General features: G+C 48.0%; 1 protein-coding gene across 1 annotated transcript; it reads left to right on the top strand.

Moving 5' to 3' along the window:
- The first annotated feature begins 591,268 nt into the window (after positions 1-591,268).
- ZSWIM5 (zinc finger SWIM-type containing 5) lies at positions 591,269-1,138,954 on the top strand. Its single transcript, XM_069642358.1, has 14 exons — positions 591,269-591,829; positions 756,646-757,002; positions 837,452-837,600; positions 838,117-838,267; positions 878,294-878,473; positions 993,250-993,426; positions 993,904-994,050; positions 1,035,355-1,035,492; positions 1,037,130-1,037,387; positions 1,039,797-1,039,932; positions 1,099,055-1,099,209; positions 1,099,701-1,099,864; positions 1,126,682-1,126,763; positions 1,128,059-1,138,954. The coding sequence occupies exons 1-14, from the start codon at positions 591,337-591,339 to the stop codon at positions 1,128,919-1,128,921; spliced, it is 3,450 nt and encodes a 1,149-aa protein (XP_069498459.1). The 5' UTR covers positions 591,269-591,336; the 3' UTR covers positions 1,128,922-1,138,954.
- The last annotated feature ends 14,479 nt before the right edge of the window (positions 1,138,955-1,153,433 follow it).

The following is a 1,153,433-nucleotide window of genomic DNA, read 5'->3' as shown; positions in this document are numbered from 1 at the left end:
TCATTTTGTGAACACTTTCTTCTTTTTGTGAACATTAGCCCACACTATTTTGTAGCATAGCAGTAAGGATTGGCAATAGAGTTTTTAGTATATGCTCTTTTATTTGGCTAGACTCCACAAGGACTGTATGATTATTATTTGATGCTCGTAGCTTGCTCCCATCTTAGATTTAGGGTTATATTAGGGATTTATCTCACCCAGTTTACAGTTTAATAAAACACCCTTGAACTGTGATCACTTGCGTCTGTCTTACTTTGATAACATGCCTTCCTTACACAAGATTCTAAATGTCTTTTTCCTATTTTATTGTTGGGAGTATTTATACTCCCTATTTTTTTATTTTTGGAGAGTTTTTGCCTATGTTTAGGGAGTAAAAGTGGGTGATACACCCCTTGTCTGTATTACTGTATTGGTCATTATTACCATCCTGATGTTTACCTCCAGCGCAATAGATCCATGAGCACTCCCCATCTCCCCATCCGTCCTCATCTTCTATACACACTTAGGCACCAAACTCGCAGATACCCATGTCAAATTAAGGAAGGACACCCGTTCTTGTGTATTCTTGGAGTTCAACAATACAAGCCCATACTGTTCTGCCAACACCTCAAGTCTATCCCCATTCACCTCTGTCACAGGACTATTCCATAGGGTATTATGAATATTGAAATTGCAACAGAATATGAACTTGCCCCCTTGGTCCACGGCATGCTGCAACACCCCTATATCAAGGGCTTTGCACAGGTTATAGTACTTGAGCAAAACTATCATTCCATTACCCACTGGTATTAGTTTACCTATGAGTTCAATATCCCCATCAAACACAACTACTCAGCATCGAATACCACACTTAACCAAAATACCAACACCACCCCCTCTACCTACTCCTCTATCTTTCTGATATGGCACATACCCCGGAAAGTGAAAGTTCAGACTGCCTCTCAACCAAGTCTCCTGTACACACACACAATATCCACATCACCCACTTTCAAGAACTCACTCTTCAGCTCTTTTCCATTCGCCAATAAACTCCTGGCATTCCACCGCCATCATTTCATACCCCTGAACTAGCACAGGTAGTATCACCTCCTCTCATTCCGTGAACATCCCTGTCGGTGAGATTCCCCATCTTCAGATACATCTATGCGGTCCTCACATCCGCCTGCAATCTGTTATATTTGACTGACCCTCAGCCATCATATTAATGGTTGCAATAATAAAACATAACAAGTCTTCCATTCTGACATTAAAACCTTGTCCGGGCCCCTAGCCACTCCTATTGGTCTGGTGTACCCATGGGCTTAATTTTAGGGTGACGGGGGTGTTTGTCTCCCCAAATTTCATGGCACACCATTTTGTCCCCATTAATTTGGCTGGGGCACCTTTTTTTTCAGCTGTCATGTCCCCCCCAACATTTTCATCAAAGTTAACCCACTGGGTGCACCCCTACCTGTACCTCAGAGATCGTAGGACTTCTCAGCACTTCCTTCCTCTCCTCTCCTCTCTCACTTTCCGAACCGTCGCAGCATAGCTGATATTGTGGCTCACTTTTGTTTGTATTACTTACCAGGCCTCTACTTCATTAAGGCAACCTCTGTGTGAAGCATCACCACCACATTTACAACACTTGGGCGTATCCTCAGTCACAGATTCCTTAATATCACTGGGCCCATCACATTTAGCACACCGCTTCTCCTTCCTACATGTTCGTGCCACATGGCCATACTCTTGGCATTTGTAACACCGAAGAGGCGCCATAACATATTGCTTGCCCCTAAGGCGCTGATAACCCACATACATAAATTCTATTGCTACACCCCCCTTAAACCGCAGCGCCACAGTCCTAGAGCTAGTGCCTCCATCAGAGTTTTCTGCCAAACCGCCACACATTCAACACCCCCATATCTTGCCGTGATCTCACTATGTGCTTATCATGTGCACTAAGAGGGACTCAATATATGGATTCGGCCAAAATGACCGCAAATCAATTTACCTACCCCACCAAAAGACCTAATATACATACCACAAAAAGTTCAAACTACCAAAAGTTCATTTTGTGGTATGTATATTAGGTCTTTTGGTGGGGTAGATAAAAAAAGAAGAAACACAAAGGCTGCAGGGGTGCCCCCCGAAACACCCACCTCACTATACTATACAGTATAGTGAGCGTGGGGTTGCGGGGGACACCCCTGCAGCTGACCCGAGAAATAAAAAAAATAAAAAAGGACTCTGCGGTGGCGGTTCACGATCACGGAAGTGAAAAGGAACTGATGTCGCAGGAACCAGCGAGACTGAAGGAAAGGTAAGTAGGGGGGTGGTCGGTGGCGGGGCTTGGGGGGTTAGGATTTCTTTAGATGTGGGGTTGTTTTACCTTGAATGACCGAATAATAAATGTATGAGCAATTTTGCATTATGCACATTTTGCATTCGGTCATTTCCGTCGCTGTTATTTCTGCCGCTAAAACAACCCCAATTCCAATATATCACACCTTTGCATGTAATCCCATGCTGTTCCATCACAGTTATAGTGTGTTTCCCAAGGCATTGCTCCTGCTTTCCTCACCTACACCTTTTACCAACCATCTCGCTCCACTTATCACCTGCACAGACTGCACCCCACCTCACCAAACCCATTCTGAAATAACAAAAAGTCAAGATCTTTATCAGGCTTAGCCGACTTAATGACCACTCGCCACTCCAAATCATCCTCCACTGGCTCCTGCTATCCTCTTCTTCATCCTGCTGTCTATCACCTGCCATCCCATCTTCCTCACCCTTCCTAACCACTGTGTACCTACTGTGGGACTGCTCATTAGTACTAGTACCAGCCGCTTGCACCACTTCTCTTCTCACCCTTCACCCACATTAACACCTACTGAAGTGTTACCTCTGCCTCCCTCTCCCACCAGCAGTCTCCCTGTGCCATAGTCTGCGCGTTCTCAATGTCACTGGCCCTAGTAAGATCGTTGGTTTTGTTTCTCCCTTGTTCCCCTCCCTTGCCTTGTCGCGCTCTGAAACACTTGTGTACGAGCGCGATACAAATGAAATATCAATATTGCCCTATATTTCCTCTGTTACCTTCCTTTTGCTCCCTCTTCTCTGTCACCCCTCCACTGTACTCCTCTGTACTGAGCTTCCCTTTTTTACTAAGTGGCTCTCCCTTCCCAGCAGCAAGCAGAGCTCCACATGACACGCCTTCCTGAACCGGATGCCTCTCACAGGCGGGAGCTGTGGCCTAAGGCAGCCAAGCCACGGCCACCCAGCCCCTGGCACCAGCCAACTCTCTCCCCACACCCCTACAGTGTCAGCAGCTCTTCGGTCTCACTCAGTAAATGATCCCCTCAGCTGATCTCTGTCTCCCAAGTGCCATTTTGGAATTGGAGCCTAGTCAAGTCAGTCCTTCCCCTGAATCCAAAATGCCTTCCACCACCTTCTTGCATCTGTTGAAACTGTTATATGTCCTGCAATGTACAGACATGTATCTTCTTAGGGTGAGAGGTTGGACCAATCAAAACTGCAGAGCCCAACTTCCATTATGCGCTGAAAAGTGTTTCTTACTAAATCAAGTTTCAAATTTTAAAATTGTGGACATTCTTATGTTCCCATAATGCTCTTTGCTTTCATGCAAATTGCCGGGATTGGGTTCTATGAAGAGATACTGAATTGCATGACCTGGCCAGGGGCCACAGCCCTCGGCCCACTGCCGCTGCTCCCTCCTCCCCCCATGGATGAGATGGATCTCCCAGTAAATCTTTTCCGTTGCCAGAAGTGGACTTCTCGACCCCAGCAGCTCTCACTTAAATGAGACACTGTCTCCGTCTGTCCCAACTGGCATAGGGTGACAAAATGACCACCCTATCATGTGTATCTTCGACTTATGCTCTGCTCTTTGGCGAAAAATGTGTCCGGTGAGCGAAGCATCATACAAGTGCCGCAGCTCCATCCAAAGAACCAGGCCATGGGGCACAGGAATGCGTTGAATACACACCACCGGCCGACCAACCAACCCACCTTTAGGAAAACTCGTAAACTACACCGCTCCTGAATATCGTGTGAATCCCTATTATCCAGCCAGGACCCTCCTTGGGGTGACGGGGGCCTGTTTCAGGGGTTTGTGTAAAAATAGAAATGTGTTGTTCCAAGCCAGAAGAACACATTTCTTAACTGCACCTTATTCTGGCAGGGAAATGATGTGGTGCAGGGACATAAAAGCATCGGCTTCTGCACGAGCCTGATGTACGTCTTGACAACAGCCCTAGCAACCGTGAGGTAAGCAGAGCAGCCATGATGTGATATGATATGGCATTTATAATGCGCCTATTCACAAGTGTTTCAAGGCGCGACAAGGCAAGGGAGGGGAAAAAAGGGAGGACAGACAATGATCCTACTAGGCCTGGTGAAATTGAGATCGCGCAGGTGCAGGGGAGTGGGGAAGGGGAAAAGTGTGGGGGGAAAGGGAAGGGGGCAGTGCATGGAGGGGATTCTCCTCTGAGCAGCACTGGTTTAACACATCAATAAAAGGATTTAAAATGCGACACCTCCGATGTGCCGTTAAGGACCACTGCACACTTTCTCTCTTTATAAGCATAGCATTTCTTAGACAGCAGCACCACTTTTCTAGTTTAATGAAAGTTTAAGAAAACTTTCTTAAATTCGAAAAGTGTCAGTCTTTAGAGAAATGCTCGCAATGCCACTGGAGCACATGTTTCCCCACACACGTGTGATTTTAGCAGCTTTTGTTGCTGCAAAGCAGGACATCTCCCCAGCCAATATTTCCACCCACCTCAGAATGATGGTGCTGGAAACTGGAGGGAAGAATGTGGTCTTTCCACGCACCTTTTATCACAAGCTCAGAATCAGGTCCTCCGTTTGCAGAGCTGCGCCATACCAGATCAGCCATCTACGGTTTCCCCTGACTGTCTGCAGAAGGCACTGTTTGTTGTTCGGGCAAAGGTTGCTGCAATTCCAGTGCTCCTGGCTGGATTCGGTGACTTGGAATGTAAACGTTCTATGGAAGTTGCTCCAATGGCAGAGGTGCTATTTGGCCGTGTCCGCTGGGAGTAGCTGAGCAAGTCTGACCTATACTATGCATTCAGGTATGTGTAGTCATTGCGTTCGCTCCATCTCCACAGAAATGGAAAATGGCATTGTGGTATTTAATGAATCAGCTTTGCCAAATGGCACTCTCAGTAAGTGTTTGAGGAAAGAATCAGGGCTTTACGTGGGCCAGGGCTAGCCTAGACTGAGCGCCGTCAGTCTCAGATGTGTTTCTGAGACGTGGCACTGCCAGGGCTCCTTAAAGTGCCCTGGTAGCTCCAGCCGATCAGGCCGCTAGAAGCCAAGGCCTTTTTCTCTCAAATGTCATAAGGAGGGGCATACATGTGTGGCCAGTGAACTATGCAAGGCTTTCCTTTGTAGCTGACACAGGCCTCACTGGTTATAGATATCAAAGGACAGCTGATCTTTAGGTGGGGGAGAGGGTCTAAGCATTCATGCCAATTTGGTATTGGATGTTTCACCCTACACACTACACTACCGTTTCCTTTGTAGATAATAATAATATCTGGGTTCCATGCTGGATTCCTCCCATTTCCAATCAGTGTAATTCACGTGTTGATCTCAGAAGCATAGAGAGCCAGCCCGGACCCACCGTGATGAGGGTGCTTGTCGGTAGGCCCTCGGTCTGCATGACTGTGCTCATGCAACGCCACCCACCACACGGCAGGCAGGGTCCGTTGGTATTAACTGGCCGCTTTTATTAACATCGTCACATGGTCACACATGTAACCCAAACATGCGACTCTGCACGAACCCTGTGGCTGACATCACAATATGTCAGTTACAGTGGTTACAACGTTATGTTATGTTAAAGGTTCTTATACCGCGCACTGTTGCCACCTGCATGGTTTCTTGGCACACTGGCAGATCTGTAAAGCAAGGTGGGGGCTAGTTAGTAGGACTGAGTGGGAGAAAAGAGCAAGAGAGCTGTGACGTGCTGGTGGCAGCTTCAGTTCGGTGTACACAGTTCGCTGAGCGTAGCTCTGTGTTTTCGGTTGGTAGCCACCATGTGCTGTTGGGCGAGGCTGTTTGGCTTGTTTCATTGTTGTGGTGTAATGCAGTGCTGTAGTGGTCTGGTTGTGTTTAGTTCAGGTTTTGAGAGGTGTTTGCAGAAAGATTTTTTTTAATAGAGTTAGTTAGTGGCAGTACCCTATCCTACCCCCTCTGTTTTGAGTAACTGTGGCCCATGTCCCTCCACATCGCACATTCCGGTGTGTTACAATTACCACTCCTTTGTTGGGTGCAGAAGTGTGGGTCCTCCATAGGGCTATTCAGTGGCAGTACTTTTTCTACCTACTGTGTTAAGATTTGCGTAAAGTAACCTCTCGGGCTATGTCTGAATAGTTTTGCTTTTCGACTCTGTCGTGAGCGGCCCCTGAAGTTGCGATACGTTTCACGGTGCCTCGGGAGAACAAGGCATAGATAGAGCCCTAGTATAGAGGCCTGAAGTTTGTGTTACTGGCATGTAAACAGTAACCGCAATGCCTTATTAGAAAGGGCCAGGAGAGGACGATAGAGAATGTATACTACAAACCTGTGACATTGGATGTGTGCACCACCGTCACGCATACTATTCACTTACGTCATGGTGGAGTCTTCAGTCAGGCATTATGTGGGTTACCCATGTGAAAGGATACAGCAGACCGGTGAGTTTCTTTCCTCTTCTTTATTTAAGAGCTTTTGTATGCCCCACTGCCTTCCTTCCAGGCAGCTCCCTCTGTGATTCTAAAGATGCACATTCTAATGCAAGATGCATCTGGTTACCATTCCACCTAAAGTGCTCTACATTCTAGTGTTCCAGGCACAGGTGTTACCTAGTGCAGAATGTTACACCCTGGTTACCCTAAATCCTATGTGTGCCATCAACAGCAGCCACTTTATGAAGCACTTGAGCTTGTGACCCACATTAAAAAAAAAAGATTTTTGTCATGTGCCTTGGTCATCACTGCGCCCGCTACCAGGGGTGGACTGGCCTATAGGAAACTCTGGAGATTTCCCAGTAGGCCTCTGCACCCTGGGCCACTGGCAAAGCGGGGGGCACCGCAGTGGGCCCCGCCACGCTATTTCCTGGGAAAGGGCCCAGCTTCCAGACGCTTCTGAAAGAAATTTCTTTCAGAAAGGTATGTTCCGCTGTGCAGCAGCGGGAACGTTTCTTTGCAATGGAGGATACCCTTTGCGCATGGCGGGAACAAGGACGCAGGGTATCTCCAGCCCCTGCTTCACGGTTCCTGTCAGCACGGCGCAGCTCAGGGAGCCAGATACTCACCTTGAAGAGGACACCGTCTCCGGCAGCAGGTAAGAAATACAGACTTTATTTTTAAGTGTATGTGCGTGTGTGCATGTGTGCAAGGGTGTTTTCATGTTTATGATGGATGTTTGTAGGCGTGCATGTAGGATGAATTATGAGTATGTGATTGAGTGAGCGTATGCTGTATGTGTGGGTGCCTGTGTGTGAACAAGTGTGTGCTGTATGGCTGCAGAGACAAGACAGGGCACTGCATCCCCAACACCTTCCCTCATGTGGCATTGGATTTTCACAATATCCATGGACATGGACAGTCTGGAGGGAGTTGAGCGATCTTCAGCCAACGCACGCACTGCGCGATTGTGAACACGTCCCCGGTTGAGATTACGAAGGTTTCCGTTCCTACATTTGCGTGCAGGTATGGTTATTACAACCCAGTGTCCTGTTTTTCTTCTATATCTGTGTATAAACTTAATGCCTGGAGAGTAAGCTTTCTTTTTTCCCCTTGCTGCAATGACCCTTTATTTAGAGGGTTTGTAGTAGGGGCAGATGTCATTGTAATTGTTCTCCTATAACGCTCTTAATACCAGAGATTGGTTTCTAAGCGCAGGATCAGGACTCAAGCCCGTGTTGCGCCGCGTTGACTCGCTACCAATACAAACGCGTTGCCCCTGAGCTATCCCGCCTCACCAGAGATAGCAAGCGCCCCATAAAGCTAACTAACCGTAGCATCAGTGGGTTATTGATCTTTAAAAAACATGCTAGTGTCTAATCATTTTTAAACTGCTAAATGCATTATTTGTATTTATGCGTGGGATTTGTATGGCGCCCCTGAGGCCACTTCAAAGCACAATTTGTTGGGGAGCAAGGGCAGGAAGCAGGAGACAGCCCATTGTTCCAGTGTTCATAGGAGGAGAGGAATAGGTGGGCCATTCGTGTCCTTTGCAACATCAGGCATCTCACTCCAACCGCATGTGTGGGAGAAGACTCATGGGAAACTAATGAAGTCAGGCGAGAAACTAGTGGAAAGGCTGCGTATGTACTGATGTCTCCCTTTTGAAAATAACTTCAGAAGGATGCTTGAACAATCACGGTATTCAAAACGTGCAACTTCATGCAGAATATTAGGACACAGGAGAATTTCTGAGGTTTTTCGGTTTTACTTGTAACCATAACGTCCCTTTAACAAAGTTATTTCAGTGAATTTCATAGGTTTTTACCAGTGAATTCATATTTTCCCTACAACTTACTAATATCACACTTACCCCAATATAGCAACATTTTTGTAAAATTTACAAAGTTTCACTTTAAAACTCTGCCATTCCCCACCTTCTATCATCATTAACACGTCTGTACACTTTTTGCAACTTTTACCACACGATTCGTGTTTTTCGATGTTCGTGGACTTTCCCGACAGTGTTACGTGAGCGTGAAAACATGCCTGCGAATGCTTCCACACTTAGCAAATGGATCTGTGCTTTGCGAACAGTTCAGAACTGCAATTTCAGCTGATGTAGGAACTTTCAAGCTCAAAATGTACCCTTGCCCAGCTCCTACAGCTATTCTTACCCATTATCCATTCACAATCTAGCACAGAGCACATACATAGGAGAATATTAGCAATACTGCTATTTATCTTACAAATGGCATCAGCTATTACCATCCCTCCTCCCCAAGAGCCACCACCACCAGCTGGAGGACGTACACAACAAAAAAAGCACAGTACTTCAAAAGACAATCAAGAGGACCAAGAAGATGAGCTAGAGGAAGTGCCTACCTCTAGCACCCAGAGAGAGTCATGGGTGTGGCAGTTCTTTACCACTGTTGGAAATGTACCAAAGGCTAAAGCTACCAAGTGCAACCTCGTACTCAGTCGCAGACTACCTGTGCTGTACTCCTATGGGACCACCTCCATGCGCTGCCACACAAAATCCAGCCATCGCAATGCTCTCAGGAAGGTTGTTCCATTCTTAGCAAGTAGTAAGATGTCTTCCTCCACATCATCTTCCTCAACCAATACTGTAACCACACAGCCTACTTCTGTGGGAGACAATATCCGACCAGCTACATTACAAGCGATAAAAGAGGCAGTTGATCCATATCTTTCGAAGACAACAGTACTCTGTATATACTGCAACACACCACGGTTCAGGGGAGAGCAATTCCGAAGTGCTTTTGAAACTGTAATCAAGGAGCATGAAAAACACTGTCCCCTACCTTATATATAACACACGCGCAACATCTTCCCCCAGTCCACCTACCCATCCATATTTTTGGTTGGTGCCTCTTCCCTCTTTTCCCTACCCACCTTACTTTCTGACCTCTTCTGCAGAAAAAAAAAAAAACACCAAAATAAAGGTTCCTATAGGAGCCACATTTCACAGTTAAAAATAGAACTAAAAAAAATAATCTTATAGACTCCAACTACTTTACATTTCTCAGTAAAGTAGTTAGACTAAATAAGATTGTCCAACATTTCCATTAGCATTTTGTGTTATGCTAATGGGAATAATAGACAATTGTATACTAGAAAGAAATATAAAAGCACAGAAACAATTTTCTGTCCCAAATACTTTTCTCTGGCATACAATAAGGACCATAATCGATGGACCTCTATAACTATCCGCGTTCTCCACAGTCCCCATTCCAGAACATGGTTCATTAAAAGACCCGGATGGCATGTGCACACCATCGCACAGGGCAGCCCTGTTACCCCTTTTCATTTTATGTTTGTAACACTCCCTCAATACCTGCTATCAAACAGTCACACATCCATCCACCAATCACTTCCAAAAACTGTACATATAACCCTATGACCACATTAAGCTTCCACACACCAACTACCACTTCACAATCTACACATCTTTTGCATCTGCATTTCCCTTACTTATACAAAAGAATTGTACACACTACTATAAAAACGCACACATGCATTGTGCAGTGAGAAAAGTGCATAAATAGAAGGGACAGTACGGATATGCAAGTGCTCATGAGAACCCAGGAGCGAAGTGCTAAGTCATGCCAAGGTGGGATGCCACTGGCTAACTACTGGAGATGAGGAGTCCCAAGGGTGGGATACATCTTAACCATTACATCCCTTTAGCAAAATGTTTTCTGTCAATTTAATAGGTTTTTCTAAGTGAAAATGTTTCATGGTGTTACATCACTGTATACGAGTTATTAATAATTCCTCTTTTCATATATATGAAAGAACTATAATCCTCCTTTAAGAAACATATATTTTGCAACACAATAATGTCTGTCATAAACAGCTGGCCATGCTGGGGATACAAATCATCGTTCAGTTGCCTACAACCTAAGGCTCAACCATGTCCCCAGCCCAATCAAACCACCACTATTATTCACTGACCCTACCCTGCGTCCTAGGTCAGTGTCCACTATACGCTAATAATGTAACCAATGGCCAGTGCTCATGGCTTGCAGCCATGGCCAGTCTCCAAATCCATGGGGCATAGGCTTCGGCCATGCTGCATTCCCCAATAACCAAACCACAGAACAAATGCGTGTTTGCCGCAAGCCAGGCCCACAACCCAGACACCAAATGTATATCCCTTGTTTTTCTACTTACACTCTTACACTTAGGAAAAATAAAACACAAGACATATTTCCAAAATAAACATGCCTTCAGGTCCTTGCTAATGCTCGCTGCGCAAGTTTGTTGTAATCTAGTCCACCACTTCAGGCTGTAACCACAATCAGAATATTTTATACCCTTCAACCCTACCGCTTCAGCCAAACCACATACCCCAATAAGCAAATTACAGTACACATTTCTCCTTGCTGATGGCCTGGCCCATTGCCCAGACACCAATGTTATATCACTGTGTTGTGTACTTACATTTTCACACTTTCCCAAAAATTAAACATAGGACATATTTGCAAATCCATGCTTTGAAGTTCTTGCTGACCCTCCTTGTGCATATTTGCTGCAATCCCATCCAGCACTTTAACCAGTACCCACAAGCAGATTTCTTTTGCCATTCAAACCTATCTCGATTTCGAAAAACCTGAACACATAGCCAGACCCTTGTGGCCATGGCCACTTTAACCGCGTTGCTGGTCCCTCGTGGTCATGGCCAGTAGCCAGATTGTCCGTGTAATAAATGACCCAGACAATCTGGCCGCTACCCACAGCCACAGGCTATACCTCAGTCACCAAAGGTTTATCACTATTTTTTTGTACCTACATTATGACACTTTCCAAAAAATACAGCATGGACACATTTGCAAATCCGCCATGTTTTATTTTTTGAAAAATGTCAAAATGTACGTACATAAAATAGTCATATAACTTAGCGCCCACTTGACAAAATCCATTCAGACTTTGCCTAAACATTCAGGGTTGTGTCTATCATCTTTCTGAAAACTTTGGTACACTTTAGCCAAAAGGCACCACATTTATAACCCTTTAAAATATTTGGTACTGCCCCTCTGATTTTGTTCCCTCTTGACAAAACAGCACCACACTTTGCAGAACCATTCAGAGTCGGGTCAGAATGAAATTCCAAACTTTCATGCAGTTTCAATGAGAGGCGCCAAATTTATAAGCCATCCAAAAACTGCCCGGCCCTGCAATGCAGAAATAGGCATAGATGTCCCCGAACATCTCAGATATTCGCTAACATCACAGGACTGCCCCGGACATGCTGACCGTTTGCAGACATCGGAGTTGAAAAGCCACACATTTTTTAGGCTTTTTAACGCCATATACCATCCCATCCTCAACACCCCTCACCTCTCCAGAGATTGTTTCATTAGTTTGACAAGTGCATTTTGTGTTTTTTAATATGTCTTCACTACGCTGTCTGCGGACACCGGCGGCTGTCCGCGAATGCAACATGGCTGGCGTTTCCAAAAATCTGACGCACCTCACACTTTGCACCATTAAATCAGAAGGCGTGTCCGCAGGCAACACGCCGCCCGCTGGGCCAATCCCAGGCCTGTCCGCTGACCGAATAGGGAAGTGAGTCTGCAGACCGAACCCAGAAACCACACATTTTTTTGGACCTACTTTTTTGCCATTTAAAAAAAGACCTACTCAATGGATTTACACCAAATTTACAAAAGCACACTTTCGAAACAAAGCCGCCGCTCCTGCCTCAAATCTGGTGAAAATCCGTCCAGGTGTGAGCAAAAACAAATTTCCATTGCGTCTATGGGGAAAACCACACATTTTGGGACCCCCCCTATAACTTTGTCTCTTCCACAAAACCTCACAAAACTTTGCAGAACCAATCAGACGGGCCATATACTTTTTTGGGAAATTTTCATGAGGATTTGTCCAGGGGGGACAAAGTTATAAACCACCCAAAAAGTGCTCTTCCTATGGGTTGAGCAACTTAATCAGAACTACAGGACCACTACCCCAGGCCTTGTAATGTAGAATAATCCATTAGAGCCAAGTCACACATGCTACAACTGCACCTAGTAGCAAACATTGGAAGCTAACCTCCAGCACAGGACCAAATTAGCAAGGCATTCTGGGTATGTAGATTAGCCCAAATGCAAGCCTTCTGCTCCAGGAAATTGTCTTTGTCTTACAGGGCAGTGCTACCTTGTACACAGCTTCATCAACACAAGACAGACATGCATACCTGGTTTCACCCTTATTAGTGATTATGAGTACAGTATAGTCTATAAAGTAATACGGTGTGCATATGTGCTAATTTGCATACCCATACTGCCTTACTGATGTGGCTCTGAACTGAGGTTAAATGTCCAGCGATGGCTATTACGTGGCGCTGCGGCATGTGTGACTTGGCTCAAATGGATTATTCTGCTCTCAAATTTCAGGTGTGAGGATTTATCTTCAAGCCTTTTTAAACTAACCCTAACTTTGTTGGTTCTATACACACTGGCATAGCTTGAACCCCCCTGCGGTGTGCATGTCCCGCCACGCTATATCCTGGGGTAGGGTCCAGCCTCCAGAAGCTTCCGACAGAAATCTTTCCTTGCAGAAGTCCGAACTCGACTTCTGAAAAAAAGGATTTCTTTCGGAAATAAATGTTCCTGTTGCACTGCAGGATGAGAGAAGCAGGAAAGTGTAGCATAATGCAGTCACTTGGACAGCCAAGTTCAAAGAGATGCATGCAATACAAACTATAGGGCACAGCAAAAAAATGCAAAAATGCAGCTAGATTCAAAACACATGTAGAATGAAAAAATCCTAGCAATGGATAAACATGATGGCGAACCTGTTAAGAAAACCGAGTGAAAGATTTTGTTAATTCCGAACTGTAGAAGAGATGAAAGAAAGGCTAACTTGGAACTGAGCGAAACCTCAGGGTGAATTACTTGGAAATGTGAGTGTAAGCAAGTACCAAGAGGAGGTTGTAAGCCTTGCCAAGAGTAAGAGGGTGAAAGCAAAAAAATAAGCACTTTTTAAATACCGATTTGAATGAAAGCAAGTACCATTGAAAACTGATCTTATTGAAAGCAGTTTTGTGAATTCCCACCTTAAAAAGGAACTGTGCAATTGAGAGAACAAGCATTGGCAAGAGCCATGGAAAGATATGAAAGTGCAAAAGTGAATAGTGGAAAAACAAGCAACAGTGAAGCATCATGAGGATGTGAAATGGGAAGACCCCAAGTACCACTGTAGAGCTGAAACAGTGGCAATGTGCATACAAGGAAGAAGAGGCAAGACCGGTGTCTTGGTTGCGTGACTTGTAGTGGGTGGACCGTGTGGTCTGACAACTGCACCTAGAACGAGGACACCTACTTATGTGAAAGCCACCAAAATACCTGCAAAAAAAGCTTGTAATGTATGTATTTATTTATTTATATAGCGCACCAAACCTAGAGGTATCTAGGCGCTTATGCTTAAGAAATTGGTCACAGGCAAGAGTGAACAAGAAATAGTTACATCACAGAGAGAAGTAAAGTTAAGGTAGCTACAGGAGTTAGGTTACAGGCAGGAACAAACAGAAGGTAATTACAACACACAAGTGCAATAGCATTCAGATGGACACAGTGGAGTAGCCTAGCTCCATATTGCAGGGCAGCTAAGTCAAAGGGTGCAGTAAGGTCCAGGTGGGCACATTCAGGGAGGCGGCTGCGGCACAAGGATGCAGTAGAGCCAAATCAGATGGGCACGTTCGAGGAGCCTAATCCCATGTTGCAGGGCGGCTGCGACACAAAGATGCAGTAAAGTCAATTCAAATGAGCATGTTCGAGGAGCCTAACCCTATGCTGCAGTTGGCACTTAATCCACTTGAATATCACTTTAGTATGTGGGTATGTTCCCTGCTGCTTGCCCCCGTCCTCTGGGTGGGCGCTACTTGCACCTGCTGTTTAACTCCTTCCTCTGGTTTAATTCTCTGCGCCCACCTGTGCTTGCTGCCTTCCTCTTGATAAAGCTCTGCTGACACCTTCCACTGGGCAAAGAGTTGCTTCGAGCCACTGACTCTGCCCTCCTTCCTCTAGAACGGGGGACCGCTCAGTTGTACGTAACATAAAGGAAAATTGATGTGAAGTGAATTTAAGGAACTCTACTTGGTGAAAGGTCACCAAACCAGAAGATCTGGAAAAGTATCACAAAGAACTGTGTTTTGGAAAAGCTTAAAGACTTGAAAGCGTCGGGAAGGGAACTCCTTTTGCATTGTGAACAATCTTGAACCTTGGGGAAGGGAAAACCCTGTACAAACTACGACTTGGAATTAGCTCTCAATTTTACTTGAGCACTTCTTGTTTTGACTCTGACATCCCTACACTTTGTATACAAATAGCTGTGAATTCAAGCTTAGGTTTTGGACACAGAAAGACTTTTACTTTTGACTTCCTGGGGCAGACTATTCTTAGTTTATTTAGGTAGGGAAATCACAACTTAGCAGAGCACAAGTTAGGCCCTTTTCCAACCTGCTTTTGTTGAATAAAAGTTTATAGCCCAAAACTTGAATTCAGTTGTCTGTGTCTACTTCATGATGCCTTCACAGTGGCTACTCTGCATATCTCTCATTAGTACCCGGCGAGGGTCAATCAGATTGATTGTTACAATCTGATTGGCCCTTGCCGGGGCTTTATCCGACCAGGAATCCCTCAAATCCCTCTCCCCACTACATTCCTTCATGTCTCGGCCCCGGCAGGGGGTGGGGGAAATCGGGGTGTGTCAGCCACTCAGCCAATGAGGAGATTCGGAACGGTGTAACCCCCACTCTAAGCCACCACACTGCTGGTGCCATCTACCCCCGCCGGGGATCGAGGTAAGTGTTTTCCCTCCCCCCACATCCTCCAATCCAAACAATCTCCCTGACCTCCCAACCCCACTTACCTTCTTTTTGGTCCATTTCGGGAGCAGCCGCACTAGGAACATTTATGTCTCCAGCAAGTCCGCTCCGGACACGCGATAGGCCATCATGGAAAGGAAGAAGAGCCTACACGCAATTCCCTCTCTCCTTTCCATGGCGGCCATTTTTTTGTTAACTGTTTTTCTATTTTTTTCAATGGCCAACATGGAAAGCGAACCCGGTGGCCATTGTTTTAACATTTATTTTTCTGTTCCGAAACGCTGGAGCTTTTAGTACCCCGGTCTTATGGGCAGGGGTACTAATAGCAATAAGCCCCAAGCTGCGGGGGCATTGCAGAGTCAGGTAAGGCCCCGGGGCCTGACTAGGTAATGCCTCCGCAGGTCGGGGCTTATTGCTTAGGTATTCTTCAGAGCTGGCTCCTCTGCATGTCTCTGGGTATTCTTCAGAGGTGGCTCCTCTGCATGTCTCTGGGTATTCTTCAGAGGTGGCTCCTCTGCATGTCTCTGGGTATTCTTCAGTGGTGGCTCCTCTGCATGTCTCTTGGTATTGTTCAGAGCTGGCTCCTCTGCATGTCTCTGGGTATTCTTCAGAGCTGGCTCCTCTGCATGTCTCTGGGTATTCTTCAGAGCTGGCTGCTCCTCTGCATGTCTCTGGGTATTGTTCAGAGGTGGCTCCTCTGCATTTCTCTCGGTATTGTTCAGAGGTGGCTCCTCTGCATTTCTCTCGGTATTGTTCAGAGGTGGCTCCTCTGCATGTCTCTGGGTATTCTTCAGAGGTGGCTCCTCTGCATGTCTCTTGGTATTGTTCAGAGGTGGCTCCTCTGCATTTCTCTGGGTATTCTTCAGAGGTGGCTCCTCTGCATGTCTCTGGGTATTCTTCAGAGGTGGCTCCTCTGCATGTCTCTGGGTATTCTTCAGAGGTGGCTCCTCTGCATGTCTCTGGGTATTCTTCAGAGCTGGCTCCTCTGCATGTCTCTGGGTATTCTTCAGAGCTGGCTCCTCTGCATGTCTCTGTCTCTGGGTTCTTCAGAGGTGGCTCCTCTGCATGTCTCTGGGTTCTTCAGAGGTGGCTCCTCTGCATGTCTCTGGGTATTCTTCAGAGGTGGCTCCTCTGCATTTCTCTGGGTATTCTTCAGAGGTGGCTCCTCTGCATTTTTCTGGGTATTCTTCAGAGGTGGCTCCTCTGCATGTCTCTGGGTATTCTTCAGAGCTGGCTCCTCTGCATGTCTCTGGGTATTCTTCAGAGGTGGCTCCTCTGCATTTCTCTGGGTATTCTTTAGAGGTGGCTCCTCTGCATGTCTCTGGGTATTCTTCAGAGGTGGCTCCTCTGCATGTCTCTGGGTATTCTTCAGAGGTGGCTCCTCGGCATGTCTCTGGGTATTCTTCAGAGCTGGCTCCTCTGCATGTCTCTGGGTATTCTTCAGAGGTGGCTCCTCTGCATGTCTCGCATGTATGCGTTGAGAAATCGTCCAGACTCCTCCGTCCAGAGTGCGGAGAAAGCATCAATAGAGGTTTCGCGGGCTCTCCCTCTCCAGAGTTCTCCTGTAGAGGAAAGTTCTCACTCTTCTGTGGTTCCAGCAAAGAAAAGGACGCACCCTAAACCAGGTACGGAAAACAATCACCAATTTCTTTTCACTGGCGGGTGAGGTGGTGGCTACTGTTTTACCGGCTGCCAGGGAGGCAAGTGTTTGCAGAGCAAGAGACACATGAGTTTCCAAGACCAATACAACCTAGAGCGCTGGTACATATTCCTCGGGAAGGGCTGTCGGAACCCCGCCTGCATACACGGCCAACGTTTGAAGATAGTCTGGCTAATAGCAATCAGGTCTCCTTGTCGCCTTCTCCTGCAGGGAGGCCACCGCAGACTGATGAGGCAAACAGTAGTGCATGGACAGCCTTAAATTGTGCATTAGTATCTGCTCCTGGTGAATTATGTGAAGATATAAAGAAGGCCATTGCTGATCATGCACAAGGATTGACATCTGTTCAAGAAAATAAGGACTATCTTTTAAAAATTACAGTCGCAAAATCATTCTATCCCCAGAGAGTTCTGCGGGAGTGATTGTAGTTTATTCCCAGGAGCAACACTTGCAGACTGAGCAAATGGAATTGGTTCTGCTACAGGGTGTAGAGGTTGAGGGTGTGTGACCGATTGAGAACTGCTTCGGATAGCAGAGTCACTTGCATGTCAGGAGGTCGTTTTCTAGCCTGCTAGGAAACGAACGTGTAAAAAGGGTTACATGTCTTTATAACGAATAATTTTATGACAAAACATAACACTTTTTTTTTAAATTACATTTTTGGGTGGGTCCCCCCGAAGCCCTGTTTCCCAACCCTAAACACCCACCCCAGTCGTTTCCCCCACACTTTACCCAACCCACATACATTTTCGTTCTGTTTTTCGTTATATAATAATTCTACATAAAATGTTCGTTATAAAGACTGTGTACCTGTAAAAAGAACTTTGCTCACGTGAATACAGATAGGCAGCAAAAGAAAACTAAAGATATGAAAAATAAGAAAAAACAAGGGAGAACGTCATGGAAATTTCTGAAAAACTTGCATGCTCTGAATGGACCCCCCAGACTGACAGTCCGAAATAGGCACCTATATTTAAAAAAGGTAAACAAGTAAATAATAAGGGGCATCTAATCATACAAGAATTGCGTGGGAAGGTCTCTGAAGTGGTAAATATTCCTAACTCTCCATTAGCCTGCAGTTCATTTATTTATTTTATTTTAATGAGCATTATTCAACTGAATAGTGTTTCAAAGCGCCACAAGGCTAAATGGGAAGGGAACAGGGGAAAAATAACGATGGCAAAAACAATAACATACAGTCATGTTCCTACTAGGCCTTGTGGGATTCGGGAAGTGCAAGTGCATTGAGGAGAAGTGCAGGAGATAGGGAGGCAGGGAGGGGGGAGCAGAGGAGTAAGCAAGCGCGGTTGGAGGGCCTGTGAGGGAAGTGCCAAGGGGAGCCAAGGACGGGAATCTCAGGCTAAGCGCAAATGCAGGCGACTCCCAAGGGTGGGATGCAGGGCAGTGGGGTGATTAGCAGGGAATGGAAAGAGGTAGAGAAGAGCAGAGTTTCTGGAACTTGAGGAGGTCCGGCTCAAGCCTGAGAGGGGCAGAGAGGCTGTTCCAAAGGGAGGCGCAAGCCGAGGAGAGAGCCGTGCCCTTCTCTGCTTAGAGAAGCGTTTGGCAGTCAAAGAGTTGGAGTTAGAGGAATGTAGGGCTCTAGCAGGAGAGTATTTTGGGAGGGAAAGTTGGAGATAGCATGGTCCCAGGCCCCACAATACCTTGTGGATGATGCAGAGGGTTTCAAATTTGATCCTTGTAGTCACCGGGAGCCAGTGGTGAGACTTTAGGGCTGGATAGATACAGTTCCCGGGCTTGAGGCAAAGGATAAATCTTGCAGCCCTATTCTGGATTGGCTGGAGGGGGCTTAGGGAGGAAAGAGGGATATTGAGAAAGAGGTTATTACAGTAGTCCAGCCTGGAGAGGACCAGAGCTCTGGAGACATTGAATTTATGGGGGAAGGTGAGGAACGGAAGAATGCCTCCCAGGAGGTGGAGCTGGAACTGGGACTTCTTAGTAAGGTCCATGATGGGAAGGATGAAGGAGAGAGTGGAGTTAAATGACCCGAGGGTTTTGGCCTCACAAGATGGCGGGGGTAGAGGGTCCAAAGAGAGTGGCCAGAGGGTAGGAGGAAAAGAGGGCGTGGGTATCCCAATTAGAAGGATCTCCATCTTACTGGCATTAAGGCAGAGATCATTAGCTGCACACCATGCCTGAATGGCAGCCAGACAGTCAGGGATAAGAGAGAAGGAAGAGGAGGTAGTAGAGGGAAGTTTGTGTGTCATCAGCATAACACTGGAAATGGGGAGAGAAGAAGGAAATTGGGTGAGCAAGCGGGGCAATATAGATGTGGAAGAGCCAAGGCGATAGGATAGAGCCCTGAGGGACAACCACATAGAAAGTGAGGTGGTGGAGGAGAAGGGCCCAATTGCAACTGGGAAGGGTAATAAGTGAGAAAAGAGGACAGCCAATCCAGTGCCCAGTCAGTGATGCCGAGGGTGTTAGAGTCGTTTTATGAGGATGGAATGGTTGACCATGTCAAAAGCAGAGGAGATTTCAAGGAGAATGAGAACAGCGGGAGAGTTGGAGTCGAGATTTGCAAGCATGGCTTCACAGGTGTTCAGGAGAGCAGTTTCTGTGCCTCTGGATGCCCGGAATACAGATTGATGGTCACGAACACAACAAACAAGGTCAGTGTGGATGGTCAGTTGGGGGAGGACCAGCTTCACCAAAAGTTTACCCGGGAGTATCTAGTTCCTGCCAGAGAGAAGACGATTGTCTCTCTAGATCTATGGGTAGACCTCCTCACTAATTTAGCCATCTATATTATGCCTTTTATGGGAACTGGCGGGAAGAAATTAATACCCCTCCTGTCTCGTAGAGAGGAAATTAAGTTTGCCCTATTGAACTTCTCCTCAAGCCCAGTGAAGATTGAAAGGGGCGAGGTGATGGGACATGTGATATATGAAAGCCTTTGGGATTTCTCAACCAGTCAGTCCTATAGAGAAGCAGATCACTCTGAAAAATAAGCTGCAGAGAGTAGGACCCCAGAAACAAATGTCTATCCCTCAGAAGGGGATGCCGATTATGATCAGCCAGAAGGCAAGACCCCAGTGGTGACACCCGCCAGGGAAGATATCAGTCACTCTAGCGCTATAGTGACAGAAAGTCCCTCCATGGAGGAACCCATATACAATATCGGGGTGGAATTAAAACAAAAGGACCAGAATCAACCTCTGGCCAACCCGCCCCCACCAGGACAATTCCCTATGTTGCAAGGACAAGCTTGAAGTATGTTCCTTCAACAGATAAATGGGAGACTCTCGAAATTGCTCCAGATGGCACTCCGCACCAATATAAATTCCAGATAGAACAGGAAGAGAAGGGAGAACCATCTATCCTATTTCAACATTCTGAGGAATTAGAGACAACCCCAAAAACCTAGGGATATTGAGCATTATTGAGGCTTGTCCCTCAAACTTAGGAATTGCTCCTGTTAGCCAGTTTCTCATTTAGAAAGTACCCCCTGAGGGGTTTCTGTGATTTATTCTGTCTGTCCCCAAAGCTTAGTAATTGCTCCTGCTGGCCTGTTTCGCATATAGGAAGTACCCCCCCCCCTCCGAGAGGTTTCTGTGATTGGTGCCCCCTTAGATAGTACTATAATCTATTTGCCTGCTCTGCTCACTTGCAATCACTCCTGATGGCTTAATCCACATCCTGATCGCGCTCACTGTGATTGATGCACTCCTAGAAAGTGCACACTGTGATAATTCTCTGATTTATCGGCCTCTGTCCCTCACTCGGAACTCCTGATTTATTTGTAGCACACACTTAGAAATGTTCTCTTCCTGCACTGACTCATCTAGAAAGTGCCCAGCATTGTTCCTGTTGGCCCGATTCAAATCTAGAAAGTGCCCCAGTGTTATTAATGTGTTTTATTCTGCCTGTCCCACACACCTAGAAATTGCTCTTGCTGGAATGGTTCATAAATCCACGCAAACACACTCATCCCATATCACTATGCTTACTCTCTACTCTACACCATCACACAATTAGAATGCAGCTATACCCCTCGATCAACTCGGCCTGGCTGTTCACATACGAACATTACCCCATCAACACCTCACCATTCTAATAAAAGGCAGCTATACCCCATGACAAACTGGCCTAGCTGCACACATAAGCATCCTACAGGCCTAAGGCAGCAAGAACCCAGTCTCGGTGTCTACCTGCCAGACTGCACACATTCAACGGACATCGCTACCACCACACCTAATGCTAGGATGCAGCTACCATCAGGCAGATTCAACAGCTGCACACATATCTGGTGCACCCAAGCACCCTACCACACCCTACTCTCTCAACTGACCAGGACTACGGTCCCCGAGGGCGTTCAACCTGCCAGTGCTTTGAGGTCATACCAATGATATATAGGGCCCAATTCACAGAATCATTTTATAATTTCAAACCCCCCAATGGAAAACGTTCTGTGAATTAGGCCCATAGACCATTAAATAAATTCCAAATAACATAACATAACAATATATCAACACTCCCACAGTGTAGGAGGTAAAGATTAAGCTATGCCATCCCCTATACTCCATTGTCCAATCGAAACCAAGCATTTCTTTTTTGTGGAGAATTTAGTCATCTTGCTAGACGTTGCCCTTTTAAGAGGAGTGAGGGATCTAGTCTGGGACTCTTGTATGCTAGTGTCCTATATGCTCAGTCTAGTGGGGTAACAGCAAGCTGGGAAGAGAACCCAGGGAAATATCTCCCTAGAAGAAAGTAAAATAAGGGCCGGAGAATCTCTAACACTTTTCTGTATGTAGGGAATAAAACCATCTACAGAATCCCAGTCACCCTTCAAGGAAAAAGGTTATGGGCCCAACTAGATAACGGAAGAAGGGGGTGTGCCATAAGATCAGAGCTACTTCCCCAAGGGTGGATTCAGATGAAGAAAGAAAGAGTCAGGCACATCAATGGTTATATGGTAGGGTACCCCCAGATGCAAATACCCATTACCATCTTAGGGAGAGAAAGTTGGGTCACAGCAGCCGTGATTTCCGGTTTGCCAGCTCAATTGGTATTGGGTAGCACAGTGAATAGTGATAATAACAGGAATGCAGGAAACCGGTGCTCCTACCCAGACTAAACTATCTTCTGTGGGAACACCAGAAGCCCTGTTTTCAGCTTTAGATGGGGAAGCCACCGTCCTAAGGGGAAGAGTATGTTACAAGGTGCAAGACATCATCACCTCTCCAAAAGGGGGGGCCACTTCTTATGATGTTGGCGAGGATCATTTGGAGAGAACATGGCATCCCCATCTCTCACCTGACCCTAGACCCCCTTCCCACAACTCCAACAATAACCCCTTCCCTAATAAGGGCATGCATTATTGTCACCCTACCATTCCTGTAGGAAGTACTGGGACGAGGAAGAATAGGAGTTACCCAAGTGAAGATTCCTTTCCCAGTAGGAGATCTCCATTGAATCACATGGGAACCGCAAGATCGGTACTGTGACAAGCAAAAGGTGCAGAGGCATAGAGATTATCTATGGAAACCGCAGTGAGCGACCTAATGGTTTCCAGTATCCTATTCTCCCAACAGTAGTTGAACTACGGGAAGAAAACCAGGAAGTGTTGTCAAGCCCTCCATGGTGGAGCAAAGAGCAGGGATTTTATGCGGCAGGACAAGGAGCTGTGGACCAGAGGCCTTGCCAGAGGGAGGGCGAACCTTTTCATGCCAGTGAAGTGTTATGGACTGGGGGAAGCCCAAGAGAATCCCTCGCTAAAGGACTTGACGAGTTAAGCCCTCTCTGGAGGAACCAGTGGTCAATTTTTCCCAGGAGCCATCCGAAGCAGAGATGTTGTAGCAGTAGTCTGAAGCAGAGAAACTATGATAAAGGGGAAAGGCTGCAGAAACCCAAATCCAAAGCAGAAAGACCCTGAAACCGACCAAAGACTACCAGGAGAGACGCCAAATGTTCAGTGGGGGCCGGGACAGTTGTTAGGGGCAGAAGGGAGCAGTGGGATACCCTGACCCAGCCAAACAGGTGAAGGAGCGAAACTCGGGGAAGCAAAGTAAACTTCCGGAACCCCCAAGAAAAAAAAAACAAGAAAGATGTGTCTGGGACCCGAACCCAATGAAGAAACTGTGATACGGGTCTCGTACCCACAAGCAGAGTATGACACGAGTCATCGACCTGGGGTAGTACTTGGCCAAGTGGAGCGAACCAAAGAAGAGAGACCAGGGTCTGAGACCCACAGCATGCGACATTGTTAAAAGGTCATGGGAAGAGCCATGCATGTTGCAATTGTGAATTTTGAAAGCCTAAGAAAGGTCAAGGGAAGAACCATACCATTTGAGAGTGTGTACTGTAAGAAACCTGACGAGGCTCAAGGGAAGGGAATCACCTCCTGAGACTTGTGGAAATTAGTTTGTTGCACCTTTTATTTTGAACTTTATGTTGGAACTCTGGAAAAGATCTACGAGGTGTCAGCTGAGTGACAATTCCCTTTTCACTATATATTGAGTTTAGCGTATGAGGGTCAGGTTAGGATTTGGACACAGGACGGAGAACTTTACTTTGGACATTCTGGCACAGACACCAGTTAGTTTTGTTGAGGCAGGGAAACCCCCTCTTAGAGTTAGGGCAAGTTAGGACTTCTCACCAACCCCCTTTTCAGTTGTCAAATAAAAGTATTTCCAAGCCACGATACTATCCTTGTGTCCGGGTCTTACTCCTGCACCCACCTTATTGGTGTACCTAGGCTTCCCCTTTTGATCCACACATTGTGAAGTGTATATTCAAGATCACCTGTCGCACAAAACGGACATGTTGGCAGCGCAAATTAGTAAAATCCTCAATTAGTATGGTAAATTCACCTAGGAGCCTTTGATTCAATATACAGAACAAAATGTTGTGCCAGAGGTTATTTATGGTATAGAGTTGTCGCAATTTTCTATGCTCGAGTCTCTTGAAAAATTATAAGCCAGATTATGGCACTAAAGCTTCCGAATTGCGTACCGGCGGCCGTAATATGGTATGAATTAGGAATTAGATCCCTGCAGGCACTCCATCTCAGAGGAACACCTGGCCTTCAGGAAAGCCATCAAAACCTGGCTGTTCCCCCAGACTTCCTGATCTTCCTGCCTCCCCACGCCCACTACCCACCTCTAGCACAGACGTTTCATCCTACTGTCCCCTTTACAACCTCCCATCTGTCACTGGCTACTAGAATCTACTTTCCTTGCAACCGCTTTGCTCTGCCATCCAACCTTCCTTGTGGGACGCCAAGCACACATGCAGGACTCAAATAGTCACTGCAGCAGCTCACATCTAGAATGAATCCTGACAGTGGGCCAGGTAATGCAGTCATATGCGCTTGGAGGAGGGCAATGCATCACACTTAAAATGCACCTCTGAAAAATCACGCTGATCATTCCGTAGGCGGACAGCCAATAACCCTAGTCCCCTCACTCGTGGTTGGCACGGAAGGGAACTCTAAAGCACAGGAGGGTGGGGCAGGCCACCACATGTAATCATGAAATGGGGTCCTTGTTCTCGCACTAGAAGGAACTAGGAATGGCAATCCCTCATCCTAAGGACCTCTCAGAGGGTGAGTATTATGCATCCATCGAGGACTTAGATCGCCTATGAAACGTACACTGCTCCTTGTATATAGGAGGTGGATAGACAAAGAAAGAGCTTGCATGATGGACTAGCCTAGCGCTGGTTGTACACCTGTCCCAGGCCTTAAAATGAAAAACAAGAAGGGAGTGCAATAATCCAAGGGCATTTAATCAAATGTCACAAGAATACATTAAATTACAAATAGCAATTAAAAGGGACTGGGCTTCTAACTGAAACTTTGTGGAAATATATTTAAAATAGATTGTCCTAGCATCTTTAATTGCATAAAGCATGTTTGTCTCTGATGGTAGCAAATGATTCATTAGTTTGTTAGGGTTTCACGGGAGCAAGTCAAAAGGTGGGTCTAGGGGGATGGTATATAACATATCTCACAGATTTTCAGGGATTGACAAACCTTTAGAGCTGTGAAAACCATAGTTTGCATGAAAAGAAAATCCTGCTCCTCAATGTTGAATTGGAAGGAAGTTATTTCCTCCCCATTATTCTCAAGAAAGTAATGTCAATTTAAGTCAACCCCACAAAACATTCTTGTACTTGTTTTTAAGCTGGACACCAATGGTGTGTCACAGATAGTGTCCAACATTTTAGAGTTTCATTAGTCATACAATAGGAGAGTCATGTGTTAAGCCAATATTCTTTCTCTGAAGCCAACACTTATCGATGCCAGAGAAAAGTAACTATATCATTTTGCTTCAAGTTTTTTTCCATTTTGAATTAAGCATCCAATATCAATGTGTATGTTTATATTGGAGGTGATTATGTGTGTCTGCGTCACATTTAGATTGAATCATGAATATTAGCTTGCATCACATTCAGATAGAGTTGTGCATATTAGCCTGCGTCACTTCTAGACAAGATTTGTGAATATTAGCCAATGCCAAATTTCGATAGAATTGTAATTTTAGCCTGGGTCAAATTTAGATAGAATGTCAATATTAGCTTGCACCACATCTGACAGGATTATGAATATTAGCTTGCACCACATCTAGACAGGATTATGAATATTAGCTTGCACCACATCTAGACAGGATTATGAATATTAGCTTGCGTCACATCTAGACAGGATTTGTGAATATTAGTCTGTGCCACATTTAGATAGAAATGTGGAGATATTCACGCGCCACATCTAGAAAGAATTTGGAAATTAGATGGCAATGCCACTCTTCTCACCCTTCTGCATACACCTCTCAAACTCTAACCAAACACAACCACACCAAACTGCACGAACTTCACTACACCGCAACAGCAAAACTAATCACACATAGCCTTGCGCAGCAGTACACAACGGCTACCAACCAAAAACCACGCCTAAGCTCAGGGAACGCTGTTAACCGGAATGAAGCTGCCACCTTTCCCGATCGGTCGTACTAAATCACCCCACCCAAATTCCTTTTCAGATCCGCCATAGCGCCAGTCGACCACTCCGGTGGTGATAGTGCACGGTACAAATGCCCTTTAACATTAGTATTAACATTTGTAAGTATGGATGTTTTTATGTATTGTGAATGTAAATAAGACAATAGCTGGCAGGTTTCGTTTTCTTTTCTGTAGACACGCGGCCTGTACTTATGTGGAATATGGTTGGTGACTTCCCCCGCATTGAACATTAGGAAACCACCTTTCATTTATGGATTCATTATTTTAAATAAAAACAGAATTTTCAGATTGGAAACAGCCGGTCAATTTGATCTGGGGTATTTCTCTGTAAAATGACCCAGTTATTAAAAGGTAAATACATTCTGTCGATAGAAGTCATTTCACTTAGCATTCAATTCTAGGCAGACAGATAATGGAAGCCTTTTGCATAATTGTTGGTTATTCCTCAATCATTTCTTTCTTTTAAATTTCATGGGGTTATCAAGCCAACCCTTCAGTGGGCACCTCAAACCTCTCCATCATTGCAAGGCTGTCAGTCGATCTCCATCTCCACTGGGAACGCAACACATTTAGGAATGGGAGTTAATGCTGCAGCAGACCTTATCAAAAGGCTAGGAAAATTCAACCACATCACTCACATCTTCAATGAGCTGCGCTGGCTACTCCTTCAAGCATGTATTATGTCGTAGACAGCCTGCATCACCGACAAAGCTGCTACAACAGACGCTACTACTCTACTACCTGAGAAACGCACCATCTCTGGTGGCCAGCACGCGACCGGAAGCCCCCAAATCACTGGGCTAGAAACTGGGCTAGAAACAAAGAACTGAAAGTGGTAAAATACACTGGAAACAGGCATTTTCCGGCTGTGCACCCTGCCTCTGGAGCAAGTTACCAAAGTAGATAAGACTTGGCAGTCCAGAAAAACCAAACACCCCTTGAGGGTTCGGAAATGAATGATAATTGGTTGGCCGAAGACCAACCGCTTCATTTACAGTGTAAGAATATATATTAGTCATTAATTAATTACGTAGCTATTAGTTTAACTAGAGTGAAGCCATTTTAAGATGACCAGAATCGCCATTTTGTTTTCTCTCTCTGCTCTCTCTAACGTTGCCACTTTGCCTCATGTAAAACTGCTTTGCTGTAGATATTATTTCACTTCAATGGTCCAAGGTTAAGAAACATGTCGAAACATTACACTGGAGAGCCAGACAGAAATGCCCGATTCCCTCCTTCACATATCCTTGAAGACAGGGAGCAAGGCATTTAATCAGTACACGAATGCCAGCGAGTCTCCTGAAAGAATAGCAATGTACGAAACTAGCATTTAAAGAGTTGAATTATGATCTTTTTTACAGCCCCCCTTTCTGAGCCCAGTGTGGTCCAAGAGAGCGGGCTGACCTCAAGAGCGAGAATCGAAACTTAGAGATAGTGAGGCCTGGTATTTGCCAGTCTCTGACGCGCAGCTTGCACATGAAAAACAGAAACGCTGTGTTCTCGCAAACAAAGAATGGTGTCTGTAAAACTGTAGATTGCAAAATGTTACTAAATATGGTGGTCTAAGGTGTCATATTTGTCACGATGGTTAATCATCGCCTCTAATTCAAAGGGAAATGAATTGGAGGCGGCATCAAATGTGTCATTACTGATTGTAAGATGCTCCGTTTGTATATATGTAACTGATGTACACTTCACGCTCTCTTGCGTCTCCCGAGGTCTGTTAGACACACGCCGCGGGGCATTGGACCTCTTGGCCAACTGGGACTATTTTGTATTGCAATAAACCCTAGATTTTGGGAACAGAACCTTGTGTCTGGCGTATCTATTCGTGTGTGTGGTGACTGTGCCTTGTTTCCACATCCGAGGGTCCATCAAGGGCCCCTTCAGAATGACTCCCTTCATCCTATACGTAAGGCACGACCTGAAGACCCTACTCTTCAAAGAATGCCTCACCAATCGCTGATCGCTTCACTCAACCATAACTCTCCTCCTTTGGGGTTCCGCCCACTATTACCCCTTTCCATCCCGGTCCTCCTGGTAGCGATGCACCCATGCTGGATGAGCCACCTATGCACACCATTCCGTTGCCGCCTAGATAGGTTCTTGAGATCAGATCACTAGGTCAACACCACAGCATTCAGCAATATCATTGCCTATACTCAAGACCAGACATTTTGCATGCTCTCGCTACCTTGTGTGTTTACGCCCAACAGTCCTGAGGGGCTAGGACCCATTAAAGAAGTAGGTTAAAATAAGGAGAGTGTGGGCAAGGATCTACAAAGGGCTTATAATGCTCCTAGTGACAACAGTAATGAATGGGCACAAATCCCAACAAGTCTGTGCTGTAATTGACAATCAACATGGACGCCTGTCGTTTACGGCAGTGGGAGAGCAAGTATGGCGTAACCTGGATTATGTGTGATATGATAGGTTATTTATAACGTGCTTAATACCCAGAGGTTTCTAAGCGCGGACCATAAGATAGGTTATTTATAACATGCTTAATACCCAGAGGTTTCTAAGCGCGGACCCAGGGATCGAACCTGTGTTGCTTTGTGTCGTCTTGCTTCCAAGGTTGAGCGCGTTGCTGCTGAGCTATCCTCCTGAGACAGAGCTGCCTACACCTTGGCAAAAAAGATTATTCGAGGGGGCGTTTCATTTAGAAAAATACTTATTTGAAACATTTGACAAAAGTGTGGAAGTTCCTCTACAGTAAATGAGCAAGGCCAGATAACATTTTATGTGCTGGTGCGCACTCAGGCAGGTCACTCCGGGAGGTCACTCCGGGAGGTCACTCCGGGAGGTCTGCAAACATGTTTTATCCATCTGGTCCTGCCCAGAAGGAAAATCCAGCACCATATTGCCAGGCAAATCTCCACTGGATAAGAGCACCGTGAGCAACCTCCTGCATCTCCCTAGCTGGTTGTCACCAGTGAAGTGCAGCTGTGGTGCAACACCTCTCTCCACACAAAGCGCATAAAGGTCTGGTCTGGAGTACCCGTAATAAATTGGGCTCAAACAGCAAGCATTTCAACAGCCAAATATCCTGTTCTGTGGTATTGTTCCCACTCAAGATGTTTACAATGGCATTTTTAGCACCCCACCAATAATTGACAACAAGTCCCGGGTAGTATAGCTCAGTGGCAAGTGAAGCAAGACGAAGCAGAGCATCACAGGTTCGAATCCCGGGTCCCCACTAGCAAACCTCGTCGGTATTAAGCGCGTTATAAAAAAAAACAATTATACTTATAAAGCCAGAAGCACGTGTCTGAGGTTGCTGTTGATACTTGGTTACATGTCTTTATAATGAACACGTTTATATAGAATGCATCTATATGATACTTGTATATGAGAGAACACTTGCCCAGCATTTCAGTGCTAGACTCCTCTTGCTGGTGGAACCAAACACATATGCAAATTCATGTCTTTCTTCTGGTATGGCACGCAGAGCTAAAATCAGTGGTAGAACCGTACAAAAAAAGTAGTGGAACTGTGACCCCATAAGGGGATAGAGGAGGCAGGAAGGGAAGAACGAACGTGCAACATTTTGAAGGGGTGCAGTCAGGCTGGTTGACCGCCAATCGAGTTGAAACAGATTACAGTTTCGCTGTAACTGCTATTTGGTCTTGACGCACAGAAGTGTGCTTTAACTTCACAAAGAACACTTACGGAATGGTGAAAATGGTGGAACTGTTAACAACAAAAAAATAAAAAGTTGTGGACCCCCCCCCCCCCCGAAGGTTGTAGACATTCCTGTACTGGTGCGGCGCAGAAGCTTCAAGCACCTCGGAAGATCTAGGCTTTTCAAAGTCCCTACTCCCAAGGAACAACTAAAGACCCAAATCCGGATCTACAACAGAACAGGGAGGGAACAAGGATTTCTCCACGCGGTACAGTGGAAATTGCAGTGTTGGTTTCTTTGCTTTGCAGAAGAATCTGTCTTGTGTTGTTCTGAGGCCTTTTTCCACCCGCTGCCCCTCCCAATAAATATGAAAATTCGCCAGGTTGGCCCAGCAGCGTGCGGCGACGGGAATGTTCAGATCACGAGCAGACCAAGGCCAGTGAAATCCAGTTCCTGGTCTTATGGCCCTGAGTGGCATTGGCTCTGACCAGGGTCCTTGTGCATTGGCTGGTACTGCCATTTCCAGTGCTCTGTGTGTTTCTTTCTCTTGACTCGCCATCCCTGGGGAGGAGCTAATGTCTAATAACAAAGCCACAAGGGTTGTTGCGCCGATGTTCATATCCAATGGGCCAGGGGGACGGGGCGGGTCTGCACATTGGGCCTCCTTATAGGTTTACCAGAATCCTGGAGGAAAATCTGCCCGGATACTGGCAAACGGACCTACCGTTTCCACTGCCTGATGTTCTAGGAGGCGGAAAGGACTCCACGCGGGGGATTTGCTGGTATTTTCAGCACCGGCAATACCGGTTTCAATAATGCCGGCTGTTTTATGCCAGTGGGGGCCTGAAGATACGTCCAGCTCTTGGCTGGAGGAAACTCTGGTTACCCCCCACCGGCATACCTGTACTCTGCCGGTCCGGTAAAGTGCTGATGTTCATAAATATCAGCAGGGTTATAATGAGGCCATTGTTATGTGTATTCCTAGAGACAGAAGTTTAGACGTCTTGAGTCCCCCACCTCTCTAGAGCTCCTCTGCATCCATCCTGTCTGTCGGGCCGAGGGATGGAGGAATTGGAGGGAAATCTTATGTAAGCGACAGACAGTGATCTTTAGGTGTAGTCAGTCTGGAGGAGACTCATCATCTGTCTCGGGCTGTGGTAACTCCTAAGGCTCAACTTCCTAGCAGGAGGAACGCCTCGAAATGTGTAGGAATAGCCATAGGCATGATGGCCACTCTGGAAAATTGCTTCCTCATAGTCCTTAACTAGAGCAATTAAACAACACCATATGTTTGGAGGAATGTGTGTATACCTAGAATGTATTATCTGTCTTTTTTCTTTACAGGCTACACTCAGGGTCCCGAGAACATAAACTGCCCACAATCGACCAGCTTTTCACAGTGAACAGTTGCGGATTGGAAGGCCATGGAGGTGACAGTGTGTGGCAGCGGTAGAGCACCAATAGAACCAGAAAGCACGGTTAAAAATGCCCGTTGAGGTTTAAGAAATCCTATGTATGCTACTCCAAGGATGTCTTTGCATTACGGACGCGGCTGTTGCACGGCCCTATAATGGCAAACATCCTTACATTGAGTCCCGACTTATACCCTCTGCCACTCTGCTGCCTATTAACGAGAAGGAGGATAGGAATCAGCCATCTTATCCTTGCATGTAAATCCTGTGGCTGCCTGAATGAGTATAAATGGTTGGTGTTTACAAACATTTTATTGTTGGGGGTCAGTGTTGTGAAAGATAAGATAGCACAAAGGTCATTGTGCTTTATCTACTTCGAAATACAAACATGCAACCCTTTTATCACAGCCAGAAACCCTCATTGGTGCCGTTTGTCCTGTTCGGCTTCCTGAAGGGGGGATTTCGAAAAAATGCAATGATAGTATACCAGACTGTCCATCTTGGAATGGTACTGTTCTATCAAAGAACCAACAAAAATAAAACACCCATCCTCCTCTGCCATGACATCTGTGTATTTTCACTGCCCGCTCTGCAGTCAGAATCGGCTGGGGGTGGCTCTAGGAAGCATTGCACCTGCAACGCAACTCTCACTCACAGGCGAGAGAGAGAGAGAGCTGAGAGAAACAGAGAACGAGAGAGAAAGAGTGCAGAAAGATAAATAGGGAAAAGAGAGGGAGAGAGAGAACGAGGGAGAGATAGAGCATTTTGCACATTATACACTGGGTACAGCTAGCATAGTGAAAAGCCGTATTTATAAGAGAACCCAACAATATCTGCATTTTAGTATGTTGGTCTAGAGGCAAAGATCTAAGCTGCCATTTTTCCCAAACTACCATAGAAGGTGCTCATTGAGCACGTCGCATGCTTCCTTGGTGCGGCCGGAAGCTGTGGAGATGCTAGCTTGGACCCCAGCCAGGTAGAGGGACAGAATTCGAGAGGAAGGATAGCTCAGGGCACAGCCTTTGCTTTGGAAGCAAGACAACGCAGTACAACACAGGTTCGAATCCCGATACCACGCCTAGAAACCACTCTTTGGTATGAAGCCTTTTATAAATGAACAAATAAAATACAAATACATGTTTCTTAGTCTCGCACCTGCGATTGGTGTTAGAAGGAGGCTGGCATTGACAGTCCAGAGGCACTGAGGGACTGGTCTCCATATGGTCTATCTCTTGATGGCTGCCCAGCCATACGACCACACCCCCTCCGCTGAACTGGAATTCATGACCAGGACCTGTCTCAAAGATTAAGCGTTTGACTATTGTTGTGCCAAAGGGCTCAGCCCTGTAGGAGTAGGGTGCTAAATTTGGAAATAAAATGTTGTACGACAGGTGTAAAAGCACAAAATTTAGAAAAACAAAAGTTGAAAAACGTGAGAGAGATAAGGCGGTCAAGTGGATGCAGTGGGCAACTGTGTGCACCCTTAATTGAATAGCGAAATAAAAACTTTATAAATGGAGGAAGACGTGTGCTTTTTGGGGAAATTATGGAAAAAGGAGGAGCAGGGTAAAATCACGTCACAGGAAGCCCCCTTCAAATGTTGTCAAAAAATATGCATAACTAGGGGGTGCTGGGAAAGGAACGAGCAGATAGGATGTGGGGCGCACGCCTGATGCTAGCGGGGCATCAGACAGAAACATGACAACAACAAATTATATGGACCAACAAAAACAGATTTTCAAACTAACATTGTTAAACTTAAACACGTGGCACTGAAAAGTATAACAAAAAGGTTTTTTTTACTTTCATTTTCGAGATTTGATTTCGAAATCTTGGCTTTTCAAAAATAAGTGTTCTAGGGTAAGAGACCTCTACATATGTAATATTTATATACATTCACTGGGTTCCCTGCTTCACTCTTTAAACGTGTTATTTTACATGTGTGCAGTCTACACCCGTATCATCTGCCTTGCTGAGAGTTTGGGGGGGCATAGGAGGCGGAGGGGGGGGGGGGGGGGGGTGTATAAACTCAACTGTCTCCATTTTTATGACTACGGTGCTGGTGTCAGATGAATCAAAACAGGCTGTAGTGCAGCGCCGTTCAACAAACAGGGGAGGCAAAGCCACACATGAACACGTGCCTGCAGAAAGTGGCATCAAAAGCAAAGCACAGACCGTGGTGAGCAGGTCCAGAAATGCACACAACATAACAATGCTGAGTTGAATTTCTTTAAAGTTTTAATTATGTATATACAAAAATAGAATGCTGAAATCATACAAATGCACAATCACAAGGACATATGCAAGGGGAACTGACCATTCAGCTACAAAACAAATGGAATTACAAAACAAATGGGCTAAAGGCAAAACATAAACCAACCAGGGCCCTGCCAGGTGACAGAAGGAGGAGTCAATAATAAAAGTCACCACCACCAATGTGTCAACAAAAGCATATGAATTAAATGAGCAAGCCGTAATATAAGATAGAAAAAGGAGTTTGTACCGCCGAGTTGGACCGCAGTCTACGGCAGTCATCGCTGCACTTTTTTTTCGCGTCTCTCTACTGTGTTTGTTGCCAGGGGGTGGCCCTTCATAACCCCCTGCAGGACGCGAAGCGGCACGCAGAGTTTGTACCGCTGAATTGGACCGCAGTCTACGGCAGTCATCGTTGCACTTTTTTTCGCGTCTCTCTACTGTGTTTGTTGCCAGGAGGTGGCCCTTCCTAACCCCCTGCAGGACGCAAAGCGGTACGCAGAGTTTGTACCGCCGAGTTGGACCGCAGTCTACAGCAGTCCACGAAAGCCATGGAGCCACTGAACCAGACTAGCTCCACTAGCTCCACAACGCAGACAAAGCAAAGAGACAAGGGTGCTGAAAGCCCGTTGGGGCGGGTCCTACGAAGTCAACATCCCCGCACTGACGGATCATCAAAGGGCTGTGGAAGATTTCCATCAAGAATGGAAGAGCGTTCTGAAAATCACACGCCTACACCGCCGGATCCTCACGCTGAGGACTTTCCATCCCAATTGGCGAGCAGAAAGATGGTCCCCGAGTTTGAACTCGACAAGGGACTTAGCCCGGCAAACGGCTCGGCTGGGGCAGTCCCGCCAGGAAATCTGCCGTCTACTGCTCTAGCCTCGCCCCCTACCACGCTCTTTGAACGCGAGGGTCTAAAGAACGCCGTTGGATTAATGGCCCTGGACCAGCCTTTGCTGCACAAAATGGCATCACCCGGCATGGAAGAAAACGAACCTAGGAAGGTGACCTCCCCCGGCCGGCAGTCCACCGGTGCAGTGAGTGGGGTCATGGCCGATGGCCTCGGAGGACGCCACTGGCCTGATACCAGTCTGCCGGCCGAGGCAAAAACCACCCCTTGGAACCCAGCCGCACCATTGCTATATCCGCAAGAAGGCACACCACACCATCAAGAACCTACCTCAAAAACCTTGCTGACCTCTCAGACTATGGACCTGGAACCCGGCACAGCACCGGCCCTTATCCACATGTTGATACACGCTGAACCTATTTCACACGACTCCAGTGTCATCTATGCAAGGCCAACTGTTGAGTCCGCACCCCAGCCCGACACCTTACCTGAAAGCGCTGTAGCAGGAACTCCACCTCTGCCTTCTGACTCAACCAAAGACTGGAACCAGGAAGGCACCGTAGGAGAGACCTCGTCCATTCCATCTCACCCAAACCTGCTGGAAGACGATCCGTATCTGCAAAAAAGAGAAAAAGCAATGGCTTTATACAAAAAGAAAGTTCTTCATAAAAGAAGGGGCAAAGAAACAACGGAAACCACCAACATAAGGGTTCAGCAAAAATAACAGCTTGCCCCGGCCAGAAAAACAAACACAGAGAAAGCTTAATTCCCAAACCCCTTACTGTCGACTGCCCTGAAAGACTTTTTCACTAAGCAATTTAAAAGAAAATTGGAAGCAGAGGCCGAACTATCGGACGCTAAAATATTGGACGCCGTTTCTGAAATTCCCCCTGCTCCTAAACAACGCAAAACGGGGGGAAAAGACCCCAACAATGGGAACACGAAGCACAAACTCCGGAAGTAATTTCAACACCAGAAGTCTCACACACAGACCATCACCCGTTGAAAGAAGCAACAACTCCCAACTTCCACCTGGAGTAACTCCTCCCTCTAAGGAAAACTACAACGAAAAATCTACGAACCTGGTCCCTTCAAAGACCCTACACTGCAAGAAACGGGAACAAACAACCAAACTACTTGACCTACCAAGCAAACAACTACCATTGGATGCGGTGCTCCAAAAACAAATAACCCTCGAGCAAAGCAGAGTTTCACAACTACACAACTCGGAGAAAAAACATAACCAGCATATTAACCTTTTAACTGCCATGGGTTTCCCCCCCAGTGCTAAGAAAAGCCTTCTAACATTTTCTCCTTCATTAACCCCTTAAGTGCCAAGGACGAGCTCTCTCGTCCTTGGCACTGGGGAGGTAATCCCAAGGACGAGATACCTCGTCCTTGGCACTTAAGGGACAAAACCCATTCAGGCGAAAGCGAGTTACACGAAAACGCTCCATCACCACCTGAGCTTTCTCCTGCGTCAACATCTACAAAAAAACAAAGGATCCAGAAATTGCATGCGACTTCCCACGACCCCACCAGGACCATCGTAAAGAGGACATTATACTGGGCAAAAACAGGAGATTGCCGAAATCTTCTCGAGCACACACAAAGACTCTCCATCAAAAAAGCCTGACCTGCTGACAATTATCTCTGCCATTACGATTGCTCTGGCCACCTTCGGAAAGCTTCATGAATCTATAAACGACTCCATGAAAGATTCATTAACAATAACAGCCATGATGCACTCGAAATTAATCTTCGTAGAAGGATTCATAACGGCCTTAGAACAAAAAACTGCCAAGCATGAACGACGTTGGGACTCTAGAATCACGGCCCTGGAAGAAAAACTCAAACAATAAACCGTGTCGACTACACCAGGCACGGAATAAATAAACCCAGCCAAAGGGTCGCAAACAGTGCCCGAAGAAAACCCCTCTCCACAGATAAAGCCCACAAAGAAAAACACCCAAGCCACCTCAAGGACCACTGAGATCACCAAACCATCGTCGTTAAAGCCATCGGGAACTAGTTCCCAGAACGACACAGCAAACTCTAAACAAGGACCCCAAAAGAAGCAAGCCCTCAAAACTCCAGCTATATTCAAACTAGCTAGACCACCGGCTCAAACGCAAAGTAAATCACCAGCCACAAAGCGAACTAAACCGACGAGTACCCCGAAAGATTCCCAACAGGTCGACCCCGACGTGATAGACCTTGCTAAATCACCAGCAACTCCAAAACACTTCATGGCCAACTCCTCTCTGATGAACTTAACGCTCCACTTCGATCAAGAGGAAGACTCAGAAATTTCTTCCGACTCAACCCAGATCCTTGGGGCAACTACAAACCTGGAACACCGCCTCACTGACCCAAACCATAAAAAGAGGCAACCAAGCACAAAACCGAAAAACTCAGACCACAAGCACATGGACTAAATAGAAGGAGCCAAGTCAGTATCTCCCAGCAAAGAAACTGAGAAAATTGACACACATAAGCAACGTAAACCAGTGTACGAATCTTCGGAGAAGATGGTGGAAAACAAGCCAGATAAACAACAATCGCACTGTGCTCCCACAATACGTCGTACACAGACGCGCCATACCCGCACCTTCAAGATGGAGCAATTAGCCCCAGGCAGGAATTACATGGTCTTCAACAGAAAATCCATCCTTGAAATACTAGGTAAAATTCTAAAACTGTGCACATTAAAAACTGAAGATTTCACCCTGATGCAACCGTATCACAAGGACAAAAAGCGAAAGCCTACCTTCACATAAAAGCATCAGCCCTATGAGAAATCAAACAAGAAGTATATTCCGACCTCGAACACCTGGGCTTTCGCATATCAGAACTACCCGAACCAGCTTTAACCACCCAATCATCTGTCGCGCCACCAAACAAAGGCACAGCAAGAATGCATTATAGGTCCAGAATGGAAGACTATTATAAAAACTAAAGAAATGATGGCCTCTAGGTAATGTGGGAATCAACACAATCAAAATATGCCTGCTCAGAACGGAACCCGATACGAGAGACCCCACTACTACCGAACTCACAACATTGAAAACGGCAGAAGAAGATGATTGAGGTCGGACAGAAACCACACTTTCACAAAACCATCAAACGCCAGGGCCGCCGAAGAAACCACGACCAATTTTGAAGATACCATAAGTCGAATAAACCAAAAATCAGCAACGCAGCAGGACCGACCTGACGAAAACCTGATCAACGACTGCAGCCCCGTCGGACCATGGAAGTGGTTGAAAGATGCCCCAAATGCCAATTCAACGAAATAGCAACCAAGGAAAAGGGGCGATCAAGACTTCAACTTCACTCCCCATCGTCCCGACTTGACATTAGCAAAATCAATAACCATGGGCTCTTTCAACACGCGTGGCCACGAACACTTAAACCCAGAGGCACAAGACCTGGAAACCCTGGATATAATCTGTCTCCAAGAGACTTGGTTGCAGGAGAAGCTGGCCCTTGATGGCTACAAAATACAGCTATCCACAGCTGTCAAAGCTCTCCTGGGATGTCCATCCTCGGGCCTTTTGACAGTCGTCCACTCAGGCTCAGGAATTACCATTGAAAAAAAGTAGTAGAGACCTACGGAATCTTGGCACTCCTAGCCTCATGGAACCTTACAAAATCGAATATGGCGAACTGGACTACAACGAATTGAGCAATAATAAACCTCTACTGGAATCCTCAAAGAACCAAAAATGCCACCTTCTGCGCAGCAGTCGCTGACACAATAGACAAATTCCTAATTGAACTTGAAACCACTCACATCATCATCTGCAGGGACTTAAACGCTATGTGTGAAACAGTGGCTGGTAACATCGCCCCCACACACCCTAGTTTGGCCACAGCGGAACGAGGCAAGGCCTGGATGAACCTCATGAACTCAAGAAATGTCCATAATGTAGCAATACTTCGAGGACACCAGCCATCCCTCCCAGCATGGGAACGGGCAAACTCAGCAGCGACCCTCGACTACATCTTTGTGACACACGCCTTGCTACCTTACGTCGACCTTTTTTGTCCAACGAACCAAAGAAAGCGACCACAATCTACTACGTATGTCATTGACCACCGTCTGCCACCAAAAACAAGTGTATGAATCCAATGTTGAGCAAACTACACACCAGTCTCGCCTAAGACTAACAGCGGCAGATATAAGACGTATTACAAACAAATACACTGCTGAACCCACAAACATCATCACCAGTACTGCAGTGGCTAGACCAAACTACCTCCCACTGCTGCTCACCTACAAACTAGGAACTGTGAAAAGAAAAAATATTGAGAAGAACGGCAGACATGAGTACGACAAAACGCTTGTAGCCAAAAGAAGAGAGCTAAGAAAACTAAAACGAACCAGCAAGCGGACTCGGACTCAGACGAAGCAAAAAACGCACTCAAGGTAGCAACAAGGAGCTACAAAACATGGTTAAGAAGCCAAAGGACAACTCTATATCACAATGATGCTGAAAAAATGCTAAAGTACTAACCAGCAAAAACTCTCGAGACTGCTGGGCTTTGATAAAGAGCAAAGATTTACAAACCAACAACCAGCTCATTAACTCCGTGCCTGAATCTGAGTGGATAAGCCACTTCTCAAACCTTTTCGCCCCTCTGGCATCGAACTCAAAGACACTGAAACTTCCAGCTGAAACAAACTGGGTAGAGCTCACGGATGTAGGCGACATCAAAACAGCGATTACGAAACTCAAATCATCGAGAGCACCGGGCCCGGATGGTCTAACAAATATTGACCTAAAACAGCATCCGGATGAGTGGTCCGTCGTCATAAGTAACATTTTCTACCACTGCAGAACGACAAAGCAGATTCCAACATCCTGGACCGAAGCCGTGGGGGTCCCCATTTTCAAAAAAGGCAAGAGAGACGACCCGGTGAACTACCGGCCAATTGCGTTGATGGACATAATTGGTAACATTTTTGCCACCTTGCTACTAAAAAGATTCCAAAAGTGGGCTAGAACATCACCCTGCTCAGACCCTTTCCAAACTGGTTTCTTGAAAAACGCCAGCACCAGCGTCAATATCATGATATTCCAAGACACTGAAGAATCTGTGAGATCTTTCCCCCCAAAAATAGGTGAATGTCGAATATCTCGAATCTTCTACGCGGACGACCTGATCCTGTCAGATCAAACCCAAATTGGTCTCCATCGCCAGCTATCCAACTTGGCTAAATACACCAAAGAGAACAATCTGGAAATCAACATACCCAAGACAAAATCCTAATCCTCGAAAAAAAATCAAACAAGAAAATGGAAAAAAGCCTCTGGTCACTTAACAATACAAAAATGCAGAAAACATTCATGAGAATACGCCTGAACCTACTACGAACACAAGAAATCTGTGCCATTCGAGCAACTACAGCTTCAGACAAATGCAGACTGTGTGACGACAAGTCAGAACAGGAAACCGTAAAACACCTACTACTGAAATGACAAAAAACAACCCAGCTCCGCATCGCTTTCCTATCGCCGCTCCTTGTAGACGCTACAATCAGGGAAGAGGAATCTTGGTGGTGTCGCTTAATAGCAGGGGAGAAAACCAGATGCACCATAGCGACTGTTAAAATCCTAGAAGCAGAAATGGAACTGATAACAGCTCCATCACTGCTCGGTCTCAGGACCAAAATTCATTTGATTGACCAAGGAAGCCCAACAAACTAACATGGACCACTCCCTTGAAACCGTTACCCTGCTAGTAAATTCTCTTAATTCTCAAAATCCTCCTCCCACCCAAGACGCTTCTCTAGAGTCACTACCATAGAGTAGGCTACACTACTATATTTCTCTATCATAGTTCTCTCCTTATCCCTACCTACCTTATTTTCTACTCTAGTCAGCAACAAAGAACCTTGTAAAAATCTTATTAGATTACACACAAGAAAAAAAGAACAAAGAAAAAGGAAAGCACTAAATGCCTGACAAGAGATTCACCTTGTGTCTTGACCCAGCACCTAACAGGTGTCTAAAATTTAAGCTGCCAGATGGGCAAAATAAAAACGAAGACACAAGTTAGCAAGATGCAGAACACCAACTCGAGTTTCGGTTAAAACTAGTCAAACTTATTTCAAAGGGCCAAGCCTTCCCCAGGGCAAAAAGAAGAGTCGATGAAGAATCAGGCGTGTACTGGACTCCTACCGAGAAGTATACTAATTTCAATTGTGCACTAATATGTTCACAAAGCACAATCACATGTACTTAAATGTAGCCATACCCAATTATATTATTCACTTGAAAAATGTTTTCAAAGGGTGATAAAACAGCCATGTGTCTGAACCACAACCTGGGTCCTCAAACTCTTTTCATGGAAACATCTAGGACAAATCAGAGCAGTAGAAATACTCACAAACAAGTCAAGTCCATAAATATATGCCACCCCTGTATACATAACAAACAACAACTGGAGTAATGTCAAAAAAAGGGAAGTTAGATAGGTACCTGCATTGGGCACATTGAAATCAATCCAGTGCAAGTTTAAATCGTTGCTTGCTTAACAGCAAGGATAATTTGGTACCCATTAGAACATCGATGGAACTTCCATCCAAGCGCTGGTGCGCATCTACTCGGCCGCTGTCAAAGAAACATGCAAATCAGGGCGTTTAGCATGCATTTTATCCTGCCTAATTAAAGATGATACCAAAAGCATTGCAAAAGCCTGTGTGGCCCAAGACTTGTGCAGCTAAGCACGGCACCTGCAAAAACACAAGAGACCGGGGGGGGGGTAAAAAATCTTTACCTTCATTCACCACTCCAGGAGTATACTAAGATATTCTACCTCTCACCAAATGCCTAATGAGCCAAATTCAAAATGTAGGGATCAGATGACACTGCATCACATGATCCAAAGTCAAATCCACGGTGGAAGCTCAGCCATCTTGGAATGGGGAACACAAATCCTAAGCTGCCTGCGCTAAAGCAGAATCATATCAAAAATAGATTTGGGTCATTAATGTGAGTGACCCTATCGAAGAATCAGTGGAACCATAGTATAGGAGGAGGTACAACAGAGTGTACCACACCACTGATTCAAAGTCACACACCCTAATTCACAAAATGCAGAATGGAACAAAAATGTAGGTCCAGCCAGATGCGTGCCTGGGCGGTGTGAAAAGCATGAGGCATTTCTCCCAGGTTATTCCTGCGGTTCCTTTGTTAGGTGGCCAGGGGAGGGCAAACGATCTTGGATCACAACCCTGGGGGCGGGTGAGCGAGGGTGGATAAACCTGGGCAGGGGGACCTTGGGGACTGCGAGAGGAGCGCCCTTTGACTTGATGCGGTATCTCATTTTTTCCAATGCACCCCTACCTGATATCCCGGCAGTCTTTATGGGATGTTGTCCCCATAATTTCCTTCCACCCCAGCGCTTACAGAAAAGAGGGAACTGCAAATTACCTTAAAACCTAATACGAATTGTTCCTCTCCACGACACTACAACTTCCAGAATCCCATTCCCCTATTGAAATGGGACTGCCATGTGGAAGAGGCAGAGGGGAGTCATGAGGATTACCCATAGGTCTCAATGGGAAATGGATTCCTATGGGCAGTCTCCATGTTGTCCCGATAATGAGCCCAGGCAGGGAGGGACAGCTATTCACACCGGACTCCACTTAACTCTAGATGGGAGTGTAAAAGCAGCCGCCAGGAACAGCATTGTGAGCGATTCGGGGATGCTGGAAGGTACTGGAGAGCAGGAGAGAGCCAATTTGAGCGGGAGAGACCCTGGGAGGCCTGGGAGAGGAGAGGAAAACCACCCAAACGCTGGCCCTGCTACCAGAGAGGAGATTGCAGTGTGGAGGAGGGGGAAACTGTCCCTCCAAAAGGCAAGGCCAGGGACAGTTGGGGTTGCCTGGCGGTACTGACGGTTAAACTCCCTCCTTTGGCCAGGCAGGCGAACCCAGGTCTCTGAGGTAAGAGGGAGAGACCCTGACCGCCTACAGATATGTTTCCTTTTGTCCCCTGCAGCTCCCAAGAACAGAAAGTGCCATTTCGGGGAGCAACGAAGTGGGAGCAAAATCGACCCAAATGCATTCTGGGGCTAGAAGTCCCAAAATCTTGTTTGTGCTAAAAATGTTGACTTTTTGAAAAGGGGTCTGAGCTCGGCAGAGGGAGAACACGGAAGAACTATGAGAAGGTTTCCGAGCCTGACAGAGGGAAGCCAGGGGTCAAACTACAAAATGCAAGCAAAACCTTCAAGACCAGCTGCAGAGTACTCTGGCGCCACATGGGTGCTCGTGTGAAAGACTCTGGCTGAACCCCCTTTATTTTGTGTAGAAACTACAAGGACCAGAAGGCCGTGCAAGAGCTAAAGGAGAGACCAGCTGCAGAGGGGTCCAGCACCGCGTGGGTGCTTACTCGAGAGACTATGGTCAAACTAGTGTTTGTTGAAAACTGCTAATACCAGGCGGCTTTGGGAAAGGCCGCAAAGGAACGGTCAAAGTGGTCATACAGGGGTCTTGCAAAATCCTCTGCACCGTCGAAAGTCTTTGACCGACAGGTGATTGAGAAAAGCACGATTGATAAAGTTGGCAACAGTGAACCCAGTGTAGGGATGCTAACGAGAAGGGGCAGAGTCCAAAGGCCCATAGTGAACTGTTGCGCAAAGGCGGCCAGAGTGAACCCAGCAGAGGAAGGCTGACATACAGGGCTGAAGCCTGTGATTGTTTAAAAAGACAATAAGGTTTGTGAAACAAGAAGTACTGCAAGACAACGGGAAGGGAAGTGAAGCGGGTGAAGCCATCACCCAACGTATATATGTGGAACAGAACTGTTTGTTTTTTTGTGGAATACACTAGGTCCTCAAAGGTCCTGGTACTGATAGAAACTTGTGGGTTTGCGCCCGGAAGAGGGGGACCCAGGAGTGAAGGCATCAGCCACCGAACATTTGAGAGGAACATTTGTTTTGTTACTTTTGAAACCCATAATGTCCGTGGAGGCAGGAGAATTTATTGAGACACTTACCCAAGGAAGAACCCGATACTTGCCCAGGAACTGTCCGCTCGTGCTGGGAAACCTCGAGCGTGTGCTGTGCACGGGACTACTACCGTACCCTGTGCTCAAAACGTTGGAAAGGGAGACCCCTGGCTAAAGCCCATCCTGACATATTATTTGAAAACACTTCTTTCTTTATTGAAAACCCTGCCCCTCACTCTTTCTGTATTTAGCGGTACGGAATTGGCAATATGTTTTTCTTAGTATAGGCGTTATATTTTGACAAGACGCCACAAGGACTGCCTTATTTTTCATTTAATGGTTGACGCTTGCTCCCATCTTAGATTTAGCTTAGATTAGGCATTTTTCCAACCTGCATATTGTTTTAATAAACACCCTATAACTGTGATCCATTGTGCCTGTTGTCTTACTGTTGCCACCACGTGTTCCTTACAGCAGCATGCATCCAAAGGAGTCACATCAGGAAGTGGCTCATTTGTGGTGGCAACAGCAACTCAGTACAAACAGAAACCTTACACAATGTGTGGCAGCCCACTGTTGCAAGTTCTACCACTAATGGTCTAGATGAGAGCACCTCACAGGATCTCGTCATTGAGAACATCTAAATGTACTTTGAGACGAAAAATCAATTTCTGTTCGAGGCAGAGAGACCTGTTGTATGTACTGAATCCAGATGCGTCAGGGAGAACCCTGGCAATGACCAGCCATTGTAGTTCATGATCCATATGGTTGCAAGACTGAAAATGGTGAACTAGTGGAGCTGTAGAACCAGGTGTAATACAAGAACTGCGTTCCCAGATTCTTATGGACACCTTCCTGGTTGTCATCCCTACATAGATTTTGGGACAAGCACATTTAATAATGTAGACCACGTTGCTTGTATTGTAATTCGTGTGAGATTTCAATATCCAAGTGACATCCTTTTGATATCAATATTGATATTTTATTTCTATTGCGCTCGTACACAAGTGTTTCAGAGCGCGACAAGGCAAGGGAGGGGAACAGGGGAGAACAAAACAACAATATTACTAGGCCCAGTGACATTGAGAACGCGCAAGTGCATGAGAGAGGGGGAGAAGTGGAAAGTGTGATGCAAAGGAGAAACAGATAAATAATAATAAATAAATAATACAAACACAAAGAATAAAATAAAAAGAAATAAAGGCAACAAACATTGGTAGTGCAGCCAGCAATTGGCAAGTGCTAGGTTTAAGGCAGCAGACACGGTAGGTCTGATAAGTGCAGGAAGAAAAAGGGGGGGGCTGTATGGGTACAGATACAGACCTCAGTGCGAGGGGTGGCCCGGTGGTAGTGCAGGAGGGTGGCAGGGTGAGCAGGTACCTGGGCTAGGAGGACAGAGGGTGGCCAGGTGCACAGTGCCAAGAGAGAACAGATCAGCAGGGGAAAGGGGGAGCGAAGGCAGAAGAAAAGAGGAAGTTCTTGAGGTGCTTCCGGAACCGGAGATGGTTCTCCTCAAGTTTTAGAGTGGCAAGGAGGCTGTTCCAGAGGGAGGCCCCGGCCGAAGACAGAGATCTACCCCCAGCTCGTTTCTTTGAAAAACAACTGACCCTAAGGGAGTTAGAGGTAGAAGAGCGAAGAGCTCAAGAGGGGAGGTATTTGCGGAGGGATAGCTGAAGGTATTTTGGCCCCAGGCCCCAGAAAGCCTTGTGGACAAAGCAGAGTGTTTTGAATTTAATCCTTGCATCCACTGGGAGCCAATGGAGGGATTTCAGAGCTGAAGAGATACGATCCCAGGGCTTGGGTCAAGGATAAGTCTCGCAGTCCTGTTCTGGATTAGTTGCAGAGGGCGGAGAGTAGAGGCAGGTAGATTTAGAAAGAGGCTGTTACAATAGTCCAATTTAGAGAGAACCAGAGCTTGGCAGACCATGAGCTTCTGGGGGAAGGAGAGGAAAGGCAGAGTACCTCTGAGGAGGTTCAGTAGGATGTTTGACCTTTTAGAGACTTCAGAGATGTGGGAGGAGAAGGAAAGTGTGGAGTCAAAAATGACCCTAACGTTCTCAGCCTTGCAGGTGTGGGTAGGAGGAGGGCCAAGGGAGGCCGGCCAGAGAGTGAGGGGAAAGGAGGGTGAAGGTGTGCCGATGAGGAGGATCTCCGTCTTGCTAGCATTCAGACAAAGATCATTGGCGGCACACCAATCTTGAATGGCAGTTAGGCAATCAGAGATGAGAGAAGGAAAGGAGGTGGCTGAGGGCAGCCTGAAAATGAGTTGAGTGTTATCAGCGTAGGACTGGAAATTTGAGCAGACATTTTGAAACAAAAGACTCCACTTAGCAAACATGTATCACATGCGGCACAAGACCCACAGGGAAAATGACCCACAACCAGCTGTCATGGTACATTCCAACAGTCCTCCAGTGTATTGGACCTAGGTGTGTTCATTGTGAGTCGAGAGTGTACCATCTGATCTCTGATGTTGCGCCCCCATTTCAAGGAAAACAGGGGGGGGTTTGTAGGGCAGCCTGTACTGCATATCAGATGCCATTGCTTTTTAATGAGGCTCTAAAGACGGGCAGTGTTTGGTGAGAAAGTTGTAACACACACAAGGCGCTCATCACTAGGGGATTTGTTGCGACTGGAGATTAGAGTGTTTTAATCTGTGAAAAACGCCTGTTTGGCTGATTCTTTTTTAGTAGTTTAAAGGGGTAGCCTCTACATTCAAGTCTAGATAGAAGGTCATTAGCTTGTGTGGTAAAGTCATCTTTGAACATGCAGTTCCGTCTTACCCTGAGTAGTTCACTGTATGGTAAGTTTTTACTGAGAGATTTAGGATGTGGACTACTGGAAAGAATACAAATATTCCTATCCGTTTTCTTGCGGTACAGCACTGAATACAATCGGCCACGATAGTGTCTAATGATTAGGTCCAAAAACGAGACCCGGTCGCGACTCCACTGGTGGCTGAATTAGACGTTCGGGTTACAGGTGTTAAACCAGTCAAACTCTAGTAGCGTGGCCGAGTCGCCATGCCAAATGAAACACATGTCGTCGATATAGCGCTTCCATTCAACGATCTGTGATTTCAAGGAATTGTTAGCAATATGGTGGATATTTTCAAAGTGAGACATACAATTATTCCCTAGGCTTGGGGCAAACGACCCCTCCCCATCGCAGTCCCTTTAATTTGTAAAAACAAGTCTTTACCAAAGGCAAATAGTAATTACACAGAGCTATCCAAAGCAGCCTCATCACAAACGCAGTAGGAACCTCATGGGGTTATGGACGTGGGACAAGAGTGTAATCAACTACATCTGGTGCATCTTCCTGAGGAATGTTGGTATAAAGCGCCGATATGTCACAAGTGACGATAAGATCTGTGGCACTGTCGAAGGGGTGACCCTACAGGGGCGGAACTTTGCTTTGGCAGCGCCCAGGGCGATTCAACAAAATGTATGCCACATTTTTAGTTGCTCTGCTAAATGGAGCACTTCTGCCAAACTATGCTGGTTTAGGACCCGCTCTCCTAGTGGCGCGCCCAGCACCAGCAGGAGAGCGGGGCACATATCCTTACAATAGAGTGCCTGCTGCTCCTTCACCCACCACGCCAGCTCGGGGGAGCCCTCCTTGAAAGACTTCCCGCGGGCTGGCATGGCGGGCGGGCGGGCGAATGTTGCACCCCGGGCAGTCACCGAGTTGGCCAGGGCCTAAAGCCGGCCCTGCTGTAGTGTAGCTCATTAGAAATGCATATAATGACCATTTCAATGGCAAGTGTCTGTCTGGCTGCCCATATGGGGATTCAGCCCTGAATGAGTGGCTTAAGTTAGAAGCTTGGGGGTGATTCTGGAAAGCGACATATTGTACGGCCTACAACTTGCCACAGCCGCATCTAAGAGTGGCATTTTCCATATCTGCAAATTGACAAGATTTCTCCACTTCTTCCCACGTCCCCACAAAGTCAACTAGGGCCACACTTTCATAGCTTGAAGGCTACTCTTTTGCAATGGAATATATTTGGGGCTCCCTCAGGCAAGACCGGGCCAACTTCAGTGAATACACAATGCTGTCTCCAGACTTCTCAGCCTAGGTCGTCGAGACCACACTTCCCCGGCACTCTGCTCAGTGCACTGGATGCAAGTGGCAGAGAGATTCATTTTCAAGGCCTTGCGCGTGCTTCCTTGAGCCCAGTTTTTAGTTTTGTTATTAGATGGAGTTGTAAGCACCAGCTATAAGCCAAACCTACTGTCATGGGAAGATATGGGAAGATAGGAGAGAGCGGGGATGTGAAGGGGGATACACAGCCAGTGAATTTTCTTTGGATATTACATACCCATTGACTGCCCATTGACTGCCCATTGTCAGGTTACGCCCAACAGGCACCCCAACTCACTATCTGCCCCTCCACCCAAACATATCCCCTTGGGATCTCTGAGTCCGGCTCTGTGCTTCCTGAGAAGACTTCTGAAAGATAATGACTTAATTGAAGCTCAGGCAGGTCCTGATGTAAATACGTCTTAACCAACTGTTCCTTCAGCTTCATCATTTGTAAGCAGTACGTGTGTCCTTACATCTGTCTCTTGCACCGTACGCCTGTTAAAAACAAGCACTGGCAAAGCCAACATATGGATCTTATGTAGGCATTTGGCACTGCCATAATATGCCCAGCTACTAACACCATGTTCCAGTTGCTGCCGTTTTATGGCTAGGTAATGCCATGATGGCAGTCCCTCAAAATAAGGATCCCATGCCAACACAAAAAACCAAACTGCTGCCTTTGCCAATGCTTGTTTGTTTATGTGCCTGCTCAATGTTGTCTCCATCAGATGGACAGACTCCATATCTGGGGGTAAATGGTTCTCTTTTGGAAAATCATGGATCTAGATGCCCAGCACACAATTGATAAAAAGAAACTGAAGATGTAGCTTTTTCAACAAGAAAAGGTGGCCAACCGCCTTGGGTGTTTCTGGTTCGGGGCCAAGTTACCTTGTGGATAGATGCTGCGCTTAAGAAATCTATTCAACATAACATACCATTCGAATGATACACCACAATGATCTGTACCAGTTTCAATGGCGATGGTAAGGATATTATGTGGCATCTGTGAAAACAGGTCATCAAACACTCCCATTGCTGTACAGCATGCGGATATTGAAAGCTCAGTAATCCAACCTAGCGACACCACGTGACCAGATTCTCTCGCCGTTCATAAAGGAATCAGAAATCCACTTGACTTTCCACTTGCACAAAAGCCGCGCATGATTTCACATTGTCTTCCATCTCAGGAATCGCTGCGGGGCACCAAACACTCTGTGAAATGAGCTTCGGGGCTTTCGTCCTGCCAGAGCGGCTGGCAAACGAGCCGTCATTCCTCCATTTTAAGAATTTCCTTTCGAGGAAGCACTCTTTCTCCAATTATCTTTTCCTCAAGGGGTCAATTCGTAGAGTGATTTTCATTGATTGATTATTTCATTGGTTAATAGAGTGTGTTTTTCCTTAGGGGCAATGTATAAGGCTGTGGGCTTGAGGGATCCGATCTTAAAGAACAGAGGAAAGGGGTTAACGGATTGGTCATACAGGGTTCATGTGTTAGGAGGGTAAGGGCAAGGAGTTAAAGATTTAAGGTTATGGCTGGGGTAAGGATTTAAGACAAAGCGGCAGGAGTTCTGGTTTAAGGGGTTAGCTGTTACAAGTTAAAGCGTTAGAGGTTTGGGGAAGTGGTACAGGCTAAAGGGTTAGTTTAGAGGTTAAACCTAAGAGTGTAGGGATTACGGATTGAGATTACCTGTTAGGGGTTAGAGGTTGAGAGGTTAAGGAGTTAGGAGGGCCAGTGTTACAGGGTAGGCATATGGATTCGGGGTTCTGTGGTTCGTTGAAGTTGCTGGGAGGTAAAAGAAAGCAAATGTCGATGGCAAATGAAACTCCATGAAATTGGGACATGTGAGAAACCTAAAGGTGTCTCCCCGACTAGTCCCCGGAGGTCTGTCATCCAGGTGGCCAGGATACGACCATCGCTATTGGATTCAGTTCCTGGGGGTGGACCAGTGAGGAAGGAACAGCTGGATGGTGGTCCTCGAGAGGGTGGAAGTGGGACACTGACGGGCGAGACGCAGTATCCCCCTCCTTATGACAACTTTTCCCAAACCTACCCTGTATTATACACAAACACTTTACCCCACCCCCTTTTCCGACACAAACACTTTCGCATATTACAAAGGACGACGGACTAACACTCGAGCCATGTTACCCGACATGTCCTAACACGAGGGTCAGGCAAAGTCTGGCAATTGACCAGAACCGCACACACCTGACGACCCTTTCCCTTCCCCAAAGGTATAAAAGGTGAAGCACACAAGCACAATACGAGTAAGGCAGACCGCACAACATGAAAGCTAACTCAGCACAGCAGCTCAAGAGGAGGAGAAAGTCGGCACATACCGAGAGGGTGACAAGGAGAGAAGCGACATTGCACTTTCCGACCAACCCCCGTGAAACCTCTGCAGAAGGAATCTTAAGACCGCAAACCATTGCCAGCGTTTGTTGCAGCAGATGTCAACAGTACACAAGACCTTCTGCTGCTGATAACCAAACCGGGAAGAGACACTTGTCTACGTGGTACCAACCTTGACTCCAAAGAGAAAGAAAGCCAGGCGGTTCATCACAGCCGGTGAGTCGAGGGGAGAGTCGATAAGAAACCGTATTGTGTGGAACAAAAAGTAGCAAACAGCTAATTGAACTGTGAAAGGATAAAGAGCGATTGATGCAAAAGGGGGAAAACCAGCAACAGAGGAGTCCGACACCACGTGGGTACTCACTCAGGAAACGCTGGGCGATTACCCGATTGTTGAAACTACCATAACCAAAAAGCCTTGGGAAAGGCGAGAAGGGGGTCAAACTGGTCATACAGGGGTCTTGTAAAATCCTCTGTACAGTTAGTCTTTGACCGACAGATGATTGTGAAGCTAAGGGAAATGAATTTTGCATCATAACAGTTGAATGTGAAAGACACGATTTACAAGATTGTCAAGAGTGAACCCGATAGAGGGACCCCCGATAGAAAGAGGGCAATGTCTAAAGTCCTTGAAATACAGTGTGTTGACAAGAGTGAAGCCGACCGAGGGATATCCACAGTGAACTGTTCAAAGGGACATTAAGATGTGTGTATGTCACAGAAGAGATTGTTGAATCTTTGTTTTGATACTTTGAACCTTTCAGGCCCTCGAAAGCAAGAAAACATAGCTATCTGGGGTCCTGGAAACATAAAGGCACTTCCTAGGGATCTGCGCCAGAAGAGGGGGATCCAAGGGTGAAAGGCATCAGCCAACATGCAAGCTGAAAATACATTTTGTTTATTATTTGGAATACATGAGGCCTATGGCGACAAGAGACTTTTTGTAGAAAGGAGACTTAACCACCCAAAGCCCTGATTGCTGAGAGCAGAACTGTATCTATCTGTATATTTCTAGAGCGCCAAAGCCTGCAGGCATCCAGGCGCAACATAAAACAGAGACAAAAGACACACAGACATGACAATACGGAAAATGGGAGAGAAGGATAGTCTACAGACCTTCCTAGGCGAACAATCTAACTGTTAGCTCGTGCTGGGAAAGCTCGAACATGTGCTGTGCTCCAAATTCCTACCTTGTCCAATGCTGAAAACATGGGGAAGGGAGACCCCAAGTACCGCATCCTGACTTGTTATTTGTGAACACTTCCTTCTTTCTTATGAACATTATCCCACACTCCTTTTTGTATTTAGTGTAAGGATTGGCAATATGCTTTTTAGAATAGGCCCTTTTATTTGACAAAGACGCCCCTAGGACTGCCTTATTATTGTTTGATGGTCGAAGCTTGCTCCCATCTTAGATTTAGATCTTAGAACCTGTACAGTTTAATAAACACCATGAGTTCCTTACAGACATCACTGGCCTACTGAAAAACTTAAAAATATGATGAAATCAACCCGTGGAACTGGAATCAAGTGAAATGGTCGATTAGGAATAATAAACTCTTGGGAGTAGCATAGATGGATTCCTCTAGTAGGCTCTTTGTTGGTAGACATTCTCCAAAGCAGGATTGCCCTTACCGTGACTTGTGTCGGTACTTTGCCAATTTACTTACGATCACACGCATTTTCTGGCAACCTGTAGACTTGCTCCATCGAGATCTTTCGTCAAATGGATTCCCCAACTTGATCTTGCACAATAATTGCCTGATCCCTGTTAGGGAGGCCTTTCTTCATCTAGGAGAGCGCAGAACATCAGCCATTTATAGTCCTTGCAAAAATGAATGTACCAAATGGCACTTGTCCATTTTACTTGCAACTCCTTCTAAAAAAGCAGTGGGGTAAAGGAGTCTGAGAGGAGGAGGCACGTCAGCTTCCTCTGCCCGCCGTCTACCCTTAGCTCTACGCAACACTCCCCTCCCCCTCACCCCATTTTCACCCACTTCTTTAATCACTCACTGCTCATCCCACCCTCCCTTTTGATATAGTTAACCTTTTTTTTCACTGTCCTGGTCCACCATTTCTCTGTGTAATCTCCTTTCCCCAAGCCAGTTCTGTATTATATAGTTTTTATTTTGCAACAAACCCAGAATTGGGGATGGGTACCTATCAACATAGGGGGTATATGTCCATTGGCGTAATGTTAGCAGGGGGAAAGGGTGTTTGTCTCCCCTCCCCTCTGCCCCCCCCAAGCATTTGTGGCACACCATTTTCTCCCACTCATTTGGTAGGGACCCCTCTCATTTAGCTGTCATGCCCCCCCCCCCACCATGTTCAGCAAAGTTACTCCACTGTATACGCCACAGGGGGGTGCCAAGTGACGTGTGAAAGAGAGTGGGAAAGAAGTTTGAATTGTCTAGGATGTCACTCTGAACTCAGAGGCGAAATGTGCCCCGTTGTTGATAATTGCCCACCTACAATTTAATGCTGCATCTGGGTCCCTCTGTGCTGTCCCCGGGAAACAGCGTTGCAGGAAGTGTAGCGGGCAGGTATTGGGGAAGTACAGACAACATGGCTGGGCACATACTCCACTCCATTTTCCTCATATCAGAAAATGCATCACCTCCCCCACTCTACTCATGCTTTCCCCCAAAAGCAAAACAATAAAACGGCCTCCTGGTACCCTGCCCTACTTCCCTTGTGTTTGCTGGCCTACCTCAAACCAAACCAAAACAAAACTCGGCGTGCTGCTACCTCACCTCCTACCTCCCTCATGTGTGTGCCCCCTGCACCCAAAATGCTAACCGGCACATGGCATCCTGCAACCAAGCCCCATCCCCTCTTAGCTTGCCAACCGCATCCTCACTGGCGCAACTCTCTGGTGGACCATGACGGCTTCTGCGCGGTCACCGGCCTGGTGCCCAGTGCATCGCTAATGCAGATAAGTAAAATAGACCGGCTTGTGACTTCCGCACCCTCATGACGCCACTACATCAGGGAATAGAACTAGGCCACCTCGGATTCCCGGGCAAGAAGAGGACATATTATATTCTCCTGCCATGACGTCACGGCAGTGCAATTGCACAGGTTCGATCCCCGGGTCCGCGCTCAGAAACCTCAAGGTATTATGCGCGTTATAAATAACCTATTACATTACATCAATATAAGAGGGTAAATAGTTACTTTATATGCTAACGGCTTCCACTGAGCATTACAATTCTATATTTTACACAATTCCTAACAGTGTATTCGGTATAAACAGATTTGTTTTATAATTGTCCCAACGTTTGGCATATTTTTGCATGTTAAAAAGGCGAGTCCTGATCAGGATTTGAACTAAGCAGAAACATTACATTAAATTAAAAGATATTTAGCGAATAGTTATTTGAAATTAAATTAAAGTTATTAGCCTTCCCATTTTTACATCCATGTCTAGCAGTTTTCATTTTTGACTCAATATTAATGTCATGGGAAAATATGAAAAGCGATGTATTCATTGCATTGACCAAAGTAGGACTACCCACGTCAATGCAGCACAATTAAGGGCACTATTGCGCGAATATGATTAACTACACGCGCACCAGTGTCCTGGTGTTTGAAATATCTAACCAGCCTACAATTAGCCAATTACATTTTGTGATTGATTTAGCATTCATATCCTTATGTTGCATTGCCCTGAAGAATCCTGTAGTGCGAAACGTGCCTTGGCGCAAGTGTTCAAAGCACAATATTAAATAAAGGACCTTGCAAAGTGAGTTTTGTTTCATCATTTGAGAGAATTATACCTATCAAAGCAGTTGAACTTAATGCCCCAGAAGCAGTTCAGGCCCAAGTGAATTTATACTGACTTACTTTGTATTCGTTGTCGGCACTTGGGTGGTGCCACCAGTGGACAATGTCCTGCAGCAGGCTCAACTCTATCCAAGGAGTAGCCTGGGTAGGGCTCTCACCTTCTAAGCCGAATCCAGTACGAAGATCGACTGTGCATGAGGGCCCGGAGAGTTCAAGGTTCATACAAAATGCAATTAAGCTGAAGAATAAAGAACCCCACATGGAAAGCAGTGCTTTTATAAAATATAGCATAAGTGTGTTAAATACCGACAAAAGAAAATGTAACAAGCACTTCAGCAAGTACTAACTGTCAAAAGGGTGGTCTCAGCGGGTTACGTTGGAAGTCTTGCCGAGTTTACAAAAGGAGAACTTTTAGTCACCCAACCGGACAGTCTGGGCACCATCAGCAGTGAAGAGGGACTGCTGGAAGGTGAGGGTTTCCTGTCAGGAACAAGATCTCCCTTAGTCGCTTTATAGTGGTGTGGAGGAGTTCACAGTAATGTCTGCATTGCAATGGAAGCTGACCAGCCTGGCTTCCACAGCCTTGGACGGATTTGTTGAGAGCCCTCAATCGGAACATCAATGGGGACTGGGATCCAACGGTGTCCAGTGTCTCCAGGGGCCAATGCTGGAATTGCAGCCACAGGAACAGCAAGTTGAAACCTCCGTAGGGGGTTCCCTGCCTGCTGGGAGAGCCCGGGGATCCAGGTGTTCACAGATCTGGTCACAGCAGAGGGACAACGCACCACGACGCACGTCTGGCGGAAGCATTGCTGGTTTCCCGGCTTATGATGGGAGCAGATTTTGTGGCCGACTTAGAGGTATGTGCTGCAAATAAAGCAACATCGGGCTGTACTGTCAGGGGTTCCCAGAGCCAGTTATGGGAAGCAGTGCTCCTGGGGGATTCCGGAGTCAGTAGGCAGCAGGATCAGTGATTGCAAGAGGCCTGAGCAACATCTTCACATGGAATTGTGGCAATACGCTTTCTTTGCAACAACACAGTGGTGCCACGGTCTTGCTATGTTATCAACATGCAGTGCCTTGAATCCAGAACCTGTAGCTGCAGGGATCATTCCAGCCATTCGTTCTTACAGTCATTGCGATTGGTCAAGTGGAAGCCTCCTGTCCACTCCTCAGAGGACCTCAGCTTACATCAGGCTCTGAAACAAAGAACTTTCACACACTTGGTTTGAGATTGAGGAAGACTGTGGTCTCCACAGAGCTTTGTGAATTAGTCCTGACGGCACATCATGAGTCTGGTTTCTCACAGTCAATAGTCATTTTTAGGCCGACCCGCAAGTTGGCGCGTGCAAGTCAAATAACTTTTCTTAGCAGGGAGCTGGGAGTTCCCAAGATCTTGTGAGGCCATTGTCCTGAAGATGTTACAAAGCATGGCACTTTCATCTTGGCACTATATATTTATATAATTTGTTTTTATATTTGGGGTTGTTAGGCTGCTATATACCACCTTGCAGCATCCTGGGTTATCACAAATCACACAAGGCGATAGGTAGAATAGCCAAGTGGTGTGCGTGCCTCCTATTTCCAGACAGGTCACGAAAAAAACATTTGGCCAGTGTGGAGAGTCCGCCTAATGTGTATAAGATCGATGGAGAAAGCCCTAGAATGTGACGGGCGCACAGTCGGCTCTCAAATTTACGGCAGGATAGACGCGTCAATGTCAAAGGTGAGAACGGCGGTGCATTAAAATGGCTTCAGTGTGGGAAATAGGAAACCTCAAGGAATCGAGAGTGGAATCATGTTGCAAACCTTGACTAAGTGATTGGTGGGTTCCCTAGTCTAGGGCGTTAGTTAATGCTGTATCCACATAGATCAAAATGTCAGCCGCCTTGTCGCCGTTGTGTGGGGTCCATCTTCTCTCATTACGTTGTCTGGTGGCACCTGGCATCTTCAAGTGTACTTCCAGCTCTTCCAGGACTGCAGCAGGTAGGGATTTTGAAAGGTAATAATCTTAAGGTCCATTACTCTCCTGTTGGGAATGATCTAAGGACTGTGGCACTAAAATGGCATCACCCTCCTGGCATGTCGTGGCAATTAGGTCAAATGTAGCACTGTTACCACGTGCTTGACCAACAGCCAACTCCCTCTCTTGTAGATGGATGACTAACTACCTGTTTTTAAATCCAACTTCATCTCATCTCCTGAGCTAGCTTTTAGTGTACACCATGCAGTGCCACCCACAGGGAGGCAACGGTGTGCAGGCCGGGTGGCCTCTTGGTTCACAAAGCATAGATCAAGCATCCGCCCTCAGATTGGCTACATCTAGGGAGGTCCTGTCTTGACTGGTAAAACCCGAATGGGCATTCTACCCGTTACGGTGAGAGGAAATGTGCAAACTGCATGCAGTGGCACATGCAGTGACAGAGACACGAGGCATAAATAAGCAAGCCGAGACAATACTATGTAGAAACTAGCCCACTCTTTCTCGTGAGGCTGGCTTTCTTCTTTGTGGGTTCAACTTCAAGATGCATTCAGCATCATCATGGGTTTGTGGGTGTGTGACTGGTAGACTGCAGCGTGCATCCCCTGGGACGCCGGCGCATGGTGGAATAACATCCCTACCAAAAATACATACACAATGACACAGTAACTTGGCCACTCGGTCTTTCTCATGCATCTAGGTTCATCCGTTCTGCACATAGCCCTGACGCTCCACTTCATCTCTTCCGACACACGGCTTAACGCCCCAGGAGTTGCAGGGCCCGTGGGAAGGAGTACCTTACTTGCAGGACTAGTGCACTGCCGTGGCCCCCTCTTTCCTCACTTTTACTAGCAACTGCATTGTCAGTCTCAATATCCTTGTCTTCCTCAGTCACTTTTCAATGACTTGGGATCCAGGCAATGCAAGACAGATCATTCCTGGCGGTCACAATGTGTCCCCATGACACACGTCCAGCCATGGCCTTGGCTGAAATGCCATGCTCAGGATCTTTCCTAGTCGACAGTTCCATCCTCCAACGCTGATGGAAATAGGCTGCTTGCTACCTTCTGCTCTCCCTTCTATTGGCCTTTTTCTGTCTTCTCAACACCTCAGTTGGGTCAGTGGAGACAACAACTCTGGATTCCTATGGTGGCTTTGGGTGTGTGGCAGTATTCCCAGGGGAATCCATGTACAGCAGTATTACAAGTCATCCTGGGATATTTTAGGTTTGTTGGTCAGTGTATGCATGAACCATTGCACATCCCCATTTGCCTGTAGCAGCACGGAGTGATGCACTTATGCAAAATCCCTAGCCCTCATATCTCCAGAAAGGGGGGACCTTTGTCAGATTTGGGGGCGTGGACATTCCATGAATAGAAAAGATCTTCCGCCGGAGTTGGATTACACCGGTGGCCAATTTGGACACCGTGGGCTCTACTTCAAGATATCCGGAGTGCTCGTCAGTGATGATCGTGGACTGTTGCCTCGAGGATATCTTGACCCTGCTCCTTCGTCTCCACCACAGGTCTGCGAAAACAAATCCAATTTCCTGAAATGAAGGCCGCCTATGCCAGCTGCAGGTTCTTGTCAGCCTCAGTGACTTCAGCTAGTAAGCTAAAACGGTGTGAGAGGCAAGGCTGCTTCAATGAAAAGCGGGAGATGTTCTTTGGTGACCTCTCATGAGTGGGCGACTCGTCGTTCACCAGGTTGCCAGAGCCAGGTTTGTACTGCAACTGCACATCATACTCTGACTTCTTCGTTCTGGCTGGAGGTTAGTGGGTAATGGCAGTCAGGATGGGGGCGTAGCGGTTTATGATCTCCGATTACTCGTACTGGGTGTCTAAATATGTACAGGTGGAAGAGGCAACCACTCCCTCTGAAAGATAGCTCTGGGGGCAATGCATTTGTCTTGGAAGCAAGACAACGCAGCGCAACACAGGTTTGAATCCCGATCCCGCGCTTAGAAACCACGCGTTGCTATTACGTGCATTATAAAAGAACAATTATAATGTAGAAATACAGCTGACCTGCCTCTGTTACGGCTCTGCTCGCATATGCCACAGAATAGGCGTTTCCTTTACCACACTCCTGTGATATTACTGCTCCTAGCCCACACAGGCTCATATCCACCACGATTCCATAATAGAAAGTGGGATTAAAGGTAAGATATGGTGGTGACAGTAATAAGAGCATCATTGCTGCTTCTGAACAGCACTTCCTGCTGGTACGACCACAACCAAGGTGCTGCTTTTTTAAGGTAACTTAATGGCCCTGTCAATGAGGCAGCTTTGATATCTGCTACCATCTTGGAGTGTATATGCCATGCTGTTCTTTGTAAACACATACTTGGATACATGCAGGCTCAGCAGCAGAAATGTGCATATCTTATGATGATTGAGTGGTTGTCTTTTAACCCTCTGAAAATCTACTCTGGATAGTGCTGATGTTCTGTTATGGAGAATGCAGATATGAGCATGTCCTTGTTGGCATTGAGGTGTTGAAATAACTCCCCTGAGGACGATACTCCAAGAATGAGCCACCCGTAGAAGTATAGTCCAGTGTGGGCCAAAGTGTATCAGGAGTCCGGGTGTAGTGGCACTCGAAGATAATCTTGATCCCAGTCAAGCTTATAGAACTCTCTAACCATTTACAGGTCTGCTATGGTATACTTTATCGTTGGTGTGTGGCGTCGCTTTTCTCCGGGAGTGTCCACACACATGGACCATGTCTACTGTGTGGCCACTGTGGGTGCATCCACTCATTCAATTATGTCCTGTATTCCCAGTTTTGATATTTCCTTTGTCACCTGCATTCTAAGGCGTGGCATGCGCAGATGTATTAGTGCCACAGGTTGGGTGATCCGATCGATGTGATGGCATACTTGTTGGTTCTTGAGGCATTCCAAACCTCTAACGAGTTCCTTGTATTGCTCTAACAAGCAGCCAAGATCTTCTTGGAACATGCTGAATGCAAAGTGGATGCACTCAAGGACTTTGGTGGTATCACAGCTGATCAAGACGTTTTGACCAATAGAGCAGACTTAAAACCAAGTGGATTCAGTCGTATGGCCAATGTTGTTGTTATAAGGCAGAGGCATCAGTCCTCAGAACATGTATGTGTAGGATTGAGGTTTATCTAGAACAGGATGAGGGTGATGAATTGAGGTTGCACCATCCCATTTACTGAAGCCCTGGCGTCAACTAGTAAAGCTACATTGAGGTTGGAAATCTTTATTAAAGTCCAGCTAGGTTGCCTTTGCTTTCTTGGAGTTTGCCGATTGTGAATATGAAGAATATCTCTTCTTCTCTTCACCTTCCGACACCTTGATCAAGGCGAACTTGCGCTTGCTGCACCTGTACTACTCGCGTCATTCGAGACACGCTGTGGAGCATTTTTTTTGATCATGCGGGTTCTGGGTTGGATCAGCAAACCTTCACAAAGTGCTTCTTCTTGCCTATTTTCGGCAATCTTGAGATCCCATAGCTGGGCTTTCTCCTTGGTGAGGTACTGACTCTCCACAATACCTCCGACCTAGTGGTCCCCCAACCGTCGTCTGCATAGCCCGGAATGTCCCGGACCTTTTGGCAAGTGTTTGGCGCAGGGCATTTAGCTCACCAATGTCTGCTTGACGTGGGGCTACCCCCACCTGCTCCTCGGCCTTGTGTCCTCGTCATAGCTCCAAGAACCATCGAAGCAATATTCCTGGTTCTCCCAAGATTTGACATCAATGGCAGGCCGATGGACACCTTTGAATCAGCCGAATGTGTGCTCTTCATCTACCAAAGTACCGGTGCGAGCCACCTTAACGGAGATGCGCTTGATTTGCATATAGTGATTCCCTTGCAAGTTTGGGTGACTGACGCAGCGGAAAGCTCTAGGAGCCGGTTATCACAGGTGGGGCGATATAATTGTAGTCATCCCCCGTTGGCAGTCAGCATCTTGCATCTTCAGGACATATATCCCAATCCCCAATTAAAATAGCAGACACTCTGACTCTCTGTTACTTTATCTGAACATTGTACAAGTTGAGACACTCCAGACACATCGTAGCGCCTAGAAGAGTTGTTGCACTGCGCATGTCAAATTGCCCAACCTGTGTGTTGTGGCGCCTCCCTGGTGCAAAAACAGGAGAGGGCGGGTCTCGCCTACACTGCATCTTAAGGCAACCTTGACTGAGGGAGTGCCGCTTGCTCCCTTATATAGTTTTAAGCCATTAAACTTCTGAGGCTTGCTGTTGGTGAAGCTTTTATACCAAACTTTGCTATATCATGGTTTGGCGTTTGTCTTCTTCTTGTCGCTACATTTAGTTTCTTGATTGATATTTTCTAGTCTTTAGGTTGCAAGAACAGTTAATGAGACTCCTGCTTTTTTAACTTAATTTTATTCTCGAGTTATAATGCACCCTTTACACCCGAGCCACTATGTAGCAATGAGACGGAAAGGTTTGGTCGGTAAGTGGGGGTGAGGGTCATTACAATTATTTTCGATGGGTATGACAAGGGCATATTGTACAAACCATAGTAAGGTCCAATTCCGGTATCAGGGCTACCGAGGAAGTTTGGCGAAAAAAGGCATGTGTAGTTATCATTTTATATTCCAACTTGGCAAGGGGCAGGTCACAACACCCTGATTTGTGAGGGGATTCTTATTTCCTACCAGTTAAAGCAAGGAATTCTTTATGAATCAACATCTTAACAGTACACTTTAGAGAAGTGCATATGGGGTAGAGAAATTCTGGTCATAAATGTTCATGCTTGGTGGTCCCTTAGGAGTTGGATGCTAATCTAAGAGTTTCTTCCCTCAGTATTTATTTTCCATGATCTTCCTTGGTTCTTTGGTGTAGGGATAGATTATTCCATAGTGTGGCTCCAGTGACTGTTATGGATCTTCCGACATTTCCAGGTCGTTTGTAGTTGACCTTGCAATTTCCCCTATGGTTGGCCGATCTCCGGTTCCTTGTGGGCTTGTATCTCATGATCTTTGATTGTATAGATTTGGGAACATTTCTTGATTTAGCCGAGCCAATAATGCAGAGTTTCGATGGGGATTCTCTGGATAATGGGTAGCCTATGGAAACCTTTCAGGGCCAATATCTTGCTTTTAGGCCCAGTATTAGCCTGGGGTCATTAGTTGCAGGTGGTGGGTCGCCTTCTTAGGGACTCGTCTCTTCCACTCACGGGAACCATGGCCGAGCTCAGAGCATGCTCAGCAGGGGACCACCGGCTCTCGTCACCAGTAGTTATAGAGGCGGGCCCTTGTGCTACGAAAGTGCCGCGGGATGTGAAGCGAGAGGCAGGCTCACGAGCTACGTGCAGAGGTGGTGCTATGCCGTGCCCCTATGTGGAGGTTGGCTTTATTCTTTTTGGCTTGACGATGCAGTTTGCATCAATGGGCGCTGATGTGCATAAACCTTTCAACCTTTTGAGTCTCCAGGGCGGGTGAAAAGAGGCAATTTCGTTTTTTGCTGTGCGAGAGCCTATTCAAGTGTACAGACAGCTAAAGGGCTTGGCGGGTGAGAGAACTGACTCACTGTCTTGTGACACACGAAAAACAAGCCAGGCGAGAGACTCCCGCTTTTTCAAATGAAAATATTGCTATTTTTGACTTTCTCCCTCCTAAAATAACCCTAAACCCAAACGCAACTTAATAGGACTATTCAATTCTCCCGCTTTGTGACAAAATCTCCATCCAGAATTTTGGCACGAGTATGATAACACTACCCACCCAGTCAGCAGCTTGTTGTGTGTTTCCCGCCAAAGCATAGTCACTATACAACACTCAGTAAGGCCTCCTGGTGAACAGAAATAAGGCCTGGGCGAAGTGAGAGCCCTGAATGTTAAGCCCCCTTCACCATAGAGGCTGTAAGGTCGCCTGGTACGCCCCCCTGCCCAGTATCTGTGGCCCAATCTGTGGGCAGATGTAGTGAAAGGAAAGGCCTAGGCTTGGACTGTAGAAAAGCAATTAGCAGTCCTGACCCTGCAACACCCTGCACCCACACATGACGGATCGCATGTCTGGGCCCAGGCTTGCAGGCCGCTGAAGCACAGACAAATGCTTCTTCGCTGCAGGAACATTCTGGAAGGCCTGCTCTTGGGGAGTAACTGACAGCAGTATTCACTCACAATTAAGGTCAGCGGAGGCGAGCAGGGGGAGGGGCCCGCGTCATCCCTGGCGTCCAGGAGTAATTACTGTAATCAATAGAAGGTGCGGTGACCCGAAGAACCCAATTTCCCCCAATGCGATAGAACCGCCAGTCACGGCAGGAGTGCAAGGGGGGGACGAGGAGATGAGGGAAGGGAGCGTAGGAATGATAAAAAGTAAAGGGGGAGGGGAAGACAGAGGAGTAGGTGACGGGAGAAGAAGGCAGGGCAGGTTTCACAACAAGGGAGAAGGGCCAGCACCGCAGATCCTCAGGAGGGCGTGGGACAGGGCTTACCAAGGCTAGAGAAAGAATAAGGAAGGGAGAAAGGAGGAGTGCGTGGGACAGGGCTTACCAAGGCTAGAGAAAGAATAAGGGAGGGAGACAGGAGGAGAGGAAAGCAGGAGGGCGTGGGACAGGTTTTACCAAGGCTAGAGAAAGAATAAGGACGGGAGAAAGCAGGAGATGAAAGCAGGAGGGCGTGGGACAGGGCTTACCAAGGCTAGATAAAGAATAAGGAAGGGAGAAAGCAGGAGAGGAAAGCAGGAGGGTGTGGGACAGGGCTTACTAAGGCTAGAGAAAGAATAAGGAAGGGAGAAAGCAGGAGTGCGTGGGACAGGGCTAACCAAGGCTAGAGAAAGAATAAAGAAGGGAGAAAGCAGGAGAGGAAAGCAGGAGGGCGTGGGACAGGGCTTACCAAGGCTAGAGAAAGAATAAGGAAGGGAGAAAGCAGGAGGGCGTGGGACAGGGCTTACCAAGGCTAGAGAAAGAATAAGGAAGGGAGAAAGCAGGAGGGCGTGGGACAGGGCCTACTAAGGCTAGAGAAAGAATAAGGAAGGGAGAAAGCAGGAGAGGAAAGCAGGAGGGCGTGGGACACGGCTTACCAAGTCTAGAGAAAGAATAAGGAAGGGAGAAAGCAGGAGGGTGTGGGACAGGGCTTACTAAGGCTAGAGAAAGAATAAGGAAGGGAGAAAGGAGGGCGTGGGACAGGGCTTACTAAGGCTAGAGAAAGAATAAGGAAGGGAGAAAGCAGGAGGACGTGGGACAGGGCTTACTAAGGCTAGAGAAAGAATAAGGAAGGGAGAAAGCAGGAGGGCGTGGGACAGGTCTTACCAAGGCTAGAGAAAGAATAAGGAAGGGAGAAAGCAGGAGAGGAAAGCAGGAGGGCGTGGGACAGAGCTTACCAAGGCTAGAGAAAGAATAAGGAAGGGAGAAAGCAGGAGATGAAAGCGGGAGGGCGTGGGACAGGGCTTACCAAGGCTAGAGAAAGAATAAGGAAGGGAGAAAGCAGGAGATGAAAGCAGGAGGGCGTGGGACAGGGCTTACCAAGGCTAGAGAAAGAATAAGGAAGGGAGAAAGCAGGAGGGCGTGGGACAGGGCTTACCAAGGCTAGAGAAAGAATAAGGAAGGGAGAAAGCAGGAGAGGAAAGCAGGAGGGCGTGGGACAGGGCTTACTAAGGCTAGAGAAAGAATAAGGAAGGGAGAAAGCAGGAGTGCGTGGGACAGGGCTTACCAAGACTAGAGAAAGAATAAGGAAGGGAGAAATCAGGAGGGCGTGGGACAGGGTTTACCAAGGCTAGAGAAAGAATAAGGAAGGGAGAAAGCAGGAGGGCGTGGGACAGGGCTTACCAAGGCTAGAGAAAGAATAAGGAAGGGAGAAAGCAGGAGAGGAAAGCAGGAGGGCGTGGGACAGGGCTTACCAAGGCTAGAGAAAGAATAAGGAAGGGAGAAAGCAGGAGGGCGTGGGACAGGGTTTACCAAGGCTAGAGAAAGAATAAGGAACGGAGAAAGCAGGAGAGGAAAGCAGGAGGGCGTGGGACAGGGCTTACCAAGGCTAGAGAAAGAATAAGGAAGAGAGAAGCAGGAGAGGAAAGCAGGAGGGCGTGGGACAGGGCTTACCAGGGCTAGAGAAAGAATAAGGAAGGGAGAAAGCAGGAGAGGAAAGCAGGAGGGCGTGGGACAGGGCCTACCAAGGCTAGAGAAAGAATAAGGAAGGGAGAAAGCAGGAGATGAAAGCGGGAGGGCGTGGGACAGGGCTTACCAAGGCTAGAGAAAGAATAAGGAAGGGAGAAAGCAGGAGATGAAAGCAGGAGGGCGTGGGACAGGGCTTACCAAGGCTAGAGAAAGAATAAGGAAGGGAGAAAGCAGGAGGGCGTGGGACAGGGCTTACCAAGGCTAGAGAAAGAATAAGGAAGGGAGAAAGCAGGAGAGGAAAGCAGGAATGCGTGGGACAGGGCTTACCAAGGCTAGAGAAAGAATAAGGAAGGGAGAAAGCAGGAGACGAAAGCAGGAGGGCGCGGGACAGAGCTTACCAAGGCAAGAGAAAGAATAAGGAAGGGAGGCAACCGGAGATGAAAGCAATAGGGCGTGGGACAGGGCTTACCAAGGCTAGAGAAAGAATAAGGAAGGGAGAAAGCAGGAGGGCGTGGGACAGGGCTTACCAAGGCTAGAGAAAGAATAAGGAAGGGAGAAAGCAGGAGGGCGTGGGACAGGGCTTACTAAGGTTAGAGAAAGAATAAGGAAGGGAGAAAGCAGGAGTGGAAAGCAGGAGGGCGTGGGACAGAGCTTACCAAGTCTAGAGAAAGAATAAGGAAGGGAGAAAGCAGGAGATGAAAGCAGGAGGGCGTGGGACAGGGCTTACCAAGGCTAGAGAAAGAATAAGGAAGGGAGAAAGCAGGAGGGCGTGGGGCAGGGCTTACTAAGGCTAGAGAAAGAATAAGGAAGGGAGAAAGCAGGAGTGCGTGGGACAGGGCTTACCAAGACTAGAGAAAGAATAAGGAAGGGAGAAATCAGGAGGGCGTGGGACAGGGTTTACCAAGGCTAGAGAAAGAATAAGGAAGGGAGAAAGCAGGAGGGCGTGGGACAGGGCTTACCAAGGCTAGAGAAAGAATAAGGAAGGGAGAAAGCAGGAGAGGAAAGCAGGAGGGCGTGGGACAGGGCTTACCAAGGCTAGAGAAAGAATAAGGAACGGAGAAAGCAGGAGAGGAAAGCAGGAGGGCGTGGGACAGGGCTTACCAAGGCTAGAGAAAGAATAAGGAAGAGAGAAGCAGGAGAGGAAAGCAGGAGGGCGTGGGACAGGGCTTACCAGGGCTAGAGAAAGAATAAGGAAGGGAGAAAGCAGGAGAGGAAAGCAGGAGGGCGTGGGACAGGGCCTACCAAGGCTAGAGAAAGAATAAGGAAGGGAGAAAGCAGGAGATGAAAGCGGGAGGGCGTGGGACAGGGCTTACCAAGGCTAGAGAAAGAATAAGGAAGGGAGAAAGCAGGAGGGCGTGGGACAGAGCTTACCAAGGCTAGAGAAAGAATAAGGAAAGGATAAAGCAGGAGATGAAAGCAGGAGGGCGTGGGACAGGGCTTACTAAGGCTAGAGAAAGAATACGGAAGGGAGAAAGCAGGAGGGCGTGGGACAGGGCTTACCAAGGCTAGAGAAATAAGGAGGAGAGAAAGGAGGAGGGCGTGGGACAGGGCTTACCAAGGCTAGAGAAAGAATAAGGAAGGGAGAAAGCAGGAAAGGAAAGCAGGAGGGCGTGGGACAGGGCTTACTAAGGCTAGAGAAAGAATAAGGAAGGGAGAAAGCAGGAGATGAAAGCAGGAGGGCGTGGGACAGGGCTTACCAAGGCTAGAGAAAGAATAAGGAAGGGAGAAAGCAGGAGGGCGTGGGACAGGGCTTACTAAGGCTAGAGAAAGAATAAGGAAGGGAGAAAGCAGGAGGGCGTGGGACAGGGCTTACTAAGGCTAGAGAAAGAATAAGGAAGGGAGAAAGCAGGTGGGCGTGGGACAGGGCTTACTAAGGCTAGAGAAAGAATAAGGAAGGGAGAAAGCAGGAGGGCGTGGGGCAGGGCTTACCAAGGCTAGAGAAAGAATAAAGGAAGGAGAAAGCAGGAGAGGAAAGCAGGAGGGCGTGGGACAGAGCTTACCAAGGCTAAAGAAAGAATAAGGAAGGGAGAAAGCAGGAGATGAAAGCACGAGGGCGTGGGACAGGGCTTACTAAGGCTAGAGAAAGAATAAGTATGGGAGAAAGCAGGAGATGAAAGCAGGAGGGCGTGGGACAGGGCTTACTAAGGCTAGAGAAAGAATAAGGAAGGGAGAAAGCAGGAGTGCGTGGGACAGGGCTTACCAAGGCTAGAGAAAGAATAAGGAAGGGAGAAAGCAGGAGGGCGTGGGACAGGGCTTACCAAGGCTAGAGAAAGAATAAGGAAGGGAGAGAGCAGGAGGGCGTGGGACAGGGCTTACCAAGGCTAGAGAAAGAATAAGGGAGGGAGAAAGCAGGAGAGGAAAGCAGGAGGGCGTGGGACAGGGCTTACCAAGGCTAGAGAAAGAATAAGGAAGGGAGAAAGCAGGAGGGCGTGGGACAGGGCTTACCAAGGCTAGAGAAAGAATAAGGAAGGGAGAAAGCAGGAGAGGAAAGCAGGAGGGCGTGGGACAGGGCTTACCAAGGCTAGAGAAAGAATAAGGAAGGGAGAAAGCAGGAGGGCGTGGGACAGGGCTTACCAAGGCAAGAGAAAAATTAAGGTAGGGAGAAAGCAGGAGATGAAAGCAGGAGGGCGTGGGACAGGGCTTACCAAGGCTAGAGAAAGAATAAGGAAGGGAGAAAGCAGGAGATGAAAGCAGGAGGGTGTGGGACAGGGCCTACCAAGGCAAGAGAAAGAATAAGGAAGGGAGAAAGCAGGAGGGCGTGGGACAGGGCTTACCAAGGCTAGAGAAAGAATAAGGAAGGGAGAAAGCAGGAGAGGAAAGCAGGAGGGTGTGGGACAGGGCTTACCAAGGCTGGAGAAAGAATAAGGAAGGGAGAAAGCAGGAGATGAAAGCAGGAGTACGTGGGACAGGGCTTACCAAGGCCAGAGAAAGAATAAGGAAGGGAGAAAGCAGGAGGGCGTGGGACAGAGCTTACCAAGGCCACAGAAAGAATAAGGAAGGGAGAAAGCAGGAGGGCGTGGGACAGGGCTTACTAAGGCTAGAGAAAGAATAAGGAAGGGAGAAAGCAGGAGATGAAAGCAGGAGGGCGTGGGGCAGGGCTTACCAAGTCAAGAGAAAGAATATGGAAGGGAGAAAGCAGGAGGGCGTGGGGCAGAGCTTACCAAGGCAAGAGAAAGAATAAGGAAGGGAGAAAGCAGGAGGGCGTGGGACAGAGCTTACCAAGGCCAGAGAAAGAATAAGGAAGGGAGAAAGCAGGAGATGAAAGCAGGAGGGCGTGGGTCAGGGCTTACTAAGGCTAGAGAAAGAATAAGGAAGGGAGAAAACAGGAGGGCGTGGGACAGGGCTTACGAAGGCTAGAGAAAGAATAAGGAAGGGAGAAAGCAGGAGGGCGTGGGACAGGGCTTACTAAAGCTAGAGAAAGAGTAAGGAAGGGAGAAAGCAGGAGGGTGTGGGACAGGGCTTACCAAGGCTAGAGAAAGAATAAGGAAGGGAGAAAGCAGGAGAGGAAAGCGGGAGGGCGTGGGACAGAGCTTACCAAGGCTAGAGAAAGAATAAGGAAGGGAGAAAGCAGGAGATGAAAGCAGGAGGGCGTGGGACAGGGCTTACTAAGGCTAGAGAAAGAATAAGGAAGGGAGAAAGCAGGAGTGCGTGAGACAGGGCTTACCAAGGCTAGAGAAAGAATAAGGAAGGGAGAAAGCAGGAGAGGAAAGCAGGAGGGCGTGGGACAGGGCTTACCAAGGCTAGAGAAAGAATAAGGAAGGGAGAAAGCAGGAGAGGAAAGCAGGAGGGCGTGGGACAGGGCTTACCAAGGCTAGAGAAAGAATAAGGAAGGGAGAAAGCAGGAGAGGAAAGCAGGAGGGCGTGGGACAGGGCTTACCAAGGCTAGAGAAAGAATAAGGAAGGGAGAACGCAGGAGTGCGTGGGACAGGGCTTACCAAGGCTAGAGAAAGAATAAGGAAGGGAGAAAGGAGAGGGGCGTGGGACAGGGCCTACCAAGGCTAGAGAAAGAATAAGGAAGGGAGAAAGGAGGAGGGCGTGGGACAGGGTTACCAAGGCTAGAGAAAGAATAGGGAAGGGAGAAAGCAGGAGATGAAAGCAGGAGGGCGTGGGACAGGGCTTACCAAGGCTTGAGAAAGAATAAGGAAGGGAGAAAGCAGGGGAGGAAAGCAGGAGGGCGTGGGACAGGGCTTACTAGGGCTAGAGAAAGAATAAGGAAGGGAGAAAGCAGGAGGGCCTAGGACAGGGCTTACCAAGGCTAGAGAAAGAATAAGGAAGGGAGAAAGCAGGAGATGAAAGCAGGAGGGCGTGGGACAGGGCTTACTAGGGCTAGAGAAAGAATAAGGAAGGGAGAAAGCACGAGGGCGTGGGACAGGGCTTACCAAGGCTAGAGAAAGAATAAAGAAGGGAGAAAGCAGGAGGGCGTGGGACAGGGCTTACTAGGGCTAGAGAAAGAATAAGGAAGGGAGAAAGCAGGAGGGCGTGGGACAGGGCTTACCAAGGCTAGAGAAAGAATAAGGAAGGGAGAAAGCAGGAGATGAAAGCAGGAGGGCGTGGGACAGGGCTTATCAAGGCTAGAGAAAGAATAAGGAATGGGGAAAGCAGGAGGGCGTGGGACAGGGCTTACTAAGGCTAGAGAAAGAATAAGGAAGGGAGAAAGCAGGAGATGAAAGCAGGAGGGTGTGGGACAGGGCTTACCAAGGCTAGAGAAAGAATAAGGAAGGGAGAAAGCAGGAGGGCGTGGGACAGGGCTTAGTAAGGCTAGAGAAAGAATAAGGAAGGGAGAAAGCAGGAGGGCGTGGGACAGGGCTTACCAAGGCGAGAGAAAAAATAAGGAAGGGAGAAAGCAGGAGAGGAAAGCAGGAGGGCATGGGAAAGGGCTTACCAAGGCTAGAGAAAGAATAAGGAAGGGAGAAAGCAGGAGAGGAAAGCAGGAGGGCGTGGGACAGGGCTTACTAAGGCTAGAGAAAGAATAAGGAAGGAAGAAAGCAGGAGATGAAAGCAGGAGGGCGTGGGACAGGGCTTACCAAGTCTACAGAAAGAATAAGGAAGGGAGAAAGCAGGAGGGCGTGGGACAGAGCTTACCAAGGCAAGAGAAAGAATAAGGAAGGGAGAAAGCAGGAGGGTGTGGGACAGAGCTTACCAAGGCCAGAGAAAGAATAAGGATGGGAGAAAGCAGGAGGGCGTGGGACAGGGCTTACCAAGGCCAGAGAAAGAATAAGGAAGGGAGAAAGCAGGAGGGCGTGGGACAGGGCTAACCAAGGCTAGAGAAAGAATAAGGAAGGGAGTAAGCAGGAGAGGAAAGCAGGAGGGCGTGGGACAGAGCTTACCAAGGCTAGAGAAAGAATAAGGAAGGGAGAAAGCAGGAGATGAAAGCAGGAGGGCGTGGGACAGGGCTTACTAAGGCTAGAGAAAGAATAAGGAAGGGAGAAAGCAGGAGTGCGTGGGACAGGTCTTACCAAGGCTAGAGAAAGAATAAGGAAGGGAGAAAGCAGGAGGGCGGTAGACAGGGTTTACCAAGGCTAGAGAAAGAATAAGGAAGGGAGAAAGCAGGAGATGAAAGCAGGAGGGCGTGGGACAGGGTGTAATGTTGTGACACTAACCGGTCTCGTGCAGCAGTCTACGAGGCAATTGGGGAGTCCCCTGAGGCCCCTAACACCTCCCTCCTCCCTAAGAGGGAACCGAAGGGGTGTACAAGGGATCCCAGGGAAACACTCCTGGGGGAAAAAACCCTGCTGGAATGGATGAGAAGCTGGATCGGTCGCGTCTCCGCTGGCTGCAGCTCCTCAAGTTTTACAGGAATCACTGGATCGGGTCACTGTAACTCGGCGAAGTCCTGATTTAAAATAAGTAAACGAGAGATGAGAGAAGGAACTAGGTACGAGAGGAATCAATATAATGATTGGGTAAGTACTTGATTTGTCTGAAAGGGGGGACTATCTGTGGACTGCGGAACGGGAAGGCTAGGCAGGATGGTACGGCTGTAAGAAAGAGTAGAAAAGAAAAGGTAAGCATAGGTAGGAGGGATAGAATAGTAAACCCCCTAGTTGCGAACTCACGTAGCGTCTGTAGAGAGTAGCGACGCTCTGGGCTTCGGCTCTGTTGGACCATATCCGGAATCCGTGAGAGAACGAGATGACGTCAGAGGACATCTGACTTGTGAACGTGAAAACACTGCACCGTAACCCAGAGGATGAGAAACCATCTTGGAAGAGGGGAAAACGGCAAGTGCACGCAATCTCCAGCGTCGCCACAGGGAACGCCGGTGCCAGCCAGTCGTGACAGTATGTCCCCTTCCGAGGGTAACACCTCCTGGTTTGCCCGGATGACACCTGTGGAAACGGCGAACCAGTAAGGGGGCGTGAACTGCTGAAGCCGGTTCCCACGTACGGTCAGCCACCGAGTAACCCTTCCAGTGGATCAAATACTGCAGTCGACCGCGATGATAACGGGAATCACAAATGCCTGAGACTTCGAACTCCGGACCTTCCATAGTAGCCACTGGAGGCGGGTAGGCCCTTATAGATCGACCAAAACGATCCGATTTGTGAAGTTTGAGTTGCGAAACATGAAAAACTGGGTAGATCCTGGACCAAGAAGGTGGGAGCTGTAACTCAAAAGCCAAGGAACCTTTTGCTCTCAATACTGTAAAAGGACCAAAATATTTTGGAGACAATTTAGAGGGAACCAGATGTCTGGGCAGAAACTTTGCTGAGAGCCAGACCAAAACCCCCGGGACAATCACTGGAGTCGATGAACAATGCAAGTCAGCATAATGTTTAGAATGCTCTTGAGCTTCCAGTAATGCGGTTCTGGCCAAAAGATGTCCCTGTTGAATGTCGCCCATTAGGGCGTCCACATCTGGAAAGGCCGAAGCTCTGAGAAGAGATGAGGGATAGCAGGAAGGATCGTACCCATAGGTACAGTGAAAGGGACTAGTCTTGATAGAAGCATGAGGAGCATTATTGTAGGCAAACTCTGCCAAGGGTAACAAATCCTTCCAATTGTCCTGTGCCGCTGATACAAAACAGCGCAGATACGTTTCCAGAGTCTGATTTAAACGTTCAGTCTGCCCATTAGTTTGAGGATGGTATCCCGAACTCAAGGCTCTCTTTATGCCTAAAGCAGAGCAGACTTGTTGCCAATATCGAGAAATATATTGGGAACCTCGATCTGACACTATGCTGTCAGGAAGACCATGCCGGGAAAAGATGGAGTCTATGAACTGTCTTGCCATCTGTGGAGCTGTTGGTACTGAGGGCAGAGCCTGGAAATGAGCCATTTTGGTGAAATAATCCACTGTTACCATAATGGTTGTATGATCTTTAGACACAGGAAAGTCAACGATAAAATCTGTGGAAATCAATTGCCAAGGACGAGTAGGTATTTGGGCTAGAGCCAGCTTTCCCAACGGTTTACTGCGAGGAACCTTGACTTGCAAACAGATCACACAAGAAGAGACGTAATCAGTCACGTCCCTTCTTAAGGTTTCCCACCAGAAATGTCTCAGTACGAGTTCTTGGGTACTGGCTATTCCACGATGTCCAGCCACCATAGAATCGTGACACATGTGCATGACTTCCGTTCGGAGCAGGAGTGAGGGAATGTACACCTGATGACCCCGGTAGAAACATCCGTCTTGGAGACTTAGTCCCCATTTGTCTGCCTGACCTCTAATGGAGTCCATTAAGACTAGAGTTTGGGCTGCTACAGAGTGGAGGAAGTCCTGGACCATAGATATGAACGTAGCATGAGGAAACAATCTCTCGGTCTGAAAACCAGATTTGCAATCCGGATCTCTGCGAGATAGAGCGTCAGCTTGAAGATTGGTTTTACCTGGAATTATAGTGAAAGTGATATTGTAGGGAGAGAAAAAATGGGCCCATCTTGCTTGCCGGCTGTTACGAGTTTCAGCGTATTGTAAACTCTTGAGATTCTGATGGTCGCTGCGGACCTCAATGGGATGTTTGGAACCCAACAGGAGATGTCTCCATTCCTGAAAGGCCCGTTTTATCGCCAGCAACTCTTTCTCTAACACCGTGTAATTGATCTCAGAGTAAGAAAAAGTCTTGGACAGAAAGGCCACAGGGTGTTCTGGTCCGTGAGTAAAGGCTTGTTTAAGTACCGCACCCAACACAAAATGGGAGGCATCAGTTTCCACTATAAACGGTAAGCTTTGATCTGGGATTCGTAAGAGAGGAGCAGAAGTAAAGAGAGTCTTCAAAGTATCAAAGGCTGACTGGGCGTCTTCTGTCCAATGAAAAGGCTTTCCCTTCTTGAGTAGTCTTGTAAGGGGCAGAACGATTGATGAAAATCCGGCTATAAATTTCCTATAGAAATTCGAAAACCCCAGAAATCTCTGTATTTCCTTGACAGAACTAGGAGACGACCATTCCAGTATAGCGGTCACCTTGCGAGGATCCATGGATATTCCAGTAGGGGTCAAAACGAACCCCAGGTACGTGACTGTAGTCTGATGGAATATACACTTTTCATGCTTGCAATAGAGGTGATTACTTCGCAATCGGTGTAACACCTGACATACGTGTCGGTGATGTTCTTTAGGATTCCTGGAGAATACCAATATGTCGTCAAGATACACCACTACCGTATGAAGAAGGAGGTCTGAGAATATATGGTCAATGAACCTTTGAAAAACTGCCGGGGCATTCGTGTCAGGAACTGCGGGTGGAAGCTGTGGGTGCGCTGGAGGCATTGACTTTAGCTCTCCTACCGCTCTAGTCCTCATCCAACATGGTGGCGTCTAGTATATTACCAGACCCCGCCCCCGCGCTCATTGCGTTGTATCTGTTGTTCTTAGCACAACGCTCTGTGCGACTTAAACTACAGTACTTTGTTTCTTTCTCTCTTTGTGTACCTTTCCGGCGTTACTTTCCTTTGGCCGTCTTGCCGGTATTCCTACTTTCCGCGTCCCGTTTTGGAACCGGGTACCTTCCGCTGTCTAGCGGTTCAATTCTATTATTATTTCGGCATCTATCGCCGCTCATGTCTTACCTTCGCGTCCCTGCTATGCGCCTCCTTCTTTAGCGGGGCTCGCTTGCTTTGCCTGTGATCCTTCCGCGGCCTTCCGCATTGTTTATTTTTTGTATTTGTTATTCCTTTTCTTACCACTCACCTGCTTTAAACTCTCCGAGTTATTCTGCTTCTATTTTGGAGGCTAATGCCTTCATTCCCAGGGAGTAGCAGCTTCTACTCCCGTTTGCCTCGTCCCATTTGTTCCTGCTCTGCACTCCGGAACGTTTAAACTCCATTCAAGACTCTTGGACATCAGGGTTTTTTCCGCCACTTGGCTTTTTCCCTGCTTTGGGGCTGGCTCCCCGGGGTCCCCCAAGGGCAGGTTCCAGCTCTGCCAAGGTGGCCTCCGGGGGAGCCAGACCCTACTTACACGAACGGAAGGACCACAAGCCTAAAGAAAAGCTCTATTCCGATAAGAAAAAGAGGAGCAAGTCATCTGGTACTGTATCCGAGGACATTACTTCAGTGGAATCAGGTGAGGAGGATTGGGAGGGTACGCAGGGGTCTGACAATTCGCGAGTACGAAGGGCATTACTCGGTATTCAAAATGTCAAAAAGGGGTACGAAACGCGGTCTTCCACTCATCCCCTTCCTTGATTCTAATGAGGTGATATGCCCCTCTGAGGTCCAACTTTGTGTAAATAGTTGCCCCTTTTACTGCTTCTAGGATGTCCGGTATTAAGGGCATTGGGTATCGATCAGGAATCGTGATCTTATTAAGACCCCTATAATCAATGCAGGGACGTAATTCGTCCGTGTCCTTCTTAGCTATGAAGAATAATGATGCACCTGCAGGGGAAGTCGATTCCGTAATCAAACCGTTTCTGAGGTGGGTATCCAAATACTGCCGTAGGACTAATTTTTCCTTCTCAGAAAGGATGTACATCTTTCCAAACGGAAGTGGCTGAGAGGAGTCTAGACGGATGCAACAATCATCTCTCCGATGAGGCGGAAGTTCAGAAAATTGGGAAGAGGAGAAAATGTCCTGAAACTCTTAATACTCAGGAGGAACAGGACTAATCAGGTCTACTATCCTTTGAGAGGCCACAGGGTTAGATGAAGGAGCACAAAATCCAACTGATCCTTCAGTAAGACAGTGTTGGGTACAATATTCAGATCCCAAAAAAATGGAACCGGCTGCCCAATTTATGTATGGGTTATGTAGTTTTAACCAGGGCAAGCCCAGAATGACAGGGTAGTGAGCTGCTTTTATTATATCAAATACGGCTTCCTCCCTATGTGAACCAATGAGCATTGTCAAAGTGTGAGTCTGTTCTCGGATAGGTCCCGATATTAGTGGGGTTCCGTCTACGCCTTCAACTGGTATTGCGATAGCTTTGGGAGATCGGGGAATATTCAGTTTCTCGCCCAAAAATCGTCCATGAACCAACCAGCTGCTCCACAGTCAACCAATGCTGGGACAGAAACGATGTTTTCATCTGGCAAAGAAAAAGTGACGCGCAAGACTACCATGTCCAGCGAGGGAGACAACCTTGTAGGAGATTGGGAACCTGTATCAGTTACCCCGACCGTAGGTCCCCTTACGGTTGAGGTCTGGCGTTTCCAGAACGAAAAGGTTTTCTGAGAGGAGCGACTGGGCACTCGTGCACGGTATGATCAGAAGAGCCACAATACATGCATAGTCCCTGGCTTCTTCTACGGGCGCGTTCCTCTTGAGTCAGAGGACCCCGTGTAGTGCCTAACTGCATAGGTTTGTCTGCAGTGGCTGTTTTAGAGAAGGATACTAATTCTGGCGCAGAGCGATGACTTCTCCCTTTCCTCTTCTCTGCATGCCTTTCTTGCAGTCGAAAGTCCAGCTGCATGGGATTGGAGTGGGATTAGTTCAGCTAAGGTGTTTGGTCTCGGAACTCGAGCCAATTCATCCTTCAACTCCTCACTCACCCCTCTCCTAAACAATGTGATAAGTGCATCATCGGCCCAGGATGTGCCCAAGGCCATTTGTTTAAAGCGGGTAATAAATTCTAAGATTCCTAAAGAACCTTGCTTGAAGTCTAGGAGTTTCTCTTGAGAGGAGACATTGTATTCTCTCCGAGAAAACATAGCTTTTAGACTCGCCGTAAAAGCAGGCACAGAATCCAATATGGCATTATTGGAAGTGACAATAGGCGTGGCCCAGGCTAGCGCGGGGCCCGTGAGATGAGTAATCATATATCCCACTCTATCTCTGTCTGAGGGAAAGAATGATGTCTTAAAAGCAAATTGCACCGTACAAGCATCCAAAAATTCCCTTAAAGAATGCGGGTTTCCGTCATATTTCCCGCCTGGTAGAGGGCCAGGAGGAATTTCTGAACTAGTGGGGGCCTTATTGAACATTTGCTGTTTAAGGATTGCATTTTCATGCTTTAAGGCTTGTACCTCGTGGGACAATCCTTGTACTGCGGTCGTCAACTGCTGCACTTGATCTAAGGCTGCCTGCAAAGTAGTCATGATGTGTATCTAAGCCTTCTTCCCCTTAATCTGGCGTCGCTAGCTGTAATGTTGTGACACTAACCTGTCTCCTGCAGCAGTCTACGAGCCAATTGGGGAGTCCCCTGAGGCCCCTAACACCTCCCTCCTCCCTAAGAGGGAACCGAAGGGGTGTGCAAGGGATCCCAGGGAAACACTCCTGGGGGAAAAAACCCTGCTGGAATGGATGAGAAGCTGGATCGGTCGCGTCTCCGCTGGCTGCAGCTCCTCAAGTTTTACAGGAATCACTGGATCGGGTCACTGTAACTCGGCAAAGTCCTGATTTAAAATAAGTAAACGAGAGATGAGAGAAGGAACTAGGTACGAGAGGAATCAATATAATGATTGGGTAAGTACCTAATTTGTCTGAAAGGGGGGAAGATCTGTGGACTGCGGAACGGGAAGGCTAGGCAGGATGGTACGGCTGTAAGAAAGAGTAGAAAAGAAAAGGTAAGCATAGGTAGGAGGGATAGAATAGTAAACCCCCTAGTTGCGAACTCACGTAGCGTCTGTAGAGAGTAGCAACGCTCTGGGCTTCGGCTCTTTTGGACCATATCCGGAATCCGTGAGAGAACGAGATGAGGCCATCTGACTTGTGAACGTGAAAACACTGCACCGTAACCCAGAGGATGAGAAGCCATCTTGGAAGAGGGGAAAACGGCGAATGCACGCAATCTCCAGCGTCGCCACAGGGAACGCCGGTGCCAGCCAGTCGTGACACAGGGCCTACCAAGGCTAGAGAAAGAATAAGGAAGGGAGAAAGCAGGAGATGAAAGCAGGAGGGCGTGGGACAGGGCTTACCAAGGCTAGAGAAAGAATAAGGAAGGGAGAAAGCAGGAGATGAAAACAGGAGGGCGTGGGACAGGGCTTACCAAGGCTAGAGAAAGAATAAGGAAGGGAGAAAGCAGGAGATGAAAACAGGAGGGCGTGGGACAGGGCTTACCAAGGCTAGAGAAAGAATAAGGAAGGGAGAAAGCAGGAGAGGAAAGCAGGAGGGCGTGGGACAGGGCTTACCAAGGCAAGAGAAAGAATAAGGAAGGGAGAAAGCAGGAGGGCGTGGGACAGGGCTTACCAAGGCCAGAGAAAGAATAAGGAAGGGAGAAAGCAGGAGATGAAAGCAGGAGGGCGTGGGACAGGGCTTACCAAGGCTAGAGAAAGAATAAGGAAGGGAGAAAGCAGGAGGGCGTAGGACAGGGCTTACCAAGGCTAGAGAAAGAATAAGGAAGGGAGAAAGCAGGAGGGCGTGGGACAGGGCTTACTAAGGCTAGAGAAAGAATAGGGAAGGGAGAAAGCAGGAGGGCGTGGGACAGGGCTTACCAAGGCTAGAGAAAGAATAAGGAAGGGAGAAAGCAGGAGAGCGTTGGACAGGGCTTACCAAGGCTAGAGAAAGAATAAGGAAGGGAGAAAGCAGGAGAGGAACACAGGAGGGCGTGGGACAGGCCTTACCAAGGCTAGAGAAAGAATAAGGAAGGGAGAAAGCAGGAGAGGAAAGCAGAAGGGTGTAGGACAGGGCTTATCAAGGTTAGAGAAAGAATAAGGAAGGGAGAAAGCAGGCGAGGAAAGCAGGAGGGCGTGGGACAGGGCTTACCAAGGCTAGAGAAAGAATAAGGAAGGGAGAAAGCAGGAGATGAAAGCAGGAGGGTGTGGGACAGGGCCTACCAAGGCTAGAGAAAGAATAAGGAAGGGAGAAAGCAGGGGATGAAAGCAGGAGGGCGTGGGACAGGGCTTACCAAGGCTAGAGAAAGAATAAGGAAGGGAGAAAGCAGGAGATGAAAGAAGGAGGGCGTGGGACAGGGCTTTCTAAGGCTAGAGAAAGAATATGGAAGGGAGAAAGCAGGAGGGCGTAGGACAGGGCTTACCAAGGCTAGACAAATAAGGAAAGGAGAAAGAAGGAGGACTTGGGACAGGGCTTACCAAGGCTAGAGAAAGAATAAGGAAGGGAGAAAGCAGGAGAGGAAAGCAGGAGGGTGTGGGACAGGGCTTACCAGGCTAGAGAAAGAATAAGGAAGGGAGAAAGCAGGAGGGTGTGGGACAGGGCTTACTAAGGCTAGAGAAAGAATAAGGAAGGGAGAAAGCAGGAGGCCATGGGACAGGGCTTACTAAGGCTAGAGAAAGAATAAGGAAGGGAGAAAGCAGGAGGGTGTGGGACAGGGCTTACCAAGGCTAGAGAAAGAATAAGGAAGGGAGAAAGCAGGAGGGCGTGGGACAGGGCTTACCAAGGCTAGAGAAAGAATAAGGAAGGGAGAAAGCAGGAGGGCGTGGGACAGGACTTACCAAGGCTAGAGAAAGAATAAGGAAGGGAGAAAGCAGGAGGGCGTGGGACAGGGCTTACCAAGGCTAGAGAAAGAATAAGGAAGGGAGAAAGCAGGAGGGCGTGGGATAGGGCTTACCAAGGCTAGAGAAAAAATAAGGAAGGGAGAAAGAAGGAGAGGAAAGCAGGAGGGCGTGGGACAGGCCTTACCAAGGCTAGAGAAAGAATAAGGAAGGGAGAAAGCAGGAGATGAAAGCAGGAGGGCATGGGACAGGGCTTACCAAGTCTAGAGAAAGAATAAGGAAGGGAGAAAGCAGGAGGGCGTGGGACAGAGCTTACCAAGGCAAGAGAACGAATAAGGAAGGGAGAAAGCAGGAGGGCGTGGGACAGAGCTTACCAAGGCCAGAGAAAGAATAAGAAAGGGAGAAAGCAAGGGAGAAAGGAGGAGGGCGTGGGACAGGGCTTACCAAGGCTAGAGAAAGAATAAGGAAGGGAGAAAGCAGGAGAGGAAAGCAGGAGGGCGTGGGACTGGGCTTACTAAGGCTAGAGAAAGAATAAGGAAGGGAGAAAGCAGGAGATGAAAGCAGGAGGGTGTGGGACAGGGCTTACCAAGTCTAGAGAAAGAATAAGGAAGGGAGAAAGCAGGAGGGCGTGGGACAGAGCTTACCAAGGCAAGAGAACGAATAAGGAAGGGAGAAAGCAGGAGGGCGTGGGACAGAGCTTACCAAGGCCAGAGAAAGAATAAGAAAGGGAGAAAGCAGGGGATGAAAGCAGGAAGGCGTGGGACAGGGCTTACCAAGGCTAGAGAAAGAATAAGGAAGGGAGAAAGCAGGAGGGCGTGGGACAGAGCTTACCAAGGCTAGAGAAAGAATAGGGAAGGGAGAAAAGAGGAGGGCGTGGGACAGGGCCTACCAAGGCTAGAGAAACAATAAGGAAGGGAGAAAGCAGGAGGGTGTGGGACAGGGCTTACCAAGGCTAGAGAAACAATAAGGAAGGGAGAAAGCAGGAGGGCGTGGGACAGGGCTTACCAAGGCTAGAGAAAGAATAAGGAAGGGAGAAAGCAGGAGGGTGTGGGACAGGGCTTACCAAGGCTAGAGAAAGAATAAGGAAGGGAGAAAGCAGGAGAGGAAAGCAGGAGGGCGTGGGGCAGGGCTTACCAAGGCTAGAGAAAGAATAAGGAAGGGAGAAAGCAGTAGAGGAAAGCAGGAGGGTGTGGGACAGGGCTTACCAAGGCTAGAGAAAGAATAAGGAAGGGAGAAAGCAGGAGGGCGTGTGACAGGGCTTACCAAGGCTAGCGAAAGAATAAGGAAGGTAGAAAGCAGGAGATGAAAGCAGGAGGGTGTGGGACAGGGCCTACCAAGGCTAGAGAAAGAATAAGGAAGGGCGAAAGCAGGAGATGAAAGCAGGAGGGCGTGGGACAGGGCTTACTAAGGCTAGAGAAGGAATAAGGAAGGGAGAAAGCAGGAGTGCGTGGGACAGGGCTTACCAAGGCTAGAGAAAGAATAAGGAAGGGAGAAAGCAGGAGGGCGTGGGACAGGGCTTACCAAGGTTAGAGAAAGAATAAGGAAGGGGGAAAGCAGGAGAGGAAAGCAGGAGGGCTTGGGACAGAGCTTACCAAGGCTAGAGAAAGAATAAGGAAGGGAGAAAGCAGGAGGGCATGGGACAGGGCTTACCAAGGCTAGAGAAAGAATAAGGAAGGGAGAAAGCAGGAGGGCGTGGGACAGGGCTTACCAAGGCTAGAGAAAGAATAAGGAAGGGAGAAAGCAGGAGGGCGTGGGACAGGGCTTACCAAGGCTAGAGAAAGAATAAGGAAGGGAGAAAGCAGGAGGGCGTGGGACAGGGCTTACCAAGGCTAGAGAAAGAATAAGGAAGGGAGAAAGCAGGAGAGGAAAGCAGGACGGCGTGGGACAGGGTTTACCAAGGCTAGAGAAAGAATAAGGAGGGGAGAAAGCAGGAGAGGAAAGCAGGAGGGCGTGGGACAGGGCTTACCAAGGCTAGAGAAAGAATAAGGAAGGGAGAAAGCAGGAGATGAAAGCAGGAGGGCGTGGGACAGGGCTTACCAAGGCTAGAGAAAGAATAAGGAAGGGAGAAAGCAGGAGATGAAAGCAGGAGGGCATGGGACAGAGCTTACCAAGGCCAGAGAAAGAATAAGGAAGGGAGAAAGCAGGAGATGAAAGCAGGAGGGCGTGGGACAGGGCTTACCAAGGCTAGAGAAAGAATAAGGAAGGGAGAAAGCAGGAGGGAGTGGGACAGGGGCGAGATCTACCCCACACTCTCTGCTTAGAGAAGCGTCTGAGCCATAGAGTTGCAGCTAGAACAATGGAGTTCTCTAGTAGGGAGGTATTTAGGGAGAGGGTGTGGATATAGTGGGTTCACAGGCCCCAGAAAACTTTGTGGGTGATGCGGAGGATCTGGAACTTGATCCTAGCAGCCACCAGGAGCCAGTGGAGAGACTTTAGGGCTGGAGAGATGCGGTCCCTAGACTTGAGGCCAAGGATAAATCTCGCAATCCTATTCTGGATTAGCTGAAGGGAGCAAAGGGAGGAAAGAGGAATATTGAGGAAGAAGCTGTTGCAGTAGTGAAGACTAGAGAGGACCAGAGCTCTGGAGACATTGTGTAGCTGGGGAAGGTGAGGAAAGGGAGAATGCCTCAGAGGAGGTTACTCAGAGGTATGCTGCCCTGATCGCACTTTCCCTTTTTCTCTACCTTGCACTATCTGAATGACACAAGCCCTAGTAGGGTCGCTTGTCTTGTCCTCCCTACGTCCTCCCTACCTTGTCTTGTGGTCCTAGAAATACTTGTGTACAGGCGCATTATAAATATCATATCATAGTGGACCATCTTGGCAAGGTCCGTGATGTGAGGAGAGAAGGAGAGGAGTACAAGATGACACTACGGATTTTTTTCCTCACAAGAGGGTGAGGAGAGGGTACCCATAGAGTGCAGCCAGATGGTAGGAGGGAGCTGGGGTCTCAATGAGAAAGATCTCAGTCTTACTGGCATTAAGGCAGAGATCATTGGCAGCACACCATGCCTGAACAGCAGTCCAGACAGGGATGAAAGAGGAGGAAGTAGATGGAAGCTTGAAGAAGAGCTGCGTGCCATCTGCATAACACTGGAAGTGAGGAGAGAAGGAGGAGATCAGGTGGGCCAGAGGGGCATGTTAAATGTTGAAGAGCCACGGCCAAAGTATAGAGCCGTAAGGGACACTGCAGGTGGGCAGAGTGATATTGGAGTGAAAAGTGCCCAGTTGAACCTAGCAAGGTCGGTCGGAGAGGAAATAGGTCAACTAGTCCAGTGCCAAGCCCATGATGCCAAGGGTGTTGCAGAGCCTGTCAGTCACGGTGTCATGATTGACCGTGTCAAAGGCAGAGGAAAGATCCAGCAGGATAAGAACGGATGGAGAGTTGGAATCGAGATATGCAAGCAAGGCTTCACAGGTGTTCAGTAGGGATGTTTCCATGCCTCTGGCTGCTCTGAAGCCAGACTGCTGGTCGTGGAGACAACCAACAGGTTCAGTGGGTTGGATCAGTTGGGAGATGGCCAGCTTCTTCATGAGTCTTCCCAGGAAGGAGCTAATGGAGATAGGGCAGTAGTTAGCTGGGCAGGAGGTAGCTGGGCAGGAGGGATCGGCAGAAGCTCTTTTTGAGGAGAGGATGAACAAGGGCGTGCTTGAGGGGTAGCAGGAAAGAGCCAGTGAAAAAAGTGTGATTACAGAAATCTGCAACGGCTGGCGCAGGGGAAGCAATGTTGTCCTTCATAGTTCTGGAAGGGCAAGGGAGCACCTGTTTTGAGGAGACTTTCATAGAGAGGACTTTTCTAGAGACCTCATCCGGTGCTCTGCACGAGAAAGAGGAGAGTTGAACGGAAGGGGAGAAGGGGCCAAGGGAGGTCTGAGAGCTGGGGAGGGAAGGGGGCTATTAGAGGAGAGTGAGGACAGGATGTCCTGAGTTTTAATTAAGAAGTGGGAGGCCTGTGACGTACAGAGGGATACGGAAGGCAGGGGGCAAGTCTATTCTATTCTATAAAAATTTTATAAAGCGCCAACACATCCGCAGGCCTCAGAGTGCTGACAGACTATACAAACAGAAAGAGAGAGATGCATTGAGGGTCAAGATGAATCGAAGCAGAATGAAACACAGGCAGAAAGTAAGACTAGATACCTCCACCATCAAATAAGTAAGTTTTGAGAGCTTTTTTTAAACTGTGCCAGCGAGGGAAGTTGTCTAATTGCTAAAGGAAGGCTGTTCAAGTGGAGACTGCAGTAGGATTGGCGAGTTCCTTGCAGATTTTAAGCAGTTCCCCAGCGTTGTTAGTGGCCCCAGAGATGCAGGCTTGGATATGGGCCCTCTTTGAGCGGATAGAGAGTCTGTAATGCCTTTGGAACAGGGGGCAGGCCAGTCTGTCAGAGGATGTGCCTGATGCCAGCCACTTCCGTTCAGATCAGCTAAGGGATGAGCTAAGAAAGTGAATGGAGGACAAAGGTTAACCAAGGAAAGGGGGGGTGGTGTGCTGGGGTAACTGGGGGAACAGCAGGAAAGCAAGAGTAATGGGAAAGTTAGTGAGTACCGTCTTAGGGATAGAAAAGGGGGAGATTGGAAGAAGGAAAAGAATGAGACAAGCTGCTGAAGGGTGTAGTGAAGTAGATGCTGGAAGCCCTCTGGTCTGCGGGACTGCTGTCAGTTACCAGTGTGGGGTACTTTTAAGGACCTAAGCAGAAATCCCATTCACCATTCACCTCAAAACCGCATTTAAACATTGCCATGAAAGATGCCTGTGCTCTGCTTCCCTGGTACATGTGTGGCAAGCAGTTTAACACTGCATTCAAGAATGGCCCTGCATTTGCTTTGCTTTCATCTGAACCACCATGTTATGCGTTGCATTGAAAAACAGCTCTACATTTGCTGTTCTGTCATCTGAGTACCAAAGTTGTGCACTGCATTCCAGACGGTCCTATGTTTGTTTTTCTTCATCTGAAATACCAGAAAGTTATGCGCTGCATTGAAAAACAGCTGTTTTTGCTTTATTTCATCTGGATGCCAAAAAGGTAGGCAATACATCCGAAAACAGCCTTGTCTTAATGTTCATTCATACTGGTAGCATTCACATCCGGGTGTCTAGAGGTGTGTGGTATTTGCCCCAGTGGTGATACTGCTGTGGGTAGCATTCACATCCGGGTGTCTACAGGCAAGTGGTATTTGCCCCAGTGGTAATACTGCTGTTGGTAGCATTCACATCCCGGTGTCCATGGGTGAGTTCTATTTGTCCCAAGGGTGACACTGCCGGGGGTAGCATTCACGCCTCCAATGGTGGCCCTGCAATGGGTAGCATTCACGTCTGGGTGTCCAGAGGTGAGTAGTTTTTGCCCCGATGGTGACCCTGTTGTGGCTAGCATTCATCTGAGCGTGTCTAGAGGTGTGTGGTATTTTCCCTGATGATAATATTGCTGTGGGTAGCATTCACATCCAGTTGTCCAGAGGTGAGTGGTATTTGCCTCTATGGAGACTCTGCTGTGGGTATCATTCATATCCCGGTGTCCAAAGGTGAGTGGTATTTGCCCCGATGATGACCCTGCTGTGGGTAGCATTCATGTCCGGGTGTCCAGCGGTAAGTGCCACTTTGATGATCCTGCTGTTGGTAGTATTCACGTCTCCGATGGTGGCCCTGCTATGAGTAGCATTCACGTCCGGGTGTCCAGGGGTGGGTGATGTTTGCCCCTATGGTGACCCTGCTGTGGGCTGCATTCACATTCCGGTGTCCAAAGGTGTGTCATATTTGCCCCGATGGTGATGTTGCTGTAGGTAGTGATCACCTCTGGGTGTCACGAGGTGAGCAGTATTTGCCCAGATGGCGACACTGCTGTGGATAGAATTCACACCCCGTTGTCCAGAGGTGAGTGGCGTTTGTCCCAATGGTGACCCTGCTGGGTAGTATCCACGTCCGGGTGACCAGAGGTGAGTGGTAGTTGTCCCGATGGTGAAGCTGCTGTAGGTAGCATTAACATCCAGATGTCCAGAGATGAGTGGTATTTGTCCTAATGGTGACCTTGCTGTAGGTAGCAATCACGTCCAGGTGTCCAAAGCTGGGTGGTATTTGCCCCGATGGTGACCCTGCTGTGCGTAGCATTTACATCTGGGTATCCAGTGGGGAGTGCTATTTGCCCTGATGGTGACCCTGCTGTAGGTAGCATTCACGTCTGGGTGTCCAGTGGTGAGTGGTATTTGCCCCGATGGTGACCCTGATGTAGGTAGCAGTCACGTCTGGGTTTCCAGTGGTATTTGCCCCAATGGCGACCCTGCTGTGAGTAGCATTCATGTTATGGTGTCCAATGGTATTTGCCCCGATGGCGACCCTGCTGTAGGTAGCAGTCACGTCTGGGTGTCCAGTGGTTTGTTGTTTGTTTGTTTATTTATTTATTTGTAGCGTGCGCCAGACCCGAGGGTATCCGGGTGCGTGTTCTAGAATACTTTAAGCTTACAAGTTACAGTTACAAGTTACAGTTACACATTCCAACTAGTTACAGGATGCATTGACAGCAAAAGGATGACAATATACACAGGTATGCACAGTATACATTGAAAGTCAAAGAGCAAGGTGGGGTAAGCGAGGGAGATTAACAGACAGGTCAGACGTGAATGGTTCTAGTTTCGGTCGGTTATATGTCATTTTATTTGAGCCATTTAATGCAGTTAAGTCTGAAGTGTGGATAGGATTAGTCAGACCTTAAAGAAGATGGGAGGGAGTTCCATAACTTGAGTGGTATCTGCCCCGGTGGTGACCCTGCTGTGGGTAGCATTTACGTCTGGGTGTCCATTAGGGAGTGGTATTTGCCCCGATGGTGACCCTGCTGTAGGTAGCAGTCACGTCTGGGTGTCCAGTGGTTGAGTGGTATTTGCCCCGATGGTGATGTTGCTGTAGGTAGTGATCACCTCCGGGTGTCCAGAGGTGAGCAGTATTTGCCCCGATGGTGACTCTGCTGTGGATAGAATTCACGCCCCGGTGTCCAGAGGTGAGTGGTATTTGTCTCAATGGTGACCCTGCTGGGCAGTATCCACGTCCGGGTGACCAGAGGTGAGTGGTATTTGATGAATGGTGAAGCTGCTGTAGGTAGCATTCACATCCAGATGTCTTGAGGTGAGTGGTATTTGCTGAATGGTGACCCTGCTGTTGGTAGCATTCACATACAGGTGTCCAGAGGTGAGTGGTATTTGTCCCAATGGTGACCTTGCTGTAGGTAGCAATCACGTCCAGGTGTCCAAAGCTGGGTGGTATTTGACCCGATCGTGACCCTGCTGTGCGTAGCATTTACATCCGGGTGTCCAGTGGTGAGTGGTATTTGTCCCGATGGTGACCCTGCTGTGGGTAGCATTCATGTCTGGGTGTCCAGTGGTTGAATAGTATTTGCCCCCATGGTGAGCCTGCTGTGTGTAGCATTTACGTCTGGGTGGGGAGTGGTATTTGCCCTGATGGTGACCCTGTTGCAGGTAGCAGTCACGTCTGGGTGTCCAGTTGTATTTGCCTTGATGGTGACCCTGCTGTGGGTAGCATTTACGTCTGGGTGTCGAGTGGAGAGTGGTATTTGCCTCGATGGTGACTCTGCTGTAGGTAGCAGTCATGTCTGGGTGTTCAGTTGTGAGTGGTATTTGCCCCAATGTTGACCCTGCAGTAGGTAGCATTCACATCCCAGTGACCAGACGTGAGTGGTATTTGCCCCAAAGTCAACCCTGCTGTGGGTAGCATTCACGCCCAGGTGTCCAGTGGTGAGTGGCATTTGCCCCGATGGTGACCCTGCTGTGGGTAGCATTCACGTCTGGGTGCCCAGAGGTGAGTGGTATATGTTCCGTCCTTATGAATTTGTCCCTGTTCGGGTGAGCAACACATTCACATCCTTCTTATAGCTGAGGCTTTATACCTATGAGCAACCAAGTTTTAATCAAGTTATGGGAAGGTGAAGTCACCCTCAAAGACGCTTAGTCACTTTGCCATAAAATTAGAGAAAATAGTGGCCATCACTGTGAAAGAGGCATCTCCTTGGCATTACTTTCTGGAACTGTGACGAAGGCCGAACTGCAAGATCCGAACATTTCACGTGCAGGGAGGATTCCTTCTATGTAACCTCCATGCCCAGATGGTGAAAAGGATTTTTTTACTGAAGCTCACTTGATAGTGTACAGATCATAGCGCACAGGTATGGACTCCCATTTTTGCCTTAGAATGCCCCTATCCAACCTGTCAGTCTGGAAACAGTGAAACAAAGGGCACACAAAGTTACCATAAAGTCAGTGGTTGTGTTATTGAACTGGGATCGCCGACCCAGCCCTTTAAAACAAGGCACCAATACTTTGAGATGAGTGGGGAATGCAGAAGATACTCAAACATCAAAAAATGAGACTAACTCAGAAAGTTGGCAAAGGTTTGACTGTTTTAATGTTAATTATCTAAAACGGGAAGTACAACGGACATCAACGGACGTTTCACAGCATAAAATCGAAACACTTTACAAAAACCATGAGTTATATAGCAAACACTCGTAATTACCGACGTCAACCTACATGGTTGCTAACGTCATCCTACGTGGCAAACTACAGAAACTTAGTGGCAAAAGTGATTGGGTCTAAGCAAACATCTAGGCATATGTTACATACTGCTCTAAGATAATTATAGGGTCTTTAACGTCAGGTGGGGCAACTAAGCCCTCCCCTCAGACAGGTCACTATGAACGTCACTAAATACACAATGTTCCATTGGTTACATAAACTATATGGCCCTTAGCTACAGAGCCTCCTATAATTGTTTGGCACCCTTACATCTGTCAGTACTTTTCCACCTATGCCAGCAGCACGCAGGGTGGTCTCCAGGTGCTGGTGGGTTGGTCTTGACAATCGGTTCCCACCAATTAGCATATCATATATCATCACCTCAGTGGTCTGCACGTCCAATAAGGCTTTGAACGCGGCCTTGGAAATGTTCCTTGCTCTGGAGAATATGAGGGAGTGGAGGCTTGCTCTGTCTCCTTGCATAGGTGTGGTTTGTCACGATTGACCATTTTCACCCTTCCACATGACTGAAGACCACAAATTTGAGCTCTGGTGCATTTAAAATACTATTATTTAATTAACCTCTGACGTCTTCCTTGTTTTCGTGCACGTCTTCTGAATAAGAGTTTGCTCTTTCACACAATTGTAGCTAATGTCTGCTCATTCCAGCCTGATACAGCCTTGGCTTCTTGGGGCTGGTCCAGCCTCGCCTTCTGAGATTAGCTCATTAGATCCTGTATTTCAATTGCTTTTTAACTGTGACACACTGGAAAAAGCCTTCCTTTTTCTAGTCCAGCTTGGCTATAATGCGTAGTGGAATCGTCCATAGTTCACTTATATATATATTCATTGTTTCTGCAGCATAAGCCTCTTCATCTCGAGCGGTTACTTATCTTTGAGACTTATAGAATATCTGTTTTCTTGTCTCTGCATCTCTTCTGGGTGCGTCAGTCTTGCTTCGCGTTACGTCACCAATCTGCTCTTTTGATAATTTCTCACTCTTCTTCTGGGATTTCATTCAAATGACAATCATACTGTCTTGTATGCAGGTATGGCTTTCTTAATGGAAACTTATTCCGGAATTCTCCTTGGTATTTTCACTGGTACTGCACATACTTCACACTCTGGTTCCCAACATATAGGCAGTATGGGCGAGATGCTTGAGGTGGGGGGTACTTGACTCCATCTCTACACTATGTTATTCAAATTTATAACATGCACGTTCAACTGAAGGCATCATGGCTCGACACAGCAAAGTGAGCACAGGGAAAGGCAGAAGTTAACTTGTTCCACCTGTCCTGATTTTAGAGGGACAATCCTGCAACAGGGGATTCCTAATGAAGGTACTGGGATGGAATGTCAGGCCTGTCCTTGTGTCAAACTGTCAACCCAGGGAGGGAGAAGCTATCCTGCCATTTTCCAGTAGAAGGAGAGTACATGCACATAGCTCCCAACTTTCCCAGTCCAGGGTTTTTCCGCATTGCATGCTGTCACTTGTAAGCCCATCCTTACAATCAGCGCTTTAAATGAAAAAAAAAGAAGTGCAGGTACTCACCAAGCACAAAGCCAGACAGTCTGCCTCAGCGCTTTCGGCATTGGACATTTTACGCAGCACCTTGGGTACAAGTCCCTTTTAGGCACACCCTATTTGCAGGCAATGCCGGCGAGATTACGTTATGTGCCAAGGAGCACACATTTTGGTAAAGCAGTGTATCGGAGATCTCCAGTTTGTTGTTATGCATTGTGTTAAGAAAGTTTAAACCTATATTAAATGAGAATCGTTTTTGTGGATCATACTATCAGATATAGGGCCTAATTACGAGGTCAGTGGTAACCTGCTGGTGCTTCCAGTGAATTCCCGCCAACCAGAAACACTGTTTCCGGCACTTGTCTTCCCGGTGCCACTGGGACATTACAAGTCCCAGCGGCGCAGGGGTCGGACGAATGGGGACTCGGAAACCCCGGCACTGTTGCCAATGGTGCCGGTGCTTCCGTGACAAGACAGCCTACCGGGCCGTTGCGCCCAGCAGGGTCAGGCTGCCGGGCGCAATGGCCCCTGCAGGCAGACCTGTAGTGTGGTGGCCCGGAAACAAGGGTGCCGGTAAACTTTCCGGCACCTTGTTTCCGGACCGCCACACTCGTAATACGGCTGCTTTAGAGGAGAAGTTGTATTATTGCTTGCTTTCATTGCCTAATAAGAAATTGAATTTGATAAACATCGGGCTTTAGCTATGGATTACCATCTGTTTTACCCTTTTAAACATGACATCAAACCTTTAAATGGTTTGCCTTTCTATTTACAAAAACAGCCATCTCTAGAAAGTACAGATACGATATGCTGCGTTTTAAATGACATGCATTCCCTACGAGAGAGGTAATGGGTGCTAGGGGGAACACCTTGAGGAACCATCGGACCTGTAGGTGTTGTGCTGAGGATGTAGAGACGCTCTTTCACCTTGTAACTGTCTCCGACGTTCTTACTGAATTACGCTATACATTCTTTGGTAGGTTTGTTTACGATTAACGTTTTTTAAAGACAGAACAGTTTTGGTTGAGAATTTTAAATAGCAATGAAATGTCTTTGAATATAGCCGAACTGATCTTAAAACAAATTATTGATTAGAGGGGGAAAGTTTTGTCTATGAACTGTTTATTTTAAGGCTATTTTTATTTCCTGTTTATCTGTTGCTTTTGTTGATTTGTCTGTATTGTAACTAAAAGTTCTTATTGTTACTGCAAAGGTTTGTTATAAACTACAAGCAAATAAATGAAAATGAAAAGAAAAATACGAAATTCGGGAGGTAACTGCAGCTGTCTGAGAGTTTTCAGTTGAAAACGTTCCATCACAGCTCCATTTACATATTAGAATAGGCACTGCTAATAACAAATAAACATCTTTAAAAGTAATTCCCCAGGGTCTCCAAATCAATCCCTGCCCCATCAAAGGACACTAATGGTAACAGGCGAAGCCCACTTAACGAAACAGTGTTCCGCGCCTAGTTTGCTGAGAGCGCAATAGATGCAGATTTGTCTCTCCTTTTGTTCTACAGGGAGGGCCCTGAAGGAAATATGATAGGCACTGTGGGTGGTGGAAAAAGGTGGGGGAAGAGGGTGCTGCTTTCCCCAGCAAAGGCTGAGGAAGTTTAGTTCTTTGAGTTGCGATAAAGTGAAATTAAAGGCTTTCATTTTTACCTCTCCACACAGTCGAGTACCGGTACTCTCTTTCAGGCATTGAGAAGTGCAGGTACTCAAATGCTCAGAAATAAGATGTGCGGGTACTGAGGGCCGGGTGGGACTGGCCCATTTAAAGCACTGCTTACAATGGGAAAAATGAAACTACGATCTCGCCATCATGATTAAAAGATTAAGCTCTTACCGACCTCCGGGGACGGATGAGTTATCTAATTGCATGCTAAAAGAGAATCCTGATCAGTGGGCCACTATGCTAGACTTGGTGCTCCGGAATGTTCTCTCTTCAGAATCCATCCTGCTATCCTGGAAAACTGCACACATAATTCCAATATTTAAAAATGGCATCCACTCTGATCCCAACAACTACAGGCCGATAGTACTATTGGATGTGCTAGGAAAAATATACGCCACATTGCTCTTAAAAGGCGGACCGCTTAGGCACAGACAAACAGTCTAAATGACAAGTTCCAGGCAGGAGATGTCAAGGGGCTGGGGACCTCCCTCCCCCGGCATTTTTGACAAACCTATAGAAAGCAAAGACCATTGAGAACAACAGCAGACTAATCTGGCATTTGTGGACTCTTCCAAAGCCTTCGATAGCCTAAACCGAAAACTCCTCTGGAAAAAACTGACAGAGAACCACTGTCCAGCTGACTTACTGGAACAAATACAGCAGATTTATACGAACATGAAAATAAAAATGTGTCTTACCACCAATGGGTCGTTAAGTGAAGAAATCCCAGCAAAAAGAGGTGTTATGCAGGGCTGCTCCTTGGCACTGGCCCTCTACAATTTCCATATCGCTGATCTGGGGGGAGTTCATGGAGAAATTTAGAAGCTTTCCTCCCAAGTTTGTAAAATTGAGGGTTACACACTTACTGTATGCCAATGATTTAGTGCTACTCGACCATACTGAAGTAGGCCTACAAAGACAGGTAAACAGACAACAGGAATATGCGAAGGAAAACAACCTGAAGATCAACATACAAAAGAACCAAGATCCTCATGTTAGGCAGAATCATATGCAGTACCCTTAGGGAACACTGCATACAATTAAGACTACAAGTACAAATGAGCAGTAGTAGGGATTACACAAAGGACTACAATTACTGTGACTCAGGTTTCTGGTTAAAAAATGTAAGTACATTTATTTTTAAACCATCTCTTCACAAAACACTTCACTTCTATTAAATAAAAACACACTCTAAATATCCTACACACAACCAATTCCTCTTGTTCAGGTCAAGTCAAGGTAAGTACATTAGGATTTGACAGACCAGTGTTTCGAAACAAAGACGTTACCGTGGGTTAATACGCAATCACTTTTTGACAGTAATGACAGTTTGGTCTTACGAAAATAAAGCGTACCCGCGGGAATAAATGCACCCGAATTCAAACACACTTAGCAGAGAGAATTAAAACAAGGGAATAGTGGATAAAAATCATTGGTAATACTTTTGTCAAGGCAATAGAATCAGAGGACGTTTTTTAAGAGGCAGATAAAAGGCAATAGGCCTGCGCCAGTGTCAAATGGAGCAGGGGCTCTGTTGTCGAGGATCACACGGTTAGAATACTTCAAGATTAACGTTGCCAGGAGTACTGGATATTGTCAAAGGGAAGCAAAAGTTATAAGACCGAAGGAAGAAAGCACAAGCCTTCGGAAAAGAAAAGTGTTCACCCCAATTCCTCAAGGTCAGACGGTGAGAACGACCAAAAGGACACAGTACCTTATTCGGCTGAAGAAAGCTGGTGCTACAGCAGTTGTTCCTGGTAGTTCCTGCAGACTCACGGTTCCTGAAGCTTCAGTCGTGGGGACAAGCAGGAGGACGTCTGGAGCGATCTGCACTACCCAGGGATGAGGCCAGCAGCAGCAAAGCAATGATGAATAAAAGGTGCGCTCCTTAAAAACAGGAGAGGGCTCTTCTGGTGGCTATCTGGACCACTACAGCTCAGTGCAACGATTTCGACCCAGAAGAGGATTCTCTACTGTAGAAGGTAAGCTAGTTGATCCCACCAGGCTCAAGGGAAGAAGACTCTGGACTGGATCTTTTCTGTCGTTGAAGGGTAGATAGCTCAGGACTGCAGCAGGGCTTCACCTGGGATCCAGGAGTTGCAGCAGCCGTCTTCTTCTGCACTTCTCTTCAGTTCTTGTAGTTCCAGTGGCGACTCTGACTTCCAGCCCAAGAGTCTTACCTTTTATGCCAAAATCCCCCATTCACAGGAGTTGTCCAGCCCGGACAACCACCGCAGCCAATCGACACAAAGTGCGACTTGGGTCTCCAAGGAGACCCTGTGCAGGGGGTTACTAAACCCCTCCCTCACATTCAGCCCACCTAGACACCCAGATGCCAAAGGAGGGCTTCTTTGCAGAAGCCTGCCAAAGGACGGCGAACAAGGTAACCAAACCTGGTTTGGCGCGAAAATCAAACAACAAGAAAGACCTTTCCAACACGAAATGGCGAAAAACCACGCTAGGACCCACGATAAAAATGATATGGGGTAGCGGGTTTTATGTTCACGTCTGTCACCACAGCCAGAACACTAACAAAGGAATCTGTGTAAAAATTATAGTTACCACTGCCACCAGCCATGTCGAGTCTTGAAGGGGGACACAAAGTGTCCCTTGAGGTACAGAAGGACAGGGGAAAGATATTCACCTCCAGTACTCCATTGTAAGATGGCTTGTACTGGATCTGTATTTTAAAAGGACTAGTAAAGCCAATGGTGACTTTACATGTTTCTGGGGGACAGTGGTCATCCCCAGAAATGGAGTTCACAAGGGAAGTCTAAAAGACATCCCTGTATCACTGCACTAAAGGTGCTGTGTGACACACAAAAAGACGATGCCTAGGGAGTTGGTGACGCTCCATAGGCCATGAGCACAAAAAGTACAACACACACACACACAAATACACTGTAAGAGTGGGGAAAAGGCTCACACTCTTACCAGGTGGAAAAAATAAACCCCAGAAATCCAGCAAAGCTGCTGGGGGTCTCACTAGGTAAGGGAAATTAGCCATAAATGAGAATTCTCCCTAACACCTCACCCTAAAAAAAGGCTGTGAAGCAAGAAAAGGCCCTTTTAGATGGTACCTCTTCCATTTAGAGATTGTCAGGGTATCGTCATTTAAATACCTAGGGATTTTGATCTCAAGGAGTACAGTGATCAATACTTTCGAATCCCTTGAAAAGAAGGCAGATGCGCTTGCGAGTCAAGCACGGATCCTTAAACAGACATATTGCAAATACTCACGCAAACCAATCATAGATTTCTACACGGCTAAAGTAATTCCAGCCGACAGTGCAGATGTTCTCTTGGACCTACCTCCTAAAGTGTGGGCATTTGTAGAGGGCATTTTCTGGAAGAAAGTTCTCGGTTTTCCCCACTCAATGCCTATTCAGGTTGTCAGAAAAGAACTTGGGCTAAGTTCCTTGAAACTGTTAGCCCAATGGAAAACGCTCAGTCTATTCAGGAAGTGCAGTAGTTCAAACCCTCCGTCAATGATCGAGGGGCTAAAATATGAACTTACAAAGAGCAGCAACAAAATTCTAGTTGCATGGGGAAACGAATGTAGAAAGCTACTCATGGAAACAGCGTGTTCAATGGAAGACCTCTTGACCAATCCAGATACGGTGAAGAAAAAAACTAGGAACATTGATTGGATAGCTACAATACAAGAGGTAAACAAGCTGAAACTACATAAACAACTGGCAACAGAGCCAATAAAACTAGGAGAAATTCAATCCTACTTAAAGAAATGCCCAGACCCTAATATCCGAACATCAGTCATGAGGATACGATTTTACCTATGCAGGTCCAAGGAAATCATAGAAGCGAGATCCAAAGAGGAAGTAAGCGATATTTTGTGTTGATTCTGTAAAACTGCAGAGTCGAAAGAAACACCGATTTATTCCTTGGAACGTACACGTTATTTCGGCCATTTCCTGGATACATTTCAGACACTTACTGCAGAGGATTGGTGGAGATTTCCACTTTGTGGAACCCAAACCGCAGCGACAAACGCAATGGTAAGATTCCAATGGAATGTTTTGGAGAACCCTAGGCTTACGGCAAATGCACAATAAACGAAGACTGTATAAAGAAGTAATGGACTAAACGGAGCTAACCCCATGATGGGTTGGAGATATCTTTTTTTCCTAAGTGTGTCGAGTTTTGCAAAAAGTTTAATGTAAACTAAAAAAGCAAATAAATAATTTAAAAAGAAAACTACAAGTTCCAGCATGCAATTGGAAACAAAACCCAGGACTGGCTCAGAGAGACCTGCATGGAACTGGGAAAGTTGGCAGCTGTGCACGCACTGATGTGGGGGCAGCCATACTCTGGATAACCTTATGACGTTGGGATTTGGATTCTAATCCCAGCTTCCCCACTCGCCTAAATACATGTGTTATTAAGGGCACATCATTTTTAGTCCCTTTTCCTCAAAATGTAAATGTGATTTAAACATCTAAAACTCAGTTGTTCAGAGTACAGTCCCATCAGCATCCATGGTATCCCGATTGTCTGAATATGTTGTTGACTAGACCCCCACATATTACACTGCTCAGCACCGCCGCTGTGAGGCGCTCCTGCTGCAATAAGCGCTCTCTGAAAAATCCTTAACTCCCAGTCCGGACCGTGATAAATAACATACCTAGAAAATGTGACATGCGTGATCTTTAGGGAGAATCCGTCCAAATAGGTTTTCTATATGCATTCTGGGACACGTAGTCCTACATTTACAACGTGACACAACAACAACCACGCGAGACTGGAAACAAAAAAAGCAGGACTGGGCGAGCATTTCGCGAATAACACTGGTGCATAGGTGCACTTCAAATGAACAATACACATGAGGGTGGCTGGCACTAGTGGGTGGCTGCTGCGGCTGCCATGCACGAAGCTCGCAGCATAGGCTGGCGGCCATGTGTTGGCGGTGCACCAATACACACGCACTGTCCAGTGATCACGCCGCCACAGAGGTAAAAGGCCATTAGGAGGTCTGCCTTTGCGGTACATCTCACAGGGGGCATGTCCTTGAAGAAGCGACCCCGCAGCCTCACCAGATCGATGGCTCCCCTCTGATTGCCTGTCTTGTGTTTCCAAATCCACTCTCCCAGTGACCTTCCAACTTTACTCAAGGGTGGCTGGCTTGGGGGGTGGCGGCCTGCAGGTCAGGTGCCCGGCGGCCGCCCGCTCATTCTTGTCTACGGCAGAGGCAGTGCACTCCACCATCCCCCCTGCACACTTTAAATGGTTCAGCTAAGCACTGGGGAAGGTCCTGACTCCTTGGCGGAAGGGCGCCATGTCTCGTGACCGGAAGCGCCGACAGGCCTTCATAACACATAACAGGAAGTCTTCAGATGTAACTCTGCTTGCTGTCCCAGAGCAGGCGTATACCAAGCACATCATGCAAATAGTGCAGTGGGTACAGGCTGCATTTATCTGCACTAATCAATTTATTTATTGGACATTTCTATGGTGCCTATACACAGGTGTTTCCAGGTGCCTCAAAACATAATGGGGGCAGGAGGGTGCGGGCAAAGGAAAAAAAGCATACTAACGGCCATACCAGCAGGGACGTCATTTCACCAAAATGCCAGGGGTAGCAGAAGGGACATCACACAACCCTTGACCCCTGATGACATTTGACCCACCCCGAAGTGATATTGCATAAAGCGATGGAACACAACCTTTCACCCGTTGCAGGAAGTGGCATCACATACCCTAGTACACTACGAAAAATATGGTTACGATATCACTATAATGTGATGTACACTTCATACAAGAAAGGATCGCCATATGTATCGTTAAGATCAGTGGGTATAGGCCCATATTACCAAATTACTTTGAATGGAAGCAGACGTCCATGACTAAATGATAATGATGTGTTATTATATAGCACCTACGCTTAAGCGCTTTATATAGAAAAAATATACACCCAATATCACCCAACCTGTGTTGGTACTCATCTATCAACCTCAGAAGGATGAAAGGCTGAGTTGAGGCGGTTAAGAACAGACTAAATCAGTGACTCACCCCCTGAAGTGTGCCTGGAATAAACCTTTAATGATAACAATTATTGTATAGAATTCTAGAAAGACACATTGGGCCTCATTACGACTGTGGCACCCACGGTATGAACAGTGCCGGTAAGGGATCGGCACCGTTCATACCGGGCCGCCACATTATGAGTTCTGCAGCGAGTCCTGCTCTGTACGCCTGGCCAGACCAGACGTGCAGAGCGGCTACCGCTAGCAGAACAGGATGCTAACAACGGACCCGTCATTAACGGGTCCGTTGTTAGCATCCTCCCCATTCCCATTGAGCCCTATGGGGGCTCAATGGGAATGGGGACGTTCCGGGTCCGGGTCCCGCGAATGGGAATTACCGAGCCCGCAAAGGTCGGAATGGCCCGGTAATTCCCATTTTGCGGGACCTGGACCCGAGTTTGGGGGTAGCCATGCCGCTAAAAACGGCATGGCTATCTCCAAACTCGTAATGAGGCCCATTATTTGGTATTCCTATTCTTTCTTATTTAGGGTCAGTGCTGAAAGTGTTAGACTTGTGGCACTCCTGTTCTTATTTTTCTTCTTTTTTTAAGGGGCCTGAACAAGCCCCTCCAGAAGTAAAGAGCCACATGGTGCTGGCCACAGCCCAGGAGCTTGAATTACAAAACAAAAATATATATATATTTTTTTAAAGGTCGCAAGGGAGACAACAGAGGTCGCAAGGGAGCCCTCAGAGGTCACAGTTGTGACCTCTGGCGACCCCTAAATGACGTCCCTGCGTACTAGACCTTGTGACATTCTTACCGTGCGTGCAACTGCAAAAAACAAAGAAGTGCAGGGAAAGGTGGAAATAGGGGGGAATGACTTAGGACAGGATCGAATAATAAGGATAATAATATCAGGTTTTTATGTAGCACTTTTGTAGGGACTATAGTTGTTCTTATTTTATAATGTCATAGTACTACGGATGGAGGTCTGAGTCAGTCCTGGCAGTTGCAAGAAGATATATGTGGCAAGCACTTACTTGCTGAGCTATCTAACTGGCAAATGATGTAGATTTTACAGTTTGCCCGAGGGACAGCACTATGCAAAAGCTTCAAAGAGGTCAAAGTTAACAAGCCGTGTGTGGCCATAATACAAATGGCGCTGTTTACAGTCAGTCAGCATGCCTGATGTGTATATATCTATTTAGCTACCGATGCAGATAAGACTGGGCCTCTCCAGGGGCTGAGGACCCTACACTTCAAAGAGCATCTCGCAAATCTCTGATCACTCCACTCACTCCTAATACTCCCCCTCCCCCACTCCCGTCCATCAATGCGCATCTGCTGCCATGCACCCTTACTTCTCACCCCCTGGGTGTGTCGCCTTTATAGAGCACTCTGTTGCTTTCCAGCTAGGTTTGTGCTTAATAAATCCCATACATACATCCATCTGTGCATGCACAGTAGCGAGGGAGATGGCACATTGTACAGCATGGTGTGGTGGGCGCAGTGGGGCTGGAGGAAGTGTGATGCCAATGAAATGATCTTTCAGGAGTAGGGTCTTCCTTTGCGTCCTGAAAGGCATGGGGGAGCTGGGTGGGATGAGGGGAGGTGGGGGGTCCTAATGTGCCTTAGTCTGTTGCTCCAGAGTACCAAATTCCAGAAATAAGTGATATAATTGGTGTCATTTTTATATTTTTTATGGTTCGTAGCATGTAACAGCAGGTATAGAAACTTGCCGAACTGCCTCTGTTTTCACAATTCAATTGAAGATCACTGGGCTCACGGGTAGTGCTGGGTGAAATTGTTGAATCCTGTTCTGCGTGGTGCGAAAGCAAAGTCTGTAAGATTTCAATTTGTTTCACCGAAATCCGTCATTCCCGCCACACCTGCATATCGAAAAATGTGGCACAAAGATTCTTGTGCCGTCTCGCGTCCCGAAACAAGCCGTGCAAAGTTTCTCGTGCCGCTGCGTGAACCTAGCACGAATCGAAAAGGCGATCAATAGTTTCTTGTGCCGCTGCGTGAGGCTAGTACAAAACGAAAAGAGTCGTGCAAAGTTTCTCATTCTGCTGCATGGACCTAGTACGAATCTCACAAAAAGCTGTGCAAAGTTTCTTGTGTCGCGGCGCAAACCTACCACGAATCGGAAAGAGCGGCACAAAGTTTCTCCTGCTGCTCTGTGAACCTACCACGAATCGAACAAAGTTTCTTGTACCACAATGCAAACCTTGCACGGTTAGAAAAACCATGCAAAGTTTCTCGAGAAATTATGTGCCGCCCTTTACGATTCGTGCTAAAAATGCACACCGGCACAAAGGTTTTCGTACCGCACAACAAAACTAGTACGGATCTAAAAGAAGCCTGTGCAAAGCTTTTCGTGTCGCTGTGCAAAACTAACACGGATTGAAAAAGACCGACCTGCAGTTTCTCGTGCTACTGGACGACACTTGTACAGATAGTAAAAAGACATGCACAAAGTTACTCGTGTACCAAACCTAGCACGGATCGATAAAAGACTTGCGCAAACCTTCTTGTGTTGATGCACAAAACCGAAAAAACCAGGCAAAGTGTGTCCTTCGCTGCACGAAACCAGCACGGATCTAACAAAAAGACTTGTGTGAATTTTCTCATCGCACTACATGAATCTAACATGGGATTGAAACACCACGCTCCACGTGAAACTGCACAAAACCGGGCAAACTTTCAGTGGCGGATGAAAGTAATGCTGATTTCGCAGATCCAGCGGTTTCAGAATCCAGTGTGGATTCTGCACTATTTGCGTTGCGGGCTAAAATTTCGCTCAACCCTACTCACAGGGAGCATTCTCCATGTGTCCGTATTGGGCGTAAACAGTGGGAGCAAATGGCATGAGTATCTATATTGTTTTATGATCATACTACTGAATGCAGCCTTCTAGGCGCTGTAAAATAAATACCACTGCGGTACCCCACCCTAGTACATGGAAGTAGAGAATTTGAAAAATCCTTCATTAATACCTCGAAACATATGTAATCTAGCCACACGTTAAGTATGGACTCAGAAGCACCAGATCTATTATGGATAACATTGGCAATGCAACTATAAGTTGCCAAATATTGTGATGAATAAATATTCTGTTTTTTTTAATGTGTGCATAAGCAAGCTAGCATATCGTGGAAGATATAATTATGATATAATTGCTAGTTTAAGTTATGTCCACTTTGCACAGTTTCCATAGGTCAATCTGCAGCTGTGCTCCAACATCATCAGAAGAATCCACATATCCCCCATTCTCTTTCAGGTATGTTCCCTCCCTTCCTCATGCCTTGATGGCATATTGTAACAAACTCCCTCAATCACTTACTGGCCTATAGCCAGCATTCCTCAAATCCATATGAATAACAGCATGATAGGCACTGAGGCGAGGAAGAAGCAAGGAATAGTACAGATTACACCCAAAAAGAACCAACAACAGCCTCTTAATACCACAGGGAAAACAGCATAACATAAAAACTGTGATGAGGAAGAGGCAAGGAGTAGTAATGATTACTTCTAAAGAGAACCAACACCAGCCTCCTCAATATCACATGGGAAACAGAATGACGGAAACTGAGACGAGGAAGAGGCAAGGAGTAGTAATGATTACTCCAAAAGAAAACCAATGCCAGTAGTCTAGTTGTTGGGACAATTCAATTGGCCCGACACTTTTCAAAACCATGACGAGAAAGGAAACATGGAGTTCTCCATCACAAGGCAGATCGAGGTACTGGCGGCATCGCAGATGTCCGAACGGCAGAACGGAGCAAGAAGGATCCCCAGTGTGCAACATGCTCAGGGGAGCTCTGCTGAGGCCATGGCAGGATGTGAGGAAGCAAGTCCTGTTTTCTGAGTGCCTACGAAGCAGCTACATGGACCGAAGACTGAACGCCTGTCAGTGATGCTTGCTGTGGCTGCGAGAGCCAGAGAAACACCCCATGTGGAATCTGGAAAGCCACAAAAGCGCAGGAAGCAACCTGGTGAGCCCAGGGAAAGAGTTGGGAACCTGAAGCACTGTCGGGCAACAGAACTAGGCCCTAGAAAGTGGAAATGGGGGTCTAGGACCAACAATACGAACATTGGGCAAACAAAAAGAGAGAAACCAAAGGGACATTGTGTGTTAAGATCTGGCATGGGAGTATAGCAGATCTTTTGTAAAGCAAGTTGAAACTGTTTACAAAAATAACACACGCTGTATAAAAGTCCTGGCAGGAGAGAATACCAGGCAAAGTCAAGTGTATACAAGGAATTTTAAAAGAGAATCTGAAAGAATTTTGAATTACATTTGAATGAGGAAGAAAACCTGGCAGGGGAGTATACCAGGTGTCCAGTGAGTCTGAGACCCACACCCAAATTGCAGTACAGTTAAAAGTGAATCCCAAGGAAAACCCATTTCTGTAGGATTTTGGGTTATCTTGAATGTGGAGAGAAACCTGGGGAAGGGAGCCATTTCCCTGAGTGTGGATTACAAAAAGTGGAAAGAGTTGTCCTCTTGAACTACAAGGAACTTTAGTTTCAAACTTTGCATTTTCTGGAGAGAAACCCAGGGAAAAGAGGCATTCCCTGTAGCTCAGAACATTGACCATTTGGAACTTGTGTTGGAATTTGAACTTTTGCATTGGATTTGAACATTTGTGCATTTCAAGAAGCAGAGACAATTCCCTTAGCACCTTTGAGTTAGTTTTAGAGTGTGAGGGCGAGGATAGGAATTTGGGCACAGGACGTAAATTTGGACAACTTGACACTGGACAGACCCTTTAGTTTTGGTTGAGTTAGGGAAATACTTCTAGATCAGGGACATTCAGGCATTTTCCAACCCCTTTTCATGTTAATAAAAGTCTATAACCAAAACCATGAGTCCTCTGTGTCCGCATCTCATTTCTTGCCCTGCACACTACCCATGTCAAGCAGGCATCTGAATGGGTACTTTGAAAGTGATACAAGGGTGTGAGAGTAGTAGAAATTGAGATGCATTATGACTTCAGCTAGACCGAATGTATGTCTTAGTCCCCCATTAGCTGGATTCTAATGGCAGAGGTGTTGTGCAGTATGTTGTTGGGTAAAGCCGTAATAATGCATATGCCTGCTGGTGAGTAGCCTTGCTTTTGGGTACGTTTCATAAGTATGGAGTGCGATACGTATTCATCTGCTGTTGCTGACCTCTTGGTTTGTATCTGCGGCTTCGATTCCCTCCTGTTTTCTGTGATAGATATATCTCCATTGGGAGCCTGTCCCAGAGCAGGCTGCATAGCAGGTAGAGTCCTGTTTCCCTGTTATTTTCCTCGTGCACTCTTTTGTTTCCAGTCTGGTGGTGATGTGGCTTTTGGTAGTGCACTGGCATCCGGAGATGGTGAGTTTCTCAGTTAAGTTGAGTGGTGTTTTAGTTGTGACTGATTTGAGGGTAACAGGGCTGGACTGGGAACTAAAAGAGGCCCTGGAAATAATTACAGGGGACCAAAAGAGGCCCTGGAAATAAAGTTCAAAGTGGCCCCATATGACACATTTTCAGCAAACCCAATGCTTTTCCTATGAGAAAATTTGGACATACCACAGAAAAGAGGCCCAGGGTGCAGAGGCCCACCGGGAAATCTCCAGAGTTCCCTATAGGCCAGTCCACCCCTGCAGGGTAATGAAGGCTGTCTTGAACATGGTACATGCTTGAAGCGGTAGCCAGTACAGCTCCTTGCGTATGGGAATGATGTGGTCAAATAGTCTTACTGTTGTGATGTGGCGTGCCGCAGCATGCTGGACAGCTTTCAGAGAGGCCAATGTGGCATCTGGGACACCTGCCGATAGGGCACTGCCACTGTCCAGGAGGGAGGTGGCCAGGGCTTGGACAAATGAAACTCGGGGCATGGGTGAAAGGCTTGACTTTGCGGAGGAGCTCAAGATGGCACCATGCTGGCTAGATCTTCTGGCTGGATCTTCTGCAGTAGGCAAGAGTAATATGAGATGAGCGATATTTAAGAGGGAAAATACTTTCCATGCACTTGAAAGGCCCCATCTTGAAAAATGTCTCAAAATCTGCGATTCAAAAATGCTGTGATTTCTTTGGTGCCGTTGTTTAAAGGAATGGCTAGGGTTGATTTTCCCTTCAGGAATTGATGTCGCGGCCACAGGATGAAGCTGATAAAAACCAAAGGGGACCGCGGGGAAGGAGATTTATGTTCATCTGGTTCAAAATAAACACAAGACATGATATGCAATGGCATGAGACATTGCATATCATGAAGCTTTTCTCTATACAAATAAGGAACTCCGTAACAGGGAAGTGGGTGAAACATGACATCCAGGCACACGATACATTAGTCATGGAAGCGGTTAGACCGCAGGATCATGATATGTGTCCCAAAGGGCATGGGACGGACATTAGAGAGAGGGGTTCATTCTTAGGGCCAGATTTTGGCTAATAAAGTACAATATGAAAGGTTATAGGTCACGCTGATAGGGTGACATGCTTATGGTCCATGATCAAAGCCAAATCTGAAATGGATGACAATTCCTTAGAAAAGCAGACAAAATCCGATTGCAGAGGATAATGGTGCAGGAATGTTTCAAAATGAGGGCGTTCACCTTTCACCCAGATATTACCACACACCACTGGCAATGTATGGTTCATACATTTTCTTTTTTCTTTTTCAATTGAACTTTATTGTAATTTTCCAATAAACGAAGCACAGTACAGCCAGATATCAGTGTCAAGTCAAGACGAACAACATAACATTGGCTCTCAAGAGATTCTTTCCCCTATATAACCCCCACTCTGTCTACTCCCCCCCTGCTCATGCTGTCACTACCACCTGACTCCAGTAAGCATCCTCTGGGTATGGTTTGCCCAAATCATTGCCCTTTACAGTCCAGTATTCCTGCAAGTACTTGCGTCCTTAATCGCCTTAACATTTGCACATGTGCGAATAGTCGTCCTTTCTCCACCTCCGCCCCTCTTACCATCCCCCCTACCAGCCCTTCAACCTCCAGCTCAGTCTTCCGCTGACATATATCTGTTTCTGAACTCCCCCCTGGCCCCCACCATGTAAGGCAGCTGTAATTCCATCACATATATATTTTTCCCGACATTTATCCGCTCCTTCTTCCCCGGGAGTAATAACCTCTTCCAATGAATTGCTAAGCACGCCCTGCGATAGTCGAGGAAGCAGGGACGTCATTTCACCAAAATGCCAGGGGTATCGGAAGTGACATCACACGACCCTTGACCCCTGATGACATCACAGGAAGTGATGTCATTTGACCCTACCCCAAAGTGATATCGCGGGTAGCGATGGAACACGACCTTTCACCCGTTGACAAAACAGAAAGTGGCATCACATAGCATTGTACACTACGAAACATTTGGTTACAATATCAGTATAATGTGATGTACATTTCATACAAGAATGGATGGCCATATGTAACGTTAAGATCAGTGTGTATAGGCCCATATTACCAAATTACTGTGAATGCAAGCAGACATCCATGACAAAATTATAAAGATGTGTTATTATATAGCACTTAAGCTTAAGCGCTTCATATTGAAAAAATATACACTCTATCACCCAACCTGTGTTGGTACTCATTTATCGACATCAGAAGGATGAAAGGCTGAGTTGAGTCCTTTAAGAACAGACTAAATCAGTGACTCACCCCCTGAAGTGTGCCTGAAATAAACCTTTAATGAGTCTAGCAATTATTGTATAGAATTCCAGAAAGACACATTATTTGGTATTCCTATTCCTTCTTATTTAGGGTCAGTGCTGAAAGTGTTAGACTTGTGGCACTCCTGTTCTTATTTTTCTTCTTTTTTAAGGAGCCTGAACAAGCCCCTCCAGAAGTAAAGAGCCACATGGTGTTGGCCACAGCCCAGGAGCTTGCATTTTAAAAAAGATTTCTTATTATTATTCTTTTTTTTTAGAGGTCGCAAGGGAGTCCACAGAGGTCTCAAGGGAGAACTCAGAGGTCGCAGTTGCGACCTCTGGCGACCCCTAAATGACGTCCCTGCGAGGAAGACTGCTATATTCCCCCTCGCTGCCCTCCAGCCCAAATAGTATCAATAATGGCTTCTCTGTTCAGGGGACTCCCTCCAATTCTTTGATCCATCCAAGCACCCTGTCCCAGTATATTGGAACCTTCTCACAGCCCCACCACATGTGCCAGTAAACGACCCGTTCATGCCAGCAGAGAGGACTCGCTTCCGAAAACATCTTAGAGAGCAGTTTAATCCCATGGAGTTTATGGAACCCCTGTAAACTCTGCAACGCATCTGGCCCCACAAGTGGTCATCCACTTCCATCCCCAAATCTCCTTGCCATTTCCTACGAAGTGTCCCTGTGTTTCCCCTGCTCACTTCCAGCAGTGCCAGATAGAAGGGCAAAATTAGGCCTTTCATTTCACCTTTCGAGTCCAAAACCTTTTCCAATGGTGTGAGCTCCCTCTGTATCATATCCTTCCAGGGCCCTGCCGTAATCACCCCTTTCAGATGGAGATATGACAATACCGAGAGTTTCCCAATTCCCAGCGCACCATCCAAATCTACCAGCGAGATGAAGCGGCTGTCCTTCCACAGCTGGCCTGTCCTTGTAAGCCCCGCCTCGAACCATGTTTGGAACCTAGCCAGGTTTGGGATCAGGCCCCTCAATCCCAAGGCCCACAGGTGGCTCATCAGTGAGGGCCCCATCGTAACCTCCCTCATCTCTGGGCCCTTCCTACAAATGTTCCAGTTGACCTCCAGAATAGGATGTTCCCTAGTCCTACTGAAGATGAAGTCTCTTGGCACCCATATCCATCCCCCATCGTCCACTGACTAAAAGGGAAGTTGTCTAAGTTGACCAATTGGGAGTTCACGCCATTCCCTCAGATGCAGGATTAGAACCATGAGCTGCACTGCTTTCTAGTAAAGCTGGGAAGCCCACCCACCCTCTGTCCCTCGGAAGTATCAGTACCTCATATACCACCCTGGCTATTCTCCCCTGCCAGAGGGAGCGCAGGAGCCAGCCCTTGACCTCCCAAAAGAATGAGTCTGGAATCCAAATCGAGAGCATCTGAAATAAGTAAAGCCTTCTGGAAAGCAAGTTCATCTTTACGGTGTTCAACCGCCCCAGCCATGAGGTCGTCAGTTTGCCCCATCTTTCCAAATCGTCGAATAGCCTTGTTAACAGAGAGGGGAAGTTTGCCTCATGTAAGACCCCCTTTTCCCTTGTGACAAGGGACTGCAGCTTGTCCTCCTCAATCCTCAGCCCCAGTGTGTTCAGGTCTCGCCTATCATCGTTTCTCCCAGTTCTAATAGGAAAAGAAAAGATTTACGTTTATTAATTAATTATTCCAAACTTGCCTCCCCCACCTTGGGCCTCTTCAATAAGATGTAAGCTGTAGCGCATCGTGTCAGCCGCTTGTCGATTCCTAATGAAGCCCACCTGGTCTGCATGCACCAACCGTGGCATGTGGGCGTCCAGCCTCGCCGCCAGCACCGGTGTACACAATTTCAAAGCCACTTGAAGAGAAGGAAATTGGGCGGTACGAGCTGCATAGGCGAGGGTCCCTACCTTCCTTGGGTATCAACAAGATGAGTGCCCGCACAAACAATTTCGGGGCCCTTCCGGTTTCCAATATATTATTGAACAACTTGACCAGTTGTGGGAACAGGGTGCCCGAAAATGTCATGTAAAAGCCTGAAGTGTACCCGTCCTCCCCTGGTGCCTTAGCCACGCCCAGTTTCTGGATGGCCTGCATAATCTCATCCCCTGTGATGGGGTCATCCATAGACCCCGCCTCCTCATGAGTTAGTACCGGGAGGGGCACAACCTCCAAATAAGATCATCCCGTTCCCAGAGGGGTTGTCCCTCCCCTTATATAGTCCCTCATAAAAGTCAGTGAAACCCTCGACTATTTCCCCAGGTGAAGTCACCGGGAGGCCCTCCAGGGCCCTTCAACCCTAATATCCATCTTTCCGCCGTTTAGCCACGCAACCGCGCTGCCAGCAGGGCATCGGCCTTATCCCCTTTTTCATAATACTTCTGTTTTAGAAACTTCAGCTTCCAAACTACCCATCCTTCCTCCAATAAATAGAGTTTCTCCCTCCTTCCCCACACTTCCTCTATCCACTCCCCCACCCCTTCCTCCGTTGCCCGTATTCTCACCTCCAAAGTCCCTATCTCTGCACGCAGCCTATTCTCCAGCAAGGTCCACTCCCTCTTCTTGCGCGCACCCTCTCTAATCAGGAGACCCCTCCATATCGCATTACCCGCATCCCATAATGTTCCCTGTTCGACATTCCATATATCATTACAAAGGTAATACGTCTTCAAACTCCTCCCTAACGACCATGTCCTTCCATAGGGACCCATTGCACCTCCGTATTGATTTCCTGGGGCCCAAAAACAAACCAATACAGATTCAAGGATACCATGTTGTGATCCGACCCTGCAATTTGGTGGATTTCAGAGCCCGATGCCACCTCTAGAAGCTCCCTCGGCACATACAAATAGTCTATCCGAGTATATGTCCTATGGGGTGTGAGGTAGCATGTAAATCCCTGCTCCTGGTGGTGAAAGAAGTGCCAAGTGTCCCGCAAACTATATAAGTCCAAACAAGCCTGAACCCCGTCCCACCCCACTTGTGGGGTACCAGCAGCTATCTTTCCCATAGTTCTCCTATCCCGTTGCATATTTTCCCACATGTTAGGGCCCCTCCCACTACGTCCGTTCCCTCGTTCAGAAGTCTCACCAACCGTTCAGAAGTCTCACCAACAAGGGTTCAAGAAAGCGTAGCTGACCCTGGTTAGGAGCGTACAATGCCAGAAAGGTGAAACTGACCCCCTGTATGAGACCCGATAACAAACCCACCCTTCCCTCTGGGCCCCTTCACCACATTTTCAGCCTCTTGAGTAGCAGGATATCGACACTCCCCCTTCTTGAGTCCCCAGAACTCCAGTATTTTTGTCCCACAAGGACGCAAGTAATTCTCCTTTCCTCACCCCTGAAGAACTGCGTCTCCTGGAGAAAGAGAACATCAATCCCCGATCTCCCGAATTCTCTGGCTACTAGGTCGCTGAATTAAGCCCCTTGACATTCAATGTGCAAATCCACAAGCGATCATTCCTCTCCCCCTTATTCAGGTCCACCATCTTCCCACCTATAACACATTCCCTTGGACAGGTCTCCCAAAGCCCCAGGTAATTTCAGTGTGGATCATGACAGCGCATAGCAGTCTTACACCCTCTAAATGTCCCCCCTCCCCGATGACAGCCCCCCAACTCTCGTCGCCCCCTCCAAGAAACCTGAACTAATCTTCTATGTCAACCCTTGAACAAAGCAAATGAGAGACCTCTGAGACATGCCGACCCCCGTTCCCCGGCCCCTGAAAGATGCACAGGCAGTAGGTTGAGTATCTTCTGCAGGCAGTGTATTAAGTGTCCAGAATTTCCTTGAGCCCAGGACCTTGCACGTCTTTGGCCCTTGTATGCACCACCTCCTGTCCTCAGCGTCCCTTGAACCTCCTTCCGATGCAGTCTCAGCTTCCCCCATCAGCTCCCTGGTAACCCTGTATATATCATCTTTCGTAATCAGTTTGTAGTCGTACCCATCCAACTCAAAGGATATGGAGAAGGGGAAGCCCCATCGATATCGCACCCCCTTCTCATTCAGCCATTTCATCAGGGGTGCACATAAACGTCTCTTCGCCCCGGGTGAGTGAGGACAGGTCTTAAAAGATTACAACTTTGACGTTGCCCAATGTCACCGTACCTATCCCCCTCACCCTTTCCAATTTTCTGCTTGTGGGGTAGTTGTGGAATTCAGGCCAACACAGATCTCTGACCTCTGCCTGCTCCACCCACCCTATGTATCCTATCAATTTTGGGCCCGTCGATGGTGTCATCTCCAAACAACACTTTCGCTGTTTCATGGACAAACCTGCGGATGTCTCTTTCCGTTTCACCCTCCTTCTCCGGCACCCCAAAGAACCGCAGGTTGTTCCTCCGTTCTTGGTTTTTGAAATCGTCCATTGTAAGTGTGATTTCCCCCTCTCTCCTTTCCAACTCCACTATCCTCACATCTATCTGAGTCTCTAGTGTCTCAAGGGAGGACTGATTGCTTTCCACTGCTTGCAACCTCTCGTCCATTGCATCAATTCCTGACGTTGATTTTGTCTCCAATATACGCTCTCATTCCTCGGATCTCCTCTAGCAGTGAGGCAATGTCCCTTTTTGTGGACACAGGGTCCTCACCTACTTCCTGCATCTTCCCTTCCAGTGTGGTGTTCTCAAGGCCCCTTCCCCGTGGGTATTCAAATCGTCCCAATTTCCCTTTCTAGTCCATTGAAAATCTGGGTCTCTCCATTAGGGGCATCAGGGTCACCCTCCAGTAAACGCCTCTCACTCACCAATGTCCGGCGGTCTCCCTTGATAGCCCCAGCACCTCCACCAGACCAGTCCCCAGAGGTAGTCTTACTGCTGTGTTCGACACGGCGGGCACACGCCCCAGCACTAATCCACGGGCCCTCACCTCCTCTTTCCACTCCAGGCCTGGTGGGTCGCCTCTGCGGGTGTCCACCTGGTTATACAAAGCCCCCCACTTCAACTTCCAGTCTTTGTGGTGGACCGAGCCCTCTGTCTGTCTCATGCCCAGCCAACCGTCAAGGAAAGCCCTAGTTGTCTCTTCTCTCGGGGGTCCCTTCCAATCACTCCAGTGCAGTGTCAATCCTCCTTCCAGGGGGACCGAAAGGTATGCAGACAATCCAACTCACCACAAGACTCCAGTACTCTCACCAGCCTGTGTGCCTTCTGGGTCTACTGTATCCTCAACACATGTATATCCCAGTCCACCTCTGCGTACCTCTTCAGTAGGCGTCCCTTTGGCGCTGGAGGCTGGGCTATGAACTACTTCACCTTGGGCCTTCTCACAGGACAATTCCTCCTCACTTGCAGTCCTCTCTGTAGCCCAATGTTTCCAGTACGCGGCTCACCCCACTCCTCTCGTAGGGCGTTGCCTGGGGTATGCTTGTAGGACTCCACTTCTCAATCACCTCCACCATCCTGGGAGGTGGGCACACACCCCTGGCCGGAGCCTGGGGGCCCTCACCTTCCGAGGTAAAGGCCAAGACTCAGTGCGGGTTCTGCCACTATTTGGAGGGAGCTGACTGCCCCTCTAGACCCCTGTGGTCACGCTCCTCCCTCACAGCATTCCCAGCGCTCCAGGGGGCGAGTCCTCTCCTCATATCAACTCACCCCTGCTGGGCCTCTGTGTCTCTGGGGTGACCACTCTTCCTTCTCTGCACCAGTTCGGACCCCAGCAGGGTCACTGTTGTACCAGGTCTCTCACTGCTGGAGTAAAGATGATCCTCCGCTGGCTGCGAGCCATCCGATCCTCCGGTCCCGGGTCTCCCCCTTTGGTGCTGGTGACACACCTTCCAGTGGCCCATGCCCTTCCTCACAGGCCCCACATTGCTCCTGCGGCCATGCTGCTCCCAAGACTCAGAGAGACGCGTTTGGGAGAAGCCCTTTCGCTTTCCCCCGGCTGTCAGTTGGCAGCTGTATCTCTGCCGGGAAGCGTCTAAATCAGCCCAAATTCCGGGACAATACGCCCCAAGTTTTCACACCCAACGGTTGCCACCAATGTCCGTGTGGGGGGGTCTAGGTGGGGGCTCTTACCACCTTACGGCCCAGCGGCACGGGAGCAGTGCACTCAAGCTGTGTTCATGAGCACTCCCCCTAGTGGCCTCGGCACAGCCATTTTCAATTAAGGTAAAAGTAAATGTGTAATTATTTCCCTTGTCATGCATCACAGATAGAAAAAACAGTACTTATACAGGCATATGAAAGGCGCACAAACGAAGGGTTCAAAGTTTAATTACATTCAATATTATTTTGAACATGCAGACATTTAAGGAAGACCCAAAGCACTTTTTAAAAGATGTAAACAGAATAGAATATTAAAGCTCTCATATAGCCTTAATAAGTTGTCCTACAGTCATTTTGTGACTACTTTTTCAAAATAGTTCTGAACGAGCTACACAAGAATATTAAAAATTTGATTTGTACGGTCGTGCGTCATAAAAAATAAACAGGCAGTTCATTTTTATATGATTGGTCAGAAAATTGTAACAGTTTATTGAGAAGCCATCCTCAACAACAGGGAATTCCTTCCCTCCCCACTCAAGGTGTTACGCAACAAACTGTTTAGGAGATTCTTTTATTCAGCGCTACTTCCGACACATTCATGACCCTTGGATCTTCCCCCCCCCGAGCTAACAATGCACCAAGAACCAGGCCAATGTACAGGAAATATATTTGTAGTAATAGAAATCGCACAAATACACACACCATCTTATTTGTGGATGACCAATAACTTCTTGTGACACAAATCAATTATACCAATTAGTTAAGAAAAAAACACAAATCACAATTCTTTACTTTCTACCAATTATTTTACTTCAGGAAATAATTAAACAGAACAATAACCAAAACAATTAAAAATATAGTGCTGTGCAATTTTGATTTTCCTGCGGGCTTAAAAGGCTAGCAGTAGGGTTTCAAGATTGGTAATTATAAGTTCACCCACACTTTTGGTTTAAAATAAACACAGGGTGATTTAGCAGTTTGTTTTTCAGACCCCCCTACTTTGGTCTGTGTTGGGGAAATCGGACAGAAAAATTTGAATGATTTGGGGCATTTTGGATTTCAGACCCCCCTCCACTGAAAGGCCTGTGTTGGAGAAGTTGGATGGTAAAAATTGGGATGATTTGAGAACAAAGACACCCCTCTTCCTTAGAGAAGTCTGGGTCAACCGGACAAAAAGGATTACCTAATTAAGTTATAGGCTATCGTTTTTCAGGGCACACTGGAAAGTGATCTTTATTAATTTTGAAGTTTACCAAAAATCACCCCGTAGTGTTCCACCAAATGGGGAATCAATTAAATTAATCTTTTTAGTTAAATAGGCTAAGGATCTACACAATTCTGCCCCGCCAACCACTATAAAGAGAAAAGATTTAAAGGCAAGTGACTTCCCCACCTTTTGGTTTCCCAGGGCTCAGTTCTACTTACATAGAAAGCCTCTGTTGAAAGTTCAGGACAGCCAGCTGCAAGTCAGGATCCTCTATAAAGATAGGACAGGGGTCGGGTCACTCCAATCTCAAGGATGGACACCCACTCTCCGCCATAGGACCTAGTCAGCGTTTAGGCCTTCCCAGCAATAGAGCTCCACCCAGATGCACTCTCAGCAATCTCCTCTGGTGTTTTCTTGCAGCTGTCAGATTGTAAGTTGCAGCAGCACTCTTTTGATGGTAGATTTCAGCAGGTCTGTCCCTTCCTCCTAGTGCAGTCCCCCTTGTATAGCTGTGATGACACCACCAATTTTACAATTTTACCTTGCCAGAGTTCTTGCAACTAGGATTGGACAGTTACCCTTCTCTCTCCTCCCCACTCCAGTCCCTCTCTACGGGTTAGTTTTAAAAGGTCTGGAGCAGACATATGGCAGCTTAATTTACAAGCACCATTTCTTCTCATGTCAAGTTTTTGGTAAAAACTAGTTATGTGGCAAAACGTAATTATTTTACCAATAACTGCCATAACATATATATTTTCTGATTCAGCTAATCATGGGGAATTAAATATGACAGCCAGGTCCGCACCATGTTGTTCAGCCGTGTGGCAATTTCCTGCTGTTTCCGTAAAAAGCTAACAGTTATAAATATTGTTGAATATTTACCCTCCACCCGTTCAACAACTCTCCCTTCGGGACATTTTCAGATCAGCCAGAAACAAATCTTAGATGGCCATTTCAGTTCCCTGAGTCGTAGGTGGATGAATTTTATATCTCCAAAATGGCCTGGGAATTGCCTAAAAGGTTTTACATAAATGTAGAAAATGTCGCCTTATTTTTGTTGGGAAAAAAGCCTAAATGATAATAGTCCTTTGAAATTAATAGTAAATGTTCATGTGGGAGAAATGGCAATTTTCCTGCCTCCAGGCCATATGGTCTCACTGGACTCGCCTGTACCCATAGTTTTTTCTTTATCAGTCTCTTTGAAGTGGGTACCCGTTTGAAGTTGGAGTTTCAGGCTCCCTTAATGAATTGTCTTCACAGCTCATCTCTTCACACCTACAGTCTACATTGTGGTCATGCATCAGCCAGGCGAAATGGTCATACAGAGACAGCCAGTCTAAATAACACTTGGCTTTCCTCACCTTCCAGAGCCACATTTTATTGCAGTTGTAAACACTAGGATGCCAGCCTTCCAGTGTTTAAGCTCCTTGTGACATGTGTCCAACAGACAGCAAAAGGGTTTGCCTCTGGCCTACAGAACCTTTCCCATGGAAAACAAAGTGGCTTTTCAAAGGTCACTGGTATTTTGTATGCGAAACATAATATACATAACTTTTTGCCAACATGTACCATTTCTTTTTCTCTGACATTGTTCCGGTTAGCAGTGGTACAATTTTCACATTTAAACTGCAAATGCACATGCCTAGCCATTTCTGTGACAGTGTTTAAAAATCAAATTTTTCATGTGAAAGGGACTTTGGTTTGGGGACTTTGAATGCACCCCACAAAATATAATGGACCTCTTCATGAGTTGGGCGGTATCTCCAGTGGTATTACTGCTGGGGCTATTAGCGTTACTGCCAAACCCCTGGCGCTATTAGCGCCCGATTACAGGTTTGGCAGAACGGTAGGTGCCATTCCCTGTTGGGCCCATTTGGAATTCCCTATTCCCCATTATGCCCAATGGGGAATTTTCGGCACTACTACCGCCAGCGGTATTAGCATAGCAGGAACAGCACTAAAAATCTGCAAAATCGTGGCGGATTTGGCCCCAACTCAGAGCTGGGGGTAAATCTTGCCAAACACGTGATTTGGCACACCCTTAAATACAGCGGTAATGGCGTTACCACCGCATTGAAGGGTAACCACCAAACTCGTGATGAGGCAGAATATGTGTATAAGTTATTAAAGCATAAGTAACAGAACTGTTTTTTTGTACGTGATGTTTCCGAAACAAATCTATTTTTCAACTCTTGTTCCAATGACACTCTTACGCATGGAGAGTTGAAAACATTCACTCTATTCCTCCACCCACCTCTCTGTTCCTCTGGGGGACACCGCCAGAACCCTAGCCCATACAATGTGTCCACATTAGCCTTATCCAGGGCTTATCCCATGCCAATCATCTACCATCCTGTCACCGCACCCGTACTCCCATCAGGGGTGGACTGGCCTACAGGGAACTATGGCGATTTCACGGTAGACATCTGCACCCTGGGCCACTTTAGTGTGTTAACCTATTTTATTTCAAAATGTTCTCATATGCAAAGGGGTGGGCTTACTGAAAATGTGTAATATGGGGCCACTTTGAACATTATTTCCAGTGCCTACATTGGTTCCCAGTCCACCGCTGACCCCCATCCGATCTCCAGGCCACTGGCCCTTCCACACTCACCACTCACCTCACCTCCTCCTCTGTTTGCCCAGCCCTTCCTATTCCCTTTCACTTGCCATGTATTGCAAAGAGGACGTTTTGCAGAAGATTATCTGCGAAACTTCCTTTGTGAAATAATGTGGGGCAACTGCACGCAAATCCGCCTTTGTCGATTCATGCGCAGTACTTTTCCTGGGCTTTCGTGGAGTTTGCGCTGGCTCAGCAAGTCTGCGTGAGCAGTAAATGACCTTGCGTGAGCGTGGTCGTGGCTTGCGCAGATGGCTGGGAAGGGGTCAGAACACAAAAAATGGGGAAGAACTTGCAAAAAAGGGGGCGTTCTGAGAGACGGCCTGCGGCAGTCCCTTGCATGCTAACAATTGCGTGGTCTGAGACGTTTTCATGGTTTCAATCGATTGTGCAACGTCTCGACTTGGAAATGGCCACGCAAGCCTTCATACGATCCGCCATCCGAAGGCAGGAGTAAGTACAATTGCAAGTAGGATTTTCAGTGCGCAGGTGGGGTCACATGTCGGATTTCAGGGTGCATGCACTCAATTGGGGTACCGATGTAACTTAGGGGTGCACATAAGCAGTGTAGCGGGATGCAGGAACATTTTACTTAGGTTCGCCCACAGATTTCCTGAGTTATTGCAGGGTTACAAATTTGTATATGCATGCTAGCGAGGTGCCGGATACAGTTACGGGGGACTCTGCGCAGGTTCCCCTAGTTGCAGGCCTGTTTACGGGGACCCCACGCACTGTTTTAAGGGTGCATGTATTCGCGCCTGGGGGAGCGCACAAAAGTAGCTGATCTGGCGGCGGGAATGCCGGTAGTTCCCCATTCCATGAAGTCCTATATGACTCATTTGGGGTAGTACGTGGATTACCGGCACTGGTATTACCGGTACCGGAAAATCTGTCAGTTTATTGCCGGTGGGGGCCTGATTTACCTCCAGCTATTAGCTGGAGGTAAATCAGGTAACTCGCCCACCGGCAAAGCTGTGGTTTGGTGTGATGGTAAACGTGCCAGCAACCGATTTACCAGCATTAATACTAGCACTTCTACCACTCTGCCAAACTTGTAACGACCCCCATTGCCTCTTGCCATATGTGCAATGACATTACCCCTGTGAACACCCACAAATTATGGGTCATCCAAGAAAACGACCCTAAGCACTCAACTCATTTTCAGGCTGCCCTTGGCCACCTCCTCTCTCATCTCTGATTGCCTAACTGCCATTTAAGACTGGTGTGCCACCAATGATCTTTGTCTGAATGCCAGCAAGATGGAGATCCTCCTCATCGGCTGTCACGCTCACCTCGCTCACCTCACCTTCCACCTTGCACCACACACAGACATCTAAGGCATCCAGGGGTCACACTACATTCACACTACCTGCAGCCTCCCGTTCACGGGGCGAGGGTGTCATGTGAGCAGGTTCACCCCAGGCTCCGCCGCATCTGCATTCAAGCGCACAAATGCAACATGCGCTCATGGAACTCCCCGTTCCTTCGTTGGCGCTTGCAAGACGGCACTCGCGGACAGCCGCTTCCACTATATGGGACACGGAACCCACGGAGTCATGTGTCTCCCTCGCAGGTCACGTGACGCGTTTACCTGTTTCATTGCGGGTCACGTGACACGAAGGCGTCCTCTATTTAAACATTGAACTGCCCGCGAAACCTTGCTTCACAGCTGTTCACTAGAACTCTGTACGGCGATCAAGATTTACCTGTTTCACGGATCTACGACTCGGAATTCTTCACGGACTTGCTGTGGTTTTGCTCTTTGGTTTTGCTACTTCGACGGATCATCTGACCTCAGATTGTTACTCGGACTGCCTTGGATTACCCTTCTTCGATTTGGTGTTTTTCTGTTTTTGCTACATTCGATCTTCAAGTCTCTGGTTCTGGTCCATCTGAACTCTCTACAGGAGGGTCGTCTGGGGCTTGCTCCCAGGCCATTACTCCTCGCCCCTTTGTCATCGGGGAGCCAGCTCACGTGCCCCTGCCACGGAACGATGCACCAAGCCCCAGGCCACACCATCTTCCTGACTAGGTAAGCGCTTGTTATATATCCAAGTTTTCCTACCTGTACTGTGCTCATCTGATGCTAATTAACGCTTTCCTTTGCAGCAGTCTTGGGGTTATCAACGTTCCGCGGTTCCGTGCTTCGAGGATCACCCACCTGTGGCCTCAATGATTACATAGGGAGTAATCTTGTATTCTCTCTCTGCGGTACTTGTGGACAGAGGTATTCATACTCTTCACGACAATCAAGAAACCTGACAGACTGTGAAGCCTATTTGTCGTGTGGAGTATGGAGGGTTCCGCGGAAGACCCCATGACGGCTATGGTTCAGGCGATCACAGTACTGAGAGCGGACATGGCGGCAGCCACCACAGCTATTCACCAGCGCCTGGATCACATCCAGAGCATCCGCCATCCCTTACCCGCGGATGCAGAGTTTGGGGATACAATACCACCCGCTCCAGAACCCCAGGCCCTGATACCTCCCACTCCTGCTCCTGTGGTCCTTCCTTCTCCCTTTCCCTTGGCTGCACCAGAAAGGTATCAAGCGGACCCCAGCAAATACCGTACATTCCTCAATCAGTGTAAGTTGCACTTCCTGTGCAGACCCGCTGCCTTCCCTGATTCCACCACTAAAGCCGCCTTCCTATTGTCTCGCTTATCCGGCACTGCAGCTGCTTGGGCTAACCCGCTTCTTAAAAATGACAGCCCAACATTGTATGACTTTGACCTCCTGGTAGCGGAAGTGTCACATGTTTTCAACACTCGTCACAGGGTCCAGTCCCGGGATTTAGAATTACTGGAACTGCACCAGGCTAGAGGTACGCTCACTGAGTACATTACTCGCTTCAATCAGCTATCATCAGAAACCTCATTGCCTGAGAACAAAAGGGCGGTTGTATTTTACAGGGGTTTGAATAACATCATGAAAGATGCCCTCTCGGTTGTTCCCTCCTTGCCTACACTGTTTCCCGACCTGGTGGATCTGGCTCTTCAGGTCGACGCACGCCGATCTGAACGGAGAGCCGAAGCTGGGTTCTCTGGTTCTGATGTCCCCCTTCGGTTTCCTCTACTTCCGAGTCATCCCCGGAACCCATGCAAGTGGGAGGACTCCGCAGTCCACTGACACCCACGGAAAGGGAACACAGGAGGATAGGCAACGCCTGTTATTACTGTGGTTTGGTTGGATATTTCGTAAAAGAGTGCCCCCGTCGCCCGAAACCTAAGAACCAGGGTTTTAGGACTGCTCGATCATAAATCCGGGGATGGGATTGAGCGCTTCTTGTAAGTCCCCGGAGCTCATACCTGCTTTTGGCACCATCAGACCCATTATGGTGCAAGCCCAGCTACATCCCACTCCTGGGATTTCACATCTAGTTAGCATCATCATTGATTCAGGGGCCACAGGGAACTACATAGATATCACGTTAGCCCTATCCCTTAATCTCCCAATCATCACCAAAAACCCGGCCTGAACCCGTACAAGCTGTAGATAGGAGCTCCTTGGTATCAGGTCCCGTTAAGCAACAGACGGCTCCACTCACAATGATCATTCAGGCTACACATAAGGAAACCATCAGTTTTGATCTGATAACCATGCCACAATTTGGCCTCATTTTGGGCATTCCATGGTTACATCTGCATAACCCGCTGATCAACTGGAAGACGGGTACTGTACTTTTTGAATCAGATATATGTCAGGATTTCTGTCTCTTGGTATCCCCTTGCGAGACCTCACCATCCCAAGGCCTAAGTACCATTACGTAACTCACTTTGGAGGAGTCCCGGTGTGATGCTGGAAATGCATCTGAGGGACAGGGCCTCTGAATCCTTGTCCTTTTTCTGTTTCTACCGTGTGTTCTGTCATGTTTTCTGCCCAGGAGTCCATGTGGGACTCCTGGCAGTGCAGCTCTCTCTTTTGGTTTGGTGAACAGACCCATGGGATACCCTTATGGCACCCATGGGTAGGGGTACAACCCTGTGCCCCTAGTGTATGTTTTTGGGCACCAGTGGGTGGCCCACAGAGCAGGGTATGGGCTGGTGGCAGCTCCATGCTGAATCTGCCAGGTGCTCTGAGTGTCCTCCATTATGGGACACCCAGGCCCTGCCATTGGGATCAGTTGATTCCTGATAGAAACAAGATGGCCCCTGTGGCCTCTTGCTTTCTATTGCCTGTTGTCTTGTTTTTCCCAAAGTCCTGGGAAGCCCTGACTCTGTCCCTTCCCCCTGACTGGCTGTTGGGTGGAAGTTCCATATATGGTGTTGTTGTGAAGGCCCAGCTAGACTGACTGGAGCCTTCCCACTGACTGTATGTTGTGGGTACCTCCTGTGGGTGGGACCTGGGTGAATGGAGTGGGTGACCAATATACACTCCTTGTTGTGGTTGTCTGGTTTCTGGCATGTGAGACAAAGACTGAGACAGCCCTGCCCGAAACTGGCCTGAATGCAGTGTGTAGTGTTGAATGGCTGGGTACTTGTCCCAATCCACATTCCTTGTTGTGAGTGTCTGAAAGGGAGGAGTGTGGCCTGAATGCACTGTGTGCCTGATTGGCTGACTGACTGCATGAATGCCCTGCAGTATGATTGGCTGCTGAGTGTGTGCCAGCAGCGTGGATGAGAGAGAGGATAGTATATCTGGGGACCTCTCACCACTGGAAAAGTGTTCAGAAGGGACCTTTGGTTGAGAAGCGACCATTGTGCTCCTAAAGCAGCCAGGGAGCTGAGTCTCCACTCTACGAGTAACTGGAACTGCTGATCCTCGACGTCCAGCTGGAAGAAGAAGAATTGCTGTGGCATTTGCTTCGACCGATCCGAAGGCTGACGAATTCGTCGAGGGCTGACCCGAGAGAGGACCTGGTAAGGCGCCCTCTTCCCGTGCTCCGAGGGACCATCGAGCACCGCTCCATCTTCGCCGAAGCGCCCTGGAAGACAGGTCCTCGAAAGGCTGTCGACCCGAGACGGGACCGCCGAGGAGATCGAAGTGAAGCACCCGGACATCGACGCCGTCGAAGTCCATTGCCGTCGACCAGGGTTCGCAGGTTTGTGTAACCGCTGGAGGCCCGTCGAAGTTGTGTTGCCCAGCCGTGGGAACCACTTGACGCCGTGCCGCCGACGACCGGAGCCGTCCGCTCCTTTGCCTAAGAACATTCAATCGAAGGACTCTCTCGACCGCTTCGTCGACCTCTTATCCTGCCGGAGAAAGTCGAGGACGACCAACGCGCCGAGGAGAAACCTGCCCGTGGGTTTCCCGCCACCCGACGACCTCAAAGACTCGGAAGACTCGACGCCCTTGCTGGGCTCCCGTCTCTACAATCTTTGCAGTCCAGAACTATTGTCATCGAGGTGCCCCGCACACCTCCGCCTTGCAGGACGCCGACGCCCCGTCGCCGACGAGCACCGCTCGGACGAAGCTGCCGCCTCTTCGACATCGTTCTACCTCGTTTGTCGACGGACGTTCGACGCCCCGTGCCTCCCGCTTGAAAGGGAAGGCATTCAAGAAGGGCCGTCGATTCCCCGTCGCCGAACAGCGAGTCCCTCGACGTTTGTCGACGCCTTTTCGAGGAACTCGACTCCACCAGGTACATTGGGGGGGTAAAAACATTATAGGGGAAAAATAAGACTTGCAGAGCAATATATGGACTGGGCTTGTGCTATATCTTTCTTTACAGGTTGCCCAGGTGGGGGGATCTCCACACAGAACTGTGCCTAGTGGTAGGGGTCAGTATTCTGCCTATTGCTCAACCATCTTATTTTCTCTCCTCTCTCTATTGCTGGTTTCACTCTATTGGTCTGTGTGACATTGTACAGTATTGTTCATGCACTTCAATGAGATCTAGGGTGGTACCACTTTAGTATTGTAAATATTTGTCATTGTAGATTTTGCCAGAGTACAAAGTGAGTTATCATGATGAATGTACATAACCTTAACTATTGATTATATAAAGACTGTGTTCTAACCAATACAGAGTGTGGATATTCCTTTGTGGGGTCTTGGGGTTACACTGTACTTAAGAACCAGCCTGCATCACCTCCTGAGAAGCTAGGCCTTGATTGCTCGACCATTGCTACCGAATAGAGAATCTTGGCTGGGGTCTCCTGTGCCTCCCCTCCACCATATAGGGAGCGGAAGTACAGACACCCCCCACCGGTCGTTGAGATCCGTTCTCTCACACCCGGGTTCCCACGTAAAACACACATGTAGTGGGTCTGGTAGCAGAGGGTATACCAGAGGTTTACCGAGATTTTCATGAGGTATTTGACCGGGGATCCTCTGAGGTCCTCCCTCCTCACAGGTTATACGACTGTCCCATAGACCTGCTGCCTGGTTCCGTTGTTCCGACTGGCCGTATCTATTCATTGTCCCCCACGGAAGAACAAGCATTAAAAACATGCATACAGGTATCCCTACAAAAGGGACGTATACGCCCATCTTCATCCCCAGCTGCCAGTCCCATCTTCTTTGTCCCTAAGAAAGAGGGAGACCTCCACCCATGTGTGGACTACCGACGCCTTAACACCATTACCAAGAAGGACCAGTATCCGATACCACTAATCACACCATTACTGGACCGCCTTACACATGCATCGTGTGTACCAAGCTAGACCTACAGGGAAAATATAACTTGGTCCGTGTGCGAAAAGGAGACGAGTGGAAAAGGGCCTTCTGCACTCGTTATGGGCTCTATGAATATTTGGTCATGCCTTTCGGCCTTTGTAATGCGCCTGCCACGTTTCAGCGCTTCATGAATGAGATCTTTAGTGACATTCTAGATGTATTCATGGTGGTTTATTTAGACGACATCCTCATCTTTTCGCAGACGATGGACAAACACATTTTGCATGTGAGGGCGGTATTGGCACGATTGCGCAATCATTCCCTTTTCGCAAAACCCGAACAAATGCCAGTTCCATGTTGACAACGTGGAGTTATTGGGTTTTCACATCACACCTGACGGGTTAGCTATGAATCAAGCCAAAGTCAAGGCAGTATTGGAATTCCGGTCCCTACTAATATTAAGGCGTTGCAGTCCTTTTGGGGTTTCACACATTTCTATAGGTGGATCATCTTTGGTTTTTCTTCCATTGCAGCACCTCTCACCACCCTAACCAGCCCTCTTGTTCCTTACATATGGTCCAACGATCAACAACGAGCATTCGATGCCCTCAAATTGGCTTTTACTACAGCTCCTCTCCTTCAGCACCCAGACCCCGAATTACCCTTCATAGTTGAGGCCGACGCATCCTCGTTCGCCCTGGGGGCGATCTTATCCCAAGAATGCCCTACGACCGATCGCCTGCATCCAGTCGCCTTCCACTCCCGTGAGTTCACCCCCATGGAATGTCATTATACGGTGACCCAAAAGGAGCTCTTGGCCGTGAAGGAAGCATTTCAGGTGTGGCGTCACCATCTCTTAGGGGCCAAGCACCGTATAACGGTCTTCTCAGATCATCAGAACCTCCAAGACCTGGCTTCGCTTAAATGCGTTAATAGCAGACAAGTCAGATGGCATCTGTTTTTTGTCGCTTACAATTTCCAGATTAAACACCGTCCAGGTACCATCCATGGAAAGGCTGACGCCTTATCTCGTTCTCCTGGCGGTGTTTCGTTACCTGTCTATCCTGAGTCCTTACTGGACAAAAAGAACGTCATTTGTCTTTGTACCCCTTCCCTGCCTCTCTTGGATACTATCCGCAAATTGGTATCTGCACATCCAACTCTACTTCCCGAATGGGACCTGGTCTTGCAGGATGGCCTGCCCTTTTTTCAGAACAAGTTGTTTCTGCCCACGACTGACGCCCGCAATATAGCTCTTGAATGGTCTCATGATCTACCCATTAACGCCCATCCCGGTCAGAGAAGAACCCTGTCACTTTTGCAACGCTGGTGTTGGTGGCCATCCATGTGGAGGGATGTGGAGTGTTACGTTAACACCTTTTCTGTCTGTGCCCAATGTAAGCATCGAAAGGGACGTCCATTGCGTCTCCTGCAGCCCCTACCTATACCCCCAAGGCCATGGCATACCCTAACGATGGATTTTGTGACGGATCTCCCCAAGGTACAAGGCTTTGACTCTGTCTGGGTAGTGTTGGACGCCTTTACCAAGATGGCACGGTTTATTCCGTGCTCAGGCATTCCCTCTGCCCCGTTGTTAGCAGGCTTGTTTTTCAGGTCCGTTGTCTGTCTCTTTGGGTTACCTTCGGTATTAGTGTCCGACAGGGGTTCTCAATTCACCTCCCAATTCTGGCGTGCCTTAACTAAGTTGATGGGGATCGACTCACGTTACTCCTTGGCATATCATCCAGAGACAGACAGACAGACCGAGAGAGTCAATCAAACCATGGAGTAATACCTGCGTTGTTTGACGCTGCAACATCAGCAGTCCTGGTCTCGTATCTTGCATTTGGCTGAGTTCGCATACAACAACGCTGTGCATTCTTCCACTCGGTTCTCTCCATTCTATGCACTGTATGGGCAGCATCCCAGGGTCTTACCCGTCCCCGATTTATCACTTTCCGGCAATCCAGCCGCTACTGCCTGTATCAGAGACGTGTCTGCTGTCCACTCGCAGACCTTGATCCATCTCGGGGAGGCCCAGTCCTCGATGAAGGCCATCGCAGACCGGAGGCGTACAGCTGCCCCCAGTTATGTTGTGGGGATAGGGTTTGGCTGTCTTCTCGACATCTCCACTTACAGGGTTGTTGCAAGTTGTTGCCCCGTTTTGTTGGCCCTTTTGAGATCTCGCGTGTGATGAATCCCGTCGCCTATCGGCTTCGAGTCCCACGGACTTGGCGGCTTCACCCTGTCTTTCATGTGTCTCTTCTCAAGCCTTGTCCTGGATCTACCCGACTTCGTTCCCCGGCTGCTCCGATGTCCCCTGGTTCCCCGGATGTCTTTGCGGTCTCTGCTATCTTGGGCTCCCGTGTTCTCAAGGGGGTTTTGCAGTACTTGGTGGATTGGGAGGGTTATGGGCCCGAGGAGCGTTCCTGGGTCCCTGCCAGGGATGTCCCTGCCCCCGTTTGGTTTCCCGCTTTCATAGGGACAATCCTTTGTGCCCACGAGGTCGTGGGCCCTTGGGGGGGGCTCTGTCATGCTCACCTCACCTTCCACCTTGCACCACACACAGACATCTAAGGCATCCAGGGGTCACACTACATTCACACTACCTGCAGCCTCCCGTTCTATCATTCACGGCGGGTGTCACGTGAGCAGGTTCACCTCAGGCACCGCCGCATCTGCATTCAAGCGCACAAACGCAACATGCGCTCATGGAACTCCCCGTTCCTTCATTGGCGTCTCCCATGGCGCCTGCGAGACGGCACTCGCGGACAGCCGCTTCCTTTATGTGGGACACGGAACTCGCGGTCACGTGTCTCCCTCGTGGGTCACGTGACACGTTTACCTGTTTCCCTTGCGGGTCGCGTGACACGGAGGCGTCCTCTATTTAAACATTGATCTGCCCGCGAAACCTTGCTTCACAGCTGTTCACTAGAAATCTGTACGGCGATCAAGACTTACCTTTTTCACAGATCTACGACTCTGTGACTTTCTCTGGTTTTGCTACTTCGACGGATCATCTGACATCGGATTGTTACTCGGACTGCTTTGGATTACCCTTCTTGGATTTGGTGTTTTTCTGTTTTTGCTACATTCGATCTTCAAGTCTCTGGTTCTGGTCCATCTGAACTCTCTACAGGCGGGTCGTCTGGGGCTTGTACCCAGGCCATAACTCCTCGCCCCTCTGTCATCGGGGAGCCAGCTCACGTGCCCCTCCCACGGAACGACACCTGTACTGTGCTCATCTGGTGCTAATTAACGCTTTCCTTTGCAGCAGTCTTGGGGTTATCAACGTCCCGCGGTTCCGGGCTTCGAGGATCACCCACCTGTGGCCTCAATGATTGCATAGGGAGTAATCTTGTATTCTCTCTCTGCGGTACTTGTGGACGGAGGTATTCATATTCTTCACGACAATCAAGAAACCTGACATAGGCACACCTTCACCATCCTTCCCCTCACTCTCTGGCCGGCTTCCCTTGGCCCTCCTCCTACCCCCACCTGCGAGGCTAAGAAACTCTGGGTCATCTTTGACTCCACCCTTTCCTTCTCAACCCACATCTCTGAGGTCTCTAAAAAGTCAAACTTCCTACTGCACCTCCTCAGAGGTACTCTGCCTTTCCTCTCCTTCCCCCAGAAGCTCATGGTATCCCAAGGTCTGGTTCTCTCTAGGTTGGACTACTGTAACAGCCTCTTTCTAAATCTACCTGCCTCTACTCTCCGCCCTCTGCAACTAATCCAGAACAGGACTGCAAGACTTTTCCTTGGCCTCAAGCCCTTGGATCGTATCTCTCCAGCTCTGAAATCTCTCCATTGGCTCCCAGTGTATGCAAGGATAAAATTCAAAACCCTCTGCTTTGTCCACAAGGCTTTCTGGGGCCCGGGTCCAAAATACCTTCAGCTATCCCTCCGCAAATACCTCCCCTCTCGAGCTCTTCGCTCCTCTACCTCTAACTCCCTCAGGGTCAGTCATTTTTCAAAGTTACGAGCTGGGAGTAGATCTCTGTCTTTCGGCTGGGGCCTCCCTCTGGAACAGCCTCCCTGCCACTTTAAAACTTGAGGAGAACCATCTCTGGTACCGGAAGCACCTCAAGACCTTCCTCTTTTCTTCTGCCTTCGCTCCCCTCCCCCCTGCTGATCTGTTCTCTCTTGGCACCGTGCACCTAGCCACCCTCTGTCCTCTCGGCCCAGGTACCTGCTCACCGTGCCACCCTCCCGCACTGCCTCCGGGACACCACTTGCACTGGGGTCTGTATCTCTACCCATACACTCCTGCCCCCTTTTTCTTCCTGCACTTATCAGACCTACCCTGTCTGCTGCCTTAAACCTAGCACTTGCAAATTGCTGGCTGCACTACCACTGTTTGTTGCCTTTATTATTTATTTATTATTATTTAACTGTTTCTCCTCTGCTTCGCACTTTCTACTTCTCCCCCTTCCATGCACTTTTCCCCTCCCCCTCTCCCATGCACTTGCGCGTTCTCAATGTCACTGGGCCTAGTAAGATCGCTGATTTGTTCTCCCCTGTTCCCCTCCCTTGCCTTGTCGCGCTCTGAAACACTTGTGTATGAGCGCGATAGACATAAAATATAAATATCAATAGAAGCTGTGTTTATGGCAGAACAAGGACATACCTAGGCCAAATCCTCACCGAAATCTCCGGCCCCAAACCGTTTTCAGATGATCTGAGTCCAACTCAAGCAGTACCAGAAATGCTTCCATAAGGCCACCAATAAAGCAGAACTTATTCACAGGATTAATATATTATGGTCGAAGGTGCTGGCACTTGACACCTGTCTACAAATCATAGAACACCTAAGAGGGTCCACCGTGTCATGCTTGAGCAAAATGGTGGAGCAACAAACATGTAAGTGGAGTGTGGTGTAATTCTAGAGTACTAAACATGTACCTGTGCTGGGTCGCACACACAGCGCCAGATATAAGCGTCATACCCAGAGGATGAGATTTAAATGGTTTTATAAACACAAAGGAAATTTCTATCTGTCCCTATTTCTAGAGAGGTAGTTCCTAAAAGGAAAGTGAAAAGCTCGGGTGTACGTTGTCAGGAAGTCCCCTAAATTAAGATTCATGTCCTCCATCCTTAACTCCTAAACTAACTCTAGCAGTCAGTGTAACATGTAACAAAGAAAATGGGTTTCTCCTAGGAAGAGGGCTCACTCCTTCTAGTGAACAAAAAAAGAAAAAAAAAACAAGTTCAGTTCAAGGGTTCACGATTCACTCGTGAGCTGGAAAGTTCTTGAATGTTCTTTCTTTCCCAATTCGCATTTGCTCGTGATGAGGTTTTCTGTGACGTGGCTGGGTTGTTCCCTTTACGAAGGTTGTTTATCTCACTTCCAGTATGTTTGGACAGAGAAGGAGAGCATACACTGCTTCGGCTCTCAGTTTTCCAGGGCTGCTTTCAGCTACCAGGGGTTGGATAAGGTAGCCGCTTGTTACTGGCTGATGGTGGATGGCAGTTTCGGCTGGAAGTTTGTAGTTCATGGTTTTACACAGTTCAGTGGATTTATGCCCACCACTGAGGGGAAAGTCACTCCCTCCCGAAGTTATTTACCAACTATCTCCTGGGAACAACCCATTGTCTTATGTCTGCCTTCTGGTTCGATCGGGCCTGGACTCTACCGCTGACACTCCCTCTCTGATTGCACAGCCCATACTCCCTGTTACCTCTGGGGACTTCAATGTACAGCATACTCTCTGTCTGGGGTGGGTAAGTGTGGCAGCCCGGCTTCTCTAGAGATCTCACTTCCTCATTACTTTCCCAGTGGTTCCACGTACTTCCACAGCGGTTCCATGTCTCAAGGCTCCCTGCAGTCAATGTGTACTTAGAGGACCGAATTGTCCACCCCGGCTTTGAGGTCACGCCACTGCCTTGCCAGCGATTTGGTGGCAGGCTTCTTGCAGTCTCGGTACAGGGCCGTCTGACCCACCTGCTTGTAGGTGTACCGTTGCCTCGCCAAAGGTCTTTCCCCAGTCTCCTCGCAGTCTCGGCACCGGACAACCCGGTCCACCTCCGGTTTGAGGTTGTACCACTGCCTCACCTTGGTTCCTCTTGACTTGGTTCCACAGACACTGAGACAACATTCTGTTCTTTCAGTCTCCAGTGAGGGTCAGCCGCCCTCCGGTCACTTCGGTCTTTCTCTCTCCAGTCTCGACCAGCTGTTTTATTTCAACTTCTGGCTGGGCCAGGTTGACGGCCTTCTTGGTTTGGTTTCACCTTTTATAGGGCTCTCTGGTAGAAAGTGAGACTCAGAATATCTTGTTGGTCGCCAGGATGAGATCATCCTACCTCCTCGGCTCTTACTTGTCTCAGTACCAGGTACTAACTTACAGTCACATTATTTTTTGTGTGAAGTTGGGGGTATGTTGTGCATAAGGGAGATGGGGTGTGTAATGGGAGAAGGGAATGAGATGCTAGAATGTGTGTTATTATCCCCAAGGGAAATGTCCTCCACTGCCAGATCCTCCCACATATCTCCGCCCCTAGCCTGGCAGGAGAGGGTTCTGCCCCGGGGAGAAGTGAGGACATTTGCAGAATCATCACAACTGTCATTTCATGTCCTTCTGCTACCCAAATAAAAAGTGTGTAATGGAATGAAGAAATAGACACTTGTATCAAAATGTATTGCACCAACAAATGTGCCGCACTGCGGATACTAATACTAATTATACGCAGTGCTTTAAGTTGGATCAGAAATCCAGGCGGGTCCTTAAGGAATCATGAAAAATGATATATTTGGAGTGGGAGGTGCTTATCATCTGAGATTTGTGAAGGCATCATGAAGTAGACACACACAACAGGTTCAAGTTTGGTTCGCAAAAGGCTTTATTAACTTAAAAGGCAGGATGGAGTAAGGCCTAACTTGCCCTATGCTAAGGTGGGGTTTCCCTACCTAAAGGAAACTAAGGATAATCTGTGTCAAGAAGTCCAAATCAAATGTCTTGCTCTCACAACTAACTGTATACAATGTGTAGGGGGTCAGCACCAAAATGAGTAGTGTTCAGAGGGAAGTTCAGAGCTTCTTCCAGCTCTTAATCAGCTGTAATCAGCTTCCTTTTCCCCCCAAGTTCAAAAACAGTCCACAAAGAATTGGGGTTCTTTTCCCCAAGAGTTCTAATCTTCCAGCTTTTCAAAAACACCACAGTTCATTGGGACACTTCCCTGCACTTTGAATATTGGCACTCTTCACCATTTCACATAGGCAGTTCTGCTTCTTAACTTCACAGTCACATAAGAGGTTGTTGAAGAACACTTTCAGTGGCTATTCCATACAGGGCCCTTGGTCTAGGCACAGTTGTCGCACCACACGGTCCACCCATTACAGGTCACGCAACCGATACCCATTCTTAACTGCTTTCCATTAACAATGTGCCACTGTTTCCATTTGACAGTGATGCTTGATTTATTCACATGTGTCACACTCTTCTGACACCGTCTAGTGGCCTGGTTGGCCACCATACACCTGGTGCACATTCTTATATGGCTCTTGCCAATGTAGGTTTTCTCATAAAATGCAGTTCTTTTAACTCTTTTGACAGTTGCCCATGCACATTTTTCAAACATTGCAACTCCTTGTATTCTATTTGCTTTAGCCAACACTTGCTTTCTCAGATAATACAGTTCATAATATCAGCCAAATTCACAACCTTTCTATTACTCCATTCAATTTTCACAAGTGTCAAAGCGTACTTTCACTCTGCTCTGTCTTCAAAAGAACTTCTTCTGGTTTATTTAATTTGGTACTTGTAATTGCTTTGTTCGGTATTCAAAAGTACTTTTAATTGTTTTAATTTAATTCGGCATTCAAAAGTACTGGTAGCTCAACAGTTCATACGAGCTCAACCGCCCCCTCGCTGTGCACGTTCTCCCTTCTCCAAGTGGACTCACTGTTTTGTGCATACAGCAGTTCTGTGAGTCTCCCGCCTGCTGTGGTTCCACTTCTCCGGGCTGCGTCTCTCTTCAGTGGCATGCTGGTGTTCGGTGACTTCATTTATTCCACTGTCACGCTGTCAGCGGGACAGAAACTTTCACGCAGGTCCTCCAGCTCTTGTCTGCTTCACTCCAGCAGTTCAGCCTGGACCTCAGTCTCGCACTTCATCTTCCTTCCGTTGACTCAGCTCTACAATCCGCAGCACTCCGCACACGCCACCGATTGTGGCTCCTGCTCTCCCAGCTGGCTTCAGCCACTCCAACTCCATTTCTGTAAGGCTTCCGCCTTTTAATGTTCCCACCATCATTATCGAACCAAAAAGAACTAGACCGCTCACTGCTGTAGCGGTAGTCATGCATTACTCGTGCTGTCCTCCTCCTCATCTCAGTACTCATTTCATGTCTACGTATGTGTGTGTTATTAGAATGAGGATGTCATGCTCTAATGGGTCTCTTCCTCATCTCAGTAGAATACTGTTGATTCTTGGGGAAGGATTGAGTGGAAGGACAGGTTGAGGGATGACTATAGCCTATGAAGTCTTGTCGTATGGAGGGTTCATTATGAACATGAAATGGGGGATGCCATGTCTCACCTAAGGACGTCCTCTCCCCACTCCCCAAGCTTCATCCACCCAGGTGATCCACCCTCGCATATGCACCCCCAGGGTCATCATCCAAAACCGATGACCTTTCCCTGGCCACCCGAGAAGATGATTCAGGGGGAAAAGGAGTGAGGACGCCTTCAGGTTCCTCGCAGATAGTCATAATTACATTTTTGCCTATAGAATCACGTATAGATCAGCAGCTAGAGGCAATATGGGTTGCAGTAGCACTTTGTACATGGACAAAACCGCTCACTCGCTACTGTATTCTAAAAACGGAGAAACACTATGTTCTATTGAACCATTAATGGCAGAGGCTCTTGGTAAAGTGAGAACTACCATCTGAAACACTTCCAGGTTCTCCACATTTTGGTATACAGTATAATGAAAATAAGACAGTTATTTTCTCAGGATAACAAAAGTTGGTTGATGGTTGTGGTGGGACTGGGGGATGAGATGTGTGCAGTGTGCCGGGGGGAGGTGTGAGGTTGATAAAGTGGGAGAGGGAGCAAATGATGGAGGAATAGGCATGGGTGACGGGATAAGTCTTAAGGCAGAGAGGACTGGGATGCTTTTAAATAACAACGTTGGGGTCAAATGGGACAAACTGTGGGTGTTGTGCAATGGGAAATCCACCGAGTGTCAAGAGTGGAGGGCTATGGAGAGGGGCATTGGCTGCAGTGGCGTACAGGGATTTCCTCTTCCATGTGCAAGAATTTGTTTATTTGATTCTTACACAGCTGCAAATGATCACCTTTGAACCTTGCGCCCACAAAGAGGAGCATAGTCATCCTCAGAAGACGAGGCAGCCCGGACTTATTAGCGCTATCAACATTGACTCGCTTGTACCACTGCTGATACTGCTCAAAGGTCCCCAAAGGTTTGAACAATACCTGCACCATATTGCCTGGGTAGTGGTTGCACGTATCAATAATCACTCACTCATCCTCAGCTGCAATGTTTTTCAGTGGGAAGTCTGGGACCGAGGCACCAACACTCTTCTTCCATTGAGTCATGCCTTGTGGCCAGTTGGACTGTGGCTTTCAGGATCGGGCATGACATGGCGGATCAAGACATGGGTCCCCGAAGGAGGCATGGTGTTGGGTGATCTCGATGTGGGGATCGGTGTTGAACAAGTGGGGTGCACCATGGTGGACAAGGGCACAATGCCGTCTGTCACAGAGGGATGAAAATGAAGGGCCACAAAGGTGGAGTCAGGGTTACAGTCAACATCACCCATGACGCTCGTCGACTACATGCACCTGTAGGGTGGTTACATACCCTCCCTGTGCTTTGCCATCATACACAGACAGTTTTTTATTGTAAACACTGGCATCTAAGAATTCTAAACGTCCTCCTGAACTCTGCCAACTCCAAAACCAGCTGCTGAATGTGCCAGGGCAGGCGTCAGAGGTGGTGTGGGCAGCACTCTGGTTCATTCTGGTGTGCTGCGTACTGTAAATAGCCATAGGGTAGCTGTTATGCCCAGTGTTGAGTTAACATTCCTTAGTATGAACTAAATTCACTATTCACAGAATCACTAAACCTTCGGCCATTACCAATTGCATCAATGTCATGTTTCCCTGTGCTGCTGTCTGTTACTCTTGATAAGTGCGCAATGTTTCTGTACTCTGCTTTGCTTTCAGCATATTTCCAAACTCTGCGTACAGTACATCAAATCGAGATTTACCAAATGACTTTGATTTACTCCATGTACATCATCATAAATTCTCACAGTTCCATCTTTACTGTGGCTTATATCACTCTTCCGCATCCTCCAACATGACATATAGGGAGGGCCTCATTACAAATCGCCCGGTATGGAAACAACGGTGGCGGTAAACCTGCCGCCACCGTTGTTTCCATGCCGGGCGATCACAACTCCTGCAGGTGGGAGGTGATGTTCCCGCCAGGTCTGACCTGGTGGGTTTAACACCGCCCGCCTACAGGCGGACGAGGAAACACCGGCAGCATTACGAGATGCTGCCAGTGTTTCCATGATCCCCATTCCCATTGAGTCCTATAGGACTCAATGGGAATGGGGATTAACACCATTCCGCCTCCGTGATTCCTGGGAAACCGGGGTTGTAATGCCCCGGTAATTCCGGGAATCACGGAGGCGGAATGGTAATACGAGTCCGGCGGTAACCAGGCGGTTTTACCGCTGCGGTTACCGCCGGACTCGTAATGAGGCCCATAGTATCCTTTACCCACTTTCATATACTCTTTTTGGACTCTGATAAAGTGGTTCACATACACGACAGCATTGTGCTGTAACTTTAGCAGAATCCCTGAGGTGGTCACATGGCGCACTAGAGCTTTTCCTCACCCCAACCCCCTCAACCCCCCCGCAACAGGCTAGCAGCATAGAAGAAGGTGTCAAGTTTTATTTGTATTTACTTTAGTCCTACTTCTATTTCTATGGCCTGACCCCTTTTTTTTTATCTGGTCAGCCTATTTTCCTCGGTCTTCCTTTAACATCCTGGCACACTCCCATTGCATGGTGCCGTCCAGGGGGATCTTGCGGTAATCTAGAAGAAAGATAATATACAGTGAGACATGTTGTTCAGATGAATACAGTACCTCATTCAACTGTCAGCACTTACCATTTTAGCACTCCCAAGGTCGTCCATAATGGAAAGGCTTCCAAAGACCCCCTGCGCCAGAGCCTATAAACCATTGGTCCCTTCAAAGTCTCGGCTATTATGCAAGTCTGTGCAAAAAGGACGCGCATACTCGGCCTTGGCACTTAAGGGGTTAAGCGTTGAGTTCAAGAACTCCTTTTCCAATGGAGCTGCTGACCAGACCAGCAAGTGTGCAAAAAGAAGTGACAAACATGTCAAATTTCTCATGGCAGTGTGAGAAAAAGAGGGTTAGGCGGAAGGAGCACAAGAGGGCGGGGGGGAGAGAGAGCGAGAGAGATAGAGAGAGAGGGCGACGTTGTATACAGTACAGCCATAGAAAGACAGACAGAGGGAGGGAGAGAAAAAGAGAGAAAGAAAGAAAGTAGAGAGGGAGAGAGAGAAAGAAAGTGGGGGGAGAGAAAGAGAGGGAGAGGGCGACATTGTATACAGTACACGCCAGGGTCTGCAACCTGTGGCTCTCCAGATGCTTTGGACTACGACTCACATAGTCCCTGATCATTGAGTATGCTGGCTAAGGCTGATGGGAGTTGTAGTACAAAACATCTGAAGAGCCAAAGGTTGTAGACGCCTACGAGTACAGCCTCCAAGGGTCGGACTGGCCCTTTCGGTCTTTCGGCCCGTGGCCGAACGACTTTGGGGTCCCCTGGGGCCGGTTTTCCGGCAGCCACCTCAGGGCCGTTTTTTTTTTTTTAAAAATGTCTTTTTTTTTTTTTATTGGCAGGCCGGGCCAGCGGCCCCCCGGGCCCGGCCTAGTGTGTGTGTGTGTGCGCTGCAGTGTGCCGAGCCGCGGCGTCGTGAGTATTCGCGGCCTGCGGCTAAATCAGGGGATGGCCGGATTGGGGGGGGGGGCTGGGGGGCTGGAGGAGTGAGTCGCCTCGCCTGCCCTAGGCTGGGCGAGCCAGCCAGTCAGTGGAGGGCGGGAGGCGGGAGCCAGGAGGGGGAGTGAGAGTCTGACCTGCACAATCATCATAGCATCTTGCTTTGATGAGTGCATCTGCATCATGCATGCATCATAATTTATGATGCATGCAGATGCAGATGCATGTGCATAATTCACAGGCCACTGTGGGCCTGGGGCCTGGCCAGGCCGGCGGAATGCCGCCGCCCGCCCAGTGCCACTGCAGGGGGCTGGTGCGCCTGCCGTCAGCTCACGAGCCTCTGGCCTGCGGCTGCGGCGGGCGCGGCCACAGAGAGAACAACTTGTTTAGTTGTTTAATCTGTGGTGGGACTCGGGAGCCGGAGGGAGGCAGGCTGAAGCAATTGCAAACACAAAGCAATTGTAACACCTGCCTCCCTCCTCCCCTCCGAGTCCTCCTGACCCTGGGGGGTGCAGCCTGCCTGCAGGCTGACTGAGGGCTCCGCTGAGCTGGGGCCGAGCCTGGCACTGTAAAACACAGTGACACATTTCACACTTGCTTTCAACTTTGCTGCAGGAAGTAAGTAACACTTCTTTGCAAAGTTGAAAGCAACTGTCTTCAAATTGTGCGCTTGGGGGCTGGCTGGCCTGGGCCCCCAGCCGCCGGCGCCGTGGACGGATCGGACCCATTGACCCAATGAAAATTCGGCTGCCCACCCAATTTGCCGCCAAATCGGCGAAATCGCCAATGCATACATTATGCTACTGGCTGGGCTGCTGCTATATGAGCCCCAGTGCCCCACAAGCACACACCGTCTGCAGTGGACCTGCCAGTGCCCACAGCCACAGCCCACACAGGACAGGAGGACCACAGCAGCACTGAGGCGGCCGGCCAGCAGACAGACAGTGGAGTGCCCAGTGCCAGTGCCGGCCACACAGACAGCAGGCAGCAGCCCAGCCAACAGCCAGCCAACTGAGGTAAGGACTGGACTGGAGTGGGACTACTGTGAGCATTGAGCAACGTAAACATTAGGGCAGAGTCTAACAAGTGCCTGTGTGTCTCAGCCACACCGTCCCTTTTCAGGGGCTTTCCCTGCCATGCCATGCCATGTGAGTGTGCCTGGGGTGGGTGGGGGGTGGGGGGGGGGGGGTGCATGCAGGTCTGCTGTGAAGTGATATACATTTCATACAAGAATGGATCACCATATGTATCATTAATATCAGCGCATATGGGCCAATTTACCAAATTACTGTGAATGCAAGCAGATGTCCAAGGCCAAATGATAATGTTGTGTTATTACACTTACTTGTAAGAGCTTCATATAGACCAAATATACCTACAAAGTCACCCAACCTGTGTTGGTACTCACTTATCAACCTCAGGAGGATAAAAGGCTGAGTTGACCTGACCTCTCTCTCTGGGAGCTGAACCTGCAACCTGCAGAGCACACGCACATTGCAGCAGTGAGCGCTGAACCCACTGAGCTATCTTACCGGCTATAGCTATCAGAAAACTAGCCACTTAAGAAACACAGAGCCACATGCTGCTGACCACAGCCCAGGAGCCCCAATTTTAAATTAGGGGTAGCAAGGGAGACCACAGGTGTAGCAAGGGAGGCTTCAGGGGTCACCAGGCAGACCCCTGGCAACCCCTACATGAGTTGACATCCCTGCCAGATGTGGTTTGATTTACAAATACGCGTTTCATAAAATGTGTATGCAATGGTCACCATATGTGCAGTGAGATACATAATTGTGTCGGCTGACGCCTCACGTTCGGTTTAGCTATATTTTATTTTATTTTGCACAATGTTTAATTCCAGGGTCCTCCATAATACAAATAGAGTTTGGTTGTGCCGTAGACCAGGGCAATGATGTGTATTATTACATAGCACTTCATGCCGGACACCTCCCTGCTAAGGTGAGAGGCACTGCTGCTGCCCACTTGCTGCCTCTATACACCGTCCCTTTCCAGGGGCTTTCCCTGCCATGCCATGCCATGTGAGTGGGTGGGGGGTGGGGGGGTGCATGCAGGTCTGCTGTGAAGTGATATACATTTCATACAAGAATGGATCACCATATGTATCATTAATATCAGCGCATATGGGCCAATTTACCAAATTACTGTGAATGCAAGCAGATGTCCAAGGCCAAATGATAATGTTGTGTTATTATATAGCACTTACTTGTAAGAGCTTCATATAGACCAAATATACCTACAAAGTCACCCAACCTGTGTTGGTACTCACTTATCAACCTCAGGAGGATAAAAGGCTGAGTTGACCTGACCTCTCTCTCTGGGAGCTGAACGTGCAACCTGCAGAGCACACGCACATTGCAGCAGTGAGCGCTGAACCCACTGAGCTATCTTACCGGCTATAGCTATCAGAAAACTAGCCACTTAAGAAACACAGAGCCACATGCTGCTGACCACAGCCCAGGAGCCCCAATTTTAAATTAGGGGTAGCAAGGGAGGCTTCAGGGGTCACCAGGCAGACCCCTGGCAACCCCTACATGAGTTGACATCCCTGCCAGATGTGGTTTGATTTACAAATACCCGTTTCATAAAATGTGTATGCAATGGTCACCATATGTGCAGTGAGATACATAATTGTGTCGCTGACGCCTCACGTTCGGTTTAGCTATATTTTATTTTATTTTGCACAATGTTTAATTCCAGTGTCCTCCATAATACAAATAGAGTTCGGTTGTGCCGTTGACCAGGGCAATGATGTGTATTATTACATAGCACTTAATGCCGGACACCTCCCTGCTAAGGTGAGAGGCACTGCTGCTGCCCACTTGCTGCCTCTGATCCTCTGATCCTGGGTTTACCGTGCAGGTCTGCTGTGCCAGTGATGCGCACACACACTCGGCACTCGCACATCCCGCACACCCATTCCTCTTCATTACCCTCGTGCCACGGAGATTAATGCATAATAGCGGCCTCCGGTTTGGACACAGAGAATCAAAGCAATTGGAGAACCAATTCATGACTTCCAACATGTTGGTCAATGGTCAGTTGCCAATCCCTGGCAAAATGGCACTCTAGTAGGCCACTAGCACTCCCTAAAAGATGTGCATCTACGCTGTTTAATAATTATTAGATACTGATGTGCATTATGACAGACAGTGAAGCCCTCTGCAGAAAGGCAACTAACCTCTCTGTGGCACCAAAGGCAAACGTTATCATGCGATCACATGGATCCCATTAACTCAGTAGAACAAGACATAACACAGGTTTCTGATTGGCTTATGAATCCCAAATGCAGGAATGATGTGATGCACCCCCGCTTGAGCAGCTCGTACTGCCCCAGTGTGGTGTGGTCGTGCGGCTGCATCTGCTTGCTGGGTGCCAGCTCCAAGCAACTTGTTTTTCAAACACATTGCAACGCATAACGCCCAGATCTATAGCTTAATATTTAGCCTGGGATTCGCAAACCTTTCTTTAGTCACCATTCCATTATATGTGTAGGCGTAAGCAGCGCATTCCTTTCAATGGTGCATGACGTTACCTGAAGTGCCGGATGGGGCTCCCCCAGACCCTTGGGCTCGCCCCATACTCTGAGCCCCCTTTCTCAAACCCTTTCCTTCCCTCGGTTCACGCGTGTATACCTTCTGTAGACCGTAGACCCCTGCAGCCTGACACGGGGTGGTACCTCTGCCCCAGGGGCTCTCCCCGACACCGGAGCCCCCCTTTCCTCCTTGTTCCCTTCCCCCTCTCTCTCTATTACCCTCTCACCGAACAAACGAGTCGAATCTTCCCGAGTCGGGTAATTCCCCAGTCCTGGTCCCAATTCCAGCTCAAGTCTTTCCATCTTTCCTTCTTCTTTGACCAAAGGCTTTCTGTCCATTTGTTTTAAAATGTTCAATATTCTTCCTTTTCTCTCATCAAATGTTACTCAGTTTCCTCTGCACACCTGCCTTTTATAGTTTCCATCGTCTTTTAATTTCTCTCTCTTCAGACTCACCTTTTTTTGTCCTTAAGCTATCTTGCAAACTTCTGTTTGCGTTTATTTTTTGAATTTTACCTTCTCTTTTGTGTTAATATTTATCAATTTCAAACTATTTTCCTACCCTGCTAAGTCACCAAGTGTTTGTTTCTGATTTCATTTTCCTTTCATTGTGTATATCCCTACTCCATAGTCCAAACTTATTTTTCTTTAGACCCCACCCTTACTGTACACTTCCTCTGCCTGCATACACCCACTCTCTTTTTGCCTCCTGCCTGAGTACCAAAAGCATACCTGTGTTCTTCCCCAGCCCCCACCAGGGCCCATCAATCGCTCTTTTTGCACTTGTTTGCCCATCTAGAACTTACCCTCCTCCCTAGGCTGCATCTCAGGTTCTGCCCTTATTGGCCTGCCTTGCCCCAGCCCAACTCCCCAGGCTCCATCTCTCCTCCTGCCCTTGTTGGTCTCTCTCGTGCCCCAGGGCAGGCTCTATCTCTGTGCATCTCAAATGTTGTGTATGTTTGTGTGTGTCCAGCATGGACTCTGCTATGTTTACACTCTGTTTCCATCATGTGACAAGCTGTTTCTGTAATTCTGCGCCACATTGTAAGTTTGGCGGTATCAACTATGGTAATACCGCTCAACTGAATTCCTCTTACTGCATGCGGCTACGATAATACTACAACTGATTTAGGGTTGGTGCAGTACAAGTTATTGCCCGCTTTTGAGGCCATTTGAACTGCATTGGGGACATGTGTTAATACTACATGGGGCAAGACCTCCATTGAAGATGAGGCAACAAGCAGGCAGCATATGCATGGGCTGCAAAGGCCATTATTGTGTGTTTCGGCAAGATAGGCGCTACTCTGGAATGCCACCTGTTACCACCATACTTATAGTGAGGCCGACAGTGGCAGACTGGCCCATAAGGAACTTGGGAACACTCCAGAGGGGCCTATGCCTCTGGGGACCTGTCTGGGGCTGATCCAGTTACAAGCTTTATTTTTCCACCATCCGACAAGTATGTCGTAATTTTTTCACTGGTCTATTGCAAGACTGAGCTCAGCTGTTCTTGGTGAGGGCAGCAGTCAGAATTAGGTGGCACAGCCATGGGCCAATGTATTGCCCTACTGCCATGCTTTCATGCTTAGTCTCCCTACCTTTCCGCATCAGTTTCCAGTGTTACATGCCTTTCGAAACGGAGCCTATAGTATGGACATTGTGAGCTAAGGGGGGTGGGGTGGGGCTGGGCATGTTGAAGGCTATAGCTGTACCAGTTCCGGTGATGAGTGCGAGGAGTTTGGGTTGTAAAAGCTACAGGACGTGAGCAGTAGCTCGCTGTCCCTGTTAATGGAAATGGTGTTACCTTGCGCTATCTATTGCCTGACATATGTGGGAATTTGCTCCTCTACCTGTTACTAAATGGGTGCAACAACGTTCACAGAGAATGATCAGGAGCCGATTGTGTTTGAACTAGCTTTACCATAGCTGGGAGCAGGCTGTACCAGTTATGCTGTACGGCTCCTTGGGCATCAGAGCTGGTTGTATTTGTTGGGCAATGTGGGCATGAGCGAAATGTAACCGCATCCGTTTTGGAAGCTGGCTGTACCTGTTCATTGGCATGAATAGTTAGGTAAAGAGTATTGCATGCTGCTACATTGCTCTCAAAGCATTTAGGCTTCCTTGATAGAGATGGATTGTGGCCCTGCCCATGGTAAAACATGACTTTTTTTCTGTGGGTAGGGGTTGCAACTGGGGGAAAAGATGAGGGAAAAAGTGTCAGTACTGAAAAGTCAGTTGAGCTGGGAGCAGCCTCGGACTGGCCTGTAGGACTATAGGCCCAGGGCCAACCAAAAACACAAAATGCTGGTGTGGGACCGTTTTATTGGCCAAAGTGGGACCCTTGTTGGCCCATGTGGGCCAGTTTGATGAGTTAATTCACACTGCGACTAGTAGTTTTGACCAGTGTTGCTTGCTGAATAAATATTCTTTAAAATATACAATTTGCAAGTCACTTTATCAAAAAGCTCCGCCTGGGTACTATTCAAACAGTATCACAAAAGGAATGAAAAGCCATTTGCAACTGCGGGCCACTTTATCTTTGGTGCCTGAGATAATTGCATGGCCCAGTCTGACCCCGGATGATAGCTAGCCTTTGTTGCTGACTGTGTGCAGTTCGGAAGCACCCCACAGTGTCTTTGTCGAGGGCATAGGGGCATTGGTATCCCGAAAGGGGCCACTTTTTTTTGAGGCGAGGGGTGGGCCACTTTTTTGAGGCGAGGGGTGGGCCACTTTTTTTTTGTTGTCCGGGCCTATTTCTTGTCCCAGTCCGACCCTGCAGCCTCCCACATTAAACTACAAACATAACAAGTTATATTTCAAGAATCTTGTTCTTGCGCATGGTCTTGGGTGTCCTCGCGGACTCTGATGCCTGTGGCTTTGGGGATGTTTCCCGTGCGCGCTTCGAGGGATAGGGTGATCGAGGTGCGTGTGGGATGGCACACCTCAATTTCAATTCAGTATTGCCGTTAAAACTGCCAGTGTTCATCCTGAGCGAGTTTTTGTAGTCAAAAACGAGAAAAGGGGCCACGTTTAAAGGCGAGATATGCCCAAACGGGCCCTTGGCATGCTGATTTACAAAACACAGATGGGCATTGACAAACAACGTTTTCAGAAAAGTAGCCAAATTCTGCAGAAGTATAAAATGATACTGAGTTCTAAAATCCAGTGTTCGTACTACGGTACAGTTGGTGCCGGGTTATATGGGTTCATGCAATTAATGGCAGGGTGCTTGAGAGGCTCAAAGGTCAGGCTGGTAGCTATGGAAGACAAAGTGCAAGGGGGTCCTGTATGTGATTCCCCTCGATCCCGAGCTTCGACTTGTGTGCAGACAACTGCTGTGTTTTTACAAGTGATTCGCAACTTTCACACGGACTTGCAGGGGCTGAGTTCAGCAAGGTCAGTATGTTCATACAGAGAATGCGTAGAAAAGCAGTTACATCATCAACGGCTGGGTGCAGGGATTGAAGTGCAGTGTACACTTGTGATCTTGACCAAACCGTATTCCTTCTGAGCTCTTGTGGTCAGTGTTGCCAGGTCGGAAGGAAAAAATAAGCTGAATGCCCTTCCAAAACAAGCCCAGAACAAGCTGCCTTCCATCCAAATAAGCGGAAAAAACAAGCGTGCACCTAAAAAGTCGTGGAAAGGTCTCAAAAGTAAGAAACATAACACAACAAGAAAAACATACATAGACAGAACACTGATATAGTGTGTTAGAACAACAATATTTTATTGCATGGTGACTAGAAGTCCCAGATTGCAAAATAATACGGCCCTGAAATATTTGTATTTATTGTTTTATATAGCGCCTTAATCCAAGGCGCTATATAATATTGTAACATGGCCAATTGGAAGCTGAAAAGAAACATGGCCTTCCTGAATACATCTTTCTGAGAAAATGTAGATAGATTCCAATAATCCTCTAACCCAGTCTTGCAAAAAAAAGTTTTTAAAAAATAAATAAATAAAGGATGTTAGTGGATAATGCGTCAGCACTGGGGATATCACCAGGATAATATTTCTATAGAGTGACGCTTGCTAAACTAAACCAATCCCCTTTTTTACATCTTTACATGTCAGTGTGTCTGCCTGCATGACAAAACTTTTAAAGTGCGCTTTTTTTGCATATGTTTAGGCATTTGGCATTGATGGGCCACCTGGTGGGCAAGTAACGATCCCATCAGTGCCAAACACTTAAGCATATTCAAAATACAGGGCGCACCCGAGAGCAAGACAAAGCAGCTATTGCCGTCAAGTGCTGCCAGCAGCCCAGTGCAGGACGCTCTGTGCGACGTGTAATGGGCTTAACTGCAAATAAACAAGCCCAATTACACGTGCACAGACGGTCCAACAAGCGGACCAAAACCGCGACAAGCGACCTCCAAATATTATAAGCGACTTTGGGCAAAAACAAGCCCAAAGTCGCTTATAATAAGCGGACCTGGCAACACTGCAGTTGTGGTCTGTATGAATGCATTGCTTGCCATAATATATCATTATTTAACGTCTAGTATATAGCAAGCCACAGTGTATTTTCTTAACATGTATCTATCACATTTAATCCTTTGTCGGCCCTCTCCTCTTCAGGTTTCCCTTTAAGCAATAAGCCCCGAGGCGCGGGGGCATTACCGAGTCAGGTAATGCCCCGGGGCCCATAGTTACATGCCTGTTCACTCTCGAAAACGGAGCAAAAAGAAGGTGAGTGGGGTTGGTAGGGCAAGGATGCAAGGATGGGAGGGATTGTTTTAAAGGGAGAGGGGAGAAAACACTTATCTGAATCCTCGGCGTGGGAGGATGGCAGCCTCCAGCCGTGTGGTGGCACCGAGCGGGGGTTACCCTGTTCCAAGCCTCCCCGCCGAGGATATGAAGGCGAGGCATTCTGCGTCAGGTAATGCCCCGGCGAGGGCCAATCGGATTGTTTGTTACATTCTGATTGACCATCGCAGGGTACTCATTTAGCATTATTTGTAAAAGTAATCCCTTTGATTTGGGCCGCTCTTAATAATGATCCGGGCCTGAATGATGGTATTTCACTCATGTCGGGGGACGCGATTGTGATGATACATTGGAAAACAAGGAGCTTGTGTCCCCAACCGGGAGTTATGTTGGGAAGGGGACACAAACTTCCCACACCCCAGGTGCTTTAGAATAAGGCAAAAGCCGTCATCGTTAATGTCAGAGACACGGGGATGGGGAGTACCCTTACAGGCTTCTACACGATCATACTATTGCATATTGTGTAGATATAGGATATATGCAGGAATAGTAGCCATCTTAGATACTAGCAGCCATATTGTGGCAACAGCTTAGACATAGCGCGGCAGTCAGCACCTTAGGCCTAGGCCACGGACATAAGCAAAGGAATAGGTTGTATCCCAGACAATGATTAGAAAGGCCACAGCCACACAGACCCATAAAACCCTTGATTGCCCTAAAATGTTGCCAACGTTTGCGCCCTGGGAAAAATGTGCCCTTCAAAACTATGGGAGAAGGGCTGAGTGTCTGTGAACACCGCAATCCTATGAGAAGGAGGGCACGGGCCTCCAACCCCCACCAGCCCTAATCTTAAATTATAACACCCAAATGCCTTGGCTTTAGGACCAACTGAATTGCAGTGTATAGATAACCCCAGTCCACTGACCATAAACCTGCTGGACCCCCGATCCATCAAAAGATCAGAAAGCCTAGGTCACGTGATTTGTGCTGCAAGTTGCAGAGAGGGATGAAATTATAGCCCAGAACGAGGGTGGGAGATCTTGGAGGAATGCCAGCCCGTCTGGGAGTGAGTGAAGTGTGTGAGTTAGTATCACCTCGGCTTTTCCCCTGGGTCCCTGCCTGTTCACACCAGGTGCACTATTACCTAGAAATAGATGTTTTTTTTCTTAGTTATTAATATAATTGATATTCGGCCATCTGCTGATCAATGACGACTACAACATCGTCCACGTCGAGGAAGATGGATGGACGGGGCTGGGACCAATGGCCTGGCATCCCCTCTGGAGCAGGTGACCTATGTGTAGGGTCTCACCAACCAGCAGCTCAGGTTTTTACTGTATGTGATGATGTCACTGATGATGCTGTGCACCTTCTTCATGTGCTGCTCAGGCAGATTTTGGCAGAAGGTTCAGCGGCAGGAAAGTTCTTTATTGGCGCTTTTTCCTTTTGTATGAAAATAAATTGTTATCCTTGCAAGAGGTGTACTGGACCTTTTTCCCTAGTGGGTTGTATTTTTTCTGGTGTGAGCGTCTAGGGGGCTTTCTACCGTTGTGCCTGACCTTGTACTGCCAAGCATCATGGTTCTCCCACTGTACAGAGGCTCACATCTGGCTCACTTTGCTCTGCGAACTTCACTAGGCTAAAGGGCTTTTAATATTTACATCTAACTTGTTGCACAACGGTCAGACACTGATAGGCCTTGTTAAATGTGCTATATGTATCCATTTCCTGGATCGGACTGGACAGAAAGAAAGAATGAACTGCCTATTTTACTCTACAACAGAGCCTGCCCACTAAAGTGGATGGCCTTTGCTCAACACAGCACTTGGATGGAGGTGTATAAGCATGGCTGTAGAGTCTACATCATATGCGTACACAATACACTGTTCTGGTACTTGGCATCGAGTTGATAAACCATTGCGATGCCTTCAATTGGGGTGCTGTCTCTGTGCAGAGCCGGGTGGGTTGATGGGCTGCTAGAGTACCGATTAACGCATCACACTGAATGAGCCTTCAGTACGTCACCAATGGAATTCCCTACCTCCCATTCTGAGAACTGCCCTACCCTACCAACATTTCAGGACCAACTCCATCCTGTGGCTGAAAGCGAACGCTCCTTAACTTGTGCTCACGCTTACCCAATCATCACCTTCTTCTCGTACACACTGTCAATGTAAGTAAGCTGTATGTTTCATTTACTATCCTGTCTTTGCACCTGTCATTTGTAAATCGGCCTTACCTGTATATATTTTGTATGTAATACCTGTCTGTAAATATTTAAGCCTTGTAACTAAGTTTTGCAAATACGTGTAAGTGCTGCGCCCTGTTACCTGAGGGTATGTCGCACATTATAAATAATAAAACAAACAAACAAGGCATGTCAGTGGCTATTAAGCACATGGGTGTGTGGTAATGCCGATGGGACCCTGTGCTTGTCTGAGGTAGAGGAGTGTTGGTGAGGAGGGGATTGTGAGTATTACTGGAAGGATACAGAGTGCAACTTATTTTTTCTTTTATTTATTTATTGTATTTATTGATGGTGCTCAGACGTGGAGGTAATTGAAACCCCTCATCCATTGGTGGCAGAAGGCTAATACCGTTGCATGTTTTCTCCCAACCATACTGCAGATATTCCCTTCTGCGGACACAGTAAGATTCAATTTCAGACTAGGTTTATTTTCTGGCATGTGACAGTGCTTCAGCTACAAACAGGGGCCAGCATAATAATTCTTTCAGCTGATCATGGAAACCCACCCTGTCCAGAAGCTGTTCTCTCAGTAATCACCAATACTGCTATCGGCCCAATCTTTTTTTGTAAAAAAAATGTACTTTTATTTAACTTGTACAGATGTTCCACATTGCATTGTTTGCAGTACGTATTTGTTACAATTATACAATTGTATACATCGTTGGAGCATATCATGCATACATTGGGCCTCATTACAACTCAGGCGGTAAGGGGTTTAGCACCTTTTAGCAGGTGTTAAAATCCATGGCGCTAAGGGGCCATGGAGTTAATTACGCCACCGTAATTTACGGTGGCGTAATTAACGCCTTCCCCACTCCCATTATGCCCTATGGGGCAAAATGGGAATGGGGAAGGGTAAATGGGAAAATGGGGATTTACCGCCCCGCCAAGGTTGGAATGGGGCGGTAAATCCGCCAACCACCATGGCGTAAACGTAGTTTACGCCATGGTGGTAAAGTCACGGCCCAGGTGGTAACTTACCGCCTGGGTCGTAATGAGGCCCATTATCACTGTTCTTCTTCTTTGTCCTCTTTTATACTTTTATCTACTAGATATTGCCTGAATCTGCCCCAGATTCCTCTCGGGCGGCCTGTTGTCGGAAGTAGGCTAGAGTATGCCTCCTCATTATCATTCGCCCAGGTCATGTCTTTCTCCCATTCTTTCAGTACAGGAGGTTCCCTGCTTTTCCAACGCAATAGTATAGCCCGTTTTGCTAATAATAGGTCTAAATTTAAAAGCTTGTGCCATATTGGCCTCATTCTGCCCACAATGGCCAACATACATGACCCGGGGTCCCAGTCTATGGGCTGGTCTGACTTTTCGCCAAGTGCTTTGCACACGTCAGCCCAGTATTCAGCGAGCATTCTGCATGACCACAACATGTGAAATATATCAGTATCTTCGCTCCAACATCTCAGGCACTTTCTCGTCGCTGTGGTGTACATGCTTTTGAGACGGGCTGGGGTGAGATGGACCCTATTCAATATCTTAAAATGTATCAGACGGTTCCTGGAGTTACAAGATATGTTTTTTGTCAAACTGCATAATTTTGACGAGTGTGCGTCTGTGAGGGTGATCCCCAGGTCTTGTTCCCAGTCTCCTTTAACATCCGAGGCTTGGATTTCACTGGTTGATAGCTTGATTTTGTAATGTGCAGAGGCGGATTTCTTTACTGTGCTCTATCGGACCACTGTGATCATCATCATCTGCTCCACAGCATGTGCTGCAGCACACCGTACAGCGTCATTCAGTGTGCAGTGGCTACTCTGGGACTGCCGTACATTCTGCAACCGAATCCAAGTGATTTGCCCGCAGCTGAAAGTACCGCGGACAAAACGTTTGCATGAGAAAGATGCGAACTACCAAATGTTTGCACCTTTCTCATGTGAACAAACATACATTCTCACACCCACACACACACAACACACTCATAACACCCCCCACCCACACCCTCAGCACACCCCCACCCACACCCCCAACATAAACAAACCCCACTTACCTTCATCTTCACGCTGGGTTCCTGTAGTGCTAGTTCCCTTTCACTTCCGTGATCAGGAACCGGCACTGTAGGGTCCTTTTCTTTTATTTTTTAACGGAAGGCTGCGGGGGTGTCCCCTGCAGCCCCCGCTCACTATACCATAAAGTATAGTGAGCGGGGCGATGCGGGGGACACCCCCGCATCCCCTGTTTTCTTTTTTTACAATGCTACCACCAAAGGTTCGGCCTTTTGGTGTTCGATCCTTGGTAGTAGCATTTTTAGAAATTTTGATTGTTGTGACCATTTTTATTCAGGGAAAATCGTCCTAAACCCTGCAACCTGCCTGTAGTAAGAATCATTATGCAATGCCTGAACAATCTCTGGTATTTGATTGTGGTTCTGATGTATATTTCACTGATATTCTGCCAGCTGTTGCACACTTATATCTGCAGCGATATGTGTAATGTGAACACTCCCCCTTGTGGCCCGGCTTGCGCTTTATAAAACTACAACAACCACAAAAATGAGTCACTGCTGCAACAAGGTTTAGCTTGGGACACCATGGCAGGAGCAAAATGCTTCAGGAAGATCAGGGGTGAACTCAGACTGATGGCAGTTCGGTGTTGGCAGTCCGCCGCCATTGTTGAGGAGACCAAGTGGAACACGTGCAGGGGTTGGGGCTTCTGGCTCACACAAATGGCCAACAGAGTGGAACACGTCTGTAAACATCATATTGCTCTCTTGCACGTGTGCAGCAGGTCAGCTCTTGGAAAGGGTACAGAATTGAGCGCAATTTTCAGTATACAGTATCTCCCCTCCTATATGGGGACCAGACCTGCCCTGCCAAATCCTGGCTCAAACACAGAAGCAGTTAATCACAGAAAGATATCCAGAAGATACAATTCAAAGATTTGGTATCAAGGATTTTTATTAGACCTGATACAATTTAAATATATGAAACAAATCATGATTTAATCTGCACTTCTAGCAGCAATTTACATTGCAGGAAAAAACTTGTTAAGAACACATCTAAGTGATAAAATTCATAGTATTCAATCGTCAAAGCATTCATCCACATGCAGTCGTCAAACAATCCACTCATACCAAGCACCAATGGGTATACAATATAAAATCTATAAAAGAATTTCATGACATGTAGTTCATCAGAAAAGTTTATAGAAAGAATGTTCAATCAATATGTGGGGCCACAATAGATAGAACCAGTGGCCAAACAGTTGAGATGGGTCTCAGAAGTCTCCGACCATGACCTCATCCCAAATTTCACTTTCTTTTTAATGCTGTTAAATATGTTTTTTGAAATTAATGTCTATATATCGTCTTATGTTGTCATCAAAGCAAAGGGAATTCATGAACCTGTGCTTCCCTTTTCTTTCTTTTTCTGTAGAATGTAAACTCTTTACTCCTGATGAAGACGTTACTATAATAAAGTACACACGTCGAAACCGGTTGAGTGAAATTTGGGATGAGGTCGTGGTCGGAGACTTCTGTTTCATATATTTAAATTGTAGCAGGTCAAATAAAAATCCTTGATACCAAATCTTTGAATTGTATCCTCTGGATGTCTTTCTGTGATTAACTGCTATATTAATACTCCTACCAAAGTTGTGGGGTCCCCTGTGTCTTTCAGAGAACTCAAACACAGAAGCAAACATGTTGACTACACGTACGTACATACCGTACACAGGCAGGTCCCGGTGACATCGCCCACTGTGTGAATCATCCCTAACAGTGTGAAATATTACAGACAAAATAATATACAGTGACAGCATCGAGCACTGTGATGAGTGTATCTGGGTAACCCCTTTTATGAGGCGCCCACATCACAACTGACCGGCGAGTAGCAGCCTCGAACCCTTGCTCCTTAATCTATTGCAGGGAGCAAGGCAGCCGTAACTGGAAGCTGCTACCGGCCCTGCTGCTTAGAGCAATGGGCTTCTGAATGCGCGCGTCACACTCTCCTCATACTCCCAACACCCATGTGGCCGCCTATGAATGCACGGGCGCTTGATATGATATGATACGTTATTTATAACGTGCTTAATACCCAGAGGTTTCTAAGCGCGTACCCGGGGATCGAACCTGTGCTGCTTCGTGTTGACGAGCACGTTGCTGCTGCGCGATCCTCCCGGGCATGTTACCGCTGAGTTATCCTCCGGGGCATGCTGCCGCTGAGCTATCCTGCCGGGCACATTGCCGCTGAGCTATCCTCCTGGGCACTGTTCAATGGCAAGGACCCCCCCCCCCCCCCCACTGGCAAAATGAGAAACAGCATCACACAAGGCAGAGTGTGGCAGCTTCACCAATAGATTGGGAGCAAAGCATCGCCAGAAGAAGTTGCCCGATGCAGCCTTTTTAGCTGATAAGAGCAGCAGGTTTCCAGCAGAACTCACTGATATCAACAGGCTCCGCCTCCGCTCCAGGGTGCTTTCACTATGAGTCAGTGGGCGAGCAACTCTCACTGAATCCCCCAATCCTCAGTAGTGTAAAACACACTCTGCCTTTGTCTGCAGCCCCTTTAGCTGTCTTTCCTGGAAACATGCGAAGTGCCACAATCACTCTGGTCAGCTGGCCTGAGATCCATCCACTCTGTGGCCAGCTGCCATGATGCACCCTGCCAAACACACCCCTAAACACACCAATCTGTCACCATGCCAGAAAAGGAGGTCACATCATGAGAGATTTCATCGAATACGAATTTAACACCTTTTTTTACATCGAATTTGGCTGTAAATATATGTCTGAGGGGGTGGGCAAATATAATAAAGTTAGGGAGAAGTCGGGGGCCGCTGCGGGGGGCGGGGGTCTCCCTGCGTACATTTGCGGCCAAATTGATATAAGGAAAAAGAAATTAGACGAATTCTCATTTGTGGAAATCTATTAGATGAAATCACAAACAAGGTGCCTGATTCATCGAGAGTTCTCCAATAGGATTGCGCCATTGTAAGAGGCTTCTGTGCATCAGGCCCACAGAGCGGCGGACACACACAAAAACAACAACGAGGCCGAAAATAGCGAGTTTTTAAAGTCGCACTCATGCGGGATGTTGGTACTCTTTTTAAATAGATAGATAGTGGGTGCAGTAAGGGTATACATTAGGGGGCATGTTTTGGGCAGCTCTGGTAATTCTCCCCCGCATTAAAAAAAAAAAAGATTTTCTTTCGGAGTTTGCCATTTGTAGCCTCGTTATTTTATTTTCGCAATGTTAACGTGCCGTCTCTGGACACACCTCACACATGGCATGGCACCGTCCTTTCATGTTATGTCATGTGTCATTTGTATAGCGTCTAACTGCCGCTGTCATGGCCTGACAGCTCTTTAGGGTGTCTGGGAATTCCAAAGACCACAGTCCAACCATTAATTAATAGACCCTGCATTGCACTGTGGGAAAATAACAATTACTTTGGCCGAGACGACTTCTACTTGTAGCATTATTTTTAGCACTTGTTGTGCTTTGGGTGGCGAATACCGTGTGGTCGTCAGTGGATTCGTGGCTGTTGGCAGTAGAACCACATTTAGAATCGTCGGATGGTGCCAATGGATCTGTCCCACACTTTCCGATTGCAGTATAGTGCACAGCAATCATTCGTGTGACTTCACAGCACTGAGGGTGCTAGTGCAGGGGGCTGTGTTCATTATGTGTTACCAGGTAAGGCTAGGATAAACGTGTTGCTTGTATAGTGCTTTACGCCACAGCAAGGCCACCTCACAGCGCTAAGGGTGAGTCGTGGAGATGGCGTCTTCGAGGCTGCAGCCCAACTCCGAAAGCTCTGTGCTGGGGTGTCTCTCAAGCCCAGTTCTATAGTCGGGACAACTAGGTGACCTTGAATACAGACCTGTGCAAGGGTGGCCTCCACTACCCCCTGCAAAGAATCCACCCCTGAAGCTACCCGAGCAGTCACTGGGTCCTGCCAGCCTGCCTACGGGGTCCATGGATGGTTGTGTTGGCTGGGTCTCTCGTGGGCGATGGCTGGACTCCCCTGGGAATACTCTACATGCATACCAACCCTTTGCAACCAGTTCCCTGTGCTGCCATTGCTTTGCTAGGTTTGCAGGAAATAGCAGGTTGAACTCAGAGGACTTTTGGATCCCAGCTCTATTCATGGGATGTGTGGTGAATGGGCAAGAAACAGGGCAGCCTTTAGGCCCAAGGTGGAGAAAATGGGATTAAACACACATTGAATTGCTGCAAAACAGACTTCCCGTCGCGACAGATTGCTAGCAGAAAGAGAACTAGGGAATTGGTAAGTAGGTACACTTGAAAATCCATCACAATATGATAGTTAATTTCACATCCTTACTGTTCATGGCCTGTAAGAATGTCATTGTATTTTCTCTTGTTCCCTCCCTTACCTTGAAGCGCTTTGAAACACATTGGCCCTCATTAGGACCCTGGCGCTAAGGGGTTTGCGCCAGCGTTAGCTGCGCCGACCCCTTACCGCCAACTACGAGTTCCCATAGCGCCATGGTCATTTTTCCGCCCGCTTTTTGCGGGCGTAAAAATCCATGGCGCTATGGGACCTCGGTGTTAATTACGCCACCGTAGTGTACGGTGGCGTAATTAACACCTTCCCCACTCCCATTGAGCCCTATGGGGCCGAAATGGGAATGGGGAAGGGTAAATGGGTCAATGGGGACTTACCGCCCCGCCGACCTCGGAATGGGGCGGTAAGTCCGCCATCCGCCATGGCGTAAAGGGACTTTGCGCCATGGCGGAAAAGTCCGCCGATGGCGGAAAAAATCCGCCAGGGTCGTAATGAGGGCCATTGTGTATAGGCGCTTTATAAATAAACTATCATATCATATGACAATAAATTTAGAAACACAGATTGAAAGAAAACCTGTGAAACCACAAATGAACGTGTTCCAAAACATACTTCCAGTGCCAGCAGCAGGAGCAAGGGGGTCTCCGCGGCACAGGCACTTGGAAAGACGTCACCAACCCTTCACAAACACTGATGGAATTGCATTAAAAGCTGTGAAAACACATATTAATCAGTTTCACATATTAATCAGACTCCCTAACACGGAGTCATCCACAACAGGAGGGGAGACGTTCTGTTATTTTTCGTGGAATTTGTAAAGCACATGCCGGCCACTGGAAGGACTCCAAGCAATGGGGCCCTCATAAAACACGGCATTACAGTGGTCTTCCAGCTGGAAGGGCTGCCCCTTTAGGGGTGCCTGAAGGATGTCCATTGGGGGTTGAGTGGCGCAGACTCTTTAAAAATGGATCAACATAACTTTTTCTAATATAAAAAGGATTAAGGTGACTGCTTTTAATAGAAAATATAAGCAGAAGGCAAGGCTGACGATGTGATGTTTATTTTGCCGAGATGCCCGTGGGCACTAAAGTGCTAATCCACAAGACAAGGCTTTGAAGTTTCAGCTCATCTGAAAATTGTCAAAAGAGGAGAGTTTATTATCATTGTGTTTTAATAAGTTTGCGTTGTTTTTTAAGGGAAAATCCAGGAAATCAGAATCCAAAGAGCTCTTCGCTATCTTCAAGGAACTCTCCACACCGGCCACTAAGTCCCAAGAGATTGTCAAAGACCAAGCCTGGTGTAACACCATACAATCAGCCCTTCTAAATAAAATCGAACTCCTCCAAGCTAAAATCTTAAACCATCACAAAAATCTCACTCAGGAAATCATAGCTGCATCCCTTAAGGAAACAGTGAATGAGAACAAAAAGATAAGTCACATTACACCCTTTAAATTTAGCGAAGTCTCAGACAAAGAGGTAATCGATATCGTCAACAGAATCAAACCCTCCAATTGCAAATGCGACGCCTGCCCCGCCAAACTAGTCAAAGACTGCGTTGAAACACTAGCACTATTCCTCAAATCCTTCATCAATGCTTCCTTCAACTCAAACTCAGTCCCAACCAGCCTAAAAGAAGCTTGGGTGCGCCCTCTTCTCAAGAAACCCACTCTAGATACAGAAAACGCCAACAACTATAGACCCATCACAACAGTTCCCTTCCTGCTCAAGATCCTCGACAAAGTCGCCTACTCACAAATACAGCACTACCTCGAAGAAAATCGCATCTTAGGCAAAAGGCAACCGGGCTTCCGCCTGGGACATGGGACCGAATCGGTCCTATTAGACCTTAAAATCCAACTTAACGACATCATGGACAAAGGCAAACCGGCTCTCCTCCTACTATTAGACCTATCTGCTGCCTTCAACCTGGTCAACCATGACATCCTAGGCACGCAACTCAAAAATGAAGCTCACTTCTCGCCTGAAGCCGTCTCCTGGGTCAAATCCTTCCTCGAGGGTCGACTTATGAAAGTCTTTTCTGATTCGGCAAACGCTACCCCAACCACTATCCATTGTAGCGTCCCACAGGGATCCTGCACTGCACCCACCTTATACAACATTTGCACCCTCCCACTGTTCAATGACCTTGACCATCGCCACATAGCTTACACCAACTATGCTGACGACACACAAGTCCTGCTCCCCCTTACTGGGGTATATGAACAAGACGCCGCAGCACTAACAAAAATAGACACAGCCATTCAAACCTGAATGGCAGCCAATGGACTTTGCCTTAACGGGGACAAAACAGAGATCCTACTAGTTGGCACCAAAGAAACACTAAACAAACTCCCGCCTCTATACAAATCCTTTAACGTTGATAACTCCACCATCACAGGCTCCACTGCAGTAAAAACACTAGGAGTATATCTTGACTCCACTCTCTCTATGACACGGCAAGTCAATGCCGTAGCCTCTTCTGCTGCACTCACCACTAATATAATAAACGCCGTTAAACCCTTCCTATCATCGAAAAACTGCCTGAATGTAGCCAGAGCCACAGTAGGTACCAAACTGGACTACTGCAACGCCCTCGTCCTGGGCACGTCTGCACAAAACATTAAAAAAATGCAAGTCACACAAAACAATGCTCTAAAAGCAGACCTAAGCATTCCAAAAAGGGAGCACATCTCCCAAGCCAGAAAAGAAGCACACTGGTTACCTATAAAAGAGCGCATACTATTAAAATCCATGGCCATCACCCACAGATGCCTCTCTGCCAATGCCCCACCCTATCTTTCTGAAAGGATCACCCCCCATACTTCCACTAGACCTACCAGGTCAAACATGACCAACCAGACCTATGTACCCACCTTTAAAAGAAGCAAAGCCGGAGGGTCCAGCTTTCAACACCTAGCACCCAAAAACTGGAACGCACTCCCCACCGCCTTAAGGAACGAAAAATCATACCATGCCTTCCGTAGACTACTCAAAACTACGCTGTTCAACTAACCCCGCCTCACCTGTATTCTCACCACTGTATGTATGGAAATAACAGCAAATGTATGAAAATATGCTTCTCTGCAAATCTGTGTATCTGTATATTCACCATGTATGCCTGTAACATGTAAGACTTCTTTAGCGCCACGATGCCCCCGGGCAGATGTGCGCTCTATAAATCCAAATAAATAAATAAATAAAAAGGTCATGCGGATATTCTTCCATATAGTGGGGCCTTTCACCGGCAATCTTTTACCCGTCTGCTGATTTCAAGTCAAATCAAGTGGAGTTTAATACTGGGGCCGCAGAGGAACGCAAGGGCCTTCCCAGTAGACACAGACTCATTCGAGAACTGAGGTAAGATGGAGAGCTCTGGAAAAGGCAACCATGGAGCATGCACTGGAGGCCAACGTATATCTTTAAGCTCTGGAGTAATGTGAGGGCATGAAGACAGATTCATTACCAACTGGTCACCCACTGTCCTGGCGGCATGATTCCATAGGATTCCAAGTTTCCGGACATACTTCTGAGAGCAGACTACACACATGGCATAGCCATAGTCCATCTTTGCATCAGTAATGGCATGGCAATGGAGCCCAAATTAGATTCTCACAGGTACGGCTCTGGAATCCCTTACTGGGCAGCTGCTGGCAGACGCGGCCTGGGTTGAGAGAGTCACCTGGAGTCGTTGCTGCCATTAACGCCAGGTCACTCTTGGCATACGCGGGCCCGGCTGAACGGGACTTTGATGCTGCTGCTGCCCAAACATCATCTAAACATCTAAAGACCCAGCAACACTGTACTCTGGAAGACTAGCTGCAGAGATATGCTTCCTCCTAGGTGTTGGAGAATCCTTCTACCAATTGCCTTCCCTTCCCCAGTCCTTTTCCTAGAGCGGCACACCCAGACTGATCCAGGAAAGTCAGGGACGCCAGACACAGGTAAGAGGCGGCTTTAGGTACCTATAAGCCGGAAGAAGTGTGTTACTGTGCCCGCCCGCACCTGCCCCCCACTAAGTGCGTTTAGATCATCAATCCCCACCCCCGCTACATGAAGCAACATTCATTCTAAAGATGTTTACTTTAGGGGTAATCGGAAGTATAGTCTTGTCAATTGTGAATGCAGGCGGTTAGACTTTGTAGTTTTTTTAAGCTGGCAGGAGTGGCAATAATTGCAAGTTCTGTCTTGGCACTATGATGACTTCACCAATGAAGTCCCATCGAATTCTTGATGGAAATAAACATGTTATTAAGTGTGGAATTATCCTGCGGTGTCCTTCGAATGTTTAAAATGCAGCTGTATGTCAGCAGTGTAAGAGTGAACGCCTGCATCTAGCCAAAAGAACATGAAAACGATAACACACCGTGGAACCCCACGCCATGTTGGCGATTTGGTAGACGAAAAGCGGTTCGAAGAAAGGCAGGTATATCGTTGCTTGGTAAACAAGAGAACCATCTTAACACAAGCCCCAATACCCTCCTAACAAATTTCATTCTGTCAAGTATCATTTTGTGGAGCAGGGAGTCAAAGGCTGTGGATAAATCCAACATCACCAGGAAGGTACCTTGATGGTTGTCAATATTCCACAGAATATTTTCCCCAACATCTAAAAGAGCCAATTCGGTCCCACGCTAAGGCCAATAGCCAGGTTGCCCGCCACCTAAACAAACAAAATACTGACATTGAAATAAATAGCAAATTCTCCACCATTTTTGCCAATAAGGGGGCATTTGCAACATTTCTTTAATTTAATGAGACATCAGTATCTAAAGTCGATTTTTTTCATAATGTCAGTTCAAAGTGGTTTTTGGGGCATCTTGAAGTTGACCTTGCTGGAGGACGGTATTGGCTAATTGTCTCAGGAAGGACAGGGCTTCATTTAGGCAATGATAGTTAAATCAAGCTAAGTGGTGTTTTATTCATTAATTAATCATCACGCTCAATACCAAAGACCAGTCTCTAGGCACAGAGCCTGTGTTGCTCTACGTTGTCTTGCTTCGAAGACAAAGGTGTCGCACCCGAGCGATCCTCCCGGCCCATAGCGCCCGGTGGCTCTGTAGAAAAAAGCAGTTGGTGTTGTGTTGGTAAGATAGTGGGGTAGGCAGGAGCAGAAAAGCTGTGGTGTTGTTGAGTGCAAGCCAGAAGCACCCATTACCTGTGGACTGATAATGATCCTACTGGTTTTAGGCAGGTTTCGGCACCCTGGAGCATGTTAACCACAACGGTGGTCCCGGTATAAAGGAGACAACTCTGGATGCATTGCATTGAAGCGGTGTCGTGTGTTGATAGGGAAAGAATAGGAGACTACGTTTATTGGGCTGAACCTTGTCGATCATCTGATGGGATGAGGATGTGTGTAAAAACATTAAAAGATTTAGCAGTGAATAGTGAGGGAGGAGTGGGTGAGAGGGGGAATCGGGTTGGAATTAAGTGATTTCTTCAGCTGCGTTTGTGGCAAGCTTGCTTTATTTCAGGCGATAGTGGACTGATGTAGGGTGTAAAAGAGAGGCAATGGCCAACCGAGTGAGGTAACTCTGGTTTGGATCGAATTACCTTATGTTAATGTAACAGCAGACTGGTCTCTTTTTGTTGAGAGTTAGGTTGTTCGAATGCCTGAACATATATACCCTTAATGAATTGAGATTTATGTAAGCCAGCGATTCGAGTTGGGTTAGTTTGGATCACTGTGTTATACCCAATATTCTTAGTTGACGAACTATGTTTTCAGCTGTTTACCTGATCTTCTAGTGGTCTGCTTCCATGAGGAGTTGTTTAGCTAGGAAGTTATGAAGTTTGGTAGTCAATATGGAAAAAGAGGATCCCCCTTGTCTTTTTCTTTTGAAGTCGTAAACAAGGACTAGGGTTGCGTTACTCAACCCAAGTGTCCTGGCATCTTTGTAATCCTGAAAAATACTTGTGAAGCTAGCTGGGCCCATTCTATGATAAGCGTGGTGGGTAATACAGAGTCTTTTAAAGCGTATTCTTTTATTGACCGGTAGCCAACGCGGCATACGAAGTGCAGGGTGATGGGTTAGTACCATTTCATACTGAAAAGTAGTCTGGCCACAGTGTTTTGTTCTTTTACTTTTTCTATGTGGTATTCTTGGTGTCTAAGATTTAGGCAGTCCTTCCCTATATGCGAAGTACATCGGTTTCCGGGGTAGGGAGTGTGACGATCCTCCAGATGTAATCACTTCTCCTCAGAGTGGAGAACCTTTCCGTGATGCTAGGGAGGTACGACTGCTATTCAATAGTGCCCCTAGTAGTGGTAATATGCAGGATGCCCTCATGGGGAGGAACGCCCTTCCTGGGGATAAGGACATGAGTCAGGGGCACTGCCCCTTTAACTTGCGACCCCACAGAGTAATAACACCCAAAACCTCTCTACCTAGGATGCAATCTGAAACAATGTGTTATTGTAAACTGTCAGACAATCTCAGTGTAATGAGTACAGGGATGGAGAAGAACCCAAGCACGTTACAATCAAGTAGGAAGAGTGCTCAACCAGTTGTTGCCAATCGAACTGACATTATGCTGGGGCAGTCCCTGCTATTTAAACCAAACAGCTAAGAAGGACTTTGTTCTGTTAGGAATTCGGAAGGAGAACCCTGCGAGCAAGGACGCCAATAAGAAGCCTGCAAGATTGGAACTGTGCTTCGGGAGACTGCAGCGAGGCAGCTCTCAAGTGTAGCAGGGACAATAAGCGGGACACCCGAACTGCGTCTTGTGAGTCAGTTGGGAGCCGCCGCATTTGAAGTAGAGAAACTGAAAGGTGCTGGCATGACCTGTTGTGGGTGGACTCTGCAGTCCAAGAACAACGCTGAGACCGCCTACTCTGGTCTATGTCGGAGCAACATAGTCAAATGTATGGGGAGCACAAGAAACTATGGTGATGGCATGACCTATAACGGATGGACTGTCCAGTCCAGAACTTTCACCGAAAACTCCAGCAGTACCTGCCCGCGAAGACAAGCAGGCCTACGAAGAGAAGCAGAAATCTGCAGCCCCTGGTGAAACCAGTGAAGCATTTCGTAAGAGAAGGTAACAGGAATAAGAGTAAGTCCGGGATGGGGCGGGGAAAGTTTGAGACTGAGTCGAGAAGCAGAAGAGAAGGTAGAAGAAGAAGAGAAAGTGGTGAAGCACGTTGTGAGTTAATCCCCTGGCCATTCCCACAAGAGTGTGGTACTGGAGAGTCAAGGAGGACTCATGGAGCCCCTTCATCATCCCAGTGGGACAAGTTAAAGAAAGTAGAGAGAGTAGAGAACGGAAGTAGCCTTTGGAGGGAACTACAAGATATGCTTAAAAAATTGAAGATAAGACAGCCTGGAAGAGGCTTACAAAAAACTGGGGAGCACGCTAGGAGAAGGGAGTCATTCTCCTTACCCCACCTGGACATCATGGAACTTTGTTTATTTTTGAAATTGGGAACATATCCTGAGATTGAGAACGCTGCACCTTGAGAGACTCATACCCAAGAGAAGGGAGTCATTCTCCTGGGTTTTAGAAAGTACTCTTTTTCTTAGATTAGGATTTGTGTTTCAGTGGTAGGGATAGAATATGAATTTGGACTAGGACGGTGAATCTTTGATTTGGGTTACACAGACTTCCTGACTGCCGGAGTTTTAGTTTGTTTGAGGTAGGGACACCACCTCTAGTTAGGGATAGATAGGTTTGTTTTATGCTTTAAAATAAAGGTCTATAACAACCACTATGCCAGCGTTTGGTCATGCTCCTTATTCCATGCTGTCATGCGACGCATTGGATGCTGGCGTCTGTGGCCCCGGTTGAGTCTCCACCGTACTTCCTGATTCCCACCACGCATTCATCTACGAGCACACAGCGGTCTAGTTCTTTTTCACATGATGCACGTAGAACTATTTAGGCACACTCCTTGTTGACATCTGCGCGTTGCAACCTTTCGGTCAGCTGTGTTTTGCTTTCGCTGCCGTTGTTGCGCTACGCAGTGTTATTTCCCGGACTCTTCCGGCCTCTTTATCTTGCCTTATTATTCACTTTCTCTCCTCCTCTGCTCTGCCTGTTATTGTGCTGCCTTCCCATGTGTGGTTTCGCACACAGGTCTACGGTACCTTGCGGTGCCTCCGCCTCTCTCTCTTTCCCTGCTTTCTTTTCTCTCCTCCTCAGTGCTGCCGCCTATCGTTTTTGGTTGTTTCAGCGGGAGTGCCTTCCGCACTCTGCTCCACTATCCCTGGTGGTACCGGTTGGGATCTGGCCATTCGAGGTCCCATTGCCAGACGTTTATTACTCTGCCACTTGTATCCAGTACCTTCAAACAGTTCTGCTGCTTCAGAGGGTTTTTTTGCCACATTTGGCTTTTTCCCCGTATTGGTCCCTTGCGGGAAGGGGGCCCTGGGAAGTGCTCCCAAGTAGCCTTCACTGTGGCTTCCTCCCGTACGAGACCCACGCTAAACCACAAGAAAGAAAAGGACTACATATCCCACAGATCCTTGAGCCCAGTGGAAGAGGACACAGATTACTCAGGTGAGGAGGTGGAGGAGGGAAACAGGGACACTCAACCCCAACAGGAGAAGGAAGTTGACACATGTCACCACAGTAGTCGGCTTCATAAGTCTCAGAACCTATTGAGTAACAGGTTTAAACACGAAGGTAAGCGCTAAACAAACCATATCAGTGGGTAAATGTTATCCTAACCCTAGGGCGACACATCAACAATTGACGAGTGAGAAATGTTAGCTGTAATAGTATTTAATTTGGTGCCTTTTGAATTTGATAGCTCAATTCCAAGGTGAATAATTTAGAAGAGAATTAATAGGTTTACTTTCCAAATGCCTTAAAATGGAAAAATAAATTTGGAAGAGTTAGAAGCATTTTTATTTATTTTATTTATTGAGCATTTATAAGCTTTACTGTACATCAAAAAGCGTTTCTAGGCGCCACAAGGCAATAAGAGGGGTATGACAGAGGATAAAAAACAATAATAATGGTCCTACCAGGCCTGGTGAAATTCGGATTGTGCAAGTGCAGAAGAAGTGCAGGAGGAGGGGTAGAGGAGTGGTGGGGGGGATGATGCAAGGGCATAGTATGCAAGGGTGGTGAGTGGCTACGGCTCAGGGGCCAGGCAGTGCTCGTGGGGTTGGCCATTGCAAGGGCTAGGCAGAGCTCAAGTGAGGGGGGGCAAGCGCAAGGAAATCACAGGGGAGGACCACCATCTAAGTGCAAGGGAGGGGTGGACCAGGGTCAAGGAGGGGCGGTGCCAGCCCACCGTGCCGCCAGGAAGGTAATGCTGGTAGGGGGTGCTGGTGAAGACTGGTCAGGGAGAGCCTGATGCTCTGTGTGATTCATAAGTAAACCAGGTCACCAGTCACAGAGGCTGGAGGAGCGGTTACCAAGGGAGGGGCACGGGGAGGTAGAAGGAGACAGAGAAGAGAAGAGTTTTCAGAAGCTTCCAGAACTTAAGAAGATCTGGCTTAAGTCTGAGAGGGCCAGGGAGGCTATTCCAGAGAGAGGCACCTGCTGAAGAGAGAGATCTGCCCCCATTCTCTGCTTGGAAAAACGTCTGACCTGCAGAGAGTTGGAGTAAGAGGACCGATGCTGCTCTAGCTGGGAGGTATTTAGGGAGACAGAGTTGGATGTAGAGCGGTCCCAGGCCCCAGAAGCAGAGGCGTTGCTACGGGGGTTGGGGGGGCTATAGCCCCTGGTCTTTTGGTTGTAGCCCTGTTTAGAATCTCAGGGGCTACAACCAAAAGGCTAGATAGCCCGAGTCCTGAGAGTCCCGACATTAGCATAGCCCCGAATATTTGACAAACCTAGCAACACCCCTGCCCAGAAGGCCTTGTGGATGATGCTGAGGGTCTTGAATTTGATCCTTGCAGCCACGGGGAACCAGTGGAGAGATTTGAAGGCTGGAGGGAGGCGGTCCTGAGCTTGTGGCCAAGGATAAGTCTTGCAGTCCTATTCTGGATTAGTTGAAGGGGGGCAAAGAGTGGAAAGAGGCAGATTGAGGCAGAGGCTACTGTAGGAGTCTAGCCTAGAGAAAACCAGAGATCTAGAGACATTGGGCCTCATTACGAGCCTGGCGGTACGGATGTAAGGGTACTTGTACCAATGTACCGGCACCCTTTCCAGACCATCAGACTATGAGTATGACTGCAGGGGCAGTTCCTCCCGGGGGGTTTGACCTGCCGGGTGCATCGACACCTGCAGGCATGGTTTTCACGGAAGCTCCGGCACTGTTAGACATGGTGCTGGTGCTTCTGTGTCCCCATTCCCGTGGAGTCCTATGGACCTCCGTGGGAATGGGGATTTACACTTGCGCCGCCTGATATCCCAGGCCACTGGGACTTGTAATGTCCCGTTGGCACCGGGATATCAGGCGGAGAAACGGTATTACGAGTTTGGCGACCACCCACAGGTAGCACTGCCGGGTTACCGACAAACTCGTAATGAGGCCCATTGAGTTTCTGGGGGAAGGTAAGGAAGGGGAGAATGCCTCTGAGAATGTGAAGCTGAAAGCGGGCCTTCTTGGCAAGGTCTGTGATGTTAGGGAAGAAGGAAAGAGAAGAGTCAAAGATGGCACCAAGGTGTTTTGCCTCACTAGACGATGAGGGAAGGAGACCCAAGGAGGGTGGCCAGAGAGTGGGAAGGAAGCAAGGTGCTGGGTCCCTGTTCCAATGAGAAGGATCTTAGTCTTACTGGCATTAATACAGAGATCACTAGCCGTGCACCATGCCTGAATAGCAGTCAGGCAGTCAGGAATGAGAGAGGGACTAGAGGAGGGATGCTTAGCCGGTCTTATAGCACAGCGAGTAGAGCGCTCGTTATGACATCTGTGCAGATCCTGCTGACGCAGGTTTGAATCCTGGCAGGATCAAACCCAGCCTTTCATCCTTCTGAGGTCGATAAATGAGCACCACACACCGTGGGTAATAATAAGCAGCGCTCAGATACCTGAGGGTTCGTAGCGCTATATAAATGCTAAATTATTTATTTTTTAAAGGACAGCTGAGTGTCATCAGCATAACACTGGAAATGAGGGAAGGAAGAAACCAGATGGGCCAGAGGGGCAAGGTAGATGTTGAAGACCCTTGGCGATAGGATAGAGTCCTGAGGGATGCTGCAGGTAGAGAGTGAAGTAGAGGAGAGGAAGGGGCCTAGTTGCACCTGGGAGGGTTGATTAGAAAGGGGGGTGGTCAACCAATCCATTGCCAGGTCTGTGTGCCGAGGGTGTCGTGGAGATGCTTTAAAAGGGTGACATGATTGACTGTGTCAAAAGCAGACGAGAGATCAAAGAGGATGAGAACAGCCAGAGAGTTGGAGTCAAAGTTCGAGAGCAGTTCTCCACGAGTGTTTGGAAGAGCAGTTTCTGTGCCTCTGGATGCTCTGAAGACAGACTGCTGGTTGTGGGGACAGCCAACACATTCAGTGTGGCTGGTCAGTTGGGAGATGACCAGCTTCTCCGGGAGTTTGCCCAGGAAGAGGATAGTGGAAATATGGTTGTCGTTAGCCAGGCAGAAGGGGTCTGCTTACAGATGTTTTAGGAGAGGGTGCACAAGAGAATGCTTGAGAGAGAGGGGGAAGGAGCTAGTGGCAAAGGAATGGTTAAAAACATCGTACAAGGCAGGAGCGAGCGTGGATATGTTGCACTTGATAGTTCTTGAGGAGCATGGGAGCACCTGTTTGGAGAAGACTTTCATAGAGCGGACAGCTTTAGCGACCTCATCCGTTGCTATCGGAGAGAAAGAGGAGAGTATAAGGAGGAAGAGAGGAGGGCCAAGGGAGGCCTGAGAGCAGGTGGGGAAGTAAGGAGGGGGTAGAGGAAAGTGAGGACAGGATGTCCTGGGATTTGGTTGTGAAACGGGAGCCAGTGCAGTACAGTGGGCCTGGCATGGAATAGGGGAGGTGGAGACTGCAGAAGGATTGGCTAGTTCCTTACAGATTTTGAAGAGTTCAGCCATATTGTTGGTGACCCCAGAAATGTGAGCTTGGATATGGGCTCACTACTTTGAGCGGATGGAGAGAAAATATTATCTTTGGAGCAGGAGACGGGCAGTTTATCAGTGGATGTGTTTGAAGCCTGCCATTTCCATTCAGCAACTCTGCACTTTCGTTCAGGGAGGCTAGGTCTGAGTCATACCAACTGTTATGTTTGGAGGCGGGCTTCCTAAGGATCCTCAAGACAGGGGCAAGGTTTGTGAAGGGTGTTGGAGATGGAGAGGTAAAGATTAGCGAGGGCAGAGAGGATGAGCGGGACGCCGCGGCCACAGTGGGGGGTTGATGAGCACTGCAGTGGCACGGGGAAGCGTGACGGGAGACAGCGCTTCCCTTCCGTGAAGGATCGAGCAGCGAGCAATCACAGGAGGGGTCGGGAGGCAGGCAGAAAATCAGATGGTCAACAGCAGTTGAAAGAAACGTTTTTGTTGCAGTAATTGTGCCATGTTTGTATTATCTCTTAATAGTGGTTAGTACCGTTTTGTCTTCCGGCTGCCTAATTTCTGCCGCTTTCTCTGGGCTTGTCAAAGTCATACTGGAATAGTTCACAGATCAGGAGCATTCCAAGGTCGGTCAGGCAACTTCCGAGTTTTTGGAGTAGCTTTTGAAATTCCTGTTGAATGCTGTGTCTGAAAAATGTAGACCGGGCCTAGCGACTGACACAAACGCAAGAACATGTGCTAGGAGTGCTGGCACACCACGACCACCCCAATGCTTTCTTCCATCCACAAACACTCTAATGCAGTAGTGCACATGCCCATCGGGAAATCGACCACTTCCCGAATTGAGGTGGCCTCCCTCAGTGGCGTCACCAGGAAACAAATTTAGGAGGGGCACAGAGGGGGCCAAAGACAAAAGTAGGGGGGCACAGACAAAAGTAGGGCGATAACATGGTCACTGCTCGTCTTAGGTGGGGGTCACCGGGTTTCACAGGGGGGGCCCGGCCCCTCCAGTCCCCTCTTAGCGACGCCACTGGCCTCCATGGACCTATTTTCATAACATTATTAATGGGCCGATTATTTTGTGTTTTTTTTATAAGAACTGCACTCTCTATATACATTGTTACATTCATTATAAACATCAGGGCATAGGTTCTGCAGCGCTACCTGCCCAGCAGCCTACTCAAACTTGATATAAATGTGTGTACTTGCTGCGCCGAGCTTGTGCAGAGCAGCGATGTCTGCTTTTGTGCACGTTTGAAATGCGAACAGCAGGTGGAAATGTCGAGTTCGGGAGGCAGACAGGGCCTCATTACGAGGTTGGCGGTTTGCCGCTGACATCGCAACACCGTTTCCGTCGCCTGATATCCCGGTGCTACCGGGATATTATAAGGCCTGGCAAACCAGGATGTCGACCTGGCGAACCAGGATGTCGGCCTGGCGAACCAGGATGTCGGCTGGCGGGAACTTTAAGTCCCTGAAACGGGACACGGAAGCACCGGCACCGTTGCTAATGGTGCCAATACTTCCGTGGAAACCCTGCCTGCAGGGGCCTGTGCTCCCGGCAGGACCTGCATGGAGCACCGGCACCTGCAGGCATACTCATAGTCATAGTCCCTTATTTCCAGACTGCCAGACTTGTAATGCGGCCCACTGCACAGTGAAGAAAGCCAGCCACGCTCTCAGGTCAGAGCCCGGCCAACGCCAACTGGTTCTTGCGTGGAGCGACTCCCTTGCCACTGGACTTGCCTCCAGGGGTAGAACCCCACCTTAGATAAGGAGCTGTAAAATGTGTGTGTGCCAGATTTAAAAACTAAAAAAACGGTTTAGGGCAACTAACATAAACGTAGGACTAACTCTTGAAAGTGGTTTTCAAGGGGTTTAAGTGTTACTGGGGTACTAAACACATATTATAATTAATTTATCACAAACTACTACTATCTTAATTCGTCAAACGCAGCATTTCTTCTGTGTGCGTGAGATTGTGCTTTCCTGCCTGCCAGCTACGAAGACCTACTGCCAAAAACCGGGAACACTGCATTTTCCAATGTAAAAATGATCTTGAGAAAAGGGGACAGAGCACCCAATTCCAGGGCAGTCCCTGCAAGACCGGATACGTAGGGTCACCCTAGTGTGTGCCTAAACATACAGAGCAAAACTAGGCGCAGTCACGCTCGCAGGCAGCCCTGGCTGCTTTACAGTAAACTATGCAGGAATGTGATGCTCAAGACCAGCTGTGACTCTAAAGGCCGGCAAAACAGTTAAGGACGTCTGGATTATTTGTTATGTGTATTTGAACAGTGCGATGGAATCAGGACCGGGGGCAACGCCCATCAGCGCCACCTTCCCTGGGCTCCTGAACACAGAATAACCCCTGGCAGTGGCTGGGCCTTTATAGATGTGCAATACAGGCACTGCACTCAGCATCTGGGAGGGGGCTTGGAGGGAGCTGAAGCGGCCTGCTCCATATCTCATGGACTGCTAGGGTGTGGAATAATGCACAAATGGCATGGCCGGAGGTTCAGGGTGTTGTGCCTTGTGCTGCATAATGTACGAGACATCCAAACGTGACTGGTCCAGAGGGCAATAGAGAGCCTTCCATACAATTAGGCGCTGCTGCTGCTGAGTTCTGTAAGGATCAGGAGAGGTCAGGAGCATTTCAGGCCATGAAGGCTGATCAAGAGTCAGACAAGTGTCAGGCTGTCTCATCTACAATTCCAGTTGGAATTGCCCGGCTGGGGCGGAGTCGGTCGTAAGGAAAATTCCACTTATTGAAAGTGGGTGGATTTGCTTGCCACTTAATTCTGCCACAGAGATTATTTTTATGCAATGAACTCACAGGTAACAAGATCTTTTCTCAACTATGTTTTTCAAATGATCTTTCATTTTCGGTTTAATTTACTTGTAATTGGTGAGTAGAAAGCTGCTGCTGCAGTTCACCTGTCCTTCAGGGGCAACACCACCTGAGATCGTCTGCTTGTTGCCCAGAGCTATTGCCAGAGGTGTAAGATGAACTCTAAACCTTCCAGCCATCACCTCTTTGTTTTGCTTTGTCACCCCGAGTGGGACGGGCATGCCCAGACGTGGGTTCCATGCCCACTGGGTCTAGAGACCCAAGCTAATCCTCAGAGATGAAGACCAATGAGACCGAAACATGTCTGGGGATGCTTGTGGTCTCGTGCAGAACCGGACTGCAGTGCCTTTTTGTGGGGTGGGGCCAAGCCTGGTTTTGCATATAGTCTTTCCCCTCTCTGTAATTGCTTGGCAGGTGAGGAATGATGGTCTGGCGGGTTGCCTCGGGCAATTACCAGAGGTTTAAGATTAATTCTAAACCTTCCGGCCATCACCTCCTTGTTTTGTTTTACAAATGAACGCAAAGAATCGTGCCTTCACTGAACCATACTTTGAGATTAGGACATGTGAAAAACAGGAGATTTGGTGCAGCTCCTATTTTCTAAACCCCTCATATCTTTTCATGGGGCATATGTTCACTGCATAGTGTGAGCGCACACCATGAAACAGGCAAGGGGTGAATCAGAACTAAATAATCAAATAAATGTGGCACAATGCATATTTCTGAAAGCATACAGTGCATAGGAGTATGAGTTTGAGGGTGATCTAAAATTATGTTAATCTCGTCGCAAACTGTGTCCTTGTTAATTAAAGGGATTTTACCAGTAACATTTGATTGGCTTCTATAAAGACATAGGGCCTCATTACGAGTTTGGAGGTAATCATGGCGCTAATAGCGCCAAACTTGTACCGGCTTCTCCCTGGTGAATGGAGCAATTACCGGCCCATTCCAAGGTTGGCGGGGGCGGTAATTCCCCATTCACCAGGGCCCTTCCCCAATCCCATTTGAGCCCCCATAGGGCTCAATGGGAATGGGGAAGGCGCTAATAACGGTACCGCTGATTGCGGTACCGTTATTAGCTCCAAAGTCCTTTTGTGGGTCCCGTTTTACCAGGCGTTAAGGGAAGACCCGCAAAGGGAACTCGTAGTAGGGATTACCGGTGCTATTACCGGTGCCGGTAATCCTTTACCGCCCACCTCGTAATGAGGCCCTTAGTTGCCAACATGACCCGTTCCAATCTGTATGTGCTTACCCAGTTCAGTTTATTTATTTGCATTCTGGGACTTGTAGTTCAAGTTTTATAATGGGAAAAGTGGAACTACAAGTCCCAGAATGCAAAGAAAAAACCAGGACTGGATAAGCACCTACAGATTGTAATGGGTCAAGTTGGCAAGTATGTAAAGACCAGCCCAACGTGGTTCAAAAGATGAACCCGTCACTCACACAGGAAGAGTATTTGGGCCTTGCAGAGTTTACAGATGGGGTTGTGTGGCTCCCCCAGTTTTTCAATTGCAAGTTCTGCCATCAAAAGCCATCTCACATTTCTTTTGGCCCTGCTCTGATTGACTGAAGTAGTTTATTTGTTGATGCTGTGCTCCTCCAATGTTGCTTTCAGTCGTTTTGTGGGATTAGTGCAGGCTGTATAAAGCGTCTTTCTTTGACTGAAAATGTGCTGTTAAAAGCAGTTATGCCTTGGGATTGGACTTTTTGCAATGGCCTCTAAACTGGAAGGGCGGGCGTGCCCCCGTAAATGTGCTCACATGCTGATTTGCGGCTCTGTTTTATGTGGCAATGTTTTCCTGCCTTGTTGTCTAATTGCAGCACTTCTCAGTGCCTTATGCTGCTTCGACCCTCAGTGACATGGCAGTGCAGTGTATGCTCGCATGTACAGCTGTTGAAGGAATGAGCATTGAAAGCGTTGTTCAGGTAAAGTCTCACCAGTCAGTGCATCCCACCGCTGTTTTTAGAGCATTGCACATTTAGAGTAGGGGCTGGATGGCGCAGGCACAAGGATATGTAGCCTTCCAGGTGAAGGATACATGTGAAGGTCTGGCCCTGCGTGACGTTAATACGCAAAAAGCCTACCATGTTGTAGCTGAGTGTGCCCGAGGTGATGCTGGCATGTTTTGTTGAGGCAGGCATTGCGATTTTGCTTTGGGAGTGGACTGCTTGCAGGTGTGTTTGTTGCAATTTGTTCCAATACACTGTTCGCGTCCTATTGATATCGAAGGGGGCTCGACCAAATCATTCAGAATGCTCGATTAGACTGATCACTGCATGTGAGTTAAGGCAGATACAATCATCAGAAATGCGATTACGGTGAGTAATGTACGTCTTACAGTTGTGCCCCTTTTTAGCCGTCTCTGCCTCTATCCAGCTGTCTCAAACCGAGGTGTTTCTGCATTTACTGTTGTGCCCCCATTTAAGGTGTTTCTCACTCTATGCTGTGGTCCCAAATCTAGGTATTTCGACATTTACTGTTGTGCCTGTGCCGCGACGGGCCTAGGAACAGACATCAAAGACGAACGCTATCCGTTTTTAAGATATGTATACCTTGCGCCACGTTCTGTGGACACGGGCTGCATGCACAGTCACCCATCCGTGCACTATAGAATGCAGCTATGGCTATGCAATTCCATTCTAGCGGCTTGCATAGCCGTCCACACTGATACCCATGACTTACATCAACACCTCTGCCATTAGTATACAGTGACAACCTAAGAAAATATTTCGGTCTAGCTTGGCACACACTCCGTCACTAGCGCTCTATCCTAAACCACCAACAGCACCCACCCACACGCCTCACCTCCGGGCTGCTTCCTGGAGCTTAGCCAGCCCACCTAAATCCTAACCTGGCAAAATGCACTCACACATCTTAGAAATTACCTCTTAGGATCTCCCACACATGGACTTCGGCCCCTGAGGGTGTTCCAACCACCAAGCGCATTGAGGCCATACAAATGGGATAATGGCGCTATACAAATGACGGTCTACTCTTCGATCTTTACAACTTATTTAGAACAGGGCTGCAAGACTTGTCCTTGGGCTCAAGCCTAGGGATCGTATCTCTCCAGCCCTGAAATCTCTCCACCCAGTGGCTGCAAGGATCAAGTTCAAGGCCCTCTGCAAAGTCCACTAGGCTTTCTGGGACCTGGCATCACTCTACCTCCAACTTTCTCTTCCAAAACGTCTTCCTTCTTGAGCTCTCTGCTCATTCACCTCCTGACATCTCTCAGGGTCAGAGGCTTCTCCAAGCAGAGAGTTGGAGGCCGATATATCTCCTCGGCTGGGGCCTCCCTCTGGAACAGCCTCCCTGCCTCATTCAAACTTGAGCAGAACCACCTCTGGTTCCAGAAGCAACTCAAGACCTTCCTTTGCGTTTCCTCTATCTCTCTTCCACTCCGCTGCTGATGCACCTGACTGTTCCACGCACTGGTCACCTGGTCACCCTCTGAACTCGGGCCCAGGCTCCTACATGTCCAGTTGCCCTTGCACTGCCTCTGGGCTCTCCAGCACTTAAGGGTATGTATCTGCAACCCTACAGTCGCTTCTCTCTGCACTTATGAACCACCCACTGGCTGCACTTGTGAGTTAACTGCACTTCCCCCTACCCCTCCATTCCGGCACTTCTCCTCTTCCCTCTTCCCCGCACTTGTGCGATCTGAATGTCATAAGGCCAGTAAGATCATTATTTTGTCCTCCCTTTGTTTCCCTCTCCTTGTCTTGTCGCGCCTAGAAACTCTTGTGTACAGGGCCGTATTAAATGCCACATCATTTCATATCAATACAATACTGTGTGCTTTTTATGACCTGCCATCTGTTTGTTCCAGTGAACCCGTACAGAATCGCTTATAGTTTGTGGGATTTCTTACGCAATATTTCAGGGGCTTGTGCTGTGAAAGGCACCACTGTACCTCACTGTGCTCATTTGCTCACATCGATTCGGGAAAGGCATTCCACGTTGAGGATTCACCAGCCCACACTGGGCTTAGCGCTTGCTTTTGGTGCCTTTATTTATTTATTGTTAATCATACAGCGCTTATGCACAGTTGGAGTTTCCGAATGATTTAACAGAAAACTGGCATACCAGACCTGACAGCATTTCTCCTAGTGCAAGTGCATGAAGTGTTACAGTAGCAACCAAGCTAGGGAGGGGGGACAGAAAAAGGAGAGAGGGCAGGTCAGGACAGACAAACTAGCAATTCCCTGTACATTTAGGTCATGCATGCATACAGCTGGAGGTGCAAGGAAGGGGGATGAGGGGAGCAATGAGTCCAGTCCAGCAGGGCCCTGGGTTAAGTTTGTTTGTTTCTTTCTTTATTTATAATGCGCACCATACCCCGAGGCATCAGGGCGCAGGAGATACGAATATGTTCAACTTAGTTACAAGTTGCATAGGTATACAACTATACATGACACTTAAACAAGAACTTTGCATAGTACAGAGGTACAGAATACATATCATAACACTGATTCCTTGCAAGGCAGAGTTACATAATCCAGTTGTAAAAAGGAATCTAATGCATCCAATGACAGTTCACAGCAGGGTACACGTAAGGTCATGCGATACAGGGGACAAGAAGGGGGAAGTTGATAGCAAAAGGTTGTGGTCAGAGTAATCAGGAATCGTTCTCCTTTAGCCAATTGGTTAGATGCAGTCTGAATTCAGAGAAGGGTTGAGGTTCTCTAATGCCTGGTGGAAGGAAGTGCCATAGTTGCGCAGCCTTGACTGGGAAGCTGTGACCTCCTATGGCAGAGAGTCTAAATCGTGGAACTTGGAGGCAGTTCAGGTTGGCTATTCTTGTAGGTCTAGGCAAGGTTTTTGTACGAATTCAATCCATGGGGTATGGTGGTGCGTTATTGTTAAGGCACTTATGAGTGAGAGACGCAATTTTCTGTTGAATTTTGTCAAAAGTGGATAGCCATTTGTGTTGTCTTCTTAGCAAGGATATGTGCTCATTTCTGTTAATTTTGAGAGCTGCTCTTAGGGCGTTGTTCTGGAGAACCTGTATTTTATGGATAATATTTTTATTAGCTCCAATGTAGAGTGTGTTACAGTAATACAGTTTACTGAGTATGAGGGCTCTGGCTAGCGTGAGGCAGCTGTCTGTGGAGAGGAACTGTTTACTGGCTCTGATGAGTTTGCATGTGTATGAAGTGGCAGAGGCTAGGGAGTTTACTTGTTTAGAGAAGTTCAAGGTAGCATCTAAGTTAAAGCCTAAGGTCTTCACTTCCTTGGCTACTTTTATATTATTGCCATCTATGGTGAAGTTAGCGTAGTCAGGACTCAGTTTGGAGATGAGGGTTGGGGTATCCAAAATAATGAGCTCGGTTTTGTCGTCGTTCAGGCATAGCCCATGAGTGGACATCGATGCCTGAACGATACTGTAGATTCTATTCACTAAGGACAAATCCACAGCGTAATCTCCTGAAAGCGGGAGGAGGATCTGGGTATCATATGCATAGTTAGTGTAGGTGATACCCAGATGGTCCATTTCGTCGAAGAGGGGCTTAGTGAATACATTATATAGAGTGGGTGACACGCAGGATCTGTGTGGAACACCACAAGTTATAGGAATTGGGTCAGCTGCGGCCGAAGGAGAGAAGATTCTCATGGTCCGGTTGCTCAGGAAGGACTTGATCCAAGTTATGGCATCCTCCGAGAAATGGGCAGCAGAGTCTAACTGGCTGCAAAGAACTGAGTGGTCGACTAAGTCGAAGGCAGCCGAGAGGTCTAGCAGGAGGAGTAGGGCAGCTTGGCCTTGATCTCTGCACTCATCTATTTGGGCCTTAAGATCAATCAGGGCCGTCTCCGTGCCATGCTGGGGGCGGAATCCTGATTGTCGTGATCCAAGTAGACGGTTAGCTTCGAGATAGTTCTGTATTTGAATATATGCCACTTTGTCCAGGATTTTTAGCAGAAATGGCACGGTTGTGATGGGCCTGAAATTTGTGGGAATGGCCGGGTCAAGAGTTTGCTTCTTTAATAATGGCAATACCCACGATTCCTTCAGATTGTTAGGGACGGAGCCAGTGATAAATGAGGAATTAATACATTTCGTTATAAAAGGGGAGAGTTCTCTCGCAGCATCTTTGATGAGTTGTGCCGGGCATTGGTCACCTTTGCAGTTGGACAGTTTAAGTCCCAATATGACCTTTTCCACCTCGATAATCGATACTTTGGAGAAACTGAAGCGTACTTCTTGTTTAGGATGTTGGTTGGGAGCTGTACTCTGTGAGGTTTGGGACATTAGGGAGGCTTTCTTAAGCCCAATTTTGGTTTGTAAATTGCCCACTTTATTTGTTAGGGCGTGTTGGATACCGGAGCACCATTTTTTGTCTTTAGTACAGTGTTCCTGTGGTACAATAGGCGATTCTAATTCCTTCAGAATAGTAAACAGTTCTTTGACACTGGATTTAGATTGAGAGATTCTATTGTTATAGGTTTCCTGTTTGGCTAATAGGATGTCTTTCTTGTATTGGGTTGATTCATTGGTTAGGTTGAGTTTATTTTCAATTGTAGGGGAGAGTCTCCAAGTCGTTTCGCATTTTCTTTTTATTAGTCTGAGGTTTTTTAGATGAGGAGTATACCAAGAATTAAGATGTTTTGTAGGTTTACTGTTTCTTAGTTTGAGCGGAGCGATCTGGCCAAGGGCTGAGTTCATAGTTTTGTTATAATGTTCTACTAGTGAGTTAGGGTCCATGTCATCTGAGGCCATATTAAGTTTAGGGATTATAAGGGGCAGCAATTTTTCGGTTGTCATGAGTTTTTTGTTTTTCGTGGGCACAGAAGGTGCGAGTATGTTCTGGGCCATGATTAGGTTAGTTGTCAATGGGAAGAGTAGAAGATGGCGGTCAGTCCAGATCTGAGGTCTGATATCAGTAATCTTTGCTTCGCAATTATAATCTGCTATCCAGTCCAGGATGCGACCTTTGTTATGCATAGGTGAGCTGACTTTCTGGGAGAATCCTAACTCTTTCAGGGTCGTGGCTGTGGTAGTTGCGTAGGTATCCTTAGTGTCATTGTAGCCTAGATTAAAATCACCTAGTACTAGTGATTGGGAAGTGTTTTTTAGATTATTGGAGAGGGTTGTAGAAATATCTTCCACGAAGGATCCAATAGGACCTGGAGGTCTGTAGATGAGGAAGATGTTTAAAGTTTGTGAGTTGGCAGAGGCCAGTTTAGCTATAAGGCATTCACAGGACTTCATAGTGGGGGAAGAGACTAAAAGGGTACATCCGAATTCTGGTGTATTACCCTTATGGCATTGCTTTAAGTAAATAGTGAAGTGAAAAAAACGGTGCTATACAGGTTTCTCTTTCGAACTTGAAGTACAGGAAAGTGAAGCTAGCACAAAGTAAGCGCTGCTTCCTGGTCGCCTGCTTCCACCGCTGTGTGCGAAGCTCGCACTGTTTTGGCACTCGCCGGCTCCTGTTGAGCCTCGAGGCTGCATACCCAATCGCACGCCTCGTTTGTGGCGCATGACCGGCCGACTCGTAAATAAAGGCGCTCGCCCGCGTGCTCAGGTGGGCTGCCCGGCTGCGGCATACCAGAACAGACACAATCACGGCTCGGAGCGACTTGTGTCCTCCCTCAACCCATGAGGGAGTTCTTACAAAAGAAATAAGGCAGATTCAAGAAAGTTAACACTGTAAAGTGAGACAAGGTGAAAGGGCCTGTCGCACCGTGTGATCAGCAGGCAACTGATGTGTGGGCAATGCCACTCCCACTATGTCCTTCTCGAACCCGCCCACTCATCAAGCCCCAACATTTTGAAAGGGGCCCTTAGTGGTCCTTCGCGATATGGAAACAAGGCAATAACCATACACGAAAGGATGCGCCGGACACAAGGTTAAAATTCCCAATGCTAGGGTTTATTGCAAGCAAAATAGTCCCAATTGGGCAAATATGGTCTCACGCCCCGCGACGTGTATTCTCTAGACCTCGAGGGACGAAAGAGAGCGAATTACGTACATCAGTTACATATATACAAAATGCATATCATACAATCAGCTATGACACGTTTAACACCCCCCTTTTATTGAGTTTCTTTGAACTCGGGATGATGATGGACATTTCCGACGAGTATGACAATTATGACACTTTCGATGTCTATTCTAGTAACAATGTGCAATTAAGAAAGTGCGGAGGCATCTTCTAGTTGTTGAATAGAACACAGTACTTCTGTTCTTGGAAGCAAGCTACACACGGGGGAAGTGTCACATTCCAAGCTTTGCTATCTATGAGGTGCTATTCGTGTCCTGGGAGCCAATACGCTCTAAAGGGTTTTGTGAAGGGGGGCCGTAAGAAGAGCATAATTCAAGCCTTTAGCTGCTTTATTCTAACATATTCTACCACAGTACGAGACTGGCTGGCAGCTGTGAAATGATTAAATGCCCTGCAGCTCTCCCTCAAGGCTACAGAGAGGGAGCGTGGGCATTCCTTTCTGGGCTGCTCATGAGGAGTTTCAACGAACTCCTCAGTCCCGCGGCCTTGCCCTTTCATATTCAGACAACAATGTTAACAGTTGAGCAGAGTAAGCAGAATTCGCAAGAATTGTAAGCTGCAAAGCAGTTTAGACAGAAAGCAATGAGCAATGGTTAACAAGCAAAATGGCGATTCTTGCTACGTTTAAAATGGCCGATTGTTGGTCAAGCATAGCAGTCTGTATTTCTATAATTCTGTGCATAAGACGGTTGGCCTTCGGCCATCAAGATACGTCTATCATCCAAATGAAGGGCATTCACTTTTCCAGATTGACAAACCCTCCTTTTGGCCGTATGCCAAACGTCTTATTCATTCATTGTATCCTCCTCTGCTGAGGATAAGTCCGGGGTATCTATGTCTGAACCTTTCATGTTATCATAAGCATCATCTTCATCATTAATGTCTATAGCCATGAATTGTTTTACTGTTTTTGTTTCATCAGTGTCTCTGTTATTTCGGCCATGCGTTTGTTTTCCTCTCGACACCATGTGCATACATCCCTTAGTACATTCCTCAGTTATCTCAGTGCAAACTATTGGTAGGCATTGTATGCAACAGCAACATGTCATGAATATACCAAGTACCACCACTAGTATCGAAATTAGCTTCCATCCCCAGGACCGCAATAGTCCCCAAAACCAGGATCCTATTCCCCAACCCCCTTCTTCAGTAGAGAGTGTGGAACTAAGGACATGTAGTTTCCTGATGGCTCTGAATATGGTAGGGGAGTAGTCATCTATGAACACACAGCATGCAGTTTTTACGAGTTTGCAAACTACCCCACGATCAACTAATATTATGTCAAGAGCCATTCTGTTTTGTAGTGCCATTTGTCTTATTCCTTTCTCTTCTAACGTCATATTGAATAAAATATCCTTTGTTGAATCTATTGTATTTTTTAATATTCTAGACAGTTTTCTTATATTATAGGAATTTTCTATTTGGGCCAAGAATGGTATAAACGATTTGGCTACATCCATTGCTATCATTCCATCTTCACTACTCCTTCGGGTTCTACCTTTTAATCGCCTCACTACTTCTGCAGTTTCTAAGAGGAACACTCCTGGGAATAGTAGACCCAAGTAACACGTACCTCCCCAGTTTCTAGGTAACCATGGATATGCTTTTTCCCCACATATAAAGTAAACAGGGTCCCCTACGTACACGGGTTCTATTTCGTGCTTTAAAACCACTGTGTTCAGGCAGCTGCTAAACGTTCCTACTTTATAGGAACCTTTTTTCTTTAAACATAGGGGAGCAGTTTTGGGGCTGTAATCCACTGTATAGGCAGGGGACACAGCATCTTTATTCCATTCATCCCTCATTCGAAATGTCATTACTGATGTTTCTTCTGCTGGCGGGGTCGGTCTATTCTGCCTATATAATCTATCTAGTCTTGTTGTCTTTCGTGTATTTTCCCACATGGAATATGGTGAAAACACGCGAGCTTTGTGGAATATGGAACAACCCACAGGTCTCATGATCACTTCCTCAAATTCATTGATATTGGTCTCATCTAGCTGACCCGTATTACTCTTGTTCCATTTCCCAAAGAACATTGCACTCAACGATACTTCACATGAATAAATCCATGATAACGGTTGTACATACCAGCCTATCCTTTTCCCACTGTGCTATGGTAAATGGGCCCAAACCCAGCAATCTTTTTTCTTTAAAACCCCAGGGGTCATGTTCATGATGAGCAACAATGTATTGTTGCCATATCCTTCTCTGTGTCTTTCTTTCATTGGGGACAAAGTACCAGTGATTACATGAACTGGGCTTTCAGTAGCTGCTTTTGGCAAAAGTGTTTCTAATGGGTGCGCGGACTCCAGGAACCATAGTGTAATAGCTATTATTGTTGGTACTACCATACTTAGATAACACAGGACCAATGTCCAAATCAGTACCTTATTCCTTTTACCATGCTTTTTCTCTAAATTTACAGTCTCTAAAACTATCATCTTTTCAGCAGGGGTGCAGGAGGAGGCTGAAACCGGTCTTGATTTGTTCTTCATCGTCCTTCTTCTTGCTGGCAAAGTTCGTTGCAAATGTCTCTCGTTCTTGATGCCAGAAAAGTTCAACGGAAATGTCACAGTTCAATTCTGCCAGCTTTTCCCACAGCCTCAATCACTTATCCACTCCAAGCAAGATTAGTTGTCTTTTCTTCCACTGCTCAAACTATTTCTGAACAGTTCTTTGTTGACGGAGTATTATGTGCATCCTGCTTGTCCCGCTCTGGCGTCTGACACATGTACCCTATCAACCTTAGTACTTATGTTCGTCCAGCTTGTCTCACTCTGGCTCCTGACACATGTACTCTATCATAAGCGCACCGAGGAACCGTGAGTCTTGAATTATCCGATTTGCACAATTCTCACACCTCTCTCCTCTACACCCCTGGTTCTTACTCCGTCCGTGAGTGGAACCAAAGGCAAAAGAAAAGCACCAAAGATCTGTGGATCACTTTGCCTGTCGAGGCCGCAGATCATATTGTTTCACTCCTGGTATTGTGTGATCTGTAAATAGTGCTGATGCACTTCCAGTATCAGGCTCAGTGTTAGCCTGCGGCGCAATGATGGGTAGCGATAAGCGCCGTGGCAATGATGTAGTTTCTTTCTTTGGCTTTGGTGCGTTTGCAGAAGCTGGTGGGCACCAAAGGCGTACACGCGTTGTTTCTGCTGGTGTCTGCAATTTAGAGTTTGTGTCGCTCGGCAGTGATGTTGTTTCTGCTGGGCAACGTTGGGGCACTTTCCGCCCTTTCCCCTTTTTGGCAGTTCCTCCAGGCTCTGGTTTCTGTTTCACTTCTTGCTCAGGCTTTGTTTCGAGTTTCACTTCTCGCTCAGGCTGGTGCTGTATCATTCGATTGGCAACAGTTTCTTTCGTTTCCGAGACCGTTTCCTTTCTCTGGTCGTTGGATGTTGTCAGCAGTCCTGGGAATCTTTTGCCATGTGTTGCATGGATCCATGCCTTGCGACCGTCCACTCGAATGGCCGTCTGTGTCGCCAAAAGTACTTGGTAGGGGCCGCGCCACCTGGGTGCTAATGACATCTTCCGTTGAAAGTTTTTAATCAGGACCCAGCTTCCAGGCTCCAGCGCGTGCCCCGGTCCGGTGTATCGCACTGGTAACGCCTCCTGCACCTGCTGATGAATCAAACGCAACTTCTGCGTTAAAAGGCCACAGTACGTGCTTAACACAGGATGCTCAATCTCACATAATCTTTTGGGCTGCGGTGCGCACCATACATTTGCCTGTCTCCCCATGATAATTTCATAGGGAGAGAGCCCAGTTTTAGCCTGTACAGATGTGCGCATGCATAAAAGTGCTAGAGGTAATGCATCTACCCAACTCAACTTGCTTCCGGCACATATTTTTGCCATCTTGTCTTTTAGGATGCCGTTATGTCTCTCAACAAGTCCGGCGGAACTCGGATGCCTGGAGCTGTGGAATCACTTGTCAATCTGCAGACCTGCACAGATCTGTAGTACTACTGCGCCCACAAAGTGTGGGCTGTTATCTGACCACAGGACACGGGGCAGCCCGAACTGGGAGAAATACTCCTTCAACATTACTTTTGCCGTTGATATCGCAGTACAGTCTTTTAAAGGATATGCCTCCACCCACTTGCTAAATGCACAAATCACCACTAACACATATTTGTAGTTCTGGCACCTTTCCATTTCTATGAAATCAAAATGGATCACCTCGAATGGCATAGAGGGTGGGCCAAAACTACCTACTGGAGTCACGGTTCCCTTCCCTACATTGTGTTGCAGGCACGTAATGCAATTCTGCACTAGCCTTTCTGCATTCTTTTTAAGTGCTCATGTTTCCATACTGTGGATAAATGCTGTACCATCTTCTTCGCGCAAATGTGGGTAGGGCTATGCGCCATTGTAACCATTGCGGTTACGTAACAATTTGGCAACATCCAGTTCTTGGTCTCTTTGTCCACCCAACATCCTTCCAAATCTAACTCAGCAGAGCCCTCAGCCCACCCCTGAATCTCTTCGGTCGTGGCCTCAGCCTGCATTTCTTTGACTGTGGTAACTCCATTCTCTATCATACAAGGTACTTCCTCTGTTTGTACTGTCATCATTCTAGTACTCAAATCAGTGGCTGTTTGTTTCGCAATCCTGTCTGCAAATGCGTTTCCCTCTCCCACTTTGCATGTTACCTTTTTATGCGCCTCGCATTTTACTATTGCTAGGTGCTTTGGAAACGTAAGTGCAGACAACAATCGTACAATCAAAGGGCCATGTTGAATCCTAGCTCCATGTGATGTCAAGAAGCCCCTCTCAGCCCAGAGTCGGCCAAAGTTATGAACCACGCCAAAGGCGTACTGGCTGTCAGTATAAATATTCACGTTCAAATACTCAGAGAGTTCACAAGCTCTAGTCAAGGCTATAATTTCTGCGGCTTATGCTGAATTATATGGGATTCTTTTACTTTCCACAACCCTTTCTAGAGTAGTGATAGCATACGCGGCAGTTGACGTGCCATCTGGTAATTTGAAACAAGAGCCGTCACAAAACATCTCCCCATCCGGCTCTTTTTGTGGGGTGTCACTCAGATCAACTCTTCCCTTCGTTTCTTCCTCGGTGACCATTAAGCAATCATGGGGTGGTGATTCGTTGTCACCAATTTCTGCTATGGGCAATGGCATTAATTCTGCAGGATTCAATGCGCTACACCTCATAATTTGGATGTGGGGTGCAAACAAGATGAGCTCATATCTTGTTAGTCTGGCAGAAGTGAGGTGTTGCGTCTGTGTTCTATTTAATAGAACGTCTATAGCATGTGGCACCATCAGAATTAAAGTGTGCCACAATACCATTCCTTCCGTTTGTTTCACTGACGCAGCAGCCGCTGCAATAGATCGCAAACATCGTGGTAGTGCGTGCGCTACAGGGGCCAGCGCGGAAGAATAATAGCCGCATGGCCTATTTCTTCCACCTTGTTCCTGTGTCAAAACCGCCATTGCACATCCTTCACTCTCGCTCACAAAAAGTTTAAAGATCTTTTTATAGTTATAGTGCCTAAAACTGGAGCAGCACACAATGCAGCTTTCAATTGTTCAAACGCTTTCTGACATTCCTCATCCCACTGTAAAGGCATCACTGCATCCTTTTTAGTTAATTTTATCATCGGCTTCACAATCAACGCAAAATTACTGATCCACTGCCGACAATAAGAGGCCATGCCTATTACAGCTCTCACTCCTTTTTGAGTTTTTGGAATAGGCATACTAGAAATACTTTCTATGCGTTCAGGTGTTAATCTTCTCCCTTCTTTCGAAAGTAGGTAACCCAAATAAGACACCTCCTTTTGATTATACTGGAATTTCTTCAAACTTGCCTTGTGACCATGGGTCGCTAGGTGTGTCAATAGTAATATAGTATTTTCTTTTCAGATCTCTTTTGTGTCAGCAGCTAGTAACAAGTCATCTATGTACTGCAAGAGTATGCAACCTTCGGGTAATTCTAGCATGTCTAGCTGCTCTTTTAGCGCTCTGCTGTAAATACTCGGGCTTTCTGTGTATCCTTGTGGAATGCGTGTGAATGTGAATGATCGACCTCCTAGAGTGAACACGAACAGATATCTACTGCTTTTATCCACTGGAATGCTAAAGAACGCGTTCTTCAAATCAACTACACTAAAGTATTCTGCAGTGGCCGGTATCTTTGTCAGTATTGTTGTGACATCTGGGACCAAAGGGAATTGTGGGTCTACCACTTTGTTCAATGCGCGCAGATCAATTATGAAACGATATGGTACTTCATAGCCTCCTTTCTTGTAAACTGGAAGAATCGGGCTGTTGCACGTGCTACCTGCAATTTCTTCAACCACCCCCAATCTCACCAGGTCAGTAACAATACTCTTTAATCCCTTCTCACCTTCAACAGAAATTTTATACTGGGGAATTCGTGGTAATGTAACACCTTCTTTCAAAGTTATTTTTGCTGGCTCTATTTTCAAGCATCCTACATCGTTATCATGCATTGCCCACAGACAGGTTGGTACTCTACTTAGCTCTTCTGGTAACGCTTCTGACATGAATTCTGTCACTGGTGCATCGTGAGGACAAATCATGAGGAACACCACATCTGCCGTACAATGTATAACTGCCCCCAATTTTCTCAACAAATTTAATCCTAGCAAGTTCTCCCCACAATTTATGTCAGAAGAAATGGACACTGTTCCGTAAATGGTCCTATTGTAATTGGGACAGCTTCGGACACAGGGTTCATTACTGATGTACCTGCGAACCCTACAGAAACATTCTTTTGCCCCGACAGTGGGATCTCCGGAATCAAGTGTTGGTCTATCGAACACTTTTGTCCCCCTGTATCTACAAGGAAATGGTGCTCCTTATTCCCGACTCTCATTTCTACGTAGGGTCCTCTCTGATTCACAGGAATAGACACTGGTTCCGACCCCTGCCGTGGGCTGTCCTATTGCGAAAATAACACATCGTCCGATGTGTAGTCACCGCTGCTACTGTAGTACGCGTTTGGCTGGGTATCAAAAATGTTCCCATTTCTCCCTCTGTTTCCCGCACCCTGATCTCTGTTCTGTTGGTTGTGCTGGCCCTGATTGTGGTTCAGGGCATTTTGGTGTTGGCCCTGAGACGGGACAAAACCCTGGTTTTGTTGCGATGTGTTTTGATTGCCCTCATTACTATAATGTTGCTGCATACTATTTCTATTTGGACCATTCGATCCTTGGTGCCCTCTATTATGTCTTCTCTGGCCGAACCCATTTCTGCTATGCAAGTGTGGACACTGCGCTCGCCAGTGTCCTTCCTCTTTACAATACGCACATTGATTTAATCCCAATGACCCACCATGCATGCTGTTCGAACTGCCTCTGCCTTGCGCGTTCCCTCTACCTCTATTGTATCCAATTACCTGCTGCAGTAACACCCCTACCATCGTTCGCAACGCTTCTTTTCTCATCTCCAATGGGTACCCATTACACATCTCAGTTACTTCCTACACTGACGTTCTTTTGCTCGACATCCATCGCATTGTTTCCCCCACCCATGCCTTTGTTTATCACCTATTTGTCCCGGTGCCGGCAGATGCTTTGCACCACCTGGAAAAACTGTCGGCCGGGATTTTTGCATATACAACCTCGACGCCTCCTTCCTACCTTTCTTAATACACTCATGACTATATTCAGGTGTAGCAAACATTTCAGCATATCAATCTTCCATTTCATTTTTCAGTTCAATGAGTTTGTACACATGTTCTCTTACATCTTCATCTCTTTGCTCACTGCGTGCTAACTTATTCATATCTAACAATCGTTGTGGCGGTAAATTCCCAAGTAACTTTTTCCATTCTCCCACCAAAAATGTCCCCATGTGTTCCAACACTACCTGTCTCTCGTTGCTTCTTTGGTACCCATATAATGAGGCCAATGCTGTCGTCCCATCATTTCCTTCTATGTACATTTCTGCCTCTTGCTGTAATTCAACCTTTCCTTCCTTGCTGATCGCGCTGCGAGTTACCCGTCCAAATCCTGTTCCTTCAGCCCCGCCTCTCGCCTCCCCGGTTTCAATTTCGACTTTGGGAGGGGCGGATGGTGCTGAATCTGTCTCTGGAGCGGGAGGTGCAGATGGGACAAGTGACACAAGTGGCATCTGTGAAGGGCCTTGCTGGGTGCTGGGAAATTGCGCGTGTGCGGTCTGCGCTTGTGGGAGTGCTCGAGCTGTGAGTGGGGCGTGGGTTAATGCTTGCGTGAGGGGAAGTGCTTGGGCTGCGGGAGGGGTATGAGAGCTACTGGTTGGGCCTGCGCAGTCACTACTGGCATGTGTGGTTTCGATCCTGGTTTTGGGCCTCGACCCGTATGGGTTAACAAATGTTCCATTAATTCGTCTGCTATGTGTAGTTCCCGCTGTGGGTATATTCCTTCTATTTCATTTGCTCACGTCTCCCTTCCCGTCTTAGACTTGCCGTCCACTCCTCCTCCTTTTCTTCTGCTACCTCAAGCTTCGATTTGTGCCTACGCGCATGCTTCTCTCTACTCCTAAGTTGGAGCATTGCTTCCCTCCTCCAATCTTTGATAGTCTCAAAAGCTGCGGGTCGCGCTTTTTCCCTTATCAACACCCTTTCTAGGTTATCGATCCTCGCAATCTCAAAGCTACCATTAATCGGCCACTGATAGTCCTGTTGCTTTCGAGTTTGCCTATGCCAAATTTCACAAAATATTATCGCACCCACACCATATTTTGCATCCATGTCATAAACCGGCGTTCCCCAGGCGGTGCACTTTGGCCATTTTCCAAGGACTATCTACTGCAGCGGAAAAGCCCCGCTAAAGTGGACAGTACTCCAGGCATGTTTTTAACCTTCCCCTTGGTTAACCAACCTTACTCTGGATGTTTAAATTTGCAAAATCAACACTCTACCAATGATCAGGGTTTTGTTTGAATCGGGGAATGACTCACCTGATAAAACAAGTCGCCTGTGTCCTGACGCAACCTCTCCCAACGTCGTGTCTGCGCTTCTCTGGCTTCTGCCTCGTTTCGGGACCCTCGCCTCCTTTGCCCTCTGGCCCGGTACGTCAATCAGGGATCAGATGTGTGCAGATCTGCGAAGGAATCTCTCCTCAATTCTACAGGGCACCCCGTACACCTCTTGTTCCCGCCTCGATCGTCCCGTCCTCGCCGTTCTTCCGCCTCTACTCCGTTACAACGTCTACGAAGAGGCAAGTGGGGGAGGGTCCCTATTCGGGTGCCATCTTGAAAGGGGCCCTTAGGGGTCCCTCGCGATATGGAAACAAGGCAATAACCATACACGAAAGGATGCGCCAGACACGAGGTTAAAATTCCCAATGCTAGGGTTTATTGCAAGCAAAATAGTCCCAATTGGGCAACTATGGTCTCACGCCCCGCGACGTGTATTCTCTAGACCTCGAGGGGCACAACAGAGCGAATTACGTACATCAGTTACATATATAAAAAATGCATATCATACAATCAGCTATGACATGTTTAACACCCCCCTTTTATTGAGTTTCTTTGAACTGGGGATGATGATGGACATTTCCGACGAGTATGACAATTATGACACTTTCAATGTCTATTCTAGTAACAATGTGCAATTAAGAAAGTGCGGAGGCATCTTCTAGTTGTTGAACAGAACACGGTGCTTCTGTTCTTGGAAACAAGCTGCACACGGGGGAAGAGTCACATTCCAAGCTTTGCTATCTATGAGGTGCTATTCGTGTCCTGGGAGCCGACACGCTCTAAAGGGTTTTGTAAAGGGGGGCCGTAAGAAGAGCATAATTCAACCCTTTAGCTGCTTTATTCCAACATATTCTACCACAGTACGAGACTGGCTGGCAGCTGTGAAATGAATAAATGCCCTGCAGCTCTCTCTCAAGGCTACAGAGAGGAAGCATGGGCATTCCTTTCTGGGCTGCTCATGAGGAGTTTCAACGAACTCCTCAGTCCCTCTGCCTTGCCCGTTCATATTCAGACAACAATGTTAACAGTTGAGCAGAGTAAGCAGAATTCGCAAGAATTGTAAGCTGCAAAGCAATTTAGACAGAAAGCAATGAGCAATGGTTAACAAGCAAAATGGCGATTCTTGCTATGTTTAAAATGGCCGCTTGTTGGCCAAGCATAGCAGTCTGTATTTCTATAATTCTGTGCTTAAGACGGTTGGCCTTCGGCCATCAAGACACGTCTATCATCCAAATGAAGGGTATTCACTTTTCCAGATTGACAATTTGAGCCACAGGCAGCGAGACGTTTGTTTTTGTGACAGCAGAGACCAACCTACGAGTGAAGTAGCCCATTCTACTGCATCTTGTTGCAGAGAAAGCATGCAAATGCCATCTTTTCCAGACATTGATGATGATAACTATGTGGCAGTGAATACAGCACAGGCGGCATGGGTTAACCATCAGCTAAACCATGGCTTTGAATGTTTTCAAGTAGAGGCTGGAAGTGTCATATGATATGATTGGTTATTTATAACGCGCTTAATACCCAGAGGATTCTAAGCGCGGACCCGGGGATCGAACCTGTGTTGCTCCGTGCCATCTTGCTTCCAAGGCGAGCACGTTGCCTCTGAGCTATCCTCCCGAGACATAACTTAGATACTCTGTAAAATATGTGTTATATCATTCGCACACATATAGAAAAAGGGAAGCCCCCTAGAGGGACCCCCAGGAGGGTCGTGTTTTTTTTCTACCTTGTGAATTGAGGGATATCTAAATCAAAATATATAGACCAACAAGGTAGGTCAGACACCAACAGATACCACCCACGGATCCCCAAATTATAAAATAAATATATAAAATGTTATTCATCATCAGGGGGGCGCTGTTGCGCATGACAAAAATGGCCGCCTGATTGCAGAGCTCCCGCTCCACTGAGAAATCCTGCGCTAGAACACCAGCTTCAGAACTGCCTGCTGAGCCAAAACTGTGTGTATAGACAGCCCATCTACCCGTGGTGGGTCGGGTGAACTCCTGTGGTTCGGAGACTTGAAACGCCGGAGATACAGTAGCACAAAGATCAGCCGACACACGCGTCAAATTCGATCCGACATCGAGCACCGAGGAGTGCTAATCGATGGGAGGGGCCAGAGACTGCAACCCGGGCCCAACATCCTGCCCAGTGCTACGTGACCATCTGTGGAGTCGGCCGGGAAGCGAAGGAAAAGTGAGGCGATCCGGCACACATCTGAGTACGGCCCAGCCCGCGGCGGTTCGCGGCTGCCGAGCTCCAGAGGTCTCCCCAGAGGTCCCCCCACAGATCCTGCTGCGTACTACGAAGTGAGGTGGGCGGAGAGTCTGTGACACAAAACCACGCGGAGACTCAGAGGCAACGACATACGTCTGGACGCCAAGTAAGGAGGCATGGTGATACGGCGGAGGAGGGGCCATAAAGACACATAATTATCGGAGAGTGGTGACGGGCACCGACTCGAAGACAGCTCCCATTGATCCGACATATAGAATTTGCTGACGCTGCAAGGCCAGCAAGACCCGGTGGAGCACGCATTGATCTAGGGTGGTTGGAGCACGTCCCTGCTCCGGGGAGTAGCCCCCTAAGGTCTCAGAATACTAGCGGCGACCCTCTTCCTTGGGCAGCACTGTGTGGGCCGCTGTGGGGCCCCCAAGCAAAAAAGACCACACACCAGCGGTGGGGCAGAATGCCAAGCGCACTACAACATGCGCCATTAAACCTCCGAGGGTACACACTAGCAGTGCTAGTTCCCCGAACCGGACAAAACACTGATATACACCCCGCCCCAGGGGATTATTCAGTGGTGCTGCTCTAAGCTTTTAATAGCCAACTGGCAGACCGGAACGGCTAAAATCCCCCTGAATAACACGGAACTATAAAGCACCACGAACGTGGCAATCCTAAAGTGCAATACGTGGGGGGACACAGTCCACTCGCAGATACCAAGTACTGGCAAGTGGTACACCAAGAAGTGAACACATATAACGCCTCTGACCCCTGATCCTGCCCCAGGGCTGTGACATAGCATAAGGAGCTAGAGTGAACGCAAATAGAGGTGGGGCAAGTAATATATTGCATTGCTGCAGTTAAACAGCTCAACAGCATTATGGGGGAACCACACAAGTCGGGGAAAGGCACCAAGACTCCGGGAAACAAAAAGAAAGGCCCAATGGACGCCTACACGGGCAGCCAGAATTGGACAACGGTGGCAGACATCCACACTGACGCTAACAAGCCCCTTAATATAGAGTCTGGTGATAATCTGGTGAGGAAGCGGCCAGGCTCTATGCCTTGCTATAAGTGTTGTACTGTCCAAGCGCCCTGATGCCTGCGGGCTACCGGCGCTTTACAAGCATAAATACATACATACATACAGCTTAACTACAATAGTGCAGAACGGATTTCGCGCAGTCAACATGAAGCTGGATGACATAGTGCCCACCATCGGTTCTTTAACCCTTTAAGTGCCATGGGTATTTCTCCCCAGTGCCAGGGCCTTTTTTGGTGATATCGGTATGTGGCCATTCAATGACTTGTAACTTTTTCGTTACATGAGATATGTCGGCCAAATTTGGCTCCTTTTCTTCCCACATGTAGGCGGTCATAACGCCACCCAGGAATCCTAGGTTGCTGTAGGGGGTTGAGAGAAAATAAGCAAAAAGGGCATACATTTGGGTTTTTTTCAAAAAATACCAATAAAATGATGCACAAAGAAGCCTGTGGTTTTTTCCTTGTAAGAGCTAGGAACAAATGGTTTGCTGTGCGGGGTTCCCCAATTTCCTGGTTTTCAAGAACAGGTTGAGTGGAAACGAAAAAAAAATTACTTTGATGTGGTTAACAACCGTTTTGTGAGAGATAGGCGATTTTGGCCTTTTTTGCCAATTGGACATGCATCGACGGAATGGTAGAAAACAGTCGGAAAGCCGAATTGGAGGACGGAAAGGCATATATTTCTGAAAAGTAGACAAAATTCCAAGTTTAGGATGGGGTGATTTGCGTAGGTCAGGCAAACACTAGGTAGGGGAAAATGCCATAGATTGGGGGAAAAGCGGGAAAATGACAGAAAAAAAGGTATGTGTTGGACATGGTTGGCTTGGTACGGCAATGGCTTCTATGAATTTTGAGAAAAGCAATGCTCCGCTACATTCCCCCGACTCTTGCAGTTAGGAAAGCACACATTTTTTGTAGTGTTTTACAAAACAAGCAATACCACAAGCCAAACACTGAGCCATGGTACACAGGAGTTTTACGCTCACGGCGTGAACAGACGCACTTAGCAAGTTTAAATCGGGAAAACCAATGGGGTGAGGAACGGCAAGCATACATTTTTTGAAAGAGCATAGGCAGACCTTTTCAAGGGTAGGTGACTTGTGCAGGTTACAAAAGTGTATGGTGCCTAAAGCAGCGACTAAATCTAGGGCACATTTGGAAAATTAAAGGGTTGTGTGACAAAGGGTACCAGCAAATGGGTCAAAACATTATGAAAACCACATAAACACAACACATGGCCTACCGTCCCACGTTCCCACAGGTGTCCCGATGAAAACAGTACCTCACATGTGTGGGTGCACCTACCTGGCCGCCAAGGGGAAAGCCTAAAACACAAGTAACCCCAAGTCTGTTTGCAGACCGGAATTTCAGACGCTCTGCCGACCGGCACAACATACAGATATGGGCCTCGAGTGTCCAAGCCACCAAGGAAAACAGGGAACCCCATGCATTTCCGAAAAGAGGACACCCGTGGGAATCCGCAGATGTATGATTTGCCCAAATCGCCCCAGAATGTATTACCCAGACACCCCCGCAAAGTCCGAAATGTGGGAAAAAAACGCATTTTCCGTACATTTCGCTCGGCTCACCCATCGAAACACGCCCCCAACAACACATGGCCAACGGTCCCGCGTTCCCACAGGTGTCCCGATGAAAACGGTACCTCACGTTGTGTGGGTGTACCTACCTGGCCGCCAAGGGGAAAGCCTAAAACACAAGTAACCCCAAGTCTGTTTTCAGACCGGAATTTTAGACGCTCTGCCGACCGGCCCAACATACAGATATGGGCCTTGAGTGCCCAAGCCACCCAAGCCACCAAGGAAAACAGGGAACCCCATGCATTTCCGAAAAGAGGACACCCGTGGGAATCCGGAGAGGTATGATTTGCCCAAATCTCCCCAGAATTTATTACCAAGACACACCCGCAAAGTCCAAAATGTGGGAAAAAAATGCATTTTCCGCACATTTCGCTCGGCTCACCCATCGAACCACGCCCCCAACAACACATTGCCTACCGTCCCGCATTCCCACAGGTGTCCCGATGAAAACAGTACCTCACATGTGTGGGTGCACCTACCTGGTCGCCAAGGGGAAAGCCTAAAACACAAGTAACCCCAAGTCTGTTTTCAGACCGGAATTTGAGACGCTCTGCCGACTGGCTCAACATACACATATGGGCCTCGGGTGTCCAAGCCACCAAGGAAAACAGGGAACCCCATGCATTTCCGAAAAGAGGACACCCGTGGGAATCTGGAGAAGTATGATTTGCCCAAATCGCCCCAGAATGTATTACCCAGACACACCCGCAAAGTCCGAAATGTGGGAAAAAAACACATTTTCCGCACATTTCGCTCGGCTCACCCATCGAAACACGCCCCCAACAACACATGGCCAACCGTCCCGCGTTCGAGCAGGTGTCCTGATGAAAACGGTACCTCACGCTGTGTAGGTGCACCTACCTGGCCGCCAAGGGGAAAGCCTAAAACACAAGTAACCCCGAGTCTGTTTTCAGACCGGAATTTGAGACGCTCTGCAGACCGGCACAACATACAGATATGGGCCTCGAGTGTCCAAGCCACCAAGGAAAACAGGGAACCCCATGCATTTCCCAAAAGAGGACACCCGCCGGAATCTGCAGAGGTATGATTTGCCCAAATCTCCCCAGAATTTATTAACCAGACACCCCCGCAAAGTCCGAAATGTGGGAAAAAAATGCATTTTCCGCACATTTCGCTCGGCTCACCCATCGAACCACGCCCCCAACAACACATTGCCTACTGTCCCGCTTTCCCACAGGTGTCCCGATTAAAACAGTACCTCACATGTGTGGGTGCACCTACCTGGTCGCCAAGGGGAAAGCCTAAAACAGAAGTAACCCCAAGTCTGTTTTCAGACCGGAATTTGAGACTCTCTGCCGACCGGCACAACATACAGATACGGGCTTTGGGTGTCTAAACCACCAAGGAAAACAGGGAACCCCATGCATTTCCGAAAAGAGGACACCCATGGGAATCCGCAGAGGTGTGATTTGCCCAAATCGCCCCATAATTTATTACCCAGACACCCCCGCAAAGTCCGAAATGTGGGGAAAAAATGCATTTTCCGCACATTTTGCTCGTCTCACCCATCGAAACACACCCCCAACAACACATGGCCTAAAGTCCCGCGTTCCCACAGGTGTCCCGATGAAAACAGTACCTCACATGTGTGGGTGCACCTACCTGGTCGCCAAGGGGAAAGCCTAAAACACAAGTAACCCCAAGTCTGTTTTCAGACCGGAATTTGAGACTCTCTGCCGACCGGCACAACATACAGATATGGGCTTTGGGTGTCTAAACCACCAAGGAAAACAGGGAACCCCATGCATTTCCGAAAAGAGGACACCCGTGGGAATCTGCAGAGGTATGATTTGCCCAAATCGCCCCAGAATTTATTACCCAGACACACCCGCAAAGTCCAAAATGTGGGGAAAAAAACACATTTTCCGCACATTTCGCTCGTCTCACCCATCGAAACACACCCCCAACAACACATGGCCTAAAGTCCCGCGTTCCCACAGGTATCCCGATGAAAACGGTACCTCACATGTGTGGGTGCACCTACCTGGCTGCCAAGGGGAAAGCCTAAAACACAAGTAACCCCAAGTCTGTTTGCAGACCGAAATTTGAGACGCTCTGCCGACCGGCACAACATACAGATATGGGCCTCGGGTGTCCAAGCCACCAAGGAAAACAGGGAACCCCATGCGTTTCCGAAAAGAGGACACCCGTGGGAATCCGCAGAGGTATGATTTGCCCAAATCGCCCCAGAATTTATTACCCAGACACCCCCGCAAAGTCCGAAATGTGGGAAAAAATACGCATTTTCCCCACATTTTGCTCGGCTCACCCATCGAAACACGCCCCCAACAACACATGGCGTGCACCTACTTGGCCGCCAAGAGGAAAGCCTAAAACACAATTAACCACAAGTCTGTTTTCAGACCGGAATTTTAGACACTCTGCCGACCGGCACAACATACAGATATGGGCCTCGGGTGTCCAAGCCACTAAAGAAAACAGGGAACCGCATGCATTTCTGAAAAGATGACACCCGTGGGAATCTGCAGAGGTATGATTTGTCCAAATCGCCCCAGAATTTATTACCCAGACACCCCCGCGAAGCCCGAAATGTGGGAAAAAAACGCATTTTCCACACATTTCGCTCGGCTCACCCATTGAAACACGCCACCAACAACACATGGTCTACCGTCCCATGTTCCCACAGGTGTCCCGATGAAAACGGTACCTCACATGTGTGGGTGCACCTACCTGGGCGTGAAGGCATAAGGTTAAACCACTGCTATCCCCCCCAAAGGGTTTGGGGAGCCAACCTACAGATTTAGGCCTGGGGTGTTGCAGCCACCAAGAAAAACAGGGACCCCCATGCATTTCCGAAAAGAAGATACCCGTGGGAGTCCGCAGAGGTATGATTTGCGCAAAATTGCCCCAGAATTTATTAGCCACAATCCCCGACAAAGTGTGATATTTGGTGGGGAAAAAACACAATGTTCACTTTGTATGGGGTTTTGGGTAATAAATTCTGGCCCGCTTCGCGCAAGTCAGACCTCTGCGCTTTCCCACGGGTGTCCTCTTTTGGGAAATGCATGGGGTTCCCTGTTTTCCTTGCTCGCTTCGACACCTTAGGCCCAAACATGTAGGTTGCCCAGATGAACAAATTGTGCTGTGGCGAAAGGCTTGGGGTTACCAGCGGGTAGGTATGATATCTGTTGTTGGCGACGTGTTTCGGTGAGTGGACACAGGGAAATGTCTCTGAAATTGGCTGGAAATGCAGGCAATTCTCAGACATTTTGCTCTGGCCACCCACCGAAACACACTGCCAACAGCACGTGGCCTACCTTACCGCGTCCCCACACGTGTCCCGATGAAAACGGTACCTCACATGTGCGAGTGCACCTACCTGGGCGCGAAGGAATAAGGCTAAACCACTGCTATCCCCCCCAAAGGGTTTGGGGAGCCAACCTACAGATTTAGGCCTGGGGTGTTGCAGCCACCAAGAAAAACAGGGACCCCCCATGCATTTCTGTAAAGAAGACACCCGTGGGAATCCGCAGAGGTGTGATTTGTGCAAATCGCCCCAGAATTTATCACCCAGACACCCCTGCAAAGTCCGAAATGTGGGAAAATAAACGCATTTTCTGCACATTTCGCTCGCTCACCCATCGAAACGCCCCAACAACACATGGCCTACCGTCCCACGTTCCCACAGGTGTCCCGATGAAAACGGTACCTCACATGTGTGGGTGCACCTCCCAGGGGCGCAAAAGGAAAAGGGTAACCCACTGGGAACCCCAAGCCTTTCGCCACTGCCCATTTTGTTCATGTGGGCAACCTACAGATTTGGTCCTAGGGTGTCAAAGCCAAGAAGGGAAACAGGGAACCCCATGCATTTCCCAAAAGAGGACACCCGTGGGAATCCACAGAGGTCTGCCTTGCGCAAATTGCCCCAGTTTTTATTAGCCACAATCCCCGACAAAGTGTGATATTTGGTGGGGAAAAAACACAATGTTCACTTTGTCTGGGGTTCTGGGTAATAAATTCTGGGCCGCTTCGCGTAAGTCAGACCTCGGTGCATTCGCACGGGTGTCCTCTTTTGGGAAATGCATGGGGTTCCCTGTTTTCCTTGCTGGCTTCGACACCCTAGGCCCAAATCTGTAGGTTGCCCACATGAACAAATTGTGCTGTGGCGAAAGGCTTGGGCTTACCAGCGGGTTACCCTTTCCCTTTTGCGGCCCCGGTAGGTGCACCCACACATGTGAGGTAACTTTTTCGTCGGGACACCTGTGGGAACGCGAGAAGGTATGACATCTGTTGTTGGAGACGTGTTTCGGTGAGTGGACACAGGGAAATGTCTCTGAAATTGGCTGAAAATGAAGACAATTCTCAGACATTTCGCTCTGGCCACTCACCGAAACACACCGCCAACAACACATGGCCTACTATTCCGCGTCCCCACACGTAGCCTGATGAAAACGGTACCTCACATGTGTGGGTGCACCTACCGGGGGCGCAAAAGGAAAAGGGTAACCCACTGGTAACCTCAAGCCTTTCGCCACTGCCCATTTTGTTCATGTGGGCAACCTACAGATTTGGGCCTAGGATGTCGAAGCCAGCAAGGGAAACAGGGAACCCCATGCATTTTCCAAAAGTGGACACCTGTGGGAATCCACAGAGGTCTGCCTTGCGCAAATTGCCCCAGTTTTTTTAGCCACAATCCCCAACAAAGTGTGATATTTGGTGGGGGAAAAACACAATGTTCACTTTGTCTGGGGTTCTGGGTAATAAATTCTGGCCCGCTTCTCGCATATCAGACCTCTGCGCATTCCCACGGGTGTCGTCTTTTGGGAAATGCATGGGGTTCCCTGTTTTCCTTGCTGGCTTCGACACCCTAGGCCCAAATCTGTAGGTTGCCCACATGAACAAATTGTGCTGTGGCGAAAGGCTTGGGGTTACCAGCAGGTTACCCTTTTCCTTTTGCGCCCCCTGTAGGTGCACTCACAGATGTGAGGTACCTTTTTCGTCAGGACACCTGTGGGAATGCGAGAAGGTATGTCATCTGGTGTTGGCGATGTGTTTCGGTGAGTGGACACAGGGAAATGTCTCTGAAATTGGCTGGAAATGCAGACAATTCTCAGACATTTCGCTCTGGCCACCCACCGAAACAAACCGCCAACAACACATGGCCTACCTTCCCGTGTCCCCACACGTGTCCCGATGAAAACGGGGCCTCACATGTGTGGGTGCACCTACCGGGGGCGCAAAAAGAAAAGGGTAACCCACTGGTAACCCCAAGCCTTTCGCCACTGCCCATTTTGTTCATGTGGGCAAACTACAGATTTGGGCCTAGGGTATCGAAGCCAGCAAGGAAAACAGGGAAACCCATGCATTTTCCAAAAGAAGACACCCGTGGGAATCCACAGAGGTCTGCCTTGCGCAAATTGCCCTAGTTTTTATTAACCACAATCCCCGACAAAGTGTGATATTTGGTGGGGAAACAACAATATGTTCACTTTGTATGGGGTTCTGGGTAATAAATTCTGGCCCGCTTCGCGCAAGTCAGACCTCTGCGCTTTCCCACGGGTGTCCTCTTTTGGGAAATGCATGGGGTTCCCTGTTTTCCTTGCTGGCTTCGACACCCTAGGCCCAAATCTGTAGGTTGCTTACATGAACAAATTGTGCTGTGGCGAAAGGCTTGGGTTACCAGCGGGTTACCCTTTTCCTTTGCGCCCCTGGTAGGTGGAACCATAGCTGCACCCCTGACAGCGTTGACTTCGCCCAAACAACCTAGGAAGGTTAAAAGGGTTACCCTTTTCCTTTTGCGCCCCCGGTAGGTGCACCCACACATGTGATGTACCTTTTTGTCGGGACACCTGTGGGAACGGGAGAAGGTATGATATCTGTTGTTGGCGACGTGTTTCGGTGAGTGGACACAGGGAAATGTCTCTGAAATTGGCTGGAAATGCAGACAATTCTCAGACATTTCGCTCTGACCACCCACCGAAACACACCGCCAACAACACGTGGCCTACCTTCCCGCGTGCTCACACGTTTCCCGATGAAAATGGTTCCTCACATGTGTCAGTGCACCTACCTGGGCGCGAAGGAATAAGGCTAAACCACTGCTATCCCCCTCAAAGGGTTTGGGGAGCCAACCTACAGATTTAGGCCTGGGGTGTTGCAGCCACCAAGAAAAACAGGGACCCCCATGCATTTCTGAGAAGAAGACACCCGTGGGAATCCGCAGACGTATGATTTGCGCAAATCGCCCCAGAATTTATCACCCAGACACCCCTGCAAAGTCCGAAATGTGGGAAAATAAACGCATTTTCTGCATATTTCACTCGGCTCACCCATCGAAACACGCCCCCAACAACACATGGCCTACCGTCCCATGTTCCCACAGGTGTCCCGATGAAAACGGTACCTCACATGTGTGGATGCACCTACCGGGGGCGCAAAAGGAAAATGGTAACCCACTGGGAACGCCAAGCCTTTCGCCACTGCCCATTTTGTTCATGTGGGCAACCTACAGATTTGGGCCTAGGGTGTCTAAGCCAGGAAGGGAAACAGGGAACCCCATGCATTTCCCAAAAGAGGACCTCCGTGGGAATCCACAGAGGTCTGCCTTGTGCAAATTGCCCCAGTTTTTATTAGCCACAATCCCCGACAAAGTGTGATATTTGGTGGGGAAAAAACACAATGTTCACTTTGTCTGGGGTTCTGGGTAATAAATTCTGGGCCGCTTCGCGTAAGTCAGACCTTGGTGCATTCGCACGGGTGTCCTCTCTTGGGAAATGCATGGGGTTCCCTGTTTTCCTTGCTGGCTTCGACACCCTAGGCCCAAATCTGTAGGTTGCCCACATGAAAAAATTGTGCTGTGGCGAAAGGCTTGGGGTTACCAGCGGGTTATCCTTTTCCTTTTGCGGCCCCGGTAGGTGCACCCACACATGTACCTTTTTCGTCGGGACACCTGTGGGAACACGAGAAGGTATGACATCTGTTGTTGGCGAAGTGTTTCGGTGAGTGGACACAGGGAAATGTCTGAAATTGGCTGGAAATGAAGACAATTCTCAGACATTTCGCTCTGGCCACTCACCGAAACACACCGCCAACAACACATGGCCTTCTATCCCGCGTCCCCACACGTACCCCGATGAAAACGGTACCTCACTTGTGTGGGTGCACCTACCGGGTGTGCAAAAGGAAAAGGGTAACCCACTGGTAACCCCACGCCTTTGGCCACTGCCCATTTTGTTCATGTGGGCAACCTACAGATTTGGGCCTAGGGTGTCGAAGCCAGCAGGTAAACCAGCCAGGGAACCCCAAGGCAGACCTCTGTGGATTCCCTCGCCCTTGGCACTTAAAGGGTTAAAGGCTAGAGTGGAGAAAAAGTATGCGTGTAACAGAAACTGAAAACAGGATAAGCACTAATGAAGACAATATTGCGCACCACAGCCGAGACATCACTCAAATCAAGGAAAATATAGCGAAGCTGCAGAACAAATGCGAGGACCTCGAGTCGCGCTCGAGGAGAAACAACATCCGTGTGGTGGGCGTATCGGAATCCTTTGGCAAAGGTCAAATGGAAAAACAACTCGAGGCACTGCTCAGATCCATGTTCGGTCGGAGACATTCTCCGAACATTTTTTGGTCGAGCGAGCACATCACACATGGCACCAGCACCTAAACCAGGCGCACCACCGCGCACTATAATTGCACGACTCCTCAATTACTGAGACAGAGACACAATCCTACAAAAGGCGAGAGAGGCGGGAACTCTCCAATATGAGGAAAGTTGCATACACATCTATCCAGACACCTCGGCGGGGGTCCAAGCAAGCAGAAGATCCTATGAGCCAGTCAAGAGGCTCTTGAGCGAACGCCAAATCCCATATGCTTTAATCTTCCCGGCCAAGATGAGGATTCAACATGCAGGAAGAACGCATTTTTTTGAGTCTCCAGCCGAAGCTACGCAATACATTGAAACCTCCATACCCTTCCTCCCAGATGGGGCGGACCGGCACAAAATAATAGGCCCATACCTGCAGACTAAGAAACCCAAAAGAGTTAACCATCCATAGGGCTGTAGTCAAGATAAGTTAAAGATGAAGCAGCACCAGGCAATTTGGTCAAGTGGAGTTGCTGGACCTAATCGGCGGCCATGTGAAGCAACATGGCTACCCTTGAAATTCTCCATGAGTTTGGTTGGACACATCGTCAAGTTGGGGGTGACGATGAGGGTGGCGGGATGGGACAGGGGGAGGGGACTGGGGATTTCAGCTCTATAATTGACTTATGGTGGTACGAAGTTGGGGGTTGTTGCCACTCTACTAAGCTATGTTCAGGTCGAAAGTTGATGGAGGTAACTTGTTGTTTGGAAAGTAAAATCGTGGTTACATTGAGACTGGCGCTGATCAAATTGCACGAATACTGTAAACCTGTTAAATGTGACAATGTCAAATATTCAATCTTAGAGTCCTGGTGATGGGTTGAAGGTCAAACTGTTGACATGGAACGTACAGGGATTAAACAATCATATGAAAGTTAAGAAAATCAGCAATTATATTGCCAGGCACAATCCCCAAATCCTAATACTGCAAGAAACCCATGCAGTGGGAACGAATAACGCTCACATACTGCCCAAGTGGGGTCCCCTAAGGTTTCACACAAACTATTCATCCCAATCTAGAGGGGTAATTACCCATATTCATCCAGGCCTGGGGTTCAAGGTGGGTGGTCATAGGGTTGATCATCTGGGTAGATATGCTATGGTATGGGGGAAGTTGCTGGCCAACAAATACTTCTGGTTAACACATACAGTCCCAACATCGACAACCCTTCTTTTTACATGGATATAGATCATATAATTGTGTCACTAGATGTGTCTAATGTCCTTTGGGGTGGAGACTTCAATGTAGCCATTGACCCAGTTCTTGACAGATCCTCGAAACTTCTTAGAGCCCCGAGCAAGACAGTACTAAATCTGAGGCATATTCTATCACAACTTCTATTAGTAGATGCATGGCGGGAGACTCATCCTGGCAGCAGGAGATACACGTTTTATTCCTCTGTGCACGACTCTGAATCCAGAATTGATTATTGGTTTGTCTCCACGTCTATGGCGGCTCTAGTGGGGGGGGGGTGAAATCCTGCCCCTTACACTGTCAGATCATTCCCCAGTGCTGTTGGAACTAGTGTTCCGGAATGTCCCGGGTCCTGCCAGGTGGAATGCTGGGAGACCCTGGGATGGTAGAAACACTCCACGTTGAAATTGCAGAGTTTCTGTCTAATAATGTGGGATCGGTTGACAAACACTCAACAGTGTGGGAGACCTTCAAGGTCTGGATAAGGGGTGTGTTGGTGTCCAAGTCTAAGGGCATGCTGAAGGCTTTGAGAACTGAGTTATCATATATTGAAAGCAAACTAGATGCATTGGAGGAAACATACACAAGCACGCAAGATAAGGAACTGCTAGCTGACATACACACTCACCTTCAGGAATTTGATAAATTGGCCATAAGGGAGGTCCGATATGTGGCAGCCCCTATACAAGCACGTAGATACGGGGAGGGTAATAAGGCTGGTAGAACGCTTGCCAATTTACTTAAGCATGATAAACAACCCACTCAGATCACAAGTATACACACGGCACAGGGGGAGGTGCTACTCAGGGATGAAGACATCAATGGGGAATTTGTTAAATTCTATAAGGAACTATATTCGAATAAAGATAAGAAAACCCTTGCAGAAATTAAGGTATATCTTGAGGCTCTCTCCCTTCCTAAACTCCCCGATGAAGAACGCCTAGCAATAGATCAACCGGTAACTACGGAGGAGATCACAGAGGCAATGAAGGCACTGGCTACAGGTAGGGCACCAGGATCAGACGGGTTGGGGGCCGAATTTTACAAAGAGTTTCACGAGGAACTCGTCCCGATATTGATGCAGGTGTGGGAGGAGGCCCTCGAGAGTAACATATTACCCCCAACTATGAGAGAGGTTATAATAACTGTACTCCCTAAGCCTAGGCGACCACCACAGGATGTATCGTCCTATAGGCCCCTGTCACTGATAAATACCGATTCCAAGATATTTGCAAAGGTTCTGGCAAATCGGCTTCTGCCGGCAGTCCCTACCCTAGTCCATCCTGATCAAAACAGGTTTATCCCCACGAGATCTACAGCCTTGAACCTCCAAAGACTTTTTGGTGTGATGGCGCAAATAGATCCTGCGAGGAGTGCGGTGGCCATATCTCTTGATGCTGAGAAAGCATTTGATTCGGTCTCGTGGGTGTATCTCCTTGTGGTGCTGGAGGCATTCTGGGTAGGCCCCAACTTTGCAAGATGTGTAAGGCTTCTATACACAGAGCCTGGAGCTCGTGTCCTGACTAATGGAGCTATCTCCAAGATGTTCCTGTTGGGTCGGGGGACTAGACAGGGTTGCCCGTTTTTGCCCCTGCTGTTTGCATTGACCATTGAACCAATGGCGGCTGCGGTCCAACTGAGATATTCGGATAGAGGGATTAAGATGAAGGGATCTACCCAGCTGATCTCGCTTTATGCGGACGACACATTACTATATGTTGGGAAACCGGAGATAAATATAGCACCATTATGGAAGAGATACAGGAATTTGCAAATTACTCTGAGTACACTATAAATAGGGCTAAATCTGAAATATTTCCGCTCACACCGGCCACCAGATGCCCTGCAGTGACTGATGGACTCAAATGGTTGGAACACCATATTAGATACCTGGGAATCCTGGTCTCCAGAGATAAGCTCACACTATACACTGATAACCATGAAAACGCCTTACAAACTTTAACCACTAAGCTTCAGATGCGGGGGCGGCTCCCAATTTCTCTAGCCGGTAGAGTCGCTATTCTCAAAATGGTAATCTTGCCCAAACTACTATATCTTTTTGTTAACATCCCTACATGACCCAGTAGAACCTTCTTCGCCAAACTCAGATCCATGGCAGTGATATTTCTATGGAACGGTAAGGCAGCGAGGATAGGATGGGAAAAAATGACAGAACCCTATTCTTCGGGAGGTAGATCGGTCCCCGATTTTGAGCTTTATTATTATGTGGCCGAAGGACAGTTTGCGAAATATTGGTACAATGATGCGGATAGTACACCCCACGCATGGATAGAGGAATAAACCACACACCCCACAAACATACAATCAGTCATTTTCGAACCACACTACAAAGACACTTGTGAATACAATCCGGTGAGTTGCACAGTCAGGGCCTGGGAAGCCATATACAAAAGACTGAGACTAGAGACACCCGATAACCACGAGATACCTTTATGGAACTTTCCGGGTATACCTTCCACACATGACATGAGCATACAGGAATCCTGGGACCCTAACAACGAGATGAAGCTTGGCGATATGTTTGTTAATGGGACATTTTTGGACCTGGAGCTATTGTTGAGGGCATTGGGCGACAGGCCACTTAAAACACTCCAATATTATCATATGAGGTCCGCATTTCAGAAAAGGTGGCCACTCTTTCCAGATGAGCCCGCACCACATCCGTGTATACAACTGGTGACAGCCAAGGACGGCCTGCGAATCTCTAAGCTATACGCTTCGGTGCAGGCCCACACCCCCACATTGAACCAGATTAAGGAGAAATGGGAAGCAGACTTGCAGGTTCCCATTGAAGGGGAGAGATGGGCTAGATATTGTCTGCTCACCAAGAACGTCTCGCTTAACTCCGGACTTAGGTTGATCCAATACAAAATTCTAGGTAGGTTACATTACACACCGGGAGCGTCGTCAAATTTGCACCAGATACCTCAGATGCCTGTCCTAAATGCAACGCTCCTGAGGCTGGTTCTTTTCATATGTATTGGGAGGGCCCGGCAGTGGAGGGTTTCTGGAGGGCTGTGGCAAAACTGTTGGAGGAAATCACTCAGGTTTCCCCTGAACTGACCCCCCAGAAATACTTGTTTGGCGACATAGGCAGACGTTCTGAAAAAATCTGAAGATTGTTTAACATCTCATGTGCTGTTGCCAAAAAATGTATTCTACAGAAATGGAAAAGCGCTGCGCCACCCAGCATGAACCAATTCCTACAAGAATTGACACACGTCAATGAATCAGAGGAGCAATGTGTTTCGACCCAACCTGCGACATGCAGGCACAAAGTCATCTGGGGCCCGTTTAGAGTCTACTTGTGTAATATGATTACTGATGATGACATCTCACCATAACATTGTTGTTAAAAATGCATTGAATAGTGTACTCCTGTTGTATATGCGAGATGAACTGTGCAATGGTGCCTTGTATCTTTCTGTGACCACTAATAAAAAGAGTTTTAAAAAAAAAGTTTTTATTCATCATGATAAAAATAGCATAAAATTCAAAACATTACTAAAAAGACAAAGTGCTTGTGACATTAACAACCTTCACAATCTCAATTTGCAATGATTCAAAACCGACGTCACATTGACTTCGGTGTAATCCACCTTTCAACTAGCAATAACATATAAAGGTGAAAAATTGATCCACAACTGGATCTCAATGTACAAAAAACCAAACTAGTACAATTAGACACTAGTATATTGCCTCGAGGGAGTAGTCAATGGGAGATCCATTTAGTAAAACGAAACTCAGTGTCTATCACACAAGTTCAGAACTGCGTTACTTAACCAGTCTCTCTACCGCAAGACTTAACACACTGGAGAAAGCCTGACCGTCGACGTACCAAGGAGCATCCACCGGTGGGTTTCCCGCCACCCAAAGACCACAGAGACGCCGACGACTCGACGCCCTTGCTGGGCCACAGTTCTTCAACTCTTTGCGGTCCAGAAATATCGACACCGAGGTGCCCCGCACGTCTCTTCCTGGCAGGACGTTTACGCTTCCCTGTCAACGAGCACCACTAGGAAAAATGCAGCCACTTCACCGTCGTAGCTCGACCTGTTCTCCATCGGATGTTCGACGACCCGTGACTCCTGCCTGAAAGGGAGGACACTCAAGAAGGGTTGTCGATTTCCCCAGACGAGAAACGCTACAACGCCAAGGTACTTTGGGATGGCGGAACTATTGGAATGTCTAGTGGGAACAATATATGGACTGGGCTTGTAGCTTTCTTCTACAGGTTGCCCAGGTGGGGGGATCTCCACACAGAACTGTATCTAGGCGCGGGACCCGTATTCTGGCAATTGTTTAACCCTCTTGCTTTCCTTCCTCTCTCTACTGCTGGTTTCCTCTTTATTTTTATCTGTGTGTCATTATGACCATATGCACTTTAAGGGATCGAATAACGTTAGTGGTACCACTTTCGAATTGTACATATTTACCATTGTTGATTTTCAGAGTACAAAGTGAGTTAATGTGATCGTGTATATGACCTTGAATATTAATTATATAAAGACTGTGTTTTAACCAATACAGTGTGCAGACATTCCTTCGTGGGTGCTTGGGGACTACACTGTACTTAAGACCCAGCTCGCATCACCACCTGAGAAGCTAGGCCTTGATTGCTCAACCACGTACCAATAATAGAGAATCTTGGCAGGGGTCTCAGTGTCTCCCCTCTACCATATAGAGAGCGGAAGTGCAGTCCCCACCTCCGGTCTTTACAGCTGGTGGCAGCAGTGGGATGCTTATGATTTTAAGACTCAGTGTATAACCGTGCTACTTACGAAGGATATCTGCACTTGATTAAATTAAGGTTTAGTCATGTTCAAGATAACTGCATTACAAGTAATGGAATCTATTGCAAATGGTAAATTGACTCGGATGAGCTTAGAGGCTCTCCAGAGTGCTTGTGAAGCCAGGGAATTAGACTTTGTGGATAAGTCTAGGGCTGAGCTGATAGCTGCCCTGGTGGACTACCAGATCGATTGTGATCTTGAAGGGGGGATGCAACCAATGGGAACTCTACCCCGGGGGTTGTCGCGGAAAGTGATTCTGGGAATGCCACCATTCCTACTGCCTCTGTTCCGAACCCCAGCAATTCTTTAGAGCTTGAGTTATTGAGGATGAAGTTAGCCTTTGAATATTGCAAGTTGGAACTAGATGCTGAGCTTAAGAAAGAGGAGTCCCAGTGGTTCCAGTACCGTAACCCGCACGCCCGGATCATGCTGGGATTGTGGGGCTATGGATCACTGAAGGGGTGACCCCAAGTGTAAGGGTAAGGCACTTGGATTCCGGGCTGTCAGCCTGACCTATCCCTACTCCGTACCTGAGGTGGAGGCCACCGTCCTCTCCTCCTTTACTGGGATCACCTTCGGTGCTCCCGTAGAGATTTCCTTAGTGTCCCTTGGGGCCTGGGACCAGTACGTAGAAGTACTGGCGACTATCCCACAAAACACTCGTAGGTTTTTGAGAAGTGTCCTCTTGAATGGCCAGCCTTCTACTGGTTTGAGAGACACTGGGGCAAGCATGACAGTGGTGGACAGAACCCTGCTCAATCCAGAGGACTATGTAGGTGCTCCTCTGAGAACCACCAGGTTAGCTGGTGGGCCTCCCAAATTATCGCCTGTAGCCTTAGTCAACATTACGATTGGAGACAAGACAGCAAAGCATCTGGTCCTGGTTCAGGACAACGTGCCCGTGAACATCTTGTTGGGAAACGATTTGGTCGAGTTGGGGATGATCACGGACCGTCTACCCATGGCTGCTGTGGCAGTCACCTGATCGCAGGTCACACAGGGTCCGGCTGCGAGCCCAGTATCCTTGCCGACGGAGAAACCCAAGGCACGAAAGAAATGGAGGAGTAAGAAGGCCGCCTCTGTGGAGGGAGCCCCTGCTCTTCCTGCTATTCCGACAGCACCCATTGGGATCCATGCTCCGGACGGGCTGGGTCCAGTGGTAATTCCCGTCTCGACTCCTGTGGGAGAAGAACCAGAAGACTTTCCGGTAGGAGAGGCTCTCAACCCGGAGGATCATCCCGACCTTCAATGCTTGTTAGCTGAAAGGGGACCCTCCCGGGCAGACTTCTGTAAAGGATAGAGAGAGTGCCACTGTCTCGAGAGTCTGAGGCCACAGGCCCTGCCCCAGGCACAAGGAGAAGTGCCTAGGATATTTTGTATTTATTGGAAGGGTGAGCTCCTTGTTAGTGAGCCCACTAAGCCTGGACCTGGTGCCCTCAAGAGGTTGGTGGTACCCCAGGTTACAGGCCCTTCCTGCTGCAGTTGGCACATGAGGTGGCTGGCTGGTCATCTTTGTACCAAGAAGACAAAGCAGCTGCTCTTGCCCCATTTTTACTGGCCCCGGATGGGAGTAGAAGTGGAGTCCCACTGCAGGACCTGCCCAACTTGTCAGTTGTCTGGCAAGACTGGAGGCAGAGTCATCGCCCCACTGCAACCATTGCCAGTGGTGGGCACACCATTTGAGAGGGTTAGCATCGACATCGTCAGTCCCCTTGACCCTCCCACGCCGGGTGGACATCGGTTCATCCTAGTCTTGGTAGATCATGCCACCAGGTACCCTGAGGCTATACCCCTTTGGACGGTTACGGCCAAGGTGGTTGCCAGGGCTCTCCTGGGCATTTTCAACTGTGTTGGATTCCCTAAGGAGGTTGTCTCTGATAGAGGATCCAACTTCATGTCGAGTTACATGAAAACCATGTAGAAAAAATGCGGAGTAACTTACAAGATCTCCACCTCTTACCACTCGCAGACGGTTTGGTTGAGAGATTTAACAAAACTCTCAAGGGCATGTTAGGCGCTTTGGAAGAGCCTCTCAGGAAGACGTGGGATCTTCTCCTGCCATGCCTGCTGTTTGCCTACAGAGAGGTACCTCAAGAGGGTGTTGGTTTCAGCCCCTTTGAGTTACTCTTGGACATCCCGTGAGGGGGCCCCTCGCCTTGATCCGAGAAGGTTGGGAGGCCACCCCTCCAGGTCCCGCCAAGCAAGTGGGGGACTATGTGTTAGGCCTCAGACAGAGGATGACACAGATGATGGGTCAGGCAACAGCGAATCTTAAGGCCAGCCAGGAATTGAATAAGTACTGGCATGACCTTAAAGCATCGCAAGTGGATTGGACTCCGGGACAGGAGGTCCTCGTGATGGAGCCTACCAAGCCTCGGGCTTTGGCGGATAAATGGACTGGACCCTTCAGGATAATCTCCAAGATGGACAAGGTCAATTATCTGGTTGACATGGGAGCCTCTGGGGTAGCCCCTCAGATATTCCATGTTAACAGGCTCAAGCCTTTCCACAGGCGGGCCAAAGTCTCATGTCTCTTGCTAGCTTCAGGGCAAGAAGAGGATGAGAGTGAGCCCCTTCCTGATTTGCTGCATAGCAACCCTCAGGATGGCTCAGTGGAGGGAGTGCATCTCTCTCCCGATCTGACGACAGAGGAGCAGAAGGCCTGCCGGGCTTTGCTCCGGCAGTACACCTCTCTGTTTTCACTGACACCAGGCCTTACACCGTGGTGTAGGCACAAGATTGACACTGGTGACAGTGTGCCTGTCAAAAGCAGGTTCTACCGTATGTCAGATACCGTCAAGAACCACATCCAGGCTGAGGTCGCCAAGATGTTGGATCTGGGTGTTATTGAACCCTCAACCAGTCCCTGGTCCAGTCCTGTGGTCCTTTACCCGAAGGCAAGTTCCCAGGAAGGTACCAAGGATTGGAGATTCTGTGTGGACTACCGAGGAGTCAATGCCATCACCAAAACTGACGCGCACCCTTTGCCCCGGGCTGATGAGCTTGTGGATACCATAGGTGCTGCCAAGCTTGTGAGCACCTTCGACCTTACCCCAGGCTATTGGCAAATAGCTCTGACAGACCATGCCAAGGAAAAGACGGCTTTCTCAACACCAGAGGGACTCTACCAGTTTAGAGTCATGCCTTTCGGGCTGAAGAACACCCCTGCCACTTTCCAGAGATTAGTCAACCATGCGCTCAGTGGGCTGGAAGCCTTTTGTGTGGCTTATTTAGACGACATTGCCGTCTACAGTTCCACCTGGGAAGAGCATTTGACTCATCTGGATAAAGTGTTGCAGGCGTTAAAAAGGGCTAACCTCACTATCAAGGCCACCAAGTGCCAGAAGGCTCAGGGGAAAGTCACCCATCTTGGTCATGAGGTAGGAGGGGGTCAAATCCAACTTCTCCCCAGTAAAATACAGGATGTACATGACTGGGAGACTCCCACTACTCAAACCCAGGTGAGAGCCTTTCTGGGCCTCACTGGGTATTATCGCAATTTCATGGCAGACTATGGAACCATAGCTGCACCCCTGACAGTGTTGACTTCGCCCAAACAACCTAGGAAGGTTAATTGGACTGAAGACTGTCACAGGGCCTTTGATGGCTCGAAAGAAAGTCTGTGTCGGGCACCTGTGCTGTGTGCGCCTGATTACAGCAAGCCCTTTATCATTCAAACTGACGCCTGCAACACCGGAATTGGAGCTGTCTTGTCCCAGTTAGATGACAAAGGAAGAGAACATCCAATCATATTCATCAGTAGACAACTTAAGGGTAGGGAACTTAGGTGGGCTACTATTGAAAAGGAATGTTTTAGTATTGTTTGGAGCCGTAGGCATTTTAGACCCTACCTTACCGGGTCTACCTTCAAGGTCCAAATACCGATCATAAGCCCCTGAAGTGGCTTATGCAGATGAAGGGTGAAAACCCGAAACTGCTCAGGTGGTCAATTAGACTGCAAGGACTAGACTTCTTTACCATTGAGCACAGACCAGGGAAGAGTCACGATAATGCAGATGGCCTTTCCAGAAGGTATGTTGACCGTCTGGATGAGGGTGTCTATCCTGTGGGAGATTAGGCACCCTCCACCTCAGTCTGGGGGGGGCGACTGTGATGCTGGAAATGCATCGGAGGGACAGAGTGGTTGAGACCGCCCTGCCCGAAACCGGTATGAATGCAGCTTGGAGTGTTGAATGGCTCGGTACTTGTCTCAATACACATAACTTGTTGTGAGTGTCTGAATAGAATTGAATTGCCTGAATACCTGGTGTGACTGATTGGCTGCCTGCCTGCATGAATGCCCGTAGTCATGATTGGATGCTTGAGTATGACCCAGCAGAATGAATGGGAGATCAACAGTATATCTGGGGACCTCTCACTGGTAGGAATGTGTTCAGAAGCTGAAGTCCACTACGACGAGTACCTGGAGTAACTGAAGCTTGATCCTGAAGCCCTGCTGGACAAGAAGAATTGCTGTTGCTCTCCTTCGCAATCTGAAAGCTGCTGTGCTTCACGAACTGACCCAGAAAGGACCTGGTAAGGCGCCCTCTTCCTGAGCTACGAGGGACCATCGTGCACAGCTGATCTTTGCCTAAGCTCCCTGGTAGGCAGACCTTCGACAGGCTGCCGACCCGATACGGGGACTGCTGCGGAACTCCAAGGAGAAGCGCCCAGACTGTTGTCAAATGTAGTGCTGTGCAATTTTGATTTTCCTGCACTCTTAAAAGGCTAGCAGTTTAGTTTTACAAATTTGGGAAAATGCATATAGCAATTATTATTTCACCCACACTTTCACTTTAAAATAAACATTGGGTGATTTAGTGGTTTGTTGTTCGGACCCAGCAACGGTACTTTGGGTTGGGTTGGGGAAGTCTGACAGAAAAATTAGGATGATTGAAGAATTTTGGATTTCAGACTTCCCACCACTGAAAGGCCTGTGTTGGAGAAATCGGACACAAAAAAATTGGATGATTTGGGAATTATGGATTTTAGACCCCATCAATTTAAAGGCCTATGTTGGGGAAGCTGGATGGTTGAGGGATTATTGTAGTTTAGGGACCAAGACACCACACTTCCTAAAGGAGGCAGGGCCAACAGGACAAATACCCAATTAAACTACAGTCTATAGTTTTCAGCACAGTTAACCACTTAACTGCTAAGGAATTTGCTCATAATGGAAAATCCCATGCACCTAAGATGAGCAATCTCGTCCTTAGCACTGAACGGGTTAAATTGCGAATTTTAACAAAAATCACCCCCTATTGTTCTGCCTAAGGGAATTCATTAAATTAAGATTTTTAGTTAAATAGGTTAAGGATCTACACAGTGTTGACCCTGTCCACTATAAAGGGAAAGGATTTAAGACAAGCAGACTTCCCACCTTTTGGTTTCCCAAGGCTCAGTTCTACTTACATAGAAAGCCTCTGTTTAATGTTCAGGAAAGCCAGCTGCATGTCAAGACCCTCTGGAAAGATAGAGCAGGGGGCTGGCCACTCCACTCTCAAGGATGGCTTTCCGCTCTCCACCATAGGACCCAGTCAGATTTTAGACCTTCCAAGAAATAGTCAGCTCCACCCAGAGGCACTCTCAGCACTCTTCTCTGATGTTTCCTTGCAGCTGTCAGATCGTAAGTTTCAGCAGCCATCTTGATGGTAAATTTCAGAAGCTGTGTCCCTTCCTCATAGTGCATTCCCCCTTTTACAGCAGCAATTACACCATCAAGTATATAATCATGGGGACGTACCCTGCAAGAGTTATTGCAAATAGGACTGGACAGTTAATCTTTTCTCTACTCCCACTCCAGCCTATCTGCACGGATTGGCTTAGGAGTCTGGAGCAGATATAGGGCAATTTCGATTTGTAATCGCCATTTGTTCTCATGTCAAATTTTGGCAAAAATCTTGTTATGTGGCAAAACTTCATAATTGTACTCACAACTGCCATAATATGTGTCTTTTCCGATTCAGCTAATTATGGGGAATTAAATAAGATGACATCCAGGTACGCATCATTTTGCACGGCCGTGTGGCAATTTTCTGCCCTTTTCACAATAAGCATAATTGTTATAAATAGGATGGTGGTTCTGCCCAGGCTGTTACACTTTTTTTACGAACATTCCATACATACTCCGCAAACGCTTTTTCACGAAACTCCAAAACCTATGCAGGGGTTCATATGGCATAATTCCAGGAACAGGGTAGCCCTATGGAAGCTGCAGAACCCATAAGATAGAGGGGGCATAAACCTGCCGAATTTCGAGTTATATCACCTGCCAGGGCAGCTTCAGTACGTGGCCAGATGGCTATCGGAAGAAGAGACAGCAGAAGCAAGATTGCTAAGCAGAGACTGCACTCCATTCTTTCTAAGGGAACTAATATGGCTGCCTAAATCAGAGATGCAGGGACGTGCAAGATTGCTGGAACTAGGCTGGAAAACATGGTACAAAGCGTGCCAAGTGTTGGGAAACCCAACTCTGTGCTCTCCGCAGGTACCCTCGGTAGCGCTATGCAGCGAGGCCACGCAAATGATAAGAGGGATCCGTAAATTCTGGTACCGATGGGCCTGGTGACCCTCTGAGACATATGGCAAGAAGGGGAGGTACTAGATTTTCAAAGGATAATGGAAGACACCGGGGTACACACAGGACAATACATTACATACACCAGAATCATCAAACGAGTGGGAGAAAAGTGGCCCGAGGCAGTATTAGCAGAACAACCCGACGCAGTCATTGAAACAATGTATGATATCTCGGAGGGCGGGCACGAAATATCCTGAATTTATGAATTATTGATGTCCAGAGTGGGCAAGGAGCTGCTCCAGTTGAGGCAGGAGTGGAAGGAGGAGGTGGGAGAACCTATGCAGGATGGGCAATGGGAAAGGGCCCAGAGGTACCACAAGAAGGTGTCCCGGAATGCGCGGCTGCAGCATATCCAGCTATACATCACCCACAGGGCACACATGACCCCTAGTAAAATCGGCAGGTTTGGAAATACACGGATACAGAAATGCCCTAAGTGCAGGGAGGTGGATGCTGGGATGATTCACATGTTCTGGGCGTGCCCGGAGGTGGGTAGGTTCTGGGAGGAGGTTAAACAACGCCTGGCCCAAACGGGGATCAAGCTCGAGGTGGAGTCAGTATGGGCATGCATGTTGGGGGGATTTGCTAGACCACGTAATTTAAAACACATTAGTAAACTGAAAGACCTGGCTTACATCCTGGCCAAACGGAGAATAGCTATGGGCTGGAAAGCATCCCACAGACCCAGACTAGAGGTGTGATGGAATGACCTCCTGAAGTGGCAAGAGGCTGAGACGATGGCGTGGTACGAAGCAGTCAGCAGGGGAGGGGAGGAGGAAACAGGACCCCTGGTAGCATGAAGGCAAATGGTAACCGCGATGTCGGGACTTCCCGAGGTCGAATACAGTGAAGACGATACGCCTGAAAACAATAAAGGATATAAACCCTAAGTAACGAACCTTGATGCATTGAAGTAGGAGCTCGAGTTAAGGGTGTGGGAGGGAGGAGGACTGTAAAGCGTAACATGTGAACGTAAGACAGCATGTGCATTTATGAAAATGTCCTATATGTTGGTTAAGTTTGATGTGTTGTTTAAAATAATAATTTGTTTAAAAAAGCTTAATCATTATAAATATGCAATGAATTCTCCATATTCCTAATTTCACCCTTCACCCGTTCACCAACACCCAAATTCGGAACATTCTCAGATCAGCCATTAACCAATTTTAGACGGCCGTTACATCCCCAAAATCGCCTGGATATGACCTACAAATTGGCACATAAATAAAGAAAATCTGACTTATGGTTGCTGGAAAAAAGCTAATGTTATAATAGTCCTTATAAATGAATTGCAAATCTGTATGTTCAGCAAATGGGAGCTCTGCTTCATCCAGCCATTTGTCTCTCTGAGCCAGCCTTTGACCAGAGTTTTTATGAGTCTCTTTGACGTTGGTTTTCTCTTTAAAGTTGGAGCTTCAGCCTCCCTTAATGGCTGTCCCAATTTCCATGCCTCCTTCTCACAATTTGGTCATGCATCAGCCAAACGAAATTGTCCTGCAGAGACAGCAAGTCTAAAGAACACTTAGTTTCCACACCTTCCAGAGGCCACATTTTATTGCAGTTGTAAAATAACTGGGTGGGATGTAAACCAGGCTTTCCATTGGGGGAGTTCGTTGTGACATGTGCCCCACAGTCAGCAAGGCCTACAGAAACATTTTCATTGAAGCAAAGTGGGCTTTTCTTTTCAAATGTCTGCTGGTATTTTGTATGCGAAACATAATATACATTACTTTTTGTCAACGCACATCATGTCTTTTCACTGACATTTTTATGTTAGCAGGGGTATACTTTTCACATTTAAACTGCAAACACACATGCAAAGCCGTTTTTGTGTCAGTGTTTACAAATTCTGTTTTTCATGTGAAAGGGAAATTTGAATTCCGTATTCCTTTGTGGATGAAAATGCTGCTTTTTTCTTTGCTAATGACAGGTAGGCCTTTTTCACATGTCCCTTCAGTTTTAGCTTGCAAACACACATGCAAAGCCGTTTTTTGGGCCAGTGTTTAAAAATCCTGCTCTTCATGTAAATGGGACCTTCTGTTTGGGGACTTTGATTACACCCCAGACACCAGTAGGTATTACTCAATGATCCATGGCAAGGAATGTAGTGTATCATTTCTAATTGACATGGTGTTCCTGCAGAACGCTGAATCCACACATCAGCTTCAGCTTCTGCTTTCATTGTCAGAGACACAATATTGAGCTGATACTCGATGACAAGCTGAGATAATTCATTACCCTCTGGTCTAATCCTCCTCATTCCAATCCTACACGAGTGAGGGAAGCCAGCCCCAAGACAGACCTGAAATTATCATTCCTTCTCACCTGGAGATGGACCTATAAGTGGATGCTTTGCCTCCACCACTTCATGTTTCTTCCGGCTAGTAACTGTTCCCCACCTACACTTGTTGCAGAGAACCATTATCAGGAAAGAGCCCTGCTGAGAGTCCTTCTTGACTGTTTGAAGGACATAAGGGATATAGGCAGCAGTCTCAAATGGTGTGGGTCACTGGATCTCACTTCCCTGATCCACCATCCATGAATGTGACAAAGTAATGGCTGTCTTTGTACTAAGCATAGAACTACAGCCTGATGTGCAACTTCGGGTCAGTCCGTGCACTGGGATCGAGAGGAGCCCTGTGCTGCCAAAGCTCTGGAGCGGCCCTCCAACAAGGCTGTTGGTCTCTCTTTGGGTAGTTTGATCATTGCACCATATACTGCATTGTGTCTACACCACTTTTCCTTGAGTACAGTGTCTTTGGATATGCCTTACTCCCCCGTCCACAGCAGAGACAATATAAACACAAAGGAGGTATTTGGATGCTACCATAGTACGACCCCTCCTATCACTCTGCCACAAGTGCTGGGGATATAGCCACTCATGATGATCCATAGAGGAATATATTCTGGCAGATATCACGGCCCACATATGCCAGAAACAGGCTATCTTGGCTAAAAAGGAATAGTTTATTAGTCCTGAGATTAATGTAATACAATATACTCGACTTCACATAGATGTAATTATATGGTGGAATAATGGTTACAGCACTTCTAGCCTCCGTTGAATTGGCACATATGACTTGACTGGACCACATACCATGTATCTTATTTGCGGTACCCTATATGATGTTTCACACCCCAACACCATAGGACAGAGCTGGGACTTGATGGGTTGTCCACCTCTACCCATAGGTGAAGCAACTGACCTATTGGAGCCATTGCTTCTCATATGATCAGTTTGGAGTGGCTGAACGGCGTGAACAGAGTGCCACTCTCAGGTACCTTATCATCTTCCCAAGTACCATAAAAGAAAAAAGTGGCCTGGCACTCCTCAAATCTACAAGCAACTTGGAGGCTGAATCTAGCCCCAGCTAATGGTATTCTTGGACAAGATTAGGTTTGAAGAACATGGTAACTTCACTGTGACAGCGAATCATGGCCTTTTCCGGGGGCCGAGTTGTATCACTTGGTTTGGCATATGCATATCAACGCAGATGCATATTTTTTTATTTATTGTTCTTTAGTTCATTCAACTTTTCACAACTCATTATTTTTCCTTTAGAATATCAAACCAACAGATACAGCTGTATCAGGTACAAACCTCATTAAAAGAACAAAAAGAATCAATAGAAAGAAGGAAAGCAACCCTCCTGCCCCTCCCCTCACAATAAGGATTCCAATATATTTTCAATTTTTCTCCAAAATAAACAAAAAAAGACAAGACAATACATGCATATTCTTCTACTCCCATCTTTCTTTGGAACAGGCACTATGGTGGATACCCATGCAGTGCGACCACTGACCGGTTCCATGATATCTTGATCCACAAGTGACTGTAGTTCAGCCTCTAGGTGTTATTGCACATGAAAAGTTATATTCCCTGACAGTGCTGCCAACTGGTGTCTGTTTGGTCAATGTGTCATTTTATTCCACAGCCTTTTAGTTTGCGGAGAGACCGCAGAATAATGATGGTACATTTTGTTCAAGATGATAGATCATTCCCTGTGCCTTAAAGTACATTAAAGAGGCGGCACATGAACTGGACAAGTACTGTTCTTTCTGAGGTTTTCAAGCTGAGAGTGCATCTACTGTTATTAGGTCCGGAATCTAGATGTTAGCAAGGCGCGTGGCATGTCTGTGCCACGGTGAAGCCTGGAGTTTACATTTCCAAGGAATGGCGCTGTTTGGCCCATAACGATAAATGGAGGCATTAGCTGGGTCGAGGAGAGACCTATTGAAACACTTGAAACACTTGTGTATAGGCGCGTTATAAATGCCATATCATATCACATCTATAGGACATGCAAGACTATTGTGTCTCACCCTTCACATTCACGGTGACACCAGTGTCCATGAGAAATTCGGTCAGTTGGCAGTTTACCTGCAGGAGGGTATCTGGACTTTCCATTGAAAGAGTTTCCATCGAAGGTAAGTCCATCGAATTTTTGGAGGGGGTAAAGGGTTAATTTTGCTTTGGGTTTACTTTTAAGGGATAAAAACAGGGAGTTCCGGGGGGACCCCCCAACAAAATAAATGGTGATGCATATTGTTCCTATGGAAACATTTCGATGGTATGATGGGAAATCTTCGATGGAAAGACCATAATCCCTGCAGGAGCATGGAAATGCAGTCCTCAGTATCTTGCATAATGGCAAGAGGGAAAATGACCTGGGATTTGAGTTTTTTATCCTCTGAGTGACAGTGAAAGACGGTGTTATATATGGAAACGCAGCCTTATGACAAAACTGTGCATGGAGTCAACTTTCTTTTCATGCAGAATGGAAATTGTACAGCTCATAATCTGGTCTGAAATACTAATTCGAGGTGGACTCATGAATTGTCATAATTGTCAGTGTAGTCCTTTGAGAGTTTTAGCACACCGTCCTTGACGTCAGCCCCACAGCAGCATGGCAGCAAACCTTGCTTCCTCTCATCTTCCTTCAGGCTGATGGCAGTAAGGAGGATGTCGATATCTAAAATGAATGAGAGTCCATCGCAGTGCCTGAAGCCATCACGGATGAAATACTGGCGGGTGAATTGGAGAAAGAGGACAAAGAAATCAGCTACGGCATGCACTAGTTGGGAGGCAGGTAGTGAGTGGGAGATTAGCAGTCAGACGTGTGGCCAGGAATGTCTAACAAGTGGGGCCTGAAGCTAAGCTAGTTGGGCCCACTGCAGTGACATTCACAGCTGTAAATACAGAGACAGTGCTGCTGAGTGGGCAATTACAGATCTTGGGTGGGCCTTTCCCGCTCGGCTCTACCCTGTTGTGCTCTGGCACTTTGAAGTATCTTCTATGAGCTAGATGGAATTGTTAGTAAATATCTTAAAACAAATAACTGGACAGACGCAGGGAATATGATAAAATACTGCTTTAATCCCAATGAAAGAAAGCAGGGAGATGTAACAGCTATCAAAATAGATGCATGTGTATTCACACCTTATCTTGTTTGTACAGAGCTTTCATATACTTTTACCTACGTCATTTATGACGTCATCCTACGTGGCATTTTCAAAACCTCTCCTTCCTCTCCCCTTTTCTCACCTTCCCCCAGAGGCTTAACGTCACCAGATCCCCGGTTCTCTCTAGACTGGACTACTGCAACAGTCTCTTTCTCAATCTTCCTACTTCTACACTTCAACTTATTCTGAACAGAACCGCAAGACTTATCCTCGGCCTCAAGGCCAGGGACTGCATCTCTCCACCACTGAAATCCCTCCACTGGCTCCCTGTGGCTGCAAGGATCAAGTTCAAGTCCCTCTGCATAGTCCACAAGGCTTTTGGGGGCCGGGGCTCGTACTGTCTACAACACTCTTCATAAATACTCTCCTTCTAGAGCCTTCCGCTCGGCCTCCTCTAACTCTCTGCGGGTGAGCCGCTTTTCCAAACAGAGATATGGGGGTAGATCCCTATCCTCTGCAGGTGCCTCCCTCTGGAACAGCACCCCTGCCGCTCTCCACCTTGAGCCGGACCTCCTTAAGTTCTGTTAACTCCTCAAGACCTTCCTATTCTCTTCCTCTTTCTCTTTGCCTCTCCCCAGCTAACATCCTTTCTCTTCTCTCCTGTTTCCCTCCTCCTTTCTCTTCCCCCAACTTGCTCAGTTCCCTCAATGGTCACCTGGTGCACCTCCAGAGCCTCACAGTTCCTAGGCTTCCCCACCAGGCCTGCCTCTGGGCCTCTGACCTATGCTTGGCACTACTGCACTCAGAATACGTTCCACAGGGTCAGACTGGGACAGGAAATAGGCCCAGACACACAAATAAGGGGCCCACCCCTCGCCTCAAAAAAGTGCCCCACCCCTCAAAAAAGTGGCCCTCAAACCATCATCTGTGAATCGCGTCCATTTGCGACATTACAGGTGAAGGCCATGATGCGGGGCCTTGCTCTCGAGCAGTGTGTCATGCTTCTGCAGAGCTTCTGGTTACATGTGGGTAGTAGCCTGCAAATGTGATGTGCTGGCGAGTGATATTTTGGGATAAGATGGTGGGTGGTCGACTGCATGTACGGGTGGCTGGGGGGCTTGGCGGAGGCGGGTCCAGCGACATTCGGAATGCGTGCGACTGTCCATTGCCATGCTAATCCCCAACCCTGTTCTTGCCCCTTCCTGCCCAAAACACCTTCTCATGGAAACTCTTTGAGCGCTCTTTAATCAAGCCTTGACATCAAACCTTTCACTCGACGTGCGTGCCTTTGTTTTTTCAAAGCAGTTTTCTGAGAGTTAATGACTTAATTTGAGCTGTAAATGCTACTGGTGTCATAAAAACGTCTTAACCTGGTCTGCCTTCAGCCAATCAAGTTATAAGCATTGTGCGTGTCCTTCAGTGAAGTCCTGTTAACAGTTTTTGGCTTTTGTAAACGTATCAGGCATTTGCCAAGTACTGCTATTAGATGCCCAAGTACCTGCACCATTTGGCACCTGCTACCGTTCATACCACTGCAGACAGCAGTGCCTACCTACCAAGGGCCTTTGCCATGCCTACGCAAAAGCCCAAACTATTGCCATTGCCAATGCTTGTTTCCATCATCATGACTAAACTAGGTGTTGCCGTGCATACCCTGTAAGTGTTTACGAGTAATATGCAAAACACACTCCCCTCGCCCTCTCAATGCACGTCGTGGGACTTGTTTTTCAGTGCAAGGAAACACCAATTTGTTTCCCTATTAATCATAAAACTCAGGACCCATGCATCCCCAGTAACATGCACAAAAGCGGTGACCCACCCCGAAACAGTATGCAATACATTGCGGCTATTTGAATTGATATGATATGATAAGTGATTTGTAATGCGCCTGTCTGTACACAAGTGTTTCTACGTTTTAATCCTCCAGAAAGGCACCTGACTCCATCACATACAATGAAGGAAAAAACTAGCAGCGCACTGCGATATACAATCAGCAATACATAATCCTAACAAAACATTTATAAAGAACACATTCACACGCACACATCCCAAATTACGCATAATTCATTATCAAGTGATATGTAAAGTGTGCCGGAGCTCTGTAGTGCCATAGGTTTACTCAAACATGGACATCCTTCGAAAGTCATTAAACATTCACCCAAGTACATAAATCCAACCTCTAATTTAAATAAATCCCCAAAGGATCGTATATTCTGACCAGTGCAAGGCAAAAGCTATCTCATAGCACACCCTGCACATGCCCCCCTCAACCTGCAGGAGGGGTGACATCAAATGCATTGCGTTCATGATCGCTTGCGTTGAAAACAAAAGGGAACCTGATAGCGTTCCACGCGGCGCCTTTAAATCACCGGGAGACAGTTTTGCACGGCATCAATAAGCTTTAGTTTCAGCACAAGACCTAAATAGGCTGTTCCTCAGAGAAAATAAAGGAGGGTGGGCGCCAGGGGTGCTTTAAGAAGCAAGCGCTACGACCCCAAAAGCGAGTAGTATGTTTCTTTGAAAACAAAGAACTGCAAGGTACACAACGCAGACCCCACAGTACTGCGCTACCCTTAAAAGATGGCAGCCAAAATGCCGGCTATCCACACTCCGTACAGCGCCTCGCTGCTCTCGAGCGAGGTCCCGCTTTAAATAATAAAATACAAATAAAAATAAACGTTATTATTTTACTTTGCTCATAATTGCAATACTGAATACATTTGCTTCCTGCTTCTGTAAACAATCCTCCATCTACTCTGTGTCATCCCTCTCTCTCTGAAGGTTAATAACATTAGATTTTAAAACAGTGCTTTAGGCCAGCTGTGTTCTGCTTCTAAGCACTCTGATGGTCATTTGCATTGTAGCCCAAATTACCTCTTTGCTAGTTAATCCGTATTCAAAGGGTCTCTCATATTGAAAGAGCCCAATGCAAAATGTCTCCACACGACCTACAATGGGAGCGCTGGTAATAAAAGAAAGGAGTACTTGCAGGTCGTTAAGGGGCTGCAGACAGCCCTGTCCAGGATTCTGCGTGTGGCTTTGCATTAGAATGGCAATCAGCCCGAGTGAGCCTCACAGCGTGTGCGTATGTGAACAAAAGGAGTTATCAAGTTTCGGTTTGTACAGTTTTTTTTCTTCCAATAACAGTATTATACCACCATCATCACTCTTGGCTCAGGGCTGCAATCAGCAACCGACTGTGCTGTCTCCTGGGCCCCTTAAGACCCTGCAAAAGGCACATGATCCTCCCCCAGATCGTCAGCAGTGCTATGCATCTAAGACTCTGGGGGTCATTCCGAGGTTGGAGGTAAGGGAAAAACGATGCCGGTAAAGGATTACCGGCATCGCTTACTGCTACGGGCTAATCTGACCAGCTAGACCGGTATTTACGGTACCGTAAATTACGATACAGTAAATAGCGGTCTTGGGTCGCGCACGCGACACACCATGCAAATATTAGCGGCAGGGCGTAAACCGGAGCTGATCACAAGTAACACGCACACGTAAATAACGGCCTCCTTGAGGCCGTAAAGTACCTTACCGGCATGGAGTACATACAGGCATCTCAGAGAAGGTGTAACTGAGCAGTGGTTCCCAGAGCTACAGGTGCACACAATCAGCACAGGTGTAGGCAATGGAGTCTGCCACAGCAGAAAAGGATCACACAAACACACCACACCCCCTCCCACACCAAGATGATACCAATAGCAGTACATGAAGCAGGAGGCCCTTCTTGCAAGGCCACAACTACAATAACAACACCAACAACACCAGGCCCCACCACAGAGGAGACACAGGAGGAAAAGGAGGGTGAGACAGGCCCAGCAAGCAGTACCAGTGCAGCCACCGTCACCACCCCGGCAACCTCCAATCCCACACATCAGGTCCGGTCCCTCAAGCTAACCCCATAGCAGATCCACACCCTGTACCAGCTTCACTGTGACACCATCACCACCATAGTTGACCTGAGAAATGACGGGATAGTGAGCATCATAGAAATACGAACCGCTATCCCCCCTCAACTGAAGGTGGTGTCAGTCCCCCACTTCCATGCCACAGGCACCAACCAGCAGACAGTGGGGCCCATGCATGGCATATCACAACCATACATTTCACGGACACAGAACCAAGTGCTGGATCACCTCCTCAAGCACACAAGGGACTACAAATCCCTACCATGGACTACCCATGAGATATACGACCCAAATGTTGCCTCCCATGCATTTGCAGGCATGCCAAATTGCATAGGTGCCCTTGACTGAACCCATGTGGAGTTGGCGGACCCGCATGGCATGGAGATGGCGTATCGCAACAGCAAGCAATACCACTCCACCAACGTGCAGACGGTATGCAACGCAAGCAGGATCATAACACATGGGTGGGTCCGACATCCAGGATCAACTCATGACCCAATGGCCCAGCTGAACTCCACGCTACCCCGCCACATGGGGTTTCATGCAGGACGACGTGTCTGGCTGCTTGGTGAGTTGTCTGACTGTGCCATGCCAGTGCATTGGTGTCATGAGGTGGGTGCCTGCATACTCAAACCGGGTTGAAATGTTGACGCCAGTGCACGATGTGCGCCCCACCAAACATTGTGCCACAGAGCCAGTGTAACGGCACATGAGTACAGAATCCCACATTGATGAAGTAAGGCACACACCTAACACTACATGACCAACATGTGACAAGGCCACATCCCACAACACATGCACCACTCATCGGCGGTCCTCACACACTGTAAGGGCATATAGGAAAAGTAGAAACAGGGGGGGCTTAGAGCCTTCTTTTTTGTTGGAGGGGGGCCTGACTCAAAAAGGCTAATATAATAGGAAGACAAAAGAAGAGTCATAGGCTACCCCTAATCTGACCATATAAAAAGGTAGGCTGAGAAAGAGCAGGTAGCCAGTGTGTCAATGCTGGCGAAAAAAGAGGAAAGGAGCTGAGGAGATTGCAGCAAAAACAACAATTTATTTACACACTTTTAAAACAATGGGTCTAAACACAAAACCTATTTGAGGGTTTTCTTGAGTCAAAACCTCAACATAACATTGAAATTATTTTTAAACATCACAGTATGTAATAGGTGGAGGTTAGTAGCATATTAAGTGAAAAAAGAAGTTTGCATTACTACTTTGAACATATAGTAGTATTGGTTGCCGACACATGAATATGTTTCCAGTCCGGGATAGAAATGCGACTTCACTTAAGCGTAGTGGTGTAGTTTAGTGAAGGGTCCGGACTTTCATCAGGACGAGGTTAAAGGGGTTGGGTTTCTTGTGCAACATGAACGGTCAGATTGAATAATCTTTAGAAGAGGGCCTGCGTAAGGAGCTAGGCGGAACGCTGTAGCTGGAGTCTTAATCAAAAAAGGAAATACAGGTATGAAATGTTAGGCTCTCAATGTCTGGCGCCCGACATTGAGAGCCTAACATTTCAGGGCAGAGAACACCGTGAAGGGTGGGCAGACTTTGCAGAACACAGAAGTACGATTCAAGGAGACCCGCTCAGCCAATCCTGGACCTGGAACTTATGACCTTGACCTGGATACAGTAAACCCGTGCCACAGTGGGTGTGGCTTCAAGCATCGCAAGCAGTTGTGCCATCAACGTTCGGACACGACATACCAGTGCCTCCGCCTTACAGCCTCATACCTGTATTTCCTTTTTTGATTAAGACTCCAGCTACAGCGTTCCGCCTAGCTCCTTACGCAGGCCCTCTTCTAAAGATTATTCAATCTGACCGTTCATGTTGCACAAGAAACCCAACCCCTTTAACCTCGTCCTGATGAAAGTCCGGACCCTTCACTAAACTACACCACTACGCTTAAGTGAAGTCGCATTTCTATCCCGGACTGGAAACATATTCATGTGTCGGCAACCAATACTACTATATGTTCAAAGTAGTAATGCAAACTTCTTTTTTCACTTAATATGCTACTAACCTCCACCTATTACATACTGTGATGTTTAAAAATAATTTCAATGTTATGTTGAGGTTTTGACTCAAGAAAACCCTCAAATAGGTTTTGTGTTTAGACCCATTGTTTTAAAAGTGTGTAAATAAATTGTTGTTTTTGCTGCAATCTCCTCAGCTCCTTTCCTCTTTTTTCGCCAGCATTGACACACTGGCTACCTGCTCTTTCTCAGCCTACCTTTTTATATGGTCAGATTAGGGGTAGCCTATGACTCTTCTTTTGTCTTCCTAGGGCATATAGGAAGACACACTGCATATGCACTATGTGGCTGCCTCCGGCATATCACCACACTGGAGCGTCATCCCTGGAAGTGGATCGAACTGAGGCCAGCAGGGATACCACACCGCATCACCGGTTCGGCACACCCATAAGAGTGCTGGAAGTCACCATATTACGGATCTGTGCAGTATGATGAATATGCCACTGACTACAGCCAACACACCCAACTACGGATTCTCACAGTACACAGCACTTCATGGATCTAACCCCAAGACTGCTGCATGCATAAACGATGGGTGTACTACAAGATGTGCGTGCCATAGTTCATAGACCACCTTGAAGACGCTACCCCCTACATCATTCCATTGCACAGGACACATAGCGGGGCCAGGAATGGGGTAAATGCATCCATGGACATGTGTGTATGGGCATAAATGACCTGCTGCCATGTAAGACTAGTTCAGTTCTCCACCATGACAGTCCAAACACTTACCTTCATTGCCTACACATGCAGGTGATGGTGGCGGTCCCTTGACACTGTGGCTCAGGACCCCAGTCAGAAACCCACAGAACAGGCCCGAGGAGGCCTATAATGCTGCCCATAGCCATGCACGTGTGGTTATGAAGCAGGCACCCTCACCCCCCCAACACCTTCCCCCCAACTCCCCAACACACCCTCACCCCCAACCCCCCTCACCCCAACTACCCAACAGACCCTCACCCCCTACCCACCTCCCCCCCAACTCCCCAACAGTAGTCCCATGGTGTCCATCAAGGCCACATGTGGCAGCTATGCAAACTACTCCGTGCTCCTGGGGCCCGGGGGTGGCATGTCCCAGCGGCGCTGTGAACGTAGTGAACGTTGCAGTGGGCTTGCCGGGGTTGAGCGACTGGTTGAGGGGGTGTCCTCTTGCTGAGCCGGCTGAGTTGGACGCGCAGCCTCAAGGGCATCAGCAATGCGTCCGAGGACTTCGCAAAGGCGGTTTGTACTGTCCGTCACCACCTGACGCATTGCCCTTAGTTCCTCAAGCCACTCCACCCTGCCCTGACGATTATCTTGCATCACCTCAGTGATGAGGGCAGTGAGCTGTGCTGCACGCTGTGCATCAGTTGACGGGGTGTCATCCCTGCAGGGGATTTGGCTTACATGCCCTGACAGGTCTTCGACTGGGGGACTGGGCACGGGATTGGCGTCTTCCTGTGCATCTCCATGTGCACATCAGACAGGTGTGTCAGGCTCCCCTGAGTCGCTGCACGACACCTGTGGGTAATTACTGGGCTCTGGGGGGTGGACGATGGGGTATGAGTCCTCCTCTGACGCTCCACAGATGGACAAGGGGCTGTCCACCGTTTCCAGGGGGGCCATGGACAGCCACCTCCCCAGCGATGCTGGACTCCGCGGACCTTGGGGTGGACAATGTACCTGCCGCCGATGCTGGGAGGGATGGGCGTGGTGCACCCTCCATGGGCCTTGAAGGAGCCGGTGTGGGTGTGTCCTTCCTGGCTGGTATGCAGCGGACCATGCCTTTGCCCCTGGAGGTGGTGGGACAGCTGGTCTCAGGCTCCTCGCTGTCATGCTCAGTGCCTGTGGGGGTAGAAGAGAGGGACGGCATGAGTGATTATTTGAGACACAAATTACAATAATGGCTACATTCACATATTCAGTCATTTGGGGTTTATGGCCTTTTGGGGATGCTACAGCGCTACTTTCTATTCATGTGTGTGATATGTACGCAGGTGTCGGAGTCACTCATCCTGGCCTGGTACTGTGCAGTCTGACTCGCACACTGGCCACCCAGCTGCACAGTGTGCATCATGGTATGTGCCAGTTTGTGCACTTTGTGTGATGTGCGTTATGACCTTGCACTTGGGCCTTTCTTGGGTTGGCAGTTGGTTCGGCAGGTGCCTTGGCCGGCCCTTGGGAGTGCATATCATGTAATTGGCATTGGCAGTGTTGACTTTGGATACTCACCTCCATCAGCGGACGACGGTGCCCCACACTCCATGGATTCCATTCCGATCAGTCCAGCACATGTCTCCTCCCATGGCATCAGTTTCATTGGGGAACTTGGGCCCCCTCCGGTCTGCTGTGCCTGACTGCGGTTGGCGGAGAGGATGCTCCGCACCCTCAAACGCAGCTCAACCCACCGCTTGCGGCAGTCCCTGAAGGTGCGGGGGTGGTGCCGACTGCACTCACCCTCTGGGCTACTAGTGCCCAGATGTTCTTTTTCCGGAGCACCGGCTCTCTACGCATGCCCCCGCTGAACACGATGTCAGCGTGCTCCTCCAGGGTGTCTACCAAGGCCTGCAATTCATCAGGGCTGAATCGCTGCTTGCGGAGCCGGTCTGCTGTCTTCTTTGGGGCTTTTGGCATTCCTTCAGGATGTGATGGCCTTTTCCAGGGTTCAAAATGCTCCCAAGGGTGCTGCCTGATGAGGATGGCAATGGATTGTGTTTTTAAAGATGGCTGCCGCGCTCTTTCCCGTTCCTGTGCGATGACGATATTTCCGGTTCCGTTATTTAACGGTGGCCGTAATTTACGGCCACCGTTATTTGCGGACACCGCTGTTTCCACTTTGTTCTATGGCGATATTGTTAGGTACGGCGCGCATCATGCCAGTAAGGGGTTTTTCGGGCCCTTTTGCGGCATGCCGCTAGGTGCTTTACCGGCATGGCGTAAAGCTTGTGCCCGCAAAGTCGTAATGGGCTGCAATTAGCGGTCAGTGACCAGATCGGACACGTTCTTTGCTCCATGCCGGTAAAACACAGTACTTACCTCCAAAATCGGAATGCCCCCTCTGACTACCCGATGCATTTACGCATCACGCTTACCTTGGGGCATCCTTTGCCGACTCGGTTGCGGCGGCTGATAGCAGCTTAGACTAGTGAGTAATACAAATCACTGGGAGGGAGCAGTCCGGGCCGATGTAGCCCGGCCCAGCCCAGCCCTGCCGCTCCCAGTGGTTTGTATCACTGATTGACACTTGTTACATTTCTCTGCATCCGCGACAGATCAGCGGGGCCGCAAAGGATCTTTAACTTACACGTCTGGCGAGGCCCTTGGGGCCGGTGCCTGAAGCACACACCTGGGCTGCAGTCTAGCCCAGGCGTGGGTTTCAGGAACCGGCACCCAGGGCCTCATCATGATTGGCCGACGCGTCAATCAGACCCTGACGTTCCATGAGAGGGGCAACCACTCTGCACTTAACCCAGGCCCCTGCTGAACTGGACGAAATTGTCCCCCTCCCATCCCTCTCACTTCCTGTCTGCACACTTGCACGTCCTTGAATGTACTAGGCCTAGCAAGATTGTCTGTCCTGTCCTCCTTCTGTCTCCCCTTCCTAGCTTGGTTGTGACTGAAATACTTGTGCACAGGTGCATTAGTGATGACCAACCACCAATCAATCTGAATATAGCCAGGCCTAGTACGGTAGTTTATTGTTCTGTATGTCCTTTTCCCTCTCCCCACCCTTCTCTCCCCACTCTCTGTCATGCACTTGCACTATATGACAAGTCGTTAGGCATAGTAAGGTAGTTTATGGATTGTATGCTCTTTTCCTCCCCCCCTTCTCTCATTCCTTCCTGTCATGCACTTGCACTAGTAGAAATGTATCTGGCCTAGTAGGCTAGTTATTTTTGTTAGATCATTCGGAAACTTCAAGGCCTGAGAACGATGACTGTATTCCCTTGTTCCCTTCTTTTTGAAGCTTTGAAACACTTCACTTGTGTATAAGCGCTTTATAAATAAACAATTACAATTGGTTTAGGGGAATATGTCTTCTCACAGAATTATATATAGGTTAATATCTCAATGGCCGCGCCTTGCCTGTAGGACACTCCCTGAGCTACTTCTACATACGTAATATATACTGATTATAGCACAGAATATGGCAGCGGATTGGTAAATGTAACATTGTATGTAAAGGTGCATGGTTGACAACCCCATCCAACCTTGGACTTTTGAGTTTGTTAGCAGCACGTGAGTGAAAACGAAACCTAGGTGCTCGAGATGCATCAATTCATTTCTTGTTTTCACAATTAGTCCACTGTATGTATTTATTTATTGTAATTTTATAGGCCTCAGGGTGCACACAGAACGCAGACAAGACAGACAACACAGGAAGGGAGGGCCAGGGGGTGCGAGCAAGCTAGGAGAGCAGGTAACTTAACTGGGTTTAAGGTTGAACAGATATGTCTTGATCAGTTTCTTAAGATCTTTGAGCGAGTTTACTGATTTGAGGGCAAGAGGAAGCTTATTCCAGGAAGAAGGTGCCTGAACATCAAAGATAGTTCTGCCATATTTGGTCAGCTTGAACCTGGGCTGCACTAACTGTACCTGGTCTTGAGACCAAAGGACACGACTTTGGCAGGAGACCTTGAGGCGGTCAATTAGGTATTGAGGTGCTTTGTGGTTCTGGCATTTGTGGGTAAGAGTGAGTAGTTTTTGTGTCACGCAATGTTGTACAGGAAGCCAGTGAAGCCCTCTCCGTGCCTCGGAGATATGATCTCTCCAGGACAGACCATGAATGGCCCTCACAGCTCCGTTTTGGACAGTTTGCAGTGCTTTAAAATTGGCATGTGATGTGCCCAACAATAGACTATTGCAATGGCCTAGGGGGGAATTCACAAAAGCGGTGGCCAAAAGGGAGATGTTGCTGATGGAGATGTAGGGGCAGATATAGTTGAGCAGTTTGGTAATGTAGCCTCAGGATGCACAGACATGGGCAACATGGGGCTTCATAGAGCGCTTGGCGTCAAGAGTGACCCGCAGAGTTTTTACACCGCTAGCGACTGTGATTCTGCTGCCCGCAATGGTAAAGGATTTATAGTCAGTGTGTACTTTTTTAAGTCGCTGAGAGGAGGCCATGTTCAGGAGCTCAGTGTTGAGGGCAAGTGAGTTAGCCGTCATCCAGCTCTGAATAGCATTATAGATTGCATAAATCACAAGTGCATCCTGGGCATAGATGCCTGGCAGTTCCAGGATGGCCTGGGTGTCATCGGCATAATTGGTATACCGGACAACCAGGTCATCCAGGAGAGCGAGCAGGGGCATAACATAGCCATTAAACAAGGAAGGGGAGATACAACACCCCTATGGCACCCGAAAGGTGATGGCCGAGGGGGTGGAGCTAATGCCATCAACAGCCACCGTGGAGGACCTGAGTCTGAGAAAGGAAGAAATCCATTGGGTAGCGGAATCCATGCAGTGTGCGTGATCCTGTAGCCTAGTCAAAAGGAGAGAATGATTGACCAGATTGAATGTCGCTGAGAGGTCCAAAAGCATGAGGATTTGGCCGTGGCAATTCTATTGTTGAAACTAGCGGATTTTGCCTCAATGATTGCTGCTTTAAAATGTCATCGACCTGATCCTTAGCCAAGGTCTTCTGTTTGTAGTTGACCTCATAGTCTGCTCACTGTCCAGGAACATTCAAGGGAGTATCAGCAGACCGCTATCTCCCTCTGGGCTTTTAATGAATAGTACTTGTTTTCGATTTATGAGTCACTGTTAGGAGACCACGATTTTGTCCATTTCAGCCTCTTATTTACTACTATTTGATTTTATTAAACAGGGTGCCCTTACCCTTTCTGGCCTTTAGAGACTTGCTCACTCCACTTCACATAGGCTTTTTCCCTTGTGATTGTTCAACACTTGGCACTTGCAGATGTCCTTGTCTTTTCTAATGTTAGCAGAAATATGTCTTATGCACATGGTCTGTTCATTCGACTCCCTTCGTGCCTTGCACCCATCATCTCGAAAATAGCCTCCTTGATTTCAGGCCAAGGTACTCCCTTATTCTGCACACAAAAACAGCTTCTTCATCAGTTCTTCAATTTGCAATCCTAGGCTCATCTTTTGGGGTAAGAGGGTTGATTCTTAACACAGGCAACCGTCCATTTTCTTCCAATGGCCGTCCTAAATGTTGTGTATGTACCTCTTTTTAGCAAGCTTCTATGTACCTTTTCTATATTGCATTATAGTATATTTACAGTTATTGGTCAGCACATTTTTATCTACTTATACTCACAATTACTTCGTCTTTACGTGCATGTTACTCTTATTGCTTCCATTATATTGTCAGTCTTAAGTATTTTCACATAATTTCGGCATAGGTTCATGCATCTTCTTTGTGACATCATTCTATCATTATTAGACTTTACTTAGAGCTCGTCCATATTACCCATAGCCGCATTCTGGCATCTTGGCAATGGACATCCTTCCTGGTAGCATCCTTCTTCTGCCTCTACTTGAGGGTATATTCTGAATGGCTGTCTGAGTGCATATCGTCTTTCATACACTCAACACGGTATAGGAATGTTGCATGGATTCATGCATGGGTTCTCAATTGTAGCTTTTCATCTGCTATTCCAATATGACGGTGGTGAGGGGCGAGGACCAGAGGAGAGGCACCCACCTGTTCCTCTACACTGTCTATGCCTCTGCTAGCAGCAGTAGGATTGCGGCCCAATGGCAGATGGGATGCATTCCTCACAGTGCAGATTAGGGCATAGGGGAAAATGCAAAATAAAGAAAAACAGCATGAAGAAGAGTGTACCTACAAATTGTGTAAACTGATCATGTGGGTCCAACCCGCTGCAATGTGGGGTGGAGGGGGAGCAATACACTTGAAGCCAGTGGACCCTGCTTTAAATCGGTTGTCAATTTGGCAAATACGATGCAGGTCTCTGTAGTTCCAGCGCATGAATTAGAATGGCAACACTTGGAATGCAATGAAAGGACCTACACTTAAATCAAAGCAGTTCCAAAATGCAGAGATGAAGCTAGCAGATGGTCGCACATATGTCTGCGCTCTTTGTAGCACCTTCAATTATGTGGGCAGGACCCAGATGCATGGTGAATTACATAGGAGAATTCCCTGTGCGCATGGATCTGTTTTGCCAACATGTTATCAATACATCGGGTAGATGCGTTGCCACTTATTGTGTGTTTCTCCTATGAGTATTGCTTTTCAAGATGGGTCATGACTGCATCATGACCCGAGCTAATTAAAGGAACTCCTGCATGCACTCGCATACAAAGATTCTGGCACAGGGTTAGCAATTTTAGCAAAGGAGCTCAATTGTCTCCACAAATAGCCAGACCTCAGAGAGATCAATCCGAGTTCCTGCCTTATAATTGAATTAGGTAAGCTCTGGGGTAGGTTCAGAGTCTTCTTCCAGACCATACCTTGTATGGAGTCAGGAATATCTCCCATATCCAACAATGATATGATATGATATTGCATTTATATTCTAGAGACATGACCCCCCGCTGGATCCTTCACTACAACTGGTTTCGAGAGTTTATCAGCCCCACCAAAGGTATCACTCCACCATCCCTCAATAATCGACACCCCCCTAACCCAGTTGACCAGATGGTTTTTCTGTATTTATAGACTTAGCCGAGTCCTCTCTTCCCAGTGGAACCTGGACTTCTTCATCTACTGGATAGACCGAAATATTACTCAAATCAAAAGAAGAGCTACCTCGTCCTGGTCCTTTACCAAGGGTGCAGCTCCTCCTCCCCACCCCCCCAGGAAAGGCTTGCTCCTCAGATGGATTTCTAATGCCATTACCTTTATTTAATTTGAAGACGTCTCTTTTCTTTAAATCCGAAATGCTCCTATCAACTTGCATTTGCTTGTCCACCTATGTTCTTAACTTTCTCAGGAATTTTCTTGAGCCCCTATTATTTTGCTTAGGGGTAGTTTACAATGTATTTGTTTTTTCCCTAGTGGGTACGCTTTATTCCTTACACACAGGGAGCAGTTTCCAGAGAAATGCAGGAGTATAGAAGTGGAGTATTTCACCAGGAAGCATTGAAGACGGTACAGGGACCCAGACAGCCCTGTTGATGATATACAGGGATTACAATGTAATCTGTGCTGAGTCTGTGAGCCTCTAAAGCCATTATATTGCAGAAGAGATTTTGTCCCTGGCCCTGAGTCAAATGACGAGTCCTGCAGACCTAATCTGTGTAAGTGGTAGGGGTAGCAGGGTGGACCAAGGAGCACTTCGGAGTAGGATGTTGCAGTAGTGTAGCTTGGAGGGTACCACAGCATGTGTAACATTGCACCTCTGTGTGATGGTGTGCAAGGGTACAGTAACTTTGAGCATCAAGAGCTGCAAGTCAGACTTATTGACACTCTGACAAATATGAGGCATGAAGGGAAGGGAGTAGTTGAAGATAATTCCAAGATTGCTGCCTTGGGATGAGAGTGCAGAGAGTGACCCCATGTAGGAAGGACAGAGTCAATGCCAGAAGTAGGCTGCAGGGAGCCAATTGTAACACTCTAATTTTTTAATGGTGCACACGCCAAGGTAATTTGCAGTGCATTAGGCCAGGATGGCTGAGAGGCAGTCATGGTGAATGAGGGTACAAGTGTGTCAGTAGGAATATTGCTGAAGAATAGTGTGTCGAAAGTATAGCACATGCATTTGTTGTGCAATGAGTCAAAGAAGCGTTGCAGCAGGGAAATGTATATGTCAAAGGTGCATGGCAGAAGAATGGACACCTGCGTGATGCCACAGATGGAGGCTGAAGTAGGGTAGAAGAAAGGACACAGAATGTTTTATTTGGAATGGTTATTTGGGAACGAGCTAAGCAAGTCCACTGTCCATTCATGGAGCATCTTAATGAGGATGGAATGCCTCACTGTGTGCAAAGCAGATGAGATATCAAGGAGGATGAGTACAGCAGGGGATTATGAATTGAGGGATGCTACCATTTATTCATGTGTGTCCTAGAGAGAAGTGTGTATGGATCCGGACAATTTCAATCCACACTGGTGTCCATGGACATCCCCAACAACAACCTCATGGGCGCCGCTTTGTGGGAGGGCTAACTTGTGAAGCAGTTCCCACAGGAAGGTATCGAAAGAAATGTGCCAGTAGTTTGGTGGTCAGGATGGCTCTGCATATGGCATAGTAAGGATGGTGTGCACAAGTGAGTGCTTGATGGAGGATGGAAACTAAACAGCAGGAAAGTAGTGTTTGCAGAGATCAGCAAGAGCAGTTGCCAGAGAGGAGATTTTGCCATTGATGGTACTGTAGGAGCTGCGGCACAACAGTTGAGATGACACCTTCATGGAGTTGTCAACTCTGGTGACTACTTCAGGGGAAACATGAGTGCATGAGGAGAATGAGGAATGATGATGGCGAGTGTTACGGGGGGCAGAGGTGCGGCAGGTTGTGTTTGAAGAACCTGTCACAAGTAGGTTCAGTCAGCCATGTGTATTTGCAAAACATACGTGATGCAAGCGCATTCCAAAGGTACTGTGAAGGAGCTGTTGCACGATATACAGTGGATGGCTTGGCAATTACTGAAATACTCACCTCTTGCACCTCCGCCAGAACCTTACTTGATTTTACAATGTACTGCTGCACACAGAGGGAGCCGCAATGGAAGACATAAGCAGACAACACAAAGCAATGTGATACATCAAACAACGATAAAATCATGCTAAAAGTACACTGTTAACCACCAGACCATGGTCAATGCAGACTTCATTGTCTCAGCATACCAATGGTGAAATACTGCGTCCATTCAAATGCAGCAGTACCATGCACCCAGCCGTCTTGCACTAGACGCTGCAAACAACATGGTGCAGCATGCATGGGAAATTCATGAGAAATCACAAACGCCACTAACCCTAATGTGCTGATACACAACATATCCCTGAAAATATCATACATAGCAACATGTTTTTGGCTTTAAAATGCTGCTGCACGCCATAATAATTGATCCATAATCTACACAGGCCAAATGTGACATACAAACCCTGCTAGGGATCTGAAGTGTCACTCGTTACACATGATAAACATTCCATGAAACACACATCAGCCCAAACATCAGCTCCTGCCACAGGCCACAAACAGTTGGCCATGCTACCCACTCCCAAACAACCATGAAAGCCCCACACAGTTAGAATGCACAGTTTTCACAATCAGTGAACTGTGGCCCCAGCAATCCATCTGATGAACGTGGCCTACCCATCCTTAGAAGCACCCCTTGTGAAACATGCCCCCCTTAAGAAGTAGTGGTGGACCATAAGCTCAGTCAATCCAAAGGGAACACACACAGTGCCACACTCCCATGCAACCACCAAACAAGTTTCAGCAAATGCTATTCACTTGCCTGTCCAGGAAACCCACTCGCCTTGCATATGATGCACACCATCAGGAGACGCTTCCCCTAAATTGAATACTATGCATAGTAACAGAAGAAACAACATTCACATACATGACATCACATGATTACCTCATGAAAATATGCAGACCCCACCCACTGCAGGAGCAACACAGGGTGCCACAGGGTGAATGGAAATAGATTGTGATTATCCCAGGAGTACAGTGTACCACAACATAGAGAAGGAGAGAGAGTGACACAGAGAGGGAATCCCAAGGAAATGCCAGATCGAGGAGTACACTGCCTGGTCTTCAGATGTACAATGACATGCTGTACAGCACAGTAGGTGCGCCCACAGAGGAATACACATAGGTAGTTAATACAGTGACATCAGCACCACTTAAATTACCATAGCGGCATGTCAGCATGCAAAGGACATATAAGATAAGCAAGACATGCAGCAAACATGCACACCAATGATGCATGCTGAACATGCAAGACAGTACTAAAGCCTACCCACTGAGTGTGCTGGCATGGTTTCAATCCTGCATCACCTTCACCTGGAACTGTGTTTCTTAATCAGGTACAGGAAGGACAGTGCCTGGTGGAGGGCATGGGGAGCATGGACGTGAAAGGGTGCAGGGTGTCTCCCCAGGACAGCAGTCACTGCCACATCTCGGATTACTGAAACAACATGGAAGAACACATTAAAACAGCCTTTGTGGAGTACCATTGACACAGCACACACGCGCAACGGAACACCAAACCCATAATGACCTGCACATGCCATCCTGTGCATCACCATGCAAACATGCTAGTTGACTTCACTAGTACTGCACACGTGTTGGCCTTGAGGTGTTAATGGCAAACCTCAAGGGAAATAAAGAAAAAAAAGAAAAAAAATTACAAACAGGAAAGGGCAAATCAAAATATGCAATGCCAACATCCAGGCAATGAGGTGTAAAAAAATAAAAATCACACAAAAAAATAAAGAATAAAAATGTTCATCATGGACCAGGGGAGGAGCCCGCCCAGGAGGGGAAGGATCAGGGTGCACGTAAACTCCACCTGGGTGGTTGTAGGAAAAAAACAATTCCCTCCATGGGCTCATGGACCGCACAACTGTCTTGTACAGGGAGGCATGTATCTGCTGTGACCACCTTCCTGGGTACAATCAGAAGGTGGTAGGGGTGCGGAAAGCTCACCACGTAGTGCCCTGGCTTGATCCTCAGTGGCAGCAGCCAGGCATGACACTGATGAATGCACCAGCAACATGAGGTTTTGGAGGTCAACATGCATTGCCTCACGGGATGCACAGAGTTCCTCAGAGATGGTCTGCCTCAATAGTTGCTTCTCATGTTGGTACTGTGTCCTGCGGGCTGCCTCTTCCACTTCGATTGAAGCTCTGCGGGCCAACAACTCTTGCCTCAGGGCTTCCCTGTGGGCCCAACCCTCTTCCAGCAGGGATGCCTGCAGAGACCTCAGATCGGCCTGTCGGCTCCTGCTGTTGGCCTCCATGTGCTGCCTGTGTGAGCGCCATGTGGACAGCAATGCTTGCAGCTCGTGCTCCACCTGTGTTTCTGGTGGGATCATGGAACTGGCCACCCAATCCATGTCCTCTGCCAAGATCTCATAGGCAGCACCTGTTGTTGCGCAGCACGCAACACCGTCTGCTCCCACACTGTCTCCCCAGCCTGCACATGTCCACCACATGTGCAGGGGCCTACGCCTGCCTGCCCCAAGGGAGCATGGCCCTTGCTGTGATGCCACTGTCTCTGGCTGCAGGACTGCATCCCTCCCTTAGACATCTGGCCCAAGACCAGAACCCAATACTTGGGAGCATGGCCTTGCAGCCGTAACCACCACAGACAGCCGTGACACCACTGACTGTCCTTGTGAGGGCACCTGACCCCCTGCAGACTCACAGGCAACAACAGCTCCAACACTTGGTGCACTCACCTCCGACAGCATTGAGGATTGGACACCCGGTTTAGCACCAGAGCTACTGGATTCATAAGAGTCTGTGTCATACCTAGACATTCTCAGGGTGGTCTGTAGCACCAGTGGATTTTTACTGGGCTGCCACACCACGTCCTCCACTGGTGGTCTGGACCGGCACAGACTCTCGTTCCTCCTCTACCTCCACCTCTGCATCTGTACAAGGACATATAAAGACATGAAGATTCATGTTAATTGCATCAACGATAAACATCTGTATCACATTGCTGTCCTGCAACACATTGCGAGAAATCGCATACACATACTATGTACAAGAAGCATTCTGATCATGGCCATGACACATTTCCAACAGACATGGTTCTCTGAAAGCACATTCTGGCCCATGGCACAGCAAACTATTGACCAATACATGCCAAATGGGCATGGTCATGTGGTTCTGTAACATGCTATCATATTACATGTCAACACATACACACATATTCACATACAAGTGCACATCAATCACATGCCACACCAGGGTAGAACTGGCACAGGGAGTGCACACAATGTGGACATGACCTGAGTGTGGATTCCAAGGTGTGTGATGTGGAGAGGGTAATTACATGCACTGGTAGATAGAAGGAAGGGACAGTGACACGCAAGAGGTACAGGGGGCATGAACCCATGGAGTGTGTGCTAAGTGTGGGAGGTTAACAGGGATGAATCCTGACAAATATTTGACAACGGGTCAGTGCCATAGCTGCAGCGGGGATGTGCACAGTGTTGAAAAATGCAATGTCACTCATGGCACACTGTGAGGCCTGCTGGGAATCTTCATGGACGTTATCTGCAGCATGGAACCACCTACGTACATGTGTGAATGGACAATCTACACCATGCATGATGTGTAACACGTGCTTCAGACAGAAGCACTTGCCTAGCAGAGCAGATTCACTGACATCACTGATGCAACTAACTAGATGCCACGTTGTGGTAGCATATTTTAAATGTTGATTGTGTATGCTGGTGGGTGATGACTACTGTCACAATGCCATGTGCAATGGATGTACGACACATGGGTTGTATCCACTCTAAAGTACACTGTGCACGAGTCAGTACACCATGACATGGTTGAGCCAGGGCAGTCATTCAAATGCAGGCACAAGTGCAACACAATCATACTTCTGGTTTTTGTTTCCCTACACACACTCAGGATGCACAAGCTTGGTCACTCACCGGACGAGTCCTGGTAATCTGGCAGGCCTCCCACGCCTTGCACCTGATCCGTATGAATGAATTGGCAAATAGCCGGTTCATGCACAGTGAGCTCCTGCTCCTCTGGTGGCCTCCCTCCAGTTGACCCATCACAGCTGCACCTGTATGCCTCTCACCCGTCTACTGGTTGATGGTTGAAGACTCATCTACAAAAATCACCTCACCACCCTCTAGGGCATCCTCTTTCACATTCACCCTCTCTTCCTCTTCTCCCTCATACGTGGCACAATCAGGAACAATGTCCTCAGGCTGCACCGGCTCTGCTACAAATGTTGCAGGATTGACTAGGTGACACTGCACGGGATGAAACGATGCATTTGACAAAATGACCTAATACCCTGAAACTCTCTGAGTCATTAACGTGGATTAGACTTTTCTAGAATCACAAAGACTGCATCCTCCACGTACAATACCACTGGTCAACCCATAGTAATGGTTGAAGAGTTTTGAATCACAAACGCCGCTACTGCTAGAGCTTGCTCACAAAGGAATTGTCCCTGCATCACTGGGTCTAGGAGTCCGCTGTAATATGCTTAAGGTTTGTGGACTAGTTTAGTTATTTATTTATTTGTACATTTGTAAAGTGCACAAAGCCCAAAGGAAACTAGGCGCTGAGACTTGAGAAGATGGTTACAGGTTTATAATACTTCAAGAAAATGTCTTTTCATAGTACAATTACGTATTTGTTGCACATTTACACATTTACATGCTGACTTAGTAACAGACATAAGCTATAAGTACAGTGGCTATATCTACTTGGTGTATGTTCTAGTGGCAGTGAAAGAGTCAACATAGAGTCAACATAGATGCTGAGAGCTGAGAGGCTTGGTGTCTGTTGTGAGTGGTCGGACCTAAATAGTAGTGTTGTTAGGTTTTTCCTGAAACGACCAAACAGAGGTGGCGTTTCTAAGTTGAGTAGGGGGCCGTTCCACAATTTGGGTGCTATCATCGGAAAGCTTGCACCTCCCGCTTTCTGTCTTTTATACCTAGGAGTGATAAGCATGTTGGTGTAAAATTACTGGGTAGGTCTGTTGGATTGAGTTTTACTGATAAGGTTCCTAAGTTAGACTGGCGCATTATTAGAGATACATTTGTGTGTTAGCACAAGAAATTAAAATTTGATTCTGTCATGGCCTGGGAGCCAGTGGATGTTCCTTCTGGTGGTCGAGATGTGTTCATTGCTATGAATATTTAAGGCCGCTCTGATGGCATTATTTTGTACAGTTTGTAATGTTTTGATATTTCTTGTGCTGGTTCCTGCAAATAGTGAGTTGCAATAATCAATCCTGGATTGTATCAAGACTCTAGCCAAGGTGATGGCCTTGTCTGAGGAGAGGAAAGGTCTGCTGGCTCTTAACAATTTGGCAGTATAGGCAGCAGAGGAGACTATGGCGTTGACCTGTCTATTTAAGGTAAGAGAGAAGTCAATGGAGACCCCAAGAGTTTTTATTGTGTTGGCGACCATGATAGTGTTGCCGTCGATGTTAAATGATTTGTACTCTTTAGGGAGATTGCTTGGTTTTGTTTTATTTCCGATTCGAATCAGCTCGGTCTTGTCTTCATTAAGACACAATTCACTGAGAACTATTCATGCCTGGATTGCAAGGTAGATTTTGTTTAGGTTTTGGAGTCTGTGTCATAGCATCTAGTAATTGGTATGAGTATTTGTATATCATCCGCATAATTTGGATACGTGATAACCATTTTGTCAAGTTTGTCAAATAAGAGCTTGGTAAATGCATTGTGTAGGGTAGGCGACACACAGGAACCTTACGATACGCCGCAGGTCACAGAATCAGGTGCTGCTGAAATGTCAAAAGAAACCCTCATAGTCCGATTAGTAAGAAAGGATTTGATCCATTTGATGGCTTCAGGAGAACAATGGGCAGCAGTTTCGAGGTGTTGGCACAGAATATCGTGAATGACCAGACCAAAAGCTGCACAGAGGTCTAACAGAAGGAGGATACACAGGTCGCCTTTGTCTTTATATTGGTCCATTTGTGTTTTCAAGTCTAGTAGGGCTGTCTCTGTTCCATGGCCTGGTCTGAAACCTGATTGTCTTAGGCCCAAGAGATTATTACATTCCGAGAATTGTTGGATCTACAGATAGGCTGCACAATCAAGGATTTTTAGTAAAAAAGGTACTGTGGTGATGGGCCAGATGTTTGTAGGGATGTTGGGGTCTAATGTGGGGTTTTTAAGTAAAGGTAGAACCCAAGTTTCTTTAGGTCTTTCGGAACTGTGTTGGTGGCAAATGAGCTATTGATGAGGCTAGTAACACAGGGTGCAAATTCAGCCGCACATTCTTTTAGCAAGGTTGCAGGGCAAGTGTCGTCTTTGCATCTAGAAAGTTTTAGGCTTTTAATAATATTAATGGTGTCTGTGGTGGACAGTGGCGTGAAGGCGAATTTGTTTTCCTTGGGAAGTTCTATTGAGGGAGGTATTGTTAGGAGAGTTGGGTTGAGGTTAGATTTTTTGTGTTCTGTTTTTTGTTGTAGTAGAGAGATTTTATCTGCTAAGGCATTTTGAATGTTGGAACTCCATTGTTCATCTTTGATTGTATGGTCTGGGGTGGGTGCAGGTGATTCCAATTCACGGAGAATGGTAAATAGTTCTCTGGTATTGGACTGGACGTTGGAGATTCTTTGGCTGTAGACTTCACTTTTTGATTTAAAAATGTCCTTTTTATAGTTATTGGCTAGTGTCTGGAAGAGGGTTTTGTTTGCCAGTGTTTGCGACTTTAGCCAGTTGTTTTCTGCTGACCTTTTGGTTACCGGAGTGATCTGGAGTTTGGGAGTGAACCAGGGGTTAATATGTGCAGTGGGCTTGGCTTTTTTACTTTTTAGAGGAGCTACTTTTTCAATAGCTTCAAACATAACTTCATTGTATTGACTGACCAAAGTCGAGGGGTCATTGTCCGAATGCATCAAGTCGAGTAAAGGAGTGAGGAGTGGTAACATGTTATCTTGGTTGATATTTTTGGTACTTCTAGAAGGAGCCGTGGGTGCTAGGGTGGGGTGTTTCACAGTTTTAGTGATAATAGTAGTAGTGAAGATTATAGTGTTATGATCAGACCAGGGCGTATGGGTATTAGAGTAGATGTTAGTGATGCAATTAGTGTCAGCTAGTCAGTCTAAGGTTCGTCCTTTTTCATGGGTGGGGCAGCAGATTCTTTGTGTAAAGCCTTGGGCTTTCATGGAATTGGCCAAGAGGACTGCATGAGTGTCCAGTGTGTCGTTCAAGCCTAAATTGAAGTCGCCCATGATGATGGCTTTAAAGTGGGGTTTCATGTTGTGTGCCAAGAGTGAGGGGATGTCATCTCCAAAAGTGGAGAGAGCTCCTGGGGGCCTATAAACGATGTGAAGTGTGAGAGTGCAAGTATGTGTAAGGGATACTTTTAGTGTGTTGACTTCACCTGCAGTGAAAGGGAGTTCAGTAGAGATTCTTAGCATTCTTGGCTAGTAAGGCTACTCCGCCTCCTTTTGTTGTAGTTCTATCCTTTCTAAAGAGAAAGTACCCCTCTGGGAGGGCTAGGGAGAGATGAGGGCCTGAGGCTTTGTCGAGCCACGTTTCCGTAACTGCTAAGAAGTCTAGGTTGTTCGTTTTGATGATGTCTGCAATGTCCAGTGCATGGGCAGTACTGGATCTGGCGTTAATGAGCACGCCTTTTAGTAGGGTCTCATTAGCGTTGGCAGGGTGCTTAATAGAAGGGTAAGCATCTGTGAGGTGTTTTGAGTCGTTTGACATGTGTGACATAGGTTGGGTAGCAGTGGGGGTAGTAGGTTCTTTTATAATACCTGAATTGTTGCTGAAGTGAGGGACTAACGCTGCAATTGGGGAATTGTAGGTCTTGGGCTTTTGTTTGTTGAGGACGACTGGTATTTGTGATTGTTGTGGTTTGTTTGCTGGGTCAGGACTGCTACCATCACCTGCCCATTTGAATGGGAAAACAGAAAGAATGGCTTCTTGTAATTCGGAGGGGCCAGAACCAGAGTATTGCTGATAACAGCCTTGAGTTCGCAAAAGCAAGACCCCATTTCCTCAGACCACTCTATAGGACCTTTCATCTTCTGTGCTTCCTTTAGTCCCTGCAGTAAGGGCCGCACATAACTAGCGTAATCGAAGATCCACGATCTACAATAGTTACAGCGACCCAAAAACAGATGCATCTGTTTCACTGTGTCTGGCTGAGGCATATTCTGAACTGCAGTGGCTCTCCTTGGCATTACCTTTCTTCCTGCAGGCGATATTACTTGCCCCAGATATACTAACTCTGTCTGGCAGTACTGCAATTTTTCTTTGTCCACTTTGTACTCCTTCTCAACGAGCAGGGTGAGGAGCGTTGTTGAGTCTCCTCGACACTGCTTCTCTGAAGTGCTGCAGACTAATAGATTGTCCACATATTGGATTACTGTACTGGACACATGTAAGTTCTCCAAATCCATTCGAACCACCCTGTTGAAGACACTCTGAGATTCACAGTAGCCTGGGGCAACCATGTTTGCTCAAATCTCTGACCACAATACGTAAACGCTGGGAGGTACGGAGAATCGAAGGTGTAAGGGAACAGTGAAAATCTATAACCATGAAGTGGGTCAACCCAGTAGGGATGTTACAGAGAATGGTGGCAGGATTCGGTAGCACCAGAAATTCTGCCTCAACAATATTATTGAGCTGGCGCAAATCCTTGACCATCCTCCAACTGAACCCTTTGCTTTCTTCACAGAGTAGATATCCGTATTGCATGGGGACACAGAAGGGTGTATTATGCCTTGCTTTAACACCATAATGGTTTCATAAATCCCTTTGTCCGCCTCCTTAGACATGGGATACGGCTAAACCTCTGGTACTATTGCACTGTGTTTCAATTTTATCCTCACTCCTCCAACACGCTTTAGCAGCCCCACATCATGAGGATTGCCGGTCCACAAATGGCCCAGCACTTTTTTCAAATCATCCTTCCAAAATGGTGATGTATTTGTAACGATGAGCATGGTCTCTGGTACTTCCCTTTGCGCTATCACTATATGGCAAGGCACCCCAATTTCAAAGACCATCTCTCCTGTGTCTTCAGTGTCTTTGAACAATTGCTCGTTGGACACGTCCCTCAGCGACAAGGTCGGATTGATGCGCTGTACTGTGCACCACTCTCCGCCTTCTTCATCTGTGCCTGAGAGAACCTACCCTTTCCTTCTTGATCACTACCGCCTCTAAAATAACAATCGCACCTGGCGCTACTTCCTGGGGCACGAAATAGAAATTCAAATGGTATCCGTCAAGTCTGATTTCTTTTCCCAGAGACCCAACTGGCCAAACCACCCCCCATAAAGAAACAATGTTGAGTGCACAGGAATCCCTCTAATCGCAGTGCCGCTACAATAGGTCTAGGAACGCACTGCTTCCTTTACTGGGTACAATCCTGGGGTTGAGTATACTATACCCTACTCTTTAAAAGCGATCGACATGTGGAGTCGACTGAGGAGATCTCTGCCCAAGTGTTTCGCTGTGGCATCTGCACAATACACAAGGGGCTGATCTGTTTTGATTACTCACCTTGATATGAAGATCTTCAGCATAGGGTATAGCCCCAGAGAATCCCTGTGTGGCCATCGTTTTGCCTGACAAGGGGAACTCACCTTCCTTAATTTAAGATTTTGTAGCCCCTGTGTCGTCCATGAATGAGAATGTTTGGTCACCTATCTGCACACCTATCGGGGGTTCCTCTTCTGGATCGGTGGTAACGGACAGGACTGCACACTTCAGAGACCCCTGTGGGCTGTCCTACTCCTGGTACACATAAGCACTGGGGAGAGAATAAGGATTCCCTCCAAAAACACTCGCTCCTGTGTAGTGCGTAACTGTTCCTTGGGGTAAAGGATTCTTTTCACATGTCTGCACCGATGCTTGTCCTGGCATGGTTGGTGGGATCGCAAAGGTCTGTGCAGATCCAGTCACTGAGTTCTGTTCAACCAGTGCCTGCTGCGATTGCACAGGGCCCGGGGCAAATGGCAGGGTCGGGTTTGCATCTGTTGAGCTCCCATATTAAAGAACTGTAGCCGCTCACGACAGTCTCGTCACACTTGTCCCAACCTTCCACATGACCAAACGGAATCCCATAAAACCCTCCATAACTATTTCCCATTGGCCCATTAAACCGAGAACCCATTCCTCCGTACCCGCCAAATGACCCGCCCTCGCGGAAATCCTCCCCTACCCCTTGGAAATCCTCTCATTGCCCTTGGACCAGGAACATATCCGTCCATCCAACCCTGCTTCATACCCGGTTCACTGTGCCCCTGTTGTCCTAATTGCCCCTGCTGTCCCTCCATAGAATTTGTAATTACTGAACCGTATAAAAAAATATTCACCAATTTCTTGTGAACGAGCTTAGACTCTGCTTTTTTGTGCCTGCTCTATACTATTCCTCTCTTTTTCTTGTCTTTGCTTACAAAAATACACAATGTGGGCCTGAATCTCCAGCCAACTCTTGGCCTCCATGCCTACCACTCTATCTAAATCATACTGGACTTCATTAGGGAGTCCTTTCTTTAGTATATGATTGACGATTGTTACACTCTGATCTGAGCTTTCTCCCGTCTCTTCTCTCCACATTTCCTTTATTAACTTGATATGTGCGGCAGGATCATCCTCTAATGTCATTATTTTTGGCAATATCGAATTTATATGCGGCGTATCCGGATACATAACTCGCAATGGCCCCCCAAGTCTGTGCCCTATAATTATTAAAAGCTGCTTGGTCATGAGTAATCGTATCTAAAAGAACTCCCGGATACCACACTTTTCTCCAAAGCTCATCTCACCATTTCCCCATCACAGCCGCAAATAGGCTTTTTACATCCCCTATGGCCAACGTGACAACGACAATATGTTTCTTCAATGCATAAATCCACTTCCCCACTCCAGCAGTGAGCAAAGGGAGTGTCTTCATCAGGTTATTCTGGTCCATGTGTAACCAGGGGACATAATACGCCCTTCCTTGATCCTTCTGGAGTAACGGAAAATGAGTTGAACACGATTGAACTGGAGTCTTCCCCATCACTCCCTTGCTACTTGCTACAACCATGGGAGTACCTTGGCGCGTTCTATGATTCCATGGTGTATTACCGATCGCTGCTACTGGATCTGAAGGTAGGGCGGCTACAACCTGCTCTTCTTGCTCAAAATCCCATTCATCTTCCTATTCATTGTTTACTCCAGCTACCCCATCGCCTAGCCATTCTAAGGGTGTGGAAGCATAATCAGCACTACCATAGGGTGCTGTCTCCCGTCCTCCCTGCTCAACCCCTGTAAACTATCTGCTAATCTAGCAGTTGAGGGAGTTGCTCCCTTCCCATTCTCTGTTCGTTAACTCTCTGCAGCCCTAACCATTGAAAGCTACCTTTACCATGCTCAAAATCCCATTCATCTTCCTATTCATTGTTTACTCCAGCTACCCCATCGCCTAGCCATTCTAAGGGTGTGGAAGCATAATCAGCACTACCATAGGGTGCTGTCTCCCGTCCTCCCTGCTCAACCCCTGTAAACTATCTGCTAATCTAGCAGTTGAGGGAGTTGCTCCCTTCCCATTCTCTGTTCGTTAACTCTCTGCAGCCCTAACCATTGAAAGCTACCTTTCCATTTCCTTTGAGATCCCAATCTCTAGGAATCACAGTCAATGGAGGCGCTTCCTGTGTCCGTCTCGTAGCCACTGGAGTAGCTGCTAGGGAAAATGGAGGTATGAACTCAGGGTTATACCCCTCTGCCAGCAATGAAGGATAGCACCAATATGGGGAAGGTGCGGAAGGAACGGCCGCACCATCCTTTTTTGGCCCATCGTACCCAATTTTAAAACTATGGCATGTCCTTCCTTGTTCATACTTCCACCAGAGTTCTAAGACATTTAGCCGCTTTTCCAATTTGAAGCCCTTATGCTTCGTATTCAAGAAGGTATGTAAATTCTCCAGCTTCCCTGTATCATAGGTTCCCAGAACAGGCCAAGACTTGATGATTTTACCCCCATTCTCCAATTACCTCACTTCACTATTTACTTCAATTCTACCTTTCACTCATCGCTTCTCTCTATCTTTTGACTAGTACGGCTTTTGCTACTAGAAGCCGTCTTTTTCTGACTAGAGGATGTTTCCCCTTCACTACTTCGACTAACCAAGAAGACTGAAGCAAGGGTTCCTCCCGCACAGCTAATACAAGGGAATATCAAGAGCCTACTTCAGAAAGGTATATATGGTTGGACTTACCATAAGATACCACCCCACCCTTAGGCGAGGGCTTCAGCCAGCCAGACAAGCAAACTAAACAGTATCAGGTCAAGCCTCCCACTGGGCGTCCAGGGTAGGATGCCACCTCACACCTCTGAAATAATAAACTAGGTAATGTAATACATACAAGTGACTTACAACACAGAACAGTTCAATCACTCCGTCAAAACATCCACTTTTCCAATTCCTGCAATCTTGACTAATTCCAAACCCCTGTATTCCAGCTCCACCCTTACCAAACCCTTTACACCGAAAAGAAACAGCCCTCTTTCCCTCCTTGCTTTACCTCCAAAAGAACACCCACATGAACCGAAGAGTTCCGATGTGGTGCTCCATCAAATTGCCCTGCACAGCTGGACCACGGCACCAAGCCTCTGGGGAGCAGACTGGCGGCGTGCGACTGGTGGCCTGGTCCTCTCAGTACTCACATGCAAAATGCATAGGTACAGTGAATCATCGAGTGGTGAGGAGAGAAAGATGCTGTTAATGCTGCCGCCATTTAGCCCACTAGGGGCTTCCTCTGAGACGGCGAACTTTCCTGTGAAAAACTGCCCTGTCCATTGACTTTACAGACAGGACTATGGTTCAGATGAAAGAGCAAAAAATACCACCAGGTATCCACCAGGCTGCAAAGAAATGAGGAACTTATTTTACTATCTGAGTACAGAGGAGTTAAATTGATCTGGTTTCAATATGGCACTATGTTACGAAGTGACTTCCAGGCTTACTTGGGTTGATTATAAGGTTTATTACAAGAACTTAAGACACCGTTACATAAGGATAAATATATGAGAGTATGGACTGAATCAGCACTGGCCCCATCACCCAGGCAGGGGAGCTCTAACTGCCTGCCTCAGTATGGAACCCTCAGATCAGCATTCCATCATTCACACAGCAACACTCCATGTGACAACACAGACTCACAGCATGACAGCATGACACAGACAGTCACTACATAACACATCTCCTTCCCTTACCAGACCCACACACACACACAGAAGGTCACAACATAACACATCTCCTTCCTTTACCAGTCATACACACATACACTGGGACAATCACAACATAACACTTTGCCGGACCCGTCTCAATGCAACACATCACCATCTAAACAGGAGGCAAAGACAACACAGCACTACTCACAAGTTCAAACGCCAAATAGACTTAGCCTATCAGGTGCAACCAACTTAGCCAATACAATTGAATACTGCAGATAACCATGAGACACTGGCCAGACATCCCAAACCCATCTGCGTACCCAGCATTTGACCACTGACAACCCGATGGCAGTATTGCATGAGCCCGCCATGCCAAAACCGACACTCTGGAGAAGGCACATGCTTTGGCACAACAACATATAAGAGAATATCACTTACGAAGGCGCTACCTCCTTTAACAATTGTGGAAACAATCCGACGTGGCACTGATCCACTCAGATCCCTGCCCTACTTCATACTGGCAGAGGCGCTATCTCTCGCACAACACAATGTTCCACAAACTGGAGGTGCTACCTCCCTCACATACACTTGCGTCCATGCACACCAGAGGTGATACCTCTCTCCAATACATTTGGTCCATGCACACCAGAGGCGCTACCTCTCTCCAATACATTTGCGTCCATGCACACCAGAGGCGCTACCTCTCTCCAATACAATTATTTGCATAAAAATCGGAGGCGCTACCTCCCTCAAATACCCTGGTGACACGCACATCAGAGGCGCTACCTCACTCAAGTACCAATTGTGTCACACAGACCGGAGGCACTACCTCCCTCACATACACTGCGTCCATGCACACCAGAGACGCTACCTCTCTCCAATACAATTCTTTGCATAAGAACCGGAGGCGCTACCTCCCTCACATACACTTGCATCCATGCACACCGGAGGCGCTACCTCTCTCAAGTACCAATTTTGCCACATTAACCGGAGGCGCTACCTCCCTCAAATACCTATTGAGCCACACTCACCAGAGGCGCTACCTCTCTCAATCATGACCCACATACCATATGCGCTGTCAGAAAAACAGTTGTTTGGGGCAAGAAACAGCGCGTTACAGCCAGAAAATAGGCTGTTCTGGGATTAAACTACGTTTCCCAGCATGTCTTGGGAATTCAGTAGTCCGGGTTTTTCGCGCGATGCAGCAGCTGGCAATTAGGAAGGAATAAATCTCCAACCGCCCGTGCCTCGGTGCAGATAATTAATGATTATGTGCACGGGCGGCAGTGTGGAGAGTTTATGAACCAGGTTATTTTCTCGGACGCCGAAGGACTGTTGGGTGTCAGCACGGATTCCAGGATCAAGATAAGCATGCATCCCGGGCCGCGGTGGTGATTTACAAGCGGCTTGGACGTGCTTTGGAAGCAACAGTCTTCAGGGCTCGGGTGTCCTCGTGAGGCGCCCAGGCCATCAGCTAAGTGCATTTTCCATGGTGTTCTATTTTATGGCTACGAAACTTTTGAACCTTATAACTTTTGAAGTCATTAGTTATGTGTGCGTGTAAGGAAACACGGGAACACTTTGATACAAAGCAGGCTGAATTACTTTGTTCAGGAAGATCAAGTGTTTCACTAAAAATCAGGAATTAATGTCTAAGCATATGAAAATAAGGATACTGTGTTTTGTTTGTTGCATGTATTTTCTGTGCAGCATTTGTTCGTTGCTTCGTTGTGATAATTGGGGCCATGAGTCCAATGTGCTTCATCCCAGTGTATGCTACATGCTTTATGTGCTAAGTCTGTGTGGAGCATAAGTGTTCCTTAATGTTGTGTTCATTACGTTTGAGTTTCTAACACCATTTACATTGTGTTTAAAGTCAGGTTATGTGTTCTTGCTTGAAAAGATAATATGAATATGCATATACAGTTTGAAGGACAGGTCAGGTGCAGGATTTATTATATAGTTTTCAACGTACTTATTTAGAGCTATTGTTATAAGTTGTATGTTGTGTTTCCCCCTCCTTTCCTTTGTCATTCCACCCCCTTTCCCTAACTCCTTCTTCCCCACATTGGCTGCCACGTGGCTCCTTGTGTTACTAGTTCAAGCGCCGTGCTAACCAAGGTGGGAGGGTCGAATCTATTCGGCTTCTGTGGTTCGGGAGAGAGGGTCGAGACCCTTATCCCTTTGCTTGCATTGACAGGCGCTACCTCTAAGTACTACCCAGTATCACTCACATCAGAGGCGCTACCTCTTGCTAATACTAATCGTGACACATACACATCAGAGGCGCTACCTCTCACTACAACCACAGCGTCACTCACACCAAAGGCGCTACATCTGAGTGACAGCCTGAATCATATTACCTTCATGCCCTTCCTTGTGCATTCATCACACAGTCAACCTTAACCCAGGCACAAAACATTTTGCATTCTACAGATTATATGCAATGTTATAACTGTAGTGCAATGTAAATTAGCATAGACGTTTGATCTAGAAGTCCATGGTCATCTTTTGACCCTAAGACAACTACCATGATCCTATAAGTCCATGTTGCTTAAACAACCTAAACTCCTGAAATTCCTCAAGAGATTATACTAGTACATTCTTAAAAAAAAAAACTTATCATAACAACACAGGCACTCCTTACTTTTAGCAAACAATCTTCTTACTTGTACGTTAAAATACCACTAATCTTCTAAAAGTCCATGGGTAATAAATACCCATAACCTGCATTCAGCTATCTCACAGCATCTTACCAGCAGTTCACTTAATAAAAAGGATACATATCATCATCATCTTGACTTTACTTGCGTTGTCCCTCATTAATTCTTTTGCCGTGGACCACGAAACCCTCCAATGCGCCTTCACAACACTGCATCTCGACCATGGGCCCCAAGTCTGCAATGCTTTACCGTGCAGTTCTATAAACTCTTGATTCTTTTGCAGGATGCTGCGTCACCTGTTATGGCGCTCCATGCTTTCTAGACTCCATTTAATATGCTGCCAGACCTCACCACGCGGCGACGACCCAACTTCTTTCTTGCGACGTGTCACAAAAATGCACAGCAGTTCCACAACACTCCCTCATCTTCAAATATCGAAACGACGAGGACTTTATTGCCTTTCCGGACCATGTCGAGCCGTCTCTCAATACTCCCCATGGATGGCTCTTCATTCCAATTCATTGTTCATTCACCCGTGTAGCACAGTTCGCATCCAACGCTTTCCGGGTGCCACTACGTAGCACTGTCACGTGAAACGTTAGTTGAAAGAGGTTCTTTACTCAACCCCTGCTCTGCAACGCGTATCAACTGCTAACGAACTTCCAGGTCTTGCAACAACGCAGGATGCTACGCGCCACTCATGGAACTCTGAAATCTACGTTCCATACCTTCGCTTAGACCCTGTGAGGCTAGTGTGGCGTCATTAGTCTCCTACATACAGTGCAGGGTCACTGAACCCCTGCTACCCAACGGTCACATCCCAAGAGTGAGACGACGTAACGGCACCAATTCACCTTGGCACACAAGTCCTTAAACCAAACCCACGTAGCATAGTTCTTTCTTCATTCTCCCCTATGGTTACTTCTGTTTCTCCTATCCCACATGGTGATTCCCCTTTTTACCTCCTTTGGGGAACGAACGATTCACTGTGGTTTTGCAGAAGACACCTTCCTGTTTAAGGGACTTATTTTAGCTCCACCTGAGAGCTACTTTACGAGGCATGCTGCTCTCAAAGGGGCTTACTGGGACATTTTCTCCACCCTGCGAGTTACTTCACCTTCAGGACCCCGCTCCCTTGCCGGGCTTCCCTCCTAGGCCCTGCTTCTTCCATTAACCCCTTGGGCTCTCTCTCTTCTGCTGTGGAACACTAAATCCTTATAACATGGGTTTTCTTCCTCCTCCCTTAATTAGCCCTGGGTGATGGGTCTTACTTGAAATATGGGGGCAGTGAGGTCTCTGCTTGGTCCTCCTCTCTCCTGCACCCCCCGCAGCAGGCTCCTTCAGACTTCAACTTCTCCTTATTTTGCGCAGATTCTTCTTTAAAGACCGACTCGTCGCCAATGTTACGAAGTGACTTCCAGGCTTACTTGGGTTGATTATAAGGTTTATTACAAGCACTTAAGACACCGTTACATAAGGATAAATATATGAGAGTATGGACTGAATCAGCACTGGCCCCATCACCCAGGCAGGGGAGCTCTAACTGCCTGCCTCAGTATGGAACCCTCAGATCAGCATTCCATCATTCACACAGCAACACTCCATGTGACAACACAGACTCACAGCATGACAGCATGACACAGACAGTCACTACATAACACATCTCCTTCCCTTAACAGACCCACACACACAGAAGGTCACAACATAACACACTAACCTGCATCGCCTTAGGAGTTCACTTCGAAATAAAAGGAAGCTGTAAAGCTGGTGGCAAAAAACCCAGATCTTAGTCAAAGATTCCAGAAGGAAGAGGTTTCCAAGTAGCACAAGAAAAGAATAGTGTAGGACTAGGCACAGCAGGAAGGGAAATTAGTAAGGTTAGTAGGCACCTGTTTGCTGGGCGAAACAAAGAGGCACCAACGGCAAACAGTGTGCACTCTAATATTGCAGCGTAGTTCAGTGCACCATGGCGGGCAGGATACTGACAAAGTTCCACAAATCCTGCATAGCCCAGACCTAAACAACCAAAACCTTAGAGGGAAATCCAGCAGGCAATCCATAAAACATAAGAAATGTTTGTTCGACCAATACAGCGATAAGGTACCAAAAACGTGATCCAAGGGATAGTCAGGTAAGCAGAATCAGGAGTCAGCAACGGTAGTCAAAGTACGCTAAGATTAACAGGAACAGAACACAAGGGGGACTTACTGTGATCAGCAGCAGCGGCGCCAGAGAGCTTTGCTTCTTTATGCTTCTGTGTTGTTCTTCACTACGTTCAGACGTACAGGCGTGCGTCGCATATTCTCTGTGCGCCGCACAGTCATGACAACAGGGGTAACGCTCGGATGCCAATGTGCAATGTTCGAGGTGAGCTCATGGCATCAGTAGAGGCGCCATGGCATCTGCCAGGAGCTCAGGCCGCAATGTGAGGGATGGCGCTGCTAGCGTGGAAAGTGGGCACTCCGCTCCTGAACCATGACAGTGTCCTTCCCCAAAGGATGTGATACGCCCTTTGAGGTATGAAAACGATCCAATAACAGGGGCGCATGGCTGTTCTCCAGCACTTCCCAAGTCCGATCTTCCGGACCGTAGCCTTTTCAATCCACATAATAAAAGCGTTTACCCCTCTGCATCCTCATATCCAGGATGGCATTGACCGTGTATTCCTTGTCACCGTTCACCTCTACAAGAAGCGGACATGCCAATAGTCGAGAGGCAGGCAAACAAGGTTTCAAAAGTGACATATGAAAAACCGGGTGTATATGCCAATTGGCAGGAAGTTAAATGTGTACAGCACTAGGGTTTAAGACACAAAGTATGCTTAAGGACCCACATACCGAGGCAGCAGTTTGCGTGCACCAGTCATCTTCAGGTTCTTGGTGGCTACCTAAACCTTCATCTCGACCTGACAAACTGGCACAGGAATATGGTTCACATCTGCATACCCGTACAAGCGTGTACGGCTGAATTCTCAGAAGGGAGAGACACTTCTAGTGGTATCGAACGAGATGTTGCCCATACAAGGCATACAAAGGTGAGGAACCAACAGAGGAATGGACCGAGTTGTTATAGGCAAACTCAGCAGAAAACAAGACGTTCAACCAGGTCTCCTGGTATTGCAGGTAAAGACAGTGAAAATATTGCTCCAAAGGGGCATTCAGTTTTTCGGTCTTCCCGTCCGTCTGAGGATGGTAAGCACGTGAGTACCGCTCCTCGATGCCAAAAGATGAAGTCAAAGCTCGCCAAAATGGGAAGTAAACTGAGTACCCCTGTCGGAGACGATATTTGTAGGTAACCCACAGAAACGAAACACATGTTTAAGATATAAATCTGCCAACGCAGGAGCAGAAGGTATACCCATAGAAGGTATAAAGACATCCATCTTAGTGAAGTAGCCAACGACAACCCATATGGTATCGTGGTTTTGGACTATGAAATCCATCAATACCATATACCAGGGTTTATGAGGAACGGGAAGCGGACGTAAGAGACCCACTGGTTTGCAATTTTGCCTTTTATAATGCGCACAAACAGAACATGTTGATATATAGTCGATTACATCCCGAGACATAGTGGGCCACCAAGACCATCTGTGCAATAATTCCAGGGTCTTACTCCTTCCCGGATGAACGGCTATGAAGGAATTATGACACCATTGTAGTGCACACAGCCGGGATTCCACATCAGGAATGTAGATCCTATCTTGGACATACGGCAAGCAGTTAATTATATGGTTGTTGATCTCCTCCAATTCGGTAGGATGTTCAACAACCCTTGCTTTGATCCTTTCCTTAAGTGTTCTTTGAGGAGTACAACCACAAGCCACCTGGTGAAAAATCAAAAAGCGTGCTGGGTTGCCTCTTACGAGGGAACTGTCTCACCCAAGCGAGAAAGAGCATCTGTTTTAGTATGGAGGATGGCAGGCCTATAGGTGATGATGAAATCAAACAAAGAAAAAAAAGAATGCCAACGAGCCTACCTGGCGCTCACACATTTCATAAATTTGAGTGCAAGCAGGTTACGATGATCTGTGTAAACGGTCACTGTATGACGGGCTCCCAACAAATGATGTCACCACTCAGTAAAAGCATCCCTGATGGCCAACAACTTGCGCTCCATGACGGTATTATTCCACTCGGAGAGGGTCTGTTTGTGTGAGTAGTAGGCTACTGAATGGCTTTTACCAGTGCCAGGACACTTCTGTGAGAGAACTACCCCTATAGCGATGCTGGAAGCATCCTCTTCCACTACAAATGGTAGCCGAGGATCAGGGTGCTGCAAGACTGGAACTGTGGTGAAAGCAAGTTTTAGACACTGAAATGCATACTGGGCAGCCGGATTGCATCTAAATGGTACTTTAGGACTAGTGAGACTGGTTAACGCAGTCACTATAGAAGAAAAGGTGTGTACAAATCTTCTGTAGAAATGTGCAAAGCCGAGAAAGGACTGCAAGGCTTTTTAAGAATTAGGAACGGGCCAGTCCAACACTGTTTTACTTTGGACTGTTCCATCTTAACCCCTTTATCCGTTATGTCATAACCCAAAAACCCTACTTCAGTAGCGTGGAATACGCATTTATCCAGTTTAGCTTATGAGTGATGTGCTCTTAGTCTATGCAAGACGGAACAGACATGTTCTACATGATGCTCAACAGTATCAGAAGAGATCAGGATATCATCCAGGTAGATGACTCCATATTGATCTAACATGTCCTGAAATATGTAATTCATAAAATACTGAAAAGTGGTGGGGGCATTACAAAGCCCAAAGGGCATCACCAAGTACTCATATAAACCATAACGTGTTTTGAATGCGGTTTTCCACTCGTCTCCATCCTTTATCCGAACAAGATTGTAGGCACCCCTTAAATCAAGTTTGGGAAAGATCACAGAAGAACCGAGTTGATCCAGGAGGACCGAGATGAGAGGCAAAGGATACTGGTCTTTAACAGTGATGGCATTCAGAGCTCTATAATCAATGCAGGTCCTCAAGTCACCTTCTTTTTTAGGCACAAAGAATAACGGAGAAGCAGCAGGAGATCTGAAAGGGCAGATGAATCCGCCAGCCAGTGCCTTATCCAAATAGTACCATAAGATCTTATCTTCATTGACTGTAAGGGAGTATACACGCACACTAGGAATTTTGGAGCCAGGAACCAGTTTTATCAGGCAATCATAAGGACGGTGAGGAGGTAACTGTTCAGCTTTACCCTTATCAAAAACATCTGAATACTCTTGATACAGACTAGGAATCTTGGTGTCTATATGGAGATAAGGAGTCCAGAGGACAGGTACTCGACTGAGGGACACCATCTACGGTCGAGCTCTGGAGTACTGGTCTTTTAAGGCAGTTACGTAGGAAGTGATCTGCCGAGCCAATACTTAAATTTGCTTTACGCCTATGTTCCCTTACTGAATTAGATAACGGACCACGAATAGCACCAATTTGCATAGGTTCACATTCCGTCATGGAAGTAACAGAGGTTTCTAATTTAGCAGCCAGGAATGGGGAAGTATTTTCTCGCCTTTTCTTACGGCCCTTCGAGCATCGATTTGAAGGACTAAATCAAGTAATTCAGGGAACCCCACGGGTACCACTGAAACCGTGGCAATTATGTCTTTTAATTCATCTGATAGGCCTCTATAAAAGACAGCAGCTTTTTTCTCTTCAAGCCATCCTGTTTCTACAGCGAACTGATTAGCCTTGGCTAGATATGAAAGCAAAGGAGTACTGCCTTATTTATTTATTTGTTTATTTGAGTATTTCTTACGCACACCAGACAGAAAACTGTATTTGGGCGCAGATGTTCGCTAAAGGTTGAATATTTTGCTGTGATGGCCTACAATTGCCCTGGATACTTAGATTTATTTAAATAGGAAGGTTTTTAGTTATTTTCTGAACCTTGCCAATGTGGTGCATGATCGTATACCAATAGGCAGCTGGTTCCACAACTTAGGACCAAACACAGAAAACCTCCTGTCACCTTTGGGAGTGCGTTTTGTCTGGGGGACGTATACCAAGAGTTTGTCTCCTGATCGGAGGTCTCTAGTTGGGTGGTATTGGTGGATTCTCGCATTCAGGTATCTGGGTGGGAGTTTGTGATAACACTTGAACGCAAGACACGCCACCTTAAATTTGATGCAATCCTCTACCATCAGCCAGTGGAATGCTTTCCTGGATGTGAAAACATAGTCTCTTTTACCTAGATGGGCAGTTAGCCTAACTGCCGCGTTCTGGGCCCTCTGTAGTCTTGAAATTTGTTTCACAGGAATCCATGTCATAAGACTATTACAGTAGTCGAGATGGGAGTTTACCAGAGCTCCCGCAACCACTGGATGATCTTGAGGTGTTAAAAAAGGGAGTACATTCCTAAGCAAACGCAGGGAGTAGTACACTGCTTTTACTTTGGCCCCTACCTGGGCTTGAGGGTCAGTCACTTGTTTAAGGTCAAGGAATTCCAAATCAGTAGCTTGCGCCTTGTAGCAGGTATCAAATACACGATTCATAGCATTGATAAGGACATTGCAATCATACAACAAATAACTGTTGGACTCCAACAACAGATTGTCCCAGGCAGCTGTGGTATCACCAAGGTAGGAAAGAATGATATGATATGATGTGGCATTTATAACGCGCCTATACACAAGTGTTTCAAGGTGTGACAAAGCAAGTGATGGGAAACAGAGGGAGGACAAAAACAATGATCTTACTAGGACTAGTGACATTCAGATTGCACAAGTACAGCAGAGAGGGGAGGGGAGTAGTGCCGGGGCGGGGTTGGGAGGATGGACAAGTGCAGGACAAGGAATCAGGAAACAACAAGTAGTGCAGCCAACAGGTGGCAAGTGCGAGTGTTAGAAGTTCAGACAAGTGTCCAATAAGTACAGGAGAGGGGACTGTAAGGTTACAGATACAGACCACAAGTGACGGGGGTGCCAAGAGACATATTGTGGGTATGCAGTTGGACAGGCAGGGACCTGGGCTCAAATTCAGAGGGTTGCCAGGTGACCAGTGCATGTATCAGACAGGAGATCAGCAGGGGAGAGGAAGAGAGAAGGCAGAAGCAAAGAAGAAGGTCTTGAGTTGCTTCCGGAAGATGGTTCTGGTCAAGTTTCAGAGAGGCAGGGAGGCTGTTCCAGAGGGAGACACCAGCCGAAGAAAGAGATCTGCCCCCAAGTCGTTTCTTGGAGAAGCGACTGACCCTCAAGGAGTTGGAGGTGGAGGAGCAAAGAGCTCGAGTAGGAAGATATTTCAGTAGAGAGAGTTGGAGGTATTGCGGCCCCAGGCCACAGAAAGCCTTGTGGACAATACAGAGGGTCATGAACTTGATCCTTGCTGCCACCGGGAGTCAAAAGCTACTTTAATAGTGGTATCCGGAAACAAGGCTGGGTGGCACAAGAAATGTAATTTACATTGGTTAATGAAGGTGCAATATGTTTTTGGATCACCTTGGAACCTTTCAGGGGGTGCCAAGGGAATCTGCGTGGACATCAAGACTGGGACCGGATTCTGCAGAGGAATAGGATAGACAGGTGCGACTGCCGCAGCTCCTGCATAGTCTGCTTCCTGGGGCGATGGATGTGCCGAATCACACAGTGCATCCATTTTATGATGGATATCAGACTGAGCAGTGGTCATACAGGTACGTAAGTCTGCTACCAACTGCAGTAGGCTGGTCAAGGTATTGGCCCCATCCATTGGTAACGCTTCTGATTCTGTCAGTGCTCACATGCAAAATGCATAGGTACAGTGAATCATCGAGTGGTGAGGAGAGAAAATGCTGTTAATGCTGCTGGCAGCTAGCCAACTAGGGGCCTCCTCTGAGAGGGCGACCTTTCCTGTGCAACACAGTCCTGTCTGTTGACTTTACAGACAGGACTGTGGTTCAGATGAAAGAGCAAGAAAAACCACCAGGTATCCGCCAGGCTGCAAAGAAATTAGGAACTTGTTTTAGTATCTGAGTATAGAGGCGTTAAATTGAACTGGTCTTAATATGGCACTTACCTGAAACGCCTTAGGAGTTGACTTCAAAATAAAAGGAAGCTGTAAAGCTGGTGGCAAAAAACTCAGAGCTTTGTCAAAGATTCCAGTAGGAAGCGGTTTCCAAGTAGCACAAGAAAAGAAGAGAGAAGGACTAGGCGCAGCAGGAAGGGAAATTAGTAAGGTTAGTAGGGACCTGTTTCCAGGGCAAAACAAGGACGCCCTAACGGCAAACAGAGTGCACTCTCATACTGCAGCTTAGCGTCCAAAGTTCAGTGCACCATGTCGGGCAGGATACAGGCAAAGTTCCACAAATCCTGCGTAGCTCAGACCAAAACAACCAAAACATTTGAGGGAAATCCAGCAGTCAATCCATAAAACAGAAGAAAAGTTTGTTCAACCAAGACAGCAATAAGGTACCAAAAACGTGATCCAAGAGATAGTTAGGTAAGCAGAATCAGGAGTCAGCAACGGTAGTCAAAGAACGCTAAGATTAACAGGAACGGAACACAAAGGGGACTTACTGTGATCAGAAGCACCGGCGCTATGAAGGTTTTCTTCTTTATGCTTCTGTGTTATTCTCCATTACGTTCTGGGGTACAGGCTTGCGCCGCGTAATCGCTATGCGCCACGCAGTAATGACAACAGGGTTAAAGCTTGGATGCTGACGCGCAATGCTCGACGTGAGCTCCTGCCGTTGGTAGTGGCACTATGTCAACTGCTAGGAGCACAGGCCGCAATGTGAGGGGCGGCGCCGCTTGCGTGGAAAGAGGGCGCTCCGCTCCTGAACCATGGCAGGTATCTTATGAGTCTTAAAGAGTACCAGGCCCTCCTTGACCAGTCTAGACTAGCACCCCCTCCCTTAACCAGCACTGCCCCTCTGGGCCCATTTCCCTGACTAGCCTGGTTGTTTGGGCATCCCTCCTGAGTCGGGTCCACCCCCGTCCTTGCACTTAGACAGTGGTTAACTCTTCGCCTCCCCTGGCACTTGCCCATCTGGGCTGCCCCCCCCCCGCACTTGCCTAGCCTCTGGACCCTTATTTCTTCCAGCATTTAATTGACCCTCCCCTGACAGTCACTTGCCTCCCCTTGACCGCTCCACCACTTCCTTCCTCCCTGCACTTCTGTTTCTGCACTTTCATGATCCGAATGTTACAAGGCCTAGTAGGACTGTTAATGTGGTTTATCTCCATTGTCCCCACCCCCTTTTTGTCTTGTGGTGCCTGGAACCCCCGTTTTGCTTATAGTGCACCTTTATCAATATTCAATAGTCAATAAACAGATGGCCCTTTATGGCCCAATATGGCATCCGCCGACTTCTCTTTTTTCCCCGTGCACAGAAAACTGGTCCCAGAGATGAGGTGTAGGGCAGCCCCTAATTACCTCAGCCCAAACCGGGGTCCACCTCCTGAGGAACAAGTGCACATTTTGTACAGAAAGCAAGGTTTATTGTACAAAAGTCTGAGGAGCAGTTGGATAGTCCCGTGGAACCAAACTAACTTAAGTCTCAACGAACTACATCAATGGATACATTTTTATACATTTTTGGCAACCGTTAAACACTCGCAAATATCTTATTACCACCCACTCCTCAAAACATGATTGGACAAAACATTTACAAAGAAGTTCGATCTTTTTCAAATTCATTCTTTCACATTGGTCACTGACAATCTTTACGACCATCTTCAGCTCGTGGTCGAAGTCCGCCTTTACTCAGGATTGGTCCGTGGTAGGTCGTTACATCATGGTACAATGAAACATTCACATACAACATAATTCATCACGGAGTAACAACTGGCCTAGAGCCTTTAACCTTAAGTGTGTTTGAACATGGTTCGCTTGAATATTTTAACAATACGAGGAAGGCCTGAATAAACAGGTTTTCATTGCACTACAGATTGCGATCTCATCTGCCCCAGACTTCTGGCTCCTCTTAAGACATACTAATTTATGCAACCACTACTCCAGCGGATACAGCCTCTAGTTTCATCCCGTGAAAACAATCGACCCCCAGACACCCTGGTCTTGGGCCCCATCTTTATTGCCGGCCTAAGCAAATGGTCAACCCCTCTACGCTACTTCAATGCAATGAGTGAGATTACATCTGTTTGTTGCGTAACTGTTAAATCATAAACCTTCGTCCTGTTCGCAAACATTTAGATGACTCATTCTTTCTTCCGTTAACCATTCCAGGCCCAGAAAACCAGAAGCACCCAGTGTACATCGTGTTCATGTTACATTTGTGGTTTTAACATTGTATCTTTCTACGCGCGTGCAGCTCTAATAGGTATCAGTTCTAGACAAAGAGTTACACTAAAAAATAACATATCCCATCCATAATTAAATACGCTCGATACATATGACATTGGAAAAACCGTGCCCAGTTTTCCGCCACCCCCCTGTCATCAATACGCTGCATGCAACATGAGCACTCGTATTCCTGGGGACCCTTCCTGACCACCCCAACAAAGAAATAAGTATAACATCTCTACAGGTTTTCTGCTAATTGATTCATAGAGCAACCCACTAAAAAGAAAGCAGATTCTTGGCACTGAACAGCAGAGAGTTGTAACATCTTCTCGTTGGTGAGGGAATACACGCACCAACACAACAGCAATGCTTTCATCTTCTCTTCCCATCAACCTAATCCATCTATCTCATTTTCAGATCGACCAGAGCACCTGGAGACCATGCAAACAGCAGCAGTGCATGGTATAGATCCCAGTAACATAAAATAGGATAACAGTAATATCAAAATTCTCTGCCCTATCACCATTCATGCCAAAACAAGACATTTGTTCTCCTGAAAGAGCTGTGTGCTCATGTAATATAGACACAAGAGCCCACCTACCTGACTCTTCTGCGGAATGTGATTTACAAGCCATTCCATGAGGAAAGTACCCTGGCCATTAGAGCGGCAGGGGTCTGCTGTAGTAGTGTTAGGGTAGACTTTTAACTAGGGGAGGGGACTATACCGACTGGATGGGTGACGGGATAGTTCCACTACTTCACCAACTGTCGAAGGTAAAAGTAATTTATCGTCCAGTCCCAAACTTAGCCCACTCTCCTTCTCCCATCTCTTTCAGCTTGACTTCCTAGCACTCCCACCCATGTCTTTTAACCTTGGTGCCCTCTCTGACAGCAACAACAGTCTGATGCTCTTCCAATCCATCACTACAACCACAGCCAGGCTCAACATCCTGAATATGCGAAAGATCTGCCCGCACCTCACAAACCACTCAATAAAAACTCTGATCTCTACCCTAGTTCCCAGCACATGGCACTACTGCGAGAGTCTACTCCTTGGTCTTCCCATCTACTTATTTGCTCCCCTGAATAATATTCTCAACTTTTCTACATGCACCCTTTTCAACAAACTCGGATGCCGATCCCCCCTAACATACTGATCAAAACCCACTCAAGGTCAAGACCATTTTGCTAAACAACAGTCGCTCGCTAGCCTTCCACTCATTGGTGCAATCATTGAGAAGGCAGTTGCCAAACAACACCTATCAGATTAACCAACATGGACTGCTTTGTGACAGCCAATCTGGACTATTTAAACTCTGATGCAGCACAGAAACTGACACCAACCAGATCTTAGATGATGCTCACTGAATCTTGGTGAAAGATGACTCCTGCCTTTTGGTCCTCCTTAAACAGGTGGATAATTTCATAATTTCAGATCCGACTGTCAACCGCCTGCGGAGTCCAACAGAGAGCAATAGTCTCCACAGTGATATTCAAACTCAATATGGAACAACTCAGGATGCTTCTCAAAGATCCTAATATCTCACTTCACCAATAAGCCGATGAAACTCACTTATACCTCAAAGTGCATTGCACGGACAACATTTCACACTTCAGGAAAGGTCTTGCCTTCATCAAAATTTAGCTGACAAGCACCTACCTAAAACTCGACCACACTAAAATGGAGTTCGTCTTACTAAGCAATCCAATGATGGCAGAAAGGCATGAATCTTGACAGATTCACATCTCAGTTGGCCCCATATTCCAAATCACTCGGGTTGTTTACTGACAGCAATCTTTCCTTCGGAAAACATATCAACCAAATAATTCCCAAAATCCTGGAATTAACTAGCACTCCTGCAGAGGATAAAACCTTTCCTCACACCTGAGGATTTCATAAACACAGGAAAGGGACTTGTCATCTTGCACTTCGATGGAGGAACCACTCTCCTCACCGGTGTGCCAAGAACACACCTGGCACTCCTTAGGGTCGTTCAACATGCCGCTGCACGCCTCAAAATGGGAACCTAGAAATGTGACCACATCTCTCGCCACTGGCTACGCATCCTACCGAGGATAATCTTCAAAACTGCCTGCAACGTATATAAGGCAACTTCTGCCTGAACACCAACCTAACTAGTCAAAAATCTTGCACACTTAGGTAGGACGAAACTTGAGACAAAACAGGCACACAAAAAGAAACTAGAACACAGGCCTTCTCTTTCTACAACCTATTCTACTGGAAAACCATCCTGGTTACAACCGTTACCACATCACTGCTCCTACAAATCAAGAAACCAACTTAAGACCCTGTTCCTCACCAAGAAATAACTAGTTATTCCGGAGGATATGTTTCTCCGAGGTGCATATACCACCCATTTTGTCTGGGATATCCAAGCTACTTCTAATCTGCAACCTCCCCTTTCTCCAGCCTCTTTAACCCCAAATTACTTGTACGCGCTATGTTGCTTCCTAACTAGGTGCACGGTATATAAAACCAAGTACAAATACTGTCACTGCCGTGCATGGCTCTCCAAGCCAAATTGCTTTATCTTCATATTTGTGATCCTCGTCTTTAAATCCATCCATGGTTTTACCCCAACTTCCTTGCTGACTACATCTCACTGTAACCTCCCTCTCCGACACTGTGCTCCTCTTCTCTCGACAATCTATCAGCCCCCCACTCCCTCAACCAGGCTCACACTTCAGCTGCTAACTATAGACAGAGCACCCCTAAGCTCTTACCTTCCTTTCCCATCTGACATTCCACCCAATTCTCCTGCTATTGTCCCATAGGATCATGCAACTGTACGTTGTAATTGTGTATGCATACTTCTCAACCCTTTTACACCCCTGGGTGGGTGAAAACAGCAGATTTTGGCGGGTGGGAGCCCATTAAAGCGAATAGACGTGTAAGGAGCTTGGTGGGTGAAAGAACTGATTCCAAGGCTGGTGACACCCACCAAAAGCGTGCGAGTTGGGAGCTATGATGTATGTTCTAGCCCTTGGCCCTGAATGTCAGATTATTTATGGTTTGTATCTTATTTCTTGCTCTAGTGCACGTTCATAAAGTAGCCCTTCATCACCAGATCTACCGCTTCGATACTATCAATGAAACCTAAAGCCACCAGGGCAGTGCTTAATTTGTAAAAAAATAAGTACCAGTGCCCAAAAAAGATTGGCCCCATAATGCCAGGTGCAGCGCTGCCTGCAGTGCGGGCACGGTGCCTCCCTCAGCGCCAGTGCGCCGGCCGTGCCAGTTCAGTGCTAGACCTACCTAGATCGGCCCACCACCAGCCCATCACACTGCTGCTGCTCCATGTCACATGTTTGGCGCTGCAGCAACTTCTGGCACAGGCTAGTAGTAAATACGCGACTAAGACATGCTCCTCCTGTAACTGCGCCTCGATGCCCCCGGGCTGTGTGAGCGCTTTAAAAATGCAAATAAATAAAAAAGCATTCTGTTTCAGTTACTGTTGCACTGTATTTGACTCTACCCCTTCTGCCCCATCTGACAGTCTGTTAAAGTACACCAAGTATTGTAAATCGGTTACCTCCAGGAAGAGCACCCTCCCCTCAGCTCGTTCTTCACCTCATCCAGGTGTTTTGTGTAATCAATTTACTCTCAAGCCCTTATCAGTCATCACATCTCATAAATGCATCCCCCTTCACCCTTCCTTCAAGCATGAGCATGGTGTTGTATAACTCGGAAAAAGTCATTTCTGCAAGACATTGTTGTGAAATCAACGGCCTGTGCTACTTCTGGTTTAGGGCCTCTTTCCACCTTAACACATATTAAAAAACTAAATATTTTTTGTCACCCAATATTCAGGAGCCAGAGGAGAATGCATATTCGGATATCTCCTTCCCACTGACATGTTCTTGACATACTTTACTAAACTGCAGGGTGTAACAGACACCCACCTCCCTATCCAACGATTCCTATCTGGGGATTGCATGTGCTCTCATTCGGAACACATGCTCGGAGCGTATTGTACCCAGGTTAAGGGGCCACATCTGGTGTATAAACCACACATCAGGATAGAAAACATGCGCTGGAATTATGTAAAAAAAATGACAGCAAAAGATGGTTGAGAATTATACACGAATACTCAACTAGTGCTTTTATTTATGATGACAGATTAGTGGGCACGTGCACCATGTTTATCCCCGTCTAGTTTCCATGTGTGTATCTTAAGCCTGAAATGGCATTTCAGAAGTTTGTCTTTGCATGGGATTTTTTTGCGAAGTGCAGCCGGTTCGGTTTCGGCCCAATACATGCACCATTCCGGGTCCCCTCGCTGAAGCTCGTTTGTGAACTAATGAGGCCGATAACATTAAAAGGAAGAACGGAAACACCCAGGCAAAAATTCACAGTTCATGTTTCGCTTAGATAAATGCTATCCAGGGTCGGACTGGGGCATACAATTGTCTCAAGTCGGGCTCGGCACCAATGAAAAAGTGGCCAAAGTTGCAAACGACAATTCATTCCTTTTGTGACAGACACTAGTGGGACGACGCTGCCGCCCGTGCCCTGCCCGGTCCTGGGCTTTGTCCTGGGCAGTCAGGACACCCCCAGGGGACCGTGCCGCCGCCCGGGCCCCGACCTGGGCCTTCCTTGCCTGATCACTTGACTGTGACAGGCTCAGGCGGCACGGCACGCAACAACAAGTGACTTACCTGCTTTGCTGGCTGGGACTTGGTCTCCTGTCGGAGCCTCAGGGTGGGGTGGGCTGGGTGTGCATACTGGCACCCGCACAAATGAAAAAGCAGGCAGAGGGGGCCCCAGGAAGCAACTAGGCCACACCACGCAGTGCAGCAGGGCAGGCTCTCTCTCTCACAAGTCAGGACCAACAACGCCATGCCTCCACACCTTCACTTCACAGTAACTCATGAAATGAAAGTAGCACCGTGCTGCCTCCTGTGGCAACAACAACACGTCACCGTGTAATTTCACTAGCTCAGAAGAACAGCCAATGAAAACTGCACATTTGGTGTTACTATACAGAATGTATCAAATACTGCATAGTAACAACAGAATGGTAGTTTTCATTGGCTGTTTTTTGTAACAGTTTGTTGTTCATTGCTATTGCTGGCCCCTCTCAGGCCCAGCCAGCCATGGCCTGCAACCTGCACGCACGAGAGAAATCGAGATCAGAATGACAAATCCCAATGATTTATAATCGAAGCAAAGCGAAGTGGAAGAACAAACAAAGCAATTGCACGTACGCTGATGTTACGCTCACCTGGTATCCACAGGGACGCAACCCAGCCGGGTTACTCGCTGGTATGCTTCTCAGCTTTGCCCTGATGTGGTCGGCGGGGAAGGGTCTGCATTGTGGTAGAATTAGGCGTGCTCTCCGTCCTGCCTTCTTTACAGGGGCGCGTTGTCTTTCATGGGCGAGTGTGTTAGGCAGAAACCTGTGCAGTTCCCTTAGGGACCACTGCAAAAGGCTTAAGACTACAGGTGTTGGCAGTAAACCCAATTGGTAGCAGTCTGTACCACCCAGATTTACCTGGTAGCTGTGGCTGAGCAGCCAGACTTCTCTCAAGAAGAGTTAGACAGTATATAGAGTATACAAGATAGGTACCAAAATACAGTAGCACAAGCAAACACTGACCAGAGCTTGGGTATAAAAGTATATAATTATTTATTTAAAAACACACCTTGTAATATACACTAACACTAATATGGCAAGCAAGTTCAATTAACAGTCACTATTTAATATATATATATCCCTGATCACTTATTGAACAAGTCTTAGTTAAAACACCACTTATTTTTAGACAGAGGTGAGCGCTTAACCTAAGATGGCACTCCAATAAGTTAATTAAAAAGAGAGAGAAAAAGGCAGAATTAGGAACATTCACAATACCAACACTTTAGGAGAACCAGAGCAAGTCAGAAAAGGCAGAGTCTACTGAGGACCGAGAAAGTCATAGGCAAGGCCAACTCTTGAAAAGAGCAAGGCGGAATGTGTCCAAGATCACACAGTTGAATAGTACTTTTTAAGAGTTGTTGCAAAGAGTTCAAAAAGGGTTGGCTCAAGTTAGGAAACTTTAGTTAGTAGGTCCCAGGTCACCCCAGGATAGAAAGTCAAGGATTTACGGGACACCTTGAACAGTCTGTTGCAAGGGAGACCAGGCGGGACTCAGTACCTGAAATGTTGAGAAAGCTCCAGCGGGGGCAGTTGTTCCTGGCAGCGGGTGCAAGTCGGTGCTTTGTCCAGGGGAAGAGGAGATCTCGATGTGGAGGAAAGCTGGAGGTTGTTGCACTGCCAGGGAAGAAACCAGCGTCAGAGTTTCTCGGTTAAAAGGTACTACCCTTTTATTCGCGGTAGTGGTGAAGCGTGGCTATCCGGCTGCCGGGGTGCTTGTCACGGGCGATTCGACCACGGGACGATCCAGGAAGGCGGAAAAAAACAGGGTGAACTGGTTATCCCCACCAGCTCAGAGGAAGAAGACTCTCCGGGATGAAGATCTTCTCTGTCGTTGGGAAGTGATGAGACGGTTCAGCAGGGCTCCACCGGTGGTGTTGTCGTTGCAGGTCAGCTCAGCTTCTCCCTCTTCGGAATCTTTGGTCCTGTGGCGACTTCTGAAGTTCCAGTCCCCAAAGCCTTGCTTTTATGCAGAAAACCCCCATTCATCAGTCCTAGCTGTCACTCAAACATGCTAAGTGGTGAGCCGGGCGGCTCACCACTGGGCCAATCACACAAGAGTGCGACTTCAGTTGCCGAGGCAACTCAGTCCAGGGTGCATAAACCCCCCTCCCACACATCCTGTAGACCCAGACAGAGTCGCACCACTTTTGGAGGCTTCTGTGGAGAAGCCTGGCAAAAAGTGGAACAAAGGGCTCGACTTGGGTTGTAGTTACAGAGGCGAACACAAACGCCATTTTAAAACCGAGTCCTGGCAAAAAGACCCAACCAGGGAATGAATATTAAATAAATAACCCGCCGGTATCTTTAACATTGCACCAAAAAGTGGTGTGTTTTAAAATGAATGGGAAAATCCCATAGGAAATATTCCAGCGGAATATTTTGCGTGGTAACCACTGCCACCAGCCAGAAACTCGACGTGGGGGGACTGCAAAGTGCCCCCTCGAAAAACAGACACAAGGGCAATCTAATTACCCCTACCAGTACTTCCACAATATGATGGTTTGTACTGGTTCTGTTCCCAATTTAAGACTAGTAAAGTCAATGGTGACTTTACATGCCCTGGGAGACAGTAGTCAGTCCCAGGGTATGAAGTCTATGTTTGGGGGTCACTATGACACCCCTGTGTTACTGCACTGAGGGTGCTGTGTAACACACTTACCAAAAACCACATGAAACCCTATGGAGTAAAAGACCCCATAGCCCATAAAACACATTACAAAGTCAAAGGATATCTCAAATCATGTCTAAGAGTGGGAGAAAAAGAGTCTCACTCTTAGCAGGAGAAGAAAATAAACCCCAAAAATCCAGCAAAGCTGCTGGGGGACTCACTAGGTTTGGGGAATTAGCCTTACCAGAGAATTCTCCCTAACACTCGCCCCCCCTCCCCCCAGAATAAGGGGCAGGAGGATTTAATCCACTCCTGGATGAATCTCATACCTCTAGTTGGTTATAAACACCCCAGAGAGACCATCAGCATTTTGGTGGAGACACCCTGACCTATGTTCTATGGTCAAACCAAAGGTTTTCTTTTGTAAGCTATATGACCTAAAACCCTTTGAGGAACATCAGTCTTTTTGAAATTATAGGGGATCTGGTTGACCAGTCCCTCAGAAGTTGGTACAACTTCTGAACCTGTGATAGGCTTTTTCAAGGGGTCCTTATAAAGGATTCCCTTAGATCTAGAGGGGCATACAGAGGTCCTCACCACTTCTCTGTTGGAGAAGGTTGGGTCTTAGGCCTCTTGGTTGGAGGGGATGGAGATAAGCAAGGTACATGCTTCTCCTTCCTCTTACATCTACCCTTCCCTATTTTAGGAGTTTCACTCCCAAGACTAGGATTTGAGTTGGAGTCTTCAGTAGAAGGTCCAACAGTCTGAAGGTTTTTGGCCTTAGACTTTTCTTTCCTGGTTTTCCACCAGCACTGACAATTACCAGTTCTCTTAGGCCTAGTTAGGGGTCCAGTTGGTCTATCCACCTCTTCCTCAGAAGCAGGGGGAGTCACAGACTTTAAAACTGGGGGAATAATGAAGGAGCTTGGTTCGTGCTCCCATTTCCCTAACATTTTAGCCTGAAATTTGCCTGGGTCAGAGGTCATTTTACCAACACCAGGGCTTGTAGTGGGGTTCTCAGTAGAGGTTCCCACAGGCTTAGAGTGGATCCTTAAGGTAGCATCTCTAGCCAATTTGGTTTGGTTCTGGGTCTCCATACTGGGAGGCCTGTGGGTACTGGATACTACTCCTAGAGTTCTTAGATCATTCCCCAACAGGACTCTCCCAGGCACCTCAGTTTGAACACTGACAGGAATCATCACTGTCATGTTATTACACTGTATGAGGGCTGGTAGAATTGGAACCATTTGGACAGGGCCCCCAGACATTTTAGTGGGACCTTTGGGTGCCTTAGCAACATCCTCAGGCCTGAAAAAGCTTTCATCCACTACTGTTCTGCTGGCCCCAGAGTCTTGCCTGATAGGAGTATCCTGACCATTGACAAGAACACTGTCCACATAATAAACTTTAGAGTTTTCTGGTATGGAGTTGTACACACTCCTATTCTGATCACTAACCAGACCCATGGACTCTACTGTTACACTTGCTTGAAACCCCAAAGGTTCTTCAGCAAAGACTTCAAAGTGAGCACTAGCCATGTGGACTTCCCCCTCAGGAGTGAAGGCTAAGGAGACTGTGCTGATCCCTGCAGGTTTACCCTTACACCTGGGATCTCCTTTGATATGGTCAGTGGCCTTACAGACATAGCATACTCCAAATGCTCTCTGAAAGGGTGGCTTGTTCTGACCTCCTACTGGTTGTTGACCAGAAGGTACACCAGCCTGTTGTGGTTTACCCTGGGGCTTACCCTGGTTATGTTGTTGTTTGAGGCCCTCTTTGGGTTGGGGGGTATTAGAAGTCTCTTGGTTCCCTTTTGGTGGCTGCTTTCCCTCATCCTTTTTCTGAGTGACCCCTGAATCCTTGTGAGTAGCCCGGTTGGCAACCCACAAGTCAGCAGCCTTAGCTAGCTTCCTGGAATCGAATTCCTTTGAATCAGCCAAGTGCTGTCTGAGTTCAGGAGAGCAGGCATCATAAATTGACTCCAACATAAGATTTCTCATTCCCTCATAAGTGTTCACCTTGTAACCCTTAATCCATCCCTCTAGGTTCTTCAAACTTTCACTCACCCAGGTAGCCCAAGGGGTACCATCATTCTTTTTGAGGGTCCTAAACCTCTTAAGGTACTGGGAAGGGGTCTTCCCAAATCTAGCTATTAAAGCTAGCTTCACACATTCATAATCCTTTCTATCCTCCTCCCCCAACTCCATCACCACATCAGTTGCAACAGGGGGGGAGCCTAGAGAACAACCAGGAAAGTAACTCATTTCCTGTAATGTTCTGGAGCCCATGATTATACTCAAACAAACTCAACCAATCCAACACATCCAACTTGGGCTCATACATACCCACAAGCTCTTTAGGCATCCGGGGTCTTTTGGGACTGGAACTCCTAGAGGATCCGGAGAGAGAAGCATTTTCAACAGACAATTTCTTCATCTCTAGCTCATGCTTGAGCTCCATTTCCCTGAGCCTCAGTTCTTGATTCAGTTCTTGGTGTCTTTGTTCTGCTTGAGTATTAAGTTTCTTAAACTCCAATTCCAGTATCATTTTCTCTAGTTCCAGATATTGGGGACTAAATGTGGGACCTGGCAAAGGTCCAGTAGGTACAGCTGGCAGAGCAGGTAGAGGCCTAGGGGGGACAACTACATCATCCTCACCCTCCTCTTCTGGTTCTGACTCAAGATTATCAATACTAGGATCAATATCAATATCATTGCTGTTATCTACATTTGCTGGAGTGGTAGGTTCCTCTGAACCACCATCCAGACTTTGGTTTGCTAACAACCTTTCTATTAGCTCCATTTTCTTGCCTTTAGTCAGGAGATTCTTATGCTTACAGAGAACTCTTAAACAATCAGCAGTTTTTGTAGCAAGGGACTCTTGACTATAACTTTCCATAGTTGACAGGTTAGAAAATAAACATTTTAGTGCTAAGCTTTATGGTTAGTTGCACTAAGGTATCTATAAGCACACTAAAATGTATACTCAATACAAATCCCACCGCTGTACACCAGTGTTAGGCAGAAACCTGTGCAGTTCCCTTAGGGACCACTGCAAAAGGCTTAAGACTACAGGTGTTGGCAGTAAACCCAATTGGTAGCAGTCTGTACCACCCAGATTTACCTGGTAGCTGTGGCTGAGCAGCCAGACTTCTCTCAAGAAGAGTTAGACAGTATATAGAGTATACAAGATAGGTACAAAAATACAGTAGCACAAGCAAACACTGACCAGAGCTTGGGTATAAAAGTATATAATTATTTATTTAAAAACACACCTTGTAATATACACTAACACTAATATGGCAAGCAAGTTCAATTAACAGTCACTATTAATATATATACATCCCTGATCACTTATTGAACAAGTCTTAGCTAAAACACCACTTATTTTCAGACAGAGGTGAGCGCTTAACCTAAGATGGCACTCCAATAAGTTAATTAAAAAGGGAGGGAAAAAGGCAGAATTAGGAACATTCACAATACCAACACTTTAGGAGAACCAGAGCAAGTCAGAAAAGGCAGAGTCTACTGAGGAGCAAGAAAGTCATAGGCCAGGCCCACTCTTGAAGAGAGCAAGGCGGAATGTGTCCAAGATCACACAGTTCAATAGTACTTTTAAAGAGTCGTTGCAAAGAGCTCAAAAAGGGTTGGCTCAAGTTAGGAAAAGTTAGTTAGTAGGTCCCAGGTCACCCCAGGATAGAAAGTCAAGGATTTACGGGACACCTTGAACAGTCTGTTGCAAGGGAGACCAGGCGGGACTCAGTACCTGAAATGGTGAGAAAGCTCCAGCGGGGGCAGTTGTTCCTGGCAGTGGGTGCAAGTTGTTGCTTCGTCCAGGGGAAGAGGAGATCTCGACATGGAGGAAAGCTGGAGGTCGTTGCACTACCAGGGAAGAAACCAGCTGCAGAGTTTCTCGGTTAAAAGGTACTACCCTTTTATTTGCGGTAGTGTTGAAGCGTGGCTATCCGGCCGCCGGGGTGCTTGGCACGGGCGATTCGACCATGGGACGATCCAGGAAGGTGAAAAAAAGAGGGCGAACTGGTTATCCCCACCAGCTGAGAGGAAGAAGACTCTCCGGGATGAAGATCTTCTCTGTCGTTGGGAAGTGGTGAGACGGTTCAGCAGGGCTCCACCGGTGGTGTCGTCGTTGCAGGTCAGCTCAGCTTCTCCCTCTTTGGATTCTTTGGTCCTGTGGCGACTTCTGAAGTTCCAGTCCCCAAAGCCCTGCTTTTATGCAGAAAACGCCCATTCATCAGTCCTAGCTGTCACTCAAACATGCTAAGTGGTGAGACGGGCAGCTCACCACTGGGCCAATCACACAAGAGTGCGACTTGAGTTGCCGAGGCAACTCAGTCCAGGGTGCCTAAACCCCCCTCCCACACATCCTGTAGACCCAGACAGAGTCGCACCACTTTTGGAGGCTTCTGTGGAGAAGCCTGCCAAAAAGTGGAACAAAGGGCTCGACTTGGGTTGGAGTTACAGATGCGAACACAAACGCCATTTTAAAACCGAGTCCTGGCAAAAAGACCCAACCGGGGAATAAATATTAAATAAATAACCCGGTGGTATCTTTAACATTGCACCAAAAAGTGGTGTGTTTAAAATGAATGGGAAAATCCCATAGGAAATATTCCGGTGGAATATTTTGCGTGGTAACCACTGCCACCAGCCAGAAACTCGACGAGGGGGGACTGCACAGTGCCCCCTCGAAAAACAGACCCAGGGGCAATCGAATTACCCTACCAGTACTTCCACAATATGATGGTTTGTATTGGTTCTGTTCCCAATTTAAGACTAGTACAGTCAATGGTGACTTTACATGCCCTGGGAGACAGTAGTCAGTCCCAGGGTATGGAGTCTATGTTTGGGGGTCACTATGACACCCCTGTGTTACTGCACTGAGGGTGCTGTGTAACACACTTACCAAAAACCACATGAAACCCTATGGAGTAAAAGACCCCATAGCCCATAAAACACATTACAAAGTCAAAGGATATCTCAAATCATGTCTAAGAGTGGGAGAAAAAGAGTCTCACTCTTAGCAGGAGAAAAAAATAAACCCCAAAAATCCAGCAAAGCTGCTGGGGGACTCACTAGGTTTGGGGAATTAGCATTACCAGAGAATTCTCCTTAACAGAGTGCGGTCCAGTTACTTCACTGACCCCGGCCCGTTTGATATTGTTCAGGAGGGTCTTAGTGTTGTTCTTTAGTTTTGTCGCTATCCTGCATGCCTTTCTTTGTTTAAAATGTCTCTTTTTTCTCCCTTAGGTATGCAGAGCTTCAGTGCGGCGAACTGGCTACGTTGAGCCCCGCTGGTAAATGATGGCGCATTAAGAGCGCTATGATGCGGTAAGTAAGCGCTATGCGCAGCGCTGCAAAGTCTTGCCTTTGCTAACCTGTGTTTTCCTTCCTTGTAGGTCCCAGTGTTCTTCAGCGCGAGTGGAATGTCCGGTGTGGTGCCAGCCGAGAGGCGACCAGCCAGGTAAGCCTTTTGAGCAGCTCGTAATGAATGTGGGTGTCTTCCTGGAATGTTGCAGCACACCATGAAAGCTATTTTCGCTTTTGTTTAGTAGAGGATTTCTCACATTGTTGGCTAATCTAGAAACATTTATGTTAATAAGCATGGAGGAGTTGCTTTAGGGCCTGTTGGGGGTCTCGGGGTGCCCCCACTGCGTGCCCGCGAGCCCCTCCACCCACAGACGCCACACGGACACGTCTGTGCGGTTCGGGCTCCCCGGTCGCTCTGACGCGGCCGGGAACGCCCCGTTTATTTAAGGCGCACGCGGCGACGTGCAACGTCACGCCGCCGCGTGCGTATCCCCTCACGGGGCAACGCCACACTCCTCCTTTTTCCGGGAGGAACAACAACAAACAGACACGTCAAACCATAGCACTGCACACAAAATCACTTGCGAACTTCAAAGCCCATGCCCCCTTTTATTATCAGCCTCCCAGGTCCCCTTCACTACGGAACACAGTCAATTGGCCCCAGCACGTAGTCTCCGAGGTAGGCAGGTCTCCCTCGCCCAGCCCTCTGGGGGTACCTCCCACCTACCTCAGCCGCCGGACTCCCTGCTGCTCCAGTGTCTCGTTCTGGTGACCCCACGAGTTCCCCCCGGGGGGTATCTTCATCCGGGAGGACAGTCTCATCCGGGTCAGGCGGGAGTACAGTTCGAGAGTCCCCCAGTTTCTTGAAAAAACTCACATTTCGAGTGACGGCCGACTTCCCGTCCGAGGCCGTTACCATTGATCCTTTCACTGCCACTACGTCCAGCGGCTCGGGTTCATATGGGAGCGAGAGTTTTCCATGGGGATGCCGATTCCTGATCAGCACTTCGTCGCCCGGTTCCAGCCGCTGCGGACGAAGACCCCGCCGTGTGTTTTCTTGAAGTGTCCTTGCCTGTCGCTCCGCTTCCACCCGTTGGTCATCTATTACGCCGGGTATCTTTTCCTGTACCTCCGGGAGGAGACCTCGGGGGCACCTTCGAAATAGGGCTTCAGCCGGGGCTACCCCAGTCGAGGCGTGTGGGGTGGTGCGGTATACTCTTAGAAACTGGTATAGCGCCCGCTGGAGAGGCTGGCCCTGTCCCTGGGCTATCCGGAACGTTTTATTTAATGTCCTCATCAGCCTCTCGGCATCCCCGTTGGCGCGGGGCCACAGCGGGGACACCTTCCGGTGGGCCACTCCGCAGCTCTCGAGAAACTCCGAGAACCTCGCGCTCTGGAATGGGGATCCATTGTCCGAACACAGGGTCACGGGAAACCCATGGGTGGCAAAGATCTTTTCCACAGCGCCGACCACGTGCTCAAACGCCACCGACTCGACGAACTCCACCTCCGGGTATCGCGAGTACTCATCGACGATGGCTAGGAAGTGAGTACCTACGGCCGTGGATCCGAAGTCCGCATGTACTACCTCCCACGGGCGGGTCCCCCGTGGCATTACTTCAATTTCAGGCTCCCGCTGTACTGGGGAGGCCGCCTGGCACCATACACAGGCCGCTACAAAGTCGTCCACTTTTCTTTCCAACTCGGGGAACCACACCTTCAGCCTCAGTCTCGCCTTCGTTTTGGCGGCCCCTTGGTGTCCCTGGTGTGCCAGGTTGATGACTTCGTGGACCTTGGAGCCCGGCACCACCAGGCGATCGCCCCGCAGCAGCAGGCCCGACTCTGTGAAGGACAGCTCGTCCCTCACCTTCCAGAGTTGCTCGAGGGTCACTTTGGCCTCTTGAGTGCGCCCTGCCACCAACTCCAGCACGGCCTTCCAGGACCCCGACTGCATCGATCTCCTCAGGATACGGAAGCATTCATCGTTGGCCGCAGCACTCTCCAGCTCGGGTAGCGGCATTGCATTGGGGGTGGCGCTCTCGACCACCATGCTGACGTGATCATCGGCCTCCTCCGCACACGACTCTTGTGCGGGTCCGCCCCTGCCCACCGGATGCCTGGACAGGTAGTCAGCCGCATTGTTGGCCCCCGGCCGGTAGATCAGGGTGACGCCATATTCCAGGAGGGCCAGCAACCATCGCTCGATCCTGGCGGGTGGTTTGGAAGAGGATCCGGCCATAATCGGAATCAGTGGTTTATGGTCTGTTACCACTGTCACGGGTCTCCCCAGCACGTAGAGCCGAAAATGCCGACAGCCCCACAGAACCGCCAGGGCCTCCCGTTCAATCTGTGAGTACCTCTGTTCGGTCTCGGAGAGGGCCTTGCTCGCGTATGCCACGGGCCTCATTCCCCCATCTTTGCCCACCTGGGTGAGGACTGCCCCGAGGCCAAACGGGCTGGCGTCCACAATAATCTCCGACTCCAGGGAGGGGTCAAAGAAAGCCACTGTGTCCTCTGCTGTCAGGGCACCCTTGATATCCTCGAATGCCGACTGTTCTAATGGGCCCCACTGCCAGATGGTATCCTTTTTCGTCAGGGCCCTCAGAGGTTCCGACCTCGAGGCGAGATTCTTGATGAAACGCCCACAGTACGTCACCATACCCAGGAAGCTCCGCACCTCTGACGCTGACTCAGGGGGGCGTGCCGCCTTGATGTCTTGGACCTTCTTGGGGTCAGGGGATACCCCGCCCTCCTTGAAGATGAAACCAAAGAACTCAATGGTCGGGCGGAGGAACTCACACTTGTCCTTGTGGAGGGTGAGCCCCAGCGACTGCAGCCTTTCAAGGGTCTTGGCTAGGCGTTTCAGATGGTCAGGTTCAGTCCTAGCAAAGACCAGAATGTCGTCGCTAATGTTCAGGACGCCCTCCAGGTCTGCGAGAGCGCCACGGATTAAGTTCTGAAACACCTCGGCCGCAGACGACACTCCAAAGCTCAGCCGCTTGTATCTATAGAGCCCCTTGTGGGTGGTAAAAGTTGTGATGTAACGGGACTCTGGGTGTAGAACATCCTGGTGATACCCAGCTCGTAAGTCCAACTTCGAGAAGAACCGGGCCCCTTGCACTTCTGCGATGATGTCATCCATCGTCGGGGTCAGGTGTCGTTCTCTCCTGATGGCCTTATTGGGCAACCGCATGTCCACACAGATTCGGACCGAGTCCGGTTGTTTAGGTTTCCTCGCCACTACGATGGGGGATACCCATGGTGTGGGGCCCTCCACCTTTTCAATTACGTCCAAGTTCACCAGGTTATCGAGTTCCCTGTCCACCTGGTCCCTTAGATGAAATGGGATCCGCCTGTGCTTCAGGGCTATGGGCTGTACCGACTCGTCAATGTGGAGCCTCACGGGGTCACCGTTCATTCTCCCAATCCCTTTGAAGATGTCAGCATACTTGTCCAGCAGGTCATTGATGTCCTCCAAGTATACTGAATAGGCAAAGCTGACTATGCCAAGGGCCTCCGCTGCCGCACAGCTGAGCAGGGTGTTGCTGCTCACCGGAGTCACATAGAAGCGGGCCCTGATTTTCGACCCGTCATGTTCCACCTTGGCGACAAACGCCCCATCAAGTGGTAGGGGCTCACGCCCACCAAATGCGAAGATGCGGGCTCTTGGCGTCGCCAGCCTCGGGGGTGGGTTGAGCGCAGCATAATGTCCTCTCGCCATTACGTTGACAGAGGCCCCGGTGTCGACTAACACCGGGACCGGCGAGCAGTTCACCTCTACGACACATCTCGGCTGTCTTCTACTCCTCCCCTTGAGGACCTCCATGCTGGAGACGAAGAAGATATTCTCCTCATCCTCCTCCTCCACTTCTTCCGCCAGCGCCTCCTCGGGTTCCGCTTGTTCCACCTGAGCTACATTCGGCGGGCGGTATTGCCGCGGGGCCCATAGACGAGGTTGTCCTCTCGGAATAAGTACAGGCAGGGTCGCCCTGCACACCCTCGAGAAGTGGTCAGGCACCCCACAGCGTCCACAGATCTTTCCTTTCGTCATGCACTCCGACGAGTGGGGGAGGTCATAGCCGCACTTCTGGCACGACTCCACCGGCTTCCCTGCTCTGTCTCTGGGAGGTACACCGGGTTTTCGCACCCCTCTGCCGCCCCGCCAGACAGCGCACACCTCCTCCGGTCTCGCCGCACGGGATCCGGCCTCCATCTTGTTGGCACGAGCCTCCGCCACCTCATGGCACCTCCCGAGCTCCAGGATTCTGGGCAGAGTGAGTCCGGGCTCTCTTAGAACTTGTCGCCTCAGCTTGCCAGATGAGCATGCCTGGATCAGCATGGTCCTTATCATGTCCTCCGCATCCCCCCACGCACACCCTTGTGACAGGCGGCGCAGGCGGCCATAGAAGGTGTCAAGCGTCTCATCCTCCTTCTGTTTGGCCGACAGCATGACGAACCTTTCGAAATCCACGTTGGCAAGGGGGACGAAATGCGCGAGGAGGGCGGCTTTGGCTTGATCATAGGAGTTACCCGCTGGAGTTAATGATTCAAAGATCTCCTGCACGGTCGCTCCTGCGGAGTACAACATCGTGGCCACCCTGCTGTCATCATCCGCGACCTGGGCGGCTCGAAAGTACATGTCCAGCCGTCCGATCCATCTCCTCCATCGGGGCCCCAGGCTGGATGGGGGGCCCGTAGCATCAAATTCCGGAATAGGCTGTAGGGCCGCTTGCGCCCTGGCTTGGGCCATGGCCAGGGGTGGTGGTTGAATCGGAGGGGGAACGGCAGCAACCGGGCGCGCCGCCGGTCCAGAAGTCGTAGGACGCGGGGTTGGCTGTGGGGTTTGCTGCTGGATCTGATCTGTTAAGTCTTCGTCCTGCGAATCTTCCGAGGCCGACGCACCCCCAAGGGCACGGGGATCACTCATAGGCGCAAGCGCACAGGCACCCTCGTTCTAATCCTGAGGGCCGCAACTTGCCCTTCTCCCCACACTGCCACCACCCACGTGATGATGAAAGGGTTAAAGGAGAGTACCTCGAGGTGCCTTGTGTCCACGTGGGCCGCAGAAGCGGGAGCGTCATCCCCCACGTGATGATGATGAAGGGGTTGAAGAGGGTCCTGAAGAGGATTTGTGGATAAAAGTTCCCAAAAATTGAGCTTTGAAAAGGAATGGGCTGAGAAGGCCCAGCCACCTCAGTCCATCTTCCAGCTACAACTCGACGTCATCGCCTGAAAAATGGCCAAAATATCAAAATTCTGGCATGGGCCTGCGGGTTGTGCTGCCCGCAGTCAGGAAATCCAAAAATTAGGCTTGGATGGCCTTCCTACTCCAAACCGGAGCTTACGGAAGATCCTCCACCTCGTGCGCAAAATGGCCGCCAGCCGCGTGTGGTCCGCGGCCTCAGCGTGATGCGAAACACCCGCGGATGTTTCCCATTTATGTAGAAAAATTGTCCGGGATCGCGCTCACCGCCGGGCCCGGGCATCCGACACTCGTCGCCACTGTTGGGGGTCTCGGGGTGCCCCCACTGCGTGCCCGCGAGCCCCTCCACCCACAGACTCCACACGGACACGTCTGTGCGGTTCGGGCTCCCCGGTCGCTCTGACGCGGCCGGGAACGCCCCGTTTATTTAAGGCGCACGCGGCGACGTGCAACGTCACGCCGCCGCGTGCGTATCCCCTCACGGGGCAACGCCACAGGGCCCTTCTCTCTGCGGGATTACCACTCACCTCGTTTCAGCGACTGTTTCGCTTGCCCTCCACCCATTCTTTAACACCACACCTATTTCTCTGATTTGCTCTCCGGTGCATTCCTGACGCCATCTTGGTTTCCCTCCTCCCCCTGCATGGTTCCTTCCCCTCGCCCCCTGAAGTTAATTGGTTACAGTAGTGCGCTCTAAATAGGGAGGGACATCTGCTTTGGATCTGTTGGCGCGGGTGGGGGGGCTGCTCTAAACTTCCAGGGTGGGTGAGGCTGGCAGCCTGCCGGTGACCCCCTCTCCGCGCTCCCCGCAGGGTGGCCGAGGTCAGGCCGGGGTCAGAGTGAGGAAAGCTGCTGTCCCAGCTGCCTGCCGCGGGGATGACACATGGGTAAACAGCACAGGCCCGCTCCCAGGATGCAGCGGGTCACCTTGAGATCCTGCCGAGAGTGGACTGATTCTATCAGCTGCCTTCATGCTCCAGAGGAAGAGCTCAGGGCCAGCCTCGAGATAACCACGCACATTAACATTTTAAGCACTAAAGGGGAGCGATAAAGCACGATGACGTCCCCCGTGAAGAGTGTTTCTATTCAAGGAACGCTGCTCGCGTGTGCTCTGTGTAGAGATATCCCTTCCCGGATGCAGCGGAATGCTGGCGACCTCTTGCCTGTGTGTGTGTGTGTGTCTAACCTCCAGTTGACACCAGAGTTGTCACTCACCCAAGTTTCATCTCATGTACCGCAGTGTATTATTTGTCTTTTTCTTTTTGTGTGCAATGGTTGGACCCAGTACCCACTCCCTCGCGCACTCCAAATGCATCATTTAACCGCTCCTTGGCTTTTCTATCACCGTCTGGTTTTTCCGCTTATTTCATAAATTGAAATGGATCAAGACTACAAGTTGCTTTCGTTTGCGGAATCATTTTCCAGCGCTGGCGCCATAATTTAGCTTGTTAAAGTTGTCATGATGGAAAGTTGTCATTAGGACCTCTGGAATACGAAAGCTGGTCGAACGTGACGTTTATTAAAACGGGGAACGTTCTGAAGGGTCAAAGTACAAAAAGTATCTCTTGAATTATAAAATAATGCATAATGATGTACAGGCCCCTAAAATTATTGTCATTTCGGGGCTGTGTAGCTTCAGTAGCATGGAGTCATTTGGTAACCCTATGCAGAAAGGGCACTAGCTCGCATGACAGAAAATTCAAAGAAACAACATTTCACTTAGCATGACTGTAACACTTCTTCCAGTCTAAATGAAAGTATCCCTGTATTAAAAACTCATGCCATGGAGAAAAAAATCATTTTCTGGGAATTGGTATGATGTTCTATCTATGGTAGTGGAAGGTACTGATATCAGAAGGCAATTGTGGGGACTTCCGGTCGCGAGATCGCGGGAAGGCGATCTCGTGAGTACTGATGGCAGGAAGCGCGAGGGAACGCGCGTAGAACCAGAAGCGGGCGGGAGAGCGCAATGAATGGACTGCCCCCACGCTCCTCCTGAACCATGGAGCTTGCAGGCTCCCAGGCCTGGATACCCAGGATCATACACACACCGGAGCATAAATCCATGGCTGAGGACTGCCGCCTGGAGGCTGTGGTGTGAGTTGTGTGTCCCACTGAAGGACACATGCAAGCAGCAGAGAAACAGCTACTGGGAATAAGACTGCCTCACTGTGAGTACAGTTATGCCCCCTGCCCCTGGACATTATATTCCCAAGTTGATTACTCTATCTACGGTAGCAAATAAATACCACAGTTACCACAGACGGTGTCCTGTCTTCATTAAGGCCACCACATAATTGGGGACGAGGATCCAGAACCCGGTGTAACCATCATGCAAGGCGCCACTCCCCCCCCGCGTTCCTCCCCTTGCCCGGGACCCCGGTGATTCGGTGCCTGCAGTGGGAACCACTTTTTTCCACATACCTGGAGGCGATGGGCGGAATGGAATACGCACCGACCAGGAAGAAAGCAATGCTGTTGAACGCAATGGGGGTCGAGGGGCAGCGCATATTTGCAGGACTAAAGGCCATGCCAGAGGCTGGCGAAGACGACGATGCATACCAGGAGGCAATTTGCTGCATCGTGAAGAGGTTCACCAACAAAGAAAACGTGGTGTTGCACAGACTGAGGTTTTACACTTGCAAGCAGGAGGGCAACAAAACAGTCGACGACTATATTACCAGGATGAGGGAACTAGCATCCCTATGCGCATTTGGTGACAATGCAGAACAAGTCATCTGCGACATGCTCGTGGTCCACACCAATTCCAGAAAAGTGCAGGATAAATTCATCCAGTAGAAGGAAGTGGACCTCGACAAGGCCATCCAAATAGCCAGAGCCGAAGAGGAGACCACCAGCAGGTGCAAAGAGGTTCATCGCCGGTACCTGACATATCGGCACTGCAATGGAGAGGGTGCAAAGAATGACAGCCCGCGACATCCCCAGAGACAAAGGTCCCAGACAAAGAGATGCACCGAAGTGCTATAGATGCTCCAGCACCAACAACATGGCCAGTGATCAGGACTGCCCAGCCAGGAACAAGGAGTATTAAAAATGTCGTCGATTCGGTCACGTGGCCCAGTCCTGCATTTGGAAGTGAAAAGCTGTCACCCGCATCGACGGCGACAAAGAGTCGAGTGAAGACAATGAGCTACACGACAAACCCATGGTCATCATGGTCAAATGCCCCCCAAGCCAGGAGAAAAAAGCCCCACTGCACAATAAAAGTGAAGGGCATGGTGACACGAGTCATGGCCGGCTCAGGTTCAGATCTCACCATCCTGCCCATTAACACCTATAAGGAGATGATGGGGAAAGATCAAGTAGAAATTAGAGCCACCGTGGAACTGATGGGCTACATTAAAGCAAGGATTGAGTTCAAAGGCAGGTCCACCACAACGAAAGTCTACTTCGCTTCTCAAGGGCCCGCCGTACTAGGGTGGGACGATCAACACAGGATCAGCACAAGGCCAGACCCCACCAGAACAGGTGCTTGCAGTCTCTTCAGGAGGAGCGCTGAGTTGGAAAGAAGCCTTCCCTGGCCTGTTCTCCAAAACTCTGGGGAAAATCAAGAACTATGTCCACAAGATCCACCTCAAACCAAACGCATGCCCGTGAAGCACAAGGTCAGGTCCGTACCTGCCACAGCGAGACCAGCGCTGGAAGCCCACCTCCAGAAAATGGTCGAAGAGGGCACCTTCGAAACAGTAGAGTCATCAGAATGGTTGAGCCCAGTAGTACTCATTAAAAAGAAATCTTCAAACGACCTCAGAGTCTGCATTCACATCAGAAGCCTCAACCTAGAAGTCGTCACCGACAGCTTTCCGCTCCCAAGCATCAGTGAGATAGAGCTCATGATGAAAGAAGCAACAGTGTTCTCGAGGCTAGACATGCGTGACGCATACCACCAGATCAGCTTGCACAAATCCTTGTGCCCGCTCACGGCGTTCATCACCACGTTCGGCACCTTCCAATATACCCGAATGCCGTTCGGCTTGTCCTCAGCGGCATCCGCGTTCCAGAGGATGATGAGCTCCTTGCTGAAAGGAATCAAAAACATCTCCTACTTTCAGGACGACATACTCATGTACGCAAAGAACTCAGAGACCCACGACAAGGCACTCGATGCAGCAGTACTGAGCAGACTGCAAGAAGTAGGGGTCCACCTGCGCCACGAAAAATGCATCAGCGCAAGCCTTGCACTGGTACTGACTGATATCAAGGGGGCCAGCAGCGGTGGAGAGGAGGGTTTCAAGGCAGAGGAGGAGGCAGAGGTGGATTTGGAGGAATGGGGCAGAGAGCGGGACCAGTTCAGTGTTGGGGATGCAGAAAAATTGGTCCCTTTGTAAGAGAGTGCAGAAGTAGGATGGAAGCAAGATACAATCAGGACACTGCTGAGGGCCCAGTACCACAACAGCAACACTTTCCAGCACCCCTGATGCCCACGTCAATACCATATGAGATACACCAGGCCTATACCCACCTGCCACCATGGCCCCCTCAGATGCAGGCCCTGCCCTACATCCCAACACAAGCCGCCCTGCCAGGCCAATCATATATAGGCTAAACGCTGGCAAGCAATGCTGTTCCTAATGGGACAGTGCCTCCCTATCGGAGAGTAAGTGTCATGGGAGGCAACTCTTTCGCGTTCCCGGGTACAAACACGTATCCCGACTAGGACAGCCCACAGAGAGCTCTTGCGTGCCCAGTCCTGTCCATTACTACCCACGCAGATGAGGAACCCTTGGTAGGCACTGAGATAGGAAACAAGCAATTCATCTTTATGGTTGACACGGAGGCTACTAAATCATGCAGTAGTGAAGGAACCTTCGTATTATCAGGTGAAACTCTTGACACTTAAGGTTTCTCTGGGGCAGTGGCAACGGTTCCTTTTACAGAACAAATTTTCATCATAATAGGAGGCAAAGTGGTGTGTGCACCCCTTCTGTGTTCCAAATCCTCACCAGTACATTTGTTAGGGTGTAACATCCTCAGCAAACTCAGCATGACCGTCTCTTTTACAGATCAAGGAATAGTATGTGCTATTCCCGGAATGTGTGCCCTGAGAGCAATGGTGATAATACAGGACAGAAGTGTCATGATCCCTGCCCCCAACCCTCATAGGCAAGTCACTGGAGCCAGGCTACGATTCTCCATTATTGCCTTAAAGGCCTTGCCACCTCATCAAAGACTTTGGCGCCAGGCTCATACTCAACGTGAGGATGACATGGGATCTGGACTTGTTAAATGAGCTTTTGTGCAACATGGAGGCACCCACATAGCTCAGTTCTAAGAACTGTGCTATGCGGTCTAGTGTTTTGGGTGTGGTCAGGCCTTGGAATACCTGGGAGCCACGCCCAGGCAGAGGAACACGCTTTGCGTTACTCCACAGTTAGCAGAGTGACGCTCACCATGTTCAGCTCGTCGCCTAAGTTCCTTACCTGCCTTCCTGGAGCCGCGTACCTGAAAGAACACCAAGAACATCTTTAGTGCGATACTTACCTGTGTATCCTGTTCACAATCTATCGCTCAGCCGGTCCAGTGAAAACAGCATATCGGCGCCGCATCCATCTCCGGAACGCCGCAACCTGGAAAGAAGGGAGCAAAAACAGCATTAGTAAGCGTTCCATATTTCAATTCAGAAAGCAGCAAGAACCATCAAACGCTTACCTGAATTTGAGCCGCTCTTGGTCAGCACCCGTTCCGGAACCTCACAACGATCCACAAAAGAGAGGAAACACAAGTTAGCATATGAAAAGTCAAGAAGGCGCCACGCATCGCGCATTCACTAACCGCTTAGTGCTCTCTCGATCAGCATCCATTCTGGGACATTACAGCGGCGTACAAGAAAGAGGAGAGACACAGGTCAGCACAAGAAAAGACAAATAGCGCTGCGCATCGTGCTCAATCCCAATCAGCACGACAATAACGTCTTCCTGCACCTAGGGGAAGAAACAAAGACATTATCAAGGGACAAGAGAAAGAGAGAAGGACAGATTATCAAGACTGTAAAAAACAGCACACTTACCTTAACGAACTGGAGTCACAGAAGGTTTGGACTCAAACAGGGCCTGCACCAGTGAAGCAAATAAGTCGCGATGCGCCCACACCAGCTACGCGCCCCTGCCCGAGAAGCAGGACGGAGAGCGCATCATACAAAAAGCAAGGTGAGGAGAAGGCTTCAGGGGAAGGTTTGGTCCTCCAGGGAGGTGGGAGCCAAGCAACAAGAGACAATAGGGTTTTAAATCCGATATTCCTGTATTGCAGGCCAAATCCTCGACCAAACAAATTCCAAGGGAGGGGTTCGAGAGTGCAAGTGGTCCAACCAGAGCTGAGTGGCGTCCCCGTGGATATCAGGTGAGCATTACAGAACGCAAAGCCTCATACCACAATCCACCTGGACGTCATGGAAACATCAGAAACCGACCAGTTAGCTCAGATGCTGCAGCAGTTATGCACTGAAGTACATTCAGCCAGGCAGGAGACCAACACCCTGAGGAGGGAATTGATGGTTGCTAAAGAACGCACCGACGAATTGAGCTAGCAACTTCTCCAATCACAGGCAGGACAGGCACCGCTGCCTGGTAGCTGTATTGCTCGCCCAAAGTGCACGAACAGTCATTAATCACCAATGCAATTGCAGAGCCAATACTTTAAACGCAGGTAGATGACGCAATGACTTACAACCACACGCACTCTTAGAAAATAATGAGCACTTATACGGCTATTTATTCAAAGCTTGGAAGCAACAAGTAATAACATAGAAATAAATCACAGAAAAGACAGAGAATTCAAAAGAAAATACATCACCGTGGGCGTAACTGAATCCCTCATCTCGCCAGAAGCGGCTGGAAGACCCCGATAACAGCCAGGCCGAGAGCACAACAGCCCACAGGTATGCCGGACGGAAGCGTCCCCCCTCCGACTGAGGTCTTTGTACTTGTCCCGTCTGACCGTTGAGGGGTTCCGCATATATGCACTCCTCAAAAAGGGGTGGTAATTTCTCAAACCTTCTGGCAAATGCACTTGCGCATTGATGGGCAAACGTTGGTTGCCAGCTGGGTCAACCGACAGTAACCTCAAGGAGCAAAGCACATCCCTCCTCTAAGAACAAGCGCCACGGAAAACAGCCCCATAACTCATAACAAGACATAACAAAGCCAGCTTTCCCAGCAGAATGTCCTTGACTGCATACCAGGTTTGGAAAGCATGTTTTCTTCAGCAAAGTAAATTCAGCTCTCAGCGAAATGAGTACAGCTTTTCACTGCGGCATGAAGTAAATATCCATTATGGCTCTGAGTGCTCCCAGAATACACTGCGCACCAGCGCCATGTTTTAGCTCAAGCATAACAATTCCACCCTTGGATATTTATCTTCCATAGCCCAGTGGCAGAGGAGCCGGTCTCTGAAACCGACGAAATATTAAAACTAAGTTGGGAATGCATGGAATACAACAACAACAAGCTATTATGATAGCTAATATAATGCAAATACAAGCAAAAGCATAACGAAGTGTACCCCCAATATCAGGAATCCATGAAAATAACCAATCCCACCAATTCCCATTATGATCTTGGGACACTTGAGAAATGAGATCCCTCAAACCTCGAATATGACTTTCAGTGGATCGTGAATGGTCACTTAGATTGAAACAACACATACCTTCAACTGCGTTACAACCTAAAATATGCTTTAGCAATAGATAATCAACAGCAGCCCTGTTTTGCAAAGTTGCTTTTCTAATAACTTTGCTATCAAGGAGTAACTCTTCTAATGCCTGAGAAGTATGATTGAGTCTTTTGACTACTAAACATGCTAATTTGATTAAAGATTTGTAACCCCCAGCAGCTAAACCCCAAACTCCCACTAATGAAAGGGTTAATGCTAGAACCTCAGCTTCTGATAGCAAATGCACATGTGAATCACAATCGGGGGATAGACCCACAGACTCAAAAGTTGACCTTTTGCCTCGAGATATCGCTGGGTGTAAAGGGAACATCATTAATCCTAATCGAGTTAAGGCACATGGACCTCCAGAAATGTTAGCTGTAATATAAGTGTATGTGATGTTGCCACATGAAAAGAGCCATCTTGTTGGAAGTTTCACATGATTCAGATGACTGGCAGCTATCAATGTATGATTACAAGACATAGGGCCTTATTACACGGTAGGCGGTAACCATGGCGCTATTAGTGCCATGGTTGCCGCCGGTATTTTACTGTGTCCGCCTTGGTGGATGGCGGAATTACTGCCCTACTCCAAGGTGAGCGGGGGCGGTAATTCCCCATTCACCAAGGCACTTCCCCATTCCCATTTTTGCCCCCATAGGGCAAAAATGGGAATGGGGAAGGCGCTAATTACGGTACCGCAAATTGCGGTACCGTAATTAGCACCAAGGTCCCTTTGCGGCACCCTACGTTAACGGCAGGTAAAACCAGCCGTTAAGGTCGGGTCCGGCAAAGGGAACTCGTAGTAAGGCGGTAAGGGTTTACAGGTACCGGTGCCCTTACTGGTACCGGTAAACCCTTCCCACCTACCGTGTAATGAGGCCCATAGTGTTATTCATACTGGTACATGTGCATGGAATTCGTGAACACAATCGTTTCTCGAACACAGTTTGATTTTGCAGTTTGGTTAAATTGAGCTGTTGGCATTTGCCAATTTCTTTTGCATTGCATGTCATAAATTAACACACATCACCTTGAGTTATATTATAGGTTATAATACGTGTCAAATTTCTCCATTTGCGATCTGTTTCCTGGCAAAACCTGCAGTACTCATAGAAGGAAAAGGATTGCCTGATATCGGAATCTTGAACCAAAGAATCATTGTGCGTGATGCCGAAAATATGCTTTAGAACCGGAATTAGCATCGGCACTGCTACTAAGCACGTAGTCAGTAAGGCTTCAGCACTGGGCACGTCAGTAAGGCAAAAGTGCGTAATGTTGAGCACCTGTTTTGCCAGGTATGTCCACATATTCTCCTTTTGGGTGATCATGGGAGCATGTTTTCGCCGTCCTCAAGATGCCTCTCGCATAACTGGTATCAATGTTGTTTTCACTTGCGCCTGATGTGTTTGCCGTATTTCACGAATCCATGTCTTCGGTCTGGCTGGCTTTTAGGCATCGGCATAGGGCTGCTTTTGGACATCATTACTCATCATTATCAGTTTCTCCTTGATCGCTGGCACAGATGTGATATTTTTCATTGGTAGCAGCATGCCGTTTAACTCTCCCGAACGGAGTCCATTTAGTCCCACAATTACACCAGCCAGACACAGGATCTACAAGGCAAACCCAGAAAAGAGATATCAGTGTTGTACATCACTCTCTCAGGTAACATTTGTCTGCGGGCACATATTGCCATTTTTTCTACTGGGCTCCATTACTAAAACTACTTGGTCTTTGCCTGATGCAATGACATCTGCGGGCACTGGTGGGCCACTTGGCCTTTCCACCCACACCTTCGCACCTGGTACCATACTGTCTGAAGAGCCGAAACCACGATCTCCACGGGTAGTTAACACTGTAGGAGACTCCCCCTTCTTAATCATGGACAACTTAATGGGGATAATAATCAGTTGGGCCACCCGATCGCCCTTGTGGATCGGTAACAATTGGTCCCCACTATTCATCAGGATGACTTTGATCTCGCCTTGGTAATCGGCATCAATTACCCCTCCCAACACTTGAACTCCCTTCAATGCTAGGGGCAATCCATCCCATATGCTCTGGGGGAATTTGTACTCCAATCCCTGTTTCACTTACAACCATTCCTCTTGGGTCTAATAAGATTTCCTCATGGGAATGCAAGTCTACCCCTGCTGACTCTGGAGTCGCCCGATAGGGAGCTAAAGAACCCAGGGTAATTTCCCAGTACAATAGGGTTTCTCTGACTGAATTGGGTTGAATCTGTAAAGCAGGAGTCATTAGCCGCATCAAAGGAGTTTCATGCTCATTCACAGGCCTATTGTTTAGCACTTGCACCGCATCAAACACACGATCACGCCAGCCTGCCAAATTGCCATCTCCAGATTTGCACAGCTGTTCTTTCAACAACCCATTCATTCGTTCAATCAGCTCTGAAGCGGCAGGGTAATAAGGCACATGGTAGAACCACTCAATGCTCTTTTCCTGACAATATTCATGTATCAATTTGCCTTTGAAGTGTGACCCGTTGTCACTTTGAATCTGCAAAGGCACTCAGTAATGCAATATGATCTGATCTAACAGCCTAATGGTGTTCAGTTGTGTGGCACGCTTGCACGGCAAAACCATCATGTATCCTGAGTAGGTATCCACAATAGTGCATGCATACTGAAAACCTTTACTGATTGGCAGGGGACCGATATAATCAATCTGCCAAATTTGACCTGGTAGTTTTCCTCTTCGCAATGTACCCCGAACAATCTGAGGGATAGGCCTATGCTGTTGGTGTTGGCACACTGGACATTGCAAAATGATTGTTTTCACTACTTCTAAAGGAATACTGATTCCTCGAGCTTGTGCCCACCTGATAGTAGCCTTTTCTCCAAGGTGCCCACATTTCTGGTGAGCCCACTTGGCCAAACCCTCCAAATCGTCTTCCTGAGCCTCCGCATCCACAGATGAAATCTCGGTGTGTTCATCTGCAACAGAATTAAACCAACGTTCTAATGAGTCTGTAGCACAATGCGCGTCCACATGATACACAGTGACTTCACTTTGTAATAACATTTCTGCAATATCTTGCCACAGTTCTTTTCCCCACAACTCTTTTGAATGAATCTTCCACCCATTCTTTTGCCAGGTTGGCAACCACACCGCCAACCCATTCGCCACTGACCATGAATCCGTGTACAAATGACATCGACCAGGGGTCTCTTGTTTCAATGCCTGGTAAACTGCGTAAAGCTCTGCAAACTGACTGCTCTTCCCTTTCCCTGACGTTGTCAAAATCTTTTTTTGTCTTGGGATTGTACGACACTGCTTTCCAGTATCGCTCAGATCCCACATATCGTGCTGAGCCATCCGTGAACTAGGCATGCTCTGTCTGCTCCACGGTCAAATCGCCATAAGGTACTCCCCATTTCACGGGAGACTCGCGTTTTTCAAGCACTTCCAGTGGTATGTAATCTGAGGGCGGTATGTTGGCTACTTGCTCATGTAATTTTGCAACTCCACCCTTCCCTGATTTGGCTCTGTCTTGAATGTACCATTTCCATTTAATTATGCTGGCTTCTTGGGCATGTCCTATTCTATGTGTTTTAGGAGAGCTCAGTACCCATTGCATAATCAGTATTTCTGGCCTCATCAATACATCATGGCCCACCGTCATTTGCTCGGTATCAAAAAGGGCCCAATAACATTCCAGCAACTGCTTCTCAAACGGAGTGTATGAGTTACCAGCATCGGGTAACTTACGACTCCAGAATCCCAATAGCACACGTTTCCTGTCCTGTTTCTGCCACACACTCCGGTTAACATAATTGTCTTGTACAGACACATTCAATTCCACTTCGCCTTCCTTCAATGGCCATAGATCAAGCACCTGCTGCACAGTGTCTTTCGCCAAATCAAATGCTTTCTGCTGCTCTTCCCCCCACTGAAACTCATATTTCTTTCGTGTCACTTTGTAGAGGGGGGCCAGTATCTGCCCTAAATGGGGAATGTGCTGTCTCCAAAACCCAAACAGTCCTATAAACTGCTGAGCTTGCTTTTTGTTCATTGGAGTGGTGAACTCAAGTATTTTTTGTCGGGGTTTCGGCACCATTTCTCGATGCCCATTATGCCACTGAATCCCTAGAAATATCACTGTTTCAGCTGGGCCTTGAATTTTATTCGGGTTAATCTCCCACCTTTCCTTCTTCAATCCTTCCATAATGACTTTTAACTGGTTTTGTACACTGCGCTCGTCCTTGCCCTGAATCAAAATATCTTCAATGTAGTGAGAGATTTGTATGTCAGGTTTACACGATATCTTGTCTAAGTGCTCTGCCACCAGCCGGTGACAGATAGTCGGGCTATGTATGTACCCCATAGGTAACCTTGTAAAGGTGTACTGACGCCCGCTCCAAGAAAATGCAAACTGCTCTTGGCACTCTTCAGCAATTGGCACAGAGAAAAATGCATTGGGTAAATCTACCACTGCATATCAAGTCCCCTCAAACTTTTGAACATTCTCAATCAAGGTAATGGCATCTGGGACCGCGGGCACTAAGGGAGGAGTGTGTTTATCAACTCACGGTAATCCACCGTCATCCTCCAAGATCCATCCCCCTTTTTAATAGGCCAGAGAGGGTTGTTCCATGCGGTAGTGATAGGGCGTAACACACCCGCCTCCACATACCTTTTGATGGTATCTGAAATTTCCTTGTGCCCCCCAGGAATGCGGTATTGCTTCATTGCTACCTGCTTGGTTGCCACAGGCACTTGCACTGGAGGCATCTTCAATTTGCCTATGGTAATGGGTGTGCAGATCAATGCACTCACCCCAAACTGGTACGTTTTACGTCCCAGTCCCAAAGTCAACCCTTCCAGAATGTCAAAGCCAATTATGTACTCAGGTATCGGGACAATCAACACTTGGTATTTCTGCCTATTCAAATTGCCTATTTTCATCTCCACTTCAGTTTGTACTGCGTGGTCTCCTTTCCCCCGAGACCTGTAATAGTAAATTGTCTGCCTTTGAATCGTGCTGGATTGCCATGAATCAGAGAGGCCTCCGCCCTGGTGTCTATTAATGCTCGCACCCCTTGCGTATTTCCTGGCCCCCAAAAAATCTTAACATTAACATGGGGCCGCCTATCAACTTTTATGCGAGCAGACGCTGCCAGAGCTTGGCCGTAACCCTAGTCAAATTTTGAATGAGTGTGACTTGACTCTGCCTCTAGCATCGCACTCACCACCTTCCTCAAATCCGCGTATATTGGCTGGTAGGGGGAAGGTGTCCCCATAGTCCCTTCTTCTTGTTCCTCCTGAGGAGGAGCGGAAGGTGAGGTGTTTCCCTGTGGCTTGGTTACTACCTGTTTCTTAACCTGTTTATAGCGCTCTTTGGCTGCAAGCCCTCTCTTTTTGTACAATTCATACATTACCCTAGTTTCAATGCCATCAATTTCTTCTCGTGGCACACCATCTTTTAACAAAACCAAAAACATGTCCTTTCTGGACACTCGGGAGTCTCTACTATCTTGCCTCCTGCCTTCAGTTCTTCTCTCACTACGCCCCTCTCTCCTGTGGCTTGTCATCACTCTTGTCCCACTCCCCTAAATTTGCCAGTTGCCGAATGGTATCCACTACCTCGTCAATGGGTTTGCCGGTCATACCTACGAGCAAAGTCATAATGACACTTTTGTATGCGGGCGGTGCAGTTCTGATCACTCTATTTCTAGTTGAAACTGAGAGCGGCACGGCCCCCATGTGTCCTGGAGCATCTACGTGAATTGCCTCGTTCATAGCATGCTCTCTGACCTTTTGAATTGCCTTTTCAAAGTATACCACTTTGTTTCCTCGCTAGGCCAATCTGTGGTAATGGGGTATTTACAGTTACATGCTTGGGCTGCTAGGTGCAACAAAGACACCTGTGAATCATGACCATTCTCATCAGGGGCGGCCCTGCCCTTAAGACCTCCTGTACATTGGTGTCAGTTGACAAGGGTAGAAAACGCAGTGAGTCCATGGAATCTACCAACAACCCCGCAGCGCCCCCATCTAGCAACCTCACCATCCATGTCAATAAAGGTTCCCCTGATTTTTGCCTCAAATGGGTAATAATTTCCCCAACCTCCTACTGGGTGTAATCTTCCAGCGTGGTTAAATCCACAACCCCGCCTGCAGGATTCTGTGGGTGGGGCCCGGCTTGCCATCTTCTAACTGGCTTAGCAACCACTGTCTTCTGCTTAATTTCCGTTTTGGGGTTTGACTCATTTGCTGAACTACTCTCTGGACTGGTTGAGTTAAAAATGTCACCATCCCAATTATCCAGATCCCAGTCCACACCGGCGGTAGCGATTACAGCTGCCACCTTTCTTCGGTTGACCCCTCCCCGTCTTTTCCTATACTTATACCGGGCTACTCTGACTGCTGCCCTCTCGGCCACGGCCTGGTATGTGTCAGCCTTATCTTTAAAAAGTTTCATTTGAATCTGCTGCATTAATGCAGTCTGCCTTTCTGAAGCCAGCTCTCTTTCCAATCGCAAAATCTCATTTTTAATTTCCAAATTCCTTTGATGTATTTTCCTATAGGCATGCAGGAGGACCCAACCCCGCCTACCCAGCGCAGCGCATTCCCTTCCCCTTTCCACTGAAACTTGTTGTAAGCACAACATTACATCAGATGGATCAGCATCTCCCAATCCCTGATCCCATGTTTCACTTAGCCATGTGCCACATGCCCACACCTGGGCCAATTTATCATATGGGCTTTTAGCCCGGCCTGCAATGATAACATCAGAAAATTCACCGCCAGCGGGAACGCTCTTTTTCCTGAACAAACTATTCATCATTGCAACACTGTACAAAATCTCTTTATATCTATATATTTTTTTTTCTTTCCACACTGCAGTCACTCGCGCAGGCATGCACACATCAACAAAAAAAAGAAAAACACAGTTCAACACTCGCTGCCAAATTACTTTTGCTTGCAATGTAAACAAAGCCCATCTGCGTTCAAACAGATTCTTTAATATTTGGAACAATTCATCACAAATACCCTGCTCACAGCGCCAAAATGTATTGCTCGCCCAAACTGCACGGACAGTCATTAATCACCAATGCAATTGCAGAGCCAATACTTTAACGCAGGTAGACGACGCAATGACTTACAACCACAATAATGAGCACTTATACAGCTATTTATTCAAAGCTTGGAACCAACAAGTGATAACACAGAAATAAATCACAGAAAAGACAAAAAATTCAAAAGAAAATACATCACCGTGGGCGTAACTGAATTCCTCATCTCGCCAGAAGCGGCTGGAAGACCCCGATAACAGCCGGGCCGCGAGCACAACAGCCCACAGGTATGCCGGACGGAAGCGTCCCCCCTCCGACTGAGGTCTTTGTACTTGTCCTGTCTGACCGTGGAGGGGTTCCGCATATATGCACTCCTCAAAAAGGGGTGGTAATTTCTCGAACCTTCTGGCAAATGCACTTGTGCATTGTTGGGCAACCGTTGTTTGCCAGCTGGGTTAACCGACAGTAACCTCAAGGAGCAAAGCGCTTCCCTCCTCTAAGAACAAGCGCCACGGAAAACAGTCCCATAACTCATAACAAGACATAACAAAGCCAGCATTCCCAGCAGAATGTCCTTGACTGCATACCAGGTTTGGAAAGCATGTTTTCTTCAGCAAAGTAAATTCAGCTCTCAGCGAAATGAGTACAGCTTTTCACTGCAGCATGAAGTAAATATCCATTATGGCTCTGAGTTCTCCCAGAATACACTGCGAACCAGCGCCATGTTTTAGCTCAAGCATAACAGTAGCGTTTCATCAGTGCCAACATCATCAGTCAATCCTGTACAGATAACCCTTCCTGGGGCAGTTCTTCTGGCCCCACCTGAACGATTCACGGGAGATCCTAAGAAGTATGCTACATTTATGAACCAATGTTGCCTTAATTTCCTTTGTAGGCCTGGGGCTTTCCCTAACGACCAGTCACGGGTAGCTTTCGTTCTATCTTATTTGAGTGGCAGTGCTGCAGACTGGTCTGTACCATTCGTCAGTCAGGATGATCCTCTGCTACATGACTTCAGGGGTTTCCAGCAAGATATGGAGAAGCTCTTTGCACATTGTACCCATGGACAGGCATTAGTGTCATAAATGATGTGAGTCATCATATTACTTATAATTGAAACAACTGGCAGGTATCCCCCAGGGACTCACCATTACTTCTGTTCCTCCTCCTCCTATGACGGGCACCTTCCTGCAGGGAAAGACTCCTCTTCTTTCAAGCGGAGAGAAGAAAGTGAAAAGTCTCCCAAGTACTTCTCCCCCCCCCCTAGATAAAACCAGGCAGGAGAAGAAATCCCAGGGAAACCCTCTGGGGAAGAAAACCCTGTGCCGAAGGTAGCGGTATGATGTCTTCAGTTGCAGACGGAGGTTCCGGTGCAGTCCGAAGGTCGTTCGTCTTGAAAGAGAAAGAGACTGGTAAGTATCAGCAGGTAAGTGAATAGTGGATATGTAAGATTTATAGTAATGTAAATTACCCTTAAACAGGAACGATGTGTGGGAAAAGGTGCCAGTCAGCCTCAGGATACTTCTATGATTATAAAAGAGGTTGGATGAGAAACCGTGGGAAAGTAGGAAAGAATAATGGGAAGCCACGGGGAAGTCTTTACCTGAGAGGCTAATAGGGCGGAGCTAGGAGTTGTTATGGTGTAGCAGAGTCTTGCGTGGGCGGTCGTAATGTCGGGGTGACTTGTACCTGTACCTATGCGAAGGAAGATAGCATAGTGAGCCGGGAAGGAAGGAAAGACGGGAACAGATATTCCGAAGAATATCGAATTAAGCTTACCGCGGTCCGGAACAAAACCGGAAGGCAGACTTGGGTTAGAGAGGGACGGAGTCCGTGGAATCGGGAGAAAGGGAGGCAAAGGGAGCTGCACTAAAAGGGCGAGGCAGAACAGGAAAAGAATTAGAAAGCTGAAATGTAATGTATTTCAAATCGTATAAGGAAGCCTAGAAGCGAACTTACGTAGCGTTGTGATAGCGGAGTAGCAACGCAACTCTGTGCTGATCTCGGAAACAGATATACCAACTCCCGGGTAGGGAGGCAGCACTTCCTGCAAACCGGGTTGTGCAGAGGCTAGACCCGCAACTCCGGTTACGGCGGCCATCTTGTGAGTAAAAATGGCTGACACCCGCCGTCCTAAGGTCCATTTATGCCACAAGGACCACCGTCCTCGGAGGGGCGTGACAGTATGCCCCCTCAAATGCACCGGGCCACCCGGTTTAGCCGGATGGGACCGGAAAAACCGGCGGACCAGAGCCAGAGCATGAACAGCCGATGCAGGTTCCCAAGAGCGATCAGCCGGAGAATACCCTTTCCAGTCAACCAAGAACTGCAGACGTCCCCGAAAAAGACGAGAATCACAAATACCAGCCACTTCATATTCGGGTCCCATCGTGGTGATGACAGGAGGGGGTACACCCATCCGTGTTCGGGAAAAACGATCCACCACGTCTTTCTTCAATTGCGACACATGGAACACCGGATGAATCCTGGACCAAGACGGAGGGAGCTTGAGCTTGTAAGCAGATGACCCCATTCGTTGCAAAATGTGAAAGGGACCGAAGTATCTCGGGGACAATTTGGACGGCACCAGATGACGAGGTAAAAATCGAGAAGCCAACCAAACGACATCACCTGGCACCAAACTCGGAGCTGGAGTGCGATGTCTATCAGCAGAGCGTTTGACACGGGCCTGGGCCTCCAGAAGAGAGGTTCTGGCTGTCCGATGTCCCATCCGAATAACATTGATGAGGAGATCCACATCGGGAAACCTAGATGCGGAGACCGGACCGCTGGGAAAACACTGAGGGTGATATCCGTAGGAGCAAAAGAAAGGGCTAAACCCCAAGGCCGAGTGTCGAGAGTTATTGTACGCAAATTCCGCCAAAGGCAACAAGGAACACCAGTTATCTTGTGAGGAGGAGATGTAACAGCGCAAATAACCCTCAAGGGTTTGATTTAGACGTTCCGTCTGACCGTTTGTCTGTGGATGGAAACCTGAGCTCAATGCCCGGGAGATATGCAAACTCTTGCATACCTGCTGCCAATATCGAGACGTGTATTGTGAACCTCGATCAGAAACGATGGTCTCTGGAAGCCCGTGAAGAGAAAAAATCTGTGAAAGAAAAATCTTTGCCATCTGGGCTGCAGTAGGAATCCGTGGAAGGGGAACAAAATGTGCCAATTTTGTGAAGTAATCGATTGTGACCATGACAACTGTACAACCGTCTGAGGGTGGCAAATCGACAATAAAATCTGTGGAAATCATTTGCCAAGGACGGTTAGGGACTGGCATTACTGAGAGAAGACCCGAAGGGGCAGATCGCGGGCATTTAGATTGCAAGCAGATGGCACAAGCGGATACGTAATCCATGATGTCTTGAGTCATTTCCGGCCACCAGAAATTACGCCGGACCAGCTCTTTAGTATAAGCCACACCTCTGTGACCGGCCAGGTAGGAGTCGTGACAAAGATTCAGAGCCGTTCTTCGTAATTCACTCGAAGGGAGGAAGAGCATCTTGTTATTATAAGCACAACCTTGGACCAAGGTGAGTTTCCAGGTCGCCAGAAACTGTGGATTTGACTGGATATATCGCAAAGTTGAGTTAGCCACGTTTTGTAGAAATGTGGTAACCACCTGCACGAATGTAGCTCTGGGAAACAGAGGCTCTGTCCGGAAAGGCGTAGAGGAGTTATAATCCTTTCTAGACAAAGCGTCAGCCTTGAGATTGACTCTCCCGGGAATAAAGGTGAAAACAATCTCATACGGTGAAAAGAAGTGTGCCCAACGTGCCTGTCGGCTATTTCGGGTTTGAGCATATTGCAGGACGCATAAATTACTGTGATCAGTCCGGACCTCCACTGGGTGTCTTGCCCCCAATAGTAGGTGTCTCCACTCTTCAAATGCCCTTTTTATAGCTAGGAGTTCTTTTTCAAGCACTGAATAATTTATTTCAGAGGGAGACAGTGTCTTTGAAAGATAGGCTATAGGACATTCTATTCCTTGGTCGTTTTCTTGGAGCAGAACGGCCCCAAGGGCCTGATGAGAAGCGTCAGATTCAACGATAAATCTCTTGGCTTGATCTGGGGAGATCAAAATGGGTCCTGTGAGGAAGTGTTCCTTTAGTCTCTCGAATGCTAATCGTGCCTCCACTGACCAAAGGAATCGGACATTCTTTTTAAGAAGAGCCGTCAGTGGGAGTATTTCTTGAGAATAATGTGGGATAAAACGTCTGTAAAAGTTAGTAAATCCCAGAAATCTCTGTAGATCTTTGACGCACACCGGCATAGGCCAATCGGTAACAGCTGAAACCTTCCTAGGGTCCATGGCTACTCCATTTGCCGAAATTATGTATCCTAGATAGGCAACCTGGTTTCTGTGAAACTCACATTTCTCTAATTTGCAATAGAGGTGATTGTTAAACAGTCTCCGTAGGACTTCTTTAACGTGCTGACGATGTTCTGATGGAGAGGTAGAGAAAACCAGGATATCATCTAAATAGACGATAACTGTGTGAAGAAGAATGTCTGAAAACAGGTGGTCCATAAAGCGTTGGAAGATCGCGGGGGCGTTGGACAGGCCGAAAGGCATTACCCTGTATTCATAATGTCCCAAAGGAGTACGGAAAGCCGTTTTCCACTCATCGCCAGCTCGTATACGGATGAGATGGTAAGCCCCGCGGAGATCCAGTTTTGTAAAGATGGTGGCTCCTTTAACGGCTTCGAGTATATCTGGTATGAGAGGCATGGGATAGCGATCAGGGATCGTGATCTTATTCAAGCCCCGGTAATCGATACATGGTCTGAGTTCCGTAGATTCTTTCTTGGGGATGAAGAATAAGGAAGCTCCAGCTGGTGAGGTGGATTCTTGAATAAGACCATTACGAAGATTCTTTTGCAGATATTCCATAAGAACTTCACGTTCTCGTCCTGATAGGACATACATGCAGCCGAAAGGAATCGGTGCCTCAGGAACTAGTTCCAAGGCACAGTCATCCCTCCGATGTGGAGGTAGTTCTGCATATTCCGAATCAGAGAAGACCGTTTGAAATTGTCTGTATTCGAGGGGTAATTCCTGTATTTGGTTCAACATAGAGACGGAACCCGAATTTTCCAACATGGAGATAGTAGGGCGAAATCCGACCGCTCCCTCCAACAGACAGCGCGTCAAACAATGTTCAGAGCCCAAAAAAACAGTGCCCGCCTTCCAGTTGATGTAAGGATTGTGAGCACGAAGCCAGGGTAGCCCAGGAATTACTGAATAGTGACCTGTAGGGATTACATCAAAAACTATAGTTTCTTGATGGGAGGAGATGTTCATCCGCAAAGCTATGGTTTGTTCCTTTATGGGTCCTGAAGTTAACGGACTACCATCCACTGACTCGACTGGAATTGCCAAGGTCTTAACTGAACATGGTATATTATGAGTGGTCTTCCAGAGGGTATCAACAAAATTTCCCGCGGCCCCGCAATCTATTAAGGCTGTGACCGGAATGGGATCTGAATCACCCCATCTGATCTGGACCTGCAAGGCCAACATAGTAAGATCGGGGATCTCTGTTACTTGTGATGGTATCATAGAGGATGAGGAACCTGTTACTGATTCCCTAGCCGCGGTTCCCCTTGCGGTTGGGTTATGGCGTTTCCCTGTCGTTTGGTTGGGATGAGGGGACAGTCTTGAACTGCGTGTTCCTTGGACCCACAATACATACACAGACCCTTAACCCTACGTCTATTGCGCTCTTCGGGAGTGAGACGACCTCTGATAGACCCTATCTGCATGGGTTCTTCCGTATGAGATTTCCCTAAGCTAGGAGAGTATGTAATGGGGTGTCTCACGGAACGGCAGCGACGTCGTTCTTTTAATCTTTCTTGCAGTCGGTAGTCCATCTGCATGACCATGGTTATTAATTCTGCCAAATTTGGAGGTCTGGGTACTCGGGAGATCTCATCCTTTAACTCTTTGTTTAATCCTCTACGGAAGATAGTGATCAGAGCATCGTCTGCCCAAGACGTGCCAGCAGCCAACTGCTTGAAATTGGTGATATAGGATAACAGATCTTGAGATCCCTGTTTGAAATCCAATAATTGTTCTTGGGCTGAAACCGTGATTTCTTGCCGGCTGAACATGGCTCTAAGACTGTTCAAAAAGGCAGGGTAGGAATCTAACAAGGCATTATTTGTAGTAACCAGAGGCGTGGCCCATGCTAAAGCGGGACCTGATAGATTGGCAATCATGTGTCCTACCTTATCACGATCGCTCTGAAAAAAGGCTGTCTTGAAAGAGAACTGAACGGTACAAGCCTCAATAAAGGCCTTAAGTTTATGAGGGTTACCATCGTATAAACCCCCTGGAATTGGCCCAGGAGGTATCTCAGGACAGCTAGGGACTCTGCCTACCTGTTGCCGAAGATAGGCATTCTCTTGTTTTAAAGCCTGCACTTCAGCCGTTAACGCCTGTACTGCAGTGACTAATTGTTGTTGTTGAGAGGCGTCCATATTTCCTTGTAACTCTGAACCCCTGGGTTAACCTGCTCAGAATCCAATTAGAGAATTAATAATAATCCTTTCTGTTATAAGGCGTTGCTAACTGTCATAAATGATGTGAGTCATCATATTACTTATAATTGAAACAACTGGCAGGTATCCCCCAGGGACTCACCGTTACTTCTGTTCCTCCTCCTCCTATGACTGGCACCTTCCTGCAGGGAAAGACTCCTCTTCTTTCAAGCGGAGAGAAGAAAGTGAAACGTCTCCCAAGTACTTCTTCCCCCCCCTAGATAAAACCAGGCAGCAGAAGAAATCCCAGGGAAACCCTCTGGGGAAGAAAACCCTGTGCCGAAGGTAGCGGTATGATGTCTTCAGTTGCAGACGGAGGTTCCGGTGCAGTCCGAAGGTCGTTCGTCTTGAAAGAGAAAGAGACTGGTAAGTATCAGCAGGTAAGTGAATAGTGGATATGTAAGATTTAGAGTAATGTAAATTACCCTTAAACAGGAACGATGTGTGGGAAAAGGTGCCAGTCAGCCTCAGGATACTTCTATGATTATAAAAGAGGTTGGATGAGAAACCGTGGGAAAGCAGGAAAGAATAATGGGAAGCCACGGGGAAGTCTTTACCTGAGAGGCTAATAGGGCGGAGCTAGGAGTTGTTATGGTGTAGCAGAGTCTTGCGTGGGCGGTCGTAATGTTGGGGTGACTTGTACCTGTACCTATGCGGAGGAAGATAGCATAATGAGCCGGGAAGGAAGGAAAGACGGGAACAGATATTCCGAAGAATATCGAATTAAGCTTACCGCGGTCCGGAACAAAACCGGAAGGCAGACTTGGGTTAGAGAGGGACGGAGTCCGCGGAATCGGGAGAAAGGGAGGCAAAGGGAGCTGCACTAAAAGGGCGAGGCAGAACAGGAAAATAATTAGAAAGCTGAAATGTAATGTATTTCAAATCGTATAAGGAAGCCTAGAAGCGAACTTACATAGCGTTGTGATAGCGGAGTAGCAACGCAACTCTGTGCTGATCTCGGAAACAGATATACCAACTCCCGGGTAGGGAGGCAGCACTTCCTGGAAACCGGGTTGTGCAGAGGCTAGACCCGCAACTCCGGTTACGGCGGCCATCTTATGAGTAAAAATGGCTGACACCCGCCGTCCTAAGGTCCATTTATGCCACAAGGACCGCCGTCCTCGGAGGGACGTGACAATTAGACAATGAACTTTTGTCCCTCCGTCAAGGAAACCAGGACTTATTAACATATATAGCAACCTTCAACAGCCTTGTGGTTGAAGTAGGGTGTCCTGAAGAGAAAAGAACCATGTTATTCTATCGGGGCCTATGGAGGGAGCTAAAAGACGTTCTTGCTCAAGTGTTTGATCCACCAAAAGACTGTGCAGAGTTTATTAATCTTGTTGTTCAGCTGGATCATAGGTTTCAAGACCGAAGAGCAGATCGGATTAGACTGGACACCCACGCTATGTATGTTCGATCAAGGGACAATGTCCCACGTTCAACAGAAAGTACGGTGGAACCAATGCAGAACGGAGGTGTAAGGGCCCCTTTAACTAAGGCTGAAAGAGACAAGAGAAGGCAACAGCAGTTATGTTTATACTGCAGAAAATCAGGCCATTTCCTTAAAGAGTGTCCACTCAAACTACCAAGGAGAACCGTTGGGGCCAAAGAGAAAGAAGATACTAACAAGGAGTCGGAAAACTACCAAGCCGGACAAGTGTAGGGTTCTGTTTGTCGAGCGAAGAAAGTGAACTACAGACCTCCCATTTTGCATTGCCAGTGATCTTGATCAACCACCAGCAACCGTTTCAGATGCATGCCGTAGAAGCATACATAGACGGCGGAGCAGTTGGAAACTATATGGACGAAGATCGCGCAGCAAAGATGGAGCTTCCCTTTTGCCCAAAGTCGACCACTGAAACAGTCACCACCGTTGATGGTACGGAAATAGCTTCCGGTCCATTATCCCAATGTACAGCAGTCTTAACCCTTCTGTGCCAGGATGGACACCGGGAATGTATTGCTTTCGACCTCATCAAGGCGCCTCAGTTTAGGTTAATCTTATGGAAGCCGTTGTTGGTAGCTCACAATCCTCGAATAGATTGGCATGCAAAGAATTTGACCTTTTCCGAAAGTTGTGCTCTCACTTGTTACTACAGAGAAAAGCAGCAAACAGATACAAGTACATCTGCGCATGGAAAAGCAGCAATAATTCTGAGTGTAACCGGTACCCTACCAAGTGAATACTAGGACTTTCAAGATGTATTTCAGAAAGAACAAGCTAATACCTTACTGCCGCACAGGCCATATGACTGTCAGATCGACCTGGTACCCGGTGCACAAATCCCTTGTGGTCGAATCTATGCACTCACTGAACCAGAAAACCAGCATTTGAAGTCTTATTTAGATCAATACCTGGCAAATGGTTTTATCCGCCCATCTAAGTCACCAGCAGCCTCTCCTCTATTCTTCATGCCGAAGAAGGAAGGAGATTTGAGGACTTGCATCGAATACCGCGCATTAAACCAAATCACCTAAAGAATCGCTACCCCCCCACTTATTCCGGAACTGTTAGATCAAGTCAAAGACGCCCAAATCTATACTAAACTGGACCTTAGAGGAGCGTACCATCTTGTGCGAGTAAAAAAAGGGGACCAATGGAAAACCGCCTTTCGTACCAAATATGGCCTATACGAATACCAGGTAATGCCCTTTGGGCTTTGCAATGCTCCCACTGCATTCCAGTACTTCATGAACAACGTCTTAAGAGAATTAATCGACATTTGTGCTCTAGTCTACATTGATGATATCCTAGTATATTCAGCTTCAAAACAGGACCACGTCAAGCATGTTCGCTCTGTTCTTGCAAAACTGTGCCAACATCAACTATATGCCAAAGTCAAAAAATGCTCATTCCATATCACTGAAGTGAAATTCCTCTGTTTCGTCCTCACCGCAAAAGGAATCTGATTGGACGTGCACAAAGTAGATGCCATTGTTAAGTGGCCGTCGCAAAATTTGTTCAAAGGAATCCAGATCATGCTGGGTTTTGCAAACTTCTACTGCCGATTCATCCCAGGGTTTTCTCAGATAGTGCATTCGATCACATCGTTATTAAGAAAAAACAATAAGAAATTCCAATGGACAGAAGAAGCAGAGAAGGCCTTCCAAGAACTCAAGGTGAGGTTCACTTCCGCCCCGATTCTACGACATCCTCGTCCGGATCTCACTTACGTGGTGGAAACGGATGCCTCAAGCATGGCAATGGGAGGTGTTCTCTCGCAAAGGGACCCCAAAACTGGTCAATTGCACCCTGTAGCATTCTGGTCACGTAAGTTCTCACCACCCGAACTCAACTACGCTATCACGGACAAAGAACTTCTAGCCATCAAGTCAGCCTTTAAGGCCTGGTGACATTATCTCCTAGGTGCCAGGCATACAATCACTGTAATAACTGACCATCGAAACCTACAATACTTGAAAACAGCAAAGGCTCAGTCTTCACGTCAACTACGCTGTGCCCTCTTCTTCACGGAATACGATTACGGGAGTCAGAAACAGAAAGGCCGATGCCCTTTCCAGTATGGATATTGACGAGAAGGTATACATGACCCCAGATCCAGTGGCCATCATTCCAAGTGACAAAATCCTGGGCCTTACAGCAACAATGACTCAGAGCGAACTGCAGGAGAAGATTCAACACTTGATGAGTCCTAAGCTATTACAAGAGTGGAGTACACAAGGAGAATACCATATAATTAAAGACCAACTACCGAATTTCAGGAACCGTTTATACCTACCAAGTAAAGAATTACAATAACAAATCATCTCTGGCTTTCATAACTCTTTAATTGAGGGTCATCCTAGAATTGCTAAAACTCTAGCCAAAGTAAAACAAAGCTACTGGTGGCCCACTTGGCGCAAGGACGTTATTCAATTTATCCTATCCTGCGGAGTGTGTGCACAAAATTGTTCACCAAAGCAAAAACCAGCTGGACTCCTTCGACCCTTGGAAATTCCACCAGAACCCTGGCATACATTGTCTCTCGATTTCATCACCGACTTACCTCCCAGTCAAGGATTCAACACCATTCTAGTGGTCATGGACTTATTTTCGAAAATGGCACATTTTGTTCATTTTAAAGGTCTCCCGAATGAATCTAGCCTGGCAAAAGTATTTCTTGAACATATTGTGCGGCTACATGGGTTTCCTTCGGTGCTGATCTCAGACCGTGGTACTCAATTTGTGTCCAACTTCTAGAGGAAGTGCTGTTCTATGACCCAAATCGATATTCAATTATCCACTAGTCACCATCCCCAAACGGATGGTCAAACAGAAAAAACGAACCAAACATTCGAACAATACCTACGCAGTATGCTACATCTAGTGGAAGGAAGTTGGAAGGACTTGTGATAGATGGCAGAATATACCTATAATAATTCTTTATATACCAGTACTGGGCAGACTCCGTTCCATACCATATATGGCAGACATCCACGCACTTCCGAACTAGATGTTCCAACTATCCTGGAAATGCCAGCAATTAAAACCTTACAGACGATAATTTCTCAAACCTTCAAAAAGGCAGCCGAACATTTACTCCAAGCCAAGAACCGACAAAAGAAATTCACTGACCAGCATCGTGGAAAGGCTCACAATTACCAAGTTGGAGACGAAGTCTGGTTAGCATCAAAACATGTGACCATAAAAGGAACCCGGACCTTTTGCCCATGATACCTAGGTCCTTTTACCATCAAATCTGTAATACATCCAGTAGCTGTTAAGCTAGCCTTACCATCCAATATGCAGATTCATCCTGTGTTCCACGTATTTCTTCGGAAACCTGTCCAACCTGGGACTCGTGTTACAACACCACCAAAACCAGTAGTGATCAACAGAGAACCGGAATTTGAGGTTAAATACATCTTGGATTCAAAGTACACCAAATCTAAGCTATACTATCCTGTAGATTGGAAAGGGTACGGCCCGCAGGACAGAATGTGGGAACCTTGTGAATATATCCATGCGCCACGCTTGATAAGACGGTTCCATCAGAATCACCCAACCAAACGCGGACCGGGCAGAAGAACTACTGTGAGAGGGGCCTTGGGAGCGAGTGCTGTCATGATCCCTGCCCCCAACCTTCATTGGCAAGTCACTGGAGCCAGGCTACGATTCTCCATTATGGCCTTAAAGGCCTTGCCACGTCATCAAAGACTCTCCTGGAGTCAGTCCTGGCGCCTTTGGCACTAGGCTCATACTCAACGTGAGGATGACATGGGATCTGGCTTGTTAAATGCGCTTTTGTGCAACATGGATGCACCCACATAGCTTAGTTCTAAGAACTGTGCTATGCGGACTAGTGTTTTGGGTGTGGTCAGGCCTTGGAATACCTGGGGGCTGTATAAGCCACGCCCAGGCAGAGGAACACGCTTTGCGTTACTCTGCGGTTAGCAGCGGGACGCTCACTGTGTTCAGCTCGGTCTCCTGAGTCCTGAGTGAGGAGAAGACTTAAGGGGTAGGTTTAGTCCTCCAGGGAGGTGGGAGCCAAGCAACAAGAGACAATAGGGTTTTAAATCCGATATTCCTGTATTGCAGGCCCAATCCTCGACCGAACAAATTCCAAGGGAGGGGTTCGTGAGTGTGAGTGGTCCAACCAGGGCTGAGTGGTGTCCCCGTGGATATCTGGTGAGCGTTTACAGAAGTGGTAGTTCACTGCATTCCGGTTCACCCCAATATGTTAGTATATGGGTTTACAATGTTACTTGAAGCAGTGCCCCCGCTTGGAATAGTGTGTTAAAGAGTATCATCTGATTTTATTTTTTAGACCAGTTGTGTCCCCTAGAGCTTGTAGCAGGTACAATAATTTCACTGGATTTGCAAGCATTGGTGGTGCCAGGAAAAAGGATTGTGGTAGTGGGAACTGATTCAGACAGGTGTGAATGGCACACAGTGTTATGTTTTGAGCCAACAGTACCCTTGAGAGAAGTAACAGATGCAGAATTGTCACAAGATCGGGTTGACGATGGAGAAATAGTGCTGGTTATTTTGTATAAACTGTGAGATCATGGTGCAATACCGCAAAGTGTAGTGTTCTATGATGGACATTGTAGCAGCACCTCCTTTCACTGAAAGCAACCTAGCACAGGTTCCTGAGATGTTATGGACAACCAGTGCCCATGATGTGGGCCTCTTACAGGGAGTGACCTGTTCGAATCACACTCAAACCAGATGCAGTGTTACCCCGTGTGTGACAATATCCACTGTCCAAAGAGGCAGAGAAAGGGATACAAGATACCATTTCAGCACTTCCAAATCAAGAAATGATTGTGCCCTGCAACAACTGTTCCCTGGAGACCCTGTGTTTGTTAGGAACTTTGTGCGCAGGATGAGTGAGGCAAGATATAACAGCCCTTTTACCGTCGTGTATACTACTCTATTTGCAGTGAAGTTCTGGGAGCTGTGATATTGGGAACACCTTTCTGATGTTCGAAAGGCTTTGAATGCCGCACCGCTCACAAGCAAACCCAACAGTGCTACCTGAGTAATGCTTATGGAAAGTGTGTCTTAACTTAAAACAATCTATCAGTTGTACATAGGATTATGAAAAAGCATTCTGAATTTTACCAATAACCTCATTTTTGTTTTGCATTCTTATTTTTGGCTTTCTGGTGTTAGGTTATTTTTATTGTTGTGGACTGACCATTAAGATACATGTGCCTTTTGATGCCTCTGGTGCTATTATACAATGTGATGCTAAAAAGAGATTTTATACTGCATTTTTATCTACATGTATGTGTATGATGCATTTAACACTGAAAATATTTAGCATTTTTATGTTTGGATTAGGACTTTATTTAGTACGTGATTTTATATGGTTGGAACATTTAAAAGGGGGGATATTCGAGGGTGGTGTATCATGGATGGGTGTACATATCAGAATGGGGACAATAGCACAAACGATAACACAATATTAGGTAGTGACACTAATATGTTAAAAAATGTGAATATATTGCCAGATGAAAAGTTATATGTGCCATGCGCCAGCATATTAAAATGTTTTAAAAGACAGACCAGAAGTAGGAAGTATGATGAGCATATGGTATTAGGCTTATACATGATAGAGGATGTGCACCACACAGAAACGAGTAACAGTTAGTATGCAGACATGAGCTTGGTGGGGAAACAGAGGGTACATGAGAGTTGCTATATTTTCTCCTTAATATGACACGCGTCGGAAGCCCCCGAGGTATTGATACCGTACGATCTTCCGCTTTTGGACGCTCACTGCCTTGTTCATCTAACACTATGTAGGTAGTGAAGCACGTTCCAGGCGCACAGCATACAACTTGTAATGATGGATCCAAATGAACAGCAATGAGCACATAACGCCGAAAGCCTGCAGTGCTTACAAAGACCATGCATTCAGCTAAAAGGAGTGAGGTTTGTGGCCAATCGGTGGGAAGAGACTGTGATAAGCTGCATGGCAGGGGGGCTCATCGGACAAAAGAAAGAAGTGATCCAAGGGGTTAATGAAGCATGTCAAGAAGACTGGGGGAAGCATATGGCAAAACTAACATGGGTTGAGGCAAAGGAGAAACCTGAGAAAGTGCAGAAACAAGAAGCATATCAACTGTGCTTCTATTATGCAGGCAATGTTACTGTGGGTACCAACGACAAGTACAACGTGACAATAAACATTCCATATCTCAAAAAGGGAACTGTAGCAGTAATGGACATGTACTGGGTCTGTGGCGTTTCTGTACCTCCCATCATCATGGAGGGGTGTATGCTCGCTAACCATGCTGCACTCAGCTCTTCTCGTGGTCCCTGAAGCACCCCCATCCATGAGACCAGGGAGTTTGGTTACCCCCATGCCACCCCCAGGGCTTACTGGCTCTGCATCACAACTACAGCCCCCCGTTTTTTAAAACCTGAAAGGCAAAAAAGGACAACATACTTGTGAAGCGAAAAAAGACATCCAACTATCTGTCAAAAAACGAATCTGATGTACACCAGGTCGGGATATCAGCGGATATAGGATCCATGAACCATTGACGAGATTGTTTTATAAGAAATGCATAGTGATATGACTTAAAGTCAGGGAATCTAACTCCTCCCATATCATAGGGGCCTTTCAGTTTCGTCAGAGCAATTCTTTTACTTTTTCATTTTCCCCAAAGAAAATTAAGTAGAATAGAGTAAATGGATTTGAAAAAGGAAAGGGATAGTGGGACGTAGAGAAGTTGCAAATAGTATAGAATTATGGGAGTAAGCATCATCTTGATAGTATCTAAGCGCCCCCACCAGGAGAGGTATAGTGGAGACCATTTGGATGTTAGATCCTTAAGGGTGCCCAGTAGTGTTTCAGTATTGAGTTTGATCGTATTTGGGATAGTTGGGGCAAAACGAAGACCTAAATATTTGACAGAGCTACTGCACCATTTGAGGCCAAAAGTGACAATATCATGTTTAAGGCAGTATGGATTTAGGGGCATAACTTCTGATTTCTGCATATTTAATTTATATCCTGAGACCTGACCAAATTGCGATAATACACTTAAGAGGTTGGGAATGTGAAGTTTGGGGTTTTTAATAAATATAAGAATATCATCCGCATATGCAGCTATTTTATTTGTTGAAGCACCGACTTGAATTCCCGGGATGTTTTTGTTAGATCTTATTAATTCAAGTAGTGGTTCAAGCTAAACTGGAAATGTGCATGGCCAATAATCATAACACAATTCCTAAATATAATGCTAAATGGTATTATTTCACCAGGTATCTTAACTGTTTTAATGCAACCGCTCATGGTACATGAATCTACACCCTTATATTTGCATCACTATCCATATTTCCATACTCATATTGAAATGCTTGAACTTAATAATGTTCGAAATGATTAGTTTATTTTGATGGAATAATCCAATATACCCATCCCCCCCCTATCCTCTACCCTCCTGATTCTTATATGTCTCTTGTCTGTCTCCCTGTACGTCTCCCCCCTAATCTCTATATTCACTACATATAAGTCACTCTTTGCAGACTTGTACTACTATTAATTTTATACAACTTGTAATATTAATGCAGCTTATATCCACTATAGTTTATTTGATTTTCGTAAGTGATTTGAACAAATTTCTTAACAAATGATTTTGCTATATAGAAATACTATTACAAGTGACCAGAATCATTTACTATGTCATTTCTTTATGGTTCTTGTTTTATTCAAAGTCTGTAACTTGTTGATATCTGTATCAAACTCAATATTTAAACAATAAAAATCATTAAAATAAAAAAAACAAATCTGAATTGTTCAAACAAATATGGATCAAAATAGACTGTGCAATAAGGAAGAGTCATTTTCGCTTCCCTGTTAGTACCAGGGATACAAGCAGCAGGCAATGCCAAGTGGCTACAAATTGTTAGGTGGGAGCTGATACAACTGGCGAACGATGCTGAATAATGATTTAATGCAATCAAAGTTGAACTGGCAGCCATACGGTTAATGACGTTGCAGAAGCAGTATGTGCTTGATCTACTTACTGCCTTGGAAGGAGGCGTGTGTAAAAGAATAGGAGAATCTTGCTGTACATATGTATCCCCAACAATGCCACCAGATAATAGAGGCCGTGAATACCCTCATAGAACATATGCAAATGCAAGCAGGGATTCATTAGAGCGATTGGTTCGATGACCTCTTTTCATGGGCACCGTCGTGGATGGGAGCAATCGTGAAGATACTGGTGCCGGTGGTGGTATTTGTGCTGGGGATCTTATGCACGTGCCATTCTGGGACTGCAATGCTGGGCTAAATCCCTAATAGTGCAGGGATGCCGGTTTCAATTGGGGTAAGCGGTGCACCTTGCGGTACAAAAGAAAGGCAGGTACAAACAGATGAAAATTATGAGGAGCAGTGAGTCAATTTAGAAGGGGATGAGGGCTGAATATATCTTACTTGCACCCTGGAACAGAAGGTTTGCATTAAGTATGTAGAGTGTGGGTACCTAAGAAACGCACATGGAGGTATGAGGAGGCTGAAAGGATGGCAAGGGAGTTCATTTATATAGTCATAGGCCCTTCAGTGATTTTGGACGAGGTGATTGTAGAGGCAGATGTTGTCGGGGAAGTGGGAGAATGGAGGGGGGAGAGCCAACACCTGCAGAAGTTGGTTTATAGTGGAAGCATAGTGAATCCTGGTATTAATATTGCATGTATAGTGAGATTCTATTTTAGAAGTTTGATGACATTTTGAAAATGAGGCCTAGGGCTACAGCTATGCCAGTATGCTTAATTTCATCCCAGGATTTAGTAGTGTATGTGTTCATGTCTAGCTCGCAGCCCTGGCAGTCCTGCAGAAGGTTAATTCAATTGAAGACACACAGAACTCCATTGTCTCTTGAAGTTGATCTTTGAAGATCTATCCCACGAGAAGGAGGGTGAGCACTTTAGCCTTCGCGTGTCCAGATATTTAAGTTATAGCAGCCAGTGACCCCCAAGTCCAGGCCACAATAATTTTAGTGCACTGACCAGCCCAAGACTCCTGGCCATAAAACTGTAAAATGGCCAATCGATCAGGAAGATCTGTGACCAGCTGCCCCCACCGCTGGTTCATGTGATTCGTGCTGCAAGGTGCATGGGGAGAAAGTAAAAAATTTAGGACTGTGGGTGGGAAAGTTGTGGAGCCGCTGGCGTATCTGGGATTGGAGCTGGGGTCCTTGTAGGATATCACACCCTTGAAAACATCCACCTCGCTCATGTCCTTGGTACAAGGAGCACTGTAAGGCTATGAAAATAATGAACTGTATAACTAGATTGCCAATTAGCGCCTTTGTACCCGATGACAGAAGAGGAATATCCCGACACGGAAGAAGATTGGCATTCCATTTGGAGCAGGCTATATGTGTATAGGGTCGAACCAACCAGCTACCTCGATTTGTAACCTATTTGATTTACATCACTTGTGACATTGTGTACCTTTATAACTTGTTGTTTATGTTCTTTTCATCATAGCTCTCCGTGGCTGCAGAGTTCTTTACTGGCACATACTTGTATATGAGATTTAAACCTTGTTGCAAGAGGTTCATTGGACCTTTTTCCCTAGTGGGTTGTATTTTATTCTGGTGTGAGTCTTTAGGGGTTACTCTGCAATAATCAGTTTTGCTGGGGTTAGAATCAACTTATAATGTTTTTTTTCATCAGCTTCCCAAAGTTCAGTTTTCTGTGACATTAACGTTTTAGAAACACTTCAGGGTAAACAAGATTCACTTCGGTGCCTCTGCAAATTATGCTCCTCTCATTCTGAATAACCTTTGCCAGAATCAGCAGCCTTCTTGTCACTCTTATTTCCTCACTGCATAAGTACCCAAACATTGACAAGGATAAAGCCTTATTCTACTTCTTCCTTGGCTTTTGCAATGTGTGTTTGTACCAGCAGTTGTTATTATTTTCACAAAATATTAACCCTTTAAGTGCCATGGGTATTTCTCCCCAGTGCCAGGGCCTTTTTTGGTGATTTCGGTATGTGGCCATTCAATGGCTTGTAACTTTTTTGTTACATGAGATATCTCGGCCAAATTAGGCTCCTTTTTTTCCCACATGTAGGCGGTGATAACGCAACCCAGGAATCCTACGTTGCTGTAGGGGGGTAAGAGAAAATAAGCAAAAAGTGTGAAAATGTTGGGTTTTTTCAAAAAATGTACAAAGAAGCCTGTGGTTTTTTCTTTATAAGAGCTAGGAAAAAATGGAAGGTGTGCTGAATTCCCCAATTTCCTGGCTTTCAAGAACAGGTTGAGTGGAAATGGAAAAAAATTATTTTTATGTGGTTATCAACTGTTTTGTGAGAGGTAGGCGATTTTGGCCATTTTTGCCAATTGGACATGCATGGACCGAATGGGAGAAAAGGGTAGGAAAGCCGAATTGGAGGACGGAAAGGCATATATTTCTGAAAATTAGGCAAAATTCCACGTTTAGGAAGGGGTGATTTGTGTAGGCCAGGCAAACACTAGGTAGGGGAAAATGCCATAGATTGGGGGAAAAGCGGGAAAATGACTGAAAAAAAGGTATGTGTTGGACATGGTTCGATTGGTACGGCAATGGCTTCTATGAATTTTGAGAAAAGCAATGCTCTGCTACATTCCCCTGACTCTTGCAGTTAGGAAAGCACACATTTATTGTAGTGTTTTACAAAACAAGCAATACCACAAGCCAAACACTGAGCCATGGTACACAGGAGTTTTACGCTCACGGCCTGAACAGATGCACTTAGCATGTGTAAATCGGGAAAACCAATGTGGTGAGGAATGACAAGCATACATTTTTTGAAAGTGCACAGACAGTCCTTTTCAAGGGTAGGTGAGTTGTGCAAGGTTACAAAAGAGTATGGTGCCTAAAGCAGCGACTAAATGTAGGTCACATTTGGGAAATGAAAGGGTTGTGTGACAAAAGGCACCAGCAAATGGGTCAAAACGTTATGAAACCCACACAAACACAACACATGGCCTACCGTCCCACGTTCCCACCGGTGTCCCGATGAAAACGGTACCTCACATGTGTGGGTGCACCTACCTGGCCGCCAAGGGGAAAGCCTAAAACACAAGTAACTACCAAGTCTGTTTTCAGACCGGAATTTCAGACGCTCTGCCGACCGGCACAACATACAGATATGGGCCTCAGGTGTCCAAGCCACCAAGCAAAACAGGGAACCCCATGCATCTCCGAAAAGAGGACACCCGTGGGAATCCGCAGAGGTATGATTTGGGTAAATCACCCAAGAATTTATTACCCAAACACCCCCGCAAAGTCCGAAATGTGGGGAAAAAATGCATTTTCCGCATATTTCGCTCGGCTCACCCATCTAAACACACCCCCAAGAACACATGGCCTACTGTCCAGCGTTCCCACAGGTGTCCCGATGAAAACAGTACCTCACATGTGTGGGTGCACCTACCTGGCCGCCAAGGGGAAAGCCTAAAACACAAGTAACCCCAAGTCTGTTTTCAGACCGGAATTTCAGACGCTCTGCCGACAGGCACAACATACAGATATGGGCCTCGGGTGTCCAAGCCACCAAGGAAAACAGGGAACCCCATGCATTTCAAAAAGAGGATACCCGTGGGAATCCTCAGAGGTATGATTTGGGCAAATCACCCCAGAATGTATTACCCAGACACCCCCGCAAAGTCTGAAATGTGGGAAAAAAATGCATTTTCCACACATTTCGCTCTGCTCACCCATCGAAACACGCCCCCTACAACACATGGCCTACCGTCCCGCGTTCCCACAGGTGTCCCGATGAAAACAGTACCTCACATGTGTGGGTGCACCTCCCTGGCCGCCAAGGGGAAAGCCTAAAACACAAGTAACCCCAAGTCTGTTTTCAGACCGGAATTTCAGACGCTCTGCCGACCGGCCCAACATACAGATATGGGCCTCGGGTGTCCAAGTCACGAAGGAAAACTGGGAACCCCATGCATTTCAGAAAAGAGGACACCCGTGGGAGTCCACAGAGGTATGATTTGGACAAATTGCCCCAGAATTTATTACCCAGATACCCCCGCAAAGTACGAAATGTGAGAAAAAAACGCATTTTCCGCACATTTCGCTATGCTCACCCATCGAAACACGCCCCCAACAACACATGGCCTACCGTCCCGCGTTCCCACAGGTGTCCCGAGGAAAACAGTACCTCACATGTGTGGGTGCACCTACATGGCCACCAAGGGGAAAGCCTAAAACACAAGTAACCCCAAGTCTGTTTTCAGACCGGAATTTCAGACGCTCTACCGACCGGCACACCATACAGATATGGGCCTCCGGTGTCCAAGCCTCCAAGCAAATTAGGGAACCCATGCATTTCCGAAAAGAGGACACCCGTGGGAATCCGCAGAGGTATGATTTGGGTAAATCACCCAAGAATTTATTACCCAAACACCCCCGCAAAGTCCGAAATGTGGGGAAAAAAACGCATTTCCCACATATTTCGATCGGCTCACCATTCGAAACACACCCCCAACAACACATGGCCTACCGTCCCGCGTTCCCACAGGTGTCCCGATGAAAATGGTACCTCACATGTGTGGGTGCACCTACCTGGCCGCCAAGGGGAAAGCCTAAAACACAAGTAGCCCCAAGTCTGTTTTCAGACCGGAATTTCAGGCGCTCTGCCGACCGGCACAACATAGAGATATGGGCCTCGGGTGTCCAAGCCACCAAGGAAAACAGGGAACCCCATGCATTTTCAAAAACAGGATACCCGTGGGACTCCTCAGAGCTATGATTTTGGCAAATCGCCCCAGAATGTTTTACCCATACACCCCCGCAAAGTCCGAAATGTGGGAAAATAATGCATTTTCCGCACATTTCGTCTGCTTACCCATCGAAACACGGCCCCAACAGCACATGGCCTACCGTCCCGCGTTCCCACAGGTGTCCCGATGAAAACAGTACCTCACATGTGTGGGTGCACCTACCTGGCCACCAAGGGGAAAGCCTAAAACACAAGTAAACCCAAGTCTGTTTTCAGACCGGAATTTCAGACGCTCTGCTGACTGGCACAGCATACAGATATGGGCCTCCGGTGTCCAAGCCACCAAGGAAAACAGGGAACCCCATGCATTTTCGAAAACAGGATACCCGTGGGACTCCTCAGAGCTATGATTTGGGCAAATCGCCCCAGAATGTGTTACCCATACACCCCCGCAAAGTCCGAAATGTGGGAAAAAAATGCATTTTCCGCACATTTCGCTCTGCTCACCCATCGAAACACGCCCCCAACAACACATGGCCCACCGTCCCGCGTTCCCACAGGTTTCCCGATGAAAACAGTACCTCACATGTGTGGGTGCACCTACCTTGCCACCAAGGGGAAAGCCTAAAACACAAGTAACCCCAAGTCTGTTTTCAGACCGGAATTTCAGACGCTCTGTTGACCGGCACAGCATACAGATATGGGCCTCGGGTGTCCAAGTCACCAAGGAAAACAGTGAACCCCATGCATTTCCAAAAAGAGGACACCCGTGGGAATCTGCAGAGGTATGATTTGGGCAAATCGCCCCAGAATGTATTACCCAGACACCCCCGCAAAGTTTGAAGTGTGGGGAAAAAAACGCATTTTACACACATTTTGCTCGGCTCACCCATCGAAACACGTCCCCAACAACACATGGCATACCATCTCGCGTTCCCACAGGTGCTCCGATGAAAACAGTACCTCACATGTGTGGGTGCACCTACCTGGCCGCAAAGGGGAAGGCCTAAAACACAAGTAACCCCAAGTCTGTTTTCAGACCGGAATTTCAGACGCTCTGCGAAGCGGCACAACATACAGATATGGGCCTCGGGTGTCCAAGCCACCAAGGAAAACAGGGAACCCCATGCATTTTCGAAAAGAGGACACCTGTGGGAATCTGCAGAGGTATGATTTGGGCAAATCGCCCCAGTATTTGTTACCCAGACACCCCCGCAAAGTCTGAAATGTGGGGAAAAGAAAGCATTTTCCGCACATTTGGCTCAGCTCACCCATCGAAACACACCCCCAACAACACATGGCCTACCGTCCTGTGTTCCCACAGGTGTCCCGATGAAAACTGTACCTCACATGTGTGGGTGCACCTACCTGGCCTCCAAGGGGAAAGCCTAAAACACAAGTAACCCCAAGTCTGTTTTCAGACCGGATTTTCAGACGCTCTGCCGACCGGCACAACATACAGATATGGGCCTCGGGTGTCCAAGCCACCAAGGAAAACAGGGAACCCCATGAATTCTGAAAAGAGGATACCCGTGGGAATCCTCAGAGGTATGATTTGGGCAAATCGCCCCAGAATGTATTACCCAGACACCCCCGCAAAGTCCGAAATGTGGGAAAAAAATGCATTTTCCGCACATTTCGCTCTGCTCACCCATCAAAACACGCCCCCTACAACACATGGCCTACCGTCCCGCGTTCCCACAGGTGTCCCGATGAAAACAGTACCTCACATGTGTGGGTGCACCTACCTGGCCGCCAAGGGGAAAGCCTAAAACACAAGTAACCCTAAGTCTGTTTTCAGACCGGAATTTCAGACGCTCTGCCGACCGGCAAAGCATACAGATATGGGCCTTGGGTGTCCAAGTCACGAAGGAAAACAGGGAACCCCATGCATATCCGAAAAGAGGACACCCGTGGGAGTCCACATAGGTATGATTTGGGCAAATCGCCCCAGAATTTATTACCCAGACACCCCCGCAAAGTACGAAATGTGGGAAAAAAACGCATTTTCCGCACATTTCGCTATGCTCACCCATCACAACACGCCCCCAACAACACATGGCCTACCGTCCCGCGTTCCCACAGGTGTCCCGATGAAAACAGTACCTCACATGTGTGGGTGCACCTACGGGGCCACCAAGGGGAAAGCCTAAAACACAAGTAACCCCAAGTCTGTTTTCAGACCGGAATTTCAGACGCTCTGCCGACCAGCACACCATACAGATATGGGCCTCCGGTGTCCAAGCCTCCAAGCAAATTAGGGAACCCATGCATTTCTGAAAAGAGGACACCCGTGGGAATCCGCAGAGGTATGATTTGGGTAAATCACCCAAGAATGTATTACCCAAACACCCCCGCAAAGTCTGAAATGTGGGGAAAAAAAACGCATTTTCCGCCTATTTCGATCGGCTCATCCATCGAAACACACCCCCAACAACCCATGGCCTACCGTCCCGCGTTCCCACAGGTGTCCCGATGAAAATGGTACCTCACATGTGTGGGTGCACCTACCTTGCCGCCAAGGGGAAAGCCTAAAACACAAGTAACCCCAAGTCTGTTTTCAGACCGGAATTTTCAGACGCTCTGCCGACCGGCACAACATAGAGATATGGGCCTCGGGTGTCCAAGTCACCAAGGAAAACAGGGAACCCCATGCATTTCCGAAAAGAGGACACCCGTGGAAATGTGCAGAGGTATGATTTGGGGAAATCGCCCCAGAATTTGTTACACAGACACCCCTGCAATGTCCGAAATGTGGGGAAAAAAAATGCATTTTCTGCACATTTCGCTTGGCTCACCCATCGAAACACGCCCCCAATAACACATGGCCTACCGTCCCGCGTTCCCACAGGTGTCCCGATGAAAATGGTACCTCACATGTGTGGGTGCACCTACCTGGCCGCCAAGGGGAAAGCCTAAAACACAACTAACCCCAAGTCTGTTTTCAGACCGGAATTTCAGACGCTCTGCCGACCGGCACAACATAGAGATATGGGCCTCGGGTGTCCAAGTCACCAAGCAAAACAGGGAACCCCATGCATTTCCGAAAAGAGGACACCCGTGGGAATCCGCAGAGGTATGATTTGGGCAAATCGCCCCAGAATGTATTACCCAGACACCCCCGCAAAGTCCGAAATGTGGGGAAAAAAACGTATTTTCTGCACATTTCGCTCGGCTCACCCATCGAAACACGCCCCCAACAACACATGGCCTACTGTCCCGCATTCCCACAGGTGTCCCGATGAAAACAGTACCTCACATGTGTGGGTGCACCTACCTAGCCGCCAAGGGGAAAGCCTAAAACACAGGTAACCCCAAGTCTGTTTTCAGACTGGAATTTCATACACTCTGCCAACCGGCACAACATACAGATATGGGCCTCGGGTGTCCAAGCTACCAAGAAAACAGGGAACCCCATGCATTTTCGAAAAGAGGACACCCATGGGAATCTACAGAGGTATGATTTGGGCAAATTGCCCCAGTATTTATTACCCAGACACCCCCACAAAGTCTGAAATGTGGGGAAAAGAAAGCATTTTCCGCACATTTGGCTCAGCTCACCCATCGAAACACACCCCCAACAACACATGGCCTACTGTCCTGCGTTCCCACAGGTGTCCCGATGAAAACGGTACCTCACATGTGTGGGTGCACCTACCTGGCCTCCAAGGGGAAAGCCTAAAACACAAGTAACCCCAAGTCTGTTTTCAGACCGGAATTTCAGACGCTCTGCCGACCGGCACAGCATACAGATATGGGCCTCGGGTGTCCAAGCCACCAAGGAAAACAGGGAACCCCATGCATTTCCGAAAAGAGGACATCTGTGGGAATCAGCAGAGGTATGATTTGGGCAAATCGCCCCAGTATTTATTAGCCAGACACCCCCGCAAAGTCCAAAATGTGGGAAAGAAATGTATTTTCCGCACATTTCGCTCGGCTCACCCATCGAAACATGCCCCCAACAACACATGGCCTACCGTCCTGCGTTCCCACAGGTGTCCCGATGAAAATGGTACCGCACATGTGTGGGTGCACCTACCTGGCCACCAAGGGGAAAGCCGAAAACACAAGTAACCCCAAGTCTGTTTTCAGACCGGATTTTCAGACGCTCTGCCGACCGGCACAACATAGAGATATGGGCTTCGGGTGTCCAAGCCACCAAGGAAAACAGGGAACCCCATGCATTTCCAAAAAGAGGACACCTGGGGGAATCTGCAGAGGTATGATTTGTGCAAATCGCTCCAGAATGTATTACCCAGACACCCCCGCAAAGTCCGAAATGTGGGGAAAAAAACGTATTTTCCGCACATTTCGCTCGGCTCACCCATCGAAACACGCCCCCAACAACACATGGCCTACTGTCCCGCGTGCCCACTGGTGTTCCGATGAAAACGGTACCTCACATGTGTGGGTGCACCTGCCTGGCCGTCAAGAGGAAAGCCTAAAACACAAGTAACCCCAAATCTGTTTTCAGACCGGAATTTCAGACGCTCTGCCGACCGGCACACCATAGAGATATGGGCCTCGGGTGTCCAAGCCACCAAGGAAAACAGGGAACCCCATGCATTTCCGAAAAGAGGACGACCGTGGGAGTCCACATAGGTATGATTTGGGCAAATCGCCCCAGAATTTATTACCCAGACACCCCCGCAAAGTCCGAAATGTGGGAAAAAAATGCATTTTCCGCACATTTCGCTCTGCTCACCCATCAAAACACGCCCCCTACAACACATGGCCTACCGTCCCGCGTTCCCACAGGTGTCCCGATGAAAACAGTACCTCACATGTGTGGGTGCACCTACCTGGCCGCCAAGGGGAAAGCCTAAAACACAAGTAACCCTAAGTCTGTTTTCAGACCGGAATTTCAGACGCTCTGCCGACCGGCACAGCATACAGATATGGGCCTCGGGTGTCCAAGTCACGAAGGAAAACAGGGAACCCCATGCATATCCGAAAAGAGGACACCCGTGGGAGTCCACATAGGTATGATTTGGGCAAATCGCCCCAGAATTTATTACCCAGACACCCCCGCAAAGTACGAAATGTGGGAAAAAAACGCATTTTCCGCACATTTCGCTATGCTCACCCATCACAACACGCCCCCAACAACACATGGCCTACCGTCCCGCGTTCCCACAGGTGTCCCGATGAAAACAGTACCTCACATGTGTGGGTGCACCTACGGGGCCACCAAGGGGAAAGCCTAAAACACAAGTAACCCCAAGTCTGTTTTCAGACCGGAATTTCAGACGCTCTGCCGACCAGCACACCATACAGATATGGGCCTCCGGTGTCCAAGCCTCCAAGCAAATTAGGGAACCCATGCATTTCTGAAAAGAGGACACCCGTGGGAATCCGCAGAGGTATGATTTGGGTAAATCACCCAAGAATGTATTACCCAAACACCCCCGCAAAGTCTGAAATGTGGGGGAAAAAAACGCATTTTCCGCCTATTTCGATCGGCTCACCCATCGAAACACACCCCCAACAACCCATGCCCTACCGTCCCGCGTTCCCACAGGTGTCCCGATGAAAATGGTACCTCACATGTGTGGGTGCACCTACCTGGCCGCCAAGGGGAAAGCCTAAAACACAAGTAACCCCAAGTCTGTTTTCAGACCGGAATTTTCAGACGCTCTGCCGACCGGCACAACATAGAGATATGGGCCTCGGGTGTCCAAGTCACCAAGGAAAACAGGGAACCCCATGCATTTCCGAAAAGAGGACACCCGTGGAAATGTGCAGAGGTATGATTTGGGGAAATCGCCCCAGAATTTGTTACACAGACACCCCTGCAATGTCCGAAATGTGGGGAAAAAAAATGCATTTTCTGCACATTTCGCTTGGCTCACCCATCGAAACACGCCCCCAATAACACATGGCCTACCGTCCCGCGTTCCCACAGGTGTCCCGATGAAAATGGTACCTCACATGTGTGGGTGCACCTACCTGGCCGCCAAGGGGAAAGCCTAAAACACAACTAACCCCAAGTCTGTTTTCAGACCGGAATTTCAGACGCTCTGCCGACCGGCACAACATAGAGATATGGGCCTCGGGTGTCCAAGTCACCAAGCAAAACAGGGAACCCCATGCATTTCCGAAAAGAGGACACCCGTGGGAATCCGCAGAGGTATGATTTGGGCAAATCGCCCCAGAATGTATTACCCAGACACCCCCGCAAAGTCCGAAATGTGGGGAAAAAAACGTATTTTCTGCACATTTCGCTCGGCTCACCCATCGAAACACGCCCCCAACAACACATGGCCTACTGTCCCGCATTCCCACAGGTGTCCCGATGAAAACAGTACCTCACATGAGTGGGTGCACCTACCTAGCCGCCAAGGGGAAAGCCTAAAACACAGGTAACCCCAAGTCTGTTTTCAGACTGGAATTTCATACACTCTGCCAACCGGCACAACATACAGATATGGGCCTCGGGTGTCCAAGCCACCAAGGAAAACAGGGAACCCCATGCATTTTCGAAAAGAGGACACCCGTGGGAATCTACAGAGGTATGATTTGGGCAAATTGCCCCAGTATTTATTACCCAGACACCCCCACAAAGTCTGAAATGTGGGGAAAAGAAAGCATTTTCCGCACATTTGGCTCAGCTCACCCATCGAAACACACCCCCAACAACACATGGCCTACTGTCCTGCGTTCCCACAGGTGTCCCGATGAAAACGGTACCTCACATGTGTGGGTGCACCTACCTGGCCTCCAAGGGGAAAGCCTAAAACACAGTAACCCCAAGTCTGTTTTCAGACCGGAATTTCAGACGCTCTGCCGACCGGCACAGCATACAGATATGGGCCTCGGGTGTCCAAGCCACCAAGGAAAACAGGGAACCCCATGCATTTCCGAAAAGAGGACATCTGTGGGAACCAGCAGAGGTATGATTTGGGCAAATCGCCCCAGTATTTATTAGCCAGACACCCCCGCAAAGTCCAAAATGTGGGAAAGAAATGTATTTTCCGCACATTTCGCTCGGCTCACCCATCGAAACATGCCCCCAACAACACATGGCCTACCGTCCTGCGTTCCCACAGGTGTCCCGATGAAAACGGTACCGCACATGTGTGGGTGCACCTACCTGGCCACCAAGGGGAAAGCCGAAAACACAAGTAACCCCAAGTCTGTTTTCAGACCGGATTTTCAGACGCTCTGCCGACCGGCACAACATACAGATATGGGCTTCAGGTGTCCAAGCCACCAAGGAAAACAGGGAACCCCATGCATTTCCAAAAAGAGGACACCTGGGGGAATCTGCAGAGGTATGATTTGTGCAAATGGCTCCAGAATGTATCACCCAGACACCCCCGCAAAGTCCGAAATGTGGGGAAAAAAACGTATTTTCCGCACATTTCGCTCGGCTCACCCATCGAAACACGCCCCCAACAACACATGGCCTACTGTCCCGCGTGCCCACTGGTGTTCTGATGAAAACGGTACCTCACATGTGTGGGTGCACCTGCCTGGCCGTCAAGAGGAAAGCCTAAAACACAAGTAACCCCAAATCTGTTTTCAGACCGGAATTTCAGACGCTCTGCCGACCGGCACACCATAGAGATATGGGCCTCGGGTGTCCAAGCCACCAAGGAAAACAGGGAACCCCATGCATTTCCGAAAAGAGGACGACCGTGGAATCCGCATAGGTATGATTTGGGCAAATTGCCCCAGAATGTATTACCCAGATACTCCCGCAAAGTCCGAAATGTGGGAAAAAAATGAATTTTCCGCACATTTCGCTCTGCTCACCCATCGAAACACGCCCCCTACAACACATGGCCTACCGTCCCGCGTTCCCACAGGTGTCCCGATGAAAACAGTACCTCACATGTGTGGGTGCACCTACCTGGCCGCCAAGGGGAATGCCTAAAACACAAGTAACCCCAAGTCTGTTTTCAGACCGGAATTTCAGATGCTCTGCCGACCGGCACAGCATACAGATATGGGCCTCGGGTGTCCAAGTCACGAAGGAAAACAGGGAACCCCATGCATTTCCGAAAATAGGACACCCGTGGGAGTCCACAGAGGTATGATTTGGGCAAATCGCCCCAGAATTTATTACCCAGACACCCCCGCAAAGTACGAAATGTGGGTAAAAACGCATTTTCGGCACATTTCGCTATGCTCACCCATCGAAACACGCCCCCAACAACACATGGCCTACCGTCCCGCGTTCCCACAGGTGTCCCGATGAAAACAGTACCTCACATGTGTGGGTGCACCTACCTGGCCACCAAGGGGAAAGCCTAAAACACAAGTAACCCCAAGTCTGTTTTCAGACCGGAATTTCAGATGCTCTGCCGACCAGCACACCATACAGATATGGGCCTCCGGTGTCCAAGCCTCCAAGCAAATTAGGGAACCCATGCATTTCCGAAAAGAGGACACCCGTGGGAATCCGCAGAGGTATGATTTGGGTAAATCACCCAAGAATGTATTACCCAAACACCCCCGCAAAGTCTGAAATGTGGGGAAAAAAACGCATTTTCCGCATATTTCGATCGGCTCACCCATCGAAACACACCCCCAGCAACCCATGGCCTACCGTCCCGCGTTCCCACAGGTGTCCCGATGAAAATGGTACCTCACATGTGTGGGTGCACCTACCTGGCCGCCAAAGGGGAAAGCCTAAAACACAAGTAACCCCAAGTCTGTTTTCAGACCGGAATTTCAGACGCTCCGCCGACCGCCACAACATACAGATATGGGCCTCGGGTGTCCAAGCCACCAAGGAAAACAGGGAACCCCATGCATTTCCGAAAAGAGGACACCCGTGGGAATCCGCAGAGGTATGATTTGGGCAAATCGCCCCAGAATGTATTACCCAGACACCCCCGCAAAGTCCGAAATGTGGGGAAAAAAACATATTTTCTGCACATTTCGCTCGACTCACCCATCGAAACACGCCCCCAACAACACATGGCCTACTGTCCCGCATTCCCACAGGTGTCCCGATGAAAACGGTACCTCACATGTGTGGGTGCACCTGCCTGGCCGTCAAGAGAAAAGCCTAAAACACAAGTAACCCCAAGTCTGTTTTCAGACCGGAATTTCAGACGCTCTGCCGACCGGCACACCATAGAGATATGGGCCTCGGGTGTCCAAGCCACGAAGGAAAACAGGGAACCCGATGCATTTCCGAAAAGAGGCCACCCGTGGGAATCCGCAGAGGTATGATTTGGGCAAATCGCCCCAGAATGTATTACCCCGACACCCCTGCAAAGTTTGAAATGTGGGGACAAAAACGCATTTTCCACACATTTCGCTCGGCTCACCCATCGAAACACGCCCCCAACAACACATGGCCTACCATCCCGCGTTCCCACAGGTGTCCCGATGAAAACAGTACCTCACATGTGTGGGTGCACCTACCTGGCCGCCAAGGGGAAAGCCTAAAACACAGTTAACCCCAATTCTGTTTTCAGACTGGAATTTCATACGCTCTGCCAACCAGCACAACATACAGATATGGGCCTCGGGTGTCCAAGCCACCAAGGAAAACAGGGAACCCCATGCATTTTCGAAAAGAGGACACCCTTGGGAATCTGCAGAGGTATGATTTGGGCAAATCGCCCCAGTATTTATTAGCCAGACACCACCGCAAAGTCCGAAATGTGGGAAAGAAATGTATTTTCCGCACATTTCGCTCGGCTCACCCATCGAAACATGCCCCCAACAACACATGGCCTACCGTCCTGCTTTCCCACAGGTGTCCCAATGAAAACGGTACCGCACATGTGTGGGTGCACCTACCTGGCCGCCAAGGGGAAAGCCTAAAACACAAGTAACCCCAAGTCTGTTTTCAGACCGGAATTTCAGACGCTCTGCCGACCGGCACACCATAGAGATATGGGCCTCGGGTGTCCAAGCCACCAAGGAAAACAGGGAACCACATGCATTTCCGAAAAGAGGACACCCGTGGGAATCCGCAGAGGTATGATTTGGGCAAATCGCCCCAGAATGTATTACCCAGACACCCCTGCAAAGTTTGAAATGTGGGGAAAAAAACGCATTTTCCACACATTTCCCTCAGCTCACCCATCGAAACACGTCCCCAACAACACATGGCCTACCATCCCGCGTTCCCACAGGTGTCCCGTTGAAAACAGTACCTCACATGTGTGGGTGCACCTACCTGGCCGCCAAGGGGAAAGCCTAAAACTCACGTAACCCCAAGTCTGCTTTCAGACCGGAATTTCAGAGGCTCTGCCAACCGGCACAACATACAGATATGGGCCTCGGGTGTCCAAGCCACCAAGGAAAACAGGAAACGCCATGCATTTCCGAAAAGAGGACACCCGTGGGAATCAGCAGAGGTATGATTTGGGCAAATCGCCCCAGAATGTATTACCCAGACACCCCCGCAAAGTCCGAAATGTGGGGAAAAAAACGTATTTTCTGCACATTTCGCTCGGCTCACCCATCGAAACACGGCCCCAACAACACATGGCCTACTGTCCCGCTTTCCCACAGGTGTCCCGATGAAAACGGTACCTCACATGTGTGGGTGCACCTGCCTGGCCGTCAAGAGGAAAGCCTAAAACACAAGTAACCCCAAGTCTGTTTTCAGACCGGAATTTCAGACGCTCTGCCGACCGGCACAGCATACAGATATGGGCCTCGGGTGTCCAAGCCACCAAGGAAAACAGGGAACCCCATGCATTTCCGAAAAGAGAACACCCCTGGGAATCAGCAGAGGTATGATTTGGGCAAATCACCCCAGTATTTATTAGCCAGACACCCCCGCAAAGTCCGAAATGTGGGAAAGAAATGCATTTTCCGCACATTTCGCTCGGCTCACCCATCGAAACTTGCCCCCAACAACACATGGCCTACCGTCCTGCGTTCCCACAGGTGTCCCGATGAAAACGGTACCGCACATGTGTGGGTGCACCTACCTGGCTGCCAAGGGGAAAGCCTAAAACACTAGTAACCCCAAGTCTGTTTTCAGACCAGATTTTCAGACGCTCTGCCGACAGGCAGAACATACAAATATGGGCCTCGGGTGTCCAAGCCACCAAGGAAAACAGGGAACCCCATGCATTTCCGAAAAGAGGACACCCGTGGGAATCCGCAGAGGTATGATTTGTGCAAATCGCCCCAGAATGTGTTACCCAGACACCCCCGCAAATTCCGAAATGTGGGAAAAAAAATGTATTTTCCGCACATTTCGCTCGGCTCACCCATCGAAACACGCCCCAACAACACATGGCCTACCATCCCGCGTTCCCACAGGTGTCCCGATGAAAACAGTACCTCACATGTGTGGGTGCACCTACCTGGCCGCCAAGGGGAAAGCCTAAAACACAGGTAACCCCAAGTCTGTTTTCAGACTGGAATTTCATACGCTCTGCCAACCGGCACAACATACAGATATGGGCCTCGGGTGTCCAAGCCACCACGGAAAACAGGGAACCCCATGCATTTTTCGAAATGAGGACACCCGTGGGAATCTGCAGAGGTATGATTTGGGCAAATTGCCCCAGTATTTGTTACCCAGACACCCCCGCAAAGTCTGAAATGTGGGGAAAAGAAAGCATTTTCCGCACATTTGGCTCAGCTCACCCATCGAAACACACCCCCAACAACACATGGCCTACTGTCCTGCGTTCCCACAGGTGTCCTGATGAAAACGGTACCTGACATGTGTGGGTGCACCTACCTGGCCTCCAAGGGAAAGCCTAAAACACAAGTAACCCCAAGTCTGTTTTCAGACCGGAATTTCAGACGCTCTGCCGACCGGCACAGCATACAGATTTGGGCCTCGGGTGTCCAAGCCACCAAGGAAAACAGGGAACCCCATGCATTTCCAAAAAGAGGACAGCCGTGGGAATCAGCAGAGGTATGATTTGGGCAAATTGCCCCAGTATTTATTAGCCAGGCACCCCCGCAAAGTCCGAAATGTGGGAAAGAAATGTATTTTCCGCACATTTCGCTCGGCTCACCCATCGAAACATGCCCCCAACAACACATGGCCTACCGTCCTGCGTTCCCACAGGTGTCCCGATGAAAACGGTACCGCACATGTGTGGGTGCACCTACCTGGCCGCCAAGGGGAAAGCCTAAAACACAAGTAACCCCAAGTCTGTTTTCAGACCGGATTTTCAGACGCTCTGCCGACCGGCACAACATACAGATATGGGCCTCGGGTGTCAAAGCCACCAAGGAAAACAGGGAACCCCATGCATTTCCAAAAAGAGAACACCCGTGGGAATCCGCAGAGGTATGATTTGTGCAAATCGCCCCAGAATGTATTACCCAGACACCCCTGCAAAGTCCGAAATGTGGGGAAAAAAACATATTTTCCGCACATTTCGCTCGGCTCACCCATTGAAACACGCCCCCAACAACACATGGCCTACTGTCCCGCGTTCCCACAGGTGTCCCGATGAAAACGGTACCTCACATGTGTGGGTGCACCTGCCTGGCCGTCAAGAGGAAAGCCTAAAACACAAGTAACCCCAAGTCTGTTTTCAGACCGGAATTTCAGACGCTCTGCCGACCGGCACACCATAGAGATATGAGCCTCGGGTGTCCAAGCCACCAAGGAAAACAGGGAACCCCATGCATTTCCGAAAAGAGGACACCTGTGGGTGGGAATCCGCAGAGGTATGATTTGGGCAAATCGCCCCAGAATGTATTACCCAGACACCCCTGCAAAGTTTGAAATGTGGGGAAAAAAACGCATTTTCCACACATTTCCCTCGGCTCACCCATCGAAACACGTTCCCAACAACACATGGCCTACCATCCCGCGTTCCCACAGGTGTCCCGATGAAAACAGTACCTCACATGTGTGGGTGCACCTACCTGGCCGCCAAGGGGAAAGCCTAAAACTCACGTAACCCCAAGTCTGTTTTCAGACCGGAATTTCAGACGCTCTGCCAACCGGCACAACATACAGATATGGGCCTCGGGTGTCCAAGTCACCAAGGAAAACAGGGAACGCCATGCATTTCCGAAAAGAGGACACCCGTGGGAATCAGCAGAGGTATGATTTGGGCAAATCGCCCCAGTATTTATTAGCCAGACACACCCACAAAGTCCGAAATGTGGGAAAGAAATGCATTTTCCGCACATTTCGCTTCGCTCACCCATAGAAACACGCCCCCAACAACACATGGCCTACCGTCCCGCGTTCCCACAGGTGTCCCAATGAAAACGGTACCTCATATGTGTGGGTGCACCTACCTGGCCACCAAGGGGAATGCCTAAAACACAAGTTACCCCAAGTATGTTTTCAGACCGGAATTTCAGACGCTCCGCTGACCGCCACAACATACAGATATGGGCCTCGGGTGTCCAAGCCACCAAGGAAAACAGGGAACCCCATGCATTTCCGAAATGAGGACACCTGTGGGAATCTGCAGAGGTATGATTTGGGCAAATCGCCCCAGAATGTATTACCCAGACACCCCCGCAAAGTCCGAAATGTGGGGAAAAAAACGTATTTTCTGCACATTTCGCTCGGCTCACCCATCGAAACACGGCCCCAACAACACATGGCCTACTGTCCCGCGTTCCCACAGGTGTCCCGATGAAAACGGTACCTCACATGTTTGGGTGCACCTGCCTGGCCGTCAAGAGGAAAGCCTAAAACACAAGTAACCCCAAGTCTGTTTTCAGACCGGAATTTCAGACGCTCTGCCGACCGGCACACCATAGAGATATGGGCCTCGGGTGTCCAAGCCACCAAGGAAAACAGGGAACCCCATGCATTTCCGAAAAGAGGACACCCGTGGGAATCCGCAGAGGTATGATTTGGGCAAATCGCACCCAGAATGTATTACCCAGACACCCCCGCAAAGTTTGAAATGTGGGGAAAAAAACGCATTTTCCACACATTTCGCTCGACTCACCCATCGAAACCCGTCCCCAACAACACATATGGCCTACCATCCCGCGTTCCCACAGGTGTCCGGATGAAAACAGTACCTCATATGTGTGGGTGCACCTACCTGGCCGCCAAGGGGAAAGCCTAAAATACAGGTAACCCCAAGTCTGTTTTCAGACCGGAATTTCAGACGCTCTGCCAACCGGCACAACATACAGATATGGGCCTCGGGTGTCCAAGCCACCAAGGAAAACAGGGAACCCCATGCATTTTCGAAAAGAGGACACCCGTGGGAATCCGCAGAGGTATGATTTGTGCAAATCGCCCAAGAATGTGTTACCCAGACACCCCCACAAAGTCCGAAATGTGGGAAAAAAAACGTATTTTCCGCACATTTTGCTCGGCTCACCCATCGAAACACAACCCAACAACACATGGCCTACTGTCCCGCGTTCCCACAGGTGTCCTGATGAAAACAGTACCTCACATGTGTGGGTGCACCTGCCTGGCCGTCAAGAGGAAAGCATAAAACACAAGTAACCCCAAGTCTGTTTTCATACCGGAATTTCAGGCGCTCTGCCGACCGGCACACCATACAGATATGGGCCTCGGGTGTCCAAGCCACCAAGGAAAACAGGGAACCCCATGCATTTCCGAAAAGAGGACACCCGTGGGAATCCGCAGAGGTATGATTTGGGCAAATCGCCCCAGAATGTATTACCCAGACACCCCCGCAAAGTTTGAAATGTGGGGACAAAAAACCCCATTTTCCACACATTTCGCTCGGCTCACCCATCGAAACACGTCCCCAACAACACATGGCCTACCATCCCGCATTCCCACAGGTGTCCCGATGAAAACAGTACCTCACATGTGTGGGTGCACCTACCTGGCCGCCATGGGGAAAGCCTAAAACACAGGTAACCCCAAGTCTGTTTTCAGACCGGAATTTCAGACGCTCTGCCAACCGGCACATCATACAGATATGGGCCTCGGGTGTCCAAGCCACCAAGGAAAACAGGGAACCCCATGCATTTCCGAAAAGAGGACACCCGTGGGAATCTGCAGAGGTATGATTTGGGCAAATCGCCCCAGTATTTGTTACCCAGACACCCCTGCAAAGTCCGAAATGTGGGGAAAAAAACGTATTTTCCGCACATTTGGCTCAGCTCACCCATCGAAACACAACCCCAACAACACATGGCCTACCGTCCTGCGTTCCCACAGGTGTCCCAATGAAAACGGTACCTCACATGTGTGGGTGCACCTACCTGGCCTCCAAGGGGAAAGCCTAAAACACAAGTAACCCCAAGTCTGTTTTCAGACCGGAATTTCAGACGCTCTGCCGACCGGCACAGCATAAAGATATCGGCCTCGGGTGTCCAAGCCACCAAGGAAAACAGGGAATGCCATGCATTTCCAAAAAGAGGACACCCGTGGGAATCAGCAGAGGTATGATTTGGGCAAATCGCCCCAGTATTTATTAGCCAGACACCCCTGCAAAGTCCGAAATGTGGGAACAAAATGCATTTTCCGCACATTTCGCTCGGCTCACCCATCGAAACATGCCCCCAACAACACATGGCCTACCGTCCTGCGTTCCCACAGGTGTCCCGATGAAAACGGTACCGCACATGTGTGGGTGCACCTACCTGGCCGCCAAGGGGAAAGCCTAAAACACAAGTAACCCCAAGTCTGTTTTCAGACCGGATTTTCAGACGCTCTGCCGAACGGCACAACATACAGATATGGGCCTTGGGTGTCCAAGCCACCAAGGAAAACAGGGAACCCCATGCATTTCCGAAAAGAGCATACCCGTGGGAATCCTCAGAGGTATGATTTGGGCAAATCGCCCCAGAATGTATTACCCAGACACCTCCGTAAAGTCCGAAATGTTGGAAAAAAATGCATTTTCCGCACATTTCGCTCTGCTCACCCTTCGAAACATGCCCCCTACAACACATGGCCTACCGTCCCGCGTTCCCACAGGTGTCCCGATGAAAACAGTACCTCACATGTGTGGGTGCACCTACCTGGCCGCCAAGGGGAAAGCCTAAAACACAAGTAACCCCAAGTCTGTTTTCAGACCGGAATTTCAGACGCTCTGCCGACCGGCACAGCATACAGATATGGGCCTCGGGTGTCCAGGTCACGAAGGAAAACAGGGAACCCCATGCATTTCCGAAAAGAGGACACCCGTGGGAGTCCACAGAGGTATGATTTGGGCAAATCGCCCCAGAATTTATTACCCAGACACCCCCGCAAAGTACGAAATGTGGGAAAAAAACGCATTTTCCGCACATTTCGCTATGCTCACCCATCGAAACACGCCCCCAACAACACATGGCCTACCGTCCCGCGTTCCCACAGGTGCCCTGATGAAAACAGTACCTCACATGTGTGGGTGCACCTACCTGGCAACCAAGGGGAAAGCCTAAAACACAAGTAACCCCAAGTCTGTTTTCAGACCGGAATTTCAGATGCTCTGCCGACCGGCACACCATACAGATATGGGCCTCCGGTGTCCAAGCCTCCAAGCAAATTAGGGAACCCATGCATTTCCGAAAAGAGGACACCCGTGGGAATCCGCAGAGGTATGATTTGGGTAAATTACCCAAGAATGTATTACCCAAACACCCCCGCAAAGTCTGAAATGTGAGGAAAAAAAACGCATTTTCCGCATATTTCGATCGGCTCACCCATCGAAACACACCCCCAACAACCCATGGCCTACCGTCCCGCGTTCCCACAGGTGTCCTGATGAAAACGGTACCGCACATGTGTGGGTGCACCTACCTGGCCGCCAAGGGGAAAGCCTAAAACACAAGTAACCCCAAGTCTGTTTTCAGACCGGATTTTCAGACGCTCTGCCGACCGGCACAACATACAGATATGGGCCTCGGGTGTCCAAGCCACCAAGGAAAACAGGGAACCCCATGCATTTCCGAAAAGAGGATACCCGTGGGAATCCTCAGAGGTATGATTTGGGCAAATCGCCCCAGAATGTATTACCCAGACACCCCCGCAAAGTCCGAAATGTGGGAAAAAAATGCATTTTCCGCACATTTCGCTCTACTCACCGATCGAAACACGCCCCCTACAACACATGGCCTACCGTACCGCGTTCCCACAGGTGTCCCGATGAAAACAGTACCTCACATGTGTGGGTGCACCTACCTGGCCGCCAAGGGGAAAGCCTAAAACACAAGTAACCCCAAGTCTGTTTTCAGACCGGAATTTCAGACGCTCTGCCGACCGGCACAGCATACAGATATGGGCCTCGGGTGTCCAAGTCACGAAGGAAAACAGGGAAGCCCATGCATTTCCGAAAAGAGGACACCCGTGGGAGTCCACAGAGGTATGATTTGGGCAAATCGCCCCAGAATTTATTACCCAGACACCCCCGCAAAGTACGAAATGTGGGAAAAAAACACATTTTCCGCACATTTCGCTATGCTCACCCATCGAAACACGCCCCCAACAACACATGGCCTACCGTCCCGCGTTCCCACAGGTGTCCTGATGAAAACAGTACCTCACATGTGTGGGTGCACCTACCTGGCCACCAAGGGGAAAGCCTAAAACACAAGTAACCCCAAGTCTGTTTCAGACCGGAATTTCAGACGCTCTGCCGACCGGCACACCATACAGATATGGGCCTCCGGTGTCCAAGCCTCCAAGCAAATTAGGGAACCCATGCATTTCCGAAAAGAGGACACCCGTGGGAATCCGCAGAGGTATGATTTGGGTAAATCACCCCAGAATTTATTACCCAGACACCCCCGCAAAGTCCGAAATGTGGGGGAAAAAAATGCATTTTCCGCACATTTCGCTTGGCTCACCCATCAAAACACGCCCCCAACAACACATGGCCTACCGTCCCGCGTTCCCACAGGTGTCCCGATGAAAACGGTACCTCACATGTGTGGGTGCACCTACCTGGCCACCAAGGGAAAATCCTAAAACACAAGTTACCCCAAGTCTGTTTTCAGACTGGAATTTCAGACGCTCCGCCGACCGCCACAACATACAGATTTGGGCCTCGGGTGTCCAAGCCACCAAGGAAAACAGGGAACCCCATGCATTTCCGAAAAGAGGACACCCGTGGGAATCCGCAGAGGTATTATTTGGGCAAATCGCCCCAGAATGTATTACCCAGACACCCCCGCAAAGTCCGAAATGTGGGGAAAAAAACGTATTTTCTGCACATTTCGCTCGGCTCACCCATCGAAACACACCCCCAACAACACATGGCCTACTGTCCCGCGTTCCCACAGGTGTCCCGATGAAAACGGTACCTCACATGTGTGGGTGCACCTGCCTGGCCGTCAAGAGGAAAGCCTAAAACACAAGTAACCCCAAGTCTGTTTTCAGACCGGAATTTCAGACGCTCTGCCGACCGTCACACCATAGAGATATGGGCTTCGGGTGTCCAAGCCACCAAGGAAACAGGGAACCCCATGCATTTCCGAAAAGGGGACACCCGTGGGAATCCACAGAGGTATGATTTGGGCAAATCGCCCCAAAATGTATTACCCAGACACCCCCGCAAAGTTTGAAATGTGGGGAAAAAAACGCATTTTCCACACATTTCGCTCGGCTCACCCATCGAAACACGTCCCCAACAACACGTGGCCTACCATCCCGCGTTCCCACAGGTGTCCCGATGAAAACAGTACCTCACATGTGTGGGTGCACCTACCTGGCCGCCAAGGGGAAAGCCTAAAACACAGGTAACCCCAAGTCTGTTTTCAGACCGGAATTTCAGACGCTCTGCCAACCGGCACAACATACAGATATGGGCCTCGGGTGTCCAAGCCACCAAGGAAAACAGTGAACCCCATGCATTTTCGAAAAGAGGACACCCGTGGGAATCTGCAGAGGTATGATTTGGGCAAATCGCCCCAGTATTTGTTACCCAGACACCCCCGCAAAGTCTGAAATGTGGGGGAAAGAAAGCATTTTCCGCACATTTGGCTCAGCGCACCCATCGAAACAGCTCACCCATCGAAACACACCCCCAACAACACATGGCCTACCGTCCTGCGTTCCCACAGGTGTCCCGATGAAAACGGTACCTCACATGTGTGGGTGCACCTACCTGACCTCCAAGGGGAAAGCCTAAAACACAAGTAACCCCAAGTCTGTTTTCAGACCGGAATTTCAGACGCTCTGCCGACCGGCACAGCATACAGATATGGGCCTCGGGTGTCCAAGCCACCAAGGAAAACAGGGAACCCCATGCATTTCCGAAAAGAGGACACCCGTGGGAATCAGCAGAGGTATGATTTGGGCAAATCGCCCCAGTATTTATTAGCCAGACACCCCCGCAAAGTCTGAAATGTGGGAAAGAAATGCATTTTCCGCACATTCCGCTCGGCTCACCCATCGGAACACACCCCCAACAACACATGGCCTACCATCCTGCGTTCCCACAGGTGTCCCGATGAAAACGGTACCTCACATGTGTGGGTGCACCTCCCTGGCCGCCAAGGGGAAAGCCTAAAACACAAGTAACCCCCAGTCTGTTTTCAGACCGGAATTTGAGACGCTCTGCCGACCGGCACAACATACAGATATGGGCCTCGGGTGTCCAAGCCACCAAGGAAAACAGGGAACCCCATGCATTTCTGAAAACAGGGCACCCGTGGGAATCCACAGAGGTCTGCCTTGCGCAAATTGCCCCAGTTTTTATTAGCCACAATCCCCGACAAAGTGTGATATTTGGTGGGGAAAAAACACAATGTTCACTTTGTCTGGTGTTCTGGGTAATACCAATAGTTCCTACAGCATAGAGACTACCAGGGTGTATTAGAAAATACCCTGGTAGGTATAGAAAAGTAGTATTCAATTAGCTAAATTTGCAATCCCCCCCTAAAATGCAGCCTACGATTTTGTATTATTTTTTTTGTTTACCCAAGTTCGCTTGGCGCAGATGGCCACAAACCCTACTGCCCCATCTATTGGGGGGCCTGTCCTCACCCACACCGAACGGAGGGGTGGCACATCATGCAGCCCTTTCTAGGAGGTTCAGGGAGGGCTGCATGAGGTGTCCCCCCAGCCATTTGGGTTGGGGGAAGAGGGCCACCACAAAAGGTGGGGTAGGACCGCCAATATATGGGGAAGTAGGGTTTGGGCACCCTGGGGGCAGATTGGCACACTAATGTGGCCATCTGCGCCAAGCGAACTTGTGTAAACAAAAAAAATAATACAAAATTGTAGGCTGCATTTTAGGGGGGGCTGAGGGCCACCCTAAATTGGCAGCGAATGTTGTACTGTAACGGGGGGTGGCACTCACCCCCCCACCCCAAATGGAGAGCCCCACCTCATGCAACCCTCCCTGGGGGCAGATAGGGGGGGGCACCTCATGCATCCCTCCCTGGGGTCAGATGCCCCTTCCTAGGAGCAGATATCTTGAAGCAGGCCCCTTCCCCCCCAACTCACAAATGGATCCATGGTGGTGTAGTGGGTTGCTGGTCACGGATCGAGCGCTCTGCGCCGATCTGTGACCAGCAATGCCTCATATATGTGGTGTCCTTTCCAAGGACACCACTTTTTGCCATATCCCTGGTGGTCTAGTGGGCTCCAGGGCCCCAAACCCCCTCCCACCTCCCCCCTTCCCTCGATTTTTTTTTTCCTTTTCAGCCCTGGGGGCAGTGATCATCTGCCCCCAGGGGTCTCTGGCACTATGACCCCATGCTTTGGGGCCACGGGGAGAAGGAGGCCACTTACCTAGTAAGCAGCCCCCTATCCCCCGCGTCACAAACGGATCTGTATTGATCCGGTGACATTGCTGCCCGTGGATCGCACGCCCTGCGCCTGATCCGTGGGCAGCAATGCCACACAATGGGTATCGTTGTAAAGGGGAGAATCTCCCCTTTCCAACGATACCCACCTCAATCTCCGGCTTGAAATACAGCCGGAGATCGACGCCGAGAAAGAAGGGCTCTTACCTTCTTTCTTTCACTGCAGCAGCCGAAAATGGCTGCTGCAGTGATTTTACTTTCAGTTTCACGCCGAGGTGCTTTACGCACACCAATGTGAAACTGAAGGTAATCCCGCCCCCTGACAGTGACGGGGGACATCCCCCTCACATAGCCCGGGGATTGGATTACAGTTTTGCTCGATCCCGGCGTTGCAGAGATCGAGCAAAGCAGAGTGCCAAAACCGACGAGCCGGCTCGTCGGTGGCAACCTGGAGCGGTTTCCACTGACGAGCCGGCTCGTCGGTGGCACTTCAAGGGTTAAATAACAAGCTTCACAAACTGTGTACCTTCCATTACTCCCTTTTCGCATTTGGCAATATCTGTTGTACTTGAATTGCTTAGTTTTTGGTTTCTCTTGGCTTGGGTAATGGCATATGTATTAGGTTTTATTGAGGTTGCTCCCTCGGATTGCTGGACTCTCAACAACTCACACGCTTAGGGTTACAGTAATTTGGTTTTGACAAATAGTACTTTGCTGCTTTTTGATAGTTCAGTATTCAAAATCACTTTTAACAACTCTTCCACTCACACTCAAGTGTAAACGCATGCCTTGCACACACAAGCAGTCTCGGAGCGCTTCAGGTTCACTGTCAGCTTGTGAACTCACCGGGTAAGCTGTGCTCATCCGATCCTCATTTGTTTCACAGGTCTTCTGTTTCGGTGTCTTCTCGCGACCCGGCAAACAACCCCTGCTGGTCCACCGCCACCCGCGCCACTGGTAACAGGAGCTCTCCTCGCTTGGGAGGCTCTCTGGTGCATGCCAGCCGCCGGAGACAGCCTCTTGGGAAGGAAAGATTCCCTTGCTTTTGCTTCCCGCTGCACAGCCTCTGCAAGATAGGTCCTCATAGGGCAAGCTTCCCTCTTGTGCACCTCCCGCTGCAAGACCTCTGCACTGAACGACTGGAGGCACAGACCCTCTCAGGACCAGCTACTGTGTTCAACTTAACATTGGTCCCGGCGTCTTCTCCCTCCTCCAGTTTCCACGTCGGCTGCATACACGGACTGCACTGCTCTTCCTACTTACTCTGCTTTATTCCTCATGCCTGAACCTGAGGGGTCCTTTTAATCCTCTCAGTCTTCCTCGGGTGTGATTTGACCACTCCTGCAGCATTGTTCCTCTTTAGCCCTCTTCCTTGTCCCTAAGGACAACGTTAATATTTCTGGCTTCATCAGATTTCTTCTCTTTTGAGAATCAGGTGTGGAATCCAGGCTCTAACTACATATAGAAGTCTGAATTCTGTGCTTCTCCGTTTGTTGTTCTCACTGTTTCCAGCTTTTTAGTGAACCTGCAAGCTTGGAATACAGACCTGCCTGTAAAGGCTGCATTCCAAGGTTCCCTTTCTGATGTGTACATGCCGGGCCCAGGGCAAGGAGATATGGGCAAGCTCTGTTACAAGAAGCCCCAGTAGGGGTTTCACTTTTTTCCTCAGTGCAGAAGCTCTAATAGCGTGGGAACCCTTACCTTCACCCTCGTTGGAGGCCCTCCTCTTTGGATTGGGAGTGCTAACGTGGGAGGCAGGCAGTCACCTACCACACAGTAGATCTCAATGGTGTGCGTCGTTGATCGCCCCTCGCCTCTTCTGCATTCCCTCATCCCATAATGGTGCTGGCACAATGACTGGCTAAAATTCTAGAAATGTGATGCTTTGAGCCTTGGGTTCCGTTTAATAAAGTCCCTGCAAAAATGTCTCCTGACAAAAATGTGACCGTTTTTAAGCGGAGACATTATTACATTGAACATGCGGGGGCTCTCCCTGCAACCCGTCCCCATGCATAATGTCACCATATTCAGGGGCCGATTCATGGAACAAACGTGTGCCGAAAATCCCAGCGCAAGCTGGCGCAAGGTGGCGCAAGCGTGAGAAAGCAAGTGCATGCACACACGTGCAATTCAAGGAAGGCGCTGCGCGTGTTTTCCACTTGTTGTGCGCCAAATCCGTGCGTGGCGCACACGGGCGCACACGTCATTGCAACAACTGAAACGCCATGCGTGACGCGCACAGGGACCATGCACAACATCCGCGCACAACCCAAAAAGGGGGCGGGACACAGGGCGTAACGCACGGAATGGGGAACAACGCATGAAAAAGAAGGCTTAACTGGGGAAATACTGCAGAGAAATACACGGAACGCCCACACGCACGCGAACAACTCGTATTCATGGATTTGAATACGGGAAACAAGCGCACGCTAAAAGACGCGCACAGGCGTCAACACGTCCGCCACAGGAAAGCAGGCGTAAGCGTCCCTGAGCACAGTATAAAAGCGTGCACAAACAACAAACACATATATACCGCTACGATGAATTCCCCATTTGTCGCAGCACTGATCGTGAGACACCGCAGGAGGAGGAGAATAGCCAGGGCCTGCATTTTATCCCCCCGGACTAGCCTTTTTGGCATGCCTGACGACCAGGTCTACGGCAGGTATAGGTTTCCACCTCGTATCATCCTAGACCTGGTCAGGGAGTGGGAAGATGACCTTACATCTCCCACCCTCTGCTCCCAAGCATTGAGCCCCTTGGAGAAGGTGCTCAATGTCCTGGATTTTTTGGCCACTGGGCTATTTCAGCGGACTACTGCCAAAGTGGGGGGGTCTCACAGGCCACGCAGTCACGCTGCCTACACCAGGTGTTGGCTATCATGACTGCGTGTCCGCAGACACATATACATGCCCAGAACACCCGCAGAAAGGCAGGCCGTTGTCCAGGACTTTTACAGGGCGGCACACTTCCCCAAAGTGCTCGGTGCCATAGATTGCACCCATGTGGCCCTACGTCCACCTAGGGCCACTGAGCAGATCTACCGAAACCGCAAGCACTGGTATTCCATCAATGTGCAGGTGGTATGCGATGCCAAGGAAATCATCACATCTGTCTATGCAAACTACCCTGGCTCCACCCATGACAGTTTCATATACAGAATGTACGCCCTGAGCCGGGCCCTGGAAGCTGGGCAGCATGGCGACACATGGCTCCTAGGTGAGTACAAATGCCTGTGCACATGCATGCATGTCACACACAGACAAATACACAAACCCCAATAATCACAACCATTATCACCTCTCCAGGGGACAGTGCCTACCCTCTGAGCAACCACATGATGACGCCAATCCGGAACCCCACCACACCACTCCAGGTAAGATACAACGCTGCCCATATTGCAACCAGGGCCATAGTGGAGCGCACATTCGGAGTGCTCAAGTCAAGCTTCCGCTCCCTTGACCGCTCTGGCGGGCAGCTACTCTATGCACCCCCAGTAGTGTGCAGGATCATTGTGGCAGCATGTGTCCTGCACAATGTTGCAACACGGCAGGGCGTACCGGTGGACATGGTGGTGCCCCCACATCCCCAACCACAGGCACTGGCACTGCCCATGGGAGGGGATAGGGCACGTGGCGAGGCAGCCCGGACCCAGCTTGTGGCCACATTTTTCACCTAAACTCCCACCCCTGCGGAGTGCACACAGGCCTGGCACATACCAGGTCACAATCGATGATGACAAAGAGACAGTCAACTGTCACAACCTTACCACCCTGAGAATGTTGCCATGGAAGTGCCACATTGTGTGCATCCCTAGCTACTCAAACATAACCAGTCCTGTGTGACCAAAAGGTACACATGCAAGGTGTGTATCACACAGACCTGCAAAACAGGCCATGACAATCACTGGTATGTCACCCAAAGCCACCAAAACCACAACATGACATGGCAAGCAATAGCAAAACACCAACACAGTAACAATGATGTACACATTGACATGTGAAAAATGCAAAGTGGCGTCAGACAATGATGCCTGACATGGAATCAGATGAAATGACTAACCAACAACCTCCCACACAAAGCAAGTCACACCCAAATGCATACCAACAGTTGTAGCTTGAACATAACAATGAATGCCTGTTTACATGCACATTGTGCATGGCAAAATCAACACTGCATAATACGTGTGCTGTGTCCATCTCCTGCAACACACTGCTCAGCACACAGCATAGTGACCAGCCATTGTGTGTGACGCACACCCTGAGCATCACATGAAAACGACAAACTAAATAAAAAAACAAATCACGCATGTACAGGATCCACAAATGGTCATAGATCATGTGCTGCAGGTACACAGTGAGCCCCAGAAGGCAAACTGAGTGCACATGTGGACATGGAAGGATGGTTGTACATGTTGTGGATCATAGTGCGAGTGTGTGTGTCAGTAGGGACATGCACTCAATACATGCATGTGCAATCAAGTGACCATCAGTGTCCTCATCACAAGTGAACATTGCCCATGTGTACACCCCAGCATGTCAAACCACAACTATACCCTCACACCTGAAAGGTAAACACAACACATGAACAGCCATTGATCAGCAGAATACATCATGTACATAGGATACTACAATTACAATGTCATGGTGCCCATCACACTGTGGGGCAAGGCAACTGTCCAACAACAAAATACCCCCCCCCCTCACATATCACCATGACCCACTGAACAAATGTGCATGGGGTATGTAGCCTTCATCCTTGAAGTCTACCTGGTCACAGGATCACCCTTCCCCTTTTTCACCATCTTCCACCTTGTGTGTTAAAAGTGTCCAGCACCCTCAGAGGCCACCTTGACTTGCAAAAACACCAAATCAAAGAGAACTCAAAGCAGGCAAACACATAAGCCAAGCAAAAAGCCTGCAGGCAGCAAAATACAGCAGAAGAGTCTCCAGTAGATGACTTGAAGTAGCAGTACATCACAAAGCACAAGTACTAGCACAATGATGGAACAACCAAGGTAGCACAGTGAAACAATGCCACAACAGGATGTGTACCATGTTTGGTACATAATTTACAATGATGCACCACAAACTGATGTGTACTGTCACAGCTCCTGTGTACAGGCGCAGGAGTGTCATGAACCAACCACCCCCACTGTGGTCTGGGTGCCTGCAAGGTCAAACTTACACAGGCCTCTGAGACCCCGGTGGGGAAGGAGGGTCAGGGATATGCAGTCGGGGCAGGCATTGGTATTCTGGATGACCGGAATGAGGGGCAGGAGAGGGGAGTAGGATTGACAAGGGAAAGTAGGGAATGTACAAAAATATAATAATCACATTAACACATACACAATCAGACCAAACGTGTACATCATGCACATAGTACCAAATTACTCAAATGGAAGTCAAAGAGGAACTTATCTCTGGGGTGAATGCTGGCCTCCTGCCTGCGCACTCTCAGGTCCGTTAACATGAGCAGTTCAATGCTGCAAAGAGAGCCAGAGTCACTAATCTGTGTGTGCCCATAACACACACACACACAGCACCATGCATGCCCCAAAGTAACCAAATACTCTACAAACAAACTATCTGGTGTGGTGCTTCGTACCCATACGTAATATTCCCCCGTGATGATTCATACACAGTCAATGCAGTAAATCAGGCGCCGGTGGGTGCGTGGCAAATGGAAGACCAATGTGTCAAGATTCACACAACATCCAATGTTCCCTGGGTAAGCAGACAGGCGCATTTAGCAAGGTGTGACTTCAGTACAAGTCGTGTTCCAGCATAACCCGAATAAAGTAGGTAGTGCATGTGGCGATTTCAACATGAAAATGAAATGCACTGCACACGAGTCTGTCCCTCGCTGTCTGTCCCTGTGAGCTGCTTCTTTCCCTGTCTTGGAACGCTACATGGCTAATACAACTGCCTCAATGGACCATGGTGGACCGTAGGATATGCGCCACTGCCCCTGCATGTGCCCCTGACAACTTTCCCATCAACTAGCCATTAGTCCACCAACGCATTTTAGCTGTACTGTGCGCTTCAAAACCAATATCTGTCCAAGCTCACCGTCAGTGTTGCTACTTAGCATGCATGTGCAACTGGCCCGGTGGAAGGTTGGCTGCGGTGTGGCCCCCTTGTGCTGCTCACCTTGCCTGGAGTTCCTTGAAACACGTCAGCTCCTTTAGGATGTATGAGCGCAATCCCTGTGGCTCTGCCTGCGCACACATGCGCATGTCTGCACCACCGAACGACGCCAGCTTCCAGACGTCCAATGGGCCATGTCTGCTGGGAAAGGTGGTCTGGAGGCTCATCCCCCTGCAGAAAGGGCAGAAAACACATGATTAATGCTTGAAATGTCCCTTCGCTGTGTGTGTCTCCTCATGCATGTCATGACTGGACCATGTCAGAGACGTACATCAGAAATCACTCCATCAGTGCGGCTTTCACAGGCAAAGTGTGTTAGCCACTGTCTACAGCATGAATTGCATCAAGCACATGTACAGTAAAGATAAGAAACATACTACACAATGTATAGCAATTAATGCACCCATGAATCATGAAACCACCCATCTATCAAAGGAAGAATTGTAGTCAATATCACCTCTATCATCCCCACTAGGGGTGTTAACACAAGTAGTACAGCAGCAGACATGCCACAGATATGACAGTCCAAAGCCCTTGTGTAATAGGCTGTAACACCGAACCATCCTTGCAAGCCCATGGATAAGGGAAGCAGTAGTGGCATGGGGTTACACGCGGGCAACGCCGGGTGTCCTCGTTGGGTTGGCACCGCCCGCAGCTGCACGACTACATGCCCCCGTCGACGTGATGGCCCAGGCACATCAGCGACTGGTGTGGAGGGTCACCCTGCGTCCCGATCCACCACAGGCGGAGGATCCACCACTGTCTGACCCCTCAGAGCAGGTGTCACGGACAGAGGAGTGTCCACATCAGAATCACTCACCCCTGACATATGGACCTGATGCACATCCAACTCGACATGGACGTCAGAGTGGCCATCAGGGCTGGACTCATTGCCACCCAAAGACAAGATGGTCTGTAGCACATGTGGGTTTTCGTGGCCTACCACCCCACGACCCCCACTTGTGTCGGGTTGCTGTAGTGATAACAGGCATGACAACACCATCCTCTCGCTCCATTGCTTCATCATCTGAAAAGTACAGAGAAAAATGTTCACTACACATGTTAGAAGCACACAACACACACATACACATAGACATCACACAGACACCAAACACATCAAGCAGACATGTCACACACAAAAGAGAACCTGCCATGCATGCTGGGTCAACTTGACATTGCTTCTGTGATTAGGCATGTAGAAGGGTGTTATACCACTCAGAAGTGGGTCGATGCAGTGCAGCAAATTTGTACGTTACTCACTATCTACATGTACAAGTACTTCATGATGTGTATCAGAAAATGTGAAGGCAGTGCAAGGTCAACTTCAAGCATCACGTGCAATGTGCATGCAATGGGTAGCATGGCTACAAGCAAACCACCCCTCCCCCTAAGTGGAAATGCAGGGATGCCTTGCATGGTATCAAAAGGATGACCATAGACCTGTGTATTGACAGACAGTGTTGACTAGCATCAATTGCATCATGTGAGTCAAGTGACAACACAGCAGATGATGATGGGACAGTAAGCAGGACACATGATGAAACCTCAGGAGTACACCCACGTGTGCAAAAGCCACTACACCAGTTGGACAGAGTCATTGGGCATGAAAGAGGCTGAGGCCTGTGACCCACACAGACTGTCACACCCTAAACATGTGTGGGACGCAGGACTGAGCTACAGTGGCCATGGGAAGGCTGATGAAATGCCATGCAATGTAGGTCACCCTGGACACGTACTACAGTGATCATCCAGTCAAGGGCACATAGGGGCATGCATGGAATGCACATGGAGCATGAATGGGCACTCATGTCCCTGCGGAGCATCTGACATCTGCACAGTCCAAGTGAGACACCCTGCATCAAGTACAAAGGATGTACCATACAGCATATGTCTGGCAGGTTGGCAGGTGGAAGTTAGCATGTACACAGGACACATGAACAGGCAAGTACTTTACGGCAAAATTGATGCAGACCAGTGCAAAGGTGAAATTGGGGTGCAGAGGGGGGGTAGAGGAGCAAGGGAGCATGCCTACATGGAGTACCCGCATGCAGGCAGAGGACACATGCACGTCAGTCATGCTATGATATAGTCCCAGGGCTGAGAGGAAGGCCACCCGAGGCTACATGCAGAAGGGCCAGTGAGGCGGAGCATGGACCGGAGGGGCATCCTAGTGACCAGCATGTGAGTAGGGTGCAATAGTGGTGATGCGGACAGTCCCCGTCTGCTCCACATGTCCACCATCCTGCAGATTAGCCATGTATCAGTGAAACATTGCATTACTTGCACATCAGAACCATGTACACATGACATGTAGTGGCAGTCATGCACAACACATCAAACAAGTAAAACACACATGTCCTCGACAAACACGCAGCAACACTCACTGGACTGGGCATCAAAGTCCGGCATCTCTCCCACTCCTTCGATCGATTCAGGTGGTATGAACTCCGCAACGAGTGACTCGTGCGGAGTGAGGTCTTCCTCCTCAGGTGCCGGCCCACTGCTAGTCACCCGAGTCAAGTTGTAATTTGAGGCACGCTTAGCCTTAGCGCTGCGTTTGAGGTAATTCCAACGCTTTTTGCACTCTTGCGCCGTGAGCTCCTCATGGCCGAATGCACTCACTTGTTCCGCAACTTGCTTCCAGTGGGTATCACGGTGGGCAGCCGTAGTATGACAATAAGGCCCCACTAGCATGTCACGGCTGTGGTCCCGCACGTAGTCCACAAGGAAGTCCAGTTCCTGGTTGCAGAAAGGCTTCTTCCTCGACATGCAGGATGTCGTGGCTGTGTGTGGGGTCCCAGCCTGTGCTGCAGTTGCAACCTTCCTCCTCTTGGATTGTGGCGCAGACCCTGGGTGGCAAATGCCGCCCTGATCAGTATGGTCAGTGGCACCGGTGGATTGAGCCAAGGGAGTGGCAGGTGGAGGGACGACCAAAGGCCTGACTTGCGTCAGTGGCAGCTAGGTGCCCTCTAATGGACCCTGCGCAGCAACATCTGCTGTGGCAGGGTCATTGACTGCGACTGTCCTGGTTGGTAGACTCACAACCGGGGGGTTCTTGGCTGCCTCTGCCCCTGCACTTGCCAACACCCGGCTGTCGGGGCAGCAGATGACATTACTGCACCAGGGACACATGTCTCGGTCAGGGCAGCCCTGCGTGCACCTACGGTTTGCCTCCTGCCCTGTTGGAAATTTTCCATGGACTCTTCAAGTGCCAACGCGGCCTGAGCCCGGGTGGTGGTGTCCACAGCTGCACCTGCAGCTACCACTACCCTTGTGCCCGTGGCAGTCGATGAAACGGACTGCCGGGTTACATGGGTGCCAGTGCCAGATGCAGAAGCTGCATCTCCCGGAACCACAGGGGGTGGTGGCATGACTGCACCGACACATGGCACAACATTGTGCCCAAGTGGCGCACCCCTGCCTCTTCCCCCTCTGCGGCCACCCTGGACACCCAGGAGTCCCCCTACTGCCTGGTCACCCCGGCCACGTCCCTGACCATGCCTGCCACGAGGAGTACGCCCAGCTGAGGCGCCCCTCACCTTTGGTGGCCTCCCAACCATGGCACAGATGGAGTAGTGCCAGCACAGATAGAGAAGTGCCAAAGGGAGGTGTACACCACAATTGTCCTGGGCAATTGGGGTGAAGGGGGTGGGATGCAAGATGTTAACAGCACCCCTGCACCTGCAAGGCTGTATGTGACCCCGGTGATGAAGTGACGGGCCACGCAACGCTCAGGCACCCCAAAACTGCAGTAAAACTGTGCACGCAACCCCTGCAGCCTACGTGCGTGGAATTAATCTCTCGCAGTACGCAGTGGCACCCAGGAACACGAAAAACGCATACGCGTGGGACACACAGGCTACTATGACCTTGAAAACGGGTACGCGATACACAGGGGCACCCGCAGTGGGAAAAATAGCATGCGCGACTCACCGTCAGACTAGCTCGATGATGAAAAACATGCGTAGCCAATACCCCCGCCAAAAGAAGAGATACGTCCTTGATCCGCTGTGAAGTTGTGAGGGCGCGCGAAACAACACGAAGTAGCAACACACACGTCGGTCTCCACGAAAGGCATGTACAGCGAACTGCGGGCCCCGCTCACCTTTAACCCGTGCTGAGGGAAACGCCTGCACGCGTGACGTCACTTACGCGCTTAGGCCCTTTCCTCAAATTACACGCATTCACACACGGACGTGTGGTTTTTTCACGTGCTGATCCACTATGCACCCGTGTTGAGGGAAACGCCCGTGTGTGCTACGTCACAGATGCGCTTACGCGCTAAGGGCCTTTCCTCGAATTACACGCTGACGTACAATTTTTTCACGTGCCAAATCATTCCGTATCAAGCTGGCCACGCAAAAACACACGGAAGACCACGCTCCTGCCCAAAAGGCCATTTTCCTGCCCCCAAGAGCCCTGAGCACACTCCCACCTGCCATCTGCCTACGTGCCCGGATATTTGGTGCCTGCACGTCAGCCATCTGCAGGGGTCCAGTTGCTGTGTCCACCCCTGCTGGAACAGAAGACTCCCAACAGGGATACCATCGCTCCACAGCCCAGCCCCGTGACCCAGTAGCCCACCCACGCCTGCCTCGGAGGTCGCCATGTCAGGGCAAACACCATCCGAGAGCACTGGCAACCACCAGCCAGAGAGGCAGGGGGCCACCTACTTCAGTGAGAAGGAAGTTGGTGTCCTGGTGGAGCATGTTCTGGAGCATTATGATGCCCTCTTTACACCATTGCGCGCCGACAAGGAAGGACGGGAGAGAATCTGGGAGGACGTCGTGGTTGCCATCAACGCGGAGGGGGTGGCAACCCGCGACATCAAGCAGGTCCATAAGCGCTGGGAGGTCCTCAGGTCCAGGACCCTCAACAAGGCCCGGCGCCTCGTGAAGGCAGAGGATGCAGAGGGGTGCCGGGTCCACCTGAGCAACATCCAGATGAGGGTCCTGGAACGCCTAAGCCCAGCGCTCCACGCCGAGATCCTTCGGAGGAAAACCCGTCTGGAGTCGAGCAGTAAGTGGCCATGCATTGCTGTGTGAAACAGGGCATGTTGCAGTGTGCTGGTAGTCAGCTACTTGCCTGTATGTGTAACATGTGTGTGCACCGGGACATCATGGTAATGCATGTGAGACCAGTAATGCGTAAACCACATGGATGGTGCATGTGTTCCAATGAGACATGGGGAGCTGCATGCGCAATGCACACATGAATGCATGCAAGTCCTTGTTCTTGGATATGGGTGGGGGGGTGAGAGATGGGTGCTGCTCTCATGTACATGTATGGTGTGCATGTATGTGAGTCTGAGAAGCATGTGTGTGAGTTTGAAACGCCATGGATGCATTACACATGTCCGTGACGATGTGTAGATTCACTCATGCAGTCTGGTCACCGTTGTATCCACTGTGTCTGTGGTGTACGAGCCATGATGCATGACCCTCAGGTGATTTGTGTGCATGGGATCAGTATGAGCCATGATGCATGTGAGTTTGAAGGCAACATTTATGTCCATGGAGGGCCTTGTACATGGATGCTGATGTTGATTGCATGCGCCATGCCTGTTTCTGCATTTGTGTTGCGTGCATTGACCCATGTGCTCTGGAGGGACAGGATGGAAGTGATGTTTGACAGTGCCACTCATGTGTTATTGCTTCCTGTCTAGGGGACTATTGTACAGTGCCCTGATGCTTGTGTTCTATGTCTCCCTCTACGCAGCGTCGAGTGAAGAAGAGGGCGGAGACGGCGCTGTGGAGCCAAACGGCAGGGAGGCCTCCACCGGGCGGTGACGCAAGGCCCAGCCACCCTCCCAGGAATTGCCATCATCCGGGAGCGAGGGGACTGGTGCCACGTCTGCCACTACGGCTGTAGCGGAAGGGCTGGGTGAGCCCCCACAGGGGCTTGCAATGGCGGAAGACGGTGCGGAGACATCCAGGTTGGTGGTCTCCACAGAGGAGGAGAAGCCCGCTACTGAGCCTTACATGGGGCCTGGTGGGGGTAGTACCACTGGTGCAAGTGGTGCAGTCCAGGGCCAAGATCAGGAGGCAGCACAGGTCACCGCGGAGGGGCCTGTGCATGTCGCTGTCCCTGACCCTGTGACTGCACCACCATGCACCAGCAGTGATGCCCCGTCCCAGGCCCGTCCGCATGTAGGGGGGAGACCCACGTCATCTGGCTCTCCACTACCTGCGGACGAGGAGTCCCATGACCGTATGGGCTCCGTCCTGATTGGTGTCACGTTGAGCACGCACGCCATCATGAAGAGCTGCGTGGCAACGTGGCACTGTTGGGAGGGTCCTGGTCGGTGGGTTCCTACATGTGTCACGCACTCTGGCAGACCTCTCCTCCTCTGTGGAGACTATGCGCCAGTCGTTCTCTCTGCCGTCTTCCGCCCCAGATTCCACCAGGGCCCCCTGTGGACCTGGCCCGACCAACACAGCCAGCTTGGTGGAGATCCAATCCCTGCCACAGTCGGGAGTCGGCGGTCCAGCAGGGGTGGACACCCCAACAACTGGAGACCAGCAGATGGAGGATGTGCAGGCATCATCGGACAGGGCACAGGACAGCAGCAGGAGCAGGCTCTAGGTGGGAGCGATGATGGCTCGGGGCCATCAACATCAGAGGGGCAGGCATCGGCCAGAGGGCAGGAGAACCCTGGAATGGGAGTATCTTCCGTGTGGCTGCGGTCGGCCAGCCTTTAGATGCGACGTGGCGGCAGGCGGAAGATGCGCGGCTCACCATGGTCAAGGCTGAGTTCTCCATGCGTCGGGCGTTGAGGCGGGCTGAGTGCCTCGAGGCAACTCGCAGGGAGTTGGAACAGGCCATGAGTGCATCCCTGCGAGACCTCGGGCCAGGACAGAGTCCCGCCTCCAGGAGATAGACATGGAGTTCGATGATGCCCTGTCCTGCAACATTACAGAGTGAGCCGCAGTAGTTGCCCGCCGCCATTGTATATAGTTAGTTAGTGATAGGTTTCCTTTCTTTTTGTTATTATTTTGGGACTCTTGGACAACGCCCCACGTTTTTGTATATAGTTGTAAATTAGGTAGGGTTTTGTATATAGGTTTCATTTAATTTGTTGGACTCATGGACCCTTGTTGCAATATTTGTACATAGTTGGACAGTGGATTTTTTTTCTTACATCATTTACCCTCACCATGGATCAATGGATTTTTTGGATTTTGGTTTCCTTTGGATTTACTTTGGTGGACAAGGATTTTTGACAAACTTTATTTTGGATTCATTTGGATTGTGTCATCATTATTATTTTTTTTATTTAGGCATGCCTTTTTTTCTTGTTTACCATTATTTACATGCTTTGAATCAATTTTAGTATTTTTGTGCACAATACATTTTGATTTCTTACTTCCATGTGTGGTATTTGCTCTTTGGTTTACTGCATGTCACAATGTGGGTTTACACAATCACTCACACCCAGTGTGTGTGTGTGACGGACATGTGTTGATGTGCATATTTGACTTTTGGTTAGTGACAAGTAATAGGCATTTCAATGTGGGGTGGATGGGAAACTTGAATGTGTCTAAAGACTGGGGTGGCGTGCAGTGGGATTTTGTTGGACATGAGGCCCATGAATGTGCATCTTCATGACATGTTGGGTGGGGACCTGAGTCGGGCCTGTCCCTCAATGCTGGGTGGATGGGGGTGCTGGGGAACATGAGCCGGGGCCTGCTGGCAGGTGCCCGTCAATGCTGGGTGGATGGGGGTGCTCGGGGACATGAGTCGGGGCCTGACCCTCAATGCTGGTTGGATGGGGGTGCTGGGGAACATGAGTCGGGCCTGCTGGCAGGTGCCCGTCAAAGCTGGGTGGATGGGGCTTCTGGGGGACATGAGTCGGGGCCTGCTGGCAGGTGCCCGTCAATGCTAGGTGGATGTGGGTGCTGGGGGACATGAGTCGGGGCCTGCTGGAAGGTGCCCGTCAATGCTGGGTGGATGGGGTTGCTGGGGGACATGAGTCGGGGCCTGACCCTCAATACTGGGTGGATGGAGGTGCTGGGGGACATGAGTCGGGGCCTGCTGGCAGGTGCCCGTCAATGCTGGGTGGATGGGGGTGCTGGGGGACATGAGTCGGGCCTGACCCTCAATGCTGGGTGGATGGGGGTGCTTGGGAACATGAGTCGGAGCCTTCTGGGAGGTGCCCGTCAATGCTGGGTGGATGGGGGCGCTGGGGGACATGAGTCGGGGCCTGACCCTCAATGCTGAGTGGATGGGGGTGCTTGGGAACATGAGTCGGGGCCTGCTGGCAGGTGCCCGTCATTGCTGTGTGGATGGAGGTGCAGGGGGACATGAGTCGGGGCATGACCCTCAATGTTGGGTGGATGCGGGTGCTGGGGGACATGTGTCAGTGCTCACTTGTGCGTGGTGACATGTGGGCTGGCTGGGGGGCTTTGCCAGGGTGGATGGGCTGCATGTGGGGCATGGCCAGGGGTGCAGTGTGTTCTCCTGTGTTGTGGTCTGCCTGAAGGCCCTGGGGAGGGGGGAGAGGGCACCCCTGGGAGGGCGCACACCCGAAATACACGTACCCGACTTGCACAGGGCCAATCGTGGGTAAAACTTCCCGTGCACCCCAAAATACACGTACCCCACTCGCACAAGGCCAATCGTGGGTAAAACTGGCCGCGCACCCCTGAGATACACGTACCCCTCTCGCACAGGGACAATCGCGTGTGATTATCCCTGCGCACGCCCGAAATACACGTACCCCGCTCGCACAGGGCCTATCGCGTGTGTTTCTCCCCGCACAGCCCCGTAATACACGTACCCCGCTCGCACAAGGCCAATCGCGGGTAAAACTTCCCGCGCACCCCTGAAATACACGTACCCCGCTCGCACAGGGCCAATCGTGTGTGATTCTCCCCACGCACCCCCGTAATACACGTACCCCGCATGCACAAGGCCAATCGCGGGTAAAACTTCCTGCGCACCCCCGAAATACATGTACCCCGCTTGCACAGGACCAATCGCGTGTGATTCTCCCTGCGCACCCCCGAAATACACGTACCCCGCTCGCACAAGGCCAATAGCGTGTAAAACTTCCTGCGCACCCCCGAAATACACGTACCCCGCTCGCACAATGCCAATCGCGGGTAAAACTTCCAGCGCACTCCCGAAATACACATACCCCGCTCGCACAGGGCCAATCGCGTCTGATTCTCCCTGCGCACCCACGAAATACACGTACCCCGCTCGCACAGGGCCAATCGCGTGTAAAACTTCCCGCGCACCCTCGAAATACACGGACCCCCCTTGCAACGGGCCAATCACGTGTAAAACTTCCCGTGCACCCCCGAAATACACATACCCCGCTCGCACAGGGCCAATCTCATGTGATTCTCCCTGCGCACCCCCGAAATACACGTACCCCGCTCGCACAAGGCCAATCGCGTGTAAAACTTCCCGCGCACCCCCGAAATACACGGACCCCGCTCACACAGGGCCAATCACGTGTAAAACTTCCCGTGCACCCCCGAAATACACGTACCCTGCTTGCACAGGGCCAATCACGTGTGATTCTCCCCGCGCACCCCCGAAATACACGTACCCCACTCGCACAGGGCCGATCGGGTGTAAAACTTCCAGCGCACCCTCGAAATACACGTACCCCGCTCGTACAGGGCCAATCGTGTGTAAAACATCCCGCTCACCCCCGAAATACATGTACCCCGCTCGCACAGGGCCTATCGCATGTGATTCTCCCCGCGCACCTCCGTAATACACGTACCCCGCTCTCACAAGGCCAATCGTGGGTAAAACTTCCCACGCACCCCCGAAATACACATACCCCACTCTCACAGGGCCAATCGCATGTGATTCTCCCCGCGCACCTCCGTAATACACGTACCCCGCTCTCACAAGGCCAATCGTGGGTAAAACTTCCCACGCACCCCCGAAATACACATACCCCACTCTCACAGGGCCAATCCCGTGTGATTATCCCTGCGCACGCCCGAAATACACGTACTCCGCTCGCACAGGGCCTATCGCGTGTGATTCTCCCCGCGCACCCCCGTAATACACGTACCCCGCTCGCACAAGGCCAATCGCGGGTAAAACTACCCAGCACCCCTGAAATACACATACCCCGCTCACACAGGGCCAATCGTGTGTGATTCTCCCTGCGCACCCCCGTAATACACGTACCCCGCATGCACAAGGCCAATCGCGGGTAAAACTTCCTGCGCACTCCCGAAATACACGTACCCCGCTCGCACAGGGCCAATCGTGCGTGATTCTCCCCGCGCACCCCCGAAATACACGTACCATGCTCGCACAGGGCCAATCGCGTGTAAAACGTCCAGCGCACTCCCAAAATACACATACCCCGCTCGCACAGGGCCAATCGCGTCTGATTCTCCCTGCGCACCCCCGAAATACACGTACCCCGCTCGCACAGGGCCAATCGCGTGTAAAACTTCCTGCGCACCCTCGAAATACACGGACCCCGCTCGCAACGGGCCAATCGCGTGTAAAACTTCCCGTGCACCCCCGAAATACATGTACCCCGCTCCCACAGGGCCAATAGCGTGTGATTCTCCCTGCGCACCCTCGAAATACACGTACCCCGCTCGCACAGGGCCAATCGCGTGTATAACTTCCCGTGCACCCCCGAAATACACGGACCCTGCTCGCACATGGCCAATCGCGTGTAAAACTTCCCGTGCACCCCTGAAATACACATACCCCGCTTGCACAGGGCCAATCACGTGTGATTCTCCCCACGCATCCCTGAAATACACGTACCCCACTCGCACAGGGCCAATCGGGTGTAAAACTTCCCGCGCACCCTCGAAATACATGTACCCCGCTCGCACAGGGCCAATCGTGTGTAAAATTTCCCGCTCACCCCCGAAATACAGGTACCCCACTCGCACAGGGCCAATCACGTGTAAAACTTCCCGCGCACCCCCGAAATACACGTACCCCGCTCGCACAGGGCCTATCGCGTGTGATTCTCCCCGCGCACCTCTGTAATACACGTACCCCGCTCTCACAAGGCCAATCGCGGGTAAAACTTCCCACGCACCCCCGAAATATACATACCCCACTCTCACAGGGCCAATCGCGTGTGATTCTTCCAGCGCACCCCTGAAATACACGTACCCTGTTCGCATAGGACCAATCACGTGTAAAACTTCCCGAGCACTCCCGAAATACACGTACCCCGCTCGCACAGGGCCAATCGTGTGTGATTCTCCCTGCACACCCCCGAAATACACGTACCCCGCTCACACAGGGCCAATCGCATGTAAAATTTCCACGCACCCCCGAAATACACATACCCCGCTCGCACAGGGCCAAACGCATGTAAAACTTCCAGCGCACCCCCGAAATACCCGTGCCCCGCTCGCACAGGGCCAATCACGTGTAAAACTTCCCGCACACCCCTGAAATACACATACCCCGCTCGCACAAGGCCAATCGCGGGTAAAACTTCCCGCGCACCCCTGAAATACACGTAGCCCGCTCACACAGGGCCAATCGCGTGTGATTCTTCCCGCGCATCCCCGAAATACACGTACCTCACTTGCATAGGGCCAATGGCGTGTAAAACTTCCCGCGCACCCCCGAAATACACGTACCCCGCTCGCACAGGGCCAATTGTGTGTGATTCTGCCCGCGCAGCGGGGTACGTGTATTCGGAGGGATGCGCGGGGAGTTTTACAGGCGCGTATTCGTGGTTGGGGGGCTGTTTGCTAGTCCACTGGCCTGTGCACCATGTACGGGATTTGTACGCTGTTAATGGCGCACGGGGCGGGGTTGGGGGCGTAACTGGCGCCGCTGCACGGTCGCTGTGCCACTCTGCACCACGGCTGGTTATGGATGTTTAAATCCATGAATACGCTGTGTGCGGAAATGGATTTTGGCGGACGCGGCTGGCGCAGACTGCCGCACACGCACACTGTGCACCAGCCGCGTGCGCCACTTGTGCACTGAATTCTATGAATTACCCTGTTAATGTCGCCAATGGCTTTTCCCGGTGACATTATGTATGGGGACATTATGTATGGGGACATTATTACCTGATACCGAGCCTTGTTCATAATTCCGACCACTCCTGCAGATCTCTTCCATTTCCATAATAGTGCAAATCCTGGCGTGTCTGCTGCATCTGAAAACACCTTGATCCTCCCATTGACTAAGTCCACCAACACTCACTCATTAACTGTTCAATTGTGCCACAAATTGCTGCCAGGTAATTTGCCAAAAATGAGGAACGCCTTTGCAAGTGTCACTACTTTGCAGCCAAAGTTTAAATGCGATATCCATTTTTTTTAAAACAATTCAAATTGTTATGTCTTCTTTCCCTTCTGGTAAGCCCTACACCCTGCAGAGTTTTTCGCAGATCCATCTTGATGCACTTGTCCCAGGGTCTAACGCGATGCACAGGAAGGTCAAACTAAGAACTGGACGTACCATTGTTTTTTGAGCCAAGAGAACCCTCTGAACGTCTGCTACTTGATCACCTTTTGTGAATAGTCTGTCAAAAATACAGTTTAATCTGTGCCCTGCTCACAAACTGTGCCCAGTTAATGCATCCCTCCTAGACGTTACCCAGGTGCAGTGGCAGCTTCACAACCTTGTCTATGAGGGAGTACGCTATGGAACAGTTCTCTTGGCTGATAACATTATTCATCAAGTTCTTTTCAGGACATGGAAAATTGTGTATCAAACGAAATTCGCCCATGCCTGGATTGGACCCACTCCCAGAGAGCAGATGACCAAGTCAGCAATGTATATTTTTTTTATTGTATACGGTTTAAAAAAAAACCTTCACACATTGTTCAAATAGAAAAAGAATATCATCAAACATCAGAAAGTCTAAACATTACACATTACACATTAAAACATATAATGCCAGTAGGAGAATTTAACATTTCAGGGTAGAACCTTAAAAGAACAAAAGAAATGTAATTACAGTGAAAAAAGAAAAAGTCGCTCATATCCACAAACTAATTCAAATTCATAGTCCTAATGAATGTCGATATTGCAATGCCTTCCCAAGTATTCTGGAAGTTGAAACATCTCCACCGCAGAGTATCATTGTCCAGCATAGAGTCGAACACCAGAATGTCATCCTACGAGCAGTTAGTGCTTTGCAGGGTAGAAGCAAGTGCTTAATACTTTCACGCGCCACATTGCAGAATCTGCATCCGCTGTTATTTATTTATTTATTCTAATGTGATACAGTTTTAAAATTAAAACTTTGCACATTTAAACAAACAATAGCAAAACATAACATTCATTACAATTGATATAAAACAACGATTAATCGATTCATCAGATAATAATATTTCCATATAAAACGAATAACTTAATGAAAACAGTAAAGACCACGAGATAGAGAAAAGAAAGCACTTTACAGTTGCCAATTAATCAGAGGTAACATACATACTAAGAGTTTTTAGTTGGTCAAGCTTTAGTACTGGCTTAGAGGTTTACAGTTAGATGCTAAAGAATTTGACCAAACTCAATACTTTTCACCAGAGCCAGAGTCAAGACCTACTGGTTCCTCCTGCTATGCTCAGGTGGGCATTTGCTTTTCTGCAATAGACCATATTCTAAAATGTGCTTTGTGTAACTTAGGGTTAAGAGTGTTGATACAGTAGTACCAAAACTCAATAGACCCTATGTGTTCCAGATTGTGTACATAACTCCTACGATATTTATTATAATGATTGGTCATTTTAGGGCATAGGGTTAGCACATGCCTTGTCGTTTCAAGTTTAGAGGACACACCACATATTCTACACGATTTTACAGGTTCTGGGATAGCAGAGCCCCATGTTCGGGTCACTAATGTGGGGAGATGGTTAACACGCATTAGCAGAATGAAACGTCTCAGTGCTATGGAAGGACACAGGTTAAGGTACATTTTGCTCCTTTTGAATGTGTAGAGAACATAAGGCACAAAAGTATAACTTTTTAAGGTCGCCAAGTGTGCATGATTGGTCTGCCGATCCGATAAGGATATAGATTTCTGTAGATAATGTATCATGCCTTGGTTGTCTTGACCCCATCGCAGGGTGCAGCCACTTGCCTCAGAGAGAGTTTCCATTCCTCTTTCCAATTTGGATTGTTTATAGGTTCCCATAGCTTCTTTCATACAGCTTAATAGGGGATTGGACGGGTTGTTCTTAATCTTGATGTAAAGTTCTGCTCTTTTACTTAGCACAACAGATTTAAGAGAGATAATTCCCAATTCAAGCCTCAATATTGCAACAGGGATACATTGAGGGAGCCCCAAAATATGTCTCCAAAATTTCTCGTCAAGGATCTGAAGCCAGTCTAAATTCATATCAATCAGAGATTCCAGGCCATAAGTAACCATGGGCACTAAGCACTGTATATAACGTTGGCGTGCACCCCAGATTGAATAACCACTCTGATCAGGCGTAAATCTGGCTATCAACACAGTTCGTTTTGCTGCTTTTACTTTACGTACCGGCATGCAGAGTAAATAATTCCCCCTATTGTCGAAGTCTACTCCAAGATATTTGTAGGAGTGAGTATATTTAATTTCAAGAATTCCTGCATGCATGGTAGGGCGTGCTACCTTCCCCTCTGAATACAGAAGTACTTCAGTTTTATTGTTGTTAATTACCAATTCATTTTCTTCTGCATACTGCCATAGTCTTTCGGCCGTCCTCTGAAGTCCACTGAAAGTATAGTCGAAGATAACAATGTCATCTGCATATGCCAAAATCACACACTTGGCCGTGCCTATTTTAGGGGGACAGTTCCATATTCCCCGGAGATATTTGGGTATGTCAGAAACAAAAAGGTTATAGAGCAGGGGAGCCATAACGCAGCCCTGCTTTACACCCCTCAGCTGCATTATTGGGCATGTTAGATTACCAACATTGTCCAAGAGCAGCTGGACCGTAGTGTTTGTATGGAGGAGCTCCAGACAGTGAATCAGAGCGGGAGGACATGACCAGTTTTTAAGTTTACCACAACAGGGCTCTATTAACAGTATCAAATGCTGCTCTGTAATTTCCGTAGAGAGCATAGAGAGGGGGATTGTTGGGTTGCAACGCCTTATTCCTGAGTGAATCCATGACCAGTAAATTGTGTGCTATAGAGTAGTTGGTTCTAAAACCACTCTGAAAGTAATCCAAGATCCCTGTTTTGTCTACCCATATTTGTAGAGCTTTTAGCAAAAGGGAAGCAAATAGTTTCCCGGTACTGTCCAGCATGGAGAGGAGACGATAGTTTGCTGGGTCCCGTTTGTTACCCTTTAAACACTGGGACCAGGATGGCCCTTTGCCATGTTGTCGGTAACCTACCCTCCATCAGAACTTTTCCAAACGGTCCCTTCATAAGATCCGCCCAAAACTGCGGATTGTTCTTTATGACCACATTTGAGAGTCCATTTGGACATGGTGCACGGGAGGATTTAAGTTTCTTAATTTTGTCTATTAACTCCTCAGTTGTGAATTCAAAGGGAGGGGTAGTTGGAGTATTATTTTTGTACACTGATTCCAACCTATAGTTGGTACCATTACGTTTCTCAAGATGGGCCTCCCATTCTTGGGAACCTATCGGATTGAGCATTAACAGTTTCCCATTTCCCTTTGCCCCCCCCCAATACACCCCAAATATTCTGGCTGTTCTTAGGACATAACACCTTTGCTGTTTTGCACCAGTTGTCCAACTTACGTTTTATTTTGTACATGTTTAGCCAAGAATTAAATTTATTTTTTAACTTTCTAATGTTATTATGAGTTGTAATCAGAGGGTGTTTAGTGTTTCTAAGTTTCCTTATATCTCCTCTGAGTTTACGCTTGGCATCTCCGATCACCTTATCAAATGTAGTGGTAGACGCTGACTCTTTGTGGGTTAAGTGCCGTCTGCATGTGGCGTGGTCACCAGAGAATTCAACAATCCATTGTTCAATTTCTTCTGGGGTCATATGACCTAGCTTTGCTTCATGGCCCGCGTGCCAATGGCCAATTGCCCGATTGGCCTTCAGAATGTTGTTTTCAGACCAGTCAATACGGTTAGCTCCATGGTTTACAGTGATCTCCCCACCGGTGGTATACTCGGGAGTAGATGGTGTCATATCTATTTCTAGTGTAAGCAGATAATGGTCACTCCATGTGTTCTGGGAGATTGTCATATCACAGACCATAAATGCCACCTGAGCACTCGTGTAGATATAATCTATCGTACTCTGATGTAATCCGTTGTGCCAAGTACTCTTCCCTGGTCTATCACTCTGGGTTTGACCATTCATTATTTCCAGGTCCCAACGTTTAAAAAATGTGCGCCAGCATTTGCCCTCGATATCCTCAGTGTAATTCTCCATTACACTGTATTGATACAGGCGATCATTGCTAGTGGTGCCTCCTCCGCCAGCAATATGACAATTCAGATCGCCAGCCAAGATGATCAAATTGGATCCCGTGTCCATTTTCCATTGGCCCAGAAGGTCATGTAGCACCTCTTGTATTAGTTCTCGAAGATTCTCCCAGATCTGTCCAAATGGTATAGTGACTGCGATTGCGCAAATATAGTCCTCGTAATTGGAATTAATCCTTCTGCTTGGAATAGTGTTTTTCACTCCTATTATTAGTCTGCTATAAGGGCGTCCTCGAGGCCCTTTCTTGGCCGGGGACTGGAACAGAGAATATCCGTCCATATATAGCGGTGTCATAAACCAAGTCTCCTGGAGTAGGAAAAATGTTTGAGTATCGATTAGTGATAGAGATCCTTGGGTGGTTAGGAGATGGCTAAAACCACAAGTATTCCAGGTTAGTAGGGAGCAAATTCAATGTTTCTAGAGGACCATAGGAAGTGAGCCAACCAACCATTTCAAGGTGTTCTGGATGTCACTTAACTGGGCATTCTTTCCAGTAGGGAGAGTGGGTTTTATAAGCTGTTTGTTATTCATGGCCTTGTCCTTATTAGTGATTAATTGATCTTTCTCTTCCTTATCAACATCCACCCCCAGTTCCACTTTGTTTAGGCTGAGTTTTGTGCGTGAATCAACTGGATCATGTCCTGGACCACACACTGTAGGGCTGAGACGTTAGGGTTACGCACCCTCAGGAGTTCCACAAAAGAGAAATCTTCAGTGCGTATTACTCGTAACTGTGGTATAAGATGGAGTTTAGCAATCCCCTGGGATTGTGTCAGCCATTTGTCTTTGTGTTTTTGCTTCATGTTTTTAATGATATATATTTTATTGTCCAGGCTGTCAGAATTCTCATTACATTCTCTGCCGGTCAAGGGTTTTGAGTTTGCAGTTTGTCTTTCCCGTGGGGCGTGGAATATTTGTTAACTTCCTCCTCTGTGCAATTCGAGGAGTCTGTCTCTTGATCATTACTATTGACGTATGAGATCTCAATAGGTTTGTCAGGTAGTATCCAGCTGGTCAATTTGCCAGCTTGATTGCTTAGGCGTTTCTTTGATCGTCGTGCTCTTTTCCTTGCTTTCCTCGATTTTGTTCGAAAAGGGACTGTTGCGGTAAGAGGAGAAGCAATGATTACAGGGACCTTCTGGTTTGTTTCCTGCGTAATGGCACCTCAGCGTCATCAGGTATATCGGGCTCCTTATCTTCATTAGTGACAAGACCCTCAATTTCCGGATCAGTTCTTTGTGCTTTATCTTCAGGTAAGGGAATGTCTTGCAAGAGTCTTGGGTCTGGCAATCCCAAATGAAGGACCGTGTTGACGTGGATTCTTCCACACAATTTTAGTAAGATTTGTAGTGCAAATTGCATAGTTCCCATTGAAGATTGTAATTGGGCAATTGATGTCGCATGCGCATGGGATAGCTCACTAGATCTAGTTTCATCCGCAGATGCCGACCCTTCGAGATCAATAGGTAGATTAGTTGAGGCAGAGAGACAATCCCATTCCGGGCTCAGCTGGTCAGTAGATGGAAGATTTATTGCCTGTTACTCGGGAGTAGTAATACTAATGTTTCCTATTGCTACTGGGTTCGGCTCCTGAGTCTCTGCCAGTGTGGCCGCCACGCCATCATGTGCGTGTAGTACTTGGGATTTGATTGTCTGTTCCGCATTATTTGGTGAAATGCAATCTCTGGTTGTGGAGGACATAGATTTTTGTATAGAAAGACACAGATTCAGTAAGGAGTTGTTGTCAATGTCCTCATAATTGGAGATGTCCATTATCTGACTCCCATTAGGGTTAGGTGCTTGAGTCTCTCCTAATGGCTCAGTAATCGATTTTTTAGCTTTCGGGATGGCTTTCTGAAAGAGCGCAGGAATTGTGCCTTTATCAGTTTTACCACCCATAGGAGTGGCCATAGTGTTTTTAGTCTTTAATGTAGTATCTTCCTTATTGATATTACCCCTCCTCAGGTTGTAGCGTGACTTGGTCATTTTAGATTTGGTCATTATTAAATGTGCTCGATCAGATTACTGTTCAGGATCACAGAGGATAAAGCACCCTCCACAGTCTCCCAGTTACAAATCTAATGGCAGTTGATGTGTGCACTTACCGTACGAGTTTCAGGCTGGTCTAATCAGGACTGCAGTCTACATTCAATTGCAGATTGTTACGTTGCAGTTTCCAGTATCCAGCCTCCAGTCCAAACAGCCACAAACAGTACTCTAAGCCTTCAGCGTCACCCTTGCGGCGTTAAGTCCTTGACACCACCAGGGCTTAACGCCACAAGGGTGACGCTGAAGGCTTAAATCCTTCTGCTTCCTGGTGTAGGCAGGCCAAGGCAAGGCTGTATCCTTAAAGTGGCAGGCAGGTCTGTGCAGGAAATTATAATAAAGCACTCTCTTCTCAGCCACAAACAGTCCTTTCAAAACGCCCTTGACCCCACCAGGGCTTAACGTTGCAAGGGTGACGCAGGAAGGCTTAAATCCTTCTGCTTCCTGGTGTAGGCGGGGCCAAGGCAAGGCCGTATCCTTAAAGTGGCAGGCAGGTCTCTGCAGGAAATTATAATGAAGCGCTCTCTTCTCAGCCACAAACAGTCCTTTCAAAACGCCCTTGACACCACCAGGACTTAATGCCGCAAGGGCGACGCGGGAAGGCTTAAATCCTTCTGCTTCCTGGTGTAGGCAGGGCTAGGGCAAGGCTGTATCCTTAAAGTGGCAGGCAGGTCTGCGCAGGACATTATAATGAAGCGCTCTCTTCTCAGCCACAAACAGTCCTCTCAGAACGCCCTTGACACCACCAGGGCTTAATGTTGCAAGGGCAACGCGGGAAGGCTTAAATCCTTCTGCTTCCTGGTGTAGGCAGAGCCAAGGCAAGGCCTTATCCTTAAAGTGGCAGGCAGGTCTGTGCAGGGAATTATAATGAAGCGCTCTCTTCTCAGCCACAAACAGTCCTCTCAGAACGCCCTTGACACCACCAGGGCATCCACTGTTAATAACCGTGATGAGCATTCTCCTAAACTGAATCTCCCTAGTTGGCAGCGAATTCCAGCGGAATCTCATCGATATGGACCGATGGATTCGATTTGGAAACAAAGTAAACATCAGAGAAAGCGACCCGTTTTTTATGTTCATGGGCCACACGTTTCATCGCTGGGTACGAATTGAATAGTTTGTTCATAGTGATCCAGTTGTGATCCATCAATGACCTCTTAACCTTAGATTGGTTCGCCACCAGTGTGCCTACATCCATAGATAATTCGGACAATAGTGTTTCACAGTATGTGCCATAATCAGACAGGAATTGCGAGTAGGGAGTGGAACTGGTCGCACTCCTGAGAGCCTGGCCAATAATTTCATATGCCGTGCCAGGGGTCGGGGAGCTCAATTTTGCAAATAATGTAAGCATACACCATTCAACTTAGGCTCTTAAGGAGATTATTCCCAAGTCTGATCTAATGGCCGCCAATGGAATCGCATTAGGAACCCTCAATACTTTACGCCAGAATCTAGCCTCAGTAAGATCCAGAACTTTAAAAATGGATTCCCATAAAGCTCAAAACCATCGATAAGCTTGGGTACAATTTTACCCTCATAGAATTTTAGTACGGTGTTTTAAGGAGCATTATCTGTATTTGCGATCAACCTTAATAGCTTGGTTCTTCAGCTTTTTCGAACAATATCTCCTGTATGTTCATTAAACCCGGTTGGACGCTGAAATGAAAACCCAGATAGGTAAAGCTGGAGCATGTCTTAATCGTTGCTTTTCCAATAGTCCATGTTGGACTGCACTTTTGGTTAAGGCCAAGATCCTCGTTTTACTGGGATTTATTAAAAGCTATTCTCTGTAGCATAACATGAGAAAGCATTCAATAATCTCTGAAGGCAATTTATCAAAAAGAAGGAAGTCGTCAGCGTAGGCCATTCAGGATATTTTACACGGCCCATTTTTGGTGTAATTAGTCCTGCACTCTCAAGATGCCCGGGCACGTCTGACATGTACTGATTGAAGAGCTAGTGGGCTAAGACACAGCCCTGTCTCAGTCCCACTTAGGGGGTGATTCTCTCAGACAGGTCACCCTCATTATTCAGGTGGATCTGGACCACAGAGTTCTCGAACATCCCCATTAATAAACGAAGAAAGCCATTAGGTAGCCCCTAGTTAGCCAATTTAGACCACAGTCTATTCCGATTGACTCGGTCAAAGGCTGCGGATGAATCTATTGAAGCCAAATAAGTACACCTGCCAGGCTCTGACCAAGCCGATTCTTGAACGGTTTTCAATATTATGCCATTAATGCTTGTAGAATAGCCTTTTACGAAACCCGGTCTGAAATGTATTCAGGCCAAGCGTACTTGAAGCCCAGTTTTCCAGGTGTGTCAATAAGAGAGAGCAGAGAATCTTAAAGTCGACTTCAATTAGCTCAATGGGCCAATCATTTTTGGGTTCGAACGTACATCCCCTTTTAAAGATAGGGACGACATGAGCCGTGCTCCAAGAATATGGAGGCAGTCCAGTATTGAGGATACTCCCAAAATGCAGAAATAATACTTTAGCCCAATTATGTGGATCAGCCCTAAAGGTATTATTCGTAAGGCTGTTCGGGCCTGTGGCTCTAGATCTCTTACATTTAGATAATAAATTAAAGATGCTTTCTATATACAGATCCACTGGCCAAATATGGTCAAAGGTCGGAACAGGAAGAGTTAGTTAAGTTCCGGTGTTCCCAGAAGGCATAGCATACATATCCTTGAAGTACTTTATCCACTTCCACTGTTGTTACAAGACTGCATTAATTTGGGCAGTGTTGGTAAGGGGGTCTTGCTTATTAATCAGAGACCAAAACGAGCTCACATTGCAGGAAACCAGAATTTGGAGCATGGATCGGCATCACGTTGCATCATGGAAGATCGCTTTGACTTGCAAAGGTTTCTATATTTTTGCTTGATTTGTTTAATGGCATTCAGTTTTGCCACTGCATCCAAAGATGATGTTTTCAGCTGCCTAACCTCCTTGCTCATAGTAGCCTTTGCTCTAGCTATCTCTTCGTTGAAGATATGGGGATTCCTGTTTAACTTCATTGATCCATACCCAGGATTCTTTCTCACACGATTAACCATTTCACACATAAATCCATCAATGTTGTTCCAATTTCCACTCAAAGGTAGTCGCTAGCATTGTGCATTGCAGTCCCTGTAGGGTTTTGCGCGGGTCCCCTAACCGCGGTGAACAATATCACACGGGAGCCGGGGTACGGTGCAACCTCTTTAATCTATATTCAAACAGGAACTGCCCTTCCCAACATCCCGCCCCCTCCCTAGCCCAACGTCACTTCCCTTGTGCCGGGAGGTAAGACCGCAACGGCGGTCTGCCCACACAACGATGTGGGCGGGCTGTATAGCCCTCACTAACAACCTGACAGTCCCTGATTCAAAATCATAATATTTCGATTGAGCCAGCGAATCGCACTACACAAGGCATTTGTTTTTAGGTTAGACAACCAGGGGCGTTCCCTTGTGTTCCCTGTTAAACTCTGCTTTTAAAATACCATGGTCGCTCCAGTCACTCCGAAGCACAGAAAAAGAGGTACAACAATTTGACAGGTAACCATCCACAAATGCATAATCCAATGTGGCGGCACTATCTCCTCTAAACCATGTTGGCATATTACATGTCTTTCAAGTTTGGTCAGATTCAGAGGGAAGAGCCCCAACGCCTCTAGGGACATGCACCAGTATTTACCCATTTGTGATTTGTAATTCATGAGGAACATATCAGAAGACATTTCTACCAACTCATTATCCAAGTCATGAAAAACACAATTCGCATTTAAATCCCCAGCGAGGATAACCCTCACATCGGGGTTAGATGTCAACCACACAAAGTTATGCATTCCGAAATCACTGATAAAAAATATTGAAGGGCAGCAATCCTCCTGTGCCAGTAGATATTAACCAGAATGATCTTAATGAACAAATCAGTAGAAGTCAGGTACACCGCCATTGCCCCAAATGGGAGGTCGTCCAGTGCAACAACATCCATACCCAGAGAAGAATCCCCAGCGATTCTAAGCCCACCAGAAGCCCGGCCTCCCTTACTTGCCCTGGCCGATTGGGAGAGGACCTGAAAGCCATCGGGTAGCGGGGCATCAAGTAACCAGGTTTCCTGTGAAAGGTTACAACTAGACTCTTAATACCCCCAGAGCAGCCGGGTTAGTAAACTTGTGGTTACTCCTCCTGGTGTTCCACAATTTGATACATAGGTTCATGATTCCTTTAATAGGGAGGTCACATGGAAGCTGGCTATGGGTCCGCTTTTCTCCAGAGTGTTGACGTGCGTGATGGCCAGACAAAATTATGGACATCCGCCTGAATGTCAGCGTTCACAACTGATCGCATCCACTGCCGAGATGGATGTACCATAATTCGGAGCCCCCCATGGGCCTACAGCTCCACCCTCTGCTACATTCACTTCAGTAATGTCAAAGCCAAGGGCTTGTAGGCATGACCTACAAGGTTTGAGTTGAAGTGAATTATGGTGGTTTCGGGATTATTCCTATCCGGAAAAGCAACCCGATGAACATTGGTCGAAGTAAGAAGTGCCAGAGCGGGAATCTCTCCAAAAATCAGCAAATATATTTCTTCTGTTTAGGCAAATCGGGATGTCTGGGTCCATGAAGCTAGATAACTTTAATAGGTACTCAGGTTTGCCCAGAACCGATTCTCTCTGCAAGACTGCATGGTTCATGGCATTCCGACCCCAAATGTTATCACTGCCCGAGACTGTTGCAGTATGCTGTAGGGTTTAGCTTTAGTGCACTCCAAACAACTCAGATTTGCCCTGTTTCCCTGAGAAGATGAGGGCATTTGGAGTCTCCCTAAAAGATTCTCCACCCCTGCAGCTATTGTTGGAAACATATTAGGAGGCACACTCACCTTTGGGCCTATACCTGGGACAAGGAATTTCAAAGGGCTAGGTTCCACAGCAAGCCAGACTATTTGGTTTATGCTGCAGAATCACATGGCTGTTTAATACGGATCTACGTGATTTATCCGCGGCTGATTTTCCTGCGACGGAAATGTTTGCATGGGAAATGTACGCATTACAAAATGTTCGTACATTTCCCATGCAAACATTTCCATTACAAATCACGCAGATTTCCTCACTCACACTCTCACTCACACCCCCACCACACCCCCACACAATACTTACCTTTCCTTTAGATGCGCTGTGCCCCTGCAGCGCTGGTTCCCTTTCACCTCTGTGATCGGGAACCAGAGATGCAGGGTCCTTTTTTTTTTGGCTAGGGTGTGCTGCGGTATAGTGAGCGGGGTGTTGCGGGGGACACCCCCGCGGCCCCCAGCTTTTTTTTTTCTGGTGGGAGGAGGGGTTTGGGGGGTGTACCCTGCCACCCCTGCTGTAGTGAGCGGAGTGTTGGGGGGACAACCCCTCAGCTCCATACCAACCACACCGAAACACCTAAACACATACCACAAAAAGTTGGTAGTTAGAACTTTTCGTGGCGTGTGTTTTCGGTCTTTTGCTGGGGTCGGTAATTTTAACTCTGACATTTCGTCCTATTCCGTTTAATACAGGAGGAAGTCTACCATCATAGACCTGTGGCATTTGCAAACAACTCGGGTTAATGGATGCAAGATTCAAGGTTTCGGGACGGTGAAGGGCATGCAACAAGTAATCCTGTTTGTTAAGAAGTGGGGGTAGAGTCTACTGTCATAAACCTGTGGCATTGGCAAACAACTGGGGTTGGTGGGAACATGTTTCAAGGATTAAGGACAGTATGCAGCAAGAGTCCCTGTTTGCTTGGGAAGGGAGGTATTCCAGCGTCCAGAACCTTGGAGGTGATAATGGGACTGGCATTTCCTGGGACACAGCTGGGCATAGGCCTATCTATATTCAGAAGATCAGTGATCAGTCGGGTCGGTGCAACATCATTTCCCACCATAATAGCTGTCTGTACCTGTCTGCCCCAATGAATTAGGTCTGCACTCAGTATTGTTGGCCAGCGGCATGGTCAATCGCTCCGCCGCTGTCTCCGGGTCCGTGGCCAGGGAATGATGAGTTAAAGGAATTGGTCGAGTAGTCACAATATTATCTTGCAGGTCAACCAACACCTGTCTGCGAGGAGGAGTCGACAGACACTGCTTTCGCATTATCGTGAGAGGGCTGTCTGCCCTCCTCCAGTAACGGGGATATGCTACTTGGGAAGAACCCTTTGGGATTTAAAGAATGTGCGGTCAGTGCATTTTTCCTAATCAACAACAACATTTTCTTAACTCCGGAGGATGTGGGGTTTCGGGGCCAACATGTACTTTTCTGTCACTTTGCGCGGCCCCCGGACATTTGGCCCCTCTCTTGATTATCTCTGTAGGTCCCCTTGGCAGATAACAATATCTGCAGGCCCGTGGGGTTTGAGGCAAAGCTCTGAGTGCCTCTCGGGTCCAGAGCGCTCAGACAGGGATTGCTTTCCTCACGAAGAGTAACTGGAAGAATGGTGGGTTTCATGGGCTGTGCTGGCTTAAAAGGCGCAGTGTTACTGCAGCTCGCAGTGCAGTCTGGGACATTTAGTTCCTAGTACTCAAACTGAGCGGGCTGGATCCTTAGCCCCGACCTCATGATTACAGGTAGGTTTTCACCAAGTCCCAGGCAGATTACGTCGGCACAGCCAGTAAAGCACCCAACGAATATGAAGAAAAAGTTATTTTGAACAACACGGAAACCTAGATCAAAGCACCCCTCACCAAAGCTGACAGAAGAGCGACACTCACCGATGCGGCGCTGAGAGGCAGTCGAGGCAGTCCTTCCCCCAGCTGCCGGCAGATGGCGGACTGCAGACTGCCACTTGGACATCCCCTTCGCGGGGAGAACAGCAGATGTAGAAAGCTATGTAGGAGGACACAGTAGGGTCTGTAGGCAGCATGGAAAGAACAGCGGATGCTGCAGACTAGCACATGGAAACCCACGTCAAGCCAGCAACAGAAGAATGTATGAAGACACATCCAGATTCACTAAGTGTGAGCAAAGGTTGTTCCTCTTTTTTTTGTATAGGGGGCTGTGGTGGGTGAGGAAGGGCATACGCGAAAAAACGGAAGGTTCCACCACTAGTTTCTCCACTTCCCTGCAACCAGGCTGTGTGTGGGTCATGGAAAGCCCAAGTGTATACAGAAGGCTATTTGTATAACATATTTATAGCCAAGGGCCAGATATAATCAAACAGCATATTTTAATAGGTATACATGTACTAATCAGAAAATACTAAAACACATTACTTAAAATAAAATCATATGTAAAAACCATATTCTTGCGTTTTTGAAGAAAGAGAGAGAAAACAATGTTTCAACATATATCACACGTATATTGCCAATGTTAATTCAGCCCACATAGGGCGTCAACACTCATTTGTGTTTCTGGGTGTCGAGGTATAACACCAGACTATAATAACTCTTAATGTCGGTGTCTTGTCGGAACCTTCTGTTTTTTCGTGAAGACACATCCATCCGCCATCTCGTCTTCTTTGATCAATGTGTCTGCTTCCACTTCTGGTGCTCGTGCAGGGTGACAACTCCTTCGCCACTTGTCTCTGCATTAAGTCCAATGTAGGGTAGGCTAAAGCTGGGAGCCAAAACCCCCGCTCAGTTACTCTGCCCCATTTCTGCCCATTTAAAACCACACTCTTCTCATACATATTCAGCTGAGGGGCCCTTTTTCTGAGACTCCTAAATGACCTTGTGACCCTTGTGGGCCTCTTGTGGAGTGATCATGCCTGAGCTTACAGTTCTGACAGTTTAAACATTGCTTGTTGTAGGACCAGCATAGCCACCTGTGGAGATGCGGGACGCTCGCCGGTGTTCACTCCTCATCGTGGGAGTGGCATTCCTGAAAGAACCTGTGCGGCACAGGTCACTCACAAACTGTGTGTAGTACAATATGGGGTAGCCACACATTTATACCCAACACTTCACCATGCCATGCCACTTCTTTCCCACAGGCAGGGCCCAATATTCTTATGCATCAAAGCCATGGCTCTCTCCCAGAAGGTCTGAATCCTTTCCAAGCCATGTCCTCTTATCTGAGCAGGATGATGCAGTGTCCCGGAAACCCCACTCAAGAAACACTTTGATGGCTAGTTCTTTTTCATTGTTTAAAATTTTATTTTAGTTTAATCTATATACAAAGTGTCACATAATAAACAAACACATATTATATACAACTTATAATGGTATTATAATAAAATCTAATCCTTTACCCCCTAAAGTTCAAAGTTCACATTTGTATTCAATTGTTCAGTATAATATAAGATATTTTCCCCAAATCTTTTCAAACAATGCACATTTCTTTTCTCTGCAGTAAAGAACTCTTTCAATCTTCAATGACTAGTTCTTAATACCCCTAAGAATGCATGGGCTGAGCACCAGCTAATTTTCTTATTACTTAGACCTCCAATTGCATTTTATTTCCCTGTGTAAAAGTTTAAACAATTCCCCAAAGTCACCTGCAAATTCTTTTCTGTGGAACTAATCAAATGTGCCCCTAAAGATAAAACAATTCCTATATAAGGGCATGTCCTAGGTTGCACCCTGTCTCTTCAGTCGCTCTCTCCTTCTTTACACATATCCCCCTCACCCCCTCAGGCCCCGCCCACCCCGGCCATTTCATGATCCAACTTCTCAGTCTTTCTCCATGAAACATACCATCTTTTTGTCTTGGCCTGCTTACTTCTTCAGACACTTGCAGAGAAGGATGGCTGTCACCACCACCTCCTTCCTCTACTTTTTCTTTTTTCCCTATTCATATCCCAGTTGTCCTGACATGCTTGCCTGTAGTCACTCGGGTAGGGTTTTGCCCATCCATCATTGCTCCATCGTTATTTGTGATACCCTGAAGTGCGGTTGAACCTTTCAACCCTCAGCAGAACCCTGCTTCTTTTCGCATATCTCCACGACAGTTGGTCACATGCCCCATCATGAATAGTTTTTCAGCCAGCGGCTAGTTGGGGGACTACCTTCAGACTCTTGTCTCTGAAGGCTTGATGCGCACCCCCCCACCAAGCACACACAAGTAAAGCTTCACCTGTGGTGCTACTGAGTACTTGTGCGTGATGTTGTGCTATGTTATTGTGATATGTACCACGCACCAATGCCATTTTCATGGTCTACAGGCGCTCTGGTGGATCTGAAAAGGAAGGGGGGATCTAGGGGATAATTAGTGGGACTGAGCGTAAAAAGCGCAAGAGAGCTTTGATGTGCTGTTGGTATCTTCAGTTCAGAAAAACTGGTCACTGTGTGGTGGTTGGATTTTTGTTGGTCAATGTGGTGTGGTGTTTGGTGCAAGGTTGTATCAGGGTGGTTAATGTGCATCAGGTTTGGTGTCCTGTTGGGTGTTGTGGAGTGCCAGTAGAGTGTCTGTGGATTCCGGAAGCATTTTGCGGTAGAGGTATGTGTATGGTTTGAACAATTTTGGGGGGTGGGTATGCAGAGTATTAGAGAGTTTTTTAGTAGGGTTAGTCGGCGGTTGTCTGAATCTTTTACTCCAGGTTGGGTTGATCCGTCGGGTTAGAATTATTCTATGGTGTTTTGCGGTCAGATGCTTTATATCTTTGGGTGGTCCTGTTTCAATGAATAAGGTTTCTGTTGTTTTTATTGTGTTGCGTTGGGGTTGTCTGTCACTAGTGCTTCCACTTCAGCCTGGTGAGTTAAAGAGCCATGTTTCTAACAGTTTTCTGATCTTCTGTTTTTCTTATTTGCTTTGGGAGGGAGTTCAGGAGAATGCTGAATCCCTGAATTTGTGCTTTGCATATTTTTTCTGTTCGAGGCAAATGTCGTTGTAGGACCATAATGTTCGTTTTGGTTTGTAGATGGAGATTGTTCCCTGTATGAATTCTTCTCCTTGGCCGTGGATTGCTCTGTGTGTTATGCAGAGTGTTTTGAAGAAAATCAATTAAAAAAAAAAAACATTTTTATTAGAGGGTTATCATAGCACCGCCATTGATACACATAAACGCAACAACAATAACTTATAATGTTCCCCCTAACCAACGCCCTCCTACGTTCCCAGGAAATAAACATACATTCAGTCAGGCAATTATCATGTAACAAGAGCAATACAACCAGGTGTGATTCGACTTTCCCTACTAATCCAGCACATTAGAGCTCTCACAACACTGAGCGCAAAGGTCACCCAGAATCCCCCACCTTGAGATTTGAGGTCCATTCCTAACATCAATTACACCATATTACTATTCAGTAGACCCCACTGCACTTCGGGCATCCTCCCTTGCATTTTACTCCAACATAATCCCTCTCCTGGCCCATCCTAGGAACACTGCTGGGAATATTAATTCAAGTCCCACATAATAATTAGCTGACATCATTCATCTCTGAACGATTTCATATGGTCGTTGACTATGGCAATTAGCTTTTCCATCATGTATATATCTCTACGTTTCTGTTTCCATCCACCTTTATGGGGGGCCTCAGGGGAATTCCACTTCTGAGCCACTGCGATTCTACCAGCTCTCAGCATAGCTTCCCATAGCCTCAGGAACCTGGTCTCATCTCTATTCACTGGTGGGACACCTAATAACATCTGGATGGGGTCAATCGCAAGCTGAACACCCGTCAGTTCCGTCACTCAGGATCTCGGTCCAGTAACTCTGAATCTTGGGACACCCCTACCACATATGGAACAGTGTTCCCTGCTGGCCACAGTCAAGTGGACAAAAAAGGGGATTAGCCCTGAAACATCTTGGAGAGCCTGACGGGGTCTCTGTGCCATCCATGTAAAACTTTGAAGTTGTCTTCCATCGTAGAGGTAAATAAATTCCATGAAAGGTAATCTTAAATACATTACTCCATGTCTCCTCAGGGATTTCACTGCCGACCCAGGTTTCCCACCGTCGCTTTAAGTCTTGTCTGTTTTCAATGTTGGATGTGACCATAGCCTTATACAAATGCTAGAGGACACCTTTCTGGACCTCAGAAGAGGCTAAAGCCTTCTTAAATTGTGTCAAGTCTCTAGTTAGCTTATCATCACAACGTCTATCTGTAAGGAACCCTATCAGTCTCAAATAATCAAACATGGAAAGGGAATCTCGACCTAAAACATCCAGGAGAGCTTTGTAGCCTATGAATGAACCTCCCTGAGAATAGCTGTCCAGCCCTCTCCAAACCGTTGATCGACCATTCCTGCAAATGACGAAACCCTTGCTTAGCTAAATCCAAAGGGGGCCCCAAACCGAGGATAACGGGGTGGCGAAGATGAAAAGAACAAGCTTGTCTTTGTTTCCCTCCATAGGAACCATAAAATGCCTAAAGTCGGGGGCTATCTAGGTTTCTGGGGAACCATAAGTCAAGGAGCCCATAATAAATCTCTTATCTTTTTCTGGTGAGCTTCCACATCCTCTAAGAAAGTCTAATAGTTTCTTCAGTCATCCCGGAGGTGCTCTTATAAGACCCTCAGCTGTGAAGCTGTGTAATACAGATGCATATCCGTGTAACCAAACCCTCCCCATTCCCTCGGAAATGTGAGCATTGGGAGTCTGATTCTAGGGACTTTAATTGGCCAGACAAACCTACTAAGAATAGTCCGTACTTCTCTAAAATAACCTTCAAGGGAGAGTTGTGGGTATGTACAAGAAGACGTATGGGCAAGAACTCATGTTATGCTCTAAAACAGCAAGTACTCATATTACTGAAATCACTTACTGTCAAGGTGAAATAGGTTGTGGTTCTAATACTTTCAAGTAGATTGTGTAAAGCAATCCTGTGGAGAGATCATAGTAATGGCTTGATCAGAAATATTAGGAAAGACCTAGAGCATAATGTTAATGATAAAGGACAATTATACCACGTGCTATCACCATCGGAATGGTCCCCTGGCGCTCTTGCAGATCTGAGAGGAGGGGGGCTGGAGTTTTTTTTTCCCCTTATTGTTCCCTTCTGATTCTGATGCGAAGAGCTAAGTTTTAAGTAGTTTTATAAATTTCAGGTGATCCTTTGTATTGCATATGTTTTTTAGGAGGCAGTTCCAAGTTTTTGATACCAGGTGGGAGAATGGCGACCCTGTGAATTTTCTTTTATTGTATGGTTTTGGTTTTAGGACGACATCATTGCTTGATCTGAGTGGTCTTGCCGGAAGGTAGATGGTTTTCTTTTGTAGGAATTCTGCTCCTTGGCTGTGGATTGCCCTGTGCGTTATGCAAATTGTTTTGAACCTTATTCGTTGATTGATGGGTAGCCAATGTAGCATTTATAGTGCTGAGGTGATGTGTTCCCTTCATGGTGATCTGAGCAGGAGTCTGGCCGTTGCGTTCTGGATATGTTGTCGTTTCTTTAGTAGGCGTTTTGCTATTCCAAGGTATAAGCTGTTGGAGTAGTCTATTCTGGACATGTGGGAGATGATGGTGAGTGTTTTATGGGTGATGGAAAGGAACAGTAAGATCCTTTATACTGTGTGCAGGACGAAGAAACATTTCTTGATTATTGCTTTTACTTTTGGTTCTAATGTTCGTTCGTTGTCCATCAGGATTCCAAGATTGTTTACTGTTGTCGACAGTGTCTGTGCTGTTCCTAGTTCTGTCGGCCATGGGATGTTGTGGTTGTTTTCCCCGGTTTTTGGTGTAACCTTTATTTCAACATAGCATGAGTTGGATACTAAAGTGGCTCTTCACTTTGTTTTTGGACAGTCCCTTACATCAGGAGTCGCCAAGTACGACCACCAGTTAGTCGAGGTCAGTGAATCTAGATGAGTTTGCCTTTAATCATAGAACGTTTACGCATATGAATAGACATACTGAATATTACGTTTTACTTTCCAATGCATGTAGACAGGATGTACTTATCTGAAGAACCAAAACGTGTACTAACATTCTAGAGCATACTTGAAGATACATCATTTCTCCAGTTTAAGGAACCCTTTTGTATGAGGTACACTGTTGCATTAACTTTTGAGTACATGAGTGAAAACTCGATACCTAAGTATTGGTACCATAATATGAGCTTTCTTTATTGGGCTAAAACAATTGTTATGGTTATTCGAGGAGAAGAGCATTTTATGTCGCATTGTATAAAATACTTTCAGTAGAAAGGTTCTTCACTACTAATGTGTTTTCAAAGATTGATTATTTATTGGTTATTACTCTTTCGTTAATAAACAGTAGTGAAAAGTACTAAAGTGTTGCAGTATATTACATACAATATTTGGGGTCCCCTTAGGAGTGCCGGGACATTTCTTCGAAATTTGAAGTACCAAGTGTCCTTCACTTGTGCCCCCACCACTTGTCTCACCCTATAGTGTGTCAGTGTGCCGGGTCTCGTAGGGGATATGCATATCCCTGTGCTGCACACTTTCCCAGTGTTTGATTCAGACACATTTCGAACATTCAGTGCTGCGTGCTGGCCTCAATGCGAGGTAGGCTGTGGTCACAATAGTCACACAATTTCAACGTTTTGGGTGTTGGGGGTTCATCCCTTCATCCGCAGACTCCCCTCTTGGTTGTGTTCAGGGGTGGACTGGCCAATAGGGAACTCTGGAGATTTCCCAGCAGGCCTCTGCACCCTAGGCCTCTTTTGTGTGGTAACCTATTTTATTTACACATTTTCTCATAGGAAAGGGGTTGTGTAATATGGGGCCATTTTGAATATTATTTCCAGGGACTCTTCTGGTTCCTGGTCCACCCATGGTTGTGTTTGCTTTTTCCCACTACTGTTTATTTCCGGGAGCGTGCACTTCTTTGTCGTCTTTGTAGGTGACCTTCTGGAAGGCAACTTCCTTCTTCTCTGTTCTGACTTTCGTCAGATCGTGCAAACGACCCAGTTCGAGAAAACATTGCAAGGGAAGACTCTTGTAGAATATGCCTCTGTAGCACGTTGGAATATCACCCTTGAATGAGTTGGGCGCATCCTTTATCCATGAGGGTTCATATGGAGGCAAGATGGCGCAGACTCATGTGATAGGCTTCATTTGGTTCAAGTACGGCCTGTTTCACCTGAGGTTTCATCTGAGGTATTATAAGTAGGGGCTAGGGTCATAGAATAATGTGGCAGATTTCTTCACACTGTCATCATTTTCTTTGCTAGTGGTGAAGTACAGTGCTATTCTTTCTACCCAAAGCATCCATTTTGAGCGTATAACTGAAGTTGCTCCATGGGTCTCAAATTCTTGGATGGTGATTGATGTTGGGCTGGGCCACCCTGCAGCGTGGGCATTGATAGGATCGGACAAGAGGTGTGTTAAGTTGTGTCCCTGGCCAGTAATGAGTCTGACATCTTGGTAAGAACAAAGATCTTCTTTACTCTGTTCCTGGTACATCAAGTCAAGTACATCAAGTAATAGGGATAGGGAACATCCACCGGCATCCTCTCGCAGTGATCACATCCTCTCAACTGACATTCATGGAACCCACTCATACCACAACGCTTTGTTACTCTGCATTGCATGCCAGTCACTACAGCATTCCATACATATACTTCAGGTGCAGGCAAAGCTAGTCATAACAAGGTGCTCTCTCGTCATCAGTTTTTGTCCTACCTGATCCGTTACCGCCATATTTAAGGGCTAACGCCCACCTCGTGCTCAAGCCCACTATCCCTTCCAGCAATGAGCTTTATCACTTGCTTTGTTGCTTGTGCTATACAAAAAACCCGAAAAAACAAGGACCTTTCCCCGCATGGGCACATCTCTTTGCCTTTCGTAGCTTCTGTTTGTTCTCTTTCTCTCCTGGCAGAAATCTTGGCAGAAGTTGCTCTCTTGCTGTTTCCTGTTCCAGAGTTTTGTACTTCTGTGTCCTTTGTCAGTCTCCTTTGCCCAGGCAGAGAGACTGACTTCCTTGTTGCTGGTGCTGTCTCATCTTGCGCCCTCTCCTTTGCCCACACCAAACTTGATTTCCTATCTAACTCCCTCAGGGTCAGTCGTTTCTCAAAGAAACGAGCTGGGGGTAGATCTCTGTCTTCGGCTGGGGCCTCCCTCCGGAACAGCCTCGCTGCCACTCTAAAACTTGAGGAGAACCATCTCTGGTTCCGGAAGCACCTCAAAACCTTCCTCTTTGCTTCTGCCTTCTCCTCTCCTCTCCCCTGTTGGTTCTACTCTCCCTCGGCACCATGCACCTGGCCACCCTCTGTCCTCCGGGCCCAGGTACCTGCTCATCTTGCCACCCTCACACACTGCCTCCGGGCCACCCCCCTGCACTGGGGTCTGTATCTGTACCCATACAGTCCTGCCCTTTTCTTCCTGCACTTTCAGACCTACACGGCCTGCTGCCATAAACCCAGCACCTGCCACTTGCTGGCTGCACTCCCATTGTTTGTTGCCTTTTTATTTATTATTTTATTATTATTTTTGTTTTTTCCTTCTCGCTCGGCACTCTCCTTTTGTTCCCCCTTCCATGCACTTCTCCCCCTTACCCCTCTACCCTGCAAATGCACGTTCTCAATGTCACTGGGCCTAGTAAGATCGTTGTTTTTGTTCTCCCCTGTTCCCCTTCCCTTGCCTTGTCGCGTCTGAAACACTTGTGTATGAGCGCGATAGGCATAAAATATCAATATCAATATCGTTGTTATGAGAGTCGCTTTGGGTCATGCTGCAAAATACCATGCGTGTTTGTGCTCATTTGTATTACTGTTGTCTAGTTTGACACTTTTTTTTAATGTAATTTGGAAAATGTCTTATTTGATTGCGATATCATTTGTTTTCTTTATATTTTGGGTGTGTGTCACAAGATTCCGCTTTAGAAAGTAAAAAATAGCAATATTTCTAATTGAAAAATCAGGAGCTCCCCTCTTAAAACCGCAGGGCTGGCCTGTAGGCATAACAGCTCAAGATAAATTAAGGGATGGAATGTGACAAAAGGTCAATCTGGCTACAAGGACAATGTCAACCAAGCGCAACACTTAATCTCTAATTTACCACAATCAGGAATCCAATCAACCAGTCTCTGGTGGATTAATTACCTCTGACTAGCACGCGATGGCAGCACGATGTCCCTGACTGGCCTCCTTCCCCTATTGCGGGTCCTCCACAGTGGGCTTTCTAGCAAAATCTAGGAAAGCAAACATCTCTTCAGGATCTGGAATTGACAGAATCCCTTCGTCTGAAACGCCTTAAGGCGGACACTTGGCCCAAGGAGACACTTTGGCGCCGAAATATATGTAGGTGCGTCCTGTTTTGAGTTTGGCATTAGAGCGCATGCTCTGACCTGCGGCGGTCGCTCTGCAGGTGTCAGAGCAGGGACAGAGGAACACTTCGTCTGAACAGCAGGAGTAACTAAAGACTGACCGGCAAACCTAAAAGTGGAAGCAGAGAGTCGGTGAGTTTCATTGAGAAAAGACACCCCGTGTTGCTTCGTCCCTGAGTGTTCCACCTCAATGTATCATGTTACCCCTAGCAGCGTTTTCCTTCTATTATTGAACCGAGTTAAAAGTAGGGTGACTAGATTTAAAAAGTAAAAAACTGGGGCAGGGCAAATAACATAAAAGTAGGACTGCCTCTTGAAAGTGGCTGTCAAGGCACTATACTTCAGTAGCAGTTGGAGAAGGGGGTTTAAGTGTTACTGTTAATAAACACATATTATAATTAATTTATCACAAACTAATACCATCTTAAGGTGTAAAATGCAGAATTACTTCTGTGTCAGATTGTGCATTCATGCCTGTCAGCTATAAAGACTGACTACCAAAAACTGGGACCACAGCAGTTTCCAATGGAAACATAATCTTGAGAAAGGGGGACAGAGCACCACAAACTGGGACAGTCCCGGCAAAACCGGGACGTCTGGTCACTCTAGTTAAAGGTGAACTACGTGAATGACAGGAAAAGTAAAGTATCTTTCCAGTGTCCAAAGGAACTTTTAGTGTTACGGCAACAGCATTATTAACGAAAGTATCACTCCATTGTCATATCAATTAAGGCTTTCGGCAAGTGGAACGATAAATATAGGAGTTTTAATTTTAGCAGAGGTTACCAAATCTGAAGTTGCCTTCAAAACTGACTGGGAAACTGAAGCATAGGTTTTGACACAGACAGACTTTTGCTTTGGACTTGTAGACATAGACGTTTCTTAGTTTCTTTAGATAGGACAATCTCTACCATAGCTATAGGTCAGGATAGGCGTTACACCCAGCCTGGTCATTTAAATAAAGGTTTTCAAAACTGGTACATCTGTTGTCTGCATCATCTCTTGATACCATGCCTGTCTCACATTCCCCACAACTCTCTCTGTGGTGCTCACTCTCTTCCACCTCCTTGCTTTCACAGTATTCATAAGTGTTCTTCACTTGCTGCTTTTCATTTTATTCATAAAGATGCTCCATTTGCCTTTAAATGTTCATCACTTGCTTTTTCACTGGATTCAGAACGTTTACTTCATAAATGTTCATTTATTTATGTATGTATTGAGCATTAGTTAGGTGCCTATACAACAAGATGGTGTTTCCAGGCGCCACAAGACAAACGTGGGTCGGTAGAAAGGGGAGTAAACGACATTGGTAAAAACAGTAGATAAACAATCGTGGTCCTACTAGGCCTTGTGACATTCGGACCTATCTTTCATAGTTGTTTCACTTAATTCGCAGGTTCATCTGAACTTTCGTTTAGTTCGGTATTCAATAATACATGCTTCACATTTTAAATTAATTTACTTATATTTCGTAGCTTGCTCGATATCCAAATCCCCTCTCTTTGGATTCACCATTACTTGTCACATGTTTTCAGTTCATTCGGCAAAACTATATGCCCTGTGATCGCCCCAAGAGCACCCCGGTATGAGTGTTCCCTTCATTTCATTCATTGGTCCTCGCCTGCTCCACCGGTCATCCTCTCTCTTCTTTCTTCCGGCGTCCTTTGGCTGTGCACACACGTTTCTGGAGCCTGGCGAGCAGCGCTCATCTTCCTCATACCTCGCTATGTGTTGCTGGTAGCCTTTCTTGGCAATCTCGGTTTCTGCCGGTGGCCTGCAGTACTTGTGAGTCTTCCGTGCCCCACAGCTCCGGCTGTGGGCACAAGGCAAAGGAGAACGTAGCAGTCTCGACCCTCTCGGGGCCCGTTCAGGCCCCGGCGTCACAGTCTCTCCTCTGCAGCAGCCGGCATTCTGTCCTCCAGGAAGGATACTTCTCAGCAGACTTCTTCTCCTCTCCTGCCACTCTCAATCCAGCTGGTCTCTCCTGGGACAGGTTCTCCTTCTCCTTCTCTCTACCCAGCTCGCTGGCAGTCCCACCTTTTTATGCACCTGTGGCCTGTTAACTGGTTGCAGGTGCAAGTCCTTGATTTCAATTGCCTGACCACAATTACTTCTATTTTCTGCACATTCCTGACCCTCACAATAGTTTTCAAGTCTCTTCCTCATCTCAGTACCAGAGTTGTATAAAAGAATGCTAGTGTGTACAACTCCTAGTTGCCTCTTTCTCGTCTCAGTACTAGAGTGGTGTGACTGAGTGGAAGTATGTACAAAACTCTATTGCTTCTTCACTATTTTGACCTGATAAGTCTCTGAAATATTATTAGGGTGTTGACATGTGCTTACCCTCACTGAATAAGGAAATATCCTCCTATTTAACCTCTTCCTAGTGCCAGTATACTGTTGGTATTTCCTAGCGTCATCTGGAAAGGAAGAAAAGAGGAATGGATGACAATAGCCTACAAAGGTTGCTGGGAATGAAGGTTCATCATGAAAAGAGAATGGGGGATACCATGTCTCACCCAAGGACGTCCTCTCCCACTCTGCATATCTCCTCCACCCAAGTGATCCTCCCTCGCATATCCACCTCCAGGGTCTCGGGATCCAAATGAGATGGCCTTTCTCTGGCCACCTGAGCAGAGGATTTTGGGGAAAAGAAAGTGAGGATGCCCTCAGGTTCCACACAACAGTGTGTCCCATATTCCAGAAGACCTGGCCAGCCGAAGTACCGAAGGATCCTCACAAACCACTAGCCGTCACTGAGGTACCCTTCTACTGGATCAGTCTGTACATAATGTGGCCATCCTGAGGGGTATAAAATGCATATTGGTGTGAATGGTCTACGCTACCTGTTATCCAGAGGCCTTTCCACTAAAAGTACCAAGGCCACTCTGAAGATCTTGATCCCATTTTTCATCAGAGTAGGATTTCCCCACGAGTTCTAAACTAATCAACAGAAACTAATGGGAGAAATGAATGATCTTATGAAAATCAAAACCATGCACATCTCAGTCAGTTATCCCCTGGCCGATGGATTAGTGGAACGATTCAACCAAACCCTCAAGAAGATACTAAGAAAACTGGTAAATAAGGATGGAAAGAATTGGGGTGATCTGATCCACCTGCACCCTCTTCACCATCCAGAACACACCTCAAGCTTTTACAGGCCTTTACTCTTTTAAGTTGGTTTATGGGCAGAATCCACAAGACATCTTTGATACAATGAGAGAAGAATGGAAAGAATCAAGTAATGAGCATACCAGCAACCATCCCTTGGTTCAGATACCAGGGAACATATGGGGAGGGGCTGAAGCATTGTGAAGTCTTATCTGCATGAAGCCCAAACATGCCAGGATAGATCCTATAATAAGCAGGCCAAACTAAGAGCTTTTAATGAGGGAGACATGGTCATGGTGCTTCTTTCTACCACCCAGAATAAACTATTGGCCCGGTGGCATGGGCCTTGATTGATTGATTGATTGTTTAGTTATTATGCGCTTATACACAAGTGTTTCAAAGTGTAACTATGCAGGGGAGGAGAAGACACAAGGAGTATATGTGTTTTTAGAAGCCATTAGCATTCCAGAAAGTCACCCTAAAAAAATGCTAATGATCCTTGAATACTGTTAAAAAGACTCTATATAAAGTGCTCTAACACGGCCACCACAGAAGACAAACCAAAGGCATTTGTCAATAAATTAATGTACCAAAAGACTTAATAAAGGAGCATTAAACCAGTAGCAGACTTAGTATGAAGCATTTCAGAGTTGGCGGAGTGTGGAGTAGTCTAGGTCCCTCAAGAGTCTTCTTTCCTTTGCATTGATGTCCTAGACAGTCTAGTATGTTATTGGATTCTATGTGACATTACAAGTTAGTTATACCCGCTTAGAGTCTGATTATGAGATCCATATAAAATAACAAAAGTGTCCTGCCATGTTTGAACAACACTTTTGTCATTTGGTCCATATCCTGTATCTAAATAAATATAGGCATATAATATGGGCATATAATATGGAGTAAATTTTAAAAAGTGGTGTTCCATCATGTTCTTTGTTAGGTTTGGGGCTGTTTGGTGTAATAAGTCAGTAAGTATGTATTAGCTGGACTCAATTTAGTGTGTAATTCTGCCGACTAACATGAGATGCAGCATTAAAGGTGCAATGAAATACCCATCTATGTATTCCTTGAGCAACTGTTTGGTGTTGAGGGATCTGCACTTTACATGTACAGTGCATGCATGTTGTACCTGCACATTCCATACACATATGGTAAAAATTACAATCTTACCTAGAATTGCCAAACTCTTATATGTTCCTTCCAATAGACTAGAACCAATCAGCACTCGAAATTCTACCCATTCCAAAATATACATCAATAATCTCATGATTACATACACTGAGTATTGAAAAAATAATACATGTATTTAATTACTATAGCATAATTAGAAAGTATTCAAATTCAATATACATCAAATTAATTTAGGATGAATGCGAAATAACACAAACCATTATCTCATAAGTAATAATCAATCCACTCTCAAACTGCATCAATCCCATGTATCTTTCAAATTCAGAATTCCACTATACAGAACTCAAGGGCAGAATTGGTACTTTATCTGGAAGAAGTTCTCTGTGGTTCAACATTGAGTTTGTGCCCATTACCGCAGTCAAGCCTTTCACATATGTTCACACACTAAACACATTCACTAAGCTGGATTTGACAAAACCTTGGATGTCCTCACTTCTCCCTTACTGTGAGAGTAAAAGCCAAAGAACTGCTTGGAGAATCCAACCAGTGATCCAGTGGAAGGGGGTCATTCCCCTGGCAGTTGTGCCTGCTTGGAGAATCCAACCAGTGATCCAGTGGAAGGGGGTCATTTCCCTGGCAGTTGTGCCTGCTTGGAGAATCCAACCAGTGATCCAGTGGAAGGGGGTCATTCCCCTGGCAGTTGTGCCTGCTTGGAGAATCCAACCAGTTATCCAGTGGAAGGGAGTCATTCCCCTGGGAGTTGTGCCTGCTTGGAGAATCCAACCAGTGATCCAGTGGAAGGGGGTCATTCCCCTGGCAGTTGTGCCTGCTTGGAGAATCCAACCAGTGATCCAGTGGAAGGGGGTCATTCCCCTGGCAGTTGTGCCTGCTTGGAGAATCCAACCAGTGATCCAGTGGAAGGAGGTCATTCACCTGGCAGTTGTGCCTGCTTGGAGAATCCAACCAGTGATCCAGTGGAAGGGGGTCATTCCCCTGGCAGTTGTGCCTGCTTGGAGAATCCAACCAGTGATCCAGTGGAAGGGGGTCATTCCCCTGGCAGTTGTGCCTGCTTGGAGAATCCAACCAGTGATACAGTGGAAGGGGGTCATTCCCCTGGCAGTTGTGCCTGCTTGGAGAATCCAACCAGTGATCCAGTGGAAGGGGGTCATTCCCCTGGCAGTTGTGCCTGCTTGGAGAATCCAACCAGTGATCCAGTGGAAGGGGGTCATTCCCCCTGCGATAACAAAATAGTGAACTTTATGATGCAGTGCCGCAATCCTTTTGTTTGTTTGCAAAATACTTTGTGAAGTAATAAAACCAAGGGAAGGGAGACATTCCCCTGGTAAGGAACTAGCAACCAGAACTGTGCCACCCAGTCCAGGATCAGGAGTTATTCTCCTGGACCAAACACGTTGGCGCTACTTATTAGTTTAGTTATAAGTGTACGGGACAAAGATAGGGACATTTTGGCACATGGCAATGGACTCATTGGATTACTAAGACATCCTGATAGACCCATTAGCACTTTGGTTGAGGCATGGAAACCAATCGTAGATATAGGAAAAGATAGGTTTCTCTTCATCTTTATGCCAAATAAAAGTCTATAGCAATCACTATGCCACCGGTGTGTCAGTCTCCTCCTTCTGCACCCAACAGGGACCAAAGAAATTAAAGAGAACATAATGCAAAGGATGTCTTTCTCCTTGTGGGGTTGCAGAAAGTAAATAAATGAAAGTCATGCTCTGCAGCTTTATGGCGAATGGTGGAGCTGTGCAGAGCCATGTCTTCTGTTGGTGGCACACGTGCCATGTGAGCCCAGGAATGCAAAAGGAATCAAAAATGGGGAGAGAGAGAGAAAAGGCAGGCTGGGGGCTGGAAAAGACCAGTCAGGCCTCACTCATGAGAAGAGGTATAGGAAAAATGATGGAATACATGGTTGAAATGGAGAGAGTGGTCTTCGGTTGTGAGAGGAAAAAAGATGAAAAGTTGGGCAGGGGAAAGCAAAGAAAAGGGGAAGGTGCCCTTGTGATGTGATTAAAGAAAGGATGAAAAAATGAGTAAGGCAGAAGATCAGAATTGCTAGCTACTGAGGGGTTGTAATACCTGCAGCACTCTCATTCTTCCCTCAACATCGATGGAAACCCAATCAAAGTGGCCAAAGAGATCAAAACTTTGGGATTATATTTGGACTCCACACTGTGCCTCAAGAAGCAGGTGAACTCAACTGCGTCTTCCACGGCCTACACGAACAAACTAATTAACGCTTGCAAGCAATTCTTTTCACCTAGTAGATGCATTACACTAGCGAGGGCCCTAGTGTTATCCAAGATCCACTATGCACTTCCGAAAGGAACCTCAACAAACTCCAGGTTCTACAAAATAACGCCTTAAGAGCAGCTCTAAGTACACCGATATCCATGCCCAGCACTAGCCTCAGGCAGGACGCCCACTGGCTCCCTGTACGGGACAGAATCACCCTCTGCACCCTTGTCATCACCCACAAGTGTCTAACAAACACTGCCCCCAAATACCTAGCAGACACATTCAACATACGCAAACCCACCAGGCCAACTAGAGCCATCTACTCGTACTGTCTAGCCATTCCAAGATTTCTACTAAAAAGAGCAGGGGGAGAGAGCTTCCCAGTTCTAGCTGCCAAACAGTGGAATGCCCTTCCTCACAGCCTCAGGACCGATCCTGCATTCTGGACCTTCACAGCTAAAGTAAAGAGTTGGGTCTTCGGGAAGTTCCAAGAATGCTCCGTTTCTGGACCGTCTGGTCCCCCCGGCCCGTTGTAACTCCATTGCCTGACGCTGTATCTCGTTTCCTCCTTCCACGACCACCTTGTAACCTTTGGTCGACCTGCACTTATCTCTGTTCTTGTACTTGTGTATTTATCTGATGCTCAAAAGTCTGCATTGTCTGTATTTCTTGCTTTCAAAATCTGTAACTACTGTATAAGCTTTAAGCGCCCAGCTACCCAAGGGTTCGGTGCGCGGTACAAATAAAGAAACTAAACTAAAATAAACTCTCTCTCTTGCTCCTGTGCTCTCTCCTTCTCTTTCTCCATCTGTATATCGCTCTTACTCTCTTCTTGCTCTCTCTCTCTTTGTCTCTCTCTTTGTCTCTCTCTCCCTTTTGCTTTCTCTCTCAATCTCTCTTTCTCTCTTTCTTCTCTCTCTCTTTCATTATCTCTTTCTCCCCCTTCTCTCAGCCCTCTCCTTTTCTAGTAGCCCCTTCTCTCCACTCTCCTACTACCTCCCCACCATCTATTCTTTCCTCCTCGCTCCCGACTGTAAGAAAGGCATGGTATCAATAGTAAAACAAACCCAAGTGATCACAGTTCAAGAGTGTTTATTGAACTTCAACAAGAGTGTGATAAACGCCTGTCCAATCCTAAATCTACAGAAGGGAGCAAGTTACGTACCTCAAATAATAATTATGCAGTTCTAGTGGAGTCTCTCATCAAAGTAAAAGGGCTCATACTAAAAGAAAGCGATTGCCAATCCTTGCCGCTAAATACAAATAGTGTCGGGTAGTGTTCATAAAAAATAAAGAAGTGTTCACAAAATGATATGTCAGGATATTTGTATTTGTATTTATTTAGATTTATATAGCGCTTTAATCCAAAGCGCTTTACATGAGGAACAAGCAATTACAACAAGCAATACATGACATTGAATCAAACCAGAAAATGGTACAAGGAACAATTTACATTATTGATGAGGTTATTGATGAGGTGAAGCGCTTTTGGAGGGGGACCAAAGTGAGGGAGGGGGGGTAAGAGGTGAAGGAGGAAGAGGATTCAGTGGTGAGAGAGGAAGCAGAAAGATGCTAGGTGGGTGGATGGAAGAGATAGAGAAGTGCGAAATGAGGGGTAGGAGGTAATAGAGCGGACGGGGAGGGGAAGGTGGTTCCAATGGAAAGGAGTGAGTAGTAAGGAGCGGAAGTGGAAAGGGGCACAGGGTGGAGGAGGAGGAGAGAGAAGGAAGAGATCTACAGAACGGAGAGAACGAGAAGGGGTGTAGAAAGTGAGAAGGGAGGATAGATAGGGAGGGGCAAGACAATAGAGGGCTTTGAAAAATAGACAGAGGAAGGGAGCCAAACTAGTGAGTCAAGAGAAGAGGAGATGGAGTTGTGAGGTGAGAGAAGGCAGAGGGAGCGGATAGCGGAGTGGTAGATGGATTTGAGGGGGGAGAGGTGAGAGGAGGGAAGTCCAAAGAAAAGAGTGGAACAGTAGAAGAGTCTGGAGAAGATGAGGGAGGAAATTAGGAGATTAGTAGCGTGGAAGATTAGGAGAGGACGGATTTTACAGATGTTGTAGAGGTGCAGGCGGCAAGATCTGGCAGTGAGAGAAATGTGGTGAGAAAGAGAGAGGTGGGGGGTCGATGTGGAGACCAAGGTTGCGGGCATGAGGAGAGAAGGGGAGTTGGGTATGGGGAAAGAGAATGAAAGGAGGAGGAGAGGGAGAAGGAAGAGTGTTGGCAGGGAAAAAAGTAGCTCAGTTTTATCTGCGTTGGGAGAAAGAAAGTGTTTCAGGCCATTGGCCTCCTTTCCCCACGTTTTCAGCATGTGACAAGGTGGTTCACTCGAGCAAAGCACACACTCTGGTTTCTTCAGCACAAGGATACAGTTCCATTACCAGCACCAATGCCTTCTGTGCCCAAGTCTCTTTACTACAAAGTCTCTGGACTTCGAGGGCCTGATGTACCAAAACCAGACACAAAGTTTCTTTCTTCTTATAAGTGCTCAATTCATGTGATTCACCCTGGATCCCCCTCAGCCAGGCTCAGATCCCTTTTATATCACTCGTTACTGTGGCTCCTCTTCTTCTGGGATCAGACCCCTTTTTACAATTTTCTGAGAATATTCTTTCTCAGGTGGCTCACAGTTCACCCCAGATCCTCCTCAGCCGTGCCCAGATCCTTCCTCTTACACAATTTGTCTCCATCAGCCAGGCTCAGACCAATTTCAGTTTGCATTAAAGTATCAAAGACATTCAAATGTGCACAGGGTTTAGCTTGACAGGTTGCAGGACCACTTCGATCTCAAAATTCCCTTTCCAGAGTGGCCAACCAGTTGGATACCTAACAGAGCCCTTCGAATGAGCACCCACGTGGCGCCGGACCACACTGTCATGGTATCTTTCTTGGCCTCCATAGTTCAGTCACTCCTCTTGCTTGCAATTATATTCATATTCGTGTCACTCGTTGCATACTTTTCACACACTGTTCTCTTTAAATTTCCCCATACATTGTTGCTGCATGCAATCTTGGTTCTAACACATTGTGGTCTGGTATCAATCTCTCTGACTCAACGGCTGTGCTGTCTTTACTGGCACTGCTTTGTTGTAGGAGCCAAGGACAGTACCGCAATGGCAACCGTTCCTCCCCGCCTTGGTTATCGACTCAGGAGAGCCCTGGGTACCTCCAACACACAATGCAGGTTTGTTCAACTTTAGTCCCCAGTCTTCGTTTTTTTTTTTTCCAATGTTCAAGAAAAGAACGGTCTGAAAAGGTCAAGGGCACTTCCCTCCTTGCAACCCTCTCTGCTCTCACCGTCTCTCTCCTCATATTAAACTGCCATCTTGGAACTGCTGCTTCCTCGTGTGCTTTGCCTTGCTCAGAGTGTGCTTTGATCCTCCGCATTTTATCCATGTGGGGAAGTGTGATGGAAGTCAGGTCAGCGTAATGATCAATAATTTCCTTGACCTTTCCTGACCATTGTATTAGGACATGTCAGGTATACGGCTGTGGTGTTAGTCCATTTTCGCTCAAGGGGAGCTGTCCGTGGGTTGACGGAGGGTTGAGCTCTTAAGTATACTACCTGATAGGATGGGGAAAAGGTGTTACAGGGAAGGGGAAACCACATCTCACCATCTGGTGTCCCACTCCCACTTCCCAAAGACCCCTCATCCAGGTGGTCCTCCCGCACTGGTCCATCCCCAGGAACTGGATCCAAAAGTGATGGCCGCGTCCTGGTCACCTGAATGACAGATCCCTGGGGACTAGCGGGTGAGACACCTTCAGGTGTCTCATGCTACTCTCTCACTAATTGCTCCCAAGCTGCCCATTCTTTCTTCTCTCTCCCTTTTCTCCAGTCTCTCTCCCTCTCTCCTTCTTCCCAGCAGCCTCCCTACTCCTCATTTCCCTCGCCAGTTCTTCCCTTCTTTCCTTGGTGTCCCTTCCCCCCTCTTGCATCCAAGGGCACTCCACAGGCCCCGGGTCTAATGACGTGGGTATGCCTGCCGTTGATCCCCTCCTCGTGCTGGCAGCAGTTTGCCTTATGTAATCTGCTGGCAATACGTTTGTTTCTCTGCCAGAAATAAATCTGTTACCTGAACAAATACTTTGGTGCAGTCATTTGGTGTTCACACTCTTCAGTGTAGCCTAACTGTTATTGCCCGAGAGGAGACCTAGTATCCCTGCCTACACAACGCAACCTCACTGGGTCTGTTAATCCCTGGCCCAAAACTGTAGCTCTGCCTCGTGTCTCCCACATGGTCTTCCCAATTTTGGCCTGTCTTCCAGGTCCACAGACCACTGCAGCATTCTTCTCCATTCCCCTACATCCTGACAGCCAGTTTCTCGTCACCTCTTCCTTCCAAGGACTCCAACCAATGGGGTTGGTGGACTCTCCTACCATCCTTTACCTAATTATACACATTCAGTACTGTCTACGCAATGACTCTGTCCTCATTCAGTATGTGGATGACATGGTCATGTGCTCTGCATTGCTAGTGTCCTGCCAAGATGATACAATTCTCCTCCTCACTAATTTAGCAAATGCAGACCACAAAGCATCTAAAGATAAAATGCATTTTTGCCAACCAGAAATAAACTACATGGGCATTTTTCTCAAACCCATATCCAAGGCTTTATGCCCTGCCTGAATACAGGCAATCTTTCTGTTGGGCCCCTTCCAGAACCCAGAAGAGCTGAGGGTTTCTTGACCTCTCTGGTTACTTCCGCCAATGGATATCAAACAATATGGAACAGATTCTTCCCTTCCAAATGCAAGGCTGGCGACCCCCGCTCCGCGCACATTAACTGGACTTCTGACTTGAGAGAACGCTCAAGCAGGTGCTGTGCCCTGTCCCTGCCCTTGGTCTCCCAGACATTCCAAACTATTCTCCCTATTGTGTTCCAAAGGAAATGTTATTGCTTCTGGGCGTCTGCTGCAAGGGAACAGGGACTCTCCCAGGCCCTTTGCCTAATACAGTATTTCCCTGGATCCTTTGGTTACAGCCATAGTGGCATGCTTGAGAGCAGTAGCGGTGTCAGTTACATGTGGTGGTGAAATGTTAGAATGTGATTTTGGGCTGTCACTTGATTGTATTGGACCCTCATTCTTTGTATGCTCTGTTAAGCCATGTGTGCACCCAACACCACTCGCAGGCTCGCAAACTCAAATACGAAAGAGTGTTGCTCAAAAAAAGTTAACATTACTGTAAAAAGGGCACTCTTGGTTAATATCGCATCTATGTTACCTGCACTCCCTCACCTTCTCATACATTTGGGAAATCATTATTGTTTTGATGACGCTCACATCTCTACCACAGTGCATCCTGGCCACACAGACAATGTTATAGAGGGTGCACCTTGGCTGCTTATGCCATTCCCTCTTATAAGGAAATCATCAAAGATTTCATTCCTAATGAGGAGTCCCGTATCTGCCCACCTTGCTCTGCTCAGTTTGGTTCAAGGGTGTTCAAGTTGTCAGAAGTGGCTCTAAGGGCTTCCCTATCATGACCTCCTGTGATCTTCCACCTCCCTAACCCAGGCTTCCCTAGCCCCAAGTTTGCAAATGGAGATAGGTAACACCTATCGCCACACCAGAAGTAGGGACATGTGCAGACTTGAACTCCACCAGTTCAGGAAGGAAAGAACCAGAATGAAGGCATTCTCTGTCTATGTCTCGGGACTCTGGAACCGCCTGCCCTTTAACAATAGACTAGCCCCCTAGCGTCTTCATTTCAGGAAGGAGGCAAGACCCTCCTCTTCAAGAAATAGTTCTTCCTTGACACCTATGTCTACACACCCTCTACTCCCCATCTAACATGTGACTGGGTGATTGATCTTCTCTCCCTGTTTTCTCCCCTGGTGGCTTATAGATCCCTTGCCGCCATTCTGCCTGTCCTCCCCAGTCCTCGGTTCTTAGCTCCACACTCCCTGGTATCTCTGCTTCCGACACTGTGCTCTTCGCCCTATGATTTGTAAAGCGTTCTGTTGCTTATGAATCTAGGTCCACACTCAAATAATAATAATAATAATAATAATAATAATAATAATAATAATCTTGATCTATCTGGCTCCCTGTGGGAATTTTCTAGAGGTGTCCTGTCCTGATACTTCCCCAGGTTTCTTAATGTGACTGATGGTTCAAATGTACTGACTTCAGACACCTGATCCAGTCTTTCTCAGCCAATTCTGTTTTCTACTTTCCCTTGAATGTACTACTCCCTCTGTTCTTCTCTCACTCTCCTGTCTTCTCACAATTCTTCTAGTTGTCTTCTCACTCTCTTTGTTCTGCCCCTCGAATGTACACACTGTCACCCTACCGTCTATCCTCTCTTCTGACTCCCCATCTCCTACTCAGCGATATGATGTCCTGTTCACTCTCTCAGGGATATAGAGCCTTGCTCAATCTGCAAGGATATAGTTTGTTTATTTGTAGAGCGCACCAGACCCGAAGGTATCACGGCGCGGGAACAAGAATACTTTAGGCTTACAAGTTGCTTATAGGTTACAGGTTACATAGCCAAGAATGCAGATTAATACGAAAAAAGCAGGTAGTACATACACATTACAATTGAAGAGTCAATGCAGTAGGTAGTACATATGCAGTGCAGGTAAGGGTCGCGCACGAAGGTCAAAAGTCCAGTTTGTTTTCTAGGTCAACTAGGTCGTAGGGCTGGGCTATAAGTCATTTTCTTTAAGCTACTTAATCACATTTGTTCTAAAATGTGGGTATGATTGGTCAGTCCTTAATGTGGGTGGGAAGGAGTTCCACAGTTGGGCAGCTTTGACAGGGAAACTATTTCCTCCAGTTGTGGTCATTTTGAACGGGGGGACTGATAGGCAGTTCGTATAGGCAGCTCTCTTAGGTCTAGATGTAACTCTTCTTTTAAATCTCTGTTAGCTAGCTTGGTGCTAGATTATTAAGACACTTGAATGTTAGAGAAGCAGTTTTGAGTTTAATTTTGTTGACAGTGGAGAGCCAGTTGGATTGTCTTCTAGTTGTTGATATCTGTGCTCTGTTGGAGATTCCTAGTGCTGCTCTAAGAGCATTGTTTTGCAGTATTCGATTTTTTGCTTAATGTATTTATTAGACCCCAAATAGAGGTTGTTGCAATAATCCAGTTTGGACAGCACGACTGCTTGTGCCAGTGTGGTGCAACTGTTTGTAGAGAGGTAAGGTCTAGCTGATCTGATCAATTTACAGGTATAGGCTGTGGAGGATGCCATAGTGTTTGTTTGCTTTGCCAAGGTGCGACTGGCAACTTTAATTGTATGGCCGTCTATGACAAAAGTTGTGTAGTCTTGGCTAAGTTTCTTGATGTTCAGTGTAGTCCTCAGTATGATGAGTTCCATTTTGTCATCATTCAGGCATAGACCATGACGTGCCATCCATGCCTGGATGATGAGGTATATCTTATTCACCAAGGCCAAATCCTGTTTGTAATCCCCAGAAAGTGGGATGAGAATCTGGGTGTCATCTGCATAGTTAGTGTAGGTGACACCTAGAAGGTCGAAATCATCAAGCAGGGGCTTAGTAAAAATGTTATACATGGTAGGGGAGACACATGATCCCTACACCAGAAGTAATAGGGTCAGGGTCTGCAGCTGCTGAAGTGGAGAAGACCCTCCTGGTTCTTTCATTTAGTAAAGATTTGATCCATGCTATAGCCTGGGGTGAAAAATGTGCTGCAGACTCTTGGTGGTTGCAAAGCACTTTATGATCCACCAGGTTGAAAGCTGCAGAGAGATCCAGAAGGAGAAGCAGGGCAGTTTTTCCTTGGTCTCTCAACTCGTCAACCTGTGTCTTAAGATCAATAAGTGCTGTTTCGGTTCCCTGCTGTGGTCGGAAACCTGATTGCAGCGATCCTAGGAGTTGGTGCAGTTCCAGGAATTTCTGGATCTGTAAGTAAGCTACTCTATCTAAGATCTTTAGTAAAAATGGCACTGTGGATATGGGCCTATATTTTGTGGGTATGGTCGGGTCTAGTGATTGCTTATTGAGGAGAGGGAGGACCCAAGATTCCTTAAGATTACTTTATATAATACCTGAGGAGAATGAGGAGTTGATGAGTTTAGAGATAAATGGTGATAAGTCTCTAGCAGCATCTTTTAATATTTGAGCCTGGCAATTATCGCCTCGGCAATTTAATGGTTTAAGTGATAAGATTATTTTTTCAACCTCCAGTATGGAAACTTTGGTGAAGTTGAATCTTTGTTCAGGTTTGGCCGTCATGCAAGGTATGTTAGTTTGGGTGGTTGTAGGAGATAGGTTTCGTTGTTTCTTATCAGTTTTAGCTTGGATGGTGGCAATTTTGCCACCAAGGGCTTTCTGGATGTCAGAACACCATACCTTATTTTTGACACAGTTATCAGGTACCGGGATAAGGTTCTGCAGTTCCTTTAGGATTGCAAAGTGCTCCTTAGTTCCTGATTTGGCTTGCATTATTCTATTGTCGAGGCTTTCTTTTTTAGCTCGCTTTATTTCAGTTTTGTATTTTGTATATATGTCGGTAAGGGTAGCTTTGTACGCCTCTGAAGGTGCTAGTCTCCAGGAGGATTCGCACTTGTGTTTTTCTAGCCTTAGTGATTTCAGATAAGTCGTAAACCAGGCATTTAGGTGTGCTCTAGGTTTGCTTCTTCTCATTTTTAGCAGGGCAATAGTGTCAAGGGCATTGGCCATAACTGTGTTGAATTCGTTGACTAGAGATGAGGGATCAAGAGTGTCAGGCAATGAGTTTAGGGTAGGTAGAGATAGCGATAATAACGTGTCTGTGGTTATGTTTTTTTTGTTCCTTGTTAACGTTGGGGGTGCCAGACTATTCTTTTGGGGTTGGGAGATTTTAACGTCTATTTTAGAAGTCTATAAGGGTGTGATCTGTCCATACTTGTGGACTGATGGAGGTAATAGCAGTGTTGCATTTATGGTCAGCCACCCAGTCAAGTGTTCGGCCTTTCTCATGGATGGGCTGTGTCACTCTTTGGGTAAAGCCGAGCTCTAATAGGACATTGGCAATGTTTGTGGATTGTGTGTCTTTGGGATCATTGAAGCCCAGGTTCAGGTCACCTGATGTGTTTTTTAAATTATCAGAGAGTATCGTAGAGATGACCTCTTCGAAAGAACCTATGGGTACTGGTGGCCTATAGATAAGGTGTTTGTGAATAGTTTGTGAGTTGGAGGTTAGAAGCTTGACAGTTAGGTACTCACAAGATTTGGTGTGCAGGGCTGTTTCTATTCTGATTGACAGATCCGTTTTTGGCAATGAGTGCTAAGCCTCCTCCACAGCAGTTAGCTCTGTCTTCCCTGAAAATGGTGTAATTAGTGGGCACAGCGAGCATCAGGGCTGGGTCAGCTGCTTGGTGTAACCAGGTTTCGGTAATGGCTAAGAAGTCATAGTTGTCTATTTGTATGATGTCGGCAATTTCTGTGACATGGGCTATTAATGACCTGACATTAATAAGTGCTACTTTAAGGTTGTGGCTGGGTAAGGCAGATCTGTTGTGTTTGGCTAGGCTGGTATGTTGTTTGTAGTGTTTGTCTGTTTTATCTTTGTGGTTGGTAGCAGCATTTACAGGGGAGTAGTTTAGTTTTATAGTATCCTTGTGATGATTCCTATTATGAGCACAAGTAGTAAGGTATCTAGCAGGCAGTTCGTATATCTTCGGTAATCTCGAGCGTAGCTTGGAGTTCCTTTGTGTAAGGGCACATGAAGTGTTAGTTAGAATGAGTTTAGGAATAGGTGCATTTCCTAGGGTTTGTTCAATGCCTGGTGAGTTCACGTCCAGTCTAGAATTACATTTAGGGATTTTAGTAGGGATGTCTAGGGGGTGTGCGTTCATTATCAACCTAAGGGCAGTCAGGTGAAGGAAGATAGTAAACATTGTAAACATGGACCAAATGAGAGGTTCAGGCATGCACGGTAGTACTAACTAGGTTAAGTCATTAGGCCGATCAAACCAAGCATAAACTTGAACAGTGCATAGGCCAGCTGCAGTTAAGTTAAATAATCTCTAAGGTAGCAGGGTATAGTTATCATAAAATGAACATTATAATAATGCTCGACAACGTAATTAAAGGCTTGCAGTGTTGAAGAGTCAGATATATCTATGGGCGATAATATTGATAATCAACAATGGCAATTTGTATATGAAAGCATTCAAATATCAGTGGATAAACAACATGTTATAGATGTTGTACATGTGCTAATCGTATGGGCACTGTGAGGAGCACATATGTTCACATGCTATTGTGCCAGAGCTAAGCGTGGTGGGCGCAATCACAAAAGAATATGCTAAATTTGGCATATAGAGACGATTTGTTACTGATGTCCGTAACGCTGTAACTGGAAAATATAGCAGCAAGAAAATAGTACGGTAGTCTATATATGACTTGCGTGATAATGTTTATGGTTATCTACGCCGTAGGGAGCATAGGCTAGACTCACCTAAGTAATATTTGCAAGGCAGTTCATGGATATGGTGCCCGGCACACCCGCCAGGAATATGGTGCCCTACTCACCTCTATGCTTAATCTTAACAAACTCATACACCTATCTCTCGCAACTACCTTCACATGTACTCTACTCCAACTCTGGAACCAACTCTTCACCACTCCGCTCCCCTGTCTGTCCTCTAGCTGGTTTCCTGGTCCACATCCAAACCTCCTGAACTCACCCCTGCATCCCTCACTCTGCATCTCATTCTGTCTCATTTTACACTGTGGTCCTGTTAGTTCAATCGCCCTCGCTTCCATAGGTTCTAGCGCTCACCTGACTCCAATGACCAATCTGTGGTTGCTTTTTCCACACTGCTGCGTTACGCCGCTGATAGGTTTTTAAAATCCCCTCCAGTGATCTGCAGATTTAGGATGTGTTTTGACAGATATTGAATGGGAAGGAGCAATAAAAGTCATACTGAAATTAGAACTGAATTTACGTCTTGTGAGACAGAAGAATTTCGGCCGTTCTATTGGACTTCGGATAGGATGCATTCTTTGGGGTTTCAGGAAGATGACAGTTGTTGGGGTTGTGGAAGACGGGGTGGATTATTATTATACATGTTGTGGAATTGTACTAGAGTTGAGGTGTTTTGGAGAGGCGTTTTGGATTTAGTTGTGGATGGAACATTTTGAGGTGTCCGAAATATTCAAAATTAAGGTTGAGTGGTTGTAGTAAAGGGGCTACATTTTGTTCATGAATGTGGTTAGTCAGATCACTGGTGGTTGCGCAAAAACAAATTTTAAAAGTGTGGAAGACGTGGAAAAAGCATCAGGTAGAATCTTTGATAAATGACTTGGTGCTAATACCTACATTTGAGAACGTGCTATACGAAGATAAAGACCACTTGGATATGTATTAGGAAGTGTAGTCAACATTTAATGATCTTTATGGATGAATTTCTTTTAGTTGCTAGCTACTGGGCTTTGGTTTGGATGTGTGATGGTACATTATCAATGTTTTTTCTGTGCTTCTTTTTCTTTTTCTCCTATTTTCCTTTTCTCTTTTCCTTCCTCTTCTTTAACTCTGTTTCTATGATTGACTATTTTATCTAGCTCATTGTATAGGTTCATATTGTCCAGTAGAGTGGATTTATTTAATTCATGAAATCTGCGCTGTAATTCATATTCTGTTTATTGCATGTTATGATATTATTAAACATTCATAAATAAAAAATAAACAATGCCCTCTAGACCCGCCCTCTTGCCAGTCTCTGTAGGAAAAGTAGCAGCCAAGTGTTCAGGCTGCTGTTTTCTAGGTGGATTTGCTCATGTGCTGGGGGTTTTGTTTCCAATTCAGTTTAGGGAACGTTTCTGTGTATCTCCTGCTAACTTGCAATCTTATTTCACTTTCGGTTTGTTTTTTGTTGCACCGCCAATCTCCTTGGGGTCTTTGTGGGGATGGTAGGTTGAGTGTTGAGTGTCTAATCTCTGTTAGTCAGGGGAAATCCCACTCATTCTGATTTCGCTCTTCACCCCATTCTTAAGGTTTTGTCCTAGGTTTCTTTTATGGAACCCAGGTGTACTCTGGGAGTTGTAGTCCTAAAAGGGATAATGAAGAATTATGTCCAGAAAGAGTACTGAAATGCATTAGGTTATAGTAGGTTGCACCCACATAAACCCTCAAGGCCCTAAAGGGGGTTTCATGGACTGAGGTCCCCCTATTCCCTCGCCCTGCTCCTGGGACAGAGCTGGCTCTGACTAAAAGCCTTCTAGGCCCTCTGCCCAAGGTTAGGGTGACTCTACGACCCCCGCTGACAATGTCATCAACCTGACCCTGTCACATATTACAAAAATGAGGTTCCTCACATCCTCTGGCACCCCTCTTCATAATGCCCACCTGTTGGAAGCTCTCTTACTTCCATCCCAAGTGGCTATCATCATATGCAAGACCCACTTATCAGCATGGGACTGGGTTTCAAGAGGCAATGGAGCCGCAGACTATCTTGCTTCTGTCCACCCTAGGGACAACATATGCCCACGGAAAGTAAAAGCAGGAAGGGTAGAACGTACTCAGCGAAGCACAAATCGCAATCTTCCTTGTTCCCAAGAAGGTCTCTTTGAAAGAAATTCAGGAAGTAGATGGCCTGGTGGCTACAAGAAGGTTGCACAACAGACCCAGAGGGTATCTTGCGGGGAGCCAACAGTAAGCCTGTGGTACCAAACCTCACGCTGGCCTACCTGGTACATGACATTACTCACAAGGTGGCAGGGGTGGTGAAGGCAGCAGTAGAAACCTCCTGGTTTGCAACAGTAATGGATTGAATTGATAAAGCCATAGAGCAGCCCTGCCCCACTTGTCAAAGGTTCAACATTAGGAAGGCCTGTCAAGTCGCAACCTCTTCCCCACTACCTTCACCCTGCTGTTCCCATCGGTTGCAGATGGAATTCATCCATATGTCTCTGGTGGCAGGCTATAAGTACATACTGGTGACCGTGGACATGCTCAGTGGGTGGAGGCCTATCCCTGCGTCAAGCATGATGCCATCACAGTGGCGAAGAAAATATTGTGTACACTAATACTTAGGTGCAGTTTACTCTAGAGTCTAGACCTTGCACAGTTACCGGGGAACTCACTTTGCTAATGAGGTTACACAGATGTATTGCCAACCCTTGGGCATCCTGCAGAACCTGCATGTCCCGTATAGGCTTCGAGCCAGTTACAAAGTGGAATGGAAAAATAGGGCGTTAAAGCTGTCATAAATGAGTGACCAAACCCACTTGTCCTGGCCTGAAGCTTTTCCTGGCTCTTATGTGCCTGAAGTTCTCCAAAAACAGAGTGCTCTCCCTCTCACCATTTTAAATACTTATTGCTAGTCCCGTCCTTTTAGCCGTAGATGCCCTAGTTACTAAACAAGCTCTGCCACTTACCCTCACTGATGAGGCTTTGCCGTCTTATTTATTTTAGTTAACACAATCTCTAATAGGTTTCCATTGCAGGTATAATATGTCCATGTTCCTTCTCCTTACATCCAATGTCCTCTATGCCCTTTTCCTTTGTTTGCCCTTCCCCTCCTTCTCATCCTCCCCACCTGTTCATTTTTAGCCCCTCACTTGGAGGATTTTCCTCCTCAATGCCTTTAACCACCTTCCTCCTTATTCAATATACTGTGCTTCTCCTCCCTTAGCTTATATCATGCCACCTCCCTCCCAGTACTGTTCCAAATGATCACCTACTTGTTCTCTGCTTCACACCAACTTCTTCTGCTGATGTTTCTCTTTATCATATCATCCTGCTCTCCACCTGTCCCTCCTCCAAGCTACCTCTCTCCAGCCTTCACTTTTCTGCTTCACCTCTTCCTATTTCTCCTTCCACCAATAATGCTCTCCAGTGCTCTGTCTCCTTCCCAAAGCACCCTGGTTATATAATGTCTTGGCCATACTCCCAGGGACAGACTTGCTCAGCAGCTCTGAGGAATAATTCACAATTACATTGGAGATCTGATTGTTTGTGTTGCTTTAACTCGACACAGGCCGAGCTTTGTTTAAGTCTCGCTGCCATCGTGAATCTGCAATCATTGTCCTCTGGGATTAGGACGGTCTGTTCGGAGCCCCGCGGTTTAAGTTTGCTCACATGAGCACTCCTCAGTGACTGAAGCATTATTGGCTGTCTTGGTGCGTGGTCAAAACCTGTCTTGATATGCATGCTGTTACCTTGCATGGAGCACGCTTTTCAACATGCCTCAGGTGTCTTATCTTGCAGCAAAGTTATCTCTATATTCTAAAATCAGTGAACCCCCACCCTTTTCGGCCAAGTCAATTCATTTTTGGTGGGGTGGTAGGTCAAATACCCTGTCACCATCTTTCACAGGAGGTAGAAAGCACCAGACAGTATGAAGGTGCAGCATTTGTAGATAATGGAGCCACCAGGCTACAGGGTAGGTGAACCTCCTCATACTCAGAGTATATTTAAAGAAGTTTGGGGCAGGTATTGTATCAATGTGACAAACCCCTGCCAAACTACTTGGGCATGGTAGTGAGGGACAGGGGATTCCCCCCCAAGCTGCCCCAGGTCTGACATCATGTAGCTGTCTTGGGTACCCTGGCACCCACAGCCACAAAAGTCTCTAAGCAGAGAGCCAGGCAGTGAACCTTGTTACATCTCCTCCTGCCTTCATCAAAGCTCACCCCAACCCTATGGTGATCATTTTCAATGGGGTTACAACTATTTGTGGTGGGGATAACAAACTCTCAAAATGATATACCCCTTGCTAGTGCTCAAGTGACTTTTCTGTCCAAAATCCACTTTTAGTTTTGAGCTTGTGATGGCCTTTTTGATTTCATATGATTCCTGGTTCCTGATTGGGGCAGGTCAGTTCCTAAGATTAACTCTTTGGGCAACTAGGCTATGACACCGACATCTTCCTTGAACGTATGTAAGCTTGTTCAGAATTGTAGTTGGGCTTTTGGATAAACCTCTTGCCCCCGTGAATGCATGTTACGGGCACCAACATATCAGGTATCAACTGCTCTGGGTAATGTGGAGGGTCAGAAGAAGAACACAGACTCTGATTTTGCATCTCACTGCTGTAGTTTATTAACTGAAAGTTGAGAACTCCTATCTTTCCCTATAATAATGGTGTTCCCTGCCTAACAAAACGAACTAAGGTGCTCGTCAGTTGTCACTGAGAGTCCAAATCAAGATCAGTTTACTGTCAAAACTAACCTATCCTAACCCTACAACTATTTAGAACAACAAAAGCACAGGAGAATGACTCTGTTTTCCTGTGAGGTGTTTTTCCACCAAGTGTGCTCAATAAAGTATCTGTAGGTAGTTTTTGGTAACCACTTTTATCAAATCATACAGTTCTAATACTGGATTCTTCAAGGTCTCAACTCTCTTTCAATCCGTTAGTACTTCATTTCTTCTTATTTTCCTCTTATTCTGTTCTAGTCCCCTCTCCTTTCATGGGACAGGGTTGTTCTTTTCTCTTTCTTCAAATTTAAGACTTTACTTTCATTTAATGTGCACTCCTTATCTTGACTGGGGCAAGTTTGAGAACTCCGGTATTGATTCTCACTATCTTCATTTATTCTTGACACTTTGTCTTGAAGTGAGATGAGTATGAGCATTCCAGTAATGATTCCAACTCTCCTCAGATATTCTTAATACTTTGTTTTGACTGGGACGTGAATGAGCGTTCCAGTACTGATCTTCAGTCCCAATCATGGGTCTCTTGCTTTTCCCGTTAACTTGATTGTTCAGGGATAAAGTCACTTGGGCTCGTAACAGCCTGGGACCTTTCCATGTCGGCTTTGCGTTTCTTCCGTAGTGTCAGGAAGGGTCTCTCCGTTACGTTCTTAGTCGGCTTGCCCCATGACACCTCGATGGGGGTGATATAGGCATTGTTAACGGACCTCCAGGTTGATAGCGACGCGTCTGCGGTCACACCACCACTCTGCTTAGGGTCAGAACGCACTGTATTCTCCTCTGTCTCTCGCGTCTCTTTTCTTCCTAAACACATACCCAAGCTTCTCTCTAGCATTGGATGCTGCGCGTCCAGGCTTTCTTCAGCATACCTCCACCAGCTTATTCGATACTCCTGGGTTCTCTCTGTGTCAAGGTCTCTCCCTCCAAGTTTTATGATGTTGCTGGGCGCTTTCCCCAGCGCACTGTTAAAGTCTGCCTTCTCTATTTGACTCATACTCTGTATTCTTTCATTAATTCTCTTTGTCCCAATACCATATAGATTTTCCTTCAGAGTTACCAATATTGTATTTGAATGACAATACCAGATTCTGATTGGTTCTTAATCTCTTTCTCCACAAGATGGTATTGAAGGAGGGTTAGTGATATGTTGCTTAGGTAGTTCTTCATATGAATGTGAGCCCATGTCCCCAGAAGGGGAGTGTCTCCCGGTAAGGTCCTGCTTGCCTCTACCTCTATGGAGGGTATTGTGTAGTAGGCTCACCTCCATAGTCTCAGAGGGAAAGGATCCCCCATGGGAAGAAGTGATGGAATCCTGCAATTCGTCACAGTAAACAAAGTCCACTTGAACAGCCGTCTGGCTACATCCTAAGTCTTGCAAGTCTAGAATTGATTGCCATCTAGTTCCACGGGTAGATACTATTTCCTTGTAACCTATCCTGAAGCCAGCATGTCCCTTTCTTTGGTGTCTCCCAAATTCTCTTGTAACGCTGATTGCACTGTCTTGGCTCGGCTCGCATGCAGAAGCTTGAGTCATCGGTTCCAGAGGTAGGATATTGGCAGAACCTTTTGTAATGTGCCCCATTTTCCCACATGTATAGCACTTACCAGAGGGGCGTTCTGTCTCCGTCGGAGTAATTTTCTTAGGTTGAGGTGAGCCGGCAGTTGGATTAGGAAACTACAATGAATTGGACCTCCTAGAATGGTCTGCGGTGGGTCTAGACAGCAGTATTTACCATATTGTGTACGCGCAAGGAGGTGATGCCTGGGGTATATTTACTGTTGTCTCGGATCCAGCCGTCTCCATTGTTGGTCCTCCTGATAGCCATTGAACGTTTGAATCGCTATATCCAGGTTGCTTGGTGGAGTTGGCTGGATTATAGACCTCTGGAGGCTAGCGGTTAGTGAGTTCATGAATTTTTCCAGAACATGCTGCTCCTTTATATACTATAGTGCCATCTTCTCCTTCTGTCTTGTTAAAGTGTATTGAATTTGGTACATCATTCATCAAGGCCTCTTTTGGGGCAGCGGATAGTTCCCCTATCAGGAGATGTACTGAGCTGAACACTCCTTGTTCCATTTGGCCACCTCTGCTATTTGTTTATAGGTTCTGAAAGCCTGCAGTTCTCTCTAGCAAGGCACCCCAAAGACAATAGGATTTGGGCGGGTTAGGCCATGGGCAACTTCAGAAGGCCTCAGACAGCCAACGGCCCAGTTACCATTTTATCTAATATGACCTCTGATGAGGCGTCCCTTAAAGGTTGTCTGTTCTCTCCAGATCCAGCTGCTTCATTTGGGCCTCTTTGCCAGGACTCAATCCTTCTGATACATGGAAGACTTCCTCCACATTTTCAGTGCCACAAGGGACCTGAACCCCCCTCTTTTCCCTTGGTCTGGATTTCTCTGTGGTCATTTGGGGTAGGTTCTGATACACATAAGAACATGAAAGACTCAGGGGAAATTTCAATTCGCCACACGATTCGTCCTCATAGCCAGGCTTACAACTGTTTCTAGACTAGAGAATCTTGTGGCATCCATGTGGGTCCTCCTTTGGAGTGAAATACACCAGTCACAAGACCACCTTGGCAAACAAACCAGTAAAACCACTGTGTAGTACATATGATTATAATATTTTATTAAATTGACATTTGAATGAACATATTCATCTAATTATAAAATTCAGTGTATGTCACTGTACTATTAAAAACACACACTTAATTTCATGTACATATCATATATTAACAAAGTACTGTTAAACCAAAAGATATAAACACTAAAAACCTATGACACAACCTACTGCCATCGATGACCGGTTGTATACACAGAATGAAAAAGACCCTGAACAGTGATAAATACTCCCAATATAAACCACAAGACAGTCCATACTCTCTACGATACTCTCTCTCTACACCTTATGTCCTTGTTAGATGAATCCGCCTAAATCTTGGTATGCGGTTCTAAACAAGTCAATATAACATTATTAGATGTTGGCTATCGTACAACACACTGATGAACCCTAGGTTCTGATACACAAGGTTTTCCCTCTGAGGTAGGAACGTAGAGGAAACTTGAGGGGTAGACTCACAAGCACAAAGGCCAAAGGTCTAGACAGGTATGAGAACTGCCCTCTGTGGGGTCGGCTTGCTGAAAGTAGTCATAGCAGGGTTTGGTTGCGTGTTTTCTTTACAGATGTCAAGTTCCAGTGCATTGCTGGGTCTCCCATAAAGGATCAGGAATCTTTTCTCTCTTTTGCTCTCCATAAAGCGCCTAAGTGCTATGTGTTCCACTCTAAGCTGGTGCTGCTAGGAGGAGGACTCTGGTTGTGATCAACGGATGTGAAGCCACTAGGGACTGCTGAACACAGGGAGCCCAATGGACTTGGGGAGCCATGGGATGGCCAAATGGATCTGTGGGTGGAAGAGAGTGTTCTGGTGAAGTCTTTCTCTCCCCGAATTGAAACCTGGGAGCACAAATACAGTGGGCCAGTCTTGATGGACCAGCAGCGGGTTAGGCCTTACAGACCTAGCATGAAGCCAAGCAGAATCAACACCAGACAAACTCAAAGATAATAGGGAAATAAAGATTTATTGGGGACCTATCTTACTCTCGCTCATGTTAATTACACACTTTACAATCCCCTTGTTCTTGTCTCAGTAACCTTCCTCCAGTACCTATTACCAGGGTTCTATAGGGGTTTGGTAACCAAGACTCAATCACAATGCCAGGAGACCCAGGTGGTAATACCCAAAAAGATTGAGGTATAAAAGACAGAATAGCAAAAGACCGAATTTGTGATGCCCAATCTGACCACATATATATGTGTGTGTGGGGGCGTAAAGTTAATAAAAGATGTGGAGGGTTAAAAGGAGCTGTGGGAGGTCTCCCCATTCATATATATGTAGTGAAACATATTTTTTTTCTTGGTCAAATTGGGGTAAATCGATCCAGGTGACTTCTCCCTAGCAGTGATTCTCTGGGATTTTCTTTACCATGTCCTTAACCCAGGGTGACTCACTTAGAAAGCAGAACTTCACAAACTGTAATCCTTGGCAGGGATTCAATAACAACAGAAAAAAAAGTATTTGGAAAATAACTAAAACCTCTACTTTATACACATACTGATATGATATAGTTTATTTATATAGCGCCTATACACAATGTGTTTCAAAGCGCTTCAAGGCAAGGGAGGGAACAATGGAAAATACAATGACATTCTTACAGGCCATGAACAGTAAGGATGTGAAATTAACTATCGTATTCAGCCTGACGACATTTCAGATAGTGCAAGAGCTAAGACAAATATAAGGTAAGGAGAGAGAGAGTGGGAAGGAAATGGAAACAGACAGGCGACTACCGTACTAGGCCTGACGACATGTCTGGTACAGCCGGAAAAAACAAAAGGTGAGGGATAGGGGTGCAGAAAGGGATGGGAGGATAAAACAAGCAACTATCGTACTAGGCCTGACGACATTTCAGATAGTCCTGGAGGGGGAGGTGGGGAAATTAGGGGAGGGGCGAGGAGACAGACGAGGTTGCTATCATACTAGGTCCAGGGACATTTCTGATAGAGTAAGTGCATAGAAGAAAGTAAGGGGAGGAGATAACAGAGAATAGGCAGTCGAAAAGAGTGGAGAAGCTTGAGGGGAGAGCGAATACAATTGCAGAAGTCAGTAGTAACACATAATGTTGCAAGCCAGGATACAAGATGAAGATGGCAACCGCATGATTCAGGGCCACTATGAGTACAAGATGCAAAGGAAGTCCAGCATGAGAGTTGAGAAAGGGTAGCATACCATGAATCAATGAAGTCCTTAAAGGTCAAATCCAGCATTGGCCACACGATGGTGATGGTGAAACCAGAATGTATTAGGACATACTCCGGCAGAAGTAGGCTGGAGTGGGTTGGGGGGGAGCAGGGTACAAGAACCAAGCAAAACAGACAACACCTATGTGCGAGAAGAGAACATCAGGGGTGGACCAGAGGGGGTGGGATGGCCTGTGGGGACAGAAGGAAGTAACAGTCCCTGGGGTCTTTGTAGCTCTTAGTCCAAAAAAGGGATCTGGCGGGTGGTTCCATCCCAAAGGGATCTTTTTACCACTCACAGCCTTGAGGTTTCTTGTCCTCCATTCGTGGGAACACCACACTCATAGGTCTAAGGCACTAGTTTGCCTCTGCACACTAGTTCTGGATAGCAAAAGAAGTTTTGGCTGGTTGCCACCGAGCTGAACCCCAAAAATTCAAAATGGGAATTGACCAATTGAGCTTCCCACTGCCTACCTTAGAGCTGGTTGCTTTGGCAAGAAGCCAGAGTTCTTCCATCTGCAGGTTGGCCATGTAAAGCTCTCTGAAGCTTGAATTGGATGCCCTCTACTTTCTCCAACTTCTGTTACTGGCTATAGACACAAGCAGCCTGTCCTCGTCCACTTCCCTGACAAGTCTGTTAGAAGGCCAGTTTCCTGGCCTTGTCAAAAGGAGGTAGGGGGCCCACTCAGTCAGGGTCCAGGGTCTTGCCAGGGGGCCTTCCGGAGTCCACTCATACGGGAATGACAAGATCATTTGAGGTCTCATTTTCCCAACGCATCCCCTGTGCCAGCATGTTAGTGTGCAGACCCTTATCTCACCCACTACCTCCCAAAACAAATGCTTGCCAGAATTTCTCCCACCGAGCCCTAAGCAATATATTAATAGTTCTAATAACAGTACGCAATGCTCGTTTTTCTACTGCCAGTTTCTCATCAAACACGTGTGTGTGATTTCTATTTCACGGATTTACTACTATTGTTAACAGGAAATATATCTGTCATAAAAGAATCAATTGAGTTGTCAAAATTATGCTGATTAAATGTCTGTAATTTCCATTCGTAAATTGTCCTATTCAGGATGGCTTTCCAATTTGTATTTAGGCGATGTACTGCAGAGTCCCTCCATATAACCTGAGTCTTACCATGATTAATCAAAACTCCCCTAGTGACCCCCACTTCATAATGTCCAATGACAAAATATGAAAGTCTGCAAGCAACATGCAATGGCCACTCCAGCGATTTCCTAAAATTCTAAGGGAGGAACATTGGTGCAATGGTAAGTGATGAGTAAAAATATAATCCAGGGTTGATTCACTGCCCCACGATACAACATAGGATGACTCGGACAATCCCACAGAATTTGCCCATTTAAAGGATGCAAACCTAACAAAGCTAAGCCCACACACCACTTACTAACAAACATCTCCTTTCTTGTGCAAACAGATTTATGCAACAGCGCATGCCCCAGCTCTTCAAAATGTCCAAAGTTAATAGACAGGGAGTTAAGGTCATCGCCGAACAGCACAAGCCAACTATCATTCTCAAATTTCCAATCTAGGATAGAATTGGAGACAATGTTCAAGAACGAGTCTAGGTCACCCACCCCTATATGACATTAAATCCTCACCAATAATAATAAGGTTAATACACAATCCCATTACAAACTGTAATTTTACTCTTAAAGTACTGGACAAAATAGCAACAGCCCAATTTCAATCCATGAGATCTTACATCCTCAACAATCTGGCCTTAGAGCTGTTCATAGCACCGAGACCGCCATGCTGGACTTACAGTCCAGAATGTTGGAAATTATGGACAAGGGAAAGGCTGGCTTACTGAGCTTGTTAGATCTGAGCGCCGCTTTCGACCTGCTTGACCACCAGCTCTTGCAGCAAGCACTTGAGAAGGTTGCTAATTTTTCCAAGGAATCAATAAGTTGGTTATCATCCTTCTTAGAAAACAGAATATCCAGAGTACACTGGGGTGACAAATTCTCCTCTGAATTTAACATCTTTTGTGGGGTACCACAGGGAGCTAGTCTGTCCCCTTTGCTCTTCAATTTGTATATCCGATTCCTATGTGAGCTACTACAACAACTCCAGATATTTTTTACCAACTATGCTGACGATACTCAGCTGGTCCTGGAACTGAGTGGGGATTACGCTAAGGATAGTACGATACTAAATACACTCTACGGAAACATCGAAGATTGGATGGACAATAACTGGATGTGCCTGAATGGCAATAAAACCGAATTAATGGTATTTGGCTCCATCCAGGCTCGTGCCAAACTCCCCGCTGAATATCAGGTCTTCCAAATTAAAGAAACCCTTATTCCAGTGACAGATAAGGTTAAAACATTAGGCATGACGTTGGAAGCTTACTTAAAGCCATCAGACCACTATTGAGTGAGAAAAACTGTGCCACAATAGCAAGAGCGACCGTCATGTCACGTCTGGACTATGGTAATGCCCTCCTGATAGGAGCTAGTAAGCAAAGCATCCAAACATTCCAACTGGTCCAAAATAACGAGATCAGAATGGTCAAAAAGAAAGCAAGAAGTGAACACATCAGTGAAGCTAGACGGGACCTTCATTGGCTGAGAATAGAGGAACGCATACAATTTAAGTCTATGTGCCTAACTCACAAGTGTTTATATGGCAAGGCACCAGCCTATTTGAAGTCCAAACTCACTTTTTAACACCCGCCCAGGGCATTAAGATCAGAAGCAAATGGGCTCATAACGCCCCTGAAACACAAGAAAGAACTCGGCATGGGCAGAGCCTTCCCTAACCGAGTGGCCTCTAACTGGAACAAATTGCCGAAGCACCTTAGATTGGAGTCCAATCTTTTGGTCTTCCGCCAAAAACTCAAAACAGAGCTTTTCAAGTAACCTCCCGTCTAGGCCCCACTGAATCAGTTAACTGGTATTTTTATGTCTTTGTCCCATCGCCTCATAAATAAATAAATAATAATAATAATAAATCCTTAGCTATCCTTACCTCAAACCCTAGCTTCCCATGGGTAAATTGCACAGATTAATGGTGGTCACTCCCTGACTTCTTGTTATTACTGTCAGTAGCCCACCGGAAGGCTGCCCCCCCATTACTGGGTTTTGTTTCTTGTAAAAAAACAGAATATCCATCCAGCACAAGGCACAATGTCAACCAGGTTTATTGTAATATTACAATACTATAAGATCTAATAATCCCCATCACCTCCACATTAGTGAACAAGTGTAAATTAATTCTAGAATTCCACAAAGGAGCTTTTAACTGCTCACGGTTGTTTGCTCTTCTGAGGCATTCAGGTCCAATCCGATTGTTGCATCCCCTTTACCCCATTATTAGTACAAAAGACACTTCTCTATTAACACCAACCCTGCAGACAGTGAGACCACTATTTCTCGACTCCCCTGATGTATTCATCTTCACAGTTCTGCAAAATAGATTCTGCATCCAGTGATACATCAAAGCCTAGTTGTTGCAAGGATGTCTTTTCTTTTAAAATAAGCGTACTCACTATCGATGAACCAATATGGATGATTACCATATCCATATTCACACGGTCCACAAACTCCACACAGTCAATATCCATTGTAGAAAGAGCCCTTAAATTCGGGATTTTGAAAAAGATGGGCAAGTTATTTACCCTATTTAAACAAAATGCCACATTATCTGGATACAAACTTGTCACAAGAATCTTGCTATTCGTCATATCTGCCTTCTGCTTCATACCAGCAGCGCGGGCTTCACATTTGAAAGAAACCTAATTTCTTGTTTCTTACAAGCTTGTAGGTCATTGTCTATACTTCTAGCGCCCATAAAGACAATATAGGCCACCTCGTAACACCTCCTCCACCAAAGCTCTCTTTAGAGATGTCGGGCTCTTTTCCACTGGATGGTAATCGAATAAAAGAACCAGTGGTTTCTCCACCATTTGGGCCCATAAAAAACTTGCCCTGTCGACTCCATTATTAGCTTTCACCTCCAAACAATATAATTTCCCCAACAGCCTGGTATTTAACTCAGGCGTATCCCCTAGATTTAAGCGAGGGTCACTGACCTCGCACTTATGAGGATCCAAACAATTTACCAATTTCATCTGTGCAGGATTATTAATTTTCAAAACCGGAGGACTCAGGGGAGAGGACACCTGTTAAGACCGGTGTGGGAAACACTCATTACCCATTAACACTGATAGCTTAGTTAAGGTATCTGTTGGTACTGCCGTACTTACAGTCATCCATTCAACTGAGACAATCGACTCTTCATCGTCAGATAAAGATAAGGCATACTCAGCCCCACACCCCTCTCTAAAGGCACTGCCACAGTAGGCTCACATGAAGGAACAACCCACCTTACCTTTTATGAGATCTTTGAAGGACTGTCTATTCAAAGATTCCAAAATAGTCAAATTCCATAGAAACTTTCTGGATGACTTGCCCTTGAATTTTCTATTCTTAATGTTTTTGATGTTTTACTTTGTTTCTTCCCTCCATGGCTCTTTAAACATCTAGATGGTACCCCAGGGGTGCCTTCCATGAGAGCTTCTGTTACAGAAGCCTGGACCTTATTTTTAGTCATAACAAAAAAGTATCAGCAGCAGGACCCACCGCATTAGGCAGCACCACACTATTACATGAGGACACCACAGGCCTATCTATCGGGTCCTCATCAACCAACAGGGGGCACATTACCTCAACTTGATCACCATTATGACCCTAGTCCATATCACCTTGAACATCATACTGAGTGGCACGTGTGACTGACCGTAAAAAAGGATCAACTGTTGAACCAGAACCACTAGCTCCCTCATTTCTTTGATTCTTTGCACAAGTGGATGGGTCTAATGCCAATAAAGAAGTCCGAGGACAGGTGTCATGCCGCCGTCTTTTGGTGGTCGCTGGCGGTTATGGAAGGCTTGGCGTTGGCGGCGCCATTAGATTGTTCCGTGTTTCTTCCTTTCACTTCCTGGTTTGACGGTCTAGTCTTTTTCTCTTGTTTCTGTATTTAACCACGCCCTCCTCTGGGCTCTGTGCGTTGCTTCTTTGTTTCCTTTTCCTGGTTGCCGTGCTACTTTGTTTTCCGTGCCTTTTCCTGTTGCCATTTTCCGCAGAGTTCTATCGCGGTATCCTTTCACTCAGCTTCTCCCCCTTCCTTCCCTTTTTCTGCCTTTCCGTCCTCTCGGTCCTCTTACCTTTCGGGGTTTCTCCTCTCCTTCCTTTCACCCGGATCTCGTTCCTGGTTCCTGGCAGTACTTCCATTCCAGTCCCTCGCACTGCTCCTAGTTCAGTATCAGCATCTCCGGACTATCCAGCTTCCTGCCGCACCGAGAGACATACCTTGATTCTCCTGCTCCGGTTTTTTCCTGCATTCCCGGGCTCTCCAGTCATCTCTTCCTGCACAGCATCAGTACCAACTACATCGTAGAGAGGTTTTTTTTAGCGACTGCTTTTTTCCTCTCGTCTTGGTTTCTGCGGGACGGGGGCCGGTTGCTTCCCTGTTTATCAGGGGATCAGGGTGGTTTCTTCCCGCGGACGGCCGTACCTCTTCACAAAGAAGAAGAAGCCCAAGAACAAGGCCTCCAGACGAGAAACCGTATCGAAAGAGACAGGTGAGGAGAAAGGGGAGGTGGACGTTGATTTATCTGATTTGGAGGATAATCCGCTGGTTCCCATCATCCGTGACAGTTTGCAACGCCAGAAAGAGATTACAATGTCTATTCCGGAACAGGTCCAAGAGCTGCTCACCGCAATGCAGAATGTAACATTAGAATTACAGGCTGTGAAGGCCGAAAACGCTGCTTTGAGACAGCGAGTCGACCACTTCGAACAGTCCCGGAGTGATCTGCCTCCCATGCCCTTAGCCTGCGGTAAATATGATGGTTCACCTACTAGATTTAAGGAATTCATGGAGGCTTGCATAATCTATTTCACCTTCAGACCTCAGACATATGCCTCAGATGCAGCCCGCATAGGTTTTCTGATTTCTAACCTTATGGGTAACGCTCTTTCCTGGGCTACTCCGCTTGTGACCGGTGCCAGCCCGTTACTACACGATTACGCCGGTTTCACCGCCCAGTTCAAATTGGCCTTCGAGAGGCAAGAGACAGCGGTAGTCGCCAGTGAACAGTTACTGGACATTCGACAGGGAAGCTCAGATCTTCTGTCCTACATCTCCCGCTTTAAACGGGTGGCTGCAGACGCAGGCTGGCAAGAGAACGCTCAGTACACCATTTTTCGCCGAGGATTAAGGGAAGACCTTAAAGATGAATTAGCAAGGGTAACCAGACCAGCCACTTTAACCGACTTGTGGTCTACAGTGGTTCAGCTGGATTTCCGTCTCTCAGAACGGCGGTCTGAACGTCGAAGACAGCGTGGATTTCCTGCAACGCCTGATCCTGGGATTACCTCTCCTTCTCCTACCTGTATGTCGAAGGAAGAGCCAATGCAAATTGGAACTACTCGAGGGCCACTCACCTCGGAAGAAAGAAGAAGACGCAGGGAGAACAACCTGTGTATGTATTGTGGATCTAACCAGCATATTCTTAGAGACTGCCCTAATGTACCACCAAGACGTTCGGGAAACGCCAGTCCTCGGAGCTAGTAGGGACAAGTTACCGAGAGGGATTTCCTGGTCCCTTCGTTTCTTTATCAGTCACACCCATGCTTACTACAGAAGACAACCGTCTTATGGTAGTCGGAGTAGAGTTATACATCTCTCAGCAGTCCTATGAGGTTCTGGCTCTACTGGATTGCGGCGCTGCTGGCTGCTTTATGGACTTGGTTTGGGCGGAAAAGGTCGGTATTCGCCGTTTGCAGAAAGATGAGGACCAAAAGGTGGAAGGTGTGGATGGTAGACCACTCAGCTCGGGTCTTATCACCCATACCACATCTCCTATGCAGATGAAGATCCTACATCACAACGAAACCATTCAATTCGACCTTATCCGAGCAGCACATTTTCCAGTAATCCTGGGAATCTCTTGGCTTCGGAAGCATAACCCGACCATTGATTGGACAAAGAATCAACTGTCATTTACTTCAACATTTTGTCGTCGGTCATGTTCTTCGCAGACCATGCATACCTCTGTCCACATTTTTCCAGATATAACCTCCAGTTCAGATATATTGAAGGTAAACAGCATCCCTAAAGAATATCTCTGCTATCAGGAGGTGTTTACGGACGATGGCCCGCAGGAGTTACCTCCCCATAGACCAGAGGATTGTCAGATCATTCTCCAGCCCAATGCTGTTGTCCCTTTTGGACGAATGTTTTCTCTTTCTCTCAAGGAAAAGAAGGCTCTCAAGGAATATCTGGATTCTAATTCACATCATGGCCTGATCCGACCTTCATTCTCTCCCGCTGGGGCTTCACTTTTTTTTGTTCCAAAGAAAGGTTCCAATGAACTTCGTCCTTGCATTGATTATAGGGGCCTAAACCAAGTCACGCTTAGGGATAGGTATCCCATGCCACTTATCGGAGACATTCTGGAAGCAGTTCAAGGGGCGAAAGTCTTTTCCAAAATCGATTTAAGAAGAGCCTACCACCTTTTGCGGATACGAGCAGGTGATGAATGGAAGACGGCCTTTCGCACTCCCTTCGGACACTACGAATATTGTGTCATGCCCTTTGGCCTAGTCAACGCTCCATCGATATTCCAAAGATTCATGGATCGCATCTTTTCTGATCTGCTTTTCCATTGTGCCGTCGTTTATCTTGACGACATTCTGGTTTATTCTAAAAACGCCCAACTCCATTCTGATCACCTCCACCAAGTCCTTCAAAGACTGCGAGACAATCTACTTAAGGCCAATGTTGATAAATGCATTTTTCAAGCCTCCGAGGTCAACTACCTTGGCTTTATCCTGTCTTCGGAAGGAATCCGCATGGATCCCACTAAGATCGACGCCATATTGCAATGGCCTACACCCCATTCCATCAAAGACGTCCAAAGGTTCTTAGGGCTAGCCAATTTTTATCGCAAATTCATCCAAGGTTTCTTGGATCGAGTTCTTCCCATTACGAGGCTGTTAAAAAAGTCTTCAATGCCCTTTATCTGGTCTTCTGAGGCAAACCGAGCTTTCCAACTACTTAAGGAGGAATTCTGTTCTGCCCCGGTACTTCGTCAACCAGATCAGAATCTAGGATTCGTTGTGGAGACTGACGCCTCCTCTGCGGCGATTGGTGCAGCTCTTCTACAGGAACATGAAGGTTTGGAGTATCCTGTTGCCTACATGTCCAAGACACTGAATGACAGCCAGACACACTATTCGGTGATAGAAAAAGAACTCCTGGCCATGAAATCCGCATGCGAAGAATGGAGACATCTCCTACAAGGAGCAAACCATCCCTTTGAGATCAGAACTGACCACAAGAATCTTAAAATTCTACAAAAGATGGAATGTGTCAACTCCCGTCAGGCTCGCTGGGCGCATTTTTTCTCCCAATATGATTTCACATTGACTTACTTACCAGGTTCCAAGAACATACTAGCCGATGCCCTTTCTAGAAAGCCATATCCAGATGTGTCTCAGAAGGAGTTTCCCAGTCTCATGCTTCCTGAGGTCAAGGTAATCTGTTCGGTGGAGTCTTTCTTAGAAAGGGTCCGCAAGGCCACGCGGTCCTCCTCTCCTCTCTCAAAGGACCTATCCATTCATGATGGTTTATGTTTCAAGCAACAGAGATTGTTTCTGCCAGACAGATTCAACCGTCAGTCGGTTTTAAAGTGGTGCCACGACGATCCAACGGCAGGACACAGAGGTGTTAAGAACACTTTGGAATTGCTTCATCGCAGGTTCTGGTGGCCCGGTATGGCCAAAGATGTTTCAACCTACGTCAAGTCATGTCCGGTATGCTGTCGATCCAAACATTGCACTCAAAGGTCGATTGGATTTCTCCAACAACAGGACCTTCCCAAGAGACCCTGGAGCCTTATTTCCACAGATTTTATTGTGGATCTGCCACCCTCGGAAGGTTGTTCATGCATTATGGTAACAGTCGACTGCTTCACTAAGATGGCACATTTCACTCCCTTGGCTGGTCTTCCCACTGCCGCTGAGATGGCGGCTGTATTTGCCAGAGAAATATTTCACCTACATGGTACTCCAGACAAGATTATTTCTGACAGAGGTTCTCAGTATACTTCAAGGTTCTGGAAGGAGCTTTGTGAGAGACTGGGAATGGAACGAGCATTGTCATCTGGCTTCCACCCACAGACTAACGGGCAGACTGAAAGAACCAATGCCACGCTGAAGCAGTATCTTCGATGCTTCACAAATGCCCAACAGGATAATTGGGTTAGTCTGTTGGTCACTGCGGAATTTGCCTATAACAATGCCAAACACAGTGCCACTGGTCTCAGTCCTTTCTTTTGTTCCTATGGTTTCCATCCCAGCTTTATTCCCTCTCTCTCCTTTCCTCCTTCTACCACTCCTTCTGTGGATGCCCTACTTACCAGTATCACGGAGGCTCACAAGTCTGCTACAGGATGTTTGCGGATAAGCAGTCTTCGGTATCGATCATACTGCAATCTTAAGCGCCAGCCTGTTCCGGCATGGCGGAGGGGCACCAAGGTCTGGTTATCTACTAGGTTTCTGCCTCGCTGGCTTCACCCCTCTAAACTGTCTCCCCCGTACCTGGGTCCTTTCCCTATACTTCGCCAGATCAACCCCGTGGCTTTCCGCCTCCGGTTGCCCAAACACATGCACCGTCTCCATCCTGTGTTTCATTCCTCTCTCCTGAGGGAATGTAGGGGTGATCCCTATCATCGTCCTTTGCCACGGGACCCGATCCCCAAGGTGGTTCCTTCCGATGAGTATGAGGTGGCCTCCGTTCGTGACTCCCGCTATCGGCGGGGTCGCTTGGAGTATCTCATCCACTGGAAAGGGTACCCCCACTCAGAGGACTCCTGGGAACCGGTGTCTCATGTGCACGCTCCGGCGTTGATTCAGCGGTTTCACCGTCTGTTCCCGGGTAAGCCGGGGGGATGTCCCTTGGGGGGGGGGGCATACTGTCATGCCGCCATCTTTTGGTGGTCGCTGGCGGTTATGGAAGGCTTGGCGTTGGCGGCGCCATTAGATTGTTCCGTGTTTCTTCCTTTCACTTCCTGGTTTGACGGTCTAGTCTTTTTCTCTTGTTTCTGTATTTAACCACGCCCTCCTCTGGGCTCTGTGCGTTGCTTCTTTGTTTCCTTTTCCTGGTTGCCGTGCTACTTTGTTTTCCGTGCCTTTTCCTGTTGCCATTTTCCGCGGCGTTCTATCGCGGTATCCTTTCACTCAGCTTCTCCCCCTTCCTTCCCTTTTTCTGCCTTTCCGTCCTCTCAGTCCTCTTACCTTTCGGGGTTTCTCCTCTCCTTCCTTTCTCCCGGATCTCGTTCATGGTTCCTGGCGGTACTTCCATTCCAGTCCCTCACACTGCTCCTAGTTCAGTATCAGCATCTCCGGACTATCCAGTTTCCTGCCGCACCGAGAGACATACCTTGATTCTCCTGCTCCGGTTTTTTCCTGCATTCCCGGGCTCTCCAGTCATCTCTTCCTGCACAGCATCAGTACCAACTACATCGTAGAGAGGTTTTTCTTAGGGGCTGCTTTTTTCCTCTCATCTTGGTTTCTTCGGGACGGGGGCCGGTTGCTTCCCTGTTTATCAGGGGATCAGGGTGGCTTCTTCTCGCGGACGGCCGTACCTCTTCACAAAGAAGAAGAAGCCCAAGAACAAGGCCTCCAGGCGAGAAACCGTATCGAAAGAGACAGGTGAGGAGAAAGGGGAGGTGGACGTTGATTTATCTGATTTGGAGGATAATCCGCTGGTTCCCATCATCCGTGACAACAGGCCACCTAGCCATCAATTCCAACTTTAAATTAATTTCACTTAAAATCAATGTGTGGGCTCTCACTTCATTGTGGATATTATCATATACCTTGTGCACCCCCTCCTTAAAAAGCCTTCTGTTCTGCTGATCCTACCTATTCGGGTAACTATCGACCAATCTCTATCACTCCTTTCATGGGCAAACTTCTGGAAAAGCTGGGCATCTCCCAGCTTACTCTTGATACCGAAACTGTTGGCTGTTGTCATGACTATCAATCTCAGCTCTAGCACCCCTTCTGTCCTCATCCTCCTTGACCAGTCCTCTGCTTTCGACACGGTCAGTCACACCATCCTGATCAACCGACTCCGGGAGAACTTGGGCATTACAGATCAGGCCCTGAAGTAGCTGGCTTCTTTCCGCCTGGACCGACCCTCCCAGGTCCAACTAGGGTACTTTCTCTCCACCACCTCTCTCTCCACATGTGATATTCCCCAGGGCTCTTAACTCTCACCCTGGCTCTTCAAACATTATGTGGCCTCTCTGTCCCACCTAATCTCCACCTTCTGCTCTAACTTTCAGTGTTATGCTCCCTACAGCCTCCTCCCCTCTCTCGCACATTCCACCTTATCTAACCGTGATTCCTGTATGGTGCGCCTCCAAGGATGTCTGCCTTAATGCCAGTAAGACGGAGATCTTTCTCACGAGGACCCCTGCTCACCCTTTCCCTCCCTCACTCTGGCCACCCGCCTTGGGCCCTCTTCCTTCACCTTCCTGTGAGGCAAAAAACCTTGGTATCATCTTTGACTCCACGCTCTCCTCACATCACTGACCTTTCCAAGAAGGCCCACTAGCAGCTGCACCACCTTCCTTTTCTCACTTTCCTGTAGAAGCTCAATGTCTTCAGAGCCCTGGTTCTCTCTAGGTTGAACTACTATAACAGCCTCTTTCTCAATCTGCCTTCCTCTACTCTCCGCCGTCGGCAACTATTCCAGAACAGGACTGCAAGACTTATCTTTGGCCTCAAGCCCAGGGACCGTATCTCTCCAACACTGAAATCTCTCCACTGGCTCCCAGTGGCTGCAACGATCAAGTTCAAGACCCTGTGCATCATCTACAAAGCTTTCTGGGGCTGGCGCCCATACTACATTCAACACTCTCTTCCTAAATACATTCCTTTTCTGGCCCTTTGCTCTGCTGCCTCCAACTCTCTGAGGATCAGATGCTTCTCCTGGCAGAGAGTAGGGGGTAGATCATTTTCCTCTGCATGTGCCTCTCTCTGGAACGACCTCCCTGGCACTCTCCAACTTGAGCTGGGCCACATGAAGTTCTGGAAGCCGCTAAAAACCTTTCTTTTCTCCTCTGCTTTGTCTTCCTCACTCCCCTGCAGACCTACCTGCCTGCTGCGCCGACTGGTTGCTTGGTTACCCGCAGAGTCTCACTGGGTTCCTTGCTCCTATTAAATGGTCTCCCCTGCCTGCACTGCCACCAGGCCTATTGTGAACTAGGGACTGTCACTGTCACCTTTGCAGCCCCGCCTCCTTGTACTTACCCAGAGCCACGTTGTTCCCTGATTGCACTGTCCCCTACCCCATTGCACTGTCCCGACCCCTTCCCCTGCACTTTGCATTACTGTACTTGCATGATCTGAATGACACAAGGCCTAGTAAGATTGTTTGTCTGTCCTCCCTCCGTACTCTCCCTTGTCTTGTTGCACCGAGAAACACATCTGTACTGGTGCGTTATAAATGACTTATCATATCATATAAGTCAACGAAGAACTTGAACCAATAGCATGAAGAATCATGAAAAGTGTTCACACATCTATAACGAAGTCCTGCAAACCTCTTGGCTGTCTACTGAACTCTCTCTGAGGGCACCTCCTCCCTTCAGTATGCTCTGGGACAACTTCCACTCCCATATCAGGAGCACTATGTTCCTCAAGTCCCAAGATGCCTCTTCATCAGGGAGATCCTGAACATGCTCATCACCAGAACTATCAGCACAAGAGAGATATGGAACATTCACTTCTTGCATGGGGTCCCTGGCATCCATCTTCTTGAAGAAACAAGAGTTCCTGGTCTGTGTTCCGACCATTGGATGCTGTCACCATAGAACCTTTGACATCCACAATCTCTAACGGTCTTGGTTACTATGTGAGAGATAGTTTGCCTTCACGGTGTCGGCACCTCTCCAGCACAGTGTCTCCAACCACTGTGAGAAACCTGAAGGTCTCTCACCCGCTAGTCCCCGGGGATCTGTCATCCAGGAGGCCGGACCACAGCCATCGCTATTGGATCCAGTTCCTAGGCCTGTGCAGGAGGATCACCTCGATGAGGGGCATTTGGGGAGTGGAAGTGGGATGCCCAAGGGTGAGATACGGTATCCCCTTCCCTGCAACAACTTTTCCCCATCATACCAGGTAGGATACCTAGAAGCTGAGCCCCCCCCATTTCCCTCCACAAACACTTTCTCATGGACAGTTCATCATGAGCGTCAACGGATTAACACCTGTAACGCTCACCTGATTCCCACGGAGGCGCCGACCCGTTTTGGACTGCTACAACTTCTTCCACGGTAAAGCGTAGTGCTTGGAAGATGGACTGGACTGGACCCCCAAACCTTGCCTGTCTGGCCCGTAGAATAATCCTTCTGTAGATGGGAAAAGGGAGTTAACTGTCTGCTAGATTGTGTGTGAGATTCCCCCCTTTTTCCCCTTCTCACCCTCATCGAACCCTAGCTGTGCCTTCCGCAGACTCTCACCTTAATTTCTGTATGGACGAGCTCTCCATCCTGCTTCTGACGCAGGGGCGCGTAGATTTCCAGTTACTTCACTGGATCTCGGATTTGGCGAGGGTTCGATGTCTGCTTGCCTTTACCAAAATGCTGCCGTAAGTATATAGTTCAAAAGATCAAGTCTTATTTGTCCCTTGGCCTTTGTTTAATTTTCAGGGACTAGGTGAGGAATCCGTGTGGAGGAATGGATTCGCCGAGGTAAGCTCAGGTGAGTACTTTTAATGAAGGTGTGCCGTAGTGGTTTGCTCCGACACCTTAATGAGTGTGTCTTATTTCCCCATAGGGGCCGGGGTACGGAAAAGCCAGAAAAGCCGCTCCGACCCGAAAAGGGAACTGAGGTCCCAACAAAATTCAGGTAAGATTTAAGGTGAGTAATCTGTCCTTTTGCAATTAGTTTGTTGCTCACCTTGTTTTGTCCTTTTTCTCCGTAGGTCTTGAATGCGACCGATGTCGCCTATGGGCGCTGAAAAGGTTGCCGGCGCCAAGTGAAGGTAAGTGGAAGCGGCGCGGCAGCGTGAGAAGCGGAGCGCTTCTAACTATTGTCTTTCTTTTCCGTAGGTGCTGGGATGCGGCCGATGTCGCCTATGTCCGCTGAAGAGCTAGACAGCGCCACGTGAAGGTAAGTGGAAGCGGCGCTGCAGCGAGCGATGAGATGCGTTTCTAACCCTTGACTTTCTTTTGCAGGATCGACGGAGTGAAGAATCTGGATGCTGGATGAAGGTAGGTAATGTCCTAATGCTTGCCTTTCTCTCCTTGCAGGTGTTCCAGGTGCTGGTGGGCATGGCAGGAGCCAGGATGCAGGAGCCGACTCGGTGAGCGTCCTGCTGCAGATGCAGAATAACGCGAAGCACGTGTGGCCATCCGGGCGTGGTTTAAATAGCCTTGGAAGAGCTTCAGGTGAGTGTTCTTCCACTGGCCCCACCCGAGTAAGAAAAGAGTTCCTGAAAGAAAAATATTCCCTCCCCAGCCTTAGTTGGCTTGGAGCTTCAGACAGCATGGTCTGCCTCGGGTGAGTATGCAGCATGGTCTGCCTCAGGTGAGTTCACCCAAGCATTACCATATGTTCTGCCATGATGAGCCTGGCGCCTATGGCGCCAGGACAGATGCCTTTTATGAGCCTGTTGTCAAAGGCGCCAGGACAAGGTCCAAAGAGCCCCTATAGGGGTTTGCTGGGTCCTGCTTGGTGAGTATGACGTCTGCTTCCGGGGACGCTGGGCCTGACCTGGCTCCTCGGGAGCAGGCATCATGACAGCACTCCCCCCCAAGGCCCCTCCCAAGGTTGTTTTCCCCGGGGGTTTTGGTTTGTCTGGGAAGGTCCGGTGAAATTTTTTAATTAACCGAGGAGCATGTACATGGTCATGGGGTTCCCATGACCTCCTCTTGAGGCCCGTAACCCTTCCAATCGATTAGATAGAAAAGCCTTGATCTTATCATTTTAGAATCTAAAATGTTCTTCACCTCGAACTCAGGTTCTCCCTCCACTTGAATGGGTTCTGGAGGCTTGATTAGTCTGATTACAGGTTGCACAGGTTTCAAAAGTGACACATGAAAAACAGGATGTATTCGCATATGAGCTGGTAAATCCAGTTTAACGGCCACAGGATTGATTATGGCCGTAATGGAATATGGTCCCAGGTATTTGGGATTAAAAGTTCGAGGTCCTTTGAGTGATAAGTGTCTGGTAGCCAGCCAGACTTGGTCCCCAATCTGGTACTGAGGTGCCTCACTTCGATGCCGATCAGCAGTTTTCTTGTATCTTTTCTTGGCTTGTTGTAAATGTTCAGTTGCTTCTTTGAAGGCTTTGGTAATTGCGGTATGCAGCTGGTCCACTGCGGGTGTTCCGAGATCATGAGGTGGATCCATGTCAGAGGTTCGAGGGTGAAGCCTATATAAAGTGTAAAAAGGACTTTGCCCAGTTCCAGAGTGCACAGAATTATTATATGCATATTCAGCTATCCAAAGAATGTCTTTCCAGTTACTTTCAGATTGTTGCAGCATACAACGTAAATATTGTTCGAGAGTCTGGTTCATTCTTTCTGTTTGACCATCGGTCTGGGGGTGATGACTGGTTGATAGTCTTACATCGATTTGTGCCAATTGACAACATCTACGCCAAAAGTGGGAAATAAATTGGCTTCCTCGATCTGAAATCAGCACAGACGGAAATCCGTGTAACCGGACAACATTTTCAAGGAATTCTTTAGCTAGAACCGAAGCTGAAGGTAAACCTTTTAATGGAATGAAGTGTGCCATCTTGGAGAATAAATGCACAATAACAAGAATAGTGTTATATCCTGAACAGGGGGGTATGTCCGTAATAAAATCCAATGACAGGGTGTGCCAGGGCGATGGTGGAATGTCTAACGGTTGAAGAAGACCGGCTGGTCTTTTCTTTTGGCCTTTATTTTGGGCACACACACCACAGGACATCACAAATGATTTTACATCTTTTCGCCAAGAAGGCCACCAGAATTGTCTTTTCACCTTTTCCTCAGTTTTGGCAATGCCGGGGTGTCCCTCTATTAGTGTTTCGTGATAACAAGAAACTAGCTTTTGTAAATCCGTGTGTGGAAGAAATAATCGTCCTCGGAAATAAGGTAAATCGTTATCTATAGTAAAATCAGATCCCTTTTGAACCCAGTCCTGCAAGTCTGTTGGGTCCAGGAGTTGTTTAACTCTAGTTTGGATATTTTCTAGCGATTGTGAAGAAGTCATACCTAAGATCCTCTGTTTGGGAATTATTGGCACAGGCTCTGAGTTAGTGACTGTGTCCCCCATTCCAATTTGGGATAGAGCATCCGCTTCGCCATTCTTACAGCCATGACGGTAGGTGATTATGAAATCAAACCCAGCAAAAAACAGAGCCCAACGGAGCTGTTGAGATGACTAAGCCTTGGCGGTTTTCAAGTACTGTAAATTCCGATGGTCGGTGATCACCGTGATGGTATGTCTTGCGCCAAGGAGATAATGTCGCCAGGCCTTAAAAGCAGATTTAATCGCTAACAGTTCTTTGTCCGTGATGGCGTAGTTAATCTCGGGAGCTGAGAATTTTCTGGACCAGAACGCAACGGGATGCAGTTGGTTAGTCTCTGGGTCCCTTTGAGAAAGGACAGCTCCCATAGCTAGACTGGATGCGTCGGTTTTGACGATATAAGGGAGATCTGGGCGCGGGTGTTTCAATACGGGTGCAGAAATAAATTTAGCTTTTAGTTCTTGAAAGGCTTGCTCAGCTTCTTTAGACCATTCAAAACGTTTATTTTTTCTTAAGAGTGCAGTGATGGGTTGAACCACCTGTGAAAACTCCGGAATGAACCTGCGATAAAAATTGGCAAAGCCAAGCATGCTTTGAACACCTTTTACAGAGCTGGGTGATGGCCATTTGAGGATAGCATCCACTTTTCGTGAGTCCATGTGGACTCCTTTAGGTGTCAGGATAAAACCTAGAAATTCGACTTCCGTGACATGGAAAACACATTTTTCAAGTTTAGCAAATAGTTTGTGTTGGCGCAATTTCTCGAGGACTGCCCTGACATGGTTTTGATGATCAGATTCTGAAGAGGAGTATACAAGAATGTCATCGATGTATACGATAACACAAACATTGATGAGTTCCCTGAGGACATTGTTCATGAAATATTGGAAGGCAGCCGGTGCATTGCACAGTCCAAAAGGCATAACTTGGTACTCGAACAACCCATATTTAGTGCGGAAGGCAGTTTTCCATTCATCGCCTTCTTTGATTCGCACTAGATGGTAAGCCCCGCGGAGATCTAGCTTGGTGTATAGGCAGGCATCTTTCACTTGGTCAAGGAGTTCAGGGATCAAAGGCAAAGGGTATCTGTTTTTGACAGTTATCTGGTTCAGTGCGCGGCAGTCTATACAAGTTCTGAGATCGCCTTCTTTTTTTGGTACGAAGAATAAAGCCGAGGATGCAGGAGACTTAGACGGGCGAATAAAACCATTGGCTAAGTACTGGTCCAGATATTGTCGTAAATGAAGATTCTCGGGCTCGGTAAGGGCATAGATCCTGCTGCAAGGGGGTGTTGCACCCGGTAGTAGATCTATCTGGCAATCGTATGACCTGTGGGGCGGTAGAGTATTGGCCTGTTCCTTTTGGAAGACGTCTTATAACTCTTGGTACTCTGGCGGTATTTGCAAACTGACAGGAGTTACGGTAGCTAGGCCAATGCTTGTATTTTGTGGATAGCAGGTTTGTACACACTCTGGAAAGGTTATCCTCTTTGCTCGCCAATCAATTTGAGGATTGTGTGTTTCCAACCAAGGGATTCCTAGAATTACTTGAAATTGCGGAGCCTTGATTACGTCAAACACCATTGCCTCCCGATGCCCGTCTTGACCCAGCAATGTCACTTCCGTGGTGGAGTGAGTTACCGGCCCAGAGGCGATTTCGGTTCCATCCACAGTGGTGATGACATCTTTATTGGTTTTAGGGCAAAGAGGGAGGTTCATCCTAGAAGCCAATTCACGATCCACGTAGTTTCCTATAGCCCCACTATCGATGTATGCCTTAATTGCATGCAACCGTTCAGGCTGCTTTGGATTTACGAGGACCATTGGCATGGTGAAGTGCGAGGTCAAAGAGTTGGTTTTTAAGCTCGGCAAGCGGACCTCTACGCTTGTCGGGCGTGGTCGTTTCCCGGCTCAGATTCTACAAGATCTTTATCCGTGGCTCCTACCGCCTTTTTGGGCGGTTTTACAGGGCAGTCTTGTAAGAAGTGTCCTGAGGTTCCACAGTAGAGGCACAATTTCATATGCCGTCTTCTTTCACGCTACCTTTGGGTCAAAAGTCCCTTGACTACTCCAATCTGCATAGGTTCAGTAGCATCGACACCCTTGGGGTGAACCTGGGCTTTGGCAAAAACCCGGGTTTCAAACCTGGACCTATCTGCTTTTCTGTTTTGAAGCCTGTGATCCAGTTGGACCACTAAGTCAATATAGTCCGAGCAGTCCTGGGGTGGATTTACGACATGGGCCAAGACATCTTTAAGTTCTCCACGTAGACCTCGATGGAATAGCGTAATTCTCTTATCCTCGGGCCATCTTGTTTCCTCAACTAACCTATTGAAGGTCGCAATGTAAGCTAAGAGGTCCAGATTACCCTGTCATAGAGATAGGAGTTCTTTGTCCAGGGCCTGTCCCTGAGAATGCCTCGCAAAAAGTCTTTCCATACTTGTCTGGAAGGCTTGAAAGTTCTGAAGGATCGGGTCGTCTTGAGTAACCAATGGGATTGACCAATCAGCTGCACTGCCGCTGAGATAAGAAAGTACAAAGGCTACCTTGGTTTGGTCATTCGGGAAGGCCCCAGGTCTGCAGAGGAAATGCAATCGGCATTGATTCATAAATACTGCAAATCTTTTGGGATCTCCAGCAAAACGTTCAGGCGAGGCCAGTGGCACGTTTCCAGGTAGATTGATTTGCACTGGATTAGTTGACGCCACAGGGGTGAAACTACCCCCTGAACTTGGTAGAGGAGTTTGACCAGCTTGACTCTGCAACAGCTGGTGGGCAAGATCATCAGTTCGTTCCTTTGACACAATTAACTCCCTCCTGAGGGCATTCGTCTCCTGGCAAGCGGAATGAACTTCGGCCCGTAATTCCCCTAAAAGCTGGGCCAGCTGGTCTGTCTCGGAAGTTTCCATGGCGCCTGGGTAGGAAGTTATTGGTAGGCGTCGCGTTCTGTAACGCTCACCTGATTCCCATGAGGGTGCCGACCCGTTCTGGACTTCTACAACTTCTTCCACGGTAAAGCGTAGTGCTTGGAAGATGGACTGGACTGGACCCCCAAACCTTGTCTGTCTGGCCCGTAGAATAATCCTTCTGTAGATGGGAAAAGGGAGTTAACTGTCTGCTAGATTGTGTGTGAGATTCCCCCCTTTTTCCCCTTCTCATCCTCCTCGAACCCTAGCTGTGCCTTCCGCAGACTCTCACCTTAATTTCTGTATGGACGAGCTCTCCATCCTGCTTCTGACGCAGGGGCACGTAGATTTCCAGTTACTTCACTGGATCTCGGATTTGGCGAGGGTTCGATGTCTGCTTGCCTTTATCAAAATGCTGCCGTAAGTATATAGTTCAAAAGATCAAGTCTTATTTGTCCCTTGGCCTTTGTTTAATTTTCAGGGACTAGGTGAGGAATCCGTGTGGAGGAATGGATTCGCCGAGGTAAGCTCAGGTGAGTACTTTTAATGAAGGTGTGCCGTAGTGGTTTGCTCAGACACCTTAATGAGTGTGTCTTATTTCCCTATAGGGGCCGGGGTACGGAAAAGCCAGAAAAGCCGCTCCGACCCGAAAAGGGAACTGAGGTCCCAACAAAATTCAGGTAAGACTTAAGGTGAGTAATCTGTCCTTTTGCAATTAGTTTGTTGCTCACCTTGTTTTGTCCTTTTTCTCCGTAGGTCTTGAATGCGACCGATGTCGCCTATGGGCGCTGAAAAGGTTGCCGGCGCCAAGTGAAGGTAAGTGGAAGCGGCGCGGCAGCGTGAGAAGCGGAGCGCTTCTAACTATTGTCTTTCTTTTCCGTAGGTGCTGGGATGCGGCCGATGTCACCTATGACGTCTGAAGAGCTAGACAGCACCACGTGAAGGTAAGTGGAAGCGGCTCTGCAGCGAGCGATGAGATGCGTTTCTAACCCTTGACTTTCTTTTGCAGGATCAACGGAGTGAAGAATCCAGATGCTGGATGAACGTAGGTAATGTCCTAATGCTTGCCATTCTCTCCTTGCAGGTGTTCCAGGTGCTGGCGGGCGTGGCAGGAGCCAGGATGTAGGAGCCGACTCGGTGAGCGTCCTGCTGCAGATGCAGAATAACGCGAAGCACGTGTGGCCATCCAGGCGTGGTTTAAATAGCCTTGGAAGAGCTTCAGGTGAGTGTTCTTCCACTGGCCCCACCCGAGTAAGAAAAGAGTTCCTGAAAGAAAATAGTCCCTCCCCAGCCTTAGTTGGCTTGGAGCTTCAGACAGCATGATCTGCCTCAGGTGAGTATGCAGCATGGTCTGCCTCAGGTGAGTTCACCCAAGCATTACCATATGTTCTGCCATGATGAGCCTGGCGCCTATGGCGCCAGGACAGATGCCTTTTATGAGCCTGGCGCCAAAGGCGCCAGGACAAGGTCCAAAGAGCCCCTATAGGGGTTTGCTGGGTCCTGCTTGGTGAGTATGAAGTCTGCTTCCGGGGACGCTGGGCCTGACCTGGCTCCTCGGGAGCAGGCATCATGACAACACCAGAGCCGTATACCTGCCATGTCTCAACACCATGGTAAGGCAAAGTCAGGCAATTACTGATCATATCACACACCTGACTCCCATCACACTTCCACACATGGATAAAAGGCAGAGCACAAAAGCACACTCTGAGCGATGAAAAGCACACGAGGAAGCAGCAGTTCCAAGATGGCCATTTAACACAAGGAGAAAGGTAGCGAGACCGGAAAGGTTTACAAGGAGGGAAGTGCCCTTGACTCTAGAAACTGTTACTTTCACAAGCCTTGGAGAGTGAGAAGACTAAGACCGGGAACTGATCTGTCCTACATTGTGCATCAAAGGTATCCGGGATGCTACTGTATTGATAACCCAGGCCAGGAGGAGTGTTTGCCGCTGTGGTACTGTCCTGGGCTCCTGCAATAAAGTTGTTCCAGTAAAAGGAGCACAGCCAGTGAGTCGGAGAAACTGATACAAAATCAACTTGTGTTTGAACCAGGGTTCAGCAACATTATATGAAGAATTCCAAAAAGAACGGTGTTTGAAGTGCATGTAATGAGAGGCACGAACAAGTGGAAACTAAAGGAGTGAATGCAATTTGAAGATACTGCGTACAGAGTGGTCCGGCGCCACGTGGGTGCTCATTTGAAGGTCTCTGTTTGATATCCAACTGAATGGCAACTATATTGTAAAACGAACATTATATCGAAATGGTCCTGCGACGGTTCAAGCAAAACCCTGTGCACATACGAAAGTCTTCGATAAGTGTAAAGTGAACTTCAATTCGTCAAAGCCTGGCGAGGGAGACTAATTAAATATAAAGAAGGGATGTAAGCCCGGCTGAGGGGGATCCGGGGTGACCCCTGAGTCAATCGATAAAGAATAGTTTCTGAACATTAAAATAAAGGGATTTGAGCATGGAAGAGGGGGATCAGCACTAACAGAAAAGGGATCTGAGCCCGGCTGAGGCTGATCTTATTCCAGTGTATGAACTGTGCATTAATAATCAGACAAACGTAGAACATTGACCCGTAGGAGGGATAAACATCCAAAATACGTTTCTGATGTATTTTGCTATTATTATGTATGTTTGGTCTATTCAACTTGGGTAATTTCACATCTGTATTGCACCAATTATCCGATGTATTTTACATGCAACAGATTGTACGCCATTAGGTGGGATGAGTTAGTACATTGAACATTGACAATATACATTTAAGGATCACGCTAATTGGGTGATCATTGCTGAAACACACTCAGCGAGAATAGGAATATTCTGGAGCGAATTAACTAGGTAGAACATGATAGATTAAAAACATGGAACGGGCCGTAGCGTCTACACTAGTGATGTCACTACCATCACAACATAAGGACTTCATGATGCTCACTAGGCCATTATAAATTGAATTCCAATACAGAACTCAACGTTCTGTTTACATCAGTGACGTCATTGCCATCACAACGTGATGACATCCTGATGCAAATTCCAGATGCCGCTATAAGGCGGCCTTTTTGTAAATGGCATTTATTGCCAGATGGACAAGACGCTGCATTCTCACAAGCTTGACAACACTCATCAAGGAGGGTGAGGGGAGGTTTTTTATCACACTGTCACAATCTAGAATATTACGCTAACATCAATGCCCACATTTGAACATAATGTTCTACAACTTTTTTACTTTCCTTTTGTTCAAATAGGACACTATACTCAGGCACCTACTTGATAGGAACACAATATTTGAGACATATTGCCCAACAAGAAAGGATGAGTGTTACATAACTTTCCTTACATATATCATAAGATTCGCTATCAATACAGAGCATGGCCTGATAGAATCTTTGTAGCTTCATACTTCAGAAACCATGTAGCGATCCTATACTTGGACGTGGATCCCCACAATCGCCACCAGTTGCCATTGATTTCAGACCATAAGAGCGGTGAGTAGTGCTTGCACAGAGATCTCATGTCTTACCTTGTAAAGGTTACATATGACAAATATTGAATTTAGAAGGCTGAATGCCCCTCATCTTTTCTTTCTTAGGTGGAATATATTGACGCAGTGAAAATTGTTCTGAAATATACATGAGTATCCGACTAGGAGAATAGAGGAACTAGACCTGGTGCATTGTTCAGACATAAGGGCAGGTGAGATTTAGGTACTTTTCCTGATCTAAGGTTCTTATTACTGCATCCTGAATATATTTACCATTACCAAAAACATGTCATATGTTGGACTTGAATATTGGCTGATCTTTGTCAGCAGGGACTTCATACTAGGAACTGAAAACTATCCCCTTGAAAACTGGTGATTTTAGGACCCTGGAGATTATAAGGTACATATGATTTACCAAATTTCACTATCAATTCACATGCTTGCGGTTGCACGTGCAAAATTATGGAACCTATTTTCTCTGATTGTAGACATACCAACTGATTAAGACTACTAAACGAAACACGTTGGGTCAATTAATTAAAAAATATATTCAAAATTGTTTGTATATATCTGTTTGAAAGAAAAGAATGTTTAGAATTGATATGAATCAATTATGTCTAAATCCTCTATGGGCTCAACTCATAGCATAAAGGGTTTTATAACACACCTATTTGACCATTGCAAAAGGTATACATTTCTACAAAATATTAAAATAATGCTTGACTATTTTGGCCTGTGACAGTGTGCAGGGAGCGGGAGTTCCCTATGCTTGGAAACATTTTTTTCGTGCTTTGTTTGTTGTTCAGCCCATGTGCTGGGGCTTATTTTTCTCCCCTGCACCTCAAAACCTAGATAAAAGGATACACGATTTATGTCTTTACAAATTTAGAAAATTGATTGTAAATATTTTCAACAAGGAGTGCGTTGTGTCGCATTTTGGGGATCCAGGGTGAGACACCCAAAGTAGAAAATTGTAAGAAGAAAATAACTTTCTGTTTTTTTATTTTGTACATCAGGCCTTCTGAATCAAGAGACTTTGATGAGGAAAGATACTTGGGCACAGAAGGCCCTGATGCAGGAATTGAAACTGTATCTAAGTGTCGACGAAGCCAGAGTGTGTGCTTGGTACGAGTGAAGCGTCTTGCCCCATGCTGAAAACGAAAACGTGGGGAAGGGAGACCTCGGCCCGAACATCCTGACTTAACATTTTGTAAACACTTCTTTCTTTATCATGAACATTACCCCACACTATTTGTAACTTAGCAGTAAGGCAATAGGTTTTTTAGTATAGCCTCTTTTATTTTGATGAGACCCCACTAGGACTATATTATTACTATTTTGATAGTCATAGATTGCTCCCATCTTAGATTTAGGTTTCGATAGGCGTTTTTCACCCCCATGTGAAATGTTCAATAAACACCATTGAACTGTGGTCACATGTGTATGTCTTACTTCAATACCATGCTTTCCATACACCACTAAGTTGTAGTCCAGCAGACCTCGTCTGATGCTCTCATCTTTGTTCCTCACCCTCCTTTCTTTGAACACCTGCTCATCTTCAGTCACACCTGGGACTCTATTCTCCAGGTCAGGTATCAAATTTGTATTTGTATTTGTTTATTACTTATATCGCGTGCCGAACCCTGGGGTAACTGGGCGCTGGAAAGCATAGGTTACAGGTATAAACAGGCATACAGGTCATACAGATAATGAACAACAGGTAAGGATATGAGGTGCGCAAGTGGAATTGCGATAGTGGACCCTGGTTACAGTAGGGTTGAGACAGGAGAGGCAGCACACCTCTTACTGAGAAGGATTGTTGCTTAGCCAGTTTTTTATACCAGCTTTGAAGGTGAGGAAGGAGGATTCCTGTTTGAGGGTGGTGGGCATAGCATTCCAGCGTTTGGCGGCTTGGACTGGGATGCTGGCTCCACCTGCTGATTTTAGATTCTACCTTGGAACCACTAGGTTTGAGGCATGAGAGGATCTGGTGATGCGTGTGGGTTGGTGGGGATAGAATTTATCTGCCTGGTATTTCGGGGCAGAGTTAGTGAGGCATTTGTGCGTGATGGCCAGAGTACGTAAGGTGATTCTGTCATGGATGGGCAGCCAGTTGGCGTTACATCTATGCGTGGATATGTGGCAAGATCTCGGTAGATTGAGTGCTGCTCTTAGTGAGTTATTTTGAAGCACCTGGAGTTTAAGTTGTGTTCCGAGGTGCCGAGGAATAGTGTATTGCAGTAATAAATTCTAGATAGGGCGAGTGCTTTAGCTAGCGTTAAGCAGCTGCTTGAGGATAAAAAAGAGTTGCAACTGTAAATCAGTTTATTTGTGTGGGCTGTGGAGGATGCAACACTATTAACCTGTTTTTTGAGTGAAAGGGTTGAATCGAGATAAACCCCCAGGGGTTTTATCTCTTTGTAGACAATGATTGTGATGCTGTCAATGACGAAAGAGGAGTATCTGCTATCTAGTTTATTCGGCGTGCCTGAGTTCCTACAATCATTAGTTCTGTCTTGTCGTCATTGAGACAGAGGCCGTTGTCGGCCATCCAGGCTTGGATTTCGAGATAGATATTGTTGAGTAGTTTGGAGTCGTGGTCATAGCAACCAGTGAGGGGGATGAGGACTTGAGTGTCGTCAGCATAATTAGTGTAGACGACACCAAGGTTGTCCAGACGGTCAAAGAGAAGCTTTGTGAAGATGTTATAGAATGTGGATGACACACAGGAACCCTGTGGGACACCACACAGTATCGGGGTGGGGTCTGCTGAGGTTGAGGGTGAAAGACTCTGGTGGTTCGGTCTGCTAAGAAGGATTCGATCCAGTCGGAAGTGTCGGAGGAGAATGTTGCTGCTGTGGACAGGTGTTTGGCTAGAATTTGGTGGTCGACGAGGTCGAAGGCCGCAGATAGGTCGAGCAGTAGGAGGATTGCTAGTTTGCCTTTGTCCTTCGCCTCGTCCATTTGGATCTTTAGGTCTAAGAGTGCTGTCTCAGTTCCATGTCTGGGTCTGAAGCCAGATTGTCTAAGACTGAGGAGGTTGTTCTCGTCTAAGTATTTCTGAATTTGCAGATAGGCCACAAGATCCAGAATTTTTAGGAGGAAGGGGTCAGTGGTAATGGGTCTATAGTTGGTGGAGATGTTTGGGTGAAGATTGGCTTTCTTTAGTAGTGGTATGACCCAAGATCCTTGGGGTTGTTGGGTACCTTGTTGGAGGTGAATGAAGAGTTTGTCATGGTGGTGATGAAGGGGGCTAGGATTTTAGCTCCTTCCTTGGTGATTGTGGCCGGGCAGACATCTCCTTGGCAATGGGAGAGTTTTAGGCTTTTGATGATGCTTTCAACTTCCTTGGGTGTTACTTGCGAGAAGGAGAAAGGAGGGAAATTGGCTGGTGGCCCTTGCAGAGACTTGCTTTTTTAGCTTTGATTTTGTTTTGGAGAAGGGTGATTTTGTCTGCGAGGGCTTGCTGTATTTTAGTGCACCATTCTGCGCTTTTGATGCAGTCCTGAGTGGGGGGTGCCGGGGACTCAAGCTCTTTTAGAATACTGAATAATTCCTTGGTTCTGGAGTTTGCATTTTGGATTCTGGAGTCAATATGTGTTTTTTGGCCGACAGGATGGCTGTTTTGTATGTCGTGGATGCTAACGTGAACGCAGCTCTATTAGAGGTCGAAGGAGTTTTGCGCCAGGTGGCTTCCATAGCTCTTTTTGTGTTTCTAAGGCTTTTTAGTTCAGGGGTGATCCATTTGTTGAGGTGGGCCTGAGATTTGGGTTTCCTGAGCTTGAGGGGGGCAGCAATATCAACAAATCCCGGGGACATCTGGCAAATAGCGCATCCGCTGGGGGAACCCCCCCTGGAACAGTATGGTGTGATACTCATGCAGGAACTAATAGAGGGCACGTTTGAGAATATAGGACCTCATCCCGGCAGTGTGTAAATTCATCCGGATACCACCAATGCAAATTGCGTTACAGCAACTCTGTCCGGCACTATTATTGCTGGATCCTGTGTTGTGGTAAGGCTGTTATTCCCTATATTATTAAGAGTCCATAGGACTCTATGGGGCAGTATTGGCACTATTACAGCCGGCGCAAATAGCACTACAGTAATAGTGCTGTAAATGGGCAGAAAGTGGAGAGTTTTACCTCCAGCAAAAAGCTGGAGGTAAACCTCCAACTTTCCGGTCATACCCGGGATTGGGCAGAGCGGTAATGCAGCAGTAATAGCCATAATACCTGGCCATGGGTAATCCGGAATGCCTTGTTCACCTTTCTCATAAACTGCTTGGCTTCTCCATTTGCCCGGTGCCACAGGGATGAGATCCTCCGAAGGTGAATGCTACATCCTTGCAGAAACGTTGCAAACCCCTCACCCTGAAAAGGTGGGCCATTGTTCTAGCATATTTTCTCCAGCAAACCATGGGATGCGAAGATCTTCTCCAGCACTGGTACAACATTGCCCAGCGCAGTGGACGACACAATGCCACCTCCGGGTACCTAGACCAGTGATCGATCGCCACCAAAAAGTGAATGTCCTGGCTAGCAGAACCAAAATCCATTTGCATGATTTGCCATGGCTTACCACTCCGTGGCATGGATTCATATTCACGGCTCTGAGATCTGAGTTCCCTGATGAAGTGTCAGAAATAAGGGCAGGCGCGGATGGTATGGACCTAGAAAAAGGCTATAACTATGCAAACGCAGCAAAACTACAATTCCCAGCAGTACTTGGGAATTTGAGCAGTCAATTGCCGTGCGTGCGTGTGGCCAGATGATATTGATTGGCAACGGTTTATGAAGGGGCCCACGGCACACGGCAGGTGTGGCTTATTTTGTATTCCAGATGGTGCTGTGTCGGAGGGAGAAAGGAGCCGCCGCCCGCTGATGGACGCTGTAAGGACGCGGAGGGGAATTTGGCGGCTGCTATGAGCGACATCATTTACGTCCGGGAAGGCTCAGGAGCTTCCCGGACCAAAGATAAGTGTGGGCAGGGGCTCTGAGGGAGCGTTTATTAATGGCAAAAAACACATTACTCACAGGAATTGTTCTGAGAGTGAAACGAACACTGTAGGGTTTATGTGCAAGGATGCCCGTTTCTTGAAGAAAGAAGTGGTTCAGTTTTGTTGTTGGAATGAATACGCATTTATTAAGGATGTGAAAAGCCTCAGCGTCCAGGCTCTCCACGTGCTGATAACGGGGGAGGGGCAGGTTGGGGTGAATTCATGTTTGAACTATGCAAAGCGCAAATATGTCTGTTTCACTGTTTATTCTAAGTTTATGTTCTTTGTTTGTCGGTACTGCTTACGCCAGCCCAGGGGGCCATGAGTCAAATCTTTCATAGTGGAAGCAATCCCCAGTGTCCGTTCCATTTCGCTTGCTTGCCATGTATATGTTTTTTCTAGGCGAGAATGAAAGGGGTACATGTATCAAGGTGTCCTAACAAGTTATGTTGTGCAGATCACAAGGAGTGCAACATGAGCAGGTTATGAGTGTATCAAGGCATAGAGGTAGACTATGTTATAAAGAACACACACAGTTGTTAGTGTTACAAGGTGTTACTAGGTTTAGTCAGTGTAGGGATTTTCCCTGCTGCTTCCCCAGTCCTATCCAACCTAGGTTTCCCCTCACCCTCTATCCGGTGTTCCTAAACTCTCCTACCTTGTCCACAACCTCTCCCTAACCCTCTTCCCCCCACTGGCTGCCACGTGGTGTCCTGTCTATTCTATATCAGGTACCTGTGCCAACCACGGTGGTAGGGTCGACTTCATTCGGCTTCTGTGGTTCGGGGGAGAGTGTCGAAATCTCTTCCCCATTATTGTGTGTACCTTGACATGAAGTGACCACAGTACATTACCTACCCCAGGAAACTCTGCACCTCGGACACCTTCTCTGGGGTCTGGCTTCGTTAATGTCCTTTACCTTGGCCAGATCCACTGAATCGCCTCCTTCCTGGAACACAAACCTGAAGAATTTGAGTCGCTTTTGCATGAACTCACACTTTTCCTTTTGCTGGGTCATATGGAGTGAGCGGATGCAGTCCAACACCTTCTCCTGCCTTTCCAGATGTTCGCCTTCCGACCTGGCAAACACCAAGGTATCATTACTAATATTCAGAGCACCAGGGATGCCCGCCAGTGTGCCTCTAATAGAATTTTGAAAGACTTCAGCAGTGGAGGACACCCCAAAACGGTGCCTCTTATACCTGTAGAGCCCCTTGTGGGTGGTAAATGTTGTACCAACACTCTGGGTGTAGGACCAGCTGGTGGTACTCTGCTCTGTGGTCCAGCTTGGGAATGAATACTGCCCCCTACAAATCCGCTCAGTGTCATCTAGAGTAGATGGCTATATGCCTCTCTCGCTTGATGGCTTTATTGGGGAGCCACATGTCCACACAGAGGTGCACTAAGTCAGGTTGCTTCGGCTTATGAGCCGCCACGATCAGGGAAATGCAAGAGGTCAGGCCTTCCACCTGATAATGTCTAGCTTGACCAGGTTGTCCAATTCCTTCTCAGGCTTTTAACTCAGATGAAAAGGGAATCTTTGATGTTTGAGGGCCACCGGCTGCACTGACTCGTCTATGTGTAAGTGGATTGTCTCCCTCTTCATCAGTCCAATCCCTGAAAAAACATCAGCGAACTTAGCAACCAATGACTGTACATCTTCCTTGTACACCCCAAATGCAAATTTTACAATGTCTAAGGCTTCAGCCGCTGCACAGCTCAGGAGCGTATCTTCACTGACCTTAGTGGTATAAAACCTTACCTTAATCTTCTTCCCTTCGTGCAAGACATTCGAGATAAACACCCCTTGCAGTGGGAGACAGGTTCTGTCACCGAACTTGAATATGCACACTTTGGAGTCACCTAACTCAGGAGGTCCATTCAGCATATCGTAGTGTGACTGGGTCATCACAATGAGTGTGACTGGGTCATCATAATGACAGACGCGCCTGTGTCAATCAGGACAGGGACCTTCATTCCGTTTACACACACCTCGCAACCGGGCTGGTGTGTCCTCTTCTACGGGATGTCTTTCAAGCTGGTTATGAGGAACACATCCCCTTCACCTCCTTCCTCCATACACGAAAGCTCCTTCTGCTCTTCGACCGGCTCTATTTGTGCCGCCCTTTACGGCTATCTTGGGACAACAGACCAAGGTCTGGTTGGGCCTCTGGGTGGGGAAACAGGTACAGGAGCGCGGCACATCCTTGCAAAATAGGTGAAGATTCACATCTTTCGCACGTGTGCCACTTAGCTGGACAGTCAGTGTTGTGTGGCAAGTTATACCCACACTGCGGGCAAGGCAGAGTCACATCAGCCCCTTTCTCTTTCTTAGGCCATGTGTTCTTCCTGTTCAGCCTAGCTGGCTGTTGTCTGCACACAACAGCCAGCCAACACACATATTCCAACATATTTGTGTTCATGGCAGCATCCATTTTAGACACCCGATCATACACCTGCTAGTGGGACCGACTCAACTCAAGAACGCGAGCCAGCATGATGCCAGTTTCCCTCACAATCTGCCTCCTCATCTTGCTGGGCGAACAGTCCTGTATTAGTTGCTGGTGAATGACCTCTTCCTCATTGTTCCACCGACACGACGTTGCCAGATGCCTCAGCCTGCCATGAAACACATCCCACGATTCATCATCCCTTTGCTTGGTCAAGCACATCACAGATCGTTCGTAGTCTAGATTCACCATCAGGGTGAAATATTCCAACAGCACTGGCCGCCAGGTACGAATTATTCACCGCCTGCAGTGACTTAAAAATCTTGTGTACTGTGGGTCAGCAGAATACAATGTAGATTTCTTAGCTTCATCATCTCTTTCCCCTACAGCGACAAAAAACATCTCCAACCTCTCCATCCATAGACTCCACCTCGGACCCTGAGTGGACTGGGCACCCGAGCCGTCAAACTCCACCAGCGGGGCCAGTGTGTCCTGTTGTCTTGGCTTCACCACAGGTGCCCGCAATATCTGTATTATCGTCCATCTTGAAAAAAAGGAGATTGGCCACCATCAACCTTATTCTGCGATGCTGAGCGCACAAGCACTCACAATGAAGCCGCAACTCAGGCGTAAAAAGGCACCTCCAAGCGTCCCACCACCATAGCCTCAAGGAGACTACACACCCAGCAGATCACTGCTACACGGGTTCAAGATGGATGTGCTGTGACATAGGGAAGCACATAAAAAGATGAAGAAAGAAAAAACAAAATCCTCTCTTCTTTAGGCTCCCATGGGTGCATAAGCACTCCAATGAGGAGCTGCAACCTCGGGAAAGAAAACCAAATAAGAAGGGCCGTCCAGGGTGTGCCCAGCGGAGCCGAGAGCTCACACAGTGATGACACTCACCGTGTGCAATGGGGAGCTGCTGTGCTGCTCTAAGCGAGCAGATTGCACGTGCAGTCTTGCGCACGTCCACTAGGATGAACAGCGTTGCTGGAACCACACTGCCGGGCCCGTGGAGCGGAGTGAAGGCAATCACTACCGCCGTCAATGTGCTGAGGCAGCAAGGCCTTTGTAAATCAGGAACCCACACACACGGAATAACACACACAGGATGCGTGCTTGATGTTCATGCTCCACTCCTGCACTGAAAGCTTCGTGAGAGAACTTTGTCTTGCTGACAGTTTTGTTCTGTCAGTGTGGGTTGTTGGATACCGAGTCTGTGCCTCAGTACTCCAATTTCACTGTTTGAGTGCGTAGTCGTGGTTTGATATGCTTCTTGATCTGAGTTCTTGGCACAGTGGAGATGGTTTCACTGGGTCAGTGCTTTGATGGGCCGCGGATAGCGGTCAAAAGGATTTGTGGTGATTGTAGCAAGTTTGTTGATCAGAGGGTTTGCGTTCTGTTCTAGTCCTTTGCAGACATTCCTGTTCAGCTTTGCTAGATTTTCATCTAGCATCTCGACTCCCAGGTCCATGTGCAGGAAGGCTGTTCTTGCAACCAGTGGGGCTCCAGTTGCTATCCTCAGGGCTTTGTTCTGCACCATATGAAGAGTCCTCTGGTGGGTTTCTGCACAGGTGCTCCTTGCCTGATAGCCATAAGTCAGGGTGGGTCTAATAATCATCATGTAGATGTTGATTTTGCTCCGGATAGGCATGGGTCTTGACTTCAGGAGGGGGTACAGTGTTGCCAGCTTGCCAGAGGCTTTCTGTTGGGTGTTTTCAATGTGGCTCCTCCAGGTGAGCTTGCTTTCCAGGGCAACTCCCAGGTAACGGCTGCTGCTCTCCCATTTGATGTTCTCTGCGTTGAGGATAAAAACGCGGGTGCTCCCTGATGTTCTTTTTTGTGAACATCGTAGCAGTCGTTTTGCTGGTGTTCAGTGCAATCGCCAGTCGCTGTACCATGTAGACATCTTGTCCAAGGAGTTTTGTAGGTTTTTTGCTACTTCCTTTTCCTTGAAAGATTGCGAGATGACTGCTACGTCATCTGCATATAATGCCAGGTCAGTTTTGTGAAGGTCTGTAGGGATGTCATTGGTAAAGGTGTTAAACAGGAATGGTCCAAGGATTGATCCCTGTGGCACGCCTGCTCGGATAGGGTGTGTTGTTGAAAGCTCTTCCCGCATGGACACGTGGAAGGATCTATTGTCCAAGTAGCTTGCAATAACGTTCACCAAATAGCTTGGGAATCTAAGGTGAATCAGCTTGTATAGAAGACCTTTGTGCCATACCCGAACAAAGGCTTTGGCCACATCAAAGAAAAAAAAAACGTAATTTCTTGGGGATGTTGAAACCGTGGGTAATTTTGTCCACCACTCTCAGGAGCTGATGGTTTGCTGCATGCCCTTTGCGAAATCCAAATTGTTAGTTGAGTAGGAGATCCCTTTCAGAGGCGGGTGAGAAGGATCCTTTCCAAGAGCTTAGAGCAAACTGATAGGGCGGTAGTTTGCAGGTTCTATCAGCGGTTTCCCCGGCTTTGGGAACACAATGGCTCTGGCTTCTTTCCAGGATTTGGGGAAGTGTTGAAATCAATCACAGGCATGCGTTAAAGATTTGCACAAGGCGTTCTATTGCTGCAGGCGGGAGCATCTTGATGGCCAAGTTGGTGATTCCGTCGGGCCCTGGCGCTTTGCCATTTGCCAGCTTCTGAGCAAGTCCTCTTACTTCTGAGCATATGCATTTCTCAATGTTCTCATCTTCCATCTCAGTTGGGTACTCCGAGAGATATTGGTCGATTTATTTTTCCACCTGTTCCGTTATCCGGCGTGATGACCCATTTATAGGGGAAAACCCACGTGGTACAATATGTGCCATCAGTTTTAAAGAGACCTCAGCACACCGAACCCTTCCTTCTCAGCCCGGGAAATACAATCTCTGGGCTCATCTGTACTTTTTTCACCGGGACTGAAGAGAGGTGGCAATGCCATGACGTTTTCAGATGGCAGACTGTGGGCAAAGAGCCACAAGGTTACAAGTGGGTGGATTAAGTGCCTCACTCATTTTCCATATCTCTTCAGAGCGGTTAGAGAAAGGCAGTATGCACTTGTGTCAAGCTCCTACCAAACACCCGAGGGCATGGCGTGGGAGGCAGGGTAATTCTCCCAAGGCCGCCCCGGACCGCCATCGCAAACATACTACACCACAACACTGTAACAGCCTTGTGTCGAACGGGAATCGGCAGACCAAGGGCTGAACTAAAGATGTGGTGATGAATCTTCTTGATGGAGTTGTCCTTGTTTGCGGTGTGAGGAAAGTACGATCTTCCAGTAAGTCGTTCCACTAACAAGTGATATAGTACTCGAATGAATACATTAGTAGAGGTCCATGTCTCCACTGTCTCTACTCCTCACTAAATCCCTCAACGTGGTACCTATAGTGGGGGGTGACAGCACATTCAAGTGTATGGCCATGTTGAGTGCTTGGTGTGTGAGTCTGCTGATTGCTAGTCAGGTGACACTTGCCAAAAGCGTTCGAGTTGAGAGGTATGTCATACACTGCAACGGGCTCTCTCTGCCAAAAACAAAATCCTCTTGTTTCCACCTGCCCTGGGGTCTCAAAATGTTGAGGTATGTATGTCCCCAGCACCAGGCCCGATCCCCCAGCACGCCTAGTACTTCCCTTATTCAATTGTAGGCATGGGCTCAAAAGCATGAACTGTACAAATCTCTGTCATGACGACGTGGGCCCATTACAAGCCAAGCTTGTCCTTCACTGCCCGACCTCCCTCTCCAAACGTTCATTTGGCTTTGAAGCGTCCATCAGCAAGTCATCTGACATTTTCTTGACAACCAGAAGCATTTGTGTCCCTCCCACCCGCCCCTTGGGCATGCAGGTGCGAGAAAGGCAGGTGGGTGCGCCAAAGCATCATGGGAGGTGAGGCCGTGCACTTGCTGCGGCGACGCAGCCTTCCCGCGGTTTCCAGGCCACGCGTGACGCCATCTGTTCGCTCGGAGCTGTACAGGCGGAGCTGATCCAGCATGGCGGCACATGGGCTGCCAACCGGAGCGGGGGCGTGCGTGAGCTGTGGGGAGCAGCATGAAGAGGCGCAGATGTAAAACGGATCGCTCCTTCCTGGAGGCACAGCAAAACTGGCACGCAGTTTTGTGTGTGGTTTGTTTTAAAAGTGTTTATTCGAGCATGCTTGCACATTTTTGGTTGAAACACGTTTGCAGGCCACCAAATGCTGGATATCTTTACAATTAAGATCGTCAAGGAGATTTAACAGGAGGCCAGTGTTTCCGCAAAGTTTCTTGCAGAACAGATAGATGTTTCTGTGAACTAGATGGAAGGCCTTTTTACCATTTACATAGGTTCTAATGTGTAATTACAACAGGCATAGTCCATTTATATCTAAAGCTATAAAAGAAAAACGAATAATACACAAATCCAGGCATGGGTTCTTAGCAACAGCCTATAAACGCGGTGGCAAATATGTGCATTTTAATATAATCTGTATGTAAAATGACCCTTAACTCGAGGCAATAAGCGTCATTATGGCTATGGTGGTGTGGGAAAATTCAGTGGTAACGTGGCAGTAATTCGGTTACCATTGCATTCTCGTACCGACGTACTATGAGCTTGGCGGAGAGGTAGAGGACTCACCTGGGCTTTCTGCAAAGCTCTAAACACATGGCTATTCAACTAGACCGAGTAGCCTTCAGTCCACATGCCATCCACCCTGTAATGTATTTATCACCTATATTGACTCTGCATTTATGTCACCACTCCTGTAAACTTTATGAAATGACTGTGTAATGACACTCATTAACATCGCCGCAATGCCCTTGGAGCTGTGCGCTTTATTAATGAAATAAATAAATAAGCTACAGGTAAATCTGCCGTCATTCTGCCAAAAAAAATGACAAAATCAGCAGAATTACTACTGTGGTAATTCCACTGAAATCCCCATGGAGTTCTATGGACTCCAATTAATGGGTACTAACACCGCCTACTTCCGCAGTAATTCCGCCGGACCAAGTGGTGGTGTCATTCCGTTTGGTGATATCTCGGCAGATTTACTGCCGAGATACCTCCAAACTTGTGATGAGGCTGAATGTGTTTTTGTGAAATAAATCTTTTAACAGTAGTTGTGGAATGCGGTCTATCTAAGAATGCTGCTAAAATGTTTGTGTAGGTGTGTGACTGAAAGCTCAGGGGAGGATAGCTCAGAGGCAACATGCTCAGCTTGGAAGAAAGACAACACGGAGCAACACTGTTCGATCCCTGGGTCCGCGCTTAGAAACCTCTGGCTATTAAACGCGTTATAAATAACCTATCAATCAATCAAACAATCAATGAGCGGTAGTCATGAGGATGGCCGGTGGGTGGGGTCTACTGTATATAACATATGAGTTATTGGAACAATAAGGCAACTTTCCATCAGTATAATAAAGGTTACCGGAACCTTCTAACCAAGAGGCTCACAGCTGGTCTGTGTCTGGACGCACCATCAGTCCAAATGTGATTACTACATTCGACGAAGACACGTTTTCAGCATCACTAATGTAGCTTAAGAGTAACCGGAACTTGTCAACTGTTGTATATATGGAAAATAATATAATAATGGTTACCTTGATTTTCTAAACTAGAGGCTCACAGCTGGTTTGTGTCTGAACTCACCATCAATCCACATCTGGTTACTACAATTGTGCTTTATGCTAGATTCATCCTATTTCAAACTGTTTTAAAGGAAAGGTTACCCACGTGTTTAACCCAACCTATCCTAAAGCCATCCGCCCCACACCACGTGGCGAGGTATTAAACCTTTTTTTCACACAGCAGTACCTACATTTCAAAGGATCCATATCTGTTAACCACACCTGTTCCCAATGTATACATTGTTATAATGTAATCTCAGCCGCGATCTAGCTATGATGAAATGCCATGGCGGCAGTGAATCATAACACGCACTCGTGACGTATGCTACCCAACCCGCAAAACTACTCCCCTGGTCGTGACGTACGCAGACAAAGGAGCAAAATCACACGCAGGAGAGTCTTACTTAAGATTCCAACATTCATTCCCTTTCCTAGAACACAAAATATCTAATATCGTTTGAGGAATTAATTGAAGCAGACAAGGCAATAATGTCCTTGATTGGTTTGTTTTAAAATTTCAATTGAGAAATACATTTTGGAGAACAACATGGAATACTGTCAGCACAATAAACGTTTTATTACTTTGCTTTACAGCTTCAAAAACTGAAGTCCAATTACCAACTTTTTTTGTTTATTATTTTGCACAGAAGTTAACATTCTTGGTTCACATTCAGATTGGTCCACCAGGATACGTGTGTCCCAAACCTATGCAAAATGTCGAAGGTGTTATCCCAAATCTCTAAATCAAAGAGCATGTTGAAACAAATCCTGTTTTAGTCTTCGTATCTGCAGTATTAACTTGTTGTTATATTTTCTTATGGTCGAGAGGCCCGTAGCCAATTCTTCATTTCATAAACATTGGCTAAAACCATTGCTCTTGATAGTTGGGTAAACTAATGGGGACACCTGAGCCCGTGTGCATTGTGATAATATACAATGTAAGAATTTGAAGTTTGGTTAATATGCTATATAATTGTATACTGCTCGTTACATTTAAAGAAACAAGGTCAGAATACATTGTACTGTGTACATATGTAGAGATATGGTATATTAAAAAACAGAGTTGTCATATTTCAAAATGTAATTAATCTAACCAGTGACATCAGTGATGTCATGTATGGTGTCATTAGTGATGTCACCAGTGATGTCATCTGTGATGGCATTGTGGTCATACGCTGCGCAACAAAGGGCGCATAGTTAAGGTAGACTTGCTTGAAATGCGATTGCTAATTTAATGGGTTTTGTTGCATTAAATCTGATCACCTTAACTCTCTTAACCAAGGTTTTTTTAACTGAGTCTCAAAGGTTTTGTTGCTATGTATTTTTCACGTCAAATCCGATCACCTTAACTCTCTCCTAACTAAAAATGTTTCACTGAATTTCAAGGGTATTGTTATACTATATTATCTTCAGGGCACACTAGACATGACCTTCAGCCGTGGCTATTGTCCATGGCCTTTGGCCGTAGCCACTATACATGTGGCACCAATAGGTTTCGTTGAGGCCCACTAGCCATGGTTTTAGGCCGTTGACACTGTACATGTTGCACCAATAGGCCCTTGGTCATGGTGAATGTTGCACCAATAGTGCCCACGATGGCCTTTTTGTTTTTTTCCACCCTGGCCTTTACCTCCGATCACAGTTTGGTTTGTTTGATGCATTTTCTTTTAGTGAGGTGGACTTGATTGAAATGCGAGTGCTGAATTTCAGGGGTTTTGTTTAGTTAAATCTGATCACCTTAACTCTCTTTTAGCAAATGTTTTTTCACTATATTTCAAGGTTTTGCTGTAGCTTACTTTCCTCAGGGCCCACTAGCCATGGCCTTCTGTTGTGGCCACTGTACATGTTCTAACAATAGTTTTCTTTTGGGCCCACTAGACATGGCCTTACCCATGGCCTCCCTAACCCTCTAGCTTTACCCCGTCACTTCACCTCGTGTGACTCACATGTTTTCTAAGCATGTTTTGCGGCGTTGCCGCTGTTATTACATGAGATTCATGCAGTCTTGTCCCTATCAACTGAAAATATTCTACCCGTAACTGGCGCCTCAAGCCAGCCCCAAATACCCAATTTCACACTGTCTTCTTTCCCACTCCCGACCTCTAGCCTGATGTGATTGCTGTTGCTATTGGTATTAGTATTTATATAGCACCTACAACCAAGCCATGCTATCATTAAAAACAATCAGTGTTCCACTAGGAGTGACTACATAAACAAACGCGTTTTGAGTCTCTTTGTAATAATAATAATAATAATAATAATAATAATGTCGATACATTATTAGACTCTGTAAAGTCGTGGGGGGGGTTCATTCTAAAGTTTGGTCCAAATCTGCCCAGCGATTTTCGCGCTACGGCTGTTCAAAAACTGTTCTCGTTTGAACATTTTTAAAACTACTAGATAGATTTACCCATAACCAGTCAAGAAAATTAAGGCAACGCTTTGTGCCTAAATTGTTTCTTATTTGGTCCAAATCTGCCAAACAGTTTTCACACCACGGCTGTCCAAAAACTGCAGAGATGGGTTGACCCCATCTCTCATCCTGTGACATTCTGGGGTCATATGTTTCTCATTCCCTCTTCTTTCTCTTCTAGTTGTAAGCTTTCTGGGGTCCCATACCCCTCAACTGTGATGCAAGTTCTTGTGGGTGGATGGGTCATTGGTCATAGCTGGCAAGGACAGTTTAGAAGGCTTGGGGCATGCAGTGAGTACCCTGGACTTCTTCCCTGTCACATCTCTGAACTGACTGCAGCATCCTTGATCTTGTCTTGTTCCTTATCCCACCAAGTTCTGGCAGACCAGGTGGCCTAGGGCCGACTTGACCGCAGGGAACTTTTTTATTCTTCGGGCTAGGCCCTAGTCTTCTGCATTACCTCCTTCACTCTTCTTCTCTGCTTTTGTATCACCTTCTCCAGCTCACTAATTTCCTCTGTTATGATTGCTTCTGGTGCACTCCCAAATCCTTAAGGTCTGCTCCTTTTGCTTGCCGCTGGATTCTGCCTCCTCCTGGACCTTTCCTCCTCCTACTTTTCTCACCGTCTCTGGTCTTGTCTCCTGATCAGTTGGTTCCACCTCCTCCAACTTCTTCTAACCCCTCACCTTCTTCTGGTTATTCTTGGCTCCGGATATAACTACCTCTGTTATTGCCAGGAGATGCTTCCATTCACTCTCCCCTCCTTTTGTTTACTACCACTGCATTCTTCTGTTCACGCTCCTCACCTATTTCAACCTCCTATGCTACTACCACCACCACCCTCTGCTCACTCTCACCTCCTGATGATACGACCTCCTTTACGTTTTCCGTTTCAGTTTTCCCTCTCTATGTCACCTCCTACTCTGCGATCACCACTTCCTTCTCTTCAATCTGTCTTCCTTAGGTTACAACCTCTGCCTTATCTCTCTCTACTCACATCACCTCCTCTAGCTCACTACTGCAACCACTACTCTAGACCTCGGTGTTTCTCCAGCATTCTCTTCTTCCACTACGCTCCACTCACCAGACATATTTAAACTGAAGTCTCCTGCAACCCACACTGTACCACTGGATGCTTGGTTTATATAGAGTGAGCCCCTCCCCCTGGGTCCACAGAGCTCACACAAAAGTGGGTTTGTGGGCCACAGGGATCCTACTATTCATATCCTAATAGGTTCTAAGGGTGTGGCAGGGGCGGCTGGGTCCCTAGATGGGGAGGGGTGTCTAATGGGTTTAACGTGATTGGGCCTGACAATGGACCATGATGGTGTGAAATTCGGGGATACTCCACATTCCTCCCCCGGTCCATTATCATCTGGCTCAGGGAAGTGCCTAGCCCTATGGGTCACTCTGCTGGCTGTACACATAGCTTAGACACTTCCCCAGGTAAATATTACAAACTTCTGTGTTAATGCATGTGTAGGTCTCACAAAATCAGAAAGGTTTTTAATAAATTGTCTGTAAAAGTTTGCAAAACCCACTAATTGTTTAGCCTTCTTGTTATCAATGCTGATTGATACCTGAAACTGAAATGCTAAACCCTCTAAAAAAATCATAGTTCAAATTCACACATCTCAAGTGTAGCAAACAGATAGTTATGGCGTAGCCTAGTCATAACTGTTCTAATGAGGTTTTATGGTCATATCAATATATCATCAAGCTTTGGAGTGCTATCTGGGCTTTCCAGTTTCTTGGAGACCCTGTGCATGTTCTCAGGGTCATAGAGAGTCTTTGCTTCTGTGGACCTGCATTCCCAAAGGGGGCAGTGCAGAAAAGATGGCTTTATGATATCCCCTCTCTATAATCCAGCCCAAGAGGAAAAGAAAGGAAGTAATGCTGAGCTTGAGGGCCAGTGGGAGACACAGATGGAGAATAAAGGGACACAAAAGGATCAAGGGAGTGTAGGTTGTTTGGGTGAGGTCAAGGGAGGACTGAGAGACCAGGCGAAGGAAGGACGGTGGATCAGAGCATGGGAGAGGATTACAGAAAGTGTTTGCATGGTGAGGTATTAGTTGGTGAAAGAAAATGATACTTGTGTGGAAATGCCATTTTCTATGTCCCTTTTCATTTGAATTGTAGTACATAACTTTTCATTTCACCAGTGTATTCAATATATTGCACAATTTCATTTTCCAAAGTATTCGGTGACTTATTTTTCCCAAATGTATTTTACCTGTTGTTCAGTTGCAGCCTGGAACCCCTTTCAACTCTTCCTCCCACTCACCCCTCCCTATAATTAATCTCCCCTTTGTCTTGGCATGAAGCCTCTCTGAACCCTGCAAAATGGGTTCCACATGTGTCCATCATGGGTGGCGGCTCTGGAAAGCCACATTCCCCACCTAACAATTAGCCTTTCATTTGGCCCCAACTGTCCTGCACTGAATAATTTAATCTCCCCATACCCTACAATTAACATCCCCTCTGGGCTCAAACTGCCAACTCCCCTGATATGGGAATAACACAGAATACCACCTGAAAGTGTATTTCCCATTCTGCATCCCATCTCCCCTGGAAACGACCCTGCCAACACTTGCCCAAACAAACACTTGCCTTGGTGCTGGGGCTGGCCCTGGACACGACCTTGACAACACTTTCCCAAACAAACACTTACCTGGGTGAGAGTTAGGCCCTGCAGTGGGCAGAAACAACAGCCTTATATAACCCTGTGGAGAAAGGACTGAAGGCTCTCTCTTTTTTACTTGGCTGTTGGAGGTGTGGTGTGCTGTCATGATGCCTACCCCCGGGGACCCAGACCAGGTCCAGCAACCCCGGAAGCAGGCATCATGTCATTTTGAGCAAGCCCAAAACCCCTGCTAGCGGCTGTTTGGGTGCGGTCCTGGCGCCTATGGCGCCAGGCTCATATGGAGAGTCAGTCCTGGTGCCATAGGTGCCATGCTCATAGAGTAGAACTTACCTGACGCAGACCATGCTGCAAACTTACCTGATGCGGACCATGCTGCAAGAGCTCCAAGCCAAATGAGGCTTGGAAGGGACTATTTTACCATGGGACTATTTTTTTACTTGGGTGGGGCTGGGGAGGAATACTTACCTGGGACTACTTTGGTGGCTATTTAAACCACGCCCGAAGGGCAGCACATGCTTTGCGTTATTCTGCATCCAGCAGGGTAACGCTCACCGTGTCTGCAAGCCTGCATCCAGTCTTCTGCCACGCCCACCTCGAGTCTGCAGCTCCTAGAAAAAAGGGAAACATAAGGAGAAAAGGTAAGAACAAGAGCAATACCTTCGATCCTTACCTGAATTCCGGATGCACCGTGCCTTCGAGCTGGAAGAAAGAAGTATTTCACGCGCGCCGCCTCGCCTGCCGCAGCGCCGCGCTGAACTTACCGGCCTTCACAACATTCTCACGATCCACCGCTTCCATCTGCATGTTCCTGCCGCACTCCGGCACCTAAGGGGAACTCAAGAACAGCAACTGTAAGCCAAGGGAATAAACAGAGGCAATAGTAACTACCCCCATAGACTTACCTGATTTACCGCCGGGGGTACTATTCCTCTTCACGGGTCGGCGCAGCCTCCATAGCATCCTCGCCGTACCCCGGCCCCTAAGGGGAACAAAAGGACAACAAGGTGAGACAAAGGGACAAACAAGGGGAATCCTTCTCACCACAATGGACTTACCTAATTTTACCGCCGGAGGCATTATTCCCCGAACTTCATATTTTCTCTCGCACCTGAGTAAGGGAGAAAGCAACAGGTTACATTCTGGCCTTACTTTATGGAACTGTGTTGGATAAAATAAATCCTTACCTGAACTTCGTCAGCTACCACAATGAACTCTTCGCTGGGGTCAAGCTGCATACTGCAAGGAATCGGTGAAAGTCAGACATTTGAACTCTTACGAACTACAATGTTCTGAAACTCAACAATTCCTTCTAACCAGTGAAGCAACTGGTTATCTACGCGCCCCTGCGCTCGATGCAGGATGGAGAGCTCATCCTTCCAAACCATCAGGTGAGACTTTAAGGAAGGACATTAGAGGCGATCAGTGGGGAGAACAGCAGGGGGAGCTGGGGGTTAACTCTCAACTCCACGGGTGGTAAATTCCCTTTCTCCATTTACAGAAAAATACTCCTACGGGCCAAGCAAACCAAGCTGGGTGGGCCAGTCCAGTCTGTCATCTCGGCACTACACGTCACATTGGTGGAGACCGCAGCTGCCCAGTTCGGATCGACGCCCCTGTGTGACCAGGTGAGCGTAACATGTGCTGACGTGGGTTGGGGGCAGAGGCCCTACTGGCAGGTACCCTTCCCCCTGTCTGGCCTTATCCATCTCCCCTGGTGCGGTTCCTTCCCAACCCAGCTTTATTATTACACCAGTTGGTCTCCTGGCCTCTCTGTCTCTTCTTCCCCTGCTTCTCTCTCCTGGCATCTCAGCCCCTGTCCCCCTGTGCCTCTGTCCCTCTGTGCCTCTGTCCCTCTGTGCCTCTGTGCCTTTGTACCCCTGTGCCACTGTACCCCTGTGCCTCTGTCCCCCTGTGTCATGACTGTGCCACTGGCACACCAATTGGCACCCATCATGGACTATTTGCAGCTCATTCATCTCTATAATACTGTTACGCTCACCTGGTATCCACGAGGGCGCTACACGATACTGGATGGAGGTCTAAGCGCTATCCCGGACCCATTTCTGCTTGGTTATGTGCCAGACGTTGGGTAGCGGCTATAACAGGAGAATGGAGGGTTAAGATACTGGTTCTGTGATGGATGGACTTCCACCTCTCTCTGGTCCAAATCCCCTCCCTTGGGGTTATTGCTCATCTTAGGTTTTTATGGGTTGAACTCTCCGTCCTACATCTCTGCGCAGGGGTGCGTGGTTGGTGCGGGCGTTCCATGGACCTAGTTGATTCACTGGTCCGTGTGCCCTTATGTCGGGTCTAGACCGGCTGTGACTCCGACTCTGCTTGCTGTCTTCCAGGTGAGTTATAATGTCCTTTCCGTCTTTATTTTGTCTCTTTCTTTCCCTCCGTTTTCTCTGTCTTCTCGGCATCTTGCTCCACTACGCTGTTCCCTAACAATGTCTCTTTTTGTTTTCACAGGGATGGTTGTGATCTCGGAGTTGCCTCGCCGATCGCGAAGACCACGGTGAGTTATTGATGCGCGGAGCGCTGCGCTGTTTATTGGTGTTAATTACTAACCTGTGTTGTTTTCTCGTCTTTGTACAGGTTGCAGTGATGTCCTCGATGCCTGCGGGCTGTGTGAGCGCTTTATAAATGTTCTGGAGTAGTGAGCGATCGAAGCGCTGCTTGCCCAGGTAAGTGCTTTGTTAATGCTGACCTTGTTCCTTCTCCCTTGCAGGTTGCAGTGAAACCCGTAGATGGGCGAGGTAAGAGAAGCGCAGGGTGCTGCAAGGACTCGCTGCTTGCCCAGGTAAGAATTGTTATTAATGCTGTCCTTGTTTCTTCAGGTTTCGGCAAACTCCGGAGATAGGCGAGGTAAGCGAACCGCAGGATGGATTCAAGGTCGGTTACTTCACAGGTAAGTGTTCTTGCTCGCTAATGCTGTTCTTGTTCTTCCAGGGTATTAATGGAATTTGAATCTAGGGCTTCAGGTTCGGGCCGCCGGAGAAGCAGATGAGCAGGAGCTGGACACAGTGAACGTTACGCTGCAGGAGTGCAGAATAACGCGAAACATGTTCTGCTGTTTGGGTGTGGTATAAATAGCCCAGGTAAAGTAATTCCAGGCCAAGTAGTTCCAGGCCCAGCCACACCCAAAACACTAGACCGAATGGCTTGGTTCTAAATAACTGAGCTGTGTAATAGGCCTCCATGTTGGATTAAGCTCCAAAACTGGTATTGCTTTATTCCTGATAATGAGTCTGGTGCCAAAGGCAAAGGCAATGGCCAAAGGCACCAGGACGGACTCCATGTACGTTTCTGATGGTGTTTTAAGGCCCTTGTGGCCAGTGTGAAGGGCTTTAGCCCCACTGCTGCCAGGGGGCTGTTATACCTGAGGGGGTCAGGGGCATGGATGGTGACAAATACTCCCTGGACAATAGATTTTCATATTTTTGTGTTTACTTTCCGTTTGCAAGACTGTGGAACTTTCTTATTTAATTTCACAAACTACATGTCCCATAATGCACCTTGTCGCAGTTCCCATGCCCTAGCTATTCCTCTGCAGCAGTCTTAGAACTACAATCCCCAGAAACCTTACAGATCAGTGCAGCTTTCACTTTCCCAGGAACAGAGAGGGAGGAGGCCAATTACCTTCAGGTGTGCAGCTCCAGGTGCTGCTAATTAGCCTGCTTCAACGCAGGGCAGGTCCGTATTTAAGCAGCTGCATGCAAGAGCACATGTCTATTGTATTGGGCTTGCTTCCAGCCCTTTGTTGCCTTGAGCCTTGCCTTAGATTTCTCTGCTGTGTCCTATTGCTTCCAGAACCTGCTCCTGTTCCAGAGGCCTGTGCTCCCTGCCTTACAGTCCTGCTACTCTGCCTTCACACCCCTGTCTTTTGCCCTGCGCCTCTGGGCTTCCTATACTGCAGCCCTGCTCCCCTGCTTGCAGTCCTATGTACCCTGTCTACAGCCCTTTGCTCTCTAACACTAATTATCTTGTTCCCTACCTGCAGTTACTTGTTCTGTGACCATTGCCCATGCTATCTTATTTTCAGTCCTGACCTTTCTGTCCCACTTCAGAGCTACAGTGTCCTTGTTATCATTATTTAGTCCTGCCCTTGTTATCACACTTCAGAACTACAGTTCCCTTGTTATCAGTCTTCCGTCCTGCCCGTGTTATCCCACTTCAGAGCTACAGTTTCCTTGCTATCAGTCTTCGGTCCTGCCCTTGCTATCTCACTTCAGAGCTACAGTTTCCTTGTTTTCTCTCTACAGTTCTACCCTTGTTATTGCAGTCCAGACTTACTGTTCCTTGTTACCAGTCTGCAGTTTCCAGTCTCCTTACCCCTGCACTTGGATTCTAGTTTTCTTGCTTTTCTTCTTTCTTCCGGTTCTCTGTCCTGAACCTTGCTTTCTTTGACTTCCTTTTTCCTCTGGAGATTTCTGTGACAGTTCTTGTCTTCACTTGTGCCTTGTGTAATTCCTTTGTTCAGAGTTTGGCTTCTGGGTTTTCAGCAGGCAATCTCTGCTGCTTTCCTTTGTCACGTTTCAATATTGTACCCTGTGTCATTGTTAACAGTGTGATGGTTCCTGTTTCAGGAGGCAGTCATTGTTCAGTTCCTGCTGGACCCGTACAGGCTTCAGTCTTGTGAGTACTGTTACCTTGTTCGTGCCTTAGGATTCAGACACAGACATCCTCTGCTGTTGCTCCTTTCCATGAGCATTCAGAGTGCTCAGAAGGCTGGAGTTTCTCTGGTTATGTGGGAAACTCTTCCTCCATTCTGCGTACACTCCAAGAGGGAACCTAATGTGTTTTTGTTTTACTTGTACTCCTTAACCCTTTCTGTTCTCAGCCTCTGTTGCCTATCCTTCTTTGTCTGCAGGACTCCTTGTACTCATGCTCCTTGTGTACTTTTCTCCCTTCTGCTTTGTGGGTATGTCTCTACCTGCAAGCCCTTCTGACACCCTGTGCCCCTGTCCCCCCGTGCCTCTGTCCCCCTGAGCCACTGTTTATCTGTCCCCCTGTGTGTCTGTCCTCCTGTGTGTGTCTCTCCCTGTGTGTCTCTCTGTGCCTCTGTCCCAACCTCTCTCTTTTCCCCCTCACCATCGCTAGCAGCCCCTCCCTTCTCCAACCCTTCCCTTTCTCCCTTGGTGTCCCTTCCCCCCTTTGCAGCGAAGGGTACTCCCCAAGCCCCGGGTTCCCTGTGGGTGTGCTTATCTAGTCCAGTGTGTCAAATTTATCCTGCTGGAAATGAGTTTACTCCTCTTTCTGTAATAAATCTGTTCCCGGTTTCTACAAAGACTTTGGTACCTTCATTGTGTTCCCACTTTTCAGTATAGCCTGCCTGTTATTTATTTATTTAATAATATGCATGCAGCCAACAAATGTGTCATAGATATATAGTAAGAACAGACCCTATAAAACACCAGTTACAAATAATAACAGTCCTACTTAAAGTCTACAACCATCTAAAAAAGTACTGACACTAAAATATGCCATTAGACAATTCATTAAGTACATTCAGGCATCATATGGTACATCAAGTGTAAGTCATGTCCCACCAGCAGTGATTTCCATATCACACCGACTGCTCAAGATCAAGAGAATTGTTATAGAGTTTCACATATTTAAATCTTAGCATAGTGAGACTCTCACAGTGGCATGGAATGTGTTCAGCTATTTCAATCGCTGTGTTTCCACATAATCTACACCACCAACACTTTTTTCCTTCCCAATTTTTGCACCCACAATTTCAAGCATGTCCAAAACATTGAATTTGAACAGTAGGTATTGCCTAACTGTTTTGCTATTAGGGAAAGCTGCCAGGTATTTGGGAACTGCCAATCGCTCTAGCCACTACTGAATAAACATGCAGCTGTTTGCATTCGTGGCCAAACGCACCATATCTCTAACTGTGCCGGCGCTATGTATTACATATTTCAGGTAGTACTTCAGTCCTGCTTGTGTGTAGCTTAGTAACCCATTAGCTTTTGCATGGGCCTATTTGGAATATGTGGACCTAAGATGCCCCAGCACTCCAAAGTTATTACTTTTGTCAATATCTCAGAAAGCTTTCAGAAGTTCAACAATTGTAGTTACATTATCCAGCTTACACAGTTTTGCATAGAGCATTGCAGCTTTATATTTCATGATATCGCTAATTCGCATCAAGTTGCATTCTAATAGGATGTATTCAAGCAAGAGGGTTTTGGGCAAACTGAATTTTCCCATCAAATAAATTCCGTTCTTCCCCCATACTTGAGCCCCGTAAAGGAGGCAGGGTATGAATTCTGTAGAGTATAGCAGTAGGATAGTACTTAGCGAACACCTACCTTGTTTACCAATAAAGTGTCTCAGGGCCATTGTGATTTTCATACATTTAGCTTTATTTCTCTGCATTGTGTATTCCAACTCAATTTCTGGTCTACGAAAACACCCAGGTATTTGTAACATTCCACCTGTTTAATTTTATGACCATTGATACTCCAACTCGTGTTATTCGTGTTGGTCGGAGACTTCTGGGACCCATCTCAATTGTTTAGGCCACTGATACTATCTATTGTGGCCCGACAGATTGATTGAACATTCTTTCTATAAATTCTTCTGATGAATGATATGTCATGAATGTCTTATAGATTTTGTATTGTACACCCATTGGTGTTTGGTATGAATGGATTGTTGGATGAATGTGTGTGGATGAATGCTTGGACGGTTGAATAGGATGAATTTTACCATTTAGATGTGTTCTTTTTTAAAAAAAAGTTGTTTCCTGCTATGTAATTGTTTATACAAGTGCAGATTAAATCATGATTTGTTTCATACATTAAAATTGTATCAGGTTCAATAAAGACCCTTGATACCAAACTTTTGAATTGTATCCTTTCTGCGATTAATTATTATATTAATACTCCTATCCAGAGTGTGGGGTCTCCTGTGTCTTTCAGAGAACACATCTAGGTCGACAGGACATGGCCATCACCTGGATTGGGGGTGCTAGGGGATTGGAACTGGGACACTGATGGGTGAGATGCGGTATCCCCCTTCTTATAACACCATTTCCCCATCCTACCCCGTAGGATACTCTAGCACTCTACCCCCCACCCCTTTCCGACACAAACACTTTCGCACACCACGAAAGACGACAGACGAACACCAGAGACATTTACCTGACATGTCCCACAACAAGGGTCAGGCAAAGTCAGACAATTGACCAGAATCACAAGCACCTGATGGCCCTTTCCCTTCATAACAGGGATAAAAGGTGGAGCACGAGAGCACAATACGAGCAAGTCAGACTGCACAACGAGAGAGCTAACTCAGCACGGCAGTTCATGAGGAGGAGACTGATGGCGTGAACCGAAAGGGTGACAAGGAGAGAGGCGACCTTGCCCTATCCAACCAAGGCCCATGAAACCTCTGCAGAAGGAATCGTAAGACAACGAACAATAGCTAGCGTGTGTTGCAGCAGATGTCAATGGTGCACATGTCCCTCCTCCGCTGACAACTAAGCCGGGGAGAGATGCTTGTCCCCATGGTACCAACCTTGACTCCAGGGACAAGAAAACCAAGTTGTTCATCACAGTCAGTGAGTCGAGGGGAGAGCCCATAAGAAACCGAACTGAGTTGAACGAAATTAGCAAGCGGCTAATTAAATAAAATACAAAGAACTGTTGACACACAAGGGGAAAGCCAGCTAGAGAGGTGTCGGCACTACGTGGGTGCTCACTTGGGAAACTCTGTGCGTTTACCCTATTGTTGAAACCAATGTTACCAGAAGGCCTTGGGAAGAAAGGCGAGAAGGGGGTTAAAGTGGTCATAAAGGGGTCTAATAAAATCATCTGTACAGTCAAAAGCCTTTGACCAACAGACGATTGTGAAGCTAAGGGAAACAAAGCCTGCATCGTAAGAATTGTTCAAGCAATTGTATTATTGACAAAGTTGGCAAGAGTGAACCCGATGGAGGGATGTCCACAGTGAACTGTTTAAAAGACATTATGATTCGTGAATGTCACAGATGAGATTGTTTTGAAAGCCGCAGCGAACCCGGTGGAGAGAGGCTCACAGTCGATAAGGGTCTGAGCCCGGAAGAGGGGGATCCAAGGGTAAAAAGCCATCACCCACCAATCCGTGAATGAAATAGAGAAGAGTGTGATAGAGAACGTCTTTTTGAGTACATTCCAGAGTGACAGAGGCAGGCTGTTATTCGAGAGGGGTCTAAGTCTGGAAGAGGGGGATCCAGGGGTGAAGAGCTATCACCCAAATACAAGCAGAGACAATCAGAGAAGAACTTTAGAACTTTTGTTAAACTTTTTTTGTTTATTATCTTGAGCCCATCCGACCCTTGGAAGTGAGACGCTTATACACTGAAGGTCCTGATATTACTAAGAACTTTTTGTCGATCTGAGCCAGGAAGAGGGGGATCCAAGGGTGAAAAGGTATCACCCAACGTGCAAGCAGAAAGGAATTTTCGTTTATTAATATTGAAGACATCCGGTCCTCGGAGGCAAGAGACCTTTTGTAGAAATGAGACTTAACCACCCTGATGAACTGAGAACGGAACTGTTAGCTCGTGCTGGGGAAGCTTGAGCGTGGGCTGTGCTCGGAAGTCCCACCTTGTCCCGTGCTCAAAATGTGTGGAAGGGAGACCCCGACAACCGCATCCTGACTTATTATTTGTGAACTCTTCTTTCTATTCCCACTCTCTTTTGATTGTATTTCGTGTAAGGATTGGCAACAGATTTGTCTTAGTATAGGCCCTTTTATTTGACAAGACGCCACTTGGACTGCCTTATTATTATTTGATGGTTGTAGCTTGCTCCCATCTTAGATTTAGGTTTCGATTAGGTGTTTTTCCAACCCGCATATACAGTTCAATAAACACCCTTGAACTGTGATCAATTGTGTCTGTCTTTACTGTTGCCACCATGATTTCCTTACACCTGCCTCCAACTTCCACACTTGTCTGATGCCGGTGACTCAGATACAGAACCAGGTCTAGGTCCCTGATCCAAACGAATTGCACCTTAATGTCTGCACCTTCTCAGAGTAAACACACCCCTGTTCTGCAGCCTGCACCCCTCTCCTCTGTCTATTATCCCTCAGTCCATTTTCCCTATTTTACAATCTACAGACCAGTCCCTGAGAAGGGTATCAGGTAATATTATCCCCATATATATGGTCGGCGTAAATAATATCGCCGGGAAAAGGTTGTGGCGATATTATATGGGTGACCATATATATGCGGACAGGGACAAAAAAAAAAAAAAATAAAAAAAAAATAGAAAAAAATGAAAAATTTGGGGGTTGCGGGGGTGTCCCCTGCATGTTCCATGCAATAATGTTGCCACAAAAAACTGCAATTTTTCGGCGATATTTTTGCATGGCGAGATTTTTGTGGCGACATTATTACATGGAACCCTGAGAAGAGGAGTTCCTGCCCTCAGAACTGCCTGCTGTAACCTGTGCGTGGCTGCCGGACCAAGTAGTAAGGTAAGAAATGAAGTATCAGTTGCGCGCACTGACATTACCAGCTTGTAGCTTGAGGGGAGAGCTCCTAGTCTCTGAGGGGGTGGTAACATTGAGGGTAGGTCAGTGTATCCATCCAGTCAACTCAGGTCCCACTCACACAGTGGCAAGGCACCAGCGCATTGCTGTCAGAGGAGGATCTGCACACCTACACATCATCCAACAATTGTACTGGCAAATTGTAGGGTGTACCTTTTCAGATAATCTACCCAACTAATCAAGTTCTCAACCCCTAATTGTATCCGGTGTTCAGTTTTAACCCTGAGAGTTCCTCAGGTGAGGGGACTCGCCTACCCCATAACAAACTCACCTTCTAGGCCCATACTGGAGGGTGAACAAGGGTAGCTGTGGCTCATTGCTCACCTTAGGTACCGGTCCACCAAGAGCCTCGTTTTAGAACGCACTACATGTTGTTTAATTCACTTTCCTGATGTACCTGAATCCGGGTACAAAGAGTGGTGAGGTGGCATCTTGAAAGTAATTCCTTCTGTAGATACCTTTGTGGAGAGTACCTGATATCACTCTGGTTGGCTGAGGCTCTCACCTAGAGGTGAGGTGGCATCTTTATGGTAAGTCCATCCGTAGATACCTCTCTGGAGTATACACTTGGCACCCTTCATTTTGCTTGTCTGGGCTGCTGGAGCCCTGACCACACCAAAGCGCTTAATTCAGTTTACTAGTACCAGAGCCACCTAGTCTCTACCAAACTCCTCATCTAGAAACTCACTAGGAGTGAACAAGGCTATTAGAGGGCCCAACCTCACCCACTTACCAGTTTTTTTTGTGTCCATATCCTGATCCTAAGAGCCAAGTATTTCTTTAGGATCACGGGAGTGGGCCTCTAGAGATTGTTGTCGCCTGGAACTCGTTTGTGCGGAGTGCCAGACCTGCCTGCCTGAATCTGAGCGGTTCTCCAGGGGCGCCTGGGAATTGTATTTAACACTGCTTTTGGAAGTGGACGTATAGCTTGGCATGGCCGTGCCCCCTGTCCCGCAACAGTATATCATCCAACCCCTTCCAAAGTTGAGCGCCTGTGAGTGTGCATCTGTTAGTGCCGGTGAGCAATTGTGAGTATGCTAGAGTAACCCTGGATGGTAGACTTAGATAGTAGGGACTCAGTGGTGCTGACCTACTCGCCTAATTATTTAGTATTTGTGACATATTTTGGCCTGTCAGAATGGATAATTCAGCAAGCCAGGTAGTGATCCTTTCCCCTGATTCCCCTGTTGCCCACGTGGATACAGTGCATGGCCCAGACAATGTCAGATGGATGCCAGTATGGCATAAACAGACCAAGCATCGGAACCTACTGGTCTGGTCTCTAGAAGGCTCCTTGGATGAGACTCACCTAGCTGCGGTGCGTGAGGTTCTTAAAAGGGAGAAATGGAACTGAGCAGTTAGGCAGTGGGAGTCCTACACATTGTGGTTCCTGCAGGGTGTGTCTGTGACAAGGACGAAGTGGCTGGAACAACAAGTGAGTCTAGAGAGGAAGCTAGCATAGCCTAATCTAGAGAAAAGGAGAAATGACCCCTGTAATGGATGTGACCCCCGCCTGTTCCCAGTGTTGCCCCCAGTGACCGTTCTGCCCCAGAGTATATGCGCTTGCTCCCACACCGAGCTTTCTGCTCCCTTCTCAATTCCTGGCCCCTGGGCATATTCCCCTGCTGCATCAGATCAGTCCCTGTACTGTCACCCTATGGGGGCCAATGTGGGGCTTCTAGAGGACAGCACATATTTAGTGGGAGAGGAAGAAGAGGAATCATTCACCACTCCCAGATGCCCCATCTGAACCCACAGTGCTGGGGCTATCAGAACACCAGGTACGTGCCTCAGCATGTCCCAAGCCAGTATCCACCCCCAGCCGGGTGCCCATCCCAGGTAGGTCACTGCGTACACCAGTGCACCTATTGTAAGGAATGGGGCCACTGGAAGTACAACTGTCCTCAGCGGATTCAGCATCAGCAGAACAAGGCCACAGACCTGTCTGCTTAAAGCAAATCGCAGACCCCTGCACCAGGCCCGCCTGGTCCCTTTCACCTTCCCACTAAACCTAGATCCCAGACCCCAATGCTGGTTCTGGCCCAGAACCCCAGCCCCGAGAACCCTAGCCCAGATCCCAGACCAATGCCGCTCATCTCCCAGCCAGTAGTAAAAACAGCTGGTGCCTCTTCTGGCACCACCTGCACCCCTTGCCCCAGCATCAAGGCCAGAGTCCCTTCCAATTCCCTCAAGCTTGACAAGAACTGGACCCCGATGATGTGCCCCTGGCACCCCACCTCCTCGTCCTAACCATGCCCTTCCCATCCAGTGGCCTCTATGTGACAGCACAGGTAGGTAACAGGTGTGTCAGGATGCTGCTGGACACAAGAGCCACCTTCAGCACACTGAGGATGATGGAGTTCCCAGATGCCCCAGTGTCTGGCCATACTGTCACCACGGTAGAAACAGAGGACATCCCATCTAAGGCGCCTGTATCATTGCAGGGCACTGGGTCCTCTGGCCCACTACAGCACTCCACTTGACCCTGTTTCTGCTGCCCTAAACTTTTGTCTGCGCTCTGTTGTAAGTTCTATGCCCCTGGTCCATTCTCCACAATTCTCCAGTACAAAATCTGGTAGCCGAACTGACATTGCTACACAAAACTGCAGGCTACCCTAGGGACGAAAAAGAACAAAAACCTGGGGAAAATAGGAAGAATGGGGAGTTAAAAGCTGGCAAAAGTGTGCGCACCGACAGGACTAAGTTGGCCAGATGCGTTGCCCCTTGCCCTCATGTACCTGAGAGGTATCCCCAGCCGCTTTGCGAGACTCTCTCTATTTGAGAGTATGATGGCAAGAACAATGCCTCTGCCCACTGCAGCTCCTCCCTCTGTGAACAGGTTGCTTTTGGCACTGACTGATGATTCAGTTCTGGCATATTTCAAACATCTCACTTCTGTAATTCGACAGATCTACTGTCAGGTCAGCGAGACACAACCTGTACCAGGCCAGACAATATTTCATCTAGTACAGGAGGGAGGCTAGGACACTGCACCACAGGGCATGGACTATTTCCCCCAAAAAACCTGCCCTCAACAACCCTCAGCAACCCTGCTGGCATGGGCGCAGTCTATCAGATATTTTATTGGACTGTGGTCCCTTGAACTGTGATTTTATTGGACCTTAATATTTTGACAGTTAACATTTTTTGATGTTTTTGAATAATCTTTGGCATTTTTCAACTTTACTTTTTTATTTTTTTATATTTATTGTATTTTAATAATTGTGAGTTTTATTATTTTATAATGTTCATCTTTTAATTTTGGATTTTGTTATTGAATTGGGATTTGACATTTTAATCTTAGCATTTTCTATATTAATATTTTCAACATTTTAAAAATAATTTTACATTTTAATATTTTATGTGATAAATTGTTATCTTTCTTTCTTTAATTTTGGATTTAGTTTCAAGCTTTCTCTCTTTTGAAATATTTTTCTTTTTTTCTTCTGCTTTTTGCATTTGTGAGTTGCGGTATTTGGAGTATTATATGTTTGGAGTTTGCATTTAAGGAGTAACAGTTTCGTTTTTAATGTCACCTAGTATCTCAATGTGACCATCATATGTCTACAGTGTACCGACCTCGCTTTCTTATACGTTTATTTTATTTTACTGTTTCTGTTCCCGCATAACAGCCTTGTCTTTCATCTTTCATTTTTGCACTATGCCATCGTCCTGACTTTATGTATCAGCTTTAAACTGTTAATCTGCTTCCCGAAGGACTTGGAGGACAGAGATAGTCTGACTCATCTGCAAATGCTCTGCTCCAACTGGGTGTTCTTGCTCTCCATGGGTCCCCAAAACCAATCCGTAATGTCTGCCATCAGCCAGTTCATCACACTTGCTCTGCTCCCTCTGTTCTTCCCTCCTGCGTTAACAGACTACCTCTATATCTGCCGTGTGGTGGCCTGCAAACCCCTGGATCTATGCCCATAGGCCTCCTCATCAGGGCGTAGAATTCCTGCACCAAGCTGTACCTGCCGGTATCTCTGAACTATTCCTCCGCCATCCCGGCAAGGCCGGTGCACAACTGGAAAAAGTGGTTCTGACAGTAGAGTACAAGGACACCATCCCTTTGTGCTTCAAGTGAGAAAGTGAAAAGGGCAGAAAATGTGGGCACCGCCACCAGATGCCAGTCCACGGAGCACAGGTCACAAGAGCGCCCCTGGATATGCAGCAAACTGGACATCCTCTCCTTGTGAGACCGCCTTCTACCTTACATTGACTGCCGGGTATTGAAAATACCCTTGCCTGAGTGCCAACCGACAGACACCTGGTTGGCACCTGAAGAACTCTTCTAGGTCTGTGGTACCAAGGCCTACAAGCAGTTGCCTAAACAGTGGAGCGGCAGCGGTGATACTAGGCCCCCACTGCCATCAGGGTCACCAAAGAAAGACATCCTGACAAGATCCAAAATGCCTGTCACTTACAACAAGCCTAATTTACACCTACACTCCTCTGATGGATGCACAGCTGTATGGCACCGCATTAATACGCCATATGGGTGTCATGAGAGTAGGTTGGGCTAAATATCTGTTGCAAGCAATTCTGGAAGTGGTTGCGAATGAAACTGCTGTCTCCCTGTGAACATTGGCCGCCGAGCAGAGGGAGTTGAGAAAACTGGCTCCAAAAAACAAAAACCACAATATGATATTGGCTTCCCATGGAGGAGTGGGTGCACATATTGCATTAGAGCTGAGTGTATTTGTTGCAAACTCCTCCGATGAAATCTTTCACCATGCCGCTCACATCACTTCCTTGGAACCACCCCCAAGGATTCAGCCAAAGACTTTCTGAATAGAATAAAAGACTGGTTCAGCTCCTTCAGGGAAAAACTGCTTTCACATATCCTGTATGCTATTGCGGGGGTTGCTTGCGCTAATTGTCAGCGGCAAACTACTCTGGTACTTCAAATCAAACTGTTGCAAAACCCCTGGATACTACTTAACCATGGCTCGTATCCCTCTCACATCCTGGAATCAAGACTCAAACCAAGAACTTTCTGTATTGAGAAGTGACGTTGGTCACCAGCCCGGTTGAGGTGGCCCCTTTCGGAACCAGAGGGTGGCTGTGGAAATGGCATTTTCTATGTCCCTTTTCATTTGCAATGTAGTACATGACTTTTAATTTCCCGACTGTATTCAATGTATTACACAACTTCATTTTCCAAAGTATTGGGTGACTTATATTTCTCAAATGTATTTTACCTGTTACTCAGCTGCAGCCTGGAGCCCCTTTCAACTCTTCCTCCCACTCACTCCACCCTATAAGTAATCTCGCCTTTGTATTGGTATGAAGCCTCTCTGAACTCTGCAAAACGAGTTCCACTTGTTGTGTCCATTATGGGTAGGGGCTCTGGAAAGCCACATTCCCCAACTAACAATTAGCCTGCCCTTTGACCCCAACTGTCCTGCACTGGATAATTTCATCTCCCATACCCTGGGAATCACACACAATACCTGAAAATGGGTGTCCCACTCTGCATCGAATCTCCGCTGGGAACGAACCTGGCACTACTGGCCCAAACAAACACTTACCTGCGTGAGAGCCCAGTCCTGCAGTGGGCGAGAACAACAGCCTTATATTAGCCTTTGGTGAAAGGGCTGGATGCTCTCTCTTTTTTCCTTGGCTACTGGCGGTGTGGTGTGCTGACGTGGGTTGGGGGCAGAGGCTGCAGAGGCCCTGATGGCAGGTACCCTTCCCCCTGTCTGGCCTTATCCTTCTCCCCTGGTTCCCTTCCTCCCCAACCCAGCTCTATTTTTCCACCAGTGGGTCTCCTGGCTTCTCTGTTTCTTCTTCCCCTGATTCTCTCTCCTGGCCTCTCAGCCTCTGTCCCCCTGTGCCTCTGTCCCCCTGTGCCTCTGTACCCCTGCACCCCTGTGCCCCCTGTGCGCCTGTCCCCCTGAGCTCCTGTGTGTCTGTCCCCCTGTTTGTCTGCCTCCCTGTGTGTCTCTCTCCCTGTGTGCCTCTGCGCCAGCCTCTCTCTCATTTTCTGCCTCACCATTGCTACCAGCTGCCCCCCTTCTCTAACCCTTCCCTTTCTCCCTTGGTGTCCCTTCCCCCCTTTGCATTCAAGGGTACTCCCCAGGCCCTACGTTCCATGTCAGTGGGGGTGCCTAGCTAGTCCAGTGTGTATAATCCATCCTGCTGGCAAACAGTTTTCTCCTCTTCCTGTAATAAATCTGTTTCTGGTTTCTACAAAGACTTTGGTGCCTTCATTGTGTTCCCACTTTTCAGTGTAGCCTGCCTGTTAGGGCCAGACGGGGGACCTAGTCCATCTGTGTACACAACGCACCGCTACTGGGTCTGACTCCCTGGTCCAAAACGGTGTCCCTGTCTGGAGTCCCCCTCACGGTCTCCCCCATTTTGGCCTGCCTCCCACTTCCACACTTGGGTATGTGCGTGTGTTTCTGGTGAGTGTAGAGAGTGACTGATGTTATGTGAAGAGTAGGGTGAGTGTGTACGAATGGTTCAATGAGAGAGAGATAGGAAAGTAGTATAGAGGGTTGCGTAGAGACGTGGGCGTAGCAGAGAGCGGGATGGAGAGTAGTAAAGAAGAGTGTAGTGGAGAGTAGAGTGTGAGAGCAGCAGTATACATGAGATGGAAGAACTTCGTAGGGGCAGAATAAGGAATAAAGTGAGTGAGAGAGGTGTGTGGGAAGAAGAAAAGGGAGGAGAGTAGAAGGAAAGGAGAGGAAGGAAAGAACATTAGGGCAAGGAGTATGAAAATATGAGAGGTAAAGATTGAGTGAGATTTGGGCAATTGCAAGGCACCACTTCCTGATATTATTCTGCTTGTGGGACCCAAGGTAAGGATTCACCTAGAAGACCCTGCAGAGAGTAATAGAGATGAGGCAGTTGCCTTTAGGCCCTCATCATCAGTCAGCCAGACTGTAGACTGCCGGCACACCTGATCTCTAGGAGCCACCTTGGCTCTTAGGAAAGTCTGGGCTATGGTGGAGGGAAACCCAGGGATGACGAGAGAGGGACAGGCCTTAGTCAGATACTATTCAAGATCTCAATAAAAACCCTTGAAACGTCTTTGGCAGTTGGTGTGCTTTTCTGTGACATTAAGCACTGAAATGTCTCTGGGGCATTACATGAACCAAAAGGCACTTAATATATTAAAAATGCCCATATGTTGTATTAAAAGCGCTGTTCAAGTCTTTGGCATGTTTGATCCTCAGCAGATTATATGCCTCTCTCAGATCTAGTTTGTCACAGTTTACCTCCTGGCTAGGGTGATAGCAGAATGTGGTACGATCTGGGAATGTCGGATTCCTGATAAATCCCTTCCAAAGGTTTTTCACTAAACAAACCAAGGGATTGAGATGTTGTCGAGTGAGGGATCTTTGACTGCTGGGTTGTATCTTGGTTGATTATGGGTTGAAAAGCAGGTTTGTACTATTGTCTTGAATTTAAGGTGATCCTGAATAGTGGAAATTTCATTTGGAAGGGTTTTCCAGAGTTTGGGCAACATGTTTGAGTCAGCATTATCATCTGTCTGTCTCTCTCCCTCGGCTCTCTGTTGTAGCATATGGCCTTATGTAGTGCAGAGACACTGTGACTTATTTTCCTGCTTGTTTGGTATTGGATGAGTTCAGCTCCACATCCCTTCACTAATTATCTGTTCTTATTTCTACAGGTCTCACCACGCCGCAGTACCTGGGAAGCAGCAAGGTAGCTTAGGACAAATCCACGACCCTTAAGTTACCCCTGCAAGGGGAAGCCCCTCTTCCTCGACACAGTACCTTGGATGCCTTGGAAGGTGAAGTGGTGGAGTCTTTCAGCTTTACTCATTGATGCCCCTCGAGGATGGACCCCTTCTCGAAGAAGTCCCTCGGTCGTCACTGTCGAGCAGGAGAAGGGAACCAAGCAGTGTCAGAAAGGCAGCATTGAAGCTCTGTCACATGGGTCTCTTGGCTACGTTACTGCGCTGGCTGTGGATTTCCCACAAAGCTGAAACTCACTGTGGATCTCGAAGAAGACTTGGGTGGGGAGGATGTGTCCTTTAGTTTTCATCAATGACGGCGTTGCAGTGACAGAAGTAGGTGTTGGGTTTCGTTGGTTTGCTGTTGGTTGCTGTTTAATTCTTCGCTGCTGGAGCCGCAGCAGCGATGTCAATATGAGTCTGGCAAGCTGAACCCGAGCACTGGACTTCTCTGTGGACCTCCACCAAGTTCGAACCCTCAGGGCGTGTCTTTGATGTGAAGTGGCGGGAAACCCACTGGCGGGCACCTCTCTACAGCCGGCGACACTGGACTTCCCCAGCCAAGGAAAAGTGGACAGATTTCGGGTCTGCAGTGCCACTTGAAGATTTCTTCAGTTGGTTGGAACTTTGCAAGCTCCGGGCATTGAACAGCCCTGGGGAATAGCCCAGCGGTCACAGACAGCTCTGGACCTTGGACGATGCTGATGGACTTCTTGGGCTTAAGATGTCTGGTCACTCTTCTTCAGGACCCACAAAGATACCTCTGCAGGACGGCAGCCACTCTGTTCTGGCTTCTAGGACACTTCGGGTGAAGAACAGCAGTTGCACAATGTCCCCTTCGTAGCTATGGGAAGAGGTTGCCTGTCCAGGTCCTCTCTTGCTCAGTCCTTGAATCAGCACTGCAGCTTTTGGATTTCCTGAAGAGTTGCTGCTGCAGACTTCTTCCTCCATCTGGATTCAGGCTACAGGCTTCCAAGCTTCTGACTTCCAGTTTCAACTTGCAGCTTCTGACACAGAGGTAAGTGAGGGGTCTCCTGATATACACAAAACTCCCCAATCACTCAGGCTGAGCTAAACAAGCAGCTTCTGGGGAGGGTTTCTGTCAATTAATTTGAGGCATCCCCAGAGCCATATATGGTGCCTCCACCTAACATCGGATCTATGTGATCACTGCTCCGCCCGGAACTGTGATGCCGAAAATGGCGACGGCAGTTACGGCGCGGTGCAGTGATCATATGGATCACTATGCCCACTTCTCCTGACTGCATTACCCCTCCCAACCCCCCACCCCACTTACCTTTAGGCCGGCACACTTCTGCGTGTGCCGCTCGCACTCTGTGATCCCTGCGGTGTCAGCTCTTCCCACTAATGTGGGTTGGAACTGACGCCTCTGGGTGCTTTATTTTTTGTTTTTTTTTAACGTGTCCCCCTCTTCCCGAAATGGTAAGCGGGGGATCCCCCTGCAACCCCTGACTCCCATTACTGCACCCAGGAAGAGCAGGGGACACCCCCGCAACCACCGCTCTGCTTGTGCGCAGTAAATGTCACCCTCATTTTGTGCGCCGCCAAAGTCGGAGTGACTGTGGGGGCGCACAAATGAGGGCGACATTTTTGTATGATACCCCCAACATCCAACCTGGGGCAGGTATACAGAGCCAGGGCTTCTCAGGACCTTGGGAAACAAGAAGGAAGGCAGTGGCAGTAGCCATTTTACCTTTGTTTAGCAATCCATTGATTCCTATGGAAGGGCCTGGAAGTCCCAAAATGGAGGCAGACCTATAGCTCCTGCGTCATGTAGTTGCCCAGCCCATACCCTGTTCTCTGGGGCAACACACATGTGCCAAAGTAAAACACACTCTAGGGGTACCAGGGTGTACTCCTGCCCATGGTTACCATAAGGGTATCCCATGGGTCTTTGTTCACCAATAATAAAAATGAAGCGCTGCACTGCCAGGGGTCCCAACTGGACTCCTGGGCAGAAGGCATACAGAAAAGACAGACTAGGGGAGTAGTGGGACAAGGATGCGGAGCCCTGTCCCTCCAAAGCATTTTCTGCATCAAATTGGTGCTATGCTTTCTCTCCTGTCAATTATGAGTAATAGCACTGATGCTGGTTTCTGGACATGTTGTTGTTTTTTTCATGACATAATCTGGCATGCTATTGGCATAGATCCAGTGATATGATGGTGAGGGTTCTGTGGGGGAAGATGAGGAATGGCATAATCCGACGGACTGAGCAAAGATGATAGAAGCAGTTATTTACTATGACATTGATTTTTGGTTCCAGGAAGTCCCTTGCTCATAAGGGTCCTTATATTCTTATCACGTTTGAGGTTTCTGGGCAGGCACCCATTAACAAAGGTTGATGCAATGGTGATTATAGTGCAGCACTGGGTGAGACGTTCACAATTTCTGTTTTGTCTGACTTAAGGTTTGAGTTGTTAGTTATCATCCATGTGCTCATTTGTGTGAGTCAGCTGGTGAGGGCAGAATAAGTATCATGGTTTTTGGTTATTTAGAAGATTTGTGTGGCATCCTCATAGTTGTAGAAGCCGAGTCTATATTTTTCAAGTGCTCTGTGCGGTTTCAAGCTCACTCTTTGCAAGACTCTATGGGCCTCATTACACGGAATGCGGTAAACTGCCGGTACCATACCGGTACCACCATGGAGGAAAGGGGAATTACCACCCCATTCCAAGGTTGGCGGGGCGGTAATTCCCCCTTTCTCCATGGCCCTTCCCCATTCCCATTTTTGCCCCATAGGGCTCAATGGAAATGGGGAAGGAGCTGATTACGGTAGCGCAAATTGCGGTACCGTAATTAGCACCAAGGTCCCTTTGCGGGTCCCAACTTTAACGGCTGGTCTACATCAGCCGTTAAGATCGGGTCCCGCAAAGGGACCTCGTAGTAAGGCGGTAAGGGTTTACCGGTATCGGTGCCCTTACCGTACCGGTAAACTCTTACCGCCTACCGTGTAATGAGGCCCTATGTATTATTTTGCATGAGTTGCAACTGAAAGGGGGAAGCCAGGTGATTTCTGTTCTATCCATGAGGAAATAGCTAATTTATCGTTGTATTGTGCTGTGTTGTGTAGGCCCACTTCTTCCAGCCGCCTTATTAATGATCTGTTTTTGCAGGTGTAGAAAGCCACTATCATATATGTGAATGCAAGGGCAGAGGTGATGATAGTGGCTGCAATGAATTTAAGGTCGTCCCAAATGAATACAAGGGCTGACATTTTCTCCCCATTGTTTGGAATCCTACTTCTGAGTGGGATCGATTGAATGTGGACTTTATGGGCCTCATTCCGAGTATGGCGCTAACCAATGGCGCTATTAACGCCTTGGTTGATGCCGTACCCGGACCGGCAGCACCTTGGTGGATGGCGGAATTACCGCCCCATTCCAAGGTTGGCAGGGCGGTAATTCCCCATTCACCAAGGCTCTTCCCCATTCCCAAATGAGCCCCCATAGGGCTCCATGGGAATGGGGAAGATGCAAATAACGGTGACCGTTCATTACGGTCACCGTTATTGGCTTGGAGGCCCCTTTGCGCCCTCGACTTTAACACCTGCTCAAAGCAGGCGTTAAGGGCGAGGGCGCAAAGGGAACTCGGAGTATGGCGGTAAGGGATTACCGCCACCGGTCTCATTACCGGTGGCCGCTATCCCTTACCGCCATACTCGGAATGAGGCCCTATGTCCAGGATTTGGCTGAGGATGACTTGCAGGATTGTAGCTGAAGGATGGTGTACCTGAGATAGGCCAGTAGTTAGTGGGGAAGTCTGGATTTCCAGTGCTTGCTGGTCGTTTTTCACTTTATTATGAAAGGGGTTCGAGATATCACTGCATCATTTATGAGCAGGCATGGGTGTATTGCAATTCCTTGATGATTTTCAACATTCCTTCCTCAGCTGCTGTGCTGTTGCCTTCAGAGTAGTATAGTTTCTTAGCTTTTAATGCAGCAGCTTTGAAGTGTTGAATTTGTCGCAGATAAGCGGATTTGTCTTGCTGGTCGTAATGTTCTAGTTTCCAGGTTTTTTTTGTTTAGGGTTCATAGTTGGCCGGAGCAGGGATAAACCACCTCACTGCTGTTTTCTTTTCTGGAAAGGTGATACATTTCAATTGCATTGGTGTATGTTCTGTGCTTCAGATAGTAAATTGTGGAGCATCTCCATTTTTATCTCAAGGAATGATAGGTTGGAGTCTCGTTTTCATATGATTAGCTTTTTCTGCTTCTCCGGGCGGTGGCAGCATGTCCTTTGTGAGTCGGAAGCCCCTAATTGGTTGGTTAGTAACAAAAAGTGCCATGAGGTGGTCCCTTTAGGGAATGTTGATAGGCGGGTCTGTAGTTGCCAGGCCTTCTTCACAGAAAAGTGCTCCGAGTGTATGCCCTGCAGAGTGTGCTAATTCCTTGACAATTTGTTTAAGATTAAATTTGCCCATGTTCGATCTCAGAGGCTTAATTTTCTTCCTCAAACCAGCTTTTGAAATCTATAAGAATGGTAAATTGCTGGTGTTCCACCACAGGTTTAGGTATTGAACCAGAGATTTTCTGCAGAGGAGGGATTCTAGGAAGTCAGCCTGTATGAACAGGAAGGAGAGTTTGGTTTGATGTTTGAGGATGAGATGAGGAGTGTTTTGCAGTCTCGGATTTCTACAGGTGGCGCTGTTGAGACCTGAAGTATTCTCTGTGTGTGTCGGCTATGCCTCCTCTTGTTCCTACTCTCTAGGCTAGGAGGCTAGGATTTTTCGAAACCCTCCGTTTTTCTTGTTCTTCTGTGGGGTTCAACGTATGAATATCCTTAAACAATAGTGTGCACAGAATATGATTGGTCTTTTGTTAAAGCCCTATTTGTTTTGAAAAAGGCTCTTGAGTAGCCGAAACACGTGTAAGCAAGGAATAAAGGGCTTTTTTGTGTTTTTGAAACAACTTAAGTGTGGCGCAATTTTTGAGTGGCAGACCATTTCGTTCTTTTGATTCTGCTTGCGTCATCATTTCCTTGCCCCTTTTGACCATGCCTCATATGTGCTGTGGATTGTGCGTGTCAGTAAATTGCAAGGTAGCATGAGACGTAGAGAGTTTTTGTTATCCTTTAAGGTCCAACCCACGCATATGTGTCTTCGGTGAAATTCGTAGGCATTGTGTATGTGAGAGGATCAGCACTGTGTGGGGATGTTGTTTTCTTATATTAAAGTCCTATACGTTTACTATTTCCCTTCTTGTCCAGTTGGCTTTCCATGGTCGGTCCATTATGACATTTATGAATTGCTTAAAGTGAATGATGTGCTGTATAAATTAAGATGAGAGGTTTACTGTGATGTGTTGTGTCCTGGGTCTTGGCTCAACTCCCTACTGGTCTTTTGTGGTTAGGCTTGAATAGCCCCAAAATTAGGGGGTCTTCGGGTGGTGAGGCTTACTGTGGTAAATTTCCCTGTGTGGTTTGAAGCATGAATTAATGGGGCGGGTATTGTGATTAGTTCAGTTGTGCCATTAGACTGTGTGAACAACTAGCTGAGTAAAACAGTCTGTGCAACAGTTAATCTTGTGTTCTGACAGTAATCTAACTCTACATTTGATTTATATAACTGTGCAACAGATTCATCTGTCAGTAGCTGTAGATAATTAATCTGGCCGTGTAAAGGTAATTCCAGCGGTGTAATAGTCTATTCTTTGAGAGATTAGATTGGCTGTGCAGCAGTTATAGTCATGCATGAAGTCAATCTAGCTGTACATAGATATGATCTGGCTGTGGAAGAAATAAATCTACCTACAAATTCATGGAATTGGGAGAATAAATTAATACAGGTGAAACAATCAGACAAGCTGTGCATAAAGATGCTTTAGTCTCACAGATGGCCCAATAACCACTCCAAGACGCAGGCGTGCTTCAAGGGTTGTTATTGTCTTTCCCTCTCTCATATTACATCGACCCACCACCCCAACTCAGGCATCTTGACCCAGGGTTAATACTGAAGGTTAACCCATATTGTCTACAGTTTGTCTTGTCCTGGTGGTGAGGATACAAAACAGAATTCAACCATTTCTATCTAAGGCTTGTTCAAGGATGTCTTAGCTGTCCCTACTCTATCCAATGGCTAGTGGTCTATTGGGGGCTTGGGATAGTGCCTTGCACTCACACAGGATTGATTCGAGCTGTTTCTATCACATTCAATCTCACCTCTTCCTTTCTACTCTGACTGCTCTGTTCCCCTTCTTACTCCTCCCACCTTACCACTGTCCCTTCGATATTTCACTCCTCTTCCAACTTGCCTCCACCCTTCTATGCTATTCCTCTTCCTGTGACTACTACTCCCTTCCTTTCACTACTACTCCCCACCTACACACTCCTACTACCCCCTCTACATGTCTACCCCCTCCTCCAACTACTACTCACCTCCTCAAACTTGTAATCCCTTCTTCCACACAACTACTCCGCTCCTCGACACAACTACACCCCCCTACACATGACAAACCCCCACATGGCTACCCCCTGCTCCACATGACTACCCTAATGCCCCACACGACTACTCCCATCCTCCTTCAAAACAAACACCCTTCTTTCACACTGTACCGCTCACTACACACTCACTCCATACACTAGCCATTCACACACTCGCCACACAAACACACACACTTACACTGCAGTACCACTTCCACTATCTAGCCAATACCTCACTTGCTCCACCTCTGACCTCAGCCGAATAACCCACACTTCCTGCTTTCTGTTCTTCCCTTATATTTCTCTTCCTCCTAGGGGATTGGTTTCTGTTCCCTTGCAGATCTGGCTATGCTTTCCCCACCCAGGCCGTGCATGTGCGTAATTTTAGGAGGGTACAGGGGTATTTGTCCCCCCCCCAACTTTCATGGCACACCTTTTTGTCCCCATTCATTTGACTGGGGCACCTTTTATTCAGATGCCCTGTCCCCCCCAACATTTTCAGCAAACTTGCTCCACTGCAGCCATTGCATCCCAGCAAGGTCAGTAACCATGTTCCTCTCACAAGGCGTCATGTTAGGTATCCCCTTCGTATCCCGCTCGGGGAGGGTGAATACTTCTTCCCAGTCTCTGGTGATCTAGTGGGGTTTAGTCTCATTGTGTGGGCATGCCTGAGCCTTCATGTGGCCTCGCAATGATTGTCTTTTTGCCGCACATACGTTCATCTTTATTTTGAGACTGTCTCTTTTCTAGCATTAGTCCGCTGCAGTTGGTCCTGCACTTCTGTGAGGGCGCTGCATCTCTATGTAGTTTTTCTTCTCCGGCCGTCTGAAGATTCTCCTCTTCCCCGCTTGGGCATGTGGAGCTTGTCCTGGTTTCTTGCTCGGGTGTCTCTGCTTGCTTTCTGGATGGAATGCATGGTCTCTAGAAATACAGAGACACTGTGAAGTATTTAGTTGAGGCAATACTTGAGAATACGTTGTACTGCACAAGAACATACTGGCACAAGGCTGGGGGAGGGATAGGAATTTTGGCCCGCTAAACTGCCCTCAGATTATTGACGACTGACTTTGGATTTCTGCATATCCGTCCACCCTCCAGCTGATATGTGTTCTTACCCTCCTTTTGACAAGGTCCTATGGTATTGGCTTTGTCACTCTAACTGTGCATAAAGGTTAATCTGGTTATGTGAAAAACAGAGCAGAGTTGCAACATATGAATGTAGTTGTGTAGAGTGCAATATTGAATATTGTAGCAGCCAATGTCACTCTAGTTGTGCATACACTTTTGGTCTAGCTAGAATGTGACAAAGTCTAGCAGCAATGATCATTCTGTTTGTTAGTAACTTTGGAAACAAATAACTAGCTGAAAAATGAAATAGCCTACATGCAAAATGAATTAATCTAGCTGTATCTAAGTCAATATAGCTGAAAAATTAACCAGTCTAGCTACAAAAATCTGTGCATAACTTACTCTAGCTGTGCCTAGAATTAGCCAAGTTGCAAAATGAATTAATCTTGCTGCAACATTGTCTTGCTGTGAATAGAACTGCTAGCTGTGCATATAATCAATCAATCTAGATTGTGCTTAAAAGTAATATAGCTGTGCACAAGTCAATTTATACAGGCCTCGCAAATTCATTGCAATTACACTAGACCTGTAGGTCAAGTAACTTAGTTTAACTACTAGACCTTAGAAAAATACACTTGACCCATGGTGACAGATGACAAAGAGTTTAAAAGTACTTTCGGTAAAATGGTGCATGTCACCAGAAGCACACTTCATGTTTGGAACAATGCTGCCACACCAAGACCAGCCACGCACAGTGAAACCATTATTTCACATATAAGCAAACAAAGTAAATGTCAAATGAAAGTTTCAAACTTCTCTGAATTTCACTGTATCAAACTTCCCTGAATTTCACTGTATTCGCCCTTCAAAAAATCTGCTCAACTGTGTGAGTGGGAGAGTAGATTTTTGTGAGCCCTGCTTATATAACCAAACTCTCTTGTATACTCATCCTTTGGAACATGTCTGCCGCTTTCAACACTGTTAACCTCTGCTTTCTCTTCCTCACTCCCCAGGATCTTGCATTACACAAATCCGCTCTTGTCTTGATCACCTCCTACCTGGAAGATCAATCCTTTGACATCTCTTGGAATTTGCCTGTCGGTGCCTCCCAAGGATCAGTCCTTCAACCTCTGCTCTTCACCCTTCATATCTTTGCCCTAGGAAGACGTATCTCGGCCTATGGCTTTCAGTATTACCTCTTTGTTGATGATACTCAAATCTTTTTTGCCTTTCTCTCGTTCAACCCAACCGTGTGTCTTGCAATTCGTCACTGTATGGTTCTCTGATATCTCATGCTGAACTCTTCAAAAACGGAAGTCATCTTTCTCCTGGCTTCCCATGCCATTCCTCCCCCCTTCTATGTATATCCCACATGACCACCTTGCCAGCGCTTGCAAATTGCGGTCCTCTTTAATAGCGACTTCCGAATGCAACAACTCATCACTACCACTGCCTCTGCTGCTCGTATTAACGTTCTCAACATTCAGAAAATTCATTAATTTCTTACGAACCACTACAGAAAATATCCACCCTCTTGCTCAGCAAACTGGACTACTGCTTGAGTCTACTCCTTGCCCTTCCTCCCTCTAGGCAAAGTCTTCGTCTTTGCTATCCACATTCTCTACAGCCTAACCAGACCCTCCCCATCTTCTACCTACCAACAACATGATAGTTTGCTCTCCATGCACAACCGCTATCTTGATAATTTCCTTGTCTAAGTCTACAAAGCCATCAATGGTCTTGCTCCACAATTACCTGTCTGATTGTGTCTCTGTCTACTCTGAACCCAGACTGCCATCTTTTGTAGGTCTTTCCCCCTCTAAAAGGGGCTTCAACTGGGCGGGGAGCAACAGAGAGCTCACCCCAACAACACCAGAAGCCCTCTTTCCAGCTTGCCTGAGGCTGCCTGCAGAGGTCAGGGGACCCGAAATCAGCATCCAGGATCGATGTAGGGACTGCCCCTGTTACCCCTGACAAAGCTACGTCCGTGTCATTTTGGGTATACAAGCATTGTCCTTTGGGCGTCCATTCACCCAGGTGTCCAGTGCAAGGGAGAGACAGAGCTAAGGGTTGCCACTATATCCTTCTCTATTTCATTCTTTGTTCCCTGTTTGCCCCTGTTTGCCATAGGTTGCCCACAAATACCTTGCATACAGCACACAGACAACATTCAAATCTAACTCCAACACAACAATCCACTAAAACAACCAACTGTGTTTCTCCACACTTTTCTAATCACCAATAATTCATTCAATCCTGCGCGTCCTCCTACTCACCTCTCCCTAACGCTTTCTCCAATCATGCTACAACTTCCTCTTTTCCTATCCCTATTATAAAACTCACAACTCGAAACTCCCACTACTCCATTTCTCTTCCACCTCCTCCAACAAACAAAGCCGACGAGCTAACCATACCTCCTCTAACACCTATCCACCTCACCTCTCTTCCACTGAGACTCAACTTCTCTACTCTACCTACCTCAGCAACTTAACATTGCACTCTGGAATGCTCAGTCTGTATACATCAAAACTTCCTTTATCACTGACTGCTTTCACTCCATCTCCCCTCCCCTAGACCTTCTTGCTATCACTGACACCTGGATTTCTCCATCTGACACTATGTCGGCCCTACACAACTCCAAACGCTCTTTAATTCACTCTCCTCGACTGATGGGCAGTGGTGGAGGCATCAGACACCTACTCCCTCCCCATCTCAATGCCTCACAAATCTCCATTTGCACGTTCCCGCCTGCCTCTTTTGTATTCAACATCTTTAGTATTGCTCAGCCTCACTCAGTTCACATCATCTCCATCTATCGCATTCCTGGTCCCACTGAACTACTCTTTGATTATCTTGGGCAACATCTTGATTCTCTTTCCACTTCACATCACCTCATTCTCTTAGGTGGCTTTAACCTTCTCTCTCCAACCACTTCTCAGAAATCTGAACTTCAGTCTTTTCTCAGTAAACACGCTCTCCACTCTATCCATAACCACACAGCGGGTAACTCTTTGGATCTCTTATTCATTTCCACCTCTCTCTCAGCCACTAATACTACTGTAACACCATCCATATCTGATCACTCAGTTGTTTTCACAGAAATAACACATACTTAAGGCTCTCATTCTTGAAAACCAGCTATAACCCCTTTGTTGCTTACCATGGATATTAAATCAGCAGCCACCAGCGCATGATCCGACAATGTGTGCGTCAAAATAGTGCCCTCTGTCACCCAACCAGCACCACTCTGTGAAACAAGCATATAGTCTAGCCTATACTCTGATTGATCATCTGCTGACTATATGTATAACATACAAGTTGATCACGGTTCCTCCAAACATCAGTCAGTTCGCTGGTGACGCAGATCTGTTGGAGCTTCTGTGACATTTTAGAGACTGATGTTTGTGTGCCGCCTGTTCTGTCCAGATCAGGATCCAAAACAGTTTTAAAACCACATGCCCAAATGATAACATTAGATGAATAATTCCTTAATTGTGTCTCAATCCATACTAATGTGTCAAGGAATCCATTATTGTGTCCATAATAATTGACCAACATGACAATCTGGCCTTGTAATACCCCTGTAACTATCAGATACCTTCCTTCAGTGTCTTTCACCTGGTCAATAAAACAACATTCCAGTGTCCAACGGGACAGCAATGTAGACACCCCTAGAGTCATGGGAAAATCAGGAGAAATACCTATGACAATGCCATGTCTTGGCAATTTTGTTTAGTCTGTGGGAGTGAGGTGAGTCTCCTGCAACAAAATCGATGTCACCATTTTGTCTTTGCATTTACAACAGTACTTTCCTCGCTTTCAAGGGGCAATTAAGACCTTGGATATTCTACGACATACAATGAACCCCGTTAGTTGCCATTTGGGACCCACAAGGAGATTACCAAAGCGGATCTACCCCCACATCACAACCACATCATTGCACATGAGTAGTCATAGGAGCAAATATAAAGGGTGCAATTCCCAACAAGTGCAGCTCAAGTCTACTAAACTAAACAAATTACAATACCATTTTTGAACCTTCTGCTGTTTAAAGAAACAAAACTAACAAGCAAATATTCAACTTAAGAGGTTCCACCAGTGCCACCTCCTCCCTCACAAGCAATCCCAAACTTCCTGTTAAAAACCTGTCACGCCACCCAAACCCTATCATCAGATGTCGCGTGAGGCCAGCTCACTACATGTAGTCAAGCCATTACTCCAGTATGTGCCGTCTGAAGCAAAGGTGCCAGAAACAGCAAGAATGTTACCAAACACTGAACAGTCCCCTTAACTCAAAACTCTCGCCAACCTCCACCGGCAACCCCAACCCACCAGTTAAATTCCCACCCCTTCAATACATTCCCCACATTACTTTGTCGCATGAGGACCACAGCACAGCTCTGCCAACCCCGCCCTCCGCCATAACGTACAAGCAGCAAATTAAGAATAGCCCAATGGCAGGAGATGAGCATTAATCATCAGCCACTGTGCTCTCTTCTGGAGCCCCCAGGTTTATTTCCACTTTTTGCAGTCATGGTTTCACTTAGGGTTGAATCCAGAAAGTCAGCAGCTTCAACAGGAGGACGAAAAAACAATTCCTTCCCCTTATGTTCTATCCGGAGTTTTGCAGGGAAGAGCATATTGTAGTTGAAGCCTTTCTCACGCAGACTGCTTTTGACATCGAGAAATGTTCTCCTTGTAGCTTGAACCCTGTTGGAGAAGTAAGGAAATAAACACACCAAGTAATCCTTATATCTAAGAGCGCCTATCTCTCTGGAATGATGTAGAGCATAGTCCCTGTAACGATAGTTGAGTAAACGAGCTCCGATAGGTCTGGCAGGCGCTCCGGGGATGGGATTCCTCCAGATACGGTGAGCCATCTGAAGTCCAAAAGATGATAAAAAACCATCTTGCCCCAATGTGTCACAGAGGACATATTCTACCAAGAGCTCCATGGATCCAGAGGACAATGAATCAGAAATTCCTATTATCCTAAGGTTATTCCTCTGAGATCTTGATTGAAGGTCCTCATCCTTTTTCGGAAATTTCTTGGAGTGCTTTAGTTAGTTTGGTTATTTCTTTCAAGGATGCAGATGCTTCATTGTCAACTGTGATGAATTTTCCACCTCATCTAACCTGTCACTGTGTTTATTAAGCCTGACCTGCTGATGGTCTGCTTTGCAAGTCAATGTATCCAGCTTGGTGTCTAATGACTGTATACCTGTCTGCAACTGGGCAAACATGTCCTTGATGTCTTGCATGACTTCTGGTGAATTATTAAGGTGCGGCTCCACACGGTCAGCCACAGCTGAGTTTGATTCCGCTGATTCTTTACTTTGGACTGATTCAGCAAAATAAAGCATAGTTTGGAGGTGCTCTAACTTACCCATTGCAGAGAAGCCCTCATTATGAATGGCACAGTTTGTCAGACACTCGATCCACAAAAACGACTAGTGACTGTCCTCTAATCGATGTCACCAGGATCTCCCCAGGCACTGGGTTATGGCGTGGCCCCCCCCACTGGGGATTGAAGTATCACCCAGCTCCCGGTATCAACACCGGTGCTGACCGCATGTCGGGCTGTCACTGCTGAGTCCTTATCTGTCTGATCTGCCTGACAGGGTAGAATGTGTGACTCCTCCGTAGCGGCAAGGCCAGTCATCACAGGCGAGGTCACGCTGGGACCACCAATCAATACCACATGTCAGTCCCTCAAGGGACGTAGCGCTTCCTGCTCCTCCGATCACTGACCCCGAGGCACATAGCTTTTCAGCCCCGCAAGGAGTATAGAACAGAAGGCTGCACCATCCGACGCCAATGTCAGATGCCATTGCAGGTGTCAGATATTCCCTGTGGATGAAAACAGGCTCAAAACCTGCCCAGGAGGTTCCCCAAATGGCGGGCCGTCTGTAGTAAAGAAGACACAAGGTAAGTAAAAGAGCTTCTTTATTGGCAACCAGCCTCAGCCCAGCAGTGCTGAGCCTACAGTCAGCTCTTCAGATAACTCCAACTGTATATCTTGGAATGTAGAACATTAACCATCAGTAAACACAGCTCAACATGACATCATAGCATGGGTGGAATTCTACAGAGTAGAATTCCACCCAAGAACCATTATAACACATCTCCCCCCTTTATTCCCAAAACAACCACCCCCCAGGTTGTTCACTCACACACACACCTCACACACACATCATACACACACACACACACTAAGGAAAGAACCACCTGCAACTAAGGTATGGAATTCTACGAAAGGAAGGAAAGAAAAAAAAAAAAACAGTGGGTGCTACTAAATTACAGCACCCAACACAAACTCTTTAAACTTGGAAGGAATCTTCCTCTCCCTGCCAGACCGAGTATGAGTAGGGATAGAGTCATCCGCCCCAGAAGAGGAGACCTCACTCTCATCCACCGGAAGACTCCTGACACCGGAATCAGACACAGAGACAGAAGGGGAAAGTTCTCCTGCTCCCGGGAAACCAAGAACCACATCAGGGACCACAGGCTGCAAATTGACTAGTAACTCCCGAACTGCTAAATCCTCTAAGGGGCCCTCACCAATCACCCCATCATCTCTTGAACTGTCACCAGGCACGCTGGTCTCACATCCTGCTGAGACTACTCTCTCTTTATTTACCACCACTACTCGCCTAAGGCTCCACGTGGAACCGTCATCAAGTTTTACATATCCACGGCCTCGCTTAACCACCTTACGTGGATTTAAGTATCTACTGAGACCCTTGGCCACAAACCTAGGATTCTTGACCTGAACCCAATCCCCAACCTTCACGGCAAGGGGCTTCCTATGGGCCAGTTGTTCATCCAAGAAACGTTCTTGCTTTCTGCAAACACGATCCACAACTCCCTGCATGTCCACCTGAGTCTGAACACCGCCACCCAGGGCTGGCACTCTCAACTTGGAGCCAGGTTTCCTCCCCCGCATCAGCTCAAAAGGAGAATGACCCGTGAGAACAGAAGGGGTAAGTCTGTAGGCTTTAAGAGACTCTGACACCACCTTTCCCCACGGAAGGCCATTGGCAAGAGCCAATTGGATGGCCCCCTTGATAAAACGGTTCATACGTTCCACCAGACCGTTGGCCTGTGGATTGTATAGCGCGACTCTATGATGACGAATCCCCAAGTCATTCAAAAATTTCTGCATGTACTCCGACACAAACTGAGAGCCATTGACAGTCACCAGACCTGCAGGAACACCCTCCCTGTCAAACTCTGCAGAGAGAAAATCAACCACTTTCTCGGAAGTAACCGTAGACAAGGCCGTGGCCTCCACCCATCCCGAAGTATAATCCACCATAACAACAATAAACCTTAGGCTTCCTCCCAACGAATCAATAGGGCCCATTATATCAAGTGCCACCTTGGACCACACTTCACCGGGTGGTTCCACCGGATAAATGGGTTGAGCAGCAGGAGCTTTGCTCTTGTCACTGGTGGAACAAGCTGCACAAATCCCCAACCTTCACGGCAAGGGGCTTCCTATGGGCCAGTTGTTCATCCAAGAAACATTCTTGCTTTCTGCGAACACGATCCACAACTCCCTGCATGTCAACCTGAGTCTGAACACCGCCACCCAGGGCTGGCACTCTCAACTTGGAGCCAGGTTTCCTCCCCCGCATCAGCTCAAAAGGAGAATGATCCGTGAGAACAGAAGGGGTAAGTCTGTAGGCTTTAAGAGACTCTGACACCACCTTTCCCCACGGAAGGCCATTGGCAAGAGCCAATTGGATGGCCCCCTTGATAAAAACGGTTCATACATTCCACCAGACCGTTGGCCTGTGGATTGTATAGCGCGACTTATGATGACGAATCCCCAAGTTATTCAAAAATGTCTGCATGTACTCCGACACAAACTGAGAGCCATTGTCAGTCACCAGACCTGCAGGAACGCCCTCCCTGTCAAACACCGCAGAGAGAAAATCAACCACTTTCTCGGAAGTAACCGTAGACAAGGCCGTGGCCTCCACCCATCTCGAAGTATAATCCACCATAACAACAATAAACCTTAGCCTTCCTCCCAACGAATCAATAGGGCCCATTATATCAAGTGCCACCTTGGACCACACTTCACCGGGTGGTTCCACCGGATAAATGGGTTGAGCAGCAGGAGCTTTGCTCTTGTCACTGGTGGAACAAGCTGCACAATCTTTCACTACGTCCTCCACATCCGCATCCATTCCCGGCCACCAATAATCTTCCCTAAGCCTTCTTTTGGTCATGGACCTCCCTATCTGCCCTTCATGTGCCAAATCAACAAGCTTCCCTCTAAGGGAACGAGGAGGGACCAACCTAGGGCCTCTAGCCACGCCCCATGGACCCACAGACAACTCCTCCCACACATGCCCATAGGATTTTGGCAACTCAGATCCAACACTCCCACTGCTGAGCGCACTCTTAACCTCCATCAACTCTGGTGGGGCTTCTTTAATCCGAGGGCCCTCGCCGCACTCCTCCTGGTCGTGAGGTTGCCGCTCCCTTGGCTGGCTGCTCGAATGTTGCGCTCAACAACAACCGGGTGATCCCTCCCTCTCCCCTGCGCTCTGGATACGCGGCGCTGTAAGCAGGGGGAACGTGGAGGGGGGAACGCTGACTGTACTGCCTCTCCTTCCGCGTCCATGCTGTTTCGCGCTGCCCCTCCGGCTTGCGGCCCTCCTTCTCCCCGCGAACAAACCGTGCTGAGCTACAGCAGGGAGACGTGACGCAGGGGATGGACACGGCTGTGGTGTCCGCGGCGCAGGGAAGGGTCGCTCAGCCTGCTCACCTGTTTGTTCCTGTTTCCGCTGGAAACGGCAGGGCTCGGCACGCGACCCGGGATGGGGAGCGCAGCTGGGGCCTACCGGTCTCTTCTGCTGGTGTCTGTTGGCCGTGTGCTGGCAGTGTGCCGGCTGTAATGCTCAGTACAGCAGGGCACTGCGCTCTACCCCGGATGGGGAGCGGAGGCCAGAGACGCCAGCCTGTGTAGTAGAAGCGGTGCAGGGAGGGTCACTCCCCCTTCCTCAGCAGATCCTCCGACGCGGACGGCTTTGTGGTATCTCTTCCCTTGAAGAGCCGGAGGGGGCCTCCAGATCAGAAACTCTTCAGGGGGAACGTGGGCTACTGCTGGGCCAGAAACGGCTGCGTGGGTTTGGAGGCTGGTTGCCCTCGTCGCCAGTGTAGTAAAGAAGACACAAGGTAAGTAAAAGAGCTTATTTATTGGCAACCAGCCTCAGCCCAGCAGTTCTGAGCCTACGGTCAGCTGTTCAGATAACTCCAACTGTATATCTTGGAATGTAGAACATTAACCATCAGTAAACACAGCTCAACATGACATCATAGCATGGGTGGAATTCTACACAGTAGAATTCCACCCAAGAACCATTATAACACCGTCCTGCCGCACTAGCGGGAACAATGGATTCTGTCTGGATTTATGAGGGTCAGGTGGCAGCTCACGCAGAGGCAGCCATCTTGGCTGGGCTGTTGAGCCCCCTTTTCAAAATATCTTTATATGTATGGAAATATTCTGTCTGACACCTCAAATGTATTTTAATTTGGCTGAGAAGTTGCAACACTGTCTAGGATTTCTCCCAAGTGGGCCAGGGGTAGCAAGAGCTGTTTGACGAGTGCATGCATTTGTGCTGCTTGCGTTAGGGATGGCATAAGTTTCCATCGCAACCTGTCCAACTGCCACTACTGAGCCTCGTTGCCCTGAAATCTGTAGCGTGTTAATCCTGTCCATTAGTATCGCAGGTTGCCTGTAGGCATCGAGGCTCTGAGACATCTGAGGACAATTCGAGAGACTTGTGACATGTTATGGATCTGGTTCAGCACAAAGCCTTTTGATAGCTTTTAACTATTTTTTTTATGGAAGAGAGCAGAACATATGACTATGCAATCTAGGGAATAAACTACAAATGATATGTATATGCCTGAGATAAACAGTGGCAAGGATGGGTCAACGTAATCCAGCTGCCCAACACTTTTGGAGATCAGTAGTTAAATCTTAAAGCTAATCTTACAAGTCATTGGGGGTCATTACGAGGTTGGAGGTAGCCATGGTGCTGTTAGCACCATGGCTCCCTCCTTACCGCATTCCGGGTCCGGGTTCCCGAAATAGGGACTTACCGGGTCATTCCAACCTTGGAGGACCCGGTAAATCCCCATTCCGGGAACCATTCCCCGTTCCCATTCGAGCCCCCATAGGGCTCAATGGGAATGGGGATGGAGCTAATGACGGTTCCGCAATTAGCGGTACTGTTATTAGCTCTGAAGTCCCTTAACGTGTCCCTTCCATAACGCCTGATAAAACCAGGTGTTAAGGCAGGGACCCGCTAAGGGACCTCGGATTAGGGTGGTAAGGGATTACCGGCACCTGTGTCCTTACCGGTGCCGGTAATCCCTTACCACCGACCTCGTAATGACCCCCATTGTCCCTACTTGGGACACCCTTATCTACAAAGTAACTTTCAAATGATGTGCTGAACACAAAGTTACAAACTAATTTTAACAAGTGATAGCTTCCGGCTACGTTGAGCTTCAAACACAAAGTTTGGCTATTGTTGTGGTTCCTGTGTATCCAGGGAAAATTTGGAAGTCCATCTGCTTCCGTCCAAACTCATTTTAGTGCCTCCCTGGGAAGTGGCAGGTTTTGGATCGGTTTCTTGTTTGCACTACCCATAACACATATTTGATTCTGTAATCGATTCACTTTACATTTTCTAATTAGGAAATTTCTCTCACATGAGTCTTCCGCATCTACAAATGTGATATGGAACATCACTGCCATCTTGAAAGTTCTTCAGATCCTGCGTGTACGTCTGTGGTGTTCTGTGCACACCGGATGGAGAGCCACAGCTCCTCAATGCTAATCTACTGAACTGTGAGGACTGCAGTCGTCCAAATGTCTGTCCATAGTGAAAGAGGCATTAAGAATGTTTAAGGTCCTTGGCAATAAAGGGTTTCACCAATTTCAGAAATTTAGAACGACAGGGGTCTCCGTGTAACCCTGAAGATTCACTTGCTTTGAAAATGTGAGGACAACCTGTGTCATTAATTGGTTCTGAAAGTTGGAAAATTACGTAAATACTCACAGGTGCGAGGGGGACAACTTGCAGTGCCAGGGTCACTATATGCATAAGAGAAAAAATACCTTTCCTAAAATGCTTGAATTTTAAGGAGAACAAATATGAACGTGAATTGCAGAGTTTGGCAGGATGGGATTGGATGAAGAAAGTGGGATCATAAGTGACTAAATGAGCATGTTGTGACAGGGCCAGGTTCTGTCAGAGGGGAGCAGGAACCCCTGCCAACCTGAGGTAAGCGGCCTACTGGGGCATGGCCAGAGCCAATCCTATCTCAGCGATGGGGTGCTGGAGTTGAGGTGGACCCTCCTATCCCTGACTCACTAGAGTGCCTGATGTGTGAAACTACTGGTACTACTGTACAATCAGCCATGCCTGTTGGCTTTTGTCCTGACTAGGCCTCTTGTTTCCTCAACAGAACTACACACCCAGACATTTCCAGGTTGTTGCAACGATAACCCAGAACAAAGCCAGCAACCAAACAGGTGGCCATGCAGCACTTGCCACATCCAATTTTCAGTCCCCAACCTGTTGCTGCCAAAGAAAAGAATCACAGAATGACAAAGACACCCTTACCTGATGCACGGAAAGTGTACAGTGAAAAGACACAGTTTTGCTCAGAAACAATGAAGACCACTACGGAGACCAGGAAGAGGATGGGTCTTAACAGGGGGTTTGAAATCTGACATCAAAACCCAACCACTTAAGGAAATAATAGGGAAAGATTGCCTGAGTAGAGCATGTGCCCTGGATGACATATGGAAACCAGGGAGAGTACTAGTGCAGGATAGGCTGGGCTATCTTTGCTATAAGATGAAGGGTGTTCGGGTGAGGTAGTAGTGGAGATGGTGGATGAAAGGTCCAGGCGGTGGAGAGCGGATGGTGGAAAGGTATGTGGCAAAGACTGTGGCAGTAGTGTGCATGCAGGAAATGTATTGTGTATGAGAGAGAGCAGCACCAATTGAAATAGTGGAAAGTGGAATACGTGTGACAGAGTGACTGCTACAGAGAGAGAGAGAGAGACAGAGAGAGACAGAGACAGTGAGGAGGGATTGCGAGTAGTAAAGTAGGGGAGACGTTGTAGGTGTGTGTGGGAGGGAAGGAGTGGTAGAGAAGAGGTAGGAGTAGTAGGGAAGGGTGGAGAATAGGTGGAAAGTGATAACAGAAAGGAAGGGTAGAGAGGTAGAGAGCATGGGCAGCGCAGGAGAGAGTGGAGGAAAACCAACAGACAGAGTCAGAGAGGATAAGGTAAGAAGTTGAGAGTCGGAGAGGATCATACGCTGAGGGAAAGAGGTGAGGAAAGATGAGGGGAGGAGATAGGACAGAGAGAGAGAGAGAGAGAGACTCGTAAGATCAAAGTGGGCAGTAGAACAGAGATAGGAGAGGAGGAGGAGTGGAATAGGCGCAGGTAGAAGAGGAAGGTGAGTGTGAGAGAGAGAGGAAAAGAGTGAGACTGGGGAGAGAGGGAGGAGAAAGCATTGGATACAGACATAGTAACATCAAATATAGCAAAGCCGATTTAGGAAGTCCTGGAGGGATATAGAGAAGGCTACAGACTTTCAGCCCTCCCATAGAAATAGACTAATTTATATAGTAGGGCTCACCTTGCATTAGGGTGAAACTCGAGATCCTCGTTGGGAGTATGAGTGTCTGGACTGATGTGAAGAGAGACCACATGGAGGCTGAGAAAGGCCTATGAAAATGTACAGCCACCAAGCACATAAACAGATGTCAATGAGATGGAATAACAGTAACAAATGTACTGGCTGATATAAAGGTGCAGATGTATAGAACTGACACACAGGTGGCATGCTTGTTGCTAAAGACTTTTGTTGGAATGAGAATTGAGAAAACCTACCTTTCCCTATTACTAAGGGTTTCCCTACCTCAACTAAACACTATGGCCCTCATTACAAGTCAGGCGGTGGACCATGGTGCTATTAGCACTCTGCGGCCCCACCTTACTTGCTATTAGCACCATGGTCCATGCCGGATTCCGCCATGGTGGATGGCAGAATTATCGCCCCATTCCAAGGTGAGTGGGGCGGTAATTCCCCATTCACCATTTGCCCTTCCCCATTCCCATTTTTGCCCTATAGGGCATAATGGGGATGGGGAAGGCGCTAATTACGGCACCGTAAATTACGGTGCCGTAATTAGCACCAAGGTCGCTTAGCGCCTTGGACTTTAACGCCTGCAAAAAGCAGGCGTTAAAGTGTGAATCAGGCGTTAAGGGTTAACGGCGCCGACAGTGCCATTAAACCCTTAACGCCTGACTTGTAATGAGGGCCTATGGGTTCTGTCAGAATGTCTGTCTAAATTAAATAGTCCACTGTCCTGTGTCAAGAACCTATTTCGTCCCTTACATCCTTAACTAAACTAAGGAAAATGCTGATCTTCTTAGTCCAGAAGAATGACTCCCTTCTTCTGGACTGTAGATCAATGTTCACCTCCTGGTGACAAAAGAAAGAGTTATTTTAAGATCTAAACCAAACGTTCAAAAGGCTTTCTTGGACTGGTACTCCACAAGTGCAACACTATGGGAAATGACTCCCTTACACTAGCCTTTCTCAGACTTCACAATACAGTTCACATTGTCAGGAGGAATCCCTGGCCTTTTCCAAGCTTTCTTTAATTGGGTTCCTGGAAAATTCCTCCCTTTTCCAGGTATCTTGCTCTCAGTGATTTCACAATGCAAGGGAAATGACACCCTTCATCTGGCCTCTTTACAACTAGGATGAATTCCAAATCTTACAGCCATCACCTCTTTTGTTTTGCATAAGTCACCCCGAGTGGGATGGGTATGCCCAGATGCTGGTCCTGGGCCTGCTGAGTCTAGAGACCCAAGCCGTTCCTCACTGATGACACCCACTGAGCCTGAACCATGTCTGGGTATGCTTGTGGTCTCGTGCAGAAGGGAGGTGACCTAGCAGTTTGGGCTGGACTGCTTCTTATGAGGTGCAATCAGGCCTGATTTGCATACAGTCTTTCCCCTTCTGTAATGGCTTGGCAGGCTGAAGAACGATCATCTGAAGGGTTGCCCAGAGCAATGCCAGAGGTTAGGATTCATTCCAAACCTTCAAGTCATCACCTCTTTTGTTTTGCAGTCTTTACAACTTCAACACTGTTTACAATAAGAAGAGGAATGACTCCCTTCCCCGGCCCTCTTTGCAATTTCAGCATAGTTCATAATACCAGGGTACCAGGGAAAATGACACCATTTCACTGATTTTGTTTCACAGTTTACACAGCCAGGGGAATTACTCCCCTTCTCTGTCCTGGACCAACTTGGTTCACTAACCTGCCAAGTATGGTATGCTTTCTTTAGCTTTGATCTTCTCTTCAGTCGTTTCCTTTAAGACTGTGATGAGGAAGATGTCCCCCACCTTTCCCTTGGTTTTCTCTCAATTCGGGTAGGGTTTCTCAACCAACCCTTTCTGGTTCTCTCTTCTTCCTGGGTTCTCCCACCAGTCCCAGACTGAGGTTGGCGGCTCTCTGCGGCCCCACCTTACTTGCCACAACCCTCTCGGGTCCCCCCAGCGCCTTTCCGGCAATGCGTGTCCCTTTGTGTGTAGTTCTCGAGAGTTACGGTTTCTCCTGGGCGTCTGCTAACAGCCGCCCGTCCCTTGTGGGTTCCATGGACCTCTTCTATGCTGCGGCATCACCGCAGCCTATGACTTCCCTAGGGGAGTGTGGTTCTGTCTCCTGGCAACTCCCAGGCTTTAGGAACACCTGGAGCTTTCATCTTACAGACTGCTGTACTGTCCCTTGTTTTTGGACTGGCTTCGGATCTCTCAGCTCTCTCGCCTACATCTCGGTCTGATTCCTCTTCCTTCGCGGTACCACGTTCACTCTTGCGGCTCCTCCAGGGAGGGCACGACAAGTTGGTAAGTCCCTCTTTGGGTTCTATTGGAGAAGTCCACAAAAAGCTAGACGGCTCCATCATGCTCTTGTTGGGGATCATCATTGTTCTGCGCCTCCTCCTTCTCGTCCCTGTCCTTGTCTGTGAGAGTAGTCGCTCTTCTCCCTCATCGCTGTACTTTCTGGGGCAATCCTTCTACAGTCATCCCTACAATCCCTTGTCCCAGTATCTTCTAGGGAGATCTGCTTACGATCACCTCTATTCTTCCTTGTCTCAGTTAATCTTAGGTTTTCTGATTTACGGAAACAAATATAAGTGTGGGCTACAGAGAGTTTAGTGAAGGGCTAGGAGGATGTGTAGGAAGTGAGTGGAGGCAATGAAGCGTTGTCATACCGCGTTTCCCTTAAATGGTCATCCTTGTCCCTAAAGGGAGAGTCTCTCCCCATGAGATCCTCCCGCTGAGTACCACCCCCAGGGCGACTATCGGCTAGTGGCCTCACCTCCCTGGCCTCATGGAAGGGGCTCCCCCTCGGGGAAGAAGTGGCGACATCCAAGGATTCGTCAAAATGAATTACTATATAAAATAGAATTGGTTCATTAGATTGGAACCGTTGACTGCTGTGACCGAAGGAGTATTTCAATGATTTTATGTTTTTACCAAAATGTATTATCATGATGATGTTAAAATGAAATGAAATGGTTGTATGAATATTTTAATTCATACAGGTTTGTTATAAACCATATATACAATAAAAATTAATAGTTTCTAATATTGGTGCTCTTTATATCAAAAGAAGGATCCACACTATGGAGCTAGCAAGATGGCATTGCAAAAACTATAGTCCAGACTAGAAAAGAACAATATCATCGAACATCTGAATAATATTGTTGTGATAACCACTAGCTGCACCACCCCTGTGCTGATTAGACTTATCACAGGAGTGGATCTGAAAGTCCACTGGGAGGAGAACAGAAATCTGTCATTTGTTATTATCCTATGGTCTTGGTCAAGGGATAGATCCACAATCGGTTTGCTGATTTGGCCAAAAAGCAGGAAGCAATTCAAAATGGCAGAATGGGCGTTCAAAAGTAGCGCACGCAGCTGGTTAGACGAGAGTGGCTGTGAAGTGAGATTATTAGTCAGGGATCTGTCAAGACTGCCATGATTTGATTTCATTTCAGGATTTGCCTTGCTGGTTGCTAAATGAGTTTACCAGATTATCAATGCCATCTTCCTTTAATCTACCCACATTTATATTCTTCGTTCCTTCAGTGCGCCTACTACGCGTGTCCATTGTCCAACAGTGAGCCCAACAGTGAGCCCAGGTACGCTCGGAGCATCTTCAAATACACTACAAGAAACAAAACAGAGTGAAAGAGTGGCGGGCTGGCACAGGCAATCCAGGCTTTCCCCGGCCTAATAAAAGGAAACAGACACAACATTGTATAAGCAATCATAATCCTATGGCTAGAGTCTGGCTGTGATACTGTGACCCACAACGTGTCAATGCACAATCTCTCTGGAAGCTTACCATGTCCTCCTTATGAGGGTGGGGCAGTGACCGGAAGTACAAAAGAGAGAAGTCAGACTTCCTTTAGCCTACATGGGATCTTCCAGGAGTTCAAAAGCGAATGCAGGCACGCTTAGAACACCTGTGTGATCTGCAACAAACCACAAAAAATGAGTGTCCAACAGTGCCTCCCACTACGCACAAGGAAACAAAAACTAAAACCGACAAAAGATGTTAAAAGTAATCAAAATCATCTGAATAGAGCCCAGTGGTGATGCGGTCACTCACAATGCGTCTAACACACACCGTCTCCAAGGTCCTGATTTCCTCAGCTGTTTATAGGAGGAGGTTAGTATCTGCACTCATTCTCTCCATGATGGGCCCCAAACTGTCATGCTTAAGCATATGAATTTATTCAGATGTTCATATGAGGGAATGGCCTACATGCTATAAACTATCCAGACTCCCAAGAGAAAACTATCTGAGTCCCACGAAACAGACCAAGCAAGGATGCTCTATTGGGAAAGAGGCACAAAACAAGAGAAGTCACACCCAGTCTGGAGACCTCAAAACACAGTTAACTCACTTTTAAGTATGTAATCTCCAGACTACGGCGTTAATTGTCAAAAAAGGGTGCATACAGTTCCTTAGCTAATCAGACGTACTGGACTCTTCCCACTGGCAACCTCCAGTAGGCGATGAGGGGAAAACAAAAAGAAGGAGTTGCTGCAAAACACTGTCCCTATGGAGAAAGGCGAAAGTGATGCAACCCTTCTTAGAAAAGACTGTCTGAATGAACAAGAATGTATTTCTACAGTATTTATATCACACCTTTATCGAAATCAATTTGCAAAAGTAAAAAATCAATGATAAAATGACAACAGCAGGAACAATAGGGTAACTGGCAGATGTTGTGACTCACCTGCCTCCAGCCCGAGTTCTGCATTCACACCGGCCTCTTCCGCGGCCGCGCTGTGGCGCGTCCCATTGCACCTCTCACAATTGGGTGCATGGCGACGTTTATGGAGTGGCACACGGCAGGGTTCCAGACTACAATTCATAGGGTGCTGGGCTCCAGAGCGCGTGACATTGTCACGCTCCCAAACGCAACCCAGAATCCCTGAGAATCTACAGCGAATGTACATAAGCGGCCAGAAAGAGCCATTTGGTGTTCCTCAACTGTTTATTCTGGACAATGAGTAGTTATTGTGTGTTTATTCTTGAACTCCGTTTTGGCATTTGGACCTGTTCTTCTGCCTCCTGGATTGCTTTGCTGTGCCCATCTCTGTAGTGACCCCTTGGACATTTTGCTGCCTGCTTTGTTTTCTATTTTCTTCTTCTTTTACAGTTTTATCCTTGGATCTTTGTGTACATTTGCCTGGTGACTTTTAGGGATAATGTTTTCTTTTTTCAGGATTTTTCTGCCAATGGATATTGGATTGCGATTGGATTATCCTTGTTTTGATTTGGAGAAATTGGACTTCCTTTTTTGTACTGGTGTCTCGAACTGGATATACAGTATCCCAAATTGCTTCTACATTTAGATTGCACCCTCATGCTGTGCGGGTCAGGTCCATGCATATTCCTTGAGAACTTTGGCGTCCGTTGGCTGCTGTCATCAGGCGGATTACCCGAACGGACAAAGCATCATTAGTAGGAGTAGTTTACATGTCCTTGGGTTCATCTGCATTTCACACTTGAAACCAGGTAGGAGCCGGGGACAGGGGAAACAGGGTGGTGGCAATGTTCTAATTTCAGTCATGTCTTTTATAAAACTGACTTGCTTGCCTTTCTTTGTGTTTGTTTTCTCTCTAGCACTGCTGGTTGCTCCTGCTTTTTCACCTAAGCCCTTAGCCTGTCAGGTTTTCTTTGAGTCCACCCCTGCAGGGTGCGCTCTAGTGGGAAAAGTCTCCATGTGAAAGGAGACCTCAGTCGTCGGGTTTCAGTGACTGAGGTTATCTGGACAAGCACTCATATTTGACCCATGACATCAACGAGTAAAACATTTCAAGGCACACGCTCACTTGGGAAAGCAGTCTGCAAAAGAAAAAGCTTATGATGTTTCTTGAACTGGTTTAAATGTGTGCAAAAGCAGATGTTAAATGTAATAAACCAGGAGTCAACCTACACCATCATATGTGGCTATCTTAACATCCCTGACCTTGTGCAAATGAAACAGGCACAACCATGGAACTATGAGGACCCAAGCCACGCGAGACGGGACATGTGGAACACACTCATGGATTCAAGAGCAATGCACCTCCTCAATGGAAACACCATGGGGGATGTTCCCGCTCAGCCAACATGGCAAAACATGGGTTCTACTTCCATATTGGACTGCATCTATGTGTCTGCTAATTTACTTCCTTTAGTGCACAGCGTTCAGGTGATCAAAACACCTCAGAGTGAAATAACCTCCTCCTCTTGGAATGTTGTACTCTGGGTCCCATTGTCCAAGGTTACTCACCTATTATGGTCGACTCGTGTAACAAGGGGTTATGTCTCAGAATGTCATCAGAAAAAATCTGAATCCTAACTTCTAACTTCGAGAAAACCGAATCCATGGTTGAATATTCACCGCTGTTGGAGGAGTTCAGCTAAAAGCCTTAAACTAAAGGTCATCCGCTAAAGAACGGAAATCATGCCTTTGATCCAGTCTTGGTGCCCAAGAGAAGACTGGTTTGAAAATTGAGGCGAATTGCAAATAAAACCAACTTAATCAAGGACTTCGGAGAAGCTAGGTTGGCTCAACTTAGCAACACAAACTGTCTCCATATGTCTAAACATCAAAGATATCAGAACAACGCTGAGTCCATGCTGAAAACCCTGGCGGGTAAAGACCTGCGTGCCTTTTGGACCCTAATCAAAATGGACGAATCTTCTCTAAAGGCAGATCAATCCAATTCCATAAGTGAAGACACCTGGACCAACCATTATGCCAGGCTCTATATCTCGACCATGGCTACAGGGTTTGCGGAGGACCACTTAAAGAACTTGGGTCTATGGGCTACGAATACTAAAATCGATGAAATTGTGGACCCAATTAAGAAGTTGAGGATTTCCCATGCTCCAGGCCTGATGGTCTAACGAACGTCATGCTTAGGGAATACCCAGAAGACTGGGCTTCCTTCATCTCCACCTTATTTGGTCGGATTGATAAAAGTCACCTAGTGCCCAGCTCATGGAGGAGAGAGATAGTGGTACCGATTCACAATAAAGATGATCGGAAGGACCAAAAGAACTATCGCCCCCTCGATGTTATTGGCAAATTGTATGGCATGATTCTCCTGGACCACTTCCATGGTTGGTGCAGGTCCATTGACAGCTATGATTATTTCAAATGTGGCTTCGTGAAGGGCTTGGGCACAGTTGTTAACATCTTACTTCTGCAGGTCCTGAAGGAAACCTCACAGAGACGAAAAAGCCAAAATGTACATGGTATTCATGGACCTGGTTCAGGCCTTCGACCAGGTACACAGAGGCCTGCTCTGGTCTAAAATGGCGAAGAACTGCCCTGCCCTGCATCTATTCTGGGACCCATCAAAGGTATGCACTCAGTTACCTCTCTGAGAGTCAGACTAAATCAAGTGGGGCTTCTGTTCAAAGAAATCAAGACTATGGCTCCGTTCTCTTCAACTTCTACTTGGAGGACATGCACAACGCCTTCCAGACTACAAGATTATACTCCCCAACGTGGGTGGCGTCCACCGTCCCCAACTGCTATATGCCGATGACGTAGTACTCATCAACCAGACTCCGGTGGGCCTCCAGAGGCAACTCGATGCCCTTCAAAATGAAATCATCCAAAATGGGCTTGAGATCAATAAAGCGAAGACAAAAAAGTTTTGGCCTATCTGTTAAGTCAAAGAACCGCTGTATATGGCAAATTGGCAGTGAAAAGATCGAGCACGTTGAATCCTTCAAATATCTCGGGGTCTGGCTAAGTAACGTAAGATCTGAAGCGCCCATGTTATCTCATTTTTTTGGAAAAATTAAAACATTAACTTGCCAGGCTTGTGCAATAAATAGGAACTTTGGGTGCTTTTCTATTCTCCCGGTTGTTCTATTTTACAAGGCCAAAGTTATTCCAACTGTAACTTATGGAGCTGACGCCATGCTTACGATCTCAGAGCCCTTGTGGACCCGCCTTGAGGTTTTTTTTTGGGGTTCCTCAATCCACCCCGATTGCCATCCTTCGTTGAGAACCGGGCCTTTCATCATTGTGGTGTTCGGTGACCTGGGCCAGATTGGCTTTTTTTGGCAAATGTTTTTCCACCTCGAGACCATCAATCCTGGACCTGATCTAAAACGAAACTATGCAGAAAGATAGCCCATCTTTGCGGGATTGGTCTTTGGACATGACAAGGTGTTTGAATGACATCGGAAGTCGCTTTGAACAACTGGTGGCAAATCCTACGTGAGTCAAAGCAAAACTAAAAACCTTCGACTGGATTCAAACTTTGGAAGCTGCAAGCGGTTACCGACTGGTAACACACTTGTTTGTTTGTTTTATTATTTATATTGCGCACCAGACCCGGAGGTATTCGGGCGCGAAAGCATAAAGAGGGTTGTTAAGCTTAGGTTACACAGTGGACAGAAATAAGTACAGCTAGGGTTACAATGCTGTATGCATGAAACAACAGTTAAGGCAATTAGTTATATACAGTAAGTCGCATGAAAATAAATGTGGAGCACATAAATATAACAAAGCATTGAGGTCTCATATATACATTAGGTACTAGGGCGGATGCAGGTAAGGTAGGGTCAGACATCATGTTCCTTTAGCCAATGGATGAGACTAGATCTGATTTGCGGATAGGGTAGGTCTTCCCTTAAGGCAGGGGGGAGGGAGTTCCAATGTTGTGCTGCTTTAACAGGGAAACTACTCCCACCGGACTTAGTAAGCTTGAATCTCGGTACTAGTAGGAGGTTAGAGTTGGCTTTTCTTAGTGGGCGAGAAGCTGTTTGTCTAGGGAATCTGTCTGTGAGGTATTGTGGGGCTGCGTGGTTGAGACATTTATGTGTCAAGCATGCAGTTTTAAGGAGGATTTTATCTTTTGTGGATAGCCAATTGACGGATCTCCTAAGGTCGGATATATGGGCATTTTTAGGGAAACTTAAGGCAGCTCTCAGGGCATTGTTCTGACTTTTGGATATGATGTATTTGTTACTGCCTAAGTATAAGGCGTTACAGTAATCCAGTTTGGATAAGATTAGAGCTTGTGCTAATGTGATGCAGTTGTTTGGTAAGAGGAAGGGCTTGGCTGCTCTGATTAACTTGCCCCCAGAAGGTTGGCAACTGAACAGTGTCAGCCATTATTTGAAAAAATTCTGGACAAAAAAAGTAAGGGACAAATTTGTTCGTGTTCACCTGAATCTATACCCTACGAATGATATTCGGGCCAATCCGGGGTTTGTCTAGAGAAAACCACTGTCGGTTTTGTAGAGATTGAAACATTGGTTCATATCGTGATGAGGTGCCCCGGACTGAGAGCATGCCGCACCAAATACTTTAGATCTCTTTTTTTGGATCTAACAGCCTCAGATCCCTCGGTTTGGTGGAACCTGCTAATAGAAGGCCTGCGAACCAAAAATGTAATTGTACTTGTTCAATTCCTTGAAAGACTTCCTCTTGAGATTGGCCGAGTGAGTTGAAAGGATTTCGGCTGGCAAATGACGGGATTCATTTTCTTCTTCTTTTCTTTTCTAACATTGAAACAAAAACATAAAAAGTGATTTTCTTTCTTCTGTTTTGTTTTTTAGATATTGTTGTTTTGTTGTCATGGTTTTTTTCAGTGTTCAACTGGTTTTCAATTGTTCTTTTTTTACCCAAAATATATTGCAACCAGATTGTTGTACAATTTAAAGGCAATAAATAAATTCTTTTAAAAAAGTACTAGGGTTGCATTATTCAGGACCCTAAGGTTGGAAAGAACGAAAGTTAGAGGAAACACAAGAAGGTCGACAGACTGAATGAAGAAGCTAAGAAGCAGTACGAAGATCGCTAGGTGGTTTGTATAAATAACACCAGGTCACAGAGATAACTCAGGGCCAGTGTCTGAAGGTACTGAGCGAAATTTTTGTTTTAAAACATTTCTTGGGATTCCAAGATGGCGGCAGGTAGAGGCTAGACGTACCAGCCGCGCACTCCGGCTCCCTCAGGGGAAACTGTGCGGTCCGCCACCCCGCTTTGTGGAAAATTTGCCCGTAATCTGAGGGAGAGCCCCCCTGGTGCAACCAGCGCTTGGAGGAGGAGACGTTGAGGCCATTGCCACAGAGAAGACCAAGCCCCGGCGTCTGGCCCCAGGCAGGAGTGGCCTGCGCTGCCGCCTAGAAGAGGAGGCGGCCCTAAGCGGTGTGGGGCCTGCAGAGAGGTGCCGGGCAGACTCTGGGAAACGGGCGGAGTCAGATTGGGGCTGCCGCTGCGTTCGAGGATAGCAGTCGGGGTGCCGAAAAGGAGAAGGAGAACCAGCTGGCTCCCCGTCCGTGAAACGGGCATTGGGGCTGTGAGCCCCAGGAGGAGGAGTGCCTCGCCCCAGGGGCATTGTGTTGAGTCGGGGACCCCGCAGACGAGCCTGTGGTGGAGCGGGTGCGTCCCCGGTCGCGGGTCCCCAGCCGCCAGGGAGAGTGCAGCTGTCGGAGGCGGCGGGGGAGCCCGGCTGCGCCTGTGCTGGAACGCCCGCGGCGGGGGACGGCTGTGCTGGAGGAGCTTGTTGCGCCCCCCCCCTGCTCGGGACTCCTGAGGCCGATTGAATATGGCTCTGGGGCGTCGGGAGCGGAGGCGGCGCTGGAGGTGGCAGTGGAGTTCAGCTACATCTCCGTTTTGCCCTCCACGGGAGGAGGGGGCTACACTCGAGGAACACGCAGTGCCCCTTCAGCTCGCAGCCATGGGGGCTACGTGGCATCTCAGCCGGGGCTACGTCTGCTGATGAAGGAGTGCCGCAGGCGGTCCGGCACCCTACATTGCCTATAGAAGTTGTGATTGGAGGCTACAGTATCCCCCACAGCATTCTACCCCCCCTTTTGCGGTTTACTGAAGAGGGGACTATCAGGGCACAACAGCAGCGGGTACGCATTTACTGGGGGCCCTGGTGGGTGAAGTACCCGGGGAGGGAGGCCGTCGGGGTCGGGTTGGCCTGTGCTGAGAGGCGGGTGGGCAGGCGGACCCTCACGGCGCTGTAAGGGGGAGGGGCGGCCCCACCAGGAGGCTAAGACTTGTGGGGGGAGCAGATACTGGGTCTTACCCCAAGAGACCGCAATCGCTGCGATGGCGTCACAGAGCAAGGGGAAATGCGGCAAGTCGACACAGGACCCACGGGACCCACAGAGTTCCCTCCGTTCCCTTTGGTCGGTGCAGGACAGAGTGAATAGCTCGGAGGGCAGTGCCGAGGGGCCCGAGGGGACGGGAACCGCGGAGGAGATGAGAGCCCTATCCCCAGTCAACAGGCAGGACTTGGTGGGGGAGATTCAGGCCCTCCACACCAGCTTGGCCAAGACTTTTCAGGAACAGTTCCAGCTTATGCGGTCGGACTTAAACGAAGCTCTGGGGGAAATCAAGCGAGACTTAAGGCAGCTAGGGGAAAGGACTGATCTCCTGGAGAGGGGGCTTCAGGAAATGGAAAAGGACTCTACTGCCAACGGTGAAGCCAAAGAATGCCTTGATGTTGCAACCCAAAACTTAGAGATGCAGATGGAGGATTTAGAGAATAGATCTCGGAGAATCAACAACAAGCAAGAAATCCAGAGCTTCTTTGCCGGGATACTAGGGGAGACTGCCCCGAGCCATATTGAGCTGGACCGTGTCCACAGGGTGGGCAGGCTGTCCGGGGGGCCCTCCTCCACACCGAGGGATGTACTCGCGGCCTTTACCAGATATGCTCAGAAAGAGGCAGTCCTCCAGGCCGCAAGGAAAAAAGAGCCTATAGAATTCAGGGACCACCAACTAGCGTTGTATCACGATCTAGCGAATGTCACCTTGATAAAGTGAAGGCAAATGGCACCGGTATTGAAGGTATTGAATGAGTTGGGGGGGGGCTCTATAGGTGGACCTTTCCTTTTGGCCTTGTCTTTGACTGGGGGGGGCGCCAGGGATGGATAACATCGGTCCAGGAGGGGGTGGGTGTGTTGCAGATCGACCTAGAGGGGGGGTCCTCCGGCAGTGAGAGTTTGGTGGCAACCAATAAACCAAGACAGAGGGTGTGGGAATGGTCGACAGTGAGGGATAAACGGCAGAAGGGAACGAGAGGGAACAGCGGTTCACCTAAGGAGGGCAGGAGGGTTCCTGTGTGAAGTCTGACATTGGTGGCAAGGGGGCTGATGTATGTGTAATTCAGTGGGCAAGGGGTGGTGGACCCGTAAAGGTGGCGTAAAGGTGGCAGTCGAGCTCGGGGGCTGGGGCTGCAACATGTTGGGACCCAGAAGGGCGTTGAGGCCCCGGGGGGCGGAGGGGGCGGCTGCTCTGGGGAGTGGGTAGGGAGGGAGGGTGGAGAGTGGACAGGGGGTTTTACCCTGAGTTGGGGCTTCAGGGGTGAGATGGGTGGGGGGGAGGTGGGTGGGGGTCGGAGCGTCCGGTGGGTAGGTTTGTGCTTTAAGGGAGTAAGATTTGAAGATGAGAGACATGGGGGTGATGGAGGCCCAAAACCTTTTGGCATGCAAAAGGAAGGGGGGGTATAGGTGTTGTCCTGACACGAAGGGCAGGCTCCGAGCAAGAGATGCGCGTTAGTCATCAACCCAGCTCTCAAGTGGTTAACACATAATGTTAGGGGTTTGAACTCCCCTCTTAGACGTGCGAAATTGAAGCAATTCACCAGATCCCATAGACATGATGTTCTGGCGATTCAGGAAACCCGTTTGTTGAGGCAGGACCAACATCACCTGCGGCTGAAAGGCTTCTCACAAATATTGTTTGCTTTGGGTCCCACTAAGAAAGGGGGTGTGGCCCTGGCTTTCGGGAGGGGGATGGACTTCCGTGTACGTAACACCCTCCGGGATAAGAATGGCATGTTTATCATGGTGAGGGGGGAATATAGGGGCAACCCATACATGATTGCTTCAGTATATGGCCCGAATGCGGGGCAGGATCAGTTCCTTCGAGAGACCTTGGGCATTTTGCAGGATTTTGCGATAGGGCAGGTGGTCTTAATGGGGGATCTCAATATAGCCTGGGAAAGGAGGGGGGATCGCACGCAGCTGGGAAGGGGGAGTGGTGGAGCAGTAGCGTCGCCTCAATTAAAGGTACGATGGGAGGAAGCGGGGCTGAGAGATGTATGGAGGTCGCTGAGGGGGGAGGAGGAGGGATTCACCTTTCTCTCAGAGGTACATAGATCACAGTCACAAATTGACTACATTTGGGTTTCGGCAAGCCTGATCGGAGGGGTGGAGTCAGTGGAGATAGGTCCCGTGGGGATCGCGGATCACAAGGTTGTCCGAATGGACCTTCGTCTGGGGGGGCGCAGGTCAGGGCTATGTAGCTGGAAATTTCCAGAGACGCTCCTGAGGGATCGGGCGATGAGGGAGGAAATAGAGGGTAAGATGCGGGATTTCTTTGAGCTAAACAATAGCGTGGATACGAGCCTGGGGACTAGGTGGGACTCTTTTAAAGCGACTCTGAGAGGGGAGTTGATTGCCCTGCAAGTGGAGAGAAATAGGTTATTGAGGAGACTGGAGGCACAGTTGGAAGAGGAAGTCGAGATCGCCAGAAGGCGCATAGAGGTGAACCCCACCAGAAAGGTGTACAAGGTGTATAGGGCAGCGGAGGGCCAGTTGGGAATCATGCAGACTAAAAAGGCAGAAGCGGATATGCTTCGAGTCAGACAAAAATTCTACGCGAAGGCTAACAAAGGGGACTCACTCCTGGCGAGGTTACTGAGGGGGAATAGGGAATGGAATGTCATCACAGCCTTGAGGGATAAGAGGGGGGAGCGGATCATGCGGACGGAGGAGATTAAGGGGAGGTTGGCGGAGTTCTATACAGAATTATACTCCTTGCAAAATGCGGCATTGGGCCCGCAGAGGGAGTTTTTCGGTACTCTCTTCCTCCCGCGGTTATCCAGGGCCGAGAGGAGCGAGCTAGGCCAAGACATTACGGAGGATGAGGTCAGAGCCACTATAGCGGCTCTTCCCTGCAGAAAAGCCCCGGGTCCTGACGGTTACCCAGCATAGTTTTACAAGACCTACTCCCATCTATTGGTCCCATACCTAACACAATTATTCAATTCATTCGGGTCGCGAGGTGGTATAACCCCATCGATGGAGGGAGCTAAACTAACACTCATACACAAGGCAGGGAAGGACCCGGAGGAGTGTACATCGTACCGGCCTATTGCCCTCATAAATATGGAGGCGAAAATGTATACTAAAATATTAGCGAGGCGGCTGGAAAAGCTTCTGCCCTCGCTGATCCACTAGCATCAGACAGGATTTGTGGCTGGGAGGCAGACGGCTGATAATATTAGACGGGTGGCTCACGTAGTCGAGAGATCACGGAAGACGACCACTCCGGTGATCCTCCTGGCGCTCGACGCCGAAAAGGCGTTCGACCGGGTGGAGTGGTCGTTTCTATTCCGAGTCATGGAATCGATGGGCCTAGGATCCGACTTTATCAATAAGGTTGCGGCGAATTATAACAATCCTTGCTCACGGATCCTGGTTAATGGGGAGGTATCGCATTTGATTAGGCTTCAGCGACGAACTAAGCAGGGATTCCCTCAGGCTCCCTTGCTTTTTCGCTATATACTTAGAACCCCTGTTAATAGCTATAAGGGAGATTGACAGAATTCGGGGCGTACCATTTGGGGGATATCAGCACAAGGTCGTGGCGTTCGCGGATGACATGCTTCTCTTTTTAACGCAGCCGAAGAACTCTGTCAGGGCTTGTATGGAACTGCTGGACGAATTTGGAGAGGTGTCGGGTTGCGGATTAATTGGCAAAAGTATGAATTGATGAATCTTTCTTTAGGGGAGAATGAAGCTAAGGAATTGAAGGCACTCTCCCCGTTCAAGTGGAGCTCTGGCGGGTTACGGTATTTGGGGGTCCGGGTGACCCCGTCCCTAGGTGGCTGGTATGGCGCGAATTACCCTCCCATGTTAAAGGCAGTCAAGAGGGATCTTAACAGGTGGGGTAACCTCAGAATTTCGTGGCTTGGGAGGGGGGAAGTATTAAAAATGCTGGTCCTCCCCCGCATATTTTATCTGTTCCAGGCGATTCCTCTTTCTGTCCCCGCGGGTTTCTTCAGGGAATTGGACAGGGTGGCCAAACAATTTGTATGGAGGGGAAAGAGGCCACGTGTCTCTTGGCGTCTTCTTACGGCGTCCAGGGGGCGTGGGGGTCTGGGATTAATGGACTTTAGGCGGAATCACGAGGCAGCACTTCTTCGGGTGATCAGGGAATGGTTTGCAGCGAGCTACGAGAAGCATTGGGTGAAAATGGATAGGGCAGTTGCCCAACACCACCTGGGTGAAGTAGTTTGGCTCCCCCGAGGGTTGAGACCGCCTCATGTATACTTGAGCGACATTACGAAGGGTATGGTAGACACCTGGGACAGGGCAATGGTGAAGCGGGGGATCTCGACATTCCCTTCCCCGTTCACTCCGATATTCAATAATAGGGACTTCACACCGGGGTTGGAGAGAGGAGTGTTCCGAGCGTGGGAAGATGGGGGATGTAGGGCCCTTAGAGATATGTTTCGGGCTCAGGAGGTGAAGTCCTTTGAGGAATGCAAGCTGGAATTTGGAGTGGGCGAGGGGGAAAGGTTCAGATATTTTCAACTTAGACATTGGGTCTTGTCAAGGGACATCAGGGAGGCAGCAACACGTGAGCTGACGCACTTCGAGCGCTTTCTGCTGACCCACGATGGCTCCAGAGGTCTCATCTCGGACCTATATAAGCTATTGGAGAGTGTGACCCCCAAGGACATTTGGCTGTACATGAAGGAGTGGGACCGACGGGTGGGGGCGGGGTTGGAGTGGGATGACTGGGTGAGGCTATGGAGGTTAATTCCAAAAGTAGCCCGGGCTTCTCAGCTTCAGGAAGCCTGGTACAAATATATTTATGGATGGCATTACACCCCTGCCCGGTTGCATGCAATGTACCCAGGGTCTTCTGAGGCTTGTTGGAGGAGATGCGGGGAGACGGGTACGGCGGCACATATATGGAGGGACTGCCCGCGTATCAGACCCTTCTGGCGCGATGTTGCGCGTGCCCAGTTCACGGTCTTGGGGACGGGGGGCGGCCAAGACCCTCGTGAGATCTTGCTGGGAAAAAAGGAAAGGGTGAGGAGGAGTGGAGTCCGGGGAGTCATAAGGTGAAAGTGGTCTTCACCCTTGCGGCAATGGGGCTCATCGCTCAAAAATGGAAAAGCCTGGTGATTTCCATAAAACAGGACTGGCTTAGGAAAATGTGGGATATTGTTTCTCTGGAATGGGCCACGTACGCAGCGGAGGGGAGGTCGGAAAGCTTTGCTGCCGATTGGGGTGAAACATTGGATTTTTTGAAGGGGAAGTTCAGGGAGCAATGGTGCCCACAAAGACTAAAGTTGCTGGACTTCCAATGCTGAGGAGGTTGACGAGGGTCCTGGAATGGTAACTCTTACGTACGCCACGACCGGGTTTGGGGGGGGGAGGGAGAGGGGAATGTTCCTGGTTGTTCTTGGTTTAGCATTTGTTATGTTTATATAATAAAATCAATAAAGAGATGTTAAAAACCACAAGAGCGCATAGGGGCTGACAGGCATGGCCAGGAGAGTGAAGTCGTGGGATTGAGGTAAGTGTTATTTATGTATGTTTCTGTGTCTGTCGGTGTGGAGAAGAGCAGGAATGGTTGTGATGGGGAAGAGAGGGGGTGTTGGAGTGGGTAAAATTATGTTTTCATGTCTGTGTAATTGGTGGAGGGGTAATGTGTTTGGGCTGGAAAGTGGGGCAGGCGGCAGAAGATGAAAAGGTGATCTGGGGGTAAATCTCCTTATTTCATAGAATTCCTGCCAGAACGGATGAGAGTGGGAGCGGTATCGCCTATCGCCTTCTCAGAGAGCGGAGGGGGGGGGCGTTCAGAGTGTTATATTGCCATTTGAAGGCCACACAAAATATGGCTGAAATAATTCAGGTTTTTTTTGTGGTCGGCCTTCAAAATGTAGAAATATGAAATAAAAGTCAAACCTAGTTGGGAACTGGGGCTAACACAGTAACAAAGTTAGGCCAAATAGGGGGAACTATTAGAAGGAAGATTGAGACAGAACAGCATCCTAAAAACATAATACAGAACAGAACTGAGAGTGAGGTGTGCATTATTAGATAGACCCAAATAAAGTGAACAACAGTAATTAAGACAAGAAAAAATTAACTATAGTTTGAAGCATTATTATAGAAGAGTAAGATAACAGATGATGGATTTTCATAATATTGTAAAGATGGAAATGACATGACTGAATGATGACAGGTGTATTATAAGCTTACAAAGAAAAAGACAAATACACAAAATTCAAATTAGAACTGATTATTTATTTTTATTTATAGGGTATGTATAGTTTACTTATACACAATGTGTTTCGAGGCACAACAAGACAAGAGGGGTGGGGGAACAGGGCGGACAAAAACAAAAATGGTCCTACTATGTCTTGTGACATTCGGATCGTGCAAGTGCAGTAAGAAGAAGTGCACGGGAGAGGGGTTAGGGGAGGGGGGAAGTTCCAGTCAGGGCGGAATGGCCCGTGAGCAAAAGTGAATGCCAGGCAAGGTCAGGGGGACAGAGCCACGGGAATGCAGAGAGTGCAGGGGAAGGAAGGTCCATGAGCTAAGTACGAGGTAAGGGACTGGATGGGTTCAAGGGTGCATGCCCAGCCAGGATAGTATTGGGGAGGGTGCCCGGAAGGTGTAGTGCAGGTTGAGGTCAAGTGCAGGGGTAGACTAGACGAGGGGGGCCTGGTGCCCTTTAGGAATCTGAAGGAACCAGGCAGCCAGTCAAGAGGCAGATGGGGAAATTAGCAGGGAGGGGGAGAGGGACGGAGATCTTGTGCCCTTTAGGAATCTGATGGACCCAGGCAGCCAGTCAAGAGGCAGATGGGGAAATTAGCTGGGGAGGGGGAGAGGGAAGGATGAGGAGAAAAGGAAGGTCTTCAGAAGCTTCCGGAACTTAAGGAGATCTGGCTCAAGTCTGAAAGGGCCAGGGAGACCATTCCAGAGGGAGGCACCTGCAGAGGAGAGATCAACCCCCACTTTCTGCTTGGAAAAGCATCTGATCTGCAGAGAGTTAGAGCTAGAAGACCGAAGGGCTCTAGCAGGAAGGTATTTAGGGAGAGAGAGTTGGGTGTAGTGGGGTCCCAGGCCCCAGAAAGCCTTGTGGATGATGCAGAGGGTCTTGAACTTCATCCTTGCAGCAACCGGGAGCCAGTGGAGAGATTATAGGGCTGGAGAGATGCGGTCCCTGGGCTTGAGGCCAACAATAGGCATTGCAGTCCTGTTGGAATTACTTGAAGGGGGAGATGGGAGGAGTTAGGCAGATTGAGGAAGAGGCTGTTGCAGTAGTCCAGCTTGGAGAGGACCAGAGCTCTGGAGACGTTGAGTTTCTGGGGGAAGATGGGGAAAGGGAGAATGCCTCTGAGGAGGTGCAGCTGAAATTGGCACTTCTTGGCCAGGTGTGTGGTGTGAGGAGAGAAGGAGAGAGAGGAGGCGAAGATAACAGCCAAGGTTTTTTGCCTCACAGGAGGGTGGGTGGAGGGGACTCATGGGGGACAGCCAGAGTGTGGGAGGGAAAGAGGGAGCTGGGGTCCCAATGAGAAGAATCTATATCCTACTGACATTAAGGCAGACATTGTTAGCAGTGCACCATGCCTGAATAGCAGACTAAGTCGGTACTTAGTCGGTACTTAGTTAACCGACTTGTGAAGTCGGTACTTAGTCGGTACTTAGTTAACCGACTTGTGAAGGATGGTAGCCAATAAGATAGCTCAGCCGGTTCAGCACTCGTTGCTGCAATCTGTGGGTGTTCTGTAGGTTGCAGGTTTGAATCCCGGCAAGGCCAACTCAGCATTTCATCCTTTCGAGGTCGATAAAGAGTACCGACTTTGGTTTGGTGATTAATATGTTCTATGTATAGTGCTTTGCCAAAAGCGCTATATAAATAAGCATTAGATATAGAATTTAGCTCTCTGTACTGTTGTATCATAACATTGGCATACCATTAGGTAGTAATAGCTACAGGAAATGAGAACTTTCATTAAACATCAAAAGACAATTCTGCTATCGAACCTCAAAACACACAATACAAATCATGTTTGCTTTACTATGAAATTGGCTAGGTTATTGTGATTTCCAAATTTTCATATATACAGGAGAGATCAAATGGCCAGACCTTTGAGAAATAATGAAATGTGTATTCTGTCACAATGCAGAAAGCTCCCACATAGTAATGATTTCCACACAGTTTGTGAGCACTTCGGCTGGATGTCACATACATTTTACTCTCTTGAAAAGGAGAAAAAGTCATTTTTACTCCCTTAAAATCACATTTACTCCACCTCAAAATCTTATCTGGTACAGCTGAATCTGTGAGCATGCTTATATGTTGGTTTGTTTGCACGTGTATGTTGGAGAGACTGGCTGATTGTGTATCTCTGCAAGAGTGATGTGTTTTGGCAGGCAGTGAGGGATGCATTATGAAAGTTATTTATAGAGAGAATGCTGGCTTTCTTTCTTTGTGCAACCTCATTCAAAGTGCTATGGTGGGAATTCCGGTATCAATTGTGGTCCAGCATCATAAAAGTGATTTAAAGAGACAATACTGGCATAGATGGTAGCCACAGCTTCAGAAACGTAATTTAGAGTAACCCCGCTGGCATAGAGTGCGGCTGCAACATCAAAGTGATTTATAATGGGCAGCTTCATGAAGCGATTTACAGTGGCAATGATGGTCATATATCATAAGCGCTGCACGAAAGCGACCTACATGGCAGTGCTTGCATATATTGCGGAAACAGGTATCAAGAAAATGTCTTCAAATGATCCTGTGTACTTTTGGTGACACAGCAACTACTTGATTATTTTATGTTAACATAGAAAATCATTTGCAAATTATAAATCTTTTTTACCCAATTTAATCAACGATTGTACTGTAAAATGCACCATTTCAATACATTATTCTAAAAAAATGTTCTCTGGTGGGAAGGGAGGAGGGGAATTCCACCGAACTCCCCTCCACTAGCGTGGTCTGTGGCTCAGTGGACTATTTCATAGACTACAGGGGCCTGTGTTTGACGTCATGGTCACAGTCTCGAATCCGAGCAGGTCCTCTCAACCCTTCATCCCTCTGAGGTCGATAAAATGAGTATCATTACGTTGGGCAACAATAAACATATAACATGTTATCTGTAATCCCCTCAGGGGGTGAACGTACACTCTACAAATACACCTCTTATGTTATGTTACATTACATAGTGCTCTGTAGCCTGCTAGTGTAAGTGCTATGCTTCAATTATTTTCACTCCTCCTGCTGCTGTCCGTGTGCTTTCTGCTCCATTGTTTTCGCCCACCAGCCCAGTGCCTCCTTGATCCCGCCTTCCCCATTGGCCACTTCCCTGTCCCTCGTGAAAGGAATCGTTTGGCTCACATCAGAGCACTTAAAAGTGTTTCCTCCTGCTCTGTAGCGTGCTAGGGTAAGTGCTATGTGTAAGGAACTCATGGTGGCAACAGCAAAGACAGACACAGGTGATCACAGTTCAAGGGTATTTATTAACTGTTTAATGGGTGAAACAAACGCCTAATCTAAACCTAAATCTGGGATGGGAGCAAGCTACAACCATCAAATAATAATAGGGCAGTCCTAGTGGCAGCTTGTCAAATAAAAAGGCCCTTTACTAAATAAAACTATTGCCAATCCTTACTACGTTACAAAATAGTGTGGGATAATGTTCACAAAAAAAGAAAGAAGTGTTGACCAAATAATAGGTCAGGATGGTATGGCTGGGGTCTCCCCTCCCCACGTTTTTAGCATGGTACAAGGCAGGACCTTTGAGCACAGTACACTGCTGAGCCTCGTCAGCACAATGATACAGTTCCTTTCAATGATGCCAGGACATTCTGGGGCCAAGTCTCTTTCCTGTAAAGTCTCTTGCCTTAAAAGGGCTGCTGGACCATAAACAATAAACAAACAAAAGTTCCTTTTGTAACCTTTTACTTTGGGCGATTGCTCTTCGCCCCTTGGATCCTCCTCAGCCGGGCTCTGATCCTTCTTGCAAAGTTAGCCTTCCTCAGTCGGGTTCACTACGGTCTTTCATTCAAAACGTAACATTAAAAAAAGTCTCAATGTCTTTGCAGGCATCCCACAGTCGGGTTCACATTTGCCCAAATCAAAGTTCACAATCTCATTAGCAAGTGGGGGTTCCCTTCCGTTAGCTTTCTCCTGCCATCCCTCCGTCGGGTTCACATTTGACAATTTCACAGTTCAGTCCGTATTCCTCAAAGTGTCAAAGACTTTCGAGTGTACAAGGGGTTTTGCTCAACCCTCATAGAACCACTTCGACACTTCATGCCGGGCTCTCCTAAGACCTCTTGGTTCTCGTAGTTTCAACCAAAACAACATAACACGAAAAGGCCTTCAAATGAGCGCCCTACGGTGCCAGACCACTCTGCTTCTGGACCTTTTACTACGGTTTCTTTAAAGTTCAATTTACACAAGTTCTTTGTTCAACAATGTTGCCGCTTGCATCCTTCGGCCAGGCACAGTTCTGTTTACTATCAATCTTCTCCGACTCACCGGCTGTGCTGAACTGCTGGAGCTTCTTGTCTCAGGAGCCAAGGATGGCGCCACAGTGGCAAGCGCTTCTCTCCACCTTGGCTTTCAGCGCGGGAGGGTCCGTGTGTCGTTGTCACCTGTCACACCACATGCCAGCTGGGCTTCCCGGTCTTATGATTTCCCTTTGGGAGGCTTTGTGGGTGGGAGCTGAAAAGGGCAAGTGCGATTCCCCCCTCGTCGTCCCTCCAGGCCTAGCTTCCACTTACGGAAGACCCCCCATCCAGGGGATCATCCTCCACTGGTCCACCCCCAGGAACTGGATCCAATAGCGATGGCCGTGTCCTGGCCACCTGAATGACAGATCTCCGGGGACTAGCGGGTGAGACACCTTCAGGTATCTCACATGTGCTAAGTTATTGTACTCTCCTGGTGTATTGTACTCTCCTGGTGCAGTGTTTGCCGACTTCTGCTGCCGTCCGTGTGCTTTCCCCTCCAATGTTTTGGCCCACCAGCCCAGTCCCTCCTTGTGCCTGCCTTACCTCCTTCCCCATTGGCCAGACCACTAAGGAGGCCAAAGAGAGATGGAACGAACATTAGAGTAACAAACGCACACAAAAATCCTGGTGACCTATTACAAGGCCTTTTGCTTAACAAAGATACACAATTTCCCAGCTACATTGCGTCATTCTAGAAGTGTTACACAAGCCCCAGAGAGCTGGGGACTAAAATAAAAAAACATACACAGCGTGACCTTGTTTGGATCGACAAACTAGATTTCAACCGACAGGGATGAATGAGGAATTCTACCTTGGGGCATTTCTCTGAACAATTACTGGTTTGAATAGTGGGGGTGTTTTATGTTGCCCATGAAATCCTCCGTATAGGTACTATGATTGATCAGCCCTATAAATGTACTCACAACCTGAGATGTGTGATTGATGTCATCTTGTTTCTTTGTTAATACACTATGGGTATATCTAATGTGTTGATGTGATATAAAACTGTTACTGACTTATCTTTATGACTTTGCTATCACCTTACCACTTAGTTAGGATGATTACATTTTGGGATACTATATACACTCCTTGTCTGTGTTTGTGTGACAATATGTACTGCTAACTGCTGAGATATGGTTTATATTAGATTCCATAATGATGCTATGTGATGTTATGAGCACATGACTGTGAACTGTAAGGAAGGCATGGTATCAAAGTAAGACAGACACAGGTGATCACAGTTCAAGGGTGTTTATTAAACTTAAATATGGGTGAGATAAATGCCTAATCTAAACTTAAATCTAAGATGGTAGCAAGCTACGACCATCAAATAATAGTAATACAGTCCTTGTGGAGTCTAGGCAAATAAACAGGGCCTACACTAAAAATAAACTGTTGCCAACCCTAACTACTAAGCTACAAAAGAGTGCAGGATAATGTTCACAAGAAAAGAAAGACTTGTTCACAAATTGATAAGTCAGGATGTTCTCGCCGGCGTCTCCCTTCCCCATGTTTTTAGCATTGGGGCAAGGCAGGACTCTTGAGCACAGCACACTCCTGGGCTTCTTCCCGCGCAATGTTGTAGTTCCTTTTCTCAATTTCAGGGCCTTCTTTACCTAAGTCTCTTTCATGCAAAGACTCTGGCTTCTGAGGGCCTGGTGGGCCATAAACAACAAAAGTTCCTTGTTATGTTATGTTAGGACAACTTTTTACGCGCAACTATCATCCGAAGGCATCTTGGCGCGGTGACACTAGAAATGACAGACCATATTGCACCACCCTAAAACAGCCATATTTTCAATGCCCTCCTGAACTGCAAATGATTTGCTACGGACCTCAGACCCACAGGTAGCTTATTCCAAAGTCGACTTGCTGCATATGAAAAAGCCCGTCCACCAAGACGGGCCTTCTGTATTTTTGGAACATTCACTAGGTTGGCATCTCCTGACCACAGTAGTCTACCAGGGACATTCGGGTGGAACATATCCTGCAGATATTCAGGTCTCTGTTTAGAAAAGTCCTGGTGTACCAGACAGAAGTACTTGAACTGAATACTTTGGGCTACTGGGAGCCAATGAAGGGCCAGAGGTACTGGGCTGATGTGAGCGCCATAGGGTGTTGCAGTTGCCACCCTTGCAACTAAGTTTTGTAGCAATTGGAGATGGTGCACCACCCCAAGGGGTTGTGCCAGATAGAGTGAATTACAATAATCCAGCCGGCTGCGATCAGAGAGGACACCACTAGGGGTCGCAGATCTTTCGGCAGAAAAGGCAAAACCCGGCGAAGAACCCTAAGAACAAAATAGCCAGTTTTGCAAACAGCATTGACCTGAGGTAGCATAGATAGATCAGAAGACAGAAACACCCCCAGATGTGTAACCACCTTAACTGGAATGGAAGAAAAGAACCGGACCATTCAGCTGTGATCAAAGAAGAGCCCACCACCAGAACCTCGGTCTTGTCCTCATTCAGCTTAAGCCAATACACCCTCATCCAGTGTCCTACTGCTGACAGACAGTCCCGAAATTTTGTGGACACAGTTTCAAGGTCCTGATCCAAATGGACCAGGATCTGAGTGTCGTCAGCATAAGAATAACAGTGAAAACCAAAAGAACGGGTGAGGCGAATCAGCAGCTGAATATAAATATTAAACAACATAGGGGACAAGGCTGAAACTAGAGAGATGATAAATGTGGAGGCAGAGAAACAGATTGACTGCGATCGGCAAGAAAAGAAGAGAACCAGGCCAACACCAGACCTGAAAGGCCGGCTTCCTGTAGTCGAGATAGTGGGACGCCGTGGTCAACCGTGTCAAATGATGCTGATAGATCTAATAAGATCAGGGCTCGCACACCGCCCCAATCAGCTAACATGGTTGGATCATCGACTACGGAGACAAGGACACTCCTCCTATTTATCGTCACGTCAGGCAATTACTCTTCGGCCTTGGATCCCCCTCAGCCGGGCTTCGATCCTTCACTCAACGTTAGCCTCCCTCAGTCGGGTTCAGACCAACCACTCACTGTGGACATCCCTCAGTCGGGTTGACACTTGTCATCACAGTGTTCACAGGCATATTACTGCTCACCCTTATTCGCAGGCATCCCTTAGCCGGTTTCACATTTTCCAAAATACCCCATTTACTTTGTTCTCTCCCAATGCAGGATTCACTTCCCTTGGCTTTCTCCTCGCGTCTCTTCATCAGGTTCACATTGCCTTTTTAACACAGTTCCCAAAAGAACGTTCTTACAGACCCCTTATGTTCCTCCGTTACCAAAGTCTGGGTCTCAGTCCCCGCCAGGCTTTCTAAGTGCCCAGTCATGCTTCTCCATCAGCCCCCCGTCACGCTTCACAAAGTTCTATCATCACAATGAATTTGCATGGGTTACTGTTTTACCCTAATTAGCAGGCATCCCTCAGTCTAATTCCCACTTGCCCCTTTTATATAGTTCTCTTTGCTTCCACTACATGCCAAAGATTTATGACTGTATGAGGGGTTTTGGCTGGACCCTCATATGACCACCTTCAAACCTCACGACAGCCTCCCCTAAGGCCTCTTGGTACTTTTAGTTTCTACAACAACCGAAGACTTTCCCCTATACATGGGACTCAACATAACCCGCTGCAGGACTACTTTGATCCCTTTATTTAACACATTGTCCTTGTCCAGGAGTGGGGCATCAGTTAGAGTCCTTTGAATGAGCACCCATGTGAGGCCAGACCACTCTAACTCTGATGCCACTTTTAATAACAAAAAATCTTTATACTTTAGTCTTCTTTCTTCATACAATGATGCTCTTTGCAACCTTGAGCTCAACACAGTCCGGTCTATTATTAGTTCTTTCCGACTCACCTGCTGTGCCGAACTCTGTGCGTCTCTTGCCTCTGGAGTCAAGGATCGTACCACGATGGCAACCGCTTCTCCCCGCCCTTGCTATCAGTGCAGGAGGGTCCCATGTACCGCTGACATCCTTCGCACCATACGCCAGCTGCAATTCCCGATCGTATGTTTCCCTTCTCTGAGGCTTTGCGGGTCTGGGTTGAAAAGGGCAAGGATAATTCCCTCCTCGTCATCCTTTCAGATCTCGCCGCCTTTCTCCTCTGTTTGAACTACTGTCCTGGAATAGCTGCTTCCACATCCGTTTGGCCTTGCTCAGAGTGTGCTTTCATGCTTTGCCTGTTATCCCTATGGAGAAAGTGAAGGGAAGTCAGGTGTGTGTAATTATCGGCAATTGCCTGACTCTGCCTGACCCTTGTGTTGGGACATGTTAGGTATATAGCTCTGGTGTTAGTCCCTTGTCTTTCATGGTAATCGGTTTGTGAGGAAGTATTTGTGTCAAGAAAGCGGCGGTTGAGTTTCTAGATATCCTACCCCCGAAACGGGGTACCGCATCTCACCCTTCAGTGTCCCACTTCCACTCCCCGAAGACCCCTCAACCAGGTGATTCCACCGCACTGGTCCACCCCCTGGAACTGGATCCAATAGCAATGGCCGTGTCCTTATTCCTACAGACGTAGGGGAAGAGCATCTGGGGTCTGTGCTTCCTTATTCCTACAGACATGTGGGAATAGAGTCGGGGTCAGGGGACATCTTTCACCCCTCAACACATCTATTCTTGGTTCAGGCAGAGGGCAGGGTCAGCATTCTGACCCCGCCCCGGTGTGAGATATACAGACAGAAAGAGGGCTGAAGAAGCCTTCGGTATGCTTCATATGCTGGATTTTGCAGCACCCCAAAAGCACCCTGAATGGCATGACGTTAGCCATGGCACGCCTAATGCCTTTCACAGAGCTGTACATGAGTCAAGACATGGGCATTTTATACTCCGGCCTTCACCCATGTAAAGTGTTGTCCAGGGCATAAGTGACACCACCCGTCTTTGCAAAGAATTTAAATGCCTTTAGATGCTTTACAAATGCAAACGCAACAATTCCATTAATATGGTGCGAGTTAAAAATCACTAGCTGCATAATAAAAATGCATGCCGGGGGGCGTGGCTTGGCGGCCATGCGAGCGTGAGAAGAGTCTAGGAGCTTCTGTGTGATCCGTCTTCAGATCCTTTATAAACTGGTCGAAATACTGCAGAGAAAGCCACAGAAAGTAACAGGATGGTGTTCGAGGGACTGAGGATCAGCTAGCCGAATATCAGGACAAAATTGGACTAAGATAAGTGTTACGTTCTGGCTCCGTGCGGAGGCAGAACGTTGAAGGCCTCTGAAGTAGGCCGCGGTGGCGCAGCTCCGGTCGGAGCAAAATGAAACACGCCACACGTTGTTAGAGTCTTGGCCCGGAACTGCCTCCCATGCGTGGGGGCAGGGCTTTTATTGAGACGCCCTGCGTCACCGCGTTGCGGGACGCAGGGCAGATATAACATTCCTCCTTTATTATAATTTAACTTAACATTTAACCACACACATCATCAGATATGCACATGCTTGAAAACACAACAAACCCTGGTGCTTTCCTCTTTAACAGTCCTCGTGAGGCAAACTACCACACATAGTCTTTGAGCCGAGCTGGCGGCTTGGTGGCGGTTCTTAGTCCATATCTCCCACCCCGGGAGCTGGGCCCCACAGTCTCATCTGGTCTCTCACCTTCCATCTCCGGCTCACCCATGTCCGGTTTGCTCCACTGCTCCCACGTTCTGACACTCGCATCTTCTTCACCCTGAAAGTTAGTGGGTTCGTCTTCAATCAGCTGGGAGTCTTCGTCTTCTTGGGGACAGTCCCCGTCAGTCCATAAATTGCGTGGCACAGACTTGAACCACAACACATTTCGTGTCACCTGACGGTGTCCGCTTTGCACGGTTATCATGGTCCCTTGTGTCTCGCTGACAGTCCATGGGAGAGACTCATAGCGGGAGTCCAGCTTGGACTTTCTCGGATTCCGCAGCATGACCACCTGGTCGCCCACCTGGTGGTTTGATGGTTTCAACCTCCTCTTGGCACTCATGTGGGCTTTGGCATCTGTTCTCCTTCTCTCGGTGCGGTCATTGTAGAACTCGTCTGGGCTTCTGCTGGGGTGATGTGGAATGGAAGACTTTATGACGGTGCCGAACATGAGGTCAGCTGGCGGGACACCAGTCGTGCTGTGTGGGGTGACCCTAGTTTTGCAGAAAACGATACAGGTCGATTTTCCACGGACTGGCATTTGCTCTTGATAAACTCAGCACTTTGTTAATTGTTCTCATGAACCGTTCTACATCCCTGTTCGCCTGGGGCCACCTTGGCATGATGTGGTGATACCGGATGTTCAGTTCTTGCAGATAGTGTTTGAACTCCTCCCCTTGGAAGGGTGCGCCGTTGTCACTCTTGATCTTGGTGGATAGTCCATGTGTTGCAAACATCTTCTCGATGGCCGCGATGACCACCTCCGCCGCCGTGGATTCAACCACCTCGACTTTGGGATATCGGGAGTGATCATCGATGGCTACCAGGAGGTATAGGCCTTCTTGTAGTTTACAAAAGTCGATGCTTATTGCGTCCCATCTGCCAGAGCCTCGTTCCGCCAACTGGATTGGTTCTGGATCAGGTGGGGCTCCGGTTATCAGGCATGGTAGTCAGGTGTTGACTAGCCTTTCCACCTTTACATCTATTTGTGGAAACCACACTCGGTGCCGAATTCGAGCCTTCGTCCGAGCCATCCCTTGGTGGCCTTCATGGGCGAGCGCCACTATTCGGCCCTGCAGGCACGGCGGGATGATAATGCGATTTCCCCTGAGCAGCAATCCTTGCTCTGTGATCGACAGATCCTGTCGTATGGTGAACATCCCTGTGAGGAACGCCTTTGCTTCTGCAGTCCTGTTGTGGGTGTTCTTCATGAAGGACCTCCAGTCGCCTGAGATGAGGGCATCCTTTACCAGGTCGCAACACGGGTCCTTGCGCGTTTCCTCTGCAATGTCATCAATGCTGACAGCCTTTGGCCTCATGGGCCGCACCACCTGGCAGATATGTTCCTCGGTCTCTTCGGCCACCTGAACCTCCTGTGGCGTCGCCACCCGAGGGTGTCTTGAGAGGAAATCTGCCGGGTTTCCGCTTCCTGGCTGATATGCCAACTTGAAATTGTACTGTTGTAGATGTAGCAGCTATTTGGCTATTCTGGCCGGCGGGTGCAAGGAGGTGCCCATGAAGATTGGCAGGGGGGGTTTGTGATCCGTAATCGCCGTGAACCTTCTGCCATACAGATAGAGGTGGAAGTGGCGACACCCCCACAGTACGGCAATTGCCTCCTTCTCAATGTGAGAGTATCGCTGCTCTGTCATTGTGAGAGCTCTTGACGCATAGGCGATGGGCCTCTTCTCACCTTTTTTGGTGACCGGCATGAGGATGGCCCCCAGGCCGACAGGGCTGGCATCCACAAAAAGTTCAGTCGGAAGCGTAGTGTCGTAGTATGCCATTTTAGTGTCCACAGATAATGACTCTTTGATACTTTCAAATGCTTCCTGGCACGCTTTCCCCCATTCCCACTTTGCGTTGAGCTTGGTAAGTTATCGAAGGGGTTCAGAGAGAGTGGCCAGGTTCCGGATGAATCTCCCACAGTACGTGGCCATCCCCAGGGAGCTGCGCACGTCAGTGGCTGTCATGGGCGGACTCGCAGCCTGTATGTCAGCAACCTTCTGGGGGTCCGGTGAAATGCCGGTGCTGCTGAACTTGTAGCCAAAAAACGATATTTCCGTCTTGAAAAACTCACATTTTTCCTTGTGGATGGTTAGGCCAGCATCTTCTAGTCGGCCCAAAAGCATCCGTAATCTTCTCAAGTGTTCTCCTCTGTCCTGAGCATGGATCAGGATATCGTCACTCACATTTAGGACACCTGGTATGCCCCTGATGACTTTTTGAATTGTCTGTTGAAAAACCTCGGCAGCCGAAGAGATCCCAAAGCTTAGCCGCTTGTATCTTCGCAAACCCGTGTGTGTTGAAAAAGTGGCTATGTACCGAGAGTCCCTATGCAGCTTCAGCTGGTGGTACCCTGCTTTCAAGTCAACCTTCGAGAAGACTCTTGATCCCGTGAGGTCAGCCACAATTTCGTCGAGGGTTGGCGTGATGTGGCGCTCCCGCTTGATGGCAGTGTTCGGGAGGCGCATGTCTATACAGATTCGGACCTTTCCTGGCTATTTGGGTTTCTTTGTGACCACCATCGGGAAAACCCATGGTGTCAGCCCCGTTACCTCTTCTATAATGCTAGCTTCTTCCAATGCTTTGAGTTCTATCTCCACCTGTTCACGCATGTGGAATGGGGTCCTCGGGTGCCTGACGGCCTTTGGCTGGACCAACTTATCAATATGGAGCTTGATCGTCTTTCCTTTCAAACACCCAATCCCGTTTTGCAGGTTGGGATACTGTGCAAGGATGTTTTCGACCTCTTGGGCTTCCTTGACTTGACTGATGAACTGTACTAGCCCTAGGTGCTCAGCCGCATCACCACTCAGAAGGCATTCGATCCCTGCATTTACTACGTAGATCTTAGACGGTAGCCTGTTTTCACCGTGGCTGAGGGTGGTGCGGAATCTGCCAAACACTGGTAGTGGTTTCCTACAGCCATATGCAAACAGAAGGGTGTCTGTGTTCTTGAGGTCTGGTTGTGGTTGCAGTGTTTGAAATGTGCTTGTGGGCATGACATTTACAGAGGCTCCCGTGTCTACGGCCCTTTTGTCCGCTGCTCCCTACCAGAGTCTTGTTGAGTGCCTGTGACGTCATCCCCTTCTTCCTCAGTTGAAGAGTTGGTCGTTTTGACTCGCCTTGCACTCGCTTGCTTCTTTTTCTTGGTCCCACTCTGGGGATTCTGTGGAGGCGGTAGTGGAGCGCCCGATGACCCGCACATCTTGGCATAGTGGTCCTTTCTGCCACATGCCCCACATGTTGTCCCTTGCACCGGGCAGTTTCGCCGTCCATGAGGCGGTCCGCCACTCCATCCACACTCCGAAGGTCCCGGGATCCGTGGCTGCCATCTGGCTGGTGCGTAGTTGCTGCCAGATTCATCACTTGTGGACTGTCTATTGGTGACATGGGCCACCATGGATGTCGCGAGGGCAGGCTGTAGTTTTTGAAGAGTCACTCCCATGTTGGCAGCCCTGGCATGTGCCAGCTCCCTTTGACGACCCAACTCCAGAATGCGTGTTAGAGAGATACCCTTCTCACTCAGCACCATCCTTCTTAGTTTCTCCGATTGGATGCCGTTGATGAGTTTCTTTCTCGACATCTGTGAACTCACACATAATCGCCAGCTTCCTGAGTCGGGTGTCGTAGGCATCCAAGGTCTCCTCCTCTGCCTGAAATGTGGTGCAGAACATGAAGGTTTCATAATCCGGGTTGAGTTGTGGGAGAAAATTAGCCGTCAAGGCGTCTTTCGATTGTTGGTAAATGTCCTGGCCATCAGCAATGGTTAGCGAGTTGAAGATCCATAGCACCTCGTCCCCCACATTTAACAATAGGTGCGATCTCATCTTCCTGGCGGAAGTTATGTCCTTGCACTCCATTGCCATTTCGAATCTTTGGATCCATAGCTGCCACCGGGGCCAACTGATGATGGCTGAATCATTGTGGAGGAGCTCCCTTGTGGACGAGCTTGCGGTGACGACATCGACATATTGGCCGCGAGTCTAGAGGGCGTACCGGGCCTGGGGGTGGACGTGTCGGTCGCCATAGTGGGGTGTCACCGTCACTCGATGGTGTCTATCGTCCTCACCTCGGTGCGTGGTTTCAGGTGTCAGTGGTCCCTTTTGAGGCCGACCTTCGAAACAGTAGCCGATGGGACCGCTGCCTCGCTCCAAGTGCCTGCTGCCATGATCGCACGTGCGCACTGCGTGTGCGATGGCTTCACACGTCGTGTTGTGGTGCCTCTGGCCCCTGGATGCCAGTTGGTGGTATGTCGCAGCGCCCTGGGACCGCTGTGGAAAACAAATACGACGATACAGCCGAGCCGACGGGAAGGAGCAAGAAAAAAAATAAGTTTTTTTTTTTTTTTGGGTGGGGGGGTTTTGTGTGTGCCCCTCTGCCCCCACCGGGTGTCCAAAAATCGTGCGTGTCGCTGCTGGAATAGTCAGCTGGTGGGGCGTCGAGCACATGTGCTGGGTCCCGTTTCCCTCATCGCCAGTGTTACGTTCTGACTCCACCCGGAGGCAGAACGTTGAAGGCCTCTGAAGTAGGCCGTGGTGGCGCAGCTCTGGCCGGAGCGAAATGAAACACGCCACACATTGTTAGAGTCTTGGCCCGGAACGGCCTCCCATGTGCGGAGGCGGGGCTTTTATTGAGACGCCCTGCGTCACCGCGTTGCGGGACGCTGGGCGGATATAACAATACGTTCTGGAGGAAGATAAGAGTGAGTGAGCGCGGCGCCAATGGCAGATGCAGATAGCTAATCCGCCTCCCAGAAGCGGCGAAGCAGACACAGCTGCAAGGAAGGCAAGCGACGGGGCGCGTGTCAGTGGAGCAGGAGAGGGGAACTGCTGACATGAAGGTTCTGGCCGGGGACCCGGCGACCAAGCACCAGCTCTGGGTGGGCAGAAACGGCCCGGCACTCCATCTGTGAGTGGCGAAGAGGCACGCAAACAGGGACATGTCGCGACCAGCAGCGAGGGCCGATTCCCACGGCAGAGAACGGCAGTAGAGGACATCAAAGGCGCCTGCACCCTCAGTCGGAAGACCTGCTTAACAGCAGAGGAGGACGAAGCAGGAAGACAGTGAGCAAAGCACCGTTCACGGCCCGGAGCGGCGGCTCATTGCAGGGGCCTGAGACAGGGCCGAGGCAGGGTGGATCCGGAGGCTGGGTGGATCCGGAACTTATCGGAGAAAGCCCCAACACCTGGACACGCAGAGACACTGGGTTGAGGCACAAAATGCACTGCTGATTGAGACCCCCATGGCCTGTGATTGCCACTAGACCAAGGACAGCAGAGGGCAAGCCCGAACCACAGTGTAAAGGTGTGCACGCGAGAGGGCTGAGTCCAGTGAACAGACTTTCGGGAGCCCTGACGTAAGGGTGCCCGGTACGCTTCCATGGCGAACACCCATGGCGGGGGCAGCGGACCGCCGGCAGGTGGGGATGGCAGGGCTGGTGCCGCGTGATTCCCCATATTGCTGATCTGGACCGCTGCATAGCGAGGACACCAGGACAGCCTGCAAGAAAACGTTGAACCCGGAACATTGTCAAGACAAGCACGCCACAGTTCGCAGGGAGGTACGGTAAGAAGGTAAGCAGAGGGGGAGTAGCGCACATCAAGGAAGGACAGATTCACTCCTTACTGCGGCTGGCTGTGAGGCACGTCGGAGGGAGAGGGACAACAGGCCTGCATTGATGAACACCTGGCATGCTCACCTGTAACAAGTAAGCAGTTCCCACATAGAGAGACCCACAAGCAAGTGACGGAGGGCGCAAGGTGACATTTCTGAACTACATAGGGGGAAAGGGAAAAAAAGCGCAGCACCGGTGCACTCAGCAGCCCGAACAACTCAGCAACACTCAGGCATGTGGCCAGGAGGAGCATCCCCCACTGAATAAACACCGGCATATACCGTGCTGTTGGATCACTGCTGCCCCCACCACAGTACGGGAGGCAGCGAGAGCTCAATTGAACTGACAATAAGTCGAACGTGGGAGCCCATCGACCGGCTGCAAACGGACATCCGCCAACAATAGTGGCCTGGACCTACATGTGTGGGCGCACAAAGGACAATTAGAAGCTGTGGAGACAATGCTCACTAAACGTACATATAAGGCCTCTCAACCCAGATTAGACTAACAAGCTCCGGAAGAATGGGGGCACACCACAGGCCCAGAACGCAGTAACAACTAGCCAGCAGGCCGCCTGCAGCATAAGGGATGGGCGGAGCCTGCCAGGGTGCAGGTCGATATCCCGTACACAAGGGAGAACACAGCCCACTGGCCACAACACTGCAGCTCCCTGCGGCAGTGAGGGCCATCCCCGAACCGGCTCAGTTGGCCCAACATGCGGGAGAAGAGGACAAGGCTCGATAGCTGGATAGCAAAAGTGAGGGCAAGTCAGAGTGTAGGGGACCCAGAAGCCACAGACAATTGGCACGCGGCACTCGGCCAGAGGTCTACACCAGCAGATGAGGTAAACTAGAATTGCATAGTAAGACAAGCCATATCACGTGGGAGGTCACAGTCCACTGGTTGATAACCACACATTCACGGGTAGCAATGGGCGGGCCAGGATTCAAACAGACACAGACAAAGGAGTATGAACATCCCCAATAAAGACTATATAGGAGAAGGCCCAGCCTACATAACCAGAGTATCACGCTACTCGCTCCAAGTGCAAGGTGGATTGGTGAGACGCACAGCAGACCAGAGAAAAGTGAATGGTCTTGCAATCCAGACACCAGGGTGGGCCTGGCCCTCGGGGTGCCGGCACTGGGGCAGGCAGCACTGTCGCACTTAGAACTAAGCACTATAGCATGTAGCGGGCTCTTGCCCCACGCAGATCTACGTGACTGGGTCTACAGGAGGAACAGAAGGGGAAAACAATGCCTCACGCCTGTAAAGGATAATGCCAAACTGGACAAAAGGAGGAAGAGGTAAACAAACCAGCCTAGACTCTTTTACCAGGAAATCCGAAAAGAAACAACCGGCCCAGTTAAACGCAGTGATGGCTACAAGTGGGAAGTGAAAGTTAAGGACCTACACTGGAAGCAATTGCCGCTCTGAAGGTGTCCCTGAAAAATAAAATCGACACAGCGATAGGTGCTCTGAAGGAGTCCTTGGAAAATAAGTTAGACACAGTCATGGTGGATGTGGGCCTCCTCCGGCAAGATGCACGAAACCTGACGGATCGAGTGACGATAGCACAACAGCAGGTGCAGCATAACACCACCGATGTCGCCGTCACACAGACGCAAATGTCAGAAGTGATGCAGTGAGTAAAGATCCTGGAACGTAGGGCAGAGGATGCGGAAGGGAGGGCACGAAGGAACAACATTCGTATAGTTGGACTGCCGGAGGGTGAAGAAAGCAGAGATCCCACGGGGTAGGTTGATAATCTGCTGCTCCAAGAGATTGGGGCGGGGGCACTGTCCCAGGGTTTTTCGGTACAAAGAGCACACAGAGCCCTGACCAGAAGGCCCCAACCAGGTGCCCCCCCTGAGAACAATGATCGCCAAGATCATGAACTTCAAAGATAGGATAAAGATATTGACATTTTCAAGAGAAGGGGGAGTGATTACCAGGAATTCCTCCAGAATCACTATATACCCAGATTACACTGTCATGGTCCAGAAGCAAAGAGTGCGTTTTGGTCCGACTAAAGAATGCCTTAGGGCAGCAGGTGTACGTTACATGCTGCTATATCCAGCTAAACTCAAGGTGATACACCAGGGAAGGTTGTGCTTCTTCGAGACGACAGAGGAGGCCCACACATGGATTGACCTGCAAGGTATCCACCAACAAAGACCTAAGAATGCCAATGATGATGGGAACCTACCCCGGTGATAAAGAACAGGGACCAAATATGAGCAGAGATATTTAGCACAACGAAAATAATGCAAGCCAGAAGGAATTTATAACGCAGCAACGGACTCCAGATCTGCCTCAAGGGCCGACAAGACACATAAACCCTGAGTGTTCTATGAGTTTAGATGCCAGTTTTGAGGCATTGCGCTGCGGCGTGCCGGCCCCACTGCGATGGGCGGAGCAAGAGAAGCAGCGAAGCTTGAGCAGGGGGATGGTGGCTGAGCGTTGGTTTGATAGTTATAGTTAGTCAATTGTTTGATTGGTTGGCAGATGGCACTAACAGTGGAGGAAGCAGCATACGCAGAAGCAGAGGGAGTGAAGCGGAAAGGGGCGGAAATGATGAAGAGCAGGGGGGCAAGGCTCAGAGAAACACCCCCAGTCGGAGGCCCATGGAGACGGAGATAGAGGAAGACATTGGAGATGGGATGAAGAGCACCGGTCTACAAGAAGATGGATTACCCCAAGCTGGGGCCAAAAGATGGAAACACGGGGCATTGGCATACAGAAGGCTATGGGATGGCGGAGCTGAAAGAGACACAGCAAATTTGAGTCCAGATGAGATAGCGATTGCAACTTGGAATGTTAGGGGGCTAAATGCCTATGCTAAAAGACTTAGAGTATATGCTTGGCTAAACCGGATGAAGGTTAAGATAGTAATGTTGCAAGAGACTCACCTAACGTGGGAGAAACAAACCAAAGTGGACAAGAAATGGGGAGGACAGGTGTACAGGTCCACATATTCTAACTATGCTAGGAGAGTACTGATATGGGTTGCCCCAGGGGTACCATTTCAGCTAATAAAGCAAGAACGCGACTCAGAAGGAAAACTAGTGCTAGTACACAGAAGGCTGGAGAATAAGGAGATATGCCTGAGAAATAGATATCACGATGCAACAGAATTTTTAGGAAACTTGCACCCAAACTGGCCCAGTACATAGAAGGAATGTTCTTCTGGGTGGGAGACTTCAATTGCACTCTGGACCCGCACTGCAACAGGTCGGATGACAAACACAGGAAGCCAGCACCCCCAGCCAAGGCGTTACAAACAGTCCTGACCCGATTGCAGCTAGAGGACATCTAGAGAAAGGCACACGGTGATGAGAGAGGGAATGCACATTATAGTGCACCCCATGGAATATTTACATGTATAGATTATTTATTTATGGACACCGAATCTTTGAAAGAATTTACGGGGATAAATATTAAAGCACGCACACTATCCGACCATGCACCATTACTAGCAACATGGGCACACACCCATAGAAGGGCTCCTATACCAACATGGCGGCTGAGGGCAGAGGGATTGGAGGAGGGCGAGTTTGAGGAATGAATACTTGCATGACACGATAGAAGATTATTTTGAGCACAACGTGGGAAGCGTAGAGAGTAATGATACGCTCTGGGATGCGTTCAAAATGGTGATAAGGGGGGCAGCAATAGGGAAAGCAGGGGAACTAAGAGGAGAAGCCGTGGCAGAGCTTTGCGACCTGGAAAGGGAGATAGAATTGGGGGAACACCGGGCAGGGATTACGGGGGAGGAACCTAAAGTACTAATGGCGCTGAGACTGAGATGCGTAGAACTCTGGGAGAAACTGGGGAGGATGGACTATGGGAAATATATACAGCGGCTGCATGCAGAGGGGGACAACCCTGACAGGCTTCTGGCTCACCAAGCAGGAATGTAAAAGAGACCCAATTAATGCAATAAACAATGAAGCTGGGAGAGCGGTCAGAAGTCAGGAGGGCATTAACACACTATTTTCCCGCTTTTATGAGCGATTGTACGCGCCTAAACCAGAGGTGGAGCCAGGGGATATAGCAGATGCCTTGGAAGAGATAAGATTGCTGAAACTAGCAGAAGAACAGGCCCAATTATTAGACGATCCCCATTAGAGTGGAAGAAATAGAGACAATAATCACCAAACTCCCATCAGGCAAATCCCCAGGACCTGATGGGCTCATGGGTGAATTCTACAAGACGTATAAGGGCACCATTGCATCGAGATTGCTTGAAACATGCCCTGAGACGTATGAGAAGGAGCAGCTGTCAGGCAGCATGTCGGAATCAGTAATTATACCGATCCTCACACCCGGGAAATCACAAATGGAATCCACTTCATATAGGCTGATTTCCCTCATTAATCAAGATGCCAAAATCCTTACGGGAGTGCTTGCTAACTGCCTAAAACGGGTGATACCCACGCTGATCCATTCGGATCAGACGGGTTATGTCCCGGGGAGAAACACATTGTGGAATCTCCGAAGGCTCCACCACGTAGTAGACCGGACAAATCTCAGACGGGGCGATTGCGCTTTAGCGTCGTTAGATGCTGTTAAGGCCTTTGCTTGTGTGAATTGGGAGTGGATGTTGAGCGTCCTCACCCACTTTGGAGTGGGGGAAGGGTTCTTTCGGTGGATTAGGCTGCTGTATAAGGATCCCAGAGCTAGAGTGAAAACGGGACCACACATCTCAGCGGTCTGGAGGATATACAGAGGAGCCAAGCAAGGTTGCCCGCTGTCACCGATGTTGTATATATATATTGGCTCTTGAACCGCTGGCGGTTTTCTTTAGAGCTGTGTATGGGGATACAGGGATAGACATGGACAGAGAGGTGCATCAAATCTCGCTTTACGTGGATGACATGCTCCTTTTTGTGGGGAACCCGCGAGAAGACTAATTCACACTATGCATGTGCATGGGGGTAGTGTCACCGATCCTACGACTGTGTGTAATTAATTTCCTTCAAATAGACATTTTGACAATAGATATTATTAGATTTCATTCAAACGCAGTGGCTATTTTACCCACATAGCAAAGGAATGGTATTGTGCATATAATTTCAAGAACGTTACATATAGATCATGAACGCGGAAGCGCATCTCTGTTGCTAGGATACCAATGTACACAATTGCACTTTACATGCATTCCCCTAGAAGATCACGATTTATCTTTATTATTTTTATAAGATTGCACAATGTGATGAACATACAGCCTCTAAACTAATACCATGGCAAGCTAACAAAACACTATTAGCAAGGTTTCAAGAACGCCATGACTGCATCGCGTTCACGCATGCTTATGTTGCCTGAAGATCTACACTTACATATAGACGAAGCAAACCGAACGCCTGCTCTTGGGAGGGTGGATCCGGAGGCTGGGTGGATCCGGAACTTATCAGAGAAAGCCCCAACACCTGGACACGCAGAGACAATGGGTTGAGGCACAAAATGCACTGCTGATTGAGACCCCCATGGCCTGTGATTGCCACTAGACCAAGGACCGCAGAGGGCAAGCCCGAACCACAGTGTAAAGGTGTGCACGGGAGAGGGCTGAGTCCACTGAACAGACTTTCGGGAGCCCTGACGTAAGGGTGCCCGGTACGCTTCCGTGGAGTACACCCATGGTGGGGGCAGCGGACCGCCGGCAGGTGGGGATGGCAGGGCTGGTGCCGCGTGATTCCCCATATTGCTGATCTGGACCGCTGCATAGCGAGGACACCAGGACAGCCTGCAAGAAAACTTTGAACCCGGAACACTGTCAAGGCAAGCACGCCACAGTTCGCAGGGAGGTACGGTAAGAAGGTAAGCAGAGGGGGAGTAGCGCACATCAAGGAAGGACAGATTCACTTCTTACTGCGGCTGGCTGTGAGGCACGTCGGAGGGAGAGGGACAACAGGCCTGCTTTGGTGAACACCTGGCATGCTCACCTGTAACAAGTAAGCAATTCCCACATAGAGAGACCCACAAGCAAGTGACGGAGGGCGCAAGGTGACATCTCTGAACTACATGGGGGGAAAGGGAAAAAATGCGCAGCACCGGTGCACTCAGCAGCCCGAACAACTCAGCAACACTCAGGCAGGTGGCCAGGAGGAGCATCCCCCACTGAATGAACACCGGCATATACCGTGCTGTTGGATCACTGCTGCCCCGACCACAGTACGGGAGACAGCGAGAGCTCAATTGAACTGACAATAAGTCGAACGTGGGAGCCCATCGACCGGCCGCAAACGGACATCCGCCAACAACAGTGGCCTGAACCTGCAGGTGTGGGCGCTCAAAGGACAATTAGAAGCTGTGGAGACAATGCTCACTAAACGTACATATAAGGCCTCTCAGCCCAGATTAGACTAACAAGCTCTGGAAGAATGGGGCACACCAGAGGCCCAGAACGCAGTAACAACTAGCCAGCAGGCCGCCTGCAGCATAAGGGATGGGCGGAGCCTGCCAGGGTGCAGGTTGATATCCCGTACACAAGGGAGAACACAGGCCACTGGCCACAACACTGCAGCTCCCTGCGGCAGTGAGGGCCATCCCCGAACCGGCTCAGTTGGCCCAACATGCGGGAGAAGAGGACAAGGCTCAATAGCTGGATAGCAAAAGTGAGGGCAAGACAGAGTGTAGGGGACCCAGAAGCCACAGACAATCGGCACGCGGCACTCGGCCAGGGGTCCACACCAGCAGATGAGGTAAACTAGAATTGCATAGTAAGACAAGCCATATCACGTGGGAGGTCACAGTCCACTGGCTGATAACCACACATTCACGGGTAGCAATGGGCGAGCCAGGATTCAAATAGACACAGACAAAGGAGTATGAACATCCCCAATAAAGACTATATAGGAGAAGGCCCAGCCTACATAATCAGAGTATCACGGTACTCGCTCCAAGTGCAAGGTGGATTGGTGAGACGCACAGCAGACCAGAGAAGAGTGAATGGTCTTGCAATCCAGACACCTGAGTGGGCCTGGCCCTCGGGGTGCCGGTGCCGGCACTGGGGCAGGCAGCACTGTTGCACTTAGAACTAAGCACTATAGCATGTAGCGGGCTCCTGCCCCACGCAGATCTACGTGACTGGGTCTACAGGAGGAACAGAAGGGGAAAACAATGCCTCACGCCCGTAAAGGATAATGCCAAACTGGACAAAAGGAGGAAGAGGTAAACAAACCAGCCTAGACTCTTTTACCAGGAAATCCAAAAAGAAACAACCGGCCCAGTTAAACGCAGTGATGGCTACAAGTGGGAAGTGAAAGTTAAGGACCTATACTGGAAGCAATTGCCGCTCTGAAGGTGTCCCTGGAAAATAAAATGGACACAGCGATAGGTGCTCTGAAGGAGTCCTTGGAAAATAAGTTAGACACAGTCATGGTGGATGTGGGCCTCCTCCGGCAAGATGCACGAAACCTGATGGATCGAGTGACGATAGCAGAACAGCAGGTGCAGCAAAACACCACCGATGTCGCCGTCACACAGACGCAAATGTCAGAAGTGATGCAGTGAGTAAAGATCCTGGAACGTAGGGCAGAGCATGCGGAAGGGAGGGCACGAAGGAACAACATTCGTATAGTTGGACTGCCGGAGGGTGAAGAAAGCAGAGATCCCACGGGGTAGGTTGATAATCTGCTGCTCCAAGAGATTGGGGCGGGGGCACTGTCCCAGGGTTTTTCGGTAGAAAGAGCACACAGAGCCCTGACCAGAAGGCCCCAACCAGGTGCCCCCCCTGAGAACAATGATCGCCAAGATCATGAACTTCAAAGATAGGATAAAGATATTGACATTTTCAACAGAAGGGGGAGTGATTACCAGGAATTCCTCCAGAATCACTATATACCCAGATTACACTGTCATGGTCCAGAAGCAAAGAGTGCGTTTTGATCCGACTAAAGAATGCCTTAGGGCAGCAGGTGTACATTACATGCTGCTATATCCAGCTAAACTCAAGGTGATACACCAGGGAAGGTTGTGCTTCTTCGAGACGACAGAGGAGGCCCTCACGTGGATTGACCTGCAAGGTATCCACCAACAAAGACCTAAGAATGCCAATGATGATGGGAACCTACCCCGGTGATAAAGAACAGGGACCAAACATGAGCAGAGATATTTAGCACAACGAAAATAATGCAAGCCAGAAGGAATTTATAACGCAGCAACGGACTCCATATCTGCCTCAAGGGCCGACAAGACACATAAACCCTGAGTGTTCTATGAGTTTAGATGCCAGTTTTGAGGCATTGCGCTGCGGCGTGCCGGCCCCACTGCGATGGGCGGAGCAAGAGAAGCAGCGAAGCTTGAGCAGGGGGATGATGGCTGAGCATTGGTTTGATAGTTATAGTTAGTCAATTGTTTGATTGGTTGGCAGATGGCACTAACAGTGGAGGAAGCAGCATACGCAGAAGCAGAGGGAGTGGAGCGAAACGGGGCGGAAATGATGAAGAGCACGGGGGCAAGGCTCAGAGAAACACCCCCAGTCGGAGGCCCATGAAGACGGAGATACAGGAAGACATTGGAGATGGTATGAAGAGCACCTGTCTACAAGAAGATGGATTACCCCAAGCTGGGGCCAAGAGATGGAAACACGGGGCATTGGCATACAGAAGGCTATGTGATGGCGGAGCTGACAGAGACACAGCAAATATGAGTCCAGATGAGATAGCGATTGCAACTTGGAATGTTAGGGGGCTTAATGCCTATGCTAAAAGACTTAGAGTATATGCTTGGCTAAACCGGATGAAGGTTAAGATAGTAATGTTGCAAGAGACTCACCTAACGTGGGAGAAACAAACCAAAGTGGACAAGAAATGGGGAGGACAGGTGTACAGGTCCACATATTCTAACTATGCTAGGAGAGTACTGATATGGGTTGCCCCAGTGGTACCATTTCAGCTAATAAAGCAAGAACGCGACTCAGAAGGAAAACTAGTGCTAGTACACAGAATGCTGGAGAATAAGGAGATATGCCTGATAAATACATATCACGATGCAACAAAATTTTTAGGAAACTTGCACCCAAACTGGCCCAGTACATAGAAGGAATGTTCTTCTGGGTGGGAGACTTCAATTGCACTCTGGACCCGCACTGCAACAGGTCGGATGACAAACACAGGAAGCCAGCACCCCCAGCCAAGGCGTTGCAGCTAGAGGACATCTAGAGAAAGGCACGCGGTGATGAGAGAGGGAATGCACATTATAGTGCACCCCATGGAATATTTACATGTATAGATTATTTATTTATGGACACCGAATCTTTGAAAGAATTTACGGGGATAAATATTAAAGCACGCACACTACCCGACCATGCACCATTACTAGCAACATGGGCACACACCCATAGAAGGGCTCCTATACCAACATGGCGGCTGAGGGCAGAGGGATTGGAGGAGGGCGAGTTTGAGGAATACTTGCATGACACGATAGAAGACTATTTTGAGCACAACGTGGGAAGCGTAGAGAGTAATGATACGCTCTGGGATGCGTTCAAAATGGTGATAAGGGGGGCAGCAATAGGGAAAGCAGGGGAACTAAGAGGAGAAGCCCTGGCAGAGCTTTGCAACCTGGAAAGGGAGATAGAATTGGGGGAACGCCGGGCAGGGATTACGGGGGAGGAACCTAAAGTACTAATGGCGCTGAGACTGAGATGCGTAGAACTCTGGGAGAAACTGGGGATGATGGACTATGGGAAATATACACAGCGGCTGCATGCAGAGGGGGACAACCCTGACAGGCTTCTGGCCTGGCTCACCAAGCAGGAATGTAAAAGAGACCCAATTAATGCAATAAACGATGAAGCGGGGAGAGCGGTCAGAAGTCAGGAGGGCATTAACACACTGTTTTCCCGCTTTTATGAGCGATTGTACGCCCCTAAACCAGAGGTGGAGCAGGGGATATAGCAGATGCCTTGGCAGAAATAAGATTGCCGAAACTAGCAGAAGAACAGGCCCAATTATTAGACAATCCCCATTAGAGTGGAAGAAATAGAGACAATAATCACCAAACTCCCATCAGGCAAATCCCCAGGACCTGATGGGCTCATGGGTGAATTCTACAAGACGTATAAGGGCACCATTGCATTGAGATTGCTTGAAACATACCCTGAGACGTATGAGAAGGAACAGCTGTCAGGCAGCATGTCGGAATCAGTAATTATACCGATCCTCACACCCGGGAAATCACAAATGGAATCCACTTCATATAGGCTGATTTCCCTCATTAATCAAGATGCCAAAATCCTTACGGCAGTGCTTGCTAACTGCCTAAAACGGGTGATACCCACGCTGATCCATTCGGATCAGACGGGTTATATGTCCCGGGGAGAAACACATTGTGGAATCTCCGAAGGCTCCACCACGTGGTGGACCGGACAAATCTCAGACGGGGCGCCGTCGTTAGATGCTGTTAAGGCCTTTGCTTCCGTGAATTGGGAGTGAATGTTGAGCGTCCTCACCCACTTTGGAGTGGGGGAAGGTTCCTTCAGTGGATTAGGCTGCTGTATAAGGATCCCAGAGCTAGAGTGAAAACGGGACCACACATCTCAGCGGTCTGGAGGATATACAGAGGAGCCAAGCAGGGTTGCCCGCTGTCACCGATGTTGTATATATATGTCTTTAGAGTTGTGTATGGGGATACAGGGATAGACATGGACAGAGTGGTGCATCAAATTTTGCTGTACGTGGATGACATGCTCCTTTTTGTGGGGAACCCGCGAGAAGACTAATTCACACTATGCATGTGCATGGGGGTAGTGTAACCGATCCTACGACTGTGTGTAATTAATTTCCTTCAAATAGACATTTTGACAATAGATATTATTAGATTTCATTCAAACGCAGTGGCTATTTTACCCACAGAGCAAAGGAATGGTATTGTGCATATAATTTCAAGAACGTTACATTTAGATCATGAACGCGGAAGCGCATCTCTGTTGCTAGGATACCAATGTACACAATTGCACTTTACATGCATTCCCCTAGAAGATCACGATTTATCTTTATTATTTTTATGAGATTGCACAATGTGATGAACATACAGCCTCTAAACTAATACCATGGCAAGCTAACAAAACACTATTAGCAAGGTTTCAAGAACGCCATGACTGCATCGCGTTCACGCATGCGTATGTTGCCTGAAGATCTACACTTACATATAGACGAAGCAAACCGAACGCCTGCTCTTGGGAGCGCTGTGCGTTCCACCGACAAATAAAACCACTTAGGTAAGTAGGGAGGATGTCCCATGGACATTGCACAAAAATCATATCAATAGAGGCATAACTTACATGCACTGAGAGTGAAATAGTGACACTAAGCATTACGTTACTTGTATTTTCACAGGTTTGGAGTTCATACGAGCTTACAACATCTGTGCAGGTAGGCACCATTTCAGTCTACACGCATCTGTATAGAACACTGGGGGAGCTAGATATATGACGTAAGGCTATCTTTATCAATTTAGACAGCCGACGCTCCAAGAATGAAACACTAGAGTCACGCCCTGTGCCTAACCTTTTCAGGTACAGCATTTATGTTGCTCATTTAAATGATGGAGAATGAATTACAAGGAAATATTGGGCCTCATTACGACCCAGGCGGTAAGGGGTTTACGGCAGCGTTAACAGCGCCGACCCTTACCGCCTGAGTACGAGGTCCCTTAGCGCCATGGCGCTTTTAACACCTGCTTTTAGCAGGTGTTAAAATCCATGGCGCTAAGGGACCATGGAGTTAATTACGCCACCGTAATTTACGGTGGCGTAATTAACGCCTTCCCCACTCCCATTATGCCCTATGGGGCAAAAATGGGAATGGGGAAGGGTAAATGGGGATTGGGGATTTACCGCCCCGCCAACCTCGGAATGGGGCGGTAAGTCCGCCAACCACCATGGCGTAAACGTAGTTTACGCCATGGTGGTAAAGTCACGGCCCAGGCGGTAACTTACCGCCTGGGTCGTAATGAGGCCCATTGGGTGCTCAATTCTCGCTATTTTTATCTTTATTTACTTATGTTTGGATCTTCACAACAACCACACAAAAACGACGGATCACTGGTATGTGTAATGATCTTGATCTTGATTTTGTTTCCTACTTGTGATGCACTTATGTTTGTTTTGCTACAATGCATACACCATGAATTACTCACGCACATTAATTGAATTTATAATGATGTACTGATAACTGGGCTTGCTTTACTTTGACTGTATATATTTCAACATGTTGATGACGGTTTTTGATTTTCATTGTGTAGTGCCTTAAGCCCTGACGATGGACAAAGTCCGAAATGCATTGGTATATCTAATTTTGGCACTGATAAATCAGGCATACATCATGATTGAATAATTAAAGCTATGAACGTGGGTTTACCACAACGCAAAACAAATTGAAGTTTATTTGCCTACTGGAGTTTAACTGATTATACTTGAACTTATAAGCAACTCTGGAAGGAGAGCAAAGAGTGAGTAGACCTAGGAACAGATCTAGTTCTGTTTTCTCATTTTGATTTGAACCTGCGTGAAAAGTACCCTAGACTTTCGGGGATAGCCATCAACAAAGAAAAGTCCTCACTATTCCCCCTGGCAGACATAAGACGAGTCCCTTTGCACCAACTTCCAGATCTGAGCCTTATGTGGGCACCGCGCTCCTTTCGATATTTGGGGATCAAAATACACCATGACACCACAGACACACACAAAATCAACACTCATGCAGCCCTTGATAGAACACAAAAGGCTATGTTATTCTGGGGGACACATCCGCTGGGAATGATGGTTAGGGCGGCCCTCTTGAAGATGGTGGTACTGCCACGCGTGTTATATTACTTCACAAACATCCCATATGACATTTTATTGAGGGAATCAAGGAGAAAGTGTCGGGGCTGGAATCTAAATGCAAGTATGGAATGCTGACTTGTACTTATTGGACCTTTTTCCCAAAGGAGGCAGCCAAACGATGCACCTGCCCAAAATGAAGGATCTGGTGTGCATATTGGCCAAACGTCGGATAGCAATGGCATGGAACTCCAGGGCGGGCCCAACTATAGACTCATGGTGGTCTGATCTCCAGAGGTGGGCATGGCGGAAACAGTGGTGTGGACAAGAGCGGCGCAGAGATGGCAAGGGGAAAGTGGACAAAAGATACTGGCATGGAACTCCCTGATGCAAGGCCTATTCGGACAAGAGGCAGAGAGCGGTACAGATGACCCCAGAAGAGGGGAGGAACAATAACTAGAAAATAGACGGATGTATGTCGTGCCCCCTAACAGAGCGGATGCGCAAGAGAAATGGATCTAAGACTGACCAAATGGACGGCGCTAGAAGAGGCGGAATCCACGCAGAAGTGCCAGAGTGACTGTTATGTTTTATTTGTTCGTTTGTTATTGTTCTTGGATATTGTTAAAAAATAATAAAGAGTTTAAAAAAAAAAAGCAAACAAATGCATGTCTTTGGTTTGTTTTTTGGGCTGTTTATCTTTAAAGCTCCTGGAGATCCTGAAAATTAAGGGGAGGCACTGCCCTAGCGCCACGCATGGGCGAGCCTCACTGCATTTTAATATTATTGGAAATCACACGCAGCTCTGCCACTGCACATCAGTCATGCAGAGGTCCCACCCATCCTATCATTAGGGGGAAAGTGCGCCTCAATCCTGCCTTTTCTTTAGTGAGCCCCATACACATCTACTCCCCAACTCCCCAACCACACACTTTACCCAGCGATTAGGGAACGCAGTCCTACACACTGCGGCGGAAGCTGGGTTCCAATGCCTGCTTTTCCTCTGAACTGAAGTGTGTGATTCTAGCCAAATATACGTATCATACGGTGATGTGTCTGTCTATCAACAATGGCATGGTGTCCCTAGCACTCCAATCGAGGATTAACTCTTCCAAAGTATCAAGTTCAGAAAATAATTCTTGCCAGTACATGTGACACAATTTCCCAAAAATCATTTTGGATACAACGTACTAAGAAGAATTATTTTCTGAACATAAATATTAAACTTGATACGTGTATTATATTTTAATGATTGGAAGAGTTAATCCTCGAACAGAGTGCTGGGGACACATGGAAATATTTCCCCTTGTTTCTCATATTTTAGCACATACACTGCTAAGGTTGGAGAGCAGTTTTCAGCCCAATGAACCAGAAATAAATGACATTCTTTTGAATTAAAAAGAATCATGGTGTGTGTCTGACATACCCTTTTTAAATGACGTTGTCAACGTTGGCATGCTGGATATCGGTTGTGAGATTATGGGGAGGTGGGGTAGCAGGTATGGGTGTTGTGTTTGTGATGGCTGGGGTGGGGCCCTCGCGCAAGCACCTCGCTGAGCGCAGTAAAGACACAGACCGGCGAGCTCTCTTGCATACGTCTTCTTAGGTTTTAATATCTGGCTCCAACTCCCGGTCCCCCGCCCTCCCACGTCACTTCCCTCGCAGCCTCCCGCCTCCTTTGACCCTGAACAATGTTGTCAACGTGACATCCCCCCCAATTTAGAGTCACCCAACAGGGTGAGAAACCATACAGGAACATAGTTCGCTAAGCCATCTCCTCAATGAGGCGGCGAGGCTTATTCCTGGCCCTCTGCGAAACCTTCACTAGAGCCGCTGGCACCACAGCCCTCGATATAGTCCTCTTGACTGGATGCTGCAAATTCTTCATGGTCACCTTGATATGGATCGTCCGAGAGGTAGTCAAAGGGTATCTCCGCCCTGCCACTTAGCCTCATGGTACCAGTCAAGGGAATTTTCTTGAAATAAGAAGAATTTCGGGTGGTGGTAACCTTGTCTCCCTGTGCCCTGATCATAGAGCCCTTCTTCTTCATGATGATCACGGGTTCCTCGTGAAACACTGCTGTGTGCTTGTGCGTTTGAGGTTGTTTTACAGCAACAACATCTCATACCTCTAGGTGTGGGTCTCTCGCCTTCCGTCGCTCATCAGCATATGCTTTCATGCGATCTTTGGCAGCTAGATCTCGTTCTCGCATTTCAGCGTCTACTATCAGTCGATCGTCAGGCAGGGTAGCTTGTGGTAGTCTCGTCCGGATGTCTCTTCCAAACATGACCTCTGCCGGAGTCTTCCCCGTGGAGCTATGGGGTGTGCTTCGGTAGTCCCTCAACAGTTGGTGTAGTACTTGCTCATAGGGCTGACCTGTGAGCCTAGCGACTTGCAATGCTCTTTTCAAGTTGACCATGAACTGTTCAATCATGTCTTTGGCCTGAGGCCACAATGGGTTGACCTTGTGATGGTGAAACCCCATGTATTCTCTGAATTTTGCAAATCTGTGTCAGTTGAACGCAGAGTCATTGTCTGACTTCATTGTCCGGGGGACCCTGTACGCCGTGAAGATCCGGTCCACGGCTGGGATGACGTTGTGGGCTACGGTCGAGGATATTACTTGAGCTTTGGGATACCTGGAGTATTTGTCCATGACGACTAGAACGTATCACCCCCCCTTCTTTTGGGCCAAAGAAGTCGGCCGGCACGGCTTCCCTTATGCCTCCCAGCAGTTCTGACATCCTCTGTGGTTCGGGATGGCGATTTGGTGTAAGGAGACAACATGTGGGGAACAGTTTCAGGAGTTTCTCCACCACAGAGTCTAGCTGTGGAAGCGAAGCCACACCTTCTGGCGCAGCATGCTTTTCGTGGATACCACCCCTCTGTGACCTTCATGTGCGAGTTCTATCACCTTCCATTTTAGAGAAGTCGGGATTACTACCTTGTGACCTATCAGCAGGAGATTGTCACCAAAAAGTGCCAACTCTTCTTTCACTTGTAGCAACCGATCCACTCGTACCTCCTCCGTTGCTAAACGACCTCGTTTTTTGGCCCTTCTCCATTGGCCCGACATAAGTCTTTCACATATGATTTGGCAGGCCTGGTCTGCTTCAACTTCTTGGGCTATCTGTGCTGGCTCGATCCCATCTGGTATGGCTTGTTGGATTATGTACCGCAGGTACTGGTCCGCCACTGATGGTTCAGGGATACACTCCGTTCAGGGATGTCTGGACAAAAAGTCAGCGGGATTTTCTTCCTTCCCTGGTCTATGGATGATTTCAAATTAATAGTCCTGCAGTCGCATCCCCCACCTCGTGATGCTCGGTGGCATCTTGGCTTGCGGGTTGCCGTATAAGAACAGGAGTGCTTGGTGGTCCGTCACTACCCTAAACGGCTTTCCGTACAGAAAAAGGTGAAATTGTTCACATGCCCAGACTACAGCCAGGCTCTCTTTCTCTGCCTAGGAATAGGAATGCTTCGGCTTGCATATGCGACGATGTGGGTCTGTGATGGGTCCTTTGGGTCTATCTGGGCCAGGTTGGCACCAAATCCGACTGGGGACTGGCATCAACTGTTACTTCAGTCTTCCTTTCCGGATCGTAGTATGACATGTTCTCGGCTTTTGCGACCCCTTCTCGAATCAACTCGAAAGCGCGTTGGCAGCTTTCTGACCAGTCAAATACTGCATTTTGTTTGGTCTGCGCCCTCAGGGGCTCGCTGAACGTAGCAAAATCTTTAATGTACCTTGAGCAGTAACTGGACAGACCCAGAAACGACCTCAGTTCTGATCTGTTGCTTGGGAGCGATGTTACATTTAGCGCGGCAACCTTGTCAGGATCGGGTGTCATACCATTTTCGGAAAATACGTGGCCAAAGAAGCATAGTGTGCCTTTCCTTAAGTCACACGTCTCTTGGTTGAGGGTGAGGTTTGCCCACATCCGTCACGAACACCAAGATGTTGTCACTTTAGTTTATACAGTTCAGGATGTGTTTTATCACATTGTGGACTTCTGACTGAAATATCTCCACAGCCGAGGAGAACCCAAAGCTTAGGGCCTCATTACACGGTAGGCGGTAAGGGTTTACCGGTACCGGTATTTTACCGGTACCGGTAAACCCTTACCGCCCTACTACGAGGTCCCTTTGCGGGTTGGGGAATTTAACGCCTGCTTTTTGCAGGCGTTAAAAACCAACCCGCAAAGGGACCAATTTGCGGTGCCGTAATTAGCACCTTCCCCATTCCCATTATGCCCTATGGGGCAAAAATGGGAATGGGGAAGGGCAATGGGGGAAGGGGGAATTACCGCCCCACCAACCTTGGAATAGGGCGGTAATTCCCCTTTCCACCAAGGGGGTGCCGGTATTTTACCGGCATGGACCAAGGTGCTAAAAGCACCTTGGACCACCGCCATCCGTGTAATGAGGCCCTTAATCTCTTATATCGGTACAGCCCCAGGTGGGTGACGAACGTTGTGATGTTTCTGCTCTCGGAGCGGAGTACCAATTGATGGTACCCCTTTTTTAAGTCCAATTTTGAGAAGACTTTGGTCCCATTCAGTAAATGGATCATATTAGTGATGCGCGGTGCCATGTGCCTCTCTCTTTGAATGGCTTGGTTGGGCCTCCTCATGGTGACACACAGCCTGATTGCATCTGAGCCTTTCTTGGGCACCGGAAAAATGGACGACACCCATGTGGTGGGAGCGGTGGCTGGCTCTATAATGTCTTGTTCCAGCAGCTTGTGGAGTTTGTCTTCCGCCTTCTTTTGGATGTGAACTGGTATGCCCGTGTAATGCTGTGCTATGGGGCACTTGACTTGTCTGTTCCGCAATTTTCCGATTCCTTTGAAGATGTTAGGGTAAAGGTCTTGAATCATGGTTACTGGGTCGATGTACTTGTGCACCATTATCTTACAGAGGACATGTATTAGACCCATTTCAATGGCAGCCTTGAAACTAAGTACACAGCCACTCTCACTTTCTGTCGCCAGCACGTGTATTGGCACTCTTTTCTCCTGTCCCTTGTAACGGCACGATCCCTCAAATTGTTCTAGGCACTTGAGGGGTGTTTTGGTGCCACAGGTGTAAATGTCCACCATGGCTGGGACAAATTTTGGGCATTGCGGAAACTCTTTGAAGACTTTCTCGCTAACTACGTTCAACATAGCCCCAGTGTCAATGAGAAATTCTGTTGGTCTCTCGTTGAGTTTTATGATCAGTGCCGGACTGTGTTCGGCGGCCACCTGGTTACCCAATACGTAGACATATGCTTTCCTTCTCTGTTCACTCCCAAGTGAGCTGGCTTCCGGTTCTGACAGGGATTGTTCCCCCAAGTAGCGCACGTGGCGCCTGGATCTGCTTTCAGGTCTAACTCACGTGACATATATCCTCCTTTCCCTTCTTTCTCTCCTCTGTTGCTCGTCCCCTGACTCTCGCTCCTTTGGTTTGGGCTTGTTATGTCTCAGTGAGGGCTGTTGTGCTGTCCCCAGGGTCTCAGTTGTCGGAGGCGTGACCCTAGGTTTGAATTTTGGCAACGCTGCACTGGCTCTCTCCCTACCTTTGTCCCTGTACAACCGACACACTGATTTAAAGTGTCCTTCCTCTCCGCATTTGTGTCGCATCGCTGACCAATGGCCAGGCATGTGCCATCATGGGGGTATTCAAACCCACACTTGAAGCAAAATGGTTCCTCCGGCATTGTATCGCGTCAGTCGGCGTGGCGGTATTAAAGCTTTCAACCTGGGAATCTAAAGCCTTTTCTGCATGTGTGATCATTAAAAATGTCATCCAACGTGCAGGATTTCTGTGGTAGTTTACACCTGAATGTCTGTGATTCACAGCCAGCGATGATTTGAGACCTCAGCGCCTCCGTATTTGAATAGTTTGCAAAGTCTCAGTGTTTCATTTTAATTCTCAACCTCATTTCATAAGCGTCCATGGTTTCGCCCTTCGCCTGTTTGGTGCTGTGGAATAAGTGGCGCTCGTAGTCCACATTATTGTGTGGGGTGAAGTATGCCGATAACGCCTCCTTCAAGTCTTGTATGGAGCCAATGGAGTCAGCAGGCATCTCATCAATGATGTCACGTGTAGCCTACCCCACGGCCAGTTTGAGAAGACATTTTTGTCTATCATCATCTATAGGCCTCGTGGCCCCCATGCAAAGTTCAAAGTCCCTTATCCAACGGGCCCACCTTGGCCCCATGTTGCTAGTGACAGTGACAACAAAGGCGCCTGGCATTTGGGCAGCCAGAGAGTCTGGCAATCTGTATGGAGCTTGTTCTGGAGGGAGCTGTGGCCCCTGGGCCTGGGCGCCCTGCCCTGCATCCTGGGCAGACATTCTATCCACCTCCTGTACACCCTTACTGTCTTAGTTAAGTCTTTCAGCGCACCCATTGGCTCCACGGCCGCCTATGTGGCATGAGCACCATGTTGCAGCAGGTGCAAAGTGTCTCTTGGGCTCAAATAAGGTGAGATGTGAAAGATGGCCACCAGATAGGCACGAGCACCATCTCCAGGACGCCTCCTTCTGATCCCCTCTCACCGTATGGAAAGCGATTCACCGGCGCAGCCCTGGAGTTCTAACTGCCTCCTGCAGAGGTCCGAAATGGGCGTGCTCAGTGTTATCACAGCTGCAGCCCAGGAGCTCCAGCTGCTGTCTGCAGCACGTGTGATTCACCGTTGTGACCCGGGAGTCCCAACTGCCTCCTGCAGGTTTCCGAAATGGGCAGGCACAATTTTCACCCTTTGCAGCCCAAGTCGCAACGGCCTCTCCGTGCAACACGCTGTGTGGATGGGAGTTGGCAGTCACGCCTCCAGGCGTCCACTCTTACGAGCACCCCGACGTGGGTTGCAGCACCGATGGTGCTCTGCCTTTGTCGCCAGTGTATTGGCTGGGGTGGAGTCCTCGCGCAAGCACCTCGCTGCGCGCAGTAACGACACGGACGCGCAAGCTCTCATGCATACTTCTTCTTTATTTTAACATCCGTCTCCAACTGCCAGTCCCCCGCCCTCCCACGTCCCTTCCATCTCTGCCTCCCGCCTCCCTTGACCCGGAACAATGTTGGTAACGTGACACTGTTGTTGGGCATCAGGAGGCAGGACGCCATTTATGGATGTTGTGTTGTTAGTTGGTGGAGGGGCTGGACTCCAGGTATTCAAATATGCACTTTACAATGTACATATTTTTTAGTTTACATTTTTTTTAATGTTTTATTGATTAAAGAAAAATAATTTTCAACCTTTAACATATGTCCTTTGACATACAGCCCTTAAGTTAGGGCTTGTCTCAATGTAAAGCATCATCACGGGTCCGATATTTATAGTTCATTACTCATCATTTATCACCATGAAGATCCATTCTGCATCCAATGTTCGGCCAATTCTGTCTACTCTCAACAGTCTTTCCCAGTATTCCTCTTCCGTGGTTTGGTTGATTCGTTCCACCCACTCGCCCAGATGCCTTCTTCTTTGGAGTGACAAGATTCGTTCCACCCACTCGCCCAGACGCCTTCTTCTTTGGAGCAAGACAAGATCAAATGTCTCGTTGTTTCCAATGTTTCAGGTTTGCCACATAAGCGACATCCGGCCTCTTGAAGTGTGATCTGTTTTCTCAGGTATTAAACCTCCAAAGATGGGAGGATCCCTATATCCGTGGAGATGGGAACCTTCTCAAATATGATGGGGGATCATTCAGTGATTTACGTTCCCATATGATGTTATGACAGTATTTGTTCAGTCTCTTCAATGTAGCTGTTTCCTCCCAGTCTTTTTTGCAAATAATTGTTTTCGCTTTGTCATGTTTTCCCTTGAGCGTCTCCGTTTTGATGCTATAGTATGCTAGAACAACTTGACATTTCTGCTTCCATGCCTGAAAGTTGTTATCCTCCTTCCTCACTTTTGTAATTGCCAAAATGTAAAACGGGATTGGAGGACTGTCCAAGATACTTTTGCGGTACAAGGAGATTGTTTTCCACAGTACTATCACTTCCAACGATTGCAACCTTAGTTCGTGTCTTATTGTCTTAACTGATAAACAGTTCGGGAGCATAAGGACCTTTCGCCAAAAGAAGGCCTCGAGTATACCCCATGTTTCCCATGGCAGATTTAACAGGGATTCAGCACCATAGATTATGACAGCCACAACCTTTTCTTTATAAAATGTGATTAGTGGCATCATTTAATAGGCTCTGTATCTCTGATGAAAGACTTAATTTGAAGTTAGGGCGGCCTGAAAATCTTCTCCTTTATTTATAATCTCCCAATTGTATTAGATGTTCTTATTGCTGCTAGCATTAGCTCTGCATCTGCTTGTGCTCTCCAGGCCCTTGAGGAATTAAGACAATTTTTAAGTGATTGTTGGCACTGCCTCATCAGTTCTTCTTTGTTATGGTGGGTACTTCTCTGGAGTTGTCGCAATTCAGCTCGGTAGACCCTCCTTTTTTCCATCAGGTCTGGATTGTACGCTTGTTTCCTTACAATTGTTTTATTTTTGACATTATCAGCAAGGGGATCCACTAAATTCGGAATTGCCTGCGGTTTTATTTTCAGCCTGTTCCTGCCCCATGATAATTACATTGGGGGTCTGGCATGTTGTTTCGCCTTTTTCATTCTCCAGAGTTCTATTTCCAAAAGTGCGTGATCACTCGCTTTTTGCTTCTTGACTATAAAGGTGTTAATCCATTTTAATGTATTCCCAGCTACAAAACAATAGTCTAAACATGCTCTGCACGAGTTACTGGCCCAATTGTTAGCCCCTGGCACGTCACCTGTTGTCTGTCCATTCAACATTATCATCTCCCTGATATCCATTTCTTTAAGCCAGCGGTCTTCCTTTATGTGTAGACATGGCCTTTTTTTTCAGAAAGCCCTTATTGTTTAGAAACTTTAGTTTCAAATCGCCACAAATTAGAATTAGTTGATTTTTGTCCTCAAGCATTGACAAGTCAATGGCCGTCATAATGTCCGCTAGGCATTTTTCCATTTCATAGTCCTTAGTGCTCCAGTATTTGTTAATTAATAGGAGTCTACTCTCCTGTGGTCCCCTATTTTTGACTCATTTTAACACTTGAACATAGGGGTTAGGTGCCTGATGTTCCACTAGCTGCATGTCATAGTCATCTTTGACCAGAGTTAAAAGACCAGCGCGAGGACTGCCCAGTGGACCTTTCTGCGCAGGGTTAATGAACACTTGATATCCCTCCCACACTGGGGTGTTCTTATCCAAGATTCGTGCAAGCAGATTAGCTCAACATTTTCCAGGAAGTTACTTTCACCGGAGTAGAGATGGCCAAAGCCGCGGGTGTTCCATGAGGCCAGGAGTGACTTTTTCCCCTCTTCTTCTGCATTAAGCTATTGAGTTTTTTTTCCGGTCCAGATGCCAGCTGACCGGGACCTCTGTTATACTGCGGCTGTTTTCTGTCCTCCGGTCTACCATTTTCGCCTTCAGACTGGAATTATCCACAGTAAACCTCAACTTTGATAGCATGGTATCCGGCTATTTCAGCAATATTTTTCTCATATTTTCTAAAGGTGGATTGTCTCTCATGGCTTACTTGGGTCAATGGTTGGTGCTGGGCCTTGATTTAAAAGACTCTCTTTGTGAGAGCCTAAGATGATTAAGCTCAACTCTTTTCCTTTTTGCTTCCAGTCGTTCTGTTTTGGGCCGTGGGAGGTCTTTTTCCTGTTGCCTCCCATCGCTTGGCTTTAGCTCAGTGAGCTTAAATCCTAGGTCCGTCAGATTGTCCTTTGCTCGCCACAGTCTATTTCTTAAACTCCACGATCTCAAGTGTATTATGATAGCATCAGTTCTTGTTTCGTCTAAAAATTTGAGGATTACTATATTATCAGTTGAGAGCTTCAAGTGTGTTTGGAAGCTTATTGAGTAGAGACATCAGATTCATTCTGTTTAAGACTACCATCTTTCTGTCTCTCCCGGATCTTTCCAATTTCAGTTTGTAAGTTTGGCCAGCTGTTTCTGTCCGCTCTCTACTCTCCATACGAGTGTCCTCAGCTGCTTGTTTTTTTGTATTAATGTGGCGTATTTCCTTATTCATCGCAGTCGACCTTGCCATTTCTGCTTGGGTCTGCTGCCTTGATCGACATCTATTTTCTAGTTGAATCAATAGATCTGGGCTTTTTGTAGTCCTGTGTCGGTCTCTGTTAGTCCTTGAAGATACACTAGGCATGGGTATACGAGTTTTAGGAGTCGAGCTTCTTCTTTCTTCACATTGTCTATGAGTGGCCGTCTTCCTTTGTTCATTTCTCTTTGCTCCCAGGCACTGGGTGTATTTGTATGACATTTTTTTCCTTCTGTCCTCTTTGTCCAGCTTCTTTTTATCCACACCTGATCTTCGCCTTTTCACCGCCGGGTCAGAGTTTGAGTGTTTATCTGTTACTTGCCAGTCAGAGAGACTGATGTTGTCCCAAATTTCTTCCTCTTTATTCGTTTCGATTATTTCGATCAAGTTGCTCAAGCATGCACTTGAGTCCAGGTCTGTGTCGTTATGTGGGTCATTGTCTGTCCCACCATTTGGTAGAGGATTTTGGGTAGCCTGTTCTTTTGGCTCATAGTTTACTTTCATTTCTCTCCTCGACGTCTTTGCTACAGGTTCAGGCTTTTCGCGCACTGGTATTTTAATGTTCCTTAAAAAGGCTCTAGAGCCATTTAGCTTATTTGCTTGTTTTTTTGTTTTCTTCTGGGACGTCACAATGGACTGTTTCTGTAGTGCAGTTCCCTGGTTTTCCGTTCTTGCTTGCTTGGTTGGTTTGGGTCTTGAAACATTGCATAGCTCGTTCTTGGCTCGACTCCACCCGACATTAGGGTACAGTCAGTGTTGGTCAAACAAGCGGGGCTAGTTCCCTTACGCAAGGCCAGGGGGCCCCCCGCCATACTGCATTGGTTTCTCTGTTTCCAGTCGGTTTGTCCCCTTTCCTATCGAGTGTAAGTTATAAGAGGGGCCAAGATGTTTATGATGGATCACCGTATCCTGAGAGGCTCTTTGCAGATTAGACTTCCTTATCCACTTATGATCTTCCAGAATGGCCTCCATTAACAGCTGTTTATCATTTGATTCTTATCGTGCTAGGTCCCCCAGCTGGTTTTGCCATTGATTGGCCAAATCCGATTCCTTTTCCATTCTAACATCTAGTCTTTTTGCAAAGCCTTCAGTTTCATTTAGCTGTTCCTTAGTTTTCAAGTTCAGTGTATAGACTGTTTGCAAAGACTTGTTAATAGTTTCATATAGTTTAAGGAAAGGAGCAATTGCAATGTTCAGAGATGCCATCACCACATTCTGGGTGTGAACAAAATCGTCCGTTCTTCCGTTACTGCATAGGTCACTTATTTTCGTCAAGGAGATCTCGTCAATCCCCAAATACTGTTGCTCCTTGGGTTCCATGGGGGATATCTTGCTTGGGGGATATCTTGCTTGCTGCATCCATTTGAGCATTGATGGGTGTGTGTATTATCTTTTCCCTGGATTTATTCTGGTCAAAAAAGTCCAGTGGCGTCTGGCCATTAAGTGCAGCAAGCTTTTCCTTTATAAAGGAAAGGCTTCTCCTTTTTTCACTTGCGATTTTTCCTGTAAGGCTCGATATGTCTTGGATCAATTTGCTCGCTAGACTTGAGTTGCTTAGCTTAGTCGGGCCTGGGTCTTTCCTTTCTTCCCCGTACAAGCTTTTTAAGGGTTCCTGCATGGCATCTTTCCCCATTGTACAGTCTCTTGATAAATCTATAATTTGGGGGGGGGTCTTTGTTGGCTCACTCGTTTCCAACCATATACCTTCCTGTTGCCAGTTCATGATCTCTATTTGGTTTAGGTCCTCCAAACAAGGGAAATCGGGGTCATTCCTTATAGTTAGGGGTCCCGATTCCAACCATTTGTTTCGCTGTGAGTGGATCAGGGCCGGTTGAACAGCTCCAAATATTTTTGGGTCGTTGGGGTTAGATAAAAGATCTAATGATCCTGCACTTTCCACCCCTCTTAATGCATCCCTCATGTTTGGATTCATAGAGGGTTCCTGCAAGATCTCTTTTGGAATTGGGCCGGGAGTCATAGTGTGTTCTCTTAAATGCTGATTGATTTGTGGTTGCCATCGGGCAATAAGCCCCTTGTATGCTGTCTGCTCCCATGACTCTTGGGTGGACAGGATCCAGGAGTCCTTCCCTTTCAGGGGTTGGTCCCACAGGACCTACTATCACACCCATCTCCGCCGGTGGGGGTCATCGGTATGAGCTGAGGGAGTATGCCGGTTCCCTCCACCCCATGTGATGTTTCTGAGTTGGATCCAATGTTCTGGGTGACTGGTACCAACTCCTCTTGGCCATTGTCCAGTAAGTCCGGAGGTGGCATGGCGAGTGACTCTCGCGTACTCTCTGCCCTCCTCTCCTTATCTGTTGCAACTTGCTCCTTGTACCCAAAGGTCAAGCGGGACTGTCTTAGGGGCAAGGTAGGTTTGCTTATTAGCTCCATAGTTGGTGATGAGGAAGAGGGGAGGGCTGGGTGGGAGGCTAAGCACTGCCTTACCTGCAGTCTTGTTTTAGTCCGCTGCTCTCCCCCCTGATACGTCGAGTTGGTCGTCAGACGGCCCATTGCCCACGTAGTGCAGCTCCTCAGGTTGATGGATCCAAAGTAGGTGATGTTTTTCTTTATTTTCCCGGTTGATTCAAAGTGTGAGTCTGCCAGTCCGCTCCTGCCAGCACCACCAGCAACACTGACAACACCACTTGTGCACCACTTCCGCTCCGCTGATGGGGAAGTAGGTGCTGACAAGTGGTGTTTCGGGCTGCACTCAGGCTCCTCCTCCGGTTCCTTAAGGAGACATTGCAGTCCTTCGGGTAGACAGGAAAACGGGAGTACTGTCTGAAAAAGTGAGTTCTGCCAGCTCAGTATTCGCCACACAAGGTGCTGGTATGTCCCACCGACAACACCACTTCCGCTCCACTGACGTGGAAGTAGGTGCTGATAAGCGGTGTGTCGGGCTGCACACATTCTCCTCATCCGGGTCCTTAAGGAGACAGTGCACTCCTTTGGGTAGACAGGAAAACGGCAGTACTGTCTGAAAAAGTGAGTTCTGCCAACTCAGTATTTGCCACACAAGGTGCTGGTATGGGTGTCCAGTCAACTGGTCGAAAAAAAACTGGTCGACTGCAATTTGGTCGACGCAATTTGGTCGAAAACCAAATGGTCGAATTTTTTTTTTATTTATATATTTATTTTTCGGGTTTTCGTTTAATATAAAAAGGGGTTTTTAGAGAAAAAAAGGGGGTTGGGGGGGGGACCCCCCCAAAAAAAAAAAAAAAAGGGTTAAAATAAAAAATAAAAAAAAATCGACCATTTGGTTTTCGATCAAATTGGTTCGACCATTTGTCTGGTCGACCAATTTTTTTCGACCAAATGACTGGCAACCGCTGGTATGCCCTACCGACAATACCAACTGCACACCACTTCCAAATGTGTCTTGAGAGAGCCCTCTCAAACTCCTCATACATGGGTTAGGTTAGTTCACTACACTCACTCTTAGATGGGGCAACTTTGGGAAAAATAACCAGGGACACGTTCAGTTCCCAGTCTTTCTGTGGGGGGAGGACAGAGCCACCTCATAGTTGTAAGTTGTTGTGTCTCTGTGCTGGCACGTGTGGTGAGGGCGAAACACAGATTAGATGTAATTCCTGCTGTGCCTCTGTCACTGGAGCACCGAGGTGCGCACTTCAATGAAATGTACGTAATATGTCAAAGCCTCTGCGTGAGTGTGTGCGTGTTGTCCTACATGGCTCGAAGAATACTCCAACTCCAAGAGACGGTTCAAGGCTTCTTGCTGAACTTTTCCTCAGCTCACTATGGCCGAAAGGGCAGCCTATCCTTCAACTCACAGCCCCTCTTCCAAGTACTTGGATGTCTAGGGTTACTGCAGTGGTTTTGCTGCAGTGTTCTCTGGCACTGGAAAGCGGCATGCCCAGCCGCTGCGCACACTCACTGGTCTTTGTCATGATGCCTCTGTCTCACTCTGTTAGTTCAGGGTCTCTAGATGGGGCACTGGTGGGTTCTGCTCTATCCCCATGTTTGTGGTGTTTAAGTTGGGTCTGGAAAAAAAAAAGAGAAAACTTGGTGAGAATGTGCATCAAGCAGCAAGGGGTGATGCAAGTAGGCACTGTTCAAATACAAACAGTCACTCGGGGAGAGCAGGAATTGGGACCCTCTGACCTGTTAGCGCCCCCTCTCCGGGGTAGGACTGGATGTAGCTTCCTCCCTGGTAGGCCTTCCACCCCAGGCTTTGAGGAGTTCCTATCCCCTTGTGACAGAGCCAGATTACTGACCTTGTCACTGTGTTTGAGGGCCATTTTCTGCCTTTCCATTGAATTGCCTTGTACATTATGTAGAGCTCAGATCAGCGGTCGTGCTACTGCCCAGTGAATGGAATACATCAAACCGTTGTGCTGGCATTGCTGCAAACATAACATTTGAGAACCCCCAGCAGGAAGATTTTACAACACAAAGATGGAGAATTCCATTCAAGGGATTGGGTCATCCGACGTATTCCATATCTATGACAGTAATCACCACAGCTGTGCTGCTTCGGAAAATCTTTCAGCGTCTGCGTCCTGCGTAGATGACGTCGATACGCCGCCCTGGAGGACCTCATCGGATGGCCGACGTCACTGGATGTTATAAGTAGGACGCACGACGCCCGTAGCCTCAGTTCTGTTTTTTCCGCGAACGTGTTCGCTTCGGAGATCTCGGCGCGCCTCGACTCTTTTGAGTTTCTGTTCTTTCGGTTCTTCAAACCTGTTCGTTTGTGAAGTTTAAGTCCTTCAAGATGTCTACTCTTCTTCCACCCCGCGTCCGGTCTTCAAGAAGTGCAGGGACTGCGGGTCCAAGATGTTGGTGACGGACTGTCGGTCGGTAAGGTGTCCAAGCCCCGGATGTCGAGGTCCACGGGGATTTCGACTGACGATTCGAGGGGCGACTCTCCGCATCGTCGTCGGAAGTCCAGTGGGTCTCGGTCCCGGAGTGGGTCCCGCCACTCCTCTGCCTCTTCGAGGCACTCCCGGAAGCGCCGTCATTGGTCGCCTTCCCCGTCCTCATCCGAGGACTCCGCCCGTCGGCTGGTCGCTTATCCCACCAAGCATGCAACGCCGGAGGAATGGGCTTCCTTTGGTAAGAAAATGCTAGCGATTCTCGAATCGCAGGGCACTGGTCCGTCCGCGCCTCCGAGTTGGGTCGGTCGTGATCGGACTGGAGACAACACTCGTACGCCTTTGGGCTCGGGTGGTCGGCACGATTCGCTGGAGTGGTCCCGCTCGGACAAGGGGAATCGTTCTAGTCGTGCCCGTTCCGGGTCCCAGTCCTCGATGCGCATGAGACCGTGTGAGCCTGTGATGTCTTCGAGGAAGATGTCGACGCCTGTGGCGCCGGAGTCGTCGAGGGACTCTCTTGGGGCTCCGCCTCCGAGGAAGTCGTCAACGCCATCGGCACCCAGGATGTCGAGGGACACGCTCGGGGCTCTGCCCTCGAGGCCTGTGTCGACACCGTTGATGCTGTCGGCGCCGCGTTCGGCGTCAACGCCGATTCACTCCACGCCGTCGACGGCTTTCGAGGCTGTTTCGACGGGGGTAACCCGGGGCACGGTGGAACCCCCTAGAAAGGCTCTGGCCAAGGTCAAGCATGGCTTTGTTCCCCATTTTGTGCCCACTTTCCGCCATCTTGAGTATATTTTGGAGGTGGATGAGGGCTCTGATGATGGCATGGTTCCTGATACGGTGCCATATAAGATTCTCTCAGGCCATAGCCAGATTGAGGACCTGCGTCAGTCCCTGCACAATGCCAGTGGTCTGGACACCTCTCCGGAGGTGGAGTTTTATAGGCCTGAGCCTGGCACCCATGCCGACTCCTCGTACCAGCGCCTTATGTGTAGGGTCACCGAGTACTTGGGGTGGTCTGCTCCCCCAGGGGATTTTCTTCAGGATGACCTCACGGATATCCTCGACCAAGGTCCACCAACTGACCCGGTACTGCCATTCCATATGGCTATACAGAGGAGGGTGGCGGCGGCTTGGACTGCTCCGGAGAGTCTCCCGGCAGTGGGCAAGTCTTTGCTGCGAAAATACCGCCCAGCCAGTAGTGACCCCTGCTACTTGACCAAGCACCCCACTCCGGAGAGTTTGGTGGTGCAGGCGGCTACGGCCCCAGCAAAGCAGGTGTCGTATCCTACCATCCCTCCTGATAGGGACGACAAGTGTTTTGATGGTTGGGCGAAGAAAGTGTTTTCTTCAGGGGGTATGGCTCTTCATGCGGCCAACTCCGTATGTGCCTTGTTACGTTTCACGCACACTCTGTGGAACTGTGTTTCCTTAGCGGCTGAACATATTCCCGAAGGGGACGAACGGGATGGTTTTCTTGCTATGGTCCAGGATGGCAAGGACGCCATGTGTGAGACCGTTCAGGTTTGGACATGGCAGATTGCGTCAGCCGGTCCATGGCGGCGAGCACCGTAATACGCAGGTTTCCGTGGTTGCGTAAGTCGGGGTTTGCTCCTGATGTGCAGGCCCGGCTCCTCAACATGCCCTTTGATGGTGAACATCTTTTTGGCAGCAAGGCTGACGAGAGCCTTGAGAGGTTGCAGACCTCCAAAGCTGCAGTGAAGTCGTTGGGCAATGCAGTTCGCCAACCTCCGCCTTTTCGTCCTAGGGGACAGCAAAAGGGGAGGTTCCTTTCGTTATTACTCATCCTTTGGTAAAGCGAGAGGAGCTGCCAGTCAAAGGGGCCACCGTAGGAGTGCTAGAGGTGGAAAGCAGGGTACTGGAGGTGCCAAGGCCGCTCGGGCAGTTGCCTCTTTGCCCTCAGGCAACGCCGCAGCCGCTTCAGCTCAGTCATAAGCCCATGTCCCATGGTTCGCCGGTTGGGGGAAGGCTGGCGCAGCATCTTGTCGAATGGCGTGCCATTACTTCAGATGTGTGGGTTCTGGAGATCATAGCCCACGGCTACTGTCTTCCCTTTCGGCAGAGGCCTCATGACAATCCACCAGGGAATCTCTCATTGCAGAATCCAGATCTGCTCCTTGTGCAGGAGGTTCAAGCCCTGCTGGAGAAAGGCGCCATTGAACTGGTGCTTGTAGCGGAGAGGAACAGGGGATGGTATTCCCCTTATTTTTTGATTTCCAAGAAAGACGGGGTATTGAGACCCATCATGGACCTGCGCGGTTTGAACAAAGTTCAAGATGGTTACTCTTTCTCAAGTCCTCCAGGCCCTTCAACTTCAGGACTGGTTGGTGTCTCTCGACCTCAAGGATGCTTATTTTCATGTGCGGATCCATCCAAAGCACAAGAAGTACCTGAGGTTCGCGGTTAGTGACTCGCACTTTCAGTTTCGGGTCCTGCCGTTCGGATTGACCTCTGCCCCAAGGGTCTTCACCAAGCTCATGGTAGTGGTGGCAGCGCATCTCAGGAAAGGGGGGATTCACGTCTACCCCTACCTGGAAGATTGGTTGATCAGGACACGCTCTCCCGAGCAAGTCCTGTATCATCTGTCCGTCACCTGCTACTGCCTTCACCAGCTGGACCTCTCCCTCAACTTAAAGAAGTCCCACTTGACGCCAACTCAAAGGCTCCAGTACATCGGAGCAGTGCTCGACACGTCCCTGGGGCAGGGTTTTCCTCCCCAGGTGAGGGCTCATCACATTCAGCAGATGGTGCACAAGTTTCAGCATGCCCAGAGTCTCCCAGCATTCGAGTTCTCGAGATTGTTCGGCCTCATGGCATCCTGCATTCAGCCGACTGTGCGAGGAAAGAATGTCCTGATCCTGACAGACAACACAGTTGCCATGCACTACCTCAACAAAAATGGTGGGGCAGGGTCACTTCCTCTGTGCAGGGAGGCGATGCAGCTCTGGTTCTAGGCAATCCAGCAGGAAGTTTTGATCTCGGCAGTTCATCTTGCGGGAGACGAAAACGAGACGGTGGACGCTCTGAGCAGGCAGAGCGCGATCTCTCACGAGTGGGAGTTGGCTCAGGAGATTCTCCTGGAGATCTTCGCCCTTTGGGGGACCCCTCAAGTGGATCTCTTCGCCTCCAGTGTCAACCAGAAGTGCGAAAGGTTCTGCTTGCGGGAATTAACTCCAAGAGGAGCCTTAGGAGACGCGTTCGTGGTGGAGTGGTCATTCCCACTGCTGTACGCGTTTCCTCCAGTCCCCGTCATCCCGCAAGTGCTGTGGAGGTTACGAAGGTTCGGTTCCCGGATGATCCTCATTGCTCCGGCATGGGCCGGGAGGACGTGGTATGCGGACCTTCTCAACTTGTCCATCTGCCCTCCACGTCGTCTTCCCTACCGAGACGATCTGCTCTCACTGGAGAGGGGTCAGGTTCTCCATCCAGAGGTCTGATCCCTCAACCTTCATGCTTGGTTTCTGAAAGGTTGAGGTATAAGGATTGGGACCTCCCTGAAGACATGATGGAGGTGTTGCTTTCGGCCAGAAGGCCCGCAACAAAGTCCCTGTACCGTTGCCGTTGGAGAAAGTTCTGCGACTGGTGCAGGGTTAAGAATGTGGATCCGTTTTCATGTGACATTCCTGTGGTTCTGTCTTTTTTGCTTTCTTTAGCCCACAGGTGCTTGCAAGTGAGTACCGTTAAAGGTTACCTGGCGGCACTGTCCATATATAAGCGCTCGTCTGAAGAGTGTTCTTATTTTAAAATCCCTTTAATTTCTCCGTTTCAAAAAGGGCTCACTAATGTGCTCCCTCCGTCACCTTTCCAGGTGCCCGGTTGTAATTTGAATCTTGTCCTCAAGTTTCTGATGGGTGCTCCGTTTGAGCCTTTGTATTCGTGCCCTTTGAGACTGTTAACTCTTAAAACTGTATTTTTGGTTGCGGTCACTTCCGCTCGCAGAGTGAGTGAGTTACAGGCACTTTCAGTTAAGCCACCCTTCACTGTATTTCATAAGGACAGGGTTGTCCTTAGAGTTCGTCCTTCCTTTCTTCCGAAGGTGGTGTCGGAATTTCATTTAGGCCAGAAGGTTATACTCCTACGTCCCGTCCCCTTTCCTCCATACTTATGGGACATCTCTCCGTCCTGTGGGACGGGACCGGAGCACTTTGTAAAAAGCATCCAAATTTTTCCAAAAATGTGTCCTTCCTCTCTTTCCTGCGTGGGGCCCAGCACGCGGCCGTAAACCCGCCCACCTTGGCTCTGCCCCGCGCATCGCCCCTCAGTCCTTTTCTCCGCTCGATCGGGGCCGGACGCACTTGCATCCTCGGAAGATTTTCTTCCCTGTTTTCCTCTCTGGCTCTCGCTAGCTTTCGTCTTCTAGTCTGTCTATGTCTTTTAAATTAGACTTTCCAGACTGTTCTTCGTGTCATCGTCGCTTCGCGAGGGCGGATCCCCATCCTCTTTGTTTAGAGTGTTTGGGTCCGGAACACCGTTGGGACTCCTGTTTTTACTGTGACTCCCTTTCGGTCCGGGCTCTTCAACGTCGGTTGGAACGGTGGGAGGAGGTGTTCCGACGCACTCCACCATCTCATTTTCAGGCGTTCATCGACGAGAAGAAGAAACGCCCGGTAAGTTCTTTACTTTTCAGAGCACCCCGGCCGGGGGATACCTTCCCGGGTTCCTCTCGAGCCGGGAGGGGCGTTGATCGCTCTGTCACCGGGGTTCGCCCTGAGGTGCCTGTCGGGCCTAATAATTCTACCAGAGTTTTCTCCAAGGGTCTCCGTAAGGGGCCTGTGTACACCGGAGTAACTTCCGAGGCCCCTCCTGTGGGGGCTGTGTGTAGACCCAGTTCTGCTGAGTCACAGGGTACAGGAGCTTGCTCTGAGGCCTCTCTTTCGGCTTCCCTCAAAAACAAGACCGGGGTGCGCCCCGAGGCCTTGGCTGGTCTTGTGTTTACTGAACAGATGTTCGAGGCCCGTGCCGATAAGGCTATTACTGGGCCTAGGCCCGAGGTCCCTCGTACAGAGGCTAAGGCTACCAACAGTTCTGAGGGGCCGGGCAGGGCCCTGTCAGTGAAAGCGGTTTCTCACCGTTCCCGCTCTTGTGGTGTTACCAGATCTGTTGAGGGGGCAAAGAAGCAAGGTTCTTCTTTTACCAGCAGTACCGAGGTCCTTCCTTCGAAGGCTCAGTTGGCGGTTGGTATGTCGCAGAAACATTCCAGGCCTCATAGTAACGGCTCTGCCGAGGTTCCTTATGTTAAGGCTAAAATTAAGACCCCTGATCCATCGACGGGGACCCCTACCTCACGTCCTCATGTGCCGCAGTTCCCCTCAGATGAAGACAAAATGGCGACCATCCCGCCACGACCATGGCGGCCATTTTAGGTACTACCCCTACAACTACGCAATCGGCCCCTGGTGTAGGGTTCGGTCCTTTGGGTGAACCTAAGGTCACTTGTGCGTATCCTTACTGGCCCGTTTATGATTGGAACGCACGGATGCCTCTTCCGCACAATGTTTTGTTGCCTGCAGGGGCAGCCCCTTTGATTTATGTGGATACGTCGGCGGAGGGCCCGGCGTGGCACCCTTCTCCGTTACGTCCCTGTATTTTTCCAACTCATGAGAGGCCTCCTCAGGTTCCGAAGCAATCTCCTGAGGACGCTTTTTTCAGTAAATTTCAAGCGCTTATGCGCACCGACCCCATGAGGGAGTATTTCAAAGGGCTTTTTAAGGAAATTTGCCCACCAGCGCCCCCGGCTCCACCTGTTCCTCTGGTGGTTCTGCCGGCGCCTCCTTTGCCCGTGGTGCCTGCCCCTGCTCTTCCACCTTTGCCACCGTTGTCCCCAGTGGACAAGGCAGTGCCTGACACGGTTCAGCAGGATCCTGACCTGTCAGATGACCCTCAAGGCGAGCAGGACAACGAGGACCTTCCCCGCTGTATTAGAGCTATTCATGACCGGGTACTGGACATGATGAATTTCTTAGATGTTCCGGTTCCCGAGGCACCTGCTCCACAGGAGGGCGTGCTTTCTGGGGCGTTCACCCTGTCTCCTTTGGAGCGTACCGGCCTTTTCCTGCAGAAGGATGTTCTGGCCGAGGTCTGAAGAGTTTGGGAAAAGCCACACTCGGGACCTTTTGTCAATAAAAAGATTGACGCGAGGTACAGGCTGCATTCTTCAGAAGAAGTGGCCTTGTCGTCTTGTCCGCCTCCCTCCTCCACAGTGGTGGCTGCGGCTAAGTTGCAATCCAGGCCTGCAGCATCCTCCTCTGCGACGGCTACTCACGTCTTGGGAAAGGAGGACAAGCTCCTGGACTCCCTAGGGAGGAAAATCTTTGCCAATTCGGCCTTGCAGCTCAGGCAGGCCAATGCAGAATTGATTTTGGCGGGAGCTAACATGCGGATGTGAAGAGGGCTGTCGGAGTTTGAGGAGCACATTCCGGTCGAGAAGTTGGAGGATTTCAGAGGAGGCCTTTCCGATGCCAGGGTCTTGGCCCAGGATCTCCTGGAGGCTGCGGCTCATCACGTAGACACCTCGGCTCGGGGTCTGATGCTTGGGTTGATACCTCGCAGCAAGCGTGGCTGCATGCCACTAAGTTCTCGAAGGAGGTGCAAGACAAGGTTCTGGACCTTCCATTTGATGGTAAGGAGCTGTTTCACTCTACTACTGATGTAGAGCTCACCAAAACCAAAGATAGCACTCAGACGGCTAAATCATTGTCTGTTCTGGTTAAAGCTCCCTTCAAGTCTCAAAGGCCGTTGTCGCAAGGTCGACCTTCCTCTGGTTTTAGGGGCTTCCTCGACCGCAAATCTCGCAGAGTGGCTACTCCTGCGGGGAATAACTGCCATAGACAACAGCGTACGCGGGTTTTCTCCCGCTCCTCAGCCTCCTCATCAGGTTCAGGTGGCACCGCCACCGATAAGCCTGCCAAATGAAGGTTTTCCGCGCTCGCACGAGACCCCGGTGGGAGGACGCATTGCGTCTCATTGGGAGGCGTGGCAGGCCATCACAGAAGACAGATGGGTCTTGTCAGTTGCTCGAGCGGATTTCCGCTTACCTTTACCCCCTACCCCATCCCTCAACCCTTCTTTTCAGCTGTCGGGCTCACCCTCCCTCAACGCCGAGGTTCTGAAACTTGTGCGCCTCAGAGCTGTGGAACCCGTTCCCCTTGGGGAGAGAGGGGAGGACTTCTACTCCCAGCTGTTTACGTTGCCCAAACCCAACCAGGCTGGCCTGCGCCCCATCCTAGACCTTTCCCAGTTCAATCTTTCCTACCCCAAGAGAAATTCAAGATGATCACGCCCCGCCAGATACGCTCCTCCTTGCAGATGGGCGATTGGCTCAGCGTTGTGGATCTTCAGGACGCGTACATGCATATCCTGATTTGGAACCCACAAAGTAGATATCTCCGCTTCTCTTTGGGAGAGGAGCACTTCCAGTTTCGAGTGCTTCTTTTTGGCTCAGCTCGGCGCCGCGTGTCTTCACGAAGATGATGTCCGTGATTGCGGCCTAACTTCGTCTCCAGGGTATCCATGAGTATCCGTATTTGGACGACTGGCTCTTATGCCGGGGTGCGCCCCGAGGCCTTGGTGGGGCTTGGTGCTACCGAACGGATGTTCGAGGCCCGCGCGAGTAAGGCTGTTACCGGACCTGGGTCCGAGGTCCCTCGTACAGAGGCTAAAGATACCAACATTTCTGAGGGTCCTGCAAGGCCTTATCGGTGAAGGTTGTTTCTCACCGTTCCTGCTCTTGCGGCGACACCAGATCTGTTGAGGGGGCAAAGAAGGGAAATTCTTCTTTTACCGGCAGCGCCGAGGTCCTTCCTGAGAAGGCTAATTTGGCGGTTGGTATTTCGCAGAAACATTCCAGGCCTCATAGTACCGGCTCTGCCGAGGTTCCTTATGTTAAGGCTAAAGTTAAGACCCCTGATCCATCGACGGGGAAGCTGCCTCACTTCCTCACGTGCCGCAGTTCCCCTCAGGTGATGACAAAATGGCGCCCGTTCCCGCCACGACCGCGGCGGCCATTTTGAACGCTACCCATACAGCTGCGCCATTGGCCTCAGGTGTAGGGCTGGTTTCTCGGCCTTGTGCGCATCCTTATCGGTCAGTTTATGACCGGAATGCTCGGATACCCCTTCCACACAATTTTTTGTTGCCTGCGGGGTGGGCACCTTTGGTTGATCTGTCCATCCAGATATAGGAGTGGGCCATGCTTCATAGCATCTGGCTGCTTGCGGTGCACATCCCGGGCCAGCTGAATGTCACAGCGGATGCCCTCAGCCGGCGGACAGTGGTCAGCTACGAGTTGGAGTTGAAGGCGGAGATCCTCTCATGGATTTTCTTGCGTTGGGGTACACCGGAGGTGGACCTCTTCGCTACGGTGGTAAACAAGAAGCTTCCTCGGTATGCCTCCAGAGGGGGGCTGAGAGCCTCCTCTCTGGGGGATGCTCTCGAGATTCCATGGCACAACATGAGAGCTTACGCCTTCCCGCCTCTGCCTCTAGTTCATCGAGCAATTGGGAAGCTGAAGAACTCTGTGAACTGTTCCTTCTGCTCATGGCCCAGTGGTGGCCGGCCAGTTTTTGGTTCTCAGACCTTCAACACCTGTCGTTGTTTCTGCTGACCAGGTTACCAGTAACCCCAGTTCTTCTTCATCAAGGGGAACAGCAGATGTGGCACCCCTTGCCACAATCGCTCAGCTTGGCGGCATGGTGCCTGAGTTCAAGTCTTAGAGCATTTTAACTTGTCTACGGATAGCATGCGTATTATCCAGGCAGCCAGGGAACCCTCGAGCAGATCCCAATACAGGAGTAAATGGCTCAGGTTCTGTCGTTGGTGTTTGGAAAACCAGTTGGATCCAAGGGTGGCTACGATTGACAAGGTGCTGTCCTTCGTGTCCTCCCTAGCAGAGTAGGATGTTTACGTTCTGTCATGCAGAACTTACCTTTCAGCGGTTTCCGCTTATCTTGCTATAGACTCAGAGGGATCCTTCCCTTCCTCTCCTTCCCCCAGAAGCTCACTGTCTCCAGAGCCCTGGTTCTCTCGATGCTGGACTACTGTAACAGCCTCTATCTAAATCTTCCTGCCTCTACTCTCCGCCCTTTGCAACTCATCCAGAACAGGACTGCGAGACTTGTCCTTGGCCTCAAGCCCAAGGACCGTATCTCTCCAGGACTGAAATCTCTACACTAGCTCCCAGTGGCTGCGAGGATTAAGTTCAAAACCCTCTGCATTGTCCCCAAGGCCTTCTGGGGCCTTGGGCCAAAATACCTTCAACTCTCTCTTCCTAAATATCTTCCTTCTCGAGCTCTCCGCTCATCCACCTCCAACTACCTCAGGGTCCAGGGTTCTCCAAGCAACGAGCTGGGGGTAGATCTCTCTCTGCAGCAGGGGCCTCCCTCTGGAACAGCCTTCCTGCCTCCCTGAAACTTGAGGAGAACCATCTCCGGTTCCGGAAGCACCTCAAAACCTTCCTCTTTGCCTCTACTTTCTCTCCCTCTCTCCCCTGCTAAAATCACTGAACCTGCACCGAATCTGCTACTGGGCCACTCACCGATCTCGGTCCTTGGCCAAGCCTCTCTTCCCTGCACTGCCTACCTGCACTACGGGACTGTCTCTGTATCCCACAGCCCCTTCTCCCGGCACTTACCTTGCACTTGCCACCAGCTGGCCCTATTATTTATCTTGTATTCTACTAACCACGTATTGCACTTTCCTTGCACTTGCCACCAGCTGGCCCTATTAATTATCTTGTATTCTACTAACCATGTACAGCACTTTCCCCCTCTCCCCTTCCACTTGCACTTTTCCCAGTCCCCTCTCCCCTTGCACTTGCACGGTCTGAATGACACCTGGCCTAGTAGGATCGTTGTCTGTCCCCCTTTGTCCCCCCCGCCTCGTCGCGCCTTGAAACACTTGTGTATAGGTGCATTACAAATGCAATATCATATCATATCATATCATACCAATGCTCTTATTCTCTGAGTAATCCAGTGGTTAAGAGGAATTTTGCAGGCTTGACACTCCTCTACCCTCCGGTTCGTAGTCCGCACCAGCCTTGGGACCTAAATGTAGTCCTGACGGCGCTGTGCCATAAACCCTTTGAGCCAAAGGCTACGGTTGACCTCAAGTACGTGTCCTGGGAAGTGTCCTTTCTGGTAGCCGTTACGTCAGCGAGTAGAGTGAGTGAGCTCCAGGCATCGTCGGTGGAGCACCCTTTCTTGGTCTTTCACAAGGACAAGGTAGTCCTTCGGACGAACACGGCTTTCCTACCAAAGGTGGTGACCGAATTCCATCTGAATCAGATGGTTTCCCTTCCGGTCTTTTTTCCGAACCCTGCCTCGGAGGCGGAAAGGGTTCTACACTGCCTGGATGTCCGAAGAGCTCTTAAATTCTACTTGGACAGGACTTCCGAGCTTCGGAGCTCTTCCCAAACTTTTGTGACCTTCGGTAAGCCTCAGGGCAGGCCGGCATCTAAGGCATCTATTTGCAGATGGATTACCGCCTGTATCACGGAATCTTTCACCGTCCAAAAGCTGAAACCTCCTAAAGGTATCAATGCACACCAGGTGCGAGGAAAGGCAGGCGCGGTTGCTTTTCAGAAGTATGTTCCCTGGGAGTCCATCGCTAAAGCGGCTACTTGGGCCTCCCCATCTGCTTTCTGTAAGCATTACTGCCTCGATATGAGCTCTAGAGCTGACGCTCAGTTCGGCCAGGCTATGCTGAAGAACCTGTTTCAGTAAGGGGTATTTCCATCCACCCATGGTTCCTGTAAGGAGTGCTTGGGAATCTCCCATAAGTATGGAGGAAAGGGGACAGGACGTAGGACGCCTGCCCGCCGTCCCCTCTAATAAGGTTCCTCTGTTATTGGTAATGGGTCTCTGACCTGGCAAAGAAAAGGACTGAGGGGCGATGCGCGGGGCGGAGCCAAGGTGGGCGGGGTTACGGCCGCGTGCCAGGCCCCGCGCAGGAAAGAGAGGAAGGACACATTTTTGGAAAAATGTGGATGCTTTTTACAAATTGCTCCGGTCCCGTCCCACAGGACAGAGAGATGTCCCATAAGTATGGAGGAAAGGGGACTATGGACTAGGAGTATGGTGGTCACTACGTTGAGTAACCTGGTAATTCTTCCAGCATTTTATCCTCCTCCGCATCCTGGTAAGGAAGAGGAGAGGCTCCATAGGCTGGATCCTAGGAGAGCTTTAAGCTTTTATATTTCACGCATGTCCCGGGTCAGAGTGGACGATCAACTCTTAATTGGTTACGCTGGAAAGCATTTGGGACAAGCTGTGACTAAGCAGACTTTGTCTCGCTAGATTATTCTGGCAATTTCTGAATGTTACTGCTTGGCGGGTAAGGACCCACCGGTCGGCTTGCGGACCCATTCTACCAGGGGTATGGCTGCCTCTACTGCCCTACAGAGGGGTGTTCCTATTCGTAACATCTGTGATGCAGCCACCTGGGCTTCGGTCCATACTTTTGTACGTCACTAGTACCTCGATTCCATCCGTGGGCAGGATCTGGCCTTTGGCAAGGCGGTCCTTTGCTCCGCAATTTGATTGGGCATTCTAAATTTCTGTATCATAAATTCTTTTCCCTCCTCCTTGCATTGGTACTGCTTTGGGAGTCTGTCATAGATATGGAATACGTCGGAGGACCCAATCCCCTCGAAGAACAAGTTACTCTCTTACCTGGTAACGTTCTTTCAATGGGATGGTCCGACGACGTATTCCATATCGCTCCCTCCCTGCCTTCCCCGCTACAGAATTTCTTATGCGATTGCAGCTTACGTTTCCGCAAGTCTTTGTGTGGTCAGACTGGCAGAAGACTGGTGCCACACGTTCTGGGAAAAAACTACAACTGAGGCTACGGGCGTTGTGCGTCCTACTTATAACATCCAATGACGTCGGCCGTCGGAGGAGGTCCTCGAGGGCGGCGTATCGACGTCATCGATGCAGGACCCAGATGCCGAAAGATTTTCCGAAGCAGCACAGCTGTGGTGATTACTGTCATAGATATGGAATACGTCGTCGGACCATCCCATTGAAAGAAGGTTACCAGGTAAGAGATTAACTTGTTCTTTGCCCTCATACTAGCATTGGAGTGAGGGATTTTTTGGAAATTAAAAACTAAACATCTCTGAAAAAAGCACAATCCTTGTCTAAGAAATTGGGCATCTCCCTCCTAAATAGAAAGATTTGGCATCTGTGTGTTTGCAACACACTCTCCCATTGACAAAGCTCGATGATTGTGCAGGGCCTTAATCAGGTAAACAGTCCCATTGTGTGATGAGGCCAAAAAGAGTACTGTTAAATGGTGCAACATCATTTGATAGAATACAGAAGGTAATTTCAATTAGTAAATGGTGTTAGGTCTGCAATATATTTTGCAATTAACGCAAGCATTGGTTTTGGCTTGTGTTTTGTTTAGGTATGGGATAGGCATTTGCTAGGCACTACCTGGCATAAGGATACTACCTGACCTGGCAATAAGGTGCTAACAGTTGAAAGAGGGGCTGATTATATAGGCATATGATGACAGTACCTAGCAAATGCCTAGTACATATACAGAAGCCAATCATGGTGGCTTTGTCCATGCTTGTTTTTAACAGGTCGTCAGTGCAAGGAACATATATAAATCAAGTAGCTGAAAGCCGACATGGCTGAGACACTTTTTTTTACATCAGTAGAGCATTTACTGCTACACTTAAGCCACTGGCCCTCAGAAGACTGCTTAGAAATAACACTAGAATGCCAAAATGTAATGCTATTTCTCGATATAGCCAGCTTTACAAGATCCCACGAGGATGTGTTTTTGGCTGTAATAGGCTAGGCCTAGGGTCCACAACCGTTGGGTCTCCAGATATTTTGGACTAGGACCACCTTCAGTCCTAGCCATCAGCATCATGCCAAAGTTTAATGCTACTCCTCGATATAGCTAGCTTTGCAAGATCCCACGAGGCTGTGTTTTTGGATGTAATAGGCTAGGCCTAGGGTCCACAAACGTTGGGTCTCCAAATATTTTGGACTAGGACCACCTTCAGTCCTAGCCATCAGCATCATGCCAAAGTTTAATGCTACTTCTCGATATAGCCAGCTTTGCAAGATCCCACGAGGATGTGTTTTGGCTGTTATAGGCTAGGCCTAGGGTCCACAACCGTTGGGTCTCCAGATACTTGGGACTAGGACTGCCTTCAGTCCTAGCCATCAGAATCATGCCAAAGTTTAATGCTACTTCTCGATATAGCCAGCTTTGCAAGATCCCACGAGGATGTGTTTTTGGCTGTAATAGGCTTGGGCTATGGCCCACAACCGTTGGGTCTCCAGACACTTGGGACTACAACCGCCTTCAGCCCTAGCCATCAGCGTCTATTTTTCATGGATCATGGAAGCTATAGTCCAAAATATCTGGGGAGCCGCAGGTTGAAGACCCCTGCGGTTATGGAAAGGCCGCAGGCTGACTGTCCCCTAAAAATCCACTGTCAAGTCAAACTCGCTAGCTTTAACATTGCGCAGCAATGCAAATGTTTCGTAAGGGTAAAACCTTAGACCTTTTGCAAGCAAAGGATCCAGCTTTCCTGCCTCAAAGTAAGTTCACTTCGTGAAGTCAACTGAGTTCATGCCTGGACTTCTATATTGGATGCAGGAATGTGCAGATCCATATGTTGCTATTGCCTCCTGTTGTAGGACCGGTTTGAGGCTCTTTGAGGTCACAACTTCTGTCCTCATTCTTACTTTTTACCTGACCTCAAATCTTTATGGAACTGCATTCATGTACTCTGAGTCTGAGTGCTACTTGATCAAGCATAACGTGCACAGAGAGTTGCTCTCGATCCCTTATGGTGTGATCGGGTTGGGCGATTTCGACTTTTATACCGGCTTTCAGTGGGCTATTCTGGATTTTCCACATCCACAATGTTGGTAGCGCCTCACATGTCTTCTCGGAATCACACTGTGTGGGGGGTCCTGGTCGGGGTGTTGAAGATGTTTCAGATCGCCCTATCATGGCGCAGCAGTGGGGTCACCCTTTTGCATTGCTCCTGGAGCCCTCTGACACCCTATGCATCTGATCAGGCTTTGCCACCCCCCACCGAGAACCCGAGAGTGGAATCTGTAGTCATGGCCCCTGGTGGTGGGCTACTTCCTATGCAGCGTCGGCCTCCCTATCCGGAGGTTCTGGTGTTCCTGGACTAGGGTGGGTCAGCTCGGTCGGGATCTCACTGCACGGGCCAGGCTATCTCCCCATTTCTGCTCCTGAAATGTGATGCTGAAGCTTTGCCTTTTTGTCTTAAAGCACTGAAGAGAATCGTGGCTGCAGATGGTTTAAACTAATGTTTATTTATTTACTTGCATTTATAAAGCACTCACACAGCCCAGGGGCATCGAGGCTCTGATGCCCCCGGGCTGCCCCTTGTCTCCACCAACCAATGTGACCCACCGAGATACAGGAAGATTCCACGCCCTTGACAGGGACTGGAAGCTGAACATAAACAAAATCCCTGTGGAAGAAACCCCACAGACACTCAAACACACCACCATGCCAACTCTTGCCTCTGCAGCAACAAGCAATTATAACGCAGCTGCACCCCTCGAATAATTCGGCCTAGCTGCACTCATACTTACACTCCACTGCGTTCACCTCAACAGCCTTTAGAACGCAGCTTTACCCCCTCGAATTCGGCCTAGCTGCATGCATAACGTCACCCTCAAGCTCCAGCGCCGACAGAATGCAGATACCATTTCCATTGGTCTTACTGCGCACATTCGACTGCCCTTACGCAGCCATCGCACCACAGGTAGCTCTAGTGTGCAGCTCCGCATCACCTACTGCACACATACCGAGTGCACCCAGGTACGTGGTACTACACTACTCTCTCCAAGTGACCTGGAACTGCGTCCCCGCAGGCGTTCAACCCACAGCGCTTTGGAATCGTAACAATGGGAAAAGGCGCTATGCAAATGCCAAATAACATAACACCATTCCGAGTTAGAGCCACTAGCACCAGTAGTCTAGAATGTCCAAATGCATGAATATCGTCGAGCCAACATGTTTCTCGCTTACACGCTTTATCGCTTTATCAGGGATGTGCCGAAGATTTTTCTTTTTAAACGATGTTGGATGAATGGAATAGCAGTAGATGGGAGCAGAAAAAACTAGAAAAGGTAAGGAAAAAGAAATCCCAGGTTCCGCCCACAGACAGAAGGTTTACCTCTGGGTAGTCTATGAATTTGGCCACTGAGTGCTGTGGGCAGCCTGAGGACAGAAGCCCCCACAACTGTCTCTTTCTTTCATTGCCGCGGAGCTATCCTCCCAGGAGGGATTTCCACAGAAGCTTTTAATATAATATCCACTTTCTTCTGCTGGAGTGGAGTCGGGGGCTGCCTGGCAAATATTTCTTCTGGCGCGTCGTTTTTGCCTGGCTTTCTTCATTCAGTGTTGAGATTCTTCTGAACTTCCTGTTGTGTTTTTAGCTAGGCCTCTTTTCAGGGAGTGCCAGGAATGTGGAAAGAAAAATATTAGTCTGTAGCCTCACGACAGCAGCTTCTGCGACATCTGCAAACCCTAAACGTCCAGAACGCTTCATGAGGGGGGAAAAGGGAGAGTCCTCTTTCAGCAATGCATGTAAACAACAAAGAACAAGCTTTGGCAATGCCAACCGTTTTGCGTACGCATGGGAAAGGCCATAGTGGCATTAAGTGGCCATCAATGGTAGCATCTGGAACATGGTGCGAGCACCGGATTTGGGTTGTTTTGCTGAAGTAGAAAGATTTGCGGCGTAATTGACCGTAGTCGATTTCCCCACCAATCGTTTTTTATTTCGTCAAAACAACCCAAATGTGGCCGTTGACCAGCCCACCTCCGAAACCTCTACTTACCTTTTAGCTGGCAGTCGCAGACGCTTCTCCTGTACCTCGGCGGTGTCAGTTCTGTCCCTCTAATGTGGGTCGGATCTGATGCCGCAGGGTCCCTTATTCTTTTTATTTTTCCTTTTTTTTGTTTTGGGTCCCCTGCTTCAATTGATTAAATATCACTATTTTTATACAAAACATTTTTGATGAGCATGGTGTGTGTTAATATTGAATACAATTGAGTACCAAAAGCTTTATATCTTGAGCTTAATCCTTAACTGCCTGTTGACAGGGTTCCAATCTAGGATCATCTTTCCTCTTTGTTTGCATAATATTGGTTCTGTGCCAGGACCATTCTTCGTCCCCCGCACCTTAAAATTGCTATATAATCAAAACAAATGTTTTACTTTGAAAACTCTCTTGAATAATTGCTGTGCACCAATAACCCGTTCTCTTTTCCCTGCTTCAATTGTCAAGGAAGCGGGGGACACCCCTGCAAACCTGAAGCCCAAAAATGGCAAACATGGGAAGCGGGGGACTCCCCTGCAGCCGCCGCTCCTCATTTTCAGTGTTTTTGGGCTTCAGTATTTTGGTACAGGCAGAATTCGGCCAAATGGTCCATCCAACCATTTTTTTTATATCTACTTGGGTATTTCCCGAGCACCTGGGCATATAATAGCAGTGCCTGGCAAATACCTAATACTTATGCACAAGCCAAAACTGTTGGCTTTGCCGATGCTTGCTTTTTAACAGGACTTCAGTAAGGAATAAGCACACTACTGATGAACTGAGTGGCTGAAGGCAAACCTGGTTAAGGCATTTCTATTACACCTGTAGCTGGTTTACAGCTCCAAGCAAGTCATTCATTCGAAGATGACTGCTTTGAAAAAGCACTGGCAGGCACTTCGAGCATACCGTTTGATGGTAAGGTTTGATAAGAGAACCCACGAGGAGGGAAGGAAGTGGGTGGCAATGGCCATAGGTCAGCATGGTCATGGGCAGTCAGTGGGTGGGTGCAAACTGTCATCCTTTAATCATGTGTGATCCTGGAGATGCACCGGGACATCTAGTTCCTATTGGTATTGTACCATCATGGACGGTACAATCGTGTTTCCATTATGTTGGATAATGTACACCTACCAACGTCTTTGGTAATGTGTAGTCATTCATGTCCACATTTCCGAGGGATTCAGCCCTATTTTTGGGAGTTCCTGCTGACCAGGGATGGGACCATAGCCTTTAGTACAGCAGCTTGTGTGTGCTTCCCCTTTAAATGTCCACACAGAGTTGGGCTGCACATGTGGGATGCGGCTATATCCATGTCTTTGCACCTACGCTTCTTCCGCTCAATTGCTTTATCTGCATTGGATGGTTTGGACGCCTGGCGCAGCTTCATGTTCCTTTCCCGTTCACTGAAAGGATCGCTGCCTCCACCCCAGTTGCAAGGGACATCGCGCACCACGCTCCACCGCCACTTCTTGACACCCCCCTTCCAGCGTACTATGTGCACTGATTAATGCGCACTCATGCATTGCCCACGCACCTGACATCCTGTTGCCAATGACCATGACTTGCTAGCCGTCACTGAGACCTGGTTCCTTGATGCCGCTGGCCCTGCTCTCTCCATTGCCACACCACCCAGCTACACCATTCTCTGCAATGATCGGATTGCCACGAAAGGTGGCGGGGTCGCTCTCATATATAAAGACACCCTTGCCATCCGTAACCTCGCCTCCACCTCCCTCCCAAATTGCCAGTCGCTTTCAGTCAAAGCTGTCCTTGGCATCCACCTCCACGATCACGATGCACATCGTCTACCACCCTCCTGGCCATCAGCTCCAAAGTCATCACACTAGGGGGTTTCATGCTTGCTACGCCGACTCCCTAGACAAAGACGCCACATCCCTTGATAGTGACACCTCCGCCCTCAGTTTCACTATGAAATGTCGGAAGCGCACACACACGCACACGAGCGCACAATTATGACATCACCATTCTATCCAAGTCCCCTTGTGCTTGGTCTGACCATCACTTCATCACATTCATCATCCCACCCCTGGACCAGCACAATCCCCATCCCGGCCATCCCCCCGAGATCAATTGCTGTACCCGCAACCTCACCAGTGACACTCTACGGCCACTGCTCAATAAAGCACCCCCCAAAGGTCTCAACGTTGACAGCCAAGTCAACCAGTATAACTCTACCCTCACTGCAACCATTGACAACCTCATCCCTCTCAAAAATGCACCCCGAAACGAGCCACACGCATTAACTCCTGGTTCACCCCTGAGCTCCTCCACCTCCGGGCCGAAAAACGTTGTAGCAAACCCACCTCAAACTTATGCCCAACAGTAACAAACACATCTTGCTTCACCATAGTTGCCAGAACCTACAAAAAAGCCATCCAAAGGGCCAAATGATCCTCTTACAATACCTGCATTGCCAACGCCAAGAACTAACTCATATAAATTATTTACCATCCTACGGGAACTAGAATCCACTATCTCACCCCCACCGTGGTCACTAAGAACGATACCCAGAAAGCGCTCCTGGACAAAACAGCTGGACTACAGAGCAAGATCCAGCTCAAAGTAACCTCTATCAACACCACCTCCCAGAACACTACCCACCCAGATCCGCACCTGCGGACTACTCCTCTATTCAGCTTCCACACAGTCCCGATGCCAGAGGTCGATAACATCCTCAAGGGTCTCAAAACTTTCAGATGTAATGCAGACATATGCCCTGCAACGCTCATCAAGAGGAAACACAGACCTCCTAGGGCCGCAAATCACAGACATCATTAATGCCTCGTTTGCCTCCTGCTCCATCCCGCTCTCACTAAAAGAATCATGGATCTCACCCCTTCTCAAGGAGCCTTCTATCGACCCCGCCATACCCACCAACTACTGGGCCATCACCACAGGTCCCATCTTTCTGAAGATCATAGACCAGGCTGCCTGCCTCCAAATTCAGCAACACCTTGAACGACATCACATCCTAAACCCACGTCAATCTGGCTACCGCCTGGCCATGGTACTGAGCTGCCACCCTTTGACCTCAAGAACCAGCTGGACGACGACAGAGATTTAGGAAACCTCTCACTCCTTATGCTTTTGGACCCATCTGCAGCATCAACCTGGGTGATCAGTCCAACCTCTGCCACCACTAAACTACCACTGCCTCCTTCTCTCCAGAGGCCACCAAATGGTTTGCATCCTTTCTGGATGACCACACTTCACAAGTCTTTGCTGCCAACCACTCCCCACAGCAATCACCTGTGGAGTACCCCAAGGTTCCTGCATCTCCCCCACTCTACAATATCTATAATAAACCCCTCTTTGCCCTCCTGGACTCTCTCAATATCAAGTACACAAATTAAGCCAATACCCAGATACTCATCCTTCTCACTGGTGATGACTGCTTGACGCCCAAGAAATCGACACCATATACAAAACCATACAAGACTGCATGGCTTCCTGTCGCTTGTGTCTCAACGATGAGAAAACTGAACTCCGTCTTGCTGGCAACCACTCACACCTTGTGAAACTCAGCCCTGACTTGCAGCTGTTTACCATCGTCAATCACCCCATCCACATCTTGTGAGCTGGCAAAACCCTTGGTATCCATCTTAATGCTATGCTCACACTGTCCCATCACATTAACGCCACTGCCTCTTCGGCTGCCTACATGGCCAAACTCATCAATGTGAGCCAACCATTTTTCTCAATAGCCTGAACATTAGCAGGACCATTATTGGCGCAAAATTGAACTTTGTAACATTCACCTGGGAGGAACATCAGAGAGAAACTTGAACAAATAACAAACTATCCAGAATAACACCTTGAGAGTTGCACTGGGGCTAAACAAGCAAGACCACATCCCTGCAGCCAGAAGAGCAGCAGACTCAAATTTAAGAGCCACACCATCATCAAACACTGCCTCGCCAAACACCGCCCCGGGCCACCTGTCCGAGAGGATTTCTAAACCAGCCTCGACCAGGCCCACTCGGTCTGCTTACCGCCTTCATGCTCCTAGGTTCAAGTGTGCCAACGCTGGAGGCTCCAGATTCCCCGATCCGGCGGCTACGCTTTGGAACTCCCTTTCCCCTGGCTTGAGATTCGAGCCCTCCTACAACATGTTCTGAAAGAAACTGAAAACCCACCTATTTCATTAGCAGCTGTTGTCCTGCTAACTGTTTGCAACATACTAAGCTGTAACTGGCGCCCACAGGTTAAGTGCGCTATACAAATGCATAAATAAATACATTAAAACTGCTTCTGAGTGGTACTTTTAAAATTTGTTTTTTTCTTTCCTCCAGCTTGCCTCATCTCTCTCCAGTGTATGCCAGGTAAAGCAGGAATGTCTGTGTGCACGAGGTGTTGCATGTCCTTTTTTTCCGGCAGCAGGCCCCCAGGCTATGTGTTTAGAGTGTACTCTCTCAGAAATCTCTAAAGCATCGGTTGATGCAGTGGGAAGAGATTTTCAAGTCTGCACCACTGAATCATCTGAAGAGCCTTTTGATTTCAAAGATGGTGAGTACATTTCCCTTTTCCTCCTGACCCCAACCAGGTAATTCCTTTTTTCAGTGATAGGCCCGGTTGGAAGGTCCCTGTCTGGTCCTGTTGCGGCTTGACACAGCACCACCTTGGTTTGTCCCAATGCCTCTGACTTTGCTGACATTGATACCTGCATAGATCACCCTCTGGGGTCTGACACTGGACTTCAGTCTGGGGAGTGGTGGTGGAGCCTCTTTGAGGGCTCACATTGGGCACCCCACCCCCAAGGGCAGTTTGCTTCATAGCGGGATGTTTCCAGAGGCCCATTCTGCACCACGCTCCAGACCTATTCCTGAGGGTTTTCTGGGACCTGCGGTCACAACTTCTCCTGGCGTGTTTCTCAGCCTCCATGATCTCCATTCCCACAGGTCAACAGTTGCAGGCAGCTATTGCGCACCATGTCAGGTTCTGACTCCAGGCAGTTACTGGGCAATGAATCTCCTGCAGCCCCTGACAGAAATATGGATTTGGGTGAGCAGGAAAGGATTTCTCCCTCTCCCCTCCAGTACCACCAGGGACTCCCTCAATGTCCACCTCGAGTGGAGTAGCCCCTAGTGTTAGGAGTGACTCCGCCCCTCCTCTTTCGGAGCTTCTCAGTACTTGGGCCATCAGGCAACACCCTGTGACATCAGTCAACTTCCCTCACAATCATTTCAGGGTGGACCAATTCTTTGAGAAGTTCCAGGATTAAATACACTCAAAAACTACAACTTTATACTTTTAAGATCTTAATTGTGAAAAACGATTGCCTGGGGATCCTAAGACAAGCCACAAGCCCTCCACCAACGTTCGTGCGGCAGGCCCATACACTGCAGGCCCCATTTTAGGCACATCCTCTGGTTCTAACTTCAACTGCCTCAGATCCTGCAGTCCCATCTCCCTTCACTACCTAAAGATCCTCCTCCTCCGCCACCACCCCAGCCGGATGGACCCATGGATAACTCAGAGGAACCATTTGCGAGACCCACAGGAGAAGCTGAATTAACTTCTAGACTGGGTCCAACAGGATTAGTGGGGCAACAGAAACCCTCTCTTAGTAGAGACCCCTTACCAGGAGGCGGTCATGCGCTGACTATTACAGATTCTTCACTCTCCAGCTGAGGAGCTATGTTAGGTGGCCTTCGGATACACAAAGGATGGCACAAGTCACAAACTTCTTGGAACTGAAGGGAGTATTTTTAGCCCTTGAGGCGTTTCTACCGGTGGTAAAGAATTCCAAAGTGTAGATCCTGGTGGACAGCGTTGTCACCATGTACTACATAAGAAAACAGGGGCGTGCCAAATCACTGAAGATTTGTGCCTCAGCAGTACAGCTGAGGGAATAGGCCCTGTGCAACATTGCTTTACAGTCAGTATCGTATCATAATCCTCCCATAGCAGTTTTGGAGGGCAGACTAAGGTGCTACAACTTCCAGTATCTAAGTGTGCATAATTATGTTATGTGCAGGAAAGGAAGTGAACTCTCAAAAAGTCTTATTTTTTTTAAATGAGGACTTTTTATCGTGTTTTCCAAACTTCAAAAGATCACCATTTTTCCACAGATCAAGTGGTAAGAGGTTCACAAATGGAATTACTTGGACTGCACTTGATCTGCCATATCCTCTGGATTTGCATATATAAGGGGCAATTATGGAATACTTATAGGAAGATCACAATGGGCAACTGGATGTATACCATTTTAGATGGTTCTATAATGGTACAGTGCATCTAGCAGGGATGCACAACGAAAAAGCAGATGTTCTGTGCCAGATGCCCACTCCAATCATGAGCCGGCGTTGTAGAGTGAGGTCCTATCATTGGTATTCAACTGGCTGGAGACTCCTGAGGTGGATTAGTTTGCGTCATAAACCAACAACCAATGGCAACTTAATGCCTCCTGGAACGGGAAGGAGGGCAGGTCTCTGTGGGGCAGTCTGTCGGCCTCTGCATCCTTACGCCTCCACTGATACCCAGGGTTCTTCAGAAGTCTCACAGCTTCAGGAGTTGCGAGATCCTCTTGATAGCCCTCCATTGACTGATCAGATACTGGCTTCCCGAACTACTGCATATGGTACATTGAAAACCTCTGCATCTCCCACTCTTTCCGGATCTTCATTCCTAGCAGCGCGGGAGTCTTGCACCCCTTCCCACTATTGCTTTCTTTTTGCAGCCTGGCACCTAAAGAATTGACCTTTGGTCACATGGGCCTCTCAACCGACACTATGTGAGTCATTGCACTGCAAGGAATAATTCTACCCAACTAGACTATAATGGAAAGTGTCTCAGAATCTGCATTTGGATACTCGCCAAATACAAAAATCCATAGCAGACTGTAGTTGTCTTTTCTATCAAATGTGGCACATTCTGGAACGCAGTTGTACTCTTGTATGACCTATTTCTCTCTGAGCCTATATCATAACCCAGGAGAGAGTAATTTCCCTTCCAGGTCATACAGGTGTGAGGGGTCAGAGTAAGGAGACACAGACACAGGTGGTGGTTTTTTCAAAAGTCTTTAATTTAACTAATAGAAGGGGAGGGGAAAACGCCTCACTAGCCCTATCTCTGTGAGATGGTTCCCTGCAGCACTCCCCTGCCTCTGTTCTGGACTCCGCCTCTGGTTCCTCCACAGCGGTTGCACTTCGCCTGTTCCCCACAAGGGCTTTCCAGACCTGCACTGTTCCCCCGGATGGAATCCCCGGAACTCTGTCGGCGTCTTAGCGCAATTCAACGTCTTGTCCCCTCTCCACAGCTCATTTCATGTTCTCTGCTCCACCTACAGCTTCTCTCCCGCATCTCTCTACTTCCTTGTGGGGACGCCACCTTATTATATGTTCCTTGATTGTCAAGGGATTTCAGGTGGACCCATGTCCTGCCCTTAGGTACCCCCTTTCCCATCACCAAGGGCCATCCACTCCAGTCAGGTGGTCCTCCCTCGCTTGTCCGCCCCCAGGGTCGGGATCCAAAAGCGATGGCCCTTCTGTGGCCGCCTGAACAGAGGACTCCGGGGGAATAGATGTGAGCGTACCCTCAGGTTTCTCACATAACACGCGGGTGTCCCCATGTACGCACTCCACTTCTCTCTTCACGGTTTTCTTCCAACCTTTAGGCAGCAACCTCGACCGTGTAGCCGACCTCACACAGCCCGTGTCCAGATGGGCCCAGACCAAGCTTCCTTTAAAATTGGCAGGAATTGTATACGTGCATGGTTTTGTATCCTGACCACAGGTACTGCTCAGTCCAGGCAGACAACATACGACCTGGGAAGGAACCCTTCTCTTTTCCCAGTCGGTGCCCTTCTGAACAGTAGTCTGGGTCTTCATCTTGATATCCAGGATACCCATAGAAGGGATCATTCAACTGATGACTCACTTCGGGATGCCCCTTTGAGTAATCCTCTTCTTTGTCCTAGCAAACTAAGGACTCCGATTTTTGCCCACCTTCGTCTCTCAGGGTTCGTATCTTATTTGATGAAGTTATCAAAGATAATAGGGTCATGTTCAAGACACAATATTCAATGGGATGTTCAATGCCTCAGCATGAATCAAACTTATATTGTGCTGCAGGGGCTGAGGGTATTCTTCCATTGTCTGGCCAGTTATTTTTGGTTTCTCACAGTTCTAAGGGGGCTTCTATTTCTGAGAACACAAGACTTTCCTGAGAGGTTGAGAGACTAGGAGGTTGGTCTCTATTGGCCAGGTAACACCCAATGTTGGAATCCAATTCCAATGTATTTTTCTGGTGACGGAAACACATTTCTTGGAGCTCATTTCTCCCTACTTGCACTGGACAGTATAAGGAACCCCATAGATTTTCATGGGTCAAATGTCCCAGCAGATCATCCCTTTCGATTTTAATCGGGGTGGATGAGAAGTTCAAACACTTTGCTCTCTCTTTTCATTCCAGTTCCCATCGGAGGCATCACATATACAACCAAATCAGTAGGAATGTTTAAAGCTGTGACCAATGAGAAGACAATGTTATCTCTAGCCGGGACCAGATATTCTTGCGGGCAAAAGAGATCATAACTGTTCCCCTCTACTGTTCTTCTTACTGGAATAATAGCTTGGAAGGACAGTGTTTTAAAGGTGATACCCATCCTAGGGTCAAGATTCTTCTGGGAGTTGTGGTTTTTGCCTCGATTTTGACCTTCTGGTCTTTGCCCAAAAATGGGATTGTTCAGTTCTCTCCTTTTGGGTAGTTGACAGACTGCGGGAAAAGAAGACGTTAGTCATCTCTGTTCCCAGCGTAGCAGTCTTATGGGTACCACTGTTGTGGGATCCCCGGTTTGTGTCAGCCAGGCCATATCCCACCCCTGACACCATATGTGAGGGGTCAGAGTAAGGAGACACAGACACATGTGGTGGCTTTTCAAAAATCTTTTATTTAAATAACAGAATGGTAGGGAAAAACCCCTAACTAGCCCTAGCTCTATAGGGGGATCCCTGCCTCAACAAAACGAACTAGTGGACCGCCTTTTATTTATTTATTTATATGTCTATTTATAGAGCGCCGAAAGCCCGCAGGCAACAGGGCGCGTAACATAAATCATACATGTGACACGTCAGGATGTCCAAAACAAATTTCCACTGTCCTGTGTCAAATCCTATTCTGACCCTCACACTTAATATACTACAAACTACTATCTGAAAAAATAATACGTACTAGGCTGCTTTCCTTCAGCATTCATCCAACTATGTCTAAACAGTCAATCCTACTCCCTAGGTGTTTGAAGGTAATGTTCCCCAAAGTTCCAAAGGGGAAAATCCGCTTGCCTTGGTCTTTCCTGGTTCTCCTTTTTAAGTGTTGTACTGCAAAGGGGGACAATCCCCTTTGCCTGGTCTTTCCTCTGGCAATATATTGAACGGTGCCCAATTTGGTCCCTGTACCAGTCTTTTCCCTTGTCCTGTTTGAATCTGTTAGTTGCACAGATTCCTCACTCTGGTTAAGTGAGCCACAGCCTTGTTATACATAAACAATTATGTATGTTATATGTAGTGGTTTTTGTCTGAGTTATTATACCGGTAGGGAGGAGGGTTATTGCCACTGCTTATTTCTGACTATGTGTTTCAGAGTCACTGCGCCAAGGAAGATTAGGGCATGGATGATCCATTAACTGATCTCCACCGAGTGCATTTATTTCTAACAGGGTATTGGCGTTTGGACTGCTTTAATCTGTTCCCTCCACATCTTGGTATTCAGGTTTTAGTTGGGGCCTGTTCTATTCATATCCTCCTTCATCCCCATTAACTTATAATGTTTTGCCTTCTTATTTATGTCCCCCAGTGCACTGTCCTCAACCATTCTTCTCCTCCCCCTCGTATCTTTACTCAGCGCCACAACTCGTTCCTCGTTGTCGCTGCCTCTCTCGACGTACGTGTTGCAGGACACAGCTATTTTCTCCCTGGTCGAACACCAAGCAAGGGATGGTCGGCACCTCTCTGGTTTCCAGAAGTCACGTGCTACTCCCAATAAAAACACTATTTGCTTTCCGGCATGATGTTGTCCCCACAGAGGCGGTACCCCTGTCGGTATCCCTGGTTTCAGCCGGCTCTGGGGGTCCCGCAGAGGTTCTCTCTCTCTCTCTCTCTCTCTCTCTCTCTGTGCAGCCGCCGGGCGCAACGCGCTGCCAACTTCTCTTGGTTGTGTTTCAGTGTTTTTCAGCCTCAAGCCACAACTTCTGTGAGGGCACCTCTTTCGTCCACCATGATACCATGTTTTGGTGGGTATTTCCCCCATTCTGCTTCCAGTAGCAACACACATTATGATCTCGTCTTCTACTGCCTCTACAACGCTTGGAAACCTTCTCCCCTTAAGTATTTCCCTTTTCTTTCGATTTCCTACGCCACAATGTATCTCATTCCATTCAGCCCTCCGTCAGCAGTTCTGACAGGTTGTTTCACTTCCAATGAGAATACCAAGTTTCCTTCCTTCTACTTCGGTGTTGGAATCTTGACACTGCCTGTCCGGCTACTGCTTTGGACACTTTCATTGCAGCAACTTCTCCCATGTCACCCACCACTGCTACTGATTCTGCCACTACGACAACTACTGCAACTACTACTACTTTCAACCACACGTTCTTGTTTCATGTGTGTTTTTATTTCCAGGCTGGTTTCCTGTGTCATACAACAACTAGAATGTTGCCAGTAGTTCCATACCTCTTCATGTGGCCTCCTCGTCCCAGTACCAGAGGAGTTTGGTTTTCTTAATTGGTGTCACGGATTAGGGGTAGACTGAGGGAGGATATCGCCAACCTTTTTGTTATACTTGACTAGTGGGACTGGAATAATGTCCTTAAATTGGGGAAAAAGGGACGAATCCCCTGGGTTCGTAACACGGGTCACTTCCTGGGACCCTTCAACTTGTTAACTCCCACGCATAGTTCAATTCTGGCACAGGATTTAAATGTGGTGCTAGCAGCCCTGGCTCACAAACCAGTTGAACCCAAGGTCTACTCGGACCTTGCCCTAGTTTCATGGAAAACATCTTTTCTGATAGCTATTACCTTAGATCGTAGGATTAGTGAACTGCATGCACTTTCACCAACAGATCCTTACATGTAATTTCACAAACAAAGTGATGCCAGACCAATCAATTATTTTTTCTGAAGTTGGTGTTGGAGATCCAAATTAAATAATGAATTGTAACGGTTTTATTTCACAGATCCCCAATTCTGAAGCAGAGAAAGTCTTATACTGTTTGGATGTCCGCAGGGCCTTGCAGTTCTATCTAAAGAGAACTAGACTTCCTAGTTCTCCGGACAGGCTTTATGTCAACTTTGGGTGCTCCCAACTGGACAGGGACATGGTGTAACGCTCACCTGATTCCCGCAGAGGCGCCGGTCTTGACTGGGTGAATGCTGTATCTTCAAAGGTGATGTGTACAACACGGTTGGCTCTTTGGGCTGGACCTCTGTGCACTGTATGTCTGACTCGAAGAGTAAGATGTCTGCAGATAGAAAATATGGGATTAATGAACTGGGGTTATTGGGTGCGTCTCCGCTCTTCCCTTTCTCTTCTCCTGTAGAACCCCAAAGGTTAATGCCCTCACCTTAGGTAAGTGAACGCCGAGCTCTCCATCTGCCTCGGGGCAGGGTGCCGTAACCAGTTTCTTCACTGGATAAGGGTGCAGACCTCTTGACCTCAGAGGACTGCTGTCCGTCGTTAACTGCACGAACGGTAAGTTCTGGGCACTTCAAATGTCTTAAAAGTCTTTTGTAATGATATCTCTTGTTTTGCAGGGTTCCGGCGATGGCGGATGGCGGGCTGATGAGAGTTGAGGATCGAACCCGCATGAGGAATAGAAGCGCCTGGAAGCACGTAAGTAAGCGCTTGTAGCCTGCTTCACGATGCGCACTAACTGTCCCTTTTATCTTGCAAGTACAAGTTCGGAGCTTTAGAGAAGCTGAAGGGTGCTGGAATACCCACTGGATTCGGCGTGGGAAGGAGTAAGGGCACGTGAGTAATAAAGTTGCTCAATGTCTTTAAACGCACCTTCTTTTGTCTTTCAGATGCGGGATGCAGCGCCGAAGGCCTCCTGAGCGTGCGAAGAGCTGGTAAGCTTTTGTCTTTCAGATGCTGGAATGCAGTGCGAAGACCTCCGGAGCATGCGAAGAGTAGGTAAGCCTTTGTCTTTCAGATGCCGGAATGCAGCGCGAGGCGTTGGTGACAGCCGATGGACCAGGTAAGAGATGCGCTGCCACTGAAGACCGTAGTGCTAACCTGTTCTTTCTTTGTCTTTACAGGTGCTGCTGAAGACTGGATTCCAGGATGGTAAGCCTTTGTTCCATTAGGCCCAGGATCAGAAGCAGAAGACACGATGAGCGTTCTGCTGCAGAGAATGCAGAATAACGCAAAGCAAGATTCATCCATCGGGTGTGGTTTAAATAGCCTCCTGTAGTGTTTAGGTGTCTCCTTCCACAGCCTCGCCTAGGTAAGAAAAGAGTTCCTGCTTTCCAGAAGAGTTCCAGTGTTCTGAACCTAGGGAGTGGCTCCTGCCCCACCCAACAGGAAAGGTAGTCCCAAACAGAAGAGGATCAGGGGCTCAACTGGCAGGTAAGTAAGCAGCATGGTCTGCTGCAGGTAAGTCCACCCAAGCATTATGAGCCCGGCGCTTCCAGCGCTGGGACTGGGCATCTTTATGAGCCTGGTGCCACTGGCGCCAGGACAGGGTCCAAAAGGTCCCAATTGGGACTGGCTGGCACTCGGAACCGGGGTTATGGGTCTGCTTCCAAGGGAGTCGGGCAAGTCCTGATCTTTTGGAAGCAGAGATCATGACAGCACCCCCCCTCAAGGCCCCTCCCAAACCGGGCTTCTCCGGGGGTTTTGGCTTGTTAGGAAATGTTCGATGAAATCTTTTGATTAGACGAGGGGCGTGGACATATTCTGCAGGTTCCCAGGATCTTTCTTGGGGACCGTAGCCTTTGCAGTCAATCAGGTAAAATAGTTTAGATTTGGAGATCTTGGAATCCAGGATGCTTTTGACTTCAAACTCGAGTTCTCCATCAACTAGAATAGGTTTTGGAGATTTAGTTAGTCGGGTTTGAGGTTGCACGGGTTTTAATAGAGAGACGTGGAAGACCGGATGTATCTTCATGTGAGGGGGCAAGTCCAACTTGACCGCTACTGGATTTACTATGGTAGTGATGGAATAGGGACCAATGTATCTTGGGTTGAATGTGCGTGGTCCTTTTAGAGGTAGATATTTGGTGGATAACCAGACTTGATCTCCTACTTGATATTGGGGGGCTTCCTTCCGATGTTGGTCTGCTCCTTTCTTGTATTGTTCTTTAGCCCTTTGAAGGTGAGAAACGGCTTCCTTAAAGGCGTGGGTGATTGTAGAATGCAGGTGGTCTACTGCTGGTGTTCCAAGATCTTGAAGTGGATCCAACTCCGAGGTTCGAGGGTGACTACCGTATAAAAGAAAAAACGGGGTCTTCCCAGTTCCCGAGTGGACAGAGTTATTGTAGGCATATTCGGCTATCCAAAGGATATCTTTCCAAGTTTTTTCAGTTTGTTGTAGCATGCAGCGCAAATATTGTTCCAGAGTTTGATTGGTCCTCTCGGTTTGTCCGTCGGTTTGAGGGTGGTGGCTGGTCGAAAGTCTCACATCAATTTGAGCCGACCGACAGCAACTTCGCCAAAAATGAGAAATACATTGACTACCTCGATCCGAAATGAGAACTGAAGGAAAACCGTGCAGTCGGACGATGTTTTCGAGAAATTCTCGGGCCAGAGTTGTTGCTGTTGGTAAGCCTTTGAGTGGAATGAAATGCGCCATCTTGGAGAATAGGTCCACGATTACTAGGATCGTATTGTATCCGGAGCATGGAGGTAGATCGGTGATGAAGTCCATAGAAAGCGTATGCCAAGGGCGAGGTGGGATGTCAATAGGGCGTAAGAGGCCGGCTGGTTTTTCCTTTTGACTCTTGTTTTGGGCGCATACTCCACAGGACATTATAAAGTCTCTGATATCTTTTTTCCAAGACGGCCACCAGAAGTAGCGCTTGATCTTTTCCGAGGTCTTGGTCATACCGGGATGTCCTTCCATTAAAGAATCGTGATAACAAGAGATTACCTTTTTCTGTAAATCTGTGCTGGGCAGGTATAACCGTTCTTGGAAATATAATAGGTTGTCCTTCACCGTAAAGTCCTTTCCCTGCAGATGCCAATTCTGTATGTCTGCTGGAGTTACCAGTAGCCTGGCTTTATCCTTAACTTCCTCTATGGATTGTGTGGCGATTACACCTAGAATTCTTTGTTCGGGAATGATAGGTACAGGTTTAGGATTGATCAAATGTTCTTCCACTCCCATCCGAGAAAGGGCATCAGCTTTACCGTTTTTTGTACCAGGTCGATAGGTAATTATGAAGTCAAACTCGGCAAAGAATAGTGCCCAACGGAGTTGCCTAGAGGATTGAGCTTTTGCGGTTTTCAAATATTGCAGGTTTCGGTGATCTGTAATCACAGTAACGGTGTGTCGGGCCCCCAGAAGATAATGCCGCCAAGCCTTAAAGGCGGACTTGATAGCTAGAAGTTCCTTATCAGTAATAGTGTAATTGATTTCAGGAGGCGAGAATTTGCGGGACCAAAATGCCACGGGATGCAACTGATTGGTTACTGGGTCCTTTTGTGATAGAACTGCCCACATGGCAAGGCTCGAAGCATCAGTTTCAACGATGTAGGGGAGTTCTGGGCGAGGATGTTTTAAGATCGGTGCAGAGATAAATCTAGTCTTCAAATTCTGGAAAGCTTGTTCCGCCTCGGTAGACCATTCAAAACGTTTGTTTTTCTTTAACAAGGCGGTGATGGGCTGGACTATTCGAGAGAATTCGGGGATAAACCTGCGGTAAAAGTTAGCGAAGCCTAACATGCTTTGAACACCTTTTACGGAGGATGGCGATGGCCATTTGAGAATTGCATCGACCTTCTTTGAATCCATACGCACTCCGCTAGGTTATAATATGAATCCCAAGAATTCAACTTCAGTCACGTTGAAAACACATTTTTCCAACTTAGCGAAAAGTTTGTGTTGACGCAATCTCTCGAGGACCATTTTCACGTGTTTCCGATGTTCAGTTTCCGATGAAGAATAAACGAGGATGTCGTCAATGTAAACAACAACACACACATCTATGAGCTCTCTGAGGACATCGTTCATAAAATATTGAAAGGCGGCCGGGGCATTGCAAAGTCCGAAGGGCATGACCTGATATTCAAATAGCCCATACTTGGTGCGGAAGGCCGTCTTCCATTCATCGCCCTCTTTTACTCGTACCAAGTGGTAGGCTCCTCTAAGATCCAGCTTTGTATATATGCATGCTTTTCTGACTTGGTCCAGGAGTTCAGGGATCAAAGGTAACGGATATCTATTCTTAACGGTGATCTGGTTCAGGGCGCGATAATCTATACAAGTTCTAAGGTCCCCTTCTTTTTTTGGAACGAAGAACAAAGCTGAGGAAGCAGGGGACTTGGAAGGACGAATAAAGCCATTCGCTAGGTATTGATCCAGGTATTGTCGGAGGTGAAGATTCTCAGGCTCGGTGAGGGCATAAATTCTACTACAAGGAGGAGTAGATCCAGGTATCAGGTCTATCTGGCAGTCATAAGACCTATGAGGAGGTAGAGAGTTAGCCTGATCCTTCCGGAAAACATCTTGGAATTCTAGGTATTCAGGAGGTAACTGGGGAGCCTCCGAGGAAATTGCTGCCAGTGCAACACCAGGTCGAGGGTGACAAGTAGAGACACATTCTGGAAACTGAACCGTTCTTGCTCGCCAATCGATCTGAGGATTGTGCTTCTCTAACCAAGGAATTCCTAGAATAATCTGGAACTGAGGGGCCTTGATCACATCGAACACGATCTTCTCATGGTGTCCATCTTGACTTACTAGCGTCAATTCTTGGGTGGTATGCGTTACTGGTCCGGAGGCTATCTCCGTACCATCCACCGTAGTAATGACGTCCTTTACAGCCTTTGGACAAAGAGTCAGAATCATCCTCAAAACCATTTCATGATCCACATATTTGCCGATGGCACCGCTGTCGACGTAAGCTTCAATCGCATGTAATCGATCCGGATGTTCAGGGCTAATGAGGACCATAGGTATCACGAAATGCGAGGTCACGGAACTGGTTTTAACGCTCGGCAAGAGGACCTCTATTCTTGTCGGGCGAGGTCGTTTCCCTGCTCAGAGTTTGTGACCCTGGTAACTGCAGCTCCTACTGCCTTCTTGGCTGGTTTCACCGGACAGTCTCGAAGAAAGTGCCCCGAGTTTCCGCAATAGAGGCATAATTGCAGCTGTTTTCTCCTTTCCCGCTCCTTTTGTGTTAGTAGTCCTTTCAGGCCCTCTATTTGCATGGGTTCCCCGGAGTCTACTCCTTTGGTAGGAGTTGGTGGTTTGGAAAATACTCGAGCATCAAACTTGGAACGATCGGCCTTCCTGTTCTGCAGTCTGTGGTCAATTTGAACGACTAAGTCAATATAGTCTGAACAGTCTTGCGGGGGATTCACTACTTGGGCTAACACATCTTTGAGCTCTCCACGTAGACCTCTATAAAACAGCGTAATCCTTTTGTCCTCAGGCCATCGAGTTTCCACTATCAGTCTGTTGAAAGACGCAATATAAGCCAAAAGGTCTTGATTACCCTGTCGCAATGAGAGGAGCTCATTGTCCAAGGCCTGCCCCTGTGAATGTCTTGCAAACAGTTTTTCCATACTGAGCTGAAAAGCTTGAAAATCATGGAGAACCGGATCATCTTGATTAACTAGAGGGATCGACCAGTCTGCCGCATTGCCACTAAGGTACGAAAGCACGAAAGCTACCTTAGCTTGATCAGTTGGAAAGGCTGCTGGCCGGCATAAGAAGTGCAACCGGCACTGATTAATAAATACTGCAAACCTCTTTGGGTCACCAGAAAATCGTTCGGGCGGAGCCAGAGGTACATTCCCAGGTAGGTTGATCTGCACTGGGTTCGTAGAGGATGTTGAAGGAAGATTTGCCCCTGATGCGGGTAACGGAGTTTGTCCGGCTTGTGACTGTAGCAATTGTCTAGCGAGATCGTCTGTTCGCTCCTTGGAAATAATCAGTTCCCTTCTTAGTGCATTCGTTTCCTGACGGGCTTCATGCACTTCTGCTCTTAGTTCCCCAAGTAACTGGGCTAGCTGGTCGGTATCCGAGGTTTCCATAGCGCCTGGGTGGGAGTTTTGCGGTAGGCTTTGCGTTCTGTAACGCTCACCTGATTCCCGCAGAGGCGCCGGTCTTGACTGGGTGAATGCCGTATCTTCAAAGGTGATGTGTACAACACGGTTGGCTCTTTGGGCTGGACCTCTGTGCACTGTATGTCTGACTCGAAGAGTAAGATGTCTGCAGATAGAAAATATGGGATTAATGAACTGGGGTTATTGGGTGCCTCTCTCCTCTTCCCTTTCTCTTCTCCTGTAGAACCCCAAAGGTTAACGCCCTCACCTTAGGTAAGTGAACGCCGAGCTCTCCATCTGCCTCGGGGCAGGGTGCCGTAACCAGTTTCTTCACTGGATAAGGGTGCAGACCTCTTGACCTCAGAGGACTGCTGTCCGTCGTTAACTGCACGAACGGTAAGTTCTGGGCACTTCAAATGTCTTAAAAGTCTTTTGTAATGATATCTCTTGTTTTGCAGGGTTCCGGCGATGGCGGATGGCGGGCTGATGAGAGTTGAGGATCGAACCCGCATGAGGAATAGAAGCGCCTGGAAGCACGTAAGTAAGCGCTTGTAGCCTGCTTCACGATGCGCACTAACTGTCCCTTTTATCTTGCAAGTACAAGTTCGGAGCTTTAGAGAAGCTGAAGGGTGCTGGAATACCCACTGGATTCGGCGTGGGAAGGAGTAAGGGCACGTGAGTAATAAAGTTGCCCAATGTCTTTAAACGCACCTTCTTTTGTCTTTCAGATGCGGGATGCAGCGCCGAAGGCCTCCGGAGCGTGCGAAGAGCTGGTAAGCTTTTGTCTTTCAGATGCCGGAATGCAGTGCGAAGACCTCCGGAGCATGCGAAGAGTAGGTAAGCCTTTGTCTTTCAGATGCCGGAATGCAGCGCGAGGCGTTGGTGACAGCCGATGGACCAGGTAAGAGATGCGCTGCCACTGAAGACCGTAGTGCTACCTGTTCTTTCTTTGTCTTTACAGGTGCTGCTGAAGACTGGATTCCAGGATGGTAAGCCTTTGTTCCATTAGGCCCAGGATCAGAAGCAGAAGACACGATGAGCGTTCTGCTGCAGAGAATGCAGAATAACGCAAAGCAAGATTCATCCATCGGGTGTGGTTTAAATAGCCTCCTGTAGTGCTTAGGTGTCTCCTTCCACAGCCTCGCCTAGGTAAGAAAAGGGTTCCTGCTTTCCAGAAGAGTTCTAGTGTTCTGAACCTAGGGAGTGGCTCCTGCCCCACCCAACAGGAAAAGTAGTCCCAAACAGAAGAGGATCAGGGGCTCAACTGGCAGGTAAGTAAGCAGCATGGTCTGCTGCAGGTAAGTCCACCCAAGCTTTATGAGCCCGGCGCTTCCAGCGCTGGGACTGGGCATCTTTATGAGCCTGGTGCCACTGGCGCCAGGACAGGGTCCAAAAGGTCCCAATTGGGACTGGCTGCACTCGGAACCGGGGTTATGGGTCTGCTTCCAAGGGAGTCGGGCAAGTCCTGATCTTTTGGAAGCAGAGATCATGACACATGGCTAAGAAGACAACTGTCTAGTAAACTGTGTCATGTATTGTGTTATTGATAGAAATTGCAGATGCATCTAACAAGAGCAAAACGCATTTCATAGACACGTTCCATGGTAGGCGATTTTCAAGGCTGCTACATGGTTCTCTCCCTCAGCTTCCTGGAGACATTACTCTCTGAACAGCACCTCCAGAGTTGATGCACAAATTGGACAGGCAGTCCTCAAGAACATTGTTTACACAGTACAGGTTCCTCTCACTGGGGTAGAGTGTTGCTTGGTACTCTCCCAGTAGTACGGTAGTATCCCCCCTTTCCCGTGCCCTTACCCAATTCTATTTTATAGGATTCTCCAGCGTTCCAACCTCCCCCCGCTTTCTACACAAGTACTGGGCTGAGGAAGAGGAGGATTGAGAGTAAAGAGGCTAACACTTGCATATCCATTGGACATGTCCCTTTAATAAGGTCAGGCAAAGTCAGGCACTTGACCTTAATCACAAACATCGGATACCCATTAGCACCCCCCCACACGGAAAAAAGGCGGACATGGAGACACACTCTGAGTGAGGTGGAACACAAAAAGAAGCAGATCTTTTGGGGCGAAGGCAAACCCACTAGAGCAGGACGACCCATTGAGGGACTATAGCGAGGGGTAGGGAAACCGTGAAGATCCCTGCAGGAGGTTGTTGCCTCTGGGAAACCGTGACAAGTATGCAGAGAAAGCTAGGTCTCGGACAAGAAGAAGCCTGCATTGTGGTTCAAGGACACCAGCGGCCTTCCCGGCTGAACTGCAGAGTTGGAGAAGTGAGGACAAGCCTGTGGTATTAACCTTGATTCGCAAATCAAAGCGGGAGAGAACAGAAAGGAATGCACACAATCGGTGAGTTAGCGAAAGACATGAAAGGCCGGTTTGTGTCAAGGAAAGATTAAAGCCGCAACAGTGTATCTCCGAATTAAAGGTTACACGCGTGCTGATGAGATGCGAAAGAAAGCAAACATGTAGTGAACTTTAAAGTCAGCTGTAACTGTGAAGCCAGTAATACAGAGTAGCGGGGTGGTCCGGCGAAAGGAAACAGCCCACTCGAAAGACTCAGCCAAATGTTTTGATGTTAAAGTGCAAAGTGAATGAACTCTGAAATACTTAAAGATCAAGATTAACCCAGACGAAAGGGGAAGTTAAAAGGTGATTGATTTAAGAACTGGTTGTGTTATGGAACAAGAGAGACCAGGTGACACTGGGGCAAATGTGACATGGAAGAGCTGACATGAAAGTCAAAGTGGTCCTGTGGAGATCTATGGAAAAAACCTTGCAAATTCAAAAGTCTTCGACATCAGTGAAAGGTCCGAGCCCAACTGAGGGAGACCTACATGAAAGTTAGGGATAGGGAACCTATAACGAATGTAAATAAAGATTGGAGAAGGGAACCCCTGCAACTGCTGTGATTGCGAGGTCCGTGACTGCCTGAGGGAGATCTATGTTGAATCAGGTACTTTTGTTGAGAGGTCCGTGCCTGACTGAGGGAGACCTACGTGAACTGTTGATGCCTTGAGAGGTCCGAGCCTGACCGAAGGAGACCTATGTGAACGTTTTGTTGAACTGTTGAGAGGTCCGAGCCTGACAGAAGGAGACCTATGTAAATCTTTTGTTGAACTGTTGTGAGGTCCGAGCCCGACAGAGGGAGACCTATGGGAACGTTTGTTGAACTGTGAAGGAACTTTTGGTGAACTTAAGTGATTTTAAAGTGGAAGGCCAAGCGGACCTCGGCCCACATTTTCAACTGCCATTTTTTGATAATGTGAGCCAGGGTGTGTCATCCTGTCTACAGGGGCCGCCTTACTCTGTGCTGTCCTACGTGGGGAGGAGAGCTGACTCAGCCATCTTGATCCTTTATGTTATAACACATAACATAAAGGATGGCAGTCCTTTGCATACACATTCCCCTTTACACACTTTTTGTATAAGAAATAGGGCAAGCATTAGGTTTTTGTAGTATAGGCCATTTTGATTTGACATAGACTGACTAGGATTGTGTTTTCTTTATTATTTTATGGTAGAGACTACTCCCAATATAGCTATAGGGCAAAAGCGGAAAGTGGAGGTGTGCCCTGTCCCTCTGCCTGCAGCAGAACGTTTAAAACGTCCATTCCGCCGCGGAACGTGGAGCGGAAAGTGGACGAAAAGTGATCTGCCGTGTTGCCTTGACTTTGTCTGTTTGCTGTTGCTACTGCCTGGAGGCGTGGCTGGAGGTGTGCCCTGTCCCTCTGCCTGCAGCAGAATGTTTAAAACGTCCATTCCGCCACGGAACGCGGAGCGGAACGCGGAGCGGAAAGTGGACGAAAAGTGATCTGCCGTGATCTCAACGTGATCAAGACGTGCAAGCCCTAACCGCGCAGCTGATAACTGATAGCTGATTGTCGAGCGAACTCACACAGGGCAGAGACTGGAGTCTGGAGTCTGGACGTACCCACTGCTCTGGGTAAACAAGGTGAGTCGATTAGCGTCTTAAGCTAAACTCTGACATCATCAAACCTGTGAAACCCGAGCATAGCATTAGAGTCCAATAGCCTACCAGCGGGGCCTGGGTGATTACGGGAGACTGCGGGGGCTTGACCCCTTTGATCCCTTAATCTCTTATCCCCTTGTGCCTTTGAGCTGGGATCGCACTGTGAACAGACATGCCCAGACCAGACTGGATTATACATCTGAACACTTTTGAGCATTTACTCTCAGCAAGGAGAGGTCTGAAATGCAAGGAACAAATGGAAAATCAAATGCGAACCAACTGGCTCGTACTAAATTGGCGCCATCTGGCCGGTTACATATAGAAAATCAGATACATCCACAAACAAGACTACAGCTGCGTCGTTGGAACTCATTAGCTGCCACTTGCAAACCCACACGGCGGCAGCTGAGCAAGTCTGCTTGCAAGTCTGACTGCAAATCTGACTGTGACTGCACGGGGGAGAGAAACAGTTTATCATCCGTTTCTGGTCCTGAATATAGACTAGACTCAGACCAGCTGTAAAACAGAAGAAGACACTCTAAAACAGAAGACGATACTACTATTAACATGCAGAGCTCTACACAATCGCAAAACGTGGGTGAAAACCGGATGGCGAGTTGCCCAGCGGCCTTATGTCCCGTTCTCGCAACCACTGAGAGAGCCCCGGAAAGAGACCTACCTTGTACGCACGTGAGCCACGATGCTTGCGATGTCGGGCTAGGTACAAGTGGACCCCCCTGCAGGTTGACACTGGAAGTCGGAGTAGGGCGGTTTTCGGCCCTCCACGAAAGTGGATCTATGCCACAGGTTACCGAGATGGAGGCGATCGAGAAAAGTACGATCACCAAAGTAGTTGGCTCGTCCCCAACTATTATGAAGAGCCTCCCGGCAAGCGGAGAAGAGTCTCTGTGTTTAAAGCCAAAACAGGGACTCGGTGCTGAATGGTCCGGTACATCTAACGATGACGAAGTATTCCTTCAAGCTCATCACGCTACAATGGAGAATCTTTGTAGTAACAAGCCTACTACTATGGGATCTAATAGAAGAAATTCACTGGAGGTCGTCAATAAAATTCTAAACGACATCTCGTTAATAAACAAATCTCGACGATCCACAATTAAAGACAAAGATGACCCTAAATCGCAAGAGCCTAGTGTCAAGGAGGCTATTGAAAACATAGTAGATGTTATGCAGGAGTCCCTGGGAGCATCGTCTTTATTGAAATGGAAAAATGCCTACGGGAAACGAAGGCGTATCGATCACTGCACATCTCTTACTCTCCTGTGCCCTCAGAAGAAAGGCCCAAAAACATCTTACCTGACAACAACGAGAACTACAATACCTCCTTTAAGGCACAGAGACGCCTGTGATGCGAGAAAATCGCCCACCTCTTCGTCTACATCGTCTGATCCTTCCTTTTCAGAGCAACAGTACACCAAACCTAGGTGCCCCAAATCCCGAATGCATCTAATCTCACAACATGGGAACAAGGAGCTTTGCTCTGAACTAGTAGCATGTATAATGAAAGAGATCCAACCTATAGTAATGTCTTCTCTTGCCATATCAATAGCCCCTTTTTTAAAGCTATACGAGCAAGTGGACGGGAATCTCAGAGATCTGTCCACACTGGTTGCAATGATCAACTCTAAATTGGTAGGCCTGGACATGGAAACTACAATAACCAATCAGGTACAGCGAGACTCCAATAAAAGAATTGAGGCTTCCCTAAACACTCTCCTGGATCAAACAAAAACTAACGGACTGGAAAAGAAGCTGCTGGCGGAAATCGCAAAAGAAGCACTGAACCTACGAAAAACAAGGAAAGGTCCAACGGAGACTGCCAGTGAAGGAAACAATTGCGCCTACCTGGATCCCCAAGGGCTGCTCGCCCTGAATAAGAAAACGCATGCTCAGGTGAGCTCAACCCTGGAGTCTAATTCGAACACAGTCGAATCTCCACTGCAACAACTAGCTTGTAACATAGATAGAAGCCAAGAGGAGATTGTTACAATGTCATCACCCATAGATCTAACCAAAGATGAATCTACACAGCAGGAAATAACACAAGAGTAAAAAAGACTGGAAGAGCAAAAGAAAACTGAAGTATCTGATATCCCGTTAAAAGCCAGCTCAGTAAGTTCTCGCTTACACGAACAACAAGACACGCCTTGCTTTCAAAATATTCTAGAAAAAACGAGATTGCCGCTTAATCCGGCCTCTCTCGATCCACAAATACCAACTACTTCATCTGATACTAAGAAATGTGGAAGTCAGCAAGGTAGTGACCCCGGGAACCTTGACACTGAGGAAGAAAGGAACAACGACATCTTTGTGATCTTTAAGGGAAATCCTAATCAGTTGACTGGAATACACACAGACCAACCCAAAAAACCGCCACAAGGAAAAAAGTCCAAAAACCAATGCACCAAGAACTCTTGACGTGGCAACAATTCCAGAAAGTTCTTACGCAATATAAAGACAGTAAATGTTACTGTAAATCAAAATATAAGAACAGACAAACCAAGCCAGAATAAAAAAGATCTTAGAAAAGATGACGATAGGCGAGCCCTTAGAACAAAAAACTGAGAAACCAAACAAGGATGTTGAACAAATGAATGAATTGTTGAACATGTCAACTTACGAGGAAGCTGATGAATCGGAACCAACGGAATCTGAGACTCTAACTGGGCCATTGCTAAGCCAGAATGATCCACCCAAAGAGACAGACAAAACGAGTCTCGAACCAAAAACCATAATTCCAGTGACGCCTCCCACTGTTCTACTTCTGCAAAGAACCTGTGCATTGATCCCCAAGATCACAAAGATCGATGAAAACTTGCATGTGGAGGCAAGTCCGATCTTCCTCACTTTGAAAGAAAGACGCGAAAAATTGCTTATGAAAAACAAGGAGAGAGAATTCAGACCAATAAAAGCAACCAAAAGCTTTCTTCAATTAGAACGCAGGAACGAAAATCGAGAGGCCTACCCCGAAGTTCGAAAATTTGTACCAAATAAGAGCAATGGGAATGGTCCATCAACGAGCAAAGCTCTTGTCACAAAACAAATGTCTCGAGAATCCAAGGGAAGAGCACTACACCAAAATGACCAGACAGGCGGCAAAACCCCTGCCTCCATCTATAAAGTGCAGATGGAAAGAATAGAAAGTCAGGACGACCTGATTATGAACCGCAATAATGTTTTACGCTTACTTCATTGCATACCGTGCCTTAGAACGATACAATCGTACGACATCCAAACAGTGGAATTCCCACAGGAAGGTCAGAACGACCATGTGATATTACATCTGAAATCAAAAATGATAACTAACAGTATTCTAAATGCAACGCCTGAGCTGATGTCGCTTGGTTTTGACATTCTGGAATCAACTAACGAAGACAAATGCAACAAACAGTCTTATAAAACTACAGAATCTTAGCCACCCTTGCCGTTATGCAAGAAAACTAATGAGGCGCAGAGCCCCGAGAAAACGCGAGAGGTTCCCCGGCATTACAGAAACCAGAGCCTAGATAGCGAATGCGACTTAAAAAACGTGGAATTTGCTCAAAGCGACTTGGTGGAACAAATTCAAATCACATTTGCTAGTAATCAAGCCTCCAACAAGAAAAACAGTTCAGGGGAAGCAAAGAACATCGAAAAGGAATCTTCGGACAATTGGGGGTGGCTTGCAAAAGCCCTGAACAAAACAACTCAAAGCTAATGCCAACCAGAGATCTCAACCTCAACGGTCAAGTTCGGTTCTTGGAACACTAGAGGATGTGCGCACTTGTTTCAAGAGAGTTGTTTTCCAGGGTTGGATGTCGTTTGTCTTCAAGAGACTTGGCTGGACACCTATTTCTGGAGATTATGAGATTGCATTCAATCCAGCAATTAAACAAGCGACAGGTAGGCCCATGGCAGGCCTTACAACCCTAGCCAAAAAAAGTTCCGGATACCAAATCCTTAACACCAAGAATGTGTCTCCCTATATTCAGACAACTACAATTACACAGAAGAACGTAGGAAATAGAAAAATATACATCATGAATTTATACTGGAATCATAACACAACATGTGGCAGCGGATACATAGATCAAGTTACTACAGTCATAGACGATTGGTTAGTGGCAGATGCTGTCACTGATATTGTGATCTGTGGAGATCTGAATATTAACAGTAAACAACGATCTGAATCCAAATAACTCCAACAAAACACAACTCGCCAGCCAATGGGCGTTAGAGATGGAGTTAAGAAACCTTGTGTTGATGAATGGAAATTTAGCAGGTGACATTCCAGCTAAAGCTACCTGGTCTAGGGGTACTCAACGATCGACGCTTGACTACTTCTACGTTAGCGAGAAAATACATCAAAACTCGATCTCACTTGTGGTGCACCCAATGAACTATAGTGATCATGACTTGGTAATCCTGTCACTTGCCACAGCTAATGGATCCAAAACCTCAACATGGAACATTCCGGTTATGATCGAATCAAATAGGGTCAGATTGAAACTAAAGAAGATGGATGGTAAACAGGGGAGTTGCTAGGTCTGGAAAAGACCCGGGGCTAAGCTGATGTTGGTACTGTTGGGACTGGGGGCTAGCTAATCTTTTGGCTGTAGCTCCTGAGATTCTATCCAGGGCTACAACCAAAAGATCAGGGGCTATAGCCCCCTTAGCCCCCCCCTAGCAACGCCCCTGATGGTAAACACATATTAACCACATACGTGGAGGAGCAAAAAGAAACTGAATATACCCACCTTCTAGCCGCTTTCAAAGAGAAACAACAGGGCTCTAAATCCTGCGGCTTTGTTGCAAAACATAAATTCGATTTAGAGGTGAGAAAAAAGAAGAGAAAATTGAGAGCGCAAATAAGACATATATCAAAAACAGATTCTAAAAGTTATCAATTTGCGAAAAGAGAATATAAACAAAAATACAAAAATTGGCTCCGAACACATGAAGCAGACATGCTGCAAAACGATTCAGAATTAATAATGGAAAAATTGCAAAACAAAAAATCCTCAGAATTCTGGAAGATAATTAATAACGAAGGAGCATCGCAATTGGCACTACTGACAAATGTAATTACTGAAGCTGAGTGGGTTAAACACTTCTCGAAACTGTACAGCAAAAGAAGAACCGCAGTAGAGAGTCCATCACCCATCCTTGAAACCTGGAAGCTAGATTTCGAAAAAAGTGATATCGAGGAGGTAATAAAAAAGGCCAGCTCCTCCAGAGCGCCAGGACCTGATGGCTTAACAAATTACACAATCAAATAAAATCCGGAGATGTGGGCAGAACTATGCCATGCACTGTTTAAAAGAATAGCGGCCAACCGCAAAAGCCCTGAATCATGGGAATGCGCAATAATTATTCCAGTCTTCAAGAAAGGGAACCGTGCTGATCCAAGGGACTATCGACGGCTCGCGCTTCTAAATGTGCTGGGTAAAGTGTACGCGACCCTGTTACAACAACAACTTGTGAAATGGGCAGCCGACTCAAAACATCTTGACCCACGACAGACTGGTTTTGTCAAGGGAGTAGGATGCGCCTTGAATCTTCTTCTGATAAATCACCTTAAAATGGAAGCCATAAGAACAAGAACCAAGGTGTACCTTGCATTGATAGACTTCTCACACGCCTTCGATAGCATAGACAGAGAGCTATTATGGGATAAACTGAAGACGTGGGAATGTCCGGAAGATCTGATAGCGGCCATCAGAGAGCTCCACACTGGCACAAGCATCAAAGTTCGCCTAGATCAAAAAGGCACCCTGTCCGAAGCAATAAACACCTTCTGTGGGGTTAAACAGGGTTGCCCATTGGCTGCTATAATATTTAATTTATTTTTATCGGATATTGGAGGAGCTATCGACAGTGTACGATCATTCTCTCCAAGAATACACGGAGCGCCAATAAGCTGGATGCTATATGCAGACGATCTAATATTATTAGATGTCACACCAATAGGTCTGCAGCGGAAGATGGATGCCGTGGAACAATATGTGAGAGCTAATGGTCTACAAATTAACAAAAAGAAGTGCGAGGTGCTAACGCTGCAAAACCTGAAAACTTCAAAACAGAAAAAACCTAAATGGCACCTGGGGAAAGAGTGCCTAAGTAACATAACAAACACAAGATACTTGGGCATGCAAATGAACACAAACCTGAATGACAGTCCCTGGGAACAGGTAGCCAAAACTAAATGCCGGCAATTTGCATGTCAAGCAAGCGTACTACACTAGAAGTACGGAAAGTTCTCCATAAAACCTGTAAGGAATTTTTACTGCAAAAAGGTAGTACCGGCCCTTATTTTTGGCGCAGAAAATGCTCTTGGATGCTCTTCGGATGTCTGGTCCACTTTAGAAAACATATTCTGGGTAAGAGTTTTGCAATTACCAAAGGGAACATCAACTGCATGTATCAGATACGAGCTAAACTTAATATCAATCAACGCACGAGTCAGCTGGAACCTGTTGAGTCTCTTTCGAAAGGTGACCATGAAGAAAGTGGCCTTGCAATTTGAAATACTGCACAATCCAAGCAAGGGAAATCCCGGGTGTCTACTGTCTCTATGGAACAAACGCTGCGAGGAAATTCGGGCTTTCTATGACATCGATCTACAAACCTTACACGACAATCCAAATGCTGCAAAAAATAAAGTCTGTCGCTTGGATTGGATCTTGACTGGGGCATCAAGGTCGTCCAACAACTTAATGAAAGAGGTACCGTGTGAAGCCAGAAACCTAAATACTCTGCAGAATTATATTGAATTGTGCCCAGATAATGGCAGCAGAGCCCTGTTTATACACTTTCGACTACATGCTTTTAAAACAAGAGAGTGGTCAAGAGAGTTACGTACAACAGAAGACTTTAACTCAGAGTGTAGATTCTGCAATCAGATGGAAGAAACCTTAAAACACCTGACACTCTACTGCAAGGGTTTACATGGGGAGAGATCCTTGACATTGGGGCCACAGTTTATGAAATACCAAACGCCAAGTGCGGACGCCTGGTGGCAAGCCTTGTTTGATAGTCGAGAGAAGCAACTGAACTACACCCTAATTCGCTTTCTGAGCCTGCTGAAAAAGCTGCTGATGTAATATCTAAAACAAGAACATAAGCTGTGACAAAGCATCAAAGAAGGCCCCAGTGGATGAAGGCTTGAACGCGGCCCGCGAGTAAACAATGTTAAGGCTCGGATAGCCGAGGGATATATGGACATATTAAGGAGGGATGAGAGGATAATTTGTAATGTTTTATCTGTTTTTTTAAAGGCACTTGTGCCAATAAAAAAAAAAAAAAATAGCTATAGGGCAAAGTAGTTGTTGTCCCAAACCTCAAGAATTTAATAAAGGTTTTGAAACTTGTAGCTCTTGTGTCAGTGCATACTTGTGATACCATGCCTCCCTTATACAGCTCAGCAGGAACTCCCATAAATATGTTAAATGTTAAAGGTATTTATATCATGCACCATCACCAACGGAGTTGGTCCCCAGGTGCTCTGGCGGATCTGTAAACAAGAAGAGCTGGGTTGGATTAGTCGGGAGAGGAGGGAGTAGGAGAGTGAGAGAGGTGGTGTGCTGTTGGCGGCTTCAGCTCGGTATACACCGTGCGCTGTGCTTTGGTGTAAGTATTGGACCGGGGCGGGTGTGCAGTTGGTGCTGTTAATGTGTTGTTAGTTTGTTGTTAATGCAGTATGGTGAAGTGCATGCGGTTTGCTGGGCGTGAGTAGGTTGTGTGAATTTTCGGGTGAGTTAGGTATGCAGAGATTTGAAGGTAGGGTTAGCGGGGTGAGAGTCCTGGTTGTGGCACATCTTGTTTGGTATGAAGGAGAGAACGTCACACTAGGAGTACAATAGTCTCTACGGTGAGTATCTATTCCTGAATCCTGCCCTACCTGCCCAAAAGACCCAAGTCAACGACTACAGCACATTTTCCTTACTCAGAATCGCATTCAGTTATTCACTTGTATAGCTAAGAAATCCTGGGAATTTCTCTCTGCTCCCTTAAATATTATCAAAATCGTTTCTGTCTTAGTTGGAGTCTGAGACTATTAATAATGACAGTGATAAAGAGCAAGAATGTTTTCTTTTGTAAGAATCAATACATATTTTTATGGATTGTCCAATCGGTGAAGCACCCTGAGACCACTACACCATTTACCTTTTACCACTACCTGAACTACCGCATCTGCACATGTCAAGTTGCATTTCTCACTCCCTGACTGAATTCGTGTAACCCCTGGAGCAAATGGGCCAACATTCTGTTGGTTATTAGGAAGATACCAGGATGTAGCAACAGGAATAAATGCCACACACTGCATTATTTAGGTAATGTCTTAAGTCTATAGGCTTCCGGAAAAGCTTTCCTATACAGTTTGCAGACTTGTCTTTCCTGCTTCCTCTCGATCCATTTGTGGATCCACAGTTTGCATTTGACCCATGTTGGGTTATTAACCAAAGTTTCTTCAGAAGTTTCCAAGTTTGAAAGAATTGTCAGCAGATACACTTCCATTCTCTAAGGGTTCCTTCGGAGTTCTCATTAATTCCTTCTTGCAGTAATACGAAGCCAGTGGTGGATTTGGTAGTATGCATTTGCGGTATAAGGCTAATGACTTCCAAACCACCATTGCATACATAGATGTCAATCCAAGTTCAATGCTTATAGCTTGAATTGGTATCCCCTTGGTAAGTCCAGCACTCTTTTCCAGACTAAGCCTTCCAGAATCAGCCGAACATCCGCCGGTAATCCAAAGAATGCTTCTGCTCCATAGCTAAATATTGGTACCACCTTCATGCGATAGAATGAGATCACTGGGACAATAGAGAATCCACAATATCTTTTTAAGAGAATCCATGACTGAGCAGATAAGTTCTTAGCCTTGCTTTGTAGCATGGCCTTTCTGGTGGCATTTTCTAGGCTAGCATTTAGACACATTCCCAAGTAAATTAGTGAATTGACCTTGATTAGTTTCTCGCTATTCAAAAACCAGGAGTGTTTACTGCCTTACTGTTGCACATGGGCTCCTTTGTCATTATCCTTGACTTTTTTGCACTGATTTCAAGCCACTTGCCAAAACATACTCTTGAAGCACGTTTAACTGTCTTTGCAGACTGATTGGGAATTGGTCTATTAACACCAAATCGTCCGCGTACAGCAGTCTGTCCAAGGCCTCACCCGCAAGTTTAGGCGGGAAGCTTCTCGCTTTTATTTTAAAAAATATGTTTATTTTAAACAAGGCAGGTTATAACAATACAATTTTCACTCAGACATGACATGCATCGTAGGAACAACACGTTTTATTGCCCTCTCCACCCTCCCTCTGGTCGTTAAGTCCCCTAAGGCTGCCCCTCCTACTCCCGCCCTTGCGGGATGTCCCCATCGTTTAAAATCCTACGAGCCAGTTGGGGCTTGTAGGTCAGGGCCGGAAAGTCTCGGTCGAAGTCCAAGACCGGGCCCCAAATATTTTAGCTTCTCGCTTTTTAAAAAGATTTTTGTACTTCAGAAATAAACAAGTTAAATAGAGCCAGAGCAAGTGAACAACCTTGTTTCAAACCCTTGTTTGTATGCATTACCGTGGAAAGGTTGCTGCTCCTATCCAGTCTAACCTTGAACGATGTTCCGGAGTACAAGTCTTATATTGCTTCCATAATGTCCTTAGGGCAGTCACAGCCTTTTAGCTTCGCCCAAAGCTTACCGCGGTCAATCGTGTCAAAAGCTTGATCTAGGTCAATAAAAGCAAAATAGATTACAATGTCTTTTTTCTCCTTGGTTCGTGCTTTTAAAATGTTCATCATGAAGATGTTTAAGTCTTTGCCCACTTCTTTTACAAGCCTGACTGCCTATTGTCAAAATTGTTTATTTTCGTGCTCCAGTTTTAAGGGGCCTTTAAGATCAGTGCAGCAAAGAATTTCCCTGCTACGTCCAAACGGACAATAGGCCGATAATTTATAGGGTCTGACCTGTCCCCCTTCTTGAAAATTGGGATCACCACTGAGGATTTCCATGACATAGGAACTCTTCTGGTCTTTTTAACGTGGTTGAAAAATTCCCACAGGAAAGTAGCCCATAGCTCCTAGTCTTTTTTCAGCATTGCATTTGTTATCCCATCTGAGCATGGGGCCCTCGAGCTACTTGCTTTATTAATCAAGTTAAGAATGTCTTCTCTGTCCATACAAAAGGTTCATGAGCCACGTTGCGAGGTCTCGTCACCTGCGTTTACCGGTTCAGTTGTTGCAAATAACGAGGAGAAGTGATCGACCCATGCACTGGCAAAGACAGCGTTTGTCGACAATGCCTCCTGCGAGGCATTCAAGGAGTTGATTGTTTGCCAAATTTCAGCTGTCTTTTTGGACTCAATGTTTTTCAACATGCTTTCGAAATCTTGCTGCAACAGCTACTGCTTATGCGATCTCACCCAGTTGCGATGCCATTGTTTTAGTATTTTTATGAGGAACCGCGCATCCTGCTACCTGTTCTTTTATGGTACCTCAAATTCAACTTAAGGATCTTTTTTATCCTTGCTAGGTCCTCTTCATAGATATGCCAACATATACAGGTTCTTTTGGGGCCTAATTTCCTAAATTCAAAAAAGTCCATCAGCATCTTAGAGTAATCAGGGGCCTGTTGTCTACATGACCCCCCGTTGTCTGTTTGAATTGGACCAAAAACTATTGGTCAGCTGTTTTATTCTCTCTGTGTAAATAATAAACCTGTTTCTCCCAGTTGTCACCACCAACGTAACATGGTAGTGTCACATGGGCCCCGAATGTGGGGCAATACAGGTTCATTTTAATATGTTGTGATTGCTCAGCCTGGTGTTCAAGACTTCTAAGTTCTTCACTTGAATGTGCATGTTGCGCGATGTAAAGATGTAATCAAGAATCTTGCTTTCACTTCACCGTTTCCATGTAATCTTCGCTGGAAGATCACCTTTGACGTGACCATTCGTGATATTGATGTTTCTCAAAGAAATGTCTTCAAGCCACGCCTGGAACCTTCTTTCCGCAGGAGTCGCTGATATGTTAATTTTCTTTATTAAGGAGTTCCTTTTGTCAAAGAAATGAATGTCTAAATCACTGCAAAGTATTATGAATGGGTCGGGCCATAGCTCCCTCGGCCTATCAATGAGGTCCATTGTTTTGGCTGAAAATGGTGCCGCCTCAGGGGCTACTACATTCCAGTAAAGATTGAACACAATCAACACTCTTTGACTTGTGGGTTCTTCCCCTCCCACCTTCATTGTTAAAACCTGAATATAAGGGCTGGGGTTTTCCGTTGTCACGACATTTAAGTTGGCCTCATGTTTTACTGTTGTTAGTAGAGCTGACATTGGTCTAATTTCAGTCCTTTCACTGCTGGGTTTAAATGGATGGTGTAGACCTCTAAAATTGGCGCTCGCCCCAGCCACATTTCTTGCAGGCAGATCAAATTATAAGAGTCATATGTTATACCACCTTTTACAAATAGGTGTCTGAAGCCTCTTGTATTCCAACTGTCCACAAAAAGAGCTTTGAATTTTCCCTGCTCGATAAGTTATGATCTGTAGCTTTTAGTGGTCAACACCGCTGCAAGTCAATTCCAGTTGTCTTCTTTTACAATGGGTATGTAATCCTCCTTTCGGGAGGATGTGGGTACCATCCACAGGGATCGTAAATGATGGTTCTCTTTTTCTGACTTTCGCATCTGTTGTTTCTCTTCTTCATAATATCTCACAGTCTGAGCAGGCAAATCCCTGCATTCTTCACTTCTACCAACCGGGTCGGAAGTTATTAAGTCTTTTCTTGTTTTGGGACCTTCTTCCACGGGTGATGCTTTTGCGGCAAACTTGACTAGATCAAAACCCAATGGTAACAATTTAAATGCTTCATACAGTATGAGCTGTTTAACGATGTTGGAGGTCAGGTAAATAATGACCTTGTCGAGCCTTTCTTCTTCTGGAAATTCTATTATTTTCAACTCCTTAGTCATTATCAATCTTAAATTTGAAACGTGATGTAATAATCTTAAAATATTTGCTCGATTCAAGCCTAATCCATTATCAATATGCAGGATTCGCTCCAGGAATAGACGAGGCCTTTCAACAGACGCTTACCTTTGTTTCTCGTGTTTGAGTGCTTTTGATCTTACAGAGTTATAAAGTTTATCACGATTATCAACTCTAGATGGTCTTCCTCTAAGCAAAACGTCCAGCCTTTTTTGTTCTAGAGTTCTGAAGGGAGACCACTGAGACTTCTTTGTGGCCAATTCACAGACCATCTCCACTTTTTCTGGAATGGGAGCCACAGGCTTTTTAATGCCAAAAGTTTTATTACTGTTTGAATGAAATTGAACTGACCCAGCATGGCATTTACTGTTGTGTTCCAAACTATCAGCTTGATGATGTGTGATAGTTCTAACCTAGGTCTTTATGCCTTTCATCTCGGTGGGTGAGTCCACTGTTTTTCTTAGTGCTACTGGTTTTTCTTGTTGATTCTCTCAATTTTCATTTAGTTACAAATAGACCGCATGGTTCATCAGTCTAAGAGTATCATCAGAACTATGATTGATGTGGTGCGTAGACATCCAACCACCCTACTGATGAAGGCCCTTTCTGTTTTTCCTCCAGAGCTCAAAAAGGGGAGGTTTCAGTTGGATCCCACTCCCCAGTATGTGAGGTCCCTGTGTTTGGGCACCTAATCCGCATTTAGAGGCACTTGATTGCATCTTTTAATTTGTCTCTGTTAGTTGTGCTAAACTCCATGTCTCTCTCAGTCTCTACTTCGTCTTGGGCTAAGTCCTGCTCTTTGCAGTTCTCTTCATACATGTGTAGACTGGAACGAGACACATGCTGGAGATGTTCACCATCTGTGGGTACCAATGAAATGTTGTCCTTGTTATCTGTCATTGTGTAAATAGAGATGTCCATTAAATCATCAGCAACGTCCACACTTAAAAGTTACTTACGTCGTTGCTCACCGTACAGTGTTTTTTGTTTGTTCAAATCCTCTTCTGTTTGCGATTTGCTTGTTTTATTATTTATCCCCTCACTAACGTTGGTTTGTACTGAAGTAAGCACTCTAGGTCTGTCCTTCGAAATTTTCTGTTTCTTTATGAATATGCCATATTCTTTTTCCGATTTAATAGTCTCCTGTGCTTCGGAATCAATTTCATCAAATGAGCGCTCATTAGGACACCAGATGCTATTACTTCTTGGTCATTGTTCGACAAACTGGTCTCGCCCACTTCCTCTGCGGTGTTGATAACCACAGAACCACCATCTTTGCCAGCTTTGGCATGAACCTTTTCTATCTGGTTTGAATTATCCTCCATGTCTACACTTGTTATTAAACTTTCTGGCTGACTAACTGCATGGTTTTATTGGTAGGTGGCCCCGACCACAGGGTTTCGTTTTTTTCGTCCTCAATATGCAAGTGAGGTAGCACCCTTTTTGACAACTCTGTGCCCAGCAGGGCAAATTGGTTTAAAGGCTTTACTGGGTTTTCCTCTTTTGGGAGCTTCGAAGTTGATAGAGATTTTTGAAGTCTCCTTTTGTTTTTTTCCTTAATAACAGGGCTCAAGATGCTATGTAATATGTGGGTGACCTGAGCAGTATTTTTGTCCAGGTTGTTCTGTATGGCTGTTATGAAGCCTTCCATGAACAATATCTTCGAGGGCATCATTGCCATAACCGTTGTTTGATCTTTTAATTAATTGATCATTATAGTTTCATGAACGATGCCATGGTGATTGATAGCGTTGCTATCATATTTATATCAATACTTGGTTTAGTATTGAATGTGTCTTTTACTTGATTTGTACTTGAGGCAACTTGCGGAGTAGTAGAATTTGAATTGTCCAAACAATCATCACTAGACAAGTCCAGGTCAGACCCTCATGGTTTTGTAGATAGCCAAGGTATTTTATTAATTCCTTTTTGTGATCTATTCTGGAGATTATTTACGACCAGGACGGGCGTCTTAAATTTGCTGTTGTCGCTCAGTTTTTGAGTACCACCTCCATCCTGACTCAGTCCCCTTTGTTCTGCACTTCAATGTCCAGGGCCCACTTATTCAAATATTCCTGAATACCAGTTTTGCCCACAATGTGAATTGATCCAGGGACTGCCCCGGCCCTAATTTGAGCAGGCTCCTCATGGTTGCTCCATCTTGTGTTGTTAGGGCCTACATGAGAGTCTGCCCCCATGCCTAGACCAGAGCCCTTTTCATCTCCAAGCGTTATAAAGGTGCTTGAGAGGGTTAACTTCAGAACTGCAGGTCCAGGTTCAATAATGTTCATACTTTCCAAAAGTACACAGTCGGAAACCTCACCTGTTTTCTCCATTTGTTCGTTTAGCTGAGATGGGGGGCCTTGGGTCTTGTCAATGGTAGGTTTCCGATAAAAATAAATGGGGGGCGCTGTTGAGCAGCCGACAAAATGGCTGCTTAGCCGTGAAGCTCCGTGCCCAGCAATCCTTCATCTAAGTGCATCGGCGGCGTAAAACCAAGCTCCGCTGTGGAAACAACTCTCAAATGCAGTGCTGATCGTGGGCTACATTCACACCTGTTTTGGACAAGAATCGGGCCAGTGGAGCCGAATTACGGCGCCTTGACGGTTGGGCCGTGTGAGCTGTGTAGAGACTGCCCCGGGCCGCGCTATCCTGCTGGGCGGCTGCCCAGCGACGTGACGCCCCGGCCCCTCTGCTATGAGCTGGCGGTGCAGTCGGCTGTTGGCCCGCCCTTCCTTCCCCCGCCCGAGACCTTTTTGAGCTGCCGGCCTGATGCTCCTCTGTGCCGGAGGCCTGGGACGGGCCTTCCTGGCTGGGCTTCGCCAGAGGCCTTCGCTTGGCGCCGGCTCCCCTGCGCCCGCCCTGACATCTCGGGAGGCCGACGCCTGGTACCGCGACTGCTGCCGGGCCCGGCGCTGCTGGAGGCGCCGTGACCACTCTGCCCGCATGGCGGCTCATCCTACGTATATCGGATCAGCGTGGACTTGAGGTGAGGAGCTGGGGGGCCGCCGCAATACCTGCTGAACATTATCTGACCACACAGCCCCCAGCTCCCGCACCTGAACACTGGGGCTGCACCCGGACCCCGCGGCGTCTTCACCACACGCCGTGGGCCCCCTCTGCTGGGTCTCCAGGGGGGGGGAGCGGACAGAATAAATCAATAAAATAAATACAGCCCAAGCGGCTGTGTCCACCAAGCAGGCATCGGCAATACCTCTTAGAAGGGACTCCCCCTGGCGCTGCTGCGAACGGAGCGCGGGCCCCGGCTGGCACTCGGACTGCAACATCACCGGCCTGGAGGGTGCTGTGCCCCAGGCCCCACGCCCTGGCCCCAGACACAAAGAACCATCACAATTGCCCTCCTGGGCTGGTGGGGAGGTCCCCCTGCGCCTCGCCTCGTCCGCCTCCGGCTGCCTCACCCTGGTACTTAAGGCTTACTCTGCCCTCCTTGTGAAATTGTCCTTGTTCGAGTGACATGCCTCTGCTAAGCTTTGGGGTGGGGCCTTGTGGTCCTCTTCTGATCACAGGCGCCAGGTGCGACTCCCTACCTCTACCCTGGTGGCCCCCGCCTGACATCTGCGACGGTCTCCAACTGCAGGTGTTCTGACACTCTCGCTCACTGAGACAGGATCCACCCCCCATGCCACCTTGCTCAGCTGGCCCCCGGGCCTGCCATTCTTCCCCCGAATTGAGCAAGCAGCGGCCTCCCACACCTACAAACAATACCACATACCATTGTGATGCCCAACAAGTCTCGAGGTGCAACCAAGACGGGGACCATGGATAAGTTCACCAAGCCGACACCCAGGGCTGAGCAGGGTGCCACGTCTTCCAATGACACTGACATGGAGGCCCCACTGGACCCCCCAAGGCCAGACCTGACGGCAATAATGGAGTCCATGGCAAAGAGCTTCGCATCGTTCCACGATAAATTGGACGATGTAAATGCGAATGTAGCCTCACTTAGGTCCAAACTAGACCAACATAGCACCAGGATTACCGAGGCCCAGACCAGACTCGGCGCAAACGAGGACAATGTACTCACCCTACAAAACACTGTGTCAGTGTTAGTGCGTGACATGAAAAGCGTCAAGGCCAAGTGTGACAATCTAGAATCGAGATCACGCAGAAACAACATCCGCATCGTGGGGGTTCCGGAGACTGCACTCAAGGGCCGCATGGAACTGGGAGTTGAGACACTTCTCAAAGATCTCCTTGGCGACCCTCCGCTTTCACCATTCTTCACAATCGAGCGAGCGCATCGCTCACTTGCTCCCCGCCCCAAGCCTGGTGACTTCCCCAGGTCAATAATAGCTAAAGTTCTCAGCTACAGAGACAGAGACCATATATTGCGCCTCATGCGAGAGAAGGGCGAACTAAGAATGGACTCGCAAATCATTTGAATTTTCTCGTACTTCTCTGTCGGGGTTCAGGTGGAGCGCAAACAATTTAATGTGGTGAAGAAAATGCTGCGATAACGGAAAATTGAATACGCAATGCTATTTCCGGCACGTCTGAAATTCACCTACCATAATAAGCTTTACTTTTTCACGGTCCCGGACGAAGCAGTCAAATTTATTGAATCACAGATCCCACTGGAAGCGCCCATGAATGACCAGATGGAAAACGATTGAGCTCTTCTGCATTCCCTATATACCAATTTAGACCACATCTCTCTTCACCTGCTACCATCCATCATTCTTACTCCTACGAAACACAGTACACTGTAACCCCAATGCTGCCCTAGAGGTGCTTTCGAGCCACACTACTAGCTCAAGGGGGTACACAGCAGTGGCGACCCCCATTGCGATTGCAATACCAGTTTTTGTGCTCGGGTTTCAGGTTTGCCCGTTGGGCAAAAGTGTGGGAGTGGCCCGGTTGGTTATGGCACTCTGACACTTCTGTTGTGGGTGGTGTATACCGAGCGTCGCCAAGTTGGGGATGGCACGCAGTTGGTCGCTCCATGGGTGGGTGTTATCACACTGCTGGTTCTTACTGGGCGGTGAGGGCGGGGGTGGTGTAGTTGGGGAATGTTTTACAAAAATCGGCAGGAAGGAGAAGGCTGGTTTGAAAGAGGGGCATGTTTATACCTCCGCAGCACCTATGGTGGTAGTCAGAGATGGATCTTTCTATTGGGATGTTCCATAGATTGCCAGCATGTCTCCACATCACCGCAGTACGAATGGTTGTAAACAGAAACAATTCCTTTACTTGGGATGTCCCATAAAATGTCAGCATGGCTATTAAAATACTGACATGGAATGTTCGGGGTTTGACAAATTTCACAAAGTCCCGAAGGATCACAGCATACGCACAAAGACATGGGATCAAGGTACTCCTATTGCAGGAGACACATGCTCTGAAACTCTTATCATCTAACCTAGCACAGTCCTGGGGCCCCAATAGCTTATATACCCAATTCTCCACCCAATCTAGAGGAGTCCTGACTCTCATCCACAAATCAGTAAAATTCAAACTCCACACATCCCACATTGACACAGAGGGCAGATACGTGATTCTCCACTGAACCCTGGCCAACGACGAATGCCTGCTCATGAACACATATGGTCCCAACTCTGACTCCCCTGAGTTTATAGATGCCGTAATTGCCATCCTCTCAAGATATGTAGAAATTCCCATTATATGGGGGGGAGACATGAATCTGATACTTGATAATGTCCTGGATAGAACAACCACCACCCGCAGGGTCACGATTCGAGCCGCTAGCCGACTCCTTACACACATGAATTCCCTCAACTTACACGATGTGTGGGGAACGCTCCATCCCCAAGACAGAGATTTCACCTTCTACTCGACAGTGCATGATAGCTGTTCAAGAATAGACTTATTTCTATTGTCGGGGTGCCGGGTGGGCAGGGTGATGGATGTTAAGATCCTCGCATGCACGCTCTTTGACCACTCTCTCGTGCTGCTGCAGATCCAATTGGGTAACACTCTGGCCGCCCGCCCCGCCTGGCGATTTAAATCCGAGGCTTTGTCTGACATTGTCTTTAAAGCTGAGATCCTCTCGGACATAAACACGTTTTTCGAGAATAACAACACACAAGACACACCCGAGGGGACCTGCTGGGAGGCATTTAAAGTATACATCAGAGGGATGTGCATCTCAAGGGAGGCGGGGGTTCTGAAAGCCATAAGGCAGGCCTTAAATAGCTCCGAAACTAAGCTCAAGACTCCAGAACAAGAATATGCTTCTGCGCCAGCCCTGGTAATTCTATCCAAAATTAGAACAGAACTAGAACTTTTTGAATCGCACGCCCTTAGCGAAGTGCGGTACCATGCTCGCCCCGTGGCTGCCCGAAGATATGGTGAGGGCGACGGACCTGGAAGAACTTTAGCCAAATTAGAGCATGCTGTGGGAGGCAGGTCCCGAAGAGATAACATTTTAGATGAACATGGCCTACGACACTGGTCTGACCAAGCCATTATTGACACTTTCGCTAGTTTCTATGCCAATCTATATGGCCCCCAGCCAGAGCACACAGCCCAGGACCTGGACGATCTGCTGGAAAGCATCCCCATGTCCCTCATCTCTCAAAGCACCAAGGAACAACTCGATGCCCCGTTCACCTTGGATGAGACAGTCCAGGTAATTTCAGACCTTCCAAAGAACAAGGCCCTGGGTCCCGATGGGCTCACATCCGAGTTCTACCAGGAACATGTTGCCATCCTAGCTCCCGTACTGTACGGGGTCTGGACCGAATCACTTCGGTTAACCACTCCCCCCCCCCTCCCTGAGGGAAGCTCTAATCACCGTCCTCCCCAAGCCAGGGAAACCCCCAGACGAATGTGGCTCCTATAGGCCCTTATCCCTTATCAACACTGACATGAAAATCTTTGCCAAAATAATAGCGAATAGATTCCTCCCATTTATGCCTCACCTGGTCCACGCTGACCAAAGTGAATTTGTCCCTGGCCGCTCTACCGCACTCAACATCCGCCGTCTATTCAATGTAATGTCCAGAATCGACCCAAAGACAGACGCAGTGGCGGTTACGCTGACGCCCAGAAGGCATTTGACATGGTTTCATGGCAATACCTATGGGCGGTGCTGGGGAAAATGGGGGTGGGACCAGATAGGATCTCCTATATAAAACTGCTATATACAGGTGCAATGGCCAGGGTGCTAGTCAACTCCATTGTCTCCTCTCCCTTTGCGCTACACAGGGGTACCCGCCAGGGATGTCCATTCTCCCCCATCCTTTTTGCGCTCGCCATTGAACCTATGACAGACCACGTCAGGGATCGACACACCCGCAAGGGTATCCGCTTACAGGACACACCGGAAATCATCTCATTATATGCCGATGATGTATTACTATATGTCAGAAACCCCTCAACATACCTGGACCCCATTATCCGTGACATAAAAATAGGCACATACTCGGGGTTTACCATCAACTACTCCAAATCTGAAATATTTCCTCTTACAGTGGCAACCCAACAACCGTCATGTGAATTTCCACTACGCTGGTCCCCTGGGGGCATCAGGTACCTCGGGGTGCAGGTATCACTAACCAAAGCCTCCTTACTGATGGATAACTACGAGACAACAGCACAGCTCTTTGAATCCAAGATGTTCAAATGGCGCAACCTCCCACTGTCCCTAGCGGGCAGACTGTCCCTAGTTAAAATGATCACGGTCCCCAAGCTCCTTTATATCTTCGCCAACGTACCAGTGTGGCCCGGGAAGCAATACTTCAAGAGGCTCCACGCGGCGTGCGCCTAATTCCTCTGGCATTCTGGTGCTGTCCGCAAGAAGTGGTAACACATGACCCCACCCCACGAAAAAGGGGGTTTCACAGCCCCAGATCTGACACTGTACTGGATGACGGCTCAAGCCCAACACGCCACACACTGGTACACACACTCGAACCCCCCCAGGTTAAATTAGAGAAACTGGCAGGTGATGGGACCAACATCATGACCCTCCTCCTACACCCCACGCTCCAGACAGACGCCCCCTCAGATCCTGTGGCCACCACGATCAGAGCATGGAATAGGATTTTAAATGCGAAAAAAGAGCACCGCCCATACTATAAATGGCTCCCCATACGGCAATTCCCAGGACTCTTCCCCACGCACGACCAGCATTTCTTGCGCCATTGGAAGAAACTGGGCTATCGAGCACTAACTGATCTATACCCCGGCGGTAAATTCATCACCCCTCAAACATGACGGCCTGAACACTACAACTCAGCGCTAGAACTATTACAATACTTCAGGCTAAGAGCGGCGGCCCGTGCAATGTGGCCCTCCTACCCAGATGAGCCCCCAGACTCACCCGAACTTCAATACATAGCAAACTCAACGGGCGGTAGGGGCATAATATCCCCTGTATAAAATGTAGCTGGAAAAACTAGAGAATGTATCCCTCAAACCACGGGAAGCTTGGGCTAGGGAGCTGGAAATGGAAATCACTGAAGGAATGTGGAACAAAATGTGTGCACACACGCGCAAATTCTCCCTTAGCGCTAGATTCTGCTGCATACAATATAAACTCCTTAACAGGCTTTATTATACGCCGCACAGAGTCGCGAAATTTACACATACCCCGTCTCACGTATGCCCGAAATGTAAATCTGAAGAGGCAGATCACATACATATGTTTTGGTCCTGCACTGCGCTAGGCAAGTTTTGGGTGGAGGTAACGAAAGCGCTCTCAGAGATAGTTGGGTCCTCAGTGGACCTTGATCCACTGACCCTTCTGTTCGGGATATGTTCCGGAGAAAATGCTAAAAAAATGTCAAAATTCCTAAATGTAAGTGCTGTTGTCGCTAAAAGATGCATATTACAATGTTGGAAGCGTCGCCCCCCCCACCATTGAGATGTGATTGAAGGCCCTCACCTGGGTGCAAGTGTGTGAAGAGGAGTATATTAGATCCCTAACCATATCATCCCGCCCCAGAAATGTGTGGACTGAATTCTGCAGCTTCCTGAACAATAAAGACGGGGTTGAGGGAAGCCCCAACCCCCCGCGCTCGCCCGGCTCACCATAAGTACTGAGCACCTCTCGTTCCCTCAGTTTGTCTAATCCCCCCTCCCCACTCGGTGCAGCTGCGAAAAGTGCATGATGTAATTAATGCCTAATTGCAATATTATGTTTTCTGTTTATCTCTGTATAATGTGTGATACACCTGCCTCAACTTTCTGCCAATAAAAAAAAGTTTAAAAAAAAAATAATCTTTGATTTGAAAACAAGTTTCTTGACGTTAGGCCCTTCGGGTGCCAGACAGACTTTGATAGAGTATGGTAAGCCTGGTTTGTTTTTTGCTCATTTTTAAGTCCAGAGTTGTTAGTCGAGGGCGTAAAATCCCCTGGTGAGGTATGCCAGGGGGACTACAAACATGGCACAGACTCCTTGCACAGGGGTATAGACAATGCCAGCTGTGCCACATGCCGCCTTAAGTACCCTCTACCTGTGACGGCAAGGTTGTATTATCACTAAACGATATGCCGGTAGAGGCAGAAATGTTAGACTGAAAACTCGCACACAGCTCCAGTTACCCACTGAATATCTTATTAGGCAATGAAAGCGAGCAATAATAAAACTCCCCTTCTGAAGCTTAGTTTACAGCTATGATATCTGCTAGTTTAATACACAAAAAAGAAAGTCTCATTTAATATAGATATTCAGACTTTCTCAACACATTGAATAACAACAAACTGGAAGTTTGTATGGAAGGATTTCAGATACACTGCTTTACCAAAGGGTGTGCTCCTTGAAACATAATTTAATCTCACTGGGCATTGCCTACAAACAACAGGGTGTGCCCAAGGTGCAGGGCCGGCCTTAAGGGCAGCAGCGCCCTGGGTGAATTGGTGCCCCGCACGCCACGGCGCGCCCCTGGTTAACAGGGTGCGGAGCCAGGATGGGCCACTTTTATTTATTTACCTCCTCGCTCCAGCGAGGAGGTAATGATATGAATAGGGTGCGTTCAATGACAATGAGGCGCCTGCCACACCTTCTCCCACTACGCCAGCTCAGAGGAGCCCATGAAAAACTCCCCTGAGCTGGCGTGGCAGTGGCTACTGGTGCCCTGGGGGGCATGGCGCCCTGGGCAGTCGCCGGGCTCGTTCCCCCCCAAGGCCGGCACTGGCAAGGTGCTAGGCCGGAATGGCCGGCGCCAAAAGCGTTGCCCTGGAATATTCGGCTTCGTAGCTTGGTCAGTGCCAGCACTTCTTTTTTTCCATTTAAAGCACTGCCTGCAACCGTGCTTACTGTCTTCCACACATTCATGAATGCCATGCCCACCACAATATTTTGCACAGCCCATGCCGCAGTATGCAGGCTAGTGTCTAAACCAGCTATGCACACTTCCCAAAATCCCTGTTTTATGCCACCACTTATGCCAAAACAGCACATCTTGGAGGGCACGCCAATTCTGAGAGGTTCTCCAAGACAGACCTCATCCTCTCTATTTCACTTTCAAGTTTCATTATGAGCCGCGTTCAGTGGACCATGAAGAGCTCTGGGCTTAGAACGTTTTGAGATGACCTTCGAACTGCCAGTACTTGCAGAACCTTTCCCGTGACAGGTATCATTTTACAGGTATCTGCCAAAGTGCATACGTGGCGGCCATGTTGGTTGTAGGTTACTCCTCTTTATTGTTTTAGATGTAAACTGAAGGAGGGTAGCACTTAAGGACGCTCTCTAGCTTATCCAGGCGCCCATGCGCAACATACCTTGCGCGTGCGTCTTCGGCCCGTGCTGAGCTTTGCGGATGACGGCCAGGGGCGCGCATGCGCGGCTCCATGGCCCGTGGCTACTGTCAGGGAATGCACTCCGCGCACGCGCGTTACGCCCGGCCGCCAGTCTGGCCCTCCTCCTAGCACTTCAGTTGTGTCCTGGACTCACCATGGCGGAGGTCGAGCTGCCACCGCCGCCCGTCAAGCGTCTCTGCTCGCGGCCCTACCCGGCGCCGCACCGCGGGCCCCCGGCTGGCTCGTCCTCGTCGCCGCTCGCCCGTGCCCCGCGGCTGCCCGAGTCGCTGCTGGACTGCGCCGCCAAGCGCGTGGCCGAGAGCTGGGCCTTTGAGCGGGTGGAGGAGCGCTTCAGCCGCATCCCCGAGCCCGTGCAGCGCCGCATAGTCTACTGGAGCTTTCCGCGCTCTGAGCGGCAGATATGCATGTACTCCTCCTTTCAGTGTCGGGGCGCCGAGGAAGGCGCGCCGCCAGCCGCCGGTGGTGCCACGGGGGGTGCCCCCGCGCCCCCGAGTGTAGGCACTGGAGCCGCAAGCACCACGGGGGGAGCCGCCGCCGCAGCACCCTCCACCGCTGGAGACGGGCTGCCCTTCCGCAGAGGCATCCGCCTGTTGGAGACCGGTTGCGTGGAGAACGTGCTTCAAGTCGGTGAGTGTGAACGTGCCCACCCCCCCGTTCCCCCCCGGTCATTTGACCCTCAGATTGCAACCTAGAGCAGTTTAGGCCAGACTGCACATTCGGTGTCCCCTTGATTTAAATACTTAATAAACATTTCCATCGCCTAGAGCATTAACCAAATCTTAATTTTCCACAATCCTATCCAAAGCCACAATGGAACCCAGATTAAAAACCCGTAAGGTACTCGCTCCTTTCAAGCCAGCGCTCCCATTATCATCCTTCCCCTCTGGATTATATTCACACCGCACTAACCTTTCTTACATAGTCCATCCCTGTGTAGTATTGCCAACCCTTTAAGCACACAAGCTTTTCTTCCAATAATGTCCGACTTCGTACCCCTCCGATCTTTCAAATTGGCAACAGCCACTTCAAAATAACACTGGCCCTGAGCCCATCTCTCTAATGACTAGCCCTGAAGTCTCACTCCACTCTAAGCATATTTTACTCGTCTAGTAACTCAGTTTTGCAAACAAACCATAGGAACTGGGGGTTTTATACTCCAAGCACCCCCATCCTTTTTTTTTTCTAAATAAGTATGGTATAAAGGCACATCCCAAAAGTGGCTAGCCCCTATATAAACCCACGAAATGCCCCCAAACCACGCCATTATAGGCCCCTGATTTACAGTCAACACTGTAACCACCCCATGTTATTGAAAATAACAAACAATGCCCCTTGCTCATGCTGCCCTCGGATCTAGCCACCCCCCTCAAGCGATCTAGCTCCTAATGTAAACAGTCAGCTGGCAGCGCCGCAACAATGCAGCCCCGATTCCACTCCCTCAGCACACTCCATCCCCCTCCGCCCTTCTGTCAAAACACACAGCACCAAATTCAAACAGACCTCGTCTGGTATCTCTAGCGCGCCGCACAATCAAGCCCCCTCCCAACCCCACCTCATCAGTACTCCAATCTAAATGCTAGCCAGTCGAAACCTAATTGCCCACACGGGGGTCCCCCTTGTTGCTGCTTCAAACAAACAATGACCTGTAATCAATCAAGATCTTGACAAAGAGTAATCTAAGCCTCCAAACGAGCAACCAATCTGGCTCCCAAACTAACCCGCAGTGCCGACTGATGCGTTACTGTGCCTGGCCTCTAAACTAGTTAGCTCTGTAATCAGACTTCGCCTCCTTTTTAGCGGCCCCTCTGCCTCCCCCGCATCCCGCACATTCCTGCCTTTCATCTTCCGCTGGGACCCGGCTGCTCCCCTTCTTCCATTTATCGCTCTCTCCCTCCCCTCCACCCTTGGAAGCTGTGCTCAGTGGAAAGGAAAGATGAAACATCGCGCAGAGCCACGGCGCTCCCTTTCAAGCAATCTTCCAAAGTGGGAACCTTAGTGGGCCTGGATCTGGTCCAGGGGGAGGGGGGCAGGGCATGCTGTCGGAGCGGGAGTCTGGCCTGAATTAATTCCTTGTTGGGCAATTGTTTTCAGTAGTTATCTCTTCCAGCCCTGCCACGGTGGGGGCATTTCTGTTCAATATAATACATATATGTATATGAATTGGACATGTCCTGTGGGCTTTGGAGACAGATTGAACTGCGTGCTCTTGTGTGAAACCCTGAGATGAATTTTGGAAGGGGGAGGGGGATTGCAAATTCTGTTTTTTCCGTTTCCACAGCAAGTTATTAAAAGCAATTTCCTGGTCTGTTTAATTTTTAACACCGTGGACTTGAGTGACCTATTTTTAGTCAAGTGAATAATTTATGGCACTTATTTTCTCGGCATTCTAATTCCCACGAACTGCCACTTTTTAATGGAACAATTCATTTTGTATTTGTCTTAACTTACGTTCGTTCATCAATCGGAGAGCATAAAATGTTTACCTCATGTAAAGGGAATGTTTTTACACCGCCCTGGCGTTCTTACTGGGAACATTTTATGGTGGGCGGGTTTTTCATCCTTTTTGCATGTAATCTAACCTCGTTGACTTCACCTGTTCATATGCCACTGCGAGGCAGTTTGGTTTGCAAATGTTGCAGGTCCACGTCTGCACGTGTTGTGCCCAAATTTATGAAAAGTTGTTAACATGGCGCGGTAATGGGATAGTTTTGTTTGAGGTTTGGGTTGTGGATAAACGATAATGCGTATTTCACCCACGGTTTCAGCTGCGGGTGGATTTCCAGTTGGACCTGCAAGCACTCGTGGATGGAATTGTGAATGTTAGCATGATGTGCCTCACTTAGTTGGAATCCTCAACCTAGCCTGCGTCGCATCTGGATAGAAGTGTAACTGCTAGCATGTGCATACACAGAGGGAATTCAATGACTGATATATTACACTCCTGCCTAGCCTGGGCCCAGCGTGCAATCATGGATCAACCAACCCACTAACAACTCCACTCCACTGCATACACCTCTCGAACCAAACACAACCACAAGCCTTAACGCAGCAAACCGCACAAACTTCACTACACTGCAACAACAAAACAAATCGCACATAGACTTGCACAATAGCACACAACGACTACCGACCGCAAAACACTTCGTCCAGTCAACGCACTCACAGGGCTGAGGCTGCCAACAGCACATCACTGCTATCTTGCACTTCTCCAGCTCATTCCCACTAACTCACCCCCCTTCTCCCTTTTTCAGAGCCGCCAGGGGACCACTCCGGTGGTGATAATGCGCGGTACAAATATCCTTTAACATTAACTTGTGATCTCCCCATGGTCCCCGTGAGCAGGGTTACTGTTCTAGTTGGAAGTGTGGTTTTTTTTTTTTTTTTTTCTTCTTCTCCATAGCTAGCAATGTAAGCACTTAATACATTTTTGAAGGACTATTTCACTTTTAGATTAGTTGCAGTGAACACAGCTCCTTTTTGTAAGTGTTGGCCAAATTGCAACTATGTGATTATTGGTTTTGGGAGGGTGGTACATAGAAATAGAAGCAGAGCAATTTGTGATGTATGACTCCAACATGCGAGGGCCAAGTCTCCATTTACAGGGGAAGACAGACAAGTACGTCAGTATCATTTTACAGTACGGGTACAGTCAGCGATCCATGAAATGTTTGGGCCTGGAGGTTACCTTTTTAATGCTCTCCGTATTTCCTTTGAGCAGCTTGGCTTCTTCTCAGTGTGGCTTTTGGGTGCTACAGTCAGACACGTTTCCCGATGTTATTTTGGCATTGCTATAGAATGCCAATTCCCCAAAGTAGGGTGCTGGGTGCGAGGAAAAAGAAAAACCTTCATTGTGAGGAAGGTGGTATCCCCGATTCGTAGGAGTCAATTCTCATTCCTATTTAGAGTAATATGATGGATCCATGCAACTACAGGCTCCTCAACCTGAAGGACGTAGCCAGCAAGATTTTTGCTGCTAGTACATTAAGACACTGCCTTTTTATATTGACCTTTGAGCCGGAATTTCTCAGTTGCTAGACATGCACTCCTCATGTTGCCACTTTATGCCAGAGTAACCAAGGACCTTTTTAAAAGTTCATGTTTCAGTTGCGTGAGTGAGATTGAGCAGCATGGTGGCCTATTAATATTGCTACATGTAAAGTTTGTAAGTGGGGATGTGTGCTGGCACCGACGCACTTCAACCTGTACATGGCAGATTGATAAGTGAGGAATGTTCTCCCTAAACGTGGACTTGTCTGCCGTACATGATATTATGTTGCTAGTTTATAGGCCTGCAGAGACCCATCTTGCAACTGAGTAGGGTACACCCTTTGAGAGTGGTGTGATTTTTAAATATCGATAAAACGAAGTATATTTGTATAGATGAGAACTAAAGGGTCCTTTTAAGGAATCTGGTCTTAACATGCTATGGAGAGTAGTTGCAGGAGAGAAGGCGCTGGTATTAACACATGTCCAGAAGGGTAGCTGCATTACAAACGGTTATATTATGAAAGGAATATTCTTGCTCTGCAAATAGTCCTTTTGCTCCTCGATTTTATATGGTTTGTAATCTTTGATATTATATATTACAGGTGGTTAAAAGTACTGAAGGGTGCGTTCTGGAGAGGAATCCTCAGCCTAACACAATGTAATAGTCGAGGCCATCAGGCTGGAATTGGGTCTAGTCTCCTTGTAAGAGCAGATTTCCAGTAAAAGAGGGAAGCTGTATTTAAAACTCATGAGATCTCAGTCCCCGCTTTGATGAATCTATTGTCTGAGGAAATGACTGGGACTAGATTAAGGGCTTTTAAACATCGAAATGAAAAACGGTTTAAAGCAATACGTTGGGATCCCTCCTGGGATGAGGACTGTGCCCTCTTGAAGATTGCGTTTGTGAAAGGATTTAGTGCGAACTATACCCACTTGACCACTTTGAAGTAGGCAAATGGGAAGCTCGCACACCATTTTTCTAAATTTTTTAAACATTTTTTTTAATATGCACTCGTACATGCATATTTTTCCATCCCCTGCTGTTCGAGATTTGTGTTGTTACTCAAGTTCGGTCATCTCCCTACAGTGACAGTCAAATGCCTGAAGATGGGCCTACAAGTGGAGAGACGGGTCTGTAGGATTTGTTAATATTAAAGGATATTTATGCCACACACTATAACCCCCCGAATGGTCCTCTGGTAGATTTGAATGTTGAGGTGGTATGGGTCACTATGGTATAGTGGGAAACGGTAGAGGGAGAGTTGGGAGAGTTGTGATGTTCTATTGACGGCTTCAGTTTGGTTAATGTTCACTCTGGATGGGTGTGATATTCAGATCGATAGACTCCCATGTGCTGTTGTGCGTGGCTGTGGGGTCTTGTTGTGGTGAAGTGCATGCGGAATGCAGTGCAGAGATATGGTTGTTTGGTGTTTTTGAGGTGTATGCAGAGAATTGAAGTTTTTAGTGTGTGCTGTTAATGGTCTTTTCTTGGCTTGTTGCTTCAGACATCACTGTAGGGTGTCTCTGCCTGTGCTATGTACATCGGCATTCCATGGTGTGGTCACTCGCCAGGTTCTGCTCATAGTGGTGGCACGATTCTGTGGCTGTCTAGTGGTCTGTGGGCTGGAGGGTGGAGAGGGCCCCCACCCCTGGGTCGAGGAAGGTTTGGTTGAGGTGTTTGCTTTTAGGTCGTTAACGCAGTGTTCCTGCCATTGCCACCTGGAGCTCCCAGCGTGGGATCCCCTCCCTCCGATCTTTATACTTTGCCTGGCCTCCTGGGCAATAGTTGTACATTTTCTCCCTCGTCTGCAACCAAGTTGTCTGAATATGTGCTTAACGTGGAGGAAACGTGACACAAAAGCGGGCTCCCAACAGGGACAGTTAAATTGATTAAATCGAACAATTTTATGTAGGAATAAATCAAACCCTGAGTAATAGTAGCAATGCTACTGTATTTGCAGACGCAAAGTAACCGATCATTCACTAAGACTCAATTGAAACATAGCAGAGTTTTTTGCTTTTAACCAAACGGCGAAGAGTAGAAAATTAAAAGCGCCTGCTACATACTGCTCTTAAACATGAAAAACATGCATCATAATAGAAATACACATACAATACAATTGAACTAAGTCATATAACTGGTGCTACCGAGGTGTTACTTTTCCTTAACTGTGCACCGTAATACATCCAAGTAAGTGACGGGTATGTTGCATAAGGAATAAATCAAGAAGTATGAATCAAGTCCCGAGACCTAAATAAATCGGGGCATAGCCGAATTGTTTTTGGAATACAAAAGAGTACATCCAGTGTTGACATCGTCGGACAATTCACATAGACGTTTCAGCGGTGTGTAGAACTGAACCGCCTTCATCAGGACCAACGCATATTGGACCCTAGGGATGCAAAACAAATGATTTACCTTGTGTGTGAACATAAAACCAAACAGGGACTACTACCATCAAAGCACAGTAGCAAGTAAATATGGAAACAAAAAGATGCTACTATTTCAGATAGCGTATAACCCAATCACCAAAGGAATGAGCTTAGTCACCTCCTAGGACTGGCTTCCTCTGTCCTAAATAAAGATGGAGACATTGACCCAAGAAGCACTTAAAAATAGACCAGTGTCGAGTGAAAACGTATAGAGCATTAAAAACTGAGAGATATCAGGGAAAATTACCCATCTTCACTAGTCTGGGGCTGTGTAAAAGAACCGTAACTAGCAGCAACTACCAAAGGTGCTTCCGTTACAGGGTCAGACTGTGCACGAAATGGATCGCTCTTACTGGTGGACGTAACCTGCAACAAGGAAGTGTAATCAGAATGCATTACCCAGTTAACGGGAGCTACAATCTGGGGGAACCAGGAAGCTAGCACATGGTGTTCTGCAAATCTAACTTAAATGCAAACGTATCATTTTTCTTATTTTTTTATGACCCCTTATGCTTTAAATGCTAAATAGATTGTACCAAGCGCTAGAGTTAAATCCACATAGGTGTTTGTTCGGCATCTCTAGGCCCGGGGTGGCCAAAATAGCTCCCGATAGCTGTTGGTGCCACGCTAACCAGGCTCTGCTACACGCAGGAGCTAAATATCTCCCACAGTCGTGGCTGAACTGGTAGGCAGATGTTTACCATGCTTGGAGCTCCCTACGCTCCAGCTCTCTCCTACTCTGTGCTGTGGTCCGCAGGACTTCCTCAGCACTTCTGAATAGGAACTCTCATCGCAGTTCAACTTGGTGCCATGGTCTGCTTTTCTGCGTGTTCGGGCTTTCTGTCAACACAGTGACTCAGTGCGAGACCCTTCAGTCCACCGAGCACCAACATGCCCTGGCACAAAGGTTCTTCACAGCCTGCTCTCGCTCCAACGCAGCTGTCAAGGAAGACAGGCGTTCATCGCCACTTTCAATTTTTTTTTTTTATTAATGAAGCAAGACGACATGAAGCAACACAGGTTTGATCCCCGGGTCCGTGCTTAGAAACCTCTGGGTATTAAGTGCATTATAAATGCGCAACTAAGTCCTACTCTTGTAACAGCGCCTCGATCCCCGGGAGGGCGCTGTGAGCGCTTTAAAAATGCAAGAGAAAAATACCAAATGACCAATAACAATTCCATGTGGCACCTGGCTAAGAAATTCCACCATAGAACCGTACTGTAGCCTATTCCAAGTTTTTAGCTCTATACGGTGGTATGGGTCTATGGAAGTCAGTATATTGCTACTTCATGAGTCGAGCTTTATCAATATCTCCCTACTTTTTGAGGATAGCGCGTGTCTGCAATTCCTGGATGTGCAACACATGATCATCCAGATGGCTGCCTCAAGGGAAAACGGTTTTACATTTGTCAATAAAATTGTGCAGAGCATACGTTCTTTAAGGGAGATTGGGTGCGTTTGTGCATAGGATTGTCAATGGTCAGAAATTAGCTCTTGGTCGTTTTCAGTTTCAAGCTAGCTGCGCTCTGGTAAGCTAGAAGCGGGAGCTAAATGGCTGCCAGCAGTTTCGAACCCTACCCCCCCGACCTACTCCCCGCCCCCCCAACCTACCACCTCAAATAAGTGAACGTGATCTTGTATTTCAGAATCTGGTTTACTGCTGGATTTAAGACCCAAAGATGAGTTGCGAGCAAAATGATATTTTCTATTGAATATAAACAGGACATTAAACTTGGGTTATCTTGTAAATCTAGTATTTGTCTATCTGCATAAAACAGTGGTAGTGCCATCGAATAGAAACAAGGTTGGACCGGGTTGGTTCTGAAGGATGCATGTGGTGTTTTTTTTTTTTTTTGGCTCTTCCTGATTCTATGCCCTGTGGTTCTATTAAGACTATATGTGCCACTCTGCAAAGCACCAAAAATGTTTTCTTCTGTACTTATGCAAAGTCTCTGAGAAATTAGGCTGGGTTCTGCTATGTGTACTTAAAGGAATGTTGGGGACTTTTGGTTGCTAATGGGTTTGATTTGACAAAATGTAAAGATCCCAGATAGTGTTCATTGAGAAACGGACACGTTTTTGACTGACCTACGAATCGATTGACAATAAGAAAAAGTCCCTCTATCGAGTAGGCAAACCTTCTGCCGGCTTATGTAGAACGTATTCACCAGTAATAGGAATGCAGGCATTCGATTCAATCTCAAAGTTATGGATGTGCATGTGTGGTAGCAGGATGGAGAGTCAGAAGAATATTTTTGGATCGATAACAGCAAGGTTGGGAAATTTAATTACCTGTCTGTAATTTTAGTAAAATGATAGCTAAAAAGAAACCTGAATGAGGAATTGGTCATCGATTTGGAATTGGCTGTGGGTGTTTATGGTTGTCTACAGCTACCCTATGTGGAACTATATTGTATTTTAATTGGGTTTATTTTATGCATCTTCACGTTTTAATCTATTGTGTATTTTTGTATGGTTTCAATATTAAACAAAAGGCACCAAAAAAAGTACATTGCTGAATCACGAAGAAAAACGTTAAGTTGTAGACGAGGGAGTAAACCTTAAATTTTAGCCAGTCGTTTACTTGCCTCCTCGACTCCATATAAATAGACCACATTTTTTTTCTCCCTATTGTAGACTAGTGAGGCTTAAGTCACTTGCACTCTCGCATGAACGTCCATACCTCAGTAGGTTCAATCTCTCCCTTTTCGTTCTGTAGCTTTGCTACGTGTGAGTAGCAAAGGGTTTGCAACCCTGTCCTGTCATCCTCAAACAATTCTGCTACTGACTAGGGCTCCTGTTAGGATTTTGATGACGATCATTAAACCTAGTAAAATATCATCACCCTAGCTACACTTGTTTTTAACCATAGGCTTTAATGTAAATCTAAATCTGGGCAATGGTGACAAAATGGCAGACACTAAGACTCAGTAAATACTTGCATACTAATATGCTATATTTATTTCTTTTTAACCAAACCAACTGTCTCCAACTTCAGTGTAGCGGGTTCTGAACTGCAATGGTTCAACAAGGGGAAACTCTGACTATCTGTTACCACACTCCTTTTCGTCTTTGTCAAGATTGGCATTTTCAATACCACCATTAAACCTACTGCCTCGTCTTTTGGGGCAGGGTCCGTCCCACATCAATGGTGGAGCATCTTTTTATTTTTTGCTTGGTCATTATTACCACTTGCAAAGAATTGACATTCCCATACTGTGGGAAACACATGTCTGCACCTTGTTGGCACCACCGAGACATCCTATGCATTTTATACATGAGTGATATCTACTTGCCATGCCAAGTACTTCTCTGAAGTGGTGCTTCATTTGTTTATTTATTTTATATATTGCTCCAGACCCAGGAGTAAAAGGGCGCTTAAAGGACAGGTTACAGAAGTACAATATATATAAATTTTGCAGATATACAATATATACAAGCAATGGTAGTTAGAGCAAGCGGTTAAACATTTGTATGTTATGTACAATATATACAATTAGTACTGTGCTTAGTCTATCTTGGGATTGGTTTTATCCAGTAGCCAACTAATGACTAATTTCATGAACAGTTGGAAGGATTTGGTCGATTTGATGTTCAGCGGCAGGGTGTTCCAAAGTTGAGGGGTAAGGACTGTGAAACTCGAGCCACCGGCTCTTTTAGTGGTGAATCTAGGCACAGTGAGGCAGAGAGTATTGGAAGATCTAGTGATTCTAGTGCTCTGCTTCAAAGTAAGTTTGTTGGAGAGTTGGGGGAGGGGAGCTAGGTGGTTTAGGGCTTTGTAGGTGAGGCAGAAGGATTTTAAGTCAATTTTTTGTTGAATGGATAGCCATTTGCAGGATATTCTTATGTGGGAGATGTGCGCTCGCCTGGGAAAGTTTAGTGCTTCTTGCAGCGCATTGTTTTGGAGAACCTGGAGTTTATTGATTATAGCTTGGTTGGCACCTAGGTAGAGGCTATTGCAGTCAAGCTTTGATTGTATGAGAGGCCTGGCCAGTGTGAGGCAGCTATTCGTAGATAGAAAATTTAGTTTCCCAGTGTAGGCGGTGGCTCAGGCGGTCATGTTGACTTGTTTGGAGAGGTTGGTATTAGCATCAAGGTAAAAGCCTAAAGTTTTCCAGTTTTTAACGACTGGGATGATGTTGCCATCGATAATGAAATTGGAGTAGTCAGGGCTGAGTTTCTGTAGGTTGTTTGGAGATCCGACTAGGAGGAGCTTGGTCTTCTCATCATTCAGGCAGAGGCTGTGTGTGGCCATCCGTGCCTGAATGATAGAGAAGATTTCGTTAATCCTAGTGACGTCGACATTGTAGTTGCCAGTGATGGTGAGGAATATCTGGGTGTCATCTGCGTAGTTGGTGTAGGTGACACCCAGATGGTCCAGTTTATCAAAGAGGTTTTGTAAAGATCTTAAATAGGGTGGGGGAGACACAAGGAACCTTGTGGGACACCACAGGTAATGGGGATGGGGTCTGCTGCAGCCGTAGATGAGAAGACCCTCATGGTTCTGTTGGCTAAGAAGGATTGTATCCACATGACAGCAGAGGGTGAAAAGTGGGCAGCAGATGAGAGGTGGTTGCAGAGTATTTTGTGGTCAACCAGGTCGAAGGCTGCTGAGAGGTCTAGGAGGAGTAGGATAGCTGCTTTGCTTTTGTCCTTGATGTCATCATTCTGACTTTTGAGGTCAACAAGGACAGTTTCTGTTACATGTTGAGGTCGAAAGCCAGATTGTCGCAGGCCTAGCAATTGATTGGGCTCTAGGTAATCTTGAATTTGGAAGTAGGCAACTCTGTCAAGGATTTTTAGCAGGAAGGGGACCGTGGTGATCGGCCTGTAATTAGTGGGGATGGCAGGGTCCAGGGATTGGTATTAATTTTTTATTTTTTTATTTTTTGTTAGAAGAGGGAGAACCCATGACTGTTTCAAGTTGTTAGGTGCAGAATTGGTCGAGAAGGATAGGTTTATTAGTTTGGAGATGGAAGGGGATAGGTCTCTCGCAGAATCTTTGATCTGGGCGGGGGCAACTATCCCCTTTGCAATTAGAGGGTTTGAGGGATGCTATAATTTTTTGGGCTTCGGGTATAGTGACCATTTTGAACGTGAAGCCGGATGTATTATTGGTCGGGGCGGATGAGGTAGGGGTGGAGGCGTTACTGTTGGAGAGTTGTAGTCGTTTGGCCTCGATTTTGGTTTGAAGACAAGTGATTTTGTTGGCCTGGGCATTTTGAATGCTAGTGCACCATGGCTTGTCTTTGGTCGGTGGGTTGGGATTTTCTAATTCCTTCAGAATGGTGAAGATTTCTTTAGCAGAGGATTGTGCATTGTTTATTCTAACATTGTAGGCTTCCTTTTTGGTGCGGATTATCTTTCTTGTAATGGGAGGAGATGGTCATGAGACTGGTTTTGTTTTCAGCTGAGGGATTTGTTTTCCATATGGTTTCCATCTTGACTTTCTTTTTTCTGAGTGTTTTGAGTTCAGGAGAGCTCTAATTATACCTTTGCGCAGCTTGGGACAACGGCGTTGATGGCATTAGTTATGGCGTCGTTGTAGGTGTTGACTAGAAGGTTAAGGCCAGCAGTGGCTGGGAGCGTGTTTAGGAGGGGGAGAACCAGTGGTGTAAGGGTCTCCGCAGTAATGTTGCGCTTGTTTCTAGTCAGACAGGCTGGTGCGTGGGGGCGCTTCTTGGGGTTAGGGTTGTTAAAGTTAATGTCAAAAGGTATGAGGCAATGGTCGGTCCATACAAGAGGTTGTGGGGCTTTGTGATATTGCAGTTATGGGCCGCGACCCAATCGATAGTTCTGCCTTTCTGGTTGGTAGGTAGTGTAATGACTTGAGTGAAGTCATGCTCAGATAGGGTGTTAGCTAGGGAGGCGGCAGGAGTGTCGTTAGGGTCATTATACCCTAGATCTCCTAGAATGATATTTTGTGAATGGGGCTTAGAATTCTCGGCTATGAGGGAGGTAATGTCTTCCTCAAAGGTACCTGTGGGACCTGGGGGTCTGTATATTAGTTGCAGAGTAATTATGCTCTTAGGGTTGGTTTGTATTTTAATGGTGAGGTGCTTGCATGATTTTAGTCGGAGGGAGGTGATGGATCTGAGGTCGAGTGAGGATTTGAATATGACTGGTACACCTCTGCGAGCATTAGGTCTGTCAGCTCTGAGGCTGGAGTAACTGTCGGGAATAGCAAGAGTTGGGTAGGGTCCTGCTGCTTCATGTAGCCATGTTTCTGTAGTAGCAAGGACGTCGAGATCTGCGGAGAGGATGTCAGCAATTTCGGCGGGGTGAGCAACTAGGTATGTGCTCCTTTTAGAGATGCCGTGTTGGTGGCATTAGCACTATTCTTATTGGTGGCCTTGGTCATAGGTGTTGCAGGCAGCTTGCTGGATGTGGTGTGGAGTCTAGAGCCAAGTCTGTTGTTGCGGTCGGGGACGGTGGGGTTGGTTGTGGGGTGGTATCCTGGTGGAATGGGAGGGTTGTTGGTAGCAGTGTAGTCATCTTTAGTGGGGTTGGTAGTGTTGGATAAGGCGTTGGCTCATGTGGTGCTGACGTTTGCAGTGTGGTGTTGAACAGTGTGTGGGAATGGTGGTAGGGTGGGCAGGAAGGTTGTGGGACAGGTGATGGGGTGGTGTCTTGGGCAGCCTAGTTTAGCTAGTCCATTATTGTATGGTATGTAGCTGTTGCTGCTACATGGTTATTGTTCATGACACAAAAAGGGAACATGGTGAGAATGAGACAAGGGAGCATAGTTAGGAGTGCAGCGTTGGCTGGGCTGCTAGGCTAAGGACGGGTTAGGTGGCTATATGTTAGGCGCAAGCAGGTGAGCACAGTAGCCAGTTGCCGGAGTGTGGGCACAAGCAGGTTTTGCTAGAGCTGTAAATTGGCAGAGATAAGTATAGATAGCCTGTTTCAATTTTGGTAATAGAGTACGGAGGTAGGTAGATTCAGTTTGATAGTACAATGCAGGCGTAGGCTAAAATCGAAATTGCTAGTATTGTGCAGAAATAGACAGTTTCAATTATGCTACAACAAAGCAGGCTAAAGTCGAAATGGCTAATATGAGGCAAGAGTGGGCTGAATACTTCTGCTAATGCAGTGCAAGAGCCAAACCTAATGGGTATTAATAAAGGTCACGCAGAAGTAGTGGTTGGCAGAGTTGAGTACATGCAAGTTATGAGTTGATGCATTATGTGGCAGTTTGTGAGCACAACGGTGCAAGATGGACCTCGGGAGTGGCAATGTTAGGAGGTGCATGAGCACCGGTTCCGTGATAGTTGGGTAACAGTTCAGGTCACTGGCTGCATGTGGTGGGCAAGGTTGTGGAGGAGAGCAGTATGTTTACCTGTTGGATGGAGGGATGGCACGGGAGGGGTAGGGGTTGTGGCCCTAGGCTTGACGGCGTAGACAGGCGAGAGACAAGCACTGCGCCTTCGATGTGTGCCTTGGATCGTGGCCCGATTCCAAGCCTGCTGGCTTTTGGTTGGCTGTAAATTCGGAGGGTGAGCCAATCGCAGTGCGAGCACCGGGTAGGTGGCTGTGTAGATGGCGGTCGGCCATCTTGGAAGGTGGCAAGCCTCGTGGCTTTCAATGGAGTTTGCTACACTCGGTGCAGATCCGGGGCAAATCAGTTGAGAAGTGGGGCAGCTGGGCAAAGCCACAAGCGGGGCGTATATAATTAATTGTATTGCCGCGGTTTTGTAATGAAAGCGCATTCACGTTGCTGAAATCAGAAGTGCAGCTGGGGGATGCATATGGCCTACCTTACCTCTGGCAGGGCATGCGGGCATCGATCCTGTTGCCTACTTCTCCTGCATTAGATGGAGGGAGCTCCTGCTCCTCCAGGCTTTTAGGCAGCAGACAACTGGGTGTTCACACCGCACTGCCTGCTTGATCCATTGGCAGCTTTTGCTGCATTGCTATGTGGAATGCTTTTGTAAAGAGTCTTCCTGCCACTTGCCACTTCCTGTTATCGTACAGGCAGGACCCATACTCGTCTTTTCTTTCACTAAAATTACGCGTGGGCCCCTGCTGTGAACTGTCCACTCTTTAGTATCATCAGCAGCTTTGTTTTCATACTTGTCCTCTTCTGAATACGCTCTGCCTTACGTCCACCTATGATTGGAAACCCAGAAACTTCCTGGTAGCCATACAAACATGGTTGGTGGCCAGTTGGTTTCATCTGAGTGGGGGTAAGGAGGCAAGGCAAATCTTTCTTGCATGTCCCACAATGACTTAAAAAACGGAACCTATTTTTGCCCCCTCTTCCTTTGTCCTCCAGCACTTCCTCCATCAGTGCATCCAGGGACCTTTTTCAGTCTGGATCGATCCACAGATTTCCCGACTTTCTGAAATGGACCTGGCAAAGAATCTAGTCTTTCACATCAGACCAAACAACATTGCGTTCGTTTTTCTACTCCAGCTTAATTGGAGCTTGCATTGCTGGATCTCTTCGTTATTACTGCGTTAGCCAAGCAAGCACTTTTAATGGTTGCCTCAGTGTGCACTAGTGCCAATCAATGCCACTGCAGAATCCAGCCGTTATCTCTCCCTCGGTCTAATCGACCAAGTCTCATCTCGAGCTCTTTATAAGGCCAACATTGGCTTTCATTTAGACAGAATCCTGCGTGAGTGTCTGGAAGACCACACCCACTTTCCCGAGGAAATTAATCGCCATGCCCCTGCCTGTTTCAACTCCATGGGTCGAGGCTTCTTTGAGGTTCCTTGTGCTCCCTTATCACACATGGATGATTACGTGCTTTGAACCTGATCCCTTAAAGTCTAGATTCTTACCTAAAACCGCGAGATTCTTACCTAAAACCCTCATCTTCCATTTGTTGACCCTCTTGGTATTTTATGGCCCCTCTCTCCAGTGTGCTATGCAAGTGCTCACATACGATGTGACCGGAAATTGCTTTCAAAACTTGACATTTATTTACTTGTGGGTAAATGCAGCTCTAATTGTCGATGGGTAAAACGAAGCTGAAGGCACTGCCACCTCATTCACCTGAGCTGACTTTCCATTGAGGTGAGGCGGTGCCCGTGCAAGTGGTTTCTGATTTTACGGGCCCATGGATTTCAATGCAAGATTAGCCAACGGCTAAGGTTACTTGTGTCCCCTGAAAGAATCACAGAAGTGATGTCTAATTCGCGTATGTTCTCTCATAGAATTTAAGTTTGGTACTAGTATTTGCATTGCGTTTTGTTGGATTTTCAATTGAAGAAGATTACGACAAGTCCAATGCCTCCCTGGAAAAACATGCCTTTAAACCAAGTCTTTATTGACCCGGCCAGTGGTGTCTGGCAACTGTTGGTATGAGACAGTAAACCACCTTCTCTACTAGTTAATGGCCTTCATATCCCCCTTCCCAGCTATTGTTTTCCAGTTTAAACTACTAAAATCAATGCAGACACACCCAGGCAACTGCGTCAACCATTTCTGTTCCCTTGCTCTAAATGCAAGGCCCTATCCCCATGCTTTTAAGCACATCTAGTCCTGATCTGAGGGAGAAAATGGCTGCTAATTTAGCGCATACTAATGTATGGTGTGTATTGTCTGTATGGGGGGGCTGCTCTTGGGACGATGTCTTTGATATGACGGGAACCACACGTTCCTATTTGGAACATTCTTTGTGTACAGCCATGATAATCTTTAGCCACATCTTTGAACATGTCCAAAATATGGGCATTCTGGATGCCTGTGCCTTACACTTAGCTGGTAGGGAAGAGATGACCATGGTACTTTGCTGGGTGGGTTTGTATGCAGTGCTTCACTTCAGCCAATTATTTTTTTTTCTCGTATGGCTTTTGTAGTTCATTTGAGGTCTCCTACTATTATACATAACCAATGTTGATACTAGCCGCTTAATACTTATATTTGCGACCTTGGATTACAGGAGGAGTCGGCTCTATTGGAGATTTTTGCTTTCATGCTGAGCTGTAGGCAAGTGTCGAACTTGCTAAACTAGCTGACCGGATGCTTATGGGGGGGGATGGGGGAGTGTTCCTTTTTTAGTTTGTGCTAAGCGCCACCCATAAACCGATATTGCATTAGTACCGATGGGGAGAAATGGCACACAAGGATCGACACCAAGCTTGTAGGTGTTTGCCATCCCATTGACTGCCCATGGCCATGCTAATCCCTATCGCCGTTTTCACCACTTCTTGCACCTCCCCTCGCAAAATACCTCATATGAACTCGAAGTGCTTGCCAGTGTTTTTTTCCAAAGCAGTCTTCTGAGCGTTAATGACTTTATTGGAGCTGGAAACCCACTACTGGTGTAATAAAAATGTTTAATAAGGTCTGCATCCAGCTACTACATTTTTAAGCGCTATGCGTGTCCTTCTGAAGTCCTGTTAAAAAACATCATTGACAAAGCCAACAGTTTAGACTTGTGTAGAAGTATTAGACATTTGCCAGGCACTGCTATTAGATGCCCAGAGGTATTCACACCATTTTGCACTTTTACTATTTAATGGCCAGTCAATACCAAAACAGCAGTGCCTGGAAATTCCCTTTCCCATGCCTAGACTAAAGCCCAAACTGTTGGTATTGCCGATATTTGTTCTGTCTGGGTAGGAAGTGCTTACCGCGTTTTTATCCATCAGGATCTCTGTGCTGGAGAGATGACAGATTTATGCAGAGCTACTGCTTAATCATCGGGGGCGCCCAATGTTTAATAACCAGTTAAGGGTCTAGGTAGTTTCAAACAGAATAGTTTTATTTGTATTGAAGATTTCTTTCCCGTTTAGGTGTATTGAGATGTTTGTTTTGGAAAGCAGCATACAAAACCGACGACCCTTTTTCTCTAAGCACAGAGCCCTCTGCGTCAGTATTTCAATCCCCGAACTCGTTGAGCGTTGCCATGCTAAGTCAGCTGTTTAAGGGATTTCCCGCGAGATTGCGCTCGTGCACTTGATATAGTGGGAGTGCTCAGGAATGGCTTGGTTGATACTTGTGCCATGAGTGACTTTAATCTTAAATGCTGGAAGCTGTGGGGCGCATATTTGAAATTTGTTAAAAAAAAATTGGTATCCACAGACAATCAAATGGTAACCTTTCACAAAAAATTACATTTTAAAACAGCAATACATAGTTAATATTGCTTTTCTTCATAAATAAAAGAAAAAACTTTTATTTATGAAGAAAAACAAGGTCGGGAAACTGAGTGGAAAGGAGGATTTCATTTGTGTTGCTACCGAAAAAGCCGCTTGGACTGAATCTTCATGTTGGTAAGGAAAGAAATAATGGGCGGGGGGGCACCTGCGGGGGAGGAAGATCTGGCTTCAATTAACTTTCTTCAATTCCGTTCCCTGAGTTTAATAACTGGAGCTTTTTTGTGATTATGCAAAGAAGCTCACTTAAGGCCAATATCAAACTTGGTAGGTCACCTCCCATCAGACTAGGCCAAAGAACTTCGTTACCAAATGTTATGCCCAGATGTTCAACTCTGTCATCCTTTGATGGGGTGTACAGCTCTAAATGTTGGCATTTTCTCTTAGATTTTCTTTACCACAAAACCTACAGTCTTTATTTCCTTGCCCCGTTTTCCAGCACCGACTCTCTCCAGTGTCGGGAGCTGATTTAATCGGAAACGCAAATACATGTTTTTTTCCTGAGCAAATATTTAGATGTATGGTCCCTTTTTATAGTTCAGCTTTGCGTATTCATTTTAAAGATTGTAGTTGGCCAACTCCTCATAAGTTTCAGCTCAGTCTTGCTGGAATAATTTATTTTTCGTACTGGCTGGGTTAATAACCAATTCTTCTTTCGAGGACCCTCTTAAGTCCAAGAGAAGTAATTTCCTCCTTGAATTTTGTGATGGTGTTACCTGAGATGAGTGTTTGTTCTGCACCCCACCCTTTATATAGGGATTGGTTGGCCGGATTAAGAAGCTTGGCATAATCGGACAATTTCCTCCTTGCGCTCTTGTGGCTAATGAAACCAGCCCAAACTCATGCCTCACCACAGAATTGGGAACAGTTGGTCAAGCCGAACGTGTTTTTCCCTAACATAACCTGTATGCTGTTTAATTTTTCACTCTAATCTATTAGAATATCTAGTCCATAAAGGATGTTTGGTTCTACTTGCATTAGGTAGAATTGGATTAGGATTTCATGGAAAATAGACAAAGCTGGGCGTATATCCTTTTCATTTTCGCTAGGAGTGATCCATATTTTTCATTTATTCGTTGTATCCCAGATTGCTTAGATTTTGAGTTGGGGACTGCGTAGCCCAGATAGGTAAGTGAAGTTACCTCTCACAAGAGGTTCGTCACCCACCAGGAAGGTACTTTTGGATAGCGTTTTGTGGAGAAGACTAGTGATTTAGATCCATTGACCTTTCGATTATTTTCGACTGCATAAGTGTGGCATATTGCCAGTTTTATTTGCACTCCGATAGGGGAAAGATCAATGAACAATGTCGTCCGCAAGCTATATCCAATCCACCATGCCCAACCTGACTGGGTTTGATGCCCTTCTCCCAGATTATAGCCATATCTGCTGTATAATGATTATACAGGGTAGGGGGGGGCCACACAGCGCTGCCTCAGACTGGGTACCCGGGCCGACATTGAGCCCTCCCTATCAAGTTTTACTCTGACTGTTGTGTCGGTATGCAACAAGACAAGCAACCGAATCAGATTAGATTGAACACCTGCCGCCCGAAGCTTCCCCCAGAGCACTACTCTGACTGTGTCGAACGCGTTTGTCATATCAATAGTTTATGAATACGGTTCCCAAAGCTTAACGGCAGCCTGTATATGTCTTGGCAAAGGCGTTAAAGGGAGTACCCATCCCAGCACGAAAACCTACCTGGGAGGGTGATGACTTTAGATTGTTTATCTGGACTTTTAGTTCCTTTAACTGTAGTGTGGCAAATATTTTACTAGAGGAGTCCAGCAGAGCAAATGGTCTGAAGTTCGATGGTTTAGTTTTATATCCTTTCTTATAGATCGGAATTGTAAGATTGCTTCCATGTGGCTGGTACCTTGAGTTTGACAGATGTTTGGAGTTCCCCCAAGTGGATGACCCCAGAGCTCCATGTTTTGAGTATAGGTGGAATATTGTCAGGGCCGAGGCTTTTGCTTTTTTAAATGCCGAGCAGACATCTTAGTTCCAGTGACACGTCTGTCCTCTCTGAGCCCCTAGTCCTCAGATATACATTTCTCTTTTTCTGGGGTACAATATTTTTCTAGTTTCCACACCTGAGCCTCAATATGACACTCCACCACTATACAATGTTTCTTGTTGATGGCTTCTCGCATCATTGACCAGAAGTTGGACTCATTTCCGATCAAGTACCCAACTAGCACCTCCTTTCTATTGATATGCGACTCCCACCTAATCAATTTAAGGGACCTTTGGTGTTAAAGTATGATTTTCCTCTTTGCCTCTCAATAAGACGATTGTGTGTGACTCGAGGCCTTTGCCTTCTGAATCCTGCTATCGTAGTTGTTTAAATGTATAGAAGTCCCTGCTATTTTGCCATTCGAGCGGCGTGTTGGGACAGATTTTCAACTTAATCTTGTGATTCTGCACGTTTAAGGCTTCACCTTCATTAATTGCTTTCAATGCCCTTTCCCACATTACCATAAAAGTTCTACATGCTTTTGAATTCCACCTTATTGTGAGACACCCCTCCCCCTTGCCACTGTAGTAAATGCTAAGGAAGGTACCAACTCCATGGGGGGGTGGACAAAGGGAGGCGTTAGACAAGGTGAATAGGTTAGTGATCACTCCCGAGGCACCACACTTGGTCAATGGGTCAGCTATTTGAGTCAAACTTGAGGAAAGAAACACGATCATCCATGATTTTTCTGCCACCCCTCTTCACGGGTGTGTGGTACCCTTTTTATTTGATCATCACTGGGGGTTTAAGTCCCAATTTCCCAAGAAATCGTTGCAGAGCTTGCCCGGAAGTTCCGTCCTAGATTTAATTAAAGCTTTCAGACCCTTTGTCATGTTTACCCATACAGCATTGAAATCTCCTGCCACTAGTTTCAGGTACATTTCAATTTCCTTCTGTGTGGCAAGTTTCTTCAGCTGATAAGGCAGAAGGCAGCACGATTGTTCCAAACCTTTTGGGCAATTAAATTGGCGGCAAATAAACGCCCCAACCTCTGCTCCCTTTTAGGAAAGGCCACTCTGACAATGTCGTTGGATCGTAATGCTCTAAGCTGAGGTACCGCTTGAAAGCAGTCAATTTTCCTCGGATTCACATGGACATCCCCATTTAGTTTTTGCCAGCCCATCTCAGTGCCGTGATCTGTTTTTCTTTCATACTTCGCTCTTCTGTTTGTTCAGCATCAGGCACCAGTAGTTTCACCTGGCAAGGTAATGGTATCATGAACGATGTTCGTTTCACCTCCCATGTTTGCTGACCTCAATAATTGAGGCATCTGTAATTCTAAAGTGCTGCTTTCCACTGTGAGGTACGGCTGTGGTCAATTTCCCCCAATATCAAAACTTCTTGCGATGGTGCCAAAATGGGCGCCTCACTTGCGGGAGGCTCCTGGGTTTCCAGAAAAGGTGGTCATTTGTGCTAGTTTCTAACTGGATACCCAAATAACTGCTTTACCTTTCCCGCAAACTTTGCCAAAAAAAGTGCCAAAGAAAAAAGAATCAGCTGCTTGTGGCTCATCTGTTAAGCCCTCAAAGAATATTCTTGATCTGCTCTGCTTGTTTGTTTTTGGCTAGTTGAATTTCTTTGTTTTCTTACTGTTTTATTTTATTATTTTTTTTTCTCCGTTTTTTCTTTTAGAGACTTTTACCCACCCCTCTTGTTCTGAATCTTGTTCCATAATGCCCAGCAGCTGATGAGATGTACCGTCTCCTTGACCCACTGCTTCCATAAGAGATATATTTTGTTCATGTATATCTACCAAAGGAGATGGTGAGTCAGGCGATGTTGATATTTCTGTATACTCAGGGGTATCTCTATTGCCTGGACTGCTTTTCTGCCTCTCGGTCATTAACAGCGTTATATGTTCTATCTCTGCCCGTTTCAGTTTGGTTAATCTTCCTTGGGTTTAATCAGTATTAGGCAGGATTGTTTTAATGAGCATGGGGCTTGTATGAGGGAGTAGCAACTGAGTCATGCCTTGTTCCAAGGAACTGTTTGTTGGCATTACCCTGCACAGTATCCTTTGTTGTCATATAAGCGAAGTAGAGACTAGGACCAAATGCAGTGCTGAAATTTTAGCGGCTCCTAGTGTGTCCATTTGCTGCAGGATATTTATTTCCTTGGTAGGGAAATGTTTTTTGGAGTAAAGAAATTGTCTTTCAGCTCCAACGGATTACAGGAGGTATTATGTGCTTGTGTCCTACTACGAGGAGGAGTCCGTTGTAGTTCATCCTCATTTGTCAGTCTTTCAGATAAGTGCACCCTGGAATCCTTCCCTGTGAAGTTAACTCGATGTGAACGTTCCAGGATTCCTTCCATATCTATTCACAGCCTTTCAAAAGAAGGGTCCAGTACACCGTTCGGCCAAGCTATGATGTAGCCCAGCCCCTGGAGTATTGTTCAGCGCGTTACACCCTTGCAGTAGTTCTCTCTAGAGTCATTCAGTTTAGAATGGTAATCTGGTTCCATTACGCTGCTATGTGTTGATAGTAAGGTACTAGAAAAGGTAACCAGTTATTCATTGGGGGTGTCAGCCTCTCCTGTTGGAGGATATTAGCTCCACCAGCCACATCATTCTGGCAATTTGGAAGGCTAGGTATGACCGCCCCCCATCTTTTCCACTTGAACTGACTGTTATAAAAGTGTTATTCATTGACATGTCCTTTTGGACAGGCAGTGGTCCGTTTATATATTGGTTTGTTTGCTGGTCTGTCTCATTTGAGAGCTCCAGGCTCTCACAGCCTGGCATTCCACCCAGCTGTTCGTGGAGCTTCAGAGCCACCCTTCCCTTGTTCGTGATTAACAATTTGTCGCTTTGCAATTTTGATGGTGTTTTGGTAAACCGCCTTTGGGTTTGCAAAGCGGGGGCTGGAACGCCCTTTGCACAGTTCTAGGCCGCGAGAACGAATGAATAGGCAAACGCTCACCAGAGTTCTGTATTTCACTTCCTTTGGGTTTAGGGGAACTTTGTGGTCACGGACTACGAAATTTCACACGCATATACACTTGCTCTAAAGTTAATTGCGCGCTTTCGTCTGAGGTAGATTATATAAGTATAGAGATGCAGGATGCGATGGGTTCATGGTGTTCACCCTTTACACCTTAAACACTCAGCCGCGGCTACGCGAGTGTAGATTTTATAACTCCTCCTCCAAAGCAGTTGGTAGGAAAAACAGACGCCGGTCTGTCGAGAAAAAAAAGTAAGCAGCAAAAGAGTAAGCAGCATTCTACAGATCAAACGTTGTCCCCTCGAAACACACTGCGCACTCTGCATTTGCATTCTTAGACCATCTCTCGCTGCCAGGCAGGTGGATTCTCATGAACACGATGACTGCCACTCCCTTTCTGAAACCTACCACTTTTGTATTCTAAAATCGAATACTCTGTGCTCTTGCTTGACTTTCTGTACACGTTTTTGTGGAAAGGGTGAGATGCATGTTGTATATTCCTCCATCATAATATATCCTGCCTGTATGCTTCATGCGGAAACCCCTTTTATTTTCCTGCAGCTGAGCACGTGAATAGCTGTAAATGGATGTGGAATCATTGGATCAGGCTCCACCCCCTTACCCCCCCCCCCCCCCCCGCCTAGTGTTTTCTGCCATTACCAAACCGCTCCAAGGCTTCGTGATCTTCCACTCATGCTGCTAGTTGTCATAGATGGAATTTCAATCGCACTCATTAGATCTTTTTCGGGATGCTAGATTCGGGGCAGCTGCGAAGGGCTTGGATTCTACAGACTAGCTTGTGTGTCAAGTTTACAAGTGGCTGGGAGATTGGATTTATTTGACTCGGCATCGTCATTTGTTTGTTGCAAGTCCTTGAAACAATCACCCAATACAGGCATTTTATCACAGAGAACCCAAACTTGGTGCTCCATATAAGATTTTGAGGTGGGAGTATTTTACTCACTATTTGTAAACCTTGAGAGTAAATGTGATTTTAAGAGTAAACATTACTTTTCTCCTTTGCAAGAGTAAAATGTATGTCATCCATCCGACGTGTGCAAAAACTATATAGAAATCATTACTATGCGGCAGCTTTCTGCATTGTGACAGAATATTTCTGGCCATTTCATCTCTCTCCTGTATATATTTAAATGTTGAAAACACACAAACCTAGCCAATTACATAGTAAAGCAAACATGAATTATATTGTGTTTTGAGGGTCTTTTGATGTTTAATGAAAGTCCTCATTTCCTGAATCTACTACCTAATGGTATGCCAATGTTATGATACAACAGTGCAGAGGGGCACGGACTCCATTCTAAATTCCATATCTAATCTAGTGGACAAATGATTATTTATATAGCTCTTTTGGCAGAGCGCTGTACATAAAACGTATTTATCATCAAACCAAAGTAGTAATCCTTTAGCAACCTCGAAAGGATGAAAGGCTGAGTTGGCCTTTCCGGGATTCAAACCTGCAACCTACAGATCATGCAGCGAGTACTCAACAAGCTGTGACATCTTATTGGCTGACATCCTTCAGAGGTCGGTTAACTGAGTATCGACCGAGGTATAATAATCGCAGTACCTAGATGTTGGACGAACCATTTATGAAGCGCTATAAAGTTAAATACCGATCTGGATTATCACAGGGACAGGTTTCACTGTTTCTATTTCAATTACCAATGTAACTTTCCTTTGTTTTTGAACAACGCTTTCACTTCCTGGAGTGTTAGGTTTTGGATGTTTTTAATTTTAGTAAAGAAGATTTGAGAGGCTAGAACACCCGTGATTGGTGTAATGAAAATGACTTACCCTTGAGAAAAAAACTCTGCTGCCACTGACCATTTATATTAATGTATCCCATTGACTGCAAGGTTGAATGGATGTACACTATACTGTGCATAGTTATAGTTTCCAATTGTTTTTATAATTGGAGTGTAAATTAAATTAGAAGTAAAAATGATCTGCCTCCACATGATTATGCACATAGCACCGGAACTCTAAAAAATACAATTGTGCAATACTGGTTTGCTTTCATTGTTAAAAAAAAGCATATTAATTCTCAATTGAAACTTAGTTTTCCATCTTATTAATTATACAATCCTAAAATTCTGGGCAAATATGCAGTGTGCTTCTAATGCTGAATGGAAAGAAACCATTCCTTTTATCACGGTGTGCAGTTTCTTTTTTTGAAAGGCTTCAGAGCAATACGTTCTGTTTCAGCGGTGGCTTGCAATTACATCATGTAGATTTAAAAATTGAAAGAAGCCTTCTGGTTTCTGTCAAGTAACCTGACCTTTGTACTGCCCCCTGCTCTAAACCTGTGTGTGAATGTACACAGGAAAATAATAAAGCGTCGTATTTGAAAGATTTTTATGCACAAAAAGGCCTGGTACGCACCTTATCTGGAGGCCTGCCCAGACTAATAGTTTGGTAAAGTACACAAATGATGATTTGGGAATTGGTAGGGTGCTGGAGTCGTCAACAAGTCTGGTGACATGAGATTTTGGTTGGGGACAAAAACAATGACTGGAGTACACTTTTAGGTTAAGGGTTTCATGGGCCTTTTTTATATTTTTTTCTTTTTCTATAGCTATGGAGATTGAGGCGGTTAACCACGTATCTGCATGTGGCAGGTTAAATGTTGATGGCTTTATAGGAGGACCTTTTTGTTTTCTCACTTCAAAGTTTGTGCATGGATATACCTATCCTTGTCGAGCATTCAGGATTGTGGTTTGGTTGCGTCTTGGGCTCTTCAAAGTCTGAATTGGAAGATCGGCAAATTGCAGAAGAGACAATTTAATCTTTTAATGTGCAAGAATAACTTGAGGCAAAAATAATAATTACTAAAACAAGTTTTCCAGTTAACTATTTTTACTCGCTTATAAAATATTCCCATTGGGAATTGGACTTACATTTTTGCTCCCTAAACAGTCATTTTTACACAACTTAAAAATAGGGAGTAAAGTACTCTAGTACCTAATCATATCTGGAGCACTGGTTGTCCCTGTAGCTGTATACAATAGGGGGAAAATAAAGGGGTAATCCTGCACTTCAATCCCTGATCCTTCAGGTATAGTAAGTTAGTATCCAAAAATTGGATCAGCAGGATGGAATGACACTCATTTAGTACATATTCACATTTTATTTGATAAATTTATCACATGAAAAAACATTTTCTCAATATAAAAATTCATAAACATTTCATACCAGCATTCATAGCCACATACAGGACTCGTTCACACGGAGCAGTAACACCCATGATATTACATTTATCATTGGGTTTTAAGAATAGAACTTCATATGTTGAACAAAAAGACCTAGTCCCTAACATTAGGTGTTGTGGTGTATCTGACACCAGATTTTTGGGTCAAGTGTTTATCACACAGAAACGTTGACACGTGTTTCGGTCGGAGACCTTCCTCAGGACGTAAGGCAAAGCAAGAATTCTTCGCCCAGTTCTTAGTAAGTATGGGCCCGTGACCGAGGAAAGGTAAGCGGGATACGGGATATTAATCCACTGGAATCAGTGCAAGTATTGAACCTGTGGAACCAATACAAACCTACATTTCGATATCCATGCCTAACTCAGGACTTTTTGCTTTAACCACTAAACTACAAAAATAAAAAACACACAAAAAGCTACTTACATGCACCCATGGTAAAGCTCGGAGCAATTCGCCGAAGTATCGCCACTGCAAGAGCAGCGTAGGAGTAGCACGCTTGATGCACCATTCACAAAGTTCTGCCGAAAAACACATAGGTACCACATGAATATGAACCCGATGCATAGTACCTAATGTTCAGCTCAAAATACATGCAGGGCTGCTTGTTCTCTGATCCTTATCCCCATATGCAAATCATTAAGGGTTTCACCTAGCGTCTTAAAATGTGAACCCTCAAGAGAGTGAAAATACCATGTACCCGCGATGCTAGTTTCCCATAACAAGCATCCGAGGGTTTTTTGATGTGGACCACAGAGTAAGAATGAACTCCTGTGCAACCGCGGTGCTCCTTTCTCAGAGTGAACCACAAAGTGAAAGTGCCGAACAGCCACGACGCTCGTTCCCCATGCCAGTATCAGAGAAACCAAGCCTATAATACAGAGGGACTCGCAGTCACTCTCATAAAACTCCACCCATGACAGAAAGGCCACCTCGCATTAATCCGCACACGTATTTACCTTTGTTATGCAAAAATTGACTTTCCAAACGGGGGCCGCGTTCGCTCGTTCGGCTCCAGCCACTCTAGATCAACAAGGAACTAAACATAAGTGAAGGACTACTTCTTTTAAGAGGTGCTCACATTACCTAACACTAAAGCACTACAAAAGACCCAACTGCCATATAGAGTACCCGAGATGCTCATAGGTATACATATACCTATAAATATGTAAATGTATCCCAGCCAGAACCACTGATTCCAAAGGCCATAACACGAATCGCACAATCGCGCTTCATGTGAAAAACCTTTTGACAAAACGGTAGACCAAAATATTATCGGGCTCCCTAATTAAAGGAACTGGGTCCAATTATCCATGAATACATGTATGTGATTACACCAGATAATTTTTACAAACACTTCATAACTTAGATAAAGCAATTAATCAACATGACCTTTTACTTTCACTTTACAAATGTTTTATTTAGAAAAACATCACTATCGATATGTGGCTAGTTAGGGCACAGGTTAATTCTTTGGAAAAACAGTCTATCAAATCGGTAAAACTCTTGTGTATGTTCTTTTATACATTATGTACGGTACTTGGTCGTCAAGAGCCTTGAGATAATACAAAATGCCCTGTACGTTGACACACTCCTTCTTATATGCATGATAGACATCAGTCAGGCAGTTCAGAGGTATTAGATCTTTTACCCACATTTCCAATTAGATACTTAGTGTATACAGTTCACCACAGTTCTTTATTACCTCGTACCCCGAATCGTCGGTTGTATAGACTCCTCATGTTTAAATCAGTTGTTTATAATCAGATTATTCCATTCCACCGATTCAGCCCATTCTGGACTGTATTTAGAGTGTGGATCCATTTTTGTTCAGTACGATGCAGAGTTATACCAATGTCACCTCCTCATATTAGACTTAATGTGTTGTAATATAAACCACCTCATGTCTGTGTCTTTGTGCTGCATCCTGACAAAATGTTCAACCAACGGTTTATCTGCTACTTTATTTCGTATGCAGCTCCTATGCTCGGATATACGCTGTCGGATTTCTCGTGTGGTCTTACCCACATAGTAGTTGGCATGGACAAGTGATAATATATACTACATTTTTGGTCAAGCAGTTGGTATGGCAGTTCATCTTCCAAATTCTCTGACCGTATTGGAACTCACGTTTCGTCTCGGTCAGAGAGCACGCGACACACCTGCCGCACTTGTAACGACCAATAATGGGTGGTAGTCCCCATTGATCATTGATGGTAAGTTCCCTTGTTGGCTCTCTGTACCAGTTTTTGTCTGAGATTTTGATTACGTTTGAACGCAAACATAGTTTTTTTTCCATCAAAGACCCAGGTTGTTTTACCAAGTTCCAGTGTTTCCCTATGATCCGCTTGACATCCCCACTAACTGGATTGAAAGTTGTGACACACACCAGACGTTCAGTCTTGGTTTTCCTTTGTTTAGTGAGACAGATTTCTCGGTTCGTGTTTTCGGCCCTCTACAATTGATCTTTTACTAGCCTTCTCGGGTACCCCCTATTAGTCAACCTTTGCTTTAGTTGTTCTGCATGTAGTTTAAACTCTTCCATCTCAGAGCAGTTTCTCTTGATACGTAGGACCTGCCCGTAGGGGAGGTTTTGACGTAAACTTGCAGGATGAAAACTGTTAAAATGTAACCAGGTATTTTTATCGTTTGGTTTCTTAAACAGGGTCGTGATCAATTGGTTCCCAGTCTTTTTGATCAAGAGGTCAAGGAAACTAACTTGGCGGTGGTTACAACTTTCAATCCAGTTAGTGGGGGATGTCCAGCGGATCATTGGGAAACACTGGAACTTGGTAAAACAACCTGGGTCTTTGGAAAAACCTATGTTTGCGTTCAAACGTAATCAAAATCTCAGACAAAAACTGGTACACACATATAGAGCCAACAAGGGAATTTACCATCAATGATCAATCGGGACTACCACCCATTATTGGTCATTACAAGTGCGGCGGTTGTGTCGAGTGCCCTCTGACCGAGACGAAATGTGAGTTTCAATACGGTCAGAGAATTTGGAAGATGAACTGCCATACCAACTGCTTGACCAAAAATGTAGTATATATTATCACTTGTCCATGCCAACTACTATGTGGGTAAGACCACACGAGAAATCCGACAGCGTATATCCGAGCATAGGAGCTGCATACGAAATAAAGTAGCAGATAAACCGTTGGTTGAACATTTTGTCAGGATGTAGCACAAAGACAGACATGAGGTGGTTTATATTACAACACATTAAGTCTAATATGAGAGGAGGTGACATTGGTATAACTCTGCATCGTATTGAACAAAAATGGATCCACACTCTAAATACAGTCCAGAAGGGGCTAAATGTTTCGGTGGAATGGAATAATCTGATTATAAATAACTGATTTAAACATGAGGGGGTCTATACAACCAACAATTCGGGGTACGAGGTAATAAAGAACTGTGGTGAACTGTATACACAAAGTATCTAATTGGAAATATGGTTAAACGATCTAATACCTCTGAACTGCCTGACTGATGTCTATCATGCATATAAGGAGTGTCAACGTACGGGGCATTTTGTAATATCTTAAGGCTCTTGGTGACCAGGTACCGTACATAATGTATAAAAGAACATACACAAGAGTTTTACCGATTTGTTATAGACTGTTTTTCCACAGAATTAACCTGTGCCCTAACTAGCCACATATCGATAGATGTTTTTCTAAATTAAAAATTTGTAAAGTGAAAGTAAAAGGTCATTACTGTATCCCAAAGGTCATGTTGATTAATTGCTTTATCTAAGTTATGAAGTGTTTGTAAAAATTATCTGGTGTAATCACATACATGTATTTATGGATAATTGGACCCAGTTCCTTTAATTAGGGAGCCCGATAATATTTTGGTCTACCGTTTTGTCAAAAGGTTTTTCACATGAAGCGCGATTGTGTGATTCATGTTATGGCCTTTGGAATCATCAGTGGTTCTGGCTGGGATACATTTACATATTTATAGGTATATGTATACCTATGAGCATCTCGGGTACTCTATATGGCAGTTGGGTCTTTTGTAGTCCTTTTTTAGTGTTAAGCAATGTGAGCACCTCTTAAAAGAAGTAGTCCTTCACTTATGTTTAGTTCCTTGTTGATCTAGAGTGGCTGGAGCCGAACGAGCGAACGCGGCCCCCGTTTGGAAAGTCCATTTTTGCGTAACGAAGGTAAATACGCGTGCGGATTAATGTGAGGCGGCCTTTCTGTCATGGGTGGAGTTTTATGAGAGGGACTGTGAGTCCCCCTGTATTATAGGCTTGGTTTCTCTGATACTGGCATGGGGAACGAGTGTCGTGGCTGCTCGGCACTTTCACTTTGTGGTTCACTCTGAGAAAGGAGCACCGCGGTTGCACGGGAGTTCATTCTTACTCTGTGTTCCACATCAAAAGACCCTCGGACGCTCGTTATGGGAAACGAGCACCGCGGGTACATTGTATTTTCATTTTGTGGTTTACAATCAGAAATGAGCACCGCGGGTGCATAGGTTTTCACTCTCTTGAGGGTTCACATTTTAAGACGCTAGGTGAAACCCTTAAAGATTTGCACATGGGGATAAGGATCAGGGAACAAGCAGTCCTGCATGTATTTTGAGCTGAACATTAGGTACTATGTATCAGGATCATATTCATGTGGTACCTATGTGTTTTTCGGCAGAACTTTGTGAATGGTGTATCAAGCGCGCTACTCCTACGCTGCTCTTGCAGTGGCGATACTTCGGCGAATTGCTCCGAGCTGTACCATGGGTGCATCTAAGTGTAGCTTTTTGTGTTTTTTATTTTTGTAGTTTAGTGGTTAAAGCAAAAAGTCTTGAGTTGGGCATAGATATTGAAATGTTATGTTTGTATTGGTTCCACAGGTGCAGTACTTGCACTGATTCCAGTGGAGGATTAATATCCCGTATCCCGCTTACCTTTCCTCGAATCGGAACTTGGGGGCGAGTAGGGATTTAGTGTGTCAAGAAATCTGGAACACACTGTGACATTATTAGTCACCTTGTTAAAGAAATTGGGATGACACACTATACATTTTTTATGATTGTTTTTAGATTGGTCACGGGCCCATACTTACTAAGAACTGGGCGAAGAATTCTTGCTTTGCCTTACGTCCGAGGAAGGTCTCTGACCGAAACACGTGTCGACATTTCTGTGTGATAAACACTTGACCCAAAAATCTGGTGTCAGATACACCATGACACCTAATGTTAGGGACTGGGTCTTTTTGTTCAACATATGAAATTAAGTTATATTCTTAAAACCCAATGATAAATGTAATATCATGGGTGTTTCTGCTCCGTGTGAACATATGAATGAGTCCTGTATGTGGCTATGAATGCTGGTATGAAATGTTTTTTATGAATTTGTATGTTGAGAATGTTTTTTCATGTGATAAATTGATCGAATAAAATGTGAATAGGTACTAAATGAGTGTCATTCCATCCTACTGATCCAATTTTTGGATACTAGCTGTGTACAATAGGAAAGCACCCAGTAGTTTGACTTTACAGGAGTTGAGGAAAGATCTGTTTGGGTATGGGCATTTGAACCCGAATCCTCAAGTTGTGAACCTGGCTAGGTAGCAGGAATTGCTGCATCAAAATGCTCAACAGAATAAATATGGGTAGTTTGAATCTGTGCTGGCCAGTATATCATCCTAGGTGTGACCTAACTTCGTGTCGGTACTGTGTGTCAAATGATGGAAACTTCTTTGGGAGGGGTCTAATGTGTGCTGGTTTGGTACATTTTTTCTTTTAGGTCTTCAATTGCCATAAGTTGATAGTTGGACATTGAAGTCAAGACTAAGGAGTGATTTTAAAGGCTGAGATATTTATGGTGGGATGAAACGGTTGCTGTTTTATGGGCTGTTGCTTTCAGGGCGCTTGCTGCCAGATCTTTGCTTTAGTGGTATATTTCTGTACTGACATAGTTATGTATAGCGCCTTTTCCTCTTGGTATGATCTCAAAGCGCTGTAAGTGACCAGTCCTCGGGACTAAAGTCCAAGGTTGGAGAACTTATTATAGACGTTTGAAATGCTATTTGCAGTTTGTCCAATACAAAGGTAGGTAGGGAGTGGCCAAGTCCCTGCTAGAAACCTATATTGAGTAGGCATGTGGATGGGTGTTGTAGGTAGTTGGCACAATGTCATTGAGCTAATTGGGCTCCGGCCACCCCTGAAATGTGAGCTGAAGGGCAAGGCTTCCTCACTTTCTTTTTGTTAAGCAGAGATGGAAGGGAAGGCTTCCTGAAACTTGCATCTTTCAAGGCTTCCTCCACACCTCTGCTTTACAAAAAGCAAGAGCGCACATCGGCCCCCTCACCTCCGATTTGAAGAAACACATACCATTGTTTTATGTTGGCTACTGATTTGCGCACTTGCTTTTTGTTAAGCAGAGAGGGGAAGGGAAGCCTTTCTGGAAACTGGTGGCATTGTTTGTTTTGTGTAGAAAAATGTATTTGCACAAACGCAGCAAATCTTTACAGTTGCTAGTTTCAGGAAAGGTTTCCCTCGGCTCACTGCCTAACAAAGCACATATCAACCCTCACCCCACAGATGCGCAACGATATATAACCACGTAAGTGCTCTTCAACATTCGAGGGAAGGTAGCTGATGTGCGCACTTGGTTTGTGTTATGTAAGGAATGTTTATGTATTATGTCATGTGTGGGACTGCATGAAGAATGGGGGCCCGGTGCACATGTGAATGAACTAGTGAATAGCATGTTTAAATGAGTGTTGTGTTTACACTGATGTGGGGGGTGGTGGTAGTATGATTGAAAACTGTACTGCCGTCTGGTCCCCTGGTGGCTGCTTTTGCTTAAAGGGCGATGCCTGATCATATACCTGGCCTGTAGGTATAAAAATGATCAAAGCAACTAAATGTGCATGTTATCTTTAATGCTCCTACGTCCCGTTCCCTTTCCTCCATACTTATGGGGACATCTCTCCGTCCTGTGGGACGGTACCGGAGCACTTTGTAAAAAGCACCCACATTTTTTTCAAAAATGTGTCCCTCTTTCCTGTGCGGGGTCTGGCACGTGGCCGTAACCCCGCCCACTTGGCTCCGCCCACGCATCGCCCATCAGTCCTTTTCTTCGCACGATCGGGGCCGGACGCACTTGCATCCTCAGACTTTCTTCCCTTTTCCCCTCTCTGGCTCTCGCAAGCGTTCGTTTACTAGTCTGTCTCTTTTAAACTAGATTTTCCAGACTTGACAGTCGCTTGCGAGGGCGGATCCACATCCTCTTTGTTTAGTGTTTGGGTCCGGAACACCGTTGGGACTCCTGTTTTTACTGTGACTCCCTTTCGGTCCGGGCACTTCAACGTCGGTTGGAGCGGTGGGAGGTGGTGTTCGGACAAACTCCTCCTTCGCATTTTCAGGTGTTCATCGACGAGAAGAAAAAACGCCCGGTCAAGTTCTTTACTTTCCAGAGCACCCTGACCGGGGGATACCTTTCCGGGATCCTCTCGAGCCGGGAGGGGCGTTGATCGCTCTGCTACCGGGGTTCGCCATAAGGTGCCCGTCCGGCCTAATAATTCTACCAGACAGAGTTTTCTCCGAGGGTCTCCGTAAGGGGCCTGTGTCCACCGGAGTATGCTCCGAGGCCCCTCCTGTGGGGTCTGTTTGTAGACCCAGTTCTGAGTCGTGGGGTACCGAGCTTGCTCTGAGGCCGCTCTTTCGGCTTCCCTCAAAGACAAAACCGGGGTGCGCCCCGATGTCTTGGCTGGCCTTGAGGTTACCGAACGGATGTTCGAGGCCTGTGCCGATAAGGCTTCTACCGGGCCTAGGTCCGAGGTCCCTCGTACGGAGGTCCCTCGTACGGAGGCTAAGGATACCAACAGTTCTGAGGGGCCGGGCAAGGCCCTGTTGGTGAAAGCGCAATGTTCCCGCTCTTGTGGTGACACCAGATCTGTTGAGGGGGCAAAGAAGAAAGTTTCTTCTTTTACTGGCAGTGCAGAGGCCCTTCCTTCGAAGGCTCAGTTGGCGGTTGGTATGTCGCAGAAACATTCCAGGGCTCATAGTACCGGCTCTGCTGAGGTTCCTTAGGTTGAGGCTAAAATTAAGACCCCCCTGACCCATCGACGGGGACCCCTGCCTCACGTGCCGCAGTTCCCCTCAGATGAGGACAAAATGGCGGGCGTTCCCGCCACGACCACAGCGGCCATTTTAGGTACTACCCCGTCGGCCCCTGGTGTAGGGTTCGGTCCTTCGGGTGAACCTAAGGTCCCTTGTGCGCCTCCTTACCGGCCGGTTTATGATTGGAACGCCCGGATGCCTCTTCCGCACAATGTTTCATTGCCCGTGGGGACGGCTCCCTTGATTTATGTGGATTCGTCGGTGGAGGGGGCCGGTGTGGCACCCTTCCCCGTTAAGTCCCTGGATTTGTCCACCTCATGAGAGGCCTCCTCAGGTTCCGAAACAATCGCCTGAGGATGCCTTTTTCGGTAAATTTCAAGCGCTTATGCGCACCGACCCCATGAGGGAATATTTCAAAGGGCTTTTCTGTCATGATGCCTACCCCCGGAGCACCGCGCCAGGCCCAGCACCACCAGGAGCAGGCATCACGCCCCCAGGTAAAAAGCCCAGCGGCCCTTTATAAGGGGCTCTTTGGACTCTGTCCTGGCGCCGTTGGCGCCAGGCTCATCAGGGGAAGTGTTTGGTGCACTTACCTGAAGCAGACCATGCTGCACACTCACCTGATGCAGACCATGCTGCATGAAGAACCAAGCCAAATGAGGCTTAGGAGGGACTATTTTTCTGAAGGAACTATTTTACTTGGATGGGGCTGTGGAAGAATACTCACCTGGAACTTCTTCCAAGGCTATTTAAGCCACGCCCGGACAGCCACACGTGCTTCGCGTTGTTCTGCATCCCAGCAGCTGAACGCTCACCGTGTCTGCTCCTGCACCTGGACTCCAGCCACGCCCGCCTCGAACCTGGCACACCTGTAAGGGAATAAGAGAAGAGAAAGGTGAAAACCAAGAACTTATTCAACCTTCTTACCTGCATCCGGAATCTTCACGCCAGTATTCCTGAAGGAAGACTTCCATTTAAAAGCACCGCGTTGCTTGCTGCAGCGCCACACTTCACTCACCTGTTCCCGACGCCGCCTGGCTCCATCGCGGCTCTCAGCACCGGTCGCCACATCTCTGCACCTAGGGGAGAGAAGAAGAGACAAAAGGTGAGCAAGAGAACACAAGAGGAAAGCCGAATTTTCAGCCATATTACTTACCGGCTTTTCTTGGTGAACCATTCCACATCTCGGGTCGGCGCCGCATCTTTGGCAGGTACCGCACCCCGGCCCCTATGGGGAAAGGACAAAAGACATTACTGGGGAATTATAAAGACATTTAGAGGGGTCGCCCTCATCACTAACTTACCTGATTTACCACCGGCAATTTAACCCCTCAACGCATCGCCTTTGTTCTGCACCTGAAATAAAGGACAGATCACAGGTTAGGAAAAACATAAAAGGAGGCTCACACTTGAATTTTTGCATCTTCATACTTACGGCTTATCGCTCAGAAAAGTCAAGTGGATTTGCCAGCGCCATTCTGAAAACCAGTGAAGTAACTGGACGAACGTGCGCCCCTGCACCAGAAGCAGGATGGAGAGTTCATCCTTCCAAACCATAAGGTGAGCTTGAACCGGGGGTTTTGGAGGAAGTCGGAGAAGAATGAAGGGGGAAAGGGGGAGCAAGCACACTATTCAGCAGACAGTTAATCCCCTTTCTCATTCGCAGAAGGATATTCCTACGGGCCAGACAAGCAAGATTTGCGGGTCCTGTTCAATCGGTGGTCCGAATTCTGCGCATCACGCTTGAAGAGGCCACAGCAACCCAGACCAGACCAGCGCCTCCGTGGGAGCCAGGTGAGCGTTACATTTTCAAGGAGATATGTCCACCCGCGCCTCCGGCTCCACCCGTTCCGCCGGTGGTTCTTCACACGCCTCCCTTGCCCGTGGTGCCTCCCCCTGCGCTTCCGCCTGTGCCACCATTGTCCCCAGTGGACAAGGCAGTGCCTGACATGGCTCAGCAGGATCCTGACCTGTCAGATGACCCTCAAGGCGATCGGGACAATGAGGACCTTCCCCGCTCTATCAGAGCTTTCCATGACTGGGTGCTGGACATGAGTTTCTTAGATGTTCCGGTGCCTGAGGCACCTGCTCCGCAGGAGGGCGTGCTTTCTGGGGCATTCACCTTGTCTCTTTGGAGCGCACCGGCCTGTTCTTGCAGAAGGAAGTTCTGGCAGATGTCCGAAGAGTTTGGGAAAAGCCACACTCGGGCCTTTTTGTCAATAAAGATTGACGCTATGTACAGGTGGCATTCTTTGGAAGAAGTGGCCTTGTCTTGTCCGCCTCCCTCCTCCACAGTGGTGGCTGCAGCTACGTTGCAATCCAGGGCTGCAGCATCCTCCTCCGCGACGGTTACTCAGGTCTTGGGAAAGGAGGATAAGCTCCTGGACTCCCTAGGGATGAAAATCTTTGCCAATTCGGCCTTACAGCTCAGGCAGGCCAATGCAGAATTGATTTTGGCGGGAGCTAACATGCGGATGTGGAGAGGTCTGTCAGAGTTTGAGGAGCACATTCCAGTTGAGAAGTTGGAGGATTTCAGAGGAGGCCTCTCTGATGCCAGGGTCTTGGCCCAGGATCTCCTGGAGGCTGCGGCTCATCACGTAGACACCTCGGCTCGGGGTCTGATGCTTGGGGTGATAACTTGCGGTAAGCGCAGCTGCATGCCACTAAGTTCTCGAAAGAGGTGCAAGACAAGGTTCTGGACCTTCCATTTGCGGGAAATAACCGCAGTAGACGACAGTGTATGCGGTTTTTCCTCCCGCTTCTCGGCCTCATCAGATTCAGGTGGCCCCGCCACCGATCAGCCTGCCAAATGAGGGTTTTCCGCACTCGCACGAGACCCCGGTGGGAGGACGCAATGCGTCTCATTGAGACGGCCATCACAAAAGACAGATGGGTCTTGTCAGTCGCTCGAGCGGGCTGCCGCTTACCTTTACCCCGTACCCCACCCCTCAACCCTCCTTTACAGCTGTAGGGCTCACCCTCCCGCAAGGCCGAGGTTCAGAAACTTCTGCACCTCAGAGCTGTGGAACCCGTTCCCCTTGGGGAGCGAGGGGAGGCCTTCTACTCCCGGCTGTTTTTGGTGCCCAAACCCAACCAGGCTGGCCTGTGCACCATCCTAGACCTTTCCCAGTTCAATCTTTTCCTACCCCAAGAGAAATTCAAGATGATCACGCCCAGCCAGATTCGCTCCTCTTTGCAGATGGGCGATTGGCTCAGCGTGGTGAATCTTCAGGATGTGTACATGCATATCCTGATTTGGAATCCACACAGGAGATGCCTCTGCTTCTCTTTGGGAGAGGAGCACTTCCAGTTTCGGGTGCTTCCTTTTGGCCTCAGTTTGGCGCTGCGTGTCTTCACGAAGATGTCGATGATTGCGGTTTATCTTCGTCTCCAGGGTATCCATGTGTATCCCTATTTGGACGACTGGCTCCTATGCAGCCCTTGTCTGTTGGCAGCAGTGGGCAACCGCCAGTCTCTCCTTCAGCTCCTATTCCATCTTGTGCTATCGGTGAACTGGCGGAAATCCTCCATGACGGTCTCACAGGACCTGACTTTCCTGGGTTGTCGTTGGAACACGATTGACTGCCGAGCGTATCTGACCGGGGACCGAATGGCAGATCTGTTGGCCACGTGCCCGATGTTTGCGCAGTCGGAGAGCATGTCGGCCTGGTGGTTCCAGAGGCTTCTGGGCCTCATGGCCTCGTGTGTACTGGCTCTTCCTCTTCTCAAAATGAGACGGACTCAGATGGCTCTTCGGAGTTCCTGGCGTCAGGCTGTGGACCCGGATTCCAAGCGGATAATGATTCCGGATTCCATGAGTGGACCTGGACTGGTGGTCATCTCTCAGCAACCTGTCAGTGGGCGCGGGGTTCCAGGACCCAGCCCCATGGTGACGATCACGACAGACTCCTCCCTTTTGGGGTGGGGTGCGTCGTTAGATCTTCAGGTCTCGGACCTCTGGTCACCTCAGGACAAGCTCCTGCACATAAATCATTTGGAGCTTCTGGTTTTTTTTTTTTTTTTTTTTTAATTTATTTTTTTTTTTCTGGCGCGCAAGGCGTTCAGACATCTCATTTGTCAACAAGGTGGTCCGCATAAGAACGGACAATGTGCTATCAATGTATTACATAAACAAGTCTCCCCCTCTTGTGGACCTGTCCATCCAGATTTTTGAGTGGGCCGTACTTCATGGGGTCTGGCTGCTTGCAGTGCACATCCCAGGCCAGCTGAATGTCACTGCAGATGCCCTCAGCCGGTGGACAGCGGTCAGCTACGAGTGGGAGTTGAAGGCGGAGATTCTCTTTGATTTTCTTGCGTTGGTGCACACCGGAGGTGGACCTCTTCGCCACGGCGGTAAACAAGAAGCTTCTTCAGTACGCCTCCAGAGGGGGGCTGGGAGCCTCCTCTCTGGGGGACGCACTCGAGATTCCATGGCACGACATGAGAGCTTACGCCTTCCCGCCTCTTCCCCTGGTTCATCAAGCAATTTGGAAGTTGAAGAGCTCTGTCAACAGTTCTCTTCTACTGATAGCTCCGTGGTGGCCGGCCAGGTTTTGGTTCTCAGAACTTCAACACCTGTCGGTGTGTCCGGCGATCAGGTTACCAGTAACTCCCGATCTTCTTCACCAAGGGGAACAGCAGATGTGGCTCAACTTGGCGGCATGGGGCCCGAGTTCACGTCTCTAGAGCATTTGGGTTTGTCTGCAGATAACATGCGCATTATCCAGGCAGCCAGGAAACCCTCGACCAGATCCCAATACAAGAGTAAATGGCTCAGGTTCTGTCATTGGTGTTTGGAGAAAGAATTGGACCCGAGGGTGGCAACGATTGACATGGTGCTGTCCTTCGTATCCTCCCTAGCAGAGTCAGGGGTTCATGTTCTGTCTTGCAGGACTTATCTCTCGGCGATTTCCGCTTACCTCTCTACAGATCGGTGTTCTTATTCTTTAACTAACCCGGTGGTGAAGAGACATTTTGCTGGCTTGACACGCATATAACCTCCGGTTCGTAGTCCGCACCCGCCTTGGGACCTAAATGTAGTCCTGACGGCGCTGTGCCATAAACCCTTTGAGCCAATGGCTACGGTTGACCTCAAGTACGTGTCCTGGAAAGTGTCCTTTCTGGTCGCCGTTACGTCAGCGAGGAGAGTGAGTGAGCTCCAGGCATTGTCTGTGGAGCATCCTTTCTTGGTCTTCCATCTGAATCAGTCGATTTCCTTTCTGGTCTTTTTTCCGAACCCTGCCTCGGAGGCGGAAAGGGTTATACACTGCCTGGATGTCCGAAGAGCTCTTAAGTTCTACCTGGACAGGACTTACGAGCTTCGGAGCTCTTCCCAACTGTTTGTGACCTTCGGTAACCCTCGCGCAGGCCGGCGTCTAAGGCATCTATTTCCAGATGGATTACCGCCTGTATCACGGAATCTTTCACCGTCCAAAAGCTGAAACCTCCTAAAGGTATCCATGCACACCAGGTGCGAGGCAAGGCAGCCGCGGTTGCTTTTCAGGAGTATGTTCCCTGGGAGTCCATCGCTAAAGCGGCTACTTGGGCCTCCCCATCTGCTTTCTGTAAGCATCACTGCCTCGATATGAGCTCTAGAGCTGACGCTCAGTTCAGCCAGGCTGTGCTGATGAACCTGTTTCAGTAAGGGGTATTTCCATCCACCCATGGTTCCTGTAAGGAGTGCTTGGGAATCTCCCATAAGTATGGAGGAAAGGGGACTGGACGTAGGAGTATTACCAGGTTACTTACCGTAGTGACCACCTTACTCCTAGTCACCTTTCCTCCATACGCCCGCCCGCCGTCCCCTCTTAGAAGGTTCCTCTGTTATTGCTAATGGGTCTTTTACCCTGCGATAGAAAAGGACTGATGGGCGATGCGCGGGGCGTAGCCAAGGTGGGGCCACGTGTCGGGCCCCGCACAGGAAAGAGGGACACATTTTTGAAAAAGTGGATGGTTTTTGCAAAGTGCTCCGGTCCCGTCCCACAGGACGGAGAGATGTCCCCATAAGTATGGAGGAAAGAGGACTATGGACTAGGAGTAAGGTGGTCACTACGGTGAGTAACCTGGTAAATCCAATCACTTGTCATTCTCACTGGCATATTGCGCTTACTTGGGACCCACACTGACAGCCCTTGGATTGAATAGATGGGTCAGAGGCTCTGGTTTACCTGCCCAGGCCCCTCCCATCACATGTTAGCCCACCCCCTAAAATGTAGGGTTTGTTTGTTCCCCTGGAGTTAGTCAGTAGAATATACAGGTGCGGGAGACGCATGTGTCCAGCTAGACCAAATATTTGTCGTGGGGGATCGCTGCATTTCTATAGCAGAGGTGTTGGGGCGATGTGTCTTAAAAGTGTTTGATTGCAGATGCGTGAGGGTTGGTTGCATGTCTTCAGCCATCTTCCATAAGCCTGGAGTGTTATAACTACCCATGTATATAGGAAAGTTATTTTTTCACTTGTTCTAGACTACTTTCACTTAAGATTTCTTTGATAATCCATACGAGATCTCCAGCCTGTGACTATATGGATAAATACTTTGCAATCCATGATTCTCTTATGCTTCAAATCCCAAGCCCTATTCAGTTAATCATCTTAATATTATGTACAAGCTTTTGACAATGTGAAGCTTGTAATTGACTATCTCTGGAGCGTATATTTGGGATGGAAAGGGGTGCAGGGACAAGGAGCCAAGTAACAGGTTTCGCATTTCTCTGTGGGGTCCAAGATATATTTTGGTTAATGTATGGCTACTTCATTAAGCAAAAAGTGTCCACAGGCTGTGAATCACTCGCGTCCCCTGCACACTCAGATTTTTGTCAAAGACAAATGATAAATAAGTATATTTTGCAATAGTGGTATTTGAAATCGATAAGTTATTAAATTGTTATTTATCAGTGTTAAACGTGATTAGTTAGATCTGTTGCTGGACAATCCACAATGCTCCATTCAGTAATTGCAGAAATGTTTTGACAACAAATTCCAAAGATGTCTAAAGTTGTACAATTTGATGGTGCATGCTATCGCATGTTCAAAATACTTTTCAAATTTTTCATATTACAATTCCATTCATACTGTAAAGTGCCGGGAAAATATAATACACTCGCTCAACACGTTTCGGGAATTGTTACTTTCAGGTGCAAATTAATTTGTTAATGCAGTATTCGCAAGATGTGCTGTTCATATTCTTGGAATCATCAAGGAGATCTATTTAACACAGAAAAAGTAGCAAAAAATAAGTCACTTTTTTGAGCTCTTCTGGTTTGAGTGTCATTCGTTCAACAAATGTGCAAATATTTAATTTGTTGGTTCACCCTAACTCTCATCATTGCCCCTGGACCTCTCCAGCTGTTCCAGTTGGAGTAGAGATGAATCTGTATAGCCGGATATGGAATTCATGCCTCAATCTCCTATGATGATGGTTGAATAGGTGTCACTATTGTCTCAAGGACGTTATACGTAAATATAAATAAAGATGTAGTCTCTCTCTTCTTTGGGAGGATAGTTCCCACCTTTGTTGCCTCTAATGGTGATCCCTTGAAGGGTAAATGCGGTCTAACAGGGGGTAAAGGATTGCCGTCCACACGGAATTTAATCCTGTCTGTAAGTAAAAATGGTTTTGCTGAATATTTGGTTGTTTCTAACCTCATAACAATACTGGTGTCTCAAACAAACTGGATCAAAACATTCATGGTGGATGTTTACCCTTGTTATGAAGGGAACCAATGGTAGGAAACGCATGTATTGCAGACAGGGAAGTAGGCTCCTTGGCTGCAGATTACGTTGGGCACACTATACACAGGGCTCTGGGGTGTAAGGAGGGGTATTGATGGGAATTCTGGCTAGGCACACCCAAGGGGAGACCCAGACACACAAGGGGATGGAAAGGGAGAAGTGTACCTGCTTGGGTCTCTGTAGCACCCCTGCCCGCACGCCCAGTAGTGCAGCAAAAAATAGACCCAGCCCTGGTTTTCTCTCCACTTACAAGGCTGTTGCTTCACCCCTGCCGAGCCTGCCCACAGGTTCCAAGGAAAAAGCGGGCAGGGATTATGACCAGGTTTAGGATGACACGTGTGCACGGGTCCTCCTTCACAGATGTCACTTGTCCCCTCCATAGTGGAGAAGTTTCTCAGGGTGGAGATTCACACGTGGTTTGAGGGGGGGGCGGTGGGGGTTAGGCTGACACATATAGGCACAACCCCTCGCCTCCACAGCTGTCCTAGGAAGCGGATGGAGGGGACAGGGGGGCAGGGACATGACAGGTAAACATCTGCATGGCCCATGGTTACCACACAACTGTTTTAGAGTGCAGAGGGGTTGGTGAAAGGAAAAAGGAAGCAGGTGAGCAAACATTGGCAGGCCCCCTTGGGAGGCACCTGTTCCCAAGACATCAAGGAAGCCTGGTACAGGAAGGGAGCAGGGCCGTCTTTCAGGCTGAACAATTTACATTAGCTGTAAAACTGGCAGCTGTTGGCTGTCGCCTGAGGTGGGAACAAGTTTACAAAATGAAAAGTCATGTAGTACATTAAAATGCAAGTGCAGTCATATAGAATGAGCTATAAGAATACCTTTGTGGAAATGAAAATCGTACATTAAAATGCACCACGTGATAGGCTGTACATTGAAATGCAGCAAGTGGCCTATGTGAGAAACGAGTATCCACCTATGGAGACTCATTTCCATACCTTCCAGTCCTTTTCTCTGCACGGTCAAGATTGGAAGCTCTTGAATCGTTGGGGATATTGTGTTTTCCCTACTTTTTTTCAATTTGTCTTCCTGCCCCAGTTTCACAATCGGATTTTCCTCTGCCTGAGTGCGACGGCTTTGCCTCGTGTACCTCCTGCGGGTGTCACTATGCAGCGGCCGATCCTCATTCTTTGCCTGGGCCCATACCATCATTGGGTAACGTGCTTCTACAGCGACTCCCTCTCAGTCCGTGCACTCTAAGGCTTCTCGGGTGGGAGGTGATCTTCCACAGCTTACCTCCTGGACACTAGAGCTTCATTGAAGAGAAGCTGTCTGGTAAGTACTCTTCTTTTTAGGGCACACCACCCGGGTAACTCCTTCCCAGGGTCAACTGTTGGGTAGAGTCTCGCTGGCTCAAGCGTTACCAGGGTTCGGCCTGAGGTGCCACAGTCTCTTATCTGGATGTCGCATTCCCCCCCTAAACCGCTCCCTCGCTGCGTGCTAGGTGTACAGGGGTCCCTCCTGAGGTTCCCCAGCCAGGGGCTTAAAGGTACCAGGGTAACTGCCATAGGTCCCTCTGAAGTGGCTTAAAGCAACACCATCATGGCAGAGGTTCTCCAGTCCGGGGCTGAAGGATCAGAGTTTCGTCCGAAGTTCCCCTCCTAGGGGAAAACTCAGTACCGGCCTAGCTAAGGGACTGAAAAAGTCGAGCGTCAAAAGTCTTTCATTACCGGCTCTGCCGTGGATTCCTTGAAGGGGGCTAAAATGCCAGTCACAAACGATGTCTACTGACGGAACTGTGTGACACATGTCCCTTCAAAGGGTCTCAAAATGGCACCTTAGCCAGTTTTAACAGTGTTGGCCATTTTGTCAGGCCTTTCAGCCATTTTTCTGCACTTGAAGGCTTTTCTACCCTGTAGGTCCAACAAAGTGATTCGATTCAGACAGCAAGCTATGTGGCAATTCTATGTGAACAAGCGGGGAGGGACCAGGTCTCTGCTGCTAGTAGACTTAACTATTCAGATTTGGGAATGGATAGTGCAGAACGGTCTCTGGCCTCATTATCAGACACTCGTATAGAAATAGAATACACACCCGCTGTCTCCATTAGTTGAATTTCTATCTTTGGAACCTGAAAAAGGTGGGGGGGTTCAAATCTTGTCCTAATGCTTTTTTACTGTGCATTTGCTTTTGTTCCACAATTCATGGTAGTAACCTACCACCTTAATGCATTATGGTCTGCTGTACTCGGAGGCAAATAAGAGTGTGTGGCATGAATGTTTAGCATATTTATTAATCTCATTAATTCGAATGTAACTTTTGGCTGAAATTAGAGGGGAGACACTGCTTCTAAACTCACGTAGCCCTCGGTTTGTACCCGGTATGGTTTCCAAATGGCAAGCCAAAACGTATAATGCAACTATTAAATCATGCCCTGCATTTTCCCTATGAACCGATAACTACCTTCCTAAACACCACCACCGATCCCACCTTCATGGCGACTCTACAACCAAACTCTCCAGGGTACCATTAACAAAGTAGCTCCTCTGGGCAGCGGTAAAGCCAAACCCATATCCCACACAAACTCGTGGTACACCGCCAGCCTCAAGACCTATGTACCAAAAAAAGAACTGCCTAGAGTGTTTGGAAAAACTATCCTTAAACTGCACTTCAATACTCTTGCCACTGAATACAATGAAGCCACCATCCAAGCGAAGGGCAACTCCAACAATACGTGAATCGAATGTGCTAACTCGAGAGAGCTCTTCACCATACTACGAGAGCTTGAATCACCAGCCCCATCTCCAGACCACTGCATCAAGGATCTACCTTGGTGTACGAACATCCAAAATGCCCTTGGTGACAAAATTGCACTACTCCCAAAACAAAATCCAAGCCAATAAAATAACTGTCGCACATCCCTCAAACCCACCCCCTTACGCCACCAACCTCCATTGCCGGATTGGAATTCACTCCCGTTAACTCCACCGACAAGGGACTGAAGCCATCTAGATGCCAAGGAGACCTCTCCTTGTCTACTTGCAACGTCCCTGAAAATTTGAAAGAAGCATGGGTACTCCCACTGCTCAAAAAACCTACACTGGACCCAAATGTCTAGACTAATTATAGACCTATCAGTATGGTACCCTTCCTCTGGAAAATTCTCGATAGAGTAGCATATGTGCAAATTTAAAAATACCTTGAAACCCACACCCGTATAGGCCTCTGCCATGTTGCTTCTACCCGGGTCACGGCACAAACTGCTCGCCTGGAATTCAAATGGACCGAATCAAAGACAAGGGGGACTTGGCCATTTTCCTCCTCCTTGGCCTCTCTGCTGCTTTCGACTTAGTCAACCACAACATACTCTGCCAACACCTTGTCATGGCTGCTCACTTCTCCACCAACGCCATAAAATGGATTGAATACTTACTTTCCAACCGTACCATGAGTCTTCTCCACATCTGCGGCAGCCCTCCCCCTCAGTGCCAGTCTCCAGCTGAGTTCCCCAAGGCTCCTGTGTCTCTACCTGGCCAAACAAATATCCTAATCCATCTGACCCACCTGTACAGCCTACGCCTGCCACCTTGCCATCCCTAGGTTTAGATACCAAAAAGCAGGAGGCTGCAGCTTCCCTGTGATTGCAGCCAAACAATGGAATTCCATGCCCCTAGCCTTGATCAGACCCCTCCCTCTGGTCCTTCCTCAAAGGCCTCAAAACCTGGCTCTTCTCCCAAGACACCTAAATCCACTTCTCCTAGACTCCTACCCGCACCAAGTGCTACCCTCCCTCTGCCACCTTCCTCTAACAACTATATCCCTCCCTGCCCTTCTTACCACAAGATAACCAATAGCAATGAGCAATATATCGACCCTATCCAAGATATCCCCTCTATTAACATAACCAAATGCTTTGTATTACGACCTCAGCCTAATGTATGATTTAATTAACTGAATTAATTTCTGTAACCATTTTCTTAAGCAAAAAGCACCTAGATGCCTCCGGGTTCGGTGCGCTATTCAAATGTCCAAATAAACCCTGTGTGCACATGACTCGTTAAGTTTATTTAATGGGTTAAGTTGATTAGTGATTTGAAATGTGTTGGCAGGCATGCATTGTTTTCTTGCATTAACCAAACCGATGACCAGTTAAGTGTTAGCACATTTTACACCTTCTAATTTCTACATGAGGCAGCGTAATAAATAAAGAGAAGATCTGATAGAGGACCATAGATTATTTTAGTAATCTATTTGGGTGTCTTGGGTTAAAATAACCTTTTTCTAACCTAATCTCGAAAAGGAGTTTCAAAAGGTGGTGGCTGCTCCGAGATGACACTCTGGTCAACTAGTGAAGTCGGCACAGTATTTGGCTGAAATAATAATCATCATCATGATGGGTAAACCAATACAAGTTATTTAATATCCATGTTTTGTATAATCTTCTACTAGGTGGCGAAATGAACACTTACATTAAACAAATGCAGTGATTATTCATTTTGTCTTTTTTCAGGTACACCAAAGATTTGTGTAACTCGTGCCAACTTCCTTTGTAGTGGGCTCATTTCTCTGAATATAGTTAACGTTTTTACCTGGTAGCTTTTCAGCATTTCTTGCTGTCCAAGTTATTCAGTTTTTGCACGAAATATACTACAGGTCCAATATTCCAGAGATGGTTTGTGGCGTTGTCCGTACTATGTCTGCTTTCACTCGTGCGCCCAGGGCCTGTCTCCCATAGGCACACCCACTTTGCAACAATGGAAAAATGTTTACCCAAATGACGCAGGAGACGGCACTATTCCAGCACCTCTTTGAATTCAGGCTCTGTTTGCCATTGTCTCTCCCCATGTGGATGAGGTGTACTTCTTTTTTGTTAGTATTCAGTTATATTTTGAATGGCACAAGCCAGGGCCCTCTTAATATTGGAGTGTAGCTGGAGAGCCTGCTTCCTATGTTTACTTCCAGGCTAGTTATGTTACTCCCAGGGTTGCGCGGTCCTTACTCTGGTCATTTATCCCTCCCACCCCCTGCAAAGTAGATGTATTTTGTTGGGGACCCTTGCCGGAGACGGGTAGCATTAAAAATGTGTGCACCTGATTAGGCAGCCGGTGGACATCCTTCAGGTCAGCAGATAGTCGGGTTTAATTAGTTCTTTGAGTCATGCTGTATGCGGAAGGAGGTTTCAGCAGAATAAGTGATTCGGCCAGTCTGATGGATGACCAGTGCTTGCATGATGCTTCTAAATTTGTGTTTCAGTGGGGATCGAGTTTGTCCTTTTCTGTAGTGGAGGAGTTTCTTGTGCTCGTACCTTTTTTTTTTTTTTAACCTTCCAATACAAAAGCATATTCCGTCTTCTCTGAAAATGGAGGCAGTGTAGGCAAGTTGCAACAAAGGCAGTATGGTTGGGAACTCGCATGGTATCCTCAGAGCACCAATTTCTCTGGTACAGGGACAAAATGTACTTTTTGTCTTTGAATTATCTAGGGCTTTTACCCTGCCTACATCATGCAGCTGGCTCAAAACTGGCCACTGGCCTAGACCAAGGTGGCTTCAGTGACTCATCCAGTGTAGCCTTAAATTGGGGGCACAGGACAAATTATTGGCAGTGTCCTATGCTAGCTTCTTGTGGGAGGGAATACTGTCTTAACAAGCCGTACATGGTCCCAAACATTAAGGGATGATCAGTGCATGCTGGACTGGATAGCCATGAGACGGTTATCCACATTTATTTCACAGGTCATTTAGGGACCCGAAAATCCATTCAGTTGTAACTCGGGCCACTACAGTAATGTATGAAGCGTCTCCAAGGATGTCACTACCTGGTAAAGATGATGTATTTCAGTGGGGGTTGAGGGCGGGACTGCAGTTCAAGCAATGCTGACCGAGGGAATGGTTGATTTGCTGGCATATATGCTGTACACTTGTTGATGCTAAGCATGACTTCGATAAGATTTTTGAAGTGGGAGTAATTTACCCACCTGTGTTTAAATTGGAGGAAACCAGTAATTCCTATTCCCATGGAGTAAAAATATTTGCCATCTAAAACCAATGCCTCTTTGAAATCTATGCTGAGTTGCACCTGGTAATTCATGCAGATTAAAAGATGCAGTAATCGAGTGCCTTGCTGTGGTGGTGGTCTTATTTTGAGTAATTTTAAATCATTTTGGGAAGGTAGGGATTTGCATGCATTTATGGCGTAAAAGTGTCTGGTATTGCACTTGCGTGGTGGGCTGATTTGCCCACCCCTAACTGCATTGGGTGCTCCAAAACATGAATGGCTTTGTCAGACGATGGGACTGTACTGGTCCATAGTGCCTTAGTTGCCATTGGACAACTAAAACTATGGCTCTGCGAAATGGCGGTCAATGTGTCGGGAAATACCTGCGTTTCATACATACCAAGTAAAAAGTTTCTTGTCCTTTAATTTCCTTAGTTGTGCCTTTAATTTTTATCACCTATGTGTTCTGTTCGTGTGGTTATATGAAAATCACTTATTGCTATCGTGAGTGGAATCACCATTTGGGGGCACTAAGGGCAACGTTTAATTCCTTGTTAATCAGTATTCATGGAAAGGGTCGGCAATTACTGCAGTGTCATCACTCATGCGCAGGCTAATATACCCACTGTGAATTGAGGGTAAATTCCTTCTGTGAAGCTAGTCTCCATCCCGTTTGTGGCTCGGGAAGCTGACCTTTCGATTTGAGAAATAACTAGCTTCTCGTTTGTCTGCAAGCCATGTCAAGATGGCGCCGTTCAGCATTTCACCTTTGATTACACCCACTATTTTTCTTGTCCATTCCTCCGGTAATTCTGCGAGCAGCCAATGAGGATTGTGGCTTTTGTGACCCAGACACAGAAGGCTTCTACAGAGGGGGTGGGGGGCCTGCCTCTTGTCTGGGAGCCCAGACGGATACAGGGAAAGACAGCTGTGCGCATGTAGTTAATCGCCTGCTGATCTTGCCTTTCAGAATATTGAGGACTGATGGAAGGATGTGTGGGTGAATATGTTTTGCATATGTCTGTAAAAATCTTGCAATTCGGTTTTGGCCTTTTGTAATGATCGGTGTTGTCTTCGCCATGTTCTTAGAGTGGAGTTGGGGTTACACGTGCCAACTTAAATTTGTGCATTACTGGAAGTCTAAATGTTTGTAAACTTCACTCTTGCACGTTGGTCAGTGCCTAACCCAAATGGAGATTATACTGCGTGCAGCCATACTCCCACAGTTCTACTGTATTTGTCTGCAGGGCATTTTTCGTACCAGTATTGTTTTTTGTTTTGTTCTCCTAGCGAACAACGGCTGATAAAATCAAAAATTCTGGCTGAACCAGGGAAATCTCGTCAACACCAACCCTGCCCGAAAACCTGTACATGGCTTGACTGGCAAAACGGTTTTAACAAAAGCTAGGACGTTGTCGGAATGGTCTTTTCCGGATCAGATTTTTTTTTCTTAGTTTTTTTTCAGTCGAGGAAAAGTCGGCAACGGAAAAGCTTGCATGAGAAATGTGCGAACCTCAACGTTCGTACATTGCCCATGCGAACCACGCATTGAAACGCCAACTGACCTAGACCCACCACGCACCCACACCCTTAACACACCCCACACCTCCGACATACCCAAATCCTACTAAGCTTTTCAGACGCTGTGTCCCTGCGGCTCCTGTTCCCTTTCACTTACGTGATCGGGAACCGGCGCTGCAGGGTCCTTTTACATTTATTTTCCCAGGAGCTGCAGGGCAGGGTTTTGCGGGGGGACACCCCCGGAGCCCCTTTATGTTCATTTTTTGGGGTGTTGCAGGGGTGGCCCCTGCAATACCCAGTCGCTATACTATACTTACCTGATTTGGTGTTCGAACCTTTGTTGGTAGCATTTTTCTGTGTTTTTGTACAGTCACACCTTCTTTATTTGGTCCGATCGTACAATTCCGTCTTTTCCTTTGTGGAGCAGCCGTCACTCTTTGGAATGAACATCACAAAGCCCCTGATTTAGCCATGTGGTATGCAATCAGTCCTCGACACAAGGCTCTTAGATCCATCAGTGTTCAAATTGAATTCCAGGGTTTCTAGTGCAAAAACGGTGGCATGTATGCCTGCCGTAGACTGGGGAATGGAGTGAAGGAAGACGCTGCAAGAGTTAAATTTTGTAGCGGAGACTGCTGGTAGTCATATCTGATGCATGATCAACTGACCAGTTGCTGCTGGGGCTCAGACTGTAACGACACGGCACACTCCATCCAGGGACGACTTCCGCTGATCATGAATGTGGCGCATAATTAAACTTGTTTTTATTTGAACCCTGGGTTCTTTCTCAAAGGCCACCAACCAGTCTCAAACCCACCTTAACAAAAACCTTGTGTCGCAATGGACTATGAACCTGGCCGGTGTGTAACAATGAAATATTTATACATTTTAGGATCCGAGAAACAATCGGAGCAAAATCAAATAAGGCAGCAGCCACTACTGTTGTGACAATACAAATGCAACAATCATACAATAGTTAATTCAAATTCCTAACATAATCTACATAAACCTTTAATAGAAAACAGAAGTAAAATCACTTTTCAGAATGGTAGATGGCACACAGGTTTGATATTTAATTTCTATCACGCTCGTACACAAGTGTTTGAGAGCGTGGCAAGGGAGGGGAACAGGGGAGAACAAAACAGCAATCTTACTAGGCCCAGTGACATTGAGAACGCACAAGTGCATGGGAGAGAGGGGGGGAGTGCATGGAAGGGGTAGAGGTGGAAAATGCGAAGCAGTGGAGAAACAGATAAATAACAATAAATAAATAATAAGGGCAACAAACGGTGGTAATGCAGCCAGCAATTTGCAAGTGCTAGGTTTAAGGCAGCAGACAGTGTAGGTCTGATAAGTGCAGGAAGAAAAAGGGATGGCTGTATGGGTACAGATACAGACCCCAGTGCAAGGGATGGCCCGGAGGCAGTGCGGGAGGGTGGCAGGATGAGCAGGTACCTGGGCCCAAAATACAGGGTGGCCAAGTGCACGGTGCCGAGAGAGAACAGATCAGCAGGGGAGAGGGGGAGCGAAGGCAGAAGAAAAGAGGGAGGTCTTGAGGTGCTTCCGGAACCGGAGATGGTTCTCAAGTTTTAGAGTGGCAGGGAGGCTGTTCCAGAGGGAGGCCCCAGCTGAAGACAGATCTACCCCCAGCTCGTTTCTTAGAAAAACGACTGACCCTGAGTGAGTTGGAGGTAGAGGAGCGAAGAGCTCGAGAGGAGAGGTATTTGCGGAGGGATAGCTGAAGGTATTTTGGACCCAGGCCCCAGAAGCCTTGTGGACAATGCAGAGGGTTTTGAATTTAATCCTTGCATCCACTGGGAGCCAGTGGAGAGATTTCAGAGCTGGAGAGATACGATCCCAGGGCTTGAGGGCAAGGACAAGTCTCGCAGTCCTGTTCTGGATTAGTTGCAGAGGGCGGAGAGTAGAGGCAGATAGATTTAGATAGAGGCTGTTATAATAGTCTAAGATGGAGAGAACCAGAGCATGAGATACCATGAGCTTCTGGGGGAAGGAGAGGAAAGGCAGAGTACCTCTGAGGCGGTGCAGTCGGAAATTTGACTTTTTAGAGACCTCAGATGTGGGCGGAGAAGGTAAGGGTGGAGTCAAAGATGACCCTGAGGTTCTTAGCCTCGCAGGTGGGGTAGGAGGAGGGCCAAGGGAGGCCGGCCAGAGTGAGGGGAAAGGATGGTGAAGGTGTGCCGATGAGAAGGATCTCCGTACTGCTGGCATTCAGACAAAGATCATTGGCGGCACACCAATCTTGAATGGCAGTTAGGCAATCAGAGATGTGAGAGGGAGAGGAGGGGGCAGAGGGCAGCCTGAAAATGTCAGCGTAGCACTGGAAATTTGAGCATAAAATGGCAATGCAGTGGGCGAGAGTTGCCAGGTATTGGTTGAAAAGCCAGGCCGAGAGGTTAGACCCCTGGGGAACACCACAGGTAGAGCGGAAGATAGATGAAAGGAAGGACCCAAGTTGGACCTGGGAGTGTCGATCTGAGAGGAAAGAGGTCAGCCAGGCCAGAGCCTGATCAGTGATACCCAGGTTTTCACGGAGATGGTTGAGCAGGATGGTATGGTTGACCGTGTTGAAGGCAGAAGAGAGATCGAGGAGGATGAGGACAGAGGGAATGTCAGTCAAGGTTGGTGAGCAGATCTTCACAGATGTTCATGAAAGCAGTTTCCGTGCTTCTGGCAGCTCTGAAGCCGGACTGGGGGTCATGGAGACAGCAACAGAATTGGAATGAAGGTTAAGCTGAGATGGCCAACTTTTCCAGGAGTTTGCCAAGAAAGGGAGTAATGGAAATTGGGCGATAGTTAGCTGGACAAGAAGGATCAGCTGTGGATTTCTTGAGAAGAGGATGCACAAAGGAGTGCTTGGGAGGGGAAGGATCCAGAGGCAAAAAAGTGGTTGCAAAAATCAGCAAGGGTGTCAATGTGGTCTTTGATGGTTTCAGAGGAACAGGGATGAACCTGTTTTGAAGAGGCTTTCATAGATCGGACTTGTCTAGCAACCTCGTCAGGGGTGAAAAGAGGAAAGGACGAGAAGGATGGTGGGAGGGTGGCTAGAGGAGGGTCAGCAAGCACAGATGGAGAGGGAAGAGGAGTGTGGGTGGAGAGGGTGGAAAGGATGTACAGTTTTTTTTTATTTATTTATTTATTTTTTTTTAAATATGAAGTGAGAGGCAGGGGCACTGCAAAGAGCCTGGGAGGCAACAGGAGGGGTAGAGACTGCAACAGGGTTGGCCAGCTCCTTGCAGATTTTAAGAGTTCATCCAAGTTGTTAGATGCCACAGAGACACAAGCTTGCACATGGACTCTCTTCTTGGTGAGGACAGAGAGTCGATATTGCCTTTGTAGCAGGCGACAGGCCAGTTTGAGTGTAGCTAGGTCAGAGTCCTACCAGGAATTACACTTGGCCTTGGACTTCAAACGGATATGCACTCCCCCTGCAACACTTCCCCCATACACCTGCTAACGAAATTCTTTGTGAATGGAAAGTAGTGGCAATCAGTCAGTAGGAAAAGTCAAAGGGGAATCCAGCCCACCACCCCAAGATGGGAGGCTAGAAACTAAATTGAAAATCTTATTTAAGAGCAAAATGGCATACTCTGATTTTACTTATTTGTACATCAGTTTACAATTGCAGTGGGATAGCTAAGACCAATTCATGTGGCTGTGTAAGTGACTTCAATGCAGCACTCCCAACTAAGTCAATGCCTAGTCTGGGATGCCCAATGGAAGCCCTTATTTATCTATTTTTATGTCAAAGTTCTTAAATCTGGATGATGAACCCTTATATAACGCACCTCTTTGAATCCCCCTGACCTCACTGAGCCAAGAAATAGGTTTGTTTTGCAAATTAAAAGATTTATTTGAAGAATTAAACAATATATCACAGTTTATGAACCAAATAATATCTGAATAGCACACTTATGAATATGGACGGTAATCAACAATGGGTAATATTCCAAAATTGACACTCTAATAACTTAGGAATATGAATATGGAAGATACTGTAGCAGAGAATACTTTATGTAATTCAAGGAACTGCAATAATGGGAAAGAATGTAACACAGAAATAAACTTGTTATGATTTCAAATAAAGATAATATGATCACTTTTTCCCCTGTGACTACTGACCCCCCTATGCAAAATGAAGAGATGGAAATGAGGGCACACCGGTTTCAGGAATACAATCAAGAATGCAGTTCAATTCCAGTTTCCCCAGCAAGCTAAGAGAGACACAGGAATGATTTTAAAACACAGGTCAAAACGCTTTGGAATGTGATTGTAATGGATCGAAAAATATGCTAAATTGATTTTTATTCACTAAAGAGATTCAGGATGAGTGATAGTTACTTTAGATTGGTTCAGGTCAACACTAGCAATGATTCATCAATGATTATCAAATTGGAAACGAAATTCAGTAGTGGAAAGCAAGAAGCAGCTATTTTTACAAGTGGTGAAATGGAGCTAAATTGCAATTAGCAGCAATTTTTCCGCGTGCGTAAATCGCAATTATGGAAAAACTATAATGAATTGGAATGTCGTCTTGGGTTTGTTGTAAAGCTTAGGATCTTAGCTTTAAAATGACAGTTACATTTCAAAAGGTTCAAAAGATAGGGATGTTTTTGTGAAGGTAGATTTTCAGAAATAAAGTCAAGATTTCAGAATGACAGATGGCGCTTTACAGATTTGAAATCAACAGGATGAACACAGGATTCTATAATGCAGTTCTGGATAGGTTGAAATTAATGGAAGAGGATTACTTTAAACTACGAGATTGGTTCTGTACAGTTATAGACTAGATACTCCTAGTTATGGAATGGAAATGGGCCTAGTCACTGATCTGGTCAGGTTTGGACTTCACTCGCCACCGGATGGTCTCAGGCACTGGTTCTGCTCACAGCACGGCCTCTGGTCTGGGTCTGACGGTTCTGGATACAGCACCGCTCTCTGGGTCTGGATATGGGTTCTAGCACAGGGTTCTTGGCTAGAACAGCAAAACAGCTCAACCAGGCTGTTGGATTTTGAGATGCCCCTTGGAAGTTTAGGGGTTAGAATCAGGTTGCAAAAGTTCTGAGGCCTGCTGAGAAGGATTCAGCTTGTGAATTAGGCCTTTACTTCAAAGTTCTGGATTCTGGAGCTTGGTTCTAGAGTCTGGTCTCTGGATCTATCTGGATTCTGGAGTCTTCCGGCAGAGTGCTTCGCAAGGAATCGGTTGAAGAGTGGAAAGAGTGTGTTCCCTATCTCTCTTAAGCAGTCTCTTTGAAAACACAGTGGGTGTGGAGGCTGATTTTACATACCCAACCCCCTAAGGATTTGATAGGTTAGAGAATTTCCTGTCGCCTGACTGGAGAAGGGAGTAGTGTGTCATCCTGTGTCATGTTTATGGCTTAATGAAATAACACTCCCCTTTGCTTTTACTTAGAAAATCAATTTTTCATAAACATATTTCCCAGATACACAAGTTGTTGAGAATACATGTACACATCAGATTACTTAAGGTACATTCTTGTCCAACCCTGATCTTCCTCTGAGCTTTAGTTCAGAAATGATAACTTATTCGCGATTTTTGTGGGTTTGCCAAGATTGGTTCTGTACCAAATTTTACACAGACATACACACCCTCTCTGAGCATATTACTGTAAGTTTTTGTTTCTAGCATAAACACAGTATTTACAATATTAATAAACCCCGGGGTTTGGTCTCAGAACATCACCCGGCGTCCAGCTTAGTCTTAAATTGTGAGGGAATTTTTCATATTAACCGTCTCAAAGTTTGACATTTTGGTCAGCTTGGTACAATATTTTAGACCAATTTTCCTTAAACCTATGTTTGGTGCAATGTTAAATCCACATCCCAGTCTGGTACGCCCCCCCCCCCCCGAGCTGGTTGAGTCAGATGGTCACATGGCCTGTCTCTCCCAGAGCAGTTGTTGTTGAGTTACACACAAATTTAGCATATTCTATTCAGTCAAGGAATCTGTCTTTTTCCTGCCAGCAGGGGAAATCTGCTCCTCTCACAACAGTTCTAATTAACATGTCCATGCGATATCCTCTCCTGTTGGTAGGAAGGCCAGGTGTGAAGGGTTCCCATGGACAGAAGGAATCTTCTTTTGTCCAGGGGGGGGGTGTGGAATCTGTTTGATCCCATTGTGGGAACACATGTCTACAAATAGTCTCTTCTTACAATATAACCCACATTGTTAATACATACATGAAGCAATTGCTTCCTTCAAGCCTTTTCAGAATATAGTTTCAATTTGTCTCTACCCCTTAGGCTTCCGATAGCCAGTATTTCTTTGGCATAGTTTGGGTTCAGATGTTCATTTTTACAAAGAATTGTTTTAAAACGCTGACTTTTGGTAGTGGTGAGTACCGGTATTGCACCCATTTTTGACAGCTGTCTATCTTTAAAAGGGGATTTCGCTTGATGGCATATGATTCTTGCTGACATTGTATTGATGTGGATTCTTGCAGTAGAGTAATGTGGAACACCCTATCAGGAGAGAAGGTTGGATCTTTTTGGTGATTTGAGAGCCATGATTTTAGCACATTTTGACAATCAAGAAAACTGATTCCCAACCAGCTCTGTATTTCTTTTGGCAATCTGTATTGTGGTTTCAGGCTGCTTTGTGGATGGCCCAATGGTGGTTTTAGGCATTGACCTCCTGTGCTCACTAATATAGACAAAAGTGGATGGCCGCCTATTTTTCAGGTTTTTACTGTGCATTTTCTGGTAATTTTGAGCGAGCAGAATGCTTTCCAGTAGCCATTCTGATGTTCTGCTGCCAGCAATGCCTAATGAGGTTGCAGTTCTTGGATGAGTGGGTTAAGAGACAAGGAAGCTTACAGACTACTGAGCAGGGCACCAAGGCAATGTGAACACGGGTAAGAAAATTGATTTTGAGAAAGACGGAATGCAAAAAGAAATGCACGCGGCAGAATGGCATTCTTTTCTACACAGAACTTGTGATGCCAGGCAGCCACAGTGAAGTACTGAACTGCTGTCAAAATCGAAAAGTTTTTAGGTTCAGGGACACAGGCACATGACAAATAGGATTCTAATGGAAAGCCGTTCTTTTAATAGGATGATGGGGTATGGTTTTCTATGGGAAATGCAAATAGGAATTTAGCAAATTTGGCAAATTTTCATGGTCCCCAGCCATTCATTTTTACAAGTCCAAGGTCATACCAGCTTTAACTTACGGAATGGCGGCAAACCTATCACTACCAGTGGAAATTTGGCCTAAGCTGGAAGGCTATCTTTGGAAGTCTGTTCTAGCACTCCCAAAATCCGCACCGATGCCTGCCATTCGTCGCGATCTTGGACTGCAATCATTATCCGCAGTGGTAATCCAAAGTGCGGTCCAATTGTACAGAAAAATCCTGTTGCCAGACTCTTTACCAATCTTCCAGCTCATGAAAATCGAAATTACAAAGGGCTCCAGTAAACCGCTTTTGACGTGGGTAAATAGAATACATGGAAAACTGGAAGAAGTGGCCTGCTCAACCGAAACACTCCTCAATAACCCTGGGAGGGTAAAGAAGAAACTGGACGATCAAGACTGGATTAACACCGCGGAAAGGGTCCTCCAATACAAATCATTAAAGCATTTACCTCCCACATACAATCGGCTTAGGGAGCCTCTAAAATACTGCGAAAAATTCCCGGAGAAGAAGCTGAGGAAGACATTCATGAGAGCACGGCTGAACCTGCTAAACACAAGGGAAATTTTAGCGGCTCGAGATGGCGCTTTAGACAATCAATGTCGCCTATGTGGAGAGCCCTCCAGCAAGGAAACGATCTACCACCTTCTAATGTCATGTACAGCCTTAACAACTGAAAGACTAACTTATCTGGCACCACTTGCATTTAATGAAATCAGTCTTGATGAAGAAACCCGCTGGAACAGGCTAATTACTGGAGACTCGCCCAGATGGTCTAGGATGACCGCAAAATTCCTGGACGCTGCTCTTAGAAGAGCGAACACACCGGACGGATGTGACCGGCCAGTCAGTTCGGAGCAATAGTCTTGGCGAGCTAGACTAATTACCGACTCGACGGAATCAAGTGGTGTCCCAAGGAGGAAGATGGATTTTGATTTTGATTTCAATTTTGTAAAAACCTAATGGTTAACACAATAAAAAAAAAAAAAAAAAAAAATAGGAATTTATAGAAAAGCACAATGCAGCTGCATTTCGGTTTTTTTTTTTAAGTATTTCTGTTGAGACTATATTTTAATGGCTGATTAGTAAAAACCCTCGACAAAATTGTTTCGAAGGGCATCAATAATGAGCATGAATGGGAAATTAATGGATTCCTTTCAAATGATTCTAGGGACTTAAAAATTAGGAATGCGGTAACGGGCATGGACTAACACAGATTTGTCTATGGAAAAGGTGAACCGATGATACTAGCACTTTAGGATTTTACATAGGATTTTCTAAGATGCAGGATTCAAAAGAGGGGAATGCAATATGGGACTTTCAATGGGATTTTCTATGGAATGCAAGCGGGATATGCTGTTTTGGGGACACTGTGATGTGATACTTTGGATAGTCAGTGAGGTCTCTGGACAGCGGGCTAAGAGATCTGGTCAGTGGGACAGCTGGGCTCTCCTAGATGGGATCAGCTGCCTTTCCTCCTTTCTCTCTGGATGCTTGGATCTGAATGGGTGGAATCGGCTGCTTCAGCTTCTGGATCTGGCTTTTGAGTCTGAATAATCCCTTGTGGTTCCCTGTCTCCCCCTTAAATAGTGGTTCCCTGTCTCCCCCTTAAATAGCCAGAATGATGACATCGGTTTACAACCTGGGGTTTGGGGGAGTTTTGGTGGGGGGGGTGGAAGTACCTTGGACTTAACCCTCTGCTGGGATAGGGCAGTCTCCCAGTTGTCCCCTCCTTTGTCTAAGCTGGCTGGTTCAGGGGAAAGGACATCATTTTGAGTGTGCATTTGTCTTCCTTTGTCTCACCAAAGCTACTTTTTGACATAAATGAGTTATGGATCAAAACATCAGATTTACACTAGCCACCATCATGAAAAATAGATGAGCAGATTCCATATGTCACAAGGAATTGGACAGTCCGATCGCCAACTCTGTGTGATGCATCAACCCTTCGCCACAATTTTATTCATTATCAAGAACTGTATAATTAAAATTTTACCAATAGCTACACAGATGCCCACCAATATTTTGCATCTTTTCACCAAGATCCATGCCTGCACCATTTGATTCACCCGGAAATGCATTTTTCCTGCCTCTGCAGTTCAAGTGCCAGAAACATGCCCTTGGTCTCTTTATGCTTGTCCAAAAATCCCATAAAATACTGGCCCAATATCGAAGTATTGCTTATTTAGGGTGCATGAAAATATTTACAACCGTTTTTTAATTTAATGGGCTGGATTAGTCACTATGTGTGGTTCTGCAACCCCCCCACAGCCAAATTGTCTTCCCCTGGGTCAGTCTGCACAACAGACTTTTATGAATAGGTGCTGAAGGAAATCGCACCTCTGGGTCAACCAGAGCCCAGTCACTTCCTTTGTAATTTCTGGCAGCCCTGCCGGCCAGTCTAGTAGAACCAGTAATTATCACACGGTCGGTCCCAGCACATGTCCTTGCAGCCTCAGTTCACTGGTAGGTGCGAAAAGTGGGAGGCAAGCATTCCTGCCAAACTGGTTTGAGTGGAACTCCTGGGTCTCAGCGAGGCTGATTGAAGCCTTTGTGAGGGGGAAAAGAGCATAATGTACATGGCTTTGCAGATCCTTCACCCACATACACAATCTTTCTGTGTGAGCCACAGCTGTCATTTGTCACTTAACCTTTAAACAAGCATTTTCTTGATTTTCTGAAGAGCAAATTCATGCATGTGTTTATTTCCTTGCATTTTGAGTTTACCAATGCGGCTTCTGCCGACCATAGTTTCACTTCACCTAATCTTATGGGGGTTTTGCATATACCGTTGATTTAAGGACTCAAAAGGATGCTGCCCAGGCTGTCTTTGATATTGATCTTGTCTTTCATTTACTGCAGCGATGGTTCATAGCAAAAGAAAACAATCTGTGTGTATAACAGAATTCTTTGCCTTTCACTGATTTCCCAGAACATCAGCTGTTCTGGAAATGTGTTGCTTCCATGCTTGGTAATCGTCAGAAATAAAGGGCACAACTTTGATGTTTTAAAATGAAATCCAGAGCAAATTGCAAAGCCGTCTTGGATGTCATGTGTGCAGCTTTAGTATTCAGAAAACAGAAAAGCAAATGGGGTGCCGTTCTGTCATTGCAGAGGGTCTTTAAATTAATCCTTGCAGCCACTGGGAGCCAATGTAGTGAATTCAATGATGGAGAGATGCAATACCTGGGCTTGAGGCCAAGGACAAGTCTTGCAGTCCTGTTCTGAATGAGTTTCCGAGGGCGGAGAGTAGAAGCGGGCAGATTCAGAAAGACACTGTTGTTGTAGTGCAGCCTAGAGAGAACCAGAGCGCAAGAGTGAGCTTCTGATGGCAGGAGAGGAAAGGAAGAATACCTCTGAGGAGGTGCAGTTGGTAGTTTGACTTCTTGGAGACGTCAGATGTGAGCAGAAAAGGAGTGTGGAGTCAGATGACCCCAAGGTTCTTAGCTTCACAGGTTGGAAGAGGAGCAAGGGAGGCCAGCCAGAGTGTGACGGGAAAGGAGGGTGCAGGTGTGCCGATGAGAATCTGTCTTACTGGCATTATAGACAGAGATCATTGGCTGCACACCACTCCTGGATAGCAGACAGTCAGAGATCAGAGATGAGAGAAGAGGTGACAGAAAACATGCTGAGTCATTCGCATATCACTGAAAGTTGGAGCAAAGAGCGGCAATGCGGTGGGCGATGGTATTGGTTGAACACCACAGGTAGAGAGTGAGAAGCGAAGGACCCAAGTTGGATCTGGGAGAGTCTAGCAGAGAAACCAGGTCAGCCAGGCCAGTGCCTGATTGGTGATACCCGGGTCATCATGGAGACGATTGAGCAGGATGGCATGGCTGACCGTGTCAAAGGCAGACGAGAGATCGAGTAAGGTGAGGGGAGATTAGAATCCAGGTTAGCGGCTTTTCAGGAGAGCAGTTTCCGTGCCTCTGGCTGCTCTGATGCCAGACTGATGGTCATGGAGACTACCAACAGATTCAGTCTGAAGATTAAGCTGGGAGATGGCCAGCTTTTCCACGGGTTTGCCCACGAAAGGAGTGATGGAGATTGGGTGATAGTTAGCCGGGCAGCAGGGCTTGGCTGAGGGTTTCTTGAGAAGAGGGTGCACAGGAGAGTACTTCAGAGGGGAAGGCTACAGTGGCAAAGGAGTGGTTGCGGAAGTCAGCCAGGAAAGGAGCGAGGGTGTCAAGGTGGTCCTTGATGGTTTTGTAAGGACCGGTTTTGACGAGACTTTCAAAGATCGACTTGTCTAAAAACCTTGTCAGGTGAGAAAGGGGGAGGCAGAGAGTGCCCCAGGGGGTGGTGGAAGTAGTCGAGAGTAAAGGGAGGAGGAGAGGACAAGAGTGTGGACAAGATATCCTGGGTTTTAGAGGTGAAATGAGAAGCCAGGGCCATGCAGAGGGCCTGGGTGTGGAGAGAAGAGGTAGAGACTGCAGCAGGATTGGCCAGCTCCTTGCTGATTTTGGAGTTTGGCTGAGTTGTTAGATGCCACAGAGATGCTGGCTTGGATGTGGGCTCTCTTCTTAGTACGGACAGAGCCGACGGCAGGCCAGTTTGTCAGAGGATGCGCAAGAAGCTAGCCATTTCCCCTTGGCCACCCTGTACTTGCGTTTTAAGGGTGACGAGGTCAGTCATACTAGGAGTTGCACTTGGCTTTGGGATAAAAGCGGATCCTTATGACAGGGGCAAGAACATCAAGAGTATTGGAGATAGAGGAGTGGAACAATGAAAGGGATGGGTCAGGGTGGGAGTCCTCCAGGGGAGGGGGGGGGAGTGAAAGTGGCGGTGAAAGCCTTAACTGACTCACGCTTCATGGGTCGGATGACTGAGAAGGTAGGTGGCAGTGCTGGAGTTGGCTTGGCCTGAGGGGTGGAGAGGAGAAAGTGTCCACTCCAGGAGAGAGGAGTGGTGATGGGGATAGAAAGGGGAAGGACTGAAAACATCCAGTGTGTGCCATGCAGAGTGAGTTGGGGCAGATGGGGAGAGGGAGAGGGAGATATCCGATTCTTATTTTTACGAATTGATAACTAGTGATTTCGGTCGGTATTTTTATGTAAAAATGAACATTCCTTATTTAAAATGCAGTAAATCTACTGACAATTTTAAACAGTGATAATTTGTAATGAGCCTGTGACAATTCCTCTGTGTAAGATTGATTAGTACTGTAATGTATGCATTGGGACTGAAACTCCATTACCGCGCACAAACTCCTGTTCGTAATCGAATCTTTCAAGACAAATCGAGCTATTGAGTAAAACCCTTTCTTGCCGAAACTGCTTATTTTATTTTCCCCATTAGCTGATGGTTAGACTTTAAGTTTGCTTTTTTTTTTTATAGCATTTCAAATGTTTTGTTATCTAAGAAATAAGCTGCATGACATCAAACAAGACTACACGCATGTGCTCCGACAGGAAAAGTAGAAAGATTGTTTAGACCAGTAAAAATGCATTCGGAGTGAATGGTAAGGGGATAGCTCGAGAAATTGTGTATTTTAGCTATGAAATATTTGAAAGGTGTGCCTGTTCCACATGAGCATGCTAAAGAAAAGAACCCAATTAAATAAAAGTGGATCTCCTTTAGAGTGGCAGGAGGGTGGGGGAGGTAGTCTATTTGCTGCGGTACCACCCGCCCACAAACAACTATGCAGTGATGAGAAAAAACACACATAGCTCCGGTATGGTATGGACGGGCACAAACTACATAGAATGCATTCACCTCCAAGGTGAGGGGTCTTTTTAGGCAATGAAAGTCGTTTTTCTTTTTGGGCTGGACTGGGAACTAAAAGAGGCCCTGGAAATAATTACTGGGGACCAAAAGAGGCCCTGGAAATAAAGTTCAAAGTGGCCCCAAATGACACATTTTCAGCAAGCCCAATGCTTTTCCTATGAGAAAATTTGGAAATACCACAGAAAAGGGGCCCAGGGTGCAGAGGCCCACCGGGAAATCGCCAGAGTTCCGTATAGGCCAGTCCACCCCTGAGTACAGCATGGACTAGGGAGGATTGCAGCCTCTTCCTGCCTGAACCGCAGGAGCATCACGACACGGACATGGTCATACTTCCCACCTCCCTTCACCCCAGGTCCGTGTAACGCGAGGGTTTGCTTTAATACCCAGATTGCATCGACGTTGGCGTGCAGTAGTGCGCCTCCAACCTCAGATCAGTGATTTCAGAGGAGATGCAAAGGTTCGGGAAAAACGCCCAATGACAGGGAAGCGGGCACTGCAAAAGCAAACACCAAGTATAAACACTGCAATGCTGGGTCATCAGGAGGTCACGCAGTGCTTAACGCTGTTTGAACAAGTCCCCGGAGAAGTTTGTATAGATTAGGGGCTGCAGCCATCCGCAAATGTTTGAAATTGCACAGAGTGCACGTAAGAGGTGGGGAGTGGGCGTCCGCCATGGCGGGCAGATTAGCACTTCCTTCTTCCTGAATAAACTGCGCTCAGCGCTGGATGAGACGGATCGCAGCAGGCAGACGGCGAGGAAGCTTCGTTTAAATAGCCCACATGGAAGCAGTGCACTCAGGGAGAAGGGCCTGGAGCACAGCTACTGGGGTGCAGCATAGCCAGAGAGGAGTGCCTGGAGTATGACTGCTGGCCTGTGGTTTCAGCACAGGCAGGAGGGCTGGGGTACCACTGCAGGGGCTGAATGCACTGAGAGCCGTTGACAACTTCTACTTCCATTCAACTTAAGGGAGAATGTGTGGCAACATCTGTGGAGCAGAGTGTTACCTTACATGGTTCGGTTACCCCCTCACCCCTCAAACGGAGCAGTCAGGCATAATAAGTGGTGGAAAAACGAATCCTGCCACAAGGGCAACTCGTTAGTTCTCCTTTCCCCACCATTTAACAAATACAATTGCCTGAATCCAGTCTCAAAGCACAGGACTGGGTTTGAGAGGTGCACGAGTTTGGGGGCATGGCCGACGTATGGGTGGGAGGGCTACCCCACCCAGTTGTACTTGGGCCACACCCTCAAGTAGAGCACTCCTGCCAAGAGGGGTCTGGCAACTGGTTAGCTCAGTCACTGGTGTGGCTCGCCCAGTTTGGTGCACTCAGGCTCTTCCTAAATCGGCCCATCAGAGACCTACCGTGCCAACCTCTCCCATCAGGCCAACTACTCTCACTTAAACTCTTGCTCCCTAATACTGCCTCACTTACCTTCCACCTCATTTACAGACTCCCAGGCCCTCTCCAACCCTTCGACAAGGATATAGCCCTCCTAGCCAAAACCAAGACTCCTCATTCTAGGGTACTTCAATTTAGGCCAAAATGACGACTGACATCAATGCCTCTGCCATACACAACACAATTGCTTCTCTAGGATTCACCCATCCCATTGATCTTGCCACCCACAGCAAAGGCCATACCCTAGACTGGCTAGCTGACCCTAAATGGGTCCGTGGTCTGACTAGAACGTCATTACCTTCACCATCCTTCAACTCCTGATATACACCCAGCCTCAAAAACAAAAGATCCATCAAACAAGACGCTGAGTCCTCATGAAAAGTCTCCCCTACTAAAGCCAATAGAGAACTTGCTCACCTCTGCTAAAATAAAAAAAAATAAAACGGGAAGAGCCTCACGGAATAACTTTCTCTATACTGCAGGAACTTGACTCCCCAGTCAACCCACCATAAACCTGTAAAAAATTCGAAACCTGGTGTACTGACATCCAAAAAGCATTCCTAGACAAAATATCCATGCTCCACACCAAAATTGAAAATAAAGACAAGATATATCCCCTCAGACACCCTCACCGATACCTACTATGCTGGCAAATATTTTGAACCATTTGAATTTAGGCCTGTCTCCACAAGAGGCTACCAAGAACATCTCCAGCCTTAAACCTTCCAGATGCCAAGGTGACATCTGCCCCGCCCCGTTCATCAAAGACAGTCACAAGCTCGCTCCATTCATCATCTCCCTCAACAATTACTTCATACACAGCACTGTTCCTAATCTCAAAGATGCTTGGGTCCTGCCACCCTTAGAAGAAAAAAAATAATTACATTGCTTGGCCGCCAACACCCCGACCAACTACAGTCCCATCACCACCGTCCCCTTCCTCCTGAAAATATTCGACCGAGCCACCTACCTTCAATAAGGGAACACCTCGAAACAAACTCCTGGCCCTAAACCAATCGGGTTTCCGACCTAGGCATGGCATGGAAATGGCACTTGAGCTCAAAAACCAAATTGACGCCATCATTGACAATGGAAACCTAGCTCTTCTCCAGGACCTCTCTGCAGCCTTTGACTCGGTGAACCATAAAATCCTGTACCATCACTTATCTAGTGCAACCAATTTCCCCTCAAAAACCATAAAATGGACCGAATCATTCCTCTCAAAACGAACAATGAGCATCTTCAACACAGCAAATGACACTCCTGCCCCAGTTCTCTGCTGTGTGCCCCAAAGATCTTGCAGGTCACCTACACTATACAATATCTTCACTAAGCCCCTGTGCGACCGCTTACATGAACTGAGTGTCTTATACTAACTTATGCGGATGACATGCAGATCTTATTGCACATCAGAGGCAACTATGAAAAGGATTTTACCACACATTTATGAGATCATCCAAATGGCTCGACATGAAATAAATGTAACCGCTACTGGTAGGTACCCAAACAGGTCTCAAAAAACAAGCTCGACCCAAAATACAAAACCTTCACAATAGACAATACCATCACCGTCCTGAAGGAGGTAAAAACCTTGGGAGTGTACCTCGACTCATCACTATCAAGACAAGTCAATGCAACTATTTAATCTGCAGCATACACAGCTAAGCTCATTAATGCATGCAGACCATATATCAGACAGCTGCATGACCCTAGCCAGAGCCCTCATCCTGTCCAAACCAGACTACTGTAACGTTCTCCTCGCTGGAGCCTCAACCAATAAAATCTTAACTTCAGGTCACACAACATTCTACGAGCAGCCTTAAATAATCCTACGAGAGCACATCTTCGAAAAGAAATATAAAGTATCTGGCTACCGGTCCAGGATAAGGTACCAAACTATGTTAATTACTCACAAATGCCTGGCTAATAGGGCCCCGAAATACCTCTCCAACATACTCACATCATTGCAAACGGCCAAACCTACTCGAACCTCCACTGCCCATCTCCTCACCGTGCCCAAATTCAAGAAAAGTAAGGCCAGGCCGGAGGCTGCAGCTTCCCTGTTGTAGATGCCAAATAATGGAATGCCCTCCCTTTAGCCATCACGATCTGTAGAACTGTCCTAGGCACTCAGTCTGTCTGAACTCCTTTGCACACTATGTGCCGTCTGTACATACTGTAAGTAGGATAAATTATGTTTAAATGTATTATGCCTTTATTATGTATCCTAAGAAAATGTCGTCCTTCATGCCTGTCCAGTGCCCAGATAACTACGGGTTTGGTGCGCTCTACAAATGCCAAATACATCACATGCTCCCAGCCCCACTGGAAGGCTGCTGTAGGGAGGAAGAGGGTTGTTGGAGCCTTTGAATAACAGTGAAGGCCAGGTGCACCAAAGGTATAAGAATGCACCCCAGTTAAAGGACTGCCTGCAGGGGGTTGCTGACAGGGCCCCGGGTCAGGAACACTTTTTGGAGACTGCAAGGGCTCCGTCCTAGTTAGTCTCAGCCCACTTAAAGCCCTGGTGGGTGGTGTTATTGCACATATGCGTTGGCCTTAATTGTTGCAGGCTTTGCCACAAGTGCTTGCTTGAAGCAGAGTAGACTGAGTAGTGGCATGCTCAGAACTGCCCACTCATTGAATATTATCCCAGACATCCGCCCCATCACCCCAATGGGCTGCGTTCCTCAAACGAGGTCTGTCTGAATTAGCAGTCAACGAAAGTTGGCAGAAAGGGGACAGGTTAATGTGCAGCAGCCAAAGGAGGAAACGAGCGGGCAGGTTTGTGGTTTTCTCTGTGTAGAGTTGGATGGAGGTGGGAGTTAGTAGAAGGGAGGGGTCACTTTAGTGACCAGGCTGCCGGTAACTGAATTGTCCCCGCATTTGAGTTGGGAGGGGAAAGACAAGTGAAGGGCCTGTGGTGTTGTCACAAGCATGACAAGGGGCAGGGAAGTAGAGCGGGCACATGCATAGAGTTCAGAAAACTACTGAAAACCTGGCTCCAGATTCGGGAGGAATCAACTAGGTAGAAAGGACCACAACGAAACTGAATACCCCTGTAGGAAACCATAATCCCTAACCTGCCCCACTGTTATGAGAGCGGGGGTTGGCGCACACCGGCCACAGAGGCCGACAGCCCCAATCCTAAAGGGGGGGCTTGGATAGGTGGGGTCAACCAACAGGATGGACAATAAGGGACATGTCCTGTGACCAAAACTACACCTGCCGCAGGGCAGGGGAAGTAGCAGAAATGAGCAAGATACAGAAGCCACTAGGGTCACACAAGAGGGCTCCCATTACCAATTAGGCGGTCAAAGTAGTGTACCAAAAACCATAGAGGTTGGGTGCAGAAACGCAAAGACAAGTGGTAAGAAATCGACAAATGCTTTAAAACCATTATAACCGTACCTTTTTAAAATTTCAAATTTCCGCTTACTCAACATACAAAACTCACAACCACCTCTCTGCACAGCAATCCACACGCACTTTACCACATTGCAACAGATTAAACACATAAGCCACAACAGCACATGGGAATTCTGGCACTGATCGAAAACCGTCCTTCAGCTCAGCGAACGGTGCAAACTGACCTGAAGCGGCCAACAGGACATCACAACTCTCACTCTCCTATTCCCATTACACCCGACTAACCCCCCTTCTTGACACCCTCCTTTACAGATCAAAGCGAGCGCTTGGGGACCACAGTAGTGGTGACGGTGTGCGGTACAAATACCTTTAACAGGTTATTTCACCATAGCAGTGAAGCCGGACCAAGCAAAGTAGGTTTTGGCAAGAGTGGACATCAGGAAAAAAACATGGATCCTTGTTACTCGTGGTCCTCCCAGTTTTTGACTACAACTCCCATGATCCTGTGCAGATGAGCCTCTAATCGCCTTTACCCAAAGCAGGCCCACCACTTAAGCGAGGGCACGTGTGTTCAAAGCAATTCTATTGTACAATTGGCCCAGGTGGAGCTAGATGACACTGTAGAGTAATACTAACAAGTCTCTCCGTACCACACATGTTAACACATACAATTTTGCAACAGTAAAACACTCCCATTTTATTACAAACCACTGCACACGATTGGTCAAAACCTCTATAAAGGAAACCCAATCTTTCTCCAAATCCCCTTTCTCACTTGTCACAATTATCTGAACTATCTTCTTCAGTTCATGTATAAAACACCCCCTTTTAGGATTTGTCCGTGGTAGATCATGACATCATACAGTTACACATGCAAAAATGACATGTCCCAGCTGCTCAGAGACCTAAAAGCGAACATAACTGCATATGGTTTGCAAGAGTACTTCAAAGCATAATGAGGCGAAGAATAAACCAGTTCCTTTTGAACTGACGATAACCATCTCGCCCACCCCGACTTCAGGCGAGTAATCTAAACTACCACTAATTCAACGTGCATGGCCTCTGGTCACATCCTGAGAAAACAATCGGAGCCCATGAATGATCTATCAACTCTGGCCACAGGCATCCTTTCATCCCAGGTTGATTGCTGGTCAAAAAGCAAATGGCTGGTTTCTCCCGAACAACAACAAGCACCCATGCACTGAAAAGATTGCATCTTCCTCTCGCGATACAGCCAAGCCATTAACTAGGGTTGGCTGGCCATCTGCTTAATGTTGTAGCTAATTATTACCTTTTCTTTGGCCTCCAAACCCTGCAAAACACTTTCCCCAATCACTCAGAATTCACCTCGCAAACACAAACTGCAAGGTTTACTCAATTTATGAAAAGGGCACAATGCATATAGATTTGTAAATTCACCCATGCATGTTTAAAACTTGTGGGATGTTTCAACCCACGCATCCAAGCCCTGCAACATCACCGTGCATTACTGGCAGTGGAAACATAATGGCCGCCGGAAAGCATGCTGCTCGCCAGAAATCATCCCAAAATGCGCAGTAAAAATCTGAAAGGTAGGTTGCCATCTTCTTTTGCCTCTGTCAGTGTTAATACAGGAGACCATTGCCAGACCCCATCCTTCGGCTGCACACAGAGCAAAATCAGTGCAAAGGAATATAGAGCTGTTCAAAATCCATTTTATTTGATGTCAAAAATTGCTAAAATCATGGCTCACCAAAACCACTAAAAAGGTCCCACCGCCTTGTTGGGGGGGTCAACATCATTGTCCTGCAAGAATCTACGTGAATCTGAGGTCCACAGAAGTGTATCTATATTTGAACAAAGTATATTTTGTGGATTGCTTACTAGTAAGACAGCTGTCAAAAATAGGTGCAGGACCTTTGCTCATCACTGACCGGCGCTGGTGATCTAAATTCTGGCAGGAGACCTGTATTTCAGAAGCTAAACGGTAACCTGAGTTAGCTGAGACTTCAAAAGGCTTGCTGTCCCTGGGAATCCTTCACACCTGGGAACTCCACACCAGAAGGCAGGATATCACATGGTCCTGTTGATTAAGAGGGAGGAGATTTTCCCTGCAGCCTGGAGGAAGGAACAATGGGGGCTTTGGGATGAATAGAATATGCTGATTTGAGGTGTAACTGTCCACACTGCTCTAGGGAAAACAAGACATGTGGCCTCTGAGCCAAGCTTCTAGGGACGGGGACAAACCAATGGGTGTACTGAAGTGAAGGCAAATATGTTTTATAAGAATACTGATAACTAATTGTAACCAGCTGATAGAAATGTACGATTTTGAGATTCTTAAAATGACACCTTCACTCACAGTTGAAAAAGAAGTTGGACGCCGTGGGATGTTATGAGGCCAAGCCCCATATTTATTAATTTTGTAGACACTTTATGCTAGAAAAATGAAAATTTACTGTAATATGCCCAGAGAGGGGGTGTAACTGTGTAAGATTTGGTGCAAAACCAATATTCGAAACCTACCAAAATCGCGGATAAGTTGTCATTTCTGAACCCAAGCTCTTAGAAGATCAGGGTTAAACCGAGACCTGTCTTAATTAATATGTGATATGTACATGTATTCTCAACAACTTGTGTATCTGGGAAGCATGTTTGATTATGAAAAATTGATTTTCTTGAGAAACCGAAGGGGAGAGTTCTTTCCTTCAGCCATAAAGATGATACCTGATGACTCATTCTGACTCACTACTCCCTTCTCCAGAGGACAGTAAATCCTTTAACCTATCAAATCCTTAGTGAGTTGGGCATAGAAAGCCAGCCTCCACACCCCTTTGGAAAAGAACCACTGAGACCCAGATAGGGCCACTCATTTTTCCACTACTCATCGATTCCTGCGCAGCACACTGCCCGACCATATCCAGACTAAGACTCCAGACTCCTGAGACTCCCGATTCCAGACAGACTCTAGAACCGAAACTCTAGAACCCAAACTCTAGAACCTTGGAGAAGCTGAGGCCTCATCCACAAGCTGAACTCCTCAGCAGGCCTCCGGATCCAGCAACCTAACTAAACTATTCAACAGCCGGGTGAGCTGTTTTGCTTCTGGCTTGACCCCTGTGCCAGAACCAGATCCGGGCCCAGAAAGCAGAAACTGTATCCAGAACCAGTCAGACCCAGACCAGACCGCTGTGCAGTGCCGATAGCAGACCAGAGAGCGTGCTGTGAGCAGAACCTAGAGGGCCTGAGACCGTCCGGAGGCGAGTGAAGTCCAAACCTGACCAGATCGATGATGAGGCCCATTTCCCTCCAGTCCAAAACTAGGAATGAGTATCCAGTCTAAGAACTGTACAGAACCAATCTTAGTCTAAAATAATCTTATTTAAACCACTCATGAATCATTGCTAGTGTTGACCTGTACCAATCTAAAGTAACTATCACCTACCATGAATCTCCTTTAGTGAATTAGAAGGCATTTAGCATATTTTCCCATCCATTGCAACCACATTTCAAAGCATTTGGCCTGTGTTTTAAAATCATCCCTGTTTCTCTTAAGTTTGCTGGGGGGGAACTGGAACTGAAATGCATTTGTTTGTATTCAGGAAACCTGTGTGCTCTCCTTTCCATCTCTTCATATTGCATAAGGGGGAGTGAGTAGTCACAGGTGAAAAAGTGATCATATTATCTCTTGTTGAAACCATATTGAGTTTTTCTGTTGCATTCTTTCCCACCTTGCATTTCCTTGAAACCATACAAGTAGTCTCTGCTACCTTATTCGTTCTATACCAACTCCTCATTGATTATAGAGTGTACTCTTGTAATATTTCCCATTGTTGATCACTATTATATTCATAAGTGTGCTATCAAATATAAATGTATTCATAAAAGTTTGATATATATTGTTTAATTCTTCAAATAAATCTAATTTGCGAAACAAACCTACTTCTTGGCTCAGTGAGGTCAGGGGGATTCAAAGAGAGGGGCGTTATATAAGGGTTCATCATCCAGATTCAAATAATTTGACATCAAAATATATTAATAAGGGCTTCCATCGGGCATCCCAGACTAGGCATTGACTTAGTTGGATTGTGGGATTGAAGTCCCTTACAAACTACTGCACCCTCTTTACAGTGATTTCTTCACAAATCTTTCACATGCAAGTTTTGATGATGCTTATTGCCAAGCTTCCAGGCGTTTCGTGGCACGCCATACCACCCAGATTGTTTTTACATTTCGTTGTTGATTTTGACATCATGCAGCGCACGTGCAAAACTTAAATTTATCAACTTAAACACAAAATAAAGTAACATTCCATTCTCATTAACTACGCTGGATACATAAAATTGCAACATTGTGCCAAGTTCACTGCTCCCCCAGTCACAAATATGACACGCAACGTAAACACCTGCCTCATTGGGGTCTTTCCTGACTACCCCAACAATCCTCAAGGACTATGCTGGCTGGGGATCATTGAAATTGAAGTTAAAAACCAAAGAGCTACACGAGTAACCATGTATTAGAAAGTCAACGTATGAAAGGTGGTGATTGGACAAGAGCCAACCAGTAAGGTCTAAAGGTGCAGGCAACTGGAAATGGGCTAAGGTCATGGATTCCACATCTGTGCAGAAGGCTCTCACCTCCTTGCAATTTGTATAACAAGTCTATGATTTGGAGGCTGCAAGTAGATGGGATAGCAATGTTATTATGTACCTATGGCTGCCTGGACAACTTGATAAACGGAACACTTTTAAAACTATATGCATGCCCCCAGTTGTGAAGGGCAAGTTGAGCACCAACATGGTGCAGGACCGGAGTGGGGCCTCTGCTCCCAGCATGGACCACTAAACTCCAGAGCCTTAGACCAAATACATTGGCAAAAATAGCCTTGCCGGAACATCATTCCAAAGCTGTATATATTTCATGCTTTGCACACATTGTACTGTCATGGGGAATATTCTGAGAGGAAATTAGCACCATCTCCTGAAAGGTCATAACAGCACTGGGCAACCCGTTATTAGCAAGCAGTGATGGATCTAAGCTAAATCTCATTATTAAAGTGCCAACTTAGCAGAAAGTTTTAAAGAATGTAGCATCTATGTTTTTATACATACACGCGGTTGCCAACAGCTAATACTAACTTTGGCAACATGTGATCAAAGACCACAACTCACTTTTTGGTCTCCATTTCCTTTAAGCTCTTGATTTCTTCAATGTGGCAAACGACCTGGGGAACTCTTAGTCCAGACCTTAAAATCGCTCTAAAATGTAGACTGCATAAAACATTGCTTCCTCTGGGCGCTGCACTGAAGAATCCGATCTAATTTAAAGGCTACACATTTCAGGTGAGCCACCAAGTACATAACTACTAGCAGACACTTGGCCACGACATCACCCAATTTAGCTAGGAACTGATAGCACGTTATCGGGGGAAAATGACAGCATGGGCATATTTCAGAGGCTGTGGTAAGGTACTCCAGATCTACTATATACATGTTTGCAATTTTTAAAGTAAAGTATTCGTTTTAAACTGCCCGTGATAATCGGGCAAATAGCAATGTCACTTCTGAAGGCTAGTGGCAGTCTTCCCCCAATGCCACCAGACTTGCCAGGGAACGTGCAATGTTGCCTCTGCTACTCCTACGATTTAGAAGTGGTGCTGGTGGCCCATATAACAGGATCATTCTCGACTGACCCTTCTATAAGTACTCGATGCCAAGGGGTGGGGAGGTGTTAGGTGAAAAACGAGTCAAGCAAAACATGCACAGAATCCTAGAAAGAAATGGGCAGGGGAAATTTAACGACCAATGTCTTTTGAAGTTTGCCCCATTAACGCTTTGCTGGTACGACTTGGTCAGGTCGACTGTAATGCATAAAAGAGTAAAAAACGAAACGAGCAGACGGTGGTAAGGGAGGAGCCCGGCACGGGCTACGACACCCACCCACTCGCAGTCTATTCAGACAGCCAAGTGTGCCTTTTGTTGGGAGTAAAAAGAAAGGCTCAGCTCAAGATGCCTGCAATCAGAGCCACATGTCGCTGCTCTTTTTAGCCGCAGCTCCCAAACGCGCAGTAATGAGGCGCTATAGCAGCACAGTACTCTGCAAAACCCAAATCACAAAATCCGCGGATGCGGCACGGCCAGCGGACCACCAGCAGCGGGGTTGATCTGCTGCCTTCAGTTTGCAGGAAGGTGCATCTGTGCGAGCAGAGCTCCCCAGGTGGATCGCCTTCCTTAACGCACCATGTACACGTGATGCATCTTGATTTGGCAAGCAGGGCACCGTGATCTTCATATCCAAGTGGCCCGCCAATGAGCGCAGAAACATATTGATTTAGAGATCCAGGATATATCCTTGGGCAAAGGGAATGAGGCCCGACATGTGGAAAGGTGGCTCCAGCCAGGCATCAGGTCAGATGCACAGGTAACCTCAAAGTCCAGTAAAGCGTTAAAGGCATGGACTCCTACTAATCTGTGTGCTGCACAGCTGCCTCTGCTTTTAAACAGGCTACAACAGAAGTAACCTCCACTGGGTTCCACCAATAACAAACCTCAGTTGCGTAAGTATCCGACGAACCTGAAAAGGAAGTGGGAGTGCCACTGAAAGTCATTCCATCAAACTATCTTCGGAGGACATAACGGGCAAACAATGTATACAGATTGGATTTGGATAGCTACAGGTGCAAAACTCAGCAGCTAAATTGGCTAAAAACCTATGGTTTGAACCATCAGGGCAATGCATTTGTAATGCTGCAGGAAAATGGTCTCCACGTTGTACTAGAAAGTCTGCTGCACAGATCTGAAGTCGGTATGTGTCGGTGGCATCAATGTGCCACCATCAATCTGCAGCAAACACTTTTGGCACTGGATTACCTCACAGACAATCCATTGTTGCTTGGCTAACCCAGTACGCCTTTAATTTTTTTAATGGTTTCTCCAGAGGACCAGACCACCTTGACTTAACACTGGGGTGTACTTCGTTTTATGCTGCTATGGGTTAGTCAATGATATAGGGTGATTATAGACACGTGATTTATTTTTTCCAACCGTATGCCATGCCAAGGTAAGTGTGTCCCTTTCCTACATATGAGTGCACTATGATTTGTTTCCGAATAGTATTTTTCTAATCTTCATTATATATGTTCTGTTATTGAACAAGAGAAGTGTCCAGCGATACAGGAACATGCATGGCATATAGCGCAGCGGACATTTTAAACCAAGTCCAGTGGTATACAAATACACATACACCGAGCATTTAGGGCATGCAAAGACATGGTGTGCATGCTAGTCACTGGACTGACTACAGTTCTGAGGAGATTGTTCCCCGGAATACACATGCCCATACTGTAAAAGATTTTGGGAAGAAAATATGGCACCTTCTACTGAAGGTACCCAACAACTGGACATTTCGCGAACCTGCATTGTTTACGGGAAACAAAAGTGCAAGGTCAGTAACATTTGAATTCTAAACACCCGTTCCCCGGGGATCTTTTCACTTTTGCACCAATAAAAATGTATACGGTTACCCAACTAAATGATAGTCCGTATTGGCATGGGAAGGACGAGAGGCAGAGTGGACACCGACTTAAAACCAACGCGTTCTTAGTGTAATGGTAAAGCACCATGGAAGAACAAAGAAAACTATGCAGCGTTCATCCACCCAAAGAATGGTAAATAACTAGGCTACAGAGCAAAATAACCGTGCAGAATGCAGCCAATGTAAGCAGTGTTCATATTTTGTTATATGGTTTAAAAAAAAATTCTTAAAGACGAGTTAAAATACACTTTCATAAACTAAATTCAATGCAATTCATTAGATCATTGTACAAATGGACAAACATTCATAACAATTCCTTAGTGTTAGAATTAATTTAAAATAACAGTCCATTTTCACAAAATGTACAGATAATTCCCAAGTTTAGTGATTTGAGAAAACCTGTGACTGCGATCACCACCTAAGTGGTTCTACAAGCCAACAGAATCGCATAAAAGAACCACACACAGTAAAAATACAGTCTAAAATGTATAGCTGATCCCCAAGTCAGCAGGAAAACTAAGTGCTCCATGGGTTCTATAGTGTTTTGTGCCCCACAAAACCTACATACACCTTGATTAGACGTTATCATACGGTAACGTACTAAAATCGCCTTAGTCTGAATTTGATCAATACGGAATCTGAAGAACAAACGTCTCACAGCTTTATTTGGATAAGAAAGGGGCAACCGTTAACAGTTAAAAAAAAAAAATTGTCCTTTAAAAATGGACAATGCCTCATGAGTGCATAGTATCCATTGTATTTGACCAATCGTACCTATAAATGTTTAATTCTTACTGGATTTTCTCCAAGCTAGTCAACTGTGTGACCAAGTTGAACAAGTTACTCTTACCTGGTAACGTTCTTTTGATGGGATGGTCCGATGACGTATTCCATATCTAGGACAGTAATCGCCACAGCTGTGCTGCTTCGGAAAATCTTTCTGCGTCGATACGCGGTCTTCGAGGACCTCCTCCGACGGCCGACGTCACCGGATGTTATAAGTAGGATGCACGACGCCCGTAGCCTCAGTTGTAGTTTTTTCCCCAGAATGTGTGGCACCAAACTACTGCCAGTATGACCACAGAAAGCCTTGCGGAAACGTAAGCTGCAATCGCATAAGAATTTCTTTAGTGGGAAGGCAGGGAGGGAGCGATATGGAATGCGTCTGACCATCCCATTGAAAGAACGCTACCAGGTAACAGTAACTTGTTCTTCGAGGGGATTGGGTCCACCGACGTATTCCATATCTGACAGATTCCCAAAGCAGTACCAACGTAAGGAGATGAGAAAAGAATTTAGAACATAGAAATTTAGAATGCCCAATCAGATTGCAGAGTAAAGGGACCACCTTGCCAAAGGCCAGATCCTGCCCACGGATAGAATCGAGGGAGTAGTGACGTACAGAAGTATGGACCGAAGCCCAGGTGGCTGCATCACAGATGTTGCGAATAGGAACACCCCTCTGCAGGGCAGTAGAGGCAGCCATACCCCTGATAGAATGGGCCCGCACGCCTACCGGAAGGTCCTTACCCGCCAAGCCGTAACATTCAGAAATTGCCAAGATAATCCATCGAGACAGTCTGCTTAGTAACAGCTTGTCCCAAACGCCTTCCAGCATAACCAATAAAGAGTTGATCGTCCACTCTGACCCGGGACATGCGTGAAATATAAAAGCTTAAAGCTCTCCTAGGATCCAGCCTATGGAGCCTCTCCTCTTCCTTACCAGGATGTGGAGGAGGATAAAATGCCGGATGAATAACCTTCTGGCCTAAATGAAATTCCGACATGACCTTCAGAAAAAAGAGGACGAACTCCAAGGACAACTCTGTCCTTATGAAACCTAGTGAAGGGTGGCTTAACAGAAGTGCCTGTAATTCACTCACGCTGCGAGTGGAAGTGACCGCAACTAAAAATACAGTTTTAAGAGTTAAGTCTCAAAGGGCAAGAATGTAAAGGCTCAAACAGAGCACCCATTAGAAACTTGAGAACAAGGTTCAAATCCCAACCGGGCACCTGGAAAGGTGATGGAGGGAACACATTAGTGAGCCCTTTTAGAAACTGAGAAATTAAAAGGTATTTTAAATTAAGAACACTCCTCAGACGAGCGCTTAAATATGGACAGCGCCGCCAGGTAACCTTTAACGGTACCCACTTGCAAGCCCCTGTTGGCTAAAGAAAGCAAAAGAGACAGAACCACAGGAATGTCACATGAAAAAGGATCCACATTCTTAACCCTGCACCAGTCGCAGAACTTTCTGCAACGGTACAGGGACTTTGTCGCCGGCTGTCTGGCCAAAAGCAAAACCTCATCACGTGTTCAGGGAGGTCCCAAATCCCTATACCTCAACCTTTCAGAAGCCAAGCGTGAAGGTTGAGGGATCTGACTGCTGGATGGAGAACCCGATTTCCCCCCCCCCCCCCCCCCCCTTTCTCCCTCCCGTGAGAGCAGCTCGTCTCGGTAGGGAAGACATAGAGGGCAGATGGACAAGTCGAGAAGGTCCGGGTACCACGTCCTCCTGGCCCATGCCGGAGCAATGAGGATCATCCGGGAACCCAACCCCCGTAACCTCTGCAGAACTTGCAGGATGACGGGGACTGGAGGAAACGTGTACAGCAGTGGGAATGACCACTCCACCACGAACGAGTCTCCTAAGGCTCCTCTTGGAGGAAATTCCCGCGAGCAGAACCTTTCGCACTTCTGGTTGACACTGGAGGTGAAGAGATCCACTTGAGGGGTCCCCCAAAGGGCAAAGATCTCCAGGCGAATCTCCTGGGCCCAGCCAGATGAACTGTTGAGATCGAAATTTCCTGCTTGATTGCCCAGAACCAGAGCTGCATCGCCTCCCTGCACAGAGGAAGTGACCTGCCCTCCCCTTTTTTTGGAGGTAGTGCATGGCCACTGTTGTCCGTCAGAATCAGGACATTCTTTCCTGGCACAGTCGGCAGATAAGCCTTCATGGCAAGCCTGATGGCCCTCGGCTCCAACAGATTGATATGGAGTCTGGACTCTGACAGAGACCAACGACCGCTGACTGTCAGTTCGTTGACATGATCTCCCCATCCCATGAGGGATGCGTCTGTCACGATCGTCACCTCCTGCCAGGGTAGCCAAAATGGAGCCCCCTTCATCAGATTGCCCTACGACGGCCCACCACAGAAGGTCCAGGGTGACTGAGGGTGGCACCTGAACGGGGTCCGACATCCTGCCGGAGGACTGTGACCACTGGAGTTTGAGAGCCCATTGCAAAGATCTCATCCGCAACCTGGCCTCTGGCACCAGAACAATGCAGGATGCCATGAGGCCGAGCAACCCCAAAAACTCAAACGCTGGGAGACTCTGGGCATGTTGAAACTTGTGCACCATCTGCTGAATGTGATGAGCCCTCGCCTGTGGAAGAAAACGCTGCCCCAGGGACGTGTCGAGCACTGCGCCGATGTACTGGAGCCGCTTTGTCGGCGTCAAGTGGGACGTCTTTAAGTTGAGGGAGAAGCCCAGCTTGTGGAGGGAGTGGCAGGTGATGGACAGATGATCCAGGACTTGCTCGGGAGAGCGCGCCCTGATCAACCAATCATCCAGGTAGGGGTAGATGTGAATCCCCCTTTCCTGAGATGCGCTGCCAGCACTACCATGAGCTTGGTGAAGATCCTCGGGGCGGAGGTCAAACCAAACGGCAGGACCCGAAACAAAGTGCGAGTCTCCAGCCGCGAACCTCAGGTACTTCTTGTGCTTGGTATGTATCGGCACATGAAAATAAGCGTCCTTGAGGTCGAGAGACACCAACCAGTCCTGAAGTTGAAGGGCCTGGAGGACTTGAGAAAGAGTAACCATCTTGAACTTGTCCTTCCTAAGGAGTTTGTTCAAACCGCGCAAGTCAATGATGGATCTCAATCCCCCGTTTTTCTTTGAAATAAAAAAAATAAGGGGAATACCATCCCTTGTTCCCCTCCGCCACAGGCACCAGTTCTATGATGCCTTTCTCCAGCAGGGCTTGAATTTCCTGCGCAAGGAGCGGATCCGGACTCTTCAAGGAGATTCCCTGGTGGATTGTCGTGAGGCCTCTGCCGAAAGGGAAGACAGTAACCGTGGGCTCCAGAAACCACACATCTGAAGTAATGGCACGCCATTTTACAAGATGCTGCGCCAGCCTTCCCCCAACCAGGGAACCATGGACATGGCCTCATGACTGAGCTGAAGCGGCGTTGCCTGAGGGCAAGCGGCCTTGGCACCTCGAGTACCTTGTTTTCCACCTCTGGCATTCCTACGGTGGCCCCTTTGACTAGCAGCTACTCTCGATTTACTAAAGGATGAGTAATAATGAAAGGAACCTCCCCTTTTGCTGTCCCCTAGAACGAAAAGGCAGAGCTTGTCGAACTGCAGCGCTCTACGACTTCGCTGCAGCTTTTGAGGTCTGCAACCTCTCAAGGCTTCTCGTCAGCCTTGCTGCCAAAAAGATGTACACCATCAAAGGGCATGTTGAGGAGCCGGGCTTGCACATCCGGAGCAAACCCCGACTTCCGCAACCACGGAAACCTGCGTATTACGGTGCTCGCCGCCATGGACCGGCTGACGCAATCTGCCATGTCCAGACCCGACTGAATGGTCTCACATATGGCATCCTTGCCATCCTGTATCATAGCAAGAAAACCCCCTTCGGGAATATGTTCAGCCGCCAAGGAAACAGTTCCACAGAGTGTGCGTGAAACGTGACAAGGCACATACGGAGTTGGCTGCCTGAAGAGCCGTACCCCATGAAGAAAACACTTTCTTCGTCCAACCATCAAAACGCTTGTCGTCCCCATCAGGAGGGATGGTAGGATACGATGCCTGCTTTGCTGGGGCCGTAGCTGCCTGCACCACCAAACTCTCCGGAGTGGGGTGCATAGTCAAGTAGCATGGGTCGCTACTGGCTGGGTGGTATTTTCGCGGCAAAGACTTGCCCACTGCGGGGAGACACTCCGGAGCAGTCCAAGCCACCGCCGCCCTCCTTTGCAGAGCCATATGGCACGGCAGTACCGGGTCAGTTGGTGGACCTTGGTCGAGGATATCCATTAGGTCATCCTGTAGAAAATCCCCTGGTAGAGCAGACCACCCCAAGTACTCGGTGACCTTCGACATAAGGCGCTGGTACGAGGAGTCGGCATGGGTGCCAAGCTCAGGCCTACAGAACTCCACCTCCGGAGAGGTGACCAGACCACTGGCGTCATGCAGCGACTGACGCATGTCCTCTATCTGGCTATGTCTAGAGATAATCTCGTCTGGTACCGTATCGGGAACCATCCCATCTTCAGAACCCTCATCCGCCTCAGAAATATAATCCAGATGGTGGAAAGTGGGCACAGAATGGGGAACAAAGACATGTTTGGCTTTGGCCAGAGCCTTTCTAGGGGGGGTTGCACTGTGCCACGGGGTACCTCCGACAAAACAGCCTCGAAAGGCGTCGAGCGCAGCGCCGACAGCATTGATGGCTTCGACACAGACCTCGAGGACGGATCCCTGAGTATGTCCTTCGACAGCCTGGGCGCCGATGACGCTGATGACTTCCTCGGAGGCGGAGCCTCGAGAGAGTACCTCGGCACCACAGGCGTCGACATCTTCCTTGAAGACATCACGGGTGCACACGCACTTGAGCGCGTCGAGGACCCGGACCTGGAACGGGCATGACTAGAATGATTCCCCTTGTCCGAGCGGGACCTTTCCCGCGAATCTTGCTGACCATCCGAGCCCGAAGGCGTATGAGCGGTGTCTCTAGTACGGTCACGCCTGACCCCACTCGGAGGCGCTGACGGACCGGTGCACTGCGATTCAAGAATCACCATCATTTTCTTACCAAAGGAAGCCCATTCCTCCGGAGTCAATACTTGGTGGGATAAGCAACCCGCCGACGGGCGGAGTCCTCGGACAGGGAAGGCGACTGATGACGGCGCTACTGTGAGTGCCTCGAAGAAGCAGAGGAGTGGGGGGACCCACTCCTGGACCGAGACCCCCTAGACTTACGACGACGATGCGGAGAGTCGCCCCTCGAATCGTCTGCCGAAAGCCCAGTGGACAGCTTCTTCTTACGCCCCCGCAAGGCCTTGGATGTAAGCGACTGGCAGTCGACACAATCATCCGTGTCGTGGGCCTCCCCGAGGCATCAGAGGCAGGCGTCGTGCGAGTCTGTCACCGACATCTTGGACCCGCAGTCCCTACACTTTTTGAAGCCCGGACGCGGGGTGAAGATGAGGAAGACATCCCGATAACTTCACAAACGAACAGGTTCGAAGAACCGAAAGAACAAACTCCAAAGAGTCAAGGCGCGCCGAGATCTCCGAACCAAACACGTTTGCGGAAAAAACGGAACTGAGGCAACAGGTGTCCTACTTATAACATCCGGTGACGTCGGCGGAGGTCCTTGAAGACGCTGTATCAACGTCATCGGCGCAGGACGCAGAAAGATTTTCCGAAGCAGTACAGCTGTGGTGATTACTGCATAGATATGGAATACGTCAATCTCCTCGAACTTCTAGTATCAGGTTGCATGAAGTCAAACTCCTGTAAAATGTTTTCCTTTCCACTTAACGGCACCCTATTAATGTCTTCATACAGTTAGGGCGTGCATGGCGGACACAGGAATTTAGAGTACAACCAGAGGAGCCTCAACTGGGCGTTACCTTTTAATGAAATAATGCCAAGTTTGTATCGAAAGGGCTGCTAGAGGCGTACCATGGGCCACCTGAAGTGTCCTTCCCAACAACCGACCTTCTAGAACAGGAAGCAGATTGAAAGGCCAAAACAGGAGTATTTCATATCCATATAACTTTGGAATGATTTTTCCTTTTATAGAACTTAGTGCAGGCAGAATTGAGTACTTCCCATATGTAGCATTGACTCGCACCAGTTGGTTCCCCACTACTTTTCCCAATGAAAAAACCAATCCATAACAAAATTTACATTTTGTTTTGTAGAGATCGGGAATCCCAAAAAGACCATGCATTTCCCCTTTTCGAACTTTACAATATGCAAATTGACAAGGGGGGGTCCTGGGAGTCTCTCTGCCAGACATTAGTCCTGGTTACAAGAGACTTACACAGAGTCTTTAGCTCACTATCTTTCACAGAGAAGAAATATCCCAAACATATCAGTCTTTGTCCTGCCCTGGGGCAGTCCAGCACCGAAATGCTAGGCAATTCTCCTCTGAACAAGAGTACCAACAGCATCCCCAGACACGTGTTTCAGTCAACTTTACAATATGACAGGTAAATTTAACAGCAGTGAGTTTCCCAGTAAAATCCATTATTTTTGTTTTAGTGAGGATTGATTTTTAATTTAGTAGGAAGAACGGCGGTCAACCTGGATACCTTGCATGTGTTACGGAAGAAGAATTGGATTTTCCACGCAGTTTTTGCGTTTTGTACTTATAGCAGATAGTTTGTGTTTTATTTTGTCTTGTTTGAGTTGTAACAAAATTTCACATAAATACAGTGTGGGCTCTTATGTCCCAATTGAGGTCAGCCGACATGTGTTTCAACCCGTAGGTCCTTATTAAGGCTATGTATGGTTGTTCAGATAAGCCCCTCCCCCCCCGCATCCTCATATGCGTCCTTCTTGGGATATAGATATTTGTTCCGTCTCTTGTTGGGCCCTGCTGTCTGTTGTGTTTGACAGTGTAGCGGCTTCACTGCAGAAGCCGCTACACCGTCTAACACAACAGACAGCAGGGCCCAACAAGAGCCCCGCTGCATTGACAGATGGAATTTCCATGTCCCTCCATATTCACGCGCTCCAATTGGCGTAGCAATGAACACTTTCTGATGCTCAATTGAGACCAGAAGAGCAGAACCAGGGAAACAAACAGCCAAATCGAACCATGGGGTCACCCTACCGAGTGCTATTGGCAGCCCCTGACCTACACTGCGATTTGGCGAAAACTTCCCTCATCTGACAACACAGAACCTAAACTCTGGTGGCCTCAAGATCTCTAAGAGACTTTGAATCCACTGAGCGCCACGCCACATTCCCCAGAAGGACCAACTGGGTTAAAACGAACCAGGCCCTCACTAGAGTGGATATTCGGGTGAGAAGCACTGAAAAGCGCTTAAATGCTGTGGTCTGATGATCCCTCACGTAGCTGAGAAACAAGCTTCCACCGGTCTATGCGTCCCGTTGAACCTGTATAACACAACCCGAAAAGCCGCACCACTCCGTTTCGGTGACAGCTCTTTGCCACAAAGTGCTAGATAAGACTGCCCGAAGAAGGGAGAATACCCACATATACGGTAATCAACCACTCCACATACTTTGGCAACTGTGAGCACGTGAATTACCTAAAAAGTCATCCACAATTGACCCTCTGTCACCCGAACAGCATTGTAACACTCGAAGGCCCTACTTCCTACTCATGTACTGGCTACAGCACAACGATCACATCCAGACTTCTGCAATCTCGAGTTTGTAGGAGAAATAAGGAAAGTGGAGTGTACACTCATAATCTGCCACCAGGTGCCCCACTCCTGCTACTCCATGGTGTTTACATACAAACTGGGACAGAGGCGAATATTTCAGTCCCTATGAGGATAGCTCAGTGACTGTTCTCCCAAAAGAACAGCGCGCAGGAACCGGAAAAGGTATTCCAGTCCGCCAACATCCCTCAGGGTAACACCTGGACTTGCGGTTGACCGGCAGGCAGAAAATAAATGTTACTCCTTGCTCAGATAGCGTGCCCACCGCGCATTAGAGACTACCTCGCACTTAGTCTCCTCTTCCTGGAACCAGTCTGAAGACACCCATACATCCTACTGGGAGAAACAACACCATACACAGTGGCCCTGTCTTGGTGGAACGTAGCAACCCCTCCACTAGCGCATAAGGAGCTGCATAGGGAGCACAATTGGGCAAGTACTTCTAGAAAACAGAGGGCCAGAGACAAAATACATTTCGCCCTTAATCACCCAACCTTGTACATAACCTAAACAGCAAACTCCCCGGTAAGGACACTTCTCTCCTTCATTCTCCCGAAGACACTAAAAAGGAAGGCAGACAAGACGGTTCTCCTGAAGCCAGCTCAAAGCATCACAGCTCTCAGAAATCCCCACTCTGAATCTATGAACATTAAATAAAAGCTTGCACTCTACAAGTTCTCGCCACACAACGTTTCTAACGCTCCCCCCGTTTCTGAAATGGCGTCTTCAGGACCTGAAGCCGCTGCAACTAAGTCGGATGTAGCAGATCTGCTCCCGGAAATTAAAAATATGCAGGCTATGATAAGTGGAAAGATCGACAAAATAACGCATCAAATAGACAAAATGGATGAAAGACTAGTGGTGGTGGAACACAATCAAACCTCCCTATACACGCTGGAAACTCAAATGGAAATCAGAATCGCGGAAATCGAAACGAGAAGAATTCAGACTAAAAGTTGATGACGACCAAATTTTCAAAGATGCAATAATGTTCGTGTTTTTGGCGTTCCAGAGAGAGAGGGGGAGCAACTGAGTCAGACCTAAAGCGAACCCTTAACGCAATCCTGAAAATACTGTTTGCCGATGATTCAGTAGATGAACCCAAACTGGACCGCATTAATCGTGCCGGTGGTGCTGCTAGAGGCTCCAGAATGATATTAGCCCGGTTTCACAATTATGCAGATAAATCTCGGATTTTGGACAAAGCCAGAAATACCAGCCAGATCCACATGGATACAGCCAACATTTCAATCAGGACCTTTCCTCCCTCGCTTTGGCCATGAGAAGGAAATGCCTCCCGCTGACCACATTTCTAAAGGAAAAAGCAATAAGTATCGATGGGATACCCATTCTCCCTGATCTTTGAATGGTACGGGTCCACAATAAAGCTGAAAAGGACGGATGCATTGCAGAGTTACTGGGTGATCAAGATGGTCTTTCAGTTTCTGAAGAGAACAGAAATAGTGACAGTGAATGGAGGATCAAGGGCCCGAGACACCGGAAAATTCCAGTTTCCTGAACATTCAGGAGGATGAATGCATCCTCGGAGATGGAGCACTGAACCCGATGCGAAACTCTGAAGATGAATGGGGGTACGACCAGCAAAAGTTATCAACCGCCAGTGAAACTGTAATTTCCTTGTAGCTGGATAGGATCTGATGTATCTCATGGCTGACAATAATGAAGAAAAGTAAGATTGTTTTGGTACAATGAATGGTGTGCAAATGGGGTGGAGTGGATGGGGGTCAACGGGGGGGAGGGGGTCATTTCTTTTAAAAGTGTTAATGGACCAATAAGGTATGGGCCTCACTGGTGGTCCGAGGCTGACTGGGGGAGGTAACCCAGCTGAATTGGGCGCCGTATGGGAGAGGTGGGTGGGGGGGATGGTCTTGGCAAAATTGCCACAGGTGGATGCATAGACAATTTGTACGTAGCTGATGTTCATTTTAGGGAGGTCTTTGGTAACGTGTACGAGAAACGACAAAAGGTATTAATGGCGAGTAATTTGGCGAACAGAACTGGTTTTAAGGCTGGCACTCTAAAGGTCTCAATCCCCCAACTAAAAAGATCATTGGTTTCCCGTGAATTTAGAAGATCCAACCTAGCTCTACTTTTTTTTTTTTTTTTAACAGGAATCCAGGTACACACGGGGAGAGGAGCGGAAGGTACTGTACTCCAGAATAGGATGTGAATAGGAGATCAGGCCCTTTTGCGCAGGGCGGTCTGGGTATATTGGTAAAAAAGAACCTCAGACTATACCGGCCTATTTCACTACTTAACATCGACGCGAAAATCTACACGCAAATATTGGCAGCAAGACTTGAAATTCATATGCCAACTCTGATTCATCCCGACCAGGTCAGATTCATTTTAGGCCAACACCAATCGCAAGACCTCATTCACGAAGCTAAAAAAAATGGCAAACACCCCCCCCCCCCCCTGCGGTCTATAGACGTGGAGAAGGCGTTTGATCAAGTAGAATGGAATTTTCTGGAAGCGGTACTCCGCAAAATAGAACTTGGCACAATATTCAGGAGAGGAGTGAAAGCAGTTTACACCTCCCCACGGGTGGCAGTTATGGTGAATGCAGAATATTCAAGGTGGTTGAACCTCGAAGGGGGTAGAAGGCAGGGGTGCCCTCTCTCTGCAATATTGTTTGCCCTCTCATTAGAGCCATTGGCCCACAGACTCCGAGCCGATAACCGGATTGAAGGCTTGATGGTCCAAGGCAGGGAATACAAACTGGCGCTCTACGCAGATGACATGTTGCTTCATATCCAGTACCCCCTCACCTCTGTACCGAGAGCGATACAACATATTGAAACCTACGGTGTGCTATCTGGATTTAAGATAAATCAATCTAAATCAATCTTATTCCCCTTACATGACCCTACACCAGAATCCACAGAAGAGCTTATGAGACTCAGTTTAGTAATGGGAAGTACAGCCCTTCGCTATTTAGAGATCAATCTGACACGGCATGTAAATGATATGTATGAGGCCAACTTCCCACAGCGTTTCACGCAGATCTTGAGAAATTGCGACCCCCTCAGTCTCATGGATGGGACTACTCAATGCCATTAAAATGGTAAGCCTTCCTCGCTTCTTATACCCATTTCAGGTCCTCCCCTTGAAGGTTCCGGATACATTTTTCAGGGAGGCGAAAGCCGCCGTGTTACGCTTCCGGTGGGACGGAAAGAAGCTGAGAATATCTTATGTCTTGACCCTCCCAAAAGACAGAGGAGCTGGCCTCCCAGGCCTGAAAAAATATTACTAGGTGGCCCAATTGAGAGTGCTGATTCCCCCCCCCCCCCCCATTTAAGAGACAGGAAGGACTTACAATGGGTCCAACTAGACAATGACAACTTGACGCTGGCCACACTATCTGAATGGCTATGGGTCCCTAAGTCTAAACTCCTACGTAGGCTCTAGGAACACCCTATACTCGGCATTATTTGGGACATATGGAGTGAAGGGACATAGTGGGAGTTACATGGCCACCTCCACATATGGTCACCAGGAGTCCGAAAGGACGTACCCGACCACCCCATGTACCAGACATGGTTTGATGCGGGCTTGGAAAGGGTGGGACAACTGTGGAAAGGAGGGATATATCCAACCGCCCCCGATTTGGAACAAGCACTTCAGATCCAGCCAATCTCCATATTCCTTTACTTACGACATAAAGGTGTCATGACGAGGGAGAAATGGTGCACAAAAATACAAAAAGAGAACAGACACCATTCGAAAAAATCATGGATACTCAGACACCAGTCAAAGGTTTGATCACACTAACCTACCGAGCACTGATTGCTAGTGGCCCAGATTTAACCATAAAACTCAAACAAAGAAGGGAAAGACTGAAAGACTTTTTAAGGGAACTCAGCCATGACACGTGATCTAAAATATGCAGAATGCCCTCGCATGGCTCAATCGCTGCCCAATACAAGTTACATGCTATTAAATTATTACACAGATAGCAGTATGATCTGTATAGAGTATCCAAAATGTTTCAGACCGCAAGTCCCATGTGCTGGAGAGAATGCAACATAAAGGCCACACACTGGCACATATGGTGGGACTGCCCCCGGATACAGATATACTGGAGTGAAGTCCTGGGTTGGATAAAACAAGTAGATGGTATAACTAGAGATTTGTTGCCTCTCCTTATATATTATTCGGGTTGGCAGAGAATGAAGATGGTGTAATGAGACTTTGTGGCATAGCAGGCCCACTGCTCCTTGCTGCACCAGCCTGCCTGGTAATTGAATGGAATGCACGAACTACCCCATCTAAGAAAGAATGAATTGGAACAGCCACCATTATATGGACAATTGAGAGAATCGCAGCTGCCCTTCACGGAAGATCTGCACAACACTTAACAGTGTGGAATGACTTTACAAATGTGTTTGTAACTGGTTCTGTAGCTCACCCAATATAATTGAAATCCGGATGAATGACGGCTCCTTAAAACTACATGATAGTGTCTTGATACGAAACTCTCCATTTTTCATCAATGTTAAGACCACAGTACTGATACGTTTTGTTAACTTCCTCACGTCGAAAGAAAAATGCTAAATGACCTAATACGACCTAGTGATCCATCCAATACCAGTTGCTTCACAAGAGCCACTGACCAATCAAGGGGGGGTGGGAAGTGGGAGGGTGGGAACCGGGAAATGTGAAAAGGTTTTATAATTATAGACGTTCATTATAATGTATGATTAAATTCAATGTTATAATAGGTCTTGCTTGCATGTATGTAGCTTTATTCCTCGTTCTGAAAAACAAATTTGAAGAAAAAAAGTGTTGGTGCAAATACTGTCGAAGCCTCGGGACATACACAGTATTAATGAAGTAGAATACCATCCAAGATTTATTAAAAACTTGAGCCACCAGCAAGAACACTTAAGTGTTATGCGTGTTTGTTAACGTTACAAAAGGCCCTTCACACTCATTTTGAATATTTAATGTGTCTTCCAACTCTTACTTATCCCAAAGCGTTTTCCATTGCTCGTGAAGATTTAAAAGCGGATGAGATCTCCCAAAACCAGCAATCCATCATCTCTGGAAAAGTCATTCTGTAGATTGCCTTCAAAAAAAAAGTGAAGGCTTAGCAATGGTCCAGTGAAAATGCATTTCCCTTTCACTACACCCCGATGACAAAATAAAGATTTGAATTATCTAGGTTTATCTGCCATCAAAAGTGTCTTTGAAACTCTACGAATAATAGTGTAAACTGTTGAGTAAAGTTATGTCCTGGATGAATTGGTCTACTCTACATGAGGCGGATGTTAAGATTCCCAGACCAGGTTTTCTTCTATGACAGTCGACTGTTTAAGGATGGTAATGCTCTCCAAAAACTGCATAGAACTTGCCTGTGACCCAACAATAACAATCTGAAGATTGGGTCCAGAACAAAGTAAAAGCAGCAACTAACGCCCCAGATATGGGTGCCACATAACTGTGCTGCAGCAACAAGGCCAAAAGTGCTTAAATCTAGGTAGAAGACGTATACTAGCCAGTCACAGGAACATTTGGTGTGTGCTAATTGGGTTTATTAATTGTAATTTCAGGCGGGACACGCATTGCACAGATCAAAGATGTATCCTGTGTGGTGCAATGAACACTAGATAATTAGAAATAAGCAGGAAATTGGGACAATACAACAAGAGGCGAGAGTAGCACCTACGGATGGTGGGCATTGACAGAGGGGAGGGAGGTTGGCGAGTAACCTGGAGAGAGGTTGTCCGTATTAAAGACTACAGAAAATTCAAGCCGTTTTAATAGGGCTCAAAATTTGCACACCATTGGCGATTGATATAATCTACTCCAGAGAGTAAGAAAATGTGTGCAGTTTCATTGTGGAGAACAGAGGTTGTGAGTGACTGCCTGGCTAGGAGCATGCACTTTTTAAGAATGGATGAACATTTCTTGTGATGGGCAGTAGTGAGAAAGTGGGAGATGGGGTGAATAATTTTTTAGCTGAGCCCGTTAACCACCAAATGTCTGATCCCCTGGAAGACCAAGTCAGGATTTCAGAATGGTGGGGAAAGAGGCAGGGTCAGCCAAGAGCTTCCTTAGGATGGGTAGGATCGTGGCTATTTTAAAAAGGAAATGTTTAGAAAGAAAAATCAACAAGGATTTTAGCAGTACAAGACCTTTGATAGTTTGAGGTGTAGCACATGATGTGATGGCTGTCTGGAGAATGAAGAAACTGAGTTAGAAGGAATGAGTTGAGAGAAGGATATGTGCGCTGGGCAAAGGAAAAGGGGGTGGTGAAGGTGTTGCAGATATTCAAAATCATGAGCGGGAATTATATAGTAAAGTCTGTCAGAAAAGAGCTGATTAAACAGGACAGTGCGGCCAGCATTGCCTGAAAGGTGTAAGCAGAGAATGGCTACTAAAGAATAGGGGAGTTCACCTGCAGACAAGAAACCGGTAAGTACTAAAATGGCTTTGAAGGAGGCTGCACGGAACTGTTGGAGGTAAGAGTGGCAGAAAGGGCTGGGGGACAGATGTTGGAATGACGGGGAGCCTGGGAGTGAAGTGGACAGAAGAAGGCATAGAGCATCAATAATAGTCTTAACCATCTACAGATTAAAAGCAGTACTACTCGCAGCAGAGACTGGATAGACCGCCTTTAATGCTTGCAAAGTGCCCTTGTCGAAGTGGAGACTCCAAGCAAACTTGGGGATATTGAAAGCAACACGGGAGGGGTGAAAGCTACTCCTGAAACGCTGCTGGCTTTGGGCGAAGTCATTATGTGGCTTTTACTTTCAATCTGAACCGAAAATTGAGCATCTTCAGCTCCCACCCTCCTAGGTTTTGGCCTGCACCTTCCATTTGGGAGGTGAAGGCGTGGCAAACGAGTGGAGTGGCATGGGCGTTGCCTTGTGGGACCTTTCTCAATCTCCGAATTGGTTCCGCTGCTTCAGTCGCATTCATTTGCCTACATGAAAGCCCGATTGAAATCTAGGTATCTGTGGAACTAAAGCTACATGGAAGTACATGCACAACTCTATGAAACCATTGCGGCATGAGTAACTAGGGCCATTTAAGGTCAACCAAGCCTAATTCGAGCACCATGATGCGTTTAGGAAATGTGATCTTGAAAAGCGCAGTACTATCCAGGTGAGATGTGTCAAGAGAACTCCTCGAAACAGCATGGGGAACCCAGTGTTAACAAGAAGTGCTACTGTACTGCTCCAGTTGAGGCAGAACAGTCTGTGGATCGCACTAAGCTTCCCCGACAAGCTGGTTACGCTGGAGACGCGCGGTTCCTACGGCATCTGCCCACAAAACCCCAACAACCGAAGAGCCAATCAAGAACGTGTTCCCGTTATCCCTAATCGGGGGCAGGCGCTCGGCAGTTAATGCATGAATTCTGCCTTTGCCATCTGCTCCAGCATCAGCTCAATTAAACAATGAGGCCCCGGGCGCGCACGTCCACGCGATCCTACTCGGCCAGGGCTCGCCAAAATGGGGTGACCCTCACTCCACAAGTCACACTATCGGCTTAGCCACGCTAGCAGTATATTCAGGTGTAACCCCGCTTAGGCGGCTGTGATGGAAATGCAGCCCGAAGTGGTCTTCTCCAGCGCATATCGGCTTATATTGTAGCGCATTGGTGTCACACATTGCCTCTATGCGCTTATAGGACATGATTAAACTAAAACAATAAATTATTTGAGGATCATCGAAAACATTAAATGATTTAACTTTTAACGCACATCTGTAAGTAAAGCAAGACCGGAAAACGAGTTTACATGAAAGTATGAATAAGCGTACTCCTATCATGTAAGCTCCTTTTTGATGTAAGATGACATTACAAATAAAGCCGTGGGAGGGCGCTGCCCCTGGTTCCAAACTAGTAACGATTACCATTACATCCCTCAGATTTAAACAAGTAGTGTCAATACTAACATCGGAGCTCAAAGATGACGTCTTAGAACAAAAATCGTTGTAAGGGTTGCAAATTAGGCAATTTAAATATTACTTTCTTTGAAACATTTACGTGCATTTCCAATTCGTTAAAAGAGCGGCAAAAAAGAAAGTAGTTGAAGGATTTAATTAATAAGCGAAAATTGTTCAAGAGCTAGCTTAAGTGGCCTGCTAGGGGTAGACAAAGGAACTCATAGTCGAAGGACACAATGCCACAGCCTTGTGACCATGGCCCCATCCTTAAATCCCGCGGATTGTGTGGTGTCAAAATAAAATTCTTGCTCACAAAAAACGCATTTCTAGCACCCATGAATATGCAAAGAACACGAGTCCGGATTCCAGAAAGGTAGAGCAGCCCAGAAGATTTACTGTAAACCTAGTTTCAGACACTTTTACTCCATACATTTTGGCACCCCCTCCGATAGGGAGAACTGGAGCAATTTTTGTAGCACAGAAAGTGTGTCCGTTTTTATAAAGTCTGTTGAATGCTGGTCCCCTGCCTACCTGCACAACACCCCAGTCACACACAGACCTATACAGGTGCACAAGGAGAGCTGGCTAACTTAACGGGGAACAGTTGGCAGGTGTATGGCAGAAACGGGACTATGGACATTAGTCACTACAGTGACAAACGTTCTCACTCCCATTACCCATCCCCGTTACACCACACTTTTTGAAGATTCCCAAGAATTCAAACCATGTGAGGATTGCCCCAATGGCAACTTCACTGACAGTAGGATGACCAGGCGTCAGTTTTTTCTGGGACCACCCACCACTCCTTCCCCTCAGAGGGCCCTTCCCTTCTGCAAGTATCACGCCCGGACCAGGTGATTGAGTTAAGTGCTTTTATTCCAGTGTAAGATGGAGAGATGCAACCACTGGCATCCAGAAGCCCAGCCAGCTAATGTCTAACTGCCACTCTGTGGCACACTCCCGCAGGCTCTCACACCAACATTCCAAACATGCCTCACCTCCAGGACACGACCTTCCAACAGGCAGAATACAACACCTCTCCCTCTGTAATAAATGATGTGTGCAGGATGGCAGTATCATCCGCTGGCAGAGCCAGGGCATTATATGAAACTTCGATTCCTCCATCTCCAAACTGGACTTGCTAGCCGCTCTAACGAGTCACGCTCTTGGATGATTCTGCAGAACATTTGCATGATGTAATCTACAGCCCAGCTTTTATAACCAGTGTTTTAAGAACAGAGGTCTAGAGTTGCATTAGCACTTCCTAGTGCACGTGCGGTGTGTAGAACAATTAGGGTTTCTAGTCACCAAATTTCATATACGCAAGTTGACCAAACCGAGGAAACGCTGTGTTGGTATCGCTAGCATGCAATACATTTGTTTGGCATGTACGCACTGATCTCTGCAACAAATGCATAACAAACGGCTACATGACCATTCTGGCACTCTAACTTAGCAATACGCATTTTAACTGCAATCACTGTACGTGCTCAATATATTTCTCAAAGTATGAACACAAACTATGCAGTACAGTGCCAAATGAACGCGTTACAGGAACTTGGCTGTCGACAGTCAGACAGGAACCGGGCTAAGAGCCTTGTTAGAGCAATGTACAATTGACCCAGGCCCCGGGCCGCATGAAATGCGGGACGATGGAGGGTCTGGGAGTTTAGGCGCGGGGGGGGGGGGGGAACGGCGCGAAAGCGTAGGGAGGGGCTTCCGAATGGCGCCACAAGAAACAAACGCCCAGGAAGGGCAGGAAACCGCACCTGGGAAGGTGCAAATTGTAACAGCAAGGGATCAGGGGGGTAACCCGGCCGCCCCCAGGAAGGAACAAAAGGCCGGGGGGGTATAAGTAAGCCTGGAAAAGGAGAGGCGACACAAACCAGGTAAGAGCTCACCTCTCTCGGGTAGGCTCTTGGTACCTGGGGAAGGGGAAGGAAAAACGTTTGCTCTTGCGGGCTCACGCAGTTTTCTACCTCCTAGAAGTTCATACTATCGCGGTGGTTACAACAGTGCCAGAGTAGGAGCGACCCAGAAGTATCAGCGGGGAACGAACGAAGGATACTTTCGCAGTGGTCAAACAGAAGCACGACCGACAGAATTCAGACGAGAAGGATGGCAGAAGGAAGAGCGAAGAGGGCCTGAGAATTCTCAGAATGGGCAAGAAAGGCGGAGGAGGAGTATAGAGCACAATGGGTGCTAGAAGTAATACAGAAAGAGGAAAGAGCAAAGGCAACGTCACCTCTGCTGCTCATAGAGCACAGCAGCAGCGAAGGAGAAGACGAGGTACCGCAAGGACAGAAAAGGGGAAGAGCGGAGTCGAAGAGATCAGAGGAACAGACCGAGGCACCGAACAAGAGAAAGAAAAAAGAAAGGTACTGTGAATAATAATGTGGGAAATAAAATAGTAAAAATGTTTAAAAATTGTGTCACGGTTTCGGGTAAGTCGCCCAGAACCAATGACAAGAAGAGCAGACGGGGGAAGAAAAGCAGGGGAGTTCATCAGACGAATCAAGCAGTGATGACGAAGAAAGGGATCACCTAAAGGCTTTGAATAAATGGAGAGGAGTGGTGAGCAAAGAAAGGCAGAGAGGGGCAGGGGCAGAACCCAGAGAGGCCCCGGTCACAGCACCACAGGGGGCACCAGCTGAGCCCAGGGAAGCCCCGGTCCCGGCACCACAAGGGCACCAGTAGTCGCGGTGCCGCAGGGAGCACCAATTTACCGACACCACAAGGTGTACCGGTAGGGTCAAACATAGGAGCAGGGGCCACACCACCGGGGGCAGCACCGGCAGTGGCAGCGGCGGAAAATGAGGGGCCACTCATGACGAAATATGGCAGGCCAACCATGGGTAAAAACGCGCAGGGCAGGTCAATGAAAGCGATGGCTTGGTACATAAATGACAAAGTAAAGTAAAAAATATGGAGGAAGGAATTGATCGATATATTTACATTGTTAGATTGTCAAAAGAGGGGGATGAATGTGGCCCCGGAGGACATGAAAGCGGATGAAAAAAGCTTACTAAAAAAGGGGCCAGTAGTAAGGAACTTTGACAATTGGATGTCGGCCTTCACCATAATGTCTACAATTATATTACAAAAATTCCCGGAAGACGGGGTAGCATTAGTGGCATATCAACAGAGGGTGCTGAAGGTCCACGCAGCATTTGCGGGGAAAGCATGGCTGGAGTATGACCATGAGATCAGAAAGGAGATGGACTGCTTTCCGGATATGGGCTGGGACGAAGAAAACTTTAACCTTTACATTCTTAACGTGCTAAAAGAGAAATGGGCTTTCAAGGAGCGGAGCACAGGGTTGACAGCAGAGAAGGCAGTACTGGCAGAATGATTACAAAATGGATTATAGATCGAGTGGCAGAAGGTATGAATCCAGCTATGACGGGAATGAGACCATAGTTTTCGGAGCAGAAATTACGGGTCACAGAGAGGATGGCAAAACAGCCTGCCCCCGACAACACAGGGTGGGGGCAGTGGGAGCATGGAGACGGCACGAGCGGAACCAGGTCAATGCAGGAGCTTTGAAAAGGGGGAACCATGTAGCTGGGGATGGAAGTGCAAATTCAGCCACAAGTGCGAGAGATGCAGGGGTGACCACAGCAGCTCCAAGTGCACAAGGGCCGCGGCGCCAAACGGCAGAAAAGATGAGACGCAGAAATAAAAACTGGGACAGTAAAGGGGCCACGCCGGTAAAAATCAAGAGGATGGAAAGGTGGCTCTGGAAATACCCCGACAAAGAAGCGGCAGAACAGATCGGGCAAGGCTTTAGAGAGGGTTTCAACATCCCGTTTACTGGGCAGGGAGCACATGACATTCCTAGGAATCTGAAATCAGCAAGCGAAAACAGGGAGATAGTGACCAGTAAGATCAGGAAGGAAGTAGAACTAGGGAGGGTAGAGGGCCCGTTCACGGCCCTACCATTCGAATAATTTTTATGTTCACCACTAGGACTGGTACCGAAAAAAGAAGGGGAATACAGGTTGATACACCACCTGTCCTACCCTCCCCTCCCCCCCCGGGTTCCTCGGTGAACAACGGCATCGCTCAGATCGAGGCGACAGTATCATACTCAGACTTCGAGGAGGCGGTGGAACTGCTCAGAAAGGCAGGGGAAGGGGCATGGATGGCGAAAGCAGACATTAAATCAGCATTTCGCCTGTTGCCAGTCAACAGCAGATCACAGATCACAAAGATGGTTATGCATGCATTGGAAGGGGGAATACTTCATCGACAAATGCCTTCCGATGGGGTGCGCCATCTCATGCGCATATTTCGAGAGGGTAAGTTCATTCTTACAATGGGCAGTAACACACGAGATGAGGGAGTCCATGATGGTGCATTACCTGGACGATTTCTTATTCGTCGGCCCCAAAGGTGCGGATCTATTCAGGGCAACCCTGGACAAATTCGTAGAATTAACGAGCGAGTGGGGTTTTCCTCTGGCGGAGGAGAAAACGATGGGGCCAACACAGGTTATCCAATTCCTAGGTATAGAAATTGACTCAAACAAGGGGAGGTGTCGGATCCCGGAGGACAAGGTGACGGAGCTGCTGAAGACAATAAAGGAACTACAAGGAAGAAACAAAGCAACAGTGAGAGAATTGCAAGCGCTGGCAGGTAAACTGAACTTTGCAGGAAGAGTCATCCCTCCGGGGAAGGTGTTCCAGAGAAGTATTGAGCTGACAACGAGAGGTGCTACCAAAGGGCACCACAGGGTCAGGCTAGGGGGAGGAATCAAGAGAGATCTGGAAGTATGGGCAGAATTTCTGAAAAACTTCAAGGGGGCGGTAATATGGCGCTCATCGGTGAACAATGAAGGTCAAAGGGTGTTGTTCACCGATGTAGTCGATGGCTTTGGTTTTGGCACAATACTGGGGAAAAAATGGTGTGCAGGCAAGTGGACAAAATCATGGCAAGTGGCGGAATGGACAAAGAACATAACACTGCTGGAGCTCTTCCCGATATGGGTCGCGTTATGCGCATGGAGGGAAGAGCTAGGGAACAAGGAGTTGGCAGTATGGTCAGATAACATGGCGGTGGTGCATGTGTTAAACAAAGGAAGTGCGTCATGCACAACAGTATTAGAATTAATGAGGGCAATCACACGGGAAAGCCTAAAAATGAATAAATGCATAAAGGCGAAGCATATCGCTGGGGAGGAAAATGTGGTGGCTGATGCAATCTCTCGCTTTCAGTGGGAGAAATTCAGGGTGTTGAGACCGGACGCCGACAAGGAAAGAACGCCCACGCCACGGAAGGCATGGGTCCCGTTGGAGGCACTAGAAAGGAAAGCACGGTTGGCCTCAAGGTCGACTCAAAAGAAGTGGGAGAAGAACGGAGAAAAGGAAAGGGTCATCGACAAGCTGACAAGAAATGCCCTGACATACAAAACGGGTAAGCAGTACGAAAAGCATGTAAAAGATGTGTTGATGGAAACGGGTGAAAAAGAGGTGGAAAAAATTTATGAATTTCTTGAAGGGGCATTTGCCAAAGGGAAAAAGAAAAGCTGGGCAGCAGCGCACCTGGTGGAGGTGGCATATACCACAAAAGTGGCGGGCATACCGGACCCGACTGACAGCGCTAAGATAAAACACGCTATGAGGGGATGGGCAAAATTAGAGGGAAAAAGACCAGATAGCAGAAGGCCGGTAAATTTTGGGAAACTGATAATCCTGCTAAAAGTGCTACAAGACACGTGCAGCAGTACGTATGAAACTGCGCTGTTCAGGGCAGCATTTGCGCTAGCATACTATGGAGCATTCAGAATAGGGGAACTGGTGGCCAGGAATACGGTGGCAGGAGACGGCCTGGCAAGGAAAGACGTTAGTATGGGTATCAAGGGGATGTCGATAATGTTAAGGAAATCAAAGACAGACCAAATGGGGAAGGGGAGAGCAATAGATCTCAATTGCATCAGAGAAAAGGACCACTGTCCCAGATGCATCACCCAAGAATTCCTGGCGTTGCGACCAGAGGTCAATGGACAGTTATTGATCCATAGGGACGGCAGCGTGCTCAGCAGGTACCAGTTTCAGGCAGTATTAAAAATGGCGGTGGTGAAAGCGGGATGGGATCCAGCCAAATTTGGGGCACACTCTTTTAGGATAGAGGCAGCAACCTCTGCGTGGGCTGGGGGCAAAGGGGGTGAGACGAATTGGGGGATGGAAGTCGCAATGTTTTAAGAAATACATAAGAGAGGAACTGATATGACACTTATCTCCCCCGTTTCTATAGAGGCCGGACCATACAAATCGGCATGGATAGTGGGGCACGCTTTCGTGACCCGGGCAGGCAGGTGGCTGGAAGAGGTGAAGCAAGGACTACATTTCAGGAACACAATTACGTCATGGTGGGGCCTCCCGGGGATGCACTGGGAGGACATCCACGACAGGCTATCGGACTTGATAGGTTTCAGGACTGCATTTCATAAGACATGGCTTACACGGAACAATCCGGACATGTTTCACCAGGATGGGGTGCACCTATCAAAGGAAGGGATGGGGGTTTTTTTCCGACAACATTTTTAGGGCACTCCAGGAACAGGGTTGTAGGTAGGGTGCTTTTGGGGGGACCTGAGCGGGCGTAAGGAACACCCACTCAGATGGGTGGGCATATGGCTGTGTAATTATTTTTGTTGCGTTTTATTTTCTGTAAGAAAATAAAATGCCTACGGCCTACAACTTTTCCATACACATGTCTGTAATTTATTACTTAGGTAGGGATCTGGTAAGAGAAGCACAGTGAACCCACACTACTCAGCCTAATGACACGCTGTTTAAACGTGTGGAGTAAGTCGGCCAAGTAGGTGGGTACGGGGCACCTGCCCATTTACCCCAAACATCAAGAAGTATCTTGCCCCAAGGGGTCCGGAGACGATGAACTGTACGCCCGGTCAATTTGAACAAAACACGAAGCTCAAAATCACAAGTCACACTTCTTACATGTATGCATGCTTGCAATGGCATGCCGGCTTCCACCGCGTGCCTCCCGTGGCTGAGGGTCGGGGTTTGGGGTGCGCGGGGGTTGTTGGAATGCGGGCCTCCATCATAGCCATCACCTCGACAACAGCAGGTTCAGGGGAAGAGGCGGACGGGCACGGGCCAATCCCAGCAGCAGAGTGAGAGCTCATTCCTGCTGAACGAATACTCGGCACGCCGAATATCGAGCGGAAAGGCGGATATGGGCTGCATGAATAACTGGCACCCTGTAGCAAGCAGATGCATGCCATGGAAAAAGGTGAGACCCAACTATTTCTATTGGGACGAAAAAAACGCAGTACTACACGGCGAAATGTCCAACCGAAGAGCCTGAAGGGCTGCTTTAACCACGTCTTCAAACACTCCCACCATTCGCCATGTGCCTTTTATTGCGTAGAATCACGGCCACCTGTTGTGGCGAGTAAGGGCATGGACATTTCCGAGAAACCGCGAATAGAAGTCATTTCGCCATTTCTGTGCTCATCACGAGACAATATTCAAATATGCGAAGCCACCATGGCACCAATTGGGTGTACAGCATGCGTATTACAGTCCACCACGTGAAGACTTCTTAAAAAAAAAACATCTTAGAAAAAATGCTGAGGGAGCAACATCTGCTGCTGCTGAGCTGTCTGCATGCCTTCCTGCGACAAAGTCAAAATCTGACAGCTATTAGTTAAATGAGCAGGGCGTACGGATACAACCGGGTAGGCTCGCTGACTTCTAATGACACCAATGGCTCGCACTGACGAGTAGTTTTGAGATTGCTAGCCATCACCAGACCCGCCATGATCGTCTCAAGACCACAGAACCTAGGTCCTACTACTTCCAGAAGCTGGAAAACGCAACCAGCACATCTCGGGACAGCCTTGAAATGTGTTATAGGACACGAGCTTGAGCTTGTAAGGTGGTACGTCACTAGGGCACGAGTTAGTTAAACAAAGTGGGTCTGTTTATGCAGTGCCAAGTTTCGTCACAGGCAGTGAACATAAATTGAAATTTGCGAATTTCAAGAGGTTTTTCCAAACTCAAGTCCACAGGACGAATAAGCATTTCTCCAAGTGAAGATTTCTTAAAACATTGATTGCTATTGTAAAAGATGCGCAACTTTAAAAATTAAATGTGTACAAATAAAGTGTTGTGTACAGCAAGAAAGTCAGTGTTCCACGAGATTCATGAGGTCCTGTGGTTACGTTTCTTGCTCAGTGGCTCGTCTAGGGTTCGAATCCTGGAGAGGGAACTGCATTATCACTATTTTTTTTTTTAAAAAAAAGGAATTTGTTGAAAACACGGGACACGCCACCCACATGTGTTACCTCGACTTGATCACGGACTGTCCCTCACATACAATCTCTACACCATCACCCACACGAGACTGAAATGGGAACACAAAGTCGAGCCAGACATTGTTAATTTTATTTATTGGCGAGTTATATGGGGCCAGCCACAAGCCGTCACTTCGTAGGGCCTCAAAAGCAAGAGACAGAGGGATCTTTCACAGGGTTTTTTTTTTACATTCAGATCAGATATGGGGCAGATGTGAAGGTCAGTGCGGGACAGAAGGACAATACATGACAAAAATGTCAGATCTAATTAAATGAAGGGAGCTTGGATTGCAAGTACAGTACACGTCATTAAAGTAAATAAGTCAATAAGGAAGGTCAGTTCAGATAAATAAATCATTGACGTACTCCAAACACGAGATCAGGGATTCAAAGCAAATTCCCTAAAAAAAGAAACGGTCTTTAGTTTTCCTTGGAATGGTAGGTGGTTCTCAACAGATTTAATGACCACACAGATCAATCCAAAGGGAAGGGCCTGCTGTATCAGAGTCCAGGCAACCACAGTGGTGAAGCTGCATACAAAGCATTTAACCACACGCGAGAGGTAAACGAGGCCATAGTTCCAAAAGGTTTTGCGAATGAAAGGACTAGTGTGGTAAGGTCCAAAGGTTGAAGATGAGCCTGGCTGCCTTATTACAGGGGGCAAAAATTCAAGTTGCAAGCCGATGGCCACCCAAAAGAAAGTCAACGGCTACCACAATTCTACACATGCACAGCACACCACTTCTTACTAGCCAAGACTCCAATATCACCAGCGCATTGCTAGTGTCAAGTGCAAATTTGCACCTTGCATATTCTGAATGCTCAAAATGAGGTGTATGATTTTTATGAGAGCCTAAACCGAAGGCGGTTAAGGTGATGAAGTTTGCGGACAGTACCTTATCTTCTGAGACATGTTCAGGAGGGAAGAACCTCACGGAACCCTCCTCTCCACACAGCATCCACATTCACCAATATGCATATCTACCTCAAGATATCCTCTAAGACCCTCAAGGCCTGCCTCACACATTGATCCAGTTCTTGATGTCTAGTGCTTCTGAATCTCAACCACTCCAAGACTGAATTCCTGCTGCTGACCATCACTTAACGCCCTGACATCCAGACCTGGTTCTCTGCTTTGAACCTTTAGGCATTCACACCCCACCTGGTCCCCTGTGCCAAGTTCCCTGGGTTCAACATCAAGAGACCCAGTACGTTCAAACTGCAGATGGCAAACAAACAAATGGCCTGGTACCAACCTTCTCTCCTGCGGAAAATCAAGCCCTTCATCCAAGAAAACAACTTGAGATCTGCTGTCCCAGCCTTGGTCCTCTCAGACCTGGATGGTGGCAATGCCCTCTTGGAATGTCTTCCAGCGACTACCCTGGAACCCCTGAAATGTGTCCTGCATGGTGCAGCAAGACTCATTAAAGGACTCAGCAAATTCAACCACATCACCCTGACCCTCATCGAACTGCACTGGCTCCCAATGCAAGCCGGTATCCTCTTCAAATCTGCTCCCTACCCTGCCCCAGTCAACATCAGATTTGCCCCAACACTTCTACAGTTGAGGCAGGAGCTCAATGACTTACTATTCAAGCAATGGCTCCTTCAATGGGGCACAACAAATTAGCTAAATCAATATGGATAATTTAGCAAAATACCAACCAGCTAAAATACCTTAGATTATAAAAAGCAGACAAAAAAATGTATCTTGACAAATATTTTGATCCAAGGACCTTGCAATTCAGGACTCTCAAGCAGCCCTACAGATAACGGGTGCATCGGCCAATTTCCCTCTAAAAATAGTCAACTACTCCCCAAAAAAATGTGTAAAAAATACTGCCAACAAAACGGGAGAGCAAGAAGTAGGAACTTTTGCCCCTGCTTTAAACCCACACAGCTCCATGTATAGGTTTGGACTAGTAGAAAACAGTTCCACATGAAGCACATATGACTGCCTGATCCGTAGATGTAAACATGTATCTTCAGGTGCAACAAAAATAATTACAAAAAAATGTCTTGTTTCCCAGTTTAAGCAATTTTACTCGCTTAAAAAAGACTCCACCCCGCCCCCCCTAAACAAAATTTTATTCCCAACTTTAAAAAATGGGGCGTAAAATACTCCCACTTCACTGCTCTCAAGGCGTAAGTAAAATTGGCACACCATACGGAAGAACAAATTGACAAAAAAAATGCCTTTTTACAAGAACTGCTTATGGACCAAGAAAACCATACTTAATTGGATAGCGAGAGAACCGAACAGATTTTATCCAACACCTTTTTCATTTAACTTACTACCTCTAGGTCAACCCTTGGAATTGTGGCAAAAACGAAAAGATTTAACACACCTTTATCCTTTTGTCCTATGATTAAGAAAACGGATGCATTTTATTCCGTTTTGCCCCACGTACACTTCCATAAGGAAGAGGGCAGATTCCAAAACTTCGTTTTAGAGTTCAGAGATGGCAGGTTAGCTCTGATGTTTTTATTACAGATCCCATATACAGCAGTTGCTTGGTCAGAACAAAAAAAATAAAAATAATAAAAGTTCAATGCAGCATTAAAAATAAGTAAAGCAGCTGAACAAAGGATGCAATTTAGATTTTATAATTCCATCCTCCAATTCATAGGCAAAATCTATATCTTGAATGGTGCCACGGACTTGGCAGAAATTTGGAAGTCAATTAGGGGCACGCTGGCCTCACCAGCATGCAAAGTTGGGTAAAAATGTGTTAAAATAAGGATTAAGTCAGTTGCGGCCTATTCCGCTGGACGGACTATGATTAGGTCTGAAATAACTTGGGCAAAGAGACTTGTGGTCTTTAGTGTTTTGGGATTATTCCATGCAGTAGTTAAAAAAAAAAAAACAGCAGAAAATAGGTACCTATATCTCGGGGGCATTGCCAAAACCAGGTTTTATTGATAAAATTAAACAACCGCCATCTTTGCTTTTGTTCGATGCGAGAGATGGCTGCAGATATAGCCAACGTCATCAGAAAATTAAACGCAAGTAAAAGGCAATTTACAGGTTTATTTGTAACGCACACCAGACCCGAGAGGTATCCGGGTGGAAAGGTACAGGAAGGTTTACAGCTTAGTTACATAAATGTTAAAGTATGGTGAATACAAATTACAGACATAGAATGGATACATAGAAGAGGGGGTTACCTAAGGTATGCAATGAGGGGCTAGTACAGGCAGAATTAAAATAATATAATACAGAGATAGAATGGATATATAGAAGATAGGGTTACCTTGGTTATGTAATGAGGAGATAGTACAGGGAAAATTTAAATAATGTAATACAATATAATACAAGTGTGTACAAAGTATGTATGTTATGTATACAGAATGGTTCTAAGGTAGAAGGTCGGAGGTCGGGATGTTTGCTGGTTGCAGTTGTGGTAATCATAATGCAGGAGACAGTTACTAGTCATTCTTTAAGCCACTTAGTGAGGTTCTGCCTAAATTTAATGTAGGTTTGGTCAGCTCGAAAAGAATGGGGTAGAGAGTTCAAGAGCAGCGCTGCCTTGACTGAGAAACTGCTGCTGCCGACTTTGGACAGTTTGAATCTGGGCACAGAAAGGCAGTTAGTGTTTGTTGTAATAAGCCTGCACAAGACTTTCCTATTGATTCTTTCGGTGAGGTATTGAGGTGCTGCTTTGTTTAAGCATTTGTGTGTGAGGGAGGCTGTTTTCAACTGTATTTTATCGCTGGTAGATAGCCAGTTGTATTGTCTTCTCAATGCTGAGATGTGTTCTGTGTTGGGAATGTTTAGGGTGGCTCCAAGGGCGGCGTTCTGGAGTGTTTGTATTTTTTTTATGATACATTTGTTGGCGCCAATGTAGAGGGAGTTACAATAATCCAGTTTGGATAGGATTAGGGCTATAGCTAGGGTGATGCAGCTGTTTATAGAGGGGAATGGTTTACCTGCGCTGATAAGTTTGCATGTATATGCGGTGGCAGAGGCCATGGAGTTTACTTGTTTGGTGAATGTGAGAGTGGAGTTGAGGTAAAAGCCTAAGGCTTTTACATCTTTGGCAACTTTGATAATGTTGCTGTCAATGCTGAAGGACATGTAGTTGTGGCTAAGTTTTTTGAGGCTGGATGTAGTGCCCAGGATAAGCTCAGTTTTATCATTCATATATAAGCCATGCGCGGCCATCCATGCCCGAATGATGTAGACTTTATTCACAAAGTCAGAGTCCTTGTTATGATCACCTGAAAGTGGTAGGAGAATCTGTGCATCATCAGCATAATTGGTGTAGGTGATACAAAGATGGTCCAGATCATCGAAAAGGGGCTTGGTGAATATGATGGTGTCGGGGAGACACATGAGCCCTGGGGCACTCCACAGGTGATAGGGATGCGGTCAGCAGCCGCTGATGGAGAAATGACTCATCGTCCTATCACTAAGGAAGGATTGTATCCATATTATGGCCTCCCTGGAGAAGTGTGCTGCTGAGTCCAGATGGTTGCATAAAACCTTGTATTCTACCAGGTCAAAAGCAGATGAGAGGTCGAAGGAGGAGGAGTAGGGCTGCTTTACCATTTTCCCTAAGCTCATCGATTTGGGCTTTAAGATTCATGAGTGCCGTTTCCGTACCATGCGGAGACATGAAGCCTGATTGACGGGTCCCTAGAAGGGGGTTGGCTTCCAAGTTCTTCTGTATCTGGAGGGAAGCCATCTTATCTAAAATTTTAAGGAGGAAGGGCACAGTGGTAATTTGCCTATAGTTGGTTGATATAGATGGGTCTAGAGTCTGTTTAAGGAGGGGCCTTACCCAAGACTCCTCAAGGTTACTGGGGATGGTGCCAGATGAGAAGGAGGCATTAATCAGTTTGGTGATGAAGGGGGCTAGGTCACGTGCTGCATCTTTGATAAGTTGGGCCGGGCATTGGTCGCCTGGACAGTTAAAAGGTTTAATGGACAGTATAACTTTCAATCTCAATAGTTGAGGTTTTGGAGAAGTTAAAGTGGTGTGATAGTTTGGGGGGAATGGAGTTGTTGGTCTGTACACAGTTTGTGGTGGTTAGTGATGCTTTTCTTTGTTGCAATTTTGTCTTGAAGGGTGGAGACATTGTTAGTGCACCCCGGATTTTACAGCACCATGTTTGATCTTTAATGCAGTTGTCTTGTATCGGCATAGGGGATTCTAGCTATTTTAGAATTACGAATAGTTTTCATGCTGGATTTTGCTTGTGAGATTCTATTATAGGTTTCTTGTTTTGCTAGTAGTATGTCTTTTGTATTGGGAAGATGTTAGGTCTATATTTTCATCGGAGGGAAGTCATCTCCATGAAGTTTCGCATTTCCTATTTTTCCGTCTGAGTTTTTTTAGGTGTGGTGTAAACCATGAGTTGAGATAACAAATGAGTTTACATTGTCTCAATTTTAGGGGTGCGATAGGGTGTTAAGGCTAGTGCAATTGATTTTATTATTCGTCTTCGAGCCGGTTAGGCTACAAGTTGTCCTGTAGAGAGTTGAGGGGTAGGTAGGATGAGGGGTAGGAGTTTGTCAACAGTGATTCTTTTTTTGTTGTAGTTAATGTAGGTGGGGTTGTTGTGGCAGTGGGTCTTTTGGTTGCTAAGGCAAAGGTCAGGAGGTGGTGATCTGTCCACATTTGAGGGGTATTGGACATGATCCTGGCATTGCAGTTATTGTCTGCCACCCAGTCGAGTATTCTCCCTTTGTTGTGGCGATGAGTCTACTCTCTGGGTGAAACCAAGATTTGCAAGGGTATGAGCCACAGGTGTCTTGCTCATCTTTGAGGTCGTTAAAACCTAAGTTAAGGTTCCTGAGCAGTAGGACGGGACTTATTATTTTAATTGTCCTATAGAATGGCTGATATCTTCATAAAATGAGCCTATGGGGCTAGTGGCTTAGATATCAGGCATATTGTAAGAGTTTGGGATTTGGCAGTAGTAGTTTACTGTGAGGGTTTCGCAGGAGGTGACATCTAGGGAGGAGGCTAGTCTCATGGTAAGGTTTGTTTTGGCGATGAGGGCTATCCCTCCTCCACGTGCTTCAAGTCTGTCTGTTCTCAGGATGGTATAGTCCGCTGGGACTGCTAGCGTAATGGCTAGGCCTGCTGCATGCAGCCAGGTTTCTGTGATAGCCAGAAAGTCATAGTTTTCCGCCGATAGTGTCTGCTATCTCTGTAGCATGGGCCACTAGGGATCTTGCATTTATTAGTGCTCCTCTAGGGTCTGTAGCAGGGCTATTTGAGGCGGGGGGCGGGGAGAGTGGGGTGATCATCTGTGGACTGGGGTAAGGTTTAGGCTCTTTACTGTTTTTGAGCCTGAGATTTTGTGAGGTGCCAAGAGTGGGGTTGTTCTGAGAAAAAAAAAACATGCAAATGCCATCAGTCTAGTGGTAGGGGGACAAGAGGACACCAAGTGAAACTTGGGAGTTGGAGGGGGTTTAGGGACTGAGTTTGCAACAAAGCTTTTCTGTAGCCTTGGCTATGGACAGAATCGCCACAAATAGCTGACATTTGAAAGCAAACTGTCACAGAAACAGTGTGTTGTGGGGGGAATTAGAAAGGGGAGGCAGGAGGATTGAGGATGCCATGTGCGAGTGGGGAGCAGGCACAGAGAGGGCCTTGGGAGTGGGGGGGGGGGTAAAGCATTTTGTTTACAGGCATTTTTCCAATATTCGCAGCTACAATATGACTACTACAAATAGCTGAGGCCGTCGTTCTGTAATCACGCTATAAAAGAAAAAGACATTTTTACAGTGACGTCAGGGTGAACAAAACATCCCTGGCCATGGCCTTCCAGGTCTCATTCATGCAGTCACCAGGACCAACCATGCTTAGCTTCAAAGCAAGGGTGGGGTCAGCTCACTCAGTCCATGTTACCTAATAAATGAGAGCAAGTTACAAGACCACTTAAAGGAACGTTGCCTGAAGGGTCAGGCCCCTTCCTCGCTTTTGAAGCTAAGCAGGGCCCTTCCCGGTGCCTGCAGGGATGCGAGACAGTCCACAGTCCCGGATGCCGTCTGTTATTAGTTTTAAATATCTTATAATGCACTAAGAACACACACAGCATCCACATTTAAGAAGTGTGCTACCGTCAGTCTTTGAAAGGTTTACACTCAGACCAGTTGTTTGCCGAATTGCATTCTTGTATTTGTAGTCTCCTAGTCAAGATTGGAGGAAGAATGCCAGAATTGTACACTTTTTGTTTAACAGTTCTATAAGAATGTATATATTTGAGTGACACAATGGTATGTGTTCTTCTCAACATGTCTTTATAAAGCAGAGTATTGTTGAAAGCCAGCCATGTGGGTGAAGAGCAGAAATGAGGGTAAGTCAGGTGCAAAAATTCAAGTTGTGAGCTACTAGCCACATAAGTCACTCCCCCACGACCCCATTTGTTAAAGCAGTGTGGTGGAATATGCGTCGCGTGCTCATGTGGGCCAAAACTTCAGCACTAGTGTCACGTTATTAGCAAATACAGATCACATTACAATTATAAACCTGAACTCAAAGCGCCCATTTAAAGATTTGTTTATATACATGATCACTATTGATGAGCAAAAAAAATCAAGCGACTAATCCAATGTGATCAACGTGTGCTTCTGGTCACCACACCCGGAACACTTAGTCCACACCTACTCCTCTGCGACCCTCACCTTTAGTTCAAAGGCTCAGGAAATGCGTCCTGGGCGCTTTTTCCTTCTCCCAAGCCATATCGGCTCAGGCCAGACTTTCAAGCACTGCCAGTTTCCAAGACAGAGCTAGGCAGAGACACAGCGTCCGTGGCTCTGCAGGTCATGAAAGTGCTAAGGTTGCAAACGCATATTTTTATCACTGGCAGGTAATTTCATATGCATAATGGACATTTCCAACTCAGAGCTTGCAAAGCACCAGTTACCTTGTAAATCTGTGCCAGTTAATGCGAGCAACTCAAAGCACACATTTAAAGATTTGTTCATATCCTTGAAGACCATCTTGACAAGCAAAAAAAAAAAAAACACAAAAGTTGCTTCAAGTCACTAATCAAACATTTTCATTTTCACCCTCACTCGAAACTCATACCCTCAACCCCCAAACCTCCCCACCATCTGTCTGACATCTGTTAAGAGACTTCAATTCAGTACTCCAACTAAGTCAGTGCCTAGTCTGGGATTTCCAAGGGAAGCCCTTATAATCTGGATGATAAATCCTTGTATAACGCCCCTCTTTGAACCCCCCCCTGACCTCACTGAGCCAAGAAGTAGGTTTGTTTTGCAATTTAACAGGTTTATTGGAAAATTAAACAATATATGCATATCACACTTTTATGAATAAATTAATATTTGATAGTACACTTATGAATATTATGTTGATCAACAATGGATAATGTTACAATCGCACACTCTTCAATTACATGGGAGTTAGTATAGGGAGGATAAGGTAGCTGAGAATACTTTTATGATTTCAAGGAAATGCAATGATGAATAAAAATGCAGTACAGAAATAAACTGATAGGGTTTCAAAAGAGATGTTCACTTTTCCCCTTGTGGCAATTCACTCCCCCCCCCCCCCCTATGCAATATAAGGAGATGGAAGTAAAGCACACAGTTTTCAGGAATACAATCGCAATACAATACGAATTTCAGTTCCCCCCTAGCAAGCTTAGAGAAACAGGGATGGTTTTAAACACAGGCAAAAGTACTTTTAAATGTGGTATGCAAAGAAGGGAAAAATATGCTAAAAATGATTTTAATTCCCTATAGGAGGTTCAGGGTAGGTGATAGCTATTTAAGATTGGTTCAGGTCAGCCCTATCAGTGATTAATGAGGGATTATCAGGTTGAAAACACATTTCAGCAATGCAAGAAAAAGACAGCTATTTTTTTGACAGGTGAAGACGTTTGAGCTAGTTTTCATTTCGCTGCACCTTTTCCAAGTGCATCGAGCATGATTACGGAAAAACTATAAGGAGTAGAAAGCTTTAAAATGAAAGTTAAATCTTGTTCCAAGAACACGTGGTTCAAAAGATATGGACGATTTTGTGGAGATAGATTTTCAGAAGTAAAATTAAAGTTTCAGAATGACAGATGCGCTGTGGAAGGTTTTGGATCAACAGGATGGACACACAATTCTATGATGCAGTTCTAGATAGGTGGAAATGGTTTGAATTAGATTATTTTAAACTAAGAGATTGGTTTTGCACAGTTCAAGGTCTGGTCAAGTTTGGACTGGACTCCTGGCGGGTGGTTCTGAAGTCACAGCTCTCTGGGTCAGCTCTGCTCTTCTGGTCTGGCACTGCACAGCAGTCTGGATCTCTGGTTCTGCTGGTCTGGATCAAGTGGATTCTGGATAAAGCACTGCTTTCTGGGTACTGGCACAGGGTTCTAGCCAGAATCAAACGACTCAGCCCGGATGTTTGAATAATTTGCAAAAGATTTTGAGGCCTGCTGAAAAAGGATTCAGCTGGTGGTTCAGGCCTCTCTGCTACAAGTTCTGAAGTCTGGATTCTAAGTTCTGGAGATGGTCCTTCTGGATATTGTCTGATCCGGCAAAGCGCTTCGCAAGAAAGGGGAAAGTGAAGTCCCTTCCTGGGTTTTAGTGGCTCTTTGTATGTCTTTTGAAAATGGGTGTGTGCGTGGGCATAACTAAGCCTGCCCCTCACAACTTATCATTGGCCAAGCTCTCCTCTCTCCCTTGATTGGGGGAAGGAATGGAGCGTAATCAGGCATCAATTTTATGCTATACAGAAAGAACACTCCCCTTGTCAATTTGCACACAAATCTATTTTTGATCCAAATACATATTTATCTATGTACCATTTGTCTAATATATGTCCAGTTAATATATTTTTTGTAGCACCAAATCATCCGATCCCTGTCTTTGTAAGATGTCGTGTCCACTTATGACAGAATTCTGCCCTTTTCCTCAAGAACACAACCTCTAAACCTTTCCAGAATTTACACAAACATGCACAAGGAATATGGGCATCAGATGATAAAGTGTCAGATTTTTAACATAGACATTCGGAGTAATACCTTATTTTCCGCTACTACCCCTCAGAACATACCACAGAGTCCTAACGCCTCTTAAAATGTGCACAGAAAAATCACAAGAATAATGATATTAATTATATAATTTTGACAAGTCCATACTATGAATTATCCACCTTTTTTTTTAAAATTATGCTCTGGCCCAGAGGGGTGTGGTGTCCCAAAGCACATGGTGGATTTTCTGGTTTGTCCACTTCCTCCAACTCAGGTTGCTTACAGAGGCACTGCTCCTCCCAGTTTCTCCCCAGAGGAAGCCATTTACGACCCCCCCCCAATTTAACATTTGCCTGAGCCAAGGAAAGCTCATTGTTCTGTTTCCCTGCTCCCAGGTGCTCCTCCCCTGAGTCAATCAGAGAGGTGTAATCTCCTTTTGGTGGGAACAGCAGAAGGCAGCCAGGCCTGCAAATGCAGTGGCTGGGCAAGTTTCAACTTCTGTCGGGGGTGTGGGGGGGTAGTTGCCGGGCAGAATTCAATTTCTTCAAGCCAGGCTTCAGCCAAATGTCACTTTTGTTCCCAGTTCTCTTCATTCAAATCAAACTTACAATTTTTACACATGCAGCTAGAACGCTGATTCTAAGTTTAAAACTATGACCTTGAAACAGTTGCAACCTATGTGACACTCAAAAGTAGGTCGCTCATTTATTTTAAACATTTCGATTTTAGTGGTTTGAAATCCAATTTCAGTTAAGCTGCTGACATCCACAGCTCAGCCAGTTTTGTTATAAACATTGCTTTAGGATCTTCATCTTTACAGATTTTGTATGCACACAAGACTACATTCTGCCAAATGTCTGCTGATGTTCAATGAGATTTTTGAATATCTTGCCATGTTTAAAATAGGCATTTTTAGCTTCCATTTCAGAGAAACAAGGTGATTTCAAAGCGCTTTTTTTTTTCTTTTTTTTTTTTTTTTTGAGCTACCAGGCAGTGCTGTTTTTTCCTTTGGCACCACGTTTCACTCATGGCGCTTCTGGCCCATCACGCTCGCACTGGTGGGTGGCAGGTCAGGCGACCATTTTGGTGTGCGCAAAACTGCACGGCTTTCCTGGATTCTGGCGCAAATGTGGGCTTTTCGGCCATCTTGGATTTTCTAAGCCCACAGCACCAAATGTTGCAGCATAATAACTTGAACGTGGGTCAAGACACCCAACAGTAGGAGTAAACATATATTCACATGCACCGCCAGACTAAAGCATTTCTATTCGCCCCAATCCAATTTTCACTGCCGAGTGACAATTTTGCGCTCCAAGTCATTAATATGTTGCGACCATGTGGCAAGAGTTTGCAATCCTGGACACTGGTGCTGTTATCTGCACCAGATTGTGACTGCTATTCAGGGTACAAGTAAAGGAGACATGAGGGTGGACAGCGTAACGTCAGAGAGCGTAAGCGTAGCTTGGTGATTTATTTTTTATGTTGGCAAGCTTGCTCAAATATTTGGCTACCAGCATTTTACTCAGGTTGTGTTCGCAATGCAGATGCTTAGCCACAAGACCACAAGCACTTGTTTCGTGTTGGGATTTTAGCAAGTTCCTTTTATACTTTGCCAGCATGTTTATTGGAACATTTCTTTTTCTAGTGTTTATTACCGTTTGTTTTAAAAGTCCAATGCTATTTTTTTGTCTTGTGCACTTCTAAGTGGAAGGTCAATTGAACTACATTGCATATTTCACTTTCAGATATATGTTCACTTACTGTGCACTTAATGATTCATGGGTGCCAGCGTTTGATTTTCGCTATGAGGCAAAAGTAACGGCATAGGTATTGCTTGCAGCTGGTTTTATTTTTATTTTTAAAAAAATTATTTTCCGTGCTGCTTAAATGAGTTTAGTTGGGGTTGTGAGATGCATCACCAAGAGACAAAAAAAGGGACTTGTAGAATGCTGCTTAACCAAAGTGTGTGATCCTTGATAAATAATTTAATCTCAGTGCACATTGCCTAAAACATGTTCTCAAAGCATGTTAGTGATTGAGAAACGTCTTTGTGCAGTGGGTTGCAAGTGTTATAAATAGAGTGACTGTGCCTACTGGCCATGGTTAGTTGTCTGGTAGGGTTACAAAAACAATTAAAACAAGGCAGTTGTTGGGAAGTATATCCAACGCCCCCAACGTGCAAAAAATACAAGCTTCGAAAGTCGCTGAAGCAGCACACTGCGTAAAGAAAGCAGCCTCATGCATATAGAAATCCCTGTGTAGGCCTCCTAAAAATGCACTAGTAACCATGCTTCAGTAAACAGTATCCTTGAGGGATAAGTAAGCCATAAAGTGCAGACCTTATACCAGAGTATGGCCACATATCCTGAAGCTGAAGTATAGTAGCATTTAACATTAGTCGGGGGAACCATTAGGGGCACTCAATGATAGCAAATGAGTGCATTTTTACACTCATTAAATGACCACAAGTAGGCCTAGAGACACATTCAGCCATCCCTGAAGCCTACAAATCCTCAACCCTTTAACAGCAAATATCATTCAGGCCCTTACAAAAAAGCAAATGCACAAAGCTGTAACGTCCCAAAGACAGACAATGTCGCACAGTGATTGGTCAAGTCCGGTGGGTGAAGACATTCAAGCATTTTGGTAGTGAGGTCCTGCAAAAGCAACTAAGCAGTAACAGATTCCAGAGTTTGGAGACGAATACTGTACATAGATTGGCTGGGACTTCAGCTTAGCCAAGTTCCCAAGACTGTGTTCAAAAGACATCACTTATGTTCCTGGTTAATACATCAGGAAAGAAAATGCAATGAAGGTCACAAATGGGCAAGGACGAGCATGAACAGAGCAGAGTGTACATGTTCAGGAAGAATGACCAAGGAGCAACAATACCGTTTGTAGGAAAAATCTCACTGAAAGCTCCAACTGCTAAGACAGGATCCATGCAAAACATCAGAGTAGAATTAATTAGGTACCAATGACTCATAGAAACATACGACCCCAACAACACATGCACAATATTAATGAGGAGTAGGTTTATATTACAAGCAGACATATATTCATATCATTGCAGGAGAATGAAGTCTCCAAGCAGCTAAGCACCCAGTTTATAAGGTCGAAGACAGATCAAATGAAATCATGTAAACCATGAGAAAGGAAGGGAAAGCGAGAAATGTTCCCAACGAGGCGTTGCAAAATTGAACTGGCGATGAACGGTTCATAATGATGGGAACGTCAAGATGGTGCCAACCGATGGTCTTTAGGAACAGGATGTAAAGTTATTGTTTAGCTGTCAGCTGTCATCTGACACAGGTATTGGTTGAATTCTATTAAGTCACTCACTCCACGAATACTTCTCCTGGAACAGCCAATCAACTATAAATCTAGAGGATACACATTATAAAACGAAGCATCCAATCAGCCTCATGGGAAGGAAGAATTAGTGTCAATAAACTGATGTTTTACCATGGTCACGACAGTAGAATAAGCCAATAAGGCTAGGTATTGTATAGATTCATACATATAGTATAAATGACGATGCCCAAACAAATGCTGGCAAAGTGCATAATCTGTAACATCTGTTGTCATTTCTCTTCGGCTATTTACTATAAATGCAGCCATTTTTAGATGCCATTTTGAATGGAAGATAATTCCCCCAGCCTAGGTCTGCAATAAACGTTTGTTTTTCTCGCATCTTGTGCATTACTCTTTGGCTCATTGGATAGATTTTATTATTCAATTTTGCAACTTGTCTTAACCCAGCGGGCACGGCCAAAGGCTGTTCCCACCGGCCATGTTTTTAAAAAAAAAGGTCAGTTGGCACAGCTTAACGCTGTACCCACCATCCATAGCTACCGGTCTGGTAGTGCTATAAAATGGACAGTGGGTATAGGCCCAGTCCACGTGTGGAAAAATCTAACAAAACTGTTGAAAATCAAAGGAAAAGAACGTTAGTTGCAGGAACCCTGGCGATTACGCAACACCTGAAATTCATCTTAATTCAACTTACCTTCACGCCCACTGTTGCACAGCCCATGACCACAATGAGGAATTATCAATACATTTATTGGTTTACATAAATGCTAATATTAAGATTCCAGACTGATTGAGTGTTGGGTGTTTAGAATAAATGTGTTTTGCTCCTTGAGACTAGAGTTCTGATGGAGGGGAGATGTACCATTAATATGATGCATCATACATTTTCTAGCATTGTATGCTGGTTGAACCACAGAAAGTTTTAGAAAGACAATAGATGTTGGAATTTAAATGATCAAGTATTTGAATCGTGATAATTCTTCAGTTTTACGATAGATGGTGACGCTATGAAAAAAATATTCTGCGCCAAAAACTACCACCCAACTATAGTGCAGCTGCCAACTAGCTTGGCAAGGCAGACGGCAATAATGTTGGTAAATATGGCATCCGTTGACCTACCAAAAACAAAGGTGATGGCTGGAAGGTTTAGAATGAATCTTAACCACTGGCGTTGCTCTGGGCAACCCTCCAGACCACCGTTCTTCACCTGCCAAGTCATTACAGAAGGGGAAAGACCATATGCAAATCGTTGACCTCCACCAACTTGTCCCTCCCCAGTACTGGTACTAGGATCTTGATTGTCCCGTTTTCTGTTTGTTTGTACCACTGTAACTGATGCGCCCTGAAGCCTGCAGGCTTTTGGCGCATTATAAATATATATAAAGATACAGTGCAACCCTCTGCCACCTTTGAATGCAGGGTGGCTGCTGCGACCACTGAAGTGACCAGCTGGGAGTGGGGCAAGGTCACAACGTCACCAAGCATACAGGTCCATGACTATATTGATGGGCATGTCGAGCACTGATGTAGAATGAGGTTTCTACCACAGCTTGTTGGGCTCCACCATAACATCCTTTTGGATGGGGACACCTAATCTCCAAGCACTGTGAAGCAAGAACTGTAGAAAACATACCAGAATCAGCATGTACTGATATTGGGCACAAACTTGTCTAGAAACCTGAGAATTCCTTATATTCTTCTTTAAATTGGGGAGAAGAGGGAAGCTTCACCCCAGAAACATTTGGACCAGCTATGTCCCGCTGGAGGGAGGTCATAGGAGCCTCTGTATTCACTGAAAGTGGAACTGGAGGAAGTAGTGGCTGAGTGGGTCTTAACAAGGGGAACCTGAGAGTCAATGGGGCTAAAGAACCAAACCAAAGTGGGTAGCTGTAGTTTCAGACCCTCTGTGGAAATGGCAGTTTCTATGTCCCTTTTAATTTCCCCACTGTATTCAATGTATTGCACAACTTCATTTTCCAAAGTATAAGTGACTTATTTTTCCCAAATGTATTTTCCTCCATATCCCCTGCACTGTGTGGGGGGGATAAAAGGGGAGTTGTGGACCCAGGTCATGATCCCTCCACGAACCAGTTCTACCTATTGCTCAGCTGCAGCCTGGGACTGGCCCCTTTAAACTCTTCGTCCCATCCTATAATTTCTATCTCCCCTTTGGCCTGGCATGAAACCTCTCTGAGCCCTGCAAAACGAGTTCCACTTGTGTTCATCATAGATGGGGGAGGCGTTCTAGAAAGCCATTTGTCCCACACCCTGTAATTATCCTGCCCTCTGCCAAGTTACCAAGTTAAGCCCTGAACTCTTGCACCCTTTCTGGGAACCCCCCTCCATTCCCCCAGTCCTGCAATTAATCTCCTCTTGGGGCCCCTACTTTGCTGCACAGTATAATGTTCAACTCCACCTAACCTGGGATCACAGAATCCAGTTCCCCTATTGTGGAAATGGGTGGAGCCGTGCTCTAGGAGAATACCTGTTCTACTCCCATCTCCCCTCCCAGGGAGAGCACTCAACTTGTCCCTGGCAAAAGCCAAACCAACCAATTGCAAATGTGTTCCAGGGCGAGGGGGCTTGCTTTGGAGTGGGCATGGGAAACAGCCTTATATAAGCCTGTGGCGAGGGGACTAGGGCTCTCTTTTTGGCTGTTTGCCTTGTGCGTGGACGGTGGGGGTTGAGGGCAAACGGGCCTCCTATCTAAGGTGCCTTTGTTCCCAGTCTATCCTGCACTTTCTCCCTCTACCCCAACCTGTTCCATTTCTCTCCTTGACCCTGCTTCCCCTCCCTGGTCTTTCTCACATGTGCCACTGGGCGCCCTCTCGCTTCCTTTCTCATTGCCCCCCCCCCCCCACTCAGCCCGCCGTCTCTACCAACCTGCTTCTCCCATTTACTCTCCAACCCCCCCCCCTTTCAGGTCCCAGCTGCCCAACACCCCCCCCCCCCCCCACTTCATCCAAAAGTACTCCCCAGGCCCACGGGTCACATGGCAAGTGGGTGAGCCTAGCTAGTATGACTTCCATCAATGCCCCACCTTGTGCCCACAGCCCAGTGTCGACAATCACCTGCATCCAGTGCATGTCCCCTTCCTGTAATAAATGTGTTCCTGGTTTCTACAAAGACTTTGGTGCCTTCGTTGTTCCCAGTGTAGCCTGCCCGTTATTGCCAGAAGGGGAGACCCAGTCCGTCTGTGTACACAATGCACCCCCACCGCGTTCGACTCCCCGGTCCAAAACTGTGGCCCCGACTGAGGTCTCTCACATAGCCTCCCCCATTTTGGCCATCGTCCCACTTCCACAAGTCTACCCCCCAATAGCTAGGGAGTTAATGACAGGGTCAACAAGAGATGGAGTGGTAGGTGCTGACAGGTGCAAGGGGTCCATGGGAGAGTAGATTTCCCTGGAAGGGACCTTAAAATACACTTGCTTGGCAAAGGACTACATTAAGGCCTAACATTTAACTAAATACCTGTCCTCATACTAATATTAAGGAGGCTGTCTGAGGAGAAAGAAGGCCCCAAGAGCCTGCAGAACGGGAATCAACAAGAACAAAGCAGGAGGGCAATGAACCATTGGGGCAGAGAGAAACATGTGGGGGCAGACTACTGTACCCTGGGACTGCAGGATCCAAGTATAAGGGACATAGGAAGAGGCCGTGAGAGAGTGTGTGCGCGCCCATGCTGGGGCGGAGGTCCTACAACAGCAGCCATTTCATGCTTTCAACTAGAGCAGTCCATCTCCAAGCATCCTCAAGTGGTTCACTTTGTAGGGCCTGGATCAAATGAGGACTACAATGTACAACTGATGAGAGCCAGGTGCAATATTTGCACTCGCCACTAGCAATTGGCTAGTTATATTGGACTGCTGGCATGTGAGAAATGGTGTGCTGTGAATATGTATAGAATTGAGTTGGCGAGTGATTTATTATGGCTGGCTGTAGCTTGCAACTTGAATTCTTGCACCAAGGAGAGGGAAATGGTCACCACTAGACATTTCTGCTGCTGGACTCCTGCTCACCCCTTCCTGGAGCTGGAAGCTGAAATAGCCCCTTTAACAACCCCTTTGGGAGATCCTCTGGCAATACATGGTCTGCATGAAGTAGCTCTGAAAGAGGGAACTCCCTTATCTTCTGGCGTTTGAGAGGCATGGCAACTATGAAATGGTGACAATGAACACACTTCCCCAGCATCGAGATGCCCACCAAACGAGTGGCCCAAGAGAATGTTTCAACAAAGTGGTTCCACCAATGCTCCAGGCTCAGACACCACAAACACAAGGTGTGCTAGCCTGTGGCAGGGACCTCATTTTTACCTAGCACAGGCAGAAGGGAGATCCTGCTATGGCAAGGCTGTGATGGCACCTAGAGGGGTATGACAACTAGCATAGCTGCACAAACAAAATCAAATTCAGGGTTTAGTTTTCATTTGAGAAAATGGCTCCGATGATTGGCAACAGCCAAGAGTATTTAGGAATGTGGAGGGGGACGGATTATGGCAGTCATATTTGGGTGCAGCCAAACAAATCTCTAGAATCCTTGAACAGTGAATGTTCAAGATTGTCCTTGATCAACCACAACAGTTTCCCACGAGGCAAGATTGTCAAAACTATTGAAGTCTCAGCTGTGACGGCTGGGGATTTTTTTTTAACTGGAGGTGCGCAAATGTATGCAACTAATGGGGAGCTAAAGAGTGCAGATAAGGAGCCCGAACCAAACAGGCAGAGGGGGGAGCGGGACTAAAATGGTGCATTTGAGAGCACTTTTTAAAAAAAAATTGGGTAGAGCCACAGTTTGCAATCAGTTTTGAAAGTTAACATATGAAGACACACCAATAGATGCACGTCACCAACAGTGCACAAGACATTTTTCCAAAGCATTTTCATGCCTTTGCCCACAACATCTGCCAGTATATAAAACATTTTCATGCTGGCTGTTGCCAAACATGTTATATAAACGTACCTGGCGCTAAAATAACCAACAGAACTCGAGTCACAGAAAAACTAAGAAAATATAGGTATTTAACAGACACCTAAATTGGAGATGGTTTTCCACAGCCCTGTGTAGGTGGTAGAATTCCACTGGCTCCGGCGACAGAAGGAGCAACCACCAAACCTGGCGTGACAGATAACCACCAAGCGCTCTGGAAACGCAGAGCACGAGCAGGCCAGTAAGAAGGAAAATTGTCCCGAAGTTACACCGCACCCACTCCATAGAAGGCCTTTTGTACGATAGTGATTTGAACAAAATGCCCTCAAGTATGGTCAACCGATGAAATGAACAAAACATGTGAAATAGGAGAACCGTAACGGGTACCAGTAGCTACCCTAGCTGTCAAGTTCTGCAGGAGCTGGAGACAATAGGTAAGAAAGTGGTTCAGCTAAGTAATGGGAGTTGCAGTAGTTGCTGCAGCCTAAAGAGCCCCAACGACTGATGCCCGATAGTGGGGCAGGGGAAATGGAAGGACTTTCCGCAAAATTCTTAGCTGAAGGTGAACAGACAAACTGCACTCACCTGAGCCTCAGATAAAGGAGACCTTGAGATTTTCCACCACCGAACAGTTGAGGGTAATGATAGGCCCAGTTCCGGAGGCCAGAATGAGGCGGTCCAAAAGTGAGACAGAACCAACCACCAAGACCTACGCCGTCTCCATTCAATTTCAACTAGTTGCTGTTCATTCAGCCCCTAGAGCCACAAGACAATCCCTATGTCGAGACACTGTGTCCAACTGATGAACATCAAACCGGATGAGGACTTGGTGGTCATCGGCATAGGAGTAGCACGAAGGCCACGGGAGCGGAGACTAGCAAAAGGCTGGAAGTAAATATTGAACGTGAGGGACAAGGCAGAACCTTGAGGAACACCACAGGAGGGTGAAAGGGAGATCGGCACAAGGAGGGCCAGGGTTTGGCCCGAGTCAGTCACAAAGGAAGTAATCCAGGCCAGGAACGCACCAGAGAGGTCGGAGGATGCAAGGCAGCAGCAGGAGGGGGTGGTCGACAGTATCAAAAGCTGCTGACAGATCAAGAATAATCAGGGCACCAACTGCCTCCTGGTCAACCGACCAAGCATGATCATCCATAGCCAAAACCAGCACACTCCGTCCCATGGCCCGGGGGGGAGAAGCCTGACTGAAAGCGGTTAATGAATTTGGACTCTGCGAGAAAAAGGAGGAAAGAAGGGAGGAAATAAGTGCTTCCACCAATTCCATGAAAAAGGGTAAGAGAAATAGGGGTCTAAAGAGGTAAGAGGTGTAACCAGTGCATGTTTCAGCTCTGCATGATTAAGGCCACATGAACGAGTAAGGTTCACTGCGTTACGACCCCTGTGGAACAATGGCTGGCATAATCACTGACATCTAGCGGTATGGAGTCCAGGGGTGAAGAGGATTTTAGATGCAACGTAGCTGCAAGGATGTCATCCAGTGGGAAAAAAAAACAGGTACCAAATACAGAACTGGCTGCGACCAGAAACAGAAGCTGGTATGGGGTGAATCTGCTTAGAATCACATGCTTTTGATAGACTAGTGAGCAGTACCAGGAGATGGTGGTGGGATGTTTAAAGGAACAGCAGCAAAGAGGTCTTAACACAGCCAAATCAGACTTGGCACAGTAGTGTTGTGTAAAGGTGTGAACAGAACTCTAGGTAGCCGCTTTGCAAATGGAAACCAGAGGAATATTTGCAATGAAAGCTCCAATAGCCGCTGTGCTAGAGTAATGTGCTCCAGGCGTAAAAGTTAAGGCTCTCTTTGTCAGAGTAACACATTTAACAATCCATTTAGTGATAGCCGATTTAAGAGACGGGATCCCTTCTCTACCATTGGCAAAAAATTATTGGTCTATCTTTCGAAGTGGTTTGTCTGGAGGAAATACATTACTGCTCTCCTAACATCTAGTGTATGGAGGCTTCTTTCAGCAGAGTTAGGATTATCAAAGAAAGATGGAAGTTCAATGGACTGGTTTACATGGAACTTGGAGATTAATGTGGGTATGCGTGCAAAGCACTTTATACTTATACTTTATGCGAGGGCCCATAAATTTAGTTAGGACAACATTCAAATCCCATAGATTATAGAAATAGGCGGGTGAAGTCATTTCAACCCTTCCATGAAAGCCTTGATTATCAGGACTTTGCACCAGAATCTTGCTCCGAGAGGGGGTGTAAGCAGAGAGGGCAGCAAGTTGGACCTTCAATGAGTTAAAAACTAGGTCTGAGTCCAAGAGTGGAGTTAAAAAGACTGGGTGAACCATCAATTGGGTTGATTTTACGAGTACCACAGCAAATGACAAAACATCTCCATTTAATGGAATAACAGTGTTGGAATTTGGTTTCCGTGCCCATTTAAGAATGTCCACATCTTTGAGGTAGTTGGAGATGCCCAAACTCTAGGACTTCAGGAGCCATGCTGCTGCGTTCAGAGTTTGAGGGCATGGATGCAGTGTTGTCGCCTGATTCTGGGACAGCATGTTGTAGGGGGAAGGCAGTTTCACCGGAGGGCAAAGTGACATTCTCATGATGAGAACCATGATTGACAAACCCACATGGATGCAGTCAGGATTGGTGTAACTTGTTCCTTGTATATCTTGTGAATTATCCTGTTGAGAGAAATTTGGGGGCGGGGGAGAGCGTATACAAATCTCCCTTCACATTTGATACAGGGACTGTTGCCCTTTGACATCTTTTGGGTATACCTGGAGGCACAGTCTGAGCATTGAGTGTTCTCCAGTGTTGCAAAGAGGTCGATACCTGTATACCCCCATTCTGCAAAGACGTTGGTCAAAATGTGTTTGTGTAAACGTCAATCGTGTTCAATTGGTAGCTGAATGTCTCTGCTGAGCACATCTGCAAGAAGATTGTGTTCCCAGGAAAAGTGTTGACACTGAAGGACGTGAGCTCGAGTGCCCCCTTCCAAATGCTTTTCCAACAGTTTGGACAACCCTGGAGAGGGAGCACATCTGTGCTGGTTTATGTAAAACATGGCCGTGCTGTCTGTTAGGACTAGAATAGTCTTCCCGTGCAGTTGTTGAAAAGCTTTCAGGGCTTTGAACACTGCCAGTTGCTCCAACATGTTGCTGTGTTTGCTACAGATTGTGACCATGTGCTGTGCACAGTCTGGTGGGGAAAGTGAGCTCCCCACCCTGACAGATGAGTATGTGGTCAGAGTGGCCTTTACTTCAGGGGTTGTGAATGAATTCCCCTTCAGAAAGTTGTCCTTCGTCCACCACTGCAGTGATAGAACAAGGGCTTTCGAGTCAACCACTAGAGATCATCCCACTGACGATTGACACCATTGGCTCAAGAGCCACTCCAGCATAGGACGAATGCGCAGACGAGCATGTGGAACCAGGTAAATGCAGGATTCCATCATTCCTAATGGTCGAATGGCTCTCCGTACTGTTATCTGACGACCAGCCACATATTGGAGATCTAGAACAACGGGTTTTGGACTATCTCGGAGGGTAAGATAAATCCGTCTTGTGTCTGAATTAGGGCTCCCAGAAATGGTTTCACTTGACTGGGGACAATAATTTCTTTTCATAGAGAACCCCACTGAAAGATTAGGTCTACAGTCTTTTGGGTGTTCTCTAGACCTGCTTGCTGCATGTCTCCTGTTATGAGCCAGTCGTCTGGATAAAGGATCGGGCTGTTGGCACAAGGGAGCAGCTGCCAGAACATTGGTAAAAACCCTTGGGGACAAATCAATGCCAAAGGCAAGTACTTTGAATATATAGAGTGCTCCATCTTGAACCTTGGGCATTTTCTGTGCACCGACAACATTTAAATATTAAAGGTGGCATCTTTCATAGTCAAGGTGGCTATGTAATTCCTGTGCTTTATCAGTGGAATTACCTCCTGCAGAGTGGTCATCTGGAATCTTTGCGGCCTAATATACTTGTTTCCAGGTCACAGGTCTAATACAGGTCGCTTGGTTAGATCCTTTTTGGTTACAAGTATATTTAATAGATACCCTGGTTTATGTTCTGGGACAACTTCTATTGCTCCCTTTTGCAGCAGGGCCTCCTTCTGCGTGAAGGATGAGATGGCTTGGAGACATTCTTCTGTTCTTTGGCGGGTGGTACCGAGGTGCTTGAAGAAACTAAGCATAAAACCTCTCCCACTGTTTTGAGCACCCAATTGTCTTAAGTGATTCCCATCCCATGTGCGTGTGAATCATGTTATTCAGCCTCCTACTGGAGATGCAGGAGAAAGGACGTGGATCTGAGAGTCACTTTTTGGCAGGGGAGTCTCGGCATTCCTACTCCTTCCTTCACCACGCTGAGACCTGTGCTATTTAGGTGCTTGATTGGATGGAGTACGAGGGTGAACGGCCTGGATTATAAGAACCTTGTGTGGGTCTAGAAAAGGACTGCCCTCTAAAGGAGCGACTGGAATTAAGAGCTCTGCACTGCATGTACCGCCTGATGGGAATTTGGTTGAGACACTTAAGGGTCTCATGTTCTTTCTTTGCCTTTTTGAGTGCGTTGTCCACCACCTTCCCAAACAGAGCTGAATCTTCTATGGGCTTATTGTTAAGGGAGGCCTGTGTTTTGGGTTTTCAAATCAGTTTTTCAACCAAGCGTGGTGCTTTAAAAGTCTCTTCCGATAATGCTTTGCCAGCTGTCTCTGCAGCATCTAACGTGTTTTATTAAACATTCTGGGTGACTGTCCTTCCTGCACAATAGAGAGCAGCTGTGACTCGGCTGGTTCAGGAACACTCTGCAGTCAGTTCTGCACCTGACCCCACTGGACATCACTGAAGCCGGTAAGCAAGGTGGCGTTACTGGCAACGCAGGTACTATAAACTGTAGAAGACGTTAGCCTTTGGCCTAGGACATAATTTTTTTGCTTAGTCCTTGTCAAGAGGAGTCTCAGTCCAACACAAGGGAACACATGCAGGCTTTCTGATCGTGGTGACCACTAGTGAATCTGAAATGGAGTGTCCCCGAATAGAGGGGATCCAACGGAGAAGGTGTGAACATTTTCTAAATGCGCAGGTTAACTGCCCGAGTAAGGGAGGGCATGACTAAAGAAGGGACAATACGCTTCTATATAGTTGGGAAGGTGGGGTACGGGGCAAATCGACTGACTGGCATCTTTTCTTTGAGGATGTCCTCCACATTGACAGTCAGGCACAGTCTCCTGGGTGGAAATTTTGATGTGCTGCCTTTTTGCGTATGTTATTAAAGAGCAGCTGTTCATCAATAGAAGCCTCCCTGGGCTTCTTAACGGGTGTCATCTAAAAGAGGTTTGTCGGGTGCTGCCTCATGAGCAGGGGTAGTGGGAGAAGCCTTCTGGTCATCAATATCAAGCAAATGTGTCTGGGTCCTGGGAGGTAGGATCTTGGGATATGTCTTCCTGGTCTAAGACATAGAATAATTCTTCATCCTGATCATACTGAAAAATATCCTGAGGGGTCAGCCATCTTAAATACAGGCAAGGTAGAGCGGAGAAATTAGATCAAGTCTAGGCAACTTGTAGGGCCTAGGGTCAACCTGTAAGGAGCGAGTTCACCTTTTCCATACATTCCTCAAACCATGACCTCGCCAGCCAATGTCCACACAAGTAATTCCTGGATGAGGTTTTTGGCTCTGCAATCTAGAGCACCATGGGTTTAGAGTTTGCAATTGTCTAGCTATAGAATGGATAGACAGAAAAATTATTCTCTGTCACTTTTGCATATTTGGAGCTTATACGCTTGAATCAAACAATGTGGCAGATTTGGGGACCCCACTCTTTGCAGTTTAGGAAGGGAATCATTGTGAGGGCTTGAAAAATAAACGTACAGACTAAAAGAATTTGTTACGGGCCCTCTAATTTTCAGGCATGGTGCCGAGTGAGGCTGGATGTGTTCATGGAGGGAGAAAACCTGCTGCACACAGCTGACCGGGAAATAGTCTTGGGGTGCAGGGCAGGCCATGAGTGTCCATCTCAGCAACCTATGCTCCAAGCAAGTTTCATTAGGAGTGAGCATCCACAGCAAAGGCTAGCTGAGCTTCTATTGAAAGTACTTCTCTAATAGAGCAAATCTAAGAGAGATGAGGACAATACAATGTCACAGACTTCAGGAACAGGCTCTTTAGTTTTGTTATAAGGTGGTGCTTTAGTGTCACCTATAAGCCGAAATTAATACATTGGAGTACAGCTAGTGAGATGGCACATGAGTGACAACGCTTGTAGGCGTTTGGTTATTTACCCACCCATTGACTGCCTATGGTCATGCTAATATGTACGGCTATTCCCACCCACTTCCTGGCCCTTCCTACCAAAACCACTGTCCTGGAATTTCCTTGTGCTATCAATCCTTAAAATCAAACTGCACTCTAAGTGGCTGCCAGAGATACTGCCTTAATTGGTGCTGTAAAAGCGCTACAGATGTACTAGAAAATGTCTTACCCGGGTCTGTCTTTAGCCAATTGATTAGCTGTATACCTTTCCTGCACAGAGATATTAAAAACAAGCATCAGCAAATACAGATTTGGCTTTTGCGGTCATATGCACGATTTCAAGATGCTGGCATTATCAAATACCTTTCCAATATCTAAAAACCAAAACTGTTGGCATTGCTGGTTTGAACATTTCTGGCCAGATCAAAAGTATGGCCGAATAGGGAGCACAGGAGCAGACTTGTGCCTGTGGAATCCCTGGTTGTTGAAGCAACATTGTACCCTGCCCGTCCCCTGGAGAGTGAGAAGAAAAGTGCGTGCGTCTCTGTGACTCTCCCCCTGCTCATCCATCCAGTGTATACGAAGGCAACAGTAAGCAGCCTGTAGCTCCTTTTACACACCTCTGCCACCGATGCAGTGCGATAAGACGTACATCATAAGTGATCTGCTGCATTGTGTGGTACACATGATTGGCTAAAGAAACTCATGCAGTTGATTGATATAATTCTGCACCCGTTTACACTCACCCATGCTTGCTCTATTAACAGCCCGCACTATTTAGTGCTCCCTTTCTTTAATAATAGCAAAAACTAACTTGCACTTTAACTCTATCCTGTGCCTCAGCCGATAGTCCATTGTACCAGGTGCTATTTATGCTAACCCCAATTTAAAGTCGAACACTTAGACTTAGAATAACCCCAACACCAACCAACAAGCTATTTAACTCTTAAGGGTTTCACCCAAATGTATAACCTCATTAACCCTGCTTGATGGTGCATCACCTGTGTTTGGGGGGAGGGGTGTAATCTTGTGCTCTCTGCATCTATAGGAAATTGTATTCCTATGTGTTGAATATTGCAACGGTACACTAACATTACTGAAGTTGTATCAACTGGTTTGTCACTGCAAAGAAATATTGCACCAAGCTAATGGTTGAGATTTTTCAAGGCCTGTTTATTCTAGTTTGTGTGAATGTGCTCGTCTTTTAAGTGCCTCAAATATAAACATAATGGAAGGGATTCAAAATCTAAATTGCGAACTGGCTCTAAAGTGCTACAATGTTGGGACAATTCATTAATTTCCTTTAAGAACTTCTTTTGCACCGAAGAACAATCAAGTTACTTACCTGTGGTAACGTTCTTTTGACTGGATGTTCCTTCCACGTATTCCTCATCTTATGATTTCTCCACATCCAGCTTTAGCTGCTTTGGAAAGGGGCACTGTGTGTCAATGCCTGTCCCTCGGTGTCTACAGCATTGATGGTATATAGCGCGCAGCGACTGTTGGCTTCAGTTCTGATTTTCTCAGAGTTGATTTATCCTACGCCCGACAGGTACTCACCCTGAAAGAGCATAAACTGCAATAACACAGAAATTCAACTGCAGGGTAGGCTAGGAGGGGCAATTAGGGATACGTGGGATGACCACCCTGTCGAAAGAACATTACCACGGGTAAGTAACTTGTTCTTCAAGTGGACTGGGCGCTCCCGTGTATTCCTCATCTCATGAAACAAGACTCCCAGAGCAGTGTTTGTATTTCTGGAGGACGGAGTCAAATCTTTCAGTTTCAAATTAAAATGTGGGAGTTCCTAATGATTGTGTGTACAGAGTGCAACAACTGCCTTCCCCCCAAACACCTTCCTGGCCTGTGGATCCAGACTAGTGATTGGTGTATGTGTGGACCGAGGACCATGTTGCTGCTGCACAAATATCCTTAATTGGGACTCCACGTTGTAAGGCAGAAGTAGCCATGCCCTTGATGGAATGTGCTCTTAGAGCCCCACAGGGGGGTGGGGCTACGCAGTGATCTTTTCCAGCTAACCTGTGCATTCAGAGATTGCAAGGATGATGCACCCAGATAAGGTTGGTTTTGAAATCGCCATACCAAACTTATGGCCAGTAGATCCAATAAAAAGTTGTCTTAATTTATACATCCAGGAAATATAGAAACAAGAGTGCACGTTTTGGGTCAAGCCTATGTAGCCTCTCCTCTTCCATTTAAGTATGCAGTGAGGGATGGAAAGAAGGCAAAATGATCTTTTGAGTTAGATGAAACGGGCACAATTTTAGGTAAAAATCTGAGTTTGACCTAGACTGTAAGGAGGCTTACAGGACAAAGCTTGAAGTTCACTTACCCTATGGCCGATTTAAGGGCCACTAAAAGAATTGTCTTTAAAGTCAACAACCTTAAAAGACAGGAGTGGATAGGCTCGAATGGAGCACACATTAGGAATTTCATAACTAAGTTGAGAACCCAAGCCGGGACTTGAAAACGAACCAGAGTAAAGACATTTATCAATCTTTTTAAAAACTGTATAACCAGTGGGATTTTGAAGAAAGCACTTCAGGGGAGCGCTTAAATAGATAGCGCTTCCAGTACCCTTCAATTGTGCCAACTTGGACCCCCAGATTAGCCAGGTGTAACAAGAATGATAACAATAGGTGTGCTGTAAGTAAAAAGGGCCCACATTCTATACCATGCACTAGCTAAAGAACTTGTTCCAATGGTGGCGGTACAAGGACTTTGTTGCTGGCCTTGTGGCCCAAAGCAAAATCTCCATTACCTCGGTGAGGTTCCAATACTTATATCTCAACCTCTCAGAAACCATGCGTGAAGGTGTAGTGTCTTGACCTCTGGATGGAGAAACTGATCTTCCTTTCGCGAGACAAGGTGCTCTCTTTGTAGACCTTGTATTGGAGGGCAGATGGACATTTCCAGAAGTTCCAGGTACCACGTCCTACTGGCCCAATCCGGAACAATTAGGATCATGGCTTTCCCAAGTGTTCAACCTCCTCACTTGAGGAATGACAGGAATTGAAGGAAACTCGTACAGTAGTGGATGCTCCCCAGTCCACTAAGAACGAGTCCCTTAGAGCTTCTCTTGGGGAAATTCCCTGGAGGAGTACAGTTTGCACTTCCAGTTGACGGGTCACAAACAGATCCACATGAGGTGTTCCCCAAAGAGTGAAGACCTTACTGAGCTACTTCCCACTCGTGGGAGATTGCTCTGCCTTAGAGTGTCAGCCGCTGTATTCTTCTCTCCTGCTAGGTGAACTGCCGATAGAGATTCCTTCTTGAATTGCCCAGTATCAGAGCTGCATTACTTCTCTGCACCGTGGTAGTGACCCTACACCACCTCTTGTTGAGGTAGTACATGGCCACTGTGGTGTCCACCATTATCAGGACATTCTTTCATCATACAGAGGGCAGAAAGGCCTTCAGCGCTAATCTGATCCCCCTCAGCTACAAATGACTCATGTGTAGTTTGGACTCTGATGCGACCGAAGACTACTGATTGTCAGATCGTTGGTGTGGGCTTCCCACCCCGTGAGTGAGGCGCCCATCACTCCAATTATCTCCGGCCACGGTTGCCAAAAAGGTTCTCCCTTCAAAATATTTTCTTGGAAGGTCTACCACAGAAGATCTTGTGCTACTATGCGTGGAACCAGAGAGGATCTCATTCACAGACTAGACTCTGGCACCAGGAAAATGCAGTATGCCATGAGGCCGAGCAACCTCAGAAAAATGAAGGCCGGGAGACAGGGCACTTTGTTATTTGTTGACCATCTGCAGAAAGTCTTCAGCCCTCACCTCGGGTGGCAAGGGTTCCCAAGGATGCGTCCAGGACATCGCCAATTAATTGGAGCCTTTGATATGGTATCAAGTAGGACCTCTTGAAGTTGAGGGAGAAGCCAAGTGTGTGGAAGGAGTGGGGTAGATGTGATCTCCTCCCCTCCTTCTCCTGAGACTCGCTGCCACTACTGCCATCAACTTGGTGAAAAACCTTGGGGCGGATGTCAGCCCAAAAGGCTGAAATCGATGAACGACCAATGGCGAACCTCAGGTACTTTCGGTGCTTGAGATGGATCGCACATGAAAGTAAGCACCCTGAAGGTTTAAAGATACCATCCAGTCCTGCAGCTGGAGGGCCTGAACGATCTGAGAAAGTGACCATCTTTAACTTGTCCTCAATCCTCCTTGGGGATTAGGAAGGAGTGTATCAACCCTTGTTACACTCCACTACCGATACTGGCTCTATAGACTCCTCTCACTAGGAGGGTTAAAATTCCCTGCATAAGGAGCAGATAGCAGATCTGAATCTCTGAAAGAGCTTTTCCCCAGGGGATGATCTGGAGGCCCTTTTTAGAAAGGGACGGCAGTAACCCTGGGCTACCGTATCTAGTGCTGATGCATCTGAAGTAATACCCTGCGATTCTTTCAAATGCTGTGAGAGACAGCCTTCCACCGGGGTCTTGTGGATTAAGGCCTAAACTAGGTTTTGAGGCGGCTGATGCAGCGGCTTAGGGTAAAGCAGTCCCTGTCCGAGTGGTCCTTGCACCTCTTCCCTGTCCACCATGGGGGAATCTTTTCTGACCTCTGATTCAACAGTCCTCTCCCAACTGAGGAGAAATTGCAAAAGGACCTGCCCCTCCAAGCTGTGCCAGTGGGGCGAGTAGGTGGCTGTCTGATTGCTGCACCAAGGGATTTGGCTGCAACCTTGGAGGCCTGCAGCTTCTCTAGGCTCTGGTCAGCCTCGCTGCCAAATAAATGAGTGCCATCAACTGGCATGTTAAGAAGTCTGGACTGTACATCGGGCGCAAAACCAAACAAATCTGCGCATTACAGTGCAAGCCGCCAGTGCTCTACTGATACTGTCTGTGGAGTCGAGACCAGTTTGGACAGGTTTGCAAATCGCACCTTTCCCATCCTTGACAATGTTTAAAAAGTTGTCTCATAATCAACCCCCCCCCAGCCCCTCCGCCCCCACCCTGCTCTCTTCTGGGATATATTCAGCTGTCATCGCTATACAATCCCATAATGTGAACTTGGCCAGTTCACACGTGGCATTTTCTGATTTAAGGGCCATACTCTCCGCAGGGAAAACCTTTCTAGCTCATGTGTCATAACGCTAGTCATCTCTGTCCAGGGGGATCGGCGGGGTGGGTTGGGGAAGGGGTGTGCCCTCTAGAAATTAAGAAATAAAGGCCTCTGGAACATTGTGTCCCCATACTGCAATCCAAATGGAGATGTATCTGAAGAGGACTCATTATCCTCAAATTGAGTAAAGGGATTTTTAAGGAATCTTTCCTTGACAATGAAGTGTATATATTCTCAACATCCGTCAAGGATTTTGGGATTTACGACAGTTGTGGAGTCTAAGGTTTATGGCTCAACGTGGAGTCTTTCGGCGTCGATCTCGATGGAGCCTTTTTTCTTTGAGGGAAACTTAGAGGAGTTTTCTCCTAGACACCCGGACATGAGGGGGCACTGGTTTTGTCCCTTGCCTTTTTGGTTGCACTTGTCGACACTGGCAAGGTTCTGATCTTTCTTCGAGGGTGGGGGGGGTCGATTGACGCTTTCGAGCATCTGCAGTCTGAACTTCTCCCACTCGTCCGATTTAGGCGGGCGCAAGACCCATTCCAGGGAGGAACTCGACAAAGACCGCGATCTGTGGCACCTTTACTTCGACCGCCGTGAGGAAGACGAGTGGTGTGAGCCACTGTGATTGGGACCTTTTAGCTTTCGTCCAACGAGGAGAGTCATCTCTCGACTTGGAGGATCACCTTTTTGACGGGGTTGATGAAGGTGATTTATGGGAAATACCTGCAGCTAGTTTGCCTTTACGCTCATTCAGGGCCTTCGCTGTCATCGACAGGCAAAACCCATACTCAGACGTTGCATGAAAGTATCCCAGGCACCATAGACCCACCCGATGGAGTCTGTGACGGATATTTTCACCCCACAGTCGTGCCACTTCTTGAACCCCAATCTCGGAGTAGATGCCGACGATGCCATTTTACTAAAAAGGTTTTTTTAGTCAAAGAACTGAAGCGTGCAGATAATACGAAGCATGCGCTCCGGCGGGAAAATTGAACTGAAGCCAACTGTTGCAGCATGCTCTATACCATAAAGGACGCAGACAACGAGACGGAGGCCCTCAAGGGACATCGAGTCTACAGGCACCCCCTTCTGGAAATAATAAAGCAGCTAAATCTGCATATGGAGATATAAAAAGAGGATATGTAGAAGTCCCAATCCATTCAAATACACATTTTATCACAAAATGCAGCAGCTTCATGGAAAGTATGTGAGCAGATTAAAGCTGAAGATGTTGTGAGCACCAAGGCAACTACTAATGAATCTGCATTTGTTACAGAATGCACAAACAAATTAAAAATCAATTGTAAAACAGTTTAACCATGAAGGCTGGTCCTCTGGTCCCAGATAGTCAAACCATCAACCCTACCCCTCCCCATGAAGAGCACATTGAAGTAGACCATACAGTAAGACATTTTTTGTAGCCTGGGAGATGTGATTTCTGTGGTCATGTAGGGGGGAAATAGGGGGGGCGTTCTCCTTTCAACCATCTTCAGTGATTTCGGCAGGCGTCCCTTCCTGCAGAGCACATTAACAAAGTTACTCACCGTAGTGACTACCTTACTCCTAGTCCCCTTTCCTCCGTACTTGGAGGCATTCTGTCCATTGGGATGGAACCGGAGCACTTTTGAAGCATCAAAAATGTTTGTCCTTTGTTTCATGGGACCACCGCACGTGACCATAGCCCCACCTATCTGAGCTCCTCACACCAACCTTCACTCCTTTATTGTCAAAGAAAAAGGAACATTAGCAAAATCGAGGATAATTAGAGGGAACGGCCAGCGGGCGTATGGAGGAAAAGGAGACTATGGCCTAGGAGTAAGGTAGTCACTACGGAGAGTAACTTAAACTCTTACGCCCCGTCCCTTTTCCTACATACATTTGGGAGATTCCCAAGCAGCGGTCAAAGAAACTGGAGGATGGACATGTCCCTTACTGAAACAGGTTCTTAAGAACTGCCTGGCCTAACTGGGCATCAGGACGGAAGCTCTGGTCAAGATAAAAGTGTCTGCAAAAAGCTGAAGGCCAAGCCCACGTAGCAGCCTTGGCTATAGACGCCCAAGGGACATTTCTGGAAGTCAACAGCAGCCGCTTTGCAACAGACCAAATGGGCATGAACGCCCTTTTGGGGCTGAAGGCCTTGAAATGTGTAGGCCTCTGAGATGCATGAAGCGCTTTCTTAGCCAGTTTCCTTTTGGGTCATCAAAAGTAACAGAGTTGTGAAGAGCTTCTAAAATAGCTTGTTCTGTCGAAGTAAAACTTCAGAGCTTGTCTGACATCTAGGTTCTAAAGAACCCTCTCTGCATACCAGACTAAATTCGGAAAGAAGACTGGTAGGGATATTGATTTTATGTGGAAGACAATCTTTGGAAGGAAAGAAGGATGAGTGCGAAGCACAACTTTATCCTTGTGGAAAGTTAGGAATGGATGTTCGACAGAGCTTGACGCTCACTCATTCTTCTCGCAGATGTTACTGAAATCAAGAAGGCCACTTTCCAAGAAAGGAACTTGAGCTCAGTAGTTGCTATAGGTTCAAATGGCTTGCAACAAAGCAGTGAGGACCACTTTCAGATCCCATTTCGGGTAAGGCCTGACCGGCGGGTAGAGGAAGATCTGCAAGGGCCTCTTGATTATTGGGTTCGCCAGTGAAAGAGCAACTGTCTGTAGACAGATGAGCTTAAATGGCCGATAGATGTGTTCTGCACGCTAAGACATGAATGCCAGAGGCTACAAGATCCGACATAAAAGGTCAATAGAAGCATGGTGAGGATCAAGCTGTTCAGCTAGACACCAATGACAAAATCGAAGCCATTTGCTTTTGTACTGAGCCCTCGTAGAAGGCTCACGTGCCACCTGAATAACACGCATATCCTCAAAGATTAAACTGCCTTAAGGACCTGAACTCGGGTACAATGCTGCCAAGCTGAAGGATTTTGAAGAGGGGTGCCACACCTGGTGATTGCTTTGGTGGAGGAGGAGGTTGGGAATCTGCGGCAACCTTATTGGGTCGCATATCGAGGGGTGCTGCAGCTCCAAAAAAAAGAACCTGGCTGGTCACCAAGGAGCCATGAAAAGGGGAGCCACGAAAAGGGGAGCCACTGATGAATCAACAGCAATGGCAGGAAAGTGTAAGCCTTCATATTGTCCAAAGGATTCTCGAGGGTATCCCCCAAGGAAGATTCTCAGAGACCGTCCCTGGAAACAAAGAAGCAGTTTCCAGTTTGTTGGCGTCACAAAGAGGTCTGTTTGAGAACCCCCGTGGCTGGAAAATCCTGTTAAGAACATCGCTGTTCAACTCGCCATCGACTGGCGGTTCAGGGATTCGGCTGCAACATTCATCTGCCACAGAATGGGCACGGCCTGTAGCCAGACATTGTGATGGACTGCCCAATTCCAAATCTGAATAGCTAGATCCTCCAGAGGAATGGATTCTGGTGCCCCCATGCTTGTTAATGTAGAACATTGCTACATAATTTACTGCAAATTTGCACCACTGTTAAAGAGAGGGCTGAACAGCTATCAATGCTAGAAACACTTGCCCGGTGTTCTAGGTAATTGATGAGATATTCTGTCCTGGGGCGTCCATATACCGTACACCGAAGTGATGCAGCATCACCCCCACTCTTGAAAGGGAGTAGTCGGTTATAACCGTAATCCGTGGACAGGGCTCCTGGAAGGAAGTTCGCACTGAAATGTTGTTGGCGGATGACCACCATTGAGGACCTGAGACCAAACGGCAGCACTCTTAAGTGTTCTGTTCCCACAGAAAACCAAAGGTATTTCTGATGTGAGCCCCAGATCAGGATATGCAGGCGTCCTGAAGATTTACCCCACTGACCAATCGCCCTTTCATATAGAGGACGTTATCTGGCTGGGCATGATCATCTTGAATTTAAGGAAAAGATCAAAGTTTGAGAGGTTGAGGATATTGCGCAGGACAGCCTGGTTGGGTTTGGGCACGAAATAGACTTAATATCCCTGCCCTTGCTCCTGCAAGGGAACAGGTTCCACCGCTCTGAGGTCCAGAGGTTTCTGTACCTCGGCTCTGAAGGAGTGCGGCCCAGTCTGCTGAAGAGGAGGGTTAGAGAGCAGGGTTTGAGGGAGGGGCAAGCGAAAGCCCACTTGGGCTATGGACAAAACCCATCAGTCTGATGAGATGTCTGCCACGCCTACAGATGAGACAAAATTTGTCCTCCCACCGGAGTCTGAGACCGATGAAAAACATTAGATGGCTTGTCAGCTGTGGGACCACCTGTTGCCAAAGTGTAAGCAGATGACAGAAAAGCCAGCCACTTTGCCTTAGCTACTTGCAGGGAGGCCCACCAGAAGAGCCCGGAGAAATTCAGAAAGTTCCTTCTACAGCTTGAGATTGGCCACTGTCAGGATGATTTCGGCATTCGCCTGGCGCAGTTGCAGAGCAAAATTGGAAAATACTTTTCCTCAATGGTGTCAAGAAGTTTGTTCCCTTTGGCCAGGACCCGAGGCAGCAGTCGAGTACCGCTTGGACTGGAACGTAGCTGCTGCTACTACTGTTGGTGAGGGGAGTGGACTTGCAGACAAGGGTATGTCTTCTGATGAGTGCAGCTTGTAGCGAGAGCCAATTTCCTTATTTACGCGCTGCCCCGGAATGAGGTTTCCCTAGACCTTGCAGGCTTCAGCTAGCACATTTCTTTGAAGGGAAAGGTCTGTGCGGTCCTGTGCCAAACGAATTAAGGCTCCTGAATGTACACCACCTTGTGGAGCCAGAAGGCTCGGATAGCAGAATATCCAGCAATGCCATCATATCCACGACCTGGTCATGAAAGGTCGTGACAAGAGTGGGGTGGGTCCTCGCTCTTCATCAGCTGTGGCGGGAGCAGAAAACTGACCCGGAGCATGTGTAAACCCCCCCCCGCCCCCCCGTGGGCTTACTTGACAGTGCAACAGTGTCTTAAGCACAGGTGAAAGTGGAAGCAGTGTTGGCCACAGAAGAGGGGGGGTCCTTATTGAAAATTGCTGAGGGGTTGTGGGAGCAGGCTGCGGCTCGAGAGGCTTAGGATAAATTTCTTTGAATAGATCCTTAAAATATGCCATTGGGTCAGGGTGCACAAGGACCTGAAATTTGCCAAAGAACATGTGCTCAGTCTAGGCACAGGAGTGGGTAGAGGCCGCTCTGGAGCTGCATACACCTCCAGGATTGCAGAAAGGCTTGTTGCCAGGATGGTCCTCCACCAACTAGATCATCATTGACTAAGGGAGCAGACGCAGAAGGGAGCAAGACTGGCAGCGGAAATGGAGCACGCCAGTCCATTGCAGGGCGGAAAGGATTCCTATTGTCCATATTCCGTGAAAAATGCTGCTCGGCCCCAAATATAGGCTCCTCTGCACCAGCTTTTGAGAACATTGGTGTGAAAGAGCTCAGACAGCGTGGGTTGAACTGACATTTTGTCACTGATTGAGGTGAACTGTCACAGGTGTCAGTGCGGCCATTTTCACCACGGGTGGGTCAGGGGCTTTCTTATCCATTTTAGCCGTAATAGCCTTGACGCACGTAAACTTGAGAGAGATGGTACTTGATGACTTCGAGCTTTTGCCTTACTTTGCCCCCCTCAGCAGAATCGGTTAGACCACAACACTGTGGGAATGCTTAGCCCCCCCACTAGCCAAAGCTCTGAGGAGGCCTTCGATCTTGACGGTTTTAATTATAGCCTACTCCCTATTACCATTTCTCCTACCCCCAACTGACAGTCATTGTGACAGTCACAAGATGTTGTTTTTCAAAATTCCACTCTGGAACCCACCAGGACGGGATGCCTTGGACCCTAATGCTCGGTCTTTTAACCAACATCTTAAAAGTATCTGTTTTCTTGGGTCGTGCAGTCACCCACAACTGGGGTAACTAACATGTACCCGACAACAGTTGTAGAAACATTTCTTTCCAGCAGTAGGAACTAGGCCATGAAGATGGGAATCTCTGTACTTGTCAGAGGCGTGTCATTCCCTACAGAGAATAGCAATTCCGGGCTCCATGAAAGGAGCAAGTCCTTGCCCAGGGATACATCCCCCCACCTCACCTCTCCCCCAAGGATATACACAGTAAATCACAACTAGAGGTATGGGTAAAGCTGCTTCTACCACCCACTGCTCGCAGATGTCAAGAGTGCTCAGTTTTCAGGGAGACCTTTATCTTTAATGTGAGCCATCTAAAAAGTAAACGTAAAAGCCTCAGAACCTATATTGCATGCAGGCCAATCCTGTTCAGTCGGGCCCGCTTCCACATCCTGCTGCACAATGGATGTAAGCGGATGAACTCTGCTTCTCCGTGGCGCCCAACAGGATGTGGCTGAAACAAGAGCCCGAGTCCTTTTCTGCCCTGAACAGCCAAACCTTAATTATGTGTAACCAAGTCCGGCCGCCTGCACACTTTCCTGGCTGACCTTTAGTTCCCTGCACTCGCGGACTGGCGAAAAGCGCTGTGGCCATAAAGCTCAGACCACAACAGGAAAGACCATCCAACTACTCCATAGGCTTCCAGGCCATTCAGGGACATTGGTGATCACTTGCTGCCAGCTTTTCAAATTCACCAGACACCACTGCTTAAGTTCCAATACATTCCAGTGGCCCATAAAGCACACTGAGCAGTTCTTCGTGGGAACATGCATCACTTGAATGTGTTAAACAGCTGGAGGGGAGGTCATTAGAAAAGCGCGTTAAGCATGAGAGCAAGTTTAATGATTGAGCACAAGGCTGCCATTTTAGGGCGTTCGGCTGAATCAATCAAAAAATAAAAATCAGTGGTCAAGAGTGCCCTTTAAACATAATCCATCCTTTCTAAAGAGGAACTACTTGCTCCCTAGATATTGTAGGAGTTACAGGACGGTCTCTGTCCAACAAAGGGTCTTCTGAATCCAAAAGAAAACAAACATGTTAAAAAAAATGTTTTTGCTGTGTATATGTACCCGAATAATAATGGCACCCAAAAGTCATCCAGGTTATTGCCAGCTCGGATATTAAAGGCGCTTCTCCTCCAGCGGTGATAACCTTAGATTCGGGTGCAGTTTAGTTCCCCATTGCTGGGGACAGCCTGTTACATTAAAAACGTATTCAATGCTTGTGCTTCCTTTATAACCTTGGAATATAGATTGAAGTCTTGCACAGTTTACATTTCCAGTTGAGATAGGAGTGGGCAGATTCGAGAATAAATGATTGTGGTCTGAATCTTTTGCTTGTCAATTTGGAGTTTGGCTAATGCACAGATAGAGTATATACATCCCCACTGTAGTAGTCTCGGAAGCCCTAGGCTTGTTCAAGACAACTTGCTTCATCTTTCAGATGAAGGAAAAAGCAGGGCAAAAATTGGGAAAGGGGATCCACAAAACGGGAGGAAGAGAGAAAGCGGGGCGAAAAACCTTTTGTTGGGGTTCGGGTCAGTGCCGTCACGTGGACAATATCATTTTGCAAACAAGGTTTTATTCCAATGGTTATGGGATGCATTGGAATGCTTTACAAGGCGGATATAGCATAGGTATTCAAATGCAGGAGGCTCGAGATGTGCTCATACAATCCTAATTTGGTGACATATTTGACCGGCCCGACTCGAACTAGTTCAAGCCAAACTCCAGAATATTAATTCTAAAACTACCCAGCAAGTGGGGCACGACAAATGTGTTTCAACAGCTGATGCAAAGGTCATTACTAAAGATTTTTAACTGATGAGACCCAGTAAAGTCCTCATCACGTTTAAACTCTACCATACCAGAGGAGAAAACGAACTTGCATACCCCGGAAGGGAATTGCAGTCCAAAATGGCAGGATAATCTGAAGAGTGCAAGCCTCTACCCCAGACACATTTCTCACCATGGGTACCCGAGGTTCTCACATGTATTTGAATGTATAAAACGCACTGGCCAGCCCAGAGGCCTCGAGGCGCTGTTACAGGAGATTGACTTAGTACATGCCGGCGCGGATGCGCACATTAAAGGTGTCGAATGACAATCTGTTGAATCACACTAAGGGGGGGCGGGTAGGAGCCTGGGCCCCGCTGTTTTTGACTAAAAGACAGCAAGCAGCCACTTGCCTCGATGGGTCCTGCACGGATAAAACGGGACTGAGGTTTTGAGTGGGATGCATCCGAGAGAAATCTATTCGTCTGGCTTGTGTTCCACCTCCAGTAGAGTAGTTCTCCTGCGGTTGGCTAATGCAGCAGTGCCCTAATGGTAAAGTGCATGGTTTTCAGCCAAAATTGGAGTGCATAAATACTGCAATTTGAGACAGAAAATCTGCATAACTTTTTTTTTTCTTTATCAATAGCTGAGCTTGTTCCAGCAGCCTTCATCCGAGCATGTTAATCACTGGGAGCACAACGTATTTAATAATTACCAGTGTGCTGGGCACGCAAACATTCCATACCAAGCACAACCTGTGCATTGTAGTAATTTATAAAGCGCCACTTCCCCATTTGTAAGGACTCAATGCGCTTTGAGGTTTGAACTCCCTCAGGAACCGAAGTCCAGGTATGGGAAGCTCTAAGAGTTTAAGATGCGCGTGCGCATTTTGCCAGGATTAAGAAGACTTCGAAGGGCTGGCTATGCTCCAGTAAGCAACCCAGAGGAGGTAAGGCAAGTGGGCAGTTGCCGTCTGTGGTTGAAGAGAGTGCTAGTGCAGGAGACTTTGTAAGTTGTCGCTGTATTCAATTGCAGCGGTGTTTAGGCATGTCCGGGGTTTGTGTGCACAGCGATGCCTGCAGCTAGAGCAGTTTTGTCGTAGCCATAGCTGAATTCAAAAGTGCATGGATGGAAGCCATGCCTTCAGCATACATGGTGCGATTTATACATACCTTAAACTCGGATGAAGTTGTTCTATGTAGCTTTCTTAGGTTCAAAAGCAATTGGCTGGTCTCGGAAATAAATGCCTAGATTCGAGAACTTGAGCAAGCAATTGGAGACACGCCCAAGTCTGAGGCACAGCAGCAAGTCGAAGAATATCCAAAGTAGGAGGCACAGCAACAAATGTAGAACCTCCCAGACCCAAGGCACTAGAGTAGCGGGAGAAGCACCCACGTCCGAGACAAAGCAGTAAATGAAAGCACGGCCATATGATAGCAGTAAATGGGAGACCCCCCTCAGATTTGAGACTATTGAGCAGCAGGACGAACGCCCAAATTTGAAAAACAGCATTTGATGGGAAAACCCTAAAGCACTAAAGCATGTACAGCAGTGAATGGATAACACCTAGATTTGAGACGCGCCTTAATTTGACAAACAGTACCATGGTGGAACACTGGAATTGAGAATCAACAGTACATGCACAAGTGCCTAACTTTGGGACACCTGAACAGTGGGAGAAAAACTCCAGAATTTGAAATACAAATGCAGTAGGACAAAACAACTAAATTTGAAAATCAACAGTGCCTGCAGAAACGCATGCATTTGCGATACATGATTGGGAACCAATTACTAGCTGACTAACAAGGGTGTACTAAGTTACATAGTGTTCCGCCGACTAGGGAAGGGCAGGAGCCCCCCTGGACTCTATCCGCTCATCCCAAAGCATATTACCCACAGTGCGGTCTGAAACACTGCTTCCATGCTGTCTTGCTCCACAAGTAAGTGTTGCCCATTGTTATATTCCAAGCCTGCACATGTGAGTATTGACTACCTCACATTCTAGCAAGGCGTTAAATCTATTCAAATATGGCCACCACATAGCCTGCGACAGATGACGTTGTAGCATTGTTACATCCCTCCCACCGAACAGCTTATTGGCTGTGTGTTGATACTTCCTGAGGCCAACTCGACCGGAGGCAGAAGCCGGCCGCTGCAGCAGAAGGGCTGCGAACAAAAGGGCCCTGTCTGCAGCTGACCATACCATCCAGCCTTCTTACCTAGTAAGTTGTGCTAGTGCTTTCAAAACTACCTCGTTCGCGTTGAAATCACCACTGCATAGTATCGCTCGCTTGACCCATGACAAAATGGCAACCTGAACACCTATTCCCTCTAACCCTGGGGCTGCAAATATCGTTACGCCGTCACTCTGATCTAATTCTTTTTGCACAAGGTGACTAAACCGGAAAGTGTTGCCCATCCCCCACTCACGCACTATAGAGACTACCTATCAAGGACTCCTCAACCAAACTGTGCCAAACTCGTTCGCCAGTAAATCCGCCCAAATAACAAACTGCATGTCTTCAACAATTCATGTCCATAGAGCCTATAGGGGCCTTAGGCTACAGCTGCTTCTTAGCCGCTCCTGCCTATTTATCTGTCTAATTGATTGAATCAAATATTTATAGCGACATCATAGAGACAATAGAGGCCTCATGTTATAGCCACTTAGCTGCTCCACCTATGTACATGCGCTATAGGCCATATGTACTTCTCAACTAAAAGCCCTCCATACAGTGCTTGGCATCCTGACTTCCATAATGTTCCCCTTCTGCATAATGCTCCACTTCAGGATACTTCATCAAGCTCGATGAAGGTCCAGCTAGATTGGGCTGTCAGCGCCACCACCCCATCTCCTGCCCCACCTCCATTCCTGCCCTCCCCACCCCATTCTCACCTAGAAAACACTACGATTAAAGCAGTGCCAAACCGTAGTCTCACTCATAACAATGCCAAACATCCCATGCCTAAAGGGACTGACAACAAGACAACACCCATCTTTGGTATTGACAAACTTAATAGACTTAGGTCTATAACTAAAACCCTCCACCGAGCTACCACCTCCGCCTGCCACAATTAGACACCTGCCAAATTAGATACCATCCCTAATAACCTCCAACATAAAGACCTTTCCAAAAAACCAACCAAACCCCCTAGAAATTCCAGAACCCCTACTCCTACACCCAACCTAGGCAACGTACCACATCGAGATCCCATCCCCACTCTCAAAGGCGCACTTAACGCATGCTCTCTCGGAGAACATGCCATAGAAATTCACAAACTCATTGTTGACCAACAACTTGATATCCTGGTGGTCACCGAAACCTGGCTACACTGCCACAGGACCACTCCTAGCTCTTGCCATCTCCCCAGGATACAGCATTTTTAGGACAAATAGGACGAACAACCAAGGAGGCGGAGTCACCCGAATAGCCAAAACCACATTGCAAATTAGAGCATGCCCAATATAACAAATACTGGGGTATGAATCCCTGCTAGCAAAATTCACCTCCAACCCCAAAACCACCACCAACATCGTGGTAGTGTATAGATCACCAAACAAAAACACACCCCGACTTGGATATCCCTCTATTACTAACACCCTATATCAAACCTAACACTAAATGCATAATTCTGTGAGACCTCAACCTAGGTTTAAGTGACCCCCCTAGATCATAAAGCTATAGCCTTCCACACAGCCATGCTAGACATGAACTTCGCACAGTTGCTCAATGAACCCACCCATACCCAAGGCAGAACATTGGATTGGGTCTTCACTCAACTCTTTGGTATTACCCAAATTGTTCGTTTACAATTGTTCGAATGAACAATTGACCGAATTTAAAGGGTCACAATGGACCTTTTCACAATTGACTATATATATATATGTATATATATATATATCTCGCTTTGGTTATATATATATATATATATATATATATATATATATATATATATATATATATATATATATATATATATATATATATATATATATATATATATATATATATATATATATATATATATAGGGTTTTGGGCGGGTTTGGGTTGGGTGGGGGTTGCGGGGGGTTTCCCCCCGCATATGTTACAATTGACCTTCACAATTCGGTCAATTGTGAAAAGGTCAATTGTCATTCGAACAGTTGTAATACGAATAATTCGTATACAACCAACTCTTCATTAGCTTCTCCCTGAACAACATCCTAGACCACACCCTTTCCAGAAAATCTGACCTTTGCAACCAGAAATATCAAACTCAGCAGCCAACCTCTCCCTCGCCCCGAGTACAGCCCTAGCCACCACCACCCCAGACACGAACAATCCTGCCTACCTAGCAGAATGCTACAAAGCCTCACCCATACTATTGACCTACTAGCCCCAATCACAATTAAATCTCGAAGGCCAGACAAACGCTCCTGCTTCTGTTTTAATGAGGAACTAGTCTCCCTGAGATGCACAAAGATCGCTTGAGCACTGCCACAGAAAAACTAACACCCCAGACTCGGCGAAAGACTGATTCCAGCAAAACGGCTATAAATCACCCAAAAAGCTAATGCCTTCAACCCTCGTACCACCAATGCTACCTCCGACAGCAAAGAACTATTCTCCATCTTCAGAACTAGAGAATCCCTGCCAAGATATAGCGCCCACTATTGCTAGCGCCTGGTGCACCGCAAGACAAGACGCCCTGGCATCCAAAATCCCACAACAGAAAATTGACAGTAAAAAACCCCTAGGGAAAAAAAACCTACCCACCATCTCAGAGAACCTTTCCAATAGCAATATGGGCGCTCCCCTTCCCTTCACACCGGTCTCGTACAAAGGGCTAGACACCATAGCCAAACTCTAAGCATCTAATTGCAAAGACCACCAATTCACATCCCACCTAGTTCATCTCTGTGCCCCCACCCTATCCCCTATTACCAAATTTGTAAATGCCTCCTTCAAAACCAGTCCCTACCAGCATCAAAAGCATGGGTGACACCCCCCACCTCCTTAATAAAAACAGACCTTAGACCCCTCAATCCCTAAAAATTACCAACCAATTACAACGGTCCCATTTCTCTTGAAAATAATTGACCAAAAAAAAGTATACTCCCAATTACAAAGCCACCTAGAACAGCACCAACTACTGGGAGACTGACAGTCAGGATTCCACCTTAATCATAGCACTGAGAAATTGTCTCTTAATGCTGCTGGACCTCTCGGCAGCATTCGACTTGGTCGACCATGACAACCCTTACACGCAACTAGCTAACAAATTTAACCTTTCCAAGGATGCCAGTGACTGGATCAAATCCTTCCTGGCAGACAGAACCTCAAGAGTCCCCATTGGCAAAGAATCTGCCAACCCCATTCCAGTTCCTGTAGGCGTCCCGCAAGGTTCATGCCTATCCCCCCCACACTTCATAACGCTTACACCAAGTTGCTATTCGCAGCTCTGGATGCCATGGGCGTCATCTACACCAACTTTCCAGATGACACCCAGATCCTCACCCCACTATCGGGCAACCACAAGCAAGACTCGCTGCTCATCAACCAAATCTATTCACTAATCCAAAACTGGATAAACAGAGCTACTCATGATAGGTGCATCCCCCAAAATCAACTCACTACAGCCCGCCTATACATCTTTCATCATAGACGGCACTACGATCCCAGTTCTTAAACAAGTCAAAACACTTGGCATCTACTTAGATGCCACCTTAACCATGTCAAAACAAGTAAACACCCTGTCCTCATCCACCTCCAAACCCATCTCCCTAAGCCGCAAATTTCTCACACTTGACAAATGCATCACATTAGCAAGAGCACTTATACTATCAAAGCTCGACTATTGCAAGCTACATTCATCTTACATAGTAACGCCTACTTCCTCTTCTCTCTTCTACATAACCTGTGTGCTTCTTACTCTGCCATCCTCCTAATCACCTTCTCCCACCTTCCGTCACTCTGCATTACTTATACGGCTGTGCTCCATGTCACCTACCCATATGCCTTAACATTCTGGTTTACTACAATGCTAACCTTACTTTTCCCATAGCTTCACCCTTTCCTGCAGTACCTTACTTGCTTACTGCCACTCCTTTCTTTTAATTAGGCTGAGAAACACCGATTCTAGGGCAATGACTGACCCCTTTGGCTTGCAAGCCAAGGAAGAGACCCACCAATTAACTGTCCGTAACAACCTCCTTTCAGATCCCCTCACCAGTTCGAAATGGAGAACATTCTGGAAATTCACACTGGCCTTAATGCAGAAGAAAATCCTGGCTTCTACAAGTGCAATTTAAAATAGGAGTCCCCCTTCGGTAATTACATCCTGGTTATGTCATGTGTGGTGGAGTCCTTTCACGTTTCCCACCGAGGTGCCTATTTACTACCACTGTGCACGGTCCACGCTGTTGAAACGATCACCTACATGAAACAAGAAACCCATTCAGTGATCAAGTTTAAACAACAAATACCCCCAAGCTGTGGGGCTTACCTTATTGAAACAGGCGTTGAAGGACCGCCCGTCCCACCTGCACATCCTCACCATGCTGCCTCTCCAGACAATGTCGAGTAAAGGTATGCGGCACCGGCCAGGAGTCCGTTTAGCAGATGTCCGCCAACGGAACACGTGACCACAATGCCACCGACGACGCTGTAGACCTCGGCGAGTGTGCCCTCGGGATCTTCTGCAAAGGTTTCCCCACCTTTGCGTGACAGAGTGAGATAGCAGATGACACCCAATGGGACAAGCTTTGTTTGGAGATCGCTCTTCCTCTGACGGAAGGTCCATAAGCTATAAACAGCTGCTTAGACAGTCTGAAGTCCTGTGTACGATTCAAATAGAATTTCAACGCTCTTCTCACATCCAGCGAATGCAAAGACCGCTCTGCAGCCGTGGAGGCTGAAGCAAAGAGCGATGGCAACGTAATAGAAGAGTTTATGAAAAGTTGTTGGATTAGTAGCCAACACCACCTTATCCTTGAAGAACCTGAAATATGGAGGGTCCACCACTAAAGCTTGCAACTCCGATATTCTTCTGGCTGTAGTAATGGCCACTAGAAAATCCACTTTCCAAGACACATATTGCAAAGAAGTCCATGACATTGGCTCAAACGGAGGCTTCATCAGACCCGACAGAACCACATTAAGGCTCCACTCTGGAGGGAACTTCTTGACTGGTGGAAACATTTCGAAACAGTCCCTTTAAGAAATGCTTGATAAGACGATCACTAAACAGAGGCGTTGCATGTCGTTTCCGAATTAATCTAGAGATTGCCGCCAAGTGGAACTTTATAGAGGATATTGCGATGCCCTTTTTTGCTAACTGCAACAGATCTGGCAAAACCTGCTCCGGCGAAATGTTCAAAGGATGCACTCCAGGTTGATCCTTACACCACACAAAACCTTTTCCATTTGCTTGCATAAGAGGCGTTCGTGGAAGGAGCTCTTGCTGCTTTTAGAATACGCCGACAGTCACTGGGAAGGTCTAGGAGTCCAAACTCTGAGAAGTCAGGAGCCGGGTCGTCAGGCTGAGAGAGCCTGGATCGTGGTGCCAGACTGCGCCCTTGCCTTGAGACAACAGGTCCGGCGTCGCCGCCAACCGAATCAGCTCCACCACCGACAGATGAAGGAGATCCGAGAACCACGGTTGTCTGGCCCAGAATGGGGTCACCAGAATCACCCTACATTTCTTATCTCCGAAACCGCTCGATTGTCCGTCGAATGAATGGAAATGGAGGAAAAGCATAAGTGAACCGGTCCATCCACGGGAACGAGAATGCGTCCCCCAGAGACTCGGGATGAGGCCACCTGCTGGCAAACTCCTTGCACTGCTTGAGGTCCACTGAAGGACGGCCCCACCGTCGGAAGAGCATAGACACCTGCTGCTTTTTCAGCTGCCACTCATGTAGTTGACTCACCTCTCTGCTGAGAGCTTCTGCTTGCACATTCAACACTCCTGGTAGATGAAAGGCCACGATGTTGTTGTGCAATAGAGCCCAATGCCAGAGGACCTGTGCTTCCTTCGACAGCACTCTGGAATGTGTGCGCCCCCTGATTCCTGAGATAAAACATTGTGGTGATATTGCCCATCAACACCCTCACTACCGACCCACGTATGCGCGGCAGGAACGATTTTAGGGCCCAATGCACTGCTCTTAGTTCTAGCACAATGATGTGAAAATGTGATTCCACCGGAGACCACAGGCCCTGGACCTGTGAGTCTCCGAGATGTGCTCCCCATCCCGTCTGAGAGGCATCCGTCACTATTGTGAAGTGAAATTCCGGTTCCAGCAAAGGCATGCCCCGAACCGAAATGTCTGAGCACAGCCACCATTGAAGCGCTTCCACCAGCTCGCCGTTGATCACCACCTTGTCGGACCACAGTCCCCGACTGTCCATTGATCGGTGAGGAATTCCTGTACCAGCCTCATGAAGAGAGTTTCTCACAAGTGGGATGCAGCGACATGCATGTTCTGACTGACACCCTTGTACCGATCTTCCACTTTGTGGCTTTCTGTTTGAGCTTCCAAACCCTTTCTTCTGATGGCCTCACAATCGCCAGCTGAGTTTGAAACTGTGCCCCCAGAAAAACCAAGTCCTTGGAGGGCGACAGAGGACTTCTCGAAGTTCACGGCAAAGCCTAGTCGTTGCAACAGCTGTATGGTAGCGCCCAGACTTTCCTTCACCTCCCCCGATGACGATCCACGAACCAGCCAGTCGTCCAGGTATAGGTACACATGACAACATTCTCTTCGGAGCCAGGCCTCCACCAGACATTTTGTAGACGTCCTGGGGGGGAGGGGAGACTTTAAACCAAATAGAAGTACTCGAAGCTGGTAGTGATCTTCTCCCGCAACAAAAATGCAGGAATTTGCGGTGTCGCCGACGCATAGGGATATGAAAATATGCGTCGTGCAGATCCAAGAAGGCTAGATATTCGCCCGGCTGCACAGACCACACGACCTCCTGAAGTGTGAGCATCTTGAACTTCAGGCGTTGCAGAGTCTTGTTCAACGCTCGAAGATCTAGTATGGTCCGCCACTTGCCATTGAGTTTCTTTACCACAAAGTACTGGGAGTAGACCCCCTGGCTTCTCGGCGACCGGAACCAATTCTATAGCTCCTTTGTGCAGCATAAGCAACGCCTCTTGTTGAATGTGAAGGTGGGGCTGTACAGTATACACCGGAGCAATGGGGGTAGGGGAACACCTGAACTCCAGAGAGTGTCCCAAGCGCACAGTGTCCAACACCCAATGGTCTGTCGTGATCTTGCACCACTCGTCCACATGTAGCGCCACCCTGCCCCCCAGCCGCTTTTCGCTTGATAGTCATTGCTGTGGTTTAGCCTGCCTCCCTCTGGAGGAAGATTTTGACCCGTTCTTCTCCTGGACGCCTGAAAGTCTCTTCTCTTCTGCGTTGACTGTACCGACAACCTATATCCCTGAGAGGAGTAGCCTGGTCGCCCGTAGCCTTGGTCTCTGGGGGAAGCAAATCGGTTATTTCCCAAAGGTCCACGAAAGGGACGAAACGAGCACCCACTCTGCAAGGCTCCCAACGACTTGGCAGTCTCAGAGTCCTCTTTCATACCCTTAAGGGTCTCATCGATTCTCTCCCCAAATAACTGCTCCCCCTCGCATGGCATATCCAGCACTTTGTAGTGCACCTCTGGCTGAAAGTCCGTGCACTTAAGCCACACCCGTCGACGCAGAACCATGCCGTTATTGATCTGTTTAAAACCAGATTCCGCCAGGTCCACCGCAATGTTGATACTATGATTTGACGCCTCCTCTCCTTCGCACACCATCATAATAGCCGCCTTTCGCTGTTCCTCTGTTAGGTGTACCAGCAGAGGAGCCACCCAATGCCACATCTCACGATCGTAGCGAGCCATGATCGCTAGAGAATTGGCTGCCTTCACCGTTGTCGCACCCACGGTTAAAACCTTATCAAAGGCATCTCGTCTCCTGGCCTCATTATCAGGAGGGGTGGTACATTTGTGCTGACTGGCTTTTCGGCTAGCCGTCGCTGAAACCACCGACTCAGGAGTTGGCTGTGAAACCAAGCACTTTGGTGCTGATTCTGTGGCAAACTTCTTCTCCAGCCTTCCTTTGATAGCTGGTTCAGAGAAGGGGTGTTGCATCGTATGTAGGCCCTCCTGCCACACGTGGTCGAGGATTGGTAAGGCGAACATCGCCTTACGTCTCTTGCCCATGTGGTCGAACAGTAAGCACTCCTTCCACTCTTCTTCAAGAGCCAACCCAAACTCTGCACATGCCTTAGCCATCATTGCTTGAAACGCCCCCACATCGTTGAGGGGGTGGGGGGGGTTTGTGCCAGACTACGAGGTGGTTCCAATTCAACATCCGAATCCCACGCCGGGTCTCGACTGACAAGCCAGCAAACAGTCTCTCTAGGCCCACTGTCAGATTCGAAATCCGGTAGCTCAACTGCCTCAGGGTGGGATCATGGCCGATCTTCTGGCACTTGTAGGGGTGAAGGCAGTTCAGCTGAAGCCACAGGCCGCGGAGGGACACCTGCCGCATTGACAGTAGGCCCCGCCAGAGCCACGTTCAGAGGAGGTAATTTGGAGTCCAGTTGGCCCAACAGAGATTGTAACATGGAAAGCACCTGGCGCGATAGCATCGCCTGCGAGTTCATTAAGGGGTAACTGGATGGACCAGCCTCCACCACCGCCGATGTCGCTGGACCAACACACTGCAGGCCCAGGGACGATGGAACCGCCACTGGATCCCCCTCATCCTCTGATTCCGATGGTGTCTTGCTGCAGAATCGTGTCTGGTTGACGAGAGTCAAATACCGAAGCCTGCCACACATCCTTCGTCGGTAACAGGTTGCTCGACGACAGCATCAGGTTTTTTTCTCCTACCGGAGCTGTAGACAGTCGAAAATGGTGTCGCAGTTGACGGACTTGTCGACAACTAGTTCAGGCGATCCCACCTGCTTAGTCCCACTGGACCGATGCTTTGACAACTCCGAGGAAGGATAAGTACCTTCATTCAGCCAGCAGACCAACCGCCGATTGCGGTCTTTAAGCGTCTTGAGAGAACCCTTTACAGATCTCACAGGATTCAGCCGAATGAGGGTAGAGGCAATAAAGGCAGTCCATATGCCCATCCCCCCCTCATACACTTTCCTCAGCCCGCAGGTCACACCGGGCCGGAACAATTATTTTCCTGAAGATATTTTCACCAATCACACCACAAGTGTAGAAATTGCAACGAACACAAGTTTGGAGACGGTTGAAATCTGAAGGGTAGCTGCGGGGGCGGGCTAGTTATACCCTACGTCCTATTGATGGTGGCTAAAGCACCCAAAAAGGACGTTGATTGGACACTGAAGTGTCAAAGTTTTCCATAGGAAAACGCTAAGTTAAAAACGACCGAGGTTCCCAGCCTGACAACGGAATATTCACAGCATATGAATCCATGAAAGATCAAATTCTGGAGAAATTGTTCTGCACTGCCCATTGCCATATCTGGATGCGTAGATTGACAAATGTGGGAGGTCTAGTGCCTCCCTGTTTGTTCACATAGAACATAGCCACCAAATTTCTCACAACCTTACTGACAATGGAAGGCCAACTAGCTCAAGGTAATTGATGAGACGTCCTATCCCGAGATGTCCATAGGTCAAAAACTTTGAAGATTTAACGTAGCACCCCAGCCCAGAATGGAGGAGTACGTAGTTATGACTTGCGGAGAAGGCTTCTGAAAGGAGGCTCCCACCGAGAGGTTGGCAGGAGTTGACCACTATTGGAGATCTGCCAGCATAGGTAATGGGATTGCTATCATTTGGGAGTCTGGGAACGAACCTTGAGATCGATTGTCTTGAAGCGCTAGCTGTGTGCGCCTCTTTTTTAGCCTTGCCACAGGAAGATCCAGAACACAGGAGGCCTTGATGCCCAGGAGACTTTGAAACCACCAGGCTGACCTGTGGGATGAGCTGAGAAGCAGTTGGCAAATGACTGACAAGCCTACTAGCCTGTCCTCTGTTACAAAGATTTTGGCTTTGATTGTGTCCCAACGAAATCACAAGAAAACCAGGCTCTGAGAAAGTCACGTGGCTTTTGCTAGTTTACAGACAGCCCAATAAGGAACAATAGTTGAAGGGACTGAAGATTGTTCACTGCAGTTCGCTGGACAGTGACTTCGAAGCAGCCAGTCCAAATATGGATAGATGTGGATATCCTGGAGCCTGAGGATAACCGCCTTCATCTTTTTTTTTTTTTTTTAAAGATCTGTGGTGCTGAACTGAGACCAAAGGGGAGGACTCTATATTGGGAATGTTCCATCCCACAAGAAGCAAGAGGAATTTATGGTGTTCATGCCATATCAGGAAATGCATGTAAACATCCTGAAGATCCACCACACGGAGTCAATCACCCTTCCGAAGGGAGGACCTGAACTGGTTGGGCGTGATCATCTTGAATTTCTCTCTGAGAAGGAAAGATTGAAGTTGAACAGGTCTAGAATAGTGTGCAGGCCAGCCTAGTTGCATTTGGGCACTGAACATATGGGAACAAAATTTGTCTCCTTGTTCCAATGGGACACGCTCCACCGCCTTGATATCCCAAGAGGTTAGGCACCTCGCCCTGAGAGGAGACCCTGACTGAAGAGAAGAGGGAAGGGCGGTTAAAGGTGGAGGGTATCTGCAAAGGGTAGGCGAATGCCCGCCTGGGCAACTGGCAAAACCCACCGGCCATCTGTTATGGTCCTCCACGCCTCCAGATGAGACAAAATGCTTCCACTGGAGACTCGTGGAACCAGTGAGAAACTATTTATTTATTGAGGCAAGGGCTCTTGCAGCCGAAGAGGAGACCGGGGACCGGGAGAAAAATCATTCGCCTTGTACTTGTTTTAGCCAGGCCCACTGGAGTTCCAGCGTGCTCTTCAGTCCTAAAACCCTCTGAAACGGGAAAAGGATCTTGATTGGGATTCTGATTTGAGTGTAGGTTTTAGACGGATCAGTTTTTGCTAAAACAAAGATTTGGCCGTTAGGGCGCTCACTTTTGTTTTGTTAAGTTCCTAGTCAGTGGAGGAATGGAAAAGCTTGTCCCGATATATTATTGTAACACTTACCTGATCTCTGCGGGAATGCCCTGATCTTGTCACGGGTTTCTCAGGAAACTTCCTTAAGTGACCTCAACAGGGAGGGGTACTGTAATACAAAGACGCTAATTACTTCTCTGCAAATGAGTCCATCACTATCTTCCCTTTTCCCCACAGGAAGTACTTTAATGGTGGAGAAAATATGCTCCCCAGGTTTTTTGATTTGAAGAGCTCTTTATCCTGCTTGTCAACAGGGGCGCTTGTCCTGAAGAATTTTGGTCTTCTGAAGGTTGAGGTAATCTCTTTGGAAGTAGCTACACTAGAATAATATATCAAAAGAGGGGATGGGAAGCCCTCTGCAGGGTTCTTTTCCAAGGAAATAAAGTTCAGAGTGATAAATACTATATTTCCTATACTTGACCTTATTCTGCTTTCTCTTCCCTTTTTAGAATGCATGTCGTTAACTGACAGAATTTATGACAGGAATCCAAGTTCAAAAGAAAAAGAAACAAATGGCTGCCATATGCTCTGAATTATGCAGCACTGAGGGAGCTTTGCTAACTAGAAGGCATTGGTTCAGTAACGCTCATCAAGAAGTCTCCTGGAGACTGGAGGTTGGCTTCAAAAGCGAACATGTGAAAAATACACAGGTGCCGACAAGTCAAGGCCACAAGTGAATAATATATAGTATTGTGCTCCGGGTGGTGAAACCACTTAACTGTGGTCACAACAGTTAAGAACTTTAGTTAAATAACTTGAGCATTAAACGTGGAAACTAACAGGAACTGGTGGTCATCCCTTTCCACATACCTGCAATTTGCTTTCTTCCCTGCAGGCAGCCGGCGAATGTAGAGTTCTAACGAGGGTTCTGAACAAACGTTGAAAATGCTGCGGTTTCTCGAATAACGTAGGGTCTTGAAGAATTTGGAAGCTCCGGTGACGGTGAGGAAAACAATGGAGGTACTTCAAAATGAAAGAACGTACATAAATGGGATCTAGCAGGGAGATGGAACTCAGGAAATAGGAAAACAATGAAATACAGACTATACAGAGGTCTAGGATGCAATGGTCAGAGATTATAAACCGCAGTAAGCGTTGCACTGCTTGAGGCAGAAAACGCAATGCACATGCAATTAGTCTTTACCTTCGATGGGGCAATGAACATGTTTAGGCAACTCCAAGTTTTTATGCCACATTTCACTTTGAAATTGCAGGACCTTACTTCCATGTTAAATTTCAAAGCAGCCCGTTCGTTTTGGGGAGCCCTCATACCAACTCCTGCCTTTAGTTATCCCCCCTCAAAGGGAAGGTCAAGCACCTTTTCTTGGACCTCACTTGAAAACCTTGTAGCATGCATCGAGCCATGCCTGGCGGTAAACAACCAAGGTCATAAGGCCCCGGGTTTAAGTGTCCATGTGATGGGGTGCAGCCTTGAACAGATCCTGAGCCCACACCATTGCATCAGAGCTTGTCTTGTGGAATACAGTCTTGAAATGTGGAGTAATCCTTCCATAACTCGAGGTTGGCTGCTGCAAGTATGACTTCCATGTTTGCCCGACGTAGCTGAAACCCTGCATTGACACGAACTCTCCAACCCACAGATACCGTTGAGGATCTTGTCTTCTATAGACTATACCTGTGAGGCGGCGAGCGAGGATGATGATGAGGAGGAGGAGGAGGTGGAGGAAGAGGAAGGCGGCGGCCTAAATTGAAGTGTAGCCGCCACCACTACCGTAGAGGAAGGAAGCGGGAAGGAAGCTAATGGTCTGGAATTTATAGCAAGCGTTTTTGTTAATGTGATGCCCGGTATGGGGTTTCTCCCACATTTTGCAGGCTTCTGCGAGCCTATCTTTTTGAAGAAACAAACCTGAGAGCTCTTGTGGCTTTAGGGTCAGGGATCCTGAGAGAGCTGTTAATGTTTAAGGATATTTGTACCGCGCACTATCACCACCGGAGTAGTCCCCTGGCGGCCCTGAAAGAGGGAGGGTGTGAGTTAGTGGGAATAAGCTGAAAAAGTGCAAGAGAGCAGTGATGTGCTGATGGCAGCCTCAGCCTGGTGGGTTCGTCTGCTGGGCTTGGGGTGTTTTACGGTCGGTAGTCGTCGTGTGCTGTTGTGCAAGTCTATGTGGGGTTTGTTTTGTTGTTGCAGTGTAGTGAAGTTAGTGTGGATTGCTGCGTTTTTAAGTTTGTGGTTGTGTTTGTTTAGAGTTTGAAAAGTGTATGCAGAGGGATGAAATTGTTAGTGGATTGGTTAGTTGGCATTGCTGTCCTTGCAGTTATGTCTATGTCTGATGTTTGCTATCATTCACTATTCCATCGTTGCTCCCTCCTGCAGGGCTGAGGATCCGGAGTTGGAATTTAAAGCAAAGCCATCAAATCCAAAACCCAGTCATGAAACGCTGATGGAATGGGGCGTGTCCTATCTCCAGCCATCTGCCCCTCATCTTTTTTGGCAGTAACTGAAGGCTGTTCCGAAAGACATGATGTATCACGCCTCTTTAGCTCAGGTGGCTGCACAACAGGAGTTGGCAGCACCAGAGAAAGTGGGGCAATGAAGGCACTGGAAAAGGAGGCCCTGCTAGAAGTGGAGTAGGCAATTCTGGAGCCTGTTGAGGAGCAGACGCAGGCTCGAGAGGCTTGGGGCACACATCATTGAAGAGGTCCAATGGGGGTCAGAGTGCATGAGGGCCTGGAATTTGCCAAACGCAGCATCCTCCGGGGAAGGGTTAAGAGGAGGCGCCGGTATTGGTCGATCTAACAGACCGTACCCCCACGACTCCTTTGAGGTAAACTGCCATGGTGGTCTGCCCCTGGCTGGATCCAATGCCAAGGAGCAGATTGGGGGTGGGCACAACTGTTTGCGGCAGAGGAAATCTTGAGCGCCAGTCGATTGCAAGCCTAAAAGGATTTATGCCATCCAGACTGGGCATGAAAAGGGCAGCTAGGCCTCCATCCCAAGTCCTCCTGACAGTGGTTGATTTGGAGGGACTTGGAAAAAATGCCTGCCTCCGACTGCATAGGTTGGGCCGCTATTTTATCACTCCCCTTGGAGATCTGCGTCACAGGCTTATGGGGCCAAGTCACCACAGATAGTGCAGGAGCTTTGGAGTCAATTTTAGCCCTTTATGAGGGAACCTCGGCAGAGCAGATATTAGAAGACTGGACTTTTGCCTGCCTTTTTGCCACCCCAGCAGGACCTATATGGAGTTTAGCCCCTTGGAGGGGAACCTCATGCTAATGCTGGGTGTCAAGAAACAAGGAGGGCCCTCAGTTCTGCTGGTTTTCTTTTTAGCCCCCTATATGGGGATTCTCAGGAGCGAACCTGGTAATGTTCGCTCCTTTTCTGGGAACCTTGAGAAAAACCTGGTGCATATAGTCCCTGACTGGGGAATGTCAGGGGGACCCCCGGGACCCTTGGCCCTTAGCCCTTTGATGGGATACCTCAGAGGCTACTCCAAATCCAGGTTAGATCCCTTTTGGGATAACTCGTGGCAAGCTCTGGTAAGGCTAGAGCCGGCAAGGCACTTCACAGCACCAGACGACCCCGGGAAAGTGTCACCCAGCCTGGGTGCACTAAAAAGTAAGGAACTTGCCAGAGGATTAGCTGTTGAAGGTGAGCCAGAGGTAACCGCTGGCAACACATCTTCCCAACAGACGAGCCTACGCTGAAATGCCCGAACTGTCACAGACATGAATCCCACCAATGTTCGGGGACTAAGCACTACAAAGAACGAGGAACCACTGTCACGAACCGATACTAGCAAGAACAGGACACAAAAAGCCTGATGCTCTGGCATAGACGGAAATGAAGATGACTGCGGAATTGGAGCAGGAAGAATTGGAGGACAAGATGAGGAAAAACAAAAATCCCCACGATACAAGTGTGTCTGACCCAGACCACCCGGAGAAAAAGGACTGAAAGGCAATGCACTGGGGACGGGCTCAGGAAGGTGGGGCTACAGGAAGGCACAGTGTCCCTGCGTAAAAATAATCAAATATTTTATGCTTCAAAAATGCTTCTCTCATGCAGGACGGAATGTCGACAAAGAATGGAGGAAAGAGGACAGGACGTAGGAGTATGCACAAGTGGAGAGGGGGTTACTAATGACAGGCCAAATTGCCCCACCAAAAATAGCTCAGATTGTGCTCATTTTATTGCTCTGCTTCCTAAGATCCAAGAACCACCACCATCGGCGGCTATGCAGCCATTGTTCAAGATTGAACAACACAAGGGCCAGAGCAATTTCAGATATACTGTAAAAACAAAGGCCCAAACTGTTCTAGACATGGGGCATTGAGAACACTCTTGTCGAGAAATACATACTGTTCCGTTTACATATAGACTAGAGAACAGAGGACAAATGACGTTAGGGCAGCAAATTAACATTTTACCCTCGTTATACCCCCATATATGCATAGTAACCCACTACTGTAACCTCTTGCTCTATAGTGTTGCTTCACGGCTAACTTCATGCCAAACAAACCAAATACAACGGATCCTGGCAGTCTACGAATGCAAATACAGTGCACTGGGAATGCAGCCAGGAAGAGCTAGAAACAAACTTGTAAAGCACGGCCAAGTGAAAGTATTTTCGTTCAGTAAACGAAAAGACTGTTGAAAGATGGCAGCCATGGAAAGGGAAGTCAAGGTTCCGTACGGAGTCGTTGTTCCTTTCCGTGGTGGCCTCAAGCATAAGGGAAAGAAGGAAGCAGTGGCAATGAGGTAAGTGGGGGAGGGATCATTTAAAAAGGGGTGCGGGTTGGGGGATGGTGGAGGCACCCATCAGGTGGCTTGTAACAGGGGTTAACATTGGGAGATCAGCCCGCATTGCAAGCCTCCTAATTGGCCGGCGCCCCCACCAAGGGTGCTAATGGGTAACATGAGCTTCTTTACAGTGACTACCTTCTACTTGGACACGCCAAGTCCATCATTCCAGTAGCAATAGAACTTGCCAACGATGGAGACAATCAGGTGACAAGAAACGCAGAAAAAACCCCTAATAACCACCCATGTTCTTGCAGCCACCTAAGCCTCATCTGCAGGTCTACCATTTTTCTTTTTCAGCCTAGAGTAACACACTCAACCCCATTGTAAACCACTTAATTCGGCACCTACACAAATTCAGGGCAGCCGACTTGTGTCCGAGTAGTATAATTATAATGGTTTGTTTATAACCTGCTTAATACTAGCGAGTGGTTTCTATGTGCAGGAACGGGGTTCAAACCTGTATTGCCATGCGTGGTCTTGCTTCCAAGACAAACACGTTGCCCCTGAGCAATCCTTCCTCTCCAGCATGGCAGTATTTCATATGGACCTCTATGCTTGTAGGTTTGCTGGAAATATTTGGTACATGCAGTAAATCCAGCTGCATATGTACACCTTAAATCAGGCAGTTCCCGCCCATTTCTGCCACCGGGACCCGATGTGAACCAATATTCGCAAAAGAGGGAGATGGGGCCAGCCGATCAGATGGGCAATTATTTGAGAGCGGTTTGCGCAAGCTGTCATTCTGATAAAATCCTTCAGATGCTTTTCAGTCATGCCAAGAGGCGCTATGACTAACCTGCACTAACCTGGTAACTGAGTAAATGCAAACACATGGAGAAAAAAAAATACGCATTTAAGTAGCAGGCAAAAGGAAACTGCGTTGCCTGTGGAAACTAGTACTAGACAAAAAGTTCAAACTCGTGTGCTCTATGAAAACATTGAAAAAAGCGCTTTCGGCCAAGTGCCACTGGGAGAGGGCAGAATTCCCCTTGCGAATTTGACCGACCGACCCGATTAAAACGTGAGAAAGATAATGGGATTAAAGAGCGTGAAGTCAGATTTTCCCCTTCACCAGGGCTCTGGGTCCGAGGGCATCTGTCAAGCAGCATAAAAGAAATGACTTCACGGTGATCTAAACGCTTTGCATTTTAAAGTCGTCGGAATCCTCATCTATGTCTGGAACTCTTCTGCCCAACCCACTCTGCTGCCCGATTGTTTAGTGTGCTATATATACATACACATGTAAAAAAAAAAAAAAATGAAGTACACCGACTCCAGATAAGTGATTCTCTTGATATGTATTGATCAAGTTCACTCAAACTAACTCTTCCCTAGAATAGATGCGATGCATTGCATAATGCGCTCCACGCTTGCACTGCGCAACAAGATCCCGATGCGGCTAGCTCTCATCGACAAGTAGGAAAACGCCGGCTTCAGCAAGCAAAGCCACGGGTCTACTTCAAGACATAAGGGCGCGTGGTACGGTAACCAGGGGCGGCCATAACACTCGGGCAGCAACACCGCCACCATTAGTCGAGGAGAGGGGGCGCCGCTGCAACCCACATAGCCGACGAGAGTGGTAGCAACACTAATAACCGGGCTGACAATATCCGAGGGGGAAGGAGGGCAGCAACAATAACCAAGGGTGGGGGGCGGCTGGTAGCAGCAACAATAACACTAGTAACTGAGAGGGTAGGGGTGAACAGCAAAACAAGCAATCGGGCTTATACTATAAAAAGGATGGCTCTACTTCGGTAAGGGTGACCATGATCAATGGTGAGCTGATTCTAAGGTCCAAGCAGATGGCACACAAACAAAGTTTCAATGGGGGCGGAAAGTGGGCAATGAACGCAGCAAATATAACCCGGGCAGTCGCAATCATGGCCATATTTGCAACCAGTTCAGCCATGGAAAGGGGAGTTTTTTTTTTTTATAGATCGTATAGAGGTCCACCCTCTAGTAGAGCAAGTAATTAACAAGCACCGGGTCTAGAGTGGGGATAATCTGACACTGCGGTACTCATTTTGAGCGGATCCTCCCGTCACTTTTATAATCCGTCTGGGTCCTATTGTTGCCTCAGCTTCGCCAGCAGTAAGGTTGCAATTACTCCTGAGCGCTCCTCCCAGCCATGGAGTGTGGTTTCATGCATGATCTACGGCAGCCAACGCTCGCCCTGTGTGCGAACCTTATTTAGTTCACTGGTGAGGCTCGGTAATGTAAGCATCAGTGTCTCCTCTCCCTTTATTTTTGGCCTACATCATCAATTGGGATCAATGCCTGAAACCAATTCCTCTCGCTCATGCTGTCCTAGAGAAGTGCCAACCTTGCAGAAAGGACGCTTCTCCATCCATTTATCACCACGCGCTCTTCTCAATCGCAATGTAAAGCCCAACGCGAGCTGGTGAATCCAAGCAAGGGAAGGATAGAGACGCGGCCCACCGCGCATCCCTTACGCACACGGCAGAAGGACTCGATGGTCCCGTGCCTTCCCCTCAGCTCCTTGGATAGCTCCCTCGGAGGAGGTAGCCAAGGTTTAATCAGCACCTGGCACTCCATCCATCAGATATGCTAATCAGCCATCTTACCTTAGCAAACACCCAACGGAGCAGACTCATCCGTCTTAATTGCCAAGTGCTTCATTAATAATGCAGCCCACAGAGCAAGTCCGAGGCTGGGGGAATAACGCGCAGGCCCTGATGTAAGGACTATTATGAGCCATCAGAGCGTTAGCCTTCACGTGGCAAACGTTTCATGTGAGGACTAGCACGAGCACCCCCAAAAGCCATGTGCAGTATTTGGATGCATGCAACCACCTAGAAACTAGGGTTCAACGCCTTTCGTGCAGACCATTTGGCCAAGCGGTCTACAGATTTGATGGGAGAGCAGGAAGTAAGCCCCAGTCCCAGGAGGATAGCTCAGCGGCAACGTGCTCGCCTTGGAAGCAAGACGACACGAAGCAACAAGGTTCGATCCCTGGGTCCGCGCTTAGAAACCTCTGGGTGTTTAAGCGCGTTATAAATATGCAACTAAGACCACAACAACAAATCTAACAGCCCCTGGATGCCCCCGGGCTGTGTGAGCGCTTTAAATAAATAAATATATATGTTAAGCCCTAGCAACAAAAAGCCCCTGGCAATAAGTGGTCCTTTATTCCACTGTGTAAGCAGATGTAGCGAGGAAGCCCAACTCCCTTTAAGTAGGGGCTGTGCCCAAAACATTTCGAAAAATAGGCCCAAACAGTGAATCCTGAAGGACAATTGTTCATATACAGAGATTGAAAAGTAGCTAAACATAACACATTTAAGAAATTGTTTCAACCGGATGTGGGGAATGAGGAGAGATTGAAGGGGCTATGGTGGCATAATGGGAGCCGCAATCAGAAAACCAGGTTAGCTACGCAAGAGGCCTGTAGTGCAGAGGCCCATCTGGAAATCACCAGAGTTCCCTGAAGCCAGTCCACCACTGCGATGAATATACCATTTTGCATGCAATGGCCATGTGCAAATGGATAGTTGTGGGTCATATGTCCAAATGCAGCAAAGATGCTGTGGATGGATATTCGTATGATCCATCGCTAAGACGCGTGACCAGAGGGTGGTGGTTAGCCTTTGTTGAGGAGAACGGGGCACGGCAGTGCTGTTGGTGCAGAGGCGTGGACCCGATGATGTTCTACCTGGTTTCACGCCTTTGCACTTTTGGCTGCAGAGATGAATCGGGTGGCGCTTGCTGCTGCAGGATCGTTGTGGACTCTTCTGCCCTGGGTGCTCGAACGTGGGCTGCTGGCTGTGGTCCCAGATTCACGCCAGGCATGGTTTCTGGTCTGGAGCCCCGCGGGCCCTTCGGGAAGCAGTCTTCCTTTTTCGGGGTCCTCAGCGGGCCAGTGCATGACGATTGGAGCTGGCGGACTGCAGTTGGCTAGCTGTTGTGGGTTGGCACAAGGAGATGGACTGTCGGGTGGAATGGGGCTCCTCACGCCACCCCTCTCGCCACTAGTTTCCCAGATTTCCCACTGCACTGTGTGTATGTATGTATGTATGTGTTGAAGTTATATGCTGTCAAGCAGCGCTGTGACCCTAGATTGCTCATTTAAATAATTGTCTAGGTAAATCATATATTGTCCAAAACGAGTTCCAATGTGCTCTTCAGTTGTTTTAATTAGAAAAATCTAGCCTGGACTGTGCTAGATTTTTATAATTAAAACACCTGAAGAGCACATTGGAACTCGTTTTGGACAATATATCATTTACCTAGACAATTATTTAAATGAGCAATCTAGGGTCATAGCGCTGTCTGACAGCATAACATTTCTCCATATTGTACAATTTGTGAGTGTAGGGGTACCTCCCTTTGCTGTCAGCGCACCCATTTTGAGTTGCACCCCACTCATTTGTTTGCTGTATAGATGTTGCCTCCTTGTTATTCACCATTAAAAACTTTGCTAAACTTACTAGGCTTTCATATTGACAGATTGACCAGTGCAGCTTGACTTTTTCAAGGTTGCTTTTTGACTTGTTCATTTTCTTTGTTCTTTCAACAACTTTCCTACCATATCGATTATTGTACCATTCTCACTAATTATGTACAGCACTTCGGAATAATCTTTTAGAAATGAATAATGCCAAGTACAAGGTTTGCTTGCGCCCAATGGTAAAGAACGAACATTCCAAATGTTTCACAGTCAGCCACTGACAGTGCCTCGCCTAAAGTGAATAGGCTTTAACCCTAATCAGCACATCTCTCCACAAATCTAGCCACAATTAATCCAATTCCAAACACAGGATCACAATCTCCCTCAAAGCATAAGGCATTCATTAAGCAGATGGTTGCCACCGCACAAACTCGTGCTGGACACAAACTACATCAACTCCAAAAAGCTTCCCACACACATAGCCCTCATCCGATATACAACATTACATTGACAGGGTTTATGGTCAATGCATCGAATTACCATCGAGGGACCATTCCATCGAAAAATGCATCGAATGCATTGACTTTTTTTAATGGGCTCCCCCCCCCCCGTTTTTTTTTAACCTTTAAAACCCATTAATATTAAACTAAATCCTTTACCTTTCAATGCAAATGCCTTTATGGAAAGGGATTCGATGGTAATGCATTAGATGTAAAGACCAGATACTCATTGACAACGCTCTTGCTACAGGTTGCAGACCCCTGAAGAAGAGCAAGAGGTTTTGAACTATGACTCCCAAGACCCCTCACAATTTACTATGCTGGCTACAGCTAATGAGAGTGGTCCAAAACATCTGGAGAGCTGAAGGTTGCTGACCATTGATCTACTCCTACACACTTTCCACTACAACCATCACCTGCTGGTCTCAAGAGGCCATGAACATTGCAGAAGTTGGGCTATAAAGGCCCCTGATATTTTAAAGCAGCTCTTGAAATCTCAATATGCAGGCAAAAGGGGGCTCATGACACTACTGCACTAACAAAATATGTTAAAGCAGTCAGTTGGCTCAATGCGTAAGACATTCATCTTCTGTAAGGCACCCATTGCCGGAGAGGGCCGCTTTATGGCACCTTTGTCATAATGGAGCTCTAAAGGCTCCCAATTCAAGCTAACCTAGCCAACTGGATAGGGCAAGCAAGCTTCACAAAGTCCCACCTGATGCCTTCCTGGTCGCTGCTCTTTTTTCCTACTTAAGGAGCCCTCTAGCCTCTTATACTTTGCAGATGGGGAGCAGGTGCAAGTCTAGGTCACCTGGCTTAAGAACCAACCACCTTCACCCTGGCTAGTTGTATCTGCCCAGGCAAGGGCAAGAAGAATAAATGCCAGGCCGAGAAAAACAAAAAAAGGCAAGGCCGAGAAAAACAAAAAAAAGGCTTTTGTTCTTTTGTATATTGTTCTGGTTTCTGCTGTGCTCCACCCTCATCTAGGTTCTCTTTAATGACTGCTCTGTTCCTCATGCCCCGGTGACCTGATTTGCTTACCAGACTACCTTGTTTTCTGCCTGCTCTTCCATCCGAGTTCTTGTCTACTTAGTCAGCTGTCCACTATGGTCTTGTCCCTTTCTGACTCATCTGCTTGCACCCCTCTGTGTCCTCCCTTAGTGCCCCCCCACCTTTCACCTCCACTCCACTTCCTCTTCCCCCACCTACTCTATGATGCTCTCTGTTTCTCCTATCTTTTCAAACTGCTTCTCTATCGACTATCCTGCTCTCCTCACTAAGTCTTGTAGGAAGAAGTTCAAAAAGTATTTCCTCGTCTCCAACCCAGGCCTCCCTATCGCTGACACCTATACCAGTGCTTCCTCCAGACAGACCCTCACCGACATCCTCCGTTGTTCCCTTGCCAGACCTACGCAGTCTTCATACAGCCTCTTCGCCCATTAATGGTGGCACCCGGTGGGAGGCCCACCTGGCCCCCTTCCACTCCTGTTATTCATGTTAACCTGAATGCACCGTCTTGGTCCAAGGCCCGCAAACTAACCTGCTCTTTGATAGACGCTACCCGCACCTAATCAATTTTCTTTCTTATCCTGCTGTCCCTTCTCTCCCTTCGTCTTCCCTGCCTCCTCCTTGGCTACCTTGCCCTTTCCTACTTCTGGCCTCCGCCCTCAGGCTCCTTCTACACCTCTGCAGGGCGTACCTCTGATTTGTACCCCTTGTCTTTCAAGGTTGGCAACCTTCTCCATATTGCCACTCAACCCTCGCTCAGCTGTCAAATACCCCTCAGACATCAAGTCCTTCCAGGAGGAGGCAGATGTCAATGTCCTCGGTCTCACTGAGACATGGTTCATGGCCAGCTCTGTCACAAGCTTTGACACTCCTTCGATCCTCTCCGCACCCAGAGCCAACTGTTCCGGAGGGGTTGTAGCCTTGTGGACTCCTGCCTCGGTCATTCCTATGCAGGCCTACTATTTCGAGAGTCTCTCTCTCTCTCTCTCTCTTTCTCTCTCTCTCTTTCTCTTTCTCTTTCTCTCTCTCTTCTCTCTTTCTCTCTCTTTCTCTCTCTCTCTTTCTCTCTCTCTCTTTCTCTCTCTCTTTCTCTCTCTCTTTCTCTCTCTCTTTCTCTCTCTCTTTCTCTCTCTCTTTCTCTCTCTCTTTCTCTCTCTCTTTCTCTCTCTCTTTCTCTCTCTCTCTCTCTCTCTCTTTCTCTCTCTTTCTCTCTCTCTCTTTCTCTCTCTCTTCTCTCTCTCTCTTTCTCTCTCTCTCTCTCTGGTACATGGCCTACAGCCTATGCTTCATTTGCGCAGGGCATGTTTCCCTCTGCGTCCTTACAGGCAGGGTATGCAGTGGCTCCAGAAGCTTCCCGCTACCCTGTCGATAACCCCTACCACATCTCCGGCCTGTGAAGAGGGGTTCTTCGAGAGGTTCCTCAGGCTTGTGAAGTCTCCTCAGATGGGGTTACCCCCAGGGACGTGCTCCCTACGATGCTACCGGGACCACTGGCTCCTCCAGCGGCCCCGGCGCATCCTCCGGCTCCCCAGCCGATTCCTCAGCCAGGGCCTTCCACAAACGTCTTGCAGGGCTGGCGGAGTACCTGGGCCTATCTCAACCCGAGGTTGAGCAGCCGGCAGAGGGGGGCTGAAGTCCTCACACAACGCCCCTCTGCCAAAACGGGAATTCCACTGCAGACCGATGTAGTCTCCCTGGCCAAAAATGGTTGGCTCAAGCCCCACTCTGTCCAGCCGGTTAATTAATGCCTGGATGCCAAGTACAGGCAGATGGAGGGGGATACACTCTTGTCATCAGCCCATCCTCGGCCACACTCCTCAGTGATTGCTGTGGCATCACTATACTAAAAGCCTCAGTCCTCCTCAGCCTCCTCTTCGGTGACGCTGCTAGGCAAGAAGAAGATCTTGGAGGCGTACGGGAAGAAGCTGTATTCCAACGCGTCCTTGCATCTTCGTCTGGCCGATGCCATGCTGGCTTTCGCTAACCAAAGGTTCTGGCAGGAGATTGTGGACTTCCTCCCAGAACTCCCTACGCAGAGCCAATCACGGTTTAAGGCGGGACTGGCTGAGAGCTGGTGGCTCAGGACCTCATGGAATCCACCATGGCCCATTTCACCACGGACATGTGGACAGCCTGGCTACGGGCAACAAAATTCAACCCAGGCGTCCAGGCGTCCAGGAACGCATATTAGATCTGCCGTTCGTGGGGGGGGGGGGGGGTCTAGGCCTCTTCCACTCCACCACAAACAAAGAGCTGGACAAGAAAAACAGCTCACAAACGGCCAAGTCTTTATCCATCTTGACAAAGACCATGGCCAACTCATACACCCAGTCACAGCAGCGCTCCGATGTACGGAGCGTTCAGTAGCTTCCAGGAACGGAGATCCAGGCAGCCTGACCGCTCGCTGTCTCAGAACCTGCGCAAGCAACAAAAAGGGGGGCGGTAAGGTCTTTTTCCAGTCCCCCCTCCGCGACAGCCTCCGAGGGAAAGAAGGCATGACGTGTCCCTCCGTGGCCACATGTCTCCAGAGGGGTGCAGGCTGGCTCTCCATGCACATTTCTGGTGCCAGAATTTTGTGGACTTCAGGGTCCTCTCCGTAGAATCCACAGCCTTGCCTCCCTCCTCCCCTCCTTCAAGTTGGGACAGCAAGTCTTCTGGCAGAGATCCGGTTGCTCATAGAGAGCCAGGCAGGAAGTCTCAGCCTCCCAGCGAGGCTTTGGCTTTTACTCTAGGATTTACGCCATCCAGAAGAACCAGGTGGGCCTGAGGGTTGTGTTGGACCTTTCCAACCTCAACCTCTCCTTACCCCTGCAAAAATTCAAGATGGTTATGTCAGCATTTTTAGCTGAGACATTGTGCAAGGGAGACTGGATGTGCTCCCTGGTCTGAAGGACTCGTACCTGCACGTCCCGATTTGGCAGCCCCATGGTTCCTTCCTTCGGTTCAGGATCATGGGCTACCATTTTCAATACAAGGTCCTCCCTTTTGGCCTCAACTCGGCCCCCAGGTTCTTTACCAGGCTTTTGAATATAGTGGCTGCCCTCGGAGCGAAGAGCCTCCACATCTACCCATACCTCGATGACTGGCTTGTCAGTGCTACGTCTCCGGAAGCGGTTCATCACTCTTCCCATGCCCTTATGAACACGCTGCATGATCTGGGCTTCTCGCTCAATCTCAAGAAGTCACAGCTGCAGCCCATGCAGTCTGACACTCTTGGGCTTTATCTGGGACACGTGCTCCAAGAAGGTATTTCCATCGGAGGGCAAGATTGCGGCCATCAAGAGGGCCTCCGCCCACTTCCTCAGCAGAGACGTGATGTCGGCTTGGTGGTACCAGCATCTCCTGGGTCTCTTGGCCGCGGTCCTATTAGCTGTCCCACACATGAGACTGAGAAGGATTCAGCTGCACTTTGCTGCCTCGTGGAACCAGGAGGGGGGGGGCGGCTATCGATCAGAGAGGCTCAACGGTCCTCCATCTCTCCCCCCAGACGGAATATGGTGGTCCAGGGACTGCAACCTACGGACGGGCAAGCCCTTTCGACCGGCCCACCCTGCAGGCCACCATCACCACAGACTACTAGCTTGAGGGCTGGGGAGCCACCCTAGGCCAATCATGACTGCATTAATTAATGTCTCCTTCAGCTCTAACAGGTTCCCTGATTGCTTGAAGTAGGCGTGGATACGCCCACTGCTAAAAAAAAAACTTACTCTAGACCCTGAGAGCCCCAACAACTACAAACCTATCACCACAGTCCCGTTCCTATTAAAAATTCTGGATGTGTCCTACACACAAATCCACCATTTCTTAGAAGCAAACGGCATATTGGGGAAGAGGCAATCTGGTTTCCACTCAGGCCAAGGAACGGAACCCGCCCTACTTGACCTCAAGATACAACTAGGGGAGATAATGGTAAGCCGGCACTTCTACTGCTTCTAGATCTTTCAGCGGCTTTCGATTTACTGGACCATGAGACACTATGCAAACAACTTTGCTTACTTCTCCACTGAAGCCACATCGTGGATCACCTCCCTTAAGGGGAGATGCATGAGTATTCTCAGAACAGGCATGCTCTGTACCTACCACCATCCACTGTGGTGGTCCCTCAAGGATCGTGCACCGCCCCCACTCTCTACAATATCTTCACCCTACCCCTGTTCAACGACCCTGATGATCGCGGCATAGCCTACACTATGCTGATGACACGCAAGTACTTATCCCTCTCACTGGCTCCTATGCACAGGATGCAGCAACACCACCATATATGCAACCATCCAGGGTTGGATGGCTGCAAATGGATTGTCTCAATGGGGAGAAAACTAAGATCCTACTGGCCGGTACCAACAACACTCTCCAAACTGGATGCTCAATACAAGACTTTTTAACATTGATAACTCATCTCAGTGTCACCAGCAGTCAAAACGCTAGGGGTAATCCTCGACTCCTATCTATCGATCTATCCAGGCCCTCACACACAAGTGACCATCCCTTGCAGTCCCCAGGTACCTATCAGAAAAAATATGACCTGTCTCCTCCATACCTACTCTTTCCCAACATACCAACCTTATCTCTGTCCCCTCCTTCAAAAGAGCCAAGGCGGGTGGTGGCAGCTTCCAATACCTAGCGCCCAAAAATTGGAATGTGCTGCCCATTACTCTCAGGAATTAAACCTTGTATGCGGTCTTCCGCAAAGCCCTTAAGACTGAACATTTCAACTAGATTAGTACTGCAGCTGTCTACCCCTGCCCCTCTTCTCCCATTCCAAACTAAATGAGTCTATTTCTAGTATCCGGTTCCCCTGTAACCAAGGAACCCCCTACACTCACATCTTAAAACGTTCATTGTAATTGTTTAGTGTAATTTTTTTCACTGATGCACATTGCTCCTGTTGTGTACTGTCAGCTTAGCAACACATCTTTGTTCACCTGTAACCCCTGAACCATCTTTGCCTAGGTCACCATGCAAATGTTAATGTACAACTGGCTTAATGTGAATGTACCCTACTCTGCTTTACTCATGTAACTAAGTAAATCAACTAACAGCGCCACGAAGCCACAGGGCTGCTTGTGCGCTTTATAAATACAAATGAATATCCCTCTTGTTTGTCTGGTAATGTTTAATTGCGTGCAGTTAACACCATTAACCTTCTGTGTGAGCACTGAGTGATGTTGGAGATATTAGGGGGAAACGTGGTTGCAACGATGCTATGTCTGGGTTACATCATTTGAAGTGGTGGTTCGCGAATACGAGGGGTGGCTAGTAAGTCCCAGTTGCCATTAATTACTGCATGTTGTCTAATAGTCCCAGAGCGCTCTCCACCCTTGAGTCTTCCCCCCCCTCCACCCAAAAAACAGACGATGCGCCCCTCCCCACCGCCTGTAACCTTCAATGTGCTCTTCACTCTACTCCATCAGTCTCAGCCCAACATTTGGTGGGGTGTGTGGGGGGTGGAGGAGCTGCGCAGGATGTAGAAGTTTGTCTACTGTGTTCGATTCACTGTTGGAATGTGTTTTGGTGGATATTACACACCTATAGAATGGCTGTAGCTTCATTTTAACAGCACATTGCCAGTAACCTGTGGAGGGGATCCTTTTTTGTTTTTTTTCCAGGCACCATGATGGTTTGCAAGTTATTATGCATTACTTTGCTCTAATGGTCTATTTTTTTTTCTCGTAGGGTTTCATTTGAGTGGCACAGTCACCGAACCAGCTACCCCATCGGAGCCAGAAGTAATGTACAAGGTGGCCATTAGCTTCGACCGCTGCAAGATAACCTCTGTGACGTGTGGATGCGGGAACAAGGACATTTTTTACTGCGCACATGTGGTGGCGCTTTCCCTTTATAGGATCCGCAAGCCGGATCAGGTCAAGCTGCGCCTTCCAATTTCCGAGACACTCTTCCAGATGAACCGGGACCAGCTGCAGAAGTTTGTGCAGTACTTGATCACGGCACACCACACAGAGGTACTTCCTACGGCTCAGAAGCTAGCTGATGAGATCCTTTCTTCCAATTCCGAAATCAATCAGGTGCACGGTAAGTCTGATCAGCAACATCACTGCCACAGGAACATGTGTAAAGCTGCTTAAAACTTGATGCGACTTTTAAAAAGAAAAAACTTTGGAGTCTGTTATGCCCTTATTGTAATTTCCTGTTAATTGCATTTTCATTACATCCTTGTCTGTACCAGGCTTGGGTGGGGGGGGGGGGAGGAGACGGGGGAGGAGTACCATGGCCTAACCTGCCCCAAGACCTGCACTCCAATTTTTAGTGGGATCAACACTCACATGTCACATTTCGCCCTAGATGTAATTTATTTGGATTTATCAAGCGCCCAGCGGCCCTGAGGCATCATTGCGCCGTTACGGAATATTAAGCTTGGTACATATTATCAGCAATGGTAGCAGGTAGGTTCTGTGTTGCAGTGGAACAATATTGAAGCAGGCAGAGTAGGTACACTTTAGTTGAACAACTTAGTTTTCAATGTTTTTCTGAAAGTGGAGAGGGATTGTTCACTTCTTAGACTTGGCGACAGTGAGTTCCATGCTTTAGGTGCAAGGACTTCAAAGCTGGTTCCACCTGCTTTGACTCTGTTAAATACTGGGACCGTGCGTTGGTGTGAGTATTTGTTCCATTTAGGCCTGTGGGTTGGAGCTTGGTGTATTCTTTCTACTAGGTATGCCAGTGCTGTTTGGGTGAGGCCTCTATGTGTAATTGTGAGGGCTTTAAATGTTATACGCTCTTTGACTGGGAGCCAGTGGGCGTCTCTCCTTGCCTGGGTGATGTGTTCTCTCCTGGTAATGCTGAGTGATGCTCTGAGGGCGTTGTTCTGTGCTACTTGTAGACGGTTGATGTTGTGTGTAGACGTACCAAGGAGTAGGATATTGCAGTAATCTAATTTTGCGCCTACTGTGGCCCTGGCAATGTTGAGGCGGTTTTTTGTGACAGGTAGGGTTTCACAGCGTTTATGATTTTAGATGTGAGCTGCTGCAGAAGAGATGGCACGAACTTGTCTATCCATAGACGAGGTGGAGTCTATAAAGACGCCTAGTGTTTTCACTGAGTGAGGTTGTGATGACTGTATCTTCGATAGTGAAGGAACTGTAAGTCTTGTCGAGTTTTTTTAGGGATTCTTTGTGGCCTACCAGTAGTATTTCAGTTTTTTCCCCATTTAGACGTAGGCTGTGTGCCGCCATCCAGGCCTGGATGTGGGTGTATGTCTTGGAAGGGTTTGAGATCTTGGTCATAGTTACCTGTTAGGGTATGGAGAATGTGTCGTCGGCATAGTTGGTGAGTTCTTCTAGGTCACTAAATAGTGGGAGGGTGAAAAGGTTAGAGCGTGGGGGAGGTGCATGAGCCTTCAGGGACTCTGCACTAGATTGGTAATGGTGGGGCGGAAGCTTGGTCTGAGAAGACGCTCATAGCTCGCTCATCCAGGAAGGAAGTAATCCAAGCGGTGGCTTCTTTAAAGAAGTGGGCTGTGTCAGTTGTTTAGAGGATCTTGTGGTCAACCAAGTCAAAGGCCGCAGAAAGGTCTAGGAGTAAGATAAGGCAAGGGTTTGTGTCTGCTGTCAAGAGAACCCACATTTTTCCCTTCCCACATTTGTACGATGGGAGCCTCTGGGTTTTTACAATGGTAAGCAATGTTGATTTTGATAGCTACGAGAAGGAGTGGGATGCGGGTTGCCAGGCATCCTGACATAGGGTACATTTCCTCACCTGTACCCCCCCCAGCCGCCAATAGTATCACCATGGGATGTATGTTACTGGATTCCAATGATCGACTTGATCTGACAACTCTTGAGAAATATTGGGTTTTGGGACATATCCATGTACAGGGCTCTAAATTAAGATTGTATAAGCAGGAGCTAAATGTAGCTTCTTGGTATCCAGCATTCACAAGTGACCTGGAACTACCAATGGGTAACGAGGAGCTAGTGCATAGTGTTCTGCAGATCTCTTCGTAATAAGATGCAAACATTACATTTTGCCCTTATTTTATTACCCCTTATGCTTTAGATTTTGTATAGATGTGTACTAATGTGCATTTGTTTCGCATTTTATATAGCGCTCTATTTATCAGTGGTATGACTCCAAAGCGCTGGTAGGTTGAACGCTTTCTGGGACAGTAGTACAGGTCATTTGCGAGAGTAGGGTGTCGTAGGGTGCTTGGGTGCACCAGCTTTGTGTAGCTGATGTGATTGCCAGATGGTAGCTGCATCCTAGCATTAGGTGGGTGGTATTGAGATCTGTTTAATGTGTGCAGTCTGGCGGGTGGACACCAAGACTGGGGTTTGGCTGCCTTAGGCCTGTAGGACGCTTATGTGTGCAGCTAGGCCGGTTTGTCATGGCTATAGCTGAGTTTTATTAGAATGATGAGGTGTTCATGGGGTAATGTTTGTATGTGAGCAGCTAGGCCGAAATTGATCGAGGGGTGTAGCTACACCCTAATTGTGTGATGGTGTACAGTAGAGAGTAAGCATAGTGATATGGGATGCGAGTGTTTGGGTGGAGTTATGATGTAAGGAGATCGAGATTCAGGCATGCGGTTGCTTAATTGCAAATTAATAAGCATATTCATTGATGACATTGTTCGGGATCTCATTGAGCATTAGTCATTGGGTTGCTAGGGTTCAATTGCTTCAGATGGTCATGGTGGGTATTACGGAAAGCCATGTTTTTAGAGCTTTGCAGAATGTCATATAATCTTGGGTGTGTCGAATATGAGGGGGAAGGGAGTTCCACAGATTGGGCCATGGCTGAGAAGACGGATCCTCCAGGCCTGACAGAGTTAGAGGTTGGAATCACTAGAATGGCAGTGCTTGATCTTAGGGCGCAGGATGGGAGTGATGGTTTTATCTTTTCTTGCACTGCTCGGTGAATGATGCATAGGGTCTTGAAGGTGGCCCTTCATCCGACTGGGTGCCAGTGGAGGGTTTGGAGAGCTGGTGAGATGTGGTAGGAGAGGTAGGGAAAAATGCGTCTGAGAAGTTTGAGGTGGTAGTGACGGCATTTTGACACGTTGATCTGACTGGAGAGGGCCAGTCCGGAGCCTAGGTTTTTCACTGTTTGATGGGGTGGGGGATGGGAGTCATGGGAGCGGCTGTGGTAGAAGGGCAGTATTGCCGTATACCATGATTTCAGTTTTAGCAGGGTTCCAAAGAATGTAGTTTGTCACACCATCGATCAATATCGCGGAGACAGGCTTCAAGGTCTGGAAGGGGGTTGGTGCCTGACTTGGGAATTCTTAGGATAATTTGGGTATCGTGAGGCCCCCAGCACCCACGTGCACCTTTGTGTTTTCTTTCCCTGACCCTCTTGCTGCTTCTGTTTCCCTCCTCCCAGCCTCCCCTCTCCTCCTGATAGGCCGATCGCTCCTCTTAACAGTCCCTGCCAGGGCAGCCCATCTGCCCTGCATCCCTTGCGGCTAAGGAGCCAAGGCAAAGGGCAGCTCCCACAGAAGCGGCTCCAGTTCGTGTATGCAGGTGTCCGCAGGGGAAGCCAGTGGCCAGTCGTCAACCAGTAAGGAAGGTGTAGCCAAGGTGGCTTCCACCTTAAACAATCCTGCTAAATGTTAGTCTACGCCACACCTTAATAAGCAATTCAGACTGACCTGTGTTAAAAAAGTATGTCTTAGACTCCTTGCATTTACCCTCTTAAGACTCGCATCTAGATGGTGCTCTCAAAAGATTACTGTGTGTTTCTGCCTGTCACACACACACTTAGAACTGTTGTACCTTAGCTACTACTGTGTTGCAGTCTGATGGTCTAAAACGCGTAGAATTGTTCCTGTTTTGCATTTCTCGCATCTAGATAGTGTGCCCAAGAGATAATATTGCTGTATTCTGCCTTCTTAGCCTGTCTCGCATCTAGATAGTGCGCTGAAAAGATTACTGTGTTGTACTCTGCCCTCTAATGGCTTTCGCATCTAGATAGGGTTGTATTCTGCCAGTCTAAAACGATTTAAAAAAATTGTTCCTATTCGCCTATCCCACATCTCGATCGTGCACCAAAGAGATTACTGTGTTGGTTCTGCCTGTCTCACTCACTTAAGATTGTTGCGCCTTAGTTACTACTGTTGTACTCTGCCCGAAATTTTTCCTGTTAGCCTATATCACATCTATATAGTGTGCGCGCAAGTTTACTGTTATATTCCGACAGTCTATAACGCTCAAAGTGTCCTTCTTAGGCTCTCACATCCAGAAAGTCTGCCCAAGAAATTACTGTGATGCTTCTTCCTGGCTCGCATTGCTCAGATTAGCCTATACTGCATCTACTTGGTATGCCCTATAAATTATTGCGTTGCCTCTCCTACAACTGCTGCCTGAGCTAGTACTGTAATTCAGCTGTGTACGTTTCTAAGCGCCCCACCTCATCTCAACCTCCACCCTATCCCAACCTCCTAATCCTCTCACACCCACGGCATCCTGACCCTAGGCACAAGCTGTACATCCAGAGCCCATCTACCACCACTAGCTCATCAATCCCTAGCCCCCCTTCATCAGATGGAGACCCCTACTTGCAAGAATCCCCCTCACTCCATCCTGATCCGTAGAATCCCTTGCCCCCTCGTCACCCCCACAGCACGCCACCCGCGCTAAAGCACACACCTTCTCGAGCCCCCATCATTCCTCCCCTGTGCACAACCCTAGAAACCCTCCCGCCCACTTCACTTCAGCCCAACACCACTCTCCTACCACCCCACATCCAACTCTAAAATCAGAGGCGCACTCTGGCACGCCAACCACCTCCCTCCGCAGAAACAGATTCCCCCTTCACACCCAATCTCATCGCCCCACACCCTCCCTCTGACCGACATTGAGAACTCCCTAATACCCCACGCAAAGACACCTCGCCCCCTTTCAAACTCCTAAGCCAGAGGAGCCCGTTGGCGCTCCAAACATCTCACTTATCTTCCTCCACTCCTTCCCTCCTCCAACAAACATCCGTCCCCATACCCCCGAGTCCCTCTCCCCTAACCTGCCACAGAACTGCCCTCTCACCTACCTCCCCTCTCCCCACCTTATCCACCCGTCAATCCCTTCCAACATCCCCCATAATATCCCTTCCCCTCTCTAAAAGTAGCACGTCTCGCCCTCGCAAGATTGGTAGCTTCATCCCCATCACCCTCTGACCCCCCCCCCCCACGCTCACACCCCTACTGCACCGAAACCCTTGAAGTAGAAAACCAGCCTGGTCCCTCTCCGCAACTGTCTACTCCTCACTACTTCTACCTCAACCCGGCCTCCCAATCTCTCCCTCCCCTACCCCAACACACTCCCCCCCCCCCCACCCTCTCCCTGCTTCCACCCCCCCTCTAGACTTCTCACCCTGCACACCAGAACCCCCAAATCCTTTGAGACTCACTACAATGTCTAACCCCCTTTGCCCCGCTTCACCCACGGACCATCTGCCCCTCCTTGACTCTACCCACACCCCTTGTATATCCTCCGCCCGCCTTCTCTTCCCTGCCTCCACCGATTTAACCCGTCACTCCGAACCCGCTGGCACCCTACCACCTCACTACCCCTCCTCTCCTTGTCCCAATGACCCGGAATGTCACACCCACCGAACCCTCCTACAATCCCCCATGACCCTCCTGCTCACACACCGGTTACCTCCTCCACAACCACATCCCACTCCGAAGTCAACTGCATGATTTTGAATGCCCGATGAGTAGCGAAAAACAGACACAGCGTCTTCGACCTACTCTCATCTGACAAACCAGACCTAGTCTTAATCACTGAAACCTGGTTCTCTGACGACTTTTTCCCGGTTGCACATGAAGCATTCCCCCCAGCTACTCGCTCATCCTGCTCAACAGACCGTCCAGAGGCGGTGGCGTGGCAGTCTTTCAAATCTCATTTCTCTGTCTCACTCGTTGAATCTCAGACATGCATTCCATCATATGAATCCCTTCTAGTTGAACTCTCACTACCCCCGACTTTCTCAAACAGTTTCCTATTCATCTACAGACGTCCTGGTTACAACAAAGTTCTCAAACAACTTCTGTGACTCTGTAGCCACCATTCCAGTAAATCACGCCCCTGACTCTCCTAGGAGACTTCAATATCTGGTTACATTCCCACCAACCCCATGACCCATCCACTGGCCGACAGTCTTGATGTGCTCAATCTCTCCCTTCATATGAACGGTCCAACCCACTCTAGAGGACACACCCTTTATACTATCTTCAGCTCCAATGACAGGATTCATCTATCCACATACCATTCATCTGGTCCGACCACTTTGTCATCCCGTTATTCATCCTCAGCCCTACCCCTGCGCCTGGCTTCCCCCCATGACCTCAAATGCTGGAACAAAGTAAAGATCCTTCCTGACCTTGCCGAAGCCCTACTACTTAGATCCCCTACAACACCCCCTCCAGACAGATTAACCATCGACTCCTTTGACTCTTGGCTAAATGAATCACTAATTCCTCTCACCTCCTTGCACCCTGCTTCCTCACGCAATGGACCATTCCCCAAATGGTTCACACCCAAACTGAGGGACGCCAAAAAACAAAATAAATCTATGGAACGCAAATGGCGAGCATCAAAAACCGATCGCAGCAGATCCACTTTCGCCTTGCACCATCGCAACTACACATCTGAAATCCGGAAAGCCAAAAAAGCATATTACAACAGTCAGATTCTCATCTGTGGAAACCGCAGCAAAGAACTCCGTAGAATCATATTTGAATTCATCACACCCACTTGCACCTCTACCCAATCTGCCCCATCACAATCGCTCTGCGACTCCGTCTCCCTACACTTCTACACCACTGCTCTTGACAGGATGACCTCCCTTAACAAACTGTCCCCCCGAACCGACCAATCCAACAACCCCCCCACCCCAACCCCAATTCACCCACCTTCGACTCCTTCAGACCCATCTCAAGAGACTAGTTTCTTGACCAATCTGCTAGCAAACCATCTGGCTCCCTCCTTGACTTTTGCCCCGCTTCAGTCCTAAAAAATATTCTCGTCCACCTGCACAGGAGAACATGCAAGAACCATACTAAATGACTCCCTCAGTTCTGGCATCTTCCCCGCTGCCTTCAAAATTGCACATGTCAAGCCTCTTCTTAAAAACCATCCCTCGACCCCAAAAACTACAGACCCATCTCAAACGCCAGATTCCTTAAATAAATCGACTGGCCAGCATACTCCCAACTAAACGCCTTTGTTGAATCCAACAACCTCCTCGACCCCGCACAATAAGGCTTCAGACCATGACATGGAACCGAAACACTCTGACCTCAATCTGAGACGATCTTATTATAAATAACAAACAAACTGCAGACTCTAAAGGATGTGCTGTACTAATTCCCTTCGATCCATCTGCAGCCTTTGACACGATTAACCACTCAATTCTCCCTTGGAATGCATGGCACCCCTCTCATGGATCACCTCCTTCCTCAGCAACAGGAAACAAATAATCCTCCTCTCCCCTTTTTCTCAGCTGCCCTCTCAGTTAATACTGGAGTACCTCAAGGTGCATGTCTACCTGCTCTCCTATTCAACCTCTATATGTCCACTTTCCTGGGATCATCCACTTGCACAATATCTTGTGCTACAACTACGCTGACGATACCCAAATCATCCTTAAAATTCACAACTCCGACTCCAACCCCCCAGCCCAACCTCGAAGCTTGCCTCCTAGATATTGACCGTTGGAGGAAAATAAACCACCTCCTCTTAAACCCCACTTAAACCAAAATCATGGTGTGCGGCAACACTGTGCTTCTACCATGTCCACCTGGGCCCCACCTCCCCTGACCCTGGTCATAGTAAAAAAACTAGGCTGCACTATGGACTGTGTCCTAACCCCCTCTCAACAGATCAAAAATGTGTCAAAATGTTGTCACTGCCATCTCAAACTCCTCAGACGCATTTTTCCCCTACCTCTCCTACCCGAACAAACTTGCCGCTGTTATGTCCATTGTAATGTTGAGACTGGACTATGCCAACACCCTATACGTAGGAGTCCTGGCATACCACCTTAATGAACTCCAAAGAGCGCAAATCGCTGCTGCTAAACTGCTCCCCTCCCTGGGTCCAAGAGACCACACCTCTTCAGCTCTCTGAACCCTCCACTGGCTCCCAGTCAGACAAAGGGCCACCTTCAATACCCTCTGCATCACTCACTATGCAGTGCACAAGACCGGCCCATTATACCTGCAAGATAAGTTAAAACCTTACCTCCCACCCCGCACCCTAACATCAAGCACTGCCCTCCTTTTAGTGATCCCAAACACTGTCCTGATCGGAGGATCCGCTTTCTCAGCCTTGGCCCTGACTCTCTGGAACTCGCTTCCACCACACATTCGACACACCCAAGACTGACATTCCGCAAAGTACTAAAAACATGGCTTTCCATAACACCAACTGCAATCTTAAAGATGCGACTGCTGTACTTCCAACAAATAAATCCACAATGGGACTCCGAACCATGTCACCAATGAATACGCCCATTGATCTGGCTATAGACAAACGTATCCCTGAACACGGATCATAACTCCTCCAATTCCCATGAGGCCGCTGTGCCCCCAGCCCGTAAAGTTCCCCCGTGATTTTGCTGTGTGCCCCTTTGTGCCGTGTGTCACTATGTACTACTGCCTTCCTGTTCCCATGATGTTGCTATGTATCCCTCTATATTGCCCTCCCCTCTAAACCCTGTGATGTTACTGTGTGCCCGTGTTGCATTGTACCTTGCCTTTTGTTGCCATGTCACTATGTATCTCTCTGCCGCCCTGTTGCTGTAAACCAAGCCCTGTCGCTCTATGCCCCTTTATGCCCTGTGTACCATGCCCTCCTGTTCCTGTGATGTCGCTATGTATCCCTCTATTTCCCTACCCTCTAGTCACCATGATGTTGCTGTGTGCCCACTTTGCCAGTGTCACTGTGCACCCTGCCTTTTTTTGTATTTGATTTATTAAGCGCCTTACACCAAAGCGCTGTACAATTGAACAACATAATACATAATACATAAACACACAATATAACAGTTGAAGCAAATACATTATGAATCAAACAACAAAACATTGAAAAGAGCAATTAACTGAAAGGGATAGGTAGGGAAGGGGGAAGGGAAAGGATAGGGGAGTGGTGAAGAAGGGGGGAGGCGGGAAGTGGAAGGGTGAGAGGGTGAGGGGGGATGTAGGGGAGGGGGTTGATAGTTAGGGGAAAGAATAAGGAGGGGGCGTAGTAGGAGAGGGGAGGTGTTTCAGGGAGGAGAGTGGAGGAGAAGAATTTTAAGGGAAGTGCGGAATGAGGTGAAGGTGGGGGTAGAGTGGATAGCAAGAGGAAGGGAGTTCCAGCGTAGAGGTGCTAGGAGTTGTAAGGAGCGGAAACTGGAGGAGGCCCAAGGAGACGGAGGTACAGTGAGAAGGAAATGGTCACGGACCGAAGGGAACGGGAGGGAGAGTAGAAGGAGAGAAGGGAGGAGAGATGAGAGGGAGCGAGACCATGGAGAGATTTGAAGACAAGGCAGAGAAATTGAAATTTAAGTTGGGAGTGAAAAGGGAGCCAGCCAAGGTAAGGGGTAGAGATGGAATCACGGGTGTGAAGTAGACACAGGCTTCGAACAGCAGAGTGGTAGATGGATTTAAAAGTGGCAAGTTGAGAAGTAGGAAGTCCAAAGAATAGGGAGGAGCAGTAGAAAAGATGAGGGAGGAGATTAAGTGTTTAGTAGCGTGGAAAGTGACGGAAGGACAGATTTTGCGAATTTTGAAGAGGTGGTTGCGACAGGTGCGGGAAGTGAGGGAAATATGTTGGGAGAAGGAGAGAGAGGAGTCAAAGAGAACCCCTAGGTTACGAGCTTGAAGAGAGATGGGAAGATTGGAGGGAGGAAAGTGAATGAATGGGGGAGGAGAGGGAGGGGGGGAGAGAGTTAGAGGGAAAGAATACAACTTCAGTTTTGTCAGTGTTAAGAGAGAAATTGGAAAGACATCCAGTTCGTAATGTCAGTAAGGCAGGAGGTGAAGGTCAGATGAGAAGGAAGAGAAAGAGTTGAGTGTCATCGGCATAGAAGTGGTGGGAGATGCCAAACGAGGAGATAAAAGGGGCAATGAGGGAGGTGGAAAGAGAGAAGAGGAAAGGACCAAGTACCAACCCTTTGGGTACGCCGTATTCAAGAGGATAGGTAGGAGAGGACCGGCCACCCCAGGAGACAGTAAAGGAGCGGGAAGAGAGGTAAGAGGATAACCAGTTGAGAACAGAGCCTTTGAAGCCAACGGAGGAAAGTGTGAAGTAGGAGGGGATGATCGTCCGTGTCAAAGGCTGCAGAGAGGTCGAGGAGAATAAGGATAGAGGATTGTTTGGCATGGCGAACAGAGAGAAGGGAGTTGAGAATAGAGGTGAGAGCAGTTTCTGTGGAATGTTTGGGACGGAAGCCTGATTGGTAGGGTTTGTTTTGTTTGTTTTATTTATATAGCGCTCCAGACCCAGGAGTGAAAGGGCGCTCAAGGACAGGTTACACACACACAGTATATATAGAATATGCAGTTATACATTTTAGTGAGATAATAATCAATATATACAGTCTGGGGTGGTTAGAACGTACAGTTAAGCATTTGAATGGTATGTACAGTATATACAGTAGTCATTGTCTTAGTCTAACTTGGGATTGGTTTTATCCAATAGCCAACAAATGATTGGTTTCCTGAATTGATGGAAGTATTCAGTTGATTTGATATTCAACGGTAGGGTATTCCAAAGTTGAGGGGCGAGGACCGTGAAACTTGAGCCGCTGGCTCTTTTAGAGGTGAATCTGGGCACCGTGAGGCAAAGAGTGTTGGAGGATCTAGTGATTCTAGTATGTGGCTTCAAAGTGAGTTTGTTCGTGAGATACGGGGGTTGAGGGGGGCTAGGTGGTTTAGTGCTTTGAAGGTAAGGCGAAGAATTTGTCAATTATTTTGTCGAATGGAGAGCCATTTGCAAGAGATTCTGATGAGGGAGATGTGCTCTCTCCTAGGAATGTTTAGTGCTGTTCGCAGCGCGTTATTTTGAAGAACCTGAAGTTTATTGATTATACCTTGGTTGGCACCCAGGTAAAGGCTATTGCAATAGTCAAGCTTGGATTGTATGAGAGCCTTAGCCAGTGTGAGGCAGCTGTTAGTGGATAAAAAAGGTCTACAGGCTCTAATTAGTTTCCCAGTGTAAGCAGTCGTTGAGGCGGTCATGTTGACTTGTTTAGAAAGGTTGGTATTGGCATCAAGATGGAAGCCTAGGGTTTTCACATGTTTAACGACAGGGATGGTGTTACTATCTATGATGAAGTTGGTGTAGTCAGGGCTGAGTTTCTGTAGGTTGTTGGGTGATCCGACTATGAGGAGTTCCGTCTTCTCATCATTCAGGCAGAGGCCGTATGTGGCCATCCATGCCTGAATGATGGCAGGATAGGGTTGATCGTAGCGTGCTTGAAAGCAGAGGGAAAAGTAGCTGAGGCGAGACTGATGTTGAAGAAGGTGGTGAGGTAGGGGATAAGAAGAGGGTAAATCTTAGGGATGTGAAGTGAATGGAGAGGGTCAGATGGGGCAGATGTGGGGTGGGCTTTGGATAGTAGGGTGGAGACTTCAGAAGGGGAGACGGGAGAGATGGACATGCAGGATGAGGGGGAGGGAGTAGAAGTGAAATCCGAGGGGGTGTGGATTTTTTGACGAAGGGTAAGAGTCTTAGAGGAAAAGAAGTTGGCGAAATCAGAAGGGGAGAGTGTAGAATTGGAGGAGGGATCAGGAGTGGGGGGGGGACGTTCCCGATGATGTTGCTATATATATCCCTCTGGTCCCCTGTCCCGTTGCTGTGAGCCCAGCCCTCTGTCACTGTGAGCACAGTGTGTCGCTGTGTACCCCCGACCGCTGTTCACCTGCCTGGTCTCAGGCACTTTAAGGATGAATCCTCATATCGCTGTGCTTACTCGCTACTATATACCATCACTCAACTAGAGAACAGCTATACCCCTCAATAAATTTGGCCTAGCTACTCACATACAAACACTAACCCATTAAAACCTCATAACAGTTTTTAAAAACTAAAACTCAGCTATATCCCATGACAAACCGGCCTAGCGGCTCGCATAAGCGTCTTGCAGGCCTAACGCAGCCAGATCCCAGTCTAGGTGTCCACCGACCAGACTGCACACGTTCAACTGATATCGCCACCACCACACAACGCTAGGATGCAGCTACCATCAGGCAATTACATCAGCTGCGCACATAACTAGTGCTCCCACACACTGACACTTTCTCTCTACTGACCTGGGCTCCGGTCCCGAGGGCGTTCAACTTACCAGCGCTTTGAGACCATATAATGCTATATAAATGCCAAATAACATAACTAAGATGCGGTTGATTACAGGTAGATTGGTCATATAGAGTTTGAACAGGGGAGCAGACAGGCATGCGCCTTGGGGTACTCCAGTTTGTACTGAGCGTGCAGTCGAGACATGAGGGGAACGCAGGGTTATTGGTTTCCTGTTGCTGAGGAAGGAGGCGATCCATTTGAGAGCAGTGCCACAGATTCCTAGGGAGTGATGGCGGTCAAGGACGATTGAGTGGTTAACCGTGTCAAAGACTGCAGAGCGATTGAGTTGAATCAATGCTGCGCAGCCTTCAGTCTGCAGTGACCTTAAGATCATCCCAGATCGATATTTGAGTGGTTTCAGTTCTATGCCGCGGTCTGAAGCATGATTGTGCGGGGTCGAGGAGGCAGTTGGATTCTACGAAGTTGAGATGGGAGTATGTTGTCCGGTCAATGAGTTTTGCGAGAAATCTGGTGTTGGAGATCAGTCTGTAATTCTTGGGGTCAAGCAATGCCTTTTTTAGAAGTGGCTTGCCATGAGCTATTTTGAAGGCATCAGGGAAGATGCCGGAGGTGAGGGATTCATTTAGAATGGCTCTTGCATGTTCTCCTGTGCAGGTAGTCAAGAATATTTCGTTCAGGACAGAGGTTGGACAGGGGTCAAGGGGCAACCTGGAGGGATTGCTGGCTGATAGTAGGTCCAGGAACTGTAGTCGAAGGTAGGGAAATTGAGCATTAGGGAAATGGGATCAGAAGGGGTCGGTGATGGAGATGGAACAGGGAGAGAGGAAGGACAGTTTGGTGTTAAGGGATGGCCTGTCAAGAACTGTGTTTTAGAAGTGTAGGGAGAAGGAGTCGCAGAGTGATTGTATGGGGGTGGATTGGGTAGAGGAGCAAGTGGGTCTGATGAATTCTGATATGATCATGTGGAGTTCTTTGCTGCGGTTACCGCAGTTGAGAATTGGTTTATTGTAATAGGCTTTTTTGGCCTTTCGGATTTCAGCTTTGTAGTTAACGGTGGTGCAGGGCGGACATGGATTTGCTGAGATCGGTTTTAGTTGCCTGCCATTTGCGTTCAAGAATTGATTTTTGGCATTCCTCAGGAGGGGCGTGAACCATTTGGGGGACGGTCCATTGTGTGAGGAAACTGGGCGAGAGGAGGTGAGAGGAATTAGTGGGTCATTTAAGCCAGGAGTTGAAAGTCGATGGTTAGCGTTCTATCAGGGGGTGGAGGGAAGGGGAGCGTTGCAGAAGGGGTGCGAAGAAGCAGGGCTTCGGCTAGGTCATGAAGGATCTTGACCTTGTTCCAGCATTGGAGATCCAGGGGGAGGGGCAGACCGAGCTGTAGGAGGAGGTGCAGGTGTTTGGATAGAGAAAGGGATGGCATAGTGGTCGGTCCAGATGAGTGGTTTGCGACGGGATAAATAAACCAGGTCATGGGAGGTGAAAATTGCATCAAGAGTGTGCCCAACTGAGTGGATTGGACCAGTTGGACCAGTCGTATGATGGGAGAGGTTGAGTGCATCAAGACTGTTGACCAGCAGATTAGTCATGGGGTTGTGTGGATATAGAACCAGATATTGAAGTCTCTTAGGAGTGTAAGAGATGGGTGACTTACTAGAATGGTAGCTATTGAATCACAAAGGTTGTTGGCGAAATGTGTCCAGGGGGGGTCTGTAGATGAGGAAGCTGTGGGTGAAGGTCCGTGGTAAAGAGTTTTACTAGGAAGGATTCACAGGAGGCAATGCATGTCGGGGATTCGACGAGTGGGGCTGAGAAAGATGATTGAAGAGGACTGCCTCTCTGCCACCTCTGGGGGGGGGGGGGTCTATTGTGGGCAATGAGAGAGTAGCTAGGGGGGAAGGCTTTATGTGCTACGGGGGCAAAGTCGTTGGTGAACCAGGTTTCAGTGATAAAAATGATATATGGCTTATCAGAGGATAGGAGGTCAAAGATGCTGTCTAATGCCCGCTCGGTAGCAAGAAACAGAGGATGCAAGGGACTTTGAGAGGGGATGTGGATTATGTGGTGCTCATCGGAGTGGGAGCTTGAGGTACATGGCTGCTTGGTGGGATGGTGGGTGTGGTAGGAACATTCAGGGCTGTTGAGACTAGTTGAGGAGGGGTACGGGAGGGGCTGGTTGACTGTGGTGTCTGAGTGTCTCCTGAGAGGGTTACATCGATGGGGGCAGGAAGAGCAGGCAGGCGGAGGTAGGAATGTGAGAGACTAGGGGTGGGGGGTCAAGGGGGGTTGGGAGGGTGGTGAATGGATCAGATGGTGAGGGGGTTTATGTGGGCAGACTTTGGAAAGAGTCTGGGTGGAGGAGGGTTTAGGTGTACAGGGTGAGTCGAGAGAAAGGGGATGGAAACTGGAGGGGAGTGCAAGGCAGTGGGGGAGGCAGTGGTGTGGGCTGAGGCAGAAGTGGGGAGTAGAGGGTCGAGGGAGAGTCACGCGTTCTGCATTTCATGGGTTTTGGTGCCATGGGGGGGTGTGAATGGGGGTGGGATGGGGGCAGGGGGGAGATGAGGCTACCATTCAAGCAAGGGTGAGGCGCACTACATTCAGAGAGGGGAAGGGATATGAAGGGGGTGGATTGTTGGTGGGGGTCGAATGGAGGTTGGAGGGGTAATATGGGAGGTTGGTTGAGGAGATGGTGTTCCTCAGTGGGCTAAGGGGAGGGAGTTGGCAGCATGGGAGGTCGGTAGAGAGGGAGGGGAGTTCCTCAGAGGGCACAGGGATGGAGTGGAAGTGGGTTTGCGCTGTTTGGAGCGCAAGAGGGCTCCCCTGGCTTGGGAGTTGGGCGTGGTGTATGGGCGGGGGGTATTGGGGTGTTCTCAATAGATGTCAGAGGGTGGGTGGAAGTATGTGTTATGGTGGGATGGGGGAAAGGGGGTTAAGCGCTTCAGGTGGCAGTTTGGCGTGCCAGAGTGCTCATCTGATAGAGTTGGAAGTAGGATGATTGTGGGCGAGAGGGCGGGCGGCGTCTGGTTGTGTTGATATACGGGGGGAGTGGACGTTGTTTTTCGATCAAGAGGGAGATAGAGGTGGGATCGTGAAGTTGGGTTCTTGAGCACGGGGCCATGCGCAGCAAGTGGGGGTGGGTATGGTGCAGGGATCTGGACTAGTTGGAGCGGGGGTATATCAAGAGTTGGGATCTCCACCCTAGGGGTGCAGTACCTAGAAGTTGAACTAGTAACAGTAGATGTATAGGCCCAAGATGTACAATCTGCGTCTAGTCTGGTCACCGGGCCATGGGAGAGGGCAAAAGAGGGTGGCGGTAGGGCGTTCTAAGTGAGCGGCAGAGGTAACTAAATCAGAAATATCACACAGTGCACTTTCTAGAAGTGCATCAATCACAGTGGGCACTTCTAGGTGCGGATTAAGCCAACCGGGCAATTTTCTGAGTCGAAGAGGGTACTTTCTAGATGAGAATCAATGCAGCAAGAGCAATTTCGAAGTGTGGGGAACAAATGAATCGCAGTAATATCTCGAAGGGCACTTCTAGATGGGAGTGAGGCTAACGGGAACAATTTTTAAGTGTGTGGGACAGGCAAAATAAAACAGTAATAACTCGGGGCACTTTCTAGATGCGAATCAGTGCTGCAAGAGCAATTTCTAAGTGGGTGGAACAAATAAATCGCAGTAATATCCCCCCCAGAGAAGAATTTCTAAGTGAGTACTGGTGAGTACTAGTACTAAGAATAGACTGTATAACAGTTTCTGTGGTGTACATAAAGTTTCAATAACCCTGAACTGGAAGTAGTTAATAAAATATCAAGTGCAAAGTTAGCACGAGGAACTGGATAGAAACGCCACCATAGCTTTAGGGGCTGCCAGAGTCCGACTCCCCTCCCTCATCCAGTTACATCTGAATAACAGTTAATCGGAAAGTGGAAACCAAAAGCAGAAAGGATGACGGCGGCAGCCGGATCCTCTTTAGTTCTTCAACGCATATACAAATTTAAACAACAAATTAGGCAGCAGCACAGGACCTGAGCCCAAATCGATTACCTTGTGTGCAGACAAGTCCACACAGTTGAATGCCGGTGGCCATACGAATCAGTGACTTTGTACCCTGCAGGATGGAACATCCCCAAACCAGTGGCTCACTGGCTTCGCTGCAAGGTGCTTAAGAGCGCAGTTCAGATGACTGCAGGGACAGGGCGTGGCCACGCAGCACTCGCAGGAGCAAAATGAGGGGTTGCAAGGCCAGCTTGTCACAACACAACAGCAGCCTTCTTTCACTTTCCAGGCTGCCACCAAAGGAGTCAACGTGACTTGTAACTTTGTCATCAAAGTCTCCCCAGAGAGATGTCAGCCTCACTAGTTGTGAGTATGCCTTCGGTTCTAAGAATCGGGCACAACTTTTGTATCCTTTTTATACAGAGGGCAAATGATTAACAAGTGGAGGCTATTCCCAATCATTCCCAGGTTACAGCTACAGTAGCTATGTTTGCTCATCTTCCAAGCTTTTCTAACACGATTGTGGCAAATTGTTGCCGCCAGCCAAACAAATATCTGGCCTGCAGCCTGCTTAACGCCTGGATGCAAGGTTGCAAACCAGCAACCAACAGAGCTTTAGTAAACATCTGCCCATGAAAGTGTCACATTTGCTCAATGTAATTGTAAATGTAATTGGTTATATATAACGTGCTTAATACCCAGAGGTTTCTAAGCACGGATCCGGGGATCGAACCAGTGTTGCACTGCGTCGTCTTGCTTCTAAGGCGATCGCATTGCTCCTGAGCTATCCTCCCGAGACAATGCATCCACCATTGTTACTAATTCAGGTAATTCTGAATTGTGGCCAAGGAGCAGTTGCCATTGGTTTCTAGTGTAAGCAGATGCAACAGGTCGAAATAGCATTTGTTATCCTGGAAGTGATTTAAGAAATGGGGTAAGGAACAGAACACAAAAAATGTGCTCTTTCCATTCTCCATCTACTAACTTTGCTTTTTCGTAACCAAGACTATCTAGCCAATGAATTTGGGCTCTCGCTAGAATCTAATTGAAAGCTAAATCTCTATTAGGGCTCTTCGGAGGTTGCAGGCGCTGCTTCAAAAAGTATCTTTCATTCGCCCCTAGAATATTTGCATTCTTGTCTAACCCCCTTAGTTGTTCTGCTCCATAAATCACACGGCTTCCTTATTTTCGCTGGGAAAAATCCTGTGCACTTGACGTGAAATGATATTGCCCTGCCTCCAACATTTTTTTAACTGGCCTGTCAGTGATTGCAGTTTACGTTATGAGACCCGATATGCGGGGTTTCCAGCTGATGGTACATATTTCACAGCTATCGGGAGGATAGCTCAGCGGCAACATGTTCACCTTTGAAGCAAGACCACAAGGAGCAACACGGGTTCAAACCCCGGGTCCGTGCTTAAACCTTTGGGTATTAAGCGTGTTATAAATAACCCATCATATCATAAGGGTATTCTAATGGGATCCTATCAACAAGTTAAAAAGAAAAAAGGCCTTACTCTATTGTGTAACTTCTGTTTTCCACACTTAACGCGGGCCCTGGAACTGAAATCATGATTTGTGATTTGCTTTGGTTTATTTTAAGATTTTGACTACTGTACCCGCTAACTGATGTTACTTGGACCTGTATTGCATCTTAGTTCTAGCAACAAAAAACATTAAAATCACGGTTTATGAATGCAGTAGACCCTTATATTAAGGACATCAACAGAAGCTTCCAAAATGCTGTCTACAAAGTTATCATAAAACGCGTAAAGGATAGTTGCGACTAGGTAGCCTTGGCGGACTCAATTGCACCCCCTGAAGGGCCTTGAGAGGTTCCCTGAACGGCCAAGCAAACTTGTGAACTGTCGTTTTCATATAAACCTCTGACCATGTTTAACAATTTTTTTTATTACTTGCGGTAAACCCCGCAGGCATCGGGGCACGACAAAGAATCGCAAGACAAAGCACAGGACAATCTAGGTGCACAGGTGAAAGTAACTTATGCAAACAGCATCGGTTTAATTTTTTTTCCGGAAATGCAGTAACTACTTTTGTAGTCGTAGTGCCAAGGGTAACGCATTCCAGGCAGAAACGGCAAGGAAAGGGGCAACACCTTTGTCTTGGAAGCAAGGTACGAATCCCGATCCCGCACTTAGAAACCACTCGCTGTTATTAATCGCGTTAAAAATGAACAATAAAATAGTGATCTTCTGTTTCCTCAGACACTGTTTGGCTTGGGGCAAATGAGCAGATGACTGTTGCTTGATCGCAGGACTTTTTGTGGTTGGTATTTTGTTAGCCCGTCTTTCAGGTACATGGGAGCTTTGCCGTGGATGCACTTGTGTGCCAAGGTCAGGTTCTTAAATTGAACTTGGAGATCACAGGGAGCCAATACAGAATTTTTACTGTGTTCAGTAATGTGCTCTCTGCGGGTTACGATTTTGATTATGCAGATGTCAACATTTTGAATTTTTTGGAGTTTACAGAGATGTCCCTTAGTCGCATCCCTTGGGGGAGCATTGCAATAGTAAATTCTGGTAAGAATCGCTGCTCTGGCCAGGGTTTCACAAGCAAATGGTTTGACCTGTCGGAGTAGCTTCAGGTGGTATTGAGTAGAGTTTACTAGGTTATTAACCTTTGTCAGAACTCAGGAGTCCAGGTAGCTACCTAAGGTTTCGACCTTGACCCATACCCATTTGGGCTAGTTTAGATGAGTATGACCTGGTTGACCAGGTCAAAAGCCAAGGAAAAATGTAAGAATGCTGCAAAAAGTTGCATCTTCAGCGTGGAAAATGTATGGAGCAAATTAAATGCCCAATTAACTGTGGGCAGGCCTGCACTAAAGCATCCTTCATTGAGTGCAAAATGGAATTTTCTTCAAGCCAATCGTTAATGGCACCAAGTATCAGAAGGCTGTAAAATCTGAAGTCAATATCTGACTGGTAATTCTATAATGACGGAACCTTGTTGGGGGCTGCTTTAATGCAGGGTAATAAACTCGTACGACATGAATCATGGGAATATACAGGTTTTTGAAATATTAATCAATAGCTTGTATTATAATGGGATCCACCAGATACAGGACCATGTCAAATGTTTGTGGGGTGGGGGGGGGGTGGTGGAGAGTCTATTTGGAAAATTGACTTTTCTTTCCAGTTTCTAATTTATTGTTTGAGGATTCACTAAAGGTCCACATTTTAAAGCCTGAAGCCTAGTTCCCTGTCTGGCCATGGAAGGCTCTTTGAAAATATATCATTCAAGGTATTTTAATAACCATCTCCTATATAGTTATTAACCTTTCCACCCTATTGCCATTCCATGATGCCAATCCACCCACAACCTTTCTACCATCCTTACTGGTAGGTCCTACCAGCAAAGCATTACCCGTACACCTTCTACCGGCCTCCACCCATGCTGTCGGCAGACCTTTGCCCATCATTTCCTCGCTTCCACCCCATGGCACTTTCTGTTTCTCCTAGCTTTTCCAACTGCTCCTCCATTGACTATCCTTTCCTTCTCACTAAGTCTGGTATAAAGAAGTTCAAAAAGGATATCATGGCCTCTAACCCTGTTCTTCCTATCGCAGACACCACTCAATACTTCAAACAGATCCTCACCGACATCCTCTGTCGTTCCTTCACCAGATCTATGGACTCTTCATATGATCTGTGCTCTGTCCCATCTCCTCCTCTCCCATTAATGGTGGCACTCGTTGGGAAGTTCTCATGGCTTCCTTCGACTCCTCTAAAGTCATCATTAATGTCTACCTTAATAGCACTGTCATGGTCCAAGGCCCTCAGGACAATATCCTCGTCTTTAATGGGCGCTTCCCTTGCCTTATCAATTTCCTCATCGCCTGCTGTCCCCTCCTTTCCCACCTTGGCTACCTTGCTCTCTCTCCTCCTCTGCCCTTCATAGGGGTCTTTCTCCTCTGCAAGGCGTACCTCTGATCTGTACCCCTCCCCGGACGGTCTTTAAGGCTGGCAACCTTCATATTGCCTATCTGAACTCTTGCTCTGCTGTCAAACACTCCTCTGACATCTGTCACCTCCTTGAAGAACTAGACCTTGATGTCCTTGGTCTTACTGAGACATGGTTCACTGCCAGCTCTGTCATGTGCTTTGACACTCTCCTCCCTGATGGCTACAAGATCCTTTCTGCAGCCAGATCCTCCTGGTCCGGTGGGGGGTAGCCCTGATCTTTCTGGAGTTGATTCCTGCCTTTATCATTTCCACTCAGACCTACTCTTTTTTTTTTTCTTTTGAATGCCTGGTCTGTAGGCTCTCTCTCCTACCCATTCTTTTACTGTGGCTACCGTCTACTAGCCTCCTCCTCAAATCACCTCATTGCTCTCTGAATGGGCGGACTTCTCCTCCCTCCTGGCCTCTACCACTCAACTCCTCCTCAGTGAACTCAATATCCAGTTAGACTCTCCTTATTCCTCCTCTGTACTCTTCTGTGACCTATGCGACTCCCTCCCCCTGTCCATCCTCCCCTCTGGCCAACTCACTCTGCAGGGCACACAGTCAATGTCTTGATCTCCTCTGACCTCCCCCTCTCCATCCATCTGACCACTCCCCTCTCCTGGTGCGATCACTCTCTCCTCATCTCTCCCTCTCTCCCCCAAACCAAGCCTACTCCACACTGCCACCTACCTTCTCGGACATCCGGCCCATGAAGCGTGTGTCAGTTGAGGCTTTCGCTGCCACCTTTCCCCCCACCCCTCCCCTGCCCCCCCCTCCACCTATGGCTGTTTCACATCCTGACACAGTCCCTGCTCTGCAATTTCTGATACTTTTGATGCTATTGCCCCTGTAATGAGGATCCGCTTGAAATCCAAAGCCAAGTGCAATTCCTGGTATGTCTATGACCTAGCTACACTTACTTGTAAGTGTAGGGCGGCTGAGAGGAAATGGAGGGCTTCTTGTTCATCCTCTGACAAACCGGCCTGTCGCCTGCTCCAAAGGCAATACAGACTCCGTCCTCACCAAGAAGAGAGCTGCCGCAGTGACATGAGCTTGAATGTGGCCTAACAACTCGGCCAAACTCTTTAAAATCTGCAGGGTGCTGGCCAACCCTGCTGCAGTCTCTACCCCTCCTGTTGCCTCCCAGGCTCTTTGCAATGCCCTTGCCTCTCACTTTCTCAAAAACCCAGGACATCCTGTCCATCCTCTCCACCCCTCCCCCTCCCCCTCCTCTCCCCTCTACGTCTGTGCTTGCTGACCCTCCTTCAGCCACCCCCCACCCTCCTTCTTGTCCTTTCCTCTTTTCTCCCCTGATGAGGTTGCTAGACCAGTCCGATCTATGAAAGCCCATCAAAATAGGTTCATCCCTGTTCCTCTAAAACCATCAAGGACCACAATGACACCCTCGCTCCGGCACTTGCTGATTTTTGCAGCCACTCCTTTGCCTCAGGATCTTTCCCCTCCCCTCTGAAGCACTCGCTTGTGCACCCTCTTCTCAAGAAACCCACAGCTGATCCTTCTTGTCTGGCTAACTATCACCCAATTTCCATTACTCCCTTTCTGTGCAAACCTGTGGAAAATTTGGCCATCTGTCAGCTTAACCTTCATTCCAATTCTGTTGGCTCTCTCCATGAGCACCAGTCTGGCTTCAGAGCTGCCAGCACCACGGAAACTGCTCCTGAACATCTGTGAAGATCTGCTCTCCAACCTTGACTAACATTCCCTCTGTTCTCATCCCCCTCGATCTCTTCTGCCTTCGACACGGTCAGCCGTCCTGCTCAAACATCTGTGATAACCTGGGTATCACTGATCAGGCTCTGGCCTGGCTGACCTTTTTCCTTTCTGCTCGACCCTGCCAGGTCCAACTTGGGTCCTTCCTATCATCTGTCTTCCTCTCTACCTATGGGGTTCCCCAGGGGTCTAACCTCTCGCCCTGGCCTTTCAACCAATACCTGGCAACTCATGCCCACTGCATTGCCATTTAGTGCTCAAATTTCCAGTGCTACGCTGACAACACTCCTCATTTTCAGGCTGCTCTCGGGTCCCTCTCTCATATCTGATTGCCTAACTGCCATTCAAGATTGGTGTGCCGCCAATGATCTTTGTCTGAATGCCAGCAAGACGGAGAACATCCTCATCGGCACACCTTCACCATCCTTTCCCCTCACTCTTTGGCCGGCCTCCCTTGGTCGTCCTACCCCCACCTGCGAGTCTCAGAACTTCGGGGTCCTCTTTGACTCAACACTTTTCTTCTCTGCCCAAATCTGTCTCTAAAATGTCAAACTTCCTACTGCACCTCCTCAGAGGTACTCTGCCTTTCCTCTCCTTCCCCCAGAAGCTCATGTTATCCCAATCTCTGGTTCTCTCTAGGTTGGACTATTGTAACAGCCTCTTTCTAAATCTACCTGCCTCTACTCTCCAACCTCTGCAACTAATCCAGAACAGGACTGCGAGACTTGTCCTTTGCCTCAAGCCCTGGGATCGTATCGCTCCAGCTCTTGGCCCCGCAGTGGATGCAAGTTTTAAATTCAAAACCTTCTGCATTGTCCAAGGCTTTCTAGGGCCTAGGTACAAAATGACTTCAGCTATCCCTCCGAAAAGACCACTCCTCTCGAGCTCTTCACTTGTCTACCTTCCTCAGGGTCAGTCGTTTTTCAAAGAAACAAGCTGGGGGTAGATCTGTCTTCGGCTGGGGCCTCTCTCTGGAACAGCCTCCCTGCCAATCTAACACTTGAGAACCATCTTGGTTCTGGAACCACCTCAAGACCTTCCTCTATGCTTCTGCCTTCGCTCCCTTTCTCCCCTGCTGATCTGTTCTCTTGGCACCATGCACCTGGCCACTCTCTGTCCTCCGGGCCCAGGTACCTGCTCACCCTGCCACCCTCCCGCACTGCCTCCGGGCAACCCCTTGCACTGAGTTCTATATCTTTACCCATATAGTCCCCCACCCCTCCCTTTTTCTTCCTGCACTTATCAGACCTACCCTGTCTGCTGCCTTAAACCCAGCACTTGCCAATTGCTGGCTGCTCTACCACTGTTTGTTGCCTTAACTATTTATTACTTATCGATCTCCTTTACTCCGCACTTTCCTCTTCTCCCCCTCCATGCACTTTCCCCTTCCCCGTCTTCCATGCACTTGCACGTTCTCAATGTCACTGGGCCTAGTAAGATCGTTGTTTTGTTCTCCCCTGTTCCCCTCCCTTATCGTGCTCAGAACTCTTGTATACGAGCGCGATAGAAATAAAATATCAATACCTGTACTCCACAACATAATTCTCAATTGGTTAAGAGCCCTGCCAAAGCCTCTCAACACACCATTCGCGCTAGTGCTGCACCGGCTCCCTACACTCCACCCACTCCCCCACCAGAGGTTCACCACCCTAACCACTCTGCCTGCCAGTGGATTAAGGTCTTGCCAAGGTGCTTCTGCCTACTAGTGCGCTCTTGCTCCTCATTGCACACCCTACGCCAGAGGTCTTCAAACTCTGGGCGTGTGGCCACAACCCAGGGAGGATGGGGGGGTTTAGGGCGGAAAGGGTGAAGTATGTGTTTTTAATTTATTTTTGAAATGGGCAGGGGTGGCTCACATGGTCGGACTGGAACATAAAACAGTCTCGGGCACCAGTAAAAAAAGTGGCTTGCAGTTACAAATAAATATTCATTACTTTAGTCAGACTGTTAGATTAGTACCCAAGGAGGTGTTTTTTTTTAAAAAATGTAAACAAATTATATTTCAAGAATATTAATTCAGCAACAATGGTTAACTACTAGCTGCATAGTGAAGGAACTTAAAATGGCCCACATTGGTCAAAAGGGTGGCCCATTTTGACTGGCTCGTACTAACATTTTTGGTACAGGCATTGCCCTATAGGCCAGTCTGAGCCTGGCAGCTCATCCGTAATGGGCAAGGGCCGTCTACCCAGTGGCCCCCTCACCCATTAAGGAGGAGCCAACCCAGTGAAACACTGAGCACTCCCTCAGCTGCTTTTTCCAGCTGAGGGAGTGCTCCTGGGCTGGCTGAACTGTCAAAAGGAAACAGTTTCCCTCTGACAGGTCCCCTTTGCCCGCCTTTCATAGCTCATTGGAAATGCTGGTTGGGGCACAGCATGTGCGAGTGCGCGCTCCTGCGCCTCCTTGGACTTGCGGACAGAGCAGCCTTGAGCAGAGCATTTCAGCACCCACGCGCCTGCCCCGGCAGAAGCTACTTTTATGTTCATTGAGTTTAAAAATGTCTTTGTTGCACAATCCCCCTACCCATCTGCCAAAATCAGCTCTCCGTCTGAGCTGCTGTGCAGCCCAGGGATATTCTTCCTTTTTTAAACTTTTTTTTTTTGGTTTCACTGGATTTCTATCATAGATGTCCAGTCAAAAATACCATGCTGTTGACCCTCCGCGCCTTGCATACATGTATAATCGTGTTTCTGAGGCTTGTGGAATCTGCTTAGATCACATGCTGTGCATAGGCCAACATCTGGTGGAAGCTGCGGAATATTTTTGTTTTTCAAAACCCGAAAATGGACGTCGACACAGGGCGTACCAGTAATACTATCCCTAGTGTGACGTCCACTGTACCCATGATCCCTCACATGTGTTGGACCCTCAGATTGTTTTTTTACGCCGTACTTGTCGGAGGCATTGTTGCAGAGTTCCCTGGCTTTCTGCCATTTTGCTAAAAATCATTTAAATTTCCCAGTTCTTTCACCCCCCACCTCAAGATCCCGAAGATCGACGCTGGTCCGAAGAACAACCAACCGTCGAGACTGCACGACAGACTTTAGGCCTCGGAAGGCCTCTGGCCTCGGCCCTGCAAGTAGGGAGAGTGGGGGGTGGAAACATAAATCTCTGGTCTCACACACTGGCCAAGAATCACATCACTCTGCTGGAGATCTGCTAGAGATTCTGGCAGTCTTCAGAGCGCTTTGAACGGTTGAACCCCAGTGATTGGCCACTCAGGCCTTGTTTGTGCCTGCGTACCACCTGAACAGTTTTTCTAGCAACATTATAGTTGGCATGCATTCATTTTTTGAAGTCTGATTGGAAGGAAATACCATCCATAGCAGAGCTTAGACCACCTCGGACAGTGGTACATCTAGAGGAAGCTTGCCTTCATGCCAAATACGATTCCCAAGATGTCAAGTATATTCCTTCTCAAGTCCTGTTCCCGTTTTACTATATAAGATAGGTATTCTTGAACAAAACCATGAAGCATTTTATATAGAGTAAATGCCATTCAGCTACCGCAAGTGGTAAGTGAGTTTGAGTGCCATAAGGTTTCTTTTGACCCTGAATTTTGTATGGGTGACACCCAATACCACAATTGGGTGTAATGACATCTTTCTTTTTTGTCCACTTCACATTTGCTCCTGCATTCTATAAATGTCAGCGTGGGGCCAACTATATGGAGTTGCTGCAGATTTTCTAAACCTTCCTTCTCCGAAACTTTGAACGCCTTCTTGCCATACTAGGCCTAAAGTGAGAGTTGCGCAAACCCCCGATCCAGCAAAGGAAACTTTGCTTTCCTCTTGTTTCTGCAAAGCATGAAAGCTCGAATCCAGGGTCTTAACTGGGAGGGCCAGCAGTAAGAAGATTTTAGGAAGAATGTTAATCTTATTTGATCTCAAATCTTATTTAATTTAATCAATCTCAGATTACCAGCATAGCGACCCCGGGTGAGCTGCAGGGCCCCTCTACCCCACTCTTGCCACCTTGCGGCCCCAGACCCCCTTGCTTTCCTCGTTCCCCGGCTTCCCTCTTCCCCTCCCTCTACTCGCCTCCCAGACCTCCCTCCTCCTGTGATTGGCCACTCGGGCCTTGTACTGTGTGAGGGCCTGCAGCTTCACCGAGGAAGAACGCCATTACCAGCGCAGCAACACCAGGTGAGCTGCAGGGCCCCTTTGCTCCACTCTTGCCACCTTGTGGCATGGTCATGCCCTCTTGCCGCCCCAGACCCCACCGTGTTCCTCGTTCCCTGTGCTCCCAGGAACCCCCCCCTCCCCTCCCTCCGCCCACCTCCCAGACCCGTGATTGGCGACTGTCTGGTCTTAACTGAGCCAACCAAGGCAGTCCTCTGCCTGGCAGCCCTGCGGTTAAGGGCCCCAAGGAAAAGGGCGGCTCCTGCACTGGCGGCTCCAGGATGTGTCTGCCGGGGTCCGCAAAGGAAGCCAACAGACACCAACAAAACTTTGTGGCATGGTTGGGGTGTAGAGCAATTACTCTACTCCAGAAAGCCCTCGCTACTCTACCTTACCTTCCATAATGTAGACTGCCATAGACTTACACCATGCATACTTGGAAAGATTTGTGACCAATCCAAATCCACTCTTGGGTGAACTGTAAATGTTGCATTCCATCACACACTAATATACTAGCCACACCTATAGAGAATTACCAAGATTAGCCTGCATCACTTTAGACTGGTGTAACAATGTTGGCATATGCCACACTTAGATGTCATCCTTAACTTTAGTCGGCATCGCATCTAGATGGAAATCTGAATGTTAGCATGTGCCACACTTGAATGAAACTGTGTGATATCAGGCATCGCACCTTGACACAATTGCAAGGACAGCTTCAACCCTCTGCATACGCCTCTCAAAGTCTAACCAAACACAACCACACGCCTAAATACAGCAATCCGCACAAAATTCACTACATTGCAACACCAGAATAAACCACACCATAGCCTTGCACAACAGCACAACGACTACCGACCGTAAAACACCCCAAGCCCAGCCAACAGACCCACCAGGCTGAGGCTACCAACAGCACATCACTGCTCTCTTGCACTTTACCAGCTTATTCCCACTAACTAACCCCCCCTTCTCCCTTTTTCAGAACCACCAGAGCGCCAGGGGACCACTCCGGTGGTGATAGTGCGCGATACAAATATCCTTTAACATTGCTGTGACTTGTCCCAGCCATGACATTTCCTGACTAATCCATCGATTCATATTTTTGGTAAGCTCTTTAAATAGTGGCAGGAAATTGAGCGGATAGAGCATTTCAGTAGAGGTTGGGATATAAACCTTTGGGTAATCAATCACTTCACCATCCCGCTCTATAGTGCATTTTGGTAAGCTGGTCCATGGCAGCAGGTGGTATTGAGATAAAGGTAACCGTTATATTGTTGATTCACTTGATATCCCCATTTCCTCTGATCTTCCTTGCAAGTGCTCCATGGATAATGAAAAAATCGGAGGCAATCGGGGATCCTGTCGAGTCCCTCAAGATTCATTCTTCTGGGTATATTTCGTATGTACAGGGCACAAAATGTGTACTTGCCACTGGCTAGTGCTATTTGAACCTTGGAAAGTAAGACATGGAGGTGCTGTGTGTAAGTATATAATTGAGCTAGTAAGCGAGTTTCTTATGGCTGGCTCGCATCGTGCTACTTGAATTTTTACCACACCAGATTAATATTTATTTGAGATGGGTATAGTCATTTGCAAGGATCAAGTGTAACAAAATTGTACCTAAGTTAGGGGCCACTAGAAACAGTCTTATAAAGTCCCAATCAAAGAATTAATGAGCTACAAGTATATATTACTTCCCTTTTCCTTACTCCATTAAATTGAGGGTCCTTCTAATATCATGGGTGCTCCTATCGACTATGAATCTGCTTCATACACACTGACCAAAATCGGTAGCATCTTCAATCGATGAGCCAGTATTTTGGAGTACAACTTTGCATCATTTTTTGTTATTGTGATTGGCCTGTAAGCCTTGCAATGCAAATTAATAGCTTGGTCAGTGGTGGGAAAAATTGAGATTGGAATGTCTTATAAAACTGTCTGGGTCAAGAGTGCTGTCCGTAGGTAACTAGATAGTTCTCAACCTCGTTCTCATGAATTGGAGCTTCTAGCTCTTGGTTTGAGGGTAGCCTGAGATCTCGTCTCAGCCAAGTGGGCTTCGAGTTTTGCCTGGGAATCCCTCAAGTTTCTCATTGCATTCAAAGAGCCATTTATGTTCACTTTCTCTTGTTCTCACATTCACCATTTGGGTTCTAATTAAATTGCGACCCTTGGTGTATGCAGCCATACGATTTTATGACCATCTCATAAATTGCTGCATTCATGAGATTTCAAGATGAGCCCATTGAGAAATCCCAGTATTTGTTTTTCTTTAAAGTAATTGGTTATAGTTTGTCTTGACAAATATTCTGGTTTGGATCATATAACCTTCAGGGGGCGGTCTGTGAGGTAGGTAGAAGCATATGACTGACGGCGTCATGTCCAGAGTCATGATCCGATTGGACCTGGGACCCAACAATGTTCTTCCTATATGCACAGAACAAGTGACGGTGCCATGAGAAGCAGATCTATCCTAGAGAACCCCCTATGGACATGGGTGGGTATGATTCTGTAAGCAGTCAACCACCAAATATCAGTTGGTCCCATTTCCCTTAATAGCCTAGCTAATAATATTGGGCTTTTGTAGTCTGCTCTCGTAGACGGGGTTTGTCTTGTCCTGCTCCGCATTGTTAATTACATTACAATCTCCCACAATTATTACTTGCACCTCCGCGAAGCAGCAGCTTGGGGTAGAACATTCACCAAAAATTGGTCTTGATTTTCTTTCAGTTGTTGGGACTGATTTTCTATACTCTTGCCTGGTGGACAGATGTGTATATAAGGGCAACCTATTATTATAACAGGGACAACTCTGGGAGCTATAGCCACACCAGTTCAAGGTAGCATTGATGAGGTCTAGGCTATGTCTCAAAAGGTGATGAGCTTGTAAAGGGTCCAAAATGAGTACACACAATGGGAATCACAGATTACACTTAGACATGTATACAAATATTTTGGATGCTTGTGAATCTGCTTAGAATCACATGCTGTGCATATAGTCGGACATCTAGTGGTAACCCCAGAGTATTGAATCTTGTCTTTCGAGGTTCGAAAGGAGACGACGACATGGGCGTGCCTGTACCACTATCCCTAACGTGACGTGTAGTGTACTCAAAACCCCTCGCACAATGAGGTTCCTCAGATTGTTATTTTCTGCCCAGCTAGCTGGTCGCCTTATGCGGAGCTCTTATTTCAAAATTGTTATACTTCCCGACCTCCGGTCATTTATGTATTCGTCCCCTTCGTTTGCTTCCGAACCACCACTGAAGACAACGAAAGAACAGACTTTGGCGGCTGGTGCTCTGGTAAAAGCTGTTGACCGCGCGGCCGGGCCTTCTGGCCGGCCTATACAGTAGGGAGAGTAGGGTCTGGGGGGTTTTATTCTTTTCAAGAATCTTTCCTTCTCCCCAATCTCTTTGCCCTTTTGGTTTTGCCATTGCTTTAACACACCTGAGCTACGGAAAGGACACCATTTTAAATTTTGCCCTTACTGTAAGGGAAAATACCCGTGGAAAGACTAACACCGGCGGTGCAGTAAGTGCCTCCCTCTCAATCATGACAAGGCGTCCTGTCGGAACCGTCAGCTCGTGCTACCGAAGACGATAGAGGAGCGTCAACTGAAACTGAGGGTGGCCTATGCCATGTCACTGGCTGAGGGAAGCTTCCCCTGCCGCCGAAAGTGATGAGGATATAAGCAACAGCCGTGGCTCTGATGCGGATGCCATCAACCTAACATCTGAGCGCTTGCGCTCTACGAAGTCCGTCCCCGGCCCTACCAGGCGTGACAAAAGTCCTGCTATGAGGAATGTACACCCCGACGACGGGGACGCACCGGCTACTCAAAGGACAAAGCACACAACCCCTGGTACCGCAGCGACGGAACAGTCCAGTGTTCCAAGGCGCCAACGAGTACATGGAGTTACTCGACGGCACCTGCTGATTTGCGTGATCGGCAGCCCGCAACCGTGGCATGCGTCCGGGCATTCTGCAAGCAAGGGTGCCAGCACCAAAAACCACAAGGCCATTGAGGCACCTAAGAGCCCGCCGATGCATAAAGCCCCGGTTGCATCGAAATCTACGGCACAGCAGTCTAAACAGCCTAAACCCGTCCCGGTGATGCTGAACATCAGCAAGAGTCTTGCTAAGCATTTGGTGGCCAGTAAACAAAAGGACAATTCAAATGGATTGTGTCCTCAAACGTATTCCACATCTTTGACATGTGACGTCCACAGCTGTGTGCTTCGGAAACTTTTTCGGCAGAGGGCATCCTGTGTCGATGATGTTGGTCGATGTCCCTCAAAGGCTTCCGTTGAGGGCGACGTCACCGGATGTTAATAGGACGCACAGCGCCCGTAGCCTCAGTGCCGTTTTTTCCGCAAACGTGTTTGCTTCGGAGACTCGGCGCGCCTCGTGTATTCCTCGTGAATGTCTTCAACCCCTCCGACTCCGCGGTCTGGCTTTTAGACGTGCCGGGACTGCAAGTCTAAAATGTCGATTACGGACCCGCATCGCGTTTGTTGTGTTTGGGTGAGAGTCATGACACCAACTGTTACAAATGCCAGTCGCTGACTGCTATGGCCTTGCAGGAGCGTAAGGGGAAGCTTCAGGAAGGGCTTCCAAACCCAGTAAGTCTCGTAAAACTGCTAATGGGATGTCTACTGACAATTCAAGGGGCGACTCTCCGCGTCGGAAGGAGTCCCGGGATCTCGGTTCCGGAGTGGTTCCCGCCATTCGTCATCCTCGGTTCGGCATTCCAGAAAGCGCCGTCACCGGTCTCCTTCCCAATCCTCGGAGGATAGCGCCGCAAGCAACGTGGCTTGTCCGTGACTCCGGAGGAATGGGAAGCCTTCAGGGAACAGATGCTGCCAATTTTCCAATCCCAAAGGCACACTTCCGTCTGCACCGTCGGAAGAAGCGGGCAGGGAACGATCTGTCCGTGGCTCGTGCGCCCTCGGGCCCTGGGCGCGATTCTCATTGGGAACCTTCGAGGTCCCGTTCGGACAAGGTTCAGGCAGATTGCATGATATGTGCTTCCAGGTCTCCGTGCTCGTCCCCAGCGAGACCGCAGAAATCTGGCAAGGGCTCGAGGTCGGCATCAACTCTGTCAGCGCCGTGTCCATCGAATGTGGATGTTGAAGCTCTGCTGTCGCACCAGCCCTTGGTGCCGTTATCGACACCAAAGCCGTCGGCGCCCCAGATGCCTTCGGGCCTTTTGGCCGGAATTTGCCGATGGAGGTCCCTGGTACGGTGGATCCTCTGAGGAAGGCTACTTCCAAGTCTGGGAGACCGGTTAAGGATTCCAGACCCTCTTCTGTCCCGAGGCAGGAGTTTTTTCACCTTCTGGATGAGTCTCGTACTCTTAAGATCAAGCTCAGCCGGACTCCTAGTCATACCTAAAACAAACTCAGTCAGGTTAGTAGGATCATCATTCTCAGCCTTGGCCCCCACGCTGTGGAACACACTCCCACCCCATTTCCGACTCACTGAAGGCCTCATGTCTTTCCGCAAATTACTGAAAACTTGGCTCTTCGCCTAAAACCCAGCCCAAACTCAATCTAACTCAAACTAGATAACAGCATCTCAATGACTTTACCAACTTCTAGATCATAAATAGCAATGCAGCATCATGATCCAAGTGAGAAATCGACATCTAATAACCTTTATTGGTTAGCTAAAAAGGACCAACAAAATAGATTGAGTAAAAAGGATTAAACTTGTCAAGTAGATAAAAAGCATACATTGTGCAAGAACAGTAAAGTCGCTAAAATTAAGCAAATGGCCAAAATAAATGTAATGGACAAGATCAATGTGGACGTGAGGAATAAAATGGATAACGATTCAACTAACCCAATCCACTAGACCTTAAATAACAATAAAACAAATAATACAACAGCAAGATCCAAGCGCGAAATCGACAACTAATAACCTCTAATGTAAACTAAAAGCACAAACTGTCACGACCCTCGCCCAAAACCCCCTCTGGCAACCCCATTGGCCAGGTGGAGTCAGGACTCGGGCTTCTAGAGCCTGGAATCCTCTTCAAAAGCCCTCATGGGGCCAGTCCTGGCGCCTATGGCGCCAGGCAAATACACCAGGACAAACAATGTGCTTGGGAACTACTTTATTGTATTGTCAGCCAACATGGAGGCATCCACATAGCTTGGTTCCTAAGAACCAAGCTATGCGGTCTAGTGTTTTGGGTGTGGTAGCCTAGGGACTACTTTACCTGGACTATTTTGTTGAGGCTATTTAAACTACACCCGAGCAAGACAACATGCTTCGCGTTACTTTGCAGCTTGCAACGTGACGCTCACCGTGTCCAGCTATTCCCTCGAACCTTGGAGAAGCAGAACCTGCAAGGAGACAAAAGGAACATCAGCAGCAGCATCCTACCTGCAGTCTTCATCTTCAAACACTCGTAGCTACTGAGAACAGCTTCCTCAAATCTGCATGCCTCCCAGACAGAACGACCTGAAAGAGGAAGATAGAGGCAACATTAAAGAAAGCAGTAGAGACATTTACAAATTATGAACTGCTCAAAAGGCTTCCACTCGCACTGAAGGACACCGCGACCAACACAGATTAGCAAAGACAAGACTTCACAGCGCTGTGCATAGCGCTTACTTACTGCATCATAGCGCTCTTAATGCGCCATCATTTACCAGCGGGGCTCAACCAAGCCAGTTCGCCGCGCTGAAGCTCTGCATACCTAAGGGAGGAAAAAGAAACATTTTAAACGAAGAAAGGTATGCAGGATAGCAACAAAACTAAAGAACAGCAATAAGACCTACCTACCTGAACAATATCAAACGGGCCGGCGTCAGTGAAGTAACTGGACCGCGCTCGCCTATAAAAGACAACGCGCCCCTGCAAAGAAAGCAGGACGGAGAGCCGCCTAATTCTACCACAAGGTGAGGAGAGGGCGCCAGAGGAACTGAAATCATACGGGGGTGGAGGGAGGATACTTACCCCAGTCGGTCAATCTTGAACACAGTCCTCCTGTATTTTCAGGCAGAACCTTCCCCGCAGACCACATCAGGGCGAAGCTGAGAAGCATACCAGCGAGTAACCCGGCAGGGTGGTATACCTGTGGATACCAGGTGGCCGTAACACAAACACAATAGAATGAGTAAAGTAGATCAAAGCTATGAAGTGAAGAAAAAAAAGAAAATAATTAAAAAAAATAATAAAAATGTGTACGAAAGTAGTAAAACGGTTGAAATTAATGTAATGATTGCAATGGACGAAAGGAACAAAATGAGTAAAATGAAGGGGATGGAAAGATGAATACAGGAGACGGATGAGTACACAGACAGATGGCACGGACTATATGAGTAATGGTATAAACGTAAAGTGCAGAATATACTATTTGAGTACATGAGACAGATGGATAGCGCGGAACGGATCGAGTGTCTATGACAAGTGCCATGGGCTGAACCGATAAATGACCGAAGTGAATGGAGCGGATGAAGTCTATGGAGTAGAGTGGATGAGTCTGCGGAGTGGATGAGTGCGCGGAGTGGATGTAGGTTGTATTGCGCTTGTAGGTTGTGTGAGTGGATAATAGTGTTGAACGGATGTAGAGTATGGTGCTGTTGTGGAGTGGGTGTAGAATGCGGAGCAGGTGTCTGATGTGGACGAACTGGGTGGAAGGGGCGAACAGGGTAAATTATGTGGATGGAAAGAGTGGAGTATGCAGATGAAAAAGGTGAATTATGTGGATGGTATGTGCGAAGTACGGATCGGGTGAAGGATGTGGGCGGTAACAATGAAGTGGATCAAACGTGTGAAAATGACGTATGTGGATGGATGATGCATCGAGAAAGGATAACATGGGTAGAACGAATGAAAGGAGCATTGCATTGAATGGTCGGAGGGCACGAAATGGTCGGAGGGCATGGCACGGAACGGATTGGAGTGCATCCGATCTTCAAACGCCTAAAGTAAACCACCATATCACATTTCCACACTTACTCTTCCTTACACCACCACTCAACTAGAAAACAGCGATACTATGACACCATTCGGTATAGCTGTTCTCATACCATCACTTGCCTCATACTACCCATCGCTCTTACTAATCACTACTGGCCACACACCCTCCAGCCTAGGTGTTCTCCTCGGGCCTAATGCAGCCAGAATCGCTCTGGATAAAATCTGCCAGAACGAACACATACTCTTGATTTCTGAAACCACCATACCTACTGCTAAGAAGCAGCTATCACACGAATGCCACACTAGCTGCACACATATCCAGTGCTCACACGCACCTTTGCCTCTTTTCTCTCTACTGACCTGAACTTCGGCTCCCAAGGGCGTTCAACCTACCAGCGCCTTGAGACCATACCAATGGTACATAAGGTGCTATATAAATGCAAAGTAACATAACAGAACATCTATGAGGAGAGGTCAGATTTAGAATTTGACCCTGTTGAGTCTTATGTGCCTCCTGTCTTTTCCGGGGATAGTCGGTTGGAGGAGTTACATCAAACTCTTCATGATTCCAGTGGCTTGGACACTTCCCCTGAGGTGGAGTTTGACAGACCTCAGCCTGGGGCTCATGCGGAGTCGTCCTACAAGAGATTGATGGCTAGTGTCAGAGTATCTTGGGTGGTCTAGTCCTCCGGAAGCTTTTGTTCAGGATGAATTAACTGATATTTCGGATCAAGGTCCATCCTCTGACCAGGTGTTACCTTTTCATTTGACGTTGCAGAAAAGGGTGGCGGCTGCTTGGCAGACACCGGAATCTCTTCTGGAAGTAAACAAATTGTTAACTAAAAAAATACTGCCCTTCCGGTAACAACCCCAGCTACCTTTCCTCTCACCTCACTCCTGAGAGTTTCATGGTTCAGGCGGCTACAACCACCTCGAGGCAGGCAGCATACCGTAGCATCCCTCTTGAGGGGTTGACAAACGCTTTGATGGTTGGGGACGCAAGGTGTTTCCTGCGGGGTGTAGAGCGCTGAAGTCTGCCAACTCCACTTCTGCCTTGGAAAGATTTTCACACTGTGAATTGTTCTCTAGCGGCTGAGCATGTTCCCGAAGGGGAAGAAGGGGGTTCCTTGCTCTCGTACAGGATGGCAAGGATGCCATGTGTGAATCCCTTCAGTCTGGTTTGGACACGGCTGACGGTGTTAGCCGGCCCATAGCTGCGAGCACCGTTATAGGCAGGTTTGCATGGTTGTGGAAGCCGGGTTTTGCTCCGGATGTGCAAGCCTGTCTGTTGAACATGCCCTTTGATCCCGCCCATTTGCAGACCTCAAAAGCTGCGGCTAAATCTTTGAGCGCAGCTGTGCGTCAACCTCCTCCTTTTCGTCCAAGGGGACAGCAGTGGAGGGGAGGTTCTTTTCATTAATACTCCTTCTTTGGTAGGTGAGGAGCTGCCAGTCAAAGGGGTCAGCGTAAGAGTACCTGTGGTGGTCGGGGAAATGGGGCGGGGGGCCAAAGCAGTTCAGGCAGTTGCCTCTTTGCCTTCAGGCGCTGCTGCAGCCGCTCCTAAACAATCATGAGGCCATGTTCCATTGTTCTCTGGGTGGGGGCAGACACTCTCAGCATCTCGAAGAATGGCGAGCTATTACTTTGGATGCGTGGGTTCTGGAAACAACAGCACACGGCTACTAGCTTCCCTTCCTAAAGGGGCCTCACGACACTCCACCAGGGAATCTCTTTGAAGCTTACAGACCTGCTCCTTGTGCAGGAACTCTTGACCCTGCTAGAGAAAGGCGCTATAGAACTGGTGCCTGTAGCAGAGAGGAACAAGGGATTGGCTGATCTGTGTGCGTTCTCCCCCGAGAAATCGATCACCTCCGTCTCACCTGCCGCTCCCTCCACAAGCTGGGCTTCGAATGGATTGTCATTCCACGTATTCCTCATCTTATGATAATTCGTTATCACCAGCTTCGGACTTTTATTTCGACACAGGGGGCTGTGCTCGAGGTTGTGGCGTCCATTGTCCCTCGACGGACTCCGTACCTTGTCAATGTCACTGATGGTATAAATGGCTCGAGCCGCGCCAGTTGGCTTCAGTTCCGTTTTTCTGATTGCTTCACTCTCGAGCGGCGCGCTTTGAAATTTTCTACAGAAAATGTTGTTTTCAACACCCAAGACTGGGTTCAAAAAGTGGATCGACTGCGGATCGAAGAGGTCTATCACAGATCCTCACCGCGTTTGTCTCTGGTGCCTCGGTTCTAATCATCGAACCGGCGACTGTGGCTCCTGTCAGTCAATGACCAAGAAGGCCCTTCGTGAGAGGAAAGGTAAACTGGCGGTGGGGAGGGAAGCTTCCAACGCCTCCTCGAAGGCTTCGGCTAAAAACATAAAAAATCGAGCGAATCGAAAGAATCGGATCGTCATAGACACTCTAAGACATCTCGATCTTGTAGTCGATCGAGGCGCTCTTCATCTTCCTCTTCTAAGAGAGTGAAAAGGAAACGTAGATCTCCTTCGTCATCTTCCGATTCATCGACCAAAGTGGTACGATGCCCGACAAAGTCGGATTCCCCTAGAAAATGGGAGGAATTTCAGAAGATGATGATGGAGGTGTTTGAGAATGCGGCCTCCACCCCCTCAAAGAAACCTCAGAAGAGCCGTACCCCTGTCCTTCCATTGGACGACAAAGGGAAGTCTGGAACTACTGTGGTAAAACCCAGTAGTATGGAGGATACTAGAAAAACTTGAGTCGACACCAAGTCGTCGAAGACTCATCGAGAGTAGAGTAACTCTCCGATACCACATAAGAAACAGTTGTCAAACTTCCATGACTTTGTCAGCGCCGGCAGCTTTGACATCGAAGCCAAAAGCGTCTTCGACGCCTGTGTTGAAGCCTTAATCGGGGTCGTCGAAGATTCCTTCAACTCCTTCGAAGAATCTGTCCATTCCTCCGACGAAAACTCAGGAGGAAGAGAGGAGATTTACTCCATTACCAAGATCAGACTTTTTAAGTCTGTCTTCGGTTTATGAAGAATCTGGCTCTGAGGATGAGGAAATCTCTCCTTTTGGAGTGCAATATGGCAATAGACAAGTTCCAGAAGAATTTATAGTCCCAGAATCTAAGATGAGAGACCTGTGCGAAACTCTGCATTCTGCTAGTGGTATTGTCACTTCACCGGAATTGGTTTGCTAGACCTGACCCTGCAGAACATGCTGATTCAGGGTACAGGAGTCTGATTAATAGATTGATAGAATATATGGGTTGGGGTAGAACCTCACCCACTTTTGAACAGGACGATATGACGGACATAATTGTTCGGGGTCCTCCGAAGGATCCAGTTCTCCCCTTCCATAGGGCACTTCAGAGAACAGTGGAGAAGAACTGGGAAAATTTTGAAAATATTGCTGCTGTAAACAGTAATTTTCCCAAAAAATATAGACCTGCTAGTTCTGATCCTGAATATTTAGACATCCCACTCCAGAAAGTCTGGTTATTCAAGCGGCATCTACTTCAAGACAGACTGCATATCCTACTATCTCCACCGGATAGAGAGGATAAAGTTGATGCTTGGGCCCGTAAAGGTTTTAGTCCAGGTAGTATTGCTCTTAAGTCAACCAATGTCGCCTGTACCCTGGCCAGGTTTACCCATACCCTGTGGGACCGCATTTCGGCAGCGGCTGATCATATTCCGGAAGGCGAGGAAAGGGAAGGCTTCCTGAATATTGTCAAAGACGGGAAGGAGGCAATGGGGGAATGCCTCCAGTCTGAACTGGATACTGCTAATGGTATCAGCAGATCCATGGCTGCGAGCACTGTATTACGCAGATTTGCATGGTTGAGGAAGTGAGGGTTTGCACCAGATGTGCAGGCCAGACTTCTCAACATGCCTTTTGATGACTCGAGGCTGTTTGGTAGTAAGGCTGATGGAAAGCCTAGAAAAACCTCAGACCTCAAAAGCGGCAGCTAAATCTCTTGGCGCCTCCATGCGTCAGCCTCAGAAACCCTATTCCGGCTCATCTTCCTGGAGGGGTCGTTCTTTTTGGTACTACTACTCTTTTGGTAGAGGAGGAGGACAGGCTTTTCAAAGAGGCAAAAGAAATGTCTCTTGTGGTGGAAGAGTTGAGAAACCAGCCTCAGGATCAGCATCTTTGCCCTCAGCCGCTCCTGCAGCCGTCTACAAATCACTCTGAGGCGTTGTTGCACAAAACCCCAGTGGGAGGCAGGATCTCAGCATCTGAAGGAATGGCGGGGCATTACCTCAGATGCTTGGGCACTGGAAACTGTAGCTCAAGGTTACTGTGGCCCTTCCTAAAAAGGCCTCAACCATCCACCGGGAACCAACTCAGTCAAAATTCCAGATCCGCTCCTGTTGCAGGAAATTTTAACCCTGCTTGAGAAAGGTGCTATAGAACAAGTACCTGTAGTGGAGAGGAACAAGGGTTGGTACTCCCCATACCTTCTCATCCCAAAAAAGGACAGAGGATTGAGACCCATCTTGCACTTAAGAAACTTGAACAAGTATCTCAGGAAGGACAAGTTCAAGATGGTGACCCTTTCTCAGATCCTTCAGGCTCTCTAACTCCAAGACTGGTTGGTATCATTGGACCTTCAGGATGTTTACTTTCATGTGCCAATCCATCTCAAGCACAGAAAGTACCTGAGGTTTGCGATTGGCAATTCTCACTATCAGTTTCGAGTTCTGCCATTCAGGTTAACCTCCGTCCCGAGGGGTTTCACCAAATTAATGGCGGGTGGTGGCAGCAAGTCTCAGAAGAGGGGGGGGGGGGAATTTCACGTCTACCCCTACCTGGACGAGTGGTTGATCAGAGCACGTTCTCCCGAACAAGCTCAGGAACATCTTTCGATCACCTGCCAATTCCTTCACAAATTGGGCTTCTCCCTCAATTTCAAGAAGTCCCACATGGTACCCTCCCAAAAGCTCCAGTTTATCGGAACAGTCTTGGATACTTCCTCGGGAAAAGCCTTGCCTCCCGAGGTGAGAGCTCTCCACATTCTGTAGATCGTAACAAAGTTCTAGAATGCCCAGCATCTGCCGGCCTTCGATTTTTCTGAGGTTGCTCGGCCTTATGGTGTCCTGCATTTTCCTAGTACCAGAGGCCAGATTGAAAATGAGATCCCTTCAATGGGCACTCAGAACTCAGTGGTCCCAGTTCTCAGGGAATATGTCAGATCTTGCGCAGTTGCTCAGGACCTCCTATGGTGGGCTTGCAACGACGGCATCCTCAAAGGAGAATCTTTTTGGCAACCATGGCTGGAGATAACAGTAGTAACGGATGCCTCGCACACTGGGTGGAGAGCACACACCAACGATCTGACTATCAGCGGTCGTTGGCCTCCATCGGAGTCCAAACGACATATCAACCTATTGGAGCTGAGGACAATCAGACTAGCGCTGAAGGCCTTCCTGACCTCTGTACAGGGAAAGAATGTCCAGGAAGTCCTTCTGGAGATCTTCGCCCTTTGGGGAACCCCTCAAGTGGATCTGTTCGCTACCGCGATCAACCGGAAGTGCGAACAGTACTGCTCAAGGGAATTTCCTCCGAGGAGCTCTAGGAGATGCGTTCCTAGTGGAGTGGAAGTTCCCACTTCTGTACGCGTTTCGTCCAATCCCTGTGATTCTTCAAGTAATCAGGAGGTTGAGAAAGTTCAGGAAAACCATGATCCCAATTTCCCCGGATTGGGCCAGGAGAACGTGGTACCCGGACCTTCTGGACATGTCCATCGGCCCTTCAATAAGTCTTCCGCAAAGAGGATCTTCTCTCGCAAGAGGAAGGTCAGGTTTTCCATCCAGAGGTCAAGACACTCGACCTTCACGCATGGTTTCTGAGAGGTTGAGATACAAGGATTGGGATCTTCCCCATGATGTATGGAGATTTTGCTTTTGGCCAGAAGGCCAGCAACGAAATCTTTGTATCGGTGTCGTTGGAACAAGTTCAGTAACTGATGCAAAGATAAGGATGTGGATACTTTTCAATGTGGCACCCCAATGGTGCTTTCTTTCTTATTACATCTAGCCAATCTGGGGCTCCAGATTGGAACAATGAAAGGATATCTTGCTGCGCTGTCAATTTTCAAGTGCTCCTCAGAAGAGGTTCCTACTTCAAAATTCCATTAATCATTAAATTCCTGGAAGGGCTTACTAACGTATACCCTCAGTACCTTTTCATGTCCCAACTTGGAATTTAAATCTAGTACTTAAGTTTCTAACTTGTATACCTTTTGAACCTCTCCACTCTTGTCCTTTGAGGCTTCTAACATTAAAAACTGTCCTTCTTGTGGCCTTAACATCAGCCCGAAAGGTTAGTGAACTACAGGCTCTCTCATGTAAACCTCCATATACTACTTTTCACAACGACAAGGTAGTTCTTAAAGTTAAACCTTCCTTTTTACCAAAAGTAGTTTGACATTTGTCACAAAAAATCATATTACCAACATCCTATCCTCTTCATTTGGACAAAGAGGAGAGACTGCATAGACTAGACCCCAAAAGGACTCAGTTTTTACATTTCAAGAATGTCAAAATTACGTCAAGATGACCAACTCTTTGTAGGTTATACAGGTCATAAATTGGGATTATCGGTGACAAAACAAACAATATCCTGCTGCATCATTCTGGCCATAATTGAATGCTACAGATTGGCGGGAAAGGACCCCCCCCCCGATGGGCTGCAAGCCCATTTTACTAGGGGGATGGCTACTTCTGCAGCTCTGAAGAGGGGAGTTCCTGCAGCGGATATTTGTTCAGCTGCAACATGGAAATCTATGCATACTTTCATCAAGCATTATTGCTTAGATGCTGCCTCTTCCAATGAGGGGTTAGTTGCCGAGGTGGTACTTTATTCCGTCCATGAAAACAGTATCTAGTATTTCCACCGCCAAAATTGCCACTGCTATGGGAGTCTATCATAAGATGAGGAATACGTGGGAGGACTCAATCCATTCGAAGAACAAGTTACTTACCAACTGCAGCGTTCTTTCGACTGGATGTTCCTCCCACGTATTCCTCATCGCCCCTCCCAACCTACCCCACAGTACAGTTTGCGTTTTTTTACACTTTACTCTCACGAAGAGTGCATCAGTCATGAGGCACGCCTGGGTGTTCTAATATTTCATCGAAAAACAGAACTGAAGCCAATGGGCGCTGCTCGAGCCATTTATACCATCAGTGATGTTGACAAGGCACAGAGTCTGTCGAGGGACAATCGACGCCACTACCTCGAGCACATTGCCCTCTGCCGGAAAAAAAATTCCGAAGCAGCGAAGCTCGCGATAACAAATTATCATAAAATGAGCACTAAGTGGGAGGAACATCCAGTCGAAAGAACATTAAAGTTGGTAAGTAACTTGTTCTTCTCCCTCCAATTTCAAGAAGTCGCACCTGACACCTTCCCAACAGCTCCAGTACATCGGGGCTGTGTTGGACACATCATTGGGGAAGAGCTTGCCTCCCAAGGTGAGGGCTCTTCACATTGTGCAGATGGTGTAAACGTTTCAACATGCGCAGCGTCTCCCGGCTTTCAAATTCTTAAGGTTGCTCGGCCTCATGGCATCCTGCATTTTTATGGTGCCAGAGGCCAGACTGAGGATGATATCCCTGCAATGGGTCCTCAAAATGCAGTTGTCACAATTCTCCGGCAAGATGTCGGATCCCGTTCCGATTCTACTCTTGGTCTCGCAGGATCTTCTGTGGTGGTCACTTCCCTCAGAGAATGGGGGGCTCATGCGAGGATTTGACCGCAAGCAGTCGTTGGTCTCCGTCGGAGTCCAAACTCCACATCAACCTGTTATAGCTGAGGGCCATCAGGCTGGCCCTGAAGGCTTTTCTGCCGTCTGTGCGGGGGATGTGTCCTGACAACACAGTGGCCATGTATTACCTCAATAAAAAAAGGGGCGTAGGGTCACTCCTGTTGTGCAGACCGGCAATGCATCTCTGGTTCTGGGCAATCCAGCAGGGAATTTCACTCTCAGCAGTTCATCTGGCCGGAGAGGAGAATGCGGCGGACGCTTGCTCTGAACAGGCAGAGCAGTCTCTCACAAGTGGGAGTTGGCTCAGGAAGTCCTTCTGGAGATCTTCACCCTGTGGGGAAACCTACAAGTGGATCTCTTCGTGACCAGTGCCAACCGGAAGTGCGAGAGATTCTGCTCAATGGAAATTTCTCTGAGAGGAGCTTTAGGAGACGCGTTGGTAGTGCATTGGTCATTCCCACTTCTGTACGCGTTTCCTCCGGTCCCAGTCATTCCTCAAGTGTTAAGGAGGTTGCAGAGTTTCGGATCCCACATGATCCCCATTGTTCCGGATTGGGCCATGAGAGTGTGATACCCGGACCTTCTGGAAAAGTCCATCTGCCCTCCACGCTGTCTTCCCTACTGAGATCTGCTCTCGCGGGTGGGTGGGGAGGGGCAGGGGTGGGGTTGTCCATACAGTGGTCAAGACTCTCAACATTCACGCTTTGTATCTGAAAGGTTGAGGTATAAGGATTGGGACCTCCTGGATGACATGATGGAGGTGTTGCTTTCGGCCAGCCGGCCGGCAACCAAATCCCTGTACCATTGCCGTATGTTTTGCGACTGGTACAGAGGACAAAATGTTGATCCTTTTCAGTGTTCCATTCCTGTGGTTCTATCTTTCTTGCTTTCTTTGGCCCAGAGAGTCTTCAAGTAGGTACCATTAAAGGTTACCTGGCGGCGCTGTCCATCTTCAAGTGCTTGTCTGAAGAATGTTATTACTTTAAGAGTCCTTTGATTTTCCAATTTCTTAAAGGGCTCACTAATGTGTTCCTGGCGTTCCTGTTCCAGGGGCCGGTTTGGGATCTGAATTTGGTCTTGAAATGCTTGATGGGTGCTCCATTTGAACCTTTGCACTCTTGTCCTTTGAGACTATTGTCTTTCAAGACCGTGTTCTCGGTTGCGGTTAATTCTGCTCGCAGAGTGAGTGAATTGCAGGCACTTTCATCTAAGCCCCCCTTTACTGTGTTCCACAAGGATAGGTTTGTACTGAGGGTACGTCCTTCCTACCTAAAGGTAGTGTCTGAATTTCATTTAAGCCAGAAAGTGGTTCTTCCTTCTTTCTATCCTCCTAGTAAGGAAGAGGAGCGACTCCATAGGTTGGACCCTAGGAGAGCTGAGCTTTTATATTTCTAGGCTGTCCAGGGTCATAGTGGACGATCAACTCTTTGTGGGGTATGCTGGACACCGATTGGGCCAGGCTGTCACCAAACAGACCTTGTCCAGGTGGATTATCCTCACCATTACTGAAAGTTACCGATTGGTGGCCAAGGACCCTCCTGAAGGGTTGCAAGCTCATTCCACTAGGGTCGTGGCTACTTCCACAGCCCCAGAGCGGGGAGTTCCTATTAGGAATATTTGACGCAGCCACATGGGCTTCTATCCACACCTTTGTTAAACATTACTCCCTGGATACTATCCATGGTCAAGATATGGCCTTTGGTAAGGCGGTTCTTTATTCTGCCATCTGATTCGGTGTTCTAAATTCTTTTCCCTCACCATTTTCTGGTACTGCTTTGGGAGTCTGTCAAAGATGTGGAATACATTGGAAGACACAATCCATTCGAAGAACAAGTTACTTACCAACTGGTAACGTTCTTTCTACTGGATGTTCCTCCTACATATTCCACATTGCCCTCCCAGCCTGCCCCTCTGGAGAATGTCCTATACTATTGCAGCTTACGTTCCCGCAAGGCTATTTGCAGTCAAGCAGGCATTGGGTATGTGCATGTCACACGTTATGGAGGAAAAAACAAACTGAGGCTACGGGTGCCGTGCGTCTTATTTATTACATCCAGTGACGTCACCCACGACGGAGGACTTTAAGGTACATCGACCCAATGCCATCGACGCAGGACGCCCTCTGCCAAAAATGTTTCCGAAGTACACAGCTGTGGACATTACATGTCAAAGATGTGGAATATGTTGGAGGAATATCCAGTCGAAAGAAGGTTACCAGTTGGTAAGTAGACGTTTTACGACATGTCTTTAGACAAACAAGTTAAACGCCCAGAAGGGGGAGGATTATTCTGAGAGTCCCCAGTTGTTATCTAAGACTCTCCTTACCTAGAACGCCGAGATTTGTCTAGTGGATTCCCAGGAAGAGCCCGTTCTCCCTCTTGACCCCTCTGGCTCATCTCCATGTACCAGGGAGAAATTTGAAGGATATATGGACTGCCTGGCTAAATTTGTGGACTTCTCTGAGAAAATCACTCCTAAGAGGCCTAGGGAATAAGACTTTTATTAGAACCTCTTGCCCTCTTCATGAAGAGGTCTTTGACCTTACAGATCAAGAAGATATTCCTCTTGACTCATATTCACAGAATTTGGGAATTCCACTGATCAGGGGCATCCGCAGATGGCTAACCTGCCTTGGCTGTCTCCTACCCATTTCCTAAATCCTGATACCATATATATGGACCCTCCCCACCTCTGTCTCATGCATCTCCTGTAGATGACCAGATGGCGTTTAACGCCATTCTGAAAAAGCTACCAAGCACTTCCAGATAGCCACCCTATTAACACCTTCACAAGCCAGAGCTGCGCGGGTGAGAATTTTTTTTTTTGCCCCTCCTATATTAGGGGTCATGCCACCCTGGATTCTCTTGTGGTCATGACGGGTGAAAAGGGCAGGGGTTCCATTGTCCACAGACGAGGCACCGCCAGACAAAGAATGTAACAAATTGTATGCTCTTTGGAAGAGAAACACTACTGTGGCAGCAAATTCCACCCAGATAGCCAACAACACCACGCTGTTGGCCAGCTTATTTTGATGTCCAATGGAACCTGCTGCAGGAGGTCCGCAAACCAGTGCGTTCTCGCCTGCTTACAATTGTCGTAGGGTAAGCAAGTAAACCATGACATCCTCAAAAACACCTTAGATGCTGCTGAGGCAGCAGGCAGAACCTTAGCCCAGGACGCCTGGTTGAAGGAACTGTTCATACCGGTGACACAAGCATCACTAATCAACAAACCTGTGGAAGACTCAAACCTGTTTGGCAAGGCTGTGGATGAATTGCTGGAAACTGCCAAGAAAGAATACTAGTATTTGAAATCTTTGAATCCGATCCCTCAAAGGCCCTTTCAACAGAGAGGGGAGTTCTTGCTGCTCCTTTTGCGGTCAGTTTTATTCTAGTTCCCACATAACCAACATGGCACGGGTAACAATTTGTCCTCAGAACAGGGGTCTGCTGCCTCTAATCCATATCCACACTGAAGACAACGCAATGGGAATGGAAGGGGTTGCAATGCCACCCCCAGAGGTTCCCCAGCCTCCAATCAGAAATGACTCTCAGATCCGGGTCCCCTCCCATGCCTCCCCGGTCGGGGGGTGCTTATAACATTCTTACATGCATGAGACCAGTGGGTGCTGAAGACCGTCACCCACAGTTATTGCATAGAGTTCAGCCAGCCACCTCGATTCAGACCTCCAAAGTCCATACGTCTCACACCAGAACACCTGAAGAGCCTGCTGTAAGAGTTTGAGATCCTGCAGGAAAAGGGTGCAATCGAAGTTGTCCCTGTTCTACAGGTAAACAAGGGTATTTATTCAGTGTACTTCCTTGTACCCAAAAAGGATCCCACCATGTGCTTAGTGCTAGAATTGTGCCCAGCAAATACTTTTGTCAAACCTCAAAGGTTTTGTATGGAAACACTGCAAGAAGTAATCCCTCTACTAACACAGGGGGATTACATTGCAACATTGAACATCATAGATGCATATATTCATATTTCAATGTTGCTGGCACACAGGAAATACTTAAGGCTTGTGATAGAAGACAAACACTATCGGTTCAAGGTCCTTCCCTTCGGCATTGCCTCCGCCCCAAGTGTATTTACAAAGGTGCTGGCAGTTGCAACAGCTCACCTGCGCAGGCAATCCATCCCAGTTTATCCTTACCTCGACTGGCTCATAACAGGGGACTCCTATGGAACATGACTGTCAAACACCCAAAAGACGATGGACCTCTTCAGTCTGGGTTTCTCCATAAACCAGAAGAAATCCAGCCTCGACCCCAGCCAAGTCTAGCAGTTTCTGGGAGCCATAATTCTGACAGAAGACTGCCTCGTCGTCCCCTCCAACGAGATGGCTAAAAACATGCGGTTCAGATTGCTCAATATGTAGCTTGTCGAGATGCGATAGTACGCAAGGTCATGCAACTGTTAGGGTTGATTGCATCCTGCATATCCTTAGTCCCTCATGCATGTTTGCGCATGCGCCCCATGCAAGAGTGTCTCAACAGCCAGTGGTGTCAGACCAGCGGACAGTGGGATGATCTAGTGGTTGTCTCGGCAGCCCTCGTTCTCTCTGCAGTGGTGGTGGAGGGAAACCCTCTTGAAGGGGAAAAACTTCACCACCCCTGCAGTAGAATCCACTCACGATGGATGCATCTCTCACGAGGTGGGGGCTCACCTCCTCCAACAGTTAGCACACAACTTTTGATTCCCCAGAAGTCGCATCCAACCACATAAACCTGTTGGAGCTGTTGCCTGTGTTCAAAGCACTAAAGGCCTTTCAGACACCGTTGCAGGGAAAGACGGTACTAATCCTCACGGACAGCACCACGGCCATGTACTACCTGAACAAGCAAGGGGGCACTCACTCTCCAGGACTGTCACAGAACATTTGGAAATGGGCTGTCAAACACAAGATGTTTCTATTATCTCAACACATTCCAGGGGAACTTAATCATCCAGCAGACGTGCTCAGCAGAGACTTCCCATTGCCCCTGGAGTACGAATGGCGACTACACAAAGATGACATCTCCAACATTTTCGCAGAATTGGGCTTCCCAGAGATTGACTTGTTCACAATGCTGGAGAACTCACAATGCCCAGATTACGCCTCCAGATACCCTCCGAACCGATCCAAGGTGAACGGTCTCTGGATAACATGGTCATGTCAATTTATTTATATTTCCCCCCCAACTCCCATACTCAACAAGATTGTGCACAAGATGCCCCAGGAACCAGTCACCATGATATTGATGGCCCTGATGTGGGCATGCCAACCCTGGTTCTCCCATCTGATGGAGATGTCGCTCTCTCCTCCAATGCAACTACCTTGCCCATACAACATGCTATCTCAGGAAAAGGGTGAAAAACTTCATCCATGCCCGCAGACTCAATTTAGCAGCCTGGCTCCTGAGATCATAGAGTTCAGGCTTCTTCAACCTCCTCAGGATGCATGGATATACTTGGAGAAGCAAGGAAACCTAACACCAGACATTGCTACCCCAATAAACGGAAATGCATCGTCGTCTGGTGCAATTCCAAGAGCATCAATCCCATTGACTGCTCTCCTTCTTGTATTGTATTATACTTGACTCACCTACTAGACGCGGGTCTAGTTTTTAATTCCCTGAAGGTTCATCTAGCTGCACTATCAGCCTATACCATGTCACAATGTGAACTGCTGTGGTGGAAGATCGCAGTTATTAACGCTTTCATGGGTTAAAAGAATTCATCCCCCCCATTTCTAACTTGGCTCCGGGAAAGGGACCTAAATGTGGTATTAACCAAACTTGTGGGGTCTCACTTTGAACCTATGCATAAGGCAAGTCTCAAGGCACTCACTTACAGGTGTGACTATATTCGCTGGCCCAAAAGGGGGCAGGAATGACGGAGCAATTTGATCAGGATATGGACGGAGAACAACAAAGTTCTTAAGATTTGCAGGGGGACTTTGAGCCAGAACGAAAGGGTGTCTTGTGAGACTTATCTAGGATCTCTGAAGAGATCTCATGCCCCTCCGTTGGCTTAGTTAATTGCCCAATTGACATCATGGTGGAGATAGGTGCCACTAAGTTGTCTGCAGCAAACGTGCCCCAAACAGATTCACCTCTAAATCAGATTAATAACTTATCTGGTGACCCCAAGCAAGGAAATTAACGTTATTATGCAACAAATCTATATCCACACCTCCACTTGATAGTACTGGAGCTGATAAACAAGACCTAGGTCTGGGGTGCCCCTCAGAGAAGCTATGCTTATCCTTCTCAGGAGTTTCTAAATTCGGGAGGAGAAACAAGAGAACTAGATCTCCTGTTAAAGTGAGCAGGACCCCTTGGAAACCTGCATCGCTAACTTCAGACATGCTGATCTCAAAACAGTTATTTTCCGGAAACCAGATCAGTAGATGAATTCCAACATGGAGACAGCCCAGCACGGAGTCCCAAAGATTTCTCCTCCTGAAGTTCCCTTGATGCTTTCTAAAATGCAGCAAACCATGGAAAAAACAATTCGAATCTGGGGCTATAGCTATGGAAAGTATGGGGAATATCTTGACTAATATGCAGTCATCACAGTTGAACCAGAATGGGTATCCATGCAGTAACAAACTGGCGTCAAAGACCCTGCAAGTGAACACACTGACATTTTAATAGAAAACATCTTGATGGAACATCTCCCTCGGACGAAGATCTCTTGGTAGCAATGGTGTCGACGGGCACGGAGGACTCAAAAAAAAAAAAACAAACAAAAAAAAGTCTTCAATAAACCCTGAACTTATTGCTGTACTAACCTTACCACCTTGCATGAAGCTCCATGAGTCGTTCAACGACCAAATAGGCGATCAATCAACCCTAATAGCAAGGTTACATTCTAAGCTGATATTCATTGAGGGCTTGGTGACCACAATTCAAACCTGGAAAAGAATGCAGAACAAATTTCTAACCTTTTGAATAATATGATTGAATCTGTTACTCAGGAAAAAAATAAAAGGAAAGTTGAAACTGGGAAAATTGATCATATTGGTTTTTTGTTTGGACAAGGCTCCTGTCAGACGCAACAACTGAAAGTTCCCCATTGTGGGGACTACCTAATAAAGGAAAAGCTCAGAAAGACTCAAAACCATCCACCAAGGAGAGGGACGGCTCTCATGAGAAATAGAGAATTGGTAACAACAAACAAGGGGGAGCGGTCGGTCTTGACCAGAGAAAAAACAGGAGTTGGCTAATCATCCCCCACCCCCAAGCCCCCCGCAGTGTCGTATCATGATGGGAAAGGTATAACTGCTTGTTCTGAGGAGTATGTGGAAAATGAATTAAGTGATTCCACACCTCAGAAAAATAGCAGTAAAAGAAACTGCTCGACCTGTAGGGGTCGTTGAGGAATTAAAACTGTCCCTTAAAGAAAGAAAATTACATCTTTATGAAATTTAATGAAGTGGAGCAAAAATTACAATTCCCCAACTGACGAAACAAAAAAACAAACTTCGACCACCATCGATGACTCATTGAATAGAATTAAGACTACTGAGAACTATCTACACTTTGTTAAAACTACAGGGAAAGTGGCCAGAGCGGGCGCAGTAGAGGTTCCTGGCAGTGGGACTGCCTTGCCGGTACCAGTCTCCGCCAAAGATCTGTAAACAAGTGACCGTTATTTGTAAACAGAAGGAAGTACAACAGGAAACCAATGAAGACGATCAAATAGACACTCATGAATTTATCAACTTATACAATCACGCAAGGCGAGGACTGTAACCCAGATTTGACCAATTGTCAACATCAAGCAAATAGAATAGGTTACCATGGATCGAGACGATGAATCGTTTAACGAGGTTTCCCCTACATTGGTCTCGTCACAAAAGCGGATACGAATTATTGAGCGCAGTAAGTCTCAAGTCCTTGGTGGGGTGGGGGGGTGGACTCAGTAAAACAGGGAGCTCACAGGAAAAATTCAGAGGAAGAATTCAAAGCACCACTGCCAGAAAGAACAGTGACATTTAAACCCTCTAAGGGCCAATAAACCGGCAGGGGGAATAAACATCTACAGCAACCTGCTATTATAGGGAATCGGGTGTACCAGGACGAAGACCTGCCCTCTAATTTTTTACCTTTTTAACCCTACAAGGCCCACAAAGGCAGGCCTTCAAAAGGAAACAAGTACACATTGAGACTGATACGGAAGAGGAAGAGCCACCGTCAAAATTTGTACCTCTGAAATTAAAAGGCTGTCCAAAAAGATATGACCCTCCATCCATAACAATGGACTGGAAAGAGCGAACATTCATTAACCTCTTAAGAGAAGCAAAAGGCAGGAGAAACCCTCAAATAGGAGTGTCCAGTTCAGAAAGAACCTACTGGCCAAAATAAAGACAACAGTACCCACTGTCTATTGTTGGAGCATGTACATAGGAGAAAAGGTTAATTGGTGCTAAACCGAGCTAACATACTGTGCCTGTTGCATTGCATTCCTACGCTAAGAAATATTGACTCTAGTGGCTTTCACTTGATCGAATTCCTAGAAGATGAGGCTGGATAAAGCTATCATTTATGTTGCTTCCAAAGCTAAAAAGAAAAGGATCATGGCAGCTGCTGGGAAATTACTACCTATGGGTTTTTAGATGCTTGTATATGATAACAAACCACAAGGGGAAAGATCAAATGATTATCTAAATTGGATGTCGAAATTGTCAATGGGCAATAGACAAATTATGCAAAAGTTTGTCAGGAGGAGTTGGGAACAGAAGACAGACTCGCACATTAATAAAAGACATTTTACAAACTGTGGAAAATAGAACAAGGAGCTAGATGACAAAAGGAAGGCCCTTTCCAAGGGGGGAGGGAAACCGAACAAAGAGAATTGGTTGTGGCTGGCAGGAGAACGAGCTGGCGGAAACCTGACCTCATAGCCTGCAGTACCCGGAGCAGATAGCCAGTGGATGGACCGGAGTAGGTTTATCTCACATGCATCCTGGAACACGTGAGGTTACGCTCCCCTTTTTTTTTTTATCCAGGAGACTTGAAATTTGATCATTATGAAATAATGTCTCCAGGAGATGTGGTTGTGCGAGCCACCACTATTAGAGGGCTACAAGGTTTACATTAGTCCGTCAGTAAAGGGGGGGGAAAGGGTCACCCAATGGCAGGCCTGTTAATCACCCTAAAAACATTAAACTTAAAGTGATTAAAGAATTCTGCCCTTCCCCTTGGATTCAAGCTCTTTTGATTAAAACGGGCGTAAAAGAACATAACCAGATAAGGAACAGCATACTCATTAACCTTTACTGGAACCCGGTGGGTAACTCGGTTGAAGACTTTGTTAAAGCAGTATTGGACATAATAGACAGTGGAAGGGATGTAACAACAAACCCGGAAACGCTGATCAGTGGTGATTTAAACATTAATTTCTTTGGCAATAAAACTAAACTAACATCCTTCATTGCAAGTTGCGAGAGGGTTTTCTTGGAGAGGAGATGGAAGAGAGAAACTCTACATGGCAAATGGCCACATACAGGGGGACATTCAAGCTAAACGCACCTGGAAAAGAGGATTCGAACAAACCCTCGATTTGTTTGCTTTGGAGAACCTGTTTGGGAATCTAATAGATCTAACGATCAAGACATTGGATAAGTTATCTCGAGATACTGACTAAGTCTATTGGTAACTGGATCTATGCAACTCAAAACAAAGTAAAACTGGACCTATATGCTCAACCTGGGGGGGCAATAGGCTCATAATTGACAATGGAGTTGAGGCTCAGGATCACAAGTCTTAAGTTGGGATGCTCTTTAAGGAAGTGTCTAAGAGTCCAATAAAATGTGGCTTTAAGAAAAATCATGCTTTTGATACAGAGATCATGAAAAAAAGCTCTCGGGGTCAAACTGACCAAAGCCAAGAAAGACTGTTGGGATCAGACGGCTATTAAAAAATGGAAGGCGTATAAAAACTGGATAAATCATAAATGGCTCCTGCACCATTATTCAGCGACCGCCTGATTAAGCACTTCCTTAAAGGTTTGTTTCGGAGTTTCCCTCCCGAGAAGAAATTTCCTCCGGCGTGGAGCCTCAATCTGGTGTTAGCGTCTCTTATGAAACCTCCTTTTGAACCAATGTCATCATCGTCTCTAAAGTTTTTGTCGTGGAAATTGGCCTTCCTGGTGGCCATCACTTCAGCTCGACGTATTTCGGAAATCCAAGCTCTAATGGTAGACCCACCATACTTAAGAATTTTCAAGAACAAGGTGGTCCTTGCCACAAACCCACAGTTCATACCGAAAGCTCCTTCAGTGTTCCATAAACATTCCTCTATTGTTTTACCTATGTTTTTTCCAGAGCCATGCTCGGGAGCGGAGCGCACGTTACACACATTAGACGTGAAAAGGGCTCTCAAGTTTTATCTTCATCGCACGCAACCTTTCAGGAAAACGAGGCAATTGTTCGTGGCCTATGGTTTGGGTGCTAAAGGAAAAGCCATTTCAAAGCAAGGACTGTCAAGATGGGTATCGTCTACCATTTCGTGCTGCCATTCCAAGGCTGGGAAGCCTCTTCTGCGACGCCCGAGAGCTCATTCAACTAGAGCGGCGGCATCGTCGACGGCGCTGTGGTCTGGAGTCCCTCTAGGGGACATCTGCATGGCGGCTACCTGGGCGGCTACACACACTTTTACCCGCCATTACTGCCTGTCACAACAACATGCCGAAGATACTCGGATGGGACAGGCGGTGCTTCGACACCTATTTCAATAAGGTAAGCCCCGGTTGAGGGGTTAGATCTTGTTGCAATTAAGAGTGAATATTGTTCGTTTCCTATGTTAACAATTGCTGATGTGTACACGCCATAGGGAACGGGCATTGTGAGGAAAGTATGTGGGTTTGCATGCACGCCGCCTCTCTTCGGGATGGTACTGCTATGTAATCTATTCTAAGCATGTGAATCCATGAAAGATCCAATGCTGGAGAAGGGAATAGTTTCTTACCTGTAACTCCATTTCGAGGGGATTGGGTCCTCCGACGTATTCCATATCTATGACAGTAATCACCACAGCTGTGCTGCTTCGGAAACTTTTTCGGCGTCTGCGTCCTGCGTCGATGACGTCGATGCGCCGCCGTCGAGGACCTCCTCCGACGTCCGACGTCATCCGATGTGATAAGTAGGACGCACGACGCCAGTAGCCTCAGTTCCGTTTTTTCCGCGAACGTGTTGCTTCGTGTTTCTCGGTTCTAGCCTCGACTCTTTGGAGTTCTGTTCTTTCTGGTTCTTCGAGCCTGTTCGTTTGTGAATATTCCTTCGCAGCGATGTCTTCCACTTCGTCTTCAACCCCGCGTCCGGGCTTCAAGAAGTGCGGGGTGTGTGGGTCCAAGATGTCGGTGACTGACTCGCACGACGCCTGCCTCTGGTGCCTCGGGGAGGCCCACGACACGGATGACTGTGTCGACTGCCTGTCGCTCACTTCCAAGGCCTTACGCGAACGTAAGAAGAAATTGTCGGTAGGTCGGGTGTCCAAGCCCCGGAAGTCGAAGTCGGCGGGGCTTTCGACGGATGATTCGAGGGGTGACTCTCCGCGTCATCGTCGGAGGTCTCGTCGGTCTTCTTCTAGGAGTCGGTCTCGCCACTCCTCTGCCTCTTCGAGGCGTTCTCGGAAGCGCCGTCACCGGTCGCCTTCCAGGTCCTCTTCCGAGGACTCTGCCCGGCACGTCGGTTATCCCACCAGCCGTGCGACGCCGGAGGAATGGGCTTCCTTCGGGAAGAAAATGTTGGCGATTCTTGAGTCGCAGGGTACTCAACCGTCCGCGCCCCCGAGTGGGGTCGGCCGTGTGAGGTCGAGACGCCGCTCGCAAGAGTGGTCGGCACGAGTCACGGGAGAGGTCCCGTTCGGACAAGGAGGCTCGTTCTCGCCGTACCCGTTCCAGGTCCCGGTCCTCGACGCGATCGAGACCGTGTGCACCTGTGATGTCTTCGAGGAAGACATCGACGTCTGAGGCGTCGAGGGCGTCGACAGGCTTTCTCGAGGCTCCGGCTCCGAGGAAGTCGTCGAAGCCGTCGACGTTCAGGTCGTCGAGGGACACGCTCGGGGCTCCGGCTTCGAGGGCTGTGTCGACGCCGCCGATATTGGAGGCGCTGCATCTGACGTCGACGCCGATTTCCTCGACGTCGACGCCGGTCCTCTCGGCGCCGTTGCCGGTTTTCTCGACGGCGGCGCCAATTCGCTCGACGCCATCGACGCCTTTCGTGTCGGAGGTGCCCCGTGTCTCGGGTGTACCCCCTAGGAAGGCTCTGGCTAAGAGCAGGCACTCTCAGGTGCCTTTCCACCTCTTGGATTATATTTCGGAGGCGGATGAGGATTCGGTTGGCCTGGTTCCTGATCAGGTGCCGGATGACATTGTCTCGGGCCATAGTCAATTTGACGATTTGAGGCAGTCGCTGCATGATGCTAGTGGTCTGGACACCTCTCCGGAGGTGGAATTTGGTCGGCCTGAGCCTGGCTCCCATGCCGATTCCTCATACCGGCGCCTTATGGCTAGGGTGTCTGAGTATCTGGGATGGTCTGCTCCCCCAGGGGAGTTTGTGCAGGATGATCTGACGGACATCCTTGATGTTGGTCCCCCATCTGACCCGGTTCTGCCATTCCATATGGCTTTACAGCGTAGGGTGGCGGCGGCTTGGACTGCTCCGGAGAGTCTCCCGGCAGTGGGCAGATCCTTGTCGCGGAAATACCGTCCAGCCAGTGGCGACCCCTGCTACTTGACCAGGCACCCCACTCCGGAAAGTTTGGTGGTGCAGGCGGCCACGGCCCCGGCAAAGCAGGCGTCGTACCCTACCATCCCTCCTGATAGGGACGACAAACGTTTTGATGGCTGGGCGAAGAAGGTGTTTTCTTCTGGTGGTATGGCGCTTCAGGCGGCCAACTCCATTTGTGCCTTGTCACGTTTCGCGCACACTCTGTGGAACTGTGTTGCGTTAGCGGCTGAACATATTCCCGAAGGGGACGAACGGGTTGGTTTCCTTGCTTTGGTCCAGGATGGTAAGGATGCCATGTGTGAGTCCGTTCAGTCGGGTTTGGACTTAGCTGAATGCGTCAGTAGGTCCATGGCGGCGAGCACCGTGATACGCAGGTTTGCGTGGTTGCGGAAGTCGGGGTTTGCTCCTGATGTGCAGTCCCGGCTCCTCAACATGCCCTTTGATGGTGAACATCTTTTTGGCAGCAAGGCTGACGAGAGCCTTGAGAGGTTGCAGACCTCAAAAGCTGCAGCGAAGTCGTTGGGCGCTGCAGTTCGCCAACCTCCGCCTTTTCGTCCTAGGGGACAGCAGTGGAGGGGTGGCTCCTTTCGCTATTACTCGTCCTTTGGTAGAGCGAGAGGAGCTGGCAGTCAAAGGGGCCAACGCAGGGGTACCAGAGGTGGACGACAGGGTACCCGTGGTGCCAAGGCCGCTCGGGCAGTTGCCTCTTTGCCCTCAGGTAACGCCGCAGCCGCTCCTACTCAGTCATGAGGCCTTGTCCCATGGTTCGCCGGTTGGGGGAAGGCTGGCGCAGCATCTTGTAGAGTGGCGTGCCATTACTTCGGATGTGTGGGTTCTGGAGATCATAACCCACGGCTACTGTCTTCCCTTTCGGCACAGGCCTCGCGACAATCCACCGGGGAACCTCTCTTTGAAGTGTCCGGATCCGCTCCTTGCGCAGGAAGTTCAAGCCCTGCTGGAGAAAGGCGCCATAGAACTGGTGCCTGTAGCGGAGAGGAACAAGGGATGGTATTCCCCTTATTTTTTGATTTCCAAGAAAGACGGGGGATTGAGACCCATCATGGACTTGCGCGGTTTGAACAAACTCCTCAGGAAGGACAAGTTCAAGATGGTTACTCTCTCTCAAGTCCTCCAGGCCCTTCGGCTTCAGGACTGGTTGGTGTCACTCGACCTCAAGGATGCTTACTTCCATGTGCCGATCCATCCCAAGCACAAGAAGTACCTGAGGTTCGCGGTTGGCGACTCGCACTTTCAGTTTCGGGTCCTGCCGTTCGGTTTGACCTCCGCCCCGAGGGTTTTCACCAAGCTCATGGTGGTGGTGGCAGCGCATCTCAGGCAAGGGGGGATTCACGTCTACCCCTACCTGGACGATTGGTTGATCAGGGGGAGCTCTCCCGAGCAGGTCCTGGATCATCTGTCCGTCGCCTGCCACTCCCTTCACAGGCTGGGCTTCTCCCTCAATTTAAAGAAGTCCCATTTGACGCCAACGCAGAGGCTCCAGTACATCGGAGCAGTGCTCGACACTTCCCTGGGGCAGTGTTTTCCTCCCCAGGTGAGGGCTCTTCACATTCAGCAGATGGTGCGCAAGTTTCAGCATGCCCAGACGCTCCCAGCGTTCGAGTTCTTGAGGTTGCTCGGCCTCATGGCATCCTGCATTCTTCTGGTGCCAGAGGCTCGCCTGCGAATGAGATCTTTGCAGTGGGCACTCAAGATGCAATGGTCGCAGTCCTCCGGCAGGATGTCGGACCCGATTCAGGTGCCGCCCTCGGTCGCCCGGGACCTTCTGTGGTGGGCCGTCGAAGGCAACTTGATGAAGGGGGCTCCGTTTTGGCTTCCCTGGCCGGAGGTGACGATCGTGTCGGATGCATCCCTCACGGGATGGGGAGCTCATGCCAACGGGCTGACAGTCAGCGGTCGTTGGTCTCCGTCGGAGTCCAGACTCCATATCAATCTGTTGGAGCTGAGGGCCGTCAGGCTAGCCCTGAAGGCTTTTCTGCCGACTGTGCGAGGGAAGAGTGTCCTGATCCTGACGGACAACACGGTGGCCATGCACTACCTCAACAAAAAGGGGGGGGCAGGGTCACTTCCTCTGTGCAGGGAGGCGATGCAGCTCGAGTTCTGGGCCATCCAGCAGGAAGTTTCGATCTCGGCAGTTCATCTGGCCGGAGTCGAGAACGTGACGGCGGACGCTCTGAGCAGGCAGAGCACGATCTCTCACGAGTGGGAGTTGGCTCAGGAGATTCTCCTGGAGATCTTCGCCCTTTGGGGGACCCCTCAAGTGGATCTCTTTGCCTCCAGTGTCAACCGGAAGTGCGAAAGGTTTTGCTCGCGGGAATTTCCTCCAAAAGGAGCCTTAGGAGACGCGTTCGTGGTGGAGTGGTCGTTCCCGCTGCTGTACGCGTTTCCTCCGGTCCCCGTCATCCCGCAAGTGCTGCGGAGGTTACGGAAGTTCGGTTCCCGGATGATCCTCATTGCTCCGGCGTGGGCTCGGAGGACGTGGTACCCGGACCTTCTCGACTTGTCCATCTGCCCTCCACGTCGTCTTCCCTACCGAGACGATCTGCTCTCACGGGAGGGGGGTCAGGTTCTCCATCCAGAGGTCGGATCCCTCAACCTTCACGCTTGGCTTCTGAAAGGTTGAGGTATAAGGATTGGGACCTCCCTGAAGACGTGATGGAGGTGTTGCTTTCGGCCCGAAGGCCCGCAACTAAGTCTCTGTACCGTTGCCGTTGGCGTAAGTTCTGCGACTGGTGCAGAGTTCAGAATGTGGATCCTTTTGCATGTGACATCCCCATGGTTCTGTCCTTTTTGCTTTCTTTGGCCCACAGGGGCTTGCAAGTGGGTACCGTTAAGGGTTACCTGGCGGCGCTGTCCATCTTTAAGCGCTCATCTGAAGAATGTTCTTACTTTAAAATCCCTTTAATTTCACAGTTTCTGAAAGGGCTCACTAATGTGTTCCCTCCGTCGCCTTTCCTGGTGCCCGGTTGGGATTTGAACCTTGTTCTTAGGTTTCTTATGGGTGCTCCGTTTGAGCCGTTACATTCTTGCCCTTTGAGGCTGTTGACTTTGAAAACTGTGTTTTTAGTTGCGGTTACTTCCGCTCGCAGAGTGAGTGAGTTACAGGCACTTTCTGTTAAGCCACCCTTCACTGTATTTCACAAGGACAGGGTTGTCCTTCGAGTTCGTCCTTCTTTTCTTCCGAAGGTAGTGACGGAATTTCATTTGGCCCAGAAGATTGTTCTTCCGGCATTCTATCCTCCTCCGCATCCTGGTAAGGAAGAGGAGAGGCTCCATAGGCTTGATCCTAGGAGAGCTTTGAGCTTTTATGTTTCTCGCATGTCCCGGGTCAGAGTGGACGATCAACTCTTTATTGGTTACGCTGGTAAGCGCTTGGGGCAAGCTGTGACGAAACAGACTTTGTCCCGCTGGATTATTTTGGCCATCTCGGAGTGTTACCGCTTGGCGGGCAAGGACCCTCCGGCTGGCTTGCGGGCCCATTCTACCAGGGGCTTGGCTGCATCTACTGCCCTGCAGAGGGGTGTTCCTATTCGCAACATCTGTGATGCTGCCACCTGGGCTTCAGTGCATACATTTGTGCGGCATTATTCCCTCGATTCCATCAGAGGGCAGGATCTGGCCTTTGGCAAGGCGGTCCTTTGCTCTGCTATTTGATTGGCTATTCTAAATTTTGTTTCTAAATTCTTTCCCTCCTCCTTGATTTGGTACTGCTTTGGGAGTCTGTCATAGATATGGAATACGTCGGAGGACCCAATCCCCTCGAAGAACAAGTTACTTTCTTACCTGGTAACGTTCTTTCGATGGGATGGTCCGACGACGTATTCCATATCGCTCCCGCCCTGCCTTCCCCGCTGCAGAATTTCTGTTGCGTTTGCAGCTTACGTTCCGCAAGGCTTTGTGTCGGACTGGCAGTTGACTATTGTCACACGTTCTGGGGGAAAAAACTACAACTGAGGCTACTGGCGTCGTGCGTCCTACTTATCACATCGGATGACGTCGGACGTCGGAGGAGGTCCTCGACGGCGACGCATCGACGTCATCGACGCAGGACGCAGACGCCGAAAAAGTTTCCGAAGCAGCACAGCTGTGGTGATTACTGTCATAGATATGGAATACGTCGTCGGACCATCCCATCGAAAGAACGTTACCAGGTAAGAAAGTAACTTGTTCTTCTCCAGCATTGGTATCTTTCATGGATTCACATGCGCCCGCCTGCCTCCCCTGGGCATGCAAACTGGTTCCCCCACTACTTTGGGGGCTGAAATCTGAGGGAGCGCGGGGGCGGGTCCTGTATTTATATCATGGCGTCCTGACGGCGCGGGCACGCATGATACAAAACGAGGTGGATAGGACGCATAAGCGTCGAATGTTTTCCTATGGGAAAGGGTCTATATAATGTACCGGGGATTCCCAGCGATTCCCAGCCTGACGGGGAATATTCTAAGCATGTGAATCCATGAAAGATACCAATGCTGGAGAAATGGAGTTACAGGTAAGAAACTATTCCCTTATTCGCTCCAATGTAGAGTGCGTGTCAGTAATCCAGTTTGGAAAATATAAGGGCTCTGGCGAGTGTAAGGCAGCTGTCTGTGGAGAGGAATTGTTTAATGGCTCTGATAAGTTTGCATGTGTATGCAGTAGCAGAGGCTAGGGAGTTTACTTGTTTAAAGAAGTTCAGGGTGGCGTCTAGGTAAAAGCCTAAGGTCTTCACTTCCTTTGCTACTTTTATGTTATTGCCATCAATAGTGAAGTTGGCATAATCGGGGCTAAGTTTGGATAAGTAGGTCGGGGTGCCTAAAATAATAAGCTCAGTTTTGTTGTCGTTTAGGCATAGCCCATGGGTGGCCATCCATGCCTGAACGATGCTGTAGATTCTATTCACCAAGGCCAGATCCACGGCGTAATCTCCTGAAAGCCGAAGGAGGATCTGGGTATCGTCTGCATAGTTCGTGTAGGCGATACCCAAATGGTCCATTTCGTCGAAGAGGGGCTTAGTGAAAACGTAGAGTGTGGGTGACACATAGGATCCCTGTGGTACGCTGCAGGTTATAGGGATCGGGTCTGCTGAGGCGGATGGAGCGAAGACTCTCATGGTCCGGTTGCTCAGAAAGGACTCGATCCAGGTTATAGCCTCCTTAGAGAAATGAGCTGCACAATCTAGGTAGCTGCATAAGTCTGTGTGGTCAACCAAGTCGAATGCAGCCGAGAGGTCTAGAAGGAGGAGTAGGACTGCTTGGCCTTTATCTCTAAACTCATCAATTTGGGCCTTAAGATCAATTAAGGCCGTCTCAGTACCATGTTGAGGGCGGAATACAGATTGACGAGATTCAAGTAGGAGGTTAGATTCCAGGAAGTTCTGTATTTAAATATAGGCCACTTTATCTAAGATTCTTAGAAGAAATGGCACGGTCGTGATGGGCCTGAAGTTCGTGGGAATGGCCGGGGCAAGGGTTTGCTTCTTCAGTAATGGCAGTACCCAGGATTCCTTCAAATTGTTTGGGACAGTACCTGTGGTGAATGAGGAGTTGATGGTTTGGTTATAAAGGGCGAGAGTTCTCTCGCAGCATCCTTAATAAGTTGTGCCGGGCATTGATCACCTTTGCAATTGGACGGTTTAAGTCCCAGTATGACCTTCTCCACCTCAGTGGTCGATACTTTAGAGAAGCTAAAGCGTGTTTCTTGATGTGTTGGGGGAGCTATTCTCTGAAGGGTTTGAGGCGTTAGAGAGGCTTTCTGAGGGCAATTTTGGTTTGTAAGTTGGCGACTTTATTGGTTAGGGCATGTTGGATACTGGAGCACCACTTTTTGTCTTTGGTACAATTTTCTTGTGGTACAATAGGTGTTTCCAGTTCTTTCAGAATGCTGAACAATTCTCTTGACACTAGATTTAGATTGAGAGTTTGTTATTAGAAGTCTCCTGTTTGGCTGATAGGATGTCTTTCTTATATTGGGTTGAGACCGTAGTCAGGTTTAGTTTGTTTTCAGCTGATGGGGAGTCTCCAAGCAGTTTCAAGCTTTCTTTTGAGTAGGCTAAGGTTTTTTTAAATAAGGGGTGAACCAAGAGTTAAGTTGTTTTTTTAGGTTTCAAATTCCTTAATTTGAGCAGTGCGATGTAGTCGAGGGCTGAGTTCATAGCTTCGTTGTACTGTTCGTCTAGAGAGTTTGGGTCCATATTGTCTAGTACCAAATTAAGTTTGAGTATTATGTGGGGCAGCAGTTTTTCAACTGTCATGAGTTTTTTGTTCCTCGTAAGTACAGGTGAGGCAAGCGAGGACTGGGCCGTGGCAAGGTTAGTTGCCAATGTGAATAATAGGAGATGGTGGTCAGTCCAGATCTGAGGAACAGTTGCCGTGATATTTACCTCAGTTATATTCTGCTAACCAGTCGAGAATTCGACCTTTGTTATGCGTGGGTATGTTAACTTTCTGGGAGAATCCAAGGTCTTTCAGAGTCATGGCAGTTGAGTGGGTATCCTTAGTATCGTTGAAGCCTAGATAAAAATCACCTAACACTAGTGTTTGGGAGGTATTTTTTAGATTATTGGACAGGGTCGTAGAGATATCTTCCGAGAAGGTTCCAATGGGACCTGGTGGTCTGTAGATAAGCAAGATATTTAGTGTTTGAGAGTTGGCAGTGGCGATTTTGACCGTGAGGCATTCACAGGATTTAATAGTGGGAGTTTTGACAATTCTCATGTCTAAGCTAGTCGTGGCTATAATTGCTATTCCTCCACCTCGCGAGATGTGTATCTGCTCGCAGGATAGTATAGTTGTCAGGGACTGCCAGCGATAGGGCAGGGCCTGCCGCATCATGTAACCAAGATTCTGAGATGGCCAAGAAGTCCAGGTTATCTGTTAGTATAATATCTGATATGTCAGTTGCATGGGCGACTAGAGACCTAGCGTTTATGAGAGCTCCTTTGTTAGGTCGGTGGCTTTCTGGTGTGGGGGGTGGTGCTAGGATTATCTTTGGTCGTCCATTTAGTACGGTTCAGTGTGGGTCTTTTGTGATTGGTAAGACTCATATTAGGCTCTGCAGTTTTCTGAAGTAGGTGCTCTTTTAGGTGGTTTAATTGTTGCATTTTTTTGGCCGGTAACTCCTAGTTTGGATAGGCGAGCGTGCAATCTTAAATTTCTGTCCGTAGTCTTACATGGTATGTGTACGGTCGAGTATTCTTGATACTGGTTTGTTTTATGTGCCGTATTATGCTTTTGTGTGTCTAGCATAGTAGGGCAGATGAGATAGTTGGAAGAGGTCATTGTGCATGAGGGCATGGTGCTAGTTTTAGTGGGCAGGCTGTTAGTCTGTAATGCTAGTGTGAGGGAAGAAGTGATGTAAAGCGGTAACCAAACTATTTTAGAAAGGGTGACTATTGGGAGTTTGCCTGGACCGTGAATGTACATTCTGGTAAAAGGGTGTTAGACAGTCCTGGGTGAGCCAGATGGGCTGCTAGTCTGCTGATTCTAGGAAACAGTGTAAAGGGTGCAGAATAGGTAGACTCTAGTCGGTAAATTCAAGTTAACTACCTGTTGTATTCGCAATGGTATGCAGTAAGGTTGGTTGTATTAGTCTAGACTAGAGCAGTGAAGTGTATTGAAATCTGATATATCTGAGGAGGCATACTGGTACAAGGGCATACCAAAGGCCAGGTACTGACAGTAATACTACGCAGTGATTGGCGGGCTATAACATACATGCCTATGTCTAACATCGATCGTATGGCGCAATGATTAGGATAAGGCGAACTAATGTAGGATCAATAGCAAATCAGGCAAGGCACTAACAGTGATATGGCGCAGAGACTAGCAGGATAAGGCATACCTAAGTCTGCAGAAATGACGTGGTGCAGTGACTGGGATAAGGCGACTAGTGCAGGTGCAATGACAAGACCGAGGCTGGACTCTTGCAGTAAGCAGTGCAGCAGCTAACATAAAGCAAAGGGTGAAGCAAGGTAACATCAGTCATATGGCATTCTAGTTACAATGCAAGTAGGCTAGATATCTTATAGCTAAATGCAACAATCAGATAGTTGGCAATAGGCAGTTACAGAGGAGTGATATTGGGGTGAGTAGTTAGTAAGAGGATGCAGAGTATGTCCATGAAAGCATGTCAGTACAGTCTGGTAGGGGTTGTCAGGCAGTTACAGTAGATATATTAAGTGGCAGTAAACATCAGGCTAAATGCAATTCTCAAATAGCGGTGTACAAACAGGCTAGATGCAACTATCAGGCTAAAAGCAATTCTCAAATAGCGGTATACAACCAGGCTAGATGCAACTATCGGGCTAAAAGCAATTCTGAAATAGCGGTGTACAAATAGGCTAGATGCAGCCATTAGGCTAAATGCAATTCTCAAATAGCGGTGTACAAACAGGCTAGATGCAACTATCAGGCTAAATGCAATTCTCAAATAGCGGTATACAACCAGGCTAGATGCAACTATCGGGCTAAAAGCAATTCTGAAATAGCGGTGTACAAACAGGCTAGGTGCAGCTATTAGGCTAAATGCAATTCTCAAATAGCGGTGTACAAACAGGCTAGATGCAACTATCGAGTGGCAATGTTCTAATTAGCAGAAGCAATCATCAATTGGCCGTATACAATGGGCTAAATGCAGCTAGCCGATAAAGCGACTATAAGTACGTTGGTTGGCTGGATACAGGTAAGCGCTTGACGGAGCCCTGGAGGGCTTAGTGCAAGAGTTACTAGCGACCGAGCAAGGGCTAGAGTACAAAGCTGGAAGGGTAGCTGCAGTGAAGGAGGAGGGTAGAGGTTAGATCGTCCTGTGAATTGGAAGTCTAGCATGGGCGGTTATAACATAGGTAGCAGGCGGTGGCAGGCTAGGTGCAATAATCAGGTGGGGGATGCTGAGCGTAAGCCGGCAAATATGCGAACTGTCAGTCAGGTACACAGGCAGATAAGTTTAGGCAATACAATTATTGGCAGCAGGTAGAATAGTGCAGTGCAGGTTAATACAACATTGTCAAGGCAAGTGCAGCGAACATGACAGTTAAGAGTATTGAGACATTCAAAGGCTAACAGGGGAGGTCGATACCAGTACGTACAGGATTATATGTGTGGCAACAGAGTAGATTCGGCATGCCAGCCAGGTGGATTTTTCACCGATAGTCACTATTAAGAGTTACGGTGGGTTGGGGGAAGACAACAGTACCTTAGGTGTATGTAGTTAGGCAGGATTGCGCGGTGCAGGGTCCCTGGTCACACCTTCTACCTGAAAACTATCCTCTGAGAACACCTGACTAAGGGGCAGGTCTAGAGTGGGAGCATAAGCTCCAGCACTACTATATTCCAATTAATCTGATCTGTCTTCAGATACTTCACTTGAGGGGAAGCAATCTAAAAGGAAGGACACCCCTGCAAACTCTTCATCCTCGTACTGAGAGAAGGCCAGACTTTCATAGATGACCCCCAAGGCTTTACCCTTCCACTTGGGGGAGGTGGGAGGTCCCCCCTTCCTGTCATCACTGCCTCCACAAGTTTTACAAGCCCACTGGATTGTGACACATTGGGAGGCTTGGAGAAACCACTCTCAGGCTTGGGAGATTTAGACCCAATACTCTGACCTGACTTGTGACTTCCTTTTGTGGGCCTTCTTGGACATAGGTCTATCTGTACCCTCACCCTCTTTCTCCTTCTTTCCCTACTCGTGGTTACTGGAAGCAGGTTTGTCCTTATGGGGCACTCTGTGAGACCCATAAATCGGCAGCAATGGCTAGCTTCTTTGGATTTAACTCCTTTGAGTCAACCAAATGCTGCTTAAGCTCTGGGGAACAAGAGGCAAAAATATGCCCAAGCATGACAAAATTAATCCTGCCCTCAAAGGTGGTTGGTTACCTGATAACCTGCTACTCAGCCACACTTTTCTCAAAGAATGTGCAACAAAAGGCATAGGTCACATACATTCTTTTTTTTGTATTCTCTAAATCTTCTAAAGTATTGGGCAGGAGTCTTCCCAAATTTTAAGATGAGTTTGCTTACGTTTTGCAAAATCCTGCTGGTCAACTTTAGACATTTCCATAATGTCACTGTAACCAGAATTGGCCAGTCTGCTGAGCAACCATGTAATTCTATCAGCATAACCCACTCCTTGTACTTAACATGCACAATCCAACATTACACGCCAATCAATTAGATCTTTCGTATCTTCATATGTACTTGAACAATCTTTTGGGAATCTAGGATGTGAATAGAACACAGAACCTTCTCTAGGTACTCTGGAAGAACCTTGTGATGCCTGAATTTTGGCAAGCTCCATCTAGTGATTTGTCAGTCTCCCTTCCAACTCACTCAATCCTGGCCATATTTAATTCAAGCTTTCTCTCCTTGAGCCTGGGCTTCCTTTTTCAGGTCAAACAATGCCTCAGCATCTGAGGTGGTTAGAAAGGTCCAGAAGCTTCACTTTCCTCCTCCTTCCTCACCATTAGAAACAGCAGTAGCAGCAACCCCATTACTGCTGCTGGGTCCCTCCTCATCCCTTCTACCTGTACACATTTTCTTTTCTCAATTTCAAGAATTTTCACAAATCTGCTTGCTTTAGTGCCAGAGATTGTTGGGCCCCTGTCACTAAATCACGTTTTCAAGTGATACACTTTAGTAGAAGTTAAAGTAGTGAGAGTAACTGTTTCCATGTTGTCTATATCGGTAGATGATTTAACTACTGGGCAAACAAAAATCAGTGTACTGTGCAAGTATTATCTGGACACACCACCAGTGCACTACACTGAGGTACCCAATACTGATCCTTTTCACAAAACACCCAGAGTAAGTGGAAAGAGTCATCCCACCACTGTACACCAATTTGTTAGGATTGGACTCGACGCAGGTAAGCGGTTTCTGACGGTTGTCACCGAAGCACGGCAACATAAAGTTTCTCAGATTTTCCCTCCTTTCTCGGGTCCCCTTGACGCTAGGAATCCAAGATTTCAGAGTCTTGTAGGACAAGCTGAGGATCCCTAAAGTTCCAGGCCTCCACTCGAAATGGCAATGTCGGCAGCACGCTAGCTCAAACTCTCGCGTATCAGCCACAAGACGGTCCCGGGCCCCTCTGACAGCTCTTCTCTGCAGGGTACCAAGCAGATGTCTGGAATGGATGTTCCCTCCACTCCAAGGGTAGCAGTTCCTCTGTAGTACTGCTGAAGATCAATAGCAAGACAGGGCTCCTACAGGACAGCAGCATAAATTGATCACCATGCCTCCTTCAGTCGGATCGCCGGTCTCTTCACTGGTCTCACAGCTGGACAGAAGTCTTGGCGCCTTCAGGTTACTCCAGGATCTCTCGAGTGGGTGCAGGGGTCCTCTTCTTAACCTAAAAGCCAGGTAAGAGCCGAAACTCCCACTAGCAAACTAGCACCACACACCAGCAGTGGTCCAATCAGGACCACTGGCGCAAACCCACATGCATAACACTCAGACACCCTGACACCAGTTTGTGGATTGCAATAGACGGTCCCAGCCCACATCCCCAAAGAACAGATGGCCAAAGGACAACCTAAAAACCATGTGGCACTGCCATGTTTGGATACTAGCCAGTTAGTAGCCAAATGTGGTAAGGCTAAAACGAAAAGCACCAAAAAATGGTCAAGTCACTGCTGCCACCAGCTTGTCCATTTAACACACCTAGAGTAACCAAAAAAAAGTGTACGCCGTTGTACTGCATTGTAAGATGCATTGTACAATGGTAAGTTACTAAAAGTAGTAACAAAGGTGCAAGACTAAGGGAAACAATGTGTGCCAGTACTGACATCCTAAAGGTCATAGCGGTTTCCCCATAACAGATGAGCAAAGACACTAGTGAAGTTTAATGCTTCATAAAGAGAATAGAGATCTTTCCTAACATTGGTGCATACAAGAAGATTAAACATGACTGAAGATGTACCTCGTTACACACACACCTCCTCTGGGGTTCTTGCAGGGTCTTGGTCCATGCAAAGGTGTTAATGTTGGCCAACCAAATTGCCCCTACTTTCTCCCCAGATACAAAGACTACTGTGGAAACCGCTTTTGGAATAATCTGTGCTCGTCCAGATGTGCCTTGCATTAAGACCCCTGAGGCTGCTTAGTACGTTTCTGTAGGATACTCTTCATGAGTGAGTAACACCTGTACATTCCAAGTCATTATGCAGAGGGCATGCATCTTCATCAGGTGGGCTCACCATGCTGATCATTGTGTCCGATAGATCTATGGGCCTTGCCTCTCTCTAAATTTCATCTTCCAACATGTCCAAAGCCTAAGTGGTTCAACATCACAGCATATTCTGTAACAAGAACTATAACCCCCATTTACCTCCCCTCCCAAAAGCTTCCCATCTCAGAACATAATGTTTGGGAATTCTGTGTCCTGTAGGTCATGAGAATATCAGTCCCACCAGTAGACCTGTTGTAGCCCCAGGATATCTCGTACATAACTTTCTGATGAAAGGGGAGGTTCCATTTTCTTTGTCTGCTTCCTCTCCTTTGTAGGAAGGACTCTTGGCTTCCAAAATAACTCATGTCAAGTTGCAGTTTTTGTAGTAGACCTTTTTAATGCTGATTTGTCCGTTTTTCAGTGGTTAAACTGCCCAGTTCATCTGGTGCAAGAAGTTACCCCCCTTGTTTTCATTGGCCATTTATTTCCATAGAGAAAGGCGGTGCAGTTGGGAATTGCCATCTCTATGGTATTCTCACGTAGCCACTCAGACATGGACTTCAGGACTTTTCCTTTGGCGTATGTTGAGTGGCGAGGTCCATATATATTGATATTCTAGCATCTGTGAAACCTCTCTATTCCTTGCTGTATTCTTTATTTGATGCTTAACAGTAAATCGGTGTGATCAAGGGAGCGCCTCCGGAGCATTCCTTGTCGCCGATGAGTTCACTGCATTATGTCAAGTTCCATGGTGGCATCATCTGGTAACTTTATAACACCGAAATAAATCTTGAACAAACCCCGGGAGGTAGTTATCAGAGACCTGGGCTGCAATATCTCACAAACATTTCCCTATGACTGATTCTCTGCGTCCACTTGCTTGGTTTCCAATGCTTCAAATTGGCAAGACCATTTTTGCCTTCCTTCTAGTCTTCTCTCCCGACTACCTTCCCTACTCTGCTCACGACCTTGGTGCCAACTTCGACCCACCTCCATAACTTCTCACCCTTCACCTCCATATCTACCACCATAGCAAGACATAATCTCCTGAGCATCAGAACAGTAAGACCTCTTCCCTTCAACACTGCTATGCGCCTAATCTCCTCTTTGGTACTCTCGGTCTAACAACTGTGCCAGTCTACTCTGACCTCCCCAAGTAGGCTGTAAACTCCATTGTTGTCTGTACATTCTTCAAACGTCCCCACCTCACCTCCCTAGCCCATCATTTGTAAATACCTTCCGACTCGAGCTCTTCGCACCTCCAACTCCCTCAGGGTCAGCCACTTCTCCAAGCAACGAGTTGGGCTAGATCTTTCCTCGGCTGGGGCCTCCCTCTGGAGCAGCCTCCTGGATCTTGAGGAGAACCAACTTCGGTTCCTGAAACACCTCAAGACCTTACTTTTTGCCTCTGCCTTTGCTCTTCCTCTCCCCTGCTGATCTCTCTCGGCCTCGGCATTTGGCTACCCTCTGATTTTGGGCCCAGATTCCTGCTTACCCTGCCGCACACTTGCACTGCCTCCTGGCAACCCCTGCACTTGGGTCTGTATCTGCAACCCTACATTCCCCTTATGGCACTTATCGGACACCCATTGTCTGCACCTTAGTCTCACACTTACCACCTGCTGGCCGCACTATTTTTTGTTTTGACCATATGTTCTGCACTTTCCACTCCTCCCCTTTGCACTCCCCTCCACCCCCCTCCCTTCCCTTCTCCCCTGCACTTGCACCTCATAAATGTCACTGGGCCTAGTAAGGTCATTCCTTTTGACCTCCATTAATTTATTTTAATTTGCATTTTTAAAGCGCTCACACAGCATGGGCGCATTGAGGCGCTGTTACAGGAATATGTCTTGGTTGCGTATTTATAACGCGCTTAATATCTGGAGGTTTTTAAGCGCGGGCATGGGCATCGAAACTGTGTTGCTTCGTGTCGTCTTGTTTCCAAGGCGAGCACGTTGACACTGAGCTATCCTCCCTTGTTCCCCACCCCTGCTTAGTCACTCTCTGAAACACTTGTGTATGGGCGCAATATAAATAAAATATCACATCAGTTAGGCTTCTTATATAGACTGAGGTCAAAGTATAAATCTCTTCAAAACTATTCAGATTCGCCTAACCCTCTCTATTGGCCCATCTTGCGTCCTACTTTTTTCCCCTCGCTCCCTATGAGAAATCGGCTCACCTCCCTGCCACCTCTCGTCAGTTCCGCTCCCTCTTGTTTCAGCTACCTCTCCTCATTACCTTACTCTGGAATGCTCTTCCTCTTTGCACGAACACTTCATCTCTATTTAAATTCAACTTCCTAGCTCTCCTCCTTTTTGAAGAAGCACTTGCCACCAAATCTCCCTGTTCTCCCCTCCCTGTACCGCTAGACGACCACCCTATGGCTTTTATCCCTCACTTTATATTAAAATGTTGCACTTCCTCACTATCTTTTTCTGATATCGTGCAATACTGTCTTTGTCCCTAGTTCATGCTTCTACCTCTCCTGCATCATCTGGCCTTCTATCCACATCTTCTCGCATTGTCAAGGGCAACAGGACGTTTGCTCTGCAAATCATGTTAAAAAGTTTGGTAAGCGAGTGTTAACGTGGGGGCTCCGTCCCCAACTTGTCCAGCCAGGAGGTTGGAGCCGATCTCACTGAGAAGTGCCAATGAGACACTGGGCAGCAATACAACTCAACATGGGACCAGCTCTGAGGTGGAGCATCTGCCCAATTTGGAAGGAACTAGATCAGGATTTGTTTTCTGGGAAGCTGGTAGGTCACAGGCAGCTCGCTGCAAGCTGTCCTGTTAGAATGTGTACAGTCCTGGCGACAAGGGCTCCCCTGTGCCTGTCAATGGGATCTGTGCTTCCATATTGTGTCGGTTATTTTGGCCAGTTGGGTTTGCCGACCAGTGGGTTCTTGAGAGTGCCAAAGAGGAGCTAAACTTCCAGCTTCATGTCCCTGGTGGAGCCGGATGTACTGTGAGATCTATCTTGCCCAACAGCTCACGAGGCAACCCCCCTTAGTTTCTTATTTTACATTAATGAATTGGATCATTTATTTTAGTTTAGGCTCCGATTCAATGGCAGCAAGTCTTACTTTAAAAAATGTTCCAGCTAAGTTTTGTTTCTGAAAAAGCACATTGGTAGAAGGTTGAGTATTTTTAATATGCCCATGAAGGTTGCACATGTGCGCCACTTGCTTTTTAAATCTACATATGGCTGTCCCTCTGGAACAGCCTCCCTGCCTCCCTTAAACTTGAGGAGAACCATCTCCGGTTCCGGAAGCACCTGAACACCTTTCACTTTGCTTCTGCCGTTTCTCCTCCTCCTCCTGACCCTCCTGGCTGTAACCGGTTACTGCACTGGCTACCTGGACACCCTCTGATCTCGGGCCCAGGTCCCTCCCCCGCCAGCGTCACACACCTGCACTACCCACCAGGCAACCTCCGCACTTGTGGACTGTTCTGTATCCCTACAGTCTCCCTACCAGCCCTTGACACCGATGTTCGCACTTACCCTGCACTTGCCAAATGCTGCCCGTTATTTTTACTTATTTTTTATTCCCTTGTACTGCACTGTTCCTGCCCCCTTCCCACGCCCTTGCGCGATCTGAATGTCACCTGGCCTAGTAGGAACGTTGTCCGTCCTCCCTTTGTTCCTTTCCCTTGCCTCGTCGCGCCTTGAAAAACCTGTTTATAGGCATATTATAAATGCCATATATCATATCATATTCCGTGCTGGAGCCACTGCGACGAAGTTCATTTTTCATAGTAATCATAAATTACGTATGACATGCACTTGTTGCTGGTAACACCCATCTCTAGGGCATTTCCTTGGAAATTTAGAACTGCATTGAACGAACAGTTCTCCTTGATATCCCGGGCAGTGTTGGGCTGATTGTTGGAACTCCAGTCTGCTCGAATTTCTAGGGTACTTGCTGGTCCAATGCTAAAGGCTACTCTGATGGATACTTTCCCCAGAAAAACTCCCCCCTATTGAAAAGGGGAAGACTAAAGGGTGCTTCACGTCTTCAGCATAATTTGAGAAAGTTGAGCACTTCCTGCTTTTATACTGTATGTTTCAGGTGGTGATGTGTACAACCAGCAGATGGGAAATTGTCAATGATTGCAGTATCTTAGTAATGTGAATCTGATAACCTGCTAGAAAGATGGCCTTCCTACAAGACCTTGTCTGTCGATTGCCAAGCCACTTCATAATCAAACGTTCAACCCCACCTAAAATATGCTACCCACTTAAAGCTGCTTCCCCCTCAATCCATAATATTATTTTGGGCACCATTTACAAAGTAAAAGCTTGTAATGTAGGCCATTGTAGGTATTCAGATGTACCCTACCTTATTGAATTGGAACTGCACCACATGTGGGTATCTATAGCACTGTTTTGCTTAATTTACTTCATGTTCCAAATTTGAGCATTCTTGCTGTTTAAAACTGGTTGGGCGACCACTGCTCGTTCTTTACTTTATATAATTGGTCTATCTTTCTAAAATGAAATGAGTCCTACTTAATGACCAAATAAAACCCATAACTTGCACATATTCATATGTCCCGTCCCCTTTCCTCCTTACTTGTGACATTCCATCCGACAGGACCGGAGCACTTTTGTCCAAAAGCATCAAAAATAAAAATGTTGTCCTTTATTTTTACACGGGGCCACCAAACGTGGCCGTAAACCCACCCTCCTGAGCTCCACCTCGCGCATTGCCCTTCAGTCCTTTTCTCTGCACGGTCGGGGGCAGATGCACTAGCATCTCCAGGAATCTTTCTTTTTATTCCCTTTTGTCCTTTCTTCTCCGGTTCCTCCGGCATCTTGTCCTCACTCTATGGCGGAGCGTCTGGGATTCATGTCCTGCTCATCCTGCGAACATGTTTCACGAGGGCGGATCCCCACTCTTTGCCTGAAGTGTCTAGGCCCGGAACACCGTTGGGACTTGTGCTTTTATTGCAACTCCCTTTCTGTTCAGACACTCCCGCGGCATCTTGTCCGGTGGGAGGAGGTGTTTCAACGCGTTCCTCCACCACATTTGTCGCTCTTCATCGATGAGAAAAAGAAACGCCCATTGAGTTTTCCTTTTTTGGGCGCCATGGCCAGGGGACTCCTTCCCGGGGTCTTCCATGACCAGGAGGGGCTCAAGTAGCTTTCTACCCTGGGTATCCCTGAGGTGTCCCGCAAGTGGCCTAATAGGTGCACCAGAGCTTCCTCAGAGGGCCCCTGCAGTAGGCCTGCCAAAACCTGACATTCTTCCGAGGTTCCCCGTTAAGCGGGCTAAAGTTCAGCAGTTATGTGGCTCTGGGTACTGGGGGTTCACCCTGAGGTATCGGTTTCTGGAGCTTTCCACACAGTCTCGGCTCGAGGCCCCTCTTGATGGAGCTAAATGTACCGGGTTCCATCCCGAGGTTCCCCTTCTTGGGGCTAAATCCAATACCTCTTGAGGGCCCTGGTGGTGACTTATATCCCTCAACCTTCCCACGTTTAGGGGCGTGGTGGTACCAGTTCTGTCGAGGGGGCAAAGAAGGCGGTCACGCACCACAGTCCTTCCAGTACTGGCTCTTCCGAGGTTCCTTCACTGGAGGCTAATTCTGGGGCAGTCCCGGAGGTGTCCAGTAAACAACCTAGATCTGCCAGTACCGGGTCTGCCGAGGGTCCTTGCTTCAAGGCTAAAATGTCACACAAGGAGACCAGTGCCTCACTTTCTCCTGTGACGCAGTTCACCTCTGGTGTTGTCGAAATGGTGGCCCAACCTCTCTGGAACGCGGCAGCCATTTTGACTACCTCTTACACCAATGTTCACTACAGCTGGTGCTGGGGGGGGGCTGGGACTCATTTTGGGGTAGAGCAGCCTTTTGTACGCCATGTGGATAACAAGAACACGTTCCACCTTTCAATCGATTGGCGTGCTCTGGCACTGCTGCCTCATAGCCTTTCCCTCCTGGTTCCGCACCCCTGATCTATGTGGACCCAATTGGTGGAGGGCCTTCCTGGCAACCATCCTCATTGCCATGGGGATATGCCCCTTCAGAGTGGCCTCTGCCCACTCCAGCACCTAGACCTTTGTCAGAGGATGGGGTTGTTCGGAAATTTCAGACGCTGATGCATTCTGATCCCATGAAGGTGTACTTTGAGTATCTGTTTGGGGAAATTTATCCTAGACCTCCTGTAACGCCTCCTGCTTCAGCAGATCCTACGCATGCTTCTGTGGTGCCACCTCCTCCACCTCTCCCTGCAGGACCTCTTCCACCACTTCCACCGCTGCCTCCGCTTTCCCAGATAGAAAAGACGTCAGGTGCTCTTCCAAACACTTTAGGGCCTGAGGCGCCACGTGCAGCGGATCAGTCTTTTGCTCCCGCTTCACTGGATGAGGACCAGGCAGACAAAGACAGTGATGAGCCACCCGAGCCACCCGCTCTATTAGAGCATTTCATGACTAGGTGCTGGACATGATGGCCTTGCTTGACATTCCAGTACCTGAGGCCCCACTCTGAAGGAGGGGGTGCTTTCTGTGGCCTACTCAATCGCCTAAGGAGTGCACCGGCCTGGTCCTCCAGAAGGACGTCTTGGCTGAGGCCTGCAAGGTCTGTGAAAAACCTCATTCCAGGCAGCATCTCAATAAAAGGATTGATGCTCTACACAAACTTCCTACCTCGGAGGCCATAGCTTTATCGGCTTGTCTGCTCCCATCGTCGACAGTGGTGGCAGAAGCAACCACCCTCCAGTCCAAGCCGTCCTCTACATCCTCCACTGTAGTGGTCCATATCCTCTCCAAGGAGGACTAACTTCTTGACGTCATTGGCAAGAAAGTATTTTCCATTTTGGCGCTACAACTTCATCAGGCTAACACCAAGCTTACTCTGGCGGCGGCCAATGTCAGGCTGTGGAGGGAGCTAATTGATTTCCAGGAATTGTATTCCTGCGGATAGGCTCGAGGACTTCAAAGCCAGAGTGTTGGCACAGGATCTACTGGAGCCTGTGGCGCACTACATAGAAACCGCCGCTCGAGGCCTTATGGTCGGGTTTGACATCTCCTGCCAAGCGTGGCTCCATGCAACGAAGCTCTCAAAGGAAGTGCAGGACAAGGTGCTTCATCTTCCTTTTGACGGTAAGGAATGGTTCCATTCCTCCACAGAGGAGGAACTCCCAAAGACAAAGGCAAGCACTCAAACAGCCAAATCTATCGGTCCTGTCAAAAGCTCTGGCTAAGGCTCCTTATACACAGAGGTTAGGGTCCCAAACTCTGTCCTTCTCTGGATTCAGCGGTTTTCAGGATTGCTGTGCCCGCCGATCTGAGGCTCCAGCTGGCAGTCCCCATCGCAGCAGCAAGGTGGCTGGTTTTTCTCTCGGCCATCAGCCACCTCTCCTGGGACAGGTAGTCTCCCTGCCGACAAATCTTCTGAATTATATTTTTTGTTGGTCACACGAGACTCTGGTTGGAGGATGAATTTCTTCTCATCTGGAGGCGTGGGAGACCATCACCGAAGGTGGATGCGTTTTTTTCAATCGCTCGTGCCAGCTTCCGCTTTCCCCTCCCCAACACCCCACCCTTCAAACCTCCCTTCCAACAGACTGGTTTGCCCCTCCCCCATAGCTGAGGTACAGAATCTTCTAGACCTCAGAGCGGTGGAGCCTGCCCCCCCCCCTCTCAGGGAGCAAGGGGAGGGCTACTACTCCTGCCTGTTCAGTGCCCAAACCCAACCAGGCTGGCCTGCGCACTATCCTCAATCTTTCCAAGTTCAATCTTTCTCTTCCCCTAAGAGAAATTCAAGATGATTACGCCCTGCCAGATAAAGTCCTCTCCGGAAGGGCGACTGGCTCAGCGTGTTAGACCTCCAGGATGCATACATGCGCCTTCTGATTTGGAGCCTGCATCGAAAATATCTGCGATTCTCTGTGGGAGCAGAACACTTAGTTTTGTGTACTCCCTTTTGGTCTCAGCTCAGCACCACATGTCTTTACGAAGATCAGTCATTGCAGCATTCCTCAGACTTCAGGGGATTCATGTATACCCATACTTGGACAATTGGCTCCTGCGCAGTCCTTGCCCACAGAGGGTTTTGACCAATCTTCAGTCACTCATGCAGCGCCTGTTCCATCTTGGGCTGTCTGTGAATTGGCAGAAATCATCCATGACTGTCGCTCAAGACCTGATCTTCTGGGTTTCCGTTGGAATATGGTAAGTTCCAAGGTGTTCCTAATGATGGTCAAGATTGCAGACCGGTCTACCACGTGTCTGCTCTTCCTACAGTTGTCGCACATAATGGCCTGGTGGTTCCAAAGACTTTTAGGTATGGTCTCTTGTGTGCTAGCGCTACCTCTTGCACGTCTGTGGATGAAGCGCACTCAGCTAGCTCTCCGGAGCTGCTGGTCTCCAGCTTCGGAGCCGGATTCCAAGATGATTCATCCTGCATGAAGGCGGATCTACAATGGTGGTCCTCTGCCAACAACCTCTCAGTAGAGGGCCTCTTTCCAGGAGCCCTGCCCTGCACACACGTAATGGTTGCAACAGACTCCTCCCTTCTGTGGTGGCGTGCAACGCTGCGTCACCTCAAAGTATTCGACTTGTGGGCGCCTCAGGACAGGCAGTTGCATATCAATTACCTGGAATTCCTGGCTGTCTGGCGCATTAAAGCTTTTCAACCGACTATCACCAACAGTGTAGTCCGTGTTCGCATGCACAATTCTGTGGCGATGTTTTACATCAACAAGCAGGGCGGCACCAATTCACATCTCCTTGTGGATCTTGCCATGTGGTTGTACACATCCTGGGTCACATCAATGTGACTGCAGATTCACTCTGTCGTCAGTCGAGTGGGAAATGAACAGTGATGTCCTCTCCAACATTTTCCTTGTAACTTCTACAGACGCCCTCTTCATGCATCCAGGGTCGGGGTCGGACTCGGAGCGTCCTCCCTGGGGGACACCCTTGAGATTCTGTGGGACAAAATGAAGGCTTACTCCTTCCCTCCATTGCCACTGATTCATCTGTCACTCTGCAAGCTCAGGACTGCATCAAACTGCACTCCTGTTCATAGCTCCTTGGGGGCCAGCCAGATTCTGCTTTTCGAAACGTCTGCATTTGTGGATTCTTCCACTGTTCAGATTGCCTCTGATACCCGACCTTCACCAGAGCGTTCACCAGCTGTGGCACCTCTTCCCTGAATCGTTCAGCTTGGCAGCCTGGTGCAAGGCCCAAGTCTACTTCCGTGCTTCTGCTAGTAAATTGGCAATATATACAATGGCCACATGGAAAATGGCCAATCACGGGGGGAATATTCCATGTCTCAGTTAGTTTTGTCTGTCTGTTTTTTCAGCGAGATGTCGTTCCGGGTTATAAGATCCTTAATGTTTTTGCTACGTTTGAAAGCGACTGTTGTTCTGGGTACAGGTGTCTGGCTTTTTTCCAAAATCGTCCAGTTTTGTTGGATGATTTTTTTTAAAAATTTTGTTAGACATATTGCTGAAAGTGTTGACGAAAACCATTTTGTCTTGGTGGTCCTTGTTTGACTTGTGTCCTTCATATTCAAGAAGGGACTCATGATGGTTTTTAGCTTTTTTGGTCACCTTTCTTGGGTAGCCTCTTATTTCCAGATTCTCTAGCATTTTTTTTTTAGCCTTAAAAATTGGCCATTTGGGAGGTTGTCCCTCACGTGTTTAGGATGGAAGCTTTCAGTGCAACATCGTGTTTCTATTTGTGGGTTTACTGTAGGGTTTAACAAACAGTGTCTTAGAGATGGTATCCACCGAGATGTTCATGTCCAAGAAGTTCAGGTTGTCAGTGCTCGAGTTGGCAGTGAAGTACAAAAATCTGTTTTGAGTATTAAACCATATGAGGAACGCCACGAGCATGTTTCTGGAGCCTTGCCAAATGACACACATATCGTCAAAATATCTCCTCCATTTTTTTTATATTCAAGAGCTTATTGGTGTGCATGTTAAGTTTGTTCAAACAGTTCCATGTATAGGTTCTCAATGCTGGGTGCCAAAGTGGCGCCCATTGCGGTCCCCTGGATTTTTTTATAAAAATCCCCATTGAAGTGGAAATAACTTTCTTGCAGGCTCATTTCGGCACACCATAGAATGAAGGAGATTGGTGTTTTGCCTACCTTATGATATGGAAGTAGTCTTTTAACATCTCTATGGATGCTCTCTGAGGTATATTGGTATACAAAGCCACCACATCCAGACCTACAAGAATTCCCAAATCTGGGTCGAAAGGAGCACCTTCAACTTCCTCAATCTGCATCGTATCTTGTACATATGATGCCATTTCTCCAGACCAGTGGCTGAAGTAATGTCTGCAAATCTTGACAGTGGTTCAAGTACAGACTACCCCTGAAACTATAGGTCTACCAGGTGGTTCTGATGGGGACTTGTGTATCTTTGTAAGGGTGTAGAACTGGGTATTCTCGGTTGTTCCTTAATGAGTCTGCATCTCTGGATGTAATCCACCCACTTTGTCTTGCTTTTTCAACTTTAAGGCTGATGAGTTCTTTGAGTCTTGGTGTGGGGTCGTTTTCAAGGTGCAGGTAGCAGTTTAGATCCAGAAGTTGTCTGTTACATTCACAAATGTATTTCTCTCTATCCTGTAAAACGATTGCACCGCCTTTATCCGCTTTGCAGATTATGATGGTCTCATTATTGAGATTATTCATTGCTGTCTTCTCTGGTATTCATATTAATGAATGTGGCTTTTTCCCTTGTCTTTTTTTCCAAGTATTTCCAGATCGTGTAATACCCTTCTGGAAGACATTAGCCTCGCCACTCTGTGCCTGGCTAGGTACACAGTAAGTGGATTTGTTGTGTAATCAAGAGTCGGAAATTTCAGGTTCATGACTGGTGCCTTCAAAATGTTGGAAAGTGTGGATTTTTCTCAGGAAGGAAACAAATTCCTGACGGAAGCTGAAAGGGTGATGTGTATTCGTCGGGACGAAGCCCATCCCTTTCTCAATGACATTCTTTTCATAGTCCGTTGGTGTGTGACGACAGATTCGCCATAATGCTTGCATGCTTCTGGTGATTCGCGGCTCTTAGTCCCGGTCCTCTGGGTTCCTGTCTAAAAAAGGAAGAGGGGGATTTTGTGCGGCTATTCACTTATTTTGGTAATGCCTGCGGTTCGTGGTGTTCCTGCCCTGGTAGTTACGTGACCCTCTTGGTCGACGATTAGATTGTCCTTGTCTGGGGGTAGGATCGCCGTTGGAGCTAACATTGCTGGAATTAAAAGATGTGTTCATGAATTGGACTTTTTTCTGTCCTCCTGTCAGGTTTCCTCCTGTTTGTATAATATATGTGTAAAGTGCTTGATATTTTGGGAGTGCAATGCAATTTTGGGGAACTGTAGCCCCTGGTGACCTTTTCCCAGGTGACTTTATCAATGGATACCCCTACAATTACATTAACCTAACCAAGCAAGACATAACCGAACTTCAAACCGAGCGCTACACCACATAGTGAAGGTTAACCTACCTAACCTGAGAGCACAGCATGACCTGACCCAACACCACATCGTAATTCATCACAAAAGCATAACACAGATTTGAGCATTCTCAACCATGTATTGAAGTGTGTGTATAAAGGTGGAGGTATAAACCTTGGAAAACTAGAGTAGGAACACTCGCTGACAAGGAAGCATTTTTTTTGGCAGCGACACAATTACTTCTGCCCCATGCAACACAACCCCTGTATGCCTACCAAAAGGGAAGAGTCTTTGAACCCCAATTGTACTTTAAGGTGAGAGCAGCTACTGCAGCTTCCACTGTTCTGTTGCTGGCATTTCATACCAAACTGCTGCGCTGGTCTCCAGTGTTACACTGGTTAATAGCTGCTCAGAAATCAGTTTTGTTGATTTAACTTTAATTGTCTTCTCAGCAGCCGTGCCTCTGTCCCCTAAATCTCCAACCGTCCCTCGCACTCCAAATTCTCTGCACCCTCCCACATTGGTGTCACTCTGATGCAACTTTTCACATTCCTAACATCCAGGCCACTGGATGGCTATGATGGAGACTGTAAATGTACTTTGCTGTTGATGCGCCCAGTGCGTATGTACACGGGTAATGTGCGGATCGCTTTGTTTTGGGCTTGTATGGACTTCTTACTAGCACGTTGCCACTGTTACGTTGGTGTAATGGTAAAGAAAGGCAACGTTAGTTTCCTTCGTGAAAAAGCATCTATGTACCCCGCGTCTGCTAAGCCACAACACCCCATGGGCCTTCAGATGAATTGAAGTGCCTGAGAACTGACACCATGTTCTAAACGCGGGTCTTGAAGCCTGTTTAGTGAAATGCAAAAGTAAAAAAATGGATTCTAACTTAAGTGGGTGATTGCTAAGAGTTACATTTGTACATTGTAAGGTTGATTGGTGGGTAGCACTTTAGATTTCAGTGCACTGTGGCCCTACTGCACCGGAAAGGGAGCCGTGCGCACTAGACTCGGTAGGAGCTGGATCCTAGAACCTGTGAGTACAGCAAAGCAAGGGATCACCCCTGTACTCCTCTATCACCATGCTATGCATTAGTCTGCAAGTATGGGAAGCTGAAGGCTCATTGAAGCCAAGTTATTCCATTAGTATCCTGATGCAGGATCAAATTCGTGCAGGCCATCTCGGTGTAGAGAGAGGATCACCAGAGTGCTATGGGAGAGGCAACAAGGTAGCTAACAGGTTAGGAGGCTGTTGGTCCTTGGGTTTACGAGGTTAGAGGGGAGTGCTCAACAGGGTTTAAATTATTAGGAGAATTTAAGCTAGGAAGTAGAGATGGCAAATTATCAAATTGCATCAAGCTGTTACAGCAAAATTGCTTGATGCAAATTGGAAGAATTAAAATTTTAATCTTTATTTGAGCTTTGACATTTCACTATCAAATCAAGAAGCGTACAAGAAAGCTATGTTGAGCAGTCATTTGCACACTAGAACCGATTAAGCTTTGCCTTAAAAGGGCACTGGTCAGAATGAAGTGAATGGTGCACATGGCAAGACTTGGGTACATTGTTGGAAAGGTGGCAAGTTTGCTGAATGGATTGGAAAGGATGGTGCACTGACTCGGAGGGGAGAGAAAAGCATCATTGCTGGTTTTTGGCAAAAGAGCAACCCATCTGTGCTGGGAAGATTGAGAAGAAAGGATGGTAAAAGCAAGGGGATTAGAAGGCAGACTGCTATTGGATTGGATAAAGGGGAGGCCTGGTGTCCATTTTGGCAAAAAAGGAATGAGTTGGAAAATGGACTGTGAGGAATAATGAAATGTTGCTTGCTTCAGTCCTTCGTCCACACAGGAACCTTTAGTAGTGAGTGCATAGTTGGATATAGATATGTCAGCAGCCAAGTTGAAATTTAGGAAGCCCCCCCCCTCCCCTACTGCTAACATTGGTGAAGGCTGTGCGGCATCAGGTACATTGTATGCAACTGTAATCGGAGTTACAATCTGAGTTCTGCTGGACCTCAGTCATGTTTTTGGAATATCCAATGTAGGAAAGCTGTTTGAAATTCAATATATGCTGTAATCCTTAATGGTAGACTAGTAACACCCACCCTCTGTATTTCCTAGTGAAAGAGCTTCATGTTGTATCCAATTGATTTACATTGTACGGAATGAGGAGATCAGTGTTTGTGCCCCACCCACATGTGCAGGGTGTGTTCAAAGGAGTTACTTATCTTTAATCAGGAACGCCTTTACCCCAGAGGGAGGACGGAAGGTCGCCTTGTTAAAGCATGTATCGTTCGTTTCTTTGAGTGTGAAGCTGCTTCTGATTTGTATGGACTGTAGGTGTTCCCGATTCAGTGCTGGTGTTGACTGTTTTTCTCTTTGATGATCCTCTTGTTCTGCAGGTGCCCCGGATCCTACTGCTGGCGCTAGCATTGATGATGAAAACTGCTGGCATTTGGACGAGGAACAGGTGAGGGAGCAGGTAAAGCTGTTCCTCACGCAGGGTGGATACTATGGCTCCGGAAAGCAGCTCAACTCCATGTTTGCCAAGGTGAGTAAGGAAAAGGTTGCCATTCCATTGACCTTCAGCTGGGCACTACATAGTAGTAAGATGCAGCACATAACAGCACAACTTGACCTTCCCCATTCCATCCATTACATTGCAAAGCTAATCTTCTGCACAACCACAGTGTACATAGCCAGCAGAAACGCAATAAATGCTTCCTTGCCTTAGCGGGGGAGGGTGTGGGGGAAACCATCATGCTGTGTGTTTTTGGCCAGTGGGAAATATTAATCGCGCGTATTGTGTTCATAGCCAACCCTTAAAGGCATGCTGCTATTGTGTGTACAGCCAACGCATCGCATGCTTCCTTTGTGCCAGTCTTCATTGAGGGCGTGTCACATGCTTCATGTATTTCATTTGTACGTGGTGGGAAAGAGCGTTGTTCTGCATTGTATTTAGTGAATTGTCAAGCCTCACTAGCTCGCATTGTATTTGTAGGATACCCGATTCTACTCTTCCCTTTGTTACCGTGGTAACCAGCCAATTCTTCATTTCCAATGTCAGGTGCGGGAGATGCTACGGATGAGGGATTCCAATGGGGCCAGGATGCTAACATTAATCACGGAGCAGTTCATGGCAGATCCACGTCTGTCCCTTTGGAGGCAGCAGGGGACCGGCATGACTGACAAGTGCCGGCAGCTGTGGGACGAGCTGGGTAAGTGCAGTAAAAAGGCCTGGTATTCTGTGCTAGTGCAAACAGCTGAAGCCCCCATAAGAAGTGTGCTAGAGCCTGATGGGGCGAAGTGCACTCGGGTGTGCAAATGAGTGGGTAGGGCCTCTAAAGTGGCCTTGGATTCGGTGCTAGTGTTGTGTTAAGACCTGACATAATCCCTTGTCGGGTGTTGTGAAATGTGATGGAGAAATCTGTGACAAGATGGCAACCACAGTAGAGTGTTTAAGTGCTGGATACTTGGGGATCATTGGGATAAGTACATTGCAGGAGCGTCTGCATAGATGAAAGTAGCCCTGGTGGTCTCCCCGTGAGGGGATGGGGCAGTGCAATGCAGAGTCCCTGCAGTAGAACGTGGGTGTATAAACAGAAGCAGGAACTGGGGTAAATAAAAGGGGGAAGGTTCCTAGCACGAGAAACTGCCTTTAGCAATTGCAGATCTTTTTGTTGCTAGCTTCATAGTGCATTACTTCTACGCAGTCATAAACGGATTAACCTTATATTAAATAAGCTAATATTGTTTAGCTTTCAAATGCATGGGAAACGTAATAAATCACCTAATGCTCAAAGACAAATAGTTTATTCATATGCATAAGTGACTTTGACACGTGAAATGAAATCAGAACATAACAGTAAAAAATGTACATCACAAAGAGCTATACAGTACTAAGCAAGTGTGCCATTAGCTGAAAGGGTTTAATTTGCCAACATGTAAACAGACTTGGCTAATGCAGGCTACTAAGTCATGAGCCAATCTAACCGAGTTCTACTCTGATCTAAAATTATGAAGTAATCTTTTTATCACGCAGTTTTTCACAATCTAACAGGGTCAACATCTGAATGTCATAAATGCGAAGATGCTGTAAAATGTAAATGCCAACTTGTGGAAGACATTTCAACCACTAGTTATTTAAAAGCCTTCGTCGGGACAGTAGTTCATAAAAACCCTGTATAGAAAAGCACAACAGGAGTATGTTTAAGTTACTAAAGAAATGTTCCAAGCAGCATGTAATGGAGAACACCAAGTGGTGGAGAGATCACCATGTTTTATAATGAAGAGTAGCCAATGTTCACACACAGGGAAAATGGGTTATAACTGGCATCTGCTGATGACAGAAGCCATGTTACCAAAACTGATGGTTACTAGAATGCAGACAATCCATGGACTGCCATTTCCGAATGGGTTCCCATGTGTTCGCAGGAATAAAAAAAGAACCTCTCCGCATGCCATGTTCCTTGTGTAGGCTTGTATGGACAGCGAGAGCAATATAGCATAAAGCTCCTTCTATATAAGACAGTGTTCGGGAAAAGGCAATGCTGGTAGCCAGTGCATCTCCTGCCACGTTACCAAACTGCACCTCTGCTGGTACAGAGCCTGCGTGTATAGTGCTTACCGTGATTTCAGTTTAACGGCTCTCCCAAATGATGGAGAGACAGTCTAGTGCCGTAGGCGTCCACTATAAATAATGGAGTTTCTAGCGTAATGTGCGTTGGAACGCAAAGACGTCCAGGCAGAGGGTGCTCGTCTGTTTGAAGCGAACGTGAAGGGTTACATAACTAATACGTGAACTAACTGGAGTCCATTAGAACAGGACTGAACAATCTGTGTTGTAAAGGTCATTTGTTTGCAAGGAAAGAGTCTCATATTGTATCCTCTGGGTGTTTGGGAGGGGCGGAGTGGCTATATATGGCCACTGGATGCCTTGGTCTCTAATCTGGTGCCTGTAGCCTCCTGAATAGATTGGCTGGCATGCACAGATAATTTCTGGGGAGAATGTAGATTTTATCCTTTGTTTGAAACCCTTCCCTGAATGTTTGGGGATGTCAGAATTGAGTCTACCAATGGTTGGACAAGATAGGTTTTCATGTGCATTGATGAGCGAAAAACATGGTTCACACCCATCCACCAGTGTGGGGGGGGTATACAATACGACCAATACGACCCCTTACCCCACACGCCTTGCTGCAGGAACACAAGCTTGCACTCCTGGAAGGCCTGCTGCTCATGGAAGGGAACTGAACCTTTGCACCAGCATCTTAAGAGTTCCAAGGAAAGCTCTACTACTCCAGCCAAGCAGGGACCGAATGCTGTGCTCCTTCCCTCTGATCCCACAGGGGCAGCTGGGTTCACCTCGTATGCCCATGGGTCCAGTCTCCTTGCAGCTCCTGGCGTTGCCTTAATCACCTATCCTTTTCCTGCAGATGACTTGGCAATCCTCCGTTACAGTTGTACCAGACCTTCCTCATCTGGGGACAACTGGCAAGGTACCTGGCTACACTGCTGTCTGGCAAACTCCTGCAGCGTGTGCTGCCTCTTTCTTGACCGCAAGCTGCAGAGACTGAGGGTACTGGCTCCTCTCTAGTTTGGTCCGAAAGCTAATCTTCCAGTAATCCTGAGTCTCGTGATGCCAATCCCACTTCTGGGCTCCTGCTCTAGAGCCCATGGATATTTTAGGAACCAAACATTTTCGGTGAGCACTAAATTCAACTCTGCAGACCCGCTCACTAGTTCCCAAACTGGCTGAGTAAATGGACTCTTTAGACATCTGTCCTGTGCCGAGGGTTCTACTGGTCTCCTCTTCACTGGGGTATGACCACTGTATCCTGTGGTCTCTGGGCAACCTTTCCTCTAGACCGCACACTGCACCTGCACTGGGACTGGCTCTCAGACTCTGGGATTAATATTTCTTTCCTCTGGCACTGATGGGGGGTTTATTCTTAATTTCCTACTCCTCTGGAGGTTTCTTCTTCACAACTAACAGTCTGCCATCCATCATATCCAATCAAAGCATTGGAACTGCGCATCTGTTATTTTTCACACAGGTGTGATCTTTACTGCAAAGAGCACTGCTTTCTGTATCTCTCCATTGGCTTCCACTTAACTGACTTTTCCCTGCCCTTTATGAACAAATAGCAGGGTTTGAAATTAAGATTCGATGAGCAGGAGCTAAAACCAGATCCCGGGTGTGGGGCATCACCCAGTAGGGAGGTTAATACAGGGTAACCGGGAGAGAGTAACCAGCCCACTGCAGATCGAACTTCCACAGTTTAATTCTTGCATATTATGTATGAGCCATTATGTTTAAATCTGTAATGGATATGTCCTTAACATTATCAAATGCAAAGGTAATGCCTTTTTTGTAAGGCACCAGTTGGCATGCGGAGCCAAAAGTAGCTCCTGGTAGCTGTTGGTTCAATCCAACAAGGCTGTCCTAGTTTAGAAGCAAGAACTAAATAGCTCCCAACTCCCAGCAATTTCCAACCCTGAGATCGTAAACTCTGACTTTTTTAAAAGTTGTCCAGCAACAATTCAAAGAACTCCGACAACACATTTCCTATATTTACCTCGATCCTGTAAGAATTTGTCACTTACCTCCTGTATAATAAACATATTTTTCTAATCCTAGTATATGGACTATAGTTTGAGTATTCAAAGTGTTTGCTGTACCTTCTGACCTCCCTGCTTACCTCCTGAGATGTAAGCTTGGGATGTTTGCCCCCGCGCCAGTGGATCTGCCTGCACCCTGGAAAAAGACCCTAGGGAAAATTCCAACAGTGGCAAATCGGGAACTGCAACAAAATTAAGCTGGTCAATAAAAAATAAACTTAAAGGTCAAAAAAGAAACTCAGAAAAGATTCTCAAACTGACAAGGCTAAAGTAATGGGACCACACCTAAAGTTATACCTGCGTTGGTAGCAAGGAGGTTGGAGTTTGATGAATCTTGTAACCATACTTCCTGTAACACATAGTAGTTTTAACAGAGGAATGAGATTTTTGGATTGAATTATGAAGGCAATACATCTGGGAACACAGCCACATGCTGCACAGCAGCATAACACCCATTCCACCAAATAGGCATTTTCAGGATAGCTGTTGCAAAAAGTGTATGTCTCCATGCCAATGAAAGACTGCAATATTAGAGCGCAACCCGGAGATGGCTCGTGCACCCCACATCAATGATGCCACTAAGGCCAGTGGTGCGCTGCCCTGTGTAGTGAATGCCAAAGTTTGTGTAATACATCCATATGCCCCGCTTGCTACATACTCTAAGGCAGGTCTCAGTACAAGCAAAAACTAGGACCAAATCAACATGCTCTGAAGTGGCTACAAGGTCCATTGGAGTATAAGTGCATGGTAACTACTAACTGGTTGACGGGTGGGGTCCTTGTCTCTTACCCCTCCCCCACACCTCCGCCCTGTGTCTAGTAATGTGGATACTTGTTTCGAGGGGATTGGGTCCTCCGACGTATTCCATATCTATGACAGGTAATGTCCACAGCTGTGCTGCTTCGGAAAATCTTTGGCGTCTGCGTCCTGCGTCGATGCGCCGTCCCCGAGGACCTCCTCCGAAGTGTCCGGATCCGCTCCTTGCGCAGGAAATTCAAGCCCTGCTGGAGAAAGGCGCCATAGAACTGGTGCCTGTAGCGGAGAGGAACAAGGGTTGGTATTCCCCTTATTTTTTGATATCGAAGAAAGACTGGGGATTGAGACCCATCATGGACTTGCGCGGTTTGAACAAACTCCTCAGGAAGGACAAGTTCAAGATGGTGACTCTTTCTCAAGTCCTCCAGGCCCTTCAACTTCAGGACTGGTTGGTGTCTCTCGACCTCAAGGATGCTTACTTCCATGTGCCGATCCATCCCAAGCACAAGAAGTACCCGAGGTTCGCGGTTGGCGACTCGCACTTTCAGTTTCGGGTCCTGCCGTTTGGATTGATCTCCGCCCCGAGGGTTTTCACCAAGCTCATGGTGGTGGTGGCAGCGCATCTCAGGAAAGGGGGGATTCACGTCTACCCCTACCTGGACGATTGGTTGATCAGGGGGAGCTCTCCCGAGCAAGTCCTGGATCATCTGTCCGTCACCTGCCACTCCCTTCACAGGCTGTGCTTCTCCCTCAATTTAAAGAAGTCCCATTTGACACCAACGCAGCGGCTCCAGTACATCGGAGCAGTGCTCGACACGTCCCTGGGGCAGTGTTTTCCTCCTCAGGTGAGGGCTCTTCACATTCAGCAGATGGTGCACAAGTTTTAGTTTGCCCACAATCTCCTAGCGTCCGAGTTCTTGAGACTGCTCTGCCTCATGGCATCCTGCATTCTTCTGGTGCCAGAGGCTCGTCTGCGGATGAGATCTTTGCAGTGGGCACTCAAGCTCCAGTGGTCTCAGTCCTCCGGCAGGCTGTCGGACCCTGTTCCGGTGCCGTCCTCGGTAGCCCGGGACCTTCTGTGGTGGGCCGTCGAGGGCAATCTGATGAAGGGGGCCCCATTTTGGCTGCCCTGGCCGGAGGTGACGGTCGTGACGGACGCATCCCTCACGGGATTGGGAGCTCATGTCAACGAGTTGACAGTCAGCGGTCGTTGGTCTCCGTCGGAGTCCAGACTCCATATCAATCTGTTGGAGCTGAGGGCCGTCAGGCTAGCCCTGAAGGCTTTTCTGCCGACTGTGCGTGGAAAGAGTGTCCTGATTCTAACGGACAACACAGTGGCCATGCACTACCTCAACAAAAAGGGGGGGGGGCAAGGTCACTTCAGCTGTGCAGGGAGGCGATGCAGCTCGAATTCTGGGCCATCCAGCAGGAAGTTTCGATCTCGGCTGTTCATCTGGCCGGAGACGACAACGAGACGGCGGACGCTCTGAGCAGGCAGAGCCTGATCTCTCACGAGTGGGAGCTGGCTCAGGAGATTCTCCTGCAGATCTTCGCCCTTTGGGGGACCCCTCAAGTGGATCTCTTCGCCTCCAGTGTCAACTGGAAGTGCGAAAGATTTTGCTCGCGGGAATTTCCTCCAAAAGGAGCCTTAGGAGACGCGTTTGTGGTGGAGTGGTCATTCCCACTGCTGTACGCGTTTCCTCCAGTCCCCACCATCCCGCAAGTGCTGCGGAGGTTACGGAGGTTCGGTTCCCGGATGATCCTCATTGCTCCGGCGTGGGCCCGGAGGACGTGGTACCCGGAACTTCTAGACTTGTCCATCTGCCCTCCACGTCGTCTTCCCTACTGAGACGATCTGCTCTCACGGGGGGGGGTCAGGTTCTCCATCCAGAGGTCAGATCCCTCAATCTTCACGCTTGGCTTCTGAAAGGTTGAGGTGTAAGGATTGGGACCTCCCTGAAGACGTGATGAAGGTGTTGCTCTCGGCCAGGCGGCCGGCAACAAAGTCTCTGTGCCGTTGGAGAAAGTTCTGCGTCTGGTGCAGAGTTCAGAATGTGGATCCTTTTTGAATGTGACATTCCCATGGTTTTGTCTTTTTTGCTTTCTTTGGCCCACAGGGGCTTGCAAGTGGGGACCATTAAAGGTTACCTCGCGGCGCTGTCCATATTTAAGCGCTCGTCTGAAGAGTGTTCCTATTTTAAGATTCCTTTAATTTCGCAGTTTTTGAAAGGGCTCACTAATGTGTTCCCTCCGTTACCTTTTTTGGTGCCAGGTTGGGATTTGAACCTTGTTCTTAAGTTTCTTATGGGTGCTCCATTTGAGCCTTTACATTCTTGCCCTTTGAGGCTGTTGACTCTGAAAACGGTGTTTTTGGTTGCGGTTACTTCCGCTCGCAGAGTGAGTGAGTTACAGGCACTTTCAGTTAAGCCACCCTTCACTGTGTTTCATAAGGACAGGGTTGTCCTTAGAGTTCGTCCTTTTTTTCTTCCGAAGGTGGTTTCGGAATTTCATTTGAGCCATAAGGTGGTTCTTTCGGCATTCTATCCTCCTCCACATCCTGGTAAGGAAGAGGAGAGGCTTCATAGGCTTGATCCTCGGAGAGCGTTGCGCTTTTATATTTCGCGCATGTCCCGGGTCAGAGTGGACGATCAACTTTTCATTGGTTACGCTGGAAAGCGTTTGGGACAAGCTGTGACGAAACAGACTGTCTCGTTGGATTATTTTAGCTATCTCCGAGTGTTACAGCTTGGCGAGTAAGGACCCTCCGGCTGGCTTGCGGGCCCATTCTACCAGAGGAGTGGCTGCGTCTACTGCCCTGCAGAGGGGAGTTCCTATTCGTCACATCTGTGATGCAGCCACCTGGGCTTTAGTACATACTTTTGTATGTCACTATTCCCTCGATTCCATCAGAGGGCAAGATCTGGCCTTTGGCAAGGCAGTTCTCTATTCCGCAATTTGATTGGGCATGCTAAATTTGTATTCTAAATACTTTCCCACCTCCTTGCTTGGTACTGCTTTGGGAGTCTGTCATAGATATGGAATACGTCGGAGGATCCAATCCCCTCGAAGAACAAGTTACTTTCTTACCTGGTAACGTTCTTTCGATGGGATGGTCTGACGACGTATTCCATATCGCTCCCTCCCTGCCTTCCCCGCTGCAGAATTTCTTTTGCGATTGCAGCTTGCGTTCCGCAAGGCCTTGTGTGTCTGACTGGCAGAAAACTGGTGGCACACGTTCTGGGAAAAAACTATAACTGAGGCTATGGGCGTCGTGCGTCCTAATTATCACATCGGGTGACGTCGGCCTTCGGAGGAGGTACTCGGGGACAGCGCATCGACGCAGGACGCAGACACCAAAGATTTTCCAAAGCAGCACAGCTGTGGACATTACCTGTCATAGATATGGAATACGTCGTCGGACCATCCCATCGAAAGAACGTTACCAGGTAAGAAAGTAACTTGTTCTTCTCCATACCAACACAAATAAACAAGCAATTTGCCAAGATCAGATTTCGTCCATTGGTTCAGGAAATCGGCAGAAGGCTTTTACGCCCTTACAGTCTCAAGCTCAGAATATTATGTATATTGTCAATGCCAAAGGATCCTGTTATATGTGGGGCAAGGGTGTCCTGGGACCCAGAAGTATCTAGTCTTAAAGACTTGCACTCCTTTGTTTCGAACAATAATGCTAATACCTAGAATGCTATGGGCACCTCTAGGCCGCTCACATTTCTATTAATTATTACCCGCTCTTTTATTAAACCCTCCACAGAGATTGCAAATGATCTTCTGGCAAAAAATATTGTGCCATAAGGGGAACTTGGGTTCATGCCTCTGCTGGCCCAGTGCTCGGCCCTTGCTGTTCTACCAGGTTATAATATCCTTACAACTGACCGTACTACGGGTCAGGGTGGAAATGTTCCTCTAATTTATCTGTTCCCTGCCACTTCAGGTTATTACTGAAGGGCCAAATGGCTGGTATATCATGCTTGCCAAACTGCTAGCTACCCCTAATGCCACCATTGACATCCTTATTTAGCGACGTTCTACAACTATGCCAGTCTTTCCCACTCAGTTCTGCGACAGCTTAACAACACTGCTAAAACAATCTTCTAAAGTTTTTGTCCTGGTAGATTTCAGCTTTGGACTTCCTTTTGAGTGACTCCATGGGAGCTGGAGTCCATTTTAACTAATTTGGGTGTCTCTCCCCGGGTGGCCAAGGCCATGCATGCCTAAGGGCAGGACCCGAGACTGAATGGCAAGTCGCAATATCATTAATGGTCTTGATGTTAGTCCATGCCCTTGGTCCGATAACATGCTAGTCCGCTTCAATCTTGTTTGTACCTCTCAGTATAAGAAATCTTTGACTGGGCCATGATCACCTCAAAATCCTCGCAGGCTCCCTGCTGTAGTGTTAGCCTCCCGTCTGGAGGCTACTCTGAACTGGCAGACGCATACCAAGATATGATTCTAAAGGCTGTGTTTATAGTGGCGCATATCAAGACGCGAGGCAGGTCAAGAACCTGGAAATTAATTATTGGTATTCAGCTGAAATTCAAGAGCTGAAAACGGTTACACGTATAGTTTTTGAGCTATGGAGAAGCAACGCCTCAGACAAGAACAGGGCAAGATATGCGTGTGCAGCTAAGTATCACAAATTGGCAATTATTGAGACCATAAAATGCTTCTTTGACCAAAGGATAAATCCTGCTAAATCGGATGGTGAAGAACTCTCCAGAATCCTTGAAGATGCACTTTCTTCATTCCCTATGTTCGCCAAAAACAAGCTGGTGTACATCCATACATGACTGTACGATGGTTTAGATGAAGTCTATCCAGAACAACACAAATGGTGGCTTTTAGCTGACCTAATGGGATTCTGGAGAATTTGAGGCTCAAGTGACAGCTACTGGTTTAAGTTTAGTTCTGTCAAGGAACTAGATGTCCAATCTACTGCTCCAGCTAAAGCCGACTGACTGCAAAGGAGATGTGTGAGCTGCAGTGGTTGTTAAGGTCTGTGCTGCCCAGCTGGTTCCCTAGATCACAAAATTTGTGGATGCGGCCCTGCATTAAGCGGGACTGGATCACCCCGCTCTTAAACAAATTAAAAAAATAACTGCTTGATCCTGTTGTCCCTGCCCACTATATGCCAATTACCACTATCCTGTTCCTGCTTAATATCATGGATCGGCCAGCCTATGTGCAAGTTCAGAATTTCTTGAATAAACAAAACATTCTGTCAGTCTTGCTTTTAAAGGGGCACAGCAGTCTGCTCTTTTGGATCTCAAGGCCAACATGATGGAAGACCTGGAGAGGGGTGGCACAGCTATTTTGATGTTGGTAGACCTGTCTGCTGTCTCTGACCTGTTTGATCATGACCTGTTGGCAGCAAGGCTTGTCCACTCTGCCTTATTTTTGCATGCAGCCGTCAGTTGGGTCAGATCAAGATGTTGTGGTGACTTGCGGAGTGCCTCAGGGCTACTGCTCCCCCCAACACTATAGAACACCTTTACAAGACCCCTGTACGATCTTCTGGAAGCTAAGTGTATGCTGCACCAACTATGCGGATCATACTCCATGTCGCATTCCCCTTTCAGGTGACCACACCAGGGACACTGAGTCATTGATGGTCTTCACCCTCATTCTGCTCTGGATGGCAGCCCTGTGACTCCAAGACAGAGCTTATGATGGTTGGTGCGGTGGCTCGACTGAAGAATCCTAACCCAGTCTATAAGGCATTTAAGCGATCAGGCTGTGCCAGTCACACTTCATAAAGTGAAGACTCTGGGCATAGTCCTTGGCCAAGAACTCAGTATGAGGGCTCATGTGAGTAGCCTAGTGTTGTCCACCTCGTACTTCGTACTACCTAAAATTGCTTACCCAATGGAGACCATTTTTGATTACTAATTGTGCCACTTCCATAACTGATGCAACATTGGATTTTTGTGCCAGCCTCCTGCATAGGGAGTTAAAAACATGAGATTGTGAGGCTACAAATAGTCGAGAATAATGTGGTTAGCGCTGTTGAAGGCTTTCACAAAAAATATCATGTCTCAGAAGCCAAAGGGCCTTATACTGGCTGCCTAGTAGAATTACCTCCAGAATCCTGTATGTTACACATAAATGTCTTTTTGGTGCTTGCCCAGCCTACCTATCAATTGGACTCACTGCTGCCTGCATGTAGATTGTTGAGGTCTGACAACTTGGCCCTCTGTCGCCAGGCCAATCTTAACTGTCATCCAGGGACCTTTCTTCATGCTGCACCAAGAAGCTGGAATGAAGTTTCCTCCTACTTAAGAAAATGTCCATTGCTTGAAAAATGTATGCGTGGACTGAAGACATTCCCGTTTCATTGTTCACTTGAATTATTGCTCACCCGGCTAGATCTGTTTTTGTGTTTAATGTTTTTGTTCAGCGCTTTTATGCCAACACAGACCGGTCTCTAGCGCTATATAAGCTAATAAACTAAAGGAACTACAGGACATTATAGATTTGTGACTGATGGCACTCCCATTTCGGCAATTGTTCACAATAGACAAAGGGTGCACACTTTAAAGGGGTAAAAGAAAATCTTTTCACACAAAAGGATTGCCTTCACTGAGAGCGAATGTTAATTAGTACATTCGTAAAAGGGCACTGCAACCCTCAAATTTGAATCCCCTAAGCACTTTATGCTGTAATTTGTGCTAGCCTGGCTATTTTGTCACATAACTGCAGACGCAAGCACTATACATAATGTTCTGCTGGTAATGACTGATGACGAGCAGATGCTTTTTCATTGGGTCACATTGAATGCATGAACATTTGATAACTGAGGAAATCAAGCTGCAGAGTCTTTTGGGACATTATCCCAGAAGCCAAGTACAGAACCAGGAGAGAAAGAGCAGAAACCTTACCGAGGACTCTGCCTAAGATTTGGGCAGATTACAGGAGAAAACTCGAGAATCCAACGCCTGCTAAGGGCCAAAGCCATAGTTTCTCCTTGGCTTTTGGGTGAAAAGATATTGTCTGACAAGGACCTTGGCAAGGAAGGGGAGGGGGCGGCTGCTAAGGTATCGATATTTTTTATTTCTATCGCGCTCGTACACAAGTGTTTCAGAGCGTGACAAGTCATTGGAGGGGAACAGGGGAGAAGAAAACAGCGATCTTACTAGGCCCAGTGACATTGAGATTGCGCAAGTGCATGAGAGAGGGGGGGGGGGAGTGGATGGAAGGGGGGGGGGAGTGGAAAGTGCGAAGCAGAGGAGAAACAGATAAATAACATTAAATAAAGGCAACAAACGGTTTTAGTGCATCCAGCAATTTGCAAGTGCTAGGTCTAAGGCAGCAGGCAGGGTAGGTCTGATAAGTACAAGTAGAAAAAAGGGGGGGGGGCTGTATGGGTACAGATACAGACCCCAGTGCAAGGGGTGGCCCGGAGGCAGTGCAGGAGAGTGGCAGGGTGAGCAGGTACCTGGGTCCGGAGGACAGAGGGTGACCAGGTGATGGTGCCAAGAGAACAGATCAGCATGGCAGAGGGGGAGCAAAGGCGGAAGAAAAGAGGAAGGTCTTGAGGTGCTTCCGGAACCAGAGATGGTTCTCCTCGCTTTAGAGTGGCATGGAGGCTGTTCCAGAGGGAGACCCCAGCTGAAGACGGAGATCTACCCCCAGCTTGTTTCTTTGAAAAACGACTGACCCTGAGGGAGTTGGAGGTAGAGGAGCAAAGAGCTCGAGAGGGGAGGTATTTGTGGAGGGATAGCTGAAGGTATTTTGGACCCAGGCCCCAGAAAACCTTGTGGACAATGCAGAGGGTTTTGAATGTAATCTTTTCATCCACTGGGAGCCAATGGAGAGATTTCAGAGCTGGAGTGATACGATCCCAGGGCTTGAGGCCAAGGACAGGTCTCGCAGTCCTGTTCTGGATTAGTTGCAGAGGGCGGAGAACAGTCCAAGCTAGAGGGAACCAGAGCTTGAGATACCATGAGCTTCTGGGGGAAGGAGAGGAAAGGCAGAGTACCTCTGAGGAGGAGCAGTCGGAAATTTGACTTTTTAGAGACCTCCGATGTGGGCGGAGAAGGAAAGGGTGGAGTCGAAGATGACACTGAGGTTCTTAGCCTCGCAGGTGGGGGTAGGAGGAGGGCCAAGGGAGGCCGGCCAGAGAGTGAGGGGAAAGGATGGTGAAGGTGTGCCAATGAGGAGGATCTCCGTCCTGCTGGCATTCAGACAAAGATCATTGGCGGCACACCAATCTTGAATGGCAGTTGGGCAATCGAAGATGAGAGAGGGCGAGGAAGTGGCAGGGGGCAGCCTGAAAATGAGTTGTTTCGTCAGCGTAGCCCTGAAAAATCGAACAGAGTGGCAATGCAGTGGGCGAGAGTTGCCAGGTATTGGTTGAAACGCCAGAGCGACGGGTTAGACCCCTGGGGAACACCACAGGTACAGAGGAAGATGGATGAAAGGAAGGACCCAAGTTGGACCTGGGAGGGTTGATCTGAGCGGAAAGAGGTCAGGCAGGCCAGAGCCTGATCAATGATACCCAGGTTTTCACGGAGACGGTTGAGCAGGATGGTATGGTTGACCGTGTCGAGGACAGAGGGAATGTTACAAGGTTGGAGAGTAGATCTTCGCAGATGTTCTGGAAAGCAGTTTCCGTGCTTCTGGCAGCTCTGAAGCCAGACTGGTGGTCATGGAGACAGCCAACAGAATTGGAATGAAGGTTAAGCTGAGAGATGGCCAACTTTTCCAGGAGTTTGCCAAGAAAGGGAGCAATGGAAATTGGGCGATAGTTAGCTGGACAAGAAGGATCAGCTGTGGGTTTCTTGAGAAGAGGATGCACAAAGGAGTGCTTCAGAGGGGAGGGGAAGGATCCCGAGGCAAAGGAGTGGTTGCAAAAATCAGCAAGAGCCGGAGCAAGGGTGTCAATGTGGTCCTTGATGGTTTTAAAGGAACGGCGATGAATCGGTTTTGAAGAGGCTTTCATAGATTGGACTAGTCTAGCGACCTCGTCGGGGGAGAAAAGAGGAAAGGACTAGAAGGATGGTGAGGGGTGGCTAAAGGAGGGTCAACAAGCACAGATGGGGAGGGCAGAGGAGGGGGGTGGTTGGAGAGGGGGGTGGGTGGAGAGGGTGGATGGGATGGTCTCCCAAGTCCTGGGGTTAATCAAAAATTCTTGCTTTGTTTGACGTTGAAGGCCCTGGAAAATCTGTTCGTAACCCTAAAGGGCTGGAACTGCGAGTGAAGGGTGAAGCCAGGAAGTGTGCTGGGAGCTATATCCCTGCAGTGACAGTGGGACAATGAGCACACTGAGGTCCTGCATTCCGACATAAGGTCCTGTTGAGAATAGAAGATTGAACCACATTTTGAACACCTATGTTTACACTGATTAATCTCACATTTTAGGTTTGATGCCCTCAATTTCACACTTCTGGCACTCAATGAGAAGCAGCAGTGATCGGAGAGGATCTTTATCTTCTTCCTTACACAAACCTAATACTTGGCCAGCAGTTCTTGATTCATCTACCTTTTTTTTAAATGACCTGCCCAGTTGCAACCTGTGGTTGCTGGTAGGCCAACCATCTGTTAAATGCTGTTTTTTTTTTTTTTTTTTTTTAATGTTTTACTTTGGCATGTTTTGAGGCTCTATTTGTTACTCGTAGGTACCTGTAAAAAAGATTCTTTACCTTGCATAAAGGGTCGGAGTCACTAATATGAAATGAGATGTTAAACACTTTATAAACCTTTGGTTTTGAATAGTTTATCATAACAATTTTTGTATTTTTATAATTGTTTGACAACCCTTTTTTTAAAAAATGAATTGCATTTTGTATTGATCAAATTTATTCTGAAATACACTGATTTGCAACAATGGGCAGTATTTGAGCATAATTTGTGGTCCTGTGTGGTGGTCGGGGTGGGGCCCTAACCAGTAGCGCCAGAAAAAATTGGAATTGGTTTGAATTACCATTTTATAAGTGATCCACTACTGCACTAATTGAACTACACTGAGTTGGGCACCTCCTTTTTCAAAAGGCCAACCATCTGTATCCAGCTCTTTTGTGTAACTAGCCTACAGTCGTCGACTAGTCTTTCACTCATGGGTCCTTGACAATCACGTGTCATATGTCCTGTCCCCATTACTTCATACTATATGGGCGTCCCTCGCGATGGACGGGAGACGGAACCTTTTTCACCAGAAAAATCTTCTCCTTTAAATTTACAGGTGTGTGGGGGCGTGGCCCTGGGAGCATGTGCTCGCCTGACTCTGCCCACCTGCACCACTCTTCAGTCCTCTTTTCCACGTCAATGGGAACAGATCGAAATCACCAGCGCTCCCGGGTTTGGTTTCGGCCATGCAATACCATGCGCTTTCCTGGACTTTCTTCTATCTTTATCTTTTTTCTTTACAAATCAGGTACTTGGTCCTCAGACGCCACGCTCCTCCCGACGCATGTCGACTTCGGCAGGCTTCAGCAGGTGTCCAGCCTGCGAGGGGCTCTTCCTTACATCCAACCCCATGCCCTTTGCCTCCACTGCCTTGGCCCTGACCATTGCTGGAAAGGTACATCCGCGTGCGACGCGCTGACTCCACGGGCACTGAAGGAACAGGCTAGTTAGGTGGAGGGAACTCTTCCAGAAGTCACTTCCGGAGGACATAAAGGTCTTTGTCAAACATTGCTCGAGGCCAAAGGAAAGGCCTCTATTCACCATCGCACCCCGTAAAGGCGAGACCTTCCCAAGTAAGTGCCCGACCGGGAGGAACCTTTTGGGTTTTAGCACCAGCACACGTACCGATGCTAGTCCAGCTACCAGCCTCATGGCCGAGGGGTCCAGGATCCTTCCGGTGTCAGTGCAGAGGCACCGCAAGGTTCTTTTACCGGGGTTACTCCAGAGGGCCAACGTCATAGTACCGGCGTCATGTCCGAGGGGGCTCTTTTATGCAGCACTACCGGCAGTTCTGACGAGGGCAATGCGCCTTCCAGGTCACGGTCTGAGGTGTGGGATAGGCCTTTTGTTCCAACACTCAAGCCTCTTGGATGAGGCTGGTTCCAGCAAGCCAGGCACCACGACTACAGCACGTGGCACACAGCTCGACAGAATGGCCACCGCACCAGACAAGATGGCCGCTCGTCTCATATCCCCCCAGCGAAACCCCCCTCCCCCCTTTGCTGGCAGAGCAGACGGAGGAAAGTCACAAGGTGGGACGGGTGTCAACCAGGTGTGTAGCCTACAGTTTATCCATCAGCAGCGCAGCGCAGGTTTCCCCTGCACCCCAGTGTGCCCCAGCTGCCTTTTGCCACTCGGTCAGTTCCAACTCTACTGGTTCGAAGACCAGTTCTATGAAAGGTTCGTAGGGCTGAGGCAAACTCCCCAGACGGGGCCATCCTCAGGATACCATCAGGGACATGCTCCCCAGGTCACCCCACCGGGACCCATAGTTATTCCTCCTCTGGCTCCGGTGCCACAGGCCCCAGCCCATCCACCGTTGCCCCAGCCGGCACCTCCGAATCCAGCTTCCCTGCCTCCCACAGTTCAAGTGGCTCCACACCAGCCTCATCAGCCACCGGCTCCGGTATCCACACTGCAGCCAACGGCGCCCAGCACGCCTCCACCAGTTCTGGACCCTCCGAGCAATATGGTGGACACTGACTAGGAGGAGGACCCGACACGCAATTTCAGCCAGGGCGTTCCATGAAAGCCTTGCAGGTTTGGCAGAATATTTGAGCCTTCCTCAGCCCGAGGTAGAACAGCCCAAGGAGGGGGTCTTGACAGAGGTCCTCACCCTAAGACCACCTCCTAGAACGGGGTTCCCGATGCAGAAAGTGTCAAAGGTTTCCCGCCGGCTCACCTGAGTTCTCTTCTTGTGGCGTTCCGCGGAGGACTCCTTCTCCCGGCCGGACCGGGACTTGTATAAGTGCGCGCGTGTCGAGTCTGACTCCAGCGCGAGCGTTCAAAGTTCCAGGAAGTTGCGTGTTCCAGGACGTCCAGGAAGAGGATCGAAGAAAGGTAAGAGATACTGGAAACAGGGGAAAAGGGACGAAAGAATAAGGGAGTTTGGCCAGGAACTTGGAAGGGTAATGCCGAGCAGCACACACACGTCGAGACACTAGCTAGAGATAGCGTTGAGACGCGCGGGGGCGTGGCCCATTTATAGAACGTGCCGTGTCCGACGTACAGGCTAGTACGGAACACGGCACTGGGCACGGCCATGTTGGAAGTATTAAGGAGCACACACTCCGTCTGGACCAGGACCAGGAAGACCAGAAGGGGCTATGTCCATGGTTCATGACAGAAAGACTTATGTGGCCCTTGCCAAAAAGGGGTGGCTCAAGCCACACTCTGCCCAACCTGTCAATCAGCGCCTTGACGCCAAATATAGGCAGATGCAGGGTGATCCACTCTTGCTTTCGGTGCATCCTCAACAGCACTCTTCCGTGATTGCTGCTGCGTCACTCTAATCGAAGCGTCATTCCTCCTCGGCCACCACGTCCTCGACTCTACTAGGCAAGGAGGAGAATATCTTGGAGGCGTATAGGAAAAAGCTGTACTCCAATGCCTCCCTGCGTCAAGCCAACGCTATGCCAGCAGCCGTTAACCAAAGGCTCTGGTGGGAAATTGCAGACTTCCTCCCGGAACTTCCAGCACAAAGCCTAGGAGAAGCCAAGCTGGTAGCGCAGGACATCATGGAGTCCACCGTGGCCAACATCGATGCCTCTGGCTGGGCCATCTGCATCGCCACGGACATGAGGACTGCCTGACTTCGGTGCTACTAAGTTTAACCCAGACGTCCAGAAACGCATAATGGACCTTCCATTCGAGGGTAGCAACCTCTTTCACTCCACCACGGATGAAAAATTCGATAAAAAGAACAGCTCACAGATTGAAGTCTACACCCAGTCACAGCAACGCTCCGACAAGGGGGAGGGCCTTTGGCGGGTTCCGGGGCTTTCAAGAACGAAGGTCCAGGTTAACCTGACTGTTCTGAGTCAGCAACAGAGAAAAAAAAGGGGGCGGGGTGGGGCTTATTCCACCTCTCCCTCAGCAACATCCTCTGAAGGAAAGCAGGCATGACACGCTCCTTGGGGTCCACGTGATTCCTGCGAGGGGTAGACTTGCCTTTCACATGCAATTTTGGCGCCAACATTTTTTGGCCCCTGGGTCCTCTCTGTAGTCTCCACGGGGTACCGCCTACCGTTGCCTTCCTCTCCTCCCTTCTCACCTCCTCTCCCACAGATTGGGACAGCAACTCTGTTGGCGGAGATCCGAGCACTCGTCAAGAGCCAGGCTGTGGAAGAAGTCCCACCCTCCCAGCGAGGCTTGGGCTTTAATTCCAGGATTTTCGCAATACACAACGAAGCTGGCCCAATAGTGTGCGGTACAAATATCCTTTAACATTATCACCACCAGAGTGGTCCCCTGGTGCTCTTGCGGTTCTGAAAAGGGAAGGGGTGGGGGGGTAAGTGTAGTGATGTGTTGTTGGCAGCCTAACCCGGTTAACAGTTTGCTGGGCTTGGTGTTTTCTGGTCGGTAGCCGTTGTGCACTGTTGTGCAAGCCTGTGTGGTTTCATTTACAGTGTAGTGAAGTTTGTGCGAATTGTTATAGGCTTGTGGTTGTGTTTAGTTAGTTTGAGAGGTGTATGCAGAGGGGGGAAATTGTTAACGGATTGGCCCGCCCACCTCCGTCAAACCTGTCTGTATGCGGGGCAAGCAGGCGTTTGCGAATCCATCCAAATCTGACCCAGATAACAGTCGCAATCCAGTCAATATGTGGCATCGGTCAACCAACGCTACTCCAACCAGATGTGGCAGTGGTTGGCATTCTGTCTTATTCAGCTGCTCACACAGGCTACTGCTCACTGCCCCTTTGAAGCGTGGCACATGCCAAAGCTTGCAGCTACGCCCAGGCGTGCCACCTGCCATCATTCACAACTCCATCCGTGCAATGTTCACAATTTAGCTAGTGTGGCAACTGTTAACTTTTACTCAACTCATTCAAATATGATACCTGGTAGCATTTAAGAAGTGGGTGAGGTTGTTGGATGCGGTTGGCTAGGGAGGCTAATTTCTGTCCTCATGGGGTGTCGCTTGTGTCATATTCGACCTAGCGTCTCGTTATCGTAGGCGTTGCCCTTAGTTGGTTCCGGGTGTCGGTGTCATCCTAACTTCTATCATCCTGTTATTGTTTCCTGTTTTATTACGTTTTTTCAATTTGGATCTGCGGTGTTAAGAGCCAGGTTTTTAGTCGTTTTCTGAATTGTAGGTCCTCTTTGGTTCTTTCTTTCGGGATGTTCCAGGTGTTTGTGGCTAGGTGGGAGAAGGAGCCCCTAGTTTTTTCCTTGAGGTCTGGTTTTTGTTCCAGGCGGATTTCGTTGCTTGGTCTGAGGAGTCTTGTTGGCTTGTAGATTATTTTCTTTTGTAGGAATTCAGCTGCCTGTTCCCTGATTGCCCTGTGTGTTATTCACATTGTTTTGAAGGTGATGCGATGTTTGACTGGGAGCCAATGTAGTATTTTTAGTGCTGGAGTGATGTGGTCTCTTCTGGATAGTTTGAGGAGTTTGGCTGCTGCATTTTGGATGTGTTGTAGTTTCTTCAGGAGGTATTCTGGCATCCCGAGATAGAGGATGTTTGCGTAGTCGATTATTGACCTGATGAGAGCGCCAATTGTGAGTGTTTTGTGGTTGGAGGAAAGGTAAGATTCTTGTGTGAAGGAGGAAGAAGCATTTCTTGATTATTACATTTATTTGAGGTTAGGGTGTTGTCCATAGGGACTCCAAGATTTTTTACTACCTTAGATGGTGGTGTCAAGGTTCCCATTTCCGTCGGCCACAGAATGTAGGTGTTATCTTGGTTTTTGGATATGATCATGATGTGTCTTTCCTGGGTTGACTTTCAAGTTGTTGGCGTTCATCCAGTTAAAGACTACTTTTAGACACACTATTAGGGTTGAGTGGCTTGAGTGTAGATGATTTGGGTGTCGTCTGCATAGTTGTAGCAGTTGTGTTGGACCTTTCCACCCTCAACCTCTCCCTTCCTCTGCAGAAATTCAAGATGGTTACGCCAGCACTTATTGCAGAAACACTGGACAGGGGAGACTGGATGTGCTCCCTGGATCTGAAGGACGCGTATCTACACGTCCTGATTTGGCAGTCGCATCGTTCCTTACTGTGGTTCAGTATCATGGGCTGCCATTTCCAATACAAGGTACTACCCTTTGGCCTCAACTCAGCCCCCAGGGTGTTTACTAGGTTGAAGAATGCAGTGGCAGCCCTCCCAGGGCCACTATGTCTACCCATACCTGGACGACTGGCTTGTCTGGGCTACATCTCTGGAAGCAGTTCAACATACCTCGTGCTGATGAATACACTCCACAATCTGGGGTTCACTATTAATCTCAAGTCTCCGCTGCAGCTCACACATACCCAGACCGTCTTGGGCCTCATCTGGGACACAAGCTCAGAGAGGGACTTTTCCTTCGGAGGGCAAGATCACGGCCATCAAGAAAGCCACCTCTCACTTCCTCTCGAGGGCAGTGACCTCGGCATGGTGGTACCAACATCTGTTGGGTGTAATGACGGCAGTCCTGTTGGCCATACCTCACACAAGGCTCATGATGAGATTATAGCTGCACTTTGCAGCCTTATGGAATCAGGAGAAGGGCTCCCAAGCGCGGAACCAGTCAACATTCCTCCCTTTATTCACTCGGACCTCATGTGGTGGCCCATGGACTTCAACCTATGGCAGGGCAAGCCCATCCGGCAACTGGCCCCTCCGGTCCCTGTTACTACAGAAACCTCCCTAGAGGGTTGGGGAGCCACTCTGGACAGCCACAGCGTCCATGGGGTCTGGTCTCGGCAGGAACAGGAGTCCCACATCAATTGGCTGGAATTGCCAGCCATATGGCTGGCTCTCGAGGCATTTCTCCCTCTTATTGAGGGCAAGTTAGTTCTTATCCAGACGGACAACTTCACCAGCATGTACTATGTTAACAAGCAAGGGGGGAACCAGATCCCCTCCACTGTGCAATGTAGTTGTCGGCATGTGGTAGTGGGCACTGGAGAACATCTACCTCACAGCAGTCCACGTCCCTGGGGAGTCCAACCTGGAGACAGACAATTACGAGTGGCAATTGAACAGCCTGTTGTTGGAGATCTTCCTCAGGTGGTGGCATCCCCAAGTTGACCTGTTTGTGTGTTGGGACAACCGGAATTGCCAGCAGTTTGCCTCCTGGCAGGGCTCCAGCTCCCTGGGCAACGCGACGTGGAACGACATGATGGCATACGCCTTCCCGCCCACACCCCTTGTTCGCAGGGTGATCTGCAAGATAAAGGAGTATCGTCACATCAGCATCTTAATTGCTCCACGGTGGTCGGCGAGACGGTGGTTCGCTGAGCTTGACTCCTCTCCTGGCCCAGCAGGGGTTTGGGGGGGTGCAGGGTACTCCACCCCCTCCTCACAAACCAGCCCTCGCAGCGTGGGTCCTGAACAGGTCACGTTGAAACACTTGAAACTCTCTCAAGCTAACTTTGAGATCATCCTTGGCAGCCAATGGCGTCAGCGGACATCAGGCTGGTCACCATAAAGACAGCTCTATTCATGGGCCTCAACTCCGCTCGCAGTCAGCGAGATGCAGGCTCTGGTGGCATCAGAGCCCTACACTTTTCACAAGGAGAACATTGTCCTGCGAACGCACTCGGCGTACCTACCCAAGGTGACGACCTCCTTCCATCTCAATGAGGAGCTAGTCTTACCCACTTTATTCGCCGACCTCAAGGATAAGCCTTAGAGGGTCTTGCGCTGTGTAGATGTCAGACGTGACCTGAAATACTACCTGGACGGGGCCAAGGACTTCCGCAAGTCGGACGCCATGTTTGTCAATTTTGGTGGGTCAAGGCTGGTTATCAGGCCTCTAAGGCCTCCATAGCAAGGTGGATGGTCGCGGCTATCAAGTAGGCTTACGAGGGGCAGCACAAGCCAGTGCCAGCTAACCTGCATGCCCATGCGGTCAAAGCTAAGGCCACGACCATCGTGTTCCACCAGCATGTGCCTTGGCAGGTCATCAGCAGGACGGCCACCTCAGACACCCCTTTGGCTTTCTGTAAACACTGTTTGCCCTGGAGCTACATTCAGTGTAATCACCCATACAGTATGGAGAAAAGGGGATGGAAGAGAATAATAATTACTCACCGTAGTGACTAATGTACTTAGTCCATAGTCCCCTTTCCTCCATGTCCCACCCATCCCCCCTAATTTACTGGTGTCGTTAGGAAATGCTGAATATTGGCGCGTCAACGGGGACTGAGTGGTGCATGTGGGCGGAGTCAGGTGAGCGCATGCTCCCAGGGCCGCACCCCCACACGCCTCTAAAATTAAAGGGAAGATTTTTCTGGTGAGAAAGGTTCTGACCCTTGCGAGGGACACCCATACAGTATAGAGGAAAGGGCACTATGGACTAAGAGTACGTTAGTCACTACGGTGAGTAACTATTAATTTACTGCAAATCAGATGCCTGATTCTTCGACCTTTTTATTCCATTATCTTCTCACTGTGTAGCTGTCAAAAATCAGAGTTTTGCGAGTTAGGAGGAAGGGCTTAATTTATCCTGGGTTCTCACCCTGTTGGAAGGAATTGCGTCACTTACCTTAAGAGGAAGATTCTCTCAGATCTTTGTCTGGTTTTCAAAGTGGCTGCTTGAGGGTACATTGTTTTGGCTATTAGTAGTGTGTTCCAGAATTTCTTTTCTGGATGGGATAAGGAATAGAAACATTGCTAGGTTTTAGAGTATGACTGAGGAATTGGAACTCTTGCTCTTAAATCAGTGAATGATTTACAAGCATTCAATGTCGGCTATTTATTTTGACTATTTTCTGTATAAAGAATTGAATTAAATGCAAGTTTGAGCACTTTTTCGTTAGAATTAAATCATTGTAAAAACCCTAATCTGTTTACCATGGGCGTTTAATGATTGTCTATGCCAGTGTAAGTCTTGGTTCTTTCTTCCTCCAAGTATGCAATCTGAATACTTCATAACATGCTACTTGTGCATGTGTATTCCAGCCAGCCTAAACTGACCTTGTGACATTTACTTCCAATGTGTGAGGTCCTTCCGTGGAGACCCTACACACATTACATTGTTTTTTGCTACATAGGCTTTATTTGTATAGTTCCCATCTGTTTCTGCCTTGCATCTCTGTCGGGATGTCTAAGTGATCACCTCTGTTCTGGCAGACCTTGGTCTGTGCCTAAAGTGTTAAGGATGTAAGCTTGGCCCTGCAGGCTAGACCAGAATGTGCGGGGTCGTGTAATGTCAAACTGTCTTGTTTAATGTACATTTGCCATTTTGGTGGCCTCCTTGAGTGCAACTGTGCACAAAGAGGGCGGTTGTTGAAGTAGAGTAAGGCAGATGGAATCCTGATCGTTTAATGTATGAAGGCAAGAGGTTAACAAGTTCTGTGTGCTGTGGCAGAGACATCACGTCCCCTTTCCTCCATCATTGTGGGCGTCCCCCAACATGGGGACGGTGCCAGAACCTTTGGCAGCGAAAAATTGAGCTCCCCCCTTTAAATTTAGTGTTGTGTGTGTGGGGTGTGGCCTTGAACACCCCACCGAGGCCCTGCCCTTTGGTGCTTCACCCCAGTCCCTTTTTCCACACAGAAGGGGTAGGACTTGGCAGCCAGCAGAGAGACTTTTTTTATTCTTTTTTTTTTTTTAGCTTTCCACTTGCTCCCCGTTTAGTTTGTCTTATACAACTTCCCTTTGGTGCCTCGTCTGTGCACATCAGCTGCAGGAGTCTTCACAAGATGTGCCTCATGCGACCGCTCATTCCTGCCCTTGGACCCCATGCACTGTCTTGAGCGTTTGGTGCCAGACCACAGCTCAGACACGAGCAGTTTGCAACGCTCTGTCACAGGGCATTGAAGAATCTGCTTTCACGGTGGAGAGAGATCTTCCACACTTCTCTTCCGTACCACCTTAAGGACTTTGCCTTCAGGACCTCTCGTCAAGACAAGGTAGGCATCTGTTCAGCATGGTTACACAGCACAACTCCTTCCCCGGGTTTCCCACGGATGGGGTTTCCTCACAATCAGGTTCTTGCTAACCCGTGGCCTCTAAGGCTACCGGCTCCCAAGCCGGGGTTCCGGGGTGGTCATCTGGGTGCTTTGGGAGCAGACCTGATACCATCCAGCCTTCTGGCTCCCAGGCTGAGGGGCTGTTTGTTCTCTTTAACCCCAAGGTATGGGATCATAGTGCCACCTCAGGCTGTCCTCATCTTGATCTGGCACAGATGCTGAGGTAGTCAAGCCCACTAGAGCTAGCTCTGAGGTTGAGAGTCTGGGCGTTAAGACTACCGGCCAGCTGGCCCGAGGGTTCAGTGCCTACCAGTGTGTTCGGAGGTTGACTCTTAAGCTTTGGGTGCTGGACCTGAGTTGTATCCTCCCATGTCTGAGGCCTCTCATGGCTGAGGGCCTTCACGCCCTCTGGCCCAGTCATGGCGCAAGGATTCAAAATTGAAAGGCATGTGGCGGAGCCTGCCAGTCCGGTGGCCATCTTGGATCCATCTCGGGCCCATCCATGCTTTACCCCATTAATGGGCTTTGCGTGATGATCCCAGCCCCCTTCTCTCTGGAAGCAGTAGCGGATTGTATGGTACAGGCATCTGGTCTCCTTGGGCATGCATCTACGCATCGCAGCGTTACGGCTGTACGCCTAAAGCACCTCAGTGCTTTGACCAGGAGCGGAGGCCCAGCGCATCAGAAGGCAGGGCCCCTAGGTACCTGTCGGCTTGCAAGGAACGCTTCTTTGAGCAATTAATCTAGCTCATGCGTTTCCCTCAGATGAATGGGCTCCTGACGGATATAGTGAAGGCCAACCCGCAGGTGGTGCCTCCCAGGCCCCCTCCTCTGGGCACACCTCCCGTTACTCCAGCACTGCTGGTTGCAGTGTTTTTCTCTCCCCGGTCTAGGACCTACCGGTTTTTCAGACTAATCTACCTCCTCCTGTACCACAATTCCGTCCCCTCAGCAGCCATCGGACCGGTCTTCAGCACCAGACAAAGGGGTGGGTGGGGTGGCGTCAGCATCCGTCACAGTGCCTGGACTCCCCTTGGTCTGTAAAAAAGGGGTAGGAGCGATAGATTAACCTTCTGCATTCATTAAGGCCTTTCATGACCACCTTCAGGGCCTGGCAGAGTTCTTGAGGGTCCCTCTGCCTGAGGAAGCCTCTCAGGAGTCAGGCGTGCTAGCAGAGGCCTTGGGTAAGCACACCACAATCCACCTGGAGATGGATGACAGACCGGATGTCCTGCAGGTAGCGCGTAAGGTCTGGGAGAATCCCAGGGCCAACACCCAGATGGCAAGTTTGGACAGCAGGTTCAGGCTGATGAATTGGGAGCAAATCCTCCTGGCCTCCCACCTGCAGCTGCATTCCTCAGTGGCGGCTGCGGTCTTTGTCTTTCTCCACAGAAGCCACTACAGTTGTCTTTCCAAGGAGGACAAGGTTTTGAGTTTTTGAGAAAGCGCTGTTATTCCATCTCAGGACTGCATCTCTGACAAGCCAACGCTGACTCCCTTTTGGCTGTGGGTAACCAGAAGCTGTGGCGGGAGCTCTAGGAATTTCTTCTCGACCGCCCTTTGGGCAAACAAGCCTCCTTCAATGTCCGTCTGGCAGATGCCTGGGCCATTGCGCAGGACTTCATGGAGTAGTCTGTCTCCCACATCGACACAGCCAACAGAAGGCTGTGCTTGGTGTCGATGAGGATGACTCTATCGATGCATGCCACAAAGTTTTCATCTGACGTGCAGAAGTGGAACCTGGAGCTGCCCTTCGAGTGCTTGGACCTTTTTCATTCTCCAGAATGGGATCTGGCATGAATTCCAATTGTCACAACCCTCGCCCAAAACCCCCTCTGGCAAACCCATTGGCCAGGTGGAGTCAGGATTCGGGCCTCTAGAGCCTGGCATCCTCTTCAAAAGCCCTCAAGGGGCTAGTCCTGACGCCTATGGCACCAGGCTCGTACACCATGAACAACAATGTGCTTGGGAACTACTTTATTGTATTGTCAGCCAACATGGAGGCATCTTAGGGAACCAAGCTATGCAGTCTAGTGTTTTGGGTATGGCAGGCCTGAAACTACTTTCCATGGTACTACTTTACCTGGGCTATATAAACCACAACCTGTCTGCAGAACAGGCTTTGTGTTACTTTGCAGCTTGCAACGTGACGCTCACCGTGTCCAGCTATTCCAATGAACCTCGGAGAAGCAGAACCTGCAAGGAGACAAAAGGAACATCATTAGCAGCAGCATCTTACCTGCAGTCTTCATCTTTAAACACTCGCAGCTACTGAGAACAGCTTCCTCGAATCTGCACGCCTCCCGGACAGAATGACCTGAAAGAAGAAGATGGAGGCAACATTAAAGAAAGCTGTAGAGACATTAACAAATTACGAACTGCTCAAAAGGCTTACCTGGCTGGTCGCCTCTCGACTGGCACCACTCCGGACATTCCACTTGCGCTGAAGAACACTGCGACCTACAAGGAAGGAAAACACAGGTTAGCAAAGGCAAGACTTTGCAGCGCTGCGCATAGCGCTTACTTACCACATCATAGCGCTCTTAATGCGCCATCATTTACCAGCGGGGCTCAACCAAGCCAGTTCGCCTCGCTGAAGCTCCACATACCTAAGGGAGAAAAGACATTTTAAACAAAGGCATGCAGGATAGCAACAAAACTAAACAATAGCAATACGACCTAACTCAACAATATCAACGGGCCGGCGTCCGTGAAGTAACTGAAACGCACTCGCCCATGAAAGACAACGCGCCCCTGCAAAGAAGGCAGGACGGAGAGCACGCCTAATTCTACCACAAAGCAGAACCTTCTCCAGCATGGGGTCTGGCATGGATTCACATGCTCATGAATATTCCCCGTCGTCAGGCCGGGAATCCTCGGTATAGAAAAAATCAGTATCAGTTTCGGGATGTATCAAGACCGCTGGCAGAGTGGAGGGAGTCAGATCTTTACACGTAAATTCAGGACCAATTAGATCTTCAGGCACTTCTCGTGCCAAACCTCACTCCTAATGAAGAAATATCCTCATCTGAAGCACTATCCTCCTCATAAATGAAAGACATTGACTTCAAGTCTTTTTCAGTATTTTCTTGCACCGTTAAATGCTTCGATGGAATCAAAGACACCGTCAAAGAAGTCTTCAAGAAAGCCCTCGATATTCGGAGTCGACACAAATTAGTCAACAAAATCAGCAAAGGCTTCAACGTTTTCTGTTTCTTCGCCGGTATCGGCTGAGTCATCGACTCACGCGCCGACGCCTTCGGCACCTTTGTCAGGTCGAACCTCCGATTTACTACTCTTCTTGCCTGAAGTAGTTTGACCTTCCTGCGTCGTCCAACGGTAGCAAACGGGTTCTGGCTATTGCGAGACTCTTGAGGGGGTCGAGGCTGCATTCTCAAAGATCTGCATCATCTCTTGCCTAAAGGCATTCTATTTACTGGGAGAATCTGACCTAGTCGGACATCGAAAAACCTCAGGAGAGGTACCCGATGACAAAGAGGGAGACCTGTGGTGTCTTTTTTTTGCCTTCTTGGAAGACAATGCAGATTGTCTGGATAGACTCCTCGATCGGAACCTCTTTGAATGTCTGTCGAATAGAGTCCTTGGACTCCAGACTTTTAATATTTCTTTGAAGAAACCTTCAAAGCTTCCCTGCCCACCGCTAATTTACCTTTGCGTTCACAGAAATCTTTTTACATTGACTGACAGGACCCGCAGTCCTCGGTTTGGTGACTGGAAGCCAAACACCAAAAGGCAGTCACGGTGAGGATCTGTTATCGACCGTTTACGCCCACAGTCGTGACATTTCTTAAAACCCGACTTTGTGGGTCCAAGAAAAAGAAAAGGAAGCCATTGGAAAAACTGAACTGACGCCAACGGGCGCGGCACAAGCGCGGCACAAGCTACTTATACTACTGGAGACATCAACACGCTATGGCGACCCTCGACGCCACAACATCGTGCAGAGGACCCTCTGCCAAGAAATTTTTTCCTAAAAAAGCAAAGCTGGCAAAAGGAATATCAAAGATGAGGAAGACGTGGGAGGACACAATCCATTCGAAATACAGTTTTAAAGTGAAAGTGAAACTATTATACCAAGGATTCCCAGCCTGGTGAGGAATATTTATGAACATTGGTGTTACGCTCACCTGGTATCCACAGGGACGCCACCCAGCCGGGTTACTCGCTGGTATGCTTCTCAGCTTTGCCCTGATGTGGTCTGCGAGGAAGGAACAAGTTACTTATCTGTAACTGTTGTTCTCCAGCATGGGTCTGGCATGGATTCACATGCTCATGAATATTCCCCGTCAGGCCGGGAATCCTCGGTATAGAAAAAATCAGTATCAGTTTCGTTTCTGATCTGTCTTTCTCAGTAGTAACCAATCACTGGTCTCTGGGTCATACTGCCCCCAGCCAATGACTGCTCTCTCCCTAAGCCCCACCCCTGGCAGCCATCCTCAGATTTTTACCGCACGTTCAAGTGTTGGTAGTCCTCGTGTTTAGCTCTCGAGCTTTTGCTGCGTTTCCGCGCTTTTTCAGGAGATTTTCTCATTTTTTATCGGTCAAAACAGCCTCAAGCTCCACCGTTTCTACTTCCGATCAACGGGGATCCGTTTCGGAGTTTTCCACGCCCCTCAAGGGTGAAGATTTCGTCGAGTTATGCTTTTGGAGGATTCCAGAAGTTCCGAGGCCTACCCCGGACATGGCCCAGGAGAAAGGGAGCTCGACGCCCGAGAAGCTATTCAGGACCTGCCTTGAATGCCAGCTTCAGAACGTTTTCAAGGAGGACGAGCATTCGTTATGCCTCTACTGTCTCCATGAGGACAAGACACACAAGGAAAAGGACTGCGCGTTTTGAGGAAACATGTTGGAGCGGACCAGGATTGCCACCTCCGTCTCGCCAACTGGCTGGAAGGTAAGAGCCCGCCAGGCGAGAAGAAGTCAGAGCGGTCTTCTAAGTCCTGTGAGGGTGCCCCGGCGACGGGTGCCCAACAAAAGGCTAAGCTCCGCGGGCACCGGGAGCGCCGAACGGTCGGGCTCCTTGGCTGCCAGGCAGGGCGCACCCTCCCCGGCGCCATCGACCATGAGCCAGCGCTCTGGCTCGGGTAAGAGGAAGTCTGAGAACCCGGCGAAGCATCTGGAGAGGCCCCGGTCGATCTCGAAGACTCCGGCAGAAGGGGAGCGAGGCTCGGACCCTCCCCCGAAGGTGAAGGCCCCAGGCGTACAGAAGGTGACGTTGGCCGTGATTCACCCTGCTAGGACCTCGATTGAGGATGTCGCCGCGCCCTGGCTCAGCCTGTGGGGAGGGCCTGTGGAGGCGCCCTCAGGTACCAGTCTCCCTGCCACCGCGGAGGGAGTCGTCTTTCATGCCCATCGAAGACCCCCACGAAGTCCTCGTTGGAAAAGAGGGGGAGGGGGTGGTGGCCGTCGTGGATACGGACACAACCTCTGACGAGGAGCTCATCCAAGTCGTGGAGGAGACCCAGCCCATCGGGAGGGATCCCGACTAGGACGACGGTGACACAGACGAGGCTCCTCAAGAGCCCTCACGGCCGTCGCTTCCGGCGCCGCAGGACACCTCGGCGGCCATTTTGTCAGCCATCTAGTCCTTATGCTCGGAGATAAGGACTAGGTTGCCCCTTCCCCTGACGGAGGAGCCTGAGCCAGACCCGACGGAGGATCCGGAGCCAGGACCTTCGGGGAGCCCACCGCCTAAGAGGAGGAGGGCGCATCCTAGGCCTCCTCTCCCGCCTCTGCGGCCTTCTCTGCCTCCCCCCCCGGTCCACTACCCACGGGGATGATACAGGCATGGACACGACTAAGACGGGTACGGATGACGACGGAGGCGACGACGGGACGTGCCCCCCCGTCGCCCTCTGCCCGGGCGTCCCCGCCTGACGAGATTGGATCCTTCCATGCAATGATCTCCAGGGCATCCAAGCTCTTTAAGCTCTGCCCCGAGGAAAAGGAGGGGTTCCTTTACCAGCGGCGCGAGGCTAAAAGGAAGACGGTCCTCGCCGTACCGCTTCTTGATGACATCTGGGATGAGGGGCTCGCCCTCCTCAAGAACCCTGCCACGGCTCCTGCGAAGAGGGACCGGTACGAGAAGAAGTACCGGGTCCCCGACGCTGCCCCCTTGTGCCTTAGGGCGCAACCTACCCCAGACTCGGTAGTTTTGGCGGCGGCCAAGAAGAAAGCGGGGAGGGCATCGGCCTCGACTTCAACCTCCCCTCCGGACGGTGAGGGTAGGAAACTGGATGTGATGGGACGACGGGTCATCTCATCTGCAGCGATGACAATCAAGGCGGCCAACGCCCTGGCCATCGTAGCCCGCTACGACAGGGAGTTGTGGTTCAAGATCGCCCCTCTGTTGGACTTCCTTCCGGATGCCAAGAGGGCTCAGGCTCTGGAAATCTTGCAGGAAGGTGAGATTGCCTCAGGCCATGCCATTACGGTGGCTACGGACATCGCCGACACCGGTTTCCGTCAGTTGGGCAACGGCGTTTGCCTGAGACGAAGAGGATGGCTCAGGGCGACGGATTTCCGCCAGGACTTTCAGACCAAGGTTTTGGACATGCCCTTCGATGGGAACAACCTTTTTGGCAAGGCAGTTGATGAATCCCTTCAGGCGATCAAGACGGAGACGGCCCGTGCACTGGGTGTGCTCCAACGACGACAGCCGTCCTTTCGGAGTTCCGGAGGCAGACAGGGTGCCTCCAAGGGAGCCGGCAGCAGCTCCTCTACTTACCGTCAAGCGGCAAGGTCTTCATCGCAGGAGGCCTACAGGGGAAGCAGCAAGTTGGGTGGATCCCGCCGTCGTCGCCAAGGGGGTCAATGAGGCAAAGCGGCATCCAAGCAAGATTGAACCGTCCGTCGGGTCGGGCCCCCGCCGAAGCACCCCGGTGGGAGGCCGGCTGACGAAGTTCATCAGCGTGTGGGAGTCCATCTCCACCGACCGTTGGGTGCTGGACGCCCTGGCCCTGGGGCACGCCCTCGAGTTCCAGAAGAGGTGTCCCCGCATTCCTCCCGAGGCCAGGAAGGAAAATCACATCCCTCAACTGCTGTTGGAAGTACGGGCGATGCTCAGGAAAGGTGCCATCGAGCTCGTCCCGAAGAGGCTTCTGGGCTCCGGAGTTTACTCAAGATACTTCTTCGTGAGGAAGAAGACAGGAGGATGGCGTCCCATCCTGGACCTGCAACGACTAAACAAATACATCAAGGCACAGAAGTTCCGGATGGTCACCCTCCAGCACGTGCTGGGACAGCTGGAGGAGGGCGATTTCCTGTCGTCGGACTTGGAGGATGCTTACTTCCACATCCCTATTCTAAAGAGGCACCGAAAGTTCCTCAGGTTCGTGGTCAAAGGGCGGCACTACCAGTTCAAGGCCCTCCCGTTCGGATTAAAATCGGCGCCCAGGGTGTTCACCAAGTGCCTAGCACCGGTGGCGGCGCGGCTCCGCCTGCAGGGGATCCACGTCTACCCCTACCTGGACGACTGGCTCATACGGATAAGGACAAGGGAGCTCGCCGTGGAAAACACTGCGAAGTCCGTCCAGCTACTCGCGGACCTGGGGTTCTCCATCAACTTTCCAAAATCCCACCTGGTCCCGTCGCAAGTCGCCCTGTTTCTGGGAGCACAGCTCGACACAGTGGCGCGGCGGGCTTCACCGTCGGAGGAAAGGATAAAGACCATCCTAGGAAAGGTGCAAAGACTGCTGGCCACGGACGTGGCCAGAGTGAGGTCTATCAAGTCCCTCCTCGGAATGATGTCATCCTGCATTTATCTGGTGCCCCATTGCAGACTTCGGATGCGACCCTTGCAAGAATACTTCGACGCCCACTGGATCTAGACGACGGGCAGCTTTGTGGACAGGATCTCGCTCGACGAAACGTTCCGTCAGGCGATACGATGGTGGGGTGTCCGCGCTCATCTGACAGCGGGAACAGGCTTCCTAGCCCCGGCCCACCAGGTGACGGTGACGACGGATGCCTCCCTGGAAGGTTGGGGAGCGCACACCGGGGGCCTCCACGCGAGAGACCTTTGGTGCTCAGAGGAGAAGACTCTCCACATTAACATCTTGGAGCTCCGTGCAGTGTTCTGGGCCCTCAGGTGCTTCCTTCCGTCCCTCAAGGGCAAGGTGGTGAGGATCGTCAGCGACACCACCACCACGATGTTTTACATTCGGAAGCAGGGCGGAACCAGATCCCCTGCCCTGTCCAAGGAAGCCCAGGTTCTCCAGCATGGGGTCTGGCATGGATTCACATGCTCATGAATATTCCCCGTCGTCAGGCTGGGAATACTCGGTAAAGAAAAAACCAGTATCAGTTTCGTTTCTGATCTGTCTTTCGTAGTAGTAACCAATCACTGATCTCTGCGTCGTACTGACCACAGCCAATGACTGCCATCTCCCTAAGACCCGCCTTGGGCAGCCATCTTAAGATTTTTACCGCACGTTCAAGTGTTGGGATCCTCGTGCTATTGCTCTCGAGCTTTAGTGCTTTTTTCGTGCTTTTTCTTAGGAAAATGTTCTCTTTTTCGGTCAAAAGAGCCTCAAGCTCCACCGTTTCTTTATCCGATCAACGGGGACCCGTGTCGGATTCTTCTACGCCCTCAAGGGTGAAGATTTTGTCGAGCCACGCTTTTGGAGGACTCCAGAAGTTTCTGAGGCCCATCTAGATCATGGCCCAGGAGAAGGGAAGCTCGACGCCCGGAAAGCTGTTCAGGGTCTGCCCTGGATGCCAGCTTCAGAATGTCTTTAAGGAGGACGAACACTCCCTTTGCCTCTACTGCCTGCATGAGGACAAGACGCATGTGGAGAAGGACTGTGCGTTTTGCGGCAATATGTCGAAGCGGACCATGAAGGACCGCCATCTGCGTCTCGCCAACTGGCTGGAAGGGAAGAGCCCGTCAGGCGAGAAGAAGTCCGAGCAGTCTTCTAAGACCATTGAGGGCGCCCCGGCGACGGGGGTCCAACAGAAGGCCAAGCAACGCGAATCCGCTGGCACCGGGAGCGCCGAACGGTCGGGCTCTACGGGCGCCAGGCAGGGCGCATCCTCCCCGGCGCCATCAACCACGAGCCAACGCTCTGGCTCGGGTAAGAGGAAGGCCGAGCACCCGGCGAAGCTCCTGGAGAGATCCCGGTCGAGCTCGAAGGGCCTATCCGAGGGGGAGCGAGGCGGTGACCCTCCCCCCAATGAGAAGGCGGTGAGCGCACCTAAGGTGGTGAAAGCCTTGATCCACCCGGCCAAGGCCTCTATCGAGACAGTCGCGGCGGCCCTGGCTCAGCCTGTGGAGGCTACACCAGTGGTGGCGACCTCGGGGCCCAGAGTCTCCCTGCCACCGCGGAGGGAGTCCTCTTTTATGCCCATCGATAGGACCCCCGTGAAATCTCCGGCGGAGAAGAAAAATGGGGGGCGGGAGGTCGTCGTGGATTCGGCCTCAACCTCTGAGGAGGAGCTGATCGAAGTCTTAAGCCACGGCGTTGGCGTGGAAGAAGACCGGCCCGTCGGGATGGATCCCGATGCGGGTGACGACGACATCGTCGAGGGCGCCGACGGGGCCCCTGATCGCCCGTCGGATTCCCCTCTGCCAGCGCCGCAAGACAACTCGGCGGCCATTTTGTTGGCTATACAGTCCTTATGCTCAGAGATAAGGACGAGACTACCGCTGCCAGCGGAGGAACCACTCCTGTCGGGGGACCCAGAACCGGGACCTTCTGGCGTTCCTCCTCCCAAGAAAAGGAGGATTCACCCTCCACCTCCTTTTCAGCCGTCGCGCCCCGTCCAGCCCTCCTCCCAGTCTACGACTCGAGGGGATGATACGGGGACTGACAGGGCCGCGACGGGTACGGACGACGAGGATCTTCCGTCGTCACCTCCCACCAAGGCTTCTCCGCCCGACGAGATTTGATCGTTCCACTCCATGATCGCCAGGGCATCCAAACTTTTCCAACTCTGCCCTGAGGAGAAGAAAAAGGAAGGATTCCTTTATCAACGGCGCGAGGCCAAGAGGAAGACGGTTCTCGCGGTGCCTCTACTGGACGACATTTGGGATGAGTGTCATGATCTCTGCTTCCAAAAGGTCAGGGTTTTCCCAACTCCCTTGGAAGCAGATCCATAACCCAGGTTCCGAGTGCCAACCAGTCCCAATTGGGACCTTTTGGACCCAGTCCTGGCGCCAGTGGCACCAGGCTCATAAATATGCCCAGTCCCAGCGCTGGAAGCGCCGGGCTAATAATGCTTGGGATTGGGTTCTCAAATTCTTTTAGTATTGTAAAGAGCTCCTTGGTTCCTGATTTTTGCTTACATTATTCTAGTGTCATAGCTTTCTGTTGCTCGCTTTATTTCAGATTTGTATTTAGTTGAGATATGGGATTCGCACTTGCGTTTTTCTTTCCAGGCATTTAGGTGTGCTCTAGGTTTGCTGTTTCTCATTTTTAATGGGCCGATAGTGTCTAAGGCATTGGTCATGATGGTTACTCATTGACTAGAGATGAGGGATCTAGTGTGTCAGGCAGTGAGTTTAAGGTAGGTAAAATTAGCGGCAATAACTGGTCTGTGGTTATTTTTTTTATTCCTTGTTAACATTGGAGGTGCTGGAGTATTTTGTGGTTGGAAGGTTTTAACATCTGGAGAGAAGGCTATAAGAGCGTGATCAGTCCATACTTGAGGACTGATAGACGTAATCGTTCTGTTACATTTGTGGTCAGCCACCCATTCTAGTGTACGGCCTGTCTCGTGGGTAGGCTGTGTCACTCTTTGGGAAAAGCCGAGCTCTGAGATGGCATTAGCAATGTTTAATGCTTGTACATCTTTATGATCATTAAAGCCTAGGTTAAGGTCTCTTAAGAGAAGGGCTTTGGATCTATTTTTTAAATTATCTGAAAGTATCGTAGAGGTGTCCTCTTCGAAAGAGCCAATGGGTCCTGGTGGCCTATAAATGAGATGTATGTTAATAGTTTGTGAGTTAGAAGTTAGGAGCTTCACGGTTAAGGACTCACAGGATTTAGTATGCAGGGGTGTTTCTATTCTTATTGGCAGATTAGTTTTGGCAATGAGTGCTAGACCTCCACGGGAGTTTATTCTGTCTTCTCTGAAGATGGTATAGTTAGTACGCACAGCGAGCATCAGGGCTGTGCCAGCCGCTTGATGTAGCCACGTTTCCGTAATGGCTAATAAGTTATAGTTGCCCATTTGTATAAGGTCAGCAATTCAGTAGCATGGGCTATTAGTGACCTGCTGTTAAGTGCTCCTTTGAGAACAGGGTTTGGTAGGGCCAGTCTGTTATGCTTTGCTGGGCTGGTTTGTAGTATTTGTCTGTTTTGTCAATGTGATTGGTGGTGGCACTTGTTATGGAGTGGTTTTGTTTAGTAGTGTCCTTCTGATGACTTCTACTATTTGCGCATGCAGTAAGGTACCTGTCGGGTAGTTCGTAAATCTTAGGTAATCTTGAATGTAGTTTAGAATACCTGCGCATGATGTCACTAGGAATGTTGGTTGTGATGAGATTAGGAGTAGGAACATTTTCTAAAGTCTGTTCGATACCTGTGGCGGTCATGTACAGTCAGTCAGTTATGGCTTTGACCAGGCACGTCTAGAAGAGGTATGCTCGTGGGAGGCAATGTCAGCCTGAGGGCAGTCATAACGAGGAAGATGAGCATTGTAAGCAAGAAACATGTGCATAAATCACGGCAAGAGCGGTAATGCTGAAAGGGTAAGTCGCAGGCAAATCAGGCTAGGTATAAACTTAGTGCATTCAGTAGGTGATACGATGGGTCAACCTCAGTTCAGTTAAAGAGACTTTAATTTAGCAGGATGTGGTTATCTTGAATATCCTTTGTCGATGCTAGACAACGTCATTGATGGCTGGGAGTATTACGACGTCAGATATAAAAGCAATGGTATAAATGGTCAGCGTGGCATTGTGACTAAGATACATGTTGACAAGGCATTCAAGTTGCAGCAAGTATGATATATAGTGTAGTAGTTGCACATGTACTATTCATATCGGACACTAGTGGAGCACGTATTCTGCCGCACGATAAACAAGATCACAAGAAAAATATATCGAATGAAGTATAGGAGAGGCAGTTTGTTTCATGAGTCAATATGCTAGCACTGAGTGCAGCAGCAAGATGATAGAACAGTAGGCTATGTGTGGCTTGCTTGATAGAGTTGTTGTCTGCTCGGTGGGGAGTATGAGGCGGACTCCCCTAGGTAGTTTGCAAAGGTAGTTATGCTGCAAATAGTTTCATGGCCCCTGGCTCCTGTGGTGCTCTGTCAGCACAGGCCGCCTTTCCTAGGCCTTACTTCATAGGCCGGCTAGTAGCCTGCTGGCTATTGGGGAAATGGATAAACAACGCGGCAGCCAATCCAATGCGAGGGAGGTCAGGCACACAGTGCTACAAGATCAGGCGAAAGTTAAAATCTGGGTGGCGGCCATCTTGGAAGCTTTTTGCTTTGTGGTTCCCAATGGATTTGGGTCACAAACGATATATGCATCTAGTTCAATGCAGGTAGCTTGTTAAAGACTAGAAGATTGTGATTGTCAGGGAAAACAGACGGCTGGTAGCGTGGATCGGGGGTGCAGTGAGGGGCTTCAAGGCAGTGGGTTAAAATGCCTAGAGCTTACCACCTCTGGATGGTGCTCGCCAGAGAGTTTAGTGGTGCAGGCAGCCACATCTACAAGACAATCGGCCTACCCTTCGATCCCCCTCGAATAGGGATGACAAAAGGATTGATGCCTGGGCCCGGAAAGCTTTTTCTTCAGGCAGTATGGCCTTAAAATCCACAAATGTGACTTGCACTTTTGCAACGTTCACATGCACCTTGTGGGATTGTATGACGGCAGTGGCTGAACACATCCCTGAGGGCGAGGAACGGGAAGGTTTTCTCACAATTGTCAGAGATGGAAAGGAGGTTATGGGGAATGCATCCAATCCAGGCTGGACACTGCTAATGGCATAAGCACGTCCATGGCGTCTAGCACAGTCCTGCGCAGATTTGCATGGCTGAGAAAATCGGGTTTTGCACCAGATGTGCAATCCAGATTGCTCAATATGCCTTTTGACTGCTTGAGATTGTTTGGCAGCAAGGCAGACGAAAGTTTAGAAAAGCTGAAGACCTCAAGAGCGGCTGCTAAATCTCTTAGCGCCTCTATACCTCAGCAACACTCCTGCTCGGGGTCATCTTCCTGGAGGAGTCTTCCTTTTCGCTTTTGTTCCTCATTTTGGAGAGGGACGGGACAGGCCAGTCAGAAAGGTCAACAAAGAAAAATTTCTTGTGGTGGAACAGGAAAAGGTACTAGATCAGCCCCAGCAGCGGCAACTCCCTTCAGCCACTGCTGCAGCAGCTGCAAAGCCACTCTGAGGCCTTAACCCACAAGACCCCGGTGGGAGGCAGGATCACGCAGTATCTGAACGAATGGCGGGGCATTACTTCAGATGCTTGGGCACTGGAGACAGTGGTCCATGGTTACTGCCTTTTTTTCGACAAAGGCCCCGGGACCATCCACCAGGAGCCAGCTCTGCCAAAATTCCAGACCCGCTTCTTGTGCAGGATATTTTAGCCCTGCTAGAGAAAGGTGCAATCGAACATGTACCTATAGCAGAGAGGAACAAGGGTTGGTACTCCCCTTACTTTCTCATCCCAAAGGAGGATGGAGGATTGAGACCCATTTTGGACTTAAGAAACTTGAACAAGTTCCTCAGGAAGGACAAGTTCAAAATGGTAACCCTTTCTCAGATCCTTCAGGCTCTCCAACTCCAATTTCGGACCTTCAGGATGCTTACTTTCATGTGCAGATCCATCTCAAGCACAGGAAGTACCTGAGGTTCGCGATTGGCAATTCTCACTATCCGTTTCGAGTTCTGCCATTCGGGTTGACCTCCGCCCTGAGTGTTTTCACCAAGCTGATTGCAGTGGTGGCAGCAAGTCTCAGGAGAGGGGGATTCACGTCTACCCCTTATCTGAATGATTGGTCAATCAGGGCACACTCACCCGAACAGGCCCAGGAACATATGACCATGACCTACCACTTCTTGCATAGACCGGGCTTCTCCCTCTATTACAAGAAGTCACAAATGGTTCCACTCCAGAAGCTCCAATTCATCTGAGCAGTCCTGGATACTTCCTCGGGCAAAGCCTTGCCTCCCGAGGAGAGAGCTCACCACATTCTGTAGATGGTAACAAAGTTCCAGAACGCCCAGCGTCTACCGGCCTTAGATTTCCTCAGGTTGCTCGGTCTCATGGCATCCTGCATTTTTCTGCTGCTAGAGTCCAGATTGAGGTTGATATCCCTTCAATGGGCCCTCAAAATTCAATGGTCTCAATTTTCAGGGAATATGTCAGATTTTGCAAGTTCTGGCCAGAGTGGCTCAAGATCTACTATGGTGGGCTTGCAAGGACAATATCTTCAAAGCAGAATCTTTTTGGCAACCATGGCCGGAGATAACAGTAGTGACAGACTACTCACTCACTGGGTGGGGAGCCCACACCAACGATCTGACAATCGGTGGTTGTTGGTCTCCAAACTGCACATCAACCTTTTGGATCTGAGGGCAATCAGACTAGCTCTGAAAGCCTTGCTGCCCTCTGTACAGGGAAAGAATGTCCTGATAATGACAGACAACTCAGTGGCCATGTACTACCTCAAGAAGAGAGAAGGCGTAGGATCACTTCCACTGTGCAGGGAAGCAATGCAGCACTGGTTCTGGGCAATATAAGAAGGAATCTCTCCGTTGGCAGTTCACCTAGCTGGCGAACAGAACACGGCGGCAGACGCTCTCAGCAGGCACAGCAGTGTCCCACGAGTGGGAACTAGCTTGTGAAGTCCTCCTGGAGATCTTCACCCTTTGGGGAACCCCGAAAGTGCATTCAGTACTGCTCAAGGGCATTTCCCCCAAGAGGAGCTCTAGGAGACGCGTTTGTGGTGGACTGGTTGTTTCCACTGCTATACAAGTTTCCTCCAGTCCCCGTGATTACTCAATTAATCAGGAGGTTGAGAAAGTTCAGGAAAACCATGATCCTAACTGCCCCGGATTGGGCCAGGAGAACATGGTACCTGGACCTTCTAGATATGTCCATCTGCCCTCCAATACGTCTTCCACAGAGAGGATCTCCTGTCGCAAGAGGAAGGCCTAGTTCTCCATCCAGAGGTCAACACGCTCCGCCTTCACGCTTGGCTTCTGAGAGGCTGAGAGATAAGGATTGGGACCTCCCGGATGACACAATGGAGATTTTGCTTTCGGCCACAAGGCCAGCAACAAAGTCTTTGAACCAATGTCGTTGGAACAAGTTCAGTAACTGGTGCAGAGACAAGAATGTGGATCCATTCCTATGTAACACTCCTATGGTACTCTTTCCTGTTACATTTGGGCAATGTTGGGCTCCAAGTTGGCACTATAAAGGAGTATCTATCTATTTTTAAGCGCACCTCAGAAGAGGTTTCCGATTTTAAAATGCACTTGGTTATCCAATTCCTGAAAGGGCTGACAAATGCGTACCCTCCAACACCTTTGCAGGTACCCGTTTGGGATCTAAACTTAGTCTTAAAGTTCCTTACATGTATACCTTTTGAACCACTACAGCCTTGCCCGTTAAGGCTTCTTACTTTGAAAACAATTCTGCTAGTAGCAATTACATCAGCCCGCAGGGTGAGTGTTGCATGCGCTTTCTTGTAAGCCTCCTTACACCATTTTCCATAAGGACAAGGTTATCCTTGGAGTTGAACCCTCTTTCTTACCAAAAATAGTCTGTCACAGAAGATTACTTTACCTTCTTTCTACCCTCTTACGCATGCAAGTAAGGAGGTAGAAAGATTACACAGACTGGACCCAAAAAGGGCTCTGTTTCTATATCTCCAGATTGGCTAAAGTCCGACAATATGACCAACTTTGTCGGATATACCGGGCACACATTGGTATCAAAAGAAACGCTATCCAGATGGATAATCTTGGCTATCTCTGAATGTTATAAATTGGCAGGAAAAGAGCTCCTAGATGGACTAAGGGCTCATTCAACTAGGGGCATGGCAACTTCAGTGGCTCTTCAGAGGGCTGTCCCAAAGTAGGACATTTGTGCAGCGGCCACTTGGTCGTCCATGCATACCTTCATGAAACATTATTGCCTGGACTCAACATAATTTCAAGGGTGTCTTTTTGCTAAAGCAGTCCTACAGGCAGTGCATGACTAACTTTTTCTATCTAATACTCCCTCCTCCAATTCATACTTCTTTGAGAGCCTATCTAAGATGAGGAATACGTGGGAGGACACAATCCATTCAAAGAACGAGTTACTTACCAACTGTAACGTTCTTTCGATTGGCTGTTCCTCCCACGTATTCCTCATCGACCCAGCCAGCCTACTTCGCAGTATAGTTTACGCCAGTTGCACTCGCAACTCCTTCAGAACCAAAGGTCAAAGCCTGGTCAGCTGATGCATTAATAACATTGTAAAAACAGAACTGAGGCAAATGGGCATGGCTCGAGCCCTTTGTACTACGGATGACGTCGATGGTCTACCTCGACGGACATTCAATGCCTCGGCCTCGAGCACAGCGCCCTCTAGTGAAACATTTCCGAAGCAGCAAGCTGGAAGATACGAATATTTAAGATGAGGAATACGTGGGTGGAGCATCCAATCGAAATAACCTTACAGTTGGTAAGTAACTTGTTCTTCTAAGTTTGTCACTGCTTTGTCTGGCAGCAATGAACCTTCTAGTCAATGTTATTGAATAAATATATAAAGGTTTTTTAAAATAAATGACTTTAGCATGTTACTAGAGGAGCATGATGTGGTATTTATGATCATTTTTATTGGTTTCAGGTGCGCTCTGGGTGTGCATTGTATTAAATCCGCATTGCAAACTGGAGGAAAAGTCCACTTGGCTGCGGCAGCTTCGAAAGTGGGGCGACTTGGACGTGTGCCCTCTGGAGGATGGCAACTATGGTAACGAGCTGCCCAATATCACCAATGCGCTTCCACAGAGCCTGAGCCATGGCCAAGGTGAGTAGTTGAAGGCTTTGCGATCAGTCTTAATAAGCGAGGCGTAGGTTTCTAGCTGTACTTGGGGGAGATTTGGACATTTTTGCACACAATCTTCCTGCTTTGCCACTTAATGTAATGACCATAGTGGTAGAGCTGTGCCTGCTTCCACAGTTGAGATGATATATTAAAGGCAAAGTACTGAATTAGCCATATATGCTTAGCATTTTTTGTGCAAGATATTTGCTAGTGGGTTGTATTCGATGATGAACTTGGTATTTAATTACTATTTTCTTTTTCTGTGAATACAATGTGTATTAAACTAGACTTGATTGTAAACTGAATTCTGATCTTAAAGTTGGTTTAATGGTTCTGGAATAAGCAAAAAATATGGTACTTGTGAGCCTCTTCTAAATGTTACATTAATGGATAAAATGGTTTGGGTTCCAATTAATTTCCCTAGTTTGAGCTATTCTTTCATTGGGGTAGTTCAGCTTGTGTTGGTAATCTTAACAGTGACACTTTGTTTTCTTAGATCTAGTATGTCTCGCCGAATCGCATGACCCTTCTCCCAAGCTCCGTCTTTGTGTTGAGCTTTAAACTGAGAGCAGAGCTTCATTACTAATTTGGGAGGGTGCTGGGGTTGTACTAGTAACTACTCTTCATCTGTCCCCTTTCATCCATACTTAATGGATGTTTATTTATATATAAAGCGTGCTTAACCCGTAGGTATCTAGGTGCATTTTTACATTGTTACATATTAACAAGACATAGAAAAGCAGTACATATGCAATGGAAATTTACATTAAGGTTGACATTTAGGTTAAGGTGTATCTATGATGAAAGGTACCCACTGTGTCAGGCCCGTTTTGCACAGATGCATAAGGATCAAGACCTAGGTAAGAAAGATGCGGATACCATAGATAAATTACATTCTGGCATTCGGTATTTACAAGGTTAGAATAGCAGAGGTATTAGAAGGTGGTTAATGGCTTGAGCTTAGTGATCTAGAAGAGCCAGGTTTTGGATTTTGATCTGAAGCTGTGGAAAGATGATTCTGTCCTTAAAGGTACCGGCATGGTGTTCCATAGATTGGCAGCCAAAACAGAAAAGCTGCTGTCGCATGCTTTCTTCAGTTTGTATCTCGGGACACTCAGGCAGTGTGAGTGAATGGTTCTGGTAGGGCATTCTTAAGTCTTTATGCAGAATTTGTCAGCTAGATATTTAGGGGCTAGGTTGTAGAGGCATTTAAAGGTCAGAGTTTGTTTTGAAGTTAATTCTGTCTGTGACTGAAATCCGTTTGATTTCTCGCCTGACCCCTGAGATGTGCTAGGTTCTCGGAATGTTTATGCTGTTCTAATAGCATTGTTTTGCAGGATTTGCAGTTTGTTTTTACTCAACCCTAGGTATAAGGCATTGCAGTAGTCTATTTTAGACGAGATTAAGGCTCTAGCCAGGGTGATGCAACTAGAGGTTAAGAGGACAGATCTGCACGCATTGATTAGCTTACAGGTGTAAGCGATGAGAGGCTGTGGCATTAACTTGCCATTTCAGGTTTAAGATTGAGTCTAAATAGAACCCCAAGGTTTTTACCTCTTTGGATACTTTAGTAATATTGCCGTCCATGTTGAATGAGTTGTATTGGTTGTTTAATTTGTTTAGTCGGTTGGTTGAGCCAATGAGGAGGAGCTCGGTCTTATCATTAAGGCAGAGGCCGTGGTTGGCCATCCACGCTTCGATAATGAGGTAGATTTTGAGTAGGGCTAAGTCAAATTCATGATCACCAGTAATGGGGATGAGAATCTGGGTATCATCTGCATAATTGGTTTAGTTGACACCCAGATTGTCAAGGTCATCAAACAGGGGCTTGGTGAAGATGTGATACATTGTAGGAGAGACACAAGACCCCTGCGGAAAAGACCCTATTTGTTTGGTTGTCCAAGAAGGATTTTATCCAGGCCGTAGCCTTTGGAGAAGTGCGCTGCTGTTTTAAGGTGATTGCATAGGACTTTGTGGTTGACTAAATCGAATGCAGCTGATGGGTCTAAGAGAAATAGGGCGACCTTTCCATTATTCCTTAGGCTGTCCATTTGGTTTTTCAGGTCTATAAGAGCCGATTCTGTTCCATGTTTGTCTGAACCCGGATTGTCGGATACCAAGGAGGTTGTTGGATTCAAGGTAGGCTTGTATCTGTAGATGGGCTGCCTTGTCTAGAATGTTTAGGAGAAATGGCACAGTTATCCGTCTGTAATTGGTTGGGTTGTTTGGGTCTAGGTTTGGCTTTTTCATTAGATTAATGACCCAGGCATCTTTAAGATTGGTTGGAAAGGTGCATGAGTTGAAGGATGAATTTAGAAGCGTTGTGATGAAGGGGGCTAGCTCAGTAGCTGCCTCTTTAATGATTGGTGCCGGGCAGGTATCTCCTTGGCATTTCAAAGATTTGAGGGAGGCAATTATAGCCTCAACTTCTTGAGTGGAAACCGGGGTGAGTTTGAAGTGTGTCTGGTTTGGGCTGTACAGTTTGTGGCTTCTGTGGGGAGGAGACCTTTATTTAATGAGTGTCTTAGTTGTAATGTTTCTTTTGTAGAAGATTCATTTTGTTGGAAAACGCAGTCTGAATATTAGAACACCCAGAATTTTCCTTGGTACATGTTTCCATAGGCGGAATGGGGGACGCGAGCTCTCTTAGTATGATTAAAAACAGTTCTCTGGTGTTAGTTTGCTTAGTAGATTCTGTCATTGTATGTCTTTTATGGTTTGGAGAATCTCAGATTTGTACCTAGTAGCCAATTTAGTGAACTTGTCATTGTCTATTGTTTGTTTTTCCAAGAGGATTCTTTTTTCTTTTGAGTGCTTAAGACTGGGTGGTGAAACGTGAATTAAGGTAGGAATGGGGTTTCCTGATGCAGTTTTAGGGGTGCCATTTTGTCTATGGCTTGATTGATGGACTGGTTATAGAGGTCAACTAACACTGACAGGTCTAGGTTGGTGGATGTGAAGTTATTAATGGGCTGGATAAGCGGTAGTAGGTTTTGTACAGTTTTATATTAGGCTTATTTCTGGTTTATGCTGGTGGAGCCAAAGGGGGGGAAGGGGGGAGAAGAGTTTTGTCGAGGGATGTCTTGTACCATGAAGTTAATAAGATGATGATCCGACACGGCACAAGCCTTGATGAATGTGTTAGCATCACAATTAAGGTCCACTAGCCAGTCTAGCATTCTGCCTTTGACGTGTGTTCGAGAGTAGATGCGATCATTAATCCTAGTACAGTAATAGTGCTAGCGGGTGAGGTTGCCTTGTAAAGCATATCATTGAGCCCTAAGTTAAGGTCTCCAAGCAGGATGATTTGTGAGGAGAGGGGATATCTTCCTCAAAGGTTGAGGTGGGGCCAGGTGGTCTGTAGATGAGGTGCATTGTTATGGTCCGTTTAGCTGCCAAAGGCTTTTTGATTGGAGCTCTCCTGATGGGAAATGCGATTGTGGGATGATCCTTAGTCCTAGCTTGGTCTTGGCGAGGTAGCCAACACCGGCACCTCTAGTATCTCTATCTTGCCTAAGAATAGTAGTGAGAGGGTAGGGCCTGCTGCTGCATGAAGCCAGGTTTCCGTTATGGTGAGTCTTGTTGGTTAGTTACAATAATGTCCGCTATCCCTAATGCATGAGCTACCATAGATCTGGCATTTATAAGGGCACTTTTAATCTGTGGAATGTAGTTATAGGGTCAATTAGGCAAGTTGTGCACCGACTTTGGTTGTGCTTGATTGTTAGTAGGGGTGATATTGATGATTTTGGGGTTGGTTCTCTTTATTGGTGAGGTACTGGAGGTACATTTATCATAGACCTAGAATGAGGGTTGGTAAGTCCTTTTCAGTCTGGAACCGAGCCTGTGGTTTTACTTTGGTTGAGCAAGGACGATTGGGTGTAGGCTTGGATGCGTATAGTTGTATCCATTGAGAAGGTGATAATGGGCAAGTAGGAACAAGGTATTTTCTGCCGCTGGCTGTGATTATGTCAGGCTGACATGGCGGCAAGAACAGTGTGGGTCTTATGCACTCCACGATTGTGGTCATGGTCAGGGAGAGGTATTGTTTAGATGGCATCAGTGCTGGCTTGGTACAGACCAGAGCATTGTAAACTTGGGTGTTAGTCACAGAGGCAGTGATGGGTGGTGATCGTGTCAGAAGAGAGAAGGTATATCTGAAGTAATGAGTGAGGAGTTGATAAACGAAGAGGTGCATTAGGTAATGGAACCCAGTTGCAGGTGATTCTATTATCAGGGGGTAGAGGGCCGAGCGTTTGTAGAAGCAAGGAAGTAGCGGATGTGTTATAATCGGTCGGTGCTCTCAATTAACTAGGCGGGCTATAGGGGTCTTCAGTTGGTGAGAGGCCTAGGCAGGAAGCATTTCTAGAATACAGCATTCATGATGGCAGGTGAGCAGCAATAGGCGGCAGAGACAGTAAATGGTGCATACAGTATGTAACAGCAAAAAGGTGTATACAGTGTATAGTCTGACTGTTGCAAGTTGCAGGTTACTGTGCTAGTAGGGTATCGCATAAGATTAGTCTGTGGATTAGGCAGCGCTGTTTCTAAATAGTGCCTAGTAGCTAGCAGTGGCAATATTAGGGAAGGACAGTCGGTCATACATGCATTATATGGTATGGCTACTCGAGGGCACAGGTTAGTGGTGATTCTACAGGGGGATATAGGCTACCCCTACCCCCTGAAATGTACTCCAAATTTAAGGAGTGGCGGCTGCACATGGCATGGCCACAGGCATGCAGACTGCCCCTCCCTTGGCAATGCCTCCCAGTCCTTTTGTGCAAAGCTTTCATGTCGTTTTCTTCCATTTATTTCTGTGCCCGCACTCGGTTTGTTCGCAGTTTGTCTGGTAATAAACCAGAATGTTAACGTTGCAGGTCATACAACTTTCCAGTGTGGAACCAGGGGCCTTGTCTGGAGTGTTTTGGGACCTGCCCCTTCCTGGGATGCATGTGCGTTCTGCAACTCCGTTCCTCACGGGTGCGTAAGAAATGATTGGTGCATTTGGAGTACATTTTCCTCATGCCACCACCTCAGGCCCGTTGTCGAGCGACTCATTGTCAAATTGAATGAGTATTCTTGCTTCTGTACCCCAGGGGGCCCTTCTGTCCTTTTGCCAGCTTTCTACGAGAGGATTACGTGTGCGATGGAATTTCTAAACTTTGCGGCTCCAGTGGATCCTGTTATCGAGCATGAAGTCTTGTTTGGTGTGTTGTACATAAGGGTAACATAGGTCTTGGGCATACCTTTCTGAAGAATGTTCTGGCCGAAGGGACCACGATGTGTTCCAAACCATACTCTAAAATACCTGTAAACCTTCTGGGTCAAAGATACGAACAGTTGAAATCGTGTGCGTTTCACTTGATGGTGCATCCTCTTCCCGCTTAGGTAATAGTGGGGGGTGGCACTCTTCCAAAAGAGGTCTATCTCCGTCATCTACCTCGTTGATCCCTCCTGGGAATGAAGAAGCCATTAGATGCACTTGGCAGGTCTATGCGGTGGGTCTATGCAATAGCCTCTCTAATCGTGTGGTAATGCCAATGTGTTACTAGCAGCATCAATCAACCCCTCTGGAAGAAGTTCTAAATTCCAAAGTGAATTTATGGAAGATGAGCAAGTACTGTTTCAGGCCTGCTTGGCAGGGGCAAAGTCCATAGCCCAAGATCTTTTGGAGGTGAATGCCGGGATGTGTATTGGCGCAGGCATGTGAAGGCTGGCACAGATGCATTTTTTTAACTTGGCTCAAAATGTACAGGACAAAATCCTTCACTAGCCCTTTGAGAGATCCTCATCGATAGATGTATGGAAGGGCTCATGCTCCCCTCCGCCCCCCAATGAAAAAGATCTATACCAATATGGTCAAGTCACTGGTGGTCTTAAAAAATCTGCAGAAGACGTTTTAAGTCTAGCTCTTGGAGGCAAGACTTTAGATACAGTAGTTCCAGTGGTTGTAAAAGGTTTCTCGAATAGCAGACCGCGAGAGATCAACCAGCATTCCCAGGGAAGTCGTGCACAGCTAGCAAGGGCTTTTATCGTCTTATTAGCACAGCACCCTTTATTGGATAAAACTCATTGTTAGGGTCCACCTGTTTCTGTTTCTTTAGGTTTGAACAGCATCTCTGGGGGATCCATACATGGTCTGTGGTCTCCAGAGGGAAACCCCTTTCCCCTCCCTACTCTACCTCTTCATAGACTGGCTCAGAAATAGTTCACTTCCTGGGGAACAAATCTCTGGAAATGATGGGCATGGATTTCTATTCCAAGCTGTTTACCGTCCGCAAGAAAAACAGGTGGCCCGGAGGGCAGCACTGGACCAGTCGCCCCTCTAGTCTTCAAAACTAAAAATTACAAGGGCTACTCGAATTGTTTTTGCTCGCCAGCAAGAAGATTGATTATGCACTGTTAATCTAGAGATCTAATTTTAGGGATTCTCAGCTCACTTTCTAGCGCCCCTAAACGTTTTGCCCTTTATACTGTCTTTTGGTCCCTTGATAACTTTTTGGTGATCTCCTGAAACCCCCGCCATTATATCCTTTTATGCCTTCTATTACATATATGGTATTGGGTCGCCCATTAGGTGCCCTGTTCGCGGTTCTCTAGCATCAGTTTTGTGTTCTGTAGTAATATGTCAATGTAATTTCATTGTAGGGAACCGATTGTTGGCTGTGCTTTAATTTTAGCATCAGCAAGGAGTGCAAAACGATGTACTGCTTTGGGGTAACAATTTTTTGTAATCCGGTTTTCTAGGGCTTCGCATTTTTCTGGTTGATTACATGGTAGGCTCAAAATAGCCGTCCTGACCATGTGGGCTCTGAGATTCCATCATGGCAGCCTCCATACTGGTACTTACATTTTTGGCTAATAGAGGTTCCTGGATTAACCCTCACTTTCTGTGGAAGGTGGCTTTGGCAGAGTGAGAGTCCCAGTGACTTACAATAACAGTTGGTCATCTGACCACTGGTCAAGTGGCACAGCGAGTAGAGCGCTTGCTTTGACATCCGTGCAGAGCCTGCGCAGGTTCGAATCCCGGCAGGGCCAAACTCAGCCTTTCATCCTTCCGAGGTCGATAAATGAGCACCACACACCGTGGGTAATAATAAGCAACGCTCAGATACCTGAGGGTTCGTAGCACTATATAAATGTGAAATTATTATTACCACATTCTTTCAGACCCTTTTTGTTGGCTAGATCATTTTTGGTCAAGCCCCTTTCACAGGGGTATTTGGGTTCTGCTAACTCACTCTGGTCCTGGGGCATGGATGTGTCAGGGCTGGTTGTTTCTTGTCCCTTGAGCAATTTCATCTTCCAAACTCTGGAATACTTCCTGGGACTTGATTGTTTCTGTATTTGCACCTGTGGGGTAGACCTGTACTTGCCTCCTTCAGTGTGGTTAGCCTTGAGCATTTCCCATTATTTGCCAGGGAACTTTGAACGAACACTGGAACTCTCCTTAAAGTGACTTGGGTACTTGCCTGCCCCTGGACAGTTTGTCTAGGTCCCCCATGGGTTCAGTGACCTCTGAGACAGCAAGCTCTGAGCCAAGACATGCCATTTCCATGCCTATCATTTGTGATAGTAAAAAATAAATTCATTACTTTATGCACTGGTAAATGTACTGGAAACAATGTGACTGCATTTAGTTACTACAATTCCTGAACTGAGATTGTGCAATTTCAGGCAATGCCGTGTGGTTTTTTGTTCACCCAAACTATTTCAGGGACTTTGAAATTATACTTTTATGCCTGGCATGCCATAGGCAGTAGGACATTTATTGAAAATATGGCATTATCGATCATGGAAATCGATTTAGGATTATCCCGGCTGAGAACATGTAGTAGGCTATCCACCCAGCCATTTGGAGTTGAAGCCTTTTGAAACCTCAGGTGTGTAAAGTCCTACAGTTATGTCCGATTCCATTAGAGATTACCTACTTTCTAGGATTTTGCCTATGTCGTCTTTGTTAGTAGAATTTTGATTAAACTAAATTGTACAGATTCTTATCAGTTTCGTATGGATAGCAGATTTTAACTTTTATTTTTTACATTTTAATTTTGTGGGATTGGGCGTTCTAGGCTTACAGTATGCATGTGTTTATATTTAACTTTGCGACAGTCTGAAAGTAAATGAACGAAATATGTAATATGACCATATCATTTGTAAGTTATTTAAACCTTTAGAGTGTCTTCAGCGTTCAAAACTCTCTATACGGCCCTCGGGGCGAGTCTAAAAAGCCTTAAAATATTAAAAGTTAAAGGCGCGAGCGCAAACAGACTGCTATTGCTGCTCTGACTCAGCGCTATCCACAGCGTTCCCTCCTCTTGGAGTGCAGCGCCGAAAGCACTTTTACCTGTGCGCACACTCTGGTAGGAATGACCTGGCTTCCCCTCCAGTCGGGTATTTTTTGGGCCATCTGTAATTTCCAAGCTATACCGGCTCATGGCGTGGAAATTGGCCAATGGGGTTCCACAGCACACTCCCAGGACATAATGTTGGTTTGAAAATTAAACTAGACCACATGATCTACAAACGTGTGCACATGAAGAACTGGTTTGGCAAAATAGGGAATGTTGAATTGAGTATTTCAAAAATATGCCTTGACCTCGAATGTTGGGAAGTTGCCAAATTGGTATATGTGTGCGAGTGAAATGGTTTGATTTTGATTTATTTATATCACGTGCTTGACGGACCCATCTAGGCGCAGGTTTTAACATTGTGAATCAGCTGACTGAGGGTAATGCTCCATACGTTTTAACACTTGTCAATGGAAAATAAATGTTTTCAGTCTTTCCTAAAGACCTTGAGGTAGTGTTTGCCCAAGGAAAGCGGTAATGCATGCCACAGCCGGGGTCTAATGACGCAGTAAAAGGATGGAATTCTTAGCCAGTGCAAACCAGCTAATTGTAGAGCACTGGTCGGCCGATATTGGGCAGTTTTGTTCGCTGAAGAGGGAGGTGCTGATCCATTTATTCACTTGAATACCAGGCACACGAACTTAAAACGTATCCTCTTCCTGACAGGCAACCAATGCAGGGATATCCAGGATGCAGAGACTGCTGCTGTTAGAGTACGTGGTTTTCCGGATGACCTGCCGTACACATAATCCAACCTGGAATTCACCAGCCCACCCCCATGGCAACGTCTGTAGATGGCATAACTGGGAAGGCGTGCTGGAGCAACGTTAAATTATGGATTGTATGGTCTCCAACCTGTAGATCACACCCTAAGATTGCCTGCCAGATATATCTTAGGTTTTTGACCTTGGATGTGTATGTTGTAGGGATACCAAATAAACCAGGAGTAATCTGTGTGGGCACCCCTATAATATGTATGGCCCCCAATAAGAGGAGCTTGTTTTTGTTTGAATTCAACTGCATCTTATTGATCATCGATTGGCCACCTTGTCTCGTGGACTGTCATATTATGCCGAGATTCTGCAGATTTGCTAACCTTCAAATCAATCTGGATGTCATCTGCATATGAATGATGGCACAGATGGTACTTAGTATTTGCCATGAGTGGTCACACATAAATGTTAAACAATGGGGCGGACTCCATAAGGCACTGTAATAGACTCGATGTAACTCCCCATACGCCTGCGTCCCATCCCCTTTCCTCCATACTTGTGGAACATTCCGTAATTCCGTACGGGACCGGAGCACTTTTTGTTAAAAAGCATCAAAAATCGAAAACATTTGTCCCCTTTTTACGTGGGGAACTGCACATGGGCCTGCCCTTCTGAGCTCTGCCCCGTGCATCGCCCTTTAGTCCTTTTTTCTGCGCGGTTGAGGCTGGGTGCACTTGCATCACAGGAAGAATTTTTTTTTCTTGTTCCCGTTGTCCTTCTCGCCTACTCCGGTTCTGAGGTCGCATAGTCCTCAGTCTATGCTGGAGCGTCTGGGATTTGTGTCCTGGTAATGCGAACGTCGTTTTGCTAGGGCGGCTCCCCATTCTCTCTGCATGGACTGTTTCGGGCTGGGCCATCGCTGGGATTTGTGCTTCTACTGTGATTCCCTTTCCATCCGGGCACTCCAGCGCCATCTTTTAGCGTGTTCCTCCACCTCATCTTCAGATTTTCATTGACGAAAAGGAGACGCCCGGTAAGTTCCTTTTTATAGGGCACCCCGGCTGGGGGGCTGATTACCGGGGTCTTCTCAGGCTGAGAGGGGCTTGAGCAGCTCTACCACCAGGGTTTTTCCTGAGGTGCCTCGCAGGCCTAATAGGCGTACCAGTTTTCTCTGAGGGTTCCCATGACAGGCCTGCCAATACCGGATCACAATCCGAAGTTCACCGGTCAGGTGCTAAACGTCGGCCCAGTACATCTGTGGCTTCGGACACCAGGGTACTCACAGAGGCCTTGTCCTTTTCTGGAGCTTTCTGTACCAATCCATGGCTTGAGGCCCCTCACGGGGGAGCTACACATCAGGTTGAAGCCCGAGGTTCCTCTTCGTGAGGCTATGGTTTTTACCGAGAGACCTGTTCCTAAGGTCTTGTCCGTAAGGGCGATTCCCTCAGCCTTACCGCGCTCAAGGTCGTAGTGATTCCGGTTCTTTCAAGGGGGAAATGAGGGAGGTCCTGCACCGTAACCCCTCTGTCATTGGCTCTGCCGAGGTTCCTATTTTGGGGGCCACATGTAAGATGTCCAGTAAACATCCGAGACACCCCCCGGTCCCCAGTACCTCTCAGCCGAGGATCCTTGTGCTAAGGTGTTTAGTTCCCTGACCGGCCTGAGCAGACGGTTGCCTAATCTGCACATGTGACGCAGTTCTCTTCAGGCATTAACAAAATGGCCACCCCCCCTCATGGTCAACGGCAGCCATTTTGGATTCGTCCCTTGCACCCAAGTTCTAGACGGCGTGTGCTGGGAATCTTAGTTTTGGAGCTGAGCAGCCTTTTTCACTGCAGGTGGAAGGTAAAAATCTGTTCCGCCCTTCTTACGACTGGCGTGCTCGGATGCTGCTGCCACATACTGTCTCGCTTCTGCCTACTTCTGCTCTGCTGATCTATGCGGAACCGATTGGTGGTGGGCCTTCTTGGCAACCATCCTCATTGCCCCTTATGAGAGGCCTCTGCCTACCCCAGCGCCTAAAGCTTCATCAGAGGATGTATTCGGGGAAATTTCAGAGGCTCATGCATTCTGACCCTATGAAAGAGTACTTAAGGGTCTTTTTTAAGAGAATCTATGCTGAACCTCCGGTGCCACCTTCCACTCCAATGGCTCCAGCAGCTCTGGAGGTTGTACCACCTCTTCCTATCGGTCCGCCTCCAGCTCTTCCTCTCCTACCCCCGTTGTCACCCCATAGAGAAGACACCAGTAGTGCGGAATAGCACTTTAAAACCTGTGGCGGCCCAGCCGTCTGTTCCCGGTTCACTGGAGGACCCTCAAGCCGATCAGGATAGCGATGAGCAGCCCTGCTCTGTCAGAGCATTCCATGACCAGGTGCTGGATATGATGGCACTCCTCGACATTCCAGTACCTGAGGCCCCTGCTCCGCAGGAAGGGTTGTTTTCGGGAGCGTTCACTTTGTCACCACGAGCGCACAGGGCCTGTTCCTCCAGAAGGATGTTTTGGCTGAGGCCCATAAGGTCTGGGATAAACCCCACACCGGGCTGCATATTAAGAGAATCGACGCCTGTTAAAGGCTTCACTCCTCCCAGGAGATAGCCTGAACATCTTGTCCGCTCCCTTCCTCGGCGGTGGTAGTTGCGGCCATGCTTCAATCGAAGCGGGCCTCTGCGAACTATACAGCTGCGGCTCAGATTCTCTCCAAGGAGGACAACATTTTAGACTCATTGGGCAAGAAAGTCTTTGCCAACTCAGCACTGCAACTTCACCAAGCAAATACTGAGCTGATCCTAGCAGCAGCTAATATGAAACTGTGGAAGGAGTTGGCTGGTTTCCAGCAGTGCATTCCTGGGGATAGGCTAGACGACGCCAAAGTGTTGGCACAAGATCTCCTGGAAACCTCAGCATATCATGTATACCTCAGCTTGAGACCTGATGGTGTGAATTGACCCTTCCCACCAAGCGTGTCTCCACAAGTTTTTCGAAGGAGGTGCAAGAGAAAGTTCTGGACTTTCACTTTGATGGCAAGGAATTGTTCCATTCATCTACGGATGACGAGCTTACAGACCAAGACCAAGGCGAGCACCCAAACCGCCAAATCTTTGTCTGTCCTGGCAAAGGTCCTAGCTAAGGACCCTTCTACACAGAGGTCGTGGTCTCGGTCTCAATCCTTCTCTTCATTCAAGGGGTTGCAGGACTGCTGGGTGTGCAGGATTGAACCCCTGGTTGGCGGCACCCGCTGAATACAGAAACGTGGTCGGTTTTTCTCTCGGCCATCAGCCTCCTCTCCAGGAGCAGGTAGTCTCCTTGCTGACAAGTGTGCAAAATGATTTTTTGTCTGTCACACAAGACTCCGGTGGGAGGATGAATCTCGTCTCATCTGAAGGCGTGGCAGACCAACACCAAAGATCGGTGGGTTTTGTCCATCGCTCGGGTGGGCTTTTACTTGTCCCTCCCCATACCTCACCCTTAAATTCTCCCAACAGACCGGGACACCCTCTTAGAGTCGAGGTTACGAAGCCTCTAGACATCAGGGCGATGGAACCTGTCCCCTCCTGCCCACCCCCCCCCCCTGGGGAGCAAGGGGAGGGCTTCTACTCTCGACTGTTCACGGTGCACAAACCCAACCAGGCTGGCCTGCGTACCATCCTCGACCTTTCCGAGTTCAACCTTTCTGTTCCCTAAGAAAAATTCAAGATGATCACACCCTGCCAAATAAAGTCCCCTCTACGGAAGGGCGACTGGCTCAGTGTAGTGGACCTTCAGGACGCCTATATGCACATCCTGATATGGAGGCCGCATCCAAAGAATCTGCGTTTCTCCCTGGGAGGGGGGAGCACTTCCAGTTCCGTGTGCTTCCGTTTGGGCTCAGCTCAGCGCCATGCATCTTTACAAAGATGTTTGTCATCGCAACTTTCCTTTGGCTACAGGGTGTTCATGTATATCCATACTTGGACGATTGCCTCCTACGCAGCCCTTGTCCTCTGACTGCTTTGAGCAATCTCCACTCCAGTCTCTCCTCCAGCTCCTGTTCCATCTTGGGCTGTCAGTGAATTGGCGGAAATCTTCCATGATGGTCTCCCAAGACCCAATCTTTCTGGGTTTCTGTTGGAACACGATCGACTCAAGGGTGTATTTGACAGCGGACAGGATTACGGATCTATTTGCCACATGTCAACTCTTCATCCAGTCAGAGTACAATGACGGCTTGGTGGTTCCAGAGACTTCTGGGCCTCATGACTTCGTGCGTGCTTGCTCTTCCTCTGGCGCGTCTCAAAATGAGGCGTACGCAGCTAGCTCTTCGGAGCTCTTGGTTTTAGGCTTTGGACTCTGATTCCAAGATGATCCTAGTTCCATCCTGCATGATGGCAGACCTTCTATGGTGGTCCTCGACCAGCAATCTTACAGTGGGGACCCCCTTTCAGGAGCCGTGCCCACAAATGACGATTACCAGGGACTCCTCACTTCTGAGGTGGGGTGCAACACTGGATCATGTCCAGGTCTCCAACCTATGGACGCTGCAGGACAGGCGGTTTCATATAAATTATTTGGAACTCCTGACATTTTCTGGCGCTGAAAGCTTTCCAACCATCCATCTTGAACCTGGTGGTCCGGGACCGCACAGACGACTCAGTGTCGAGGTTTTATATCAACAAGCAGGATGACCTCTTGCGGACCTTGCCATTCAGATTTGGGATCGGGCCACCCAGCACGGCATTTGACTGTTGGCAGTTCACATTCAGGGGCAATTCAATGTGACGGCAGACTCACTCAGCCGGCAGTCAGCGGTCAGCTATGAGTGGGAACTGAACCTGGTGGTCCTTCAACATCTTTCAGCAATGGGGCACTCCAGATGTGGACGTTTTTGTAACTGCTGCAAACAGCAAACTTCCTCTTTATGCATCCAGGAACGGTCTTGGGGCCTCCTCTCTAGAGGATGCTCTCGAGATTCTGTGGCACAACATGAGGGCAAATGCCTTCCCGCCTCTTTCTCCGATTCATCGGTATCTCTGCAAGGTCCTGTCTCGGACGGATAGCTCAGCGGCAACATGCTCTCCTTGGAAGCAAGACAACACAAATGTTGATCCCCGGGTCCATGACTAGAAACCTCTGGGTATTAAGCGTGTTATAAATAACCTATCATGCATCAAATTGCACTCTCCGGTTCATGGCTCCTTGGTGGCCAGCCAGATTCTGGTTTTCAGAACTTCAGCATCTGTCAATTTTGTCCTCCGATCAACTGCCGTTGATTCCCAACCTGCTTCACCAGTGCGATCAGATGTGGCATCCCTCCCCACAAGCATTCAGGTTGGCGGCTTGATGCCTGAATTCAAGTCGCTAGCACAGTTCAACCTGTCAGACAATGTGCGCATTATCCAAGCGGACAGGAAGCCTTCTACGAGGTCCCGGTATAGGAGCAAATGGCTCAGTTTTTGTCAATGGTGTTTAGCTAAGCAATTAGACCCCAGAACATGCTACAATTTACACTGTCCTTTCGTTCATTTCTCATCTAGCTGCTTCGGGGCATTCATGTCTTGTCCTGTAGGATTTACTTGTGGGCTATTACCGCCTACCTTTTCTTTGACAAACCCAGTCATTAAAAGGCATTTTGCAGGTCTATTACACCTCTTTCCACCTGTGCGCAATCCTCATCCAAAGTGGGATTTAAATGTGGTCTTGACCGCCTTATGCCATAAACCATTTGAACCCATGGATACGACGTATCTGGATTACCTTTCTTGGAAGGTTGCCTTTTTGATTGCAGTGACTTCGGCAAGGCGTGTAAGTGAGCTTCAAGCTCTGTCCGTGGAACATCCGTTCCTTACCTTCCATAAGGATAAGGTTGTGCTCCGCACTCATCCTTTTCTTCCTAAAGTAGTGATTCATTTGAATCAATCTACATCATTACCTGTCTTTTTATTCTAAACCCGGCCTCAGATGGCGAGAGTATTTCGCAATTTAGATGAGACATGCTCTGAAGTTTTATTTGGACAGAACATCTGGACTCAGGGGCTCCTCAACTCTTATGTTCGGAGACCCGAAAGGGAAACTTGTTTCAAAGGCTATGATCCCCGATGGATTGCATCCTGTATTTCAGAAGCGTATACCATTAAGGGCATTCAACCTCCAAACAGCATTCATGCTCGTCTTGTGTGTGGCAAAGCGGCTGCTGTAGCATTCCAAAAATATGTTCCCTGGGAATCCATTGCCAAGGCAGCTGCGTGGGCTTCCCCATCAGCTTTTTGTAAACATTACTGCTTGGACTTGAGCTCCAGGGCCGATGCTCAATTCGGCCAGGCTGTCCTTAAAACCTATTTCAGTAAGGAAGTTCCATCCACCCGTATTACGTGTGAGGAGTGCTTTGGAATCTCCCACAAGTATGGAAGAAAGGGGACGGGACGTAGGAGTATAACAAAGTTACTCACCATAGTGACTACCTTACTCCTAGTCCATAGTACCCTTTACTGCATACGCCCGCCGTCCCCTCTAATTATCCTCTATTATTGCTTAATTAGTCGCAGATCTGGTGATAGAAAAGGACTGAAGGGCGATGCGCAGGGCGGGGTTACGGCCACGTGCGGTACCCCGCGTAAAAAGAGAAGGACAAACATTTTCCACTTCTGATGCTCTTTAACGAAAAGTGCTCCGGTTTAGTCCCAAAGGACAGAATGTCCCACAATTATGGAGGAAAGGGGACTATGGACTATATGAGTAAGTTAGTAACTATGGTGAGTAACTACTTTAGTTTGACGTTTTGAAAACAGTTGCTCAATATAGAGCATGGGGATATGCCCCATCAAAGAAAGTGAAGGGAGAAACGGGCAAGGGCAACATTTTCTTTTTTTACATTTTTTTATTTGGGAACAGGTAGTTCGATGCAAAATGGATCCGTAAAACTTCATGAAAATTTTCATCAGTCAGGATAGTTGTATCCCACAAATGTGTAGCTTGGAAGAGTTCAGCTTTATACTCTTGTGTCCCGTCTCCTTTCCACCATACTGCATGGGCGTCCCTTCCAAGGAACTGGAGACGGAACCTTTTTCACCAGAAAAAAAACGTCTTCCCCTTTAAATTGAGGCGTGCGGCCCTGGGAGCAGGCGCTGCCCTGACTCCGCCCTCCGGCGCCACACCTCAGTCCCCTTTTCCGCATCTATGGGAACGGGCCGAATTCACCAGTGCTCCTGGGTTTGGCTTCGGCCATGTAATTCCACACGCGGATACTTCTCTTGTCTTTTTATCGTTCAGGTACTTGGTCCTCGGGCGTCACTCTCCTCCCCGGTGCATGTCAACTTCCACAGGGTTCAGCAAGTGTCCATCCTGCGGTGGGCTCGTCCAAATCTTCAAACCCCCACGCCCTCTGCCTACGTTGCCTTGGCCAAGACCATGGTTGGCAAGCTTGTACAGCGTGCAACGCCCTGTCATCAAGGTCTCTGAAAAACAGACTGGCCAGGTGGAGGGAGCTCTTCCAGAAGTCTCCTCCAGAGGACCTCAAGGACTTTGTGAAACATCGATCCAGGCCCAAGGTGGGGCCTATCTTTTTTACCATCGCACCCCGCAAGGGAGACTCCTTCCCAAGGACTCGCCCGCGCGGGAGGGACAGCTCAGGTTCTTGTACCAGCACGGGCAGCGAGGCGGCTTCAGCTACTGGCCTACAGGCTGAGGGATCCTGGATCCTCCCGGTGACAGTGCTGAGGAACCGGAAGGTTCTTGTACTGGATCTTCATCAGCGGTGCTACGCCCTAAAACCGGCAATACGTCAGAGGGTGCACCTAAACGCGGCTCTACCGACTCCCGGGTTGAGGGCGCCACACCTACAGAGTCTAGGCCCATGAAGCAGGGCAGGCCTAGCGATCCGCACGAGTCTTGGAGGCGGCTGGGCTCAGCAAGCCGAGCAACACGGCGCAGTCACAGGGCATGCAGCTCAACAAAATGGCCACTGTGCCAGACATCGGCACCCGTCTGGCACCATTCCACGATTTCAGCGAGGAATGAGTGTCAAGGTGGGACTGGCCTCAACCAGGTACGTGGCCTACAGCCTATCCTTCATTTGCTCAGGGCAGGTTCCCGCTGCATCCGTATGGGCAGGGTATGTAGCGGCTCCAGCAGCCTCCCGCTACCCCGTCTATATCCCCTACCACTTCTCCGGCCTGTGAAGACTAGTTCTTTGAGAGGTTCCTCGGGCTCAGAAAGTCCCCTCGAATGGGGGTTATCCTCTGGGATGCCATTGGGGGATGTGCTCCCTCCAATGCTTCGAGCACCTCAGGCTCCTCTGCCGGCGGCCCCGGCGCTGCCTCTGCTTCTGGTCCCACAACCGATTCCTCAGGTGTTTCCATACCAGCCTCCTGCGCTGGCTCCATTCCCTGTACCCAAGCCCCTGGCTCCTGCTACTCCTCCACCAACGCAGGATCCTCCTGACCCACAGGATACGGATGAGGCATTCCACGAACGTCTTTCAGGGCTAGCGGAGTACCTGGGCCTACCTGAACCTGAGATCGAGCAACCGACGGAAGGGGTCTTTGCGGAAGTCCTCACGCGACGGCCCTCTGTCAAATCGGGAATTCCACTGCAGACCGATGTAGTCTCCCTGGCGAAAAGGGTTGGCTCAAGCCCCACTCGATCCAGCCGGTCAATCGATGCCTGGACGCAAAGTACAGGCAGTTGGAGGGGGGGGGATACACTCTTGCTATCGGCCCATCCTCAGACACACTCCCCAGTGAGCACTGCGGCATCATTATACTCCCAAGCTGCAGTCTTCCTGAGCCTCCTAGTCTGTGACGCTGGTAGGCAAAGAGAAGATCTTGGAGGCTTGCGGGAAGAAGCTGGATTCCAACACGTCCTTGCATCTTCGTCCGACCAACGCTGATGCCATGCTGGCTGCCTCTAACGATGTTATGGCGGGAAATTGCAGACTTCCTCTCAGAACTCCCCACGCAGAGCCAATCTCGTTTCAAGCGGTATTGGCTGAGGCCAAGCTGGTGGAAGCCACCATGGCACTTATTGACACCTCTGGCTGTCCCATCTGTATCGCCACGGACATGAGGACAGCCTGGCTCCGTGCAACGAAATTCAACCCGGATGTCCAGGAACGCATATTATACCTGACGTTCGAGGGGGGCTCGGGGGTCCATCACGGATGAGGAATTGGACAAGAAAAACAGCTTGCAAACGGCCAAGTCTTTATCCATCTTGACCAAGACCACAGCCAAATCGTACACCCAGTCACAGCAGCGCTCCGACAAGGGACTTGCGTACGGAGGGTTTCGGGCATCCAGGAACGCAGGTCCAGGCAGCCCGATCGCTCGCCAACTCCAAATCGGCACAAGAGACAAAAAAGGGGCTGGGGGATGGTATGGGCTTTTTCCAGTCCCCCTCCTCCACAACAGCCTCTGACATAAAGTAGGCATGACACGCACCTCTCCATCCACGTGGCTCCAGTGGTGGGCAGGCTTGCTCTCATGCACAGTTCTGGTGCCAGAATTTCACGGACCCCTGGATCCTCTCTGCAGTATTTGTATTTTTGTATTTATTTTATTTGTATAGCTAACCAGGCCCGAAGGCAACCGGGTGCATATCTTCAAGCAGTAAGTACAGGAAAGGCAGGGTTATAGTTAAAGTTACAGTCAGTCACTTGCATGAACAAAGGCAGTAAAGTACAAAAACGGAGCAAGTTGGTAGGCAGAGTATCAGGAGTAGGGCATAGAGAAAGTGGTGGCGATCAGATGGTCTGAGAAGACAATTGGTCAGGTGTGGTAGCTATGCAGAGCTTAGCTTTGTGTTGGAATAAGTTCAGTGAAGGTAGGGTTCTAATGGTGAGTGGCATAGTGTTCCAAAGTTTGGCAGCCAAGACTGGGAAGCTAGCACCTCCGGCTGTTTGAAGCTTGTATCTGGGGATTGTGAGGCAGTGTGTTTGGGCAGATCTAAGTGACCGAGATGGAGTGTACTGGGCAAATAGCGAAGCTAGGTAGATGGGGGAGGGGGGACTGGTTATTTACGCATTTGTAGGTAAGTACCAGCGATTGCAGTGATACCCTTTGGGCGACTGAGAGCCAGTGTAGGTTATTCCTAGTTTCAGAGATGTGTGCCGATCTGGGGATGTTGAGGGCCGCTCTAATAGCATTTTTTTGGGTGATCTGGAGTTTGTTGAGGTTACGTTGGTTAGTGCCTTGGTAAAGTGCGTTGCAGTAATCCAGTTTGGACACAACCAGTATTCGAGCAAGGATGATACAGTTCTGAGTGGAGAGGAATGGGCAGCAGGCTGTGATCAGCTTGCATGTGTAAGCCGAGGCAGCGACAACTGCGTTAGTTTGCCTCTTTAGGGAGAGTGTGGAATCTAGGTAGATTCCCAAGGTTTTAGTGTCTTTGGATACTTTGCTGGAATTGCCATCGATATTGAAAGAGCTGAACAATGGATTCAGCTTATTAATTATATGTTGTGTGCCCAGGATGAGGAGCTCTGTCTAGTCATCGTTGAGACAGAGCTCATGTTTGGCCATCCAGGCTTGGATGACTTGGTATGTCATTCAGAGCTTTAGAGCTCTACCCATCCGAGCCTCTCCTTCCTCTTCCCCTCCCTCAAGTTGGAATAGCAACTCTTCTGACGAAGATCCGGTCGCTCGTAGAGGGCCAGGCTGTGAAGGAAGTCCCAGCGAGGCTTGGGCTTTTACTCCAGGATTTTCGCCATTCAGAAGAACCAGGCGGGCCTGAGAGTTGTGCTTGACCTTTCCAACCTCTCCTTACCTCTACAAAAATTACGCCAGCTTTTATAGCGTAGGCATTTGTATTTATTTATATTGCGCACCTTGCCCGGAGGCAGCTGGGCGCATGATTTGAAGCAAATGGTTACAAAGGTTACATGTTAACACAATAGCTTTCCACAGGAAAGAGTACATCATAGGTAAACTGCGTGCATGAGAGAAAAGAAAAAGATGCGAGAAGAAATGAGCACACCGGCTACTTCCTAACGTGGTCCCACTAAGATTAGGCGATAGACTGGATGTGCTCCCTGGATCTGAAGGACGCGTATCTACACGTCCCGATTTGGCAGCCTCATTGTTCTTTCCTTCGGTTCAGGATCATGGGCTACCATTTCCAATCCAAGGTCCTTCATTTTGGCCTCAACCCTGCCCTCAGGGTCTTAACCAGACTCATGAATGCTGTGGCTGACGACCTCGGAGCACAGGGCCTCCACATCTACCCATACCTCGATGACTGGCTCGTCAGGGCTACATCTCCGGAAGCAGTTCACCACTCTTCCTATGCCCTTATGAACACACTGCACGATCTGGGCTTCTCGCTCGATCTCAAGAAGTTGCAGCTGCAGCCTACGCAGACTGACATTCTTGGGCATCATCTGGAACACGTGCTCTGAGAAGGTATTTCCGTCAGAGTACCTTAAGAGGTTTAGGACCTTCAAAAAGCATGATGGTACCCCTTGGGCTATCTGATTATGTGACTGTTTGAAATACTTAGATGGTTGGATTAAGGGTTCCAGAGTAAACACTTATGAAGGAATGAGATCTTGTAATGTTGGACTCTATCCAAAGAAGCTAGCTAAGGCTGCTGACTTGTGGGTTGCCAACAGGGCTACTCACAAGGATTCTGGGGCTATTCAGAAAAAGTATGAGGGGAAACAGCCAAAGAAAGACAACAAAGAGAATTCTAATACCTCCAATCCAAAAGAGGGCCACAAACAACATAAGGGAAACCAAATCAGGCTAGTGCACCATCTGAACCCAAACCAGATGGAGGTCAGAACAAACCCCCATTCATCAAAACCTTTGGGAAATGTTATGTTTGTTGGTCAACTGACCATGTGAAAGGGGATCCCAGATGTAACGGTAAACCTTCAGGGGTCCACACTGTCTCCTTAGCCTTCTCCCCAGAGGAAGAAGTCCCTATGGCAAGTGGAAACTTTCTCCTACTGGCTGATGTACCCATGAGTCTCGGCTAGTGTTTCTTTAGTGTCCCTGGACTTGTGGGAACAGAATTTAGATGTCTATAATTCCATCCCATATGATACTAAAGAGTATTATAAAGATGGTGTTCTTGTAAATGGTCAGGAGACTCCTGCCATCAGAGACACTGGAGCCAGCATAACTGTGGTGGATGAATCATTTTTCAAGGTGGAGGATGTTGCTAGGGCACCCAAACACCTCACCAAGTTAGCTGGAGGCTTTGTGCAAATGCTTCCCCAGTTACCAGCTCTCATCCAGTGTAATGATATGACTGTCAAGATACCTGTTAGTGTGCAGAGTGAAGTGCCTGTGAGAGTCCTGTAGGGTAATGACCTGAAAACTCTTGGAGTGGTGTCAAGCACCCCCAGGCCTCCCAGTAAGCGGAAACAGGAGCTCACTAGGTCTGCAAGGGAGAGAACCTTGAGCTGCGATCCAGAGGAGTTGATAGAGGAAACTATCACTCCCACTACACAGGAGCTGCTATTTCTAAGACGGGCAAAGGGGAAACCCAAGACCTCCAGGAAAGACAGACGGCACCCCTGTGCTACCAACAAGGACATCACCGAGATTGTCCAAAGTCACACCTGTGATCCCTCCACCTGCTGGCAGAGTGAGGTGCAACCTTGTGTGGTTGTGCCAGTTTCTGAAGAATCAGATCTGGAAGAAGACACGGTCTTAGTTGGAGATCTTGACCCTGTTGACCATCCTGAGCTGCAGTCTTTACTGGCCGAACGTGGACCCAACAGGGCAGACTTGTAAAGGACAGAGTGTCCTACTCTTGAAGGTCTTCGACAGGCTGCTAACCAACTTGATGGGCAAGAAGTTGGAAAGCACAGGTTAAGCTGGCCTCTTCTACAGTGAACCAACTGAGTCTACCCCTGGGGACTGCAAAAGACTTGTAGTGCCCCTTTCCAACAGACTCCAGTTCCTACAGTTAGCCCATGAGATACCTTTGGCTGGTCACTTGAGTTTCAAGAAGACCAAGGAAAGGCTCTCTTTACTTCTACTGGCCTAAGATGGGTTCAGAAGTTGACAAAAAATTTGTAGGAGCTGTCACACTTGTCAAACCTCTGGCGAGAGTGGAGCCAAGAATGTGACACCCCTGGTGCCTCTCACAGTGGTGAGAGTTCCTTTTGAGACGGTGGGCATTGACATTGTCAGTCCCCGTGACCCTCCCACATCTTCAGGGAAAAGGGTTATCCAGGTTGTAGTAGACCATGCTACAAGATACCCAGAAGCTATACCTATGAGAACTGTTACAGCTCAGGCTGTGGATAAGGCTCTACTTGGTATTTTTGTTTACCAGGGTAGGGTTTCCTAAGGAAGTGATATCCAACAGGGGATCCAATTTTATGTCCCACTACATGCAAGCCATGTGGAAAAACTGTGGTCACTTACAAGTTCTCTACACCCTACCATCCACAGACAAATGGACTGATAGAGAGGTTTAATCATACTATGAAGAGCATGATAGGTGCTTTAGAAGAACCCCTTTAGAAAAAATGGGACCTTCTACTGCCATGCCTTCTTTGCAAATAGAGAAGTCCCTCAGAAGGGAGTTCGTTACAGTCCCTTTGAGCTTCTCTATGGCCATCCAGTCAGCGGTCCATTGGCCCTGATCAAGGAGGGGTTGGAGAGTGCTCCTTCCCTCAAGCCAGTCAGAGTGACTATGTGATAGGTCTCCGGAGGAGAATGGCGTACATGATGGCAGAAGCAAGCAATAACTTACAGGTCAGGCTCTGGTTTAACATTGGCATGACCAGAAGGGCAGCATGGTTGAGTTCTCTCAAGACCAGCTTGTATTAGTTATGGTGCCAAAAAGGCTGAGGGCCTTGCAGGACAAATGGATAGGATCCTTCAAGGTTGTGGACAAACTTGGAGAGGTGAACTATTTGGTGGACTTAGGCAGACCTAAGGAGGATCCAAGACTCTTTCACACCATTCGTTTAAAGGCTTATGTCTCGAGACCAGAAGTGGGAGCTTTGCTTCTAGCTTCAGCTCAAGAGGAAGAAGAGAGTGAACCTCTACCTGACCTCCTCAGTGGGCAACCTTTGGATGAAAACCTAGGAGTTAATCTCTCTTCTCAGCTGACTTCTGAACAACAATAGGAGTGCAAAGTTCTGTTGAATCAGTTTGCCTCCCTGTTTTCACTATCACCAGACTTGACTCCTTGGGGCCAGCATGATATTCTCACGGGTGACTGTTTACCTGTGAAAAGCAGGGGTTACAGAATGTCAAAACATGTCAGATCCCACATCAAAGGAGAGGTCAACAAGATGCTGGATCTCGGGGCTATAGAGCCCTCTACAAGTCCATGGTCTAGTCCAGTTCTAGTACCAAAGGCAGGATCCAAGGAGTTGAGATTATGTGTGGACTATAGAGCTCTAAATGCAGTCACTAAGACTGATGTCCATCCTTTGCCCAGGACAGATGAACTGGTGGATAGATTTGGTTCAGCCAAGTACCGAAGTACATTTGACCTAACCTCAGGCTATTGGCAAATAGCACTGACAGACCATGCCAAGGAGAAAACTGCATTCTCAACCTGAGCAGGCTTCTACCAGTTTAAGGTTATGCCTTTTGGACTAAAGAATGCACTTGCTACATTTCAAAGGATGGTTAATCAAGTTCTGAAAGGGATGGAGGACTTCTGCGTGGCATACTTGGATGACCTTGCAGTGTTCAGCCCTACATGAAAAGAACATATTGACCACCTGGGATATGTTTTGCAGGCTCTTGAGGAGGCACATCTGACCATAAAGGCAAGTAAGTTTCAAATTGGTCAGAGTAAAGTGGTCTACCTTGGTCATGAGGTAGGAGGAGTTGAAATAAGGCCATTGCCTAGCAAAGTACAGATCACCCCTACTTCTCAAACCCAAGTGAGAGCTTTCCTAGGTCTCTCTGGGTACTACAGGAATTTCATAGGGAACTATGGGACCATAGCATCTCCCTTGAATGTAGTCTCCTCTCCTATTCCCTAAACAGGTTGGATGGAATGAGTGTACTCAAGCCTTTGAAACTCTGAAGAAAGCCCTTTGTCAAGCTCCAGTCCTAATTGCTCCTGATTACCACCAACCTTTCATTGTGCAGACAGATGCCTCCAATATAGGTATAGGTGCAGTCCTTGGTCAACTGGATGAGAAAGGTAGGGAACACCCCATTTGCTTCATCAGTAGGAAACTGAAGAAACCAAAGTCAAGGTGTGCAACCATAGAGCGTGAATGCTTTGCCATTGTGTGGAGTTTTAAAAAGTTTAGACCATACTTGTATGGATCTACTTTTTTGATTCAAACTGACCACCAACCCTTGAGATGGTTAATGCAAATGATAGGGGAAAACCCAAAACATCTAAGATGGTCAATCTGTCTGCAAGGGTTTGATTTCACCATTGAGCACAGAGCAGGATGTCACCACCAAAATGCTGATGTTCTCTAGGATGTTTTTAACCCACCTAGAGGTAGAGATTCATCCAGGAGTGGATTAAACCCTCCTGTCCCTTAGTCTGGGGGGGTTAGGGGGAGTGAGTGTTGGGGAGAATTCTCATAAATGGTTAATTTCCCTTACCTACTGAGTCCCTCAGCAGCTTTGCTGGATTTCTAGGATTTTGTTTTTTCACCTGGTAAGGGTGAGTCTTTTTTCCCGCTCTTACATGCGTTTTGCTATGTGTATTTCTACTTTTTGTGTGCCTTGGCACTGGAGCCTCACCTACTCCATGTCACCATATTCTTCCATGTACACAGCACCTTCAGTTCAGTGACACAGGGTTGTCTTTTAGACTTCCCACCGACTCCATTTTCTGGGGCTGACTACTGTCCTTCAGAAAAGGTAAAGTTGCCATTGACTTTATTTAGTTACTTCTACCACAGACCCAGTACACCCCATCTTACATGGAGTATTGCGTTAAATCTTATCCCTGTTTGTCTGCCTCTCTTGGAGCATTGTTTCGCTCCCTTTACATCAAGACTTGGCTGGTGGCAGTGGTATCTACCCTATTTTTTTATACCGCGGGTATCTTAAATAACCATGGTATTGTTTTCAGGCTATGATATTAGCCTCAAACATAAACCCGCTTACCATATATATTTTATTACAGTTCCGCCTGGGTTTATTCGCCATTTCTTTTTCTAAGTGTTTCTCGTGTTTTACTCTGCGCGCTAATCCCTGTTTGGGCCCTTTGTTCATCGCCTTTTCGCTGGCTTCCACACGGAAGCCCTCCTTTAGGCGCCTGAGTCTGGGAAGGCAGGATGTGAGGGAGGGGTTTTAGGATTAATTGTGTAGTACAGGCTTGTACCAAAGGTGAAATTGTACTGTCACTTGTAGTCTTAATTGTGTGTGGTGTTCGCAAAGGGTACTGCATAGAATTCTGCCGAACAGCATCTATAGGGTCTCTTGGCAGCGGTTCTATTAGCTGTCCCACACACAAGACTCTGGATGAAGAGGATTCAGCTGCACTTCGCAGCTTCATGAAACCAGGAACGGGGCTCTCAATCCGAGATGCTCAACTTTCCTCCGTCACTCTGCCAGGACCTAACATGGTGGTCCAGGGATTGCAACCTACGGACGGGCAAGCCCTTCTGGCCTCCCACCCCGCAGGTCACCATCACCACAGACTCCTCACTTGAGGGCTTGGGAGTCACCTTGGATGATTTCTCAGTCCACGGCACCTGGACTTTACAGGAGCAGGAATACCACATCAATTGGTTGGAGCTGAACGGCATCTGGCTAGCGCTCAAAGCATTCCTTCCACTTCTCAGGGACAAGGTTGTCCTCATCCAGACCGACAACTGGACCAGCATATACTATGTCAACAAGCAGGGAGGCACCAGATTCCCTCCACTGTGCAGACTGGCAATCAACATGTGGGAATGGGCCCTGGAAAATGACCTCTACCTCATGACAGTCCACCTCCCGGGGGAAGCCAACCTAGAGGTGGACAGGCTCAGCAGATAGGCAGCAGACAATCATGAGTGGCGAATATCCTCATTATTCAGATCTTCACCAGATGGGGTCTCCCCCAGGTGGATCTCTTTGCCACCTGGCACAACAAGAAATGCCCTCAGTTCACCTCCTGGCAGGGTCAAGGTCCCGGCTCCATGGGCGACGCATTTCGGATCCAGTGGAACGACACCACCGCTTACGCCTTCCCACCCACTCTGCTGATTCAGAATGATTTGGAAGATCAAGGAGTCTCGCCAGCTCAACATCATTCTAGTAGCTCCATGGAGGCCGGCCAGGCCATGGTTCTTGGAGCTGCTCAGCCTCTCGGAGATGCCTCGATTCACCTCCCAACGGGCCCTGCACATCTTCTGGTGCAGCAGGCGGGGCAGGGTCATCCACCACAGAAACCAGCTATCACAGCGTGGTTCCTGAGCAGGTATGCTAAGGCACCTTAGCCTCTCCCAGGCCAATCTGGAGATCATACAGGGCACCAGGAGCAAGGCTACCAGGGCCCAGTAAAAGAGTAAATGGACCAGGTTCTGCCACTGGGCAGACTCCAAGCACATTGACCCCCCCCCCCCCCCCTGGTAGGTATGTAACTTGGACGACGTGCTCTCATTCTCTGCACACCTCGCCCACTAAGGCGTGCAGGTGGGCACCTGCTGCACATACCTCGCAGCCATCAGAGCCTACAGGAACTCGGAAGAAGGGGTCTTCTCCTCCAATACGATTGTCAAGAAGCATTTGACGGGGCTTGCAAGGCTCTACCCGCCCATCAGGAGGCCACACCACGTGTGGGACTTGAACATGGTTCTCAGCGCCCTGGCGCACAAACCGTTCGAGCCAATGGCGTCCGCGGACATCAGGCTGGTCACCATCAAGACGGCCTTACTGTTAGGCCTCACCTCAGCTCCAAGAGTCAGCGATATCGAGGCGCTTGTTGCCTCAGAACCATATACTACCTTTCACAGGGACAAAGTAGTCACCCAGCATTACTACCTAAGGTGCCGTATGCTTTCCATTTGACCGAGGAAATGGTCCTCCCTACTTTTTTTGCCGATCCTAAGGACGAGGCACAGAATTCTGCACTGCCTGGATTTCAGGCGCGCCCTGAAATTCTACGTGGACAGGACTCTGGGCTACCGCAAGTCAGACACCCTTTTTGTCAACTATGGTGGTGCAAGACCAGGCCAGGAGGCCTCCGATGCCTCCATATCCCGCTGGATGGTCTCAGCCATCAAAGAAGCATACGAGGGGCAGCACAAGCCGCTTCCAGCTAACATGCGCGCCCATGCAGTCCGGGCCAAGGCGACGGCCTTCGCATTCCAGCGCCCTGTCCCTTGTCGGGTCATAAGCAGGGCGGCCACATGGGCCACTCCCTCTGCTTTCTGCAAGCATTACGGTTTGGATGCCGGCTCTAGATCTGAGGCAGCTTTCGGTCAGGTGGTTCTCAGGAACTTGTTTGCTAAAGGAGGGGCTCTTCTCCATCCTGGGGCTACATTCAGTTGTAATCGCCCATGCAGTATGGAGGAAAGGAGACGAGACGCAAGATTAATTAGAAGTTACTCACCGTAGTGACTAATGTACTTAGTCCATAGTCCCCTTTCCTCCATATGTCCCACCACCCTCCCCCCTAATAATACTGATGTCATTAGACAGTCTTAAATCTATTGTCGACGCTTCAATGGGGACTGAGGTGTGGCGCCGGAGGGCGGAGTCAGGGCAGCGCATGCTCCCAGGGCTGCACTGCCCTGCGCCTCTAAATTTAAAGGGGAAGGTGAAAAACTTTCCGTCTCCCGTCCCTTGGGAGGGACGCCCATGGAGTATGTTAAGTCACTTATGTGAGTAACTTAGTTTTCTTGTCATGGGGCACAATGAACCAAATCTGTTCAATGGAAGTTATGTACCAGTTTGTTTAGAACCAAGGAGGGAGAAAATGCAGTTATTCTACCACTGGTCGATCCCCTTGGTACAGATGGCGGACTTCCCAAGGTCGCCAGTGATTGCATTTTTTATTTACATTTTTCTGTATTGACAGTGTGCCACTCCGAAGGAATCTGACTCTTGCCACCATTGACTTTCCTCAAAGCCCTGAGGTGGGGGTCCTCTAGTAGACCTTCCCTACTCGGTTACTACTAGTGATTCCCTCAAGATAACCAGGCTCTCCTAGTGGTGGTTATGACCAAGCACCAGGGCCAAATTCTCAGAAGGTGGAGTGGTTCACAGGTAAAAGTACAGTTTTCGTACTGTATGATGGATGGTCAACACATTTTGTAGAAATGTCATCTTTATATGTAAAAAAAAAGGCAAGAGAAAGGCAATACTCACAGGTTAATGCTGTCAAAAAGCAGATTCCTCAATGTTCCAGGTTATACAATTTATTAAGAGTTATGTCGATCGGCCTGCCTAGAAAGGAATAGGCCATAACATGTATGTAAACACTTTTCTATGAAGACTGGCAAGTTAAAGTAGAGGCAGGCCAGTAGTTTGAGTAGGGACAGGCTATGACCGGAAACAATTATTTTAAGTGCCCAAAGGATCAGTTCCTGGAGTTCCGTGAGAGGTGCCTCCAGGGTGTCTGAGGCCCAGGGCTGAAGAAATGTGTAACTGACTCGCCAGTCTGTGCAATATCCTTGGACTGAAAAGCTGCTTTGGATGCAGTTGGTGGTTTCCAGTGGGGGTTATTAACGGGGTCTTCGGTGACCGCCTCAGGATTCCCTGTCTACACACCAGTGCAGATGGCACACAGACCCTTGGTAAGAGCAATTAACAATCCAGTGATTCCCAGGCTGGGAGTTGGGCCCAGTGGAGTTGAAAGCCAAGTGGGCTTTTTGCTGTTAGTGCAGGTTCCCATTGCATCTGTGTGCTCATCTGGATTCGGCTTCTAAGGCTGGGGTTGTGAAGAGACCCCAAGGAATAACTTAATTTGTGTTTTTGATTTTGACATTCACACCATAGGGCAGTCGGCCATAGAAGTACATTTGGTAGAGCAGTCGCAGGAGCCAAGGCAGCACAGTGCTCTGGCACTTTCCGTTTGGGGGAGCTGGAACCAGACTGCTTGCCGGATATCTTAGTAATATTCTCTAGTCGTTTTGGCACAGAGTCGTCGGAGTACTTTCATCAAAGGAACACCCGTTTCTGGTTTGAGTGATGTAGGGGTGGTCGGGAGCTTCAGGGAGACTTGGCATTTGAGCAGGAGATGTGATCCAGGTCCCAACTGATGGGAGGAAAGGGGCACCTCTGTGGATTCCTTCTGGTCATCCTGGCGAGGTATAGTTTAGCCTTCTGATCATTCAAAATGTCTAATGACACTAGTGCAGAGCTTCAGTTCTTACCCTTGGAGCAGGCCTTCCAGTGTCCAGGTTTAGAGTTCAAATCGTTGACAACGTGGTCCGTTTTAATCCCCCTCAAGAACCAGCGAGTGATCATGGGCCAAATCGCTCCCACCAACCATTACTGAAACGGAGGGATAGTCTGCCAATGGAAGAGCTCTTGCTCAGAGGATTCAATCTGCAACATCCCCGACGGGCACGTGCATATGGTTCTAACTACATTTTTCAAGTGCGGATTCCTCGTTAGCACTTTTCCCTTTTTAAAAAAAATGTTTTACTAATTGTGTGGTGCCTCGTTCTAACCCACATTCGCGCCTCCTTCCCACACACAAACAGAATATATATTTCTTTGTAAAAAATCTAAAAGTAACTGAGGTGAGTGCACACAAGGAAACTGCAGTGGAAAATACAAACTCATTAGGCTGCAAATACCAGTCAATTTCAAGGCTGTCTATAGCCCCCAGTACTGGGAATCATACCAGTGGCCAAAAATGGCCTCCTCTTCCATACAAAGGCACAAGGGCTAATGGTGAGACGTGGATAGCTCAGCGGCAACACGTTTGTCTTGGAAGCAAGACAACGCAGCGTTTTGGGGAGAATTCTGATATGTGCGAATTCCCTGCTACTTTGGAGACCCCCAGTACTTTTTGCTGGATTTTGGGGCTTTTAATTTCTAACCTGGAGAGAGTGAGACCTTTTTCCCCACTCATGTGGTGTTCTGTGATTTGAAGGAGTCTGACAAACTCCATATGCATCATCTTTTTACATTGTCACACAGCACCTTCAGTGCAGTGGCACAGGGAAGTCTTATATTTCCCAAAGGTTTAAATACCTTCTCTTGGGGAAACTACTGTTTCCAAGAGTAGTGAAGTTAAATTGATTTTACTTACTTTTTGTTACTTTCTGGACCCAGCACACACCATCTTACAATAGGGTGCTGGAGGGGTTACTTTAGTATCCCCTTTGTCTACTTTCTCGTGTAACATTGTTACCCTTTCTACAATTAATGGCTGGTGGTAGTGGTTTACTTTTTTCCTATCATTGTGTTTTTACAGCGGGCTACAATTGCAGCTACACTAAGACACCCATGGGTGCCCATTGCATCAAAAAGGCACTGGTCTTTTTTCGCCATTTCTTGTTGGAAAGGTCTTTCTTGAGATTTACTCAGCGCGCCAAACCAGGTTTGGTCCCTTGGCTCGTTTTGTCTCTGGGTGGTTTCACTGCTGAAGCCCGCCTCTGGCTCCAGCGTGTCTGGCAGGGGCAGGAAGTGAGGGAGGGCCCCGAAACTCACTGTGCTTATCCACTTGGTTACCGGAATGCGCCCAACGGTGATTGGCCGGCTGGCAGTCCTCGGTGTGCGAGTGACAGCTAGGCTGCGTATGAATGGGAGAAACCTGCATAAAAGGTGATACTTTTTGGCTTGGAAGGCAGAGTCGACCACCGGACGAAGGAATCCGAAGAACTTGGAAGCCTTGCCTGCTGCAACTCCTGCACAGTTGGTTTGATCGCACAGTTGGTTTGATCGGTGTAGCCCTGCTGCTGTGCTGAGGCTCCAAATTCGCCTTGACTAGAGAAGCCCTGCAACGGACTTATACTCCCCTTAGGTTGGTGGGACCAATCAACCCCAAAGTGAACTCGTCTGGATATCCTCTCGGAGCTGGCTGTAATTCCATTGCTTCTGCAGGAACCAATTGCCAGGGAGGGGAACACCAGTTTGAGTGTGTAGCTTTTAAGTCGGACCGGAGCTCCAGTAAAATCCTCCGGATTCCCATAAAGCAAGACTAAGCCTGAGCCACCTCAACAGAGGTGCTGGACCCCAGATGCGAGGAAAGTCCATTAAGGTATCCGAGAACCCGCAGTGGTTTTAATTGCGAGAGACATGAGCTGAAACCGCGAAGTGCTGCTGATCTGAAGTTTGCCCATTGCCGCTGCTGACTTGCCATTCGTATTGCAGGAGTCCCCAGACGTCCTCCCTCTTGTCCCCACAACTGAGACCCAGGAACATAGGATCTGCAGACCTACATAGAACAGACGTGCAGCTGGAACCAGTTTTCTTCCAACCAAAAGTACTATAAAACTAAGTGGACTGAACTCTTGTGGTGTAACATTTGACAAACTTTGTTCAAGACTTTTTCTTACCTGCAAGAAAATCTTCAGCTCCCCTAGACTTTGCTCAACTGAACATTGGCTGTCCTCGCTCTCTGAGACTATTCTTACCTCTGACTTTGTGCTTTTGCCTTTCCTCCAGGAAATGGTTAATTTACTTTGCATTGGAGGGTTCAAACGGTACTTACCAGTTTATGAATTATTTGTTAACCTCTGTTTTATTCCCATATCTAACCTTTTGTACCAAACTCAGTATTGCTCTAAATGTACCAGTGATACATCAATCTGCAATGGGTATCCTCTGGTTAGAGAAACGAAGTGTGTTTTGAAGTAAATTTGAAAGTGTTACATGTTTTGCTCCCTTCTAAAGGTTTATTCAACGGATTGTTAAATAAATGAATTGTTTTAGCAAGAAACGTTGTGTAGAAGTGTTTATTTGAATAACTGTCATTGTAAAACTGTGTTCCACCCTTACAGCTCACATTGACCCCTCTTGAGGTAAGCCTGGCTGCTCAGTCACTCTAACAACTTGTGTGGTACATGCTTCTACCAAAGGTTGGGTTAACTATTGCCAAGAGGACAAGGCTGGTGCAGTCTCCCACAGGGTACTGCATACAATCTTGCCTAACAGCGCAACACAGCTTTGAATCCTAATCCCGCGCTTAGAGACTAGTCTCTGGTATTAAGTGCCTTCTATATGAACGATTGTGTGACCATGTAGGTCTTCCAAAGATCCTGCTTTTTAATGACTGGTGTAAAAAAGGACCCTTCCAGGTAAGATTCCAACATGTCTCACCATTTAAACAGGTGAGATCCCCCAGCATTCTAGCCACAACGGAGAGGGCACTCACTTTTGGGGTACATTTGGGGTATCCGTGCCTTGGCAGTCATAAAGACTCTTGAAGCAAAGAACATGGAAATAGTCGGGCTTTGCTTTTCTCCCAGCCAGGTTTAATACAAAGACCAAACCGAGAAAAGCAGCAGAAAGTAGAGGCTGCCTCCACATGGCGTAAAGTGTGCTTTCCATTGTAGAGCCGCCTTCAGGGCGGGGCTGTAGCCGAGTCTCTGATAGCAGTCACACTTTATCGCAATTTGGCTCAGTTGTGGGACATATTAAGCCCTTGTGTGTAGCTTCTGAGCAGTTTAATCAGAGATCCTGTCTAGACTATTTCTACCACACCTCCCACAAACTTAATTTATTGTATACCCATTCCAAGGGATACAACATGGGCTGTACATAGGAAAAACTGCCATCCTGATGCAATGGTCATGGGAATAATTAGCTGAGTGCTACAAAGCTCTTCAGTACCCCCAGGTCATGAACTGAACAGGACTCTTGATGGAGGAATTTGTTTTTTTTATAACCCGCCTAATACCTTACCTGAGTTCGGTTTCTAAGCATGGATCCGGGATGCAATCTTCTGTTGCTCTGCATGGGCTTGCTTCCAAGACCAGTGCGTTACCCCTGTGCTATCCTCGTTCACTGGCGTGAGACGCCATCTTTAATGTAGCTTCTGCTTACCTGCCTGAGCAGTTTAAAAACATGCCTATCCCTCTGCCTGCATTAATCCCTCCTCACTGTCGCCACAATGAATAAGACAACAGTGTTGCTAATATTCAGTCTTAGCAAGATGGGTAGACTTGTCCATTGTGAGAAGGGAGCCTGAGCAGTCCAACAAAGGATAACCAGTCTGTGCAGGGGAATCAACTTCCAAATAAGCCAGTTCAATTGTGGGTTTGCTGACGGATGCCTGTCTAGGTCCCTTGCTGGTCGTCCCAAAATTGTAAATTGCATCTTGAAAGATAAATAAAAGAAACCCCCACCAATTCCCTACATTTTCCAAATTGATCAGGGTGAAATCTGGGAAGTTAACAGGACTGGCAATGTAGTGAGGTGCAATTCGAAGGCAGGGATACATGTGCTAATATTTCAATGTTCTGTGCTCCTCATATATATCCAATACAAAGTGAGATGTTTCTTTAAGGCCCAGTCCACTTTGCAGTGAAAAATAAAACCCAAATCCATTTTGGCTTCCACTTTAACTGCCTTTGTAACGTCAATTATTTGCAAATAGTGGTCGAAGTTGCGGTCATTTAGGTCATAGTGGAATCATGGGCCACTATAGCATAAGACATCATGTAGTTAATGCCTTTTTATGTGCAACAAAATGTAAGGTGACAACAATGTAATTCTCCAGCATGGGGGCTGGCATGGATTCACATGCTCATGAATATTCCCCGTCGTCAAGCCGGGAATCCTCTATAAAGAAAAAATCAGTATCAGTTTCGTTTCTGATCTGTCTTTCTCAGTAGTAACCAATCACTGGTCTCTCAGTCATACTGCCCCCAGCCAATGACTGCTCTCTCCCTAAGCCCCACCTCTGGCAGCCATCTTCAGATTTTTACCGCACGCTCAAGTGTTGGGAGTCCTCGTGTTTAGCTCTTGAGCTTTTGCAGCGTTTTTGCGCTTTTTCAAAGAGAATTTCTAATTTTTCGGTCAAATAGAGCCTCAAGCTCCACCGTCTCTACATCCGATTAACGGGTACCCGTGTCGGATTATTTTCTATGCCACTCAAGGGTGAAGATTTCGTCGAGTTACGCTTCTTGGAGGATTCCAGAAGTTTCTGCGGCCTACCCGAACATGGCCCAGGAGAAGGGAAGCTTGACGCCTGGAAAGCTGTTCAGGGTTTGCCCTGGATGCCAGCTACAGAATGTGTTCGAGGACGAGCACTCGAAATGTCTCTACTGCCTTCATGAGGACAAAACGCACGTGGAGAAGGAATGTACGTTTTGCAGGAACATGTCGGAACGGACCATCAGGGACCGACGCCTCCGTCTCTCCAACTGGCTGGACGGAAGGAGTCCGTCAGGTTAGAAGAAGTCCGAGCAGTCTTCTAAGTCCTGTGAGGGTGCTCCGGCGACGGGGGCCCAACAGAACGCAAAGCACTGCGAGTCTGCGGGCACCGGGAGTGCCGGACAATCAGGCTCTTCAGCTGCCAAGCAGGGCGCACATTCCCCGGCACCATCAACCACGAGCCAAAGCTCTGGTTCGGGGAAGAGGAAATCCAAGAACCCGGGTAAGCTTCTGGAGAGGCCCCGGTCGATCCCAAAGGATTCGGCCGAGGGGGGAGCGAGGCAGTGACCCTCCCCCCAAGGTGATGGTCTCAAGCACGCCCAAGGCGGTGAAGGCGTTGATTCACCCGGCCAAGTCCTCAATCGAAGAAAGCAAGGCGGCCCTGGCACAGCCTATGGAGGCTACACCAGTGGAAGCGACCTCGGGGGGCCCAGCGTCTCCCTGCCGCCACGGAGGGAAGCCTCTTTCAGACCCATCGAAAAGACCCCTGTGAAGACCCCGACGGAAAAAGGGGTGCGGTGGCCATTGTTGCCACAGACGCAGCATCTGAGGAGGAGCTCGTAGAAGTCTTATAGGGCCTTGAAGAGGCCCGTCCCCACGGGAGGGATCCCGACGAGGGTGACGACCAGAGTGACGGCGGCACCGGCGAGGGTCCTAGTCACCTGTCACGCCCGTCGCTTCTGGAGCCGTAGGATAACTCGGCGGCCGTTTTGCTGGCAATACAATCCTTATGTTCGGAGATAAGGACGAGATTTCCCTTAACACTGACAAAGGATCCGGAACCAGGCTCGACGGAGGAGCCAGAGCCGGGCCCGGCGGGAAGCCCCCCGAACAAGAGAAGACGGATCCATTCAGCCCCGCCTTTTCAGCCCTCGCGGCCTGTTCACCCTTTACCCACATCCCCCGTCCCTGGGGATGACACGGGAACGGACACAGCCACGACGGAGCTCCCATCGCCAGCCCGGGCCTCCCCATCCGAGATCGGATCTTGCCATGCAATGATCGCCAGGGCATCTGAGTTTTTTCAGTTGTGCCCTGAAGAGAAGGAAGGTTTCCTTTACCAACGGTGCGAGGCCAAGAGGAAGGCCGTCCTCACCGTGCCTCTGCTGGATGACATCTGGGACGAGGGTCTCACCCTTAAGAACCAGTCTACGACGCCTGCCAAGAGGGATCGGTACGAGAAGTAGTACCGGGTCCCCGACGCAGCCCCTTTGTGCCTTAGGGCACAACCGACCCCTGACTCGGTCGTCTCAGCGACGGCCAAGAAGAAAGCGGGGCGGCATCGGCCTCAACGTCAACTTCCCCGCCTGACGGCGAAGGAAAGAAGCTGGATGCAATGGGATGACGATTTATCTCGTCAGCGGCAACAACGATTAAGGCGGCCAACGCCGTCGCGATCATGGCCCGCTACGACAGGGATGTTATGGTACAAGATCGCCCCCCTGTTGGACTTCCTACCGGATGACAAGAGGGGCGAGGCCCTGGAGATCTTGCAAGAAGGCGAAGTGGCATCGGACCACGCCATTACGGTGGCAACGGACATTGCCGACACTGGTTTCCGCCAGCTAGGCAACGGCGTTTGCCTTAGACGACGAGGGTGGCTCAAGGCGACGGATTTCCGCCAGGACGTACAAGCCAAGGTGTTGGACATGCCGTTCGACGGGAACAACCTGTTTGGGAAAACGGTGGATGAGTCCCTCCAAGCCATCAAGGCGGACACAGAGACAGCTAAGGCCCTAGGCATTCTCTGGCCGTCCTTTCGCAGCACCGGAGGCAAGCGGGGTGCCTCCAAGGGATTCGGTGGTGGCTCCTCTATGTACCGCCAAGTGGCCTGCTCCTTGTCACAGGAAGCCTATAGAGGACGAGGCAAGTTGGGTGGGCCCCGCCGTCGTCGCCAGGGAGGCCAAGGCGGCAAGGCGTCCTCCAAGCAATATTGAACCGACACCAGCGTCGGGGGCCCCCACCGAAGCACCACGGTGGGAGGCCGGCTGGCGAAGTTCGTCAGCGCATGGGAGTCCAGCTCCACTGACCGTTGGGTGCTGGATGCCTTGGCCCAGGGGCACGCCCTCGAATTTCTAAAAAAAGTGCCCCCGCATTCCACCCATGGCCAGGAAGGAAAATCACGTCCCTCAGTTGCTATTGGAGGTAAGGGCGATGCTCAAAAAAGGTGCCATCGAAAGAGGCTCCGGAGTATACTCAAGGTACTTCCACGTGAAAAAGACAGGAGGATGGCGCCCCATCCTGGACCTGCGACGACTGAACAAGTACATCAAGGCACAGAAGTTCTGGATGGTCACCCTCCAGCGCGTGCTGGGACAGCTGGAGGAGGGCAATTTCCTGTCGTCGTTGGATTTGGAGGATGCGTACTTCCACATCCCCATTCTGAAAGGACACCAAGCGTTCCTCATGTTCGTGGTCCAAGGACGGCACTACCAGTTGAAGGCCCTCCCGTTCGGATTGAAGTCGGCACCCACGGTGTTCACCAAGTGCCTCGCACCGGTGGCGGCGCGGCTGCGCCTGCAGGGGATCCCCTACCTGGACGACTGGCTCATCCGAGCAAGGACAAGGGAGCTCGCCGTAGACCACACAGCAAAGACCGTCCAGCTGCTCACGGACCTGGGATTCTCCATCAACTTTCCCAAATCCCACCTGGTCCCGTCGCAAGTCACACTGTTTCTGGGAGCCAAGCTCGACACAGTGGCGCACCTGGCCTCGCCGTCAGAGGAAAGGATGAAGGCCATCCTGGGCAAGGTGCAGTGTCTGCTGGCCATGGAAGTGGCCAGGGTGAGGCCCATCAAGTACCTCCTCGGGATGATGTCCTCCTGCATATATCTCGTGCGCCTGTGCAGGCTTCGGATGTGCCCTCTGCAAGAGTTCCTCGACTCCCGCTGGATGCAAGCGACGGGCAGTTTCAAGGGCAGGATCCTGCTCAACGAGACCTTCCGACGAGCAATCCGGTGGTGGGGCACCCACGCTCATCTGACGGTGGGCACAGACTTTCAGACCCCATCCCACCAGATAACGGTGACAACGGATGCCTCCCTGGAAGGGTGGGGAGCGCACACCGGAGAACTTCACGCGAGAGCCCTTTGGCTTCCGGAGGAGAAGACGCTCCACATCAACATCCTGGAGCTCCGTGCAGTGTTCTGGGCCCTCAGGTCCTTTCTCCCGTCCCTCAAGGGCAAGGTGGTGAGAATCTTCACCGACAACACCACCATGATGTTCTACATCCGGAAGCAGGGAGGAAGACCAGGATCTGTGGAATTTTGCTGTCGCCCAAGGGATGTTTCTGGTGCCCTTTCATCTGACAGGGATAAAGAACACCGACTCACTCAGCAGGGAGCTGCGCTCGTGCCACAAGTGGGAACTACGTCAGGATCAAGTGGATCGACTCTTCCGACGATGGGGGGAAAACCGCAGATCAACCTGTTTGCGACGGCGACGAACTCCAAGTGCCAGAGGTTCGCCAGCAGGTTTCCCCAGCCGAGGAGCATGGGCAATGCTTTCTCGTTCCCCTGGGACGGCCTGTTCCTATATGCGTTCCCTCCGTTGCTGCTCCGACTCATCAGCCAGCTCAAGATGTCCAGGTGCAGGATGATCCTCTTCGCACCGGCGTGGCCGAGGCAGATCTGGTTCCCGGACCTTCTGGACTTGTCAACGTCCCCGCCAGTTAGGCTGCCGGCAGACGCGGATCTTCTCTCCAGAGATGGAGGCGCCATTCTACACCACGACCCACAGTCGCTGAACTTGCAGGCCTGGCTCCTGCAGCGCTAGAGTTTGGGGGGTACGATATCCCGGCTGTTTGCAGAGAGGTTCTTGCAAAGGCCAGGGCGTCCTCAACTCTCGTGTTACGGTCATAAATGGAAGAGGTTCTCTGTCTGGTGCCGTGCACAGAAGATTAACCCTCTAGGGATTAAGGCCCCTCAAGTGCTGCCGTACCTACTGTCGATGGCCAAGGCTGGACTGGCTCACGCCTCCATCAATATACATCTGGATGCAATCTCCTGATACACCAGAACCACAGGACGGGCGTCCTTGTGGTCCCATCGCCTGGTGAAGGAATGTATGAAGGGACTGTTCCGATTGTTCCCGCCGGTGAAGGCACCTGCCCCAGCGTGGAAACTCCGTGGTGGTGACCAGGCTCATGGGGGTGCCATTCGAGCCCCTGCATTCGGCACCGTTGAAGTTCCTGTCGTGGAAGACTGCGTTTCTTGTGGCCATCACCTCCGCATGGCGAGTGGGAGAGATCCAGGCCCTATCCTGCAAGCCTCCATACTTGACTTTTCACGAGACGAGGGTGGTGCTGAGGACGCACCCCTCTTTTATGCCCAAGGTGCCGTCGGACTTCCACCTCAACGAGCCCTTGTTACCTGTTTTCTTCCCGTCGCCTTCGTCACCAGCCGAATGGACTTTGCACTCGCTGGATGTGGCTAGAGCGCTGAAGTTCTACGTGGACCGCACAAAGTTTTCAGAAGACATCACAGCTTTTTGTGAACTTTGGACCTGTGAACCAAGGGAAGGCTCTCTCGAAGGCTACCATTCCCATATCTCCAGCTGCATCACGCACTGTCATCGGTTGGCAAACCGACTGTTGCCTGGCCGTCCGAGCCCATTCGACCAAAGCTATCGCTGCTACCACGGCGTTCTTGTCTGGTGTGCCCCTGCAGGGCTGCTACGTGGAGGTCGACGCAGTAGAATCTCGTGAAGGTGTGCGTCAACCGGGATTCCAGGGAGGAGCCCAGGGTCGGCCAAGCGGTGCTGCGCAACCTGTTCGCCTAAGGTGAGCTTGGTGAGGAGGTAAGAACTGCTTAATGTTGAGTTTTGATGTAATGCTTAATGTTGAGCCTTTTTTCCACCTCCCGTTGGTTGTGCATGTGTGTACTGCTATGTATTCTTATATTCATGAGCATGTGAATCCATGCCAGACCCCATGCTGGAGAAGGAACAAGTTACTTACCTGTAACTGTTGTTCTCCAGCATGGGTCTGGCATGGATTCACATGCGAACCCTCCCTCCTACCACTCTACAGCTCTTCACTTTGTCATACTGCCACTTTGTGTGCTACCAAATCTGAAGATGGCTGCCAGAGGCGGGGCTTAGGGAGAGGGCGTCATTGGCTTGGGGCAGTATGACCCAGAGACCAGTGATTGGTTACTACTGAGAAAGAACTGATCAGAAACGAAACTGATACTGATTTTTTTCTTTACCGAGGATTGCCGGCCTGACGACGGGGAATATTCATGAGCATGTGAATCCATGCCAGACCCATGCTGGAGAACAACAGTTACAGGTAAGTAACTTGTTCCTTCTATTAAACTGCAAAATCAAATGCTTAACCAGATTTGCAATGTGTCAGATGTTCAAGTTAGAAACTAGGGGTGTCTACAAAGTAGCCAATGCGAAGAACAAATTTTAGTAAGCCTTGTGTCTTTTAGAGCATCATAATATTTAGAAGAAGACTTTGTGATTGAAAGTTGATAACGTTGTGGACTTTTAATAGTGGGATTCATATAGGCAGGTACAATGTTTAATTTTGTATTCATAACATATGTAGTGATCTCAAGGTTAAAGCTGGAGACCCAGTTGTCTGAAACTGGTCTGTGCTTTTGATTTTTGAATACCTTGTGGTGATGGGCCCCTAATCACCTTAATCCAAAGCGGGCCCAGTGAGTGCACGGTTGTACCTAAAACAAATTTATTATACAATAGTCTGTGGAGGGGCTAAATGACGCTGTAGTGTCCGACTAACCCGAGTCTCTCCGAACCACATAAGTTGACACATTATATACATTTTTGCAACAGTTAAAACACTCCCATATATTTTATTACAATCCACCCACCACGTGATTGGACAAGACCTATACAAAAGAAATTAAATCTTTTTACAATTCTCCCACTCTCATTGTTTGCAGTATTCTGAACTACCATCTTCACCTCTAGTGTACAACACACCCTCCTTTAAGAATTGTCCATGGTTGGTAGTGACATCACATGGTTACACATCTATTTACAAACATTTATTACAAGTCACAGCTGACCTATCCCTAACATAATTGCACATGGCTTGCATGAATACTTCAAACAACATGAGAATAATAATAAATGGGTTTGCTTGAACTCATTCAGCCCAACATTACTGGCGTCTCTGGAACATTCTAATCTAGATGACTACCATATAAGCATGCATGGCACATCCTGACAAAACAATCGAAATCCATGAGCATCAGTCACACTGGAGGACTGAGACCCATCTTGGACTTGATACTTGAACAAGCTCCTCAGGAAGGACACGTTCAAGATGGTCACAATTTCTCAGATCCTTCAGGCCCTCCAACTCCAGGATTGGATGGAGTCTTTGGACCTTCAGGATGTTTATTTTCATGTGCCAATACATCTCAAGCCCAGAAAATATATCTGAGGTTCGCAGTTGGCGGTTCTCATCAGTTTCAAGTTCTGCTGTTTGGGCATACCTCCGCCCCAAGTGTTTTCACCAAGCTGATGGCGGTAGTGGCAGCAAGTCTCAGGAAAAAAGGGGATTCACATCTAACCCTACCTGGACAATTGGCTGATCAGGGCACGTTCTCCAAGGCCTGGATGATCTCAACGTCACCTGCCACTCTCTTCACAGACTGGGGTTCTCCCTCAATTACAAGAAGTCCCATATGACACCGCAGAAGCTCCAGTTCATCGGAGCTGTACTGGATATATCCTTGGGAAAGAGCTTGCCACCCAAGGGGAGGGCTTGAGACATGCTACAGATGGACACCAAATTTCAGAGTGCCCAACGTCTCTCGGCCTTAGATTATTTCTTTTTTTTTATTTGGCGGTTGCTCGGCCTCGTGGCATCTTGCATTTTGTTGGTGGCAGAGGTCCACCTGAGCATGAGATCCCTTCAATGGGCTCTCAGAACTCAATGGTCCCAATTCTTAGGAAAGATGTCGGACTACTTCAGGTTCCAAGCAGGGTTGCAGAGGATCTTCTGTGGTGGGCCTGCAAGGACAACATTCTACAGTCTTTTTGGCAACCATGGCCGGTGATAACGGTAGTGACGGACGCCTCACTGACAGAGAGAGAGAGAGACTGACTATTAAAGGCTATTCTCCACTACTGGCTCTGCCGAGGTTCATCCGCTGGGGGCAAATTTTGGGGTCGGTTTTAAGATGTCCAGTAAACATCTGTGACCACCCAGTACTGGCTCTGCCGAGGATCCTAGTGTCCAGGCCAAGGTGTTAAGTCCCCTGAGGAGACTATTGGCTCATCTCCACATGTGATGTAGTTCTCCTCGGTTGTCGACAAAATGGTGGGCTACGGCAGCCATTTTGAATACCTCTCTTAAACCAATGTTCACGCTGTCTGGTGCTTGGAGCATTCCTTTTGGGGCTGAGCAGCCTTTTCCATGCTGTGTTGTACAACAGAAATCTGTTCCACCACTCATTTTACTTGTGCGCCTGGACATTGCTGCCTCATACAGTCTTGCTACCTCCTGCTCAACTGATTTACATGGATCCGGCCGGTGTTGGGGCCTCCTGACAACCATCCTCCTTGCATTCATGGGGGTTTGCCCCTCACAAGCTGCCTCTTCCTGTACCAGCACCAAAGCCTTCGGCTGAGAGTTTTTTGCGAAGTTTCAGATGCTTGTGCTCTCTGACCCTGTGAAAGCGTATTTCAAGCATCTTTTCAGGAAAATGTACCCTGAGCCTCATGTCCCACCGTCTGCCCCGGCTGCTCCATTGCAGGTTCTGGTGGTGCCACTCCCTCTAACGCTTCCTTCAGGACCCCCTGCATTTCTTTCTCCTCTGCCCCTATTCTTCTCCTATAGAGAAGACGCCGGCAGACCGTGACAACACTTTAAAACCTGAGGTGGTATGCATAGTGGACCAGTCTTATAGTCCTGCCTCGTTAGATGAGCCTCAAGCGCATCAGGACAGCGATGAGCAGCCCCGCTCTGAGAGCATTCCATGATCAGGTCCTGAATATGATGGCCCTCCTCGATATCCCAGTACCTGAGGCCACCACTCCTCAGAAGGGGGGTGCTTTCTGGAGCCTTTACCCTGTCACTTCAAGAGCGCAACAGCCTGTTCCTTCAGAAGGACATCTTGGCTGAGACACTGGGTTACACATCACCAAGAGGATTGACGCTCGATACAAGCTTCACACCTCTGAGGAGATGGCCTTAACTGGCTTGTCCGCTCCAAATACTATCCAAGGAGAATAAACTTCTGGATTCCCTGGGCAAGGAAGTCTTTGGCTGCTGTAAGGATGACCGCCGAATTGGCAATCTGAGGCTGCGGAAGGAGTTAGCCAACTTCCAGGAGTGCATTCCTGCGGATAGGCTAGATGATTTTTAAGCCAGTTTGTCGGATGCCAGGGTGTTGGCACAAGATATGCTGGAAGCTGCAGCACAACACATAGATGCCTCAGCTCGAGGCCTTATGGTAGGGGGTGACCCCTCCCGCCAGGCATGACTCCATGCAACAAGTTTTCGAAGGATGTGCAACACAAAGTTCTGGACCTTCCCATTGACGGCAAGGAATTGTTCCATTCTTCTACGGATGAGAAACTTACAAAGACCAAGGCGAGCACCCAAACTGCCAAATCTTTCTGTCCTGGCGAAGGTCCCAGCCAGTAGCCTAAGTGAGCGAGCAGGAGCGGTGCTCCTACTTTTTTAAATTTAAGTTTTACTGTTATTATTTTATTTTGAAAAGAAACCATTCCGTAATGGCTTTGTTTTTAAAATAAAACTGTAGGAATACGTTGAAACTTGCACTGAACGTTGCCTTCAACAGGCGGTGCATGTGTTTGGGGGGATTTTACTGTGTAAGGGAGGGGGTGTGGTGATGGGGTTTGTGGGGAGTGGGTGCAGGCAAGTAGGGAACCTAGTTCCACTGCTTCTTTCCGTACACTTCGACCACTAGTCCCAGCTAAGGCTCCTTATTCAGAGGTCAAGGTCTCGGTCTCAATGCTTTTCTGGCTTCAGGGGGTTTAGGACCGCCGGGTGCTCAGAACTGAGGCTCCAGTTGGCGGCACCCATCAAACAACATGGTTGTTTTTTCTCTTGACCATCAGCCTCCTCTCTAGGGACAGGTAGTCTCCCTGCTGACAAATCTGCAAAATATTTTTGGGCAGTCGCACGAGACTCCAGTGGGAGGATGAATCTCGTCTCATCTGGAGGCATGGCAGACATCACTGAAGAAGACCGGTGGGTTTTGTCCATCGCTCGGGCAGGCTTTCGCCGAGGTACAGAAACTTCTAGACCTCAGGGCGATGGAACCTGTTCTCCTTGGAGAGCAAGGGGAGGGGCTTCTACTCATCTCTTCAGTGCCCAAACCCAACCAGGCTGGGCCTGTGCATTATCCTCGACCTTTCCCAGTTCAATCTTTTTCTTCGCCAAGAGAAATTCATGATGATCACGCCCTGCCAAATAAAGTCCTCTCGTCTTGAAAGGCGACTGGCTCAGTATAGTGGACAATCAGAACGTGTATATGCACATCCTGATATGGAGGCTGCATCGGAAAGATCTGCGTTTCTCCCTGGCAGGGGAGCATTTCCAGTTCCATGTACTTTCGTGTGGTCTCAGCTCGGCACTGCATGTCTTTACGAAGATGATGATGGTCATCACAGCTTTCCTTCGGTTACAGTGTGTTCATGTATTTCTTTCTCTGACGATTGGCTCCTACTAAGCCTATGTCCACTGACGGCTTCGAGCAAACTCCATGATCTCCTCCAGCTCCTGTTCCATCTTGGGCTGTCTGTGAACTGGCAGAAATCTTCCATGACTGTCTCCCAAGACATGATTTTCCTGGGTTTCTGTAGGAACACGGTCGACTCCAGGGTGTACTTGATGGCGCACAGGATTGCGGATTACCATGTGTCAGCTCTTCATCCAGTCAGAGCACATGATGGCTTGCTGGTTCCAGAGACTTCTGGGCCTCATGGCTTCGTGTGTGCTTGCTCTTCCTCTTGCATGTCTCAAAATGAGGCGTACTCGGATGGCTCAGCGGAGCTCTTGGTGTCAGGCTTTGGACTCGGATTCCAAGTTGATCCCAATTCCATCCTGCTTGATGGCGGATATTCTATGGTGGTCTTGGACCAACAATCTTAGTGGGGGCCTCCTTTCAGGAGCCCTTCCCACAAGTGACGATTACCACAGACTCCTCCCTTTTGGATTGGGGCGTGACGCAGGATCATCTCCAGGTTTTTGATCTATGGATGCTGCAGGACAGCTAGTTTCATATAAGCTATTTGAACTCCTAACTGTATTTCTGGTGCTGAAAGCATTTCAGCCGTTCATCATGAACAGGGTGGGCCGCATCCGCACGGACAACTCGGTGTTGATGTTTTATATCAACAAGCATGGTGGCACCAAATCACCACCTCTTGTGGACCTTGCCTTTCAGATTTGGGAATGGGCCATCCAGCATGGCATTTGGCTACTGGCGGTACACCTTCCGGGTCAATTCAATGTGACTGCAGACTCACTCAGCTGACAAGCAGCGGCCAATGAGTGGGAACTGAACACGGAAGTTCTCCATCTTACGCCAGCTGAGCACTCCAGAAGTGGACCTCTTTGCGACTTCTACAAACAAAAATCGTCCTCTTTATGCATCTTAGGGCCTCCCCCCTAGGGGATGCTCTCGAAATTCCATGGCACAACATGAAGGCCTATGCTTTTCCGCCTCTTCCTCTGATTCATCAGTCACTCTGCAAGCTCAGAAATGCACCGAATTGCACTCTCCTGTTAATGGCTCCTTGGTGGCCAGCCAGATTTTGGTTCTCAGAACTTCAGCATCTGTTGATTTGTCCTTTGATCAGACTGCTGTTGATTCCCACCCTGCTTTACCAGTGCGATTGCTGACAACCCTCCCCACAATGATTCAGCTTGGCGGCCTGGTGCCTGAATTCAAATCCTTAGCGCAGTTTAACTTGTTTGAGGACAATATGCACATTATTCAAGTGGCTACAAAACACTCTACGAGGTCTCAGTATAGGAGCAAGTGGCTCAGTTTTTGCCACTGGGGTTTAGCTAAGAAGCTGGTCCTACGACGTGGTACGATTGACGCTGTCCTTTCGTTCATATCTCATCTGGCAGCTTCAGACATTCATGTCTTGTTAGACTTGTCGGATATTGCCACCTAGCTGTCCACTGACAGCTGTTTCTTTTCATTGACAAACTCAGTCATTAAAAGGCATTTTGCAGGTTTATTACATTTTTTCACAGGTATGTAATCCTCATCCAAAGTGGGATTTGAATGTGGTACTCACCGCCTTGTGCCATAAAATTTGAACCTATGGCTACAGTTGATCTCAAATAACTTTCATGGAATTCACATTTTTGATTGCAGTGACTTCAGCAAGGCAAGTAAGCGAGCTTCAATCTTTGTCTGTGGAACACCCGTTCCTCACCTTCCATAAGGATAAGGTTGTGCTCCGCACTCATCCTTCTTTTACACCCTAAGGTAGTGACTGATTTTCATGTGCATCTATCACATTGCCTGTCTTTTTTTCCGAATCTGGCCTTGGATGCTGAGTTTTACACAATTTAGATGTCGGGCGAGTCCTGAAGTTCTATCTTGACGGAACGACTGAACTCGGGAGCGCCACACAACTCTGTTACATTCGGAGGCCCTAAAGGGAAACCTGCTTCAAAGGCTACGATCTCCCGATGGATTGCCTCCTGTATTTCAGAAGCATATACCATTCACGGCCTTCAACCCCCAAAGGGCATTCATGCCAATCTGGTACATGGCAAAGCGGCTACTGCTGTTGCCTTCCAAAAGTATGTGCCTTGGGAAACCATTGCCTAGGCGGCTGCGTGGGCTTCCCCATCAGCTTTTTGTAAGCATTATTGCTTGTACCTCAGCTCCAGGGCTAGTGCCCAGTTTGCTCAGGCTGCCATTAAGAATTTATTCCAGTAAGTGGTTTTTTCCATCCACCCGAACTAGCTGTGGTGTGTGCTTGGGAATCTCCTGCAAGTATGGAGGAAAGGGGACAGGACGTAGGAGCATAACAAAATTACTCAACGTCGTGACTACCTTACTCGTAGTCCATAGTCCCCTTTCCTCCATACGCCCGCCCGCCGTCCCCTCTAATAGGTATCCTCTATTATTGCCTCAAGGGTCGTAGACCTGGCAGTAGAAAAGTACTGAAGGGCGATGCGCAGGGCAGAGGTCAGTAAGGCGGGGCTACGGCCACGTGCGGTACCCTGCATAAAAATAAAAGGACAAATTCAAAATGTTTTTTTTTATTTTTTAAAAAGTGCTCCGGACCCATCCCGGAGGACGGAATGTCACACAAGTATGGACGAAAGGGGACTATCGACTAGGAGTAAGGTAGTCACTACGGTGAGTAACTTTGTTAGTCTGGCAGAGCAGGGAATTATAACGCCCTCCGTAGCATCACATTTTATTGTTGGGTTGTTCACTGGTAAGTGCGACTTGCTGCTGGAAGCAGGGCTTTTAATTGTGAAGTTTCCTGCCTCAGCCCAAACTGTTTTTTCGGGCAGTAAGTGTCTTTGCCAAGGTGACTGGAGTTTTTTGTTTTGGAACATAATGTGTACAACTGGTCAACTCCCCACATCATATTTCCTCACCATTTTCTGCGTGAACAGTGCGATCTTTTCACTGGCCTTTTAAAGCAGTTTTTCTTTTCACATGTGTGCAGGCTTTTTGCTTACAATGTTTAAAATCCTGTCATGCATGTCACAGGATTCTTTGATTTCTCATTTTTGAGTAGGTTTGCATTTGCTGTTGGTCCATTGATAATGAGGGGTAGGCCCCCTTCAACATGGTTCTTTAATTTGATGTGAACAAAAGAAAAAGCCAACCAGTTTTCTTTTTGTTTTCAGTGTTTAAAGGGCTGCTGTTCAAGTGAAAAAGAAAGCAAACTCTGTTTCTGGTTGTAGTGTTGAAATGTGTGCCCCTCATCTGAATGAAAAGTAAAGCAATGCCTTTTTTGGATGTAGTGTATAACTTGTCATTCCGGTGAAATAAAAGCAAAACCGGCTGTTTGTTGGTGGCAGTGTTTAAATGCGGCTTTTCAGGTGAAAAGGATTTCTGTTTGGGGCCTTTAAATGGACCCCACACCTGGATACATATACAACTGCATAATGGTGCCAAATACACTGCACCCCCAGTTACAAATATGATGTGCGCAACATGAACCCCTCTTCATCATTGGGACAGTTCCTGAGCATTTGCCCTGAATTGTGGGGTGGGATTGTATAAATGGGGTTATTAGATTGGTGATTTACGTCTGAGTGAACCACAAGCCAGAATTACTCCACAGTATCATGATCCAGTAGCAGGGGGGCTCATCCTGTATTTGGGTTGTAGTCCTGTGTTGGATCTGTGATGTTCCAGCACCAGTGGGAATGGGGCGCATATACTGGGATGTAAGTGCCATGTTTGTGCTTAGTGATGCTGTAGTAGTTGCAATGGACTTTGTTAGGATTGCAGTCCTGTGTTGAAACAGAGTTTAAAGGACTGGCACAAGTGGCTTTACAGGGGACTCTTATGTTGGATTTTTTGTGCCGTCTCAAGTTGGATGTGATGGTCCAGCGCTAATGTTAAGATTGTGTGCTGGAGCTGGGTGTGGAGGACTAGCATGAAAGGCGGGGACCTCTTGTAGTAGGATTAATGGTCCAGGGCCCAGTTAATAGTGCTGACCGCTTGCGCTAAGATTAGTGCTGTTCAAGAAGAGTATGATGGTCCTTGAAAAACTGTCGATTTTCTAAACTCCGTCTCATTTACTCTCACTGATATTAAGCTGGTCCATCCTGACGCACTTGTGGTGGTGGGGGGGCATTTAAACTGCCAATGTGTCCGAATTAGCAATTCAAACCCTAATGGATTTTTTAAAAAAAATAACCGCGAATGGTAGAAGATGGTTGAGCTTTTTTGAGGATTGGGATTTCAAGATCTTAAATGGGTCAATAGAGGGGATCTTCCTGTTGCCACATGGTCTCTGGGATCCATAGAGTCAACACTAGATTATATTTTCTTATCTAGGAACCTATTTGAAAAGTGTGCTGATTGCTCGGTAAAAGATGGTGGCACGAGTGACCATAAGCGGCTTGAAGCCCTTATAACTTCGAACTTTAATAAGACTGTGGCTTTATGGCAAATCGCGTTCAGTTGTAAATGCTCATAAAAATAGGCTAGCAAAATATTTTAGAGACCGTGATCGCCTTAATGATTTGGGCCAACTTTGGGATACGATGTCCTTGTATGATCTGGAATATAATTTTACAACTACTTTCCATAATTTTCTGTGGTCCATTGATTATCCAAAGAATTTGCCACAAGGTAAACACACACATAAACACGTTTTCGACAAGGCAACTTGGTCCAAAAAAACGAACACGTAGTGCATTAAGAGCATTAAGGAAAGAAGAATTGAATAAATGTATTCTGGCCGCTGAGACAAAAATCATTCTAAATTTTCGAAGTAGGTTCAAAAATCATAAAACAACCCGTCTGCTAAATGACTGAGAAACTAAGCTACGTTCCTTGGTTTCCAATTCCACCCATAATTTCTGGTCACTAATTAATATCAATAATGATCAAAAGGTCGTCCAAACAAACATTATGACGGAGTGCGAGTGGATTAGATATTTCGAAGAGCAATATTTCGAAGAGCAATATCACAAACCGCAAGGGGATCCTACATTTATAGCGGAAGGGAAGTGGGCACTACGATGCACTAAAGATATTTTAGATCTGATCAGAAAATCCTCATCGAGATCTGCTGGACCTAATGGTCTTGCTCATCAAGTTTTCAAGAGTAACCCTGACTTATGGGTACATATTCTTCATACATTTTTTAGAGGAATTATTGAATTTAAAACGATTTCCCCCCCCCCCCAACCCCCTCGTCAAGGAAGTTGGCCCTTATAGTGTTGATCTTCAAAAAGGGGGACAGGAAAGACCCATCCAGCCATAGACCCACAGCGCTATTAGACGCTGAGAGCAAGCTATTTACGGGGCTTGTGTTAAGAGAACTTGAAGCCTAGACAAAGAATAATATTCTTCCTAAACAGACAGGCTTCAGACGGGGCCATTCAACATCATTAAATGGCATTATATTTGCATCCCTAATAAATACTAAGGACAAAACTAATGTATGCAAGCTATATGCGGCTTTCATAGATCTCTCAAGCGCTTTCGATCTTGTTAATCGAGATCGGCTCTGGTCTAAGCATGTGAAGAGGGGTGTGCCAAAGGGACTTGTGAACATTCTTGCCAGTATCCATGACTAAAATGCAGTAAGGGTTACTCACCCTGGATGGGCCATCTGTCAGAACACATCACGGTTAATAGAGGGGTAAGACATGGCTGTATGGTGGTTCCCTTTCTCTTTACCTTTTATCTTGCAAAATTTGGACAGGAGCTACTCCTCAGCTCTGGCCAGTGTTAAGCTGGTTTTGCTACCTATAAAATGGCTCATGTATGCGGACGACATTGTCTTGCTAGATAGAACACCGGTAGGTCTGCAAAGCCTCCTTCGAGCATTAGAGCACTACATGAAAGCCAACGACCTTGTCGTTAACTCAGAGAAATCTAGGGTTCTCATTTTTGGGGCGAGGGGAACTCTGAGTCAGATTTCCCTGGTCAATAGGTGGCCAACTTATTCCTGTGATAAAGGAAATAACAGATCTGGGCTACACTTTACGTGCTGTCCCAACCATTGGGTTGAGGTTAGCCGAAACACTGGCCAAGAGTAAACAATTAACAGAACAGATGAAAAAGATTCTGGGTCTATACTGTAAATTCTCAATCTTGCCGTTAATTAGATTAAATGTGGCATAGGTGATACCTATTTTACTTTACGGTATAGAGGCTAAAGCTTTATTATGGTCAATTAACTGGCAGAAAATTGAAGCTGTGATTTGGAAGCAGGTGCTGGATCTGCCTAAAAGTCTACTCGCGGCAGGCCTGAGGTATGAGTTGGGCCTAAGATCTCTAAAGATGCAAATGGAATGGAAACTACTCTCACTTACAGGTCAAATATTGACCCAATTGACAATACGCTTTATGAAGATCTTTTGATCCATTTGAACCTTGAATCCTCCTATATCCTGAGTGATTTTAGGAAAAAATTGAAGGAGATCTTACTTTGTGAGCTTGATGAACATACATTGCTCACTAATCCCATGAAGTTTAAAAAAGCTTCTTCGCTAAGGGATTGGATCACGACAGGTCCTATTTCATTCTCCAAATATGGCAAAAACAGGGATATCTGGCTAAATATCTTACAAAGTTCCCGGATGTCAAAACTAGGTGGAACTTTCTTAGACTACACTTTAACTGATAAGGACGGGTTCAGTTCTGACCAAATGGGGCTTAGCAGTCGATAAACATAATTCTTGTCCTGAATGTATCAACCCTTGTGATCAAACTATTGAACACCTATTGAGATTTTATAGGAGTTGGGACAGTAGGGTACAGTAGTTGACCCCCTTTAAGTCCACTGACAGGCTTTCCTCAAACTCGTTTTGGGAAAGGATGATCTCGGGACATGAGACGAAGCTAACAATGAATGTGGTACGAGTTTTACAGCAGACAGGGTTTATTCCACATGCATTCTGGTAACCTTTCTGTTGTGAGGACTGTGAATTCCATCCTTCCTCCCTTTTTAATGTGGTTTCTTACTACAGTGTTCCGAACAGACTTGTTTTCTTTTTTTATTGGGCTTTACTTTCTTGTTACTGAAGGAATTGTGGAAATGTTTTTTGTTCTCCTTTTCAGGTTATATTCTGTTTTAGTACCATGATATAGTTATAATGGGAATTGTAGTTTGAGATGATATTGTTTTTTTTCTTTTTTTTCTTTTATATACTTTTGTAATGTGGATAACATGTGTAAAACACCTAATCGGTTATATCACAATAAAACATTTAAAAAAGGTGGTCCTTGTGCACCAACAGTGCTGTTGGAGCTGGTATGGTGGGCCAGCACTCTGGGAGGGGATCTTGCACTAGGATTACAGTGATGTGTTGGAGCTGGGTATAATGGTCCTCTTGCACGAGGCTTGGTGCTATTGTAGCTGGGTATGCTCGCCCTGCACTGGTAGTAATCATTGTACTAAGGCGGGGTCTGCAACCTGCCACACTCCTATAATCTCCTGAATATGCTGGCTGGCGCTGGTTTAAGTTGTAGTCCAAAACATATGGAGAGACAACGGCTATAACCCTGTATTAGGATTACAGTGATGCGTTGGAGTTGGGACCAGCAATTCGAACAATATAAAACATTTTAAAATAAAGTTTTAAAAAAAAGATCTGTACTCCAGCCCTGCCTGCTTACCACTGAAGTTTGTTTAGGTCACCTTAACCAGGGTAGCATTTCCTTTCCCTTTCTAGTACTCCATTAACTCTAAGCAAAAAGCCCCTGTCTTCACTATTCTGCCCATTCACCCAGTCTGTTTTTGCGGATTTTCCATTCGCATGTTCTTGCATTTTCTCTTCTAAATTAAGTAGTTACCGTCCGTGCGGCACACGTGAAAGTTGCCACATGTCAGCTGGGCGTTTGGCCCTGTAGCAGTGTGTGCGCATGGTCATATCCGATTTTGGGAGTCCAGTAGCACGGACTACCTGGGTCTCTGTACTGTAAGAGCAGGCTTGCTAGGGAGAGGGAGCCGGGCGTTGGTGTTTGGGGGTGAAATATAGCCCTTCTCGCGAAGGGCAGGCTGCCCCCTTTCCGGTCATAAAACTGTCCTAGTCTGACGGGCAGGGGGATGTCTTCCCGCAGTTCTAATTATGCGCTTGTGTAAATGTTCTTCCTAACGAAGCCTGCTTCCAACGCGTGGCTGGTGTACACCGAGGGACTCCCTTTCCCTCCTGGGTCGCCTGTGTGCTTCATCAGCTCTGTCGCCTCTTGCTCGCCGCCTCTTAGTGTAGTCTCCGGCTTCTCTACAGAGCGGACCTCTAGGGGCAGGACAGGAGCTGGCAATCCTCATCTCTCCGATTGCCACCTAGGTACCAATTATTGCCAGTGGTGCTAGCGCCGTGCACCCCAGGCCGGTGGCTGTGAGGTAAAGATTTCTAGAGGTGTCATCACTCCTCCGAGCTGTGGGACGTTTTACCTGGCTAGGCCTCAGCTGTTGATATCTGCTCGCAAGCCAAGCCAGTGCCTCGAGCAGGAAGCCGCAATGAACAGCTGCTTTTCATAAACTCTTGCCGAGGAGGCTTGGTCTCGTCAGAAAACTGTATACGTTTTTAATTGAAGAGAATGCATGGATCTAACACTTAAACATGCATGACACACATGCTGCGTACGTAGTTCTTTGCAAATGAAAGGACAAATATGTTCAATTCCCCAACTAGTGTATCTACTTGAAGTCCGGCACACAATGCTAGGATTCAATGAACCAGAAGAGGGGGCTCACACAAAAATGAAACCATCAGCATTTTTGCATTAGTCTTTCGATGCAGACGAAATCGTATATGCCAATTCCGTTCTGCCTGAAGTGGACAAACGGTCTCCTCCCCATACTCGGAGTAAGTTATGTAGCCTTGCACCGGTTTAGGACTACAATCTGGCCCTTCTATTACTACTTTCTTGGTGGATGCCTGAAGTTCAAGCTCTGGGAAAGGTAGTCTGTGTGCATAGAAAGGTGGACTTTTTGGCAATCTTCACTTTGAAGCAAGGTTTTGAATCTGGCCTCTAAGCAGTGTATGAAATATTGTCAATTTATGTAGGCACCACATGCTATTGTAAACACAGTTCAGTGCCATTGAACACCACGAATGCGAGTTTCTAAAGAGGTGACAGAATTATGGGCATTGGTTGGGGGAGTAGGGCTGTTTCCCTGTAACGTAGTATTTCAGTTTCGTCAGGGTTGAGGATGAGATGGTTGGTCATCCAGTGGTCAATATCCGAGAGGCATGACGACAGAACCGGACTGCCAGAGCCTTGGGATTTTTGTGGATTATCTGGGTGTCGTCTGCGTAGCTGTAGCAGGTAAGGTTGTATGAGCAGATGAACGCGGGTAAGAGTTTTAAGTAGAAATTGAAGATTAGGGCAGATGGGGATGCTCCTTGTGGTGGAACACTTGTGGTGTGAACTGGTGGAGGTGCTAGATTTGTCATCTATTTCAGATAAGAGATCCATGAGAGGGCTGTGCTTCTGATTCTTAATGTGTGTAGCCTATCTAGTAGGATGGTGTGATCGATAGTATCAAAGGCTGCAGAGGTGTCCAGTAGGAGTACAGCGCAGCCTTCTGCGTTGACTGTTCGTTTTTAGGACACTAGGGAGGATGCTGTTCCCCTGAATTGCCTGAAGCCTGATTGTGCAGGGTCTAGGATGTTGTTCTCTTCGGCAAAATGGCCAAGCTGTATGATTTGGAGATAGGCCGGTAGTTCTGGGGGAGGAGTGGGTCGAGTATTTTTTTTTTGAGAATGGGTTTGATGTAGGAGGTTTTTAGGTCTTTCGGGAAAGCTCCTGATGTGAGTGGTTGAGTATTGTGCGTGCAACACTACCTGCACAGGTGGAGACTAGGCTGTTTTTGAGGAGTGAGGGTGGGCAGGGGTCCTCAGGGGGAGCCTGACAGGCGAGTATCTGCTACGGGCGAGAGGAACTCCAGGTGTAGGATGGGAGAGAAAGAGTTGATGATTTTTGTCGTGGGGGGCGGGAGGGGTTTGATCGATCTGTGGGCGGATGGATTGCAGGGGCATTTGTTTTAATTTAAAGATGATGGTAGCGTGTCCGTCATTATCAGCATTGTGGAAGTGCAGTGATGGTGTCGCATAGGGCTTGGGAGATTGGTGGAGGCTGGCTCGAGCATGCAGGGATTTGAATTTGGCTACGATTATATGTTCCTTGCTCTGGTTTCGAATATTTAGGGTTCTGTTTCCATGGAACTTTTTCTTCCTTTTTTTGATTGCCAGTCTGTATGTTCTGGTGGTTGTTGCTAGGACGGTTTTGTTCTGGGCTGTGGGATCGGGGGTCCAGGTACGTTCCAGACAGAGCTCGAGAGTTTTGAGTGATTTGAGATTGACGGTGAGCCACCTCGTCGTTGGTCCTGATCTCCGAGGTCCTTTTTATTGGAGTGAGGGGTACAAGGGTGTTTGTAAGCCATATGTTGAAGGATTCGACTGCTGGAGGTCCTTTCTGGAGGCAGTGTATGGAGAGAGTTGAGGAGTGAGTGTGCTATATCTGGTGTGATTACGACTTTGTTCCATATTGGAATGGAAGTGGGGGGGGGGGGGCGATGGTCTTCTGTGGATTTGAACGCCAGCCGCTGTGCTCTGAGGTATGGAGAAGTAAATTGCCGAGTGATCAGTCCATGATAAGGTGTGGGGGATTGGTAGATATTTCTGGTGCTCTCGTGTGGGCGTGGAGATGTATTTAGTCAGGCTGAGCGATTCTAGATTCTGAGTGATCGGGACATAGGGTTTGAGGGGGAGTCGAACCATTTGTGGAAATCCCCTAAAATGGTAAGTGTTGGATGTAGGAGGAGGTCGGAGGCCAGTGCTTCACCAAGTATCTGCAAAGTTTTTGTTGTAGCTGGGGATGGCGGGGGGAGGGGAGTCTGTAGATGAGTAGGAAACTGTGAGGTGGAGGGTGAAAGTTGCAGTATTGCCAAGAGATTCGTGGTGTTGTGCACGATCTGCTCGTAGTCTTCTGAGAACCAGGTCTCGGTAATGCCCATTTTGCCTATTTTTAGGGAGTAAAGTGGCCAATACACCCCTTATCTGTAGGGCTGGATACAGGATCCTGTGTAGTGTAGTAGATTATGAAAAAGCTATATCTAAGATGAGAAGCGGAGAGTCTACATGGGTTATTCAATTAATTTTCCTGTCTCCTATATAGAGCCTTCAACAGCCGCATGTATTCACTAACAAAAACAGGAGGGATCACCCCCCGCCCTTTTTTGTGTGTTTTGGTCATGAAGAAGGTGGCACGTCCTGTGCGACAAAGCAACCGACCCATACTTTATGGCTATCCTTTATTGATTGAAGCTATAGGGATACCACATTAAGTTTTTACCAGCTTCTTTGCTTAATGCTCAGTAGTAATGAACAATTTATTGGGTCAGACATAAGGATACATACTAGAGGTGGGTATAATTAAGTTTAAAATCCCCCCCCCCTTTAATATAGATGAGATTTGTCCAGCGACAATTACCTTTTTAGGTGTTTTTAGATTTGTAGTGTTTTATGAATGACTTTGTCCTGTATCTTTTTGGTGAACACCAAGTGAAGAGCATGGATGTTACTTACCTGTAAGAGACTGCATTCTAGGGGACAATCACAGATGTGAAAAATAGCAAGATCTCACTGGTGACCATGCATTAGGTATGCTTGTTTGATTGCATTAGGTATGCTTGTTTGATTGCGTTAGTTGAGTATAGTTGAATTATTTTTGCTTTTTACTATCCCTGTTAATAGGTGGCGCAACACCTTTCCCTAGGGTTATACTCAACCCCGTTGAGGGCTAGAGACAGTTGAGTTTGCATTTTGATTTAATCTAAGCATCACATGTATTTGATTTGTCACCTTTGTGTGTTATAGGAGGCTGTACGCCACCATCAAGTGATCTGGTTATGTATTGAACAAGAAACTGAGCCTGCTCTTGAATTATCTGTTGCCATTAAGCACCGAATTTACTCAGTGGTCCAAGTGAGCAGGAGCGGTCGGGAGCGGTGCTCCTCTACTTTTTTAAATTACCTTTTACAGCTCCTATACTTTTATTTGAAAAAGAAACAGTTCCGGAACAGTTTCGTTTTAAAATAAAAGTGTAGGAAGACATTGCAGCTTGCACTTCCAGTGTGCTGCACTGAACGTTCCCTTAAACAGCAGGTGCAAGTGTTTTGGTGGTGTGTATTGTGTGTGGGAGGAGACATGATGATGGGGGTTTGTGGGGAGTGGGTGCAGGCCAGCAAGGAACATAGTTCCCATACTTCTTTTCGTACACTTCGACCACTGAATTTACTGAACAAGGAATCTTGATGGCAGATTGTAACGCTGTACTGTGTGTATTGTGGGATAGGTTGTTAGATATGTCCCTGCAGTAGGCATTTCCTCAAATGTTCTGCACCACACAGATGCATGGAGACCCGTTAACCTAGGGTGCAGCGATTACACATTCATATGTACACGGAGCACATTAAAGAATAGACCTGCTGGTGGTAAGCCTGGGCCTTCTGTAGGTGCATGTAGGCTTGGAGACCAGTGAGTGAGGTGGTATTAAGCCTCATGGAAACCATTGCCTCCTAACTAATCAGTTGGTATACATGGCTTTTCCTGTTTCTTAAGCAATATTTTGAGACATTATATGAGGGAAATTGATCTGAAGGTGATTGTGGATACAGACCCTGCTGCAGCCTGTAGTGTCCAAAAGAAAAGGATTAACCTTGAGCAATATCCTAGATGAACATAGGCCTACAAGAAGGCTTAAGGTGTAGCTAACCAAAAGCAAACCGAAAGCCCTCCTTTCAGACCACACACTGCCTCTTAACTTTTATTAAAGGGGGCAAAGCTAGGGCTCTGTCTATAGGTTCGACGCACAAATTCTAATTTCAGCCCTTCAAACATTGCTACGTTGACTGGTGTTGGGAGGGGACAGCAGTGATTTAAGAGGGCCTGCAGGTTTCCAAGATGGCTGCCGACGTGCAAGGACATGCTTTCCTGTCCTCTGTCCGGGCCTACAGCAGCAAGCCCTAGGGCTGTCAGATTAAAGAAGCTATTCTGTGTGAAAATTCATTACAAATGACTCCCTACAATGGACCCGTTAGCTCGTCTGGTGAAATGTGCAGTGGAAACTCCTGCCTAGTAGCTGTGAGGTACAGACGACTGTTATGGCAGAAGTCTGCCGCCAGTGATTGCAGTAACCAGTGGGAGCCAAAGAGGGACGTGCTCTCCCGAGCCGGAGCTCGAGGTGATGGGGGAGACGCACCTCTGGAATCGGCACTCTTTGGTGTAGGAGGCGCGAGGAGCTGGCTCACAACACCGGAGCCAACTACGGAGAGCGAGGGACAGAGCAGAGAACAGCTCAAACCCCCCTGTGGGGTGTGGTGAGGAGGCAGGCGAAAACTGGAATTCACCAGATGGCAGTGGGCCCCCGACACTCCCACTCCCAGCACTGAAAACATGGGCACTCCGATGTTTCAAGGCTCACAGCAGGAGAACCAGGGTGTCTGCTTGGGTAACAGAAAAGAGCAGTATAGAATTGTCCGAGCAATACAGGAGCCCACCTCAGTTGTGGTGGATCTGCTAGTTGCCCCCCTCCATCCGGATCCCAAAGGGGGGGGGGGCTACCCATTGACCCACAGTCAGAGGAGGAGCCAGAGAAACCGCTTGGGCACTGGGGAAAGAACAAGTAAATATCATAAAACATACAGAGGGCTCTCTTCAGGAGAGACGCATATGCATAAGGGCTGTAGCTCTGAAGCTTAAGTATGAATTTGACTGCATGAAAAGGAAACTAGGCTAACAAGTCTCAGTAGACAAGTCTCAGTAGACCACAATCACCTGTCCTATCATATCACTGATCCCAGTAACTTCAAACAAGCTGCGAACAGTGGAAATACATTCAGAGAAGTCACAACATGCATAAATAAGGAACTTCCGCCTCTGATGCTGGAAAGAGCTAAAGGAAATCTGGGGTAAAAGTGCAGGTAAACTGGGAAGTTCCGGATGCTAACAGAGTAAACTGTTGCTTGGACACCCCCAGGCCCACCCCCCAGGACGTGGGGACATCCTGAAGGAAGAATGAGTTTAACACCTTCAATTCTAGTCATACCCAAACCAGCAGAAAGTGGGGACACCTGAGGTAAATCCCAAGAGTAGACCCACAAGGGGGACAATTGGAATGGTGCTGCCATCGGCTACCAGAAGCAGCTCTGGCGGCGAGCTCTGAGAACTTATTAAAGAGCGGCTTTAAAGAAAGAGAACCACCTAACATGGCTCTGAACGAAGAGGACCTCCAGGAGTGTCTTCAGGGCATGGAGGACAGAATGGTAACCTCCTTCCAATACCAGCTTTCCAGAATGAAGGCCGAACTGCAGAGCTCTTTACAGGAAGCAAGGAAGGATGTCACTGACTTGGGGTCCAGAGCAGATATAACTGAAAGGGGCCTCTCGGAAGTGGCTGAAGAGGTGAAATAGAAGTTATCTTTTAGATCAGGTGGCGAGAGCCACCCACAATCTGAATTGCAGGCAGAAGATCTGGAGAACATCTCTCGTAGGTCAAAAATGTGTGAATGGCCTCAGTGAAACAACTCGACGCGGTTCTGAAAGAAACTATACAACAGTGCTTTGGAAGCCTCTTAAAGCAGATGCTGCCAGAGGAAGTGTGAAGAGACTGCATCCATAGAGTAAGTCCTAGGAGGCAAGACCCCGGAGCAGAAATGTGCTAGTGGCCCTATCGTCATATACTATGAAAGATGCCATATTTCAAACAGTTGGGGCCCATCCAGTAGTGACTATCAACAGGGCCCAAATCCAGCTATATCAAGACTTGGCTTTATCTACCCTAAGACGAGAAGGGCAATGAACCCGGTGAGCAAAGTGCTAACAGACCGGCATATTCCCTATAAATAGACGTTCCAGCTTGGTCTTCTTTTTCTCAGGGGAGGGGAGGCAACATGCCACGACATGCGAGGAAGGCCTGTCTGTCGGTAATGAACTTGGAGGTGGAAGAAGGGAGTCAGAAGCAAGCAAATAGACCTCCGACTCCCAGTGCGGTCTGGAGACCTTGGGAATTATCTGGAAGCAGACGGAGAGGCAGCAGAGACACTCAACTGAGGGGGGGGCACCAAATAAATCTGGAGGAGCACATCCTAAGAATGGAAATTGACATTAAAGGACAATGCGCTGAGGTAGTACGTTAAAACTACCCGAGATAGGTACCACAAGGAAAAGAAAACAAACCAGACTATAAAGAAGACGCCAGGAGTGCCAGGTTCGCTGGGTGTAACGGCCCAGGAGCGGGGAAAGAAGTCAGAGTCCAAATCAGGGTTTAGTTAACTCTGGCAAGCGTACTCCCCAGGGTTATACAATGTCCAACGCCCTGGATTAGTATCGGAGGGGCACGGGGGGGTTCAGGGAACCTAGGCCCTGATCGGGTAAGGGGAATCGGGGGGGGGGGGGGGGGAGGGAGCATGGGGGGAGGGATGGGGGAAGGGTTGGGGGAGAAGGGCGGGCGCGAGTTGGGGCTGAGGTTTGGAAGTTTGGGATGTTTGTGGGACAGTTGTATGGCACCGAACTTAATTTGGGCTTTGAAGGAAATAAAGGGGCAAAGCTAGGAAGAGGGCAAGTGCGTACTGGGACCTTGTAGAAATGGCGCAAGTACAAATAGTGACACTAAACATGCAGGGCTTGAACTCGCCAACAAAACGCTGCTCAATATTGAGGAGGCTCTCAAATCTCCAGGTTTCCTAGTATTGCTTCAGGAGATGCATTCCTCCCCAAGGATGAAGGGAGGGTGACACATGAGGCATTCCCCACAGTATTACACGTCCAGTGGTACGAAAACAAAGGGGGGTGGCAATCGTGATAGGAGCCAAACTAGCATTCAGAAAACATTTCCTCTATGGAGATCCAAAAGGGAGATATTTAGTACTCAAAGGTATACTGGAAGACCAAACATATACATTGGTTTCAGTATATGGTCAAAATGAAAGTATCTATTCCTGAAGTTGCTACTCCAGAAAATAGGGAGCTGGTGTGAAGGGCAAGTGGTAATTGGAGTTGACTTCAATTGTGTAATGGACCTGAAATTAGGCAAAACACTGCCCCCCAAACCCTCTCCCAGACATCCGCAGATGAGAAATCGCCAGGCACCGGGGAGGATTTTGAGAACTGGGGGTGATAGAAACCTGGAGATTCTTTCACAATACTGAACTACTCTCACTACTCAGCTGTACATAAGGCATATTCAAGAATAGATGTGGACCTAGCCTTAGCAACACTAATCCCCCAGGTGTTTAAAATTGAAATTGGGGTCAACTACCTCACTGACCACGCCCCAGTGACACTGCAAATAGATCATGTAGAGACCCAGAAACACTGGCAATTGAATGAGATGATCATTAAGGATATCGCCCTATGGGTACATATTGAGAAAGTAATACACTATTTTAGAGAAAACGATACTGGAGAAACGGATTGGCGGATAGTCTAGGATGTAGGGAAGGCAGTGTTTCGGGGAGAATTCATATCCCAGGCCACAGCATATTTCAGAGAGGAGATACTCCGGAAGAAACTGGAGGGGAGGTCAGAATTGCAGAAACACAGCAGTAAAGACAATTGCAGAAAACATTGCAAGCGTTAAAGATCAGGGCACAGTTAGAAGGGCACATGGTAGAACGCTCTGCACAAACCCTACTAAACACCAAACAAACCTATTGCACTCTGGGGCAAGGCCAACCGTCTTCTAGAAGCCAAACGACAAACAAAAAACCCAGAACTAAATCACCCAACTTTGTTACGGCCGGGAACACTATTTCTGATGTTTGTTAATCTGCTTAGAATCACATGCTGTGCATAGGTCCGACATCCAGTGGTCACTGCGGAGTATTGCATCTTGTTTTTCGTAGTCGAAAAGGGGACGTCGACCAGGCGTGTCTGAAACACTATCCCTATAGTGACGTGCGTTGTACCCACAATCCCTCACGCGTCGAGGTCCCTCAGATTGTTTTTTTCCGCCCAGCTTCTGGTCGCCTTCACGCGGAGCTCCTCGAGAGACACTGCAACCCTCGACCTTTGGTCGTTTCTTCTACGAAGATTAATACAGCACTCCCTCGACGCAGTGTAGCTGTTCTCCGCCGAGCAAAATCGTCGACGGAGGGTCGAGCGGAGGAAATCTTCGGCGCTGCCGAACACGTGGCCTGGCCTCGCTGGCCACATACAGTAGGGAGAGTGGGGTCGTGGGACATCTCTGGGTCTTTCTGAGAATGCCTTTCCCTTTCCCCTTCCTTTCCCTGGGGGTGTTTATCGCGATTTATTGCCTCTGCTATGGAGAGGACACCATTTAGGTTTTGCCCACTTTGTAAAGGCAAATTCACTTGGAAGGACAAGCACTCACGGTGTAACCGCTGCTTGCCCCTCGATCACAAAGAGGAAGGGTGCGCGGCTTGTCGGCTTCTGAAGCCTAAAACTCTAAAAGACCGTAGGGTTAAAAGGTGGGCGGCCTACGCGATGTCGAAGGCCGAAGGTTCACCCGCCGCTGCTACCACCGACAGTGACGAGGAACGCGATGACACGACCTCCGCCACGGAAGTCGTAACCCCCTCTAAGGAGCGCTTACGCGCTTCGTCGTCTGTCCCCGGCCCCGACGGGCTCGGCTCACGCCCTGCTTATGGGGATGAACACCCCGGCGACACTGACGCACACAAAGATTCACATAAAGATAAGCACACAACCCATGGCTCTTCTTCGTCTAAGTCGAAGAGAGCTTCGGCGCCCAAGGAGACGCAGGTTCCACCGGCGGCCTCCTCGGACCGTTCGGGTTCGAAGCCCCTCTCGCAGCCGCGACCTGCGACTGGGCTTTCGGCAAACAAGGGCGCCACCACCAAACCATCGGCCGGTGCGCATCAACAGAAGGCGCAGACCGCCGTACAGCGCTCGATACCCATAGCCAGTGTTGCCAACTCCTCAGTCCAGAAAGTAGCTAGAGACTGTCCTAAAAGTAGCTAAAAGTAGCTAAATGACATCATCGCCTAATTTGCATAATTGTGTTGGCAAGTTGTGCAATGGACGTAGGAGAGGGCATCAATGACATGGGAGTGACAAAAAGTGAATAAAAACACCCTACATATATGTTTAGAAGGCAAACATGACCCAAAAATACACACTGGCAGAGTTGCTTTGTTTGTTTGTTATTTTTTTTATTTTTGTGTTTAGTTTTCTCATGTTTGGTTTTTATTTGTATGGCCGAGTTCGGAGCCCTGAACAAGTCAATGTAAAACATGAGCATACCATTTTTTTTTTATACAATTTGCATTTAGTTAACTAAAATGGAAGAAGATAACAGAAAACACGGGCAATAGAAAAAAATTGGCAATAGAAAAAACCTGTCAATGTGGGAAAATAGATGGGCCTTAATTCAAAGCTCATTGTTTTGTTTCCAGACCCACCACCTCCACACACACACACACACACACACAAAAGCCACAAGCTGTTCTGGCTCACAGAAAGAGTGGGAAATTGTCATCATCTGCATCATGGCTCTCTATGGCAGGTTCAGAAACTGAGGGAGCTGACTTGAATGAGTAAGCAACTGATGTACCAAATTGCTGCAAAACACTGTCAGGCAGCTGGTGCTCATAACAGGCTTCACCAGACAGCTTCAGTCCATATCGGATGTACAGGATAGAGTTAAGGCTCTGCAAGGACATCCGATTGCGAAGTTTGGTTTTTACAACACCCATCTGGCTGAATACTCTCTCAACTTGAGCATTTGAGTGTGGCAATGACAACACCGACACAGCAGCCATGGCGAGTTCCTGAAATGGATTGATATCTGCAGCATCCCTGAACTTCCAAAGCTCACTCCAGAAGCCCAGTGTGCTTTTGGTCTCGTTCCATTTCCTGAGGTGGATGACAAGCCATTGCTGGACAATCTTGTCTATCTCTGCAGGGGAGTAACCAAGGAGCTTGGCTATTTTTACTACCTCTCCAGGGCTCTTATTATGCTTCAGAGTTTCCTGCACATTGAAAACAGACATGTACTGCAAAGCATCAATGTTGTCCGGTAGCCGCACCCTCAACTCATTTGTGAGGGAGATGGTGAAGGCTGTACACCGCTTTCGGACATTGCTTTCATCCTCTGGCGCAAGGCGGAGTTCAGCTGCCTTGGACTCAAAAAGGTGCCCAAAATACGGTTTTGGACAGATGTAACCATCTATTGGCCTTTTCAGTACATCAATTTTTGCCAGAGGATTGAGTACCCTGCTGCTCACAGACTTGATCAGGCTAACCAAGCTGTCAAGAAGCTTAAGAGGATCCACCTGCTCTCCCTCAAAAGCCTTGATGGCCACCTGTACCTCACCCAGCACTGACTTTAAAAAGGTCAGATATAATATGTGTTGTGGATCACTGTACATGGAGTATAACATCTCAGCCATGTAGCAGTATTCACTGGACCTGGTAACTGAGAAATGAAGCTTAAGCTCCTCCCACTGGTCTAAAATGCGTGAAACTGCAGGTTCTATGGAGAGCCAACGTGTGGAACACACCTTTGTTATCTGTAAGGCTTTCTTCCCACAGTTGATGGTCTCATATACAGCCTTGTAGGCCAACCTGCGCTTGGGAGACACTGAAAACCATTTATAAGTCTCCCGTACCAAAGTTTCCACGCTGCGGGGGATGCCTTCATTGGAAGCATTCGTTACAGCAAGCTGCAGAGAGTGGCACACACAGCGAATAAGGATCAGATCCTTCAGGCCATACTCCTCCTTCAGCACTTTATGCACTCCATTGTTAACCCCCGTCATAACAGAGGCATTGTCAGTCCCTATCCCCAGGAGTTTCTCTTTTTTGAGAGAACACTTCTCGAGGAAAGCCACAACAGCACAGGCTATAGAGCTGGCATCTCCTCCCTCCAACTCAACAAGCCCCAGAAATGTAGACACAATTGTCTGCTTTGTGACACTGAAGTACCTTATCACAATCCCCAGATACTTAGCAACACTTATATCTGTGGACTCATCGAGCAGGAGGCTGAAACGCAGGTCACCCACATCAGCAACCAGCTTTTTCAGAAAGTAGGGCGCTATAACACGATTAATCATTTCTGTGCACTTTGTCCTGTGCAGTTTGAAACGGGTAGCAGCAGCAGAGTCTGGGAAAGCAGCTCTACATGCTTCGCCAATGTGATCAGATGCCAACATGGAACTGTGTTCAGCGATAGCTAATGCCATGATGGCCTCAGCCTTTTTAGCAGAGTCAACTTGTTGAACCATAAATGGCAGCTTGATTTGGGTGGGACAGTAAGGCTTTGCCTTTATGGTATGCTTTTGTGTGGCCATGTGTTTTTTGACATCACTTAGTTTGGCGTAAAAATCAGCCTTACAATACAGGCATGATGCCCGTGTATCATCGCCAATAAGTGGTTTCAACCAGCCTTTGAATGCAGGGTTTGTTTCCCACTCCTTTCTGTACTTTTGTGTGTACAGTTTTGTCTGAGACATGATGAGGTAGGCAAATGCAACGATTTATGCTTGTGCAGTTAATATCTCGGACACAAATAACAGGCAACAAATACAGTGAATGTAAAAGGGCGGGATCAGCCAGCGGAGGGATCAGTCACTAAGGGTCGCGACAGACCAGAGGGAACATCAAGAAACCACGGAACCCGATAGGAGCTACATGAAAAAGGAGGGGAAAAGGTTATGTCACAACTAGGCTGCAAAAGGTTATGTCACAACTAGGCTGCAAATCACACAAGGGCCGGGGTAGGGGTGGAGTTTGAATGAGGCAGAGCTGGCACTGGCAGTTGAACTCCGCTACAATTAAATGTTGTGCCCATGTAGTGAAAATCAAAATTTAGCACCCATGAACCCACAGTTTAATTCACTAATAACTGCTGTCAGCACACATCTGTTCAAAGTGCAGACAGAACTGAGAGAATCTTTATACTCTGAATGGACATATTACAGTGCCAGCAAGATAAAAGCCAATTTACATTCATTTGAAGCAAGTACATGACCTAAAAAGGGGCATGGATCGCTTTCAACTTTCACTTTTTTACAAATCCAAAAAAACTAGCAATATCCGTTTCCAGCAGGAAAATTAAACAAACAGTTCAACAGCAGAGGAATCTATAAAAGTCGTTTTATGAAGACATTGCACCCAATCCACTCTCTAAACAATGGCAGGCCAGCACGCATTATGACTATTTTTAATTGAAGTATTTGGCTCAGACATGTACTTTGGGTATAGCTGGGTTGAGTAGGCAAGCTCTTCAGCCTCTGATTCATTTAAATGTTTTTTTTCCGACCTGAGACTCATTTAAATGTTTTTTCAAACTGATTTGCTAAATGTGCTGCGCTATTGACAGGTTAATTTGTTAAGCATTACTCATGCTTTTTGCATTGATTCCGATTGCTTTTTCGTCATGCATTCTTCCTGGCTTACATAATTATCTAACATAGCAGCTCAGACGTTCCAAGAAACGAAACACAATTTATCGAAACCAGAGAGCAAAGGCCCAATAAATGCATGCACGTATATTTTCTCATCTCGCCATTTGTTTAACAGATCAGAGCCTGCAAACACTTGTCATATCTCCACAGATGTGCGCATTAAGTTTTTAGCATCACCAACAATTTCACGGAATGTATGGGTCGTCTTTGAATGTGCCATCCACACATACATTAAAAGAAAAGCCCCCCCCCTAGACAACGTGCACACACCATCCACAGCATACAGTACCCATCCACACATACATTAAAGGAAAAGACCCCCTGCACAACACGCACACACTGCACAGTCCCCATCCACACACATACAAAGCCCCCCCTAGACAACGTGCACACACCATCCACAGCATACAGTACCCATCCACACATACATTAAAAGAAAAGCCCCCCCCTAAACAACGTGCACACACCATCCACAGCATACAGTACCCATCCACACATACATTAAAGGAAAAGACCCCCTGCACAACACGCACACACTGCACAGTCCCCATCCACACACATACAAAGCCCCCCCTAGACAACGTGCACACACCATCCACAGCATACAGTACCCATCCACACATACATTAAAGGAAAAGACCCCCTGCACAACACGCACACACTGCACAGTCCCCATCTACACACATACAAAGAAGCCCCCCCTAGACAACGTGCACACACCATCCACAGCATACAGTACCCATCCACACATACATTAAAAGAAAAGCCCCCCCCTAAACAACGTGCACACACCATCCACAGCATACAGTACCCATCCACACATACATTAAAGGAAAAGACCCCCTGCACAACACGCACACACTGCACAGTCCCCATCCACACACATACAAAGCCCCCCCTAGACAACGTGCACACACCATCCACAGCATACAGTACCCATCCACACATACATTAAAGGAAAAGACCCCCTGCACAACACGCACACACTGCACAGTCCCCATCTACACACATACAAAGAAGCCCCCCCTAGACAACGTGCACACACCATCCACAGAATACAGTACCCATCCACACATACATTAAAAGAAAAGCCCCCCCTAGACAACGTGCACACACCATCCACAGCATACAGTACCCATCCACACATACATTAAAGGAAAAGACCCCCTGCACAACACGCACACACTGCACAGTCCCCATCCACACACATACAAAGCCCCCCCTAGACAACGTGCACACACCATCCACAGCATACAGTACCCATCCACACATACATTAAAAGAAAAGCCCCCCCCTAGACAACGTGCACACACCATCCACAGCATACAGTCCCCATCCACACATACATTAAAGGAAAAGACCCCCTGCACAACACGCACACACTGCAGTCCCCATCCACACACATACAAAGCCCCCCCTAGACAACGTGCACACACCATCCACAGCATACAGTACCCATCTCCACATACATTAAAAGAAAAGCCCCCCCCCTAGACAACGTGCACACACCATCCACATCATACAGTACCCATCCACACATACATTAAAGGAAAAGACCCCCTGCACAACACGCACACACTGCACAGTCCCCATCCACACACATACATTAAAAGAAAAGCCCCCCCTAGACAACGTGCACACACCATCCACAGCATACAGTACCCATCCACACATACGTTAAAGGAAAAGCCCCCCTACACAACACGCGAAAAGCATGCACAGGAATACATTAAAAACAATCCGTATGGCAGCACTTACCTTAACGTGGGAGACTTGCAGCTGTTCAGCAGTGGCAACTGCGAGTCGGAAAGAAGGAAGAAGGATTCCAGCCAGGCCAGGCAACAGGATTCACACTGGAGACCACCGAGGCGAGGACGAGGTAACTGGCGGCAGCAGAGGCGCTCAAAGCGAAGGCAGGCAGGGCCGGCTGCAACACAGGAACGATGCAGATCACAGCAACAGGCAGCACGTCTCAGGATAGGAAATGAAATGGGAAACTGCCCGCATTTCCTTTCATTTTGTAGGCGACAAATCTCGCCGCATTCTCGCGCCTCTCGCTGCAGGACGCGGCCTGAGCCGGACTCGGACGGTGACATGACGTCACGTGTTGTATGGGAACCTTACCTGGCTGCAAGTACTGGGGCATTGATTGGCGGAGGTACTCCCTATTGTTTTGGAGACGTACACCCTTTTCTATTGGTTTGGAAACTTGCAAGTCTCCAAACCAATAGAAAAAAAGTGTACGTCTTCAAACCAATGGGACTCGTCACTCGGGAGAAAGTAGCTAGATTAGTCGCTAGTCGCTTTCTGTGAAGAAAGTCGCTAGGGACCCGAACTTTGTCGCTAAATATAGCGACAAAGTCGCTAAGTTGGCAACACTGCCCATAGCGTCGAAAACTCAAGCTTCCGCCGACAAGAATGTCGCCGATAGCTTAGCCAGGATCGTTGTAGCCGACGCCCAAAAGCGTACGCCGAAGATTTCGTCGAGCGTTACGCATAGATCAAAGGATACGCCGAAAACACCCGAAGGAAAGCAGGGACTACCCCCTTCAGTCAGGGAGTCTCCCGACACACCTGAGGGTTTTGAGGAGGGCGACGGGACACTTTCCTCGACGCTTTGGGAGAGGTCGAGCCATTTCGAGGTAGACAACTCGAGTTTTCCCCCGCTAGACCGCTCTGGGGTACCCCATGAAACTATGGAGAGACTCCACCTCTGTATGGAGAGGTTGGAAAAGTTTATGAGTACCCAAGCCCCTCTAACTCTCAGAAGAACTAGAGAAGGGCCTCAAGACGACCCCAGAGCCAAAAAACCGAGGCTGGTCGATCCCCTGCTGGACACAGCCTCAGACTTCCAAGATGTATATGACCTCACTGGGGAGGAACAATACTTCGAGGAAGAAGATGATTTCATGGACAACGAATGACAGAACCAGGAGGAATGTCTAGAAGACAGAACAGACATTATAGAAGAAGGCTTCGGGATTAGCCCAGGAGAAGGACCTTCGCACCCCTGGCAATCACCATTAGTGTGTTCCGACACTGATGCCCTAAATCTAACTCCTCCGGATAATTCTCCAGTTAGGAACACGTCTCCAATTGACGATCAGCCTACTTTCAATGCACTGTTGCGCAGAGCAGCAGCGCATTTCGAACTGGACACGGGAGAACTCTCTCCAGAATTAGACTTTGTAGAAAGAGTCATTAAAGAAAAACCCCCGGTCAGCCAGACCATTCCACTCCTCGCCTCAGTTAAAAGGAGGATCACCCCGTCGCTGTCCACTCCCGCATTGATCAGAGGGGTCAATCCACGGATTGAGAAACTTTTCGCTCCTTCACCCTCAGACCCGCTCTACATTAGGGGACATTCCATACCGGACTCCCTAGTTGTATCTAATACTAGAAAGAGGGCAGGGGTACCACTTTCCACCAGTGAGGCACCCCCTGACAAGGAGGGCAAGAGGCTATATGCCCTTGCAAAAAGAGTTACTTCCTCGGCTGCCTTCTCAGCAAGAATTGCCAACAACAATTCCTTGCTTGCGAGCTACGCAGACGCGCAGTGGGCCAAACTGCGCAAAGACGCAGAGGAAGCACCGGAGCCTTTACGTACACGCCTACTGTCGACTATTGGCGAAGGAACACAAGTGAACCAGAGCATTGTAAAAAACTCTCTGGACGCGGCAGAAACAGCAGGACGTTCCCTGGTACAAGGAATACTCCTAAAGCGCCATGTATGGCTGCGCAACTCAGGCTTTAAACCGGAGACACAGGCGTCTTTAATAAATAAACCTGTCGAGGACGCCAACCTCTTCGGAAAAGCGGTAGATGAAGCCCTAGAGATGGCCAAAAAAGAGTTCGACACTATCAAGACTCTTGACCAGATCTCTAAGCCCACTACCAGACGCGGCTATGGCAACAAGCGCTTTTTTCGTGGCCAACGGCAACAACAACAAGGTCACCATCAGCAATACCCTGCCACCAATTACCAAGCCAATAGTGGGCAGTACAGCCAAAGAGGCCAACGCCGGGGCAAAGGGAGAGGTCGGGGATCCACACCCAGAGGCTCCCAAGCCCCCAACAACTCCAAGTGACGCGAAGATTCGCGTCCCCTCCCATGCAACACCGGTCGGGGGCCGGATAACATCCTTTCTTCCTGCATGGGAGGAGATAACGTCAGACCGTTGGGTACTTTCCACCGTAGCCCACGGATACTGTATCGAATTCAACAGTTCCCCATCCTACAGACCCCCGAGGGGACGGCGGTTGACGCCGGAACATCTTGCCATCCTTCTTCAAGAAGTACAACAACTGCTGGAAAAAGGAGCCATAGAGGTCGTGCCTCTATCTCAGGTAACGGAAGGTATTTATTCAGTGTACTTCCTTGTACCCAAAAAGGATCTAACCATGCGCCCTGTATTAGATCTGCGCCCAGCGAACAAGTTTATCAAACCCCAAAAGTTTCGTATGGTGACCTTACAGGAGGTGATCCCGCTGCTTTCACAGGGAGATTACATGACAACATTGGACATGAAAGATGCATACTTTCATATTTCAATGTTGCCAGCGCACAGAAAATACCTAAGGTTCATGATAGAGGGCAAACACTACCAGTTCAAGGTGCTACCCTTCGGTATAGTTTCAGCACCAAGGGTATTCACAAAGGTACTGGCAGTGGCTGCGGCCCACCTGCGCAGGTTGGCCATCCCAGTTTACCCTTACCTCGACGACTGGCTCATAACAGGGGACTCCTACGAAACATGTTTCTCCAATACCCAAAAGACGGTAGACCTTTTGTTCCAACTGGGCTTCTCCATCAACGAAAAGAAGTCCAGTCTAGACCCCAGTCAAATCAAACAATTTCTAGGGGCTCTAATTCAAACAAGGGACGGCCTCGTCTTCCCCTCCAAAGAGAGGGTCCAAAACATGCTGTTTCAGATCCCCCAATATGTGACCGGCCGAGAGGTGACGGTACGCAAAGCAATGCGCTTGCTAGGAATGATGGCGTCGTGTATTTATTTGGTACCTCACGCGCGCCTGCGCATGCGCCCAATGCAAGAGTGGCTCAACAGCCAGTGGTGTCAGGCCAGCGGACAATGGGACGATCTAGTGGTGGTCTCGCAGGCCTTGGTTCTCTCGCTACAGTGGTGGACAAAGGGGAACATGGAAAAAGGAAAACCCTTTGCCACACCCGCGGCGGAAGCCACTCTAACCACAGACGCATCCCTCACAGGATGGGGTGCTCACCTATCCCATCAGACTGCTCACGGAGTGTGGACTCCGAACGTAGCATCCAAACACATCAATCTACTGGAGCTACTAGCGGTATTCAAGGCGCTAAAAGCCTTCCAAGAACACCTACAAGGCAAGACAGTAATGGTCCTTACGGACAGCACTACAGCCATGTACTACATCAACAAGCAGGGGGGCACCCACTCTCCAGGCTTGTCCAAACTGGCCCAGAATATATGGAAGTGGGCTCTCAAACAGGACATGTTCCTACTATCACTACATGGACCCGGGGAACTCAATCTGCTGGCAGACAGACTCAGCAGAGATTTCCCCCTGCCCGAAGAGTACGAATGGCGTCTGCACGAAGACATCGTCTTCGACGTCTTCACACAATGGGGATTCCCAGAAATAGACCTGTTCGCAACCCTGGAGAACTCTCAATGCCTAAGTTACGCCTCCAGGTACCCCCAGAACCAATCCAAGGGGAACGGTCTATCGATGCAATGGTCAGGGAAATTTGTTTACGCTTTTCCCCCGACTCCCCTTCTCAACAAGATGGTGCACAAGATGCACCAGGAACAAGTGACCATGATACTGGTGGCCCCAATGTGGGCCCGACAGCCATGGTTCGCTCACTTGATGGAGATGTCTCTATCTCCCCCAGTAAAACTCCCCTGCCCGTACAACATGCTATCTCAGAACAAGGGCAGGACTCTGCACCCATGCCCCCAGAACATGAATTTAGCAGCTTGGCTCCTGAGGTCATAGAGTTCGGACATCTACAACTCCCGCAAAGATGCATGGACATCCTCAGGGAAGCCAGAAAACCGAACACTCGCCACTGCTATTCTAGCAAGTGGAAGAGATTTGTCATCTGGTGCAGGAGTAAAAGCATCAACCCTATTGACTGCTCTCCCACACATGTGGTACTATACCTGACCCATCTCTTGTATTCAGGCCTTGTGTTTAACTCCATTAAAGTCCACCTAGCGGCACTTTCTGCATACACCACCTCCCAACTCAAAGTGTCGTGGTGGAGGATCCCAGTTATAAAGGCATTCATGGAGGGAGTAAAAAGAATACACCCCCCGATAGCTGACCCTGCTCCCGGATGGGACCTTAATGTGGTACTTACCAGACTCATGGGCTCTCCATTCGAACCCATGCACAAAGCATCCCTTAAACATCTTACTCTTAAGACTGCTTTTTTAATAGCTATCACCTCCATCAGGAGAGTAAGTGAACTACAGGCTCTTTCTGTTCTAGACCCCTTTGTTACAGTTCACAAAGATAAAGTGGTTCTACGCACTCACCCTAGGTTTGCTCCGAAATTTATTTCTAAATTCCACGTAAACCAGTCTATAGAACTACCAACGTTCTTTCAAAATCCTTCCAATTTGGGAGAAAGGACTCTGCACACACTTGATGTACGCAGGGCGGTCATGTTCTACATGGAAAGAACCAGACCATTGAGGAAGACTAATCAGTTCTTCGTCTCGGTGGCAGCAGGAAGAGAAGGAGATGCGGTTTCAAAATCCACTATTTCTAGATGGATTGTTCAATGCATCACTCTCTGCTATACTCTTGCTAAGAGAGAACTACCCTTTAAGCCAAGAGCACACTCTACTCGAGGCACGGGGGCATCCATAGCATTCATTGCAAATGTTCCCCTTGAGTCCATCTGCAAAGCGGCTACCTGGAGTTCTGTGCACACCTTTACAAAACACTACTGTCTAGATACACACTCTAGATCTGACTCCCAGGTGGGACAGGCAGTATTACGACACCTTTTCTCTACTGTTCCTTCTCATAACCCACCGCCAACTCCGGGTACTGCTCGCTAGTCTATGCACAGCATGTGATTCTAAGCAGATTAACAAACATCAGAAGAGAATGCATTACTTACCGTAAAAGCATTTCTGATGGTTGTATCTGCTTAGATTCACATGCGCCCACCCTTCCTCCCCGCTCGGAGGGAAGGAACATAGACTTCCTTTATATATCTCTCTCTCTTTCTGTACTCACTCACGCCTAAAAGGCTCCCTCAGGGCAGAAAAAATACAGAGGGACCTCGACGCGTGAGGGATTGTGGGTACAACGCACGTCACTATAGGGATAGTGTTTCAGACACGCCTGGTCGACGTCCCCTTTTCGACTACGAAAAACAAGATGCAATACTCCGCAGTGACCACTGGATGTCGGACCTATGCACAGCATGTGAATCTAAGCAGATACAACCATCAGAAATGCTTTTACGGTAAGTAATGCATTCTCATACGGCAGAAGGAGAAATGTAAGGGTCATGGAGTCCTTTCATGCAGGCTTACTTAAACAAGAAGGGTTTGACCCGAATCTTCAGACAAGCTGTGTGGAGGATCTACAGCTGCCCAGATAACTAGCGAGGGAAAATACATTCTAGAGAAACCTATTACGGCACAGGTCAACAGCTCAATATCATCCCTACCGGGCAACATAAACCTGTGCCCGGTAGTTTCGGGAATGGATACTATAAAATCTTTCAATGATATATGGCATTTATAACACGCCCATACACAAGTGTTTCGGGGCGCAACGAGGCAGTGGGAATCAGACAACGATCCTACTAGGCCAGTTGTCATTCAGATCGCGCAAGTGCATGAGTAGGGAGAAAGGGCAAGTGCCTGGGGAAAGGGAAAGGGGAAAAGTGCATTGCAAGGGATAGAAGAATAAATAAGATAAATAAAAGCGATCATATGGTGGCAAGTGCAGGTTAAGAGAAAAATAAGTCTGGTAGGGGGACTGTAGGGATACAGAAAACAGTCCCCAGGTGCGATGGGTTGCCAGGGGGGCAGGTGTGCAAAAGCGTGGCCTGGCCTGGCCTGGACCCAAGATCAGAAAGGGCGGCCATGTAACCAGTGCAGTTTCAGCCAGGAATTTTAGCAGGGGAGAAAGCATAAACCGAGAGGAAGGTTTTGAAGTTTTTCTGGAACTGGAGATGGTTCTCAGGTTTCAGGGAGGCAGGAAGGCTGTTCCAGAGGGAGGGCCCTGCTGAAGAGAGCTCGACCACCCACTCGTTGCTTGGAGAAGCAACTGACCCTGAGAGAGTTGGAGGCAGATGAGCGAAGAGCCCGAGAAGGAAGTTATTTGGGAAGAGAGAGTTGAAGGTATTGCGGCCCCAGAAGGCCTTGTGGACAATGCAGAGGGTTTTGTACTTAATCCTTGCAGCCACTGGGAGCCAGTGCAGAGATTTCAGTCCTGGAGAGATACGATCCCTGGGCTTGAGGCCAAGGACTAGTCTTGCAGACCTGTTTTGGATAAGTTTCAGACGGCGGAGAGTAGAGGCAGGCAGATTAAGATGGAGACTGTTGCAATAGTCCAGCTTAGAGAGAAGCAGGGCTCTGTAGACAGTGAGCTTCTGAGGGAAGGAGAGGAAAGGAAGAATACCTCTGAGGAGGTGCAGCTGGTAGTGGGATTTCCTAGACGTCTGAGATGTGAGGAGAGAAGGAGAGTGTGGAGTCGAAGATGACGGCCAAGAGGCCGGCCAGAGAGCTGTAGGGAAGGAGGGAGTGGGTGTGTCGATGAGTAGGATCTCAGTCTTACCGGCATTAAGGCTGAGGTCATTGGCGGCACACCATTCCTGGATAACGGGCAGTCAGAGATGAGGGAAGGAGAAGAGGAGGCCAAGCGTAGCTTGCAAATGAGCTGGGTATCATCCGCATATCACTGAAAGTTGGGGCAGAGAGCAGCGATGCGATGGGCAAGGAGTGCCAAGTATTGGTTGAACAGCCAGGGAGAGAGGTTAGACCCCTGGGGGACACCTCGGGTAGAGCAAAAGATATCTGAGAGAAAGAACCCGAGTTGGACCTGGGAGGCTCGGTTGGAGAGGAAAGAAGTCAGCCACACCAGAGCCTGTCCAGTGATGTCCACGTTGTCACGGAGACGGTTGAGCAGGATGGCATGATTGACTGTCAAAGGCAGAAGCGAGATCAAGCAAGATGACACACGGGTTGTTGGAGTTAAGGTTGGAGAGCAGGCCTTCACGGATGTTCAGGAGAGCAGTTTCTGTGCTTCTGGCAGCCCTGAAACCAGACTGATGGTCATGAAGACAACCAACAGATTCGGTGTGGAGAATAAGCTTGGAGATGGCCAGTTTCTCCAGGAGCTTGCCCAGGAAGGGAGTGATGGAGATTGGGCGATAGTTAGCTGGGCAGGAGGAGTCAGCAGAGGGTTTCTTAAGAGTGTGCACAAGGGAGTGCTTCAGGTGGGATAGGAAGACTCCGGCGGCGAAGGAGTGATTGCAGAAATCGGCCAGGGCAGGAGCCAGGGAGTCGATGTGATCCTTGATAGTTTTGGAGGAACAGGGGTTTACCTGTTTCGACGAGACTTTGATAGATCAGGCTTGTCGAGAAAACTTGTCTGCAGAGGAGGAGGGAGGGGGGGTGGCTGCAGAAGGATCAGAGTAAGAGTAGAGGGGAGGGAGGCGATAGGAGGATAGTGAGGACAGGATGAGCTGAGTTTTTGAAATGAAGGGAGAGGCCAGTGCCGTGCAGAGGGCCTGGGAGTGGACAGGAGAGGTAGAGACATCGGCAGTCACACTTAAATCACACTTAATCCTCTAACGCACCTTTTTAACAAGATTGGGGAACAGGGGGTGATATGGATGGATATGGATGATATGGGGAAATCACCACAGTATTAATACTCAAGCCAGGAAAAGACCCAGCAGACTGTGCCAGCTGTCACCCTATTTCTTCAATAAACAGCGATGCAAGAATTTATGCCACGGTTTTGGCAGAGATATTGACAGTTCTGCCTGGGATCATTCATGAAGATCAAGCAGGATTCATTACTGGGAGACGCAGCATAATATACGGAGGCAATAGATATGATAGACCTGGGAAATAGAACTGGGCAAAAATTCTCTATACAGCCATTGGACGCGTGACAAGCTTTTGACAGTCGAGACGGGTAGTATTTGAGGAGGGTCCTGGGGGCATTTGGGTGTGGTCCAGAGTTCACGAGAATATTGGCGAACTTCTAAATACCCACAGATTCCTGGTTAATGGCCAACACACAGCGCAGGTCAGAATCCTTCATGGTACAAGACAAGGATTTGCCACTACCGGCTATAATTAGACCGACCATAGGATCCAGGGGGTAGTAAGTGGAAAAGGGACACACAATGGTGTTATACGCAGAGGACCTACTGCTGTTTCTGAAAGATACGAAACTCCTTGCCCAGAGCGAAGGAGAGAATATTGGAATTTGCGGTAGTCTCAGGATTCACCATAAACTACACCAAGTTTAAGGCCCTTAAAGGCATGGTCTAGTAAAAAATTGTATTGTCCCTACGGGTCGGCCATGTTTTTTTAAGCCTAAGTGGCTCGATTTTAGAAAACTTTCCTATGGACCTTACCCGAGTTTTCGTCCATTAAACGCACGCGAAAACGGGCACCAGGGAGCCGCCATTTTGTGATAATCCTAGCACTTGCCGCATCGCCCTGGCTGACCTGCTTCTGCGGCACTAAATCAATTCCCCCGCCCCTGAGCCTGACATTATCCAAACATTCATATTCCCCGCCTCTCTCCGTGACGTTACTGTGCTGCGTAGGCAAACGCGCCCAGTCGTCTTCTACGCGACTCCACACAGAACCCGGAAGCCAACACAGACCATCTCACAACACAGCGCGCCACAATTCGGAATATGAAACTGTACTTTAAAATCAAACCGCAACACGGTACATTTGGTAAAGTACATTTATTTGACATAAATGTTTAGAGAATATTCAGCAATTGCCATATGAACTCCAAAAGCCATTTATTTTCTTTTATCTGTATCCGCAATGGTACACAGGGTGTTGCTTTTCGTTAAAAGAAGCACTTTGGAAGCACGGTGAACCGCAAGGCTGTTCCATCTTAAAGGTTGATATGTTGCTTCTAGCCACTAGTACAGCATAAGGGCATGTGGGCCCTTGGCGATCGTCCCATAAAATTGTCAGTGTGCTCCAGTTGTTCACACGAAGCTGCAGGTGTCTCACGAAGAAACCGTCTGCTGGTGTCTCAAACCGATGGCAGTAGCAAAAGGGGAGCAAATACCTGTTATGAAAACAAAAAAATTATAATTAGTCTCGCCAGCCGATCTTCATTAATATTACTCATTTTATTTATTACAGCCGATCAGAAACTATTTGCTTGCAAGGATAGTTCAATGGAGTATGTTCGGCTCTAAAATCAATGCGAAAAGTAACGAAATAAATAGAGGCCAACACACAATGATAAACGACAGTCTACATGAGTGACGAATGATATGATATATGATATGGCATTTGTAACGCGCCTATACTCAAGTGTTTCAAGGCGCGACGAAGCAGGTGGGGAACAAGGGCAGACAGACAACGATCCTACCAGGCCAGGTGTCTTTCTGAACGCGCATGGGGAAGGGAGGAGGAGGGGGGGGGGGTAAAAGTGCTGTACATGGTTAGTTGAATACAAATTAAATAATAGGGCCAGCTGGTGGCAAGTGCAAGGTAAATGCCGGGAGAAGGGGCTGAAGGATACAGAGACAGTCCTGTAGTGCAGGTAGGCAGTGCAGGGAAAAGTGGCTGGGCCAAGGACCGAGATCGGTGAGACCAGTGGACCTGCATGCCCATGTGCCCACTACGAACACGTTTTCCTTGCTTTTCCTAGATCTTCATTCATTTATTCATGCATCCATTCATTAAATCTTCTTTCCGGCATAAAAGCGTGTAAAGATTTACTCACATTATATTTGAAATTTCCATTGTGTCTCTTCGTAATGCAGTCTGTAAAACAGACCATGCTCTTGACAAAGATTTTTCGTATACTGAACTAAAATGAAACTCGGTCTAGTTTCTGAATTTTCTGCCTTATAAGTCTCTTACGTTATTGCGCACCCCCTTCAAATGTAGTTCTTTCGGCATGGTCCCTGTCTCAAGGTCAACAAAACAATAGACCCTTATACTTCCAGTGCGACTCGTGGGCCTCATCTGGGCGCGAGCTGAAAATCAAAGCCGCTGTCCTTCGCATTCTTTATTTGCAACATCACGTAGTATAGGCATCTGTGAGAACTTGAAGTTTAGAATCCCTCTATGTAGTGCGCCTCAATGTGCAAATGCGAACTGGCTTTTCTCCCAAATGCCACGGCCCGCTTGGCGCGTTCTAAGTGCCCCAATTTCGTCCCCGTTGTCTGCGAGCTTTGCCGCCCAAATTGAGACATTTAATTTTTGGTGGAAGGTCAGGGAAAGTATAAAGTACCACAGGAGTTGAGTTAAAAGTGAGATTTATTGTTTGTTTTATTATTTGCAATACGCAAGCCTCCCCTCCGTTAACAGTGCGCAGCATTTCTCCAGCATGGGGTCTGGCATGGATTCACATGCTCATGAATATTCCCCGTTGTCAGGCTGGGAATCCTCAGTAAAGAAAAAACCAGTATCAGTTTCGTTTCTGATCTGTCTTTCGTAGTAATAACCAATCACTGGTCTCTGCGTCATACTGACCACAGCCAATGACTGCCCTCTACCTAAGCACCGCCTCTGGCAGCCATCTTCAGATTTTTACCGCACGTTCATGTGTTGGGATCCTCGTGCTATTGCTCTCGAGCGTTAGTGCTATTTTTTCGCGCTTTTTACAAAAAACTTCGATTCTTTCGGTCAAAAGAGCCTCAAGCTCCACCGATTCTACATCCGATCAACGGGGACCCGTGTCGGATTCATCTGTGCCCCTCAAGGGTGAAGATTTCGTCGAGCTACACTTCGGAGGACTCCAAAAGCTTCTCAGGCCCGGTCTCGGAGATGGCCCAGGAGAAGGGAAGCTCGACGCCCGGAAAGCTGTTCAGGGTCTGCCCTGGATGCCAGCTGCAGAACGTCTTCAAGGAGGACGAACACTCTTTCTGCCTTTACTGCCTTCATGAGGACAAGACGCACGTGGAGAAGGACTGTGCGTTTTGCGGCAACATGTCGGAACGGACCATGAAGGACCGCCATCAACGTCTCGCCAACTGGCTGGAGGGTAAGAGCCCGTCTGGCGAGAAGAAGAAGAAATCCGAGCGGTCTTCTAAGACCTTTGAGGGCGCCCCGGCGATGGGGGCCCAACATAAGGCCAAGCACCGCGAGTCCGCTGGCACCGGGAGCGCCGAACGGTCGGGCTCTACGGGCGCCAGGCAGGGCGCACCCTCCCCGGCACCATCAACCACGAGCCAACGCTCTGGGTCGGGTAAGAGGAAGGCCAAGCACCCGGCGAAGCTCCTGGAGAGGCCCCGGTCGAGCTCTAAGGCAGAGGAGGAGCGTGGCAGTGCCCCCTCCCTCAAGGATAAGGCGGTGAGCGCACCTAAGGTGGTGAAGGCCTTGATCCATCCGACCAAGCCCTCTATCGAAACGGTCGCGGCGGCCCTGGCTCAGCCTGTGGTGGCTGCACCAGTGGTGGCGACCTCAGGGCCCAGAATCTCCCTGCCTCCTCGGAGGGAGTCTTCCTTTGTGCCCATCGATAGGACCCCCGTGAAACCCCCCGTGGGGAAGAAGGGGGGGCAGGGCGTCGTAGAGTCGGCCTCAACCTCAGAAGAGGAGCTGATCGAGGTCTTAAGCCACGGCCTAGGCGTGGAAGAAGGCCAGCCCGTCGGAATGGACCCCGACGCAGGTGACAACGACGACATCGTCGAGGATACCGACGGGGCCCCTGCTCGCCCGTCGGATTCCCCTCTGCCAGCGCCGCAAGACAACTCGGCGGCCATTTTGTTGGCCATACAGTCCTTATGCTCCGAGATAAGGACGAGGCTACCGTTACCGACGGAGGAACCTCTCCCGTCGGGGGATCCAGAACCGGGACCTTCTGGTGTTCCCCCTACCAAGAAAAGAAGGATCCATCCACCACCTCCTTTTCAACCGTCGCGCCCCTTCCAGCCCTCCTCCCCGTCCACCCGAGGGGATGATACGGGGACTGACACGGCAGCGACGGGTACGGACGACGAGGCATACGACGAGGATTTTCCGTCGTCGCCTCCCACCAGGGCCTCTCCGCCCGACGAGATCGGATCTTTCCACTCCATGATCTCCAGGGCTTCCGAGCTTTTCCAACTCTGCCCTGAGGAGAAGAAAAAGGACGGCTTCCTTTATCAGCGGCGCGAGGCCAAGAGGAAGACGGTCCTCGCAGTGCCTCTGTTGGACGACATTTGGGATGAGGGCCTTTCCCTCCTCAAGAACCCTTCCACGACGCCAGCTAGAAGAGACCGGTACGAGAAAAAGTTCCGGGTCCCGGACACGGCCCCCCTGTGCCTCCGGGCGCAGCCTACCCCGGACTCCGTCGTCTCCGCGGCAGCCAGGAAGAAAGCGGGGGGGGGTGCGGCCTCCACATCGACTTCCCCGCCGGACGGCGAGGGAAAGAAATTGGATACTATGGGGCGTAGAGTCATCTCGTCGGCAGCGACGATGATTAAAGCGGCCAACGCCTTGGCTATCGTGGCCCGCTACGACAGGGAGCTCTGGTACAAGATGGCTCCCCTGCTGGATTTTCTGCCGGACGACAAGAGGGCGGAGGCCCTTGAGATCCTGCAGGAAGGTGAGGTGGCCTCGGACCACGCCATCACCGTGGCGACGGACATCGCCGACACTGGGTTCCGCCAGCTGGGCAACGGCGTTTGCCTTCGACGTCGTGGATGGCTCAAAGCTACGGACTTCCGGCAGGACGTCCAGACCAGAGTCCTGGACATGCCCTTCAACGGGAACAACCTGTTTGGGAAGACAGTGGACGATTCCCTTCAGGCCATCAAGGCGGATACGGAGACGGCCCGGGCCCTTGGAGTCCTGCAACGACGGACGCCCTTTCGGAGCGGCGGAGGCAAGGGCGCCTCCAAAGGTTCCGGCGGCGGTTTCGCTTCCTACCGTCAAGCGGCCCGCTCGTCGTCGCAAGAGGCCTACAGAGGACGAGGCAAGTCTAGCGGACCCCGCCGTCGTCGCCAAGGAGGTCAGGGCGGCAAGGCCGCGTCCAAGCAGGATTGAACCGGCCGTGGGGTCGGGCCCCCACCGAAGCACCCCGGTGGGAGGCCGGCTGGCGGGCTTCGTCAGCGTGTGGGAGTCCATCTCCACCGACCGTTGGGTGCTGGACGCCCTGGCCCGGGGCCACGCGCTCGAGTTTCAAAGAAGGCGCCCGCGCGTCCCCCCCGTGGCCAGGAAAGAACTTCACGTCCCTCAACTTCTCCTGGAGGTAAAGGCGATGCTCAGAAAGGGCGCCATCGAACTCATCCCAAAGAGGCTTCGGGGCTCCGGAGTCTACTCGAGATACTTCCTCGTGAAGAAGAAGACGGGAGGATGGCGCCCCATCCTAGACCAGTTCAAAGCCCTTCCCTTCGGACTACGGTCGGCACCCAGGGTATTCACCAAGTGCCTTGCACCGGTGGCGGCGCAGCTGCGCCGCGAGGGGATTCACACACACGGCAAGGACCGTCCAACTCCTCACGGACCTGGGATTCTCCGTGAACTACGCCAAATCCCACCTGGTGCCCGCGCAAGTCGCACTGTTTCTGGGAGCGAGGCTCGACAGTGTCCCTTCTGGCCTCCCCGTCGGAGGAGAGGACCAGGACCATCTTGGGCAAGGTGCAACGGATGTTGGTGGCCGACGCGGCCAAAGTGAGGTCCATCAAGTCCCTCCTCGGGATGATGTCTTCCTGCATCTACCTCATTCCCATGTGCAGGCTCCGGATGCGCCCGTTGCAAGAATTCCTGGATGCGCGCTGGATCCAGACGACGGGCAGCTTCGAGGAAAGGATCAAGCTCGACGAGAGTTTCCGACGAGCGATACGGTGGTGGGGCACCCGCGCGCATCTGACGGCGGACATGGACTTGCAGACCCCAGCCCACCAGGAGACTGTGACCACGGATGCCTCCCTGGAAGGGTGGGGAGCGCACACCGAAAATCTGCACGCAAGGGGACTCTGGCTCCCGACGGAGAAGTCCCTACATATCAACGTCCTGGAGCTCCGTGCAGTGTTTTGGGCCCTCAGGTCCTTCCTTCCGTCCCTCAAGGGCAAGGTGGTGAGGATCTTCACCGACAACACCACCACCATGTTTTACATCAGGAAACAGGGCGGAACCAGGTCCCCGGCGCTGTCCAAGGAGGCGCAGGACCTGTGGCATTGGGCCGTCGCCCAAGGGATTTTTCTGGTGCCGTTTCATCTGGCAGGGATAAAAAACACCATCACCGACTCACTCAGCAGGGAGCTGCGCTCGTGCCACGAGTGGGAGCTACGGCAGGATCTGGTGGATCGCCTCTTCCGACGGTGGGGCACACCCCAGATCGACCTGTTCGCGACGGCGACGAACACCAAGTGCCGGAGGTTCGCCAGCAGGTTTCCCCAGACGAGGAGCATGGGCGATGCTTTCTCGTTCCCCTGGGAGGGCCTGTTCCTCTACGCGTTCCCTCCCTTGCCTCTGCTAATCCGGCTCATCAACCAGCTCAAGAGGTCACGGTGCAGGATGATCCTCATCGCACCTGCGTGGCCGAGGCAGATATGGTTCCCGGACCTTCTGGACTTGTCAGCGTCCCCGCCGATCAAGCTGCCGGCGGACGCGGATCTACTCTCCAGGGAAGGAGGCGCCATCCTCCACCACGACCCGAAGTCGCTGAACTTGCAGGCCTGGCTCCTGCAGCGCTAGAGTTTGGAGGATACGACATACCGGCCGATTGCAGAGAGGTTCTTGCAAAGGCCAGGGCGTCCTCGACTCTTAAATGCTACGGACACAAGTGGAAGAGGTTCTCTGTCTGGTGCCACGCACAGAAGATTAACCCTCTACGGATTACGGCTCCCCAAGTACTGCCGTACCTGCTGACGCTGGCCAAAGCTGGTCTGGCACACGCGTCCATCAAGATTCATCTTGCTGCGATCTCCCGATACACCAGAACCACGGGCCGGACGTCCTTGTGGTCTCATCGTCTGGTGAAAGAGTTCATGAAGGGACTGTTCAGATCGTTCCCGCCGGTGAAGGCTCCGGCCCCGGCGTGGGAGCTCAACGTGGTGCTGACCAGGCTCATGGGACCTCCGTTCGAGCCTCTGCACTCGGCCCCGTTGAAGTTTCTATCGTGGAAAACAGCTTTTCTTGTGGCCATCACCTCCGCACGACGAGTGGGAGAGATCCAGGCCCTTTCCTGCAAGGCCCCGTACTTGACTTTCCACGACACGAGGGTAGTGCTCAGGACGCACCCCTCCTTCATGCCCAAGGTACCGTCAGACTTCCATCTCAACGAACCCTTGGTGTTACCTGTGTTTTTCCCGTCGCCTTCGTCGCCGGCTGAGAGGACTTTGCACTCGCTGGATGTAGCTAGAGCGCTGAAGTTCTACGTGGACCGCACGAAGGGTTTTCGGAAGACGTCACAACTCTTTGTGAACTTTGGACCTGTCAATCAGGGGAAGGCTCTCTCGAAGGCTTCCATCTCCAGATGGCTCTCCGGCTGTATCATGTGCTGTCACCGGTTGGCAAACCGACCGCTGCCTGGCCGTCCGAGAGCCCATTCCACCAGAGCGATCGCAGCTACCACGGCGTTCCTATCTGGTGTGCCCCTGCTGGACATATGCAGGGCTGCTACGTGGAGGTCGACGCACACCTTCACGAAATTCTACTGCGTCGACCGGGATTCCAGGGAGGAGTCCAGGGTCGGCCAAGCAGTGCTGCGCAACCTGTTCGCCTGAGGTCAGCCTGGTGAGGAGGTAAGATGCTTAATGTTGAGTTTATGTGATGCTTAATGTTGAGCCTTTGCCACCTCCCGTGGTTGTGCATGTGTGTACTGCTATGTATTCTTTATTCATGAGCATGTGAATCCATGCCAGACCCCATGCTGGAGAAGGAACAAGTTACTTACCTGTAACTGTTGTTCTCCAGCATGGGTCTGGCATGGATTCACATGCGAACCCTCCCGCCTACCCCTCTGCGGCTCTTCACTTGGTCATACTGCCACTTCACGTGCTTCCAAATCTGAAGATGGCTGCCAGAGGCGGTGCTTAGGTAGAGGGCAGTCATTGGCTGTGGTCAGTATGACGCAGAGACCAGTGATTGGTTATTACTACGAAAGACAGATCAGAAACGAAACTGATACTGGTTTTTTCTTTACCGAGGATTCCCAGCCTGACGACGGGGAATATTCATGAGCATGTGAATCCATGCCAGACCCATGCTGGAGAACAACAGTTACAGGTAAGTAACTTGTTCCTTACTTTTACATTAGATGAGACATGAGATAAATATATACATACACATATATGAGGTGAATAGAGAGAATTCAAAGATGACACCCAGCTTGTTCGCCACCCATGATGGTGAAGGTAGGGGTTAGGGTTACAGGTACACTGTACAATAACATTTATTTACAAAAAAACAATCGTATTGCAATTATTTAAACCAGGATTTGTACTTCACAACCAGCTGTGCTTCGGGTGGGCACGGCACTGTCGCAATGTTCGGTGGCAATGGATCACTGCTCTGCACAGAAACGTCCAAAATTCCATATCTGTGCTTCTCTAACACAGCAACAATAAGGCCTTTCACAAAGTCGAACTGCATTTCATCATAGACTGGTTTGATCACCCATTGCTTACTTCGTTTTGAAAACACCTTAGTGTAGTGAGACATCCTTACTTTACCCCTAGTCCTAGATTTTTCACGTCCGACATTGCTGTTATGGGCCAAGACCGCTAGTAGAGTGCGATGTTTCATGCCCCGAAAGCTAAAATGCAAGCGCTTTGGCCTGTACTTCAGGCACATATTGTGGAACACCTCCAAATCTCCTGTGTGACAGAATTCTGTTAGTCCTCTCAAATCTCTTGATAGAGTTTTGTTGAAAACAATCTTCTCAATGGCTTTGTGTGTCGGTGAAGATGGAATCAACCACTTCTTCTTCCGTGCCTCCTCTGGGGACAAAGGGCCATGTTCACATTGGTGGAAATGTTGATTTGCTGTCCAGCAGTGAACGTTGGTACAGTGGTGCATCAGTGACCGCCATTTTTCAAGTAGTATTTCCACTGACCTGTCACAAGTTTTTGAGCTCCACCAAAGATGGTTGGTGATAGAATGGGACCACTGCAAAATACTTTCAAAACCTTTTTTTTTTCCTGCAGCCGAGATTTTCTTACTGATTGATTTATCAAGATGCCATACGTCAAATTGATGATTAATATGTGGGAACTGCTCTCTCATTGTCTTGGCAATTGAAACGTGTCTGTCCGTGGCTATGAGGTCGATGTGCATTCCCCTTGATTGTAGATACTCCACTGATTTCATAAATCCTAGTTTCTCCCTGGCTACTGTTGATGTACATTGTGTTACCTGCACGACCACCAAACTCATAATTTTCTTACTATCCATGTCCTGAAAGTGGTAGGTGCAGTACTTGGCAGAAAATCCAGGGCTGTCGCACTGTCCGTCGCCAGCTAGCCTGAATCGTTTGCCTTCGAATGTACTTGCTAGAGACAATTGTTCAATTTTCCAAGCATCACTAATGGCCGGAAACAGATAATCACGTTGGTATGTGTAGTACGACGATTTAGAAATGAAATGGAGTCCCACAAACTGAAAGAAAGCCTCTAACTTTCTAAAACTGGAGCCACTGAAAAGTGATGCAGCTGCACACAGTAGATTGTCTGCTGGCATTTTCCCTAGCATCGTTTGTGCAGACCATGAGAACCTATGATTTAATCTACAGGCGGCATTTATTTTGACGTTACTGCCTTTTATTTGACAAGTCACATTAATCAATGACTTCCCACATACTTTCCCTTTAACGGAATGCACACATTTCAGCATACTTATAATTTCCATCAAACAACTGTTGAATACAATGTATTTGCTCTCTTTCATTAGACTGTCATCCTACGTCAACGTTGTTTCGGCCTGTGACGTTGTGGAGATTTCAACACATTGGAAAGTAATATCGCTGATATCGAGTTCTGATGCGTCTATGGATGCTGCGGCTGGTTCATTCTCTGTCATTTCGACATCTATTACTTCAACATTGATGGGAGAACACAACAATGTCGACATGTTTTTGGGTGGCAATTTTTTGGCGGGTGTAGATTGTGTGAATTGATCTGCAACTACTTCAGAGCTATCTTCAATACATTCAATAACATCTTCTTGTGGTGGTGAGGTCGCACTGTAGCAATGGTCCAATGCAACTTTGCTGTATTCTCCAAACAGTTAATTCATGTTCTGGCCATTGGACATGAGCATCTCGAGCCTGAACACGCCTCGCCTCAATTAATAGTTCCTCCATAGTGTACATGGTCTGGCAAGCAACATCTCTCATTCGCTTCCCTGTCTGTGTATGTATAGTTCTGACACCCACGGATAACTGGAGGAGAGATTGGAAAAGGGATGTTCAGTTTAAACACAAGATAAAGTGTAGTCCAATTGACTGGAAAAAAAACATAAAATAGTCCCCAGCACAAACATTTTTTCAAAATTTTGAACTGTTTGTAACTAACCTTTTTTTGGTTTTTTTTCTTTGCAACTTTTTTGACTCGACCTTCAACATCTGCACGCTGTAGCTCCGATTTGTTTCCGCATGTCCACCCTTCCTCTTGCGCTGCAACGACTATATTTTCTGTATCCGCATAGACAGCACGGAATGAGGCTCCATCGTCTCCCTGAAACATAGTACTTTCATTACTATGTATCAAAATATTGTTAGCATAAAACACACGTGAGGACGAACACACAGGTACATCTCAATAGCCAAACACGATTTAAACATTGTGTGAAACAATCAAACGACAAGTATTCGACCAGTGATGATCTATTTCGATGGAGCTGTCAGTATCCATACCTCTGGCTCGGCATGGACTGCCATGAATGGTTGTATTGGAGAGGAGGCATCCGCATCTCCCTGAAACACAGTACTTGCATTAGTATGGTTTTCAATATTGGAAACATAACACACACTTGGGGTCGACGGCACAGGTACATATAAAGATATAACCACAAATGATGCATTGTCTAAAAGAATCAAGGAAAATCTAAATATGATCACATTTCATCGACTTATTTCTCCGATTTATTTAAATCTGCATCATCTAAATTGGATGTTGTGATTGTAGTGGAAGCTTCGTCGTCTCCCTGAAACACAGCACTTGCGTTAATAGGGAAGAAAGTATAGCAAATGGAATCATGTTATATGATCACGCATGATGGAGCTGTCAGTATCCATACTTAGTTCTGCTGAAGAATATCTATGGATGTTGCAAATGTAGTGCGCACTTCCGAAAGCTGTTGCGCCGATTCGTATACGCATGGTCCCGCTTCCACTTCCCCTGGAATTACTTGAATGTCAGGCTCTGCATCAAGTGCAGGGGTTGACTCCATCAACTACCTGAAACATAGTACTTGAAATTAGTGAGGATTACAATAGTGAAAACATAACACACACCTGGGGTCGACAGCACAGGTACATATCAACGGCTAACCACGAATGAAACATTGTGTAGAACAATCAAACGACAAGAATTCCAGCTCCGACGATGACGCTTGATGGAGCTGTCAGTATCCATACCTCCTGCTGGTGAAGAACATCTAGAAATGTTGTAGATGTGGCGGACACTTCAGCATCTCCCTGAAAGACAGTACTTGCATTAGTATGGATAACACTAATTATAACTGAAAACAAACATCAGTGGACGATAACTAAGGTGTATATCAATTGGAAAGCACTAACCAAACATTCAGTAAAATAATTACACGATAGAATAAAACTATTACTTGACATGCATAAAACAAGTATGTAGCGGATTAGCCTAGTGGGATTACCTGATACGCGCTAGAAGTGGTTGATAACTGCGACCACGTCAAGGATGTAGAATGTTCTTGCTTCAGATTCAAGGGATAGTCAAGAAGTTGTAAAGGTCAATTAATGATTGATAATGAAATGCCGATATTAAAAATAGCCATGTAAGGCGACAGAATACTTGAAAAATGCTCAATACAGCACAGTTCCCTGTTCCTATATATATATTTCTGAGGCTTGTGGAATCTGCTTAGATCACATGCTGTGCATAGGCCGACATCTAGTGGAAGCTGCGGAGTATTACAGTTTGTTTTTCGAAAGTCGAAAATGGGCGTCGACACAGGCGTGCCAGTAATACTATCCCTAGTGTGACGTCCACTGTACCCAAGATCCCTCACGCATGTAGGATCCTCAGATTGTTTTTTTCCGCCATACTGGTCGGAAGCATCTTGCGGAGTTCCCTGGCCTTAGCCATACTTTTGCTGTTATTATAATTATAATTCTTATTCATTCCCTTCCCCACCCCAACGTCGACCCTCAACCTCGACGACGGCTGGAGAAGTCATCGACCGTCGACTGCTGCACGACGGATCTGGGCCTCGGAAGGCCGCTGGCCTCGGCCCGGGCCTAGTAGGCCGCTGGCCTCGGCCCTTACAAGTAGGGAGAGTGGGGGGTGGTACATACTCTTCACTCTTGATATATAGTTACATTTTATATATTCCTACACTTAGCAGCCCGCTGCCTTAAGGTGCGTATGGAGGGTACCCCTTTTCAATTCTGCCCCAAGTGCAATCGCAAATACCCTTGGGTCGACAGGCACGCCACGTGCAATCTCTGCTTGCCGAGGGATCACCCCGAAGCGAACTGCAGAGCGTGTAGTAGGTTTAAACCTAAGACACTTAAGGACCGTTCGACAAAGCGTTGGGCCCACCACGCCAGGCAGGAGGCCATGGCAGCGGAGGGCGCCTTCAGCGATGGCAGCAACGCCGTACTTTCGGACGGCGAGGGCATTACGGCGTCAAAAGACAGCCGGCAAGCGCAGGTCCCCGACCTCGGAAGGTCGTCCGGCAGGGCGGCTATGGGGAAGACCCCCGGCGACGCAAGCGCTACACACCTAACACACACTAAACACACTAAGACCAACCGGACCTCGACGACGTCGACTTCCCGGAAAGAGGCACAAAAAGAACGGTCCGACTCGGTGTCCTCTGGGCGCTCTCGATCGAGATCACCTCACGACGCAAGGCAATCATCCACTCTTGGCAAGAGTGCCTCGCTACACACATTAACGGAAGTTCGATCGTCGGGAGACGAAGACGACTTCCACCCCCAGGCCGCGCTCCAAGATACCGAGACCGCGGTTAACACCAGTGAGGCCCCACGCCCGAAGCACACAGATACCTCTCCAGACCCTCGGCGCCCGGCGTCGAAAATCTCTGGGGCCTCCAAGGGACAGGGAAAACATTTTTCCACGCACGGGGAGGGGGGGAAACAGCGGAAAGCACAGCCTTCCACCCCTGTAAAGCCATCCTCTCACCCTAGGCAGACAAGTAAACACAAGTCTACCCTTGAAAAGTCCCATAAATCATCTCCTGCTAAAGTAATACCCTGTTCCAGGGAATGGTCCAGTGAAGACATAGACAGGGTTATGTCTAGGATGTCTTCCTTGGCTGATTTTTATGATAAGAACCCAGAACACTTTCTTTCATATAACCCTCAAGGGGCCACACCCTCAGGCTCCTCCGATCCTATCCCGCTAAGTAAAAAGCCCCGGGTCGAAACACCTGAACCCTTCGAGGTTCAGCCTTACTCCACTCCATATTCTACTCCACTCCCCAGTTACCGGGGACAAGTTTTCCCTGAAGAGGACCAGGAGTTTGAAATTATGGAAGAACAAACCGGGACAGATTACTATGCAGAGGATGAGGACCTGGAGGAGGGAGAAGATGAGCAGGAAATTTACAGAGTAGATTCCCCAGTACAAAGCGAAGCCCCAGTTACTGACTCTCCAGTTGATAACCAGCCCCTCCTCAACGAGGTTCTCGCTCGAGCAGCGGAACACTTCCACATCGACACCCACGGTGTACAGGAGGAAAGGGACTTCGCGGAGGAGTTTGTAGGAGAGAGAAGACCGGTCGCTCAGACCATCCCTATCCTCAAATCCATCCAACGAAGAATAGATCCTTCCCTGGTGAATCCTAACCTCACCAGAGCTGTCAACCCCAGAATTGAAAAGATTTTCCGGGCAGCCCAGTCTGACCCTCTGTATATAAGGGGACATCTTAAACCAGATTCCCTAGTGGTGACCAACACTAGAAAAAGGGCTGGCACGCCCTTATCTTCATCAGAAGCTCCTCCCGATAAGGAGAGCAAAAAACTTTACGGGTTTGGCAGAAAGGTAGCCTCAACGTCCGCCTACCAAGCAAGGATTGCGAATTCCACCACCCTGTTGGCTAGTTACAATTGCCATCAATGGGAAGAAGTTGCGGCGCTCATTGCCTCTGCTCCAGAACCGTTAAAGGGCCAGCTGGCTCGGATCTCAGCAGAGGGGAGAGCCGTGTCTGGTTGCATTTTAAAAGCAACTTTCGACGCCGCTGACAACGCAGGGAGATTGATAGCAGAAGGTACTGTTATCAAGAGACATGCGTGGTTACGGCAGTCGGGATTCAAGACAGAAACCCAGGCTTCTTTAATAGACAAGCCAGTGGAACCCGACCTATTGTTTGGGAAAGCGGTCGAAGACGCACTTAAAAATGCCAAAGATGAATATGAGACTCTCAAATCCCTTGGCCAGCTTACCAACAAACCCCCTAACCAGAGGGGGAACAATAATTTTCGTCGCCCACGCGGCCAAAATTCACAAAGAGGCAACTATGCCCAGGGACAGGGTACACAATGGAATAACAACCAGCAGTCTACCCAGAGTTACGGCAGGGGTAACAAGAGAGGTCGTGGAAGAGGCAGAGGCAGCCCCAACAAGGGAGGTGGCGCGCCTCCACCAAAACAGTGACGCTCAGTTCAGGGTCCCTTGCCACGCAACCCCAGTAGGGGGACGCATTTCCACCTTCACCCAGGCTTGGGAAGGGATCACCTCAGACAGATGGGTGCTGTCAACAGTATCCGCAGGATATTGTATAGAACTACTGCAGCGTCCCCGGAATCATCCTCCACGACAAAGAGTGCACTCCCTAGAGCATCAAAAGATCCTTCTCGAGGAGATCGCCATTCTGCTAGAAAAGGACGCGATAGAACTCGTCCCAGGACACCAGGTAAACAAGGGTATCTATTCAACTTACTTCCTTGTGCCAAAGAAAGATTTGACAATGCGCCCAGTATTGGACTTACGGCCTGCCAACAAGTATGTCAAGCCCCAAAAATTCCGTATGACCACGCTACAAGAGGTAATCCCCCTCCTAAAAAAGGGGGATTACATGGCAACCCTGGATATGAAAGATGCTTATTTTCATATTTCCATGCTCCCAGCGCACAGAAAGTACTTGCGCTTCAAGGTGGACAGTCGCCACTACCAATTCAAGGTACTGCCCTTCGGGATAGCTTCAGCACTAAGGGTATTCACCAAGGTACTGGCGGTGGCGGCTGCACACCTACGCAGGGAAGCAATCCCGGTGTACCCTTATCTGGACGACTGGCTCATAACTGGGGAAACCCCAGGAATTTGCAGGTCAAACATTCAAAGGACCATCGACCTCCTCCACGAATTAGGCTTCTCCATCAACGAGAAAAAGTCAAGTCTCGTGCCAAGCACCTCAAAACAGTTTCTAGGAGCTATCCTAGATACTCAGAAAGGATTGACCTTCCCTTCGGAAGAGAGAATTCGGAATATACTTCTGCAAATTCCGCATTATCAGTCAGGTCAACAGATAACAGTACGCAAAGCTATGCGGTTACTGGGCATGATGGCGTCATGCATTTACCTGGTCCCCCACGCGCGTCTGCGCATGCGTCCCATGCAGGAATGGTTGGCGAAACAGTGGTCTCAGGCAAGTGGTCATTGGGACGATCTAGTGGTCGTTTCGCCAACACTCGTACAGAGCCTACACTGGTGGACAAGAGAGAATCTCGCAAGGGGGAAACCCTTTTACGATCCCGAAGTACAAGCGGTGGTGACTACAGATGCATGCCTGACTGGGTGGGGAGCTCACCATCTCCACCACACAGCTCAGGGTCTCTGGTCTCACTCAGTAGCCAAGAACCACATCAATATGCTAGAGCTTCTGGCAGTATTCCGAGCGCTAAGGGCGTTCGAGCCCCATCTACTGAACTTGTCGGTGCAGATCAGGACGGACAGCACGACAGCCATGTTCTATCTGAACAAGCAAGGGGGGACTCGTTCGCCAAATCTGTCCAAGCTTGCCCAGAAAATATGGATATGGGCACTCAGACGGAACATCTTCCTGTCATCGCAACATGTTCCAGGGGAGCTCAATTCCCTAGCGGATGCTCTAAGCAGAGACTCCCTCCCAGAAGAACACGAATGGGTCCTTCACAGAGACGTAGTAGAAGATCTCTTCTCTCAGTGGGGTTTCCCCACTATAGACCTATTCGCCACAAGCGAAAACAAACAATGCCCAGGATTTGCATCCAGGTTCCCCCAGCCGGACTCCCAAGGGAATGCCCTGTGGATGAACTGGTCAGGGATGTTTGCGTACGCTTTTCCACCAACTCCTCATCAGGAAGGTGGTGTACAAGATGAACAAGGAATCGATGACGCTCATCCTAGTTGCTCCCATGTGGGCGAGACAACCATGGTTTCCACACCTACGCAGGATGGCGGTGTGCGAACCCATCAGACTCCCAGCCTGGTACAACCTACTGTCCCAGCAACAGGGTCAAACAGTGCATCAGGAACCCAACTCTATGAACCTAGCAGCATGGCTCCTGAAGTCATAGAGTTTGGACATCTCAAATTACCACAGAGGTGTATGGACATTCTAAAGGAGTCCAGGAAACCAAATACAAGGCACTGTTACTTTGATAAGTGGAAAAGATTTGTTATCTGGTGCCAGAATAAACAAATCAACCCGGTTGATTGCACTCCTTCCAACGTTGTGACATACATGCTCCACCTGCTGGATGCAGGGTTGGTTTTTAACTCGCTGAAAGTACACCTGGCAGCCCTCTCGGCTTACACCACATCCCATAACAAGGTCTCGTGGTGGAAAGTACCAGTGGTTAAAGCCTTCATGGAAGGAGTAAAGAGACTTCACCCTCCTATTTCGAACCCACCGCCAGGATGGGACCTCAACGTGGTGCTAGCTAAGCTCATGGGACCCCCATTCGAACCCATGCATAAAAGTAGTCTCAAACACCTGACTTATAAAACGGCCTTCTTAGTAGCCATTACCTCCATAAGAAGGGTCAGTGAAATTCAGGCTCTGTCAGTGCAGGATCCTTTCTTTACTATCCACAAGGACAAACTGGTTTTACGCACACACCCTAGGTTCTCACCTAAATTCATATCCAAGTTCCATGTAAACCAGTCCATCGAGCTTCCGACTTTCTTCCAGAACCCGCAAAGCTCGGCTGAGGTGAAACTACACACCCTAGATGTGCGTAGGGCGGTCCTATACTATGTAAATAAAACCAGACCGCTAAGGAAAACAGATCAACTGTTTGTCTCCGTAGCTACAGGCAGAGAAGGGGATCGCGTCTCTAAGGGCGCTATCTCGAAGTGGATTATCAACTGTATACAGCTGTGTTACTCTCTTTCTGAAAAGACTCTGCCTTTTACGCCAAGGGCCCACTCTACTAGAGGCATTGGTGCCACTCTGGCTTTCATTGCAAATGTTCCCCTCGACACCATTTGCAAAGCGGCTACTTGGAGCTCTATTCACACTTTTACTCAGCATTACTGCATTGACACTCATTCCAAGACAGATACACAAGTGGGACAAGCGGTTCTAAGACACCTGTTTGCTCATGACCCTTCTCACATCCCACCTCCTTCTTCTGGTACTGCTCGCTAATCTATGCACAGCATGTGATCTAAGCAGATTCCACAAGCCTCAGAAGGGATACATTACTCACCGTAATCGTATTTCTGATGCTTGTATCTGCTTAGATTCACATGCGACCCACCCTTCCTCCCCTCCGAGAGAAGGCGCATGATTGCTTGTAGTCTTACCTTTCTGTCTATCTGCTTGGATTATCTGTACTCACGCTACTCCTCATGCTTCCTCATGTCAGGAAAAAATACAATCTGAGGATCCTACACGCGTGAGGGATCTTGGGTACAGTGGACGTCACACTAGGGATAGTATTACTGGCACGCCTGTGTCGACGCCCATTTTCGACTTTCGAAAAACAAACTGTAATACTCCACAGCTTCCACTAGATGTCGGCCTATGCACAGCATGTGAATCTAAGCAGATACAAGCATCAGAAATACGATTACGGTGAGTAATGTATCCCATATATATATATTGCTTTTGTGGGTTATGAAATCGAAAATGAATATGATAAATGTCATTATTCAAAAAACTATACACTCATATCAATATCGAAATTATTACAAGGGATAGAACACCTACAATATCAATTAATCCATTCGGCTACCTACACACTACCGCAAGGCCTAAAGCTAAATCCGGACACTTGACTCACCAGTGGCGGAATGTGGACGAATAGAGTGGGAATATCGTTTTCGATCAATTTCCGTGTCGTTCGCCGTTTATTCTTCTTTGTTACCCAAGATGTTGTGCACATGTCCTAGGAAAAGTGCCGGCTGCAGATGCGGTATCGATCACCCCTCTTGTCCTGTAAGACTTGTTGGACTCTACTTTCCAGCTCATCCATTGGATATCCGCAATGTCTGACCCATTCTCTTATTCGATCAACAGTTTTTGGGAATACATGCATTGTAGTGCCTTCAGATTTCGCATGGGTATTCGAAAGGCAACTGCTAATCGAACAGGCAGGCATTGTTGATAAATCTGAAAAGTAAATATCGACATTATTATACAATCTTCATGAATAAAGATTTGATACAAAAGTAAATGAATCATACAATGATCAATGCAAGGTTTGTTTTGCTCGCAGGAACTATACCAGTTCATTATGTGCGGCTTAGTATTTGCATAAATTGCAGAAATGTATAATTGATGTGACTGAAATCTGAGCATGTGACTCATCCCTTGGATGTTCTGTATTGCACGAGAAGGAAACATGCTTACATTATAGACTGGACCCCCGAAGGATGCAATTCGATGACAATAGACAAAGATGAAAATAAATAGATCTATTGATAGCCTAGCAATGGAAACTCAAGTCAATAGCAATGAGACCAATGAACATAGCACTATTGTGTACTCTACTCGCAAATAGATAGAAATTTAAAAATCTGCAAAATATGACTAGGATACATGGCCTTACCTTGACCAACAAACAGTTGGATTCAGCAAGCAGAGCAGTATGTTGCAGGAGAATAGGTGGGTGGCCACAGGTAGCACACTGATGGGTTTGCTCTAAGCGGTCACAGAAGTTCACGGATAGCACGACGACGAGTAGATTAGCGTAGATCTCAGTGGTTGCCAGGTAGCACGTTCAGGAGTTGACTTGCAAAGTACAAACATGTTCTCATGAGACATATCAAGTGGTTTATAAAGTATTAGAAACAGGGGTGTGTTTGTGAATGAATGACATATGTATGTCGTGGTATTGGGGGGGTGGCCTGCTTCAAGGGGAGGCCTGCCTGGAGATACGGGGTCTGAGGAGGCCATGTGACCGATGGCCCCTTGGTGTGGGATACCTTTTGAAGTGTACATGTAGTTTGGCACCTTGGCCTTTCGCGTCCCTGACAGCGCGCATCCACTGGCGCAAACCGCATTTGATAGAGGGGGGTGGGCTGGATGGGCCTGGGGCGTGCAGATAAGGCACAGGAAGACTGCTGAATGGAGACACACTTATGTGGATTGCAGGGGGGCGGCCTACCTCAGGGGAGGCCTGCCTGGAGACACGGGGTCTGAGGAGACCATGTGAACGATGGCCCCTCGGCGTAAGATACCTTCTGAAGTTGTTTGGCACCTTGGCCGTTCACGCCCCAGACAGCCCCACTTGCCAGCGCTCATCCACGGGTGCGAACTGCCTTTGATGGGGGGGGGGTGGATGGATGGGCCGGTGGGCGTGCAGATAAGTGTGTGGGAACGAGGGGCCATCAGGCCCCTCTCATGCTTTACTTCTCAGTAGAAACTCGGACCAAGTGCCTCCAGTAGTGGGTTCACCCCTTGCCCTTATGTGATAACTTTGGTTGACAATCGCGAGATGGGACCACTGAGCATGACTCTTCCTCTGAGATCACTTTCCTGCATGTGAACCAGCCTGAACTAAGCACATCGCTCGTTCATCTCCATACACGTGTCCTTGCCCACACACCCTCGCCAGTGGAAACTTACTGCCATTGTGACCCTGTGTACCTGCAAGGTATTCTCTTCAAGTGCCAGACCACTGACCACGACATGATGCCCACCTAGCAGATCCCCAATTAACATTAGACCCCTACTGCAGTATATCGTTGCTTATCAATAACAAATGCCACATAACAGAGATTCTTGTGAGCACAGACCCACACTTCAACCGGTGTATTACAGTGGTCAAGACCCTTAACCTAAGGCCTGTATAATCCAATGTTAATTGTTAGTATAGATTTATGTGTGACTTTTATAGAGACATAACCTACTGTAAGACTTTGAACAAGTGTTATTTAGTGCATGCATTATCGAGAATATTTTATGCTAGCTTAGATAGTGACCACCCTGCTTCACAGCGACCAGACCTTCACCCATTTGGAGCACAGATGTCTGACGTCCATCCTTGAATGGAGACGCACTTGATTCATTTAAAAAAATCGAAACGACCGTTGTTAAAATGTATGTGGTGTTTTATTTTGGATCTTATTTTCATGACACAAAAATACAAGACTTTAAAGATTATACAGGTCATGTTGCAGATCAGCGAGAGAAAATCCCCTGTACTGACCGCTGTCACTCGGGAACGTTTCTCTTATGGCATCAACGGCACAGGCGGGTATCACTCTTCGAACGCGGTGTCCAAGCCTCCCGTGGAGCCGCCATGTAAAGGAACGATAGGCCACCAGCCTGTACCACCTGTGAAAAGGAATGAAACACTCTTTTTAAATGACCAAGGTAAGTTTAATAAACGTTTGTTGTCAATGACAATTCTTGCAACGAATGGCATTCTGCACGACAAATGCTATCTAGACAATGCACACTATTGAACGACTTACATGCGTTACAATGATATGTAGATGTAATTTTGGATATAGTAGAAGAACATGAAATAGGAGTGGCATGACAAGCAGAGTATACTTACTTGGATTACGAGGACGAACAGTTGCGCGTCCCGTGTGAGGCAGGCTGCCCTGAAGTCTGGCAGCTCGGTGATGCATTGCGGTCATGGCTCGCTTTCCGAAATGTAGGCCAGGCATCCTGAGTTTTCTCGGCAGCAGCAGTTCTCTTCCTCGGTTGGCATTAGCTCGCACCGATTGCATGTGCACCAGGTGGAGACGCCGTCCATGCGACTAGGCCCAGGCTCTTCATCTGTTGATTCGTCCTGCCAACTGCCGTCCGAATCCCCATCGTTTTCGCGTGCTTCCCTTTCCAGTAGTTCCTCCTCAGTATACTCTGGCTTGTACATGTAGGGCATTATTGTAGCCATTGTGTGGTAAACAAAGTAAAATAATTTCTGACGTTTGTTAATCTGCTTAGAATCACATGCTGTGCATAGGTCCGACATCCAGTGGTCACTGCAGAGTATTGCATTTTGTTTTTCGTAGTCGAAAAGGGGACGTCGACAAGGCGTGTCTGTAACACTATCCCTATAGTGACGTGTGTTGTACCCACAATCCCTCACGCGTCGAGGTCCCTCAGATTGTTTTTTTCCGCCCAGATACTGGTCGCCTTTACGCGGAGCTCCTCGAGAGACATTGCAGATTTCATCTCCTCGACCTTTGGTCGTTTTCCTATATTAATATAGAACATATCGATCCTCCCCTCGACGCTGTTGTGAAGCTTCTCCGCCGAGCAAGATCTTCGACGGAGGGGACGAGCGGAGGAGATCCTTCGGCGTTGCCGAACACGTGGCCTGGCCTCGCAGGCCAAATACAGTAGGGAGAGTGGGGGTAGTGGGACATCTCTAATTCTTTTCTGAGAATGCCTTTCCTTTTCCCCTTCCTTTCCCTTGGGGTGGTTATCACGTTTTATTGCCTCAGCTATGGAGAGGACACCCTTTAGGTTTTGCCCGCTTTGCAAGGGCAAGTTTACTTGGAAGGACAAGCATTCACGGTGTAACCGCTGCTTGCCCCTCGATCACAAGGAGGAGGGTTGCACGGCTTGTCGGCTTCTTAAGCCGAAGACTCTAAAAGACCGTAGGGTCAAAAGGTGGGCGGCCTACGCTATGTCGAAGGCCGACGCTCCACCCACCGTCGCTACCTCCGACAGTGACGAGGAACGTGATACCACGACCTCCGCTACGGAAGTCGTAAACCCCCCCTAGAGAGCGCACACACGCTTCGTCGTCTGTCCCCGGCCCCGACGGGCTCGGATCACGCCCTGCTTTTGGGGATGAACACCCCGGCGACACTGACGCACACAAGACCACACATGCACACAACCCATGGCTCTTCTTTGCCGAAGGCAATGAGAGCATCAGCGCCCAAGGAGACGCAGGTTTCACCGGCGGCCTCCTCGGACCGTTCGGGTTCGAAGCCCCTCTCGCAACCGCAGCCGCGACCAGCGACTGGGCTTTCGGCAAATAAGGGCGCCGCCCCCAAATCATCGGCCGGAGCGCATCAGCAGAAAGCGCATGCCGCCGTAGAGCGTTCGACACCCATAATGTCGAAACCACCGCTCCCCGCTGACAAACGAGTCGCTGAGAGCTTGGCGAGGATCGTGGTAGCCGACGCCCAAAAGCGTACGCCGAAAGACACGTCGAGCGCTACGCAAAGGTCGAAAGACACACCTGAAGGCTTTTCGGAAGGCGACGGGACACTTTCCTCGACGTTATGGGAGAGGTCGAGCCGTGTTCAGCTACAAGACACCAATTTTCCCCCGCTAGACCGCTCAGGGGTACCCCAGGAAACCATGGAAAGGATCCATCTCTGCATGGAAAGGATGGAGAGGTTTATGAATGCCCAAAACCCTCCCACTCCAAAGAGAATAAGAGAAGGGCCTCAGGAGGACCCCAGGGCCAAAATTCCAAGATTAGTCAATCCCCACCAGGACACAGCCTCAGACTTCCAGTGTGTATGACCTCACTGGGGAAGAACATTATTTTGAGGAAGAGGATGATTTTATGGACGAGGAAGACGGACAGAACCAGGAGGAAGGTCTGGAGGACAGCCCAGACTCGGTAGGAGAAGGCTTCGGAGAAAATCCAGAAGGACCTTCTCACCCCTGGCAATCACCATCAATATATTCCGACACTGATGTCCTGAATCTAAATCCTCCTGACATTTCACCGGTTAGAAACACGTCTCCCATTGACGATCAACCCACATTTAATGCCCTGTTGCGCAGAGCAGCAGCACACTTCGAACTAGACACTGGGGAGCTCTCTCCTGAATTAGACTTTGTAGAAAGGGTAATTAAGGAGAAACCCCCGGTCAGTCAGACAATTCCCCTCCTCGCTTCAGTGAGGAGAAGAATCATCCCTTCGTTGTCCACACCCGCACTAATCAGAGGGGTCAATCCTAGAATTGAAAAACTTTTCACTCCTTCACCCTCAGACCCGCTATACATCAGGGGACATTCCATTCCGGATTCCCTGGTAGTAACCAACACAAGAAAGAGGGCAGGGGTACCACTTTCCACCAGTGAGGCACCACCTGACAAGGAGGGCAAGCGGTTATATGCCCTTGCTAAAAGAATTGCATCCTCGGCCGCCTTTTCGGCAAGAATTGCCAACAACAATTCTTTGCTCGCGAGCTATGCGGACGCGCAGTGGGCTAAACTGCGCAAAGACGCCGAAGAAGCGCCGGAACCATTACGTACACGCCTGCTTTCAACTATTGGCGAAGGAACCCAGGTCAACCAGAGTATTGTGAAGAGCTCTCTGGATGCGGCAGAAACTGCGGGACGTTCCCTAGTTCAGGGAATAGTCCTTAAACGTCACGTATGGCTGCGCAACTCAGGGTTCAAACCGGAGACACAGGCGTCTTTAATAAATAAACCTGTTGAAGACTCCAACCTCTTCGGGAAGGCGGTGGATGAGGCTCTGGAGATGGCTAAAAAAGAGTTCGATACAATCAAAACTCTTGACCAAATCTCTAAGCCCGCTACCAGGCGCGGATATGGCAATAAACGCTTTTTTCGTGGCCAACGCCAACAACAAAACCAGCAGCAACAGTACCCTGCCACCACCTTCCAGACCAGTAGTGGCCAGTACAGTCAAAGAGGACAGCGTCGGGGCAAAGGAAGAGGGCGAGGGTCCACCCCCAGAGGTTCCCAAGCCCCTAACAACACCAAGTGACGCGAAGATTCGCGTCCCCTCCCATGCAACGCCGGTCGGGGGCCGGATACCATCCTTTCTTCCAGCATCGGAGGGTATAACGTCAGACCGCTGGGTACTTTCCACCGTAGCCCACGGATACTGTATCGAATTCAACAGTTCCCCAACATACAGACCCCCGAGGGGACGACGCATGTCACCGGAACATCTTGCCATCCTTCTACAAGAAGTACAGCAACTGCTGGAAAAGGGAGCCATAGAGGTCGTGCCTCTATCTCAGGTAACGGAAGGTATTTATTCAGTGTACTTCCTTGTACCCAAAAAGGATCTAACCATGCGCCCTGTATTAGATCTGCGCCCAGCGAACAAGTTTATCAAACCCCAAAAGTTTCGTATGGTGACCCTACAGGAAGTGATCCCACTGCATACTTTCATATTTTAATGTTGCCAGCGCACAGAAAGTACCTCCGGTTCATGATAGAGGGCAAACACTACCAGTTCAGAGTGCTACCCTTCGGCATATCATCAGCACCGAGGGTATTCACGAAAGTACTGGCAGTGGCAGCGGCCCACCTGCGCAGGTTGTCCATCCCAGTTTACCCTTACCTCGACGACTGGCTCATAACAGGGGATTCTTACGAAACATGCTTCTCCAATACCCAAAAGACGATAGACCTTTTGTTCCAGTTGGGCTTCTCCATCGAAAAGAAGTCCAGCCTAGACCCCAGCCAAATCAAACAATTCCTAGGGGCTCTAATTCAAACAAAGGACGGCCTCGTCTTCCCCTCCAAAGAGAGGGTTCAAAACATGTTGTTTCAGATCCCTCAATATGTGTCCGGTCGAGAGGTGACGGTACGCAAAGCAATGCGCTTGCTAGGCATGATGGCGTCGTGTATTTATTTGGTACCTCACGCGCGCCTGCGCATGCGCCCTATGCAAGAGTGGCTCAACAGCCAGTGGTGTCAGGCCAGCGGACTATGGGACGATCTATTAGTGGTCTCGCAGGCCTTAGTTCTCTCGCTACGGTGGTGGACAAAAGAAAACCTAGAAAAAGGGAAACCCTTTGCCACACCCGCGGCGGAAGCCACTCTAACCACAGACGCATCCCTCACAGGATGGGGGGCTCACCTATCCCATCAGACTGCTCACGGAGAGTGGACTCAGAGCGTAGCATCCAAACACATCAATCTTCTGGAGCTACTAGCGGTGTTCAAGGCGCTAAAAGCCTTCCAGGAACACCTACAAGGCAAGACAGTGATGGTCCTTACAGACAGCACCACAGCCATGTATTACATCAACAAGCAGGGGGGAACCCACTCTCCAGGCCTGTCCAAACTAGCCCAGAACATATGGAAGTGGGCTCTCAAACAGAATATGTTCCTCCTGTCACAACATGTACCAGGGGAACTCAATCTGCTGGCAGAAAAACTCAGCAGAGATTTCCCCCTGCCCGAAGAGTACGAATGGCGACTGCACGAAGACATCGTCTTCGACGTCTTCACGCAATGGGGATTCCCAGAAATAGACCTATTCGCAACCCTGGAGAACTCACAATGCCAAAGCTACGCCTCCAGGTACCCCCAAAACCAATCCAAGGGGAACGGTCTGTCGATTCGATGGTCAGGGAAATTTGTTTACGCTTTTCCCCCGACTCCCTTCTCAACAAGGTGGTGCACAAGATGCACCAGGAACAAGTAACCATGATACTTTTGGCCCCAATTTGGGCCCGACAGCCATGGTTCGCTCACTTGATGGAGATGTCTCTATCTCCCCCAGTGAAACTCCCCTGCCCGTACAACATGCTGTCACAAGACAGGGGCAGGACGCTGCATCCATGCCCCCAGAACATGAATTTAGCAGCCTGGCTCCTGAGGTCGTAGAATCTGGACACCTACAGCTCCCGCAGAGATGCATGGACATCCTCAGGGAAGCCAGAAAACCTAACACTCGCCACTGCTATTCTAGCAAATGGAAGAGATTTGTCATCTGGTGCAGAGGAAAGAGCATCAACCCAATTGACTGCTCTCCCACACATATTGTTATATACCTGACTCATTTATTAGATTCAGGTCTAGTGTTCAATTCCATTAAAGTCCACCTAGCGGCACTTTCTGCATACACCACTTCCCAACTCAAAGTGTCGTGGTGGAAGATCCCTGTTATAAAGGCCTTCATGGAGGGAGTAAAAAGAATACACCCCCCGATAGCTGACCCAGCTCCCGGATGGGACCTTAACGTGGTACTTACAAAACTCATGGGATCACCTTTTGAACCCATGCACAAAGCAACTCTTAAAGACCTCACTCTCAAGACTGCTTTCCTAATAGATATCACCCCCATCAGGAGAGTAAGTGAACTACAGGCTCTTTCTGTTCTAGACCCCTTTGTTACAGTTCACAAAGATAAAGTGGTTCTACGCACTCACCCAAGGTTTGCTCCAAAATTCATCTCAAAATTCCATGTAAACCAGTCTATAGAACTACCAGCGTTCTTTCAAAATCCTTCCAACTTGGGAGAAAGGACTCTGCACACACTAGATGTGCGCAGAGCGGTCATGTTCTACATGGAAAGAACCAGATCACTGAGGAAGACTAATCAGTTCTTCGTCTCGGTGGCAGCAGGAAGAGAAGGGGATGCAGTTTCAAAGTCCACTATTTCTAGATGGATTGTCCAATGCATCACTCTCTGCTATACTCTTGCTAAGAGAGAACTGCCCTTTAGGCCAAGAGCACATTCTACTCGAGGCACGGGGGCGTCCATAGCATTCATTGCAAATGTTCCCCTTGAGTCCATCTGCAAAGCGGCTACCTGGAGTTCTGTGCACACCTTTACAAAACACTACTGTCTAGATGCACACTCTAGGTCTGACTCCCAGGTGGGACAGGCAGTATTAAGACATCTTTTCTCTACTGTTCCTTCTCATAACCCACCGCCAACTCCGGGTACTGCTCGCTAGTCTATGCACAGCATGTGATTCTAAGCAGATTAACAAACATCAGAAGACAATGCATTACTTACCGTAAAAGCATTTCTGATGGTTGTATCTGCTTAGATTCACATGCGCCCACCCTTCCTCCCCGCTCGCATGGAAGGAACATAGACATCTTTCTATATTTCTCTCTTTTCTGTACTCACTCACGTCTAGAAGGCTCCCTCAGGGCAGAAAAATACAAACATAGGGACCTCGACGCGTGAGGGATTGTGGGTACAACACACGTCACTATAGGGATAGTGTTACAGACACGCCTTGTCGACGTCCCCTTTTCGACTACGAAAAACAAAATGCAATACTCCGCAGTGACCACTGGATGTCGGACCTATGCACAGCATGTGAATCTAAGCAGATATAACCATCAGAAATGCTTTTACGGTAAGTAATGCATTGTCTTACCGAGATGGTACAGGTGTTCACACGGGCTACAAGCGGCGAAGGTAGCTGACAAGAGCACAGAAACGAGTCACAAAATACTCTAAGTAACGCAGAGAGAGGAATGGAATCGAAAATCTGCTGCTGTGTGTAGTGAAACGGTCTGTTTATACTTATTGAGGAAAGAGGCGTCCTGCCATTTCCATGGCGACACGTCATTAGCTGAAGCGCAGCGAATGTTGACACAAGACGTGCTTTGGCGTTGGGAAATGGGCGGTACGAGTCTGCTGATGACCGGCTCAGGGCGGGGGAATTGATGCGGCAAGTGATAGGATTATCACAAAATGGCGGCTCCCTGGTGCCTGTTTTCGCGTGCGTTTAATGGACGAAAACTCGGGTAAGGTCCATAGGAAAGTTTTCTAAAATCGAGCCACTTAGGCTTAAAAAAACATGGCCGACCCGTAGGGACAATAACAATTTTTACTAGACCATGCCTTTAATATAACCGAAGAGCAACGAGAAATATTAGAACGTAGCAAGGTATATCCACTGATCTCAGTAGACAAGAGTATAGAATACCTGGGATAAACCTAACAAGGGGATATAAAGGTCTTTATGGGGCAAACATTACACCCTATGGAAACAGTTGTTGGAAGATCTTCATAGATGTGACATGCAGGAACTCTCATGATTTGCTCGAATAGCGTCAGTTGTATGCAATAAACTTGCTCCCGTTAGAAACCAGCCCGTATGATCAAAACTTTACAGTCCAAAATGATCGCTTTCATTTGGCATAGGAAAAAACAAACAAGGATTCACAGAACAGCCTTACTCGGCCCAACATGGGTGGAGGGGCAGGGGTTTGGGAGGGTAATTGGCAGTTCCAGATGAAGAGCTATATTTTGGCAGCTCAAATGGCGCCGATGCTGCAGTGGGCAACACCCGAGATGCAAAAGGGCTGGTGTGAAATGAACAAGGAGTCCCATCCATCCTGTTGGGAATACTACATGGCATGAGAAACAGAGCCCCACGATTGGGAGGACAGTTATTAGACGCTACTAACACATCACTACGGTGGTGGAAGCACAGTTCCTTGGGATTAGGGCCACAAACTTCAATGGCACGTAATAACGACTTCACAACTGGGCAGAAATTTCAGTTCTGCACCCGATGATGGGAGACTTTTTTTTTCACAGTGGGAAGCTACTGTTCTTTGAGGATTGCAAGCAGAAATGCCAAATGGGAGAGAACGGTATAAGTATACACAAATCAGACCTGGATTATCCAGAGGAAGTTAGGGGAAGCAGGCACTAGGCCACCAATAGGACTTGCATTAACCCCCCGAGAAGGCCTAATAACAAAGGTTATCTCGAGGGTATATAGACTGCTGGATAGGGCACAACCAGTAAGTAAGCTCCCCTACATGAGTGGATGGGGGGGTGGGAGAGGATTTGGCGCACCTATTATGGAAGAGGAATAGGGTCCGATCTGGAGGAGGGCACATAAAACATCTAAATGTATGGCTATTGAGGAAGCCTCATATAAGGTTAGTTATAGATGGTATCTGACCCCTCACCGTCTACACGGGATGAGAGCAAACTATTCCTCCCTATGCTGGAGGCAATGTGGTGAAAAAGAGGACCTATAATCATATGTGGTGGGCATGCCTCAAAGCGAAAATCTACTGTAAAGAGATATTGGGTTGCATAAAGGAGATTTTGGGTGCAGAGTTACCTAATTCACCAACTGTGATTCTGCTGGGGGCGGAGGAAATTTACGCTGCAAGTGGCGCCAAAGCTAGCCTCATTATGCACCTGTTGATGGCAGCCGAATGACGTTCGCCCAGGGGTGAAAAACAGTAGGACCAGTTTAGCCTGCTGGTGGGTAAAAGTTTTGGGGGGAGGGGGGCTCGCCATGGAAAAGGTATGTGCGCTACGAAACGGGAAATATTTGGCTCCCATTCCACGATTGTCAGGGGAGCACCACTTCCATAAACCAGCCTTGCTCAAAAATGTACACGTAGTATGAATATAATTGGGGAATGGACACTGAAAGCGGGCCTGAAAGACACCAGGCATAAACAATTGCGGAAGAACTGCATCTGTGCCATACTTGTTTGGGTTAGGGGGGTGCAGAGGGGTAAGAGGGAAGTTATTAATGTTGTTGGGGTATATAACCCAAGTCTCAAAATCACAAAGGACATCTAATAGGCCAAAGGGGCCATTGGAGCTACAGAATGCCTAACTTAGTAAATTAATCGAGTAAGAACAAGAGTAAATGTCATGTACGTAAACTGTGATTGTGATAAAAATAAAATCTTTTTTTTTTTTAAAAAGAGGGCCTGCTGCAGTTTTTTTTTTGTTTTCTTTTTTTTAACCACTTCAGGGCACTGAGGGGGTGTTATGCTCGCAGAATTTCTTGGGATGGATTTCAATTTATTTTAGCAGCGTGCCAAACCCTCAGGCATCGGGGCGCTAGTTACATGGGTACATAGCAGTTATTGCGTATAGTACACACAAAATATTATTCTGCTGGTAAGTGCATTCAGTGAGAAGGATGCATTATTCATAAGATACTGTCCACAGCAGTGTGTAAGAACTGGGGCAGACCGCTCCTGATCGAACAAAGTTGTAAGGTGCTTACGGGATGCCCAGTATGGCCGTTTTGATCTGAGGCGGAGGGGGAGTGCATTCCAGTTCTCAGAAGCAATGACCGGTAAGCTCACACCACCAGATTCTTTGTGCTTGTATCTGGGTGTTACCAGTTTGTCCATGTGAAATGACTGCGTGGGTCTGGAGGTGTAGGCCTTTCGTAATTTCTGCGAAAGGTACTTTGGGGCGGTGTTATCACTTGTGCGCGATAGCCAGGGTCTTGAAGATAATCTGTTGCCTGAAAGGCAGCCAGTGTGCTTCTCTCCTAGCCGCAGAGATATGCTCATGTCTAGGGATATTCAGGGCAGCCCTGAGAGCATTATTTTGGATGACCTGGAGTTTATGGTTCCTGGTGGAGGTGCCTCCAAAGAGGGCGTTGCAGTAGTGTAGCCTGGACCCTAGAAGGGCATGGGTGATGGTAAGGCTGCTGTCTGCAGAGAGAAAGGGTCTGCAGGCATTGATCAATTTTGTGTTGTGGGCAGTGGCCAAAGTGATCACGTTGACCTGTCTAAGGTACAAGGCAGAGTCAAGATAAACACCTAGGGTTTTGGCAGCGCTAGAAACTGGAATTGTAATGCCATCAATGGTAAATGACTTGTATTTGGGTTCAGGTTTGTTGAGCGTAGCTTGTGAGCCGGTCAGGAGAATTTTCATCATTTAGGCATAATGAGTTAGTGGCCATCCAAGCTTGGATAGTTTGATAGATGGAAAGCAGTGCGTTGGAGTCGGAAATGTAGTTGCCAGTGAGGGGCGGGAGTATCTGTATCTGCATAATTTGTGTAGGAAATTCCCATGTTCTCTAGTGTATCGGTAGGGGCTTGGTGAATATATTGTGGAGTGTGGGAGAGATGCATGACTCTTGTGGGATGGCACAGGAGATGGGGGTATGGGGGCGAGAGGAGCGACGCTATGTCTGAGAAGATTCTAGTTATATCAACAGAGGTAGTCTCCCTCAATTTTTGTTATCGGGGGGGCCAGTCTCTCAAACGGGAGACACACTAAAGGGGAAATATACAGACAGACATGAGAACTGGCTACCCCTCTCTCAGTGCTACCAGGTTAGGCTGAGTGATCTACAGAATCATATTGAGCAGACCATGTCACTTACCAATTAGTGAGTTTTGTGTCTATAACAAGAAACAAAAAGCAAGAGAGAAGAACTATCTTATTCAAAGAATAAAATACTGTCACAAAATGACATCCTTTCTATTGATTTATTCAGTATCAAAACCAATCAAACGTAGTTAAAAAAGGGAAACAAAGCGAGAGGTACAACACCAAGGTGAAAGTCAGTATGGTACATCACTATCTACTTCTCGCATATTTTTAAAAAAATACAATATAATTCATATGGGGTTCGTCATCTAAGTCATGGCCACTCTATCTATTTAGGTGGTTTGCAGATACAAGACTATATGGTTTAGGTAGTCTATTGTCATGTGTCAACATGTTTCGGCCATATAAACATATGAAACACTATCCCTAGTGTCTCTACAGACGATATATTGTTAGGCCTTCTTCAGGACAGACAAATTTCTTTTCAGATGGTAAGCCTCTTTTCCAATCCCCCTTTGCAGGATAAGTATAATTTAAAAACAAGCATATATACATTTATCACATTATAGAAAATGGTTCCATTCTCAACAAGCATCTATGATTCTTTGATTTTACTATTTCAATACATTAACATTTTTATATTCTCTTATGCTCATTTCACATAATGCCACAGTACAATTAAATTCTGTAGGTTATATTGGCCTTTACTTACATCCTGGTAGTACTTGAACTTTTTACTAGGAAAAACCTAGTAATGGTAAGATTGAATCACTATTTCCAGGCGTTCACGGATCACCTCCAAGCCCATTTAGGAATTTTCAGTCCGGATTGGGCTCTGTAAAGAAGCCCAATTTTATATTTTAGTTCATACTCCTTATAATTCATCAAGTCACTTGTTAACACACTAAATGACTCATTATAATTGCTTCTTTTAAAAAAAAAAACAATTTTGTCGAAGAAATCGTGTGTATTTCTATCTCAGCATCATGTTATCCTGTATTGTTTGGATTTAGAATACTATTATCAAATCTATTTAATCTCAATTTGATTTATTCTATTAGTTTTTTCTCACCACTGGCACTGCTTTTAAACGGAGGTGTTTTCTTTGAACAACATTGTTTTAAATAAAAACTCACGTAGTTTGTGCTAGATGGGTGTAAACCTTGTGTGCAATTGTTGAGGTCTGCTTAGGCGTGTGAAGAGGTATATACACTCCAAACTTTCGTAGGTAACCAAACAGCTATCAAAAGACACCGGAGCGCATTTGTCACTCATGGCTTCGCACTCGCACAACCTGAGGAAGACACAAGTGGCCAGAACAGGCGGGCAATCAGTAAAAAGCACACGTGATTCTATCTGGGTTCTGCCATTTGTAGCACGAGCACAGTAACATTATTACAAACGCCACTGGCATCGTGTCCAGAAGAACAAAACCGCATTAGTGCTGTAATTCAAAAACAGGCACCGCAAGGGCAGCATTTGTATACATCTCAAACACGAGAGAGTTCACACATTCCCAACGGGTAACAGGCTTTTTGGCGCTCACCTTAAATTATGATAGTTGACTCCTTCAGCAAAACGCGGTCGCGTCACAGCGATCGTGGTCCGATTGTATCAGTGTTTGCTTCCGGTTAAGTACGTGACTTCCATGGTCACATAACTACTGTATGCATTGTTTTCCCTAGTTAAAGGGACAGCACTGTCCAACTATGGCCAAAACAACTGCGTACGTGATGCTAGGTGTGTGTTTGTATTCAAAACTTAGCATCTCTATTGAAAACAAGTGTCGATCGGTTATTATAAAAGACTGAATATTTCAGAAAAAGAATGAATGCCACCAACGAATGTTTAACAGCATAAAGTGACAAACGCAGGAGACGGAGCAGTCTTCCATGTCATTTTTCGTTTTTTATTTTTTATTCCTTCATAGAAAATGTTCAAAAGGGGATAGCAAGAGAAAGGGCATCTTTCATGCAAAATCTGAGGCACGGTTAAACATGTGTTGTCAGAATATTCTCAAAAAATGCACCAATTTATCTCAGAGTAATTAGAGAATTCCACTCTACTGCTGAGTTTAAACCTGTGATTGCCGTATTGAGGGAATAGATCCATTTTTGTTCACTCAAGCTCAGTAACATTTCTCTGTTACCTCCTCTTTTGCTTGCTGGAATGGTTTGTAACACAAACCACAGAATATCAGTGTATTTCTGTTTTTCTATCTCGTAGTGGGCAACTAATGGTTTGTTGGGTACTTTGTTTTTCAGACACGATTTGTGTTCGCAGATACGTTGTCTAATGCATCTTTTGGTTTTACCAATATAGATTAAGTTGCATGGACACTTTATTCCATAAATCACCCATGTAGATCCACAATTTGTAAAAGTGCGGAAAACCCAATTTTTGCCATTTAGCTCTATTTCTTTCAGATTGTTTGTAAAGGCACAGGCAACACATTTGCCAGATTTAAAGTGTCCCACCACTGGTGGCAATTGCCACAGCGTGGTCTGAATAGACACTTTCTCTTTTCTGGGGTATGAGTACACTACTTGGTCTCTCACATTCTTTTGTCGCTTGAAGGCGAAACGTGGGGTAGCTGGTTCAAAATCTGGCGTTTTTAGAATATGCCAGTTCTTTTTTATGGTCCGTCTAAGTTGGTTGCTTATGGGGCTGAATGTGGTTACACATGTCATTTTGTCTTCCTGTACTTTGGGTTCCAGATGTAAACATCTGTCCCTATTGGAGTGTTTTGCTCGCTTATGCCGTGTTTACTATTCTCTTTGGATAGCCTCTATTTTTGAGTCTTTCTTTCAAATCTTTTCCCTCCTTCGCAAAGTCTGTAATATCTGAGCAGTTTCTCCTAATTCGTAGGAACTGCCCAATGGGTAGGTTTTCACGTAAGGCCAAAGGGTGGAAACTATGAAATTGGAGCAAAGCATTCTTATCTGTGGGCTTGCGGAACAGTGCGGTCGACAAATGACCACTCTCTGCTTTTAGAATCAACAAATCCAAAAAGGGGATGGACAATGAATTCCATTTCATCGTAAATTTGATGTACGTACTCTGGTTGTTAGGCGATACCAGAAAATCTTCCAGCAGCGCCACGTCAGCTTTCCAAAACATAAAAACATCTATATACCTATACCACTGTCCCATCTGTTCTTTAAAGGGATTGTTGGCATGGTATATAGATGTGGCTTCATAATGGTCCATATACAAATTCGCCAGATCAGGGGCAAATGTTGCCCCCATACTTGTGCCATGGATCTGGCGATAGAACACACCATCACATAGGAAAAAAATTCTCTGTTAATGCTAAACGGATACACTCCAAAATAAAAGGTGTGGGAACAAGATCAAGGGTTGCTGTTCTTTTGTTTAAGACAATCTCCATAATTTTCAAACATTCTCCTTGGGGTATGCTAGTTTCTGATGTTTGTTAATCTGCTTAGAATCACATGCTGTGCATAGGTCCGACATCCAGTGGTCACTGCGGAGTATTGCATTTTGTTTTTCGTAGTCGAAAAGGGGACGTCGACAAGGCGTGTCTGTAACACTATCCCTATAGTGACGTGCGTTGTACCCACAATCCCTCACGCGTCGAGGTCCCTCAGATTGTTTTTTTCCGCCCAGCTTATGGTCGCCTTACGCGGAGCTCCTAGAGAGACATTGCTAAACACTTACTACGGACCTCGGCCCTATATATATAGTTATTGTTAAAGATCCCTCCCCTCGACGTTAGCTGTGAAGCTGTTTTCTCCACCGAGCAAGTTTTCGACGGAGGGGAAGAGACGGAGGAGATCCTTCGGCGCTGCCGAACACGTGGCCAGGCCTCGCCGGCCAACATACAGTAGGGAGAGTGGGGGTTCGAACTTTTATCTTCTCGTCGAGAATGTCTTTCTTTCTCCCCTATCTTTCCCTTGGGGTTATCACCAGTTTTTATTGCCTCAGCTATGGAGAGGACACCTTTTAAGTTTTGCCCACGCTGTAGGGGCAAATACACTTGGAAGGACAAACACAAGCTCTGTAATCGTTGCTTGCCCCTCGATCATAAAGAGGACAGCTGCGCGGCCTGTAAGCTCTTGAAACCAAGAACTCTTAAAGAACGGAAAGTTAAGAGGTGGGCGGACTACGCTATGTCGAAGTCAGTTTCCTCACCCGCCGCCGCTGTTACAGAAAGTGACGAGGAGGGTGATAACTCGACGTCAGTTACGGAAGTCATTTACCCCCAGAAGGAGCGCTCGCGCTCCTCGACGTCCGTCCCCGGCCCCGACGGGCTCGGCTCACGCCCTGCTTATGGGGATGAACACCCCGGCGACAAGGACGCACACAGACCCCATAGGCCTAAGCACACAACCCACGGCTCTTCTTCGTTGAGGACGAAGGATGCATCAGCGCCGAAGGGGACGCAGGGCACTCCGGCGTCTACCTCAGACCGTAAGGGCCTCAAGCCCCACCCGCAAACGCAGCCGCGACCAGCGATTGGGCTTTCTGATGGTTGTATCTGCTTAGATTCACATGCTGTGCATAGGTCTGACATCCAGTGGTCACTGCGGAGTATTGCATTTTGTTTTTCGTAGTCGAAAAGGGGACGTCGACAAGGCGTGTCTGTAACACTATCCCTATAGTGACGTGCGTTGTACCCACAATCCCTCACGCGTCGAGGTCCCTCAGATTGTTTTTTTCCGCCCAGTTTATGGTCGCCTTACACGGAGCTCCTAGAGAGACATTGCTAAACACTTACTATGGACCTCGGTCCTATATATATATACTTATTGTTAAAGATCCCTCCCCTCGACGTTAGCTGTGAAGCTGTGGGGTATGCTAGCATATAAAGCTGTTACATCTAGTGTGACTAGTAGACTGTCTTTTTGACATGGTAGATCATTAATGATATTAACCATGCTGGTCGTGTCTTTTACAAACAACCTCATCGCTTTGACAAAGGGTCTTAGAAACCAATCTGAATACATCGACAAAGGTTCAAGGACCGAATTTATAGAGAACACAATCGGTCTACCTGGTGGAGTGACCGCATCTTTATGCACTTTCGGCAACAGATAGAATGCCGGAATAGTCAGATTTTCTTTAACTAAAAAGGAGTATTCGTCCTTTTCTATCCATCCTTCTGTTATTGCATGGTCCATCAGACCTTTGAGTTCATCCTTCAGACGTGTAGTGGGATCACGGTCGAGTTTGCGGTAAAAAAGAGGGTTCTCAAGATGTATTTTGATCTCTCTCTCTCATAAAGAAGTTTGTCCTATAGGACAATACCTCCGCCCTTGTCAGCTGGTTTTATGTGAAAGGTCTGATTTTCTTGTAACAATGAAAGGGCTTTTCTTTCCTCTCGACTCATATTGTCTTTATGTCGATTATTGAAGGATATTCATTTTTTACTTTCTTCAATGATTTTATTTTCAAACTCCACAATGGCTGGGGATACCATGCTATTGCAGGGAATAAAAGAAGACGGTGGTTTTAAACCTGTTATACTTTGTTTTTTACTTGATGTAGGAGAGTCTTTAAAGAAATAATGTAGTCTAATTACTCGGAAGAATTTCTGAAGTTCTATTTGAGTTTCAAAATCTTTGGCTTTGTGGACAAAACTTAAGCCCTTTTTAAGGACTTGTATTTCGGCCTCAGAAAGTTGGTGGTTGGATAAATTGAAAACTGGAATTACCATGTCATCGCAGGGCCTCTCCAGTTGCGGGTTTGCATCCTGGGGGGCCCCTGCTGCCAGTTGCGTGGTTTCCCCTCCCCGACCTCTCTGAAATTGTGGTTCATTATTAGGATTATTGTTACCTCCTGAATTTGTACTGTCAAAATCACTACTGGTGGTATTCGAGGTATTGGAAAAGGTTACGAATTTATTCCTCTGACGGTTGGTATTTGTTCCTCTAGTTCTTGCTAGTTTATTCTGATCTTCGTAGTAGGACTCGACGAGGTAAGGGTAGGTGTTAGTCTCTTTATATGTTTCCACGTCTTTCTCTCTTGCTTTTTGTTTCTTGTTATATACACAAAACTCACTAATTGGTAAGTGACATGGTCTGCTCAATATGATTCTGTAGATCACCCGGCCTAACCTGGTAGCACTGAGAGAGGGGTAGCCAGTTCTCATGTCTGTATATTTCCCTGAGAAGATTCTAGAAAATATGTTAGAGAAGGGTGAAATCCAGGTGGAGGCCGGATCTGAGAAATGGGCTGATGATGTCTGATATCTGCATAGTATTTGATGGTTGACTCGGTCAAAGGCTCCTGACTAGTCAAGCGGGAGTAGCCGTGATGCCTTGTCAGCATCTTTGACTTTAACCATTTGATTTTTTTTTTTTAGGTCTAAGAGTACAGTTTCAGTGCCGTGACCTGATCTAAAGCCAGCTTAGGCCTAGGCGGTTGTTGACTTCGAGGAATGCCTGAATTTGGTTATTTTTTGTCATATGTTGTAACAGGTATTCCTCCTGTCCTATGTTGTACGCCTAAACGCATAGCACTTGCCCATTCTGAACATACCAATGCCTGCTAAGAATGTTAATACTTGTTCTCACCCTCCCTGCATTGGATTGCTTTGAAACGTGTGTATAGGTGCTATATAAAAAACAGTAAATATGCTACCCTGTTGAATATTTAGCAGGAAGGGGACCATAGTAATAGTGCAGTAGTTTGTGGGTATGTCTGGGGCAAGTGAGTTTTTTTTTTTAGCAATGGGTGGACCCAGGCGTCTTTTAGATTGGTGGGGGCAGTGTGTGACGTGAAGAAAGAGTTTATAAGAGATGTGATGAAGCAAAACAGTGCTTCGACAGTCTTTGATCACATATGCCGGGCAAATGTCCCCTTGACATCTCAGTGGTGGTAGGCCATTGATGATTTGCAGGATCTCGGCTACTTGAAGTTAAAGGCTAGGTGGTATGGGGCTATTTTTGTTGCAACAATCGGAGAGCTATGGCCTATCCAAAGCTGGAGCAAACTATGACCGCTATCCTCCAAGGCTCCTGAATCGTATAGATTCAGTATTTAGGTACTCGATCTAAAATCATATCTGAGGGACTGCAATTATTTAATGAACTGCGTCTGGGTGAATGGAATTGGCTGGCACAACCGCAAAATCTTTAGGATCTTAGATTATTAAAGCTGATTCTGGCTAACAGATTGGCAAGTGCCCTGCCAAACTTGGTACACCAAGCACAGATTGCATTTAGTAGTCATAGGTGAACTCCTACCATCAGGTGAGCTCTAACTGCCATAAAACGTGGGGTCAAGTTTATTTATTGCAGCCTTGCTTAAAGTTCACCCTGAGATGCGGATGCTGGCAAGTGCACCTGGGCAAGTCACCAGGGCCTGCTCAGTGTGGCTGTCATGGCACTGGATGGGCCCTTCGCCTGAATTGTAGCGTGTCTGTGTGGAGTTAGTTGCCACGGGCCTAGTTTTTCTGTGACCTTTGAAATCTATAGTGATAAATTCATAAAACGCGCTGATTTTAGTAACGAAGTTGGCAAAGCATTACGCAGCACAAAAAATATCCTGGCAGAGCTTTGGACGGTCTGATCGGAGCGACTGAACCCGCAGCCGCCTACACAAGACTCGGGTGTGACACGGGCCGTCCTGTAGCTCTGGTAAATCGGGCAAGAACTAATACATGACCCGTTATGAGATACTGTCGGCGAAGCACATGAGCTCATTGTGTATTTTGCTGGAGGCTTCCGACTCCTAATGCTCTCCACCCCCCTCACCCCCGCCTTGCAGAACTGTGATCGCAGCAGCTCTGCATGCTCACACTCAGCCCTCAACCTCAAGAGTTCAACCAAGGGACACGTACCGCAGCCAAATGAAAATGCTTTCCGACTCATGCATGGATTGTGTGGTACTTCAGTGAAATTGCTGCTTCTCTTTTTTCAGACTCATTGGCAAGGCCGAGAAGAACAGTGTTTACGCGAGCCATCGAGGGATGCGACCTTCACTGGCAGGACAGCCACCTCCAAAGGATCATCAGCAGCGACTTCTATATGTCCCCTTCCTACCAGAGAGAGGGGGAGAGCCTACTCTTCAACTCCCAGGGGCAACCGCTCTGGCTAGGTTAGTCACAGCCATTCCTTCATATGCCATGTGTAGAGTGCTAGCTAGTGGCTGCTTCTGGCGCCACTAGCTGCGCTACTTAGTCCCATGCGATTTACAACGATCCCAATTTACCGGTGGGGGGCGCGTATGTCGCCGGTCCTACTTCACAGGGCCTCCTGTGGGACGGGTATTGGATTTGGCAGAATGCCCTAGTGTTCACCTGCTGGTCAGTAGCAGCATCCTGATTAATGTGAGCCTTCCTGGCTGATGTCTGGTTCTGCCCATAGGCTGTTTCAGGGGGATGAGGAATCTACAAGTTAATCGGTGGATAAAGACGACTGCCCTTTGGCGACTTTTAGTTGCAGGTCAATCGCAGGGGCATTGAGTTTGCAAGGGGGAGTGTACACAGCAGATGGGAGAAATGAACTTGTCGCTTTTGTCAGAGTATGTAGAAGCTATGTTGCTAAATTGACTTTTCCCGTCCTTGGCTTTCAGAACATGTACCCACAGCTTGTGCTCGAGTGGATGCCTTGCGCTCTCACGGCTACCCCAAAGAAGCATTAAGATTGGCTGTGGCCATCATCAATACACTGAGACTACAACAGCAGCGGCAGCTGGAGATCTACAAACACCAAAAGAAAGGTAAACCCCTCTAGAGAGAGAGAGAGAGTGTGTGTGTGTGTGTGTGTGTGTGTGTGTGTGTGTGTGTGTGTGTGTGTGTGCGCTTTAGGACATGTACTGTCTTTAATGGTATGGTGACTGTTAGGCAAGATTGTATGCAGTACCCTTTGGATGCACTACAACAACCATGACCTCTTGGCAATAGGAACCCAACCGTTGATATAAGTCTGTACTACACAGGTTAGTAACGTGTTGAGAAACCAGGCTTATCTTAAGAGGGGTCAATGTGAGCTGTAGGGGATTAGAGATTTACAATGACAAGTATTCAAATAAACTCTTACACACAAGGTTTCGAGGGGATTGGGTCCTCCGACGTATTCCATATCTATGACAGGTAATGTCCACAGCTGTGCTGCTTCCGAACAGTTTCGGCGCCTGCATCGATGCGCCGTCCCCGAGGACCTCATCCAACGGCCGTCACCCAATGTGATAAGTAGGACGCACGATGCCCGTAGCCTCAGTTCCGTTTTTTCCACGAACGTGTTCGCTTCGTGAATCTCGGTATGCTTCGACTATTTGGAGTTTGTTGTATTCTTCTCGGTTCTTGGAACCTGTTCGGTTTTTGTGAAAACCTGTTTGTGACGATGTCTACCTCGTCTTCAACCCCGCGTCCGGGCTTCAAGAAATGCGGGGACTTTGGGTCAAAGATGACGGTGAACATCTTTTTGGCAGCAAGGCTGACGAGAGCCTTGAGAGGTTGCAGACCTCCAAAGCTGCAGCGAAGTCGTTGTGTGCTGCAGTTCGACAACCTCTGCCTTTTCGTCCTAGGGGACAACAATGGAGGGGAGGTTCCTTTCGCTATTACTCGTCCTTCAGTAAAGCGAGAGGAGCTATCAGTCAAAGAGGCCACCGCAAGAGTGCCAGAGGTGGAAAACAGGGTACTCGAGGTGCCAAAGCTGCTCGGGCAGTTGCCTCTTTGCCCTCAGGCAACACAGCAGCCGCTACCACTCAGTCATGAGGCCGGGTCCCATGGTTCGCCGGTTGGGGGAAGGCTGGCGCAGCATCTTGTAGAGTGGCGTGCCATTACTTCAGATGTGTGGGTTCTGGAGAGCATAACCCACGACTACTGTCTTCCCTTTCGGCAGAGGCCTCACGACAATCCACCTGGGAACCTCTCTTTGAAGAGTCCGGATCCGCTCCTTGCGCAGGAAATTCAAGCCCTGCTGGAGACAGGCGATATAGAACTGGTGCCTGTAGCGGATAGGAACAAGGGATGGTGTATTCCCCTTATTTTTGGATTTCGAAGAAAGACGGGGGATTGAGACCCATCATGGACTTGCATGGTTTGAACAAACTCCTCAGGAAGGACAAGTTCAAGATGGTTACTCTCTCAAGTCCTCCAGGCCCTTCAACTTCAGGACTGGTTGGTGTCTCTCGACCTCAAGTACGCTTATTTCCATGTGCCGATCCATCCCAAGCACAAGAAGTACCTGAGGTTTGCAGTTGGCGACTCACACTTTCAGTTTTGGGTCCTACCGTTCGGATTGACCACCGCCCCGAGGGTTTTCACCAAGCTCATGGTGGTGGTGGTGGCAGCGCATCTCAGGAAAGGGGAATTCACGTCTACCCCTACCTGGACGATTGGTTGATCAGGGGGAGCTCTCCCGAGCAAGTCCTGGATCATCTGTCCGTCACCTGCCACTCCTTTCACAAGCTGGGCTTTTCCCTCAATTTAAAGAAGTACCATTTGATGCCAACACAGCAGCTCCAGTACATCGGAGCAGTGCTCGACATATCCCTGGTGCAGTGTTTTCCTCCCCAGGTGAGGGCTCTTCACATTCAGCAGATGGTGCACAAGTTTCAACTTGCCCAGAATCTACCAGCGTCCGAGTTCTTGAGACTGCTCGGCCTCATGGCATCCTGCATTCTTCTGGTGCCAGAGGCTCGTCTGCGGATGAGATCTTTGCAGTGGGCACTCAAGCTCCAGTGGTCTCAGTCCTCCGGCAGGCTGTCCGACCCTGTTCAGGTGCCGCCCTCGGTCGACCAGGACCTTCTGTGGTGGGCCGTCGAAGGCAATCTGATGAAGGGGTCTCATTTTGGCTGCCCTGGCCAGAGGTGACGATTGTGATGGACGCATCTCTGACGGAATGGGGAGCTCATACCAACTAGTTGACAGTCAGCGGTCGTTGGTCTCTGTCGGAGTCCAGACTCCATATCAATCTATTGGAGCTGAGGGCCGTCGGGCTTGCCCTGAAGGCTTTTCTGCCAACTGTGCGAGGAAAGAGTGTCCTGATTCTAACGGACAACACAGTGGCCATGCACTACCTCAACAAAAAAACTGTTCGGAAGCAGCACAGCTGTGGACATTACCTGTGGGGGGCAGGATCACTTCCTCTGTGCAGGGAGGCGATGCAGCTCGAGTTCTGGGCCATCCAGCAGGAAGTTTCGATCTCGGCTGTTCATCTGGCCTGAGACGACAAGACGGCGGACGCTCTGAGCGGGCAGAGCACGATCTCTCACAAGTGGGAGCTGGCTCAGGAGATTCTCCTGGAGATCTTTGCCCTTTGGGGGACCCCTCAAGTGGATCTCTTCGCCTCCAGTGTCAACCGGAAGTGCGAGAGGTTCTGCTCGTGGGAATTTCCTCCAAAAGGAGCCTTAGGAGACGCGTTCGTGATGGAGTGGTCATTCCCACTGCTGTACGCGTTTCCTCCATTCCCCGTCATCCTGCAAGTACTGCGGAGGTTACAGAGGTTCGGTTCCCGGATGATCCTCATTGCTCCGGCGTGGGCCCGGAGGACGTGGTACCCAGACTTCTCGACTTGTCCATCTGCCCTCCATGTCTTCTTTCCTACCGAGACGATCTGCTCTCACGGGAGGGGGGGGGTCAGGTTCTCCATCCAGATCCCTCAACCTTCACGCTTGGCTTCTGAAAGGTTGAGGTATAAGGATTGGGACCTCCCTGAAGACGTGATGGAGGTGTTTCTCTCGGCCAGGTGGCCGGCAACAAAGACTATGTGCCGTTGAAGAAAGTTCTGCGACTGGTGCATAGTTAAGAATGTGGATCCTTTTGAGTGTGACATTCCCATGGTTCTGTCTTTTTTGCTTTCCTTGGCCCACAGGGGCTTGCAAGTGGGGACCATTAAAGGTTACCTGGCGGCGCTGTCCATATTCAAGCACTCGTCTGAAGAATGTTCCTATTTTAAGATTTCTTTAATTTCTCAGTTTTTGAAAGGGCTCACTAATGTGTTCCCTCCGTCACCTTTTCTGGTACCCGGTTGGGATTTGAACCTTGTTCTGTTTCTAATGGGTGCTCCGTTTAAGCCTTTGCATTCTTGCCCTTTGAGACTGTTAACTCTGAAAGCTGTTTTTGGTTGCGGTTACTTCTGCTCGCAGAGTGAGTGAGTGAGTTATAGGCACTTTCAGTTAAGCCACCCTTCACTGTTTCTCATAAGGACAGGGTTGTCCTTAGAGTTCGTCCTTCCTTTCTTCCAAAGGTGGTTTCGGAATTTCATTTGAGCAAGAAGGTTGTTCTTCCAGCGTTCTATACTCCACATCCTGGTAAGGAAGAGGAGAGGCTCCATAGGCTTGATCCTAGGAGAGCGTTGAGCTTTTATATTTCGCGCATGTCCCGGGTCAGAGTGGACGTTCAACTTTTCATTGGTTACGCTGGAAAGCATTTGGGACAAGCTGTGACGAAACACTTTGTCTCGTTGGATTATTTAAGCTATCTCCGAGTGTTACCGCTTGGCGGGTAAGGACCCTCCGGCTGGCTGACGGGACAATTCTGCCAGGGGAGTGCCTGCGTCTACTGTCCTGCAGAGGGGTGTTCCTATTCGTCACATCTGTGATGCAGCCACCTGGGCTTCGGTACATACTTTTGTACGTCACTACTCCCTTGATTCCATCCGAGGGCAGGATCTGGCCTTCGCAATTTGATTGGGCATGCTAAATTTGTCTTCTAAATTCTTTTCCCACCTCCTTGCTTGGTACTGCTTTGGGAGTCTGTCATAGATATGGAATACGTCGGAGGACCCAATCCCCTTGAAGAACAAGTTACTCTTACCTGGTAACGTTCTTTCGATGGGATGGTCCGACGACGTATTCCATATCACTCCCTCCCTACCTTCCCCGCTGCAGAATTTCTTATGCGATTGCAGCTTGCGTTCTGCAAGGCCTTGTGTGTCTGACTGGCAGCAAACTGGTGTCGCACGTTCTGGGGGAAAAAACTACAACTGAGGCTACGTGCGTCCAACTTATCCCATCGGGTGACGTCGGCCGTCAGAAGAGGTCCTCGGGGAAGGCTCATTGACGTCATCGACGCAGGACGCAGACACCGAAAATTTTGCAAAGCAGCACAGCTGTGGACATTACCTGTCATAGATATGGAATACATCGTCGGACCATCCCATCGAAAGAACGTTACCAGGTAAGAGAGTAACTTGTTCTTCTTGATTAAACAGTTATTCATTTATCAGTCAGACTAAGTCAAGTACCCTTTTGGGATGGCATACAAGCACTACCTACACTCTCAGGTGACTTCAATAGTTGGGGTGCTGCTGACAATATATCACTGCATTTAGAATATTCTTGGGAGTAGTGTTAAAGAGAAGAGAGTTCAGAATAAAATAAGTATTCACACAGTTGTTCTTAAGCAGGTAAGTACTTTCAAAATAACCCCCAATGCAAAGTCAGTCAACCCTATCCTGGAAGGAAGGCAAAACACATGAGCAGAAGAGCAAAGATTCATTCAGGGAGCCAGGCCAGTCAATGTTAAGTTAGCAAAAGTCAAGGTGAGCTGAAACACTTCTTGCAGGTAAGTAGAAAGTCTTTCACAATGTTTAAAACGTCTTTGTACAATATAAGAAATCGAAGTAGGGCCACAAGCTGATTAGGCTTGTGAAGTAAAGAAGCTGCAAGCAACTCTACAAGAGCAACCGAGACAACACTCCAACGAGGACAAGCAAGGTGGCACAACAAGAGGCAAGTTCTGTCAGACTTTACAGGACCTTTAGATTGAAGAAAAAGTGCAGCAGATGACTTCTGTTCCTGTGCAGCTCTGTAGATCTTGGTGTTCCTGGGCCTACACTGCAATGGGACGGTCACCCCTCGCAACCGGTAATCTTCAAACCAGTGGCACTTCAGTGTTTCAGCTCCTCTCGATTACCGCAAATAGCAACACTGTGGTTCCTGGCTGTCGAGATGGGCTTTCCTTGCATCTGGGGTCCCACACTCTGAAGGGGCCCAGGCTCTGTCAGTCCTGCTTCCTGGGAGTCCGGAGGATCTTCTTGGAGCTCTTGGCCAGCTTAAAAGCAACTCGCACAATCTGGTGTTCCTCTCCCTGGCTATTCGGTTCCAGCATCAACTGCAGTGGAATTTCAACCAGCTCTGAGAGGATGTCCAGGTGGCTTATTTGGAGTTGATTAATCCCACCAACTCAAAGGGAAAAATCGTCCTTGCAGGAGCTTCTCTGTCGATACAAATTTGGAGTTTCGGCACAGCAGCATAGCTTCACCAGGTAAACAAACGGTCCAGGAGTTGCATCAGGCGTTCTCCAAGTTCTTTAGATTCCTTCGTCCAGTGGTTGACTCTGCCTTCCAAGCCAAAAAGCCTCGTCTTTTATTCAGGTTTCTCCCTCATTCCAGCCTAGCTGTCGGTCACCTAGCAGGGTGGCTGTCCTTGCCGGACAGCCCGCTGGCCAATCACCTAAGAGTACATTCCTGTTTCCTAGGAAACTGAGCACAGGGAGTTTCGGGCACCTCCCTTGTTTCCTGCCCTGTCAGACACCCTCTTGAATCCTGCTAAAGACAAAATGAACAAAGGGACCAAACCTGGTTTGGCGCACAGAGTAAATCTCAAGAAGGACCTTTCCACAAAGAAATGGTGACGAAAGAGTGGGGCCATTTTGACAAAAATGGCACCCTTGGGTGCTTTACTGCAGCTGTGAATGCCTGCAGTAAATTCACGGGACGGTAGTTAAAAATAAATCACTGCCACCAGCCATTCATCGAGGAAAGGGTAACATAAAATTGTTAAATTAGAAGCTAGACAAGGGGCTACTAAGTAACCCCTCCAGCGCCCTATTGTAATATAGTGTGTGCTGGGTCTAAAAAGCTACACGTGAAAGTGATTCAGTGTCAGTTTCACTTAACGGTTCTTGAAAACAGTTTATCCAAGGAAAGGCATTTAAACCTGGGGAAATCTGAAAAACTTCCCTGTGCAACTGCACTGAAGGTGCTGTGTGACAGACACAATGTAAACAGATGCCTATAGAGTTTGTCAGACTCCACAACCAAAAGAAACAAGAGTTCAAAATCACATTAAAATACATGAGTGGGGAAAAATGGTCTCGCTCTCTCCAGGTTAAACATTCAAGTCCTCAAAATCCAGCAAAGTTGCTGGGGGTCTCTAAGGTAGAGAGGAATTGGAGCATTTCTGAGAATGCTTCCTAATGGTGACCAGATTTTTTTTAAAGAAAGACATGTCAAAAACATAAAAGTAGGACTAGCACCCCTAGTGCATTAAAACTCCCCTGCCCTACCTTCGTCTCGCCCCCTTCCATGGCACCCCCTTGCCATGGCATCGGGCATTAAAAATAAATTTCGAGCACTTTTCATATATATTAACTGCAAGGTTGTAAAATTATACGTCAGTGCTTTGAGGAGCTTTTGCTTTGATTGTTACAGGCTTTGCTACGCTTTTTTATTAACCAGTCTCAGAAGACTCAGAAGTTTGACTTAACCTTCCATGCCAGCTTCAGTAATGCCTGGGTCTACTTCAAGCTATCAGACCTGTTCTTCCATGTCACCTTAGTAATGCTGGCTCTCCTAGATATCCACTATGTGGAAATGGGAGGCAGGCCTAAATGGAGGTATGTGGGGGACCTCAGTCAGCTACAGTTTTGGGCCGGGGAGTTGACACTCTGTTGGGGATGCATTGTGTGCGCAGACGCACTGAGGGCCGCCTCGCCAATGGCAATAACTGGCAGGCTGCACTGAAAAGTGAACAGATTTATTACAGGAAGCAGAGTAAACCCATTGCCAGAAGTATGAATTAAACATACTGGACTAGCTAGGCACACCCACTGGCATGGAATCCAGGGCCTGGGGGTGGGCATGGGTACCCTTGGAACTTTGGGTGACTGGGGGAAAGGGACAACGGGAGAGGAGGGAGAGGAGATGAGAGGGGAGAGGAGACTGCTTAGTTCACATGTTATGCATAGGCCGACAACTAGTGGAACTTGCAGAGTATTCGTTTTCGAAACTCAAAAAAGGTATGGTTTGGGGGAAGGGGGTTTAAAAGCCTAGTGAAACAGGGGGGGTAAACCCCCAATTTTTTCTTTTTCTTTGGTTGTAAAAGTTACGTTATTAATTCATTCTGTTATTTAATTCGGAAAAATCATAGATCCGTCATGCGCTAGTTTGGTGACTTGCAGAGGGCAGGATAATTACAGGGCATAGCGATTCCGCCCTAGGTGGCGGATTACACTGAAGCTGGTTTCCTGCTCAAGGGGGGCTGAACAGGTTTTCTGACAAGGAGCGTTGGCCAGGCCTTTAGGAGGAATGTGGTCCCTCGGTTACTGGCTGTAAGCTGGTGGCCTAGGCTGGGGACAGAGGCAAATGCTTTAGTGTGTAGTCCACACAGAAGGCAATTTCCAGTGTGCCAGAAACAAACTATAGGGATTATTAATGTACAAAATATAATGATCAAGAATGTTGTGAACATGCAAGCACTTGACAGAAATAATAAAGCGAGCAGTCCTATCAGTGCAAGATAGAACATACATTTGGGACAGCGGACTGTCTCAAAGCCATTTCCACAGCCAGTTTTATGAAATTCATGGTCTCCCTGCCCAGTCACAAAGTTTTCCATTTGTCTTGCATTCTGTCTTGCTATTTGTCTCACTCGTTAATTATCCCCACTCAATCATATTTTCACACTTTCCCTCGGTTCAAGTCCCTATTTTCTGAGCTTCGGCCTTGGGACCGTAGAAAACTGAAACATTACAATTAGCAATTCCAACCAAAAGCTCAGTACAATGGTGTACTTTTGTTTGTTTGTTTTATTATTTATAATGCGCGAGCGAACCCGGGGGTATCAGGGCGCAGACTTTACAAGAATTTTCGAAGCTTGGTTACAGTACACGAGGAATATACATAATACAAAAATAGGTGCACAAATGTTATATACAGTATATACAAATCATCAGTAAGGCCAGCTTTCAGTCATTTGCTTCAAATGTGATAGTCGTCCTAATGCAGTCACCTCTAAAAGACTTGCATCAATCACAAACTAATTTTGCCCTGTCTTGCCACCAATATTGTGATGTATAAAAGCTGGTAGGCTTTTAAGGAAAGGAGAGCGGCCAGAAAGACGACCAATACTATCGGAATAATTACGATCCATGGCTAAACTAGATTGCTTAAAGAGAACTCAGATTCTCAGTCATGGGCTTTGGCATGGATTGACATGCTCATTAATGTTCCCCGTCCGGCGAGGAACAAAGCGCCCAGGTGCCCCAGGCATGGGAGCGCTCTACAAATAAAATATACTAAAGCTGGGAATCCTTGGTAAAAGAAAACTTTCACTGTATTTCTTCTTTAAACCAATCACTGTACTCTGGGTCATACGGCCCCTAAACAAGGACAGTCCCTCCCCCCTGCCCCTCCTCTAACACTCAGTAAATGGGAAAGAATAGAACCCTGACACCCCCTATGAGGGGTATGGAAACGTGAGCTGAGCCAAGTGTTCCGAGGCACATTTATACTAGCTCTGTGGATGACCTTCCTGAGGGCTACTATTCAGACCATGAAGGTGGTCGGGAGGTTGGTTTGCCTCATGCAGCACCCTACCAGATACCGGATCAGAAGAGGCGTACCAGCCTGGAGCCTCCCGCACTAGAGTTCGGAGGCTACGATATCCCGGCGGACTGCAAGGAGGTCCTTGCAAAGGCCAGGGGGTCCTCGACTCTTAAGTGCTACGGGCATACATGGAAGAGGTTCTGTCTGGTGCCGTGCCCAGAAGATCAGACCTCTGCAGATTGCGGCCCCTCAAGTGCTGCCGTACTTGCTATCGCTGGCCAAGGCGGGGCTGGCACATGCCTCCATCAATATCCATCTGACGGCTATCTCCCGCTACACCAGAACTCTGGGGCGGTTGTCGTTGTGGTCTCACCGCCTAGTGAAGGAGTTAATGAAAGGACTGTTCCGCTTGTTCCCGCTGGAGAAGGCCCCGGCCCAGGGGTGTGAACTAAACATGGTGCTGTCCAGACATGGGCCTGCCATTTGAGCCTGTACATTCAGCGCTGTTGAAATTCCTATCATGGAAAACAGTGTTTCTTGTGGCCATCACCTCTGCACGACGAGTGGGAGAGATACAGGCCCTCTCCTTTAAACCTCCATACCTGACAGTCCACGAGGGTAGTGCTGAGGACGCACCCCTCCTTCATGCCCAAGGTGCCGTCAGACTTCCATCTCAACGAGCCCTTGCTGTTACCTATTTTCTTCCCTTCGTCGCCGGCTGAGAGGACTTTCCAATCGCTGGATGTATGCTGAAGTACGTGGACCGCACAAAGAGTTTTCGGAAGACGTCACAGCTGTTTCTGAATTTTTGACCTGTGAACCAGGGAAAGGCCCTCTCGAAGGCTTCCATTTCCAGATGGCTATCCGGCGGCATCTTGCACTGTCACCGGTTGGCAAACCGGCCGTTGCCCGGCCGTCAGAGAGCCCATTTGACCAGAGCGATCGCTGCTACCACTGCATTCATGTCTGGTGTGCCCCTGCTGGACATATGCAGGGCTGCTACGTGGAGGTCGACACACACCTTCACAAGATTCTACTGCGTCGACTGGGATTCCAGGGTGGAGTCAAGAGTCGGCCAGGCAGTGCTGCGCAACCTGTTCGCTTGAAGGCGAGCCTGGTGAGGAGTTAAGAGATGCTTAATGTTGAGTTGTTGAAATGCTTAATGTTTGAGCCTTGCCACCTCCCGTGGTTGTGCATGTGTGTACTATGCATTCTTGTATTCATGAGCATGTAAATCCATGCCAGACCCCATGCTGGAGAAGGAACAAGTTACTTACCTGTAACTGTTGTTCTCCAGCATGGGTCTGGCATGGATTCACATGCAAACCCTCCCTCCAACCCCTCTGCGGCTCTTCTCTTGGTCCTACTGCCACTTTACGTGCTACCAAATCTGAAGATGGCTGCCAGAGGAGGGACTTGGGTAGGGGGCAGTAATTGGCTGGGGGCAGTATGACCCAGAGACCAGTGATTGGTTATTAGTAGAAAGACAGTTCAGAAACTAAACTGAAACTGATTTTTTCTTTACCGAGGATTCCCAGCCTGACAGGGAATATTCATGAGCATGTGAATCCATGCCAGACCGATGCTGGAGAACAACAGTTACAGGTAAGTAACTTGTCCCTTCTTGAAACTCTACATACTAGTCTCCTCACCACTGTAACTGAGCGCAGACAAGTGAACCAGAGCATGCTTAAGAACACTTAGGATTCTGCCGAAACGGCTTGTCGATCCCTGGCTCAGGGCACACTCCTGAAGAGACATGCGTGGCTACGGAACTCTTGATTCAAGCCAGAGACGCATGCGTCGCTGATGATAAACCCAGGGAAGAATCCAACCTGCTTGGGACGGTGGTTGATGGGGCCCTCGAGACTGGAAAAAATGGAGCATGACACCCTGAAAACACTGGATCAAATTACACAATGACCCTCTACAAGACGAGGATCTGGGTCCAAACGGCTTTTTCGTGGCCAATGCTTCACTCAACATTCCTCGAGAAACAATTGGAACTCTCCACAGGGAAATAGCGGATACACCACCCTGTATCCCTAAAGGGGTCAGTGTTGTGGCAAAGGAAGGGGCCGGGTCTCTACCCCTGGAGGCTCCCCGACCTCTGGTTCGAAATGACCCAAACATTCAGGTCCTCTCCCATGCCTCCCCGGTCAGGGGCCGGCTAACATTGTACCTTGAGGCATGGGAGGGGGATAACTACAGACCACTGGGTGCTAAAGACCGTGGCCCAGGGGTACTGTATAAAATTCAACCGGTCCCCAAAATTCTGACCTCCACAAGCAAGACTACTGACACCAGACCATCTTTGCGTACTTATTCAGGAAGTCTAGACACTACAAGAGAAAAGAGCCATAGAAATCGTACCTCTGTCGCTGGTAAAAGAAGGTATTTATTCAGTGTGTACATCCTTGCACCCTAAATGTATCTAACCATTCTCCCTGTTTTAGATCTGCGCCCAGCAAACAAATTTGTAAAGCCACAATAGTTCTACATGGTCACTCTGCAGGAAGTAAATCCACTGCTATCACGGGGGATTACATGGCAACACTGGACTTGAAAGATGCATATTTCATTGTTGCCAACGCACAGAAATACCTCAGATTTATGATGCAAGACGAGCATTATCAGTTCAAGGTACTACCCTTTGGCATAGCATCTGCACCAAGAGTATTTACAAAGGTACTGTCATGATGCATACCTCTAAGGACCCAGGCCGGGCCCAGCAACCCCAGAGGCAGACATCATTTTCCCCAGGGAAGTCTCAGCGGGCCCAAGTTGGGGCCCTTTGGACTCAGTCCTGGCGCCTTAGGCGCCAGGCTCATAGCGGACCCCAGTCCTGGCGCCTTAGGCGCCAGGCACATAGAAGAGGATATGTGTTTAAGTGCTTGGGTGCACACTTACCTGAGGCAGACCTTGCTGCTTCATCCAGGCCCTCTTGAGGCCCGAATGGGACTACTTTACCTGTAGGACTACTTCACCACCCGGGTGTGGTCGGGGAAGGATACATACCTGATTGGTGGAAGGATACATACCAGGAACTTCTTCCAAGGCTATTTAAACCCCACCCGAACAGCCACACGTGCTTCGCGTTGTTCTGCACCTAGCAGCTGGGCGCTCACCGTGTCAGCTCCTGCATCCTGACTTCAGCCACGCCTGCCAGCACCCTGGGACACCTGCAAGGGGAGAAAGGAAGAGAATAGGAGAAGAAAAGCCCTTACCTGCTAAATCTGCATCCCGGAGTCATTTCTCCAACGGCCCTGAAAAGGAAGACATCATTTTAAAGGCATTTCGTTTCGATCGCTGCAGCGCTGCATTTTACTCACCTTGGCAAGGCGCTGCCATCTTCAGCCGCGATCTTCCGGAACAGCTACGCCCCGGCGCCTAGAGGAAAAAAGACAAGAACAAAGGTGAGAGGGAGAAAAGGAATAAGGAAAGCTCAGTTTCCTTTTAAGTCTTACCTGTTGGATTATTCCCACTGCATTTCGGGTCCTGCCGCTTCCTGGCATCTCCGGACCCCGGCCCCTATGGGGGAAAAAAGACAGACATTGAATGAGCGAATGCAAAGACATTACCTGAGCGCTCATCCAGAACTGTTTCACTTCGGGTCGGCGCCATATCTCCGGCACTCCGAACCCCGGCCCCTAAGGGGAAAAAGACATGAGCATAAGCGCTTGCTGCAATTAGGCAACAAACTTTATTATGAACAGTCAAGCTTACCTGAACTCCCATCAATCCTCAATCCAGTGAAGTAACTGGGTTTCAACGCGCCCCTGCATCAGAAGCAGGATGGAGAGCTCATCCTTCCAAACCCTAAGGTGAGGCTTCACGGGGAATCGTGGAGGAGGTATCGTGGAGGGTTGGAAGGCTTGAGCATTGTTCCACAGTTGGTAATACTCCCTTTTCACGCACAGGAGGGTATCCAACGAGCCAGGGAAGCCAGAATAGAGGGGCCCTTCCTGTCCATCTTCAGAGTTCTGCGCCTTCAACGGCGCGCCTCCGTGGGAACCAAGTGAGCGTTACAGGTACTAGCGGTGGCAGCAGCACATAACGGGACTCTTACGAAACATGTCGGTCAAATACCCAAAAGACAATTGATATTTTATTCAGTCTGGGATTCTCCATCGAGAAAAAATCCAGCCTAGAGCCGAGTCAGGTCTAACAGTTCCTAGGTGCTCTAATTTGAACAAAGGACAGCCTTGTTTTCCCCTCCAAAGAGAAGGTTCAAAACCTGTTTCAAATCCCTCAATATGTAGCCAGTCGAGAGGTGACAGTAGGCAAGGCTATGCGACTGCTAGGAATGATGGCGTCCTTGATCTGCTTCCTCACGCGTGCCTGCGCCCCATGCAAGAGTGGCTCAACAGCCAGTGATGTCAGGCCAGAGGACAGTGGGACGATCTAGTGGTTGTCTTGTCGGCCCTCTTTCTCTCGCTGTAGTGGTGGTCGAGGGACAACCTCTTGAAGGGGAAATCCTTCACCACCCCCGACGTGGAAGCCACTCTAACCACAGACGCATCTCTTACAGGATGGGGAGCTCACCTGCTTCAACAAACAGCGCACAGAGTTTGGTCGTCAGACATAGCATCCAACCACATACACCTGTTGTAATTGTTAGCAGTGTTCAAAGTACTTAAAACTTTCCAGACACAGCTTCAGGAGAAGACGACCCTGATACTCAGACAGCACCACGGCCATGTACCCTCTGAACAAACAAGGGGGCACTCAATCTCCAGGGCTGTCCCAAATGTTCTGGGACAGTTTGAAGTGGGCTCTGAAACTCAACATGTTCCCGTTATCACATGTTCCAGGGGAACTCAAACTTCTGGCAGACTTACTCAGCAGAGACTTGCCGTTGCCCATGGAGTACGAATGGCGATTACTCGGAAACATAGTCTCCAACGTTTTTGCAGAATGGGGCTTCCCAGAGATCGATTTGTTCGCAACTCTTGAACGCTCAATGCCCAGATTACGCCTCAAGATACCCCCAGAACCGTTCCAAGCGGAACGGACTCTGGATAACATGGTCAGGGAAATTTGTCTACGTTCCACCCTCCTCCTGAAAATCCCCCACCCCCGCGACTCCCCTTCTCAACAAGATCGTGCACAAGATGCACCAGGAACCAGTCACGATGATACTGGTGGCCCCCATGTGGGCCCGCCAACCCTGGTTCGCTCATCTGATGGAGATGTCCTCATCTCCTCCAGTCAAACTGCCTTGCCCGTAAACATGCAAGACAGAGGGGAGACTATTCACCCATGCCCGCTAACTTTGAACTTAGGAGTCTGGCTCCTGAGGTCATAGAGTTTGGGCACCTGCAGCTTCCTCAGATGTATGGACATTCTCAGGGAGGCAAGAAAACCGAATGCCAGGTATTGCTATTCCAGTAAATGGAAACTGTTTGTCATCTGGTGCAACTCAGCGCATTAACCCGATTAACTCCTCTCCCACACACATTGTTTTATACCCAACTCATTTACTTGACTCAGGCCTGGCCTTTACCTCCCATAAAGGGGCACTTAGCTGCGCTTTCAGCCTACACTACATCGCAACAGAGTGTCCTGGTGGAAGATACCAGTTATTAAAGTTTTCATGGAGGGAGTAAAAAGAATTCACCTTCCCATTTCTAACCCGGCTCCCGGATGGGACCTAAATGTGGTGTTGACTAGGCTTATGGGGGCTCTTTCGAGCCCATGCATAAAGTAAGTCTTAAAGACCTCATCTATAAGACTGCTTTTTTTAATAGCTATTACCTCCATTAGGAGAGTAAGTGAACTACAAGCGCTCCCAATCCTAGATACCTTTGTAACAGTTCACAAAGATAGTGGTTCTGCGCACTCACCGTAGGTTTGCGCCTAAATTCATTTCCAAGTTCCATGTGAACCCGTTGATGGAACTACCAACGTTCTTTCAAAATCCTTCAAGCCTGGGAGAAAGAACCCTGCACACTGGATGTATGCAGGGCTGTCATGTTCTACATGGAAAGAACTCAACCACTAAGAAAGACTAATCAGTTTTTCGTTTCAGTGGCGGCAGGAAGAGGAGACGACGCAGTCTCCAAATCCACTTTCTCTAGGTGGATTGTCAAATGCATCACACTCTGCTACAGTCTTGCTAAGAGCTGCCCTTCAAGCCTAGAGCACATTTTACTCGAGGCACTGGGGCGTCCATAACATTCATTGCAAATGTTCCCCTAGAGTCCTTTCCAAAGCGGCAACCTGGAGTTCTGTACACACCTTTTACAAAACACTATTGCCTAGACACTCATTCTAGGTCTGATTCTCAGGTGGGACAGGCAGTACTAAGACCACATTTCACTACTGTTCCTTCTCACAACCCACCTCCAACTCCAGGTACTGCTCGCTAGTCTATGCATAGCATGTAATTCTAAGCAGATTAACATGCATCAGAAGACCTGCATTACTTACCGTAAAAGCATTTCTGATGGATGTATCTGCTTAGATTCACATGCGCCCACCCTTCCTCCCCGCTCGGATGAAAGGAACATAGAGGTCTTACCACTTTGTCTCTTTTCTGTAATCACGATAGTCATAAGGCTCCCTCTCGGCAGAGAAAAAATACAATCGGCGGGACCTTGACGCGTGAGGGATCTTGGGTACATTTCATGTCACGTAGGGATAGTGTTAGACACGCCCATGTCGACGTCCCCTTTCGATTCTTGAAAGACATGATGCAGTACTCTGCGGTTACCACTGGATGTTGAACGGACCATATGCACAGTTTGTGAATCTTAGCAGATACAATCATCAGAAATGCTTTTACGGTAAGTAATGCATGTCATACGGCTGCCAGCACCATTAAGGCTGCAAATGCGCTGGCCATTTTGTACAGCCAAGCGCTTGTGTACAAGCTAGGCCCGATTCTTGCCTTCTTACTGGACGACAAGAAGGCGGAGGATCTTGAGGAGTTTCGGAAGGGAAAGGTGGCCTCGGACCACACCATCAGTGGCACTGGACATCGCTGACACCGGATTCCCCCAGATGGGAAACTAAGTGGCTCTTCGTCAGCAGGGATGGCTCAAAGCCACCAACCTCCAGGCCCGACTTTCAGTCCAAGGTGTTGGACATGCCATTCGATGGGGAGAACCTGTTTGGCAAGGCGGTCAGTGAGTCCCTTCAACTCATCAAGGAGATGGCGCGTTTGCTGGGTTCTTCAAGGAGCAAACCTGCCTGGTCCTACAAGGGCTACAATGCCCCCTATTGACAGCCTTTCCGTTCACCATCGCATGAGGTGTACAGAAGCCACTCGCAACATACGGCAGTGAAGGACAGCACCTAAGAAGTCTTGAACCGGATGTGAACTTTAGTCCCCACTCCACCCCAGTTGGAGGCCAGATGACTAGGTTTGTCAGCGGATGGAAGACAACCACCAACAGATGGGGTGCTGGACGCTTTCCGACATGGGTACAACTTGAAGTCGCAGCACAGGTGTCCCCGTATATTCCCCCTGTAGCAAGTCAAGAACACGCAGCATAGCTTTCATGTCATGTTAAGAAAGGGGGCGATGGTGTCCCAGCACCTCTGGGGTGTACTCCAGATACTTTGATGTTAGACAGAAGACAGGAGGCCGAGCTTGAACCCAAAACGAAAGTACCTGAAGGCCCAGAAGTTCAGGATGGTTATGTTGCAGCACATGCTCGGCCAACTGGAGGCAGGCGACTTTCTGGCAGCTCTGAACTTGGAGGACGCATACTTCCACATCCATCGGAAACACTGCAAGTTCCTGCGGTTTGTGGTCCAGGGACGGCACTATCAGTTCAAGGAACTTCGCTTCGGCCTGAAATCAGCCAAAGGGTCTTGTCGAATTGCCTGGCTCCGGTGGGAGCACATCTTCGTCTCGAGGGCATCCATGGTTACCCTTACCTGAACAATTGGCAGATTTGATCCCAATCCCATGATGTGGTGACCCAGAACATGGCAAGGACCGTCCGGTGACGGATCTGGGATTCTCCATAAAACATACAAAGTCCTGCTTGGATACATCACAGAAAACTCCATTTGAGCAGGCACAACTCGAGCAGTTCCTAGATACCCCCTTGTAAGAGAGGGTGTTAGCTGTCCTGGGGAAGGTGTAAAGCCTGTCTGTGCACTCGGCTACGATGCGAACCGTCAAGTCGCTTTTGGGCATGTCTTCATGCTTAAACCTTGTCCCCCTTTGCAGACTACAGGTGAGGCATCTCTAGGAGTTTCTGGTAGCATGTTGGCGGCAATTTTCGTGATCCTGGACAGGCACAATCCCTCAACGAGGAGTTCTGGCGAGCAATACAGTGGTGGGGTGTACGCTCTCATCTCACGCAGGGAGCTCCATTCCAAGGCCCTCCTTATCAAGAGACCGTCACCACGGTTGCTTACCTGGAAGATTTGGGAGCTCATACCAGGCAGTTGTACGCCAGAGGCCTCTGGCTGCCAGAAGAAAAGACCCTTGACATCAACGTCCTGGAGCTGCAGGCAGTCTTCTGTGCCCTCAAGTCTTTCCTGCCTTAGATGAGGGGCAAGGTGGTGACGATCTTCACGGACACCACCACCATGTTCCACATCCGGAAGCAGGGTGGGATGCGCTCTGCGGCCCTCTCCAGAGAGGCCCAGGAAATGTCACTGGGCCATTCAGCAGGACGTGTTTCTTGTTGCTTTCCCCTGGTTGGCATCAAGAACACCATTGCAGGATTGCTCAGCAGGAAGCTACGTTCTTGCGACGAGTGGGAACTTCGCCAGGACCGAATGGATCTTCTATTCCACATATGGGGTCAAACCTAGGTCGATCTATTCGCGATGGCGGTGAACTCGGTGTCAGAAATTCGCCAGCAGGTTCCCACAGCTGAGGAGTTTGGGGGATGTGGTCTCGGTCCCCTAGTTGGGGTTGTGCATATGTTTTCCTCCGTTGCCACTCCTGCTACGAGTGATCAGCAAACTCTGACAGTGTCACTGCAAGATGATTCTCCTACGTCCCGTCACCTTTCCTCAATACTTTTGGGACAGGACCGGAGCACTGTTGAAGCATAAATATTCTTTTGTCCCTCTTATTTTTATGCGTGGCCACTGCACATGACCATAGCTTTGTCATAAGCCATTTCAACCAATGGCCACTACCGAGCTCAAGTTCCTTTCTTGGAAAGTGGCCTTCTTGTTTGCTGTAACAACTGCGAGAAGAATAAGTTAGCTTCAAGCTCTGTCTAATATCCGTTCCTAACTTTCCACAAGGATAAGGTTGTGCTTCGCCCTCCGCCTACTTTCCTTCCAAAAATTGTCTTGGAATTCCCCATAAATCAATCTGTCCTTACTGGTTTTCTTTTCGAACCCTGTCTCGGCTGCAGAGAGGGTTCTAAATAACCTAGATGGCAGACGAGCTGTGAAGTTTTCCCTCGACAGAATTGGTGCACTTAAAGTTCTTCACCTGTCTTTCGGTGACCCAAAAGGGAAACCGGCTTTGAAACATCCATCTTGCGCTTGAAAGCTTCATGCCTCGTGGAGGCTTATACAGTTTAAGCTCTTCAGCCACCAAAGGGCGTTCATGCACATTTGGTCTGTGGCAAAGCGGCCGCTGTTGCCTTCCAGAAATGTCCCTAGCCAAGGCTAAGTGTGCTTCTCCTTCACCAGTCCATGCATTGACCTGAGCTCGAGGGTTGATGCCCAAGTTGGCCAGGCAGTTTTTAAGAACCTGTTACAGTAAGGGAGGTTTCCATCCTCTCGTTTCTTTGGTTAGTGCTTGGTAATCTCCCAAAAGTATGAAGCAAAGGGAACGGGATGTAAGAGTGCAACAATGTTGCTCACCATAATGAATAACTTGCTCCTAGTTTGTTTATTCATTTATAATGTGCACCAGACCCAAGGGTATCATGGCACAGAAGGATACAAGGAGATATAAAGCTTAGATTGCAGGAATAAGTTACACATGACAAGCAGTGGAGCAATGGTACATGTACAAGAACGCAAGTGAGCAAACAATAAATACAAAGGGCCTTAATGATTGGTGGATTTGAGCCAGTTAGTGTAGTTCTGTCTGAAATTAATGAATGATTGATATTCTAGGAGTGAGGGTGGCATGGCATTCCATGATTTGCCAGCTTTGACCTGAAAGCTACTGCATCCAACATTCAATAGCTTAAATCTAGGGATGGTGAGGCAGTTGGAGTTGGCTAGTCTCATGGGTCGGATGGAGGTTCTTCTAAGGAATCTCAGTGAGATAGCTAGGAGCGGCATTATTCAGAGCTTTATGGCTGAGTGAAGCAATTTTTAGCTGGATTTTGTTATTGGTCGAGAGCCAGTTTTGACGCCTGATCTCAGATGTGTGATCTTCTGGTCACACCAAGGGCCACCGTAAGAGCATTATTTTGGAGAATTTGGGTTCTCTGGATCGGGTAAGAGGAAGGGCGAGCACCCGGCGAGGCTCCTGGAGAGGCCCCGGTCGAGCTCGAAGGCCCCATCGGAGGGGGAGCGAGGCAGTGTCCCCCCCCCCCTCAAGGATAAGGCGGTGAGCGCACCTAAGGTGGTGAAGGCCTTAATCCATCCGGCCAAGCCCTCTATCGATACTGTCGCGGCGGGCCTGGCTCAGCCTGTGGAGGCTACACCAGTGGTGGCGATCTCGGGGCTCAGAGTCTCCCTGCCACCTCGGAGGGAGTCCTCTTTTGTGCCCATCGATAGGACCCCTGTGAAATCCCCGGCGGGGAAGAAAAAGGGGGGGCAGGACGTCGTCGTAGATTCGGCTCCAACCTCGGAGGAAGAGCTGATCGAGGTCTTAAGCCACGGCCTTGGCGTGGATGAAGACCGGCCCGTCGGGATGGATCCCGACGCAGGTGACGACGACATAGGCTGCCGACGGGGCCCCTGATCGCCCGTCGGATTCCCCTCTGCCAGCGCCGCAAGACAACTCGGCGGCCATTTTGTTGGCTATACAGTCCTTGTGCTCAGAGATAAGGACGAGACTACCGTTGCCGACGGAGGAACCTCTCCCGTCGGGGGATCCTGAACCGGGACCTTCTGGTGTTCCCCCGCCCAAGAAAAGGAGGATTCACCCTCCACCTCCTTTTCAGCCGTCGCGACCCGTCCAGCCCTCCTCCCCGTCCACCCGAGGGGATGATACGGGGACTGACACGGCAGCGACGGGTACGGACGACGAGGTATACGACGAGGATCTGCCGTCGTCACCTCCCACCAGGGCTTCTCCGCCCGACGAGATTGATCGTTCCACTCCATGATCGCCAGGGCATCCGAACTTTTCCAACTCTGCCCTGAGGAGAAGAAAAAGGAAGGATTCCTTTATCAACGGCGCGAGGCCAAGAGGAAGACGGTCCTCGCGGTGCCTCTACTGGACGACATTTGGGATGAGGGCCTCGCCCTCCTCAAGAACCCTTCCACGACGCCAGCTAGAAGAGACCGGTACGAGAAGTACCGGGTCCCGGACGCGGCCCCCCTGTCCCTCCGGGCGCAGCCTACCCCGGACTCCGTCGTCTCCGCGGCGGCCAGGAAGAAAGCAGGGGGGGGGGTGCGGCCTCCACATCGACTTCCCCACCGGACGGCGAGGGAAAGAAATTGGACGCTATGGGACACAGGGTCATCTCGTCTGCAGCGACGACAAGTAAAGCGGCCAACGCCTTTGCTATCGTGGCCTGCTACGACAGGGAGCTATGGTACAAACTGGCTCCCCTGCTGGACTTCCTACCGGACGACAAGAGTGCGGATGCCCTGGAAATCCTACAGGAAGGTGAGGTGGCGTCGGACCACGCCATCACTATTGCGACGGACATCGCCGACACTGGGTTTCGCCAGTTGGGCAACGGCGTGTGCCTTAGGCGGCGTGGATGGCTCAAGGCTACGGACTTCCGTCAAGACGTACAGACCAGAGTCCTGGACATGCCGTTCGATGGGAACAACCTGTTTGGGAAAACAGTGGACGATTCCCTTCAGGCCATTAAAGCGGACACTGAGACGGCCCGGGCCCTTGGGGTTCTGCAGCAACGACGGACGCCCTTTCGGAGCAGCGGAGGTAAGGGCGCCTCCAAAGGTTCCGGCGGCGGTTTCTCCACCTACCGTCAAGCGGCCTGCTTGTCGTCTCAGGAGGCCTACAGAGGACGATGCAAGTCTGGCGGACCCCGCTGTCGTCGCCAAGGAGGTCTAGGCGGCAAAGCCTCGTCGAAACAGGATTGAACCGGCCGTGGGGTCGGGCCCCCGCCGAAGCACCCCGAGAAGGTGCCCGCGCGTCCCCCCCCGTGGCCAGGAAAGAACTTCACGTCCCTCAGCTTCTCCTGGAGGTAAAGGCGATGCTCAGGAAGGGCGCCATCAAACTCGTCCCAAAGAGGCTTCGGGGCTCCGGAGTTTACTCGAGATACTTCCTCGTGAAGAAGACGACTGGAGGATGGCCACCCAACCTAGACCTGCGACGTCTGAACAAGTTCATCAAGGCGCAGAAGTTCCGGATGGTCACCCTCCAGCACGTCCTGGGGCAGCTGGAGGAAGGAGACTTCCTGTCGTCGTTGGATTTGGAGGATGCCTACTTCCATATTCCCATCCTAAAGGGGCACCGAAAATTCCTCAGGTTTGTGGTCCAAGGGTGTCACTACCAGTTCAAAGCCCTCCCCTTCGGACTACGGTCGGCACCCAGGGTATTCACCAAGTGTCTCGCACCGGTGGCGGCGCAGCTGCGCCGCGAGGGGATCCACGTCTACCCCTACCTGGATGACTGGCTCATCCGAGCCAAGACGAGGGAGCTCGCCGTGGAGCACACGGCAAGGACCGTCCAACTTCTCACGGACCTGGGATTCTCCAAGTCCCACCTGGTACCCGCACAGAACGCACTGTTTCTGGGAGCGAAGCTCGACAGTGTCCCTTCTGGCCTCCCCGTCGGAGGAAAGGACCAGGTCCATCCTGGGCAAGGTGCAGCGGATGTTGGTTTCCGACGCGGCCAAGGTGAGGTCCATCAAGTCCCTCCTCGGAATGATGTCTTCTTGCATCTACCTCATTCCCATGTGCAGGCTCCGGATGCGCCCGTTGCAGGAGTTCCTGGACGCGCGCTGGAACCAAACGACGGGCGGCTTCGAGGAGAGGATCACACTCGAGAGTTTCCGCCGAGCGGTCCGGTGGTGGGGCACCCGCGCGCATCTGACGGCGGGCATGGACTTCCAGACCCCAGACAACCAGGAGACAGTGACCACGGATGCCTCCCTGGAAGGGTGGGCAGCGCACACCGAAAATCTGCACGCGAGAGGCCTTTGGCTCCCGACGGAGAAGTCCCTCCATATCAACGTCCTGGAGCTCCGTGCAGTGTTCTGGGCCCTCAGGTCCTTCCTTCCGTACCTCAAGGGCAAGGTGGTGAGGATCTTCACCGACAACACCACCACCATGTTTTACATCAGGAAACAGGGCGGAACCAGGTCCCCAGCACTGTCCTAGGAGGCGCAGGACCTGTGGCATTGGGCCGTCGCCCAAAGGATGTTTCTGGTGCCGTTTCATCTGGCAGGGATAAAAAACACCATCGCCGACTCACTCGGCAGGGAGCTGCGCTCGTGCCACGAGTGGGAACTACGGCAGGATCTAGTGGATCGCCTCTTCCGACGGTGGGGCACACGCCAGATCGACCTGTTTGCGACGGCGACGAACTCCAAGTGCCGGAGGTTCGCCAGCAGGTTTCCCCAGGCGAGGAGCATGGGCGATGCTTTCTCGTTCCCCTGGGAGGGCCTGTTCCTCTACGCGTTCCCTCCTTTGCCACTGCTAATCCGGCTCATCAACCAGCTCAAGAGGTCACGGTGCAGGATGATCCTCGTCGCACATGCGTGGCCGAGGCAGATATGGTTCCCGGACCTTCTGGACTTGTCAGCGTCCCCGCCAATTAAGCTGCCGGTGGACGCGGATCTACTCTCCAGGGAAGGAGGCGCCATCCTCCACCACGGCCCAAAATCGCTGAACTTGCAGGCCTGGCTCCTGCTGCGCTAGAGTTTGGAGGATACGACATACCGGCCGACTGCAGAGAGGTTCTTGCAAAGGCCAGGGCGTCCTCGACTCTTAAATGCTACGGACACAAATGGAAGAGGTTCTCTGTCTGGTGCCACGCACAGAAGATTAACCCTCTACGGATTACGGCTCCCCAGGTACTGCCGTACCTACTGACGCTGGCCAAAGCTGGACTGGCACACGCGTCCATCAAGATTCATCTTGCTGCGATCTCCCGATACACCAGAACCACGGGCCGGACGTCCTTGTGGTCTCATCGTCTGGTGAAAGAGTTCATGAAGGGACTGTTCAGATCGTTCCCGCCGGTGAAGGCGCCGGCCCCGGCGTGGGAGCTCAACGTGGTGCTGACCAAGCTCATGGGACCTCCGTTCGAGCCTCTGCACTCGGCCCCGTTGAAGTTTCTGTCGTGGAAAACCGCGTTTCTTGTGGCCATCCCCTCCGCACGACGGGTGGGAGAGATCCAGGCCCTTTCCTGCAAGGCCCTGTACTTGACTTTTCACGACACAAGGGTAGTGTTCAGGACGCACCCCTCCTTCATGCCCAAGGTACCGTCGGACTTCCATCTCAACGAACCCTTGGTGTTGCCTGTGTTCTTCCCGTCGCCTTCGTCGCCGGCTGAGAGGACTTTGCACTCGCTGGATGTGGCTAGAGCTCTGAAGTTCTACGTGGACCGCACAAAGTGTTTTCGGAAGACGTCACAACTCTTTGTGAACTTTGGACCTGTCAATCAGGGGAAGGCTCTCTCGAAGGCTTCCATTTCCAGATGGCTCTCCGGCTGTATCATGTACTGTCACCGGTTGGCAAACCGACCGCTGCCTGGCCGTCCGAGAGCCCATTCCACCAGAGCGATCGCAGCTACCACGGCGTTCCTTTCTGGTGTGCCCCTGCTGGACATATGCAGGGCTGCTACGTGGAGGTTGACGCGCACCTTCACGAAATTCTACTGCGTCGATCGGGATTCCAGGGAGGAGTCCAGGGTCGGCCAAGCAGTGCTGCGCAACCTGTTCGCCTGAGGTGAGCCTGGTGAGGAGGTAAGATGCTTAATGTTGAGTTTGATGTAATGCTTAATGTTGAGCCTTTGCCACCTCCCGTGGTTGTGCATGTGTGTACTGCTATGTATTCTTTATTCATGAGCATGTGAATCCATGCCAGACCCCATGCTGGAGAAGGAACAAGTTACTTACCTGTAACTGTTGTTCTCCAGCATGGGTCTGGCATGGATTCACATGCGAACCCTCCCGCCTACCCCTCTGCGGCTCTTCACTTGGTCATACTGCCACTTCACGTGCTTCCAAATATGAAGATGACCGCCAGAGGCGGTGCTTAGGTAGAGGGCAGTCATTGGCTGTGGTCAGTATGACGCAGAGACCAGTGATTGGTTATTACTACGAAAGACAGATCAGAAACAAAACTGATACTGGTTTTTTCTTTACCGAGGATTACCAGCCTGACGACGGGGAATATTCATGAGCATGTGAATCCATGCCAGACCCATGCTGGAGAACAACAGTTACAGGTAAGTAACCTGTTCCTTTTGTTGCTATCCTGCATGCCTTACTTTGTTTAAAATGTCTCTTTTTTTTCTCCATAGGTATGCAGAGCTTCAGCGCGGCGAACTGACTTGGTTGAGCCCCGCTGGTAAATGATGGCGCATTAAGAGCGCTATGATGCGGTATGTAAGCGATATGCGCAGCGCTGCAAAGTTTTGCCTTTGCTAACCTGTGTTTTCCTTCCTTGTAGGTTGCGGTGTTCTTCAGCGCGAGTGGAATGTTCGGAGTGGTGCCAGCCGAGAGGCGACCAGCCAGGTAAGCCTTCTGAGCAGTTCGTAATTTGTAAATGTCTCTACAGCTTTCTTTAATGTTGCCTCTATCTTCCTCTTTCAGGTCGTTCTGTCCGTGAGGCGTGTAGATTCGAGGAAGCTGTTCTCAGTAGCTGCGAGTGTTTAAAGATGAAGACTGCAGGTAAGATGATAATGCTGCTAATGATGTTCCTTTTGTCTCCTTGCAGGTTCTGCTTCTCCGAGGTTCGATGGAATAGCTGGACACAGTGAGCGTCCCGTTGCAAGCTGCAAAGTAACACGAAGCATGTTCTGCAGTCAGGTTGTGGTTTATATAGCCCAGGTAAAGTAGTACCAGGGAAAGTAGTTCCAGGCCTGCCACACCCAAAACACTAGACCTCATATCTTGGTTCTTAGGGAACCAAGCTAAGTGGATGCCTCCATGTTGGCTGACAATACAATAAAGTAGTTCCCAAGCACATTGTTGTTCCTGGTGTATGAGCCTGGCGCCATGGGCGCTAGGACTGGCCCCATGAGGGCTTTTGAAGAGGATGCCAGGCTCTAGAGGCCAGAGTCCTGACTCCACCTGGCCAATGGGTTTGCCAGAGGGGGTTTTGGGCGAGGGTTGTGACATATGCCATCAGAATAGTAAGCTAGTGGATATGCATTTGTTTTTAAACGTGTAGCAGATGGGGTGGTGGGCATGTAAGCTTTTTTGAGTACCCAACCGAGCCAGTCTAAAACTTGAAAATCCCCCATATTGACAACGTTAAAAACAGTGTACATGAGTGGCCCGAATTGCAGACCCAGCAACCCAATGTTGGACCACCCCCCATCACCCCAGAAAGAGTATCGCGAGGCATGTTTGTTCCAAATCCAATGCTTCTGAGCCCAAGGACGACCCAGTTACGTCTGTGAGAAAAGCCAGCGCAGAGGTCACGCACATCGAATTGCTAAGAATCTCCACAGGGAGAGCAAGCAAGGCTGGGGGGATCTACAGCAAAGCAGACAGGCTGAGTCCAGACAGGCCTGTCATACCGGAGGTGGTCGCCGCCGGCTCGATTTCACAAGAGGAGCATTCCTATATGGAGAGAGTCCTGAGGATTCACAGGCTCCAGGTCCTGCTGAAAGGAGTGAGGGACGGAGTGCCAGCAGCCCAGTGACTGCTACCTTAACGGCGACCGTGGCATTCTTGCCCCCTGACCCTGCAGAGCAGCCGCGGGAGGAGGCATCCCAATAGTGGGGACCGCCGTGCTGAAGTAAGCTTCATGTGGGAGATGCTTTGTCCCACTGTGGGTCACCGGCCGCTCTCCCTCACATTACAGAACAACCTAGAAGAGCCCTCAGTCGTGTGGGGATCCAGAGACTGCCAATTGAACAACAAGCCATTTGAAATTTGCTTGTTCCTGAATTTGGGCCAGCCCCTGCCCCCTATCCCATTGGTTGCATTGGCCTTCAGCCAATTGTAGCAACCGGGAGGTGGGAGCCGGCCCAGATAAGGCCCACAATGGGGCTCTGTCTACCCCTGGCCACCCCTCTGTTACGTGAGTTGTCCCTCTCACCCCCCCCGCCCCTTGCCAGTGTCTCCATGGCCCCCATGCCCCTTGCCAGTGTCTCCATGGCCCCCTGCCTCCCGCCTGTGTCCCCATGGCCCCCCTGCCCCTCCGCCAGTGTCTCCATGGCCCCCCTGCCAGTGTCTCCATGGCCCCCCTGCCCCTCGCCAGGGTCTCCATGTCCGTTTTCCATGTCCCCCCTGTCCCCTTGCCAGTGCCTAGTCCCACTCCCTGCCCCCTGTTGGGTCCCTTTGCCCCTTGTGTTTCTCTTGCCTCCACTCTCCCCTTCTTGCCCCCCTCCTTTTTTCCCCTCCCTCTCCCTCACCGCCTCCTCCCCTCCTTCCCTTTCTTTACTTCTGTCAATTTCCGGCAGTACCCCAATTGCCGTCAGGCATAGTAATTCGTAGCTGCCTGTCTTTGCAGCCGTCTTGTCCCCCCCCCCCTTTCTCCTCTAAACGATATCTCAGCACTTAGTCTTATCATCGGTCCCTTGCCGTCTGATCACAGCTTGTCTGTCCCCCCTTTCCCATCTTGTTTTGTTTTATCCTCCCACCCCAGCACGATCTTCAACAGTTGTTGACCTTTAATGATAATTACTTGTTTTGTTCCTTTCCTTACCCCTTCTCTCATCTCGCCCACACCTCCCCTCCTCTTGTCACTCTTGCACTGAAACAAGTGTCGTCAGGCATAGTAATGTTACTGCTAGTTTTGTCTCCTTTCTTCCTCCCTCTCCCTTATTGTTCCATGCACTTGTACTATCTGTTATGATTTGATAGTTATTTTTCACATTCTGAACTGTTTCAAGGATTTGGGAGAATTTAACTATTCTCCCATTTTCCCTCCCTCCTTGAAGCGCTTTGAAACATTTCGTTTATAGGCGCTATACAAATAATCAAATGGGAAAAGTGCCTGCGAGTACCAGCAGAGCTGGGGTAGGGGGACCCCAGCAGTGGACCAGACGCCCTCCTGCAACTGCCCGGATGAGCCAAGTGGACGAGGTAATTGGAGACCCAGGCTGCCTGTCGCTAAAGGGTGCAAAGAGGCAGAGTGCTCCCAGTGGAGGGGGGCACACCTGGACAAAGGTCCCCAGGAACCCTTGGAGGAGCTACCAATGTGATTCCCCCTTAGCAGATATAGTCTAAGGTCGTCGTGGCATTCTGATAGAGGAATAGGTGACTCTGCACCTCAGCATGGCAGCGTTGTTGGTTTAAGCACAGCCAGCCAAAGCGATGTGGATCCCCACTTGGTTCACCGGTGAGGGAGTACCCTGGGCTGGAGCTGGAGTTTCATTGTGGTGAAGTGAGTAGGCCTGCCACCCCCCCCAACACAGATCCAGGTGGTCGCACCCGCAATATCCCATGAACTGGCAACAATCGCTCCAGAAATACCATTTCACAGCACAGTCCCTCCCTCCGAGACCGGAACATCCCCCAACCCCACAATGGCAGACGACGACAGGTCTATGAAAAAGGATATGGTGGCCCTGTTAGAGGAAATAAGGGGCTTACGAGCAGACGTTGGTCACAGTCTGAATGGGCTTGGTAATTAAGATGACAATATGGATTAGACAAGTCAGGGGTTGGAAGCCAACCAGACCTCAGTCAAGATTCTGGAATCCAAATGGATGTGTGCTTCTCGGAGTTGGGGCGAAGGGACGAAGACGTTAAGCTGAGGATGGATGATTTCAAAAACTGAGAACGGCGTAATAACCTCAGGTTTTTTGGATTCCCAGAGTGTTGAATACTGAAAGTGACGATATAAGAGCAATAAGTGAAGTTGTTAAGAAGATGTTTAATTAAGATAACACTATGGAGCCCACTATCATCGGAGCACACAGGGTGGGAGGTGGAGCCAGAGGCCCACGCTCTATCCTGGCCAAATTTCACTACTACAAAAAGGCTAACATTCTAGGCAAGGCCAGGAAAATGAGTCCGGTTCGCAAATAACTATCTCTCAGGATCTCTACGCGTTCACATTGACCAGACACTGTCTCTGTGCCCCCCTGACCAAATTGCTTTCCACAAAGGGAGTGAGGTATCCATGAAGCTAAGCTTCCCCTTCTCCCTGGTGCTCGAATGAGGGAGCCAAATACAGACTGACCATGGAGGATATCAGCAAGATTACCAGGGAACTGCTCGGGGAAGAACTTCCAGGGCCCGCACAACGCCCTACAGGGGAGGAGTCGGAAACTGGTTCAGGGAGGAGAGGACCTGGGGTAAAGATGGCGAGTCAAGGGTTTTCGCAAGTTTAAGAAACTGAATCCACCATCTCCCGCATGGACGTGGCAGAGCCCGGAGGGTCTCAAGCTTTCAAGCACTAGTGTCTTAACTGTGCAAAGCAAATGCCCTGCAGATTGTTGCCGAGCCAGAGGTAGTCACAAAAACTAAATCTGCTTTCGGAAACCTCCAATGTAATCTGGGAGGGTGGTGCTAATGTATTTGTTGGTGTGAGTGAGCTTGCCAATGCATGAATGGTCGCTGGTGGTATTTTCACACTCCTTAATTCGTGAGCCAAACAGACGAAGTCAATGTGGGGCAGAGTGGTCTCACAAGCCTTTCACAAATGATCAGTTATTATGAATGCTGGACTGAAAAAGACATCAGGCTGCTACTCCAATGTGTGCATAACCTGGGGAGTGTGCCGGTTCAGGTAGGAGGGGGCCCTCGGGGGAGTCGTAATGTTAAAGGAAAGCCTGTGCGGGAACCAGGAGGGGGGTTAGCTCTTGGTGGTCATGCCCGGCAATATCTAGAATGTTGCTAGGAGTCCAGGCGCCCAGGTACGGGCGGGTAGTTGGGGTTGATTGGGGGGGGGGGGAGGTTTTGCAGGGATACCGAAGTAGTCGAAGTCTTTTCAAATATTTCTGCTGAAAATTTGCTATACTGGGTACAATGGTGACCTTTTTAAGGCTCAGTCAGAGCAATGGAAATGCTAAACAGCGTCCTTGATTTCTTAATCGGTCGAAACGTTTAGTTCAGCTAATTCTATGGCATTGGATTTGTTGAATGTTGGAGGGTTAAATTCCCTGAATAAGATATTTAACAATCCGCAAATTTAACCGCCCTAAAGCTAGAGGTTATGTTCCCACAGGAGGCGCAATGGAACCAATGTTGAAGGCAAGATCGATAGATAAGGTATACTTTGTTTCAAACCCCTCCAAAAAGCAAGGTGTGCCAATTATAGTGGCTAGTAAACTGAACTTCGTGTTCGGGGCTGAGATGACAGATTGAGGGGACAATTTGTGATGGTAAAGGGGGCGATCAAAGGTAATCTGGTAACACTGGTGTCGTTGTACTGCCCCCAATGAAGGTTGGGAACAATTTTGGGATGCAGTGAAGACTAAGATTCAAACATTTGTGGCAGGCGCTTTGATTATAGGGGCTGATTTTAAAATGCTCTTGGACCCGGACAGGAAAAGTGAACCCTATAAGGTGTCCCAAGGGGAATACAGGAGAGCTCTCCAATTTCAGCAAATTAATACGGAATTGGGTGTGGTGAACTCCTTCACTAGGTTTCGGGGCCACAATCCCCCATTCACCTATTACTCGAAAGTTAATAATGTTTTCTCTAGAATAAACTATCTCCTTATTGAAAGCTCCCTACGAAACATTGTTGCGAACAACCACGGAAGTCATACTGTGGTCTGACCATGACCTGGGGTTAGTCACCCTGGGAGATTGTGTCAAGGGAAAACAGAATGGTAGATGGTCCTGTAATGACTTGTTAAAAGATAAGGAACTTGGCCTAACTCTGCTGGGGGCCATCAGGAAATTCTTTCAACTGAATAACGACGAAACAGGGGTCCCAACTGTTTGGGAGATCTTCAAGGCTATGATTCTTGGTGTCCTAATGGGCATCGGAGCCAGGAGGAAAAGTGAGAGCGCGGAGCAAGAAAAGGAAATAATGGGGGGAAATAGAAGCCATACAACCAGGAAGGAAATTAAAATCTCGGATGTTTCCTGGAGAGAGGACAATTATTCTCTGAGCAGGTCCTGAAATACGAACCCCAGACGGTAGGTAATGCGAGCGGGTTTGCTGAGTGTATTTGAGTATTTTCAGTTGAAGGGAATTATGTTGGAACCAAAGTGGCACCCTAAGATCTCACGACCCCCTTCGTACAAGTCCTCAACGAAGATGCCTCTAGAAAGGGAGTACTCTTCAAACTATATAAGGTGATGGTTACAGCAGATTTAGAAGGGTGGCAGACCTTCAAGCATCCCGGCGTATAACAGGCAGGAGGGGAATTCTCAGATGCCACCTGGAGTAGGATATTAAAACTTGTGTTTAGTGGTAACCTATACACTTCTGCAATGGAACACAACTTTAAAGTATTGCATGCCTGGCACATCCCGTGTTGTTGGAGGGTGGGGGACTTCCAGGTGAACATAGTAATGAACCTAGAGTCCCAAAACTGAGTGAAGCTAGGTTGAGATAAGGGAGAGTGGCCGTAGCCCAGAAGTGGAAAGAGAAGTCCACACCCTCCGTGAACGATCAGATGAACCAGCCCTGGGACATAATCACATATGATAAACTGTCAGCAATGGTCAACGACTGTGTGGAATCGTTTCATCTTGAGTGGGGAATCTTTATCCTGAAATGGGGGAGTGTAGACCCGAGAGGCCGATCCCTGACAAGTCTGGCTAGACTTGAAGGGGGGGAGGGACAGTGATCTGAACCCTAGCCACTGTGAAGTTCCGAGCTGTAGCCTTTAGTATTTGAGTTTTTATGTTTTGTTGACTAGTTGAATGTCATTATTTAATTGTACAGGGTGGTGTGGGCAATGGGGGCCGGGGGAGGACTGTTAAGGAAATATCATAACATTGTGCATAAAGTTGTATGTTTCGAATGGATTGTGTCCTCTCACTTATTCCTCATCTTTGATATATAAGCTATAGCTTCAGCTGCTTTGGATAAAATTTTTCAGCAGAGGGCGCTATGTGTCGACTCAATGTCCTTCGAAGGCCTCCATATCGAGGATGTAATTGAAGGCATGTGTAGCACACGCAGCGCCCGTTAGCTTCAGTTCTGTTTTTCCGCGACATTTTTAGCTTCGAAAAATAGAGCGCACTTCTTCACTTTTGTGACTTCATTAATTTGAGAAATCGAAATGTCTTCTTCGACACAGACAACCCTGAAGACCGGGTTCAAAAATTGTTGGGATTGTGGGTCGAATCTTTGTGGTGCATCGAGGCGGACCATAACACCTCAGACTGCTCCCAGTGCCAGTCTGACTGGAAAGGCCTTGAAGGAATGTAAGGGGAAGTTGAAGGTAGGTTGAATCCCTAAATCTCCTACCCCGGCCAAGAAACCTTCGAGTCGAGAAGCGACTCCTCAGGGGAAGAAAGCCAAGTGGTTGAGCTTGAGGTGTGGCTCCCACCACTCAGTCCTTGAAGTCAAAGAGAAGGCACTGTAGGTCGGCTTAGTCGACTTCGTGGCAGACAGCTGCCCCGAGAGGGTTTTTTGCCCAACCAAAAAGTCCACTCCGGCCAAGTGGGAGTCCTTCAGAGCAGAGATGCTCCGAATATTTTAAAAACTGCCTCCAAGCCATGATCCTACTGCGCCTTCGAAAGAAGCTGGGAAGGAAAGGGCTCAACCTAATTCCTGCACGCCCTCGAACCCGGGATGAAGAAGTCTCATCAAAGGATCAGTCGAGCCGGAAGCATAAGTCGAGGTAGTCTATGCCATTGACACCTTCGATGCTGGTGGCGCCTTTGCCAGCCAAACCCTTGACATCAGCTGCGCCATCATTGCCAGCTGCGCCATCAACGTTGAGCGCCCCAGTAAAATCTACAGTGCCAATGAAGAGTTTCGCTGACTCTTCCAGTGTCGAACCCAGTATTTGCAAATTCCCCCCATTCCTGAGAAAACATATGTACCACTACCCAGGAAAGACTATTTTAAGTCTTTCTTCCATTTATGAAGAGAATGAGCTGTCTGGTGAAGAGGCACAATTTGGCTTCCAATTTGGTACGCCAAATGTTCCTGGGTTTTATTGCAGAGGAGTTCTGGTTGAGGGACCTCTATGACAACTGATAGACTGCAAGTGAAGTTGACACCTCACCTGCTTTGGATTTCGGGGGACCAGAGGCTGTGGAGCATGCAGATGCGTTCTACAGCCAAGTCATGTCCAAGGTAGTGGACTACATGAGGTGGAGGAGACCTCCGTTGTTCTGACAAGATGGTCTAACAGACATCTTAGATAAGGGTCCTCAGTCGGATTCCATACTACCATTTCATGTTGCTTTGCAGAAAAGGGTGGCGACGAATTGGGAAACACCAGAAACTAATATGGGGGTAAATGAGAACTTGACCAGAAAGTACCACTTCACAAATTTTTTTATTGGGACTCCCCTTTGCAGGGCTGTAGAGGTAGTCATTCCCCTGGTGGAATGTGCCCTTCATCCTTCCGTAGGATCCTTCCCTGCCAACCAGTGGTTATATTTCTGATGCTTGTTAATCTGCTTAGAATCGCATGCTGTGCATAAAGTCCAAATTCCAGTGGTAACCGCAGAGTATTGCATCTTGTCTTTCGAGGAGCGAAAGGCGACGTCGACATGGGGGTGCCTGTAACACCATCCCTAACATGACATGTAGTGTACCCAAGATCCCTCGTGCATCGAGGTACCTCAGATAGTTTTTTTTCTGCCCAGCTAACTGGTCGCCTTAATGCAGAGCTCTTCATAAAACATTGCTATGTTATATTCTCGACCTTCGGTCATTTGTTCTTATTGTCACGCCTCTCGGCGGTTGATTCCTGTGCCACCGCTGATGACTGCCAATTACGGAACTTCGACGGCTGTTGATCCGGTCGGCGCTGCCGACCACGTAGCGGGGCCTTCTGGCCGGCCTGTATAGTAGGGAGAGTGGGGTCAGGGTGGTCATTCTTTTGAAGAATGACTTTCCTTTTCACCTTTGTTCCCTTGGGTTTGCGGTCGCTATTGTAATCCTGTGCTATGGACAGGACTACAGATTGTCCTTCTTATAAGGCAAAATATCCGTGGTAGACTAGCACTGCCGATGCAATAATTGTCTTCCCCTCAGTCACAATGAGACGTCCTGTGCTGCTTCGAAGCTCCTCCGTCCCAAATCTATTGAGCGCTGTTTGAAGCAGTGGGCGGTGTACGGTATGTCGCAGGACGAGAGTAATTCCCCAGCCTCTGAGTGTGATGAAGAGGTTGGTGTATGACCATGGTTCCACTCAGGAAGCCATTGACGTAACGGCAGAGAGTTCTCGCTCTGCAGCGTCCGTCCTACGCTCCGATAGGCACGACGTGAGTTTTGCTATGGGGACTGTACATCCCTGTGACAGGGACGCACCTGATTACCACACAAAGCACATAATTCATGGTTCTGCTTCGGCGGTACAATCGAAACACTCCAAAGCGGCAAAGGACACGCCGAATATTTCTGCGGTGTCCGCTGACCTTGATGATCAGCAGCCGACCCCGCAACAGCAGCATGCGTCCGGGCAATCCAATAGGAAGGGCGCTAGCACCAAAACACACATGGCCATCGAGATGCATCAAAAGAAAGCGCTGACACCGCTTAAGGCCCTGGGTGTGCCGAAAACCACAGTGCAGCCGCTGGCTCTTCCTACACACCTCCCTGTAACCCGGAGCATCAGTGATAGTATTGCGAGGATCGCTTCGGTGGTGAAACTTAAAGAACAGTCGAAACAGAAGGAACGGCCTAAAGACGTGTCTTAAGACACGTCACAACACCCAGAGCCTCAAAGAGTACTCTGAGAGCCCTTTGTCTTTATCCAAGACTTTAGGGTAAAATTCTCGACGTTCAAGAGAGGAAAATAGTCAGGAAGAACCCTTTCCTCCCCTGGACGCCTCTGGTACATGATCATTGACCAGAGAGAAGTTTGAGGGGTGCATGAAGAGGCCGGAGAAATTAGTTGAATTCTCAGAGGTTCACTCCCAAGAGGCCTCGTGAGGAGATTTATTGTATGCCTATGGCCAAGTTTCAGAGGACCTTTGAGGATCCTCATGAAGAAAATGTTTGACCTTACTGATGAGGTTCCTATAAATCCCTATGTACAGGATGATCCCTTTGGGGACCCTACTGATGAACCTGCTGATCCCATAGAGGATTGGGAAGACAGCCATCCGGTTGATGATCAACCTTGGTCGTCCCTTCTCCTACCCCGGACCCTGACGCTCTGTATGTGGATTCCCCTCCTACCACACCAGCCCGTCAGGCCTCACCTGTGGAAGATCAGATGGCGTTTAACGCCATCTTAAAGAAGGCTGCCGAATCATTTCCATATCGCCACCAGGAGGCTGTGTTGAGGAAAAACCTCCTGCTAGTCGGGCCATTCCATTACGGAACTCTATTAAGAGACGTCTGGCTCCTTCATTATTAACAGCAGCTCTGACCAGGGCGGTTAATCCCAGGGTGGAGAAGTTTCTCCCATCTCCTAAAGAACTTCTTTACATTAGGGGGCATGCCACTTCTGATTCCCTGGTAGTTGCAACGAAAAAAGGGCGGGCGTCCCCCTGTCTACAGGTGAGGCGCCGCCTGATAAGGAATGCAAAAAGTTGTACGCACTGGGGAAGAGGGTTACGACAGCTGCAGCATTCTCCACCCGAATAGCCAACACCACACTGTTGGTTAGCTTTTCAGATGTACAGTGGAACCTGCTGCAAGTGGGCCATAAAGAGGTCCCTGAACCAGCGTGGGCCTGTCTGCTTGCGATTGTATCGGAAGGCAAGCAAGTCAACCACAACATTCTTAACACTCTGGACGCTGTTGAAATAGTGGGAAGGACCTTGGCCCAGGGCACCCTTCTTAAACGGCATGCCTGGTTAAGAAACTCTGGGTTTAAGCCTGAAACACAAGCATCCTTAATAAACAAGCCGGTTGAGGAGATCAACTTGTTTGGTAAAGCCGTGGATGAGGCACTTGAGACAGCCAAAACAGAACATGACTCTGATTACCCAAAGCCCTTCTCAACAGAGAGGGGGCGGCTCTCGTCTTAAGGATCTCACCATGAGTCCTGTGCTAGACTTGCGCCCAGCGAACAAATTTGTCAAACCTCAAGTTTCGTCTGGTCACGTTGCAAGAGGTAACTCCTCTGCTGTTGCAGGGGAGTACATGGCAACATTGGATATGAAAGATGCATACTTTCATATTTCAATGTTGCTGCCGCACAGAAAATACCGAAGGTTCAGGATAGAGCACAAGCACTATCAGTTCAAAGTTCTCTCCTTCGGGATTGCTCAGCACCAAGGGTGTTTACAAAGGTACTGGCAGTGGCAGAAGTGCACCTGCGCAGGGACTCATCCCAGTTTACCCATACCTCGACAACTGGCTCATAACAGGGCATTCCTACGAAACATGCCTGTCCAACACTCAAAAGAAGATGGACCTCTTATTCAGCTTGGGATTCTCCATCAACGACAAGAAATCCGGCCTAGACCCCAGTCAGGTCAAGCAGTTTCTAGGGGCTCTAATTCAGACAGACGACTGCCTAATCTTCCCTCTCAACGGGGAGGGTTCAAAACCTGCTGTTTTAGATCCCTCAGTATGTAGCCGGTCGAGAGGTAACGGTACGCAAAGCCATACGACTGTTAGGAATGATGGCGTCCTGCAAAAGTGGCTTAACAGCCAATGGCACAGGCCAGCGGACAGTGGGACGATCTAGTGGTTGTCTCGCAAGCCCTTGTTTTCTCTGCAGCGGTGGTCGAGGAAAAACCTCTTGAAGGGGGAAGACCTTCACCACCCCCGCAGTAGAAGCCACTCTCAACAAATGCATCTCTCACGGGGTAGAGGCGGCCCACCTGCATCAGCAGACGGCGCACAGCGTGTGGTCTTCAGATGTAGCATCCAACCACATAAATCTTTTGGAACTATTCGCCGTATTCAAAGCACTGGAAGCATTTCAGACACAGTTGCTGGGGAAGACTGTCCTGATACTCGGACAGTACCACAGCCATGTACTACCTGAACAAGCAATTGGGCACACTCTCCAGGGCTATCCAAGCTGTCCCAGAACATCTGGAAATGGGCTCTCCACCACAGGATGTTCCTGTTGTCCCAACACGTTCCAGGGGAACTCATCATCTCGCGGACGTGTTCAGCAGAGACTTCCCACTGCCCGTATAGTACAAATGGCGACTACATGAAGACAGTCTCCAACATTTTCGCACAATGGGGCTTGCCAGAGTTCGACCTGTTTGCAACGCTCGAACACTCGATGCAAAGATTACGCCTTCAGGTACCCCCAGAACTGATCCAAGGGGAACGGTCTCTGGATAACATGGTCGGGGAAATTTGTTTACCCGTTTCCCTGGACTCCTCCCCTAATCAACAAGATGGTGCACAAGATGCACCAGGAACCAGTCACCATGATATTTGTTGGCCTGCCAACCCTGGTCCTCTCACCTGATGGAGCTGTCCCCATCTCCTCCAATGAAGATGCCTTGCCCATACAACATGCTATCTCAGGACAGGGGGGAAACTCTGCACCCATGCCTGCAAACTCTGAACTTAGCGGCCTGGCTCCTGAGGTCAGAGTTGGGGCATCTCCAACTTCCTCAGAGATGCATGGACATACTTACGGAGGCCAGAAAACCTAACACTCGATATTGCTACTACAGTAAATGGAAGCGCTTTATCTGGTGTAAATTCAAGGGCGTCAATCCAATTGACTGCACTCCTACACACATTGTATTGTACCTGACTCACTAGACTCGGGCCTGGTTTTTAATTCTGTGAAAGTTCACTTAGCTGCTCTCTCAGGCTAGACTACATCACTACAGAAGGTGTTGTGGTGGAAAACACCAGTTAAGGCTTTCATGGAATGGGTTAAAAGGATTCATTCCCCCTTTCTAACCAGACTCCCAGGTGGGACATAAATGTGCTATTGACTAGACTTGGGGGGGGGGGGGGGGGGGGGGGGGGGTTCCTTTTAAGCCTATGCATAAGGCAAGCCTCAAGGATCTTACCTATAAGACAGCCTTCCTAGTAGCTATCACTTCTATTATAAGAGTTTGTGAACTACAGGCTCTTTCAGTTCTAGACCCTTTTGTTACAGTCCAGAGATAAGGTGGTTCTGCTCACGCACGCTTGATTTGCGCCTAAATGTATTTCCAAGTTCCAGGTGAACCAATCAATCTAACTACCTACTTTCTTCAGAACCCCAATAACGTGGCCGAAAGAAGCCTACATACATTAGATGGCAGTCATATTTTATCTGGAAAGAACTAGACCACTAAAGACTAACCAGTTTTTCGTTTCAGTGGCAGCTGGTAGAGGAGATCTGTCTCTCTCGGTGGATTGCCAATTGCATCACACTCTGTTTCTCTGTTGCTAAGAGAGAACTGTCCTTCAAGCCTAGAGCACATTCTACTTGCGGCACGGTGGCTTCCATAGCTTTCATTGCAAATGTTCCCCTAGAGTCCATTTGCAAAGCGGAAACCTGGAGTTCTGTTCACACCTTTACAAAACACTGTCTAGATGCCCACTCTAGAGCTGATTCCCAGGTGGGACAAGCAGTATTAAGACATCTTTTCTCTACTGTTCCTTCTCACAACCCACCTCCAACTCTGGGTACTGCTCGCTAGTCTATGCACAGCATGTGATTCTAAGCAGATTAACAAGCATCTGAAGCTATGCATTACTCACTGTAATAGCATTTCTGATGATTGTATCTGCTTAGATTTACATGCGCCCACCCTTCCTCGCTGCTCAGGTAGAAGGAACATATACGTCTTACTACTTTCTTTTATGTACTCGCTCACGATAGTCATAAGGCTCCCTCATGGCAGAAAAAATACAATTAGAGGGACCTTGATGCGTGAGGGATCTTGGGTACACTACACGTCAAGTTAGGGATAGTGTTACAGGCATGCCCATGTCGATGTCCCCTTTCGATCCTCGAAAGACGAGATGCAATACTCCGCGGTTACCACTGGATGTCGGACTATATGCACAGCATGTGAATTTAAGCAGATACCATAATTAGAAATGCTTTTACGGTAAGTAATGCATAGCATATACATTAAATTATAAAGAATAGGGGATAACACAAGACACAGGAACAGGGCTGAATGAAAAGGAAAAAGATTGTTTGTGCCCTTTATGACAAAGAAGAAAACCAGATAAATACCGGGCTGGAGATACCAGCTAGGGCGGGGCGTTCCAATAGGATGCAGTTATCAATTCTCTCAAACACAGCTAGAAGATCTAATAAAATCAGTGCCCCCACTCCACCTTGGTCGGACAGCTGCACCAGATCCTCCAAAGCTTAGACAAGTGCACTCATTATATAAATCAGTTGACACATGCTGAGCAAAAATAGATTAAAACTTTGTTTTATCCATCCTGATTAGAAGATGGCAGTAAAAGCCTACGAAAGTATACATTTATAAAACTGTTTTCACAGTGTAAGAAAATGCAACCCAATGTAATGTCACCTGCAAGAGTCTTTATTGTACACACCATGCAATGGTATGCTTCCCACCCCATCACACGTTTTAAATGGACAATAGTCCCTCTCCATTCCCCCTGTTAACAAAACTTCAGGGAGAGCTGATGTACATTCCTGTGCTTTCCTGTTTTTACAGGACAAAAATGGAAAACAAGAGCTGGGACAAGTAAATGTGGGACAATGGCAATAGTATGAAGTACCTTTACGCTTCTCGAGCTTGGAATAGTCTGGCCCTCATTATGGCCAAAAATAAAGTGCAGGTACTGAGGGCCAGTTAGAGCTGGCCCATTCAAAGCACTACTATTAGATATATCCCACTTTGTCCCGATCACTAATGTCAACCTCAGTCAGATCTTGTGGCACCTCTCTGAACAACGTGGCCACCCGTTCAGTAGAGAGCTCCTGAAACTGCCTATTTACTGGCTAGCAAGGGCATTACTCTTCTAACTAGTAATATAAAACAACTTGCCCACTCTGGCTCGCGCCACTACTAGTGGTGCCAAGAGCAGCTATGCTTGTAATTCCTGACAGCCCCAAGTGTTGTGCTTCTGGATCCATACTAACCCACTGCACTAACGGTTCAAGAAGAAAATCACAAGGTAGATGCTTTGCTTCACTTACCAGCGAATCCTCAATTACTGAAGGTCCAAATCCCTGCCCTTCAAAAATAAAGTTTACCCCATTTCTTCTTCTGTATGCTATTTGAATACTCTCTAGGAAAGAGCATGCTTGAAGTTTCTGTAATTTCCAGCTACATCTTCCAAAGATGGTCTCTTCCACTTAAAACCGAGCCCAAGCAGTGCTCCAAAAAGTCTTACTCCTCCTGATTGGTTTTAGATGATGCATTTCAAGAACCCTCATGAGGATTCTAACCAAAGGTTCAGACATCAGACCCTTCATTACAGCCCAAACCTTCACTTCATTTTGAAAAGGCACAGCCCTCACGTAAGGGAAAACCAGTTAAGCACATTTGTTTCACATACCGTGGGATACAAGCTACATTCATTGTCATTACCAACACATCAAACTGCCCACTTCATTTTGATACTTCCTGTGTGAAAAGCAGCCACCCACCTTATGCACTAAAACTGCCTGTCTGTCACCTCTCAAGTCCCAGGACCTGTAGGACTAGACAGATGGATGGATCAGTGCATCAGATCTAACCAGCTTCTTTCTAATCCAAGAACCAACTCAAAAGAGTAACATCGCTAAAATTGCATTCATAGCTAATGTGCCACTAGGCACCATATGCTAGGTTCCAACCTTGCGTTCAAAGATACTTCCCCTGAACACTACTGCATATATACACAAGCAGATTAAGAGGAAACGCAGGCAGCAGTAAGCAATAGATTGAATACTGTACCAACCACACACTCAGCAAGAGGGAAACCCTGCTAATGATATGATATGGTATGATAGGTTATTTATAACGCGCTTAATACCCAGAGGTTTCTAAGCGCGGGCCTGGGATCGAACCTGTGGTGCTCTGTCGTCTTACTTCCAAGGCGAGCACGTTGCCCCTTAGCCATCCTCCCGAGCAACTCTAGAACTGGTTTGAACACTGAAAAAGAAACATTTGCAGCAATATTTTGGTCAAATGCACCCTGCTTGCAGAGGGTTACAGAAAATAGGGTACGTTTGTTTTGTTTTTAGATTTTGGCCTATTAAGAGTTTAAACATGTCGTAAAATAAAGAATCTGCAAAGGGAGTAGACTGGGTGAAGCGTTTTCGGTAGTATGTACATGCAATACAGAGATTATATTGCAGACACGTCTCTTCCATGCTTAACCTTTTGTTTTAGCGATTACTTTAATACTCGGGCCCAACCACTAGACGGTGAACTCTGCATCGCATGGGACTAAAAGGATAAACTTCAAAAAGACTATTACTGGGAAGTGCCCTTTATCTTAAGAGAGAGCAAGCTTCAGAACGACTACAATTAACGTGGTTGGTCTCTAGTGGACTTATCCAAACCTGCCATAACTATTCTTACTGAATAGTGCATGTGGAAATCTAAACCCTCCCCTTTATCACCCTCAACACTGCCCAGGGTCCCCAAGCTTTACCTTGCTGCTGACGCTCTTCGTGGACACCTCACCCACTCATTCCCCCACTCCTTGCTCCAGCTGTCCCTGCTATCCAAGTTTTTCTCCATCTCTAAATATTTTCACACACTGTAGCACTCTTCACACTGATTTGTCTATGTTTCACATGAATCCATCAATCACCTACTCATAGGTCTGCTGTATACACATGTACCTCTAGACTGTAAAGTCTAAATGTATATGTGGTGTTTTGAGAATCTCTACGGTTGATAGACTGTAGAGATTACTTGACCAAATTACATATTTGGTGAGTAGTAAAGAAATGGCCTACAGTGTCCAAGAGGTAGACTATGGCCAAGTGAGTTATTTTTTATTCAAGCCTGTTTCATGTTGATTCTGTTGAGCAGCAGCTTCTGCAACCTATTTGTGGATCACTAAAATATTTTTCTTCCATTTAACCCATTTAAATTGTTTACTGTGGTAGAAGGTTACTTTGATGCGTTCTTCTGCGATGCTGCCTGCTTTACATTTGAACCTATGATTACCTGTAAATGCTTGTTTTATGTTATAAGTATCTAGAAAAGAAATTCACAAGTGAACTGGGGTATCTGGCAAACAAATGTTTGCCCCTGTAATTCATACCTTATGTGTGATACAACTGAACCTGGGAGCGTAGGGGTTGAACCGGTTTCAGTTATCAGTATGCTTAACTTTCTTAATTTTTCTTCTAACCCACCACTCCCTTCCCCAGAGTTGCTACAGAGAAGTGCAACATCCATTACCAACCTGGAGGGCTGGGTGGGACACCCACTGGACCCCATGGGCTGTCTATTTACCACCTTGACTGAAGCATGTCGTTTTGAAGATGAGAACTGCATGGACACCGCAGGTGCGAAAGCGACATACATTTTAAACACTGACTTGGAAAATGACTGTCCGTACATTTTAGAATGTCTGCTTATGCAGAACCTCATGGGTATTTTAGGGTCCACTCTTTAAGGTTGTCCAAATTGTCTTTCGCTCTGTAATAGTATTTCTCATATTCAGTGCCAGTTTGGCAGGGTGATGGCTGACTGATCTGTGGCCCTTGAACTGGAAGCTTGTTTCAGTAGGTTGTTAGAAACCGGACAAAAGTGCATTTTAAGAGATGCTTCAACTCTTTCCCAACTTTTCCTCACTTCTGAACAGACCACCTAGTTGAAGGCATTATCACTTGAATGATCCTACAAGGATGTCCTTGTTGTTGATGCGGTTTATAACCTTGCACATCTTGGTTATGAGCTATAACAGAACATGTTTTTTCTTGGGACTGTATGTTAGCTTGTTGTAAACCTGTTTCTTGATATTACCCCCTGAACTTCTAAAGATCATCCACTAACCTTTGTTGTAATGTGAAAATGACCAAACCCGGGTTTCAGATATTTAGTTCAATTGGCTTTTTGGGGGTGCTACCTAGACTTTGAAAGTTTTTGCCATATTTGAAGCCAATGTCGCACAAAAAAAGCAGTTTTGGTAACCTTAAATCAGTAGCCGATTTTTCTGTGTCAGCGGATAGGTCACTGAAGCCCTCTGAGACTTTGTAAGTCAGGATGAACCACCTACATCATACTCAGTTGCGTGTTTGCTACTGAGCATATAGACCTTAATGAGTGCCACAGGAACGTTTGCGGTCATGCTGGATGCATTCAAAGCCAGACCCATAGTATTTTATAGACTGGAAAGAAAAGTAGTGTCTGTAGACTAGGCCTTGAAATTGCCTTTGACGAGTTATACTTGGCTAGGAAGAAATGGTGTGCTGTTTGCATGTGGAGAAATGAGAGCCGGTAACTATACCAGTCTAGTAGCTTACAGCTTGAAATCTATACCTCTGCTTGTAGACTGTACGTTGGCACTAAAGGTATTAAAGAGCATGGTCTCAACCTATTGGAAATAATGCAAACTACCAAATGAAAATGCAGCCAACAGTAATGCGAGCTTGAGTTTTTTTCAAGGTAGCCATGAGAGGCCTCTTTTCTGTGATTCAGTCAAGTTTTACATTTTCTTTCTGGTTTTCGTTTGGAAGGCAGCCAGTTCCGTTTGCAGTATTAAATGACCAACTGCTGCACCCTGTAGCAACTCATTCCACAATTGCCCTGAGAACCGTCTTATGTAACAGCATACTCTATTCTTTTTTTAGTCTCCTGATTTTCTTTATGCAGCAGGCCCACCTGCTGTGAAGAAGGGTACCTTACGTTTTTGAAGTTAAACTTGGGTATGTTCTCTGTAAATTCTGTAATTGAAATGCTTGTGGGACTTTCACATTCCTGGGTGATTTTTTTTGTTTTATGTATAAAGGAAAACCAATTTTAGATTTCCTTTGTCCCTCTTTTCCACGTGGTGCCTTTTCCAGATCTCGCCTCCTTTAATGGCCCACACTGGGTGCCCGGTGCGGAGCCACTTGCTTGGATATGGCGTTTCTGATGGAAGCATTAGGAGAATGCGTTTCTCGATTACTGGTACTGATTGTACTGCCTTTATCTTTTGTAGATGTGGGAGACTCTAAGCCACCAGTCTATCAGCATGTCTCCGTTGCAGGCTCCGAGGACAGTGTGGAATCCTACCTTTCGTTGGCACTGGAGGTAGCGCTGATGGGAATGGGTCAGCAGAGGGTGATGCCTGAAGGACTCTATGCACAAGATAAAGTGTGCCGCAATGAGGAACAAATAATCCTTCGTCTGCAGGAATTGGAGCTGGATGCAGTACTTGTGCAAACGCTGCGCAAACAGAGCATATTGCTGTTGGAAGGTGAGCCATGGTTTATGGGAATGGATAATGTGTACTACAAGACGTACCCAGTCTCGATTGTAGTGCAGACCGACTGCAAACAAATTCTCTAGCAATATGTAGATTTGTATAAAATGGCACAGGTGTAATGTTTGGGGGAAATGCATCATGATTTGAGGTGTGTGGGGATTAGGATGTGGCTTGCCCTTGCATTTTGCTGATGGATTCAATGTTAATGTCAAAATAAAAAAAAAATGCAATGAAAAATGGGTGGTCCAAATGCATGGAGCCTTAGAGTATGATGCCGGGGAGTGAATCGGGGCGTTTACTCTATAATGTGTAGTATAGCCTATTGCTGGAAGGTTAAGGGGTTCGGGGGGCTCCCTCGGGAAGACTGCCATTGGAAGGTGAGGTTGAGAGCTATTCTGGCAACAAGGCCTGGTAGCATGCTGTTGCTAGATGAGCCATTGTTTTACACAGAACATGGTAATGAAAACTGCAACCTGTGGCTCTCCAGATGTGCACGCTGATAGTAGTTGGTCTATGGGAAGCCATATGTTGCAGACTGCCTGCTCTCGATATAAGATTTATTGGTAGCCTCTGACAAGCGGATCAACCCGAAAGGAGGAACTTGTAGGAATGAAGCAACCCATGATGTTGGTACATGTGCAGAGTTTATGTACTACTACAATATGCTTTTGGAAGGTGAATCGGGGGCTCACTTTATAATGCAATGGCTGCTAAAAGATGAGCTTAATATCACTGGGTAGGGTAAACTACAGTATAACATAGCTGAAATAAAGTTACTAGATCCTTTGAATAAGGCATAGTTTCACCCACCTGCCTTCTCAAGTGCCTGTCAAGTGGTGACCAGACTAAACCTCATTCGACAGGATGCTCCGGATTCAATCCTTTTCCATGGTCTTATGTGTTGGTGTTCTTTTTCAGAATATTGCACCTCTGCTGTTCCTCGGCTGACAGGAGTCTTCAAACTATTATTTTGGGACCCCTGAGGACTATAATACTATGACGATTGGAAATGGCCTCTTGAATGTAGCCATAATTAGCGTTACTGCTTTGAAGTGTGATATTGCCACACCATGATTGTCTTTCTATGCATGAACTTTGTTAGTCGAACGCCACAAAGCACATTATTAAGCGGACAATTAATCTATTTTGTCCTGCTAGACTGACTCCCTCAATGTTCTGAACTTTATTTTAAAGGCCACAAAGCACTATATGCCGATTGCTGAGCTTTATCCTAATGTGCCAAATTCTCATCCATCTAGTTACTTTCACCATCCTATTGGAATTTGGTTGTGGAAAGGCGTGTGTTTGTGGTATGGGCAGATAGGAAATCAGTCTAGTGGCTCAGCCTATTTGCTGTTGGCATCTGATATTTTCTTGGTTTTTCACAACAGTCTTTTAGTTAGCATTTTTATTTATTTTTTTACATTTGTATAGTGCACAAACAGCCCCTGGGCCTCGTGGCGCTGTTACTTGAGGTGAACTTAGTTACAGGGGGTGGGTACAGGTGGAGTATACATTTACAGGATTGGCATTAAATATACATTTGCAGTTTATATAGACATTTAGTTATGTCGACCTGCTGTGGTAATACTTTAGGCGAAGAGCATTGCCTTGGAAAGCAAGCTACACCCTAGCCGATTTCAAGAAAATCCAAAGCAGCATTCCCACCTTGCTGCCAGAGTTCATTGTATTGATATGGACTGTTTTTGTTAAATTCCTACCAGATATTGTCCAACGTTCATAGCTGCTACAATCCGATGACCCCATTGTGCTTCCATTCCACCTATGCACTCGCTGCCACATTCCTGAATATATCAATATTCTGTGCCATGGAATGATCTTTTTGTCGATTAATACAGTACAATATTCTCTGCAATAAGGAAAAGGTCTTGGCACACAACTAGACACCATCCTCCCTGCTCTTCCTTCACTCCCCATTTATTGAACAATCTCCATGCAATGCTGTGTAATATGGTTCATTTTACCTGGCTCTTCTGCAGCCCATCCCACCGACTGAAAAGTACTAGTCGCGACATGCATTTTTATTCAGGTGCATAATAGGAATCCCTGGCTGCTAGAAGCTGCACAGTACATGTAAATGCGAGGCATGCCAACTCCTGGATGGAAAGAGAATATGCCACCCAGGGGGCAATGTGCATAGCATTGTGGTGTATGTGCACGGTGCTGCTCCCTCTGTGGAATAGCAAGCATCACTGGCAGGGACTATTGTCATTTGGCAGAGCTGTGTTGCAGTAGAACCGATGCTTGAATGTGGTCTTCATGTCTGACACACTGATGCATTGATCGCTAACTTGACCCTTCCAACTCGGACATCAGTGTGACAAAATTCCGATTTCCATTTTAATTATTCCATGCTAACCTTTGCTCTGTATTGATCAGGAGGACCCTTCAGCGGCCTTGGTGAGGTGATCCATCGAGAGAGTGTGCCCATGCACACCTTTGCCAAGTACCTGTTCTCTGCATTGCTGCCTCATGATGCAGACTTGGCATATAAATTGGCGCTGCGAGCCATGAGGTATGTGAGTTTTCTGACTTTCTCGTTTCTCCTCTGTGTGCTTGCATTGTGATCATCATATGAATCTATTCTAAACATCTTTTGCTCAGTTCTGTCTGGTAACTTACCCACATTTGCACACTCCCTGCATACCTAAAGACACAATATTAATCTGTAGCACCACGTTAGAGGTATGCCACCTCACCACAAACCGTTAATTCCTTGCAACCAACTTGCATTCATATTGCAGAATGCAGAGAACAAAATGAAGATCCCACTTTCACAAACGGTAGAATACAACGCAGTGCTGCAAGTAGGGTCTGGGATTTGGTTTTTAAAAAGAAGCCAACAGTGGGGTGAATGAAAATAGAGGTAGGGGAAAGGGATGAAGAAATGCAAAACCATAGATCTGCATTGAAAAGGGACGCGCCTGGTACAGATAGTTTAACAGTCACCCTTTGACGCAGAACAGGGTTTCTAGTGCTTGACTCGGTATATAACCTTTGTTTTTGTAAGTCGGAAAAATGGGGCACTGTGAAGAAAAGGCAAAGTGCATAATGTGCAGTTCTCCATTATTCACAGACAGGCTGGCTTTTGAGGCACACTATTTTGCGCAATTCACCCTCACTTGTCAATTTACATACACATCCCAAACTTTTTGCAATCAAAGTAAGCAACTTGGTATAGCACACGCATATTTTCATATTTTCTGTGTTACCACGCAGAGGTCTGCCCCTCACTACAGCCATTCATTCTCTACCCCAACACTCACATCATGTTGCAAAGTGCAGAAAACAAAATGGGGATCCTTCCGTCGCAGTAACAGCACCATAATACATCGAATTGGAAAGAGGCCCTGAGAATATATATATATATTTTTTTTGGAAGACGTTGAGGGTGGGGGCATGAGAATAGAGGGGGTGGGGAGCTGGAATATGTATTTTATAGGGTGGGCGTCACCCCACCTTATAGTTAAGGTAAAACCAATTTGCATTGACTTGGCAAAATTCTGTTCATAGGGTTTAACTCGCTGGCTAGATTTGACTAAAATTTGCCACAAAAGGTCACGCACAAGCCCCAGAACTAGAAATGTTTGGTAAAGATCATTAAATGGCTCAAATGTTGTTAAAAACAAGCTGTTATGGATTGTCCTCCGACGTATTCCTCATCTTATATCTTTGTTTCCAGCTTCAAAATTCTTCTCCGCAGAGGGCGCTGTGATTTAAGACTGTCAACTTGATCTCCCTCGAGGGCCTCCCATCTCGGCTGACTTTGTCGAGTACAAATACCACGCGCAGCGCCCATTTGCTTCAGTTCCGTTTTTCCACAGATGCGGTTGCTTCGGGAATTGCAGCGTGTTTCAGTTTGACAGATGTTTTGAGATGACCAAGTCTCCGACTCCAACTCCGAAGACTGGCTTCAAAAAGTTCCTAGATTACAGCTCCAAAATGTCTATCATGGACACAAATAAAATATGCACATGGTGCCTAGGCGTGAGCACAAGACCGCCGACTGTCGATCCTGTCAGTCGATGACCGGTAAGTCCTTAAAAGAGCAAAAAGCTAAACTGTCAATGGGTAGGATTGTCCCCAAATCACTGTGCATTCCTTTGAAATGTGGGTCACCCCACAAGTCGAGAGATTAATCTCCTCATAAAGGCCCAAAATCTATCCCACTCGACAAGCAAACACACTCCAATTCGTCATCAAAAAAATCGCTAAGAAGGCATAGATCATCCTCCTTTTTCTTCCTCGCAGGAAAGGAGTGTAGTCTGCGCGGCTACATACTCCTGTAAATATGCGTGTGAACGCTATAGGGAGAAAATGTGTGAAGTCTTCAAGTAACAGGTCTTGACCTTCGAAACATAAGAAAAATGGCCATGCTACAGTCGATGACGAGCATGAAGCCAAGGCAAAACCCTGCATGCCCTCGAGCCTGGGTCATAAGCCTAGGACTGCACGAGAGTCTTAACGAGAAATCGTCTAAGAAACCGTTGAGTCGAGGGTAAAGTCCCTCAAAGCACAGGTCCAATGACACTGCTTCGATGCTGTCGATGCCACAGACATACACTGTTGACACAGATGAAAGAACATTGACGCAGACTATGCATTCATCGACGCCTTCGCCTCAAAGTTAGGAAAAGTATTTTAAACCTCTACCTGGAAATGATTTTTTCAGAACCTTAACCTCAATATATGAAGGCTATGAAACCTTAGATGAAACCCCTCCAAGTAGTCTTCAAATTGGATAACCCTGGTATTCATAACGATACGAATGTCCCTGAATGCTTCATTTCAGAAGAGGCAGGGATATGGAGCTATACGACACCCTACAGTCTGCTAGTGGTGTTAGACACCTCCCCAGATCTAGATTTTTGGAAACCGGACCAGTCTGATCATGCGGATGCATCATACAGAAGCCTAATGTCCAGAGTTGTACGGGTCCTAGAATGGAGAAGGCCTGCTCCTTCATATAAGCAGGACGACCTTACAGACATATTGGCTAAAGGTCCTCAATATGACTATACTAACATTCCATGTGGCACTCCAAAAAAGAGTTGCAGCAAACTGGGAGGCTCTAGGGTCAGCCCTGCGGTAAATAAACATCTCTCAAAAAATAGACCATTCAGTACGACCCAAGCTACTTGTCAATGCATCAGACTCCGGAAAGTCTAGTAGTGCTATATCCACCTCTAAGCAAGCTGCGTATCCAACCATATCCCCTGATGGGGATGACAAACTAATTCATTCATGGGGAAAAGAAAGTATTTTCTGCTAGCAGCATGGCTTTAAAGTCTAACTCTACATGTACTCTTGCAAAATTCATTCAACCAGTGGGACTGCATAGCGATAGCGGCAGATCATATCCCTCAAGGTGAAGGAAGAGACTGCTTCTTTAACCTGACTCAGCAATCCGGTATGGAGACTGCTGACAGCAGATTTCCGTTGTTGGGGTAGTCTGGTTTGCACCTGATGTACAATCTATTTGGTTATAAGGCTGACAAAAGTCTTGAGAAGCTGCAGACCTCAAAGGTGGCAGCCAAGTCCCTAGGTGCTGCCATCAGGCAGCCTCAGCCTTTTGACCCCAGCGGATCATCCTGGAGGGGTAGGTCCTTTTGCTAATACACAGTTGGAAGAGGGAGGACAGTCTGGTCAGGGGACAAAGAAGATTCCCTTGTGGTGGACGAGGTAGTGGTGCAGTCTGCCCCAAGCAGCTGCATCTTTTTCCATCAGCCGCAGCTTCAGCCACCTCAAAACCTGAGATCTTTACTCATGACTCCCCGGTGTGAGGCACTGTCACAGCATCAAAGAATGGCGAGGTATTACTTCAGATGCATGGGAACTGGAAACAGTAGCCCAAGGTTACTGCCTCCCCTTCATACATAGACCTCGGGATCATCCACCAGAAAGTCATTCGCAAATTGTTCCAGATCCATTCCTCTTGCAGGAAATCTTAACCCTGCTAGATAAAAGTGCTATAGAACCAGTACCTGTGATGGAGAGGAACAAAGGATGATATTCTCCCTATTGCCTAATCCCCAAGAAGGGCAGAGGACTGAGACCCTTCTTGGATACTTGAACAAGTTCCTCAGGAAGGACAAGTTCAAGATGGTCACTCTCTGAGATCCTTCAGCTCCAGGATTGGATGGCATCATTGGACCTTCGGAATGCTTACTCTACTGTGCCAATCCATCACAAGCACAGGAAGTATCTGAGGTTCGCCGTTGGCGGTTCTCATTATCAGTTTCGAGTTCTCCCATTCAGGCTGACCTCCCACAACACCCAAGGGTTTGCACCAAGCTGGTGAAAGCGAGTCTCATGAGAGGGGGGAGGGTGGAGGGGGCGAGAGAGATCCAAGTCTACCCCAACCTAGATGATTGGCTGATCAGGGCACGTTAACCCGAAGAAGCCCAGGAACATCTCAGTATCACCTGCCACTCCCTCCACATACTGGGCTTCTCCCACAATTACAAGACGTCCCCCATGATACCATCTCAGAAACTCCAGTTCATTGGACCGGTCCTGGGTCCTGAATGCATCCTTGGGGAAAAGCCTCTCCACCCAAGGTTAGGGCTCAACACATTTTGACGATGGTCACCAAGTTTCACAGTGCCCAGCGTCTTTCGGCCTTGGACTTTTTGAGGTTGCTCGGCCTCATGGTATCCTGCATTTTTCTGGTGCCAGGGGCCCGCCTGAGAATGAGATCCCTTCAATGGGCTCTCAGGAATCAATGGTCCCAATTCTCAGGCACAATGTTGGACCTGCTTCAGGTTCTACCAGATTGCACAGTACCTTCTGTGGTGGGCTTGCAAGGACAACATTCTGAAGGGCGAACCCTTTTCGTAGCCATGGCCGGAGAAAACAATAGTGATAAGCGCCTCACTCACGTGGTGGGGAGGCCATGCCAACGATCTGACAATCAGCGGTCGTTTGTCCCCATTGCAGTCCAAACTACATATCAGTCTTTTGGAGCTGAGGGCAATCAGACTAGTGCTGAAGGTCGTTCCGACTTCTGCACGGGGAATGAATGTCCGGCTATGACTGACACAGTGGCCATGTACTACCACAACAAGAGGAGTAGCGTCGCTACCACTGTGCAGAGTCGCTGCAGCTCTGGGCAATTCAAGAAGGAATTTCCCAATCGGCAGTTCACCTAGCCGGTGAGAATGTGGTGACGGATGCTCTGTGCAGGCAGCGCACAGTCTCCCACAAGTGGGAACTAGCGCAGGAAATCCTTGGAGATCTTTCCTCTTTGGGGAACCCCTCAAGTGGATCTGTTCACAACCAGTGTCAACCGAAAGTGCAAACGGTTTTGCTGCAGGGAATTTCCTCCACAACAAGCTATTGGGGACGCGTTCATAGTGGACTAGGAGATTCCACTCCTGTACAAGTTTTCTCTAGTCCCTGTCATTGCTCACATGATCAGGTGGTTGAGAAAGTTTGGAAAATCCACAATCCCAATTGCCCTGGATTGGGCTAGGAGGGCGTGGTACCCGGACCTTCTGGTCATGTCCGTCTGCCCTCCAATATGTCTTCCACAAAGAGAGCACCTTCTCTCATGAGAGGAGGGTCGGGTTCTCCATCCAGAGGTCAAGACACTCTGCCCTCACGCATGGTTTCTGGGAGGCTGATCTACAAGGATTGGGACCTCCGACATGGCGTAATGGAGATTTTGCTTTCGACCAGAAGGCCAGCATCAAAATCCTTATACCTTTGCTGTTGGAACAAGTTCTGCAGCTGGTGTACGGAGATGGATGTGGACCCATTTCAATGCGATACACCTACAGTGTTATCGTTTCTACTACATTTGGCAAATCAGGGACTCCAGGTTGGTACAATCAAGGTTTATCTAGCAGCGCTTTCCATATCCAAGAGCTCGGAAGAGGCATCCTTCAAAATATCCTTAACTCAATTTCTTAAAGGACTCCTACATCTTTCCTCCTACACCTTTCCAAATCCCAACTTGGGACCTTAATTTGATTTGAACGTTTTTTTTTAATGTGCTCCTGTCGAGCCACTCCATTCCTGCCCTTTAAGGTTGCTAACTTACAAAACTGTTTTGTTTATAGCATAAAATCAGCTTGCAGGGAGTGTTGCAGGCCTTATCATGCAAACCTCTGTTTACTACATTTTACAAGGATATGGTTGTCCTTAAGGTCAAATCATCTTTTCTACCCAAGATTGAATCTGATTACCATTTAGCACAGCAAATAGTGCTTCCAGCCTTCTATCCTCTGCCTCATCCTAGCAAGGAAGAGGAAAGTTTTCATGAATCGATCCAAGGAGACACCTAAGCTTTTATGTTTCAAGAATGACAGAGTTGAGACAGCACGACCAACTTTTCATTGGCTATACAGGACACAAACTAGGTCAGTTACAAACACTCAGTCCAGATCGATCATACTAGCCATTTAAGAGTGCTACAGACTAGCTGGGAAAGATCCCCCAGAAGACTTTAAGGGCTCTTTCCACTAGGGGCATGGCAACTTCTTCTGCCCTTCAGAGGGGAGTTCTGATAAAGGTCATCTGTGGGGAAGCTACCTGGTCCACCATCCACATGTTCACAAAACATGGTTTAGACACCTAACAGTGAGGGAAGATTTGGTAAGGCAGTTCTATGCTCCATTCTTGACAAACATTAACTCTCACATTTCTACTCCTTCCTCCAAAAGAATGTAATACTGCTTTGAGAGTCTATCATAAATTGAGGAATTTGTGGGAGGGCACAATCCATTTGAAGAACAAGTTGCTTACCCCTGGTAACGTTCTTTCGACTGGATGTTCCCCTGCCACACATTCCTCATCACCCTCCCAACCTCTACCCCACTGTAGAATTTCTGAGCTTTGGACTTTACGCTCTTTTAAGGTCTAATAAATAAAAGGCACTTATCATTAGTGGTATTTTGCATATGGGTGTTGGGGAGAATCCTAATTTATGTACCAATTCCCTTCAACCTTAGAGACCCCCAGCTCTTTTGCTGGACTTTGGGATTTTTTAAATTTTACTCCTGGAGTGAGATTTTTTTTTTCATTCGCTCATGTGTTTTGACCTGATTTGGATTGTTTCCTTTTTTTAATTTGGAGTCTGACAAACTCCCTTGGCATCTACTTTTTGTATGGTCACGGCACCTTCAGTGCAGTGTCACAGAGAAAGCCTTTAGATTTCTCATACGGTTTAAATACCTTTTCTTGGCTGAACTACAGTTCACAAGAAATAGTAGTGTAATTGACTTTACTTAACTTTTTCCTACGTAGGTCCAGCACATCCCACCTTGGGTGGAGTGCTGGTGGGTTACTTAGTAGCCCCTGTTCCTAGTTACTCATGTAAAAAATGTTGTTACCCTCACTACTTTAAATGGCTGGTGGCAGTGGTTTAAATTACCTACCATTGTGCTTTTCTACCGCAGGCTGAATCATCAGCTGCAGTATAGCACCCATGGGTGACCATTGTATCAAAATGGCCCGGTCTTTTTTTCGCCATTTCTTGCTCGTCGCGTGTTTCTTGGGTTTTACTCTGCACGCCAAACCAGGTTTAACCCTTTTGTTCATTTTGCCTTTGGCTGGCTTCAGTAATGAAACCCGCCTCTGGCTCCAGTGTGTCTGGCAGGACAGGAAGTGAGGGAGGTGCCCAAAACTCCCCTGTTCTTAGTCTCCTTGGTTACCCGAATGCACCCAGTCCTGATTCTGAGACTGCTACGCTGTGCATGAATGGGAGAAACCTGCATAAAAGGCAAGGCTTCTTGAACTTGTGTCGACCACTTGAAGAAACATCTGACGAAGGACTCATGAAGAGAAGCTTGCTGTATCCTCCTGGACAGTTGAACTGAAGGTGAAGCCCTGCTGCTCTGCTGACACTCCTATTCCGAATCGACAAGAAAAGCTCCGGAGAGGACTGCTTCCCTTGGGTTAGTGGGACCAACTAACTCTGAGATCAACTTTGCTGGAAGATCTTCCCCCAACTGGGTGTACTTCTATGCTGCTGCTAGAACCAAGTACCAGTGGTCGAGAAATCTGTTTTCAAGTGCAACCTCTTTAAGCCAGACTAAAGCTCCAAGAAGATCCTTAGGACAATCCCGAAGCAGGACAACCCAAGCAAGTCACCTCACCAGCAGGCTGGACTCGGGGAGTGAAGGAAGCCCATCCAGTGTCCAAGATCTGCGGTGGTCCTATTTGCCGGTAGCTGAAAGCACAAAGTGCTACTGAACTGAATAAAGCCCGTAGCTGCCACTGACCTCTGAACTGCTGTACAGGAGTCCTCCAAATGTCCTCCCTCTTGTCCCCACAACTGTGGCCCAGCAACCCAGGATCTGCAACCAAGACAGAAGCCAGCTAGACCCTCTTCTTCTAACCTATGGTACTGTTTAGACTAAGGGGTACTTGTCTGTAGCTTGCTTTTCTCATTTGAGACTTGCAGTAGCTGCTTTCTAGAGTAGATCTCCGCTCTCACTTTTCCCAAGTGTAACAGATTGTGGCCGAACAGTGATTTCCTACAACAAACTCTCTAACTTTGTGCAAGAATGTTTGCTATTTAAGGTGCCACTGCTCCAAAGTGACATTGGCTGTCCTGGGTCCCTGCAGACTTTTCTAACCTATTGACTTTGATTCTAACCGTCCCTCATAGTTGATACATTGGTTTTTAACTAATATTGCTGGGACAGGTTTTATTTGGACTTCATTGGGGGATTTTAGAAGTGCTCACTTGCGGGGCGTGGCTTGAGGCACCGACTATGCGGACGCCTCACTGAGAGCTCCGTGGGATGCCCGGGACTTACTGCCATTAAACGCCCATTAATATTTTCAACCCCGGCATGAAGACCTACTGTGGTGAAATACTCCAGGAGCCAGTAGCCTGACTCGGGAGCGAAATCGGAGCAGGGGAAGCCCCTGTTCGCTACTTAAAGATCTCACCCGAGGCGGGATTTATCCTCCAAGATGGCGGCCTGCAGACCCTAACTGAGGCCCTCAGCCCAGACGACTAGTATCATCACCAACTGCCAATCCTCCTTGCCCGCTACCTTGGCTGAGCTGGAGGCCTTAGAGGGAGTGGCTGGATTCCAGGTGAACTACTCCAAATCAGAGGCACTGAGCGTCCACCTGGGTGCTCCCCTCTTAGCCAACCTCCAGGCCCTCTGCCCGCTAGCATGGAGCTCCTCCTCAACGGCCTACCTGGGAATATGCCTCACAGCCGATCCGAAACAGCTCTACACTGCTAACTTCCCCTGCTTCTCAAGGAACTGGAGGAGGACCTGCAACGATAGGACAGCCAAGAGATCTCTCTACTGGGCCGGGTCACAGCATGCAAAATTAATCTCCTCCCTAGACTGCTGTACCTGTGCTCCCGTCCCCCCAAAACAGGCCTTGGAACATCTACAGAGGAAGCTAGCGAAATTCGTGTGGAGGGGACGCAGAGCCAAGATACCTATGAGGGTCTTAACTGGGGCCGCAAAATGGGGTGGCTTTGGGCTCCACAACCTGATGAACTATTTCCTGGCGGCCCAACTAGCGAGTGCTGCGGCCTGGGCGAATCCGGAAGCCCTCCAGCTCGAGCAATCCAGATGCTAGCCACAACTACACTCCCTGCTACATATCCCGGGGTCCCCTTAGGGCCATGGACCTCAGATGCTATCATCTACCACAGCGACCCTTGAAGCATGGGCATGGACCCGACGGCGGGGCAAGGTGCCCAGGGACCTGAGGCCGGTCGAACCCTGACTTCAGGCCAGGAATGGAGGCAGCTCGCTTCAGCCGATGGACCAATGGAGGCCTCCGAACCCTCTCCCAACTTTACGAGTCTAACAACCCACTCAGCTTTGAGGAATGCAAAGCCCGCTTCCAGCTGACAGAGAGGTTTGCATTCATCCAACTCTGCCACTGGATATTGCAGCCCGTGGTACCTCTGGGAGCTACCTGGCACCTCCACCCTCTTGAACAGGTGACAGAGGAAAGCACAGGTCGAGGTCAGATTACCAAACTGTACCGCCTCCTCCAGGAGGACATGCTGGAGGTCAGACCACCATACATGTCCGGATGGGAAGTGGACTTGTGACACTCTATAGAGGACCAGACATGGGTGGAGATATGGTCCAGGATCAACTCGACATCCAGATGCGTCGCAAACAAGGAATGCGCCCTGAAGCTCCTCCACCGCTGGGATTATTCCCCAGTTCGCCTGCACCATTGCAATGCTGACATTGACCCGAGTTGCTGGAGACGCTGCGGCGAGTGGGGATCCTTTTTCCACATGTTGTGGGGATGCCAAACAGTACAGACCTTCTGGAAGGAGGTCCTGCAGATCGCGGAAGACATCACCCAACGCAAACTGCCGATGGAACTGGAGTTAGTCCTTCTCGGGGTGGCGAGCCCTGACTACTAAGCTAAAACGAGCCAAACCGCCAAACTGCTGACACACCTGCTGCTAGCAGCGAAGATTACAGTGGCACGCGGAAGTGGAAGGCTCAGGAAGGTCCTCCTCTAGCTCTATAGTGGATAAAAGTCTGGGAGATTCTGGTGGCGGAGAGGGGGCTCTCCACCGCTTCACCGACTGCTGGGCCCCAGTACTGGACAACCACTCCCGATTCCCAGCATTAACATTTCAATCCCCCCTGGTATCGAACTTTCTGGGCACCCAATGCCCTGATGGGTCGCCAACCCATCAGAGCACCACAGACTAAAGAGGTGGCGGAGGAGGGACCATGGGAGGTGGCAATGGGCCTGCTACATGCATATTGGCTGTAAAGGGAATCCCAATAACTCATGTAATGCATAGATAATGCTTTAACCGTAATAAATAAAGTTGTTAAAAACAAAAAAGTGATCACATGCTCTGAGAACCTGTTCACCTTTTCCTTCCATTAACCTTTCCTCTTTTATAACCTGAGAATTTTACAAAGATCAAAAGTGATATATAAATGCCAATACTGTCCTAGTTGGTGAAGTCACCCCAGGGTGTAGAAAGTGTGTATGAAGCATCTCTAAAGAGTGTCTACTTGCTTTGCATAGATTCCAAGAAGGTATTTTGAAGTGTATTTTTATTGTTGCACATTTCCCTTTTGAAAGAAAACTGACAGTTAAATATTTTACTAGAAAACCTTGAGTGAAAGTGTTACTTGGCTACTTGGATTTGTGGATTTCGATACTACAGCTCACATTTACCCCTCTTGAGATATGTCTGGCTGCTCAGTCACTCTACCAACTTGTGTAGTACAGACCTATACTCCTCGGTGGGTTACCTAATACCAAGAGGACAAGACTGGTGTAGTCTCCCACAGGGTTACTGCATGAAATCTTGCCAACGATGGGTGGCAAAAAAACAGAACCGAAGCACACTGGCTCTGTGCGTAGTATAAACTTGATGGATGCCCTGGAGGGACATCTGGGCGACAGTCTCGATGCACAGCGCCCTCTGTCGAGGAAATTATTTTCCGAAGCAGTTGAAGCTGGAAAGATAGCATAAGATGAGGAATACATGGGAGGAACTTTCAGCCCAAAGAACTTTACCAGTGGTAAATAACTTTTTATTTTGGCTTACTCCCATCCTTTTTCCCATAGAGACTGTGCTTCCATGGAACTCGCTCAGCACAAAAACCACAGGACAGATTTGCAACGCATGGGCACAGTGTTGCAGACATTTTTTGGTTTGGTGTAATTCTGTCCAGTAGTTGCCCAAAGAAATACTTAAAAGGGCGTGCCTCTGGTTCCAAAAACATTTATGCATCTCCCATGGTGCATAGCAGCACTCGGGCTTTCCAGAAATGAAAAAGCACATGCTCGAGAGCGATTCTTGCAGGAGGCTGAAAAAGAAAAGGGCTCTAAATCTTTTTTTTCAGTGGGAAAGGAGTGGTTTATGTCTAAACTCTGACCTAGTGGGCAGAGGTTCAGAAGGTCAGCCTAGTTTCTTGGAACAGGGTAACCTTCAGGACAAGCCAGACCAATCAAGCTAGCATTGGTGGCGGTCAAGACTAGGTCTCAGGAGGAGTGATGGTGATCGTAAAGCCTACAATGAGCACACCCAGTAAACACTCTAAATTACTATATATCAAAAATACATACACATTTATTAAAGGCATTTTAAGTAAAACGCACAATATAATCAAAGCAATAGTAACCAAACGAACATCTTAACTAGCAAACATATACAATAACAATTGACTAAAAGGAATATTCCGCAGTAGTGATCCACAACCTGCAAAGAAAGGGGTCACACAGTGCAAATATTATTTAGGTAGTGCTTCACAGTTCAATTCCTAACTAAGAGGCAGTCCAGTCCCTAAGATGATTGGAGCCTTGAGCTCAAGTACTTTCTTCCGTTAGAGTCAAAACAGGGTTTCTTCAAGGGGCTGTAGCGACTCAGGAAAGGAGGGGGGGTAAGGCAGCAAAAAATAAGATCCCACTATTTGTGGAGGGTCTCCTCAAGAGGGCAGAACAGGATCCAAGAATTGGGAATAGCTCTATAGCACAAGGCTACCTTGACAAACAAGAGTGGCCCTCGGGGACACTTGTGCGTAAAAATTGATGGATGTGCCAGGGGACACTGGTGTGGGTTGCAAGTACTCACAGACCCTCGGCACCCTCCAGACCAAACTTCGGCAGTAGAGTCCACTTGGGTTGCAGGTTCAAATTCTGCAGTTGCGTGGCTCTGCGGCTTTCAGGGGCTGCGTTCCAGGAATGATTCTGTGGTGAACAGTGGGATTTTCTACGCCTCTGGTGAAGGGATCAGGCCATTTCCGTTGCAGTAAGTCTGAGGGCACTGGGAGGCACAGCAGCAAGACACCCACGTAGTTTGTTACCACAGCTGGGCGATACAGTGACCGCATATGCTCTTGTTAAGGCGTTCTCTCACAATTCCAGACGAAGGAATGCTTGGTTTACGAAGTTCGGCTGGAAGAGTGCCTTATACCCAGAGCTTACAGTCTCTAAAGTCTCAAGTGTCAACTCAAGATGGTGGCGGTTCCAGATCAAAGGTCCCGTACGAGCTGGTAAGTTCACTGGGCAGGCTCCTTTGCAGGTTAAGTTGGCGGTGCCGCGAATAGTTGGTCCAACTATTCCAATGAGTTAAAGCACCTTTGCAGGCCTTCTAGGTTCAATCCGAAACCGGGGTCAGACGGGACAACAGCAGGCTCAGGGCGCCAATCCTTCAAGCGGTTCTACGGCTTTGCTTCTTCGGTTCAGGATACTTTTTTTTTAAAAAAAATATTTTATTGATTTTATATTTTAGAAAAACAAACACACAATACAACTGTTAATTATTTACAGAAAACACAAAAGAAAATACGAGAAAAGAAAAAAAAAAAAGAAAAAACTCCCCCCACCCCCCATCAAGCCAGAGCCGGCTCCCTTGTATCCTCAGTCGGGGCACCGTCAGGAGAAACATTGTCCGTAGGCACATCTTCCGAATTCTCAGATTCGTCCAAGCCCTGTTGTGGGTTGGTCATAGAGGCCACCAATTGTCGCCAGGCCAGCAAGGGCCCTATCTCCTCCTCGCCCCCTCTAGTGACCGCTTCAAACCATACCACGGATTCAGCCTCCGCCCACCTCATAAGGTCCGCCCACCATAGTTCCACTCTCGGCCTGCTAGCCGATTTCCAGTTCATGGCAATCCTGCGTTTGGCCAGAACATATGCCAGGTCCCTCAGCTTGCTCAGGTGCCTAAAGTGTCTGGGCCTGGGGAAGATCCCAAGCATACACGACCAGGCAGATCCCACGTCCAACACCACTCCCCCACTTGCGAGCTTCATCTTGACCTCCTCCCAAAATCTATACACTTCCGGGCAGGCCCAAAACATATGTAGCAACCCAGCGTCCACCTCCCCACACCTGGGGCATTTTTGAGTGATCGAGCCTCCGAACCGTGCGATCTTCTGGGGAGTCAGGTAGGCCCTGTGAGTAATGTAGAACTGGAGTTGTTGGAGCCGTGCATTTCGGGACACTTTTTTATGATATCCCAGGACCCTCTTCCACTGACTCTCCTTCATGAGTCCACCCATCTCCTCCTCCCATTCATGCCTCAGTTGGGGCAACTCTTTCCCAGCCTTCGTTCTGAGGAGTTCGTATATCCGTGATATTTCATGCCCACCCTCTGAAACATCATACATAGTTTCAAGGGTGGCATCAGGATCATCTGCCAGTGCCGTCTCCGGCCATCTCTTTCTTACTCGTTTTATTAGCCTGGCATAGGTGATGTACTGGCCTCTGTGCACCCCCGTCTCATCCTGCAACTTTTGAAAGTCCAGCGCCTCCCCCGCCCTCCATATGTCCCCAAGCGTGGCCAGGCCCACCGGCTCCCAGTGCCTACGGACAGAATGAAACAGTTGGGTGTCGTTTTCGCACAGGGCCACCAGCGGGACCTGCCAAGATAGTGGTTCTGACTCCCCCATCAATTTCCATGTTCTGTGCCAGACCGCCCATCCCAACCTCAATAGCCGCCCTCTTCCCGTCAGTTTATTCCTTTGTAGCCACACCACCTCTCTCAGGAAGTATGGGGCCGCATCCTCACGCAGCAACCTAGATTCCGCCGAATCTTCATCAGACAACCACCTGGCCACATACAACAGTTGTCCCGCCAGATAATATAGTTCGAAGTTGGGCAAGCCTATACCCCCCTTCTCGTACGGCTTCTGGAGCTTCCACAGGGCCACCCTATTCCTGGAGTTACCCCACACGAAGCCCCTACACATACTATGAAGTCGTACAAATAGGCTCTTAGGGATCAAATAAGGGACGTTCACGAAGAAATGCAGGAGTCTGGGAAGGACCACCATTTTCAGCAAAGCCGCCCTCCCCATCATGGACAGGGGCAATCTGGACCAGAATGTCATGCTGTTCTTGACCCCCTCTATGGCTCGCTCTGTGTTATGCTTGTGTACTGCCTCAGTCCGGTGGTAAATATTTACCCCCAGGTACCTAAACGTGTCGGTCCGCCATGGTATTGGCAACACAGGCAGCCTCTCCAACGGGACGTCCCTGTACCCGCCCAAAGGGAACAGGCTAGATTTCCTGGGGTTCACTGATATGCCCGAGAGGACAGCGTAATGATCCAGTACTTCCAGTACGTACTGCAGGTTCTCCTCCGGGTAGCGTAGGTACAGCAGCATATCGTCCGCATAGAGAGATATTAAGTGGCTTCCGCTGGCAGTGTTAATGCCCACCTCTCCGTATTGTTGCCGCAGGCATATCGCCAGCGGTTCCAGCGCAAGTATATATAACATGGGTGACCAAGGGCATCCCTGCCTGGTCCCCCTGCTAAGTTGCCAGGCATCCGAGACTGTGGCCTCAGTCTTGACCCTAGCCACTGGGCTGCTATATAACAACTGGACCCATCTGATATAACCAGGGCCCACGCCGTATCCCTGCAGGGCCGCTTTCAGCCAAGGCCATCTCACTGAATCAAAGGCCTTGACCGCATCCAACGACACTACCGCCATCTCGCCCGTGTCATCCTTAGTATGGTCAATAACATGGTGCAGCCTCCTATGGTTATCACTGATATTCCTGCCTGGGACATATCCTGTTTGATCCGGGTGGATCAGCTTGCCAATCACCTTCTTCAACCTGTTGGCCAGCACCGCCGTGAGTATTTTGCTGTCCTGGTTTAGCATGGACAGAGGTCTATAAGATCCACACTCAACAGCCGGCTTGCCTGGTTTCAGTAATGGGACAATCATGGCCTCACGGAGGGACAACGGGAGTTCTCCCTGTTCGTATGCCTCGTTAAACAAGGCCAGCAGTGGCTGGAGCAGCTCCTGCACGTACACCTTGTAAAACTCACCAGGCAGTCCATCCGCTCCAGGTGCCTTACACGTGGGGAGGCCCCGGATCACCACCTCCAGCTCATCAGAAGTGATGGGGGCGTCCAGTTCCTCCCGCTCCAGGTCGTCTAGGGTGGGCAGACCAATGTCTTCCAGTGTGTTCAGGATGTCCTGGCTCCTGTCCTCCCCAGTGTCCTCATACAAACGTTTGTAGAACCTGAGGAATTCCTCGTTCACCCCATCCTGAGTGTTGCGAAGACCACCGTCCTCACCACGGATCGCATGAATAACCACTCGGGGGGACTCACTCTTGTACAGCCAGGCCAACAGTCTGCCTGGCTTGTCGCCCCCCGCGTGCAGCCGCTCGGTGTATTTCCTATGGTTCAGTCTACATAGTCGGTCCCAAAGAGCGCTGCACGCCACCTGAAGGTCTCTCATCCTAGTCTTGTCTACCTGAGTGGCATTCTCGAGACGAGCCAGGCTCTCCAGTTCCCTTTCGGTGTCCTGAAGCTCCCTCCCGATACCCCCTTGACGTCCCTTGGATTTAGAGATGGCCACTCCGCGCACCACTACCTTAAAGGCCTCCCACAGAGTTCCCGCAGAACGCACACTACCCGTGTTTATCTCAAAATATTCCCCGATGGCAACCCTCAAGTCTTCCCGGAATCCCTCATCCTGCAGTGCCTCCGACCGGAGCCTCCATGTGGGGGACCCGAGGCCTAGGGGGTTGGTGTCGCCACTCTACCACCAGGGGCGAATGGTCCAACAATACTCGAGGTTTGTATTCCGCCTCCACTATTTCGCCCGCTATCTCGGCAGTTCCAAACACATAATCCAATCTCGTATATGAATCGTATGGCGCCGCATAGTGCGAATACTGCCTCTCCGTGGGGTGGAGTCTCCTCCACACATCTACCAGTCCCAAGTCTCCTAGCAATGTCCCGAGCGCCTTGGCCGCCGGCGACATTTTCCCTTTGCTGTCAGCGGACCGGTCGATTTTGGGATCTAAGACGCAATTGAAGTCCCCACCCCACACCATCGCACTCCCTACCAAGGGGCCGAGTTTGCCATAGAGGGATCTAAAGTAGGCTGCAGTACCATGATTGGGGGCATACAGGTTGAGGATGTGTACTTCCCTGTTCTCCAGGAGTCCTGTTATCGCCACCATTCTACCCTCCGGGTCCACTATCGAGTCAAGCACCCGGAACGGCACGTGCGGCGCCACCCAGGTGATGACCCCTCTAGCATACGCCGAGTACGTGGCGCCCACTACCTTGCCCTTCCACTTCCTCATGACCACCTCCAATTTCTCCCTGGTGAGGTGGGTCTCTTGTAGCAGGGCTATGTCTATCCACATCCTCTTCAGGTATAGCATTACTTTGTTTCGCTTGAGGTAACTATTGAGGCCTCGGACATTCCAGGTAACTATGCGAAGACTATCCGATGCCATCGGTTTGGTCTGTATTCAGCCCCGCCCTCCCCACAATACCCCCTTGGTCTAACACTCCGCCGGCTCTTCCGTCCTTGATCCCCATCCCCCCTCCCTGTTTCCCAACTACACACCACAGCAAACAACCCCTCCCATCCCAATAAAAGCCCAGCTCCATCCCTGGATCTCAGGCCCACCCGCGTCTGGTCTTATCCCGTATACAAGGAATAGGACCCCGCGGGGCGTCACCGATCTAACAGCGACCTAACTAACTAGATATGTTACTACTGGGGACAAAGGAAGCCTCCTGGAGCTCCCAATCAAGTAACCACGGGTAGGCACGCCCAATGGGCCAGCCAGTCAGCACCACATCATATGCATCACATACCGTACAAATGACTATATTCAAGTCCCAATGTCTCGGCCCCATTGCCCCAGGCGGCCCAGCGTAAGCTACTTATCTTCCGTAGTCTCTGCCTGGATGCCCGATTCTTGAGGACTGCCCGGCGCGTCTAGCCAGTCCATCGCTTCAGTTGGTGTTTCAAAGAACAGGGATCTGCTTCTGTAGAAAACTTTCAATTTGGCCGGGTAGAGTAGCATGTAGCGATGGCCAGCTTCACGAAGTCTCCTTTTCACCGCTCCGAAGAGCATCCGACTCCGCTGTACTTGTAGCGTGTAGTCAGGGTAGGCCGTGATCTTGGCCGATCCTCTGTCAATCGTTCCCCCTTTTCGAAAGAATTCAAGAATCTTTTCGCGATCTCGGTAGTTCAGAATTTTCGCGATCACCGGCCGCGGGGGGGGGGCCCAGGAGGCGGCCTCCTGGTTAGGGCCCTATGAGCTCTCAACTGCAAACCCCTGGGTCAGTACCCCGCCGGTAATCTCCTGCAAAAACATGGATTCCACAAATTCCGTGGGGTCTGGCCCTTCAGTTCCTTCAGGTAGGCCCACGATACGGATATTGTTGCGTCTGGCACGTCCCTCCGCCTGCTCCGCTCTGTCCTCCAGGTTGCCCACCCGTTGCACAAGGGCGTGTAGTTCCTTTTTATGAGCAGCGCAGTCTGCCGTGTTCGTGGCCGTCTCCTTCTCGATGGTCCCCGTGCGCTCCGAGACGGCCCTCACATCCAGCCTAAGCAGATTCACCTCCTCCTGGACGGCACCGATCTTGAGGTTTAAGCCTTCCTGTAGCTCTTTCATGGCGAGGCCCAACTTGGTCTCCCATGACACTTTTAAGTCCGCAATCGCCGCCAGCACCTCCTGTATCGTGCCAGGTGACTCCGCGGTCGTCACGGGGGTCTCTTTGTTCTTGCCTCCTTCCACCCCTGGGGGGGACTTGGCGTAAGCCTCCATCGTGGGCTGTTTGGCCTTGGGTTTCACACCTCTTGTGGTCCTGTTGTTGTATGAGTCGGACGGGGGCCCGTCCCGCCAGGCACCGAGGGGGAGTCACGCCACACAATGCCCAAAGCCTGACCCACCACACCATGGGGCATCCAACACGCCCGGAGCACCCCAACCACTAGGCCCACGGTCCTGTCGTCACAGCTACATCCGTTCGGCTCTCCCGCTCGCTGGGCCACCGTGCGTCCTAGGCGGCGCTCATGTGTTTTAGTCTCCAAGCAAAGGGACCCAAGGGTCCTGCACTCGTGATCGCGACGCTGACTTCATGATCCTCGGTGTTCGCAACGTGTCGCCGCCATTTTGTCTTGTCCGCCTGCTCAGGGCTCGTCCCAGTCAATCACATTTATTTCGGTTTCTAAGCCTTCCAGACGTCCCAAACTTTCACCGGGTGTAGTGGTGGCATTCACACACCTGGACATCGATTTCCAACGTCGGCCGGCCCCCGTGGACGTACCCCTCCATCAGGATCAAAACAGGATCAGCGGAGCTCCTCCAGAGTGCGACCTCTTACATGGCCGTCCAAGCCACGCCCCCCCTCGGTTCAGGATACTTGGCTTCTTTACGCAGTTTGTTGTGAACTCAGAAGATCGACCTGGAATGGGTGTAAGATGCCTTCTCTTATCCAAATTCTCCTTTGTGCTATAACAAAGAGAAACCAATGAGTGATCTTCTCACATACAGCCATCCCAGACATGGACTAATCATGGACCACCGTGGTCCCAGTCATCCCAGCACACCAGACCTCCTGAAGGTCCACACACAAGGCATGCAGAAGCCAGCAAAATCTTCGGTTTACGCGGGGGTCTGCATAATCAAGTAAGGAATTTCCTGGGTCTGCTCGACCTGGGGAAGGCAAAGAGACAAAATGACCAAAGGACTGAACAAAGGACCTCGTGGCATAGCCATTTTAGGCACTGTCCTGGGCCAAACAGGGTAAACGCAGTATGGACCATTGAAAAGAGTTAAAAATACACAAAGTAACAGCTGCCACCATCTCTAAGGCATAACTGTACTTTCACCAAAAATCCTTTGAGGGTGTCTAGGGCCTTAAAAATGAAAAGGAGACCCCAGCGCACTGTACTGGAAGGTACATTGTGCACTGATAAAATTTTGCTACGAACTAGCAACAAAGTGAAAGACTAAGGAAACAAAGTCTCCCAGTACTGACTGTCTTAAGGGCATGTCAGTTTCCCCATAACAAAAAGAGCAAAAGCCCAGCAGAGTACAGAAGGCTGGGCTCCACTGGCAAAAGTCAGGCTAGGATGGTCAGACATCAAAAGTTGCAGTATTACAACTGGAGGGAAAATGACCACTAAATGGTAATCTTTCCTAACGGTTTCACATATGGAAGAGGTGGGGAAGTCAAAAGAGGACCACATGAGTAGTTGGATAGCTTGGGGAGCGCTGTAGAGCAAGTTGAGACAGATCGTGGCTTTTGCGGGACACCTGTTGGTATATTGCAAGATGCACTCTGAGGTGGGAATACATCATCGGAACCGACAGGTGAAAGGCAATAATTGGAAGGAACCATTGCGGATTCATAACTTTTTTTCACCAGAAAATACCTTCTTCCCCTTTAAAATTAGAGGGTGCGGGGGCGCTGAAAATCGATTGCCGTTGCCTTGGCCCTGACCGCGTAGGCATGCATGTTTGTCGGAGTCTATGCTGGCCCTCGTACACTTCCTTGATGGCCGAGACATCAAGCAGGAAATTGAGGCTTTTGAGGCCTGATAGCCTGGCCTGGCGCCTCCAAAAGTGATGAATACGGCATTTGACTTGCGGAAGCCCTTGGTCCTGTCCAGGTAGAATTTCAGGGCACGCCTCGCATCTAGGCAGTGCAGCACTCTGAGGCTTGTCCTTCGGGTCAGCAAAGAATGTGGGAAGGACGATCTCCTCATTTAGCTGAAAGGCTGATGGCTCTTCAGGAAGAAATGCCGAATGAGTCCACAGGACCACCTCCTCCTTGTGGAAGCTAGTGTACGGCTCTGAGGCGACTAAGGCCTGGATCTCCCTGACCTTGCGCACCGAAGTAAGGCCGACAAGTAGGGCTGTCTTGATGGTGACTAGCCTGATGTCCGTGGCCGCCATAGGGGCAAACGGCTTGTGCGCGAGGGCGCCCAAGACTAGGTTCAAGTCCCACATGGGGTGTGGCTTCCTGATGGGCGGGTAGAGTCTAGCGAGTCCAGCCAGGTGTCTCCTGACAATCTGGTTGGAGGAGAAGATCCTTGGAGGAGAAGATCCCTTTCTCCAAATTCCTGTATGCTCCAATGGCAGAAAGGTATGTGCGGCAGGTTTCCACCTGCACGCCAGAGTTGGTGAGGTGTGCCGAGAAGGACAGTAAGTCGTCCAGCGAACAAGCCAGCGGGTCGATATCCTTGGGATGGGCCCAGTGGCAGCACCTGGTCCATTTACTTTTATTTTGGGATCTGGTTGCCCTGCTCCTAGCCCCCTGTATGATTTCCAGATTGGCCTGCAATAGGTTGAGGTGGCTGAGCGTCACCTGCTCACAAACCACTCTGAGGGGTGAGGTGGACGTCCCTGCCCCCCTGTTGTGTCAGATGATGTGCTGGGCCAGTCGGGAGGTGAATTGGAGGGACCACAGAGAGGCTGAGCTGCTCGGAGAACCATGGCATGGCTGGCCACCACAGAGCTATCAGAAGGATGTTGAGCTGGTGAGACTCCTCGAACTTGCAAAGCACTCTGAATCAGTGGAGTGGGCGAGAAGCCGTAGGCTGACATGCCGTTCCGATGGATCCATAAGGCATCGCCCAGGCCCTGCCAGGAGGCGAACTAGGGGCACTTCTTGTTGTGCCACGTGGCAAAGAGATCCACCTGGGGAGGCCCCATCGTTGGTGTATCTCCTGTGCAACGAGGTCGTTCAGCTGCCACTCGTAGTTGTCCGCTCCCAACCTGCTGAGCCTGTCTGCTTCCAGGTTGGCTTCCCCCGGAAGGTAGACTGCCGTGAGGAAGATCTTGTTCTCAAAGGCCCATTCCCACATGTTGATTGCAGTCTGCACAGGGCAGGGGACCTGCCCCCCCCCCTTGCTTGTTGATGCAGTACATACTGGTCGAGTTGTCTGTCTGGATGAGGACAACCCTTCCCTTGAGACGTGGAAGGAAGGCTAAGCGCTAACCAGATGGCATTCAGTTCCAGCCAATTGATGTGGTCATCTTGTTCCTGACGGGACAACGTACCGTGGACCAAGAGATCCTCCAGGGTGGCTCCCCAGTCCTTGAGGGAGGAGTCGGTGGTAATCGTCACCTGTGGGGCGGGGGGCCTGAAGGGCTTGCCCGTCCGCAGGTTGCAGTCTTCGGACCACCATGTGAGGTCCATGTGGAGAGGTGGGGGATCTTGATGATTTCGGATTGCGGTTCCCCTCTCCTGGTTCCACGACGCTGAGAAGTGGAGCTGAATCATTCTCATCCTGAGTCTTGTGTGAGGGACGGCCAGCAGTACCGCTGCAAAAAGGCCCAGTAGATGCTGGTACCACCAAGCGGAAGTAGCACATCGGCTGAGAAAGTGTAATGTGGCCCTCCTGATGGCTGAGATCTTATCCTCCGAGGGGAAGGCCCTCTCGGAGCGCATGTCCCAGATGAGGCCCAGGAAGGTCAATGACTGTGTGGGTTGCAGCTGTGACTTCTTGAGATGGAGCGAAAAGCCCAGGTCGTGTAGCGTGTTAATCAGTGCCTGGGAGGAGTGGTGAACTGCTTCCTGAGATGTAGCCCTGATGAGTCAGTCATCTAGGTAGGGGTATATATGGAGGCCTTGAGCCCGGAGGCCGCCATATTCATGAGTCTGGTAAAGACCCCGGGGGCCGAGTTGAGGCCAAAAGGGAGGACCTAGTACTGAAAATGGCATCTCATGATCCTGAACCGGAGGAAAGACCGATGGGGTTGCCAGTCTCCCCTGCATAGTATCTCCACAATAAAAGCTGGCGTCACCATCTTGAACCTCTGGAGAGGTAAGAAGTAGTTGAGGGTGGAAATGTCCAGTACAACTCAGGCCGCCTGGGTCTTTCTGAATAGTGAAGATCCTGGAGTAGAAGCCTGAGCCCCGGGAGGGGCTCAGAGGCTGGGACTTCCTCTACGGCCTGGCTCAGGACGAGTGACCGAATCTCCGCCAAAAGAGTTGCTGCCAGCATGGAGTCTGTGTCTGGCCTGTTGCAGCTGCAAGGAAGCGTTGGAATACAGCTTCTTACCATATGCCTCCAAAGTTTTCTCCTCCTTGCCTAACAGCGCCGTCCATGAAGAAGACGAGGACTGAGGTTTGGAATACAGTGATGCCGCAGCGATCACCGAGGAGTGTGGCTGAGGATGGGAGGAGAGCAAGAGTGCATCCCCCTCCATCTGCCTGTACTTGGCGTCCACTCAGCGGTTGACTGGCTGGACGGAGTGTGCCAACCCTTCTTGCCGAGGAAGACAATCTGTTTGCAGTGGAATTCCTGTTCTGGCAGAGGGGCGCCTTGTGAGAACCTCAGCGAGGACGCCCTCTGCTGGCTGTTTGGCCTGTGGCTGTGGGAGGCCCAGGTATTCCGCCAGGCCTGCAATACGTTCATGGAAGGCCCTGGCCAGTGATGGTGTCAGGATCCTCCTCCTGGGGGATCCTGTGGAGTAGTAGTATCTAGAGCTAGAGGCAGGGCACGGGGACAACCGCCTGAGGCTGAGGAAGAGGTGGAGGCTGGTATAGAACTGCCTGTGGAGTAAGCTGAGGAGCCGGAGGAGGCGGCTGCGCCAGAGCTAGAGGCGTAGACGGAGGTGTCTGTGGTGCCGCTAGCATAGTGGGAAGGACTTCCCTGATTGTGTCCTTGATGGCCCCCATATCTGGAGACTTCTTGAGGCTGCGGAACCTCTCAAAGACCTGGACCTCGCTGGCCAAAGAGGGGGGCACTGAAGGGTTACTAGAGGCAACTGAGGCCGCTGCCGACCCTGTACAGACAGAGGGAAAACAGCCTTGCGCATAAGAAGGGTAGGCTGTAGGCCACGTACCTGGTTGATGCCAGTCCCACCTCGACACTCGTTCTTCGCCGAAGTCTTGCAGAGGTGTCGAACGGGTGTCCTTTTCTGGCCCCTCGGCCATTTTGTTGAGCTGCCTACCACATGGCTGCGACGCGTTTCTCGGCTCATTGATGCAAGCCTCTGCCAAGTCTCGTTTGTGTGAGGCGCCACGACTTGCCCCGCTCCTCGGGCACGTGCCCGGTAGGTGTCAACCTCGACCCGGGGGTTGTTAGAGCTGCGTTCAGGTGCCCCCTCGGATGTACTGGCAGTGACCGGTTGTAGCCCCTCGGCCATGATGCCGGTACAAGGGCGGAGCCCGGTAATAGAGCCTAGCGGCCCCTCAATCCTGGCACCGGGAGGATCCGCGGACCCCTCAGCCCAAAGGCTGATAGCTGCGACAGCCTCAGTACGTGAGTTGGTAAGGACCTGATCGATCCCTCCTGGGAAGGAGTCTCCCTTGCGAGGTGCAGATGAAACTATAGGCCCTACCTTTGGCCTGTAACGTCTCACGAACTTTTTGAGGTCCTCAGGAGAATGCTGAAAAAGCTCCCTCCACCTGGCTAGTCTGTTCAGAGCTTTCGTGGATAGCGAGCCGCATGCCGAAAAGGCTTGCCAACCGTGGTCTGGGCCAAGGCAACGTAGGCGGAGGACTTGGGGGACTGAAGTTGGAAAAGGCCCGTTGCAGGATGGGCACCTGCTGAACCCTGTCGAAGTCGACATGCACCGGGGAGGAGCTGTGGCGTCTGAGGATCAAGTACCTATTAAAACAAAAAGACAAAAGACGAATCTGCGCATAGAATTACATGGCCGAAGCCAAACCCAGGAGTGCTGGTGAATTCGGTCCGTTCCCGTTGGTGCAGAAAAGGGGACTGAGGTGTGGCACCAGAGGGTGGAATCAGGGCAGCGCATGCTCCCAGGGCTGCGCCTCTAAATTTAGAGGGGACGAAGATTTTCCTGGTGAAAAAGGTCCGTCTCCCGTCCCTCATGAGGGATGCCCATGCAGTATGGAGGTAAGGGGAACGTAAGAGTATTGCATTTTTAGGACTAGGCCTCTCTCTCCCACTACACCGGATTCTCAAATCTTGCTGGGTTAGTTCAACACCTACCAATGCAAATTGGAGTACAAGACCAATTTCCCACTATAAATGGCTCCCAAATGTAGCTGCATATTATTCTTATGCACAAACTGCATTGTTAGGAAGCTGTGCTTTCTTGTACACAAATTACATTGTAGGAGTAGGCCCCTCTCTCACCATACAGGATTCTCAAATCTAGCTGTTTAGTCTCGGGCACAACTTGCACCGTTAGGTCACTGTGTACACAATTTGCATTTCGAGGTCGTTGTGTTTAGTCTTGTACAAAAATTGCATTGTTAGGTACAGCCCCCCCTCCCACTACACAGGATTCCCACATTTTGCTGTTTAGTTTTGTACACAAACTGCATTTAGGTGTAGGCCTTGCTCCCACTATACAGGACTCCCAAATCTAGCTGTGTATTAGTCTTATACACAAACTGCATTGTCTTGTAGCTGTGCTCAGCTTTGTACACACATCTTATACACTAAGTGCACTGCTAGGTGTAGGCCTCTATTCCACTATGCAGCACTCTCAAATCTAGCAGTGTTTAGTCCTATACGCTTTCTGCATCGGTAGGTAGTTGTGTTTAGTGTTGTACACTCTAGGTCAGGTTAGGTCGCTGTGTTAGTCTTTTACACAAATTGCAGTGTTGGGTAGCTGTGCTTAGTCTTGTTCACAAATTGCATTATTGGTTAGCTGTGCTTAGTCTTCTAAACAATTTGAATTGCTGGGTGTGGACCTCTCTCCCACTGTGCGGGACCCTAGAGTCTAGCTGTGGTTAGTCTTATACACAAACTGCATTGTTAGTTATCTGTACTTGGTCATGTACACAAACTGCACTGGTGGGTAGCTGTGCTCAGCCTGTACACAAGTCTTGTACACAAATTGATTTTCAAGGTAGTTGTGTTTACTCCTGTACACAAACTGCACTAATAGGTGTTGGCATCTCTCCCTTATACAGGACTCCCAAATCTGTTTATTCCTGTACACAAACTGCATTGTTAGGTAGGTGATTTCGTACACAAAGCTGGTAATGTTCTACCTTGCTCAACCCGCTTCGTGAAACTTAGTCCTCATTCTGTAACAGTCATCAAGGCACCATATCATTCACTGGCCACACCCGTGCAGCTCCCTGGCGCAACCCTAGCCCCACTGAGACTCACCGCAGTTGCTCTCTACCTCCACTACCACACAGCCCACCGCCTTTCCACAGCGCACATCCAACTGGCATCCCTCACTCCTCTTTTCTTCCCCCCTACACCAACCTTACCTTCACGCTTCAAACTTTCACTCGCTCCCCTACTCGTAGATCCCGCTCTGCACAGTTAAGAGCAGCAAAATGGAGGGAAGGATTAGATAGCTCACACCCACGCAACACAAAATCCCTGACACAGCCCGCTAACATTCCCCCCAACCAACTACAGACCACTCCCCCCTTCCCCTCACTTAGCGCAGCAAGACACGCTCTAGCCAACACTCCATTACATTTGTTTTGCGTGCTGTGGACCCTGAGGCATAAAGGCGCAGACGATTGGAACAAAACAGATTACACAAAATGTATTGTCAACGATTGGAGACTCAATGAAGCTGATTGCTGGCTAGTTAAGTGCTGGATTTATGTAAATAGAAACTTATAAAATCTTTCTTAAAGATTAGCAGCGAGCTTTGATGTCTTAATGTAGACGGTAGCTGGTTCCAAAGTGTGGGGGCCGCCAAATTGAATGTCCCCTTCTCAGCATTTAAAGTTCTACTCCTAGGGAGAAGCAACAAGGTCTGTCCACAAGACCTCAATGCTGTGCCATTGACTTTATCAATGATGGAATTCTGTAAATATGATGGCATGAGACCTTGCCTACATTTGAAAGTTATGGCTAGAATCCTATATTTGACACAGGCTTCAATAGGGAGCCAATGAAGAGACCGCATAGCCTCTGTTACATGATCTCTACGGGTCAGACCCAACAATACTCTTAATGCCCTATTTTGAATGGTCTGGAGTCTATGAACGTCTCGCTTACTAAGTCCTACCAGTAGACTGCCGCTTTAATCCATCTTGGCCCCATTAATGACTGTGGCAATTGTTTCTGCACTCGCCTGTGTAATGAGCGACCTAAGATAGTGGAGCAATTTAACATAATATGCTGAAGTTGAGACAACGCTAGTCACATGAGGACTCGTTGAAAGCGACTGATCGAGAATCGCCCCCAGAATCTTAAGTTTAGTAACAGGAGTAATATGGTCAGACCCTAGCCTGAAGGAGCAAAATGTACTATCCAGTTTACTAAGGGCGGCTGAACTACCCACAATCATGAGTACAGTTTTGGTTTTGAGGGCCAAGTTATTGTTAAGCATTCACTTCTCAGTAAGGTCCAAGACTTATTTAGCTCCAATTCATACAGAGGGCGACAGCCTGAAAGTGGGGCGACACATTGCGCGTCATCCGCATAATTCAAGAACATAATCCCCTCCGCCTCCAAGTTGAAAAAGAACAGCGCCATGAATATATCATAGATGCAATGGGACGTACTAGCCCCCTGTGGTACTCCAAATAGTACCGGAAACGGCGAGGCCTCTGCTAGTTCCGAACACTGCTGTATCTATTCTCCAAGAAAGATGCAATCCATGAAACAGCCAGAGGTGAAAAATTAGCGACCTAGGACATTCTAACCTTCAGAATAGAATGATCAACCAAGTCAAGTGCTGCTGACTGGTCCAACGAGAGTAGCAGAGAAAGAGACCCTTTTATCTAGGCGATCAAGCAGTTTTGACTTTAACTCGAAGGGAGGTCTCAGTGCCAAAGCGCCGCCTGAAGCCAGATTGGTGTGTAGTCAAGATGTGATACATATTCAAATGTTCCGAAATCTGGTCATCCGCCACCTTATCCAATATTTTTAGCAGAAACAGGGTGTTGGATATCGGGCGAAGTTCAGAGGATGATTTTAAATCATCTGGAACCTTTCCTTCGTACAATGAAGTGTTGACAAATATGCAAATTGCCTTTAGAAGATAAGGGGGACAAGTCTTTACAATCAGTGAGGAGAAACAGTCCCCCTTACACCGGCTAGGTTTTAATTTTTCAATAACTTTATTTAGACACTCCTCTGTGATTGGATGAAAGTTAAATTGAGCCGCCGTCGTTTCAATCCCAAGGCGCTTCTGCTGCTCACTTGTAGCCTTTAGGGGTAGCTCCTTCTTTCTCTCCAAAATCCGTGCTATTATACCTAGGAGTTTATTCTGCATGCCATCTTGTATTCGTTGGCACCAGATGGAGTCACTTATCTCCAGTTGATCAGCTGGAGGGGGGGTAGTACGTCCTGATCTTTAAGGATTTAAAAAATGTCCTTAACATCCGATGTGGCATTTGCAATTCTTAAGTTGTGGAAGTTCTCCAGCATGGGGTCTGGCCTGGATTCACATGCTCATGAATATTCCCCGTCGTCAGGCTGGGAATCCTCGGTAAAGAAAAAAATCAGTTTCAGTTTAGTCTCTGAACTTTCTTTCTACTAGTAACCAATCACTGGTCTCTGGGTCATACTGCCCCCAGCCAATGACTGCCCTCTACCTAAGCCCCTCCTCTGGCAGCCATCTTCTGATTTTTACAGCACGTTCAAGTGTTGGGAGTCCTCGTGCTGTAGCTCAAGCTTTTACTGTGTTTGCAAATTTTCTGAGATTTCATCTAATTTTTCGGTCAATCGAGCCTCAAGCTCCACCGTTTCTACTTCTGATCAGCGGGGACCCGTTTCGGATTTTTCCATGCCCCCCAAGGGCACATTTTTTGTCGAGGTTTCACTTCTCAGAGGCTTCCGGAAGATCTTTGATGCCTACCCCACGTGGACATGGCCCAGGAAAAAGGAAACACGACGCCCAGACCCAAACTCTTCAGGAGCTGCCCTGGATGTGGACTGCAGAATGTCTTCAAGGAGGATGAACATGCTCGATGTCTCTACTGCCTTCATGAAGACAAAACGCACGCGGAGAATGACTGTGCGTTTTGCAAGAACATGTCAGAGCGGACAATGAGGATCGTCGTACCCGCCTCACCAACTGGCTGGAGGGGAAGAGCCCAGCAGCGGGTGAGAAAAAGAAGCCCGAGCAGTCTTCTAAGTCCTTTGAGGGTGCTCCGGCGACGGGGGCCTAACAAAAGACTAAGCACCGCGGGCACCGGGAGCGCCGAATGGTCGTGCTCCTCGGCTGCCAGGCAGGGCGCAATTTCACAGACACCATCAACCACGAGCCAACGCCCTGGCTCGGGGAAGAGGAAAGCGGAGAACCCGGGTAAGCTTCGGGAGAAGTCCCGGTCAATCCCGACGGCAGCCGAGGGGGAGCGAGGCAGTGACCCTCCCCCCAAGGTGAAGGCCTCAAGCGCATCCAAGGTTGTGAAGGCCTTGATTCACCTGGCTAAGGCCTCTATCGAGGGATTTGTGGCGGTCCTGGCGAAGCCTGTGGAGGCTACCCCAGTGGAGGCGACCTCGGGCCTAGAGTTTCCCTGCCACCGCGGAGGAAATCCTCTTTTCAGCCCATCGATAAGACCCTGTGAAAACCCTGGTGGCAATAGAGGGGGAGCCAGTGGCCATCACGGACACTGATACAGCCTCTGAAGAGGAACTGGCTGGAGTTGTGAAAATCCTGAGCAAGAAGTTTGAGGAGGTCCTGTCCCACAGGAAGGATCCCGAAGAGGCGGACGAGGAAAGCAGCGGCGGTGGCGACGAGGAACACGTGGAGGCGGAGGATTCCACTCCCCAACCGTCGCGTCTGTCGCAGCCAGTCCCTGGGCTACAAGACAACTCAGGGGCGATCTTAATGGCGATCCAGGCCTTGCGTACGGAGATGAGGACAAGGTTGCCCTTGCCACCAACGGAGGACCCAGAGGAGCCTGGACCGTTGGAATGCCCTCCAAACAAGCAGAGGAGACTTCATCCACCCCCCTCCTTTCCAGCCTTCTAGGCCTGCAAAGCCTTCTTCACCCATCTCCTGAGCCGAGGGATGATACGGGACAGCCACGACGGGGACGGATGACGACGGTGGTGACGATGGGATGGACCTTCCATCACCACCTGCTCTGGCCTACCCGCCCAACATAATTGGCTCCTTCCACGCCATGATCGCCAGGGCATCCGAGCTCTTCCAGCTCTGCCCCGTGGAAGAGAAGGAAGGTTTCCTCTGTCAACGACGGGAGGCCAAAAGGAAGACGGTCCTCTCGGTCCTGTTACTCGACGACATCTGGGACGAGGGGCTGTTGCTCCTGAAGAACCCATCCACGAGAGACCAGTACGAGAAGTAGTACCGGGTTCCGGATTCCGACCACATGTGCCTTAGGGCACAGCCTACCCCGGACTCGGTTGTCTCTGCGGCAGCCAAGAAGAAAGCGTTGGGGGCGACAACGTCAACTTCGACATCTCCGCCGGACGGCGAAGGGAAGAAGCTGGGACGACGTGTTATCTCGTCAGCAGTGACTACCATTAAAGCGGCCAACACCCTCGTGATTGTGGCCCGCTACGACAGGGAGCTATGGTTTAAGATCGCTCCCCTACTGGAGAGCCCTAGAGATCCTACAGAAGGGAGAGGTGGCGTCGGACCACACCATAACGGTGGCCACAGAGATTGCCGACACCGGCTTGCGCCAGATGGGCAACAGTGTTTGCCTTCACCTGCGCAGTTGGCTTGAGGCAACCGATTTCCGTCAAGACGTGCAGACCAGGGTCCTGGACATGCCCATCGACGGGAACAACCTGTTCGGCAAGGCAGTGGACGAGTCGCTGCAAGCCATCAAGGCCGACACGGAGACGGCTCGTGCCTTAGGCATTCTTCAGAAACGACGGCTGCCCTTTCGAGGCTCCGGGTGCAAGCAAGGTGCCTCCAAGGGATTTGGCGGCAGCTCCTCGACTTACCGCCAAGCGGCCTGCGCCTCGTCACAGGAGGCCTACAGGGGACACAGCAAGCAAGGAGGATCTCGTCGTTGCCAAGGAGGCTAGAGGGGCAAGGCCGCTGCCAAGCAGGATTGAACCGGCTGTAGCATCTGGCCTCCACCTGAGCACCTCGGTGTGAGGCCGGCTGGTGGGCTTCGTCAGCGTGTGGGAGTCCATCTCCACCGACCGTTGGGTGCTGGATGCCCTGACCCACGGGCACACAGGAATTTCTAAGGAAGTGTCCCCATATTCCACCTGTGGCCAGAAAGGAAAACCACATCCCGCAACTACTCGTGGAGGTACGAGCTATGTTAAAGAAGGGAGCCATCAAGCTTGTCCCAAAGAGGCTCCGGGGCTCCAGAGTATACTCGCGGTATTTCCTCATAAGGAAAAAAAACAGCGGTTGGCGACCCATCCTAGACCTTCGTCGTCACGTCTACCCCTACCTGGACGACTGGCTGATGCGAGCGCATTCTCCCAAACCAGCCTTGGATCATCTCTGCCTCACCTGCCACTCCCTTCACAAGCTGGGCTTCTCCCTCAATTTCAAGAAGCCGCATATGACGCCTTTCCAACAGCTCCAGTACATCGGGGTTGTGTTGGACACATCCTTGGAAGTGCTCGCCACCCAAGGGGTGGGCTCGTCACATTGTCCAGATGGTCAGCAAATTTCAACATGCCCAGAGTCTCCCGGCTTTCGAATTCTTAAGGTTGCTCGGCCTCATGTCATCCTGCATATTTTTTTGGTGCCAGAGGCCAGACTGAGGATGCGCGATCCCTTCAATGTGCTCTCAGGACGCAGTGGTCTCAATTCTCGGGCAAAATGTCGGATCTCCTTCAGATTTCGCGCTCATGTCTCACAGGATCTTCTGTGTTGGGCCAGCGAAGGGACTCTGAAGGCAGAGCCTTTTTGGCTACCATGGCCGGAGGTGACGTAGTGACTGATGCCTCCTTCACAGGATGGGGTGCTCATGCCAACGAGCTGACCACCATCGGCTGTTGGTCTCCATCGGAGTCGAAATTCCACATAAATCTTTTGGAGCTGAAGGCCATCAGGCTAACCTTGAAGGCTTTTCTGCCGTTTGTGCGCGGGAAGAGTGTCCTAATCATGACAGACAACAGTGGCCATGCATTACCTCAACAAAAAGGGGGGGGTGCAGAGTCACACCCGCTGTGCAGGGAGGCGATGCAGCTCTGGTTCTGGGCGATACAGCAAGGAATCTCACTCTCGGCGAATCATCTGGCCGGAGAGGAGAATGCAGCGGAGGAGGCTCTGAGCAGGCAGAGCACGGTCTCCCATGAGTGGAGGTTGGCTCGGGACGTCCTTCAGGAGATCGTCGCCCTTTGGGGAACCCCTCAAGCGGATCTGTTCTCGACCGGTGCCAACCGGAAGTGCGAGACATATTGCTCAAGGGAATTTCCTCTGAGAGGAGCTTTAGGGAACTTGTTGGTCATGGATTGGTTGTTCCCACTTTATTGCACTTTTCCTCCGGTCCCTGTCATTCCTCAGGTTCTAAGTAGGATGTGGAGATTCGGTCCCACATGAGCCTAATTGCTCAGGGATGGGCCAGGAGACCATGGTACCGGGACCTTCTAGAAATGTCCATCTGTCCTCCACGCCGTCTTCCCCACAGAGGATTCTCTTTTGAGGGAGGTAGGGCCTTCGGGTTCTCCATCCAGAGGTCAAGACTCTCAACCTTCACGCTTGGTTGAGATATAAGAATTGGGAGCTCCCGGATGATGTGTTGGGGATGTTGCTTTTGGCCAGGCGTCTGGCAACCAAATCCCTGTACCGTTGGCGTAAGTTTTGCGACTGGTGCAGAGAACACAATGTCGATCCTTTTCAGTTCTCCATTCCGATGGTTCTTTCTTGGTTTCTTTGGCCCACAAGGGTCTTCAAGTGGGTACCATTAAGGGTTACCTGGTGGCGCTATTTTCAAGCGCTCGTCTGAAGAATGTTCTTATTATAAAATTCCTTTGATTGCCCAGTTTCTAAAAGGGCTCACAAATGTATTCCCGCCACCCCCTTTTCAGGTGCCGGTTTGGGTTCTGAATTTAGTCTTGAAATTATTGATGGGTGCTCCGTTTGAGCCTTTGCACTCTTGTCCTTTGAGACTGTTGACTTCAAGATGGTTTTCTTGATTGCAGTTACATTACTCGCAGAGTGAGTGAGTTGCGGCACTTTCATCTAAGCCACACTTTACTTTGTTCCACAAGGATAGGGTTGTACTGAGGGTACGTCCTTCCTTCCTACGTAAGGTAGTGTCTGATTTTCATTTGAGCCAGAAGTTGGTCTGCCTGCTTTATATCATCCTCCTTCTCCTGGTGAAACCTAGGAGAGCTTTGAGCTTTTATATTTCTAGGATGTCCAGGGTCAGAGTGGACGGCCAGCTTTATGTGGGGTGCACTGGACGCCGATTGGGCCAAGCTGTTACCAAACGGACCATGTCCAGGTGGATTATCCTCACCATTGCTGAATGTTACAGATTGGCTGCCAAGGACTCTCCTGAGGGTTTGCGAGCTCACTCCACCTGGGGCATGGCTACATTCACAGCCCTGCAATAGGGAGTTCCTGTTAGGAACATTTGTGAGGCTGCAACATAGTCTTCCATCCACACCTTTGTCAAGCATTACTCGCTGGATACTTTCCATTGTGAAGAGATGGCCTTTGGTAAAGCATTGCTTTATTCTGCCATCTAATTGGGTATTTCTAAATTCTTTTCCCTCCTCCAATCACTGATACTGCTTTGGTAGTCTGTCAAAGATGTGGAATACGTTGGAGGACACAATCGATTCCAAGAACAAGTTACCAACTGGTAAAGTTCTTTCGACTGGATGTTCCTCCAACGTATTACTCATCGCCCTCCCAGCCTACCCCCCTGAAGAATTTCCTATGCGATTGCAGCTTGCGTTCCCACAACGCTATATGCAGTAAAGGAGGCACTGTGTGCGGTTATGTCACACGCTGTGGAGGGAAAAAAACATTAACTGGGGCTAGGGGTGCCGTGCATGCTATTTATAACATCCGATGACGTCGCCCTCGATGGAGGCCTTGGATGGAAATCGACCCGAAGCTATCAACTCAGGACGCCATGTCGAAAAATGTCCAAAGCAGCACAGCTGTGGACTTTAGATGTCAAACATGTGGAATACGTTGGAGGAACATCCAGTGGAAAGAACGTTACCAGTTGGTAAGTAACTTGTTCTTGAACTTTTTCCTTCCAGGCTTCGAAAGAGTTAGGATAGGCGATCGAGTAGTAGTTTTAGTACATAAGGGAGAAAGAGATCACCTTGGAAGGAGAGAGCAGGGAGACACACAGGGGTAGAGAGAAAGACCGAGAAACTGCAGAATGTGTGACAAACTCATCAGACAAAGCAGCAAGACAGGCGCAGATGAGACTGGTGCATGAGACATCCCAGGTCGCCAGAAATAGTTGTTGCGCTGCTACAGCAGCGAGAGGTGGGGAGAAGCATCAGGGCCAAGCACCAGTGTGGAAGGATCTGCAGCGACTCTTGATGGTCAGGGAAATGCGAGGTGTCTGGGGTCAGAGGCTGCAGGGCTTCAGGCTGATCCGGGTGGCCTTCAAGTCTCCAACTTCCTCAATCTGTGGGTCCATCAATTAGATCTGCAGTGGACACTTGTGTCGGCCTCTGATAATTGTCGGGGGGTCATGTAAACATTGCTATGTGCAAAACAGCCAGCTAATCTTATTCCATTGCTGAAGCTTCATATGGGGGTATTCTGCACCGGTGGGGCCCCCTTATATTGCACACATGGCAGAATCCAGTTGGCGAAGGCCTCCTTCATTAGAACCGACACCTTTGTAGCAACCAGTACAACACGCGCCTCCCAATCAGCACAGCCCACCACCGTGGCACACTTCCAAGGAAAAAGAATCCTCTGCAACCATGATGTTCCAAGCCTGTCATGTGAATACTGCTCTCCAGTGAGCTGCCTGACCAGGCTCCCTCAGTGCACTCTGGTTAACAATGAAGAACGCAGTTTCCACCACTTGACAGAACCAGTTTTGATCATTTACCTTTCAGTTTTTATATATTGTTCCAGCTTCTATGCGCTTAATGGTTGATACTGGGGTGTGTACCGGTCTCTGCTGTCATTTACTTAGTTTCATTGGATGTGAAAAGGATGCAGCGTGTGTATTAGGTTTGTGGCGGCTGAGGGGGCAGATAGAAGATGGCTTTGCTGCGTTGATGCTTGTCGACTGGAAGTACCATGAGCTCTGCCAGCGAGTCAGTTTCTAGGTGTTGTGGGGAGAGCACTTTTAGGTAGTTGTGTCCAGAGAAGAGCCTCGTGGGCCCTTAGTGCAAGGATGCACTATGGGCCCACAAGGGAATGTGAAGTTGAAGTTGGCTGGAGAGGTGTAGCATTCTGATAGTTGATATCTTTCAGGGCTTAGTTGACCTTGGAACATAGAATTTGAGCATGTTCGTGTGGGGCGCTGTCAGTGATTTAATATGAATTCAGGGGTACCCTTGCAAACCCTTCTGTAGGCTCCCTGAAGAAGCTCAGGCTACTAAACATGCTAAGTACACATGATCATCATGCTGCCGCTGAGGTCCTCTGCTTTTGATGAAGCAAGTACATTTTTTAATCAACCCCTGTAACTTTCCCACAGACTAGAAATGGGAGGGGATGGGGGGTGCGTGCCTGGCTCCTGCCATCCAAACTCACCAGCCACCAATATGCACATGCTGGTGGCGGAGGCAGCTTTTGGTGACTAGGATGCCAATGTGACAGGGAACTGACGGTAGGTGAGTATTTTGTAGAAGATCATTACCATCGCCCTCAAATGAACATCACAAAGCTTATTGAGGGAGCTCTAAGTAATGCATGGCTGTTCGGAGGTCCTGTTCTCCCGGAATAGTTTTTTTTAGTATGTTGAAATGTCGCATTTCACAGCATAAATTTGGAGAACAAATGGCTGAAATGTCAGACTTTTTACAGTTTGTTCTCTAGGGCAACATCAAACAATCCAGTAGATGCACCCGCCAGCTAGCCAGATCTCAATGGGTTGCTAGCGGGGATTTAGCTGCCCCTCTCGACCTTCGTGCTGGCTAAAATGCACACAACCATTCTAAAAATCCTCCTTTCTATTTTACCGCTGGCTTCGGTCCTCCAAGGGTGTTTATTCCACAGTGCTTTGAGGCCATACCAATAGCATTGGGCGCTATACAAATGCAAAATAACATAACACACCATAGATCCCATGTCCCCAACAGTACACGGGCATTTTACAAAATGGTTATGCCTTGTCCTCATTCTAAGTCGCCTGTCATGCATTTGAGCCCATGATCTGTTATCGTTGTCACCTGTACCCATCTTCGATGTGCATTCAGTCCAGTCAAAAAAGACATTACGATGACAGAATCAACAATGCCACCAACACACAAAAAGAAATTTTAGCATCATTGAAGAAATAAGAAACCCACCAGGCTGCGATAACACCCCAACCCCCTCAGAAAAACTATGCAACGACCTGGCAGATCACATAAAAAAAAAATCAACAACATCCGTCAAACCATACAAAAGTGACCAACCAACCACAACATACAACCCAACGAACCTAACAGGGAACCACAACACAAACTCTGAAGCTTTCCTGAAATATCAGCAGAGGCATTCGCAATGCTGGTAAAATGAAGCAAGAAAGCCGGATCACCCAATGGCCCTTGTCCCCAAGACATCTACAAATCAATCCTTGCACAAGGATCGCCAGCAGAACACTACAGAAACCTTCTAAATCTATCACTATCAACAGGGACTGTACCGAAGATCTTCAAATCAGCATACATCAAGCCACTCCTAAAAAAAACACAAGTGGTGACGTAGATGACCTTTCCAACTACAGGCCGATCTCTAACATCCCCTACCCAGCGAAACTTCTAGAAGCCTACGTATAAAACTAACCCAAGAACACGTAGAAAAACACCACTTGCTGGACCAAGCTCAAATCGGTTTCAGACCAGCGAGAGGTACGGAAACAACACTACTATCCATCTGAGACGACCTCAAAACTAACGCAGACTCAAACACTACCTCAGCCCTTATCCTGCTCGACCTCTCCGCAGCCTTTGACACAGTTAGCCACGACACGCTGACCAAAAGACTAGCAGACATAGGCATAACAGACACAGCACTACGCTGGACCAAATCATTCCTAGCAGACAGAACAGAAACCGGATGGATAAAACCTTTCAAATCCACTCCACGAGTTAACGACTGTGGAGTACCACAAGGATCCTCACTATCTCCACTATATTTCAACATCTATCGGACTCCGGTCATCAGAATCTTCAAAAAATATAACATTACATGTTACAACTACGCAGATGACACTCAGATCATCTACAAAATCAAAGACACCGATGCCAACCATTCAACCCTAACCGACTGTCTAAAAGAAGTCTTCAACTGGATGGATGACAACAACCTGAAAATCAACCCAGGAAAGACATAAATCATGATCGTATCCAAAGACCAAGAGAACGAAACCACCATCCCATGGCCTACGGAAATGGGAAATGCACCAACACCATCGAAGGTAGTAAAAAAATCTGGGAGTCCTAATGGGCAACAACCGAACCCTGGAAACACAAATAAATGCAACAGTGAATAAATGCTTTTTCCTCCTCCGCACGGCAAGAAAAATTCTACCTTTCCTCTCCTTCACGCACAAAACACTCACTATCGTCTCCCTAATCATGTCTAAAATAGACTATGCAAACAGCCTCTACCTCGGAATACCAGAATACCTCCTGAAGAAACTGCAATGGATCCAAAATGCAGCAGCAAGACTACTCCTCAAACTATCCAGAAGAGACCACATCACTCCAGCCCTAAAAACTACACTGGCTCCCAGTAAAACATTACATCACCTTCAAAACAATGTGCATAACGCACAGGGCAATCGGCGGACAAGGAGACAAATTCATACAAAAGAAAATAACAATCTACAAGCCTACTAGACCCCTCAGGTCATGCAACGAAAGCCACCTGGAACCAACACCATACCTCAAGAAAAAACTTGGTGGCACCTCCTTCTACCATTTAGCCGCAAAAACCTGGAACAACATCCTGAAAGAAATAAGAAACACTGAAGATCCCCTAAAATTCAGAAAATCACTAAAAACCTGGCTCTACAACACCGCAGACTAAACCTGGAAAACGGGATTGGAAAAAAGGATGACTAAACCGAAAAGACACGGACATCCCCGACCCGAGAGAGTAACGCCCACGGCACCTGGACGGGTGACACCGGACAGACACTCCAGCATCCTCCCTTGCTAATGCACTTTCTGAACATAACTACCTTCAATTTAACACCCTACCTACTAATCAGAAAGGCAGAACCTTAGACTGGTTTGTTGCCCACAATTGTAACATCTGCAAGGACCCCCAACCTCTCATATGGACCGACCATCTCCTACTTTCATTTGACATCAGCACTAATAACCCACACCACATACAGTGCCCACCGGCACCAGCATGTCTGACGAGTAATAAGCGAAATATCACCGCTGAAGCCCTCATCCCATTGGTTCTACCCACCCTAAACATGATCCCCAACACATCGGACCTCAACTTACTAGTAGACACCTACAACAACGCCATGACCAAAGCTATCGACCGTGTTGCCCCTCTAAAACTACACAAAGGTAAACCCAAAGCACATCTTAACTCCTGGTACACACCAGAACTTAAAATACTAAGAAATCAAAAGTCCAAAATGGAAACCCTTTGTAAAATGAACCCTTCAGAGGAACACAATCAATCTCACAAATGCATCCTCCCTTTACAAAAAAGAAATAATTCGCACAAAAAAGGAAGCCTACAGTATAAGAATAAGTAATGCAAGTTCCAGTACCAAAGAATTATTCACCATCCTGAAGGAGTTAGAAAACCCCAATCCACCTACTGACATGTCTGTGAAGGACCAACTCTGGTGCACTAGTATCCAAGATGCCCTTGCGAACAAAATCACTGGCCTACAAACAAAAATTGAAAACAAAAGACTACAACTTTCCAATAGTAGCCCCACCCCTATCCCCAGCCCACCCACCACTCCTAACACTAACCATGGCTTCACCTTCAAAAAAGTAACCGTACTAGAAGTGCAAAAAATCATAACCTCCCTCAAGCCATCAAACTGCAAAGGGGACAGTTGCCCCGCACAGATTATAAAAGATGCAGCAAGAGACCTTGCCCCCTTCATTTCTAAGCTCATAAATGTGTTATTCGAAGGGATTGTGTCCTCCGACGTATTCCTTATCTTTGATAATACGTTTACAGCTTGCTGGCCTCGGAAATATTTTCTGTAGAGGGCGCTGCGCGTCGACGTCCGCAGAGTCGATGTCCCTCGACGGCCACCGTATCGGCGCCGACGTCATCATGCCCATAAATAGCAACTCGCTGCGTCCGTTGCTCAGTTCCGTTTTTCTGTGCTTCGTGGGGCCTCGGAACGCCGTTGCTCAGTTCAGTCAGGATAAATAACTATATCTGCTCGAATACACCTTATCGTTCTCGATGGCTTCTTCATCGGAACCAACGACGCCGTGATCCGGCTTCAAGAAATGTCGATAACGGATCCACACAGGATCTGCTTGTGGTGCTTGGGATCCGAGCACCATTGTTCGGAGTGTGAGGACTGCATGTCCATGACGGTGAAAGCCTTGAAGGAGCGCAAGGGGAAGCTCGAGAGAGGTAAATCAGTCAAAATCTCCTCAAGTTTCATCGGCTGAGTCGAGGCATTCGTCTCCTCGCCGTCAAACATTCCCATTCTAGATCTTGAAGTAGCTCCCACCATTCGTCGAGATCAAGACACTCAAGAGAGACGTTGAAGGTCCCCTTCCTCGTCTTCTGTGTCCCCAGAAAGGGTCTCCTGTCCCACTAAACACAGTTCTCGAGCTGAGTGGGAGGAATTCAGAAAGAAAATGTTAAGCGTCTTCGAGAACGCGGCCTCGACCCCCTCGAAGACAGCTGAGGGTGATACCCTGGGTGAAAAACCCAAAAAATCAAAACGCCGCGAGTCGCAGCACCCGGCGAAACATTCTACCCGACAGCGCCATGAGCCACCGGGTAAGAAGGCACCATCTTCGACGCCGTCGTCGAAGATTCCTTCGACGCACGGATCGGCGCCATCAACGCCGTTGTCGAAGGGTTCCTCGACGCATCGGTCGATCGACTCGACGCCATGAAAGAGAGGACCAAGGCCACTCCACAGCCAACGGTGATTCCAAGGGCCTCCTGGACTATCTTCAATTTATGAAGAGGGGGAAGATTCTGACCAGGAAACATTCGGGTTTTTGAGGTTGCTAGGCTTCATGGCATGCTGTATCGTCCTTGTGCCAGAGGCTCGCCTGAGAATGAGATCTCTTCAGTGGGCACTGAGAAGTCAGTGGTCGCAATTCTCAGGGAGAATGACAAATCTCCTCCGGATTCCGGAAAAGGTAGCCCGCGACCTTCAATGGTGGGCCTATCCAGAGAACATCTTGAAAGGAGAACTGTTTTGGCAACCATGGCCGGAGATAACAGTAGTCAATAGTCACAGACGCTTCACTCACAGGGTGGGGAGCCCATGCCAACGACTTGACCATCAGCGGTCGTTAGTCTCCATCGGAGTCCAGACTACACATCAACCTATTAGAACTGAGAGCGATCAGACTAGCGCTGAAAGCGTTCCTGCCATCAGTACAGGGGAGAAATGTCATGATAATGACAGACAACACGGTGGCCATGCACTACCTCAACAAAAGAGGCGGCGTAGGATCACTACCAATGTGCAGAGAGGCGATGCAGCTCTGGGCAATCCAAGAAGGAATCTCTCTATCGGCAGTCCACCTAGCCGGAGAGAAGAACTTGACAGCGGACGCTCTGAGCAGGCAGAGCAGAGTCTCCCACGAGTGAGAGCTAGCTCAGGAAGTCCTTCAAGAGATCTTCGCCCTTTGGGGAACCCCTCAGGTGGATCTGTTCGCCACAAGCACGAACAGGAAGTGCGATCTGTTCTGTTCAAGGGAATTTCCCCCGAGAGGAGCTCTAGGAGATGCGTTCGTAGTGGACTGGGAGTTTCCACTCCTTTACGCGTTCCCACCAGTCCCTGTTATTCCTCAAATGATCAGGAGGTTGAGAAGATTCCGGAAAACCATGATCCTAATTGCCCCAGATTGGGCCAAGAGAACGTGCTACCCGGACCTTCTAGATTTGTCCATCTGTCCTCCAATCCGTCTTCCACTCAAAGAGAATCTTCTCTCGCAGAAGGGAGGTCAGGTTCTCCATCCAGACACCAGAACCCTCAACCTTCAAGCTTGGCTTCTGAAAGGGTGAGGTACAAGGATTGGGATCTCCCTGATGATGTCATGGAGGTGTTGCTTTCGGCCAGAAGACCGGCAACAAAGTCTTTATACCGCTGCCGTTGGAACACATTTTGCAGCTGGTGTAGGGAAGAGAATATCGACCCTTTTTCATGTGGTACACCAACGGTGTTATCGTTTCTACTCTACTTGGCAAACTCAGGCCTTCAAGTTGGCACTGTAAAAGGCTATCTCGCAGCGCTTTCTATCTTCAAGCGCACTGCGGAGGAACCATCGTATTTCAAACTTCCTCTAGTGGTACAATTTCTCAAGGGACTAACTAATGTTTACCCTCCAAAACCATTCCAGGTTCCCTTATGGGACTTAAATTTAGTCTTAAACTTCCTAATGGGCACGCCATTCGAACCACTTCACTCTTGCGCGCTGAGATTTCTCACGCTTAAAACTGTCCTATTGGTAGCACTAACATCTGCTAGGAGGGTGAGCGAGCTACAAGCTCTCTCCTGTAAACCCCCACATACAATCTTCCACAAGGACAAAGTTGTCCTACAGGTGAAGCCTAATTTCCTCCCAAAGGTGGTTTCCGAATTTCATATTACTCAGAAAATTACCTTACCTTCGTTCTACCCTCCTCCCCATCGGGGGAAAGAGGAGGAAAGGCTACATAGGCTGGACCCAAGGCAAGCTCTCAGCTTTTACATCAGCAGAATGGCTAGGATCAGGCAAGCAGACCAACTGTTTGTAGGATACTCGGGTCACAAGTTGGGACTACCCATAACAAAACAAACCATCTCCAGGTGGATTATTTTGGCCATCCTGGAATGTTAGACTGGCAGGGAAAGAGCCACCCCAACATCTCAGGGCTCATTCAACCAGGGGTATCGCAGCCTCTTCGGCTCTCCAAAGAGGGGTACTGGTCCGGGACATATGTGCGGCTTCCACATGGTCGTCCGAACATACATTCACAAAATTTTACAATCTGGATTCCTCCACTGCTCAAGAGACCAGATTTGGCAAGGCCGTATTACATTCGGTCCATCCCTAAAGGGATACATAACATTCTCACTCTCACCTCCAATTACATGCCGCTGCTATGGGAGTCTATCAAAGATAAGGAATACGTCGGAGGACACAATCCCTTCGAAGAACAAGTTACTTCTTACCTGGTAACGTTCTTTTGACGGGATGTTCCTCCGACGTATTCCTTATCGCCCCTCCCAACCATCCCTGCAGTGATACTTCCCTTGTGGTTGCAGCTTACGCTCCTTCAAGGTCAATAACTAATTCAGGCATGGTCTTTTCTTATGCTACAAAATGGAACTAAGCAACGGACGCAGCGTGTGGCTATTTATGGGCATGATGACGTCGGAACCGATACGGTGGCCGCCGAGGGACATCGACTCGGCGGACGTCGACGCACAGCGCCCTCTACAGAAAAATATTCCGAGGCCAGCAAGCTGGAAACGTATTATCAAAGATCAGGAATACGTCGGAGGAACATCCCGTCGAAAGAACGTTACCAGGTAAGAAGTAACTTGTTCTTCTCCACTAATTCGGTACCCAACAATTTGAAACAGTCATGGGTCCTCCCGCTACTAAAAAAAACAGACCTTGGACCCAGCCATCCCCACCAATTACAGGCCCATCACAACTGTTCCCTTCATGTTAAAAATCCTTGAGGGTTGCTTACTTGCAAATTCAGCATTACCTAGAGTCTAACCAATTACTCGGTTTGCGTCAGTCTGGCTTCCGACCTCAACATGGAACAGAAACTGCCCTTGTTGATAAGTCAGATTGACGAAATCAAAGATAAGGGCAAGGCTGCCATCCTACTCCTCTTAGATCTCTCAGCAGCCTTCGACCTGGTCGACCACAAAATACTCTACAACCACCTCTCTTCTGCCGCCCACTTTTCCCCCTCTGCTGTCACGTCGATAGTCCTTCCTGGTCAATAGAACCATGAGAGTCTTCTCTCCGGTGGCAGCAGCAGACCCTATCCCTATCACTTGTGGTGTCCCACAAGGCTCCTGTGTTTCACCAACCCTATACAATAGCTTTACAAAGCCCCTCTTTGATAAACTGGATCGTCTTGGTGTCACCTACACAAACTACGCGTATGACACCCAGATACTCCTCACCATCTCGGGCAACTACAATACTGATGTAGCCAGGATCAATGAAATCTTCTGTCATGCAGGCATGGATGGCCACATTGTTGGTTCACCGAATAACCTAAAAAAAACTAAGTCCCAACTACTCCAAGATCATAATTGATGGCAATACCATCCCAGTCGCCAAAAACATGAAAACACTTGGCTTCTATCTCGATGCCAATATTAACCTCACTAAGCAAGTCAACTCGACCGCTTCAGCCATTGCTTATACTGGAAAACTAATCAGAGCCTGTAGACAATTTCTTTCTTCTAACAGTTGCCTCACGCTAGCCAGAGCTCTTATACAATCTAAGTTAGACTACTGCAACAGCCTCAAAATAATGCGCTACGGGCAGCGCTAAACATTCCCAGGCGTGAGCACATCTCTGCCACTAGAACCACATGCAAATGGCTCACCATCCAACATAAAATTGATCTAAAACACTCTGCCTCACTTACAAAGCTCTTAACCATTTAGCCCCCCCACCTGACTAATATATTCCCCCCCACCTGACTAATATATTCACCATGAAATCTTCCATCAGAGCCACGAGATCTTCCAATACCTTATGTCTCACAGTACCTAGATTTACCACTAAAAGAGCCGGAGGCTCGAGCTTCACTGTTCTCGCCTCTCAACTCTGGAACGCCCTGCCACTGAATAATAAGTCATCCAAATCCTTCGTCGTTCAGGAAACTTGCCATCGGATGTCTTCTGACAAAAAGTCAACCTCTGAGTTAGACTTAGCTATAAACTGTACCTACTGCACATGACTCATTTATGTCATTATTGGTTGCTATCAACTCCACTGATTGTATATTCTGTATATAACTGTTGTTCAAGTATCACTGCTTATTACCATGTATTGTGCCTTGTAACCTGTACTAAGCGCCATTTTACTCCCGGGTCCGGAGCGCTATAGAAATAAAATAAACAAACAAACATAGACTGGAACACAGGCGGCACGCACGGAGACTGAGTCAACTGCCCCAGACAATCCCACAACACTTTCGCCTGCCTGTTAATTACCACCAGGTACCACAGTGGTGTGGAATTTATCGAGATATTGGCAATCACCCCACTACCTGAGAGGTTGTCATTGGCAGGTGCACTGGCCACAGGAATCTGAATGGGGGCTATGAGAGAGCATGTGGAAGGCGGGGGCTAGAGGAGTAAGGAACCTGTGTGCCAGACGGACCCAGATCAGGACAGAGCTGCATCAGGGGAGACTACGCAAGCCGAGCGCCTCAACTCAGGATAGAGATGCAAACTAACCAACCCTACTAACAATTTCCCTTTCTGCATACACCTCTCAAACTCCAAACCAAACGCAACCAAAACCTACAGCACAACAAACCGCACAATCTTCACTACATCTCAACAACAAAACAAAAACACACATAGCCTTGCACAACAGTACATGACGACTACCGGCCGCTAACACCCCAGGCCCAGCCAACGGACCCACCGGGCTGAAGCCGCCAGCAGCACATCACTGCTCTCTTGCACTTTTCCAGCTTCCTCCCGCTAACTCAACCTCTCCCCTCTTTCAGAGCCGCCAGAGCGCCAGGGGACCACTCCGGTGGTGATAGTGCGCGGTACAAATGTCCTTTAACATCTGCTAGAGCTTCTGCCAGTCTTCAGAGCGCTTCAAGCGTTCGAACCCCACCTGATAAACCCGTCAATGCAGATCTTAACGGACAGCACTACAGCTATGTTTTACATAAACAAACGGGGAGGGACTCGTTCGCCAAATCTGTCCAGGCTTTCCCAGAAAATTTGGATATGGGCACTCAGACGGAACATTTACCTGTCATCCCAACATGTTCCAGGGGATCTCCATTCACTGGCGGACGCTTTGAGCAGGGATCTCCTTCCAGAAGAACACGAATGGTATCTGCACAGAGAAGTCGTAGAAGAACTCTTCTCACAGTGGGGTTTCCCCACTATAGACCTATTCGCCACAAGCGAAAACAGACAATGCCCAGACTTTGCATCCATGTTCCCCCAGCCAGGCTCCAAGGGGAACGCCCTGTGGATGAACTGGTCAGGGATGTTTGCCTACGCTTTTCCACCCACTGCGCTGATGAGGAAGTTGGTCAACAAGATGCACAGGGAATCGACAACGCTCATCCTAGTTGCTCCCATGTGGGCGAGACATTCATGGTTCCCGCACTTGCGCAGACTGGCAGTGTGCGAACCAATTAAGCTCCTGTGCTGGCACAACCTACTATCCCAGCACCAAGGACAAACAGTTCACCCTCAACCCAGTTCAATGAACTTGGCTGCATGGCTCATGAAGTCAGAGACCATCTCAATCTACCTCAGAGATGCATGTATATCTTAAAGGAATCCAGGAAACCAAACACAAGACACTGTTACTTTGATCAATTACAAAGATTTGTTATCTGGTGCTAGAATAAACAAATCAACCCGGTTGATTGCACTCCTTCCAATATTGTCACCTACATGCACTGCCTGCTGGACACAGGTTTGGTATTTAATTCACTCAAGGTACACCTGGCGGCGCTGTCAGCCCACACCACCTCCCATAACAAAGTGTTGTGGTGGAAAGTACCAGTGGTTAAAGCCTTCATGGAAGGGGTAAAGAGACTCCACCCTCCAATTTCAAGCCCACCACCAGAATGGGACCTTAATGTGGTGCTTGCTAAACTCATGGGGCCACCCTTTGAACCCATGCATAAGGCTATTCCAAACACCTGACCTATAAAACTGCCTTCTTAGTAGCCATTACATCCATAAGAAGGGTCAGTGAAATTCAGGCTCTGGCAGTGCAGGATCCTTTCTTTACTGTTCATAAGGATAAACTGGTTCTACGAACACACCCTAGGTTCTCACCTAAATTCCTTTTCTAAATTTCACGTTAACCAGTCCATTGAGCTACCGGCCTTCTTCCAAGAACCCAAAAGCTCTGCTGACGTGAAACTACATACGCTAGATGTGCAAAGAGCAGTCCTCTACTATGTAGACAAGACCAGACCGCTGATAAAAACAGACCAACTGTTCGTCTCTGTAGCTACAGGCAGAGAGGGAGATCGCGTCTCTAAAGGTGCCATCTCAAAATGGATAGTTAACTGTATCCAGCTGTGCAACTCCCTTTCTGAGAAAACTCTGCCTTTTACACCAAGAGCCCACTCTACTAGAGGCACTGGGGCCACTCTGGCTTTCATTGCAAATGTACCCCTTGACACCATTTGCAAAGCAGCTACATGGAGCTCTAGTCACATTTTTACTCAGCACTACTGCATTGACACTCATTCCAACAAGCGGTTCTAAGACATCTGTTCGCTCATGACCCTTCTCGCATCCGTCCTCCTTCTAACACTGCTCGCTAATCTATGCACAGCATGTGATCTAAACAGATTCCACAAGCCTCAGAAGGGATACATTACTCACCGTAATCGTATTTCTGATGCTTGTATCTGCTTAGATTCACATGCGCCCGCCCTTCCTCCCCTCAGAGAAGGCGCATTGGATGCTTGTAGTCTTATCTATCTGCTTGGATAATCTGTACTCCCACTACTCCTCATGCTACCTCATGTCAGAAAAAATAGATTCTGAGGGTCCTACACGCGTGAGGTATCATGGGTACAGTCGACGTCACACTAGGGATAGTATTACTGGCCTGCCCTATGTCGAAGCCCATTTTCAAGTTTCGTAAAACAAACTGTAATACTCTGCAGCTTCCACTAGATGTCGGCCTATGCACAGCGTGTGAATCTAAGCAGATACAAGCATCAGAAATACGATTGCGGTGAGTAATGTATCCCTTATACATTCACTTATTATAGAGCATAATACATATTACAAACTCCTGCAAAGGAAAGTTAATGTTAGTATAATGCCCTCAAGGTCCACTGAAAATGATCCCTAACTTAAAATGTCCAGCCCTAAATTGTCTGGGGCCTTCTGCCCAATAGTTCAGGTAAAAGTTCCACTGAATCTTTGAAGCAGGAAAAAATGCAGGTAGGGTCTCTGGGGTCCAGTGAAGCGTTCTTATGGTTAGAGTAAAAGTTAAACTAGCTAACGGTAGTAGGCCCAATTTTCATAAGTCTTGCACAAGTAGTGGAAAAGCCAAACGTGTTAGAATAAAGGTTTATTATGAGCCCACTGACTTATAATGGGAGTATAGGGGTAGGTAAGAAGCTCTGTAACTTAGCCCCTGTACTCTGATTCTTCCCCAGACTTGGCAGGACAAAGGAAGAGGGTCTGAGGTTGCTTTTACCACCAAAAGTCACAGCCCTCAATTTGCAGAGGTTGCAGGTTGTAGCTGATCTCCGGTTGGTGTCGTTCACTGTTGCAAGGACGCTTGATGGGGGTCCTGCTTAGAGTTCCGATGCATTATTCAGTCAGGACTTGTCTCGGGTCAGGTAAGCAATTTCAGACAGTGGTCACCGCAGCACAGCGACGCAAAGGGACCCAGCAGCTGCGGTCGGACTGTCCGCCCCCTGCCCCCCATATCTCGGGCTCCCTTTATGGTAGGAAGCTGAAATTCTACAGATGTTGGGTCTCATAGAGCCAGCTGAGGATTACCCAAGTTCCAGGTCAAAACTCTGAACGGTGACGCCGGCAGCACGGTAGCCCAAATTTGGAGCTGGTGCGCCACAGGACGATCTTGGGACACTTCGAAGGCTCTTAGTTGCAGGGTACCGAGCAGACATCGGGAATGGATGGTCCCTCCACTCCAAGGGTCGCAGCTCCTTCGCAGGAATGCTAAAGATCTTTAGCAAGACAGGGCTCCTCCTGGACAGCAGAAGTTGGTTGCCAGGCCTCCTTCAGTCAGGTCTCCGGTTTCTTTGCAGGTCTCACAGCTATATAGGACACTTGGCTCCTTCAGGTTTCTCGCGAATCTCTGAGGAATGGGTGCAGCGGTCCACTACGTATCCTAAAAGCCTGGTACGAGCAGCTGCCCTCACTAGCCAATAGCAAGACTAACCCCCACCCCATCCCCCCCCCACCCCAAACACCGCCAACATTCCCCCCCCCCCCCCCAGCAGTGGTCCAATCAGGACCACTGGTGGTAAAATTCATGAATACCATTCAAACACTGAAACCAGTTTGTGGATTGGGACCAGACAGTCCCAGCCCACATCCTGCCAGCAAACATACACAGCCTTCCAGTAGCCCGCTATAGGCTTCTGCTTTCTCGGGCACTGGAAGTCCGAAGGATTTTCCTGGCCTCACAGGCCAGGAAGAAGGCTAAAGAACAAGATGGCAATAAGCGCAAAATCTCGTGGTGCGGCCCTGTTTGACCAGTAGCCACAGTTAGTAGCCAAACGCGGTAAGGCTAAAACGCAAAGTTCCCAAAAGTGGGGGAAAAGTCACTGCTGCCACCAGTTTATCCTTTTAGCAAACCTAGAGTAGAGTAACCAACCTCTGAGTATTAGTTGAAGGCAAAACAAAAATGTACCCCATTGTAATGCATTGTAAGCTGATTTTACAATGTTAAAGTTACCACAAGTGATACAAAAGTAACTAAAAGTAGTAACACGACTAAGGGAAACCAGGTTTCCGAGTGCTGATAGCCTGAAGGACATGTCAGTTTCCCCATGACATAGGAGTAAAATCCAGTGTAGTGAAGCTTAGGGCGTCACTGCACAAAAAAAGAGCAGATCAAACAAAAATGAAAGCAAAAACATTGGGGCTCCATAAAGATGGAAAGAAAGGTGCAGTTAAGAGATCTTTCCTAGCAGATTGACCTTGTAATGATCACAGGCTGAGTATAATTAGCATCGCCCAGGTGGAGAGGGCAAGAGCCCCCACCCACCTCCTGCTGCACTACTAGGCCGCAGCTTCAGGACCGCATGGGCCATCACTACAATTCTGGCATCGTCTCAATTTGATTTTGTGCCGTTTGCTGATCTGTGTTTCGACTGGCAGCTTTCTTGACAAAAATCAGCTGGCCACACATCTCCGTACCGAAACTAAATGCTGGGCGCTGTTCGGCATCAAAACGAGGATTGGATGCCTCCTCGTTGCTAAGCAACATGTTCCAATAATTGGAACTCGCTTCCGCCGGCAGGCCGAATAAGGCCCTGTTGTGCCCCTGTTATGCGCATGGTTGCGGCCTGAAAAGAACCTATTCTTATGTAAACTAACTTCTTCAAAGAGTAATCATCTCCAGCAACTCAAACCTCAGGACAATGATACGCTGTTACGTAATACACAACAGCATTTCTTTGCTGCTTCCTTCTTAAGGTAACCATGCCATCTGACTTGCATAATCTAACTGCATAGTGTTACACACCAGAAACCCCCATTTACTTCTATAGGCACTACTGTACTATCACTGCCGCACTAGAAGGCTCTTTATGTTCGATTGTGACTTAGCTAATCTGCGGTCATTTCACACACCATGCCCCAAAGTCGCATCTGCCTACTGCAGATATTTGCCCACTGTGTTCCAAAGTCACATCTGCCTATTGCAGACTGGCCTACTATATCCCAGTTATAACTGTGCATGATCATTACTACCGCCTATGGTCCTCCACTCTTGCACATTATGATGCTCAAAGTCACTGGCGAGGTCTTCACCCCCAACTGTCATACCACTACTTCTCTGGTTACACTCCTTCTCACTCTCCTTCCTACCTCAGTACACTGCTCTAACTTCCATTAAACTAGCTCCGTTGAACATCTCCCCCGATCCTCCGCCACGTACTGACACGCATACTTCTATTACATTGCAAGAGTCGAGCCACTCTAACACAACCTTATGTCCACCACTGTGCCTCAGCACAATGTGCAGACTAGATGGACTCGGAGCTTGCACTCTACCTATAGAATATAACACTCGACCCACGCCTACGGCATCTAGAAATGATAGATTAGGCTCCCGTTCCATCCACATGCACAATCCCATCATCGAACATTCTATCACATCCACACATTCACAAACCAATCACAACAGGTCGCTCCCTACCACTATACCTGCCACTCCAGAGTTAGCCTCCACCCCTACCATCACAAACACCAAAAACACACCCACACCACACATCAAATATGCCCTCTTAAACGTGCGCTCCCTCCCAGCTCATGCATTAGAAATTTACGACCTCATAACCAACAACCTTGACCTACTTGTCATCACAGAAACTTGGCTACACAAAGCCTCCGGCCCCATCGTTGCTCTCCAGGCTTCACCATCCTCAGACAAGCTAGACCAGCCCGAGTGGGAGGCGGAGTAGCACTCCTCTTCAAAGAGAGCCTCCCGCTAGATTTACCAGTCACCCCTCGACTGGCAACTCTGACATCTGCCAAACTTGCACTGTCCCCCAACAGCATCATCAACATTCATGTCATATACCGCCCCCCAGGTCTCCCCTTAGATTTTCAGGGACACCTCATCCACCGACTCAGCAACATCAAAAGCTCCACCAAGACCCTTCTGCTTGGAGACCTAAACATAGGATTCAATGACACTAAAGATAAAGCTGCTGATACCCTTACTAAGGAACTTACTGATCTAGGATTCACCCGAAAAGTAATGAATCCCACGCACTCCAAAGGCCACACCCTAGACTGGGTCACAGACCATAATTGCCTCATCACTATCACCTCCAATACAGCCATGCCATGGACCGATCACAACTGTATTGAATTCACGCTACCTATCACCAAAAGCCACAACTCTCACACCTGCCCCGGCAGCTCAAGTGAGAAGCTCAAAAGCTTAACGAGGACACCTCTACCCATACCTCAATATCCCCCCCCTTTCTCCAATGATCCGAATACCTTAGCAGACATATACAAGGACACTCGCCAAAGCCATTAATGCAATAGCACCACTTGAATGCAAAAAACAAAAATCATTGCACTCCAATTCTTGGTTCACTGAGTAACTACAGTGCTTGCGCTCCTGCAAAAGGGAGGCACTAAAAAACGGGCGAATTAATCCAAGTGACAGTACCAAAAACAGCTTTAACTTAATCTCTCACCAATACAAAGCAGCCAACGCATTTAATACACGCATTTCCAATGCTAAATCGCATTCAAAGGAAATCTTCACTATCTTCAATGGGCTCATCTCGCCACCTAACGCACCAGATGAAATCGTTAGATGAAGCCTGGTGTGCCAGTATTCAATCTGCCATGCTACATAAAATCAATCTCCTCCAAAAAAAATCTAGGATCACTGCAAAATTCTACGTCCTCATCTTGAGCCTAAGCAAACCATCACAACCCCAGTCACAACTATACTTAACCCGTCTTCACCTTCAGTGACATTACTGAATTAGACTTAATGAACCTCCTCAAACCCTCTGTGCAAAGGGGACGTATGTCTTCCCAAGCTCATTAAGGACTTCACGGATCGTTTTGCACCGCTCCTGACGGCCTTCATCAATGCTTCCTTCAGAACAGACATTATCACTGACAGCCTCAAAGAGGCTTGGGTTCGCCCCCTCCTAAAAAAGCCTACTCTCGACCCTCTTCAACCAAATAACTACTGACCAATAACCATGGTACCCTTCCTCAGGATATTGGATAAAGCTGCTCATAGCCAGATCCAACATTTCCTGGAAACCCACTCTATCCTAGGGACCAGGCAATCTGGTTTCCGTAAAGGACACAGCACCGAAACAGCTCTGGTGGATCTAAAGAATCAGATCACCAAAATCATGGACAAAGGCAAGCCAGCCCTTCTGTTACCACTAGACCTCTCGGCTGCCTTTCGATTTGGTGGACCACAAGACCCTCACATCTCACCTTACACACTCAGCCAACTTCTCTAAAGAAGCAGCTCGACTCACTTGGTATCGCGTACACATTACGCTGACGATACGCAAGTACTCCTACCTCTCTCTGGCTCATACCACAAGGATCACTTAATTTATTCCACCATCCTGGCCTGGATGGCAGTCAATGGCCTCTGCCTCAACGGGGACAAGACAGAAATAATTATACTAGGCCAAAACAATACTGTAGTCAAACTTGATAAACTGTACGCTAACTTTACCATTGATAACACTATTATCCCTGTGTCCTCTGCTGTCAAGACCTTGGGTGTCTATCTAGATTCCACTCTGTCCATGACCAGACAGGTTAGCGCTATCACATCCTCATCTGCACACCACCAAGCTCATAAACTCCATTAAACCCTACCTATCCAAATCCAATTGTCTATCAATAGCTAGAGCAACTATTGGTGCAAAACTAGACTACTACAATGCTTTACTAGCAGGTAAAAACGTAGACTACAAGTCACTCAGGACAATGCACTTCGTGCAGCATTAAGCATCCCTAAAAGGGAGCATATTTCTCAGGCCAGACAATCCGCTCAATGGCTCCCAGTCAAAAAGCTAATCACTTTCAAGATCTTCACCCTTACACACACATGCCTCTCTCTGCACCATCCTACATATCAGACAATTACCAAATCCTCTTCTACCCAACCTACTAGGTCACAATACACCAACCAACTAAATGTCCCACGGATCAACAGGGCTAAAGCTGGTGGCCTAGGCTTCCCATACATTGCTGCCAAATCCTGGAACGAACTACCCACAGACATCAGAGCAGAAAACGCTCCCCTTGCATTCCGAAGAAAACTCAAGACCTCACTGTGCTCTGTAAAATGCAACTGTCTCTTATGCCAACTTTCAACAGTTACTTATGCTAACTGTTACTTAAATCTGTCTGTAACATTGCAACCGCACTGTAAACTGCAAATGTACATTTATCTGTAACTAAGATTTGTCTGTAACAAGTGCCACGATGCCCCTGGGCTGTTGCGTGCTCTACAAATCAAAATAAATAAATTAATAAATGAGTAGAGCAAGATTCGAACTTGGGCTGAGCAGGTTTGCCAGAAGTGAGGACCTAACCAGTTAGCTTCAGAATTATTGGGTGTTGACCTTTTTTTAGCTCTTTACATGGCATCGCTTCTAGAGATTGGCAGGGTTGTCACTGCAGTAATTTTATCTTTTTATTATTGTGTTGGTGTCTTTTGTAGCAAGCGTCACTCCTCTTCCACAAAACTAAACATTAGGGTACCAGTGCACTTCTCTATTGGTGGTGAATGTGGTGTACGTGTATGTTCGGTGGAAAGCATAGCCCGCCCTAAAGAAGCATGTGCAAGGCTGCATTTGGAGCACTTTGCATGCTAAAGACGTTCACAATGATGTACTCTGAACTGGTGGAACTTTCGTTGCCTCAAGCTAACACAATGCTTTATGTGTAGAGCATGTGCACCCTGATCCGGTTTTGCCAGTAGGTACTTGCGTCCCGTCCCCTTTCCTCCATATTGCATGGGCGTTCCTTCCAAGGGACAGGAGACTGAACCTTTTTCACCAGAAAAAACCTTCTTCCCCTTTAAATTTAGAGGCGATGGTGGTGCGGCCCAGGGAGCATTCGCTGCCCTGACTCTGCCCTCTGGCGCAACACCTCAGTCCCTGTTTCCACGCCTACGGGGCCATGCCGAATACACCAGCGCTCCTGGGTTTGGCTTCGGCCATGTAATTCCATGCAGGGATACGTCTTTGTCTTTTATCAATCAGGTACTCGGTCCTCAGGCGTCATGCTCCTCCCCGGCGCATGTCGACTTTCAGAGTTCAGCAGGTGTCCTTCCTGCAACGTGCTCTTCCCAACTTCAGATCCCAAGCACTCTGCCTACGTTGCCTTGGCTCAGACCATGGTTGGCAAGCTTGTTCAGCGTGTAGCTCGCTGTCCTCAAAGTGCTGAGGAACAGACTAGCCTGGTGGAGGGAGCTCTTCCAGAAGTCGCCTCCAGAGGAACTCAACAAATTCGTCTAACATCGAACCAAGCCCAAGGTAGGGCCGATATTGTCCATCGCATCCCGCAAGGGAGACTCCTTCCCAGGATCTCATCCGCGCGGGAGGGACCGGTCCGGTCCTTCTACCAGCACGTTCACCGAGGCTGCTACAGCTACCAGCCGTTGGGCCGAGGGATCCTTGGATCCTCCTGGTGACAGTGTTGAGGAACCGGAAGGTTCTTTTACCATGTCTTCGCCTGAGGAGCTACGCCCTTGTACCGGCATCATGGCCGAGTGGCTATGCCCTAGTACCGGCAATACGTCCGAGGGGGTGCCTAAACGCAGCTCAACCGACCCCCGGGTCGACGGTGTCACACCTACCGGGCCTAAGCCTGAGGAGCAGTGTAGGCCTTGTGATCCACATGCAAGATGCCTGGAGGAGGCCGTGCCCAGCGGGCCGAGCAACACGTCGCAGACACGTGGCAGACAGCTCGACGAGATGGCTGCCGTGGCAGACGGAGGCACCCGTCCAACGCCATTTCAGGAATTCGGTGAAGAACGAATGTTAAGGTGGGACTGGCCTCAACCAGGTACGTGGCCTACATCCTATCCCTCTTTTGTGCAGGGCAGCTTTCCTTTGCGTCCATATGGGCAGGGTACGCAGCGGCTCCAGCAGCTCCCCACTACCCAGTCAGCACCCCCCTGCCACCTCTTTGGGCAGTGAAGAGGCTTTCTTCAAGAGGTTCCTCAGCCTCAGTCTCCTCAGATGGGGGTTATCCTCAAAGATGCAGTCAGGGAAACTCCATCCCCGCAATATTAGCACCACAGACTCCTCCGCCCAGGCCCCGGCGCAGCCGCCTTCTCCGGTTCCTCAGCTGACACTTCAGGCGGTTCCGTACCAGCCTCTGTCTCCTCAGCTTCTGACCGCGGCCCCTGTACCCCAGCCTCCGGCACCCTCTACGCCTCCTCCACAGGATCCCCTGACCCACAGGATACGAATGAGGAGGATCCGGACACACCATCCTCAGTCAGGGCCTTCCACGAATGTCTTGCTGGGCTGGTGGAGTATCTGGGCCTGAGGTCAAGCAGCCGGCATAGGGGGTCCTGGCGGATGTCCTCACGTGACACCCTGCTGCCAAATCGGGGGTTTTTCTTCAAACGGATGTAGTCTCCCTGGCCAAGAAGGGCTGGCTCAACCCCCACCCGGCCCTGCCAGTCAATCGACGGCTGGACGCCAAGTACAGGCAGGTGGAATGGGGCTACTCTTGCTCTCAGCCCATCCTCAGCCACACTCCTCGGTGATCGCTGCGGCATCACTATACTCCAAGCCTCTGTCGTCCTCAGCCGCCTCCTCTGCGGCGCTCTTAGGCAAGGAGAAGATCTTGGAGGCGTATAGCAAGAAGCTCTATTCCAACGCGTCCTTGCATCTTCGTCAGGCCGATGCCATGCTGGCTGCGGCCAACCAAAGATTATGGCGGGAAATTGCGGACTTCCTCCCAGAACTCCCTGTTCAGAGCCAATCACGCTTTTAGGCAGGGCTAGCCAAGCTGGTGGCGGAGGACCTCATGGAATCCGCCGTGGCCCATATTGACACCACTGCCATCTGTATTACCACAGACATGACAGCCTGGCTCTGGGCAACAAAATTTAACCGAGATGTCCAGGAACGAACATTAGATCTACTGTTCGAGGGTGCGAGGGGACCTCTTCCACTCCTCCACGGACAAAGGGCTGGACAAAAAGAAAAACGGCTCACAAACGGTCAAGTCTTTATACATCCTTAAAAGACCACGGCCAAATCGTACACCCAATCTCGGCAGCGCTCCGACCGGGGTGTACATACGGAGGGTTCTGCAGCTTCCAGGAACGAAGATCCAAGCAGCCGGACCGCTTGCCATCTCGGAACCACCGCAAGCAACAAAAGGGGGGGGGGGTGTGGGCAGAGTAAGGGCTTTTTCCAGTCCCCCCTCCTCCATGACAGCACCTTCAGGTCCACGTGTCTCCGGTGGGGGGCAGGCTTGCTGTACATGCACATTTCTGGCACCAGAATTTTGCAGACTCCTAGATCCTCTCTGTAGTATCCACGGGGTACAGCCTACCTATCCCAGCCTCTCCTCCCTCCTCCCCTCCACTGGTTGGGACATCAACCCTTTTGGCAGGGATCCGGTCGCTTATAGAGAGCCAGGCAGTGGAGGAAATCCCAGCCTCCCAGTGAGGCTTTGGCTTTTACTCCAGGATCTTCGCCATTCAGAAGAACCAAGCGGGCCCGAGAGTTGTGCTGGATCTTTCCTCCCTCAACCTCTCCTTACCCCTACAAAAATTCAAGATAGTTACAGCAGCTTTTATAGCGGAGACATTGGACCAGGGAGACTGGATTCCACATGAATTGTTTAGAGCTGAACGCCATCTGGCTAGCGCTCAGGGCATTCGTACCAAGTCTGAAGGGCAAGGTTGTCCTCATCCAGACTGACAATTCGACCTGCATGTACTATGTCAACAAACATGGAAGCACCAGATCCCCTCATCTGTGCAGACTGGCAATCAGCATGTGGGAGTGGGCTCTCGAATTTGACATCTAGCTCACGGCAGTCTACCTCCTGGGGGAAGCCAACCTTGAAGCAGACCGGCTCAGCAGGCTGGGAGCGGACAATTACGAGTGGCAGCTAAACGACCTAGTTATTAAGGAGATCAACAGGTGAGATCAACCCCAGGTGGATCTCTGCCACGTGGCACAAGAAGTCCCCCTAGTTGGCCTCCTGGCAGGGGCAGGGTTCCGGCTCCCTGGGCAACGCCTTTCATCTCCGGTGGAACGGCATGAAGGCCTACGCCTTTCTGCTCACACCTCTGATTCAGAGTAATTTGCAAAATAAAGTGGTCTCGCCAACTCCACATCATTCTAATAACTTTGTGGTGGCTGGCCAGGCCATGGTTCTCGGAGCTGCTCAGCATCTCGGAGATGCCCCCGAGTCATCTCCCCACGGGCCAGCTCATCTTCTGGCACAATAGGAGGGCAGAGTCATCCACCCTGCGCCACATCAACTAGCCCTCGCAGCGTGGTACCTGAGCAGGTAACACTAAGGCACCTCAGCCTCTCACAGGCTAATCTGGAGATCATACAGGGCGCTAGGAGCATGGCTACCAGGGCCCAGTACAAAGGAAATGGACGGGATTCTGCTACTGGGCAACCTCCAAGGAAATCGATCCCATGCAGTGCACTTTGGACAATGTGCTCTCCTTCTCGGCTCACCTCTCCCACTCTGGCATGCCGGTGGACACCTGCTGCACTTACCTCACAGCCATTGGAGCTTACAGGAACTCTGAGGAGGGCATCTTCTTCTCCTCCAATCCTATCGTTGAGAAACATCTGACAGGACTCGCAAGGCTCTACCTGCTCGTCAAGAGGCCGCACCTGGTGTGGGACCTTAACATGTTCTTGGGCGAACTGGCGCACAAAACATTTGAGCAAATGGCGTCCGCGTACATCAGGCTGGTAACCATCAAGATGGCTTTGCTAGTCGGCCTCACCGCCGCGCGTAGGGTCAGCGAAATATAGTAGACGGTCGCCTCGGAACCATTCACACGGACAAAGTAGTGCTGCGGACACACCCAGCATTTCTGCCCAAGGTGCCGTCTGCGTTTGACTTGTACGAGGAGATGGTCCTTCCTACGTTTTTTCCCGATCCGAAGGAAAAAGCACAGAGTGCTGCACTGCCTGGATGTCAGGCGTGCCCTAAAAAATTCCGCAAATCGGACGCCCTGTTTTTTACTCTCGGAGGGTCAAGATCAGGCCTCCAAGGCATCCATACATATCCCGCTGGATGGTCTCTGCCATCAAAGAAGCGTATGAGGGCCAGCACATGCCGCTCCCGGCCAACATGCATGCCCACGCAGTCAGGGCCAAGGCAACGGCCATCGCTTTTGTGTAATCGACACTCAGGTACTCATCTCTATCACTGGTGATTACGTTGTAGATGGTAAAAATCTGAATGACATATATAGTACTATACAAATATGGATGGTCAAGCATGGTTTGTCTAATCAATGACAAAACCGAACTACTCCTACTTGGCTCTCCATCTAAACTGAATAAGCTAGCAACATCATTTAAAGCGTTCAATATTGACGGTAACATTATTAAAGTAGCGTATGATGTGATGGGATCTATATTGAGTCCACATAATCACTCACAAGACAAACTAATGCCTTGGCGTCAGCTACATCATATACATGTAAGCTTGTTACAGCCTGTCACCCGTACCTATCCTCATCCAATTGCATCTCGGTATCAAGAGCCCTAGTACTATCTAAGCTAGACTATTGCAATGCGCTCTACCTAGGAACGGCCCAACATAATATTAATAAAAAGCAAGTCATGCAAAATAATGCAGTCAGATCAGCTTGCGATATCCCCAGGAAACATCCTATTACAACAGCCAGACAGAACTTAGGCTGAACATCAAGCAAAGGATAGATCTCAAATAACTTTCACTAACACACAAGTGCCTCTATAACCATGCACCTTTATACCTCAGACACCTTTTCACGACCAACATCATCGCAACCCAGTCGATCCGCCCAGTCACACTGTGTCACCATACCTCGGTTTAACCAACAAGCGGGTGGGGTCAGCTTCCCAGTCCTGGCTGCAAGAAAATGGAACACACTTCCCATTTCCATAAGGTCAGAACCATCTTTCATTGTCATACGCAATAAGGTCAAAACCTGGTTATTGGACCAGGATCATAACCTACCCACTCCTTAACTTACGTCACACAACACTACTGTCACCATTGTATATTTGTCTGCTAATTGTATGTTACTACCTGTACTGACTTATGATTTTATTATGCCTATTTGCACTGTTCACTGTTACGACCATTAACTTGTAATGCCATTGTTTATATATAAACGACTGATAACTGCAAAATTGTAGACATTTTAAGAACAGCGCTCAGTTGCCCCAGGGCTTGACGTGCTATACACATACAAATAAGCAGGGCGGTCACTTGGGCCACTTCTTTGGCCTTCTGCAAGCATTTAGCATTTAACATTACTGTTTGAATGCCGGCTTTAGATCAGATGCGGCTCTCGGACAGGCGTTTTCTTAGGAACCTATTTGCTTAAGGAGGGTCTGCTCTCCACCCATGGGGCAACATTCAGTTGTAATTGCCCATGCAGTATGGAGGAAAGGGGACAGGACTAAGGGATCGAAGAGTAATTTATAAGTTACTCACCGTAGTCCCTAACGTACTTAGTCCATAGTCCCCTTTCCGCCATACGTCCCGGTGGTCGGTCAAAATCTCGAAAAAGAAATCTCGAATGACAATAAGGACGAAAAAAATCTAAAAAAAAAAAGTCGAATTACTCTTTTTTTTCATTATATATTTATTTTGGGGTCCGGGATTAAAAAAAATGGGTAAACAAAAAAAGGGGGGGTTAGGGGGGAACCCCCCCATTTCGAATAAAAAACGGCATAAAAAAAGCGACTTTTTTTCAACCTTTTTTTTTAAACCTTTTTTTCCAGATTTTATTTTTCGATTTTATCACTATAAACCATACGTCCCACCAACCTCCCTCCTAATAATCCTGATGTCATTAGGCAATGTTAAATCTATTGTCGACGTTTCAATGGGAACTGAGGTGTGGCAGCGGAGTTAGGGCAGCACATGCTCCCTGGGCTGCACCCCCGCACGCCTCTAAATTTTAAACAAAGGTTTTTTCTCCCGTCCCTTGGTCGGCACACCCATGTAGTATGGAGGAAAGAGGACTATGGACTAAGAGTACGTTAGTCACTACGGTGAGTAACTTATACTTTTTTGGCCTCTCCAAGCACTGACCTTTACCAAGATGTTTTTTTTGACTGTTGCTTCTGCTTTTTTTAGGCTTCCAGTTCTTGAGACAACTGTTTCGAGTGACGTGTCGCATCCCCACCAAATTGTGTCTTTGGTGCCGAGCCGTTATCCCCGCTGGTTTACGCTGGGGCACTTGGAGTCGCAGCAGTGTGAGCTAGCATCTACTATGTTGTCTGCTGCTAAAGGTTAGTGGATGTAAATACCTTTTTCAGCTTGCATGTTGTACGGGCAGCATTGAATGAACTGCATGAATTTCCTTTTGCTTGCTGTAGACACTTGAGGCAGAAGTACATAAAATGAGGTTTAGCTGGCTGGAGGGCGGGGGGGCACACTTGAGAATGTTTCATGGATGATGTATGCATCAGGGTGTTGGTTGAGGCATTGCTAGACATACTTCACATTTCTAGTGTTATAGCAGAAATCAGATCATGAATAAGTAATATCTCGAATAATAAATAAGGGAGTAGCTGTGGCAATTTATTCAGAGCCTAAACAGCCAAGATAAGTCAGATGTAAGTGCGAGGACTCAGACCTGTTCAATGGTCTCTTCCCCACATTGTTTTGGACTGGGCTTAATGCTGTTCTCATTTACATCTCTGAACTTAACCTGTGTTTGCAATAACCAGTTGCTCAATTCTGCACAGCTTGTAACCTTTAATCTGTCCTGTTTGTCTAGGAGACATGCTACGGTTGCGCACAGTCCTAGAGGCAATTCAAAAGAATATTCACTCCTCCTCCCTTATATTCAAGCTGGCACAGGACGCATTTAAAATCGCCACTCCTGCTGACAACAACTCAGACACCACTCTGTTGAATGTAGCGCTGGAGTTGGGTCTGCAGGTAACTGTCCCCTTCTTTCTGACAGATGTTGAAATCCTGAGATGTATGGAAATTTAGAATCCTAGGATGCATGTTGATCCTGGATGGGCTGGAGCTGGAAATTCCCATGTTACAGCAAGTCTGACCATTATGTTGTATAGTTCTATATAGATTGTCTTCCTTGCACAGTAAGAGCCATGTTTGCACCTTTATCCCATTCACACACCCCTACCACCACGAAACAGAAATGTGAGCTTGGTGAGATCCTGTCTGCTAATTTTACTTTTCATCAAGCTGCTTCTAGCTCTTGTGCCATTAAACCTTGGTTAATATGTTGTCTTCTATTAGTGAATTTATATTGATTCAAAATAATTATCTAGATCAGTCTGAAAGTGCCATCACTGTATCCTTGTCTTGAAGGGCATTTGCTGCATATTTCTGGTGTCTGATCCTGTCTGGATGCATGGTGAATTGGATTTCTGTATGTGGAGACTTGGACGCACTCCTCTGACCCCAGACACTTACAACTGGCAACAGCTTGCCGCAGCAACTTAATTCTGCTTAGTTAGGCTGTAAGGTGATGTAAGGGTTGTTTACCAGCCGTCTAGTTTAGATGGTTTTACATCCCTCACCAAAGGCTGTGTTACCAACCAAAAGGTCAACTCTGCTCTCTTAAATAGACGTAGTGTGGCTTAAGAGTCAGGCTTAACTCGAGAAAGGAAGTACGCTGGTCATGACGTACAGTTATTCCAAATAATCACCCCTAAAGAACATCACACAATACTGAAAAATATGCACTTAATTGTGAAATCACATATGTCATTTATAACTTACCTGTACATAAGTGTTTCTATGTAAGGTCAAATAAGTTCTTCGGAGAGAGTAAGCCAAATAATGCAATGCACTGTAATGGTCAGTAAAGACCCCTACTCACTCCTAAACTAAATGTCTGATACATTGTAGGAACACACAATACATAGTTTGAGTCCTAATGGGACTCAAGACTTTATTCATAGTGACCATAGTCCCACTCATCTCTGGTATATAGTTGCATGATATTTACAGATGTAATATAGCACCTTCTAAGGGCGGGGGTGGAGGGGTAAAAGTGACACTAGCAGCCAAGCCCACAGAGCCTACAAAAGTTAGGATTAGATTAGTTCTTACACTACCAGTGTCGTAGAAATAGTGATAACAACCTGCAGTTGGATGCAGGGAACATGCTTTTTCATAGACCAGAGTGTTTTAAAATGCATATCAAATGAGCACAAGTTAAAATTCTAATCTAGGTAAGCACAAGTAAATCGTTTTAAGTGGAGTTTTTCAAGGTGGTAAAAGTTCCCCATAGGAAATGAAAGTCTGGTAGCAAAGCCACAATTATGGCAAAGTCGGGCAAGTCTCGGTTTAACCTCACAGATGTGGAGAAGGCAGCAGCTTACTCCAGGGGATGCCATAAGACAATCTTTCAATGAGTTCCAGGTTCTTGAGACCAAGAAGCTCCAGGGAGAAAGGGAGCAAAGTAGGATTTGTGCCAATGTTAACCTATTTTCTCCAGCATGGGGTCTGGCATGGATTCACATGCTCATGGATATTCCCCGTCATCAGGCTGGGAATCCTCGGTAAAAAAAAAAAAATCATTATCTGTTTCGTTTCTGATCTGTCTTTCTTAGTAACCAATCACTGGTCTCTGGGTCATACTGCCCCGAGCCAATGACTGTCCTCTCCCTAAGCCCCTCTCCTGGCAGCCATTGTCAGATTTCTACCGCACGTTCAAGTGTTGGGAGTCCTTGTGCTATAGCTCTCGAGCTTTTACTGCGTTTTCGCCCTTTTTTCAAAGAGATTTTCTCATTTTCTGGTTAAATCGAGCCTCAAGCTCCACCGTTCTACTTCCTATCAACGGGGCCCCGTTTCAGAATTTTCTACGCCCCTCAAGGGTGAAGTTTTCGTCGAGTTACGCTTCTTGGAGGATTCCAGAAGATCTGAGGTCTACCATGGACATGCCCCAGGACAAGGGAAGCTCGACGCTCGGATCCAAGCTGTTCAGGAACTGCCCTGGATGCGGGTAACAGGATGTTTTCAAGGAGGACGAGCATTCGAGATGTCACTACTGCCTTCATGAGGACAAGACGCTCGTCTGGAGAAGGACTGTGCGCTCTGCAAGAACCTATCGGAACGGACCATGAGGGATCGTCGTTCCGGCCTCGCCAGCTGGCTGGAGAAGGGCCCAGCAGGTGAGAAGAAAAGGTCGGAGCGGTCTTCTAAGTCCTGTGAGGGCGCCCCAGCGACGGGTGCCCAACAGAAGGCTAAGCACCGCAAGTCTGTGGGCACCGGGAGCGCCGAACGGTCGGGCTCTTCTGCTGCCAGGCAGGGCACGCCTTCCCCGGCACCATCAACCATGGGCCAACGCTCTGGTTCAAGGAAGAGGAAATCCGAGAACCCGGGTAAGCTTCTGGAGAGGCCCCGGTCGATCTCGAAGGATTCGGCCTGGGGGGAGCAAGGCGGTGACCCTCCCCCCAAGGTGAAGGCCTCAAGCGCTCCAAAGGTGGCGAAGGCCTCGATTCACCCGGCCACAACTGTAGGCAATCTCGGGGCCCAGAGTTTCCCTGCCACCGCGGAGGGAATCCTCTTTCCAGCCCATCGACAAGACGCCCGTGAAGACCCCGGTGGAAAAAGAGGGGGGGTGGCCATTACGGACACAAATTCAGCCTCTGAGGAGGAGCTGGTGGAAACCGTGAAGAACCTCAATGAGAGGTTCGAGAAGGTACAATCCCACGGGAGGGATCCCGAAGAGGTGGCCGAAGAAAGAGACGGTGGCGCCAACGAGGCCCTAGTGGAGGAGCAGCCATCCCTCCCGTCGCAGCTATTGCCCGAGCCTCAGGACAACTCGGCTGCCATTTTGATGGCAATCCAAACCTTATGCACGGAGATAAGGACGAGATTACCACGAACCCTGGTGGACGATCCAGAACCGGGACCGTCGGGAAGCCCTCAGAACAAGCGGAGGAGAGTTCATCCCTCCCCGCCCTTCATTTCCGTACGACCAGTGGAGCCCTCATCCCCCTCACCGGACCCCAGGGATGACACGGGGACGGATGACGACTGTGGTGACGACGGGACGGACCTTCCATCACCACTCCCTCGGGCTTCCCCGCCCGACGAAATTGGCTCCTTTCACGCCATAATCGCCAGGGCACCCGAGCTCTTCCAGCTCTGCCCCGAGGAACAGAAGGAGGGTTTCCTCTATCAACGGCGAGATGCCAAGAGAAAGACGGTCCTCGCGGTACCATTACTCGACATCTGGGACGAGGGACTTGTGATCCTGAAGAACCCGTCCACGACGCCTGCCAAGAGGGACAGGTACGAGAAAAAGTACCGGGTCCCTGACGACGCCCCTTTGTGCCTTAGGGGTCAACCTACGCCGGATTCAGTCGTCTCAGCGGCGGCCAAAAAGAAGGCGGCAGGGGCGACAGCCTCAACCTCTACTTCCCCACCTGACGGCGAGGGTGAGAAATTGGACGCCATGGGGCGACGGGTCATGTCGGCGGCGACGACAATTAAGGCGGCCAACGCCTTAATGATTGTGGCCCGTTACGACAGGGAGCTATGGTACAAGATGGCTCCCCTACTGGACTTCCTACCAGAGGACAAGAGGGCAGAGGCCCTGGAGATTCTGCAGGAAGGTTAAGTGGCGTCGGACCACGCCATAACGGTGGCAACGGACATTGCCGACACCGGGTTTTGCCAGTTAGGCAACGGTGTTTGCCTTCGACGACGAGGCTGGCTCAAGGCGACAGACTTCCGTCAGGACGTGCAGACCAGGGTGTTGGACATGCCGTTCGACGGCAACAACCTGTTTGCCCTGGGAGTCCTTCAGCAACGACGGCCCTTTCGGAGCGCCGGAGGCAGACGGAGGGCCTCCAAAGGATCAGGCGGTGGCTCCTCTACGTACCGCCAGGCAGCCCGCACCTCGTCCCAGGAGGCTTACAGAGGTCGCGGCGAGCAAGGAGGATCTCGGCGTCATCGCCAAGGAGGCAAGGCATCAAGGCCACCTCCAAGCAGGATTGAACCGGCCGTAGCGTCGGACCCCACCGAAGCACCCTGTTGGGAGGCCAGCTGGAAGTTCGTCAGCGTGTGGGAGTCCATCTCCACCGACCGTTGGGTGCTGGATGACCTGGCCCATGGGCACACTCCAATTTCAAGTGTCCCCGCATTCCACCCGTGGCCACGAAGGAAAATCACGTCCCTCAACTGCTGTTGGAGGTAAAGGCGATGCTCAAGAAAGGTGCCATCGAGCTCGTCCCCAAAAGGCTCCGGGGCTCCGGAGTATACTCAAGATACTTCCTCGTAAGAAAGAAGACAGGCGGTTGGCGCTCCATCCTGGACCTACGTCGGTTGAACAAATACATCAAGGCACAGAAGTTCAGGATGGTCACTCTCCAGCACGTGCTGGGACAGCTGGAGGAGGGCGACTTCCTATCGTCGTTGGACTTGGAGGATGCTTACTTCCACATCCCCATCCTAAAAGGAGACCGAATGTTCCTCAGATTCGTAGTCCAAAGACGCCACTACCAATTCAGAGCTCTGCCATTTGGATTGAAGTCGGCACCCAGGATGTTCACCAAGTGCCTAGCACCAGTGGCGGCACAGCTGCGCCTGCAGGGGATCCACGTCTACCCCTAGCGGGACGACTTGCTATTCCGTGCAAGGACAAGGGAACTCGCCGTCAAGCACACGGTGAAGACTCCGCTTACTCACGGAGCTGGGTTTCTCCAACTACCCGAAATCCCATTTGGTTCCGTCGCAGGCGGCACTGTTTCTGGGAGCGAAACTCGATCTAGTGGAACGGTTGCCGTCTCCGTTGGAGGAAAGGACGAAGGCCATCTTAGGCAAGGTGCAGCACCTACTAGCCACGGAGGTGGCCACTGTGAGATCCATCAAGTCCCTCCTCGGAATGATGTCTCATACATCCATCTAGTGCGCTGGAGACAATTGGCGGGCAGCTTCGAAGACCAGATCCCGCTCAAAGAGGTTTTCCGTCCGGCAATTCAGTGGTGGGGCACCCGTGCACACCTCACGGCGGGCACGGACTTCCAGACCCCGGCACATCAGGAGACTGTGACGACGGACGCCTCCCTGGAGGGATGGGGCATGCGCACACTGGAGATCTCAACGCAAGAGGCCTTTGGCTCCCGGAGGAGAGGTCTCTCCACATCAACATCTTGGAGCTCCGCGCCGTGTTCTGGGCGCTCAAGTCGTTCCTCCCGTCCCTCAAGGGCAAGGTCGTGAGGATCTTCACCGACAACACCACCACGATGTTCTACATCCGGTAGCAGGGAGGCACCAGATCCCCAGCCCTATCCAAGGAGGCCCAGGATCTGTGGCACTGGGCCGTCGCCCCGGGGATGTTTCTGGTTCCCTTCCATCTGGCAGGAATAAAAAACACCATCGCCGACTCATTCAGCAGGGAGCTGCACTCGTGCCACGAGTGGGAACTATGCCAGGATCAAGTGGATCGGCTCTTCCAACAATGGGGCAAACCCTAGATCGACCTGTTCGCGACAGCGACAAACTCCAAGTGGCAGAGGTTCGCCAGCAGGTTTCCCCAGCCGAGGAGCATGGGCAGTGCTTTCTCATTCCCCTGGGACGGCCTGTTACTGTATGAGTTTCCTCCGTTGCCACTGCTGTTTCGACTCATCAGCCAGCTCAAGAGGTCCTAGTGCAGGATGATCCTCGTCGCACCGGCGTGGCCGAGACCGATCTGGTTCCCGGACCTTCTGGACCTCTCAGCGTCCCCCACCAGTCAAGCTGTCGACGGACGCAGATCTTCTCTCCAGAGAGGGAGGCGCCATTCTTCATCACGACCCGGCTCCTGCAGCACTAGAGTTTGGAGGGTACGATATCCCGGCTGACTGCAGAGAGGTTCTTGCAAAGGCTAGGGCGTCCTCAATGCCCAAGTGCTACGGACATAAGTGGAAGAGTTCTCTGTCTGGTGCCGTGCACAGAAGATCAACCCTCTACGGATTACGGCACCTCAAGTGCTACCATACCTACTGTCGCTGGCCAAATCTGGATTAGCTCACGCTTCCATCAAGATGCATCTGGCAGCGATCTCCTGATACACCAGAACTGCAGGACGGCCGTCCTTGTGGTTTCATCGACGGGTGAAGAAATTTATGAAGGGACTGTTCCGATCGTTACCGCCGGTCAAGGCTCCAGCCCCAGCGTGGGAGCTCAACGTGGTGCTGACAAGGCTCATGGGGCCTCCATTCGAGCCTTTGCATTCGGCTCCGTTGAAGTTCCTGTCGTGGAAGACAGCGTTCCTTGTGGCCATCACCTCCGCACGACACATGGGAGAGATTCAGGCCCTATCCTGCAAGCCTCCATACTTGACTTTTCATGATACGAGGGTGGTGCTGAAGACGCACCCCTCTTTCATGCCCAAGGTGCTGTCAGACTTCCATTTTAACGAGCCCTTGGTGTTGCCAGTTTTTTTTCCTTCGTCGCCGGCCGAGAGGACTTTGTACTTGTTGGATGTTGTTAGGCGGAAAACTGTGCAGTTCCCTCTGGGACCACTGCAAAAGATTTAGGACTACAGGTGTTTGGCAGTAAACCCACTTGGTAGCAGTCTGTACCACACAGATTCACTTGGTAGCTGTGGCTGAGCAGTCAGACTTCCCTCAAGAAGAGTTAGGCAGTATGTGGAGTATACAAAAGAGGGCAATCTACACAGTAGGACAAGCAAACACGGAACAAGGCTTCGGTGTAAAGATATAAAGGTATTTATTTATAACACATCTATAGAAAACACTCTGGCACTAATCTGGCAAACAACTTCAATCACAATTACTATACGAAGAAAAAGATCAATCCCCCTAATAATAGTTCGACAAGTCTAGGTTCACCGGCATCACTTATTTGCAGACAGAGGTGTATGCTTCAACCTAGATGGCACTCTAGTATTCGTTAGGACGGGAGAGAAAAATAAGGCAGGTTATGAAATCAACTCGGTACCAATACTTTACGGACAAATGCAAGGCAAGTAAGGCAGGGTCTACTGCAGATCACAAAGTTCAGAGGCCAGGCCCACTCGGAGAGAGGCAAGGCGATATGTCCCAAAAAGTGTCTCAGTGGAAATGCGCTTCGAGTCTTTATCGCCAATTGTTATGGAAAGATTGGACCAGTTCAGAACAACAAGTTAAAGAAAGCTTGGAGGCGACCCAGTGGAAAGGCGAGGATTAAGACACCTCACTCTATCCGGCAGAAATGGAAGCTAGGCGGACACGGTACCTTGTTTGTGGAGAGACAGCTCCGGCGGGGGCATTTGTTCCTGGTGGTGGATGCACGTCGGGTCTTTGCCAAGAGTAGAGATGATCTCGTCGTCGAAGAAAAGTGAAGTCCGGTGCACCACCAGGGAAGAGACCAGCCGTGGAGTGCTCCATCACAAGGCACCACCTTTTGGTCGCGGTAAAGGGGTAGTGGCTATCGGGTTGCCGAGGTGCTCTGCACGGGCAATTCCATCACTGCGTCCTGGAGCGAAGAAAAAGCAAAGGAGACTGGTTGTTCCCACCAGTCAGGGGAAGACACGCTCCGGCAGGGAGATCTCCTCTGTCGTCGGGAAGTGGTGAGTCGGTTCAGCAGGGCTCCACCGGAGGTGTCCTTACAGGTCGGCTCAGCTTTACCCTCGTCGGATTCTTAGGTCCTGTGGCGACTTCTGAAGATCCAGTCCCAAAAGCCCTGCTTTTATGCAGAAAACCCCCATTCATTCAGCCTAGCTGTCAATCAAAACACGCTAAGTGGTGAGCGGGGTGGCTCACAACTTGGGCCAATCACACCAGAGTGCGACCGGAGTTGGCAAGGCAACTCGGTCCAGGGTGCCTAAGTCCCCTCCCACACCCCTGTGGTAACCCAGACAGAATGGCACCACTTTGGAGGGTCTCTGTACAGAAGCCCGCCAAAAGTGGAACAAAGGGCTAAACCTTTGGTTTTGGAGTCACAGAGACAAACACAGACGCCATTTTTTAAAAACCGAGTTCTGGCAGAAAATACCATCCGATAGACTTATTTAAAATAAGTAAACCGGTGGTGTGTTAGAGATTAACGAGGAAAAGTATCAATCTCCAACAATGGGAAGAATCCCATAGGGGGGGTATTCGGGGTCGGATATAACAAGTAGTTTCCACTGCCACCAGCCAAAACTCGACGAGGGGGGACGGGACAGTGCCCCCTCGAATACCAGACCCAGGAGTAATCGAATTACCCCTACTAGTACGTCCACAATAGGATGGTTTGTACTAGTTATGTTAGTAAATTTAGGTCTAGTAAAGCCAATGGTGACTTTACATGCCCGGGGAGACAGTAGTCAGTCCCCGGGTATGGAGTCTATGATGGAGGTCTGCTAGGACGCCCCAGTGCTACGGCACGGAGGGTGCGTTGTAACACACATAGTAAAACATATGAGACCCTATGGAGTAAAAGACCCCATAGCCCATAGAACACATTGACATTCAAAGGAATTACACACATTCATGTCCAAGAGTGGGAGAAAACGAGTCTCACTCTTGGCAGGATGGAAAAAAAACTCCAGAAATCCAGCAAAGCTGCTGGGGGACTCACTAGGTTAGGAAATTCAGCCTAAACAGAGAATTCTCCCTAACAGATATAGCTAGAGCGCTTAAGTTCTACATGGACCGAACAAAGAGTTTTTGGAAGACATCACAGCTGTTTGTGAACTTTGGACTTGTGAACCAAGGGAAGGCGCTCTCAAAGGCTTCAATTTGCAGATGGCTCTCCGGCTGCATCATGCACTGTCATCGGTTGGCCGACCATTGCCCGGCTGTTCGAGAGCCCATTTGACCAGAGCGATCGCTGCTACTATGGCGTTCTTGTCTGGTGTGCCCCTGCTGGACATCTGCAGGGCTGCTACGTGGAGGTCGACGCTCACCTTCACGAGATTCTACTGCGTCGACCGGGATTCCAGGGAGCAGTCCAGAGTCAGCCAAGCAGTGCTGCGCAACCTGTTCGCCTGAAGGTGGGCCTGGTGAGGAGGCAAGAGTTGCTTAATGTTGAGCCTTTTGCCACCTCCCGTAGTTATGCATGTGTGTACTGCTATGTATTCTTTCTGATGTTTGCTAATCTGCTTAGAATCACATGCTGTGCATAGTCGACATCCAGTGGTCACTGCAGAGTATTGAATTTTGTTTTTCATAGTCGAAAAGGGGACGTCGACAAGGTGTGTCTGTAACACTATCCCTATAGTGACGTGCAGTGTACCGACAATCCCTCACGCATCGAGGTCCCTCAGATTGTTTTTGTCCGCCCAGATATTGGTCGTCTTTTCGTGGAGCTCCTCGAGAGAGAGAGATTTCAAAAACCTTTATTCGACCTTTGGTCGTTATTAACTTATATTATTACTTACATCCCTCCTTCAGCCTCATAGCTGCGAAGCTGTTCAGCGCCGATCAAGATCTCCGACGGCAGTGCCTTCGGAGGAGGTTGTTCGGCGTCTGCCGAACACGTGGCCTGGCCTCGACGGCCAAATACAGTAGGGAGAGTGGGGTCGTGGGACATTTGTTTCTCTTTGAGAATGCCTTTCCCCTCCCTTCCCTTCGGGGTTGTTATCACATGCAATCGGTTCCTCAGCTATGAAGAGGACACCCCTCTTTCCTGCAAAGGAAAGTTTACCTGGAAAGACAAGCATAAACGGTGTAACCGTTGCTTGCCCCTCGACCACAAAGAAGACGGCTGTGCGGCCTGTCAGCTCCTTAAACCAGAGACTTTAAGACCGCAGGGTCAAAAGTTGGGCAGCCTACGCCATGTCTAGGTCTGATTCATCACCCGGTCCCGCCGAAAGTGACTAGGAACGTGACAACCCGACATCCGAAACGTTTCAGAAGTCGTAGACCTATCTAAGGAGCGTTCACGCTCCTAGTCTGTCCCCGGACCCAACAACCTCGGCTCACGCCCTGCTTATGGGGATGAACACCCCGGCGACAAGGACGCACACAGAAAACACTATCATAAATACATGATCCACGGCTCTTCGTCGAAGACGAAGAGAGCACTACGCCAACTGAGGCGCAGGTCCTACCGGCGGCCTCCTCAGACCGTAAGAGTCTTAAGCCCCCCTCGCAAACGCGACTAGCGACTGGTTTACCGCCAGATAAGGGTGCTATCACTAAACCAGCAGATGTCGCGTACCGTCAGAGCGCCCGTCGGCGTAGAGCAAGCAATGCCTGTAACGTCGACGCCAGAGGTACCCTCGACAGACAGTTTAGTTGTCGAGAGCCTGGCACGGATTATTTCCACCGATAGCCAGAGACGGACGGCGAAAGAAATGTCGATCACCGCTCACAAGGCCCGGGAGACGCCGAAAAGGTCAGAAGGAAGGCAGGAACCGCCCCCTCCGTCGAGAGGGACTCCTAGCCTACCAGAAGGCTTTTCAGAAGGCGAGGGGAACCTTTCTTCGACGTTATGGGATAGGTCAAAGCGTTTTCTAACGGAAGGCCCTCCATTTTCCCCCACTGACCACTCTGGGGTACCTCACGAAACCCTAGAGACTCCAGTTCTGTATGGACAAAGTGGAGAGGTTTATGGAGACACAGAACCTTCCAACACCCAAGAGATCAAGGGACCTCAAGAGGATCCCAGGGTCAAGTACCCTAAGCTGTTTGATCCCCCCCAAGAGGATGTAGATTTATATGACCTCACTGGAGAGGACCCCCACTTTCAGGAGGATGATGAATTCTTAGGCAATGAAGGGGAACAAAACCTAGAGGAGGAAGGTTTTGAAGACAACCCGGATATGGATGATGGGGGCTTCGGAGAAGACCCAGAAGAAGGCGCTTCACAGCCCTGGCAGTCCCCATCAGCGTTTTCAGACCGATTTCCTAAACCTGTCCCCACCCAAGGACTCCCATATTAGTAATACATCACCTATTGAAGATCAACCTACCTTTAATGCACTTCTACGCAAGGCAGCAGCGCATTTCGAGATCGAGACCGGGGAAACTTCTCCTGACATCGACTTTGTAGAAAAGATCATTAAGGAGAAACCCCCTGTCAGCCAAACCATTCCCCTTCTCGCCTCAGTAAAGAGATTAATTATTCCTTCACTATCCATTCCCGCGTTGATCAGAGGGGTCAACCCGAGGATAGAAAAATGTAGTCCTTCTCCATCGGACCAGTTATACATCAGGGGCCACTCTGTGCCAGACTCCTTAGTGGTGACAAATACTAGGAAGAGAGCAGGGGTCCCGCTGTCCACTAGCGAGGCACCACCAGATAAAGAGGGTAAACAATTGTATGCCCTAGGAAAGAGGATTACAGCCTCGGCTGCCTTTTCCACAAGAATTGCCAGCAACTCTTTGCTGGCAAGTTACGCAGATGCACAATGGAGCAAACTACGTAAGGACATTGAGGTGGTACCGGAACCCCTATGTACTCTGCTTCTAGCCACGGTGACTGAAGGGACCTTGGTCAACCAAAGCATCATTAAAAATACTCTGGATGCTGCAGAAACGGCTGGCCGTTCCCTAGTCCAAGGAATCCTCCTCAAACGCCATGCATGGCTACGTAATTCAAGCTTTAAACCTGAAACACAAGCATCTCTAATTAACAAACCTATAGAAGATGCAAACCTCTTTGGTAAGGCGGTGGATGAGGCACTAGAGACCGCAAAGAAGGAATTTGACCCATCAACACTCTAGACCAAATTTCAAGGCCTCCCAACAAACGTGGTTATGGCAACAAACGCTTTTTTCTAGGCCAACGCCAGCAACATCAGCAGCAGCAATACTCTGCAGGTAACTGGTCCTCTAACCAAGGCACCAGTGGACAATGCAACCAAAGAGGACAAAGTCGTGGCAAGGGAAGAGGTCGGGGTCCCACCCCTAGAGGTTCCCAAGCCACCAACACCAAATGACTCAGATTCGGGTCCCCTCCCATGCATCGCCGATCGGGACCCGGTTAACATCCTTTCTTCCAGCATGGGAGGGTATAACATCAGACCGCTGGGTACTATCAACCATAGCCCGTGGTTACTTTATAGAATTCAACAGTTCCCCTACATACAGACCCCCAAGGGGACGACGCATGTCGCCAGAACACCTCGCCATCCTTCTTCAAGAAGTGGACCAACTACTAGAAAAAGGAGCAGAGGTCGTGCCTCGATCTCAGGTAACGGAAGGTATTTATTCAGTGTACTTCCTTGTACCCAAAAAGGACTTAACCATGCGCCCTGTACTAGATCTGCGCCCAGCGAACACATTTGTCAAACCTCGTTTCATTTGGTGACTCTACAGGAGGTAATCCCCCCTGCTTTCACAGGGAGATTACATGACAACACTGGACATGAAAGATGCATAATTTCATACTTTAACGTTGCCAGCGCACAGGAAATACCTCCGATTCATGATAGATGGCAAACATATGGAAAGAACTAGACCATTGAGAAAGACTAATCAGTTCTTTGTCTCGGTGGCAGCAGGAAGAGAAGGAGATGCAGTTTCAAAATCCACTATTTCTAGATGGATTGTACAATGCAGCACTCTTGTTTCTCTCTTGCTAAGAGAGAACTACCCTTCAAGCCAAGAGCGCACTCCACTCGAGGCACTGGGGCTTCCATAGCTTTCATTGCAAATGTCCCTCTTGAGTCCATTTGTAAACGGCAACCTGGAGTTCTGTTCACACCTTTACAAAACACTGTCTAGAAGCCCACTCTAGAGCTGATTCCCAGGTGGAACAAGCAGTATTAAGACATCTTTTCTCTACTGTTCCTTCTCACAACCCACCGCCAACTCCGGGTACTGCTCGCTAGTCTATGCACAGCATGTGATTCTAAGCAGATTAACAAACATCAGAAGACAATGCATTACTTACCGTAAAAGAATTTCTGATGGTTGTATCTGCTTAGATTCACATGCGCCCACCCTTCCTCCCCGCTCGGATGGAAGGAACATAGACTTTCTTCTATATCTCTTTTCTGTACTCACTCGCGTCTAATAGGCTCCCTCAGGGCAGAAAAAATACAAAGAGGGACCTCGACGCATGAGGGATTGTGGGTACACTGCACGTCACTATAGGGATAGTGTTACAGACACGCCTTGTCGACGTCCCCTTTTCGACTACGCAAAACAAAATGCAATACTCCACAGTGACCACTGGATGTCGGACTATGCACAGCATGTAAATCTAAGAAGATACAACCATCAGAAATGCTTTTACGGTAAGTAATACATTGTCATTCATGAGCATGTGAATCCATGTCAGACCCCATGCTGGAGAAGGAACAAGTTACTTACCTGTAACTGTTTTCCAGCATGGGTCTGGCATGGATTCACATGCAAACCCTGCCTCCTTCCCCTCTGCGGCTCTTCAATTGGTCATAGAGCCAATTTACGTGCTACCAAATCTGAAGATGGCTGCCAGGGGAGGGGCTTAGGGAGAGGGCAGTCATTGGCTGGGGGCAGTATGACCCAGAGACCAGTGATTGGTTACTACTAAGAAAGACAGATCAGAAACAAAACTGCTACTGATTTTTTTTCTTTACCGAGGTTTCCCAACCTGACGGGGAATATTCATGAGCATGTGAATCCATGCTGGAGAACAACAGTTACAGGTAAGTAACTTGTTCCGTATTTGGTTATTTATATTGCGCGTTTTCCCCATTTGTATGGCCTCAATGCGCTTTGTGATTGGAACGTCCTCAGTGACAAAAGTCAGTGTGGTGGAGGTTCTAAGAGTTAAGATTAAGAAATGCTTGTGTGCATTTTTGCCGGCTTAGGACTTAAGCTCCACTAAGCAGCCCAAAGGTCAGGCACGTGGGTGGGCGCTGTTGCTGGTTTAGGATAGAGTGCTATTGTTGATTTGATGTGTGCCCAGCTATACCGAATTTCCTTTTCGTTGGTAGTCGCTGTATGCTAGTGGCAGAGGTGTTGAGGTACGTCATGGATTTGTGTGGACGGTTGTGCGCTGCTGGACCGGAATGGCATAGCCGTAGCTGCATTCTATGGTGCATGGATGTTGTTCCGTGCCTGCGGCCTGTCCACAGAGGTGGTGTAAACTGTACATACCGTATGCTTTAAATTAGTTAGGTTGCAGCTTTTTTTTTCAAATATGTACGGCATGGTCTCATTGATCGAGGCCTCTCTAGAGCGAAGGTCTGGGCAGCGAGGGCTAGTGAGGTTTATTGTGGTGTGCTTTGGCAAATGCTGCCGGCTTCCCTGGTGTATCTATCGGGTAGTAGTGTTGTTGTGCATGGGTGCGATAGTTTGTCAAGGCGAGCCACTGCGAGCATCTGTCCTGTAATTGGTGTATAGGAATGTTGGGTTCAGCGATGTAGTTTAGAGTGGTTCAAAAGGATGTTGGGGGAAAAGCCAGGTTTTTAGGGCCTTTCTGAATTGCTGGTGATTTTCAGTATTGAAGAGAGATTTGAATGAGGAACTTTTGGATGATATCAATTTGCAAGTTCCCGCAATCCGGTTCTATTTCTTGAATTAGAGACGTGTCACATTGGTGCATGAAACAGAGACCTATAGTTCCTCTAATCCGTTAGCAAATGAAGAAATTGTGTTTCAACACCTATTACTGTGCTACTCAAATAACTGTATTAGCGTAGGTAGCAGTAGGAGTATTTAATTCAGTCCGATGTCTCAATTCATGTAAAATACTAGAATTGTTTATTGTTGGCCCTATGTGATTACATGTGTTTCGGCACCTGACCGTGCCTTTCTCAAATCAGGGCATGTCCACGGTTTATATCCATCAATGTCACGGGTTAAAGCCCACCTTCAAATTCTGGTCTCTCACGTCGGGTAGTACAGTATTGCGAATGTGTAGGGGTAGGGAGTGCCAGATAATCGGTGCTTGGATGGAAAACGAGGATCCGCCCAGCCTGGAGGAGTTGTGAAGTGGGACCACTAGGCGATATGCTGTGAGATCTGAGACTCCTTGAGGGCTGGTAGTGCAGGACTTTGTCATGAAGGAATTCCAGATCGGTGCTGTGGCTGGTGCGGTGGGTGATGCACATGGCTTTAAAGGTAGTGAGTTGCCCAATCTGGAGCCAATGGCAAATCTTAGTACACGGCTAACATGCAGAAACACACAGCCACCAGCCAGGTAACTCCTGGGGATATATTTGAGGTATAAACCCATCTGCCAAGGACCCAGAGATAAATAATCATGGCAGCAGTTTTGAAGAACATTGCAGCGACTGATCAGGCAAGTCAGTGAGCAAAACTTAGTTTTAGTGTATACACATTAGTGTGCCCATCTGCCCCCAGGGTGGGCAAAACGTCCTGCCCCATGCATTGGGGTGACATTCCAATGTTTTCTGGTGGCCCTGTCCCCCCACACCAAATGGATCGGGGGGCATCTCATGTACTCCTTCCTAGGGGCAGATTGCAGTAGCAATCTGCCCAAGGGAGGGCTACATGAGATGCCCCCCATCCATTTGGGGCGGGGGAGTGCCTTACCCCTTCCCACTAAAAACATCCATGCTGGTTTAGGGCCCCCCCCCACACCCCAAATCCGCACCCAGCTATGCTTAAAAAAAAAAGTTGTTGGAAAGGGGAGAGCCTGCCCTTTCCAACGCCACCTCCCTCGATCTGAATGGCACAATAGTGCCGCAGATTGAGGGGGAGAAAGGCTGCCGTGGTGAAAATGACTTTTTCATGTCGGCTTGCATTACGGGTTGTCCTTGGCATTTAAAAGGTTAAGGAAATTACAAATGCCTCCTGCAGAACTACCAAGCCACAAACACTGTCCTGTTCAACAGCTGAACATCTGCTTGGCTAATCATTGTGCCCCTCCCAGCGCCTGCAAAAATATCCTCTCCTTTACAGTGGGTTCTTCCGGACAGGCCTCTGCGCATGTGCATTAAAAAATCCTGTCTGTTTCTAAGTACACAATGAGTGAATCGTATTTATTTTTCATTTGGTGGCTTTAGCATTTTCTTTCTACGCGGATGCAAATCTAAAGTAACACTAATGTAACAGTCCATTCACATTTAACTACACTACATGCATATGAAATTGCAACATCGTGCCCAGTTCGCCACATTCCCCGCCACAAATATGGCACGCGCAGCATGATTGACATGAATGTTAAATGAGAAACTAGACAAAGGGGATACTAAGTAACCCCTCCAGCACCCTATTGTAAGATAGTGTTTGCTGGGTCTAGAAAGTTAAAATGTAAGTAAAGTCAATTTCACTTCACTGCTCTTGGAAACAGTAGTTTAACTAAGAAAAGGTATTTAAACCTTTGGGAAATCTGGAAGACATCCCTGTGTCACTGCAATGAAGGTGCTGTGTGACACAGTGTAAAAAGATGGTGGCTATGGCATGGAGTTTGTCAGACTCCAAAGTCAAATGAAAGTTTTCAAATCAATGAACAAATACATGCAAGAGTGGGGGAAAAAGGTCTCTCTCCAGGTTAGAAATAAAGTCCTAAAGTTCAGCAAAAATGTTGGGGGTCTCTTAGGTAGAAGGTAATTGGCACATTTCTGAGAATTCTCCTTAACAGAATGAGTGTTCCACCCTTGGCAGTGGAAGCCTGTTAACCCGGGTGGTGGGAGCAAGTGGGTTCTCTCCCTACTCCTGTCCAGTTGCAGATCTTTAGTAGGAACTAGAAGTAACCCAATAATAAAAGGAACTGTTTGAGCCTTACCTTTGCTGCCTTCACTCTTAACAATTGTGAAAAGGTCTTGGCCTATGGAAGGCTGCCCTATCACTTCCACGTCCCCAAGGCACTACTCTCCTGGTTTTCCTCTCCACCAGAAGATCTACCAGAGTCTCTTGTAGAGATCTTCCAGGATGACTCAGATGATATCCATTACGTCACTGATCCAGAAAGTCTTACAGGATCCAATGTCGCAAGATCCAGATAACTTGACCCCTGCTGATGACCAAGATACTTAGACCCCTATCCCTGCCAACGTGCCTGACCCTTCCTGGATGATGAACCCGTCTTTCAACCTCAGGAGGCTTTGCCAGTCGATCATATGTTCAACACCCTCCTCAGGAAGGCTGCTGACCACTTCAAAATCGCGACGCAGGAAGCGCTACCTGACTTGATTTCATTGCAGACATCCTCAGAGAAAATCCCTGTCAGGCCATCCTCTTAACTCTGTTAAAGGGCCTTGCACCCTCCTTAGCTACGCACTCTCACTGGGGTTGTCAACCACAGAGTTGACCAAATGTTTCGTCCAGCATCTCTGTTCCCTTCGTTCTCCAGCATGAGGGTCTGGCATGGATTCACATGCTCATGAATATTCCCCATCGGGCCGGGAATCCTCACAAACCGTATTTCTCCTCTTAACCAATCACAGTAATGTGGGTCATACTGCCCCAGTCAATGACAATCCTCTCCCTAAGCCCCTCCTCCGGCAGCCATCTTCAGATTTTTACAGCATGTTGAAGTGTTGGGAGTCCTACAGTTTTGATCTGTGAGCTATTCTACGGTGGTTTGTGCTTTTTCCCGAAAGTCCTATTTTTCGTCAAACAGTGTGCTCTTCTCTCCATCGGCTGACAAGCAGGGATCAGTTTGTCAGTGAAATTCAGCACCCCTCAAGAGCAAGGATTGTCTAGTCTTGTCAGTTTCCGGAAGGCCATCAGACCTACTCTGCACCCCCGACCATGTCAGAAGAGAAGAGGGAAGCTCCCTTTTCAAGTTCTGCTCCAGATGCGGATTGTGGAACACGGTTGTGGAGGACAAACACCTTTTAGTGCCTCTATTGTCTGCACCCGGACCACAAAGGAGATTGCAAAATCTGCCTCGGGTTCTCTAAGAGAACGATGAAGGATTGTCACAGTAGACTGGCAGTGTGGCTCAGCGCCAAGGCCTCTGCCCTGTGGCACAAGCGGGGTCATGCCTCACTCAGGATTGGCCTGCCCGAGTGTTATGCAAGAATTGATGTAGTAACCCTGTTGGAGACTACACAGACCTTGTCCTCTTATTAGATAACCATCTTTGTGATGTTTGTTAATCTGCTTAGAATCACATGCTGTGATAAGGTCCGACATCCAGTGATCACTGCGGAGTATTGCATTTTGTTTTTCGTAGTCGAAAAGGGGACGTCGACAAGGCGTGTCTGTAACACTATCCCTCTAGTGACGTGTGTTGTACCCACAATCCCTCACGCGTCGAGGTCCCTCAGATTGTTTTTTTCCACCCAGCTACTGGTCGCCTTTACGCGGAGCTCCTCGAGAGACATTGCAGATTTCATCTCCTCGACCTTTGGTTGTTTTCCTATATTAATATAGAACATATCGATCCCCCCCTCGACGCTGTTGTGAAGCTGTCTCCAAGATCTTCGATGGAGGGGACGAGCGGAGGAGATCCTTCGGCATTGCCGAACACGTGGCCTGGCCTCGCAGGCCAAATACAGTAGGGAATTTGGGGGTCGTGGGACATCTCTAGTTCTTTTCTGAGAATGCCTTTCCTTTTCCCCTTCCTTTCCCTTGGGGTGGTTATCCCGTTTTATTGCCTCGGCTATGGAGAGGACACCCTTTAGGTTTTGCCCGCTTTGCAAGGGCAAGTTTACTTGGAAGGACAAGCATTCACGGTGTAACCGCTGCTTGCCCCTCGATCACAAAGAGGAAGGTTGCACGGCTTGTCGGCTTCTTAAGCCGAAGACTCTAAAAGACCGTAGGGTCAAGAGGTGGGCGGCCTACGCTATGTCGAAGGCCGACGCTCCACCCACCGTCGCTACCTCTGACAGTGACGAGGAACGTGATACCACGACCTCCGCTACGGAAGTCGAAAACCCCCCTAGAGAGCGCACATGCGCTTCGTCGTCTGTCCCCGGCCCCGACGGGCTCGGCTCACGCCCTGCTTATGGGGATGAACACCCCGGCGACATTGACGCACACAAGACCACACATAAGCACACAACCCATGGCTCTTCTTTGCCGAAGGCAAAGAGAGCATCAGCGCCCAAGGAGACGCAGGTTTCACCGGCGGCCTCCTCGGACCGTTAGGGTTCGAAGCCCCTCTCGCAGCCGCGACCAGCGACTGGGCTTTCGGCAAATAAGGGCGCCGCCCTCAAATCATCGGCCGGAGCGCATCAGCAGAAAGCGCATGCCGCCGTAGAGCGATCGACACCCATAACATCGAAACCACAGCCCTCCGCTGACAAACGAGTCGCTGAGAGCTTGGCGAGGATCGTGGTAGCCGACGCCCACAAGCGTACGCCGAAAGACTCGTCGAGCGCTACGCAAAGGTCGAAAGACACGCCGAAAACACAGGGACGATCTCCTTCAGTCGAAGGGATTCCCAGCACACCTGAAGGCTTTTCGGAGGGCGACGGGACACTTTCCTCGACGTTGTGGGAGAGGTCGAGCCGTTTTCAGCTACAAGACACCAATTTTCCCCCGCTAGACCGCTCAGGGGTACCCCATGAAACCATGGAAAGGCTCCATCTCTGCATGGAAAGAATGGAGAGGTTTATGAATACCCAAAACCCTCCCACTCCACAGAGAATAAGAGAAGGGCCTCAGGAGGACCCCAGGGCCAAAATTCCAAGACTAGTCAATCCCCACCAGGACACAGCCTCAGACTTCCATAGTGTGTATGACCTCACTGGGGAAGAACATTATTTTGAGGAAGAGGATGATTTTATGGACGTGGAAGAGGGACGGAACCAGGAGGAAGGTCTGGAAGACAGCCCAGACTTGGTAGGAGAAGGCTTCGGAGAAAATCCAGAAGGACCTTCTCACCCCTGGCAATCCCCATCAATATATTCCGACACTGATGTCCTGAACCTAAATCCTCTTGACAATTCACCTGTTAGAAACACGTCTCCCATTGACGATCAACCCACATTTAATGCCCTGTTGCGCAGAGCAGCAGCACACTTCGAACTGGACACTGGGGAGCTCTTCCCCTGAATTAGACTTTGTAGAAAGGGTAATTAAGGAGAAACCCCCGGTCAGTCAGACAATTCCCCGCCTCGCTTCGGTGAAGAGAAGAATCATCCCTTCGCTGTCCACACCCGCACTAATCAGAGGGGTCAATCCTAGAATTGAAAAACTTTTCACTCCTTCACCCTCAGACCCGCTGTACATCAGGGGGACATTCCATTCCAGATTCCCTGGTAGTAACCAACACAAGAAAGAGGGCAGGGGTACCACTTTCCACCAGTGAGGCACCACCTGACAAGGAGGGCAAGCGGTTATATGCCCTTGCAAAAAGAGTTACATCCTCAGCCGCCTTTTCGGCAAGAATTGCCAACAACAATTCTTTGCTCGCTAGCTATGCGGACGCGCAGTGGGCAAAAACTGTGCAAAGACGCCGAAGAAGCGCCGGAACCATTACGTACACGCCTGCTTTCAACTATTGGCGAAGGAACCCAGGTCAACCAGAGTATTGTAAAGAGCTCTCTGGATGCGGCAGAAACTGCGGGACGTTCCCTAGTTCAGGGAATAGTCCTAAAACGACACGTATGGCTGCGCAACTCAGGGTTCAAACCGGAGACACAGGCGTCTTTAATAAATAAACCTGTTGAAGACTCAAACCTCTTTGGGAAAGCGGTGGATGAGGCTTTGGAGATGGCTAAAAGAGTTCGATACTATCAAAACTCTGGACCAAATCTCTAAGCCCTCTACCAGGCGCGGCTATGGCAACAAACGCTTTTTTTCGTGGCCAACGCCAACAACAAAACCAGCAGCAACAGTACCCTGCCACCAATTTCCAGACCAATAGTGGCCAGTACAGCCAAAGAGGACAGCGCCGGGGCAAAGGAAGAGGGCGAGAGTCCACCCCCAGAGGTTCCCAAGCCCCTAACAACACCAAGTGACGCGAAGATTTGCGTCCCCTCCCATGCAACACCGGTCGGGGGCCGGATAATATCCTTTCTTCCAGCATGGGAGGGTATAACATCAGACCGCTGGGTACTTTCCACCGTAGCCCACGGATACTGCATCGAATTCAACAGTTTCCCAACATACAAACCCCCGAGGGGACGACGCATGTCACCGGAACATCTTGCCATCCTTCTACAAGAAGTACAACTACTGCTGGAAAAAGGAGCCATAGAGGTCGTGCCTCTATCTCAGGTAACAGAAGGTATTTATTCAGTGTACTTCCTTGTACCCAAAAAGGATCTAACCATGCGCCCTGTATTAGATCTGTGCCCAGCGAACAAGTTCATCAAACCTCAAAAGTTTTGTATGGTGACCTTACAGGAAGTGATCCCACTGCTATCACAGGGAGATTACATGACAACATTGGACATGAAAGATGCATACTTTCATATTTTAATGTTGCCAGCCCACAGAAAATACCTCCGGTTCATGATAGAGGGCAAACACTACCAGTTCAGAGTGCTACCCTTCGGCATAGCATCAGCACCGAGGGTATTCACGAAGGTACTGGCAGTGGCAGCGGCCCACCTGCGCAGATTGTCCATCCCAGTTTACCCTTACCTCGACGACTGGCTCATAACAGGGGATTCTTACGAAACATGCTTCTCCAATATCCAAAAGACTGTAGACCTTTTGTTCCAGTTGGGCTTCTCCATCAACGAAAAGAAGTCCAGCCTAGACCCCAGCCAAATCAAACAATTCCTAGGGGCTCTAATTCAAACAAAGGACGGCCTCGTCTTCCCCTCCAAAGAGAGGGTCCAAAACATGTTGTTTCAGATCCCTCAATATGTGACCGGTCGAGAGGTGACGGTACGCAAAGCAATGCGCTTGCTAGGCATGATGGCGTCGTGTATTTATTTGGTACCTCACGCGCGCCTGCGCATGCGCCCAATGCAAGAGTGGCTCAACAGCCAGTGGTGTAAGGCCAGCGGACTATGGGACGACCTAGTGGTGGTCTCGCAGGCCTTAGTTCTCTCGCTACGGTGGTGGACAAACGAAAACCTAGAAAAAGGGAAACCCTTTGCCACACCCGCGGCGGAAGCCACTCTAACCACAGACGCATCCCTTACAGGATGGGGGGCTCACCTATCCCATCAAACTGCTCACGGAGAGTGGACTCCGAACGTAGCATCCAAACACATCAATCTTCTGGAGCTACTAGCGGTGTTCAAGGCGCTAAAAGCCTTCCAGGAACACCTACAAGGCAGGACAGTGATGGTCCTTACAGACAGCACCACAGCCATGTATTACATCAACAAGCAGGGGGGTACCCACTCTCCAGGACTGTCCAAACTGGCCCAAAACATATGGAAGTGGGCTCTCAAACAGAATGTTCCTTCTGTCACAACATGTACCAGGGGAACTCAATCTGCTGGCAGACAAACTCAGCAGAGATTTCCCCCTGCCCGAAGAGTACGAATGGCGACCGCACGAAGACATCGTCTTCGACTTCTTCACGCAATGGGGGTTCCCAGAAATAGACCTGTTCGCAACCCTGGAGAACTCACAATGCCAAAGTTACGCCTCCAGGTACCCCCAAAACCAATCCAAGCGGAACGGTCTGTCGATTCAATGGTCAGGGAGATTTGTTTACGCTTTTCCCCCAACTCCCCTTCTCAACAAGTTAGTGCACAAGATGCACCAGGAACAAGTAACCATGATACTGGTGGCCCCAATGTGGGCCCAACAGCCATGGTTCGCTCACTTGATGGAGATGTCTCTATCTCCCCAGTGAAACTCCCCTGCCCGTACAACATGCTGTCACAAGACAGGGGCAGAACCCTGCATCCATGCCCCCAGAACATGAACTTAGCAGCCTGGCTCCTGAGATCATGGAATTTGGACATCTACAGCTCCCACAGAGATGCATGGACATCCTCAGGGAAGCCAGAAAACCTAACACTCGCCACTGCTATTCTAGCAAATGGAAGAGATTTGTCATCTGGTGCAGAGGAAAGAGCATCAACCCAATTGACTGCTCTCCCACACATATTGTTATATACCTGACTCATTTATTGGATTCAGGTCTAGTGTTCAATTCCATTAAAGTCCACCTAGCGGCACTTTCTGCATACACCACTTCCCAACTCAAAAGTGTCGTGGTGGAAGATCCCTGTTATAAAGGCCTTCATGGAGGGAGTAAAGAGAATACACCCCCCGATAGCTGACCCAGCTCCCGGATGGGACCTTAACGTCGTACTTACCAAACTCATGGGCTCACCATTTGAACCCATACACAAAGCATCTCTTAAAGACCTCACTCTTAAGACTGCTTTTCTAATAGCTATCACCTCCATCAGGAGAGTAAGTGAACTACAGGCTCTTTCTGTCCTAGACCCCTTTGTTACAGTTCACAAAGATAAAGTGGTTCTACGCACTCACCCAAGGTTTGCTCCGAAATTCATCTCAAAATTCCACGTAAACCAGTCTATAGAACTACCAGCGTTCTTTCAAAATCCTTCCAACTTGGGAGAAAGGACTCTGCACACACTAGATGTCCGCAGAGCGGTCATGTTCTACATGGAAAGAACCAGACCACTGAGGAAGACTAATCAGTTCTTCGTCTCGGTGGCAGCAGGAAGAGAAGGGGAGGCAGTTTCAAAGTCCACTATTTCTAGATGGATTGTTCAATGCATCACTCTCTGCTATACTCTTGCTAAGAGAGAACTGCCCTTTAGGCCAAGAGCACATTCTACTCGAGGCACGGGGGCGTCCATAGCATTCATTGCAAATGTTCCCCTTGAGTCCATCTGCAAAGCGGCTACCTGGAGTTCTGTGCACACCTTTACAAAACACTACTGTCTAGATGCACACTCTAGATCTGACTCCCAGGTGGGACAGGCAGTATTAGGACATCTTTTCTCTACTGTTCCTTCTCATAACCCACCGCCAACTCCGGGTACTGCTCGCTAGTCTATGCACAGCATGTGATTCTAAGCAGATTAACAAACATCAGAAGACAATGCATTACTTACCGTAAAAGCATTTCTGATGGTTGTATCTGCTTAGATTCACATGCGCCCACCCTTCCTCCCCGCTTGGATGGAAGGAACATAGACATCCTTTTCTATATTTCTCTTTTCTGTACTCGCTCACGTCTAGAAGGCTCCCTCAGGGCAGAAAAATACAAACAGAGGGACCTCGACGCGTGAGGGATTGTGGGTACAACACACGTCACTATAGGGATAGTGTTACAGACACGCCTTGTCGACGTCCCCTTTTCGACTACGAAAAACAAAATGCAATACTCCGCAGTGACCACTGGATGTCGGACCTATGCACAGCATGTGAATCTAAGCAGATACAACCATCAGAAATGCTTTTACGGTAAGTAATGCATTGTCATTCATCTAGGCCTGTAGTATGCAAGTTGGTAGTGTGACTGAGCAGCCAGGCTCATATCAAGAGGGGTAAATGTGAGCTGTAGAGCTGTAGCAATGAAATCCAAAAATACAAGTAGCAAAGTAACACTTGAACTCAAGGTTTTTGATATAAAAAATGTAACAATAGTTTTTAAATGAGCATTCTTTAAAAAGGGCTCTATATACAGCAAATACACTTCAAAATAATTTTCCAGAATTAAAACAAAGTTTGTAGATACTCTTTAGAAATGCTTCTTACACACTTCCTACACCCTGAGGTGAATTCACTAACTAGGACAGTAATGACATTTGTACATCACTAGTACACTTTGTAGATTGAGGTTTGTAGAAAGGAAAGGTTAGAGGAAGGAAAAAGGTTGAACATGTTCCCAGTGCATGTGAGCACTTTAAATCTTCCAATGAAGTCTAGATAAAAACCTTTCCCAGCAATATTAGTGTAAAACCAATGCTTCACCTATGAGGGACAGTAACTATCAAAGTCAAATGTAAGGGTCTGCAGGGAGCCAGGACAGCCAAAATCAATTGGAGCAAAGTCTATGGAGCTGAGGCACTACCTAGATAGTAAAAGTCTTGCACAAAGTTAGAGTGTGTGTTCAGGAACATTCACTGGAGGGTCACAAGCTGTTACACTTGGGAAGGGTAGAGCTGAAATCAACTCTAGCAAGGTAGCTACTGCAAGTCTTAACTGAGAAGAGCAATGCTAAAGACACTGAGGCAAGTATTCCAAGTCAGTTCAGTACCTTTGGTTAGAGTGGTTCAGCTGGCTTCTGTCTGGTTGCAGCACTGCAGATCCTGGGTTCCTGGGCCTCAGTTGTGGGGACAAGAGGGAGCATGTTGGGTCTCCTGCAGCAGCAAATCGGAGGTCGGCGGCAGCTACAGGCACTTTTCGGGTCAGCAGCACTTGCCGGTTTCAGCGCTCGGTGAACAGCACCACCGTGGGTGTTGGATACCGGTTGGGCTTCCTTCACTCATTGAGGCCTGCATTCTGGTGAGGAGACTCGAGCGTTGGTGTTCCTGCTTCTGGAGGGTCCCGGGGACAGTCCTGGAGCTTCTGGCCGGATCACAGACATTGTACTAGACTATGGATTTCTCGACCCCTGGCACTTTACTTTAACAGCAAAGAATTACAGCCAGTGGGGAAAAATGGTCCAGTGGAGTTTCTCAGGGTTAGTTGGTGCCACTAACCCGAAGGAAGAAGTAGTCCCTTCCGGAGCTTCTTTTGTCATTTAGAAAAAGGAGTTTCAGTACAGCAGCAGGGCTTCACCGGGTAGTTCAATCGTCCAGGACGATGCATGCAGCAGGCTTCGTTCACGGTTTCTTAGTCTGGTTGTTCTTCCCAGTGGCCGACTATCTTCAGTCCCAAAACCCTCTACTTTTTAAGCAGGTTTCTCCCATTCATGCGCAGCCTAGCTGTCATTGAAACAGGGTGTCTGTCCAAAAAGGGACAGTCAATCGGGTCTGGGTTCATTCAGGCATTCCTAAAGACGAAGGCCAGGGGAGTTTCGGGAACCTCCCTCACTTCCTGCCCTTCCAGACACACTGGAACCACAGGGCGGGTTTCAGTACTGAAGCCTGCCAAAGGCAAAATGAACAAAGGGGTCAAACATGGCTTGGCGTGCAGAGAAAACCCAAGAGAGACATCATAAACGGAAAATGGTGAAAACGACAGGGCCTTTTTGACAAAATAGTCACCCATGGGTGCTATATTACCACTGAGGATTCGACCTGCCGTAGAAAAGCAGAATGGTAGGAAAATTAAACCTCTGCCACCAGTCATTTAAAGTAGTGAGGGTAACATAAAAAATGTTACATGAGTAGGGTAGGAAAAGGAGCTACTAAATAACCCCTCCCCCTCCCCCCAGCACTCCCCTGTGCGGGACCTACAAAGAGTAAAGGTAAATAAAGTCAATTTCACTTTACTATTCTTGGGAACAGTAGTTAACACAAGAAGTTATTTAAACCTTCTGAGAAATATAAAGGATTTAATTGTGACACTGCACTGAAGGTGCTGTCACCATACAAAAAGTAAATGCCTATGGACTTTGCCAGACTCCAAAAACAAAGCAGACACATAATCCAAATCAGGTCAAAACACATGAGCGAGTGAGAAAAAGGGTTCATTCACTCCAGCGTTAAAATTAAAAAGTCCGAGATCCAGCAATAGAGCTGGGGTTCTATAAGGTTGAAGGGAATTAGCACAGAAATGAGAATTCACTCTAACAATCTGTCTTATAAAGTTCAATAAACTGCGTTGCTTTTCTGTATTTTAGTCTCTGCCTACATTTGTGATCCAAACTGTCCTTACAATGTCTTTAACTTGCCATCACGATTAACTACAAGACTGTGAATGAGTATTTGAATGAATCTCAATTTTGCAACATTATCTTTTCCAGTGACTTGGCTCCTGATTTTCTTTTGTGTTTTAGTAGCACAAACGTGCATGTTTTGCAGCTTCTACATTTTTTTGTATGCTATTCCTAGTCTTGTTTTCTAGCACTTGGCCAAGTATTCTCAACTATTCTTTATGTACTTAAGCAAAAGTTATTTTAGTGAGGTTGTTTAGTCATCATAATCTGAACACTGGTTTGTTTTAGGTGATGCGCATGACACTGTCAACTTTGAACTGGAGGCGTCGAGAGATGGTGAGATGGCTGGTAACCTGTGCAACAGAAGTAGGTGAGTACCATTTGCTTCAGAAGGGCATTGCATCACTTGTAAAGGGATGGATTGCGGCTACTACCTGTCCTTCACTGGAATGTTTCAGGTTATTGTATACATTAGTGTTCTGCTTGAGGAGTAAATGAAATTGGATGAAGGGTGTTTTATGTAGTTATCTGACTTTATCAGCTCTTATGGAGAAGCTAGTTAATATCCCTAGCTTATAGGTATTGGTAGAGGCAAGACAAAGTTTCAGGAACACTTGTGGAGATATTTTAGACTTTTTTTGCCTGGTTGGTCATCATGTAATCCGTAAATCAACCAATGTCTGCGACAATGGCTATTACTTCATTTTAATACCAAAAATAATGAAAACAACTTTCAAACTGCACTGCTAATGTAATCTCGAATGTTGGGAAATGGGTGGCTGTGTATGGCTATCCTATGTTTAGTTTCCAATAATTCTATATGGGCTGAGTTTGAAAGAAGGTGTCCTATCAGTGCATTATTTTATGCCTCACATAGCTGCCACCACCAGTTGTGGCTTGGAGCGAATGGAGAGGAAGTAAGGCAGAAGCAGTTTTATTGCTTCTATGCAATTTCCGCATTTTAAAGGGCGAACACCAATTACATATTTATTTATTTTTGTGCAGTTTGTGTGACCTTTTAAAATGTGCTAATATTTTGCCTGCTCATTGAGGGGCGAGCTCGGGCTGCAGGCAAGAGCTGAAGTGACTTGTACTCTTGTGAGGATGACCTCATTGAACTTTTTATTTTTTATTTTTTTGCATTTGAAATCATACCACGGCATGATGCATTTGGGCACTAAACACCACACTACCTGCGTAGTGGAGTTGATCTACCTTATACGCCGGTCTGTATACAATGTTTTCATGGCGCAGCATACAGGAGACTCGTGGAGTCAAGAGAACCAACATCATCTTCAATGAACAGGCTCTTCAGTCCCTTGCTAGTAGTCGTTACCTTTTAGATATGGAGGCTGGGAATATGGGTCCGACATAGCCCCTCATTCCACCGCCTTGCTGTTTTTTTGCCTGTTACTTTTTACACTCTTTAATTCAATTTCCTTGGAGCCCTCTTCATACACCATTCCTTCACTGCTTGTTTTTTCCCTGTTTTATCTACACTTTAAACTGCAATGCCTACTCCCTTTCCTCTGAAGTTGCTAGCGTCTGCTGGGTTTTCTTTGGTTGGTGAGCTGCATCATTTTGTGTGATTTTGTGCTTGGTGACCCGCTCACCATTTATTAGTTTAATGCCATTAAGACTAAAATACATTTTTCTTCTTTTTAGGTGTTCGGGCTCTCATCAGCATCCTTCAGAGCTGGTATACGTTATTCACTCCGACTGAAGCCACCAGCATTGTTGCTGCAACAGTGATGTCGCACAATACCATCCTTCGCCTGAGCTTGGACTATCCCCAGAGGGAGGAGCTTGCCAGCTGCGCTAGGACCCTTGCTCTCCAATGTGCCATGAAAGACCCTCAGAACTGTGCACTCTCAGCCCTTACCCTCTGCGAGAAGGATCACATTGCATTTGAGACAGCATATCAGATTGTGATCGATGCCGCTTCCACTGGCATGACCTACTCTCAGCTTTTCACCATTGCCCGGTATATGGAGCACCGGGGCTACCCCCTGCGAGCCTTTAAACTTGCATCTCTAGCCATGACGCACCTCAACCTGGCATACAACCAGGACACCCATCCAGCAATAAACGATGTGTTGTGGGCTTGTGCTCTTAGTCACTCTTTGGGTAAGAATGAGCTTGCAGCGATCATCCCTCTGGTGGTTAAGAGCGTTCATTGTGCAACAGTGCTGTCAGACATTCTTCGACGTTGCACTATGACTGCGCCAGGACTGGCTGGGATACCTGGGCGCAGGAACTCTGGAAAGCTCATGTCCACAGATAAGGCTCCTTTGCGCCACCTTCTGGACGCCACAATTAGTGCTTACATCAATACCACTCACTCGCGACTTACCCACATCAGCCCCCGCCACTATGGGGAGTTCATTGAATTCCTCAGTAAAGCCCGAGAGACGTTTCTGCTGGCCCAGGACGGACACATACAGTTTGCGCAGTTCATAGACAATCTAAAACAGATCTATAAGGGAAAGAAAAAACTAATGATGCTAGTACGTGAGAGGTTTGGTTGACTGCAGCCCTGTCTCTTTCCAAGAGACTGTCTCAGCCATCAGGCACTTAAAATAAACAAACCCGACTGTGGTTGGATAAAATACAATGCATAAAATAGTGGTTTTGATTTCAACCATTTCACTTACTGTGAGGATTCAAAGCTCCTTTCCAGGATGAAAACACAAAGCATGGTTAGTTATATATACTTATATATATAACAATACATATATATGATCTAGACATCTTGCGCCGACCAGTCTTTGCATCAAGTGTATGGTGAGCTCCAAAACTGGAGTATTGTGCCTCTCCCTCCTGAGACAATTGGCCACAGACGTCACGGTTCCAGAAAATTGAAATGAACTGGGCAAGGAGAAGAGTCAACCGGCAACACTAAGACCTCACGCGGCAGCAGAACAGATCACTTGTACAATGCTTTCTGTGGTTTGAACACTTTCCTGCAAGGTGACTCAACTTTTCTTCCCGGTGTTTTGAACATACATTGGGGGAGATCACAAACCACAAACTGACTCAGGGAACTGGTTACTTAAAAAGAAAAGTAACAGAAAAGCATTTATCATTCTGTAAATATGATAGTATATGTGTCAACTATGAAATTGTAAAGTTATAATTATTTATAATTCTCCTGTCTTTCATTTTTTGGGGATACTTGAATCCTTGTGGGCTGGGAATATTTACATTGCTGCATCTGAAGGGAGGAGACTCGCTCACTTTTTCAGGTTCCCTAGACATCATTTGTGCTATTAGGCGCAGTAAAGGTGAACTGATGTGTTGAACGCTCTGAATTAATGGGAAATGGAGCTAGAGTCTATGCAGTACTGCACCAAACGAGTCTTTTGGGCAGGACCTCAGCAATCCGAAGGGTTGATGTTCGGGGGAAGCTGTGTCCTGGTTAAAGGCAAGACTGTCTCCCTTTCTGGGAGGAGCACCCTTCTGAGGCAGGGATGTTCAGATAACATTTTGGAGTTCGTTGGGTATGTATTTTACCTGCACTCCTCATTAAGGGGATTGTGTACTTTTTGTAATAAAACTAATGTAATAGCTGTGAAAGGGCATATGTCTTGTGGTCCACATTTTGCTGTATTTCCATTCACACCATCACTCCACAAATTTGAATCGAGCAAACTGGTGTTCCCAAAGTATGGAGCAAAGGGGTTGTAGGCGTAAGAGTACAAAGGCATACTGGGAAATCATGTTAATGTCCTGGAAGATAGCCTTTTTGTAAAAAAAAAAAAAAAAAGTTCTACAGTTCTCAATTAGAATTTCTGAAAATCTTGCTACTGAATGTCAACTAAGAATTTTAGATGGTGATTGAAAGAAACCAGTCTGGCCAACGGGTCCTTTTTCTGGAATGCTAGCCTTTCCTCTACCTGCCTTAATGCGACATTCAACCCAGTTATCTGTGGCTGGCAGTGAGTGATAAGATGACTATGCATAGTGTCTTAAGCCTTTCTTCATTGCCTGGTGAGATTACCAGGCTGCAAGTCAGCCACGTTTTGTTACATAGGTCAGTTCTCAAAGGACTAGTCTTGGGTGGTTTTCCTTCTGAACCAATGCTGATATAGTCTTCCGGATGCTACACTCTAGGGACAGGTTCCAAATTTAGTATGGCTTTGTATGTTTTACGAGGCGATTTTATAAGTAGTGGTTCCCAGACAACCACAAGCTGCTAGGCAATTCGGTAGAAGTCATCCTCCGCCTTTCTGCTTGGATCTTTGATTTGCTTCCGTTAATGGAGGAAAGAAATCTACCTCAAGAGATCGTGAGTACCATGCCTCCCTGTGCAGTCGATAACACAACGCTGCTTTCACTCCCACGCTACTCATGTGTGGGTACTGATGGCTCAATAGTGCCATAAATTGAGAACCCCCATGGCCCCCAGAAAGGAACATGAAGAACCATCTTGCTGGCGCCAAACAAAAGTGTTTTTCGTGATCAAAGTGGATTCATTTGTTGCAAGACGTGTTGGCTGACACAAAAAAAATCACATGTGACTGCCAATTGAAGGAGACGACAATTGGTTTTGTCAAGTAATGTACTGGATCACTGACAGTCTGGCTTCCCCAACTAATACACTTGTTTAAGTCTCTGCCAGGCCAATGGGTGACCTTGGATGAGTTTATCCCACTCACTTCCACAAAACATCATATTTTCCTAGGTAGGTTTGTTCGCATCCATATATTTAGCAAATTAATTCCAATGTAGTATTTGCAGAAGCCAGACAGTAGGATACCACTTAATGTTCATAAAGGTAAGATAGTGTTGTGAAACAGCACTTTGTTTTTTCTCTTTAGAGGAATGCTGCTTAATGTTTTTCTCCTGCTTGCATTGCTTTTTATTTCACCTTTCCTCTGTGCCCCTCCAAGTGATCCTGCTTCTCCAACTCCATTGAGGCTCAGTCAGCTTCCATTGGATTTTAGTGGTAAAATACTTCAAGGTGTTAAACACACATCCACACTCCAATTAGAGCACTCTGCAATGTTCAGAATTGTTTAGCTGTCCGCATTTAAAAGAGCAAGTGTAAATTTCTCCAAAATGAAATTCCTTTAGTTAATTTTGTTACCTTGCCACAGTTGCTGGCACAGGTGGTAGGAAGCGGGTGTCAATTTTTAGCAATAAGCATAATGAACAACCAGTCTTCCCTCAATACTTGAGATGGGGATTCGGGGGGGTGTAGGGGAGAGTCGGTCCTTTAGGGATTCACTGAAGCAGCAGAATGGTTAGCTTCTGCCAGGCTACATATACGGCACTGCCCTTGTGCATACTGCTAGTCTGCTATTAAGTGTTTAAATTCAGATGTTATGCACAGTTTTATTTGTGCTATGGTTACTGGGGTTCAAAAGCTGCATGCCCTTTGAATTCCCTTCATGGAACTGTATGCTCTAGCATGACGTTACTTGTGGACTGTCTGCGCCTTGTGCAACGCCCTGTCACATAGGTCTTACTTTTAGGTTGCATTGACAAGAAAACATCTTTTGAACTTCCCCTCCAGAAAGAGTTCTTCCCCCACAGGCTCCTTGGCATGGATACTTCTTCCCAGTATGTCATCGACTGCAGAATGGGTCACTCGCCAACCAACGCTGGTGATGGGCAGAATTCTGACCCTTCTGCTAAGAATCTAACCAGATTTCTCACTGGGCTGCCCCGTAGTTCTGCTTTGGCGAGCTGCAATATCTGGGAGGGACCAAAGGAACAGGCAAGTGGGTATTGGCCGGATGGCCTTAAAAGGTTAGTGCATAGAATCTTTCACAGGGACACACCTGAGGCCCCAGAAGGTACGATGGAGGAACTAGTTTGACTGTATTACTCGGGATAAGTCTGGACAACCGGCAGAGGGAGTAAACCCAGCTCTACTGTCCTCAAAAGGAAGATTTTGATCTATGCATATGGCATGAGACTGACTTTGGCCTGCTTTGTATAATGAGCAAATGGCTGGATCCATCTGTGGCAAGGCCTTCCAATACTAGATCGATGTACAGGCTATGGTCTACTCGTTATATGATGCTGTAGGTCTTTCAGAAAAGCTACATGCTTCCGGATCTGGACATTTTCATATGGTCTCTACCAGCAGTGGCCATTCTTTCCGTGGGGAACGGGTCTCTATAGTAAGGGTAAGGTTTCCAGAAGTTCACAACAATGTTTGACAGTGCCATTGAGCCATGTATGTAAACAAATAATCTTGAGTCAAACCCCAGGCTCCAACACAGCCTACAACATAGCCTCCTGTGGATTTACCACTTCCACACACTTACACGCCTGGTACAATAAACACTGCCCCTGGTGCCACAGCCTCAATTGCCAGTGGGACCGCCACAACACCACACTCCACCTTTACAGGATTCTTAACACGCACTAGGGACCAGTATGAGTAATCTTTGTCTCATAAAGTACAGACAATGGAGAGGACAAGGAAAGCACCCTCCACAACCTGTGCATCCATGACTGAGTGATGGGTGTTTAGAAATGTCTGCCAGTTCTGCACTCGTCTACAGTGGAAGCGATTACCCTACAACAGGATCCGATGAAAGACGTTTTAGAATCTGCTCACCCTGCTACTCTTAAAACCTTGTTGCCAAGTTTACTCACAGAGGGCGTGGCTCTGCACATTAGCAAAACGCCCCTGGGTAATATCTAGTTCAGCAGTATTGGCGTACTCCAGAAGAGCATCAAAATCACCTTTCATCAAACGTTGCATCCTCGAGCAAGGAAGAAACACATTTTACCTTTTAGGAAAGCTGTTCCATAACCATGCCCGGTTTACATCGGCTAAATGCTGATGCACTTCGTTCCTGCTGGACATTACTGCAGCCGTGTCTCTAGCCACGCAGGGAAACGTTTGAAAGCACAGTCACGCCTGGGTGTTGTGTATGATGCTTGATATTGGAAAAGGCTTTTGCATAAGTATTAAGCCCCTGCTGGAGTGTGATAGATGTAGGGGAGCACGCATCCCAGTGGTTTCATATGTAAAAACCTGGAGATCGGTATCAGACAATAACTTGGTCCTTTCGCCAATAAGCCTCCGCTTCTGTCTTCCGATTCTGCCACAAAACATTAAATGCTAGAGAGTCCCAACTGTGAAGATGACTGGTTTTCTCTAGGTTATTGGCTATCCCGAAAAGACCTAGCAGGATGTGTGTGCTATCTTGGACCTAGTTGAGCACATTCCTTCCCCAGCAGAAGTTAGTTGGTTACACTGAGGACTGGCTGTCTACCATTACTCTGCTGGATGCTAGCATTATAATGAGCTTGGGCTGCTTCAAACGCTGGGGGCTTCTGTACAGCCTCAGCACCCGCAGTGTTCGTGTCTGCAGTAATTGCTGTTCTGCACAAAGAGGCCAATCACATGTATCCTTATTTGGATGATTGGCTCATTAGGGCAGCTCCCTGAGGGGCAAACAGTGTTCTGTGTACTCCTTTGGTTATTGGTCAGCTTGAAGAGGTCAAGGTTTGTCTGATCACCACACACCTTGAAATAGTTTGGGTTCCTTTGGGACACAGAGGTTCGTGTCCTTTTGTGTTACTAATTCTTAATTTCTGACTTCCTACGAGACCATCGGACAAGCCACAAGCTGGAACCTGGTGTACCGGATGTAGACTAGAAAGCCTGCTGTTTGCTGGTTCCTCACTTAAGAGTATGGACCTCGTTTCGTGAGAAGATACCAACATTTCCAAACGATAGATTCTTGGACCCCTTCCTTGTGGGATGGGTAACCACCATGGGATCATTGCAGGTTTGCCATCTGTGATCACCACAATAACAACCTCCACATACACCTAGTAAACCTTACAGCCCGCTATTTGGTCTTAAAGCCTCTGCTCTCCCCAAAATCATCCAAAGTTTAAATATTCACAGAAAGCACCACAGCCATGTTCTACTGTAGCAAGTGGTGAATGTTGATATTTTTGGGTTTTTGCAGATTGTTGCAAGAGCTGCGGTCATGACCAATTCAGAATAGCATCTTTAAAATTGCCACTCGATAGATATTGGTGGAGCACACAAGTGAATGCCTTGAATAATCATTGACAAGAAACTCTTGAATGGGAAATGTCGGTCAGTAGTAAATCAGATGTCCATGCCATTAGGTTTCCCTGTTCAAGATTTCCCTTGCACACGAGCAGAGTTCATGCTCGCTGTATGCATTTTGGATGCAACAGTGTGGACACACATGGCTTCCATGGAAGGGTCTGTTGTATGCATTCCTTGATCTACAGCGGATTGTCGGGTGAATGAGTCAAATCAGAAGTTCCCGCAACTGCAGACTTGTTACACAGTCATTTGGGATTATCTGAAAGAAATGTTTAGTGTAGAAAGCAGCTAGAAAAGATTCTATAAGAAATCAGTAAATCAGCCAGTACGTTAGAGGGTTGATGTCTGTAGATACCGGTCCAGTTGTCTTGTTGCCTTTTCGTTATATCAAATCCGACAAATTAGTTGTGGCAGACCTACATTTTCAGCTTTCTGTGCATCTTTTAGTGAGCTCATAACAGAAGTATTGTCTTGGCTAGCACTCTGAAGGAACACTAGATCGGTCTTGGGATGCACTTTCCACAAGGGAGACGGCCACACCCAAAATTGTACCTCCAGGTCATTCTTTCGGTCCTGGTTCACAAGCCCTTTACAAGCTGTATCTTTGGACAAAGGATAATTCCTGGGATATGTCGCTCTTAGTTCTGCTTACTTGAGCACTGCAGATTAGTAGTTTGCACGTTGTATTCAGAGGCTCCCTTTCTAATTTTTTTAAAGCATGTGGCTGTTGTATGCCCACACTCTTGTTGATGGAGGTGTCGGAGTTCCACCTCAAACATGAGATCAATGTTCAGGTCTTCTTTCCACAGGGCACTGAAATTCTATTTGACATGCACAAGGCCATTCGGTTTTCTAATCACTGGTTTGTCTTCAAGGGTGTGTTGTTGCGGTGTACCAGGGCATCTTCACAGGCAATTGTACATTGGGATGTTTACTACTTGGAGCACTCCATGCTCACTTGGTGCAAGCCGAAGCCGCTTTGGCAGCCTACCAGTGTCCCTACTTGAATAGATCTTTGAGGTGGCTATGTAGGTCATGCCTATGTTAGTCCATGGTTTCCAGCTCATGCCAGATTAGTTCAAGAGGTTCTCAAACATTTTCTGTTCTTTAATTTATTCTAATTAATAGTTCATCCATCCCAAGCTGAAATACGCAATTCCGTGCAAGATTCCCGGTTTAAAGGGCTGGTACTTGCCTCGTGTGTGTGTGTGAGGTGCCACACATGGACGAGCGATGTGGCTGCACACGTACTCCAGTGCTTGATTCTTTTTTAAAAAACATTTTTTTTTTTTTTTACAGTTCTGTTATGCAACTTGCTCGGGTTCCGTCCCTGAAGAACGGATTGTCGCACATATGAAGAGGTCACTGTAGATGAAGTATAGTAGTCCGTATGACCGACTTTAAATCCAGTTTGATGCTTTCAGGGGGTATATCATTGTTTGAAAGTCGACTTGCCAGGGTTAACTACTCTGCTATCCCCAAAGTCCATAGTCTGATCTCAAACACTTGTACAGGAGCAGCCATTAACGGCTATAAGACGACTGGTGAGGTTTGATTTTATTCCAATTTGTCTGGTGAAATCACTAATACATCATGGTTGCAGGAGCTCACTCATAATGCTCTGTACCTACATCGGAGAAGCCGTGATGCTGCTTCTTGGAACTCGGACTAGCTAGGATTAAACCTGGCAGCATGATCTTCATGTGGGCCCACTTTCGCTGCCAAGGATACATGTTAAGATTATCAACAGTGGGGATGAGATCTGTGCTGGTTGGCCATGAATCGCTGTACTTTTGTAGTGTAACACCTCTTTGAGAATTGTGGCACAGTTCCAGTGAGAATTAGCAAATCCCCACGCCATTACCAAATCGCAACACTTATTTTGCTTCCAAAGTACTTGTCGATTTCTCGTTTTACTTTTTTTTTTATAATTGATTTTCTTAGCTAGATTGCCGGCTGGATCTAATGCCTGCTTTTCTGCCCCAGCCTTTTTCAATATACTTCAGAACTTTCTGAAAAGCTGTCCAAATCGCCTGCTTGGCTGATGTACATACTGCAGATGTTTCAAATAAGTTTGCAAACAGCCCTCCAAAACAATATCCCAAAACATCAATGAAAAGGTTTTTTGCTGAATAAATCTAGCCTGCACTGCATTTACAAAGAATTTGAAATCTTAACACTCGCCCAAACGAGATCTGCTAATTTCATCAGCAAACAAGATCACAATTTGTGCAAATAACATTGCAGAATGTGAACCAGACCATCTTTTTTCAGACTGACCTGAAAGAGTGCCATGAATTCTTACTATTGATTAAGTCCAGCAGCAGAGAGTGTATACGTCGCCTCATCTACAAACATTGGCCAAATACTAGGCTGTTTTCCAATATGTTCTGAAGTGCTGTGGGCTCACTTTATTTTTTAAAGTGAACCACAAGCTGATTGAGCAGCAATGCTGCGTGTAGCATTGCATGTTTGTCTGCTATTTTAACCCATTTCTCTAGTCCATCGCGGCATATTTTAACTAAAGCTTTTCAAGGGGTACAGCTACATTTGTTTCTCATGACCCTGATTCCCTAATAACTGGTGTTCAGCAAAGTAGCTGTAAACTCAGATGACCGGCTTCACAGGTGACCCTCTTTCCTCCACAATCTCCAGTGAATCTTTCTGCTCCAGGACACCTTGTTTATTTGCTCTATACCAATGACTAAGTCACTGCCTACTGATTATTTTTAAATGGTTATTAAAAGTGTCCTAAATAGATTTTCATCTGTCCTGACATACTGCCCTGTTAAGCATGGTCAAAATAGTGTATTCCCAAATGACCTCTAGAATCCTAGGGCCTGGGTGATAGTCTGTTTGATTCCGTTGTTGACATTCCTGATGCAGATGATTTGCAGAAGGGTAATAACGTGCGGATGGACAACGTATGTTGGGCATAATAAACCTCTTGCCACAGTTTGCTCGGTATACCAAGTCATTTGTTTCCCAATGGAGTGCCCTCTTGGGGTGTCCCATGCTTACCTAATGAAGCATTCCTGCCTGGATGTATGTGGTGTCTTCTAAAATATTTCACCTAATGGAGATTTCACCAAATCCATTTAACTGAAAAACGAATTCTACTTTATACTTTTTTTTTTAATAATGCAGGGGAGAGCCCTGCAACTTCCCTCACCCCCCTACCCTAACTTATACCCTTACCTCACCTATTATCACTGATATACCATTTCCCCAACCATTTTCAGTGAAATACATTTGGTGAAATTTCATTAGGTGAAATGGTATTCGAAGAAATTGACAGTAACATTCCTGCTTAACGTTTCCTTCCGTCACTTTTAATATTAGCAATATTTTGTACCAAATTGCATAGTTTGCCTTGGTGTCTGAAAAACAGCACTTGGCACATTGTACTGTGAAGAGAAGCAGCTACAATTAAATGGCTTTTGTGTGAAGAACGCCGAATACTTTCTCCCTCTTCTGGTTCTTTCCACGTGCTTCCTAAAGTGCAGAATGGCTGTAGTGTACAGGGCTCTGCAGTACTACTACTGGGATGCTCTAAACCAAGCATGCTGAGTGCGAATGCTAACATACTGTGGCATGTTATCAGCTGCTAAAAACATATAACCCAATGTAACATGGTAGGGCTATGATTGAAAGGCCAAACGGTTCTCATCGGGTTTGGACTGCTCTTCCTGTTTAATACTCTACACTTGTGAAGTTGGTGTTAATAACCAAGTCGGGAGTAACGCTGCTCACCTTCAGACGAGGTGAATAGTGTGGACGAAGTGTCATTGAGATATTATTTTTCAAAAATAGCCTTGATTAGTTTAACATTTTGGCAAGTATCTCTTCAGCTGGGTCCAGCTTGCAATCATTGATGCTGTAGCATGAAGGAGCCATGGGCACACGCTGACTTCCTGCCTCTTTGCGCATTAACTTGTTCATGCTACTGTGTGCGCATGTTGCATAACTTTATTTCTCCAGATGCAGACAGTGCCTTGCCATTGCACTGTGCTTTACCAGTTACACTCTGTGACATAACTAGTCATAATAACTTAAGATCGCAGTTTGTAGAATGCAAATTTGACCTGTTCTTCCGGTTACAAGAGGTTTGGGGCAGAAAGACAAGCATTTTGTCCCGTCATCCTTAGTCTGCCATTTGGTCTTAACTTTCATTTTTAAAGGGGGGGCGGATTGTTGGGCGATATGACTCAATAGCTAGAGAAGTTGACTAGGTGTTTGTCTAATTTGTATTCCTTTTGTCATTTTCCCTCGGTATGTGTTGCCTCTCTACATTACAAAAAGGACTTCTAATCTACAGTATTGCCACAGAAGTATCCGTTCTTCAGTACCTTTTATCCTTATCTTTTTTGTGCAGCTTCTTGAGTTAATGTTTATTAATGTAATAATGATGGGAAAAAGTTGATACTATTTATGTATTGCTACAACCATTTTATATAAATTGTGTTAAATTCCAGTGCTTTTTTATGAATAAAAATGTGGATGGCAAAGAGTTGCTGTTGGCTTTTGTTTGTTCCGTGATTAAAGGTCGGTGGCCAGTCCCCCTTGTGCTGTTTCAGTCACCTTGTCATACGTCCAGTGTTCATACTGTTTCATCAAAGCAAATTACCTTGAGTTAATGTAAAGTTGGTGCAGTTACATTTTGTTTTCGAGTTTGAAAAGTGTCAGCGTTTCTGTAACCCTATGCCTAGCCAACCAGTACAGATACCCATGCTACTTCATGTCTGTCGTAAGATTGTTTTTTCCCCACCATCCAGAGGTTGGCCATAATGCAGAGTTTATTAAACCCTCTGCCTTCCTCACGGCATGATAGAACCGGAGGAATGGGTAGAGGCCTTGATGATCCCAGAGGAAGTGGGAATGGCGGCACGGCTGCGGCTGATACAGTTCAAGATTGTCCATAGGATATACTACTCCCGCACGATGCTCACAAGATGGTGCAGGATAGACGGCGATGCTTGCCTCGGGTGCGGTAGGGAAGGAGGTGCGTTTTATCAAACACTATGGGAATACACACAAGTCAGAATCTTCTGGACCAAATGTGTGACAAAAACGTCTACTGTAATAGGAGCCTCTGTCCCCCTGGAGCCGAAAATGGAACTACTGGGAATATGGGAGGGCACCGACTTGAACAAACAAGACAAAATCTTCCTAGCAGTGGCAATGGGACTTGTCAAAAGGTTGATGGCGGCATCATAGGGCTCTGCCGAGCGCCCAAAACTAAGCCAGTGGCCGGCAGAAATGGACCAATGCTTGGCCGTAGAGAGAAGGGTATACCGAGCCTCGGGCAGTCCTGGGAAATTCGCGAAGATATGGAGTGAAGGGGGAAGATATGTGATAGACGAATGGTTGTGAACGAGTGCCAGGCTTGACCTTTCCCCTACTAGCTCACCATACTGGCACCATGGGATGCAGTGCTCTCATGTCAACAAGAATATGATATGATGTATGGCTGTTAACCATATATGCATAAGTCGTACTCTGAAGTGTATTGTTATGTTATGAAAACAAATTGATAAAAAAAACTACCTTCTCCAGATGTGTCACCCATAACCTCTTGTAGAACGGCCTCCTAAGGAGGGCACCCAACACATTTCTCATTAAGACCAGGGGATTAGATGAGGCCACTGGTTTTATGAAGGATATTCTGCAGGAGAAAAAGCCCATTGTGCAATAAATTCCTTTTTTTAAAGGCAGTTAAAAAGAACTCCTGCATTGCTTAATACGATTCTCACTAAAGCAATTCACCCCTAGCTGGAAAAAAATACAATTTCTAGGGGCAATTCTAGTGACACAATTGGCTGACTTATTTATCTCTTGAATGGGTTCAAGCTTATACAGCTGATTCGGACAAGTCAGAAAGGTTAAGCTGCTCCGCATGATGGTGTCATACATTTCCATAATCGTGCAGGCAAGACTCAATCTTGCATCCCTTCCGGTAGTTAACATACCAGTGGTCTCAGGCTACCAGTGAATGGCTCAATTGAGTAGTCTTCTCTCAAAACATAGTACTGGCCCTCAATTGGTGGACAGAAGAAAACATGCTCAGCGCAACAAGCCAAACACATAAATGAACGAGTACTACTAGCAGTCAAGATGATGTGCTCTTTCGAAAAGTGTCTGATTAAAAAAATAAAAATATATATATATATTCTCATTAGACAACACAACAGCCATGTTTTACATCAACAAGCTTGGCGGAACATGCTCCTTGCAGTTTTCCCAGCTCTCAAAACAGTAAGTAGTGTTGCCTCAAGAAATACATGCATAATAAAGTGCAACATGTTCCAGGAGAGCTCCTCTATGGCAAACAGCCTAAGTAGAGTATTAGTGCAGGAACCCAAGTGTGAATTAGACTAGAACACTCAAGAATTGCCACCACGGAGACAACTAAAATTTGATCTTTTTCCAACTGCAAAGAAAGTTAAATGCCCAAGACACGCATTAAAATGGACATACATGCTATATGCAAATGTTAAAGAAGGCGCAAAAACCAACCCCAAACCTTGCTATTTAAAGAGAAATGATGTCATCTGTTCAAAGGGCAGCGACAGTCGCCTTGACTGTTACCAGGTAACATAATGTACCTTCTGCTTCTACTAGAGTTGGCTTGCCATGCAATTCCCTAAATGTGCCTTTGGCTTAATTGTATGCGAACGCAGCATCTCAACACAAGGTTTCTTGATGGGGAGTTGGTTATCAAGGCTTTTCTGGAGGGTGTTAAACAAATGTACCCACCGGTAGCAGATCCACCGCCAATCTGGAATAAGGTGTTACGAAAATCGCACCAGTTTGTCTCCATGGTATGGTAAGAGCAGATAATTTGGTCACTTCAGCTACAATTGCAAAATGGGTCATTAGATGCACTCTGCATTGTTCAACATTGTCCAGTAAATTGCTTCCTTTCATTGCTAATGTAATACTGCACATGGAGCTCTGCGCACATTCAGACCACACTTGTGTGGGATACTCAAGCTCGCTCTGATTCTCAAATGGTACAAGCAGTATTATATTTATTTGCAACTGCCGCTTAGCTCACCCATCACCTTCTGGGTCAGATACTACTGCTTGCTAGTCTATGCATAGAATCTAATGTTCACAAGCATCAGAAGAATAACATTACCACTCTTGCGTCACGTCCCCATTCTTCCATACTGCATGGGCGTCCCTCGTTTGGGACGGGAGACGGAACCTTTTCACCATGAAAAACCTTCCCCTTTCAATTTACAGGCAAACAGGGGCTCCCCTGACTCAGCCCACTGACGCCACTCCTCAGTCTCCTTTTCCACGTCGACGGGAACGGGACGATTTCACCAGCGCTCCCGAGTTTGGCTTCGGCCATGTAATAACACGCGCTTTTCCCTGGATATCTTCACTTTTGTCTTTTATCAATCAGGTACTCAGTACTCCGGTGCCACACGCCTCTCCGGTGCATGTAGACTTCAGCGGGCTTCAGCAGGTGTCCAGCCTGCGAGGGGCTCTTACCTACATCAGATCCCCATGCTCTTTGCCTCCGCTGCCTTGGCCCCGACCACGGATGAGAGGGTTGTACCACGTTTAACGCACTTTCTTCATGTGCTCTGAAGAACAGACTAGCTAGGTGGAGGGAGCTCTTTGAGAAGTCTCCTCCAGAGGACTTGAAGGACTTTGTCAGACATATAAGTCAAGGCCCAAGGGAGGGCTGCTCTTTTTCTAGCGCACCCTGCAAGGGCGAATCCTTTCCAAGGAAACACCCTTACGGGAGGAAGGTCTCAGGTTCTCACATCAGCACGGGTACCGAGGCTAATTCAGCTACCAGCCGTCAGGCTGAGGGGTCTTTAGATCCTTCTGGAAACATTGCTGAGGGACTGCAAGGTTCTTTTACTGGGTGTACACCCGAGGGGCAACGCCCTTGTACCGGCAACATGTCTGAGGGGGTGCCTGCACCCAGCACTGCTGGCGATGCTGCTGAGGCCGACACGCTTAACAGGCCTTGGTCTGAGGTGCAGAGTAGGTCACATGCTCCATCGCCAAGAGTACTGAAGGCGGCTGGGCCCAGTGAACCAAGCACTACGACTTCAGCACGTGGCCTGCACCTCGACAAGATGGCTGCTGCGCCAGACAAGATAGCCGCTCGTCCAATACCGACCAGAGGAACTGAACAGGTGGGAGAACGGGGTGGGACTGGTGTCAACCAGGTATGTGGCCTACAGTTTATCCATCAGCGTCACAGAGCAGGTTTACCCCGCAACCAGCTAGACAGAGTATGCACCAGCCTCAGCAGCCGCCCACTAACCTGTCAACTTCACCTGCCATCCCACCGGCCTATGAGGACAGGTTCTTTGAAATGTTCCTCACGCTCATGAGATCTCCTCAGATGGGGACCATCCTTAGGGGTGTGATGAGGGACATACTCCCTCTGGCTACTCTTCCTGCGTCTATAGTCATTCCTCCTATGGCGACAGCGCTGCAGGCCCCGGTACAGCCCATGCTGGCCCCTTTGATTCAAGCTCCCCTGCCTCCCACAGTTCAGGCGGTTCCGTAACAGCCTCCGGCTCCGGTTTCCGCACCTCAGCCATCAGCGCTGAGCACTCCTCCACCCACTCCGGACCAGCTGGATGCCCTGGTGGACACAGACGAGGAAGAAGACCCTCACACACCATAGTCAGCCAAGACCTTCCACAAACGACTCTGAACTGAATAACCTCAGTCCTTTTAAGATTAGTAGCAATTACCCTGGTGATGGATGGGGATGCAGAAGTTACTCAACATCAATAATCAAAAAATAACTCTGTTGATAAAAAAGGATAACTGTTTTATTTTCAATTGTCTAAAACAGGGAGCATAACTAAGATCAACGAATTCGCTGGATCCTCTTACTCAAAGCAGTTCATAAAAAACGTAGCTTATATATCCGAAACTCAACATCATTGATGTTGACCTGTGTCACTACCAACGTCATCCTACATGACAAACTACAAAAACTATCAACAACTATGATAGGCTCCGAGTGAACATCTAAGTATATGATCCATAATGGTATGGGATAATAAGTGAAAGTGATGGGTTTCTTGACATCAGGTGGGTCAACTAAGCCCTCCCCTCAAAATGGCCACTATGAATGTCACTAAATACACAAAGTCCTATTGGCTACACAAACTATAGGACTCAATTACGTGGTCACCTACAATTGGTTGGCACGCTAACCTTTGTCAGTACTTTTCCGCCTACGTCTAGCAGCAGGCAGATTGGACCTCTAGGTGCTGGTGAGCTTGTCTTAGTCCCAGCTTCCCACCAATTAGCATATCAATCTATCATCACCTCAATGGTCAGTGTAGTCAATTAGGCTTTGAAGCCCGGCCTTGAGCTTGTTCTGTACTGTGGAGAATCAGGGGAGTGAAGGCACGCTTTACCCTCATGCATAGGTGTTAGCATCTTGCTCGTCCAACTTCATCTTTCCACGTGACTGTAGACCATGATTTTAAGCTTTTACTTTCTTTAAAATACTATTTACTAATAGACCTCTGACGTATTCTTTGTTTTGTTCATGTCTTCTGAACAGGAGCTGTGCTTTCACACAATTCTGTATCCAATGTTGGCTCACTCCAACCTGATAAGACGTGATTCTTGGCTTGACTTCATGGCTCATTCATCCTCGTTTTTTCAAGATTCACTTTTAATTCACATGCTTTCACAGAGAATGAGGCCTTTTATTTTTAGTCCAATTCAGCCTTTACACATACTGTAAACAGCCATCCTTTTTTCTTAAATGCATATATATATTTCTGATGTTTGTTAATCTACTTAGAATCACATGCTGTGCATAGGTCCGACATCCAGTGGTCACTGCGGAGTATTGCATTTTGTTTTTCGTAGTCGAAAAGGGGACGTCGACAAGGCGTGTCTGTAACACTATCCCTATAGTGACGTGCGTTGTACCCACAATCCCTCACGCGTTGACGTCCCTCAGATTGTTTTTTTTCGCCAAGCTACTGGTCGCCTTTATGCAGAGCTCCTCGAGAGACCTTGCCAAATAGTTTCATCGACCTTTGGTCGTTTTGTTATTAATATCAATAACGTAGATCCCTCCCTCGACGCAGAGCCGTTTCTCCGCCGAGCAAGATCTTTGACGGAAGGACGAGCGGAGGAGATCCTTCGGCGCTGCCGAACACGTGGCCTGGCCTCGCCGGCCATACACAGTAGGGAGAGTGGGGTTTTGTGGTCTTTCTTTCTTTTCTTTAAGAATGCCTTTCTCTTTCCCCTCCCTCTCTTTCGAGGTCGTAGTCACACTTATTACCCTCAGCTATGGAGAGGACGCCATTTAGGTTTTGCCCGCTTTGCAAGGGTAAATATACCTGGAAGGATAAGCACAAACGGTGCAACCGTTGCTTACCCCTCGATCACCAGGAGGACGGCTGTGCGGCCTGTAAATTGCTAAATCCCAAAACTCTAAAAGACCGCAGGGTCAAAAGGTGGGCGGCCTACGCCATGTCTAGGCCTAACTCCTCGCCCGCTGCCACCGCCGCTGAGTGTGATGAGGACAGTGACTACACGGCCCCCGTAACGGAGGCTGTAGACCTCTCAAAGGAGCGTTCACGCTCCTCGTCCGTCCCCGGCCCAGACAAGCCCGGCTCACGCCCAGCTTATGGGGATGAACACCCCAGCGACAAGGACGCACACAAAAAAACACCAAAGCACATACCCCCAGGCACACATTCGTTAAAGACGAAGGTAGCCATAACGCCAACGGGGACGCCGGGCCCACCGGCGTCTTCCGCCGACCGTAAGGGTCGTCAGCCCTTCCCACCACCGCTCCCGCGACAGGCGACTGGGTACTCTAAAAATAAGGGCGCTAACACCAACATTTCCACGACGTGCATCGCAAGAGCGCTCACGTTGCTACCAAGGACTCGACGGGCAAGGACTCGACGGGCAAGGACTCGACGGGCAAGGACTCGACGGGCAAGGACTCGACGTTTCAAAGCACGACCGCACCCTCAGAAGAGAGTATGATCGCCGAAAGCCTCGCGCGCATAGCATCTAAGGACGGCCAAAGATGTACGGCGAGTGCAACGCCGAAAACCACGCACAAGGCCAAAGATACGCCGAGGGCGCCGGAAAACAGATCAGGCGAAGGCTCTCTTTCTTCCACGTTATGGGACAGAACCAGACTATTACAGGAGGAAGAAACCCCCTTTTCTTTCCCAGACCGTCCTGGCCGACCTCAGTGGACCTTTGAAGGGTTCCAGACCTGTATGGACAAACTAGATAGGTTCATGTCCATCCCAGAAGACAGGGCACCCAAGAGACCAAGGGAGGCACCCCTGGAGAGTCCAAGGGCTAAATACCAGAAGTTTTATAACCCTATACAGGAGGACATAAGACTCTTATAATCCCACTGCGGAAGACACCTTCTTCCAAGAGGAAGATGAGTTCACCTATGTTGAGGACCAACAAGAAGAGGAAGGTTTTCACGAGGAAACTAACCTATGTGAGGAAGGATTCCAGGAAAACACAGGCGAGGGCGACCCAAATCCCTGGCAGTCACCGGCTAGGTCGACTGACACAGGCAGTAGCAGTATAGTCATCAGGTCTACTGAAACTACACCAGTCAGGAACCCTTCGCCTGTCGATGATCAACTCACCTTCAATGCACTGCTGAAGAAGGCAGCAGCACATTTCGAGATCGAAACTGGGGAGGTCACCCCAGACACCGATTTTGTGGAGAGGATTATCAAAAAAAAAAACCACTAGCCAGGTTATACCCATCCTCGCCTCAGTTAAGAGACGTATTACACCTTCTCTTTCCACTCCGGCATTGGTGAGAGGGGTCAATCCAAGGATTGAGAAACTGTTCTCTCCCTCTCAATCAGACCCATTATATATTAAGGGTCACTCAATCCCGGACTCCCTGGTTGTGACCAACACCAGGAAAAGGGCAGGAGTCCACTATCTACTAGCGAGGCACCCCCAGACAAAGAGGGGAAGAAGCTGTATGCCCTAGCCAAGAGAATCACCACCTCTGCAGCATTCTCTACCAGAATCGCCAATAATAACACCCTATTGGCAAGCTATGTCAATGCTCAATGGGCTAAGCTCAGACAGGACATCGAAGAAGCTCCCGAACCCCTAAGGACTCGTTTACTGACTACAGTTAACGAGGGCTCTCTGGTCAATCAAAGAATCGTCAAGAATACCCTCGATGCAGCAGAGACGGCTGGCCGCACTTTGGTACAAGGAATTTTACTGAAGCGTCATGTCTGGCTTCGCAATTCCGGATTTAAGGCGGAAACACAAGCGTCCCTTATTAATAAACCCATAGAGGAGTCCAACCTCTTTGGGAGAGCAGTGGATGACGCGCTGGAGAACGCGAAGAAAGAATTTGATACAATAAAGACCTTAGACCAAATTTCAAAACCCCCTAACAGGCGGGGATTTGGTAATAAGCGCTTTTTTCGTGGACAACGCCAGCAACAAAACCAACAACAGTACTCTGCCAGCAACTACCAAAGTAATAGTGGCCAGTACAATCAGAGGGGTCAACGTCGTGGCAAGGGAAGAGGCCGGGGTTCCACCCCCAGAGGCTCCCAAGCCAACAACACCACCAAGTGACGCGAAGATTTGCGTCCCCTCCCATGCAACACCGGTCGGGGGCCGGTTAACATCCTTTCTTCCAGCATGGGAGGGAATAACATCAGACCGCTGGGTACTTTCCACCATAGCCCACGGCTACTGTATAGAGTTCAACAGTTCCCCAACATACAGACCCCCGAGGGGACGCCGCATGACACCAGAACACCTCGCCATCCTTCTCCAAGAAGTGGACCAACTACTGGAAAAAGGAGCCATAGAGGTCGTGCCTCTAGCCCAGGTAATGGAAGGTATTTATTCAGTGTACTTCCTTGTACCCAAAAAGGACTTAACCATGCGCCCTGTACTAGATCTGCGCACAGTGAACAAATTTGTCAAACCTCAAAAGTTTCGTATGGTGACTCTACAGGAGGTAATCCCCCCTGCTTTCACATGGAGATTACATGACATCACTGGACATGAAAGATGAATACTTTCATATTTTAATGTTGCCAGCGCACAGAAAATACCTCAGGTTCATGTTAGAGGGCAAACACTACCAGTTCAGAGTGCTACCCTTCGGCATAGCATCAGCTCCGAGAGTATTCATGAAGGTACTGGCAGTGGCAGCAGCCCACCTGCGCAGGTTGTCCATCCCGGTATACCCTTACCTCGACGATTGGCTCATAACAGGGGATTCTTACGAAACATGCTTTTCAAATACCCAAAAGACTGTAGACTTTTTGTTTCAACTGGGCTTCGCCATCAACGAGAAGAAGTCCATCTTAGACCCCAGCCAGATCAAACAATTCCTAGGGGCTCTAATTCGAACAAAGGACAGCCTCGTCTTCCCCTCCAGCGAGAGGGTCCAATACAGGCTGTTTCAAATCCCTCAATATGTGGCCGGTCGAGAGGTGACGGTACGCAAAGCAATGCGCTTACTAGGAAGGATGGCATCATGTATTGATTTGGTACCTCACGCGCGCCTGCGCCCAATGCACGAGTGGCTCAACAGCCAGTGGTGTCAGGCCAGCAGACAATGGGACGATCTAGTGGTGGTCTCGCAGGCCTTGGTTCTCTCGCTACGGTGGTGGTCGAAGGAAATCTTGATAATGGGGCAAACCATTCGCCACCCCCGCAGTGGAAGCCACTCTAACCACAGAATCATCCATCACAGGAAGGGGGGCTCACCTATCCCATCAGACTGCTCACGGAGTCTGGACTCTGAGCGTAGCATCCAAGCACATAAACTTAATGGAGCTACTAGCTGTGTTCAAGGCACTGAAAGCCTTCCAGCCACACCTGCAAGCACTACAGCCATGTACTACCTCAACAAGCAGGGGGGCACTCACTCTCCACGACTGTCCAAGCTGTCCCAGAACATCTGGAAGTGGGCTCTCAAACACAACATGTTCCTACTGTCACATGTACCAGGGGAACTCAATCTGCTAGCAGACGAACTCAGCAAAGACTAGCCTCTTCCCTCAGAGTACCAATGGCGGTTACACGAAGACATCGTCTTCGACGTCGTCACACAATGGGGATTCCCAGAATAGATCTGTTCGCAACTCTGGAGAACTCACAATGCCAAGATTACGCCTCCAGGTACCCCCAGAACCAATCCAAGGGGAACGGTCTATCGATACCATGGTCAGGGAAATTTGTTTACGCTTCCCCCCCCCCCCCACCCCCCAGACTCCCCTTCTCAACAAGATGGTGCACAAGATGCACCAGGAACAAGTTACCATGATACTGGTGGCCTCTATGTGGGCCAGACAGTCTTGGTTCGCTCACTTGAAGATGTCCCTACCTCCTCCAGTGAAACTTCCCTGCCCGTACAACATGCTGTCACAGGACAAGGGCAGGACACTACATCCATGCCCTCAGACCATGAATTTAGCAGCCTGGCACCTGAGATCATAGAATTTGGACCTTTACAACTCCTGTAGAGATGCATGGACATTCTCAGGGAGGCTAGAAAGCCTAACACTCGTCACTGTTATTCTAGCAAATGGAAAAGATTTGTCATCTGGTGTAGGGGAAGGAGCATCAAGCCAGTTGACTGCTCTCCCACACAAATTGTTCTGTACCTGACTCACCTACTAGACTCAGGCTTGGTGTTTAACTCTATTGAAGTCCATTTAGCTGCACTTTCCGCATACACCACTTCCCAACTTAGTGTCATGGTGGAAAGTCCCAGTTATTAAAGTCTTCTTGGAAGGAGTGAAGAGGATCCACCCTCCCATAGGTAACCCCGCTCCCGGATGGGACCTAAATGTGGTACTAACCAGGCTCATGGGGTCACCCTTTGAACCCATGCACAAAACAACACTTAAAGACCTCACTCTTAAGACTGCTTTTCTAATAGCTATCACCTCCATTAGGAGAGTAAGTGAACTACAAGCGCTCTCTGTACTAGACCCCTTTGTAACAGTTCACAAGGATAAGGTGGTTCTACGCACACATCCTAGGTTTGCACCAAAATGTATCTCTAAATTCAATGTCAACCAGTCAATAGAACTACCAACGTTCTTTCAAAAACCTTCAAACTTGGGTGAGAAGAGCCTGCATACACTGGATGTTCGCAGAGCAGTGATGTTTTATATGGAAAGAACTAGACCATTGAGAAAGACTAATCAGTTCTTTGTCTCAGTGGCAGCAGGAAGAGAAGGAGATGCAGTTTCGAAATCCACTATTTCTAGATGGATTGTACAATGCAGCACTCTGTTTCTCTCTTGCTAAGAGAGAACTACCCTTCAAGCCAAGAGCACACTCCACTTGAGGCACTGGGGCTTCCATAGCTTTCATTGCAAATGTCCCTCTTGAGTCCATTTGCAAAGCGGCATCCTGGAGTTCTTTTCACACCTTTACAAAACACTACTGTCTAGATGCCCACTCTAGATCTGATTCCCAGGTGGGACAAGCAGTATTAAGACATCTTTTCTCTACTGTTCCTTCTCACAACCCACCTCCAACTCCGGGTACTGCTCGCTAGTCTATGCACAGCATGTGATTCTAAGCAGATTAACAAACATCAGAAGACAATGCATTACTTACCGTAAAAGCATTTCTGATGGTTGTATCTGCTTATATTCACATGCGCCCACCCTTCCTCCCCGCTCAGATGGAAGGAACATAGTCTTTCTTCTAGATCTCTTTTCTGTACTCACTCACGTCTAATAGGCTCCCTCAGGGCAGAAAAAATACAAACCCAGGGACCTCGAAGCGTGAGGGATTGTGGGTACACTGCACGTCACTATAGGGATAGTGTTACAGACACGCCTTGTCGACGTCCCCTTTTCGACTATGAAAAACAAAATGCAATACTCCGCAGTGACCACTGTATGTCGGACTATGCACAGCATGTGAATCCAAGCAGATACAACCATCAGTAATGCATTGTCATATTGGCGCATGCCGCAATTTATTCACTATAAAGCTAGCCTCAAGAATACTTCATCTGCTTGAGTTTCTTTTGCATATGTACATGTGTAAACCGACTTGATTTCTTCATCCATTTTATGGCATAAGCTTCTTCATCTTGATCCCAAGATGTCACTTATCCTGATAATGTCTTGATGCCTTATAGAATATCTATATTCCCTAGTCCCTGCATCTCTTCTAGATAAATCAGCTAAGGTCTGTATGATGTCACCATTCGAGACCGTTCATTTGCTCTGCTTCTTCCGAGGTTTCATTCAAATGACCATCATATTTTTTGTATACAGGTATGGTTTTCTCAATGGGAACCTTGCCTCCAGGATTCTCCTAGGTATCGATATCTTCACTGGTACCGCATGATTTTCAAATCTGGGTTCCTAACATATAGGTAATATGGGTGAGGTGGGGGTACTTGCCGTCTCCTCTAAACTCCTTCTCCCCCACCCTCTCTGGGCAATTCATCAACCACTCCTCATCCTTCACATACAGACATCCTGGTCTATAGATCTTCTTTGGGATCCATATTTTTGACTCCCTTCAGGCATCCTGCTGATTTTACATGCTCTTCCTTGTTCCATGTCATGAGGCTGCACTCACCATTTGGACTGCAATAGAGCCATCTCGCCACATACTACTTATGATTCTTTGGATGCAGGAACTTTGTTTCTTGAGGTGCATGGATACTGGCCTACACAAAGTCTCTGATCCCTTCATCTGTCAAGTCTTTGGCTTTCCATCCTAGGTCGACATCGATCATGATTTTGATCCCTATGACTTTCTTGGCTGTTTTCTTGCATTGGGAGATTATCTTGATCACACAAAATGCAAGCAATATCATTAGTATCAGGGCTCCAAGGAACTTGAAAATGTCTGCCATTCATTGTGGAACCCAAGAGAAGAGTGATCCAAACAAACTGTCCTCAATAATATCTTCTACCTCATTGATCATCTGGCCATGGAGTTTTGCCAGCATACCTATGGCCTCTGTCAAGGTTCCATTCTCGTCATGAGCCGGTATTCATGTGCAACATGATTCTCCGATTTCTGCACAATCCCTTCCATCCATAGCTGTGATCATGCCCAGGACATGTCTATTCTGAAGAATCTTCAGTTGTATGGCTCTCAATTCTTCTCTGATAGCACTGAATCATTTTATGATAGTGTTAATTGTCTGTAGCAATTCCCATCTGGTAATTTGCAGCCTTTGGTATTTGCTCCAACCTATACACTCTGCATAAAGATCAATGAAAACACTGAAGCAGTCTGGCTAAATAGTCTGTGCTCATAGAGAATAGCATCAAAAGCTTCTATAGATTTTGCTGAGAAATTATTCTCTCCATTCTTTTTATCAGCTCCACAGATCTTGCTTAAGTGAGCATCTGCTTTCGGGAAACTATCAAGGTGCAAGTCACTTTTCGGAATCACCAATGCTGGAACATGAACATTCACTAATGAGCATCGTACTCCCCAATCCTTGGGTAGCTTCATGTATGCCCTGGATCCACAAGCCCAATAATGGTCCACGATTACTGCTGTTCCATGTATCATTCCTGGCACATCAGAGATTCGAGCACAGTTCTGATTCTCTCCTACTTTTCTTGTGCCATTATTTCTGAAGCATAGTTTTGCACTCTCTGAGGCCATTATCTGCAAGGGTCCTCCCCTTTCTTTGACCCAAGTCAGTAACTTAGCAAGTCTTGGCCATAGTGGCTTGCAGCCATTCTGTACAATGCCAATGACAGGTTTATAACAACCAATGACCACCCAGGCTCTGCAGATTGCCACTCCTTCTTCCTATCCATCTGGTGATAACACTGATCCCCCAGATCTGCATTTGACCTCTGTTCCATCAACAAATTTCTTTTGCATATTTTCCTGGACTCTCCAGTTTTGTTTACTTCCCATCTGATTCCAGCTCCTTTCACTCCAGGCTTCTCTTATCTGATCACATGATTCTTAGTATGGGGTCTGTTTCTTGTCTTTGTATCTTGGATATAGTCCTCTTCTTCTGGATCTGTCCATTCAGTTGCCCATTTGAGAAGCATCTCGACCCATGAACTGGCCTCTGCAAAGTGCTATGTGCGAAAGACAATGAGCTGTCTGGACATCTATTTCAATAGCTATGAAGATTTTAGACTTCCCCATACTATAAGGCAGGCGTGCACATACAAACCATTCCTCCTTTGAGGTTCTTCCTAATCCCCTCATATGTTGATACCATATGTTACTCTTACGTCCCGTACCCTTTCCTCCATACTACATGTGCGTCCCTTCCAAGGGACCGTAGACGGAACCCTTAAATTTGGAGGCGTGTGGGGATGGGGCAGTGGAAGCATGTGCTGCCCTGACTCCGCTCTCCGGTGCCACACCTCAGTCCCCTTTTCCACGTCGACGGGCACGGGCAGAATTCTCCAGCGCTCCTGGGTTTGGCTTCGGCCATGTAATTCGACGCACGGCTACGTCTGTCTTTTTTGTCTTTCTTATTCAGGTTCTCGGTCCTCGGGCGTCGCGCTCCTCCCCGGCGCATGTTGACTTCCACACGGTTCAGCAAGTGTCCATCCTGCAACGAGCTCTTTCCTACTTCAGACCCCCTAGCCCTCTACCTATGTTGCCTTGGCCCAGACCATGGTTGGCAAGTTTGTACAACGTGCAAAGCCCTGTCATCGAAATCGCTGAAGAACAGACTAGCCAGGTGGAGGGAGCTTTTCCAGAAGTCGCCTCCATAGGACTTAAAGAACTTTGAAACATCGAGCCAGCCCTAAGGTAGGGTCTCTCTTTTCCATTGCACCCCGCAAGGGAGACTCCTAAGGACTAGCCTTCATGGGAGGGACCACTCAGGTCCTTGTACCAGCACACGCACCAAGGCTGCTCCAGCTACTGGACTCCTGACAGAGGCACTCCAGGATCCTTCCGGTGACCGTGCTGAGGGACTAGAAGGTTCTTTGACCGGATCTCTGCCCTTCTATCGGCATTATGTCC

The sequence above is a fragment of the Ambystoma mexicanum genome, chromosome 1q (genome assembly GCF_040938575.1).
Source record: "Ambystoma mexicanum isolate Mex_15411 chromosome 1q, UKY_AmexF1_1, whole genome shotgun sequence".
In the NCBI taxonomy this organism is placed as follows: Eukaryota; Metazoa; Chordata; class Amphibia; order Caudata; family Ambystomatidae; genus Ambystoma; species Ambystoma mexicanum.
Note: the sequence above shows the minus strand (reverse complement) of the source record. Positions and strands in the feature narration are given on the sequence as shown.

Bases quoted from the DNA above. Each gene is read 5' to 3' on its own strand.
- ZSWIM5 (XM_069642358.1), top strand. From the start codon at position 591,337: ATGGCGGAGGTCGAGCTGCCACCGCCGCCCGTCAAGCGTCTCTGCTCG. The intron at 837,601-838,116 runs GTGAGTAAGGAA...TTCCAATGTCAG, and splicing joins TCAACTCCATGTTTGCCAAG to GTGCGGGAGATGCTACGGAT. The intron at 1,039,933-1,099,054 runs GTATGTGAGTTT...TGCTTTTTTTAG, and splicing joins TTGGCGCTGCGAGCCATGAG to GCTTCCAGTTCTTGAGACAA.